Source organism: Manis pentadactyla, chromosome 1 (genome assembly GCF_030020395.1).
Source record: "Manis pentadactyla isolate mManPen7 chromosome 1, mManPen7.hap1, whole genome shotgun sequence".
NCBI lineage: Eukaryota > Metazoa > Chordata > Mammalia > Pholidota > Manidae > Manis > Manis pentadactyla.
In genome coordinates, this window is record NC_080019.1 from 34,865,214 (window position 1) to 36,018,646 (window position 1,153,433).

Consider the following 1,153,433-nt stretch of genomic DNA (forward strand, 5'->3'; position numbering starts at 1 on the left):
TCTGCCTCCAATTCCCAACTTTTTCCCACTTTACAATGTACCTTTGTGTTTTTACATATTCAAAGTGGTAAAGTGATAATAAAGAATATTTCATGGATATTGAGGAAGTTCTTACAAAGTCACTCATAAACATTTGCTAGATTAATTTTTGAATTATTTATTTACTGAAATAATTTTTCCTACAGTGAATCAATGTTAAGTAATAAATAACATTATTTGTTCATCCCTAGCTTTCTTAAGATGGATATACATATGTACGGTTCATTCCTATCTGAAATATATTACTGTAGCAATTCTCACATTTAATTTATAATCAAATTCAAACTCATTAGCTTTCTTTAATCCAACTTTTGTATTGCTCTCCTCAGAGGCACCCGGCACTGGACACAACTCAAAATCCTTGCAGTTTTAAAATATCACGTGGTCTTTCTCACCGATCTTGTCACCTGAACTCTCTCCTCTTTCCATTTCCCTCTTATTTGCTAACCCAAAGCTCTTCTCAAGAGCTATCTTCTGTTTGAAGATGTCATGATGCACTCTTTTACTCAGTCTAGTTCCCGACTCCTTCTCCTGGGTGCTTGAGGTTTCTGAGTCCTCTCTGTCATTGCCCTTTGTGGGCTATGATTGGGTCATACAAGGAGGATGGCCTTAGTTATTTATCTCTTGAACCAGATACCAAAGTAGAGCTTTAGCAACAATGGGTGCTCAGTAGGTTGCTTCGATTGTTGAATGTAAGTCATGTAGAATTTTTGAGGAAGAGTAAAATTAAAGGTTTAGAAGCTCCAGTTTTCAGAAATAGAGGATTTTGGAACTATTCTTTGAAGAAATTATAATAGCTATTTGTGGGAGTATGGACACTTGTGGTTTCTCAGAACTGGCAAGTGCTATCGGCTATGATAGAGGCTGGTGCCTGGGGGCCAAACTATAGATGTTAGTTTTGTCTTGTTCCAGTGCCATATGCACAGTTCTAAAAAGACATACACTTCTACCCATAGGCAATTGCAATGCCTACAGAATATTTTATGGAGTTTTATGCCTAACTTGGTAGTTGCAATATTAATGATTGATAATATTAAGTATAAATTAATATCATAATGAAGCTTAAAGATTGAGAAGTCAAACCTTGGCCAATATTTCTCCAATCAAATCACTTCATGGGAAAAGACAAATTCAGTTCAATGCAAAAGACTTCCATAACTTTACTGGTGGCTCAAGGGAAAAAACTAACAAGATTTATCAATATTCTCTCTTTCTACTTACTACTTTGCTTCTTCAGTCATCCAACAGTTTGATAAATATGAAGAACGTTCTCCCTACACCTATATTCAAACATACATCTCAATTCACTCATCCAAACCAAAATTATTTTGTTTAGCTAATGACTCCCAAAGTGGAGCTAGTCTCAAGTCCTGTATGTATTTCTTGCAATCAATCCATCTTATTTTTCAGATTATTGCATATTTCAATTATCAAATGTATCTTCTGGGTTTTACTTCTTCTTTAAGTGTATTAATGTCATTTATATGAAATATTTATATTATTAAAATTCATATTTATGTTTTACTTAGCTTTTGAATGATTTCTTGTTTTATTAGTGCCATTTCTTTTCAGTTTAAAGTAGTCACTTTAATATTTTTTTGTAAGGCTGATTTAGTGGTGATGAACTACTTGAACTTTTGTTTATCTGGAAATCTTTTATTTCTCCTGCAATTCTAAAAGATAACTTTGCTGAGTAGTTTATTCTTGCTTTAAGTATAGTTAATATACAATCTAACATTAGATTCAAGTATACAACACGGTAGTTCACCATTGCTCACATTAAATGCTAACCCCAACTAGTGAAGTTACTATCTTTCAACATAGAAAGATGTTATAGAATCATTGGCTGTATTCTCCATGCTGTATTACTATCCCCATGACCAACTTAAATTATGACTGAGAATTTTGTGTCCCTTTATCCCCCTTGCCTTCCCCTTCTACCCATCCTATTCCCCACTCAACCCCTCCCCTAAGGTAGCCAGCAGTCACATATCAGTGTCTATGATTCTTCTACTATTTTGTTCATTTTGTTTTTAGATTCCACAAAAAGTGAAATCACATGGTGTTTGCCTTTTTCCACCTAGCTTATTTCACATAGCATAATACACTCTGGATTCATCCATGTTGTTGCAAATGACAGGCTTTCTTTCTTTTTTATGACTGAATAATATTCCATTATGTGTATGTACTACATCTTCTTTATCCATTCATCTGTTGATGGACAGTTCGGTTGCTTCCTTATCTTAGCTATTGTAATAAATAGTGTGGCAATAAACATAGGGGTGCATATATCTTTTGAATCAGAGACTGTTTTCCTCAGGTAAATATCTAGAAGTGGAATTACTGGGTAGTATGGTATTTCTATTTTTAGTTTTGTAAGAAACCTCCATACTGCTTTCCACAATGCCTGCACCAATTGATATTCCCACCAGTAGTGTAGGAGGGTTCCCTTTCCTCCACATCCTCACCAACACTTGTTATTTCTTGTCTTTCATATAGTGGTCATTCTAACTGTTATGAGGTGATACTTCATTGTGGTTTTTATTTGCATTTCCTTGATAATGAGCAATGTGAAGCATCTTTTCATGTATATATTGGAATCTGTATTTCTTTGGAAAAATATCTGTTCATGTCCTCCACCAATTTTTTAATCAGGTTATTTGTTTTCTGGTATTCAGTCATATGAGTTCTTTCTTTATTTTATATTTTAACCCCTTATAAGACAAATATATTCTCTCACTCCATAGGCTGCCTTTTAGGTCTGTTGATGGTGTGTATGTGTGCAGAAGTTTTTAAGTTTGATGTAGACCTACGTGACCATATTTTATTTTGTTCCCTTTGCCCAAGGAGGTGTGTCCAGAAAAAAACTGCTTATACTTGTATTCAAGAGATTTTGCCTATAGTTTCTTCTAAGAGTTTTATGATTTCATGTCTTATATTTAGGTTTTTAATCCATTTAGATTTACTTTTGTATCTAGTTAGTAATCCAGTTATATTCTCTTGCATATAGCTGCCAGTTTTTACAACACCAGTTACATAAGAGACTTTTCCCCACTGTATATTCAGCACTGCTTTATCATATTTTAATTGACTTTAGATGTGTGGGTTTCTTTCTGGGCTCTCTATTTTGTTCCATTGATCCCTGGTCCTATTCTTGTGCCCATACCATACTGTTTTGATTACTGTAGCTTTGTAGTATACCTTGAAGAAAGGGAGTTTAATACCCCCAAGTTTGTTCCTCTTTCTCAGGATTGCTTTGTTTATTTGGGGTCTTTTGTGGTTCCATAAGAATTTTAAGATTATTTTCTCAAATTCATTGAAAGATGTCACTGATATTTTGATAGGAATTTTATTGAATCTGTACATTGTTTTGGACAGGATTTCCAAATGGATATATTTCAAATTTATTTGTGTCTTTAATTTCTTGCATGAGTGTCTTATTCTTTTCAGAATACAGGTTAGGTTTATTCACCTCCTTGGTTAGGTTTATTCCTAGGTATTTTTTTTTTTGATGCAGTTGTAAATGGAATTGTTTCCCTGATTTCTATTTCTGTGAGTTCATAATTAGTATATAGAAATGCAACATATTTACATGTGTTAATTTTGTATCCTGCCACTTGCTGAATCCAGTTATTAGTTCCAATAGTTTTTTTGTGTGTAGTCATTAGGGTTTTCTATATATAATATCATGTCTTCAAATAGTGACAGATTTACTTCTTCCTTACCAATTTGGATTTCTTTTACCTCTTTATCTTGCCTGATTGCACCTCCAGTATATGTTGAATAAAATTGGTGGGACTGGACATCTTTGTCTTATTCCTGATCTTGGAGGAAAAGCTTTCAGCTTTTCACCATTGAGTATGATATTACCTATGGATCTGTCATTTACAGCCATTACTGTGTTGATGTATGTGCCCTTTATACCCATTCTGTTGAGAATTTTTATCATAAATGGATGTGGAATTTTGTCAAATGCTTTTTCAATATCTATATAGATAATCATATTGTTTTTATCCTTATTTTGGTTAATGTGTTGCATCACATTGGTTGATATATGAATGTTGAGCTGTCCTTGCATTCCTGGAATAAATCCCACTTGGTTGTGATGGGTTATCCTTTTGATGAATTTCAGCTTGCTAATATTTTGTTGAAGATTTTTGCACCTATGTTCATCAGGGATATTGGCCTATAATTTTCTTTTTTTATAGTGTTTTTGTCTGTTTTTGATATTAGAGTGATGCTGGCTTTATAGAATGAGTTTGGAAATATTCCCTCCTCTTCTACATTTCAAAATACTTAAAGAAGGATGGCATTAGTTCTTTAGTTGTTTGGTAGAATTCACCTGTGAAGCAATCTGGTCCTAGCTTTTGTTTCTGGGGAGTTTTTTTATTACCAGTTCCATTTTGTTACTGATAATTGGTCTTTTCATATTTTCTGCTTCTTTCTGGGTTAGCCTGGAAAGTTGTGCTTTTCTAGGAATTTGTCCATACTGTTAGGTTGTCCAATTTATTGACATATAATGTTTTTTGTAAAATTCTCTAATAATTCTGTCTATGTCATGGTGGCAGTTGTAACTATTCCTTTTTCAACTTCTCATTTTGTTGATTTGTGTCTTCTCTCTTTTTTTTCCCCTGATAAGTCTGTCTGGAGGTTTATCTATTTTGTTTATGCTCTCAAAGAACCAACTCTGTTAACTCTTGGTTTTCATTGTTTTTTTTGATATTGTTTTATTCTTCCCTATTCTCTTTCTTCTCTTTATTTTATTTTGTCTTTCCTTCTCCTAACTTTGGGTTTCATTTGTGCTTTTTTGAGTTACTTCAGTCATACGATCAAACTTTATTTGGGGTTGTTTTTGTTTCTTGAGGTAGGCCTATATTGCTATGTTCTTCCCCTTTAGAGCAACTTTGCAGCATTCCACATCTTTTGAACTGTTGTATTTATGTTTTCATTTGTCTCCGTGTATTACTCAATTTCTTCTTTAATCTGTTCACTGATCAATCGATTATTTAGAAGCATGTGTTTAGCCTCCATGCTTTTCTGGGTTTTTTTATTTCCTTCATGTGGCTTATCTCTAGTTTCATACAATTGTTATAAGAAAAGATGCTTGATACAATTTCAGTCTTCCTGAATTTACTGAGGCTCTTTTTGTGTCCTAATATGTGACTTCTACTGGAGAACATTACATGTGCACTTGAGAAAAATGTGTATCCTGGTACTTCTGGCTGGAATGCTCTGTATATATCTGTTAGGTCCATGTGATCTAATGTGCTGTTCAGTGCTTCCATTTCCTAATTTATTTTCTGTATGGTTGATCTGTCCACTGATATAAGTGTTGTGTTAAAGTCTATTAATATGATTGAGTTGCAATCAGATTAGTTCTGTTAGTATTTGTTTTACATATTTAGGTGCTCCTATGTTGGGTGCATAGATATTTATAATTGTTATATCCTTTTGTTGGACCAATGTCTTTATAATTATGCAATGTTCATCCTTTTGGTTGTATGAAGTTTATTTTGTGTGATACAAGTAATGCTACTCCTGCATTTTTCTTCCTATTATTTGCATGAAATATCTTTTTCCATCCCTTCAATTTCAGTAATTTATGTCTTTAGGTCTGAAATGAGTCTCTTATAGGCAGCATAGAGATGGGTGTTGTTTCTGTATCCATTCATCCACCCTATGTGTTTTGATTGGTGCATTCAGTTCACTTACATTTAAGGTAATTATTGATAGGTATGTACTTATTGCCAATTTATTATTTGTTTTCTGGTTATTTTTGTGATTCATCTCTGTTCCTTTATTCCTCTCTTATACTCTTCACTTGATATTTAGTGGTTTTATTTAGTGCTGTGATTGGATTTTTTAACAAAATTTTTTTGCATCTTTTATAGGCTTTAGGTATGTGATTACCATAAGGTTCATAGTTTCCTAAATATATAACAGTATATTTAGTCACTCTATTTTGAACACAGTGTAAATGTGCTTCTTCTTCCTCCACACTTTATGTATTAGATGTTGTAATCTATATTTTTTGTGTATACCTTGACTGATTTTGTATATAGTTTATTTTACTACTTATGTTTATCTTCATACTTGCTTAGTAAGTAATTGGCCTATTACCTTTACTGTGGGTTTATTATCACTGATGAAAAATATTTAGACTTAAGAACACTTCAATCTACAGGAGTCCCTTTAGCATATCCTGTAAGACCAGTAGAGTGATGGCATATTCTTTTAATTTTCATTTATCTGGGAAATTTTTAGTATCTCCTTCAATTTTGAATAACCTTTCTGGTAGATGATTCTCGGTTAAGGCCCTTCTGTTTCAACATGTTAAATATTTTGTGGCACTCCCTTCTGGCCTCTGAAGTTCTTCCGAGAAATCTGCTGATAGCCTTTTAGGGTTGCCCTTATAAGTAATTTTTTGCTTCTCTCTGGCTGCTTTCAATATACTCTTTATCCTTAATATTTGTCTTTTTAATTATTATATGTCTTGGTGTTGTCTTTCTGGGGATTGCTTTGCTAGGGGCTCCCAGGGCTTTCAGGACCTGGATATCTATTTCCTTCCCCAGATTGGGGAAGTTTTCAGCAATTATGTCTTCAAACAGACTTTATACTCCTTTGGATCTCTCTTCTCCTACTGGGACCCCTATTATGTGAATATTGTTTAATTTGGAATTGTCACACTGCTCTCTTAATATATTCTTGATTCTAGAGATTTGTTTTTCTCTCTGTTCCTCAACTTAATTGTTTTCCTGTTCTCTAATTTCCACCTCATCAATCCTCTACTTCCAGCAGTCTAGCATTCATTCTCTCCATTGTATTTTTTCATTTCAGTAACTGCATTCTTCAGCTCTGAGTGGTTCATTTTAAAATATTCTTTCTTTGTCTAAATTCTCCCTGAACCAATCAGTGACAATATTTATAACTTATTTTGAAATCCTTATCAAGAAAATTGGTGATGATCTCCATTTTATTTATCCCTCCTTATGGTGTCTTATCTGTTCTTTTGTTTGGAAAATATTCTTCTACTTCTTCATTTTGTAAGGGTTTCTGTGTTTCTTCCTTTATTAGATAGATCTGCTATACCACCTGGTTTAGAGAGTAATAACTTTATGAAGGAGGCATTCTGTGATGCATAGAAGCTCAAGAGTCTTTGCATACCTGTGCCTGGCTCTCCTTTGCAGTATAGTCACAATTGCTGTTGGTGGCCTGTGGGCAGGACCACCTTTCTGCCTATCTGTTGGCAGTGGGTGATGTCTGTCAGCAGAGGCCCTTTGTGACCAGTGCTTCTGCTGGGATCATTGTGGGAGGGGTAATTGTGCAGGGGAATGTGGTGTGGGGCTAGGCCACCCACAGTGAGGGAGCATTCAGAGCTGGCTGTGCTGAGAGAAGTCTGGGAAAGCTGGGAATGCCTACCTCCACCTGCTAGGAATCACATTCTCCATCTGCCTGCCAGGTAGTAAAGTCTAACCACTACTGCACAGGTTGGTCCAGGCAGGTGGATGGGCAGGTGCACAGAGGAGCATCATGGGGCTGAGCCGCCAGCAAAGGGGATGGAGAATTTGGGCTGTTTCCTCTGAGCACTGAACCAATTAGGCTAAGGGAGGGCTGGAAAAGCACAGTCCACCTGCCCTTTCTCCTCTAGAGAGAGCTCCATCCAACACCTGCCCCTCTGGTACCTTTCCACTGCTGGTAAATCTTTAAAACTGCCTCCTATGTTTTGAGTCTCATCAGGACCAATGGATCATGCTTGTCCTCCATAACCAACAAGAGTCTCAACCTTCCAGAGTGTTCCAACTCTCCCTGGTGTACAGCCCCAATAATCACCAAAATCCAGTGCAATGTCGCTCATATTCCCAGAGGATATCTCCAGGGCTACATGTGAGATTTCCTGAGTGCTTATCCCTTCCCCACTCTGTTCCTTTCCCTCCCATTTATGGGCTGAGATGGATAAAGGATTTAGTTTCCCCTGAATCATGGGTTTGCCGCTTTACTCTTCCTTGTGTGTTCTATTCTTAACCAGGTGTAGATGGTCTGTTCTGCAGTCTTCCAGTCTTTTTCAGGGTTAGTTGTTTTTGCTATAGTTGCTTCCTTGGTATTTATGTGGCAGGAGGTTTCCACCTTGCCTTCGTACTCCGCTATATTTTACACAGGAAGCCCTAAGAAGATTATTCTTAATCGTCAGTGTTTTCCTTTCAGCATTTTGAATATGTCATGCACTCCCTTGTGGCCAGCAAAGTTTCTGCTGAAAAATCTGTTGCTCATCTTTTTGGGTTTCTATTTTGCATAACAAGTTGCTTTTCTATTGTCATTTTAAAAATTCGTTCTTTATCTTTTAATTTTCAACACTTTAATTATAATGTGTCTTGTTGTGGATCTCTTTGTATTTATTTTATTTGGAATTCTTTGAGTTTCCAGGATCTGGGTGTCTATTTACTTTCCCACAGTAAGCAAGTTTTCAGCCATTATCTTCAAACATGATTTCTGCCCTTCTATTGCTCTCTTTCTGGGACCCTATAATGTGGAAGTTAATCCATGTAATATTGTTCCATATTTTTCTTAAATTGTCTTCATTTTTGTAATTCTTTTTTTTTTTTTGCTGTTCTATCTGGATGGGTTCCAATGATTTATCTTCCACTTTACTGATCTGTACTGTTTTTATCCAGTCTGTTGTTGAACCTCTCCAGTGTACTCTTTTTTCAGTTCAGCTACCATATTATTTAGCTCTATGACTTCTGTTTGGTTCTTTCTTATATTGTTAACTCTTTGTTGAAGTTCTCACTGTGTTCATTCATTTGAATCTCAAATTCAGTGACTATCTTTATGACCATTACTTTGGATTCTTTATCAGGTAGATTACTCATCTCCATCCTATTAAGTTTTTATCTGAGGTTTTCTCGTCTCTGTCATTTAGCACAAATTTCTCTTTTCTCACTTTCCTTGACTTTCTTTGTCTATTTCTACATCTTAGGCAAGATAACTACTGCATTTAGTCTAATGAATGGCACTGTGTAGGTGATGAAACTTCTTGTTCACCTTTGTCCTAGTCTTTTTTATCTCTCAAACCTTTGTGGTTGATTAAACAACCTGATTTATTCTTGATATGTCTCTGTTGTTGAGGATATTCCAAGACCTGTCAGTGTTCCAAGGGAAGAAATAGCATTTAGTACCTAGTTTCAGGCTGATAAGATGCCAGACTTATATCATCTTCTACAGTATGGAAATATGTACAGCCCTGTGGGGCTGCAGTTTTAAACTCTGCTTGTAACTAGATTGGGAGATTTAGAGGTGTTCCCTGAGTGACAGTTGCAAATATTGGGTTTCCAGAAAAATGAATAAACTTCTCTGGGAGTTCTCAGAGAGCTGTAATGAAGGCAAAGGGCTGTGAAGGATGGTGTCTCCCTGCTTACAGTACCTGGGAGCAACTTGGTAACCTGCAGATGCTTGTGAAGCCTGGAGCTTGTGCGTGTTGGCCTGCCAAGACCAGTATATCCAGTTGTTGGAGCTTTGGAATGTGAGGGTCAGGCAAATAGTGGGCATTCCTGGTGCAGTTTGCATGAACCCACTGGCCTTAGCAGTACAGCTGGGGAATATAGGAGGTGTGGCTTGCTCCCATGCTTCAGAGGCAGTAGAAAAATGCCTTGACTGCATGTGCTTGAGGCCCTCAGTGATGCTGAAATTAGTTTATTTTTCTTAACTTTTTTGTTAATGAACATAACATAAATCATTAAGTTATTCCACACAGAACACTGAACTAGGTGTTTCCTAATGTGCTTTGCTTAAAAATAGATATTATTTTTTTAATATACATATTTTTATTAAGGTATTATTGATATACACTCTTATGAAGGTTACACATAAAAAGAACAGTGTAGTTACTGCTTTCACCCATGTTATCATGTGCCCCCATACACCATTGCAGTCACTGCCCAAAAGTATAGTAAGATGGCACAGAGTCACTATTTGCCTTCACTATGCTATACTTCTTCCCCATGACCCCCCTACACCATATGGGCCATTCATAATGCCCCTCAATCCCCTTCTCCCTCCCTCCCAACCCTCCTTCCCCCACTCCTCCCCTTTGGAAACCACTAGTCCCTTCTTGGAGTATGCGAGTCTGCTGCTGTTTTGTTCCTTCAGCTTTGCTTCGTTGTTACACTCCACAAATGAGGGAAATCATTTGGTACTTGTCTTTCTCCACCTGGCTTATTTCACTAACCATCCATGTTGTTGCAAATGGTAGGATTTGTTTCTTTCTCATGGCTTCATAGTATTACACTCTGTATATATATATGTACCACCTCTTCTTTATCCATTCATCTACTGATGGACACTTAGGGGACTACCATGTCTTGGCTATTGTAAATGGTGCTGTGATAAACATAGGGGTGCATACGTCTTTTTGAATCTGAAAAATTATATTCTTTGGGTAAATTCCAAGGAATGGAACACCTGGGTCAAAGGGTATTTCTATTTTTAGTATTTTGAGGAATTTCCATAATAATGGCCACAGTGGTTGAACAAGCTTAAATTCCCACCAGCAGTGTAGGAGGGTTCCCCTCTCTCCACATCTTCACCAGCATTTGTTGTTTTTAGCCTTTTCGATACTGACCATCCAAATTGGTGTGAGGTGATATATCATTGTGGTTTTGACTTGCATTTCTCCTATAATTAGTGTTGTGGAGCATCTTTTCATGTGCTGTTGGCCATCTGAATTTCTTCTTTGGAGAATTGTCTATTCAGATCCTTTGGCCATTTTCTAATAGGGTTATTTGCTTTTTTGGTATTGAGGTGCGTGAGTTCTTTATATATTTTGGATATTAACCCCTTGTCAGATATGTCTTTTACAAATATATTCTCCCATACTATAGGATGCCTTTTTGTTCTGTTGATGGTCCTTTGCTGCACAGAAGCTTTTTAGTTCAATGTAGTCCCATGTGCTCATTTTTGCTTTTGTTTCCCTTGCTCTATGAGATGAATTCAGTTGCTCATGTTTACATTCAGGAGATTTTTGCCTATGTTGTCCATTAAGAATTTTATCATTTCATGACTTATATTCAGGTCTTTGATCCATTTTGCATTTACTTTTGTGTATGGGGTTAAACAATAATCCAATTTCATTCCCCTTCATGTAGCTGTCCTTTTTTGCCAACACCAATTGATGAAGAGGCTGTCATTTCCTCATTGTATGTCCATGGATACTTTATAATATATTAATTGACCATATATTCTTGGGTTTATATCTGGGCTCTCTAGTCTGTTCCATTGGTCTATGGGTATGTTCTTGTGCCAGTACCAAATTGTCTTGATTACTGTGGCTTTGTAGTAGAGCTTGAAGTCAGGGGGCATAATCTCCTCAGCTTTGTTCTTCCTTCTCAGAATTGCCTTGGCTATTCAGGGTCTTTTGTGGTTCCATATGAATTTTAGCACTATTTGCTCTAGTTCATTGAAGAATGCTGTTGGTATTTTGATAAGGATTGTATTGAATCTGTAGATTGCTTTAGGCAGGATGGCCATTTTGACAATATTAGTTCTTCGTATCCATGAACACGGGATGTGTTTCCATTTATTGGTATCTTATTTAATTTCTCCCATGAATGTCTTGCAATTTTCAGAGAATAGGTCTTTCAGTTCCTTGGTTAAGTTTATTCCTAGGTGTTTTACTCTTTTTGATGCAATTGTGAATGGAATTATTTTCCTGATTTCTCTTTCTGCTATTTCATCATTAGTATATAGGTATGCAACAGATTTCTGTGCATTAATTTTGTATCCTGCAACTTTGCCAAATTCAGATATTAGATCTACTATAATTTTGGAGTGGATTCTTTAGGGTTTATGTATAATATCATGTCATCTGCAAACAGCTGCGGTTTAAATTCTTCTTTACCAATCTGAATGCTTTTTATTGCTTTGTGTTGTCTGATTGCTGTGGCTAGGACCTCCAGAACTGTGTTGAATAAAAGTGGGGAGAGTGGACATCCTTGTCTTGCTCCCAATATTAATGGAAAGGCTATCAGCTTTTTGCTTTTAAGTATGATGTCAGCTGTGGGTTTGTCATATATAGACTTTATTATGTTGAGGTACTTCAACTCTATACCCACTTTGTAGAGAGTTTTTATAATGAATGGATGTTGAATTTTGTTGAGCACTTTTTCAGCATCTATGGAGATGATCATGTGGTTTTTTTCCTTCTTTTTGTTGATGTGGTGGATGATGTTGATGGATTTTCTAATGTTGTACCATCCTTGCATCCCTGTAATAAGTCCTACTTGGTCATGATGGATGATCTTTTATATTTTTGAATTCGGTTTGTTAATATTTTCTTGAGGATTTTTGCATCTATGTTCATCAGGGATATTGGTCTGTGACATAGTTTTTTGTGGTGTCTTTGTCTTATTTTGGTATTAGTGTGATGCTGGCCTCATACAATGAGTTTGGAAGTATTCCCTCCTTTTCTACTTTTTGTAAAACTTTAAGGAGGATGGGTCTTAGGTCTTCACTAAATGTTTGATAAAGTTTATCGGTGAAGTCATCTGGTAAAGGGTTTTTTTCTCATACAGTTTTTTGATTACCAATTCGATCGTTGCTAGTAATTGGTCTGTTCACATTTTCTGTTTCTTTCTGGGTCAGCCTTGGAAGGTTCTATTTTTCTGGAAAGTTGTCCATTTCTTCCAGATTATACAGTTTATTAGCATATAACTTTTCATAGTATTCTCTAATAATTTGTATTTCTGTGGTGTCCATAGTGATTTTTCCTTTCTCATTTCTGATTTTGTTTATGTGAGTAGACTCTATTTTTTTCTTGACAAGTCTGGCTAAGGGTTTATCTTTTTTTTTTTTTAATTTTCTCAAAGATACAACTCCTGCTTTCATTGATTCTTTCTATTGCTTTATTCTTCTCAATTTTGTTTATTTCTGCTCTAATCTTCATTATGTCCCTTCTTCTAGTGACTTTGGGCCTCATTTGCTCTTCTTTTTTCTAGTTTCATTAACTGTGAGTTTAGAAAGCTTGTATGGGATTGTTCTTCTTTCCTGAGGTAGGCCTGTATTGCAATATACTTCCCTCTTAGCACTGCCTCCACAGATTTTGCAGTGTTGAATTATTGTTGTTATTTGTCTCCATATATTGCTTGATCTCTGTTTTTATTTGGTCATTGATCCATTGGTTATTTAGGAGCATGTTGTGAAGCCTCCACGTGTTTGTGGGATTTTTCATTTTCTTTGAGTAATTTATTTCTAATTTCGAAGTTTTGTGATCTGAGAAACTGGTTGGTACAGTTTCAATATTTTTGAATTTACTGAGGCTCTTTTTGTGGCCTACTATATGGTCTATTCTTGAAAATGTTCCATGTGTACTTGAGAAGAATGTGTATCCTGCTGCTTTTGGGTGTAGAGTTCTGTAGATGTATGTTAGGTTCATCTGTTCTAATTTGTTGTTCATGCCTCTGTCTCCTTACTTATTTTCTGTCTGGTTGTTCTGTCCTTTGGAGTGACTGGAGTGTTGAAGTCTTCTAGAATGAGTGCATTGCATTCTATTTCCTCTTTTAATTCTGTTAGTATTTGTTTCACATATGTGGGTGCTCCTGTGTTGGGTGCCTAGATATTTATAATGGTTATATCTTCTTGTTGAATTGACCATTTTATCATTATGTAATGTCCTTCTTTTCTCTTGCGACTTTCTTTGTTTTAAAGTCTATTTTGTCTAATACACATACTGCAACACTTGCCTTTTTCTCACTATTAGTTGCACAAAACATCTTTTTCCATCCCTTCCCTTTTAGTCTGTGTATGTTTTTGGATTTGAAGTGAGTCTCTTGTAGGCAGCATATAGTTGGGTCTTGTTTTTTCATCCACTCAGTGACTGTATGTCTTTTGATTGGTGCATTCAGACCATTTACATTTAGGGTTACATTATATATATATATATATAAGTACATTAATAGGTATGTATATATATATATATATAAGTACATTAATAGGTATGTACTTATTGTCATTGCAGGCTTCAGATTCATGGTCACCAAAGTGTAACTTTCTTACTATCTAAGAGTCTAACTCAACTCACTTAGTATGCTATTACAAACACAATCTAAAGGTTCTTTATTTTTTTCACCCTCCTTTACTTCCTCCTCCATTCTTTATACATTAGGTATAATATTCTGTACTCTTTGTCTGTCCCTTTTCATTACCTCTGGTGACAGCTATTTAACATTAGGAACACGTCCATCTATAGCAGTCTCTCAAAAATAGACTGTAGAGATGGTTTGTGGGAATTAATTTTTTTCAGCTTTTGCTTATCTGGAAATTTTTAAATCCCACCTTCAAATTTAAATGATAATCTTGCTGGATAGAGTATTCTTGGTTCAATGGCCTTCAGTTTCTTTGTATTAAGTATATCATACCACTCCCTTCGGCCTGTAAGGTTTCTGTTGAGAAGTCTGATGTTAGCCTGATGGGTTTTCCTTTGTAGGTAATCTTATTTCTCTCTCTGGCTGCTTTTAACAGTCTGTCCTTATCCTTGATCTTTGCTATTTTAGTCATTATATGTCTTGGTGCTGTCCTCCTTGGGTCCCTTGTGTTGGGTGATCTGTGCACCTCTATGGCCTGAGAGATTATCTCCATCTCCAGATTGTGGGAGTTTTCAGCAATTACTTCCTCAAAGACACTTTCTATCCATTTTTCTCTCTCTTCTTCTTCTGGTACCCCTATAATAAGAATATTGTTCCATTTGTATGGTTCACACAGTTCTCTCAGTATTCTTTCATTCCTAGAGATCCTTTTTTCTCTCTGTGCCTCAGTTTATTTATATTCCTCTTCCCTAATTTCTATTTCATATATCATCTCCCTCACCATATCTAATCTGCTTTTAATACCCTCCATTTTGTTCCTCAATAATTGGATCTCTGTCCTATTTCATTCCTAAGTTCTTAAATATTTTTCTGTACCTCCCACAGCTTGTTTATGATTTTTATTTTGAAATCTCCTTCAGGTTGATTTATTAATTCAGTCTCACTCAATCCTTTTTCTGACATTGTTGAGAATTTGCTTTGAACCAGGTTCCTTTGATGTTTCATATTTGTATGTGGTGCCCTCTAGTGCCCAGAAGCTCTACTCTCTAGAGCTCCTCAGCCCCTGGAGCAATGTCAGGGGTTGCAGGGAAGTTGTGCTAGTGCCTGGAGGGAGGAAAGAGCTATTTCCTGCTTCCTGGTTGCTATGCATGTCTCTACTGCCAGAACCAGTGGGCCAAACACATAGGTGTAAGCCTCTATGCTGTGTTTTTGTAGCTGCTGTAGGCAGGGATTCCCTCTGGCTGGCCTGACTCCATGGCAGGTTTTGCCATGTGCAGCCTGGCTGGGAGGAAGGCACAGAAAGTGGGGGCCTTGGAGCTGTGTAACCAGCCAGGGGTCTGGAGTGTATGAGGATCATGAAAGTTCCCAACTTGCTGGTCAGGGTGCACCTGGACATTTCTGTTTACCTGTCCTTTCTCCTGAGCATTAAGCTGTGTGCAATCCTTGCCCCTTAAGCATCCCTCTCTCTTTTAGGAGGTCTCTCAGACTGCCCACCTAGATCAGCTGGGTATGGATCCTTGTTTTCCACAAGCAGCTGGAATCTCAGTCTCTCCAAGTATCCATCTGTCTTACCTTTCCAACCCCACTAATCACCAGAGCACCACGGAATGTAGAATCGTGCTCCCAGAGCAATGTCTAGGGCTAGGTGTTCAGCAGTCCCATGCTCCTACTTCCTCCCCACTCTTTTTCTCTTCCTCCCACCCGTGAGCTGTGGTGGGAGAAGGGCTTGGTTCCCGCTGGGTCATGGCTTTGGTATCTTACCCTCTTCCATGAGGTCTGTTCTTTCCTCCAGGTGTATGCAGTCTAGAGCAGCCATCTTTCCTGTTGCTCTCTCATGATTAGTTGTATTAACTGTATTTTCATATTATATGAGGTTTTAGGAGGAGGTCTCTGTCTCTCCGCTCATGCCATCATCTTTAATCAGAACATTGATCTTTTTAGATATTTCTTATAGATATCTGGAGTTAGCATTATAAACCCTTTTGTAATATATCACAGTTTGTGGCACTTGACATCTATCTATGATCAAGTTAAATATCCCTGTCTTCAATCTTATATTTCAGTGATTGTATTTCACACATCCTATGGATACAAATCCATCTATTTGAGTTTCAAACACTATCATACTCTTTTGACCATCTTCCAATTTAAAAATGAATTTCCTTTCACAAGAATTGAATAAAACATTTTCTAAGTCTCTGTCTAAGTGAATACCAGTGATTTGACAATTATATTTATGTATTTTAACCCTTAATTTTTATCCCTTATATTAAGATGTTTCTTTGAAACTTTCTTATGGTTTATTTAAAGCTTTTCCTTTATTTTAATGAGTTATAAATTCATTTCTCTCAAATGAGTTGATAAATTTGAAATAACTTTGAAAGTAAATGATTTAACATTCATTTTAGTATTAAATAATATTTATAATAATACTAAATAATAATCATTTTTAATATTAAAATTTTTAACATTCATTCCTCCCTCTCACTTCCAAAATAATGTGACTTTACTTGGTCTCATCACCACTTTAAAAAATTCTATAGACTATAATAAAATTGTAAACTTACTATTAATAAAATTACTCCTTTTGCTTCCATTATTTTGTACAGATCTTTTCATTTCTTGTGCATATCTTCATTTCATTTGTGATAGTGAATCTAAAATATTTTAGCCACACTATGTTCATTCTTCAGTGGACTGAGAATGTATTACTAGGTACTTAGGGAGTATTATCAGCATTTGCAGTGTATGTGTAATGTTATTCAAGTGACTATAACAGTATTCATGTGGCTTAAAAAATGTATGTACTTGATGCCAAAGATATTTACAGAGCTTGACTTAGTCATGAGGGGGAAGAGATAGTAGGATCCTCCGAGATTACCTGATCTAGATCCTTGTCTTCTGGCAAGAACGTGTTGAAGCTGTTCAGGACAGATAATTTTCTAATTATCATTCTGGATATTCTATATTCATTTTTCTTCTCTCTAAAATTACACAAAGCACTTGTTACTAGGCTATGTACCTGGCTTTCTGACACTGCCTGGATAGAATGGTTGCCTTAGATAATTTTTTATTGTTTTTATTTGTAATTATCCACCTAGTGAAATTTAGCAGATTTCACTACTTGATAGTTTAAACTGCAATAAGATTAATATTCTACTGGTTTAAATTTAGATATCATAGATAAACTAAAATAGGTAACAAAGTAGAAATAAATCTTTTATCAGGATTCAGAAGAGATTCAACCTGGCTCTGCTATTGGAGCCTTGTTACATTGGACACTCAACATTTTCTTCCCTGGTTGTGTTAAAAATAATATTTACATTAACTACTTCATTGAATTGTTGTAAGGATTAAATAAGCCAATGCATGTGACAGTGTCAAGAAATCTACAGGTTGCTGTTCAATTGTAAGGTCTTTTTTCCCTGTCTTTTCTACATCTCTGGCAGAATTTTGTTTACATAGCTATTATAGCACTCAGGACATTGTCTTTTAGTGTTAAATGTCTCTTGTTTCCCAACACCAAGGTTTTCAACAATAGAAAGCAAAAGCCCTAATTTATTGTTATATTCCCTGAATTTAAACAAGTACAATGCCATGGATTTAATAGCCAATAAATAAATGCAGAAAAAATGTGTAAATAAAATGTGAGATTTCATTACTGATTACTTGCAAAATTAATTTGTCACTATGTTAAATTGGAAATAGAAAACAAGGACATAATTAAAATGGCTCAAGCTGTTATGTTGCCAGATTTCAATGGTTAAAAAAACTCACATGATATAAATCTGTACTAAACATATTGCTGACACAAGTTTTGAAGAGGATGCCTATGCTTTAAAACTATTGAAAGTGATAATGCATTAAAAAAACAAGTTTTTATATTACCATTTATGATCATGTCTAAAATCCTGTGTACTTTATTGATGGGCACCAGAATTTAAATACTAAGTCAGTCAAATTCTAACCATGTTATCTTGGAAAGCTGACACTTTTATGATTCAAAAAGGACAAAGATGTCTTCTACTTAATTTCGAAGTATTGTAAAGTACTAACCTGCTTTTTAACCATCTCAATCCATTGTTTCAAAGCTTTATTCAGGCCTGATCTGAAAAGCACTCAAAGCAGTGGTAATTTAGGAAATTAGAGGCAGAAAATTCAGCAAAAGCAAAAACATGGAGTCTGGTGTAACAGAAATGTAAGAATATCAAAGATCACTTAAAATATTTGAATAAGGTGATTTTCTTACCATCCTGAGAGAAGCATTTGTAAATATTACTTGAATATTAATAAAAGAAAAATGTTATAGTCAGAAAGCTTGAGGTATATGAATATTCAGATGCTCACAAAAACTATGATATGTAACATAGAGAGAAAAAAATATGAATAAGTATAAAGCATAATCTATTTACAATGAAGTCAGAGTTTACACTTGAAATAACATGTTTGGAAGTTTGCTGAAATTATAAGTGAGATTTCAAAATATTTAATTCAGAATAATTTTCCTTTCATTTGGAGAATTTTCATTACAATTCTTAAAGAGAATACTACAGTCAATCATATTATTGTTAAGAACACATAAGAAAAATTTACTAAGACTATCTTTCCCCTTCTCTACCTCTTTTAATTAAATATGCAACTTTCTCCACCTTACCAAAAGAAGAAAAGAATAAAAGCAAACTTCTGAGGAAGCTTTCAATTCTCAGTCACATAGCTGTCAAATTCTTTTGTAATTTGATTGCTGGTAATCACAATGAGCTAGACTACTAATACTGAAGAAAAGAAAACAATAGTAAAGTAAATGATGGCTCATTATGTAGACATCTTACTTTGATGTTTGATCAATTGTCATAAAATGAATCAAAGTTTATAAATTTTCTTCATTCCTTTAGATCTTTTAAAATGTCTACCTTTATGGCATTTTTATAAGCATATTTGCATTTCCTTGTAAAATATTTGCAAAGATTTGTTAATATTGTCCTTGTTTAAAGAATCAGGAAAATTTTTATGTTCCTCTAGGGTGGCTTTTGCTACTGTAAAATTCTGATTCTTCATTTTGTTAGAGGGGGAGATGAAATACCATTGGAAAAACTTTAGCCAAAGTAAGCAACAAGATAAATGCAAATAAAGAAAGAAATATACAAAAGACTGATATCTGAAATTTTATTGACAAGTGGTATCCCCTTATACATAAGGAGGGAAATAAATATGAGATGGTTAAATGGAAGAATATTCAAGCTGAAGAGTCTGGTTCATTCGCACTTAATCGAAAGTTTAGTGAATTGGCCAATGTCAGAAACATAATATGAAAACCTAAGATTCATGATACCCAAGACAGGGTCTGTTCCTCTGTTGGACCAGCATGATTGGAAAGGCTGAACCTTTGTTACGATCCACAATATGACACAGTGTAAAGAGTGTGAGCTCTGGAGCAAGTCTTCCTGAGTTCAGATCCCACCTCTTATTTGCCAGCAGTGTGACTTGGGGCAACTGACTTAGCTTCTTTTTATCTTTGTTTCTCCAACTTTAAAAGGGTCCTAACAAGAGTATATACTTCAGTGAGTTTTTGTGAATATCTTATGTAATTCATAAACAGTGCACAGGACAGTACTTAACACATAATAAGAGTGTATTCACTTCCTATTGCTGCGGTAGTTAGTAACCACGAACTTGGTAGCTTACAGTTCAAGAGACTAGAAGTCTCTAATGTGGCAGGGCCACATTCTTAGCTTAGCAGCTCTCAGGGAGAACGTGCTGTCCCTTCTCTCTTCTGGGGCTGCCTGGCACACCTTGGCTTGTGGCCGCACCACTCTGATTTCTGCTTCCACCTTCATGCCGTGTTCCCCTTTGTGGTCTCTATGTGAAATCTTTTGCTTGCATTTTTTAAAGACATTGTGATGACATTTAGGGCCCACTCACATAATCCAGAATAATTTTTTCACTTCAATATGAATAACAGCATCTGTGAAGATACTTTTCCAAATCAGGTAATATTTACAAATTCCAGGGATAAGGAATGATGTGTTTGAGTTACCACATTCAACCTACTACATAAGGACATTAAATAATGATTTGGGGACTTATTTTCCCTATTTTATGACCAAGTTTATCAGAATCATTTGTCAGAATAGTCCCTGAAAGGGATTAAGAGCCACACAAAGGAGATGAAAAAATCTTAAAGAAGGGCAGGCTCAGGGCTACCACCAAATTCTTGATGATAAAGGAAGAAGAGCCATATTAAAAAATAATAAAATGATACAAAAATCCATACATCATGCAAACAATAAAAGAAACATAATAAATAGATTTATTGGAATCATGCTTCTCTAAACAATATATCAGTATGTCAGTAACATACCAAAGCTGTGAAACACTATCAGATAAATATGATTAATTTTCTTGAAACTTCCATTTTATTTAGTAATGTGAATAAAAACACTTGCTGATAATAAGATTAACTGTTTTATTCCTTTGACAATACCATTGAAGAATCCTATTATTTCCATTGAAGTTTTACTTATTTTGCTATTTTATTTATTAAATTCAAGAATATATTATTTCTGTATGAGTCTTTGTAGATGACACTTTAAATATTACAGAACAATTAGAATGTATTGCAACCTCTTCAGAAACACTCTTTTTACAAGTGATTTAACATGTGTCCCCAAGTTACATGCAGTTTAAAGATATGGTTTCACCAAAATCTAAAAAAAATCACTTGATAGCAAAACAATGGACAGACTTAGAAATAATCATTTTTATTTTTAATTTTTTGGTATCATTAATATACACTTATAAGAACAACATTGTGGTTACTAGATTCCCCCCATTATCAAGTGGGGACTTGATACGCCACATACACCATTGCAGTCACTGTCCATCAGCTTTTTTGTTTGTTGACATGAATGAGCTCTTTGTACATTTTGGATGTCAACCCCTTATTGGAAATGTCATTTATGAGTATATTCTCCCTTACTGTAGGATGCCTTTTTGTTCTACTGATGGTGTCCTGTTTGATATGGTCCCACTGCTCATTTTTGCTTTTGTTTACCTTGCCCACAGAGATATGTTAATGAAGAAGCTGCTCATGTTTATATTCAAAAGAGTTTTGCCTGTATTATCTTCTGAGAGTTTTATCATTTCATGACTTACATTCAGGTCTCTGATATACTTTGAGTTTACTTTCTGTATGGAGTTAAACATTAATCCAGTTTCATTCTCTTACATGTAGCTGTCTAGTTTTGCCAACACCAGCTGCTGAAGAGGCTGTCATTTCCCATTTGTATATCAATGGCTTCTTTACCATATGTTAATTAGCCATATATGCTTGGGTTAATATTTGAGCTCTCTATTCTGTTCCATTGGTCTATGGGTCATTCTTGTGCCAGTAACAAATTGTCTTGATTACTGTGGCTTTCTAGTAGAGCTTGAAGTTGGGAAGTGAGATTCTCCCCGGTTTTATTCTTCCTTCTCAGGATTGCTTTGGCTATTCGGGGTCTTTTGTGGTTCCATATGAATTTTAGAACTATTTGTTCCAGTTTGTTGAAGAATACTGTGGGTATTTTGATAGGGATTCCATTAGATTGCTTTTAGGTAGCATGGCCATTTTAGCAATATTAGTTCTTCCTATCCAAAAGAGCATGCGATGATTTTCCATTCATTAGTATAGTCTTTAATTTCTCTTAGAAGTGTCTTGTAATTTTCAGGGTATGGGTCTTTTATTTCTTTGGTTAGGTTTATTCCTAGTTATTTTATTCTTTCTGATGCAATTTTGAATGGAATTGTTTTCCTGATTTCTCTTTTGCTATTTCATCATTAGTGTATAGGTATACAACAGATTTCTGTGCATTAATTTTGTATCCTGCAACTTTGCTGAATTCAGATATTAGTTCTAGTAGTTTTGGAGTGGAGTCTTTAGGGTTTTTTATGTACAATATCATGTCATCTGTAAACAGTGACAGTTTGACTTTTTCCTTACCAATCTGAATGCCTTTTATTTCTTTGTGTTGTCTGATTGCCATGGCTAGGACCTCTAGTACTATGTTGAATAAAAGCAGGAGGAGTGGGCCTCCTTTTCTTGATCCCATTCTTAGAGTAAATGCATTCAGCTTCTCTCTGTTAAGTATGATATTGACTGTGGGTTTGTCTTATATGGCCTTTATTATGCTGAGTTACTTGCCCTCTATAGCCATTTTGTTGAGATTTTTGATTATGAATGGATACTGAATTTTGTTGAATGCTTTTTCAGCATCTATGAAAGTGATCATGTGGTTTTTGTTATTTTTGTTGATGTGGTGTATGATGTCGATGGATTTTCGAATGTTGTACCATCCTTGCATTCCTGAGATGAATCCCACTTGATCATGGTGTATGATCGTCTTGATATATTTTTGAATTTGGTTTGCTAATATTTTGTTGAGTATTTTTGCATCTATGTTCATCAGGGATATTGGTCTTTAATTTTCTTTTTTGTGGGTTCTTTGCCTGGTTTTGGTATTAGAGTGATGTGAGCCTCAAAGAATAAGTTTGGAAGTATTCCCTCCTCTTCTATTTTTTGGAAAACTTTGAGGAGAATGGATAATATGTCTTCTCTAAATGTCTGATAAAACTCAATGGTGAGTCCTTCTGGTCCGGGTGTTTTTTTTCTTGGGAAGTTTTTTGACTACCTATTCAACCTAATTGCTGGTAATTGGTCCGTTTAGATTTTCTGTTTCTTCCTGTGTCAGTCCTGGAAGGTTGTATTTGTCTAGAAAGTTGTCCATTTCTTCTAGGTTATCTAATTTGTTAGCATATAGATTTTCATAGTATTCTCTAATAATTCTTTCTATTTCTGTGGTGTCCGTAGTGTTTTTTCCTTTCTCATATCTGATTCTGTTTATGTATGTAGATTCTCTTTTTTTCTTAATAAGACTGGCTACGGGTTTATCTATTTTGTTTATTCTCTCAAAGAACCATCTCCTACTTTCATTGATTCTTTCCATTGTTTTATTCTTCTCAATTTTATTTACTTCTGCTTTAATCTTTATTGTGTCCCTCCTTCTACTGACTGAGGGCCTCATTTATTCTTCTTTTTCTAGTTTCATTAATTGTGATTTTCGATTATTCTTTGGGATTGTTCTTCCTTCTTTAAGTAGGCCTGGATTGCTATATACATCCCTCTTATAACTGTCTTCACTGCATCCACAGAAGTTGGGGCATTGTGCTGTTGTTTTCATTTGTCTCCATATATTGCTTGATCTCTGTTTTAATTTGGCCATTGATCCATTGATTATGTAGGAGCATGTTATTAGGCCTCCATGTGTTTGTGAACCTTTTTGTTTTCTTTGAAGAATTTATTTCTAGTTTTATACCTTTGTGATCTGAGAAGTTGGTTGGTACAAGTTCAATCTTTTTTAATTTACTGAGGCTTTTTTTGTAGCCTAATATTTGCTCTATTCTGGAAAATGTTTTGTGTATTCTTGAAAAGAATGTGTATCCTGCTTCTTTTGGGTGGAGAGTTCTGTAGATGTTTGTTAGGTCCTTCTGCTCTATTGTGTTGTTCAATGCCTCTGTGTCCTTACTTATTTTCTTTCTGGTTGATCTGTCAACCAGTTGATCTGTCATGAGTGGAGTGTTGAAGTCTCCTAGAATTATTTCATTACATTCTATTTCCCCTTTTAATTCTGTTAGTATTTGTTTCACATATGTAGGTACTCCTGTGTTGGGTGTAAAGATATGTATAATGGTTATAACCTCTTGATGGACTGACCTCTTTATCATTATGTAATGTCCTTCTTTATCTCTTGTGACTTTCTTTATTTTGAAGTCTATTTTGCCTGATACAAGTACTACAACACCTACTTTTTTCTCCCTATTGTTTGCATGAAATATCTTTTTATATCCCTTTGCTTTTAGTCTGTGTATGTCTTTGAGTTTGAAGTAAGTCTCTTGTAGACAGCATATAGTTGGGTCTTGTTTTTTTATCCATTCAGTAACTCTATGTCTTTTGATTGGTGCATTCAAACCATTTACATTTAGGATGATTATGGATAGGTATGCACTTATTGCCATTGGAGGCTTTAGATTTGTGGTTACCAAAGTTACAAGGTTAACTTCCTTACTATCTTAAGAGTCTAACTTAACTCACTTAGTATGCTATTACAAACACAATCTAAACTCTCTTTATTTTTTCCCCCTCCTTTTCTTCCTCCTCCATTATTTATATATTAGGTGTCATATCCTGTACTCCTTTTCTATCCCTCTATACTACCTCTGGTGACAGCTATTTAACCTTAGGCACACTTCCATCTTTAGCAGTCTCTCCAAAATACACTGTAGAGATGGTTTGTGGAAGGTAAATTCTCTCGGCTTTCACTTATCTGGAAATTGTTTAATCCCTCCTTTAAATTTAAATGATATTTTCACCAGATAAAGTGTTCTTGGTTTGAGGCCCTTCTGCTTCATTGCATTGAATGTATCATGCCACTCCCTTTTGGCCTGTAAGGTTTCTGCTCAGATGTCTGATGATAGCCTGATGGGTTTTCCTTTGTATGTGATCTTATTTCTCTCTCTTGCTGTTTTTAATAGTTTGTCCTTATCCTTGATCTTTGCCACTTTCATTACTATATGTCTTGTTGTTGTCTTCCTTGGGTCCCTTGTGTTGGGTGATCTGTTTTCCTCCATCACCTGAGAGAGTATTTCCATCCCCAGATTGTGGAAGTTTTCAGCAATTACTTCCTCAAAGACACTTTCTATCCCATTTTCTCTCTCTTCTTCTTCTGATACCCCTTTAATATGAATATTGTTCCGTTATCATTGGTCACACAGTTCTCTCAGTATTCTTTCATTCTTAGAGATCCTTTTTTCTCTCTGTGCATCAACTTCTTTGTATTCCTCTTCCCTAATTTCTATTTCATTTATCATCTCCTCCACCATATCAAATCTGCTTTTTATACCCTCCATTGTGCTCTTCAGTGATTGGATCTCTCTCTTAAATACATTCCTGAGTTCTTGAATATTTTTCTATACCTCCATGAGCATGTTAATTACTTTTATTTTGAAATCTCTTTCAGGCAGATTCATGAGGTCGCTTTCATTTGAATCTTTCTCAGGTGTGTCCATAATTTTGCTTTGAACCAGGTTCCTTTGATGTTTCATAATTTGTCTGTGGTGCCCTCTAGTGCCCAGAAGCTCTACTCTCTGGAGCTGTTCAGCCCCTGGAGCAATGTTGGGGGTTTCAGGGGAGCAGTATTGGTGCTTTGGTTGAGGAAAGAGCTGTTTCCTGCTTCCTGGCTGCTATGCCTGTCTCTACTGCCAGAACCAGTGGGCTGAACACATAGGTGTAAGCCTCTGTGCTTTGTGTTTGTAGTTGCCATAGTAGTGGCTTACCTCTGGCTGGCCTGACACCATGGCATGGATTGACAGTTTGTGAGCCTGAACTAGGTGAAGGTTAGCTGCAAGGAAGACACAACAGGCTGCATATCATGGTGGGGGGCCTTATTGCTGTGTAACCAGCAAGGGAGATGGAGCACCTGAAGATTGTTATGCTCCCAACGTGCTGGGCAGAGTGCACCTGGACAATTTTGTGTACCTGTCCTTTCTGCTGAGCATTAAGGTCTGTGCAATCCTTGCCCCTTTAGCAGACCTTTCACTTTTAGGAAGTCTCTCAGACTGTCCTCCCTAATCAGCGATATATGAATCCCTTTTTCTACAAGCAGCTGGAATCTCATTCTCTCCAGGTATTCTGCCTGTCTTAGCTTTCCAACTGCACTACATCACCAGAGCACCATGTAATGTAGGTTCATGCTCCCAGAGCAGATGTCCAGGGCTAGGTGTTCAGTAGTTCCAGGCCTCCACTCCCTCCCCATTCTGATTCTCTTTCCTCCACCTGTGAGCTGGGGTGGGGGAAGGACTTGAGCCCTTCTGGGTCACAGCTTTGGTACGTTACCCTGTTCTGTGAGGTCTGCTCTTTTCTCCAGGTGTATATAGTCTGATGCAGCCTTCTTTCCTGTTGCTTTTTCAGGATTAGTTGTATTAAATTATATTTTCATATTATATGTGGTTTTAGTATGATGTCTGTCTCACCTCTCATACCGCCATCTTTAATCCTAGAAATAATCATTTTTAAAGCTTTTTTCTTTCTTCTTGAGTAGCTTATCTTAGTAGTCATATGTCTTCTCAAACTGAGAAATCATTTCTCTTCTGACTTGTGCCTTATATCATCAGTGTAATGTATTAGAGTGCAAGTGGTGATTGTCATGACAGATTACATTTCTTCATTCAGTATTAATAGAATTAAAGGAGTTCACCTGTTGCTCAGTTGACACACTAAAGGTGCACTGAACTTTTCCAAGTAAATGCAAACTCTTCCTGATTATCTTCTACAGTAGAACGGGAAAAGCTGACATGAAGAAGATCAGTAATGGCATACCATTATTCCCCAGTTTGCTAAGCTTCCACCACTCCAGTGATCAACAGCATGGACTCTAGAGCCAGACACCCTGGGTGCATATTCTCGCTGTACCTCTTATTTCTGCATGACTTTGACCAAGTTATTTAATGTCTCTGGACTTCATTTTCCTTAGTCAGTAAAGTGAGTTTTAATAGTATCTACTTCATAGAGTGGTCATGAGCATTAAAACAGTTGAAATACTTAATGCAAGTAATAGAGTTCCTGTAAATATAAAGAGCAACATAAATGTTGGCTATTATTCTTACACCCAAATCCTTTGAATATAGCATTTCTTTAATTAGAAATCATATTTCCTGAGGTCTTTCTGAGAGCCAAAACTATTCCAAATTTCCCACTACTTTTATTCAGTAAGATTAGAAATTTCTATTAAGCATATCCTTTTAAACCTGAGACAGGCAGGCACTACATACCTCAGCAAGGTTGTACCATTTGGTTGTAATTCCACACCACTGCATTGTTATATCACTGTGTAGTTCTTAATAGAACTAATTCTACTCATTTTTAACTTTCCCTTCATCTTAGACTTTTCACCACTACAGCCCCATATCTGCCCAAAGTCACAGGAAGCCTTTGTGTTCATGTTTAGAGTTGATGGCATAACCCACAGAAGCCAGTAGTCTCCTCCATGGTTTTTGTGTAAACTGTGGTCTCAATCTTCTTCAGAGTAGTTAACAGTAACCAGGGAAATTCAATGTTTTTTTCTCTTTAAAACTCTAAAGTAAACTAATAAGCCAGACCGTAAAGAGATTAGTCTTCACAGTTCACTGTGAACTCCCTTTGCCTTTATGTATCTTAACATCTGAATCCCAGGAGATGATCAACTCAATCAAGCATTACATTGTTCTTCCTCACCTCCATTCCCTTTGCCATTCTGATATCTTTCCACTGAGATTTGCCCTAAATGATCTGTGGTCTCCATAGCAAACCATCTAAACTGTACATATGTAAGTGACTACAGTTACAATATGTGACAGAGAAGCATGATTTTTCATAAAAGACAGTGGTACAAAGGTCTTAAAATTTTAAAATCCCCATCTGTTTTAGGAAATAATTTGAAAAAGAGTCACATTCTTATCTCCATTGTGAGATGAGCCATCCAAAGTCAGTCCTGTACATACAGGCTAGAGCTATTAAAGCATATAGCAATACCTGAAGTGTGCTTGCACCTCCTCAGTATCAGGGGAGCAGTAACTTCCACGTGGCCACAGAGTGAGGGGGGCCTGGAACACAAGCATGAACACGCTCCTCATGGCTCATCTGTACCTCCTAGGCTAGCAAAGCCCAGCACAAGTGTGTTCTTGAACTCAGAGCTATGGAGTTAGAACAACAGTCACAGCTCAAATGTTTCTGAGGGTCTGGTTAACAATTCCTAGGCAATCACATGGCCTGTGCTTAGCACTGAACAATTTTAAATGAATTTGTTGAACATAAAATTGTTAAATCTATCATATGTGATCAAATTACTTGTGCTGAGATTTGTAAAAATTAAATATAGAGTGAGGAGTCATATTCTTGTTTAATGATTTTAATCAACTAGGATAAGACATTTGTACTTAGAAGATGCTCAGTGACTCAAAATTGCACTGAGGGCAACATGCCAAGCCTGATAAAAGGCATTAGTAAGTACAGATAGAAGTTCCCAGGTTAGCTCTATGACACCTCATGACTCCTATATGCTTTAACTTAACATCAGTATATTTATATCCATGTGTGTCTCCTTCCCAGGGAGTCCTGTGCACTGTAATTGAAAGCTACAGTGATTCAAACAGGGAATCACTGGAAAGAGTAAATAACAAAACATGAAAACAGAAGGGGAATTGGTTGAAGCAGAGCCTTTGAAGCCACAAAGATTAGCAGAAGGCACAGGGCAAGGAATCAAAGGGTTAGAAGAGAAGCAGGATTTTGTACCCCTGGTTCCCCACCTCCCTCCACTAGGAAGTAAGCCCCCATCAGGAAGAGTCTTTGCCTTTTTTCCCCCTGTATAACAAGCACCTAGAGCAGAATCTAGCAATAGTTGGTACTTAATGAATATTTCATACATGGATAAGCAAAATAACAAAAGTAGCACAGAAAAAGCAGAATTTCAAGATTAGAAAATTGACATAGCCAGGGACACAGTGAACTCTGCCAAAATAGTCAGGTTGCTAATATAACCAATGCCCATCTCTTCCTAATGTAAGTATTTACCTATTTGGGGGAAGCTATGTTATTATATAAACATAAGAAGTCACATTCACATAATACTTATTAGCAAGTGCCGAAACCAGCAGTATTACAAAACACAAATGCAAATGATCGAATTGATAAAGTTAAAAAAGCTGCAAACAACAATGTCAAAACCTTTTTTGTGTGTGATTGTTTATTCCTCCCTGGATTGGAAAAATCTCATGGATAGCAATAGTGTCTCAGTCATTCTGGTTCCCTGGTAGTATCTGATCAGAGTCAGCGTACATTTATTAATTTAAATGAACTAAATACAAGGAAACTAGTAGAGAAGATGGCGGCGTGAGTAGAGCAGCGGAAATCTCCTCCAAAAACCACATATATCTATGAAAATATAACAAAGAAAACCCTTCCTAGAATAAAGGCCAGAGGACACAGGACAATATCCAGACCACATCTGCACCTGAGAGAACCCAGCGCCTCGCGAAGGGGGTAAGATACAAGCCCCGACCCCGCGGGAGCCGAGCGCCCCTCCCCCCCAGCTCCCGGCGGGAGAAGAATAGGCAGAGCGGGAGGGAGACGGAGCCCAGGACTGCCGAACACCCAGCCCCAGCCATCCGGGCCAGAGTGCAGACACAGTACATGCCCAGGGGATCCTGGATGCTAGGGAAACAGGGCAGCAAGAACAGTGAGCGGGCACCGGAGGCCAGGTGCCAGAGGACAAAGAAAAAGTGCGCGACCATTTTTTTTTTTTTTTTGCTGTTTTGTTCTGGCGAGCGCTTTTTGGAAGTCTTAAAGGGATAGGGCCCCCAATACTAGGGAAACAGGGCAGCAAAACCGGTAAGCAGATGCCTGAGGCTGGCGCCGGAGAATAAAGAAAAACGAGCAGCCAATTTTTTTTTTTTCATTAAAAAAAAATTTTATTTTTAATTTAATTTAATTTAATTTTTTTTTTTTTTGGTCGTTGTTTTGTTTTGGCGGGTGTTTTTTGGAAGTCTTAAAGGGGCAGGGTGGGACACTTAATCCAGAGGTAGGGAATCCGGGGATCTCTGGGCACCCTAACACCTGGGCTGCAGGGAGCAAGGAGGCCCCTTACGGAGATAAATAGGCTCCCAGCCACTCCCGCTCCAATGCGACTCCACCACTTTGGAGCAGCTGCCCGAGCCAGGCCACGCCCACAGCAACAGCGGAGATTAACTCCATAGCAGCCGGGCAGGAAGCAGAAACCCTGTCGGCGTGCAGCTGCCCAGCACAAGCCACTAGAGGTCGCTGTTCTCCCAGGAGAGGAGGGCCACAAACCAACAAGAAAGGAAGTCCTTCCAGCCGTTACTTGTCCCAGCTCTGCAAACTATTCCTATCAACATGAAAAGGCAAAGCTACAGGCAGACAAAGATCACAGAGACAACACCAGAGAAGGAGACAGACCTAACCAGTCTTCCTGACAAAGAATTCAAAATAAGAATCATAAACATGCTGACAGAGATGCAGAGAAATATGCAAGAGAAATGGGATGAAGTCCGGAGGGAGATCACAGATGCCAGAAAGGAGATCGCAGAAATGAAACAAACTCTGGACGGGTTTATAAGCAGAATGGACAGGATGCAAGAGGCCATTGATGGAATTGAAACCAGAGAACAGGAACGCATAGAAGCTGACTTAGAGAGAGATAAAAGGATATCCAGGAATGAAACAATATTAAGAGAACTGTGTGACCAATCCAAAAGGAACAATATCCGTATTATAGGGGTTCGAGAAGAAGAAGAGAGAGGAAAAGAGATGGAAAGTATCTTAGAAGAAATAATTGCTAAAAACTTCCCTAACTGGGGGAGGAAATTATTGAAAAGACCACGGAAATACACAGAACCCCCAACAGAAAGGATCCAAGGAGGAAAACACCAAGACACATAATAATAATGGCAAAGATCAAGAACAAGGAAAGAGTTTTAAAGGCAGATAGAGAGAAAAAGGTCACCTATAAAGGAAAACCCATCAGGCTAACATCAGATTTCTCGACAGAAACCCTGCAGGCCAGAAGAGAATGGCATGATATATTTAATACAATGAAACAGAAGGGCCTTGAAACAAGGATACTGTATCCAGCACGACTATCATTCAAATATGATGGTGGGATTAAACAATTCCCAGACAAACAAAAGCTGAGGGAATTTGCTTCCCACAAACCACCTCTACAGAACATCTTACAGGGACTGCTCTAGATGGGAGCACTCCTAGAAAGAGCACAGTACAAACACCCAACATGTGAAGAATTGAGGAGGAGGAATAAGAAGGGAGAGAAGAAAAGAATCTCCAGACAGTGTATATAACAGCTCAATAAGCGAGCTAAGTTAGGCAGTAAGATACTAAAGAGGCTAACCTTGAACCTTTGGTAACCACGAATTTAAAGCCTGCAATGGCAATAAGTACATATCTTTCAATAGTCACCCTAAATGTTAATGGGTTGAATGCACCAATCAAAAGACATAGAGTAATAGAATGGATAAAAAAGCAAGATCCATCTATATGCTGCTTACAAGAAACTCACCTCAAATGCAAAGACATGTACAGACTAAAAGTCAAGGGATGGAAAAACATAATTCAAGCAAACAACAGTGAGAAGAAAGCAGGGGTTGCAGAACTAATATCAGACAAAATAGACTTCAAAACAAAGAAAGTAACAAGAGATAAAGAAGGACACTACATAATGATAAAGGGCTCAGTCAAACAAGAGGATATAACCATTCTAAATATATATGCACCCAACACAGGAGCACCAGCATATGTGAAACAAATACTAACAGAACTAAAGGGGGATATAGACTACAATGCATTCATTCTAGGAGACTTCAACACACCACTCACCCCAAAGGATAGATCTACTGGGCAGAAAATAAGTAAGGACATGGAAGCACTGAACAACACAGTAGAGCAGATGGACCTAATAGACATCTATAGAACTCTACATCCAAAAGCAACAGGATATACATTCTTCTCAAGTGCACATGGGAAATTCTCCAGAATAGACCCCATACTAGGCCACAAAAAGAGCCTCAGAAAATTCCAAAAGATTGAAATCCTACCAACAAACTTTTCAGACCACAAAGGCATAAAACTAGAAATAAACTGTACAAATAAAGCAAAGAGGCTCACAAACATATGGAGGCTTAACAACAAGCTCCTAAATAATCAATGGATGAATGACCAAAACAAAATGGAGATCCAGCAATATATGGAAACAAATGACAACAACAACACTAAGCCCCAACTTCTGTGGGATACAGCAAAAGCAGTCTTAAGAGGAAAGTATATAGCAATCCAAGCATATTTAAAAAAGGGAGAACAATCCCAAATGTATGATCTAATGTCACAATTATCGAAATTGGAAAAAGAAGAACAGATGAGGCCTAAGGTCAGCAGAAAGAGGGACATAATAAAGATCAGAGAAGCAATAAATAAAATTGAGAAGAATAAAACAATAGCAAAAAACAATGAAACCAAGAGCTGGTTCTTCAAGAAAATAAACAAAATAGATAAGCCTCTAGCCAGACTTATTAAGAAGAAAAGAGAGTCAACACTAATCAACAGTTTCAGAAACAAGAAAGGAAAAATCACGACGGACCACACAGAAATACAAAGAATTATTAGAGAATACTATGAAAACCTATATGCTAACAAGCTGGGAAACTTAGGAGAAATGAACAACTTCCTTGAAAAATACAACATTCCATGATTGACCCAGAAAATCTAAACAGACCAATTACCAGCAACGAAATTGAAGTGGTAATCAAAAAAGTACCAAAGAACAAAACCCCGGGCCAGATGGATTTACCTCGGAATTTTATCAGACATACAGGGAAGACATAATACCCATTCTCCTTAGAGTTTTCCAAAAAATAGAGGAGGAGGGAATACTCCCAAACTCATTCTATGAAGCTAACATTACCCTATTACCAAAACCAGGCAAAGACACCACCAAAAAAGAAAACTACAGACCAACATCCCTGATGAACGTAGATGCAAAAATACTCAACAAAATATTAGCAAACTGAATTCAAAAATACATCAAAAGGATCATACACCATGACCAAGTGGGATTCATCCCAGGGATGCAAGGATGGTACAACATTCGAAAGTCCATCAACATCATCCACCACATCAACAAAAAGAAAGGCAAAAACCACATGATCATCTCCATAGATGCTGAAAAAGCATTTGACAAAGTTCAACATCCATTCATGATAAAAACTCTCAGCAAAATGGGAATAGAGGGCAAGTACCTCAACATAATAAAGGCCATCTATGATAAACCCACAGCCAACATTATATTGAATAGCGAGAAGCTGAAAGCATTTCCTCTGAGATCGGGAACTAGACAGGGATGCCCACTCTCTCCACTGTTATTTAACATAGTACTGGAGGTCCTAGCCACGGCAATCAGACAAAACAAAGAAATACAAGGAATCCAGATTGTTAAAGAAGAAGTTAAACTGTCACTATCTGCAGATGACATGATACTGTACATAAAAAACCCTAAAGACCCCACCCCAAAACTACTAGAACCGATATCGGAATACAGGAAAGTTGCAGGATATAAAATCAACACACAGAAATCTGTGGCTTTCCTATACACTAACAATGAACCAATAGAAAGAGAAATCAGGAAAACAACTCCATTCACAATTGCATAAAAAAAAAAAATACCTAGGAATAAACCTATCCAAGGAAGTGAAAGATTTATACTCTGAAAATTACAAGTCACTCTTAAGAGAAATTAAAGGGGACACTAAGAGATGGAAACACATCCCATGCTCGTGGCTAGGAAGAATTAATATAGTCAAAATGGCCATCCTGCCCAAAGCAATATACAGATTTGATGCAATCCCTATGAAACTACCAGCAACATTCTTCAATGAACTGGAACAAATAATTCAAAAATTCATATGGAACCACCAAAGACCCCGATTAGCCAAAGCAATCCTGAGAAAGAAGAATAAAGTAGGGGGGATCTCACTCCCCAACTTCAAGCTCTACTATAAAGCCATAGTAATCAAGACAATTTGGTACTGGCACAAGAGCAGAGCCACAGACCAATGGAACAGACTAGAGAATCCAGACATTAACCCAGACATATATGGTCAATTAATATTTGATAAAGGAGCCATGGACATACAATGGCGAAATGACAGTCTCTTCAACAGGTGGTGCTGGCAAAACTGGACAGCTACATGTAGGAGAATGAAACTGGACCATTGTCTAACCCCATATACAAAAGTAAACTCAAAATGGATCAAAGACCTGAATGTAAGTCATGAAACCATTAAACTCTTAGAAGAAAACATAGGCAAAAACCTCTTAGACATAAACATGAGTGACCTCTTCTTGAACATATCTCCCCGGGCAAGGAAAACAAAAGCAAAAATGAACAAGTGGGACTATATTAAGCTGAAAAGCTTCTGTACAGCAAAAGACACCATCAATAGGAGGAAAAGGTACCCTTCAGTATGGGGGAATATATTTGTAAATGACAGATCCGATAAAGGCTTGACATGCCAAATATATAAAGAGCTCACCCACCTCAACAAACAAAAAACAAATAACCCAATTAAAAAATGGGCAGAGGTACTGAACAGACGGTTCTCCAAAAAAGAAATACAGATGGCCAACAGACACAAGAAAAGATGCTCCACATCGCTAATTATCAGATAAATGCAAATTAAAGCTACAATGAGGTATCACCTCACACCAGTAAGGATGGCTGCCATCCAAAAGACAGAGAACAACAAATGTTGGCGAGGCTGTGGAGAAAGGGGAACCCTCCTACACTGCTGGTGGGAATGTAAATTAGTTCAACCATTGTGGAAAGCAGTATGGAGGTACATCAAAATGCTCAAAACAGACTTACCATTTGGCCCAGGAATTGCACTCCTAGGAATTTACCCTAAGAATGCAGCAATCAAGTATGAGAAATCAGTGCACCCCTATGTTTATCACAGCACTATTTACAATAGCCAAGAATTGGAAGCAACCTAAATGTCCATCGATAGATGAATGGATAAAGAATATGTGGTACATATACACAATGGAATACTACTAAGCCATAAGAAAAGGGCAAATCCAACCATTTGTAGCAACATGGATGGAGCTGGAGGGTATTATGCTCAGTGAAACAAGCCAAGCGGAGAAAGAGAAATACCAAATGATTTCACTTATCTGTGGAATATAAGAACAAAGGAAAAACTGAAGGAACAAAACAGCAGCAGAATCACAGAACTCAAGAATGGACTAACAGGTACCAAAGGGAAAGGGACTGGGGAGGATGGGTAGGTAGGGAGGGATAAGGGCAGGGGAGAAGTAGGGGGGTATTAAGATTAGCATGCATGGGGGGGTAGGAGAAAAGGGAGGGCTGTACAACACAGAGAAGGAAGTAGTGATTCTACAACATTTTGCTATGCTGATGGACAGTGACTGTAAAGGGGTTTATAGGGGCGACCTGGTATAGGGGAGAGCCTAGCAAACATAATATTCATCATGTAAGTGTAGATTAGTGATACCAAAAGTAAATAAATAAAATAAAAAAATAGTGCAGTTCCTGTGTGGTAACTTCCAATGAGTTCTACACAAGAGTATAAAGGGCATATAAAAGTGTAGGCACAGGGTCTGTTTGTCTTTATACAGAGGATCAAAGCCTAATTGGGCTACCCTGAAAATGAACTAAGATACGATATGAAAAAGAACTTCCAACATCAGCACTCTCTGGAAGACTCATGCCAGAAGATGATCATCAAAAAACCCCAACAAAGATCCACGCACTGCTACAGCTGTAGATGCACTCATCCCACCAGTTCCTGGACTTGCCATGGGAATGAGGAAGGAGATATTTAAGCTGGCCTGTGCATACAGTAAAACAACAAATTTGACTGGATCTATGCTGTTGGAACTCAATCAAGAATTAGGAGAAGTGCAAATTGTAGTGCTCCAAAATCTTACAACTACAGACTATTTACTGTTAAAAGAACATAAGGGATGTGAACATTCCCCAGGAATGGGTTGTTTTAATTTGTCTGATTTCTCTCAGACTGTTCAAGTTCAGTTGGACAATATCCACCATATCATAGATAAGTTTCCACAAACGCCTAAGGTGCCTAACTGGTTTTCTTGGTTTCACTGGAGATGGCTGGTAATTACAGATATGCTTTGGTTATGTAACTATACTCCTATTATGTTAATGTGTGTGCGCAATTTAAGTAGTAGCTTAAAACCTATACATGCTGAAGTTACTCTACAAGAAGATATGTCAAAGAAATAATCAATCTTCCCATGTTTTCTTCTGCCTGCTACTTCTATAGCTTTTCTTCTTCCTTCCTAATTACAAACATTAAAGAGAATTCGTGCCTCATATCAAATTTACCGAGTATCATAACTCTTCCAAGTGGTAAAGATATCTCAAGACAAATGCTGGGCATAGAAGCTACAGGGCATAAATATGCAAAGAAATAAAAAGCTAACCATTTCAAACAATAAGGCTTCTCTCTCACTTACCAACTTTACATTTCCCTGTATGGCCCCAGAAGATGACTGGTTAGCCAGAGACGGGTAAGATTCCTCAAGGGATGAACAACCTAAGACAGGCACAGTCACAGGGGGATCATCAGGTGAGAAATTGGGGATCAACAGAGTTGAGGCTTAGAACCTCACCCCCCCATTCTGACAGAAATCTTTTGCATACGTGGATGTTTTATTGCCCTTGTCTAGCTTGGATTAACACATAGTCTACAGGCACACACCTGATCATCTACATTTGCTATCTTACAACACTAAACTATGTTTTCTACCTTTATCTTGTATCTACCTGCCACTTCAGCATTTTATTAAAAATAATAATAATAAAGAGAGAAATGTGGTATCCACATATAAATCAAGTATAAAAATCAAATGAGTATTCATATTTGAACTGACTGTTTATAGTTCATAATGCATGAGCAAAACCAAAGGTTTCTGTGATAACTGCCCTTGTACTGTTCACCATGTAAGAACTTATTCACTATGTAAGAATTTGTTCTCCATGTACGAACTTGTTTGTTATGCTTCAGATGATTGGAGACTGATGAAAATTAGGCTTGGGGTGGATTAATGATTGTGCATTGAGCATTGACTCCCCTATACAGAATTTTATTGTTGTTAACAACCATTTGATCAATAAATATGAGAGATGCCCTCACAAAAAAAAAAAAAGTACACAGTTCCATTGGTAAAATAATAAGTAACCGGGATGTAATGAATATAGTCAAGATATTGTAACAGCTTGGTATGGTGATAGCTGGTACCTAGAATTGTCATGTATATAAATGTTGAATCACTATATTGTACACCTGAAACTAATGTAATGTAATACCGTGTGTCAACTACCCTTCAATAAAAAATAATTATCTTCAAAAAATAAAAAAATAAAATAAATAAATAAATAAATAAATAAATACAAGGAAACTTTCTTAGCAAGCAAACATCCTGCCAGATCAAATAAAGACTGTCCCAATCTCTGCAACCAAAGAATGCCAGTGTTGTTACTTTGTTAGATCTCCTATAAAACAGGTAATTTTAGGCAATTTCTCCTCTAGTTTGAAAGAACCATAGCACTGACACTAATCTGATTTTGTAAAATGCTTTCCTTTCTAAAATCTCATTATGCAGGTACGCACCACCGGTTTGCCTTATCAGACAGTTTTAGTCCCCAATGCCTGTCAGCCCCTCACAAGTGGTGGCTCTGCAAGAGAAAGTGCATTTACACTTCCCTGATTCAAACAACTGGTTTAGAAAAGCACCACTTCTAACAAGAGCACAGCTTCCACACAATGAGACAGCCTTGTTCTCTATTCCCTTGGGCTAGTCTGATTTGTGTTGAAAAGTATTATTTATCTCTACAAACCAACTGAGATCTGGGAAAATGGTGCACCAGGTGGAACAGGCAGACCTAAATATTGTAAATAAAATGGTGACAGTGGGAGGTGAGATAATATACAAAAACGTGGGATCTTAACTGGTCTAAATCTTTCATTTCAAAGATTAGTAAACAATTCCAAAGAGATTATCAGGATTACACAGATAGGAATTGGTAAGAACAACACTGTAAATTGCAAGCCACATATTTATGTGATGCAGAGAAGGGATTGTTCCCACTAAGTTAATGCTTTCCAAACTAGAACTTTGAAGGACTGGCTCTGTCAAATCTGACAGATTCTAGCCACATGTAGTTGAAACTGAAACTACACTAAGTTAAATTAACATTCTGTTCCTCAATAGTATTTACCAAACTTCAAATAGCTGATAACCACACGCAACTAGTGCTGCATATTGGACAGTGAAGGTATAGGACTTTTCCATCAGCGCAGTATGTTCCTTAGGACATCAAAACTCTATAGATTCTATTTGCCAATGGTTTTATGTTCCTATCAACTTAATTTCTGCAAGTTCCTCCCACCTAACATATTTGACTTTCACATGCAATATCATTTAAAAAACAATTTAATTATCACTGCAACTTCTTGCCTTTGTTTCTGTTCCTTCAGGAACAGAATGGCTCTTCATAGGGACACTTCACATCACAAAATAAGTTCTCCATAACTGGATTTGAATACATAAGTTTTCATAACTTACAAATATATGATTCATTCACCACATCCACAGAAAGTGCCATGAATATAAATGTAGTTCTCAATTTCAATCAAAATCAGATTTTAAAATACTTAATTTTGATTATTATGGATTCACAGGAAGTTGCAAAAATATATACAGTAATGTTCTGCATACTCTTCACCCAGCCTCCGTCAATTTTCACACCTTGCATCCCATAGTATAATATCAAAACTTTGATTCAAAATGTAGAATTTATTCAGATTTCAACAGTTATGTAGGAACTTATGCATGTGTGTGTGGGTATGTAGAGCTCTATGCAATTTTATACACGTACAGTTTAGTGTAACTATACTATACTACAAGCATCAATAAGGTTATTTAACTATACCATCACAGGACTCCACTGAGGTAGTGCCATGTGCACTTCACTTGTCCTACCACCACAGCAATCAATATTCATCCCAATCTCTATAATTATGCCATTTAACAAAAGTGATATCAATGAAATCATGCAATACATGTTATTTTGTGATGGGCTTTTTTCATTCAGTATAATTTTCTTGAAAGTCATCCAAGTTTTTGTGTGTATCAGTTGTTTGCTCTTTTCTATTGCTGTGGAGAATTCCATGAAATGGAGGTACCACAGTGTGCTAAACTGTTCATCCACTGAAGAATATTTAAAAAATTTTCTGTTTTGGGCAATAATAAATAAAACTTCTTTGAACGTTCATGTACAAGTTTTCTGCATGTATCTCTGTGATAAATCCAAGAGTGCAACTCCTGAGTAATCTGCTTGATTATTTTTAGTTTTAAAAGGAGTTGTCATACTCTGTTCCCCAAGTTACTGTGCCATTTTACACTCAAGCCATCACGGTATGAGTCATCTAATTTTGGCACATCCTTACCAGCAGTTAGGCTTATCACTGTTTTTTTAATTTAGTCTTTGTGATAGCTGTGTAGTGATATTTTATTGTGATTTAAATTTGTGTTTTTGTACAGGCTAATGATGTTGAATATCATTCCATATGCTTACTTGTCATCTGCATATCTTCTTCTGTGAAATGTCTGTGAAATGCCTTTCACTCATTTTCTAATTATATAAAAATCAATTTTAATTCTTTACATATTCTGTATATGAGTTCTTTCAGACATAGAACTTGCAAATATTTTCTCCTGGACTATAATTTGCTTTTTATTTTAGAGTTTTTCACAAAGTTTTTAATTTTGATGTCTCAATTTACCAATTTTCCCTTTTATAGAGCATGCCTTTGGTGTCAGTGTAAACTCTTTGCCTAGTCCAGGCCCTAAGTATTTTCTCCTATGCTTTTTGCTCTTCAGTTTTATAGTATTATGTTTTATATTTGGTCCATCACCCATTTTGAGTTAACTTGGTATAAGGTGTCAGATCTAGGCTGAAGTTCATTTTTGCCTTTAGTTCTCCAATTGCTCTAGCACCACTTGTTGAAAAGCACCACTTCTTAAATTGAATTGTTTTGTACCTTTGTCAAAATTAATTCTAGTTTCTCTATTCTGTTGCACTGATACACTTCTTCCCCTCCAACAGTGCCGTACTCTGTTGATTACCATAGATATAAAATAAGCCTTCATACTGGGAAGAGTGATTCCTCTTGCTTTACTCTTTTTCTATTTTTGTTTTGTCTATCTTAGGGAGTTTCCATAAAAAGTTTAGAATGTTAGTCTATATCTACAAAAAAGCTTGATGAAATTTTGATAGAAATTACATTATATTTATAGATCAATGTAAGGAAAATTAACATCTTTTTTATACTGAGTCTTCCAATTATTGAACATATATGCCTCTTCTAGTATTTATGACTTCTCTGATTTTTTTCCTTCAATATTTTATTTTCATTATATGCATCCTACACATGTGTTCTTAGATTTATACCTAATATTTCATTTCTCAAAAGCATTGTATATGGAATTGCATCTTTAATTGCAGTCTCCACTCGTTCATTGTGAATACATAGAAGTGCAGTTAATTTTTGTGTATTGATTTATAGCCATTAACCACATTGATGTTAGTTACGAGTCCTAGAAACTTTTCTGTAGATTCCTTGGAATTTTCTACATAGAAATCATGTCATCTGAATGTTTCTCCTTTCACCTCCATCAGTTTTTTAATTTTATATATAACAGATTTATTGAAATATAAATACAATGCCAAAAAATTCAACCTTTCAAGCATATAATTCAATAGTTTCAGTATATCACAGAGTTGTGCAACTACCATCATAATTAATTATAGAACGTTCTCATCAGCCTCACAGAAAGTTGATGTCCATTAGTAGTACCTCCTACAGTGTTCCAGACATTTGAATTTTGGAAATTTTATATAAACAAAATTATTCAAGATAAAATCTATTCAAGATAAATAAAATTACTCAAGTTTTTTATAACTGACTTCATTCAATTAACATAATATTTTTAGGTTTATTTATGTTCAAGCACATAGCAATATTCATTCTTTTGTGAATAATGTTTAACTGTTTGAATACACCATCTTATAATTATCCATTCACTGAGTGCTATACATTTAAGTATTTCCACTTTTTGGCTACTATGAATAACACTACAATGGACAATTGTGTACATGATTTTGTGTGGATTATGTTTTTAGGTCTTTTGGATATGTGTCTAGAAGTGGAGTCCTTGAGCCATTTGGCAATTCTACGATGAATATTTTAAGGAAATTTCCAGACTGTTTTCCAAGGTGTCTGTAATGTTTTACATTCCCACCAGTAGAGTAAGACTTTTCTCTAATTTTTTCACATCCACACTAACACTTGCAATTTTTTTTTATTATTCCAGTTGGTGTGAAGTAGAATCTCATTGTGGTTTTTAAATAGTACTTCCTTGAAAGCTGATGATTTTCGGTAGCTTTCTATGGGCTTACTGGCTTTTTTTATGACTTTTGTCGTTTTTATGACTTTATTGAGATATACTTGACATATTATCTAAATTGAAGGTGTCCAATATAATGATTTAAAACACCTGTATATAACAAAATGTTTACCACAATAAGGTTAGTTAACACATCTCACACCTCACATAATTACAATTTTCTTTTTGTTATTGTAAGATGAGAACATTTAAGATCTACTTTCATAACAGTCAAATGTATCTTACAGATGTTAATGTACACATTTATACATTTGGAAATACATGAAATTTCCAAAATTCAAGTGTATAGAGATAGAAATGTAAATGAACAGTTGGGAGCACTGGGAGGAGTGACTACTAATGGGCATCAACTTTCTGTGAGGCTGATGAGAATGTTCTGTAATTAATTTTGATGTAGTTGCACAAGTCTGTGATATACTGCAACTATTGAATTATATTATATGCTTGAATGGATGAATTTTTTGACATTTTAATTATATAAAAATTGTTAATTCTAGTGACATTAGATACTGGAACACATTTCTCTTACAACTGAAGGTTGTACACTTAGACTGGTATCTCCTCATTGCTCTTATATTTTTCAGTGTACACATAATTCATCTCCTTGGTTCAGTTTTCCTAGGTATTTTATTGTTTTTGATGCAATGGAAGATGGGATTGTTTTCTTAATTTCTCTTTGTGATAGCTCATTATTAGTGTATAGAAATGCAACAGATTTTTAAGTAGTGATTTAGTGTCTTACAAATTTACTGAATTCATTTATTAGTTTTAAGTTTTTTGGTGGAGTTTTTAATATTTTCTAGTATGATATTATGTCATCAACAAATAGTGATAGTTTTATGTCCTTTCCAACTTTCTTAATTTGTTTCAGTGGATTCAAGTTACCAGCTGGCTTACATTCCTTATTCCAATGCAGTTTTACACAGCTTCCTTTTTTCTGTTTTTGCAAATATATTACAATTCTATATTATAGGACTAACATTAAAATTACATGCATATTGTTTAATAAAATTCCTTCAAAAATCATTGTTAAGGAAGACATGTATTTATACTGTCTTTAATAATTACATAATAACCATCAACAATTTTTAACTTTTTTATGTAGATTCAAGTAACTGCCTGGGGTCCCATGCTTTTATTCAAATAAATTTACTTAGAATTTCTTTTAAATTAGTTCTGCAAAGAATAAATTCTCTCAGATTTCTTTATATTGGAATGCTTTATTTTGCTGTATGGTTTGATAAATAGTTTTGCTGGATACAAAATTCTTGGCTAACAGTTATTTCCTTTCAGCATTTTGAATATGCCATCCTGTTCTCTTTCAGCCTCCAATGTTTATGATGATGCACCTACTGTTAATCTTTTTGGTGTTCATATATGTGACAAATCATTTTTCTCATATTTTGAAGACTTTTCTCTTTGTCACTGGTTTTCAACAGCTTTACTATAACTTGCCTGCATGTGGATATTTTCCATTTGTGCTATTTGGAGTTCATTAATCCCCATCAAGTTTGGGGAATTTTTTAGCTCTCATTTCTTTAAATTTTCTCTCTCTACTGTCATTCCCATTTTCAAATGTTTTTTATGTGGTTAACGATGTTCTACATTTATCTTAAACTCTGTTCATTTTTCTCAGTCTTTGATTGCATAATCATTATGAACCTACTTTCAAGTTCACTGATTTTACCTTCTGTCAATTCAATTCTACTCTTGAATCCCACAAGTTAATTTTTTTTTCAGTTACTGTAATTTTCAACTACAGAAATTTGGTTCGTTTCTTTTTTTCCATTTCTGTTTCCCTATTAATATTCTTTCTTTGGTAGGAAATTATCATTATGCATTCTTCTGCTTTTTTTAAACATAGTTTCCATAGTTCTTTGAATATATTTATAATGGCTGCTTTGAAGTCTTGCCTGTTCAATTCAATAGTTGGGCCCATTCAGAAGCAGTTTCTGCTGTTTTTTTTTTGAGAGGGCATCTCTCATATTTATTGATCAAATGGTTGTTAACAACAATAAAATTCTGTATAGGGGACTCAATGCACAATCATTAATCAACCCCAAGCCTAATTCTCAACAGTCTCCAATCTTCTGAAGCATAACGAACAAGTTCTTACATGGTGAACAAGTTCTTACATAGTGAATAAGTTCTTACATGGTGAACAGTGCAAGGGCAGTCATCACAGAAACTTTCAGTTTTGATCACGCATCATGAACTATACAGTTTCTGCTGCTTTTATCCTCCACTTCTTACGAGTCACATTTTCATATCTCTTTGCATGTACAATTTGTATTACTTTTAAAAAGAAAATATTTCAGATAACGTATTGTAGCAAATCCATATACCCCTAACAGAACTTCCTGTCTGTTTATTTGTTTAATGATTTAGCCAGACTGCTGTAGTGACATATAGGGCATCCACACAATTTGAAGCCTTTTTACCAGAACATACAGCATGTACCTCTGGCATTTTCACAGTCACCCTGGGATGACATTGGTTTTCACAGGCCTCTTTTTGACTATTTATTTGCTTGATTTCTATGTTAATCTGTTTCTGTTGAAACACACCAAAATAAACTATTAGGTTCTCCTGATTGCTGGCTAAATTCACTATTGTTTCAACAAAATCCTGGGGGAGAATTTGCTCCAAAGTCTGCTTAAATTAAACTCAGGTCTGTTACAGGAGTAGTTTTTCACATTCATCTTTGTATTTTGCTCTGACCCCAGGAGAGCTTTTCTTAGCTGTCTGCAAAGTACATGTCCTACAATATATAAATTGCAAATGGAGTGCCAGCTTCTGCTTAATTTCTTGCAACACAAATCTTTGTTGCTCTTAAGAGTCATCTTTGACTGAACTTTCTTTATATTCTGTTTCAAATAAAGTCAGTTATTTAGAGGGTAATTTTCAAGCTATCTGTACTTATGGTTGGCTCCTCCTACTGTGCAAAATCCAGTTATACTGCTTTGTAACTGAAAGTGAGAACAGTGACCCCCTTTTTTCTGGGTGACACTAGGCTAGTGGTATAATCTCTGGTCTTCTAAAATGTTTCCTTCTTTCCTGAAACTCCAACCTGCAAGATGGGGCAAAGTCAAACAAGGTCCCAGTATTTTCAGTTTGTTTAGACTGGGGTAGATTCTCTGTCTTCTGAGGGCATTGCTATAGACATCCAATTCTTTGACTCAACATATTATTTAATATCCATTTAATAATGTATAGTTTAAGTCATCTAGTAACCTTCCATCATGGCCAAGAGTTTAGTGTCTGCTAGCAACCAGTAGTAAACATTTATTTAAACATTCATGTAAAGAATCTTTTTTCTGGCAAAATATAATACAGTTATACTTCAAAACCCACAAGGACTTATTAGAGTCTTTCCAAGACCACTGGAATTGAAGGCTTAATATGAACCAAGTGTCAGGATACCTTATATTACAACCTAGACTTTTCATGGATCAAATTAATACCATTTTACCAATAATGCTTATTTTAATTCTTTTATAAAATTTTATAAAATTCTTTTATAAAATTCAGAGTTAGCTCTGAACTTTAAATTTGCTTACCTTAAGGTCTACAGGTGACTTTTCCCCATACTTTACTGAGTAGATGAACTCTATGTACATCCATAATGTCATTTCTTCCAGTCCTCTGGCTTATGTGTATTTCTCTACACTTAGACTATTAAACATATATTAACATATTAACTTGGTTTTTATAATTTAAAATAATATTTTACAATAACAGACTCTACAAAAAAAATCCTAGGAGGATTTTAAAATGATAAATATTTTAAAAATCAAAAATTGGCTTAGAAATACTCTGAGAGAATTCAAAAATACACCTTTTAAATAACACACCTTAGCACTTCAAGTATAACAAGTATAACAAGTACATTTATTTATTTTTGTATTATAATTTAATTTAAACAATATGATTTTTTGGATGCTGGTATTTGGTCTAAGTAATCATAATTAATAATATTTGCAAAAGTGGAAACTAAGCTAATAATGGAAAGAGAAATTGAATGTAGTTGGATAACATAGTGAAAAGTTTTGTGCACCATACATGACTAACTATATCAAAGGCAAGTTTTATCATATTGGATTTTGGGGGAAACAGATTCATTGAATAATTAAGAGAAGTTTAAATAAAATTGTAAGTGCTTTCAACAATTAATGGTATACATTTCATAAATTAATCTCAAAAGAGACATACAAATTATTATTCTAAAATATAATGCATTTCTGTAAGATACTATAGATACAATATCCTGTATTTATTTCATATAAGCATGCTTCTTGTGACAACACTAATTATAAAGACAATCTGCTTCTATAAATACTGAAACAATGATGTATATTAATTTTGAATTAAATAATACATGAAAGGGATTAATATTTAACATAACAAACATGATGTTTATGTAAGCAATTACATTTAACTTCAGATGGCAAATATTTTTTAAAATCTTCTATCCAAATATTCATTATGTATCTGTTAGCTTTAATACTTTAGAGAATTAAAGAATATTAAATGGAAAACACATGCCTGAATGTTACTATTTTTAATTATCAAATTTAATAACATTCAAGGCACATGCTTCTGCCATAATGATTTGAGATTCTCAAAAAATTAAACATATGTTCTGTAGAGACCAAAAATTAGTTTGAGACCAATTAAAATAGCAATTCAATCATCTCACATATGTTTATTGACTGTTCAATATGTGCTTACTGCATACTAAACCCTTTTCTGGATGTGGTATAGACAAAACAAACATAAATTCCTACTCTCATTTGGTTGCATTATGTGTATATGTTACATGGGGTTTTACATATAATAAACAAATATATGATAAATTGCATAACATATTATATTTTGACTCAATTAAGGAAATGAGTACCAGCAAAAGTGGATAGATATATTGTGGAAAATGATCTCAAATTTTACATAGGCTAGTGGGAGAAACCTATTTATTTCTTACAAGCAGTCGTCCACTTCTCCTCTCCTGTGTCTTCTGTGACCTGACTGTAGAAGAAGGGACACCACCCAGCCTCTCCAGTCCAGGTAGGCCCTCCTTGCCCTTGTAATTACCTATTGATATGGAGATGAACTACTTCTCTCCACCTTTTGGAAAACAGCTATTGTGTGGAGATTAGCTAAAGCCAGGTGAGAGATTCTGGAAATATTTCAACTTTACTCACAGGTAGTCAGGAAATCTCACTGGAGAATAAAGTAAAAAATAATAAATGAGAATGTCTGGAGAATGCGTATTCCAAGTAGAAGAAACAGCAAGTATAAAGTCCCCAGTCAGGAGGGGTTTTCAAAAGAAAAGAAAAGAAGATACATGACTGCAGATGAATGTGGGTGCTAGGGTGATGATCAGGTGATCAGGGAGCTAGTGGGATTCTGAATCATAGAGTCTCATGTAGACAATTTTAAGATCCAGCCAGGATGACAGACGAAACTCAGAAGTACAGAGGCTGCCATCTCCCACCCACTTCCCTGCTCACAAAGCTGGAGTGTCACTTCAAGCGTAGGGAGCAACTATTTCCTGCAGCAGTTCCAGGTCTGGGGCTCAGATATCTACTGTATGTGTTGTTACCATACTCCAGATAAATCAGTAAAGAAATAAACAAGTGAACAACAACAAGAAGCCCAGGGAGGGGAAGGGAATATCTAAAGTATATATAATGGTATCTAAAATGTACTGTTTTCAATAAAAAATATACTACATACAAAGAAACAAGAAAGTGTGTCTCAAACAAGGAAAAATATTATGCACCAGAAAATACCCATTAGAGGGTCTATCTGTTTCATTTAATGGACAAAGACCTCAAAGCAACCACTATAAGCATATTGAGGGTACTAACAAAAACATTTCTTAAAGAATAAGGGAAGGTATGAAGACAGTGTATTATCAAGTAGAGCATATTTTTTTAAATATAAAATTGATTTAAAAATCCTGTAGTAGGGAATTGCAATAAAGGAAAATGACTCAGTAGAGTGGTTCAACAATACATTTGAACTGGCAAAAAAAATCAATCGACTTGAAGACAGTTGGAGAAGGAATATGTGATCCAAAGAAAAGAAATAAAAAGTATAAAAGGAATTCACTAAGCTTCAGAGAAATATTCACACTATTAATTGTAACAAAAAATACATATAGTGAGCATGGCAGAGGAAGAAGGGTAAAGAGGAACAGAAACATGACTTAGAATGGTACTAGCTGAACAAATCCAAATTTAATGACAAAGAGTAGTCTATACACCAAAAAAAGCTCAGTAATGACCAAGTTGTATAAATATAAAGAGATCTTTTAAAGACAAGGACATAACAATCATGAAAACAGCAAGATAATAACAGTTTGTTACGTATGTGGGAATCCCAGTAAGAATTATTTCAATTTCTCATCAGGAGCAATGAAAGAAGTTAATAACATAACATACTCAAATCGCTAAAAGGAAAACAAATTTTTCAGTCAGGAACCTTATTTCTGAAAAAATTATCTTTCAAAGTGAAGGTAAAATAATGACCTTCCAAAATAAACAAAAATTGAGAGAATTTCTTGATAGCAAGTCCACCTTCCAAGAATCCCAGAAAAATGTCCTCATCCTGAAATGATGACAGTAATTTGTATCTACACATATGCATACACATACACAGGCAGAGCATCGGAACAAATAATCATGCAATTAAAAAGGACATTATAATGCCTGTGTCTTCTCCTGTCTTTCCTTAACTGACATAAAAATCATTTGTTCAAAACATATATATACATTTATTGTTGGACCCAACACATATACTTATGCAATGTATTTGACAATAAAAGCACGACAGGACTGACTCAGAGCAAAGCTATACTGGAATGAGGGACTATTCCTCATATTATATTATTGTGAGGAATATAATATATTTAATTATCATTACAATATTAATAATATTATTAACTCAAATACACAGGAACCAATAAAAGAAACCATAAATAATATACACTTATTGTCTTTTCTTCTGTTTCTTTAAAAGATATAAATATATATATTGAATAACAAAACTAGTACAAAATGAGGAAAGAGTGGTTAGTCCTCTATAGGAGTAGTATTTCTGTATCTTGCAAATCTGAAGTTATTCTAATAAGTTCAAATGTATATAGCAACCACTACAAAAACCATTTTTAAAGAGTGAAAAGATCATTAAGGGAATTGAATGCTACCCTAAAAAATAATCATTCCATTCAAAAGTAAGCAACAAATGAGGAGTAGAGGAACAAAAATGAGACCTGTAAAATAATAAAATAGAAGATGTAATTCCAGCTATAGCAATAATACATGTAATGTGAGTCGGTTAAACAATCCAATCAAAGTAGAAATATAATCAAACTGGATTTAAAAAGATCCAAATGTATGTAGTTCAAAGGAGAAATATTTCATATTGAAAGATAATATAAAATGAAAGTACAGTAAAAGATACTTTATGCAAAGAGCAATAATAAGAAAGCTGTAGCAGCTCTACTAATATCAAACAAATTAGACTTTAATACAAAAATTGTTACTAGAGTGTTCCTCTTAAGTGTAAATGGTATTGTAACTCTGGGGAGAGGAAATCATGGGGCAAAATACCTCTAAAAACCAAAATCAGTCCAAGGGAGAAATAAAGTTTAATATCCGTTTATTGTTCACAAGCTGCAGTCCCAGGCCATCTCTTTCCTGCTCCAACAAAACCAAAACCAGCCCTCCGCTTCACCTCTCAGGTACAGATAAGCCCTCAGTTGCCCAGGTAATTACCCATTGATATGGAGATGAACTTCTCTCTACCCCTGAGAATGATGCAAATGCACTAAAGCCATACCCTTTCCACCTCTGAATGCCTATTAATATGCAGATATACTAAAACCAAGTGAGATATTCTGGAAATACTACAATTTTACCCACAGGCCACCCCTCCAGAAGTTTCGCCTTACAATTTACTCATTCTGACCCATCTAATAACATACAATAGCAACAGCAATAAAATCTTGATAATCCTCAAGTGAGAGGATTCAGCCTATGCAGATTAAGTAACTGTACTTTACAGCACCAGTCTCTCACTAAGCACAAAATATGTTTTTATACTTGTTTACTCATTCCTAACAACCATGCTAGATTGCTCACAAAACTTTTACCAAACATTAGACAAAGTCAAACCTCTCTTTAAGCATTTTTTTCTTGACAACAGCAACACAATCATGATAATTCTCAAGCCAGAGGATTCAGCTAGGTTCAAAGTCCCATGCAGATTAAGCCCAAAGCTCTTCCATTCCAGCTATCACGTGGCAGCTGCAGCCAGGGGGCGCATCCAGGACACAAGGACCAGAAAAGCAAATAACCATGACTGTGGGGGGCCACTTTGCTGTTATTCCAGGAACACACAGGAGGCCAGCTTCCAGGCCTTTACCCCAAGGTGCCAGAAAAGCCAGCCATCACCAGTTCATGTGTTGAAATGTCCAGAGCCATGCCCATTGTAGTCCTAATTGCTGCATCCATCCTTGCAGTGCATGTCCAATAAAGTGGGTGCCTTGATCACTTTCAATCACTGGCAAGTGGCCATAGGCTGCAAAGAGACACCCTAGGCCCCTCTTGGTGGTTTGCTGATCTGCACAACATGCAGCGCACTCCTTCTGGGCTCAGCTGACTTCTTCAAAGGTCAATGGCAAGCACCCCCAATGGGCTACAGCCCACATTGTCTTTTGTCCCACATGCAACAAACACTGATGTAGCCATTGGGCATTCAGACTTTCCTTCTAGCCAGCGTACCTGGGCCAATGTGTCTGCTTCATTATTACCTGGGGATGCCAAAGGAAAATGGTCAATCACATGATATATGATAGGTGTCTGTGCCACACCACTCCATGGCCTTTGGGTCTAGTCTCTCACTCAGCCTGTGATGCAATAGGTGGTTATCACCTTGCTCGGAGCTTTTCTGGTGATGGGCTCCATTGTCAGCAAGGTGTGGTACATACACAGCAGCCAGTTGCTTCTCTATCAAGGTGACCTCTGCTCCTTACCATGGTTGTGGCCAGGCTCTGGCCGGCAGCAGGAGCAGCAGCAGTGGCAGAAGCAGTAGCCTTAGGCTCAGGCCACAGGCCGGGGTCAGCGTGGCCAGCAGTGGTGGTGGTGCCTGCACAACCGCACAAGTGTAGACACATGTCCCTTGGCGTGAATACCACTTCTCCCCATCATTTCTTGGGGTGGCCCTCCTGAAGGTCGCACCCATTATGACAGATTTCGGGTTCAGAGGAATCCTTCCTACTGCACCAGATGTAAGTCCGGGAAGAGGGAATCCTGGGGCAAAATACCTCTAAAAACCGAAATCAGTCCAAGGGAGAAATAAAGTTTAAAATCTGTTTATTGCTCACAAGCTGCAGTTCCGGGCCATCTCTCTTTCCTGCTCCAGCAGAAGTAAAACTGTCCCTCCCCTTCACCTCTCAGGTACAGATAAACACTCCTTGCCCAGGTAATTAGCCATTGATATGGAGATGAACTTCTCTCTACCCCTGAGAATGATGCAAATGCACTAAAGCCATACTTCTTTCCACCTCTGAACGCCTATTGATATGCAGATATACTAAAGTCAAGTGAGATATTCTGGAAATATTACAATTTTACCCACAGGTATTATGTTTCCATTTCAGACATTCCACTGGAACAGATTTCCTGTCCCTCACCCTGTAGTAAAATATCGTTTATTCTATCTTCTTTTTGCAGCAATATTTCTGTACCTGTGTCTTCGTTGAGAGTAGTTGCTACCCCTCCTTCAGAGGCAGGTTGTAATTTTACTCTTCCAGGAAGCAATGGAGGATCCTTGGTTGTTCCCTGGGGCTGAAACAGATGATTTCCCCTGTCTTAGCTGCTTGTTTTGGCTTCCTAGGGAAGAGCTGGGGCAGGACAACAAAGCCTGTGTCCCCACAGCATCTGGTCTCTGCTCACACACTGCTACCAGGGAAGCCGTCTCTGATCTCCAGTCCAGCCTCTCATCTTTTCTGAAAGCACATCACAGAGGCTGTGGAAATGATCTTTAGAGTAATTATGTACATCTCATGTGTGGGACGACCCTTAGCTCTTCCAAACTGATAAGCTAGCCTACACACAGACTGAGAATTTGTTAAAATTTTAGCTGATTTCTTGCCACCTTCTTTGATGGCACCTCTTTCTCCTGTGTTATGCCAAGGATTAAATAATGCTTGTTCCTCATTAGAAATTAGCTTACTTGGTGAACTTGCAAGCCTAGCTTTATGATATAACTCAGGTGAAATTATGATTTTGTCAATTTTACAGCTTTTGCTTTTTACCAGAGTAGGATTGACTTTCTTGGCAGATTTCTACTTTCTAAGTAATGTCACAATCTTCACATTATTTTTTAACTATATCATTTTCATTTTTTAAATTATATATAGTATCCACAGACTGTGCATATCTCAATTTGATTTCTTCTGTAAAGCATCATTTGTGAACACTTGTATAATGTGTGTTTATATTTTCTTATATATTTATCACTTAAATGATTCAAAAAAATTTGTTTTTATTTCCTATGAATTGAGAATGTTTTCTGTAGTGTTTTTATTTAATTTGTATTTGCAATTGATTTTAAAATATACTAATAATTATGAAAAATATCAGAGAAGTGCTATATATAGGCATACATATTCATTTATTAGATTTTAATATATTATTCAGATCCTATACATACTTACATATCCTTAATTTACATAATGTTGTGGAGTCTCCACAGTCAAGACCCAGTACTATTTATTTTGTTTCTTTAAATTTCTGTAAGGAAAATTAGTCTGTAATTTGTAATTTTATATATATATATATATATATATACATATATATATATATATGTAGTCTGTAGTTTATAATTATATATATATATATGTATACTATAGTGGGTAGTTATATAAATATTTTGACAATTATGTCTTTATTTTAAAAAGCAACTATCATCATTATGAAGAACACATGTATATAGGTGTGTAGAAGACAGAGATTCTGTGATATGGAACCATTCCACAAACTTACACTAGGATCTTATATACCAAAGCATTTTATTTAAATCAACCTTATAATTTTAGATTTAACAGACATTCTGAAATATTAATGTGATATGTTTGAATATTAAAAAATTTAATTCTCCAATATTCCTAGATATTCTTCCATTTTTGCATGTTAAAACACACACACACACAGATCTAGTGAGGTGTTTAATTGCTGTAATATGTGTATAACTGCATGGCACATGGCACATTTGCACTAAAACTGACAAAATGAGATCGTGTAATATTTCTGTCAACAATCAAATTTTTAAAACTATACAAAAATAACTGCTATTTATTAATGTCATTTATCTAATCAATATATTTACTTGTGTTCAATTTATAATATTTATTTCCCAGTGGGTAAGCAGAGGTACAATTGAATGACTCAATGATTGCCTGTTTTTAATATCTTGATATATTTTCATGTATGTTGAATCCTTATGTTGATTATCATGAGACTTTTCACTTGAGTTTGTGATATTGAGTAAGTATATAGATCAGGGTCTAAAGAAACTTTCTGCTTGTTCATGAAAAGCAAAAAGAATTTATACACATGAATAACACAGGCAATTTTCCAATTGAAGTAACAGCATATTCCATTGACATTGTGACATTTTTGCTTCTTTCTTTAAGAGTGACAAAAGCGTATTTACAAATAGTCTTCAGAATATCTATCAAACATTAAAACAGAACTATGTTTGGCATTTTAGTATGTTCTTTCTCAAGTTTAGCCAAATAACAATACAATCAAAATTTAATTATGAATTGGAAGACAAGTCTCAAAACACTGAGGATTTTATCACTGAACTTTAGTAAAAAACAATGAAAAATTGTTCAAATTTTCTAGCTCATCAACTTTAGCTGTAAATTACTATAAAATCAGTGTGCAGTACTATTAAATACCACATAGATAGGTACATTTTGCTCATGAATATCACTGAAAAGCTAAGTGTTTTTCCATTTACTAACAGAAGTATACAATTTATTCAATGCAAACAAACAAGTAAAATCACACTCGTGTGCTCTGGTTAAGACTCAGTCTTCAAAGAAAATGGGAAAACTTTCTATGACTGGAGACTGCAGATCAGATTTTCTAGAGCAGGACTTTGAGAACATATTTCTATATATTAAGTTTTCCAGGAGTGGTAAATGATACTAGAGTGTGTTTGGAAGAAAAATGAAAATAGACTTTTGACAAGGTGCTGCTTTTGTTCTCTTTACCCATTCATAGTAACAGATAAATGGTAGCTATAAGGACAGGTGACGTTAGAAGTGGCTCCTTATGAGTTCTTAGGGTGGTAACATTGGATTGTACATTTTCATCTTATTTTAGGATTGTATTGATGCTGTGGTAGCAACATTGTTCTTAGAATTTTTCTTGCTTTAAAATTTACATGACATGATAAGCTGTCAGATATAATTAAACATATTGTTTCACCCTGTAAAATCTTAACTAGTGAATGTGAAATCCATTCAAATTAACTTATTTTTTAAAGGAAAACTGTGTGAAGAACTTTTGAGTGGGAGTTTGAAAGGTGATAAAGTTCTAAATTGCATTTTTTAAAAAGTGCCTTCACTTCATATGGATAATTAAATAGAAGGTGAAATGACTCTTGAAAATTATATTGGTTTGCAACACATGACTCTTCTCTGGGAATACATTCCACTACAGACCAATATTTTCATTTAATTTTTCTTTTATCTAAACCCTCACTCTCTTGCCTAAATCTTTTTCTCTTTCATGACTTTCTTATTTCCATCAATGATGTCATATTTGAGACCTGTCATGTCTGTCTTTTTATGATCTGTATATATTCTGTTGCCAGTTCAAGTATGGCTCCTTACTAGCCCTGTTTTATAATGTATACTTTCAATTTAAATGTTTTGTATGAAAGACCATAAACATTTTTGCAGCAGCATCCCAATTGATACCTCATCCACTGACATCCCTTTTCTTAGGTCAAATCTTCATTTCATTAAAATAATAAATTTTCAAAGTGTTGTTTTCATTACCATTTCTCTTTTAAAAATATCATTGAGTCCCTATTGTCTGGATTAAGTTGAAACTCTTAAATTGGTTCCATTCTTCACCTCCCTTCTTCCAATCTGACCATATCCTGCTTTTCTTGCCTTATATATATCACCTTCTTTACATAAATATTTACTTTTTCCAGTCAGTTTTGCTCAAGGACCTCCCCCACCCATCCCATTCTGACTTTATATCTTTTCTCATTACTATCACTTCAGGTTTTTTCCTGCTTGTTAAAGATCTACTCTGATATTAGAGTTTTTAGAGCAATTACCTCCTCTTCACTTTATCCTAGTTTTCCTTAACTTTCAGTTTTTGCACATATCCACGTTATTGATGAGCGATTTGCAACAAACTTTCATAGGGATAGGCAAAGAATAATAATGATACTGTGTGTTAGTTCTTGGTCTACCTTTTCCTCTATCATCAAAGAAAGAAATATCTACCCCAGAAAATATTATAATACTACATATGCTTTTTTAAAAGGAATCACAAATGTTAGTATTTTAACTATTGCAATGCTAAAAAATGTAGCTCAATATTTGTGTGGTTAATAGTGTGAAGATGTGGAAAGAAAAGGTTTTTGCTTTGAGCCTACTTTTGAAACTCCATTCTGATAACTCATTCTTTTAATACACTAGAAGGAATTCTAAAGAAATAGACACCTTAAAAAGGATAAACGCCTTGCTTTAAAGGTATCTTGAAATACAAAGGGATATAGCAACTTGGATTTGATATAAAAAACAAACTAAATTGTTTTTTGATTGATCTCACTTAACTTGCTTTCTACATCATCCCATCACCTTCAAAATAGTGTAGAATAACTGCCTATGTCTGCCATACTGGGAGGAGAAACAACACATTGGTGTGCACATTAAAACAATGACTGAAATCTCAAGGGTTAAAATGTAAGAGGTTTATTCTCCTTTAATCAAGCAAAGTCTACAGACAAAGCATCCACATGGTATAAGCTACCAAAGAAGGAGATATGAGACAGACTCACATTAAATTATTAGGTCACAGACACTCTATATGGTTCATGTTCACAAGGAAGAAAAGTGCTAAAAAGGAAAGCAGATAAGTAGAAACATAAGCTGATTTTTTTGTTGTTTATTGAACTACTTTCCATAATGTTTCCTTAAGCTACTGTATCACACAGCTCAGGAGGCTATATACACTTAAGATATTCCACACTATAAAATTTGTTTCTAAGCAGTTTTATACAATTTAAACTTGAGTAAAATTTGTGTTAAAAAAGACCTTATTGGATTACCTTCAGTAAATGGAGATCATTTCAACAGCCCATCAGCATTTTTAATAGCAATAAAATAAAAATAAGTAAAAGGATTCCCAAAACATGTAAACTATTACTTAAAACTGGATAATTATCTGCTTATTTCAGTAAACCAACTTTCTAGTTTTAATCCACATCTACTGGCCTTTTCTTTGCCCTAAAAAAAAAAAATCAGTAATTCTTATTTCTATGCACTGTCTCAAATAAGATGATTAGTTAGGTCTCCAATTATACCAGACAATTAGTAAGAGGGTCATTTAAAGATTATATAGGAGTTGAACAGAAGTCATTTAGGAAAGTTAGTAAGGAATGAAGTTATTTGATGGGTAAGCAATAGAGAAGTCTTTGCTCACCATCATGAAGCTATCACCTGATTCCCAATTTCTATTACTAATTATCCTAAACCACTAGTACTCAATATTCTAGCCAGTATTTTCTCTTTGGTGTTAAACCTATATGTAGTTTACTCTAGGCAGACACAAATGATGCTTCCTTTTTAGAACAGAAATTTCCCTCTGGTGCAACACTGGGCTACATGAAAAGAAAAAAATCTATTCTGCAAATAATAAACATTTGTAAGCAATTGACATCTCAGACAAACTTTCTTTAAAAATACAATGTGTTCTAGTGACTGAAAACAGAATGAGAAGAGAACATTTTGCAAAATTTTTCACCATCATTGTTTCCTCCCTTCCTCCCCATTTTCCGTCGCATGCTGCAGATTATACAGTCAGTGTCACATAGAGTATGCCACCTGTCTACAACCTAAGGCCAATTTATGCCTTCAAATGATATTTCACTGACTGTTAAACAAATAACTGAAGGCAGGATTTGGTGTATAAGATGTTTAACTTTTCTCTTTTAATGGCAAGAGATTTATAGTCATGAAGGTGTTCTGTATGCAGCAGTTAGCATTCCTTCTCCTCTTGTGACATTCCCTTAAAGGCACAAAAGATTACAAACAGTGGATGGGACAGAATATTTTAAATAAGAATTTTAAGGTCCCACAACACCTATTATTTCTGGCTTAAACATACCAGAGGACAGAGGACAGAATAAACTACCCCTAAAATGAAATGGTGCTTAAAATCATCTGAAACTCCCTGCAGGTATTTTTTAAGTTTTTAAGTTCCTCTTTTATTGGCTTAAACCATAATTGTAGATTTGATTCTTGTGATTAATGTAGCTTCTCAACAAATATTGTGTTAAATACTTCTAATCAACTGGTATTACTAATTGTGTATTTCTCTGCCAAAAAAACTGTTTTAATTGGGCCAACCAATAACTTATGCTTGACTAGGATATAAATTGAAAAGTTAAGCTGTAAATTTAAACAATGGATTCAGTGCAATGTAGTGAAAAACTCTTCGATAATTATCTAATAGGTCCCCTAGGCATCTCCAACCCAAATGACTGTATTTCCTTTCTCAACTTCAGTGATCTCACAGTTTAACTTATTGAGTCGTCCGTCTAGTATAAAGAGAGAGTCCTTGGAAGGGGTCATCAGGTACTGACCAAACAGGCCACTGTTCTGGATCTGCCTGTTCTTCTGGTTCCAAGGCCATTCTTCTGCCTTCAGTGGTTCCTTGAGGCTCTTTATCATTTTAACCTTCCCGGAGGAGAGTTCCACAAAGAGCACATCTGTCTGTGTGCTTGAGCTGCCATAGATGTTGTACTGGTGAGCTTCAGTAAAGGATGGCTGAAATGCCAGATCAGAAATGTGCAGGTTTGTGTGAATATCAAAAGCCTCCTGTACTTCTCCTCGGATGGTAATGTACTGGACCCTTACGAGACCTTTCACATCATTAATGCTGACAAGATAGTGCCCATCTGGAGAGACATATGGAGTCCCTGTCACATCACCATTGAATCCAATGACTGAGTCAGTCACACTGTCCACCATGAGCTGTGGTGGAACAGCCCCAGTGCTGTCAGGTTTGCAGCCAATAAAATAGTACCCTCCCAAGTGTGTATACGCCAACGATTGAGGAACGCACTTAGAGTCCTTCAAATTAATTGTCTTGATGTACGACATGGTTTCAAGATCGATTTTTTGTAGTGCAGCTTCATCTTTATGAAGAATAAATCCAAACCTGAAAATATAAAAGCCAAAGTTAGATAGTAAGCTATAGATGGTTCCCATACAAAATGCACTGTGAACAGGTGGAAAGGACCATCGCAGGTCAAGGCACTGACTGTCAGGCCATGCAACAATTCACGTCACAATCATGTTAGAATTAAACTTCAAGTTGTACTGCCCTCCTTTCACTAGGTCATTTCTCCTTTACAGCCAAATGTTATAACTTCATACTGTAGAAAGCAAAGTAATTAAAATTAAAAGCAATACATCTAATTAATTGGAACAACAAATTTTACTTCTACCATAGAGGGTAAAAATATAAATATTGTTTTGGATGTCTCTAAACCTTCTGATATTGAATAAGCTTGGTTTACTGCTGCTAAAGCCTGCAAGAATAAAAGGCTTGAATATAGATCTCTGTCACTCAGTTCATTTACTTCTGATACAGTCTTACAACTATCAAATAAGTCTGATACTCATAACTAGTTAGATAATTTGGCACATCTTTTTCATTTTAATATGTCTCACAGGACCACTTTAATAGATGCATATTTTTTTTAGTATGGAATTATTAGACTTTTATTTATTACATCTTAGAATAACCATATTTAACTACCTTTATGATATTAACGCCTACTGTAAATTTTAAATATGTTACATTTTTCAACCTTGTCATGCTTATTTTGTTATCGTTTTTAGTGATACACCTGAATTGTATTGGTTATCTTATACTGAACAATGATGAACTTTGTAGATTTATGGCATTTTTCCATTAATGTCAATTTAAAAGTAATTTTTTAAAAAGTTGTTTTGGAGGCCCCTTTAATTACTTCAGTGCTTTTGAAAGCATTTGTCCTGAATACTATCTGGCAATTGTCAGAAGTCCCTGTGACAAGTGTAAATATATTTTGAAACCCTGACCTATAGCACCAGTGGTTTCCTAGCAGAAATAAGTTAAGTAAAATTAAATGAGATTAAAACTACTATACAAAATTAGATATAAAATGGACTTTGACCAATAGAATTATGAAGGATTTTTTTGATTTGTTAATATTGCTAATTAAAATACCTCCTAATATTTCCAAAAGCTCTATAAAAATAAATGAGATATATTATTACAATTTTATGTTAACAAATGAGAAAAGTAAGTAAATGATTTTCTTCTGTGTTAAGACAGAACAAAACAAATGAAAACTCTAAAGATCACCAATTATGTTTCATCACCTGTGCAATTCATTTTCAGTATGCTAATTCTTATGGTTTTATTTATGTAAAAAAATGACCATTTCTACACATAATACAGAAACATGATGCATTCAGGGTAATAGCTCCTTAAAATTTCAAGTGTAAGTATATGGCAAGCACAAATATATAAACTCACAGAAAAAATAAGATATTCTCAAACAGTCAGTCTTGTGTTTTAACTGTGAAAGGCAGGGAATGTATAAGCACAAATACTTTACTGAAATAGTTATAAAATTGTAACTGTTTCTATGTCATTATATTATGTATAGTTGGGAAACCATACTGTAACTTTAGCTATATTTGAACATTTGAGAAAACTATTTGTTGTCAATGGAGAGAATACAAATTCTTATATACAAAAGAAATACTACAATGTATAGCTAGTCCTTTAAAAAGATTTCTTAAATACTTATTGAATAACTATTAAATACCAGGTATTGGGAATATACTGCAAAACAACTCTCTCTGTTTTCAATGCATCTAGAAATTTTAGGTGATATAGTAAAAAAATGTTACTGGTTAATGCTTAATTATAGCATTCTGCTATACTAGTACTAATTTAATAAATACTACTTTTCTATATACACTTGAGGTGGAATAAAGTAATCATTTTGAAAATAATCTTTCTGGTATGTTTCAGAATGATGTCCACCATTTCTGGCTTATTTCCTAGATCTTTCTCTTTTCCTATTTCCTTAATAACTGTATTTGTGTCCTTACCTATTCAGGATAACATTTTAGTCTTGATTACAGTGGTATGAAGGAACATTCATATAGTTAATAATCACTTCTAAATGTTTGCATTAAAGTATTAATACCTAGTGCAGGCTTTAAATACTATCTGAATATCAAATAATTTTTAAAAAACAAACTGAAAACTGAGTCCCATTGTTTTTGTGTGTCAGCATCAAAAATATAAAATTCTAAATATCACTATCTACTCTCATAGGTGTTTTGATAAATAATGAAGTTCAACTGTCATAAAGATGTGCTTTCCCATTAATGGATAATCATTTAGGATATGTAAGTGTGTAGATGTACGATTATGTCTGATATTATGAAATTATTAAGTATTCTGAAAGACATTCTTCTTTTTTTCTGTTATGCATTGTACTGTGCTCAGAGGCAAAAGCAGTATATATGCACTTTTAATAAAAGCAGTAAGCTAATCAAGTTTTGGCATTTCAGATTGCCTCTTAAACTTGAGTCTTCTAGTCCCTTTGGGCAATGGTTTTTGAATGCTAATGAGGAAGAATGAGACAAGTTGTAACTACTCTTGAACTATTTCAGCTCTGATACTAAAGAATGCATTCAAGTTTTCCATGATAAAATCCTGCCTCTTTTGGAGGTAATTACAATTTTTAAAAAGGGTCTGGTTAAAAATGCAAAAGCTCAATGTGGGGTGATAAAATTACATCTATTTTGGCATCCACACTGTATGTTCCTTTAGGACCAGAGATCTAGCTACATAAGCAGATGCATGAAAATGCCATCAGTTTTTCACTACTGATTTATTGGTAGGAAGTGGTGTCTCTAATTTAAAATTTCCCCTAGTACAGATTGATATTCAGAAGTCTCCCACTGTTCATTAGTCTGTGATTAATATTTACGAGGCTCTCAACTTTCATGCCTGCTTAGTATAATAAAATCTTGCACAGTGCTAGGTGTAACATAGTTTGTCTAATATTTGTCAGAATGTGTAAAGGAAGTTCAGACTGTAAGAAATGAGTTAAAACTTACTCTTGAAATCACTTCTTTTATAAGGATATTCATGCAGCTAGGAAGGCGTGTCCTCTTAGCACAGCATTGTGTGGGTTTGTTACATTTGGTGAGGAGAGTTAAAGAAAAATTTTTCTTCCCAGAATTTTTTTATTTTATGAATGTTTGCTAAATCTAGTTCATCATAAAGTTTATTAAAAGGTTCAGCTTCCATGCTTTTCTACTTTAAGGTGAGATCTGATGATTCATACACAGAGAACTTGTTTTGGATGGAGTAAGGGTTTTCAGTCAAGGTTTAGTTTCATGATACAGTGTTTCAATATAATGGATATATGACCTTACATAAAGTCCTTGACATTCACAAGTTGCAATTTCCTCATCAGCAGGAAGAGAATAAAAGTACCACCCTGCTTCAAGGATGACAGTAAATGTATGTTTATTACCAGGCAAGTAGTACATTCTCAATAAATAGAACTATCCACTCTTGATGCTTTGTACTTGAAGTAGTATCATTTTCCCATTATTAATCAAAGAAGATGTCTCCTATAGGATAACAGATTCATGGATAGGCAAAACATAAACAAATGATCAATTTTTCTGTAGTCAGTATTCCCACAATGTTCAAAATCAGCACATAGTGTTACTCGAATATGGTGATATTTTTTTTTCCATTTGCAAATGCAACACAGATCACATTGATAATAGAAATTCATGTTTTTATTCTCATTTTCACTTGTATCAATAGGTTCTATGACCAGTCTACACCTTACCCAATCACCAGATCTCTCACATTGCTAGCAATGAAGGCAGTCTAGCTCACTCCATCTTCTTCAGGGGGCTGCCTCAGTTCTTACTGAGGTCATGGAGCAGCAGGCCATGGTGTGCTGGGTGAATCTGAGCTTTGCACAGGTGATAGGATTTGAGAAACCTGTCTTACTTAAGAGTTTTCACTAAAAGAAACAGAAAATGTGTGACTAACTCTAGGACCTAAATATCTTGGAGCATGGAGGGTTGCAGTTTGAGTCTAGGTAATGGTGATTCAAGAACCTTGCCAGGATGGGAAAAGAACAGTTATTTAGAGAGAAGATGGTCAAACACCATGAACACCTCTACATCCCACAAGATAAGGCTACATTTCTTGAACTTGAGTAATGAATGAATTCCCCATATCTCTCCTTCAGATAGTCCCCAGATGCATCTGGGCACACAATCTCGCAACACCACTTTCCAGTCACTCTCACTCCACAGCATCTGCCGTGTTACTCTGCTCATGTTCTGCTTTCAAGTCATTCACCTGAAACGCTCCAGAAGGAATCTCAAGGTTAGTGCCAAGAACAGACACCCCAAAGCTTGGAGTGAAAGAGCCTCATAAGATTTGCAGAATGACAATTGTTTTGTATTCTGAGTCTTATTATAGAACAGCTCTCCTCAAAGTCCTCACAGATTCTCATCTAAACAGTTCTCCTTATTGCTGACTTTTAATATTTAGCCAGAGGATCAATCCCTGTACTAGAAGCTGGAAGAGTGCTTGATGCCTCCTCTCAATTCCTAGATGATCTCTTTCCTCAAACCCGATTATCTGCATGCACCTCCTCAGATTTTAAAACATTTCTTTTCATGTATATCAATGGATGCAAATGGGGAGTAGTAAGTGGAGAGTGCTGTATTTGATCACTGAATTAGTCAGACCCTCTATCCTGTGATAGAAACATTGCTGCAACCCACATCTAAAACAAAAGCATTTTCTCACACTTTTCTGATTTCTCCATTGTAAAAACCCTGTTCTTTGAAATAAAATTCTGGAACAGCCCTAAGAATTAGTTGTATTGGGATTTTACTTGTGAAAATCTATATCCAAAACAGAATCAAGTAATTAGTACTTCATAAATAATAGTGGGCAGGATTATCAACATCTTGTTTTTCTAATCAGAGTATAAGTATCCTGTTTTCCATTTGGAATGTAAGAAGTACTTAACAGATAAAAAACTAAAATTACAACTTTCTCTCCATGTAATTAATATATCACACCCACACGCACACAACATGCTGTCGAGATGACATCTAGTGTGTCACAGCTGGCACACAGTTCTCATGGATGCCGGACACAAATCTGACATGAGCCATCATTCACTAGTTTCTGAATTCCTTTATATTTAGCTGTTTTCTGTTATCCCAGACTGACCCTTGTAAGAAAAGATTGAATGCTGCTCTTACTCAAGTGCCAGAGGATTTAGATTTTATCTGGACTCCACATAAATAGATCAGTAAAACATACCTGTTCATAAACAGTGGTCACATTCATATTCGGGAGAAGAGAAGCACAGAGAAATAGAATTTGACACATTTAGTAAAGATTTATAACTAGAGCAAGGACAGTCTGAATAGTCTTAATGCTTAGATGTGTTTGAGAAATGATAGTACTTTGAAGTTTTCTGTTTTCAAAATACAGTTTTAAAAAAACTCAAATGAACCACGGGATGCCCTCTTACCTTTTGTGAGTATATCATAGAAAATCTATATTAAAGATGTTTGCTACATTCCTTCTCCCACTTTCATTTTTTTGAATGTTCTTTTCTTTGTTAAAAATATAAACTGAATGTGTTTCTGAATACCAAAGTCCCTGTTTTACTTCTGTCTCTGTTTTCTATTGTTCTGATGGATAGGAATTTTCCTGTTTCTAGGGAAAATTGAAACATAAGTGCATAATTTCATTACAGTATATCCAGGCTAATTGCTTGACAAAATTAATACAGTGTCCAAAGGTCTAGCACTTCTAGTCATAACCAGGACATACAGAAAAAAAGATTTATTAGGAATTCTTTGCACACCATATATACTACAGATCATATTTCAAATACCAAAGTTCTCCACCTCTTTTTGAAGAGCTAAAGTGCTCAGGAAAAAACTGACAACTATGCCTTAAGAGGGCATTTTAAAAGATTGGTTGCTTTCCCAACTTGGTTTTGGAAAAACATGAAAATCTGAAAACAGCAGCCTCCCTCGTCTTAGCCATTTTTCTGATCAGGGTGTGTTTCATGCAGAAGCTGGCAAATGGATCGAAGTTGCCATAGCCGGTAAAGAGTTAGTAATTCAAAGAATGAGGAATAATTCATTTTTCAGAAATAAATATTTCTCCAGAGTCAGAAATAGAAAATGAAGGTAAAATAAAAGCATGAGCAAACTAAAATCTATTAATAAATCAAACCACATTACCAAAGTACCCATGGTAGACCTGCTAGAAACAAATTATGAGTGAAAAAATGGTTCCATGAGGAACCAGGTTTGGTCTGAGTTTGGTTTTAGATACTATGTGCCCAAATTCAATAATCATTTACCAACTACTCTGTTTAGAATATGTTGAAAAACCTTAGTTTGGAGAAGGAAGGAAGTGAAGAGGAAATAAATGTCCCCTGTCCTTAAAGTAATTATAGTCAAGCAAGTGCTTATAATCTTATGTCCTAATTTTCAAAGAGTATTTAGGGAACCTCTTCGAAGTTGGGATAAAGGGTGGGTGCAGCCCTGTCCCTGTTCCAGCTGTTTTACAGTGTGCTGTCATGCCCGGCTTTCACTTGAAGAGAGAGTTTGTATTAGTCTGGATCCCAGAAGGAAAAACAAATTCCAATTAGAATAAATTATGGAAGGTTCAATATAGGTAGTTTTCACGAAGAAACGAAAATTGATCACAAGGGGTAGTGAGTAACATGCGGAGAGTACCAGCAAGGCTGCTGTCCCTGCTGAGTCCTGGAAGAAAGGAGCTCTGCGGAGAAGTGTGTTCTGCAAGGAGATGTGACCTTTAATTTAAAGAAACAGCTGATATCCTACAAATCAACAGACAAGTAGTTGGGGAGCTGGTGGGGGTGAGGATTATAAACTCGTTTTATTCTTCTTCATGTTATCTCCAGTCAGGCTTCTCATTGGCCGAACTAAGCAGAAGCCGTGGCAGCCAGCCTTCTGGGACAGAAAGCAAGGTGGAGAAGGTAGAAGGGTGCACCTGGGGTTAAAAATGCAAAATAGAAGTCACAGATTTCCTTGGCCAAGGAGTCTGAAAAACTCAATTCTAGTGAACATATGAAGCTATGTAGAGTGAGCATTGTGGCATATACATTTGGTTTCTAATTGGGATCATTTGAAAATTGACCAAAATTGTATTAACTTTACAAGTTGAAAGAAGGAACAGTATCAATTTTTTACCTAAAATGAATGCTTCTTTAGGCAGCATTTTCCTACTTCTGGTAAAGTTTTAGAAAATGTCCCTTACTTTAAGTTATTTGGTAAAATATTAATAATAATTGCTGTGTACTGAATATTTGTGAAGGGGCTGCTAAAGGCAATCCTGATAAGATTTTAGAAATAAAAGAGGAGGACTATATGAAAAAAAACCTCCAACTTAGGGAACGTATTAACAATCATGAACAGAATATAGAAACATGGATGGTAAATGCTGTTCTGCTAAGGTCTCTGATAGTAATCAAGAGCGGGTTATTGGGAACTGTTACAAAGTAGCAAAAAACCTGGTTAATTTGTGTTAAGAGTTCCAGTGTTCTGTGAAAAGTAGAATTGGGGAATGACAAAATTGGATATTCACCTGACAAGATTTGAAAGAAAGTGTTTCAAGAGTACCTTGCTTCCTTCTGATGGTTATAGTAAAATGTGGAAAGAAAAATTAACTGAAGAAGAAATTCTTAAGTAAAAAAGGAGCCAGAATATAAAGATTTGCTTCAGAAGTCATCAGGGCTACCTCCTCAGTTTGAACAGGGATGGGATATCACCTGGCGCCTTCAGGGCAAGGCCACAGCAGCCTTGGGGCTGCAACCCCCACCCAGCAGAAGTATGGAGATGGACACCTTCCCAGTGGGTCTGAAAATCAGAGCATCCGGAAAGAGGATTATTTTCAAGCCTTAAGATCTCATGGAGTTCGCCTTGCTAAGTTTTAGACTTGCTTGGGACTCGTCACCACTTCTTTCTCCATTTTGGAATGGAATGTCTAGCTGTCCTACACCTGCCCCATCGTTATATTTTAGAAGCAGTAATTTACTTGTTTTCACAGATGCACAGCTAGAGAGGAATTTTATCTCAGAGGAATTAGTCTTCCCCAAATGTACTTTAGATGATATTTAGGTGAGGCTTTGGAGTTTAGACTAGAGTTGATTCTGGAACAAGACCTTTGGGGCTATTGTGATAGAATGAGTACATGTTGTATGTGAGTAGGGCATGAATTTTGAAGGGTCAAGGGTGGAATGCTATGACTGAATCATGCCCCCTTCCCTCTAATTCATGTGTAGAGGCCCTAACTCCAATGTGCTGTTATTTGGAGGTGAGGTCTTTGGGAGGAAATTGGCCATGAGGCTGGAGCCCTCTAGAATGTGGTAAGAAGAGACACAGGGGCATGAGCTCTCCTTGGAAAGACACAGCAAGCAGGCAGCCAGCTGTCTGCAGACTGGTGTAGGGTTCTGCCCAGGGCCTGAGCCAACACCCTGATCTCTAACTTTCCAACCCCTAGAGCAGTGGAAAACCATGTTTTGTTGTGTAAGCCACCCACTCCATGGTATTTTGATCAATTCGAGGAACTAAGATGGAAATCATGCAGTAAAAGTTAAATGCACACGATTAACACTAGTTGTTACATTATTATTTCCCATTACTTTTTACGTTTTCTCTGGAGGAGACTAAAGCTGCATGAATAATTATTGCTTAACAAGCTGTGTTTGTAACACATGTTTAGAAATGTATCTGGATTTGTTTTATTTGTTTTTCTCTCTTTTTACATTTTTTTTAATACTGTATGTGTGTTCTTGGGTATGTTAAGAGCAAGGAAGAGGGTAGGGTTTTGTTTTGCTGTTTGCATATTTCATTCACATAAATAACAACGTGACATGTATCTCATGTTGCCTTGCTTTTTTTCTTTCAGCATGACATTTTAAATTATATTCATTTTATTCATGTTGCTCATGTGTGCACTTACTCTGCTGCCTTACAGTCATTCATAGGAGTCTGTGGTATGATCCACCAAATTCTACTGAATCACTTTCTCAGTAATGTGCCTACTCATGTGGCTTCATTCAGTTGGTGGGCTGCTTGGTGGCTGAGCTCAGCAAGGAAGCGTGGGATGGGTGGGCTTCTCTTTCTCCAGGTAGTTCTCTGTTCTCCCGATGCTGCACAAGCCTTCCTCACAAAATAAATGCAGCATTCAAACAGGGAAAGCTCTAAATTTCAGGTCTTTGCTTACTTAAAGAAATGACATGTCAAACCTACCGTCATTATGGGAAAAGACTATTCAAAGACATTGTTACTGGATTCACTGGAGACCATTATAATAATCTACCATATAAGGTAGTGGCTCAACTGTTGTTTTCTCTTGAGGTAGTTCTCTGTTTTATATGAATGGTCCGCACCTACCAAATGATTTGAAATACCACCTGTTAGCTGATACGCATTTAGTTTATATCTGAATGTTCTATTAATTTTATCAGTCTTTCTCTCTTCATACATAAGGTTTGCACTATTTTATTTATTGATAATATATAATATATGTAAATATCCAGGATCATGAATCTCTCACAATTTTCATTCTCAAAATTTATTGGCTTTTTTTGTGGCTGTGGTATTCCATAAGTTTTACAGTCAGCTTATTAAGTTCAATCACAATTAGTATTTTTATCTTACATTTTAGAATCAGCTTATCTAATTTAAAAATGTTGATATTTTAGTGGATTTATTAAATTTATATATTAAATAATTGAGTTTCAACATTTTTAAAAGGAATACAATAAACGTTTCTATTTACTTGATTTATTTTAAATTGCTACATCAAGAAAAATTAATTTCTTCTTGGGTATATTCATAGATCATCTTTTTAGTTGCTAATATAAATAGATTCTTTCCTCCATTATACCTCTAGATTGGTTCTGTTTAATATATATAATGTTATTAAGTACTTTTTTGCTCCTTAACATTCTGGATTATTTTATTTTTATAGGTTTACAGCTAATTGTTCTGCTGTCAAATGTTCAATCATATCATCTTTAAAGACGGATTACTTTACCTCCCTTTTGCAATTTCTAATCCACTTAAATCTTTATCATTGTAACAGCTAGTATTTTCCTTTTATTTTTAAAATAAAAATCTCAAAATTGGAATCTACCTAGTGGTGTTTCAGCAATACAAAATATTATTGGCGGAAAAGAAAAAATTTCAGAAGCAGACTCATGTCATACATGAAAATTAAAAATGCCATAAAAGTACTACTTCACATTTGTAGAAAAAGATATGTTGTGTTGAGGAAATCAACTACCTAAAAAGAAAAAACATACATATATCTAATTATTTACACAAAATAATATCTAGATGGATGAAACTGTTAAAATTACAGTTATTGAAAGATTAGCATTAAATAACATTAAAATAGCATTAAAACATCAAATATTTAAACACTGGGGAAGATGACACATTTTAAGCAAGAACTCACATTCTGTGAGTCAAAGGTGAAGCTTAATAAAGGTGATGATATTTTAAAAATAAACAATCTTTAATGCAATCTACAAAAAGAGCAAAAATGTAACAGAAAAAGTCAATATTATGACTAAATAATGAATTACTAAAATCAGAAATACAAAGAACTGAAAAGAAAAATTAGCAAACAAGTAAATGGCTATTCCTCACATGAGGAGATGTGGCATTAATAGTCTACAAACATCAAAAGTTTAAAAATTTTATAAAAGTTAGGTGAATATAAATGAAAAACCAAAAGGTTATATATTTATTTTTACCAATCTATTTGTAACAAAATAGTGTGCTTAGATCAAGCACTAGTAAGGATGTAATTAAATATATTTTCTTACATACTATTGGTGGAAGCATAATTATTTAGGTTTTTTGGAGAATAATTTGTCATTATCTCAATATTAAAATATGACTATTATAATGAAGCAATGATTTATTTCAGTATCTCCCCTTAATAAATGCTCATAAATGACTACAGACTAACATAAACAAGTGTATTCACTGCAGCTCAAGTTACAATAAGGAATTTAGAGATAATTAAATGCCAAACAGTACAGGAATAGTAGAGCTTAAATAAACTATGAACCGTCCACCAAATAAAATCACATATTAAAATCCTAAAAATGATGATGTATTAGTAATAATACAGGGGTATCTCCAAACTTCATTTTTAAATCAGTACATACCAGATTTAAAAGAATATTGTGAGGCAGAGCCAAGATGGCAGCATGAGTAGAGCAGCAGAAATCTCCTCCCAAAACCACATTTATTTTTGAAAATACAACAAAGAAAACTCTTCCTAAAAGAGAGAACAGAATACACAGGACAACAGCCAGACCACATCCACACCTGCGAAAACCCAGTGCATCACGAAAGGGGTAAGATACGAGCCCTGGCCCAGTGGGACCCCAGCGCCCCACACCCCAGCTCCGGGCAGGAGGAGAGGAGACAGAGCGGGAAGGGAGCGGGAGCCCAGAAATGCTAAATAGCCAGCCCTAGTCATCTGCACCAGAGCGCAGACACAGTGCATGCGTGGGGTGCTGGAAACTAGGGAAACAGGACAGTAAGACCTGTGAGTGGGTCCCTGCAGATAGTGCACCTGGGACAAAGAGGAGTGATTGCTTTTTGGAAGTCTTAAAGGGACAGAGACCCCACCACTGGACAGAAGTGTCCTAGGACACTTAGTCCAGCAGCATGGAATCTGGGGAACTCTGGGCACTCTAACCCCTGCGCAGCAGGGAGCACAGAGGCCCCATATGGAGATAAATAGCATCCTGGCCGTTCCCCCTCCAAAGCAGCTCCACCATATAGGAGCAGAAACCCAAGGTAGGCCACACCCACAGCAACAGCGGAGATAAACTCCATAGCAGCCATTTAAGAATCAGAAGCCCTTAAAGCATGCAGCTGCCCAGCACAAGCCACTAGAGGTTGCTGTTCTCAGAGGAGAGGAAGGCCACAAACCAACAAGAAGGGAAATTCTTCCAGTGTTCACTCGTGTCAGCTCTGCAAACTATCTCTATCACCATGAAAAGGCAAAATTACAGGCAGACAAAGATAACAGAGACAACAACAGAGAAGGAGACAGACCTAACCAGTCTTCTTGAAAAAGAATTCAAAATAAAAATCATAAACATGCTGATGGATATGCAGAGAAATATACAAGAGCTAAGGGATGAAGTCCAGAGGGAGATTACAGACATCTGGAAGGAGATTACAGATGCCAGGAAGGAGATTACAGAAGTGAAACAAACTCTGGAAAGATTTATAAGCAGAATGGATAAGATGCAAGAGGCCATTGATGGAATAGAAAACAGAACAGGAACGCATAGAAGCTGACACAGGAGAGACAAAAAGATCTCCAGGAATGAAACAATATTAAGAGAACTGTGTGACCAATCCAAAAGGAACAATATCCATATTATAGGGGTACCAGAAGAAGAAGAGAGAGAAAAAGGGATAGAAAATATCTTTGAAGAAATAATTGCTGAAAACTTCCCCAAACTGGGGGAGGAAGTAATCGAACAGACCACGGAAATACAAAGAACTCCCAACAGAAAGGACCCAAGGAGGACAACACTAAGACACATAAATAATTAAAATGGCAAAGATCAAGGACAAGGAAAGAGTTTAAAGGCAGCTAGAGAGAAAAAGGTCCCCTATAAAGGAAAACCCATCAGGCTATCATCAGACTTCTCAACAGAAACCTTACAGGCCAGAAGAGAATGGGATGAAATATTTAATGCAATGAAACAGAACGGCCTTGAATCAAGGATACTGTACCCAGCACGATTATCATTTAAATATGAAGGAGGGATTAAACAATTCCCAGATGAGCAAAAGTTTAGGGAATTTGCTTCCCACAAACCACCTCTACAGGGTATTTTAGAGGGACTGTTCCAGATGGGAGCACTCCTAAGACTAAGCAGATGGCACCAGAGAAAATAAAATCACAGCAAAGAAAGCAGACCAACCAAACACTAACTAAAGGCAAAAAATAAAATCAACTACCCTCTAAAAGCAGTTAAAGGAAACACGAAAGAGCACAGAAAAAAATAACCAACATATAAAGAATGAAGGAGGAGGAATAAGAAGGGAGAGAAGAAAAGAATCTCCAGACAGTGTCAATAAGTGAGGTAAGTTAGGCAGTAATACTAAAGAAGTTAACCTTGAACCTTTGGTAACCACGAATCTATGCCTGCAATGGTAATAAGTACATATCTTTCAATAGTCACCCTAAATGTAAATGAACTGAATGTACCAATCAAAAGACACAGAGTAACAGAATGGATAAAAAAGCAAGATCCATCTATATGCTGTTTACAAGAAACTGACCACAAACCAAAAGACATGCACAGACTAAAAGTCAAGAGATGGGAGAACATATTTCAGGTAAACAACAGAGAGAAGAAAGCAGGGGTTGCAGTACTAGTATCAGACAAAATAGACTTCAAAACAAAGAAAGTAACAAGAGATAAAGAAGGACATTACATAATGATAAAGGGCTCAGTCCAACAAGAGGATATAACCATTCTAAATATATATGCACCCAACACAGGAGTACCAGCATATATGAAACAAATACTAACAGGACTAAAGGGAGAAATAGAATGCATTGCATTCAGTTTAGTAGACTTGAACATGCCACTCACCCCAAAGGATAGATCCACTGGGCAGAAAATAAGTAAGGACATGGAGGCACTGAACAACACACTAGAACAGATGGACCTAATAGACGTCTATAGAACTCTACATCCAAAAGAAACAGGATATACATTCTTCTCAAGTGAACATGGAACATTCTCCAGAATAGACCACATACTAGCTCAAAAAAGAGCCTCAGTAAATTCCAAGAGATTGAAATTCTACCAACCAACTTTTCAGACCACAAAGGTATAAAACTAGAAATAAATTCAACAAAGAAAACAAAAAGGCTCACAAACACATGGAGGCTTAACAACATGCTCCTAAATAATCAATGGATCAACGAACAAATTAAAATAGAGATCAAGGAATATATGGAAACAAATGACAACAACACAAAGGTCCAACTTCTGTGGGACTCAGCAAAAGCAGTCTTAAGAGGAAAGTATATAGCAATCCAGGCACACTTGAAGAAGGAAGAACAATCCCAATTGAATAGTCTAACATCACAATTATCGAAACTGGAAAAAGAAGAAAAAATGAGGCCTAAAGTCAGCAGAAGGAGGGACATAATAAAGATCAGAGAAGAAATAAATAAAATTGAGAAGAATAAAACAATAGAAAAAATCAATGAAACCAAGAGCTGATTCTTTGAGAAAATAAACAAAATAGATAAGCCTCTAGCTAAACTTATTACAACACACATAAACAGAATCAGAAATGAGAATGGAAAAATCATGACTGACTCCACAGAAATACAAAGAATTATTAAAGACTACTATGAAAACCTATATGCCAACAAGCTGGAAAACCAAGAAGAAATGGACAAATTCCTAGAAAAATACAACCTTCCAAGACTGATCAAGGAAGAAACACAAAAGTTAAACAAACCAATTACGATCAAAGAAATTGAAATGCTAATCAAAAAACTACCCAAGAACAAAACACCCCGGCCAGAAGGATTTACCTCGGAATTTTATCAGACATACACAGAAGACATAATACCCATTCTCCTTAAAGTTTTCCAAAAAATAGAAGAGGAGGGAATACTCCCAAACTCATTTTATGAAGCCAACATCACCCTAATACCAAAACCAGACAAAGACCCCACCAAAAAAAAAATTACAAACCAATATCCGTGATGAATGTAGACGCAAAAATACTCAATAAAATATTAGCAAACCGAATTCAAAAATATATCAAAAGGATCATACCCCATGACCAAGTGGGACTCATCCCAGAGAAGCAAGGATGGTACAACATTCGAAGATCTATCAACATCATCCACCACATCAACAAAATGAAGGACAAAAACCACATAATCATCTCCAAAGATGATGAAAAAGCATTTGAAAAAATTCAACATCCATTCATTATAAAAACTCTCAGCAAAATGGGTATAGAGGGCAAGCACCGCAACAAAATAAAGGCCATATATGATAAACCCACAGCCAACATCATACTGAACAGCGAGAAGCTAAAAGCTTTTCCTCTGAGATGGGGAACAAGACAGGGATGCACACTCTCCCTACTGTTATTTAACATAGTACTGGAGGTCCTAGCCATGGCAATTAGACAAAACAAAGAAATAGAAGGAATCCAGATTGGTAAAGAAGAAGTTAACCTGTCACTATTTGCAGATGATATGATATTGTACATAAAAAACCCTAAAGACTCAACTCCAAAACTACTAGAACTGATATTGGAATACAGCAAAGTTGGAGGATACAAAATTAACACACAGAAATCTGTGGCTTTCCTATACACTAACAATGAACCAATAGAAAGAGAAATCAGGAAAACAACTCCATTCACAATTGCATCAAAAAGAATAAAATACCTAGAAATAAACCTAACCAAAGAAGTGAAAGACATATACCCTGAAAACTACAAGACACTCTTAAGAGAAATTTAAGTGGACACTAACAAATGGAAATTCATCCAATGCTCTTGGCTAGGAAGAATTAATATTGTCAAAATGGCCTTAATGTCCAAAGCAATATACAGATTTGATGCAATCCCTATCAAATTACCAGCAACATTCTTCAATGAATTGGAACAAATAATTCAAAAATTCATATGGAAACATCAAAAACCCCGAATAGCCAAAGCAATCCTGAGAAAGAATATTAAAGTGGGGGGGATCTCACTCCCCAACTTCAAGCTCTACTACAAAGCCATAGTAATCAAGACAATTTGGTACTGGCACAAGAACAGAGCCTCAGGCCAGAGGAGCAGTTTAGAGACTCCAGACATTAACCCAATATATACGGCCAATTAATATTTGATAAAGCAGCCATGGACATACAATGGGGAAATGACAGTCCCTTCAACAGATGGTGATGGCAAAACTGGACAGCTACATGTAAGAGAATGAAACTGGACCACTGTCTAACCCCATACACAAAAGTAAATTTGAAATGGATCAAAGACCTGAATGTAAGTCATGAAACCATAAAACTCTTTGAAAAAAACTTAGTCAAAAATCTCTTAGACATAAACATGAGTGACCTCTCCTTGAACATATCTCCCCGGGCAAGGAAAACAAGAGCAAAAATGAATAAGTGGGACTATATTAAGCTGAAAAGCTTCTGTACAGCAAAAGACACCATCAATAGGAGGAAAAGGTACCCTTCAGTATGGGTGAATATATTTGTAAATGACAGATCCGATAAAGGCTTGACATGCCAAATATATAAAGAGCTCACCCACCTCAACAAACAAAAAACATATAATCCAATTAAAAAATGGGCCGAGGAAGTGAACAGTTCTCCAAAAAAGAAATTCAGATGGCCAACAGACACATGAAAAGATGATCCACATTGCTAATTATCAGAGAAATGCATTAAAACCACAATGAGATATCACCTCACACCAGTAAGGATGGCTACCATCCAAAAGACAAACAACAACAAATGTTGGCGAGGTTGTGGAGAAAGGGGAACCCTCCTACACTGCTGGTGGGAATGTAAATTAGTTCAACCATTGTGGAAAGCAGTATGGAGGTTCCTCAAAATGCTCAAAATAGACTTCCCATTTGACCCAGGAATTCCACTGCTAGGAATTTACCCTAAGAATGCAGCACTCTGTGGGTAGAGGGCTGTTGCCCCTTTCCCCACTTGCTGATGTGGCAGGAATGGAGAACAAAGAACATCCTATTTATGCATTCCATGAGCAACTGAATGAGCCCTGGTGTACCTACCTTTGCCCGGCTACCGCTGACATCAATACTGTGCTTGATTGTCTATTGGATAATGCTATTTCCTGGAATAGTGCGCCTTCTTTGCTGTATAAATACTCTGGACTCTAATAAAGCTTTGCTGGCGACGTGCAGGAGCGTCAGCCCTCCCAGTTCTTTCTGTCTTTCTTTGTTTTCTTCGCCCCCCGCCTTCCGCACTTCAGGACCTGCTCAACTTGGCGTGGCCAGACTGTGTCAGCACTCCAGTTTGAAAAAGACAGATGCACCCCTATGTTTATCGCTGCACTATTTACAATAGCCAAGAATTGGAAGCAACCTAAGTGTCCATCAGTAGATGAATGGATAAAGAAAATGTGGTACATATTCACAATGGAATATTATTCAGCCATAATGAGAAAACAAATCCTACCATTTGCAACAACATGGATGGAGCTAGAGGGTATTATGCTCAGTGAAATAAGCCAAGCAGAGAAAGAGAAATATCAAATGTTTTCACTCATATGTGGAGTATAAGAACAAAGGGAACTGAAGGAACAAAACAGCAGCAGAATCACAGAACCCAAGAATGGACTAACAGGTACCAAAGGGAAAGGGACTGGGGAGGATGGGTGGGTAGGGAGGGTTAAGGTGGGGGGAGAAGAAAGGGGGTATTACGATTATCATGCATAATGTGGGGGATGGGAGAAAAGGGAGGGCTGTGCAACATGGAGAAGACAAGTAGTGATTCTACAACATTTTGCTATGCTGATGTACAGTGACTGCAATGGGGTTTGTGGGGGGGCACTTGGTGTAGGGGAGAGCCTAGTAAACATAATATTCTTCATGTAATTGTAGATTAATGATAACAAAAAAAAATAGAAAGAATAGGGGGATTACTCCCTGATAGGATAAAACAAACTGCAAATCAATGATTAATGCATGCTTTACATATCCTTAATTTTGATCATTTAAAGGGTGTCAGATGATCAGCTATGGAAGTACATTTTTCTGATAATATTCTTTTTTCTTAAAAAAAAAAAAATCCTGTGTGGTGATCTCCAATAGGTTCTTCACAATCGTATAATGGTCATATCAACGTGTGGGCAAAGGGTTTGTTTGTGTTTATACAGAGGATCAAAGACTAATTTGGCTACGCAGAAAATGAATTAAGATACGATATGAAGAAGAACTTCCAACATCAACATCCTCTGGAAGAGTCATTCCAGAAGATGAACATCAAAAAACTTCAACAAAGATCCTGGCGCTGCTGCAGTTCTAACTGCATTCATCCCACCGGTTCCTGGACTTGCCATTGGAATGAAGAAGGAGATATCTAAGCTGGCTTGTGCATACAGTAAAACAACAAATTTGACTGGATCTATACTGTCAGAACTCAACCAAGAATTAGGAGAAGTGCAAGTTGCAGTGCTCCAAAATCATGCGACTATAGACTATCTACTGTTAAAAGAACATATGGGATGTGAACAGTTCGCAGGTATGTGTTGCTTTAATTTGTCTGATTGTTCTCAAACTATTCAAATTCAGTTAGACAATATCCATCATATCATTGATAAGTTTTCACAAATGCCTTGGGTACCTAACTGGTTTTCTTGGTTTCACTGGATATGGCTGGTAGTTGTAGGTCTGCTTTTGTTATGTAGCTGTATTCCTATTATGTTAATGTGTGCACGCAATTTAATTAGTAGTTTAAAACCTATACAAGCTTATGTTACTCTACAAGAAAATATGTCAAAGAAATAATCAATCTTCCCATGTTTTCTTCCGTCTGCTACTTCTATAGCTTTTCTTCTTCCTTCCTAATTACAACCCTTAAATAGAATTCGTGCCTCATATCGAAAATTACCGAGTATCATAATTCTTCCAAGTGGTAAAGATACCTCAAGGCAAATGCTGGGCATAGAAGTCACAGGACATAAATCTGCAAAGAATTAAAAAGCTAACCTTTTCAAAGAATATTGCTTCTCTCTCACTTACCAACTTTACATTGCCCTGTATGGCCCCGGAAGATGACTGGTTAGCCAGAGACGGGTAAGATTCCTCAAGGGAGGAACAACCTAAGGCAGGCACAGTCGCAGGGGAGCCATCAGGAGAGAAATTGGGGATCAACAGAGGGGAGGCTTAGAACCTCACCCCTCCTGTTTTGAGAGAAATCTTCTGCATCTGTGGATGTTTTGTTGCCCTTGTCTAGCTTGGATTACCACATAGTCTACAGGCACACACCTGATCATCTACATTTGCCCTCTTACAGCACTAAATTATGTTTTCTACCTTTATCTTGCAAGTACCTACCACTTCAGCATTTTATTTAAAAAAAAAAATAATAATAATAATAAGGGAGAAATGTGGGATTCACATATAAATCAAGTATAAAAATCAAATGAATAATCATATCTGACTGGATTGTTTATAGTTCATGATACGTGATCAAAACTGAAAGTTTCTGTGATGACTGCCCTTGCACTGTTCACCATGTAAGAACTTATTCACTGTGTAAGAACTTGTTCACCACGTAAGAACTTGTTCGTTATGCTTCAGAAGATTGGAGACTGTTGAGAAATAGGCTTGGGGTTGATTAATGACTGTGCATTGAGTTCCCTATACAGAATTTTATTGTTGTTAACAACCATTTGATCAGTAAATATGAGAGATGCCCTCTCAAAAAGAAATATTGTATAATTTAGTGCACATATATGTGATTGCTTCAATAAATGAAGTGATTACTCAATAATCTGTCTATTCTTCTAAACAGAAAATGTTATGGGTGTTTACAAGAGGAGATTTTTACTTATTACCATGTATGGTTTGAATACTGCATACATGCAACAAAAAAAAACTTTATGTACAAATATATTCATAACATTATTATGTATAGTAGTGAAAATCTGAAAACTGATAAGCCCATATGTAAGTGGAAATTTAGGTAAATGACCGGATAGCCACTTGATACAATAGAACACACGTTGCAAATATAAGACACTTATGTAGGATTAAACCATTAAAAATAGAATAAGCAAAGCCCATGCACGTACTGATGATAAATATGCCCAAAGGTTAACTTTAGTCATATTTGGAGACAGGATTAAGCTCATTTTGGTTTTTTAGTTTGGGTTTTATTTTTTTTTAAGTTTGCTATCTTTGTTCAATGAGTATCATCTACTTTTACAGTAAGAAATAATATATGTTTCTATGTATTAATAGAAATAAAGCAATATGTAGGAACCTAGATAAAAAGCTCAGATAGCTCTCATGATAATAACTCATCATTTTAATCTCAAATATGCTTCACTAGTGTACAGATAAATGTGCAGACTGCTCTGTGCTTCAGTAAAAAGATTCATCCTTGTAAAGACTCATTTTCAGAGAACTATACACATGGACATAGTGGAAGAAAATTCTTAAAATACCAGACTGTGTTTGGATAGCAAATTAAATGAAAACCATGTATAAATACAAAGAGTACTTGTACTGAATCTGCCAAGGAGACAATGGAAAAATAAATTCATAGTACAGGTAAGAAGGATATGGGAACTGAATATTAGAGGGTGAAAGGGAAATGTTATTGTCTGTAATATCAACAAAGAATTTGAGCAGTAGAATGAAACTAAAAGTTTGCCAGAAGAAAATGCTTGTAGCTGTGATTGCAGTAGATAGAAGACTATAGCAGAAAACAATTTTATGAAATAATTGGAAATAGGAAAATCTATCTACTCTCAAAATGTCATCCCAGAATGTTAATCTAATTAAATACTGTTTTTACAGTTTCTATACTCAAAGTAGCACCTTTGATAACTGCCTTAAATCTCATTTCAATATTGTCAGATTTTCCATTTCTAAGCCACTTATATGTAATTTTGTGACTGAACATCAAAGCTGAAAGTGATTTTATTGTAATTTTTCTATTTCAGAGATTGAAACAACACACATTTATAGAAATGAAGACAACCAAGTCTGAAATAGTAAATTTGTATAATTTCTTCATCAATTATGCTTGAAAACTTAACCTTATTAACTTTGGTAACCTTTCCCTGATGACTTCTTTTCGTTAGCACAGTGATAATATAGAGAAACATGTTCTGAACTTTTAGGAGAAAAAAAAAAATGTAGAAATAGAAAAACCAAAGTGCACCTGAAATGTACATTGTTAGTTTGCCCAAAATATAGTAATTCCCTTGATTTTATTTTTGTTTGTATAATGGTGATTATGCTAGCTAATTCTCAGCATACTATAAGAATAAATTAGTTTTAAGAATTTCAGTGTTTTAAATAAAAAAATTCTTATGAAGATAAAAGGCAATGTACATTTAACTAGTATATTTATAATAATGAACTGAAAAATGGTTATATTCCACTTGGGTGGATATTAGATGACTAATATCTTTTTAGAATACTTAACTAATGCCAATTAATTCACAGCTCAATGATATATTTCTCATATTTTGCTGACTTGATTTTAAATTTCTTATAATTATTTGATTTGCTCTACATTTTAGTCATAGGATTTTTTAAAGTAACTTTTGCATATATTTATATAAGCATCAGTCAGTTAAGAATATACAAAAAGCACAAAGGAATTGTTCTTAGGTAAGTGGGTATAGCTAACATTACTGATGACAGTCTGACAAAAAGGGAAATGAGATACACACACATGCGCACATACACACATGCAAGCACACAATTCAGAAACATTAAAAATGAAATATTTAGCAAACTGTGGTGCAAATGGTTAATGTACCTTAGAAGTATTTCAAACAAAAACTGTTTTAAATAATAATCTAAATTATCACTAGTAATTTGAATTATTAATAATATAAAAAATTTAACTCTTAGACTGACTTCTCCCTTGACGGATCTACAAAGATGAGCTTTACTGTATAATATCTAAAATGTTATATATTTTGCAAACAATGTCACATTGTGTTTTGTTGTTTCTGAATGTTCCCCGTATCTATGGATTATATAATTTATTTTGCTTTGAGCGATGAATTTTTAAAGATTCATTTATGTGAGGAAAGGACGTGGACCTCTGTTTAGGTTCTCAGCATAGTTTTTTTCCTTGCCTTGGATTTATGTATACTCCACCTGCTATGTTAGATTCTTGGACTGAGTCTGACCTGATATCTCCTTCATTTCAGTTACTTCAGCCTTTAGCTAGTTTTGATGACACAGATTCAAATATGACTTTTGCCATCTAATATGCAATTTTAGACACAAATCAAAAACCAAAATCATAATTAGTACTTCCCATGATTGTTAATAATCAATTACTATAAATAACAATAAAAATATTGAAGTAATGTGACAATATTTTAAATACTTCAACACCGTACCTAGTCCTGTTGTTTTCCTTAATTCTTCCTATAGAATTTCCTGCTTTTCAAACTCCTGGGCACTAGGTTCTTTTGCTGTTTTCACAAGACTGAAATCGAGTTTATTTTTGCATGAAAATTAGAACAAATTTTGAAAATGAACAAATCTGAGGAAGTTTCTAAAAATGTAAAGAACTACTAATTCTTGAAACAGATATTACCCAGTTTATTGATATGAATGAAGTATATCAGAAATGGACTATTTTCTTGCACTTTCTTCCTGGTATATTGTTCTTAGAGATTTTGATTTCATGCTATTAGTGAACTATGTTTGAAAATAGAATTCCTTTCATCTTCTTATCTCTTCAAGAGGAAAAATGAATCAGAATTTATTTTAAGGAATTATGTGTATATCTCTTTTACCAATAGAGATTACACATTAGAAGATTATAACATTTTAATTTATGTTAGTCTTACCCTGCCCCTTTTCCCTGAGCAGTGGCTATCTTTAAAATGGCAGCACATCCTAATGTGGATATCTGAGTCCAAAGGAAGCAAAATGGACTTTGCTCCCAAGGGATTATGTTTGTATGGTGTGGCTAGTTGTGGGGTTCCCTGAAGGACTAATGCCAGGTGCTTGCCTTTGTTTTGCCTAACTTAGAACTCTCTCAGTGAGAAAATACAGTTAAGTAGAGGGTGTCACTGGAAGATATTTAATGGCAAGCTGCTAAGGCCTGGACCAAAAGATTATAATTGAGCTAAATAATAAACACATTGAAAGTCTAAGAAAAAGTGCCAGGGAGAAGATTACTTTGAGAAATAAAAAATTTGAAAGTTCACACGTAAATGGATTCAAGAAAGCTATGCATATGATCAGGAGAGAACACATGGGAAAAGACCTGAGAAAATCTTAAACTTTTGCCCCTCACTTATTCTTAGCCTTATTGTGAGCAGGAAGTGAAGGCTAAGATACATTGTAAATGGTCTGGCTAAGAGGGGAAAATCACTCCAACCCCATAGGGCCAATGTTCAAAGAACAAGAAAGTTTTTTATTCTCTCTTCCTTCCTTCCTCCCTCCCCCCCCTCCTCCCTCCCTCCCTCCCTCCCTCCCTCCCTCCCTCCCTCCCTCCCTCCTCCCTCCCTCCCTCCCTCCCTCCCTCCCTCCTTCCTTCCTTCCTTCCTTCCTTCCTTCCTTCCTTCCTTCCTTCCTTCCTTTCTCTCTCTCTCTCTCTCTTTCATTCTTTCTTTCTCCTTTCATTCCTCCTTTCCTTTCTTTCTTCACTCCAGACAATTAGAAATATTTGTCAAATCACAAACTAAGTTTAATGGGAAAAAGTTAATGGGACAAATATTTCAAAGACAAAACATAGCAAACAATACAAAATTTTAAAAGGTGTTTTAACAAAAAATTACCCTCAAAAAGAAACAAACCATGAAGTGGGAAAAACATCTGATTTCCAGCATTTCGACATTATGATAATGAAAATGGTGAATTTGAAGGAAAAATTGGTAATGGTCTATACACAGGACAAAAGGAAATTAACAGAAACTATCCGGGGGAAACAGAGACAGTGGACTTACTAGATGTAGACTTTAAATCAACTGTGATTTGTTCAGAGGTAAGGAAAACATAGACAAAAAAACTAAAGGAAACTAGGAAAATAATATGTGGAAAAATTTTTTTTATCAATAAAGAGAAACTTTTCAAAGTAATGAAAATTCTAAAGTTGAAAATTACAATAACTTGAATGAAATATTCATTTGAGGTTTTCAACAACCATGTTGAGCAAGAAGAATGAGAAATAAAAATTTGAAGAAAAGTAAATTAAATTATCTAGTCTGAAGAAAGGAAAAAGAATTAGAGAACATAAATGTAACTTAAAAGACCTGTGAGAAACCATCCATGTATCAACATAGCTGTTATACAGTGTCCAAGAAGGAGATGAAAGAGAGAAAGGGGATGGAAAATATATTTGAGAAAATAATATAAACATAAACTTCTCAAATTTAATCAAAAGCAGGAATCTACACATCCAAGAGCCTCAACAAATTCCAAGAACAAATACAGAGATCTACATAAAAGAATATTATAATCCAATGGCCAAGCCAAAATAAAAAGAAAATCACAAAAGCAGTGCAAGAGAAGATATGCATCAAGTACAAAGGAGTATTAATAAGATTAAGAAATAATTCCTCATCAGAAACCATGAAGGCCAGAGGCAATGGGATGGCATATTCAAAGTGCAGAAATAAAATATCTGTTGACCAAGAATTCTATATCCTAAAAAGCTATTATTCAAAGATTAGGCAGAATTAAGACATTCCAAAATTTAAAAGTTGAATGAGTTCATGCCACTCCATTTTCCATATAAGAAATTTGAAAAGTTGTCCTTCAGGCTTAAGTGAAAAGATACTACACAGAATCTAGACAACTCTTAGAAAACTGCAAACTTTCAAAACTTACATAATTTGTATGAAGCCATATGAATATATAAAACACATGTAAAGGATCTACGTAGGTTAATAGAAAAGGTCAGTATTATTGTATTTTTTAGTTTGTAATACCTCTTTTTATTTTATACGTGCCTTGAAGTATTACAACTGAATAGAACTATAATTGTAATATGTTTATGGGGACCCAATGTATTAAGATGCAACTTGTGAAAATAACATAAAAAAGGAGGGACACAGTAATATAGAATAAGAATTTTTGTTTGCTACTGAAGCTAAGGAGATATTAATTGAAACTAAATTTTTATAAGATCTTAATTGAAATTCCCAGGACAGCCACTAATAAAATAACAAAAGGAATACAAAAAAGAGAATGAGTAGGACTTAAAAGCTGCTTATAAGAAACATCAACACACAAAAAAAGATATTCATGGAAGAAATGAGGGACAAGAATAATATAAAATATACATAAAACAAATAGAAAAATGATAGAAGTCTTGTTAGTAATGACTTTAAGTAAATGGTTTAAGCATTACAATTAAAAGGTATTTATAGGAAATTGGATTAAAAAGCACAAAAACAAACATGATCTACTCTATGTTGTCTATATGATATGTACTTTAGATCTAAGGATAAAAATAGGTTGGAAAAGGATCACAGGAAGATGGCAGCATGAGTAGTTCAGAGGAAATCTCCCCAAACCATATATATTTATGAAAATACAATAAATACAACTATTCCTAAAAGAGACACCAGTGGATACAGTACAACAGCCAGGATGCATCTACATCTGCGAGAACTCAAAATCACACAAAGGGGGTAAGACACAAGCCACGGCCAGGCAGGACCTGAATGCTCCCCCACCCCAAAACCCAGCAGGAAGAAAGGAGTCGGAATGGGGAGGAAGTGAAAGCCCAGGACTGCTAAACAACCAGCTCTAGAAATCAGCACCCCGAAACGGAGACACAAGGTGCACAGGGTGCTGGGTATTAAAGAAACGGAAAAGCAAAACCTGTGGGCAGGTCCCCATAACCAGCACCCCTGAGACAAAAGAAAAGCGAGTGCTTTCTGCAAGTCTTAAAGAGACAGGGCCCCCATAGCTGGACGAAGTTGTCGCAGCACACATAGCCAGCGGCTGGGAATCCCGGGGAAACTTAGGTGCCCTAAATCCCGGGGAGGCAGTGCAGCTCTGAAGACCCTCACAGCACTAAACAGCCTGCCAGTCCTTCCTCCAACAGGCGCAAACCCCAACACACCAGCCCAGTAGCGGGAGAGTGGCAGCATGTGCCGGGGACGGCAGCATGGGAAGGGACCGGGAGCAGATCCGTGTGCCAGCGGTGCCAGATAGGACCAAGATAGGCTTGTGCGAGCCTGCAACGGTGCGACCGAACAGCCCGGGTGTGGCTTGCATGCACTGGCGTCAGTGAAGCCAGAGGAGCTTCGCGCGCACCTGCAGCAGAGCCACAGGGAGCAGGCATGCTCCCAGCAGCCAACTGGAACCCCAGCCCAATGCACAGCCGCCTGGGCCAGCCCCAAAGGCTGCTGCTGCCACACAGCTCCCTGGCAGGGGTGCTGCTAGCATGGAGGAGTGCACATGGTGTGCCTGCAACTCCCCACAGGGCTCCGTGCAGCTCTGACAGAGACCCCATCCACAGCAGCTTAGGGGACTAACCTGGTGGCTGCTCCAGGAGTGTGGGTAACCGTCACAAGCAGGGGAGAAGGGCAAGGCATCCAGCAAGCAGTAAAGGACTTTCTTCTCCCAGCTGACACACCCGCAACCTGCCTACAGCCACCGCTATCACCATGAAAAGGCAAAAAAATTTAGCCCAGGTGAAGATAGTTCAAACAACACCTGAGAAAGGATCTGCAGAGGCAGACCTAACCAGTCTCCCTGAAAAAGAATTCAAAATAAAAATCATAAACATGCTGACAGAGCTGCAGAGAAATATGCAAGAGCTAAGGGATGAAGTCCAGAAGGAGATTACAGACATCCGGAGGGAGAATACAGAAGTGAAACAAACTCTGGAAGGATTCATAAGCAGAATGGATAAGATGCAAGAGGCCATTGATGGACTAGAAAACAGAGAACAGGAACGCACAGAAGCTGATGCAGAGAGAGATAAAAGGATCTCCAGGAAAGAAACAATATTAAGAGAAATGTGTGACCAATCCAAAAGGAACAATATCCTCATTTTAGGGGTACCAGAAGAAGAAGAGAAAGAAAAAGGGATAGAAAGTGTCTTTGAAGAAATAATTGCTGAGAACTTCCCCAAACTAGAGGAGGAAATAGTTGCTCAGACTACAGAGGCACACAGAACTCGTGAGAGATGGGATCAAAAGAGAACAACACCAAGACACATAATAATTAAAATGGCAAAAATCAAGGACAAGGAAAGAGTTTTAAAGGCAGGCAGAGGGAGAAAAAAAAGTCACCTAAAAAGGAAACCCCATCAGGCTATCATCAGACTTCTCAACAGAAACCTTACAGGCCAGAAGAGAATAGCATGATATATTTAATGCAATGCAACAGAAGGGCCTTGAACCAAAGATACTGTATCCAGCACGATTATCATTAAAATATGAAGGAGGGATTAAACAATTCCCAGACAAGCAAAAGTTTAGGGAATTTGCTTCCCACAAACCACCTCTACAGGGTATCTTAGAGGGACTGCTCTAGATGGGAGCACTCCTAAAAAGAGCACAGAACAAAACACCCAACATATGAAGAATGGAGAAGGAGGAAAAACAAGGGAAATAAATAATCATCAGACTGTGTTTATAACAGCTCAATAAGTGAGTTAAGTCAGACAGTAAGGCAGTAAGCAAGCTAAACTTGAACCTTTGGTAACCACGAATCTAAAGCCTGCAAATGGCGATAAGTACATATATAGCAATAATCACCCTAAATGTAAATGGACTGAATGTACCAATCAAAAGACATAGAGTCATTGAATGGATAAAAAAGCAAGACCCATCTATATGCTGCTTACAAGAGACTCACTTCAAACCCAAATAGAGGCACAGTTTAAAAGTCAAGGAATGGAGAAAAATATTTCATGCAAACAACAGAGAGAAAAAAGCAGGTGTTGCAATACTAGTATCAGACAAAACAGACTTCAAAACAAAGAAAGTAACAAGAGATAAAGAAGGACATTACATAATGATAAAGCGCTCAGTCCAAAAAGAGGATATAAGCATTATAAACATATATGCACCCAATACAGGAGCAACAATATATGTGAAACAAATACTAACAGAATTAAAGGAGGAAATAGAACGCAATGCATTCATTTTGGGAGACTTTAACACACCACTCACTCCAAAGGACAGATCCACCAGACAGAAAATAAGCAAGGACATAGAGGCACTGAACAACACACTAGATCAGATGGACCTAATATACATCTATAGAACTCTACATCCAAAAGCAAAAGGATACACATTCTTCTCAAGTGCACATGGAACATTCTCAAGAATAGACCACATACTGTGCCACAAAAAAAGCCTCAGTAAATTCCAAAAGATTGAAATACTACCAACCAACTTTTCAGACCACAAAGGTATAAAACTAGAAATAAATTCTACAAAGAAAGCAAAAAGGGTCACAAACACATGGAGGCTTAACAACATGCTCCAAAATAATCAATGGATCAATGAACAAATTAAAATGGAGATCCAGCAATATGTGGAAACAAATGACAACAACAACACAAAGCCCCAACTTCTGTGGGACGCAGCAAAAGCAGTCTTAAGAGGAAAGTATATAGCAATCTAGGCATATTTAAAGAAGGAAGAACAATCCCAAATGAATAGTCTAGTGTCACAATTATCGAAATTGAAAAAAAAGAACAAATGAGGCCTAAAGTCAGCAGAAGTAGGGACATAATAAAGATCAGAGAAGAAATAAATAAAACTGAGAAGAATAAAACAACAGAAAAAAATCAATGAAACCAAGAGCTGGTTCTTCAAGAAAATAAACAAAATAGATAAGCCTCTAGCCAGACTTATTAAGAGAAAAAGTAAGTGAACACACATCAACAGAATCAGAAACAAGAAAGGAAAAATTAATTACAGACCCCACAGAAATACAAAGAATTATTAGAGAATACTATGAAAAACCTATATGCTAACAAGCTGAAAAACCTAGGAGAAATGGACAACTTCCCAGAAAAATACAACTTTCCAAGACTGACCCAGAAAGAAACAGAAAATCTTAACAGACCGATTACCAGCAACGAAATTGAATCAGTAATCAAAAATCTACCCAAGAACAAAACCCCCAGGCCAGATGGATTTACCTCGGAATTTTATCAGACATACAGAGAAAATATAATACCCATTCTCCTTAAAGTTTTCCAAAAAATTGAAGAGGAGGGAATACTCCCAAACTCATTCTATGAAGCCAACATCACCCTAATACCAAAACCAGGCATAGACCCCACCAAAAAAAGAAAACTACAGACCAATATGCCTGATGAACGTAGATGCAAAAATACTCAACAAAATATTAGCAAACCAAATTCAAAAATACATCAAGAGGATCACACACCAAGACCAAGTGGGATTCATCCCAGGTATGCAAGGATGGTACAACATTCGAAAATCCATCAACATCATCCATCACATCAACAAAAAGAAAGACAAAAACCACATGATCATTTCCATAGATGCTGAAAAAGCATTCAACAAAATTCAACATGCATTAATGATAAAAACTCTCAGCAAAATGGGCATAGAGGGGAAATGCCTCAACATAATAAAGGCCATATATGATAAACCCACAGCTAACATCATGTTGAACAGCGAGAGGCTGAAAGTTTTTCTCTGAGATCGGGAACAAGACAGGGATGCCCACTCTCCCCACTGTTATTCAATGTAGTACTGGAGGTCCTAGCCACAGCAATCAGAAAAAACAAAGTAATACAAGGAATCCAGATTGGTAAAGAAGAAGTTAAACTGTCACTATTTGCAGATGACATGATATTGTACATAAAAAACCCTAAAGACTCCACTGCAAAACTACTAGAACTAATATCAGAATTCAGCAAAGTTGCAGGATACAAAATTAACACACAGAAATCTGTAACTTTCCTATACACTAACAATTAACTAATAGAAAGAGAAATCAGGGAAACAATTTCATTCACAATAGCATCAAAAAGAATAAAATACCTAGGAATAAATCTAACCAAGGAAGTGAAAAACCTGTACCCTGAAACTACAAGACACCCTTAAGAGAAATTAAAGAGGTCACTAACAGATGGAAACTCATCCCATGATCCTGGCTGGGAAGAATCAATATTGTCAAAATGGCTATCCTGCCCAAAGCAATATACAGATTTGGTGCAATCCCTATCAAATTACCAACAGCATTCTTTAATGAACTGGAACAAATAGTTGAAAAATTCATATGGAAAAGCCAAAGACCCCGAATAGCCAAAGCAATCCTGAGAAGGAAGAATAAAGTGGGGGGGGGATCTCACTCCCCAACTTCAAGCTCTACTACAAAGCCACAGTAATCAAGACAATTTGGTACTGTGTCCTTTGCTGTACAGAAGCTTCTTAGCTTGATGTAGTCCCACTTGTTCATTTTTACTGTTGTTTTCCTTGCCGTTGTGGCACAAGAACAGAGCCACAGATGAGTGGAACAGAATAGAGAATCCAGACATTAACTCAAACATATGTGGCCAATTAATATACGATAAAGGAGCCATGGACATACAATGGGGAAAGGACAGTCTCTTCAACAGATGGTGCTGACAAAGCTGGACAGCTACATGTAAGAGAATGAAACTGGATCACTGTCTAACCCCATACACAAAAGTAAACTCCAAATGGATCAAAGATGTGAATGTAAGTCATGAAACCATAAAACGCTAGGAAAAAACAGGCAAAAATCTCATGGACATAAACATGAGTGACTTCTTCATAAACGTATCTCCCCAGGCAAGGAAAACAACGGCAAAAATGAACAAGTGGGACTACATCAAGCTAAGAAGCTTCTGTACAGCAAAGGACACCATCAATAGAACAAAAAGGTGTCCTACAGTATGGGAGAATACATTCATAAATGACAGATCCAATAAAGGATTGACATCCAAAATATATAAAGAGCTCACACACCTCAACAAACAAAAAAGCAAATAATCCAATTAAAAAATGGGCAGAGGAGCTAAATAGACAGTTCTCTAAAGAAGAAATTCAGATGGCCAACAGGCACATGAAAAGATGCTCCATATTGCTAAACATCAGAGAAATGCAAATTAAAACCACAATTAGATATCACCTCACACCAGTAAGGATCATCATCGAAAAGATAAACAACAACAAATGTTGGCAAGGGTGTGGACAAAGGGGAACCCTCCTACACTGCTGGTGGGAATGTAAATTAGTTCAACCATTGTGGAATGCAGTATGGAGGTCCCTCAGAATGCTCAAAATAGAAATACCATTTGACCCAGGAATTCCACTTCTAGGAATTTACCCTAAGAATGCAGCACTCCAGTTTGAAAAAGACAGATGCGCCCCTATGTTTATCGCTGCACTATTTACAATAGCCAAGATATGGAAGCAACCTAAATGTCCATCAGTAGGTGAATGGATAAAGAAGATGTGGTACATATACACAATGGAATATTACTCAGCCATAAGAAAAAAAACAGATCTTACCATTCGCAACAACATGGATGGAGCTAGAGGGTATTATGCTCAGTGAAATAAGTCAGTCAGAGAAAGACAAGTACCAAATGATTTCACTCATATGTGAAGTATAAGAACAAAGGGAAACTGAAGGAACAAAACAGCAGCAGAATCACAGAACCCAAGAATGGACTAATAGTTACCAAAGGGAAAGGGTCTGGGGTTGATAGGTGGGAAGGGAGTGATAAGGGTGGGAAAAAAGAAAGAGGACATTACAATTAGCATATATAGTGCGTGGGGGGCACGGGGAGGGCTGTGCAACACAGAGAAGACGAGTAGTGATTTTATAGCATCTTACTATGCAGATGGACAGTGACTATGTGGGGACTTGGTGAAGGGGGGAACCTAGTAAACATAATGTTCTTTCTGTAATTGTAGATTAATGATACCAAAATAAAAAAAATATGTTGGAAGGGTTAGAATGGAAAATGATTTTCCATGAAATTAGTAACTGTAAGGAGATGATGGCTATACTACTATTGGCCAAAATAGACTTAAAGTCAAAACAGTTACAAGAGATTGAGAAGGACATCATATACTGATAAAAGTGTCACTGAGTTGAAAAGTTACAACCAGTATAAACATATGTGCTCTAAACAACAAAGCCCCAAAACATATGAAGCAAATATTCAAAGATTTGAAGGGAGAAATAGACACTTATAAAATAGTAGTGGGAGACTTAAATAATCTACTTTCAATAATGGATCAAACAACCAGATAGATTTTCAATTAAGAAACTAGAAGACTTGAACAACACTATAATCCAACTAGAACTGATACATTAAAAAATCCCTCTCCCAAAACAGTAGAATACACGTTTTTGTCAAGAGTATATGGGACTCGCTCCATGATAGTCCATGTGACTAGCCAGAAAATTAATTTTTAGAAATTGCAATCATACAAAAAATTTTCTCCAATAACCATGGAATGGAACTACAAGTCAATAATAGTAAGATAATTGGAAAATCCACAATATATGGAAAGTAATGAACACATTCTAAAAAAAAAAAATGAACCAATAAATCAAAGAAGAAACTAAAAGAGATGTTTTAGGAGATATCATGAGAAAACTAAAAACAGAGGTGAACATACCAAAACATACTGCATTGAAAACAGTGCTGAGAGGTAATTTATAGCTATAAATAGTCTACATCAAAAAAGAAGAGAGACCTCAAGATAATGACCAAATTTTGCATCTTAAAGAACTAAAAAGGAAAGCACAAACTAAACCTAAAACCATCAAAAGGAAATCGTAAAGAATAAAGGGGAGGTAAATGAAATATAGAATAGCAAAGCCATAGAATCAACAAAAATGAAAGTGATTCTTAGAAAAGTGCAACAAAAGCAACAGATATTTAAGTAAACTGACCAGTAAAAAAAGAGAAAACTCAAATTATAAACCAACAATGAAAAAGGGGATGTTACTAATGACCTTACAAAACTAAAAAGAGCTAAAGAGAATGTTGTGAAGAGCTGTATGCAACAACAAATTAGATAATATAGATTAGATAGATAAATTCATAGGAAAACATAAACTCTCAAAACTTACTCAAGAAAAAATAGAAAACCTAAGCCGACATATAAAAAGTGGAGAGATTTAATCAGTAATTAAAAACTTCCCAGGAAAGAAAAGTTCAGGACCAAATGGCTTCATTGGAAAATTCTACTAATTATTTAAAGAAAAAGTAACATCAATGCTTCTAAAGATTTTCCACAAAAATAGTAGAGGAAGTAACCCTTCCTAATGCAAATTTAAAGGCCATTATTATCCTTATGCTAAGATCAAATATTAAAAGAAAAAAACTACAAACCAATATCCCTTTTGGATATAGACAGAAAAATACTCAGCAAAATAATAGCAAACCAAATATAAATGCGTACTAAAGGATTATACACCATGAACAAGTGGACTTCATCTCAAGAATGAAAAGGTAGTGCAATATGAAAAACAAATCAATATAATTGTCTACATTAATAGAATAAAAGAGGCTATGGTCATCCAAACTGATGGTGAAAAATCTTTTCACAAAATCCAACATTTCATGATAAAAACACTATGCAAATTAGGGAAAAAATGTTATATGGTTAACAACATTTATGAAAAACCTACAAATCATACTCATCAGTGAAAACCTTCCCTCTAAGATCAGAGACAAGCAAGGATGTCTTCTTTTGTTACATTGCTTGCAAATCATACTAGAATTTTTAGTCAGAGCAATTTTCTTTTAAGAAAAAGTCATTAAAAGCATCCAGGTTGAAAAGGAAGAAGTAAAACAATTTTAATTCAAGATGTCCTGATACTCTATAAGAGAAATCCTAAAGAATACACACGCACACCATACACACACAATTAAAGCCTATAAACAAATTCAGCAAAATTTTAGGATGCAAGATCCACATTCAAAATTCTGTTGTATTCCTTTTTTTTCTGAAATATCATTGATACACAATCTTATACTGGTTTCAAATATATAACACACTGTTTCAACATTTACCCATGTTATTAAATCCTCACCCTGACTACTATGGTTACTATCTGTCAACACAGAAAGATGTTACAGAATCATTGACTATATTCTCCATGCTGTACTACTATCCCCATGACCAATTTATACTATGATTGAGAATTTTGTGCCCCCTCATCCCCCATTCTCTCCCCCTTTCCCCCCACCCATCCCAGCCCCTTCCCCATGGTAACCATTAGTCACTTCTCAGTGTCTATGAGTCCACTGCTGTTTGTATTTCTATATACTATCAATAAACAAACTGAAAATGAAATTAAGAAAACAAATTCTATTTGCAATAACATAAAATTAATAAAATGCCTTAGAATAAATTAACCAAGGAACTGCAAGACTTTCACAATGAAAACTACAACACATTACTGGAAAACATTAAAGAAGGTATAAATAAATGAAAAGTAATTCCATTTCAGGGCAGAAAGACATAGTTTGCTAAGATAGTATACTTTTCAAAGTGTTCCATAGATACAATGCAGTCATTACCAAAACCCCAACGGATGTTTTTTGCAAGAATGGAAAGGTGAAACCTAATATTTGTGTAAAAATGCAATGTGTCCAAAATATGCAGTCCAACCTGTAAAAAAAGGACAAAGATGTAGGACTCACATTTCCTGACTTTAAAACTTACTAAAAATCTTCTTTATTCACAACTGTGTGGTTTTGGCATAAGAAAAAGTTAAGAGACCAATGGGATAGTACTGAGGGTCAAGAAATAAACCAATACATCTTTGGCTAATTTATTTTTGTTAAGGGTCTTCACACTATTCCATTGGGTAGGGCAGTCTCTTCAAAAATGGTGCTGTGACAAATGGATATCCACATGCAAAAGGGTGAACTTGGTTCACTCTCTCATGCCATATATGGAAATCAAAATGAATCAAAGGTGTTAGTAAGGTCTGTAACTATAGCACTCTTAGAAAGCAAGGTATAAATCTTCATGGTTTTGGATTTGGCAATGGATTCTTAGATAGGACCCCAGAAGTTCAAAAAAAAATCTTTAAAAACCACTATCAAAAAGTTGAAGAAAACCAAAGAATGAGAGAAAAAATTTGCAAATCATATATTTGATACTGTCATGTATCCAGAATAAAGAAATCTTATAATGCAAGAACAAAAAGATAAACAACCCAATTAGAAAATGGCCAAAGGACTTTAATATAAATTTCTCCGATGAGGATAAACAAATGACAAAGAAGCACTGAAAAGACATTCAGTGTCATTGATCATTAGGAAATGAAAATCAACCCACCATGAAATACCACCTGACCCGCATTAGGATATGGCTATCATCAAAAAGATGAATAAGAACAATTGTTAGGGTGGATGTAAAAAAAGCCCAATTCATTTATTTCTGGTGGGAATGTAAAATGGTGTAGCACTGAAGAAAGCAGTTTAGCAATTACTCAAAAAGCTAAACATGGAATTTTCAAATTATCCAGAAATTTTATTCCTAGGTATATATATCCCACTAAAATTATAAACGGGTATTCAAACATGTACACAAATATGAATAGCAGTAATATTCTCAATATCCAAAATATGGAAACAACCCAGGTGTCCGTCAATGAATAAGTGGATAAACAAAATGTGATATATCCATATAATGGAATATTCAGCCAAAAAAGGAATGAAGTACTTATGTTTGGGAGGAAGTCAGTTTGGAGAGACATGGAAGTCAGAGTACGAGGTGAGGAAGGAATTCATTAAAGCGAGAGTAGCAAGAAATGGCAGGTAGCAAAGAGCAAGGAAGAACAAAGAGATAAGGGAAGTTCTCTGAACTCCTTCTACGCATAGGGCACTTCTCCTGCCAGCTCTGAACGTCAGTGCCATCTGGTGTCCAGTGCCCACTTGAATCTGCACGTATGGGAAATAAGTCCCTACCACCCCAGGATTTGAGGGAGTCGCAGAGCACTGGATGGAGTGAAATTATGTTCCAAGAACTTCCCAAAGATAAAGAAAGGAGATTTTCAGGCAAGCTACTAAAGAGCATGATTGATGGCTTCAGTTCATCCAGGTCACCCAGGCAACAAGAACTTGCAAGCCCAAATCAGAGCTCTCAGCAGCCCCTCCATACTAATCTGATGTATGATAGAGACAGAGTGAAGGCTTGTGCATAAGCCTAGAGAACAGAATGAAATAGCAAAGGCCTAACACTTAGACATACATTCTATAATGTGGATGAACCTGGAATACTTAAACTATATTGAAGAAAACAAATACAAAATGCTAGATATTGTATGGCTCCATTTATATGAAATATATTCCATTTATACATAATATAATTAGGCAAATCCATACAGACAGAAAGCATATTAGTGGTTTCCAGGGGTTTGAGGCTAGGGGAAACCTGAAGTGATTGCTTAATGGTTACAGGTTCCCCTTTGGAGGTGATGAAAGCATTTTGGAATATTTTGAAACTAGATAGAGGTGATGGTTGCACACATTCTGAATACACCAATACCATGAATTGCACACTTCGGCATGTCTAACTTTGTTATGTGAATTTCACCTCAAAAATATTTAAAAATAAGTAATCTTAATCTAAATATTAATTGATGACTTAAAAGCAAAAGATGAGTAGGAATTGCTAACTCTAACTCAAGCTAACACTGATCATATCAAAGAACCGTGTCTCTGCCTGTAGCGCATTTGAATAGTACTTTTATCACATCCCTTGTCTATTCCTAATTTTAGTTAATGGATAGAAGAAAAAAACAACGAAAACATAAACACCCCATAGAAGACCATAGTAATCATTAGATGTAAAAACAGAACAAAAGAAAAATATTCTCCATAAATTGAGATTATTCACTTGAAAGAAGTAAAAACAGCACATTTTTAAATGCATGTATTTAAAGAATCTCTGAGTTTACCATTATCTAAGGGTTGATGCTTCTAGAATCCTTGGTGTAATTTTAGTATTTAGTTCAAAGGAGTCATTTATTTGTCATGGTAATGTCAGTCAGGTGTCCTAAGTAATTTTATCCTTTATTTTTTAAATAGGAAGACAACATAGATGGTTATTTAATATTCATTTGTTAAAATCAAATGGGAAGAAAAAATTGTTACAGGTATGGAAGTAACAAAATCAATGTAGAATTCAGAAAACAAAATAAAAGAGAATAAGAATGAAAGAAAACAATCTGGGAAAAATTAACAGACCTACTATTTTCTACCTTTAAATATTGTATGAATTCTAATATGGTAAAAGTATGTTCCACTTCAGTTTCTTAATGAGAGTGAAAAGGTACATTTTGGAGTAAGGTTGATTTATTTGAGTACTGATCTCCTAGGTACCAGTTTGTGATATTTTGAGTAAATTATTTTATCGAAGCCTCGGTTGTTTTCTTCGTCACATATTCTAATAATGTATAACTGGTGAAGATTAGAGAAATATAAGTACCAAAGCAGATATATTGTAGGTGCTGAGTAAATTACAGCTATTATCACTAATGATAATTCCAAGATGTCAAAGAAATAATTAATATTACAAATGATGCAAATATCAGTCCCAAGTTTCTTCTTAAGAATTTAGATCATTGCCCTGAAAAGCAAAGATAAAATACATGTAAGCTCTGATTTTTTCCCCTTAGCAGATTTTCTTGTCCACTTTCTTTTTGGGTTCACTTACTATTTTGATTTTAAAACGATTTTTCATCTTTGTCCTACTCAAAAAGATTCATGTTGCATTACAGGGGTATCCATGTAACATTTCAGAGTACAGGCTGCTAATGTGTTTTGATGTTATTCTTTAATTTAGTGGGTGAGTGGGTGAGTGATGGCCTGAACACATCATTTCTTTATGCAGAGAATTTAGCACTCCAGTATTTAGAAATGCCATATGGAGAAATATTTCTGTCTAGCACATTCAAGTATATGAGCCTATGTTTACTTAAGTCTGATTCCACATCTTCATTTTTTGATGAGCTTTTCAGTGCCAATCCATCAGCATTAAACTATGAAATAACAGATTTATTTTCCCTGAAGTACAATGACCCAGTGCAATACATAATTGTATTATTATTCTTCCAAGAGAAAAATGAAAAATAGTAGGGTCATTAAATATTGCTTTTTTTCTTCCAGTGACTATAAAAGATCAAGCACATTGTCCAGTTGTCATGACTAATTACCATAAACAACAATTTAGTTTAGAGAATTGACAGAGCCAGTGACCTTCCGTTTAACTCTTTCAATTTTTTTTTATCATTAACAATGTTTAAATTGTCATAATACATTTTTCACAAGCTTTTTCTGTTTATTTTGTGTGTTTCTACTGAAGGTTTTATTCCCTCATTATTTGGTTATTTTAAACATTATTGAAATCATTACCTGTTCTCTCACCATGTCATAACTTTAGTTACATACAAAATGTGGGCTCCTCAGCACTTCTCTTCTGAATTAATTTCTGAAAATTTAAAAAATATTCTGCATGAAACCATACCCAATGCTGGTGTTCTTTCCAGTCTGTGTAAATTGCCCATTTCCCAAAGGAACCCATGCTTACTCTTAATATTCAGTACATCATACTAAAGTCTGTGTACTGGGCATATCTTCTTGTGTGGTTTCTTTAACAAACATTAGTAATACTATTTTATATTTTAACAGTAGCTTAGTTCTGAAGCAACATATCTAGTAGATATTTATTTAACTGGTTTATTTGTTTATTTTAATTCTAGTAAAGTTTGCTAAAAACCCAGCTCTTAGTGATTATGCAAACTGGGTGAATCTCTCTATCTTTTAATCAAGCACATCTATAAAATAGCTTCTTATGTGTCTTTATTCATATTAATTTTTAATAATGTCACTCTGTGCTCCAGCTAGATTTATGTAATTAACTACTTTCTCTGACATGTTTCACCCTTTCCAAACTTTTTGATTCCTTCTTCTCATGCAGTCCTTTTCAGAAAGTGGCATAAGTACTACAAAAGCATCGCTGAATGTGGACATTCACCATTCTTAAGGATGAATGTAGGATTAATAATGTAGTTCCGGGCAGTAGTAGGCTACCTGGCTTCCAGTCCCATCACATACTGACTGTGTAGCCCTCAGTGACCTAGTTTCCTCATCTGTAAAATGTGAATAACAGTCACATCTACTTACATGGGTTTTGTGAGGACTGAATTAATTCATGTAACACAAAGTGGTGTATTATATATATTCACTGCCACATATGTTTGTTAAATAAATACTTACAAAGATACATTAATAAACACAAAAATTAATTTAATATGATGTACTAAGACATGAAATTTCACTGGAAAATGGACAATTTACACAGATTGATAGATAGTATGAAAACCTTCTAGGTGGAAGTAAATTTGGAAAATGGTGGTCAGATGAAGACAGGGAAGAGACATTTCAAAAGTGGGGCACAGTAAATAGCACAGTCTCTAACAGTAAGTGCGACCTGCCTTACATTACACAGGTGAAATATGTAAAGCAAGATATTTGTTTCTGTTTCTAACTTCCTTGAAAGGCAAGTCTTGGGCTTGCATATCTGAAGGACCTGCAGTCTCTGACATAAAGCTTTACTTACAGGAGACACTACATCTCCTGCACTGTTCCTGTGATAGCTTCCTAAACTCCTCAGTCACATGCAATTCACTTCATGTGGTGCTTCCAGGAGGACCTACAGCACAGACACAATCCGTTAAAAGAAGAGGACGCTGAGGAACTCCAGTCACTGCTTGTTACCTGTAGCACTGAAGACACATCCCTGTGCTAGCACAAGTCATCTTTTTCACTCTATGTCCTCTTTACTCTTTTTTCAGCCTCTTCTGTTCTTCTAATATAAGTACGTATACATGTAAGTATATATATATATATATTTATCTGCACTCATGAAACAAACATATTTTTTCTAACCACAACATGTATTTTTATATAACATTCTATAGACCTAGGGAAAAAATGCAGTGGGAAAAGCAGGGAAAGCACCAGAACACTAAGTAACTCCTAGAGAAAAGTTATTTCCTGAGTATTGATTGGCTCTTAGCACCACGTCCTTAGGAGTGGGCTTGGTTGTTCTCTCACTTTTGTTCCATCCATATAATCTTTTCACAAACACCCTGATGCAGTTCGTACTGTTATGCCAATAAATTTATATTCTAATATCTTCCTCAATCTTCTATGCATTTTAGTAGGCTAGAGTCAATTGCTGAGACTCTAGTCACCCCTGGTTCCTTCTATGTATTAGTACCCAGCCCTTGAGATTAAGAGCCCTCACCTGGAGTTCTGTGCGCAGATCCAGGACCTGCTTGGAAAGGTGATGTTCAGTTCTGTCAGGCTCACCTTTGGCTGACATTACATAATTTCCAAGTTCCATTCTTTATTAATGCATATAAATTTCTCATTTAAAAGATTACTAAGAAGGCTGTAAATGTTATACACAAAGTACGCAGGAGACTGCCTGGCATGCAATAGTAAAGGGCATCTACTATTGCTGTTCTAATGAAGTTCATGAGATTTCTAAACAGGAAAACTAGTTTTTCCTCCTGAGTTAATGAGAATCTTATTAAGTCCACAACCAATTTTCTTATTTAGATTGCCTAACTTACTGCGGAAACCAGACTGGTTTGGAATTACCCCCGAGACGTGAAGCCAGGACTCCAAGTGGACTCCTAGAGGTGTTAGCACAGCCTTTGATTTCCTCTAGCTGACTGTGTAACCTAAGCCAAACAAAACACGAGTGATCTGAGCACTCCCTGCAGGATGCCTAAGGTTACTCTTCAAAGTGCCCTAGGGAGTTTATTTTATTTTTTGGAAATATATTATTCCATAATACAACACAATTCTTTCTCAGAAACGGAGCATGAAAGAAGCCCTAGCATTACCCTGGAAAGGAGAGACCCACGGACTCAGTACGCATTACAGCACCTTGCAGTCTGACAGCAGCTTCTTTTATCTGTTTGGAAAGGCATTTGTGCTGCACTTATTACCTAGTACCTGTTAAAGCTGTTTATGGAGACCACAAAGAGGAAATAATTTTTATGCTCCTTTTAGTTTACTATAAATTCAGAAACAATTTTGCTTTTGCTTGAACAGCTGATTTGTGAATTAATAATGAGGGACTATAACTTTTTTTCACTATAGTATGTCAAGTACATCTTTGTGTTTAAAAATTGATGAGGCTCAAAACTCCTCTTTTTTACAGGAAACAGATTTCAGAGGCATATGGGGCAATCACTACTTCCCTCGTATGCTTCTTTCCAAGATCATGTCTAAGGTAGTAAAAAATAAATAAATAACAAGTTTCACTTGGAGTTCAGTATGGAACAAATATATTCTTTCTTTAAGGACTTCTTGAAAATATTCTCCTGAAAAATCACTGGGAGAATAATTTCTAGTAAAATAAATCACGTTTTATTTCAGAAATGCTGTCTACCTAAAGAAACGATGAACTGAATCACAATTGTTTCCAGGGGCTCTCTGTGTACTTGGGTTTTTACACATACTGAATTTGAAATGGGATAATTCTCTCTGCCATATTTTTCATTCAATTGTCTTGAATTTACCAAGACTAAGACATTAGTGAAATGATCACTCTTCACTGGGATAATGGAGCAGATACAGGCCATGATGAAAACTCCCTCTTCTCCAGATATGATGCCTTAACCCTGAGTGTAGACACATCAGTAGCTGAACAAGTCAACTTGAAGGTGACCTGGGGCAGTGGACAGGGCTTGGTTTTTTCTAGCATTTTATATTTTTCATCACCAGATGGAAGGGGATAGGAAATAAAGCTCAATCTGAGGTTGAAAGATTGCCCAGTTTATCTATGTAGTAATTCTCAAAGTAATTTTAATATAATTATTTTGTCATTGGAAATGGAATGTTCATTTATTCAAAATATTGACTAACTTACTATTTTGTTTACCAGGCACATAGGGCTTTGCAGTGAATGATAAAATGTCCTGAGGGCAAGTAGTGTACTCTTGCTAAGATTTTATTTTTTGACAGGCAGGGAGAGAATTTCCTAAGTAGTGTCTGTAGAAGACTTGCATTTTCCTTTATTTAAAGAAAAGTATACCTCTTTTCACCTCCTCTAAATTAAAATATATTTATTTGGTTTTCTTTTATTTTATCTTCCCAATCTATCTCTTTATTCATTGTTATCCTATATGAAGGGAATCATGTTTCTTATTTTTCTCTAGGACTCAGTATGCTGATAAGATTTTTATAAATATCCAGTCTCTAAATGTAGAGGTCAGAAGTTAAGTCAGAATGTGGCAGAATTTCCTGAACAACTTTGGATCTTTGCAGATACACACTCCGAAAAGTGCGTGCCTTGCTTTACTTTTAACGACTTTCAATTTTAAGAAATTAAAAAATATAAAAGGGTTATAAGATACTGGAAATTTTTTTATAGGCAGACACTAAAGGTGGGGGGAAGCTGTAGCTACGGAAGAGAAAAACGCATGTCATAAAATGTTGCTGTCTTGGTTTAATGTTCAAATTTTTATAATTTAGATTTTAACCATATCAAGCTATGTCAAATACCAAATCTGAACACTCTGAGGCTTGCCTGTTTCTGGTGGAATGTCACCAGCACAGGATGAGCCTAGGATTTATTTGCAGCTAAGGCTATACTTGGTAATATGGACAACTGAGCTGTGTTTAGGTATCATGGATCTCTGAATGGTTGTGTATTGCATTTTTAATAGCTATTCATTACCCAGGAAGTTCTATTCCAAAGAATGCTTGCCTCCTTTGAAAGACAGATTAGCACTTTGTAGTTCTTATATAATACCACAGGCATTAGGGAGGAGAACAACTCAGAACCAGATGTTCTGGTCTGAGGCAATCTTAAGACTTTGGAGCTGGAGGGACTTTGGAGATGATCTGGTTCAATCCCCTCATTTTACAGATGAGAATCTAGAAACCCAGTGAGATTAAAGGATATATCTAGTCACACAGCTCACTTACTGAAGAGCTTGGATTAGATCCTACGTTCTTAAATTCTATCCTGTTCCTCTCAGGAGTAAGATGTCACAAGCAGAGCTTAAAACTACTGTGGGGAGAATTATTTTAACTTTTGAATTGGCACATAGTGAAAAAGAAAAGTTAACTATTTTGGAATGATTTAACATTCTAAACCAACAAAAAGTCCCAGAAATAAAAATACTTCAAGAAAAAATGTACCCTCTTCTACCTGATGTCTGAATCCATTAGATTTACTTAACATTATCTGTGTTGTGTAACTTACACACATTTTTCTATCTTCATATTTTTCACTATATGCAAAGATTAAATTTACAAAAATTCATTAACTATACATAGTAATTCTATCTGAATAACATTTAATTAACAACTACCTGTTAGGTACTGCACTGACTGAATGAATGGTTTAACAATACCTTACCTCAAGAAGCTTAATCTCTGGAGATGTAAAGATAAAATCCACTGATACAAAATGCAATATGGTAAATGTTGTAATGGCTGTAATCATAAACTGTGAGAATATAGGAAATGAACAGAGTAATACAGGTGCAACTGAGCTATGGTACAGGAAAAATCTGGAAAAATGTCTTAAAACTAACAGACACAGTTTGATGTATGTTTAAACAAAAGACTTGTGAGCAGATATGAGGGTAGTTATTTTTAGCACAGTAGTTACTCTAGGTTCACTTCTAACACATACCCATTTTCCTCTTCAAATTTGAGGGCACAAATCTTTTAATGGAAGAAGGTAAATTTTTATTTTAATTATGAAGATGAGCACCATTCTTTCTCCTACCTTGAGCTGCAAGTAATTTGAAAATAGTTTTGTAGTATTTAATTAGTTATCTAATGGTCTCTAGGTACATGTAAAATGTTTTTCAACTGTCTTAGAGAATTTGACACAAAATTTGTTTTTGAAAGTAGTTACATTCTTTACCAAAGATCATGTTAAGTATAAATTATGTCAAGATTTTGACAATAGATATTAATGTGAATTCATCGTTTATATCTATTGTTGGGATTAAAATATTAATAATGTACTATTTACTAAAGAAACCAAGCATTAATAATATGTGGACATTATAAATATACAAATCGAGTTTAACTAGAAATAAGAAATAAACTAGATACTAAATGTTCAAATAGCAGAACTTAACTTTAAAATTTTGCCAGATCTCAATAGACTTCCCTAGAAAAGTATTCTCATTTTATTGTTCCTTTTCATTTAACTTAATTAATTTTATTAAACTGTTGCTGACTATTGATTTCTGTAGGAACCATGTTACGTGCTGTGTCTGCCAAGAGAATAAAGCCATCAGTTCTATGGTGGGGAGCATAAGGGACCAAGGGTCTCAGCTGCTGTGCTTTGAGATCTATAGCTGTATTTGTGACATGACCATGTTTTCCACAGGCTGCTCCAAGCCAAGGCTTGAGTATTGCACTATTAGTAAAGCAGCCCCATTTCTACTGGGTGAGGCTTTGATATATGGAATTTTAGCCTAAGGCTTCCAGCAGCATTAAATTCTAGCAGAAGGTTAAATCTACCTTCAATTCTATGGCAGTCTAAGAAAGTTACTCAAACTAACTTCCTTTCTTCCCATTCTTCCTCATACAGAGACATGCACCAGGGTCAGACAGCTCTCCCAATCTTGACCAGCTTGCTCATTTATTCTCACAGGTGTTTCTCCTATAAATTTCATGTACTGTGCTTGGTGTCTGCTTCTCAAAGGACTCAGAGTAAGATGCATGCATATAAATGATACATAAAGATACTATCTGATTACAATTAGCCATATTACGAATGCGACAAATTTTCAAAAGAAAAAATAAATTATTAACCAAGATGTTCAGTCTTCACAATAAACAATCAAAATGAGACTGTCCTTTGGCAACTCTCATTCATGCTATTGAAACTGGCCAAGGAATATAACACTTTGTACTTCTACCATACAGAAACAAGTGGGCCTCTCCAAATGAATCAAAACAGGTTTTTAAACTTTTTATTTTCTAATTATGCAAGTAAGCATGGCATGGTTTTTTCATTTACACATGACTTTGTACATGCTATTTCCTCTATCTGTAATACATTCCCTGATATTTTCCCCTTGTTTGTTGGCAAACTGTTACTATGTAACTTTCTATAGTTGTCTCAGGGTAACAGTGATTAATACACATTCTCTAACAGAGGCCAGCAAAAAAGATACTTACTGTTAAATGGAGGTCAAAGATTTAAGAACATGTCTCTATGAGGCCAGCAGTTAGGCAGAGGATGCGGCAGAATGCTGCCGGTTGGCAGGACAACTTCGCCAGTCCCTGAGCCCCGTAAGAGCAGGCACCTGCTGCTGCTGAACTTTAAAATTGGATGAAGACCTAGACAAGTCCTTTCTTCAGCTTCTTCCTTCCATTCTCAAGGGATTTACATACCCTCCTAGAGTCTTCCAACTATGGCAGAATTCGGATATTGCCCACTTTTCTAACGTAACAAGCTTTAAATGTTCCTGAGTATTTAGTTGGGAAGGGGTGTGCTTATGTTCAATTTTCTGAGTACACTCTCTGCTAGCATTTTCGTATTCCAAACGTTATTCTGTTTTTTCAAAACCCATGGTATGCCTCACTGCAACTTACCACATCTTTTCTGAATTCTCCAGAATGGTTGTATCCTTCACTTCTGCTAGAGCTATCCTTTAGTGCATAGAGCTATCTTGACACTATGTCTGTTATAGAACTTATCATAATCATTAAACTATGTTTATATATTGACCTATTTTACTAGATTATGAAGAACTTGAGAGCCAGTCTTCATTAGAACATATCTATTAATGATTTCTTTATCAGACCTATCTATACCTATGCTTATCTGCAGAGGGTCAGATTGAGTCTGTTAAAAAATTGGGATATTGCGATTATTCAGAATGATTAGAATTATTAGCTCTTGAGAGATCTTGAGATAGACCAAAGTAAAATATTTTCCGAAGTAGTTCCAAGATGGCAGAGGAAAGTTGTCAACATGTTTCCGAGTAACTTGTACTGCTTCTAATGACTATATTCAATCATTCCCTTATTGAGCAGGCTGAATTTGTTTCACATGCCAGGCAATGAACTAAATGTTGGCAATAACAATACAACAATTATGATTCTATTATTAAGGACTTTATTCTCCTGGTAAAGACAAATATGTTAATAAATACTTTTTGAAAAACAAATTCTGCTACCATACAAATTTGTATAGAATTCTATGAGAATATATTTTTGAGGGGCTGTATATGTCCAACAGAAGGAATTAGAAGTAGAAGCATTGCAGCTTGGCAGGGTAGGTGCTGTGAGCAGTTTGTCTGAAGCACAAAATGAATATTAAAAAGTAGCAGCTGGTAAGGATGACGAGACTGAAAGAGGCTCCGTCATAAATGACCTTAATCTCATGAGAAGTATCCTGTTATTTTTTTTAAAGATAGTGGGTATTATTGTCATACTGGAATCAGTGACTTTCTTCTAAATGCAATGAATAATAGAGACAATTACATTAGCATACATTTTGGCAGCAGAATAGACAGCATTTATTGATCTTGTAAAAGTGGGGAGTGAGATGGTTCATGAGTTGTCCAAATGGAAGCAGAAGTCAGTTGTTGGAACTGGGCCTGGAGAAGAAGGTGCTTGTTGAGGTTTTCAGTGAGTAATTGTCGCTAACGGGGTGGCTTAGATGCTGTTAGATAAAAGCATTTGTTAGGTAACAGCGGATGAGAAGTGTTGAGTGATACAATGAAGATAGAGGGTTACGTATTTCTAAAGTGGATGCTTTTTTTTTCTTGTGTTGGTGGAGAACCTATGGTCTGTAAATGAGTGCGTGAGCAGAAATTATGAAGGCAAAACAATGCCCTCCCTCCCCCCACACCCGTAAAGGCAGTTTGTAATGAGAACACCAGGCATCTGCGCAACACCAGCCTTCAGCAAGGAAAATGATTCACTAAAGGCAAAGAAGGTGAAGAAAAATACTGGTAAATGTCTGTGGATGTAAGGAAATTTAACTCAAATAGCTGTCTGTAATGTCGAGGAATCTGAAGTGAGATAATGTTGAAGTCATCATAAAGCCATTTGGCCATTTGAGGGTTTTTTCAGATTTATCTTTAAATGGGCAAAAGTCTACATTTACTATGTTTTTGCTTTTGTGTCCATAATGTACCAGAAAAAAATAACATTTGCTATTTAGAAATAAGTGAGCAGCTTATTGTACTGAATGTATTGAAGTGAAGTGAATTCAACAAATGCATTTTATCTAACATCTTTCATATGTTGCCTTATAATTCTTTTTTTTATCTCTTACTGATGATAAAAAAATAGGCTGCTCAGTTATGCCTGATGGCTACAGAAGAGTATTTTTCCAATGTTCCATGAAAAAAAATTATAAAAGCATAAAGAACACCAGGGATTATTTTTAGTTCTACAATTCCTAAGTCTAAAGAACAAAAGATAATTGAATTGAATTAAAATATATCATTACTGGACAAGGATTCAAAAGTAAAATTAAATTGATGAATACTCTTACAATGAGTTAACTATTATACTCCAGATGGTTGTATCTAATTATCATATGTGAAGTAATGTTTTGAAGAAGCAAGCAATCTATTCTGATATAAGATTAAAAATTAAAATCTATTTTATAGTTATTCCTTACTTTCATTCATGAAATGGCAATATATATTCTATCCTTTCCAAAGCCTATGCTAGTAATATTTGATAGTGAGTATAAATATTGAACACAGAGTATTCAATAGGCTGGCAATTATGAAAGAAGCTCTTAGGTGAGGATGAAAATAAGGAGTGAGCATGCTTATTTTCTACTGGAAGTAACTTACCCATTGAAAATGCCGAACATGGTGCTGCCCAATTATTATAAAACACATATTAATTGATTCAATGTTCTATCATATGAAGCTATTTTTTGCACATTAATAATGGGTATCTCTCAAAAAAAATCCCATGAAACAAATTTCGGGTATATATATCTGACCAAATAGTAGTTCAGCATCTCTCCACAAAACAAACACACAGAAAGTTACTAGGTAAACCAAGCAAAGGCAAATTTCAAGTGGCGGTGAGTGTGTGTGTGCGCTGGGGGGGCGGGGGAGTCAGGAGCATGGAGGGCACTCAACTTTGTTCCACCGACAATGTCACTTTGTACATAAGTTCCACATATTAATGACTGTGTGACTGTAAGTAAGCCATTTAGTTCTCTGTGAGTCTGTTTCTTAATTTGTGAAATGAGACTAGTATGGTAAATGAGACCTTAATAATAGGTTAAGAGAGGCAAAGAATAAAACACTGCCTTGCACAGATTGAACACGTAATAATGACCAGTGGTTTGTGAAGTGATGTTAAAACTACCTGACAGTAGATAGGGTGCAAGCACCAACCATCAGACTGCATGAGAACCTGGCATACAGTTGTTCAGTACCAGCCCTGATTGTTTAATACACACACATATCGCTCGTGTAAAATATATGAACGTACAGGGTGACTTGAAACCAATTAACACATTCAAAATTATATTACTCAGAATTAAGTTGTCACCAAGTTGTAGAGATAATCCTTTTGCACATCTAAGGACTGTTTCAGGGAAGTTCTCCAGGTAACAGCCACAGCGAACTGGCTCAGATATGACTCACTAACTCATGCATGCCATGATCTGGAATAACTCTCTATGAGTGATTGAAGATGTGTTATTGACATTTTCAGAAGCTGCAGGTCCTAACAGAAACAAGGAATGTCAAACAGCGCAATATCTGCTAATACTATTAGAGTTAACAGAGAAGAAGATGACTGTGCAGGTCTTCTTACAATGACAAGACTACTTCTGATGTCATGTTTCCTTTTTAGGCTGAAAAAAGAATAGCTGCAATGTTCCATAGAAGGCACTAAAAATAAACATATCATAACTGAACATGTGAGGGGTTCACTAACATTTGGATCTTTTTTCTATTCATACTTTTTTGCAGAGAACACAATGAGAGTAATCACAAATCTGGACTTGTTGATGAAGTGTTTATTTTCTTTCCCTTTACACCTACAGGAAAGTCTGTGACAACAGAATTTTTTTTCCCCAACAGAATGAGGTTCTGCCTTTTTTGCTATTGCTGCTCTGAGTTTCCTAGTGAGCGTCCACAGTGCTGGTGGTTTGCTCATTCTGTTCAAAACACTGACCTGCCTCTGGACCTGCCAGAGATCACATTGCAGTGACTTCTCATTTTAGAGATTTCTGTTTTTAAAATATTTTCCTTTCAGCCTTGAAGAAATGAAGGTCTCTATTGGTTGTGATTTCAACCACTAATGGTATTCTACTTCAAAGAATCTGAGTTGAACTAGACTGTAGGATTGACATTTACAGTGGCACATACTGACATGAGAGAAATAACTGTGAGCTATTCTTCATTAACTTATTTTAGGTACATACTGATATTCCTAATAATGTGACTAATAAAGTTGGAAAGTGTTCTAACATTTACCTGCCTGCTGGTCGTTAGGTAATAAGCGTGCAAGTATATCATTTGATTACTGATGTACCTTATGTACTGACATTTAAAAACATTCTCCAGTATTCCACTTGACAGGTATTTATTTAGAGTTCTTCCATGTAATCTTTGTTACAGAGTATTTTTTCTCTAAATATTTCTGACCAGAGATAAGGCATTCAGTAGTGCTAACCACAGGAGTTGTATGAATCATCAGGGCTCATGACTAAAAAAAAAGCAACAGCAAAAACTGTCATTGGTTTTGACCTCTCCTTGAATTGATTTGCTGAAGAGCATGGTTTGCTTTCCCTTCAGCACCAATGTTAGAACTCCAAATTAGAATGAACAAATAAACTTCCTGATCTTTATAAGTTACTGAATAAATATACCAAAGTCAGCTGCAGATGATACTGTTCTTCATGGTGTTACAATGTGATAAATTCCATTTTAAAAAAGAATTGCATTACCAGCAGTCGAAGAATTTCATAAACCCGTCTAGCATGTTGCTTATTTATTTTGAACTTCTCTTACAATACAGAAACTATAGGTTGGATATTAAAAGAAGACTAATTAGCCCATATAAGAAAAAGCAGAGAGATCTTGCTAAAATGAGAAAATGTCTCAGACCAGAAGAACTGACAAACCAGATGAACCAAATAGAAATAAGCATGCAACATGAACAGCTGGAAGAAAGCTTTCTGGAACTTGTGGAAGATTACCGACGTGTTATTGAACGCCTTGCTCAAGAGTAAAGATTATACTATTCTGTACAGGAAGTTTTGCAAATTTCTGTACATAGTGTGGAAAATCTGTGATGACTTTAATTTTCAAATCTTGTAACATTTGTTTACATTAAAAGTTGTCTATCTTAAAAAAAAAAAAAGAATTGCACTCTTTGGAGAAATATTAGCCATAGGGTGGATAGGCTTCTAATTTACCTAGAAACCGTACCAATTCAACATTGTTGTAAACTAAGTTTACATCATCATCCCAAGGCAAAAGGAAGGTAGCATTTGTTAATCACCTATTGTGGGCCAGGAACTGCATAAGATCATGCAATCAACTCAAGATAATGTGAAATGGGCTGTATGTATATTTTAGACATAAGGAAACCTAGTTTTATACTTGTTCATTTATGAATAATAGGCTTCCAATCCAAACTCTTTTAAACCAAAAGGAATTTGGGAGCTCATATGGATGGAAATTCTAGAACCAGCTCAATCATAGCTGAAATTTGGCCTACAGTAATGTAACCATAACTCATTTTTTCTTAATCTACTGGCTCTGCCCTCTTCTGTCCTGGTTTCAGATCTAAGCTTCTAGGTATGAAAATAACTGCTGTATCTCTAGAGCATCTAGACCAGCATACATAGAAAGTATAAGTCTCTTTCCAAGTCCTAGCAAAATGATCATTGCAACATATGGGTTCTGAGTGGGTGACATGCCCATGTCTGAACTAATCGCTGAGGCCATAAAGAATTTGGAAACATATGTATCTATGTCTCTGTCAGGTGCTCTACATCTTCAGTTAATAAGTGAAAAAACTTAGGCAAAAGACATGGACCTAAAAGGAGGGCAGGGTGACTCTCTAGCAGACAAATTGTTAAAAATGTCCATTATACAGTTTAATTTGCTTGATATCATACTATAGGAAGTGGTAGACCTGCATTTGAATCTATATCCTTATAGTTTCAAGGTATGGGTTCTTTCTAAAATTTTCTTCTTTTTACTTTTATTAACTATGGTGATATTTACATTACACTACAGTAAAATAACGCAAAGCTGCATCCAGTTTCCTACTGGAACCTATAATAGTGCCTGGCATGTGAATTGTTGATACTTAATACAACTGTCATGAATACATAAATGAAAATACTAATGACCGTTGTGAGGTTGAGTGGTTAAGCAGAGAGTACTATCATAAATGACAGAGGAATAGAAAAAGTTACATAAATTAGAGAGTGTTTGAATTTGGCCAGAAGACTGTTATAAATTAGGATCTAAATCAGAATCAGAGAGAGCATTTTAGGCTAAATGAAAACCTAAGCGGAAACAGGAAAGTATATCGTTACTCAAGTTCACTTGGCTACACAGGATATGTGCAGATCAGTCTTAGGAGCTAAGACTGCTAAAGAAGGTGGGTTCACTGTAGTTTGGACTTAATCTATATGATAGGAAATATATTCAGTTTCTTTTTTCTTTCTAATGCAGACTTGTATCACCATAGCTATAAACTTAGAAGTAGAATCTAGGAAACAGAATCTCTGTTTGGTGAACTGAAGTATGGAGAAAATTAGAAGTACTGAGAAACAGCGAAGAGTTAATTGCATTAGCAAGGTGAGAGGTAAGGGAGTTCAGTTTAGGACTGTGTTTATGAGACGAGAGGAACAGATTAATAAACAGCCCTTATGAAGTTAGACATGAGGAGACAGCAGAGTTCACAGCAGGGTCTGCAGGGACTATAGAGAGCATTCCATATTTTTTCTGTCCCTTCTAAAATCATTTACCTTTGGAACAGGAAAATCAAACTGATCTAGGTGATATTAACTGCATTAGAGGTCTTAGAGGAGCTGAAGAGCTACTTTCCAGTCTAGGTCTTTTTGAGTCTCAACCACAAATGAAAAATAATGAAAACCAAAATGCCAAAAGTACTCCATTTAAGGAAATTTTGGCACATTTTATAAAATTCAGCTTTAAGATAAGCCTTGAAGGGTTTTTTAGGTAGACAATGAAGAAACAAGGCATTCTCCAAATAAATGCAGATAGGCAAGGAAATATGACGTAGGTCTGCTGAGAGGAGTCAAGTTCTGTTGTAGCAGAGGTACGTTAAAGTAAGAGAAGGAAATGTTTTAATTTGAGGGGCACATCAGTCATTAGGTTTCACCCTGAAGGTAAAAAAATAACTTGAATACTATAATGTATTAAATGTTAAGCCTCTGGGTTTAGACAGAACTCAGTTGATTATAGATGGTTCCAATATTTCTTAGTTAAGTGATTCACCATATGTAGAATAGGGATGAAAATTTATGTAGCTGCCAGTTTTAAATAAGGCAGTGTATAAAAAAATCCTTAGCTTACTGTCTGGCATAGAGTAGGTGTTCAATGTTTCTTAATTCCTACTAACATATCATATAAGAATTATAGTAATAAGAACAAAAACTCCAGCCAAGCAATACAACCTCAAAGCAAATAATACAGTAGAGTCAGACTTGACTTTAGGAAATCAGACCTAAGTTCCTATATTAAAATGAGAAAATTACAGAGAACCACTTTAAATGACTTGCTTATATGTAGGACAAGAGGAAAATTAGAATTACTGATGCAACTATTAAACAGTATGAATAAGTGGTAGCTTATTTCCTGTATTTCCAGTAAATTTCCCATATACCTGGTCTGCTTTTCCATAACATGATCATTTCTACATTTTCTGCTGAAGTTCAAATTCTTGATATAATTTTGTGCATGGCTTAGAAATTATTCTGAGTTTAGCATAATAAAACATTAATTTGTAAACGTTAATTTAAAATTAAATTATAAACTCATACTAAAAATTTAATGCTGTTCTTTATGTTTCACTTAAATAAATACAATGAGGAAAAATCTTTACCCGATAAATTTGAATTTTTAATAATGACCATATGAATCAAAAAAATAAATATAATTTATCTCCCTCTGTAAACCCAAATATTAAGGTAATTAGCAAACTTTTCAAATAATCTAACATTTTAGAAGATGGCAAAATGAATTAATTTGAAATTAAATAAAGGGTAGAAGTACCAAAATGTTTATCAACATATCTTAATTTTAGTTTGGCAAGGCACAGGTCAGATTCAGGAAATGAAAAATGTAATAAATTGGTTAACCTCTATTTTCATAAGTTCTTTGATAATGATAACAACCATACAGTATGTCCCTTAATTCACAAGGCATAAAATGTTATCAAAACAATGTACATCTCAAATGATTTATATCTGTTCTAGTTTTATTTTTTTAAAAGTGACTTGTATGCAACAGAATTTCTTCGAATTAGATTGCATTATTTCCCAGTGTGAAAAATAATTTGGAGGGAAGAAGAGGTTTTTGATATTAAAAATTGCCAAGCAGATTAAAGCTGTATGCAAGATGTCAGGGAGGCATGTTTAGGCAATATAAAGATAAATGTATCTATTCTCTTTTAAAAATATTTCTTATCATCGTCTTCCTATGTAAACTAATAATCTGTTTTCAAATTATTTTCATATATCAATTAAAAGCATCAAGTTTTTCAATAAAAGATGTTCAGAAGTTCAAAATACTCTATTTGATATTAGTACAACTAAAATTTAAACAATATATACTTTAATGAATTAAAAACATGTTTCCTATTACTCAAAATTAGTGATATCCTGATTAGCATTATTTTGAGAGAAAAAATCTAGGTTATTTTAGGATTTTCTTGGCTTAGTTACATAGATTACTCACTACTTTCATAGCATATGCAGATCCAGGCTCCCTTTTGTTTCAAAGAAACTAAAACCTGTATTTATGTATTCAAAATTACATAAGCATTAAAAGACACTTCTACATCATGGTAAAAACTGACTGTAATTTTATACTGTTCTTCTTGAAAATCAGTTGTCAATATAGGAAAAAATCTATAAATATGTCAATATCCCTCCCCTTCTACAAAAAAAAAAAAGAAACAAAAGAGAGAGAGAAGAAAAAAAAGAAAGGAAAAATTTCATAAAAATGATAATCTTTCATAGGAAAAACATTCAACTAACCTCAATCTAAACAAATACAGGGGAGATTTTAAGTATAATTAACCCAACTAACAAGTTTTAAGAGATACATATGGCAACTGTCATTTTTATTTCCCCTGAAGCTATTTTAATACATTTTGTGAGATGTGTATTCATCAAGGATTAAAACCTGGCAATTCACTGTATAATGTTCTAAATACACTATTGTGGTTATGTTGAATATTTCTCATGACTGATGACAGGTTAGACTTCATAAGCAGTTTCTCCTTGTATCTATAAATTTGGTGGGTTTCTCTTACAGTTAATTTTAAAGGCTTTCTGACTCATGTATTTCATTTTTTTGCTTGAACCAAATTTTAAAAAACTTTGAAACCTGGCATTTTGCTGCATGATTTCTTTTTCAAAAAAGGAAGCAAGAATGAGACCACTGTAACATAACAAGGGAATGTTAACAAGTGAACATTCTTAAGTTAATTACAGTGAAAAGAAGGAATCTATTTGTCTAAATATTATTTGATTGACTCATAACAACCAATTTCTTTTTCCTACATGGTTAGCCATAGTGAGGCTACATCTACAGATTTACAATGAATTAAAATGGTGAAAAATATTGACTCAGGTGGATTCACAGTGTATAGTTTTTATAGCCTCAAATCATTATAAAGACAGAGAATATCAGTGCCACCGATGTTGTCCATCTAAACACCACCCCCCACGACACACCATCACTGCTTTTACATTTAAATGTACTTTGCTTTTATGGTCAAACAAAATTGAGAAGTAATGTATACATAAAATAAGCATTTATCTATATTCACAGAAAATTTCCAAATGTTCTACTGACCATATTCATTAATTTATGCATATGTTCTTCATGATAAAATCACTTATTTAATACTGTTACTTTATTGAGCCACAATTGGAGTCTTTTATTTGAAAGAGTTTTTGTTATGTTATGATGCTCATATTTAAAGTTTTAGAATTTTAATAAAACATTTTATCAGGAAAAACTTATGAATTCATAAAATAAAATGCTGTGGTAAAATTTATGGTCCTCTTTCCACAGAAAAATGATAAATCCACTTAAAGATAGAAAGAATTTGAAAGCTCAATGTACATTATTCATTTGTATGCACATTACATGAGAACTAGTTAATGCCTTCTATACTTGATTCAAAATATTATATTCTAATCTATTAAATGTATATATGAAATCAGTTATGCAATGTACACATTAAATTCATATAAGAAATTGTTTGGGGCAGAGCCAAGATGACGGCGTGAGTAGGACAGTGGGAATCTCCTCCCAAAAACATATATACTTTTGAAAATACAACAAACACAACTAGCCCTAAAAGAGAGACCAGAAGACGCAGGACAGTGGCCAGACTGCAGGTACACCAGCGAGAACCCAGCGACTGGTGAAAGGGGTAAGATACAAGCCCCGGCCCGGCGGGACCCGAGCGCCCCTCCCCCCAGCTCCCGGCGGGAGACGAATAGGCAGAGCGGGAGGGAGACGGAGCCCAGGACTGCTAAACACCCAGCCCTAGCCATCCACACCAGAGCGCAGACACAGTGCATGCGTGGGGTCCTGGATACTAGGTAAACAGGACAGTAAGACCTGTGAGCGGATCCTGCAGCCGGTGCTCCTGGGATAAAGAAAAGTGAGTGCTTTTTGAAAGTCTTAAAGGGACAGGGACCCCACAGCTGGACGGAAGCATCCAGGGACACAGTCCAGCAGCTGGAAATTCCAGGGAACTCCGGGAGCACTAACCCCCTGGGCAACAGCTCTGAGACCCCTCACAGAGGTAAACAGCCAAACAACTCCCCCGTCCATTACACCTCCGGGGCCCTGCCATAGCAGAACAGCAGCCTGAGGCTGGCCACGCCCAAAGCAAGGGAGCTTCCTCCATACCGGCCCGGCAAGATACAGAGACCCAGTCTACACGCAATTGCCAAACACAAGCCACTAGGGGTCGCAGTTGTCCCAGTAAAGTAAGGCCAGGAGCAAGTGGAAAGTCTTGGCTCTCCCAGCTGACAGACTAGTCAAAAGCAAACCACTGCACCTATCAACATGATCAGGCAAAAAAATTTGATCCAGACAAGACTAAACCAGACATCTTCGACATCTGCTACCTCTTCTTCTGAGAAGGAACCTGGGGAGATAGATTTAACCAGTCTTCCTGAAAAAGAATTCAAAACAAAAGTCATAACCATGCTGATGGACTTGCAGAGAAATATGCAAGAACTAAGGAAGGAGAATTCAGAAATAAAACAAGCTCTGGAAGGACTTCAAAGCAGAATGGACGAGATGCAAGAGACCATTAATGGACTAGAAAACAGAGAACAGGAACGCAGAGAAGCTGATGCAGAGAGAGATAAAAGGATCTCCAGGAATGAAAGAATTCTAAGAGAGCTGAGTGACCAATCGAAAAGGAACAATATACGAATTATAGGTATACCAGAAGAAGTAGAGAGAGAAAAGGGGATAGAAAATGTCTTTGAAGAAATAATTGCCGAAAACTTCCCCAAACTAGGGGAAGAAATGGCCTCTCAGACCACAGAGGTACACAGAACTCCCATGACAAGGGATCCAAGGAGGGCAACACCAAGACACATAATAATTAAAATGGCAAAGATCAAAGACAAGGACAAAGTATTAAAGGCAGCCAGAGAGAAAAAAAAGGTCACCTACAAAGGAAAACCCATCAGGCTATCATCAGACTTCTCAACAGAAACCCTACAGGCCAGAAGAGAATGGCATGATATACTTAATGCAATGAAACAGAAGGGCCTCGAACCACGGATACTGTATCCAGCACGAATATCATTTAAATATGAAGGAGGGATTAAACAATTCCCAAACAAGCAAAAGTTGAGGGAATTTGCCTCCCACAAACCACCTCTACAGGGTATCCTACAGGGACTGCTCCAGATGGGAGCACTCCTAAAAAGAGCACACAACAAAACACCCAACATATGAAGAAGGGAGGAGGAGGAATAAGAAGGGAGAGAAATAAAGAATCATCAGACTGTGTTTATAATAGCTCAACAAGCGAGTTAAGTTAGACAGTAAGATAGTAAAGAAGCTAACCCTAAACCTTTGGTAACCACAAACTTAAAGCCTGCAATGGCAATAAATTCATACCTTTCAATAATCACCCTAAATTTAAATGGACTGAATGCACCAATCAAAAGACACAGAGTAATAGAATGGATAAAAAAGCAAGATCCATCCATATGCTGCTTACAAGAGACGCACCTCAAACCCAAAGACGTGCACAGACTTAAAGTCAAGGGATGGAAAAAGATATTTCAAGCAAACAACAGAGAGAAGAAAGCAGGTGTTGCAATTCTGGTATCAGACAAAACAGACTTCAAAATAAAGAAAGTAACAAAAGACAAAGAAGGACATTACATAATGATAAAGGGCTCAGTCCATCAAGAGGATACAACCATTATAAATATATATGCACCCAATACAGGAGCACCAACATACCTGAAACAAATATTAACAGAACTAAAGGAGGAAATAGAATGCAATGCATTCATTCTAGGAGACTTCAACACACCACTCACTCCAAAGAGCAGATCCACCAGACAGGAAATAAGTAAGAACACAGAGGCACTGAACAACACACTAGAACAGAAGGACCTAATAGACATCTACAGAACTCTACATCCAAAAGCAACAGGATACACATTCTTCTCAAGTGCACATGGAACATTCTCCAGAATAGACCACATACTAGGACACAAAAAGAGCCTCAGTAAATTCCAAAAGATTGAAACCCTACCAAACAACTTTTCAGACCACAAAGGCATTAAACTAGAAATAAACTGTTCAAAGAAAGCAAAAAGGCTCACAAACACATGGAGGCTAAACAACACGCTCCTAAATAATCAATGGATCAATGACCAAATCAAAATGGAGATACAGCAATATATGGAAACAAATGACAACAACAACACTAAGCCCCAACTTCTGTGGGATACAGCAAAAGCATTCTTAAGAGGAAAGTATACAGCAATCCAAGCATATTTTAAAAAGGAAGAGCAATCCCAAATGAATGGTCTAATGTCACAATTATCGAAATTGGAAAAAGAAGAACAAATGAGGCCTAAGGTCAGCAGAAGGAGGGACATAATAAAGATCAGAGAAGAAATAAATAAAATTGAGAAGAATAAAACAATAGCAAAAATCAATGAAACCAAGAGCTGGTTCTTTGAGAAAATAAACAAAATAGATAAGCCTCTAGCCAGACTTATTAAGAGGAAAAGAGAGTCAACACAAATCAACAGTATCAGAAATGAGAAAGGAAAAATCACGACGGACCCTGCAGAAATACAAAGAATTATTAGAGACTACTATGAAAACCTATATGCTAACAAGCGGGGAAACCTAGGAGTAATGGACAACTTCCTAGAAAAATACAACCTTCCAAGACTGACCCAAAAAGAAACAGAAAATCTAAACAGACCAATTACCAGCAATGAAATTGAAGCAGTAATCAAAAAACTACCAAAGAACAAAACCCCCGGGCCAGATGGATTTACCTCCGAATTTTATCAGACATACAGGGAAGACATAATACCCATTCTCCTTAAAGTTATCCAAGAAATAGAAGAGGAGGGGATACACCCAAACTCATTCTATGAAGCTAACATCACCCTAATACCAAAACTAGGCAAAGACACCACCAAAAAAGAAAACTACAGACCAATATCCCTGATGAACGTAGACGCAAAAATACTCAACAAAATTTTAGCAAACCGAATTCAAAAATACATCAAAACCATCGTACACCATGACCAAGTGGGATTCATCCCAGGGATGCATGGATGGCACAACATTCGAAAGTCCATCAATATCATCCACCACATCAACAAAAAGAAAGACAAAAACCACATGATCATCTCCATAGATGCTGAAAAAGCATTTGACAAAGTTCAACATCCATTCATGATAAAAACTCTCAGGAAAATGGGAATAGAGGGCAAGTACCTCAACATAATAAAGGCCATCTATGAAAAACCCACAGCCAACATTATATTGAATAGCGAGAAGCTGAAAGCATTTCCGCTGAGATCGGGAACTAGACAGGGATGCCCACTCTCCCCACTGTTATTTAACATAGTACTGGAGGTCCTACCCACGGCAATCAGACAAAACAAAAAAATACAAGGAATCCAGATTGGCAAAGAAGAAGTTAAACTGTCACTATTTGCAGATGACATGATACTGTACATAAAAAACCCTAAAGACTCCACCCCAGAACTACTAGAACTGATATCGGAATACAGCAAAGTTGCAGGATACAAAATCAACACACAGAAATCTGTGGCTTTCCTATATACCAACAATGAACCAACAGAAAGAGAAATCAGGAAAACAACTCCATTCACAATTGCATAAAAAAAAATAAAATACCTAGGAATAAACCTAACCAAAGAAGTGAAAGACTTATATTCTGAAAACTACAAGTCACTCTTAAAAGAAATTAAAGGGGACAGTAACAGATGGAAATGCATCCCATGCTCATGGCTAGGAAGAATTAATATCGTCAAAATGGCCATCCTGCCCAAAGCAATATACAGATTTGATGCAATCCCTATGAAACTACCAGCAACATTCTTCAATGAAAAGGAACAAATAATTCAAAAATTCATATGGAACCACCAAAGACCCCAAATAGCCAACGCAATCCTGAGAAAGAAGAATAAAGTAGGGGGGATCTCACTCCCCAACTTCAAGCTCTATTATAAAACCATAGTAATCAAGACAATTTGGTACTGGCACAAAAACAGAGCCACAGACCAATGGAACAGACTAGACAATCCAGACATTAACCCAGACATATATGGTCAATTAATATTTGATAAAGGAGCCACGGACATACAATGGCGAAATGAGAGTCTCTTCAACAGATGGTGCTGGCAAAACTGGACAGCTACATGTAGGAGAATGAAACTGGACCATTGTCTAACCCCATATACAAAAGTAAACTCAAAATGGATCAAAGACCTGAATGTAAGTCACGAAACCATTAAACTCTTGGAAGAAAACATAGGCAAAAACCTCTTGGACATAAACATGAGTGACCTCTTCTTGAACATATCTCCCCGGGCAAGGTAAACAACAGCAAAAATGAACAAGTGGGACTATATTAAGCTGAAAAGCTTCTGTACAGCAAAAGATACCATCAATAGAACAAAAAGGAACCCTACAGTATGGGAGAATATCTTTGAAAATGACACATCCGATAAAGGCTTGACGTCCAGAATATATAAAGAGCTCACACGCCTCAACAAACAAAAAACAAATAACCCAATTAAAAAATGGGCAAAGGAACTGAACAGACGGTTCTCCAAAAAAGAAATACAGATGGCCAACAGACACATGAAAAGATGCTCCACATCGCTAATTATCAGAGAAATGCAAATTAAAACTACAATGAGGTATCACCTCACACCAGTAAGGATGGCTGCCATCCAAAAGACAAACAACAACAAATGTTGGCGAGGCTGTGAAGAAAGGGGAACCCTCCTACACTGCTGGTGGGAATGTAAACTTGTTCAACCATTGTGGAAAGCAGTATGGAGGTACATCAAAATGCTCAAAACAGATATACCATTTGACCCAGGAATTGCACTCCTAGGAATTTACCCTACGAATGCAGCAATCAAGTATGAGAAAGACCAATGTACCCCTATGTTTATCGCAGCACTATTTTCAATAGCCAAGAATTGGAAGCAACCTAAATGTCCATTGATAGATGAATGGATAAAGAAGATGTGGTACGTATACACAATGGAATACTACTCAGCCATAAGAAAAGGGCAAAACCAACCATTTGCAGCAACATGGATGGAGCTGGAGGGTATTATGCTCAGTGAAACAAGCCAAGCAGAGAAAGAGAAATACCAAATGATTTCACTCATCTGTGGAATATAAGAACAAAGGAAAAACTGATGGAACAAAACAGCAACAGAATCACAGAACTCAAGAATGGACTAACAGGTACCAATGGGAAAGGGACTGCGGAGGATGGGTAGGTAGGGAGGTACAGTTGGGGGGAGAAGTAGGCGGGTATTAAGATTAGCATGCATGGGGGGGTAGGAAAAAAGGGAGGGCTGTACAACACAGAGAAGGAAGTAGTGATTCTACAACATTTTGCTATGCTGATGGACAGTGACTGTAAAGGGGTTTATAGGGGGGACCTGGTATAGGGGAGAGCCTAGTAAACATAATATTCGTCATGTAAGTGTAGATTAGTGATACCAAAAAAAATAAAATAAAATAAAAAAATAGTGCAGTTCCTGTGTGGTAACTTCCAATGAGTTCTACACAAGAGTATAAAGGGCATATAAAAGTGTAGGTAAAGGGTCTGTTTATGTTTATACAGAGGATCAAAGCCTAATTGGGCTACCCTGAAAATGAACTAAAATACGATATGAAAAAGAACTTCCAACATCAGCACTCTTGGGAAGACTCATGCCAGAAGATGATCATCAAAAAACCCCAACAAAGATCCACGCACTGCCACAGGTGTAGATGCACTCATCCCACCAGTTCCTGGACTTGCCATGGGAATGATGAAGGAGATATCTAAGCTGGCCTGTGCATACAGTAAAACAACAAATTTGACTGGATCTATACTGTTGGACCTCAACCAAGAATTAGAAGTGCAAATTGTAGCACTCCAAAATCTTACAACCACAGACTATTTATTGTTAAAAGAACATATGGGATGTGAACAGTCCCCAGGAATGGGTTGTTCTAATTTATCTGAATTCTCTCAGACTGTTTAAGTTCAGTTGGACAATATCCACCATATCATAGATAAGTTTTCACAAATGCCTAAGGTGCCTAACTGGTTTTCTTGGTTTCACTGCAGATGGCTGGTAATTACAGGTATGCTTTGGTTAGGTAACTATATTCCTATTATGTTAATGTGTGTGCACAATTTAATTAGTAGTTTAAAACCTATCCATGCTGAAGTTACTCTACAAGAAGATAGGTCAAAGAAATAATCAATCTTCCCAGGTTTTCTTCTGCCTGCTACTTCTATAGCTTTTCTTCTTCCTACCTAATCACAACCTTTAAATAGAACTCGTGCCACATGTCGAATTTACCGAGTATCATAATTCTTCCAAGTGGTAAAGACACCTCAAGACAAATGCTGGGCATAGAAGCCACAGGGCATAAATATGCAAAGAAGTAAAAAGCTAACTTTTTCAAACAATAAGGCTTCTCTCTCACTTACCAACTTAACATTTCCCTGTATGGCCCCGGAAGATGACTGGTTAGCCAGAGACGGGTAAGATTCCTCAAGGGAGGAACAACCTAAGACAGGCACAGTCGCAGGGGGCCATCTGGTGAGAAAATGGGGAGCAGCAGAGGTGAGGCTTAGAACCTCCCCCCTCATGTTCTGAGAGAAATCTTCTGCATACATGGATGTTTATTGCCCTCGTCTAGCTCGGATCAACACATAGTCTACAGGCACACACCTGATCATCTACATTTGCTCTCTTACAACACTAAACTCTGTTTTCTACCTTTATCTCATATCTACCTACCACTTCAGCATTTTATTAAAAATAATAATAATAGAGAAATGTGGTATCCACATATAAATCAATTTTAAAAATCAAATGAATATTCATATTTGAACTGACTGTGTATAGTTCATAATGCTTTAACAAAACCGAAAGCTTCTGTGATGACTGCCCTTGCACTGTTCACCATGTAACTTATTCACTATGTAAGAATTTGTACTCCATGTGGGAATTTGTTCGTTGTGCATCAGAAGATTGGAGACTGACGAAAATTAGGCTTGGGGTGGATTAATGGTTGTGCATTGAGTATTGACCCCCCTATACAGAAATTTATTGTTGTTAACAACTATTTGATCAATAAATATGAGAGATGCCCTCACAAAAAATACATATATATATATATATATATATATATATATATATAAACACACTTCCAATTGTAAAATAAATAAGTAACCGGGATGTAATGTATAGCATAAGGAATATAGTCAAAATATTGTAACAACTTGGTATGGTGATAGCTGGTACCTAGAATTATCATGTATATAAATGTTGAATCTCTGCGTTGTACACCTGAAACTAATGTAATGTAATACTGTTGTCAACTACCCTTCAATAAAAAAACAAACAAACAAACAAATAAATAAGTAAATAAATAAATAAATAAAAGAAATTGTTTAAGTTCTCAGAATGAGCTCTGCCCCTTTCATGATGTATCTAAACTTTTGAAATTTTTCTTTATTCATCTTGTTATCTAAGTCTGATTTTCCTATTTAGCAAAGAGAGTCAAGTATCTATGTAACCATATCATTTAGTCATTAGGGTAAAATAAGTTTGATTTACCATTTCAAGCAAAATTCAAAATCATATGTGACTTAGGGAAATAAAAACCTAGAAATTTTCTCTACATAAGCCATAGCTGTCTCCTAAAGAGAATACTGGGTCCTGTCAAATGGGAGGTCTTATATTTATTTCACTGAACACTTCGATGAGTTAGCACATGGATCTCTGAGAGAAGCAAGAGCTATTTTACTTTGCATAATAAAATTCAAGAGACATATTTTCAAATGGAGAGTGCTTCTAAATTACGTTATTATTGCTCCATTGACTTCTTTAAAGAACGCTGTAGATTGAATCTACTTAGAGTCTTTATTAAATCCTAGGGCTTGACATCTACTAATAATACTTGTACAAAATTTTCCCTTTTTTAAAATAAAAAAACCCCCCTCTTTTAAATATAGCTTACTCTTTAAATCTGTTTCCCCTTACAATGAAAATATTACATAACTAATACAAACTGCTATCCGAAGTGTATAGTCTGTCAAAAGAGATGCTGGCCTCTTTGGTTCATTCACTTTGGGCAGTAGGCTCTTTCCTTACAGAGCTCAGATAGAGCAGAGCCTGTTAATATAAGGTACTGTAATACTTTACCTAATATAAGGTAGTACCAAGCAGGGAGGAAGACAAATTCTTTAACTCAAGAAAAATGAAGATAACAAACTGAACACACACACACACACACACACACACACACACACACACACACACACACACGACTACAAGTACCCAGTGGTTTTCTAAGCATTCTACACTCACTGTGTGGGCTATACTAATATGCTAAGGAAGGTTGAAAGTACTGCTTAAAATAAAAACAAATCCAATAGACATAAAGGAGAAGAAGAAGAATGGAATTATATATAGATCAAAGCTTCAAGTACGTAGTGTTTACTTCTTTGGAAATAAGACGAAGAAAGTTATCAAGTGTTTATGTAGAAGAAGCTTTACATCCATATAAAAAAGCTGGAAGGTTTGACAACAATGATTTGCATGTGTATGGACATACACACTCATAAAAGTCTATGTATACTTAATAAACAATTTATGAATGTCTTCTGTTTTCACATAGTACACAGAGCTCTGGGAAATGTCAGGATCCCAAGAGTTAGCAGGTTCTGACAATCCAGATTTTGTATTTATGTGGCGTGGAGATGGAGAATGGAAAAGCTCAGAGAAGCTGGGGAAAGGGGAGGTCGTAGTTGGAGAATTTATCAGTGTTTCTGATATTCCCTATTTGGGGGAATAGAGAAGGGACTCTAGCTCCTGGGATACTTGGAATCCTTTAGTTTGTTGGTATATTTCTTTCTGTGGTAGGAATTAGCAAATAAGGGTGAGTGGAGTAAAAAAAGATGAACCTTACTAAATTGCGATTTTGTGAGATCAAGTTCCATATTTTGAAACAATTTTAATTGCTCTTATCATCCTGAGATTATGTTTTTCCTAAAAGGCTCTGAACACATTTTCAATTTCTGCTGTGCAAGAATTTCCATGTAACCAGACAATTTTTAGTGCTAAAATTATATCTACATATAACTGGCCTGTCCATGAATCAAGTCACAAGTGTAGAGTTGTCTTGATATAGGTCTACCATACATATAATTTTGCTCTAACAGATTTGATAAAATATAAGGAAGAATGATATACTTTACTTTCAGTTTTGCAGAATGTTTATTTTTTCCTTGGAAAAGCTTTAAGGAAACATACATCAAGCACAATCCCTTCTTAATCATTTCTTGCTTTAATTTATAACCCAAAAGGAGTACAACAGACCTCTCTACAGACTGCCAGAATGGTGCCCAATACTTGTTATTTCCTTTTTCTTCATCTCTTGTGGTGGAACCGTAGCCAGGGGTTGTGCAGGGATTTTAACTGATATGAAACAGGATAAGCCCTTAGCCCCTCACTGCCACATTTAACTGCAAGCACTCTCACATTAGACTCTTAGCACTCGACTTTTGAGAGTCCTAAAAGAGTTCCTCCAGGTATCCTGTTCTTTCCAGCCCACCAACATTGAAGAGAAACAGTGAGGTCCACTTTCCATGGCATTCCTGAATCATCCAATCTGAGATATTTAACTGACACCAGCATCATCTTGGGGTATGTAATGGGGAAGGGAGGGTGTTGCAGGAAACTTTTGGAGCATTATTTGTTTGTTTTGTTTAGCAGGTCAAGTCCAGAGGAGGAAAAAAATGTGGAATCTAGCATTTCAGGCTTTTGTAAAAGTGCCTGTTGCATTCAAGGTCTCCTTGTCACTGTGATTTGCAGGTATACTCTATTTATCTTTTTGCTGATTGTGTTTTCATTTTCATTGATTGAAATAAATTCACACACACACTATGCCAAGGACAAACATTACTTTACAGACAGTGCATAATCAACCATCAACCCATAAATAAAAATGACCATAATAAAGATATCGATTTCCCAACTGCTCCATTTTCCTCTCAAGAAATAGGACCATGTTAAAGATAGATTTCTAGGGAAATAATACCCAAAGAAACTGGAGAAGTAGTTTGCAATTCTAGACAATATCATCAAATGGTGGTGTTGGGGCTGACTTCAAGGGTAAGCAAGCCTTTAAAGCATCTCAAATGGTATCATCTAAAGTTGCTATCTTTCCTTCCTATGGTAAGACTAGTCCTGGAGTAGTAGGTAAGTAAGGAATGATTTCCTTCTTGTGTTTACTAAAGGGTCCTCTGTGCCAGTTGACACCAGCATGCTTGCACTAGATGGTATTAAACTTGTCTGCCCTCACACTCTACCTCAAGAGAGGACGAGAGCTTAAGAGGCATGATTTGCAGATGTTACCAGCGTCAGGCTGTAAACATCTATTTTCATCAAGTGGCACCTGTTTTAAGCAGTATCACAGGTATTATTTTAGTCAGTGAAAACTGTAAAGAATTTCTACTTAGCACCTTAATAGCCCAAATCTTAGCTCTGTCCTTGTCATCTTGGCGAAAATACTTCGCTGTTATCCTCTTCTAACTTCCCGACTATTTTTATTCATGATGAGTCACAGGCTCTAGAAGAGATTTCCGGTAATTCTTGCTCTGCTGCAGTTACTTCTTGTCTTTCCTCTTGGGGTCTTGCACTAAATAAGCCTTATCTGATGTCCCGGCTCTGAACCACATTGGCCCCATGGAGTTCTCACTTTCGACCCTCCACTACCTAAAATAAATCATCCTTTGGAAGAATTATGGAAGATTTTTCAAGGGAGGTACTGTGGAAAAGTTCCATCACTCATTGTTCGGACATTGGCCACTCATGGTGTCTCCTTTTATTTCACAATTCTCCTCATCCCTAAGTCTTACGAGATAAATGTAAAAAAATTTGACATCATGAAAAATTACTGCCAAACCTATTGTTTTTCATTTTTGCTTGCAGACTCTAGTAGTGCCTGCACAGTGATCTTTCTTTATGAGATTTAGTTGCAATTATGTAAGTGATCATTCTTTATGAGATTTAATTGCTTTGAAGTTTAACACAACCATTTTCCTGAAAAAATTAAACTTAACTTTAAAATTCTTCTTAATATCTGGCTACTTAAAAAAATCACTGTCTCCCGTGTGTTAGCCATTAAATTAGATCATACTAAAATACTGTAGTAGAACTATAATATTATTCAAATGTACTATTTACATGCAATGAGACTATGATAACTATATTTGTTGGACACAAATCACAAATAGAATAATGAAACATTTGCTTTACATTTGTAGAGCACTTTTGATCAAAAAAGATAATGAATTTTCATTTCAATTTTAATAACATTAAATAGACATAATTGATTCTTTTGAGAATTATACATGCATTTTCATTTTAAACAGGCTCTTTTAATTTTACTTATCTGGATTTTTTTTATGTAGAAGAAGATTAAGTTCCAAATCGAAATTCTTCATGTAAGAGGTTTCTATTTTTCATGTCGTTACAAGGCACACTCCTTTTAGTCTGCATAATCTCTTTAATTTTATAACTATGACTCATGAATTATAAATTACTTGAAGTTGAAATTTTTTAAAGAAAATTCTCTATTAACCACAAGTCTAAAGAATGAGTGTCTAGTTAATATACACTGCGAGTTAACTGAAATGTGCAATGCTTTACTAATGTGAAAAATACATCATTTAGTAAATATTCAATGAGACTGTTTTTGTGAAAATTACCAGAAGATATAGATTCTTTTACTTATTTAAAAACAAGAAAACATAATTATCAAGTGATTAAAATAAATACATTTCAACAAGCATCAGAAAATCATCTGTGTTATTAACTAAATTTCAAGTAATTGAAATTTTTCATAAATAATTGGGGTTGGGGTGTGGTTAACTAACTCACATTCAGTTTTATTAAGAATATCTATGCTAGAATCTTACTATGCTGATAGACAGTGACTGTAATGGGGTATGTGGTGGGGACTTGATAATAGGGGGAGTCTAGTAACCATAATGTTGTTCAAGTAATTGTACATCAATGATATCAAAATTAAAAAAATAAAAAGTAAAAATGAAGAATTAAAAAAAATCAAAAAAATATTTATGCTATAGTTTTAATGACTTTTTCAAAATAAACTTTTAGTTAAAAAAGTATTTAGCAGTCCCTTTTGGAAGTTTAACAAAAGTTGAAACCACTGGGGAGACAGGAGCATAATACATTTTTTCTCATCTTCCAGGAAGTTTAGTTCAGTTATACTAAACTGCATTCACAATTGGGGTTCACACGTGCATGTCTTAAAGAATGGTTGCACACTTGTCTGGAGGTTTTCTGCATTATCTCCTGGATAAGCACTCATACTCAAGGAGGAGGAAGGCAGGGACACAAAGACCACTTTGATATAGATCAAAGGTAGTGGGGCACTAGCAAATCTGGTGTATCTCCAGCACACAGCTCAGGTAATCTGATTCCTATGAAAAAGAGGATATAAATGAAGCCAAAGGGGATCTCTTCACTACTAAGTTCTTACTCTACAGGAAAAATAGGCATGCTTGTATGAGGTCTAGACAGTGTCACTCAGAGAATGAATGGAAATCAGCTGAGAGACTGAATGAATGGATGGTGCAAAGGCCCCTCATTCTCAGGTAGTTTTAAAATGCCAACTAGTTTCCTGAAATTCAAATTCCTTAGGTCATTCAAAAAGGGATCTAAATTAGGCTCTCAAGAATTTTTAAAGTGCTGAGAATTTCAAACTGTCTTAAAAAGTGAACAACTTCCCAAATTTTGTGAAGACTGATTAGTTTTTTTTAAATTACAGGTTTATCCTTTTTTTTATTAATGTATCATTGATATACCTTATGAAGGTGTCACCTTAGCAACATTATGGTTTTACAACATACACTCATATTTACAGGTTTATCTTTTAATATAGATTTACAAAGTAATTTTGGTTATCATAATTCCCTCAGTCTTGATTTACTTTACAGACCAAATTAAACAAGCCTGATAATTATAGACAGAAAAAAGAAGAAAAAGTGGACAAAGGTGTGGGAAGAAACCAAGCAGGGAAAAACAGAGACTTTGAAAAATTGTAACTACTGTCAGGGAAGCCCCAGCACCAGTATAGATTATGTGCAGTCTGGACAACAACTATTACGGGCGACATAATATTCAGACATTACTGTATTCTAGTCCTTAGAAAGAAAGAAAGTGAGCCAGCTAAGGTAACAATAGCCAATGGCAAATAGTGTTACTGGGACATTCAGACTTAGGTCTGTCTGACAGGAGATGTACTTTCCCACTCCTGCTACTTACTGCTTCCACACAATTTGTGTGTTCTTGGCACAGTACTGGCTGCATGTCCAAGACCGTGTGAGATGCTGAGGAACCCATTACCTGAGAAATACAGTTCTTCCCTCAATACTACATAGTCTGGTTTAGGAAATAGTGTAGCTCTTCCTTCCTTCTTTTTTTCCATCCCTATGAGAAACATGAATTTACTGCCTACTTGTTTTTAGGCACTAAGGATATAAAATTCTAGCCCTTGTCCAGGAGCTTTTCAGACACTGGAGATGTGAATTATTTGAAATGAGGGTGCATGCAGCTATCTGAGAGAAAAGCAGATTAATGTGATGAGGGGTTAGAGGAAGAAAATGAATATTAATTAAATACATATTATATGTCAGACCTTCTGCCTGAACTGGAAATACACACCAAGCACAACAGTCAGAGAATAGTGCCAAATTCCAAAAGCCACAATTCATGAACAGATCAATCTAAACAACATGTATTTAAAAACATGCCAAATTTGGTTTGTAACAGATTTGAAAAATATGTTACATGAAACTGGTAGGAGAAAAGACCATATCTATCCCTTAGGTTTTCCCAATATAGAATAAATCCTCATTGTGTTAAAAATACTTTGCATATTTAATAGTTTATTTTTGGAAATGTATCCTAATTTTTACTATTACTCTTCACTTAGGAATAATTACTTCAAAATGCAGTAGAAAATTTGATGATCCATTCATGTTTATTAAAATGAAATTCCAATGCAGGTGGGCTTGCTATAATTTAATTTAGTGTTGTTACAAGTACTGGCAAAAACTCCCTGCATTCCACTATCCTAAAAAGGAATAAAGATGTTTTAAAATATCCTTTTAAGTGTTTCTCATAATATATTTAAATAACTAAAATAACATTTTGCCTTACATGTGTGCCCATTATTTGAATGTTCTTCTAATTGTCATTAGTTCCAAGTTCAGCTATAATCATTTAGACACTAAAGAGATTACATCCTGACAGTATTTCAGTTATACATACAAACACAGAATTACACACAGCACTTACTGCATCCAGTAAAAGTTTATCAAGCAGATGGAGAAAAACTAAATCGTGTGCAATTATGTGTGTATTTGTTGTATAACTAAAAAATATTAAATGATTTCCCATAACTTTCTATCAGAATTAGAGAGAATTCTATCTAAAAGTTGATTGCTTATCTTGGCACTTACCTGATGTGAGTGATGATCAGTGTTGTTGTGGGAATGAAGAAATCGTCCACTCGGTCAAATTGCTTTCCCACTGGCTGGGTGTGGATCGTGTGGTGCGGCACATTCCCGCTGGCCAGGGTTATTACCTACACAGAATACACCATGTTTAGATCTTGGCAATGCATTCCCCTAATAGTATCCACTTTAATTGTGATTAGAGATAAAACAGATCTCTAGTAGTTGTTTGCATAGACTCTATCACCATCCTCAATATCAGTATTAAGTATTAATTCAATTAAGCAAGTTGGAATTCTCTGCTGATTTTTAATATAGAAACTTCTCTTTCTATAAAGAAGTAAAAAATAGGAAACAATTTGTCTTGAACAATTTCTGCTTAAAATATAAAATAAATATACATATAAACAATTTCCATACTATAAAAATGTTAACCTTGCTGAAATGAGAAAAATAAAAGCAAGCCTACATATGATACAAATAAGATATTAGCATTCTTTCTCTCCCTTTCTCCCTTCCCCCTCCCTCCCTCCCTCCCTCCCTCCCTCCCTCCCTCCCTCCCTCCCTCCCTCCCTCCCTCCCTCCCTTCCTTCCTTCCTTCCTTCCTTCCTTCCTTCCTTCCTTCCTTCCTTCCTTCCTTCCTTCCTTCCTTCCTTCCTTCCTTCCTTCCTTTCTTTCACAGTCTTACTGAAGTTTAACTCATATACAAAAAAATGCTCCTCCCATAGAACAGACCTGCACGTACGGGACTGAAAACTCCAAAATAAATCATATGAATTATTTTAGCTTTTAGAAATATTAGGATCAATAAAACCATATTTTAAAACTTTATTCTCTTTTACTTAAAATAACAGATTTAATCAAATATGTTCTTCTTTGCAACTATTCATCATTAATTGGTTTTTAAAACTTTTAGAGCCCACTAAAGAAAAGATAACTACATTTAAACTCTTATTCTTCACATCCTGTTATGCAACAAATTCTATCAGTTCTTCCTTCAGATGTCTCTTACCTACACATGTTTCCTATTGTCCCTGGTGTACAGCTATTGTTCTGTGTTGGACTTTTAAGGTGATTTCCTGCCTTTATTTTTCCCCTTCTAAGTCTTTTGTACATATGACCATGAAACTAAACTTCTTAAACTACTGACTAATTCTCTAAGTTACATAAACTTTCCTCCCTCAAAACTGAGTCTCTTCCTTTGCTTTTTATGACAGAAGTATATAGCAATTTTATTTTTAGGTTTTTTTTGAAAGGTTAATTTCTCCTTATTCCTATGAGAGTACTATCATTGAGTTCCATTGGAAATTGCCATGTTTGGTGAAAATAGATTAATTATTATAATAGTCAAAAGAGGCTCAGTTATGTTACAGTTAAAAAAACAGAAGGAAACAGAAAACAAATCTTACAAAGTCTTAGTGGCTTAGAGAATAGAGATTTCTTTTCACACCTGTTACTCTCCCAGAGGGCTTTGACAAAATATCTAATGTTTTCACTGTTTTTACTCAGTATTCCACGCTGAAGGAGCAGCCCACTATCTTGAATGTTTCCATTCACACCAGATCTCATTTGCCAGAACTAATTATACAGTCTCACCAAACCAAAAGGAGCCCATCAAGTTTCCAGAGAAAGAGAGGGACAAAGTGATGTACAGAGGGACAGGAGACAAGCATCATAATTTTCCAAAAAGCCCAGATATAAACAGCATAGTAAGAACAGGAAGGATTCCATCCTAAGGCTAAGATTCCATTAAAAAAAATAGGAAGTTAGGAGGTAAAATTCCTAACATATTATTTGGTAAACAGACAACAATTCAGCCCACCATGGGGGTAGGGTGGGTGGTCTTGACTGGTTTGTTTCCAGAGGGAAGCTGCTATCCTGGAGAGGAACCGACCAAGTTCTTGTGTTGGTTTACCTTTGCAGAGCACCTGGAGGACTGTTAATAGGGGAGAGAAGACATAATGTCCCTCACGGGAGATAAGCCTTCTGAGAGCACCTTACAAGTCTATTCCTCCCACCCCGGGCCTGTGCCACATTCCTGAAAAATCCTACAAGATGGAATCCAGAGCATTTCAGAGCGCCTCCTCTCTGAGGTCACCCACACTTCTTTCTTTAACTGCGTACCTTTAAATAAACCTTTCTCACTGCTCAACTTAATTGAGTTTTGCCCTTTTTGCTGTTACATTCTATTTCCAAGTCTCCATTTTACCCCTGATAAGTAGGGGCTGCTGAGAGCTCTGATTTGGGCCTGCAAGTTCCCTTCGCCTGGGGGACGGTAAGCACTGAGTTTCCTCTCCCTCCCTCTGTGCCTCTGCATTTTCCTGCCCTCAGCTGCCTGCAAGGCTGCTGCCATCCATTTCTGCTCTCACTTTAATGAATTCCTTCCTTACCTACACTCTTCCACCTGCTCCAGAATTCTTTCTCATTCAGAGTCAAGAACCCTCCCCTGTCCAGGCTGAGGTTTCACCTGGTGCACAGGGAGAGACCTCCCAGACGCTGCTGCCTGACAACAAAAGTATTTGACAGAAGTGTTAAAGACACTATACCTATTTTATTCATGAATATCAGTGAGAAAATCATCACTATATTTTAGCCATTCATAATAATGTCTATAAGACTCTAATAAAGATCAACAAAAATAATTGGGAAGAACCGTCTAAATTTTCTTCCCTTTAGATTGGATAGAAGTGTACTTCATACAATCACAAAATTTTCAAAGTGTATACATGTATTTGAAATTACTAATAATACTTGGACTGACAGCAGCAATAATAGTATTTACTGAGAGCTAATGTTTACCATGTGCCAAAATGTGCTCCAAGTAGTTTACAGGCATCACAAAATTTAATGTTCAAACAACTCCATAATGTATGTATTGCATCCCAAACTTAATTGATGCAAGACTATTTCACTCCACTGAAGTTATATTAACTGAGCATTTCTTTTGTGTTTGGCTAGTCTCAGATCGTAAAAACACAATGCTCCTTCCCCTCAGTCTGGACTTTGTTCTCTGATGTTCTCATCACAGGGGAACTGAGCAGGAAGTGGTGGGTTGCCAGGTTCAGAACTGAGCTGACTAACTGCAAGGACACACAGACTCATCTATGATGCACCTTAATCAACAGGCCCATCTTGCAACAACCCTTGGCTCACTCCTAATGACACCCTGCTGCTGGTCTCTCTACATGTGGCACCTTCCACAAACCCAGAGCCACCACCTCCCATTGTCACCCCATCTGGCTGGGGCCTACTTCCTGGCCAAAGGCAGAAAGTAAGGACTTCATTCCAAGTTGTTTCCTGGGGATATTTCTTCTCTAATTTTTGTGCATTTAAAAAACATTACATGTGAATTGTAAAACTGTGCAGATGACAGACTCATGGTTTTTAGAATAGCATTTCTTAAACTCTCATAAGGCATATATGCCTTTTAAAAAGAAAATAATGACCATGATAAATCTTTGAGAAATTATCTGAGAACACTAATTGGAAAATCACTGTCTTACTTACCTAAAATTATGAGAGTTTATGGGGTTTTACTAATTAATTGTAAACATCACAGAAAAACAATGTACTTAGCTTTCATAATTGGCAAAGATATATGAATTTAATTTTAATCAAAATGAAAATAAGTAGAAGTAGAAGTAGAGCTTTAAGATCCATAATAAAAAGCTTTTGAACCTTCAAGGGTCAGTGGGTACCATTATAAAGTACAATGCATTAGGGCATAAAGTTAACTTCAAGCCTTCACACCTAGCATCCATCTCTCTTTCCAGTCTAATATTTCGGGGACATGATGACACAGGAACACTCTGGCAAAAATGAGACCTTGTCCATGTTTTTTCGTTTGATGAATTCAATTTCTCCAAAGGGATACCTGTGCTCCATTATAAATAAATCTTGAATCCCATTTCCTTGGGGGACATTTACCCTGATAATCCTGTTGGGAGGCAATTATGCATGAGTTTTTTTGACATTTCTGCAGAGTCAGGTCTTCCTGGGCAAAGGGCACTGTCACTCTTGGTTAAAGGATCAGGGCACAGCAAAAAAGTCTTGGAAGCTAGAGATGGTGTATTTCTCCTGAGATATTTAGAGACTTAACTCCTTTGAGCCAATTACTTACATTCTAGGGTACTGACCTACCCCTCCTTTCCCAGGAGAAGATTTGCATACATTTCTGTGTAATATCTCTCACAGGGAAGGATGGGCTGATGTCCCAATGGCCTAAACAAAACTTAAAGGCATCAGCCTACTACCAGATTCCTTCTTCTGCAATACAATTGTGTTCCATATGCTGGGTAATAATCTCTCACTACATCACCCCATGGGGCTTGGGATTGGAGAATAAACACTAACATGTTCTATGAGTAAGAAATGGTCTCTCCTTTGATCCAGAAACCCTGTGTTGCCTGTCTGTCTGTCTATCTACTTATCATCATATACATATATAAAGTAAACATGAATATGTAAACAAATCTTCTTGCATGTACTTCTTAATTCCTACCTTTTATTTTATATTTTTCAGGTGTCAGACTTACCTTTCATTGCTGCCCAGTAAATATTTAAAAACTTCACATAATCTTACTAACATAAAATTTTTTATCAGACATTCAAAGAAAAATAACCCATTTTTAGATGGCTGGATAGTGTGTGAGAAGCTACCTAACATCTCTGCAAAGCATTTTTTCCCCTTTCTTGTATAATATTAAAGGAATTTGCCTGAACTACTTTTGGAAAGATTACCACACTAGGAAAGCAATTAATCTATTCAAGTAACATGTACCAAAGGGGAGGAGTAGGAACAGTATACTGAAAAATATATACAGTTTTAAAATTAAGAACGTTTTTAACTTTTATAAGCTGTGTTTATTATAAAAGTAATAATATTAAAAGTAATTTATGAGAATAAAAGTTTTTAAATATCATACATATTGACCTGTTTTATTTATCTTGTCAAGATTATATTTAAGAGAAAAATATCAAATAACTAGACCATACCATACTGTGGTGGATCATGCTAACTGTCCACAACAAAGACTGGGCCCTTTCCTTCAAGAGATTGGTGGAAGTGACTTGATTTTTGTGAATTTTGGAGCCTAGGTCTAAATTGGCTTTGCAACCTCTACTGTCTTGCAACCTGGAACCCCCATGCTGTGAAGATGTCAGCCTGAAGGATGAGCAGGTATATGCAAGAGACACAAGCCACCCAGCTAAGCTCTGCTGCCACATGACAGGTGTGAGAGTGAGGTCATTTTGGTCCTTCCAGGCCCAGCTATCAGAACACTCCCGGTTTCAGATGACTACAGCCACATGATTGTTCCCCAACTGTATGTGCAGAAGAACTGTACAGATTGCCAAGCCACAGAATTATAAGTCATTCCTTAATTTTGTTTGAGACATCAAGTTTTGAGGGGTTGATTTGCAACAATAGATAGTGAAATACTGTATTATATTTTAGATGCTTCAAATGACACATATTTCCAGAGAAATATAAAAAGAACTGTCATTCTGATGGTTACTTTAAAGTATTTCATCTCAATAAACCTGTCCTTTGTAAGTTAAATATTCCAATACTGAAAATATTTGAGAAATGTTAAGAGTATTTGTAGTGACAACCTATTAAAAATGAAAACATTCCATTCAACAGACTTATTGAAAACTGGCCAAAGGCCAATGATTTAGGACTTAAGACAGGACAAAGTCAAGGCAGTTCTGTGATCACAACAGCAGTTTGAGAAATAGAGAAAGCACATTTCCAGGGCCACACATTCTTTTCCATGTCTTCACTGTGTCCTCTTAAACTTATAACTCCAAAATTTAAGGTCAGTGCCAAAGAGTCATTGTCAAAATGTATGTATTATTTTCTTGGTCAAGTTCTCCTCTAAAAAATGTCAAAACATAAGCAAATTCCACAAAATTGACATTACATATCCCCCAATTAGAAATGAACCTGGGCACAGATATAAAATACTGTCTCTGAGGAGAAAATTGGTGATCTGCTTTGAGACTCCATCCAGCTCTCTGTGTCTCTATCTCCCAAGGCACACCCTCCAGATTTCACTTTGAAAAGAGACGTGGAAGTAAGAAAAATCTCATGAAAACTGGAGAGAGGTAAGAAATTCTCAAAAGGTAAATTATGACATTTTTTTCCTAATGGCATTGGCTTTGTAATAATAGCTTATTCTTTTTGCATATAAATCTACCCTTCGATAAATATGACCTACAGTATTTTCCAGTTTCAAAACAGTGCTTAGCAACTCTTCTTTTCCTTTTTCCATGCAGATCCAGAAGTGATCCAAATACAGCCTTCAGATGGAAGAACATCATTGTCAAACAGTCATAAATACCCAAGTTGATATCTAAGGTTTCAGAGAGCATTGTTTTCTCAGATTTCCTGAAATGTACTTACCTGTAGTGTCGGAGAAGTCTTCTCCATGGTACCCCAGCTTAGCACCCAGACCTGATCATGGGATTTATCGTAGTGTAATTTAACTGGGACAGGGTCTGTGCTTACTGCCTGTAATAGATAGGAGTTAAAAAAAATGCTTCAGACTGAAATATTAGTTTAAAACTAGAACAGCAATTATGGAACAGTCCAAAGAGTCTTACGTTCACTAATTACCTATGAAAATTTTATGTGATGGATAAGTTATTTAGAAACTCAGGGTATAAATGATTACATGTACATTTTAACCAATTGTTGAATACTGGCAAGAATTATGTTCGTACTATTAGGTTTTTCCATCCTGATACTGGCTATTGAATTTGACAATCTGTAATACTAAAAAACCAACAATCTTCTATATGGTTGTAACTCTAATAACAAATTACCTAATTTAGTTTCCTAAATGAGACATTTAAAACCACAGAAAGGAGAAGCAAATTGTTTGTACCATACTTCATATAGTGAATGTGTATTTCTTCTAATATTTATATATTTAGCACTTAAAGGAAAACTTCCAGAAGACAAATTGTTGCCAGAGGTTATTTCACACACTTTAATTTCAAGCTATCCATTTTACAAGGTAACACCTTTTATAAATAACTTCCTATAATTTTTTTTTCTAATTTTATAGCATAAAACAAATTTGAATGGAAATTCCAGTTTGCCAGCTGTCATGAGGTTCTTTTTTTGTTTTCACCAGGTACATTCATAACGAGGATTTCATACGGGCATACATACTACAATCCATCAGTTATGTTACTATACACATAAAACAGGATAAGGAAACTGCGACTCACTTTTACCAGCAGCAATCCAGCCACTGATCAGCTGGGCTAAGGTTTGATAGTCTGTGTTCTTTCCCAGTGTGGGAGCCTCTGCACATGACAGGCCATCCCTCCCAGCTGACAGCATGATTCCTGGCAGGGTATGCATATGCTGCCTCCCTATTTGTGCCTCACGGATAAGAAGCACTCCTTTGTTCTTTTTCTCTTTTGGGAAAGGGGATGAAACCCATGGGAATCAGTGAGAGGCAGTATACACCACACTTATGAACATGTATTCTGAATAAACCTTAAATCCTATTGCCTTCACTTAAAATAATAATACTACTACTACTACTACTACTACTAATAATAATAATAATAATTTCATTGGAAAGTTATTAAACTTTTCTGTGGCTCAAATTCCTCTATAAAAATGGGGAGAATAATAAAACCTACTTTAATGGGCTGTGTGAATATTAGGTGAGGTAGCCAATATAAGTGCTAAGGTGTGCTTGGCAGAAGCACTGTGGAAATACTATTCCTGCTACTATTAGAAAAGCCAATTGAACTAGAGGTATTTTCATGACAATTAGAATAATAGTGTTTTGAAGTTAGAGATGCAATGTACTTATTTAGCAAATGGAGAAACTGAGACCTAGAAGAGAAAGTAAATAAATGCAGTCTTTATCCTTGAAGAATTTATAGGCTAGAAGGTGAAAGGTGAACTTACCATAACTTGATGCATACCACAACATAAAAACAAGGACCAAAAGCCATGCAAGTTCAGGGGAAGAAGTACAATGCAGGATGAGGGCTCAGAGGAGGAGGTGAGGTTTTAACTGAGTTTAGAAGTATGAATATTTTTATAAAGAGGTAGACAGAGATTACTTTTTAAGGTTTACTTATGAGAATATGTTCTAGGAGATGTCAAAAGGCAGTCCCTGATTAATTGATTTCAAATAAATTAAGATATATATATTTGCAAGAACAAAACATAAACTACTTTTCCAAACAACTTTGGAATGTGAAAAATGTCTGCCTAAGGTTCTCCAAAATTTTTGAGTGCTTTGTATTTCATCATTTTAAAAGTTTGATATTAAATTCAGTTTATTTTGGTATTTGGTTATAAAAGCTCATTAGAACTAAGAAGAACATCCAGATCAAAATAAAGAAAATTACATCTAACACGAGAGGGGCGGAGCCAAGATGGTGGCGTGAGTAGGACAGTGGGAATCTCCTCCCAAATACATATATAGTTTTGAAAATACAACAAATACAACTATCCCTAAAAGAGAGACCAGAAAGAGGACAACAGCCAGACTACATCCATACCTGCGAGAACCCAGCACCTGGTGAAAAGGGTAAGATACAAGACGCAGCTCAGCGGGACCCGAGGTCCCTCACCCCAGCTCCCACCGGGAGGAGAGGAGTCGGAATGGGGAGGGAGAGGGAGCCCAGGACTGCTGAACACCCAGCCCTAGCCATCCGGACCAGAGCACAGACACACAGTGCATACGTGGGGTGCTGGAAACTAGGGAAGTAGGACAGTAATAACTGTGAGCGGGTCCCGCAACCGGCGCTCCTGGGACAAAGAAAAGAGAGTGCTCTTTGAAAGTCTTAAAGGGACAAGGACCCCACGGCTGGATGGAAGCATCCCGGGTCACGATCCAGCAGCTGGAAATTCCAGGGAACTCTGGGCACACTAACACCCTCGGCAACAGCTTTGAGACCCCTCACGGAGGTAAACAGCCAAACAGTCCACGTCCATTACTCATCCGGGGCCCCGCAATAGCAGAGTAGCACCCTGAGGCTGGCCATGCCCACAGCAAGGGAGCTTCCTCCATACTGGCCGGGCAAGATAGAGACCCAGTCTACATGCAATTGCCCAACACAAGCCACTAGGGGCTGCAGTTGTCCCAGTAAAGAAAGGCCCGGAGCAACTGGAAAAAGTTTGGCTCTCCCAGCTGACAGACGCGTCAATAGCATAAAACTGAACCTATCAACATGAAAAGGCAAAAAAATTTGATCCAGACAAGACTAACCCAGACATCTTCGACATCTTCTACATCTATCCCTGAGAAGGAACCTGGGGAGATAGATTTAACCAATCTTCCTGAAAAAGAATTCAAAACAAAAGTCATAACCATGCTGATGGACTTGCAGAGAAATATGCAAGAACTAAGGAGGGAGAAAACAGAAATAAAACAATCTCTGGAAGGACTTCAAAGCAGAATGGACGAGATGCAAGAGACCATTAATGGACTAGAAAACAGAGAACAGGAATGCAGAGAAGCTGATGCAGAGAGAGATAAAAGGATCTCCAGGAATGAAAGAATTTTAAGAGAACTGTGTGACCAATCAAAATGGAACAATATCCACATTACGGGGGTACCAGAAGAAGAAGAGAGAGAAAAAGGATAGAAAGTGTCTTTGAAGAAATAATTGCTGAAAACTTCCCCAAACTAGGGGAGGAAATGTCTTCTCAGACCACAGAGGCACACAGAACTCCCATAACAAGGGATCCAAGGAGGGCAACACCAAGACACATAATGATTAAAAAGGCAAAGATCAAAGTATTAAAGGCAGCCAAAGAGAAAAAAAAAGGTCACCTACAAAGGAAAACCCATCAGGCTATCATCAGACTTCTCAACAGAAACCCTACAGGCCAGAAGAGAATGGCATGATATACTTAATGCAATGAAACAGAAGGGCCTCGAACCACGGATACTGTATCCAGCACGATTACCATTTAAATATGAAGGAGGGATTAAACAATTCCCAGACAAACAAAAGTTGAGGGAATTTGCCTCCCACAAACCACCTCTACAGGGCATCCTACAGGGACTGCTCTAGATGGGAGCACTCCTAAAAAGAGCACAGAACAAAACACCCAACATATGAAGAAGGGAGGAGGAGGAATGAGAAGGGAGAGAAATAAAGAATCATCAGACCGTGTTTAAAATAGCTCAATAAGTGAGTTAAGACAGTAAGATAGTAAAGAAGCTAACCCTAAACCTTTGGTAATCACAAACTTAAAGCCTGCAATGGCAATAAGTACATACCTTTCAATAATCAGCCTAAAGGTAAATGGACTGAATGCCCCAATCAAAAGACACAGAGTAATAGAATGGATAAAAAAGCAAGACCCATCTATACGCTGCTTACAAGAGACTTACCTCAAACCCAAAGAGAGGCACAATTTAAAAGTCATGGGATGGAGAAAGATATTTCATGCAAACAACAGAGAGAAAAAAGCAGGTGTTGCAATACTAGTATCAGACAAAATAGACTTCAAAATAAAGAAAGTAACAAAAGATAAAGAAGGACATTACATAATGATAAAGGGCTCAGTCCAACAAGAGGATACAACCATTATAAACATATATGCACCCAATACAGGAGCACCAACATATGTGAAACAAATACTAACAGAATTAAAGGAGGAAATAGAATACAATGCATTCATTTTGGGAGACTTCAACACACCACTCACTCCAAAGGATAGATCCACCAGACAGAAAATAAGTAAGGACACAGAGGCACTGAACAACACACTAGAAGAGATGGGCCTAATAGACGTCTATAGAACTCTACATCCAAAAGCAACAGGATACATGTCTTCTCAAGTACACATGGATCATTCTCCAGAATAGACCACATACTAGGCCACAAAAAGAGCCTCAGTAAATTCCAAAAGATTGAAATCCTACCATCCAACTTTTCAGACCACAAAGGCATAAAACTAGAAATAAATTGTACAAAGAAAGCAAAAAGAATCAGAAACACAAGGAGGCTTAACAACATGATCCTAAATAATCAATGGATCAATGACCAAATCAAAATGGAGATCCAGCAATATATGGAAACAAACAACAACAACACAACAAAGCCCCAACTACTGTGGGACACAGCAAAAGCAGTCTTAAGAGGAAAGTATATAGCATTCCAGGCATATTTAAAGAAGGAAGAACAATCCCAAATGAATGGTCTAATGTCACAATTAACGAAATTGGAAAAAGAAGAACAAATGAGGCCTAAAGTCAGCAGAAGGAGGGACATAATAAAGATCAGAGAAGAAATAAATAAAATTGAGAAGAATAAAACAATAGCAAAAATCAATGAAACCAAGAGCTGGTTCTTCGAGAAAATAAACAAAATAGATAAGCCTCTAGCCAGACTTATTAAGAGTAAAAGAGAGTCAACACACATCAACAGAATCAGAAACTAGAAAGGAAAAATCACGAAGGACCCCACAGAAATACAAATAATTATTAAAGAGTACTATGAAAACCTATATGCTAACAAGCTGGGAAACCTAGGAGAAATGGACAACTTCCTAGAAAAATACAACCTTCCAAGACTGACCCAGAAAGAAACACAAAATCTAAACAGACCAATTACCAGCAACGAAATTGAAGTGGTAATCAAAAAACTACCAAAGAACAAAACCCCCGGGCCAGATGGATTTACCTCAGAATTTTATCAGACAAACAGAGAAGACATAATACCCATTCTCCTTAAAGTTTTCCAAAAAATAGAAGAGGAGGGAATACTCCCAAACTCATTCTATGAAGCCAACATCACCCTAATACCAAAACCAGGCAAAGACCCCACCAAAAAAGAAAACTACAGACCAGTATCCCTGATGAACGTAGATGCAAAAATACTCAATAAAATATTAGCAAACCGAATTCAAAAATACATCAAGAGGGTCATACACCATGACCAAGTGGGATTCATCCCAGGGATGCAAGGATGGTACAACATTCGAAAATCCATCAACATCATCCACCACATCAACAAAAAGAAAACAAAAACCAAATGATCATCTCCATAGATTCTAAAAAAGCATTCGACAAAATTCAACATCCATTCATGATAAAAACTCTCACAAAATGGGTATAGAGGGCAAGTACCTCAACGTAATAAAGGCCATATATGATAAACCCACAGCCAACATCATACTGAACAGCGAGAAGGTGAAAGCTTTTCCTCTGTGATCGGGAACAAGACAGGTATGCCCACTCTCCCCACTGTTATTCAACATAGTACTGGAGGTCCTAGCCACAGCAATTAGACAAAACATAGAAAAACAAGGAATCCAGATTGGTAAAGAAGAAGTTAAACTGTCACTATTTGCAGATGACATGATATTGTACATAAAACCCTAAAGACTCCACTCCGAAATTACTGGAGCTAATATCAGAATTCAGCAAAGTTGCAGGATACAAAATTAACACACAGAAATCTGTGGCTTTCCAATACACTAACAATAAACTAATATAAAGAGAAATCAGGAAGACAAGTCCATTCACAATAGCATCAAAAAGAATAAAATACCTAGGAATAACCCTAACCAAGAAAGTGAAAGACTTATACCCTGAAAACTATAAGACACTCTTAAGAGAAATTAAAGAGGTCACTAACAAATGGAAACTCATCCCATGCTCCTGGCTAGGAAGAATTAATATCATCAAAATGGCCATCCTGCCCAAAGCAATATACAGATTTGATGCAATCCCTATCAAAATACCAACAGCATTCTTCAATGAACTGGAACAAATAGTGCAAAAATTCATATGGAAACACCAAAGAGACCCCGAATAGCTAAAGCAATCCTGAGAAGGAAGAATAAAGTGGGGGCGGATCTCACTCCCCAACTTCAGTCTCTACTACAAAGCTACAGTAATCAAGACAATTTGGTACTGGCACAAGAACAGAGCCACAGACCAATGGAACAGAATAGAAACTCCAAACATTAACCCAAACATATATGGTCAACTAATATTCGATAAAGGGGCCATGGACTTACAATGGGGAAATGACAATCTCTTCAACAGATGGTGCTGGCAAAACTGGACAGCTACATGTAAGAGAATGAAACTGGATCACTGTCTAACCCCATGCACAAAAGTAAATTTGAAGTGGATCAAAGACTTGAATGTAAATCATGAAACCATTAAACTCTTAGAAAAAAACATAGGCAATAATCTCTTAGACATAAACATGAGTGACCTCTTCTTGAACATATCTCCCTGGGCAAGGGAAACAAAAGCAAAAATGAACAAATGGGACTATATCAAGCTGAAAAGCTTCTGTACAGCAAAGGACACCATCAATAGAAAAAAAGGTATCCTACAGTATGGGAGAATATATTTGACAATGACAGATCCGATAAAGGGTTGACATCCAAAATACATAAAGAGCTCACACAACCTCAACAAACGAAAAGCAAATAATCCAATTAAAAAATGGGCAGAGTTGCTGAACAGACAGTTCTCTAAAGAAGAAATTCAGACGGCCAACAGACACATGAAAAGATGCTCCACATGGCTTGTCATCAGAGAAATGCAAATTAAAACCACAATGAGATATCATCTCACACCGGTAAGGATGGCTACCATCCAAAAGATAAACAACAACAAATGTTGGCGAGGTTGTGGAGAAAGGGGAACCCTCCTACACTGCTGGTGGGAATGTAAATTAGTTCAACCATTGTGGAAAGCAGTATGGAGGTTCCTCAAAATGCTCAAAATAGAAATACCATTTGACCCAGGAATTCCACTTCTAGGAATTTACCCTAAGAATGCAGCACTCCTATTTGAAAAAGACAGATGCACCCCTATGTTTATCGCTGCACTATTTACAATAGCCAAGATATGGAAGCGACCTAAATGTCCATCAGTTGATGAATGGATAAAGAAGATGTGGTACATATACACAATGGAATATTACTCAGCTATAAGAAAAAAACAGATCCTACCATTTGCAACAACATGGATGGAGCTAGAGGGTATTATGCTCAGTGAAATAAGCCAGGAGGAGAAAGACAAGTACCAAATGATTTCACTCATATGTGGAGTATAAGAACAAAAGAAAACTGAAGGAACAAAACAGCAGCAGAAGCACAGAACCCAAGAATGGACTAAGAGTTACCAAAGGGAAAGGGACTGGGGAGGATGGGTGGGAAGGGAGGGATAAGGGCGGGAAAAAAGAAAGGGGGCTTTATGATTAGCATGTATAGTGTGGGGGGCACGGGGAGGGCTGTGCAACACAGAGAAGACAAGTAGTGATTTTACAGCATCTTACTATGTTGATGGACAGTGACTGTGAATGGGTTTATGGGGGGACTTGGTGAAGGGGGAAACCTAGTATACATAATGTCTTTCATGTAATTGTAGATTAATGATTACCAAAATAAAATTAATAAAAAAAAATTACATCTAACACATTTTATTTGGGAAATGTTTAACTTTAAGACTGAATCTGTTTAAGTGTTTTTAAGTGTGCAGATATAAAACATTTTACAGAGAAAACATTTATGTGTTTTTCAGCAACAAAATTATATAACAATGACAAAGGTATTTCCCAACAACCACCTTCAGGATAGTCTTGCCACAACTCAGTTTTCAATCAGAAAACAGATATTTTCATACTTATATCATCAACTTTTGAAAGGGATAAATTACATGTGTTGGATTTAACAAAATATCTGCTAGTATACTCTGGAAATTACTTTAAATGAATCAGTAAATTTAGACCTTTAGCTTCTGTAAAAGTAAAAGACACTATTTTTGACATTAAAAATTCTTTCAACAATTAAACCTGTAAGCCTTTGTGTTATAAAACAGTTTAAATATTTCTTCCCATTTTAGGAAATGATTGTAGAGACTCTGTTATCCTCCACTGCCTTCTTTCACCCATACCTCATGTCCTCAGGAAGCACTATTATCTCTGCCTTCCATACCCTGACCTCTTTGCAGCCCCTCTCTGCTTCCACAATGGAGAGACCTCTATCATTTCTAACCTTACCACGTGGCTTCTAAAGCCTAACTTTATACTCATCAACTTCCTCAACAGATTTGTCAGAGTGATTTTTGTTTTTTTGGAAGTGTTAGACAGATCATGACACTAATCTGCTCAAACACTACAGTGTCTTCTCATTTCTCTCTCAGTAAAAGTGGAAAGTCCTCATGCTAATGACCACACCCTGCCTGACCTGTCACTCCCATCTTTTCCTCTGACGCCATCGCCTATTACTGTCCCCTCGATGACCCCAGTCCAGATGCTCTTGGACTCCACGCTGCTCATCCAACCTGCCAGCTGCACTTTTGCCTTCGGAAGGCTTTTCCACAGAAACGTCTTCCCGTAGAGACTTCAGATGTGGTTCCTCCACACCTTTCTTGCTCAGAACACACCTTCTCAAGGAAGCCAGTCTGACTCCTGTATTTCGTACTGTAACCAGCCTTCCCATTGTGCTCTTCCCCATTCTGAGCTTTCCCAGAGCCACCTGACCTGACTCTATCGTTTTACCTTTTGCAGTGACACTTACCACCTTACATATTATATAATTTATAGTTTTAGTATTTGATTTTTCATTGTCTATCCCCATCCAGGGGATTGTAAGCTCCAAGAAGGCATCTTTTTGTGTTGTGTAGGTCAGTACTATAACCTCCTCACTTAAAACAACACCTTTCAAATAGTAGTACTAAATATACCACGAATTAACCTCTAAATTGGGAATTAACCTCTACATTGCAAAAATTGAACATGCCAAAACATTATTACTAAGTTCATCGTTATTATTTTATTTAACACAAATGATTATACTCTGCACCAAGCTTGTTATGAAGAAAGTTTTCTTCTGAATATTTCACAAATACAATTATTTTTATTTTATCTTCCCAACAGTCTTTTGTTGAGGTGTGTGCTATTGTTACTCCCTTCATGCAGATAAAAGCGAACAGAAGACTAAGGGGACCAATGTTGATCCCTCCTACAGTAAAACTCCCACTTTCCTCTCAGGACACCTTCATGTCCACTGTGTGTTACATCCTCTCCAATGGACAGATGAAGTCAGGCCTCCAATAGTCACCCATATATTAAATATTTATAAAATGTAATATTCTTTTTCAGATAAAAAATACAAATTGCCTTCCCACAAACATTCTTCTTTTATGTCCCTTGTGTTGTATACACTCCACTGTGGAGACGAGTGTGTGTATGTATTTTTTGTTTTTTTCAGCCACCAACCATTTCTAGGGAAAATGATATAAGTCAAATGACAGTGTTCTAGAATATATAATTGGGAAAAAGAACTGCATATATGCTCGTCTTTCACCTCATGTAACCTACATAGAATGCTCATTTATCACCAATATATTTGCATTTGACTACCAATATTATTTTGCTAGAAACATTGTTTTCGAACTTTGCCTTGAGGAGCCTATCAAAATAAAACATTTGTAGCAGGTAAACCTCACCAGAGAACAAAGGGAATAACTTTTGATCTATTAAACGATTCTGTAACACTGTTTAAATAAAAGGTTTTGATACTATAGGTTGGAAATTTCTCTCCCATACCATACACACTATGATTCTGTATACTTAACCTTTGCTTGGCATGGTGAAATTCAGATAAGAAAGGCATTCTCCCAAAGGATTTACTAATTTAGTAAAGATTTTTAGAAATATCTTCCAGATAACTGAATATTTTGTTAGTGTAATTAATTAATAGTAATAAGGTACATATTCAGGCCCTGGAATCCATATTTTTAAATTTCCTATGTAAATGCTATTTTCAGGGTGTAGTATTTTCATGACAAATTAACTTATTTTATTCCTTTGTAAAAATATGTTTAAAATACACCATATTAAATGTAATCATAAAGTTGGTGTTTGCTGTAGTTTTATAAAGATATTGATAAAAATATTTTTTCTTTAATGTTTCAAAACATTGCTTAAGAAGACAATTTACTGATATTGTGGGGGTTTTTTTCCTTTTTTGATCTGTAAACCTCAACTCCCTCATAATCCCAGTACACCTAGTGTTATACAAATTCATTCACATTTCTTGAGGGGTTGCAATAACTACAAAAATTTTGAAACACATACTACACTGGCCATGGACAAGTTGCACCGTTTTGCATAAGAAAGGCTTATTTTGTAAGGGTGAAATGGAGAAATGGAGAACAGCAGCAAAGACACACAAAACGTGGGATTTAGTCTTGACATGAAGGAACAGTGAAGCACAGCTTGTTTATCAGTCTGACAAGCAGAGTACCAGCTGGCTAATTAAGTGAACCTAATTTAAACTAATGATGTAGATTCTCAAGATAATGAGCTAATGGCTAGAGGAGACTGCTGATGACACTTAAGAATACTCCTGAGGTGTCACAATAAGCCACTTCTGCATCCAAGCAGAACCTGCTTTAGCTCCACAGCAGACAAAACGAGGTCAGTTGCTTACCAGTTAGTCTTTGTACAGCAAAATATCACCTGTGTGTCCTTGCAAATATTTTAGTAGTAAGAAAGCAATGATCATTTGAAATTTAAAAAACACCAAGATTACAGATTCCATTAAAAATTGTGACCTTTTACTTTTTAAGCTGCAGATAAAAATTATATGATGTATCCACTGAAAACAAATATACCCTAATGGTAATAATTTAACATGAAGTTTGTAATCTCATGTTGTCAAGAAAATGTTTGTCATTTGAACAATAAAACATAACAATGCTGTCCAAATTTTTAAGTCTTTAATACTAAAATACATACTTAATACCAATCCACAAAATACATGCAAAAGAAAAAGTCAGAAATATTATTTCTTAGATAAGGTCAATATAAAACACTAGTGATCTACTTTAATTGAAATGAAAAAGAAAGCTTGAAAGATTAAATTTAAATAAATGTAGTGTTCTTTTATTCTTTGTTTACTTACTTTTTTTTCAGGAATAAGGCATTTGATTTTAAGGCACTGTCTCATTTCTCTATTCACACTGTAGAAAATTCTATAGCATTTTTTATCATGTTTGGGAGATGCTTAACTATATTTTAATTATAATTAATATTCTGAGTTAACTCTATATAGTATGAGTTCAACTAAATAAAGAGAGGCAGAACACACAATTAGTGCCATTTGGATGCAAAAAGGCTGACTTCTAACATTAGTTGAGAAAAGTGGTCATATTGAAAAAAGGTAATTTATATTTTACAAAATTAACTTTGCACTTTACAGATGACTTTAAGAGTATGCTCTGCCTTTTGTTATAAATAAAGTTTTAAATCACAAGTAAAGTGTCTAAAGTTAGCTTATAAATAGATATAAATATTATTTCTTTAAATAGTTTAAAACTCAAATTACCTTGGTTATTAATTTATAAAACACAGGTTCAATATTTAACTCTTTAATGTTTATTATTTATGTGTTGTCTTTAAATTAGGGAGAATTTGAGTGAATTTAAAATTCTAAGAAATGAAGTATTTTCAAGGACAAAATAGAGTCATTAGGATATTCATAATACACCTTTAAGCATGTACTTTTGAGGATTCAAATTCACATTATTTAAGTTAATGTTAAAACAAATAGAAGGACATGTTATTTCATCAGTAGGTAGTAGACTCATGGAATTATCTAGAGAGGTTTACCGACTAAAATTATACACGGTTGCTACAAAAAAAGAGATCTGAAGACAACTTCAAAGATAGAAAAAAAATTTAATTTCTTAAAAAGAGAATATTTTGTATTATATATCTAAAATCTTAGCTGCTATTTAAAGTTAACAATAGGCCTCAAGAAGTAGTGTCCATATCAGGAAGACTACTAGACTGAATGTACCCAGTATGGAAATTTTCATTTCATAAACTCCGGTGACCTCAAAATTTCGACAGAAGTTGTAGAATGTTGTAGAATGGTCCACATCATTGCAGCTGGTACTTCATTCTCCTTTCCAGCAAGGTATTCCGTAGACCCTATAATTTTAAAACCTTTCCTTTTTATTAACAGAAGGATAATATTTGACTGCGTCATACACCTTCCAAAGCTCCATGAGCAGCCCAAGACATACACCTGCCTCTCTGCCTTTCTACTTCAAGTATTAAGGGCCCACATTTCTCCTACAATAGAGACATAGCTGATTTGCTATTCTCGGTGCCTACTGTTCTCCAAACAGAAGGCACGGACAAGAAAGCAAGGGAAGAAAGCTGATAGTGGAGGTGCAGAGCAAGAGGCACTAAGGGAAGGTTAAGATATGTCTTCGATGAGAGAAGTCTGAGAATACACAGAGACTATAGTCAGAGCACGGAGGATTAAAACAGGAAGTCAACGACCAAGGCAACGAGGACACACATGTTTAAATTACTAGAACTCATGAAATTGCCTGCTAAAATGAGAACTTTCCCTGTAAACCTATAAAAATATTCCTTTTTATTCCTTTTTGGGTTACATGTTATTAACTTATATTTTCCTTTTAATTTGTTCTTCCCACTATGTTTTAAAAGTTTACTACCGTGACTTTTACTCAAATAGTTTCTTAGTTCCTTTTATTCTCTACTAAGATTGTGGTTACATCGTCTTTTATTAAATTCTAATAATTTTAATTGTGACTTTTGTCCTTTTTCTTTGCCAAAATTCCCAAAGTTTCCTTTTGTTTAGTCTTTTTTGAATGAACAAATTTTTACCTTTTATACTTTAATTTCATTAAGTCTTTATATTCATTTCTCATGCTTCTTTGTTAGAGTATCCTGATTTTTTTCAGCTAATTTCTAGAATTATCTAATTACGTGTTTTCAGTCTATTATTATTTGTCTAAATGAAAGCAGCAAAATTCTTTCAAAGTACAACCTTATTTGGATTCAACATATTTAATCACGATTATCAAATAGTACTTGATATTTATGTAGATATTTTAAATTTACTTCAGTGTTGATAGCTTAACATTGTTTCAGAGAATCAGCATGAAATAATTTCATTAATATTTCTTGAGGCTTAATTTATAGCCTAATTTAGTGGTCATTTTCACTAAATGTTTCATTTAGTGATTGTTATGGTCTGAATATTTATGTTCCCCCAGTATTCATGTTGAAATCCAAGCTCCCAGAAACGAAGGTAGTAGGAGTTGAGGGCTTTAGAAAGGGGGTATTAGGTTATGAGTACGGAGCCCTCATTAATGAGATTAGTGCTTTTTTAAAAAAGGACCCCACAGAGATCCCTAACCCTTCCATCATGCGAGATGCAGTGAGACAATGCAGGCTGTGAACCAGGAAGAGGGCCCTCACCTGATCATGAGCATGCCAGCACCCTGATCTCAGACTTCACAGCCTGAGAACTGTGCAAAATTAATTACCGTTGTTTATAAGCTATGCAGTCTGTCATAATTAGTTGTAGCAGCTTAAACACATTAAGATAGTGAAATGTTTAGTGATGATGTATATTTAATCATTGCTGGATGCCATGGTTAATTCCTGTATCTGTTAGTTTAAGCATAGTAAGGGTGTTGTTCAATTCACATATAGTATTAATTTTATGTATTGATTTACCAATTATGGATGTATCACATACTTCTCACTTTGATCATATGTGGATCTCCTCCAGTAGTTCATGCAATAGTCATTTTATAAAATTGTAACTAATCATGTTTTTCATCTTATATGTTCTTTTTTTTTTTTTATCTTATATGTTCTTAATCATTTTTTATTATTATCAAATAAGTAACTTGCTTGAACTTAATGCTTTGTGCCTTAAAGTACCTTTTAAAGCCTGATGGTAAAATAACCTCTCCAGCTTTATTGTTTTGTTTTTAGCATTGCCTGAAATATCTCATATTGTCCCTATGTGTCTAATTTTCTTTTAATCTTCATATGACTAGGTTTTCATTATTCAGTCCAAAAATTTTCTTTTTGCCTTTCAGTTTGTTACTTCACTCTATTCTCAGTTATTGTAATTATGGGCTTTTATTTGGTTTTATTCTATCAAATTTATTCAAATATTTGGTTTTATTCTATCAAATTCTTTTTTTATTTTTTCGTATTTGTCCTGGTTTTTCCATTTTTATTGTTTTGTCTTTCTTATTTCTTTTCTCCTCCACTGTACTTATTTGTATGTCATTCATTGAATTTAACTACTTCAAATAAAAACAACTTAGATTCTTAAAATATTAATAAACATACTCAACATATTTGTGGATAATCAGTTATTATTCCCATTGCAAAATAATACAGGAACCCTTAAATATTTAAAATCAAATCATCCCCACTGCCTAAATATTGTAGTACAATATTTAAAAACTTTAGTTGTTATTTTTGTCCTGTGTTTACTCTTAAAAATTTCAAACTTAAATGCAGAGAATAACTTTACTATTATTGACAGTATGTTTTAATAGATTATGTGTTTACCAATTTACTGGTTCACTACCACATTAAATTTATTGTTAAGTTAATTTTCCATATTCCTGAAGTAAACAATTTTCAGTCTTAGTTCTGGTTCCATTTATGTTGGTGATGAGGTCTATGTTTTTGTGTACTTGACACAATAAATAAATTATGTCTGGCTTTAGAATTATATTTTCACTAACCATATAATATCAGAGTATATTTTATTTCCATCTAGCCATTTAATAATATTTCACTTTCTTTTGTGTCATTATGCTATTGAGAAAATTGCAGCTCATAGTAACTCATCTACCATTTTAAGATCTTTCTTTTGATCTTTGGTTGTGCTGTACTGATATATTTAAGTATTGGTTTTTATTTCTATGTCAATGTCACTTGTAAATCTGAGGATTTACTATATTTTATTTTATATATTGTATGATAAATTATAATATATAATATATATATTATTCCTTATTACATTATAGGTAATTATCACTCATTAGCACTCATTTTGATCTAAATATTAACTTTTTCCCTTTCTTTTCATTATCTCCTTCTGACATATACCCTTTCTACTATTAATGGGTAATAAAGTTTGATACATTCAAATACTTTTGATTATCATTATTAGTGGTAGTTGTTCTATAATGTCACCACAAACACTGAATTTCTGAATACCGAACCATTCCTTCTTGAGGAAATATGTAGTTAGGTTCCTATGAACATCTGGTCAAATATTTTTATCAACTGATAAATGCATTACTTTATTTCATGTGTGTTTCTGTTCAAAGACACTTTACTTATAGATTCTTTATTAACTGACATCAAACTTACAGCCAAACAACACTACACCTCATGCCTGAATGAAGCACATTACGGCCTTATTACACAAGCATTTCAGCACTATATGGAGGGGCCATTTTAAACAGCAATATTTCCAACAAAGGAAAAATGAAAAAAAATACTCTATGTAGATGAAAAGAACACTTGTTTACAGTATGAAAATTAAAACAGAAAGTCAGTGCCTCTTCTTGTTGAACCTTAGCTGGGAACATGTATGTGGGAGACAGAATGTTCCCACTCTGTGTGTGTCCCTGAGTGACTGGGAAAGTGCTATTGAGTATTGATTTTGTGTTCTAAATAAACTTGAGAGAGTAGGTTAATTTTCAAATACAGAATAAACAAACAATGAGAATCTATTGTAACAGAATTGTCTAGAGTAAAAAAAAAAAAAAGAATAACACTAACAGCAGCAGCATGCAAACAAAATGATCTCAGTCAGTGTAGAGCCAGTGGCTGAACACAAGCCATGCCTGCTCCGTGTTTCCATGTGTGTAACATTCAAAATCAGGCAACACTTACTTATGGTGACCAAAATCTACATAAGGATAATCTTTGGATAGGTAATGACTAGATGGAGTAATAAAGCATTATTCTTATCCTTATTATTTTATCATAACAAGATCTTAAGGAGAACTACTTAGACTGAGGCCCAATTTTCTAAGATTCATATCTGAAAACTGCCCACAATCAGGATTATATCATAACATGATTTTTAATATATTAGCATTGTATGTTTTTTACATTCTCTTTCTATTCAACAGTAACTATAGGCACTTCCAAAAACAATATGGTTTATCTGATTCTTACCATTACATGAACACTTAATTATCAATATTTTCTATAATTTAAATTTTTACATCATTGTCAGAAGATGGAAGTTATATGAATAAGTGATGTTAGCTTTCCTCATGTTTGAATATCTAGTAAGTAATATGTATTCAGTCAGTGTAGGTTTCCAGTTTGAAAACTGAATTTAAAGACCAGCTTGATTATTCCTGAAACGCACTTTTAATTTTAACCTATTAGCTAAAAGGTCTTGATAATCTCAAACTGAATGACTGTGATTTGTTACAGCTGAAATAATAAAATCAACCTGACAAAAAATTCAGCGGTCTCAAAGACAGAAGCATAAGAGGTGAAATATACAGAAAAATATATTCTCACATTAGATATTGGACCATTAGATAGTATATACCTGATAATTGAGCAACCCTTGGAGACCTTAGAGTATTCCCATGAAACAGTTATTTATCCTTTTACTTACGATTGTACTGATCATTCTCATATTAGATAGTGAATCATTAGACTAATTTTCTGCCATCAATTTGTAACCCTAGAGATACTGGAGTTTTCTAATAGAAATACTTTTCATTCCTTTATTTGTGATATCAAAAATATCTCATAGGCAATCAACAGATTTATATAGGATGGATGAACAGATAGATAGATAGATGAATTCATGTGAAGCTGTTAAGGACTCTTAGAATGGGAAGCTCAACTATGCATTCCTTAGCATTTTTTGTGGTTCTAGTCAGTAATCAATATTGGAGGGATTAACACGTACTTCAATATTCTATTTCAAGCCAATATTGATACCAAAAAAAAATCTGTAAATATAGGGAATGGTTAGGTTCCAATGTCTCTCAGAATTTTTATAGTAAACAGGTATATAGCTCTAATATATGCCAAGCTCTGATACAAATACTTTTAATTGATCGATCTAATCCTTAATATAACCTTATGAGATATGCAGTTATTATTCCCATTTAACAGATTATACATACCTTATAAAGCTATTGTAAATTGTTTTTCCCTGAGCTGAGAAGGAATAGATTATACTAATAAAGAGCCCAAATACTGGAGACAAGACTGCTCAGAGGCAAACCCTACAGTGCCCTTCAGCTGTTGTGCCACTGAGCCCAAGTAGACTGCCTGAGTCGGACAGTCTTGGAAAGACCAGGAAATGAACCATAATGGTTTTCATAACTATGACCATGACAATCCTTGTTGGAGACTTTTTTCTCTATCAATGACCTACATATTACTTGTATTACTACTACAGCAAAACCTTCTAAGTTACATCATCCAGTAAAACCTACTATTGTCTCAGTTTTTGTTAAGAATAAAATGAGAAAAATTTCTGGGATGACAACTAGAGATGTTAATTGACCTCTGACTGGGATTCTCCTTGATCTAGAAAGAATAAGCAACTTCGATGATGATTATTGTTGTGGAACTAGTAGTGTTAGTATTGTGATGTGTTTATGGAATATAATTTTGAAAAGATATTTAAGTTACCTATTAATTCATTAGGCTCAAGGAGGAGAATGAGAGGACAATGTGCAGAAAGTGCATATATTTTCCAGTTATCCAAGTAATGAAGCAAGTTATCAATGATAACCAAAGATAATTAGATTATATAATTTTTTGAAATCACATTTAGAACTAGGAATCATTCATACCTGAAAAACTTTTTGGGATTGCACATCAACAATAAGGACTCTGTCCAATGTTGGTTGTGCAACATAAATGAACTTGTCTTTGACATTAACAGCTGAGGCCCACACACACTTCTGAATTTCATCTCCTTCAGCTTTGGGGCAGACTTCATCCTATATTATAGGAAATAAAATGAATATCTCAAATTATAATATGGCCATAGCTATATTATGGATAGAATTAATGTTGGATGCTTTACTGCTTTCAATATCTAAAGTTAAATACTTACACATATGTATTATATACATATATATGTATTTATATATTTATAAAGACTTAAATCAAATTAAACAATAAAATATAGAGAGAAATAGTGTGAATGATAACCATTTAAAATAAATTTTGGCGAGTCTTTAATTACTTTTTTACTAATAAGATACAGTCCTTTCATTTGTCACTACTGTTCATAACTCAGTAAGTTGAGAAATACATAATGAATCAAATATTTCCTCACAGATCCCCCAGTTTCAAGCTTCTTGACCAAACATTAAATATCACACTAAAGTATATTTAGAGCTTCTCAAAACATCAGTGGCCACCCCATGGCATGTCCATGGTCTTCTTGAAAGCTACCAAATCCACTGGAAATGATTGAAGAGTCTTCTAATTTGTAGAGAATCAGAAGCTTAAGAAAATTATAGTAAGGTAGTTATTCAGAATGCCTATTTTATTTTTCAGTTTGGTATAAACTTCAAACTTTACAAAATCCTTTAATCTGTCCAAGGCTTGTTATTCTGCTCTTTTATCCTAGAACTGCATTCTGGTTGAATATTGCGTAGTCTATGTTAGATGACCATAACTGAGGCAACAAACACATTCTATTTCTTCCCTTCCTGCATTTTTTAGATAAGTGAATGTTGAAAAAATAAGTAAGAATTTGTGATTCATGAGCTCGCAGACTCATCACAAGTACAAGAAATGTCATTTAGCTCATTATTTTTGTTTCAGGTTTTCCTTTTATTCACTGGTCTATTGGTTTTGTAGTTCATTCATTTTACTTGTAATTAGAAAAACCACTAAGAAGAGAGGTTTATTGAACTATGTGTAAAATATGTTTGTAAGGATAAATATTTACTTATATAACGACAATGGTACAATGATAAACATGGATTCCAGGGGCTCATTTGTTTTATGATTTAAGTCTTATCATCAACTACTGCTATCTAATTTATTGATTTGTATACTCTAGTTAATAACTTTTAAGCTAAATTAGAATATTCTTTGCCTTCTCTAATTCAAATAAAAACATAATTTTTTTTACAGAGATTCCATTCATTTGTATTTAATAATCATGAAACAAAATCAACAAGGTTTTCATTATCAGTACCACTAAACATTTCTTCTAATTTAAAAATAATGCTGATAGCTGAAACCATAGTTAGCATTTAGAAATTAAAATGAGTACAACTATAATAAACCCTTTTTTAAGCAGCACAACCATAACAGGTGGTTTTACTGTTTGTATAAGATGTGTAAAGAATGTAAAAACCAGAGCACTTTCGAGTGAGATGCTCAGTATATGTTCTGTTTTTGGTCTCCAAAATTCAGATCTGAATCAGGGAGGGCCCGGAGTGTTCAATAATTTTTAAGATGCAGTCCAGAATCAGCCAAAATACCAATGGTAGTATTTTTCAAACAACACAGGTTGTTCCTGGCTTCTAGGGCACAGCAAAGAAACTGAAATCTAAACTTCCAACATATGCTTCTGGTAGTTCTGAATGCATGAAACTAACTCCATTTCATGAAATGCACCATAATCATTCCAAGAGGGCTACCAGTGGGGACCTCCTGTGTGATGCCCATGACACCCCTAAGCAGGCAGCATAAATAAGCATAAAGGCAGAAATCTGTCCTCACCACATGCCAGAATACAGTACAGCAATTTCATTCATCAATTCACTGAAACACTATTTCCTATGTGAAACATTTTTCTTCAAAAGTATATTAAATATCTTTGACAAGAACCTATTCTGTGAGAATCAAACACTGTATAAAATATACACTTGAAAAGTATGAAGAGGTGGGAAAAAGTGGGAGCTAAGGTTGATGAAAGGCTCTGAATAAAGGAAAATTGTTTACAAATTCTTTGCAGTTGTGTAAAAGCTAATGACAAAACCCGCCAAAATAATAGGATGTGTGAGTGACCTGACCCATAACAGTCAGCCCAGCTACTCCTGAACCAGGAGCAATTTCCACCCCTTTGTTTGCTGCAAAACTATTCTAAACAGTAAAATAAAATTCTCTGCTGGGAATTATTTCCTATTTGTATGCTGTTCCTATAAGATGTTCCTGACCAGACTCACAATCATTTTTACAAAGCCATTGAAAGTTTCCTGACAGTCACCCTGAATTTTCTCTGCTTTGCTTTATGCCATTATTTCTGATTATAGTCTATTAAGTTCCATTTTACAATAGCACTCTTATTTTTTCAGATTACATAAATTAATATTTATTTCTGAGGATGGGAATATTTTTCACATGCATTAAGCATTTAATGGGACAAAAGAGAATCTAAAAAATATCAGAGATGCTAAATAAGATTAAGATAATACATACTGAAGAGGAAAATTGTCAGGAATTATACAGAGAATATCATTAAATCACTTATTATAGAAATGTATATTACCATTTCAAGTGAAAGGAATTAATAAGATATTAGACCTAATGAGGATGAGAATCAATAAGAAAAAGAAAATTCTCATTCATAATTAGAACTTATCTATTTTCCTTTGGATCATGTCTATATTTTATTACACATTTCCTGTATATGTATTGTTCTCTTCCAAAATTTTAAAGGGATACTAGATTAGTGATGATGGAAGTTTTGATTTATCAATTAAAATGATATTGATGATACCTGATTTTCTAAACATAAGAGATTAAAATGGATATAAGCACTCATTTTCTATAGGACTTTTCATTTTTATTTATGTAATGATTATATGTTAAAAATACTTTGCCCTCACATCTTAAAATTTCTGTATCTCCCTCCTCATCTTCCTTTATAGCCCACTTTTAGCACATCTTATGTCATTTATGGCGAGGACAAATGCTACTTGTCACAAGCATCTATATTTTTCTTACATTCAACTCAACAGGTTTCCGTCCTTATGCCTCCCCTCATCCTTCTCTCTAATCATAGATTTGCTCCACTATCCTTTGCCTTCAGAAAGATTTGCCCTACATTTAATTTTAACTTCTGCTATGTTTCCAATTGTTCAATCATGAACATTCTCCTGCAGTTTAAGAAAACAATAAAACAACAATAATTAGATTCATCTGTTTTCCCTTCCAGTCATCTATCAAATTCTCTTCAGACATTGAACAAGCTGTCTAGAACTTTATTCCCACTTTCTGACCTTTCACTCTAGATTGTTCATGATTCAATCTCTTCCAAGAGAGATGTCTGGAAAAGTCACCACGAGTCTTAGAATTTCCAACCTTTACTCCTTAGTTCTTGTTGGGAAACATTTATTAAGCACTTACTATGTGAAATATATTGTGCAAAGCTATGTTTGGAAATAAAAACGTGAATATGGGAGAATGTCTGCTCTCAAGTTGCTTATGATTTTTGCCATATTTGGCTGTTTCAGACACTTGATTCTCCCCAAAAGGTTCTTTCATTTTTGTAAGGCAAGGATCAGAAAACTCGGGCTCCAGGCCATATTCTGCCCACTGTATGTTTTGGTATGTGGCCCAGGAACTAGGAAGTTTTTTGCATTTTTAAACGATTGGAAAATAAAACAAAAGAAAAACATTTTTGTGACATGTAAACATTATACGGAATTCAAATTTACATTAATAAAGATTTATTAGAACACAGTTACACCAATTCTTTTAAAATAAATCTATGACTGTTTTCATGTTGTCATGGCAAAAGCTGAAATGGGCTGCAACGCCTAAGATATTTACTATCTGGAACTTCACAGAATAAAATGTTGCTTATCCCTGTCCTAGGATGTATCCCAGTCCTAGTTATCATTGCAATCCTGCCAGTTCAGTTCTGTCTATACTGGCTTCTTTATGTTCTGTTCCCTAATTGTGACCTCATGAAAGCTAAGCTTCGGACTTTCCTGCTCTATTTCGTTTACATTAAATTCCTCTGAGAATTCTTTCTTTCCTAACGCCTTATTATAATCAGAATTAATATCTGGCTTTGCCATTCATCAGACCTTGCCCTTTCGGTCTCTTTCCAGAAAAATTCTAAATGTTCAGTTTGAAATGGAGACATAATAGGAGAGAAAAAAATATATTATATTAAAGGGAGCATTAAAGATGATTCAAAATTAAATAGAAAATAAACTTTAAAAAGGTGAAATGCATACACACACAAACACGAATAGATGTACCTAGACTAGATGGATAGAGATAAAGACACAGAGATACTTTCTATCTAGATAGAGTTAAGAAGGTTTGTTTTATATCAGAGAAGTTTAAAAAACAAAGGAATTTTTTAAAATAACATAAGGACTACTGGGTAGAAAAATAAGAAAGAATAAAATTGACTGTAATATGTATAGAGAATATAGTCAATGATTCTGTAACATCTTACTATGTTGATAGTTCACTGCACTAGAGTGGGTGAGGATTTAATAATACAGGTATCTGTTGAACCACTGTGTTGTATATTTGATCACCATAAGATTGTATATCAATTATACTTTAATAAAAAATAAACAAACCTATGTATACAACATAAGTATAAATGAGATGTAAAAGATCTTGTCTTTCATAAAAAGTTTAATAATAAACTTAATAATCTAAATAATGCCAGGCCTAGGAGCATGGGGAGCAAAAACACTGAAAAGGCAGGTTGGTTAAACATTAATAAGTTTGTGCTCCCTGAAGTATAAAGAAAAGTAAATATCTGACCTTCATAATTTGTACTACAAATACATTATGTAATTTACATAGGTATGAGTGAAAACAATTTTGTATTAGTACTATAATGAAGGCAGAAATAAATATGTAACAAATGAGGTGACCTAAGGTATATACACCAGTTTGAGCAATGAATCAGGCAATATTGTGGGTTCACCAAAGGGTGGTGTATAGACGCTCCTGGACAGGTGCTGAACCACTGTAAATGTATGTTGAGTCAAAGGAGGAGAGTCAGTGCTTGTTTGATGTTTTGATAAATATGTAAATATAAGCATTTAAGTTTGAAAACTTGTAGACATATTGTAGGTCTGGTTTTCTCACTGATCTGGTCACTAGTTATTGCAAATAAATTGGTTTTAATAGTTTTGCATTGATTAACTTCTCTGCTTCTCTACCAATCAGGTTTTTTTAGACTGGTAAGAGAGTTCCCTCCTTTGGCAGTAATTGAGAATTGGTAAGAAAGAGAGCTTTTGCAAAGAAAAATTAATTAGTTAAAAATTATATTATTCAAAATACGTAACTCTAATCTTCATTGTTCTCCAAAAATGACCTGTTCTCTAGCTAAATATTCTCTTCAAAATTTCATAAAATTCAGTGATTTCCTACTGCTACTGAAGTGCATACCACACATTTTATTAAACAAATTATTTTTTATCTACTTTCAGTAGCCGTATTTCCATCACCTAAATATTTTGTGACACATAATTTGGCATTTATTTATGTACTATCATTCTCATATGTTAACCTTTGCTTTTTCTGTATTTCTACATTTTCCAAACCTAATGGTGAAGGTACAATAAATGCATATTTAAATGTCATTTATCATAGCAAAAATTTTTAAAAACACCCTATGTTTATTTCTCAGTCATAATGTTTAACACTATGATATATTATCCAGAATCACTGAGAAACTGAATTTAGAGCAGCACTCTTCAAAATGTGGTCTGCAGACAGCTGCTAGTTGGCATGTCATCTGCTGTCAAGCTGAGAATAGTATAGAAACTTAAAATACCATTTAGAAACTTTTATAGCAATTCAACATTCCATGTACGTGATCAGCAGACCTATCTCCTTGAACAGGATTTAGACCAATTTGGGTGTCAAATTCATCTGAGGGTTTCATAGAGGGAAACTACCTACTGGTTAAAAACACAGATTGTACAAAATCCCAAGTAATTCCACAGATCGTTTAAGAAGCACTGATATCAAATTTCTGCTCTTTCTAGCTCTTTTGATCTCTCTCTTCCTCTCCTTCTCTCTTTCTCTTTTTTAAATAGATTTCTTTAATATCCCAAACAATGACAATCCGAGTCTATTGAGATAAATAGAAAAGTGAAAATGGAGCACGTGAAATAATAGTAGAATTTATCAAATACAGTATCAAATACAGTAGAATGTAAATAACTGTTCTCAGTGAAGATTTGTTTAGTTACTCATGAATGAAACAAAGGTTATTTTGTGGTGGATTGGAATGTTTAGGCTGGGATGCCCAGGATATTCTTTACAGTCATGTAGAAATCTATGTAATCACAGTTGAGCTATTTGTAAATACACTAGAAATAATGTATTCTTTTAATCTCACTTTGCAATATTTAAGAAAAGCTAGATCCTACAGTAATGTATTAAACAATTTAATATCAATGACCAACTCCCTTATTGGATCATTTTTTGAAAAGGCAATGAGGTTAAAGGTATTTTCATCAGTTTTTAGTTGAGATCACTGCTTATAACCAAAATGATACAATTGTTTTTTCTATAATTGGATGTATTCAGTTCATCTAATTTTATTTCCTCTTTCACTTATTAAAATCTAGGTCATATTATTCAAAGCATAGGTAGTCAGGGCAATGATTTGCCTTAATTTGGCCTGTCTCAGGAAAGTACCATATACCATGATTTTGATTCAATGACATCAAAGGTTCAAAGAACACATTACAAAAATTTTCATCCTTTCTTTTAACATAAGAAGAATTATTTATGTCTTTCAGTGTTAGACTAAAATGGAGTTGATAACATTATACTCTCATACACTGAGATCCAGTTTCTTTTCAGAGACAGTGTGTTAGAGAGGCTAAGAAAACAGACTTTGAGGTCAACTAGACCGAGATGTAACATTTGGCTTTACATTCATATCCGTTGCCTATATACCTTTTAAGCTTTTACCTCTTTGGCATAACATCTCCTATCACATAGGGTTATTATCTAGGTTAAATGAAATAAATCAGTTTCGAAAAAGTCAAGTGATTGATAAATGTTACCTGTTATTTTCATATAGAATTTTTCTATTGGCTACATTTCATGAAAACTATAGTAGCCGACACACTTTTTCATACATTTTTTTTTCAATTATTTAAGATTTTCATAGTGCTAATTTGAGGTGCAATGACTGTTGCATTTGGGATCAGGGGAATTTTTTTTCTCCTTTATCATTTCGTAATTCTGTGACATTGGGCAAATCATTTGACTCTTCTTATTTTCTCATCTGGAAATTGAGAATTAAATTAGGATTTTGTCAACTGTTTTCATATAAGAAAAAAATTCAAAACTATCTGAACTACATCTACTCTGCTTAAACAGAAAATGTTTTGCTAGTTTATAAAAATATTCTATTAAGAATAGTCAACTAAACAAATAAATGTGAGGTGTTAAATTTCAAATGCCTACAGAACATAAGGGAAGATAACTAGACATTTTGTAAATGTTTGGTTCTCCTGCTTCTTGTAAACGAGCAGGAATCCTGGCCAGTGATTGGCCTTACTGCCAGTGAGGCTGAGGATTCCTGGGGCAGGGGCTTAATGTCTGTTGAGAAAAGCACACATCTGGGGAGACCAAATTAATACAAAGACCAAAAGTTTCAAGTTAGGTTGAAGAACCAGTAAATAGAGTTTGGCAAGGAGTTGTTTGAATTGAAAGCTGACCTTAAGCACTTCAGGGGATTGGAAAATTATGTGGATATCAGGACCTGTAAATAACATGGAACCACAAGGTTCATGGTTGATCAACTTGATTAACTGACAGCATGGATAGTTCAATTAAAGATTTAGTTGTGTTTAATTTTGTTCCCCAATGTAATGAATATTTGATTTGTTTGTGAGTAATTGTACTCTTGTTTTAGTTTGTTTTACAAAGCACAGTTAGTAAATTAGGTGGGGGAAAAAAGAAAATTTTATTTTCTTACCAGATAACACATGAAATTAATTGATCATAAAAAAAAATGCTGAGCCTAATATGTAAACCTTTCTTTAAAATGATGAAAAGCTTGATATAATCATGCATCACTATGAACACTAATGAATATTGTGGGAAAATGGGGCTTAATTCTTACAGCTACATTCTATACTGTAGTTTAAGTAGCAGTAAAGAATGTTTGTTCCAACAGTCCCTTCCAACTATTGATTAATATACTCATGATTAAAAATATTAATAGAACATTAGTCTAAATGCCCAAGGTGTATATATCCCCCTTCACAATTTTTCTGACAGCTACGTATATAGCCTTTTTATTAAACTCTGAAAAGAAGGAGATTTTTTTATAAGGCAGTCGTCTACATTTTGGGTAGTGAGCTTAAAAATGCCTCCAATTTTCAGCTTCCAAACATTTGATTTGGCTATTCCCCTACATTTTGGGTAGTGAGCTTAAATATGCCTCCAATTTTCAGCTTCCAAACATTTGATTTGGCTATTCCTTTTGAAGCAACTCATTCATTACAAAATTAACATAAAAGTCTTTCAAACATGTAAAAATAATTTGTTAAAACAGTTTTTAAAACATGACTCCCAAAACTGAACTTCAGGTTTTTCACTTGAGTCCTATCTTGTGGACTTCATTTCCTCTACCTGCCTGATTATTCATTTCCTAGGTGTTGTTCATTTAAAAATCTATATTTGCTTTAGTAATGTGATCAGAACACAGAGAAATGAAATCTGTCAAAATAAAATTGCTTTCTTTGAAAAGACATTTTTAATGAATTTATTTGGAGTAACTTACCTTGATGCTTTGAAATTTTTATTTTAAAATGAGTAAATTAAATTATGTCTTATTGTTACAAGTTTACACAATAATGAGAGAATAAAGTAAAACTTTTAGGAAAAGGGTCAAACAATTTGAATGAGATATAATTTCAGAAACAATATGAGTTCCCCTTCTCTTCTTTAAATGATCATCTCTTTTTAAGTAGCAATACATGAGTTTTGATAATGCACATTTTACAGATTTCTCTTTCTGGACATCAGTTGAGGATCAAGACAGGCTTTATTGATTACTTTTCTAAGTATGCATATATATCTCTCCCTGTGAAACTCTTATAACCATTTATAAAAGTTTACATAAAAGCATAAAGTGAATTAATTTTATGATTGTTGGATTATCTACATTTGGTTTAATGCAGTATAATATCATTTAGACATTAAACTTTTTTTCTGTAGCACGCAGTCTCACAATGCAGATGGTGACATGTCATTTTAATTGAATTCTTCCATCTTCCCACATTGTCCTGCACAGAAGTGCTGTTTGTGAAAGACAACCTTGATAGGTTTTGCAAGTAATAGGTCTTTTGTTACTACTAATGACTGAAATAATTTATTTTGAAGTATGATAGATTTATTTTTAAAAATTATAGGGCTGTATATAGGCTAATTAGATGCATTTCTATTTTTAAACTTTATTATAATTCACAGCTAACTTTACATAGGAATGCCTACATTGAGTAACATTATATTTTGCTTTTTTGGTAAAAGTTCTTTAAAAATATTTAAGCATGATTTATATTACCAGTTAATTATTATTACAAGTGAGTTTACATTCTATCTCTTACAGGTATGTAGTGAAAAAATACTGGCCAAATAATTGATATATGTATGTATTTTGCCATGTTAGTATCACTTAAGTAAAAACCATGAAAATAGACCCGTGTTTAAATCATATTTTGTAAGCATTTAGAAATAAATGTTACATTAAAATAATAATTTAGCTCAGTACCTACCTTCTTTATAGGTAGGAGGGTATAGAGTTGTTCTTTCTCCTTAGAATATTTTTATTTATTACATTGCCAACAAATTCAATTTTTTCTTGTCTTTCTTTTATTGACAAATTAGATAGGGATCCTGCCACACTATCCAGCTGAGAAAAATTATCGAGTAACTAGTAAAAAACAATATTGAGTGAGAAGGCACCAAAAGTGCCTCTGTGACTAAGTTCAGTGTAAGCCCTTTAAAATGTATACAGATTATCTAACCAGATACGCTATTAGTTTATTCCATCTTTAAGTTTTCCAAGTAATTTCAAAAGTGGGTTGTCAGAAGACAATGTTTTTGTGAAATTATATTGGTAAATAACTGTATGTTGAAAGTTTCACATTAAAGAGTTACTATTTTTTAATGAAAATGATACTAGTATATAGTTTTTAAATATGTGAAGTTCATTTCCTCTTGCTCTTATTAGAAGGAACACATTTTTATTCTTAAAAGAGAAGTGAGATAGGACTGACAGTTGCTGTATTTTTCAGGGTGGAAAAAATAACACTTCAGGGCTAGTCAGTAAATGGATCCAGTTCCTGAAACAAGAAACGCCTTGGTGGTGATTTCGGGCAGCACAGCTGTATTGCCAGTAGTTGTACCTCTCCATGATATCTCACATTTCATTTTCTTGAAAGCTGTACAGATGAGATTTAAAATCGGATGGAACAATTGCCTTGCTGTTCAGAAAAGCCTGGATGAATGTTAGGTTTTGCCTTATAGAGAAAAAAGGAGCTTTAACGGGCAACAAATTATCAGCTTAAATAGTTAAGAAATGAACAACAATTTTGAAGTTTAAGTTCTGCTTTCCTTGTAATTCATATTATATAGTCGTATCTTAAATCTTCACATAGAAAACATACAAAAATTATTATGTGATCAAGAATATGGAGAAATGCAAGCTAGTCATTTTAAACTTTCAGCATAAATTTTTAAAAATTTTAGCAATTCAAATATTTAAAAGATTGAAGGCATTAATGTTTGTATTGATTTTCCTCCTGCACCACCTCTCAAACTATTCAAACTGAGATTTATGACCTATCTGAAATGTGAAAATAATATTGAAGAAATAATTAGCCTTCAGTGTTAAATTGCAAGTTTGACAACTATTGTTGCAATATAAAATATAAACAAGAAATGAAACAGCTCAGAAAATTAAATAAGAATTTTAAGAAATGTCAAGGAAAATATGGACTAAGATTTAAATAAATCATTAAAATTATAAATCTAATCCACAAATACATTAAAATAATTACATAGCTTTCAACATATTTAAAAGGAAGAGAAGTTAGAAATTGTGTAAGCAAAATTATCATCTTTTGTAGAGGAACACCAATAGAACATTTCTGTATTTAAAACATTTTTACCACTCAAACCTATTACTTTGAAAAAAGAAATAAGTATTTCTTTGTGAGTAAAAATAAGTCTTAGTCCATAAACTGTAATTTAAGATCACACAAGTTATCTTTATGTGATTTTGTAAATCTCAAGTAAAATGGTTTCATGTTTAAGACATTTGTATGAATAATTTTTACATTAAACTCTTCAATTTTACCCTTAAATGTCTTGAAAATTCAAATTTCTATAAACACATTTCTATCTAAAGTGCATAGAATGTACTCTTATATATGTATAGTGAGTCTTTATTACTCATATAAAAATGTTTTAAAATGATTACAATAAATTGTCTGAGAGACATACATTATTTTGATCACGTTTGTCCAAATAACTGCCTTTTTCTTATTAATAATCTCTTAAGAAGACTTAATATGCTATCTTGGATAAAACTACTTGACTGAATTAATATGCTATACAACTCCATGAAAATGCTGTTGCACATTTTACAATGTTTCCTACTGTACCCCCTATGTTAGATTTACATACTTAAAGTCTAATGGAAGCACAATGTGAACATTTTAATACAGTGTGTTTTTTAATAAAAGATTAGAAGGCCCTTTTAAGTGTGGGGCTTCAAAGACCAATTTCATAAATTTAATTCTTTTAAAATCTACAGAGCAGTGTTCTAAGGAATAGTTAGAGGTAGTTTACATTGCATTCCTTAGGAAGCTCTTTGCAGGGTGTCAGTGTAGTCACAAAGGGACAAAAGCTTAAAGTCTTATCACTCCATAACTCTTTGTAAGTTAAACCATGTTTGAATAGAGACCCACTGAGAGAGGATAAATGGGGAAACATTCCGATTACCTTTCTGAAATATACAGTGGTATTGAACACAAAAGGTTGCTCACTGGTTTCATGAGGAGGTGAATTGTCTGCATTATATAAAGGGGCTAGTGTTTTTACAAGTATTTTTGTGGACAGATTTTGGACAAGCAGTAATTGCTTGGAAACAGAATGAAATGCTGAGAAGAGAAATGTGGAGATATTACTAAGGGAACTGATGAATGCCTGAAGGCTGTACTGCTTGAGGTAAAGGGAACACCAGCAGAGAAAGAAATGTGACTGCTGTGTTTGCCCATTTCCAAATCTCAGTTTCAATTTCTTGATACCTAAGTATTCTGAACACTGGGGACAACCTGTTCCTATGTACCAACGCCATTCTAAAAGAGTACTATATGGGGAGATTCTAAGCCTAGAAAAGTGACATCTGAGCAGTGATTAGCATTAGATTTCCTGCAGAATGTATGTTCTTCTGCAGTTCAGCATCATTTAAGTTGGCATTAAAACCAGTAATAGAGCCTTATGTCCCACAATAGAAGATTCATACATAAGGCCCTTATACTTTTATATATTATTTTGATATATATATTGACATATATGTATATATATATATTCATATATATTATGATAAATGTATAATTTCTTATAAGTTCTTCTAATCTCCATGAAAAATTAAGTGACACTAAGGTATTGTGTGATGAACAGCAGCTAGATCTATAAGCAAACATAGATGCAATTGAATTAAGAAGAATTAAAGATTAAAAGAGTGATAGATAAGGATGACAAAATAGTTGAAAACCAGAAAGGTGGAAAAAGTTGGTAACCTTGGAAAAGCCCTCCATCTTTGGACCTATAATTTAAATATTTTCCCAAACCTATTTCAGTTTGAGTTCCGAATTCATAAGTCTGGAATAGAATTCTATCTGCTTAAAGTTCTTACTGTAGATGACAAGATGAAATCATGTATACAATTAGGATAAGAAACAAGAAGCCTGTCTAGTAAGGCAACATAACAAAAAAGGGGAAAAAAAGGAGATGAAAATATAACTAAAAGTATGTTGTATGAATCCTCACCAACTCAAACACTGAGGTCTGATGTAATTTGACATCGAAGGAAAATTGAGTTTTTATTTAGAGCAAGCAAATAGCATCTTCTGAGAGATTTGATGGAAGTTTCTATATTTTAAATATGTCAGTTTTTATTTGAACACTAATGATGAATGAGTTATATTGGGATTATCCTGCTATTCTCTTAATATCAGCAGTGACTTTGAAAAATACTATGTTTAATACATTTTTTATGGGAAAAAAAATGATTCCAGAAGACTCATTACTACTTCTTGCACTCAAGAGATTTATCTCCTAAAATCCTGATGAACTGGCTTTTTCTCTCTAATAGAATTCCAAACTATCTTACACAGAGCATCTGCACAGTACATTTTGACTATGTGATCTTGAATTAATAGACCCATGAGGTCATATTTACCCTGAAAAACTTCAATGATAAATTATTCTGTGAAACATTTTTCACAAACACATTAAAAGAAGAACACTGTTTTATGAGAATTGTAAAGTAAGGAGAAATATTAAGGTGAGGAGGAAATCAGATGTACACATCTTTAAATTTAGAGAATCCATAGAGGAATAAATAGCCCAAGGTTCTAAGCAATGGAACTTTACTGAATTTATTTAATAAAAACCTGCCATGCGTAAGGCACTGTTGTAAGCATGCTGGGAATAGAATCTAATTAAACAAGGTCCTTGACTGAAAGAGAGAGTAAAATATTATGGCTAACTTATATGTCCACTAGTCTATGGTTATGTTATTATGCCCAGTTTGGTCAAGCATGAGTCTCAATGTTATTGTGAAGGTGTCTGTGGACGTGATTAACATTTACAATTAATTTGCTTTAAATAAACAGGTCACCCTCCATAATGTGAGTGGGCCTCATCGAATCAGTTGAAGGACTTAAGATTTAACAATGAGGTTTCCTCAAAAGGAATCCTGCCTCTAGATTTCCACATAGAAATTTACTTGAGTTTTCAACCCACATGCATTTTACACTCAAGACTACAGTTCACACTTGTGTCTGAATTTCTGGTCTGCTGACCTATCTTGCAGATTTTGGGCTCCAGACTGCAACATCATCTCTCTTATCTGAATTTCCTGCTGGCTGGCCTGCCGTAAAGATTTCAGACTTGCCACCCCACCTGCCATCACCTGTGCCAATTTCATAAAAAAAACAAATACAGATACAGACACAGATAAAGATTTTAATCCTATTGGTTCTGTTTATCTGAAGAAAAGTTTTCCCCTTACATAATACTCAACAATTTTCTTATGAAACTATTTTATAATTAGAAATTTAAATCTAGTGGACTTTGCACCAAATAGCTTATACACTCTGAAAATCACATCTTTCATTTAAACAGAATACAAAAAAGTTTCATAAAATAATTATTTGTTCAACTTTTACTCTCTCAATGACTAACATAATTTTTATTTCTACCACTGTATACTTATGAATCATGAAAGTGTCTGTATATAAATATTCCAATTATTGAAACTCATCTCACATTAAAGAATAAAAAATAAAAGAGCAATATAAAATAAAAGTTAATGTACCCTAGCCTTTATTTCACATACATGGAATATAATAATTACATAAGAACTATGTCTTTCTATTTTTGGTATAAATGAATGCCTCTATAGTCTGCATTTACCAGTTACAAGCAGGACATAACTATAGCCAATTCACCATTCTGTATATTATTGTTTGCCTTTAAAAAGTATATTGGTTAACTGAAATTTATTTTAATTTCAACATTCAAGCCATTAGAAATGTCACAAATTAAAAAATATAAATCTGATTTTTCATATTCATTTTGTTTATTCTGACCATTAGAGTAGAGATTTTTTTATAAATTTTTGTTTTATGTAACATAAGAATGCTAACTTTTTATTATATTTCTTTTCATTTTGCGGTATGCATTTCTAGTATAATCCTATGGGTTAGAAACTATAAGATTTCCAAGGGTATGACTTGGAAAATCTGATACAGTGAATTAGTTCCTAATAATAAATTATCCCTGCTTTGTCACTGCTCCAATGCACATGTCTCACGGTGAAGGAAATGGGTTGAAGCTGTCATCCCTGTATTTGGTTTCTACTCCCTCTTCAACATTTAAATTCTTGTAGAAAATCATAGATTATTTATATATATATGTGCATATAACTTCTCACTATATATACTCAGATATATATAGAGATAAATACAAGTAATTCTATATAGTTCCTACTTTAGTTGTTTTATGAAGGCCTCCAAATATTCAGAGTTTAAAGAGAGAAATTCAGGTGAGTAAACTTCACATCCCTATTATCCAGACACATCACAAAATTGTCACATCATTTTTGCTTCTTTTTAAGCATTAAATTCCACTCATACAGAGCTAAATTAACTCATACCAAGTCATTAAAAAACACTGAAAAAGCACATTCTTTAAGAGTTGAGTAAACTTGATACCCTGGAATAGCACACATGTAATACACAAAGAAATGCCTCTAAATTTGCAAATCAAACTCATGAGATGACACTTTTTGTGATGAAAAGTATGGGTTTCACAGATTATCTTATTAGTAACTGAAGTTTAAAATTCTGTGATTTATCCAATACATCTGTGACAGCTACAAAACTGCTGGTTCTACAGGAATCAAAGAGAAACTGTCCTGTAAAATTATTTTGCTCTGATTTAATCATTTGATGCCGCATTTCTTATTCCTGCATGTTATTCCAGCTTTCCTACCCATAATGTTTTTACCAAATATGAATGTGGTAAAAAGTTGAATGACTTGCTTTATCAGAAGCAAGTATTTACATTTTTTAAATTTTGGTATCATTAATATATAATTATATGAGCAACATTGTGGTTACTAGATTCCCCCCATTATCAAGTCCCCACCACATACCCCATTACAGTCACTGTCCATCAGTGTAGTAACATGCTATAGAATCACTACTTGTCTTCTCTGTGCTATACTGCTTTTCCTGTGTGCTCCACCCTACATTATGTGTGCAAACCGTAATGCCCCTTTTTCCCCTTATCCCTCCCTTCCCACCCATCCTCCCCAGTCCCTTTCCCTTTGGTAACTGTTAGTCCATTCTTAGGTTCTGTGAGTCTGCTGCTGTTTTGTTCCTTCAGTTGTTGCTTTGTTCTTATACTCCACAGATGAGTGAAATCATTTAATACTTGTCTTTCTCTGCGTGGCTTATTTCACTGAGCATAATACCCTCTAGCAGCCATAAGAAGAAAACAAATCTTACCATTTGCAACAACATGGACAGAGTATTTACATTTTTATTATGTGTGTTTTTTTACACACACCACTTTATTCAAAATGGATTTAGTACTGATATTATGTAGTTATAAAACAAAACAAAATGACATGAGCAGTTTAAAATGTTTTTGCACTTATTAAATTATAACAGCAAAAGTAGTAATAATTCTATTCAGTAATTTAGGCTATAACTAAAATATTTTTAAATTAAAAATTGTTTCCTTTGTTTTAAACAATCATAGACATACTGAATTAAATTATTTCCCTCATTTAAAAGAAGAGGTCAATTAAATTGCTATACCCCACAGATTATCTGGAAAGAAGCTGGCCTATCTTAGCTCATTCTCACATAATTTTTTTTTCTTTTTCTCATTCTAGGGCATGACTTTAAGGGGTAAACTGTTGTCTCCATATGTCAATATATGACAACAACACTGGCTACTGGTAGGCTGGAAATAGAAGGTGAAAGTAAAGGATCTAAATTATGGTATTAAACATTTATTTTACTCATATCTCATGGACATGCCAACTTTAAAAATGAGTATCAAGAGAGGGTTTCATTATGAGGTCTTCCAATATTTTATCTCATTTTGGGTGTTGGATGTATGTCTGAACTTGTGTGTTAACATGTAGGTAACACAGGCACCTTTAATATTATATATCTTGGTATATACACATTTGTGTGGAGAGATATACAGCCATGGCAATACTAAAATTATTGTAATTTATTATTTTGCAAAAAGTCAGTCCCTCATATGTATAATCCATATCCATTTTATCAGATGTTCTTTCATTTTCTGAATGCTGCACCAATATTTTACATAAAAGAAATCTTTCTGAGAATGGTAAGGTACAGGTAAGTAAATAAACAAATTGGTATTTTCCCATATAAATTAAACTATTTATTCCACTGAGACTCTATGAAAAATGAGATGAAGAATACAAGGGAATCAACATTTAAAGCATCAGATATATCCCAATTTCTCATCGAATTGCTAATAGGCTCTTTTCTTCCATTTTGTTAAAGTAACTATTGCCTACCAAAATGGGAGAGATTTTAAATTAAGGAGGTGAAATTATATGTTCATTCTTCAAATTTCACTTCTATTGCCTTTATTCTTACAAACAGGTAATTAGGAAAATGTAATATATATTAATATACAATATAGTACTTTCCTCCTCAAATACAAAACCTGCATAGAATCATAGTTAATACCATAGTTTAGATATTTTCTTCCCACCACATCTCATATATGTATAGATGTTATTGTATTTCTACAACATAATTCTACTTAACAAAATTATTGCATCAAACTGCAAAAGAATCTTTCAGATACTTGCCTGAAATCCAAGGAGCTTTTCACTGGGCTTAATGTGCCGCTGGAATTCACATTCTATGGGTTGTATCACTTTGATTCCATCTTCATAAAAAACGTAGAACATGTTCCCAATTCCCAGACCTTAGGAATAAAAACATGTTCAAAAGTTCAAAATAAAATTATCAGAAACCTTTACAAGCCAAACTCAGTGCTCTTCATATTGCTGGCAGGAGATCATTTTGTGAAGTTGTGTAATGTTAATAAAGCAAACCATATGGGACCTTTACCATACGCCCAAGCAACTTTGTGATATTACACAGATATTCTACTTTATTCTCCCTGATCTGCAATTCGGTGATTCAGTACATGTTTCATATATTTTAAAATAATTACAAGTGGGTATGATAAACTCTTTGATATCTAGATTATGTCTGATATCTTCCCCATGGAATTTGAGTGTTAAGGAATAAAAATACCTTTTGAAGAATCATATTTATTCTATGTTTTATTAGTGTTCCCTAGGGAAAATGAAATTTCATTCTTTGTAGGAATTTAGTTTACATGAAAATGTTTAGAAACAAAAGACCAAGCCCCAGGATTTGGGGGACTATATATTTTCCTGAAATAATTTTTGTATATATAATCCTACACAGAGGTTCTACTTATCAGTTTTTATACCAGCAAAATTTGACTCTCTTTCTATGCTTTAAAATTTGAATTAATTTAAGGTCTTGGAAAATCTCAGTCTAATGATTTAATTCATACTTTTAATTATTTCACACTAGAGATCTGGCTGTGTGGAATTTCAGAAATTCATCTCACTTTATAAACCCATACTTAGTGGGTGCAGGACACTACAAATTAGACGCTGGAATGCAGTTTGAGTTATGTGAGGCTGCACCTGGCAGCCTTTTCAGATGCTTGCATACCTGTTCTTTCTTTCATTTGTTTCAGTTTTGTCACAACATGTCCAGACCTAAGGATATGCAGTCCTTCCTTCTCTGATCCTCCCCAAGTAGCTCCCTTACCCAGTTGTACAAACTTTCATAATAATATTTATTCAGTGTAACTATATGGCACATAATTCCATGATAGCACATGTTTTTAAAAAGATTGAGTAGTAAATTCCTAGGAGTGGAATTACTGGGTCAAATGGTACTTCTATTTTTAGTTTTTTGAGGAACATCCCTATTGCTTTCCACAGCAGTTGCAGCAATTTACATTCCCACCAACAGTGTAAGAGGATTCCCGTTTCTCTACATCCTTGCCAGCATTTACAAAATCCCTGATCTAAAAAGATATATGGACCCCCATGTTTATTGCTGCACTATTTGCAAATGCCCAGATATAGAGGCAACCAAGTGTCCATCAATAGATCAATGGATAAAGAAGATGTGGTACATATACACAATGGAATATTATTCAGCCTTAAAAAGAAAATAAATTCTGCCATTTGCAACAATATGGATGGATCTAGACAGTATTATGCTCAGTAAAATAAACCAGGCAGAAAAAGACAAATACCATATAATTTAACTTATTTGTGGAATACAAAAACAAAGCAAAACAGAAGGAACAAAAAGGCAGTAGTCTCATAGACATCAAGAAGTGACTAGTGGTTACCAAGGAGGAGGGGCTGGGGTGGGTGTTCGTGTAGGTGAGGGGGATAAAGGGGCACAATAATTCATAATCACAGTATAAGTTGTTTACGTGGATAAAAGTACAGCACAGGAACATAGTCAGTGATTCTTTAACATATTTCTATATTGATAGATAGTAACCACACAAGAGGGGGCAAGGATTTAATTATATGGGTAACTGTTGAACCACTGTGTTTTATATTTGAAACCAACACAACATTGTATATCAATGATACTTCAATTTAAAAAAAATGACTACATAAGTAGTCATATTGAAATCTTGGTAGTTTGGAAAGCCGAACAATTGTTGCTTAAAATGTTTAAGTTCTAAAAGCATCTATAAAAAGCAAGATAATTTATTTAAACACAAAGAATTTCCCAAGCATGATTTTTATTTCAATTGAGAACATGAGCAAGGTGTATCAAACCTGAGGCCCACAGTAGGCATGTATTAATTTGTAAATATATTTGTTTATTCAACATAAGCCATATTAATTCTTTTTAAATATGTTTCTAGTTAATCAAAAAGTCACCAGTTTTGCCTATTTAGCATGTATCCATCAATTCTTATTATTTAAGGGAAAATTTATTCAAACATGACTATGAATTTATTGGTGTTTTTACATAGTGTTTATAATTTTATTTTACCACATGAACACATGAAGTTATTTCTAATAACACATATGCATTTTAAGTGACTTGATGTTGTTTTGACACATCTTAATATTTTATAAATATTTTATGGTACTTATATTTAATACATGCAATCTTTGTCTGCTAATTACGCAATATAATTCCAGAGACCACTCCATTATGATGGGATATTCTTGAACAGTAGCAGAAATGACAAGAACTAAAGTAGTCATATTTTTCATAAAATAAAATTTAGTAGCTGTCAGCAATTATTTATAATTATATTTGTTAGTAAAGGAATAAAAATTCCCTGCTCAAAGGACAAACCAGGAAAATCAGCTTTTATGCAAAAAAAGTTTATTTGTATGAGCAAGCTTCCATATATGCATTAACATAACATTAATGTTAATATAAGATTAACATTTTGACAACTATCAATTTCATATTACTGAATTTTGAAATTTTTGAACAGAACCAAGTCATAATGTGTGTTTTGCAGTTGTGTCGAATACATACTATGTTTGATGATTAGTACAAAGGTATTAACTTTTTCAAAGAACATGACCAGCCCTCCTTCTGTTGCTATAAAATTTGGCTCCACATGAGGTTTTGAATGTGTTTGAACATGATAACTACTCTCAGACAAGGTTGTTTACAAATTTTCTTGAAATATTTTTGCCCTTGTTCCTATGAATGCTTTTACTATGTTATTTACTATATTTTGTACACCAGTGGGATTCCAATGTATTATTGCACTGATGACATATCTGAGCAGTAGTTTCCTCTAAAACCCACTTAATCCATTCAAATCACTCTTTTTAATCTAAAAGCATTTTCTTAATTTTTAAAATATGAATTATGCATTAGTATTTTTGCAAAGCATAAACTACTTCCCAGGTTACAAGTTACTGAAGAAATACAGATATCAAAAAGTTTAGTTTTTGTATTTTATTGTTTTCAGTGGGAATATAACTCCTCGGTATTTATGATATAGTAATGGCAACCAAATACCACATATAAATATGTTAATTAAAATACTAATTGTAAGATGAACAATTATGTATCAATCACTTTACTATGAAAGAAAACTTTACCTATACCTTTAGAGCCATCTATGAATTGCTTCACTCTCCACCCACAAAAGGTATATTTTCCATTTGTTTTTTGTTAGATATATTTTGCTATCAAGTTTTCTGTAGGTTATAGCAGCAAAATTTATGATCTGAATATATGAGGCAGTTGTGTTTCTTTTCAAATTTGCTGTTATAATATTATACATATTTGTATTTGTTATAAATATATAGGCACAGAATAATATAAATCAGATGTTGGAAATTAAAAACACATGCAGATTTTCATTTGGGATTTCACTAGCTTCATTAGTAAAGAAAGGAAGGAATAACATATTAATGTATATTCATTATAACTATTAAGTTTTTATGTCCTTTTGTCCTAACCAATTTTTTGGTGGAGGAGGATAGAAAATAGCAAAGAGAGAAGAACTCCATTCTCTGGATTCAGACAGCTCAGAGGCAAATCACGGCTTTAGAACTTACTGTTACACCACAAGAAAGTTGTTCAGTATATGTCATAATTTCCATATCTCAGATTTGGAGGTAATAATTATATATATATTATACAGCTGTTGTAAGAATTAAATGAGATGGAGAAAGGTAAACACTTAACAGAGTGACTGGTACATAGACTTCAAGAAATGGTAAATGTCACTATTTTTATGATTAACATCTCTTCTTTCAAACATTAGTGGAAAAGAAAACAAATGTTAAACTGTATATAATCAAAAATTTATTATGTTACTCATGTTTTCCTCAAATCTATACTGTGATATATCCTACTACATTTCATTTCTTTATGACATCAAATTTTATGAATCCATGATCAAGCTAAAAGATCAGTTTAAGGGGTAAAAATGGCTGAGTAGGAAGACAAGTCAGAAGCCTCCTCCCACAAACACACCAAGAAAGCAACTACAGCAAATACAACTAAACCTGAAAATGACCTGAAGACTGCAGAACAGACCACCTGCACCTGGAGAAGAAGAGAAGACCACACAGAGAAGGGTAAAGTGGCATAGCCATGCCTGAGTGGGGCCCAAGCCTTTTCCCCTTCCCAAACCACAGGAAGGAAGAAAAGGAACAAAATAGGGAGGCGGTGGGTAACCAGGATCACTGCACACTTGGCCCTGGAGATCTGCTCTGGGAACATGAGTCCACACAGCATTGGGTTCTGGTGATTAGCAAGGTTGGACAACAGGGACAGCTGGAATATTCTGGGAAGCTGAGACTCCTGTCACTTGTAAAAGACAGGCATTGTCCACTGGTCCCACTAAGATCCAAAGCAGAGACAGCAGTTTGAAAGACTTCCCAGCGGTGGGAAGAGTGCTAAAGAGGCAAGAGCTGGATAGAGCTCTATCCTCAGGAGAAAGGGCAGGTGCACAATACCTTTCCCACCCTTCTACGACCCAACAGGTTTGGAACTATTGGGAGCTCCAGAAACTCCATCCCCCTCACTGGAAACTCAGCTGCGAGGCACTTCCTTGTTTGCACTGCCAACATATCAACCCACTCTGCCCAACAGCAGCATCAGACTTTGCTGCCTGGCAGGCAGAGAGAAACTCTCTTGGCTTTCTTGGCCCTGTTTCATCCCCAACTGGGGAGGGGCCTGCAGGAGCCACCTTTGAGAGCTCCTTCCTCCCTGCAAGTATCCAAGCCTAGTTTTGTTGTCCAACCCTGCCTCAGAGCTGCTCAGTGGCTCCACCCACCCCATTAACCCTGTAACCCTGCCATTGCAGGGGTTGCCCTACCCACAGCATTCCCAGCAGAAGCCCCTGCTCTGATCACAGAAGGCCAGCAAAGGCAAATTGAGATAAACCTCATCAGGTCAAGATAAACCACTACAGCTGACAGATAGAAAGGTGATCCCACCCACTGCACACCAACAGCAACTAGGGCTCCACAGCAAGGGAGAACCAGACACTGGAAAAGAAAGAGAGTCCTGAGCTTCTGGGCACCACAGAATGCCTTCCTCACAAAACCATTACTCTCCAGACAAGGAAGCACAGCAGATCCATCTAATACAAAGAAAGAAACACAAGAAACCTGACAAAATGAGGAGACAGAGAAATATGTTCCAAACAGATCTACAGGATAGGACATGAGAAAGAGGGCTAAATGAAATGGAGATCACCGATCTTCATAAAGATTTCAAAGTAAAAGTCATAAAAATGCTCACTGATCTACAGAAATGTGTTAAATATCTCAGAAGACTTCAACAAAGAGATACAAGAGCTGAAGCATACAGTAACTGAAATGAAACATACAATGGAGGGAATGAAAAATAGAGTGCTGCAAGTGAAGGAGACAATCAAAGAGATGGAAGTTAGAGGACAGGAACACAATAAAGCTGAGGAACAGAGAGAAAAAAGGATACCTAGGAATGAAAGAATGATAAGAAAGCTGTTTGACCAATCCAAATGAGACAATATTTGCATAATAGGGGTACCAGAAGGAGAAGAGAGAGACAAATGGATTCTCTTTGAATAAATGTTGAAAACTTCCCCAATCTGGGGAAGGAAATTGACACTCTGGTCATGAAAGCACGGAGAGCCCTTAAAAAAGGAACTGCAGGAAGACAACACCAAAACATATACTAATTAAAATGGCAAATATTAAGGATAAGGAGAGAGTATTGAAGGCAGCCAGTGAGAGAAAAAGATTACTTATAAGGGAAACCCCATTAGGCTATCAGCAGACTTCTCAGGAGAAACTTTTCAGGACAGAAGTACATGAAATATTTAATGTACTGAAACAGAAGGATGTTCAACCAAGAGTCCTCTACCTAGCAAGATTATCATTTAAATTTGAAGCAGGGATTAAACAAGTTGCACATAAAAGAAGGTTCAAAGAATTTATAACTAAACCAGCATTACAGGATATGTTAAAGGAACTGTGTAGATGAAAATTTTCCTAAGGCTAAAGAGTTTTCACCAGTGCAAATAAAACCAAAGTAAAAACTAGTAGACCAATTAATTATCAAGCAAGTTTGAAATTAAAACAAAAATAACAAAACCAACAAAACAGAAAATCAATCAAGGTATACACAAAAAGTGCATATGATGACATCTAATATGTAGTGGAGGAGGAAGAAGAAGAAAAATCATACTTTAAATTGCATTTGAAATAGAGTAATCAGAAACTTAACATAGACTGTTATATAGTCAAGAAGCTATCCTTGAACCTTTGGTAAAAGCAAGATTAAGCCAATAAGCAAGATTAAGCCAATAATAGATACACAAAATATTAAAAAGAGAAATCCAACCACAACACTAAAGAAAACCATCAAATAATAAGAAACAAGTATAAGAGAGGAAGAAAGTAACAGAGAGGAGCTATAAAAATAATCCAAAAACAATTAATAAAATGTCAATAAGTACATATCTATCAATAATTATCTTCAATGTAAATGGACTGAATGTACCAAACAGAAGATATAAAATGGCAGAATGGATAAAGAAATAAGAACCATCTATATGCTGCCTACACTAGATTCATTTCAGCTCCAAAGACATACACAGACCAAAAGTGATGGGATGAAAGAAGATATTTCATGAAAACAATAGGGTGCAAAAAACAGAAGTGGCAGTACTTGTATCAGACAAATAGGTTTTTTAAAAAGTAACACTAGACAAAGAGTGACATTACATAATGATAAGAAGTCAAACCAGAGGCTATAACCATTATAAATATCTATGCACCCAGTGTCAGAGCACCTAAATGTGTAAAACAAGTACTAACAGAATTAAAGGGGAAAATAGACTGTAACACATTCATTTTAGGAGAATTTAAGACACCACTCACATCAATAGACAGATCGGCTAGACAGAAAATCAGTAAGGAAACAGAGGCACTAAACAATACACTAGATTAGATGGATTTAACAGATACTTATAGAGCATTCCACTCAAAAGCAGCAGGATACACATTCTGCTCATGTGTACAAGGAACATTTTCCAGAATAGATCACATACTAGGCCACAAAAGGAGCCTTAATAGATTCAAAAAGATTGAAATTGTATCAAGCAACCTTTCAGACCACAGTGATATGAAACTAGAAATAAAAAAAGAAAACAAAAAAGCCTACAACACATGGAGGCTAAACAACATGCATCTAAAGAATCAATGAATCAATGACCAAATTAAAGAAGAAATCAAGCAATACATGGAGAAAAATCAAAACAAAAGTACAACAGTCCAATACGTATGGATGCCACAAAGGCTTCCCTAAGAGGAGTATATACCAAAACAGTCTAACACATGAAGATACTAGAAAATGCAAAATGAATGAAACCCAAAGTTGGTAAAATGAGGGACATAATAAACATTAGAGCAGAAATAAATAATATAGAGAAGAATCAAACAACAGAAAAAAATAATGTAACTAAGAGCTTGCTCCTTAATAAAAATAGTAGATAAACCCTTAGCCAGATTTATCAAGAAAAAAAGAGAGAGTACACAAATAAACAAAATCAGAAATGAAGAAGGAATAATCAAAACAGACACCACAGAAATACAAAGAATTGTTAGAGAACACTATGAAAAATTATATGCCAATAAATTGGACAACCTAGAAGAAATGGACAACTTCCTAGAAAAATACAACTTCCAAGACTGACCCAGGAAGAAACAAAAAATCTGAACAGATCAATTACCAGCAATGAAATTGAACTCATAATAAAAAACTTCAAACAAATTAGATACCAGGACCAGATAGTTTCACAGCTGAATTCTACCAAACATTTAAAGAAGAGCTAAACCCATCCTTCTTAAAGTATTCCAAAAGTCAGAAGAAGAGAGAATACTTCTAAACTCATTCTATGAGGACAGCTTCACTCTTACCAATACCAGGCAAAGACACTACAAAAAAAGTAAACTTAGAGCAATATCCCTGATGAGCATAGATGCAAAAATCCTCAACAAAATATTAGCAAACTGAATTCAAAAATATATCAAAAGGATCATCCATCACAACCAAGTAGTGTTTATTCCAAGGATGCAAGGATGGTATAAGTTTTGTAAATCAATCAATATCATATACCACATTAACATACAAAAGGATAAGGACCACATGATCATCTCATGCTGAAAAAGTATTTGACAAAATTCAATATCCATTCATGATAAAAACTCTCAACAAAATGAGCACAGAGGGTATGTACCTCAACCTATTAAAGGCCATATATGACAAACCCACAGCTAACATAATGGCTTTTCCTCCAAGATCAGGAACAAGACAAGGATGTCCGTACTTACCACTTTATTCAATGTAGTACTGGAGGTCCTAGCCATGGCAATCAGACAAGATACAGAGATAAAAGGCATCCAGATTGGTAAGGAAGAAGTAAAACTATACTATTTACAGATGATATACATAGAAAACCTTAAAGACTCCACCAAAAAACTATTAGAACTCATAAATGGATTCAACAAAGTTGCAGGATATAAAATTAATACACAGAAAGTTGTTGCATTCCTACATAGTATCAATGAACTAGCAGAAAGAGAACTCAGGAAAACAATTCCATTTATAATTGCAGCAAGAAGAATAAAATACCTAGGAATAAACCTAACCAAGGAAGTGAAAGACATACTCTGAAAACTATAAGACACTCATGGGAGAAATTAAGGAAGACCCAGATAAGTGGAAATCTATCCTGTGTTCATGGATAGTAAGAATTAATAGTGTCAAACTGACCATCCTGCCCAAAGCAATTTATAGATTCAATGCAATCCCTATAAAAATTCCAATAGTACTTTTCAATGAACTAGAATAAATAGTTCTAAAATTCATATGGAACCACAAAAGATCCTGAATAGTCAAAGCAATCCTGAGAAAGAACAAAGCTGAAAGTGTTAAACTCCTTAACTTTCAGCTACACTACAAGGAAACAGTAATTAAAACAATATGGTACTGAAACAAAACAGAACCATAGATCAATGGAACAAAATAGATACAATAGCCCAGATAAAAGCCCACACATACATGTTCAATTAATATATGATAAAGGAGTCATGAATATACAAAGGATAAAAGGCAGTCTGTACAATAAGGTGCTGAGAAAACTGGAAACTACATGCGAGAGAATGAAACTGGGTTACTGCCTAACTCCATAAACAAAAGTAAATTTGAAATGTATTAAAGACCCAAATGTAAGACATGAAAACATAAATCTCTTAGAAGAAAAGATAGGCAAAATCTCTTAAACATAAGTATGAGTGATTTTTTTCTGTACCCATCTCCTCAGACAAGGAAAATAAACTAAAAAATGAGCACGTGGGACTACATCAAACTGAGAAGTTTCTGTACAGCAAAGAACACCATCTACAGAACAAAAAGGCAAGCTACAGTATGGCAGAATATATTCATAAATGATTTATCTGATAAGGGGTTAATATCCAAAATATATAAAATTCATACATCTCAAAACCAAAACCAAAACAAAACAAATAACCCAATTAAAAAATGGGCAGAGGACCTGAACAGACATTTTTCCAAATAAGAAATACAGATAGCTAACAGACACATGAAAAGATGCTCCACATCATTAATCATTAGGGAAAGGCAAATCAAAACACAATGAGATATCATCTCATACCAGTCAGAATGGCCACTGTCCAAAAGACAAGAAATAACAAGTGTTGGTGAGGATGTGGAAAAAAGGGAACTCTCCTACAGTGTTGGGAATTTCAATTGGTGCAGCTACTGTGGAAAGTATTATAGAGGTTCTTCAAAACACTGAAAATAGAAATACCATTTAACCCAGTAATTCCAGTTCTGAGAATTTACACAAAGAAAACAAAATCCCTGATATGAAATGATATATGCACCCCTCTATTTATTGCTGTATTATTTGCAATAACCAAGATATGGAAGCAATCTCAGTGCCCATCAGTAGATGAATGGATACATACACATAGTGGAATATTACTCAGCCATAAAAAGGAAATACTGTCATTTGTAAAAACATGGATGTATCTAGAGGGTATTATGCTTAGTGAAATAAGCCAGGCAGAGAAAGACAAATGCTATAATTTCACTTATTTGTGGAATCTAAAAACAAAGGAACACCGAATGAAAAAATCCAGCAGTAGACTCACAGACACTAAGAAGTGCTGGTGGTTACCATGGGTTGTGGTGCAGGGAGATAAAGGGGCATAATAATTCACAATCACAATATAAGTTGGGTGTAGGAAGAGTAGTATAGCATGGAGAATGTAGTCAATGATTCTGTAACATCTTCAACATATGTTGACACATAGTAGTTGTATTAATGGGGGGAGGATATGGGTAACTATTGAACCAATGTGTTGCACACTTGAAACTAATATAAGATTGTATATCAACTATACTTCAATTTATAAAAAAAGATCAACTTGATTTTCTAGTAAAGCAGTTCTCAGATTTGATCCTTTCTGGGGGTCTGCAAAGTCAAAACTATGTTCATAGTAATAGATGTCATCTACATATTTCTTTCTCATTCTCATGAATTAGATTCTTCCAAATGTAAAGTGCAGTTTTCAACATGCTGCATGACATTGATGCTATGAGTGAAATCACAATTCAATGTGAATCTAGAATTTTCTATTCAGCCAGATGTCAAACAGATCTGCAAAATGTAAAACAATGTGAGTCTCCTCATTGTTGTTTTGAAATACATCTTTAAAAATAATGTGTTATTTAAGGTTTCAGGTAATGGGCTTCTAAGGTTATTTTTAATGAATTAATAAAAACATGTTTTTGATTTTTCTTAGTTTTAATTTCTAATGTGGTATATATAAGCAGACAGATTTAACCCACATAAACTAAAGTTTTTTGCATTCTCAGTAATATTGAAGAGCGTAAAGGGGCTCTGCATACCAAAAAGTTTGATAATCACATGTTTCAACTGAAATTCTCTCCTCATTAATGATTCATATTGCAGTATATCACAAAAGTTCTTGACTTCAGGAAAAGCTTTCCCCTAGCTGCAATAAAGTTTGGGAATATGTGTAGGCTTTTTTTTCATCCCCTAGCAAAGACAGACACATGTACTTTGTTAATTTAATGGAATATAGTGGCTCCACAGTGATCCATAATTTGTTTCTCATGAGCTTTCTTTTTGCTTTGTTTTTCTTAATATAGAGAGGACATAAGTAAGAATTACTTAATATAGAGAGGAGAGAAGACTTTCCCAGAAGATTTTGTAATCAATAATGCACCTTTCAATACATGAAATGGACTGGAAAAGAAAATGAATGTAAATACACATTCCTGTCTCAGTCTTTTGAGGACAGCTACTGAAGAATAATAGTGTATCATGATACCACCATTATATTATTTATTGCATATAATGTGTATATATATATATATATATATATATAATAATTTATATGAATAATAACATTTGGTTAATTTCTGATTATTAGAGAAATAAGTCAATAACAAAATAAATTTTGTAGTGATGTTTATCTTTTCTCTAACTTAAATTGCCTTAGTTTAGTCATGCCATTAGTAACTTATGGTCAATAGCAGTTTAATTCTATGATACAGTGATTTAGTAACCAATCAAATATAATTCACTAACTATTTATGTTCAAATCCTTCATTGGTTGACATTCTTTTCAATTCCAAATCATCCTAAACCTACTTATATATTTTTTTGAAAGATAGAAATCTATTTTTAGATAAAGAAAAATATAGGCAAGAATAGATGATCTACATCACATTTTCTCACCTTGAATAACTCAGCAGGGATAGATTTTTGGTTCATGAATTTTCCCATTTTTTGTATCTTTGTCTTTAGAGTTAAAACCTTTTTACATACATAACAACAACATACCATTGCACCTCAACAAGATCTTTATATTAAGTGTTCCACTAAAATAAGATATATTCTTTCATTCCTGCTAGAAAGCCTTTTGGAAGAGAGTGTGTCAAGCACTTTATTAGGCACTATTAATCCAGGAAGCGGGTACTATCTGACCACTATATATACCGGTCAAAACCAGCCTTTTTGAGTCAGTTTAGAATTTCCTGAACTTCCAACGATTTGCAAGGGAAACTGATTGCAAATCTACATAATTAAATTCATATTTAATAATTGGCATAGCAAAGGTTTAACCTAATAGAGTATTTGCTTGATATAGAATTAATATTAGTTGGAATCATATACATAATTATATAAATGAACATATATTTTTATATGTGTATACATGTATCAATCCATTTATATTTTCATGTATATACACCTACATGTGCAAATAGCTATTTTGTCAGATCATTTTTTATTTGAAAATTTTTTTTTATGAGATATTTGAAAATGCTGAAAAGGTTAGGCTGATGTTAGTTGTTAACAGACAAGGTAGGGAAATGGCCAATAAAAATATTGACAGCTTGATCATTGTCTCATTGGCATGATGTACGAGCCATTAGAAGGCGTGGTCTCTCTCTTCCTGCAATGCTATGACCTTTTGTCTCATGCATTTAGAAGCCTTGCTCTCTGAAAACTCTCCGTTATTATTTTAAATATTTCTTCAGCATTATAATGAGGCACTAATCTGGTCCTGAGATCCTCAGCATGTCTTTCTATAAAAATGAATGTAAGGGAGGCTCATGAAGTAGGCATAGTTTCTACATTTCCCAACCCGCTTGTGGTGTGTGACTGTCTGGCCAATGAAATGTGAATAATTTCAAGATGAAGGATTAAGAGCTGGCCTGCTTCCTATATTCTTTTCATACCCCCTTCAGTGACATTATAGATCACAAAGCTAATCAGATTATGATGTAACATGTAATCTTTGTTGTAAAATCTCACAGCAATTTCTATTTGTACCTTGTGTTGGTTAATATTAAGAAGTTCAACTAATATAGTGACTTATTTTTACCATTTCTCTAACATATTTTGTGTGAATAGGTTCACAAATATTTATACGACTAGAAGGGACACTCAATTTTTACAAATATAGAACATTTTGGGGGCTTTTAAATAATTAGATGCTATATCAAGCCAGTATTTCCTGAAGTAGCTGCTATTCAATAAAGATTCTACAGATGTTAATCAAAATAATTCTGTTATAATAAATTTAGAAAATACTATGTTATATAATGAACCACCCTACATCTCTCCTTGAAATTTGAAGTTATTATATTTAAAAGTCCAGATTAGTTCTGCAATGAATAAAATGGTTTAAATTCCTTTAATTCAGTGCTTACAAACTAAAACACTCATTTTTAAGTTAGAGATATAATGTATACCCAAACTGTTGTCCACTAAATAAACATTAGGAATACTTTATTAGATTATAATTGATTACAAGATCACAAAGTTATTGGAGAAGAAATCCAATTATACTGAATCTTTTAATGTGTATTTTAAACTCACATGGTAAAATAAATCATCAGTAAAACTCATTTAACCTTTAAGTTATGAGGTTGAAAGTTTCTTTAGGGATGATATTAGATCTTATTCCTGTACTTAAGTGCTTTCAAAGAGCTTTACATTTAACAGACTCTTTGAAATACTTGTCAATAAATTTGTCAATATTTCCTTTTTTAACACTTTCTACACTCATGCAAACCACAATGATGACTAGAAAAGAACTGAAAGTAGGACCCAGAGAAATAGAAACTGTTTCAAGCTTAAATACCCATGTGATCCATGAGATAATACATATTAAATTCAATAAAATTGATTTAGATTACAAAGTCCTGGCTAAGCTGCATTCTGATGTTCATATTTAGAAGATACTTTTTCAGTTAAACCAAATTTTATAGTTTTAACACTTGCATATAAGTAAAATGACATTATGAGAGATATTATCACTTCAACTCTTTTCCATTATTAATATTAAGATGTCTGAAATTCTTCAACTGGCTCTGTCTGGGATAAATTTCTCTTGGGCAGGGTGGAGCAGCAGGCATGCACAGAGCACTGCTAGAGTGGGAATAAGAAGGGGTCTCAGAAACATGTTGTGCATATGTGCCATAATTCTATCTTTTAAAAATAGAGTTAGAATTTGCTTTAGAATCATTAGTTAGCTCTTATTTTAGTTATTTTTTATGAAATAATTGTACATACTGTGTGAGTTCGGTAATTCCCCAAGCTGGTCTATTAATTCTGGCCACCATTACTATTATTCCATGTAGTCATTTCTAATTGTAACGCTTTGCCAATAGCCAAGGCATTGTAAACATACACAGATGCTGTAAATCTAAATCGAGCAGGTTATTTTCACCAGTATATTATTTTATATCATGTTTATTCTAAGAAACAACAAAGGACTTTGATGATAATTGTATATGAAATAAAAGGTTTAAAATTTACTCAAAGAATTTCTTCTATATATCTTAAAATTATCTTCAAGACATACTAGTTATTATTTTTCAAGCACATATTCTCTGTCAAAGTCACAAAGAGTAAGCCCATGACTTACTGATGTATAATAACTATTGAACATACACATTTTCAAAAACTAACAGAAAAGAATTTGAAATAGATAAAAATAGTCATATAATGAATCTCAGTGTGATTTCAACTAATTTGGATACATTAAGGGTACCCTGAAATCTTATACATTTAAGGGTAGCATGAAGAATACTGCAGCACTGTTACATGTTAATAAACTCATAATGTTCATGGTTTTATCAAAATCAAATTTTAAGGAAGAGTTGCTTCACATATTTTAAGGAGATTTACATATTGCAAATTTGCAAGGGTAATGCCACCTGTATTTCAAGCACTATATTGGAAAAATCTGGCTCAGAGAGGTAAAATAACTCATGCAGTTTTTCCTAGCGATTATGACTACTCAGGTTTTGTTCTTCCCATTACAATGGTAAAATGAAATCAATATTTAAAGTGCCTGGAGAAATATTTGTTTGATCTCAAGAGAGTGTAAAGAAATGTTGTTTAACAGGTATGTTAAAGCTAGTTTCAGTAATGACTGAATTTGTACATTCAATGTGAAATCTAAGTGGAATAAAATGAGAAGGTATAGTTATAACCAGAACCTCTTTAGTAAACTAGAATGTAAAAAAAAGGCTATACCAAAGTTTTGAGAATAGCAAACACCTGGAACAAAAAATTAAAAGATGGTGTGTCTCATTATTACCAGCAAAACTGAGACGGCTCAATTCCAGCCGTACGTGAACTGATGAGACGTGCCCTCACAGGCAGCCATAGAACTCCAGTTCATATAGGAAGCTATAACTGGGGAAAGGATGTTTGTCTGGGATGGATCGTGAAGGTAACAATTTTAACCATTGCTTACCACCAGTATAATTGTGACTTATACACATTTTTTTCATAAGACTTTAATGCACCTGGGCTATTAGGTTACCCAATCAAATACATTTTTCCCAATCTTTGCAAGTAACAAAGAAAAACATCAACAATAACAGGTTACAGTAGATATAACTTATTGAGTGTAGACTATAAGGAACTGCTAACAGCCTTATTGAATAATAGCAACTATCCTTACTTTTGAGATTAAAAAACAATGACATAAAGGACACTAGATTGCACAGTTGGTGGGGACTGGATTTGAAAACAGTTTCTTCAAGTTTAGAACCCATTTTCTTAAATAATATATTCCTTTGATAAGGCTACAGTGTTCATAAAGTTTTTTCTTTAATATAAATCAGGATTTAATTATGTTTAATTAATTATGCTTTCATTTATTTGACTTAATTTTATACTCCTTAAAGCCCTTCAATATATTATAATGTGACTTCCTGGTTATGTATCAATAATGGTGAGGAGTGATGAATATTTTTAAGGGTAGAGAGTTTACAGAAGAATACTGATTTTATAATCAAATAAAAATATTGAGGGACACAATAACAGCAAATAAGGTAATTATAAAAACTGATGGTCAATATATCTATTAAAATTAGGCAGAATAATCAGAATATAAAAAAATAATGAAATTCAGTACCTTCTTCTCTCCATAATATGTTAGCTACTGTAGCATGTTAAAAAGAAAAAGGAGAAAAAGAAAATTAGTCAAGAGGACTTCAGTTGCAGTAATATAAATAACAATTACAGAGGTCACAGACTCTAGGATAGAACATGTACATAAAAGTAGAGAATGAATACAACAAATCAAATGAACAAAACAGTAAAATGCTGGTACTAGCTAATAATGTTCTGTTCATCTCTTGAAATAGCCAATTCTTCTTTGGAATAAAGATTTTGTTAATAAACAAAGAACATTTAAGACATCGCTGAAAAGAAAGGGATATTAAAGTTAATTTTGTTGAAATACATCTTTAAAACAAGCATTGGTAGTTAAAACTATTTATTCATTTGCCAGCATAGTTAAAAGTTACTAATCGAAAAGGTTATGATTTTAAGATGTTTAAAAATCACAACATATTATATTACTACATAATGTGCAATATTCCTGAGCAAGAAGAGTTCTTGTAAATACAGGATTTTGAACATAGAAGTAGCCTATTTTTAAGTAATATATGGTTTCACTTTTTAAAACACACAGAATCAAATATATCAACATATCTTGCTTATTTCAATTCATGATAATGTTTCATATTAAGTTGTTTCTGGACAATAGGTTTATTAAATATTGAATAGGTGCAGAATCAATAGAGAGTTAAAATAGTAAGACAGAAATAAAGAAAAATACCAAGTAGAAATATTTTCAAGAAAGTGTCTGCCTTTCTTACCCAATTCAAAGCTATCCAATTCCATATGTTTTTAAAGCAAAGTAATATAAGTGAAAAGAAAATGTAACTAATGGAAAATATCATACATTCTAACCACTTCCTTAATATTTTAATTACATTAAAGTACAATCACTTCTTAAGAAACTGAATCCCTCAGTGAATGTAGCAGAGCCAGAGCTTCTAGCACTCCTCATTGGAAACTGAGGGCCCAGATCATGCCATTTTCTCCACTTGCTATATTTTTTAAAAATAAATTTTTGTAGGGTAAGCATTTTTGTTTGTTGATTCTTGGTGTTTTAGTTCTTTAAGAATGTTCATTCAAACATGTATGCATGATGCATGCATTCCTTTTGGACAGTTTGTGGTACTGTTGTCATCTATAGTATGCCAGGAAGGAGTACATAAGGGTAGATCTTATTTCCAAGGAGAAGTGTACACCTGGGAAAGAACAGAACCTTCTCTCTAATATGGTTACAAGTAATTATAACCATATGAGAAGTACAATCAAAGAAACATATATCAATCTCAGTGGCTACAGACAGGACAGAATAACCATCTCTGAGGGGCAGAGGTTGGGCAGTGGAGGAACAGCTTCATTGGTGTGGTGATGCTCAAGTAAGTAATATCACCCAAGCTAATAAAGGAATGTGGGGCACAGGGTGGGGTATTCACATGGAACACATCATCTAGTTTCCTTGAAAGATTTTCAAGAGTGGTCCTAAAGTAAACTAGAAAATATAAGTCTCTGTCTAGTCTCTAGGAAATTCCAAGAGCATATTTCAGACATTTCAGACAATAAAACAAATATGAAAATGTATAAGAAGTGTTTAAACCAACAAATTCTCCAATAAATAAATTTTGTTTAAATAAAATATATCCACAATTCATATGAAACATCAAAAATGAGAATTCAACATGTGGACCCAAAGAGTTTTGGCCAAAGATAATGCATAGACGTAATGGATGCATTATGAAGCAACATAGATGAGGGAGGGAGGGAAAAAGGTGGGAGAAAAAGAAAAGTTAGAGGGAGTAAAGGAGGACAAGGAGAGGTAAGAAGAGAAGGGAAAAAGGACGGACTGACTGTGGCGATGATTTCAAATCAATGTAGAATTTTTTGCCAATAAACATGATAATCTGGATTTCACAAAAAGCCAAGATAATATAAAAATCCAAACTGAACATAAAGAAAAAAACTGAATATAAATGACCACAGTAATGATTGAAACATTCTAGAAAGCAGTTTCTTCCCAAAATATTTTTGAGGTCTAAGTTGTTTACAATGATATTTACTAACTTTACTAAGGATCATATAATTCCAATTTTATGAAATGCTGTTAGAATATTGATCAAGATGGAAAAATTCCTAGACATTTTATAAAGTCAACAAAAGTGATGCCAATAATGAAATAGAAGCAGAGCAAAGGAAATTAAAGGACAATTTCAATAATTAAAAAATTGTAAAAAAAATTAAAGCAAAATTCACAAGGGTATTAAAAGTTTGATCAAAAAAAGAAATCCTCTTGGAATGAAAGAATAATATAGTACAAGCTTAGTTAAGGAATCAAGATAATATAACTGATTAGTATATCAAATGAGAATAATCAATGCAATTTAAATAATTAAATGTAATATGATAAAGTACATCACATATTACTAAGTATAATATAAATAATCTTAGTGATGTAGCAAAATAAAAGTAGAGGAATATTTTATATTAGTGATAATTAACAAACACCAGAATAATATATTGACAGTCAAAATAGAGAATTCTGATTGTCATTAAAAATGAAATTTTTATGAACTAGATAATCTATTACGCCAATAAACAAATATAAATTGTCTAAGTAGTGTAAATGAGACAATAAAATAATCAAAATATGAAGATAAAATGAGTCACAGAAGATTAAATTAAGAGTACAAATGAAGTTAGAAAGATAGTTCAGTTAGGTGACAAGACACAAGAACAATCCCCCAAAACTATATTTTTATGTAAGAATTAGAATATACAATAATTTTTATTTACAACAGCCCAAAGTATAATACATAGATGTTTTAATAAAATATGGAAGTTATAGTAAATTAAATGTAAAATTCACTTAAAATATGCTAGATGGAAAGCTATATTACACCTAGATCATGAAAATGAATATTATACAGGTAAAATTTATTCTAAAATTACTTAATCTAAATTTGCATGTATTGTTATTGACTAGTTAGAACATATTCCATATTATTGTATAAAGTTATCATGTTTATTACATTTAAAAATACTTTTAGTTCAATTAAGCAGGTATAATAACCAAGTCTCTTTTCCTTCTATGTCTTTTCATTATTTTTATTTTTATATTAATCCATATGTATATGGAGGTGTTTCTTATACAATAAATAAATATGTAACATATAAAATAATTTTAAATCCTGTTTATTCATTTATAACATCATGTCTAGTCTCCAAACATTTGATTTTAATCATTATGCCCTATTCCAATATGTGGATTTCTTTTATAAATATTGTTGTTCATGTTCCCCAATCCAAACTTAATACCTAGATCAGAGGTTATTATAAGCTAAAGGTGTCGGGAGCCGGGCCAAACCACCAGCCTGATGACACAGTCCGGGTAGTCAGATGGAAGGGACTGCCCAGCGGCCTTCCCAGAGGAGCAACCCTGATATCCCTCCTGCTCAAAATGTCTCTTCTAAAAAAATTGCTTATTTCAGTTTCAATTCAAGCTTCCCCTTTAGGGAAGAGGACATATCCAATTCTCCCTGAAAATTTTGGGTACTAGCCCTAAAGAAAATTGGAAAAAAACACTACTGTCTTTGTGACTTCCCCCGATGATGGGAAAGTGAGACCCTAAGAGAACTGGACCCAAGTTATGGGAAAAAAGATATGGAAAATTTACCTGGGTCAAGGTTCCCTCCCCCACACCTACGTGGCCTCCAAATAACATATTCAATAATTAATGGCAACAGGTGAGTACAGAGAACATATGATATTCTTTGGCTAGCCTGCCAAAGAACAATCTGGCAAACTATAAAACAATTGAGAACAGCGCATTACCTAACTCCAGATAAGAAAAATCTCCATTGTAAGTCTTACTGAAAATGGGTCTGAGGCACAGTCCATAAAATTTGTGGCTACCTGACAAAAAGTTACTGTGTTATTTTAGGGAGAGCCTCTTTCTTTCCTACCAGAGATGAAGAATGGGAGTAGAGTGAGAGATTAAAGATGGCAGCGTGAGAAATGAGACAGAGGCTTCCTCCTAAAACTGCATATAATATGAAAATATAATTAATACAACTAATCCTGAAAGAGCAACAGGAAAGAGGGCTGCACCAGACTGCATACACTTGGAGAAAAGAGCAGACCTCACAGAACAGGGTAATGTACCAAAGGTGTGGCCCGGAAGGACCCAAGCCCTTCCCCCACCCCAGCTCACCAATGGGAGGAACAGAAATGGAGAGGGGAGGGAGTGGAGGCCTGGGACAGCTGAGATCTACTCTGGGAGCACAAACCTACATTACATGGTGCTTGCATGATATTCTCGTGATTAGGGGTTTGGAAAGCTAAGACAGGCAGAATTCCTGGAGAGACTGAGATTCCAGTTGCTTGCAGAAAACAGGGATCCATATCTAGCTGCTCTGGGACAAAAGAAAGGGGGGCAGTCTGAGAGACTTCCGAACAAGGAAGCCCTTAGCAAGAGAGCTGCTACTGGGGCAAGGATCACACAGAGCTTACTGCTCAGGAGAAAGGACAGGTAGACAAAATTGTCCAGGTGCACTCTGCCCAGCATGTTGGGAGCTTTCCTGATTTCCAGGTGCTCCAGCTCCCTGGCTGGCTACACAGCTCCAAGGACCCCCTCTATGATACAGAGCCCACTGCACCTTTCTCCTGGCCAGCCCCACCTGGCTCGCAAACTGGCAAACCCTACACTGGTGTTAGGCCAGCCAGAGGGAAGATCTGTCTATAGCAACTACAAATGCAAAGCATAGAGGCTTACACCTGTGTGCTCAGTCCACTGGTTCAGGCAGTGGAGAAAGGCATAAAGGTTAGAAGCAGGAAACAGCTCTTTCCTCCCCCCAGGCACCAATACCACACCCCTGCATCCCTGGACATTGCTTCAGGGGCTGAGCAGTTCCAGAGAGTAGAGCTTCTGGACACTAGAGGGTGCCATATATAAATATGAAATGCCAAAGGAACCTGATTTTGAGTAAAATTAATATAACTACTGAGAAGGATGATGTGGACCTCATGACTCTTCCTCAAAGGGAGTTCAAAATAAAAATCATTAATATCCTCATGGAGGTACAGAAAGATATTCAAGAACTCAGGAATGAATTCCGGTCAGAGAACCAATCATTGAAGAGCACAATGGAGGATATTAAAAGCAGATTAGATATGGTGGTGAAGATGATAAATGAAATAGAAACTAGAGAAGAGGAATACAAAGAAACTGAGGCACAGAGAGAAAAAAGAAAAAAAGGATCTCTTGGAATGAAAGAATATTGAGAGAACTGTGTGACCAATCCAAACAGAACAATATTCACATTCTAGGGGTACCAGAAAAAAAAAGAGAGAAAAAAAGGGATAGAAAGTGCCTTGAGGAGGTAATTGCTGAAAACTTCCCCAATCTGGAGAAGGAGATAGTCTCTCAGGTCATGGAGATCCACAAATCTCCCAACACAAGGGACCTAAGGAAGATAACACCAAGACACATAGTAATGAAAATGGAAAAGATCAAGGATAAGGACAAACTGTTAAAAGCAGCCAGAGAGAGAAATAAGATCACATACAAAGGAAAGCCTGTAAGGCTATGATAAGACTTCTCAGCAGAAACCTTAAAGGCCAGAAGGGAGTGGCATGATGTATTTAATGCAATGAGGCAAAAGGGCCTTGAACCAAGAATACTTAATCTGGCAAGATTGTCATTTAAATTTGAAGAGGGATTAAACAATTTCCAGATAAGCAAAAGCTGAGAGAATTTACCTCCCACAAACCATCTTTACAGTCTATTTTGGAGGGACTGCTATAGATGGAAGAGTTCCTAAGGTTTAATAGCTGTCACCAGAAGGAATAAAACCACAGTAAAGAATGTAGAACAGCTAATTACTAAGCAAATGCAAAATTAAATTAACTATCCCCAAAGTCAATCAAGGGATAGACAAAGAGTACAGAATATGATACCTAATATATAAAGAATGGAGGAGAAAGAAAAAGGAGGAGAAACAGAAAAGAGCCTTAAGATTGTGTTTGTAACAGCATATTAAGTGAGTTAAGTTAGACTCTTAGATAGTAAGGAAGTTAACCTTGAACCTTTGGTAACCACAAATCTAAAGTCTGCAATGTCAATAAGTACATACCTATCGATAATCACCCTAAATGTAAATGGAATGAATTCACCAATCAAAAGACCTAGTCACTGAATGGACTAAAAAACAAGACGCATCTATATACTGCCTATAAGAGACTCACTTTAAACCAAAAGACATACACAGACTAAAAGTGAAGGGATGGAAAAAGATATTTCATTCAACTAATAGTGAGAAAAAAGCAGGAGTTGCAGTACTTGTATCAGACAAAATAGACTTCAAAACAAAGAAAGTCACAAGAGACAAAGAAGGACATTACATAATGATAAAGGGGTCAATCCAACAAGAAGATACAACCATTATAAATATCTATGCTCCCAACACAGGAGCACCCACATATGTGAAACAAACACTAACAGAATTAAAAGGGGAAAGAGAATGCAATGCATTCATTCTAGGAGACTTCAACACTCCACTCACTCTGAAGGACAGATCAACCAGACAGAAAATAAGTAAGGACACAGAGGCACTGAACTGCACATTAGAACAGATGGACCTAAAAGACATCTACAAAACTCTACACCCCAAAACAGCAGAATACACATTCTTTTCAAGTGCACATGGAACATTTTCAAGAATAGATCATATACTAGGCCACAAAAAGAGGCTCCGTAAATTCAAAAAGATTGAAATTGTGCCAACCAGTTCCTCAGACCATAAAGGTATGAAACTAGACATAAATTACACAAAGAAAATGAAAAATCCCACAAACACATGGAGGCTTCACAACATGCTCCTAAAAGACCAATGGATCAATGACCAAATAAAACAGATCAGCAATATATGGAGACAAATGACAACAATAATTCAACACTGCAAAATCTGTGGGATTCAGCCAAGGCCATGCTAAGAGGAAAGTATATTGCAGTACAGGCCTACCTCAGGAAAGAAGAACAATCCCATAAAAGCAGTCAGAACTCACTTTTCATCAACTCGAAAATCCATCAATATCATCCATCACATCAACAAAAAAAAAGGACAAAAAGCACCTGATCATCTCCATAGATGCTGAAAAAGTATTTAACAAAATTCAACAATGTTCATGATAAAAACTCTCAACAAAATGGGTATAGAGGGCAAGTACCTCAAAATAATAAATTCCATATATGAGAAACCCACAGCCAACATCATACTTAAGAGCAAGAAGCTGAAAGCTTTTCCTTTAAGATCGGAAACAAGACAAGGATGCCCACTCTCCTCACTTCTATTCAGCATAGTACTGGAGGTCCTAGCCACGGCAATCAGACACACAAAGAAATAAAAGGAATCCAGATAGGCAAGGAAGAAGTTAAACTTTCCATGTTTGTGGATGACATGATATTGTATATAAAAATCCCTAAAGAATCAACTCCAAAACTACTAGATCTAATACCTGAATTCATCTAAGTTGCAGGTACAAAATTAATACACAGAAATCTGTGGCATTCCTATACACTAACAATGAACTAGCAGAGAGAGAAAAATCAGGAAAAAAATTCCATTCACAATTGCATCAAAAAGAATAAAATATCTGGGAATAAACCTAACCAAGGAAGTGAAAGATCTATGCTCTGAAAACTACAAGACACTCATGAGAGAAATTAAAGAAGTTACCAATAAATGGAAACACATCCTGTGCTCATGGATAGGAAGAATTATTATGGTCAAAATGGCCATCCTGCCTAAAGCAATCTATAGATTCAATTCAATTCCTATTAAAATACCAACAGCATTCTTCAATGAACTACAGAATATCATTCTAAAATTCATATGGATACACAAAGTCATCAAAAAGCCAAAGCAATTCTGAGAAGGAAGAGAAAAGCTGGAGGGATTATGCTCCCCAACTTCAACCTCTACTACAAAGCCATAGTAATCAAGACAATTTGGTACTGGCACAAGAACAGATCCTTAGAGCAATGGAACAGACTAGAGAGCCCTGATATAAACCCAACCATATATGGTCAATTAATATATGATAAAGGGGCCATGGACATACAATATGGAAATGACAGCCTCTTCAACAGCTGGTGTTGGCAAAACTGGACAGCTACATGCAAGAGAATGAAGCTGGATTATTGTTTAACCCCTTACACAAAAGTAAACTCAAAATGGATTAAAGGCTTGAAGGTAAGTCATGAAACCGTAAAACTCTTAGACGTCAACATAGGCAAACATGTCCTGAGTATAAGCATGAGCAACTTCTTCCTGAATGCATCTTCTCGATCAAGGGAAACAAAAGCAAAACTGAAGTCATGGACTACATCAAACTAAAAAGGTTCTGTATGGCAAAGGACACCATCAACAAAACAAAAAGGCATCCTAAAGTATGGGAGAATATATTTGTAAATGACATATCTGAACAGGGGTTAACATCCAAAATATATAAAGGAACTTACATGCCTCAACACCCAAAAAGCAAATAACCCAATTGACAAATGGGCAGAGGATACGAAGAGACAGTTCTCCAAAGAAGAAATTCAGATGGCCAGCAGACACATGAAAAGATGTTCCACATCACTAATCATCAGGGAAATGCAAATAAAAACCACAATGAGATATCACCTCACACCAGTAAGGATGGGCAGCATTGAAAAGACTAACAAATGTTGGTGAGGATGCGGAGAAAGGGGAGCCTTCCTACACTGCTGGTGGAAATGTAAGCTAGTTCAACCATTGTGGAAAGCAATATGGAGGTTCCTCAAAAAACTAAAAATAGAAATACCATTTGACCCGGGAATCCCACTCCTTGGAATTTACCCAAAGAATACAACTTCTCAGATTCAAAAAGACAGGTGCACCCCTATGTTTATTGCAGCACTATTTACAATAGCCAAGAAATGGAAGCAACCTAAACATCCATCAGTAGATAAATGGATAAAGAAAAGGTGGTACACATACACAATGGAATACTGTTCGGCCATAAAAAAGAAACAAATCCTACCATTCACAACAACATGGTTGGAGTTGGAGGACATTATGCTCAGTGAAATAAGTCAGGAGGAGAAAGACAAGTGCCAAATGATTTCCCTCATTTGAGGAGTATAACAATGAAGCAAAACTGAAGGAACAAAATAGCACCAGACTCAGAGTCCCCAAGAAGGGACTAAAAGAGCAGGGGTGTGGGAGGGTGGGTGGGGAGGGAGGGAGAAGGGGACTGAGGGGTATTATGTTTAGTACACATGGTGTGGGGGATCACGGGGAGAACAGTGTATCACAGGGAAAGGACATAGTGGATCTCTGGCAACTTGCTGCACTGATCGACAGTGACTGCATTGGGGTATGGGTGGGGACTTGATAATATGGGTAAATGTAGTAGCCACATTGTTTTTTCATATGAAACATTCATAAAACTGTATATCAATCATACCTTAATAAAAAGTTTTTAAAAATGGGAGTATAGCTATGAAAGAATGAGGGCCTTACATAAAAATAATAGAATAGTGAACTTTAGATAGTCATCTGTAAAGAAACCAAGAGTCTGGCACCTACCTAACCTTTGTAAGATTTTCTGGGTGCAATAACTAAGAACAGAGCTTACTTAGAAACAAGTTAACTGCTAAGACCTGCCAAATGATTTAATCTTATTCTCCAAACTCATGTAACTGTGCTGTGTCAATTAAATGATTAATATCTGTACTTTATGTAATCAAAGAGTATATAATCAAGCTGCTACTTTTCATTAAAGGCCAGGCTCAGCTTAACAAGTTTGCTAGTGTCTGTGTCCTCATTCTTTCAGTCACCAATGCTGTTCCTCCTCAGGGACTCCTGGACTCACTGGAGCTGGATTCCAGCATAAAGAAACTCAATAAATATAATTAACTTATTAGACACAGATGTATGTGTATATACAAGCATGTAAACAAATATGTGTGTATGTGTGTTGTGTGTTCACTGTAAGGACCATCCTTCAACTTAGCCATTGTTACTAACATACATTGGTACAAAAGATACAGGAATTTAAAGCCACTGACACATGTTTACAGGTTGTTTACCCAAAAGGTTATTACCAGTACCAACAATAGTCCACGAAAGCATTCATCCTGCCATAGTAAGGGTGGACTATTACCGTATGTGTGTGTGTGCATGCACATGTGCAGAAGTTTACCAAATGTGAATTTATATGTATGTATATGTAATATGTACATATACTTTTATGTGTATATATAAAATTTATATGATATATAGTAATATGATCATGACTTATACTGACTATATTTGCAAGTATTTAAAGAAAACTTTCTTCTATTTATGTCTGTAAACATTATTTCAATTGGGGTGGTGCTTTTGTTATTTTTTTAAGATTTAACAGCTAGTTACATTTTGGAATGGTTTTGTTTTGTCATTTTATTTTATTCTTCACACAACATAAACAGCCACTTGTAATAAATGCAGGCTTGATCATGCCACTCATTTGCTTAAAAATAAATAATGCATGTGTACGTGTGTGTGTATCCAAAGTCATTACCATAACACACATGGTCTTCCATGATATGTCTGTGTCACATTAAACTCATATTCCAAACACCAAGTCATTTTAAATCTCTTCATCTTTACTTGTATGTTAATTCTGATAGCAATACCCTTACTTGACTTCTACACCTAATTTGTCCCTAATTTCCCTTTATACCAGCTTAGATTTTTATCTATAGTTAACCTGTCTGGAACCAAGAATCTGAACTAAATGACTATTTTTCTCTACATATGGAATCCTGTGAAACACCTAATACATTCCTTAATATGCCACAAATTTTCTGTTTTCAAGTGTTTTACTTATAAATGGACAATAAAAACCTCAAAGTTATAGAAACCCAGGAATTCAATACTTACCCAATACTTGACTTAAGTGAAATAAAAATTCTTCCTGGAGATATGAAAACGTGGTTCAATGGAACCTAGACTCTAGTAACAGAATCTTTTTTTAGTTACATTTTTATAAATTCCCTTATTTTATATATTATGGACTTGCAATTATATTCAAAGTGATGGATGTCATTAAATATGCTGTCTCTATGTGAAAATGCATGTGGAGAACTGAATATTATATAAGGAACAGCAGTAAGACAGTTAACTACGTAGCAGCATGCTATAGTGCTGAACAGCTATTTTCCTTGGCTACTCATGTGTAAATTGCTTTACTTTTCAACTAAATAAGTTTTTGGCTTTTCCATGTCTTTGTCTGAAAGTGTAAGGTTTTCACCAGTGCAAAACATTTTTTGATAAACTGCATTTATGTAAGGATAACATTTTAGCTAGATGCCTTACTGACTTCTTCTTTTGGATCTAAGAAATTGACAACTTCAGAAGGCAAATGGAAAAGGGCAATGTGAAAAGAAAATGTAGATAAAAATTCAATGTATCTGAAAAACAAAGTATGGTTAGTGTTGTGGTAGCTGAAATTTCTTTGAACGTACATATGGAGAATAAAATGAGACATTTAAAACATACTATTTTTAGGATGGAAAGCTATATAAGATATGTCAAGTGCATTGCCTGCCATATGCCAAATTCAAAGCTGCTTTTAAGTGAAACTGACACTCTTTTGGTACCTACTACAGATGACTCTCCCCTGTGACTACACAGATTCCTAGCCTAGTGTCTAGCAGTAGCTGGTTGGGCTATAGTGCTCAGCTCACACGTGGGCGTAAAACCCAGAAACTGACCAGGGATCTATGGTCTTAATTTCCTTAAAATGACAAGATGGGATAATCAGCATCTGGGTGGGGGCACGGGGTGGGCAATCTGAATCAAGAAATCACATGAGAAAACAGCATAGAGAATGGGAATTTAAGAACGCACAGTGAAAAGCAGCATGCCATAGTCAGGGAAAGGACTCCGCAGCCCACGGCAGAGGCAAGGCGGTCAGCAGCTGTCTGCCTGAGTGATGCCGGTTTCTGGATTCTGGGTGGGGATGCATCCCTGACTGCTTCATGTTGCCACTTTACCACTGACATCAATTCTGAAATGACCTACACTTAACAAGTCTGACTGAACCCAAGACAATATAAGAACTGTTGTCATGTCAAACAAGTAAAACCACAACACAAAATAAATTAAAACTATATATCCATCTTTCCTTCCAATGCCCACCCAAATAAGCATATCCTCCACCATGGTTATCATATGATGTGTAAAAAATTATTTCGAACTTAGTAACTTAAAACTGATCTTTGTGGGGATGGCTTGGCTGGGAGGGTTCTGGGCTGGTGTATCTCAGGGGGCCCCAGGCATCTAGAATTGGGCTGGAAGATCCAATTCTGAAGGCACTCACTGATACGGTTGGCAATTTGGTGCCAGCTATTGGCAGGAAGCCTCAGCTTTTCTAGACAGGACTCCCCAGGGCTGCTTCATTGTCCCCACATATTGGCAGTTGACTTTCCCCAGAATGAGTGATCAAGAAAATAAGGTGGAAGCCATAATACCTCTTATGACATGGATTCAGAAGTCATATTTTGTGAGGGAAATTACAAATTACAATTACAACCTTTAAGTGCATTAAATTTCCTGATATTTAAGGCATTCTGGGTAAATACATAGTTCTGTTAAATTTGTTTATCCTTAAATATATAATAGATTAGTAGCAGGCAAGAAAAGGCATCAGATACCTAACAGCATGATCACTGCAGTTGGCCATAAAACCTAGCATCTGAAATTTCTAGTAGTCACAAGATAAAGGAAAAAAAATATTGGACTTTATACTGTCTGAGAAAAAATTCATCTAGAAAATGACATAATGTCTCACAGAGAAATCTGATTATATGTTAACAAAGGTTAACTTCTTGGAACAGATTTCTAAAGAAACTGAATGAAATATAAGACATATTAGATAGTATGAAGATTTTATGGGCATTCAATGAACTAAATATTTTAAACTGCTCAGAAGAGTGCTTGGCACACACATAAACATAAACACATGTATACGCACATGTTTAATATATATGTACACATATTTTTTATTATTATCGATATACACTCTTATGAAGGTTTCACATGAAAAAACAATGTCATTACTATATTCACCCATATTATCGAGTTCCTCCCATACACCATTGCAGTCACTGTCCATCAGTGTAGTAAAATGCCACAGAGTCACTATTTGCCTTCTCTGTGATACACTGTTTTCCCCATGACCCCCCCACACCATGTGTACAAAACATAATACCTCTTAATTCCCTTCTCCCTCCCTCCCCACCCACCTTCCCACATCCCTCCTCTTTGGTAACCGCTAGTCCCTTCCTGGAGTCTGTGAGTCTGCTGCTGTTTTGTTCCTTCAGTTTTGCTTCATTGTTATACTCCACAAATGAGGGAAATCATTTGGTACTTGTCTTTCGCTGCCTGGCTTATTTCACTGAGCATAATATCCTCCAGCTCCATCCATGTTTTTGTGAGTGGTAGGATTTGTTTCTTTCTTATGGCCGAATAGTATTCCATTATGTATATGTACCACCTCTTGTTTACCCCCTCATCTACTGAAGGACATTTAGATTGCTTCCATATCTTGGCTATTGAAAGTAGTGCTGCAATAAACATAGGGGTGCATATGTCTTTTTGAATCTGAGAACTTGTATTCTTTGGGTAAATTCCTAGGAGTGGAATTCCCGGGTCAAATGGTATTTCTATTGCTAGTTTTTTGAGGAACCTCCATATTTGCTTTCTGCAATGGTAGAACTAGCTTTATTCCCACCAGCAGTGTAGGAGGGTTCCCCTTTCTCTATACCCTCGTCAGCATTTGCTGTTCTTAATCTTTTCAATGCTGGCCATCCTAACTGGTGTGAGGTGATATCTCATTGTGGTTTTTATTTGCATTTTCCTGATAATTAGGGATGTGGAGCATCTTTTCATGTGCCTGTTGGCCATCTTAATTCCTTCTTTAGAGAATTTTCTATTCATATCCTCTGCCCATTTTTTATTCAGCTTCTTTGCCCTTTGGGTGTTGACACATGTGGGTTCTTTTTATGTTTTGGACATTAACCCCTTGTCGGATATGTCATTTACAAATATATTCTCCCATAGTGTAGGATGCCTTTTTGTACTGTTGATGTACAGAAGCTTTTGAGTTTGATGTAGTTCCATATGTTCATTTTTGTTTTTGTTGTCTTTACTCGAGATGATGCATTCAGGAAGAAGTTGCTTATATTTATATTCAGGAAATTTTTGCCTATGTTGTCTTCTAAGAGTTCTATGGTTTCATGACTTACATTCGGGTATTTGATCCATTTCAAGTTTACTTTTGTGCATGGGGTTAGACAATAATCCAGTTTCATTCTCTTACATGTAGCTGTCCAGTTTTGCCAACACCAGCTGTTGAAGAGGCTGTCATTTTCTCATTGTATGTCCATAGCTCCTTTATCATATATTAATTGAACACATATGCTTGGGTTTATATCTGGGCTCTCTTAGTCTGTCCATTGGTCTATGGGTCTGTTCTTGTGCCAGTACCATACGGTCTTAATTACTGTGACTTTGTAGTAGAGTTTGAAGTTGGGGAGTATAATCCCCCCATCTTTATTCTTCCTTTTCAGGATTGCTTTGGCTATTCAGGATCTTTTGTGGTTCCATATGAATTTTAGAATGATTTGCTCTAGTTCATCAAAGAATGATGTTTGTATTTTGATAGGGATTTCATTGAATCTGTAGATTGCTTTAGGCAGGATGGCCATTTTGACAATATTAATTCTTCCTATCCATGAGCATGGAATGTGTTTCCATTCATTGGTATCTTCTTTAATTTCTCTCATGAGTGTCTTGCAGTTTTCAGAGTATAGGTCTTTCACTTCCTTGGTTAGGTTTATTCCTATGTATTTTATCCTTTTTGATGCAATTGTGAATGGAATTGTTTTCCTGATTTCTCTTTCTGCTACTTAATCATTAGTGTATAGGAATGCTACAGACTTCAGTGTATTAATTTTGTATCCTGTAACTTTACTGAACTCAGATATTATATCTAGTGGTTTTGGAGTGTATTCTTTAGGGTTTTTTAACACAATTTTTTAAAATAAAAATACATATATGCTTAGCATACAGTGACACATATCTTCATCATAAAATTTTTATATTGGGACTCAAATATGAAGCAACTTGGAGCAATGATATATGTCCACATCTTATTTTTTAATGAAGAGAAATGACCTAAAGTGTGTAAACAATGTTGAGGAACTGATATTGAACATGCCCCTTGAGACATCCTTTTTTCAAACATTAGAAGCCTGAGCAAGTCAATGACAATTTCTGCAATAAATTCAAATTTGTCTCTTATAATTGCCTTAATTGTTTACATTGTGTTGATTAAAGTGAATTCCACATGGCCTTTTACTTGCTTTAGATACAAGAAGTACTAGGTTTGTCACTCTGTTAAAGAAATGTAAAATTTGACACTCTCAATCTATTAAATTCACATTCTTTAATAGTAAGGTCAAATGTAGTTGGATTAAAGAGGGGATTAACCCTAGAACTGAAATTTTCTTCCCTAAAGTATGTTCAATATATCTTAGTTCTTATACAATTTCATAAAAGAAAACCCAGATATCTGAGTTATGCAGTAAATTTTTAGGTAAAAATATTAATTGGAGAATTATAAACTAATAACTTCTATAAAAGAATTCACCTTAATCATGGAAGCACTTGTGACCTTAAATTAGAAAGTATCTGATGGTCCAAGAAGATGTGTTCCCTGTACGTTACATGTCCAGTGTATTCACTGAGTAACCCTAGCAGTGAAAGAGGATGATTCTACACCGGCCATGTCCACTTTAGCCTGAGATCTTTCTTACTGACTTCTGCTGCTCCCCCCGCCCCAGGGGTATTTTTCCTCTTCTCTGACTTAATTTTGAAAGTATGACTTACTCAAAAAGCATTAGCCATCCTATTTCCTTGCATTAGTGGAGAAGGAATGACAGATTCCATCTGAAATAATATAATGAACTCTTGATGCTTTGTTCTCAACTCTTCACAGTTCACTAACAGTTCACTAATCTATGTTTTCCTAACATTCTTGGTGGATAAACTGTTAGAATTTACCTAACTGTTTTTAAAATATTATTCAGATGAACTAAGTGAAACTCATGCTGTTTCGAACATAAGTTAAGAATCAGGTGAATAGTGTATTTAAAGAGAGAGGAAAATATAATGAAACCAGAAAAATGTCTCAAGTCCTGCACACTTTTTTCTATAATAACTAACATGCTTCCTACAATGCTCCATTAAACCTCTGGTCGTAATGCTACCTGACTTTAAATCTCTAATTTTTCAGGAGTCTCCTAAAGCCTTCTCTGTTGAGACATTGTCATTACTGCTTTAAATGCTTGTAAATGAGTTTCAGAAACACGATCCTTTCTCATCATGTGACCAGGGAAAATTGAAGTGTGTATGGCATCAATAGGTACCCATCTAAAACTGGGTAAAGAAAGCAAATATGTGTCTACCACAAAATTAAAACTTAGGAATTTGGAGTTACTGCATATATTATTTTAATACAGAGTGTCTTCTTTATCTGAAACATTATTGCTACTAGGAGAGATGGGTGACTATTCCAACTTGTTACAGTGGAGAAACAAATCCTGGAAAACCATAAAACTGATGAACTGCTCTGTTCTTCGCTAATCCTTGCCTCTTTCCCTTAGTTCTCATCCCCACCCCCACTCAACAGATTCAATACAAGAGAGCAATGCCAGCTGCTCTTCTTTCCGTTGTCAACACTGGGGGAAAAAGGGCAGAAAAAACAAGACAGCAGCGTTACTCTAGCAGCTGCAGTTACTGGCAGAGGAAAGAGAATGGGGTCAAAGATGCTGAGCAGAGAAGTGACAGGGAAAGCAGAGAAACTAGGCCAGTAGCAGTGTAGCCAACCACAGCTATGGCAAGAATGAATGCTGGCACTGAAATGCGAGAGCATTTTCAACTGAAGCCTTCTGATAGCACAGCGACCCCACACATGTGTAACCTTTAATTATTGCTCACTCTTGAAAATAAAGTGTGGTCAGGAATGACTTTGAGACTATGGTAGAAACAAAAAACAAAGAAAAAACCCCACTATCCCTCCCATATATAACATATATACATATTGATAACATTTCCTATGAAATTTACCTTTTCCGCTACAAAAAGAAACATCAAAGGAAAATCATCAGATTTGAATAAAGTTCTGAAATCTTGTATTCAGGGTGTTTTATTCAAACTTGAGGATAAATATGTTTTGTGTGACTTGAGATTCAAAAAGGGGATTTAACTTCATAGAAGAGTGTTAAAATACATAATATACTAAACAGTCAAATAGTTAATTGGCATACCTGCTAATAAAAGGATAGGCAATTTCTAAATAAAGCTGAACCTCAAAGCGTTTTGCTATTGACTACGAATATAAAATATCTAATTTAGAGATCATTTTGAATATTCCTATGTCTATCATGTTGTTATACCACTTTTAGCCATTTTAAGCCATGTACATAATTTTTAATCTATTGTTTAATATATTTAAGAAAATTTCAAAGCTAATAATTATTGACCCAGAATGATAACAATAACAGTGATCAGAACAAACACTTATTAAGCTCACATTATGTGCTATACACTGTGCCAAGTATTTGAGAGCACTGGGTCCATTAAAATTTCATTTCCACAAATGTCTTTAAGTAAGTTAATTTCTAAAATAGCTTAATCTAAAAAAGGCAAAATAAAGCAAACATGCTAAAAATATATGAGGGTAATCAAGTAGTGTGTGAAGTAAAATAATAATGTTCTAAAACAAACTGATGATTAGAATATCTACTTCTTAAGTATCACTATAGCCACCAAACACCAGCTTAAATGTGATCGCCTAAATATCAACTACAATATGTAACTACATTGCAGTTTTGTTTCTGTGTCTGTTATCCTATCACATGTAGATTTTTTGTTCTCTTTAATAATGAAAGCTCTTATTTTCTTTATGAATTTTGTAAATGTCCCTTTACTTATAGATAGTTAAGAAATAGATGAGTCTGGAGAAATACTGAAGTGGTGTTCACACACTTGGGAAGGTAACTAGCTGCACACACACACACACACACATTTAAATCATGGTTATTGTAAAAAGCATTTGAGTTAAATTTAGTTCAGTTGTCATGGAAATGTGCAAGGAATTAAAAGGAAAACTAAAAATAAATTATGAATTATAGCAAAATATTAAGTACATGTAGTTTCTTCATAAATATTTTCTGAGCAAATGGCATTTCAATGTTTCTCTAATAATGTGATTACTGGCTCCCAAGGTATATGCAAAATCAACTCTTTTAGATAATGTCAAAGTACTTTACAAAGCGTGGGAACACTGACACTATTACTAGTTATGTGTAATCATTCCTATTTTTAAAATCTTATCAAATCTTGTATTGAAGAGGTCTACAAGTCTCCCAAAAATATGTCCATGAGATAATGATCTAATTTTGAGACCTCTTGGACTCAAAAGAAACTGTTCTCCCTTTCTTAACTACCTAGAAGAATCTAAATTGCGTGTCTTTCCCAGAATGAGTTATTATCAAGGATAAATTTTATCTGAATGACCTATCTCTGTGGGAGCCCAAACCCCTAATTACCAAATACCTGCTCTTCTTCCTGTCCTGGGCACAGCCTCCTCTCGGTGAGCCACAGATACCTCTCTCGTTCTTACTCAGGACGGCACAGATACCTCATTTTAACTTTCTGTCTTTTAACCTCTCATATATGTGGGGTTCTCATACCTACAAAATTAAATTTTATTTTCTCCTGTCAATCTGTTTTATGTTAATTTAAGTTTTAGATCATCAAGAGGAACCTTTGAAAGATAGACAAAAATTTTTCTCCCCAAAAGTATTATGCAGTTTTTTAACTTTTGGTATTTTAGTAGATAGGAAATAAAATTTTTCTGTGGTTAAAAAGTGTGTTTCCTTGATAACTTGTGAGGATTATCTTTTCATAATATATATTGTCACTTCACTTTTCCTTGCCTCTGAAAGTCTTTTTAAAACGTTTGGGTGGGTTGACTTACATCTGCCTGTCTATCTATCTATGATACTAAGTTTTTGTCAAGTGTGCACAATTAGAATTTCTTATTTTAATGAATGCAAATACACTTTTTTCTCTAATAATTATTCTATGTTTGAAACATAACCCTAAAATTACCTTCTGATGTTAGCATTAGTATAATAATATTTAGTACAAAATTGGTTATGACATATATATATTTACAATACATAATATATGTACGCAGGCATACCTTTTTTCTTTTCTTTTGCGGATTGATTTTTTTAATTTTTAAAATTTGATATCGTTAATGTACAATTACTTGAACAATATTATGGTTACTAGACTCCCCCTATTATCAAGTCCCCCCTACATACCCCGTTACAGTCACTGTCCATCAGCGTAGTAAGATGCTATAGAATCATTACTTCTCTTCTGGGTATATATTGCCTTTCTCATGTCCCCCCCACTACATTATGTGTGCTAATCATAATGCCCCATTTTCCCCATTATCCCTCCCTTCCCACCACCATCCCCAGTCCCTTTCCCCTTGGTAACTATTAGTCCATTATTGGGTTCTGTGAGTCTGCTGCTGTTGTGTTCCTTCAGTTTTTTTCTTTGTTTTTATACTCCGCGTATGAGTGAAATCATTTGGTACTTGTCTTTCTCTCGCTGGCTTATTTCACTGAGGATAATATCCTCCAGCTCCATCCATGTTGTTGCAAATGGAATAATTTGTTTCTTATGGCTGAATAGTATTCCTTTTTGTATATGTACCACATCTTCTTTATCCATTCATCTGTTGATGGACATTTGGGTTGCTTCCATTTCTTGGCTATTGTAAATAGTGCTATGATAAACATAGGGGTGCATCTGTCTTTTTCAAACTGGGCTGCTGCATTCTTAAGGTAAATTCCTAGAAGTGGAATTCCTGGGTCAAATGGTATTTCTATTTTAGTTTTTTGAGGAACCTCATTACTGCTTTCCACAATGCTTGAACTAGTTTACATTCCAACCAGCAGTGCAGGAGGGTTCTCCTTTCTCCACATCCTCACCAACATTTGTTGTTGTTTGTCTTTTGGATGTTGGCCATCCTAACTGGTGTGAGGTGATATCTCACTGAGGTTTTCATTTGCATTTCTCTGATGATTAGCAATTTGGAGCATCTTTTCATGTGCCTGTTGGCCATCTGAATTTCTTCTTTGGAGAAGTGTCTGTTCAGATCCACTGTCCATTTTTTAATTGGCTTATTTGCTTTTTGTTTGTTGAGGTGTGTGAGCTCTTTATATAATTTGGATCTCAACTCCTTATCAGATATGTCATTTATTAATATATTCTCCCATACTGTAGGATGGCTTTTTGTTCTACTAATGGTATCCTTTGCTGTACAGAAGCTTTTAAGCTTGATATAGTCCCATTTGTTCATTTTTGCTTTTGTTTTCCTTGCCCAGAGAGATATGTCCATAAAGAAGTTGCTGATGTTTATGTCCAAGAGATTTTTGCCTATGTTTTCTTCTAAGAGTTTTATGGTTTCATGACTTACATTCAGGTCTTTGATCCATTTTGAGTTTACTTTTGTGTATGGGGTTATACAGTAATCCAGTTTCATTTTCTTACATGTAGCTGTCCAGTTTTGCCAACACAAGCTGTTGAAGAGGATGTTATTTCCCCATTCTATATCCTTGGCTCCTTTATCATACATTAATTGACCATATATGCTTGAGTTTATATCTGGACTCTCTGTTCTGTTCCACTTGTCTATGGGTCTGTTCTTGTGCCAGTACCAAATTGTCTTGTCTTGATTACTGTGGTTTTGTAGTAGAGCTTGAAGTCAGGAAGTGTAATTCTACATGCTTTATTCTTCCTTCTCAGGATTGCTTTGGCTATTTGGGGTCTTTGGTCATTCCATATGAATTTTAGAACTATTTGCTCTAGTTCATTGAAGAATGCTGTAGGTATTTTGATAGGGATTTCACTGAATCTGTAGATTGCTTTAGGCAGGGTGACCATTTTGACAATATTAATTCTTCCTAGTCAAAAGCATGTGATGAATTTCCATTTGTTAGTGTCCTCTTTAATGTCTCTTAAAAGGGTCCCGTAGTTTTCAGGGTATAGGTCTTTCACTTCCTTGGTTAGGTTTATTCCTAAGTATTTTATTCCTTTTGATGCAATTGTGAATGGAATTGTTTTCCTGATTTCTCTTTCTGGTAGTTCATCATTAGTGTATAGGAAAGCCTTAGATTTCTGTGTATTAATTTTGTATCCTGAAACCTTGCTGTGTTCTGATATCAGTTCTAGTAGTTTTGGAGTGGAGTCTTTAGGGTTTTTTATGTACAATATTATGTCATCTGCAAATAGTGACAGTTTGACTTCTTCTTTACCAATCTGGATCAGGCATACCTTTTTATTGTGCTTTGAGATAGCATTTTTTTAAAAATTGAAGGTGTGTGGTAATCCTGCATCTAGCAAGTCTGTTGGTGCCATTTTTCCAAGGTGCATTTGCTCATTTTGTATCTGTGTCTCAATTTGGTAATATTCATACTATTTCAAACTTTTTCATTATTATTATATTTGTTATGCTAATCTGTGATCAGTAATTATGACTCATTGAAAGCTCTCAGATGATGGGTAGCATTTTTTTGCAATGAAGGTTTTTTTAAGTAAGGGATATACATTCTTTTTTATACATAATCCTATTGCACACTTAATAGGCTATGGTACATTAAACAAAACTTTATATTCACTGGAAAACCAAAAACTCATTTGATTCACTCTATTGTGATATTTGATTTATTGTGCCAGTCTGGAATCAAACCCTCAATACCTCAATATCTCCGAAGCATGCCTGCATTTGAGTGTGTGTGTGTGTGCGTGTGTGTGTGTACACATATATATGTATATTCAAGAAAATACTATGTAGAGAGAGAATTTTCTTGAATATCATTATAATAATTAAATTAGAAAGTAACACATCTTTTCTCTTTACTATATAGTATAATATCAGTTTTCTGAGTCCAGACTGTACCTATAAAGACTTTCTGACTTTCATTTAGGACACATTCAAGATAAAAATATAAATATTTTATCCACTAATAATGCATTTTCTATTAAATTTCACTATTGCCAGAATGTTTCCAAAAGTTTCATTATTATAAATAATAATAAAATGTTCAGTATAAAGATATGTATTAGACAGATCAATTGAGGGGAAAGATATTCAAATTGACATACAATTTTACTTCATGGAACAAAAAGTGCCTTTTAAGAAATTTCATATTTAATAATATTCTATATATAATATAAATATGGAAATGTGAACAAAATAATGCAAATAAGGAGCAGAAACAAAAATCAAACTGACTCACTTTTTCTGTCATATTCATCTCACAACTTTATCATAATTCAGATATCTGGGCAAACTTAGGATAATAGAATACACAGATATATAATCTGGGCTATTGACACATGGTAAAAATGTGTTCTATCCATTAGCCTTCATAACACTTTAAGACGGCACCTCATTTTAGCACCTCTTCACCCTGGAACATTTGAAGGGCACATTTCTTTAATTAATTATTCATACATTTACACTATTTTCAGACAAATTTCCTGTATCAGAGGCCTCTGAGAAAATTACAGTGATGATAATTTTAACTTCGTTTTGAACCTGAGTTCCAACATTTACTCCTGAATGCTCCCAAGAAAATATTACTATGAAGATTTTCTAAAAAGTTTCACAGAGATCTTATGCTTAGCACTGTCACTGCACATAAGCTCATTTAGTCTTCATACTCAAAGTATTATAAATAAAATGTCATCCTTATTTTCCTAATTTTATCATAAAATAAATAAGGTAAATTGGCATTGAGTAATACGAGATTAGATAGGAATATTCCACTTAAGGTATATAATGTCTTGCAGATAAAATGTAGGCAATAAATCAAAATAAGAAAGCCTTGAGTCTTATTTTGTTTTGTAGGTAATAGAGATGCCCAGTTGCTTACGATGGTTGTTAACCTGTCAAATTGATGACATTCAGATCACATAGCATATTGTTAGATAACAAGGCTCTACTGTTGTGCAAAAATGGAAATGTTAGAAACAGATCTGTTTAATTACATTGGAAACGGTGTTATTTTAAAAATAGAGTCTTCAGATATGGAAGGCATATTATTTCAACAAGTTCTGGGGAGATTATTTCAACAAGTTCTGGGTCAACAGATGAAAAGAGTTATGGAACAACTTAATATTAACAGGATGTGACAAAGTCATTGGCCAAATTGAGAGCATGAATATTAGAATTTATAATAAATAATGAAAGATCATAAAATAATAAATGCTTATCAAGCCTAGTTAACCTCGACATGAGTCTGATTACATGAGGTGCATTTTATTTCATAGTAAGCTTACTAATATATAAAATATCTGCCATAAATATTAAATAAATCGTTCTTAGGTTTTTCAAAAGACACGAATCATTCACTACACTTTAAAATGTTTTAATTATAGCCCCTCTACTGAATAATATTCAGTAAATGTTAACTAAAAATTAACAATATTTTTCATTTATTGATTCATCACATTTTTCTTCAAATATTTGCTTTTACTTGACTCTTTCTGATTCTAGTACTTAGCTCATAATTATCAGGGTTAAAATCTCACCCTAGCTAGGATGCCCACACCTTCTCTTTAACTATGGATTTTCCATTTCTAATTATTCTACTTATTGCACATCAGTTAAGTGCAAAAAAAATCTTATATATATTGCATTTGGTTTCATCTATATCTGTTTATAGACTATACTACTCATATACTTATAGCATCTTCCTGACCTCTGGAGGTGTTACTTAAACCGCACTTAAATAATATCATTAAATCTATATAACTGTTTTTTGGAAACAGATATTTTCTCCATTAAAAAAATGGGAAGTAAATGAAAATTAGAGGTTAATTATTTTGTCTATTTTACTAGAATATATTTTATTTCCAAAGTTTGTGATGTCATATTCAAACTGACTTTATTTGTAAGAAAATGCATATTTTAACCTATTTTAACCCTTTCTCTACTTCTAAAATAGGCAAATACTTCTTAAACATTTATGTATCTTCTGAAATATTTCAGTGTAAGTGAAGTGCCTACATTTTATCACATATTTCTGAATCCCTGTATTGTGAATTATACACATTGCATTATAATAATTATTCATTTATCTGAGCATTTTATATTTATATAATTTGTTCATTCAAGTAATCTTGGAGTTTAACACATTTGAAATGATTTTAAAGAATTCTTATAATTTTTTTCATAATAATCAACAAATATTAACTTACTGAAATTAATTCTAAAGTAAGGGTTGTTGCAACAGTCTAATATTTCCAAATGTAATATTGTCTGTGACAATGATAAAGAGAAGAGCTGTATATACTATCATAACATGCTCAAGCATTATGTTGTGATATTTGCAAGAAGCTAGATTTAATCATAATCTTTACTGAAATCTTAGCAAGGTCTGATACAATCTGTGCTCAGTGCTGAACACAGCTAATAGCTTAGAAACTTTAAATAGGAGCCTACATTCACACTGCTTTGAGTTTACTTTAATCTCAAAGATGAACTTTTTATCATCTGAGGATTGACTCCCCTTGAGAATGGAAATGTATCAAGTGTTTATGCTGTTTGCAAGATGTTTTCAAATAAATAATGCATCCGTCTGCTGAAAACCCCTCACGTATTTCATATCATCTTTTCCTACCCTGTTCCAAGCACTGCACAATCCCCTACAGCCCATTTCTATTCTTCTTTACACTTAAATCCTCCCTGCATATCACTTCATTAAATCAGCTATCAAATCCTATCAATAATGTAATTATAGAGCATATTACATTGAAGCACTTTTTGTAGTTCAATTTGTCACATGAGAAAAACTTCTAGTGAGGTTTGTTGACAAAGTTGGGGGCTGTTAACTCAAGTTTTTCCAATTCGAAATTAGAATACAAGTAAAAGATAAACTCTTTGGTCATACCATACTTTGCCTGATCGTTCACTTCAACAGTATCACATCTCTGGGAAACGCAGTGCCAAAAAAAATGTGATTGATACTGTTATGACTGTTTTATTATGTAGAAAATAGCTGGATGATTACTCTGAAGCCATAGATAAGCAAAGGAAACCTGTGTTATGTCATTTAGCTGAAAAGGTGGAAATCTTTCCTCATTTTTACTGCTGCCTACATGGAATTCAATACCTCTTCTCTGCACCTTTCAAAAAGAAAGCAGAAGAAAAGCATATTACAGAAGAAATTGTAAAGTGTAATAGGAGTATAAATTCACCAGTGTAAAGGGAAAATAAGGTGTAGCTTTCGCTTTGACTCTGACAAAAGTGGCAAAAAAAATGTCCTTTAAAGTATCTTAATAGATAAATTAAAGAAAAGAAATGTATGTTCTAATTAGCAGAGTCCATTTTTTTTTTAATGTGAAGAGAAGTATTTCATACTTGGATGTATATTTCTACATCTATTTCTTTATATTGATCTCTATACCTATCTATATATTTCATTCATTTTGGAAACTCTTATTTCTAACAATTACTAGATTCTGAAGGATTTTTATTAATGCTTTTTGTCAATGTTTCCAGCAAGGAATAAATAATTATTTTTGGAAAATAAGCATGAATCAATCAAAGGGTGAACAACTTTATGTCTAGCACTCTAGTGAGTGCTTTATAATATCTGCACAGAAATCTGTTAACAAGTTAGGATTTATTCCATTTTACAGATAAGGAAATTAAAGATCAGAGAGGTTATGTAATAGTCCCAAATCACAGAACTGGTATGTGGTAGAACAATGATTCTAACTCACCTATTACTCCAAAGTTCATGTTCTTCTATTATACCAGTATGATTTGTTAGATATACATTGTATTCCATTATTACTAAAACAAGTAAAGGGCCTCTGAAATTATTTTTGGTGAACATGGACTAGTCAATAATTTTTTACTATGTGTAAATAAGAATAAAGTCATCATTGATGAGTCTGTGACTGTTTCCTTTCGCTTTTTGAAACTCATCTACCTGTCAAAATACAAATGCGCCCTAAAAAATTAATATCAGTCTTTGTACATGAAATTACAAGAGAAACCCAGAACAATCCTTAAGATGTTGGTCACAAAACAATAATGTGGGTTACTGCAGTTTTCCCTGATGTGATCTCCACCTGATTTTGTTTTTGTCTTTGGCATACAGAATTCTGGCAGTGTATTGAGTACTAGGAAACATCCCAAGGAAACTGTCTTCTACCACAAAGACATTCTCACAGTTTCAGTTTATTCTCTTTGGAAGCTAAAAATATTCTACTCAGTTTGTTTATTTGGTATTATCCTGATTTTAATTATATGCATACATTTCTAAAATAGGCACTTCCATATCAATAACTACATATGTATATATGGTATGTTCTTAATAACCATTGTAGCAAATTTGTGGAAAATGGACTTAAAGATTAAGGAATTTGTTTAAATAAGAGGTAAATGTATTATTCCAAAGAAACTCTATTTGCATACCTATAAAGGAATAGAATATAAATATGAATTAATATGCTTGAGACTTCTATATTACAACCAAATCCCTTAGTTTCATTGACAAGACCAATGTCATGATTTATGAGCTTTAGTTTCAGGTCTTACACTTAAGTCTTTAGTGCATTTTGAGTTGATTTTTGTATATAGTGTAAGGTAGGGCCCAGTTTCATCCTTTCACATATGGATATTCAGTTTCCCAGGACCATTTTTTGAAAAGATTATCCTTTCTCAAATATGAATTTTGGCACCCTTGTTGAAGATCAGCTTACTATATACGTGAATTTATTTCTGGGCTCTCTATTCTGTCCCATTGGTCTATACGTCTATCTTTATGCCAGTATTTTACTGTTGTAATTTCTATAGCTTTCCAATATATTTTGAAATCAGGAAGTATGATGCCTCCAGTTTTGTTCTTCTCCTTCCAGATTGCTTTGGATATTCTGGATCTTTTGTTGTTTTATGTAAATTTTAGGATTTTAAAAAAATTTCCATAAAAAATGCCATTGGGATTTTGATGGGAATAATATTGAATCATAGACTGCTTTGGAAAATATTGACATTTCAACAATATGAAGTTTTCCAATCCATAAACACAGAATATCTTTCCATTTATTTGTGTTTTCTTCAAGTTCTTTCATCAATGTACTATGGCTTTCATTGTACAGGTCTTTCACCTCCTTCATTAAATTTATTCCCAGGTATTTTTACTCTTTTTGATGCTATTATAAATGGGATTATTTTTTAAGTTACCTTTTGAATATTTATTTTTAATGAACAGAGACACAACTGAGTTTTGTATGTAGATTTTATATACTGCAACTTTACTGAATATGTTTAATTCTAACAGTTTTTGCCAACATCTTTAGGATTCTCTCTATATAATAAAATCATGTCATCTACAGAGACAATTTCACTTCTTCCTTTCAGATTTAGTTGCCATTTATTTCTTTTTTTTCCCAATTGCTCTGGCTGGGACTTCCAATGATATGTTCAATAAAAATGATGACCATGGGCATCCCTGTTTTGTTCCTAATATGAGAGAGAAATAATTCAGTTTTTTACATTGAATATGTATAATTGCACTTTTATGAGATTTCTAAATGAGTCAAAATCATAGAGACAGAAAACAGAATGCCAGTTGTCAGGTGATAGTGTGGAGGGAAATGGAAAGTTGTTTGATGAGTTTAAAGTTATAGTTACTAAACAAGTTCTGGCGTTCTATTGTACAACTCAATGTCTATAGTTAACAGCATGGTGCTGTATAGTTGGAAATTTATTAAGAGAGTAGAACTCACCAAAATAGATAACATTAATTCATTTTTAAAAATCTGTAGTTTTTACCTCTTATCCTTGAAAATGTTACATAATTTAAATACATGCATAGCAAATATTTTACATCCAGACTTAAGAAAAAAGCTGCAAATTTTTTACTTGCATTATTTATGATATGATAACTGAAAATTCTATTAATGTAGATGTAGTAAGGACTGCACTGCTCTAGCTTATCAAAATGTCGCTTCAGATTTTAACAGCATGCTATTAACATAGAACAGTGAAAAATTACTCTACATGTGTTATTTTGACCTTTAAGAGCTTAAAGGTGATAAGTAAAATTGAGCAAAAATGTGATTTCAGAAACTGTTGATAATTATTTCAAAACATTGGTATGGATCAGTTATGAATAAAATCATATTAAAACTTCCTCTAAAATTTTCTTCAAATGTACATTCTAGTAGATATTGATTCACTGGTTGATGGAACTGGGGCTAGGTGTTTTAATGTTGTAATTAGGGAACTATACTGAAAAATATGAGTAATATGATGAAAATCAGAATACAGAGTTGAAATTGTAATATCTCACAAACGTTATCACTGAAGAACAAGAAAACTAAAGTATCGAATTGTTTGTAACCTAAAATTAATATTTAACAGAACGTGAACTACAAATTGGTGTTTAGTAGAAATACATAAAAGAAATAGAGTAAATACATTATAGTGGACCTTACCCAGGTCATTAAATCCAGCTTTCTTTTTTTTCTTTTTTCTACCCTAAGAGTTTGCTTGTAATTCTGATTGTTTTAGCCAGACCAAATACAGATAAAGATATACCGGTAGTCAGGATCAGGACAAGATCCTCCTTCTTCACTGCATCCACTCATAACTACATGCACTCATTGATTTAAAAAGGCATAAGAAGGCTCCTGGGACAATGCTTTAACCTTGTTCAAAACTGGGTCCAGAGAAATGGGAATGCCAAACTAGTGGGCCCTTAAAATATCAGAGTCCCTGAGAAAACTTAGATTAGTAGGAGGTTAAGTGGGTTTAATAACTCAGGCTAAGAAGCAAGAATAATCATTCCAAGTACATCCATACCCAACCCTGAAACAGTCATACCGTGGCATGCGTGGACCAGTGGAAGAAAGCGTCTGCGGGTTCTCCTACAGAGAGCTCACTTGATAAATGCTGTAATAGTACTTTGAGTTCTAAGCAATAATCCATCTTAAGCATCCCACCCTAGGCAGCTCTCTTTCACCAAATAATCTTTTTTTTTTAAAGAATGGTACATTTTCCTTATTACTTCATGATACAATCAGGAGATGTACAGCGCCAAGAAGGGTGTTCTGGCACTAAATGGAGAATGACTCATGGAGTGGTGGTGGGGCCGGGCAGGGAGTGTCTCAGCGTGGCAGTGATCACGTGCCTGCTGCAAAGAAGAGCTGCTCTATTACCCCTGGGCCACTGACAGCTATACAGCCGGCAGAAAAGGAAAATACTGATTTATTAAGCCTACAGGATGCCCCTTTGCTCTATTTTGGGACCTCGAATTTCCCACGTTGTTTGGGAGAGAGATTTTGCAAAGGATTTAAATTCTTGCATGAGCAAACGGGAAGACAGGACCTGATTATCTTAAGCACACTTAGAAAGAAATAAAACCATTTTAGTGTTATGTTAAAATTGTCACCAGCTTGTTTTTTAATCCTTAAATCCACTTTAAATATTTCAAAATTCCTATCTTTCCTACATATGAAATTTTTTAAAAGTGCATTGTTCATTTCTGTGTTTTTTGGTGCTTTTGCTTTTTTAAAAAAGCTTAATTGTAAAGTTGAGTACAATGTATGTCTATGTATCTGTGTGTGTGTGATGGTTTCAATACATACAGGTCTTTCTAGCAGAATCTTCCACAAAAAGAGAAGAGATGTCTTCATCCACTCCTGCTTCATTCTTTGCGATACAAGTGTATGCTCCTGTATCTTCATAGCGCACGTTGCTTATATGAACTTCACTGCCATTTGCTGAAAACAGAAGGCAAATGCAACTTGTAAACTACAATTTCTGTTTTGGTACAGTGCTTTCCGATTACACAAACAGTTCTCTTAGCTTGTCCTAATTAAATTGTTTTCCTTCTTACTTCCATGTTTTGGAGGCATGCCAAATTATTCCAAAAGCATTCAAGTGTTTCATAAACTGCACTGTCATTCTATTACAGAAAACATGATGCTCTGTATCAAAGGCACTCACTTTACATATGATATTCATTTCCTATTTCTTACATTGCATAAAAGTATTTCATACTAAGGACTATAATTTCATTCACATGTTTATTTTCAATAATCAGAATCCACTTTGTCCTAAGCTTTACCAAAGTTTTAAATAATACCAGTATGGTTAATTTACAGAACAATGCATATAAAAAGACATTTTCCTAGAGAAATTAAGTAAGTTACATCATGCAAATGTAATAAGATTGCCACATATCAAATACATCATTGAGTTTATATTATATATCTGGAATTATTAGGTAAGTAGAACAGAAAAGTAATAATGAAAAAGATATATCTACAATAAGCAATACTGTAATATGGATATTTATATAGTCAATGTTTAAACAAAGGATTAAGTAAATGATTAATCCAACTTTTAAATCTTGGTAAAATGTTATCTTGAGCTAATCCTTGAATAATGATTTCACATATACTACTCCTTTGTTGTTCCAAATAATACTTAATATCCCAGAGATGAAGAATCTGAGACTCATGGAATGACCTATGCCAGTCGCTCATCTCAAAGGATAAGGACTGGACTCCTATCAGACCCTGAAATTCCATGTTTCAGTGTTTGCTGGGCTCATTTACTTAGGTTTCTCTTTTTCTTTTCTTTCCTGTCTTTTTGCATGTGTCTGTGTGTGCGTGTCCCATGTCATCCACCCACCAGAACACCATGAACCACATACAACATGACTATTTGTGACAAATAGGGGACAGACTCATCAGTGTGGCTATTTGGGAAAAAAAGTTGAAAACCAGTGGGAAAGAACTTAAATGTCACCCCTAGGAGCCAGCGTCTCTTAAGGGACGTGGCTGGGATGTGGATGTGGAGAGGCAGCGACTGCCCAGGGAGGAAAAACCGCTCAAATCGCTAGAACCTCTTTCTCCGTTTACAAAGGTCACTATGCACTTCCATTCCCCTGATCCTTAGGAGAACTGCTACTCCAACACAGAGGTTGGCAATGTTTTTTTGTTTTGTTTTAGTTTTGGTATTAAGCCCAGAGAGTGGGCCATCCAGTCTCTACAGCAACTACTCACCTCCGACATGGCAGCATGAAAGCAGCTATAGACCCTATTTTTAAAAATGAGTGTGGCTTTATTCTAAAAACCAAAACAAAAAAAAAAGCAAAAAAAAATTGCCTTATTTACTAAAATAAGCAGCTTTCCAGACTTGGTGTAGGGGCCTTAGTTCACAGACCCTTACTGTAAGAGTGGAGTGAGCAATGTTTGCAAGTTTGTCTCAGCTTCTTGTTTTACATGAAATGTGGCCATCTACAAAGAACATACTTTTCTTTCAAGATATTCACATATTTGACAACCTAAATTCCCTAGATTTTTTTGAAATGTGAAGTCAATTTAGTCCCTCCTCAAATTCTCTCACCTCAATAGTCCTGTGCGTTCTCCTACCTATATGTCTCACTGTCTTTCCCTCCTTCCCTACATAATCTAGCATTTCTAGAAGTCTTCTGGAGAACTACCAATTCCCTCAGCCATTCATCAACCTGACACATGTCTCACTAACTCCAGCTGACATATCTCTGCACCTGGTGTCCCTGCACCTAGTTTTTTGAGTACATGATGAAGCTATTGCAAAGGCAAATTTAAAATGTAAAATTCCCAGTTTTCAGTTTGCAGGATGTTCAAAGCTACTTGACTTCATTTCATTTGACCTTTACAAATGATGCCTTTCATATCCCGTTCCACTTTTACTTCAAATCCTTCCTCTTTATTTGGTTTTTTTCCATCATAATGCTAACTTCTCACTCTGGGCAAGTGACCTTGTACTTTAAATCATGAAATACATAGATGTAATTAGAAAGTATACCCAAATCATTTTTTAATATATATACATGCCTCAGTTCTCACGGTGTATAACTCAATCTTACAGAATGTTCTATGTCAATTATATTTCAATAAAAGCCTGAAAAAAAAAAAACATAAACCCAAAATGACCTGTTTCTATTTACATCTTTACATTTATTTACTTCTCAAAGGAAATTTTCTTTGTTTTTTCCACAAGGAAAATCTCCCCTCTTTTCTGGTTGATTTCTAGAACTGTTTGATCACCTTTTCTGTTATCTCTATATCTTTCTCTTTATCAAAATTCCCTCAAATTGATAAATTAACTGACAAGAAAGAAATATCTTCATTAGTCCTAACCTTTCCCACCAGCAGATACTAACTGTTCTTTTTCTTCTCAGAATTTGGAAAGAGATTTTTATATTTTTTGCCTCCTTGTCACTTCTGAACCCACTGAAGACTGATTGTTACTAACAGTTTTTCTAAATGTCCCAATGGCAAACTAATCACCTAAGACATGAACACATATTAATGACCTTCCTTCACCTCTCTATGCATCTGATAATGTTGAAATCTTTCCTGTCTTTAGCTCTTTTCTTCTGTGATATCACCTTGTTCCCCTGCCTCTTAGCTGTTTTTCTGTTTCCTTGTGTTATCTTGATTTGCCTGTTAGTAAAATTTTTCTGCTTTTCTAGGATTTTACTTCCTCTCATTAATATATTATCTCACCCATTCACAAAGTTATTCAGTTAGGGCTTAGAATTGGACCTCATGTAGAACCACTAAATAAGCACCTGATGAATAAATGGATAATTAATAACTACAGAATTTGGTAATGTGATCATATATAAAGCAACATGGAATATCGCACTCCTATGCACCCAGACATCTCTTAAGTGGTGCTCCCTTTTCAGCTTTTATTATTCATCATATGCTCTCAAAACTTTATTTTTAAAAATGACAATAGCTAATTAACAAGGCCCCCCCTTCAATGTTGAATGTGCAGTGGAACCAGCTCCCCACATTTGCTCTCCTGTGTATTCCTGAATTCAAAGATATAAAATAGTCATATTAATAGGGTTTACTGCTATTATTAAATGGCCAATAGATGATAAAATCAGAAGCTAATTAATTAGACCTTTCTTCACTTTAATTTCTGTTATTCAGAGCAACCTTCTTCTTAGATTATAGACACCAAGATGCAAACAGTAAATGTAAAAATGTAAATTTGTTGGTTCTACTTATATTAAACATAAAGATTTCCAGGATTCAGATTTTAAAGGTCAAAAATACTTTCATATGTCATTTTTGACTTGCAAAAATGAATATTTAAAAAAAAAGATTCAAAAGATTGATTTAAAAATGCATCCTGAAAAAACATTCACTTTAGTATAGTGACTTATACATTTATAGAAATAATCAAAACATGCAAATATATTCATTTCTAGCAGCATGAATTGAGGGAATATAATGCCATTGACAGATACTCCAGTAAGATTACTTGTCATGTGCTATTATACTTGACAATGGAAATAAGATTTGTACATTTTTTAACTCACTAGTATTATAAACATATATAAGACTGCTTTTGCATTATTATTTATTATTACACCAGTTGTCCTGGTTTTTTACTTACCACATATTTATGATGATTACAATCTGTAAAATAATAGATTAATGATATCTACACATTAGATTATTAGAAAATGTAGAATATTTTAAAAATCAGAATATAATAACTTCATGACTTTAAAACAAGATAAGTATTAAATACATTTAGTAACATTTTGTTTTTCCTCTCTTCATTTGTAAAACATGCTGCAAAACATTCACTAAAGAATTTCTGTATTAACTCCCTTTGTAATACATAATTTAATGTGAGATTTAAACATTTAAATGGTCATATCAGAAATACAGTCTATGAAGAGACCAACTTATGCTGATCTTCTATAATTCATGGGACAAGTATTTAAAAGACACATACTTTAATATTTTACTTATTTTCAAAATAATGATGTAATTAATCATTATGACTAGACTATTATTTAAAACATTAAAAATCTTAAAAGACTATTTCAAATATAATGGCTTAGGTACAACTATATATTTTTTCAGATTCATGACATTGTATTACCAGCAAGGCTCATTTTTAAAATTTTTTCCAAGTAAGGTAAAATATGTTATAAATTTTAGTATAAAATTATGTCATGGTCATTTAAGAGAAAAAATTGTAAGTAAAAAGCACCTTGAAGCGTGAGTTGTTTAGATAGCTTTGGCGTAATATCAATTCCATTCTTCAGCCAGCCAAGCTGAGGGTTTGGTATGCCCTCTGCGTGGCACCTCAGGCTTGCAGTTACCCCAGGTTCCCTGGCCTGACTCTCTGGGTACACCCGGATGACTGGAGGAACTAAAAAAAAAAAAATGGAAAGAGAGTGACCAGTGATCTGTATTCAACATTTGATTTTCCAAAATAAAAATAGTAGTTTTATATTTTAAGATGTTACATATTTCTACAGATCTTAGTTTTCCAATTACATATCTACTAAAACATGCTGGTGTTCTTGGAGGAAGATTATTGTGAGACTGTGCCAGGGGAAAGGAGCTGACTGTGCAATACCTTGTTCCAATAGTTAAGGAAGTCCTCAAAAATTATAGAAACATACCAAAAAATTACAGAAACCAGTTTAAAGGGGCTCTCATATGCCAAAAAAGGAAATGTCTGAGCATCAGAATAATTATCAATTACAAGGAGTGTAAGGAATTAAATAAGACTCCATGAATTTGGTTATATAAATAAAGAAATGAATATGTAAATGGAAGAGAAGGGAAATTTCACCAAGGAAATGCAAGACTTTTATGTTGAACACCACAAAATGTGTTGAAAGAATTTATGGGAAATTGTAAATAAATAAGAAGTCATTTATTTATGGATTCAAAGAATTAATTGGTTAGATAATGAGAACTGGTAGGACTTGTTCATGACAATGCTACAAAATTGATCTACAGATAACATGTAACCCCTATCAAAATTCCATCTGTGTTTTTTGCAGAAATGGAAGGAGTTAATCGTTAGATTAATTAGAATCCTTGTAATAGGGAATCACATGGGGCCCCAAATAGCCAAAACAATCCTGAAGAAGAACAAAATTAGAGTTCTTATATCTCCCAATTATTGAACATACTGCAAAGCTACAGTAAGCAAAACAGTGTGAGACTGACATAAGGAGAAAAGCATAAATCTATGGAATAGAGTCGGGAGTGCAGAAATAAACCTACACATTTATGGTCAATTGATTTTTGACAAGGATGACAAGAAGTAGTCTTTCCAAGAGCTGATGCTGGAACGACCAGATATCCACATATAAAACAATGAACCTGAACCCCTACCTTGTGCCACATGTAAAAATTAACTCAGAATAAAATAAAGATCTAAATGTATGAAGTGAAACAATAAAACTATTGGAAGAAAACACAGGGGTAAATTTTTGACTTTATATTTGATCATGGTTTCTTAGCTATGATCCCGAAGTATAAGGAACAAATGAAAACTAGATAAATTGGACTTAATCAAATTTAAATTTGGGGTGCATCAAAGCACACTATTCATGAAAGTATAAATACAACTTACAGAGTAGGAAAAGATTTGCAAATTGTATCTGATAAGCAACAAGTATCCAGAACACATAATGAACTTTTACAACCAGCAACTAAAGGGCAAACATCTCCTTCTGAGCAGCAAAGAAAAACATCAATAAAGTGAAAAGACAACCTAAGGAATGGGAAAAAATATTGTATAATACACATATCTGATAAGGAGTTAATATCCAAAATGTACAAATAATTTATAAAACACAATAGAAAAAATAACCCAAAGAAAACATGGGCAAAGGACCTGAATAGACAATATCCATGGGAAGATACATAATGGCCAACAGGTACGTAACAGGGTGCTCAAAATCACTGATCATCAGGGAAATGCAAATCAAAACTACAATGAGATATCACTTCATATCTGCTCAGATGTCGGCTACAAAAAAGACAAGTGATAACAAATACTGGTAAGAATGTGGAACAAAGGGAACTCTTGTGCACTGTTGGTGGGAATTTAAACTGGTTCAGTCACTATGGAACACAATATGGAAGTTCCTCAAGAAAATAAAATAGACCTGAAGAAAAGTCAATAAATCCTCCCTTTCTACATAAATAAGCCTTAACTAATAGAGATTCCTTCTGAACTTTAGCCTCAATATTCTCACCAGCAAAAATGTGAGAATATTTTATTTATGTCCCCTGTTTTACTCTGATATGTGTCAAGTCTTTGGGTGTTAGAAAGTAATATCATCAACAGCTTATCAAAAGTGTAAATAATAATACATTCATGGCGGCAATAGAATTCTTGGGCTGCAACCCTTGTACCATGTTGATATAAAGATGAGTCACAGAGAGATTTAATCCCCAGGTCACACAATTTGTTAAAAGTCCAGAGGTACGGCTAAAATCCAGAGGGTTTTGACTCTGAGGCCAAAGCTCTTTACATTTCTTTCTGCCTCTAATCAACCTGGTCAATCTTGGTTTCTAATAGCCATTGCATTTTGCCAATAAGAAAGAGAATCTAATGGGTATTAAAAGCAAGTATATTCCAAATTTGACTGGTCAGGAATTCCTATAGCAAAAATTAAATAGAAAGAAAGAAAAGAAGGGAAGGGAAAAAGGAAGAAAGGATGGACAGACAGACTACCTTATGATCCAGCAATCCCACTTCCAGGCATATATCCGAAAGAAACAAAAGCATTATCTCAAGAGATATCTGCCCTCCCGTGTTCATGGCAGCATTACTCACAATAGCCAAGGAGTGAAAACAACCTAAATGTTCATCAGCAAATTAACAGATAAAGAAAATGTGGCATATATGTGTGACATATATATAAGTAACCTGGAAGGCATTAGGCTAAGTGAAATAAGTTGGACAGAAAAAAAACAAATGCTGTATAGTATCACTTATACATGGAATCTTTTTTTAAAATGTCAGACAAGTAGTGACTCTGTGGCATCGTACTACGCTGATAGGCAGTGACTGCCATGGGGTGTATGTGGAGGCTCTTGATAGTATGGGTGACTGTAGTAACCACAGTGTTGTTCATGTGAATCCTTCATAAGATTGTATATCAATGATACCTTAATTTAAAAAAAGTCAGACTCATAGAAACAGAGAGTAGAAAAGTTGTCGCCAGGGCTGGAAGGTGGGGGAAATAGGGAAAGATTGGTAAAAGGGTATAAAATGGTAATTATATAATAGATAAGGTCTGAAGATCTAATGTGTAACATGGTGATTATAGTTGGTAACACTGCATTGTCTAATTGAAGTTTGCTAAGAGAATAGAAACTAAATGTTCTCACAAGAAAAAACAAACATGTTGACTGCAACTTCAGAAAAGACCTAATACCAGGACCACCTGCTTAAGTGTTAATTTTTATTATCTCATTTTACTGTTACCTCACATCTCTATTTTCCTGTTATTTTTTCATAATATAATAAATGTTTACTGTTTTAAGCCAGTAAGTTTTAGGATAAATTATTATATACTTGTATATATGTACAAGTATATAATATTAGATTATCTAAATACAGTATTAAGATTCCAAATTGCAGTAGATACTTCTATGCGGACATTTTATTTATTTATTTATTTATTTATTTTGCTATCAGTAATGTACGATTACATGAGCAACATTATGGTTGCTAGACTCCCCCCTTTATCAAGTCCCCACCACATACCCCATTACAGTCACTGTCCATCAGCGTAGTAAGATGCTATAGAGTCACTACTTGTCTTCTCTGTTATATTGCCTTCCCCGGGTTCCCACCCCTACATTATATGTGGGCGACATTTATTTTATGATCAGTACCAGATAAGACACATATATGCATATATACATTTATATGCACATATCAATTAGTTTTATATATAAAGTTCCTTGATAGAAAATGGTTTTACCTTATTCAATCATTGTATCCCCATACATAGCTGATTGACTAGAGCTGTAGAACATGGGGAAGAAGTCCAGGGATTGTGTGTTACCAGTCAATCACATCTATTCCTTCACACTCACACTTTAGCATTTGCTATTTACAATGACCATGACAGAATACATACCCTGCATCTGCCTTAGTAAGACTGATTTGGTGAACAAGGAGAAACACTCCTGTTCTTTATCAGAGAAAGTTTTGCAGAAGTTAACTTAGCAAAAGACAATGGACAGAAATGTCTTGTTCACCTGGACCATCCTGCTCTTTGGTTAATGTATATACTTTGAACTACCTGATGTCTTTTATTTTCACCCATTAGAATGCCAGTCAAAAATGCAAGGTAAGTAGCCAATCTGATACACTCTTTGGGCCTCAAATCCAGACCAAAATTAATTTCACCACTCTTCTTTCTAGTGATTGGACAAGCTATTGTACATACAAATTTGATTAACTAATGAATAATACTTCTAGATTTACAGAAATTATAAAAACAATGCAAACCAAGAGACTAGTTGATGCTACCAGGTCAGGACTATAAATATGCCTCTTACCCTACTGCCTGGTTGTACTCTAGAGATCATATACTAGAATCATGCCAACCATAACACAGAGGCAAAGTGGGAAGAAGGGAGTTCTCAGAAAGATAAAAAAATCCTTTGAATCTGCAGCTGGGACTTTACCTTGTGTATTGCCTTTAATGGTTTCAGAGCAGAAAAAGAGTTCACTTCCAAAGCTCTAGAATTCTGTTATACCCTACCCACCCCTGAACATAAATATAGTTCAAAACACACACACACACACACACACACACACACATCCACGACAATGATGGGGAAAAGTCGAGATCCAATTTCTTTCCCTTTGATGATGATTTAAATGGTTTGTTTTGACATATCAAATACAATTCCAAAAATTGTTTTCATAATATTTCTGTACCTGCTTTCCAGGTGACACAGTGCATATGTTTAGGCTTTGATGTATATCAAAAAGCATAGAGTAGTTTTTGTAGATTTATTATAGAGGAAGTTCAAATAAATAACTTTTTAAAGAGATAACATTAATGTAATTTCAGCAAAACCACAGCACCTTAGGATCTGGAGTATAGAGACTCTCAAATACTCATATCTAATCTCTAATCTCTTAACAGACTAGGAGTTAGGAGATGAGCTTTATAGAAAACTGATTTACAGAGGGGGCCAAAATAGATAACGACTATCAATAAACATCTACTAAAAGAAAGTGTATTTTGCTATTTCTAGAACTTAAAGCCAAAGCAAGGATCACTGCATTATTTGGAAAATAAAATGATTGAGACAACTAAATGTATTTGAAAATTGGATCAAAAGAAAGCAAGCGAATCAACTCAATAATAGCAATAGAGTCTACATCATATATCTTAGAAAATTGAGATATGGGTTACCTATCTTGTTACTGCTTTTCCCCAAAGGACAACTTTTTAAATATGATGGTCAGTTTCCCCCTGCATTCCTAGCTTTATTTATTCTATATTTTATGCTTTATTGATATACTTGTGCATGATCTGAAATGAAAATGCAACAATAATCTTTGTCATATTGGACTTTTTATACCTAAGTAAATAATATATATCTTGAAAAAAAAATACTCTCAAACAATATGATTCTCATTTAGTATGTTGGTATCAAGTACTGATCTGAAAAATATCCCTTAACTCACATAGAATTGGAGGGTGAATGATTGGCATAACAACTCTTTAAACCTCAGTGACAAGCTACACATTTAAAAGTAGTTTATTTTTCCTGGGATATGTATTATGAAATATAAATGAGGATTGATGGCAGCCTGAATTAAAAAGTCAATAATCCTCCAGAGAACATTTCAAGCCATTTGTTGCAGTCACTTTTCGTTAGGAAGTGCACTTTATGAACTTGACTTGCCTTTCTACTGGCTGTGCATGAAAAGAGAAACTGATAAAGACCACCAGAGGGTTTTCACCTGGGATTCAGAGTCCAATTTGTGTGCATTACCATGGAAATATTTAAATAAGGCATCTAATATTTTAAACAAAAGGAGACATCTGCTGGTAAATGTCTACACATTGATCATGTCCTAATGACATTTGATGTCTCGCTAAAATAACTGAAGAAGCAGTTTAAACCAGGGGGCTTTACTTGATAGAATGTCATCAAAGAAAGCCAAATAGTATCAATATTAAATTATGTAATATGTGTGTACATACACTTACAAATATGTTAAATAGTTGAGATTATATATTATTTAATTTTCTTATATAAAACACAATCAAGTAAGTTTATTCACTTAAAATGGAAGAGATATGAGGACGTAAATATATGAATCTTAGTCCTGAATAAAGTTTAAGAAAAGCATCAAATCAAATTTGATAACTATTTAAGATAACAACTTACCAATAATCATTGAGCAACTTCTGAGTTTAGCGCACTGTGCTAGATGACTTTCACTCTCCATATCTCACATGCCCTGTTTTATATATTAACATGTCGAGTGAGTGTTACCTGAAATTAGCCAAATGGAACACTGGAAAATAAATGCATCGTTGTCCTATCTGCTGCTGATCACAAAATAAATGTCCCCACAGAAGTACCTACTGGAATTTGACTAATTGGAATATAAATATAAATTCTGAATTGGGCTTTTAGCAGTTATATATGGTATGCTTGAGAACCTTGAAAAATTGTATTTTAAAATGTAAAGGTCAAATAAATTATCTGCATATTTATAGCACTTGGGAAAGTATTAATAATTCATCTCAAATGGATATAACTTCTCAAGGGAACTTAACTACTTCTTTCTGTCACCTAGCTAAAATAAACAATATCACCATGTAACTACATTGAACTAATATAATTAAATTGTGCTTAATTATCTAATAGTTTTTAGATCATACAATATAATTAGCTGTCTATGGAAAACTAGTTGCTCTAAGGATACATATATGAGGCTAATACTTCTTAACTAGTTTATATAAAGTAGAAATGGAATAAGGGTTCTGATTTTAAAAACTATAAAATTTAGAAATCTAAAAGTAAATAAGCTATAGAAATAAAGTATAATTACTATAATTATATTTTGTTAACTGTTTCTGGAAATTTTAGGTCTACATGGAATCAGCTGTAAATATTTATTGGCTCAAAATCGTAAGTATTTAATAATAATCAATAGAAAACTGGATAAAGGTTAATCCTGGATATATTTCTCAAAAGTCCATAATATGTTCATTGTTTTAGAGTATGTCATTGCTTCCCTCAATATTAGGAGGGATCTAACAGAATCCTTTTAAACTAATAATCCTTTTAACCTAATACTAGAAAGCATCTAATGGAAATAAATACACGTCTCTAACACCAAACACCACTTCTTTTTGCCCTCAACTTTCATTCTATGGTCTTTAGAAATTGTGCATTGCCAGAAATATGAAAAGAGAATAACCTGGATTCTTTAACAGTTGATTTTTGAATTAGGAGGCAGAGATCAATGACCCAATATAGTTATTTTGCCTTAACTGAAGGCAAAAATGAATTTAAGGTGCATCATCAGAAAAATAATTAACACTGGATTTTTTTTCCTTTTCCTTGATGTCATTATCTTGTATTGTTTTGAAGGATTCTACCACTGCTCTTGCAAAAATTATTCACGCAGCTGCAACTGTTAGAAAAGGTTCTAAGAATGCTTGAGGGTAAGAATATAAATGTCTTTGAAGTAGTGCTGACTCACAGTGGCATCTGGATTGTTCTGTTTGTATTATGACTTCCTTTGTCATTAAAGCAACTTTCCTATGAAAAATTACAGACTGAGTTTAATAAATATTTTAAATGCTTCTGAGCTTGTCCAATGTATTTTGTCTCTGACATTATTAAAGCCATCAATTTCTCTTTAACTTTATCCCAAAGCAGTCTTTTTATATTCATGACTTTCACACTGCCTCTTGTCAATATTACAAAACTCTCTGATCACAGTATTGCAGCCTTCATAAAAGCAGAAAAGATACAACAAATGTTGGGGGCAAAATATAAATTAACAGCAGAATACTATGGTCATGAACTTTTGTGTTTTTTATTAGGTCTTCCTATTTATCCTACAGTATTGTAATAAATCACAACTTTTTAACCTATTTTGAAAGAGACTGAAGTTCATCCTAGTTTAATGAATTTAAATCTATTCTACTAATCCTTAAAGTTAGTGGACCTTTTAATCCCCAATTTCAAAGTCTCAAGAGCCACCATTTTTAAAAGTGCTCTTAGAAACACAAAACAGCAAAAGCATTTGAGGTGACTATTATAGGCTTTTCCTAAATCTATGAAAAAAACCCAAGAATTAATGAAAAAGAAAACAAATCTAATGGATGGCACATGATAGATGATATTTTTTTTTCTTAGACTTTATTTACTTTGGTTTAATATATACTTAATTTAAGGAGTTTGTCAGAAGACTTCAAATTAGTTATTTGAGGCAGGGACTGTGGAGTGGATAAAATAAACCCACCCAGTTTAAAAATTTGAATGTTTCTCTAACACTTACTCTATGCTCTAGGAGATAAAATATCCAATTTCTCTGATTCTCAATTTCCTCATTTGTAAAATCTGAACCCTTCCTAGGATTAAATGGATTAAAGGAAATAATGTATTCCAAATTCTGAACCCACTGCTAGACAACATCAGCAAGAAAATATTAGGTATTTAACTCACATACTTTGCTTTCTAGAAATCATGGCTTTTGCCAATTACATGCAGAATGAGTCTTAATAAGAGAAATGGCAACTGTATGTAATTTCAGTAGTCAACACCAATTGATTAGCAGAAATGGGCTTTTTGGAGATCTAAATTGAAAGTAGCCTAAACTTATATATGGGTTCAATTGGAAAATAAACTATAATCAATTAATCAGCAAAATATGCAAGGTCTAGAGAAAGGGAAATGGAAGCAAGATTTTCATTTTGCAAATCTGTTTAATGTTCAAGATGTAAATATAAACCCTATTAAATTCAATATATGAAGAAATTTATTCAAAGCTGGCTCTAAACAGATACTATTGTATCTTAAAAGCTCTTCCCAATTATATTTGCATCCCACTGGTCACATAACTACAAGTGTATATGTACCCTGTAAAAAAGGTAATTTTTGTGACTGGGAAGTAAAAATAAATTGCATTAGTTATAGCTTAAAAAGATAAGGAAAACATATATCACTCAATATAATATTAAAATATGATTTTGGAAGATTTTGGAAGGTTCATAACTTTTCTTACAGCTATTACTCTAGCTAGCCTTATCTTCCTCTACCATTTGTGTAAGAAATTAAAGAACTTTAATAACATATAAAACATATGGCATCAGACAGGTACTCAAGAGGCAGGTTTTAACTGTGTGATTTTGGGATAATTACTCCAACTCTTTCAGTGCCTATATCTTCATTTGAAAAGTAAACATTATGATGAAATAATGTGTTATGGCACTCTAAAATACAAAATGCCTTGCAGATAGGGTATGATAATATTGTTGGTGCAGATGCTGGTGAAAATCTTTTCAGTAGAGCAGATGAAGAAAATTACAAATATTAAAAGATTTTGTTCCAGGATTTTCTTATTGCAAACTAATTAATATAAAAAGAAAAAATATATAGGTCTAGAGGGCTAAATTCATTTATAGTCATATACTTAGCCAGTCTAAAATTCCATGAAAGAGGTACTTGTTTGTTATTTTGAGTTGAACTTGAACTATTGTGAAAAGTTTCTCAAGAAGCAATCTAGTTAACCTTAGAACAATTTTTATATATGTTAACATATTAAGGACTATAAATATAATTTCCTACTTTTCGAAAAGACAGCAGAAAACTTTATGATCAAACATTGTTTTATCTATACTTTGGCTAATGATATCTGTTAAAAGAAATCCTTAACTTTTAAAACTACAAATAACACTGTATCCTTAAAAATTATGTAAGATTCATACTAAGCATAATGATTATTAAACAGAGAAAATACATGACTATTTCTTATTAAAACAATTTATTTAAATTTTCACCATTTTCATTGTTAAGTTGACTAGAATTTTTAAGTTTTTTAATCTGTAAACAATATTTCATGATAAGCTTGCTAACTTCAAGCAGAGGAGAATTATGCTATTTTAGACTTAAAGCATTTAATAATTTTCAGAATATCCCCTAACTTAATGGACATTGTCACAAGGTTTTTTTCCCATAATCAGAACCTATTAGTTTAATCTTACAGAAGCATGATCAATATCTATCTCTGCTTCATGTAATCACGGAGCACATGAGACCAATCAGAATTTGAGGCCCAGTTTCAATGTGTACAGGCACATGTACTTTGAAACCTCTTAAACTTTCTGAGTATTGGTTTCTTCAATCATAAAATTAGCATAGTAATAATTATTATCTCCAAGGAGTTTTGAAAGACAACAAAAGAGATCATGTATATAGAAAAATCATTAAAAGTGCTGAAAATAGACATTACTAATTCAGGTTGACTGAATTTCTTCTATACTACTGATTTCTTAATGTACTGCATATTTATTATTAAAACTATGGAGAAGCATATAAAATATTATCTCCTTCACCACAGATTTCTGAAATGACCAGTTTTAATCTTTCAAAGTACCTAACCTTTTTCCTCTATCTTTATACAACACCTATGTATTACTTTGGATTATTTTTTCATTTTAGGTATATTTTAGAACAATATATGCAAATTAGCTCATTATTTTAATAGATTAATATTTCATAGCATGGGTATATGATAATTTATTCATAAATTTTAATATAGATGATTCAGGAGGCACAGTTTTATACTATTATATATAATTGTGCACAAAAATAACTATTTACATACTGTTCCTTTCTCATTTTTTAGATTAGCTGAATCAAAGAAGAATTGCTACATTAAAAAGTACATGCGTTTCAAATTGGATGCTGGATTACTCTGCTGTGTTTTGTAGGAATCCCTTCTTCCAAAACTAACCAATGGATGAGAAGGTCCATTTTTCAGAAACTCATCTGAAATACATAGTATTGTTTTAATTAAGCAAACATTCCTAATTTTAAATAAATTGAATCTCATTGCTATTGGGTATGTTTTCTCATATTCACTAGCTATTTTGGTTTCTTCCCTGAATGACCTGTTTATAGCTTTAACCCATTTTTTCTTGTTAATATATAGACATACTTATTCAACTAGAGAAATTTAAAACTACTTGTAAATTTGTAAATATGATGTCATTTTTCTCTTATTTGTGATAATAGGTAAGTATTTTACCTAGTTTATTTATTCTGGATAATTGCAATACAGAATACTTTTAATGCAATCTATTAAACATCTATTTTATAACAACTGGATTTTTTGCCTTGATAAAGAACTCACACACACCATCATCCACAGTTACATAAATATTGTGCTAAATAATGAACTCCCAATATTTTCTTTTTAACACAATTATATTTAGGATTAGATTCAATTTAGTTTCCCATCCAATTTCCAGTTAGATTTTTTAAAATTTTTATATAATTGTGAAGAAACAATTTTCTTTCAGTTATGTTGATTACTTTTTTACACATCACCCAATAATAATAAAGCAATATATTCTATATAATTTGATATTCTTTCTTCATCATACATAATATATAATAATTTTTCAATCACTACATCTTTTGCATATATTTTATATGCTTAGTTTTATTTTCTACATCATATGTACATGTATATATTTTCATACCTAAAGTTAATTTATACATATACTGATTACATCTCTTCCTGGCCTTCCCCAGCCTTATCCTCTTATTGGAAGGAAGGAAAGACAGAAAGAGAAAAAAAAAAAAAGAGAAGATGTAGGGAGGAAGAATAAAGAGAAGAAACAAAGAGGAACAGAAAGAAAAACAGACCGTTGGAATTTTGACTGAATTGGAATTAAGCTTATAATTAAAGTAGGTGTGCAATTATTTTAACATAAGGTATCTCCCAATCTTGGAACATGGTATATTTTACATTTATTTATATTGATTTTTTAAGTCTTTCAATTTGGAATCTGAATTTTTCCTACTATTTTCCTTGAACACTTTCTTTTCTTGCTATTAATAGGAAATGTGTATTTTATATATATTAATAATAGGTGTTTATGAACTCTAGTTTTCTTTTTCTTTCTTTCTTTTTCTTTAATTAAACAACTTTTTGATTTTGATTTCTAGGGTTTCAAAGGTAAACTATCATATCATCTGTAAATATATATAAAGAACTCTCTGTTTTGTAACATTTGTGTTTTTAAACTCCAAAACAATTTGAATAATAATGGAGATGGATGATAAATGACAGCCCTATTTTCTTTTAATGTTAAAGGAAATGTCTGTTATATTATTTAGCATTTTAAAAATCAGCATTGTAAGGTACAGCCTGATTCCTTTGATACGTAATTCAGAACTTTTGAGAACAGCATATTAATTTTATCAGGTATTTTTCAGCATCAACTATTCTAAAGGTTTTTTAAAGCCACTCTCATTATAGTCAAATATATCATTAAATATAGATAAAGGGAAAGCACTAATGCTATAGCCATCCAGGCATCTGTCTAATCTAAACACAACATATATATCTCAAACATACACATTAGGTTATTAAAATCTTACTTATTTTTGCTTAGACTTTATTCAGTTCAACTGTCAAATTATTTTTTCTTTAAACATAAAGTCTTCATTATTGTGATAGTTTTATCAAGGAATACTTTTTTACACAGCTTGATGCAATTTTTTTCTATACATTAGACATAAAAGATTTTGATTCTTCTATGTTCTTCATATGTTCTTTACTATGGGAAGATATTTCTTTATTCGAGCCAATGAGTTTAGCATAAATAAAATTTTAGCAAATACAAATATACTATTATTGATTTAATCTAATTTATTTTCTATATTTGTATTGACTAATCAGTTTATTATCAATATATTTTCATTTCTTTTTAAGTATTTTTTGCAAATATCACATGATTTTTTTACCCCATCTTTCAATTTGATGCAGAAATTCAACACACATATATCAATTATGATGTATTTGTTCCAAATTTCCCATATTATTTCATACTTGTATTATACTTGTATTATTCCTCTTTTTTTGACATTTTCTGGCTTATATTGCACTGATAAATTCCCTTGTATTCCTTCCTCTTCAATTCTGCTATTTTAAATTACCATTATTAACTGACATATGAAAACCTTATTTCTTAAACTATATCCAAGAATTAAAACAGTTACTCCCAAATCAAAATATGAGACCGTCTCTATCTGAAATAGTTTTAGAATTTCTTAGCATCCTCACTTCTTTTTTGCCTCCCACATCCACTCCTAAACCTGGAAAAAATGAAAAAGTTCTAGCAAAGTCTCTGACTCAATCCCATGATAGAGTGAGGGATCCTTTTATTTTCCTAACCTTTAGGGATTAAAATTTAGAGATCTGCAAGTTGTCTGAGGCAGAAGCAAATATGTGACTGCAGAAGAGGTAGTTCAATTTGTAATTACACAAATTTGTTTCATCCCTGCCATCCCTTGCTACTTATAAGGTCATATTCATAGATGGAAACTTCTATTTCTCTTTTCCTTTTTTGTTAATGTTAATATATTATCCTTCTGCCATAAAATTATTATTGACTTACACCTCATACCTTATAAAAAAATTAACTCAAAAAGGATTGTAAACAGAACTGTAGAAAGTAAAATTATAAAACTTTTAGGAAAACACAAAGGAAAAATTCTTTACTATCTAGCACTTAACAAAGGATATTCTTAGATTTTGACACAAAAGCACTGTCTGTCCATAAAAGGAAAAATCGGTAGATTGGACTTCACCAAAATTAAATCCCTTTGCTTTAGAAAAGACCCGTGACATGGATTAAAAGACAAACTACAGACTGGGAGAATAACAAAAGACTAGTACCTAGAATATCTAAAGAACTATAAAAACTCAACAGTATAAAACAGTAATGAAATTAGAAAAGATATGAGAGGTCAAAAGACATGAAAGGACATTTTACTGAAGACATACAAATACTCACATGAAAAGATTTTGACTTCACTGGCCATTAGGTAAATGCAAATTTATTTATCAAATGTCAGTTTGTCATTAATAAGACAATAAGGTATCACTACTGTCATAATGGCTAAAATAAAAATAGTCATAATGCCAGATGCTAGCTAGGATGCAAAGGAACTGAGTCACTCATCATTGCTAGTAATAGTGTAATATGGTAAAATACTCTTGTTAGATTCCAAAAAAAAAACATAATACAATTTAGTAATTAAAATCCTGAGTATTTATCCCAGGGAAATGAATTTTTGTGTTTATATAAAAACCTATATATGAATATTTTTGAAGATTTATTTGTGCTAGACAATAACTGGGGTCAGCTTAGATGTCTGGCAACAGATAAATGGTTAAACAAACTGGTATATTCATACCATGGAAAATCATTCAACAATATAAAGGAACAAACTATTGATACACATAACAATTAATAGAAGTTATCTCTTAAGCTAACATCATGTTCTATTCAAAACTGATATGCTTCCTATAAGTTTATTTGCAAATAAAGTTGCCACCATATATCTAGCCAACTTAGAAAACTGGGAGTCATCTGGTTGCGACTTGCCCCTTTAACTCACCAGCAACCCTCTACACCAATCTACAATATAATTACTTAGTACAAGACATTTATTCCTAATTTTCTCTCAATTTTACCTCCTCTAACTACCTTAAGTCTGATGAGAAATTTCACTATTTCTAGCCTTTGTTAATGTAAAATCTGTTGCCTGCTTTACTTTCCCACATCCCTGCTCAAATCCATTCTCCACAACACTGCCAAATTATTTTAAGTATGATGTTGCATCTAATCTACTCAAAATCCTTTATTACATCACCCCCCTTTTTTCAGAAGAATATCCAAGCACTTAACATAAAATGTCTATTATGTGGTCTGCACTTGCCTCTCAACTATCTATAACTTACCATAGCTTCTGAAATACCTTTATCCATGTTTCTGAATTACCACGTGTTCCTTTCTTTCTCCTCCTGCTCCTCTTCCCCTATTTTTTCTTCCTCCCTTCTCTGCTTCCCTCCCTTCTACTATCTCATTCACGGACATTCGTCTGCCTTCTATTTCTCTTCCCTTTTATTTTCCTTCTCCTTTCCTTCATACTCCTTTTTCTTTTTCTTCATCCTCCTCCCCATATTATTCATGTTTTAGTTGTAAAAATTTCACCCTTACCTTCATTCTTATTTTTAAACATACAATACATTCACATGATTGAAAACTCAAAAGATACAAAAAATATACTGCAAAACATCTCCCTCTCATCTCTATTTTCCAGTTATTGAGTTACCCTTTCTCCAAAAACAACTAACAAATGTTATCAGTTTCTCATGCATTGACAGATATTACATATACATGTATAGATACACATATAGATACACATATGATACATTTTATATATATGTATAAGTATGCATATACATTATATATATGTATAATTACATACATTTTATGTAGATTCTACCTATCTACCTACCTCTCTCTCTATCTACCTAACCCACCTAGATTTGGTACAGGAATTTGACCTTACACAATTTAATGGTATGAACTGGATAAACAGCTTCTGGCAGGCTGTTGTCTTCCTGTCTGATTCTGGAGCCTAAAATCCACAGGGCAGACAATTAAGAAAGAAAGATAGATGTAACATGTGAGAATAGACTAATTCATAGAAATAGAAAGTAGAGTTGTGGTTTCCAGGGACTGGAGTGTTGAGGTAAATGCCAAGTGACCACTAATTGGTACAGGGTTGCTTTTTGAGGTGGTGAAATGTTCTGGAATTAGATAGTAATGACGGTTGTACAACTCTGGGAATATACCAAAAACACACTAAATAGTACACTGTAAAAGGCATTTTATGAGAGTTTTATGAGAATTATAGGTCAAAAAATACAAAGCAAAAACAATGAAAGGGAGAACAGTGAGTATAGTATGTTATCATTTGTGTGAAGAAAAAGTAAACAAAAAAATAGTGGTTTCATTTCTCAACTTCACTAGGCTGAACTACATATCCAAGAATTCCCTCTTGTGTGTTTCCAGTTAGGGTGACTGGTAAGAGTTATTTAATTTTAATTTTTTCCAAGGTTTATATGGAAGTAAAGTGAAACCATGTTTGGACACTGGGGTCACTGTGTAATTCACAGCCCCCACATTCAGACGCTCATCTGGGCTTCCAGTCATCAGTGTGGGCTGGCAGGCAGGCCTGCAACTGCTCCACCCTCCCTTCAGTTTTGTCAGTTCTTGAGCAGGCATGCATTTGGTTTTGTAGAAAAGAGAGCCAGAATCTCAGGACACTTAACTCATCGAGGTTGGAGGCAGGGAGAACTGACATGGGAACCAGGCCAGTCTTGTGGATTCAGTTCATGCTCACAGGTTTGTATTTTTCCTTGCTAGTCTCCCAATTTACACCCATTTTCCTTTCTCTAGTTCTCTCAGTTCTGTTCCACTGACCTAGCCTATACCAGTATCACACTGTCTTGAATGTTATAGCTTTATAGTCCCATTCATATTTTGCTTATCATAGATTTCTCTGTTTATTATATCTGACCAATGGCAGCAGTCTTTCTGCAGAAAGCGGAGCCTGTATTTAATATATGGGAGGCCAGACTGGCATCAAGTATGACAGAACGCTCCTCAAAGAATATTATTTATTGATCATTGGGTTATCAGCATTCAGCAAAGTATAAATAGTTATAGTTAAAAAATAGATAAAATTACATATGTGTGTGTAAGTGAATGAATGAGAGTTTGATGTCAGGTCCATGTTCTAATGGCCACCATCATGACATGCCAGTGTTGACCCTGATACACCTCAGCCTCCATGTTAGTACCCACAGTAAGGTTGTTCTTGCTTTTACTGTTTCTGTTCTTGTCAATAACATTGCTTCCTCTGCTGCCCCTGTTAACGCTCTGGCATGTGTCTCCTGCAACACATAATCTGACCAAACCCTGAGGTCAGTGGATGTTATCAATGCTTTCTGATCCTTTCTTCTCTGCAGTCTTGTCCTTTAATTAGCATTTATTTTTAAAAATCTAACTCTCCTTAACTATTCATTATCACCTTGATGATTTGGCCAGACAGCACACAAATACACACAGCACCTAGGTGTGTGTAGCAACTTTGGAAAAATTAAAGATGCAATTTTACTTAATTGGTTACTTGAATAACCAATCTAATTTAGGAGTCCATTAGCACATATAATCAAACAAAAATTAAAAAGAAAAAGAAATATTAAAATAGTCATACTAGTGTGTAAAAAGGTTAGTATGCTAATTTTTACATGTTAAATTATTCTCTGCATATTAAAATAGAATGAATGAAAAAGAGACACCATTTAAGTATTCATTGGTTAAACTTTTCAGCAGAAAATAAGTTTTTGATATTTAATTTTATTCAGTGATTAAATTTATTGTTACTTGAATGAAAACTTAATAAAACTTAAACCAGTAGCCAAAATTTATTATCAGAAGTATCACATTGTTAAATACATATCTATGTATATTCATATGTATATACACTTATATAAATATATGTGTATATACAAACACACATATATTATTTTTAGCAGTTTTCAGTATTTGATGTGACATAATAATTTAATATAATATGATAATTTAATATATAAGTTATCATTAGTTTGGAAATACATTCCTTTTATAAAGTCTTAATTGTTCTTACTTAAGAATAAACTGTAGTTTTCAGTTTTATCAATAGATGGCACTACTATTTACCATATTTTTTATTACACAATAACAAAATATTTGCTAAAATGTTCAGTAGATTAAATAATACACATTTCTTCCTTCTAAAAAACATGTTTTCAAAAAAATTTATTTTCTTTATACAGTGATGCATCACCTTAAAAGTTCACTTTCAAATGTGATACTTAGAATTTTTTTATATATGGTAGTTACTGTAAAATGCAGTTATCATCCACAACAGTTCCCAGATACTTTTTAAGAAATATTTTCTTCTTATTATTTTTAAACTCATTCTGATGTGAAATGTTTTTGAGGAGGAGCACCGCTGTAACTGTTAGAGTGGTCCTACCGCAGAGCGCTCTGCTTGCTTATTACTTGCTTTTATTTTGAAATAATCAGTGGTCTTAAATGAAAAAATGATTTGAAGGAAGCTCTTAAAATGTACTGCAGATATTATCCATTAATAATGACAGCACTATTGATAGTCACAAATGATATATTTTTCAATTGTTAACCATTACACAGCTATATGACAGACAATATCATCTGTATTTTGTCATGAAACATACTCCCAAGTCACTTTTACACATGCCAGTGAATAGCAAACTTTCTACTCACCCTCTGGCAAAGCTTGTTTAAACTAATTTGTGTTAGCTGGAAATGTGGAGCCAGAAGCAAACAAGAGCCTCTCAGGCTACCTTATGAACAGTAAAATAATCAGAGTCTTCCAATCCATACTGATTTCTCATTTTCTTTTGGTATCTTGTCTGTCATCATCACCACATTCCTCAGAATTGGCACTAACAACGTCTTTTAGTGATTGATCAGTATGGAGTCTTTATTTGCATTAAACTTTTGGAAGTTTGCTAATCAATAATCTCAACGAAATTGAAACTCCTTTATAAGTAATATAGTCTCAATAAACACATTGAAATAAATATGTAGGTAGGTTTTTGAGGGAAAAAATGCTCTTTGCATGACCACATCTTCCTTCCTGACTCATCTAAAATTCTTAATCTACATGAATGGTGATCCTATTATGAGGAAACTTAAACAAGCTAGAATGTGTCCTTGACCCATTTTGAAAGAGTTATTTTTATGTACTTCATACACAATGTTTGGAATTGTCTGACACCTTGAATTTCAAAATGCTTTATGGGTAGGAGATATGTCCTTGCTTATGCAGCACAAAATCCTATTAATGACCTAACCTGCTGTGAGATTAGTCGAGGCACCGATTTCATTACTGTGAGGGTACTATATATTGAGACACAAAAACCACGATTATATGTAGAGTGGCCAACTTTCACTAGTTCACAGGCCGTTTAGTTGATTATTTTTAGTATATTAAAAGGTTTCCGATTCAACAGGCAAAATAGATTAACATAGATTTGCTTCCTAATTAGTATTTGCAAAATACAAAATTAAGCTATAAAGAAAGCATTTATGAACTGTAACTCTTGTTCTTTAGGTATCTAATTATAAGACTACACATACATTAAAAACCTAAAGGAAAGGTGGTGTGTGAATCAAATTAATTAGTTCTAAAGAAGAGTCAGCTAATACAGGAAGGCTCAGATAGAAGAGATTACTGCTGGCTGCAGTGTTCACTGATATATTCATTTGGAACATGGAACAGGAACTGAGCTTCAGAAATGGATCTCACTTAGGCCAGAGAAAATGAGAGCTGCACCCACACCAGCGCCCATACCTTGCTGGCTTTAAGGGTTAATGTGCTACAGAAGCAAACTGTGCTGAGAAAGGAATGAGTAATGAATAGTAAAAATCATGTAAATGAATTATATTAATAACTCACAAGCAAAAGAAAAGCATAAAAAGGTATTAATTTGGTGAACTCATAAAAGCCTACATACAGAATGTGAAAATGTAATTTTATATTTACCCAAAGACCCAGAACACAGCATACTATTGACGGAATTACTGTTACAAATGATGTTCTGTTTCACTGTAAAATTAATTCCTAAAATGTTCTTTCCATTTGGTGAAGTCTAAAAATGACACAGGCATCAAATAATTAAACCAAATTTACTGATATACTGTTTGGCACAAAAGTGTATAAATTGCATAAAATTTAGTTTAATGAATATAGTCATGACTTGTCATACCACCTGAATTATACTAAGCTATTGTTTTCCAATTTTAAAATGTTTACTATTTCAAACTGAACTACAATTTAAGCATAATATGGAGGAAATAATGACAAACAATCCACATCAAATGAAAATTTTAAGAAAATACCGTCACCAATAACAGTAAAACAACACTGGGAAAGAAATGAACATATTCATTAATTTAAATGAAGTAAAATTTATTTTTAGAACATATGGATTAACAAGTAAACATGCAACTTGCAAAAGGTGCTTAAAATCTAATTAAGCTATCTGGAGAGTTCCTTCATGTTAAATCTTTAAGATCAAATAAGCCTCATTATCACATTAACCTTCTTTCCACTCTCTTGTTATACAAGTGTCATTACATTAATTAGTCATTATACTGTTCTTTAAGTGCTGGCCACCACACAAGTGTTTTGTAACATTACCCAGTACTTGTGTACATAGAAGTAGTCTATGAAATATCACTCCTATCAGCCTGTGTAAAATAGTCTAGTAGACCATGTCATGCTAATTCACAAAAGCATGTAGATGGAATCAGATTATGGCGTTATGAAGAAAAATAATTTTGCATTATTAAAAAACAAGATTCGGTACATTGATATACATAAAACCACCTAAATATACTCACTTACACCATCAAAGTATTGTTGCTAAGTGTATTTAGGTCTGAGTCAATTGCAGATGAATACAAAACAATAGTTTCTGAGAATGAGTCATCTACTCTAGAGATTTGCTCCCTTTAACAAAAGGCTCCACAGACCTCTTAGATGCATTTGGAGGACTGGATCTCCTCCCAGCCCTTACCAAGTCCACAAGGGGCAGGCGGAAGAAAACATCTGCTTCGTTTGTATTATGAGGAAGACTGAGCCTATTCAGCTCCCCCATCTCAATTTTGGGTCTGCCTGCAAAGAGGGTATGTCTCGTTCTGCTCTCTTGGCAAAATCAATGGTATCCACTCTGCTTCTGTGTGCTGAGGTCTATTGCAATGCTCATGATTTGGATAAATCAAATCAATGCAATTAAAAAATTAAATAAATAACATTCTCTAAGCAGCTTTTCCAAGATACAAATAATATTTTGCCCTTTATATGATTCACTACCTCATCTTTTTTTCAATTGCTTCTCAATGACAAGATCAGGAGAGGAAGACAATGGTGTTATTTACTGATAGCCTAAATGCTCAACATTTGATGCTCTAGGAAACCTTACGAAATCCAGAGTATGGCTGACACAATAACACTAGGAGAAATCACAGTTTTTGAAATGACTCCAGTGGGTAACTTAGCTCTGGAGGCAGCTGACTATATATACATAAATGAATAGGCAGAAAGTCCGTTTCTATATGCTGCAGCCTCAGCAGGTGGCATCAGGGCTCAAGGGTTAATAATATGGAATAATTAGGCTTGATCCTTTTTTCCCCATAAGTGAGTGGGTGTGTTTATGCATGCAGAGCTGTGTCTAGCAAGTACAGACTTTAGGAAGCTGGTATTCCTGTGAATGGGCTGTCGGAGTTCAACTTTGAATTGCACAGGTGCACTTTGTTACTTCAACCAAGGCTGAATCAGGGGTAGGTCCTTCTTTACGTATCAGTAAGTGGCTTTTGCTGTGTTTCTCAACCATATCTGTAGGCAGCATTTTTGTATTGTTTTCCCTAATGCACAGGCAACTGATTTCCATTAGTATTACAAAGCACTAGTATAGGTTATTGCTTTAAATTATTAGCAGCAGCCCTACGTAGGCAGTACTACACTGACTACACAAATCCCCTGAACCACCTCTAGTTACAAAGAAGGGGTCTGCAGGGTTATTCTGTAAAGAGAGGCTTGTCCACAGGCTCACAAGTCACAAGCAGCAGCCCACTGCTCTATGGTAACCAGTTCTCCAGTTTTCTTATTTCTGTAAGCTCTGATCATGGCTTTAGATTGCAGAGATCTACAATGTATCTTCACCCCCCAAAAAGATTATCTATTTTATTAATAAACACATACAAAGTAAAAAATATCTATTCTTTTTTTTACAAAGAAATAAATCTCAAGGGCTGGATAGAGAAACAACTCAATGAAAGCACTGCAAACTTAAAGCCTAAAACAGCAATTAAATTTCCAGAGCTCCACTGTCTCTAAGAATTAGGTTTCCTCAGGAGGTCAAAGAGGAACTGACGTGGTTTAAAAATAATTTTCCATCAGTAATAGTAAATGAAAACAAAATGAAGGAAGAAAGACTTGTTAAACTGGAGAAAGAGAGATTTAATTGGAAAACATCTTAGAGGACAGAGGAGCTGGACATGAAAAGGAAAATTAGGTCTTGGATTGCACACACACACACACACACACACATATACACACAAAAACACATACACACATATACATACCTACACACATGCATACACACACATACACACACACATACCATGGGGAGGTGGTCCTTTAAAACAGTATCATTAAAAACTGTGGAAATGTTTTAATTGTAGAATAAAACCACAGATAGTCCCCAGCAATCTACAGTAAAGGAGAGTGGAAAAATCTCAGAGAGCAGACTAGAGTGATTCTTCAAAGGGATCCCAAACCAGGAACTAATGAGAAAAATTTATTCATCTATTGTGCATTCATTCAGCAAATATATACTTAGTCATAACTATATGAATAGCACTGTTCTATTCACTGAAAAGTAGAGGAGGTGCAATCTCCACCAGTGAAGGAAAACCAAAAATAAACTGTAAACATATTAAATAAGTAATTTATTTAATTAAAACTAAGGTGCTATTATTTAGATACCACTAACAAAGAAATAAAAGCTGCTGATTTAATATAAACATTGCTTTTTATAACCATACTCATAGAATGTATCTGTATTTCAAAGATGTTAAAATATAAGGGGAAAAGCCTGTGCAAACAGTATGTTAGGATATATGCAATTTATTAGAAGATAATAGCACTATCAGTAAATAAAGTTGAGAGGGACACCAAGTGTGGGAAGGTGGGGACTAGTAATAATTTTAAGTTGTATAGTCTACATAACTTCATTGAGAAAGGGACATTTAACCAAAGAGTCAAAAGAGGTTGGATCTGAGCCTTGTGAGGATTTGGGAAGTGTCTTCAGGCATAGGAAATAGCCAACTGTTAAGGCTTGTTATATTCAAGTACAAAAAGGAGGTGAGCAATAAGGGCTTGTTGGGTTGAGTTTTGAGCAGGGAGAAGAGCAGGATAGGCAAATAGGATCATGTCTGGGCTTAGGTTAGATATTGTTGTAATGCAAGAATAAACTTTGGGTGGAATTACTCAAAAAATAAGAACATTTATGGTTTTGAAGGGCATTTGAAAGACTGGCTTCTAATCTAAGTGGCATAGGGGGCCACTATAGGATTTGAAGCAAGGATCTGATGAGGACCTGACCTCATCAATGTGCAGTTGGGGATACACAAAATGAGGAATTTACGGGGATACACAAAAATTCCTTAGACCTCTACCAAGTGTTTACACAAATTGTCGGGGGAAAAGTGTTAGAAAGACAGAAGAGTCATATCAAATTCTCATGGCTTCCCTTGGATATATTTCAAAGTGACCGTTACTGCAGGTGGTCATGAAGCTATCATCTGCTCTTGAGGGCACCTGACTGCTCTATGGAATTAAAACTCTGAGGGAAGATACAGCCACGATGAAACATTCCAAAGGACTCCAGGCAAGACAATGAAGGATCATGTCTGGGCATAGGTTAGATATTGTTCTAATGAAAGAATAACCTTTGGGTGGAATTACTCAAATCAGTAAAGAGAAGGTGGGAAATACTTGTTTGAACTATGAATGCTTTTGGCAGACTCAGATGCAGTATTCACTAGAGAGATACATGAAAATGTTTAGGCCAGAAAGCAGAAAGCAATAAAAAAGAAGGAAGACACTTATTTCTAGCACACTGCCCTGCCAAAGGGAAAAAGAAAAGATTCCAAATTAAGAAGATGGTTGAAGTGACTGAACCTTCCTGAAAGAAATAATGGAACAAGTAAGAGAAAGAGAGCATAAAAGCAGGAGAGAATGTAGCAAAAATAAATACGGCACAAGGTGGAGAATGTTCTAAACTGAGGAAATGACACATTGTGGATTTCCTGGTGAGGTATATGTCTGCAGTATCCCCTGGATGGATGATATTCAGAAATGTTAATCTTAATTTTAGTTTCAGAATCAGCTAATGGATATATCCCACTTGAAGCAACGTGGGGCCCTGGTGAAATCTCTATGGGCCTGATTTCACGAATCCAAGTAATTTCATTGTGGCACTGGGTCCAAAATGCCTTGCACAAGAAAGAATATGATTGTCTTAAATGTTTTCTGGAGGAGGTGGCACTCTGTTTGGTTTGATCTTTCTCCTAGAAAATTTATAAGCATTCATTCTTGTGGAAAATTCAGGCTAGGTGCACACTAAAAGCATCCCCTCTTCTTTCTGAGTCCAGACCTGGCTGACCTCTCCCGAAGTCCCTTACAACAGAAACACTCAATGTGAGTCTTAGCAGGTAGGCAAAAGTGCTGTCTGCTGCTACAAGGCCTGCCCCATGAAACCTTCTACACAGTCCTTCACACTTTGTCTTTTCTGTTGTCTGGAAAAAGACACAGAATGTAAGTGCAGGAACTCCAAGATCTCAGAGGGAAATGATTCTGAAACTATTCGTGATGGGGATTTTTTGTTCTTTCTTCAATTACCAGTTGAATTGAAGTTCTTTCTACAATTACCATAAAATAAGATCCCTTACATAGATAACGTAGCAATATGAAATTAGTATTAAGTTTATTTAAATCTTACTCATAATGTCTATACTTTATCTCATGGAAAGGCAACAAGTAGTTCACAAACTGGAACAAGGACATGGAGCATCATTGTCTTCCATGATATTGTGGTCTCTCGATAGAAGGATCCTGGATCACTGAATGACTGCATGAAACACAGCCCCTTTACCAGTCCACCATTGGACTCCAGTAGAAATGAGAAATAAACTGACCAATAAAGGTAGGGGTTGGCTAAACTGCTGTAATAAATAGCAACAATACAGTCAGTGGCTTAAATAAGATATAAATCTTATTATGTGGTTAAGAAGTGGTATGCTGGCTTGATAGTGTGAACAGGAGTTAAGCTGTTATAACAGAGACGTGAATACAGTGGCTTAAACAACATATGACCCCTTGTGGATGGACAAAGAACAATTTGGTAACTTGCTCTTGTTGCCTGACCCAGAGTATTGGTGGTGCCCTATTGCTGCTATTACAGATCACCATAGATTTAGTGGTTTAAAGCATCACAGATTTATTCTCTTACACTTTCAGAGGCTAAAAGTCCAAAAGCAGTTTTGCATTTTATAATCAGGTGAAAATCTGTTTCATTGCAGTTTCTAGCTTCATGGGGCCACCTGAATTTCTTGGGCTATGATCCACTTTGCAAATCATTCCAACTACTTGCTTGTATGATCATAACTCCTACTTCCTTCATTGGCTTTCTTGTCTCCCTTGAATGAGTACCTTCATATTTAGAGGCTACCTGGAAATATCCCCGTCTCAAGACCCTTAATTTAATCACATATTTATGTCTCCTTTGCTACAGAAGGTAACAGTCACAAGACAACATTATTCAGCCTAGCACACCCAGGTGTCTTCCACCTTTTCCTCCACTAACTTCAAACCATGGCTTTCCTTCTCCAAACTGCAAATAGTTCCTCCAGCTGCTACCATCAGACCCATATTCCAACAAAGAGAAGCAGGGAAAAAGAGAAGGGAGGGTACATATCATTCCTTTTATGGCCAAAATCCAGACAAGCAAATACATTAGTTATTCACGCACTCCGCTGGACAGCACCTAACTTCAAAAGGATCTAGAGAAGGTAATTTTAGGTGGGTGGGCATGAAACTGGCTAAAATTTGGCCTCATATTACTAAAGAAAAATGTAGAGAATTATTTGGTGGGTAACAAAGTCTTTTCTTCACACATAGTGACAAGATTAACCTATTTTTGGATGATTAGAATAAATTAAATGTAAGTTCTTTAACTTGGAGCAATTGCTTTTATCTTGACACATCCAAAATAAATCTTTGCTGTGGTGATTGCTCATTCTCCTTCTTTCTTGTACTACTGAGTACCTATGTGTTTGGGCAGAAATAAATACTGGACTTGGAGTATTACTTGGCAATTAAAAATGTATTTGATATCTTCATCTGGTATTTTATACATATATATCTGTTGATACTGTCAACCTAGCCATTTCTATTAACTTCATATTTTTAAGCACTTTTATTGATTTTATTGAAGTATAGTTGACACACAATATTATATTGATTTTAAGTATGCACACAGTGATTCAACCACTATATATCTTATTAAATTCTCACCCCAACTACTGTAGTTACTGTCAACATAGAAAGATGTTACAGAACTATTGACTATATTCTCCATGCTGTACTTTCATCCCCATAACTAATTTACATTAAGATTGAGATTTTGTGTCTCTTTATACCCTTCACCTACTTCACCACCTACCCCAACCCCTCCCCTGCATAACCATCAGTCACTTCTCAGTGTCTATGAGTCTACTGCTATTTTGTTTATTCTATTTTGTTTTCCTTTTACATTCTACATATAAGTGAAATCGTATGGTATTTGGCTTTTTCCTCCTGGCTTATTTCACCTGTAGGTCCTTCCATGTTGTCACAAATGACGGGATTTCTTTCTTTTTTTATGGCTGAACAGTATTCCCTTTTATATATGTACCACCTATTCTTTATCCATACATCTATTGATGGACAACTATGATTGCTTCCATATCTTGGTTATTGTAAATAATGTAGTAATATACATAAGGGTGCACATATCTTTTTAAATTGGTGATTTTGTTTTCTTTGGGTATATTCCTAGATGTGAAATTATTGGGTTCTATGATACTTCCATTTTTAGTTTTTTGAGGAACCTCCATACTGCTTTCCACAGTGGCTGCACCAATTGACATTCCCACCAACAGTGTAGCAGGGTTTCATTTTCTCCAAATCCTCGCCAATACTTGTTATTTCTTGTCTTTTGGATAGTAGCCATTCTAACTAGTGTGAGGTGACATCTCACTGTAGTTTTGATTTACATTTTCCCGATAATTAGCAATGTGGAGAATCTTGTCATAAGCCTGTTGGCCATCTGTATTTCTTATTTGGAAAAATGTCTGCTCAGTTCCTCCACCCATTTTTTAATTGTTTTTTTTTTTTTGGTGTTGAGTTGTATGAGTTCTTTATATATTTTGGATGTTAACCCCTTATTAGATGAATCATTTATGAATATATTTTCCCATACTGTAGGTTGCCTTTTTGTTTTGTTAATGACGCCCTTTGCTGTACAGAGCTTTTTTTAGTTTTATATAGTTCCACTTATTTTTGCTTTTGTTTCCCTTGTCTGGGGATAATGTCCAGAAAAATCTTACACATGCTGATGTTAATGAGATATTTACCTATGTTTCTTCTAAGAGTTTTATGGTTTCATGTCTTATATTTAGATTTTTAATCCATTTCAAGTTTACTTTTGTGTGTGGCATAAGACAGTGATCTAGTTTCATTCTCTCACCTGTAGCTAGGTAGTTTTCCCAACACCATTTACTGAAGATACTGTCTTTTCCTCATTGTACATTCATGGCTCCTTTTTTCACATATTAGTTGAACATATATGTGTGATTTATTTCTTGGCTGTCTGTTCTGTTCCATTAATTTGTGGGTCTATTCTTGTGCCAGTACCATCTTGTTTTGATTACTTAGCTTTGTAGTATTGCTTGAAATCAAGGAGCGAAATACCCCCAGCTTTGTTCTTCTTTCTCAGGACTGCTTTGGCTATGCAAGGTCTTTTGTGGTTTCATATAAATTTTAGGATTATTTGCTCTAGTTTGTTGAAAAATGCCATTGGTATTTTGATAGGGATTGCATTAAATCTGTAAATTCCTTTGGGAAGGATATCCATTTTGACAATATTAAGCCTTCCTGTCCAAGTGCATGGAATAGAGTTCCATTTACTTATGTCTTAATTTCTTTCATTGTTGTCATAGTTTTCGGAGTACAGGTTTTTTATCTCCTTGCTTAGTTTTGTTCCTAGGTATTATATTCTTCTTGATGAAATTATAAATGGCATTGTTTTCTTGATTTCTTCTGCTGCTGCTTTCTTATTAGTATACAGGAATGCAACAGATTTCTGTGTATTAATTTTGTATTCTACAACTTTGCTGAATCCAGTTACTAGTTTTAGTAATTTTTTGGTGGAGTCTTTAGGGTTTTCTATAGATAGTACCATGTCATCTGCAAATAGTAAGAGATTTACTTCTTCCTTACCAATCTGGATGCTTTTTATCTTTTTTCTTATCTGAATGCTATGTTGTATTATATTGAATAAAGGTGGTAAAAGTGGGCATCCTTGTCTTGTTCCTGATATTAGAGGAAAACTTTTATCTTTTCACCATTGAATTTCAGTATTGAATGATAACCTTACTGGGTAGAAGATTCTTGGTTGTAGGTTCTTGCCTTTCAGTACTTCAAATATTTCACGTCACCTTCTTCTCATTGTAAAGTTCCTGCTGAGAAGTCTGCTGATAGTCTTACAGACCTTCCTTTATAGGTAACTGTCTGCCTCTCTCTTGCTGCTCTTATTATTTTCTCTTTGTCTTTAATATTTGCCTTTTTAATTACTGGGTGTCTTGGTGTTGTCTTTCTTGGTTTCCTCTTGTTAGGGGCTTTCTGTGCTTCTGGAACCTGAATGTCTAGTCCCTTCCCAAGATTGGGGAAGTTTTCACCTATTATTTTTCCAAAGAGACTTTCTACTCCTTTGTCTCTCTCTTCTCCTCCTGGGACCCCTATTTTGCAAATATTGTTTCACTTGGAGTGTCACATGACTCTCTCAGCATCCTGTCATTTCTAGAGATCCTTTCTTCTTTCTGTCCCTTAGCTTGGTTACTCTGCTGCTCTGTGTCTTCCATCACACTAGTTATTTTCTCTGTTTCCAGCAGTCTGCTATTCATTTCTTCTACTGTATTTTTCATTTCAGTTATTGTATTCTTCAGCCCTAGTGTCTCTTTTTCATAAATTCTCTCTCTTTTTTGGAGTTCTCACTGAGAACATCAATTCTTTTCCCCAGTGCAGTGAGCATCTTTATGACTGTTACTTTGAATTCTTTATCAGGAAGATTGCTAATCTGTTTCATTTAACCCTTTGTCTGGTGTTTATCTTATTCTTTTTTTTGGAACATATTTCTCTGCCTCATTTTGTCTGGTTTTCTGTGTTTCTTCCTTTGTATTAGATAGATCCTCTATACCTCCTGGTCTAGAAAGAAATGGCTCTATTAAGTTGGCATACTGTGGTCCCCAGAAGCTCAGGACTTTTTGCATAACTGGACCTGATTTTCTTTTGTGGCTGATCTACAGTTACTATTGATGGGATTTGGGTAAGGCCCACCTTTCTGCTGGTCTACTAGCAATGGCTGATCCCACAACTGGCCTCTGCATGCCCTTTGTGTGACATGAGGCGCTTTTTCTGGGATTCATTGTGGACGGGGCATTTTCTGCCTGCATGTCAGCAATGATGGACTGATGGTGGGCTGAGTGTTCAGGATAAGTAGGGGAACACAGCTAAGGGGCTGAGCCATTGGCAAGGAAGCAAGAGAGTTTCAGAGATGGCTTCCTCTAGTGCCCAACCACTTGGACTGCGGGAGGGCCAGGAAATCCTAGAAAGTATGGTCTGCCCTCTGCCTGCTGGTAGCATAGTAGGACCACAGCTGGGCCAAGTGGGCCAGGACAGGAGGGTACACAGGAGAGCACTGCTGTGGGGATGAGCTGCCAGAAAGGGAGATGGAACGTTTGGAGCTGGCTCCACAAGTGCCAGAGCAGCTGGGCTAGAGAGGAACTGGGTAAGTGTTGTGCACCTGCCCTTTCTCCTCTGGAGACTGCTCCCTCCGTTCCCCACCCCTCTGTCACTCTTCCCACTGCTGGTAAATCTTTCAAACTGCCACTTCTGTGTTGGGTCTTAGAAAAACTAGCTGAGCATACCTGTCATCAAAAGTAACAGGAATCTCAGCCCCACAGATTGTTCCAACTCTTCTGAGGTCCAGCCCATTAATCACCAAGACCCACTGCAGTGTGGACTAATTTTCCTGGAAGATCTCCAGGGCCGGGTGTGCCATATTCCTGAGCACATGTCCCTTCTCCACTCCATTTCTCCCCTTGCAGCTTGTGCGCTGGGGTGGGGAAGGATTAAGGCCCATACTTTAAAGCTCTGCCCTTTTACCCTTCTCAGTGTGGTCCTCTCTTCTTCACCAGGTGTAAATGGTTTTTTCTGAAGTTTTCAGGTTGTGTTTGCTGTGGTCACTTCCTTGGTGTGTATGTGGGAGGATGTTTTCCCCTGGCTGGCATTTATATTAACTTTAGAAATTTTATGAATAAGGGTCATAAGAAAACTCCTCTTTAATTAATAAAACCTCTCAGTTTTTTAAGTGGTTACTCTGAGCTATAAGATCATGATGGAAAATATACAACAGATAAGCCTTCTGTCATATATACATAGAACAAATATAAAACAACTGTTATGCAATATTGGAAAAACAAGCAAAAAATCATGATCTGCATAAGAAGAGAAAAGAAAAATGAGATGAACTGCATCATTATCTCACTGTTCTGCCCAGAAATGTTCAGTCTACTTTGGTGCTGGGTAAGGGGAATTGAAGGGTCTACTGAACCAAAGATAGAAGAGACTGGAATTTAGGAAAGCTTGGGCCCTAAAATTGGTAGGCCAGAGGACCAGAAAGGAGAGAAATATGCAGAGAAAGAGAGATACAGGAATCTGAATAGGGATCTGTTGGGGCTTTGCAAAGCTCAATGCAATGAACCTCCATAAAGTCAGGCTAAGTCAGTTACTATGAAAGAACTATAACTAGGGAGCTATGAACTTAAAAGCTCTTAGAACTTACTCAGTGATAAGTAATATGAATTGGTTTAACCAGACTCTATACTTGAGAGACCCAAGAGAGAAACTAAATTAAAGAGACCTCATTAAGCACCTCATACAGACCCCAGAAATAATACATTTTAGATAGGCAATGAAACAAACGCTAGTGTAAGGCTACATTAGACATATACAAAAAAATTTTTTTTATCTCAAAAATTTCTAAAAGATATGCATGAGGTTTGAGAAAAAGTAAAAAAATGTGACTTTATATGCAAGAGAAATGTTGATCAATAGAGAAAGACAAAGTTTCAGAGATCATGAAATTAGCATAAAAGATCTTTAAAATACCTGCTAAAGATAGGTTTAAATATTTAAAAGTAAACAACCACAATGAAGGAGGAATAGGGACTCTAAAAGAATTCCTTTAAAAAGAATTATTTTAAGAATTCTAAGTACCATATATGAAATAAATGTTTAAAACTACTCTGGTTGGGCTTAACCGCAGATTAGACATACTGAAAAACGATTTGTGACCTTCAAGTCAGAGCAAAAGAAACTCTCTAAACTCAGGTACATCAAGAACAAAGGTTGAAGAGGAAAGAAATGAAGGAGATTTATTGGCATATGCGAAATTGTTAAGCCATCTCACAGACCTGTAATTGAATTCTTAATGGAGGTGTTAGGCAAAAAGACAGACATAAAAGGGATGGAGAGAGAACAAAGCCAGTAAAGACCACTAAAAGGGACTCAAAGAGTAAACCAGACAAAACCAAAGTTAGAAAGGGGTCCCAGTTGGGGCTCTAATTAGTTAATTAGTTGAAGTTTCAAAGGCCAGGAGTGACTCAGAATGTCCAGATCTTCCCCAGACAGAGAAAAGTCAATCAAAGACTTCTCTGCCATGCCTTGTGAAGTAGAGCAGGGAAATAAGATAAAGGTGATGCCCATTGTAAAATCTACTCAGCCTGCAAAAAAGGACCAGCTTATTCTTTAACTTAACCTATATGTCCTTCTTCCTTTTCTTCCAGACCCTTAATCACGTAACTTTGTAACCAGGGCAGGAGACAGACCTCCGAAGTGTAAATAAACCTATGCAGACAAAGAATGCTGACTTCCAAAACAAGACAGCCACCTCAATAACCCCATTCTTAAGACAAAACTTCAAAGGAATTATGAATCACCTGTATACATCATGACTTTTGCTAAAAAGGCCCTAGAAAACCCCAGACCCTAAACGCTTAGGTGTGCCTCCTCTCTCAGGTTGCCTGCACTCCCCTCCTTCCAATCTGTCACTGTCTCTGACCCACTTCAGATAAGTAGGGAGGGTCTCCCAAGACGTCTGATTTGGGCCTGCAAATTCCCGTCACCTGGGTGACCCTGATGCAGCCGTATGATCATGCTCCTTAGTAGCCTACCTGACAGGCCCCTTTCTTTGCCTTTGGGAAGTTTTCAGAACACAGTCTCACTCCATCCAGTGCTCTGTGGCTCCCCCAGATTCTAGGGTGGTAGGCACTTAGTTTCCACACCGTGCAGGTTCAAATAGACACTGGATGCCCGGTGACACTGGCTTTAGGAGTTGGCGAGGGATTTGCCTAATGCTGAGAAGGAGTTCAATGAGCTCTCTGCTTTATTCAAATAAACGTGCCTTTGTCTGCCTTGACTCTGGCCCACTCCTCCCTTGGAGTGTATTCAAATAAAACTTTCATTCAGCCTCACTACTCTGTCTCTGCCCTTCAAATCTTTGTTGCAGTGGGGACCAGAACCGAGGAGAACAAACTCAATCGTCAACAGAGGGAGAGAGCAAAAGTCTACTTAAAACAATGGCCATGTTTTTTCCCCAAATTTGTTGAAGAGTGTGTAAGATAAATTCTAGCCGGAATAAGCAGGCAAAGAGAGGCAACAAAGGGCCAGGTAATTTATTTAAATACTCCCGGGTGAGGTTCTGTGGCCTTCTTGTCACAGGCCAGAGAAATGACACCCAGGTGGGGAGGTGGGGGACTTATAAGGGATTAGGAGGGGGAGGAGTGGGCAAGCTATCTTAGGGGGTGTGGAGAGGTATGATTGGCTAAAGGTGACATAATAGACAACTAGAAACTTTTTCTCCTTCCAAGAGGGAGGAAGCTGACATCCAGGTCTTAGTTGGCACATCAGGATGGAATTCAGGGAGAGCTGTCCCCTTTCCATATATGGCACGGACTTTGGGGTCTGGTCTGTTCTCCCCCTATGGCATCTCTCTGCTCTGTTTGCATGTCCTTGTTTTTCCTTTCTCCAGCCTAACATTCCAGCCTTTTGGTCATAATGGGCGACGACTCAATCTGGCTACTTCCGGCTAACAAGGGGCGTCGTGGGGGTTTGAGGCTGGTATTAGGCAGAAGGAGGGGGCTCAGTGGGCAGAGGTGTATAACAGTGAAGTAACATCTGGTTGGTGGTGACTCGGGTCATCTGGGTTAGCTGCTGTTGGAGGAACTTGAGGACACAAGGGGCAACTAAGAGTAAACTACAAACTGTTATTAAGGGGCCCAGTAAGGGCATTAGCCAGGCTATAATGGGGGACTGGAATTCTGGATGGAGTTTACATCTCAATGACTAGTATTAGGATTTAGTATAGATAAGACCGCATTATTGAAACAATACTTTTCTCTAAAATCACCCTTATTTTTATTAGAAGTAACTAGATTAAGAAAATAATTAACAGTTGGCTTGATTATTTGCATAAGTGCAGCAAGAAGAGCAATTGATTACATAGGTTCTTTTAAATATGATTTGCTGGAACTTTTTGTAAGGAATTTCAGATTGAACTTTTAAGGGCTTTTTGAGGCCAGAAAGCCAAGCTAGACTTGCCACCAGGTTGTGCCTGCAGTACCCCTGTACATTTGGGTGAATTCTTCTCTTCTCTGAGGTTCCCAAAACATTCTTGAGGTTCTTGCAACTGCCAGGCAGTGACTTTCTTTACTCACTTGGTAAGGCTGCTGGGAACTTTGTAAGCAAGGTACCAGGCCAGTTATTTTAAGGGGCTTTGTTGGCTTTATAAAGTCAATCTTAGTTCCTTAAAGCTGTCTGTTCATATCTGAGTTTACACACATGTCTCTCAGGTATGACGTTCCCGTCAAAGCCTTGGTAATATAACCAGTGATTTTAATTGGTTCTCTTACAAGGTAAGCAGATTCTTATAGAATTTGTGCAAATAAATATACTGCCATGAAATATAAAAATAGTTACTGAGAGTTTTTAAATTCTGGAGGGATTAGGTAGAGAGAAAGACAAAGTTTCAATTCTGCTTATAAAGGCAGTCATTTACTAAACTGTTGTCAGCTTAAGAGAACAAGCTTAAAACACTTTATCAACAACATTTGAAACAAAAAGCCACAAAATAATCTTCTTTAGTTTACTTAATCTTATGTAACTAATATTTGTTCCGCTGTAATTTAGTTTTTTACTAGCTTAAGAGTAATAAAACAGTGACTATAAATAATAAAAGACTTACAAATGACAATGGTTAAATGATGAGAGCTTACTGTAAGACAGTTGACATAAGGAAATTCTGATATTTCTGTAACACAAAACATTCAGTAACAAAGTTTAGCATCATTCCTTTTGACAGTGCCCTCTAGGCAATTAAGCAGGTAATTATATATCAGATAAATAAGCCAAATTAGCCAAATACTTTATCCAATGAGAAAAAGTTTTTCTGACATATTCCAGGGGCTCTCTGGAAAATAACAGAGTTACCTAGAAGCAAAAGTACCTTTTTGAATTTGATTTTTGGGAAGTTGTTAAAAGTTTTAAGGCACTTGCTTAAATAGGACTATAGGTTGCTATGAAGCAACACTTATCTAATTAACTAGAATGACAACAAAGTACTTCAAAGGCAAATAAAGAAGGTTAGACAGTTATTATCAAAGTTTAGCTTTTAGTCCTTTTAATATTAAGATCTCATTTTCTTAAAGACTCCGCCAACTCACTGAGACTTTAAGCATAAGAAACTGCTTTGATAAAACAATTAGAAGAACTTTCTGCAATCTTTCAATATTAAGAACAGACTAACAGTTAAGAAAACTTTGTTTTTTTAACTGAAAACAAAATTCTAATTTTGCTGTGTACTTGATACTGAGACTCATTTGCTTTAATTTTATATAGCATGACTATATTAAATTCTTCTACAAACTTTTTACAACTTTCTTTTATCAAAAGACATATTTTTTAGCATGCAGAAATGTTTTCCTTACTACTTTAAGTAGTTTTGATTAGAACTTAAAACTATTACTTTAACTTTCAGTGAACACTGAAAAATAGGCTACTGTAAACTGTTACACTAGCATTTTTCAGATTGATACATTTATGAACATGTATTATAATTTTTGGAAATGTGCTTTATAGCACAATTTCTTATTAGGCACAAAATATGTCTACATAACTTGGCAAACTAAGAATTTTGGTTACTACAAAAATTCTCAGGCTGTTTGCATATATATATATACTGTTATATATTAATATAGTATTATTATTAAGATATTTATTTGCTAGGCTTGTATACTTATTTTTAGCAACTATGCTAGATTACTTACAAAACTTTTACTGAATGTTAGACAAAGCCAAGCCTTTAAGCATTTTATTCTTAATAGATTTAGCAGATAACATTGACTTAAATGACCTTAGGTAAACTTAGGCAGCTGCTAACAACAAGGACATGCCTGCCTCAGCTAAACTCAAATTAGCATTAATGCTCAACATTTTTTACTAGATTCTCTGGAAGTTCCAGAATGCCCAATCTTCACAAGCGCTTGTTTTTAAATAAAATATTTTTCATATATACACCTAGACACACAAACGTACAAACTGAGATACAACGACTACAGTCAGCAACACTTTTTTCATAAAAACATATACACAGATAGACAAACTGATTCAAAGGCTTAAATTACTGATATCTAATTGCAGTCTCTCTTCTCAGCTTCTTGTCTGTGGCTTCTGGAACCAGAGGGCGGAGGGGCGTGTTCTGGTGGGGGAAGAGGGCGGTGAAGGTGGAAGGAAAGGGGGAGGGGGTGGTGCAGCCACTGGAAGAGGAGAGCAGGGCAACGGCATGGTTGAGAATGCAGGACTTTAAGATGGAGGCGACACGTGTGAAGACAAAGGACTTAGAGATGGTCGTGGAGAGAGGGGGAGGGGATTGCGAGCTGAGGGAGGTGAGAGACTGAGGCTTTCTGGCGGATCTGAAAAGGAAGGACTGAGCAGAGTAAGAGGCTGACAGTCTTTAAGTGGAGATCGGGCTAGGAGAACCTGAGTTATAGAACACTTAACATAAAGGTCTTGACGGGAGTGCAAAGTCCAAAAAGCCTGCACATATGAGATTTCACTACACTTTCCGCTCTGGTGGCAATAATTAGTTAAGTTGGTGAGGTGGCTAAAATCAAAAGTTCCCTCAGGGGGCCAGCGAGATTGGTTGTCCAAGGGATACTGAGGCCCAGCCTCAGAGCAAAGGAAGACTAACTTCCATCTGTGAACTTCCCGGGACAAATATAGAGTAGCCAGATCAGAAATTAGACACCGCAATGGGGTCTGAGCCTCTGCTTTCATGGGCTGGTTCCCTATGTCTGCTCTACTTCCTAAAAAAAAGTCCCACTGAGAGGAGCGCCTAGCGTCCCAAGTGCACCAAGTCAGGGGAGACAGCCTGGGAGCCTGGGTGAGGGACATCTCCCCTACCGCAGGGCCAGGGGCGAGTATCCCAGATACTCGCAACGGATGGGCTGAATGCCCAGACCTGGACGTAGCTATGATTTCGGACAGACCAGGTGAAACGGAGTTAGGAAGGGAAGCAGACAGGGGGAAACTGAGGGCTCACCAGAAAATAGTCTACACAGCGGAGAGTAGGCTGAGGTTCCCGGTCGGGGAAGGAGGGGGCGGGGCCCCTGGTGGCCGGTCGGGGCCCCGCGCTCACGCTCCTTCCCGCATTTTGGCACCATATGTAAGATAAATTCTAGCCAGAATAAGCAGGCAAAGAGAGGCAACAAAGGGCCAGGTAATTTATTTAAATACCCCTGGGTGAGGTTCTGTGGACTTCTTGTCACAGGCCAGAGAAGTCACACCCGGTTGGGGAGGTGGGGGGCTCATAAGGGATTAGGAGGGGGAGAAGTGGGCAAGCTATCTTAGGGGGTGTGGAGAGGTATGATTGGCTAAAGGTGACATAATAGACAACTAGAAACTTTTTCTCCTTCCAAGAGGGAGGAGGCTGACATCTGGGTCTTAGTTGGCACATCAGGATGGAATTCGGGGAGAGCTGTCCCCTTTCCATATAAGGCACGGACTTTGGGGTCTGGTCTGTTCTCCCTCTATGGCATCTCTCTGCTCTGTTTGCATGTCCTTGTTTTTCCTTTCTCCAGCCTAACAGAGTGTATATCCCCAAGTCCAAGATGTTGATCAATACCTACAGGGTAACCAGGAAAACCAAATCAAGGATTATCATAATAAAGTTGCTGAAACCTGGTGAAAAATAAAAACATCTAAAAGCAGCTAGAGAATTAAAAAAGAAAAAGACTTGAAATATGACCATCTTCTCTTTAGAAACCATGCAAGCCAGAAGATAATAGAATAACATCTGTAAAGTATTGAAAGAAAAAAATTAAAAACTGCCTACCTTAATTTCAATATCCAGTAGAAACATTCTCCACTGAAGACAAATAAAATACCTTTACACAAACAAACGCTGAGAAAATTGTTGAAAGATGCTATGAACTATTCAAGGACTTCTTTCATCAAAAGGTAAAAAAAATACGAAATTGGGAAGAGAGCCTTGATTCTTTGGATTGTAATTAAAACTTTTGGACTTTCTTTCAACTTTATGTCACAAGGGCAGAAGAATTTAATTTTGGACATTAATTACTTTGGACTAATTTCTTTGGAACTTTAATCTTTGAAGTTTTATTCCTCTCTGGGAATTTAATAATTGTATATTAAAGATTGAACATCTTTCTATTCTAGCTGTTGCATAACTGGAGTATCCTGATGCTGCGATTTAATCGAATTATAGAAGCTCTGAAGAGTTCTATTGAACAGTGCAACTATTCACAATTTGGCATGGGAAATAACAGAAAATTTTTGGTCCTAAGAGTTAATGAACTAACGTGCTGTTTTATCTTATTTGAAACGCTTCTGGGAGCAAACAGATGAGTCCACCAGCAGCTCTCAGGAGGAGCAGCAAAAAGGCAGTAGTAGGTATTAAAGTGAGTACATTCCTAAGGATGAGTATCCCCAAAAGCAGCTCTGAGGAAGGATTTTAGGTTCATATAGTTGATTTGGGAAGTGATACCAAGAAGCACAAGTTGAACAGTGGGAAAAGTAAGATTGAGGAAAGAGAACTAGAAACAAAAAAAAAAGGAAGGAAAGAAGAAAAAAAGAAACCACCAAATGGGGAGGTGCATTCATGAGATTCATGGGTGTGTTACCACTACGGGCAAAAAGGGCACCCTTCCACTGTGGACCCTCTGAAGAACCCTGTAGAATGCACCTCAGGATCTTCCCATTGAGTAGGAAGCTGTGCTTCTTACCCTGTGATTTGTGACCCAAACTAGTTAAGGACTGTGCCTGGGGGCATTAAATTCCTAGCACATCTAGGCTGCCTTTAGTGCAGCTGATAAAACGTTCTGCGTTAAGTCCTTAGGAAGATCAGTTTGAGACAGGCTCTCACTGTAGCAAGTTGTCAGGGGTCAAACACGCTGAGGTGGCCTGGGCGGGGTTTAGAGCAAGACATTATTATATACTTCAGGGCCTCTGAAGGGAGGACTGATTTGGTTCTTGCTGATCCCACCCCCTTAGGGATAGCCACTTCCTAAAATCACTATAAACTTAGTTTCAAGTCAAAATTAAGAGAATAAAGCTGGAGAACAAGTGGATGAGCATAAATCTCAGTTCTCATGTTTCCAGGGAATAAAATTTCTGAAGTAGGAGATCTCAAAGATCAACTTCAGAAACATCTATAGGGCTTATTAACATACAGATTTTTCTACCTCAAGCCCAGAGCCTCTGATTCAGGAGGTGTGGGAGTGCCTGAGAATTTGTGTTTAAAACAAGTTGCTGATGCTGCTTGCCCAAGGGCCACTCAGAAACCATTGAGGCAGAGTAACCCCCTGGGCTTCTTTCTCATCCTTTAGTAACTCACACTCAGAGGCAGAGAGAGGGGGAAACTAGTCCTCCTAATTCCTGCTTTCTGGATCTTACCTCTTGCAGGAAGGTTTTATTCCCATCTGCACTTGGCCATGCAGAAAGCTTACCAGGGAAGACTTCTTATGACTGACGAGGAAGTTCAAATCTGATGCAAGAAGAAGCAGACCATTGTTGCCTCAGACTTAAGCCACTTTGTCTAGATAGCTTTGTCACTGAAGAGGGCGATGCTTTGATGTCTAAATGTCTGTTCCTAGCATCTTTCTCTTAGATGTTTCCAAACTTTGAAGCAAAATAAGTGTACTCTATATAGACATCTATAAGAACAGCAATTTTCTGCAGAAGTTACTGACATGAGTAGGGAAAAAAAACCAACTTGAATTTATGTGTGAGGTCTGGAACAATATAAGTGAGAGAGAAATAGCAGCATACTCATAGGTCTATTGTGAATATGGACAAGCTTTCTGCCCAGAGGGTAGTGTAAACACTGAATGACTTAAAATTTCAAACATTCTGTATTATAAGCTTAAGATCTCAAGGTGATTTGCTTAATGTAAAAAGAAGGAAAACCATGAAATGAATTCCAATGGTAGAGTCAAGTTCCTTTGATTTATACATAATGTTTCTTCTGACAAGGACACAAGAGCACTGTCATATTTCAATAATCTAATTTTGCATTGTTTGAAAAGGAACAGGGCTATTGATGACTTTTCGTTGGCTGGCACCCTGGGATATTTAAATAGACTTTGCACTTCAAAAACAGTCTTTCACAAATTCCAATAACTTGTGGTATTTTCATAGCTTTTTAGGATAATCAATGATATATTTTATTTTTATTACTAATTGACAAATTGTTATGATAAATATGTTAAATTCCCTATGAAAATCTGATTTCTAAAGATCTTTTTTAACCTTTCTAAAGAGTGGATGGAGAATAGAAAAATGAGTTAAATCAGTTTTAGAGATTTATTGGGTCCATAAATGTGCTATTTGGCTGATCTAATTTGCATTTTCTTGCATTTTCATTGTATTTTTCCAGTGTTGTAGCTCATTTCCAACTATTCTTTTGTTATTGGCCTATAACAATATTCTGAGTGATATCAAGTTTACAATATTTATATACAAAATAATACATTTAAAGTTATTATGCCAAATATAAAACAACATAAAACCAGAGGAAAGGGGAACATTTGTTTAGGGAAAAATAACTTTTTAGCTGCTGTTTTATAGCTAGCCCTACCATTTATAAATGTTTTATTATAAAGTGTTGCTATTCTATTACTGTTTTGCAAAATGTTTTGATATACCACTTTTGTGACAAAGATGGCTAGTTACCTACCCAATATTTATGCCCCTCTTCCTCCTTTCTTTTTAATTAATTGAAGCCTTAATTGCTGTAGATGGCATGGTCACCACGCCAAAGTCAAAGAACCATACTTTGTATGGATGACATAAAGAATGGAAACCATGTGCTAACCGTAACAGAGAAATAACAATGATGTTACAGAGCTGCCGTCCTGAAGCATCTCATTTTGGCTTCTTTTCTGCCTAAGTAAAACACACAGTTATCTTCTTCAAGCTCCTGTTATTTTGGGTCTCTCTTATAGCAGCCAAAGGTTGTATAATCTCTTACTTATATACATATAATACATTGTCTACTCAGCTTCTTGGTTTCTTCAAATAGGATTAAATATTAAAGATAATCCTTGAAATGTATTTCTTTGTCCTCCCTCACTGATAAGAATGCAGTAGAACACGTTTTTGATCAGTCACCTTTGAACTTGATGAATTAGTGTTATTCTTTACTTCATTTCTCCCATTCAGCTAAGGCCAGAACTGGCAGGTTCAATTTAGAACAGCTGGACTGCCTAAACACCTACAAACCTTAATGGTTTATTCGTTCTTCTACATATACTTGATCTAAATAAAAGTATTTACTTACTTAAATCTATTTACTTAAGTAGAAATTGCCAGATGCCTTAAGAAAATGCTTTGAGTAAAGGTATTGCTTTTCTTTCTCCCTAATACCCCATTTAAGTGGTATTTGACAAACTTGGAAACCCCAGTCAATTTTTCACTTCATTTCACATTTCTCATCATCTCACTTCTTCCCTTACCTACCACTTATTCTATGGCCCTTCATATAATCAATCTCTTGTAAACCTGCTTAACTTCCTCACACCTGTCTCCCTCCCACTTACCTGACAAAACAAAGTGCTGTTTAAATCCAAATCTCTTTTTTTTTTTAAGATTGCAAATTCACAGCCAACTACAGTCTAAGGAAAACATACTAATACATCTCATCTCAAGAATACCCAAACATTTGCCCAACATACCAACTACATACACCCTCCTGCTCTACAAGATAATTATTTTACATCTCTTCCTCTCCCTAAGCTGCTAAACCCTCACAAACTCTTTACTTTCCGTAGTTGGTATTCCTGGTTGCATGCAAGAATCCAAGCAATGCAAAGAGGATTATTTCTTCCTGAGCACTGAGACACTCCCACCCTAAGCATTTGTTTCCAAGCAGTACATTCTACTCCATTTCAAAAGATTAACTATTCAGTTTCCAAAGACCAATATTTCCATTTGTGTGCTAGGTTACACCAACTTTTTAAGGACTTACTGAAATTTCTCCCTTCTTCTCTTAAATGTTCTGCTTTTAATCTTTATTGGACTCTTCACATCAGCCTAAAAGATGATCATATCTGCAATTTTTATAAAATTCCCTTCTGTGACCCCACATTACTCTCCAGATGTTAAAGTAGGCAGGCAGTCAGTTAGACATAAGCAGGAGATGGCCAGCCCATGACCAAGGAAGACTCCTCCCTGGCCAGCCCCTAAGCCCTCACTAGTTCCCAGGTTCACAGTCAAGGATGCCTGGCTTCTCAGGAGGCCCAGACAGTCAAGAACGCCTAGATTGTCAAGAGGCCCAGGACCACAGGGGTCTCCTGATTACAGGGCATGTGCAAGATCTGAAGACCTGGTGTGAAAGTAACCCCACCTCACTAAAATGACACCTAAATCTAATTAGCCTTGAAGCTTTGGCCCCACTGTGGGCTTTGCTTGAGTACTATGGGTAAAGTGCCTGCACAATGAGAAAGAAGTTATATAACCTAGAGCTGTCAATCAACCTGTCAGTCAAAAGATGTAAAAAGCAGGGCAGCACCTCCTGCCATCTTAAGACAAAATAAACACAAACTACCCCTAACAGCAGGGCTGCTTCTGGTTTCCAGACAGCCAGCTCTCCTGTCTTGAGAGTGTACTTTTCGCTTTAACCCAATAAATTCCTCACTACTTTTTCTTGCTGTCTGGTCTCTCGACTGAATTCTTTCCTTTGAGAAGACAAGAATTGAAGAAACACAGTGCATTCCACCAGTAACAGCAGCTACTTCATAATTCTCTCTCTTCATTTTAAACTAATGTTCAACAATGAATAGCATCATTGTTCCTCTTTCCAAACCTCATCCTTTCATGAAAACATTTATAACAAGGATTTTGAAGCTGATTAAATGTAGTAGGAGGTAATAGAAAGAAACTGATTTTACTCCCAGTTCAGGGATCTTCATTTCTAGAAAAGAGAAAGCAATAGAGATCAGCCTAGGCTATCAGTGTTAATATGGAATTCCTTTAAATTAATTAATAATGTTCAGACTGATATTGGAGTCTCTGTTATGAGACCTTATTATTCTTTATTCCCATACCCTATCTTCAGAAAACTGAAGATCAGAAAGTAAGCAGTGCATTCACAGGAGAGAACGAAATGGGAAAGCTGCATTTCTGCAATGCTGCTCAGCGTGCATCTTGCAACATGAAAGCCTGCAGTTTGGCTCAAAGTCTTCTTCCTGGGCTTCCCAGCTAGAGCACGGCAAAGGAGTGAGTTATGCAAGAAACCTGCATCAGGCATGAATGCGGAGCAGAAACTCCTAAAGCGCAGCCATTTAGAAGAGTTCTCATGCTTTACCATGTATCACAATGACCTGGGAAGCTTGTTAAGATGCAGATTTCAAATCAAACTTCCCGGGCGTGCTGGTGAAGTCCAGGCTTCTACGTCGGTGACAACTTTTTCATGTGATTCTGAGTCAGGTAGAACATGAACCACACACTGCTCTACAAACTACCAAAACTCTCATGGTTGATGCATAGACTGAAAGAAGCACAACTATGAGTTTGACGATAAGAGAAAAAAGACAGAACACATTGTTAGCCAAAACCAAACCGGAGAACTTCTCTCCCTAACTCTAAAAACAAAACAAAGCAAAAAAAAAAAAAAAAAGAAAGAGAAGAGTCTAGTCAAATAGGTCATTAGTCTGTAAACAATCACAACAAAGAAGGAGGGAGGCCCTGCTGGTAACAACCCTTTCCGATCCCCACCCCGACGTATCCTATCCTCCCAGGACTGCCTATTTTCAGCAACAATTGCTCTGAAAGTCCACTTCCAAACATCTGAGACCACGGGGAAACGGCACACATCAACTCCTTCTCATCTTGCCTGCTTTCTTCACTGGCTTCCCTGAAAGCTGTTCTCCAAGCCTTGAGCATGTTTGGCTACCAAATGGCTTTGCACCATAAACCAAGACCAACAGTAGTCAACCCATGAACTCCCCAATCTTTTCAACCTTTCCCCAATATTTTTAAATAATTGATTTCCAGGATTCATATTTCCCATCACAGGGTGCTCATTCTACAGCTTCTTTTCTCCACTTTTTGATCTCAGCTTCAAGGCTCAATCCTCTGATGTCATACTCATCACACACCTTCCTAAGGTCACCGCATCAAGCCCAGATGTAAGGCCTTACAGTCTATGCACACTGATATTATCTAAATATACAAATTTAGCCTGTCACAGTCCTCTAATTTCCACACTTATATGCTGAATTGCATATTTGACCTCCATCTGGGTAACTGTATTGAAGTTAACTTGTTTAAAAAAATGTGCCACATCATACACTGAACACTTCAACGGCTTCCCATTACAGTTGTAACAGGAATCCAGACATTTACTTGGGTCTACAGGGCTCCATGTGAGCTAACCCTGGGTTACCTCTCCAAGCTCACAGCTGCCCTTTCTCTTAATTCATATTAACCACACTAGCCAAATTGCTGTTCCTACAGAAAACCAAGTAGGCTTCTGCCTCTTTTTTGTATATCGTAAGTTAACATATCAATGCATCATACATTTAATCTTAATCATCAATTCAACTGAATAGCTAAAACCTGAATTAAATAAAAAATAAAACAAGGCCCTGATTGTAAGAATGATATCAGCCCACTTGACCAATGTTCATAGCCATTAAATTCACCATTAAAAGTATGAAATTTGATGTACATAAATAACAGTTTTCTGTATCACTGATAAGATCAACTGGACAGAAGATCTAATTAAAATTTTAAAAGGATTAATTGTTTTGTTTCTGAAATGTATATAGTTACTTAATTGTTGATAATATAAAGCTGAAAAGGTCATTTAAATGTACTATGCTTTAATTTTCCAATTAGAATGAGTCAGTCTGTAATGTTTAACAGTGAGGAAAATGGTAGAAGTTTGTAATATTTTTTTCACTTGAACTTTTTTTTAATTGAGAAAGGTTTTACATTATCAGTTAAGTCCCAAAACTCAAAAAAATGAAGACTTGCCTTTCTTGTCAACTCTGATGTCCATTGAATATCTAGTGAAGAAAAAGCAATTCTAGTGACATTACATTTCTTACCATTCACTTGGAAGATGTGAGTCTGGTAGACTTGTTCATAGCCATCTGCATAGCAGGTATAATTGCCCATGTGTGTTGTGGTGACCTTTGTAATATACAAGGACCCATCATCTCCAAAGTCCTACAGAAACAAGTAAAATAAAATAAAATGAGCTGTTTGTATTTAAAATGTATTTTAACAATTCACTTTTTAAAAAAGTGTATTTAGGAACAAAGTAAAGAGACTAAAGCTTGTCTTTAAAATATTAAAATGATCATTGTTAGCCCTGTAAAGTTGGAGGACTTGCAGTTACTGTTTTCTAAAGACATGCTTTGTCTAAAAAGTGTAATCTTACTCATAAACATAGCTTTTTAGTGTTCATTTGAAATACATAAGTTTAAATAGAAAGTAACAATTTCCACATTAAAAAAAAATTCAATTTACAGTAATTCTCCCCATAGCCATGATTTCCCTTTCTGTGATGTATTCTCAGAAGGCCAATAGACCAGTGCTATGTCTCACTGTGCCTACGTCATTCTCCTCACTTCATCACAGCACAGAGGCATTTTATCATCTCACATAACCGTAAGAGGGGTGAGTACATGAAATAAGGTATTTTGAGAGAGGAGAGAGAGAGACACCACATTCACTGACTTTTACTACAGTATAGTGTTATAAATTGTTGTATTTCATTATTAGTTGTTGTCAATCTCTTACTGTGCCTAATGTATAAATTAAACATTACTATAGATATTTATGTATAGAAAAATATATATATATAAGGTTTGGTACTATCCATGGTTTCAGGCTGTATCCACTAGGAGTCTTGGAACATATCCTCCAAGGATAATGGGGGAATATTGTGTATTTTTAGTTAATAAAGATATAAAATTAGTTTCTCTTATTTGCAGCTAAAACAAACAGTTCTTAATTACATTCTTCACACTTGTATTAATTTTTATGTCCTTTTATTATTTATTTACCAAAAAAAAGTTATTAAAGCAGCATGGTCTCAGGGATAAAATTTATAGCTATATCAATAGAATAGGACTTTTTAAAGCCCAGAAATACTCAATACATTAGAAAAAAATAACCATGCTGCTTCAAATTAATGGGGACAAATTCATAACTAGTTCGGAAAAAGAAAGAATAAAGTAATCTCACGTTGTCAAAACCAAATATAAGAAGCACTTCTGGAACAGTGAGTGAAGACAGAAAATCTTCTCTTCCATAAAGGTAGTGAAACCACTGGCAAAAATTTTCAAAGCCAGCTTTTTCAGAACTCTGAAAGTAGACAAAAGCTCACACCAATTGAGAGAGCATTTACTCCAAAAAATAGCTGAATTTCAGTAAGAACAGCAAGATTTGTGGCATCCCTCTCTCCACAGCTGCTTGGAGGCCTTGAACCACCAGCCCTGTAACTCGGTTCACTGTGAAAACCATCATCTACCAGACACTGGAGCGGGAAGTGTTAGGGAAAATACTGGAAAAACCTGGACTGGATCACTGACAGAAGAACCAAGTGGCAGGTGGAGGGGTTGGAGTGTTGAGGGTTTATGTTACACCTGCGGGCTCAGCGGGGAGTCATCAACCAAGGTCTGAGCCCCAAACACAGGGGCTTCTGTATCTGTAACATTCCTACGTGCACAGCAAATGAGCAGGCAAGGGGGAGTTAGGTTAGGGAGTGAGTGCCTGGCAGAGCGTGGAGTGAAGGGGCCGGAGAACTGAAGGGAGTTTCTGTCATCTTTGCTAAGAAGAGCAGCAGAAGGGAGCCACCTGGACTAGAATGCTGTTCTTGTAAGTTTTTCCCTGTCAGAAGGACAGATTCAGAGCTCCTCCAAGGTCCCATCCCCAGAGATTGTCACTATTTGACCAGTCTAGCAGCTCTTGGAAAACTTCCATTTTTCTGATTTCTTTTATTTGAGCTCAGTGAGTGAAAACAGTCCTATCCGAAGGCCTATATTGAAAAGAAATAACAGTAGTTGTTTAACATTACAGCTTCCTGTGATGGAGATACTAATTGCAAATAACAACAGGGCACCAAAAGTCTTCAAAAGAAAAATGGGAACCTAATGCCTATAAGGAGACCTGAAAACTTGTGCATATTATTAGGAATCTAGAAGGCCATTCATACTTGCAGGACTCTTGTACACCCAGAAAAGATGTATTTTATTTACATTTTAGGATTAGGGAGAGAACCTCTCATCTCTGGCTGACTTGTAACTGCCTGTAGGAGCTCTCAATGCATGACACAAAGCAAAAGAGCATCTCTGCAAAGTCTGGAAGACTTACTGATCCAAGGCATTTAATTAAATTTCTGTCCAATCATTAGTTCACCACCAACATAACTGAGCAAAGATTTCATGCCTGTATATAACAAACTTAAGAAAACTAGATAAATTATGCTTTAGCAAAATTAAAGACTTTTGCTTCACAAAGGACAATATCAAGAAAATGAAAAGACACCCCACAGAATGGGAGAAAATATTTGAAAATCTTTGGTCTCATGTGTGTCAGAATACATAAGACTAGTAAGTACAATTGAAGAATAAAAATAAAAATAATCTAATTAAAACAATGGAGAAGGGATTTGAATAGATATCTTCCAAAAAGATTTATAAATGGGAAATAAGCCTAAGGACATAGAAGGATATTCAACATCATTAGTCATTAGGGAAGTGCAAATAAAAACCACTATGAATACCACTCACACCCACAGGGGTGGCTAAAATAAAAAAAAGAACAACTGCTGGAGAGGATGTGAAATAACTGCAATATTCAAAAGCTGTTGTTGAAAATATTAAACAGTGTACCTACTTTGGTTAACGGTTTGGCATTTCCTCAAAATGATTGAGTCATAATATGTCTAACAATTTCTTTTCTAAGCATATACCCAAAAGAAGAAATACAAATGTCTACAAACAAATTGTACATGAATGTTCAGAGAATCATTACTCTATAACCAAAAAGTGGAAACAACTCAAATACCAATCAACTGATGGATGGATAAACACAAAGTGGTATATTTATATACAGAAAAATATTATTTGGTAATAAAAAAAGGAATAAAGTACTGATACATACTACAACATGACTGAATCTTGAAAATATGCTAAATGAAAGAAGCCAAACACAATAAGCCACACACTATATAAGTCTATTTAAAAGAAATGTCCAGAATAGCCACATACATAGAGATAGAAAATAGATACATGGTTACCAGGGGCTGAGGGGACAGGCTGACAAGAAATGGCTGCTAATAGATATGGAGTGCTTTTTGGATTGATGATAATGTTCTAAACTTTGATTGCCCTCACTGGCTACAATTTTGAAAATGTTCTAGGGACCACTGAACTGCACAGTTTAAAGGGGTTAATTTTATGGTATGAGTTTTCTATCTCAGTAAAACTGTTATTAAAAATAAGATATATGGAATACTTCAATATAAAATATTAAATATGCTAAAAAATTATATATTGCTTTGACCAGTGAAATATTTACTGTGTATGAAAAAAATCAGTAGTCAAGAAAGAAAGAATGAATCAGTATATTTACATAAAAAAGAAACATTTCTGCATTACAAAACATCATAAGCATTAAAATAAAGATAATAAACCACAGAGTATCTATGGAAAATATTTAAAAATCAATGCATTTAATACATATTTACATAGCCATTATTAAATGCCAGACTGTTCTAAGTAACTCATAACTACTGATATATTTGATCCGTGTACCAAACCTTTGAGAAGAGAATCTACTAAAATCCTCACACATTATAGCAGGGGGCACTAATCATGTTAAGTAATAACCTAAATTTCAGTTGGCTCCTAATTAGTAGAGCTAGGATTTGAAACCACGTAGGCTTACTCCAGAGTTTGTACTTTAAACCCCTACACTGTGCTGCCTTCCTTGTCAACAATAGATTGAACTAGGACTAAGGACAGGAAAAGAACAAAAAGGAAAGTCAAAACAAAATGATCAAGTCAAAGGAGTTCAAGTATACTGGTAGGCCTGAAGAAAAGAGGTTAGAGATATGGTAATGCATGTGGAAAACGAAGAAGGGAGGCTGGATAGATAGATCTCTTGAGGTTTAAGTCAAAAGACAACAGCATTTAACATGTAAGTCAACAACTGCCTCTTACCCTTGTCAGCAGTAGAGAATAGGATGAATCGGAAGGCGCTGCTGTGACTTCTTAAGATGTCACTGGCAAATCTTCAATGCCACTTATTACAATTATTATTGAAGCTTTTTCATATATCTGGTAACTATTATCCTCTGTAAATTGTTTGCATTGTCTCTTTCAACCTTTAAAATGTGAGTTTACTATTTTCCATGTTGATTCTTATATTTGTTAATACATTGATTATCTGTTAATCTTATGTGGAATATTTTGATTTGGAAATTTGGTTTTCATTCCTTAAATCAACTTTATGATTAAAAAGTCTTTTTCATTCTTATTTAATATAAATACATCCCAGCATTTCCTTCTAATTTCTTTATGGTTGTGACAATCACATCTAATCCTTTAATATTTCCTTTAGTTTTTTTCTTTTTATGAAGTAAGCATTCATCTTTACCTCTTTACTAAACTGTTACTAGTTGTCTCAGTATTATTTGATCAAGAAAACTTTCTCCCCCACTTATGATTTTTTATCCTGGTATCTTTAAAATATAATAGTACCCAGTGACTTACCAATATTCACATAGCAGTGCTCCAAAGTATACCTCATGTTTCTGCTTTACCTATATTCATACCACCTGCATTTCTGTTAAAAATAGATTCCCTCTAACTGATGCTCACTACAGATTGATTGCAATCAAGAAAATTACTATGGGATATTGAATCTGGGCCTGAAGGTAATGAAAATGTTCTTTCAGTCAAGAGAAAAAGAGAGAGACACAGAGAAGGGGGCATGGAAAGAGGAACAAGAACAGGATAAGAATGAGGAGGAGGATCACGGGGAGGGGGAAGAGGAGTTCTTACATACTGCATGCTCTAGCCATCATATTGTTTAGCTAATGAATAATATTTCCTTAATTAACTATCAAATAAAATAAAATCCCTCAACATCACATTATATAAGATTAATCATACCACATTTCTACTGCTCCCAGGAGGAACTTTCATGGCATTCTAGGAAAAGCCTCATGACCCACACCATAAGAGAGAGCTTGGAGCTTGAACGCCAACAAGAAAGCTGCCGTGCAATGACACTCCCTTCAATATTGCAGCCTACCATTAAAAGCGGGGCTTGTAGGGCACAGCCCTTAGATGAGAGAACAGAAACGCCCGCCAGGAAGACCAGAGCTAGCCATGCCACCAACACCAGGGAAGATAGTTGACATGTGGCAGGTACAGTGTGAGAAAGCCAAACTTCTGTAGAAACCAATTCAGAATTTAAAATATTTTGAGAAAGATTAGGAGCCAAAAGTAAATACTGATAATGTGAAATGTAATAGAAAGATATCCAGTGTGCATAAGGTAGGCAGGCATGCAGGGCGTGCACATTCAAGGGACACTTGACACGTGCAGAACAAACCATGGAGCCCTAATCCAAACATAGATGAATACCTTCACTGGACTGGAATAATTAAAAATTACCTGAAAATCTCAAAGTATATTTGTTATTTGTAATTATATTTATACTCCTATTTCCCAAACTGTAAATAGGTCCTTTAAAGTATATTTTCAAAATATTCTCTTTAAATTTTCATAAAACCTTAAATAAACAACTTTTCCATGTGTTCTACACAGACACCTAGAAAGCCTGTCTCTTCTCTATCTACTTGAATCAAGATTCTTTTTTACCCAATCATGTGAAAATTATCCAAGAATATAACCTTGAAACTGTTTACTTAAATTATCTTATTGCTATCTTTGATTCTCTGTCATATTGAGACAGGGACCATGGGTGTAGTCAGAGTAGGGTGAGGGCCTCCAGCAAATGCAGGGCGCAATACTTAGAGCAATGTAACAATGGGCAAAGAAGTCCCTAGTGAAACTCTGTGTTAAGCATTATGCAAAATCAAGATCACACTATCTAGGGAAAGATACCAGACTAAGAATATAGACATCTTCAGTGAGATCAGTTAAAGGTCAAAAGGCCAGGAGCAACTTGGCCTGGAATGTCTGAGTGTTCTGCAAGGGTATCAGCAGAACCCGTGACTCTGCTGTCAGCCCTGGCAATCAGACTAGGACCCAACCCACCTTGAGGACAGGGCAGGTGATGCAAGTCCACACCCCCAAGTTTTTTTCATGTTCTCAAAAAATCCTCAACTGCCTATAAAACCCCCTAGACAACACACCACTACGGACTCTCTTGTCCCCTCCTGGTGTAAGCCAGGAGCTTTTTCGTCTCACTTAATCTCTAAATAAAAACCTGTACCTTGCTCTCCTACCTTGAGTGTTTGTGAAGCTCATTCTTTGGCTTCCTGAACAAGAACCCCGGCATCAATAAGAAATCCCTTTAAATTAGAATATTCTCTAAACTAGCATATATGTGACCCCTTCTAATCTATATTTCTTTGCTCATGTTTTTACCCCTTTTACTAAGTGGAAACAAAATCATCCTGCTGAGGGTTCTTATCCCCACTGCAACAAAGAGTTGAAGGGCAGACACACAGTGGTGAAGCAGAGTAAAAGTCTTATTCAAATATGCTGCACAGGAGGAGCTGGCTAGAGTCAAGGTAGATAAAGGTAGGTTTATTTGATCACACTTCAAGGGAGGAGTGGGACAGAGTCAAGACAGAAAAAGACAGGTTTACTTGTATAAAGTAAAGAGGGAAGGGAAGGTCATTGAACTGCAGCTTAGCATAAGGCATAATTTCCTGCCAACTCCTAAAGCCAGTGTCAACTGGTGGCCAGTGTCCACCTGAATCTGCACAGCATGGGAATAGAATCCCTACCACCCCAGGATTTGGGGGAGCCACAGAGCACTGGGTGGAGTGAGACTATGTTCTGCGAACTTCCCAAAGAAAAAAAAGGAGATTTTCAGGCAGGCTAACAAGAAGCATGATCGTATTGCTGCAGTTCTGTCTGGGTCACAAAGGTGACAGGAAGTTACAAGCCCAAATGAAAGACCTCAGTAGCCCCTCCCTACTTATCTGAAGTGGGACAGAGAGAGTGACACACTTGAAGAAAGGCAAGTGTGGGCAACCTCAGAGAGGAGGAGGTGCCCTGAAGGGTTTGGGGTTGGGGTTTTATAGGGTGTTTTGGGTAAGGGTCAGCCTAAGACATGATGTGTACAGGTGATTCATAATTCCTTTGAAGTTTGTCTTAAGAACAAGGTTATTCAGGGGACCGTGCTGGTTTGGACTTCATCAGCTTTCTCCATGTGGGTTTATTTACATTCCCCAGGTCTGCCTCCTGCCCTGGTTACAAAGATATTTCATTAGGGGCTGGAAGAAGAGGAAAAAAACAGCATATAGGTTAAGCTAAAGAATAAACAGCGTTTTCACAGGCTAAGTAGATTTTACAATGGCATGATCTAATTGATACAATGAAGACACAGGCTGTGCTCAGATACTTTTCTTTATCTAGGGAATATGTGGACATTCTAAGTTACTCTTGGCCTTTGGAGCTTCAACTCATTAACTCATTAACTCTGTGAGTTCTTTCTGCCTCTCTGGTTTTATCTGGTTAACCCTTTTAGTGGGTTTTACTGGCCTATTCTCCCTCCACCTGCTCATGTCTATTTTTCTGCCTAACAATCCAACCTCAGTTTCTCTCAATATACAACTGTATGACCACCTTTTCAGACAACTTTTCTGAACAAGAAAGACTAATATTCCCTCACCACACTGAATAAGGATGAAGTTTTTTCATTGCACTTAAAACACAGTAACTATTTATTGAGCATTTAAATATGCCAGACACTGGACTAAATAATTTAAATAATTATCAGATTTCTTCCTTTAAGCAACCTTTTTAAAATACACTATGATTAGTCCCATTTTATATATAAGGAAACTAAAATAAACTGGTGTTAAGTTTGAGGTCACCAACTGCTGTGGTCTGAATGTTTGTGTCCCCTCCCCAGTTCATCTGTTGAAATAGTAATGCCCAGTGTGATGGTGTTAGGAGGTGGGGCTTGGGAGGTGCTTAGGTCATGAGGGTGGAGCCTTCACAAGTGGGATGAGTGCTCTTTTAAAACACCGGGACAGAGATCTCTCACCCCTTCCACTATGTGAGGACACAGGGAGAAGTCACTGACTATGAACCAGAAAAAGGGCTCTTAGCAGAATATCATTGTGCTGGTGCCTTGATCTTGGATTTCTCAGCGTCAGAACTGTGAGAAATAAACTTCTGCTGTTTAGGCTCCCCAGTCTGTAGCATTTTATTAGAGCAGCCCAAGGGACCAACCAAAGTGAGGGGCCCAAGAGTAGCATCCAAATAGACTGAAGAACTGAACTACTATTGTCCTGTAATTCTTCATACAGTTTCCTCTTTCCAGATTCTTCATTATTTTAGCCAAACTTCGGTTGAGTTAACATATATATATATATGTACATATTAAAGATATAGAATATACATATCAATATATCTATCAATCCTACTCTTTACCTCCATCCTGACTCAGCATTTCTAATTTTTTAATCTTCCATTTTCTCAGCATTTTTCTAATCTGCAATAGATTAAATCATATTATGAAATTTTGATGCTCAGACATGGTTGAAAATTATGATCTTAGGAACAGATGCTTGTTGCATTCAGTGATAAAATCTTGCGCTCATTCTAAACCCCCATTACACCTTTATAATCTTGCTGCCAATAGGTATTCCATAAGCATTTCTTCAGTAGTTAAATCTTTATGAGCCTCTGTACAATTAAAAAGTTGCCTCAAGGCACTGGTGTTCACAAAACTGATAGAAAAAACTAAAATCATTTGTTTTGTTGAGTTGATTGCTTATATACTTTTCTAGGCAGTACAAAAGGGAACTGTGGAAGAAAGAAAATCTGTAGCATATTTCTAAAATTTTGAATAATTTTATGGCTATATTGCTGATAATTAATTATGTAAGAATAATAATGAAAACATCTAACACCTATAACTGATGAGCATGAGTAATCTGAATACACAAGCCAAGAAACACCAGGTAAGATTATACAAGAACATAACAGCTGAAATTCAGTCCTGCGTTAACCACAAGCATCGGTTCCAATCTGAAAGATAAATACTATCCATTACAAAATGGTACTTTTTAAAATTAAGTTTACTTTCCTATTTCACGTTATGTTCCTCCTCGTAGTTATAAATTGAATGGCACCAGTAGTGCTGCTCTTTAAATGAGGTTTTCCATGTAATTTACATTTCTTTGATATACCTTGACGTTAAAGTTATGACTTTGTAGTTATGACTATGCTAGTCAGCTTTTACTTGTAATATTGTGAAAGCTATTTTCCTAGCTTTTTATGTGTACAAACTATATTTTAATAAAATAGCAATAAAAGTAATTTAAGCAAACATCTACATATTGAAATTTACCAAAGTACTATTATCTCATGATTTGCATGATTTTCTAAAAACTATGGAAATATCTCACTAGCCCATTTACTTATTTAATCTATCATCAATAAGCAGCACAGTGAAATATAAAATTAAGTAATATAAATTCAATTTGGTAAATAAATTATTTTAAAATCCTTCTTTCCTAAAGTAAGCCATTTCATGTATCAATTTAAAGAGACACAATAGAAAAGTAAATTAATATGGACTTAAATTATTACTTTAAACTGATAAACAAAAAGTCAAGCAAGTGAATTCTTTGGTATGAAAACAAAAATGGAAATTATGAAAACTGTGTAACATTATTATTTGATGGTATATGTGAATAATCAGATTAATCAAATTTTACTCCACTTAGGACTTATGTACTCATATGTTTATCACAGCATTACTTTCAATAGTCAAGATATGGAAGCAACCTAAATGTCAATTGATAATGAATGCATAAAGAAGATGAATGGATAAAGAAAGTAAATTTAAATTTAATATTAAACATTTTTAATGGGTGAAATTCACCTTTCAGATTGGAACAAATGTTTATGGTTAAATCAGGACTAAAATTCAGCTGTTATGTTCTGGTGTAATCACACCTGATGGTAGGGATAATGAATGGGTAAGACAGATGAACGGAAAAATAATGGATATATACTTGTGTGTATATATATAATGGCATTACATATATAATGGAATTATACATTATTTTTTATATTTAATATATTATACATAATGGAATGTTACTCAGCCATAAAAAAATAATCAAATCTTGCCATCTGCAACAACATGGATGGATGGGTATAGAGGCTATTATGCTAAGGAAAATAAATTAGAGAAAGACAAAGACTGTATGATTTCACTTTTATGTGGAATCCATAAAACAAAGCAAATAAGACAGAAGCAGACTCATAGATACAGAGAACAAACTAATGGTTTGTTCCATTAGTTTGGAAGGGGACAGTGATTGTCCCCTTCCCCAGAGGGAGGATGGGGAGGGACAAAATAGGTGAAGGGGATTAAGAGGTACAATCTTCCAATTATAAGATAACTAAAACACAGGATGTAATGCACAGCATAGGGGATATAGTCAATAACATTGTAACAGCTTTGTGTAGTGACAGATGGTAACTAGACTTATTGTGGTGACCATTTCATTACATAAATATCAAATCACTATGTTGCATACCTGAAACAAATACAATACTTTATTATTCTACAATAAAAAAAGAAGAATCCTGCAAAAATTTTCCATTAATGTGATATAATAGTGAGTAATAAAGTCTATTTAAAAGTCTATCTTTTTTTAAACTATTGTTCAAAACATTTTACGTATATGGAGCCAGAATTGCCATAAAGCTGGTCAAATTTAAGTCTCAGAGCCCCTCAATCATATAAGCCCTTTCCAGGGATACAAAAGCAGCCCTGCAGTGTGTTAGATGGCCATATGTTTCTGTATAATTTACAAATATATTTATAATTTTCTATGATATCTTACTGTAATAAATATCCCATTTTGCACCTACCTGTTACTTACAATTTGCATTAGGTCTGAAAAAAAGTACCTTCAAAATGTAGGTATTTTAAAACTTCAAGATCCATATAATCTTGAACTACTGCTGGCTATATTGATTCTTTACATTTTGCATATAATAGCATGTTTTATACACATAACATGTTCTGACACAAATAGAATTCAGAAAGATTAAATTAGTTGTCTATGAAACCTGTAATAATACAATATTCAAAACTAGAACATCTGGCTCTAGAGTTCATGTTCTGAAAGTCCACATTTCTTTATAGACACAGGCATTAACATGGATGATCACCAAGCACAATGATGTCAAATACACACACACACACACACACACACACACACACACACACACATAAAATGACTCAATTTGTACAAAGTTCAAAATAGGCAAAAATAAGCTTATGTTTGCATGTTTTAGGTACATATGCATTACATACATTTATGGCAAAAGTTTAAAAAATAGCAAAAACTGGTTAATATTATAGCTCATGGTAAGAGTTATATCAAGAGTAATAGGAGAATATATGAGGAGGAGCCTAGAGGGGGCTTCAAATTTGTTGTTAATGTTACATTTTTTTTAAATGGTTACTGAGTCTATAGTTAGCATATTATTTTACTTTTAAGTTGTACATATATATAGACCCTTGGGTACATGGAATATAGAAATACAGAAAATTAATTCAATTTAAAAATTTTCTGCTAGACCTTAAACCATGTATCTCAAGTACATAGCTTCCCCTAAATACATGTAGAAAGTCCCAGGTCTCCCTTTCTTATTACTCTAAATGCACTATAATTACACTTCTTAAAAGTTTAATGGAAAAAATTAGATGTTAAACTGTATTTTGACATGTTTTGAAAGAGAATTATACTTATTCTGGTTTCATCAAAATATTAAATAATGTAATACCTAAAGACACATGTGATCTTGGTACCTTTTGTATAATCAGTGAATTAATAGTGTGTTTTACAGAGTTCTGGTTCCATCTCAGGGTAGATGGATGGAAAGAATTTCATACCTGTCCAAATAACAAGAAGCTGATCAATCTGCAAAATCATAGTGTTCTTGAACCTATCCAAGTGCTGACTTCAAAGGCAACTTATAAGGTAGAATCTGATGAAATCTGGAGTGAGCCTCCAGAATAAGATAAGACACAGGCACTCACTCATCTATACCAGAACTCTGAAAGGAAATAAGCCTGCCATACAACAGGTACAAAAAAAATCAACTAATTTTTTAATGAACTGTGAAAAGCTGAACATGCATAATTGTACAAGTATTGAGCCCTGGGAGCACAAACACTTGTACCCTCTTTGCCAGAGACCTCATTATTTGCTCATGAAAGATTGGGAGCAAGAGAGATCAGAGATGGCATTCTTCATAATGTAGTTCTGCTGAAGAGTAATTCTTACCTGGATCTTTCTCTCCAGAGGAATAAAGTCTTAAGATGGTGTAAAAAGGCAGCAAACCCCATCACTTTCAGTGGATGAAACCTCACTGAGTTTGGAAAAAGGAGAGGGACAAGATATCCCCCTAGTTCCAGAAAATTAAAGATCCCTTGCCACACTGGGGGCAGGCAGGGAAAAGTTAGCTCTAAAGACTGAGACACATGAGCTGCATAAGGTTGAGGCTGAATGAGAAAAATGTAGAAAGTTATCTTGCTCATCACCACCCAGGCTAACAAGAACCAGGAGTCAGGCAAGAGCAGATGACCCCTAGTGCAGAGTATGGAGACGAGGGAGAGATGACTTCGCTGCGGTATAGCATCAGAGAAAACCTGCAATGGTGCATGGACCAAGCACAACCAAGAATTTAGTTAGATTTCTAATCTAGCTCCCACCTAACCACAGGGTACCAATAGTGGATTTGAAACTAGTGGTGCATTGAAGGTAATTATAGCAACCAACAAAACTCAAACACAACTCAACACCCTAGTAAAAGCCTTGCCTAACAGAGAGAGTCATACCTCTTTTCAGGCATAAATATTACTTATCTTGGTCTCTACCTTTTCAGAATATGTAGATTTCAACTAAATTAAGAGACATCCAAAATGGAAAGGAATCTGCTGTTGAGAGACAGAACATCAGTATTATTAACCCAAACATAAACCTATAGTTGGAAAATTCAGACAGGGAGTTTAAAACAACTATGATTAATATGTTACAGGCTCTAGTGGAAAGATTTAGACATTCATGAATAGGTGGGTAACTTCAGCAGAGAAATGGAAACAATAAGAAAGCATCAAGAACATGCTAGAAATAAATCTACACACGCAGTGTGACACAGAATGCCTTTGACAGGCACATCAGTTTGGCTGATACAACAGAGGAAGACTCAATGAACGTGAACATAGGTCTACAGATATTATTCAAATGGAAACACTAAGAGGAAATTAGTGAAAAACTTACGGAAAAAAAAGAACAAAGTATTCAGGACGCATAGGTCAATATCTGTCTAAAATAGTGTAATTGGAATTTTAGAAGGAAAAAGAGGGAGAAATGAATTATTTTCAAAATTGTCAAAATTTCAAGAATTTTCTAAAAATTTCTAAAAAGAAATGAAAAATTTCCCAAGGTTTGGAGACCAGGTATAACCAGAATAAGGATATCAACATACCTAAAAATATATATGTATAATTTAGAGAAGTGAATGATCTACCTAAGAAGTTAAGAAAAATTAGAGATATGAGGTAACAATGTCAATTCATCAGCATAAAGAATGCTTTGATGGCTAAGTTGGATTACTCAGTTATCTATAGCCTTATTGTAAAATCAATGTATTAATCAATTGCATGAGCATATATAAATAACAAATAAATAAAAATTTTAAAAGGACATGATCAGATTCTGATACTATTATATATTCAAATGATAAATCTATCTCTTGTATTTATACACAAATAATATCATTTTCGGATCATTTTCTTTTCAATACCATTTGCTTCTGTCTTTTAATGTAATTTTATTATCTTTCCAATATCTTCTTGGATTGATTTTAATATTCAGCTGAGTTTAATGTTCACTGATAAATATTTTAAATTTCATTGACTAAATCAGCAAATGATATTATGCAGAAGTCCACTCAGTCTTATGACCATGAATCATCAATCTTAAATCAGATCTCTGGGATCCTGAAGAAAGTAAGCACATTATTCAGGAGCCATTCCAGAGGCAAAAACACATAGTAATTTGAACTTGGAGATTTTAACTAAAAGTCATTAACTAAAATAAGGAATTGTAGTAACGAATGTTTGTCTACTAAAGAGTAACGAATACGCTAAAGAGTATAGGAATAACAGATATAGAAGAAACCACCACCCCTAGAGATGAGATAGTGAACCCAAGGAAGAGACTCCTCTCCTGTAGTGTTGACCTCTTTTAAGGGTGGGCACATCTGTGGCTCATCAGCGAGTAAAGAAATTTACTGAGGCTGCAAAGCCTCCCAAGGGGTACAGGAGGAGATTTTTAATAGATGGTATCCTGCTGGAAGCCCCACACTGAGAAGCCACTTCTGGTGTTGCTGGAGAAATCTGCCCATGGGGACTACCATGAGCTGCTAGAAATCAGGTATTTGGGGAGCTGAGGAACTGCAGGAGCTGCACAGCCTAGGCACTAGGAAAGTAAGCTTAGTGCTATAGCCTTGGCACTGAGAAATATTCACCTAGTGAGGCAGCCTGCCCAGAAAACACACCAGAATTTAGAAGAGAAACTCCTTTCCCACTTGATTGCTCCTCTAGTACTCTACACTAACAAAGCATGCTATCTGCAACACAAAAAATATTTACAGGATTTAGATATATTATTGCAGAGCAGTCATTTAAGGATGATTTGGTGCAGAGCAGCAATTCATCAGTGACTAGTATATCAATTTTCATATGTCTCAAGAAAAATGCCAGATTAGGAAAACAAATGGTCAACTACCTAATCCAATGCAGGCCATGTGTCTTGCACTACACTTTTTAGTCTAATCATTCACCAGTAGTAATGGGGAAAAAAGGGTATAACATACAGAGAATAAATTCAAAAGTATGCAAGAATTGGTTATGTTGGTGTTTTCAATTTATAAAAATTCATCAAGCTATAAACTTATGGTTTATGTACTTGTATCATTTTTATATTTCAATAAAAACTTTTAAAATGAAACATCCATGTTGCAAAGTAGTTTCTGATTATAATCAACCTGTACATAGCACTTGTAAAGTCCACATATTTAGCCCTAACTGACATACTTATTTCTCCATGTTGTAACTGCCTATTAATTGTAATGCCTTTGAATTGAAAGGAATTTTATTCCCAGGAACTAAATAAAGGTTTGTTGAAAAAGAATTGAAGAATGAGTTTATTTTGGAAGTAGAGACATGTCAGTCATTCAAAACATGTTTTTTTTCCATGACTTCTTTGAGATTTCCAAGTTTTCCTCTAAATGAAGATAATTGTCATTATAAATGCTATCAGGATCTGCTTCCAACATTATTATTTTACAGTAAAGACCGAATGACCCTCATTTCATTCACTAAATTCTTGTCGTTCAATAAAATTTACTTGATGGAGACACAACTCTTCCTCCAAAACTGATGATCAGAAAAATGGTGATCCCAGAATGTCTTTGTTCTTCAATGGAGAATCACTCCAGTCCTAGAAGAAAGGTATTTTCAACTGTGCATCATCTTTTGTGGTTTGCTGATTTCACTGATGGTTCATTACTTTTCTAAACCATGCGCTTTACTCTTTCATCTCCTAGTCTTGTCCTCATTGACTGTGGACTTTGCTATGGTACTTTCTCTGACCGAAGTGATGTCAGCAAACATGATGCAGGCAGGGAGACTCGAAAAAAGAACAATGCCTTTCTGCTTGATACGGCCTGCTCGCATTTGGATACTTGCCATCAACATAAGAATAACTGAAGTCTAGTCTGCTGTTGGTGAGACTGCATGGAGTAGAACTAAATCATCCCAGCCGTGGGCATCTGAGGTAGCATATTCATAGCTTACCCGCTAGCTTATTATATAGGAGTTAGAAAACACAGCTAAGGTCAGTCAGGTTCAATCCAAATATGCAGGACCTCCAAACTGATCCCAAACCTTGCAAGAAATAGTGAATGGTTGTGATTTTAAGTCATTAAATATGGAGTAATGTCTCATGTAGGAATATCTATCTAGTATAACTTTTTACCTTTGGCTGAAGTTTTCTCTCACTTGATTTGTTTTTTAATTTTTAAAAATTTACTTTGTTTTCTGAAGAAATAATGTTCAGAGCATTTCACTGGAGTTATTGCATAGGCAAAATGAACTGAGAGCCAAAAGGCACACTGAGATTCTCGTATAAGCCGGTCGTTTGAATTTTTCAGTAGCTAGGACGCACTAATCCACAGGCTGTTATTAAGTAACAACGTTTAGAAACCGCCAATTAGGCAATAATGATGAATAGCTGCACAAAACTGAACAGTCCCATGTTCTGAATCATTCTGAAAATTTGAATAAAGAATCTTGTGATTTGATGATTAGTGAAGAAACATAGTTTGTATGAGAAATTTATTAGTAAATTTTATGAATTTTTCTTCCGTGTGCAGCTAAGTGATACCACTATTTGTTGCTTCAGCTGTCTTTTGTAAGTCAGGAGAGAATTAGATGCATTGTTCTAATTGCATACAAAGCATTAAAAAATATATATCATATCCCAAAGCAGTGACTCTTTTTTTATATTTATGCTGTCTCTTTGAGATTAGAATTTCAAAAATGAAGAACATTATAAACCTTCTCTAAGACAATTTTTTCAGAAATTTTCTTCACCAGCCATTGTGGATATCAATCAAGACTGCACACCTGTCTTTTCAGAAATATTTTGGGGAGGGATAATTTCCTTTTAACTAATTACAAAGAAAAATATATACTTGGTACTGAGAACCTGGATAAAGCCACTGATTCTTACTCTGCACGTAATCTTAATAATTTTCAACTCTCCCATTCAATGTGTGCTTATGTAGAACAAAGTATATTTATAATATTCATAGGATACAGATTACTTATGATCTTTAATTGATTATTTTTCTTTCTACTTATTCTGTTACGTTCAGCAATGTTGGATGACATTCTATATTCATGTGTGCATAATACTCTTCCCACCAAAGCTGTGCTTCTTAGAGAAGCTTTGCTGTTGCTTTTGTTAACTTTATAACACTTCAAATCCAATTATTTATTTAGATCATTAAGTTTTTAAAAATTAAACACTGAGATTTGAAACCCAGCTTTGACAATGACTGGTTTTAAGAAAGTTGTCTAAGCTTTAATTTCCAAAATACACAAAATGGGAGTTTTGCTCACAAGTAGATGTAGGAGAAAATGAAAATGAAATGTTTTGGAAAACACTTTGTAAATTACAATGTAATGTGATACATAATTCTCTTAATGACAAGGAATTAATAGTTTGTGTATTGGCACATCTAAATTTGTATTCATTGGAGAGTTCTAAATGGGAGTAAACATTAAATTAACAAGGACAAAAATTTTATAATTACTTCTAACAGTTCATCCCAATAGCAACAATTAGTATATTTTTCATGTAGTTGGTAAAATTAAGATGTTTTGGAGTTCTTTTATAAGTGAAGCTGGGTGATCCTGCCTCCCTGTGGAAAGATTGCTTCTCTGATGGTTTTTCTTTGGACTACACAGGCTCAGATAACCTCATTCCTCAGATGATGGTTTAACATTCAGAGAAAAATAGAAAAGAAAAGAGTAACTGGATATAAGGCTGTATTTCATAATTTGAAATTTTTCTACAAGTTTTAAAATCAGAACAAATGATAAAGTAAAAATCATAACTATGAATCTTAAAAGAGTAATATAATAGGTTTCTAGAGTGAATATATTGCAATGCCTTAACAATAAACAATTAGCACATAGCATTTAAAAATATTTCACACCTTAGGTTAACATTTCTAGATGGAAAAAGTATGTGGTACAATTGTCAAATAAGAATTTCAAACTTTGTATGAAAAAGAACATCTGATTGTCTCCCCATTCCAGTCTCCTCCTGTTAGGTTCTATCCAGAAAGGCTTCAGATTTCTGACAGTCCCAAGTGCTTTCCACTTTGCAGTCCTCACATCTGTTGCCTGGTATACAAAAATATCTCCTATATATCCTTAAGATATTACATTAAATTTTCTGTTGGATAACAGATTAGATTCCCTGATTTGGATGCCTTAAGCAAATGGGACACAGGCACATAAACCTGGTCCAGAGAAGGCAAGTTTGAGTAGAAATGCAAGGGACTGTGTGCCAGGCAACTCTGGATGCTTGATTTGCATCTTCACAAGATCCTGGGTGCCTCGTGAACAGGAAGATCCCCATTTTACAGATGAGAAAAACTGAGGCTCAGAGAGGTGTGTTCCCACTGTTAGGAAGTGCAAGAGCCCAAAGCTTAAGCCAACTTTGTCTGACTGGCTTGGTCCTTTTTCAGGAGGCACTCAGCCACAGCCAGGCGCCTGCTGTTGGAAGCCCAGTGGATACAGTAAAAGAAGCAAGAAACACACAGGACCCTGTGAAGGAGCTTGCCACAGGCCTGGCCTGACTGAGGATGTGTGGGTGGTTTCCTGATGTAACCGAAAAAGTGGGCACCAACTGTCAGATGTGATGGGCAACTCCAGCTACCTAGGTGTGGGTGGGGTAACAGGTGAGAAGGGGACCACCTGAAGGATTCTCAGCCTGCTGCATGGATGGCTGGATTTCCTAGCTGTCAAGGAAGGAGGAAGGGAAGCCAACATCCATTTCTTCTCAGTACGGGAGAAGCACCAGCTGGCTGAGTAGGCGGGAGCTGGCAGGAGCAAGGAGCAGTGGCCCACGCAGGCTGCTGCAGCTCGGCGTCACACCGCAGCACTGCGGTGGCCTGCTCTCCCCCAACCCTGGAGAGACACAGGGTGTGGGCGCTGGCTGAGGCGTTGGCTGGGTCCTGCACACAGGCCACAACCCCGCACGAGAGTCTGGGGACATCCTGAAAAGTCCTATTCATTTGTGCGTATCTGGTGTTTTCCTGTGAAGGCATGGGCTCCACAAGGGCAGAGACTCTATCTTTTTTCAAAGCTTTTAGATTAGATTTTCTTGGAAGCGGACTCTGAGGCTCGCTTGGGAATAGTCTCAGGAGGGATACCCGTGGGAGCCTGAGGGAGCCAGCACTGGGCCAGGGGGAGGCTGGGTGCACACGCCCTCAGGAGGGAGGCCTCTGCTGAGCCCTGGAAGCCTGCAGCATGTATACAGGCCGCCTCCCAGAGCAGGAGATGTTTGTTTGTACTTTCTTTAAATTTCCTCTTTAATGTTTCATGTGTTTGTCTAAGAAATATTTATTTATAACTTAATATGCACACTAGTAACTATAGCATCTACCCCTACTTAACTAAGAATGAACAGTGTGTTATGTTTTCATTTATTCATGATTGTTTTCCCACCCATTGTATGTATTTATAAACACCTACTAGGGAATATACACTTATTCAAGGTACTGTGTATATGAATGTGAACCAAACAACTGAAAAGTCACTTGCCACTGGAAAATATTATCATAGTGAGGAGAATCAAACATAAACACATAGAAAAGCTGATTTCCTAGTGTAAAATTATGGTAAGGAAAATATTAGGATGGGAAAATTACATCAGATGGAATGGTCACAAAAGGACTCTTTTCCAAGGGATGTGAAACCTTGAAAAGGAAGCAGCCTTGGGAGAAGCCAGCAAGAAAAACCAGAGGAGGAACCTACAAACTCGGAGCCCCAAAGGCCAGGGTTGCTGGAGCTGAATCTGTGAATCACAGCACCCACTCCAGGGCTGGATGCGCCCACCTGGGGACAGGGGACGGGAGCCGGAGGGGCGCTGCCGGATGCTGGAACCACTGGCAGAGGCTGAATCGGCAAACAGGAGGGCTGGGGATGGGCCAGACGTATGGAAACAGAGCCGCAGTGTGTGGGAAGCCAGCAGAGAAAAGATATTTTTTTACATTATGTTCCTTCTAATAATTACTTAGAATGCAGAAAATCACTTAATTTCCACTTAACTTTTTGAAAAAAAATATGAATTGAAAGACTAAAGTTCAACACTACTTTAGACTGTAGAAGAAAACAATAAAATGATACATACATAAAAGTAATTTTGAATTAATAAAAGGAAATATTGTAATTACATTATCTAATGAATGAAAATATTATCTTCCTACTGACTTCAAGGATAGTAAATAATAGGTAGTTTAATAACAAAGTAATGAAAGAGCAAAGATCTACTTCAAAGTATCCATTATTGTGTTTTTCACTAAAGGAAAATAAAATTGGTAGCATTTTCAAGGGCTAGAAATGTCAGATTTCTCTGTTTTGCCCTTTTTTAGAACTAGTAAATGATTAGGATAAATTAATTTGGTGCTTGAAAGTCACAGGATTTCCTTGTACCATTGTGACATTCATACGCTAATGGTAGCATATTAACCCAGACTTGTGATATAATTTTCTAGATTCTTTTAACAAAGATAAAAATTCATGTAGTTCACTTGGAGGTTAGAAGTATGGAAAACCCAGTAACTTTTTTAGAGTGTTACTTCAAATGAGGGCATATGAAATTAGAAAGCTTCAGAGAGGACCCCTGCTTGTGAGCTGAGAAGCTGGTGAGCACAATGTTTGGGGATAGGGAGTTACAGAGAGAGGTATTGAAGTGGGATCTGTGGTAGAAAGAAGAATTATGTAATAAAGGCAAATCACATACCTCTGCTTGTCTTCAAACTGTCATTATAAAATGGGGATTTAGTGACAATTACCATGCTATAGATCCTGTGATTTACTTTATAAAATCTACTTAAAAATATGTCTGCAACACAATTGGATCATAAAGCTTTTTTTATTGTTGGTTTATTATAATGATTTTAAATGGTTTAACAATTATGCCTTAACACTGAGTACTGAAACTCAAACAAGCTTGGAGCTAGATAAAGTAGTAGCAAATCTTTTAGCCAAGGAACTATATCTACTGAACTGAAAATGTAATCACAGAATTTCTCGGAAACTAGGATAATGCCTACAGTTGCCTAATGCTGCTGCACCTAATGTAATGTCCGCAACCCTTAACATGACAACTAATCATATAGGAACTCAACAGAGGGTGATGGTGGTGATATAAAAAGAAGGGGCAGGAAAGACTAAGAGCAGCAAGGGAAGAGGGGGCAAGTAGCAGGGGGACAAGGCAGCAATCCCTGATGACTTCTTCAGATATCCTCCACTTTAAGAAAGCACTAGGGTAAATTTATGTACATTTAAAACATACTCACCTGAGCTTTCTTTTAAAGAGCACATTGCCTTGACAACTTTTAAATTATAAATTACAAGTTTTGTTGCCTATGTTACTCTTCTGGAACATTACTGGTCAGTGAATTTCCTAACAATGTAAGTACAGATAGTGCAGAAAATACACTTAGGTCTAAAATATTTATTTTGGCAGAAAGTTTGATTGAAACAAACACTATTAAGTATGCAAAACATGGATTTCTAATGTAGGTCAATTATATTTCATATATCACTGGCTAATTAATCAAATCATTTTATATGCTGTTTCAATCTTTATGGCAGTGCATATAATACATCCCCAAATTCTTTATATGTTTAAAGAAAGAAAATAGCTGAGTGTTAAGATTTTTTTTGTAATGATATGGGCTTATACTGGACAATCACTACTTAAAATACCTTCATTTGCAATTTATTAAAATTCCCTAACGTGGGAACTTTACAGTGTGGTTTTAATATTATTTAGGCCTAATGACTTTTGTCATATTTTGGCATTTGTTTCATAATTATATCTTAACTCAGAATTATAAAAAATCCAATTAATAAAATTAGTATGAATATTACAGCTTATTTATTCTGTATGGATTCTTATAAACTGTTCAGTCTTGTTCTAGTATGAACCAGGTGATCTTCTGTTTGACAATTATGTGAACCCAAGAAGGCTGAGCTCCTTGAATCTGTTTGTCTTTAAAATAAGGTTAATAAAACTTACTTCATTTGATTCAGTAAGTTTAAGTCAGTAAATCTTCAAGCATATCACACATCACAAAATATACATTAATTAAATCGGAAGTATAGGAAGTCATTTACCAAAGTGGCAAAAGCGAGGACTTGAAATCAAACACTTGGAAAGGATTTTCGTTCCATTCTCTACTTGTTGTTTATGCCTCACAAGTTAACTGGGCTCACTGATTATGAAGAATAAAATTGTTTATGTTGCATGATACATATATATGAAGCCTCTGATCAATAGCTAGTAATCACAATCCTTGTCAATTATAATTGTATTTCAACTATCTATTCCTATTAATAAATCTTCTACCTATCCTCTAATAGCAAATATTTCCTGTATTTCATCTTCTATGCAATGCACTATATTTAAAATAATTTTATCCTCAGGGACTAAGTGCTCACAATCATTAAAACACATCAGTGCGCCTTCACCATTTGAGGGTGACATCTCCAAAATACTAAAGTAAAGGGGAGCCGCAATTCAAAAATAGTGCTGCAGTCAGGTGTCCAGCGCCATTTCTTAGAAAACCTCAAATAGAGAGATTCACTGAGATGACAGAAACTATAATCAATCAAGTGAGATGAAGTGATCAGGTGAAATGAATAAAGGACAAAAACCTCCTGAGTAATTAGGAATTTATGTACTCTCTTTCTCAAGCTTTATATACAAAGACTATATACCAGGGAAAAATAAAGTTCATTTATCAATCTTGTAACGATATCTTTTTAAGATTCTGATTTGTTGTCTCTTTAAATATCAAAATCTTTAACCATGAAAAATATTTAAAGAATCATACAATCCCTTTGCTATCTCATAAAAATATTAATTGTTTTATTGTAAGCATATCACTCCCCACAGCACAGTAAGAAATGTTAAAGCGAGTGGCAGTGGGATAGAATCATCCTCACTAGATCAAATAAACATTAAAGCCAAATGGTATAAGTATTCTCCATTTGTTCCATTGCTTTCATATTGACACTATCATTATACTTCTGGTAACATCAACATTTTCCATAATTGTGTACATATACTTTTTAATAGCCCATCATAGCAATACATTTTTAAAATGTAGCACACTTAGCTTTCCTTCTGTCAAAGTTGTTTTATTATGCCACATCTTTTTAAATTGGATTTTGATACTCCTTAATTACATTCTTTTATTTATCCTAGTAACCTTATTTTCAAAAGAGCAACATACTCATTTTTTTTTCCTAGGTATAACTTCAAATTTTATTACTTTATTGTTAGAAAGTGTGAAAAGAACTATGCTAACACTTTACAAACCTACTCTCGTGGGAGAGCTTACCCTTACTTTACTATGAAGAAAGAAGCTCCAAATCTAAGCTAGGGCAACAGAGGGCTTTGCAATGGCAAAGTCCGTGGCCTTCACAGGGCATCATTTACTCTCTATTGACTGTCCTGTATTGCTTTAGCTCAATACTTAAATCATGATCAAGAACAAAATGTTAGTTATCAAAACAGTTGTTTTTTTCCTTTTTCCCTTATCATTATCTAACTATTATAAATATGGATTTGTGTTTTCTGATATTACTTGTAATTCACTTCTTTCAGTTTTTTTTTTAATCTGATCCTCAGGGGATAAACCCCAAGGTTGCATTTGTGAAGTCCATGTTGAAATGGTTACATATTCATTACTACTTACAAGGTACATAGTTTGCAGGACAAAGTAAATATTGGAAATGTACATAAATAGGTTTAAGTACAAAAGTTAAAAATTGTCTTGTTTTATATTTCTTGAAGAAAAGTCACCTGATATTTAAGAAATGAGGTTTGCATTATTGTGGTCTGACAACACCCTTAGGCTAAATTATTTTGCTTTTTGTTGTCGTAGTAGTTGACACTAGACTGCAGCATAACGTTAGAAAAATAGGGTCCTGGCATGACTTGTGCCATTATAAATCCAACCAGAGCTATAGTCTTCTTGTGAATTTTCTGACACTTGCTCACAAAACTTTAAAAAATTCTCAAGTCTCAAAGTCTCACTCATGAAACTGTTGTGATAGACACAGAACCTTTTTATCTACTTTATAGAGAAAATGTATGAATTCTTGTATCTTCTCTCCCCTTTTTTACTTGAAATACACTCCTGTTTTTTGTTTTAACTTAATCTGCACATCACATGCTTTAGAATTCCAAGGAGTGCTTGTTTAAAAATACAGATTACTTCTTCCAAACCCAGCTATTTAATAGATCACAGTAGAGGACAAAGCACTTCATAATAAAATCTTCTGAAGATAATTTTTACCATATATTAATACTTTGAGACCCATCCAAATACTTCTGCCTTTTTGCTTTTTAAAAAAATTTTTTCCAAAAAATAAAGCTCTCCCTGATTTCCAAGAATGAAATATTTAGCTTTCTTAACCATATTATCTCCCATTTTTTGTTATTCTTTCTAAAATGAACTTCTTTATCGCCAACATTCTCATAAGTCCCCGTTTATTGGCTCCAACGATAGTCATGTCAAGCCCTTTCTATCATGGCCTTATCTGCTCTAGGAGAAAAAGTTAAAAATTAGCTAAATGATTTGTTATGCAAGTGGGATATCAGGAAGTTTGTTAGTACTTTCTCCTCAACTTTCTATGTCTCTCTCTGAGATGCCTGCATGATGTCTGAAGTGCAAAGACCATCACAAAGAAAGGCACCGAATGAGGAGGAACGAGCCTGGCTCCCGAATCCATAATGGACCAGCCACTCTGGTTCTAGCCACATCCTGGTTTCTGCCATGACAGGCAGATACACCCACATTTAATTAGGAGAGTTTTTTGAGCTTCTTGTTACTTGTAGTCAAATTCAGTCCCTAGCTGAGACAATGTTATCAATTTAATCAGGGGTGACTTACAATTTATTTTTTAATTATTTTGATCACATTTCCAAGGTTGTGCAGACATATCTTTTTATTGAACTCCTCCTCCTCTGTTTTCTCACATATTCTGTGAATAACAAAGTCAGCACCTGGAAATTCTAGTCAGGGGTAAAAATGGGTCCTGGAGGTCAACTGATATCATCAATATCTGGCCTTTTGTTGATTTTATCTCTGTATTTTTATTTTTCATGTGATACTTTCTTTTTCTAGCTCACTTTAACTACATGATGGCTCCCAGGATGGATGTTCTCGGGATACAACCCAGCAGTGTATCTTTATAAATCTAAGACAAACAGAAAGAGCGCAACAACTGGATCACTTCATCAAAAAATTGGGGATTGGGGTTGACTGCGTGTTTGAATGGGTTGGCTGGGTTATGTGGGCCCCGTCTAGAGGTCAACACCATCCAAACCGACGGACACAAGGTACTAGAGAAATGGCTAAAATAAGAAGTTAAAGAAATGTTGGATGGGAAAAATCAAAAAGAAAACAAACACGACACTTTCTACTCTGTTACTGCCTTAGTTTTGATTTTTTCATATTTGCCTGAAATATTACAATTTGATTCTGTCTTAAATCCCATTTCCAATATTTCTATTGCATTCTCTAAATAATTGTTGTTTCTTCCTGCATCTAAGCTCCTTTAATATCTCTCATTTTGAAATATGTTTATATAAGAAAAGCTGAGCAGTATTTTCTACTACTGCCTAAGCCAGGTGAGCCTAGAATTTGAGTCTAGTCAAGTTATCTGCCTATTATAATATAACTGAACACTCTTCAGAGGAAGAAAAAAGAATCTATAGTATCTATAACATATTGTTCAAACTGTTCACTATCCAGTTAAAATCCAACCAGATAGACAAAAAGGAAAACATGGCCAAGTTCAAAAGAAAAAGAAAAAAATTTGTTAATAAAAACTGAACCTTAGATGACATAACTGCTGCAGTAAGTAAATAAGAACTTTAAATAGGATACTATAAATGGGATCAAGAACATAAAGAAAAGTAAGGAATGAACAGAAGGAGAATTTCAGCTGAAAATTTATATATGTATGTATGTGTGTAAAATCTCCAAATAAACATTGTAGAGCTGAAAAGTCAGTAAGTGAAGTGAAATTAAATAACTGAATATCATTGAATGGACTTAACATTAGGTTGGGTGATGGCAAGTGTTAAATTGCAGGTAAACAAACAAAAATTATGCTATCTGAAAAACAAAGAGAAAAAAGCATTAAAGTTAACAGGGTGTTAAAGACCTGTGGAAAAATACCCAAGTGTGCAAATACATCCATTATAATAACAAATGAGAGAGAAAATATGGGTGGAAAAAAAATTTCACTAGCCCCAAATTTGGAGGAAGATACAAACTATGGAGCCAAGAAATGAAAGAAAGCTGAAACTTGATTAAAACAAAGAAAATGATACCTAGGCACATCACAGTTAAGTTGCTGAAATTAAAAGATAAAGAGAAAATGTTTAAAGCAACCAGAGGGGAAAAAAATGACACATTACATATACTGAACAATAAAGGGATTAGCCACGTCATTCTCATTAGGAAAAAAAAAAGACAGAAAACAATAGAATAACACTTTTTAAATCATGGAAGGAAGTGAAAATAAAATTGTGAGTATGGAATTATATATCTATGGGTAAAACTGCAACGTTTCCACAATCCCTTGTGTGGCCTTGTGCATCTCTGTGTCAACAGGTGTTTCCAAGGGGTGGCGGGAAGCAGTCTATCTGCATATCAGGGGGGAGTGAGGGCATATCTGGACCCGAGAGGCTGGGTGGGGTCCCTTTTTGCAGCTGGGTCAAGAGAGACACGGGAGAGCAGAAGTGGACAGCTTGTAAGCAGCAAATGGGTTTCTCCCTCTTGATTGCTCCCTTTGACTGATTTTGGTTTCAAAGGTATTTTTGCCCCGGGCTGGGAAAGTATTTTCCCCTCAGGAGTTACAATATCTAGTGAAAATAACTTATATAGATAAAGAAGAAATAGACATGTTCAGATAAGCAAAACAGAGAACTTATTGTCAGCTGACTTGCTCTATGAAAAATGCTAAAGGGAATTCTTTAGGGTGAAAACAAACACATTTATGTATATATATATTAAATATATATGTGTGTGTATATACACATATATATTTCTAACTAACCTATAGACCAAAGAAATATTAAATGAAATTAGAAAATATTTAAAACTAACGGTAGTTAAAAAATAATATTTCAAAATGTGTGTTTTTCAGCTACTATGGTGCTTATAAATTCAAATAGTTTATAGGAAAGTTTAATCTAAATGAGCTAAGATTTCACCTTAAGAAGGTAGAATAAATAAGCAAATAAAATCCATATTCAGTAGAAGGGACAAATAATAAAGACAAGAGCAGAGATGAATACAGTACAATAAAAACAGAAAAATTAACAGAAAATTTGATACTTGATAGGCTAATAAAATTAATAAACCTCTCATAAGATACAAGGAAAAGAAATACAACCATGTTATACCATAATTAAAGTGAATGATATTATTGCAGACCCTAAGGACATTATTAGTTATAAAATATCATGCTATCCATAATATTCATGTCAGTAAATTTAAAAATAGGAGTTAGAATAATGATAAAATGCTTAAAAACCTCAAGCTGACCCAGTCAAAATGAGATGAAGCAGAAAATCTGAATAGCACCATATCTCTCAAAGGTTTTGCTATCAAAATTTTCCTCCACCAGGAAAATTCAGAGTTTAAATATTTCCACTGATGAATCCCAGACACATTAAACAATGAACTGATACCAGTCTTACACAAATCCTTCCATAAGCAGAGAAAGAGGACCATGCTACAACATATTTTTTGAGGTCAGGAAAACCCTGATACCAAATGTGGCAAAAACTTTACTAGAATAGAAAAATATAGCCTTTCATGAATAAAGGCATAAGAATGTTTTATTAAAATAGTAGCAACTGAAAGCAGGGATATATGCAAGTAATAATACATAAATTATAATGCCATCACCAAGTGGGGCTTACCCAGGAATGAAAAATCAGTTTAATCCCTAAAAACTGAACAATATAATCTGTTATGTTAACAGAATACTATAGTCACCTTAATAGATGAAGAAAAATCCTTTGACAATTTTCAGCTCTCATTAATGATAAAATTTTCTGCACACTAGGAATAGAAATAACTGCCTCACTCTGATAAGGGGTATCTTATGATAATAAATCATGTCATACCTGTGACAATAAATCATGGCCAAACTTGCTTTATTTAGGAAACCAAGAACGGTATAGAAAAATAAACTAAGTATAGGAGAAATTAAAACAGTAAAGTCCTAAGACCATAGCAGTAAGTGCAGAAGAAAAAAAAACACATTTGATAGAAAAGAACCATTGATAACCTTTTGTTAAAACTCAGAATAGAACATCCTCTATCTGCCAACAGTTATTCAAAACACCTAGAATAAACATAATTGAGGGTTAAACCCTGAGAGCTTCCTTCTGAGATCTGTAAGAATAGAAAATTTCCCATTACCATCACTTTTTTCAACACTGTTCTGGAGTTCCCAGGCAGTGTACTAAGTCAAAGAAATAGAAGCATAAAGATAGGAAAGAAACAATGTGTCAGTGTTCACAAATGTTAGGACCAAATTATGAAGAAATTTCAACAAAGTGTCAAGTAAGAATACATGTAATGAAGACACATTTTCAACTTGAGAAACATTATTTAGACCAATATATAAATTTTCTTTTTTAAATTTATGAACAGATTTTGAGACAGAAAGCCTCAGTTCTATTATTAGCTTTATTTCTAGAGTTTCCTGATATCCTCACAGAAATACTAAGCATCACAAGGGAGGTTGATTAAAATTATACTTAAATACACATAGACACACAGAACTGTACTTTAGCTTATATTTGGAACTGAATCTTGACTGTAGGAATTTTCTAGACCTTTTGGCCCACTTTTTATTTATACAGGATTCAATTAATAATTATGGCATTAATGAGCACCATTGTCATTTCATTCTCAAGTGTACCAATGAATTTTACAAAAATATGACTGTAAGGTAAACTTTTTGTTTTGTTTCTTTTTAATTATCACTATTTGTAAATATACATTCATTCCAATCATTCAATTTTTACTTCAACATTTATGTGGTATTAGATGAAATAAATGACCACCAAATGATCATGTATTTAAAATTTTTAAATATGAAATGTATCTGGAATCTTTATAAAGATATATTATTTTTCACTGGTCATTGAGATTATACTTTTCACATTGGTTAAATGTAGTACCTGTATGTCAGAATTTTACAATGAAGTGTTATATTATCAATAAATCCATTCCCTATGAAAATTTTGACAATATTTTACTTTAACTTAGTTTCAGGTTCAGCTTTCATCAGTACATTCTTTTTTCCAGTGACACATTGTTTATAAAGAAAAATAATAAAATCATGGTATATTTCCTACCTAAAATGACTGATTTCTGGCATCATATATTTCCACGTCAATGACAAATATCTGTTTATTTTTATTAAAGAAGGTTGCCACTTTTCTTCTTTAATGGAACCTCTAAGAATAGAGTTGTGCCGACTATCTTGCATCTTTTGCTCAGAGGACTTTAATGTGTTTGAGGTATTTGACATCGTAAAATTCCCAAGAATGTGCTTATACATTTCAAATTTATTATTTCTCTTTAATTGAATTCACATAAGCTCTTAGGCAATTAAGTTTGCAAGAAAATGAGAACGATTATAGGACTGGATGTACAAAAATGAAATTTTCCAATACTGCTTACATACTATTTTACATAAAACACAGACAATAAGGAGGATAAATGCTTCCTCATAAGAGATAAGATAGCTATTACCAATTAAGAACATTCATTTGAAGCAGTCACTAAAGAATAACAACAGTCACTCTTTTCGCATTTTCAATTTCCCTTGCCTGCCAAATTGAAGTGTGGACCTCTACTCCATAATTTACTGTCCTAAATTTCCTTTATTTTTTTATAGTTGGAATTCTAGTTCTTCTATGACTGTCATTAGCAAGCACTGTTTTGCTCTAATGGAATAACAGAATAAAATATCCACCATACGGAAATACTAGCCTTCAAAAAGTTCTCTTTAATCTCATGCAAATTTAAAGTCTTCATAAACAGACCATTTTCTATGTTTATCAGTTTTTAATGATGGTATTTCAAAATAATTGTAGGAAATGTGTTTTTTCTTCATGTAACTGTGAAAAATACTAAAGCTAAAGAACCTTAATGGTTAATTATATGTATTAATTTTTTTACAATTCACCATAGTGTTATATTTGTTATTATAGTTCTTAAGGCATAAATGTATAACCAGATAATTTCCCATGCAATAACTTTGGATATTATCAGATATATTTCTGGAGTAATAAGGTGGAGTTGATCAAAATAAACAGCATTTTTATTTTGTATATTAAAAGGCATATAGTCTCACATCTGAAATACAAATTATGAAAGAATTGAATTTACATTGATACTGTCATACAGATATGGACTTCAGAGTAGTTTTACAATAGCAAGACACATCAAAATAACTCATTTTTAATTCAAATTCTACACAGGAAGAATTAGATATGAATGGAAACATCCCTAAATAGGCAAAATGTTATGACTGGAGTCAACAAATTCGGCTATTAATTATGGCTTTACTTCCAGCTCTTTTTGCATGGTTTTGGTTAAACCAGTCTCTTAGCCTCAGTTTCTCACATATAAATGGGGAAAAACATTTCTTTCCTTATTTGATGTATGATCAAATGAGCCAACTTAATATGCTGCATTAGCACCATGTCTATCATGTGACAGGCACTCTAAAAAATGTTAATTCACCTAAAATTATTTTTCTTTTTTAATTTACTGATTGGATTTTAAAATCTATAATCTATACTTTTTGAATTACAGAGAATATTTTAGTTGTGGGAAATGGTAACAGATCAATATAACATTGAACATAAGATACCAATGGTTCCTGAGAAGTCTAAAGGTCTTATGGTGGAAATGTCACATTGTTACGCAGAAATATGACTGCAATGATAAAAACTGCTCAAAGGATACACATGAATGGAAGCTCTATGTTTTACATTATTTCTAAAGAAAACTTAATATATAAAACAAAATATCAGAGTATAATTATTTAACTTGCTCAGATTAACCAAAGATGAATGACAGCCATATTACTTTTAATGTGCAAAGAGATGCCAAAAAGGACATAGGAAATCACTTTAGTTCATTAAGTGTAACATTAAATCCCAATGAAATTTAAGTTTTAATTTTATAGTGCATCTCAATCTGAAATCCCATTTCTAATTAGTAATTTATTCCTTTTAACTTCCTATCAGGTTGGCCTTGCCAATCTTACGCCTTCAATCACAATTTGTCACTTACTTATCTTCAATGTCAAGATTCAGACTACTAACAGACAGCCTGGATGTACCAAAAGTCGCTGATCTCCAGGAACAATAAAGCTCTACATTTTATTGATTGCTTAGCATATTCAACTCAATAATCTTTATTGAGAACTTCCTATGCAAATATTATTTTGATATTTATTATGTGGTTATAAAATATGAATTAAGATACACTTCTCATGGGCAAAGAGCTTAGAGTTTAATGAAGGAGCTAAGGCAATAGGTATACAGATACTTGTTAAGACAAAGTAGGAAGAAATTATATGAATGAATCATTAGTTACATCTAATGATTTATTTTTGGAGACCAGTGACTTTCACAGTACATCCAGGCAGCAGAAGCCTAACACTGTCTAATGTAAGCTCTCACACAAGTAATTTCTGCCTTTATCATTCTTTAAGTGGTCTATGGGACTACCACATACACCTCTCTATCTCTGTTTTCTATCCTAACATATGTCAAAATAACTCATTTTTAATTCAAATTCCCAACAACAAATATTTACAAACATGTACATTTTATTAGTAAGGAGTAGTAAAATTATAAGAGATTATAAGAAAGTCAATAAAGTTACAGGTAATGTACTAAAGATGTTTTAATGGAGGCAGCATCTTGAATAGAAGAAAATATGATTTTTTTAAAGCTATACACATAGAAGTTTTGGGTTGAATCAGCTTGTGCCAAAATATTGAGAAATCTAGCTCCTAGTCAAAACCCTAAGTGTGATCTTTTAGACTTGACCACAGGCAGTTTCAAAGGCTTTACCTGGCAGACCTCACAGGGAAAAGCTGCCTCCCCAACACCAGACTAGGTGCACAGCCAATGCACTGCTGTCTCCACAGGGAGTTGCCATCAAGGACTCAGGACCCCTTGACCAGCTGTGCTCTCAGGCTGTCTGCGTTACTAGCCCAAGCACCTCCCTTAGGAGTCACTTTTATCAAGAGCCTGTGGCCATGCCGTGCACCTCTGCTGAGACCTCTTTATGGGGCGGGGGGGTCGAAGGACTTAACACTGTTTTCCACTCTCAGTATTTAGCATCTTGTCACTCCTATTCCTTACCCTTCCCTCCCTTCTCCCTGTAGGTCCATAAAACTGCAGTATCTTTTCATGTAGGCTCTCTTGGCAGTGAGGCAATTACTCTCATTTGAGCTTAGATTTACCATATCTGTGCTGATCCACCTGAACCTTGACTGGCACCATTTAAGGAGAAATGTGGAACAGTGGGAGAGACAGCACTTTCTTTCATTTAGCCTCTTGCTTGTATTTTTGCACTGACTAAAGGTCATATGTTACTTTCATTCTGGTGTATTGTGTTGATCAGCTACTAACTATGATACCTGGCAGCTCAGTTCTCTCCAGCTCCATTAAGCCCTTGGAGTTATCTACCTTCTTGGAGCCTTTGAGTTATCTGCCTTCATGTGACTGTTGTTTCCAATGCATTTCTGAAAGAAACAGACAAACCCTCACTTGCTATATATAGCTGGTCTCTTCATAGGAATCTGACACAAAATATCATCTGGCCTATTCCCAACACCTGTAACACATTTGCTCCATAACAAACAAGCAGCTCTTCAGCAAATCTTAATACTTGATCATATGTACCCAGACATTTTTCAGTACTGATTCAGTCAGGAAAATTTCATTCCACACTAGTTCCTTACACTAAGAGCCATTATGGCAAAGAAGTTGGTTGATTCTTTACCTTCCAAATATTATTTGTCCATTTCTGCCTTCACGATACTGTTCCTACATTTAAAGCATCTGCATATTTCTTTAGAATTATTCTGTTCCTTCTTATCCTTCATAGCCAAAGTCCAAACTTCCCCATTAATTTTTTGAGCCCACTGATTCATGACTTTTTTCTATCAATAATTCATATGACCCATAACACCAATAGGACTTGATGCTATGTTATATTTATTTAACAATACAACTATTATTCAAAGTGCCACATAGCTTATTTTGGCACACATAATTATCAGAACATTTTGACTAGGCAATTTTAAGAATGAATTAAAAATTTTAAAGTATATTTTAATTATTTATTTAAGAAATATAGTTTTAAATTTGAAATGGTGCATGAATAAATTTAATAGTTAAGGGAAATCATACAAGAAATGTCAGCATATTATTTAAGTGGGAGCTCAAGTAAGATGTTTCCTTTGTCTTGATTTATTCTTGGTGTTTTCTACCCTACTCCTTCTCATTTAAACTTACCTCCAGTTTAGAAATATACAGAACTTATGCTTGGATCATAAAAGATTAATTTTTTATGTGTGGCAAGGTCAACTCCAACTTCAACAAAAACACACTAACTGCTTGAGATTCTTATATATATATATATATATATATATATATATATATATATATATATGTGAAATAGATTCAGATAAACATGGGGGTAATGGTATACTGAGACAATGGCATGTACTTTTTCAAAGTCCTGATAATTATACCCTTTAAAGGCTAACAACATTCTTTTCTAGGTAAATTATATGACCATGTATACCCTTCTGTTAATGTAATTATTCTTTTGACTATTTTTCTACCGACTGTATTTTCTATTCTATGAATTTGTGTAAAGGATAATATATTTTAAGAGTCAGATATAACAAACATTTTCTTATTAATTATTTTTGTGTTTTTCAGTTAGAATGTGAATATTACATAACCTTCTGAAATATTCTTGGGGGTTACATATACTTTTTCTAATTACCTTAAAATTGATTTCCTAGCCCTTTGATTAATAAAATATTTAGACAGAATGGGATAAAATCTTATTGACAAATAAACAAAGGAATTTAAGTGAAGGGAAAAGGAATAGAGCAAATGTTCCTGTGAGAGAAGGAAACTAAATCTTATTAAAGTTTTATTATTTATCTGGTGTTAGTATAAAGATGTATGCTGCATTTAATATGTACTTTTTTTCACATATCATATCTATAAGGCAATTTGATGGAATATCTTACTTCACTTAACAAATAAGAACGTTGTGATCTAGAGAAATTTCATGTCTTGCCAGCATCCAGTTACTTAGAAAATGACAAAGTAGTAACAGGTTGTTTCATTGGTGCCCATCTCTATTAGGCTACAGATTGTGTTAAGGTTCCTAAATATCTTAAAATAGTAGAATATTTAAGGTCTGTTCATACCTATCCCATCAAAGAAGCTGTTTCTAATACTGAATTTTATCCCTAAATTGTACGGGAATTGTGTTTTATACCTTGGCACACTTTGACAATGTTTGAGCAGGAGACAAAGATTTATCTCATGAATGAAGGATTCAAGATGGTGGCGTGAGAGGTGAGACAGAGAACTCCTCCCCAAACCACATATAATATGAAAATATAGTTAATACAACTAACCCTAAAAGAGCAACAGGAAAGAAGACCATATCAGACTGCATACATCTGGACAGAACAGACCTCAGGAAATAGGGTAATGTACCAAAACCTTCATCCAGCGGGACCCAAGTCATTCCTCCACCCAGCTCACTGGTGGGAGAAAGAGAAACAGAGCAGGGAGGGAGTGTAAGCCTAGGACTGCTGAACACCCTGGAGATCTGCACTGGGAGCACAAACCTATATTGCACGATGCTCTGGAGATTAGTGGGGTTGGAAGCTAAGGCAGGCAGAACACTTGGGGAGACTGAGATTCTAGCCCTTTATGGAAGACAGGGATCCACATCTGGCTGCTCTGGGACAAAGGAAAGGTGGGTGGTCTGAAAGGCTTCCTAGGAGTGAGAGGGCTGCTGAAGGAGTGGGGCTTCAACGGAGCTTGCTGCACGGCAGAAGAGATAGGTGGACAAGGTTACCTGGGCGTGCTCTGCCCAACAGGTTGGGAACACTCAGGAGCATCAGGCATTCCATCCTCCTGGATGACAACACAGCTCCAAGGCCCCCCACCATAATAAACAGCCTGCTGTGACTTCCTCCTGGAAAGCACACACCAGCTTACAAACCACAAGCCCCTGCCCTGGTGTCAGGCCAGCTAGAAGGAGGCACCACCTACAGCAGTTACAGAGGCAAAGCACATAGGCTTACACCTGTGTGCTCAGCCCACTGGTTCTGACAGTGTAGACAGGTGCTGTAGCCAGGAAGCAGGAAACAGCTTTTTCCTTCCCCCAGGCACCAGCACAGCACCCTTGTGACCCCTGACATCACTCCAGAGGCTGAGCAGCTCCAGAGACTAGAGCTTCTGGGCACCAGGGGGCAGCACATGCAAATATGAAATGTAAAAGGAACCTGGTTCAAAAAAAAATCTCACAAACAGCAGAAAAAGGACCAAGTGAAACTGAACTCACCAATCTTCCTGAAAGAGAGCTTAAAATAAAAATCATAAACATGCTCATGGAGGTACAGAAAAATATTCAAGAACTCAGGAATGAAATTAGGATGGAGATTCAATCATTAGCAAATATCACTATCTGAAATGAAACATACAATAGAGGGATTATAAAGCAGATTATATGTAGTAGAAGAGATGGTAATGGAATAGAAATTAGAGAAGAGGAATACAAAGAAGCTGAGGCACAGAGAAAAAAAAGGATCTCTAAGAATGAAAGAATATTGAGAGAATTGTGTGACCAATTCAAAGGGAACAATATTCACATTCTAGGGGTACCATAAGAAGAAGAGAGAAAAAAGGGATAGAAAATGTCTTTGAGGAGGTAATTGCTGAAAACTCCAATCTGGGGAAGGAGATAGTCTCTCAGGCCATGGAGATGCACAGATCTCCCAACACAAGGGACCGAAGGAAGAAAACACCAAGACACATACTAATTAAAATGGGAAAGATCAAGGATAAGGACAGACTGTTAAAAGCAGATAGAGGGAGTAAAAAGATCACATACAAAGTAAAACCCATCAGGCTATCATCAGACTTCTCAACAGAAACTTTACAGGCCAGAAGGGAGGGGCATTATATATTTAATACAATGAAGCAGAAAGGCCTTGAGCCAAGAATACTTTACTGGCAGGATTATCATTTAAATTGGGAGAAAGGATTAAATAATTTTCAGATAAGCAAAAGCTGAGACAATTTACCTCCCACAAACCACCTCTACAGTGCATTTTGGAGGGACTTCTATAGATGGAAGTGTTCCTAAGGCTAAATAGCTGTCACCAGGGGAAATAAAAACACAGCAAAGAAAGTAAAACAATGAATTACTAAGCAGATACAAAATCAAATCAACTACCCCCAAAGTCAATCAAGAGAGAGACAAAGAATACATAATATGATATCTAATATTTAAAGAATGGAGAAGGAAGAAAAATGAGGAAATAAAAAGAACATTTAAGTTGTGTTTGTAATAGCATATTAAGTGAGGTAAATTGGACTGTTAGATAGTAAGAGAATTACCCTTGAAACTTTGGTAACCATGAATCTAAAGACTGCAATGGCAATAAGTACATACCTATCAATAATCACCCTAAATGTAAATGGTCTGAAATGCACCAATTAAAAGACATAGAGTCACTGAATGGATAAAAAACAAGACCCATCTATATGTTGCCTACAAGAAAGTCACTTCAAACCCAAAGACATACACAGACTGAAAGTAAAGGTATGGAAAAAGATATTTCATGCAACTAATAGGGAGAAAAAAGGAGTTTGAGTACCTGTATCAGACAAAATAGACTTCAAAACAAAGAAAGTAACAAGAGACAAAGAAGGACAGTATATAATGATAAAGGGGTCAGTCCAACCAGAACATATAATTATTATAAATATCTATGCACCCAACACAGATTACCTACATATGTGAAATAAATGCTAACAGAATTAAAGGGGGAAATAGAATGCAATGCATTCATTTTAGGAGACTTCAACACACCATTCATTCCAAAGGACAGATCAACCAGAAAGAAAGTAAGTAAAGAGATAGAGACACTGAACAACATATTAGAATCGATGGACCTAATGGACATCTACAGAAAACTCTGTACAAATGCAAAAGGATACACATTTTTCTCAAGTGCACATGGAACATCTTGAAGAATAGATCATATACTAGGACACCAAAAGAGCCTCAGTAAATTCAACAAGATTGAAATTGTACCAGCTAGCTTCTCAGACCACAAAGGTATGAAACTAGAAATAAATTACACAAAGAAAATGAAAAAGCCCACAAACACAGGGATGCTTAATAACATGATCCTAAATAATCAATGGATCAATGACCAAATAAAAACAAAAATCAAGGAATATATGGAGACAAATGACAACAATGATTCAACACTGCAAATTCTGTGGCATGCAGCAAAGGCCATCCTAAGAGGGAAGTACATTGCAATACAGGCCTACCTCAGGAAAGAAGAACAATCTAAAGTGAACAGTCTAACCTCACAACTAATAAAACTAGAAAAAGAAGAACAAATGAGGACCAAAGTCAGGAGAAGGAGAGACATAATAAATATTAGGTCATAAATAAATAAAATTGAGAAGAATAGGACAACAGAAAGAATCAATGAGGGGGGCGTTCAAGATGGTGGCATGAGTGGTGCAACAGAAATCTCCTCCCAAAACCATATATATTTTGAAACTACAGCAAAACAACTATTCCTAAAAGAGACACCAGAAGATACAGTACAAAAGCCGGACTACATCTACAATCTGCAAGAACTCAGCATTCCACGAAAAGGGTAAGATACAAAGTTGTGACCTGGCGGGACCTGAGTACTTCCTGTAACCCAGCTCACCAGTGGGAGGAAAAGAATCAGAGTGGGGAGGGAGTGGAAGCACAGGACTGCTAAATAACCAGCCCTAGTAATCTGCACTGGGAGCACAGAACACATTGCATGGTCTACTGGATATTAGAGAAATCAAAAAGTAAAATCTGAGATGGAGACTGCGAGCGGGTCCCCACATCCGGCTCCCCTTGGACAAAAGAAAAGCAGGCACTTTAAAAGTCTTAAAGGGACAAGGTCTTAACAAGTGGACAAAATCACCCTAGCACATTCAGCCCAGCAGGCAGGAATCTTAAGGAAATTCAGGCTCCCTAACCCCATGGGTGGCAACACAGCTCCGAAGACCCTCATGGCGATAAGCAGCTTGCTGTTCATTCACCCCGTTGGCACTGCAAGGAAACCGGCTGACCTGCCACTGCTGCAGACCAGCCGGGAAGCAGCCCCGCCCACAACATCCACACACAGTCTTCTCACAGTGCACAGCTAACCAGGGGAGACCAAAGACTGCTGCCAACATGCAGGAGCCTGGGACAGGCAAAGGAAGCTGGCACAAGGTCCAGAAAGAATGAAGGGGCACTGTTTTCACAAGAGAACACACCCGGCATGTCTGTGAACCCGCACAGAACCTCCACGAGGACTACCCTGCCCATGGCAGCTCAGGGAATAACCCAGAGAGTGCTCTCTGTGTGTGGGTAACTGGCACAGGCAGCAGAGAAGAGCAAGGTGGCCAGCAAGCAGAAAGGGGCTTTGTTCTCCCACCTGACACATTTGCCACTTGCCGGCAATCATTTCTATTGCCATGAAAAGGCAGAAGACTTTGGTCCAGTCCAAAATCACTCAAACAACACCATAGAGAGGGCCTGGAGAGATAGATATAACCAATCATCCTGAAAAATAATTCCAAGTAAAAGTCATAACCATGCTGATGGAGCTGCAGAGAAATATGCAAGAGCTAAGGGATGAAGTCCAGAGGGAGATAACAGAAATGAAACAATCAATGGAAGGGCTTAAGAGCAGACTGCATGAGGTGCAAGAGACTGTTAATGGAATAGAAATCAGAGAACAGAAATACAGAGAAGGTGAGGAAGAGAGAGATAAAGGGATCTCTAGGAATGAAAGAATATTAAGAGAAGAGTGTGACCAATCCAAATGGAACAATATTCACATTATAGGGGTACTAGAAGAAGAAGAAGAGACAAAAAGGGTTAGAAAGTGTCTTTGGAGAAATAACTGCTGGAAACTTCCCCAAGCTGGGGAAGGAAATAGTCTCTTAGACCATGAAAGCCCACAGATCTCCCAACCCAAGGCTCCCAAGGAGGACAACACCAAGGCATATAATAATTAAAACGGCAACGATCAAAGATAAGGAGAGGGCATTAAAGGCAGCCAGAGAGAGAAAAAAGATCACCTTCAAAGGGAAACCCATAAGGCTATCATCAGACTTCTCAACAGAAACCTTACAGGACAGAAGAAAATGGCATGATATATTTAATGCAATGAAACAGAAGGGCCTTGAACCAAGGATACTCTATCCAGCAAGATTATCATTTAAATTTGAAGGAGGGAATAAACAATTCCCAGATAAGCAAAAGTTGAGGGAATTTGCCTCTCACAAACCACCTCTATAGGGTATTTTAGAGGGACTGCTCTAGATGGAAGCACTCCTAAGGTTAAATAGATGTCACCAGAGAAAATAAAACCACAGCAAAGAAAACAGACAAACCAAATGCTAATTAAAGGTATAAAATAAAATCAGCTATCAGGAAAGCCAGTCAAGGGAAACAGAAAAGAGAACAGAATAAAACACCTAATACATAAAGAGTGGAGGAGGAAGAATAAGAAGGGAGAGAAATAAAGAATCATCAGACTGTGTTTATAATAGCATAATAAGTGAGTTAAAGTTAGACGGTTAGATAGTAAAAAATGTACCCTTGAACCTTTGGTAACAACAAATCCAAAGCCTGCAATGGCAATAAGTACATATCTATTGATAATCCCATAAATGTAATTGGACTGAATGCACCAATCAAAAGACACAGAGTAATAGAATGGATAAAACAGTAAGACCCATCTATATGCTGCTTACAAGAGACTCATCTCAAATCCAAATACATACACAGACTAAAAGTGAAGGGATGGAAAAAGACTTTTCATGCAAACAATAGGGAGAAAAAAGCAGGTGTTGCCATACTTGTATCAAACAAAATAGACATCAAAATAAAGAAAGTAACAAGAGATAAAGAAGGACATCACATAATGATAAAGGGGTCAGTCCAACAAGAGGATATAACCATTATAAATATCTATGCACCCAACACAGGAGCACCAACATATGTGAAACAAATACGAACAGAATTAAAGGGGGAAATAGAATGCAATGCTTTCATTTTAGGAGACTTCAACACACCACTCACTCCAAAGGACAGATGAACCAGACAGAAAATAAGTAAGAACACAGAAGCACTGAACAACACACTAGAACAGATGGACCTAACAGACACCTACAGAACTCAACACCAAAAAGCAGCAGGATACACATTTTTATCAAGTACACATCGAACATTTTCCAGAATAGACCACATACTAGGACACAAAAAGAGCCTCAGTAAATGGAAAAACATTGAAATTCTACCAATCTAGTTCTCAGATCACAAAGGTATAAAACTAGAAATAAAGTGTACAAAGGAAACAAAAAGCCTCACAAACACATGGAAGCTTAGCAACATGCTCCTGAGTAATTAATGGATCAATGACCAAATTAAAACAGAGATTGAACAATACATGAGGACAAATGAAAACAACAGCAGAAAGCACTAATATCTGTGAGACGCAACAAAGGCAGTTCTAAGAGGAAAGTATATAGCAATCCAGGCCTATTTAAAGAAGGAAGAACAATCCCAAATGAATAGTCTAAAGTCACAATTACTGAAACTGGAAAAAGAAGAACTAATGAGGCCCAAAGTCAGCAGAAGGAGGGACATAATAAAGATCCTAGAAGAAATAAGTAAAATTGAGAAGAATGAAACAATAGGGAAAATACCAATGAAACAAAGAGCTGGTTCTTTGAGAAAATAAATATAATAGATAAACCCTAGCCAGACTTATTAAGATAAAAAGAGAATCTACACACATAAACAGAATCAGAAATGAGAAAGGAAACTTTACTATGGACACCAGAGAAATACAAAGAATAATTAGAGAATACTATGAAAATATATATGCTAACAAGCTGAATAACCTAGAAGAAATGGACAACTTTCTAGAAAAATACAACCTCCCAAGACTGACCAAGGAAGAAACAGAAAATATAAACAGACCAATTACCAGCAGCAAAATGAAATCAGTAATCAAGAAACTACCCAAGAACAAAACTCCATGACCAGATGGATTCACTGCTGAATTTTATCAGACATTTAGAGAAGACATAATAAACATTCTCTTTAAAGTTTTCCAAAAAATAGAAGAGGAAGGAATACTTCCAAACTCATTCTATTAAGCCAGCATCACTCTAATATCAAAACCAGGCAAAGACCCCACCAAAAAAGAAAATTACAGACCAATATCCCTGATGAACATAGATGCAAAAATAATCAACAAAATATTAGCAAACATAATTCAAAAATATATCAAGAGGATAATATACCATGATCAAGTGGGAGTCATCTCAGGGATGCAAGCATGGTACAACATTCAAAATCCATCAACATTACCACCACATAAACAAAAAGAAGGATAAAAATTGCAGGATCATCTCCATAGATGCTGAAAAAGCATTCGACAAAATTGAACATCCTTTCATGATAAAAGCTCTCAACAAAATGGGTATAGAGAGCAAGTACCTCAACATAATAAAGGCCATATATGACAAACCCACAGCCAACATCATACTTACCAGTGAGAAGCTGAAAGCTTTTCACCTAAGATAGGGAACAAGACAAGGATGCTCACTCTCCCCACTTCTATTCAACATAGTTCAGGAGGTCCTAGCCATGGCAATCAGACAACATAAAGAAACAAAAGGCATCCAAATTGGCAAGGAAGAAGTTAAACTGTCCCTGTTTGGAGATGACATGATATTGTACATAAAAAACCCTAAAGAATCCACTTCTAAGCTACTAGATCTAATATCTGAATTCAGCAAAGTTGAAGGATACAAAATTAATACACAAAAATCTGTTGCATTCCTATATGCTAATGATGAATTAACAGAAAGAGAAATCAGGAAAACAATTCCATGCACAACTGAATTAAAAAGAATAAAATACCTTGGAATAAACCTAACCAAGGAACTGAAAGACCTATACTCTGAAAAGTACAAGACATTCATGAGAGAAATTTAAAAAGATGCCAATAAATGGAAATATATCCCGTGCTCATGATTAGGAAGAATTAATATTGTCAAAATGGCCATCCTGCCTAAAGCAATCTACAGATTCAATGCAATCCCTATCAAAATACAAACACCATTCTTCAACGAACTAGAACAAATCATTCTAAAATTCATATTGAACCACAAAAGACCCTGAATAGCCAAAGCAATCCTGAGTATGAAGAATAAAGTGTGGGTGGGGGAGATTATGCTCCCTGACTTCAAGCTCTACTACAAAGCCACAGTAATCAAGAAAATTTGGTACTGGCACAAAACAGAATAGACCAATGGAACAGACTAGAGAGCCCAGATATAAACTCAAGTATATATGTTCAATTAATATATGATAAAGGAGCCATGGACATACAATGAGGAAATGACAGCTTCTTTAACAGCTGGTGTTGGCAAAAATGGACAGCTACATGCAAGAGAATGAAACTGGATTATTGTCTAACCCCATACACAAAAGTAAACTCAAAATGGATCAAATACCTGAATGTAAGTCATGAAACCATAAAACTCTTGGAAGAAAACATAGGCAAAAATCTCTTGAATATAAACATGAGCAACTTCTTCCTGAACAAATCTCCTCAGTCAAGGGAAAGAAAATAAAAAATGAACAAATGGGACTACATCATGCTAAAAAGCTTTTGTACAGTAAGGGACACCATAAGCAGAACAAAAAGCCATCGTACAGTATGGGAGAATTTATTTGTAAATGACATATCTAACAAGGAGTTAACATCCAAAATATATAAAGAACTCACACACCTCAACACCCTAAAAGCAAGTAAATAACCCTATTAAAAAATGGACCTAGGATATGAACAGACACTTCTCCTAAGAAGATATTCAGATGGCAAAAACACACATGAAAAGATGCTGCACATCGCTAACTACCAGATAAATGCAAATTAAAACCACAATGAGATATCACCTCATCCCAGTTAGCCCAGCCAACATAGAAAAGACCAAGAACAACAGATGTTGGCAAGGATGTGGAGAAAGAGGACCCCTCCTACAATGCTGGTGGGAATGTCAACTAGTTCAACCATTGTGGAGAGCAGTATGGAGGTTCCTCAGAAAAGTAAAAATAGAAATACCATTTGACCCGGGAACTCCACTCCTAGGAATTTACCCAAAGAAAACAACTTCTCAGATTCAAAAAGACATATGCACCCCTATGTTTATTGCAGCACTATTTACAATAGCCAAGATATGGTAGCAACCTAAGGGTCCATCAATAGATGAATGGATAAAGAAGAGGTGGTACATATACATAATGGAATATTATTCAGCCATAAGAAGAAAACAAATCCTACCATTTGCAACAATATGGGTATTATGCTTAGTGAAATATGTCAGGCAGAGAAAGACAAATACCAAATGATTTCCCTCATTTGTGGAGTATAAGAATGAAGCAAAACTGAAGGAACAAATAGCAGCAGATTCACAGACTCCAAGAAGGGAGTAGTGGTTACCAAAGGGGAGCGTCAGAGAGGGCGGGTAGGGAGGGAGGGAGAAGGGGATTGTGGGCTGTCATGATTGGTGCACATGGTGTGTGTGGGATCACAGGGAAGACAGTGTAGCTCAGAGAAGACAAATACAGACTTTGTAGCATCTTACTACACTGATGGACAGTGGCTGCAATAGGGTATGGGGGGGACTCAATAATAAGGGTGAATGCAATAACCACATTATCTTTCTTGTGAGACCTTCTTAAGAGTGTATATCAATGATACCTTAATAAAAAAATATTTATCTCATGTATAAGGGAAATAGCAAGAAGGCAAACCTGATTCTAAGTCCATATAAGAAGCCGAGATTTATATAATTTGGGAAAGGCATGCTGAAATAAATTTGTTAAGTTAAACACAGAATGGTTAATAATTATTTTGGAGTTAGCTTTTCTTTAAAACAGAAATCTCTTGCATATTTTTGGACAATATATATATTTAAGTCATCATGCATATTCTCAGAATCTGTGCCTTAATCAGTAGCTAAGGGACAAAAAAAAACACGTCCCCAGAGAATTAAATAATCCTTGGGTGGGAGCATTAGACCATACTCCTATGTAACTTTGAAAGATGTCATCCTTATACATCTTTGTAACATCCTTGATTCATTGTCTCATGCAATTGACTCAAAAGCAGTAGCCAAAGATGGCCCTAACCCGTAATATGATCCAAGGACATCACACGTCATTGCAACCAGGTTTACCCTGGCTTGTTTCTCTCAAAAAATAATTGTTCTTGTTCACCTCATACACATAGTGGTGACAAGTTGAAGATTCTCTTTATTTTGGATGTCACAATTTTTCTTGCCATAAATAATTAAATAAAGCATATTTATAAACTCTAGAATAATAGATTATAAAATATCTTCCCTGCCATAAACTCATACACATTTGTTGACTCTTTGTAAACACTTATTAACTGTTGGAGAAGCACATTCAAGTTAAATCATTAGGCTCAGACATGCCATAGTGGAATAGCAATGAATTAAATGAGAGATGGATTAATATTTTCCTTCTGGACAATAACTGGTTATTAGTTTTAGACAAAAGTTGTAAAATCACAATACATTTTCTCCATCAAAAGAAGGTTTTATGAATCATGATAATGTCAGTATAAATATGTTTGAACATTGGCTATATAAACTTGAAAATGTTTAGCAGAGTAATCTATCATAAATGTAATTTATTTTCAGGGGTATAAACAGTAATTTAAAAACAATCACCAATTAACATGCTTCACTCATATAAATTTGATTTCACACACTCCTGCATCATGCCTCCAGTGAGCGAAAAAGAAAATGTTTTTATTAATAGTGTTTTTTTCCCTTGTCTAATTTTAATAGTGTATACTGTTAGAAAGAAAATATGTTTCCAACATCTTCCAAAACCTCGCTAATTGAGCAGAAATAAAATAACAAATCCTTGAAGAAACAACAAAAGTGCATGATATTTTATAACTTCTTTTCTCTTTGATTAATCACTTCTCACAGCCTTCTTAAATTTCTCTTTATAAAGCATTGAATGCTCAGAAGTATAATATTGGTAGCTTGTTTGGATACTGTCACAATACAGAAATTTTTTGATACTGTTTCTTATTTTAGATGAAAATATAACCTTTCCTAGAAATCCTGCCATTTGCAGCAACATGGATGGAGCTAGAGGGTATGATGCTCAGTGAAATAAGTCAGGCAGAGAAAGACAAGTGCCAAATTATTTCTCTCATTCATGGAGTATGAAAACAAAGCAAAACAGAAGGAACAAAATAGCAGTAGACTCATAGTCACTGAGAAGGGGCTAGTGCTTACCAAAGGGGTGGGGTTAGGAAGGTGCGGGGAAGGGAGAAGGGGATTAAGGATCACAATAATTCACAATCACAGTATAGGTAGATCATGGGGATGGTAGCAGAGCATGGAGAATACAATGAATGACTGTAACATCTTGCTATGTTGTTAGAGAGTGACCGGAACAGAGGGGGTGAGGACTTGATAATATGGGTGAATGTTGAACCACTGTGTTGTGTGTTTGACACCATCATAAGATTGTATATCAATGATACTTAAGAAAAAAAAAACTCTAACTTTTCCATCTTGCACAACAAGACAAAAATAAGTGAAATTAGAATCAGCAGTAATCTGTGAAATAAATGGTATGTACTTAAGGGGTTTGTAAGATCAATTGGTATAACATATCCTTGCTTGCTATTGTGCTTGCTATTTTTACTAAGGAACTGAAAAGTTGCTTAAAATTTTATAGTTGTTTAAATTATTGTTCTATTTGCATATATAGACCAAGGTGAATGGAGAAAATTAAACTATAAAAAGAAGCAAATTTATTATTGAAATTACAAAGTTAAAATGAACTTAAGCTTCATTTTGTGTATGGGTATAGAATGTGTTGGCTTAAATAGGTCTTGTGTTGAGAAATGAATGAGTTAATATACTTTTAAAAAATGATAAATTACAGTGCTTTGTAAATGCTAAGCATTCATCAAGTGTTATCATTGTGTTATACAGTATAAATACAAATGTACAGTTCTATAAACAAATGCAAAACCCTTGTTTTATTTAATATATTTAAACCCTTTATTAACCTACTGTCTTTGCTTATTCTTACATATACCAAGGCACTCACACAGTTCACTCAATACACCACGTTATTCCCAGAATGCCTGTCTACCACTCCTTCATCTAGCTATCAACTAAACTGCAACACTAGTGTATTCTTAGAAGTCTTCTATGCCTGAAAACTTAAATTTGCTCTCCCTTTCTATTCTTTATATATTTGTGTATAAAATACACAAACGTATATACAGACAGTGCCTGACTTACGGTGAGTGGTTCCACAACAATTTTTCAGCTTTATGATGGTGAAAAACAATACACATTCAGTATGCACTTCAAATTCTGAATTTTGATCTTTTCTCTGTCCATTGACATGCAATGTGATATTTTCTCCTGATGTTGGGCAGTGGCAGCAAGTCAGAGCTCCCAATCAGCCCCATGATCAGGAGGGTAAACAACCAAATAGACTTACAACCATTTTGTAACCAGACAACCACCATGTTTTTCACTTCCAGTGCATTATTCAAGAAGTTATATGAGATATTCAATGTTTTATTACAAAATAGGCTTGGCGTTAGATGATTTTGTCCAACACTAGGCTAAGGTAAGTATGTTGAGCATGTTTAAGGTAGGCTAGGCTATGCCATGGTGTTAGGTAGGTTAGGTGTATTAAACACATTTTTGGCTTAAGATATTTTCAATTTACAATAGGTTTATAGGAACACAACCTCATTGTAAGACAAGGAAGGTCTGTATTTATAAAATTGTCTCATGTTGTATTATTAAATGTAATGTGGTTGTTTCCCTTTTTGATTCCTTCAATCTTATAATATTTTGAATATTGGAATGATGTCTCTTATAGGTATATGCTCAGCATTTAGCTGAGTGCCTAGAGAAGGGCAGCAGTTAAATCAATACTTGTTGAATTCATGAGGATTAAACGATAACCAAATATGTGTTTCCCCTCCTTTTCTTGCCTTCATTATTGCATATGATAGGATATTAAATTGAAGCTGTAGTAAAAAATCAATATGTCTAATGAGAAATGTTATTAAAGAAATTGGATCTAGAAATTGTTGAGCTATGCTAGGCTTAAGTGATTGATTGCCAATAAACATTAGTTGATTGATAATCCTGCATGTGTCTACAGTAAATAAATAAAATCTTTAGCCAGGTTTACATATTAAAAGTCCACAAATAAACTCAATAATGCCTAACTGCAAATATAAGAAACATCACTAATGTTGCTTCTTCCACATTTAAAAATTATTGAGTATGTCCTATATGTCAGTGCAGCTCTAACACTGTAACGCAAAGCTGAATGGGTAATGAGTGCTGTGCTCAGTTTCTAGTCCAGAGAAGAAAGGCAAGGAAAACAAAAGGCTTTTATGATGCAACAAGTACTGTCATCACTGGATACAGAACTTTGAAAAAAGTTGGATTTCAGCATAACAAACATTTGTCTATTTTAAAAGAATGCCCTGGATTTAGGAAGATGAAGGAGACAAGAGGTTTTCCAATGCAGAGAAGTCTGTTTGAGAACGCAGTTGAGAACAGGTAGCACACTTTGGAAAGTTACAGTCAAGAGTGAATATGTGAAGAGTAGGAAAAAATTAATGGAGAAATAGGCTTCCTAGAATAAGCTCAAGAATTTTAATATTTTTTCCCTGAAATCTCTAAGAAACCATTAAACGGTTCTAAAGAGGAAAGTGAAATGACCAGATTTAAATTTTATGAAGATCTCTAGGGCCATAATATGAAGTGCAGCTTTAAAGTTGAAGGGGCAGCCTCAGCAGGCAATGATAAAGTTTGAAGGTGAGAATGGATAAGAGCTTCCACTAAGGCAGCCATAGAGCAAATGAGATGGCAGAATAGCTTTAACATAAATAAAAAAGTTAATGTCACAAGGTTTTGCAACAGACTGGATTTGAGGGAAAAATTGAGAGAACTCTAGCAGATCTTAGTTCCCTGGCTATGTCTTCATAGAATAGGAAACACTGCAAGTGTTGTAAGTTTGGGATTAAATAAATTGTTTTGAATTTTGCACACTCAAATGAAAAAAAAAAAACTACTCAGAAGAGGAATTTCAGGTAGAAATACAGCTTGAAATGTATCAGCTTAAACACAGTGATTGGAGTGGTAAGTTCAGAGACATGATATGAAAACAAAATTCAAGAAATATGCTTCATCAATTTAAGAATGTCTATAGTTATTTAGTCAAAGTTCTTACTGAAGGAAAAAAAAGAATGTCATTAAGTGTGAATTCATGTTTCAAAGTAATACTCCTCATAAATTTAAATAACATAATTTTGAAAACTGAAACTAAAATTTTTTAAAAATAATTAAATTGCCACATACACAACAAACTGATATGTATTTCTTCCACCTATTCACACATGGACGTTTCACTTTTATATACTGACAGTTTCAAGAATAAGTTCCAAATGAATATGGACATTCAAAAATATTTTTAATGGTCATTTTAAGACTTTTTGAGAAGTGAATTATAATAAGGAGTTCTCTATTATATGAGCAGAAAAAGATTAATTTAGTTATAATATTCATTTTCAAACAACACACTATTAGGCAATATTTATAATCACATGCAATTTCAACAACTTAACAATTAGTATTGAAACTATAACATGTTTTAGGTGGAAAATTAATATATGTTGCATGTTCTATAATTGTGGAAGAAATTTAACTTTTTCAGCTATGCCAATGCTCCCTGATTTACTTGGCTTGGAAGACGTTGAATCATAAATATTCTCTGATTCCACTTGGGTTTTAAGAACTGCAATGGTCTCAGCCTTATGTTAAAAATGAACTAGTGATTAAAACCACATGATGAGTGATGTATTGTATTATAAACATTAAATGTCTACATTTATAGTTGGGGGGAAAAAATGGATTATTTGTATTATAAAGAAAAAAGTCAATAACTCTCGCAATAACTAGTTTTGATGGTATACTCTAAAGTGTTTCATATTACAGGACACACTGTAGGTTTCTAAAAAGTAAAAATGAAATCTTGTTAAATTACTTTTAATTTGGGCTTTGTTGCCAAAGGATAGTCTAAAGGGTAAAAATGTGCCCTTCATATATGTGAGAACTTTGAAATTCATACATATAAGAGAAAAAGTTATATTTCATGCTGCTTTAAATATTAAAATTGAGTAACAGTCAGAATTCTCTACTACTAAAGTCACTTTTTTTAGTCTCTAGGTACTAAACATGACTTGGAATTTTAACTTGTAAATTTGAAGTATAGAACATATTCTGAAACATTTTGATCAGAATAAGGTATAGTATTCTGTATTACGCTTTCAATGGCTTTAAAAATCTGACATACAAGGAAAATTTTCTTTATTATGTTTTGATATGTTATCTCCCAGTGCTACTTTTGCTAACTATGTACTAGGAAATCCAGAATTTTTAAAAACTGAGTAAAATGGTAAGCCACCACACCTGCAATTGGATTCTGATGTGATTAAAATGATTTCAATTGTTTTGTTGTCTGAGAGTGATTTTTTTTGAACAGATGTTTTGCTTTAAATGGAGATCAACTGTACATGTGAGAATCACTTCAAATAAATTGCAGGGGTAGAACTACTTAAGGAAGATTAGAAGCAAAAAATCACACTGAATGCTAAAAACAAAAAACAAAAACTCAATAGAATATTTGAGAAAAGGCTTATAAAAGCAAAACAAAACAAAGACATAAACTGAAGGCTGATGTAAGTACCAGAAGAACAAAAACAGTGTACGGAGTTGGTCAGATTTAAATTCAGATGGATAATTATCTTTATTTAATGCAGAAAAATAAGAAAAGTATAAAGTAGATCATCTTATATCCTTTTAGATGGTCTTGGCTAGAGAGGTAGGGATTGTTCTCTTGTTCCTCTGCAACAGAAGGCTGAGCAGTATGCTCAGCTGAACGATTGTGTTTACCAGTCTCCCTAGTACAGTTATTGCAGTTATTGTACATCTCTGACACATAAACGGTTGTGGGACTTCCAGGAATAAGCGCCTTTATCTTTCATCTGCTTTGTACTGCTGTGTCCTGGATTATAGATTAATGGAATATAGATTGGAGGCTGGAGCTCCAACAGCCCTCTTGAACCCTGAGATGACCTTGAAAATGAAAGTCATGCTGTTGGAATGTCGGGAGAGAAGGTAGGAGCTGGCGTTCCAGACGCCATATGGAGAAATCACACCAGCTGTGGGTGGTGTATTTTATGAAAGAATAAACTCCTGTGCATTTAATCCACTATTTTTCCTAGTCTCTTTTTCTCAGTGTTAAACACAATTACTGACACAGGTTGGATAGATGTACAGAACAAATACTAAGAAAGAGGAAACAACAGAAATCTAAAAAGCTAATGGATTAAACTCACATGAATTTTAACAGTTCAAACTTTTAATTTCAGTGATATTAAGGCACAGTTTCACATATAGTAAAGTGGTTTAATGGGGTATTCAAACCAATTTGAGTTTCATGAAAATAGAGGGCCAGATTTAGCACTTAAAACATTAATTAAAATGGATTTCAGGGGGACAAGAATGATTTTCGTGTAAGTATATCACATGCAACATTTGATACATACTTATAATGAAATATTATTTGTTATATACCTGCAATTCAAATTTACCTAGGAGTTCGGTATTTTTATCTAGTAAGTCTACTTGTGAAGTTGTTGAAACTCATAATAATATAAACTACACCAGGTTATTTTCAAAGAAATAATATTTTGATGGGGTTTTAACATTTGTTACCAAATGTGATCAATAATGCCACATTGAATCATGATAAAAGAAAACACATTTTATTAGACATCTGAGGTGTGTCATTTAATTTTTGATAATCCCTCCTGTCTTGCCAATGGGTTTCAGTCCTGGGCAAGTTCACTATGGATTCAATGTGACCAAAGAAATGACAGCGGAATGTTCTTGGGGTGAAAGGGTTACATCCAACTCTATTTCGGCGGTGGCAGATCTATCACTAGAATCCCATCCACTCAGAGCAAGTCTGCATGCAGCAAGCTGTTCTCTGCCTCTGGGTCTCTGCCTCCGCAGCCAGCCCCCATGTTAGTCTCTGTCCTTGGCACTGCCACCACTACAGCCTCTGCTCTGCTCTCCTGCAGCCTTGCATTCATGCCACCATGTCGCCCAGAACACTGGGTAGGGCTCTTCATATAGAGTCAACAACGACACATTGCCCACATGTGTGAAGTGAACTAGTCAACCAGGGCCAGGTGAGCAAGCTGGCCATAGGAACCTTCACTGTATCCACATTCCACCCCCACAGGATTCTTGGCCTATCAATCTGTGTGCCTTCAATCCTCTGCAATGGTCCCTGTGCGAGAAAGCTGGAACATTGTAACCAAATTCCATAAACTGTGACAGTACACACATAACAAAGGTTACAACAAATTATAATAACCCCCAAGCCTGAGGAGATCCATTGCCAAGTGGTCATCCTGGCTGTATTCAAACCAGTTCTACTCAAAAGAGTTAACCAAAAGGACCACGGGTGGGCCTTACAATACCCACCTTCTTCAGCCTCTCCAGCAAAAAGTCTTGCAGACGCACAGGCCAATCTTGTTGCTTTCTCTCTGTCTTTTGCTTCGTCCTCAGCAGCCAGAACCGCTGCTCTGGTTTCAGCTGTCACCACAGCTCCAGTCATTCAATTTCTTTCCATCTTCTCCTGCCTTTTCAATCAACCCACATCTGGGTCCTCGTGACCTTCATGGGACCCTTTAAATTCTTCCTTTGAGAAGTAGACCGTATTTCCTTTTGTGCTTCAGCCCAAGGATAGAAGCAGAGCATGGAGTGGTCCACCGCCTGGCGAGGGGGCTGCACCTCTCCTGGAGGAACCCACAGTTGCCGAGTCCTTCTGGCTTTCCACCAGCTTTCAGCCAGGTGGGGTCTCACCCGAGGAGGGGCCGATGCCTCCGGCACTGGCAGGGCCTCCACCCCAACCTGTTCGTCAAACCTCCGCTCCTCCATTTTGGGGGCTGACGGCTCCACTACATCCTTCACCAGCCCCATGGCACCTGGCAGCCTGCGTCCTGCTCCTTCTTGTGCTGCTCCCTCTCAGGCCTGTACTATTTCCACAATCAGCAATAAATTTTCTTTCTCTTGGGGTGGACCCCAGTCCTCCACCCCTTCCCAGTAACACATGTCCACAGGAGGACATCTGAATGTCTCCCTGTTCGTAGGTGCAGCCTGCTGAAAACAGTCCTTCCATGAGGGCAGCCTGTACTTTTTCCTTGGTTACCAACGAACCCTGCCGACATCACCAATTGTCCTGCCAATGGGTTTCAGCCCCAGGCAAGTTCACTATAGATTCAGTGTGACCAAAGAAATGACAGTGGAATGTTCTTGGGGTGAAAGGGTTATACCCAACTTTATTTCCACAGTGGCAGCTGAGTCACTGAAATCCCATCCACTCAGAGCAAGTATGTATGCAGCAAGCCGGTCTCTGCCTCTGGGCCCTGCCCCTATAGCTGTCTCAGTCTCTGTCCTCGGTGCTGCCACCACTCCAGCCTCTGCTCTGCTCTCCTGCAGCCTTGCAGCCCTGCCACCACGTCGCCCAGAACAGTGGGTAGGGCTCTTTATATAGAGTTAACAATGACACATTGCCCATATGTGTGTAGTGAGGTAGCCAACCAGGGCCAGGTGAGAATCCTGGCTACAGGAATCTTCACTTTATCCACACCTACTTTTACAGAATAAGAGGCTGAAGCTTAAATTATTTCAGTCAATGTATTGTGCTTACATGGCTAATAAGTGACAAATACAGGATTGGGATCTAGGTTGGTATGACATGATTTCAATGTTGAATATAGACCAGGTTATCATGTAACTTAATTAATGGTGAAAAACTTCACTGTGATAGGTAAAATACAGACAGTAACAGCTAGGATTTTTACACCTAATTCTTTCAAGTAAAATCAAAAGAAAAAAATTCTTCTATGCCAAGGATTACTGAAAATTTCCTTGGTAAACGCAACACATCCGAAACAGTGCTGTATGTCTCTCCTCTCCTTCCTTCCCTCCTGACTTCCAATCATATCAGTCAATTCTTTTTTCTACCTACATTTCTCTCAAATCTGTATCCTTGTCTCTGTGCTGCCTTGCTTTCTTAATTCAGTTTCCCTAACAAAGAGAATGTGCAAACCAGGCACCAGCTGAGCAGAATTAAGGTCATTAGGAGGGACAAGTTCCATATCTCACAGCTTCTCATCCACATCCCATGGTCAGCTGATCAGACCAAGACCAGGGCTCAGACTCAGTCCCAGTAACACCAGAGATGAACTTTGTATACCAAGTGTGGATAAAAGAAAGTTCCTGTGACCAGGATTCTCACCTGGCCTTGGGTGGCTAGTTCACTACAGAGGTGTGGGCAATGCATTGCTATTGACTCTATACAAAGAGTTCTTCCCAGTGCTCTGGGTAACAACGTGGCATGGCTGCAGGAGAGCAGAGCAGAGGCTGGAGTGGTGGCAGTGCCGAGGACAGAGCTAGAAGACAGTTGTGCAGGCAGAGAGGCCCCAGAGGACGGCTTGCTGCACACAGACACGCTCTGAGTGAATGGGATTTTAGTGACTGACCTGCCACTGTGGAAATAAAGTTGGGTATAACCCTTTCTCCCCAAGAACATTTTACTGTCATTTCTTTGGTCACACTGAATCCGTATGAACTTGCCTGAGGCAGAAACCCATTGGCAAGATACCATGTTCCACCCAAAACAGGATAATCAAAATAAGCCAATTATCTTTTTCAGGAATTTGGGCAGAAAGACATTTGAGGACATACATACAAAGTTAAGTTGATGAATACATGGTAGCTGAGGGAATTTAATGGCATATTCTTAGAGCAGGGATTACTAAAAGATCACTAATAGGAAGGTCAGTCAGCATGATTTCTACAGCTGCATTGAATAGAAAATAACCTTCCAATTTCTGGGGCTGTAATTTCAGAAAATTTGGTTGTGTCATTTTTTTGTGAGTTGCCAAACTCTGATTACTAGATGTATCCTAACATTGAACTTCTATTACTTTAGGCAGATTGAGTGTGTCTGTGATCCTTGAAGCATATATTAGAAGGAAGAGAGAGACAAAAGAGGAACAGAGGGGAAGGATAAGAGGGAAGAGAAGACAAAGAGCCTAGTTCAATTGAACATTTACAATAGTGCCTCAGAGTGTTACCAGCTTTATCTCATTACTTTTCACACAAAAATGAGTTCATTCTGTCATTACCATCAATTTATAGATAAGGAAGCTGAGACATAGGAAGGTTGAATAAGTTGCCTGAGGGCTCGTCACCCCCAAGAGACTGAATATGAGTTGGAATCCAGACCATCTGAATCCCCAGCCCCTGCTGCACACCACTGTGTCATCCTGCCTCCAGAAGTTCAGCCATGTCCATTATTCATTCGGTACAAAGTGGAAGACAGGCAAAATGAAAGGTTTCAAACAACAATTGAATAGCAATCAGTCTCACATGTAATAGCAGAGTGTTATCCAAGCTATTTGTATTACATAAGGGCGATAGTTATTTGGGACTCATCGTTTAAAGGGCAGTAGAAAACTACAGAACATCTCACTTCCATACTTCCACATCATGAGTGGTTCAACTCATGATCTAGAGTTAATCAGGCCATAAAAACATTCCAGCTGCACCATTTATTAGCTCAACAACCTCGAGTGAACAACTCACAGCATAAATCCCCACAGATGTAAATCGGGATAAGATTCCCAGCTTCATAGAGTTGTTTTTAGGGTTAATGAGATAATGAGGTAGTGAGATAATGAGAAGTAATATGAATCTATCCTATTAAGTGAACAAAATTGTATTTGCAATGCATGGCAGGAGGTAAAGTGTATTCAGGTTCTGCACTTAAGAATGGGAGCAACTGATGACAAAAGTGTTAATCAGGCTGTGAAAACATCCCAGCTGTACCATAACTACCATAAAAGGGTAGTTTTGCCTTTATAAAAAAAATACATTCATATTATTTAGCTCTTTTGCCATGAGAAGGTACTCATGTGCTAATATGTACTAATCTTACCTGATACATATTAAAGAATCAGAAAATATATATTGTCACTGATTCCCTTTGGCATGAAAGACACTTATAATTTTAACTTTAGATAATCTAATGGGAATTAAACCCATTTTTGTAAAAATAGATAATATATAAATGGGGTATAAAACCCAACTTATATCTGAATGTTTTGAATGTCATTTTTACTTACAAATTGAGAATATATTTTCCATTACAGAGAGATCATCTTGATCTTTCAACACATCAGAAATCTATATCTAATAACGAAAGTACATCTAATAAACAAAAATTACATTTTAAGGAGATGTAATGATAGATGTTTCTTGACACAGTAATCCAAAAAAATAGACAACATTCTTAGTAGCAAACAACAGAACCCATTCTAGCTAGAATTAGGCAGGAAAGGGATTCTGTACAGGAATCACAAAAGTCTTGGAATCTTCAGGAGTGCAGATCGTCAGCCTCGGAGAACGAGAAGCTGGGAAAGATGCACAAGCCGCACACTGAGACTGGTTGGTTGAAGACCCCATTGAAACTAAACACTGACCAACTGCACAGCTTTTACCACTTCTGTCCTTGAAAGCAGGATCCTGCTGCCTCTGCACTCACCGGGAAGGATGAGTGGGGAGAACGAATTCTGTAAATACCTGCATTTCCCTGTGCCTGCTTAGGAAATGAAGTCCTGTTCAGCCGTCACTTTGTTAGAGCCTTATTCAGAAATCTCCCTAACAGTAAAGAAGGTTAATTAAGTAAGACTTTTGGTTTCTACCTTGGGGAAGTGAAAATTAAGGCCTGCCAAAATATTTGAAGGAGTGTATAAAAGGTATTGGGTAACCAGAAAACACATCAGATGTCCACCAGAGACAGTACTTATATATATAATTAAAGTCCTTATTTTAGCAGACTTAAAGCAGGGCCATTGTATAACAAAACACAATAAGCAATTTTTATAGCTGTTTTGCTTCATATTTTAGTTAATATTGCCAAATGAATTTCAATATCTCTTGACAATTTGACAGTTGATGTCATAGTAGTTAAATGAAAACACCAGGGGTATACTGGGAAATTGAATAAATATCTCTTCTTTCAGAGATATCTTTAGATATTTCCTGTAGTTCGAAAAGCTTGTAGATATACTACAGTTTATGAATGCCTGTTCAACTTAATTAAATACGGCTTGAAATGAAATAGAAATTTTAAATATTAGAAGGCATAAAAAATATGCCTATGAAATGTATCCAAAATAACTTCACCCAATAAAAATCAATGTATTGATTCCAGAATTTAGCTAATATTTAGATATCTTTTAGAGGCATCATTTATAATAATTTTTCTAGAAATTTTAAGTTTCTAGAATAGAGTCAAGAATTAGGAAGTAAGCAAAATAATTTACAAGGTCAATGCACAAGAATGTATCCACTTTGCAAGTTGCCCACAGAGTACCATTCATGGCACACTGTTCCTTATTCTTTGAACAATTAAAATGAGCTTATGTTGAGGTATCAAGCCACACTAGCACTGAGTACATGGCCTTCTTGAACATAGTAGTGGAAGCCTCGATACTAAGGATGGAGGTAGAAAATGAAAGATAAGATGTAGACATAAGAATCCATAAAGCAGACCCGAGATGGCTTTGTCTAGGGCCAAACCTCTCAAAGAGTGTTCAGTGCTCCCAAAAATATAGCTGTTCTATGGTACAATGTTCCTGATATTGTAGAGAACTATACATTATTCTTCACACACTGTCTGAGGAAAGTTCCTAGAGATAAGCAAATTTAGAAAAAATTTTATCAAAACAAAACTATTTAAATTTGGAGAAGCTTCCTGTTTTGAATCATTTGAACATGAATATTAGTAAGATGTAACAAATAGGAGTAGCTCTCTTGGGCCTGCTTTAGGGGTTCTTTATGAAACATCAAAGTATAAATGGATAGGCTATCACTTTTTTGGGTGATGAAAAATAACTAGAATTTATATGCAAGAGATCATAAAATTCCAAAATCACTAGGGCTAAGGATTGTCTCACCTCATTACCATAGATATCCCACAACACCCAATTTTTATTTCTTTTCATTGTCTAGAATGATGTTCATTTTTTAATGCTCACTTTAAGCAGAGAGCATGGAAGCAACAGATGAAAATCCTGGAGTTTGTCTGGTTTCTATCTCACCTTTAAAGCTCTGCTCTTTTAAACTGTTTCTCTTTTCAAAAGAGCTTAACTCTGAATTTTTGAATTGATTCAGTTTAGATTGTGAATCTCTAGATGTGAACCTGAGTAGAAAAACATGCTCCTTTATTGTAGAAAAATAAATGATTTACTGTTTGATTAATATTTATTGTTTCCAATACATTATCAAATATTTGAAACAAAAGCTTCCTTTATGCACTCTAACACTTTACAAGTTACAGGCTGTTGTCCAACTGTAATAGCAAATACATAGACATTAATTGTTAGTAATTATAGAAATTCTGACAATCAGACCTTTGTGGTTTAATTTGGTATGATCCCACCAACACGGTGCTACTTGAGCAGCCCACCACACCCATACAAATGATTTGTGTCATTTCAAATGATCTGTGGCACACTTCCCAGTCAGTAGAATGGATATAATAAAGTTCCAATAATTTCCTTCTACTCTCCATCCAATATTCATTAGGCTCCTCACCCTTCACAAAGCCTAAAGTATATCACATGAAATACACAAATGATAAAGCAATGTCTATTTGAGTACTCACATTGATGTCTTCCAAATCTAAATTATTCAGAATAATATTATTCCTTTTCCAGATGATGGGGGGTCTCAGCGCTCCTTGAATGGCACAGCTCAGAACAGCACTTTGTCCCACCGTCACTGCTGTGATGCTTAGTTTCTGATCTTCAGGCAGACTCAACTGGATAACCTCTGTGTAGATAAAGTGTCAGTAATGTTGATGAGCATGTGGTTTTATAAGGTTAATTAGTATAAAGTTTCTGAATGCTACTAATTAAGGCTTTGAATTTAAATAAAATGGAAAAAAAGCCTGTGATGAAATGAAAGAAGAGTAAATTGTTTCCAATAAAAGGTCAGAATGACATTTCAATTTAATTGATTGACAAGCATCCTCATGAGGCAAAGAACTATTAAACATGAAATGAATATCAGAAGTAGAGTTATAATAAGCCTGGCAGATTGCACCCAAAAGAGAGATAAATTATTTAACTGCCAAATCGACGTGTAGTGTGTCATTGGCATTGAAATAAAAATGATGTTGTTTATTCACTGATAGATTTATATTGTAGGTGAGGTGAGATCATTGCTGGCTGGCTTCAGAGAACACTAGCATAGCTGATGAGTAAAATACATCATTATGCTGGGAAACATAAATTGACTGTAAAGGAATAAGATTTATTTGTGATGTTGAAGGAGGACAAACTGAAGTTCATCAACCAAATAGCAATGAAGTGAAATCCTGTCAGCTGCCTTTATCCGACAGCGTTGGTACAGTACGGTCCTTCCTGATCCTTACATTTTAAGGTTAAATATCATTTTTGACTAACCATTGAACACATTTCTCCAAATAATTATGTTGAACCAGAAAACAGAGTTTGTAATCTGGATCTGGCTTTCCTTTTCTGTTTTCAGGCAGTTCTTGCCAACAGGTCTGTCACCGTCCATCACCGTGAGAGAGGATGGGTCCCCCTGTTTCCATCCACATGGATGCTGCCATTCAGTCTTCAACTGACATTCACAGACACTCTAACTTTGCCACATTATGATTGAGTCTTGCATTTTGATGTTGCTCGGTCTTAGCCAGGTTAGAAATATCACAAATCACTATTCCCACTGAATTTTCCATGTGGGTGGGAGGACAAATTTGTCCTTCATTCCTTTGTTGTGGTTAATGACATTTTTTATGAGGGGATTAATCTGTAATAAATATGATCAGATGCAATCATTTTTGTGTCCCCCAAAATACCTCCTTCTTCTTTTTAACCATTCTACCTTCTTTTTCTCTTTCTGAATCCAATTTCTTCTTGAGAAGGAGGAGAAACACTAACCAAATAAATTTCATAGAATATAACAATTTAATAAACAGTTATCTGAGTTTTGGTACCATCACAAGTTGTGAAGTCAAAAATTGCACACATCTTTGTATCAAAAGACTGGACTGAACATTTTAACCCCCACATGGGCATGTCAAGTGTTAATGTTAAGTGTTTTCTGTTGTCATGGATCACTGGATGCCACACACTAGCTTAAGAAAATAAGTGGAAATAGACGGACACATATTCTGTTACATAAAACCTAGTCTCTAAACCTAAAAACCTTATTTACGGCATCACTGTTTTATGTTGTCATGAACGGACTAGGCATGCTTAAAATAACAAAACCCCGAGACTCAGCACAGGTTTATTCTTTTGGTCACTACATGACTGATAAAAGTGATAGAAATGGGTCACAAACATCTCATTCAGCCATTTGTATTAACAGTTTAATGTTCCCTAAAGGCATTTATCCATATTCAAACTTATGTTTCTTGAGTAATAAGAACATAGAGTATATTTTCAATCTTCTTTTCTTTAACACTTATTGTATTACATATATATTGATATGTACATAAAAATCACTAAAAGAAAAAAATTTTGACCAAGTAGGCACAGGAAAAGTTTGAAGTTTGCAAACAGTGTTTCTTTATGTCTTTTAAAAAAATATTACAAATTACAGGAAGAGAATTATAAAAGTAATATGTAGAGTATCATAAAAGAATCATTAATTATTTTCCATTAACATTCTTGAATTCCAGCTTCTGGTTCCTCATAAAATCATGTAAGAGATAATGAGACATCTGGTACTAAAAAAATAGCATGTTAGCATTGGCTAGTCTCACATTTAGAAATACAACTGATACTAAGTCACCTTGGAATCTCTTCACTCACCTCCCGCATCTGTTATTAGGTCCCAAGCCATTGACATTAGTTGTGTTTTTGGTTCTTATACATTACAATGTTAATTGGGTAATATGGACATCTTAGAATAAATGCTGAGATTTGGCATAACTTTATGTTGGACATCCTTATAAAACACATTTTTTTTAGAAAGGATGCATAATTAGAATTAAGAATTACTATTCCTTCAGGGACTGTTAACAGGCACAGTAAAAACCTTTTATTTAATTTGGAGATCACATTTCAAATTATTTTAAAACTATCTCAGCAATATGTATTATTAAATAATGATATGTGTCTTGAAAACTCTTTAGGATATTTTTCCTGCTAAACATTTCACCTCTTCCTTAATATATTACATATAACTATGTATATAAAACCAATTATGTTCACCTGTTTTTCCTAAAAATCAATTGATGCTTTCCTTAAATAAATTGAGCAGCAAGATTTCTTTTACCTACAAAGTTGTCATGCTCATCTTTACTAGTCTTTCTGCTAGTTATTAACAAGCAAAGATTTAAGCTCACAAAATCACAAGTGTTAAACATTTTTATTCTTATATTTCAAATTTTATAAAAAATGATTTAATATTGAATAAAATGCTTATGAAACAGCAAATGTGTAAATTTTATAGAGAAATGGTGATTATGTCTAGCATTGCATTAACAAACAAAAACAATAACTATGAATAGATCTGTAATTTAAAAGTCATTTTAAGACCTATTAGCACAGGTTGCTTGTCTTTGAGCACTCGTGTATATTTATGTAAATATAACCATAGTTGTTAGTTTAGAAATGAGTTTCAATGAAAATGTTGGAAATTTAATTCCTTATCAATTATGGTCATTTACATTTTCATAACTGTACAGTAATAATGACATATTTCATTCTATAGCATTCTACCCACAAACATCTGCTACTTAAGTACAGATAACTGCTGTGCAACAAATAACATATATCATTTTAGCACACTTTATCCCTTCAGCTCCAACGATAATGCATGTTTGAAAACTCCTCTTTGAATAAAATCATATAAATCATTTGATGTCCTGACCAAAGGTAAAAACATATAGGCTAGATATAACAGATGGTACTGAGCTTTTTGAAGTTTTTCAATACTTCTCTTGACTTATAAACTTTGCCTCTTATTGTAGGTTCTATCAAGTATTGAAGGAAAGAAATTGGAGCTCTAGCTGTGGTGTTTCCTTTGACCACATGTTATGAAGACTATTAATGCCATTTCCAGATCAGCTTTTTTCTTGTGATTACTTGGGAGAGCTAAGAGGCAAGTAAAATCGTTTCTCCCTGTGGATCCCTTTCTGCACTTTTTCATTTTCACAACTTGTCTTAAAGGAATATTAAGATCTTTCTTTCAAAGGAATGAAAAATTGTAAGTCTCCTCTAGCAGAATCTGAAACCAGAGACAAGAACAGCAAAATATAAGTCTAACCACAGCAGATAAGTGTTTATCAAGAATTTATTCGAAGAGCAACTAGGGGATAGAAATAGTAATAGGAACTTGAAGAAAATAGTATGTGATTTTTACATAACTCAGGAAAAAAATTAAATATTATGGATATTTATGAAGCACTAGCAAAAAAAGATGATTTTGCTAACTTTAATGAGAAATTAATTCTTTTAAAATTATGAGAACATAATTTGTCATAAATGGGATTCTGTTCTTATAAATACCTACCTCTTTTCAAGTTTCTAAGCATATACTTATTTATATAAATATTTAATATAATTTATTTAAATACTAATATATACTGTAATTGCACTGATCATGAAGAAATTTTATCAGTATTTTCAAGTAACATATTTTTCACTTCTTTACTCCACTAAGAATAAAATTATGAATTAAAATCAGATAATAATAAAATACTTGTCAGAAATACATCACGGAAAAATGACACTTAGGAATTCTAGATGGAATAAATTAATTACTTTCCTAATAAGAAAACTACAGTTACTCAATGACAAGATCCTTAACTACCTGGGAAATTCTAATAGTCTCCTTTGTCAAGAAAAAGGTGATTTCAAAATAAATATTAATTCTTACCTAATTTAGATATATCCAGGATATATATATTAATTTATTTTGATAAAAATTTTATACTAATTACCTACCTTTAAACTTTTTTGTTATCATATCATAATGTGTATTTTAAAAATAAAACAAATATAAAAAGAGTTCTAGAAAGTTCACTTCTTCAGTAGCAATGGATTAGATGATTTGGGCTAATTCTTCCACTGAAGAAGTAAGACAACAAACAAACTTAGATTAAATACAAATATTTTAAAGAATAGATGAAAGAGATATTATTTCTCATTTTTATCTTATGAAAGAGGTAAGATAGTGAGGAATTGCCCAGCCTATGTCCAGAAGAGAACTGTAACTTAGAGAGATGACATTACATCTGGAGCCTTTCATTACCTCGGGAATATTTCCATGTTGAAAAGATGACTGTGGCCTAAACGCCCTTATGTGGTTTCTTGTTGCTCCAGGCCTAATGATGGGTTACCTCTTTGTCTATGCCTGGACGTTGAGTCACCTCACTCCGCAAGGGAATATTTGGACTGCAGTCTACTTTTATCTAGGTGTCTACTGTAAAAAGCAAAGCATAAAGTCTTCTCCTCTACAGTAAGAAAATATCACCCTAGCCATCTAATCCTTGTTTTAAACTATTTTTAAAATAAAATATCCAGCAATCAGGGATAACAAGGTACACAGAACAAAGAATGATGAGAATGAGCAAAAATAACATATAACCGTGGCAAACCCATTGGGATTGTAAAACATATTGATTATGAAACAAAATCAGTTTAGAAATCTTGACAAAAAAAATTAAATATATTATCTATAAACATTGTAATTCATGAAAGAACAAAGTAGAAATTATGCAAGTAGAAAATGTAATACGTAACATTAAGAATTATTTTGGTGTACTTAAGTGCAGATTACACAGAGCAGATAGGAGAATTAGTAGCTGGGAAAGAGATGGAAAGAAACACTACACAATGAAAAGCAAAAGATAAAGATTTTAATATGCAAATGAGATTAACAAAAATAGGTTTATGTGGAACCCCAGAAAGAGAAAACAAAGAAAATGGGGCAAAGGCAAATATTTGAAAAAATTATTGTTGTGAATTCTCCATATGTGGTAAAACACACCAGTCAAGAGATTGAAGGTCATCAAATGTCAAGCAGAACAAATGAAAAAACTAGAATGATCTACATCTGGACACTTAGTAGTGAAGTTGGAGAAAATCAAAGACAAAGAGAAACATTATGAAAATAAAAAATAAAAAATATACAGATTGCTTCACAGTAAGGAGAGTTAGAAGGTTACCGATTTCAATAGCAAGAAAGGAACAAAAGGCTAGTGGATGGCTTATATTTTGTAAGTGAGGAAACAAAATAAAATCAATCTTAGAATTTTATACACATACATAAAAGTTAAAGTATTTTTCCAAAAATAACAGCAAGAACGTTCATCTCTAGCAAACTTGTCTTAAGGTAAATTCCAAAGGATGTCCTTGAGGCAGAAGGAAAATGACTGTACATGGAAGATCAAAGATGGAAGGAGAGCAAAGAAGATATTTAAATATGAGTGTCAAAGTTTAGCATTAAAAGTTGATATTTTAAGAATGCCTGATAACATAAGAGAATATCTTCATCATCTTGGTTTAGAGAAAGATTTCTTAAGACACAAAAAAGCTCACCATAAAGGGAATGATGTATAAGTTTGATTACTTTATAGCTTAGGGAATATAAACTTCAAAAGATACTACTAAGAAACCAAAAATGCAAGTCACCAGGAGAAAATCTTCTTGCCATCCACAAAGCCAACAAAGATCTGTATGTAGAGTTAATGAAGATCTCCTAAAAATCAATGAGAAAAAGACAACTCCAAAGAATCACCAACTGACTTGAACAAATACTCTATAAATTACTTAACCTATATGGTTAAGAAAAATCTGAAAAAGTGTTCAGCTATAAGTGTAATCAGGGAGATGCAAATTTAAGTCAAACCTTTCAAATAGGCAAAAATTGCAGTCTGGTGATAACAAGTGTTGGAAAGAATATGAAGCAACATGAATTCCTACATACTTTGAACAAGAGTATAAATTCACATTTAATGTTTATCCCCCCCTGGTAAATGAAGCCTCATCTAGATAAACCTGCCCTGCCAGCAAAGACCAGGTCTGTGCATCCAAGGACCAGGTTAGCCATACGCCTGCAAAAACCTAGAGCGTGACATAGAGAAAGCAGAGTGTTTAGGTTTAGAAAGAAATAGTGCAGGTAGCAATGAATACATTTTCTAGATACATTTAATATATTGGACAGAGAAAAAAGACTAAGACAGAGAAAAAAGAGGTCTAAATGGGGAGAGAAGAATCAGGTAAGAAATTGGACAAAATAATCTTGGGCTTAACCTGAAAAAAAAAGAGTCAATAGGAAAATTCTGAGGATGCAAGTGAGAATGGAATTATTTCTTCCATGAGTTCTGAAAGAAATAAAGATTCATAATCACAAGCATAAATAAAAACATGCAGCAGTCAAAACAAAAGATCATTTCTTCCCATATCATTGGTGGGGTTTTAAAGTTATGAGAAGATATGAAAAAAGACTTTTCAATAAAAGTTTTTCTATAAAATAATGAAGCAAATGTTCTTGTGCAAAATTGGGATTTCATTTTTTATTCTCTTAGTAACTGTAAAAAGGCTAATACAGTATTATAGACAGAACTGTATTTTGATAATACTTCAAGCAACAGTTTTATATGTTAACAACAGTGAGTGTCATTCTTTTATTCATGATTTTATAGTCCTTCTGTGACCTTTCAAATATAGTACAATTACCATTCAACTTAGCTGTTCAATTTTATTTAATTTTTCTCTTTGAAGTAAATTATATGCAGTTGAATTTTAAGAATAAGCCTATTCATTCAGTGATATGTATGACACTAAAAACTTGGAAAATAATTCTTTTTTTATGAAGAATAGTTTTCATTTGAAATCTGACCTAACAAAAATTGTATCCAACAGAGAGAACTAGGTGGCCACTTAATCAAATTAATTTTAACCTTATGTTATGCAAAAATTCAAATGTACAAATGGATAATTTTATCATTGCAGGTATATAGGCTACAATAATAAGATACTGATATTTCAAGGTATATTACATCAAGTTTAAAACCCCCTTACAAGTGAGTTGCTCCTGTAGAACTAGAGTAAAAGAAAATGATTGTCAACATTTACTCAGCACTCACTATTTGTCAGACATTGTTCTCAATACTTGATTCATCAGATCTATAATTTATAAGTATTCTATGAGGTAAGTGCTATTACGATCGTGACTTTTTTTTTCTATTTGTGATGCTATTAAGTGAGGAACAGAAAATTAATTGAAGCTTCAGGAGCCAACTGGTTATCAGATAGGAAATTTCCTCAACACCCTGGATGACTAATGCAAAGACAGAGGAGTTCAGGCCCTTGATCACAATTGATAAGAAGAGAAAAACACCTTTGGATATCTCTAAAGCAACCATCTTAAAAAGATCTGTGCTACTGACAATGAAGTCTGAAGAAGATGAAGGATAAAAGCGTGAAGTGTATTATTAACAAGACCCACATTTGAAGCATGATTGCTTCCTGCCTCAGTTTGATTTGTAAAGCACATTCTTTGAAAGACATTTGAAAAGTTATTTAAAATCCTTATGTATCAGGTTTTCCATCCTTACAATAAAGATGATACCTAACTCTTGAGAGTATCGTGAAGATATGTGTCCCGCCAATGGGTTTCAGCCCTGGGCAAGTTCACTATGGATTCAGTGAGACTGAGGAATGACCATGGAACGTTCTTGGGGTAAAAGGGTTTATTACTCAGCTTGTTCTCCCCAGCGATAGGTCAAGCACTAGAATGTCATCTGAATCCAACAGTCTGCAGGTCTATAATCCACCTTTGTCTCTGCCTCTGCCCAGAGCTCTTTACATAGTGACTCAGTCAATAATCGCTTTTTGCCTACAGGTGTGGAAGCAGCAGGCCAATTACATCATCAAGTAGTTTAGGGTCAGGTGAAGATTCTGGCCATAGGAACTTCAATTTTCCCCACAATAAGATATGATATTTTTAAAATTCTTATTACTGTGCCTGGCCTTTAGTGAATTCTGGATGTGCTGCATAAATATGTATGCAGAAATACCATGTATTATTTAAGAAAATTGGATATGATTCCCTAAATACCTAAATTACTGAACACATTAAATACTGAATGAACTTACTATCTTTAATAATCTTTTAAAAGGTTCAGTATGATCACTTACAAATGGAATTCTGTGCAGTAAACCGGTAGGAGAAATTGCAAAGACATCCAAGGATAGAACCTAACAGGAAGAGTGTGCTGTGAATCCTCATTTGTCAGGACAAAGCAATCAGCTAATCACTGCCCATTTCTTGTATGTTAACAGTGTGTTCAGTGGCATGTTAAAAATCTATTACAAATATAACGAAAGAATGGTTACCTGACTTCATTCCTTTCACTTACTTCAAGGAAACCCCAGGATGTTAATGTTGGAGTCAGTCAAATGACACATTATTTTCTCTGTCTTTAATAAATTGAAAAATTTTCACCATATTTTAAATGACAGTCGTCAAAGCTAAATGAATGAACTATTTCATCCATGCAGTGTAACATAATACAAGCATTTTGGACTGAAAAAACACTTCAGTACTGTTTGCCTAATTAAAGCAGTTCAGGTAAAAGAGATTGCTATTTGCCATCATGCACTGCTATTACGGATAAAACTGAAACTGTGATCAGATCATTTGCCTGTACAAAGTTTTACAGAGTTTGAGTCTCTCTAGTATGTTATATCAAATAGATGCGAAAGATGGGGAATTGAATGCTGGCTGTTCTTTTTGGCAGTACTTCACAGTTTCTGAAGATTGGGTCTCAGCTATGCAAATCCAGAAACAAATTTAACAATTCATCCAGAATTAATTAGGCTATTGGGGATTGACTTAGCTAATCAGAATCACAGGATACCTTTATTTATGCTGGAATACAATTTATTCACATACAAGTGGGTAGCATTGGGTTTAGTAAGTGGTGTCAGCTGCGATCTTGGGCATCTCCCTTCTGATGCACAGGTCAAAAGCATCTCGAGATTGATGAACAGAAAATTACAAGAGAGTCGGCTATTCTCAAGCCAATCAAGCTCTAATCAGCTAATGAATTGCCCTTTTCAACTTAAAAGACATTTCTGTCTAGAAAGCCTTTCTTTCCTTGTCACTGGCAAGTTTACTGACAAATTCTTAGTTCCTAGCCTCCTTTTTTTTTTGTTACCACCTAGGCATCACCCTGTGTTTGTAGCTGGAGCATTAATCCATGTAGGCTATAAGAACGTGAGTTTATTAGAGATTTCTTCTCTTTAGCAAGTGTTCCCATAGTCCTGGACTTGGCCAATGATGCCCATGGATCAGATGAGGCCCAACAATTGTTTTTATAAATAGAGTTATGTTAGAACACACCCATACCTATTCATTACTGTGTTGTTATGGCTAATTTCAGCTATTTAATCAGAGTTGAGTAGCTGTTCTAGAAACCTTATAGCATGTGAAGCCTAAAATATTTACTCCTCGGCCCTTTTTATGAAGTTGCCAATCATTTAAACAATACTTGGCTGGTTTGCATTCTTTCAAGATGCTTTAGCTGTTTAAATGTCACCTACTGGTTTCTGTTCATTCTATGGTTGCAGAACACTAACCATAAAATAGTTACCTACAGAATACATGAAAATTGCTACCATTTACATATGGGTGAATTGTAAACTACCGTTGTATTTTCTATCTCCTTTAAGTTTTCCATAAATAATGGAGGGATATTTTTATAACTATAATTGCTACTCCTAGAGTCCAACACAAAATATACAAATGAATCATTTATCTTGCCCAAAAGCAGTTTTTTAGTCCCAGATAGAATCTCTCACTGGTTCTATCTTCTCCTAGTTTATCATGTGAAACAATTATCATTTCTTCTCCCTTAACATTCAATCAAAATATGAATTCTCAGGGCACATTTCTCAGCCAGAAGGAAAGCAAACTGATCATCTCACGTAGATCATTCACAGTACTAACCTGTGAACAAGCTTGATTTCCAGGACAGTATTTACTTTTAATAGGGAACATTTTAATTCCACTGTGTCTTTAACTACAAAAATGCTTAGCAGAAATGCTTTTGAGAAGGAAGGTATTCTAAGGAGCCTTGTCAGCTCTGCCACCACTTTCTCCTTAAGAAATCAGAGGAACCTAATCTGACCAAGACAGCCTCAGGGTTTCCCTCAGTTTCACTTAACTTCAGACCAATCCTACCCAGATTACAAACCTCTGACTGCCTTTTCCTAGAGCATTTACTTCAGAAAATTTGCAGTTTTAAATTCTTTCTAGGCCTCTTTGAGATGTAAATTGTTTCCCAACCTCTTGTCTGTTTACAACCAAAGAACATCTTCCTGAAGGACCTGGGAGCCTTCCTTTGGAAATGCAACCATCAAGGAAGGTAGTGCCCCAGCCCAGCTTCTGTAAGCAGGTAGGTGCCTAACTCCAGTAAATGCCAAATAGCTTACACACATGGCCTACTCAGGTTGACCACAAACATATCCACCCCAATACTTTCCAATGGTCCTTCAATACTTTCCAATTGCCCACTCCAGTAAGTAATAACTCTCTTGCCTTTTGTTGCAGCAGAGTTGAGGTAAACTTCCCCTATTGCAATAGCCTTAAATCTATGGTAAAACTCTTGGATAAAGTCTCCCTTGCCTTTTTAACTTGTCCAGTGCAGTTTTTCATTAACAAATCAGAAGTTAGGTTTCTTTTTCTGAAATAGTACCAATATTTGCTTATCTTTCCTGCTGCTTCTCATTCATGCTTAGAGACAGTTACAAAGTGTTAATGAGAGGACAAGTAACATTTATTTATGGTCTATAATGATAAAGAGGTCTAGAATTGAAGAAAAAGAGATTGACCACCCTTATTTTACCTCTTCCTAAACAAAAATGCATCCATTTATGGATTTTTGCAAGTCAATGGTTGTTGCCAGATAAAGATGGATTTATGTCCTGTATGAAGCTAAGAATGTATCTTCTCTGCCTGAATATACTGTTAACTACTTTCACTATGTATTTCTCTTAGGATCTTCTAGATATAATTTTAAATAATATTATTACTTTGAAATTATAGGTCTTTACACATCTTATGTAAATACACTATGATTGGAAGCTTTCTAAAATGTCTCAGAACTCACATTTAAGGTCATTTATCTTCATCATTACAACAAAGAAGAGATGTGAACAATTATACACTTAACTCAATAGTATGAATAGATACTCTGCACATTGCTAAAATCAATGTACTAGATTTAAGTTACACAGGTTGAAAATGTATTCATATAAATTATAACTTGCATGGCTTTAATTTAGATCGCACATGTATAGATCTTATAATTGCTGAAACACTTTTGGTTATTTGAGAAAAGGGGTCCACTACAGTAAGTGTTAGAATCTATGCTTTGTGGCTTTTTCTATGCAAAAGTCTCAGTCTTTTTGTCATTGCATTATTTATAGTAAGCTTCTCTATTTTCTAGAGATTTTACTGAGGTACTACCTTTATCCTGTTCACCTGAGCAAATTTTGTGAATAGTACCAATTAGAAAAATTAAATACATTACTTTTTAATAGAAGCTGGTGAAGCAAATCCAAAAAGATTTTTTAGTAATCCTTAAATAACAAAAGTCTAAGCTGTTTGCAGATCATATGAAAAACAAGTAAAACAGTTAATTTTGGTTAAGTAGATGAAAACATGGGTCAAGGTTATATACTGATGAATTCCAACCTCTAATATGATATTCATTTCTTTGTAATACATAAATGTTAATAGAGTATAGTTCAGTTATCAGATGTCACTATTTTCACATTTAAATCTGAGTTTTATATTATTAATCATATAATGTGCATTGTTTTATCTGATATTTGTTTTAATTTCAAAAATATTATTTTTGAGAATATATTTTATATATATTTTAGTCATGAAAAATATTTTAATTTATATTTAAAATTATATAAAATTATCAGATATTTTAATTTATATTTACAAAATGTTCATGGAAAGAGCCATAATATTTTAAGCTTTATAATCTGCTTCATTTAGATTTAAAGCTATTTTAAAATATGATCAAACACTGTACTTCATCTAAAACTGTCAAGAGTGATTTTGTTTTGGCTGGGTATTATTTAGTATACAGTTAAAGGAAATGGGATTAGCTCAAAAGAAAAACATTCTATAGGTTTTCACTATTAGATATTTTTAGCACAGACACATATTTTGGCAGGAAGCTAAACTTTAAAGTTTTACAGCATTGACATAACAGAAGGAAGAAAGCGTAAGTGGAAAACAACTACAATGAAAAAAGAAAAAAATGAGAAGATTTGGTGCAGCTGATTCAGCATAAAGAATGTACAGAATAAAAGACAAGCAATATACCTTGTGGAGAATCTTATCACCCCTTGGCTTCTTTCCTCCATTGCTACCCTAACCTTTGACATAAATAGTACTAGAAATAAGAATTTATGCATATCTCCTTTATATATTCATCCCTCTTAGAAAAAAATGTTCCAACACTTAATGGCCAGATCTGCGTGATCCAGCAGCATATTTTGGATTGTTTTCAAGCTGCACTGAGAGCGTGAGCTGCCGTCACAGGTATGCGCCACACCGCGGAATCCCTTATAGGCTTGTTGGGCTGGTGCATCATACAGAAAGGCAACCAGTGACCAAGCTAGGGGCTCAGGTATGCAATTCAACAGTTTATCAGGAAAAATGTAACAAGATCAGGCAAGATATAAAAAGCACAAAGGGGTTTGTTAAACTTTGACAAAGAAACACTTCAGCCTAGACAAGTCCCACTCTGTTTAACAGAGGAATGAAAGTAAATCTTGTCCTTGGGAGAACTCGTTTGGACTTCAGCACCCAGTGCTTCCGGGGCTTTTTAAGGCCTCCTCTGAAGCTAGACCCTCTCCATGACGAGGGCGTAGGCCGCAGTATCTGAGCTCAGCTTTTAATCTCTGGTTTAACCAGTTGAGATACCTATTACAAAATTAACACCAAACAATTGATAATTGATTACTTAATTGCTTATTATCTATAAAACAATAGCAAATATAGTTTAAAATAATGTGGAAACATTTCATTAGTATTGTTGCCTTAATGAAAATTTGATAAAGCAATACAGATTTTATTTTAGTTTTGAATTTTGCCTATAAAGAGCATCACATCATAGTCTCTAAATGCATATTTACTAGTATTTTATATATTTGGAAATAAAAATATAAATGAACACATGGAACACAATGTTTCCCCAGTACTACTTAATTATCAATTTAATATTAGATAAATCAGACATGAAGCTCATCATTTTGTTAAAAGAACAACCCAGGAGCACTCTGAGATTCTTAACTAATTCCTCTTATGCTCATAAACACAAGGCTCTGTAATTAGTTCAGTTAAATAGAAAGTATTTTTACATAATTGGTATTTTCTTAATTTATCAAAATTCTAATTTGGTAGTTTTAAGAGGCAGGGATTTGCTGTGTTATCATGAAAGCTTAAACTTAGATGTAGTAATTTCCTCAGGAGTACAAATATTAAATTCTACTGAGAAAAGAAAAATGTGTTTTTTCCCCTGAACGCATGTTGTATAATCAGATTCTAATACATTGCTGAGAAATACTTATATAAACGTGCTTTCAAGAAAAAAAAATTAAGAACTCAAATCTGGAAGCATGATGTAATTTATGCTAATGTGATGCTGTCTGATAGAAAATCCTTAAATTTTTTAATATATAATTTATATGAATGATAAAATACATATTTTCTGAGAAAAGGAAAAATTGCAAAGGAAATACTAGATTTTCACAGCATGTAGTTATATAATATATATGAGATATTGCCTTATTATGTGCCACAGTAGCTGATATAAACTAATGTTTGTGATATAAGTGCAGGAAACAAATCATGTTGGATAAGTGCCAACTGACTTCTGATGTGACTCTGAATTTGAATTTTAACTTCAGCACCTTTTAGTTATAGGACCTTGTTTGCCCATCTGGAAAGTGGGGGTAATGTGAATGGCTATATCACAGATACCATGTCAGGATTAATTCATATACCATGCTTACTAAACATACCATAAATGGAAATTATCATTATATTATTAAACCACCAAATGTTATCACTACAAGTAAATCCAACCTTACGAATTCATTCACTTAAAACAAATATGCAATTATTCAGAACTGCATCTGAGAATATATATATATTTAAATTATAAATAAATATAAATATGTATATGAAACCATGCGTGCATATACAAACACACCAAAAAGTATACAAGGGAAACATTTGCTTTCCTTGGGATCTGTTTCTAATGGTATTTTGAGGTTTTCCAAGAATATCAAAAACACATACCAGTTCTTCACCTTTTATTTTATACATTATCTAATTTCAACATTAAACATTTGAAATATATTTCAATTGTTTTAAAGTATATTGACTAAGATAAAAACAATTTTCTTCCTGAGTGGATCTATATATACATACACATAAATTCCATTCCCTTTATGTAAAATACAATTTTATATATTTTACAATCTTACAATGTTAAATATTACTTTTAAATTAAAACAAAATGAAGAAAGGCCTCAGTGTATATGCACCAAGCATCCAATTTTGATCATTAAAGTAGAAAGTGCTCATTTGAAACTACAGAATGTATTTGTTTGAAAAATGTGCATTTATACCACATAATTGGTATATACTACCAAGAAATGAAGGAAAAATAGGAAGAGAGAGAGACAGAAAGATAAAGAGAGCCAGACAGAGCCAAAGAAAAAGACAACTGGAGAGATAGGGTGAGAGAAAGGAAATAAAGGGAAGGAGTCAATGAAATCAAGAAAAAAATCTACAAAGTATTGTATCTAAGGGAAAAAAATATATAATCTAAGATTGAAATTAATAGCTACCACTCTATATTGCTTTTATTTATTTTAAATTACCATTCATTCATTAAACAAGTATTTAATGTATACCTATCACATATCAGACATTTGGAAATCATATCATTTCCCTGCTTGAAACTGTAAGTACCTTTAAGGAGTCATAGGAGAAAAACACTTGGCTACAAATTTTCAAGTATGTCAATACTGATCTCTGGTTCCTCTTGTTCCCACATGAAAACTGAAAGGGTGTGCACTTTGACTAATGAGCTCGATTTACAGTTTGCACTTTAGTTTTCTCAAGACTTTGAAGACTGCAATTGAATGACAGGCAAACAATATAGCAAACTCAAATGTTCATAAACATGTCAGTCAGTGTAAGTACCTGTGATGGATGCAAATGTATAATATATACACAATGGTTATTATATGTAATATACAAATATATCATTTTAGTAATATTTACAACATGAATAAATATATTACTGATACCTGAGTGTATACATATGTATATTATATATATAACCTTCATACTTGAATATAAATTCCACTGACCAAGCTTACACAAATTACCCTCACAGAAATCAATTAAATAATTAAAGGTAGGAATAATGGGGGGGATTGAAGGGAACAGCTATAAATATGTTCTCCTGGTTTTCCCTCATCAAGATAAATAGAATCGTTGCAACAATCTTTGCCCCATTTTTCAGATAATTGGGCTCAGAGAAATGCAACAAAAGAACAGTAAACCAATCTCTGTAGTTTCTAAAACCCACACTCTTTGATGTCTTGTCTTCCTCATTATTACTACTACTACTGATAATATAAATTACACAAGTAAATCATTGAAAATATAGAAAGAGGATGTTATCATGAAATGGATTAGGTGGAATTCAGAGAGCATTCTATAACTGCCTTTAGAAAAGAATGGATGAGTGTGCATTTATCAGAGCCATAGACACATTTTCAAAAGAAACTGCAAACCCGGTGGAAGGTGGACAAAAGTTTCAGAAGTGACAAAAAGTGAGAAATGGGAAAACAGCAACACAGAATGAGATTTAATTTAGACAAATGTAATGTAACACTCAAAAGGAATGCCAAGAGAAAGAAACAAGTTGGAGTATTGGTCAGAGAACACCATGTGGACATTAAGAGTGGGTCATTAATGGAGAGGATTTTGCTACATGACAGTGAAGTGAAATTAAATAAAATATGAGTTGTAGTATATGAAGACCATTATCACCTTTTTATCCATATATCAAAAGTTCGTTTTTAGCAAACAATAGTAATTTTAAAACAAAAATAATTTTAATAGTTAAAATGTATTGAATACCAAGCATGTGCTAGACACAGCACTAAAGACCTTGGTATTGAACACTCAAGCAAATACGGAAGCTTATCCTCGATTTATTGATGGGATATTAGATCTTAGGGAAGTTGACTAATTTTTCAAGGTTGAATAGTTACAAGCAATGGAGCAAGGGTGATATACAATTTGAAAATTTACATGATAAAACTTAAAGAAGAGAAAGGAAGCATACAAAAGCCTTGGATATTAACATTTAAGAATAAAAGGTTTCAGTGAAACATGATTTTTAGAAGACATGACAATATTTACTACCATACATTGAGCATTTACTTTATGTTATATACTGTTTTCCATGCTTTACTAGTTTTTATTTACTTAAACATCCTATGAGTTAGAATAATTATTCCATTTTAAAATTGGGGGCACTGAGGCAGGGAACAGCTGTGTAACCCTCCTAGGTCTACAGCTATTATGTGGTAGTGCTGAGATTTGACTCTACCAATCCCACCCCCAGCTCCAGGAATATGTGCTGATTATCATTATTCTATGCTGGTTCTAATATTGGGGAAAGAGATCAAATACAGAGTAGAATACAAGTGTAGAAATTGATTAAATACATAAAACAGATTATTGAGAAAGACTCTGCCTATACGCAGTATAATTATTAATAAATATTTACTAAATACATAGAAAATAACCTAAGTGAATAAGGGAAAGTTTGGAATTGATGTTCACTCACTGAGAAAATAAAAATAATAAATGAATATGATCTCTTCCTTCCTTCAATGAAATAGTTATTGAGCATATGCTTATATGCTGGATATTCTCCTGGTGTGAGGAATACATTTTTGAAACAGACAGACAGACTTGTCTTCACTAAGCTTACATTCCAGAAAGTGGAAAATAACATATCAAGGCTCAAATATTTTTCCTTCTGTTATTAATTTTATTCTTCCAGTTAGTTTTAAACTGAAACATAATTACATGATATAAAATTAAATACACTATTATACCAAGACTAAGTGAAAAGTCACAGTTTTAACTTAAAAACATTTTTTATATAAACACTTGTTTATAGATGAAAATAATAATGTGCTGAAAGTTAATATGATCCATATTTCAGATTAGGTACCTGAGTGTTGAGATTCAAATTAAATAGATTCGAACATTGCTAGATGTGTCACATCACATTCTGAGCTCTGAATCTAGTCAATTAGATGGATGTTTGGGCCACAAAGCGATCTGTGTGCCGATTGTCCCAACTCTGAGGTATTCTTTGTCCCTTCCAAAACACATTTCCTCATTCCTTCAATCCTCCCAGCCCTTACTCAGTTGTACGTGCACTGAGGTTTACACTGACTCTGTATTTAATCTGATTGATAAAGGGCTACCCCGAATCAGTTGAGGTGGAGCAACAGCAGCTTTAACTTTCTGCTTTTGTTTGCATCGTTCTCGACCATTTTCACTTAGGAGGGCAAAGATGGGGTAAAGACAAGTGGTATGAAGTATGCTTCCTTTCTTCAAGATGAGATTGTTCTGTATTTTAAATGTTTTATTTTTCTATTAAGTAAGGAAAAATTTAGAGGAGAAATAGTAATAAGGTGTATATTTTCACATATCTTTTTTGAATTGCCCCTTGGAAAAAATGTTTGGAAAAGCAAGTTTTTTGCCAACAAGAAATTTACAATTGATTAAGTAAAAATTTAGACCACACATTAACAGTGGCATTATGAAGGCTTAAAAAACCTGAGGCACCAAAAGACTGAAAGAAGCAAGATTAAAAGGAATTCCGTGTTTTTTACACTCCCCCTATTTGTAAGTCTCTCTCTGGTGCTGAGAAAAAGCACAGTAAATCATTCAGTTCAGTGAAATGTAACACTGCAAATGATAATAATGTGTAGATGCAGTCCAGGAATCAAACTGAATTACAGAGTCAAAGCAAAAGTTTCATTACACGAGAACGTAACTATGGAAATCAATTAATGAAGCAGCTAAATCCAGCCCTGGGTCCTGTGAACTAAGTAAAAATAGCCTCTGTGTGTGTTTGATTTGAAAATGATCTTCCTAAAACAGAAATGATTCTACTAAAAGATATTCAAATACTTGGTTTGCTGGGCACCATTGCTATTTTTTTTTTTAATCTCTATTTTTTTTATAAAAGGAAAACCCACAACACCAAAAAATATACCAGAAAACTTGAGGAATATAAAATCTACTTAGGAGACAAATTAGCACATACCTGAAATACTTTGGTACACTGTTTTTGAGCTATTTTTCAATGAATAGATGCGTTTCAGGAATTGTGTATGTTTCAAATGTATTTATATCCATTTTCCATTCTCATAGCCAGGAGTATGCTAAATAAATTTCACTACCAGCACCTCTGTCCATGCCAGCTGATCATCAGCCCTAGTCATGATCAGGGTCTGCACAAATGTTGAAGTCTTACTCATAGACCATACTGTGTGGAGTAAATATAACTTATTTAATTATTGTTTTTTAGTGTAATAAATATAATACAGTACTGTGCAAGTTCATATCTATGCATTTTCCCTTATTTTATATTTCTTCATCTAATTTCAAGAGAGGAATTAAAAGGTCAAAATTAAGAATATTATTTTAAAACTCTTGGTACATTGTCAAATTTCTTTATCAAAGAAAAAGGAATTGTACACAGATTATATATGTGTTGTATGTATATAAAGTCTGTTATTGCTTCCACATTTTAATATGTTTTATATATTAAACATACTCAGTCCATAATTTTTGTAATACTTGAGAAAAAAGAGAGAAAATTACATATAAGAAATGTTATCCATAAATCCTCCTACACTGAAATATTTTTATACACATATCAAATTTATAATGAGATCTAAAATGTGCTAAATATGTGTACATTTATATGTGTGTATCTAGATAAAAATGTGAGCATATTCATGCACATAGTAACATAAAACATACAAGGTAATGTATCTGCAGGTTTGTTAATTTTCCTCAACAATATTTTAGGTATATTCTTAATTACCCATGTATCTTTGTCTTCTTTTTAGTAATTGTACTGCAATATTCTATAGATATGAAATATTTATAATTTATTTAATCAATAGTTATTTCCATCTCTATTATAATTTATTCTAAATGCATCATAACTATGTATAATAGACACCATTTTTGAAAAAACAAATTGGTTATTTTTAGGATAAATACCTAGAAGTAGAATATGAAACACATTTTGTGGCAATTTAAAAATTTTCTTTCATATTTTAAACATGACAGTTGACCCAGTGCTTCAATTTGTATCTTTATAATTATTTATATATTAAAATAAAATAACCATGTGAATTTTCACACTTATAAAAATGAAGTATTTTAAGCAGACTGTACGATGACATGATAATGATTATATAATTTATATTACATCCATGCTGATTTATACAATGTTTAACATTTATTTACCTGCCATACACATCACAGATAATTTTTATGGTGGTTTACACTATGAAGTCATATTTAATGATATGCAGAACAATTTAACAAATGTACATCATGTTTATTCTATTAATATTCTTACACAAAGTTTTCCAACCTGTGATTAAAATGTACTTATTATATTTCCTTTTTGGAAACTCCACATTCAGTTTTAAATTAATTTAAAGTAATCATATTTGGATTGGTATTGGAAAACATTTAATTAGTTTAATTGAACTGATTAAACACTTTCTTACAATAATTGTTTTTACTCATTGTGTTCTACATAACTAACTTAAATATTAGTGCCTTAAGGAGACAAACATTGTGTTCACTCATGATTCTGTAGGTCAATATTAAAGTCTCCACTCAAGTTATGCAATTATTATTTTCTATGACATTCAATTGGTAAATGTGATAGATGGGAAGGTGCAAGAAAGCTTCACTCACATGTCAGTGGACACCTGTGGACCACCTCAGTGTTCTTGCACAGGGCCATTCCTTCCTCTACATCAGCTTTAGGCTTTCTCACAGCAGTGATTTGAGTATTCAGACTTGTTACAAATTATTTCGCTTACTATTTTTATTTCACCACATCTTTCAAAAATGCTTTGGTTTCTTATTTACAGAAATACTTTAATAATATTTGCAACTCTACATGATTTTTCCTCCTCTAGTTGATGTATTTTTTGGATAACTTAATAGGAAGCATTTAATTATGTTATTGATACAGTGAATGGCAACTTTTCCACTGTATTTTCAAAATACTGCTGGAATCAAGAATAGTACAGTTCACGTATTCCTCTTGAACCCTACAGGCTTTTCAATTATAGCATGTCTTAATTATTTAATTGAGATCTTTAGATTTTCTAGATACGCAATTACATCACTTGCAGTTGACTTTTTCTATCCATGTTTCTTACTGATTTCATTAGCCTTATTATGGTTAGTTAATTTCAAAATAAACAAATTACTTAAAGTCATGAACTAGTTCATTTCATGCAGTACTGGGTTTTGTTGTTAGCATTTATACCACTGCACACAGCTATATATATATTCTGTTCACACACATCCATTTTAGCATTTTATAGGTTAAGAGTACAAAAATAGGGAGCAACTATTGTGAGAAGAAAAAAAAGTTGACTGTGAAAGTCCCCTTCACTTTTCTAGAAAAGAAAGACCTTGCTTTTTCCTTGTATAATAAATCGTATATGGAATAAATTCTGTAAGAATAATTTTTCTTCTTCATAAGAAGGCGATTTTTGTTCAGTTCCATGGAATGGTATTTACTTTCTTATGTGACACACTTGAGGACAACAGGCAATAGGCACATGTGACATTAACACTGAAAATGTAACTAGTTCAAGTTGTGATATACACACAGTTTTACAGGCAATGCAAAAAAACTTATTAACAATCACTATACTAATTATATGTTAAAGTAACATGTTTTGATATGTCAGTTTGAGTAAAATGTATTTTAATTTAAATCTAATCTGTTCTCTTTTGACATTTTTCATATGGCTACTAGGAAATCTAAAATTACACATGTGGCATGCACTATAGTTCTATTCAAAAGCACAATTCTAGAGGCCTTTCTTTTTAACTGAGAGGAAATTCACATAACGTAGAATTAGCCACTTAATGTGCAAGTCATTGCATTTAGTGCATTTACAATGTGTAACCACCACGTCTCTTTAGTTTCAAATTTTTTATCTCCCCAGAAGAATACCCTGTGTCCATTAAGTAATCATTCTTCATTCCCCATTCTCTCAAGCCCTAGCAATCAGTAATTTACCTTCTGTCTCTATAGATTTGCCTATTTTGAATATTTCATATATAAGAAAACATTCAATATGTGACTTTTTTTCTGGTCTGAAATAAGCCATTTCTCTTATAATGCTTTTTTGATTCACTCAAGTTAAACAGCGTATCAGCATTTAATTCAGTTTTATGGCTAAATATTATTCTATTGTATGAAATACTATGCCTTTATTCACCCATTTTGGGTTGTTTTCACATTTTGGATATTATGAATAGTATTGCTATTGAATGTTCCTGAACAAGTATTTGTTTGAATACCTGTTTTTAATTCTTTGGGATATATATATAGTAGTGAAATTGCTGGATTATATGATAATTTTATTTTTAACTTTTTTAGAAACTACCAAATGCTTTTCTACAGTGGCTGCAGCATTTTACATTCCTACCAGCAGTATATGAGGTTTCCTGTTTCTCCACATCCTTGGTAACACTTTTCTGTTTTTTGATTATTGCCATCATTGTGTAAAGTGTTGTATCATTGTGGTTTTAAATTACACCCCCTTAATGGCAATTGATGCCAAACATATTTTCATATGTTTGTATGCAATTTGCATATCTTCTTTGGATAAATGTCTATTCAAGTTATTTGCCCATTTTTTTAAATGTTTTTTTTCTTTCTGTTGTTGGATTGTAAGAGTTCTGTATATTATAGATATAAAACTCTTATGAGAAACATGATTTGAAAATATCTTCTCCCTTTATGGTTGTCTTTCACCTTCTTGATAATGTTTGATACACAAAAATTTTAATTTTTATGAAATCCTATTTATCTGTTTTTCTCTTGTTGCTTGTGCTTTTGTGGCTAATCAAATATGTTATAAAATTCAATTCATGAATATTTACCCTTACATTTTCTTCTAATAGTTTTATAGTTTTAGCTCTCATATTTAGCCTATTGACTCATTCTGTGTCAATTTTACATATGGGATGAGGTGGGGTCCAACTTCATGCTTTTATAGGTGTCTATTCAGTTGCCCCAGCACCATTTGTTGAGATGATTCTTTTTCCCTTTGAATGGTCTCAGAACACTCGTACAAAATAAATTGGCCATATTTATTGGCCCAGATGTTTGGGTTTATCTCTGGACTTTTAATTCTATTACATTAGTATATGTCTATGTAACTGTTTTGATTACCCTAGATTTATAGTTTTGAAGTGTTAGTCTTCTAAATGTGTTTTTCTTTCTTAACATTTTTGTTATTGGGGGAACTTTGACATTCTATATGAATTTTAAGATCTGTTCTTCCATTTCTGAAAAACAGAAAAATCCACTGGAATTTTGATAGGAATTATATTGTATCTGCAGTTCAGCTTGGGTAGTATTTCCATATCAACAATATTAAAGCCTTCCAACCCATGAACAAGGTATATTTTTCCATTTATTTAGATCTTATTTAATTTCATTTGACAATGGTTTATAGTTTTCAGGGCAAAAGTCTTTTAGGTTGTTGGCTACCATTATTTCCCAGGTATATAACTTTTTTAGATGATATCATAAATGGAATTATTCTCTTAATTTCCCTTTTGTTTGTTCATTTCTGGTGTATAGAAGCTCAACTCATTTCTTTGTGTTGGTCTACTGTAGAAATTTTGCTGAATTTGTTAATTAGCTCTAGTAGTTTTTACATGGATTCTTTGGAAATTTGTAATTAGAAAAGGTTTTAGTTCTTTCTTTAGGATTTTTATACCTCTCATTTATGTTTCTTGTTTGACTGTTCCATCTAAGATTCCAAGTACAAGCTTGAATAGCAATGGTAAAAAATGGGCATTTTTGTCTTGTTTCTGATCTTACAGGGAAAATTTTCAGTCTTTCATTCCTGACTATGATGTTAGCTATGAAATTTTCATAAATACCCTTTACCCTGAAGTTCCCATATCTTCCTAGTTTTGTGGAGGCCCAGAAGTAAGATCACAGAATTCCGGTCACTGGAAGTGACAACACTGGAACCAGATGTGACAACACTGGATATGAGATCAGGCCAGAACTGACATCATTGTGAGCCTGTGTATATAAGCTGTGCTCAGAAATAGAACTGTGTCACTTATCTGCCACTAGTGGTCAGTGAACCTCCTTATCCCAACTTTGGTTTCCGTGTCCTTCTTGCTATCTCTGTATTTTTCTTAATTCCCCACCCACTCCTCTCAGGTTCAGCTGGTTTGTAGAGTTGGTATCCACATAGTTTGATTATTATATTTATCATAAAGTGTGTTGAATTTAGCCCAATGCTTTCTTCACATTTACCGGGGTGTAAAAATCTGGCGTTTTTTTGTTTCTTCTTTCATTCTATTTATTTTTACTATATTGCTTTATTTTCTTCTGTTGAGCCACCTGTTATGGGCTGAATTATTTCATCTCAAAATTCATATGTTGGCTTTTACCCCGTAGTATCTCAGAATGTGACTGTATTTGGAGATAGAGACTTTAAGGAGGTAACTGATTTAAAATGAGACTTATAGGGTGGGTCTGGATAAAATCTGCCTGGTGTCCTTATAAGAACAGGATATTAGGCCATACAGAGACACTGGGAACATGCCAGAGAGAGGGCCGTGTGGAGAGACAACAAGGCGGCAGCCGTCTACAGGCCAAGTACAACAGCTTCAGAGAAAACCAACTCTGCTGGCACTTTGATCTTCAACTCCCAGACTTCAGAGCGGTGAAAACATGAGTTTGCTGTTCAAGCCACCCTGTCTGTGGTATTTCATTATGGTAGTTCTAGCATACGAATACACTACTCTCATATTCCTGGGGTAAATCCCAGTTGATCATGATGTATAATTATCTTAACATGCATTCGTGTTTTGATGAGGATTTTCCTATCTATATTCACAAAAGTTATTGATCTGTAGTTGTCTTTGCTTTTGGTATTTATATGTGGTTTTGGTATCAGAATACTTTTGGCCTCATAGAATGTGTTAGCAAGTGTCCCTTCCTGTCATGTTTTTGTAAGAGTCCGAGTAGGACTGGTGACAATTCGTTTAATGTTTTGTAGAATTCATCAGTGAAGACATTTGCCCTTGGAATTATTTTGTTGGAGATATATGATCACTAATATAAAATCTTTTCTTATTACATGACTGTTGGGATTTTCCATTTCTTCTTGGGCTTGTTGTAGTCATGTGTGTGGTTCTAGGACCATTTCATCTAGGTTATTCACTTTGCTTGCAAATAAATATTCTTAGTATTCTATCATAATCCTTTTCATCTGTGTAAAGCTTGTAGTAATGTCTCTATTTTCATTCATTTATTTTCATCTTCTTTTTCTCACTTAGTCTAAATAAAAGTGTGTTGAATTTATTAATTTTTTTCAAAGAACCAACTTTTGGTTTCATTAATTTTCCTTATTGTTTTGCTTTTCTCTAGTTCATTGATCTCTGTTCCTTCTTTCTGGTTCTTTTTGTTTAGTTTGCTCTCTTTTTCTTACTTCCTGAAGGTATGAAATTAAGGTATTGATTTGACGTCTTTTCTTAAAATTTTTATTAAAGTGTAGTTGACATTATATCATATTAATTCCAGGTGTACAACAGTGATTTGACATTTAAGTACAATATAGAATACTCTCCAAGGTAAGGGCACTTGCCATCTGTCACCATACAATATTATTACAATATTATTGACTATATTCCCTATGTTGTACTTTTTGTCCCTGTGATTTATTTTTCTTTAATCACTGGGAATTTGTATCTCTTGATCCTCTTCTTTTTATAAATTTCCCAACCAGAGGCCCTTGCACTGCATCCTATGAGTTTTGGTATATTCTATTTTTGTTTCCATTCATCTTAAAATATTTTCTAATTTCTCTAGTAACTTTTTCTTTAACCTATTGGTTATTTAAGAGTGTACTGTTTCATTTCCAAGTTTGTGAAATTACAGTTTTCCCCATTCTATTGATTTCTAGCTTCATTCCACTGAAGTATGAAGTCTTCAACTAATATACAGTCTTCTACAATGCTATAGATATACAGTATATGACTGCTTCAATTCTGTCCATGTTTGCTTCATATTTATTGGGGTCCTGTTGTTAGGTGTATAAATATTTAAAATTGTTATATCTTCCTGATGAATTGGCACTTTTGGCAGTGTATAATGCTCTTTGTTATCTCTTAGAGAAGTCTCTTTTGTCTAATACTAGTGTAGCCAATCTAGCTTCCCTTTGGTTACTAATTATATGGATCCTTTGCTTTTTCAACCTTTCTCTTTTGACCTATTGTGTTTTTCGGTATATGGTGAGTCTCTTACAGACAACATAGAGTAGATTTTTATTCCATTGTACCAATATCTGCTTTTGATTTAAGAGTTTAGTCCACTTTCATTTAGAGTAATTGCTGAAAGGAAGGGCTTCTGCTATCTTGCTCTTTGGTTTCTGTATATCGTGTACCCTTTCTGTCCTTCATTTCCTGAACTAATGTATTCTTTGGTGTTTATTTCTTTTTTTTTTGCAGTAAATTATTTTTATTTTCTTATTTTTTCCTTTGGTATATTTTTTAAAGTATATTTTGTTAGTGGGTACAATGGTGATTACAATTAATATCCTAAATTGACATTACTCAACTTTGATTCCAGCTTAGTTCAATGTCATAAATTAACTCTATTCCTATCAAGCTCTTTCCCCTACTGCTTTATAGAATTATTGTCATAAATCACATATTTGTACAATCGCAATTTAATTCTTGTTGGCTCAGTAGCTGTTTTGGTAGAGCCACCATTTTCTGGAGCTTCCTTTTCCACCATCTTCCATGACATTCTAGAGGGCAATTTAGAAACCAATATTGAAAAACAATGGTCAATAAAAAAGTCAAAAAACTGAAATTCACAAGAGCAATGACAGTTTGGAGGAAAGTGGGGAAGGAGTAAAAGAGAGTGGACCAAAGAGGAGAAGTAATTTGATGAAACAGTTTAAATCTCCAAAGAAAAATAAAAGATATTTGAAAAGCTTAAGGAACAGCAAAATGAACAAGAAACTTGATTTCAAATTCTGGGTCTGTCTGTAACTATATATGAGTGATTTTGACATGTCATTTAATATCTGAAAAGCTTGTTTCCCTATATTTTGAATAAAAGAATGATAATTTCTATGATTCTTTTCACCTCTAAAATTTTGAAATTTAACTACATAAAAACCAAAGGTATTAACTTTTTTAAGATTTTCATTTTTAATCATGACTTACTGTAACCTATGATGTATACATAAAAAGATATTCTATGCAAATAGCTTAAAAAATGATTTCACTATTGATCACACAATATTCATCATTTGTTGAACATTTAATATGTGCTGTTTAGTGACAGTCACACAAAATGATGTCTTTTTAGCTGAAAGACAAGAAATGTCTGCATTCTTTCTCCCCAGTCTTTCCCTCTTGTTTTCTAGAAGGAGAGCACTGTGTTTCCCAAGTAACAGCCTGTGTTGTGCTAGCTCGGAATCTGCTCTAAGAGTTGCAGGATATTTTCAGGCATAAACTTTTCATTATTTAACAGAAAAATAACAAGAAATTTAACAAGAAATCCATTAATAAACTCACATTTAATATATATGCAAAAAGGATGTAATTTTGGCCATTTCTTTTGTGGTACATGAAAACTGAACTTCTATAGAGTATAATTACATACACTGGTGTTAATTTGTATATTCGAATTGCTGTATTTTCATAACACATATAATATGTTATTAATTACAAAATGAGTATGACAGAAAAATATATGTTTCAATTACAAAGTCAATTACATATAGTATAATTATGATATAATTTGGAGGTTTTTCTTTTTCCAGTTTCCTCAAAAATAATAATAAAAGTCTAAATTAATAAAATTTTAAAGGTATATTCTTTATATCTAGAATTAAGACTGAATTAAGCTTGCATTCATTTGGCTTGTCACTTTAGAACATAATTTAAAAGCAATCATTCTTAAAACCACAAAAACATCCTTTAGTCTCCAAACTAAGTTTCAACTTTAATGAGTATTAACTCATATGCATATGCATGATTTGAGAAGCAATTTGATGCATAAAAGCATGAGGAGAGGAAAAAATATGTAATTTAATGGGATAATATTTGTTATCAGTGAGTTTAATTTCTGTTGATATATGGTTGACAAAGATACTTGAAATTCACTGGAATGAATATTTTGCATTTTTATTAAATGTCTTAAGTGTCATTCTCACTTAGCAAAAATATTAAATATATATTAAAACTTCTTGAACAAACTTTAAATATAAAACTAAGGATATTGTTTTTTTCTTAATAAGAACACATAACTATTTTAATATCTGATAATAAGAATTGAGAATAAATCAGTAAATTATAGTTTTATCATCTTGTATAAAATCAGAACAAGTTTAGGTAAAGAACGCTGTGAATTTTACACAAAAATGTTTCATTCTATATTACGAATGGTAATTCTCTAAGCAAATTCTCCATATCATTTTTCTCACTCAAAATGTAAGTTAAGGATATATCATAAGTGCATGAGGTTAGAGGACTACTGATTTGACTTAAGTAATTGTCATTCACTCAGACATGATATTCAAACTATATTTAAAAACACTGTGTATGGAATAACAAATTGTTATGGAACAGTTCAAAAACAGTTTTGTGTTTTGATGTTTGGTATAAGAAATAGTTATAATGGGGTATGATTAGAATAATATTATACAAGCATTAAATATACACAAATATGTTAATATACTCAGTTACAATAGTATATTTTTATAAGTTATTATGTGGGTTATTCATATCACAGTACATTATGTAGTTTCTTAGTACATATTTAAATATATTTCAAAGTAGAAGAAATATGTTCTGAAACTGGTGGTACTAGTGGAGTCTTGAAAAATTTGTCCACACCATTCTCCTACTTAAAACTATTAATGGATTCCCTTGATTTACAGAAAAAGATAAGCTACTTCATGTCATTGAAATTACTTGTTCCATGACATTCAGAATAGCAGTAAAATCGTATTAAAATTTTAAAATCTTTTCGAATCAAACAAAATTTTGTCTGTCTGAAGTTGATGGGGAGGATAATAAGCATATTAATTACATGGCAATAATCATTTAGTTTTTATTATCAGGTTAATCTACTTTATTTGAAATCTACTTGAAGTTGTCTCTTCTCACAGTCTAATTCTTCTGCCCACACTTGGTCATGGAATCTTTTCAGCAGGTCTGATGGATATAGCAATTTATGAATGGCTATTTATCTATAGGCAGCCATACAATCATCCTCTAAAGAGTGGTGTCACCCCAAAATGTCACTTTAGAGTGAGCTCAGAACTTTCTTACCTTTTGCACCTCATTTCTTATGACATCCTATAGTGAGAGAATGAAATGAACCCTGCTAATAATCAGACTGAATAACAACTACAGCTCCAAAGGTAACAAACATTTTCCCCTAAGCAGTCCCCTTGCAGTAAGCTAAAAATAACCACCTTTGATTGAATGATTTCTCATATCACACTACTGATGTCTCCAGATCCACTTTGCTGTTCTGGCTTCCATTAAAATGATTATTGACACAACTAATTGCTAAATCTCTCTTGTTTAATGAGAGAAATCAATACAAATACTCCACTTCCACTTTTCCTTAGAAAAACAACTCATGCATAGTTGTTATGGACTGAACTATGTCTTCAATTCCTATGGTAAACCCTGACCTTCAGTACCTCAGAATATAAGTGTATTTGGAGATTGGGCTTTTAAAAGGGTATATACAGCAAAATGCGGCCTTTAGGGAGGGGTCCTAATCCAGTATGACCAATGTCTCTATAAAGAGAGAGACTCTAAGGATGTGTGTGCACAGAGGACAGCCGTGCGAGGACACAGAGGCAGCCGTCACAAGCAAAGAGGAAGACCAGGAGAAACCACACATGCCTACACCTTGATCTTGGACTTCTAGTCTCTGGAATCATGAAAAAATAAATCTTTGTTGTTGAAGCCACCCAGTCTGTGGTCTTCTGTTATGGCAGCCTTTGCTGTCTGTGTTCTCCCTTGCTGCAGCCAGTTAATAAATCTAAATTTGTTCAACTCCAGATTTGTTCCTGGTGTTCTTTATTTGATGGGCTTTAATATTCCAGTTGCTGGGCTTCAAAACCATCTTTGATGCTTGAAGCAAAAAATCTATCACCTCTTTCCTTTTCAACTAATACAATTTTATTTCCTGCACATGTATAGACCTTTATAATAGAGAACGTTTATGGGTTCCCTTGTGGGAAACTGACGCTCAGTTGTCAATTATCACTCTATTTTCCAGCCATGAAATATGTTCTGAAAAATCTGAGACCCACTGCTGCTGAACAATTTGTAGAAGTGATATATACGTTTAGATATTTTGTGATGAATCTGTGGGACAGGTCATCATAAAGCTTAAGATAATTTCCCAATTACCTGCTATAATATTGAGATTTGTAATGTTTGGCTGACTTGAAGTCAAAAGACTGTGGTCTGAATTTTTTGCTTTGTGGTTTAGTTAAATCCATCTTTTGAATTTCATTTTGCTCACCTATAAAATACCAAGGGAAATACCTGCTTTGCCAACCTTCTTTACAGAATTACTCTGAGCACGAGAAATTAAAAGGTATGTAAAAGACTTCATTATTGTAAAAGATTTGGTTTTAATGATGACTACTTTATTAAGATGGAGGGCCTAATTTTTAATTCTCTTCTTGGGGCTTATAGGTTTAGGGGGCTATCTGGTATGAATTACTGACTTTACATTAGTGAGTTGAGTTTAATTTAGAGTCAAACTGAATGGACAAGGAAAAAATGTCTTATCCCAATGGGACCCATTGAGACTGAACTGCTAACATCTTTAAAAATGTTAGGCAAACAGAGAGGGGCGGAAGATGGCGGCGTGAGTAGAGCAGCGGAAATCTCCTCCCAAAACAACATATATCTATGAAAATATAACAAAGACAACCCTTCCTAGAATAAAGACCAGAGGACACAGGACAATATCCAGACCACATCCGCACCTGAGAGAACCCAGCGCCTCGCGAAGGGGGTAAGATACAAGCCCCGGCCCCGCGGGAGCTGAGCGCCCATCCCCCCAGCTCCCGGCGGGAGAAGAATAGGCAGAGTGGGAGGGAGACGGAGCCCAGGACTGCCGAACACCCAGCCCCCGCCATCCGGGCCAGAGTGCAGGGCGCTCGATACTAGGAAAACAGGGCAGCAAGAACAGTGAGCGGGCACTGGATGCCAGGTGCTGGAGGACGTAAGAAAAGCGTGCGAAAATTTTTTTTTTTTTTTGCTTTTTTGCTGTTTTGTTTTGGCGAGTGCTTTTTGGAAGTCTTAAAGGGATAGGGAGCCCAATACTAGGGAAACAGGGCAGCAAGACCGGTGAGCAGAGGCCTGAGGCTGGCGCCGGAGAATAAAGAAAAACGAGCGGCCACATTTTTTTTTTTTTTTTTTTAATTTTTTTTCTTTTTTTTTTGTGGTTGTTGTTTTGTTTTGGCAGGTGCTTTTTGGAAGTCTTAAAGGGGCAGGGTGGGACACTTTATCCAGAGGTAGGGAATCCGGGGATCTCTGGGCACCCTAACCCCTGGGCTGCAGGGACCAGGGAGGCCCCTTACAGAGATAAATAGCCTCCCAGCAGCTCCTGCTCCAACGCGACTCCACCACTTTGGAGTAGCTGCCTGAGCCAGGCCACGCCCACAGCAACAGCGGAGATAAACTCCATAGCAGCCAGGCAAGAAGCAGAAGCCATGTCTGCGCGCAGCTGGGCAGCACAAGCCACTAGAGGTCGCTGTTCTCCCAGGAGAGGAGGGCCACAAACCAACAAGAAAGGAAGTCCTTCCAGCTGTCACTTGTCCCAGCTCTGCAAACTATTCCTATCACCATGAAAAGGCAAAGCTACAGGCAGACAAAGATCACAGAGACAACACCACAGAAGGAGATAGACCTAACCAGTCTTCCTGACAAAGAATTCAAAATAAGAATCATAAACATGCTGACAGAGATGCAGAGAAATACGCAAGAGAAATGGGATGAAGTCCGGAGGGAGATAACAGATGCCAGAAAGGAGATCGCAGAAATGAAACAAACTCTGGAAGGGTTTATAAGCAGAATGGATAGAATGCAAGAGGCCATTGATGGAATTGAAATCAGAGAACAGGAACGCATAGAAGCTGACAGAGAGAGAGACAAAAGGATCTCCAGGAATGAAACAATATAAAGAGAACTGTGTGACCAATCCAAAAGGAAGAATATCCGTATTATGGGGTCCCAGAAGAAGAAGAGAGAGGAAAAGAGATGGAAAGTATCTTAGAAGAAATAATTGCTGAAAACTTCCCCAAACTAGGGGAGGAAATAATCGAACAGACCATGGAAATACACAGAACCCCCAACAGAAAGGATCCAAGAAGGACAACACCAAGACACATAATAATTAAAATGGCAAAGATCAAGGACAAGGAAAGAGTGTTAAAGGCAGCTAGAGAGAAAAAGGTCACCTATAAAGGGAAACCCATCAGGCTAACATCAGATTTCTCAACAGAAACCCAACAGGCCAGAAGAGAATGGCATGATATATTTAATACAATGAAACAGAAGGGCCTTGAACCAAGGATACCGTATCCAGCACGACTATCATTCAAATATGACGGTGGGATTAAACAATTCCCAGACAAACAAAAGCTGAGGGAATTTGCTTCCCACAAACCACCTCTACAGAACATCTTACAGGGACTGTAAGGGAGCACTCCTAGAAAGAGCACAGCACAAAACACCCAACATATGAAGAATCAAGGAGGAGGAACAAGAAGGGAGAGAAGAAAAGAATCTCCAGAGAGTGTATATAACTGCTCAAAAAGTGAGCTAAGTTAGGCAGTAAGATACTAAAGAGGCTAACCTTGAACCTTTGGTAACCACGGATGTAAAGCCTGCAATGGCAATAAGTACATATCTTTCAATAGTCACCCTAAATGTTAATGGACTGAATGCACCAATCAAAAGACACAGAGTAACAGAATGGATAAAAAAGCAAGACCCATCTATATGCTGCTTACAAGAAACTCACCTCAAACCCAAAGACAGGTACAGACTAAAAGTCAAGGGATGGAAAAACATATTTCAAGCAAACAACAGTGAGAAGAAAGCAGGGGTTGCAGTACTAATATCAGACAAAATAGACTTCAAAAGAAAGAAAGTAACAAGAGATAAAGAAGGACACTACATAATGATAAAGGGCTCAGTCAAACAATAGGATATAACCATTCTAAATATATATGCACCCAACACAGGAGCACCAGCATATGAGAAACAAATACTAACAGAACTAAAGGGGGATATAGACTGCAATGCATTCATTCTAGGAGACTTCAACACACCACTCACCCCAAAGGATAGATCCACTGGGCAGAAAATAAGTAAGGACACGGAAGCACTGAACAACACAGTAGAGCAGATGGACCTAATAGACATCTATAGAACTCTACATCCAAAAGCAACAGGACATACATTCTTCTCAAGTGCACATGGAACATTCCCCAAAATAGACCACATACTAGGCCACAAAAAGAGCCTCAGAAAATTCCAAAAGATTGAAATCCTACCAAACAACATTTCAGACCACAAAGGCATAAAACTAGAAATAAACTGTACAAAGAAAGCAAAGAGGCTCACAAACACATGGAGGCTTAACAACACACTCCTAAATAATCAATGGATCAATGACCAAATCAAAATGGAGATCCAGCAATATATGGAAACAAATGACAACAACAACACTAAGCCCCAACTTCTGTGGGACACACCAAAAGCAGTCTTAAGAGGAAAGTATATAGCAATCCAAGCATATTTAAAAAAGGAAGAGCAATCCCAAATGAACGGTCTAATGTCACAACTATCAAAATTGGAAAAAGAAGAACAAATGAGGCCTAAGGTCAGCAGAAGGAGGGACATAATAAAGATCAGAGAAGAAATAAATAAAATTGAGAAGAATAAAACGATAGCAAAAATCAATGAAACCAAGAGCTGGTTCTTCAAGAAAATAAAGAAAATAGATAAACCTCTAGCCAGACTTATTAAGAGGAAAAGAGAGTCAACACAAATCAACAGTATCAGAAACGAGAAAGGAAAAGTCACGACGGACCCCACAGAAATACAAAGAATTATTAGAGAATACGATGAAAACCTATATGCTAACAAGCTGGGAAACCTAGGAGAAATGGACAACTTCCTAGAAAAATACAACCTTCCAAGATTGACCCAGAAAGAAACAGAAAATCTAAACAGACCAATTACCACCAAAGAAATTGAAGCGGTAATCAAAAAACTACCGAAAAACAAAATCCCCCGGCCAGATGGATTTACCTCGGAATTTTATCAGACATACAGGGAAGACATAATACCCATTCTCCTTAGAGTTTTCCAAAAAATAGAGGAGGAGGGTATACTCCCAAACTCATTCTATGAAGCTAACATTACCCTAATACCAAAACCAGGCAAAGACCCCACCAAAAAAGAAAACTACAGACCAATATCCTTGATGAACGTAGATGCAAAAATAGTCAACAAAATATTAGCAAACCGAATTCAAAAATACATCAAAAGGATCATACACCATGACCAAGTGGGATTCATCACAGGGATGCAAGTATGGTACAACATTCGAAAGTCCATCAACATCATCCATCACATCAACAAAAAGAAGGACAAAACCCACATGATCATCTCCATAGATGCTGAAAAAGCATTTGACAAAGTTCAACATCCATTCATGATAAAAACTCTCAGCAAAATGGGAATAGGGGGCAAGTACCTCAACATAATAAAGGCCATCTATGATAAACCCACAGCCAACATTATATTGAACAGCGAGAAGCTGAAAGCGTTTCCTCTGAGATCGGGAACTAGACAGGGATGCCCACTCTCTCCACTGTTATTTAACATAGTACTGGAGGTCCTAGCCACGGCAATCAGACAAAATAAAGAAATACAAGGAATCCAGATTGGTAAAGAAGAAGTTAAACTGTCACTATTTGCAGATGACATGATACTGTACATAAAAAACCCTAAAGACTCCACCCCAAAACTACTAGAACTGATATCGGAATACAGCAAAGTTGCAGGATACAAAATCAACACTCAGAAATCTGTGGCTTTCCTATATACTAACAATGAACCAACAGAAAGAGAAATCAGGAAAACAACTCCATTCACAATTGCTTCACAAAAAAAAAATACCTAGGAATAAACCTAACCAAAGAAGTGAAAGACTTATACTCTGAAAACTACAAGTCACTCTTAAGAGAAATTAAAGGGGACACTAACAGATGGAAACTCATCCCATGCTCGTAGCTAGGAAGCATTAATATCGTCAAAATGGCCATCCTGCCCAAAGCAATATACAGATTTGATGCAATCCCTATGAAACTACCAGCAACATTCTTCAATGAACTGAACAAATAATTCAACAATTCATATGGAAACACCAAAGACCCCGAATAGCCAAAGCAATCCTGAGAAAGAAGAATAAAGTAGGGGGGATCTCACTCCCCAACTTCAAGCTCTACTATAAAGCCATAGTAATCAAGACAATTTGGTACTGGCACAAGAGCAGAGCCATAGACCAATGGAACAGACTAGAGAATCCAGACATTAACTCAGACATATATGGTCAATTAATATTTGATAAAGGAGCCATGGACATACAATGGCAAAATGACAGTCTCTTCAACAGGTGGTGCTGGCAAAACTGGACAGCTACATGTAGGAGAATGAAACTGGACCATTGTCTAACCCCATATACAAAAGTAAACTCAAAATGGATCAAAGACCTGAATGTAAATCATGAAACCATTAAACTCTTGGAAGAAAACATAGGCAAAAACCTCTTAGACATAAACATGAGTGACCTCTTCTTGAACATATCTCCCCGGGCAAGGAAAACAACAGCAAAAATGAGTAAGTGGGACTATATTAAGCTGAAAAGCTTCTTTACAGCAAAAGACACCATCAATTGGAGGAAAAGGTACCCTTCAGTATGGGCGAATATATTTGTAAATGACAGATCCGATAAAGGCTTGACATGCCAAATATATAAAGAGCTCACCCACCTCAACAAACAAAAAACAAATAACCCAATTAAAAAATGGGCAGAGGAACTGAACAGACAGTTCTCCAAAAAAGAAATACAGATGGCCAACAGACACATGAAAAGATGCTCCACATCGCTGATTATCAGAGAAATGCAAATTAAAACTACAATGAGGTACCACCTCACACCAGTAAGGATGGCTGCCATCCAAAAGACAAACAACAACAAATGTTGGCGAGGCTGTGGAGAAAGGGGAACCCTCCTACACTGCCGGTTGGAATGTAAGTTAGTTCAACCATTGTGGAAAGCAGTATGGAGGTACATCAAAATGCTCAAAACAGACTTACCATTTGACCCAGGAATTGCACTCCTAGGAATTTACCCTAAGAATGCAGCAATCAAGTATGAGAAAGATCAGTGCACCCCATGTTTATCGCAGCACTATTTACAATAGCCAAGAATTGGAAGCAACCTAAATGTCCATCGATAGATGAATGGATAAAGAAGATGTGGTATTTATACACAATGGAATACTACTCAGCCATAAGAAAAGGGCAAATCCAATCATTTGCAGCAACATGGATGGAGCTGGAGGGTATTATGCTCAGTGAAACAAGCCAAGCAGATAAAGAGAAATATCAAATGATTTCACTTATCTGTGGAATATAAGAACAAAGGAAAAACTGAAGGAACAAAACAGCAGCAGAATCACAGAACTCAAGAATGGACTAATAGGTACCAAAGGGAAAGGGACTGGGGAGGATGGGTGGGTAGGGAGGGATAAGGAGTGGGGAGAAGTAGGGGGGTATTAAGATTAACATGCATGGGGGGGTAGGAGAAAAGGGAGGGCTGTACAACACAGAGAAGTCAAGTAGTGATTCTACAACATTTTGCTATGCTGATGGACAGTGACTGTAAAGGGGTTTATAGGGGAGACCTGGTATAGGGGAGAGCCTAATAAACATAATATTCATCATGTAAGTGTAGATTAGTGATACCAAAAACAAAACAAAACAAAAAGGGCAGTTCCTGTGTGGTAACCTCCAATGAGTTCTGCACAAGGGTATAAAGGGCATATAAAAGTGTAGGCAAAGGGTCTGTTTGTGCTTATACAGAAGATCAAAGCCTAATTGGGCTACCCTGAAAATGAACTAAGATACGATATGAAAGAGAACTTCCAACATCAGCACTCTCTGGAAGACTCATGCCAGAAGATGATCATCAAAAAACCCCAACAAAGATCCACGCACTGCTACAGCTGTAGATGCACTCATCCCACCAGCTCCTGGACTTGCCGTGGGAATGAAGAAGGAGATATCTAAGCTGGCCTGTGCATACAGTAAAACAACAAATTTGACTGGATCTATACTGTTGGAACTCAACCAAGAATTAGGAGAAGTGCAAATTGTAGCAATCCAAAATCTTACAACAACAGACTATTTACTTTTAAAAGAACATAAGGGATGTGAACATTCCCCAGGAATGGGTTGTTTTAATTTGTCTGATTTCTCTCAGACTGTTCAAGTTCAGTTGGACAATATCCACCATATCATAGATAAGTTTTCACAAATGCCTAAGGTGCCTAACTGGTTTTCTTGGTTTCACTGGAGATGGCTGGTAATTACAGATATGCTTTGGTTATGTAACTATACTCCTATTATGTTAATGTGTGTGCGCAATTTAAGTAGTAGCTTAAAACCTATACATGCTGAAGTTACTCTACAAGAAGATATGTCAAAGATATAATCAATCTTCCCATGTTTTCTGCCGCCTGCTACTTCTATAGCTTTTCTTCTTCCTTCCTAATTACAACCCTTAAATAGAATTCGTGCCTCATATCAAATTTACCGAGTATCATAATTCTTCCAAGTGGTAAAGATACCTCAAGACAAATGCTGGGAATAGAAGATACAGGGCATAAATATGCAAGGAAATAAAAAGCTAACCATTTCAAACAATAAGGCTTCTCTATCACTTACCAACTTTACATTTCCCTGTATGGCCCCGGAAGATGACTGGTTAGCCAGAGACGGGTAAGATTCCTCAAGAGAGGAACAACCTAAGACAGGCACAGTCGCAGGGGGGTCATCAGGTGAGAAATTGGGGATCAACAGAGGTGAGGCTTAGAACATCACCCCCCTGTTCTGAGAGAAGTCTTCTGCATACGTGGATGTTTTATTGCCCTGGTCTAGCTTGGATTAACACATAGTCTACAGGCACACACCTGATCATCTACATGTGCTCTCTTACAACACTAAACTATGTTTTCTATCTTTATCTTGTATCTACCTACCACTTCAGCATTTTATTAAAAATAATAATAATAGAGAGAAATGTGGTATCCACATATAAATCAAGTATAAAAAACAAATGAGTATTCATATTTGAACTGACTGTTTATAGTTCATAATGCATGAGCAAAACCGAAAGTTTCTGTGATGACTGCCCTTGTACTGTTCACTATGTAACTTATTCATTATGTAAGAATTTGTTCTCCATGTAAGAACTTGTTTGTTATGCCTCAGAAGATTGGAGACTGACGAGAATTAGGCTTGGGGTGGATTAATGATTGTGCATTGAGCATTGACTCCCCTATACAGAATTTTATTGTTGTTAACAACCATTTGATCAATAAATATGAGAGATGCCCTCACACACACACACACACAAAAAAAAAAAATGGACAGACTTCCAATGGTAAAATAAATAAGCAACCAGAATGTAATGTATAGCATAAGGAATATAGTCAAGTTATTGTAACAGCTTGGTAGGGTGATAGCTGGAACCTAGATTTATGTACATAAATGTTTTATCACTGTGTTGTACACTTGAAACTAATGTAATGTAATACTGTGCGTCAACTACCCTTCAATAAAAAAAATAATTATCTTAAAAAAAAAAAAAAACGTTAGGCAAACAGAGTAGACCTTGGTAAACAGAGTTTAAAAAATGACCATGTATTAGCTTATAGTTAAGGATAAGGAACTCAGAATAAGCAGCTGTCTAGAAGGTGATAATTATTTAATTTTATAGGTAGAAAAGATGTGATGATTATTTTTTTATTATTTATTTTTAATAAAATTAGATTTAGAAGCAGAAACAATTTATCATTATTTTAAAATATTTTATTGAGAATGGAGTTGATATCTAATAATATTACTGACTTATTCAAGCTTGCAGATATAATTAATGCTACAACAATTTGGACACTAAATGGCCAATTGTTAATATACTGTTTTTTACATTAGGAAAAGTCTTAACACAAATAAAGGAAAAATTAGTAAGAGACTTTACACAGTATTTCTTAGTATTACAGTGTTCCTTCTGCTTTTATTATTCTAAATGTATATACTATTTAAAATAACATTTTGTAATTTGAATATGATTCAGAAATATTTCTGCATTTTCAACAAAAGTGATTTTTAAAGTTAAAATGAGAAGTGTATATTTAATGAATTTTGGGGAGATCACAATTATCACTTCTTAAAAGAGATAAATCTATATGAACTAGCTCTTTAAATTAGTAAACTAATATCATCATTCAGGATAATCCAACCCTAGATTTTGAACTACAGTCTCAAAATTAATCATTACAGATTGAAATAATCTCATTAATAACATCAATAAGCAAGTATAACAATCTTTGATTGAAAAGGGACATGAAATACTAGTAAAATATTCACATATTTTGGGTTCACATATTTGGGGAAATGGTCAGAACTGAGGAAGGTGGAGACGCCAGAAGCTGTGGAATTATCCCTCTATGAAATAAGAGATTGTTTAGGGGCCCTGAGTGACCCTGTGGTGGCAGGAATTATGGGGTTGTTGTTTCTTAAGATAGTGGAAAGGGGAACCAAGGAGAGATAAAATTTGGCATCACTTGGAGCTGCTGGTTGATGACCTATGGGTTGTGCTTAAGAGAGAGACAGCTATTGAGAACTGATACAGCTCTGCTGAAAGACACACTTCTGCAAGAAGGAGGCCGCAGTAGACTCCGCATTGCAGGAGGCTGTGGGGAGGAGGAGGAAGGAGTGGTGCCTTCAGCCCCAGAGACGGTAGAGGAGATGCCAAGGGAGGGTGAGGGGGTGGAGCTGAGGTTAGAACTATTGCCAAGGCAACAACACAAGGCATCAGCCCCTCCTGTATTAAAGGCCACGCTGGTTGTAATTAAGAAAATACAGCCAAAACAACCATGGGTGGGGAAGAACAGCTCCTTCCCCAGGTTGTGAAGCACTCCATGCTCCACCCCATACCAAGGATGAGCTGGTGGAAATGGGCATCCAGTTCTGGCAGAAGACATCAGAACCTCTGCCTACATGGATTTTGTGTCTTGGGGGTATAGGGGTGGAAAACATTGCTATGTCAGGTTCTGAAATGGGTAGACAGACTTCCCTGATGAGTCATCCTTCCCTTCAGCAGCAGTTGCAAAGTGCCTGTCACACCTCAGCTAATCAGGCACCACTGGATTGGCTGACAGTAGCCATCAGGGCAGTTTGACCTAATCAGGGTGATTTACCATACTTCCCTAGCAGCTAGAAAATGTATGAAGAGCTCCAGTAGGTGTTACGGGAACTGGGCATGAAAAATATCATCTACAATATGGACTCCCAGGGCCCCAGTGAAGATATATTTGCTATGGGAATGAGAAATCCAGTGCTTTGTAGAGCTCCCCCATTCGTCTTTGGGTCCCTAGTGACTATTCTTGCCCCCCACATAGGGAAACCCATAAGTGAGGCTGAGATTGAGAACTGAGTACTTTAGCATAACTGGGAGAAGTTGAAACAATAAGGGCACGGAAGTAAGTATGGGCTATGACTGAAAGGAGAGGTGTGAAGAGCCCCATCAAAGTCTCCAGGACCCAGATGTGGGTTGATTTGATAAATTCAGGGGCAATGTAAGAAAAACTTGATGGGAAGCCCAATAAGATCTTGTTAGAACCATGGCACCAATTTTAGCCAGAGCAGCAGTTCCAGCCGCTGAGGTCCAGGACATGGAAGCCAGAGGCGAAGCCCATGTCTGGCCTGTGTTCCTTCAGGACTTTCTAGGGCACAGTACTCAGGCTCCACCTGGGCCCTCACCCCCACAGGAGGACGATTGGGTATCACAGCTTGACTGAGGAGGGGTCAAGGCCCCCACCTCGGGGAATGTGGTGGGGACGGGAGGTCACATGTAGAATTAACAATTCATTGGCCCCCCATGAATGTACAATGTGTCCTGGTGCTGGAAAACACAGGAGCTGAATGTTCTCTGATTTATGGCAACCCTGAGCATTTTCCTGGGACCCTTGCTGTGATAGGTGGCTGTGGGGGTAAGGCAATTAGAGTGAAGAAAGCCCAAATCACACTGGGAATAGGACATTTACCCCCAAAGGAGTATGTTGTGTACATTTATCCCAACCCTGAATATATTTTGGGGGTGAATATCCTACAGAACCTGTGGTTACAGACCACAGATGATTTCAGAATGTGTGGTAGAGGCAGTTCTGAGAGGACGTGGTAAGCACCTACCAGTACTATGGCAGGTGAAAAAGACTAAGCAATATAAATTGCCTGGGGGACACAAGGAAACTGGAGAAACTCTACAGGAGTTAGAAAAGTTGGGAATCATCATGCCCACTCATAGTCCTTTTAATTCCCCAGTGTGGACAGTGAAAAAAGTAGATGGTTCCTTGTGTATAACTGTGGATTACAGGGAATTACATAAAGTCACACCCCTTTGCATGCTACTTCTCCTCTATAGCAGCCCTAATGGACACACTCAGTTATGAGCTAGGGATGTATCATTATGTGTGGACCTTGCTAATACATTATTCTCTATTGACATAGCACAGGAACAGTTTGCATTCATGTCATAATGCTGGCAGTGGATATTAACTGTCTTTCCACAGGGGTACCTCCACAGTCCCACTATTTGTCATGGACTTGTAGCCCAGGACTTGCTCACATGCAATAAACTACAGATGGTGTGGCTGTATCAATACATTGATGATATTATGCTCATGTCTGATTCTCTTGCAGATTTAGAAGCAGCAGTTTTCCTAGACTGCTGAAACATCTACAGGAGAAAGGATGGGCTGTGAACAGCAAAAAGGTTTAGGGATGTGGTTTGTCAGTAAAGTTCTTGGGGATTGTCTGGTCAGGTAAGACTAAAGTTAACCCAGAAGTAGTCATAGACAAGGTCCAGGCTTTCCCTATCCCTACCATTGTGACAGTCTTACAAGAGTTTTGGGGTCTTTTGGGCTCCTAGAGAGTGTTTATACCACACTTGGCACAAATTCTGAAGCCCTTATACCAGATGGTACAAAAAGGACATCAGGTGGGATAGGATAAAATATATGCAGTTGCTTTTACTACTGCTAAGTGAACAGTCAAGACCTTGAGTGTAATGGACCCATAAAGGCCCTGTGAGCTAGATATTCATGTAACCAAGGATGGTTATGGATGGGGCCTCTGGTAGTGGCTTGAATGTACCCACCAACCTATTTGATTATGGTCGCAACTGTGGAAAGGAGCAAAGGTCTGGTACATATTGATAGAGAAGCAACTGGCTGCTGTGTATCACACCTTGCAGGCTATGGAGCCCATCATCAGAACAGCTAGAACCAATGTAATAACCACCTATCCCATCATAGCTTAGGTGCAATACTGAGCATAAGCACCACAGAATGGCATGCCACAGATGCCTACACAGGCCAAATGGGGTTCATATTTACAGAGGTGTAGTACCCTCTCTACTGGCTCCTTAAGTGGAGAACTCCACTGCTTATTGGGGCCAGTGACATATACCAGTGGAAACAGGAAGGACTTGCTTTTGAGCATTGATAGCCAAGAGTCCTTATCAGGAGGGAAAAACCCCTATGACTGAAATGCTTGGTACACAGATGGATCCAGTCATGGGCAGCCCCAGAAATGGAGGGCTGTGGCTTTCCACCCTAAGACTGAGACAATATGGATGGAGGATGGAGAGGGGAAGAGCAGCCAATGGGCTGAGTTGTGGGCCATATGGCTTGTGATTCCCCAGGAGCCCTCCCCTAGAGTTGTCTGCACTGACAGCTGTGTCATCTATTGTGGCTTGACCCTATGGCTACCAACATGGTACCATGCCAACTGGATGGTTGGTCACCAGCCCCTTTGGTGGCAAGAGCTGTGGCAAGACCTGTGGGCTCTGGTCAGACTAAGACAGTTACCATATATCATGTGACTGGCCATTTGCCTTTGGCATCCCCAGGGAATGATGAAGCAGACACATTGGCCCATGTACACTGACTACAAAGGAAGTCTGCCTCTGATGTAGCCCAATAGTTACATCAGTGTTTACTGCAAGTGGGCAAAAGACATGGGCTGTAGCTCATCAGTGGAGCTTGCCCTTGACCTTTGAAGAAGTCAGTAGAGCCTGGAAAGAGTGTCTTGTGTGTTCTAAAATGGACTTAGACTGAGTCTCACAGCAACATGGGAAAACAGTAAAGGGACTGATACCCCTTGTCAGATGGCAGACAAACTACACTGGGCCTCTGCTCATATCAGAAGGGTATCGGTATGCCATGACTTGTATGGACACAGCTATTGGATTGTTGGTTGTTTTTTTCTGTACATCATTCAGATCAGCAAATTATCAAGGGGCCTAGAACATCTCTTTGCAGCATGTGGCTGGCCACAGGTAACTGAGAATGATCAAGGCACCCACTCTACTGGACATGTGTTATGGGAATGGGTCGAGCAATTAGGAATAAAGTGGAAGTTTCCTGTACCATATAACCCTACTGGGGCAGGCATGATAGAGAAGTGCAATGGTTTGCTGAAATCTGGCCTGAAGTCAGACACCAATAGTCCACAGAGCTGGTCAGTTCTCTTAAGACAGTGTTAAGGCATTTGAATGAGAAACCCTGAAAAGGAGCCTTGAGCTTTGTTTACATGCTAACACACTGTATGTACAAATCAAAGAGAATCAAAGAATTTATTGAAGACAGGATATGGCCAGGAGAGCAACATCCTACTGCCAGACCCTACTGCATTAAACCCTGAAGACACTGTTGAGTGGTTGTGGCCCTGGACATTTCGATTCATGGACCAGCTATGGCTGGCCCTTCTGGAACCTTGGGGTAAAGGTCTGGAAGTTGGCCTCTTGTGTATTCCTGGAATAACAGCAGAATGGCCCCCAAAGGTCATGGTAGTGTACCCAAAATGGCCAGGAGGTAAGAGCATCTTATGGGGAAGTTTTGTTCTATCTCTATGGCTTGTGCATGTCCCTCCCATAGTCTTAAATATTGACCATCTGTAACTCCCACAGGGAGGGGGATGAAGGTCTGGTGTACTAGACCAGGTCAGGACCCCATTCCTGCCACGGTCCTATCACAGTACCACTCTTTTGCATATACCCTACTTGATGGACAGGATTTGCCTATGCTGGTGTGTTTCAAACATATATCTTATCGCCCTTAAGGTTATTTTTTTCCACAGTATTGTGCCTTGGACCCACTCCCTGGCTGCAGCTGCTGCTTGCTGAATATACATGGAGCTCCCTACCCATTCAGCTGTTGGCCTCCTGTAAAATGGGTGAGCTATGGATTTAATCTGAATAAGACTTTGAACCTAGTTGGATCTTCTGGCTTGAGGATCATCATGGTTTTATTGCTGTTGTTACTGTATGTTATTAGTAGGTTACAGTGCTCCAGTTTTCTCATACAGGGGCCATTGAGGAAGATGGGGAATAAGTAGATTGCGAGGCGTGATTTCTGGAAGGGTGGGCTGTGGATAAAATTGCAATATTTCCAGAATCTCTCACCTGGCCTTAGTCCATATGCATATCAGTAGGTGTTTACAAGGGATGGGTAGAAGCTGTTCTACACTTAGTCCAGATAGAATGGGGAGAGACACAGGCAAGTTGAAGTAGATGACTTCTTTTAAGCAGTAAATGTTTTCTCCCACTTTATTTTCCACTTCAATTTCAATTTCAGAGATTTCCCTGGTTTATTTGCCCCAGACTGAGAATACATTTTCCCCTGTCATTACATCTTGTTATTCTGATTTTACAAATTAAATTTTAATACATGAAGGTAAACAAGCATTACTATTTATTCTGCAGTTGTAATATAAAAGAAGAGAATATATTCCATTGTACAAATGACAATGGTAAAAAAGAATCTTTGACAGAATTATGTCTCTAGACAGTGCCTTTGAGAAAGAAAAAAGAGAAACAAAACATTTGAAGCTACTAGATATTCAATTCCCCACTAAAACCCCTTCCTAGTTTTCTAAAGTTATAGTTAATCAGTTATAGATTAATGCCTGCCCACAAAATCCAGATTGTAAAATGTTGAAGTGAGTGTATCTTATTACAATAACAATGTAGAGTTTAGAAGGAAAGTTAGATGTTTCCTATTGCCTCCATTCAGCACAAAAAACCAGAGCCCTGTCCCAAATTCAGAGGCAAAGACTGTAACTCTCATCTCCATTTTAGCAAGTTCAGATCTCTTCTCTAAAACATTTTTTTCATCCTTGTTTACTTCAGAAATCTACAGACTTCTTGAAGTTTAAAATTATATAAAATGAATATTCTCCTAAAACAAGAAGTAATTGTTTTATAGTTTATATTTTCCACTCAATATTTCCTAAAATAATACTGCTTTCTCACAGAATATTTCCCATACTTAATGCATAGCTGTACTTCAACACACAAACTGTTGAAGAAGTGTAAGCTCTATTAGAGAGAAGAAGTTTTATTCTTGGATGTCCCCTTTCAAGCTGCTTAATGCCATGCGCTTATAATTTACAGCCTAAGTTTTTCAGTTTTTATTTATACCAAGATTCTTTATACAAATTACTTGAAAATTTCCCAAATAAAATAATACCATCACTTTATGCTTCCTTTCTGTGGCTATGACCTTATTGTCTGACATTTTCCCCATTTCTAATGATTATGTACTTTTTTAGAAATTGGGGAAAGGGAAATGAATTGTGAAATAGAAGGACAAAATAGTTTATCTTACTATTTGCCTACTAGGCACAAACATGATGCTGATGCTAGATTATGGAAATATATATTACGAGTGTTTCTTCTAAAAAAACTTTTGCATATGCTGGATTTACATAAAACTATGCACAATTTTATACAAAATATTTATGAAATGTCAAATGTAAGATGACGCTAATAATTTTATAATTTCCTTTTCTTAATTCAGTTTATCATAACTCTTGTAATATCATTTAAATATATAAGGAATCAGGTAATCATTGCTTACTGATAATCTAAAGTGACACAAAGCTTTGCCACTGTTCTGCCTCTGTCATGTCTGTTGCTATTTTTCATAATATAGCTTGAACAATGTCAGAGGGCCTGAAGAAACTTTTATTTTATACATATAAATAAAAGTGTATTCTTTTATTATTTTACATACTCATTTAACATATTTCAGAGGAATTTTTAAATATCTATTTTGATATGCAATTTCAAAGACATAGATATATGAGTATAAATTTAGAGAAATGCATTCTACTTTTAATAGAATCTAACTGCATCACCAAATTAATTATTTAAACTTTATTAGCTGCCATTTATTTAAAAGTTTTCTAATGGAATATGTGCTAAGAAAAGATAAGAAATCAACAAGAGATAAAATAAATTCTCAAATATGTGTGATATAAATGATGATATATTGAATTAGAAAAGTAAAAGAGTTTGTTATATTTTGTTAGTTTATTTTTAAACCTCTAGAGTGGAACAGAAAATAGAATTTTATTTAATAGAAAACAATATTAACATTTTTAGGGGAATAGTAATGGCACTAACATAAAGATCATTTCAATATTACCAAATTCCAAAACTTTTAATATTATGTCATATAATTTTTAAAATATAATGAATAAATAATAATTATGTGCTTGGTTTAAAAACACCAGCATTATCAGTTATGGGTAACTTGCACACTTAGTTCAAATGTCTTGGACAAAAATGGGAAAAAGTACTTTACCCAAGGCAGTTCAGGGCTAGATCTGGTCTGATTTTAGGTGTTCCTTATTCAAAGGTCTCAAATTATGTTACCAAAGCAGGTTTATTTCATTCTGTTGCTCTCCATTTTGCTGTAACATCTGCATGATCAGACAGTGTCAGCAGCTCCAGGAAAATATTATTCTGAGTGTTAGGGGATTCATAAGGAAAAGAACACTTGCCTTTATCCTAAAGATATGAAAAGTAAAATATCTCATTGTGTCATTGGTCTTTATTGAGTCATGTTCCCATTGCTCTAGATGAAGAATGTGATGCTTAGATTGGCCAGACCTTAGTCATTTTATGCCTTAGAAACTAGGAATGGGAGAGAGGGTGGTTCTCTGAAACAATGGTTCACCCCAACCTCAGATATATTGAATCAGAATCTCTAGCGGTTATACTTAGCGGTCTGATTTTTAACAAGCCATCCTGTTGATTCTGATGCCTGCTCAAGTTAGCAAAGTCAGTGTCCCAGTAGAAAATATGAATTTTGGAACTAGAAAAATACATAGATGATAGATGACAAATATCACAGATATCCATAACAATTTCTTCAATATAATATGTGTAATATGCAAATATCCGATTGTATATGTGTAGTTTTATTATTACATAAATTGTATGTTATTTCACAGGTAGGTTATTGAATCATATATTCATTTATATCAATCTTCTGCATAGAATTATTGATCTTATTTCTACATTATTATAACTTTATTTCTTTGACTAAGGTAAATTAAATTCACACATATAACAAATACATAAAAATTATGAGACACATTTACTTCTTTTCTGTGTTTTCCTAATGAATTTTCTAAAATGATGCAAGGAAAGCAATTCAGGAAAGGCAATATGAGAGGTCCCTTGACCCCTACCTAGCAAAATAACTAGAACTGATAAAAGTTATTTTTAAAAAAATGAAAGATTCTAGAAACTGTCCAAAGTGCATACAGCAAATGGAGACATACTTATTCTATAATATCCACTAGATCTCTGTAAAAAAAGGGTATGTGGCACTTGAGCCAAGACCAGCTACCTCATCCCTTATGTCATCAAGGTGGAAGCTCTTTGCTGCTGTTTACAGAAAAGGAAGTGGTACTCTTTCCATCCACAGCTACAAGTATATGCCTGCAGTCTCTTTCTGGGAGAAAAACTTCCCCAAGATCCACGTCAGTGAGGTTCTGTTCCAAGCAAGCATAGATGACAGGTCGGGGCCACACTTGCTGGGTGCAGGAATACTGGGCTCAATTACATTCACCCCTACCTACTCAAAGTGTGGGCCCACACCCTAGAAGAGGCAAGACAATGAGAAGTCAAAGGCCAACAACCCCTACGCAATGTACCTCATATGGAAAAGGCGTGTTATGTAGCAAGAAATGGGCTGCTATTCTCATGACCAGGCCCTAAACATGGCACAGAAATTCTGCCCAGGAGGAGAAGCAGGCCAGGAGAAAAATACCTCCAAAGCACTCTCTAAGGGACTAACATTATTTGGAACAGAGTGTTAGAGAAGTTCAAGCAAAAAGAAGCTGCTGAAAACAGTGGGGACTTTAGTGGTGAACCACTAAGATGAGGCTGGTAGCTCCATCGTAGCAACACATGAATGTAAACATCTAACATGGAGAACAGGGGAAGTAATAGCTAAAAAAGAACCCCTTTAAGGTTGGAGTAGGACTGAAAGAGTGCATCAAAATTAATCTTGAAATAAGACTCAAATTTAATTAGCTCTTACTATGGCATACTGACTACTTCATTGTATTATCTAATATAGAACAGTCAGCTAACAATAAATAAAAAATAACAACTGGATGTGACATCAGTGTATGAAGATCAGCTAGAGGCTAAGAAAGGAGATTAGGGAAAGAAACAGTCAAAGAGAGCCCTTCTATAACCACTGACGTGTTTGGGTGACGGCAGGGCAGTGTCCCAAGTGAATGTGGGCATGCCAAGGATAAGTCCTCTGAGCTGCAATATTAGAGGATGAACATTTTTCAGTAGAGAAAATAGACTTCCCTGAAATATTAGAGCTTAATTACTATACAAATTCTAAACAAACAATAACAAGAACCTTTAGAGTAGGGTATCAGTATTTAGAGTTGCTACAATATGTTGTCTAAAATGACCACTTTTCTTCCTGACTCATTCTATAAAGTTAATATTATTCTAATACCAATATTAGACAAGGACAACATAAGAAAAGAATATTATATAACAGTATCTTATAAATATAGATGCAAAAAGTCTAAATAGACATTGTGTGGCAGAAGGGATAAAGAAATAGCACCAATCTACATGCTGTCCACAAGAGACTCATTTCAGACCCAAAGACATAAACTAAAAGTGAAGGGATGGAAAAGGATATTTCATATCTGCAAATAACAGGGAGAAAAAAGTAGGAGGAGCAGTATTTATATCAGAAAAAAGAGACTACAAAACAAAGAAAATAACAAGAGAAAGATGGACATTGCATAAAGATAAAGGTATCAGTTTAACAAGAGGATATGACCATTATAAATATCTATGCATCTAACATAAGAACACTTATATAGGTAAAACAAATGGTTGCAGAACTAAAGGGAGAAAAAGAGTACAACTCAATCATATTAGGAAACTTTAACACACCATTTACATCAATGAACAGATCAACCAGACAGAAATAACTGAGAAAACAGAGGCACTGAACAAAACATTAGATCACATGGACTTAACAGACATCTACAGAACATTCCACCCAAAAGCAGCAGGATGCATATTTTTCTCAAGTACATATGGAACATTCTTCAGAAAAGATCACATATATATTAGGATACAAAAAGACCCTCAGTAAGTTCAAAAAGTTGAAATTGTATAAAGCATCTTTGCAAATCACAATGGTATGGAACCAGAAGTAAATTACACAAATAAAACAACAACAACAAAGAAAATCCACAAACATATGGAGGCTAAACAACATGCTAAATAATCAGTAGATCAGTGAATAAATCAAAGGAGAAATCAAGCAATACATGGAGACAAATGAAAACTACAATAACAGTTCAAAATATGTGATACACCACAAAAGCAGTTTTAAGGAACACATGACAATAGAAGCCTATCTCAAAAAACAAAAGCAATCCAAATAAACAGTCTAAGCTCACAAATAAAGAAATTGCAATAAGAACAACAAAAGATACCCAAAGTTAGTAGAGACATAATAAATATCACAGCAGAAATAAACAAAATAGAGAAAAGCAAAACAATAGAAAAATATCAATGAATCTGAGTTGATTCTTTGAGAATATAAACAAAATGGACAAATCCCTAGCCAGACTTACTAAGAAAAAAAGAGAAGACACAAATAAGCAAAATCAGAAACAAAAAAGGAATAGTTATAAGTGACACCACAGAAACACAAAGAGTTATTAGAGAATTCTAAGAAAAATGACATGGCAATAAATTGTACGACCTAGAATAAATAGATAAATTGCTACGAATGCACAAGACTGACCCAGGAAGGAACAGAAAATATCAGCAGACAAATTACCAGTAACAAAATTGAACTGGTAATCAAAAATTTCCCAAGAACCAGAAGTTCAGGACCAGATGACTTCATGAATAAATTCTACTAAACATTCAAAGATGAGTTAACACCTTTCCTTCTTAAAGTATTCCAAAAGGTAGAAGAGGAAGGAATACTTCCAAACTTATTCTATAAGGTCAGCATCACTTTAATACCAAAACTAGACAAAGACACTAAAAAAAACAAAATTATAGACCAATATCCCTCATGAACAAAGATGCAAAAATCCTCAACAAAATATTAGCAAACCAAATTTAAAAATATGTCAAAAGGATCATCCATCACTACCAAGTGGAATTTATTCCAGGTAGGTAAGGATGGTACAGTACTCATAAATAAATCAATGTGATACGTCACATTAATTAAAGGAAGGATAAAAACTGTATGGTCACCTCACTAGATGCTGAAAACACATTTGACAAAATTCAACATCCATTCAGCATAAAAACTCTCAACAAAATGGGTATATAGGAAATCTACCTCAACATAATAATGGCCACATATGACAAACCTACAACTAACACCATACCAGCGGGCGGCAAAAAGCTGAACAATTTCCTACAAGGATGTCCATTCTCACCACATTTATTCTGCATAGAACTAGAAGTCTTAGCCTCAGCAATCAAATAAGATAAAGAGATAAGAGGCATCAAATTGGTAAGGAAGAAGTAAATTTGTCATTATTTGCAGATGACATGATACCATATATAGAAAACCATAAAGATTCCACCAAGAAACCATTAGAACTAATACATGGATTCAGCAAAGCTGCAGGATAGAAAATTAATACACAGAAATTTGTTGCAATCCTGAATATTAACAATAAACTAGCAGAAACAGAAATCAAGAAAACAGTTTTATTTACAATTGCATCAAGAAAAATAAAATACACAGGAATCAACCTAACCAAGGAAGTGAAAGACCTGTACTCTGAAAAGTATAAGACACTAAATTAAGGAAGAAACAAATAAAATAAAATCTATCCCATGCTCAAGGATAGGAAGAATTAATATTGTCAAAATGGCCAACCTACTCAAAGTAATTTACAGATTAAATGCAATCTCTACTAAAGTAACAAAAGCATTTTTCAACGAACTATAGAAAATAATCCTAAAATTCACCGGGAATGACAAAAGACCCCAAATAACCAAAGCAAATCTGAGAAAGAACAAAACAGAGGGTATTTTCTTCCCTGACTTCAAGCTATACTACAAAGAAATCAAAACAGTCTGGTACTAGCAAAGGAAGAGACCCATAGATTGATGGAACAGAATAGAGAGCCCAGATATAAATATATCTAATAGTGGCTGTGCAAGAATCATTATGGATTTCACAAAGACCAGGAAGGTCTAATGATTATAGGATTAATTTAATAAGGATGTTTGGAAACTAAAGTGAGAGAATCAATACTAGTTGCTTGATACGAAAAAATCAGAAAATGTGGAACTCAAATCCTACATAATGGCCATGACCAGATCACGTAAGTGTTTAATAGTATAAAGAGTAATTCCGGCTTTATACTGTTATATACAATATTAATTATTATACCATAATAATTCCCTGCATATTATTAATGCAGGGAATAAGTCTGAACTTTGCTAAGCAACTTTGTGATTTAAAGGAGTACCTCTCTTCTGGCATACATTGTGTAAATAAGAAACAACTATATAGTAAATTATTAATAATAGTAGTTAATAATGTGAGGGGAAAACCAAAATATATCTTACTCACATGTATATTATTATAGTTCTCCCTGAGAACGTGGGAGGTGGTACAGTACAAAGAGTTAAGTATGGAAATTTCAAAGAGTGTTTTCTAAGCCCATCTTCAGTAGAAGCACTATGTCGTGGGGTTTGCTCATTAATTAATTAAGGGAAAAGTTGATTAATAAAAGTCCAGGTGGGTCTCTTTGCTCTGTGACTGTACTTTGAAGAGCTAGTAACTACCATAACTTTCAAAAGTGTCTTTCACAGAATAAACTTAACTTATTTTCAGAGTGTAAGAATAATGCACACCTTATAAAAGGAATAAAAAAGTGAATATAACCTGGAATCCCACAAAAAAGAATGACAAACATACTGATTATCCATTTAAAATAACACACACGCACACACACACCCTTCCCTACATATATCTCCAGATGCTTAAAATTTTCCATTAGTTATATTATTCCTATAAGTTGTTTCATAATACAGAAAATTATGTTATTATATTATTTTAATTACATTTTTGTTTTTTTTTTCATTTTTCTCCTAATATTACAAAATAGATACATTTTCATGTAAAAACCTCTTCATTTTTTGGAGGCTTTGCTTTTGTATAATTTATCTGGTTCACTATTGATGAGGTTTAGGTTGTTTTACATTTCTGCCACTTAGGTTTGGGATTGTTTATTAAAGTGCACGTATTTGAACTTTTGACTCCTAATGACAGATTGCTCCCCAGAAATCTATCTTGTTAGACTCTTTACTTTACTCAGGAATTTGTGGAAATTGTGGTGCCACTTTTTTAAAGCTATCATTACTTGTAAACATTTAAAACCACTTCATTTAAAAGTTTCTTCTGTTTAGCATTGGGCTGAAGAGCATTTCCTATTTGTTGGTCACTTGAATTCCTACTCTTTTGAATTGCATCCTTTCCCAAAACATTCTTTGGGAAAAGCTTTTTCAGGAACTTTCCATCCAAATGGAAGAATCAGAAGGCATGCAGAATCTCATTAAAGTGTGTGAAAGGGTCTGAGATCACCTCATGACACACTTTCTCACACAAAAAGAATGTAAATCAAAACCTGTAATTCTCATTCAATTCACTTAGAACCAGAGTTCACATAAGAAGATTGTATTCCAAGTCCTGTGTGTGTGTGTGTGTGTGTGTGTGTGTATAGTGTCTTGTTAAAAGTGTACTCCATCAAACTTAATTCCACATTCATGTTCTACTTAATGTTCAGACATAAAACGTTTCATAAACAACACACACAATGAGGGCTATTGTGAGGAATAAAAAAGGAGAAGAAAAAAAGTGGGATTTAAATTTCCTAATCTTTTAACAAATCTTCTAATCCACTAGCCTGTCCTCTGAAATGAATGCTCCCTCTGTGAGCAGGACTCGCTGTTGCTGACTGGATCCTTGCTCCTTGCTTTCAATGTGACATTATCACCTGTTTAGTTTTATGGTTATTCCAGTGTCACTCCTATGTACTAACCAGTCTCTTTTATAAAGAAAAAAAAAACAGAAAGTATCAGCTCTAATCTAAAATGTTTGTTTTTAGATACAAGGCATAGTTTCCACACAGGGAGAAAGAAGGTTTACTTTTTGCTTCATTGATAACAGAGGCAAACAGGTGCAGCTTGGTTTTAGTAGGTGATTGGGAATTTTTTGCAAAGAAAGCCTGACGTTATTATCGCTATCAAATATGTGTTAGGTATAAAGAACAGTAATTTCGATGTCAATCTAAATACACGTTTTTTTCTTTACAAGTTGGAAGTCAATTTAATAAAATAAATTGAAAGGTTTTACTGATTTTAAACAACACTTCTGTGGTAAATGTTGAGACAACTAATGATTTATGATTATTTAAAATAATGTAGTTTTATTAATACAATCAGAATTGCTTCATTGAGAAAAAAATGCTTTAAGAGGGAGAGGTGAAAGAGAAGGGGGAGGTTGCCTTGGGAATCTATTACTTGTCCGGCATTTAACATGTATGTAGGTTCCCCCCCATTTGAAAATGGAAACCAAAGTGTAAAAAAGCCCTGGAGGAACCATGCAAACCTGATGAGAGATGACCATTTCTTTTACAAAAAGGGCAATTTCACAAAGTTCAGAAATCAAAACAGTTTTATCTAATGCCCAAGTAATTGATAACGGTGATCCTTCTCTCCTTAGTGAAGCCCTCTGTCTGTCTCCCTGAATGACACTCTGTAGTTCGTATGCTTCCACTTTCAATGGTTACTTGTTCTCATCATTTTTTACTGGATGCTTTACATTTTCTTGATTCTTAGCAGAATGGAACAGCCCTTACAGCTCAGAGTACTCACGTGGGCTCCTCACTCTCCACCGACTCCTACTCCAGAGCTTAGGCGGTCATGGTTTCCTATTTATATGTATAACATCGTCTCCCTTCCAAGTGCCAACTGGACGTCTACATGTGGACGTCGATAGGTATATACCAAATAGCCCCTTTGACAATCTTCCCGCATCCAGAAAAGTAACAAGTCCATTTGTCCAAGTGTTCAGTTCAGAGCAAAACTCTAAGAATCATGCTTGTCTCTGCTTTCTCATCTTTTCTGTATCAATCATAAGATATGTTCTACCTTTGAAACATAGCCAAATAGTCTCTACCCTGGGATATGTCAAAACTACCTTTCCAGTCTTTCACTCCCATTCCTGCTCTCCCATTATCCCATATGCTTTTTTCTAATTAAATTCCAGTAAAACGTAAATAGCTGACTTCTTATCACATTCAGAATCAAATCCAAAATTCTTAACTGAGTTCTACATACCAGGATGAGGTCAATCCTCGACTGCCTCTCCAGGTCCTTTTCCTGCATCCCCCTTCTTGGTGCACTGGAGTGCTCGCTGGCCCTCGGCTGCAGGAGCGCACCTCTGCCGCAGGCGTCTACCCCTGCTGCTCCTTTTCCTGATACAGCCCCGCTCGCCCTCTCTTTCTCACCCTCCCCTTCTCCTCACCCAATACACAGCGGAAACTCTAGGAGACCTGATGCATTTTATTCACTCTTTTATCTTTAGGGCCAAGTACCAACCTGGCAAGTGACTGATATACAATATTTGTTAAATGAATGTATGAATGAGATTTTTGCTGAAGTCTAGAAAATAGATTATTCTGATTTTATTCAGGTCAGGATATCGAGGATGAATAGAAGTGGTAAGATAAGAATAACTGCATAGCCGTTTCAGTATTATTTGAACAAAATGGTTTTGAAGTAGGGCAGGGAATGGGCCAAGCACACTGTTTAATTTTTCCTGCCTGTGCTGAGAAATGCCATGATATATAAGCAGTATGGTAAGAACAGGAGGGACTCCTAAAGGCTAAGATTCCATATTACAAACCAGGGTGTTAGGAGGTAAGGTTCCTAACATACTCTTGGGTAATCAGACAGTAACACACCCTATCTTAAGGCGAGGCAAGCAGTCCCAGGGCTTGAGGGAAACTGCTATCTTAGAGAAGAACAGATGAATAAATATCTTACAGAATTACCTAGAGGACCGACTGGATAGTGACATAATGTCTCTCACTGGAGAGAGACATCACCAGACCACAAGTCAAGCCTACTCCCAACGACTCCCCCTGCCCCTTGCCCCAGTCTTGAAAGCCTTAAAAGACAGACTCTTAAGCCCGTTAAGTGCTCCTCCTCTCTGTTACTCCCACTCTCCTTTCTTCGAATGTGTGCTTTTAAAATAAAGCCTTCTCACTGTTCAACTTGCTGCATTTTGTCTCTGTGCTCTTCCAGGGGCAAGCATATTTGTTACTTTGCTGTATCATTCTCTTTTCTAGACTTGAGCACAAATCTTCACTCTCTCTATCCTACTTCAGAGAAGTAGGGAGGGTCTACAAAGATCTCTGATTTGGGTGTGCAAGTTCCCGTCACCTGGGCGACCCAGACAGGACTGCAGCTGTTACGATCATGCTCTGTAGTAGCCTGCCTGAAACATCCTTTCTCTGTGCTTGAGAAGTTCTCAGATCATAATCTCACTCCATTCAGTGCTCTGTGGCTCCCCCAAAGTCCTGTGGTGTTAGGGGGCTTAGTCCCCATGCCATAAAGATCCAAGTGGACAGTGGATGCCAGGTGACCCCGGCTCTAGGAGCTGGCAAGGGATTTGCCCCATGCAGAGCAGGAGCGCGATGAGCTTCCCTGTCCTTTCTCTGCTCTTTCTTGTTCTCTGCCGCCTGCAAGGGAGCTGTCATTCCCTTCTACTCTCACTTTAATTAATTCCTTCCTTACCTACCCTTGTCTGACCTGCTCAATGATTTTTTCTCAATCAGAGTGAAGAACTCTCCCCAGACCACGTTGAAGTTTCTCCTAGTGCTTCACCTAGTGTGCAGGGAGAGATCTCCCCAGGCTCAGCTACCCAGCAACAGTTCGAACATGTTAATGATTAGGATGGAAAAATTACTAGGTTAAGACAGCAGATACTGGTTTTATTTTTATCTCAGGTTGAAATTCCTTTTTTTGGAACAGACCTTCACTTTGTTTTGAAAAATTGCCTTTAGTAGACCTTTCGATTCTTGGTTAAAACATAAATGTAATGACATGACCTAAATACCTATAATTCAAGCTGAAAAGTTAAGTGGTCTTTTTATTAGCGGAAATTGGCAAATCTATTTGCATGCAGATTATGTTTTCTTTAGAGATCTCATTTCCTAAACAAATATTTAGACTGTGATGAGTACTTATTCTGTGGAGCTCCTACAGCTGAGTATATCAATAAGAAAGGTGATGTCTTCCTCTTCATTATGAGAAATGGACTGATTTTAGTAGCAATAGCATGCCTATGTTAATGTAGGGCTCACAGTGATAGCAGGCCTTGCTCATTCTGGCTAAGCCCAGTAGATGGTGCCTCAAAGTAAACAGATATAACAGCAAAAACTGTACCTCTTGTATAAACGTGTAAAAGAATAATACATTTTTTTATTGTAGGCACCTCAAAGCCCCAGCAGGATCAACCAAGATCAAACTGGATTGACCTCTTCAGAGAACGGGGTCCTTAGAGTCTTCAAATTGTGCAAGGGAATCCACTTAGGGGAAAGTATGCATTTCTTGTGATCTGTATGTGGCTTATTAAACATAATTTTTGTATAAAAAAATGTAATCCTCTGATCTTCTTTATCTTAATTTACCGTAAAACTTAAAAATATTTTTTAGTATAAAGCAACATGTTTACTCAAATTAGCATTTTATAGAATCATTTCATTTTTTATAAGGATATAATTATAAGAAAGACAAGTTGATTATATCTCTATATGGTAAAAGTTTTCTTACCAAATGAATAGTTACATATGTAAAACCAAACCTATCTTTCCCATTTAATAGGCTATGTATTTACTTAAATCATTTTATAAATAACATTTGACTAATGTAATATAGCAATTCAACTCAATCTGGAAACACTCATTTAAAAATGTTATAGATTTTATTATGTTTTACATCATTTAAAAGAAAAAATATATATATTACCTGATATTTGAAGTGATTATAATTTGTGCCATTAAAAATCAACTGACACATTTATAATAATTACTATATCTTTTTTACAAATAATGACATAAATTTTGGAAAATGCAAGCTCTTGTTTTAAAATATTTTTCTTTAAATTTAGTGGATTTAATTGATCTGTAATTCTGTAACTGAAAAGAGAAATGGACCATGGTATTCACCATATTTTCAGTTATTATTAATGATATTTGAAGTCTTAGAGATAACTTTATATACCTGTATATAATTTTTTTTTTACCTGTATATAAATTTTACTAATCTGTGAGCAGCATTATGGGGCAATTTGACAGAATTATTATCATTTTTATGTTCCTCATTAAGCTGTTTTATCTCAAATTAGTATTTCCTATATTCCCCATCTCTAAATTATGGTGCATTAAGGTATAAATTATATAATATGTGTCTGCAAATAAAAATTTATTAGAGGATTAACCACAGCAGCAATACTCTACCAAGTAAAAATTTGAAGGGAGACCAGTATCACTATATGTTTATTTCCATTAGAACAGAAATTTACTTGATATTCAAATTTGGTACTAAATTTCTGCTGTAAGGAATAATTAAGTTGAACCTCTGAAATTTCTATAGAAGCCACTAGAAATCCACCGGTACATTTGGGAAATATTGATACCAACAATTTGTGTATAAGCTTTCATCTACAGTGGCACTGAAAGAAAAAAAGAAAAAAGGAACCTGTGAAAATTCAAATAGTTAAAGATTGAGCTGCTTATGTTGAGTCAGGAAGTGGGGGTCTAAGTCCCACATGCCAGGTTTTTCTTCATTCCCTATGAATGACCCCTAAGCCTTTCCTTGTAATGCAAGATCTCAGAGAATCGCATGTTGAAGACCATGACCTCATGAACGAGGACATAAGATATACTGTGGCAGAAAAGTAAAGTGAAAGAAAAAATGAAAAGTACCATTCCACATAGAAAAGATTTTCTTTTAATAAAGCAACTTAACAGAAAATGTTCAAACTTTTCCTTTGGTAAAGATCATACAAAAAATAGTAAGTGAATTTTAAAAGAGTTTGCAAATGGATAGTCTAGAGAAGAATCATCAGGTATCATTGTACTGGTGATCAAGGGGTCAAAGTAATTGAATTTGTAAAAAGGCACAAAGGATACCTGGTGAATTAAATTATAATTAAAGAGTGATAACATCTTCTTATACATAACATGAGTTCAAATACAAATTTAAAAAAAGACTTTTAAGATGTCTTTTTCTTTCATTTCTCTCTGGGATAACATGTCTAGCTTCCACTTCCTGCCTTAAGGATTATGTGGGTATCTGGGATTAGTTCCCAGAAATGTTAATATTGCTTTATTTTCGTCCTCTCACTGATGTGGAAACACAGCTGGGAAATTAAATGCAAATGCAAACATTTTCCCTTGCAGAATTCTTTCTACCCTTGTAAAAATATCTTGTATCTATTTGTTTTAATGATTAATCTTATTCAACATTTGTCATTAAGTTTTAATTAATTCACAACATGGATTTAATTCAAAATGAACAGTCAAGGCATCAAAGTCTTTTTACAATGTTGCTTTCCAGGCTCTTCTAGGGTATAAAATTATTGAATTTCAAATAATTTTCTCTCCTATTGTACAGATGAATCTCATTTGATGTTCAGCTCACATTTCATATATCTCCTTTTAGTTCACTTATTTTAGGTGATTTTTCCCTACCGGTGTTGCCAGTATCTTTAAGTATTCTGATGTATGCAAATTGCAGTGATGTATTTCCTTATAATGGCACTGCTGATCTATCTATATGCAGAACTAACCCCATGGCACATAACTAGCTACTTCCTCCAGCTAGACAATTTCCATTTTAATCATTCTCACAGCTTTTATTCACTTAAATATATTGAATTATATTCTTAGCCAAACTATTTTTTAAATGGCATATCTCATAAAGCATGATGATTAGCTTTTCAAGCTAAATATACTAAATGTCACTAGAAGGAAATCATGGATGCATATTAATCCTTTTGGGCCACTAGACTGCCACTGAGGCTTCTGGGCCTTGAATAGCTATTATTAAAACATGTCTTTATTGAAAATACTCAGTAAGAGCTCTTTGTGGCTTTTTGTGAGTGTCACCTTTATGTTAATAGAGAACCAGTTACATTTCTTTCTAGAGAATATACAATTTGATAAGAACAGAAATCTACAAAGCCATGTCATCCAGAGGCCTAGCCAGAAAGTACATTTCTGAAATAAGAATGCATCTTTACACTTCATGAGCACATTTAACACATACTTCTATCTGCTGAAATACTGTCTGTAAAGAAATGTATACATACAAAGATTTTTAGCTAAAAGTCAGGCTTATAAACACCTTTGATTGGCAGCTTGTCTATACACTAAAATATGGGAATATAAAAATACCTAAACCAAAACTTAGACCAATAATCAGTTTAGTGGCAGAGTAATGAGGGATTATCCAGTAAGTATAAAATTGATTGAGCTTGATAGGAAAAACCATCTGTGGACAGCATCTGCTTTTAATAAAATATGTAATTGGTTCTTCTTTTCTCTATCCTCTAAGTGGGAGATCAAAAACTGGTACCAAATAGAATATTAGGTAGGGTATGTCTTTAGGGTATTAAAAACAAACAAGAGACCACCCTTGAAAATTCCTGAGCAGCCAAAACTGTTTAGTCCCACAAACAAAGCTTAATTTAGATGATTTTGCAAAACTAACTTGACCTGGGTTATTTCTTGCTAATTCCTCTGGAAATCATAAGCCAAACTTACAGTTTCTTAAGGTTGATATGAGAATATGAGGTTAATCACTAACCAGTTCCCTCTCATTTAAGAAAATTTTAATATAACCAGTCTGTGAAGAATAAACAATCACTGCCCCCTCACTATATACACTGAGTTGTAACAATATAACCTGGAGCCTCATTCTATTTTGGTGGTGTGCTTCTGTTATTACTGAACTTTTAACAAGGGCATCCTAAATATAGATATTTCTTCCCTTGTTCTCTACTCGTGTTTCTATATACATTTATGAAACATACATTTAAAAGACAGCAACTAGGGATTTATGGGTGGAATATTAAAAGCAGATTGAATTCTCAGAGATGGAATGGCTTTAAAAATGCTGGAATAATGCCAAGCAAATAGATTTGAGCTTAAGCACCACCCAGTTCCCCACCCAACAGGACCAATATCAAAGCAGATATCTAGATTATGAAAAGGCTATCAAAGAACAAAACTGTCAACAAAATAAACCAACACTGGATTTTGAAAATGCTACTTACTCACAGGGAAAAGATACCCTTTGAAAATAATTATACAGAAAAAGTAAGTTACTGATAGGATATATTCAAATATATAGTTCAAAATAATATTAAAACTATGAAGGAAATTAAAATCTGAAAGAAGAATAAAATATTTTAATGGATATAAAAGTGAAATGAGAGTAAAATTGCATGAGACTTAAATGAATAAACTTTTAGAAGATAGCTAAATAGTATTTGAAGAATTAAAAGCTATATGCAAGGCAATAAAAGCAGACCTGATAATGCAAAAATCAAATGAATGATATTGAGAAAAATTTCCTAAGTATTTAGGAAAAATAAAATAAAATGCAAATGGAGAGAGGTGATAGACAAGAAACACAGGGAGCAGGTAACACTTACAAATATTATTCCTGTTCCTGAGAAGATGCAACAACTATCAAATAAACATTATCAATAAATAATGCAATTTTTAATAGGAAAAAAATCCCTTTTGAAATTGTGAAAGCTATGTATGTAGGTGAAGAAAATTCATCATATTCCAGATGAAAAAATGGAAAATTTAGTGAAAAGACATCTATATGCATATAATATTCATTAATATATGTTTGTATAAGAATAACCAATATATTTATTAAGGAATACATATGTGAAGGAATAAAATCATGAATTATCTGGAATATAAAATGTTAGAAGACAATGTCTGGGACCCAAGATTTTATATCTATACATATTTGTTTGCTTGCCTTAGTTGCTGTCTGAAAACAATAAAAATTTTACAATCACACATATAAAATTATTCAGATAAGATACTAATCACGTCTCATCTCTAAAACTTTCTTTAAGTTATAGCCTGAGTAAATGACATGAATCAAAATTATGCTCAGTAATTTGGGCAAAGTGATATTAAGCATTAAATAAATGAAACATAAGACAATTTTTAAAAAGTCCATAATATAGGTAATGGAAAAAAGAAGGTATTGACCCTCAAATAACATGTGTTAGCAATTCATAATACTTGTGCATATTTAGAATAACTGAAAATTCACTTAAGTGGCTTGTGAGATGGTTGTATCTAGGGAGATGAATTGTTTTGGGAAAAAGGGAAAGGGAAAAACTCTTGTGTGCATTGAGTCTATAAATTATTCAGTATTATTTTTGTGTAAAATATGCATATATATTTACTACTTTAAAAAATATCAGCAATAAGAAATTCACAGAAGATGGCAAAGCAGAGACAGTTTGAATCCACCTTGTCTCACCTACACATCAAATCTACACATACACATTTCACCCTGAAAAATGGAGACTGAAGTGGATACCTTCTATACAATAAAGGACAGAATGATCATATAAAAGAATGTCAGGAGACACAGTAACCTGGGGAACCCCACCCCCAACAATGGAACTGGCAGAATGGAAGGGGAGAGAGATTGCTGAGAAGCCAGGACTACACTTCACTTCCTGCCCTGAGGTACATGAAAAAGCCAAGTAGATTAATGGTCAATTAGACTACAAGTGAAAGGACCTAAGTTTCAGAAGTAATCATCAACCACCGTTGAAGATAATCCTGGATTGGAGGAGCCAGCATTATTGTTCATACTCCTTCTGCACATCTAAGTGTGGCCAAGGGTATAATCTGGGTGCACACACAAATCTCAGATTTGTTCTAGGCAGCCTTCTGACCGCCACTCATACCAGAGTGCCCTGCAGGAGATCCAGAAGTCCTGCCTTTATTATCCACTGGTCCAGCCCCCATCAGCAGGACCAGAAAGATCCCCCAACCACAGGGAGGGTCAATGAAACTAGGCTTGTGCCTCCAGGGCAACTCCCCAGTGTGCCACGGGGGAACATGACTGCTAGGCCTGAACCATGGTTATGAGCATGACCAGGCAGGTCCTAAAGCAGGAATTCCCCAGAACAGCCCAGAGTACACAGGGGCCATGGGGAATGTATGAACCCATGGTGCCTTATCCTGGCTGCCAAGGGTCCATGGGCACCAACATGGTAATCACTGGAAGCAGTCCACAGCACACAGGAGTTAAGGTGGAATGCCAACAGAACCTGATTCAACACTGCCAGTGGGACCTGGTTGGCAGCTAACTTGGTAATACTCAATTGTTTTGAGCAGCCCGAAGCATGCATGATCATGTGGGTGAAGAGGCACAGGAGCTAATTCAGCTGGCACAAATCTAGGAGTTACTTGCAGTGTACCCCTGACCTGCTGCTAGCCCACCACCCTCTGCCCCTGAGCACAAAACACACAGGTGTCCATACAAAGATCCTCTCAAGTGGGCCCCAAGGCCATACCCACAGGAACATGCCCTTGGAGTCCCAGCACCAGGAAAAGCCCGTATCACACTTAGATGGCCTCTAGCTTACCAAAACCATGAGGCACATGCATTCTACAAGGGGAATTTCCTACACAGGGCCAATTATTAAAGATAGGAAAGCAATCCTTTTCAACTAATTCAAAGAACCAAGCACAGAAAGCTATACAAAATGAGGAAACACTCCAAATGAAAGAACAAGAGAAAAAAGAAAAAAACAGGAAAAAACCTGAAAGAAACAGTGTTAACCAATCTACCTGACAGAGAGTTTAAAGCAATGACTATAAAGATACTAGAAGACAGAGTAATGGAAAGCACCCAAACTGAACAGCAGAAGGAAGAAAGAACTAAAAGAAATGAAGGTAGACTAAGAGAGCTCTGGGACATCAAACATCCCAACAAGTGCATTGTGGGAATCCCAGAAGGAAAAGAGAGAGAGAAGGGAGTAGAAAATTTATTTGAAGAGATAATAGCTAAAAACTTCACTACCATGGGGGAGGAAACAGTCTACCAAGTCCAGGAAGCACAGAGGTTCCCAACAAGATGAACCCAAGGAGGTATATACCAAGACACACTGTAATCAAAATGTCAGAGATCAAAGGCAAAAAAGAATGTTAAAAGCAATTGAGAAAAGCAATAAATTAGGTACAAGAGAAACCTCATAAGGTTATCAGTTAATTTTCCTGAAGAAACATTACAGGCCAGAAAGGAATGCCATTATATATTCAAAGTGCTAAATGGAAAAAGAAAAAGACTCCAACCATGAATACTCTGCCCACCAAGGTTATTCAGAATTGAAGGGGAGATAAAGAGATTTGAAGATAAATGTAAATTAAAAGAGTTCACACCTACTAAACAAGCCTTACAAGAAATGCAAAAGGGACTTAGGAGGAAAAGAAAAATCCCTAAATAGAAGCAAAATATTTAAAGGAAAATTTCTACTAGTAAAGCTAACATATAACAGAGGTAGTAGATCAGTTACTTATAAGCTAATATGTAGGCCAAAAAGACAAAAGTAGCAAAAATAATTACATGTAAAATTTAGTTAAGATAATCACTTAATAAAAAGGCATAAAAGAAGATATTATATACATAAAATGTAGAGGAAGTGGAGTAAGATATGTAGTATTGTTAAAATTCATTCAAATTTAAGGGACCACCAGCTTATTATAGATTGTTATATTCCTAGGATGTCATATAAGAACCCCACGGTATCCACAAATAAAAAACTTATATACACAGAAAAGATAGAGAAAGAACCCAAATATAACACTAAAAAGTCATAAACAAAAGAGAAGAAAGTGAGAGAGGAAGAAAAGATCAGAGAAGAACAAAAACAACCATGAATTATTTAACAAAATGGCAATAAATACTTACATATCAATAACTAATTTAAATGTAAATGGTACAAATTTCCCAATCAAAATAAACCATAAAACTCTTAGAAGAAAACATAGGCAAAAATCTCTTGAATGTAAACACGAGCAACTTCTTCCTGAACACATCTCAGTCAAGGAAAAGAAAATAAAAAATGAACAAATGGGACTACATCATGCTAAAAAGCTTTTGTACAGTAAAGGACACCATAAGCAGAACAAAAAGCCATCCTACAGTATGGGAGAATATATTTGTAAATAACACATCCAACAAGGGGTTAACATCCAAAATATATAAAGAACTCACTTTTCTCAACACCCAAATAGAAAATAACACGATTAAAAATGGGTGGAGGTCATGAACAGACACTTCTCCAAAGAGGAAATTCAATGGCCAACAGGCACATGAAAAGATGCTCCACATTGCTAATTATCATTGAAATGCAAATTAAAACCACAATGAGGTATCACCTCATACCGGTTAGTATGGCCAACATCGAAAAGACTAGGAACAACAAATGGTGACAAGGATGTCAAGAAAGGGGAACCCTCCTACACTCTTGGTGGGAATGTAAGCTAGTTCAACCATTATGGAAAGCAATATGGAGGTTCCTCAAATAACTAAAAATAGAAATACCATTTGACCTGGGAATTCTACTCCTAGGAATTTATCCAAAATAACAACTTCTCAGATTCAAAATCACATATGCACCCCCTATGTTTATTGCAGCACTATTTACAATAGCCAAGTTACGGAAGCAACGTAAGTGTCCATCAGTAGATGAATGGATAAAGAAGAGGTGGTACGTATACACAATGGAATATTATTCAGCTACAAGAAGAAAACAAATCCTACCCTTTGCAACAACATGGATGGAGCTAGAGGGTATTATGCTCAGTGAAATAAGTCAGGCAGAGAAATACAAATACCAAATGATTTCCCTCACTTTTGGAGTGTAACAATGAAGCAAAACTGAAGAAGCAAAACAGCAGCAGATTTACAGACTCTGAGAAGGGACTAGCAGTTACCAAAGGAGAGGGGTGAGGGAGGGTGGATAAGGTGGGAGGGAGAAGGAGATTGAGGGGTATTATGATTAGTACCATAATGTGCGGGGGTGATCATTGGGAAGACAGTATAGCACAGAGAAGACAAGTAATGACTCTGTGGCATCTTACTATACTGACAAACAGTGACTGAAATGAGGTGTGTTGGGGGGACTCGATAATATGGGTGAATGTAATAACTACATAATTTTTCATGTGAAACCTTCATCAGAGTGTATATCGATGATACCTCAATAAAAATTATACATACATATAGTTTTTATGTAAAATATTACTTGAAAGAGAAAATAAAATATTTCATAATACATAATTAATATATAAACATATTTTGGAAAATATATTATCCTCAAAGAGTCTGTGACAATCAAGCATTTTTAGCAACATAATTCAGGGCATTCATGAAAAGACAAACTTCATAATTTGAATCAAAACCTTAAAATAGTTAATACTTTAATCTTGGAGTCATCTGGATATTCAAGGGAAAGATGATGTAAGTCACAGCAGTAATGATGATTGTCACTGAGAGTAGTGGGCAATGTTCTAATCACTTTATATATATTATCACTTGTAATTCCCATTACAGCCCTATGAGGTAGGTAGTATAATCCCCATTTCATAGCTGAGGAAAGAAGAGCACACACTGGTTAAATAACTTTTGCAAGGTAAAAAATCTAGTGAGCAGCTGTGTCAGGAGATAAATAAGAGCTATTTGGTACCACTTAACACTAAACTGTTCTATAATGAATCCAAACAAAAAAGACTAGTCACATGGGAAATGTAGATGTGATGATGACTGAAAAAAAATGGGATATAATTCTAATAAATAATCTGAGCCTAATCCTGAAAAGAAATAATGAAATGTGTATTGTACACACAAAATTAAGCTGGAAGAAACTATTAATAGAAGTTTTAACTCTACTGGCATTATCTATGATAATTATTTAAAACACCATCTTTTCTGAAGTCTAAAATGTATAGTCACTCCTTTCATTACTATAAATGTTTGTCATGTTATTTGAACATAAGGAGTTAGCTAACTAATTTGCCAGCTAAACATATAGATAAACAGTTCATCTAGGAACTGGTATCCTCAAACTGCTACAGAATAAGGAAGCTATTATTAGTCAAAGAATTCTAACCTGACAAGAGTTTGTCAATGCTCTAGCTAGAAATGAACACACAGAAAAACATTTTCATGCAATTTTTATTGTGTCTGTGTCTGGATGAAGAGAAGCATCAAAGTACAATGAAAGTATGATTTTTTTTTGCATTGTATATACAAGTGCTAGTTTAAAAATTCAAGAAAAATAAGCTACTTTAAGGTGGTATTATGATTGTCAAAAGTGTTGCCTGCCAATTATGATGCTGTACTAGGAGGCAAACATATTACTTTTGCACTGAAGCAAATGTGGAAACTGTAGTGGTTGAGGATTTACCCTGATGAATGATCCTGCTGTAGTCTGGCTTTGTAAACAGTTTTTTGACAACTGCCTCTTTATTTTCATTACAACACTCTCTATTTGGAGATATTTGTCTTCCTTTAGTTATTCTTTGTGTCAATTTATTTTGAAATGATTTGAATTGTAAATTATTCACAATAGGAAGCCAAAATGAGAGTAAGATTATGTTAACCTCTCAAACTTAATTTAGATTCAACCAGAATCAGATACAGGTTTAGCCCCAGGTACACACATGTTTCTGCTTCAGTAGTTTTGGAAGGAAGGTAGATTATTGAATAAAGCAAGGCTGGTCAAATTGTCAAACACCAATTCACTTTAGTCATTTTACCGAGTGAGTAACCTGAAGAGTTTTCTCAGTTTTCATTTGTTCCCTGACAGCTTTTGTCCCCCATGCTGACTCTGAGTCTTTACACAGAGCTGAATGATTTTTTTCCTAATCGAATATATTGTCTACAGTGTGCTGAAAACATATGCCTTTATCCACTTATGCCTCTTCCATCACCCACCTCAGCATTAGACTCCATTTGTCTTTAAAACAGCAGTAGAGAAGCAGCAAAAAAAAAAAAAAATTGTAAATACAAGAGAGTACTTTCTGAAAAGGATGACTTCTTAATTTTGCAAAACTTGAACTGGAGAAAGGAGAGGAAAGGTGTTCAAGGAGAAGGGAGAAGCTTTTTATAAATCATGGTTGGAAACAAAGCATGGCAAGTTCCAAATGTGTTGAGTCAAAAGTTCTGAGGACGGAAAGTGCTACAAATGGGAAAAAGAGGAAAATAAATAAAATGATGTTCAAAAGGTAAGAGAACAGATCTGAAAAGTCTCAGCTTTATTTCCAAAGACATTGAGAGCCATTGAGAGATTTATAGCAAAATAGTAAGTTTAAAATTTTTTAAAAATAGTTTTGTAATTTTTATTTATGTTTATTAACTCGAGTTGTTTTTATTTATTGGTTTTATGATGATGCTCAAGTAGTTCTGTATTTGAAAGTGCCTTTGCCATTCAGAACCCAGCAACTATCACAAATGAGTTTATTATGGATTTATTTTTATTGTATTTTGTTGTTGGGGGAGGAGAGGCTTTGATGACAGTAATTGCTGGCAAAATGAAGAATTTAAAAAGGAAAAATGTGTCAAAAGTAGAATTTTATATAGTTAAAAAATTTTTGAAATTTAGATATATAAATCTTTTTGGCAGCTTAAAGATCAGACATTAAGTTGATAGTTCCTGAAACAAATCTTAATTAGGAGACTGTAATAATATAACCAATAAATGCTGACATTGCAAATAATTGGTAAAAATGTAGATAGAAAGAGGGCATTTGAGAGATATCTGAACAGAATTTTTACTATTGATAACTGTTTATTGATTACCATTGTCTGGAGGCCAGAGGGTGGGAGGTGGAATATTAAGGGAAGTGCAAAGATTTGGGCCTAGAAAAAATCTGGTGCTCCCCTCATAGAGGAAATAAGGGAATAATAGTAGTTTGGAAGGGATGACGATGATACTGGTTTATTTTGACTTTAAAATGTTATTCAAGGGAGTATGTATGGTAATTTATCAAATTGTGTGTGTGTGTGTACATATATGGATTTGACCTCAGAAGGGAGAGAGATAAGGATTGGGACATACTTAATATAATTGAAACTATATATTATTCAGAAAATATTTATGAGTAAAAGAAAAAGTAGCAAGCATTGGAAAAGAAAGGAAGGTGCATGGTAGAGAAGGAAAGGTATGTTATGGAGCTAGCAAAGAACTCACGTAATTCTATGTTTTTTATTCCTGTTTCAAAGAATGCAATAGCAATGACAGCTCTAACTGTCCATTACTAATACGTACATATATGATATATCATACTGTATCATGCATATGTATATGATATTCTGTCTCACTTTCTCCCTTCCACAGTTGATTGTGGAGAAGGATTTGGCCAGAAGAGAGCTTCCAGAAACTGAAACTTTTCCACCACTAGAAAAGAAGTCTTTTCATTCGCTCTCTAATTGCAGACAGGTTTTCTGGCACTTTATGATTTAGCTGCATTGTGGCTTAGATTTGTACCATTACGTAGCGCATATTAATCTCTAGAGTGTGCCCCAAAACCGTGGGAAAGGGCACATACCTGTAACAGAGCCTTGAGGGGTGTTAGGAAACAAACGAGAACTCGTAGACCAGCAGCCAGGACCAGACGCTGCTCTGCCTGCATGGACTTGTGCACAGTTGGTGGCTAGAATGGGTAAATTGGCACAAGAAGTACAAAGGGAACTAAGAACAAAGAAATCCGATGCTAGGAACTTACTATTTGAAAATCACAGTTATTAGAATTTCCTGAGGATTTGGATGCCACTTTGGATCCTTATCACAAGAGAGTGTGAGAGGGGAAGAGACTGTGAGACCGGGAAGGTTGTTTGGATAGAGACACACTAGCTCTGTGGGAAAAAAATCAGTAGATGAACCAATAATCATCAAGCCCTAACGATGGAATCTTAAGCACAGTCATCACTGCAGCAGATGCTATGTGCATGATTAGCTGCAAAGAAGGTACCTTTCTGCCTAAACTGGGGTGAGGTGGCATCTATGGCTTACACAGTAGATGCACAAAACACACCTCAGCATTTGGATTAGAATCCTATGACACCCTCTACTAGGCAGAATAATGGCTCTTCAAAGATGCTTATGTCCTAATCCCCAGAACCTGTGAATACGTTATGTGGCAAAGGGGACTTTGCGGTGTAATCAGGTGCTGCCTTAAAACAAGGAGCTTATCCTGCATCCAAGAGGGCCCAGTCTATTCACGTAATTTCTTAAAAGCAGAGAGAAACCCCTTCAGCTGAAGTCTGAGCTCCAACAAAAAGGGAAGTCAAAGCGATTTGAAACAGGAGACGGATTTAACTAGCCTGGAGGCAAAGCTACACAGACCATATGCAAATGAATGTGGGCGGCCCTCAGGCACAACCTGACACAAGGCTGGCAGTTAGGAAGAAAACGGAGACCTGCATCCTACAACTACAAGAAACTGAATTCAGCAAACAACCTGAATGAGCCTCCAGAAAGGACTACACCTTCCCTTCACCTTGATTTCAGTCTTACGAGACTAAGCATAGGACCCATCTGAGCAGCACTGTACTGAGCCTTCTGACCTACACGACTGCGAGATAATAAATGGGTTGTTTTAAGCTGTTAAATTTACAGAAATTTGTTATGGTAACAAAAGTGTGTATACAAAATATATAAACACACATACTAACTTGTGATATTGCTAAAATTATGACATGATTATATCAATATAACATTATAAATTCTTAAGTACTCACAAAAGATAATATGAGGCACACTTATTTCATCTTGAGTACCCCACTTTAAAAAAGGCATGGAACAAAATGATGAAAACAATTCCAATGAGAACAAAGATACCCAATTTTAAATCACTTTGTAACACATGATTCAGTAAGATACACCAGGTAAGCTATTTCCTATGAAAAATATATAATAAAATAAATTTAGGTATAATTGAAATGGAAAATATGATAAAGGCTTGGTGAACTTCTATGTAAGTGGGTAGGATATGATACATATGTGATATAATGTCCTTTCAGGTATCTCAGTAACACTTTGAATGAATAGACATTATTTCAGAAACATCCTTAACATTATGAGATTAAATATGCTGCTTCCTTCAGCTAATACGGCTGCTGCTTCATTCATCCATGGCTGCCCTGTGCAGCTACCCCACCGTCAATCTGAGAATGGCCTCAAATGTCCCAGAAATCTGGCACAAAAGTATCATGAACCCATGAACATTTTTGGAAACATCACAACAGAAACCAGCATATTAGGAGTCCAGCTCACCACCTCAGTTCTCAATTCAGAGAGAACTGAGAATAAATAATAAATTAATGTATTCCACTTTGCTTTCCTATTGTAAATAAGACTGAGCCCCTGCTGCCTCCCTCCAAACTGAGATATCGTGTCAGGGAATGTGGCCAGAATGCAAATGTTTTATACATCTTGGGTTTAAGAACATTTTAGAGCCTTCTCTAGCAGCCTCCCACTTTTATAAACCCCAAATAACTCATAGAATGAGTGTTTTACCATCCTCTCCCCATCAGTTTCCTGAAAGTGAAAGTTTAGAAGTGTATGTGGCCAAGAGGTGTATAGGCAGTTGAGAATATTTTAAGATGCTGAGCATGTCAGATTTTAAGCTTCATGGGTTTTAAACACGCACTTCTGAATAACTTTGCCCTCATACCTGATCTTTCTAGTCCAGCAGTCTTAAAAAAGATGGCAATTACCACTTCATCATGCTCAGTGGTATATGATTGGTCTCCCTTTTATTATTTTCAGCGATTTAAAGATTTGGCAGGAAGAACAAAAACAGGTATTTTAAACATAGGCAATCCTGAGTTATGAAAATCTACTGAAAAATATGGGGAAAATTAGTTCCTTTAGGTTTGAAATAAAAGCAAAATCTAACTCTACTCTGTGCAACCATTCATTTATTTTCTCAGTTATTTATGATGAAGTTGGGTGGTAGCAGTTGGTCTATGCTTAAAATTGAGTTCCTAGGTGTCTCAGGTATGGGAAGACGGCAATGACGGAGAGGCATAGTATGTTATTTTGCACCACACAGAGGCTCCAGACAGATGACCCAGTGATGGATTCCCAGAGGATGTGACATGCCAGGGAATACTCATCAGTACCTCTGCCCACGTGTAGATGCAAAGCTGCAATATTATTTTATGTGTAAGTTTATTTCTCATGGGAACTTAGGGAAAATTTCATGTTAGAATGCTCTAAACTAGCATTTATTGGAATATTGTGTATGTGCATGTTTGTGTGTTCTTTTCAGCTTTTTTTCAAGATGAATGCTTTTATAATCTATGTCAAACTGATTCATGACTGTGAATAAGATTCAAACCAATCTTATTCCATTTCTGTATTTTCTGGACTCAATTCTTCTTTTTTCGCATGTATTTGCATATATTGAATTATATGCCACACAGCTTTCTATGAAAGTAATATTCCTCTGAGAATTATAAGGGATCCATATTATATTGGAAAACTTCGTTACAAAATTCAGTGTCAAAAGAATTATATATAACTTAGTTGTTTAAGATATTATTCAGGCATTATAGTACTCTTCTAAACCCATTTACCACAAATGTGAGATAGGAAGTATTATTAACTATCTTAATATAAAATAATTTCTTATGGGAGGAGATATTTCCCATTTTCTTTGTATTTTGTATATTTTATTTACTTAAAATAAAAGTGCTTATTTAAAATTGATTTCAATTTTATTTATTTAAGATATCTAAAATAACTTTTCACAAAGAATATGTTACACAAATCAAGATTTACCTAGAATGGTACCCTTAGTAAATAGCCTCTTGTCTTCCTATGAAAACCTAGTACAGAAAGTTAATTGCTGTCAGAGTCTGCCTTCAATTGTTGACCTTCCACTTCCCCTTTCAGATTCCCACAAATCTAACCTTTCTCTGAAATGATGCATTGCTTCATTAGCCAGAATACTGAGTCTACTATTCATAAATTTTGATTTGATGTTAATTTACATTTTTTTGCTTGCATCTGAATGTGGAAGCCACAGAGATTTGGAAAGATTTCATATTTGAAGCTGAACATGAAACTACTAGGAATCTTATGCTAAATAAATGAAAATTGTCAAAGAAAACACTAACATTTTCAATTCATGATAGAAGAAACTGAGAATTTGGGAAGATGTGTCTATCTCAAAACAAACAAAAAACATTGTTACTAGTGCTCACTAAAAGGAGAAAAAATATACATATACACATACACACACATATATAAATACACATATCAATTTTCAGATCATAAATTTTTTATAAAGACTTTTTTAGGGCAGTGTTTGGTTCACAGCAAAATTAAAAGGAAGATAGAGTGATTTCCCATATATCTTCTGCTCTGCACCTGCACAGCCTTGCCCACTATCAACATAGTACATCAAAGTGGTACATTTGTTACAACTGACAAACCTCCATTGACACATCCCAGTCAGCTCAAGTCCAGAGTTTGCATAAGGGTTCACTCTTGGTGTTGTACATTCTATGCTTTTGAGATAATTTATTTTTAATATATGTATTTTTTACTTATAGTTATCAGTCACTATCAATGTTTCTTGTTTATTAGTATTATTTTAAATCAATATATCGATTTTTACACCTTTGTTGAGACAAACAGAAGTAGACTAAACTGCATATATTGAAATGTATAATTTGATGATTTTTTTTAGTTTGATCAGTTTTAATATACCCATAAAAATATTGCTACTTTAAGGACTATGAACCTATCCATGCTCCAAAAAGTTTTTGTGCCCCTCTGCAAACCTTTCCTTGCATTCTCCTACTCCAACCTCATACCATCCCTTGGTAAACACTGCCTTTCTTTCTATTACTACAGATAAATTTGCATTTTCTAAAAGTTTTATAAATGGAATCTAGTCTGTATGATTTTGGTCTTACCACTGGTACTCAGCATAATCAATTTGATTCATTCATTTTGTTTTGTGCATAAGTAATTGATCCATTTTTATTCCGATGGATCGTATTCACACAGTTTGGTTATCTATTTACAAACTGATAAATATTTGAGCTGTTTCCAGCTTTCGACTGTAACAGATAAAGGTGATGTAAACCCCATGTACAAGTTTTGTGTTTATTTTTATTACATCCTAGGTAAGTACTTAGAATGGCAAGGTGGCAGCTGAATGTTTATCTTTTAAGAAACTACCTATTTTTCCAAGTGGCTGTCTCATTATAGATTCTCATCAGCAGTGTGTGGGAATTTCAGTTCTGTATTTTCACCAAGACCTAGTGTAGTCTACCAGATATTTTAGCTGCTCTAGTGGGAATGTAGTATCTCTGTACCATGCAGTATCCCACTGCAGTTTTAATTTTCATCTCCCTAATGATTAGTGGTGTTGAGTATTTTTCATATGAACATTTGCCATTTAGATATCTTTTCTAGTGAAATGTCTGCTAATAATATTTTTCCATTTTTAAAATTAAATTTTTGTCTTCTTATTACTAGATTGGAAGAATTCTTTATAGTTTTTATGTAATGTCCTTGGCTGGATATATAGTTTGAAAAGTGTGTTTCCATTCTGTTTTTTAATTAAAGTTTTTATATTGATGAAGACAAACTTAATTTTTTATAGTTGATATTTTTTATTTTATTTAAGAAAGATTCATCAGCACAAGGTGAGTAAAACTTTATTCTATATTTCCTTGTAGAAATTTGATAATTTCATCTCTTCAATTTAGATCCATGATCTATTTTGAGTTAATTTTAGTGTGTGGTGTGTGGTAAGGGTCAACATTTAATTACTTATTTTGCCTATACATACCCACTTGATCCAGCACTATTTGTTGAAAAGACATTCTTTTCTCAGTTGTACAGTCTTAACACCTTTGTAAAAAATCAATTGGTCTTATAATGTGATACTTCTTGACTTTTTAAAATTATAGTTTTCTGTATATCTGAAAATATTTATATCTGTATGTATATTTATATACACAACACACTTTCTTGCTATAGTATAGCTCTGTAATAATTTTAAATTAGATGTAAATTCCCCAGATTTGCTATTCCTTTGTAAAATAGTTCTGGCTATTCTAGATATTTTTTTTCCCATATAAATTTATGATTAGGTTTTTCATTTTTACTAAAAAGCCTCCTGAGATTTTGTTTTGGTTTGTATCGATCCATAGACCAAGTTTGATAGAATTAACATCTTTTGTTTCCTAAATATGATCTACTTCTCTATTTGTCTTTTTTAGTTTCCCTCATTAAAATTATCATATTTTTGTACAAATTTTGTACATCTCTTGTCAGATTTATCCCCTAACATTTCATGTTTTTTGTTACTATTGTAAGAATTTGTGTACCTATTCTTTTTTTTTTTTTTAATTATACTTGTTCACAGCTAGTTGAATTTTGTATATTGGCATGATATCCTGTGTCTTTGCAGGACTCTTTTAATAGATTTAGGGTTTTTATTTATTTATTTATATTTGGTAGGTTTGTTAGGATGATGTTTTCAAATGAAGACAGTTTTACTTCATTTATCATCTGTATGTCCCTCAGGTCACTTTCTTGCCTTATTGCACGTGATAGAGCTTTTAGCACAGTGCTGAATACAAGCAGCTAATGCAGACAATTTTTTCCCCAAATACAGATTCAGTCTTTCACCTTTAAATATGATGATTTCTGAGGAGTTTGTGGGACACCTCTTGTCAGATGATAAAGTTTCCTCCTTTACCAAGTTTGCTAAGATTTTATCAGTAATGTATGTGGGAATATTACAATTATTCTTATCTTTTCAACTTTAGCAAAATTATCAAATTTTAAGTAATGTGTTTACTTAATTTTATAATTAAAATTTATTAAAAGATCTGATTATAATTTCTTGTATATGAGGAAAGTTGGTACTTCTTAAAAGAATGTAGGGAGCTGTAGAAATGTCCTAGTCTAAACCTTTATTTATAAATTAGGATTGTGATTCCATTGGTTTACATGACTGTGTGAAAGTCATGTAGCAATGCAAAATAAATATGTAGAATTTCCTTCTCTTTTCATTTTCTCTCTTCTTAAAATACATGAATACTATTTCTAAATTGAATTTTCAGCCTGTTCAGGAATAAACCTTATACATTCAATGGGAAAATATGAATAGATTTTTGAGAATTACATCATGCTAATATAAATTTATTATAATGGGTAAGAAATAACTTTCATTTAAATATTATATTGCATATGCACACTTTCATAAATGAATATAAGTATTGGTGAGATTTTTAGTCGACAAAAGAAGTAAAGTTTAGGTGTCAATAATATAACCAAAATTAAAGCTCTTTTTACAATGACAATACATTTCTAAGCAGTTCCTTTTTTTATTATTTACAAGGTTGGTAAAATACATGGCACCTTGAAATAACATTTTATTATCCAAGTAAAGCATAAATTTAGTATCAAGACAGATGTAACCAAATGTCAGTGGATAATACTAATAACTTCTGAAGACTTGATCAACTTATCTCTTATATCTAGATCTCATTTTCTTTACTGCTTAAATATAGGTGTTAAATTCAATTATTTTTGCTTCAAATTTTTGTGATCTCTGATTAGCCTGAGAGCTTAAAAATATTCATTAATGCACTTTTTGAAATATGTTTTACTAAAACATAAAACAGGTTAGCTGTATGTTAAATCAATGTGATTATGTCAAGATCCATTAGCTAAATTCTCCTTGATTTTCTAAGATAAAATATTTTTTGCTTTTGAAGTAGTCAGTCTTGCAAATTAAATCCAGATGAATTAAGTTAACTATATAATTTTAATAATTAGGTGGTTTTACTGTCATTTATGATCATTTGCTTCTTCCAAGAAGATTAATTAGCTGAAGTCTAAATGAATTAGTTAATGCCATAGGTTAAGAAATTTTTCCATTTTATTCAGAATTTTTAATTTGTATAGGGTATATAATACTTTCACTTGTTTATGTATGGATGGTTTTAGCAATAATAAACAGGAAGATATTTCAAATTATTGGTCCCTTAGTGCTTAATATGAGATGCTAGTTTTTGTTCACATTTAATTGAATGTATAGACTCCCCAGTATAATTTGTAGCAAAATAAAAATTTACATTTATATGCATTCTAATAAAGAATGTGGGTCAAAATCTTATTTCTTTTCTTAAAACCCTTTTATATTCTAATAGAATAGCTTAATCTAGTCTAAATTTGCACCCCAAAATGCAAAGAAAGGTAAGGAATAAAGATAAACAGCTTAACTGATAGGAAGAGATTGTTTATTGGCTTTCTACTTCCAAGTTCAGAAACACAGTGGCTAAATTTCTTTAATTATGAGAGTAGGATTCTCTCAGTAAGTTTATTATTTGAATTTATGTGAGTTTCTTTATAAAATTTAACATACTTGAACTCTAAAAATGAATCATATCACAATTTTTGTAACAGTACATTTGATTATACCATGTTATTTGCTTACAATTAGCAAACATACATTACTAAAAATTTTGTTGCTTAAGAAGATAAAGCAGTATTATTACATAAATTTACTATATACATAAACTAAAGCCCCCCCCCAAAGGTATCTAGTTAATGAGGTGAATTCACCACTTAAGCAGTTTTGGCTTTAATTAATACTATCTAATATTTTGTAGTACATAAATACATCTACTTTATTCTCTTCCTAGACTGTATAGATGACAATTTAGTACTGATAGTAAAATGTAACTGAAAAATGACCCCATTTAGCCTTCTGAGAAGACAAGTAAAGGAAATAATAGTGATCATACAAAGTAATTTTCAATTTCCCCTAGTGTGTAGTCAAGAAAGAATCATTGCAAAAGTTTTTATTTTTACTGTTTCTACAGAGCAAAGGAGAGTGCTTAATCTGAAGGGAGGTTAGGAGAAAATTGCCCTGCAAATTAGAGGTAGTTAGAAACATTAGAGATATTCCTCTGTGTGGGTTTATATTGGGTTGACAGGAATGTCTGTAGATATAGGAGCCCACTCATATCTGGGGCGTGTGTGTGTGTGTGTGTGTGTGTGTGTGTGTGTGTGTGTGTGTTGGATTAAATTGTTGGTCCTGGAAAGCATGAAGAGTAGAAAGCTTTATTTGCTTCTCAAGTTAATGATGTTCTCTACAGAATGGTGCAGAATCCACACCCACCTGGATGTCCTTGAGATTTAGATTACCAAAAGGTGAGTGATGATAAGCAAAATGGACCTTCAGAGAAGGGGAAAATTTCCTAGAGGAACACTAATAGAGGAGAGGGAGAGTAAAGAAGGTCATTGACCAGGGAAAACATGAAGGAATCATTGTTAACTGTGTCAGCTGCAGCTTTGGCTTATGGAGAGTATCAGAGTTAAAGTTTAGGTTTTCACTTTTTCTATTTCATTTATAATTCTCTTTCATAAACTTAACCAATTATGAATGCCTGGCTTGTCCAAAAGGCACTTTGTGTCAGCTTTATGGAAACTAAAGGAAACGGTCAGGAAAGGGAAATAAAGTGTGGCTGTCAGTCAGCTTCCACGGTTTCATACTGGGGAGATAACATGCACTCATGATGGTGAGCTGCAAGGGAATTTGATCCTGCAATGGAGCGGGGGTAGTACGAAGGACCACAGTGTGTGAGCCAGTTGTTTTGGTAGAACAATAGTTCTACCCCATAAATTTACCTGGCAACAATAAAATGAGAAAACATTAATATTCTCACTTTTCAGGGTCTTTTTATTAGCACTTGGGCACAGTTATGAAGTAGCTTTCAAACACTATTTGTACATATTTGACATTAAATTAAAATTATAAAAGGAAGATAAAAAGTCAAAGACACTGAATTTCTAACTAAATAAAGTCTATATATTTATTTCCAAACCGAGAAACACTATTAAGTTTTTATGTTTGATAACATCAACTGCTGACCTCTATTATTTGATTGCTTCTTAAGGAACAATATAGAAAAAAAGGTGGCAATTTTCATCTTTTTTTAAACTAAATATTTTGTATATGCTTTATAACTTTAAAGATATATGTATATCTTTGCTGTTCTTTTTTGAGCATATATGGGGGAAATGGCAAAATTTCCAGAATCTCTCCCCTCACCCTAGCCATTTGCATATCAATAGATGTTTACCGTTGCAGCTTCCCACAGCCTCCAGGGCAAGGGCTGGTGAGAGGACAGCCTTCTCTACTTCCCTCTATTGCTGGTGCATAATTGGTCTGGCTCTTGCTAGTCACCAGGGACCTTCCTGAGGGGTTCCTCCTGGAAGGGACAGGTGGAGAAGTGAGCACACGCTGTGACTGCAGGAACACAAGAACACCAACTGGGCTTTCCTAGTGGGGGACCAGGGAGAGAGCATGCCATGGACAGGGGGAACAAACAGAGCCTGTGAGCAATAAAAGGATTTCTCCTAACTTGCCTTTCCCTTGACTGATTTGGGTTCTACCAGCTTACTAACCCTGGGCAGAAACTCTCTCCAACCCCTGAAGCAATAGTGTATCATGGGCAGATGATCATATAAATTAAGACTGTGAATAAAAAATAAGAAAACTGATTTTTATTGGTTTTCTAAGTGATTGTAGATATAATACTTTTAAAAGGAAGAATATTGGGAAGGCACAAAAGGGCACCATTCTTGCAGGAGAACACAGCCGGCCTGCCTGCCACTTGCCACAGGGATAGCCTGAGGGCTGCCCCACCCATAGCAGTTCAGTAGATTTTCACAGAGACTGCTCCCTGTGTGTGGGGAATTGACACAGGCAGCACAGAAGGGCAAGGTGACCAGCAATCAGGAAGGGACTTTGTTCACCGAGCTGACACATGTACCACCTGCCTGTGACCACTTCTATCGCCATGAAAGGTCAGAAGAATCTGGTCCAGACAAAATCACTCAGACAACCCCAGAGGAGGGCCTGGTGAGATAGATATAACCAATCTTCCTGAAAAAGAACTCAAAATAAAAGTCATAACCATGCTGATGGACCTGCAGAGAAATATGCAAGAGCTAAGGAATGAAGTTTGGAGGGAGATAAAAGAAATGAAACAATCAATAGAAGGTCTTAAGAGCAGACTGGATAAAGAGCAAGAGACTGTTACTGGAATAGAAATTAGAGAACAGAAAATACAGAGAAGCAGAGGAAGAGAGAGATAAAAGGATCTCTAGGAATGAAAGAATGTTAAGAGAACTGTGTGACCAAACCAAAAAGAGCAATATTCACATTATAGGGGTACCAGAAGAAGAAGAGACAAAGGGATAGAAAGTGTCTTTGAAGAAATAATTGCTGAAAACTATCCCAAGCAGGGGAAGGAAACAGTCTGTCAGACCATGGAAGCCCACAGATCTCACAACACAAGGGACCCAAGGAGGATAACAACAAGACATACAATAATTAAAATGGCAAAGATCAAAAACAAGGACAGAGTATTAAAGGCAACCAGAGAGAGAAAAAAGATTACCTACAAAGGAAAACCCATCAGGCTATCATCAGACTTCTCAAAAGAAACCTTACAGGCCAGAAGAGAATGGGATGATATATTTAATGCAATGAAACAGAAGGGCCTTGAACCAAAAATACTGTATCTTGCATAATTCTCATTTAAATTATGAGGAATTAAACAATTTCCAGACAAGCAAAAGTTGAGGGAATTTGCCTCCCACAAACCACCAATAGAGGAAATATTAAAGGGACTGCTTTAGATGGAAGCATTCCTAAGGCTAAACAGATGTCACCAGAGATAATAAAATCACAACAAGGAAAGTAGACAAACCAAATACTAACTAAAGGCAAAAAATAAAATAAACTATCCACAAAAGCAGTCAACAAAAACAGAAAAGAGTACAGAATAAAACACCTAACATATAAAGAATGGAGGAGGAAGAATAAAAAGGGAGAGAAATAAAGAAACATCAAACTATGTTTATAATAGCTTAATAACAGACTTAAGTTAGATGGTTAGATAGAACCTTTGGTAACCATGATTCCAAAGTCTGCAACGGCAATAAGTAAATATCTATCAATAATCACACTAAATGTAAATGGACTGAATGTACCAATCAAAAGACACAGAGTAATAGAATGGATAAAAAAGCAAGACCCATCTATACGCTGCTTACAAGAGACTCACTTCAAACCCAAAGACATACACAGACTAAAAGTGAAGGGAAGGAAAAAGATATTTCATGCAAACAATAAGGAGAAAAAAGCAGGTGTTGCAGTACTTGTATCAGACAAAATAGACTTCAAAATGAAGAAAGTAACAAGGGATAAAGAAGGACATTACATAATCATAAAGGCGGCAGTCCAACAAGAGGATATAACCATTAGAAATATATATGCTCCCAAGACAGGTGCACCAACATATGTGAAACAAATACTAACAGACTTAAAGGGGAAATAGAATGCAATGCATTCATTTTAGGAGATTTCAACACAACACTCACTCCAAAGGACAGATCAACCAGACAAAAAATAAGTAAGAACACAGAGACATTGAAGAACACACTAGAACAAATGGACCTAACAGACATCTACAGACCTCTACAGCCAAAAGCAGCAGGATACACATTCTTCTCAAGTGCACATGGTACATTTTCCAGAATAGACCACATACTAGGCCACAAAAAGAGCCTCAGTAAATTCAAAAAGATTGAAATTCTACCAAACAACCTCTCAGATTACAAAGGTATAAAACTAGAAATAAATTGTACAAATAAAACAAAAAGGCTCACAAACACATGGAGGCTCAACAACATGCTCCTAAATAATCAATGGATCAACAATCAAATTAAAAGAGAGATCAAGCAATATATGGAGACAAATGACAAAGACAGTACAAAGCCCCAACTTCCATGGGACACAGCAAAGACAGTCCTAACAGGAAAGTATTTAGGCCTATTTAAAAAAGTAAGAACAATCCCAAATGAATAGTCTAAAGTCACAATTATTGAAACTGCAAAAAGAAGAACAAAGGAAACCCAAAGTCAGAAGAAGGAGGGGCATAATAAAGAACAGAGAAGAAATAAATAAAATTGAGAAGAATAAAACAATAGAAAACATCAGTGGAACCAAGAGCTGGTACTTAGAGAAAATAAATAAAATAGATAAACCTATAGCCAGACTTCTTAAGAGAAAAAGAGGATCTACTCACATAAACAGAATCAGAACTGAGAAATGAAAAATCATGACAGACACTATAGAAATACAAAGAATTATTAGAGGATACTATGAAAATCTAAATGCTAACAAGCTGGAGAACCTAGAAGAAATGGTCAACTTCCTAGGAAAATACAACCTTCAAAGATTGACAAAGGAACAAACAGAAAATCTAAACAGACCAATTACCAGAAACGATATTGAATCAGTAATCAAAAAACTATCAAGAACAAAACTCTGGGACCAGATGGATTCACCACTGAATTTTATCAGACATAGAGAGAAGACATATTACCCATTCTCCTTAAAGTTTTCCAAAAAAAAGACAAGGAGGAAATACTTCCAAACTCATCACTCTAATACCAAAACCAGGCTAAGACCTCCCCCCAACAAGAAAAATTACAGACCAATAACCCTGATGAACATAGATGCAAAAATACTCAACAAAATATTAGCAAACCGAATTAAAAAATAATCAAGAGGATCATACACTATGATCAAGTGGGATTCATCACAGGGATGCAAGGATGGTACAACATTAAAAAATCCATCAACATCATCCACCACATCAACAAAAAGTAAGACAAAAACAACATGATCATCTCCATAGATGCTGAAAAAGCATTCGACAAAATTCAACATCCATTCATGATAAAAACTCTCAACAAATTGGGTATAGAGGGCAAGTACCTCAACATAATAAAGGCCACAAATGACAAACCCACATCCAACATCATACTAAACAGTGAGAAGCTGAAAGATTTTCACCTAAGATAGGTAACAAGACAGGGATGCCCACTTTCCCTACTGTTATTCCACATAGTAGTAGAGGTCCTAGCCACGGCAATTAGACAAAACAAAGAAATAGAAGGCATTCAGACTGGTAAAGAAGATGTCAAACTGTCACTATTTGCAGATGACATGATATTGTACATAAAAATCCTAAAGACTCCACTCCAAAACTACTAGAACTAACATCTGAATTCAGCAAAGTTGCAGGATAAAAAATTAATACACAGAAATCTGTGGCTTTCCTATACACTAACAATGAACTAACAGAGAAATCAGGAAAACAATTTCATTCACAATTGCATCAAACAGAATAAAATACCTAGGAATAAACCCAACCAAGGAAATGAAAGACCTATACCTTAAAAACTACAAGACACTCTTAAGAGAAATTGAAAAGGACACTAACAAATGGAAACTCATCCCATGCTCTTGGCTAGGAAGAATTAATATTGCCAAAATGGCCATCCTGCCTAAAGCAATCTATAGGTTCAATACAATCTCAATCAAAATACAAACAGCATTCTTCAATGAACTGGAACAAATAGTTTTAAAATTCATATGGTACCACAAAAGACCCCGAATAGCCAAAGCAATCCTGAGAAGGAAGAATAAAGGAGGGGGAATCTCGCTTCCCAACTTCAAGCTCTACCACAAAGCCACAGTAATCAAGACAATTTGGTCTGGCACAATAACAGACCCACAGACCAGTGGAACAGAATAGAGAGCCCAGATATTAACCCAAACAGAAATGGTCAATTAATATACGATAAAGTAGCCATAGATATACAATAGGGAAATGACAGCCTCTTCAACAGCTGGTGTTGGCAAAATTGAAGAGCTACATGTAAGAGAATAAACATGGATCATTGTCTAACCCCATGCACAAAAGTAAACTCAAAATGGATCAAAGACCTGAATGTGAGTCATGAAACCATAAAACTCTTAGAAAAAAAATAGGCAAAAAATCTCTTGAACATAAACATGAGCAATTTCTTCATGAACATATCTCCTCGGGCAAGGGAAACAAAAGCAAAAATGAACAAGTGGGATTATATTAAGCAGAAAAGCTTCTGTACAGTAAGGGACCCCATCAATAGAATAAAAAGACATCCTACAGTATGGGAGAATATATTCATAAATGACATATCTGATAAAGGGTTTTGACATCCAAAATATATAAAGAGCTCATGCACCTCAACAAACAAAAAGCAAATAATCCAGTTAAAAAATGGGCAGAGGATCTAAACAGATACTTCTACAAAGAGGAAATTCAGATGGCCAACAGGCACATTAAAAGATGCTCCACATCACTAATCATCAGAGAAATGCAAATTAAAACCACTATGAGCCATCACCGCACACCAGTAAGAATGGCCTCCATCCAAAAGAGAAACAACAACAAATGTTGGTGAGGCTGTGGAGAAAGGGGAACCCTCCTACACTGCTGGTGGGAATGTAAATTAGTTCAACTATTGTGGAAAGAATTATGGAGGTTCCTCAGAAAACTCAAAATAGAAATACCATTTGACCCAGGAATTCCACTCCTAGGAATTAACCCTAAGAATGCAGCAGCCCAGCTTGAAAAAGACAGATGCACTCCTATGTTTATCGCAGCACTATTTACAATAGCCAAGAAATGGAAGCAACCTAAGTGTCCATCAGTAGATGAATGGATAAAGATGTGGTACATATACACAATGAAATATTATTCAGCCATAAGAAGAAAACAAATCCTACCATTTGCAACAACATGGATGGAGCTAGATGGTATTATACTCAGTGAAATAAGCCAGGTGGCGAAAGACAAGTACCAAATGATTTCACTCATCTGTGGAGTATAAGAACAAAGAAAAAAATTGAAGGAACTAAACAGCAGCAGACTCACAGAATCCAAGAATGGACTAACAGTTACCAAAGGCAAAGGGACTGGGGAGGATGGGTGGGAAGGGAGGGCTAAGGGGGAAAAAGGGGCATTATGAGTAGCAGACATAAGGTAGGGTGGGGGCACCAGGAGGGCAGTACAACACAGAGAAGACAAGTAGTGACTCTAGCATCTTACTACGCTGATGGACAGTGACTGTAATGTAGTATGTGGTGGGAACTTGATAATGTGGAGAGTCTAGTAACCATAATGTTGCTCATGTAATTGTGGATTAATGATACCAAAATAAAAAAAAGGAAAGCTATTATTTATCTGATAATAATTATGTTACATATTTTCTCTTGTTAGACTCAATATACTCAAGTCATAGTCTTTTGTGATTTACAAACTATGATTTCTGTACAATATTTATTTTCTCCTGAGTGTTGATTTTATTTGAGAAAATAAGAAGGAGAAGGGCCCTTAAACAAAGTCTTTGTGTTCAGAAGTAGCCATTAACCTCTAAATAATCTTAACAACATATCAGGTTACATTGTTGGCTTTTGGAAACCAAAAAGCTTTTATAATACATGTGATTTGGCTCAACAATTGTGAAATAATAGCTCATAATATAAAGACTTTTCTCAATGACAAAATAAGAAGAGTAAAGAATGAACATAGAGAGATGTTCATTCTCTATTCCAGATGCTACACTGAAAGTATTTTATGAATAACGATGAAATAAAAACCAAAAAAGTGACACTGAAACTGCTCCAGAAACAAGGATAAATAATATGATAAACTGTGAACAACGTGTAGCTAGTAGCAAGTGAAAACTTTTCAAAATGAGGAAAAAAATTATAATGGAATCACTTAGCTGAAAAGTAGCCAAATTAACTGGTTTTGATCAAACTCAAATAATAATGCTTTACCTATTTGGAAAATTACATGCAAGATCAAAACTGTTTGGCCTAACAAAATATTAAATTACAAAATTTGCCTTTGATTATTTGCATATTTTTGATGAAACTTAAAACATTTCAGTTGTTTTTCTGGCTATTCTCATTGATTTTCATATTTTGGTTAAATCACCTGCACAGATTCCTTAACATCACAAGCTGTAATCAAACTTTTTTATAAGTGCACTACTATTTTTAAAATTTACAGAGACAAATATTCTAGTCCAAATTCATTTAAGGCAGTATTTGTATAGGAAATTTCCTACAACTATGTTTCATCTTATTTATGTATGCATAATTTATATTTTAGTTATTAAAATGTATTTGATTTGACTACTTTTATATGGGTTGATTTCCGTCTTCCCCAAATTCATAAGTTGAAACTCTTAACTCCCAGTAGCTGAGACTTTGACCTTATTTGACAACAGGGTTACTGCAGATGTAATTGACTGGTGAGATGAGATCATTAGAGTGGCCCCCTAATCCATTATGACAGGTGTCCTTGTAAAAAGGGGAAATTTGGAGACACATGCATATAGGGAGATGCCATGTAAACATGAAGAGGGACATCTTCAAGTCACAGGAAAGGCCTAGGATATAGCCTTCATGCTGCTCTCAGAAGTAATGAACTCTACTGAAACTTGTGTTTTGGACTTCCAGCCTCCAGAATAAATTTCCTTTGTTAAAATAGTATCATAGTGCTATTTTACTATGATAAGGAGAACAATTATAAATAGAAAATGACAAAAAAGTGGCGTACAACTAATACCACACAACAGGACAAGGATCCAGAGTGAGAGATGGGTGTCTCAGATCTGGGCAGAAAAAGGATGTTCGAATGTCAAGTGAATGTAGGGTAGGCAAGGGGGTAGTTTAAAACAAGTGAAGATATCTCACCTCTGTTTAAACCTTGAATATATATTAAACATAAGGAGCCAGACTACCACACTGTTTTTTAAAAACAGTATAATTGGGCTCCAAAGAAGCAAGACATTTTTTATCTTGTGTCTTTTTAGACTATTTCCAAACTTAAAGCAAAACAACAGAAAAACATAATTCTTAGAAATGTAAATTAACTTTTCTCAAATTAAGAAGACGTAGTAATAAGAATCAAAGTTGAGAAAAAATTCCAGTATCTTGCTTTTGATCTACATGTTATTTGTAATATGCCATATTGTACTGATTCACACAGTAGAGCTATGTTTGTACAGATTTTCGTAGATATTACACAAACTTTGTTTTACACCAAAATTATCACAATGAATTTGATAGCTTTTGAAATGCATTCACTGATGATTATGTCACTCATAAAATATATATTTGGAACACATTGCCTACTTAGTGTGGTATGTACAAAATATTTCCATCCAAAAAATGTCCACAACCTTATCCCCAGAACCTGTGAATAGTTAAATTACAAAGCAAAGAAGAATAGAGATTACAGTTGGAATTGAGGTTACTAATCAAGTGACTTTGAGGTAGATTATTCTGGAATATTTGGTGAGGGACAATTTAATCACAAGGATCCTTATATATGAAAGAGGAAGGCAAACATGAGAAAAGCAGAAAGATGACAGCTTGACCCACTACTGCTGGCTTTGAGGATAGAAGAATGGAGCCATGAGCCAGCTAACATGGTGGCCTCTAGAAGCTGGAAAGGCAAGGAAACAGATTCTTCTCTAGGACATCTGGAAGGGAGGCAGCATTGACTGATGTCTTGACTTTAACCCAGGGATACCTGTGTGAGATTTATGACATAAAGTACTCTAAGGCAATAAATTAGTGTTGTTTTAAACCTATAAACTTCTGGCATTTTTTTATGCAATATATCCTTGATCCGATACATTCTACATCCAAATAGAGTTCAGAAAAGTAAACAGGGAATTAACAACAGACTGTGGTAAGTGGAGGAATATGAGTTAGTATAGGAATATCTAGACAAGCCTACTAAACACTGCCTAGAGACTGGGAAGTTAAGTAGGACACGCAGGAATAATGAATTTTCATTAAGAAAAGTGGGGGTTAGTGTTATGACTTAAGGTGTGTGGACAGCAGGTGTAAAGTCCAAACAGCAAGAAGAAATTTGGTAGTTTTGGATATTAGTTTGGTATGTCAAGTTTACAGCTTTTACTTTGGAGAAGGAATCGTTATTAGACTCAGGTCTTGGAGGATATAAGAAAAAATGGATACAGGGAACAGGTATAAAAAAACATTATTACAAGAGAGTAAAGGTAGAAGCATCCCCTTATATTGTAACTATAGAGATACCTCGATACATTGTAACTGTAGAGCTAATGAAGAAAAGATGAGTGTGGATGCCGAAAGAGATGGATTTGTCTAGAATGTATAACCTGTCTATTCCACGGGGAGTGCTAGCAGTGACCTAATTGATGTCAATCAACTAAAATAAACAAAATGGACTCCTGATAAACAGCTAATTGTTTCTTGGGCACGTAGGACAATAGTAGAAGGCTCTTCATTCTTTTTGGTAAATAAAAACATTGGTAATAAAAATCAGTGTGTCCTTTTATTATTTGCGTGCTCTACAAAGTACTTAGAGATACATTTATTTTTTAATTTTTTAAAATTGTAATTAAATATACATAATGTAAAATTGGCTGTTTAACCATTATTAAGTTTCATTTCTGTGGCATTAAGCATATTCACGTTGTTGTAAAACTATCACCATCATCCACCTCCTTTTCATCTTCCCCATCTCTGTACCCATGAAGAGAACCTTTTCATCTTCCCCATCTCTGTACCCATGAAACACAAACTGCCCATATACCCCTCCTCCTAGCTGCTGAAAAAACACCATTCTACTCTCTGTGTCTATGAATTTAACTACATATGTCATGTAAGTGGAATCGTAGCATATTTGTCCTTTGGTGACTGGCTTATTTCACTTTACACCTGACTTCAAAATTCACCCAATTTAAAGGATGTGTTAGTGTTTCCTTACTTTTTGAGCGTGAATAATACTTCATTGGACATACATACCACATTTGTTTACCCATTCATCTATTAATGGACAGTTGGGATGCTTTCAACTTTGGCTATTGTGAATAATGCTGATATGAACATGTGTGTATGAATATCTCTGCAGTTTCAGCTTTCAACTCTCTGAGTATATGCCCAGAAGTGGAATTCCTGGATCATATGGTAACTTTATGTTTGATATTATCTTGAGGAACCACATACCATTTTCTATATCAGCACCACCATTTTACATTCTCACCAGCAATGCCCAGGATTCTGATTTCTCCACATACTTACCAACACTTATTGCCTGTCTTTTTGATAACAAAAATCTAAATGGGTGTGAAGTAGTATTTCATTGTGGTTTTGATTTGTATTTCCTTCATGATTGGTGATAATGAGAATGTTTTTATGTGCCTATTGGCCATATGTATATTTTCATTGGAAAAATATCTTTTCAAGTTGATTGCCCAGTATTTAATTGGGCTGTTATTGTTGCTAAGTTGTAAGAGTTCTTTATTAGATATTAACCCCTTATTAAATGATTGGCAAATATTTCTGCCATTCCATTGGTAGCCTTTTCACCATGTTGATAGTGTTCTTTTGATACACAAAAGCTTTAAATTTTGATGAAATCCAGTTTATCTGTTTTTTCTTTTGTTGCTTGTACTTTCTGCATCATATCCAAGAAACCATTGCCAAATATCCATTATCATAGGATTTTACCCTATGTTTTCTTCATTAAGTCCTATGTTTTTAGCTCTTATTTTTAGATCATTAATCCATTTTGGGTTAATATCTGCATATAGAGCAAGGTAAGGATCTAATTTCATGTTTTTGTATGTGGATACTAAGTATTATGAGCATGATTTGTTCACAAGACCTCCCTTTACCCATTGAATGGTCTTGGTGTTCTTGTTGAAAATTATTTGACCATATATATGAGAGTTTGTTTCTGGGCTCTCCATTCTATCCTATATGTCTGTTTTTACTGCCAATATCACACTGTTGTGACTGTGGTTATATAATTAAGTTTTTAAAATCAGGAAGTATGAGGCCTCTAACTTTTTCCTTCTGCAGCAAGAGATTGCTGGTCAGGGTCCTTTGATAATCTACATGAATTTGGGGATTTATTCTCCTATTTCTGTAAAAAAAAATGCCATTGGTGTGTTGATAGGGATTACATGCATCTGTAGATCAGTTTGGGTAATATTGACATCTTAACTATAATAACTTTTTCTAATCCATGAACATGAAATGTCTTGCAAATATATTTTAAATCTACCACATTTGCAATTTTTTTCTCCATACTATCAAAATTGTTTTCAAATAAACAATGTAAATATACTTTGCTTTAAAAATTGTAAATTCACATACCATATTTTAAGTTGATGGATAAGTATAAGTTCGTCAAGATGAAGAATTACACAATTGGATCTGAGAGAGTGTTTTAGCAAGAATCTATTTTTTTTTTAAGTAACAGACTTTCTAGACTCAACCATGCTTCTTTTCTCCCTTCTAGGGCAACCCAATATGTAAATTTACTTGCTTAGATAGCTAATTCAGAACTATTTACTCTATTATGCTCAACAAGGTACAAATTCTATCACAATTACAAGAACATTGCAAATATAAGTTTTTCTTTTTAAAAAATCATTCTATTCTCTCAGAAATAGATGCTTTGCTCATATTACAAATAAGAATAGTAAAAGCCTCTGGTCAGGGATGCATAAGAAATGGGTGCATTACTGTGTTGAGTTTTTTCAACAGTCACACTCTCTGAGAATCCTATCCAACTAATTTTTTTTTTTTGAGAGGGCATATCTTATATTTATTGATCAAATGGTTGTTAACAACAATAAAATTCTGTATAGGGGACTCAATGCACAATCATTAATCAACCCCAAGCCTAATTCTCAACAGTCTCCAATCTTCTAAAGTATAACAAACAAGTTCTTACATGGTGAACAAATTCTTACATAGTGAATAAGTTCTTACATGGTGAACAGTGCAAGGGCAGTCATCACAGAAACTTTCACTTTTGATCATGCATTATGAACTATAAACAGTCAGGTCAAATATGAATATTCGTTTGATTTTTATACTTGATTTATATGTGGATCCCACATTTTTCCCTTTATTATTATTATTATTTTTTTTACTAAAATGCTGAAGTGGTAGGTAGATGCAAGATAAAGGTAGAAAACTTAGTTTAGTGTTGTAAGAGAGCTAATGTAGATGATCAGGTGGGTGCCTGTAGACTGTGTTAATCCAAGCTAGACAAGGGCAATAAAACATCCACGGATGCAGAAGATTTCTCTTAAAACAGGGGGAGAGAGGTTCTAAGCCTCACCTCTGTTGATCCCCAATTTCTCACCTGATGGCCCCCCTGCGACTGTGCCTGTCTTAGGTTGTTCCTCCCTTGAGGAATCTTACCCGTCTCTGGCTAACCAGTCATCTTCCGGGGCCATACAGGGAGATGTGAAGTTGGTAAGTGAGAGAGAAGCCATATTGTTTGAAAGGGTTAGCTTTTTACTTCTTTGCAGATTTATTCCCTGTGGCTTCTATGCCCAGCATTTGTCTTGAGGTATCTTTAGCACTTGGAGGAATTATGATACTCAGTAAATTTGATATGAGGCACGAATTCTATTTAAGGGTTGTAATTAAGAAGGAAGAAGAAAAGCTATAGAGGTAACAGACGGAAGAAAACATGGGAAGTTGATTATTTCTTTGACATATCTTCTTGTAGAGTAATTTAAGCATGTATAGGTTTTAAACTACTAATTAAATTGCACACACACATTAACATAATAGGAATACAGTTACATAACCAAAGCAGATCTATAATTACCAGCCATCTCCAGTGAGGCCAAGAAAACCAGTTAGGCACCTTAGGCATTTGTGAAAATTTGTCTATGATATGATGGATATTGTCCAACTGCACTTGAACAGTCTGAGAGAAATCAGACAAATTAAAACAGCCCAATATCCAACTAATTTAAGAAATTAATTTGCATCATACATTTCTGACTATGATTCAATTATGCATTCAATTCATATATATATATATATATATATATATATATATATATATATATTTCTGGCTCCTGTGAACTGGTAGTCAAATTGATTCAATTTGTACCTTCCTTCAGTTATTATAATGTTGAGTTATATTTTCTACATTTTAAAATGGATTAGCAACAGTAATGATATAATGCCATCCCTAATTATATCTCTTTAAAAATATGAAAATGATGAAAGAAGAAAGGAAGTCTCACATCAAATTCCAACATACATACCAACACTCACACAATGCCACCTGACAGCAAAGCAAACAGCTTCTGTTGGGGATGTGGGATAAGGCATTCATCCATCTCTAACTATCTGAGGTCTTTGATAGTCACTACAAAGAACCCAACAGTTCTTAATGATCAAATTGGCACAGGTCAGTTCTCATCATTCTAAAATTGTGTCTCAGCTAAAATCAAAAGAAAAACCTGATGAAATTGTTCATAGAAATTTCCAGTTCAAATACAGTAACACTCTTTTAATATTATATATCTTCTAAGTATGAGGATACTCTCTCAGCTGATACTGTTTCTGTGGTGACAGTTACATATTATTAGAATCAAATTTCCAAACTTTGGGTATTAATATTTACTGCAAAGCTATCCCTGCTTTAAAAAAAATGGAAAAGGCCAAATAACACAAATTATAAAATATGTTTTGGGGATAGGAAATATTAGACGCAACTTATTCTGCTTTACTGGATATAGCAGCAGCAAGTGTGCACAGATTCTGAGGAAAAGATGCAATTCTTTGTTAAAAAGCCAAAAATAGTGACCGTGTAGCCTGGGTTTTGAGGAATAATCTTAACAAAAATTGGTAAGTCCTACTATCTCTGTAAACTATCATGTCACAAGAATCCTAATATTTTATCAACTAATAACTTAAAGAGTCAATATTGAAATCAAAATAAGAAAAAGTTCATAAATCCCAAAAGACTAAAAAACAGAAACTAAAGAGGCAGTATAATCTCACATGACAATTTTTTACTGAAACTGTTTATTTGTAACATCTTTAGCTATATGAAAATGTGCTACTTTTTAAGTTGTAGAGACTAGTGCTAATATAAAACCTTTTACAAGCATTATATTAAAATAAAGTTGTTTAATTATAATATGGGGTGATAACAAGTGAATATTTATAGGCAAGGATGTATATAGCACATTCATCTGTTGTTTAAATATAGTTAAAAGGTGTTAAAAATAATTATACAATTATAGTTGAGTGTCAAAATGTCTACAAAGGGCAGGAAAATAAACTGCACTTTAAATGTGACTTCACAACAATAATATCCTTTATATAAGAAATGTGTCAACCCATAAGCAAAAAAATCTCACTCAATATAGCAGTAAGATAAACCCTGATCTCAAACAAAATTTTGCCACCTCATGTATTCTAGTAAATATGCAATCATTAAAAAAAGTTCTCAGAATGTTAATGTAGAATTTTTCTTATAAAAGATGATTATAGTAAAATGAATTGTGTCAATGGAAATATGAATTGTACATAAACACAATCATGGATTCAGGTCTTTAGTTTGCTCAACTAATTTAGTTTGATATTATTTGAATCTCCAATTTTTCACCAGTAAGAAAAAACAATTAGTATTTTAGAGCAGCCCAAAAATTTTGCAACAAATTGCCCAGAACAACTTTACATTATCAAAAATCTGTTGCATCACATGTATAAATTATTTCAACTGTAATAAAATGTTGCATTAAAATTTCTGGAGATAATGAAAATATATCTGAAAATGAAGTTTGACAAAGCAAGAACTGTAGCCATAATTTATTTAGATTCTTTAGTATAAATCACAGCAAGTTTGTTGATAGGATTTTACTAACTTTGGATGAAAAATGTAAACATTCTAAAAATCTTTTCTAGAAATCTACTGCCTTATCCTTCACCCAGTGTTTTGGGTCTTTTCCTTTAAATATCCCTTAAATCTACCCCCTCCTATTTACCCAATTACCCTTGTTCCGTCCTTCAAAATTTATCACCTAGAAGACTGCATCCTGTAGTCAGTTGTATGCCAGTAAATGTTTAAAACCCAGCTCTCTGAGCTGGAGCATGTTGGGCCCAGGGTAAGGATTGTGACTTTAAGCATATGTCAGATCTGTGGTGTAAAGGTCCCTACCATGGGTCAATTTCAAATTTCCAATGTGACATCAACTTAACAGCAAAATTCCTGAAAATTTAAACTCTGACTTCAGCACACCACTGATTGCACTAATCTACTCTTCTTTCTGGTTCTGATATTTTTTAACTACATCTTGCACTCAGCTTCATAAATGATCTTTCCAAGTCTGAGATTTGACAATTCCACATTGCTGCCAGTGTCCTGCTTATCATTACATAGATTATCTCAGTTTCTCAATATTCTGTTCACTGAGTTTCAAGATCTAGTCCCTACCTTCCTTCGAAGCCTTTTTACACCAATTTCCACTTTGTGCTTCCCTCATTGTCAACTCCTACACAACTTGCAATTTCCCACACCTTGATCTTTGTGATATGCTCTCCTTAGAAGAAAAGCACCTCTTCTCTTTGGCTTTCTCCTCAAACCCTCCATTTAGAATATACTTAATTCAGTAGTTATCACTGCTCAGAATCCATCCCTGAAAATGGTCCCTTTTTTGTTGTTCCATGGCATTTTATAAGTTAGCTTTATCCCATTCCATATTATTTTGGAATTGCATTATTTTGTTTAATTTCCTAGAGTTGAGAAAATTGTTTCTTATCTATTACTTTAATATTTGCAGTAATTAATCTTGATAATGTCACATAGAACATAACAAATGTTTGTTGTGTATAAAGTTAATAATTGTAAATTGAATTAGTTTATTTAATAAAGTATTCTTACCATTAATAACCAATTATAGCAACAATTAGAAGAGAGTGATCATTTGATGTCCTCTAGGCAGTCACTACAAATGTGCATTATTTCTCAAGATGGTTTGAAACTGCAGCGTCAGTAATGCTTTAAACATCATAAATGTTTTTCTTTTAGTCCTATCTGGTCAACAAAAGTAAATTTATATTACTGATGGGTAACAAGTTTACTGTAATTTCTTTCCTTTTTATAGGAACGGTTTCCATTAGGATGAACCACATTTACCATGAGGACATTGCAGATGATGTATGGTGTTCTGTGTCTCACAAAATTCTCAATCAGGCAGCTACACAGCACTTGATCTAGGTGCTACATTTCCATTTCTCTTACAAAGTTCATTTACCTTCAGTATATTTTTTCATTGTCACCTAAGAATGTAGTAACTATTCATTAGAAATTTAGGATAAATATACTTTTTTTTATAGTTCATTATATTTGTTTTATTAGTTTGAAGTTTGCTTTTTCACATATATAAAATGCATCTTGTGATACACAAACTTTTTATACTTTATTGCACTTTGTCAGTCATTTGCTTTGTGGTTTGTACTTCTTTTTTTATGAGAGGGCATCTCTCATATTTATTGATCAAATGGTTGTTAACAACAATAAAATTCTGTATAGGGGACTCAATGCACAATCATTAATCAACCCCAAGCCTAATTCCCAACAGTCTCCAATCTTCTGAAGTATAATAAACAAGTTCTTACATGGTGAACAAATTCTTACATAGTGAATAAGTTCTTACATGGTGAACAGTGCAAGCGCAGTCATAACAGAAACTTTTGGATTTGATCACGCATTATGAACCATAAACAATCAGGTCAAATATGAATATTTGTTTGATTTTTATACTTGATTTATATGTGGATCCCACATTTCTCCCTTTATTATTATTATTATTATTATTATTATTTTTACTAAAATGCTATTATTGGAAGTGGTATTAATAGAAGTGGTAGGTAGATGTAAGATAAAGGTAGAAAACTTAGGTTAGTGTTGTAAGAGAGCAAATGTAGATGATCAGGTGTGTGCCTGTAGACTATGTGTTAATCCAAGCTAGACAAGGGCAATAAAACATCCACGGATGCAGAAGATTTCTCTCAAAACAGAGGGAGAGAGGTTCTAAGCCTCACCTCTGTTGATCCCCAATTTCTCACCTGATGGCCCCCCTGCGACTGTGCCTGTCTTAGGTTGTTCCTCCCTTGAGGAATCTTACCCGTCTCTGGCTAACCAGTCATCTTCCGGGGCCATACAGGGAAATGTGAAGTTGGTAAGTGAGAGAGAAGCCATATTGTTTGAAAGGGTTAGTTTTTACTTCTTTGCAGATTTATGCCCTGTGGCTTCTATGCCCAGCATTTGTCTTGAGTATCTTTAGCACTTGGAGGAATTATGATACTCAGTAAATTTGATATAAGTCACGAATTCTATTTAAGAGTTGTAATTAGGAAGGAAGAAGAAAAGCTATAGAGGTAGCAGACAGAAGAAAACATGGGGAGACTGATTATTTCTTTGACATATCTTCTTGTAGAGTAATTTAAGCATGTATAGGTTTTAAACTACTAATTAAATTGCACGCACACATTAACATAATAGGAATACAGTTACATAACCAAAGCAGATCTATAATTACCAGCCATCTCCAGTGAGGCCAAGAAAACCAGTTAGGCATCCTAGGCATTTGTGAAAATTTGTCTATGATATGATGGATATTGTCCAACTGTACCTCAACAGTCTGAGAGAAATCAGACAAATTAAAACAAACCATTCCTGGGAATTGTTCACATCCCATATGTTCTTTTAACAGTAGATAGTCTGTAGTTGTAAGATTTTGGAGCGCTACAACTTGCACTTCTCCGGATTCTTCGTTGAGTTCCAACAGTGTAGATCCAGTCAAATTTGTTAGTTTACTGTATGCACAAGCCAGCTTAGATATCTCCTTCTTCATTCCAATGGCAAGTCCAGGAACCAGTGGGATGAATGCAGCTACAACTGCAGCATCGCCTGGATCTTTGTTGAGGTTTTTTGATGATCATCTTCTGGTATGACTCTTCCAGAGAGTGCTGATGTTGGAAGTTCTTCTTCATATGGTATCTTAGTTCATTTTCTGGGTAGCCAAATTAGGCTTTGATCCTCTGTGTAAATACAAACAGACCCTTTGCCCACACTTTGATCTGTCCTTTATACCATTGTGTAAAACTCATTGGAGGTCACCACACAGGAACTGCTTTTTTTTTTTTTAAGAGAAAAGAATATTATCAGAAAAGTGTACCTCCATAGCCGATCATCTGACACACTTTAAGTGATCTAAGTTAAGGATATTTAAAGCATGCATTAATCATTGATTTACAGTTAGTTTTATCCTATCATGGAGTAATCCCCTTTTCTTTCTTTTTTTTTTTTTGTCTCTAATCTACACTTACATGAAGAATATTATGTTTACTAGGCTCTCCCCTATATCAGGTCCCCGCTATAAACCCCTTTACAGTCACTGTCCATCACCATAGCTAAATGTTATAGAATCACTACTTGTCTTCTCTGTCTTGTACAGCCCTCCCCTTGCTCTCACCCCCCCATGCATGCTGATCTTAATACTCCCCTTCTTCTTTCCACCACCTTATCCCTCCCTACCCACCCATCCTACCCAGTCCCTTTCAATTTGGTACCTGTTAGTTCATTCTTGGGTTCTGTGATTCTGCTGCTGTTTTGTTCCTTCAGTTTTTCCTTTGTTCTTATACTCCACAGATGAGTGAAATCATTTGGTATTTCTCTTTCTCCGCTTGGCTTATTTCACTGAGCATAATACCCTCCAGCTCCATCCATGTTGCTGCAAATGGTAGGATTTGCCCTCTTCTTATGGCTGAGAAGTATTCCATTGTGTATATGTACTACATCTTCTTTATCCATTCATCTACCGATGGACATTTAGGTTGTTTCCAATTCTTGGCTATTGTAAATAGTGCGGTGATAAACATAGGGGTGCATTGGTCTTTCTCAAACTTGATTGCTGCATTCTTAGGGTAAATTCCTAGGATTGGAATTCCTGGGTCAAATGGTAAGTCTGTTTTGAGCATTATGATGAACCTCCATACTGCTTTCCACAATGGTTGAACTAGTTTACATTCCCACCAGCAGTGTAAGAGGGTTCCCCTTTCTCCACAGCCTCGCCAACATTTGTTGTTGTTTGTCTTTTGGATGGCAGCCATCCTTACTGGTGTGAGGTGATACCTCATTGTAGTTTTAATTTGCATTTCTCTGATAATTAGTGATGTGGAGCATCTTTTCATGTGTCTGTTGGCCATCTGTATTTCTTTTTTGGAGAACTGTCTGTTCAATTCCTCTGCTCATTTTTTAATCGGATTATTTGATTTTTGTTTGTTGAGGCGTGTGAGCTCTTTATATATTTTGGATGTCAAGCCTTTATCGGATCTGTCATTTAAAAATATATTCTCCCATAATGTAGGATTCTTTTTTGTTCTATTGATGGTGTCTTTTCCTGTACAGAAGCTTTTCAGCTTAATATAGTCCCACTTGTTCATTTTTGATGTTGCTTTCCTTGCCCGGGAAGATATGTTCAAGAAAAGGTTGCCTCATGTTTATGTCTAAGAGGTTTTTGCCTATGTTTTTTTCCAAGAGTTTAATGGTTTCATGGCTTACATTCAGGTCTTTGATCCACTTTGAATTTACTTTTGTATATGGTTTTAGACAATGGTCCAGTTTCATTCTCCGACATGTAGCTGTCCAATTTTGCCAGCACCATCTGTTGAAGAGACAGTCATTCCGCCATTGTATGTCCATGGTTCCTTTGTCAAATATTAAATGACCATATATGTTTGGGTTAATGTCTGGAGTCTCTAGTCTGTTCCACTAGTCTGTGGCTCTGTTCCTGGGCCAGTACCAAATTGTCTTGATTACTATGGCTTTATAGTAGAGCTTGAAGTTGGGGAGTGATATCCCTCCTTTTTTATTCTTCTTTGTCAGGATTGCTTTGGCTATTCGGGGTCTTTGCTGTTTCCATATGAATTTTTGAATTATTTGTTCCAGTTCATTGAAGAATGCTGCTGGTAATTTGATAGGGACTGCATCAAATCTGTATATTGCTTTGGGCAATGGCCATTTTGACGATATTAATTCTTCCTAGCCACGAGCATGGGATGAGTTTCCATTTGTTAGTGTCCCCTTTATTTCTCTTAAGAGTGTCTTGTAGTTTTCAGAGTATAGGTCATTCAATTCTTTGGTTAGATTTATTCCTAGTTATTTTATTCTTTTTGATGCAATTGTGAATGGAATTGCTTTCCTGATTTCTCTTTCTATTGGTTCATTGTTAGTGTATAGGAAAGCTGCAGATTTCTGTGTGTTAATTTTGTATCCTGCAACTTTGCTGTATTCCAATATCAGTTCTAGTAGTTTTGGGGTGGAGTCTTTAGGGTTTTTTATGTACAATATCATGTCATCTGAAAATAGTGACAGTTTAACTTTTTCTTTACCAATCCGGATTCCTTGTGTTTCTTTGTTTTGTCTGATTGCTGTGGTTAGGACCTCCAGTACCATGTTAAATAACAGTGGGGAGAGTGGGCATCCCTGTCTAGTTCCCGATCTCAGAGGAAAAGCTTTTAGCTTCTCGCTGTTCAGTATGATGTTGTCTATGGGTTTATGATATATGGCCTTTATTATATTGAGGTACTTGCCCTCTATTCCCATTTTGCTGAGAGTTTTTATCATGAATGGATGCTGAATTTTGTCAAATGCTTTTTCAGCATCTATGGAGATGATCATGTGGTTTTTGTCTTTCTTTTTGTTGATGTGGCGGATGATGATGGATTTTTGAATGTTGTAACATCCTTGCATCCCTGGGATGAATCCCACTTGGTCATGGTGTACGATCCTTTTGATATACTTTTGTATTCAGTTTGCTAATATTTTATTAAGTATTTTTGTATCTACATTCAACAGGGATATTGGTCTGCAATTATCTTTTTTGGCGGGGTCTTTGCCTGGTTTTTGTATTAGGGTGATGTTGGCTTCATAGATTGAGTTTGGGAGTATTCCCTCCTCTTCTACTGTTTGGAAAACTTTAAGGAGAATGGATATTATGTCTTCTCTGTGTGTCTGATAAAATTCTGAGGTAAATCCGTCCAGCCCGGGTGTTTTGTTCTTGGGTAGTTTTTTGATTACCGTTTCAATTTCTTTGCTCGTAATTGGTTTGTTTAACTTTTGTGTTTCTTCCTTGGTCAGTCTTGGAAGGTTGTATTTTTCTAGGAAGTTGTCCATTTCTTCTAGGTTTTCCACCTTGTCGGCATATAGATTTTCATAGTAGTCTTTAATAATTCTTTGTATTTCTGTGTTGCCTGTCGTGTTTTTTCCGTTCTCATTCGTGATTCTGTTGATTTGTGTTGATTCTCTTTTTCTCTTAATAAGTTTGGCTAGAGGCTTATCTATTTTGTTTATTTTCTCAAAGAACCAGCTCTTGATTTCATTGATTTTTGATATTGTTTTATTCTTCTCAATTTTGTTTAGTTCTTCTCTGATCTTTATTATGTCCCTCCTTCTGCTGACTTTAGGCCTCATTTGTTCTTCTTTTTCCAATTTCGATAATTGTGATGTTAATCTAGTCATTTGGTACTGTTCTTGCTTCTTCAAGTGTGCCTGGATCGCTATATACTTTCCTCTTAAGACTCCTTTCGCTGCGTCCCACAGAAGTTGGGGCTTTGTGTTATTGTTGTCATTTGCTGCTATATATTCCTTGATCTCTATTTTAATTTGTTCGTTGATCCATTGATTATTTAGGAGCATGTTGTTAAGCCTCCATGTGTTTGTGAGCCTTTTTGTTTTCTTTGTAGAATTTATTTCTAGTTTTATACCTTTTGGTGTGAAAAGTTGGTTGTAAGAATTTCAATATTTTGGATGTTGCTGAGGCTCTTTTTGTGGGCTAGTATGTGGTCTATTCTGGAGAATGTTCCATGTGCACTTGAGAAGAATGTGTATCCTGTTGCTTTTGGATGTAGACTTCTATAGATGTCTATTAGGTCCATCTGCTCTACTGTATTGTTCAGTGCTTCCGTGTCCTTACTTATTTTCTGCCCAGTGGATCTATTCTTTGGAGTAAGTGGTGTGTTGAAGTCTCCTAGAATGAATGCATTGCAGTCTATTTCCCCCATTAGTTCTGTTAGTATTTGTTTCACATATGTTGGTGCTCCTGTGTTGGGTGCATATATATTTAGAATGGTTTTATCCTCTTGTTGAACTGAGCCCTTTATCATTATGTAGTGTCCTTCTTTATCTCTTGTTACTTTCTTTGTTTTGAAGTCTATTTTGTCTGATATTAGTAATGCAACCCCTTCTTTCTTCTCGCTGTTGATTACCTGAAATATGTTTTTCCATCCCTTGACTTTTAGTCTGTACATGTCTTTGGGTTTGAGGTGAGTTTCTTGTAAGCACCATATAGATGGGTCTTGTTTTTTTATCCATTCTATTACTCTGTGTCTTTTGATTGGTGCATTCAGTCCATTTACATTTAGGGTGACTATTGAAAGGTATGTACTTATTGCCATTGCAGGCTTTAAATTCGTGGTTACCAAGGTTCAAGGTTAGCCTCCTTAGTATCTTACTGCCTACTTAGCTCGCTTATTGAGCTGTTATATACACTGTCTGGAGATTCTTTTCTTCTCTCCCTTCTTATTCCTCCTCCTCAATTCTTCATATGTTGGGTGTTTTGTTCTGTGCTCTTTCTAGGAGTGCTCCTATCTAGAGCAGTCCCTGTAAGATGTCCTGTAGGGGTGGTTTGTGGGAAGCAAATTCCCTCAGCTTTTGTTTGTCTGGGAATTGTTTAATCCCACCATCATATTTAAATGATAGTCGTGCTGGATACAGTATCCTTGGTTCAAGGCCCTTCTGTTTCATTGCATTAAATATATCATGCCATTCTCTTCTGGCCTGTAGGGTTTCTGTCGAGAAGTCTGATGTTAGCCTGATGGGTTTTCCTTTATAGGTGATCTTTTTCTCTCTAGCTGCCTTTAAAACTCTTTCCTTGTCCTTGATCTTTGCCATTTTAATTATTATGTCTTGGTGTTGTCCTCCTTTGATCCTTTCTGTTGGGGGTACTGTGTATTTCTGTGGTCTGTTCGATTATTTCCTCCCCCAGTTTGGGGAAGTTTTCAGCAATTATTTCTTCCAAGATACTTTCCATCCCTTTTCCTCTCTTTTCTTCTTCTGGTACCCCTACAATACGGATATTGTTCCTTTTGGATTGGTCACACAGTTCTCTTAATATTGTTTCATTCCTGGAGATCCTTTTATCTCTCTCTATGTCAGCTTCGATTCGTTCCTGTTCTCTGGTTTCAATTCCATCAATGGCCTCTTGCATCCTATCCATTCTGCTTATAAACCCTTTCAGAGTTTATTTCATTTCTGTAATCTCCTTTCTCGCATCTGTGATCTCCCTCCGGACTTCATCCCATATCTCTTGCTTATTTCTCTGCATCTCTGTCAGCATGTTTATGATTTTTATTTTGAATTCTTTGTCAGGAAGACTGGTTAGGTCTGACTCCTTCTCTGGTGTTGCCTCTGTGATCTTTGTCTGCCTGTAGCTTTTCCTTTTCATGGTGATAGGAATAGTTTGCAGAGCTGGGATGAGTGACAGCTGGAAGAACTTCCCTTCTTGTTGGTTTGAGGCTCTCCTCTCCTGGGAGAGCAGTGACCTCTAGTGGCTTGTGCTGGGTAGCTGCACGCAGACAGGGCTTCTGCTTCCTGCCCTGCTGCTATGGAGTTTATCTCCATTGTTGCTATGGGAGTGGTCTGCCTTGGGCCGCTGCTCCAAAGTGGTGAAGTCGCGTTGGAGAGGGAGCGGCCGGGAGGCTATTTATCTCCGTAAGGGGCCTCCCTGCTCCCTGCAGCCCAGGGGTTAGGGTGCCCAGAGATCCCCGGATTCCCTACCTCTGGATTAAGTGTCCCGCCCTGCCCCTTCAAGACTTCCAAAAAGCACCTCCCAAAACAAAACAATGACCACAAAGAGAAAAAAAATTTTTTTTAATCAAAATAAATAAATAAATAAATAAATAAAAAATGGCCGCTCGTTTTTCTTTATTCTCCAGCACCAGCCTCAGGCATCTGCTCACTGGTCTTGCTGCCCTGTTTCCCTAGTATTGGTGTCCCTACCCCTTTAAGACTTCCAAAAAGCACTCGCAAAAATAAAACAGCAAAAAAAAAAAAAAAATGGCCGCTCGCTTTTCTTATGTCCTCCAGCACCAGGCCTCCGGTGCCCTCTCACCGTTCTTGCTACCCAGTTTCCCTAGTATCCAGGGCCTCGCTCATGCACTGTGTCTGCACTCTGGCCCGGATGGCTGGGGCTGGGTGTTCAGCAGTCCTGGGCTCCGTCTCCCTCCCGCTCTGCCTGCTCTTCTCCCGCCGGGAGCTGGGGGGAGGGGCGCTCGGGTCCCGCCGGGCCGGGGCTTGTATCTTACCCCCTTTACTGGGCACTGGGTTCTCGCAGGTGTGGATGTGGTCTGGATGTTGTCCTGTGTCCTCTGGTCTTTATTGTAGAAAGAGTTGTCTTTGTTATATTTTCATAGATATATGTGGTTTTGGGAGGAGATTTCCGCTGCTCTACTTACGCCGCCATCTTGGCTCTACCTCATAAATATACTTTTTATTATAGGAAGCTATCGTTCCAAAATTTATGACGGGTGATAACAATGACAGATTATGCTAAAAATGCACTCACCAATAATACTGCAGAGATAAGACCCATTATAAATTAAAGGGAGAGAGTTCCTTATAGAATTTCCTTAATTAAAGTATGTTATTGAATAAAATAGACTACTACAGTCAACAGATAGAGCAATACTAAATGAGTCATAACATATAATTTAAATAGTTAATTATATTATTTGTATAAAAGTATGAAGACGGATGTGTATTAACAATATATTCTGCTAATTCTTAAAATGTTTGTTAACAAGTACCTTGTTACTGGCTTAGAACTATCTATAAAACTGCCACAGAAAATATCATGTAGTGAATTTGCTACAAGGCATGTCAATAAACTATTTTACATATACCTTTGTTAACATAAATACATGCCTTTCTTTTCATTGTGGTGATGCTGGGCACAACCAAATATTTGAGTAATTCCTAAGCATTAGAGAATTATTAGGTTATATTTCAGTGTGGTACATTAATTCCCCTAGGGTTCTCAGAGGTAGAAAGAGTGTGAAGCTTTTCTTAATACTTCAAAAAACTGAATATAAAATATTAATCCTGTGGTAAATGAGGTTCATAAGCTCCCAGAAAGTGTTTCACTGCAAATTGTTGAACTAAAATAACTTAGACTAGTACACTTTTATTCTCACACTGAATAGATTCTTACTGGAAGACTTACATGATTGGTGCCTTTATTTTATATCAGAGGGAAAAACTTGTCATTAGTTTAAAAAAAGATTATTAAAAAGTTAGATTCAGGGGTCGGAGCCAAGATGGCAGCATGAGTAGGACAGAGGGAATCCCCTCCCAAAAACATATATACTTTTGAAAATACAACAAATAAAACTAATCCTAAAAGAGAGACCAGAAGACACAGGACAAGAGCCAGACAACATCCACACGTGCGAGAGCCCAGCGCCTGGTGAAAGGGATAAGATACAAGCCGGAGCCCAATGGGACCCGAGTGCCCCTCACCCCAGCTCCCGGCAGGAGGAGAGGAGACGGAGCGGGGAGGGAGAGGGAGCCCAGGACTGCTAAACACCCAGCCCAAGCCAACCGCACCAGAGCGCAGACACAGTGCATGCAAGGTGGGATGGAAACTAGGGAAACAGGGCAGAAAGACCTCTGAGTGGGTCCCGAAGCTGATGCCCCTGTGGCAAAGAAAAGCCAGTGCTTTTTGAAAGTATTAAAGGTACAGGGATGCAACAGCTGGATGGAAACAACCCAGGTCACAGTCCAGAAGCTGGAAATTCCAGGGAAACCAAGGTGCACTAACCCCCTGGGCAACAGATCTGAGACCCCTCACGGAGGTAAACAGCCAAACAGCTCCCCATCCATTACCCCTCAGTGACCCTGACATAGCAGATTAGCACAGCAAGGGAGCTTCCTCCATACCAGCCGGGCAAGACACAAAGACCCAGTCTACACGCAATTGCCCAACACAAGCCACTAGGGGTTGGAGTTGGCCGAGTAAAGAAAGGCTAGTAGCAAGTGGAAATTTGGCCCTCCTAGCTGACAGTCAATAGAACCTATCAACATGAAAAGGCAAAAAATTTTAATCCAGACAAGACTACACAAACAGCTTCGGCATCTGCTACATCTTACCCTGAGAAGGAACGTGGGGAGATAGATTTAACAAGTCATCCTGAAAAAGAATTCAAAACAGAAGTCATAACCATACTGATAGACTTGCAGAGAAATATGCAAGAACTAAGGAAGGAGAATACAGAAATAAAACAAGCTCTGGAAGGACTTCAAAACAGAATGGACGAGATGCAAGAAACCATTAATGGGCTAGAAAACACAGAACAGGAACACAGAGAAGCTGATGCAGAGAGAGATAAAAGGATCTCCAGGAATGAAAGAATTCTAAGAGAGATGAGTGACCAATCAAAACAGAACAATATCTGCATTTTAGGGGTACCAGAAGAAGAAGAGAGACAAAAAGGGATAGAAAGTGTCTTTGAAGAAATAATAGCTGAAAACTTCCCCAAACTAGGGGAGGACATGGCCTCTCAGACCACAGAGGTACACAGAACTCCCATGACGAGTGATCCAAGGAGGGCAACACCAAGACACATAATAATTAAAATGGTAAAGATCAAAGACAAGGACAAAGTATTAAAGGCAGACAGAGAGAACAAAAAGGTCACCTACAAAGGAAAACCCATCAGGCTATCATCAGAGTTCTCAAAAGAAACCCTACAGGCCAGAAGAGAATGGCATGATATACTTAATGCAATGAAACAGAAGGATCTCGAACCAAGACTACTGTATCCAGCACGATTATCATTTAAATATGAAGGAGGGATTAAACAATTCCCAGACAAGCAAAAGTTGAGGGAATTTGCCTCCCACAAACCCCCTCTACAGGGCATCTTACAGGGACTGCTCTAGATGGGAACACTCCTAAAATGAGCACAGAACAAAACACCTAACATATAAAGAAGGGAGGAGGAGGAATAAGAAGGGAGAGAAATAAAGAATCATCAGACTGTGTTTATAATAGCTCAACAAGCGAGTTAAGTTAGGCAGTAAGATAGTAAAGAAGCTGATCTGAACCTTTGGTAACCACAAACTTAAACACTGCAATAGCAATAAGTACATACCTTTCAATAATCACCCTAAATTTAAATGGACTGAATGCACCAAACAAAAGACACAGAGTAATAGAATGGATAAAAAAGCAAGATCTATCCATATGTTGCTTACAAGAGATTCACGTCAAACCCAAAGACATGCACAGACTTAAAGTCAAGGGATGGTAAAAGATATTTCATGCAAACAACAGGGAGAAAAAAGCAGGTGTTGCAATACCAGTATCAGACAAAACAGACTTCAAAATAAAGTAACAAAAGACAAAGAAGGACATTACATAAAGATAAAGGGCTCAGTCCAACAAGAGGATATAACGATTATAAATATATATGCACCCAATACAGGAGCACCAACATATGTGAAACAAATACTAACAGAACTAAAGGAGGAAATAGAATGCAATGCATTCATTCTAGGAGACTTCAACACACCACTAACTCCAAAGGACAGATCCACCAGACAGAAAATAAGTAAGGACACAGAGGCACTGAACAGCACAGTAGAGCAGATGGACCTAATAGACATCTACAGAACTCTACATCCAAAAGCAACAGGATACACCTTCTTTTCAAGGGCACATGGAACATTCTCCAGAATAGATCACATACTAGCCCACAAAAAGAGCCTCAGCAACATCCAAAATATTGAAATTCTTCCAACCAACTTTTCAGATCACAAAGGCATAAAACCAGAAATAAACTGTACAAAGAAAGCAAAAAGGGTCACAAACACATGGAGGCTTAACAACACGCTCCTAAATAATCAATGGATCAATGACCAAATCAAATGGATATCCAGCAATATATGGAAACAAATGATAACAACAACACAAAGCCCCAACTACTGTGGGATACAGCAAAAGCAGTCTTAAGAGGAAAGTATATAGCAATCCAGGCATTTAAAGAAGGAAGACCAATCCCAAATGAATGGTCTAATGTCACAATTATCAAAATTGGAAAAAGAAGAACAAATGAGGCCTAAGGCCAGCAGAAGGCAGACATAATAAAGATCAGAGAAGAAACAAATAAAATTGAGAAGAATAAAACAATAGCAAAAATCAATGAAACCAAGAGCTGGTTCTTCAAGAAAATAAACAAAATACATAAGCCTCTAGCCAGACTTATTAAGAGGAAAAGAGAGTCAACAGAAATAAACAGAATCAGAAAAGAGAAAGGAAAAATCACGACAGACCCCACAGAAATACAAAGAATTATTAGAGAGTACTATGAAAACCTATATGCTAACAAGCTGGGAAACCTAGGAGAAATGGACCACTTCCTAGAAAAATATAACCTTCCGAAACTGAACAAGAAAGAAACAGAAAATCTCAACAGACCAATTACCACCAACGAAATTGAAGCGGTATTCAAAACACTACCAAAGAACAAAACCCCCAGGCCAGATGGATTTACCTCGGAATTTTATCAGACATACAGGGAAGACATAATACCCATTCTCCTTAAAGTTTTCCAAAAAATAGAAGAGGAGGGAATACTCCCAAACTCATTCTATGAAGCCAACATCACCCTAATACCAAATCCAGGCAAAGAACCCAATAAAAAAAAAACTACAGACCAATATCCCTGATGAACGTAGACGCAAAAATACTCAACAAAATATTAGCAAAACGAATTCAAAAACACATCAAAAGGATCATACACCATGACCAAGTGGGATTCATCCCAGGGATGCAAGGATGGCACAACATTCAAACATCCATCAACATCATCCACCACATCAACAAAAAGAAAGACAAAAACCACATGATCATCTCCATAGATGCTGAAAAAGCATTTGACAAAATTCAGCATCCATTCATGATAAAAACTCTCAGCAAAATGGGAATAGAGGGCAAGTACCTCAATATAATAAAGGCCATATATCATAAACCCATAGACAACATCATACTGAACAGCGAGAAGCTAAAAGCTTTTCCTCTGAGATCGGGAACTAGACAGGGATGCCCACTCTCCCCACTGTTATTTAACATAGTACTGGAGGTCCTAACCATGGCAATCAGACAAAACAAAGAAACACAAGGAATCCGGACTGGTAAAGATGAAGTTAAACTGTCACTATTTTCAGATGACATGATATTGTACATAAAAAACCCTAAAGACTCCACACCAAAACTACTAGAACTGATATCGGAATACAGCAAAGTTGCAGGATACAAAATTAACACACAGAATTCTGTGGCTTTCCTGTACACTAACAATGAACCAATAGAAAGAGAAATCAGGAAAACAATTCCATTCACAATTGCATCAAAAAGAATAAAATACCTAGGAATTAGTCTAACCAAAGAAGTGAAAGACTTATACTCTGAAAACTACAAGTCACTCTTAAGAGACATTACAGGGGACACTAACAAATGGAAACTCATCCCATGCTCGTGGCTAGGAAGAATTAATATCATCAAAATAACCATCCTGCCCAAAGTAATATACAGATTTGATGCAATCCCTATCAAATTACCAACAGCATTCTTCAATAACTGGAACAAATAATTAAAAATTCATATGGAAACAGCAAAGACCCCGAATAGCCAAATCAAACCTGAGAAAGAAGAATAAAGAAGGGGGGATCTCACTCCCCAACTTCAAGCTCTACTATAAAGCCATAGTAATCAAGACAATTTGGTACTAGCACAAGAACAGAGCCACAGACTGGTGGAACAGATTAGAGACTCCAGACATTAACCCAAACATATATGGTCATTTAATATTTGACAAAGGAACCATGGACATACAATGGCGAAATGACAGTCTCTTCAAAAGATCGTGCTGGCAAAACTGGACAGCTACATGTAGGAGAATGAAACTGGACCATTGTCTAATCCCATATACAAAAGTAAACTCAAAATGGATCAAAGACCTGAATGTAAACCATGAAACCATTAAACTCTTGGAAAAAATCATAGGCAAAAACCTCTTAGACATAAACATGAGTGACCTCTTCTTGAACATATATCTCCTCGGGCAAGGAAAACAACAGCAAAAATGAACAAGTGGGACTATATTAAGCTGAAAAGCTTCTGTACAGCAAAAGACACCATCAATAGAACAAAAAAGAACCCCACAGTATGGGAGAATATATTTGAAAATGACAGATCCGATAAAGGCTTGACGTCCTAAATATATAAAGAGCTCACACGCCTCAACAAACAAAAAACAAGTAATCCAATTAAAAAATGGGCAGAGGAACTGAGCAGACAGTTCTCCAAAAAAGAAATACAGATGGCCAACAGACACATGAAAAGATGCTCCACATCACTAATTATCAGGGAAATGCAAATTAAAACTACAATGAGATATCACCTCACACCAGTAAGGATGGCTACCATCCAAAAGACAAACAACAACAAAAGTTAGCGAGGCTGTGGAGAAAGGGGAACCCTCCTACACTACTGGTGGGAATGTAAATTAGTTCAACCATTGTGGAAAGCAGTATGGAGGTTCATCAAAATGCTCAAAACAGACTTAACAGTTGACCAAGGAATTCCACTCCTAGGAATTTACCCTAAGAATGCAGCAATCAAGTTTGAAAAAGACAGATGCACCCCTATGTTTATCGCAGCACTATTTACAATAGCCAAGAATTGGAAACAACCTAAATGTCCATCGGTAGATGAATGGATAAAGAAGATGTCGTACATATACACAATGGAATATTAGCCATAAGAAGAGGGCAAATCCTACCATTTGCAGCAACATGGATGGAGCTGGAGGGTATTATGCTCAGTGAAATAAGCCAAGCGGAGAAAGAGAAATATGAAATGATCTCCCTCATCTGTGGAGTATAAGAACAAAGGAAAAACTGAAGGAACAAAACAGCAGTGGAATCACAGAACCCAAGAATGGACTGACAGTTACCAAAGGGAAAGGGACTGGGGAGGATGGGTGGGTAAGGAGGGATAAGGGGGGGAGAAGAAGGGGGGTATTAAGATTAGCATGCTTAATGGGGGGGAGCGAGGGGAGGGCTGTACAAGACAGAGAAGACAAGTAGTGATTCTACAACATTTTGCTGTGCTGATGGACAGTGACTGTAAAGGGATTTATAGGGGGGACCTGGTATAGGGGAGAGCCTAGTAAACATAATATTCTTCATGTAAGTGTAGGTTAATGATAAAAAAAAAAAATGAAAGAAAGAAAAGGGGGATTACTCCCTGATAGGATAAAACTAACTGTAAACCAACGATTAATGCATGCTTGAAAAATCCTTAATTTTGATCACTTAAAGGGTGTCAGATGATCGGCTATGGAGGAACATTTTTCTGATAATATTCCTTTCTCTTAAAAAAAAAAAAGCAGTTCCTGTATGGTGACCGCCAATGAGTTCTACACAATGGTATAAAGGGCATATCAAAGTGTGTGCAAAGGGTCTGTTTATGTTTATACAGAGGATCAAAGCCTAATTGGGCTACCGAGAAAATGAACTAAGATACCATATGAAGAAGAACTTCCAACATCAGCACTCTCTGGAAGAGTCATACCAGAAGATGATCATCAAAAAACCTCAACAAAGATCCAGGTGCTGCTACAGTTGTAGCTGCATTCATACCACCGGTTCCTGGACTTGCCATGGGAATGAAGAAGGAGATATCTAAGCTGGCCTGTGCATACAGTAATACAACATATTTGACTGGATCTATACTGTCGGAACTTAACCAAGAATTAGGAGAAGTGCAAGTTCTAGCACTCCAAAATCTTACAACTACAGACTATCTACTGTTGAAAGAACATATGGGATGTGAACAGGTCCCAGGAATGGGTTGTTTTAAATTGTCTGATTTCTCTCAGATTGTTCAAGTACAGTTGGATAATATCGACCATATCATAGATAAGTTTTCACAAATGCCTAAGGTGCCTAACTGGTTTTCTTGGTTTCACTGGAGATGGCTGGTAATTACAGATATGCTTTGGTTATGTAACTATACTCCTATTATGTTAATGTGTGTGTGCAATTTAAGTAGTAGCTTAAAACCTATACGTGCTGAAGTTACTCTACAAGAAGATATGTCAAAGAAATAATCAATCTTCCCATGTTTTCTTCCGCCTACTACTTCTATAGCTTTTCTTCTTCCTTCCTAATTACAACACTTAAATAGAATTCATTCCTCATATCGAGTTTACCGAGTATCATAATTCTTCCAAGTGGTAAAGATACCTCAAGATAAATGCTGGGCATAGAAGCCACAGGGCATAAATCTGCAAAGAAGTAAAAAGCTAACCTTTTCAAACAATATTGCTTCTCTCTCACTTACCAACTTTACATTTCCCTGTATGGCCCTGGAAGATGACTGGTTAGCCAGAGATGGGTAAGATTCCTCAAGGGAGGAACAACCTAAGACAGGCACAGTCGCAGGGGGGCCATCAGGTGAGAAATTGGGGATCAACAGAGGTGAGGCTTAGAACCTCTCTCCCTCTGTTTTGAGAGAAATCTTCTGCATCCGTGGATGTTTTATTGCCCTTGTCTAGCTTGGATTAACACATAGTCTACAGGCACACACCTGATCATCTACATTTGCTCTCTTACAACACTAAACTAAGTTTTCTACCTTTATCTTGCATCTACCTACCACTTCAGCATTTTATTAAAAAAAAAAAAATAATAATAATAATAATAAGGGAGAAATGTGAGATTCACATAAAAATCAAGTATAAAAATCAAACGAATATTCATATTTGAACTGATGGTTTATAGTTCATAATGCGTGATCAAATCCAAAAGTTTCTGTTATGACTGCGCTTGCACTGTTCACCATGTAAGAACTTATTCACTACGTAAGAATTTGTTCACCATGTAAGAACTTGTTCGTTATGCTTCAGCAGATTAGGGACTGATGAGAATTAGGCTTGGGGTGGATTAATGATTGTGCACTGAGTCTCCTATACAGAATTTTATTGTTGTTAACAACCTTTTGATTAATAAATATGAGAGATGGCCTCTCAAAAAAAAAAAATTAGATAATATATTTTTAAAAGTACAGTCGACATGGGTTATACGATTTAAATGATCTGTTGATAATACAACATTTTAGAGACACCGGTACAAGATGGCATTAAATGCATTCTATTGAACTCTATTCTTAAACAAACATGCTGAGGATGTACAGTTAGATGATTACATTTACCCTTTAGGGGTGTATTTTTCTGGTTTCCTGAAAACTATATATGAACATGAAGTTCATACTTTTATTTACAACTGAAATATGTGCTACCCCTATGTTTATTGCAGCACTATTTACAATATCCAAGAAATGGAAGCAACCTAAGTGTCCATCAGTAGATGAATGGATAAAGATGATGTGGTACATATACACAATGGAATATTATTCAGCCATAAGAAAAAAACAAATCCTACCATTTGCAACAACATGGGTGGAGCTAGAGGGTATTATGCTCAGTGAAATAAGCCAAGCGGAGAAAGATAAATACCGAATGATTTCACTCATCTGTGGAATATAAGAACAAAGAAAGACTGAAGGAACAAAACAGCAGCAGAATCACATTACCCAAGAATGGACTAACAGTTACCAAAGGGAAAGGGACTGGGGAGGATGTGTGGGAAGGGAGGGATATGGGCAGGGATAAAGAAAGGGGGCATCACGATTAGCATGTATAATGTAGGGGGGCATGGGGAGGGCTGTGCAACACAGAGAAGACAAGTAGTGATTCTACAGCATCTTACTATGCTGATGGACAGTGACTGTAATGGGTATTGCAGGGGGGACTTGGTGAATGGGGGAGCCTAGTAAACATAATGCTTTGCATGTAATTGTAAATTAATGATAACAAAAGAGAAAAAAAGAAATATGTGCTAACCTCATATTTAAAGTAACTGAAATGAAACTTTAGATAGATTTTTTTAACACTCCAACACTATACTGTCCAAGATTATAGCCAGTCACTACATGCAGCTATTAAATGTGTCTAATTCAAATCGAGATATGCTGCAAATGTAAAACATATACTAGATTTTCAAAACTTGGTAGGACAAAAATGTAAAATATTTCCTTAATTGTCATATAAATTATGTATTATGATAATATTTTCAATATATTGGGTTAAATAGAAGGTTATTAAAATCAATCCCATGTGTTTCTTTAGTTTTTTAATGGTACTACTAGAAAGATAAAAATTACTAGGATGACTAAAATTTATTACTGGTATTATGTTTTAAATGGACACTGTTCATCTTTAAGGAGAAATGATAGCTTGAGTACAATAAGAAATGTGTGTTATGATTATAATTTTTACAATTAAGGTAACTTCACACAATTCAAGCCATCAAAATATGATGTTAAACTTCATTTGTTGATGCTGTGGTAAGTTCCCAATATGTAATTAACTAAAAGAAGGTAGAATTAAAAGAACTCTTGATATAAGAATAATATAGTCTTATTTTCATATATGTGTGTGCGTGTGTGTGTGTGTATCAAAAGTGATTATACCTAAATAATGGAATTAATATTAATTACTAATTTAACTTTTATGCCTTTTTAAATCTTTAACTTCCACAACAACAAAAATAAGTGGACTTTTTAAAAAGGATATGGAATTATGGTGGTTAAAAAAGCTTTGGCCAGACTTATAAATATGTGATTTGGCTTAAAATTTATGAAAATTCAAAAATCCATTTCTTTTGTTTTGATTCATTTCCTTTTTTTTCCCAAGACAGAATGAATTCAAGTTGTATAGGATACTCAATTTAAATCATAGGACTCCTATATGCTATTGTCAAGGTCTATTTAAAGCTTCATGTTTTATCTGGTTACACCCATGTAACTACTCTATGAAAATGGTAGAATTCTCTTAACTAGGAGAGTAGACCTCTAATGGTTTAAACAAAAAGTGAAGGGAATAATAACTATATATTAAAATTAATTTGGCACAAATGTGTTTTCTAAGTACTAGCTTCCAAATTCTTGAATTTTTTAAAAGAATTACTTTCAAAAGATTAATTGTTTAAATATGTATTATTTCTCAGGTATCATATGTTTAAAAAGTACTTGATATTGTATTTCATAATAACATTCACTTGGTAGATAAGTGCCTCCATGAAAGATCATTTGGTGAAGCAGAATCCTATAAAGAAACTTTCAGCTGGAAAATTTAAATGAAATGCACTTTCAGACTAACCTAAAGAAGGGATTTCAGAAAACAGCTAGTAATTAAAACATGATATATATTACATTCACAGTGTTTTAATTTGTTGAACAATATTTGGCCAGTTAAAAATGAAATCCCGTTAGCTCAAACTCAGTTTGGAAATTTGAGTTTAAAATGATGCTAAGGCTATGGTGCCAAGCCACAGCAACAGATCAGACTGGGGGAAGCCATCAGCTAGTGATGTCTGTGGTAAAGCCATTATGAAGAAGATGCCATACAGATTGGGTCTCTGAACCACAAGGACAATGTGAGGCTCAATCCAAGGAGCTTCTGAAAAATTGGTATAAAGAAATGGGGTTACTGTATGGCCCCGGAAGATGACTGGTTAGCCAGAGACGGGTAAGATTCCTCAAGGGAGGAACAACCTAAGACAGGCACAGTCGCAGGGGGCCATCTGGTGAGAAAATGGGGAGCAGCAGAGGTGAGGCTTAGAACCTCCCCCCTCATGTTCTGAGAGAAATCTTCTGCATACGTGGATGTTTATTGCCCTCGTCTAGCTCGGATTAACACATAGTCTACAGGCACACACCTGATCATCTACATTTGCTCTCTTACAACACTAAACTCTGTTTTCTACCTTTATCTCGTATCTACCTACCACTTCAGCATTTTATTAAAAATAATAATAATAGAGAAATGTGGTATCCACATATAAATCAAGTTTAAAAATCAAATGAATAGTCATATTTGAACTGACTGTGTATAGTTCATAATGCATGAACAAAACCGAAAGCTTCTGTGATGACTGCCCTTGCACTGTTCACCATGTAACTTATTCACTATGTAAGAATTTGTTCGTTATGCATCAGAAGATTGGAGACTGACGAAAATTAGGCTTGGGGTGGATTAATGATTGTGCATTGAGTATTGACCCCCCTATACAGAAATTTATTGTGGTTAACAACTATTTGATCAATAAATATGAGAGATGCCCTCACAATATATATATATATATATATATATATATATATATATATATATATATATATATATATTTAAACACACTTCCAATTGTAAAATAAATAAGTAACCGGGATGTAATGTATAGCATAAGGAATATAGTCAAAATATTGTAACAACTTGGTATGGTGATACCTGGTACCTAGAATTATCATGTATATAAATGTTGAATCACTGTGTTGTACACCTGAAACTAATGTAATGCAATACTGTTGTCAACTACCCTTCAATAATAAAAAATAAAATAAAATAAAATAAATTAAAAAAAAAAAGAAATGGGGTTAACAAAGTCAAAATGCCAGTGAATTACAGAAATGATTTTGAAAGTCCAAAACAACCTCAGGCAACCTCTACCACAGAACATTAATGCTGAAGTCAGGGGAAAATAATTTTAAGTCAGATGCACCAAGTTAAGAGTGACAAGGTATGGTACGGTGTGCAAAATAAGAATGCTTCATCAAGTCTCATTTTATTGTTTTTTATTTCAGTTTCATGTTGTGTCAGAAAAGACCTCATTCTCAATATCTATGTGACAAAAATAGTATCTAAGAGATAAACACAAGTGCTCCACTTGAAATAAAAGAGAGGCTGAAATACCTAGTCGTGTATGCTTTTAAAAGTTAAAAATGGCTAGGTCAAGCCAGTAAAATTCACCAGTGAGAGATCAGTGTGAAGAATGCCAGAGGCTATAGGCAAAAATAGAAACATAAGGGCACGCCAGCTACAACAGATTAAGGAAATCTTAATGGGAAGGACAGAGTCATCTCCAAATGGGAAGCAGTTAAGACTTTTATTCTTTTAAAAGCTATAATTCAAATAGATATTGCCTTACCTGTTGTCTTTCTATTAACAGTTGGTGTATAAAAATAATTTATTTTGCCTAGGACCAAAAAACCGTCCTTCTGGCATGCAAGTCTATGGGCTGGGACGCAAATATCATAGTGAACAGTCCTTTCCTCATAAAGTCTGCAGAACCAACATACAGTCTAATAACACAGAGTGAAAGCTTAGTGAGTGAACGATGCTGAGCTGTATTTCCCAAAACTGTCAAGGCATATCTACAAACTCTAATAGAGAAAAAGTTATAATCTATAAGCAAATATGTGAATTAACTTTGTAATCAAAGTATGCAGTAGAAGAATTACTTTCTGGATGAGCACTAAGAGCTGCTGTGAGGTTTCACCCAGCAGGGACCACGTGGGCGGGATTTCACAGGCGCTCTCCCCGTGTCAGCCCCGCAGAAGCCCTCCTCTCACCTCGGGTTCCCGCCCCTTCTCCCTTTGGCTCCCCCGAAGGCAGCCGCCACGTTAGCTGCTAAAACCAGGGATGAGTTTTAAGTATTTTGGTTTTTTATCTGAATATATACTTGATAGGTGCTTGTGTGCTCTACTTCTTTGCTCAACATTCCTTTATTTTCCATTTCTTTCCTCTTGACCTCCAACCACCAGCACCTTCGCTTCTACCCTTACTCCTGCTGAAAGTGCTGTGACAAAGTCACCTACTTTCTTACTGTCAATCCAGGGGCCATTTGTTTGTCAGATACTTTCTTGTTTTGAACTCAGCCTCAGAAATTGTTGTCCAATTAATTAAAATATTATGATAGGGTGCTCTTTTGGTTTTCTTCCTACCTCTCTAAGGGTTTGGCTTTGTTTTGTTTGTAGTTTAAGTTCTTTATTGCTCTTCCGTCCATCTCTTCTCTTTACATTCTCACCTTGAGTATCCCACTCCCTGCCAGAGCATTACATTTACCCACATGCTCCGTAAATCTGTTCGTGGCCCAGAGCTCCCTCTTGAGCTCTAAGCCACAATATTCTCCAACCAAATATTTCTATCTGAATATGCCACTATGTCTAAAATGCAACCCAAGATGTCCCCAGACTTGCTTCTCTTCCTGTGTTCCCTACTCTAATGAATAGCATCAATGTTCACCTGGGTATACAAGTTAGAAAATTGGACATTATCCTTCTCCCTACTCTCTCCCTCCCATACAAATGTAATCACTCACTACACTAGGATGATTCTGCTTAAAAGTCATTTCCTAACTACGGCTACCTCCTGTAATATTACTAGTATTCCTCTAGTTCTGGTAATGTCACCTTTAACCTATATTATTGTAATAGTCTTAATTCTGGTCACAGATTTTTTTCTGTTTTTCTCAAATGCAGGTCTTTCAAACACTAATGATCTAATAGCTATGAATTTAACACAATATTCATATTTTATTGCTTTAGTTATTAGATTGTTCCAATAAGTAATATTTTATTACAGCAATTGTGATTTCCTAGAAAAATGAATTTTTTCCTTATAATGTCATTATCAAATCTATATTCCATTACAAAGTGTTTCACATAAAGCAGGATATAAAGACATTTTGAATATAATAATGAATTGTTAGGTGATTTAAAGTAACTGTTCCATGTCTTCTAATATTTTAGAATTTTACAATCCTGATTACATATTCTTTTTAAGAAAGAAGAGAGAGCTATTATACAATTAGTTTCAATATAAATGCTCAGAGTTGATGCATTATGCGTGTAAAGACCTAATTATTTTATGCTTAGTAGAAACACATCTTCCTTTGGATCTTTCCACACAAAAAGATGGTTTGGAATTACTAGAGATTTATGTAAGTGTGACATTAGAGTTTGAACCACTAGAATACATACACTATTCAATATATGTTTTGGTTTTGGAAATTGCAACTCATAACAGTATAGTAAGATTTCAAGGATCTATCAGAATTACACAAACTCCTCATTTCATATAATTTTAAGGTTTAGTATTACAGTCAAAGCTATTTATGATTTAACTTGGGAAATAATGTACGTAGAAGCATTTTTTTAAAAAAATCCCACATCTGGGTAGTCAGTTGCACCATTTTCAGTTATTTAGAGAGTCCAAGTGAAAACAGCTAATTCCTAGAGCCATGTAACAGCACTTTATCAACTTAATAGAGTTGAGTTGGGCTGCAAAAATAAGTATATATAAACATTTGTTTGAACATCACTTCTGGAATTAAATGTCTCAATTCAGTGTATGGTCATCTTGTCTGATGGCTAATCACTTGCTTTTACCTACAGATTTAAGGCAAAAATATAGTGTCCCATGCAAATTAAACTATCAAATATTTTAACATAATTTTGGGTTAAAAAAAATAAAGTGCTGAGTTCTTGTATGTCAATACAAGTCCTCAGAGTTAATAATGCTACTATTAATTCAATTTTAATTCTACAAGAAATCTTTGCACTAAAAAATTTACACACTTCACTGAAAATATTCAAGACAACAAAACACCAGGGTAAGAGATGTCTACCATTTGACATGAGGATTAAGATTAAGTATTCAAAACTACGTCACTGACTTCACTTAAAATTTACTGAATTCCATTAGATTTCTAAGTTTGTTAACCAAACATGGCATGATTTAGAATTTTTGATGCTTACACTGAGGATTTATCTCAAATATCTTAATAAAAATCAAAGGATTTTTGAATAATGCCAAAAATTCTGGAGAAAAATTAAAAATACCTTCCAATCACTATTGCAAAATATTAAAATAATTCATTTTTCTTAAAAAGGAGAAAAAAGCTTTTTATAGAAAAATCTTATAACTACTATAGTAACACTGTAACAGTTAATGATGTGTTTTTTCTTACCAGTTATCTTTTCCTATTTTCAAATTACCCTTCACATTAGTTTCTTCCACTTTAAACCATGGCAGAAAAAAGTAATAAACTGGAACTCAAAAAATCTATCTAACTTCATATTTATCAGTAAATAATTAATCAAGATTAGTTTCTTAGCTGCTATGGCTTTAGTTTATTCTTCTGGATATTCCTGTACAGATTTCCTAGTTTTCTGGGCTTTGCTTTTATGAGCTATGTGGTGGAATGCATTCTGGATGTAAAAAATAATTACTTTTTACCCTTACTATATCTGTCATTTTTATCATTGTCTGTCTGTGGTTGCATGTTCCTAAGGGAAAGGAAACCTATCTCTTCAAGTCGCTTTTAACTATCACAGCACTCTATACACATAGGTACTTAATACATGATTTTTGAATAGATTGCTTTTCTCACTATTGTTAGATATTTTTTATTTATGATGCTACCTTAGTATTTTATAATAGAGTAACTTTCTGAAATCATTTTGTATACAAAGCCTATCACTAAACTTCACAAACCCAAGTTGGTTTCATTGTAAAGTATTATAACAGATGGCAAGAAAGAAATAGATAAATGATTACTATTCACATTTAAGTATAAATACCTTCTTGCTAATGCAGATGCAGTCCATACAAGTTAGTTTTGCTGTCTCCGAGAGTCATTAAATAGCTTGATACCCCCCCTTAAATAAGGGTGCCACCCTGAAAATGTAAAACGTTCCAGAAAACCACTTGGCAAGACCACAGGGAATTTCAAATACCTCATACACCAGCATTAGTTTAGAAAAAAAAGTTATATTCTCTAAATGATTCTGTGAACATCAGGTAATCATTGTTAAGGGATAGTTTGTGACTATACAATAAAGAAACACTCATCATCTAATTGCTGATTTCTGTGTGCTTTCATTACCTAATACTTTTTATGACTAGAATATTAAAACGTAGACATTTTGCATTATTCAATTTTCACCTACTGGAAGAAACATTACAGAATTAATTGAGTTTACTATAAATAATTGCCATAAAATTGTTACCATATTACCTTCTATCATCTAACAAAATCATGTAGATTTTCTTCTATCCAAATACAATAGTTCCTAGTATAATCTAGGTCCTTTACTGGTAACATTTTACTCTATCTCTATTGAATGCTTTTGTTAATTATTCAGATTTCTGAATTGCAAAGCTTATTTTTAGAACAATATACTGATCTACCTTGCCTTCCCTGTGACATCTAATCTATCCCATTATGTAATATCATTTTTCCCCATGATTAGCTCAAGCATCAATATTCTAGTCAAGAACCTTCACTGATATTGCTAGCAATATTATTAAGTTCAGACTTTATTTTCATTTTTTTAGTTTCTAGATCCACCATTCCACCACCATCAGTGAGTACATTGTGAACAAAAATCCTACATCTGTTTAATGATCTTATTGATGCTTGATAAACTGTATACTATTAAAAATATTTTCTGCTATTGCTACAGATTTCAACGAGTTAAATCCATGCATAGTATGGGGTGTCAGGGGTAGGAGTTGATAGATTAGACTGCTTTAATAAAATAACTTAGTAAAATAGTAACAATAATTGATAAGAATTTCAGACCTAGAACAGATTTTGCAGTTGAATTAGTTTCTCTAAATACCTTTGTATGTTGTGTGCTAGAGTTTTTATTTATGCTATTCCTTTTGTACATGCTATTCCCTTGTACCAAATATTGCATAAAATATAATTCAATGTTTTAATATAAAATTATCATATAATAAAAATATTACTATCCTTAATATATGCATTTTCAGAGTTAAGTATATTTCCCAATATCAGACAGCTGACAGATGGCAGAGGAGTAATTAAAAAGATTTTTTTTTTTACATTCCTTTTGTACATCTCCCAACTCTCAAGGCCCCAAACCACTCATCCTGACCTAATTCAATTGCTACCACCTATAAGTTCTCCTTGATTCCCAAAGCTGGAGATTATGTTCTCAATTCTCATTTAATATTTTATATAGGCCTTTCTAGGGCATTTATCCCCTTCTATCTTGTGTGGTAGTATTACTATGATATGATATGATATAAATATGAAATAAATATAATTTCTTCCCTGAAAAATTGTATCTTCTCCCTGTCACACTGAGTACACAAAGCAATGCCTACTACAGATCAAAGTTTGGTGAAAATCACAGGCTTCATAATTAGTTTGACATAAGTTTGATTATAAACACAGCCACTTAGTTCTTTAACTTTTCTATGTTTCAGTTTCTTCAGATAAAATTTGGACTAATAATGCTGATTCCTTATTGGTGTCTTTGAAAAGTAGTCTTGCTTTACAATACACATTTAAAGGATTAACTGTTTACTGAGTTATCCTGTCTTATATTATACCTTAAAATTTTAAATGGAAATACAATTTAATTAATCTGCAGATCATATTGATATATTGCATTTATGCTTTGTAACCTGCACCTGTTTCACATATATGATTTTGCTTGTACCAAGTATCGCATAAAATATAATTCAATGTTTTAATATAAAATTATCATATAATAAAAATATCACTATCCTTAATATATGCATTTTCAGAGTTAAGTATATTTCCCAATATCAGACAGCTGACAGATGGCAGAGGAGTAATTAAAAAGAGGTTTTTTTACATTAAGTACATATCCTATTCCCTGCCTTTTGAGATGCTAATATATTTTGGAAAGCATTGTATACCAGTGTATATATATATACATGTATGTATACACACACACACACTCATATATATATATATATATCATATATATATGAATGTTTATATATATACACACACAAAACATTGGTTTCAGTGATATATTAACTCCTGTTTAACTTTGACTCTTTGGTGATTTTCAAATACCAACCAGTTAATTTAATTTCTTTTCTCTTTCTCTTATACACAGCTCCTAAATCTTTCCTGTCTGTTTTTTGTTTCTTAGTCTTTTCTCTTTGAATTGTTTTTAAAGAGTAACCTGGAAGGTAATTTTTTTCTCAGCAAATCATCTTTATAACTCTGCTTTATAAAACAGAAACAGTCAATTATAAGAAGTTTTTAAGCAATTCAAACATTTATAAATTATTTCAAAGAAATGGTAATTTTTTCATTCTTATGCTAATTATTGTTATTAACATAAACGCAAACTCCATCTATTAATCTACTTTGGTTTCTCAATGAAGAAAAAAAAAGTAGTTCACTATGTAAATAATTAAATATGCTTTATGGAAACAACCAGTCAAGCAGTGATTCTACTCTAAAATTACCTTGGAAGCACCACTGTGGAATTAATGTCTTATATTAAAATCAGTAAGAACTGATAACCATGGTTATCAAATATTTCCAGCTCTTCATTGTAGAACTACTAAATCCTTTTGCTTTTACATATGGTTCAATATAGCCAAACACTTGAATTATCTCAGTTATATCACTTCTCTTAAGAAACAACTTGTACTCTGAGAGGAAGTAAACATACCATGGGGTGTGAAGAAACAAGGAAAAAAAGAACAGAGGAATTAGAGAATCAGTCTCATACTCACGGAACGTTCTATACAATTCTTCAAGATCCAGGTGCTTGTCAGAGTTAAAATCATCGTATTTCAGCAGATCATACAAAGTACAATCAGAAAGATCCTTGCCAAGCTCTTCCTGTTTTATCACCTGACAAGAAAATTATAATCATTCAATTATATCTGTTTTCACATTTCTCTAATATAATTAATTATATCTAATATTCACCTAATAGATCATTTTAAGTCTGCAGTTGGGCAAATAAACAAACTTATGAAAAATCCAGATTTTCAGTTACTGGAAAATTGTGTTTAACCATTTCAAAGATAAAAAGTTACAAAGTTAAGATAGGTCTTTAGTGTTTAGTCCAAATTTTGCAATACAAAAATCTCACAGTAAGACCCAGAAAGTCTGAACTTTAAAAGGACAATTTGTATTTCACTCATTTTCTTTGTTCCACTTATACTAACTAAAGGAAATAACTTCCACATGAAAATGTCCTCCTGCATTCCATGACCTAGGTCAAAATAAACAGGGCTCTCTCCCAACAAAAATAGTGATGTAGTTTGTTCCAACTTTTGTCCTCATATCATTTGTGAAAAATGAAGCTCGACTTGTCTTCCTCTGATGGAACTCCTCCCCAGCTGGAAGCTAAACCATTTGGGATTGTGCATTAAGTCCCTTGGTCACAAAGGAGCTATTAAGCAAATGACTGTTTCCAGGAGCAAGACAGAATTAATGCACCAATTGATGATAAAAGTCTATCCAAGTGTGGGTGAGGAAAATCATCAAACTACTTTTCTGCTCTGTGTTCTATCTTATGAACTGAGGCTGTAGCTTTTTTCTACTCTACTGCTTTTAACAATTGCCTCTCATATAAAAGAGCTCTCCAAGACTTTTCAAACATTTCTGTCCATCTGGGTGACTGCATAGCTGTGTCCACTCTCTTTCAGATTCTCCTACATAGAGAGGCAGTAGGTCACATTATGTGGAGTCATGCATTACAGTGTGTTTTTTAAGGAGATGCAATATAATAAAAAAACACAGGTGCTGGAAGTCAGCCAGCTCTGGATTCAGGTCCTACCAATGTCACTTAAGAGCTGTGTAAATTCTGGCAGATCATTTAGTATTTCCTCAGTTAGAAACTGAAGATAGTAACATCAGTCCCTCATGGTTGTGAATATTACACACACACACACACAGACAGACATATAGACAACATATAGTGCACACTCAAAGGTAATCATCTAAAGTTAAAAATGATGATTTTTATATAATATGCTTCTTACTGCAATAATTCACTGCATATTTCCGCATCAGCTTGTGTATGTCAAGGTTGAATATTACTCTTGTGTTATTGTTTATTGTGGCAGAGCAATATGTTTCAGATGTTGATACATCAATGGCAATTGCTGATACTAACTTCCAAATATTGTTAGTTGCTTTTGAGCTATTTTTTAACCCTTTTTGGAACACTCCTATGTTAAAAGTTTAGTCCTGAGTTTAGATGTGCTGCAGAGAAGAATCTGATGATGAAACTTGCTATATGTGTCATAAGAGCCTTGAGCTCCCATCTCTAGCTCCCTGAGTAGTTTAATGATGATGGCATATGCATTGCTAAATATAACTTCTATAGTATAATGGGTTCCCTATTCTTGTGTATCATATTCACATTTCATTGGCTAAGATGATACTTGCTACCATAGGGGGAGAAAGAAGAGGGAAAATGTTTATCTGCTTTAATTGTTTCATATAAATAAATATTGTTGATAGCAAGATTTAAGCCTTACACTTTTGCACAGTCCAGCTGGAGGGATTAACAAAACTACTAATGGCTGGAGCCGTTTCTCCTATAAGCCAAATGGGAAAACAAATATTGCTTTTCTATTTAGGAAGCAACAGAGATCTCAGTTATTCTCCATCTGTTTTTTTTTAGATCATGGAAAATGACTTTTCCCAGGTGGTAGGCAGAAAGTCTATTTGATCTTGCATCTCTCTGCTCTTCATAAAGATCTGCAATGCTAGCATTGTGATAATTTTTAGATGTAGTGATACTAGGGTCTGGTCAGGAATTTTAGTAACATGTTAGTGGCTTATTCTTATACCCTTTTCTAAAGAAGTGGAGATGGAAGATGTTGGGGAAAAACTTAATATTTTGTGCTGTATATTCCTTTCTATTCTAATACTTTACCAAAGCCATGTACTAAATAAACCAAGAGAGTAGACTTTACCTTGTTTCCTGAGTGCTGGCTCTGGCATAAGACTAGCTTGATTTTGATTCTATCATGATTATACAACTTAAGCTGTGCGTGCTGTTTTAATGAGTGTGCCTCAGAAAAACTCATGGTTCTGGCCAGTGAGCTTTCTACAAGCAAGTCCGTTCACCTGTACTGGGCCATGCCTGTGCACAGGGAAAAGGTGACTCATTCCATCATTCATCAGTATTTCTAATATATGTTTTTCATTTATTCCATTTTTGGTCAATGAAACAGCCAACTTAAAACGTACTTCCTAGTAAATTTTTTTCCACTGTAGATGCCCTGATGAGAGCTTTGGCACAGTCTGGGGAGTACTAAGTGAGGGAGGTACTTTGCTATAACTTTTCAACCATGAGGAAAAAAATTGCTTTAGATATACAGATTTTTGGTAGCCTTAAAGTGATGAGGGTTTGATTGTCAGGAAGAAAGTGTTATAGAAAATATAAGTAGATTTTTTCCCCCAGCGTACAGGAATACACTAAGCACTCTTTGGCCCTGCGCATCCAAACTCACAGGGCTCTGACAGTTCCCAACATTTCCTCCATTTGCTGTTTGGTACTCATTCTAAAAACTTTCCATTCTAGGCTCCCCAAAACATGCAATTATTTCTGAACCAGTGATTAATGGTAGGGCCAGACTCACTGAATATATTGTTATTTAAGTATCCTATGATGAAGTTTCAGCCAAGGAGGTCACTCATAATTCCATTTATCTATTGTAAAATAATGGAGATGTTTCTCAAATTTACCAGGGTTCAGGTGAACATACTAAAGCTAAAAGGAAAATGAAAATTTTCACCTTTTTCCTAACTAAAGATAAAGTTACATGCATCTTGGGTTCCACAGAGGTTAGAGTTATATGACAAGATAGAAATACTAACAGAATGTACATCATCAAGGGAACTCAGACACACAGCCATCCAGAAGGGGTATATATTTAGCTTCAATATAATAGAACTCTCAAAATTGCATGAGGAATTGTAGTAACTCAGGAATGATTCAATGTTGTGGCATTATATTTCTTTTTTGTTACAAAATAAAAAGCAAAAGGAACTGTTCCTCCCCAAGTGCTTTATTCTCCTTACTATTACCTTTCATTCATTTATCTGATCTTCCATTCTGCAGATCTTTTTTGACCATCTGCTATAGGTCAGACACTGTCCTAGACTCTGAAAACAGCTTATCACAGATAGACAAAAATCCCTCTCATGTGGAATTTATATGCTAGAAGAGAGTGAGGCAGGGCAAGAACATGGGACAAGAGTCATGTCATTGTAACATCTACTTGCCTGCAAAAAAGGCTCGGTTATTCTTTAACTTAATTTATATGTTGTTCTTCCTCTTCTTTCAGCCCCTTGATCAATTAAGTAACTTTGTAACCAGGACAGGAGTAGACCTCTAAAGGGTAAATGAACCTATGTGGATAAAGAATGTCGAGATCCTGACTAACAGTCACCTAAATAACCCTATTCTCAAGATAAAACATCAAAGGATTTATGAACCACCTTTGTACATCATGCCTTATGCTAAACCCTACCCAAAAGGGCCTTTAAACCCCAAACCCTAAACCCTTAAGTGCTTCTCCTCTTTGAGTTCACCCTCACTCCTGTCGCAGTGTGTAGTCTCCTATATCAAATAAACTTTCTTGTTGCATAAGCTAATGGCACCTGTCTCTGAACTCTTCTCCATGAAAAAGACAAAAACTCGCTGACCTCCATCCCCAGTGGTAAATATCTTTGTCACTTTGTTATTTCATTCAGCTTTCTAGTCTTGGCACAATCCTTTTCTCTCTCTGTTTTATTTCAAACCAGTACTGAAGTGGAAGTTCTCAGACCATAATCTCACATAGTGCTCTGTGACTCCCCCAGATCCTGAGATGGTAGCACCTCAGAACCCACACCATGCAGATTCAAGCAGACACTGGATGCCAGGTGACTCTGGCTTCAGGAGTTGGCAAGGGATTTGCCCTTTGCTGAACAGGTGTTCAGTGAGCTTCCCTTCCCTCCCTCTGCTCTTTCTTGCTCTCTGCTGCCTGCACGGCTGCTGCCATTCAGGGCTACTCTCACTTTAATGAATTCCTTCCTTACCTACACTCCTACCTACTCAAGATAATTCTTTCTCATTCACAGTCAAGAACTGTCCCCCATCCAGGTTGAGGTTTCAACTAGTGTGCAGGAAGAGACATCCCAAGATGCAGCTAACCAGAAACAAGAGGAACAAAGAAATATATAAGTAAAATATATTGTATTTCAGATAATGATAAATTACCTAAGATAAATAAAACTTGAAAGAGAAAGAAAAGGTGCCAGGGGTGGTTTCAGGGATTATCTCCCTGCTATAGAGAGGTGTGGTTTTGATTTCTGGGGGTATGGCAAGACATAGAAATCCAAGATTATATACTGATTCTTACAAAAGGGAAAAGAGACATGGGGTTGATTTTGGTGGTCTCAAGGTAGACCATGGTTTTGAGAGTATGGATGTGGAGTGGAGGAGACCAAGGGAGTGGAATCTTCCAGTTCTGTATCTTTTTCTTTATTCTCCTTGGTGGCAACAGGAGAAAACAGCAATTGTTAACTCAGGGAGTTCAAACCACTCATATGTCCAAGTTTTCTGAGCATTTCCTCATCCTTTGCAAACTACTTTCCTCAAACTAATCATAATCTTGTGAGAATCACAAAGGCCTTACTAGAATCAGAGCTCAGTGCTCCTGTGTTTTAAAGAAAGTCCATCACATCTGTGTAGTTATGGAGAGGAGGGTAAGTTAGCTCACTCCTTTACTTGGCAAATGTGTAGGTTACATTAAAGTGTAAGGGCCAGAAAACAAATATACTCCTTTGGTAGAAATATACACATCCAGTGATTAGCATTAAGCTGCTACCACATACTCAGTACGGGTTGGCTACTACTTAGTCCTCCAAACACCTTCTTGTCTACTTTTTTCCTTTCTTCTTCTCTCCTTCCTCTCTCCCTCTTTCTTTAACTTCTTTGCATCTAACATATGCTAAGAATTGTGCTAGGGGCTGGAGATAGGCTAGTGAATAAGAATGACACAGTCTCTGCCCTCATGGAGTTAATATTCTAGAGAGGATGAGTGAGAACACTGTAATCAAACAAATGAGCAAAATAATTATGGACTGTCAACGTTATAAAAAAAAAACAAGGTGAAATGACAGAGTAAACAATTTATATAACAAATCAGAATTGTTTAATCTTATATGTAACAATCATAGGTGTTGTGGTGTACATTGCAGTATTTCCAGAATCCCCTGCCTGGTCTTAGCCTGTTTACATATACCCTGCAGCTTCCTAATTGGCCTGGCGCCTGTCAGTCACCAGGCACTGCCATGACTTCAGGGGACTGAGAGGACCACACCGGCTTTTGCTAGCAGGACAGGGACAAAGGGGAGGGCGTGCGGGGACAGGGCTGCACTTCACTAGACTGCTTCGGTTACACCAGTTTATTCATCCCCTGGCCTGGACACTCCTTTCCCGCAGCTAAAGGTGTGTTAAAGAAAAGGACAAAATGAAAACAACTATATCTTCTAAGTTCTCTTTTAGGTTTTGCAAAATGCCTAACATTAGAAAACATTGAAAAAAATCAATAGGGCTCACATTAATTCTTTTGAAGGATCAGCTGAAGAGATAACATTATAAAATCACTGGTGGGGGGAGAAAAAATTATTTTTAAGGTATTCAGTATGGCTTACAGGGATTCTCTGAACATGAATGTCAATTTTTTTAATGCACTTGTAAAATTGGAAGGAAAGAACCTACACATAATATGTTTCAAACTTTTAAAAACTAAATTTAAATTTTCCCGTTGTGCATATTATGAACAGCATTTTTTAAAAATCTGAAACTAGTCACTAATGTTTACAGATACAATAGAAAATACTGGTTCTTAATTGCAGCCCTGAGCTTCTAAACCAACAGCTACAGGCTTCACCTTTTATCTGTTAAGCTTTAATTGCTGTTGTTATTATCATTTTGACAAATTTAGCACTTGAAAGGAAATCCCCAGTACTACTAAACCTCTACCTACTGGCATTACCAGTGCCATTTTAAGTCAAATACCTGGTTTCTGCTGCTTATTTTGTAAACCTGATAGGTTTACGGGATTTTTAAATGTTCAATAGGATTAATTACCATGGCATTCCCAGGATGTCCTCACTTATCTCTCCTTGCTATCTACATAAGTGCTTGTTTATTTGTACTTAGTTTGTTCTCACTAAAATAGCTTTTTATTTATTAGATGAAACAATTCTTAAGAATCTTATAGTAAATAAATATGTACTAGACATTAGAACCTTTAAAACAATCTTTAAAATTGTAATAGGCTTTATAACCTCAAAATAAAGATTAACTGTCCATTCCCAATGTAACAGTTATAATAAATTTTAAGGAAATTGACATGTACAAAGGTTGCAAAACATCATTGTCATGCCTATCCTGTTAGCTTAAAAATATCTAGTCTTATTTATTCTTGCTTTTTATTTAATTTTGTAAGTGTATTCACATATGGTAGTCATTGAGCAAATGGCTTTTTAAGTCAAATATGTAGAACATAATCATCTAAATCCAGTGAACAAGTAGTTCTTTTTATTATTTTAAAAAGAGTTGGCATGTATGCACGTTAGGAAAATATTTCATTCTAGTACGCATTCCTAATGTGAATCAGCTTATTAAGATGACAGATTCTAAACAAAGAAAAAGCTAAATCAATATACTCAATACAGCTGCTTATTTAAACTCAGAATCACAGGGGATGGCTTTGCTTACTTAAATTCTGAGGGTGGTTATTTTATGAAATGGGGAAAGGCGTAAGGAGCAAATTTGCCAAGCTGTTAGCACTATTTCCCTTCAAGAACCTTACGTTTGCTGCTGTTAAATTAAACAAGGAGGCCATTAGACTGAGGTGCTCCAATGCCCTGGTGCCCACCTAAGTAAACCCAAATCTAAGCCTGTAAACACTTCAAGGTCATACCATCAAAATCTAAGAGCAACCGATCACAGACAGCCAAGTAGGTTTTAAGTGACAGCCACTCGATAATTGCCTTACTTTGCTTCCACCTTTTCTCTATCAAAGTTTTTTGCTAGTTTCTGCAACAGAGTGCTTCTTACCAATCTGGTTTGTCACTGCCTGATTCAAACTGATATTTGCTCAAGTAAACTCTTAAAAATTTTAATATGCCCCAGTTTATCTTTCAACACTGCTAACAGTCTCAAGGGTACCATTCTGCCCAGTGAAGTCTGCCTGTATTATCCCCTCATCTCACTCTGAGGACTCAACATTTCACACCATAATGCAAGAAATAGCTGTCCAGCCTCCTCTCAGGACAAGTCCTTTTGGCTTCATACTCTGGCTTATTTCTGTGACTATGTGTGGATAAAATGAGAGTTCTGTGGCCAGGATTCTCACCTGGCCCTGGGTGACTGGCTCACTGCACACCTGTGGGCAATTTGAGTCTATATAAAGGGCTCCACCCAGTGCCCTGCACTCGACACAGTGGCAGGGCTGCAAGGCTGCAGGAGAGCAGAGACTGGAGTGGTGGCAGCACTGAGGACAGAGGCCCAGAGGATGGCTGTGTGGGACAACTGTGCAAAGAGGCCCAGAGGATGGCCTTGAGGACAGAGGGGCCCAGAGGACGGCTGTGGGAACAGAGAGGCAGAGACCGGCCTGCTGCATGCAGACTTGCTCTGAGTGAATGGGATTTTAGTGACTGACCTGCCACCTGAAAATAAAGTTGGGTATAACCCTTTCACCCCAAAGAACGTTTTGCTGTCAATTTCTTTGGTCACATTGAATCCATAGTGAACTTGTCCGGGGCTGAAAACCATTGGCAAGACATTATTAGAACTAAGTCTCCCCATGTCCCTGCTCTGACCCAATTCTGATTCCTTTTCAACTCTCTGGAAATCCTGCTCTCTGATTAGAAAACCCTCTTCTGCCTTCTATTTCTTATAAAAATATATTCTTCAGTATATTGACTTTAGGAACATGTCACTGCCCCTTAAGGAAACCTTTTGTCCAATACTTTGAACAATTTGAAGCTAATTTTTCTCTCACATCCATTCTACCTCAGTGCAAGGAACATGGTCAATAATTAGTTTCCTATTGGCACTTCTGAATTATTTCCTCTTCCCAAAACAGTCTTCATTAGATAGGTAAGTAGAAAGTTAGATTGGATAGCTAAATAGGTAATAGATAGAACCTATTCCTTTTGATCTCAGGACATTTAGCTATAGAATTCTTTCCTATTCTCTTTCCATAATTCACAAAGAGATTTAGGTCCTGATTTACAATATTTTTTTACTTAAACATTTTCAGTATTTTCAGTGCCTTTAGTATAAACCACCTGGGATAGTTCTATGCTTCCTTTCCTAACAAATGACCACTAGCCTTCTCTCTTCCAAAGACCTTTTCCTATATGCCATCCTTCCAGAAGTATTATGTTCATAATTTACATCACTTCATCCTGAAATGTTTCTTTCCAGCATTACCTATGTAGGTCTCCTTTAGAAATAATGTATGTTCTTCAAACCACTCAAATATGCTACTATGTAGCTGAGTACCTGACCACACTGGTTATATATATATATATATCACATAGGAGAGATACCAGGTCTGTGATCATGCTTGAAAGAGAGAAGAATCTTTGTTTGTTGGAGCTTTTGCAGGAAGGGATTATTCTATGAGACATACACTGGAATGTTAAGCCAATTTGGAGCATATTGCTAAAAGGCCAATTTTTACCAAAGGAAGCATTAGTAAAATTCAGACTTCACCACAGACCCGAAGAAAGCACTGGATTCTTTCAGTTGGAGAAGACAAATTAAGAGAAGCAAGAGAGAGATCCAGATAATAGAGATGAACCTCAGACACCTGTTCAGATTTGGGGTGTGGAACTAAGGTAGAACACCAAGAAAGTGAGGTTTCACAGTTTATCAGAATGGTCCTCAGGAAAAGCTTGAACATTTGGTTCTGTTTTTAGTAGCCAGAATTGGTTACTGGCAGAGACCATTTAGTTTCACAACCTCTTTCTGAATAGGATCCAGGCCATATAGCACAGATAAGAAAAGCTATAGGGATACTCAGAACAAAAGAAACTAAATGTCTGTTTAGATCTATATTCAATAGTTAGAGCACAGACATTTTAAAATAAAAATGCACAGAAAACTTTAAATGTGATAGAAATGTTGTTTTGTTGCTTTTGTCATACAGGAATTGAGACACACGGGAGAGGAAACAGTGATTACGTGTTCTGTTCCTGTACAAAAATTTGATGTATACCCCACTCTAACCTACCATCCAACTCCATATCCTTTAGGGAGGTAGAAATCCTCACCTTATGGCTGAAAGTGGAACTACACTTGAGGAAAGAGAGATACGGGGTTTTACCCGCTTCTGAGGGTATAAAAAATATGGCAGAAAACAGGCTAGAAATTTCCTCTCTCTCAAGGACTGAAGATATCACTTCTCCCTGAGGGAAGAGTGTGATAGATACTGGTTTTTGTTGGTGGGGCGTTATATTCCATAACTTGCCACAGGTTTTAAGAAAAATAAATGTTGGCAATTATGAAATGTGATGTGTTTGGTTATGTAAATTTAGGAGGAGAATCTAAAATACAACCATATTGTTTGGCATGATAAAGAATTTAAAAACACAGAGAAGGCAAGTAGTGATTCTACAACATTTTGCTATGCTGATGGACAGTGACTGTAAAGGGGCTTATAGGGGGGACCTGGTATAGGGGAGAGCCTGGTAAACATAATATTCGTCATGTAAGTGTAGATTAGTGATACCAAAAAAAAAAAAAAAAAAAAGGCAGTTCCTGTGTGGTAACCTCCAAAGAGTTCTACACAAGAGTATAAAGAGCATATAAAAGTGTAGGCAAAGGGTCTGTTTGTGTTTATACAGAGGATCAAAGCCTAATTTGGATACGCAGAAAATGAACTACGATACGATATGAAAAAGAACTTCCAACATCAGCACTCTCTGGAAGACTCATGCCAGAAGATGATCATCAAAAAAACCCAACAAAGATCCAGGCGCTGCTACAGCTGTAGATGCACTCATCCCTCCAGTTCTTGAACTTGCCATGGGAATGAGGAAGGAGATATCTAAGCTGGCCTGTGCATACAGTAAAACAACAAATTTGACTGGATCTATACTGTTGGAACTCAATCAAGAATTAGGAGAAGTGCAAAATCTTACAACTACAGACTATTTACTGTTAAAAGAACATAAGGGATGTGAACATTCCCCAGGAATGGGTTGTTTTAATTTGTCTGATTTCTCTCAGACTGTTCAAGTTCAGTTGGACAATATCCACCATATCATAGATAAGTTTTCACAAATGCCTAAGGTGCCTAACTGGTTTTCTTGGTTTCACTGGAGATGGCTGGTAATTACAGATATGCTTTGGTTATGTAACTATACTCCTATTATGTTAATGTGTGTGCGCAATTTAAGTAGTAGCTTAAAACCTATACATGCTGAAGTTACTCTACAAGAAGATATGTCAAAGAAATAATCAATCTTCCCATGTTTTCTTCCATCTGCTACTTCTATAGCTTTTCTTCTTCCTTCCTAATTACAACCCTTAAATAGAATTCATGCCTCATATCAAATTTACCGAGTATCATAATTCTTCCAAGTGCTAAAGATACCTCAAGACAAATGCTGGGCATAGAAGCCACAGGGCATAAATATGCAAAGAAATAAAAAGCTAACCATTTCAAACAATAAGGCTTCTCTCTCACTTACCAACTTTACATTTCCCTGTATGGCCCCGGAAGATGACTGGTTAGCCAGAGACGGGTAAGATTCCTCAAGGGAGGAACAACCTAAGACAGGCACAGTCGCAGGGGGGTCATCAGGTGAGAAATTGGGGATCAACAGAGGTGAGGCTTAGAACCTCACCCCCCCTGTTCTGAGAGAAATCTTCTGCATACGTGGATGTTTTATTGCCCTTGTCTAGCTCTGATTAACACATAGTCTACCGGCTCACACCTGATCATCTACATTTGCTCTCTTACAACACTAAACTATGTTTTCTACCTTTATCTTGTATCTACCTACCACTTCAGCATTTTATTAAAAATAATAATAATAAAGAGAGAAATGTGGTATCCACATATAAATCAAGTATAAAAATCAAATGAGTATTCATATTTGAACTGACTGTTTATAGTTCATGATGCATGAGCAAAACCGAAGGTTTCTGTGATGGCTGCCCTTGTACTGTTCACCATGTAAGAACTTTTTCACTATGTAAGAATTTGTTCTCCATGTAAGAACGTGTTTGTTATGCCTCAGAAGATTGGAGAGTGACGAAAATTAGGCTTGGGGTGGATTAATGATTGTGCATTGAGCATTGACTCCCCTATACAGAATTTTATTGTTGTTAACAACCATTTGATCAATAAATATGAGAGATGCCCTCACACACACACAAAAAAAAGTATACACTTCCAATGGTAAAATAATAAGTAACCGGGATGTAATGAATATAGTCAAGATATTGTAACAGCTTGGTATGGTGATAGCTGATACCTAGAATTGTCATGTATATAAATGTTGAATCACTATGTTGTACACCTGAAACTAATGTAATGTAATACTGTGTGTCAACTACCCTTCAATAAAAAATAATTATCTACAAAAAAAAAAAAAATTTAAAGTCCAGGGAAAATTAATGAATTGAAGTTGAGAGATATACTTGGGAACTGAATCTATGATGTAGGAAATGCAGGGCATGACTGGGACAGAGTATAAGGAGAGGAAGAGAGTATTCTCTCTCTCTCTCTCTGTCTCTCTCTCTCTTCTTTATTTTTGTGGAGCTCAAAGAGAAATGCAAAGAAGACAACAGATGTCTGAAATATAGTAATAATATTATTATTATGACCATGACTATTACTATTAATATTGCTATTTATTATTCAGTTATTACAATATATTAACTGAGGACCTATGTATTTTCAAATACTTAAATTGTAAAATATAGTTAGGTATAATATATTGTTTCTTTCATAACACATCTCTTTGACCTTATTCAAAACATTATTTCATTATTTCTTATAACAGTTTTATGGGCAAGAAAAAGCTACATAAACTAGATATTTGATACTGTGAAAGATAGTGATATTTTAGTTTAATGTATATCAGCATCTCATGACAAAATATATATGATATTTATTTTAAGCTCAGTTCAATTTAACGTATCTGTAAAGGCATAGGCACTATGTATTCTGGGAGAAAGATGTCCAGTATGACAGTGATTGCAGAATGATGAGTTTTACTTGTTTCTAGGATAAAACACAGAATTTAACAACATTCATGCTAGCTATATGACATAAGTAGAGAGTACTTTAAATGAGATGATCAGAATAAAACATATGCTATCTTTTTCTTCTAATTTCTTATAATAAGCAAAACTATCTTCTTTTGAAAAAATCATTTTTTTGTAAAAATTGCTATTAAAACATTGCATGTCTAATAACATATATATATAAATTTATGGGTTATAATGGCTGAAAACTAATGATATTTGATTTGTTCTGACCTCCAACTATAAGAGTTAAAAGATGGCAAAGGATGAGCATGATGGAAATATCCATCAATTGCTCATCAACTAATTTAAGCATATGAGCCCTTTTTATTTCCATGGTCATCCATGACATCCACACAAAAAAATTAGATTCGAAGATAGAATTATAGCTAACAATTACATCATAATTTCTATGTGCTAGTCATTTCTAAGAAGCTTACATATTCTGAATAATGTAACTATCACATCAAATTTATATACTAGGTACTGTTATCATTGCCAATACATGGAGAGGGGGAAACTGAGACACGGAGAGTTGAAGTGACTTGCTGAAGGTCGTATAAGTAGTAGGTAGTACAGATAATGTGATTTGAACTAAGACTCTATAATTAAAGTTCTTAAACTACTATCTTATGATCCTAAAAAGACCATTTTGAAAAATACCTTAGGACTTAATCAATTTAGGGCCACTTACTTCTTTGTATTTGAAACATTCTCTTTTATCTGTTGAAACTCATATCCTACCTAATCTTTGTTGATTTCTTTTCTTCAGTTATTACCTGTTCAAACCCTTCCCAATCCTCAGTTATCAATACCAAATCTCCCAGCTTTTTAACGTCAATTTTTATCAACTTCATAAAACATGATTCTTCGGAAAGTCCAAAATTTCACTTTGCAATCAATTTGCATTTTATAAGTTGGACATTTTCAACATAAATCATCCTCAGACTGAAATACTAAATATACAACTACAGACATTCATGTAAAGCTAGAGTGGTGAAGAGATGGATCAAATGAGATCTGTTTCTATAACTGGTCAGTTCATTTTAGCAAATATTTGCCTGCTATGACAAGTTGCTAACTGTGATACTAAAAACCCTGCTCCCTTTATTGCTTTTTATTACATCTCTTTCCTCTCTACTAGAAAGACCTGTAGGTTCTAATTTACTTGAAAATCTGCAAGAGAAACTCTAGAATATATATTCATTATGTGGGGTAAGAATAGAATGTGTGCAGCCAGCTTTCATGCTGCATTTATAAAATCTCAAAGCCAAATCACATTCCCTAAATTTTACTTGTCGCTTGTTACATTTTACACATTCCTGCTAATAATAGCTTGTAAATTATTATCAGATCCATTCTGATCTTTTCCCTTTTTAGTCTTTTAAGTTAAAGTATTTTAAAATTTTATATTGAATTATTTATGATATGATATGTTTCCAAGTTTATTAATAAGGTAATTTGTGTTATTGATCATAATGTTTGGCATACTGTTTCTTAAAAAGCACCTGTAACCTAAAAATATAAGCCAAAAATAATATTTGTGTTATAAATAACTAGAAATTTATATTCTATCTTTTCCAGAGTGCTTGTTATAATCGTTTTTTTGTAGTTGATTACTGACAGCCATGATACTGACATATCAATTTGATATTTCTGAAGAAAAGATCGACTTATGTGTGAGTTGTGTGCAGACGGAACTCAGTAAACATTACCTCCCCAGATCTTCATTTGCATATACCTCATAGATGGCCAAGATATAAATTTGACTCCTAAGATAATTTCTGCTCTCACATCTTAATTTTCAGATGAATTAAAAGGGCACTTTTCAGACATATCAAAGTTAATGCAAAAAACAAAACTAAACTTTATAGCAGATGAGCTTTATTATGGGTTGAGTTATGTTCTCCCCAAAGATATTTTAAACACCTAATTCAAGTACCTCAAAATGTAAACTTTTTTGGGATGGGGTCATTGAAGATGTAGCTACATAATTTAAGATGAAGTCATGATGGGGTAAGGCAGACCCTTAATGTAACATGACTGGTGTCCCTTTAAGAAGAGGAAGATAATGCAAGGACTGACACAAGATAGTGTGCTATGTGACTGCAAAGACTGAAGTGATGGAGGGATGGACCTGTAAGCCAAGGAATGCCAACAAATGCCTAGTGCTACCAGGGCTGACAGAGACAGGGAATACCCTTCCCTAGAGGTTTCAGAGAGAGCATAGCACTGGCAACTCTTTGATTTTAGACTTTGAGCCTTCAAAACTGAAAGGAAGTTGGTTTAGCCACCCAGTTTGATAATTGCACACTAAGCAACAAATGCAAGCTTGAGTAGAGCAGACACTTGAGACATGTATAAATGAAATGTTGTCTCTGCCATTTTCTAGCAATTAGCAACTTTCCCTTTGGATTTAGATGTGGGTACCATGATAATCACTAGATTTGGTCAGATTATGTTTTGTACCCAACCAGTGATTACAGTAGTGTAGATATGTTAATAAAAACTAAAAAAAAAAAAGTCATACAAATTAAAATAAAAAGCAAAACACAATATATTCAAATATGTCAGGCACACATAAATCACAGTGACACACCTTAACTATAAATTCATCTTAACTGAATTAACTGGTCATTTCTTATTACTATAAATATAAAATTCTAAGCAATTTCATTCTTTAAAAGTAAATCATTAGGTATTTAAAAACTTAGATATCTTAATTAAAAGTTTTCTAATTTTACCCTAAAATTCCAGAGTTCAAGTCCTTAAATCTCAGTGCCTGGGATTTAATGAGTACTCAATAAATATAGGCTGAATTAAAGAAAATAATGAAAATTGTATATATTTTAATTAATTGAAATGACAAGACTTTATTCAATTTACTTTCAAGGTCACTTTCATATGAAGTCTCTAAACTAAATCACACTATGCCAAAACTTAGAAATACTTGCACAACAAGACCAATTTCCACAATGTCAGATTTTTTAAATAAACCATAGAAGATGAATGGTGTGATGTAATAGATATAGACTATTGAATTTGGGGAGTTTTTTGAAAACTATATTAACTGCTCAGCGTAACAGCAAAATCCACCTCAACATACATTATAGGGATTATTGAGAAGTCAGAAAAAATCCTCGGTGCCATCCCCTTTCTCCTAGTCACCCGCTACTGGCTACTTTTCTCTGTCACTCCCTAAAACTTGTGTATACTTTGGATAAATATTATGCCTTTCATTTTACATTTCCAGTACTATCCACAAATAGCTTAGATTCTTAAATCTTGGTAAGACAATTTTCTTCAGATGAATCTGTCTTAGTGACAAACATATAAAAATATTTATATTTCCCCCAAAAGACTTATATAAAGACCTTTTGCTTATTAAGATATTCTCTTTAATACCAAAATTATTTTACAGGTACTATTTAGGTGACAATTTTCAAAAAATGAAATTTAATAATGTGGATATAGCATTAAAACCATTTTGAATATAAAATGGTCCTTGATTTTTGAAGAAGTACTGGAATATGTCAATAATTTAATACCTTCTGAAATAATATATTTACATTATGTTACAGATGTGCTCAATTACCAGGCAATAGTGCCTTGAATACTGGAAAAACAAGTTTCTATCAACTGATAGGAAATTAAACTTTTAGTAGCTCCAGAATATATCTGGAGATATAAATTCTATGAGAGATAACTGTTTATTCCTTTAGGTGTTTAAGGTGTAGAAACCTATTAAAAGTAGGTTAAACTGTAAAATATCACATAAACATTACTTAAAATTAATATTGCTGATAGTCAAATTTCACTCTTAAAATATTTTATGCCCCACACTTAAACCATACAGATTAAATATATATTTAATTAGTACAGAATAAATTAACACGAATGTAAATGTATTATATATGCTATATTTAAATAGCTTATTAATTTAATCATACCTGAGTTAGTTCATTAATATCTACAAGTCCATTACTGTCAGCATCAAAATATTTAAACATTTGATCCACCAACAACTTCTTCCAAGATACGTCATCTCCGTTAGGGCTTTCGTTTTCTTGTATAATATATTTTTGATTTTGTAAGTCTAAGAGCATGCTTTTCATCTTGCTGTATTCTGGGGCCTTGCAGTTATTTCCTGTAACAAAAGAATTAAGTTATTTTCAAGGCAAGATTATTGATGAGGAACCATTTTTGTTAATGTTTAGAAGCTGATATCAGATAACATTTTATACATAATTTTTATGTTTCTATTTACATACTTTACAACTTTGCACAAGGAAAAAAGAATTTGCTGTTTTCATGGTAGGATAGAACATTTTCATTTGTATCAAAACTAATAACATATTTGATGTCTTTTCTCTATGTCAAAGTCACTGTTTCATGAGAGACATAGACAACCATGATAGTTCTAGTTGGCTCCGGCATTCCAATATTTACCTTAGTTGTAAGCATCACCAAACATCCCTAAAATTAATAGTTTCACAGGTTTTGAATATGAGGTTCAAGGGAGAAGAAATAACTTACCCCAGGCAAAAGGAGAAATTGTGCTGTATTTCGCACTTAAACTCATACTTTTCTGATTCCAAAATAGGGTAGCATATTTTTAATGGGAAGTATTTATATTTGGATTTGTTTTGAGGAATTGTGTGTGGGGGTGTGGGGGTGTATTTACATTTTTTTCCTTAATTCTATTTTTAATGATGCCAGGCTCATATTTGTATTCTTCTAAAAGTCTACTTATTTTATTGATATTCATTTATCTCTCATTTTTGAGCACTCACTGTTTATATATATATATTCATATATACATATTATATTAATATATATATAAACATATAACATATGTTTACATCTCGTATTCTGAAGTTTTAACTTTGCAGAATTCATCTCCACAACTAAAGTGTAAGCTTACTGAAGTAACAATTCATTGCAGTTTTTTAGCATCCCATTAAATAACCACAATACCAGGAACATCATAATGAATGAAAGTAATTGTTTGGCTTAATGTTTTAAAAAATAACAGCAATGGCTCTAATATCTTATTAGATATATTTACAAAGGGTTTTTCTTACAATGGCCCCATGACAACACCTTTATAAATAGTGCATTAAAATAAAATGCATTCTACTGATACCAAATGTGATAAAAAATACACTACAGAAAACACAAGGCATGACGTAAATTTTAAGTGAAAAAGTACATATTAGCTATGAACTTTTAAGAACGTATTCTTAGGGAAAAAACTAACTTTATAATTCTGGTCAATTGTAACAGGCTTTGACAGAATCTACAAATTTAAAAGAAGATTTTTAAAGATTGTTGAATATCAGTTTGAGAAGCATGGGGTTGGAAAACAGTATTTGAAATCTCATTCTCTTTCAAGACAAGATGGAAAACAATCTCGTCTATAGAGATGAAAGACTATCTTATTTTTCAAAGAAAAGTGAAATGACTACTGCTGTTCAGCAATTTTAGTGTTTAGCAATCCTGTCAAGAACCTCTTTTTTATAACAAAAGGTAAACTTTGTGCTGCAGATTAAGTCAATTTTGCATTATTCTTTTCTCAGTAGAGAATAATAATAAGACTATGTTTTCATAATAGCAGAGAAATCACTGACATTAGAGAGAAGTAATCAAATTCAGAGAGATAGGTAGCAATTTTAGTGTCTATGAAAGCAGCTCAAAAGGAGCCTTCTAATATGTGTGTGTACGTGTGTACGTGCATCAGGAAGAGAGAAAAATATGTGAGAAAAGAATGGGAAAAGGATAATAGACCATTCCAACAGGCCTACCTGGGATTTCTGGATTTCACCTTGAATCTGTACCTCCTTTCATTTGATGGATAGAAAGGGGAGTGGAGTCTGGGGGACTAGACCACAGGCCATGAGTAGATCAGAATGTTTGTGAGAGGCAGATGAGAAGAGGATTTAAGTACTGAAAACCTTTTAACTAATATTTAATATTAAGAAGAAGGTTGTTGGGTTGTGACACTCTAACTCTGATCTAATCAGGTAATATGATCATAATAATGCTCTTTATTAATACTTTCATTTCCCAAACTGCAAATTTTCTCATAAATCCAGGCATTGAGAAGATTGCTATCAATCCAAGGAAAATTTTTAAAAACAAGCACTGAAGTTAAGGCATTCATAATCTATGGAAATGAACAATAAACAGTTATAAAATTATGTAAAACTTTATAGTATTAGTAGATTTAATAAAGATCTGTCAGAGATATTTTTAGTAATAAGTAGGCACATCTGTTAATAATAATAGATTATCTGTAGTGAGCCTTTGTATGTGCTAGGAACTGTATACATATTAAATCATTTAACCTTCATAACAATCCAAGAAGAAAGACAATATTATTATCACCATTTTACAAATGAGGAACTAAGACACAGAGATTTAGTAAGTTGTTCAAAGTTACAGAACTAGAAAGGGGTGGAATGGTTTTTCCACTAGACAATATGTCTATGATCCTTTGTTTTCGACTTCTTTTATCTTAAGAATTGTTTTAAAATTGACTTATATGTGGATTCAGTAAATCTACCCAAGTATTATTTGTAAAGTGAGAGATAAAATATTACTGCAGGCAATATCACCACGGTTTAAATTACAGGTAAGGAACTCACAAAGGAAAAAAAAAAAAGCGAGAAGCAAGCACTAAAGAGGAAGCTAACAGGAAAAAGTTTTCAAGAAAGAGTATGATACAATGTCACATGTTTCTCAATAAAAGTAAGGCAAACAATAAAACATGCCCTTCAGATTCCTTAAATTGAATTCATCGGTTACTTTAAAGGAAAATTTTAGTGAATAAATGGAGCAGAATCCATGTTACAATGGGTTAAGAAGTAAAAACAAAGTGAACTTTGGAAACATTACATGTTTACTATGCTTTTAATTAATTTCAATGTGACAGAGACTAATGAAGAAGAATAGATATTTAGAAATAAACATCAATTGATGTTTAGAAATCTTGGCCCTGCCAGGAATAATGTTAGGCAGGAAGGCAAGAAACGTTTGTGTGTCTGCTCCCTTTGTGGTAGGATTCTTTCTCAAAACTTAACAGGGAGTATTAGACTGCTATAGCTAAGGGAAAGAAAAAAATTATTTCCTGTATTCACTCCCTGTCTGGGAGACCAAAGAGGAGTCTCCTCTTCTAGACGTTGAGAACAAGACAAATGAGGCTGCTATTTGGTGGTATCTACACCATCTTCTTCCCATGAGGTCATGACACTGGGCCTCTGCTGACTCGACTCAGAGTCACTCAAAGGGCAGCTGAATGTCCTTTCATGTTTTTCAGGGATTTTTTTTCATGGCTTGGTAGCTCATTTATTTATTTTTTTAATGAACTAACATTTACTCTGTACTTTTATTATTTTTTATATTAAAATTTCATTGATATACAATCTTATGTTGGTTTCAAATATACAACACAGTGGTTCAATAGTTACCCATACTGTTAAATCCTCTCCCCTTCTAGTGTGGTTACTATCTATCAACATAGTAAAATGTTACAGAATCACTGACTATATTCTCCATTGTGTACTACCATCCCCGTGACCAACTTATATCATGATTGTGAATACTGTGCCAGTTTTTATCTCCTTCATCCTTGCCCCCCACATGCCCAGCTCCTCTCCCTTTGCAACTACTAGACACTTGTCAGTGTCTAGGTACCTCATTTTTTTAGCCCTGAATAGTATTCCATTGTCTGAACATACCACAGTTTATTTGTCCATTCACCTATTGAAAGACATCTTCATTGTTTCCAAGATTTGGCAGTTATGAAAAAAACTTGTATAAAGATCCATGTTCAGGTATTTATGTGGACTTAAACTGTAAACTTCTCTGGATAAATAACAAGGAGCATATTTGCTGGATTGTATGGTATGATTATTTTATGTTGCATGAGCATTTTAAGTAGTTAAATGTTCTCATTAAAACATGTACTACAGTTATACAAAAAATTCATGTAGAATATTACAAAGGTGGCACTTTGGAGTATTTCGTTTTATAAGAAACTACCAAACTATCCTTCAAAGTGGTTCCATTTTTCATTCCCACTGGAACTATATGGAGTTATTTTTGCCACACATACTTAACAGCATTTGCTATTAGTCTTTTGGATTTTCACCATTCCAATAGACACATAGTGGCATCTTATTGTTTTAAAGGGAATTTTAGAGTTAATAAGTAATTGACTATATTTTACAGATGACACTTGATCCTTTACCTCATCCCCACTCTCTGCACATGATTTGGCTTATGTGGGGGTAAATGGCAGAATTTCCAGAATCTCCCACCTAGCCTTAAGTCCATTTACAATCAATGGATGTTTTAAAGCCTCTGGTCAATCCCTGGCAAGGGGCAGAGAGAAACAGCTATTCTCTCCTCCCCTCCATTCCTGGTATGTAATTTGTCTGGTGTTTGCCAGTCACTGGGGACCCACCCAGGGCATTCCTCCCAGAAGGGGCAGGTGGGGAAGGAGCATGTGTGCAGCAGCCAGAGGAGATGGATGCACAGGGGCCGCGCTAGCAACTGTGATAAATAAATTCCTTTCTCCCAATCTGTCCTTTCCCTTGACTTACTTTGGTTTTAGCAGATTCGTGGGGGGATTTGCTCTGGTCCTAGAACACCCTTACCCCTGGAGCTACAGCTTAATTTAAGATCTTCATAAGCATTTTGAATAAAGGAAAATGATGAAAAATACAATGCAACAGACAAACTTACACATTAATTTTGGGATATAATCTTACTGAAAATAAAAGGAAAGTATTGAAAGTTAAATATCTATTCTCCACTTTGCTACTTATGATACAAATTTTGACAATTGTATATCATGTTGTTATTAACATAGCATACACATGTACAAAAGCAGTATAAAAAAAGGACTGATTTTCTAGTCTGGCAAATGTGAACACGTACTTGAATTTCTATAAATGTTCTCTAGTGCCCAGGTCAATTTGCTCTCTTAGCCTTGAGAGAAGATGAATTAAAGTATCATGATTGGCAAGATTAGTCACCCTATGCTCTGTCTCCAACTATATTCCTAAAAGGTGGCACACTTTGGAACAAGTGCTCAGGTTAGCTGTCACTATCACTACCCTCTTTTATCATCCTCACAAACACAATCATGTATTATGAAGTAAAGGTGTAGAGGATGCTTACAGAAAACGAGATGAAGCAGAGGACAATACAATGAGGAAACTGATCATTTAGAATGCTTAGGAACCTAAATGAAAAATGTAAATTCACCTTACCCAAAATAAATATACCCTATAGTATTTATTATCTAAACATCATGATTTTGTATGATCCTAACAACGTAACTTTAAAAGTCTTTTAAGTCATTATCATTATAGAAGAGATAAAGAAAACATAATATGCTTAATAAGAAAAGGTATACCTCTTATATATATGTAAAGCTAATGCTGTTAAACAACTTGTTAATTAAGGTTTTTCAAATTAATCATATTTTTCTGGCAACATATCTATTAATATTTTGTGCATGATTTGTAAAGCCTTCCATCTTCTTACAATCCTGTGATTGCTGTTAAAATGTGGATGCGTACTGCCTTATGTGGCCTTATTGTTTTGTACAGGTTACTGATTTTATGTTACTTGGATTTATAGTACATGTAGGAGTAAAGATATATATAAAGAATTTGTCCAAAATCATTTAAAAACTTAACCACGTCACAAAAACAGCTATCACTGAATCCATTACATTCAAAACTAATACTCATGCAAGTCCATTAAGAGTATGTCTCTTAGTACACATGAACACTGCATAATCTTGTTCAGTGAATGTATCACATCACATAAATATGTGGTTTTCACTGTAAATTTTATTGTTTGTATTAATGTTATAGAAGATACGTTATTGCTATCTGTGAATCCATAGGCATATAATGGTTTCTAATCCAATATTTACACAGCAATTACTGTTTGCTGGCACTGTTCTATTTTACAGATAACTCATTTAATCTTTAAAATGACCCCATGAAGTAAGTACAATTATCATAACATATCCTTGAAAACATAATAAGCCTAATAATAGGTCAGTGTTTGACTTTATATGCAAGTTTGAAAAACCTCTAACCCTAGAATTGTAAGCCCATTCATGAAGAAATGAATGCAGAAGTTTCTCAGGATGTACATAGAACTCACAAGGAACATCTGTTGAGAAGATAGAGGAGACTTAATTTTTGTTTCTTCTATGTTCTACAAATATGTTTCAAAGTCTCTCAAGCATTTATACTCTTCTAATGACTGCCTAGATGCATGCAATGTGATATATATACTCAATAATAAATCATGTTTTTTTCTCTGTTCTATATTATGACAAAGAGGTCTTTTGATTGGTAGGATATTTAATTTCCCTAACAATAATTAGAGACTCTATATAATTATGACATGAATAACTTATCAAGCCTATCTAAACATCATGATTTTGTATGAGCCTAACAACATAACTTCAAAAAAACAACAAATTAAATGGTGATACAATTACCAGGCAAACTTGATAAACCATAACCACAGAGGAAAATTATAATACTTCTACATGGGAAATGTAGATTGATCAGCCATTAAGCATACTGCCTTGGTGTGGAACAAACCCAGAAATGTACTCTTACAGATATATAATATTCTTTCTTAAGAATTTAGTGTCAAATTCATACATAGTAGAAAGTTGAGGTTGAGTTAACTTATTCCTGAAGTTTATCCATGAGCTTTTGTGTCCTTTGGCCAGTTTGGTGTTAAAAATTCCTAGTTATGGGCGTAATCAGATATCTTTTTCTGGTCAATAAATATCTTTTTTTTAAATTAAGATATCATTGATATACACTCTTATGAAGGTTTCACAAGAAAAACAATGTGGTTATTTCATTCACGATTATTATAGAGCCCCCCTTTGCAGTCACTGTCCATCAGTGTAGTAAGATGCCACAGAATCCTATTTGTCTTCTCTGAGCTATACTGTCTTCCCCGTGACCCCCTACACCATATGTACCAAACATAATACCCCTTAATCCCCTTCTCCCTCCCTCCCACCTGCCCTCCCCACCACTCCCCTTTGGTAACTGCTGGTCCCTTCCTGGAGTCTGTGAGTCTGCTGCTGTTTTGTTCCTTCAGTTTTGCTTCGCTCAACAAATGAGGGAAATCTTTTGGTATCTGTCTTTCTCTGTCTGATTTGTTTCACTGAGCATAATACCCTCTAGCTTTATCCATGTTGTTGCAAATGGTAGGATTTGTTTCTTTCTTATGGATGAATAGTATTCCATTGTATATATGTACCAACTCTTTATCCATTCATTTACTGATGGACACTTACGTTGCTTCCCTATCTTGGCTATTGTAAAGAGTGCTGTGATAAATGTGGGGGTGCATATGTCTTTTTGAATATGAGAACTTGTTTTCTTTGGGTAAATTCCTAGAAGTAGAATTCCCTGGTCAAATGGAATTTCTATTTTTAGCTTTTTGAGGAACCTCAATACTGCTTTCCAAAATGGTTGAACTAGTTTACATTCCCACCAACACTGCAGGAGGGTTCCCCTTTCTCCACATCCTCGCCAACATTTGTTGATCCTATTCTTTTCAATGCTGTTCATCTCAACTGGTGTGAGGTGATATCTCATTGTGGTTTTAATTTGCATTTCCCTGATAATTAGTGATGTGGAGGATCTTTTCATGTGCCTGTTGGCCATCCGAATTTCTTTGAAGTGTCTGTTCATATCCCCTTCCCATTTTTTAATAGGGATATTTGCTTTTTGAGTGTTGAGGCATGTGAGTTCTTTACATATTTTGGATGTTAACCCCTTGTCAGACATGTCATTTACAAATATATTCTCCCATACTATAGGATGCTTTTGTTCTGCTGATGGTGTCCTTTGTTGTACAGAAGCTTTTTACCTTGGTGTAGTTCCATTTGTTCATTTTTTATTTTGTTTCCCTTGTGCAAGGAGTTGCGTTCAGGAAAAAGTTGCTAATGTTTATATTCAAGAGATTTTTACCTACGTTTTCTTCAAAGAGTTTTATGGTTTCATGGCTTCATTCAGGTCTTTGATCCATTTTGAGTTTACTTTTGTGTATGGGGTTACCCAATAATCCAGTTTTGTTCACTTGCATGTAGCTGTCCATTTATGCCAAGACCAGTTGTTGAAGAGGCTGTCATTTCCCCATTGTATATCCATTGCAACTTTATCGTATATTAATTGACCATATATGCTTGGGATTATATCTGAACTCTCTAGTCTGTTCCATTGGTCTATGGGTCTGTTCTCGTGCCAGTACCAAATTCTCTTGATTACTGTGGCTTTGTAGTAGAGCTTGAAGTTGGGAAGCGAGATCCCCCCTACTTTATTCTTCCTTTCAGAATTACTTTGGCTATTCGGGGTCTTTTGTGGTTCCATATAAATTTTAGAATGATTTGCTCTAGATCATTGAAGAATACTGTTGGTATTTTGATAGGGATTGCATTGAATCTGTAGACTGTTTTAGGCTGGATGGCCATTTTGAGAGTATTAAATCTTTCTGTCCATGAGCACATGATGTGTTTCCATATATTTTCTTTAATTTCCCCTAAGAATGTCTTGTAGTTTTCAGTGTATAGGTCTTTCACTTACTTCACTAGGTTTATTCCTAGGTATTTTATTATTTTTGATACAATTGTGAATGGAATTGTTTTCCTGATTTCCCTTTCTGCTAGTTCATCATTAGTGTATAGGAATGCAGCAGATTTTTGTGTCGTAATTTTCTTTCCTTCAACTTTGCTGAATTCATATATTATATCCAGTAGCTTTGGAGTGGAATCTTTAGGGCTTTTATGTACAATATCATGTCATCTGCAAACAGGGACAGTTTAACTTCTTCCTTGCCTGTCTGGGGGCCTTTTATTTCTTTGTGTTGTCTGATTGCCATGGCTAGGACCTCCAGTACTATGTCGAATAAAAGTGGGGAGAGTGGGAATCCTTGTGTTTTTTACTCATCTTAAAGGAAAACCTTTCAACTTTTCGCTGTTAAGTATGATGTTGGCTGTGGGTTTGTCATATATGGCCTTTATTATGTTGAGGTAGTTGTCCTCTATACCCATTTTGTTGACAGTTTTTATCATGAATGGATGTTGAATTTTGTCGAATGCTTTTTCGGCATCTATGGAGATGATCATGTGGTTTATGTCCTTCTTTTTATTGATGTAGTGGATGATGTTGATGAATTTTGAATGTTGTACCATCCTTGCATCCCTGAAATAATTCATACTTGATCATGATGGATGATCTTTTTAATGTATTTTTGAATTTGGTTTGCTAATATTTTGTTGAGTATTTTTGTATCTATGTTCATCAGGGATATTCATCTGTTAATTTCTTTTTTTGTGGTGTCTTTGCCTGGTTTTGGTATTAGAATGATACTGGCTTCATAGGATGGGTTTGGGAGTATTCCCTCCTATTTACTTTTTGGCAGACTTTAAGGAGGATGGGTGTTACGTCTTCAGTAAATGTTTGATAAAATTCTGCAGTGAAACCATCTGGTCCTGGGTTTTGTTCTTAGGTAGCTTTTGATTACCAATTCAGTTTCCTTGCTGGTAATTGGTTTATTCAGATTTTTTGTTTCTTCCTGGGTCAGCCTTGGGAGGTCATATTTTTCTAGAAAGCTGTCCATTTCTTATAGGTTATCCAGTGTTTTAGCATATAATTTTTCATAGCATTCTCTAATAATTCTTTGTATTTCTGTGGTGTCTGTAGTGATTTTTCCTTTCTCATTTCTAATTATGTTTATGTGTGTAGACATTCTTTTTTTCTTGATAAATCTGGCTAGGGGTTTATCTGTTTTGCTTATTTACTCAAAGAAACAGCTCCTGCTTTTATTGATTCTTTCTATTGTTTTATTTTTCTCAATTTTATTTATTTATTCTCTAATCTTTATTATGTCCCTACTTCTACTGACTCTGGGCCTCATTTGTTCTTCTTTCTCTAGTTTCATTAATTGTGCATTTAGCCTGATCATATGGGATTGCTTTTCTTTTCTGAGGTAGGCCTGTATTGCATTATATTTCCCTCTTATCATGGCCTTCACTGCATCCCTCAGATTTTTGTGGTGTTGAATTATTGTTGTCATTTGTCTCCATATATTCCTTGTTCTCTGTTTTTATTTGGTCATTAATCCATTGAATATTTAGGAGTATGTTACCGAGCTTCCATGTGTTTGTGGCCTTTGTTTTTCTTTGTGTAATTTATTTCTAGTTTCATACCTTTGTGGTCTGAGAAGTTGGTTGGTCCAATTTCAATTTTATTTTTTAATTTATTGAGGCTCTTTTGTGGCCTAGTATATGATATAATCTTGAAAATATTCCATGTGCACTTGATAAGAATGTATATCCTGTTGCTTTTAAATGCAGCATTCTGTAGATGTCTGTTAGGTCCATCTGTTCTAATACATTGTTCAGTGCCTCTGTCTCATTACTTATTTTCTGTCTGGTTCATCTGTCCTGTGGAGTGAGTCATGTATTGAATTCTCCTGAAATGAATGCATTGCATTCTATTTCTCAATTTAATTGTGTTAGTATTTGTTTCACATATGTAGGTGATCTTGTGTTGGGTGCATAGATATTTATAAGAGTTGTACCCTCTTGTTGGACTGACCCCTTTATCATTATGTAATGTCCTGTTTGTCTCATGTTACCTTCTTTGTTGGCAGGTCTGTGTTGTCTGATACAAGTACTGCAATTCCTGCTTTTTTCTCCCTATAAGTCACATGAAATATCTTTCTCCATCCCTTTACTTTCAGTCTGATATGTCTTTGGGTTTGAAGTGAGTCTCTTGTAGGCAGCATATAGATGGGTCTTGTTTTTTTATCCATTCAGTGGCTCTATGTCTTTTTATTGGTGCATTCAGGCCATTTCTATTTAGGAAGATTATTGATAGGTTTGTACTTCTTGCCATTTCAGGCTTTAGATTTTTGGTTACCAAATGTTCAAGCATAATTCCCTTACTATCTAACAGCATAATTTAACTCATTAGTAGGCTATTACAAACACAACCTAAAGGTTCTTTTCTTTTCCTCCTTTGCTTCCTCCCCCATTTTTTATATATTGGGTATATTCTGTACCCTTTCTTATCCCTTGATTAACATCTACGTAGCCTTATGAACACTTCCATCTATAGCAATCCCTCCAAAATACACTGTAGAGGTAGTTTGTGGGAGATAAATTCTCTCAGCTTTTGTTATCTGAAAACTGTTAAATCCCTTCTTCAAATTTAAATGATAATCTTGCTAGATTGAATATTCTTGGTTTGAGGCCCTTGTGCTTCATTGCATTAGATGTATCATGCCACTACTTTCTTGCCTACAAGGTTTCTGTTGAGAAGTCTGATGATAGCCTGATGGATTTTCCTTTGTATGTGATCTTCATTTTCTCTACAGCTGCATTTAAAAGTCTGTCCTTATCCTTGATCTTTGTCATTTTAATCATTATATGTGTTGATGTTGTCTTCCTTGGGTCCCTTGCATTAGGTCATCTGTGTACCTCTGGCCTGAGAGACTATCTCTTTTTCCAGAATAGGGAATATTTCAGTAATTACCTCCTCAAAGACACTTTCTATCCCTTTTTCTCTCTCTTCTTCTTCTGGTACCCCTATAATGTGAAAGTTGTTCCATTTGGATTGGTCACACAGTTCCCTCAATATTCTTTCATTACTAGAGATCCTTTTATCTCTCTGTGCCTCAGTTTCTTTGTATTCCTCTTCTCTAATTTCTATCCCTTTTACTCTCTCTTCTGCTACATCTCATCTGCTTTTAAATCTCTCCATTGTATGTTTCATTTCAGATACGGAATTATCTTAATGATTGAATCTTCATCCTAAATTCATCCCTGAGTTCAATATTTTTCTGTACCTCCATGAGCATGTTTGTGATTTTTATATTGAGCTCTCTTTCAGGAAGATAGGTGAGTTCAGTTTCATTTGGCCCTTTATCTGGTGTTTGTGACATTTTGGTTTGAACCAGGTTCCTTTGAGATTTCATATTTGTATGTGGTGCCCTCTAGTGCCCAGAAGCTCTAGTCTCTAGAACTGCTCAGCTCCTGGAGTGATGTTGGGGGTCACAGGGGATCAGTGCTGGTTTCCTATTTAGTGAGGTCTGCTCTCTTCTCCAGGTGTATGCAGTCTGACACCGCCTTCTTTCCTGTTGTTCTTTTAGGTTCATTGTTTTAACTATATTTTCATATTGTATATAGTTTTGGGAGGAGTTCTCTGCCTCACCTGTCATGCCTCTATCTTTAATCCAGTATGTATGGTCACTAAATATCTTACTCAGTGAAGAGTTCTTATATGCCTTGTCTTCTAATATCTCAGCTACCTTTTGTTTCACATATCATAGAAAAACACAAAAGTGATAGTCAATAGGATTTCTTCTGTTTTTCCTACTTCTATTATATTCTATATGGCTTATTCATTCTTTTTTTTGCCAAATAAAAGGTTAACTAATAATAATAATGAATGGGCATCAAACTTACACTATGTTTCTATATCTTATGAAATTTGACATCAAGATATTCTTTTCAAACACATTTAATTGTAGTCAAATGTAAATATTTAAATAACATCACACAGTAAGTATCACAATAATAATCATAGCTTTGTTGCTGTTTTATGACAGATACTTTTATATAGGCTCAGTCTTGAGGTGGTTGTATATATCTATATATATCTATGTATATATACACATATATATATTTATATATATATTTATAGTTTGTTGGGTTTATAGAGTAGGTGTAGACTGTGTATGCCATCATTAGAAACTGAGCTTATGAGACAGTGAGCAAATATAGAGGAAAATTATGAGAAAAACAGATGTTTCCCTGTCTCTAAAATGTAAGTTTCCCATGAAATTCAGCTGACATTTTGATTTTCACCATATGCAAGGATGTGTTTGAATGTGTACATAAAAGAGATATATTCCTCTGACACAGAATTAAATTTTGTTCAGAAATAAACTATATGTAGTTTGTTTATCAAAAATAATCAATATAACCTTATACAATGAAATCAACATTTTTCAAGTTAGTTTTGTTATAGCTGAAACCATATGAGTTTTGAATGTTTACATGAGAAAAAAATTCATTAAAATGTGTGAAATTTCTAGTCAATAGATGTATAATTCCTAATTTTCACATTATGAATAAATAGCATAAGTTAATTATTTAAATAGTTGTCCTTTTCATGTATGTTTTCAGGTGAAAATAAATAACAATCCTCTTGTTTTTGAGCCATTCATTTTTACAAATGAATTGCAGAATTATTTAAATTACTTTTAAAACAATTAAATTGGCTTTCTTGTTCTAAGGAAAGAGAAAAAAGATTTTGCTTTTACATATACTTTATATTTTTATTAATTTTTTAATTTAACTGGTTGTTATGAGCAGTTGAAAGAAAAACCACCCTCTTTTTGAAAATAACTTACATTAATATTCATCAGTCTATATTTATCTGTGTTCATATATATCTAATGTAAAACATATAATGGTTTAGTAATAATTAATTTTCTGCATTGAAATTTATTTCTTCTTGGCTCCATAATTAAAATAATGACAGTAGCTTATATAATTTATATCTAAAGTTTTTCAGTTTTACCCTTTGAATGCTGTTTAGTCCATGTACCAAGTTCTAGTCTATTGTACTGTAAGTACATTTAGAATAAGCAAAGAAATTATTAGGCATTTCCAATAGAAAATTATTCATTACTTACAACATGCCTTTCTAGGTTATCTGACTTTAGATTTTCATTGTCTTTGAAGTAGTTATCTATGCTGTAAATAGTGGATAGCCATTACAATGAAAAATAATTCCTGTCTATGGGCTTGCAAGCGAATTCTCAAGGGAAGAGATTCAATCGATTTCTCACCCCCATTTTGTGGAAAAAGTCAAATTCATGACTGTAAGTTAATTTCCACAATTGTTTACACCAATAAATGTGTGGCACTTTGATTTCTTTGACTGATTATAACATCTTTCAAGTTTCCTCATAAATAATAAGTTAATTAAAGGTTTAATATGTTAATTTATATCTGTATGAGAGTCAAGATTTTACCATTTAAAAATTATCTTTCAACACTCCAAATATTTGGTTCTTTTTTCTTAGAGGAAGGAAAAAGGCTTAATGTTGGCTTAAAGTACTTATGATGTTTTGGATATAAGTGACTATATATGATATATACAATATGATATATATAATTGATTTAAATATGATATATATAAATGATTTAAAATATCACATATCCAGAGCAATCATAATGATATATATAATATCATACATAAGTGAATATTGGTGGTAGATTTGAATATACCTCCAGGAAATTGTATACAGAATGCCATAAGATAATATATAAATAGCAGAGATGTTGTAAATAACTTACATAACACCTTTCACTTTTAATTTTTCCGTTCTTTATTACTGCACAAAATAGGCTTATAAAAGACAGAACTCACTAACTGAATTTACTCTTCACCTTTCTAAAGTAAATAGCCTATGCTTGTACTACAATGTAATTTAGGTAGATATTTTATTATTTTTAATCATAGCAACATCCTTTCAAGGAGAAAATAATATCTCTTCTCTATGATGGCTTTATGTTAAAACATAAGGATTTTTATAAAGTCATAGAATAAGCAAAAATATCAGGATCTATTATTTCCTGAAGACACAAAATTTTGATTAGTTAGATTCAAAAAGTATTTTGAAATTACTATTTACTTTTAAGAGGGTCCCTTAGAATTTATTGCATCTTCTTGTAAATTAAGAAAGGTGCCCCTCTGAGTAGACACAACTCTGGGTACAAAGCTCTGCAAGCAGGAATTGCCTTCATGGAAAAAAGCACTTGGTGAACATCCCCTACTTGAGATGGCATAGCTGGAAAAGTGAAGTACAGGCTGCATCTCAGCTCCACCCACTGCCCTGCTGGAGTGCATGCATGTAGTGGGCAACTGATGGCAGCATTGCCTTTATCATTTAGTAGCAGGCATCATATTATATTTTACTTTAGTAAGCTTTCTATTATAAATCCAAACAAGGACCTTTTCTTAAGCAAACATCTAATTTTTTATGCCATCTTATGTATTACTTTTTCCTAGTTGGATAGTAACTGTACTAGTTGAGGTGAGGTTTTAATAATGTGGGTAACTGTTGAACCACTGTGTTGTATACTTGAAACCAGTGTAATATTGTGTATCAACTATACTTCAACAACAAAAAAAGAACTGGTGTCACTATTAGCCAACAGTATTGTTAGGCAGGAAAATAGATATGAGTGGTTGGAAAGAGAATAAGGTCAGTAAAGCCCACTAAAGAAGACCCAGAATTAATGAGTTAATCAGTTAAAACTCACAAAGCCAGGAGTAACTTGGCTTGAAATGTGAATATTCCCCAGATAAAGGAGGGTACCTCAGCATAGCCCATGTCTTAGTGTTACTCATGCAGGCCCAGCTTATTTTTTAACTTTACCTATATGCTGTTTTTTTCCTTCATTGAACCTAATCAAGTAGTTTGTAACCTAGGCAACTATTTTAGCATCCAGGCCCAGCCTTATGCAATATAGTAAAAGGCAGGAAGGATTCCATCTTAAAAATAAGTTTGCATTTTAATACCCTGTAAGTTAAGAAGTAAGCTTCTTTACTTACTCTTCAGCAAACAGAGAATAACTCAGCCCACCTTGGGGGCTGAGCAGGCAGTCTTGTTTGATATGCTTTCAGACCAGGACACTGGTATCCCAGGGAGAAATCAGACTGGGAAGTTCCTTGTGCCAAATTAGTTCTAAATATTCAAAGACCACTTAATAAGTCTGCACCCCCAGTCCTTAGTTGCATTCCTGAAGAGTCCTTAAAAGGGGAAACCCCCAACCTTTTGGGGCACTCCTCTCTCTGAGGTCACCTGCACCTTTTAATCTTAACTTTTCTCTCTTCAACCTTTCAGGGCGTCTCTCCTTGCTGAGGTAGCCTGTAATTTTTCTCTCTTTAAGTAACTTTACATAAAGCTTTTACTGTGCTTCACTACTGTGTCTCTGCCCTTCAATTCTTTGTAGGGGCAGGGACAAGGACCGAGGAAAATACACAATGTTCCCCCAACAATATTCCTACTTAAGAAGGTGCTCTATTCATATTTCACATGTTTTCTCATTCTTGGCACACATTTTGTACTAACATTCTGGAGACACTACACCTGATGTCACTGCTTGAGTCCTGTCTTTACCACAATTTGGAAACTAAAAAACAGACATGATTTTGTTTGATTCAGGACCCAGTACTTGATTCAGGACCAGGTCCACATTTTGGATTTCTGTCAGTTTTAGAGACTAAATAGAAAGCTATGTGAGAGGCATGTTCTGAATTTCTATTTTAACAACCTTCAAATTATCCTTAGATGATCTTTCTCAGACTTGGTCTCAAGGAAGCAGAAAAAAACTTGAGACTTGGTTTGTGAAAAGATGGCAATCATTTTAAAAGTCCAAGGAAGTAGAGCTCTTTAAATAGTCCAAGGGAGATAGGAAAATTCCACCATAGAAGGCAAAAACAAATTTAAAAACTCAGAGAGAGGGAACAGAGGAAAGGTGATGGAGAAAAAGAAAAGAAAGAGAAAGATCATTTCACACTGAGGAATAGACTTATTTCATAAATAACTTATTTTTCTTCCTATGTTTATTAGAAGTAATTGTCAAAGAGTAATTTAAGGAAATTAGTAATCTCAAGCTATTTTAAGGAATAGACTTAAAAAAAATCAATCCATAGCAGGTTTGGGCAAATTTTTTCTGCAAAGGGCCAAAAAGTAACTATTTTTGGCTTTCTGTCCCATACTCCTACTCACCACTGTTGTAGGGCAAAGGGCAGTAAGTGGTCATGGCTGTGTTCCAATAAAACTTTATTTATAAGAGCTGGCTGTGAGCCACAGTTTGTTGACCCTTGATCTACAGAATAATGGTATAACATGGAGAGATATCAGTATGAAATTCATTAACATCATCCTGAATTTTGTTTTTGGCCACTTTAAAAAAAATAGAATTTTTGGGAGTCAGAAAAAAATATGTAGATATAGACTTATTTAATGCTGAATTCAAGAGCAGCATTCTTTTAAATCTCAATTTATAAGTTCCTTTAACAGTTGCCATATAAATGCCTTGCCTTTCAGATAAGGTGAGAGAAATTAATATTTTATGTAAACTCAAGGGAGTGTTGGAGTGAAGGAGGGCTGCTATTTCACATATATCCCAGGAAATATATATCCTGTATATCACTGATTTTTCTCTACTATAATCAGATAGTGGACTAGACATTTATTTAATTGAAGCAATTATTTAAGGTGAAAGCATTTTGTTAAATATAATCAGGATGAATTTGGATATTATATTAATTGATGAATATAAGAAAGATCTATCATTTACCCAGTGAGGATGGTAAGAAAAGGTTGACAAAATGGGTGATTCAGACTCCAAAGAGAGTTGCCACAGCTTGAAGTTGCTTTGAATGAGAAAACAGGAATCTCAGAAGCAGTCGTTCTTAAAGTGTTTCACATTATAGCCTCCCAAGGAGCATTAAAACAAGTGATGCCTGGGCCTCTTTCTCTGGGAGTCTGATTTAATTGATCTGTGATGGAGCCTGGGCATCCGTATGTTTAAAAAGTGCTCCAGGTGATTCATATGTGCAAGCAAGGTGATGAACCATGGTTTCAGAGTTGAAATAAAGTAGGCTAAAATCATATCCCCATATAGAGAAAAAACAGAGACTTGACATTAGTTCAGGTGGTAAGTCCAGCCCGTGGTGCCTTAATTGCCTCTTTACCCACACTGGCCCAGTCAATCATGAAACAGAAAAATGCCTTGAGCATTCAGGGCTTGCTAAGGTTTGTGTGTACTGGAGCACTTGTAAATCTGAGTTGAATTAGTGGAGGTGAAAGCAAATATACTTTTATGAATGTATTGCATTCCAAGTCCCATACTCTTTTAATGTCCAGCTTAGGGGCAACCTCAGCAGTATTTTGGTATTTTGAAGTCAGAAACACACAGGCCCTAGCTGGGGCCTATGTTTGTTTCTCCCTTTAAATTTCTTTGGTGCTTTGTCTGAATTGCATTTACTTTCTCTCTCTTTCTCTCATTTACCTTTTATTTTTTTAAACATCTTTCCTCCCCCTCTTTTGGGCTATGATCTGCTAATGTTAATGACCATTTGTGATTCATTTTTGTATCATCCACAGGTTCTTGACATGGGTTTTATACAGAATTAAATTTCAATAAATTGTCATAAAATAAATCAAATACCCATACAAAAGAGTTTATAGATTTTTCTATTCTCTTACTGTATGCATCATTTACATTTTGTTACTGGAATCAGGTAAACTTATTGACAATCTTATTGAAGTCACTATACCTATAATTATCTACCCACACACACATATACCCACACATGCACACCACATATTTTGTACACAATATGTATGTTTGCATTTCCACTGTTTAGCTCAGTGCTAACACCTATTTGCTTACTAAATATTTATTGAATACCTTAACATCTACTTTTAAAAGAGGAAGAATAAAATGATTAAAAGAGTGCAGTAAATAAGCACTTCAATTATTTCTAGAGTTGCCAGATTTAGAACATAAAATGCAAGACTGCCAGTTAAATTAAAATATCAGATGAATAATGAGTAATTGTTTGGCATAAGTATTCCCAAACATTGCACTGCATTTTATCTGACAGCCTTAGTTACTAAATCTTCCCTAAATTGTTTAATTATCTTTAAGGTAGTACTGCATATACCTTAATCTTGTATAATGCATTTTAAAAATATGACATTCTCTATCTTTTATTTGGTAAGATTAGTCCAGTTCTCTTCATGATTGCTGTGGTCTTAAAGTTTGTGACCTGCCAAGATTCATATGCTGAAATCTTATGCTCAATGTGATGGAATTATGAGGTAGGGCCTTTGGGAAATACTCAGGTCACAGGTCATGAGGGTGGAGCCCTGACAAATAGGATTAGTCCTCTATGTGAGGACATAGAAGAAAGACAGCTATTTATGAAAGGAATCCCTCACCAAACACTGAATCTCCTGGTGCCATCATCTGGAATTCCCCAGCCTCCAAGACTCACACTTTGTTGTTTATAAGCCTTTCAGTCTGAGGGTATCCTGGTATAGAAGCCTGGATGGACCAGCACAGCTATGACGGTTGATACCTTTTTTGGGGGCTCAGTATTGCCTTGTTTTTATATGTATTCTTTCGGATAAGCTTTAGGTCTTTTGCTTTTATTTCACCATTTTTCTGTTACTGATTTAGAATTTATATATATATGCTCATTTTTTCCCTCTATTTTAGTGCTTGTCCTGGATATTTTATCATACATGTTCATCATAGAAATGACTTTTCTTTTTTCTGTGTCTTTGAGAAATGTATTTAAAATGTCTTTCTTGAATGGAAGTCCAACTCTTTTATGGGATCATTATTTTGCTCTCACTTTATTGGAGTTTCAAAGAGGTGATGCAGCAAATACCCACTTTCAGTTGACTCCCTTTCATTCTGCCTCCTTAATATCTATTGTGTCTCCCCATCCATACTCCCAGTGGCAAGTTAACTGAGGACTCCTTGGTCACTCATCTGATACTAGCATTAATTTCTCATCTGCCTAACCTTTAATCCTCTTTCGTTTTCAGTCTTGCCAGCTTCATTCTAAATACTGTCAATCTATAAATTAATATTTTCAGGTATCTTTTCTGCTTTAAACCTTTAAATGGCTCACCTATCCTTTCTATATGAAGGATAAACAGAAATAGGTGATGAAGAGATGCTTTTCAGTGACCTACTAACTCTTTGAAGTTTTTGAGAGCTGACTGCTTATTGGCTGCTCTATTTCCTTTAGGAAAGATTTCATACTGTCTATTATTCAGCAGGATCATGGTACAAAAAGCATATTGAAGATGCTTAGTAAGCATTATGTTTCACTCAAATTGTTTAAATGTCTGTGCACATAATAAAATTATTATAAATTGGGCACCATAACATTCTGGGAACTGCTTAATGATATTCAGTACAGCACTTCATTTTCCTGGAATAATATGTTTATGTTAATTTGGTTTTAATCAGGTAAAATGCTACTTTTTACCACACTGGCACTGTTAGCTATTCTTGGAGGACAAGTCTCCTCCAAAATTAGGAATTGAAATAAATATTCAGGCAAACAAACAATTTATCCAGCAGATTATATTACATTTATAAAGTACATGGAACACTATTAGGAAAAATGTATTTAAAATAAAAAAGGTGTATGCTGTTTTATAAGTACTGGTTTATGAAAAAATTTTAAATAGATTTTTAAATAAATGCTCTCAATGTTCTCAAGAATAAGAAATTCCTTTTCTCATAAGTAGCAAAGACTATTTTTTGCTTCTTTAATATGGTGTTTTTGAAAGTTTCCTACTTAATATTTCAATTATAAAGCTTCCAGGAATATTATAGTGACATTAAAAATACCAGAGCAGTGCAAAACATGTTAGGGTGAGGTTTGAATTCCATTTTGACCTTTGATGCTTATGTCCATCAGACATCTTTAGTTAATAAACCCTCCAAGCAAAATATTTTACATTATGTAAAGCATAAAGTCATCAAAAATGTAAAAGCTAAAACATATCATCCCTTACTATATATAAATCTCTAAGTGCTTTACATGTATTACTCTATATGATACTAGAATTACCTAATGGGCTAGATGCTATTATTGCTTCCTTATTTTAGATCAAGAAACTATGGCACACAGAAGTTAAGCAATTTGATCAGGGTGCAGATTTTAAAAATGTGGTAGAGCTGGAATTTGAATTTCAGATAGTTTAGCTAAGAGTTTGCATCACTTTACAGCCTGCCAAGTGAGTGATCCATGTTAGACAACTGTAACACACACAGGCTCTTGTTCTACAGACGCTTCCTTTAGCCTATGAAATATAGAAACATATTCAAAAAACTGAGAAGGAAAAAAATAGAATAAAAATTTTATCAACACCTGTTTAATACAGACATTTTGCTAGTTAAAATTTTTTCAAGGGTTAATATAACAATGCTCATAAAAACAAAAAAGTACTTAGCATTCATGGGAACATAGTGATTAAAAGCAGCTAAAAATGTGTGATGTTAATCCATACCAGTGGTTTTAACACTTTAGCCCAAATCAAATCTCAGCCCCAATCAATACTTGATGAATCAGAAACTCTAGGTGTATGGCCCAACAATCTGTGTTTTATTTGACAAGCTCTTCAGGTGATTCATATGAATATTCAAGTTTAACAAACTCTGGACTTTGATCAACACAATATAATACAGTGATGGGCCCATTTGGAAATATAAAAGTCACAAAGTTTAAGTACTTTAGAGATGAGCCAGGCCTAATATTTTTAATTAAAATTTTATTTTGTATAAAAAACATTGTTTTGTTTTAATAATAAAGCTAACAAAGAAAAAACACCAAAAAGATTTGAACTTCTGAACTTCAAGAAATGGAAAGTTAAGTGGAAATCGAAGGGTTGAGGAGGGGAATGGGATTTGGACACACCAGACGTGAGGGAAATTACAATGGGCTATCAAGTCCTTATAGTAAAACTCTAATGAAAGTTCAACAAGTGAACCTGGATTGGGTTGGGTATTTAGACCATATATTATTAAATGACTGCTGTCAGTTAACAAAAGCCAAAAGCCTTGGTCTCCGATACATATTAGCTGTGAATGTGTTGAGTCATTGGATCTTTCCATGCCTTGGTGTTCTTACTTAAATAGTGATATCAAAATCTAACTCATGCATTTGAGAAATATATGTGAAAAGCTCATCACAGTTTATGGCACATAACTAACCGCCGCTCACCTCCAAATATTACTTTTAATGTAAACAGGGTGTATCACCATAATGATGAGTGGTGTGTGAGAGAGCAAATGAAAATATTGATAACCTAGCTACAAGTGTTTTGGTTAGAAATTAGTTCTCTTACAGTGTTCTGATAATTAGAAAGGAAAAATACATGATAAAAAAGTGTATTGCCTGCACTATTTGATAGTAGAAGCAAAGATATATTTGACTCAAATCATTTTCCTATTTATCCCCATTTCACCCTTTAGCATCTTTCTCATATGGTGTATGTTTCAGTACCATCTATGACCTGCTTGACTCCAAAAAGGAGCTATGGAAGAAAGACCAAATGTGTACATGTATTAACAGCCAATTAAACTGAATGTTTGCCAACTATGGGAACAAAAGCTGAGTGTTAACACATTCAATCTGTGCAATGATAATATGAGATAACTATAATGTATTTTCATAAATGGGTAAGCTATGGCAATAGGGCACTCAGTTTGCAGAAGAGATACAGTCAGTGAATATAGGAGCTGGATTATAAAATCAGGCAGTTAAATTCCAGGGTTTGTGTATTTAACCACTGTGCCATGATTCAAGCCACTTGAAATAAGGATGTTTACAAAGTAATATTGATTCATAGCCACAACAGCAATTCAAATATTGACATAACATTCAGGACATCTGTTCAGTTTCAGATTCCTACTTCATGTAGACGTAGTCCAGAATGCCACCCACAGGCTAAGCTTATACTAGGCTAACCGATTATTGAAAGAGCGAGGTCTCATCTTAAAGCACTAATTATATATTTTATTTTTATCACTAGATAAAAATCCCATTCTCATCTCCATCCTGTTTGCCCCAGGCTTAATTCCTAGATGTAATCTCTAAGGATCTGAAAAAAGCCTACCTGTTATTATTGAGTATATGGCTTAAGAGAAAAAGCTTATGTTATAAATCTTGCCTCTAATGATTAATTTCATTTGGTGGATAAATATAGTAAGTAATACACAAAACCAGCACAAGCTAGAGAGAAGCACCTCTTAAAGAACAGAACCGGAAGAGCATTTCCACATGTTTTTCCACTTGTTTTTCCTTTACAAGGTAAGCACTAGAGCAACTGCCAACTGTCAGCAGTTTTCCCACGTGGCCTTGTCAATTTCCACCTTTCAATATTTATGCCAAAAGACATTTCAGACCTTCATGTAGACTAAATTTAAATTTTAAAAGAATCTTTAAAACTAAATCTTCTTCAAGTAGGCAGATGGAAATAAATATACAAAGACCCTGTTTTTCCCTCAATTAAGACAGAATTGCCCTGATTTCTTTATCTCTTCATTTATACTAACTTTTAATTTAGATTTTGTTGGGATAAAATTTAATAAACTAGTACTCCTAAGTGACTGGAATAGTAATTGGGAATTTAAGAAGTCAGTTTCTGTAAAGATCCAGTCATATTTTAATTCAGATAAGTGCCACAAAAATATTAATTTTATAAATGTGAGCAATAAATTATGTAAGCATAATTATAATAGGTTGTTATTCAAGTAGTATAAATATCCTTAATGTAAGCAAATAATTTATTTAATTCCTTAAGAACTCAAAGAATCCCTAACAAAAATAACAAATCAGTGACTATTATGAAATATATTTTGGTCATTTTTTTTTAAGTAATTGCCAAGTTTATCATAGTCTGTGTGGATATGTCAATTTCAGTTTCTCAGATGGAAGTCTGAAAATACTGGGAACCATTAGAAAGTAATGACAAATGACAGTGGATATGTTTCATTAAGCAGCTGCAGGCATTAGTAGAAGGCAGTGAAAAGTGCTACACTTGTCACATTGAGAAGAAAAATAAATAAAGCAGCACTTTCCCAATCCCAGTTAAAAAAAACTTTTGTAAATCTCTTAGTGTTTAGATTTCCATCGTTTCTGTGTTTTGTGTAAACGGGAGTGCTCCTGGGATGATAAGAATGATACACAAACTATATATTTCTTACATGAATTGTATTATAGTTTTTCTTGTATGAACTTGTATGAACTATATTACTCCTTCTTCTTAGTCTTCATGTGCCCAGTACACAGCATAATTGGCAAATAGTAGGGGCACCATTTGGGTTTCTTAACTCACTCAATATGCATTTATTGAATTATATTATATGAAGCCTGATAGTTTTTCTGGATATATGCTTTCCTGAGGTCTGGGGTTTTCTTGAGAGGAAAACGTCCTCAGAGAAATATGAGAATCACTTCTGTAACATCAAGAGATCCTCGTTTTATCATCCTATGTTCCTAATGAAAAGGCAAAATCCTCTCCTCCTTCCAGACATTCTAGATTGCAGATTTAAAATCTCTTATCCAGCACAGTATTCAGCTGTAGACTTACTGCGATCAGTTTTCAATATGGCTGATACATTCTTGTGAAACTGTAGTTGAATATATCGTTTTATTACTGTTATATATAAATATTTATAAGTATCTTACCTAGCTAATACCGTATGTATAATAATAATAAAAAAGCCTTTTGAGAAAAATGTCTCTTCATAGCAGGCATTTCATCAAGTTTCTTGGGCGCCTGATGAGCTGTGTCTGAAATGTATGATGGACAGATTAAACAGAGATTCCTGGAGTGCTTCTAGTGCTAGAGTGCTTTACTCTCCCTGGCAAATAAAGTGCAAGATATGGCTCTCTTTGAAGATGTCTTTCTCCTTGTTTGCACAGTATTCGAGGATAGAATCTTATTTTATGATGATACTCAGTCTGTGATAGTGGAATAAAATTGTGCAGTCATCAAAAGTTCTCATGTCTGTGCATGCTTTAAAAAATACTTAGTGTGCTATTATTTATATATAAAGAAGACTACGTTGGTCAGCCTTTAGTATTTTCTTTATTAGGTAGATAATGGATTCTTTGCATTCTCCCCACATGTACTTGAAGATACAATCTAATCATACCTATGTGGTTTCTGTTGTGTGGCTAAAATAGGTATAGTCTTTGATAATGGGATGGGAAGTTAACTCTCCCCCACAGGAGTTAGTCCTAGGATATTGATTATTTTCATTCCAGTCTAAGCATTTCTAAAACCAGCCAATGTAAAGGTCATGTGTGTTTGTGTATGTGCGTGTGTGTTAATATTTTCTGAATCTAAAACAGAAAGCCCATTCACAATTTTCTAACACCAGAGGACTCTGGCAAATAATGAGGCAAGCTGTGCATGCGGGAAATGACGTGGAACTCTCAGTTTGCTCAACTCCAGTGTCCATTCGTCTAGTCTGGTAAAAAGAGATACTAAACTTTACTATATGAGCAGTTTTACTAAGCCTGTATGTTCCATCCTTCCAAATCCCATGGCATTAGTTATCTTTATTGTTAGATCAATACCTAGGATGCTTTGCTGTATTTTAAGTAAAATTTAAAAGGTGGCAGGTGCTATGTCTCACAGTGCCTTTAATTCATGAATCACTGCTGCTAGAACATAGAAGACAAAGAATACAGATGCTGTTATTGAAAAGAGGAATTCCATTTATATGTGGATGGGGAGGTTTAAAAAACCATTCTTTTCCGTTACTAATGATGTCCATGGCATGATTAAACAGAAGGATGCTCCCTGAAATTCACACTGGAAGATAGCTGAAGATGTTTCACAATAATAGCTTGAAAACAATTTTTGAAACTTAAAGATTCACTCTCTATGTAAAGTTATTTTTTCTCCTATTATTAGGGTAAGAATCTAAAGAGAGAATTAAGGCACAAGACACATATATTGAGCTTTCCTGGTATCAAGCACCTGGTATATTTTATACTTTATGGTTTACACATTCAAAAGTGAAGTAATTTGCTGCTTTACTGAAAAGAATGCTACATGATTTCTTCATGGGGCATTCCAAAATAACTTAAACCTGTATTGTATTTCTGTGCATGGTAGTGCTGTTTATCACTGGATTCATAATTGATTAACTGGATAAAATTAATCTTCTAAAGCATAATAAGCTCTGGAGTCATGCTTGAAATCTATCTAAAAAGGATCCATATAAATAAAACATTGGAATGTAATAGGTTGTATGATCCTGTAAAACACTGATGATCAAATATTCTGATATTGATTTCAGAATAGTCAAATTTCAGAATATTCAAAAAGGCTCATGGTCATAAAGATCATTTTTATTCTATCAAGTAAGTTTATATAAACAGATTCTTTTTTTATATGTAAAGATAATAATCAGTAATTTATATAACAATTACAGTCATAATATGTTTATTAATTTCCAACTGCTGCCCTAAAAAATTATTACTAACTTAGCAGTTTAAAACAACTCAAATTTTTAATTTCAGTTTCTGTAGGTTGGATATCTGGTTAAAGTACAGTTCAGTTGGGTCCTCTGCTTTGGGTTTCTCACAGCTCATATCAGGGTGTCAGCTGGGTTGCATTCCTTTGTAGAAGCTCTCTGGATAAATTTACTTTTAAGCTCATGCAGGTCGTTGGCCAAATTCAGTTTTGAAATTGTAGGACTGAAGTTTCCATGCTGTCACCCTCAGCTCTAAAGGCCTCTCTGTGGGACGTGAATGGGGCCCCTTACATCTCAGAATCAGCAATGACACATCAAATCCTTCTTATTCTCCAAATCTCTCAATGTACCCTTCTGCTGCTTCTGTCTGCCTTCAGCAGTGGTAAGCTCTCTGCTTTCAAGGCTTCTTGTGATTAGTTAACCCCATCTAGATAAGGCAGGGCACTCTCTTTACTTTAAGGTCCCAAATCATAGTATATCTGCAATGTCCCTTTTGCCATATAATATGACATATTAACAGATTCCAGAGATTGGAATGTGGATATCTTTGGTGGTAGGGAACATGTTCGGCCTACCAGAGACACTTTTTAAGTTATTTGACATGTCCTATTTTTTTCATTATGGGATTATTCCAATTAAATTTTATTTTCAAACTCAAATTACTCACTGACACTCATTGAAAATATTATGTGTCAAAATATATATTCAGCAGTTCTTCACATCACCAAGTATTTTCTGTACAATTATCATTTTTCTTCAAAATGAAAAAAACAGCTATCATGCTTAGCCCTATTTATGAGATAATTCTTAAAAATATGGGTGTATTTTTATCATCTTTTAAATAAATATAACACATATTTAATAAGGAGCAGAAAGTGACAGGGTTTTGAAGGGAGCCCAATGTAATTTTTTTAAAGCATTGAATTCCATTTCTTAATAAAGAAAAAGGTTAATAGCTCATTTGGTTAAGTACCAGATGAGACTGGAGAGGGACAGTTTGGTCAATTATGACCAGACTCTTAAAACATTTAAAATTTTTTCTACATTATCCACATATGGAAATCTTAAGATCTATCGATCCTCAGGTAGTTAAGGGAGGTTTCAGAAGTTATTCCTAACTCTTATAGTATATAGATATCATTATGTGCATAGCACTGTTGTAACACTTTACACACATTAACTTATTTAACTCTAAGAAATCCTATGAGGTAGATGTAAGTATTAAACTACACTTTACAGGTGAGAAACTAAGCCAAAGAGAAGTTAAGAGATTTACTGAGGTTATACAACAAGTAATGCTAGCACTTAGATAAACACTATTAACATTAAGTTATGAAACATATTTCTGTGGGGTGTGCATTTGTATGTGTCCATTTCTCTCAATTCCATATCACTGCTGATCCCATAGTCCATCAGAGACTCACAGAAGGGTCAAGAGTAGTTGGGTGAAAAAAATGGAATGTGTCAATTCAAGTGAAGAATGCTTGAGAAAGAAAAATGTCCAACAATGGAGGGCAGAGATTATGAGTCTGAGTAAGAAAAAGACTGAAAATGGTTGTTTGACATAACAAGGCATAAATCATTGATGACTTTAAATTGCCTTGGAACAGTGGGAGGAAGGTAGAAGTCAGTTAACACTAGAATTGATAAGAGGCAGTAGAAACAGTCAAGAGTAGCTATGAAAGGGTAAAGAGAGTTTGGTAGTCAAGAGAGAGGTGGATTCAAAGGAGGTCTCATATTTTATATACCACATTTTAAGGGTGTGTGCACTTGTGCATGTGTGTGTATATATATGTATCACATACCTATGATACATATATATTTTATATAACTGATACATACTATATAATTAATATATATTATATACTCAAAGTTAGGAAGGGATAGGGTGATGAGTAATGAGTAATGTATATAAGAAACCAGAATTGGGGTAAGCCTGCACATAGAGAAATCATGCTTGGGTTAGGGGAATATTTTCTGTTACACTAGGAGGTAATCAGAAGCAACGGGTCTGGATACAGGTTAACCAGCTGGTTTAAATGCAGGACATTGATGCCAATGATTTTCACTTGAATGATGACTCAAGGCCATTTACTGGGAGTGTCTGAAGAAAAAGGATAATATTTAAATAGTTACAGTGAAGTGTGGAGATTAGAGATGAGTCAGAAAATGTAGAAGCATTGCTGGGAAGAACTGATATTCAAGCTGTGGCTGAATTTTTGATGGTGTTATTTTATGAGGTTTGAGATACTGTAAGGCAGGAGTCAGCAAACATTTTCTATAATGGTCAGATAGTAAATATTTTAGGATTTTGGGATCATAGATCTCTGTAGCAACCATTCAATAATTTGTTTCAACATGAAAGTAGCCACAGAAAATACATAAATACATGGGCATGGCTGTGCCCCAATAAAACTTTATTTGCAAAAAAGTCGGTGGTACGCTTGATTTAGCCCATAAGGTATAGTTTACAGACCATGGCTCTGAGGGAAAGTATATCCATTTGGCTGTAGACAAGGAAGAAGAAACTTGTATTGGCCCTGGGTAGAATTTGCCGATCAGCTGACTGGATGGGCAATTAGAATGGGGATTGATAACACAGGCAAAAGAGTGCTTAAATTGTTGACTGTGCTGGATGGACTGTGCTGGAAATAAGAGCTAGTTATATCAGGAAAATACCATACAGGAAAAATTAAAGGAATTGAAAGGTAGGAAGGACAAATAACAAGTGTATTTTGGGTTATTGGGTTGAAGAAAGGTAAACAAAAGAACTATGTGAAATAGATTATAATAATTGAAATGCTATAGCATTTTCAATGTATGTAAATGATGAAATAAATTATATTTTTTGGCAGTGTAGAGAAGAAAATTATCTAAGTGATAAAGCCTTCAGAAAAGCACTGATAGGAAATTAAAATAATGTGGGCAGAAAATAAAATACAGTAACAGATAGATGATAGATGATAGATGATAGAGAAGTTGAAGTATGTGATAGTGAACTGACAGAATTAAATACAGAATTGCCATATGATCCAGCTTTTTCACTTCTGGGCAAATACTCAAAAGCAATGAAAGCAGGCACTTGAACAGAAAATTATATACCTATGTTCATAGTGGCATTATTCACAACAGCCAAAGGACAGAAACAACTGAAGTGTCCAATACTAGATAAGTAGATAAACAAAAAGTTGGACTTTTACATCATATTCAAAAATTAACTAGGAATGGATCAAAGACATAAATGTAAGACCTAAAACTATGGAAATCCAAAGAAAACATGGGAAAACTTTCATGACATTGGATTTAGCAATGATTTATTGGATATGATATCAAAAGCATAGACAAAAAATGTAAAAATGGAAAAACTAGACTATATCAAAATCAGAAGTGTGTGCATCAAAAGACACGGCCAAGAGAATTAAAGGGAAACTATGAATGGGAAAAAATATTTGCAAATCATATATCTGATAAGGTGTTAATATACAGAATTCATAAAGAACTCCTACAACTCAACAACACCAACAAAGACCTGATTAAAAATGGGTAAAGAGCTTGAATAAATATTTCCCCAAAGAAATCAAAAGACCAACAAGCATATGAAAAAATGCTCCACATTAATCAATAGGGAAATGCAAATCAAAACAATAGTATCACTTTAAACCCATTAGGATGGCTACTATGTAAATACACACACTATATAACAACCGAAGTTGTGGTCAGGATGTGGAGATACTGGAACCCTTGTGCCCCACTGGTGGGAATGTAAAATGGTGTCACCTCTATAGAAATTCCTCAAAAAATTAAAATTAGAACTACCATATGTTCCAGCAATTCCACTTCTGAGTATATATCCAAAAGAATTGAACGCAGGGTCTCAAAAACATATTTGCAACATTACTTAGAATAGTCAGGATGTGGGAGTAGCTCACGTGTCCATCGACAGAGCAATGGACAAACAAAATAATAGATATACACACAATGGGATATTATTCAGCCTTAAAAAGGAAAAAAAAATCTGATACATGCTACAATATGCATGCTATATAAAATGTTAATCCCAATGATAGGCACATTCACATTTGGGTAAGCCAAGAAAGAAAGCTATAGAGATATGTAACAAGAAATCAGAAATTCTGGACCTGGGTGAGAGGAAGCTTCTGACCAGAGACATTCATTTGGTAGTTGTTGGTGGTGAAATGTTTAATTTACTTCAAAGCTAGGCTGGACAGCTAGAGAGAAATGGATTATGACTTCTATTTCTACTACTGAGATATTGGGTATGCTACTTAAGTCTCAATGAGAAAGACAATATTTACTTTATAGCTTTATTCTAAAATTAATTTATGTATTTAATTATAATAGTTTTAATCAGTATAATTTATGCAGCAGTGATGTATAAAATCTCCCTAGCACATAGAAGGCACTGACTGTAGTTATAACAAAAATCACCAAAACTTCTGAACACATAGGCCCCGATAAAGATCCAATAATAATAACATAAACAACAATAGCAACACAAAACAGCTCCACCACTGAGAGTAGCTGCCCTCCATGGCCAGGGCCGCTCACCATGGGGCCATGTCAGCCTGTCCTGCATGTTTCATGTGAATTTTCTCTAACCTTCGAACACCTCTTGGACCTATTTTTACTCTCATCCCAATTTTTATAAATAGGCAGTACAAAGTGACTAAACAGAGAGGGGATGAGAAATGTGGGCAGTATCTTAGAAAACACCCTTTTTTGATAGAAAAGCACAGCAAGAGCAGCAAGACAACTCAAAGAAGGAACAACTCCAGGGCTCAAATTGGACCTGACAAGGGCAATTTCACTGAAGTCAAAGGGGAGAACGTTAAAAATATACGTCTTATCAATTTTTTTTTGCAGGATAATCAAATTATAACATTATTTCATAATGAGATCTTTTTAAATGTTTTTCTTCCATGGAGATGCCAAGCATTTGAATTATTGAGTGACTTGTACTTTGTGACAGCATTTTAATGGACTTTTTATATACACTACAATTGAATCTAAATTTCCCTCACTCAGCTTTTGCTGAAACAAGCTACAGAGTTAATCTTAAAATGACTTTACTGAGAAGGAAGTGAATTTTGCCTAGTGTACGATATGTCTGGAAGCACGGAGAGGAAATCACAAATGAAACTTTGACACAAAATCCTACTTGATGTTCAAACCAAGACAGGACTTGAAAAAAAAATCATATGTCATTAATCTTGGTTAATCTATGAAACCACTAAAAACATGCACTACACTGAGATGCCATCATTCTGTTGTACATCAGCAAATTTCATACACAACAATTCATCTAAATATTTAATGTTAAACACAATGTGCCTTAGCATCAAATATTTATCTTAGGATAAATATAAACATAGAATTTATCTAAAATAAGCAAATACTACCAAACGACTCTTAGGCCTATATCACCAAATACAAGTTAAATTCTCTTAAGAGCTCTGTTCCTAAAACTACTTCTCCTACTACCCTGTAAGTATTTCTATGGGTTAAGTGTTGAAGTAGTACTTGCCAATGATCTTTGGGAAATATTTGAATATAATATAAGTATTAGTAAGAAATATTTCTCAGAGTCTCAGAACCTCTTTTTTTACATTAAACTACATAAAATGGCAAGGTAGCTGGAAATTTAATAGATGTTACAAAGATTTGTTCCTAAACTGTGTTTTAGGAAGCATTAGTTCTATAAAATTTTAATAGATGTTTCACTTTAAATAAACAGCTTGCGGGATGAACATATTTGGGAAGCACTGACACTAGCATCCTTCAAGCGATCTTTCAGATCTTTTAAAAAGCACTGGGAATTTTCAAGACAGAGTCACATGGAAGCAGCATTCTCCGTTTTCGCTGATCACAGAGCCAGTAGAAAAGTACTCGTACGCCGACTATGGAGAACTGGGCAAGAGCTACACTCTGACCTCACTGGCTGGGGACAAACCCAGCTCTGATGTTTTCTACATGAGACATTGTGCAAATTGCTTAACCTCTCCTATCGAAAGTTGAGAAAAAAAAAAGACATAAAAATGAAATAGATAAAAACTCTCATGAGGCTCTAATGAAGACTAAAATTTAATATTTAGAGGATTTTAAATAGTATCTGGCACAGAGGAAGCCCCATTAATAATGAACTGTTGTGACAATGTGCTATGAATTGAATGTTTGTATCCTCCCTTCTCCAGAATCATACGTTGAAACTCTCCTCTGATGTCATGTTATTTGGAGGTGGGGGCCTTCAAGACGTAATTAGGTCATGAGAGTGGAGCTCTCATGAATGGGATTAGTGTCCTTACGAAAAGAGAAAGAAACATGAGATACCTCCCTCCCTCCCTCCCTCTCCCTCTCTTCACCATGTGAGGCCACAACAAGAAGGTGACTCTCTGCAAACCAGGAAGACTATCCTCACCAGATACTAAAGAATCTGCTGGCATATTGATCTTGGACTTCCCACCCTCAGAACTGTGAGAAATAAATACTGGTTGTTTAAGACAACCAGTCTTGATATTTCTGTAAAAGCAGCTCAAATTAAGACACTATGATTCCTCAGAGCATCTCTAAGGAGCAGTACACCAATGGGAAATTCGGTTTCAGCCTACTTCACCAACTTTCCTATTCAATATTTTCAATAATATTAGCTAGAATTATGTTATTCCTCATGCTACTCATGATAGACACTTGAGCAGACACTTTACTGAAATAAGCATAGATGTCAATCTTTCACAGTAAGGGAACTATCTCATCCAAGCAAAATACCAAAATCTCACTAAAAAAAGAATTCCGTGATAGAAGTAGTAAGAGCCAGCAGGAAGGTTTTCTCAGGTTGGGGCTGCTGTTCAGATGAGTCCTGGACTCTAGAAGGATTTTTGACAGGTTTAGGGGAATAGGGTATGAGACAATTAAGATTATTTTGAATTTCATAAGACCACTCAAAGACCACATTTTAAAAACATGCTAAACTGTGAACAATTTTATATAAAAATATTCACATTTAATGTTATTAGAGGCAGATTTGCAGTAAAAGGAATATGTAAACTCAGAAATAGTCACTTACTTATGAAGTAATCATGAAAATGTTGCTTAATTTCTTTCAATCCTTGTTTTCATTTTGAGATTATTGTGAGAATGGTTAGTTGGTGTTTTTGTGGGTTATGAACTGGTACATTGTACAGCATAAGCTGTACAATGCCTCTAGAAACTGAAATTTTTAATTTTTGTGTTTTATAATTGTGACCTCTTTAAAAACCACTGCCAGTAGAGTGCAGAGAAGATAGTATATTCTAGTTATACATAATAAAAATTGGTCTATTTTATTCTTCTATATCAGAAATTGGAATTAAAGAAAAAATTTTTGTCAAGATCTCTGCCCCTTGCAAAACTGGAAATACAAAGTGCAAATTAAAGGCATATCTTATTCCAGCTCTGTCTCTCTTTTTAAATTTGAGTGAAATATAGAATATAAATTACATCAAAGGACCTAGTCAATAAAGACATTTGTGTAATGAAGAGTTAATAAAGAAATGGAAAGGAAGAAAAACAGATCAGCAAGTGGCTGTGTAAGGAAGACCAGAAGAGAGGAATGGAGGCAAGAGCGAATGACGTGGAAAGAGGGAGAAAGTGAGAGGGGGGAATGAAAGTGGAGAGCTGGGAAGAGAAAGGCAGATGGGTCGAGTCACAATAAATATGCACAAAGGTGAGTGAAAGGAGGAAAAGAAGAGAGAGAAGAGAGAGAGAGGATAAGAGCCAGAAACTTAGAAAATTAGCATGGAAATAAGGGATTAGCGCATTTGCTGCTCTCTGAGAGTCCGATTAAATAATCGTGAAGCCTTGAGTTTCCAGTCGAAACACTGCATATGAAGTTCTCCAACTGGGCTCTGGCCAAGAGAGACCCTGCTACAATTCATGGATCAAATCCAGGGGAAAGGCTCAGACTGGCCTAAAAAAACAGGTTGTTTAGTTCACTGCTTGATACATTACTGTTTTATTGATTCTTAAGTATTCAGACTTTCCATTTTGGATTCATATATTTAAATTGTGTATAAGGTGCTAGCTAATTTTAGCTCCAGGTGCCATTTCTACAAAACAACTTGGAAACAGAAAAAAACTTCTCACCATTCACTTTAGGTTGCTATGGGCTCATGGAAGTGCAATAGAAACATTCTCATCATATAAAGGAATTATGTGCCATATATGACATTGGTTCCAAACTATGGTTTAAAATGTCAAAATGTTTCCCACCTCAAAAAGCCATTGTATATTTACATTAGTATAATCTCTCACAGTCTGCTGAAAAAAGTTGTAGACATTTGAGCCAATTAATTTTTTGTTTTATATTTTATCTACTTTATAAGACAGGACTTTAACTCTGTAAGATGTGATAGTATTTTTATAATACTACAGAATGTCTCAAAGCAAAAAGGTAACATTGCCCTGACTTGTGTGTGTTTATAATATTTATCTCACACGTAACTAGTATGTATCCCAGCATAGATACCAATTATAAATTCTTAGGTTACTGTAGTGCTCTTTGAATTTTGTTTTGCAAATTTAAAGTCTACTGTTGCAGGTAATCATGGTTATCATGTAATAAGTAAACTGCATTTGAAAAATATCACAAGCAGTTGTAGATTATATCTGATGACTTATCTTTTCAAATTCTCCATATTAACCTTAAAGGTTAACAAGTCCATATCCATGTCTAATCTCTTAAATATACTTTAAAATTTCATTTCAAAATGTGTTATTATATATCATTATTTATTCTTAAATAATCATACTTTATATTTTGTGTAAATTTTATGCTATTTTATATTAATTATAATAAAATAGTATAAATATAGGATATTTTAAATAGAATGGTATAAACAGAAAATGAATTATTTTGGGGGTGTGGTGCTAAATCAGCTAAATGAGCTTCAACTGTCACAGTGGGCTGGGACCTGGATCCTGGTAAATAAACTCAGGTAATGGTGTATAGTGAGGTGGTCACTCACCTCTATGCTAATACAGGTATTTGTTAACTTGCAGGTTGAGACAAGTACATTAGTGAATTTCCTTTCAACTTGGGCTTCACAGGTATTTAAGTTTAATGAACATTTTACAGTTGCCTATTTATTTACTTATAGGGTATAAACATACATTTAAATGAGTTATTGGCATTAATGTTCAAAACTTAATTTCCATAGTTTTATATCTTTATGCCAGTTTTAAAATTCAAGTAGATGAATTATCCATCTATTATTCCCTCCCATAGACAGTAAACCTACCCATAATCATATAGAGGGTTCTTTTACATTTATTTTTTGGATTACAGTTTTGCTAGTGTGACCTAAAGATGACATGATTCTGCTTGCTAAGTTCCAGATAAAGCATGAGACAAAATTCAAAGGGCAGTAACTAGGCTTCAGATGATGAGGGACTCAAAGTTATTCTTTGAGATATTGCTATATGGGCTAAGAAGTATTGTTAGGAACAGCTATTGCACCTAACATTGAGTTTTATATTTCATGTAATTAAGTTGTCCTTCCACTTCTCAACCTAGCCCCCTCCATTCTGAGCACTGTAAATACATTTTGACTGATTCATTATTCACAGACATGGGCAATATTAAAAAAGTGATATTCATATCAATATATTATAATATCAGAATAAGTTATTTGATATTTCACATATATTAATGCTTAGTTAAAAACTAAATTATTCAGGATTGTGCTATAACTTTGTTGATATCCAAATCTGAGTAATTATGTAAGAAGATAGGTCAATATTATAGTGATATCTCATCAGTAGAGTAAAGGAGCAAAATAAAGGCATGTCATTATTATAGCCAAGAGTTTAAAAGCCAGACATATGGAAAAGTTGAAGAATTAGATCAAAGGCATAGATCATAACAAAGCACATAAAACTTCAGGGCCAAACTGAAGTTGGGATAAAAATGTGGAAGATCAAGGTGAAAGCCAGGAACAAACCTGGAACTTAAATTTAATTTGAGAAAGCACTTCTTGCTCTTTCAAAGGGTGTGAGTGACACTGGTGGACACTCAATGTTACAGTGTGTGGTAAACTGCAGGGAAAGAAATTTAGTAGCTTTTCAGGATCATGAAAAGTCCTCCTCAGTAACTAGACTTGAGATAAACAAATAAGTATAAAGAAATACTGCTTACATGAAAAAAATAGGAAAATACTTTTTAAAAGGATGGGTGGGTTGGCGGGGGTAAAATAAAGTATAACATACAAGTTGGCAGCCTGGGGATGCAAGCACAAAACAACAGCTATGGAGCAGCAGTCCATTCAGTAATGGCCTGGGACTGAGACTCAGCATGGTTCTGTACTGACACATGAGGCAATTGTTTGAGATTTCTAAATAGGAAGATTATCTACACTCACATTTTGCAAAGTATCCTCAACACTTCTTAGTAGTTTTATTTTTTCCAAGTGTTTAATGCTATTTTTAAAACACAATTTTCAAGCACCCCTATTTATTGCTGCACTATTTACAATAGCCAAGATATGGAAGCAACTTAAATGTCCATCAGTAGATGAATGGATAAAGAAGATGTGGCACATATACACAATAGAATATTACTCAACCATAAGAAAAAACCAGATCCTACCATTTGCAACAGCATGGATGGAGCTAGAGGGTATTATGCTCAGTGAAATAAGCCAGGTGGAGAAAGACAAGTGCCAAATGATTTCACTCATATGTGCTCATATGTGGAGTATAAGAACAAAGGAAAACTGAAGGAACAAAACAGCAGCAGAATCACAGAACCCAAGAATGGACTAATAGTTACCAAAGGGAAAGGGACTGGGGAGGATGGGTGGGAAGGGAGGGACAAGGACGGGGAAAAAGAAAGGGGGCATTATGATTAGCATGTCTAGTGTGGGGTGGGGGGCATGGGAAGGGCTGTGCAACCCAGAGAAGACAAGTAGTGATTTTACAGCATCTTACTACGCTGATGGACAGTGACTGTGAAGGGGTATGTGGGGGGAACTTGGTGAAGGAGGGAGACTAGTAAACATAATGTTCTTCATGTAATTGTAGATTAATGATACCAAAATAAAAGAAAATAATAATAATACTAATAATAAAAATAAAAAAAATTTAAGTACGACATAATATACCTGAAAACTTAATGTGGACTCAGTGTGTGTGTGCACATGCACACATGTGCACACATGGGAGTTGCTTTCAGACAAAAGGGTCTGGGATTGTGAATATTTTTAAATTTTTTCAATTCTCTCAAATAATTATATCTCAACTTGCATTGTAAGTCTTAAAATAGTAAATTACTAGTCAAGGAATAATCTCTTTTTCTTGAGGGCCTTCTAAAATTTCAGTGTATTTTGAGCTAATGGGAACTACACCAAAAATAAAAGGCCTCTACTCACTAATTAGAACAGCTTTTGCTACATGATTTTTGTATCTACTGATTAGTGCCTTTTTTCTGTTTACCTTATTTTTGTTGGATATGTTTGGTTTACCAAGAAAATTGTAACTTTTTACATGTGGGAATGTATTTCTTTGGGAGGAACCACTCTGAATAATTACTTTGTTCCTCACACTTTTCAGGCTTAATAAAAGCTTTATTTAGTGATGAAAATTAAAAAGAAATGCATGATATAATGTATTGAAAAGTGATGAAAAGTAAAATAAAAAGTAAAAAGATAAACTTTAAAATAAACAAAATAATGTAGTATAATTTAAACATGCTAAACATTAACACCTATGACATACACATTTCTTTGTGTTTCATTATAAGAACTGAATGACTATACAGTTTTTCAGTATTTATGGGGAAGTATGTACTGGAAATAAGCAACGGCTTCCTTTCTTTTAAATTGAAGTATCATTGGTATACAATTTTGCATTGTTTTCAAATGTACAACACAGTGTTCAACAGTTACCTATATTATTAAAGCCTCACTTACTCTAGTGCAGTTACTATCTGTCAACACAGAGAGATGTTACAGTAACATTGACTATATTCTTCATTCTCTACTACTATCACAGTGCCAAACTTATATTGTGCTTGAACTTTTGCACCTCTTTATCCCCCTCCTCACCCGCCCACCTACCATCCCAACCCCTCTCCCATGGTAACCACCAGTCACTTCTCAGTGTCTCTAAAGTCTACTGCTGTTTTGTTCATTCTGTTAGCAATGGCTTTCTTTGTCGGATCTTAGCAAACAAAAGGTAATTCGTTCACTGCATTGATTCTTTTGATTTTTATGCAGTAACAGTGAAATTACTTACCTGAGATTTAATTTTGTATGATTAACAAAATAAAGAGGTTTTACAGTTTCTCAAAATTAATCTTCAGTTTCCAATTTTCATCATGTACCTGTCTTTCTCTGTGAATTTCAAACATTCCAAAGGCAGTATTTACATTTTAGTATATATATATAGTGTGTGAACTTTTTGGCAAAAGTACATCAATATTATATACTGTACTTACTTTCAAGCTGTTGCATCAGATGGAAGGAAATTTAGAGTAGAAAAGAAATTCCAACATTGGTTTTATTCATTTAAAAATGCATTTTAACGATGGCCATCTCCTTTGAAATTTAATCATAAGTAATGTACTCTAATAATTTGGCATGAGAAATATATGACTTAATCACAATCTTCAATAATTGTAATTCAGAGAAGAATTTAGCTCACATCTTCTGAGTCAGTAATTTTTTCCAAAATAGTATGTCTAAATCAAAACCTGATGATATTCTGGAGGGTTTTTTTTTTCCATAATGGAGAAAGGTAAAAAATCATTTGAACACTTTTTAAATCTGATACAGTAATTTTCTTTAAAGGCCACTGAAAATGTTTTAGTCTCATGAAAATATGGGAATCTTTCATCTTTTATCCTGTTATGGAATGTTTTTAAAGTGGAAAATATTTGTCTCCTGATGCTCTCCAATTGTTATCGATAATACAGAGAAGTAAACTACAAAACTACTAGAATTTGGTCATATATTGCATACTGTTTTGAATAGCATGAATTCATAGAAATACATTCGAACTTACAAATAAGATTAGAAAAAATTATTGGAAGAAAAAACTAAAGAAAAGTGACTAATGATGAAATTTACCCTATATTCAAGGTAGAACACTAATAAAAACAAGGAGAGGAGGGGGAAAACAAAGACTTCAAAATCACCATTAAAGACATTGTGATTATCAGGATTCATACTGGTATATTTTAAGGATTAATTACAATATATAAGCAACTGATACTATATATAGATCTAATACTATGTGTACACACACACACACACACACACACGCACACACACATTTTAATTGAAAATTAGGTCTTTGAGACACATCATGAGTAGCTAGTCGCTAACGCCATTTTTTATACTGGATTCATGGGGTTAGGAATTTTTCAATGTTTCCTGTAGGGAGTGTAGTTTAGTGACATATTTTGCCAGTGGAAATGAACAGAAGTGATATGTAATCATTCTTGCTCATAAAAGCCTGCAGTTGATCCCCAATGCTCATTCCCTTCATGCACCTGATGCAGGTGAACAGGGGGACTTTGAAGTCATGTGTTGGAGACAATGAAGTGATCAGACAGAAGAAACCTGAGTCCCTGAATTCCAGGTGAAGAACTACTAGTCCTTCAGAGAAGTGCTTTGGTTTTTATATGTGTGAGAAAAAAACACTGATATTTGAGCCATCACAATAGGGGGGGCCTGGTATAGGGGAGAGCCTAGTAAACATAATATTCGTCATGTAAGTGTAGATTAGTGATACCAAAAAAAAAAAAAAAAAGGGCAGTTCCTGTGTGGTAACCTCCAATGAGTTCTACACAAGGGTATAAAGGGCATATAAAAGTGTAGGCAAAGGGTCTGTTTGTGTTTATACAGAGGATCAAAGCCTAATTGGGCTACCCTGAAAATGAACTAAGATACGATATGAAAAAGAACTTCCAACATCAGCACTCTCTGGAAGACTCATGCCAGAAGATGGTCATCAAAAAACCCCAACAAAGATCCATGCACTACTACAGCTGTAGATGCACTCATCCCACCAGTTCCTGGACTTGCCATGGGAATGAGGAAGGAGATATCTAAGCTGGCCTGTGCATACAGTAAAACAACAAATTTGACTGGATCTATACTGTTGGAACTCAATCAAGAATTAGAAGTGCAAATTGTAGCGCTCCAAAATTTCACAACTACAGACTATTTACTGTTAAAAGAACATAAGGGATGTGAACATTCCCCAGGAATGGGTTGTTTTAATTTGTCTGATTTCTCTCAGACTGTTCAAGTTCAGTTGGACAATATCCACCATATCATAGATAAGTTTTCACAAATGCCTAAGGTGCCTAACTGGTTTTCTTGGTTTCACTGGAGATGGCTGGTAAATACAGGTCTGCTTTGGTTATGTAACTGTAATCCTATTATGTTAATGTGTGTGCGCAATTTAAGTAGTAGCTTAAAACCTATACATGCTGAAGTTACTCTACAAGAAGATATGTCAAAGAAATAATCAATCTTCCCATGTTTTCTGCTGCCTGCTACTTCTATAGCTTTTCTTCTTCCTTCCTAATTACAACCCTTAAATAGAATTCGTGCCTCATATCAAATTTACCGAGTATCATAATTCTTCCAAGTGGTAAAGATACCTCAAGACAAATGCTGGGCATAGAAGCTACAGGGTATAACTATGCAAAGAAATAAAAAGCTAACCATTTCAAACAATAAGGTTTCTCTCTCACTTACCAACTTTACATTTCCCTGTATGGCCCCGGAAGATGACTGGTTAGCCAGAGACGGGTAAGATTCCTCAAGGGAGGAACAACCTAAGACAGGCACAGTCGCAGGGGGGTCATCAGGTGAGAAATTGGGGATCAACAGAGGTGAGGCTTAGAACCTCACCCCCCCTGTTCTAAGAGAAATCTTCTGCATACGTGGATGTTTTATTGTCCTTGTCTAGCTTGGATTAACACATAGTCTACAGGCACACACCTGATCATCTACATTTGCTCTCTTACAACACTAAACTATGTTTTCTACCTTTATCTTGTATCTACCTACCACTTCAGCATTTTATTAAAAATAATAATAATAAAGAGAGAAATGTGGTATCCACATATAAATCAAGTATAAATATCAAATGAGTATTCATATTTGAACTGACTGTTTATAGTTCATAATGCATGAGCAAAACCGAAGGTTTCTGTGATGGCTGCCCTTGTACTGTTCACCATGTAAGAACTTATTCACTATGTAAGAATTTGTTCTCCATGTAAGAACTTGTTTGTTATGCCTCAGAAGATTGGAGACTGATGAAAATTAGGCTTGGGGTGGATTAATGATTGTGCATTGAGCATTGACTCCCCTATACAGAATTTTATTGTTGTTAACAACCATTTGATCAATAAATATGAGAGATGCCCTCACACACACACAAAAAAAAGTACACACTTCCAATGGTAAAATAAGTAACCGGGATGTAATGAATATAGTCAAGATATTGTAACAGCTTGGTATGGTGATAGCTGGTACCTAGAATTGTCATGTATATAAATGTTGAATCACTATGTTGTACACCTGAAACTAATGTAATGTAATACTGTGTGTCAACTACCCTTCAATAAAAAATAATTATCTACAAAAAAAAACAAAAAAAAAACACCCTACCATTTTTAATTAATACAGCAATATTGCAAAATTCTTAATTACTAGGAATTCAAAGAGTGATGAAATGGAAAACAAGCATATTTGTAAATCTTTTTGAATAATGGAATTTGATTTTAAAAAAGGCTTATTTAAAGGATAGATGTTGATGGTTTGATAGGTTCTTTTGGACTTTGAATTAAAATTCATAATTTTAAGAAGGATGATTTATTTGGGAGGAGGTTTTATTAAAGTATAAATGAGGCACTAAGTTTTCTGAAAAATTATCTGGTAACTTTAGAATCTGTGGTTTCTTCCATTAGAGGGTAGAATCATATATCACCAACCTTTCTAGACCAGAGTTCAGTTAGCAAATGATAGATGTTCAATCCATTTTAATTAAATGACTGAAGAACAATATGCACCTTGTATCTAATTTTACATTAGCAGTTATATTTATTGTATATCATTAGTAGGGCATTTGTGAATTTTTACAGTGTTCTGTAAATGTTATAAACAGCAAACAGAAAAGGGGATCAACAGAGATATGGAGACAAATATTTTGATTTGGCCTAAATATGGATAGGGGCCATTTCCTGTAAACACAAGTCTATGTCAAAAGCCAAGGAAGTGGAAGCAAAATAAGAAGCTCTGTTTTTCACCAGCTCTCAGACAAAGAAGGAAATTATGAAAGGAATGTACTTTTAGATTCTGCACTTTGTGTCACTGGTGGTGAATTTGAGACACTTGAGAAATAGATTAACTGCAAGAATGAAAAGCTAAGACAAAGTTAAAAGAGTTTCAGTCACACTAGAGGTGTTGAAACAGAGGAGGTAATTGAACTCTACTTCCAGGAACAGAAACCTTTTTCATTTTAAGTTGATTATTTCTCGGTTGATAAAACTTCTGAGAAGTACATTAATGAAAAAAATCCTTGTAATATATGTATGCTTTAAATATATACAAGACATATATAAATATTTGCATCTGAGTGTATAATTATACATACACTCTGTATGTATACAGAGCAAAGTCTCTTTAAAATATTAATTTTCATTAGCTAGCAAATATAGATAAATATCAAAATTTTTCATTTTGCATGTGAGAGGTAAGGAAAAAACAATCAAGTAATCATTTTCAGGATTGTCAGTAAATCAGAGGAATTCTGCCTAAACAATAGCAAATCAAAAGATAAGCCAAGGGAGAACTGGATTTTTAAGCTGAAAATCAAGACAAATCAAATTACGATGTAGGCATACAATTAACTATGACCGTATGCAATTCAAATTTATACCAATTTTTCTTTAAATTTTCTTGCTTTAGAATTTCTTATGAATGAAAAATAATTCCAGTTTTGTTTTGAGCCATCAAATAGCAAACACCTTGTAAATGAGAAGGAAACCAGAATCCATTTGGCTACTGTGCCAGGAGGGACCCTAACAGCAGGTGATTACAATAAAAACCACCTTGTTGTTATATAGTTAACATCTGTGCTTTCTAAATGGCAAAATAAATGAACATAATGGATATAGTTTTGGATTCGCATTTTGCCACCTGCTTTCACACAAGCATGTACAGGTTGTCTTCAAACCAGAGAGCCAAAATCTCAGGCACATCCTGCCAATTTCCCTTAAATGATTGTATGCAATGATGACAAGGAACAAACACATTTTGCATTTCTTTTCACAAGGGAATAGCAATAATCAAGTTTATGACAGCAAAAGGCTAGAATCAGAAACATTTTTTGAAATGAATAAAGACTAGAAACCAAAGATTCAGTAGCATTCCAGAATTATCTTACTGTCTTGAATGGTTTTAAGAGTATATATGACACACATATACAACTGATTAAAAAAAGAACAAATATCTATGGAACTTTTTTCTGATGTAATAACATTCATGAGGGTTTAATTTAGTTAAAAATATTTGATAGTGTACAATCAGAATTGTTTTTATGCTCACTTAGTACCTTCAATTATGGATAGAGAACAATCGGACAATCATTTTCAGTCACTTTCTTTTTTTTGCACTTTTGGAAGACTTAGGATATTTCAAAGATGTGTATTTAGAAAATAAACAAACATGCTGTCAACTAATTCCAGATATTTTGTTGCCTGTTATATGTTTTTCTAGTTCTTAAGTGGATCATAAGAATTAATAGTAAAGACAACTCTAGTTGGATTTTTAAAAATTTGAGTGTTTATTGTTTATGTTCACAATATTTGACTTGACCAAATTTACTTTCCTGTCCTTAAATTAAAGATTTTGATATAGGTGAAATTGTGTTTTCAGTCATACTTTTGTAGTGGACAGATCATTTGACTGTGAGTGAGGAAAATCGTAGCTTCTCCGTCCACTTGTTTTGTGCCCTAGAGAAGATCTTAAAGTCTCTGATCTTGAGAGTCTCTGACTTCAAAATGAAGGTATTAGTATTAATAATGTATGACTTAAACACATAAAATTAGATAAAAATGCCCCTTATGAAATTTTTAGGAAACAGTTATTGTCTAGCTTCTCAACAATGCAATACTATGAACCTCAAAATATTAAGAACTTCAAGAAATATTGAAGAAAAAGCTATATAAATAAATGATAGATAAACAGATAATAGATGGATATATCTTCATTTCCTCAAATTGCTTGACCAGAGTGCTTTAAAAAATTAGGATGGTATTACTAGTGTTAGAAAATGTATTACTATTTCTCTGCCCCCTAGGATGCTGCACTGTTATTTTGAGAAGAAAGGTAGTAATAGGGTGACATATGACTTGCTATCAGCTATAAATTGCTCTGATGCTTAATATATTTGAGAAACCATGATTCTTACATGTTTTCCAGAAGTCAAAAATAGACTTTCATAATTTAGTTTTAAGAAACATTTTGGCTCTTTGAGTGTTTCCCAAATATCTAATCACTGGACATATTGTTAATTCTTGTTTGGGCATTTAAACGCATTTTTTCCCCTGAAACATACTTCGTATTCTATATCTCATAAGAAAACCTAGCACCATCTTCTTGGTTTTCAAGCCGGCATTTTCATTAACTGAATGCATTCTTTTTGTGCCATTTTGATGAGGATATTATACAAAATCTGGAAATAAAATTGAGAGGTTTAAATTTCCAAGGTTAGTCTCTGTACTGTTAGGAAGTACATACAATGATGTAAAAACATTTAAAAATGTTATCACTTTAATTCCCAATTCCAAAAAAGTTATACTGCATTTGAATTAAAAGATTACCAGCTAAATATATTTATATTCATATTCAATATAGTATATTATTCTAATGTATATTTCCACAAGATTTATATATATATATTCTATTAAGTGAGGGACATGGCCCAGTTAATATCATTAACTCATTCCCCAACAAATTTTATTGCCTCCTGTTTTGTGTGTGCCATGAATGGGTAATACAGAGATGAAGCATGCCTTTTAGTAAGGTTAGTGTAAATTTCCTACATATAAACAATGTGGTAAGTGATATGACAGCTCTTTGTACGTTGCACATTTGCAAGGCTTGATGACCTTTCAGATGAGAGGATGATTAATCAATCATTGTCTCAAAGGAAGAATTCATAGATGATATGACATCTGCACTAAAGGAATGGGCTGTCCAACAGAACAGTTCAATGGTGTATTTTACACAGGGAAATGATCATCCCAGAGAGCAGGCAGAAATGCTTGGATTTAGTGTGAGTAGTTTTATTCCTACACTTGTACAAAGTGCACCATCCCTCAGGTAGAAGCTATTGAAGTTGCCCAGTGTGTAGTGCCCCATTTATGGAAAGTCTTGTATACTCTTCTGAGCAGTTTGGACTGTCTCGGGGAGCCTACTTTACGCAAGGCTATCATATAACCAAATTTGGATATTAGAACACTCTAGAAGCAGTGTTAAGAATTAAGCTGTTGAGGAGAAATATTTGAGATACTGTGAATTTTTGGATTTAAAAAATATATATTTTTCAGAAAGTAAAATAAAGAGCAAGAGTGGACATACAATGAAAAGAGATGTAATGAAGATACATTTAAGAGGTCAGAAAGAAATTTTTAAGTAAATTTGGAAATTTTCATTTACTTATCCGAATAATCAAGTAGAGTTGATTCCATTTTTTGACACAGAAAAAATAAGGAGGAGGGACAGTTTCTGTGAAAGAGTAACGAGCCAGTTCTGGATCTACTGATCTTGAGACACATCTGTGTGCCCTACAACTTCACGTGCTCAGGATGTATTTGGATCTATAAATCTGGAAGCTCAGGGCATATTTTCAACTTAAAAGTTAGTCAAGATGTAAGTGGTAGCTGAAGTCATGAAAGAGAGTGTTATTTATTTGAATGAATGAATAGAAAGTTCTTTGGAACTCAACAGAGGTGATGTCAATGTCATTAAAGAGAGAGTGGACTGTGGAGATGAAGAGCACTAGTAAGGGGTCTGAAAAATACCTTTTTTTAAGGACAAAGGAAGAGAAATGGGAACACATGAAAGAGACTAAGAAGATGTCAAAAAGTGTGGGAAATTTAGAAAATAATGCCACTGAGAATTCTTAGATGTATGAATTGCTCAAAAATCTCAAATACTATGAAAAGTTATATCAAACAAATCCTGAAAAATGCTATTTTCTATGGTAACTAGGATGCCTTAGAAATTAGGGAAAGAATTTTTAGTGGATTTGGGGGTACATAAGTTTAAGGTGAAGAGACAGCATGGAATTACAAGTAATGAAATTAGACAAGTATTTTATACTAGATAAAGCATTTTAACATCATCAGTCAATTAGAAAGGATTACTATTTAATCTGCAAAGTCTCATTTATCTTTGTATATCTATGATTCATGAGAAAAGGAGTCCAATAACACAGCCAACCCTAATAATTGAAATACCATAAAGAAAAACAAAAACACTATAAAAGTTAACTTTTCTGCAGCTTTGAGTAAGGTTAAAAATATACTGCGGCCTATGAATTGGATGCATCTTTTCCATTATGCATTTAATAACTCTTTACTGACTCATAGAAATAATGCTGACTCATTTGAAAGTATGAATACCTCTTCATCTACAAAATACATATAGTTTTGACTTTCAGGGTCAATAAAAAAAATAAAATGAATGCTAATATATCATTATGGAAATCACAGAATGTTAACAATTTGATTGATTTTTTCTGCTAAAAAGAATTGATTATAAATGATTTAAAATAGTTTATTTTAAAATTATTTTAGTGTTTTTTATATTGACAAGTAGGGACAAATTTAATAAAATAAATTTTTATTTAAATACACATATGTGTACCCACACAAACCAGTAACAAGAGTAGATAACCATTCATGGAAAAATTCAAACTAAAAATAGAGCAAAATAAGCAAGTGAACAAACAAAAGCACTAAAATGATGCTGCCTTCCTGGCATAGCCGAATAATGGTAAACATGGACAATTTGTGCATGTTTGTGTGTTTGTCTCTCTATAACTCTATATATAAAACAATAAATATTTTAATTTTTATTGGAATCTTTCCTTACTCCTAAATTTCACCCATGTAAGAGAAGAATATCAACAGATAACATCGATGAAGGCTATGATCTCTCTTTGGAACTGGTGTCACCTATATCAAACAATAAAATCACTAAGTGCCTATAAATGAATATGAATAGGAAATAAAAGCATAGTATTCTCTCTAAAATATATTGCAGACCACTTAGAGTAATTAAACATCTGCCTTTGAAAACTTAATTAGAAAAATAAGAGAAATTTAAAATGTCAGAAAAATAGAATATATTTGGAGTTATACAGAGATGTCATATAAATGCTACCATGAAAACTGGAAGGTATTATGTACTTAATGAGAACAATGATTATAGGACTAGAAAGGAATGGATGTGAACAACATAATAAAGACAGAATTGTCCAGAATACAAGAATGCCATAAAGCATGTTCTCACAATATGTAAAGTTGTTTGGATTTTTGTGCAATTACAGTATTCAAAAACTGAAAAAATTATATCATAAATTATAAATGGTTACTTTCATTCTTCTGTTACCACAAACACACTAGAGATCCCAAACTGAAGCTAATTTTCGGATAAGCCCTTTTCCTCCACAGAGAGAGCCAAAAGCTGGCATTTTTTTGAATCTGTTCACTCTGTATGCACGACTGTGAGGGGTGGACTGTGGGGATGGATCTGTGGCATCTCCCAGTCCAAGCGACTGTCTCTGTTTCCTCCCTTGGGAGTGTGGCTGGCCATGCTGGGCCTATCAAAGCTCCAAAACTGGCAAGACGACTCACACAGATCAACTCACTCTCTCCCCAGGGAGAGGTTAAGAGCTAGGATTTTCCATTTTCCCTCTCTGTGCTGAGCAGAGAGAGGGGTGTATGGCATCTAGTACCCCAAGCCTCCTGTGTGCGCGCACGCACACACACACACACACACACACACACACACATATATATTCTTTACTCTTCAGCTCCTGCTGCAAAAAATCTTATGTTTTTGACCCATAACCTGTTTTGTTTGCTTGGAGTATTTTGGTAAAATTAATCTACAATTACATGAGGAACATTATGTTTACTAGACTCCCCCCTTCGCCAAGTCCCCCCCACAAGCTCCATTACAGTCACTGTCCATCATCATAGTAAGATGCTATAGAGTCACTACCAGTCTTTTCTGTGTTGCACAGCCCTCCCCGTGCCCACACACACATTACACACACTAATCATAATACCCCCTTTCTTTTTCCATGCCCTTGTCCCTCCCTTCCCACCCATCCGCCCCAGTCCCTTTCCCTTTGGTAACTGTTAGTCCATTCTTGGGTTCTGTGATTCTGCTGCTGTTTCATTCCTTCAGTTTTTTCTTTGTTCTTATACTCCACACATGAGTGAAATCATTTGGTACTTGTCTTTCTCTGCCTGGCTTATTTCACTGAGCATAATACCCTCTAGCCCCATCCATGCTGTTGCAAATGGTAGGATTTGTTTTCTTCTTATGGTTGAATAATACTCCATTGTGTATATGTACCACATCTTCTTTATCCATTCATCTACTGATGGACACTTAGGTTGCTTCCATTTCTTGGCTATTGTAAATAGTGCTGCGATAAACATAGGGGTGCATCTGTCTTTTTCAAACTGAGCTGCTGCATTGTTAGGGTAAATTCCTAGAAGTGGAATACCTGGGTCAAATGGTATTTCTATTTTGAGCTTTTTGAGGAACCTCCATACTGCTTTCTAAAATGGTTGAACTAACTCACATTCCCACCAGCAGTGTAGGAGGGTTCCCCTTTCTCCACAACCTCACCAGCATTTGTTGTTGTTTGTCTTTTGGATGGTGGCAGTCTTTACTGGTGTGAGGTGATATCTCATTGTGGTTGTTTGCTTGTTTTTTAACTGGAGTTACATTTTTTAAAAAGTGGATATGGAAAAAAATTAGTCATTCTCAACTGACTTTGATCAATGCAATATATTTTTATCAAAGTGAACTTTCAGAAGTTTCTCTGAGTTTATCTTGTCCCACCCATAAAAAAATGTGTACTAAAATAAGAAGGAGTCATATGGAAAAGATTCATCTTCCTTCAGACTTAATCAAGGTCAATAAAGAGGAAATTATAACCAAAGGCTTCTTTCATACTATTGTGTCTAGCTTTGGAAATACACAGGGACATCATTAAACTACATCCTCAGGTTTGGACGACCTGTTCACCACACTGCTGAGAATGTCTCCTAGTACTGCTCATTCCTTCCTCCTAAGGAAGCCTGCTCATATTAGTTTGGAGGAGTGAACTGTTCATATCTCTTCTCACAAGTTCAGTATATCATGTCAGTAGCTTAAATTGGTCTTGGGGCAGGTACTCACCTGAACTCAGCAAAGGGTACAAATCAGAACATTTTTTCTTTTTTCATTATTTCTATCTAGAAGATGATGTTAAGCATTTCTAACAGATAGTAACCTGCCCTTTACCAGTCTTATAACCTGGAAATTTTAATCCCTTCCAAATTGTATTCAAAGAGTGGACCCCTATTTTCATTTTCAGACAGTGAACATGAAATTTTCCTTGAATAACAGAAAAAGAGTAATCCTCTAACCCATTATTCTGAAATTAAATCTCTCATAACTCCTTTATTTTTTCTTTGGCTTTGAAAATGTTTCCATTTCTAACACCCTCTACCTCCATCACCCTGTACTAATGATAGATATGTAGCCAGTTCTCTACATTTGTTAATTTTCAATTAATGGGACAATTGTGCAGGCAGGAAATGTTATCTAAATATGTCTTCCAGTCTTTTATTAATAAAAAGTTTCTAAATTTCATTTAGCAAATAATTATCTAATTACTGTGAAACTGAACAATAAATATTGGTAGAACATATACCTCTTCACCTGATGCTATTATTCTTTAAAATCAGTTCCATTTTGTATATACAAAAGATGTTCTAAATCATATACATATATACCAAATCCCATAGATGAACATATGGAATGATTTTTATCTACTTAATAGATATTTATTGAGCTACTTTCTAGGAAATGGAGATGTATTGTTAAACAGAAGAGATAAGTCACAAAACTTGTATTTAGATGAGAAGGTACAAGCAATAAGTAAACAAATAAATAAATATAAAAATCTTAATGTTAACTGCAGTTCCTAACTCTCATGGGAGTTAATTTAAATATAAAAAAGCGACCAGTGCAGTAGAAACATAATGAACAAAAGTACATTTAATAGTTTAGTGTTTATTCTACTACACGAGTCTTCCATAACCTGGTGAGGCTTTGGCATCCAGTCAGTGGGCCTGAGAACTGCTCCCAACCGGGCTGCACGTCTGCTCATATATGAGTGTAAGTTGGCAGTGAAGGATGTGAGGCTGTCTTCACAGTGAGCTTCAGGGAACACTAAGGGGCTTTTGCACCCTGTCACCTGTAGGACTCTAGCAGAGTTAGGACACCTTGTGACATCAATATAAATAGCTGCAAATTGACAGCTGGTACCAAGTAATCAAACACAGGTGGCTAGGTGGCTAAATGAGAACTGAAATGTGATGGGGATTATTGTGTTTTGAAGATACAGTCTGGTGATTTTTCTGTGTGTAATCAGGAGGGCTGTTTGCATTATAATAAACACGACCAGCTCATTCCAACCCATATTTTTTACTTCACCAAGGCAGCTTCCATATTTGCTTATATAATTTCAAACATCTGTTCTTTTATACAGCTATGGAGAACCAACTATGAGTCTAAAAGTGGTTTTCTAAAAGTGAACACTAGTATAATTGTTCTTTCAGGTTGTTTCTAAATTACAAATGATCCAAAATAAAACACAAATACCACCAAACATAAAATTTGTATGTCTTTATATTTGATAAATGTGCTACTTAATAATATGCAATTGAATACTTGCCATCTACTTATTCAAGTGTATCATCGGTTTTAAGCCCACCTTCAAACTTACTCCTAATGAAGGTCACAATATTAAACAATTGTATATTCTTTAAACAATGTACTATGTCCCCCCAAATTTTTTAAAGCATATCTATTTCTCTTCTCTAATAAAAGATTATCCGACCAATGAGAAACAACATCAGATATTATTGATTCTTGACAAATTCGAGTGGTTTCTTAATATCATTTTTTTTCCACAAAGCAATTAGAAATAGTTATTTTATCATTCTTCTAATAACTTATCCTGCTCTGAAGTTCAAATATTATTATCATAAAAAATAGAAACATGTTGTAAAACATGGCAATCTTTTGAGCTCTTCGTCATTTTGAACTATTATGAGTCCTCCATCAGACCCCCTTGTGCTCTCACTAGTCCTTTACCTACTGCCCTAAGGAGATGGTGAGCACACATTCACCAGCTTGGTTGTGTTTGCTCTGCTACATTCTTGAATATTTTTTATTAGTTCATGTAATTTAATATTTCTTAAATTAATGATATATTGCAATATAAACACATTTCTTTTTTCCCATCTTCACTGAAATATTATTGACATATAAGATATGTAACTTTAAGGGGTGTGTACTTATTCTCCTTACCAAGAATTAGGTGATAATAATGTACCTGAAAAGCTATTGCTTAATTTTGTATTAAATAATGTAATTAAAAGAATGAACAGAAAACAATAAACACTGCTCAACCATGTTGCACTGTTTCTTTTCTCAATTTAATGCTTAGATCTTCAAATTGCATATCTGAGAAACTAATGTACTTTAGTACCTCAAGCTATGAGATTAGTGTACTCTTTTTAATTATAATAGATTCCTAAATATTTCTAAAGTCAAGTAAAACACTTTTTTTTCCCTGTTGAGCTTGGTTTAACTAAGGGTGTTGCTTCTCTTTATTCATGATGTTTTTCCTGCTGTGAGAAGATAACCTGCTCTTAAACAAGCATGAATATTTTGTGTCTTTTCAGGCTTCAGAGTACTTAGGAGTTGCCTTCCAGACCAGCTTACAAATCACACTGGAAAATCAATCTTATTCTTTAATAGACAGTTGCATCTGTGACTGCAATTGACATTGTTAAGGTTGAGCATTCACCAGGCTTGAAAGAGTTCCACTTTAAAGAAAATATATTTACCACCACTGAATATATTGGAAACTTTTGCTATACAAATGCAAAATAGAAACTACATATTTTTCAAGAATGTCAACATCTTTTGATTTTCACTTGATAGATGAGGTACATTGGTTGATACTATGACCCATTATTTAATTAATTAATAAATTTGTAATATTATTCTTCACAGGTATCTTTAAAGATTTTATCTGAAGTTAAGGACAGTGAATGTAGTATGCACTAAGATTAAAGACAAGTAATTTCTAGTCCACATATTATTATTGTTGTTGGAGTAATCTTTAAATTCTTAAAATTAAATCAAGCAAAGTTTATAAATGTATTTTAAATTGGTTTGTATATCAAATACCTTTTTTGTTCAAAATTGTGAGATTTTACCATATATTTAGCATATACTAAAATTCTATAATTACATAAGCAGCAATTTAATATTTAAGTTGTACAGTCATGTTGATTACATCATGAGCAATATACAAATCACAAAATAAATTCATAACTCAAATATAAGTTTACTTCAGGTTGCTAATTTAGTTGTAATACATTTGTAGGTTTTCAATAGTACTAAAACACTAGCAACAATGATTTCAAATGTTATATATTTATATGCGAAAACACTATATGGATACTAATTTACTCTATACATTTTTATGAAGGTAATTCACAGTGCTTAACTAACTACAATGCATTCTGCCCAGTCTTTTATTTTCATTATGTTATTTTATTCTTAAAACCACAATATCAAGTAGGTTTTATATTGTTGATGTTGTACAGATAGGGAAACTGAGGCGCTGAAGTCTGAGTATGTACCTAGGTCAATAGGCTAGTCAAAGCTGAATGCAACTTAGGTACATTAGAACCTAAGCATTCTTTTCACCATGACCAATACCATTTTGTTTACAACGTGAGTCAAGTATTGCTGAGTTAGAAATATACTGTGACTTTTTTGTAGTCCATTAAGAAACAAATGAAATGATTTTTGATAAAAATCAGTTGTGGGAATCTGTGCCATATGAATATCATTTGAAATATACATTTAACTATGACCCCTACTTTTCAAGTGATGCTTGAGTGTCCTAATAATGTACTACCAATACTTTTAAACAACTGGCAGGAGGTATTTGACAGTATTATAGAATTATACCTTTAAAATCACAAAATCCTTAAATGTGAGAAAAATAAAAAAAATATTTAATGTTAGGGAGTTATATTACCTTCACTGATTTCAGCTCACATAATACATATATTGAATAGTATATTTAGAAAATATCAATACCAGGTTTAAAAAAAAGTTCACCATAGCTTAAAGTTGTATTAGAGAATCATTATGGAGAAAATGATGAATTGGTAATCTTTCTTATTATTTTAATAAATAACTGTTGAGTGATTCCAGTGTACAAGCTATTGTTCTAAGCATTTTTCATGGATTAGTTCAATTAATACAACTCTTTTACAAGAGAGTTACTGTAAATATTCTCATTTTACAAATGAGGAAGCCCACACAGGATGGTTCAGTGACATTGTCAAGGTTGTAGATTTTAAAGTGGCTGAGATTTAATGATGGTCAACATGTTTCCAGGGCTGGCTCTCCCAACCAATAAAGTTCATTGACCTTTTAGAGACAAAATACCTCTAGGTCACTGCTATTTGCTTTTCCAGAAAGCAGTTTTTTTCTTTTTAAGATTAGTTTCCTTTCTTGATTTAAGTGGAATTAAAGTGAAGAACATAGTAACCTCCAGCTTTACTTTAGTATTTGTAGCTATAGCCTTAAGATTTTAATTTTAGCATAATATTAAAATCATTTCTACTTTTTAAACATCCAAGAAATATCACACAGCACACACAAGTTTATTTTTCCTTGATTTTTTAAGAAAAAAATATTACAGTATTGTAAAATTATAGTAATGTTAAGATACTAAAATGACTTACTGTTCATCAGAAATAAACCACTTCCCAAGAATAATCCATAAAAATGATCTCAGGTATAATTAGGCTTTTCTTACATATAACAGCTATAATGAAAAGATCATCTACCTTGTATAATGAAACTGGATTATTGTCTAACCCCATAAACAAAAGTAAACTAGAAATGGATCAAAGACCTGGATGTAAGTCATGAAACCATAAAACTTTTAGAAGACAACATAGGCAAAAATTTTCTGAATTTAAACATGAGCAACTTTTTCCTGAACACATCTCCTTAGGCAAGGGGAACAAAAGCAAAAATGAACAAATGAGACTACATTGAGCTAAAAACCTGTACAGAAAAGAACACCATCAGCAGAACAAAAAGGCATCCTACATTATGGGAGAATATGTTTGTAAACAACATATCCAACAAGGGGTTAACATTCAAAATATATAAAGAACTCACACACCTCAACACCCAAAAAGCAAATAACCTGATTAAAAAATGGGCAGAGGACATGAAAAGACAATTCTCCAAAGAAGAAATTCAAATGTCCAACAGGTACATGAAAAGATGCTCCACATCGCTATTTATCAGGGAAATGCAAATTAAAACCTCAATGAGGTATCACCTCACACAAGTTAGGATGGCCAGCATTGAAAAGATTAGAAACAACAAATCCTGACGAGGATGCACAGAAAGGGGAACCCTCCTACACTACTGGTGGGAATGTAAACTAGTTCAACTATTGTGGAAAGCAGAATGGAGGTTCCTCAAAAAACTAAAAACAGAAATACCATTTGACCCGGGAATTCCACTTCTAGGAATTTACCCAAAGAATACAAGTTCTCAGATTCAAAACGACATATGCACCCCTATGTTTATTACAGCACTACTTACAATAGCCAAGATATGGAAGCAACCTAAGTGTCCATCAGTAGATGAATGGATAAAGAAGATGTGGTACATATACAAAAAGGAATACTATTCAGCCATAAGAAACAAATTATTCCATTTGCAACAACATGGATGGAGCTGGAGGATATTATCCTCAGTGAAATAAGCCAGCGAGAGAAAGACAAGTACCAAATGATTTCCCTCATTTGTGGAGTATAACAATAAAGCAAAACGAAGAAACAAAACAGCAGCAGACTCACAGACTCCAAGAAGGGACTAGTGGTTACCATAAGGAAGGGGTGGGCAGGGGTAGGTGGGAGGCAGGGAGAAGGGGATTGAGGGGTATTATGATTAGTACACATGGTGTGGTTGGGGGATCACGGGGAAGACAGTGTAACACAGAGAAGCCAAGTAGTGACTCTGTGGCGTTACTACACTGATGGACAGTGACTGCAATGGGGTATGGGAAGACTCAATAATATGGGTGAATGTAGTAACCACACTGTTTTTCATGTGAAACCTTCATAAGAGTGTGTATCAGTAATACTATAATAAAAAAAGAAAATCGTAAAAAAAAATCCTATACCTTGTAATTTTCAGAATCTTGATTTCTTGATTATTTTAAATTTGATATAGAAGATGGACAGTTACTATTTTGAAACAATGTGTTCACTATTTAAGTCTGTCATCATTCTTTTAAGCTATTATCATGCCAAATTCATTTTTTATAACAGGAATTTTTACAAAAGGGAGTCCCATCATCATATTTTAAATCATCCTGGATAAACAATGCTTAAGGAGTGCTTAGTTTTTCATATGCTAGTGTTGTTTTTACAATCAGAAAAGCCCTCACTACATGCTCACAGTATGTTGGCTGAAGTTCTGCTCCAAATCATCCTGGGTCCCAGTCTGTGGTACCACCTCTACCTGGAAATTTTCTGGTTCTTGTGACAGAGGGGAAAAGAGCGTTTTGACAAATCATGGATGCGTTATTAATATAATAGAAAGTGTCACAGTTACAACTTTCATTTTCATTAAATCGATCAAAGGAAGTCATGGCCATCTGAGCTCATTAGGGTGGGCAAGGACAGTCATTTACACTTGAGAGGTGCTGCAAGTCATGTGGGGAAATCTGCTATCAGTAAAGAAAGGATAATAAAAATGTAGAAAGTACTATACTCTACCATGGCCCCTATAAAGGGGTGAGTGACAAACCTGTACCCAAGTGAACACAGATGTTGCTAAATATTTTTTAATAAATGGTAAAGTAAAACTGTTTCTAAGTTAAAGACATTTTCTTGAGCTGATCTTTAAGAAAAAGTGTCCATTATCCTTTAAATCTGAGGAAACTAGAAATAAACCAGAATAATTACTCAGAAAAAGCTCAAATAACCACTGGTGGCATGATTGTGTTTCTTGGATCTCTGCCTCCTGGAACTCCCAGCAGTGATCGGGCATCAGCTTGCACATGATCTGACCTATTTGACTCCTTGGCTAGACCCAGGATATTATTTCTTAGCTGTCTACATCAACACTATTGAAACTACTACCACACAGGTTAAAACCATAAGAAAAAAAGCCCCAAAGGCTTCAGTATGTCTTCTAGGTTGCAGAACCCGTGGTGGATGCACACCACAGAATGGCCACAAAAGTACTTCAAAAAGCTACCACACACTCCACACACACATAATTCTCACATTTTATATCTTCCCTGTTTATTTTTTACCTTAATTTAATTGTTCTGCTAAACAAGAATGGCATTATCCCATGATGCAAAATACTAATAAATATTAGGTAAGCTCTGTATGTACATTATAGGGAAAAATGTGACAGGTAGATGATAATTGAATAAGAGAAAAGCCAAAACAATTTTTAATAATGTGACATATTAATAGTCAATGTCTTTAGTGACACGGTCGTTCAAATGATATTTAACCTATATCACCCATCAGAATTTAGGATGTTTTTCTTTTAATAACCATGAAACTGTTATTTCTATTTCCTTTGATATTACCACTGGATCATAGATTTTCCCTGGACATAAGCAGCTCTTCTCTGTCTTAATATAACAAAATCAAGAAAATCAATTTCTGTGTCAAAAATATATACTGTTTTGTTCCATTAAAATTGAATTGTTTAATATCACCAAGATCACAAATAAAAGGCTAATTTTATATGAATATTGGTACCCTGTAAAGTCTGTGAAATGTCCTGCATTGCAGAAAATTAAGACTGTGTTTACAAGTATCTTTCAGCATGTGAACTCAGACAGTTCCAACAGTGCCAGAGGCATTTCATCACTCATTTCAAATGCAGAGTTAAAAAGTATTCTGTAACTTAGAAATAGGGGCAATATGGTTTTAGTGGATTTTAGTCAGAAAATTGTAAAGTTGCTATTTATACAGATTAATAATAATGTGTTTCAGATCAGTACCATTAAATGAAGAGAGCAGTGTCTGAAGGGAACTGAAACTAAAATGCATTGATTGCATTAGTATGTACTGTTGTGAATTTTTAAAACATTGACCCACTTAATTATCAATGTTACTACTCAATGTGATAGAACAAGATGGAGAGAACATGCAAAGGATACATGTGCATGCTTACACATGCACGTGCATGTGTGCTGAGTGAGGGCAGAGGGAGCGAGTGGAGGAAAATCATGGGTCTGGCCCAAAAACATTTGGAAGGCTGTGGGTGGACAAGTATAGCCATTTACACTTGACGGGTGCAGCATGTCACGAAGCAGTGATCACCAGGTGACAAAAAGGAAATGGTGTCTAGGTCTGAGATGGAACTAATCATGCATCAAATAAAGCAACTTTTCTCTCCATTAACCCACAGATCTTCAAAAGTTAACCAGAAAATGGGAAGCTGTGACATGTATTAATATGAAAGGAGACAAAGAAGATTGTAAGCAAATAATGAAGAAATTCATATAAATTTGGATAAGAGAAAGGATACAATTTTGGAAGTTTGAGGTAAATTTGCCCATATCTCCAAGGGCAAGAATGACTCAAACAAAGAAATCTCATCTGTTGTGGAAATTTTTATTCCCATTAGTTACATGACACAGTGGAAGCTTAGAAAACTTAATTCCTTGCTCATGGTGACTTAGCTAATAACTGAGAGAGCTAGGATTCGGACTTGATCATCCTGACTTACAGCTATTTTTCACACGTACTATATAGAAATGTAGAAGCCAGCTTCTTATAGAATGTTTGTAACATAAATCTAGATGTGAGTTTTTCATATAGCCTGTGTTGTTATTATAGTGTCATATTAACTTACCTGTTATGGGTAGAAAATCTTCAGTAGTATCTGCTTAAGTATCTGCTCACGCAAATGCAGGCTTACATAACCACAAGCACTTTGAGAAGCAGTTTCAATATGTCTTTCCTAATGGCAAACTGCCAAAACCAAACCAAAGATAGGTGCTTATACACACACACACACATACATACATACATACATAAGTATGCATCTAATATGTGTATATATTGGTTTCCTAATAGCTCTCCTGAAGAATTCTATCAAATTACTTGTATCTCATTTTGCCTAGCCCATCAATTTTCTAACCATAATATCAACATAATACAATTCACCTTTAAGGAACTTTAAATGAAGACCAGAAAACTTAATGAAATAGATGAATAAGTCTTCAGTGACTTATAGGTTTTTTTTTTTTAAATGCACAAGAGGAAAATCTTTTAAAAAAGAAAGTCTTTAAAAAGGAAAGTCTTAAACTTTCCTAAAGGTTAATTACTTATTTGCTGCTTTTTCTTGGATATATGCCAACTTTTGCTAGCATTTTTACATTTTAAATGGTTTGATATTATTGACATGGTCAGGGAAACAAAATTAGTTTTTCTTGGTTAGGTATTTATTCCTCTTTATTCTGGTCAGAAAAACAACCATAAAACTGTTTGCAAATGTTCCTCTGTATTTGGGCATGCTTTATTCAGGTTCTGATAGTAAACAAACATGGGGACATTCAGATTCTAGAGTTAGACGAGACTATCTAGGTTCTACCACTCACTTGCCATGTAATATTAGGTTACAGCTTTGAGATTCACTATCCTCACCAATAAAGTGAAAAGTAATAATCTCTACTTTACAGGCTTAAGATGAGGGTTGAATAAAACAGTCCACCTAATAAGATAGCAAATAACAAACTACCGTAAGAAGACCTATTTACAAAGATAGACCATAACCTGTATACATTGCTTTGTAGTGATAACTTTAAAGTAAAACACAAATTTATTCTGGAGCTCAGAATAAACGGGTGATGGTGATGGTGATGGTGGAGCCAGCTGGAGGGGGAGGAGAAAGCCTTTTACCGGCATCCCAGGACACGGGTGTTGGGAATGAGGATGATCTGGGCAGTTACATTCCACATCACAGAGAGGAAAAAGACGGCTAACATTCACTTCTCACTGGAGAAGAACCATCGCTCAAAAGAGTACCTTCAGTTCTCAGAAGGGACTTCTGGTATGGGACGACTACCTGGGGACCATCTCAGCACTCCGCGCAGGGGCTGCGTGCCCAGGGAGGCGCAGCACTAGCTCTCCGGGTGAGCGCCACAGCCCGTGGAGCCCCTGCGTGGACATCCTGCGGCCGTGGTTACAAGCATTCACACTCATCGAGAAAGACCACAGGCCACTTCAGTGGCCCAGGAGGACAAAAGATACTTGATTTTATAGTGGATGGTGGGGGTTTTAATTCTCCATGGGGATTACCAATGCCATTTCAACAAAAACACCAATTATATAGACAAGCATGGACTTCTTGAGCTGGAATGTGAATAGAATGAGAAATACTAGGAGTAAATGCGTTAGGTTAAACTACTCTGTAAAGTAGTAGCTGACTTTCATGAGAATAGATGGGTCATGAAATTATTTTACAAAATACATAACAATTAATAAACTATATAAACGCTGATATATAAATACATGTGCTATGTAATCTATTTGTCTACTTTTAAAAATAGATGTATTTACACATATAGATAAAATTTCAAATATATTACTGAAATTCTGAAGATTATTTAAAAAATATTTTTTTTTAAAGTCAAATCATTTTACTAAATCTAAACCCGGTAATAATTAACATGTAAATAACAGTATAGCTAAAACAACCTTTACATTTCTTCTGAGGAATTCAGTTTTCCCTTCTAGTCTTCCTACCATTAAATTCTACAGCTTGGAAGTAAAGATTTGGAATGTTCTCAGAAATCTGACTCAAGGCGATAATATTAAAGGGAAGAGAGTCTTATTAAGCCCTAATTGCACGATTTGGGTCAAATTAATTATATTGCAGTAAATATAAAGATTAAGATTAGCAAAGCTTTATGCCCTGGGCTATGTAAACATAGAGCAACACTGCCATAAGGTATCTTTGAAGAGCTTTTAACTGGTATATCCAGAGCTACTCTGTATTCCCTTGAAATTTCACAATAGAAGCAAATTGTATATTCAGGCCAATAAGGAATACATGGAAACAAAACAAACCTCTCCTTTGAGCATAAACAGACTCATTTATTTCAATAGAATGTCAGTGTGCTTATTTGCAATCTGAGTACTAAACCACATTTTTTATAGAATTTATAGTTACATTAGAAATTCACAGAAACTCACAGAAATCTGTTCCTAATTATTCATTACCTCAATGCCAAAAAATGTAGGAAATGCAGGAAAAAGATAGAAAAGTACAGTGTTTGGTTCCAGGACTATATGTGAGGTTTATAGAAAAGGTAAAAACAGCTACCTACTCTGAATATTGTTTAACACTTGCTTGTTTCTTGTTATACAGCATCTTGACCAATGTGTTATTAGAAACACTAATCATGTTAATTAATCTGAAATTAATTTAATAACATTTAATTTTCTCACTTGGATTGGTAAAATAGACACCCCCAAATTTAAATGTAATTGCATTTCAATGGGTAGGTTTTCCAACTTGTACATAAAGAAGTGTGTACAGTTTTGGTTGGGTTGGGATGGGTGATTCAAGAGAGCAGGAGAAGGCACTAAAGAACCAGCATATGGGTTTGAACAAGAAATAAGGCTGAAGAGAAAAATAAAAAGCAAGATATTTCAAATCCCAAGATATTTTAAAAGCAAGATATATCAAAATCCAAAACTGATTTTGTTTGCTTGCTTTTTTGTCAAGTACTCATGCCACCAAGGATCTTACAGTCTTATAAGTATATACACCACAATAAGCAACATTTCTGTAATAAAGAACACTAATTATTAGTGAATTATGGGCAAAATATTTTGATGCTGAAGCAATAGTGAGCTACTTTCATTTCGAGGATGGGAAAATTTTCAGATATCACAAAAGATATTTGTATTTCACAAAAGGTTTGTATTTCCAATATGAATGTTTCAGAAGGAAGGGACTGTGTCTGTTATATTCACATATTTTTTCTCAATACTAGGACCTTGCAGACAGTGGAAAGTCAAAAATGTTTTATTAAGTAAATGATTCTCTCCCTCTTGTCTCTACTCCTATGCTTTTCCACTCCTTTATATGGGAGCTTCTGCCACCTGTTTCTGTCACCTTTTGCCTCTTCCTATTGCTGTCAACTGCCAATCAGATGCGTGCTGGAAGGGCAGAGGTTTTTAGCCAAACTTCTTGTCAACTACTATGTTCAAAGTCCTTCTGGGCAGCTACTCATACACCGCCCTGAAAGTCCTTGACTTACTTGCATAATTCTCTTTCACAGAAGGTCTATTGAGGGAGCCCTTGCTACTTCTGGGCTATGATAGGCATTGTAGTAACATACTGAGCAAAAGCAGACAGGATCCCTGCCATCATGCACATCAATTCCATCTGAGAACCCCTAGTAATCAAACAATCCCGTAAAATACCATGACCTCTAGTCCACATTAGCTACCTTCTTCCATAGGCACTGCCTTAGAACTGTTAACACCTCTGAAATTTTAATTCTAATTCTCATTCCTAAACCACAAATATAACCCCTCCACCATTTTTATTCTACTTGTTCTGCTCTGCATACTGAGATATCTAGTCCATGGCCATGTCCTTCACTGCTAGCTGAGAGGCCCTGCTCTCTCTCTCTTTTGATATTCTGTGGAACTTCTCTCTTATATTTGCTTTAACTTGCTTTCAGACACAAATTCTTGGTAAACTCCATTCTGTAATACAAAATACAGACCTCTCATTCTTCATGTCTATGGAGGCATTTGAATATTGAAGGAGAAAATCTCATACAGGTTTTAAATAGTGGCCTTGCGAATGTGTGGTGTCCGTGTCCACTGGGACCAAAGCTGCTCAATAGACTTCCCACGGGGCCCTCGTCAGGTATCTCTCTCATTTCCATTCTCCATGGGAAGCTTCTTAACAATGCTTCCTAGTCTCTTCAAAGATGATACTGCTTCCACTTTTGGAACATTTACTCTCTCAAAAGTGAACTCCTTAACAAGTTACTCTGGGATCAACATACATACCTATAATCGCAAACTTCCCCACCACCTTCCTTTCTCTCCTAGAGGAATAGATGGGGGCTTCTCCCTCTCACACACCATATCACCATCCCTATGGTTTACACAAGTGCTAATTCATAAACCTTTTAAGTGCCCTTCCACTCTTGAACTTTTCTCTTTGATTCACCATTCCTTTCACCATCAGACCAACCTTAGTCAAACATTTCATTGGGTTATATCCACATACAAAAGCTTCCAAAAATGTCTTTAAGCCTTTAGAATATTCCCCAATTTCTGCACCTGGTTACTTAAAATTATCTATACTTAACAGTAACAATCTAAAGATGTTTTCTACAACTCTTGTTCTAGCACACAGATTCCGAATTCATAGATCCTTTGGTTTTTCCACAACATTCTGTATTTTTAACTACTTTAAGAATTATATTTGCCCAATTTCAAAAACTTGGAAATGAATTCAAATCAATATGTCAGCAATGTAAAAAGCATAGCACTAACTGCTGGGAATAAAATAGTGAACGAGGCAGGCCTGCTCTTTACCATTCCTAGGCCCACAGTAATTTGGAGAAGCAGATGGTTAGATTCTATCAGTCAAATGCTATTATAAGCAGGGGCAGAGGCTATGGAACATGTTGGAAGGAAATGGAAGGAAAAAGAGTGAAGGGTTAAGGTGAGGTGTCAAGGAAGGCTCTGAAGATTAAATACCAGTTAATTAAAGGCTATAGTATATGGGAAGAATGTACTAAATAGAAGAGAGATGGCTCTGGGGTAACAACAGTATGTGCCATGCTTTCTGAGGTGTTAAAAACATTGTGGGATTTAAAATCAAGTTTGGCTGAAATACAGAGCCAAAGGTGAGGACGGAGGAGGGCTGAGGCTGAACAGGTAATGATGTTATTGTGCACCACGGTGAGGAGCTTGGATGTTATAACAAAAGCACAGGAAGGTGAATATATTATGTTTTCTTTTCTTGTCAGAAATTCTAAATGATACTTGGGTGGCATTACTCAAATTAGAAGAAGAATTCTAACATTGATCTTTATTCAAACATGGTACCAAAAATTTGGCAGGCCAATTTTTGAAAAAAAGCTTAGTTTGATATTTTGGATAAGTAGGATTTGACTCATCCTTCTGAACTCTTTTTAGAGAAGCACCTGGAAAATTTAGTGGGTAAAGTTCAACTAATTTCAAGCAGTCTGTGGATGTTGCTTTCTCACTTCAATTCTCTGATGAAAAATGTGGTATAATAATACTTGACAGCAAGATGGAAAGAAAATATATAAATACATAGAATAAACTACTCACAGACAATCTGATCAATGCATGTGTCTGTGGCTAAGAAATCATTTCTCCCTTGATACAAATTTAGTTCACTCCATCCCACTGAAAAGTAATCTGACATCATTAGTCTTCCTTCATCTGGTAAACATGACATAGTATACACAAGAGAATTAAATTTTCTTCTTTAGGAGTAACTGTAATACAGAGATCAAATTAATTCTCTGTGGGAATGAATCCTTTATGCAAATACTTCCCATTTGATAAATACTGTACAAAAAAATTTGAATTACTCATTTAATTATGCATAAATAAAATGTCTTTAACAACCTTATAAAATACATATATTTTAAAGTAGTGCTATTTCACCTTCGATCTTATGGTTAAAATAAAATACAATACAGAGAAAAAATATCTATTTCATTTATGAAAAAATATGAAAGATGTATTTACAACTTAATTTTTGGGCAATGAAGCATTTTGGTATAATCAAATAGGTTCTGTATGCTATTACAACTTCGCTTTTAAAGTAATAATACCATTACCAAATTCAAGCATGTGATATCTTGGTATCAGAGAAGATACTATATTCAGTGGGTGCAGGAATGATAAACAGTAAGTCAGTATAAGAGAATTATAATTGTAAAGAACCTGAAAATTCTGAGTTTTTGTCCTTCCTTTTCTGCAAGTAAGCAGAGAATTTACAATGCTCTTCTTTGTAACTCAAAGTGAGAAATATAATGATAAGGCTATGAATGAATGAGAAAGTGTGTGTCATCAATTGTCCATGGAGTACAAAATATTCTCTATATCAAATGTTAGTGATAACACCACAATTTGATTTTGATTAAATTGGCTCTCATGCGTAATAGTCCCTAAATATCCATAAAGCCCATTTTACAGAAATTCTTAATCCTCATCCATGTGTAACAAAGCACTCTCTCATTTTTCTGTGGGTTATGGCATTCAAGCATTCATATTCATATTGTTATAGGTATATAGGAAAAACAATAAAAGAGCACAATGTTAGGAAATGGATGGTTGTGCTTAGGGATAAATAAATGATCTTGTTAGATGTAAACAGTGAATAATAATGATGGAAAAGGTAGATTTGTGTCAGAGTAGAGAACACCTTGGATTGCAGACTGGTTTTTACTCTGCGTGATAACAGATCAGGTTTGTTTACCAGGGGATTCCATCATCAAAACTGTGCAGGAGAAAGCATATTTGTATTCAGGTCACAGAGAAAGCCAACACGGGAAAAGAAAGTGAAGAAGCAGAAGAATCAGTTAGAGGTTGTTACAATAGTTACAACAGAAATAGAGAACTAGAGAGTCTAAATGAGATGTGAGAGGCATGCTGGCAGCGGAATGACAGATTGACTATGATGCACACAAAAAATTTCATCCTGGGTAAGTGGGAGAAGAGTGTTGGCCTTTTCCAGTTCTCGATTTTCCATGAGAAGTTATTTACCTCACCGTCTTTCACTATTACCTGCTCCACTCTTGAGAAGTAGGGTTTTTTTTTTTAATCTTGTTTGTAAATTTACAAGGTAAACATCAGCAACCTTGTCACGGCTCCACTCATTTTTCCCTTGAGATTTGCCCATCTGCCCACAATGAACTGACTCAGCTTCTCCTGCAGGAGCTCGGATTCCTCAGCACCGCTGGGATGGGTCTGGCTAATTCTGTGGTCAGGATTTTTAAGACCATTAGGCTCACAAATCTAAAGCCTTGTCTTCCAACCTTGATTTTATTGGTGAAAGGAAAAAACAGCCTCTGTTGTTGTTTGTTATCATTGTAATCAGTTGTAACTTAAGAGGTGAGTTTGGGATCTTATTTAGTTGGACCCTTGAAGAACCTTGGCATGCCAACTTCTGCTTTTCTGTAGGGCAGCATTGTATTGAACAAAGTATTTACTGCTTTTAGAAATAGACCACTCCAAGCTAGATCTTAGAATACCTTTTAATCCAGAGAGTTACACATTATCCTCAGGGCACTTGGGAGTCACAGAAGGAAGTCACAAAGGAGAGTGACAATGCATTCCAGGTTCTTTCTCACAATGACATGTGGTGGTGGCCGAGGCTTGGAGTTATTCCTTAGTTATACCTTAGCTCTAGAATCACACACAGCACTCCTCAAATCCCATCTCCAACTCTGACTAGCTGTGTGACTACCCATCTAAGGCATGTGAAACTCAGTTTATCCACATAGATAATGCAGATATTCTGACTTACCTCACAGGATGTTGTGAGGATTAAATGACATAAATGTAACCCTCAGTCCAGAGCTAGAATAGAGATTAAATTAAGGACAGAGTAATTAATGGAAGAAATCAAACGGAGTATGTCAGGAAAGGTAGCAAGTTAGATCAGAGTGAAATCATTGTAAAGTATTGGCAGGGGTGAATAATGAGTTTAATTTTGGTTATAATGTGTTTCTAGTATTGGTGAAGCACCTCAGAATAGATGAATAAAAACATGGTAAGGAGTGGCATATTACAGGAAGCACAGGTACACAATGATACCTAGAGATGTGTAGTGCTAAGAATGATACTATGGATACATGCACATGGACCAAGGTTGGATGAGCAGAACATGAGACAAGAATCAAAATTTCTCCTGGAAAAGACTTACCAATAGGTGAAAAGTGACACCAACAAAAAGCACAGTTCAGAAGAAAACCACAGAATGATATATTCATGGAAAATAAGATGAGAGAGTGTCAAGATATCAAAAGGAGAAAAAGAATTTTTAAATACTTTAGCAAAAGCAATCATGGTAAGCACTCTGGGAAGTTTACATATCCTTCAACAAATTTGAAATTAATTGTTGCTCTAAATATTATTAGACAATTTGTAAATTAGCTACAAAATTAGTTGGTGCCGGGGAGAGCAGCAAAGATAGCAGCATGAGTAGGGCAGCGGAAATCTCCTTCCAAAACCATATATATATTTGAAAATACAACAAATACAACTATTCCTAAAAGAGAGACCAGAAGATACAGTACAACAGCCAGGCTACATCTATACCTGCAAGAACTCAGCACCTTATGAAGGGGGTAAGATACAAGCCATGGCGTCCCCCCAAACCCAGCTCCAAAGAAAGAGGAAAGGAATCGGAGTGGAGAGAGAGTGGGAGACCCCAGGACTGCTAAATATCTGGCCCTAGTGGCGGAGCCAACATGGCAGCATGAGTAGGACAGTGGGAATCTCCTCCCAAAAACATATATATTTTTGAAAATACAACAAATACAACTAATCATAAAGAGAGACGAGAAGACATAGGACAACAGCCAGACCACATCCACACGTGCGAGAGCCCAGAGCCCGGTGAAAGGGGTAAGATACAACCCCCGGCCCAGCAGGAACCGAGCACGCCTCCCCCCAGCTCCCGGCGGGAGAAGAGCAGGCAGAGCGGGAGGGAGACGGAGCCCAGGACTGCCGAACACCCAGCCCCAGCCAATCGCCCCAGAGCGCAGACACAGTGCATGAGTGGAGGGCTGGAAACTAGGGAAACAGGGCAGCAAGACCTCTGAGTGGGTTATGAAGCTGATGCCCCTGTGACAAAGAAAAGCGAGTGCTTTTTGAAAGACTTAAAGGTACAGGGACATAACAGCTGGACGGAAACAACACAGGTCACAGCCCAGTGGCTGGAAATTACAGGGAAAACCGGGTGCACTAACCCCCTGGGCAACAGCTCTGAGACCCCTCACAGAGGTAAACAGCCAAACAGCCCCCCCGGACATTACCCCTCCAGGAGCTGAGAAAGCAGAGAAGCAGCCTAAGACAGAACACACCCACATAAAGGGAGATTCTTCCATATCGGCTGGGCAAGACACAAAGACCCAGAATACACGTAATTGCCCAACACAAGCCACTAGGGGACGCAGTTGTCCCAGTAAAGAAAGGCCAGTAGCAAGTGAAAAGTTGGGCCTAGCAGCTGACAGTCAATAGCACCTCCCAACATGAATAGGCAAAAAAATATGATCCAGACAAGACTAACCCAGACAGCTTCGGCATCTGCTACATCTTCCCCTGAGAAGGAACCTGGGGAGATAGATTTAACCAGTCTTCCTGAAAAAGAAATCAAAACAAAAGTAATAACCATGCTGAGGAACTTGCAGAGAAATATGCAAGAACTAAGGAAGGAGAATACAGAAATAAAACAAGCTCTGGAAGGACTTCAAAACAGAATGGACGAGATGCAAGAGACCATTAATGGGCTAGAAAACAGAGAACAGGAACGCAGAGAAGCTGATGCAGAGAGAGATAAAAGGATCTCCAGGAATGAAAGAACTCAAAGAGAGCTGAGTGACAAATCGAAACAGAACAATATCGGCATTTTACAGGTACCAGAAGAAGAGAGAGAAAAAGGGATAGCAAGTGTCTTTGAATAAATAATTGCTTAAAAATTCCCCAAACTAGGGGAAGAAATGGCCTCTCAGACCACAGAGGTACACAGAACTCCCATGACAAGGGATCCAAGGAGGGCAACACCAAGACACATAATAATTAAAATGGCAAAGTTCAAAGAAAAGGACAAAGTATTAAAGGCAGACAGAGAGAAAAAAAAGGTTACCTACAAAGGAAAACCCACCAGGCAATCATCAGACTTCTCAACAGAAACCCTACAGGCCAGAAGAGAATGGCATGATATACTTAATGCAATGAAACAGAAGGTACTCGAACCAAGACTACTGTATCCAGCACGAATATCATTTAAATATGACGGAGTGATTAAAAAATTACCAGACAAGCAAAAGTTGAGGGAATTTGCCTCCCATAAACCACCTCTACAGGACATCCTACAGGAACTGCTCTAGATGGAAGCAATCCTAAAAAGAGCACAGAACAAAACACCCAACATATGAAGAAGGGAGGAGGAGGAATAAGAAGGGAGAGAAATAAAGAATCATCAGACCGTGTTTATAATAGCTCAACAAGCGAGTTAACTTAGACAGTAAGATAGTAAAGAAGCTAACCTGAAACTTTGGTAACCACAAACTTAAAGCCTGCAATGACAATAAGTACACACCATTCAATAATCACCCTAAATGTAAATGGACTGAATGGACAAATCAAAAGACACAGAGTAATAGAATGGATAAAAAAGCAAGATCCATCCATATGCTGCTTACAAAAGACTCACCTCAAACCCAAAGACATGCACAGACTTAAAGTCAAGGGATGGAAAAAGATATTTCATGCAAACAACAGACAGAAGAAAGCAGGTGTGGCAATTCTGGTATCAGAGAAAAGAGACTTCAAAATAAAGAAAGTAACAAAAGACAAAGAAGGACATTACATAATGATAAAGGGCTCAGTCCAACAAGAGGATATAACCATTATAAATATATATGCACCCAATACAGGAGCACCAACATACCTGAAACAAATACTAACAGAACTAAAGGAGGAAATAGAATGCAATGCATTCATTCTAGGAGACTTCAACACATCACTCACTCCAAAGGACAGATCCACCAGACAGAAAATAAGTAAGGACACAGAGGCACTGAACAACACACTAGAACAGATGGACCTAATAGACATCTACAGAACTCTACATCCAAAAGCAACAGGATACACATTCTTCTCAAGTGCACATGGAACATTCTCCAGAATAGACCACATACTAGGACACAAAAAGAGCCTCAGTAAATTCCAAAAGATTGAAATCCTACCAACCAAGTTTTCAGACCACAAAAGCATAAAACTAGAAATAAACTATACAAAGAAAGCAAAAAGGGTCACAAACACATGGAGGCTTAACAACACGCTCCTAAATAATCAAAGGATCAATGACCAAATCAAAATGGAGATCCAGAAAATATGGAAACAAATGACAACAACAACACAAAGCGGCAACTACTGTGGGACACAGCAAAAGCAGTCTTAAGAGGAAAGTATTTAGTAATCCAGGAACATTTAAAAAAGGAAGAACAATCCCAAATGAATGGTCTAATGTCACAATTATCGAAATTGGAAAAAGAAGAAAAATGAGGCATAAGGTCAGCAGAAGGAGGGACATAATAAAGATCAGAGAAGAAATAAATAAAATTGAGAAGAATAAAACAATAGCAAAAATCAATGAAACCAAGAGCTGGTTCTTCGAGAAAATAAACAAAATTGAGAAGCCTCTAGCCAGACTTATTAAGAGGAAAAGAAAGACAACACGAATCAACAGTATCATAAACGAGAAAGGAAAAATCATGAAAGACCCACAGAAATACAAAGAATTATTAGAGACTTCTATGAAAACCTATATGCTAACAAGCTGGGAAACCTAGGAGAAATGGACAACTTCCTAGAAAAGTACAACCTTCCAAGACTGACCCAGAAAGAAACAGAAAATCTAAACAGATCAATTAACAGCAATGAAATTGAAGCGGTAATCAAAAAACTACCAAAGAACAAAACCCTCGGGCCAGATGGATTCACCTCGGAATTTTATCAGACATACAGGGAAGACATAATACCCATTCTCCTTAAAGTTTTCAAAAAATAGAAGAGGAGGGGATACTCCCAAACTCATTCTATGAAGCCAACATCACCCTAATACCAAAACCAGTCAAAGACCCCACCAAAAAAGAAAACTACAGACCAATATCCCTGATGAACGTAGATGCAAAAATACTCAACAAAATATTAGCAAACCGAATTCAAAAATACATCAAAAGGATCGTACACCATGACCAAGTGGGATTCATCCCAGGGATGCAAGGATGGTACAAAATTCGAAAGTCCATCAACATCATCCACCACATCAACAAAAAAGAAAGACAAAAATCACATGATCATCTGTATAGATGCTGAAAAAGCATTTGACAAAGTTCAACATCCATTCATGATAAAAACTCTCAGCAAAATGGGAATAGAGGGCAAGAACCTCGACATAATAAAGGCCACTTATGATGAAACCACAGAGAACATAATATTGAACAGCAAGAAGCTGAAAGCTTTTCCTCTGAGATCAGGAACAAGACAGGGATGCCCACTCTCCCCACTGTTATTTAACACAGTACTGGAGGTCCTAGCCACAGCAATCAGACAAAACAAAAAAATACAAGGAATCCAGATTGGTAAAGAAGAAGTTAAACTGTCACTATTTGCAGATGACATGATACTGTACATAAAAAACACTAAAGACTCCACCCCAGAACTACTAGAACTGATATCGGAATACAGCAAAGTTGCAGGATACAAAATTAACACACAGAAATCTGTGGCTTTCCTATACGCTAACAATGAACTAACAGAAAGAGAAATCAAGAAAACAACTCCATTCACAACTGCATCAAAACAAATAAAATACATAGCAATAAACCTAAATAAAGAAGTGAAAGACTTATACTCTGAAAACTACAAGTCACTCTTAAGAGAAATTAAAGGAGACACTAACAGATGGAAACTCATCCCATGCTCGTGGCTAGGAAGAATTAATATCGTCAAAATGGCCATCCTGCCCAAAGCAATATACAGATTTGATGCAATCCCTATGAAACTTCCAGCAACATTCTTCAATGAACTGGAACAAATAATTCAAAAATTCACATGGAAACACCAAAGACCCCGAACAGCCAAAGCAATCCTGAGAAAGAAGAACAAAGTAAGGGGGATCTCAGTCCCCAACTTCAAGCTCTACTATAAGGCCATAGTAATCAAGACAATTTGGTACTGGCACAAGAATAGAGCCACAGACCAATGGAACAGACTAGAGAATCCAGACATTAACCCAGACATATATGGTCAATTAATATTTGATAAAGGAGCCATGGACATACAATGGCGAAATGACAGTCTCTTCAACAGATGGTGCTTGCAAAATTAGACAGGTACATGTAAGAGAATGAAACTGGACCATTGTCTAACCCCATATACAAAAGTAAACTCAAAATGGATCAAAGACATGAATACCTGAATGTAAGTCATGAAACCATTAAACTCTTGGAAAAAAACATAGGTAAAAATCTCTTAGACATAAACATGAGTGACCTCTTCTTGAACATATCTCCCCAGGCAAGGAAAACAACAGCAAAAATGAACAAGTGGGACTATATTAAGCTGAAAAGCTTCTGTACAGCAAAAGACACCATCAATAGAACAAAAAGGAACCCTACAGAATGGGAGAATATATTTGAAAATGACAGATCCAATAAAGGCTTGATGTCCACAATATATAAAGAGCTCACATGCCTCAACAAACATAAAACAAATAACCCAACTAAAAACGGGCAAAGGAACTGAACAGGTAGTTCTTCAAAAAAGAAATACAGATGACCAACAGACACATGAAAAGATGCTCCACATCGCTAATTATCAGAGAAATGCAAATTAAAACTACAATGAGTTATCACCTCACACCAGTAAGGATGGCTGCCATCCAAAAGACAAACAACAACAAATGTTGGCGAGTCTGTGGAGAAAGGGGAACCCTCCGACACTGCTGGTGGGAATGTAAATTTGTTCAACCATTGTGGAAAGAAGTATGGAGTTACATCAAAATGCTCAAAACAGACTTACCATTTGACCTAGCAATTCCACTCCTAGAAATTTACCCTAAGAATGCAGCAATCAAGTTTGAGAAAGACAGATGCACCCCTATGTTTATCGCAGCACTATTTACAATAGCCAAGAATTGGAAGCAACCTAAATGTCCATCAATAGATGAATGGTTAAAGAAGATGTAGTACATATACACAATGGAATACTACTCAGCCATAAGAAAAGGGCAAATCCTACTATTTGCAGCAACATGGATGGAGGTGGAGAGTATTATGCTCAGTGAAATAAGCCAAGCGGAGAAAGAGAAATACCAAATGATTTCACTCATCTGTGGAGTATAAGAACAAAGGAAAAACTGAAGGAACAAAACAGCAACAGAATCACAGAACTCAAGAATGGACTAACAGGAACCAAAGGGAAAGGGACTGGGGAGGATGGGTGGGTAGGGAGGTATGGGGGGAAGAAGAAGGGTGGTATTAAGATTAGTATGCATGGGGGGTGTGGGAGAAAGGGGAGGGCTGTACAACACAGAGAAGACAAGTAGTAATTCTACAACATTTTGCTATGCTGATGGACAGTAACTGTAAATGGGCTTATAGGGGGGACCTGTATAGGGGGAGCCTAGTAAACATAATACTCGTCATATAAGTGTAGATTAATGATAACAACAACAACAAAAAAAAGCAGTTCCTGTGTGGTGACCTCCCATGAGTTCTACACAAGGGTATAAAGTGCATATAAAAGTGTAGGCAAAGGGTCTGTTTGTGTTTATACAGAGGATCAAAGCCTAATTTGGATACCCAGAAAATGAACTAAGATACGATATGAAAAAGACCTTCCAACATCAGCACTCTCTGGAAGACTCATAGCAGAAGATGATCATCAAAAAACCCCAACAAAGATCCACGCACTGCTACAGCTGTAGATGCACTCATCCCACCAGTTCCTGGACTTGCCATGGGAATGAGGAAGGAGATATCTAAGCTGGCCTGTGCATACAGTTAAACAACAAATTTGACTGGATCTATACTGTTGGAACTCAACCAAGAATTAGGAGAAGTGCAAATTGTAGCGCTCCAAAATCTTACAACTACAGACTATCTATGGGATACAGAACATATGGGATGTGAACATTCTCCAGGAATAGGTTGTTTTAATTTGTCTGATTTCTCTCAGACTGTTCAAGTCCAGTTGGACAATATCTACCATATCATAGATAAGTTTTCACAAATGCCTAAGGTGTCTAACTGGTTTTCTTGGTTTCACTGGAGATGGCTGGTAATTATAGGTCTGCTTTGGTTATGTAACTGTACTCCTATTATGTTAATGTGTGTGCACAATTTAATTAGTCGTTTAAAACCTATACATGCTGAAGCTACTCTACAAGAAGATATGTCAAAGAAATAATCAATCTTCCCATGTTTTCTGCTGCCTGCTACTTCTATAGCTTTTCTTCTTCCTTCCTAATTACAACCCTTAAATAGAATTCGTGCCTCATATCGAATTTACCGAGTATCATATTTCTTCCAAGGGGTAAATATACCTCAAGACAAATGCTGGGCATAGAAGCCACAGGGCATAAATATGCAAAGAAGTAAAAAGCTAATAAGGCTTCTCTCTCACTTACCAACTTTACATTTCCCTGTATGGCCCCAGAAGATGACTGGTTAGCCAGAGACGGGTAAGATTCCTCAAGAGAGGAACAACCTAAGACAGGCACAGTCACAGGGGGGCCATCTGGTGAGAAATTGGGAATCAACAGAGGTGAGGCTTAGAAACTCACCCCCCCGTTCTGAGAGAAATCTTCTGTATCCGTGGATGTTTTATTGCCCTTGTCTAGCTTGGATTAACATATAGTCTACAGGCACACACCTGATCATCTACATTTGCTCTCTTACAACACTAAACTATGTTTTCTACCTTTATGTTGTATCTACCTACCACTTCAGCATTTTATTAAAAATAATAATAATAATAATAATAACGGGAGAAATGTGGGATCCACATATAAATCAAGTATAAAAATCAAATGAATATTCATATTTGAACTGATTGTTTATAGTTCATAATGCATGAGCAAAACCGAAAGTTTCTGTGATGACTGCCCTTGTACTGTTCACCATGTAACTTATTGACTATGTAAGCATTTGTTCTCCATGTAAGGACTTGTTTGTTATGCCTCAGAAGATTGGAGACTGACGAAAATTAGGCTTGGGGTGGATTAATGATTGTGCATTGAGCATTGACTCCCCTATAAAGAATTTTATTGTTGTTAACAACCATTTGATCAATAAATATGAGAGATGCTCTCTCAAAAAAAAAAAAGTACAGACTTCCAATTGTAAAATAAATACGTAACTTGGATGTAATGTATAGCATAAGGAATATAGTCAAAATATTGTAACAACTTTGTATGGTGATAGCTGGTAGCTAGAATTATCATGTATATAAATGTTGAATCACTGTGTTGTACACCTGAAACTAATGTAATACTGTGTGTCAACTACCCTTCAATAAAAAATAAAAAATAAAAAAATATCTGTCCCTAGTCATCTGCACTGGGAGCAGAGACACACAGTGCATGGTGTGCTGGATATTGGGGAAATTGAACAGTAAAATCTGCGAGGGAGTCCCTGCAGCTGGCACCCCTGGGACAAAGGAAAGCAAGTGCTTTTTGAAAGTCTTAAAGGGACAGGGGCTTCACAGCTGGATGGAAGCATCCAGGCACACTCAACCCAGCATCTGGGAATCCCAGGGAAATTCAGGCACTCCAGCCCCCAGGGAGGCAGTGCAGCTCTGAAGCTCCTTACAATGATAAACAGTTCCCCATTAATTCTCCCTCAGGTGAAGCCCTGTCATAGCAGGGGAGCAGCCTGACAGTTGCCACACCCACAGCAACCTCCCAGAGCCTCCTCCACACCTTCCCGGGCCAGACGCAGAGGCCCCTCCAGTGCACACAGACAGAGGAAGCCAGGACAGGGTGCCAAGGGTCACTGCTTTTGCAGAAGAGCACACCTGACATGCCTGCCCCTTCCTGCAGGGCTCTGGGCTGCCCCGATGGCTGCCCCTCCAATGGTGGCTCTGAAAATAAAACTGGAAGCTACTCCCAGGAGGGCAAGGTGACCAGCAAGCAGGAAGGGCACTTTGTTTTCCCAGCTAACACACGTGCCAACTGCCCACAAGTACCTCTATAGCCATGAAAAGGCAGAAGAATCTGATCCAGTCCAGAATCACCCAGACAACCCCTGAGAGGGAGCCTGGGGAGATAGATTTAACCAATCTTCCTGAAGGAGAATTCAAAATAAAGGTCATAACCATGCTGATGGACCTGCAGAGAAATATGGAAGAGCTAAAGGATCAACTTAGGGGGAGAATACAGAAATAAAGCAATCTCTGGAAGGACTTAAGAGTAGACTGGATGAGGTGCAAGAGGCCATTAATGGAATAGATATCAGAGAACAGGAACACAGAGAAGCTGAGGCAGAGAGAGATTAAAAGGATCTACAGGAATGAAAGAATATTAAGAGAACTGTGCAACCAATCCAAATGGAACAATATTTGCATTATAGGAATACAAGAAGAAGAAGAGAGAGAAAAAGGGATAGAAAGTGTATTTGAAGAAATAATTGCTGAAAACTTGCCCAAACTCGTAGAGGAAATAGTATCTCAGACTATGGAAGCCCACAGAACTCCCAACAGAAGGAACCCAAAGAGGACAACACCAAGACACATAATAATTAAAATGGCAAAGATCAAGGACAAGGACAGAGTTTTAGAGGCAGCCAGAGAGAGAAAAATGGTCACCTACAAAGGAAAACCCATCAGGCTATCATCAGACTTCTCAAGAGAAACCAGAAGAGCATGGCATGATATATTTAATGCAATGAAACAGAAGAGCCTTGAACCAAGAATATTCTATCCAGCATGATTATCATTTAAATATGAAGGAGGGATTAAACAATTCCCAGAGAATCAAACGTTGAGAGAATTTGCCTCCCCCAAACCACCTATATAGTATATTTTAAAGGGACTGCTCTAGATGGAAGCACTCCTAAGGCAGAATAGATGTCACCAGAGAAAATAAAATCACACCAAAGAAAGCAGACCAACCAAATAGTAACTAAAGGCAAAAAATAAAATCAACTACTCACAAAAGCAGACAAGGAAACACAAAAGAGCACAGAATAAAACACCTAACATATAAAGAATGGAGGAGGAAGAATAAGAAGGGAGAGAAATAAAGAATCATCACATTGTGTTTATAAAAGCTTAATAAGTGAGTTAAGTTATACTTTTAGATAGTAAAGAAGCTACCCTTGAACCTTTGGTAAACACAAGTCTAAAGCCTGCAATATCAATAAGTACATATCTTTCAATAATCACCCTAAATGTAAATGGACTGAATGCACCAATCAAAAGACACAGAATAATAGAATGAACAAAAAAGCAAGACCCATCTATATGCTGCTTACAAGAGACTCACCTCAAACCCAAAGACATGCACTGATTAAAAGTCAAGGGATGGAAAAAGATATTTCATACAAACAACAGGGAGAAAAAAGCAGGTGTTGCAATACTAGTATCAGACAAAATAGACTTAAAAATAAAGAAAGTAACAAGAGATAAAGAAGGACATTACATAATGATAAAGGGCTCCGTCCAGCAAGAGGTTATAACCATTATAAATATGTATGCTCCCAACACAGGAAGACCAACATATGTGAAACAAATACTAACAGAATTAAAGGAGGAACTAGAATGCAATGCATTCATTTTAGGAGACTTCAACACACCACTCAAACCAAAGGACAGATCAACCAGACAAAAAATAAGTAAGGACACAGAGGCACTGAACAACACACTAGAAAAGATGGACCTAATAGACATCTACAGAACTCTATACCCAAAAGCAGCAGGATAAACCTTCTTCTCAAGTGCACATGGAACATTTTCCAGAATAGACAACATACTAGGCCACAAAAAGAGCCTCAGTAAATTCAAAAAGACTGAAATTCTACCAAACAAATTTTCAGACTACAAAAAAAGCAAAAAGGCTCACAAATACATGGAGGCTTAACACATGCTCCTAAATAATCAATGGATCAATGACCAAATTAAAATAGAGATCAAGCAATATATGTAGACAAAGACAACAACAGTAGAAAGCCCCAAATTCTGTGGGGTGCAGCAAAAGCAGTTCTAAGAGGAAAGTATATAGCAATCCAGGCCTATTTAAAGAAGGAAGAAAAATTCCAAATGAATAATCTAAAGTCACAATTATTGAAATTGGAAAAAGAAGAACAAATGATACCCAAAGTCATCAGAAGGAGGGTCATAATAAAGATCAGAGAAGAAATAAATAAAATTGAGGAGATTAAAACAATAGAAAAAATCAATGAAACCAAGAGCTGTTTCTTTGAGAAAATAAACAAAATAGATAATCCCCTAGCCAGACTTATTGAAAGGAAAAGAGAGTCAACACACATCAACACTATCTGAAACAAGTAAGGAAAAATGACGACGGACCCCACAGAAATACAAAGAATCATTAGAGAATACTATGAAAATCTATATGCTAACAAGCTGGAAAACCTAGAAGAAATGGACAACTTCCTAGAAAAATACAACCTTCCGAGACTAACCAATAAAGAAACAGAAAATCGAAACAGACCAATTACCATCAAAGAAATTGAAGTGGCAATCAAAAAATTACCCCAGAGCAAAACCCCTGGGCCAGCTGGATTTACTGCTGTATTTTATCAGACATGCACAGAAGACATAATACTCATTCTCCTTAAAGTTTTCCAAAAAATAGAAGAGGGAATACTACCAGACTCATTCTATGAAGGCAGCATCACCCTAATACAAACACCAGACAAAGACCCCACCAAAAAAGAAAATTACAGATGAATATCCCTGATGAACATAAATGCAAAAATACTCAACAAAATGTTAGCAAACCAAATTCAAAACTATATCAAGAGAATCATACACCATGTCCAAGTGGGATTCATCCTAGGGATGCAAGGATAGTACAACATTCGAAAATCCATCAACATCATCCACCACATCAACAAAAAGAACAAAAACCACATGGTCATCTCCATAGATGCTGAGAAAGCATTCGACAAAATTTAACATCCATTCATGATAAAAACTCTAAACAAAATGCGTATAGAGGGCAAGTACCTCAACATAATAAAGGCCATATATGACAAACCCACAGCCAACATTATACTTAACAGCAAGAAGCTGAAAGCTTTTCCTCTCAGATCGGAAACAAGACAGGAATGCCCACACTCCCCAAAGTTATTCAACTTTGTAGTGGAGGTCCTAGCCATGGCAATCAGACAAAACAAAGGAATAGAATGCATCCAGATTGGTAAAAAAGCAGTCAAACTCACTATTTGCAGATGACATGATATTGTACATAAAAAACCCTAAAGACTCCATTCCAAAACTACTACAACTAATATCTGAATTCAGCAAAGTTGCAGGATACAAAATTAATACACAGAGATATGCTGCCTTCCTATACACTAACAATGAACTCGCAGAAAGAGAAATCAGAAAAAAAATCCATTCACAATTGCATCAAAAAGAAGTAAAATACTTAGGAATAAACGTAATAAAGGAAGTGAAAGACCTATACTCTGAAAACTACAAGACACTCATGAGAGACATTAAAGAGGACACTAACAAATGGAAACTCATTCAATACTCCTGGCTAGGAAGAATTAATATTGTCAAAATGGCCATCCTGCCTAAAGCAATCTACAGATTCAATGCAATGTCTATCAAAATACTAACATCATTTTTCAACGAACTGGAACCAATAGTTTTAAAATTCACATGGAACCACAAAAGACCCCGAATAGCCAAAGCAAACCTGAGATGGAAGAATACAGCAGGGGGCATCTCGCTTCCCAACTTCAAGCTCTATTACAAAGCCACAGTAATCAAGACAATTTGGTACTGGCACAAGAACAGAGCCACAGTCCAGTATAACAGATTAGACAGCCTAGATATTAACCCAAACATACATGGTCAATTAATATATGATAAAGGAACCATGGATAAACAATGGGGAAATAAGAGCCTCTTCAACAGCTGGTGTTGGCAAAACTGGATAGCTACATGTAAGAGAATGAAACTGAATCATTGTCTAACCCCATATACAAAAGTAAATTCGAAATGGATCAAAGACCTGAATGTAAGTCATGAAACCATAAAACTCTTAGAAAAAATCATAAGTAAAAATCTCTTGGACATATACATGAGCGACTTCTTCATGAACATATCTCTCCAGGCAAGGGAAACAAAAGCAAAAATGAACAAGTGGGACTATAACAAGCTGAAAAGCTTCTGTACAGCAAAGGACACCATCAATAGAACAAAAAGGCAACCTACAGTATGGGGGAATATATTCATAAATGACAGATCCGATAAAGGGTTGACATCCAAAATAGATAAAGAGCTTACGCAGCTCAACAAACAAAAAGCAGATAATCCAATTAAAAAATGGGCAGAGAAGCTGAACAGACACTTCTCCAATGAAGAAATTCAGATGGCTAACAGACATATGAAAAGATGCTCCACATCGCTTGTCATCAGAGAAATGCAAATTAAAACCACAATGAGATATCACCTCACACTGGTAAGGATTACCACCATCCAAAAGACAAACAACAACAAATGTTGGTGAAGTTGTGGGGAAAGGGGAACCCTCCTACACTGTGGTGGGAATGTAAATTAGTTCAACCATTGTGGAAAGCAGTATGGAGGTTCCTCAAAAAGCTCAAAACAGAAATACCATTTGACCCAGGTATTCTACTTCTAGGAATTTACCCTAAGAATGCAGCAGCCCAGTTTGAAAAAGACAGATGCACCCCTGTGTTTATCACAGCTCTATTTACAATAGCCAAGAAATGGAAGCAACCTAAGTGTCCATCAGTAGATGAATGGATAAAGAAGATGTGGTACATATACACAATGGAATATTATTCAACCATAAGAAGAAAACAAATCTTACCATTTGCAACAACATGGATGGAGCTAGAGGGTATTTTGCCCAGTGAAATATGCCAGGCGGAGAAAGACCAGTACCAAATAATTTCACTCATATGTGAAATATAAGAACAAAGAAAAAACTAGAGGAACAAAACAGCAGCAGAATCACAGAACCCAGAATGGACTAACAGTTACCAAATGGAAAGGGACTGGGGAGGATGGGTAGGAAGGGAGGCATAAGGGGGGTGAAGAAAGGGGGCATTACAATTAGCATGTATAATGTGGGGGTGGGCACGGGGAGGGCTGTGCAACATAGAGAAGACAAGTAGTGATTCTACAGCATCTTACTATGCTGATGGACAGTGACTTTAATGGGGTTTGTAGGGGACTTGGTGATGGGGGGAGTCTAGTAAACATAATGTTCCTCATGTAATTGTAGATTAATGATATGATACCAAAAAAAAATTAGTTGGTGCCAATCATAGAAAAACACTACTAAAATTTACATATAAAAATAAATAAAAGCATGTATTCAATGGTGTGTGTGAAAGTATATATGATTTTTTTCCTCTCATTTATCAAATTGTAACCTCAGGAAATAATTTTAAAGCATCTTTTATTCTAATACATAAGGATGTCAGAAGTTATGATAGGATACAGAGTCAATGAAATATTGCTTTGTTATTTTAATGTTACAATATCCTAATTTTGTTTTCTTTAGAAGATATTTCCATCGTCTTTCAAAAATAATAAACACTCTCTGATTTGAATCATAGGGGAAAATATAGGCTGGTTTGATCTATGAGGTTGTATTTTCTCTTTAGTTTGTTGTAGTGAATTGAAATTTTTCATCTCCAAACAGCAATAAAAAAATCTCAAGTTCCTTTGCTGCTCTTGCCTGAAACACATTGAATATATAAACAGGAAGTCTTGTGGAGAGCCAGATGTGAGCTCACCCTAGAAGTGACATCACCAGATCCAGGATCCAGAGAGTGATATGACTGGAAGTGAGGTCCCCAGAAACAGAAGTGACTACACCAGATACGAGATCACCAGATATGACATCAGTCTGGAAGTGACATCATTATGAGCTTGTGTATATAAAAGGTGCTCAGAAAAAAAACTGCATCACTTGTCTGCCATCAGCTGGCAGTGAACCTCCTGATCCCAGCTTTGGTTTCTGTCTTTTGTGTATCTTTCTCTGTATTTTCCTTAAGCTCCTCACTCCCACTCTCAGGTTCAGCTGGTTTGTGGAGCTGGTCTCTCCAAAATCTCACAAGAGTTAATGGACCCTTATTTCTAACTTGCAAGTCTCTTTTTAGCCAATGATATTGAAAGAGATTTTCTTCCCCACAGTGTATAATTCAGAGAAGATAGTTTAGAGAGGAGGGAGTATTATTGCTTACTGAGGGAAGTTCTTTTTAAGTATTCAGAGTACTTCCAGAAATTCTTACTGGCTACTGGAGTAAGGGTTTATTTCTAGTTCATATGGTAACTGGAGGAGAGTATGGGAGTCCAAGTTAGTTTATCCCCAGAGTAATGGTTCCTTTCTAAAATTTATGTCCCAGACCTTATATAATACTGCCAACACTATTTTCTCCAGGATGGCAGGCAGGTTTTGAATTCCTTTCTGGAAGATACCACAATTATTCCTTTTTAAAAAATTACACATGAGTGGGGACTTGATAATGGGTGGAGTCTAGTAACCATAATGTTGCTCATATAACTGTACCTTAATGATACCTAAATAAATAAATAAATAAATAATATTACACATGAAATTATCCAGTCCTCTCCTTAAAACTCATTGTTCTCTTGGCTTCTGCCATACATCCTTTCCCTGGTTTTCCTCTTTTCCTTCCCCAGATCTATGTACCCATAACTCGTCTGTCCATGTGGGTGTCTTACTGGTGTTTCAATGTCCCACTTGGATGTTTTAAACTGTTCAAAATGAGCACTAAATATTTACCAATATTGGTAATGGATATCCTATTTTTATTTGAGCATAAGACAACTTCTAGAGTTTCGATTATTTTTATCTCCTTACTCTTACATAGAATCAGAGTTCTGTCAATTGTCATAAGTATGTGTATCTTTAATCAATGTGTTTCTCTTCATCTCTAGTGCCAATGACTTAGTTCAAGTCCTCATAATCTCTTACTTAGACTTCAGTGGCTTTCTAACTAGTCTCCTTATTTTCCCTATTTTCTCACATTCTCCCAGCAGGTTCTGAACCTAAAATTAGAGTGATCTTTGTTAAAAAGGACAGAAAAATATTATATCAATTATCTCTTTGAAAATATTTCAGTCTTTGCTGCTTGCATTTAAGATAATATCTTAAATGGTTTACCTAACTGTTAAGGCTTTTTCTGATTTTCCCTTGCCCATTTCTATAACTTTAATGAAAGCTTCTTAGCTTAATTTCATACTTCACTTGGAGACTGCATTGTTAGTGCATGTATATTATTCCAACTCTTCATTCAATTACTCAAAGCTATTGCCTCAGGTTCTATCGATAGTAGCAACTCCTTTACATACACTGGGTCTGTGCAATATTGTAGCACTCAGCACATACCACCTTAACAATGAATACATTATTCACTGTAGCCTTAGCATTAGTTGCAAGTTGATAAAATTATATTTTTATGCTGATAAATGTAGTGACCAAGTTAAAACATATTTAGTTGCATACTCATTTTCTTCCTTTGCATTAAAGTTTTTGTCTATAACTTTCTAAAATCAAGTTACTTTCTGCCATATATGAATAATATAAGATCAATCCATTTTGTAATATATTGCAGTTGGGGAAATGAAGGAAAGAAAGCTGAGGAAATGGTGAATTTCACATTTATTAATGTGTGTTAAGCAATTAAACGGCAACTTTTTTACTTCATCTTTAAGCTCTTTCAGGAAGAGAAAACCACGAAAGCAAGCACCAAATGTGATTTATACTCTGCTAATGGAATGACTTTTCTTTCTCTCTTATTCGCTTCTGGAAATATTTAAGATTTTATTACTTCAGGAGGAGAAGAAAACATATAGAATGAGGTATTTTGGGCTTCAATTCAAATCCTAATCTTTGTTTTCTTATTTGTGGACATTTATCAGGTAATATTAGTTCCACACACATACATTTTATATTTAAACAGATATTCACTGCATATTATACAATATTATTAAACTTTGTGCTTCCTTGCTATCTTGAAATTGTCTTTTAATTATGTTTCCCTAAATAGATCATGTAATATTTTACAGTTAATGCCCTAAGTAATACAAGGTATTAATATATTTAAATAGCTGATATCTCAAATCATTAATTACTAATGAATTTAATGAGCACTTTTTATGTGACAGATGTTTGACTAAAAGCATAGGGGGGCAATTTAAAAATGAAGAAATACAAATATTTTAAATTTATGTGGAAATTATGTTCTATTTTAAAACTGAACAAATTAATATTTTTATATAGTTTTAAACATATATTATTATTTGGACATATTAATGAAGAAAAATAATTGTATTAATGTTTGACAGGAAGTAAAGTAAATGGCATATTTAAATGTTACTTGTGTGAAAATAACGTAGTAATATCCTTAATTCAAGGAAAAAAGAATAAAATAGTAGATATCCACAAACTTTGGTTCCATAAACCAACTAATGAGACCTTATCCTTAGGAAAGAATTCAGTACACAGAAAAAAAATGAACACTTTAAGATGCTAACTTCAAGGTTTTTCAGTGCAAAAATTAGAGAAAATTAAATATTGAACAATAGGGATTTGCATATGATGTAATAATGGAAAGTGAGAGAAACAATAAAATTTCTGTCTATAGGATGCTGTCAACTACATTACATAAATAAAACTTCATTAAAAAAGGATGAAGATAACCAGTCCAAAATTGAATCAGTATAATGTAAAGTAATAACATATTATATATGTACTTGTAGAACAGCATAGGTTTAATTGAAACAGCCTCTTTTAAACTAGGGAGACAGTTAAATAAGCAGTGTTTGAAATGAAGCAAGGGAAACATCATGAGATTGGTTTCTCATTTCTGTCATTCTTTGACATCTACAAATGGTGCCTTCTTGAATCTAGTTCCTCCATCATCTTGGTTTGTTTTGCGTTGTTTTTTCTGGTTTTCTCTTACCAGTGTATTGTACCAATTAGGTGGCCAAGCCAAAAATCTGGGTGTCACATTTTCTATCTTTTACTATTTTGAATCTGTTAACATTTCTTGCACATCTTATTTTTTAATATCTCTAGAACTGGACTTTTTCATCAGAACCATTGAGGTTGTTTTAGTTTAGGTACTCATCTTCTTTCACACAGTCTTGTTTGAACCCCGTCAATCTTCTCTCTGTCTTGAGTAATACCTCTTTCACAAATCTAAGTTCTACAATATTGTCAAAGTGATTTTCTAACAACTCAGAACTTTTTACAAATTTTTTGATCCTATTCTTTCAGTGACTTCATCTCATGAACTGGACAGTATCTAAACCCATTAGCATTATGTAAGTGGTCATACATTCTGCCTCTTCTAGGCAGCTTATCTACAATAAAATTGAAGTCATTGTAATTTATTAATGCTATGCTCTCTCATCATTGTGTTTACTTGTAAATACTAGACCCTCCCCTTGGTGTGCTATTGGAAATGTCCCAGCCATACTTAATTTCTCTAGTCTAACAAACTATAATCTACTTTAGCCATCGTCTTTGAGTCCCCGGGACAGTTTTTGACACTGTTACCCTTATATTCTAAGTTGTCTCATGCAGCAATGATCTCACTGTGAAAAGGTGGTGAATGATGCCTATCTTAATGAACAGCGGTAATATGCATAAATGTTTTAAAACAAAAAATAAACACTCATATTGTGCTGGTAACTATTAAGGAGGCAATATGCGTAAAAGTTACCAGAATAGTGGCTTCACATTCAGAAAGATCACAGATTACTAGTTGTGTAACCACAACAAGCTTCTTAGTTGAGTCACAGATTCTTTCTAAGCAAAATAGAAATAATGCCTGTTAACTGACATAATAGCAGACTTTCACTATGCATCCACATTCCACAGCACCAAGTTCCGATTATTCAAACAGTAGTGGTTCTCAGCCAGGGATGACTTTGGATGACCTCACCTTCTTCATGAGCTCTCTCTCTTCTTAGACTATAAAGTCCAGAAGTCACATATAATGTGTTAACCATCCAGTGCATAGCACAGTGTTATTAGGTGATATATATAAATGGTAATTAATTGTTTTATATTTATTTTTAATGTGTCTTTTCACAAAAGATTAAGTTACTTAAGAGTTTTTCTTTTCCATCGCAAAGATGAAATATTATTTGTTCAATCTGATATATGTGCATGTTTGTGTTTGTGTGTGTCTCACATTATAATACCTGGCTTCTAATCTTGGCCCTGCCTATTTTATATTTTATATCACTTCATAGTTCTCATGCATGCAGGAATTTTTTCTGTGATCAATGTATTCCAAGTGTCAGGAAGAAGGAATGTCTGGCATATACTTGGACCTCAATAAATTCTTAATGAATGAATAAATATCATTTAACCTTTCTGAACTGCAATTGTTTCTGTAAAATAGGGCTAACAATACTTACCTAGGGTTTTATTAGAATTCAATTAAATAAAGTAAGCTAAGTGTTAGATACGTTACAGGTGCTCAATACATATTAATTCCTTTTCTGTCTTTATTTTTCTAAACAATTTTCTGCTTGAGAAACATCTCAGACAGCTGGATACTAATCAAGTGTACTGAATGGATCAAATTCTTCACATAATGAAAACAAGTCCAGAAGGAATAATAGGCACAGAGAAGGGAAAAACTGTTGATGCATAACAATGCCTAAATAATCTGTAGATATATTTTAAATCAGTAATTTTATTTTAAAATAAATTATAATTTAATCTATATTTTACAGAAAGCATAGCCACTTCTTTAAAAATTATTGGCTTAGTAAACAAACAACACTACTGTTTCTAAGTCAAGAAAAATTGACTATTATATTAATATCTGATCACTCATTCAAACAAGTTTTGTATAACTGCAATTCATAAAAGCAAATACTTTATGACTGAATTATAGTTGTCTGGTCTTACAAAGTTTTATACAGAGATTCATTAGCACATACTGCAGATGTTCACAGTTTTATCTTATATAATGAACCAAAAACATAGTAAGATGCTAGTTTAACTAATGTGTACATTTTGCATTCTTAGTAAAGAAAATTTACCAAAGAATTATTTAACTACTTTCAATTTTCAAAATCAAGAATATTTTCTGAGTTAGAATTATAGGCAATTGAATTCTGAATTTGTGGAAAATTTAGTATAGTAAATTTTTCCAGTTTCTGCAATCAGGATGGCAAATGTACCACAATTTTCATAAAGCAACACAGTAAAGATAATGGACAGTTACCTAATATCACATTGTATGTAACACAATCATACATATATTTGCACAAAAGTAGTTATGATATTTCACAGTATATTATGAAGTACACAGGAATTGATGTTTTTTATTTTCAGGGACAATTTTTCATTCATCCCAGCTATCAAAGTTTTATAAATGACTTATCTGACCATCTGCATGCAGATTATCCATTTTCCAAACTGATTTATTACTGATATAATGAATAGGTAAATTGAAATTATGACTAACAGAAGGTTTGAATCCTATTTCAATTAACTGTGTGACTTTGGGCAAGTTGCAAACACCACTGTACCTCAGTTATCTCATCTGTAAAGTGGGGATAACTATGCTGTCTCTCTTACAGGGTGCTTGGGTGAAAATAGACATTTGATTCTTGGAAAGCACATAGAAAAGCGTGTGGCACATGATAAATGACAGTCATGAAAGCTATTATTATTACAATCATCATAATTTCAGGAAGGTAATAAAATTAACATTTTAGACACTAAACTGGCATTGATTGTCCACTTAACAACTTTACATTTTATTCACTCTAAAATATATTGCTTAGTAGAAAAACAAAGTTTACCGTGTTCCAGAAGGGGCTTTCATAACCTAACATTGTGGCTTTACGAATGCTTAAGAATCCACTCAAGACCTTTAAAAGATTTTACATTCCTAGTCTCCTTCTGAAAGGTTTTGATTCAGAAAGTACTGGCAAGGCTCTATCTACACTATACAATATCCTGGGTGAATAATAGATGAATGTGTGCTGTCCAGCCAGGATTGTACTATTCCACATAACCAATAGTAGCTGTGTCTGTACTCTGCTTACACAGTAAGAGCTTATTGTATAAACTCTACGATTTCTATTTAATTTTAAAAGCTGCTTTTTATTTTATGGGCCTTGGTTGTTTTTATCACATATTTAATAACATTCTTTCCCTCTCTATATATGAAAGTACTCATTTGACATTGTATATCTGCCAGCATGATTATCCCACTCTTGTTCTCTTCGTTCTCACTCAGGTTCTCTTATTACATTATATGAAAAACTTTTTTTTAAATTTAGAGTTATAGTTGATGAAACTTTTTTCTGTGTTACTACAGAGAGCCCTAAGGTTAAGGTTTGTAAAGAAAGCCTTTGTATGGCTTGTTTTATCCTGGCCTGGGGGGCACTACCACCCCAAAACCCATTTAAAATAAAATTATTGTCTGAGGATTTTTATAGTGTAGTTATGATGTGAATTAGAGCCAAAAATCTCAGTGGAGAGACAGTTTGTAATTATTCTTTCTAAGAGCATTGTTTTCATACCCTATTTATGGCTTCCTCCAAAAAGTGATGTATTTCTATTTCACTGAAGTTATGACTTTTGAAAATCTCAACATTTGGTGGGAATGCTCTATCAGACTCTCCTTTCACATGGGCTTTTCAAAGCCTAAGATAACTGAATATATAAAAACTCAATATACCAAGTTTGGCCAGTGCTTGCTGATAGCTGGCAGTTTCAGAGATTGTTTGCAATTTGGGATTCCCACTGTTTCTTTGCTTTTGACCGATGAAGATTGCCATCTATTTTTATTTGTTTAATTGATTTACCAAGGCATTTTTGGTTTTATATGACATTTGCGGCACTGTGTTTTCATTTGGATGATTGTATTCATACAGCCACAACTGGAAGTCATTCTTTTTCTATTTTAGAAAATGTGTGATTCATGCATATCTTTTCATTTGTAGTATAGTGCTACTTATAAAATTGTAAAGATATAAAATGTGTTGTAAATTTGTTATAAGTTATCTGTTTGAATAAACACAAATTTTTAGACAGCAATTCAAGAAACAATAACTCTCCTATTCTTTGAATGAGATATAAAATATGAAAAATAGACCTTAAGTTGCTACATAACCTCTTAAAATATTCTTGATGTTCTCCATCATTAAGTGGACAAATTTTATGGCTCTATTCAGAATATTTTATAGAATATGTACACATCATTCAAATAATTTTCAACCACATTTTCTACATTATTATCAGGACAAAATATTCAAGTATGCTTGATCAATGAGAAAGCATTAAAGAGAAGAGAAAATTTCAATTGATGATTAGGGTATCACTGCATGGCTTTGGATCACATTCACATAGATTGGGCCAATAATGACCTCTATGTGAATAGCACTCTAGGGCAGCTAAAATGTTCATGTCCTATAATAAGTTCCTACTAAAAACAAGCAATGGTAATACTTAATGGTGTTTAAATGTGTTGTTTTTTTAAAGTCTCTAATAATCAAAACACTTATTTTACAGTAATTTGAATACTTTCATAAATTAGTGCTTATTTAAATTTCTTGGAAAAAAAACCATCATTACTTCCTCTTATGTATTATTCCACATAGTGCATAATGTCATTAGAAATAAGAAATATAGATAATAGCATGTTTAGATTTAGATATAATTATATTGATATTTTAGAGAAATATATTTTTACCCAGTAAGTGGGAAAATAATTCTAGCTTCTTTTGAAAAATTTGTTTAATAATACCATTTTCTGTACCTTACTAAAAATTTAATCCAATGCTTAGTTTTGGATTAAGTGCATATATGCATGTATTTAAACATCTCTGCATATGTACAAATTTGTGAAGCTATTTCCAATTCTATAATTAAGGTAATATGAAAATTTTCTCTTTCCCATTTCTAGTTTGGTTTTCATTATGAGAATAGTGAGTAAAAACATATGTTGTGGTTTGATGAACTGAGAAGCCCAAATCCAAGAATTAATGATGATTTTGCAAATACTCTTGGGGATTAGTTTTACTTTGCAATCTTTATAACTTTCTCAATTCTTTGATAGTTCATACAAAATATTCCACAGAGGAGGTGATTGTATGCCTCATGATTTTGATCCATAGATATAACCTAAACTGTGTAAAGGAAATCCTCTTTTTAGTTTATCTACATTTTGTATCCTCCTAAGACAAACTAAAACAAATAAGGACATATATTTTAAAGCTAAAAATAGAAAAACAAAATAAAATAATGATTGTGAAGTGTAAGATAAAGAATAAAAGACAATAAGAAGAGTAATAGGGTTCTGGCTATAAAATACAAAATAAATATCCTAGCAGTCAACATCAAAAGGGGGGCATCAAGTTTACTGATAAAGTACTGTTTCTGAAAAGATTACATTTTATTCGATTTAATGTCCATTCCTATGCATGTTAAATTTAAGTTGAATGAATAACAATGACAGCAAGTTCTAGAAGCTTTTTCTCTACATAAAATCTTGTTAATTTTTCCATCCATTATTTAACATGGATGTTATCTTCCTAAGCTTACTGATGATGCTACTGGGCTCAGAAATTTATATTTTCTGGTGATTTTCAATTTTGTTGCAACCTCTAAATATGACTCGAATTTTGAATTGCCAATCAAAATCTCCACTTAAATATTTAATACTCTCTCCGAAAGACAAACCATGGCTTTCCCCTTTCTTGAGCTTTCCCTTTTTCCATCTTTCCTTGGTTAAAAAAAACTGCTGATTTCTGAGCTCTGAAACTTTGGTGTTATCTTTAATATCTTTGATGGGCATTATCCTTTGTCTCACCCCACTTCTACTCTGCACTAGACCAGCAGCAAATCTCATTGGATTTACTTGCAAATTACAGTCAGAATCCAAAAAATTTTCTTCACATCCACTGCTACCAGAGTGCTTTAAGCCAGCGTCATTTCTCACTTAGTGTCTAGACTACTCTAATAGCCTCCCACTGGGCTCCTTTGTTTTGCTCTCCTAAATCTGCAAACTACTAGTTGTAGTGCCACTAGAGCGAGTGTTTAAAATATAAATGTTTGTCGTACTTTCCCAGGCAAAACATTCCTGTGACTTTCTCTCACATTAAAAGATAAAATCCAGACTGCTTACCCAAGTGTGTAAGTCTCTGTAAAAGCTTATCTCAGGCAGTTCTCCAGTATCACTTCCATTCAGCCTCCCTTCCTCATTTTGCTTCAGCCACATGGACACTGTAGTAATTTACCAAACACATGCCTTGTCTTTCTGCCTCAGAACCTTTCCAACTCCTTTGCGTTTTGCCTTGAACTTTCTTTTCCTGTGCTGTCACATGGCTGACCCACCTCACTCTTTTCAATTCCTTGCTCATACATCATCTTGTATAAAGGATCATCAAAGAACTTCCTCTACAAAGTTATTTTCTTGAACCAACCCTGGGACACTTTCCTATCTGTTATTCTTTCCACTTGCTAGATTTTATATTTATTTTCTTAGAGTCTATTTTCTCCCACAGAATGTTAGCTCCATGGAAGCAGAAGAATTGTTTCTCCTGTCTGATTCTCTAATTCTGGATATAATATCTTCTTAAATATCAATTATATTGACCCTTATTGATTACTACCATCAGCAGGCATCCTTCTCAAGATCATTGATCACATCATCAAAGACCTTTTTTTTTTTTTGATATCTGATAACATTCACATTTTCCATAGATGAGGTCCCAAATATCTTTTGGAGGGACCATTCTTCTGTTTACCACATCGATTAAGCACAGACATAAGTGTGAAATACAACTTTGGCTCATCAACTCAATATTTGTCTTTTAAAAAAATATATTAAACTAACACTCATATATTGTTGAATTGTGAAATCGTACAGCCACTCTGGAAAATAATTTGGCAGTTTCTTAATAAGTATGCACTTACCATTCTTAATAAACATGTACTTACCGTATGGTCTAACAAATCCATTCCTGAGTATTTAACTTAGAAAAATAAAAACTTAGGTGCACATAAAAACCTGCACACAAATGTTGACAGTCACTTTATTCTTATTTGCCAACAATTGGAAACAACCTAACTGTCCTTTGACGGATGAATGCATAAACAAACTGTGCAATATCGATATAATGGAACACTATTCAACCATTAAAAGAAAAAAGCTATTGTCTACAAAACAAATCTCAAAGGCACTAGGCTGAGTGAGAGAAGCCAGTTTCAAATGATTTCATACTGTATGATACCATTTGTATAATCTGGAAAAGGCAAAACTAGAAAGAAAGAGATGAGGTCAGTGGCTGCATCACGTAGGGGAAGGAAGAGGGTGTGACTACAAAGAACCAGCAAGGGAATTTAGGGGGCCATTTAAGGAAACTTACACAAATCTATACATGTGTTAAAATGCACAGAACTGTACACTGAAGAGAAGAAACAGGTAAATTTGACTGTATGTAAATTCTAAAACTATAAACCTCAGATATTCTCTCATATAGTAATTTGTGATACTGAGGAAAGAAAATTTTAACAACTCTGATTGATAAAAACAAATTATCTAGCTATTTAATATGCCCAGCCTATAGTTTGATAACTGTTTTCAACTCAACATTTTGTTCTATACTCACTACACATGTGCACAAACATACATTCTTTTTCTTTTTTGGAGTAAGTTTAAATTACATACTGAAGCTGTACTAGTAAATTTTGGGACTTGGGAATTCAAGAGTACTTGATGAATATATTTTATATTTTTAAGAATACTAGCAATTACCTGGAACACTGTAGAAAACAAACAGGTATACAAACACCTGTCTCTCTCATTCACATTTAAGTTTTAGAAATCACTATTTAAACAGATACTGACTTTTTTCCGATCATGATGTTTGAACCTCAACACATTTCTTGCTGATCATTATTTTCTTTCTTCTGACAGTCAGCATTGTCCTGCTGCTCTAAATGTCCTAATGAAAAAAAAATGCACAAGTGCTGGCATTCTACTAATTATGGTAAAGGACTTAGGACACTGCACTCTCTTTTATTTTTATTTTTTTTTGGTTTGTTTTCCCTTTTTATGAAAGAAAGCTACTTTCTCTTTCACAGGCCATCTGACTTCAGCAGAGTCTCAAGAGGACCACATATGCAACACAATGCTTTGTGTTACAGGTAGGGTCAGAAAAGACTTTTTCCCTATTTGAATGGTTTCTCCTTCATTATTCCTTGATTCTGAATACAGAAGATTATTAAATGTTAATTTTCCTTTACCCTTAAATGTTACTTCTTAACCATTTTAGCATGCATCCAGGAGATTTTTATAAAATGGTTCAAACTAATACTTGATGTTAGTTCTTAAGTAGGGCAGACGCTTTTCTTTCTAATCACTTAAAATTCGTCTTTGACCAGTTTTAAAACAGAAATATGTAAGAGCCTTACAGATGATCAAAACAGTGTTCTAATATTTATTGTATTTGATTAAATAGTATTAAATCATATAATAGTTCTTTACCAGCTTCCCTTTACCTTCACCCTCTGGTCGACATTTTTCCAGACTTCGTGAGCGCAGTAATATTTTTTTTTTCTTATAAAATCTAAGCCAACAGTAATGGACTTTAAGCTGATCACTGGTCTTATCTTAAATTGTTCCTCTCTAATTCAGGATTTTCTCAAATCACCAGTGACCTACTACTTGAAAACCATAAATCCTCAACTAATTCCTGAGATCAGATTATTTGGAACTTCATCTCTTGTACCAAAGCAAAATTGTAATACTTGGAAAATTGAAAACATCCACACAGCTTTGACATCTCTCTTATCTGTTTGCAATTTAACATTTCTCTTCCCAATGCTATTATTTAAAAAATAATACCTAAGAATAAGTATTTCAACCCAATGATATTATCCATAAACCCAAAGGATTTATGGCAAATTCTTTATCAAGGAAACATAAAAATGTTAGATAATGATGAACAGGAATGTTATAACTAGGATAGTTCCTATTTAGATAAAAAAAGCTAATTAAAAATAAAAATAATTTTTAAGCAGATTTCACTTTTATTTCTTCTACAAATTTACATTTACAGTCAGTAGTCATTTTACAGAACGCTAGTTATCTTTTCATTTGAGGGAAGAGCCACTAAAAGGCAAAAAACACAAGGGGAAGAGACAGACCAAGTAGCATAATTATACATGACAGGGATATTGGAATTATCAGACCAGGAATTTAAAACAACTATGATTAATATGCTAAGGGCTTTAATGGATAAAGCAGACAGCATGTAAGAACAGATGGGCAATGTAAACAAACATAGAAACCCTAAGAAAGAACAGAAAACAAATACTAGAAATAAAAAGCACTGGAACAGTAATGAAGAATGCTTTTGAATGGATCTTCATATACAGAATGTAGCTGAGGAAAGAACCTCTGAGCTATAGCATGTATCAGGAGAATCTACAAAAACTGGAAAGGAAATAAAACAAAGAATGAACAACAACAACAACAACAAAAATAACAGAATATCCAAGGACCATGAAACAACTACAAAAGGTATAACTTACATGTAATAAGAATACCAGATAAAGAAGAAACGCAAAGGAACAGAATTTTCAGAATAATAAATGAATGAAAATTTCCTCATATCAATGACAGATACCAAGTTGTAGATCTAGGAAACTCAGAGAACGCCAAGCAAGATAAATTAATCAATCAAACAAAAGCTACACCTAGGCATATCATTTTCACATTACAGAAAGCCAAAGATAAAGAAAATATCCTGAAAGAACCCAGGGCAAGGGTGTTGTTGGGAGACCTTACCTGCAGAGGAGGAAAGATAGTAGTGACATCTGACAGCTCCTCAGAAACTATACAGTAAGAAGAGACTCGAATGAAATATTTAGAATTGAGAGGAAAATATCTACCAGCCCAGAATTACATACTCTGCAAAATTATCTTTCATAAGTAAAGGAGAAATAAAGACTTTCTCAAACAAATGAAAATTGAGGAAATTTGTTGCCAAAACTCTGCTTTATAAGAATTATTAAAATAAATTCTTTAGCAAGAAGATAACTAATATAGGCCAGAAACTTGGCTCTACATTGAGAAAGAAAAGTGTCAATGAATGAAAAAGTGAAGATGCTGTATAAAAGAAAACCATTTTAAATTTAGAGACGTATATAGATAAAAAGCAAATGGACAAAGAATGGTCAAAGAAAGTTATCAGGGATAAAGAAATTGCATTATATAATGATAAAGAAGTCAGTTTTCCAGACATAACAAACCTTAACATATATGCATCTAACAATAGAGCAACAAGCCACATGAAGCAAAATTGATCGAATGGCAAGGAGTTATAAGATTAATCTGCTATCACAGTTGAAGACTTCACCACCTCACTATCAGAAATGGACAAATCCAACAGGCAAATATTCACTAAAAACACAGTTGAACAGAACACCATCAATCAGCTGGATATAATTGACATCTATAGACTACGTTATCCAAGAACAGCAGAAAATACATCCTTCTTAAATTCATATGGAACATTCCTCAAGATAGATTATATTCTGGGCCTAAAAACACCTTAACAAACTTAAAGGCACAGAAACCCAATGTCTGCTTTCAGAACACAGTAGAATAAAACTAGAAATCAATAACAGAAAGGTAACTGAAAAAAGCCAAAATATGTAGACATTTAACAACATACTTCTAAAGAGCACATAGGTCAAAGAAGAAGTCTAGAGACAAAGTAAAATATATTTTGAACTAAATAAAAATTTTTAAAAAGCTTATCATAATGCATGTGATACAGTTAAAGCAGTGCCTAGAGGGACTTTTCCCCCAGCTTTATTGAAATTTAATAGACATACAATATTGTATAAGTTTGAGGTATACAAAGCAATGACTTGTTACATGTACATAACATGAAGTAATTACTACAATACTAGTTAACACATTGATTACCTCATAAAACTACAATTTTATTTTATAGTCAGAACATTTAAGATTTACTCTCTTAACAACTTTCAAGTATGCAATACAGAAATGTTAACTGTAGTCACCATGCTGTATATTAGATCCTTAGATCTTATTCATATTATAAATGGTAGCTTGTACCCTCTGACCATTATCTCCCCATTTCCATTCTTCCTATCCCCAAGCCCCTGGCAAACACCAATCTGCTCTGTTTCTAGCGGCTCACCTTTTTTTAGATTCCATATATAAGTGATATCATACAGTATTTTTCTTTCTCTGTCTGATTTATGTCATGCAGCATAATGCCTTCAAGGTCATGTAGTCACAGATGACAGAAAGTATCACATTTTCTTTATCCATTCATCCACTATGACTCAGGCTATTTCAATGTCTTAGCTATTGTGAAAAATGCTATAATACAGATTAGGAAACAGAAATCACTTCAAGAGAATGATTTCATTTCCTTTGGATATATAAGCAGATGTGAGATTCCTGGATCACATGGTAGTTCTATTTTATTTTGTTTTTATTTTTGGAGGAACCTCCATACCCTTTTCCATAGTGACTGTACCAATTTACATTCCACCAACAACACACAAGGGCTCCCTTTACTCCACATTCTCACCAACACTTGTTATCTCTTGCCTCTTTGATAATAGCCATCCTAACAGGCATGAGGTGATATCTCACTGTGGTTTCAATTTGCATTTTGCTGATTCTTACTGATGTGCACCTTTTCATGTACTTGTTGGCCATTTGTATGCCTTCTTTGGAATAACGTCTATTTAAGTCCCCTGTCCATTTCTAAAATCAGATTATTAGTCTTTTTGCTTTTTAGTTGCATGAGTTCCTTATGTATTTTGGATGTTAACTGATAATTTCATATATGGTTTGTAAATATTTTTTCCCATTCCTTAAGTTACCTATTCATTTTTTGATTGTTTCTTTTTCTGTGCAGAAGTATTTTCATTTAATGCAGTTACACTTATTTTTTTATTCTTCAGATTCTGCTTTTGCTGTTATATGCAGAAAACTGCTGCCAAGAAAATGCTGGGGAGTTTTTTGTAGTTTCATGTCTTACATTTAATTCTTTAATTCATTTTGAGTTAATTTTTTGTGAGTAGTGTAAGATAATTTCATTCATTTGCATGTGGATATCCAGTTTTCCCAGAACTATTTACTGAAGAGACAATCCTTTTCCCATTCATTATTCTGTCTCTCTATAAAACATTACTGTTTGATCATAAATGCATGAGTTTATTTCTAGGCTCTCAATTTTGTTCCATTAGTCAAAGTATCTGATTTATGGGAATATTATACTCTTGATTAGTATAGTTTACCACTGATTGTGAAGTTAGCTTTGGGTTTGTCATATGTGGCAAATGTCATATGTGTCATATGTTCAGAGGCATGTTCATTTATAGCTTTGTAATATAGTTTTAAATCAGAAAGTGTGATGCCTTCCAGATATGCTCCTCTTTCTCAAGATCACATTGGTTATCGGACGCCTTTGTAATTCTATATGAATTTTGGAATTATTTTTTCTACTTCTGTGAAAAATGCCGTTGGCATTTTGTAGGTATTGCTTTGAATCTATAGGTGGTTTGGGTAGGGTAGTACAAGTATTTTAAAAATTTCAATTCTTCTTATCTTTGTACATGGGTTAAATTTCCATTTATTTCTGTATTCTTCAATTTCTTTCATCAAAGTCTTACAGTTTTCAATATGCAGATATTTTATCTCCTTGGGCAAATGTATTTTTAAGTATTTTATTGTTTTTAATGCTATTATAAATGAAAATTTATTTATTTGCATTTCTGACAGTTCATTTTGCATATAGAAACACAACAGCTTTTTTATGTTGATTTTGTATACTGCAACTTTAATGCATTCATTTATTAGTTTAACAGGGTTTTGTTTTGTTTTTGTTTTCTTTTGGGTTGACTCTTAAGATTTTCTATATATAAAGTCATGTCATCTGAGAAAAAGGGAGAATTTTATTCTTCCTTTATCATTTGGATGCCCTGTATTCCTTTTTCTTCCCTAATTGCTTAGCTAGGACTACCAGTACTGTGTTGAATAGGAGTGGTAATAGTGGGCACTCTTATCCTGTTTCTGATTTTTAAGCTCCAGCTTTTTACCACTGATTGTGAAGTCAGCTTTGGGTGTGGCCTTTTTTATGTTCAGGCATGTTCATTTATAACCAATTTGTTGAAGCGTTTATCATGAAAAGGTATTGAATTTTATCAAAACTTTTTATGGTCTATTGAGAGAATAATATGGTTTTTCCTCTTAATTCTATTAATGTGGCATATCATGGTTATTGATGAGCATATATTGAACCATCCTTGCATCCCAGGGATAAATCCCACTTGATCATGGTGTATGAGCCTTTTAATGTGTTGTTAAATTTGATTTTCTAGTATTTTACTGAGAATTTTGCATATATATATTCATTAGGGATATTGGCTTGCAGTTTTCTTTTAGTGTAGTATCTTTACCTGGCTCTAGTTTGGGGATAATACTTGCCTCAGATAATGAGTTATAAGTCTTTTTAGAAGGATGTTTATACCATTGAAAGCATATATTAGAGAAAAAGAAAGATCTAAAATCAATAACTTAAGTTTCTACCTTAGGAAATAAGAAAAAAAATCCAAAGTAAGCAGAAGACAATAAATAAAAATTAAGCAGCAATCAATAAAAGTAAAACCAGAAAATCAATGGAGAAAATCAATGAAACCAAAAGCTGGTTCTTTGAAAAGATCAATAAAAACAATCAGCCTCTATTCAGGCCAAGAAAAATAAAAGAGAAAGAAGAAAGGGAGAACACAAATTACTACAATTAGAAATGAAAAAGATTTCAACAGATCTTTTAGAAATTAAAAATATAAAAAAGAATATTATGAACAACTTATTGCCTACCAAATTGAAAGCCATTAGCTGTGAAAACTCACACAAAAATAAACAGACAATATGAATAGGCATGTATCTAAGTGATTTATAATGGAAAACGCTCCAAAACAGAAAGCACAAATCTCATATGGCTTCACTGTTGAGTTCTACTAAACATTTAAGGAAGACATTATACCAATTCTTGAGAATGTTTTAAATGGTATAATCAGAAGGAATAATTCCTAACTCATTCTGTGAGGCAAGCATTGTCTAGTTACCCAAACCAGACAAAGGCATTACTGGAAAAGACAAATACAGATTAGTATCTCCCATGAACAAAGATGTGAAAATCCTCAACAAAATCTATGAAAGTAAATCCAACAATTCATAAAAACTATACAACATGAACAAGTGGGGATTTATCCCAGCTATGCAAGGCCTGCTTAACAATCAAAAATCCATTAATGATATCCATCACATCAGTGAGATAGAGAAGAAAAATCATGTTATCATATCAATAACTGCAGAAGAAAGTTTTGACTAAATCCAATAATTATTCATGATAAAAATTCCCAGCATTTAAGAACTTCCTTAACTAGCTATCAAATATCTAGTTGTAAATGTCAGTCAATAAGCAAATGAGTGGAAAACAAAAAATTACCTAACTGCTAACATTATACTTAGTGGTAGGAAACTCAAAGCTTTGAGGCAAGATGACCCTCGCACTGAAGCTTTCAGTATTCTACTAGAAATACTAAAAATGCCATAACACAAGGAAATGCTATTAATTAAATTGGGATTTAATTTGTGAGGTATTTCTTATATAAAATTGAATATTTCAGGACAGAAACAAAATATATTTTAAATAAAAATATTATTTTTTAGGTATTTAGATAATACTGCATTTCTCCAAACCTATTTTTTTCCCATTTCAATTAAAAATCTCTAGAATGTTCATATTGCCACTGCCTTGGGTCTTTATTAGCTATCCTGTCCACTACAAATGTAAGAAATCATTATATCTGTGACAAAGGCATTATGAAAGTAAAATAATGTTAACAAAAGTCTTCTTTCATGTCTCTCTTCAAGTTACCAAGCACTTTTTTATTGATAAATAGTGTATTATAAAAGCTACATACTAAAATCATTCTACAAAACAACAACGAAAAGACAAATGTTCTGCCTTTTTATACTCAGCTAATTACAAAGTCTCAGGTAGAAATCAAAACTAAATGTGGGTTATATTCCCTTTTGATTTTAAATTACCGTTATGCCTGAGAGATGTTGTGATAAATGGAAGCTATAAAATTTCAATTTTCAACCAATAGGTGAATTTAAGATTAAGGTAGTCATAATCTTCAAAAATAGTAATAAGACAGAAGTCTTTATCCCAGTTAAATGAGTAGGAGACTACTCATTTTCTAAAATCTGCAGCTGATCTTTGTCATATTTTGAGATCCTAACAATTCAAATTCAATTTTGCAATTGCAAATTGAGAAAATTCAAGATAAAGTTTTAGGTGAATTATTCTGGTGATGATCTCATCTCAATTTAAAACATATAAATAATTTCCTGATTGAAGGAGGGTGATCAATTTAAATGATCGAAATTATCCAGGGGGACATTTTTGATTGACAGCTATTTCCTAAAATGTTCAATGTAAAAAGGAAGCTATTGACAAAATTATTCAATGTTATAGCTTGAAGGGTATAGAGTATTTTTAAAACAATGCATTTGAGGCTCACTGAGAATAATTTTTATAAAATTTTCTATTTAAATTGCCATGAGATTGGAATAAAAAAGTAAATGGTGATAAGATCATATTTGATTCATATTTTTATAAATTGGAAAGTGAGTAAAACTAAACATGGTAAGACACTTGAACTATTGCTTTCTTAATACATTTTTAATGGTATAACTGATTTTTAGAAATCTGTGCATTCAGTCAGCCCCAAAGAAGAGAATATACAATGGTAATCAAACAATCAATCAATAAGTTAATGAGTGGAAAACAAAAAATTTTTTAAATTAATGCACTGCTAATATTTTTGTTTGCTTTGTTCCTATTTCTGCTGTGTGTGTGTGTGTGTGTGTGTGTGTGTGTGTGTGTGTGTGTGTGTGTGTGTGTGTGTGTGTGTGTGTGTTCCTTCTGGCAAGAACACTTGTTTGGACTGGGTAAGCAGCCACAAATACTACCACATTATTTTATTGCCAAAACTGTATGAAAGTTATTGGTGGAATGATGTGAAGAGTTATTGAAAACACTTTAAAACGATGTAACTGATTAACTAGAAGACTTAAGTAGTTCCTGGCTTTTTTTCTTTAATAACAGTTCTTATTAGAAAACGTATTACATACCAGCTCTTTGGCTCAACACTGTTGAAGCAACAGATAGTACTATAAAAGTCCTCTCTTTAAGGAAATTATTATCTAATTTTGGGAGACAAGTAGATAAAGTTCTATAATTTATATTTGTGAATAGCTGATCAAAAATAGTTGCACATAAAAAGAATTTCTTAAATTTCAATAAGAAACATTAATATTGAAACTTTCCATATTATTTAATCAATATTCATACAAAAGGGCAAGTACATTACAAGATATAAATACACTCTAAAGTAGAAGCAAACAAGTACATATCCAGATCATTACCTGTATCTGTATCTGAAAGACATCTTTAACAATAATTTATTTTAAAGCTCAGTATATTATGAAAAGTCCACCCCTTTGTAGTATATTTTAGTATTATATTTCTAATACAGAAGAAAAAGAGTACAATCTAGTTTAGGATTACGCATACTAAATATGATATCAAAACACAACAAATATTTGTGCAGCAATTCAAGAATTCCTGAGTTGTCAACACAACAATACTGTTATAAGCTATCCACTACCTCCGATTGTAGCACCGATTAGAACTTTATACTGTTTTAATATATTTTCCAGCTTGGCCAACTTAAGCTTTAAGCTAGGTAAATTTATGACTGCTAACTTTTTATTGGTTTGGTAATTTAAAGGTAATGCAATATGTAATAGTTTTGAAGTAAGTCTGCAGCAAATTCTGAAATCCCAAATCGCTTAACAGCCCTAACAGATGAGGCTGAGAGTCAATTAACCTAAATTAATGTTGCATGCTTTCAAGGGTATCAGACAGTTATTTTAAGCACAGATAAATTAAATAAAGCATTCGGAGCTATCACCAAGAAAAAATTAATAATAGCAGGAAAAAGAAAAGAAAAAAACTACCTTACCAATATTACCCTGCTTGTCTAATCAAAATTTAGGTTTATCACATCAAAATTCTGATAAAATTTTTGATCAAATACCTATTCCATAAATTGGTGTTTTCTTCTATTTCTGAGCCTGTGTATTTTATTTATCATTTTACCCATCCATTCCCCATCCATCCTTCATCTATTTATGCTTATCTTTCTATCATCTATGTCTATGTATATTTATTTATCAGTTATCTACATATCTATCTACTTATCTATCTATATTTATCATCTATTTTGCTTTCACCTATCTGTCTTGGTAGCTATCTTTTTGCTATCTTTCTATGCATATGATTGGGTCATTTTTCCAATTTTGAATCCTTCTTAGACTTTTTTATCTTTTGCTTTGTCTATGTATATTTATTTATCATGGATCTTTTAAAATGAATTTTTACATTCATTTTTCTAAATATTTTCTAGAAGTTAGCCCAGTATTTTCCTACTTTAATACATATGTAAGTAAAATTGATGAGCAATTTCATTTACTGATCAAATATTTGCTAGTATTCAACTGTCAGTCTTCCAACTTAATTTACTTTCTCTTTAAGACCACTCTTCTTAAGAATGATTACCTAAAGTTAATTTGCAGGAAAATGTTCAGTAGAGAACACACCTAGTATAGTTCATTCATTTCACAGGTGAGATCACCTTAATCTGGAAAGGACAATACTTCATTGAGCTATCAAGAGTCATCTAGTTCCTGTGTACCAAAGTATACTCATATTTACTTTTGCTTTATCTCTTTTATTTTCCCTCTTAACCCACTGACTACTCCAAAGCCCAATTGGCATTTTTCCTAGAACTATTCTAGTAAAATAGGTAAAGTTGTATGGCTGCTACAGTCGAGGCTAGCTAATATTCATCAACCCAAGTTCCTTCTGTGCTTACAACCATGCTGCATTTCCCAGCCTCCCTTGAAGTGAGGTGCAGCCAAGTAAGTTCCGGCCGATGCACTGGGGCTGAATGGAGAAAACCTAGAGAACCTGATAAAGAGCAGGCATCTAAGGTGGAAGAAGCCAGAATTTCTGAATTATGACATGGGGAAAAGCCTATCCAAACCTGGAAAACACATACTGGTTTATAACAGGCACAAGAAATAACATTTTATTGTGTTACATCACAACTAACTTGGGATTCAACTGACTTAAGAACTGTTTGTTAGAGAAAGCAGCATACTTGACCAATAAACCTGTATTGATATTCCACATAGGTTACTTTGCATTTTCACCCTTGGTGATTTTCAGAAGAGGGTTTTGTCAGAAATTTCACTGAAGTTTGCATTAATCAAAATACTGTTGTATTCAAATATAATAACTACTCTAATGGATAAGTGGGTGGTGGCAAAAATGTATAATTGTATTTAATATATACTTGGATTTTAGTAACAAATTTTTGTAATTTATGGAGATAAATTAAGAATAGTCATGATTTTCTTCTGTCACTGCTTCAGTTTATGATTCTAGTCAAACAATAATACACAAAATATCTAGACAGTGCTATTAAATGCTTTGGCTTGACATGTTCAGTCTTTTTGTTATTTGTTTTGTAAACAAATGACTCAAAAAGAAAATTAAATCTATATATGTATTTACAGATGTAGTGCATTATATATTTAAATCATAGTATACTTTATTAAAACAACTCAGTAAGACAGAAAGGGGTTTGTAAGTCAGAAATACTGAAAATCAATTATTAACTTTATAACATTAAACTAATTCAAAAAAAGAAATTAACTCAAGATTTTTTATTTTTTATTTTTGTAGGTTTTTTAATGTTTTTAATTGAAGTATAGTTGATACACAATATTATATTAGTTTCAAGTATACAACATAGTGATTCAACAGTTATATATGTTTTTAAATCCTCACTCAACTAGTGCAGTTTCTGTCAACATAGAAAGATGTTATTACAGAACTATTGACTATATTCTTAGTGCTCTATTTTCATACCTGTGACTAATTTATATTATGATTGAGATTTTGTGCCTCTTTATAACTCAGGATTTCTTTATGTCACATATGTATTTAATGCATTATCATTTTTTATCTTTCCACAAAACATTTCATAAACAGAACTGTGCCTGTGTTACAACAGATAATACTTGGATTTCTGGTATTAATTGTGGTAGTAATTAGAAATGTATTTATAGATATGCATACAAAGTCTGTTAGTAACTTTTTGTTTTTAACTGAGAATAATGTAAAATTATTTTTAAAATATTTTCTTTCTTTATCTACAATTAGATAGTAGTACAATTATCTTAGATTTAGCAAAGCTTTAAATAGTAATTTTTGATCATTCATCATATAGAGTAGGTCTGAACGCTCTTCTTTAAATAATATTTGTTATTCTTGAAAGACAGAAGGTCCTGTCTTATTATAATATAATGGAATTGTTTGGATATGATTTGTTGGAGAAATACAAGGCAATGATAATTCGATGCTTATCCTTAGATATCATGAGAAGCATGAAATAAATATCTTCTAAGAGGATTATAACAACCTTATTGGAAATATAAGTAAATTCACATACATGTAAATGAACTGTCCTGCTTCTGATGTGCATGGTTGTAGTACAGCCAGTTGAAAAATATGATAGAAACTTGGGAGTTAAATGACCTAAAAATTCAGGCCGTCTTTCCCCACCTCACAGAGGTTTTCTTTAATAGATTTCCATGCTTAATACTATTTCTCTCCTAAAACTATTAAAATTCTTTAGTAATAGAAAATTTAAAACTTTAATAATTTATTTCCATTGTAATGAATACCCATGTTTTATAATTGGATTTCACAATTTTGAAAAACAACAGCAGGTCGGAAAGCCAGTGCCAATGAAGCAGACATTGTAGAGGAGATTCCAGCTGTCTCATATGGTTCTAAATCATGTAAGATTTATAAAATTAACACATTTTCATTTTTATTCCTCTTTGCTCTCCTGCACCAGAAAATGGAAATGAATCCACGTATACAACATATGTAAAATCAGTTGTGATGAACTGTACTTAGGTAACTAAGGAAGTTCATATGCCACAATTTGCCTGATTGGCACCTAACAGACATACATATGAAGCTATGGTTGATGTTTTTTAGATGTAAGAAGATATCAGGTATCACAAATTCAAAATTGATAGGAACTTAGTATAAGTTTCATATCTCTATTAACTAATAATGTGGAGACAATCATCTTAAGAATCATGTGTCTATTCTCTTATTTCAAGGGTTATTTTGTGTGAAATAAGAAAAAAAAAGTGAAAATACTTTGGAACCAGTGTTATGGTTCCAACTGAATGACTTATAATATTCAGTTATTAAAAACCACAGGAAAACTCATGCTAGAAGGAATATTAATGTTCACCTGTGTCTCACTGTCTCTGTCCATCTGTCTGTCTCTTGCCTTTGAACAATGAAATTATATGCTGTTTTTAACAGAAAGCAACTCATATCAAAGAAAGCTCCTCCTGATAATGCTGAATTCTGAGATGAATTAGCTAGTGCTGCATGAACTTCCTCCACTAGAACTCAGCCCTTGTCAGTCTAAAATACTATAGTTTCCTAATTAATCAATTTGATTTTTTTATCTTCATTAATTATGATTCTCAGTATTTGCTTCCAATTTGGTTTCTTGCTACTTCTTAACTATTTATCCATTCTTAACTATTTTTATCTTCATTTGTTTTATGGTCAAAAATCTCTTTTCAAGTCATTCATGTTTCTTTGTCATTCCTGAGGAGTTTAATCCTTGTTTTAGAATTTGATTGCCTTAGTTTTGCTATTGTTCTTTTATATACACAGAATAGGATTAAGAAAATTCAGAAAGCTCTAAAAGACAAAATGTTTTTCTATTTGCAGGACTATCAGGGTAAAGTCAGGAAAGACAATTTGCTTGCTAAGAGAAGTAGCCTGGTATAGTAATAGTAATAATAAAAAGATGATTCATCTAATTTCAAATCTCTATTTATCTGCTGATTCTAACAACAAGCCTGTGATCTTGTTTCAGTACTTGATCTCCTTGTAAAGAAAAGGGCCTCTCCTAAGTGAAACGGGGATAGCACCCCCTAGCCCATCATGATGTTTTGAGTTCAGGCAAAATCACAATTGTTTTATAGTTGGAAATCAATAAATTATAGGCATTTAATCAGTTACTTTGGGAAAATTTTTGAAAAAATACTCTATACTACTCATATTATGATTGAATTAGAAGTATACTAATGCTTTAAAACTTATCCAGTCTGGAAATTCAGTATGTCCCATGTTACAAGGAATATTTTAAGGCTATGTTTACAGAAATCTGGATGAGAAGTGTTCTGGTGATTACGGAACTTTTTACATCCAGGAAGAACTAAAAACGGATGTAGTCTTTCTCCTATTTGCCTGCTGATCTCCTCACTTCCTTCTTAACTCCTGAGACTTATGAGCCTTTCTCTTCAACACATGTTCCTGCCATTAGAGCAGCCCATCTGGATGACCAGCTTTAACTAAGAGTGTAGCTTCCGTTTTCTTTGACCTCTGCATATCTGGGAAGTTTTACCTCCAGTTCACATTAGCTATCCATGTTCACGGACTCATCTAGAATTTTGTTTTCTTGATGTACGCTTATTCACAAATACTTTTCATTCCAATATCCTATGATTATATATTACTATGCTTTCATTTCAATCATGTCATTATTTGGGCAACTATCAGCTTTTAGACTCACCAAATCTTTCTCGTTTCCTACTAATTTTCCAACTTAAATGTACTTTCATTTACTTTTCTTTCTAGTGACAGCCTTATACAAACTAAATATTCTTCTGTTATGCAGGGGAAAAAAATCACTGGTCATATTATTTTAGTTATTAACATAATTCAAGAAACATTCTTTTTTCCATTTGGTCTTAAAATGTCTTTGTTTTCTTACTGAGGTATCATAAATACACAATGGTATGTTGGTTTCAACTATACAACACAGTGGTTCAACAGTTACCCATATGATTAAATCCTCACCCCCACTAGTATAGTTACTATCTATCAACATAGGAAGATGTTATGAATCACTGTCTATATTCTCCATGCTGTACCACCATCCTCATGACCAACTTAAATTGATTGAAAATTTTTATGCCTCTTTATCTCCCTCTTCCCACCCACCCACCTCAACTCCAACCCCTTCTCAATGGTAACTACCAGTCACTTCTTAGTGTCTATGAATCTACTGCTATTTTGCTCATTTTATTTTGTTTTGCTTTTAGATTCCACAAATAAGTAAAATTATACAATATTTATCTTTCTCTAGTGGGCTTATCACTGAACATAATACCCTCTAGGTTCATAAATGTTGTTGCAAATGGCAGGATTTCTTTTTATGGCTGAACAATATTCCATTGTGCATATGTACCACATCTTCTTTATCCATTCATTTATTGATGGATACTTAGGTTGCTTCCATAACTTGGCTATTATAATTATTGTTATTATTACCTTATATGTTCATTAATCCTGTTTTTGTAAAACAGGACAAAGTTTGCTTAAAATTTTATAATTCCTCTCAGTTCTTACTCATTATTGTAGAACACTAAAAAAGTTCTTTTTTGCTACAAAGATTTTAATTCTACCTATCTCTAAATATATAAATCTTGTAAAAGTCTATAGGTTAAGATATATATTAAATATGTGTATGCACATACTCTGCACAGCTTTTCAGATTTGAAGAGTTAACTCCAAATTAATTCAAGGTATTTCATATAAACTTTTAATAATTCTGTAACACTATAAGCTTATTTACTAACTTTTACACATATGAAATATCATTAATTATATTTTGCAAGTTAAAATATCCCTCAAAAATCTAAAAGTAGAATTGCCATATGACCCAGTAACTCCACTTCTAGGAATATACCTGAAGAAAAAAAATTCTGTTTCAAAAAGATATATGAACCCCTATGTTTATCACCACATGATTTACAATAGCCAAGATTTGGAAACAACAAAAGTGTCCATGAGTAGATGAATGGATACAGGAGATGTGGTGCATATACACAATGGAATATTATTCAACCATAAAAAAGGAAAGAAATCCTGTCATTTGTTACAACATGGATGGACCCAGAGGGTTTTATACTAAATGAAATAATCCAGGTGAAGAAAGACAAATGCTGTATAATTCCACTTATTGTGGAATCTAAAAACAAAATAAAACAGAATGAACAAAACAGCAGGAGACTAATAGACACTGAGAAATGACTGGTGGTTACCATGCAGGAGAGTTGGAATATGTGTGTGGGATGGATGAGGACGATAAAGAGGCACAAAATCTCAATCATAATGTAAGTTGGTCACAGGAATTGAAGTGCAGTATGGAGAATATAGTCAGTACTTCTGCAACATCTTTCTATGTTGAGAGATAGTAGCTACACTAGTTGCAGTGGTGATTTAATAATGTAGGTAACTGTTGAACCACTCTGTTGTACACTTGAAGCCAATATAGGATTGCATATCAACTATACTTCAGTAAAAAAAATAGAAAAGGACCTTTTATTCTAATAATTTAATAGTTGAAGCAGAATATAGCAAGTAGAAATTCTTCAGGTTTTCTTTTGAAAAATTTGTTTGATATTATTTAAAATTTTATACCAGTATTTTATGTTTCACTTAACTTTTAATTAAAAGTATTCAAATATTAAGTGCATAATATAAAAACATTTGCTATAATGTTCTATTCTCATGCTACATATATTCATATTTTTTCTTACAGTTGACAAAGAAAAACTATTTTTAGTAAGATACAAGTGTGTGTTTTCCAACCATAGCTAAAATTTCTGTTTTAACACTTAGTCATACAGTAAAAAAGATGGATGTAATCCCTGTACAGCCATTTACCATCTGGTTAAGCAAATACACTTAAACATACTTCTGCAATTGTGATCGAGTCATGGCAGATCTAAGAGCAGACAGAGCTTGGACTCTAAAATGGTGATTATACAGCTGCAGTTGGCATCATTAGAGACCAATAAAATCTTTATGTTCCATTTGGATGGCAAGGACCTTTATCAAAAAGAAGCTCAAATGGCTAAATAACAAAGAAATGATCCATTTAACAGTTGTTTTAAATTTAAGACAGATAATGTAACTTCTAAGTCATAATTAGCTTTTAACATTTGAAAGATTGTTTTCAAGTTCTATATTCCATTCTAATATTTTTAACTTGTCATCTTCCCGTAATTCTTTGATTATGGTTTCACTTCATTTTTCCAATGTCATCAATGTAAGGTGAAGCTATCACATAATCCTTAACAGCTAACCACTAGAATTATCAGGATATGTTCATACTATTTCCAATTAAATAGGACAATAGAAAAAAAAGCACTATGTATCTTTTGCCTAGTAAAAATTAGACAGTCACTTTTGGTTCTTTATCATGTTATTCATAACTGTTTTTGATATTTATTGCATTTCATTAACAGGATAGTTCTTAAGTAACTATACAAGGTCTGTTAAAATAAAACAAACGAGCACAGAATATTGCTGACTGATTTGAATATTAGCAACAATCCCTTAGAAATAACCCTTAAGAATTTTCAGTGCTCTGAAGTGACATCAGCAACTTTTATTGATTGGTCATTTTTTTTTCTTTTCTCTAAAGACTCAATAATCCTAGCACCTAAATATTTAATCATGTTCCAGACTGAAGGACAAAACCAACTTTTTACTTCTGCAAACTAATAATACTCAGACTTTCCTAGAGAATGCCTGCACAGTTGTAGAATAAATAGGTATTGTGGAAATGCATAGGCTTTGTAGAAAAGCAGAGAGGTTTTGAATCCTTCATCTATAGGCTGTCTTAGAAAATTATTGAAGTTAGGGACGGGTATACACTTCTAAGTTTTATAATTGTACATGGGAGGAAATTTCCACTCATCTAATTCGCATTATGTCCATGGATGAGGAAATTTAAGTCTGAGATGAGAGTCTGGATAAAGTCACGCACTAAGCTATGAAGCATAGACTAATCCAGGCCTCCCTGACTCCAGAGTTCTAGTTCCTCTCCATTACACTATAAAGCTAATAGTTCTGACTTTAGAAAAATCACAATTCTACTTATTTCATGCTCAGATAGCGACAGAACCACCACCACTGTCCATTTTAGTGTACATTTGAACAACTCCATATGAAAATTATATATTTGATTATTTCTATGTGTGTGCCTGTGGACAAAGCTACATATGCTTCTTCAAAATGTATTTATCTAGACACACATGAACATACAAAACTAATTTGTGTGGTTCATATTTATACAATATCCATATTGCACAAAGGGCTTCTGAAAGAAAATTATTTCTTCAAGAATGTGTACATTATTTAGTAAAACCTCCTGGCTATATTAGTATTTACTAGAAGTAAATCTTTGGGGAGATAAATTCATCATAATAATAGCTTGCATGTATAGGATATTCTCCACGTAACAAGCACTGTGCTTTGTGAATTACATTCTTTAGAGAATGTACAACAAACTAAGCACAACAAACCTGTGGTATAGGTATTATTATTATCTCCATTTCGCAGGTAAGAAAATTCAGACAGGAATGTTTGTCTAACTTGTCCAAAGTCTCACAGTTAATGAGTAGCAGAAACACAACCAGATGTAATCTGACCCCAGTGTCCCATTCCTTAATTACTTAGCTATGCTGAGTTTTATTATTATGTTTCAAGATTCAACCAAAGTGTCCATCAATAGATGGGTGGATAAAGAAGATATGGAACATATACACAATAGAATATTATTCAGCCATAAAAACGAACAACAACATGTGACAACATGGACGGATCTAGAGGGTATTATACTAAGTGAAATAATCAAAGGAAGAAAAATACCATATGATTTAATTCATTTGTGGAATCTAAAAACCGAAAATTAAACAAAACAAAATGAACAAAATAGCAGTAGACTCATAGACACTGAGAAGTGACTGATAAATACCACAGGTAAGGGGAAGGAGTGGATGGGTAGAGAGGGTGAGGGGAATAAAGAGGCACACAAATTCTCAATCATAATATAAGCTGGTCACAGGGATGGTAGTGCAGCATGGAGAATATGGCCAATGATTCTATAACATCTCCCTATGTTGATGGATAGAAACTGCGCTAGTTGGAGTGAAGATAATAATATGAGTAGTTGTTGAACCATTGTGTTGTATACTTGAAACCAGTATAAGATTGTACATCAACGATACTTCAATAAAAAAAAAGAAATTCCCCCTCTTCTACATGAATAAGACAAAAATCTATTTTAACAGTTCTACCTTTCAAAGAAGCATTTAATAAAAATAAAACTATATGTGTCATTTCCTGTTATTTGGAACCAGCTTTTAAGTAAGATTTATGATTCACATTTAACTGAGTTGCTTAATTAGGTTGCAGATTTGCCACACTGTTAGTATGTAGCAAAGACACAAATTTAGTCCGGTCCTCTCATTTTAAGTCCAGAGATATTTGAACTAGAAAATATGAAGCTAAATTCATACAGACTTTTTTGAAATAGACTGAGGCCCTAAGTATGGCAGTTGTAACTGTAATAATATATATATGATATGTCAGAGCAGAAATATAGCAAGAAGCAGAAAATAAATAAAAATTTAATTATTATAATTTACTTTAGAGTGCACTTAACTCTGTGTCAGCCACTCTAATAAGGGTGGCTTACACATTATTCTGTTTAATCTTCAATAAAGACTATCTGGATTATTTTTACATGTCACAGTACTTTTTTGCCCTCATCATGGACCAGAGGATCATTGGTTTCTAAGTGGCAGTGGTGGGATCCAGAGGAAGTATTCTGGGCTCCAGAGCTTGCATTTTCTGGTGCACCACAAGCAAAAATATAGAGGAGTATATCTTGCTTTCTATCATATATAATTTTCCCTTAATTATATGATAGTATTGGAGTTTATCAGGGATGCCACCTGAATGACAAGAGATATAGTTTCCTCCACTATGTGGTCATGGAAATATATAGTTGTTACATAGGATCAGTATGAGCCCTGATAATTAATCTTCAAGTTTAAATTTAGCTTTAGTAGTTTTGATATGTTGTCAGGACCTCTGAATTCCATAATGATGCTAACCATTCAAAATACTACCATTTGACCCAGGAATTCCACTCCTAGGAATTTACCCTAAGAATGCAGAAGCCCAGTTTGAAAAAGACATATTCACCCTTATGTTTATCTCAGCACTATTTACAATAGCCAAGATATGGAAGCAACCTAAGTGTCCATCTGTAGATGAATGGATAAAGAAGATATAGTACATATACACAATGGAATACTATTCAAACATAAGAAGAAAACAAATCCTACCATTTGCAACAACATGGATCGAGTTAGAGGGTATTATGCTCAGTGGAATAAGCCAGGCAGAGAAAGACAAGTACCAAATGATTTCACTTATCTGTGGAGTATAAGGACAAAGAAAAAACTGAAGGAAGAAAACATCAGCAGCCTCACAGAACCCAAGAATGGACTAACAGTTACCAAAGGGAAAGGGACTGGGGAGGATAGGTAGGAAGGGAGGAATAAGGAGAAGAAGGGGCATTACGATTAGCACACATAATGTAGGGAGGGCACAGGGAAGGCAGTATAGCACAGAGAAGACAAGTAGTGACTCTACAGCATCTTACCATGCTGATGGACAGTGACTGTAATGGGTATGGGGTGGGGACTTGATGATGGGGGGAGCATAGTAACCATAATGTTGCTCATGTAATTGTAGATTAATGATACCAAAAAAAAATGCACAAATAAATGTAAAAGAAAAACCACTAAAAAAATTAATAGAGAAAAATATTAATGATACAATTTATAAAACATGAAACACAAGAACTTATTTTAAAAGTTAAGCTTTACAAGTAATTGAGGGAAAAATGCACAACAATAAAAAGCATAATTTCCCTGACTTAATTAAAATTATAACATTTGTGACCAGCACAGATATGTTAATACAACAGTCCAAAAGAAAAATAAATTTTAATTTTATCAAAAAAAAAATACTGCCTCTAAAGTAGTTATTCTTTTGTATCTTCATTATTTTGCTACATGAACTCTTTCTTTCCATAGTTAATGGTAAAAATGATAGATTGCTTGTTACATTGAAACATGCAAAACTGTTTTGTGGGAGAAAATGGTTGAATATTAGCAATTTCTCATGCTTTGAACTGACAATAATACATTATCTCTTAATATGTTAAGATATTAAGGTATATTAATGTATATTAAGCATTCATGCTAACCTGGGTTGTCAGAAAAGTCTTTCCTTAATTGACCTCCATCAACATATTAATGCTTTATAAAAATTTTAATTTAATAGCTGGAGAGATGTTTCCCACCCAACCACACATACACACCAAAATTAGACTGTATTAAAGCAATTTAATGCAACTTGGAAAAGTTCATATATTCATTCCGTTTTCTATAATATAAGGAATTAATTTTTGTTTCTCAATAAACATTAGTATTTATAAAGTGGTGTTTACATTTAATAATGCAGCTGCAAAAGCTGATAAAAAACAAAAAATTTAATCTTAAACTTTAAAAACTATTACATTTTTCTAACTAGGTAATCATGAATTTACATAGTTCCATATCAAAAATTCTTAGAAAAATGAAAAAAGATTGTGTTTTTCTTTCCTTAAGACATTCTGGATCATAGACAGTTTTATTGTGTATGTTTACATTGTACATTTTTAATTCCAGTGTGAAGGCATCAATCAATCAGTCATAACTCAGTAATGTGTACTTATTTTTTTTTCCCTTTGGTGATTAGGGACTCCACTCCCATGTTTAATATATAATTATTTTCCAAATAGTAAATACATATTAATATTTTATATTTTTAAAATAAGGAAGCCATCAAGCATTAGAATTCAACTAGATCATATTCTTTATGAAATAAAAATATTATTGAAAAATAAATATTTCATTCAATTTAATTGTGGTAAGTTTTGGGGAATACTAAATAATTTACATTTTCTAAATAATTCTTAGAAATAATTCATTCCTTTTCTTTGTATCTATACATCAGATAACCAAAAGCCTCAAGTTCTTTTATTGAATCATTTTTCATTGAAGTATAATTGATATACAATATTACATTGTTTTCAACTATACAACATAGTGATTCAATAATTATATACATTCTTAAATGCTCACACCAATTAGTGTAGTTACTGTCAACATAGGAAGATGTTACAGAAGTATTGACTATATTCTGTGTGCTGTACTTTTATTCTGTGACTAATTATATCATGATTGAGATTTTGTGCCTTTTTATCCCCTTCAACTATTTCACCCACCAGCCCTTACCCATCCCCTATAGTAACTACCAATCACTTCTCAGTGTTTATGAGTCTACTGCTATTTTGTTCATTTTGTTTTGTTTCGTTTTTAGATTCAGCATGTTAGTGAAATCATTTGGTATTTGGCTTTCTTCACCTGGCTTATTTCGCTTAGCACGATACCCTCTTGGTCCATTCATGTTGTCACAGATGGTAGGATTTCTTTCTTTTTTACGGCTGAATAATATTCCATTGTGTATATGCACCAAATCTTCTGTATCTATTCATCTATTGATGGACACTTTGGCTGCTTCCATATCTTAGCTATTGTAAATAATGTGTTAACAAAAACAGAGATGCATATACATTTTCAAATCAGAGATTTTGTTTTCCTCTGGGAAATTTCTAGAAGTGGAGTTGTTGAGTCATTAGGCATTTCGATTTTTAGTTTATGAGGAACCTCCATATTGTTTTCCACAATGGCTGCCCCAAATTGCATTCCCACCGACAGTGCTGGTGGGTTTCCTTTTCTCTATATCCTCATCAACACTTATTATTTCTTGTCTTTTGGATACTGATTATTCTAACATGTGAGGTGATACTTTATTGTGGTTTGGATTTTCATTGCCCTGATGATTAGTGATGTGGAGCATCCTTTCATGTGCCTGTTGGACAGCTGTATGCCTTCTTTGGAAAAATGACTGTTCAGGTCCTCTGCCCATTTTTATTCAGGTTGTATTTTTGGTGTTGAGTTGTATGAGTTCTTTATATATTATTTTGGATGTTAACCCCTTATCAGATATATCATTTATGATTATATTCTCTCATACTGTAGGTTGACTTTTTATTTTGTTGATGGGTTTCTTTTGCTGTGCAGAAGCTTTTTAGTTTGATGTAGTCCCGCTTGTTTATTTTTGCTTTTGTTTCCCTTGACCAGAGAAACCTGTCCAGAAAAAATTACTAATGCTAATATTCAAGAGATAGTTTAGGGGTTGTAAAAATCTCCTATGTTTTACCCGTTCATCCCTCCTGTCATTTCTAAAACCTTGACAAACCCTAATCTTTTTATTGTCTCAATAGTTACATCTTCTCAGAATGTCATATGGGTAGATTCATACAGTACGTATCTTTTGCAGACTGACTTTTTCACTTAACAATGTGCTTAAGGTTCCTTCATGTCATTTTGTGGCTTGATAGCTCAATTATTTTTATTATATTTGTATATATTATCAATATTGTATAACATTACAAATAAATAAAATATGTAAATATATTTATATATTTAGTATCCAAAATGAATATAAATATAAATATTAAATTTTGATTCATATATTGCATTCATATTTATAATGTATATACATAGGTATTTATTATAAGCATCCACTACTGTTTATCTATTTGCCTACTGAAAGACATCATGATTGCTTCCTTTTTGGGGTAATTATTAATAAATTTGCTGCAAACATTTGTGTACAGGGGTTTTTGTTGTTGTTTTTTTTGGTTTCTGTAGACTTAAGTTTCAACTCAAATGGATAAATACATAGGAATATGGTTTCTGGACCATATTATGGGACTATGATTAGCTTTGCAAGAAACTGCCAAATGATCAATGATTTATAGTCAGAGAATTTCTGAAATTATGAAGCACTGGAAATTATAACAGCAGATGACACTTATGACTACTCTACATTAATGTTTTTAAAACCTGCATCTATCAACCCCAAGTATGCTTTCTTGATTTTTAAAATCAACTATAGTCCTCAGGAGACTTTCAATAATTACTAAGATGTGTTTTAAATTTTAAATATTCAGAGTGTTAATCTATGGTTGAATATCAATCATTACCCACAATCAATTAGGTCTATGGTATCTGCACAGATAAACAAAGTAAGTAACTCAATTTTTTATGTTCAGATTGCAGAGAAGTATAATTCAGTCTTGAAATTTTAATTACAACAAGCTCTCACTATAAAGTATAATTCTTATATTTTTAAGCAGGCAGAATGTTAAGATCACTAAGTGGCAGCAAACCAACTAAAGGTTCAATTTTATATCAAATTCAAGTTTGTGTCAAGTATTTAGAAAACAAACAAATCACTATTTGATATTGTCAATTTTGGGTTTGGGCTATTTGTTTTTAGCCATTCTAATAGGTGTGTATTAGTATTTAATTATTGTTTATATTTGCAATTTCCAAATGAAAAGTGATGTTGAGTACCTTTTCATAGTTATTTACCATCTATTTATCTTCTTCTGTTTATCTTACTCAGTCTCTATCCTACTTCTTCAGGTTACTACAGTTTTCTTTTAGGAATATATCTTTCTCAGCTCGATATCCTTTTGGATGGAGTAATTCCATCTCCAACATATGAAACAGGCCTGGCATAGAGAATAGGGTGGTAGGCAAAGGATTAGAGATGGGCATGTGACCCAACTGCATCAAACATGAGGTTCTAATTGGAATTTGTGTGAAAGAGGAGCCATCTTTCTATTGGACAAGAAATTAGGAAAAAGTCAGCCACAATATGCTGCACAGAAATGAGAAAATGTCTGCTTCCTGGTCTCAGGTCAGTGAAGCTGATGCAGAGGAAGACAAAGCAGGAGATGGGCAGTAGACACATTCATAGGATATTATTTGATTTCCTCTAACCAGCTGTATTCTACTCTTGCAATTTTAGTGGTATGTTGCACTAAAATTTTCATTTTCTTCTTACTCCAATTCATTGGATTTCTTGTTATTTACAATCTCCAAGCTGCTAACAGTCACATTCACATATAGGTGTCATTAAAAAGCCAAAAATTCTTCTGCCAGTCATAGTAGAACTTGCAGGAAGTTTCTTCTTTTCCTGTCCATTCAGTCATTTAAACCAGGACTGATTTACATTAAGTCAATAGCAAAGGGAGAAGAAGAAACTCAGAAAGAAGAGAAAACCCTTAGTGATGATAGCAGTGACTGGACATCAAGCCATTGCAGAAGGCATCTGTGCACACCTCAAAAGAAGCGGATGTAAATACATCAAAACAGTAGAACTGTGGCACTTGTCTGGCCCTTGTTGGTTAGATAACACCAGTTCCCAGTTGCAAAGACATTACAGCTATAGTTAAATGTGTTTACCTGTATGGCCTTTGCTACATGTATTCTGATAAACTTAATTATTCTCAGTTTCTTAAAATTCTTAGAACTTAATATTATTACCAGTTACAAATTAAACATAAAAACATTCTCCCTAGATTTCAATAAATTTAATGAAGACTGAACCCACCTAAAGACACTCTGTAAATTCAGCTTATTATGTTAAATCTTATGATGACTTGTCTGATAAATAAGCAATTATTCACTATGTGAAGATGGAGAATCCTACAGACATGCTTTTATGTGCTAATAAGCCTTAGCCAAATCATCTTTCTTTGTACAGTAATAGAAAGGCGTTTTAATTTTTTTTAAACACACAGTACTCAAAATGGTCAGGGGCATACACAGGTTTAAATTTGTTTTATTTTTCCTTATTTTCAATAATTGTGTCAATAATTAGTTAAAATGAGGATGAAAGGATTAAAGTATAAAACATTAGTTCATAAATAATTTATAAAAGAGTAAGTTTTGCAGATGGACTTAATCCTTGCTACTCTCATACCTGCTATCTTATATTTTGCAAGCTTGCCCACCATATGAAGATTTTGACAACTGCTTTTAGATATTTGAGTGGTAAGATCTAATTAATCAGCAAAGTCAGGCTACTCACCTTGGGTAGAGCTGACAGGAGGCTGTATTAAACATCTCTTCAGGATTTTTATTGTGATATTTTTTAATAGGTGTTAATCCTGCAGGACATCAAATCTCAAGCTCTCATTTTTTTTTTATGAAGTTCACTCATTTTTTTTTCTTTTCATCAGGTTATTAAGTCTCCCATAACTTTCTTTCTTCATTTTATGTGCCATCACTTTTAACAAATTTTAAAAGACACTATTGATGTGACTGGTCTCAAGAGTTGTATTCCAATATTATTTTCATTTTCTTTTGTCATAGAGATAGTTTTAAAAACATTCCTTTTCTAGATCCCTCAAAAACCATTACACCTTTGTCCCCTAATAAGAAAAATTAGAAACACTTTTTCATTTCTTTCTTCAAGTTTTATTATATGAAACTACCTTTTCATTTAATTCTCTATCCCTACTCAATTTTAGCTATAGTTTATTAAAACATTCTTGTTATAACTACATTAGAATTTTAGTAAAATGTTTTTTTAACAATTGCACTCATACATCAAAGGTGTTAAGTATCATTCATAAAGGCTTTTTAAAACATTCTTATCAGAAGCCAGATAGTGCACTTTTTGGAGTCATATTGGATTTATCCCGAATTTGACAGTAAACTAAAGTCCATAGAACATTTTTTGGTGTTTAGTTACAGTGTACTAAGTCTTCTTGGGGAAACAGTATGTGGATTGTCCCAAAGTATACTTAGATTTTTTCCTCCAATAGCATAAGATGCAAAGGTCAATCACTACTTAACTGAGACCCAGACACCACATATTCTTGGCCACCCAGAACCCTGACTTCTTTGTGTCTCCCAAGACTTCAGTGCTTGATTCAGTCATGAAAGACAGTAGAACGTGAAAGGCAGTGACAGAAACAGCATTACTAGACAAACTCAAGAGATAAACTAGTGGGAAAAATAAATCAGGAAAAGAAAAGTTGCCTTAAATACCCTAAACTGTATTAGAATGTTCTATTTGGAAAAAAATTACTCTTTTTTTTATAAGCTTAAATTCTAAAACTTTAACAAATAAGTTTTTCTCAACTTTCATTAGGATTTACAGACTTGTTCATTGAAAGATTCACAAGTAAACAAAACTTTGATGAATCCTGTCATTTCTAATCTCACAGGCCTTGGAACTTAAATACCAATCTTCTCATGGGATTGCAAGGACGTGGCAAGAATGTGATGATTTTGTATCTTAAGACACAGTTAACAATTTAAAAGGACAATTTTTTAAAGTGGCTAAAATTTTATTTAATTGCTTCAGGATTTGATAATTAGAAATAGGAACTTAATTTTCTCAAAATTCAACCCATTATTGATTAGTGCTAAGAGATAATTACTTAAAATAGCCCATTCATCTTTTTCTCAGAATAAGAAATTTTATTGTTGAAGCATTACTTTATTCTAAATAATTTATGCAAAGTAATACTGTAGCATTTCATTTATATAAAATACCCTGTTTTTATTTTTTATTTGCATTTTATTTTTATTTACTTTTTATTTTGGTATCATTAATATACAACTATATGAGGAACATTGTGGTTACTTGATTCCTCCCATTATCAAGTCCCCACCACTTACTCCATTACAGTCACTATCAGTCAGCGTAGTAAGAAGCTGTAGAGTCACTACGTGTTTTCTCTGTGCTATCCTGCCCTCCCTGTGCCATCCCCACTATGTTATGTGTGCTAATCATAATGCCCTTATTCCCCCTTTTCCCTCTCTTCCCACCCACCCCCACCAGTTCCTTTCCCTTTGACAACTGTTAGTCCATTCTTGGGTTCTGTGAGTCTGCTGATGTTTTGTTCCTTCAGTTTTTGCTTTGTTCTTATGCTCCACAGATGAGTGAAATCATTTGTTACTTGTCTTCCTCTACCTGGCTTATTTCACTGAGCAAAATATAAATTGCTCCATCCAATTTGTTGCAAATGGTAGGATTTCTTTCTTCTTATGGCTGAATAATATTCCATTGTGTATATGTACCATTTCTTCTTTATCCATTCATCTACAGATGGACACTTACGTTGCTTCCATTTCTTGGGAAGTTGCTTTTTGAGAGTTAAGGTGAATTCTTTATATATTTTGGATGTTAACTCTTGTCAGATATGTCATTTACAAATAACTCTTCCTTATTGTAGGATGCCTTTTTGTTCTGATGATAGTGTCCTTTGCTGTACAGAAAATTTTTAGCATGATGTAAACCCATTTATTCATTTTTGCTTTTGTTTCCCTTGCCTGGGGAGATATGTTCATGAAGAAGTTGCTCATGTTTATGCCCAAGAGATTGTTGCCTTTATTTCCTTATGAGAGTTTTATGGTTTCATGACTTACATTTAGGTCTTTGATCCATTTTGAGTTTACTTTTGTGTATGGGGTTAGACAGTGATCCAGTTTCATTCTCTTACATGTAGCCATACAGTTTGCCAACACCTGCTATTGAGGAGGCTGTCATTTACCCATTGTGTATCCATGGCACCTTTATCTTATATTAATTGACCATATATGGTTGGGTTTATATCATGGCTCTCTATAGTCTGTTCCATTGGTCTATGGGTCTGTTCTTGTGCCAGTACTAAATTGTCTTGATTACTGTGGCCTTGTAGTTGAGCTTAAAGTCAGAGAGCATAATACCCCCTGCTTTATTCTTCCATCTCAGGATTGCTTTGGCTGTTTGGGGTCTTTTGTGGTCCCATATGAATCTTAGAACTATTTGCTCTATTTCTTTAAAGAACACTGTTTGTATTTTGGTAGGGATTGCATTGAATCTGTAGATTGCTTTAGGCAGGGTGGCCATTTTGAAAATATTAATTCTTCCTATCCATGAGCATGGAATGTGTTTCCATTTATTGGTGTCTTCTTTAATTTCTCTCATGAGTGTCTTGTAGTTTTCAGGGTATAGGTCTTTCACTTCCTTGGTTAGGTTTATACCTAGGTATTTTATTCTTTTTGATGCAGTTGTGAATGGAATTGTTTTCCTGATTTTTTTTTCAGCTAATTCATTGTTAGTATATAGGAATGCAACAGATTTCTGTGTATTAATTTTGTATCCTGTAGCTTTGCTGAGTTCACATATTAGATCTAGTAGTTTTGAAGTGGATTCTTTAGGGTTTTTTATGTACAATATCATGTCATCTGAAAAAAGGGACAGTTTAACTTATTCCTTGCCAATCTGGATGCCTTTATTTCTTTGTGTTGTCTGACTGCCATGGCTAGGAACTCCAGAACTATGTGGAACAAAAGTGGTGAGAGTGGGCATCCTTGTCTTGTTCCCGATCTTAAAGGAAAAGTTTTCAGCTTCTAGCTGTTAAGTATGATGTTGGCTATGATTTTGTCATATATGACCTTTATTATGTTGAGGTGCTTTCCCTGTATATCTATTTTGTTGAGAGATTTTATCATGAATGGATGTTGAATTTCATCAAATGCTTTTTCAGCATCTATGGAGATGATCATGGGTTTTTGTCCTTCTTTTGTTGATGTGGCAGATGATGCTGTTGGATTTTTGAATGTTATAACATCTTTGCCTCCCTGGAATAAATCCTACTTGATTGTGATGGATGATCTTTTCAATGTATTTTTGAATTCGGTTTGCTAGTATTCTGTTGAGTTTTTTGCATCTAATATTCATCAGGGATATTGGTCTGTAATTTCCTTTTTTGTGGTGCTTGGCCTGGTTTTGGTATTACAGTGATGCTGGCCTTGTAAAATGAGTTTGGGAGTATTCCTTCCTCTTCTACTATTCGGAAAACTTTAAGGAGAATGGGTGTTAGTCTTCACTAAATGTTTGATAGTTTTGTTTTAGGTAGATTTTGATAACAAATTCAATTTCCTTGCTGGTAATTTGTCTATTTAGATTTTTTGTTTCTTCCTGGGTCAGCCTTGGGAGGTTGTATTATTCTTTTTTCTTCCTTTTTAATTTGTTTCTTTTTTTTGTTTTGGTATCATTGATATACAATTACATGAGCAACATTGTGAGTACTAGATTCTCCCCATTATCAAGTCCCCCCCAAATACCCCATTACAGTCACAGTCCATCAGCATAGTAAGATGCTATAGAGTCACTACTTGTCTCCTCTGTGCTATACTGCCTTCCCCGTGTGAAGGTTGTATTTTTCGAGAAAGTTGTCTATTTCTTCTAAGTTATCCAGTTTGTCGGCATATAATTTTCACAGTACTCTCTTATAATTCTTTGTATTTCTGTGGTGTCCATAGTGATTTTTTCATTCTCATTTCTGATTCTGTTTATGTGTGTAGACTTTATTTTTCTTGATAACTCTGGGTAAGGGATTATCTGTTTTATTTTCTTGAAGAACCACCTCCTCTTTTCATTGATTCTTTCTGTTGTTTTATTCTTCTCAATTTTGTTTATTTCTGCTCTAATCTTTATTATGTCCCTCCTTCTAGTGACTTTGGGCCTCATTTGTTCTTCCTTTTCTAGTTTCATTAATTGTGAGTTTAGACAGTTCATCTGGGATTGTTCTTCTTTCCTGAGTAGGTCTGTATTGCAATATACTTCCCTCTTAGCATGGACTTCGCTGCATCCACAGATTCTGCATTGGTGAATTATTGTTGTCATTTGTCTTCATATATTTTTTAATCTGTGTTTTCATTTGGTCATTGATCCATTGATTATTTAGAAACATGTTATTAAGCCTCTATGTGATTGTGAGCTTTTTTGTTTTCTTTGTGTAATTTATTTCTAGTTTCATACCTTTGTGATCTGAGAAGCTATTTGGTACAATTTCAATCTTAGAGAATTTACTGAGGCTCTTTTTGTGGCCTAGTATATGATCTATTCCTGAATATGTTCCATGTGCACTTGACAACAATGTGTATCCTGTTGCTTTTGGATGGAATGTTCTGTAGATGTCCGTTAGGTCCATCTGTTCTAGTATGTTGTTCAGTGCCTCTGACTCCTTACTTATTTTCTGTCCTTTGGAGTGAGATGTGTGTTGGTTTCCTAAAATGAATGCATTGTATTCTATTTCCCCCTTTAATTCTGTTAGTATTTGTTTCACATATGTAGGTGATCCTGTGTTGGGTGCATAGATATTTATGAGTTATATCCTCTATCCAATGTCCTTCTTTGTCTCTTGTGGCTTTCTTTGTGTTGAAGTCTATTTTGTCTGATGCAAGTACTGCAACTCCTGCTTTTTTCTTCCTATTAGTTGCATGAAATATCTTTTCCATTCCTTTACTTTCCATCTGTGTATGTCGTTGGGTTTGAAGTGAGTCTCTTGTAGGTAGCATATAGATGGGTCTTGTTTTTTTTATCCATTCAGTTACTCTGTGTCTTTTGATTGGTGCATTCAGATCATTTACATTTAGGGTGATTATCGATAAGTATGTGCTTATTGTCATTGCAGGCTTTAGATTTATGGTTATCAAAGGTTCAAGGGTAATTCTCTTATTATCTAACAGACTAATTTAACTCACTTAGTATGCTATTACAAACTCAACCCAAAGGTTCTTTTTTTTCCTCTTTTTTCTTCTTTCTCCATTCTTAATATATTAGGTATTGTATTCTGTATTATTTGTCTATCTCTTGATTGACTTTGGGGGTAGTTGATTTGATTTTGCATCTGATTAGTAATTAATTGTACTACTTCATTGGTGTGGTTTTATTTCCCCTGGTGACAGCTATTTAGCCATAGGAATACTTCTATCCATAGCAGTCCCTCCAAAATACACTGTAGAGATGATTTGTGGGAGGTAAATTCTCTCAGCTTTTGCTTATCTGAAAATTGTTTAATCCCTCCTTCAAACTTAAGTGATAACCTTGATGGGTAGAGTATACTTGCTTTGAGGACCTTCTGTTTCATTGCATTAAATAGATCATGCCACTCCCATCTGTCCTGTAATGTTTCTATTGAGAAATCTGATGATAGCCTGATGGGTTTTCCTCTTTACGTGTATTTATCTTTCTGGTTTCTTTTAAATGTCTATCCTTATCCTTGATCTTTGCCATTTTAATCATTATATGTCCTGGTGTTGTCCTTCTTTGGTCCCCTGTGTTGGGAGATCTGTGCACCTCCATGGCCTGAGAGACTGTCTCTTTCCCCAGACTGGGGAAGTTTTCAGCAATTACCTCCTCAAAGACACATTCTATCCCTTTTCCTCTCTTTTGTTCTTCTGATACCTCTATAATGTGAATATTGTTCCATTTCGATTGGTCACACATTTCTCTCAATATTCTTTCATTCTTAGAGATCCTTTTATTTTTCTGTGCCTCAGCTTGTCTTCTTCTCTAATTTCTAGTCATTTACTGTCTCATCCACTACATCTAGTCTGCTTTTAAATCTCTCCATTGTATGTTTCACTTCAGATATGGAATTTCTTAATGATTGAATCTCCATCCTAAATTCATCCCTGAGTTCTTCAATATTTTTCTGTACCTCCATGAACATGTTTATGATTTTTATTTTGATGTCTCTTTGAGGAGGATTGTTGAGTTCAGTTTCATTTGGCCCTTTTTCTGAGGTTTGTAAGATTTTAGTCTGAACCAGGTTCCTTTGATGTTTCATATTTTTATGTGGTACCCTCTAGTGCCCAGAATCTCTAGTCTCTGGAGCTGCTCAGCCCCTGCAGTGAGGCCAGGGGTCACAGGTTAGCGATGCTGCTGCCTGGGGGGAAGGACAGAGCTGTTTCCTGCTTCCAGGCTGCTGTGCCTGTCTCCAGTGTCAGAGCCAGTGGGCCGAGCACAGAGGTGTGTGTCTGTAGCTGTGGTAGGTGGGGCTTCCCTCTGGCTGGCCTGATGCCAGGGCTGGAACTGCCAGTTTGTGAGCCGGTGCTGGCAGGCCAGGAGGCAGGAGCAGCAGGCAGCATATCACAGTGGAGGTCCTCAGAGCTGAGCAGCCAGCCATGGGGACAGAGTGCCTGAAGCTCCCAAAAGTTCCCAACTTGCTGGGCAGAGCATGCCCAGACAACCCTGTGCACCTATTCCTTTCCATGCACAGCATGCTCCATGCAAACCCCTCCCCTTCAGCAGCCCTCTCACTGCTAGGAAGCCTCTCAGACCGCCTGCCTTTCCTTTGTCCCAGGGTGGCAGGATGTGGATCCCTATTCTCCACAAACAGCTGGAATCTCATTCTCTCCAAGTATTCTGCCGGTCTTAGCTTTCCAACCCCACCAATCTCCAGAGCACCATGCAATGTAGGTCTATGCTCCCAAAGCAGATCTCCAGGGCTGGGTGTTCAGCAGCAGTCCTAGGCTTCTACCTCCTCCCTGCTCCATTTCTCTTCCTCCTTCTGACAAGCTGGGGTGGGGGAAGGGCTTGGGTTCCACTGGATCAAGGCTTTGATTCTTACCCTGTTTCCTGAGGTGTGCTTTGTTCTTTAGGTGTGTGCAGTCTGGTGCAGCCTTCTTTCCTGTTGCTCTTTTAGGATTAGTTGTATTAACTATATTTTTGTATTATATGTGGTTTGGGGAGGAGTTCTCTGTCTCACCTCTCATGCTATCATCTTGAATCGATCTCCCAAAATACCCCCTTTTTTAAAGAAGTAAGGTAATGTTTGATATTCAGTGGAAACTCAGACCATAAAGAATGCTTATATGCTATTCTTAGAAAAACAAAGGTACCCAAAAAACCCCCCACAAAATAAACATGCATTTTCAGTCAATAAAGAAAAAAAAATTTAAGTAATAATGATGTAGTATTAACACCATCATTAATACAGTTGTCCCTTTAACAATGGAGAGATTAGGGGCACCAACCCCGAAGCAGATGAAAATCTGTGCACAAATTTTGACTCCCCAAACACTTAAATACATAACTTACTGTTGACTTGCAACCTTACCAATAATATAGTCAATTAACACATATATGTATATTACATGTATTTTATATATGCATAATACAAGAAATACAATAAAGAAAACTAAATTTAGTCTTACAGTAAGATAGAGAATAAAAAATGTTTTTTTCAAATTATCATGAATTTCCAAAAATTTTTCCAATATATTTGTTGAAAAAAATTCAGACGTAAGTGAACTCTCCTTGTTCAAATCCGTGTTGTTCAAAGGTCAACTGCATATGTATTCATTTAACTTGTTATTTTATGTTAAAATCCCTGGATCTTCAGCCAAGTATTGAGGCACGTCAGTATGCATAAATAGCAGTTTTTTCAAAGGCATTCCATTGTTATAATATGAAGGAAAATAAAAGATTAGTAATATTATGGAATGTTACAGTTTCATATAAATGTGAGTAAATATGTACATGTGACTTTTTAAATTTATATTTGAATCACTTAATTCTTGCCTGCTATTATGAATTTATTTTATGCCTATTGCAGTAACAGGCAGTTGAGTGATACTGTGCTTTAACAAACCTGAAACAAACCTCATACAAAAATTCACATTATGATAAAATAAACTAGGGAAAATTTACCATTTTACCAAAAATTTTTATTGTGTCGGAGCCATTCTTTCACATTGTAGTTCCTTTAAATTTTTAAAAAATAATTTAATTCATACACAGTTCTCACAGACTATTTTGGTGGACAATTAAGCATATATGTCATGCTACTGCATGTGTACTATATAGGGTGTACACAGTCAGAAATAACTTAACTTTTTATGTGTACCTGGAGATGCTACTACCACACCATAGACATTCTGTGTTTACAAAAGAGTCTCCTGAAGGGCCTTTTTTGTAATATATAAACATGCGAATGTATTTTGAAAAATTATGATCAAAATTTGTGAATCTACATGGCTTAGATAAAGCAAAAAACCAACAGATCTCTGTTTCTTCTGTTAACATGAAGACTCTGGGGAGTCTTGAACAATGGAGGGATAACCATCACTACTGATATTTAAAACAAGAAGAGCGTGATGGAGGAGACTAGCCAAGTCCTGGCTGAGGTTTGTTGACTAGGACACAGCATTCAAGCACAGCCACGCAGAAGAGAAGGATGTATGGGAAATTTTGTGAGAAAGGCCCTCTTCTGACCCAAAGTCTGGCTGAGTCTGGAAGCTTCTGGGGCATGCAAATTTGGACAATGTTTTAACCTGTGGTTTTGGCATATGAATTCTAAAATTAGAGCCCTGCATGTGCAAACTTGTGGTAAGTTCAGAGTCAAAACTTCCAAACTCCTGAGTCACAGTAAAAGATGGAAAAATGGAAGAGAGACTTGAATGTCCTGAGAAAAGGACAGATCTAAGCTCAAGACAATGACAGAAACCAGCCAAAGTCAAATCCTATGCATGTTCACTGATATTATTAATGATAACCATTGTTTTCTTCCTTATGATCAACTGTCGGGGATCAGATGAAGGGCGGGGAGCTGGGGCCCGGGAGGAGGGACTGCGGCCGTCGCGGAGCGAGAGACAAATGGATTGAGGTTAATTAAGCACTATGGTGAAAAGAAGACTTTCTGAAATATCGGCAGGCTCTAGCTCATCTTGGTCCATTCACTCTGATTTGACGGGAAATATGCTTGGAGTGGAGGCTGCTTTTTATGCACTCCACAGTTTAGCCCTCCTGAACTTTTCTTAAAAAACAGGGTCAGAGACTGGGTTGTAAACTGGCCGCCGCTGTGGCCGCCACCAAGCACGGCAGTGTGGTGGCTTCTCTCTGATGGAGCGGCCGTTTTCAGGTCCCCAAAAAGCAGAGGGACAGCGGGCGCTGGGGCAGGGAGATGAGGGCTGGCATGGGGCAGTGTACGGAAAGGGCCTTCGCCTCTCAGGGACAAAGCATGTTCTGTATCTGCAAGTAAACTTTCTAAATATTTACGGTGACCTGAAGACAAATAAAGCAAACTTCTCCTATCATTGCTTGTAAGATAATGTCTGCAAATAATCGGGGAGAAAAGATTATTTATGTATTTAATTATTTTTTATTTAGCATAGTACTCTGATGTTGAGATCATTAAAATCACATGGAAAGGGCGTGGCATTATCTTTATTTTATGAGCTTACAGATACATTTCGATGAAACACCTCTGCTCCTGCTGCGTCCCGTAGGTGTAGACGCAGCGGCGACAACTGTGTACAGAAGTTGCTGGGCATGTTTACCACAGAGTTAATGAACACAGCCGTTGCTATGTTGCATACCACCTCTTCCTGAGCTGTGGAGATTGTGCCAATGTGTCATGTAAATGTTTTCACTTGTTAAAATTTTTAAAGGCCAAAACATGTGTTATATTATTCAGCCATATTTTTCCCCAGGATTTGAAAGTAATTTTGACATGAGTTTAATTAAACCCCAAAATCCCACTCTCAAATGTTTTGTAACTGTCATCACAGCTAAATGCCATAGTTATTATTCTGAATACTGCAAAACACCCCCTACAATACCAACCTACATGTGCTTTTACATTTCATCAAAAGTACAGTTGAAAATACTCCTATTAGTATTTTTCAAGTGAAAATTAAACAATAATCAGTTTCACTGTCTTATACAATTAATTTATATGTATCTGTTTGGAAAATAAATAAGTATTGGGATACACAAAATAAATTAATGGGTTTTGATAAGGCATAAAAACCACCTCAGAGCTAGAGCTCTAAGACTAATGCTCTGTCCTTGTTTAGGAGTGGCTAAATGGACAAGAACCAGGTACATACAATGCAAATGGGTAGTTACCAAAAGTCTTTCTCCTCCTTATGATATTCACTTAGTCAAAATATGCCACACACTATATACACTACATTAAGTTCTCTGGTATTTTAAATGGATGCATGAACTTCAGCATACACTGAAGCACTACACCTTCCCTGATGCCACTACTTTCCTGAAAATAGAGTGAATAACCAGCATCTCTGAAGTTGTTAGAGTGAATTTAGTAAGGCTGTGGATGTAAATTGTTATAAAGGAAGACTGTTTCCTTATTTCAACACTATGTAGTACCTTTCAAAGCTGCTGGAGTTAACATGCATGATGAGAAGGTGAAATTAGTTCTCCATACATTCCTTCTGAGTTCTAACTTCCCTTTTGTTGCTGTTTTTTTTAACTGATTGTCTCATTTCTTCCTGAATATGGTTCTCATGGATCCCTGTTCTCTTTTAATCTGGACCTCATACTCAATAATAATAAATTTCCAAGATAAAAAACTAAATGTACATAAATAACAATCGGATGCAATATGGCACATTCATGCAATGAGAAAAAATGTTTCACTAAAAAAAAAAAAGGTAGATAAGCTTTCTTTGACTTAAGAATGATTTCAGTGTACTTGAATCTCAAATACAGATTCCTAACCTAATATTGTGAGATTTCCAGCAATAGGGAAAAACATCATTGGTCATTATGATTGATCATCTCCACCCAGTTGGTGAAAGTAAGAATGGTGTCATCTCGATTTTTGGATAGATCCTGAAGAATGGGTCTGCCTCAGGATTAGGAGTCAATAAATAATTATCAGTGAAGTTAAAAAATCATATTTGCTCATGCATACCTATCCATGGTATTCATATGCACCTATTTTCTTTCTGTAGATACTTCATATGGATTATTACCAGAATCCTTTTGACAAGCATTTTGAACATTTATAAAATTAATTAATAATATATATAATATTGTTTCTTTCAATTAAATACACAAATGTCAACTAGATTCACCATATGTTCGTACTTTTTAAATAATTTTTAGTAACACTTTCTTCCTTTTTTAGGAAAAAGATTGTTTTAAAAAGTGAATTCAATGTCAACAACCCTGAAAATACCCACAATAAGCCAATCTAAATTCCAGCAGTATTGGAAATCAGAGTGATTAAAACATATAAAATAATTAAATATTTTAATGTATAAATATTAGGTAGGAAATGTTTGAGCTGCCTCAAACTTTTAAATAATTTGCTTACCCAAATAAGATATTTTCACTAGTCAAAGTACAATCTCACTACAATGGCTATTCTCAATAACATTAACTTACAGCTTGCCTATATAATTAATAATAAAGTGATATTATCTAAGAAAATAGTATGTATAATTTAGATGTTTCTTGATAATTACTCATCCATACTGATTTGGAGAGTTATCTGCCAGTAGCCCTTTTTTCCCTAAATAGATGAACTTTTACATGGCTTGTCCTCCTGTGCATCTGAGTGACTGCTAATCGATCAGAGACACGAAAAGTCACTAAAATAGAATAGCTACTGTAGGCCTGTTTATCTTTCAAAAGCTTTGTGAAGGTGTGACCTGGCTAACTAGTTTAAACATTGCTGGAAATGTTAACTAAAAAGCACAGCTGAAAACTGATTAGTATTAAGAATTTTAGCCAAAATATGTAATACAATTTCTAGGATGTAGAGATGGTGGAGGAATCCATTTTGGTCTATATGCAAGCTGAGGCAATAGATACAAACCAGGTCCCAAGATACTAGCACAGGTGTACACAATAAAGCAGAGACAGCATAATCATGCCGCCCTGAAAGAGATGAAAAATATCGTCTTAGGCTGTTTCTTTATCTCTTCATTCTTTCCTGGGAAAACTAAAAATCCTGGTCAAATCCAATTCTTCATCTTCTCCATGGCAATCTAAGCAGCTGGATTATATTTGTAAAAAAAAACAAAAACATGAAAGACTACTCTCATTTCAAATTTATGAGCCAGAGATATGAGAGTTCTTCAAAAACCGTCAGAAATCTTCCCATAGCCCCTTAGTCTTTTCTCCCTCTCCCCTTGTTTGTCACATCATAACCTTTCATTGTTATTATTGTCAAATGTCCAAAACCTTCTTCTCTGTCACTTTCAATAGATGCTTCATTTATTAATTCACTAAGAAAGTGTGAATGACACTTCCATGTGGTAAAATACCTCGACCTACTTGCACCTGAAAGTGCTTGCTTGTCCTTTTGTCTCTTTGATGGATTAAGGGCCCATGCATCATCTGAAGCCAGGTCTGCCCCTTGTCCACCGGATCGCGTTCTCTAGCCTGTCCACCAAAGGCTCTGCTCTGCTCTGGCAGTTGCCTCCTTGTCAAAGTACAACATTCTCTTGCTCTACAACATTTCCCTTCTGTTTCTTTATTCCCACTTGCAGGTCTCCCTCCCCGATTACTCTCCGTATCTGCACCATGTAACTCCACACATACCTGCTTCTCTTTGCAGAAACTCTCCGCCAGTGAGTATTCCGCGTTTGCTGTCTTATTTCCTCAGCCCCTTTTCTCTCTTAGACTGTTGCCAGTGTCAACCTTAGCATTGATCTTTCCAAAACAATGGTCATTCCTCACTCAGCATATTTGATCTCAGCAACATTTAATCATCTTGTCATTCTGTCCTCCATGAAAAACTTTCTTCCTTGGCTTCTATTCTACACTTTCTTGGTCTTCCTTCCACGTCACGGGCGGTTAAGGTGCAGCAGAGCTCTCGCCTCGGCCCCACGCTTCCCGACGCGGACTCATTCTCCAGTTTGTTGCAGCTGTCGGTCCCTTGCCTTGACTGAGCCCCCGGTGTTTCACTTTTTAGTAATGAGTCCTCAAATCATTTTTTTTTTAGGGGGACTTACCTTATTTATTTAATTCCTGCGAATGCCATAACCAAGCCACAGCAAGCTGTGTTTGTGAAACACGTTTTGCCACCAGCACTTCTGTCATCTTGATTCAAACCACCGTAGTCTGTCTGTCTATCTCTCTGGGGCAATCGCAGTAAGGTTTTAATTGGCCTCATGACTTCTGCCTTGTTTTCTGCTCTAATGAATTCTAATCTAGTCTGAAACACAAAAACGTTTTATGTCCAGCTGTGGCAATTCTTTCCTACTTACCGTTCTACAAGTAAGACCATTTTAGTTATATTACTATTAATCCACTAAGATTCTTAATTTATTATTCTGACTTCAATTGTAAGTTGGTCTGCCTGACACAGTTTGCTCATCACCCGGGTTCTGTTACCTAATAGCAACCAAGTTGTTATCCTCATCCTTTAAGGGTTATTCACAGATATATGTTTCCACACTTTCACCAATGGACATCTCTGTCACAATATTATGATATAAATGAAGAGGACAATCAAGAAAGAGCTATCTGGGACCTAACTTATTCTGAATCATTGGGAAGGAAATGTTAGAAGCAGTATCAGTCGTTTGAATTTAGTATGCTACCACTTTTAAAATTATATTTGTATGTTTAATTATTGTGGATTTTTGAAAGCCATCATTGATTTATGGTAGAAATAAATAAAATGGAAATTGCTATTTAGAAATCTCCACTATACCACAAAGTTTTATGGAGGCCAATCTGTACCTGTCTTTTATATGTTACAATTCTGAAGAAATTTGGAAATGAATGCCTTATCCAGAATACATACTAAAACTATCAAATTTTGGCTCAATATTATTTCTATATTTCTATATATTTTTATATTTTGTGGAATTTAGTTCAGCTTGGTCTGACAGGCAAATCCATCTGAAGCCTTTGGCTGACATTTGTGAGCTATTGAGATATGGTCAAGACGAAAAGAATTGACAAAATGCAATCACAATTCATTTCAGGTGAGGGTGGAGCTCCTTTTAGAAGGATATTATACAAACCACTGAAAATTCACATATTGATGAGAGAAACATATAGCAACAAATCCTTGAAGTGATTATCACATAAGGGAATACATCGGCCTAAGCACACATCACTCAGTAGATTAAACCTCTGCTATAACCATGAAGTTAATAAATAATCTATAAATGATGTGGTATCTGGAAATGAAAATAAAATGCATATTACTGCACTAAATTAACTTAAATCTTTATCAATTGAACTGAAGATGTTCTTTATACTTTGCTTAGCATTACTAAAAGAGAAACATTGCTAATTACCTATGGCTTTTATTATGCTGAAAAATGCTGTCTTGTCAATGAGTTTAAGCCTTGGGCAAGTTCGCTATGGATTCTATGTGACCAAAGAATTTTGACAGCAAAACATTCTTGGGGTGAAAGGGTTATACCCAACTTTATTTCCAGGTGGCAGGTCAGTCACTAAAATCCCATTTACTCAGAGCGAGTCTGCATACAGCAAGCCGGTCTCTGCCTCTGGGCCTCTCTGTCTGCACAGCTGTCCTCTGGGCCCCTTTGTTCTCAGAGTCATCCTCTGGGCCTCTCTGCCTTCATAGCCATCCTCTGGGCCTCTCTGCCTGCACAGCTGTCCCACACAGCCATCTTATTGGCCTCTGTCCTCAGTGCTGCCACCACTCCAGCCTCTGCTCTGCTCTCCTGCAGCCTTGCAGCCGTGCCACCATGTCACGCCCAGAGCACTAGGTGAAGCTTTTGTATATAGTCAACAGCAATGTATTGCCCGCAGGTGTACAGTGAGCTAGTCAACCAGGACCCGGTGAGAATCCTGGCCAAAGGAACTCTCATTTTGTCCATACTCCACCCCTCCAGGATTCTCTCCTCTCAGTCTATGTACCCTCAGTCCTCTGCAATAGTCCTTGTGTAAGGAAGCTTGAACATTGTTCTCCAGCCTCTCCAGCAAAATGTCTTGCAGACACACAAGCCAGACTTGTGGCTCTGTCTCTGACCTCTGCCTCTTTAGTCTTAATGGCTTGAACTGCTGCTCTGGTTTCAGTTGCTGCCATAGCTCCAGTAAGATCCTATTTGGCTTCCTGTCTTGCCAATGGGTTTCAGCCCCATGCAAGTTAGCTATGGATTCAGTGTGACCAAAGAAATTGACAGCAAAACGTTCTTTGGGGTGAAAGGGTTTATTACCCAGCTTGTTCTCCGGCAGTATGTCGAGCACTAGCGTCTCTGCCTCCGCTCAGAGCAATGGGCCAAGCTATTTAGCACAATAATACCTTGTTGCCTAAAGATGTGGAAGCGGCAACCCAGCAACAGGCCAGTTACATCATCAGGTGGTTTTGTTGGATTCTCCCAGAGGAGGACGCCGCCCCAAATCACTCACGAAAGGCGTCTCTTGATGCAACAAGCAAGAGGAATTTATTCACGAACCAGCTAGCTGGGGTCCAAGTTAGCCCGACGCAGCGGGTCTCAACAAGGACCCCGAGCACTCAAAACCAACGGTTTATATAGCATTTTCAAAACACTTAACTCTTAGTAATTTTCCACAGCTGCACATTATCTTTGCAAGACAAGACCACTCCTCAATTGTTAGGGAGGTTCTGCACGATAAGCTTGGTATGTAGGATTAACTGACCAAGGTTAGCTGACCGAAGGCCACAGCTGCCCCCATCCCGGTGTTCATGATTAACTTGTTTTCCAAGGCCTTACCCAGTTCCAGTTTTTTTTTTCTCTTTTAAGTCACAACTTCAGAAAACTGCTTCTAGGCCCTTAAGATGGCTACTCTTATGCTAACTTATTCTCATTCTTACATTCCCCACTTTTCTTTTTGGGGCATTCCAATCATGGAATGTTTGTTTCTTCTCGATGTGTGAGCGAGTGATACTGTTGTCTTAGCATTAGTACTTGAACAGCACTTACTCTCTCTCTAACAAAAGATATTAGCCGGTTCAAAACACAGGGACCAAAAGTAAGAAGCAGAACAAGAATGAGCAAGGGTCCGGCTAAAGTGGATATCAGAGTTGTGAGTCATGGGGACTTAGTGAACCAGGACTCAAATAGACCCTGGCCAGCCTCTTGCTCTCTCTTTCTCTGGTCTAGCCTTTCCCTAAGCTTTGACATTGAATCTCTTACTATTCCGGAGTGGTCTGCATAAAAGCAGCATTCTTCTCTTAAAGCTGCACACAGTCCTCCTTCTTTTAGGAACAGCAGATCCAGCCCCCGTCTATGTCAGCTACTTTATCTAAATTAAAATATAAGTCCAGGAACCATGTGCCCAAAGGGGCAATATGGGTGGTGTGATTATACTCTTCTTGGGTCTGCCCATTTCCTACTTTCCAGGTAAGCAGATAAGGGACATGAGGATTAAGGCTCTGGGGGGTTGGAAACAGCAGGAGCATTAGAATTACTAACAACATAGTTCCTTTTACACAAGCGAAGCTTAAGAGGATTATCAGTCCGAGTTACTCGCCAGTCCGAGTCCGACGGGGGTGCCTTCTTTAGATGTGAAGCGTGTATCCAGGAAGAGATGCTATCCACTTTCACAGCTGTGGTAGTAGTCAGGAGGATGATGAAAGGTCCCTTCCACCGTGGCTCGAGGTTTCCTGTCCGGTGCCTTCTCACGTAGATGGGGTCTCCCACCTGGAACTGGTGAGGCACTGAGAGGTCTCTGGCCGATAGGCTTCCTTGATGGAGGCCCACACCTCTTTCTGCACAGCCTCCAAGGCTCGTAACCTGGGCAACAAAGGCAGGGCCGTTGTCGGAGCCGATTACCTTTGGGATCCCAAATCTGGGAAATATCTCTTCAAGGATCTTTTTAGACACCGTCTGGGCTGTCTCAGTTTTTGTGGGGAACGCCTCTGTCCATCCTGAAAATGTGTTTAGGAAAACTAGGAGGTACTTATATCCATACTTAGCGGGCTTAATTTCAGTGAAGTCAACTTCCCAATAAGCTCCTGGGCGATCTCCTCGAAGTCTTTTTCCAGATATTGCTTGATTTTTGCTCACGTTTACTAATTGACAGGGTACACAATTTTTTACAACCTCGTCAGCCAATTTTCCTAATCCAATAACATGATAAGGGGAGTCTCGAACCAAGGTTTTTAGATTTTTTGCTCCCAGATGTGTCAATTGATGTAATTGCCTTAAGTATTCCTCTGCCTCTCTCTGGGGCAGGACAACTTTCCCTTCTTCAGACTTGTATATCTCTTGGGGCGAGAAATTTTTGAACCCTAATTTGTTTATACAAACGAGATCTTCAGGTGTATACTGGAAGCTCTTAATGTGGGTGGCTTCCGGGCACACTTGGAGGGGCAAAATGTTCATTCCCTGAGCGGCTTGCTTTGCGGCTTGGTCTGCCCTCCGGTTTCCTCGAGCTATTGGAGCGACAGGTCTCTTCCAAGGTCCCCATTGCTGGGTCAACACTCCCCGAGCCACTCCACTCCGTTCATCCACAAAAAGGACGAAAAGCTTAGTCACGTCTGGCAAGGCTAGAGTGGGTGCCGACAGGAGGGCCTTCTTGATCTCATCAAAGGCCTGTTGCTGTTCAGGTCCCCAAACAAACGGGGCTGCCCCTTTGGTTAGGGGGTACAGGGGGGCGGCTAAGGTGGCATATCCGGGTATCCATAATCTACAGAACCCTGCTGTTCCCAGAAATTCACGGACTTGGCGCGGAGTAGTAGGGACCGGGATCTGCGTCACAGTCTGCTTCCGGGCTTCAGTAAGCCACCTTTTCCCTTCTCTCAGGGAATACCCTAAATAAGTCACTTGTTGTTGGCAGATCTGTGCCTTTTTGGCAGATGCTCTATACCCCAGCTTAGCAAGTTCAGTCAAAAGGGCTTCAGTGGCCTCTTGGCAGACTTCTTGTGTAGGGGCGGCTATCAGCAAGTCATCAACATATTGTAACAAGGTTACCTGTGGGTTGGAGGCTCGGTAAAAGGCCAAGTCCTGGTGTAAAGCCTCGTCGAAGAGGGTAGGTGAATTTTTGAATCCTTGTGGCAAGCGAGTCCAGGTCAATTGTCCAGTAGTTCCTGTGGAGGGGTCCTTCCACTCAAAAGCAAACAGCGGTTGGCTACTCTGGTGCAGGCGCAAACAAAAGAAGGCGTCTTTTAAATCTAAGACTGTATACCAAGTGTTTTCTGGGGCCAGAGAGCTTAGCAGGTTATAAGGATTCGGCACAGTGGGATGAATGTCCTGTGTTCTCTTATTAACTTCTCTTAAATCTTGCACTGGTCGATAATCTCCTGTTCCCGCTTTCTTTACAGGCAGCAAGGGAGTGTTCCATGGGGATTTACATTTTACTAATATCCCCTGCTCTATGAGCCTCTGGATATGGGGCCTAATTCCATCTCTGGCTTCTTTACTCATTGGATATTGTCTCACAGTTACTGGTGAGGCTGAGGCTTTCAATTCTATGACCACCGGGGGCTGATTTACAGCAAGCCCCATACCTGCTGTCTCCGCCCAGGCCCTTGAAAACTGGTTGAGCCACCTTTGATTAACTCGGGAGGGTTCTGGTTCCTTAAAAAGGCGGTACTCGTCTTCTAATCTTATGGACAGAATACTTAGGCCCAAAGGTTTCTTCTCTCTATCAGTCACTCGGGTATCTTCAGCCTGAAAGGATATTTGGGCCCCGACTTTGGTCAAGATGTCTCTTCCTAACAAGGGTGTAGGGCATTCCGGTATAACAAGGAATGAGTGGTTTACTTGTCCCACTCCTAAGTCCACTGTTCTTTGGGTAGTCCATGCATATTGTCTCTGACCTGTGGCCCCGAACACCCAAGACTTTTTGCTAGAAAGGGGGCCTCTAGCTTGGGTCAGTACTGAATGTTGAGCACCGGTATCTACCAGAAACTCAACGGGTTGCCCCTCCACCTTCAGAGTTACCCTAGGCTCGGGCAGGGGCTCCGAGCCCCGTCTTCCCTAATCCTCATCTTCTAGCAGAGACAACACCTTCTTTGGAGGTCCCCGCGGTGGTTTCTTAGGGCACTCTTTCACCCAATGCCCCTTCTCCTTGCAGTACGCACACTGATCTTTATCCAAAGGAGGTCGGTTGCCCAGGGACCCTGCCTTACTAGTTCTACCACTAGAGGGCGGGCATCCCTTACTTTCTACTGACAAGTTATGTGCCCTCGCTCTGACTTCCGTCCAATGATCTAACGTCAGGCTAAGGGGGGTCGTCACTGCCTGTCCCATTGTCAGTATAACAATAATTAGACACGTAAAAGACACAAACAAAGACACACACAAATTAGACACACAGCGGCCGCGTTTAGTTCTCCTCAGAGTCTCAAACAGAAACCGAAAGGAATCAGAGGGTTGATACTCTCGGCGCCCAAAAATCAATCCTATCTCATCAGGTTCACTTTGCCGGAAAAACAGATGGGAGGCTACCAGGCGTCCCTGGCCCCCCAACCTCCCCGAGGCATCCCCCAGGGTTGCAGCCTGTGGTGCTCCTAGTACGTCTACCGACTGCAGTCTCGACCCCTTTACGGGATCAGGACAGCTGCCAGACAATGGGTACCCTTTCAGAATTCTGACCGGTCTCACTGAAAAACAGAAAACAGAACACAGACAACCCAAGGCGCCACTAATCTTACCTCTTCCTCCAAGAGCGACTTCGGGAGTGAAGCGGGGTGAGCGCAGATCCCGGACGAGCCCCCAAATGTTGGATCCTCCCAGAGGAGGACGCCGCCCCAAATCACTCACGAAAGGCGTCTCTTGATGCAACAAGCAAGAGGAATTTATTCAGGAACCAGCTAGCTGGGATCCAAGTTAGCCCGACACAGCGGGTCTCAACAAGGACCCCGAGCACTCAAAACCAACGGTTTATATAGCATTTTCAAAACACTTAACTCTTAGTAATCTTCCACAGCTGCACATTATCTTTGCAAGACAAGACCACTCCTCAATTGTTAGGGAGGTTCTGCACGATAAGCTTGGTATGTAGGATTAACTGACCAAGGTTAGCTGACCAAAGGCCACAGCTGCCCCCATCCCGGTGTTCATGATTAACTTGTTTTCCAAGGCCTTACCCAGTTCCAGTTTTTTTTTTCTCTTTTAAGTCACAACTTCAGAAAACTGCTTCTAGGCCCTTAAGATGGCTACTCTTATGCTAACTTATTCTCATTCTTACAGTTTAAGTTCAGTGAGGATCCTGGCCATAGGAACCCCAACTTCCCCACACTTCCCATCTAATTTCCTTACGTCTACTCCTGCCCATATTAAATCAACCCACATCTGGGTCCTCGTAACCCTCATGGGGCCCCTTAAATTCTTCTTGTGAGTAACATGTCTTATTTCTTTCCGGTTCTCATTGCTTCAGCCTCTTCTAAGTCTGGTACTATACGTGTCACCTTGCATTTTATAATTGCTGCCTGAAGGCAGGCTGCACTGTCAGGGAGGACAGCTTTCCTATCTCTCATCCTGACAGAACAATTCCATCCACCCTTAAGTCCCACAGCCACCAACTCAGCCTGACTATAGGGGTGGACCATAGAGTGCTCCATGAGCTGGGGTGGGGGCTGCTCCTCTCCTTGGGGAACCTCCAGCTTCTGGGTCTTTATTTTCTTTACAACCACCGGGCATGCTTTCAATACAGGAGGGGCCAGTACCTCCAGCATCACCCTTCAACCTTCCACAGCTGCTCCATTTCTGGGGCTGAGGGCACCTTTCTCTCCACTCCCCCAAGTGTCTCCTCTGCTACAACCTTTACCTTTTCTACTGTGCCTTGCGACAATGCCAGCTCAGTCACCAGAAGCTCTCTTACCTTCACCTCAATGCTTTGCAGCTGACATTCTCATGCCACCTCTGTCTGTGCTTCCCTCAGGAGTTCATCTTTTTCCTTGATGGCCTCTTCCTGCTTCAGAACACCTGGCAGCACTGCTGTCTCATTCTGTAAAGAATTGTTTACCTCTCCAATGGCACCTTGCCGCCGGCATTCTCATGCTGCCTCCTCTTGCATCAATGCCATTTCCTTCTTCAGGGAATCCACAGAAGTTTGCAGCTTGTGTTTTTGTGCTGCCATTTCTTGGGTCTCTTCTGTAGACCGTTTTAATACGGTGAGAAGCAACCAACCCACAGTCCCTGCTGCCTCACAGGCACTCTGCTTCTCAAAGGATCTGCTTACTATATCAAGAGCCACCCCTACAGCCTCAGATGTCACCTCCACTTGCCTCCAGTCCTGGGGTAGGGCCCAGCCCTCTAGGAGGGAAGCTACCTCAGACCAGATACCCATTGGGGGCAATGCACTGTCTCCCCATTCACAGGGGCAGCCCTCTGAAGTACCCCTCCCATAAGAGCAGTCTGTCTTTTTCCTTGGTCAACAATGAACCCTGCCTACTATGCCAATTGTCTTGCCAATGGGTTTCAGCCCTGGGCAAGTTCCCTGTGGATTCAATGTGACCAAAGAAATTGGCAGCAAAATGTTTTTGAGGTGAAAGGGTTATAACCAACTTTATTTCCAGGTGGCAGGTCAGTCACTAAAATCCCATTCACTCAGAGTGAGTCTGCATACAGCAAACCAGTCTCTGCCTCTGGGCCCCTCTGTCCACACAGTCATCCTCTGGGCCTCTCTGCACAGCTGTCCTCTGGGCCTCTCTGTGTGCACAGCTGTCCTCTGGGCCTCTCTGTCTGAACAGCCGTCCCACACAGCCATGTTCTGGGCCTCTCTGCACAGCCATCCCACACAGCTGTGCTCTGGGCCACTCTGCATAGCCGTCCCACACAGCCTTCCTTTGGGCCTCTCTGCCTGGACAGCCATCCCACACAGCCATTCTCTGGGACCCTCTGTCCACACAGCTGTCCTCTGGGACCCTCTGTCCACACAGCCGTCCTCCGGGCCTCTCTGCACAGTCGTCCCCCACAGCCGTCCTCTGGGCCTCTGTCCTCAGTGCTGCCACCACTCCAGCCTCTGCTCTGCTCTCCTGCAGCCTTGCAGCTGTGCCACCGTGTCGTGTCCAGAGCACTGGGTAGAGTGTTTTACATATGGTCAACAGCATGTATTGCCCACAGGTGTGCAGTGAGCAAGTCAACTAGGGCCAGGTTAGAATCCTGGCCACAGGAACTCTCATTTTATCCACAAATGCTAAATATCCCTTTATTCATGTGATTCCCTCCAAATCTTTTTTCACATATCTGGATGATAACTACATGTGAAACTTCACACTTTTCCCATTTGGTTTTAATTTTTTATCATTAATAAATTTTCAGACATTCTATGAAATATCTGCAGACACCTTAGGAGCGATTTTTAAAATTAAATATAAACCAGACTAATGGGAACAATATTCAACTGCATTTTCTAGAATATTTTATCCCCAGTTGCATATGCTGACTGCAAATAGAAAATTTTTCATCATTTTGTTTTTGCAAAGAAGTATCAAAGAGGAGAAATCAACTACATCATAAAATAGTATTTATAAAAAATGTTCTTCACTTTGTAAGTTACAGAAATGTTTTAGTCAGCATTTGAAAATAGGACACTGAGAAAATGAATTTGATAAATGAAGGTGTCAGCTACAGGTAACAACTGATACAATATCTCAACAACTTCAAGAAATTGTTCAAAATGACTTGAACTAACAAAATGCTTTCATCTTTGTCACTATTGAATATTGGGCTTATAACTATTAATGGAACGTTCATACATCCAGAGAAAACATTAAATAAAATATTAAAGTAAAATATTTATTCTATAACTTGAAACTGAAGAAAAATGATACAGCAGGAATATGTACAAAAGCAAGATTAGACTACCCACGTATTTGAAAGTTAAATTTAGTTTCTATATGTAGCAAACAGGGAAAAAAACTGACAAAAATTAAATGCAATAAGGGGGAGGTGGAAGTCAGGGGGTAACATAACATTGCTAATAGATATATTTTATTTATTTATATAAGATAAAAAAATCATCCTACAATAAAGTAAAATGGGTGACCATGAGATAGCTTTTAAATATCAACCAAGAAACCAACAATGAATGTCTTTCTAAACTCAAGTTAGTTACTTTTTCTTTCAGTAATCTTATCTACAATGAGAAAATTTACTACAGTAAATTAGTCTATTATGATCTGACAATGTTCATTCTGTAATAATTTGACCAGTCTTTTGATGCAAGATTATAATCTAATGCAAGTCTAAAAGAAAATATGTGTGGCTTCCCAGACTCAAGTTTGAACATGTATTGCAATCAAATGTTCACAATTATTGAAGTTCCAATTTTAAACCCAGTTCTATTGGCCAAGAACTGTATTCAATGCATTATTTAATCCTTATAAATATGACAGTGAGCAAGATTATTTCTAACTAATGTCAAATATTCATGTGGAAATCACTAGTAAAAAGTAAAATTTTAAAAATCACAGGCAAGGAAGATATTTTGTTGCTGTAGACTTAAGCAGAAATATTTGGAGCATACATGCACTAACAGAGAAGGCAGAACCCCCAGGTTCACTCCCAGCAGCACTGGCTTGCTGTGTGAATGTTGGTGGACCATTTTTAAAGCCTTAGCCTTTTCCTTTTCTATAGTATATTATTTATTATTTTGATGAAGTAATAAAATATTTTTAAAAATGCTTTGAAAAATCATCCTACTCAATGTATTATTACTCAAATACATACTCAATGTATTATTACTCAAATACATACCTACTCAAAATACATACTACTCAATGTATTATTATTATTGGCATTCCCTCTCTCACTTTCTGGTAAGATTTCTGAATATATTTGTTGACTAGTCAATTTCTAAACCCCTCTCTTTTGGATTCCTTCTTCATATTGTAAAACGAATCTATCATTTACCTATCTATCTATAAATAGAAGGTAAACACATATAATATGTAATATTAACAGAATTCTTTATAGAGTTTTCAAAGACCAGTAGAGAAAAAAATATTTGGAATGATTTTGATAACAAATAGTGAATCTAAGAGTAACATTACAATGATTCCTAAAGCATGTCATATAATTAGCAATTCATAGGATTCTGTATTTCACATTTTGATTAGAGAAGAATGGCAACAAAACTATATTGGTAACTTTGATTAAATGTTAAATGCAAAATGAATTTTTTAGATGTAATACAACTCAGTTGATTTCATGTCCCCAAATTCATAAAATTTTAGTATAGATCTACTAAAACTTAGATTAATCCACTTGGTTTTGATGCTGTGGGTACTGAATGAATTCAGAGAAACTGGAGCTTCTGAGTGTCAGCATTCTGGCCTTCAAAGAGTTAATGTACATTTATAGTTGTTCAAGTTACTAATTTCATCACCACCCTGCAGTTTCATTTGGGTAATACTGACTGAAAAACAAAACACAGCAGAACAAAGTAACACACATCTAGGTATTATTTTCCAAAGTTTATATATTTATCAAGAATACTATTTTTCATGAAATGGCATAAAGGACAGTTTAAACATAACATAGAAGCTTTTAAAGGTACCCTTTCAAAAAAGAAAAGGCAATCTAAAAGCACATGTGGATTAGCACATGACATTTACTGATATATTTTAAAATTTCACTGGCAGCCTGATATTGTGGCCTAAGTTCTACAAGTCTCATCTTAAAAAGAAAAAAAAAATCAGGTAAATGAACTAATTAAAAAATGGAATATAGATGCCTCTTCAGATTTTGCCAAAGAAAATGAACACAATCAGATCTCATTCTAATGGTGCCACACAGCCATAAAAAACATATTTCCCAAGTTGTTATTGTTTGTGATGCACACTTAAGTGCACAGAACATTTGCCTTTATGGCAGTTTTATTCTCAACACAGTAAATGGCAAAAGGGTTTCTGTTCAATTGACTTTCTCATAAAAGGTTTAATTTCTTATTCTTTTTGTGTATGTTATATCTTGACTTTCTTACTCTGGGTTACATCTGTTCTCTGAGTTAGTAAATTCTACTGTGTATGACAGACTGTCAGGGTAAGAGGAAACAGTTCTTGTTATAAGTGACCTGGATTGTAGCAGTGTGAAAACCCTTTGTGGGTGGGGGTGGGGATGGAAAATACATTTAAGTTAAAACTGCCATCATAACAAAGAAGTAGGAATTACATAAATATAGAAAGTTTTCTGCTTATGTAATGGGGTTCAGGGAAGTTCACCCCAGAAAGTGCCATTTTGGCATGTTGGTTATTTTGAGCTGAAGACAATAACGGCCCCACAGACTCAGGAGGAGTTTTTTACCTCCCCCTTAACTGCCTAAAAGAATTTAGACCGGGAGCCCGAACCACCTATTTTCACATAAGAAAGACTTCTCAGCAGACCATGACAGACATTTGTTTAACAAACCTTCAAGCTTCCTAGCTCTCTGTGAATTGCCTTCCTCCTCTTCTGAAGTCGCAAAAACTTAACCCTTTTTCTTTAGCTCAAGACTGCGTATTATTCTCAGTTGTCTGACTGTCAGTGGGTCTCATTTTCTTATGGAGCCACTATATACACATAATTAAATTTGTTTTTCTCCTCTTAATCTGTCTCATGGTAATTTGATTATTAGATAAGGAAAAGAACCCAGAAGGTAGAAGAAAATGTTTTCCTCCCTGACTTATGTTAAATATCATCTTAAAGTATTTGATGACAATAAACAAATACTACAGTATTTCATATCATATTATAACCAATTTCCTCACATTAAGACAAATGTGAAAGAAAATAAACAAGAAAAATATTTTCATAGATGTTATAAACATAGATTATGTATTTCATTTGTTGTTCTACAAATCATACCCATTAAAGAAAGTTCTTAGTGAATTCATGTCTCTAGGAGTCAGTAAACTAACTGCTGAGCATATTGCAGATGCATTTAAGTACTGAACACAAATAATAAAAATATATATACATAGTTACAGAGATATAGATATAGAGATATAAATATTCACATAGACGTTTTTAACCTAGATTCTAATCTTACTTTTAAGACAGTGAATACACATGATTACAAATATAATCTATATTTAATAAGTTTAAATATAAATGCCAAACATAAATTTGATAAATTTGGTATGTGGAAAAGGATTATCTTAAAGTTCTAATCATTATTTAATAATGTAACTGCTCTTTCTTTAAAACGTTTTAAATATTTGCTAATATTTTCCACTACTTTTTTTCTTAAACTTTTATTTTAAGATAATTATAGAGTCATGCGCAGTTGTAAGAAATAATATACAGGAAGATCCCAAGTATTCTTTATCTAGTTTCTACCAATGGTAACATTTTGCAAAACTATAGTATAGTATCATAAGGAGGGTATCAACTTTGATACTATCCACTTATCTTGCTCAGGGTTCCCTTGTATCCATTTGTGTGTGTGTGTGTTTATAGTTATACTTAATTTTACCACATGCTTAGGTCCCTGTAGTCAGCAACACAGCCAAGAAGATACAGAATAGTAAAGATTCAAATACTTAAAAAATAATTTTAATGCACTAGCAGTCTTTTAAAGCAAAAGTTAGCAAACTTTTTCTGGAAAGATACAAACAAAACATTTTTAGGCTCTGCAGGCCATACTATCTCTGTTGTAACTACTTAACTTTGCTTTTGTAGGGCAAAAGCCTCCAAGATAGTTCCTGTACAAATGGCTCTGTTGCAGTAAAACTTTGCTTTAAAAATATGGGCTGTCCTGGCTTTGGCCTGTAGGTTCTTCTTTGTTGATTCCCATTGAAGGTTTCCAAATAACCTGTGTTAGTATCTAAAAGGAGCAAATGTTTTCTCAGAGGAGGGAAACTCATTCCTGCTTTTTTGTTTGTTTATATCTTTTTCTGTTTAAAAGTATCTAGTTAAATATCAGTTTTTGAGGAAGATATCATACTGAGCATTGCAGGAGCTGCGGCTGTCCAGGATCCATGTTTGGCAGATGGTTCCCTCAGACCGTTAGTCTCTCACTGTATGCACGGGGCAGAGACTACATGCTGCAGGCACCCTTCTGAAGCCCAATCATGCAAACATACCAGGAAAGACTCATGGTTCTTGTTTTTAATAAAGAGAGATTGCTCTTCAGTATTTTTTCCTCACAGGGTAATAACTCCTCTATCTTTTGACCTTGAACCTTTTAGGTAGACACACTTTGAGACTACATAGCAATCTCTCTTTTCTGGTTATGGTATTCTTATGAGTTACCATTTATTCATAAACACCCGTTGAGCCCAAATGCCCTGGTTCTACTGCAGGCACTCAGAGTCCCACCTCTAGGCCTCTCTAACAAAGCTGGAACACAGGCTGAGCTCCATGAGACGATGAACAGCGTGGCATTAAGTTCTGTATGTAAGATACTAAATTCATTTATTATAATTCACTTCACTTCCTAACATTTCAAGCTGTTACATTTTAAAGAAGTGACATGAGATTTTTAAAAAATTTCTCTCTCTCTTGCTCTTTATCCTCTAAGCATGTACATTAGCAATTTATTTGGAATACACCAAAAATGTTTAAAGTTAACTGTCACACTTGTTCTAACTGATTATTCACAAAGGAATCTAACCTGAAGAGGATTTCTCTAAACTTCATTTGAAACATATGAATGTTAAAGTTCTGGGCTGCAGTTATTCCCTTTTGAAAAGTCTAGTAGTACGCTATTTCACTTGGTTTTATGTGAAGCTTGATTATTAAAATTATCCATATATTTTCTGGCTATCAACTTTTTTATGACATAAACCACTTTTTGTTCTTGAGGAGTCATATATTTTTTAAGTAAATTTTTTGCTTTAAAATGGCAATGTGACATTGATTTTTTTAAGTAAGTATTTTAGCAGTTCTTAAACCTAATATTTTGATTTTCTTCTTCTTTTGGCCCATTATTGGAAACAATATAAATTGCTGAAATTCCACAGGAAATATAATTAATAATAAAAAGGATTAATTTTCACCATCACAGAAATGTCAGGCCTTAAGCTATACAGAATTTTCTTTAATGTCCAAAGCTTGGCCAATTTTGCACTAATGAAAAAAAGAAATAATTTATTGTTTAGTTCTATATTACTCACTTCTTTTTTGATGAAATAAATTTCTGTAATTGTACATATATATATACATATCATAAAATATATTCTTATACTTATTTGTATATATGTACCTAATATATATTAGGCAAAACAACAAAACAAAGAAACAAACAGAAGATCCATAGACTCTGAGACCTGGAGAATGTGCTGAGTCTTGACAACTACCCCAGGTGCTATACATGAGATTTTAATACTATATATGATGGAAAAGTATTTTGAAATAACCCATATCTAATATATATGCTTAGTATAAGTCTGAAGGACAAAAATTTTTTTCTAACCATTGTTTTATGAACATAAGGAGTACAACATCCTAACTATATATAGTTCATCTATGTCCATGCTGATTTACACATTAGCTGCATTATGCCTAAGCATCCAGCAATAAAACAGACCATTAAATACACCAGATGTTATATCCCACATGATACTTAAAATCATATATTTCCATATAATCAATTGTAGGATGTCCGCTGGACAAAATTTCAGCTTGAGAATATAACTCTAAATTAACTAATAGAATATTATTTATAACATTTCATGATTTGCATCAGTGGCATAGCAAAATTTCCTCTGTACCATCTTAGGCCAAAATGACAGATAAAAATACTTTTTTTTTATGAGTCTTAAAGCACAATGTTAATAGAATCCAGTCTAGCTATTTGTAAAACAGCCTAGAAGAGGGGGGAATAAACTAAACTTGAAACCAGAGCATCTGCTATTCTTCCTGTAATAAAGGAGAACCAAGTACCACAAAATTCTCTGTACACTTGCTCAAGGTGCATACAGTTCACTACGGTAAGGAAACCATTCTTATAATTTTGTTTTGACTACATCAAAGGGCTTGTAAGAGCTGCAATGACTACAGAGTACTAAATAAATCTTAGCTCATTTGAAAAGCTTTGTGTAACATTTTTTATTACCTTGAAAATAATACTTACTCATTCTACCAAGTTTGGAAGGAGAAAATGTTTAGTCATTTACCTTAATTGGTAGTTCACTGAAGTACATTATACTTCAGGCATAAATTTAAGCTAAAAATGAAAATATCACACAAGATTTTTGGTGTAAGTATACCTCTGGAGCATTCTGAGAAATTGGGATGTAGAAATAATCGAAGATTAGAAATCAGGTTAATTGCTGACCTATTCAAATGGTAGAAGTTCTATATATTTAGCTCTTTAGAGTTTCAGTCTGGCTTATGACTATTAATATGCAAGTATTCTCTCTAGCATAAACAAATAAATAAGAAATGTTTGTAAATAAACATTAGAGATATTTAATGACTTGTTTATGTAATACATTTAAATAATTTGTTACTAATTCAGCAGTAATTTTCCATAAACAATGACCAATGATTTTGAGTACCATGAAAGTAAACACCAATGTTTTAAAATTTTAAATTATTGTCTTCTCAGATTTACTCACTGAGTTTAGTAGGAGATCATTGTAGCTATTTCAGCGGGCATTTACTGGCTCCATATAATTTGAGTTATCTGTTGCAAACTAAAACCATCTTTTTTAATCAGAAAGAAATTAGATGCTATCACAGCATGGCTTGGCATTCACTATTCCTTCAGTTTCACTGCAGGTGCTTTTCGCTGGGTGGATTTGGCCTGTTGACTGAATTGGCTACTCTGTGTCCTAAGATGATGGCCATGATTGGGAAGCCATATGGTGCAATGCTGTAAGCTTCTGAATCATATTTTGGCCAACTTTGTTCTCATAATTGAGATTCAAAATAGTATCTGTGTAAATTCTATATACTTGCTGCTTATGGATGTAATTAAGCTTACATTTTCTCCCTTTTCCTTTTAAAACACTTGCTGATGTAAAACCATACTAGAATTTAAACTTACAGGCACTAGTTGAGAAGAGGAAAGAAACAGAGGAAGGTGACACTTTAGGATCCCCCTGCATGTACCTTTGAAGAAGCAGTCTTCACTGTGAACAATGGCGATCTTCTGCTTCTTCAGGCAAGCGGCTCTATGCACTTCACAGTGGTTTTCATAGAATTCTCCGTCAGATCCACACACAGGTTTGTAGTGCCGTTTGCAAAGATCCATGCAAGTGCATTCTGCTTGCCCTGTCTCTCTGCTGATAACACAGTGCCTTCCCAAACCACAGTATTTATTTTCACAAGATCCCAGCGAGCCATCCTGAATCAAGAATCCTGAAGAAAAAGAACAGAAAATCATTTGGATTCATATGTCCAAATAATTCATGTATGTCCAAGTTTCAAATGAAAGAACACATCTGAAAGTAATTAGTATAATCAGTGTTCTGGTGTTGTCAGTAGAAGAGGGACTCAGAATTGGCAGATGGCCTTTCTAAAGTTTGCTCAACATTCTTCCCTTCTTCCCCGCCTGTGCTTGAGCTCCCTTTCCCTCCCTGTGAGTAGTGGAGTCCTTAAAGACAAGGTCTCTAAAGTTAAACCACTGAGTTCAAATCCTGACTCTACTATTCATTAGCTTCATGTCCTTGAGTAAATAAATCCTTTGTGCCAAGTCATCCCATATGTAATATGGAGATAATGGTAAAGACACATCCTAGAGTTTACAAAATATTACATGTAATTATCCACAGAAAGCACATCCTGAGCAAATAGTAAATGTTTAACAAATGTCAATTCTTAAGTTAACAGAATTCAGGATAGGAGAAGTAACACATTCGTATATAAGACAGGAAGTAGGAGAAGATAGGAATGGAAAATAATTGTGTCCTAAAAACTTCTTGGTGGAGTCTGATAAGCTGATCCTTTCATGTTTTGACCTTTTCCACCTGACAGTCAGCATTTGATTTTCCTGTTCCTTATTCAGTCTAACAATCTCCATTGGCATCACAAAAATATAGGTGGATCCAACAGTATTACACTAAAACACAACCAAACAACTTCAATCCTATGCTCTTATAGGAAGAAGGCAGATATATAAACTACATCCATATCTATCAATCTCTTTATATATAGAGAGATAGGGACAGATATACACATACATATATAATACATATGCATACACAGATATGTATGTACATATATACATGCATTATATATATGTGCCTGTGTGTGTATATATATATATAAATTTCATCACTGACAACTATATATTGCAGAAAAGATAAAAAAATTACAGTAATTTTCTTAGAGACTAATTGTGCATTTCCAGCTTGTTGATTTAAAACCATCTCTCTGCATAAGGACATCATAATGAATAAGAAAATAGATTCTGAGCTGAAGTTTAAATCAGTGCACCAGCAGTTGCAAGCTTCAGGACTTTGAGTGAGTACCGAGAACACCAGTCACTCAATTTCCTCATTTGTGAAATAATGATAATAGCATGTCCTCATAAGTTACCAAGATTAATGGGCTTGGCACATATAAAACTTCATTTAAATTGTTAGTTATTATTATTACTATCTTTTCAGAAACTGCTTTTCATGACAGATATATGCAAATGAAAAAGTATTTCAAGAATCAATTTTGATTTTTAAATGAAGCCCATGCAGTACTTTTGTCTTCATATGCAGATTTCCAAGAAGAATTTTGCAAAATTAAAAAAAAAAATGAAAAGACCAATACTATCAATGGCATAATTTAAAAAGCTAATTTTTATTTTTTGATAGGAGTATAAATTGGAACAAATCTTCTTGAAAACATTTAATAAAATATTTTGTTCTTTGATAACAAAATACAGTGACTGATAAAGCATTCTATAAAATTTAAAACAAAAAATAAGAAAAAGATATTATAATTTATTGAACAAAGTTTTCCAGCATGGTGTGATTTTAAATGATAACTCAATGAAATGTTTTAGTAAATTTTGGAAAATATATTTAATGCAGCAAATCCTGAAGTTTGGCATGCATTAGAATGGCCTAGAGAGTATGTTACAACATAGATTCTGCTTCCACTTCTCCTCAGAGTTTCTGACTCAGTTGATTTGGGTTATAGCCCCAATTTATATTTCTAAGTTCACAGATGCTGATGAGGAACTCTGTTTCTGGGAATATTTTAGAGCCTTTGATTTATTGAAATCAAGATTGTAATTAAATAACAAAGAAAAAGACTAGATTTTCTAGACAGCCTACTGGGAGTAATTCTGTTGAAAGGGGATGGTGAATATCTGGAAAATCCTCCTGTATGACTCTTACTACAGCCATGACCAAAATTGACAAGAGAGGATAGCAGATTCAAGATGGCAGCATGACAGGTGAGACAGAGAACTTCTCCTAAAAGCACATACAGTACGAAAATATAGTCAATACAACTCACTTTGAAACAGCAACAGGAGGGAAGGCTTCACCACACTGCACGCAGACCTCATGAAAACAGAGCAGACCTCACGGAGCAGGGTAACGTACCAAAGCCTTGACCCGACGGGACCCAGGCCCTTCCCCTACCCCAGCTCATGGGCGGGAGGAAGAGAAACGGAGCGGGGGGCGGTGGAGGCCTAAGACTGCTGAACACCTCGCCCTGGAGGTCTGCTTTGCGAGGAGAAACCTGCATTGTGTGGTGCCCTGGAGGCTGGGGAGCTGGGACAGGCGGAGTGCCTGAGAGACTGAGGTTTTGACTGTTTGTGGTGGATGGGGATCCACACCCGGCCGCTTGTGTCAAAGGAAAGGCAGGTGGTCTGAGAGGCTTCCTAGCTGCAACACGGCTGCTGAAAGGTCGGGGTTTGCACGGAGCTTGCTGCGCAGGGGAGGGGAGAGCTGGACAAGGTTGTCTGGGCGCGCTATACCCAGCAGGTTGGGAACTTTGAGGAGCTTCAGGTGCTCCATTTCCGTGGCTGGCTACTCAGCTCTGAGGCCCCCCTCTGTGACATGCAGCCTGCTGTGCCTCCCTCCTGGCCTGCCAGCACCAGCTTGCAAACTGGCAGTCACTGTACTGGCATCAGGCCAGCCAGAGGGAGGCCCTGCCTCCAACAGCAGAAGACGCCAAGCACAGAGGCTCACACCTGTGTGCTCGGCCCACTGGCTCTGACACTAGAGACAGACACTGCAGCCAGAAAGCAGGAAACAGCTCTTTCCTGCCCCCATGCATGAGCGCCACTCCCCTATGACCCCAACCTCACTCTAGGGGATGAGCAGCTCCAGAGACTGGAGCTTACAGGCACTAGAGGGAAAAACACAGAAATATGAAATGTCAAAAGAGCATGGGTTCAGACCAAAATCTCGCAGACCCCTGAAAAAGGGCCAAATGATAGTGAACTCACCAATCTTCCCGAAAGAGGGTTCAAAATAAAAGTCATAAACATGCTTATGGAGGTACAGAAAAATATTCAAGAACTCAGGAATGAATTTAAGATGGAGATTCAATCATTAAGAAATTCCTTATCTGAAATTAAGCATACAATGGAGGGATTTAAAAGCAGATTGGATGCAGTAGAAGAGACAGTAAATGGAATAGAAATTAGAGAAGAGGAATACAAAGAAGCTGAGGCACAGAGAGATAAAAAGATCTCTAAGAATGAAAGAATATTGACAGAACTGTGTGACCAATTCAAACGGAACAATATTCTCATTATAGGGGTACCAGAAGAAGAAGAGAGAGAAAAATGGACAGAAAGTGTCATTGAGGAGGTAATTGCTGAAAACTTCCCCAATCTTGGGAAGGAAATAGTCTCTCAGGCCATGGAGGTGCACAGATCTCTGAAAACAAGGGACCCATGGAAGAAAACAACAAGACATATAGTAATTAAAATGGCAAAGATCAAGGATAAGGACAGACTATTAAAAGCAGCCAGAGAGAGATAACTAATAACTAAATTCAGCAAAGTAGCAGGATACAAAATGAATACACAGAAACCTGTTGTATTCCTACATACTAACAAAAAACTAGCAGAAAGAGAAATCAGGAAAACAACTCAATTTACAACTGCACCAATAAGAATAAAATACCTAGGACACCTAATGAAGGAAGTGAAAGACCTATACCCTGAATACTACAAGACACTCATGAAAGATATTAAAGAAGACACCAATAAATGGAAATACATCTCATGCTCATGTACAGGAAGAATAAATATTCTCAAAATGGCCATCCTACCCAAAGCAATCTACAGATACAGTGCAATCCCCATCAAAATACCAAAAGCATTCTTCAATAGAACTATTTAGAAAAAATAGTTCTAAAATTCATATGGAACCACAAAAGACCCCAAATAGCCACAGCAATCCTGAGATGGAAGAACAGAGCTGGGGGGATTATGCTCCCCAACTTCAAACTCTACTACAAAGCCACTGTAATCAAAACAATTTGGTACTGCCACAAGAACAGAGCCACAGACCAGCAGAACAGAATAGAGAGCCCAGATATAAACCCAAGCATATATGATCAATTTATATACAATAAAGGAGCCATGGATATACAGTGGGGAAATGACAGCCTCTTCAACAGCTGGTGTCAGCAAAACTGGACAGCTACAAGCAAAAGAATGAAACTGATTTACCGTCTAACCCCATACACAAAAATAAACTCAAAATGGATCAAAGACCTGAATGTAAGTCATGAAACCATAAAACTCTCAGAATAAAACATAGGCAAAAATCTCCTGGACATAAATATGAGCAAATTCTTCATGAACATATCTCCCCAGGCAAGGGAAACAAAAGCAAAAATGAACAAGTGGGACTACATCAAACTAAAAAGCTTCTGTACAGCAAAGGACACCATCAGTAGAACAAAAGACATCCTACAGTATGGGAGAATATATTCATAAACGATATATCCAATAAGGGGTTGACAACCAAATTATATAAAGAGCTCATGCACCTAAACAAACAAAAAGCAAATAAGCCAATTAAAAAATGGGCAGAGAAGCTGAACAGACACTTCTCTGAAGAAGAAATTCAGATGGCAAACAGGCACATGAAAAGGTGCTCCAAATCGCTAGTCATCAGAGAAATGCAAATTCAAACCACAATGAGATATCACCTCACACCAGTAAGGTTCGCCACCATCCAAAAGACAAACAACAACAAATGTTGACCAGGATATGCAGAAAGGGGAACCCTCCTACACTGCTGGTGGGAACGTAAATTAGTTAAACCATGAGGAAAGCAGTATGGAGGTTCCTCAAAAAACTAAAAATAGAAATACCACTTGACCTGCGAATCCCACTCCTTGGAATTACCCAAAGAATACAACTACTTAGATTCAGAAAGACATATGCACCCCTATGTTTATCGCAGCACTTTTTACAATAGCCAAAATACGGAAACAACCTAAGTGTCCATCAGTAGATGAATGGATAAAGAAGATGTGGTACATATACACCTATAGGAGGGAAGGGAGGGATAAGGGAAAATAAGGGGTATTATGATTAGCACACATAATGTTGTGGGGTGGCATACAGGGAAGGCGGTATAACACAGAGAAGACGAGTAGTGACTCTATAGCATCTTACTATGCTGATGGATAGTGACTGTAATGGGGTATGTGGGGGGGACTTGACAATGGAGGGAATATTATTCAGCCATAAGAAGAAAACAGATCCTACCATTTGCAACAACATGGATGGAGCTAGAGGGTATTATGCTCAGTGAAATAAGCCAGGTGGAGAAGACAAGTACCAAATGATTTCACTCATCTGTGAAGCATTAAGAACAAAGCAAAAAACTGAAAGAACAAAACAGCAGCAGACTCACAGAACCTAAGAATGGACCAACCGTTATCAAAGGGAAAGGAACTGGGGAGGATGGGTGGGAAGGGAGGGATAAGGGAAAATAAGGGGTATTATGATTAGCACACATAATGTTGTGGGGTGGCATACAGGGAAGGCAGTATAACACAGAGAAGACAAGTAGTGACTCTATAGCATCTTCCTATGCTGATGGATAGTGACTATAATGGGGTATGTGGGGGCGACTTGATAATGGGGGGAATCTAGTAAGCATAATGTTGCTCATTTAATTGTACATTAATCATACCAAAAGAAAAAAAAGAAAAAGATTAGATAAACAATTATGAAATACTTTAAAGTGGAAAAGACAAGAAATTTATACTATGCTTAAAACTATACATAACAATGCAAGTATTTGTAAAGAAACCACGAAAAAAAAATGTGGAAGAATGATCACAACAGATTAACAAGGTGGATATGACACAGGGAAAATTTTTCTATTTTTGCATTATTGCTTTTTAATGTACAGTTCAATACATTCAAAAAAATCTAAAATTATGTCAATTAAAACTATAATATAAAAATGGATTTCAATTTGGAAAATCTTTTTCTTCATCTCTAAAAGAATACTTATGCCAATTGGTGATCTAACATTTATAGGGTCCAAACTGGGGCTGTCATTATAACATAGGAATTTGACTCACATAGTTGTATTTTGTATAATTTTGTATCTTATATTTTCTTTATTTTCTTACTATCTTATTAACAAAACATTTTTTGATATCAAATAGTTTAAGTTTTATCAGTAGACTTTTATTTACGTTTTTATTATCAAAGAACAAATTTAGTGTTTATCAAGAGAATCCGATCATTTCACATTTTAGTCACACATGGAGTTAGCTACCTAAATCAGAACAATTGCCTTTTGGGGAAGGAATGCTCTTGTACCAAATGAGTTCATTTCTGGCATGTTTAGGTTGGTAAGTATCTTCCTCAGACTCCTTCCTCTTAAATTTTTCTCTTAAAGCCTATACTTCACTTCACAGATTTGTATTAGGATATCAGCCATTTTCTAAAAGTTAATGAACTATTTTACACTAGCTAGAAGCTGTGTGTTGCGTGTAGCTGCGAAAATTAAAGGAGAGTAAATTAATTCATATGCAATCCAAAAGAAAGCTCATATTATGTAAATGAATAGCTAGAACATATCCTTTCTGACAGTAATTATCCATGACTAATGCTGAGCTTAAGTTTCAGCTGAGAGTAAATCAACTTAATCTGATCAAGATGTCAAAGATTTTCTTTAAGTACATCCAGTCATATAACACACTAAATGAATTTTAATCAAGAACTGATATCCTACTATCTTGCAACTTGATAAAATAACATTTTTTTGCAAAAGAGTGCTGTATGTTTAACAAGTACATCATTTTATAAATTTCTGTGCCTTCAAAGCATTACAAAAATTCCTGATTAAAACAAAGCTGAAACTTTAAAAGGTGAAAGACACCAAGTCATGAAGCAAATATTTCTATGTAACTCTAAGATAGTCCTTTCAAGTTCGCAGTTATGATGCAATTCTCTACAGGTGATTTATATAATATATGCTTCATCAAGCAGTACTTAATATAGAGTGGATCTAAACTGAAATAAACTCTAATTAAATGTAATTATTTTTATGTGCAAGGTGCTATATTAGTTGCTATGGGACAGAAAAAAAGAGGAACAGCCATTGACACTTTTTCTAATGGCTTACAAAGGAGCTAAGGCAGGGTTTCAGGTGTTCCAGTAGAGAGCAAAGATTTAGGGGTACAATTAGGGGAACAAAAAAGAGTAAGGTGAAAAACATCAGAAAGGACCTCACAGACAATGTATCATGTCACAATTGAGATTATGTTCTAGGAATGAGTTAGGAGTCTAAAAGGCTGATATAGAGATAGAGAAGATACGAAGTAGACTGATGCTGGATTTAAAACAGTAACAGCAGAAGGAGGGAAGAACGAGTTATTGATGGGCTAACTACCTCTATTGATTATAATGGAACATACACGTCATTAATTCAGAATGCCAAGTTATTTGAGGTATAAATTATAAAATAGGAATGAATAAAGTACAAAATGTTATGTTAACTGATTTGTTAAAAAGAACAACAAATTTTGGGTCAGAGAACGGGATTATAGTCTTGGCTTTTCCATTACATTTTTGTCTGACCTCATCCGGGCTACAAACTCTTTGAGTCTGATCTTTGAATGGTAAAATAAGAAGGAACTAATGAATTATATTTTTATTGACTCTCATCCAAACAATTCCTTTATTTAAGAATGCTTGGAAAACAACAATTTCTAACAAAAATTAATGTTGGAGAAATATATTTAGTAGGATCTCTCAATAACACCTAATATTTAAACTTTACCTGTATTAAACCACCAAATACATACTCATAATTCCCTAATTTAAATAATATTAATATATGCTAGAAATATCCTCAGCTATACAAAATGCAACATTACCTTTAACTTAGATTTTCTAAGCTGACATTTCCTAAAATTTTGTCTTTTTAAAATTTTTGTATCATGTTAATAGTTAACAAAAATCAGAGTCCTTTATTTATATTCCAACTGTCACTACAGATGTGGTTTCAAAAAGTTAAAATCAGTGAGCCTCAGTTTTACCATCTTACAAGAATATAGAAGAAATTCTATATTATTTAAACTTTAAATAAAATGCTAATAAAAATAATCAAAAGCTAATATGGTTATTCAGAAGACTATGTGAGATAATTCTCAGAAAGTGTCTGATTTGGATATGTGTTTAATAACATAGTTATTATTATTAAGAGTTATCATTTACTATGAATTTGGCATATAGAATATATTGACTTAAAAAAATCACTGGTATGAATAAAGAATAGCCTATTTTTTGTTATGTATATTAAGATGTATTTATGGAAGTGTTAAAATGTGTTTTCCCAAATAAACAACACACCTAAAGTATTCAAGAGTAACCACTACACAAGAATTTCCCACATCTGTTAAAAAAATACTCAAATTCATATAATTACATATTTTGGTAACATTTTGTTAACCACATAGGTAAAAACTGAAAATCTTCAGTAAATCCCAAATACATTTTCCCATTACACATTGTAAACCTAACAAAATACATTCAGTCCCCACAAACTCCATGGCAAGTGGCCATTCAAGTACATACTCCAATGCCTATGGAAGACTGAGCACAGTATGAGCTTTCACAACCTTTATTGATAGGAATATGTATTTCCTGCTGTTACGCTGTGAAGTTGGTCCAAACAAGGCTGCTGGACTGAAACTTGGCCCAGCGTGCAACTACTCAAAAGACAGTTTGAATGGCCGCATATCTGTACTTCAGTGAATTTGGAACCTTCTTGCCCATCTTAAGACCAGTCCATTGTTCTTCTGTAAACACCTTCATGTAATTCAGCAATTAGGTTTATTTTTAAAAGAAGTAACTATGAAAAACAATAAGCACAACAGAACCAAGGATTCAGTTTAATTGCATTCATCCAAATTATAGTTTCTATTTAATGAAAACGACTTTTTACCAGTGCAAATGATTTTTGAGGTGTCATTTCAAGAAATTAGATGATTTGAGATTGTTAATATAGCAACAGTTACTTCTTCATGTTCTCAACTGCAGTATGGTAATTCTAATTATGACAACAGAAGACTGAAAATGCAAGATACACTCTCAAAACTCTTTCCAACTTGACTGGTGACCTTGATAACAAAGTCCGGAAAGATTTTTTCCTAATCATCAATTTTATGCTTTCCAAGTCCCTTTAAGGACCTGTGTTTTCTCTATTAACTTAGAATAATACTTATGGTTACACGCTTTACCAGATAAAAATACTTTCATCGTCTGTGTGATTTATTTAGATCACAGAAATGGGCTGGAAGCCAAAGAAATCTCACTCAGTAGGAGTCTGCATTAACAGCTAAAAATGTCTTGACACTACAGAGAGGTCAGTAGGTACACAGACAAACATAGACAGATCATACGTGAATATATGATATTTAAGATCTTCTTTTAGATGACTGTGATTATTAAAGGCAAAATATTCTAAAGTCTGTTATTTCTATAAAAGTTTTGAGTGATATTAAAAGGAAAAAGAGTATTTATTTTGCTTGGGAGTTAGCTGCCACTCTCTTGTATGAATGATGTTAATCTATACAATAGGAAAATAGCAGACATGTGAGCAGACATAAAAGAAAAGTATTTTTATATAAGCCTATGCAATGAGAATAAAGACATATGTTAACTCATCCCTAAGACTTGAAATACTTCAGGCTTTGGAATAAACCCAAAACTTTAAAAATATTAAAATTTAAAACAGTAGATAGATTATTCTCAAGTAATGTATATATTTTCACACAAAGATAAAAATATTAAATAGCAATATAAAAATGTAAGAGTGAAGATAAAACATTATACTAGAGGAGTAGATATGGCAAGATAATCTTCTGATTCATTATAATACTGATTGCTAGGGTCAGACCAACCATATGGCTAATATGGATTGAGGAAGAAAAGAAGACATACCAATTTCTGTTACAACTGCAGGAATAAATGACTGCTAGAAGAATACTGCTTTCAGAATTTAAAGTTTTAAGTTTGAAATCACTTCAATCAAGTATTTAATATCCTTAATTTCTTTTGGAAAAAATTTTTTTCTTTATAAAAACGAGTTCTTACTGTGTTGATTTTGTTTTTCATTAACAGACTATTTTTTTTCAAGCACATTTAGGTTTACAGCAAAACTGAGTATAAGGTACAGAGAGCTCCATAAACTAATCACAAAAAGACAAGTATGACATTTTTCTACTTATAATGAGTTCTTAGAGTAGTCGAAATCATACAGATATGAAGTGAAATGGAAGCTTGGCAGGCTGGGGAAGGAGCAATGGGGAATTATTCTTTGATGGGTGCAGAGGTCCAGCTCGGCAAGATGAAAGGCGCTCTGGAGAACGGCAAAAACGCATGCGCTTAATACCACTGAACGGTACATTTAAACATGGTTCAGATACTAGTTTTCGTGTTTTATGTATTTTACCACATAAAAAAATTGGAAAAAAAATATCTTGAAGGTACAGAGAGTTCCTACATATGCATTCCCTCCCAAATCACACGGCCTTCCTCACTATCAACAAAATTGAACACATACTACTTTCAAAAAACAGGCACTTCCTAGATATTAATTTATTACCATATCTGAGACTCTACACTTCTATGAATACATAGAAAACTTCAATTTCTGCCATTTTTGAGGCTTTTGTTTTTCTCTTTAAAGGATGTAGACCAATATCAGGAGCAGTGGGGAGGGCAGTATTTATAAAACAGCAAGGCCTGGGGGATAAAGCCTTGACCTCAGGTTCAGGACACAAAAGTTAGTACTGATGCAATCCTGGTTCCTAAACCCATGGTCATTCAAGTTCTGTACACATTAAATAAAAATGATTTTAGGACATAAAGCGCTTTCTCTATTCTTATCAATTCATTTCCTTTAATCCCCCCTTCCTCCCCTCCACCAACTACAGTTTAAATCTGTCATATCTAATTCCTCCAAAAGCCTCTCATTTCCCCTAGCTTAAGTGTATAGAATTAAAGCAAAGGTGTTTTTTTTTTAAGCATTTCACATATTTATGTTCCCTGAATTAATGGACACAGATTCAATCCATGATTTGAGTTGGTCAAAGATCAAAGATGAAATAATAGAACACTATTTCAAAAGTACTATGTTACCACACATAACCCAATCTAATAGAGCCCTGGAAGGCATTCTAGAGAAAAGCCAGAACTGCATGAGAATTAGTCATGCAGAGAAGAGAATTATAAAAGCAGATTTCCAGCAAGTGTGCAAATATATGCGCAAGATGATTCAATGTTACTAAATGAGAGATTACGGTTGAGATTGTTAGATGTGGTTAGTGAAGTAGGGGAACGATTTCAATGGGCAGTCCTGCAGGCTGTGATGAGAATGTGTTACTGGGGCAGTGGAAGCTGGTATTTAATAGTTTCTAATCATCCTAAGGAGAAGGTAGAAAAGAAACAACACAAGTTAGGAAGCTACCACCCTGGTCTAGGTGAAAACAATGTGAGTCAGGACAAAGAGAGCTGTACTTAAATCCGTTTATGGAGCAGTATAGTAGGAGTAGGAAAGAGAGGAGGCAAGAAGGATAGCTTTGAATATAAAGAAAGGAGCTAAGAGTGGTTATAAATAAAGATAATTTTGTAAATAGCACTGTAAGTAGTTTTAGGAATTCTTCACTAATAATCTGATTATTCTTGAATAATAACAAGAGTAAGCACAAGGACAATAAGTAATTGGCTGTGAATTAAAATGACACAGTTGAGGGTGGAGTCCAAATACGTCTCATTGCACCAATCTGTGAAGTTGTGTTATTTTAATCAATACCCAGTCATCTCACAAAGAATAGTGAAGAAGATTATGGCATAATTAAGACTAACAATTCTACCTGGGTCCAGTGGAAAGATCTGAAGGATGAAAACAAGAACTAACTCAAAAGGAAGTCTTGCAGACAGGAACAGAGTACAAATAGGGCAAACAAGGCAGTTTCCTGAATTCTTGCCTGCTAAGCTGTTTTAATGCTTTAGCATCAATTATAGTTAAGGGATTAAGTCCAACCTTCTTTTCAGTTGACATGACAATCTATTCTTTAAATATATGAAAATGAGAAATTCTTTCATCCACACCACTAACAGGAGACTTTTTAAATGTAAAATTGTCAAGATTTTTAGTCTTTTCTTTAAAGATATTTATTATCTCCTTTTATATTCACAAGCTGTGATACATACCTGTCTTTCTCATGTGTCTCAAAATTAAGCTCTACATAGTGGAAATATATTTAAGTATCTTAAAACTAATTATCCTAACAATAAAAATTATTGTATTCAAATTTTTAATATATATGAGTTTAGAATCCAATTTAGCCTATGTCCTACTATATAATCTCTTGGTCTTTTGATTTATCTCTATTCTTTACTTCTATAAATATTTTGTTTTTGCCCCATATCACTCTGCTTATTATTTTCTACTTCGAAAACCAATTTGATTTTTCCCAACTTATTCCTTGTTTATGACTTCTGAATATTTGGATTCTTCATTTTTCCATAAAATGAAACTAATATTTTTAATTAATCGCTTAACCAAAACAAAAGCTTTTTCAGTTATTGTTAAAGGTTATTTTATTGTATTGGTTAATTTAGGTTTTTTATAGGCTTCTGTATATTTTGATTGTGATATTCTTCTCATCACTGGCTTGTGGTTAATTTCAAACCACCGATAAGCTCTCTACAATTAGACAACAAATTAGACAACAAAATGCTGCTGTATACTATGTACATTACTATATATACTGCAATTCTTGAGTATTTTATCCTTTTTACAAGTATTTTAATTTGCACATGCATGCGATAACATTCTCTGCACACATCATCATATCAAGTATTTATAATACACTTGAATAATAGTATTGCTTTTCTATTTTACATTGTTGGCAGTTGTGGCAGGTTCAGGGTAACTAGAAGCTGGTTGTGATCTGGCCCCTCACTCCCTACCCTGCCCATGTATCTGACATTGATGCTCTTTTATAGGGATTTATCTTATGATGTCTTTCAAGCTCCAGGGCCACAGGGCACACTGGGATTGTTTTATGTTTATTAATTGGTGACTATCCTTGTTTCTCTCCTCTATCCATCTTCTCTTTTTGGACATAGAAGTTACATTACAGAACTCTTTACATAAAGATAATCATCTAGGTACTAAAAAGTATACTAAGATACATGTGCCATAATTGGCTCAGAAGGGCCTATATTTTAGTAAGAATATGAGATAATTAAAATGAAATATTTCATAAGGAATAAAACTTGTCACATGAGAGATACAAAGTGATACGAAATTTGGAGGAGGAAGACATTTTTTTGAGGCAAAGTAATGATAGGAGCTTCCTAATAGAAGTCAGATTTGAACAGGGATTTGAAAAAAAAAATTGGTTAAGATTTTGACAGGTAGAAAAATGGTTGGGAAAGGAAGAGAATAGGAAGACAGGAAAGCAATATTCTATATCCCATAAAATCCAACTCTTCGATCATTTTTCTATCAGCTTACAAGTAGTTGCAGAGTAGTTATTTCCTAAACTGGTAACCCAACTCTTACCATTGTTTCAGTAAAAGAACACTTGCAGAACCTACTATATCTTTTCTTAAACAGTTTATTTTTAAAAAAACTATTTACTATATATTTTCAAAAATTACACAAAAAGCAGCAGCAGTGTAACTTTTCCTATATAGTTCTTTCATTAGTGCCTCTGAAATAGAAAAACATCTCCAAACCAAGTTTCCCTTCTAATAATAACTACCATTTATATATATACTGGCTAAAGCATTTTCCTAAGCATATTTCTCCTTTGATCTTTGTAACAATCCAGTGAAATAAGTATTATTTGTTATATTTTATGAATGAGCAGCCTAGTTCAAAATCATGTCCTAGGTCACACAACTGGTAAGTGATGCCACCAAGCTTCAAACTCATGTCTGTTTGACTGTTAACCATTATACTGTTCTTCCTGGATTCTGTTCCTATTGATTTTTATAATTCTGGAGGAATATGCAGCAAATACATCTAAGAGGCAATGAGAAAAGTGAAACTTGAGCTTAGAAAGTCTAGGAATCTGAATTTGTCAGCCATTGATGTAAAATGATAAATCAAGCATGAGGGAGTGTGCTGTAAGAAAAAGAGTATATAGAAAAGGGAGAGTGGTAAATGCAGCAACTCGGACTTCGCAAAAGTAAAAGAGACTGGGAGTAGCTTCCTCCTTAGTCATAAAAGAATTGGTAACTTAAGAAAACTCTCACTTGCTCACTAGCAGTTAGGTGCCTTAGACCTGAGTCTTACTGCCTGGGTTTGAGACCTGACTCCATCAGCTACCCGTTGTGTAATCTTGACATATTTTTGGTTTCTTTTTGCTTTAGTTGTCTCATATGCAAAATGGAGATGTAATAAAACTAAACTCATGGAGTTAGTATAAATTAATTCTTATAAAACCCTCAAAATAGTACTTGTTAGGTAATAAATGCAACATTAACGTTAGCAATTATCAACATCAATATTACTGCTGCTGCTGTTGTTAATTTACTTCTTTCTAATGAACAACCAAAAAAGTAGGCAGTTTTCCAGGAGTTATAAGCCAAAGTTTATTTGCTTTTTAATACTCACTGAAATAATACTTAACAACATCATGGGCTCCCAGCCTAGCCCACAAACTCTGCTTAACCCTTGTTGATTCAATCGTATGCTATCATATTGATGATATTACAGAAAATAACCATTCTGTGTAAAAAATGTTCTTCAAACAGAAATGTAGCTAGGAATTTAACTTTGGATCTCATGACCATACTTCTTTCATTGTAGGGAATTTCCTGTCCACATTGTTAACTTACCAAGTAATGGAAGTGACAACCCCTCTAGTTCCTACTGAATGATTCTATTTGGCACAAAAGACCCAATTTGGCAGGGTATTTGTAAGGTGTCAATAAAGAGAAGGATGAGAACAGCAAGAAAGAAGGGAGAGAAAACTTCGAAGACCAGTTATTTCACTCAGTTTTGATTCCTCAAAGCATCTGTTTCCAATTTATTCTCTGTTCTTGGGTACACAGCATCAACAGTGCAAAATTCCCTGCCTTTCCCCAAACAAAGGGTGTCCAAAAAGATCAACCATCCTGTGATTTCTTTCTGAAAAAGGCAGTCCTACAGTGCATGTCCATGTGCTTACCAATAACTGTCCTCACACACCTAAGGAAGTTGGTGATCATTAAATTCACCTGTTATGAAAATTCAGATTGAATGTAGGGCTACATAGTTAGAGCTCTCTCTCAAATCACCAGGAAGACATATTAAAGTTTGGGCATCTTGGAAGGACTATTTGTGGAACTCTCATAGAAAATATGAGGGCTTTGTTTAAGCCACCAGGTATCACATTTTGCCTCCTCCTTTGCATGAGTATCCATTGCTTCTGACCCTCAGTCTCTTTGCCCTGTATCAGCTTCTTTATATTCAACTTTTATCCAATTAAGACTAGTTAAAAAGTTGTCTTCCTAGGTATCTCAATGGTACTAATGGCACCCAATAGGGTAAATGGACACACCCTTCACATTATGAGAAATGCATAGACTTAAAGACCCTCCCCTGAATTTGTTATTAAACAAGAGACAAATATACAGAAAAACAGAAACTACCTTCACCCAACAGACACATTCCTCTAATGAAATACAGATTTAAATTTCTTCATAGTTGCTACTTTTGGAAATTGTAGAAACAATTTTCAAATAATGAAGTTTCATTTACATATATTTTACACATACCAACAATTTACATAATCTAAGTATGTGTATTTATATACAATTTTATATATATTTTCCTCAAGGGCATTTCTGGTTTACTATGGCATACAGAGCATATGAACATCATTTTTTCTCTCTGCTTAAACACTTCAAAAACACTAAAAATTTATCTTAAAATATATACAAGGATGGTGAGAACTGGAGAAAAGAAAACAAAATTTTGGAAGTTTGAAAGCATATGTATCAGTGGGAACTGACTAAGTGGCTCAAAGGGAACTGAATCCCAGCCTTGTGGTGCTTAAAGCTGAAAACCTTATTTGCTGCACAGATTCCTCAAAAAAATACATAGGCTTGCAATACCAAATATCTCAGTAAATGAGAATGACAGCGGTTTTATATGAAGGAAATTATTTTGGAAGCTGTGACATGACTAGATCCCCTTCTGAATGGCTCTAGTAGAAGCACCGAGGTTAATTTACTAAGGACTCAAACCATATGGAATCTGAAAAATGCTGGGTGCTGAATGCAGTGAAGACTTCTCTCTCTCAATTCATTCCATCCCAGCACCCTGAAGGAATGTGGATGGTCATAGGTATAGCCTTCTGGCAGGTGATTCAAAGATTCTTCTCTTAGGAATCTGCAGCCCAATATTGGGAGTTCCCTAAAATTGATTCACCCAGGTCACCCACAGTAAATTTTACAGTTGAAAACCTTGTACATGCCCAGAAATTACATCAGCTTTTTTATATCACTCTCTTAATCAAAAGCAGAAAACCTACCTTAACTGGAAAGCTGGGTAAACTAACATGGAAAATAAGGCCAAATTAAAAACAATGCAAAATGAGAATATGTAGGGAAAAAAATACTACACAAACAAAAAAACCAAACATGTATGGTCATAGAATTACTCTATATACTCATAGAAATAAAAGGTAATGGTTAATTCCTGAAATAAGAATTAATAGAAATTATAAAAAACAAAAACAGCTATTTTAATTTAAAAGCCTGATAGCTGAATAAAAACATCAAAAGGAAGCCTGGACTATAAAGTTAAGAAAATCTTACAGAAAATAAATAAATAGAAAAAAATAACACAAAGGAAAAAAACTATAAAACAACATAAATATTACTTCCAGAATTCCAAAGTCCAAATAATACAAGGCGCAGATGGAAAGGGAAGGAAACAGATGGTAGGAAATAATTAATAAAATTATTAAACTATTTCCCAGAACTTTAAGACATTAATTGTGAAATTGAGAGCTCACCCAGTGACCACCTAAATGAATTAGAATAGACTCATACAATGACACATCATAAAATTTTAAAATATGAAAACATAGAATTTTCTACAAGTTTCCAAAAAATAAAATAAAATGTCCAATCACAGAAAATGGATTAGAGATCAGAAGTGCTTCTGACTTCTCAATTGCAACAGGGAAAACAAGAAAACTGTAAAGCAACACAGAATTCTGAAGGAAAAGGACGTCGTGTCGATGACGTCCCTGCGCCTGATCTCCCTCCATCTCTGCTCTGGAGGACACTTCTTTCTCACCACGGAGGTATTTCTGATTCTACTTAACTACTGAGAGCTGGAGATAGGGAATGGTAAGCTCAGAAGAAAAAAATTCACCCACTCTCTCTCTGCCTGTGTGTCTGCTGTACTTTAGTACCTGGCGCACAGTAGAGTCCTGCTAGTTACCCGACCTATTGCGAACTTCCTGGTCTTTAAAATACGCTAATATGGCGATTCCTCTGAAATCAGCTCACCTGCCCAACCAGCACACACTCAATAACTCGTACCTCGTACAGGCCCGGCATTACATATTCTCATCCCAGAGGCCTTTATTTACACCTTTCCTTTACACGCTTCCTGACACTACTTCACTAGACTCGACCACCACCAGCTCTCATCAGTGCCAACACACAGCTGTAGAACTCCTTTTTTCTCATAACATATAAATAAAATTGGGATCAAAACTGCCTGTTTGAATATTTGTTTAATAGCTGTGTCTCAATAAACCTGAGTTCTTAGAGAGCATATAAGTTGTTTGTTCAATGATATTCTATTAGTTTAGGATAAATATAAAAAAGTTGTTCATATATCTATATATTTTCACATATACATATATTCATACACATACACATACATATGTATATATACCATTTTAAAAAGTGATATTCAGCAAAAATAATTCTTTTTGTGTATCATGGTTGATTAAATTATGATACCATTGGTAAATTAGAGCACTAAAATGTTCAATGCTGAAAAATAATAAGCTGTTTAAATAAAATGTAGTTTCCAAAAATGTGACATAATTAAAGATATATTACAATGTATATTACATATCCAAATGATTGTTCTTGATCTTTTTGTTTAAGCACCTTGGTCATAATATCATTTTAATAATTTAATGCCAGCATTCTTATGAATAAACATTATCTTTATTTAAAACTCTCCTTTATAAGGAATAGATTATTCTTAAAGTTAATTTACCTTTTTTTGGTGATGTACATCATATAAAGTATTTTCCAGGGATTAATTTTAATTAACTTATTAATCAAAATTTAAAAATTTGTATTTGTTGCTTCAGTCCTTAACAAAGAGAGCAGTTAGCAACATAAAAACATATTTAGATGTTGTCACAGGAAAAATAATGACAAATGAGCATAGCATATAAAGAGACCCTTAATTATACCATTAAAGAAATGCAAAAGATATTAATGAAATTATTCAATTATACTGTACCAAGTGCTAGTTTTTTCTATATTGGCACTAAAGGTATTAAAATACTTATAGTAAATACAGATGGATTTGAAAAACAAGTTTATTCTATTAGTTTAGAATAAATATAAAAAATTATGTTGCCATATATTTAAATTGGAACAGGGTACAAGAATCATAATGAAATCCTAAAATGCTTATTTTTGTTGATGTTGGGGTTTGAAAATTATAACTTCAAATTACACTGGATATATTTGTAATATGAGAAGCTTTCCTTTTATTGTAGATATATTACTTTCATCATGATATTTTCTTTCTTTAAATCCCAAATAATGAAGATAACACTCAATTCTGTTTTTGGGTTATTCAATCAATGGGTTCAGTAAGTTTCTTTTTTTATAACTTTACTTGATTCTCTTCTAGTTTGCACTCAGGTTCATTAAGCTGGCTGACACACTTCATAACTCAGGCATAAAAATGACAGTGTAGTAAGAAGAACCATACAAAAGGAGTTGACTGTTATTTATGAAATGCAAAGTGTATCAATTTTTACTGCTCTTTTTAGATAGTTTGGAGAGTCTGGCTCCATGGATAGCAGTAAGTTGTCACTTTGAATAACTGAACCTTAATGTTAAGGTTCTGTGCAGGATGAAATCAGTGATAATGGTCCAGCATGTAACTCCAGGGCCTGGCCTTCCACAGAAACTGAGTATAAACAGTCAGAATCAGCTTTATCAGACTCTGGAAAATAGTCAAAAATTCATACAAACCAAGAAATGCTGAATAAAAATCAAATCAACACAAAAACCAAAAAGCAAATTAAAAATGGTAGCCAAGCTTTGTGGTACATTTAACTTGCTCCTGTCATTGCGCTTTCCCAGCTCACTGTTGATGGTGAAGATGTCAGCCCACGTTTCCAGCCATTCTGGCTTTCATAATTATGACTGAAATGACAGTCATTAGAGGCTTCCAGCAGCAGATTTCAGTAAGCATAAAAAAGAATCATAGAACTTGAAGATAGGTCAATTGAAATTTTCCTGTCTGTATGTAAAGCAAAAATATAAATGAATAAAACGTAGGAGAGCTTTAGGACACCATCAAATATATAAAATATTTATCTTAGTAATCTAATAAGAATAGAAGAAAAAGATGCAGAAAGAATATTTGGAAAAAAAAAAACCAAATTTCTCCCAAATATAATAAAAGACATGAATTTTCACATGCAATAGAGTCCAAGAAAGATAACCTTCCCAAATATACATGAAGAAACATTATAATCAAACTTACAAAAGACAAAGAAAACATGTGGAAAGTTGCAAGACATAAGGGACATTTCCCATAAAAGAAATCCTCAGTAACAGTTCATTTCTAAGCAGGAACAATGGAGGCCAGAAAGGTAGGATGATAATTTTAATATGCTGAAACAAAAATACTGACAACCAAAAATTCTGTATCAGGGGAAAGTATCCTCCAAAAATGAAGGAGAAATTAAGACATTATCAGATAAACAAAACTCATGGGAATTCAGTCCTTATAGACCTGACTTCCAGGAAGTGCTAACAGGAGTCCTTTAGATGAAAATGAAAGGTAGCAAGAGAATAACTCAATGCCATTTGACAAAAGTAAGAACATTGGCAAAGGGAAGTACACTGGTAACTACAAAAGCCAGTATTACTATTTTTTTGGAGTGTCAACCCCTCTTTTGTTTAACCATGAGATTTAAGATAAAGTAAAAACTTTAAATCTATATTAATGTGGATATAATGGATAAAGATCTAGTTTGTGAAAACATAAAGGGTAAGGAATGGAGCACTATGAAACAGTGATTTTATAAACTATTAAAGCTGAAGTGATATTAATTTAAAATAGATTATTATAAGTTTAAGAGATTAATTACAATCATTAGGGGGACCATCAAGAATATAACTAAAAATATAAATTAAATTAAATAAATAATCAAAATAGCACACTAAAAATAATCATATTGAATACAAGTTAAGGTGATAATGGAGGAAATTAGGGAACAAAACAATATAAGACATAAAGAAAATAATAGGAAAATAAAGAAGTCATTCCTTATTAATTACTTTAAATTGTAATGGATTAAACTCTTACCAAAAGGGAGAGGTTGGCAGAATGGATAAAAATGGTGATTCAGCTATATGCTGTCTGTAAGAAACTCACTTTAGATTAAAGAGACAAATTGAAAGTGAATGGATAAAAAATAATATATTATGAAAATAGTAACTAAGAGAGATGGGATGATTATATTATCACGTAAAAGAAACAGTAAATCTAAAATTTTTACAAGAGACAAAGGATATTATACATTGGTTAATGGATCGTTTCACCAAGAAAACAATTATAAACATTATTGCTACAGGCATCAGAGCTCTAAAATACGTGAAAAAACTGACAGAAATTAGAAGAAAAATTTACAATTCTACAATGATAACAGCAGGCTTCAATATCCCACTATTAATGAAAAAAGAAACTAGATAGATCAATAATGAAATAAAAACTTTTACAACACTATAAACCAACTATATCTTTAGAAGATTTCACCTCCAAAAAAAAGCAGGCATTCTTTTCAAGTGCCTGTAAACCATTCCCTAAATTAGACTGTATGTTATGCCAAGAGAAGTCCGAATACATTTAAAAAATTGAAATGGCCCGAAGACTCTTCTGCAACTACTAGAGAATAAATTTAGAAATCTATTAACAGAATGGTCTATTTACAAATATGTAGAAATTAAACAACACATTTCAAAATAACCAATGGGTCAAAGAGTCAAAGAAGAAATCAAATATGAATTTAAAAGCTTGAAATGAATGAAAATAAAAACATTAAAATGTGTAAATAAAACATAAAAGTAATTAAAATTTATGGGATTCAGTAGTGAGAAAAACTAAGGGAAATCATAGTTATAAATGTCTACATTATAAAAGAATAACAATCTCAATAACCTAACTGTACAACTAGGAACTGGTCAAATAAGGGAAAAGTAAACCTAAAACCAGCATATGGAAAGAAATAATAAAGAGCAGAGCAGAGATTAAATAGAGAATAGAGAACAACAGAAAAAAAACAACAACCAATCCAAAGCTGATTCTTTGGAAATATCAATGTGACTGGCAAATATTTACCTATATTCACTAATTTTAAAAAAAGGAGAGGAGAAGAATAAAATTATTAAATACAAAAATTAAACTAGGGTTATTACTACACCATCTTACTGAAATACAAGGGATTCATGAAACAAGAGATTTAATCACTGTCAAACACCATCTCCAACAAAAAAAAGCCTCGGACCAGATGACTTCACTGACTATATCTATCAATACCTTAAGGGAAAAAAAATTATCCAATCATTCCTGAACTTTCCAAAAATAGAAGAGGAGGGAATGCATCTTAACCCATTCTATGAGGTCAGCATTACTCTAACACAAAATCCAGAATAGCATACCATAGGAAAAGTATGTTACAGACCAATACCCCTTCTGAATTAGAGACTAAAATCTTCAACAAAATACTATTAAATACAATTCAGTACATTACTAAGATGTTTATATATCATGACCACATGAGATTTATCCCAGGAATTCAAGGATTTTTCAACATATGAAAATCAATCAATATAATTCATCATATTAATAGACTGAAGAAGGGTAAAAAATTATTGTCTAAATTAATGCAGTAAAGCACTTGATGAAGTCCAACATTTTTTTCTTGATAAAAACACTTAGCAAATTAGAAATGGAAGCATATTTCCTCAACCTGATGAAAGTCATTTATGACACACACACACACACAACACACACACACACAAAAAAAAAACTGCTAAGTAATACAGAGTGACTGAAAGTCTTCCCCCTAAAAAGAGGAACAAGACACGATGTCCAGTTTAACCAGTTTATTCAACATTGTACTGGGAATTCTAAATAATTGATTGGTGGTGGTGGAAAACAGCACTTATATTGGAAAGGAAAAAGTAAAACTATCTTTTATTTATATATGACATAATCTTGTATACAGAAATGCTAAAGAACCTATGAAAAAGCTATTATTTAATAAATTGAACACAGTTGGAGGATACAATACAAACAGAAAAATCAACTGTTTTATAAACTAGCAATGAACAACCAAAATGGCAACAGAAATTAATAAAACCATTCTGTTTGCAAGAGCATGGAAACAAATTAAATATCTAGGAATAAATTTAACCAGTAAATTTTTCACTTTACTTAAGTGTAATTTATTAATTCCTGTTGGCTAATTAGAAATATATTATTTATTTTTAGCTAAGCAAGGCCAAATGATGTCATAGCATGCAATAATAGCATCACACAGTTGTATAAATAAACTGAGTAGAAAATAAACTTATACAAAATAAACATGCATATTTTAAATTCAGAACAATCATCATAGTATTATATCATATATACATTTAAATAATTATTTTGTTTTAAAAATAATACCTGTTATATATCAATCATGAAAAATCAGTATTACTGGTTTTAGGTTGATTAAGCATTAATTTATAATTTGTTCAGATTTTTATAAATTTAGAATAGCTATTAATGTATGAAGTTTATAACTAGTTGTAGATACAAATTAAAATAAGTGAACATTTATAATTTGAAAAGTCCCACCTTAAATTATTTTAAAAAGAAAATCATACTCATATTTTACATTCAGTTTGGGAAAACCTACCTAGAGAACCTTTAGGACTGGATAATCTCAGATATAATCTGAGAGTAGAATTCATACATTAATGTGCCATAATTTCAACTGGTAATAAATTGTATATGGGTTAAAGGTGAACAATAAAAGGGGATGAGTCTACATTTCATAATTCTATCTTATTTCAGTTTTATTTGCACTGGCTGTGGGCTAAATAAGGTGGAAAAGAGTCTTGATATCCCACCTGTTCTTTTCCTCCAGTATCTAGACTAATACTATTTATACTGTAGATCACGTTAATTATTTGGGAATTAAGCTCCACATGGATCTAATGACAACTTTAAAAGTTGTTCTGTGAAAACATATGTTTTATGTTTTATATTAAATTTCAGAACACTCTGTATATAATTTAACGATTGACTGAATATGAAGAGTCAACTTGTCATGGTGGATTCTCTCTATGTCCTCCCATTAGGGTGGCATGAAAGACAATGGTGCTTACATTAAATATGTACATACAAAAAAGTTACCAGAAGAATGAGTAAAATGATAAAAATAATTAATAGAAACATTTTATTCGATGGATATTCTTATTAGTTCATGATTAAAATGAATTTAGAGAAAAGTGTATAAACAACATAAAATTAATACTAGATTTCCTCTTGGTTTTGCCTACCCACCCCAGGCAATATATCTCTTTGTCACTTCTCTGTAATTTACTGCCCTTTGTACAAATTTATTGTTTCCTTGTCTAAAAGGTATAAAAGCTTTGTGTTCTGGTCACTTCTATGGGTTTACATTCTTTCAGAAAAGCCCCCATGTTAAATTTAATACAACTTGTATGCTTTTCTTCTGTTAATCTGTATTGTGTTTAATTCCTAGTTTCAGTCAGACATCCTAAGAGGGTAAAAGAGAATTTTTCTTCCCCTACAGAGTATCCATTCCCCATAATACTTAATAATAATGGTTTCTACACAGTTGTATTGTACAGATATCCTTCACATTAAAACACAAAATTCAGGGAAAGGAAATGAGAAAAATTATTCAGTCCAAAGTGAAAAAAAATTTAGTTCTGAAGTTGTCCTTGACAAAGAATAAATAGTAAAAACAAAAAAGAGCCTGGCCTGAAAAGCCACAGTCCAATGGAGCAATAGCATTAGATGACAGAGCAATCAGGTCGTACATTGCTAGCTGCTGATTGCTACGTCTAGATTGTATCAGCAGAATAACAAATATTTTAATTTAATATTTAATAATATATATTTTGTAAATATATCTTACAGGAATTTTACTTTTTAAAATAGTTTGTATATCCTAGGTTCTTTTAATTCCTCTGTCCCAAATTATCATTTTAATTTAAAATTACCTATTATTTATAATTTTCTACTATAAAATTATTATTTACCATAAATGATAAATAGTGTGACAAAAAGTATGAAAAAAGAAAGGGTTTTGATTGCTTGCCTATTACTTGTTTGTTTCATAGTTTTACCATTTGGGACTAAACATTTGGGATAAGGAAACGAGTGTCTGTGCCAGACAAATATGATGTTAGCAGCAGGGAGATGATTTAGAAAACCGCCAAGCCCTCAGTGGTAGAGTGGGGAAAGCTTCCACAGCCCTGCCTTTCCATGGAGTCTATCTCATGCGATGCTTTTATTTGTATCTAGGGGAACTTTATTCTCTATTTCACAAACATTTTTGTTGTTGCTGTGGAAATAATCCAGCAAAGGTCTGAAGTCTTCTGATTAGTCAAACAGAAATTGTTTTTTCTGAAGCCAAATGCTCTATTATATGTAAATCTGGATCCTTATAGAATCCACCCATGGTCAAACAACAGAATCACTAATTTTTACATCTCCTTTATATGATGAAGAATTCTATCCACATATCCTTCCCCTTTCCCAGTTTCCCAGTGCAAATGAGGAATGAAGACATGGTGGAGCAGGAGGGCACAGGATTCATTGAGTGCAGAGTCAGAAAACCAAGAACAGAAAAAATAGAATTCTGAGACAAGGCATCAAAGAGGAAAGGGGAGGTGAATGGGGTTTTTTTTAGAATATATCACAACATTTTCATATTATAATTTTAACTTAAATTCATTCCAGTGTTCTCCTATTCTGATCAATGCTACCAATATTACATATTCATAGATATAAAATAAATTTTAGTATGTATGTATTACACACAAAAAAACAAATTTGTCAAAGGTTTCTTTATAAACTCACCACATATTTCTTCCTGTATACTATAAAAACAAATTTCAAATTCCTTTGTCAGAGCTAGTTATAAACCAGTCTAATTAGTTCATTCATTAACTTATCTTTTAAATGACATTTCTAAGTTTTATGGTCTCCAGTTCTGTCCGGTAATTTCTGAACTTAGAGTCGTAAGTGATTAATTTTGTATCCATTAAGTGCTGTTCTCTCACCTCCTATTAATATGGCTTCAGAAGATACAAAGCTTCAACAACATTCTTAAATAACATAGAGCTATAATGACCACATCATGTAGTGTTTAAATGAATTAAACAAGGAGGCCGTTTGGTTGATAAGGCACTAATATGCCGTGGCTGCTTACATAAACTAAAATCTAAGCCCGTAAATGCTTCAAGGTTACAAAATCAAAACTCTAAAGACAACGGATCACTAATAGCCAACTAGACTTTAAGCTACAAATAATCAAATAATTTCCTTTCCTTGCTTCTGCACTTTCTCTTTATAATTCTTTCCTCTGGTTCCCACTGCCACAGGGCTCCCAGTCACTTCTGATTTGGTGCTGCCCAATTCAAATTGATTTTTGTTCAAATAGTCCTCTAATTTTTAATGCTTCTTAGTTTATCTTTTAGCAATGTTTTCCCTTTCGTTCCTGTGGGGACTCACTGGGAACCCCAGAGTTGGTATAAAGATCATTTCAAGCTGAAGACGTATGAGATTCAATAGATGTGGAAAGAAGCTTTCTCTGATATTTCTGTATCAGACTAAAATCAGCAGCTTCACGAAAATGAAGCTGCCATAAATTCCCTCTTCCAGGCAGATCTACTCACAGGAGGAAGAATTCACTTACCATAAAGCCCTGAAGAAGATGGAAAGACCGCTCACACTTGTACAGATAAATATTACACAAACTTCCTCACCTCTCTTTTGTTCTCCTAAAAACTCATTTGTCTTTCCTAAATACCCTTTTCCCTATGAGAGCCTTATCTCCCCTTTCCTTTTCCCTACTGCGTTTATAAACGTCTAACTTTAATCATTTAACCAGCCATCTACCTCTTCTGTTGGCTCTACTGTGTCTAGCATGCATATATATGAACTTTTTTCTATCCTGTTAATCTGCCTTTTCTCAGTTTAATTCACAGGACCCCCCGTGATGAAATAAGAGGGAAGAGGAAAAGCAAATTACACCCCACTATGATATTACACTACTCTCTTAAAAGTTGCTGTGTTTTAAAAGCTGAGTTATTAATACAGAAAATTTACTGAATTCAAATATTTTGATTAAATCAAAATGCAAGCCTAAATAAATTAGTTGTGTATCTTTTTGAAATACTGTAATTATAACTTGTAATAATTTTATAATTCTGAAGACCATCTAAGAAAATCAGCCTATTTATTTTTTACTTACTTATTTATTTATTTATTTATTGAAGTATAGTTGATATACAATATTATTAGTTTCAATTATACAACACAGTGATTCAACAGTTACACAGATTATTAAATCCTCACCCCAACTAGTGCAATTACTATCTGTCAACATAGGAGGATGTTACAGAACCACTGACTGTATTCTCCATGCTGTACTTCCATCCCTGTGACCAGCTTACATTATGCTTGATATTTTTGTGCCTCTACACCCTCACCCACACCAGCCACCCACTACAGCACTTCCCCCATGGTAACCACCAGTTACTTCTCAGTGTCTATGAGTCTACTGCTGTTTTGTTCATTTTGTTTGAAATACTAGCATCCATTCCTTAATATCTGTGTTTTCATTCTAAACTTAAAATATTATTAATTGTGAATCCACAATGAAATGGAGAAATCCTCACAACTGATTATTAATAAAGTTAGCATACCTTCTGTGGAATTCCTAAACAAAATAGAAGGCAATGAGTCATTTCATTTACTTGCTTGTTAATGATTTAGTAGGAAAGGAGAGGTTAAATGGACTGTACTGTTTATATACAGCGGTAACTAATTTTTGAGTTTTTAACTCTATATTTGTGGACCTCTTAGGGTGGAACTTATATTCACAATGTAGCAAAAAAGCAAGAAATAGTTCTGTTTTTTTGTTGTTGATTTGTTTTTAACACAATATGATCTGGTCTAGAGAATATAATTTAAAAACAATGGGTGTGAGAAGTTTCACAAAGTCCTTCAAATAAGGATGTGCACACCTTGACTATAGCTGATTTAATGAAAGGAGAGGAAATCTAACCCCAAATCTGTTAGATTTTGTTGTACCTCTAATTTGGAGTTTGATGTGAGAAGCTACTACACGGGCTCTGTCTGTGGTGGAGGAATTCTAACATGCCAAAGCGGAGGACTGGGCTCGTCAGTACTTCTGTACAGACCATGGACAGCTTTCTGCTGGAGGCACTGACAGTGGTAAAGGAAACGCTATCTGGATATCTCATGGCTCTGTGTATCCTGGGATCCCATCTCTACCAGTGGATCAAGGATAGTTCTATGTTGTGCCTTGCCTGGTTTCATGAAACCAGCTCAATTCTAAATTCTCTTGTTCTTGCTGTTACTTAAAACAACTTGAGTTCACTTCTGTTCTTGCAAATGTCATTATAAATAAACAAAAATATATTAATGTAACTATAGAACAAACAATTCTTGAGGTTATACTTTAGATATATGAAACAACCCTTGAGGTAGCACACCAACAGGAATATGGGATGTAAGCAAAAAGAAACAGTTCATGCCCTACTCCTTAACAGATATAATGGATGTGGAATTACAGGGCACACACACAAACACTCAAGAACTAATAGATTACCTTTTGGCTTTCCTTATCTAAGCAGTTTTGCTCCAGATATGTCACAAAGCTCTGTATGCTAATTTCTGTTGATGTGCCTATGTGGTTGCTTAGCCCTGCTTTATATTATTTAAAAATTAAATTCACCTGCAAAGTTCATAAAAGACATCACAGGAATTTAAGCTCTACTGAAAAGTTAAAATGCAAATGCTCTCATCCAGAGATTCTCAACTTTATTTTTAAATATATAGATTCCAAATATGTTAATACATCTTAGCCACTGATGCCATTTATTTATTCCCATATGAATGTGCATAAATATGTAGAAAATATACAAATAGACATAAATGATTATTTATATCAGTGTTTTTGCATTTATTTTACCTAAAATTAAAATTTAATACACAATGTATGTTTTATTTCAACACTGAGTTTTTCGTTAGTAGCTAAAGAAATTATGGCTATAAGCAAGATTATATTTCTAACAATTCTTGCAAGAAAAGACAGATAATTATTGGGGAGGAAATGTTCATGGCCTTCCTTGCCATTTCCTACTTCTTTTTATTCTTTATTCTCAAGTAAGGGTTCAGGTTTGTTGGCATGCACATGGGAGGATGTTCACTTGATTTAACAACTAAAGGATAGAGGGTAGTGGCAAAGACGAAGAGAGACAGCTCCATGGCCAAGCTTTTCTTTTCTTTTTCACAATGGTGTGAACCACTGACACATAAATGATTCCAGGGATTCAGGTAGTTGCCAGAAAATTCAAGAAGAGGTAGAATGGCTTCTGGAAAGTGTCTGTGTAGGTTATGAATAGAGCTGACATTTAGGCAGACTGGTTTTCCTTGTAACTGATGGAAACCATACTCAAACTAGCTCTACACAAAAGGGAATCTGTCTCTTATAACCCAAAGCCCAGGGGTGATTCTGGTTGTAGCTGCAGTTCTTTTCAGGTCATCATGAATCTTTATATTTACTTTCAAATTGTTTTCCTTATTGTTGGTCACATTTTCTGCACTAGTTCTTCCACCCAGCAGCCATGAAGACTTCAGGCTACTCTAGACTTACATGGGGCTAACCAGCATTTTATCTCAGAACAGGAGAGATATATAACATCAGGGATTTCAACCTCTTCAAAAGGTTGGCCCTTTTGAAGGATCAGATGCCTATCCCTGGAATAATGCATATGTTTAGGAAGAAGGCGTAGTCTGACAGGTCAGGTGGAATGATATACACTCCCCATTCTTCACAGTAAAGCATGAGCATATCTCTCAAGAGCTTTGCCAGAATGACAAGGGCAATTTCTGAAACTAATTATGATAAGGCAGAAGGAAGGAGTATCACATTTCCTTTTAATGATCTTGACAGAAATAAAACAAAGGAACTCCTTTTTAATTACTGATTACTGTTTAGCTCTGCTAATTTACAGAGATTGAGCTTTGTGGTTTCATCCTCTGGGAATGGTTATGTCATGTACATAAAGGCAACAGTAAGCTGGACCAAAAAAATGGACTCTGCACAGGAAATCTGGGATAGGAGCCTAGAGCAATGAGGACGAAGGTGTAAAATGGTCTTTAAGGGAGGCAAGAATTAATTTCTAATCTCACCAATTTTTTTACTTTTCTCTCAACATGTTTTAGAGATATGATACATTGAAATTTGGATATTTTAATTCATATATTTAGCTTTTTTTGAGGTAGTATTTCTACATTAATAAATGTATAAATTTCAAGTATTCAGTTTTGACAATATTATACACTACCCTTATCCAGGTATGTAGAATTTCCATCCACACCAAGCTCACTTCTGACTTTTCCAGTCAATTCCCAAGCTCAGCTCCCCACCCTAGAGAGAAGCACCATTTTGATTTCTGTCCAAACACAGGACCTACTGTTCTCAATACTCTTAGGTAAAGGTCCATGGAAATGGTTTATTTTTAATCAGAAAGGAAAATAAAATTTAAATAGAAGGAAATGTTATGTAATATTACTTTATTTGTCATTATACTAGAAAAGTCATAAGGTAAGAAGGAAGTTGTTTTGTTTTGTTTTGTTTTGTTTTGCTTGGGGAGGAGCTCATCGAAACTAAAGTGCTTAGTCACAATGCAGCTCTGACTTTTATCATCCTAAGAAAGTTGTGTCTGCTTTGAACAATGTAAATGCAGTCAGTCATACAGTACATACTCCTTTGTATTTGGCATCTTCCATTCAAGAAGTTTTTTCTGAGAATTATCAATGTGATTATGTATAATTCCTGTTTTTTATTGTTAATGCTGAGGCCCATTTCATTATATGAGCATACCAACATCTGCTCTGCTTACGCATTCTCCTGTGGATGGTCACTTGAGTTGTTTCCTGTTTGGGACTACTATGAACACAGCTGTAGTGAACATTCATGGGCATACATTTTGTGAATATGTTTTCATTTCTCAGATAACATTTAATAGCAAGATTTCTTTGTCACAAAGTAGATTTATATATAATTTTATGAAATACTGCCAAACTATTATGCAATTTCCACACTTGGTACATCTTTGTCAAATCATGTTCTAGCATCCTTGATTTTATCAATTATAGTGGATATAGAATGGTCTCATTATTGTATTCATTTTAATTTTCCTTATGAATAGTGATGATAAACATCTTTGAATGTACTTATTGGAATTCATACTTTTATTTTTCAAAGTTTCTGTTCAAGTCTTTTGTCCATATTTATTGCCATGTATAATTTTACACTTATTTTTAGAAGTTCTGTATTTATACTTTTGACTGATATATATGTTATATGTGTATGTGTGTCCCCATATGTATGTGTGTGGTTGTGTGTTTTATTCTGTAGCTTGCTTATGCCTATGGATTTCCATAATGGAGTCTTTTGATGAACAGAAATTTTACTTTTTATGAAGTCCTATTTACTATTATTATATTTTTTTCAGTTTTGCTTTTTGTATGCTGTGTAAGACATCTCTGCCTATGGCAAAACTATGAGGTAGTATAAAGGTTACAGCATTTTCTTTCCCTCCCTCTCTCTCCCTCCCTTCTTCCCTTCCTCCCTCCTTCCTCTCTCTCTCTCTCTGTTTCCCTCCCTCCCTTCCTTCCTTCCTTCTCTTTCTGTTTCTCTCAAAAGTTTTGTCTAATCTAGGTGTATTATATTTCCATATATGTTTTAGAGTCATTTAAAAATTTCTGTGAAAAAATATTCTAGGACTTTGAGCTTTATTTAAATCTCTAGATCAGTTTGGGAAGTATGAACATCATAACAATATTGTTTCCAATCCATGAATGTTGTATGTATCTTCAGTATTTAAGTTTTCCCCAGAGAGGTCTTTCACTGATTTTGTCAGAGTTAGGCTTAATTATTTGAAGTTAAAACTTTTTATTTTATTTTCTAATGTAGAAAAAAAAGAAAGATACAGACTAATCCTTTTGGTGTTCTTCATGAGTTTGTTTCTGAAAATCTAGGATTTAATATAATTACTCTCTACCCATATAACCTTGTTTTTTTTTACTTTAAAGATTCTTATAGTGCAGGTCTGTTGGAGATTTTTTTCAGTTTTAGTTATTTTGAAAGTATTTTTTTCTACCTTCAATTTTTTAAGGGATTTTGCTAAAAACTGAATTCTCAGTGAACAATTTAATTATTGAATTTTCATTCATTTATTTTTATTCATCCTTTTAAAGTTGTCCCATCATATTCTTATTTGCATTCTTTCTGATGAGAACTTAGCCATTTTTAAAATTGTTTTTCAATGTGACCTGTGGCTTTTTCCTTTAGTTTGTATTATTTTCCTATTCATGCTGTGGCAAATTAGCACAAATTGGGTGTCTTAAACAATACAAATTAAATCCCTTACAATTCTAGAAGTTAGAAGTCTGAAATGGTCTTATAGGGCTAAGATCAAGGCACTGGCAGGACTCTGCTCCTCCTGGAGGGCCCAGGGAAGACCTGGAGGCTGCTGGCCTTCCTCGTTCTGCGGCTTGGTCCGTGGTCCTTCCATCTGCCGAGCCAGTGACACGGCATCTAAACACACGGCTACTCTGTTCTCTGCTTCCACGGTCTCCTCTGACTCTCGGTCTTTTGTCTCCCAATTTCCCTTCTAAGATATCCCATCTTTCACACAATCACATCTGCAAAGTTCCTTTTGCCAGACAGAGAAGCATACTCTCAGGTTCTGGAGGTTAGGATAGGGATGTCTTAGGTAGCAGCAGCTCTCAGTCCACACATAAGTTTTATAAACTATCTCTCTTTTCTTCGTGGATTATTTATTTATTTATTTATGTTTTATTGAAACATAGTTGATACAAATTTTCTCTTTATATTTGATTTTCTTTGAATTTAATATACATAGTATGATTTTATATTCTTCCTCTTGCACAATGTCTCTGGGTTATTTTACCAAATATTGAAAATCTTAGCTTGTGTATTCAGTTTTTTGTTCCTATACTTGTTATTTCTTCTTCCTTCTTGGACTCCAGTCTATAGCTCTTATTCTATAATATTTTTTATTTATTTCACATTATTTCAGTTTAGATGATTCATATTCATCTAAAATTTTAAATTTTAAATGAATCAGGATTCATATTCACTAATTCTTTCCTGTCCTCTGTACAGTTTTTCTAATATCCAAGCACTTCAGCTTTTTTCCTAACATTTCCATTTGGATAGTTTTGAATAGGTGGCATTCTCTGTGGCAGTTCTTTATCTGCTCACCAAAGTTGTTTTTTTCTACTATACATTTTGATGTTTTTGCCATAGGTTTTGTAAAGTTTCTGTTTGATAATTCTAATTTCTAGGCCATCTCTCATTGGCTTCTATTTCATTCATCCTTGAAGTTACATTGCCCCCTTCTCATATGTCACAATTTTTAAATAATCAAGGAGAGAATGAGATAAAAATTACCTTCAGAACAAGGCACACCCATTCTCTGTCAGAACAGCAATATGAGTCTCTGAGTCAATAAATCTGTTGAGAAATTCTAGCCTAGACTAAGTGTTTGGTTAGATTGAGTTGGGTACTGACGAGGTGCATTCCCTTCAGTAGGGCATGATCTTAGTACTGAGGACATTGAAAAAAATCTTTTTTTAATTTACACCCAGTGTCAACACTCTGCCAGGGGAGATTTGGCTCCCAGCTATGTAAGTTACTGAGAAATTCAACTTGCTATTGTACTTCTGCTTCTGGCTTTATGTTAATTCTGTTGCTCTCACTCTCTGGCCCCCTCTTCTGCCCTGCAGCCCTGAGCCCACCCCCTGAAGGGTGTGAGCCAGCATTTGGTGAAAGCCCAGAAAGCCTTGGAAAAAATTCCTCAATTTTCCTTTCCTGCCACATCCTTAACCTATAGTGTTTCAGACATTTAGAAGACAGTGTGCCTCATGGGCATTGTTTCAGTCAGTCAAGCACACAGCCTATAGGAGCCACGCCTGGTATTTCCTAGAATATTCACTAGTGAGGAGTTGATTAACTTTTCTGCCTTCCCCTCGGTGTTCCACAGTCAAAACCTCTTAGTCGCTGAAGCCCCGGAAAGCCTCGGTTCGGTTTCTCTCAGTGATCCTGCCCTGCCCTCGGTTTTCAGCGGGCTCCAAGGGCCTCCAACAGTGCTCTCTATCCACTCTCCTCTGCACTTCACCTTTTGGCTACAGCTCTGCCTCTCACTGAAGAATTTAGAAAGAATTGATAGGTAGATGGCAATCTATTTGAAGGCTGGAGGTTTTGAGGATTCTAAATCAACATAGCAGACAGCACTTGGCCATTGTTACTTAATATTATTACTACTATATTTTAATTTTGTTTTATTTCTCCTAATTCCATTTACTCCACTAAGGATTAATGGATTTAGCTCTCTTTTTTCCCAGGAGAGGCTTGTCACTTCATAGGTTTTGGTTCACTGAGTTTTGTTTGCATGCTAATATCTCTGACAGGGCTTTTTAAACTATGATTTTGTCAATAATCTGTCTTTTTCTCATTATTAGAGTGAAAGGAATATTCTCTTGCTATACTCTATGTTTTACTGAGAAGCAGAAGTCTGCAATGTTTGATGTTAAATGCTTACTAACTAGACCTAAAGGCATATATTCAAAATTAACTTAGTTATTAATATTTAAATCATTTTATCTATTAGGTACATTGGAAATAATAATATAAAGTTTAAAAGACAAATACCATAATGCATTAAGATCTGTAACTTTGACTAAAGAATCTACTATCACATTTTTCTGCAAAATTATTGAAATACATTTTGAGATTTTAAATTTATTTTGTATATGTGAATTTTCATCTTACATCTTCACATGAAAATGTAGTTTTATTAATTAAGTAGAATTAAATTTTTTAGAATAATAGCAATGGGAAATAATGACTTTTAATAGAAATATATTGATATAATTTTCAACTCATTTGTATGGATAGAGGAGTTTCACACTTTATAAGAAAGATTTAGATGTATCTTCAAATTCACTGATTCATTATTTAGTTGAAATATATAGCCTTCAAGTTATTATATGTTTACTCATTGAAGCAATGAAAACACAAGCCCCTTGATAGTACATAAAATTAAAAAGAATCTCTGAAAAAAGAAAACTTTACAGAAGACTGATATAACTAGACAAATAACTAAGGGTGTTTAAGAGTTGTGAGGAAATAATGGATCTTTCTTTTTGATGTGACACCATCCATCTCACTAGCTTTGATCAGATTTTAGGTATTGTTCTCTTCTCATTCTTTTTGATAGAAAAGACTTTTGACACTTGTCAGACACAATCGATTGTTCTATTTTTGACCTTATTGAAAAATACGTCTCAGGGGAACTAGAGATGGAAAATGAGAGAGAAGATAAAAACGCAGACAAGGGAAAGAAGATGGGATATAATGCAGTACTTTTCAAATGATTATTACAGGGTAATTTGAGGTCATTGAAAAATAGTTTAATTCACCATATAATAAGGAAAAAAATACAACATAGTATGTTTAGCCAAAATCTTGAGAGAGGTAATGAAACTTCTACTTAAGCTAGGTTTTGAGTATAAGGCAGCTACTTAGAAAAAAAAAAATCATCTCATATTTGGATTTAAATCTTATGCAGTGAAAGGATACCACTTTACTTTGAAGATAAACATAGTCAAGGTCTCAGATTCACTTTAAAAATCAATATATTAATTAAACTCATTCATTTATTTAACAAATGCATAAGGAATGACTTGGGTATAAAATGATCAAAATGTTAATTGGTATCTTTTAGTTTCTCTCATGCCAGGTAGGTGTAATCTTATTGTTAACTGACTTTGAACATATCTTTATGTAGCTCAAATTTAGCCTTTCCAGTAGTAACTTTAAGAACTATCATTTTTTTAAAAACATAACCATGTACAAAAATATGATGGGTTTATAGAAAACTAAGCATACATTGAATTATATGACCATGTACTATTGTCTCAAGGCAAAGTTCCTTATCTTCATGAATACAAGACACAATTCTTAGAAATGATTTAGACACGTATCTGCCTGAAGGCCCTGAAGACAGACAGCTGATCAAAGGATTATTTTAGCTCCCGTTCTCCCCTTAAGAATGTATCATCACAAACAGTATAAGTAGGTGCCTTAGAGTGTACCTGAAAAAATATGGCTGTTTACTCTCTATATTTAGAAGATTTGTTCTCTGTAATACAGTGTATGAGTCTGTAGATTCTATGCAAGTACAGAAGTTCAAGAATAGTACTGGAAGTCTTCCTGTTAATTTTACAATGAACTCATCTAAATTTAGTAAGTTTAAGATAACTATAAAAAGCATTCTGAAACCTTATAATTTGTAACTTTAAAATTTAACTCTATGTTCTACTAATTTGTGATGTTATGCTTAACTTGAAAAATATTATGAAATATTTACCTATGGACATTTAAAACATGTACATACATATACAATAAATACTGCTAACTTACAGGCCATTTGTGTCAGTATGAAATCAATTCAAAACTAGTCACATAATTGATAGAATTCTTCAAGTAGGTAAATTAATTTTGCCTCATAGAGTCAAATAACATTCATTTTATGTTACTTTAATAAAATTACACAATTTGAAATCACCAAAGAATTTACCAAAACATTTTAAAAAGAGTGGGATGAAATATTTTAAATCTAGAGGGGAAAAAAAACAAAATTACTGCACCCTGGGTATTTCAAACATGTAAATATAACACAGATACTCTTTTCCAGTTGCTTTCAATGTTGTAGATATAATTATAAGATATATAATTTGATAGAGTCTCTAAACAGTGTCAAAAAGAGTATTTAGAGTTTGATTTTGCCAAAGTGTAATTTATACCGATTACTTAAAACATGAATCCAACTAAAATAATTTTTTGACTATCCAATATAATTTACTGAGATATTCTATGCTAGATGGTCCGTTGAATATTAATGCTTATTTTTCAATCAAATGCTATGTGTCAGAGGATGACAATGTAAAATCAGCATATTATAAAACTCAACTGTGATTATAGAAAAAGTTAAGAATAACACTTAAGAACATAAAAAGTGAGCATGTAGCAAATGAAAATTTTTTAGATAACTTGAATCAATAATGGACAAAGCTACAATTCACATGGGTAACTAATGTCTAATTTCAGATTCTGAAAAGAGTAAAATGAGGGGCTAAATTATTCTTTTGTTTTTTGTTTGCTTTTGTTTCCTTTCCAGCATTATTGAGATATAATTGACATATAGCACTGTATAAGTTTAAGTTGTACAACATGATGATTTGATAATATGCATATGCTGTGAAATGATTTCTGCAAAAAGGCCAGTTAACACATGATCACCTCCCATAGTTGCTGTGCGTATGTGTGTGGGGGAGAACTTGAAATTTATACTCTTAGCAAATTACAAGTATACAATACAGTAAACTGTAGTTACCATTGCTGTAGATTAGGACCCCAGAAATTAATCATCTTATAACAGAAAGTTTGAACCCTTTAACCAATATCTTCTGATATTATCCAACCCCTAGACCCTGGTAACTATCATTCTACCCTGTTCTTTGTGTTTGACTTTTTTAGATTCTACATATAAAATCATACAATGGTTTTTTGGTCTGGCTAATTTCACTTAGCCATAATTACCTCTATGTTTATCCATGTTGTCACAATGACAGGGTTCCCTTCTTTTTATGGCTGAATAATATTCCACTGTATATCTACATACATATCCACCATCTATATACTATACACACACATTTTTTTATTTATTCCTATGTAAATGGACACAGGTTATTTCCATATCTTGGCTATTGTGACTAATGTTGCAATGAACATGGAAATAGATGCAGATATTTCTTTGAGATAGTGATGTCATTTTCTTCAAACATATATCCAGAAGCAGAATTACTGGATCAAACAGTAGCTTTATTTTTAATCTTTGAATAATTTCTGTACTGCTTTCCTTAGTGGATGTATCAATTAATATTCTCACCAACAGTGCACGAGGCTTCCCTTCTTTCCACATCCTTGCCAACACTTGTCTCTTGTCTGTTCCACACTAGCCATCCTAACAGGTGTAAGGTGAGATTTCATTATGATTTTGACTTGCATTTCCCTGATGATTAGTTTGAATACTTTTCCATATTTCTGTTGGCTATTTGTATGTCTTCTTAGAAAAATGTCTATTCAGGCAATTTGCACATTTTTAAATCAGATTATGGCTTTTATTTATTTATTTATTTATTTATTTATTTATTTATTTATTTTACTGAGTTGTATGAGTTCCTTATATATTTTGGATACTAACTCTTTATGAAATACGTGGTCTACATATATTTTCTCCCACTCTGTAGGCTGTTCAGAAGCTTTTCAATTTGATGTACTCCCACTTGATATTTACTTTTGTTGTTTGTGCTCTTGGTGTCTTTTCCAAAAAAGTCATTGCCATGTCCAATTCTGAGCTTTTTCTTTATGATTCCTTCTAGGGATTTTATGGTGTCAAGTCTGGAATTTAAGTCTTAAAATATTCTGAGCTAATTTTTGTTAGTGGTGTAAGACAGTTGTCTAATTAAATTCTTTTGCATGTGAATATCATTTTCCCCATATCACTTATTGAAAAGACTATCCATTCCTATTGAATATTTTGACTCTTTTCTCAAACATCAGTTGAATGTATATGCATGGGTTTATTTCTGGGCTCTCAATTCTGTTCAATAGGTCCATGTGTCAGTTTTTATTCTAGGGCCATATGGTTTTGACTGCTATAACTGTGTAATATAGCTTGAAATCAGGACAGAAATTAATTGAAAGATATCCTTTGTTCATGGATCACAGGGAATAATATTGTTAAAATATCCATACTATCCAGAAAGTGCTATTATAGCTTCAATGTAATCCCTATCAAAATTTTAATGGTGTTTTTCACAAAAATACATTATTTCAAATTTAGTTAAATTCAGTTACTTTTTAGTTAAATTTAGTTACTCTTTCAAATGAGATAAACACATTTGTACACTAAGAATCAAAATACATATAAATTTATTAACACATTTTTAAGAGGCAATTCCAAATTTCTAAAATACTCATGGACCAAATGCCTCCAGCATTTTGTCATGTATAAAAAGCATGGACAGTTTTATAAACTAGTTGGAAGCTAGTGTTTGAAGATATTGTTATCATTCCATTCATCCCTTCAAGCCATATATTATAATAATGGAATTGTAAGTAAAGTATCTGTGTTTCTGTGAGTCTATGTCTATGTAAAAAGTATATCTACAGCCATCTATCTACGTGATATTCATGCTATACTTGGTTTTATATCCCAGTAAGGCAAGTCTGTCCTTACTTCCTTACTTCTTTTTCACCAATTTTGTTTACCTATACCAACACATTACACGTGTCTTTCAAACTGAAACCAAGAAACACAAAACATTATTCTATCCTTTAAAATATTTCTCAATGTCATAAGCAAATGAAAATTAAACTATATAACAAATGAAATAGGAAGTGATAATACTAAAGTTAGATAATGTAGAATTTAAGGTCACATAGTCAATGGGAAAAGAGGAAAAACTTAGCAGTGATATAAGATTTAATACATAATGAAAACAAATAGTAATACATATTTTGACACTGAACAAAATGATAAACTAATGAAGCAAATTACTGAGAAATGTATGTATTAAAAAAACAAAGTTTAATATTCTCTTCTGGAATTTTTAATGTCACATTGATATAAAACTTTCAAGAATACAATTTCAATTTATGAATAAAATTATGAAATACATAAATTTCAATACATAATATTTATTCTGTATTTAGAGTGAGAAAGACAAAGAGAAATTTACTGGGAGAGAATATGTTCCATTCTAAAAAGGTAAGTTCTTTTATGTCTTCAGAACAGCTGCAAAAATTATGTACCTAAATGCAAAGGAAACCTTACTTCCAAAAGTAGACTTCATCCATATCATCTAATTTGACCACAAGTCAATTAGAAGGAAAACAAATAATGAAATAATGACTGCCACGTAAACAAGGTAAATAAAATTTTAAAAACTGTTCTAAATAAGTCTTGTAGTAAATAAAAGATAAAATTAGAATATTTTGAAAAATCAGCACAAAGTAGTAACATTGTATAGTAATACCGTAGAAGGTACAAAAATCTAACACAAGGAAAATCCTACTCCTTATATGCTTTGATATTAAGCAAAAATCTGGAAATAAATTAACCTATTTAATATATTAAATCAAAATTGAGTAACAACATAAATCAACAGAAGATTTCCTAAAGACACACAACTAGAAGAATGCATAAAACTAGTGGCTTAAGAAGAATTTATGTTTTCAGCAAACAAAACCCCCATTTAGAGTATGCAAGTGAATCCAGCTTAGGATATAAAGCATATTAACCCTTGCAGCTAGGGTGGTCATTTGACATGACTTTAATTAATAATAGGAAGAGATAAAGACAATTAAATGTCTGACCAATAAAACAGACCCTTTTTTTTACCCTTCCTAATTCTTGGAACTTTGAGAGATACATGGAGGGGAAGGAGCCTTTTTATTAAGAATCAACATTCAGAGAAAGAAAAAGAGCATGGGTGATTGATGTCATAGTAAAGTTCTGCCAGTCACCTAATTTGTTTGCTATTTATGAAGAAATAAAAATAAGAACTCTTATTCATTTAAGTGTGTAAAAGATGTAGGTTACAACTGGCCAACTGAATAAAGCAGAACTAGAGAAGGAATAAATAGTAAAATAAAAGTAAATGAACTTCAGAAATAAATAAAAGTAATACAACAAAGTCCAGTCCTTTAAAATGAAAACATAGTTTATATATTAAAAATAGCAATAAAAATAAACAAACAAAACATGTAAAAATTAGGAAATGACACAAAACCTGACTTTATATCTAATTATAAGAAAATACAAAAAGCAAATAATCCATGCAAAAACTACTAGATCTAACATCTGATTTCCTCAAAGTGGCAGGATACAAAATTACTACACAGAAATCTGTTGCATTCCTATACACTAATGATGAACTGGCAGAAAGAGAAATCAGGAAAGCAATCCCATTCAAAATTGCATCAGAAAGAATAAAATACCTAGGAATAACCTAACCAAGGAAGTCAAAGGTCTATAACCTGAAAATTACAAGACACTCATGAGAGAAATTAAAGAAGATACCAGTAAATGGAAATGCATCCCATTCTCATGCATAGGAAGAATTAACACTGCCAAAATAGCCATCCTGCCTTATGGAGTCTACAGATTCTATGCAATCCTATCAAAATACCTACAGCATTCTTCAACGAACTAGAGCAAATAGTTCTAAAATTCATATGTAACCACAAAAGACCCCAAATAGCCAAAGCAATCCTGAGAAGGAAAAAGAAACTAGGGGGATTACACTCCTGGACTTCAAGCTCTACTACAAAGCCACAGTAATCAAGAGAATTTGGTACTGGCACAAGAACAGACCCATAGACCAATGGAAGAGAATAGAGAGCCCAGGTATAAACCCAAGCATTAATATGGTCAATTAATATATGATAAAGGAGCCATAGGTATAAAATGGGGAAATGACAGCCTCTTCAACAGCTGGTGTTGGCAAAACTAGACAGCTACATGCAAGAGAATGAAACTGGATTATTGTCTAACCCCATACACAAAAGTAAACTCGAAATGGATTAAAGAACTGAATGTAAGTCATAAAACAATAAAACTCTCAGAAGAAAACATAGGCAAAAATCTCTTGAATATAAACATGAGCAAATTTTCCTGAACGCATTTCCTCGTGCAAGGGAAACAAAAGTAAAAATGAACAAATGGTACTTAAACATGCTGAAAAGCTTCTGTACAGCAAAGGACACCATCAGCAGAACAAAAAGGCATCCTCAAGTATGGGAGAATGTACTTGTAAATTATATATCTTACAAGGGGTTAACATCAAAAATATATAAAGAACTCACATACCTCAACACCCAAAAAGCAAATAACCCTATTAAAAAATGGGCAGAGAATCTGAACAGACACTTCTCCAAAGAAGAAATTCAGATGGCCAATAGGCACATGAAACGATGCTCAACATCATTAATTATCAGGGAAATGCAAATTAAAGCCACAATAAGATATCACTTCACACCATCTCAGACAGCCAACATAGAAAACACTAACAACAACAAATGTTGGCAAGGATGAGGCAAAAAGGGAACCCTCCTACACTGCTGGTGGGAATGTAAACTAGTTCAACAATTATGGAAAGCAGTATGGAGTTTCCTCAAAAAACTAAAAATAGAAATACCAGTTGTCCCAGGAATTCCACTCCTAGGTATTTACCCTAAGAATGCAGGAGCCCAGTTTCAAAAAGACATATGCACCCCTATGTTTATCACAGCACTATTTACAATAGCCAAGAAATGGAAGCAACCTAAGTGTCCACCTGTTGATTAATGGATTAAGAAGACGTGGTACGTATACACAATGGAATATTATTCATCCATTAAAGGAAAATAAATCCTACCATTTGCAACAACATGGATGGAGCTAGAGGGTATTATGCTCAGTGAAATAAGCCAGGTGGAGAAAGACAAGTACCAAATGATTTCACTCATCTGTGGAGCATAAGAACACAAAGAAAAAACTGAAGGAACAAAACAGCAGCAGACTCACAGAACCCAAGAATGGACTAACAGTTACCAAGGGAAAAGGGACTGGGGAAGATGGGTGGGAAGAGAGAGATAAGGGGAATAAGGAGCATTACAATTAGCACACATAATGTTGGCGGGGGGGCACGACGAAGGCCGTATAGCACAGAGAAGACAAGTAGTGACTCTATAGTATCTTATTACGCTGATGGGCAGTGACTGTAATGGGGTATGTGGTGGGGACTTGATAATGAGGGGAATCTAGTAACCAGTGTTGCTCATGTGATTGTATATTAATGATACCAAAATAAACATATGAAAAAATACAAAAAAGCAATATTTAGTAATGGAAGTCTATTGAAACCCCTAAATTAAAAAGGAGCATATACATCATTCCTAAACAAATGATAACACATAATTTAGTGGAAAAACATACAAAAAGCTGGACCTTTCAAATAAAGGCATGAAAAATGAACTGATTTCTTTACCCATCAAATCAGTTGAAATTTTAAAAGTTGTTAAAACTAAATCTTTAAGAAAATATAATTAAAATGGCATGCTCTGAATAATGAAAATATATGTTTAAGTTGGTACAATTTACTGAAGTGATGTTCTAGTACTGAGCAAAATATTAAATACATAAAATCTATAAATAGCTATTATTTTTCTTTTAATCTATTAAAAAAATACCTCTACAGTATTAGGGTATTCATAAAAATTTATCACTATTTTTTATAGTGAAAAATATCCAAGAGAAAAGGACTGTTTGTATAAATTATATAACAAATATAACTAAATTAAATTAGAATTTTGTAAATTGACTGCAAACATATAAATATATCATGGGAATATAAAACAACATTACTTCATATAAAAACTCTAGAAGTATATGGCTGGGATTAAATGGGTAGAGTCATTTTCTTTTTTATTAAGGTATCGCTGATATACAATCCCATGAAAGTTTAACATGAAAAACAGTGTGGTCACTACATTCACCCATACCATCAAGTCCCACCCACCCCCATTGCAGTCACTGGCCATAAGCGTAATAAGATGCCACAGGGTCACTACTTGTCTTCTCTGTGCTACGCTGTCTTGCCCATGATGCCCCCCACAAACCAAGTGCCAACCACAATACGCATCAATCCCCTCTTCCTTCCTTCCGACCCCCCACCCCCTTTGGTAACTGCTAGTCCCTTCTTGGAGTCTGTGAGTCTGTTGTTGTTTTGTTCCTTCAGTTTTGCTTTGGTGATATACTGCACAAATGAGGGAAATCATTCGGTACTTGTATTTCTCTGCCTGGCTTATTTCACGAAAAGTAATACCCTCAGGCTCCATCCATATTGTTGTAAATGGTTAGATTTGCTTTCTTCTTATGGCTTAATAGTATATCGTGTATATGTACCACCGCTTCTTTATCCATTCATCTATAAATGGACACTTAGGTTGCTTCAGTGTCTTAGCTATTGTAAATACTGCTGCGATAAACATAGGGGTGCATATGTCTTTTGGAATGTGTGATCCTGTTCTTATGGTAAATTCCTACAAGTGAATTCCTGGGTCAAATGGTATTTCTATTTTTAGTATTACGAGGAACCTCCATGTTGCTTTCCAAAGTATATGAACTAATTTACATTCCCACCAGCACTATAGAAGGATTTCCCTTTCTCCACCTCCTCAGCAGCATTTGTTGTTCCTTCTCTGGTCTATGTTGGTCATCTTAACTGGTGTGAGGTGGTATCTCTTTGTGGTTTTATTTTGCATTTCCCTGATAATTAGTGATGTGGAACATCTTTTCATGTGTCTATTGGCCATCTGATTTTCTTCTTTGGAGAAGTGTCCATTCCTATCCTCCGCACATTTTTTCATCAAGTTATTTGCTTTATGGCTGTTGAGGCATGTGAGTTCTTCATATATTTTGGATGCTAACTCCTTGTCAGTTACATCATATACAAATATATTCTCCCATACTGTAGGATGACTTTTGTTCTACTGATGGTATCCTTTCCTCTACAGAAGCTTTTTAGTTTGATGTATTCCCATTTGTTCATTTTTATTTTCTTTCCCTTGCCCAGGGAGATGTGTTCAGGAAAAAGTTGCTCATGTTTATATTTAAGAGTCTGTGCCTATGTTTTCTTCTATGAGTTTTATGGTTTCCTGACTTATATTCAGGTCTTTGATTCATTTTGAGTTTACTTTTGTGTATGGAGTTAGACCATAATCCAGTTTCCTTCTCTTGCATGTAGCTGTCCTGTTTTGCCAAAATAGTTGTTGAAGAGAGTGTCATTTCCGCATTGTGTATCCACGTCTCCATCATTGTATATTAATTGATCACATATGCTTGAGTTTATATCTGGGCTCTCTATTCTCTTCTATTGGACTATGGTTCTGTTCTTGTGCCAGTACCAAATTGTTTTGATTACTGCAGCTTTGTAATAGTGCTTTAATTGAGGAGCATAATTCCCCAAGCTATGTTCTGCCTTCTCAGGATTGCTTTGACTATTTGGGGTCTTTGGTGGTTCCATGTGAATTTTAGAACTAGTTGTTCTAGTTCATTAAAGAATGCTGTTGGTATTTTGGTAGGGATTGCATTGAATCTATAGATTGTTTTAGGCAGGATGGCCATTTTGACAGAATTATTTCTTCCTTTACATAAGCAGGAGATGTATTTCTATTTATTGGTGACTTCTTTAATTTCTCTCATGATTGCATTGTAGTTTCCAGGGTATAGGTCTTACACCTCTTTAATTAGGTGTATTCCTAGGTATTTTATTCTTTTATGCAATTGTGAATGGAATTGTTTTTCTGATTTCTCTTCCTGCTAGTTCAGTGTTAGTATATAGGAATGCCACAGATTTCTGTGTATTAATCTTGTATCCTGCAACTTTGCTGAATTTAGTTATTAGTTCTAGTAGTTTTGGGGTGGATTCTTTAGGTTTTTTTATGTACAATGTCATGCCATCTGCAAACAATGTCAGTTTAACTTCCTCCTTAACAGTCTGGATGCCTTTTATTTCTTTGTGTTGTCTGATTGCCATGCCTAGGACGTCCAGTACTATGTTGAATAAAAGTGGGGAGAGTGGGCATCCTTGTCATGTTCCTGATCTTAGAAGAAAAGCTTTCAGCATCTCACTGTTAAGTATAATGTTGGCTGTGGGTTTGTCATATATGGCCTTTATTATATTGAGGTACTTCCCCTGAATACCCATTTTGTTGAGAGTTTTTATCATGAATGGATGTTGAATTTTGTCAAATGCTTTTTCAGCATCTATGGAGATGACCATGTGGTTTTTGTCCTTTTTGTTGATGTGGTGGATGATGTTGATGGATTTTTGAATATTGTACTATCCTTGCATCCCTGGAGTAAATTTTACTTGATCATAATACATCTTTTTGATGTATTTTTAAATTTGATTTGCTAATATTTTGTTGAGGATTTTTGTATCTTTGTTCATCAGGGATATTGGTCAGTTATTTTCTTCTTTTGTGGTGTCTTTGCCTGTTTTTTTGTATTAGAGTGATGCTGGCCCCATAGAATGAGTTTGGAAGTATTCCCTCTTCTTCTACTCTTTGGAGAACTTTAAGGAGGATGGGTATTAGGTCTTCACTAAATGTTTGGTTATATCCTCTTGTTGGACTGACCCCTTATCATTATATATTGTCCTTCTTTGTCTCTTGTTACTTTCTTTGTTTTGAAGTCTACTTTGTATGATATAAGTACTCAACTCCTGTTTTTTTTCTCTCTATTAGTTTCTCCCTACTAGAAATATCTTTTTCCACTGCTTCACTTTTAGTCTGTGTATGTCTTCGGGTTTGAAATGAGTCTCTTGCAGGCAGCATATAGATGGGTCTTGTTTTTTATCCATTCAGTGACTCTTTGTCTTTTGATTGGTGCATTCAGACCATTTACATTTACAGTGATTATCAATAGGTATGCACTTATTGCCATTGCAGGTTTTAGATTCATGGTTACTAAAAGTTCAAGGGTAGCTTCTTTACTACCTAGCAGTTTAACTTAACTCAGTATGTTATTACAAACACAATCTAAAGGGTCTTTTTTTTCTTCCTCCACCATGCTTTATATATTACGTATCATATTCTGTACTCTTTGTGTATCCCTTGACTGACTTTGGGGGTAGTTGATTTAACTTTGCATTTCCTTAGTAATTAATTGGCTTACTTTCTTTAGTATGGTTTTATTTTCTCTGGTGACAGCTATTTAGCCTTAGAAACACTTCTATCTATAGTAGTCCCTCCAAAATACACTGTAGAGATGGTTTATGGTAGTGAATTTTCTCAACTTTTCCTTATCTGCAAATTGTTTAATTCCTCCTTCAAATTTAAATAATAATCTTTCCATATAGAGTATTCTTGGTTCAAGGCCCTTCTGCTTCATCGCATTAAATATATCATGCCACTCCCTTCTAGCCTGTAACATTTCTGCTGAGAAGTCTGATAGTAGCCCAATGGGTTTCCCTTTGTATGTGATCTTTTTTCTCACTCTGGCTGCTTTGAATACTCTTTCCTTGTCCTTGATCTTTGCCATTTTAATTATACGTCTTGGTGTTGTCTTCCTTGGGTCTCCTGTGTTGGGAGATCTGTGCACCTCCATGGCCTGAGAGACTAAATCCTTCCCCAGATTGGGGTAGTTTTCAGCAATTACCTACTCAAAGACACTTTCTATCCCTTTTTCTCTCCCTTTCTGGTATACCTGTAATGTGAATATTTTTCCATTTGGATTGGTCACACAGCTCTCTCAATAATCTTTCATTCCTAAAGAGTATATTTTTTCTCTGTGCCTCAGCTTCTTTTAATTCCTGTTCTTTCATATCTGTTTCATTTACCATCTCCTCTAATCTGATTTTAAATCCCTCTATTGTATGTTTCATTTTGGATACTGAATTGTTCAAAGTTTCTATCTCTTTCTTGAATTGCTCTCTGAAGTCTCGAATGTTCCTCTGTAGTTCTGTGAGCATGTTTATGATTTTTATTTTCAAATCTTTTTCAGGAAGATTGGTGAGTTTCTTTTAACTTGGCCCTCTCTGGTGTTTGTGAGATTTTGGTTTGTACCATATTCTTTTGGCATTTCATATTTGTAATAATAACTTAGTGTAGGTGCTGTCCTCTAGTGCCCAGAAGCTCTACTCTCGGGAGCTTCTCAGCCCCTGGAGTGATGGCATGGGTCACAGGCAAGTTGTGCTTGTGCCTCCGAAGAGGAAGGGGTTTTTCCTGCTTTCTGGCTGCACTGCCTGTCTCCATTGCCAGAGCCAGTGGGTTAAGCATGCAGGGAGGATCCCCCCTATACTATGCCTATGTAGCTGCCATAGGCAAGGCCCCCCTCTGGCTGGCCTGGCACAATGGCGGGGGCAGCAGTTTTGAAGGTGATGCAGGCTGGCATTAAGTAGCAGCAGGGTGCATATTGCAGTGGGGTGCTTCAAAGCTCTTTTGCCAAGCAGGGAGATGGAGCACCTGAAGCTCCTTGAAGTTTCCAACCTGCTGGGCTGAGTGTGTAGGGACAATTTTGTCCACCTGTCCTTTCTCTTTAGCAGCAAGTTCTGTTCAATTCTTACCCTTTAAGGAGCCCTCTCACTGGTGGGAAATCTCTCAGAGTGCCTACCTTTAGTTTTCCTCAAGCTGCTGGTTGTGGGTACCTGTTCTCCATAAGCAGCTGGAATCCCAGTCTCTTCAAGTATTCCACCAGTCTTAGCCTTCCAACCCAATTAATCACCAGAGCACCATGTAATGTAGATTTGTGCTTCCAGAGCAGATCTCCAGGGCTGGGTGTTCAGCAATCTTAGGCCTTCACCTCCTCCCCACTCCATTTCTCTTCCTCCTTCCAGTGAGCTGGGATGGGGGAAGGGCTTGGGTTCTGCCAGATTGTGGCTTTGGTACTCTATCCTTTTCTGTGAGGTCTGCTCTTTTCCCCAGATGTAGGCAGTCTTTTGCAGTCCTTTTTTCTGTTGCTCTTTCATGATTAGTTGTATTTACTAAACTTTCATATTATATGTGGTTTGGGGAGGAGGTTTCTGTCTCACCTCTCATGCCACTATCTTTAAGCCAATAGACAGAGTGATTTTTTTCAATGTTCAGTTCTGTAAACAAATGTAATTCATAAACTATGTGTAAATGCATATTATATATCACCATGTTTTTGAATTAATGCAAATTAAATATTAGACTTTTGAACTAACTTACATTATTCTTCCATCTTATATCATGGTTGTAATATTAATACTCTAATAGATTTAAAACTAGGGGATAATGTGCTTTGGTCACTATTTTATTTGCTCCTTCCATCCAGGTGTCTTTCTTTAGCTAATATAAAATTAGAAATCATGATGCAATCTGTGACTTAAAAAGTATTGTTCTATTGCTTTGCTTGGTGCTTAATGAATGAAAACATGCTTAGAATAGTAACTAGGAGGTGAAAGACATGTGGAGACAGTAAAGACCATCCAAGAACAACCAAACACAATACATTCTCCTATATAAAATAAAACATTTGAGATTAGTATAATATGGACTCCTTACTGTTTTTAACAGTTTTATCAAGTCATATTAATATTCAACATATAAAGTGTACATTTTAAATTTTTTTGGCAAAATTTTATAAATTGTAGTTACAATTTAAAGTGCAGTTTTTGACATACATACCCACTTTCTTTTTCTAGCTTTTATGGATTGTTGAGCTCTGTGGGCATGTTAGTTTATAATTTTTATCAAACTCAAAAATAATTTTCAGAGTTCAAAGTATACTATCATTTCCAGGACTCTAGTTATACATATATTAGGCTGCTTTAATTTGTCTCTCAGCTGAATGATGTTCTTTAAAAAATTTTTAAATCTTATTTCTATCTTGCAATGTTTTGGATAATTTTTATTAGTGTGTCCTCAATGTTAGCAATTTTTTCTTCTCATTTTCTCATTTGCTATTAATTCCTCCATTGTATTTTTCATATCAGACATTTTAGTTTTCAACTTTAGAATTTTAGTTTGTCTTTCTTATATCTTCCATATATCCAGTGGAAGATATAATAAGGATGACATATACAGAGAGAGGAAAAACAGATTTTTCTTCTCTAGTTTCTTTAAGTTATGGAGTATAGTTATATCTATTTCAATGTCCTCGTTCACCAATTGTATCATCTTTGTCATGTGGTAGTTTTAATTGAGTTCTATTTCTTCTCATTGTGTGTCATATTTTACTGATTCTTGCCATAACTGAATTTTGATTGGCTAAAAGGCATTATAAATTTTACCATCTTGGGCACTCAATATTTTTGTATTCTTGTAAATATTAATGAGATTTTTTTCCTAGGATAAAATTAACTTACTAGAAAACAGTGTGATCCTTTTACAAACTTCTTTAATCTTTGTTAATGAAGATCAGAAGAATCTTCAATCTAGTGCTAAATTTGTCTGTCTCAATGCTTTTCTTCTTGAATTGTATAGTATGCAATTTTGGATGGTGGGCCACAGAACTATTCCTGTTCCTATGTGAGCTCTAGGGATTATTCCAATTATTTCAGATTGCTCTCTCTCCCAACAAAGATGGTTTCACACATGGAAACTTCTATTCAGAAGGATTTCTGCAGATATTCAGATTTTTTTCTCTATGCAGTTTTCTCCTTTCTAATACGTTGTCCTTTGAACTCTAGCTGTGTTAACCTCTGCAGACCCCAGCTGTCTCCTCATTAGGAAGACAGATTCTTAGGTTCATTCTGGGATCCCCTTCCCTGGACCATGATCTAGAGATTCCCTAGCATATGCTGGGAAAGCATAGTTCTCATATTGTTGATTGCCTATCTCTCAAGGATCATTATCCTTTGTTCTCTATGCTCAATGTTTTGAATGTATTGTGTAGTAATATTTTTAGTTGTTTCATGTAGGAGACTAAATCCTTTCCTTGTTCCTTCATCATGGATGGAAACAGAAACTTTGTAATAGAGTTTGAGCTTTTGCTCTTATAAAAAAACTATTATTTGGGGATTGGATTAAAGATGGAGGTGTGAGAGGAGAGGCAGAAGCTTCCTCCTAAAACTGGATACAAGTAGAAAATATAGTTGGTGCAACTAATCCTGAGAGAGCAACAAGAAAGAGGACGGCGCAAGACTGCATACACCTGGAGAAAAGAGCAGACCTCACGGAACAGGGTAATGTACCAAAGCTGTGACCAGGCAGGACCCAAGCCTTTCCCACACCCCAGCTCACAGGCGGAAGGAAGAGACTGGGACTGCTGAATACCTAGCTCTGGAGATCTGCTCAGCGAGCACAAACCTACATTTCATGGTGCTTTCATGATAATCGCATGAATACTGGGTTGGAAAGTTAATACAGGCAGAGTTCCTGGGGAGACTGGGATTCCAGCTGCTTGTGGAAAGCAGGGATGCATATCCAACTGCTCTGGGACAAAAGTTTATACCTGTGTGCTAGGCCCACTGGTTAAGGCAGTGGAGACAAGCACAGCAGCCAGGAAGCATGGAACAGCTCTTTCCTTCCCCCAGGCACCAGTACCATTCCCCTGTGACCCCCGACATTGCTTCAGGGGCTGAGCACCTCCAGAATAGAGCTTCTGGACACTAGAGGGCGCCATATACAAATATGAAACACCAAAGGAAACTTGTCCAGAGTAAAATTAACATAACTCCAGAGAAAGATTTAAATGACATGGACATTATGACTCTTTCTGAAAGGCAGTTCAAAATAAAAATCATCAACATGCTAATGGAGGTACAGAAAGATATCCAAGAACTCAGGAATGAATTCAGGTCAGAGATCCAATCATTGAAGAGCACAATGGAGGGTATTAAAGGCAGGTTGGATACGGTGGAGGAGACGTTAAGTGAAATAGAAACTAGAGAAGAGGAATACAAAGAAGCTGAGGCACAGAGAGAAAAAAGGATCTCTAAGAATGAGAGAATATTGAGAGAACTGTGTGACCAATCCAAACAAAACAATATTCGCATTATAGGGATACCAGAAGAATAGAAAGAGAAAGGGATAGAAAATGTCTTTCAGGAGGTAGTTGCTGAAAACTTCCCCAGTCTGGGGAAGGAGATAGTCTCTGAGGCCATGGAGATCCACAGATTTCCCAACACAAAGGTCCTAAGGAAAACACCAAGACATACAGTAAAAAAATTGGCAAAGATCAAGGATAAGGACAGACTATCAAAAGCAGCCAGAGAAAGAAATAAGATCACATACAAAGGAAAGCCCTTCAGGCTAACATCAGACTTCTCAGCAGAAACCTTACAGGCCAGAAGGGAGTGGCAAGATGTACTTAATGCCATGAAGCAGAAGGGCCTGGAACCAAGATTAAGTTATCTGGCAAGATTATCATTTAAATTTGAAGGAGGGATTAAACAATTTCCAGATAAGCAAAAGCTGAGAGAATTTACCTCCCACAAACCATCTCTACAGTCTATTTTGGAGGGACTGCTACAGATGGAAGTGTTCCTAAGGTTGAATAGCTGTCACAGGAGGAAATAAATCCACAGTAAAGAAAGTAGAACAGCTAATTACTAAACAAATGCAAAATTAAATCAATTATCCCCAAAGTCAATCAAGGGATAGGCAAAGAATACAGAATATGATACCTAATACATAAAGAATGGAGAAGGAAGAAAAAGGATGAGAAAAAGAAAAGAACCTTTAGATTTTCTTTGTAACAGCATATTAAGTGAGTTAAGTTAGACTCTTAGATAGTAAGGAAATTAACCTTGAACCTTTGGTAACCATGAATCTAAAGCCTGCAATGGCTATAAGTACATACCTATCGATAATCACCCTAAATGTAAATGGACTGAATGGACCAATCAAAAGACACAAAGTCACAGAATGGATAAAAAAACAAGGCCCATCTATATGGTGCCTGAAAGAGACTCACTTTAAACGCAAAAACACACACAGACTAAAAGTGAAGGGATGGAAAAAGATATTTTATTCAACTAACAGAGAAAAAAGCAGGTGTTGCAATATTTGTATCAGAAAAAATAGACTTCAAAACACAGAAACTAACAAGAGACAAAGAAGGACATTACATAATGATAAAGGGGTCAATCCAACAAGAAGATACAACCATTATAAATATCTATGCTCCCAATACAGGAGCACCCACAAATGTGAAACAAATACTAACAGAATTAAAAGGGGAAATAGAATGCAATGCATTCATTCTAGGAGACTTCAGCACTCCACTAACTCTGAAGGACAGATCACCCAGACAGAAAATAAGTAAGGAGACAGAGGCACTGAACAACACAATAGAACAGATGGACCTAAGAGACATCTACAGAACTCTACACCCAAAAGCATCAGAATACAAATTCTTCTCAAGTGCACATGGAACATTTTCAAGAATAGATCATATACTAGGACACAAAAAGAGCTTCAGTAAATTCAAAAATATTGAAATTGTACCAACCAGTTTTTCAGATCGCAAAGCTATGAAACTAGAAATAAATTATGCAAAGAAAATGAAAAATCCCACAAACACATGAGGCTTCACAACATGCTCCTAAATAACCAATGTATCAGTGACCAAATAAAAACAGAGATCAAGCAATATATGGAGACAAATGACAACAATAATTCAACACCCAAAAATCTGTGGGACGCAGCCAATGCTGTGCTAAGAGGCAAGTATACTGCAATACAGGCCTACCTCAAGAAAGAAGAACAATTCCATATAAGCAGTCTAAACTCACATTTAATGAAACTAGAAAAAGAACAACAAATGAGGCCCAAAGTCAGTAGAAGGAGGGACACAATAAAGATTAGAGCAGAAATAAATAAAATTGAGAAGAATAAAACAATAGAAAGAATAAATGAAAGCAAAAGCTGGTTCTTCGAGAAAATAAACAAAATAGATAAACCCCTAGCCAGACTTATCAAGAAAAAAAGAGTCTACTCACATAAACAGAATCAGAAATGAGAAAGAAAAAATCACTGCAGACACCACAGAAATACAAAAAATTATAAGACAATACTATGAAAAATTATATGCTAACAAACTGGATAACCTAGAAGAAGTGGACAACTTTCCAGAAAAACACAACCTTCCAAGGCTGAGGAAGAAACAGAAAAACTGAACAGACCAATTACCAGCAAAGAAATTGAATTGGTAATCAAAAACCTACCTAAGAACAAAACTCCTGGACCAGATGTCTTCACCGCTGAATTTTATACCCATTCTCCTTAAAGTTTTCTAAAAAATGGAAGAGGAGGGAATACTTCCAAACTCATTCTATAAGGCCAACATCACTATAATACCAAAACCAGGCAAAGATACCACAAAAAAATAAAATTACAGACCAATATCCCTGATGAACATAGATGCAAAAATAATCAACAAAATGTTAGCAAACCAAATTCAAAAATACATCAAAAAGATCATCCATCATGATCAAGTTGGATTTACGCCAGGGATGCAAGGATGGTACAACATTCAAAAATCCATCAACATCATCCACCACATCAACAAAAAGGACAAAAACCACATGGTCATCTACATAGATGCTGAAAAACATTTGAGAAAATTTTACATCCATTCATGATAAAAACTCTCAACAAAATGGGTATAGAGGGCAAGTACCTCAATATAATAAAGACCATATATGACAAACCCACAGTTAACATTATACTTAACAGTGAGAAGCTGAAAGCTTTTCCTTTAAGATTGGGAACAAGACAAGGTTGCCCACTCTCCCCACTTTTATTCAACATAGTACTGGAGGTCCTAGCCATGGCAATCAGACAACACGAAGAAATAAAATGCATCCAGATTGTTAAAGAAGAAGTTAAATTGTCCCTGTTTGCAGATGACATGATATTGTACATAAAAAACCCTAAAGAATCCACTCCAAAACCACTAGATCTAATAAGGAATTCAGCAAATTTTGAGGATACAAAATTAATACACAGAAATCTGTGGCATTCCTATACACTAACAATGAACTAGCAGAGAGAGAAATCAGGAAAACAATTCCATTCACAATAGCATCAAAAAGAATAAAATACCTCAGAATAAACCTAACCAAGGAATTGAAAGACCTATACTCTGAAAACTACAAGAGACTCATGAGAGAAATTAGAGAAGATACTAGTAAATGGAAATGCATCCCATGCTCATGGATAGGAAGAATTAATATTGTCAAAATGGCCATCCTGCCTAAAGCCATCTATAGACTCAATGCAATTCCTATGAAAATACCTACAGCATTCTTCATTGAACTAGAGAAAATCATCCTAAAATTCATATGGAACCACAAAAGCCCTCGAATAGCCAAAGCAATCCTGAGAAGGAAGAATAAAGCAGGCGGAATCATGCTCCCCAACTTCAAGCTCTACTACAAAGCCACAGTAAACAAGACAGTTTGGTACTGGCACAAGAACAGACCCATAGACCAATGGAACAGACTAGAGAGCCCTGATATAAACCCAACCATATATGGTCAATTAATAAATGATAAAGGAGCCATGGACATACAATGGGAAAATGACAGCCTCTTCAACAGCTGGTGTTTGCAAAACTGGACAGCTACATGTAAGAGAATGAAACTGGATTATTGTTTAACCCCATACACAAAAGTAAACTTGAAATGGATTAAGGACTTGAATGTAAGTCATGAAACCATAAAACTCTTAGAAGACAACATAGGCAAACATCTCCTGAATATAAGTATGAGCAAATTCTTCCTGATCCCATCTCCTCAAGAAAGGGAAACAAAAGCAAAAATGAACTCATGGGACTACATCCAACAAAAAAGTTTTTGTACAGTAAAGGACATCATCAACAAAACAAAAAGGCATCCTACAGTATGGGAGAGTATATTTGTAAATGACATACCGACAAGGGGTTAACATCCAAAACATATAAAGAACTTACACAACTCAACACCCAAAAAGCAAATAACCAGATTAACAAATGGACAGAGGCTATAAAGAGACAGTTCTCCAAAGAAGAAATTCAGATGGCCAACAGACACATGAAAAGATGCTCCACTTCACTAATCATCAGTGAAATGCAAATTAAAACCACAATGAGATATCACCTCATACCAGTAAGGATGGCCAGCATCGAAAAGACTAAGAGCAACGAATGTTGGCAAGGATGTGGAGAAAGGGGAACCATCCTACAGTGCTGGTAGGAATGTAAGCTAGTTCAACCATTGTGGAAAGCAATATGGAGGTTCCTCAAAAAATAAAAATAGAAATATCATTTGACCCTGGAATCCCACTTCTTGGGATATACCCAAAGAATACAACTTCTCAGATTCAAAAAGACATATGCACCCCTATGTTTATTGCAGCACTTTTTACAGTAGCCAAAATATGGAAGCAACCTAAGTGTCCATCTGTAGATGAATGGATAAAGAAGATGTGGTACTTTTATACAATGAAATACTATTCAGCCATAAGAAAGAAACAATCTTACCATTCGCAACAACATGAATAGAGCTGGAGGACATTATGCTCAGTGAAATAAAACAGGTGTAGAAAGATAAATGCCAAATGGTTTCCCTCATTTATGGAGTATAACAATGAAGCAAAACTGAAGGAACAAAATGGCAGCAGACTCAGAGACTCCAAGAATGAACTATTGGTTACCAAAGGAGAGGGGTGAGGGAGGGCGGGTGAGGAGGGAGGGAGAAGGGGACTGAGGGGCATTATGTTTAGTACACATGGTGTGGGAGATCACGGGGAGAACAGTGTATCACAGAGAAGGCACATAGTGGATCTCTGGGAACTTGCTGCACTGATGGACAGTGACTGCATTGGGTATGGGGGGGGACTTGATAATATGGGTAAATGTAGCAACCGTATTGTTTTCTAATGTGAAACCTTCGTAAGAGTGTATATCAATTATACCTTAATAAAAAAAAACTATTATTTTATGCAAGGTGACAAAAACTTTTATATTATATTATCATTAGTGATGACATGACTTTCAAAGAAATTATTTATTTATTTGACTCTTAGATGCATATTTTCCCACATTTAAGCCACTGAGATATAGTAATTTAATTTAATTTACACAATTTAATTTTTTCGATTTTATAGTACCAAACTAAAGTCTTACAACTAATGGCATTGTACATTCAGGGTACACTCATTGTTATCTCGATAGTTATAATCTAGGTAAAAAATTCTTAACTACTTAATTCATGATGGCTAAGTTTTCATCTTAAAAATATGTACACTCTTACATAACAGAGGTTCTAATAACAATTGATTAAGATAATGGAAAGAGTGGCAAGAAAGACAGTCAAGCATTTAATATGTTTAATATGTCAACAATTCTTATATTAACAAAACAGTAACATATATGCATGAGAAATATTATTTAGTTTACAGATATTTCTTGGCATATAAATAGTTCTGAAATTTTGTCAGTAATGTTTCTACCCTCCAAAGTTTTGTGCTATGCAATTTATTAGGTGAGAACTGATTATCCAAGAAACCTAATTCAGGGTGTGCTATTGAATTAGCCTTTAAAACAAACAGTAACTCACTAAGTGGTGTCTTGGCTGCCTACGAGAATGAACTATGCTTTAAATTTACATCTAGGGAGCAGTTTACACAGAAGAACAATTCTGGCTTCCTGAATCCTCAGCATGACAAAGCTAGCATTTCTAAGTATTCCAGACCCTGAATTAAAATCACATTGAAGCACCAAATCAAGCAAAGTATGGATATACATTTATTATCTACAATGCAATTAAATAAAAATTAGTTTTGATACTCAAATGTTAGCTTATTTGCTTTTTAAATATTTCTAGGCTAAAATAGGCATAAATTAAAATATACATAATTTTAATATATTCTAATCAATGAAATTTATATACACAGTCACAAAAGAAAATAGCAAGACACCAAGATATGTCTAGCTAATAGTTTTGGCCATTATATAGAAACATTTATGCTATATAATTGGCTGGAAATAATCTCTTTCAAATTATTTAACCATATGGTCTATTTATATATATCAGAATTGCTATTTATTTCAAACCAGAATTTAAACTCTTGCTAAACTATCTTGATTTCCACCTAATGCAAGCCTGATATAGCATTGAAATAATAAGAAACCCTGAGAAGCCAGTTTAAAGCAAAAATAATAGTAGAATGTTTAGATATGAATGGTAAAACTAAGTTAACAATTCAAGACTGGAAGGAGTAATGAGTCACAATGAAATTAAATCAGGGACTGCAGTGAGTTCATTTGTTTGTAACAAATAAATAATGTATTACATACTTTAACCTGGAAGGAAATATATATGTATATGTATATGTATATGTATATCTATATCTATATCTATGCTATATGTATATAAAGATTATATTCTGAAGAGCATCCAGTGTTTTTTGTACAGACAACATTTCATATTAAATTGAAATTCTTTTAACTTGGAAACTCTCTTTTCATCCCCCCAAACTGTTAGCAATATATTTTTCACAGAACAGCAGAATATCAGTATCTCTAAAGCTGAAAATCTGATTTAATTAGCTTTTATAAATTGTGAAACCCAGTTTGTATTTGAATATTACTAAAACACATATCCATCTTACCAACCTCAATTAACAATTGTATTAGGATCTGTTTCTTTGTTATATGTCTTAATTCCACCATAATAATTTTAAAATTCATAAGGCAAACATTCTAACTATAAATCTGTTTGATGCCCACAACGGGTGAATTTTGTAATTTTAAACAAATTAATTCTGTATTATTTTGTATTTTACTTATGCTAAACACAATAATAAATATTGACTATATTATTATAAATATGTTCATATTACTGTTGCATATTTATGGCAATAAGATCTTTTGATTTTAAAAAATTGAGTCCCAAATACAGAAAAAGTCAAATATGGATAACCACTCTCAAATTTAAAGTTTTTTACCATATTATTCAAAATACTAATATTACAAAACTTACAGAAAATTTGACTATTTATATAAACATTCTAAATAGATTGTAAGCACTATTATGAATGAGTTCTACTTGTCCTTTTAACTATTTTGTCTCAGAACCTGACAGTGTTCTCAGTGTGCAATTATTTTGATATAAATTAGAAAATATTTTCTACTTGCTACTCTAGTGAAGACTGTTTCCATTTCGAGAACCAATAAATCTTTTTTCCTCTGTTGTAACACCCCAGAACACTCTAATTTGTATTTTCCTGTGAACTCAGAGGAATTGCGTATACTACTCATTTGAAATGGAATTATAATCATTGTATGAGAGCATCTTCTATTACTACCTTTACTGTTGATTATTTGTGATTTAATTTTCAGAACTTGATGCCCTATCTTTTAAGTTCTTCTAGGGCAGGCACTATGAATTAAATTTAATTTTTTTACTGAGACAGCTTATTAACTGAGCCCTTACGGTTACTCTTTAAACCACTATTTAGATAATCACATTTCAGTCATGTTCATAGAACCAAAGAACTTTTATTTCTCAAGACACTTGAAGAACTATCTTTTAAACACATTTATTTTACAGTTGAGGATAACTGATTTAAAAATTTTATGTTCAATTTGTGATTTTGAAAATTTTATGTTTGATTTGCAATTTTGAGATCAGAATCCATTTTTCTTTTTTCCCAACTAGCCCCTTATTATTATAACTGTGGATAAAGTGGCCATTCCTCTAAAAGCTTAGTTTTACCAAAAACAGTAATATGCATTTTCATAAGTAAATATATAATTAAAAAGCATTCATTGATTACTATATTCAAATAATTATTTGAAATGCTGTTCGTATATATGTAAATTTTGCTATCAAATATTAAAATCCATTTTAGAAATATTTCACTTTACAAAGATATTTCAAGAGAAGAAATAAGGGAGGGCATCTATGTGTGTGCTGATACATTCAGTACTTTGAAAAAGGTCTTACTGTGAAAAAATAGCACAGGATTTGGGATTAGAACTGAGTTTGAATTCCAGCTATGCCACTTGCTAGCTGTATTTTGGTTACCCCTGATTTACTGCTAATAGGAAATACAATCACCTTCTCATATCTTTGCTGTAAATTTAAATAAAGTTATTTAGGTAAAATACTATGCGGAATCCTGAATACAGTAGATGATATTTATTGTTTTTGTTTTTCTTGTACTTTCTCATAGATGGATTCAGAGTAAGTGTGAAATAGAATGCCTCCCTTTGTTTTAGCAAGTTCATGTAGAGTCACCCTCAAGACACAAAATGTTCTTTATTAAAGTGATACATTTTTTAAATTCTTTATAAACTGTATATACTTACCAAAAGGGTTAAGAAGTTGATTTTGAATTTTGAAACAGTTAAAGCATTCAGAGTTAGTTTCCTTATTTTCAAGATTATTTATTGTACATAATGCTGCAACTGAAGTGCTGCAGTAGCTTGGTTCTTCCTTAGATAATTTAACTACCTTCTAAGACATTTCCAACTCAAAGAGTCAAACATTGTATGAAAGAAACTTAAATGAGGATATGTACTTGAATACTCATATAAAATCATGAAATAAAATATGGGATCCTTTAAACTGTATGCTTCCATGAACTCTCCATTTCTAATGGCTGACCTCTTGCAAGAGATTGATGCAATTAAGTAGAAAGAGTTCCTAAAATTCACTTTTTCACAAAAGTTTACCTAACTATTGTGTTCAATGCAGTGTGCATACTTATTATCATTAACAATGAATGGCCTTGCCTAAGTATTTATATTATACTATTCTGTGTTGAAAAATTCAAAAGGAACTTTTCCTGCACATGTCTAATTTTAAAATATACTAAGAAGTAATTTAAATAATTGCTGAACTTATTAAAACACTTTGGGAATTTATTCTTAGTGATCTCAAGAGAATTCTTGCATGTAATAATATATCTCCGTAAATTCTCAGTTATGCATAGATTTTTATTACTGGGACAAAGAGTTCAGGAAATTAAGAATGCTTTTAAGTTGTATCCTTTTTTCTTTAGTTTTATTTAAACTTGATGAATGTTAAATACTAACTATTCATATTTGCAATGAGTTTAGCTCCTATCAAATTCTAATGTGATCCTGAAATAGATGGATATTAAATAAAGACACTGCATTGAAGATGGCTTTTATTATAATTTGTAGAATATCTTTGAAAGTATTTCTGGATTGGCAGTCATCTGACTGAGGTGGAAAATTTCAAGCTGGATTTCATCTCTAGCAGAAAATGACATCTTCACAGTTCAGCTCACTTATACTGTTTTTTTCTATTATTTAATTAACAACCAATTTATCAAATTGTCTTTAGATTCTACAGATATTTGCACCAGCTCCTTAAACATGGTTTACAAATTACACTTAGATTGCTATGGTTTTCCTCTCAAAACTACACAGTACAGTGAAGCTACATTATGCTGAATTAAAGAACACAAAGTTTTAGCTAAAATTCTAGGGAGTAGCTGTTTATTATTTACCTCAAGAAATCTCAGGCACTGGTATGTAGCAATGTGGGAGATATAACAATATTAAAGGTTAAACTAATTTAAAGAACCCCTGTGCTTTTTCTTTTTCTGTTACCATAGGAAATCATCTGCCATATTTTTGGTCATTTTTACCATGCTCTTCCTTGAAAACAGATAATATTTAATTTATAATGTTTGCTTCATTCCTGGTCTATAAATATTAATCACTTCCTGTGTTTGCCTTCTAGAGCACAGCATGATAGTAATAGAAATTTGTGCAACATGATTTTTGGCTTCTAATCATCCAGTTACATTTTGAAATAAAACACTTCTTAATTTCATATGGTCATAATTCCTCAGAATTCTTTTTCTGAGCTCCTAGAAAACTATAATAATTCCTTTGTAACAAATTAGACCCTCTTTAATTGTTGGTTCATCACTACATTGCTCACTTTTATTCTAGAGTAGAATAATCCCTGCCTAATTAACAAGAAAGCATTCACAGTGTATATAAAACTATTAAGATATCCCTAAAGTGTTATTACACCTAAAGGAGAACTGATTATTAGTAAGAATACATTAATTGTTTTGAGTATTTTCATAGAACACATGTTTATTCATGTGAATGTTGAAATTCTCATTAGACCATAATCTTTGGTATCTCTAATGAGTCTACTACTCTTGTTACTTGACCTTAACGTCTATTCAAATACGTGGTCCCTTTTAAAATTATATTCAGAATCTTGGGCACATGACCATTCCCTGGAGAGTTTTATAAGTGTTCCTAATTCATAGGACTAGAATGTAGGTCTGCCCTCATATATTTTAGGGACTTAGATCTTCTAGCAAGTTTATCTGAGCCTAAGAGTGGCTCAAAGGGTTTTGGTAAATTCAGCTTGGAATAGTAAATAGAGGACTAGAGAGGGGGTGACTACTAATCAGTGACTATTAATAACTCATACCTTGCCTAATACTGCCTATATTATAAATATGTGTAATATAGTACTCTTGTTATATATCTATAATATAGTAGTGTTCAAGCCTTGTTCATGTATCACTGAACTATAGTTTAATGGACATAGAAGGACCCATTTGGATAATGGGTGATTATCATTTTGTACTAGCATATATATTGAGAAATTAAATTTAGAGGTCTTAGAAATTCAGCTTCTATGTTAGAGCTTAGAAATTCAAACAGAATAATTTTTTTTCACCCCTTATCAGTAGATCACAAATAATTTGTCATAGTTTATAAGGTTCGCACTTACTTAGCCTATTAATATAGGGGCTGTTGAATAACCAAATTAAGTACATGATATGCAAAATCCTGGACTTAATAAATATTATTCTATATGTGTGTATGTGTAAATATCTTATTTTGTATGTTAGCTTGTATGTGTGTAGCTCTGTGTACACTTTTTTTTTTGAGAGGGCATCTCTCATATTTATTGATCAAATGGTTGTTAACAACAATAAAATTCTGTATAGGGGACTCAATGCACAATCATTAATCAACCCCAAGACTAATTCTCAACAGTCTCCAATCTTCTGAAGCATAACGAACAAGTTCTTACATGGTGACCAAGTTCTTACATAGTGAATAAGTTCTTACATGGTGAACAGTGCAAGGGCAGTCATCACAGAAACTTTCGGTTTTGATCACGCATCTTATTACCACAGTAATAATAGATCTGCAATAAAACATTGTGGTGGGAAATACATAGAGTTCTAACAAGAAATCATAATGTGTTTTCTTTGATTTATTCTAAGCAGAAGAATGAGATCATGGAAGCCTAAATTTCAGTTCACACTGGAATTTTGCTTACATCGTTACAATTTGAGATCATCCATTCTGATTTGGTTGATCTCTACTTGTGCATTCTAGGTTTTACTAAATTCCTCACTTTATACACTACATATAAAAGAAACACTAAATAAATTATTCAGGAAATCTTATGTAAAGACATTTTCATAAGCACTTAAGGAAATATCTAAAACAGCCGGTTTTAGGTTAATTGTGTCCCTCCTAGAAATTATGTTGAAGTGCTAATCCTCAACACTAAAAAGAATGTGACCTTATTTGGAGAGAGCCTTGCAAAGGTGATTAAGTCAAAATGAGGTAATAAGGTAGACCCTATTCAGTATGACTGGTGCCGTTATAACGAAAAGGCACAATGATGGACAAAGGGAAAATAGTGTGAAGAAACAAGGAGATGGCCATCTACAAGTAAAGGGAAAATCCCTGCAACAGACCTTCCTTCATGACTGTCAGGAGGAACCAACCCTGATAACACCGTGGTCTTGAACTTCTAGCCTCCAAAGTTGTGAAAAATAAATTTCTGTTGTTTCAGCCATCCTGTCTGGTGTACTTTACTACGTCAGCCCTAGCAAACTAATATAGAACACCTTCTTTATCTTGCCATCCTGATCGTATTTGGGTATATCTATTTCATCTTTATAACCTAATGCTTTAGTTAACTCAAAATAATGACAGACTTCCAACGTGATATGCAAAAAAAAAAAATTCTACACCTTTCAGTGGAAAGATTTTATATAAGATGGACTTAGTCATAACTACCTTAGCCATTACAAACCTACTGAACATTTCCACATAAAAATAATATAAAAAGAACTGACTTGTTTTCTATTTCCAGCCTTTTATTTTGTATACTATCTTACCCTCATGAGTTCTCTAAAATAAAGAATTGTGTCACTAAAATACAATAAAATCGAATATGTTCTAATACTCTATCTTTTGGCTTATATCTGAATGACCTGATAACAATTCTTGACAAAATTAAATCATTTAAATGAATAAGGAAAAATACTATTTTATACTCATTCTTGTATTTTATTTCAATTTTCAATTTTCTAAACACATCATTGATTCTGCTGAAAGTGATTTTATAACTAAAGTTGTTGCTTTAGCTAATAATTTCACAATTTAGAATTTGTATAAATAACAGTTTCATACAAAGTTAGCTAATTTAATGATTTGAGATTCAAGTCCCACAAAAGAAATTGTGTTATATGTAGGCAATGTTACGTTATTGCTCAAATACAGGAATTTTAAGAGAACTTTCAGTTTTAAGTTAGTTTAGCTGAGATACATACATCTTAAATATTTAAAGGCTAGAGTCACAGCTGTTGAAGGAAGTTTGCCACACCCCTGTCATGTACTGCTGAGAATCTCCACTTTATGGAATTTCCTTTTAAATCACCTTGACAGCTTATTGAGAAAAAAAAACAAGATAACTAGCCTGCCTCCATATGCCCTCAACAAAATCAATTCTTTTCACAATAATAAACAAACAAAATTTTAAAAAGGGAGGGAGAGAGAGAAGGGAAGAAAAGGAAAGAGTAAAAGGAAATGAAATAAAGGAAGAAAATAAAATAACCCTTAAGAAGAAGAAAGTTAAAAACTAAATGGTTCTAGAACTTACTCAGTAAAAGAGAAAAATATTCTATTATATAAAGTAATTTTGTAAGTTGTTGATTTGTTAAATGATGCAAAGATATAAAGAAACTAAAAGTAATATAACTTCTTGGATTATATCAAAACATTAAAAAAAATTAAGATCAAGCAGACAAAAGAATTCTATAAACCATTCTTTTGGAGTAACAATTTGTGTAGAATAAGCTAACTCTTCCTTATTTAAGTCATTAATTATTGGAGGCAGTTGGTCAGCTCATTCAGAGAGCCTTTGTTTTAGATGTCTATTCTGGAAAAAAAAGTCAAATTTTTCTATTTGTAAGGCTAATAAAGTATTAGTAAAAATACTAATTAGGGAATTCAAGCTTTCATACTTAAAGAAACATCTTCTAGACAAATGTAGATGAAAAGAATATTTTATGTTGAAAATAAGCTAGAGAATTTCCCCAATAGTTTGACTTTAACATGTTCTTTGTTATTGTTTGCTTATTTGTTTTAAATGTAATGTAGTTGTTAAGAACAGAGTTTGGTGTATTTCCAATTTTTAAAAAATACCCTGACTCCTCTCCAATTAATTGTGCAATTATGGGTAGTTAATTAATTACACTGTACATCACTTTTCTCATCTGTATTGTTCTTAAACTTAAATGATTCTCATCTGTATTGTTCTTAAACTTAAATGATATGATATGATATGATAGGATAGGATAGGATAGGATATGATAAGTATGATATGATGCAAGCAAAGTTCAATGTCTGGCAAAACTGTTGGAAAAAACTTGGGTGAAGAAAACTATACCATCACTAAGTATAAAATGTAAATGCTATATTTTTGAACAAGTGTCATTCTTACCATTGAAATAGTGATATTGTCTGTAAAATAGATAAAAACACATGCAGTTGAAAAGTGAAGATTTAAAAATCACAGGTATATGATTTCATATACTGAGTACTGCACATTACTTATATTAGTTACAGAAAAAATAAAAGAAAATATGTGATTTTCCTCATGGCAGAAATTTAGGACAGAAATTCCCCACTTAATATTTAAACTTGCCATTGGGGAGAGGATATTAAAAAGAAATAGGCAATCTAGCATTTAAGTGACCTCAGAAACATTCTAAAATTCTATTAATTTGATATTTTAATCTCTCAAAAGCATTTTAGCCAAGCAATCATTCCATATACATTTGAACACCTGTTGTGACAAGCACAACACATTGCCTGCCAAGACTGTCTCTATCGTCCTAATTATTTAAAGCTAATGTTTAGTTTATATAGCCAAACATATTAACTTTAGCCACTCCTTATTAAACCTTTTGGACATTAAAAGAGAAGAAAAAGCTCTCTTCTCATAACAGCCTTTAAATAAGAAAAGACAATTATTTTGCCTCCCAGTAACATCCACAGAACACATGCATGCATGTGCATGCACACACACACACACACACACACACACACACACACATGCATACACACATGCATACACTCTTCTTCAAGAAAAATGTCAAGGAATTTATGAGCTGGCTGTGAAACATTTTACCACATTGATTGGTACCCTCTGAGCTCCAAAATGTTACTGGGTGGATAGGATGTTATATATTTTTGGAAGTATATGCTTACCTATATGTAAGAAAAAAAGTGCTTTATATTTAGTATTGGCAGAGAGTGCAGCTCTCAGTTCTTCTAGTCTGTGATATGACCTATTAAATAGGGACAAATAAGTGTAATTCATAACTTCCTCACCTTCCTTACTGTTTCTACATTTCTCAAGTGGTTTTGTCCACTAAGTGCTGGAACTAACATATTTTATATGGTTAAATTAAAACTACTTCGCCAAAATGGTGACCTGCTTAAGGTTACAAAATAATTTAGTTTATTTTCTATCAGAATTTCATGATATCACAAATTTAACAAGCATTCTCTCTAATACAATAACAGAATCACAAATGTTAAAATACCCTTGATTTTCTTTTATTTTGAAAGGAATGCATTTATAAGAAAATATTTTAACGTATTTGGGCCACATTCATCATTAAGAGAGATGGGCTAAAATGATAGATATAGAAGATACATAATTGAATATCATGATTCTTTCAAGAAACTCAGCCTCAACATACACCCAACATATAGACAGAGGACACACTTCAGTACAGCACTAACAAAACACCTAAGATAAAGAGGAACAACCTAGTGCATGGGTACTGTTATAGAGACTTTGCAAAGCGAAACAAGGATTGAAAGTTTAAGAAAATGATCAATACATTATATGAACATCTTCTTATAACAAAAGTTTAACTTAGAGCAGTAGCTCATCTACCAATTGGAATGATTGGAATATAGAGTAAAATGATAAAAATTAAGGTTACATTTTACAGTCTGTAGGACAGTGCATTAAAAAGGGCAGAGGATAGGACAAAAGCAATATATCTTTGCCTCAAAAGAAACAAACAATAAAAGAATAACCAAATATACTTGGTTGCAATTTTCAGCATTTGAGGGAAAGTAAAAATGAAAGTTAAGACTATGTAAATGAGGGCAGCAAACTGTCCTTAGAATCATGTAAAAATATTAGGCTATAGAAGGACAAACAACTGAATTTGTTAGGAAACATGCACAGATCAAAATATAAATTTAGGTATTTTGTTTTGGAAGAAACAAAGTTTTTATTTTTCCCACTGAATAGGAAGTTAGGCCTGAGGGAACAAAAACACTACAAAATATTCCTCAAAATTTAAAACAACCTCTTCTTCTATTTCATTGAATCTAAAATACAAACAATTGAATGGCACAACATTAATTCCAGCAATTAAAATGATAACACCAGATGATATAGTTGTGCTGTAAGATACTGTAGGGCAAAAGGGAGATGCTGTAAATAAAGAGGGAAAACTTGGTCTCAGGATGAGTAAGGACATTTTTTTGGAGAAACTGATTCATGAACCCAATCTTAAAAAAGAACAGAATAATGAATAAGGAATGGGAGGTAATAATATAGAGAGAGTCAGAGAGGGAGGATTTGAAGAGATAAAGGGTATGGTGTGTGTTTGAAAACATAACTAGCTTATCGTTCTATAGTGTAAGACTCAGTGCAGAGAGTGGAAGAGGCTTATGGGGACTGGATATGATGGGAATTCAGGGAAATTATGCGATTAAAAACAGTTTCAATAATGTAGAAGATGTTTTTGAGGGAGAATTAGTGAAATCAGATTGGTTTCCACTTTTAAAGTGGTCCAAATGGAGATAATAAGGACTTGAGGCAAGATAATGGTGTAGAAATAAAAAGGTAAGAATAGATTTTAAAAGCACTGAGGATTTATAATCAGAACTCATTCAACTGCAGAGAAAATGGAACTTTCAGACCAGGATTCCCACTTGGACTTAATAGTGCCTGTTGTGTATATAACGGAGTATGTTTGCATACTTAAGGGATGCTTACTGGCAGCAGAGCCGTTTGTCAGTAATGGGATTGCAGGTACAGGGTAAGGGTGGAGAGAAAGCACCCATTCTCTCCTCCCCGCTATTCCTGGTGCATAATTGGTCAGGCACCCACCAGTTACGAGGGCCCCCCCACACACACAGTTCCACCTGGCGAGGTAGTAGTGGTCAAGTGCAGGCAGGGAGAAAGAGACGAGCAGCCGAGTTCAGAGAAGGCCGAGACATGAGAATACACCCTTCATTCCCAACCTCTTGCTCTTGTCTTCCTTCAGTCTTACTACATTCATAAGGAAGTTGCCCAAGGTGGGGAATCCCTCCACCCAGAGCTACACCAACCTTGAGCAAATTTTTCTTGAAACTATCAATAATAATTTTTTACAGGATTGTAAGGACCCACTGCATTATGGAAACACCTTAAGTGATTCTGAATATCACTGTTTGGATTTAGCAAGAAAAGAGCAATGAGAAGAATACAGATTTATGAACTAATTGTCCTGAAAGGCAATACTGTGGTAATGCCTGAAGTTTCATTAGGCACCTTATATTTCCTTCCAGGCATAAAATTTTTTAAAAAGACTTAGTTCACATTAAATTCTACTACTTAAATTTTTAGGAATCTGGTGTCTAAAATAAAAAAGCAAAACATTGGCTTATGGAGGATGCAACTATGCAGTGAGAAACATTTTCCATCCTGCACAGTAACTCAAAGGGTGGAATATTTAGCAGAAAGTTTTCTAAAAAGTACAAAATTATAATCCTGGTTTAAGGAATAGGCCATTAAAGATAAACTATTAGAAATAAAATCCCCATGAAACAGCATGCAAATATTCAAAATATAGCCTTTGAAATGCAAAAGAATACTATGACCTTAATAGATTATTGGAAATTAACTTATATTCTACACAACTCTGAGTGTATCAGTTATATTTGAACAATGAAATTCAAGTGAATCATGGAGAAATTATAGTTAATACCTTTTATTGATTCTATTTCCTTTGTGTATTCCTTGTAAGCAATGTAATTACATAAAAAGAGAACTGGTTCATCATTAAGAAATGACTTTTCCATCTAGGTCTATAAATTACTTTCCTGGAAATAATAATTTCCAACTAATGTGTGTGTCAATTATTGCTATAATATCATAATAGCAGTAATAAATATTAAATGCTTATTTATTTCTTATATTTCATTCATACAAAATGATTCAACCTGGAGACTTCATTAGATAAACAGAGTGAAGTTCTCAAATTAGACAACAGATTTGATAAGATTGTCGATCCTCTCAATAGTATAATGTCACAGTGAAACATATAAAAATTCCCTTTTTAAGAGGTCACAAACCTACTAAAATATCAGTTTCTGAACTTCACATTGTTCTACTTTAGGATCAGAAACTAATTTTACAAATCTAGTATTAAAATATTCCTAAACTATTTTTTAAGGATTCTAACATATTGCATATAATTCTGAATGACTTAAGATATCACTGTTATATTTACAACTCTAATAAACCCAGGAACTATCTATTATATGAATAAATATTATGAGGTGATCAGGAACATGGAATAAAACTGATCATTGAATATCCTTAAAATCATTCTACTTTTATCATATCCAATCCATTACCAAACTGAGGACACTATGTAATGATCTCAAAAATCCTATAGCACTTTCTATCATCAATAACTACACTGAGTCAAGCTTACTGTAATGTGAAGATTCTGAGCTGGCCCTCAATGACCCCTGTCTGCTGGTGTTCATTGACTTGTAAAATTCCTACTGTCACCTACTCCCTGATTGGTTGTAGGAGGGAACTGTAACTTTCTTCTTAAAGATAGAACATGGAAAATGAACTGAGATGCTGTAAGATTCTGACATGTCTCGAGAGCAGACTCTTTCTCGTTGACTTTACTGAAACAATCTCCCATGCTGTGAAACTACTCTGGGGAGAGGACCATGTGGTGAGGAATGGAGGATGCTAGCCTTTAGTCAACGGCCAGCAAGAAACCAAGGCCCTCAGTTAAACAGGCTTCTGATCCCTCAGTAAACTAAATACTGTCAACAACCAGGTGGGCTTGTGGGTGGATCCTTCCCCACTAGAGGTTACAGATGAGACACCAGTCGTGGTTGACATAACGCATGTGAGAGATTCAGAAGCAGAAAATCCAGTTAAAGTTTGCCTGGTCCTTTTACTCGCAGAAATTTGAGATAAAAATGTGTTTCATTTTAAGCTTCTACATCTGTGTTACTTCATGAACACAAATAGATAATATAGTTAGCATCACTCCCACATGGACTGCTAAGAGTTTAATAGCTTCCCCTCTGGCACCATCCAAAATGTTCTCCATCATGTTTGTACAAAATGATTAGTTTGCACCTAATTTCAACATATTCTCTCTTTTTCCAACCACATATACTGTTTAAAATCCTTCTCATTGTTCATAAGAAACTGATATTCCTTAATATGACCTAAAAAATTCTTGCATCTGTGGCCCTTACCTATTTCTCTAGTCTCTGATCATTCTCTCCAGGCAGTATTTTTTTCAGATCTTATTAGCCATGTAGTCTGTCAGAAAATCATTTGCTAAAGTGTGTCATATATTTTGTATTACTTATGAAAGTTATATTTCAGACAGTTTTAATTGCCCAGACATAACCATAACAAAGAAAGGTGGTAGCGCATATTTAGTGTCAAGTGAAGTTGTAGTGTCTGTAAAGATATGACCAGGCCCTACGATAGGCCTTTTCTGTCAACTGTTTTGACAACATGTGTAAGAGAAACTAGAAGTAATACACATTTAATTTACAAACAGTACAAAATCAAGGGGGATAATTAATACACTGAAAAATAAAGTATTCAAAATAATGGAAAACTGAAGTCAATTCTGTGCTTCAGTTTCTCACTAGAAATAAGGCGTTTTTCTTTAGTGATACAAATAATACTTTTGGTACATTTACATATAAACCATAAGGTGATACTGAAGATTTAACAAGTTTATTTGTGGAAAGCACTTAGGTTTATGCCCACTGCAAAGTATTCAAAACAAGTGTTCAGCATGTAATTCAGTACCATGTAAAGTACCCCCACTTGTGGCAGTGGTAGGGAAGTCAGACCACTGAGGAAGGACCCTTCATTTCCAGTAACTTGAGTGGGGAAATTTTTAACTCTGTGTGTTGTATTAAGACCCAGCTTTCACCACTGAACAATCAAGCAAAGGTAGAGGCCAAACTGGAGTCATTTATTTATTACTTCTATGCATTTCATCCTCATTCATGCTCATCTCAAGGGGAAAACCTCAGACTGTGAACATATTTTCCTTTGTAATAAAGATGGAAGAATATGTGGAAGGAGAATTGGTATTGTTATTTCTTGCTTTGTGCTACATCTAGTCACAAATGCCTTTCTTTGATGGTCTTTGTATTAAGAGTGATTAATTGGAATATGCAAGAAGTCTGGTAAAAAAAAATTATGGGAAAAACTGGTTTTCCCAATAAATGGTCTTGGTGTAGAACCCAGGTGTGAGTATTTTTTAATGTTTATCAGGTGATTCTAAGGTGTAGTTAGGTTTGAAAATTTTGCATGAAGTCTAGCTAACCCCAAGAAACCTATGGGACAGAATAAGAGTCTTACAGACACATGAGAATTACAAATTCATCCAAGACTAAGTTTCTATGATTCAACATTTATTATTATCAAGATAACCAATTTTCTCTGGTAATGTGCATTACCTTTTCTGTTTTCCATGGTAACTATCTTCATTTTATTTATCCAGGAAAGGCTAGCTGTAGAGTTATAAAGTCCCAGTCATAAGTGAACACATCATTCCTTTAAAATGCACCACAAATCACCAAAGCAGAATTAGGCTGACCAGAAGTTTCCAATGATATAGTATTCTTTCTTAATCTATATCCCAATTAGGGTTACAGAATGCTTATTTATCTTTTACATTACCAAAAACAATTGCCATACAAAATCTGTCACTTATTTTGACACTGTCATAACAATGCAGACTCAATTCATTACTAATGTTGTTGTCCTGACAGTGTCACGATAACACTAGTACTATTGGCCTCTCCACTTTTATTTAAATTGTAAATATCCAAAGGGAACTACTGTGCCTTCTTAATGTAGTTTATACACAACAGCTGTTGAAAATAATGGCTTAAAAGCGCTCTTATTAACAATTCACAAATCATGATAATTTTCTAGAAATAAATTATTATTTATGCCTCATTTAAGTAAATCAGAGTAAAAATATTCAAACATGTATTTATATTCATTTACTCTATACATATCTTGTGAGGCTATTGATTATGAAATGTTAAATGTTTTCCAAGGTGTTAAAATAACTCTCAATAACAACAACAAAAATTAACCACTTAGAGGACATGATCCAGACTTATTCTTTTGCCTAAGTAATCACAGTAAGCTAATTAATCTGCTTTATTTTCATGCAAAAATGTTACATCACTTGGAATGTTTATTATATGTAACCTAAAAACAGTTTTAAGTTTCATCATATTTGCCCTGTTCTATCTTCTCTCTATCTACTATCTATCCTATATATTTATTTATGCATTTGACAAGATTACAATGCAAGTGATATTGTGTGCTTAATATCTGTTTGTTTCATTACTGATGATTCTATTTTGTTATTTAATGGTGACTTAAATTAAATAATGATCTCTTCATTGAACAGACATATTGGTTTTCTCTCAAAACTAGGAAAAGTAATCAATATTATAACATTTAAGGATGAATATCCCAACGCCCAACAAGATTTGGAGTATTAAATAATTAGATAGACTAGAATTACTTAATCTGATTATCATGGGATAATTATTGCTTCCTTCTTTTTGGATCTGGATTTGGCTGTGTGGCTTGCTTTGGCCAATGAGATGTCAGTGGATGTAATGAAAACAGATCTTGAAATGTCCTTGCCCAGTTGGCTTATTTTTTGGCACCTCTGCCTTTTACTATAAGAAGAATGTGACTTGGATAGCCACTGATCCCAGAGAATGAGAAGCACACAGGATAGACTGGAACACAATTTGCAGTCTGAGTTAAATATACATGACGGAAAAATAAATATTCTTTGTATATGCTATAACATAAGACTGTACATAACTGGAATGGAGCACACACTGATGATCTTTAGTTGATTTAATAATTACTTTGGGGCTTGAAAAATAATGATTCTTTAGTTTTATTTCCCTCTATACTTATTAACTTTCCTTAAAAAAAGAGACCTCCTTTTTTTAGGAATCACTATGGATTGAAATATTTTTATTCAATATGTTATAATTCATTTCCATCATTATTCTTCTTGAAACTTCAGATTGTACAGGGGGATATCCTTGACACTGATTATCATGTTCCTTGGACATGACCCTTATTAAATTTCTCTGAGCATTTCTTTGCCTTTTATAGTAATAGAATATTCACCACTGCCCAGGCCAGAATCATTCATTTCTCAGGGATCTCTGATCTATGTTAGTAGGGAATGGTACTTGGAAATCAAGTTATGGCCTCTGTTTTTTATTATTAATATTATTACGGTATTATTGATATACACTCTTATGAAGATTTTACATAAAAAATAATGTGGTTACTACATTGACCCATGTTATTGAGTCCCCCCCATACCCCACTGCATTCACTGTCCATCAGTGTAGTGAGATACCAAAGACTCACTATTTGCCTTCTCTGTGCTACACTGTCTTCCCCATGATCCCCCCAACACCGTGTGTGCCAATCATAATACCCCTCAGAATCCTTCTCCCTCTCTCCCTACCCGCCCTTCCCCATCCCTCCCCTTTGGTAACCACTAGTCCCTTCTTGGAGTCTCTGAGTCTGCTGCTATTTTATTCCTTCAGTTTTGCTTCGTTGTTATATTCCACAAATGAGGGAAATCATTTGGTACTTGTCTTTCTCCACTTGGCTTATTTCACTGAGCATAATATCCTCCAGTGCCATCCTCCCTGTTTTTTCTGTCTTACTACAAGTAACTGCTTTTAGTCCAATTGGAGGACAAAGGTAAAGAATCATTTAAAAAGAAAAAGTTATTGTTTCAAATAGATGCCTTCAATGTAAATCCAACATTATGCATTTTTTAAATCTAAAGGCCAAGGCATTTTCTAGAGAAATATATTTGAACCATTTCCCATCAAAAAGTAAAAAGTGAAAAAATAAGAAAGTTTAAGAAACTGAATACATTATCAAGAGACAGATAGATTCAAGAAAATAATCTTGTAGAAGCAGCTGTTTAAGAGCAGGAACAAATGACAGGTTACATATATGGCACCTGTTCTTTTGTTTCCTTTATTCCGAACATGGCAGGTTTTTATTTTCACTCTCCCTTTTGTTCCCTTCTTTGCTCATTGTAATTCTCTCCTTACATTTTCATCTCTTTCTTCTTTTTTTTAATAATCTTGTTTAATCTTTTCTTTCTCATTTGTCATCTGTATCATGTGAAAATTATAAGAGAGTGGTATTTTTATACTCCAGTTTGTTCTATAAATTTATTCAAGCCATCAATCCCTTCTCTAAAAAAAACAAAGAAGCATAAAAAGAATAATGTGTAGTGTGATTGTACTTTCTTCAAGTAATTTTTGCAAACAGCATGCACAAAACCCTAGCTCTTTTTTTCTGCCTTACAGCTCCAAGATACTTATTTTCTGAAAAGTCAGTATGGGAAAAGATTTGATGAGACAACCAGCTAAATCACATGTGCTACCGCCTTACCTTACTGCAACATAGACGTAAAATCTTAGCTTCTTCAATTGAAATTCAGCATCATGCACAGCACACATTCTAAACCAGAGTTAGATCCATTAAATGATAATGAAAATGCTTTACTGTTATAATGATGATCTTGCATTTTATAGTAACTTTCCAATAGGAAATCAGAGTAGTGAAAAGAATTCCAAGATTATCTAACAAAGCACTTTGCCTTTTGAAATGCTATAACTAAAAATGACATATTCTCATGACATTGTTTAATTCAGAATTATTTATTTAATTATGGAAGTGTAGTTAACTGTAGTTAAAATACCACTTATACTTTTAAAGGTAACTATATCATATGTCTCCCACATTTTCTTCTTTTGCCCTGGTGAAATGCCATTATAGTCTTCTTTCTGTAATGCTATGTAATTACAGTCTTACTTCAGAGCACATAAAATGTACAACTTGATGCTTTGTAGCAAATATAGATTTGGAGTTTGACTCTCAGATCTTTAGAATTTGTCTTCAACTCTATACATCAGTATTTAAATATAATATTTACCTTTTTCATCTTATTTTTGCATGTATAGTGTATTGAAATTAAAATGAGCTCTTAAAAGTTAATGCCTTTTACACATTTAAATTGCACATATATATAATAATTGTTTTATACAGTTGATTTGATTTAAGAAACTATAGGTATCTTAAAGTTGGCCCTAACTTTTCTTCAGTTAGCTATAGATATATTTTGAAAAAAGTTATGTTTAATTTTTATAAAATCTTCAACAAAACAAATTCATTAATTCTGATTTATTTCTCCAGATTCATGTAACTTTAGTTTCTTACTCAACTGGGTACTCAAGATCAAATATGAGCTACAGTAATTTTGTTGAAGGCTAGACTATGATTTCCAAGTAATGTCTTCATAAATAACAGGAACTGCAACAGACTGAAAGAAGCTGGTTGAGGAAATCACCTTTTGAGAATGAAGTGCACATAAGGAATCGAGTGTTATTTGGGATTAAGACTTGTTTTTGAAAACTGTTTTGTGTCCTCCTCCTACCAAGAGTATTCACAGGAATTTGAGAACAAAATTGTAAAAAACGTCTGTTTAAGGATAAAGCGGGGCTTAGCAATTAGAAAACAGAATGGTTCTTTATATATAACTGCCATTTTTCTGCAACACAGTTACTGACAAGGGAAACTAAGGTGTGCTTAAAAAATGAATTCTCTCCCATTACTGTCTTTTTGCTGATTCTACTAATGACTTTGTATATTTACAGCCATGTTTATATGATATATTTTTTGCTTAGAAACAAGTATCCTGTAAAAGACTACCTCTTTGAATACATGAATAATATTTGAATAATATTTGAGTTAACATAGGGAAATGGCAAAATATAGTATTCATCTATATGCATAGTAATTATGGTTTTTATATTGTATGATGGCCCATTTTGATATCAAAATAAGAAAGGTTACAAAATAAAGTGCCACTTTCTTCACTCATTAATTCATTAACATATATTCATAGACTTCTTGCTAGGTATGTGTGATATTCTTTCAAACTTCTTAAGAATTTGATATTGCTTACAATACATTAACTGTACTATAATACTGGGTAAGATACTATATTATAAAAAAAACTGGTAATATTCTATGCACTCAAGTTACCATAAAAATATACAAGGCATTGCCTAGGTTTTGGAAACTTCCACATTTTATATTATTCAAACTTTACTCACTTATCTTTTGGTATTGTAATTTTTTTAGAAAAAGAGGATATTATTAGAACAAATAAGTTACTATGTTGAATTTTTGTAGTTTGACAGATTTAATTAGCACTTGAAGTTTGGAGAAATTTGACACACATTGATCATACCCTTGAAAGATAAATCCTAGAAGTATAATATTTGTAAACTGAAAGTTGGGAATTTGATGCTGATGAACTACGGATGGAGGAGTCGAGACCTACAGTAATTCCAAGGGAGACACACATTCTCTGAGTATCTATTGTCTCAAGCTATCCTGTTCCCTTATAAAAGTTTTGCATTAACAAAGCTAACCCATTAACTTTTATGTAAAGGAAATTTGATTTAGAAATATAATGCCAGGGTTTTTTTTGTTTTTGTTTCTGTTTTTATTACTCACATATTTCTGTGTTACAGCTCACAGAGGTTTTGTTGTAGTGATGGCTGTTTGTGTTTGTCTTCACAAAAGCACTTCTGCATCCCAGTAACTGTGTCTCTACTATTGAGTTTTCAGAGACAGTTAACAAACTAGAAAGGGAGATATTTTTGAATGGTAAGGATAGGAGAAGAAACTTTTGAAATGAAAGGGTAGGATTATTCTCAAGAAACAACTTAAATACCATTAAAAAAAAAGAACCTAGTGAGCCTACCAAGCTTAACAGAGGAAGTCAGAATCAGGAGAAATAGTCCTATTCAATGACTCCAACAAATTCTAACTTATAAGCTGAACATTTTCAGTGAAAGATTCCATACATGAAAGTACCTTCAACTAAAATGCCCCCTAAGCAAGAGACTTGCCGTCTTAAGCTTGACTTTGAGAGCTCAATAAGTCTCAGACTTTGAAATCAAAATAAAGTTAAGGATTTACCTATACCAACTTCTTTACTATGTTACAGACCTAGAAAGTGAGTATCATAGAAGTAAAAAATCTTACTATAAGTTATTTCAGTTTGAAATTTCAAACTGAAGATACAGAGAAAGCAGTACAAACTTTATTGTGAGAAAATAAATAATTGAATTAAAAAATGACTAAAAGTACAACAGAGGAAAGTCATGAGAACTAAATAAGCTTCCACTATCAGATCAACTGCAGTATTTTCTCTGATTTCACATAGTTGGAAAGGTAAATAGTATGTAGAATACACCATGATGTTTGGTGTCATGAAGTAATTAGCAAGATTCTCTGTTTTAATATCCCACAGACCCCAGAACATAAGGGCTAAAACAGGGGAAATCAAAGATACTGAGGCAGGCAAAGGTAACCCCATTGTATTTAAACTAACAGAATCATTGAAAACAGAAGGTAGATTACTCACATACAAAAAGGTACTACAGAGAAAAACTAAAAAATTCAAAAAACAATGTGTAGAAGAGTTATAGTGACAGTTTATAATTCTCAAAGAGATGGTAAAATCTCAAAAAAAAATAAAGTTCTATAGAAGATAAAGCTTGGAATGTTGTTTATCAATTAAAAACTGCCACTTCTCTTGTTACTCTCTTTGCTTTGAAGTCCATTTTGTCTGATATAAGTGTTGTAATTCCAGATTATTTTTCATCCTATTTGTATGGTAAATTTTTTTCCAACACTTCAGTTTCCATCTTTGTATATTCAGGTCTGAAATGAAACTCTTCTAGGTAGCAAATAGATGGTTATTTTTTTATCCATTCAGTCACCCTATGTCTATTCATCCCAGCATTTAGTCTCATTACGTTTCAAGTAATTATTGATATGTATATCCTAACTGCCATTTTGTTAAATGTTTCCTGGTCCCTGGTCATTTTTGTTGTTCTTTTATGATACTTTCTTCCTCTTTTCTCTTGTATTTTATGAATTATTTTACTAGTATGGTTGGTTCTGTTCTCTTTCTTTTTTTGTGTATTAGAAGTTTTTAGCTTCTGATTACCATGGGGTTCTTATATGATATATTATGAATTTAAAATTAATAAACTGATGGTCACTTAAATTTGAGCATATTCTAACAGCACTACAGTTTTAACTCCCTCCTGTCCATTTTATGTATGTATCTTCTTTTACATTTAATTTAGTGATTCACTTTACATAATGTTATATCCAACAAGAGGATATAAAAATCATAAACATCTATGCACCCAACATAGGGACTTATATAAACCAAAGACTAATAGACCTAAAGGCTGACATTGACAGCAACACAATAATACTAAGGGACTTTAGACTTTAACAACTCAATTACATCAATGGATAGATCATCCCGACAGAAACTAAATAAGCAAACAGAAGCACTGAATAACCAGGTAGACTTAATAGATATATACAGAACATTCTACCCCAAAGCAACAGAAGACACATTTTTCTCAAGTGCACATTAAATGTTCTCCAAAACTGGTCACATATTAAGACACAAAACCAGTCTCAACAAATAAAAAAATATTGAAATTGTATCAAGCATCTTTTTAAATCACAATGATATGAAACTAGCAATCAATTATAAAAAAAATGGAAAAACGCAAACATGTGGAGGATAAACATCCTTCTAAATAATGAATGGATCAAGGGATAAATCAAAGAGGAAATCAAACAATACAAATAAAAACAGAAACCAAGTTCCAAAACATGTGGGATGGATGCAGCAAAAGCAGTCTAAGAGGGCAGTTTATAGCAATACAAGCTTACCTCAAGAAAAAAGAAAAAATCTCAAATAAACAAACTAACCTTAAAACAAAAGTACTGGTAAAAGAAGAATGAACAAAGCCCAAAGTTAGTAAAAGGAGGAACATGATAAAAATCAAAGCAAAAATAAATAAAATAGAGAATAAGAAAACAATAGAACAAAATCTATGAAACCAAGAGCTAGTTCCTTGAGAAGACAGGCAAAATAGGTAAATCTTTCTCCTGACTTACTTATCCAGAAAGTAAGAGGACACAAATAAACAAAATCAGAAATGAAAATTTCCAACTGACACCACAAAAATTCAAAGAATTATAATAGAATTCCATGAAAAATTATATGTCAATATGTTAGAAAACCTAAACAAATTGGACAAAATCCTACATACAAACTTCCAAGACTGACCCAAGAAGAAACAGAAAATCTGAGCACACAACTAACAAAATTGTACTGGTAATCAAAAATCTCCCAAGAAATCAATGTCTGCCACTAGATGGTGTCAAAGCTGAATTCTACAAAATATGTAAAGAGTTAATGACCAACCTTCTTAAAGTATATAGAAGAGTATATATACTAACAATGTACTAAAAGAAAAAGAAATGAAGAAAACAATTCTATCTAGAATTTCATCAAAAAGAATACCTAGGAATAAACCTAACCAAGGGGGTAAAAGACCTGTACACTGAAAACAATAAGACACTGATGAAAGATATTGAAGAAGACACAAATAAATGGAAATCTACCCCATGCTCATAAGGAAGAATTAATATTATTAAAATTGCCATCCTTCCCAAATTTTTTAAGGTATCATTGATATATAATCTTATAAAGGTTTCACATGAGGAATATTGTGGTTTCAACATTTACCCATATTAATCAAGTCTGCCCCCACAGCCCATTGCAGTCACTATCCATCAGTGTAGTAAGATGCGACAGTCATCACTTGTCTTCTACGTGCTATACTGCCTTCATCGTGACCTGTTGCATTATGTGTGCTAATTATAATGCCACTTAATCCCCTTCTCCCTCCCTCCCCACCCACCCTCCCCAAAAACATGCCTTTGGTAACTGCTAGTCCCTTCTTGGAGTCTGTGAGTCTGCTGCTGTTTGATTCCTTCAGTTTTACTTTGTTGTTATAATTCACAAATGAGTGAAATCATTTAGTACTTGTCTTTCTCAGCCTGGCTTATGTCACTCAGCACAATTATCTCTAGATCCATCCATGTTGTTGCAAACAGCAGGATTTCTTTTCACTGTATGGCTGAGTAATAGTCCATTGTGTATATGTACCACATCTTCTTTATCCATTCATCTACTGATGAACACTTAGGTTGCTTCCATTCCTTGGCTTTTGTAAATAGCGTTGCACTAAACATAGGGGTGCATATGTCTTTTTGAATCTGTGATACTGTTTTATTAGGCTAAATTCTTAGAAGTGGAATTCCTGGGTCAAATGGTATTTCTATTCTTAGTTTTTGGAAGAAACTTCATATTGCTTTCAACAATGGCTGAACTTATTTACATTCCCACCAACAGTGTAGGAGCATTCCCCTTTCTCCACATCTTTTCCAGCATTTGTTGTTCCTTGTCTTTTGGACATTGGCTATCCTAACTGGTGTGAGGGGATATCTCATGGTAGTCTTAATTTGCATTTTCCTGAAAATTAGCTATGTGAAGCATCTTTTCATGTTCTGGTTGGCCATCTGAATTTCTTTTTTGGACAAATGTCTGTTCATATCCTCCACCCATTTCTTTAATCAGGAAATTTGCTTTTTCGATGTAGAGGCATGTGAGCTCTTTATATATTTTGGATGTTAACCTCTTATTGGATATGTCATTTACAAATACATTCTCCCATACTGTAAGATGCCTTTTTGTTCTACTGAAGATGTCCTTTGCTGCCCAAAAGGTTTTTTACTTTGATGTAGTTCCATTTGTTCATTTTTGCTTTTGCTTCCGTTGCATAAAGAGATGTGTTCACAAAAAAAGTTGCTCATCTTTATATTCAAGGGTTTTTGCCTAAGTTTTCTTCTAAGAGTTTTATAGTTTCATGACTTACATTCAGTTCTTTGATGCATTTTGAGTTTACTTCTGTATATGGAGTTAGACAATAATTCAGTTTCTTTTTCTAACATGCAGCTGTCCAGTTATGCCAACACCAGGTTTTGATGAGGCTGTCATTTCCTCATTGTATATCCAAGGCTCCTTTATCATATATTAATTGACCATATATGGTTGGGTTGATATCTGGGCTCTCTAGTCTATTTCATTGGTCTATGGGTCTGTCTTGTGCCAGTACCAAATTATTTTGATTACAGTGGCTTTGCAGTAGAGCTTGAAGTTGAGAAGCATAATCCCCCCAGCTTTTTTCTTCCTTCTCAGGATTGCTGTGGCTACTTGGTGTCTTTTGTGGTTCCATATGTATTTTAGAACAATTTGTTCTAGTTCATTGAAGAATGCTATTGGTATTTTGATAGGGATTACATTGAATCTGAGATTGCTTTGGGCAGGATGGCCATTTTGACAATATTAATTTTTCCTGTACATGAGCATGGGATGTATTTCCATTTATTGGTGTCTTCTTTAATTCCTCTCATAAGTGTCTTGTAGTTTTTAGGGTATAGGACTTTCACTTCCTTTGTTAGGTGTACTCCTAGGTATTTCATTCTTATTGATGCAACTGTAAATGGAGTTGTTTTCCTGATTTCTCTTTCTGCTAGTTCTTTGTTAGTATGTAGGAATACAACAGATTTCTGTATATTCATTTTGTATCCTGCAACTTTGCCAAATTTAGTTATTAGTTTAGGTATTTTTTGGGTGGATTCTATAGGGCCTTTTTTAATGTAAAACATCATGTCATCTGTGACAGTGACAGTTTAATTTCTTCCTTACTAATCTGGATGCCTTTAATTTTTTGTGTTGTCTGATTGTGGTGGCTAGGACCTCCAGTATTATGTTGAATAAAAGTGCAAAGAGTGGGCATCCTTGTCTTGTTCCCGATCTTAGAGGAAAAGCTTTTAGCTTCTAGATGTTAAGTATAATGTTGGCTATGGGTTTGTTATATATGGCTTTTATTATGTTGAGGTACTTGCCTTCTATACCCATTTTGTTGAGAGTTTTATAATGAATGGGTATTGAATTTTGTCAAATGCTTTTTCAGCATCTATTGAGATGATCATGTGATTTTTGTCTTTCGTTTTGCTGATGTGGTGGATGGTGTTCGTGGATTTTCAAATTTAATGGAATCATGTATCCATGGAATAAATCCCATTTGATTATGATGAATGATCTTTTTGATGTATTTTTAAATTCGGTTTGTTAATATCTTGTTGGGTATTTTTGCATCTATGTTCATCAGGGTTATTGGTATGATATTTTCTTTTTTTGTGGTGTCTGTCTTTTTTTGGTATTAGACTGATGCTGGCCTCATAGAGTAAGTTTGGAAGTAATCTCTCCTGCTCTACATTTTTTGGAAAACTTTAACGGGAATGGGAATTAGACATTCTCTAAATGTTTGATAAAATTCAGCAGTGAGGCCACTTGATCCAGGGATTTTTCCTAAGGTTCTTTTCTTATTACCAATTCCATTTCATTACTGTTAATTGATCTGTTCAGATTTTCTGTTTCTTCCTGGGTAAGCCTTGGAAAGTTGTATTTTTCTAGTAAGTTGTCAATTTCTTCTAAGTTATCCAATTTGTTAGCATATAATTTTTCATAGTATTCTCTAATAATTTTTTGTATTTCCATGACATCTGTAGTGATTTCTCATTTCTGATTCTGTTTCTTCATATAGACTCTCTCTTTTCCTTGATAAGTCTGGCTCGGGGGTTATTTATTTATTTATTCTTGATTAATTTTTTTTAATTTCACTGATTCTTTCTATTGTTTAATTCTTCTCTATTTTATTTACTTCTGCTCTGATCTTTCTGATGTCCCTTCTTCTACTGACTTTGAGAATCATTTGTACTTCCTTTCCTAGTTTCCTTAATTGTGAGTTTGGACTGTCATTTGGGATTGTTCTTCTGTCTTAAGATAAGCCTGTATTGCAATATACTTCCCTCTTAGCATGGCCTTCACTGCATCCCACAGGTTTTGGGTTGTTGAGTTGTTGTTTTAATTCATCTCCATATATTGCTTGAACTCTGTTTTTGTTTGGTTATTGATCCATTTATTGTTTAGGAGCATGCTGTTAAGCCCCCATGTGTCTCTGGGTTTTTCTGTTTTCTTTGCATAATTTATTTCTAGTTTCATACCTTTGTGGTCTCAGGAGGTGGCTGACACAACTTCAATCCTTCTGAATTTGTGAGGCTCTATTTTTTTTGGCATAGTATACGATCTATTCTGTAAAATGTTCCATGTGCACTTGAGACGAACGTTTAACCTATTGGTTTTCAGTAGAGTGTTCTTTAGATGTCTGTTAGGTTCATCTGTTCTAATGTGTTGTTCAATGCCTCTGTCTCCTTATTTTCTTTCTGGTTGATCTGTCCATTAGAGTGAGTATTGTGTTGAATTCTCCTAAAATGAATGCATTGCATTCTATTTTCCCCTTTAATTCTGTATTTGTTTCACCTATGTCGGTGGTCCTATATTGGTTGCATGGATATTTATCCTCTTTTGGATTGACACCTTTATCATTATATAATGTCCTTGTAGTGTCTTTGTCTCTTATTATTTTCTTTAATTTGAAATCTATTTTGTCTGATAGAAGTACTGCAACTCCTGCATTTTTCCCCTATTAGTTGCATTAAATATCTTTTTCCATCTCTTCACCTTTAGTATGTTTATGCCTTTGGGTTTGAAGTGAGTCACTTATAGGCAGCATATGGATGTGTCTTTTTTATATATATTCTGTAACTTATGTCTTTTGATTGGTGCATTCAGTCTATTTACATGTAGGGTGATTATCGATATATGTGTACTTATTGCCATTGAAGGATTTAGATTCATATTTACCAAAAGTTCAAGGACAGCTTCTTTACTACCAAACAGTTTAACTTAACTTGATTATTATGCTATATCAAACACAGCAGCTTCTTTACTATCTAACAGTTGTATCCTGCAACTTTGCCAAATTTAGTTATTAGTTCAGGTATTTTTGGGGTGGATTCTATAGGGTTTTTTTTAATGTAAAACATCATGTCATCTGTGATAGATGCTTATTATGCTATATCAAACACAATCTAAAGGTTCTTTTTTTCTCCCTTCTTTTCTTTCTCCTCTACTCTTTATATATTAGGTTTCATATTCTGTACTCTTTGTGTATCCCCTGACCAACTTTGTGGGCAGTTGATTTAATTTTACATTTGCTTAGTAATTAATTATACTACTTCCTTTACTGTGTTATTTTTTTTCCTCTGGTGACAGTTATTTAGCCTTAGGAGCACTTCCATCTAGAGCCGTCCCTTTAAAATACACTGTAGAGACAGTTTGTGGGAGGTATATTTTCTCAACTTTTGTTTATCTGGAAATTGTTTAATCCCTGCTTAGAGTTTAAATGATAATCTTGCTGGGTAGAGTATTCTTTGTTGGAGGTCCTTCTGTTTCACTGCATTAAATATATCATGCCACTCCCTTCTGGCCTGTAAGGTTTCTGCTGAGAAGTCTGATGATAGCCTGATGAACTTCCCTTTGTAATGTGACCTTTTTTCTCTCTGTGGCTGCTTTTACTATTCTATTGTTTTCCTTGATATTTGCCATTTAATTATTGTATGTCTTGGTGTTGTCTTCCTTGGGTCCCTTGTGTTGGGAGATCTCTGCACTTCCATGTTCTGAGAGACTATTTCCTTCCCCAGATTTGGAAGGTTTCTGCAATTATTTCCTCAAAGATACTTCCTATCCGTTTTTCTCTCTCTCCTTCTTCTGGTACCCCTATAATGCGAATATTGTTCTGTTTGGATTGTCGCACAGTTCTCTTATTATTCTTTCATTCCTAGTGATCTTTTTTACCTCTCTCTACTTCAGCTTCTTTGTTTTCCTGTTCTCTAATTTGTTTCATTTACCATCACCTCTGCCTCTCTAATCTGCTTTTAAATATCTCCATTGTATGTTTCATTTCAGATACTCTGTTGTTCAAAGTTTCTACCTCTTTCTTCAATTCCTCCTTAATATCTTTAATATTTTTCTGTAGCTCTGTGAGCATGTTTGTGGTTTTTATGTTGAGATCTTTAACAAGAAGATTGGTGATATCAGTTTCATTGAAACCTCTTTCTGGTGTTTGAGAGATTTTGTTTTGTAGGAGATTCTTTTGCCATTTCATATTTCTAATGATTACAATGGAATAATAACTTTGTGTAGGTGGCACCATCTAGTGCTCAGAAGCTCTACTCTCTGGAGCTGCCCAGCAGCTTGAGCAATAGTGGAGGTTGCATATGAGTGGTACCAGCACCTGCCAGGAGGAAAGAGCTCTTTCCTGCTTCCTGGCTGCAGTTCCTGCCTCCACTGCCAGATTCAGTTGTCAGAGTGTACAAGTAGAGGCCTTTACATTATGCCACTGTATCTGCCATAGGCAGGGTCACCCTCTGGCTGGCCTGGTACAATGGTAGTGGCAGCAGATGTGCAGAATGAGTGTCCACTGAGAAAAAGAGCAGCAGGCTTTGCATCACAGTTGGGGGCCTCAGGGCCACGTTATCAGCCAGGGAGACAGACTGTCTGAAGCTCCTGAAAGTGCCCAACCTGCCAGACTCAGTGTGCCAGATGATTTCGTCCACCTGATCTTTCTTCTGAGCAACTAGCTCTGTATAATCCTTGCCCCTTTAGCAGCCCTCTCACTGTTGGGAACTCTTTCAAAGTGTCTGCCTTTCTTTTCTCCCAGAGTGGTTGGTTAGGGATACTTATTCTCCACAGCTGTTGGAATCTCAATCTCTCAGAGTATTCCTCCTGTTTTTGCTTTCCAATCCCACTACTCTTCAGAGCACCATGTAATGTGGGTTCCTGCTCCCAGAGCAGATCTCCCAGCTTGGGTGTTTAGAAGTCTTGGGCTTCTACTCCCTTGCCTTTACATTTCTCTTCCTCCCACCTGTGTGTTGGGATAGGGAGAGGGCTTGAGCCCTGCTGGATAGTGCCTTCACTACTTTACCCTTTTATGTGAGGTCTTCTCTTTTCCCCAGATGTGAGCAGTCTGTTCTGCAGGCTTCAGGATTAGTTGTATTTGCTATATTTTCATGTTATATGTGGTTTTGGGAGGAGGTTTCTGCTTCACTTCTCACACTGCCATACTTTTCCCCCATCATCCTGAAAGTAATTTTCAAATTCAATGCAATCCCTATCAAAATAGAGATGATATTTTCAATGAACTAGAGCAAATAATCCTAAAATTTATATGGAACCACAAAACACTCAGAATGGCCAAAGGAATCATGAGAAAGAAGCTGGGGGTTTCAAGCTATATTACAAAGCTGCAGCAGTCAAAATAGTATGGTACTGGAACAAGAACAGACCCATAGATCAATGACCAGTATAGAGATCCCAGAAATAAACCCATGCATGTATGGTCGATTAATATATAACAAAGAAGGCAAGAATATACATTGAGGAAAATAGTCTTTTCAATAACTGGCATTGGGAAAACTGGAGAGCTACATATAAGAGAATGAAACTAGATCACTGTCTTACACCATACACAAAAATAACTCTATATGGACTGAAGATCCAAATGAACACATGAAACCATAAAACTCTTAGAAGAAAACATAGGTAAGAACCTCATGAACATCAGCATGAATAACTTTTTTTCTGAATATATTTCCTGGGCAAGGGAAACAAAAACAAAACCAAACAAGTGGGACTACATCAAACTAAAAAGCTTCTGTACAGCAAAGAAGAAAATGGCATCCTACTGTATGGGAGAATAGATTTTCAAATGATATAACCAATAAAAGGCTAATATTCAATATATATATGGAACTCATATAACTGAACACCAAAAAAACAAATAATCTAATTAAAATGTGAGCAGAGGACCTGAGTAGATATTTTTCCAGAGAAAACACACACAAGGCCAATAGGTACATGAAAAGATGCTCAACATCACTTATCAGGGAAATGTAAATCAAAACCACAATGGTATATCCCCTCTACCAGTCAGAATGGACACTATCCAAAAGACAAATAGCAAGTGTTAGTGAGGGTGTGGAGAAAAGGGCACCTTCCTACACTGTTGGAGGGAATGTGAATTGTTCCAGCCACTGTGAAAAACAATATGGAGGTTCCTCAGATAATTAAAAATTGAGAAACATACTACCTAGCAATTCCACTACTAGAAATTCACTCAAAGAAAACAAAGTCACTAATTCAAAAGATACAGGTACATATATGTTCACTGCAACATTTACATTAGCCAAGATATGGAAGCAATCTAAGTCTCCATGAATAGATTAATGAATAAAGAAGATGCCATAAATAGAGAGAATGGAATATTACTCAGCTATAAAAAAGAAGATCTTGCCATTTTTGATAACGTGGATATACCTACATGGTATCATGCTAAGCGAAATAAGTCAGATAAAGACAAATACCATATGATTTCATTTATATGTGGAATCTAAAGAAAACAAAAACAAACAAAAAATAAATAGATCTGTAAATACTGACAACAGACTGTTATTTACCAAGGGAGTAGAGTCGGGGATGAGTGAAAAGGTACAGGGAGAAAGAGGCACAAACTTCAAATTATAAAGTAAGTTAATCATAGGAACAGAAATACAACATAGGGAATATGACCGACATTACTGTGATATCCTGGTGTTCCACAGGGGGTAATTACACTTATGTGTTGAGCATTTAGTTATGAACATAAGTATCTAGTCACTGTTGTACATCTGAAACTAATGTAATATTGAATATCAACTGCATTCCAATTAAAAAATACTTTTAAAAAATTAAAAATTGCCATACTATCATTTTCAAGGGAAGCTAGCTGAATTTATTAAAATATGAGAAACCCATAGAAAGACAATTCCTTCAATCCATACACATTAGATATTAAAATTAGGAATGCAATGAAAGTTTTGAAAATTTATTTCCACATATATATGTCCAACATTTTATGAGCAAAGAAGTGAGATATTTTAAATTGTTTTCCCTTTTCTGGTAATATATTTTAAATTAAGCAAAAAAAAGGCTGTCACTTTAATTGAAAGTTGTAGCAGTACTAATTCTAATAATGAAATAACCTCTTACAGCAAGGCTTTGAATCATTAGAGGATTTTCAGATAATTTTTTGTGAATGCAAACAAGATAATCATAGAAGTGCATATATCAAGTAGCCCTTTCTTCAAACACTAGTGGTCATGCATATTCAACAGAATGCAAATATTGACTTTTCTGATAGCAAGTGGATCAGATTGAAAAGTGTCTGATGCAAAACTATAATCATTTTATGGAATATGGCAATGACCTTCACACCCCTTATGCCAAGTGTGAATTCCACTTGAATCTCTGATTCTGCTAACCTTTAAACAGTTTCCACAACTTGAGAAATAAAATAGACATCTGGAAAAGGCAGTCTCTGCCGGTACAACAAAGACTTGAAAGAAATAAACAAGCCTTATGTCTCATGTTTCTCAAGAGATCAAAGGCAAGAAAGCCTAAGTGTGCAACTGACTACTCAGCAAGATAAACTAGCACATGAAAGCTTCCTCCTTCTGAATCAGCTGAGAAGAAAATAGGAAGAAGTCAGCCAATTGTATGCCAAGTATTCACTATGCTCTGGAAATAGAATACTCAAATTGGATTTAAGTATTTAATATTTCAATGAGGAAAATATCCTAGTACCTTTCAATCAAGATATTGTTAAAATTTTACAGCATGTTTTACATTTCATGAACACAGATTTATTATGCTTTGAATAGCAAACAAAGCATAGCTATGGAATAAAGCTTTAAAAAATATGGCTGACTAACAATTGACCTTTATTCATATACTCTAACAAATTGAAAACAAATGCTGTATTATTGAAATGTTAAATGCATTAACTAGAGTAAAGTTGCCAGTCCAGTTTCCAGAGGTTAAATACTGCATGATTCCTTTAATATGTTACTCTGGAAAAGGCAAAAAATATAGGAACAGAAAACAGATCAGTAGTTGGCAGAGGTTGGTTGGGGAAGGTTTGACTATAGAGGATAGGCATTAGGGAGTATTTATTATTGGCTGATGGATTTTAATAATTCAGTATCTTGATTTTGGTGGTGATTATCAGACTTGCAGACCCATATCATGAAAATAGAAAATACATATGTGTGTGTATTTGCACAGACAGAAAATGAAATTAATATACATGATTCAGACATAAGCAGACATTTATTCATGTACCTTTTGATTATATTGCGGGTGGTTGTATGTGTGAATGTGTTGTCAAACTCACAGAGCAAAACCTGCCTACGAATGTCTATAGGAGCTTTATTCATAATTGCCCAAACTTGAAAGTAACCAAGATGTCTTTACCGGTAGGTAAATGGATATATAAATTCTGGTAGATCCAGACAATGGGATACTATTCAGCATTAAAAAGAAATGAGCTACTGAGCCATGAAAAAACATGGAGCAAACTTAAATGCATTTACTAAGTAAAATAAACCAATCTAAAAAGTCTAAATACTGTATGACTCAACTATATGACATTCTGGGAAAGGCAAAAACTATGGAGACAGAAGAAAGATCAGCATTTGTCAAGGGTTAGAGGAAAGGGAAGAAGGGATGTACAGGCAGAGCACCAGGAGTGTTAGGCAGTGAAGCTCTGTGTGTTACTGTAATGCTGGACACTTGCCATTAAGAAAAATCCCTCATACAACACCTATAATTTCATTCTACTTCAATAAGTTTCCAAAATTATATTAAATAGGTTTAGATATACAGGAAAGAACTTTGGAGAACCTATTCCCAGATGTTTAAATTAAAGTCAAATTTAAATCTCAAAACGAGGTGAAATTCAGATGCCATAGAGTCTGGTGGCTTCTATTCAGCCTAGTGATATCAGGGCTCTGTTTATAGTCAACTGTGATTCAGATATTAGATCATATCTAGTTTCAGCGTGACCCTCATCTCACAATAAGACTACAAAATATGCAGAATTTTTGGCAAGAAAGATATGGTAGATTATACACAAAATAACTTCTTTATCTAAATACTTTTGAAACAAAAGCAATTTAATTTTGTTTATCTTTTAGGCTCTTTTGATGCACCTTCAAACTGTGTATAGAAACATGATCAAAAGAGTTAATTACATTTAAAACACTTTTAATTATGAATGAATTATTAAATAATATTACCATTTTAGGAATATATATATATATAAAATGAAAAAATGATATAACAAGTGAAAATGTAATAAAATATAATAAATTCTTATTTTATAAATTTAATATAAGTTTATACTTACATAATTAAATTACCACTATATAAATTTCTTTTCATGACAACTCATTAAAAAATACAATGGGACATACAATTAGATATAAAATTCATAGAATGATGAAAACATAGAGACTTTGCTGAAAGACTACTTAGCTTTTATATTAAGGCAAAATCTTGTTGGTTTCCTACGCAAACATTTTTGGCTTAATTTGTTATGAAGCAATATATCCTTAGTTAAAAATGGGTTGAATCAAAAACTCATTCCTGAACTTTTTCCAGTAAATAAAATATGTGAGATACAACACACAAAGTTTTAAATTGGACCATCGTACCAAATGATTGCTTTCTCTAGTTAAGTGTTAGATGTGCCTGCCTAAACCTGCTGCCTCCATTCACCTGGAGAACAGAATATAGCAGCTAATAGCAGGAGGCTAACAATGGGGTCCCAGAAGTGAGTGAATGGAAATAGACTTAGTAAAAAAAAAATACCCTAGATGTGTACCAAATTCCCAACACTAATGTCCCTACAAAATTTATTAGACTGCCATTGATTTGGAAATAATATGAAGACATAAAAATGAAACGGCTATTAAGATATTCAAAGTGGAAATACCATTTTTTAATTTCAGAGTAAATTAATCCTTATATTGCATTTATTTGTGTAATGCCTACTGAATAATCCCCACTGTCATAAACTGCATCCAGTTTTATATCTAAGATAATTGATCTTGGGGAAAGCAGAAAGCTGAGTTCCCAGACAACTAAGTGTACCAAGTTTGTGAAGCCACTTCGGTGGCTATGATATTAACTATCCTCAACTCAGCATGTCTTTTCTCTCACTTGGTCAGCTCAATATTTCTTCTGAAAGATAATTATTTGGAGGAACTTCCTTGTTTATTTTACCAAATATTTTAAGATATAAGTCAAGCCTCCATATTATTAACTCATTAGAAACATTCATCAGAAATCTATTATATACTAATATATTCTATAGACAGTTTAACCGTGACCCAAACAAAGGGGATCCCTGTCTTCACAGGTAGCTCACATCTTAGTAATGGAGGCAGAAAACAAATAGGAAAAATAAACCATATAGCTTGATAGAAGTTGGTAGGTCCAAGAAGAAAGAGAAAACAGGGGTAGAAGAGAAGTGCTACAAGAATGGGAAGTTTCGGTTTTTAACTGTAAAAGTCCACCAAGTAGACTTCCTGGTGGAGATGGCTTTTAAACATGGACATCAAGGTTCTAAGGGAATAAACCATGAGGACCACTGGGAAAAGAGTGTTTCAGAAACAGGGAGATGAAACCCAAAACCCCCAGGAGGAGGCTCCCTGATGTGTTCTCCTTCAAGAAGCAGCAAGGGGGGAGGTGTGGCAGGAGCTACTTGAATGCAAAAAGGCGACACCGGTGAAGGTCAGAGATATAACAGGCAGGGACGTGTCTTTCAGGGCCTTGGGAGTAATGCTAAGGTTTTTGCCTTCACGCAGGGTAAAGCAGCCTTGAGAGCAGTTTGAACAGTAGTGACTTATATCTGAATCATTCTAACTGCCCAGGTGGGAAGAGTATGAAGGAAAGAAAGAGCAGGCACAGGAGGGTAATCAGGATGATCTGAGAGGTAACAGTGTCTTGGACAAAAACAGTAGCAGCAGACGTGTGCAGCATCTTAGAGCTTTGAAAGCATTTTGAATATAGGGACTAAAATTTCCTGAGAGAGTGATAAAGGAGAAAAGTCAAAGTTGATGGCAAGAGTTAACTGAGCACATGGAAGGAATGAGTAGATGCTAACTGGGAAGGGAAAGACAGCAGGAGGAGAAAGAAGTATTCTCCTTTTGATAGGTAAGTTTGAGATGGCTTTAGATATTCATGTAGAAGTATGTTGTCAGTAAACCTCACAAGTGGTGTGTGTGTGTATTTTGTTTTATAGAAACATAATACCTTATCGAGTGGTCACTCCACAGCTTGAGTATCAAATGCAAGTAAAGATTTAAAAATACATTTTCAGTAATTAATTTTTAAAAATAATTCTGTGATATGGTCGGTGTACAAATTGGAAAAATCATGATTCTGTTGTACAACTGAATTCATTTCCAAAGGCCCTTAGTGATCGTGTTTCAAAAAAATTGTAAGGTTTATGAGTGAACTTTATTCTGGACAGCAATCAGATCAATGAAAAGAAGAAACAGAATTTTGAAAGTTACATATGAGGCATAAATGGTGCATAATCTTTGAAAAGTTACATTACAATTTGTAACTGAGAATCCATGTCCTTTTCTAAAGTATGAAATGAATTTTACTTTTGCATGAGTTTTAATCATATTGTAAATCACTCAAGAATAAATGGAAAAACAATATACTTTTTATTTTTGGTATGTATTGAAATGAAAGACTTTGAAGCTGTGTGTTTATGGGACTTTGTCACACCTGATTACAGACTCACCAAAGAAAGATGCTTTTAAAGAACCTAGCTTTTGAATTAAGAATACCTTTAGTAGAATGCCCTTCTTTTGTAGATTGGGGCTAGGTGGGAATGCTGGTGAATAAAACTAACAGTGTAATTACTTGTCCCTGATTTTCTGTTTTTGTGAATGTGTGTGTGTGTGTGTTGCACATACCCATGGGTCAGTTAGCTGTTTTATTTGGAATACGTAATTGACTCAAAATATTAACAATTTGTGCAATAAGATTACAGGTTATTAAAAGAGGCCTCTCTGATAGGATGCAAGTTTAGGGAGAGCAATTGAACAGTCACTCTTCAGTTAAAAATAAAGATAATGATACAATAATGATGCTTTGTACACATATATACACATACCAGGCAAATTGCTTAAGGTCATGCATACTTTTACATGCACAGCATTGGTTATTCACAACAACTTTATTAAATTTGGAATTGTTACCAATAACAAATAAGAAAAATGGAAAGAGAAGTGACTTGCCCAACTTCACACAGTGAGGAAACAATGGATCAGGATTCCAAACCATTCTAACTCTACAGCCTGTACTTAGCTTGTTTTTAATGTGTCAGATCTTTATGTGTCACCTAGATTCTTTGGGTAACCAATCTTCTCTTGACAAATGCTCTCATAGTACATAAAGGGAAGATTGTTCTTATCAGCCTTAAACAGAGTTATTCATTTGTAAGCATCTACAACTGCAATAATCCGCACTCAACATCAGTACTTTTGTACAAAAGATATTGTATCACATCAAAAATAACAATTAAGACACAGACCATTAAGCTGTTATTGAGTTATTAATTTATATTGTCTAACTATTTCCCTAAATATGTTGACAGTTTCCCAAAGTATCTATTAACATGTTAAGAGCTTTTTTGTGGTTGGATTTGCATTCCCTTTAACATCTAATGAAAGCACACTACTCCACATTAACTAAAAGAACTCTCTCTAGGGATCCACACCACTCTTCAGATCACCTATCTTAAGGCCTTCTGCTCTCCTAAGACTACCTGGTAATTTTAAATAGTAGTTATCTCACATGGATATAAAACCACTTTATTAGAAAGGTTGATACACACTGAAGTTAATGTAGTAACAGAATTATTTGCTAACCAAGGCTCCAAAACACCAAAAAGGTAAGGGGTGGTACCTAGGGATGATAACTTTAGCTGACAAATTTGATCCTGAGAATAAATGTATGAATTAGTGATTACAACTTCCATTACACATCAAAGGAAATGAGACTCAAAGATACTAAGCTGCCCAAGGTAAGATATGCTGCATATGGCCAAGCCAAATTTCAGTCATGAACGATTTGACTTCAGTGGGTGGCCTACAGGAGCCTTAAACTAAGCTTACTCTCCAGTGAATCATTTTATGCTCCAGAACTTTATTTAAAGATTGACCTTTGCATTGCATGGCAAATATCCAGACACCTGCAAGTCATCTCTTGCTCTCCTCTTCCATCCAAATGTTCACCATTGACTCTAACTACTTCATATATCTTAAACAACCCTCCTCCACTCAAATTTCATTGCTAATGGTTTAATTTAGGCATTTATACTCCTTGCAAGCCCCCCAGCCCTTGCCTGCCTTTCTATATATTTTCTTTAATCCATGCTCCATATAGCTGCTGATATATTACTTCTAATATATAAAATGATTGTATTTACAATCATTCAATGGCCTTTGCCAACAGCATCGTATTTTTTCATTGCATCCAAATGCATCCTGTTGGGTACCACCTGGTGTGCATTCTCCCCACTTTGGAAGAGTTGTCCCAGATTATTATTTGATAAATCTGCCAACATTATTTGCTTCTCATAATTACTGTATTACATGGCTGTATTTTCATATGTCTTGAAGTTTGATTATAAACAAGGAATCCATCTGTACTTTTAAGAAGAGTATCTCTTGCTAATAACAAAACATTTTTAACACCACAAAAATCATTCTTATTTTTATATTTAAAAATATGTGCCATATTTTAGTAGGCAATTATATTAAAGTGTGAAATCACCACTCCAGTAAAATTACTGTGAATATAGTCAAAACACAAGCTAATTAGATCTTTCACTGGATAAGTTAGACAGATGTATACTGTCTTTATTTATAGTTTTACAATGTTTTATTTAACTTTTTATTATTACCTTTGTGAAGAGCAAATGAAGTAGCTAAATTAAATTTTTAGAACTACTTTGGACAATAAGGTCCTTAGAGATTAGAAATATACATATACGTAATTTTCACCACAGAAATTATTTGATGAATTAAACACAATTTACTTTTTCAGATAAAAGTTTTATCTATTGATAGATTTTCCTTATTGTTTTCAGGATATCTTAAGATGTGTAGTGTAAATGGATAGAATTAGTAAAGAAATAACTTATGTGAAACATTGAGGAGGCAATGCAGGATGAACATATATCCAATATCATTCTCTAAAGAATTTATGCAACCAATGTATAATCCCTAAATATCATTTACATATATAATGGTACTATATGTAAAATAGTTATTTTATATTTGTTTCTTACAATGGATATTTCCTTCATGTGAAGGCAAGTCAAACATACCTTACTACAAATGACAAAGTTTTTAAAGTCTGTTCATTTAAAGCATTTGTGCATATTTGTGGGTGCATATGTGTGTATGTGTATGTGCATGTACAGGTAAGTGGGTGAATGTGAGTGTAGATCACAGGGTCTGCACCACACCCAAGAGTCAACACTGAAGAAGCAGCATTTGCCTCAGAGGCCCTGAGTTACAAAGAAACAGAGCTGGATGTCTGCAATAGTCCTTCATCTAAAACTACTCAGAGGTAGAGACTGTCTACTCTTTACTTAATAGTCTCACAATCTTCTGTATATTTTAGTCAGCAGGACAGACTTATTGTTCCTCTCAGCTTGACTAAAGTTTAGACAAGCTTTTTCCTGACTACAGCCTCTGACCTCCCTTTTCTTACAGCATTTACATTAGAAAACTTTCAATTATAAATTATTTATCTGCCTCTTTGAGATGTAAATCTTCTACAACCCAGAAAAGTCTTTCTTAAGGACCTGGGAGCCATCTCTTTGAAATGTAATCATAAAGAGAATATATTCATAAATGATTTATCCAATAAGGGGTTAACATCTAAAATATATGAAGAGTCCATATGCTTCAACACCAAAAAAAATAATAATAATAACCCTATCAAAAAATACGTGGAGAACCTAAACAGAAATTTCTCCAAAGAGGAAATACAGATAGCTAACAGGCACATAAAAAGATGCTACACATCACTAATCATCAGGGAAATGCAAATTAAAACCACAGTGACATATCACCTCACCCCAGTCAGAATGGCCATTATCCAAAAGACAAGAAATAATAAGTGTTGGTGAGGATGTGGAGAAAAAGGAACCTTCCTACACTGTTGGTGGGAATGTCAACTGGTGCAGCCACTGTGGAAAGCAGTATGGAGGTTCCTAATAGAAATACTATTTGACCTACCAATTTACCTGAATCCTTCTAGGAATTTATCTGAATAAAACAAAATCCATAATCCAAAAAGATATATGTACCCCTATGTTAATTACTGAATTATTTACAATAGCCAAGATATGGAAGCAACCTAAGTGTCCATCAATAGATGAATGGATAAAGAAGACATGGTACATATACACAATGGAATAGTATTCAGCCATACAGCGAAAAGTAATCCTGCTGTTTGCAACAACATGGGTGGATCATAGGGTGTTATGGTCAGTGAAATAAGCTAGGTGGAGAAAAACACCATATGATTTCATTTACTTATGGAATACGAATAAAAGGAAGACAGAATGAACAAAATAGCAGTAGACTCATAGACACTGAAAAAGTGCTGGTGGTTACTATGGGGGAGGTGTTGGAGAGGGTGGATGGGGAAGGTGAGGGGGATAAAGGGGCACAAAAGTTCTCAATCATAATATAAGTTGGTCATGGAGATAGTACAGCATGGAGAATAAAGCCAGTGATTCTGTAACATCTCCTTATGTTGACAGACAGTAGCCAGTGAGGATTTAATAATATGGATAATTGTTGAGCCACTGTCTTGTATACTTGAAATTAATATAGACTGCATATCAATACAAAAGAAAGACAGTGCCCTTACCTCACAATATCTGTGGGAAGGTAAGAGCCTAACTGTTACACAACAACTAGTAGATCGCCTAATCACCTGGACCAACTTTCCTAGTAAGGGAGGGCCTCATGTACTTTTCCATAACCTCAGTTCACCATTTAAAATCTTCCCACCTTTTGTTTCAGTGGAGCTTAATTCAATATTTCAATCTCTCTTCTCTGTTGTAATAGTTTTGAATAAAGTCTTGCCATTTTTAACAAGTGTCCATTGCAATTGGCCTTTACAGTAAACATCCAATACATGCACCTAAAAGAGTATCTTACTTAATTATTTTGCATCAATAACCAGTCAGTTCAGTCAACCCACATCATGCATGCACATGGGACCTTATTTGGTCATTGGCTTCTCCAACTACAAAAAAGTAATTGCAGAGAGATTTAATAATAAATTTGCTTTTAGATTATTAACTAAAACAATACATATTTATTTTTTTTATCATGGGAAAATAAATATAAACTGTATTAAATAAAAAATAACTTTCTTTCAAGGGAATATAAAGTTTTAAAAAATGACTTGTTAAATGTTCAAGTGATTAAACCTAAACAAAAGTACTATAGAGCAATATTATTCCACTGATTTCAAAGCTCAAGACTTATTTAAGAAAAAATTAACAAATCAGTCCTTAGCTAAGGAAAAAGCTGATAAATAAGCCTGTACTGCAAAAAGAAGCAGCATATTGGAAAACAATTTTGTGATTTCAAATTGTATTAATACATTAAATAAGTACTTTTTCATATATATTATTAAATGAAATAAATCATAGTAGTCTCATTGTTAAGGAGAAATTTCTATAATAAAACATTCAATTCTACATTTACATTTATATTGTTCCTGCTTTACAGACATCTTTTGAAATAAATGTTATATTGCTTACTTTTCAGAAAGTTTACTTTACAGCTATATAACTAAAAATATTTTCAACTCCAAGTCTCAAATGTATTATTTAAAATAACTATTGAGATAAGTTGGTGGATGATCTATGGTTTTTTGAATCCTGATCCTGGCATTACTTACAATTTGTGTTTTTCTTGGGTAAATATCTCCAATTTTTCTGTGAATTACAACTTAATTTTTAAATGCAGTGTTCTTTAAGCAATAGAATTTTGTGACATCTTGTCTGGTGTATGAGTTTGTTAGGCTATATAATCCAAGATAGGCATTTTACAAAATCACCTCTTTTAGTGGATTTTAAAATATTCTATTTCTTCTGGCCATCTTAATTTTAGAAAAACATTGAAAAATATTAAAAACATAGCAATGTAAATAAAATATCACATAACAGCTCAAATACAAAGCAAATGTGAAGTTCCTGAGAGAAATCTTTAGAGAGCAACGTCAAGAAAATAAATGAAGCTATACTTAGATCAGAAATACTGGGAAGCACTCATGACTGAAATTTTCCTGCTCAGTCTTTGAAATAACCCAACGTATTTGGGCTATAACCCTACCAGTAACCAGTAACTCCATGAGATAAGACAGCTGTGATGATTGTATACACTACCTTCACTAAAGAAATCTGGCCTCCTATCTGAGTAAATTATTCCAGATATTAGAGGAAGAAATCAACATGGGCTGAAAATACTGTTTACATGTAAAACGATGTTTTCAGAAATGTCTGGGATAATGTCAAAGATGACAAAGGACAGAACTTTGAATTCATTATTGTGATGAAAACAATAAGAATTAATATAAAATGTACTAAAAGAGAAAGAACATATGTGTTTTCTATATCACTTACAAAAATAATAGATGATACATATTGATCAAAATGAACTATGAGAGTTCTATTGAAATTAGGCCCAATAGCCAAACTATCAATAGCAAATTGTTACATTTCAAGTCCTTAAACCTTTTCAAATTCTAATAAAGATTGTTTATAAAGACATTTATTTTCTTCCACATTGAAAGAAATGTGAAATTAGCTATTTACAATAGACTATATGCTGTAATGAATATATTGTTATGTAGATAAATGCTATGCCATGTGGACCTAGTTATAAAATATGTGGTCTAATTAAATTATTGATAGAAAATAAACAACAAACAATACCTTGCAAATAAAGTTAAACACTGAAAATGGAATATTAACTTTAATCTAGTAGTATAAATTGATATTGATGAGAAAACCAATTCACTTCAAAATTACCTCATTTTGTGTTTAGTAAATCTCTTTCTAATTAGCTATATAGAGTGAGCACTTTATGGTGCCAGTAAGATATTTGTACTCATCAGCAAATAGATTGTCTAAAAAAAATCTAATAAAAAGGGAATTAGCTCTTCTGGGAAAGTTATAATCCATTATGTATGCACACACAATCATTTGGGTAAAACACTTGAATGTGACAGAATTATCACTAAGATAGACAAGCAATTTCATTTATGCCTCAATTATATTTTAATTTTAAAATGGAAAATCCAACTTGTGATCCATAAGTTTTATAAATTTAATAGTCTACATGAAATAATAACATAAAAGCATATTCTTCATCATTCTAGCTTAGACAATTGATGTGAAAACCATTAAAGTCATCTCTAGTGTACTCAAAAGTGAGAAAAGGTTTTAAAGGTCAAATTCAGCTCTGATTTCCCAGGTAAAACACAAGTGGATTTTTAAACACAAGTAAAAATTTTTGCTGAATTCTTCAGGCATCATAAGGTCAGCCTGCAGTAAATGATTGAAGTTGGAAATTGATTCTAATGAGCTGATCTGAGATACTGGGTTTGAAGTTCTTTTGCTTAAGGGCTATCAAGAGAATAGATGTCAAGAGGTTTGACTTCTAGCAGGATCACGTATATCTCTGTGCATACACTCATGCCTGGCAGACACAAAGACACAAGTAACCATAAGGCTGAATAGTTCATGCTTTAAAATTGAGGACTGAATATTTTATTTATTTATTGTACCACCTACAGTCTTAAAAGAACTGAAATTTTATACATACTTCATATGTATTTATATATATATACACATATATATGTATTTGAACATCTGTGAAATAAAATATCAAAGTTAATGTAGTGTGCTTGGATGATTGTGCAAAATCACCCTTGTACAATAACCTTTATAAGCTAATGAGGATTTGAGAAGTTTTGTTGCTTAAATAAATGCTATTATTTTTCTACAGAGAAGGTCATAATTATAAATCTTACAGGGGTTTTGGAAGAAGATGTAAAATAGGAATCACAACCCTTGGTACAAAGTAAGGAAACACCAAAAATAGGGAAAGAAGAAGGGGAGGGAGAGAGAGAGAAAGATAGAGAGAGAGAATCTTAAACTATGTATTCATCTTAACTGGCTCAACAAGCACAATTTTTCATTTAATTTCCAAAAATATTCAAAAGCAATAATAATAACAGTAAGAAGTCCTGAGATTCTAATTTAATTTCATAAGAACAAACAAATAATATTTAGCAGCTACCAGTTATTATCAATCTACTGCGGTCCAGGAACTGAATACAGTGTATCTGTATATATTTATCACATTGTTATTTTATATCTCTTATCACACTTTTGTAAAGAGGGAAACACCTCAGCAAATTCTTAAGTGTACTGAATACAGTGCAAGATTGCAATCCAGTTAAAATATTAGAAATGTATTCCCTTTAGGGAGAAAAATGTTGGTATTTTATAAGTGTGTGTGTCTGCTTATCATACTCATTTTTCATGACATGCTTATAAAGCAATGGGAATTACTCCTTCTTGTATAAATGAAGAGCTTCATATACCTGGACTGGAAATGAGGGCACACTTATCAACTAGTAAGGCATGTGCAAAGGAGTAACTGGGAATACTACTTAAGAGTCACACAATCGTGAATTCAGTCACTTACTAGCCATTAGCTCTTAGATACATTGCATTGTTTCTGTGAATTTTAGTTTTCTTCATTGTACTTGAAGGGTCTTAAATAGTGGGCATATTTACATGTGAGCTGCCAACTGCATAACTACAGAGGGCTCCTTCTGATTGGGGTATATGCATGTGTGTATTTGTGTGTGTGTGCGCTTGTGTACAGTGTATAAACAGATATAACATTCAACATTCAGTAAGTGTGGGTGTGGGTACACATGTTTAGTGATTTAAGAAATGATAGTGTTGGCATCAGGATTCAAGCCTAGGGTTATTTTTACAACAAAACCAGGGTTCTCACTGCATTAGTGCCAAAGCCACAAGCTTCTTGTTCTCCCTGTTTTGAAGCAGGTTAAGAAAATGATTTATTTTCCTTTTACCTTTATTTTTATTTAAAATTCTGTACTTAATTGGAGGTGTCCTTTCAGACATGGCAGCTAAGATAAGTGGAAGAAGAACATGACTATTCATTAGGACAATATTTTTATAATATAGAGGTGATCATAATTTTATAAGGTTGCAACACAGAGTTGAACCTGCATACTATTTTGTTAAAAAACATACAATTATTTTGTTTGATCAGTTGAGTTAGAAATTTAACATATTTTATAGGAATATTATACCTATTGTGATGAAATGTAAAAATTTGGACCAACTTTACCATAAACTCAAAGGGACTGATATTTTATGTGCAGTGTTTATAACTGATGAGAGTATCTGCTCTATTGCATAGTTCTAACTAGCACACCAACATAAAAACACTGTTTCCAAAATAATTTCAGAGGAAGATTTATTTTAAAATCAGTAAAATTCTTTCCCCAAGTCCAACCTGCCATCCCATGATTAATTCATATTTGTATTTCAGGTATCAGAGTAATGGCTACTTCTGCTAGTAAGCCCTCCATGAAGCCAACCACAGCAGAGCGGTTCCATAGGATGGAGACTTTTGCTAAGTATGTCCATAACATGGTATCTTGTTCCATCAATTATTTAATTACAGTTGTTATTTTTAGTTTGTTAACTATGGGATTACAGGGACTTTGTTGACAATCCTACTGACTGAACAAATGGCTGCAAATGCAAAATCTAATTTATTGCATAAGGAGACTTAATGAAATTAGACAAAATAGTGGCAATTTACCACTTAAACCCAAATGTTTATTTTATGTGAAGCTTGTCCCCATTATATCAGGAAGTATTTCTTCTATATTACTGCAGTATTTTCCTACTTGGGTAATCAAATACCACATTATTATTTTAGTACCTGGTTTCATAATGATTCTGCTTTTGCTTCCATAGACCTTGGGTTATTAGAAATTATGAGCAGGGACCATTCATTATTTTATTCATCTTGACTTACCTATCACAACATCTGACAAGGAATATGTTACCTTTACATTTATGTGTGCCAAATGCTGGCCAGTCTATTTGCTTAACTAACTCTACTCTTCAGAAATGTTATAAGGCAGTCATTTCCAGTAAACAGATGAGAAACTAAGGCATAGTAACCAAAGTCATTCAAAATTTACATTTAGACTACTGGTTTTGAAATTTGGACTTTCAATCACTATGTTATTTTGTTTTAGCAGATTTGGTACTGGGTAAACAAATGTTTAAATAAACAGTGGAAGAGAAGACAGGAAGGAAAAATAGCAATAAGAAAGGAAGAAACGAAAGACAGCAAAGCAATCGGGCAGAAAGGCAGGTAGGGGGGAAGAATACTACTTAACTTACAATGAATTAAATGACAAAGATAGAATAAATTTTATGAATTTTATCCATAGGATTGACTTACCTGTTAAATATGTATATGTGTAGCACTTGTGTGTGTGTGTGTGCTTTATTAGTGTCCTTACTCAGGGGCCTGGCCTTCTCCTCATGCAAGGAGCTATGGAGCTATAAACTGGGTCAAATCTAGGACTCAGTTTATTTATAAAACTTTATTAATTTTATAAACTTTATTTATAAAAATAATATTATTTAAGTGATATATATGAAAATTATATACAACTTTTATTCATTTAAAACTTTGTGTGAATAAAGTGCTTTCCCGCATATTGCTTAATTTTCAACTGAACCTCCCATAAATCTTATGGATAAAGGTAGTTCATGTATTATTGTGAGCATCTGACAAGTGGAGAATATTCTTGAACAGATGAAGAAGTTACTCTTCCAAAAACAGCTAGGTAGAAAATCAGGAAGAGTAGTATTAAACCAATCAGGAAAACAATTTTTTAAATCCTTTCTCTAACTGATGCATTATTGGGCAGGTTAAGTAACCTCTTCATACTTTGTGTTCTTTATCTTACAGGATGGATCTTACTACTTTTTTTGTAGGATCTTGATCCGTGTATCAAATTACCCTACTCTACATGTTAACTTACTTGGGTAGCATAGAGCACAACTTGAAACAACTCAAACTGAGCTCATGTTCTTTCCTTTGAGCCTGCTTCTCCTTCTGTGTTGTCCACAAGAGAAATGACAGGTACATTTTGTAGTGAGAAATCTAAAAATTATTCATAATTTCTCTTCTCTCATTCATCACAATAGTCCACTGCTAACTCCTGCTGACTCTGCTTCCACAATTTTCTCAAATCAGACCACTGAAAACTACTGTCACAACTCAAGCACAATCATCTCTATCTACTTCTTGGACTTCATACCAAACTCCTCTTCACTCACAATGATACGATCACTTGTGTCTTATTTAATTTTTTGAACATGCTCATTTCATTACTGCTTCAGGGTTTTTACTTTTTCCATTCCATAGAGCATGCCCTTCTTCTAGGTATTTATTGATTAGGTCTACTCTAATATTATTATCATGTCAGACAGTCTTTGGCAGAACATATTTCTTAAAATATCACACATCTCCTTTTTCTTTCCATTGTTTTTTTATCAAATGACCTTACTTTTTATTGTTTTCAGGGGATAATCACTATTTGAAGTAAACTTGTGATGGTTAATTTTATGTGTTAACATGATTAATCATGGGATGCCAGATTAAATACTATGTCTGTGAGGCTGTTTCAAGCTGAGATTAACATTTGAACCAGAGAGCTCAGTGAAGGGTATTGCCCTCCCCAGTGTTAGTGGGCATCATCCAATCTGCTGAGGGCTGAAATTTTTAAGGTGGAGAAATCCACCTCTTTTTTCCTATCATATTAGTTAAGCTAGGAAATCTCATTTCATCTCTTCCTGCCCTTGGAATGGGATTTGTACTGTCAGGCCATCTGTTTCTAAAGCCTTGGACTCGGAAAGGATCACACCACTAGCTTTCCTGGGTTTCTGGTTTGCAGACAGCCTATCACTGAGATTTTTCAGCATCCATAATTGTGTAAGCCAATTCCTCATAACAAAACTCTCTCTCTCAATACATATTGTATAAACATGTAGTTATATATTTTCATCTGCATATGATACATCCAGATATTTTTGGAATTGGTTCCATTGGTTGATGGCTCCTACTGTCTCTAGACAAAGTGGTGAAAGAAAAGGATAAGTTCTAGAATTTGAAATCTCAGATCAAGCACCACATAAGTGACCAAGAGCTTCTATGTGTGCCCTGATTGACACCCTTATGACTATAGCCACAAGAATGAAATTGCTGCAAATCAAAAGCAGAACCTGATCCTACAAATGGCTGAATTAAAATGTAAGTTAAACCTCCTAGCCTTGCAAGATGTCTACTGCTAAAGTAAGGGCACTGATTGGGAAAGAATGGGACCACATAGGTTGAGATGCGGAATATGTGGGAAGATCTTGATGAAGCTGGGGATATAGAGACCCTAAATTCTGATAAGTCTTCTTTACTAGTGGAAGATGCTTTTCCACCCCTATATCTATACAGCATATCTATCCCCAGTGTTATTGACATCTCCACCTACTTCTGAGAGAATTGGTCCTGGATTGCCTTGAGGACACTGTAATAGCCACATCACTGAAGCAGCTGCCATATAAGACAATCTTGTTTCTCTTCAGTACTGACCCTCAACAGCTCTTTGCTTCTAGACTTATAACTAGCTCATCTCCCAGCAATCCGCTACTAGTGAGGCACAAAATATGGTCCACAAGGAGGTGTGCTACACACCAAAAGAACACCTTGAGTTTTCTAATTTATACAGAGATCTGGGGAACTGATATAACTTAGATATGTGGGAATTGATATGAAGGGTGTGACATAACGGTGAAAGGAAAATAAAGTTGGATTAGGCTGAATTTATTGATATGGACTCATTAAGTAGTGATTGGGCATCTAATGTTGCAGCTCTAAATGTTAGAGTTAGAAAGGGCTCTAGTGATTTGTTTGGTTGGTTGGCTAAAACACTGACCAAAGGGTGGCCCACCTTGGGTGAACTGGATGTGGCCTGGTTTATGTAAAGGAAGACCTCAAAGGCTTAGGGAGATAAAAATGTTACAGTAGAGAGGATCCAGAAGACGTATCTTGCATAACAATGGGAGGAACAAATCTGTGAGGAGATCTCTGGCATCCTTGGAGAACTCTGTGATTGTTCCTTTATCTAACAGTGGGGACTGCAGTCACCAAACTGGGACTAAGCCTGAATGAAATGGGTGTGATTGATTCCTGGGGTGGCAAAGGCCAAGTGATGGCACTCAACTGCCAAAGGCAAAGTGCACACCATTACTGTAATGGACAGTAGAGTCAAAGCAGCAACCAGAATAGTCTGATTTATGCAGATCTATGGCATTAGGTAGATGATCATGGTGCTTCTAGAAATAAAATAGATAGGAAATCTACTAAATTCTTACTTAATCTATATAAGCAGAAAAGTTCCAGGTCTAGTGAATAAAAATCCAACATGAATCATAAAAACTGAATGTAATGGAACCTCAATCAATCCTAGATTTGACCCAGTTTATAGCTCCATAGCTCCTTGAATGAGGAGAAGGCCAGGCCCCTGAGGAAGGATACTAATAAAAGCTTTACTGTTAAACTTTCCCTAGTCTTTCCCAAAGGAATCTAAAACCTTTTATTAGGATAACCAACTATACATTGGGGTAAAGGGAATAATAAGACTCTTCAAGGATGATTGGACAGTAGCTTTGCAATGACACTAATTCCAGGAGGTTAAACATGTCACTGTGGCCCACCAGAGTAGAGGCTTATGTATATCAGGTAATCATATGGAGTTCCATCTCAGATACATCTTACAGGGATCCAGTGTGTCCAATAACACAACTTATGGTTATTTCCCTAGTTCCACAATGCATAACTGGAATAGATATACTTAGAAATTGGCAGAATCCCCACACTGTTTCCCTGAGCTGTGGAGGAAAATCTATTATGGTAGGAAAGAACAAGTGGAAACCAAGAGAAATGCCTCCACCTAGGAAATAGTAAGCTAAAAGCAGCCCTGCATTCCCAGAAAGATTTCAGAGATTAGTGGAATCATCAAGGACTTGAAAGGTACAGATGTGGTGATGCTCACAACATCCTCATTCAACTTTCTTATTTAGCCTGTGCAGAAGATACATGAATCTTGGAGAATAATAGTGGATGATTAAAAATTTAACCAGGTAGTATTCAAGATGGCGGCATGAGAGGTGAGACAGAAAACTCATCCCCAAACCACATAGAGTATGAAACTATAGTTAATGCAACTAACCCTAAAACAGCAACAGGAAAGAAGGTAGTGAATTATTATAAATTTAACCAGGTAGTATTCAAGATGGCGGCATGAGAGGTGAGACAGAAAACTCATCCCCAAACCACATAGAGTATGAAAATATAGTTAATGCAACTAACCCTAAAACAGCAACAGGAAAGAAGGGTGGCACCAGACTGCATACACCTAGAGAACAGAGCAGACCTCAAAAAACAGGGTAACATACCAAAGACTTGGTCCAGTGGGACCTGAGCCCTACCCCCATGCCAGCTCACCAGCTGGAGGAAGAGAAACGGAGTGGGGAGGGGATGGAAGCCTGGGACTGCTGAAAACCCAGCCCTGAAGATCTGCTTTGTGAGCAGAAACCTACACTGTGTAGTGCTCTGGAGATTGGGGAGCTGGGACAGGCAGAGTGCTTGAGAGACTGAGATTCTGGTCATTTGTGGAAGATGGGGATCCACATCCGGCCTCTCTGGGACAAAGGAATGGCAGGCAGTCTGAGAGGCTCCCTAGCAGTGAGAGGGCTGCTGAAGGGGCTGGGTTTGCACGGAGCTTGCTACGTAGAAGAAGGGATAGGTGGACAAGGTTGTCTGGGCATGCTCTGCCCAGCAGGTTGGGAACTTTCAGGAGCCTCAGGCACTCCATCCCCCTGGCTGGCTACTCAACTCTGAGGACCCCCACTGTGACAAGCAGACTGCTGTGCCTTCCTCCCGGCCTGACGGCACCAGCTCGCAAACCGGCAGTCACTGCACTGGAATTAGGCCAGACAGAGGGAGGCAATGCTTAAAACAGCTAGAGACGCTGAACACAGAGGCTTATACCTGTGTGCTGAGCCCACTGGCGATGATACTGGAGACAGGAACTGCAGCCTGGAATCAAGAAACAGCTCTTTACTCCAGCCAGGCAACAGCATCATTTCCCTATGACACCCAACTTCACTCTAGGGTCTGAGCAGCTCCAGATACTAGAGCTTCTGGGCAATAAAGGTCACCACATAGGAATATGAAACATCAGAGGAACCTGATTCAGACCAAAATCCCACAAGCCCAACAAAAAGGGACAAATGAAACTGAATTCACCAATCTTCCTGAAAGAGAGTTCAAAATAAAAGTCATAAACATGCTCATGGAGGTACAGAAAAATATTCAAGAACTCAGGGACAAACTTAAGATGGAGATTCAATCATTAAGAAATTTCATATGTGAAATGAAACATACAACAGAGGAATTTAAAAGCAGATTAGATGTAGTAGAAGAGAAGGTAAGCAGAATAGAAACCAGAGAAGAGGAATACAAAGAAGCTGAGGCAAAGAGAGAAAAAATGATCTCTAAGAATGAAAGAATATTGACAGAACTGTGTGACCAATCCAAACGGAACAATATCCACATTCTAGGGGTACCATAAGAAGAAGAGAGAAAAAAGGGATAGAAAATGTCTTTGAGGAAGTAATTGCTGAAAACTTCTCCAATCTGGGGAAGGAGAGAGTCTCTCAGGCCATGGAGGTGCACAGATCTCCCAACACAAGGGACCCAAGGAAGACAACATCAAGACATATAATAATTAAAATGGCAAAGATCAAGGATAAAGACAGACTTTTAAAAGCAGCTAGAGAGTGTAAAAAGATCAAATACAAAGGATAACCCACTAGGCTATCATCAGATTTCTCAACAGAAACCTTACAGACCAGAAGGGAGTGGCATGATATATTTAATGCAATGAAGCAGTAGGGCCTCGAACCAAGAATACTATACCTGGCAAGGTTATCATTTAAATTTGAAGGAGGAATTAAACAATTTTCAGATAAGCAAAAGCTGAGCAAATTTACCTCCCACAACCACCTCCACAGTGCATTTTGGGGGGACTGCTATAGATGGATGTATTCCTAAGGCTAAATAGATGTCACCAGGGGAAATAAAACCACAGGAAAGTAGAACAATTAATAACTAAGCAAATGCAAAATCAAATCACCTACCCCCAAAGTCAATCAAGGGATAGACAAAGAGTACCAAACACCTAACATACAAAAAATAGAGAAGGAGGAAAAAAAAAAAGAACATTTCGGTGGTGTTTGTAATAGCATATCACGTGAGTTAAAGTAGACTGTTAAATAGTAAGGGAATTACCCTTGAACCTTTGGTAGCTATGAATCTAAAGACTACAATGGCAATAAGTACATACCTATTGATAATCACTGTAAATGTAAATGGTCTGAATGCACCAATCAAAAGCACATAGAGTCACTGAATGGATAAAAAACCAAGACCCATCTAAATGCTGCCTATACGAGACTCACTTCAAACCCAAAGACATACACAGACTGAAAGTAAAGGGATGGAAAAATATTATTTCATGCAACTAATAGGGAGAAAAAAGCAGGAGTTGTATTACTTGTATCAGACAAAATAGACTTCAAAACAAAGAAAGTAACAAGAGACAAATAAGGGCATTACATAATAATAAAGGAGTCAGTCCAACAAGATGATATAACTCTTATAAATATCTATGCACCCAACACAGGATCCCCTACATATATGAAGCAAATACAAACAAAATTAAAGGGAGAAATAGAATGCACTGCTTTCATTTTAGGAGACTTCAACACACCACTCAGTCCAAAGGAAAGATCAACTAGACAGAAAATAAGTAAAGAGACAGAGGCAATGAACAACATATTAGAACAGATGGACCTAATGGACATCTACAGAACACTCCATCCAAAAGCAACAGGATACACATTCTTCTCAAGTGTACATGGAACATTTTCAAGAATAGATCATATACTAGACCACAAAAGAGCCTCAGTAAATTCAAAAAGATTGAAATTGTACCAACCAGCTTCTCAGATCACATAGGTATGAAACTAGAAATAAAATACAAAGAAATGAAAAAGCCCACAAACACATGGAGGCTTAATAACATGCTCCTACATAATCAATGGATCAATGACCAAATAAAAATAGAGATCAAGCAATATATGGAGACAAATGACTACAATAATTCAACACTGCAAAATCTCTTGAACGCAGTGAAGGCCATGTTAAGAAGTAAGTATACTGCAATACAGGCCTACCTCAGGAAAGAAGAACAATCCCATATGAACAGTCCAAACTCACAATTAACAAAACTAGAAAATGAAGAAGAAATGAGGACCAAAGTCACTAGAAGGAGGAACATAATAAAGATTAGAGCATAAATAAATAAAATCGAGAGGAATAAAACAACAGAAAGACTCAATGAAATCAGGAGCTGGTTCTTTGAGAAAATAAACAAAATAGATAAACCCCAAGGAAGATGTATCAAGAAAAAAAGAGTGTACACAAATAAACAGAATCAGAAATGAGAAAGGAAAAATCACTATGGACACAACAGAAATACAAAGAATTATGGAATATTATGAAAAATTATATGGTAACAAAGTGGATAATCTAGAATAAATAGACAACTTCCTAGAAAAATACAACCTTCAAAGGCTGACCAAGGAAGAAACAGAAAATCTGAATAGAACAATTACCAGCAAGGAGATTGAATTGGTAATCAAAAAACTACCTAAGAACAAAATACCAAAACCAGATCATTTCACTGCTGAATTTTATCAAACATTCAGTGACGACCTAATACCCATCCTCCTTAAAGTTTTCCAAAAAGTAGAAGAGGAGGGAACACTCCCGAATTCATTCTATGAGGCCAACATCACTCTAATACCAAAACCGGGCAAAGACACAACACACACACACACACAAATTACAGACCAATATCCCTGATGAACATAGATGCAAAAATACTCAACAAAATATTAACAAACTGAATTCAAAAATACATAAAAAAGATCATCCATCATGATCAAGTTGGATTCATACCAGGGATGCAAGGATGGTACAACATTCTAAAATCCATAAACATCATCTACCACATAAACAAAAAGGACAAAAAACACATGATTATCTCCATAGATGCTGAAAAAGCATTCGACAAAATTCAACGTCCAATCATGATAAAAACTCTCAGCAAAATGGGTATAGAGGGCAAGTACCTCAATATAATAAAGGCCATATATGACAAAACTACAGCCAACATAGTACTTAACAGTGAGAAGCTGAAAGCTTTTCCTTTAAAATCGGGAACAAGACAAGGTTGCCCACTCTCACCACTTCTATTCAACATAGTACTGGAGGTCCTAGCCATGGCAATCAGACAACACAAAGAAATAAAAGGCATCCAGATTGGTAAGGAAGAAGTCAAACTGTCCCTGTTTGCAGATGACATGATATTATACATATAATACCCTAAAGAATCCACTCCAAAATTTCTAGGTCTAATATCTGAATGCTACAAAGTTGTGGGATACAAAATTAATACACAGAAATCTTTTGCATTCCTATACACTAATGCTGAACTAGCAGAAAGAGAAATCATGAAAACAACTGCATTCAGAATTGCTTCAAAAATAATAAAATACCTAGGAATAAACCTAACCAAGGAAGTGAAAGACCTATACTCTGAAAACTACAAGAGACTCATGAGAGAAATTAAAGATGATACCAATAAATGGAAACACGTCTCGTGTTCATGGATAGGAAGAATTATTGTCAAAATTGCCATCCTGCCTAAAGCAATCTGCAGATTCAATGCAATCCCTATGAAAATACCAACAGAATTCTTCAATGAACTAGAACAAATAGTTCTAAAATTCATATGGAACCACAAAAGACCTCAAATAGCCAAAGCTATCCTGAGAAGGAAGAATAAAGGGGGAATTATGCTCCCCAACTTCAAGTTCTACTACAAAGCCACAGTAATCAAAACAATTTGGTACTGGTACAAGAACAGACCCATAGACCAATGGAACAGAATAGAGAGCCCAGATATTAACCCAAACATACATGGTCAATTAATATACGATAAAGAAGCCATGGATATACAATGGGGAAATGACAGCATCTTCAACACCTGGTGTTGGCAAAACTGGACAACTACATGCAAGAAAATGAAACTGGACTATTGTCTAACCCCTACACAAAAGTAAACTCAAAATGGATCAAAGACCTGAATGTAAGACATGAAACCATAACATCATTAGGAAAAAACATAGGCAAAAATGTCTTGGACATAAACATGAGCAACTTCTTCATGAACATATCTCCCTGGGCAAGGGAAACAAAAGCAAAAATGAACAAGTGGGACTACATCAAACTAAAAAGCTTCTGTACAACAAAGGACACCATCAGTAGAACAGAAAGACATACTACAGTATGGGAGAATATATTCATAAATGATATATCTGATAAAGGGTTGACATCCAAATAATATACAGAGCTCATGCACCTCAACAAACAAAAAGCAAGTAAGCCAATTAAAAATGGGCAGAGGAGTTGAACAGACACTTCTCCAAAGAAATTCAGATGGCCAACCACCACGTGAAAAGATGCTCCACATCGCTAATCATCAGAGAAATGCAAACTAAAACCACAATGAGATATTACCTCACACCAGTTAAGATGGCCAACATCCACAAAATAGACAACAAATATTGCCAAGGATGTGGAGAAAGGGAACCCTCCTACACTCCTGGTGTGAATGTAAATTGGTTCAACCATTGTGGAAAGCAGTATGGAGGTTCCTCAAAAAACTCAAAGTAGAAATACCATTTGACCCATCAATTCCACTCCTAGGAATATACCATAAGAATGCAGGAGCCCAGTTTGATAAAGATACATGCACCCCTATGTTTATCACAGCATTACTTACAATAGCCAAGAAATGGAAGCATCATAAATGTCCATAAAGTAGCTGGATGGATAAAGAAGATGTGGTACATATACACAATGGAATATTTTTCAGCCATAAGAAGAGAACAAATCCTACCATTTGCAACAACATGGACGGAGCTAGAGGGTATTATGTTCAGTGAAATAAGCCAGGTGGAGAAAGACAAGTATCAGATGAATTCACTCTGTTGTGGAATGTAAGAACAAAGAAAAAACTGAAGGAACAAAACAGCAACACACTCACAGAATCCAAGAATGGACTAAAAGTTACCAAAGGGAAAGGGAGTGGGGAGGATGGGTGGGAAGGGAGGGATAAGGGGGAAAAGGGCATTACGATTAGCACACATAATATAGCAGGGGGGACACTGGAAAGGCACAGTATAACACAGAGTTGACAAGTAATGATTCTATAGCATCTTACTATGCTGATGGACAGTGACTGTAATGGGGTATGTGGTGGGGACTTGATAATGGGGGGAGTCTAGTAACCATAATGTTGTTCAGGTAATTGTACATTAACGATACCAAAAAAAAAAAATTTAACCAGGTAATGACTCCAATTTCAGCTGCTATACCAAATGTAATTTAATTGCTTGGGTAAGTTAATATGTCCTTTGGCTTCTGCATGCAGCTTTTGATCTGGCAAATACTGTTTTCCATACCTATCCATAAGGTCCACCAGAAGCATTTTGCTTTTGGCTGGGAAGGCCAGCAATACATTTTCACTCTTTTACCTCAGATGTATATCAACTCTCCAGCCCTATATCACAATTTAGTTATCAGGGATCTTAAGCACCTTTCCTTTCTTCAATATACCACACTGTCCCCTTACACTGAAGATATTATGCTGGTTGGACCTGGTGAGCAAGTAGCAGCAACTACTCTAGACTTACTGATAAAGCATTTGTGTGTTAGTGGTGGGAAATAAATCTGACTAAAATTCAGGGGCCTTCTACCTCAGTGAAATCTCTAGGGGGCCAGTGGTGTGGTCAATCTCAAGATACGGACCTTCTAAAAGGGGGGATAAGTTTTCACATCTGAACCTTCCTACAATTAAGAAAGAGGCACAATGAATTTTGGAGGCAGCATTTCCCACATTGGGGTACATTATTCCAGCCCATTTACCAAGTGAATTAAAATCTGCTAGTTTTGAGTAGGGACCAGAAAAAAGTTAGGCTCTGCAACAGGTCTGGGCTACTGGGTAAACCGTTCTTCCATTTAGGCCACATGATCCAGCAAATACAGTGGTGCTTAAAGTGTCAGTAGCTGTTAGGGAGCCTTTGGAAAGCCCAAACAGGTGAATCTCTTGGTTCAGACCCTTAGGATTTTGGAGCAGGGTCCTGCCATTATCATAAAGTTCTCTCCTGTTGAAAAACTACTTTTGACTGCTACGAGCTTTAGAAATAGAACACTTAACCGTGGTCACCAAGTTATCATGTGACCTGAAGTACCCATCACAAGATGTGTATTATCTGACTGACCAACCTATAAAATTGGGCATGCACAGGAACACTCCATCATCAAATGGATCTGTTATATACTTAGCTTGGCCCAAGGAAGTGCCCCAAATATCCACTGCCCTCAATCTTGCTACGTTGTCTTCTCTCCCAGGCTATACCTACAGCCTCAAGGGGAGTTCCGTATCATCAGCTGACATAGGAAGAGAAGAGTAGACCTGGTTTATATTATGTGCAGATACCATCCAAAAGTGGACAGCTGCAGTCCCACAGCCTCTTTCTTGAACATCACTGAGGGATAGTACTAAAGTGAAGTCCTCCCAGTGGGTACAATGTTAAGTAGTGCAACTGGCTGTTCATTTAGCTTGGAAGGAGAAATGGACAGACATGTTATATATGCATATTCAAGAACTATGGCCAATGGATTGGCTGTGTGTTTAGATACTTGGAAGGATCTATTGAAAAATTGGTGACAGAAATATTTGGGTGGGAGTTATGTGGATGGGCCTCTATGAATGGGCAAAAAATATGAAGGCATTTGTATCTCGTGAGAATCTTCTTCAAAGGGCAACCTGATTATTATTTTAATAATCAAGAAGACAACCATTCTGTAGATACAAGTCGACCTCCTTCCCAGCCACCTCTGTCATTAGTCAAGGGGCTTGTGAGCAAAGTGGTCAAAAGGTGGAGATTATGCATGGGCTCAGCAACATGGACTACCATTCACAAAGGCTGACCTGGTGACTGTCACAGCTGAATACCCATCTGTCAGCAATAGAGACCAAAACTGAGCCTCCCATGTGGCACTATTTCTTGAGGTGATTAGCGGGCTATTTGACGGCATGTTGACTACACCTCCATCATGTAAGGTGTAGCTTTTTATTCTCACTGGAATAGCCACCTACCCTGGACAAGGATTTGCCTTCTCTACATGCAATGCCTCTGCCAAAGCTACCAGCAGTGGACTTATAGAATGTCTTACCCACTGTCATGGTATCCACATATCATTGCTTCTGATCAAGGGACACATTTCACAGCAGAAGAAGTGTGGCAATGGGCCCACGTTCATGGAATTCACTGGTCTTGCCATGTTTCCCACCATCCTGAAACAGTCAGCTGGAAAGAATGATGGGATGGCCTTTTGAAGACTTAGATACAGCATCCTCCAGGTGACAATCAGTAGCTTACAGGGATGGGGCAAGGTATCCAGAAGCTTGTTATGCTCTGAATCAGCACCCAATTTATGGTGCTGTTTCTCCCAGAGCCATAATTCATGGGCGCAGGAATCAAGGAATGAAAACTGTAGTGTCACCAATCACCATTACCCTTAATGACCCACTAGAAAAAGTGTCTGCTTCCAATCCTATGACCTTGTGGTCTACAAGCCTAGAAGTCTCAGCTCCAGAGAAATGCTTCCACCAGGAGAAACAGCAATTATTCAATTGAAATGCAAGTCAAAAATGCCACCTACCCCTTTTGGGCTCCTTAGGCCTCTAAATCAACAAGAAAAGAAGAGACCTTTGGTATTGGCTGGAGTAATTGGTCTTGATTACAAAGGGAAGTTGGACTGCTATTCAACAATGGAAGTAAGGAAGAGTATATCTGGAATACAAGAGGTCTCTTGAAGGAAGCATCTCTTAATATCACCGTACCCTGTGATTAAGGTCAATGAAAAACTACAACAACTCAATCCAAGCAGGCATATTAATTGCCCAGAAACTTCAGGAGTGAAGGTTTATGCTTATACCACCAGGTAAGACCCACAAACAGCTGAGGTGCTGGCTGAAGGCAAAGGGAATACAAAATGAATTATGGGAAAAGGTAGTTAAAAATACTAGTAATGACCATGTGACCAATAACCGAAATAAGTATCGTAATTTTCATGAGTATTATCCCTTTATTTTGTTATAAATATCTTTATTTTTTCTATCAATAGATCTTTGCTTTCTTTCCTCTCTAACCCCCTTATCACATAACATAAAATATATTGATTTTATATCATAATATTTAAGTTACAGGATACCAAGGAGCAGAGCCTACATTACTCCACCCAAAGGTGTTTTTTCTTTTAATTTTTTTTTATTTTGGTATCATTAATCTACAATTTCATGAAGGACATTATGTTTACTAGGCTCCCTCCTTCACCAAGTCCCCCCCCATATACCCATTCACATTCACTGTCCATCAACGTAGTAAAATGCTGCAAAATCACTACTTGTCTTCTCTGTGTTGCACAGCCCTCCCCGTGCCACCCACACACAATATACATGCTAATTGTAATGCCCCCTTTCTTTTTTCCCACCCTTATCCCTCCCTTCCCACCCATCCTCCCCAGTCCCTTTCCCTTTGGTAACTGTTAGTCCATTCTTGGGTTCTGTGATTCTGCTGCTGTTTTGTTCCTTCAGTTTTTCTTTTGTTCTTATACTCCACAGATGAGTGAAATCATTTGGTACTTGTCTTTCTCTGCCTGGCTTATTTCACTGAGCATAATACACTCTAGCTCTATCCATGTTGTTGCAAATGGTAGGATCTGTTTTTTTCTTATAGCTGAATAATATTCCATTGTGTATATGTACCACACCTTCTTTATCCATTCATCTACTGATGGACATTAAGGTTGCTTCCATATCTTAGCTATTGTAAATAGTGCAGCAATAAACATAGGGGTGCATCTGTTTTTTCAAATTGGAGTGCTGCATTCTTAGGGTAAATTACTAGAAGTGGAATTCCTGGGTCAAATGGTATTTCTATTTTGAGCATTTTGAGGATCCGCCATACTGCTTTCCACAATGGTTGAACTAATTTACATTCCCACCAACAGTGTAGGAGGGTTCCCCTTTCTCTACAACCTTGCCAAAATTTGTTGTTGTCTTTTGGATGGTAGCCATCCTTACTGGTGTGAGATAATATCTCATTGTGGTTTTAATTTGCATTTCTCTGATGACAAGCAATGTGGAGCATCTTTTCATGTGTCTGTTGGCCATCTGAATTTCTTCTTCTGAGAACTGTCTATTCAGCTCCTCTGCCCATTTTCTAATTGGATTATTTGATTTTTGTTTGTTGAGGTGTGTGAGCTCTTTATACATTTTGGATATCAACTCTTTATCGGATCTGTCATTTATGAATATATTCTCCCATACTGTAGGATACCTTTCTGTTCTATTGATGGTGTCCTTTGCTGTACAGAAGCTTTTCAGCTTGATATAGTCCCACTTGTTCATTTTTGTGTTTGTTTCCCTTGCCCGGGAAGATATGCTCAAGAAGAGGTCACTTATGTTTATGTCTAAGAGATTTTTGCCTATGTTTTTTTCTAAGAGTTTTATGGTTTCATGACTTACATTCAAGTCTTTGATCCATTTCGAATTTACTTTTGTGTATGGGGTTAGATAGTGATCCAGTTTCATTCTCTTACATGTAGCTGTCCAGTTTTGTCAGCACCATCTGTTGAAGAGGCTGTCATTTCCCCATTGTATGTCCATGGCTCCTTTATCATATATTAATTGACCATATATGTCTGGGTTAATGTTTGGAGTCTCTATTCTGTTCCATTGGTCTGTGGCTCTGTTCTTGTGCCAGTACCAAATTGTCTTGATTACTGTGGCTTTGTAGGAGAGCTTGAAGTTGGGGATTGAGATACCCCCACATTATTCTTCCTTCTCAGGATTGCTTTAGCTATTCAGGATCTTTGGTGTTTCCATATGAATTTTTGAACTATTTGTTCATTTCATTGAAGAATGCTGTTGGTAATTTGATAGGGATTGCATCAAATCTATATATTGTTTTGGGCAGGATGGCCATTTTGACAATATTAATTCTTCCTAGCCAGCAGTATGGGATGAGTTTCCATTTGTTAGTGACCTCTTTAATTTCTCTTAAGAGTGTCTTATAGTTTTCAGGGTATAGGTCTTTCACTTCCTTGGTTAGGTTTATTCCTAGGTATTTTATTCTTTTTGATGCTATTGTGAATGGAATTGTCTTCCTGACTTCTCTTTCTATTAGTTTATTGTTAGCGTATAGGAAATCCACAGATTTCTGTGTGTTAATTTTGTATCGTGCAACTTTGCTGAATTCCTATTTTAGCTCCAGTAGTTTCGGAGTGGAGTCTTTAGGGTTTTTTATGTACAATATCATATCATCTGCAAATAGTGACAGTTTAACTTCTTCTTTACTAATCTGGATTCCTTGTATTTCTGTTTTGTCTAATTGCCGTGGCTAGGAACTCCATTACTATGTTGAATAACAGGGGGCATAGTGGGCATCCCTGTCTTGTTCCTGATCACAGAGGAAAAGCTTTCAGCTTCTCGCTGTTCAGTATGATGTTGGGTTTATCATATATGGCCTTTATTATGTTGAGGTACTTGCACTCTATACCCATTTTGTTGAGAGCTTTTATCATGAATGGATGTTCAATTTTGTTGAATGCTTTTTCAGCATCTATGGAGATGATCATGTGGTTTTTTTCTTTCTTTTTGTTGATGTGGTGGATGATGTTGATGGATTTTCGAATGTTGTACCACCCTTGCATCCCTGGGATGAATCCCACTTGGTCATGGTGTATGATCCTTTGATGTATTTTTGAATTCGGTTTGCTAATATTTTGTTGAGTATTTTTGCATCTATGTTCACCAGGGATATTGGTCTGTAGTTTTCTTTTTTGGTGGGGTCTTTGCCTGGTTTTGGTATTAGGGTGATGTTGGCTTCATAGAATGAGTTTGGGAGTATTCCCTCCTCTTCTATTTTTTGGAAAACTTTAAGGAGAATGGGTATTATGTCTTCTCTGTATGTCTGATAAAATTCTGAGGTAAATCCATCTGGCCCGGGGGTTTTGTTCTTTGGTAGTTTTTTGATTACCACTTCAATTTCATTGCTGGTATTTGGTCTGTTTAGATTTTCTGTTTCTTTCTGGGTCAGTCTTGGAAGGTTGTATTTTTTTTTGGAAGTTGTCCATTTCTCCTAGGTTTCCCAGCTTGTTAGCACATAGGTTTTCATAGTACTCTCTAATAATTCTTTGTATTTCTGTGGGGTCCGTTGTGATTTTTCCTTTCTTATTTCTGATTCTGTTGATGTGTGTTGACTCTCTTTTCCTCTTCATAAGTCTGGCTAGAGGCTTATCTATTTTGTTAATTCTCTCAAAGAACCAGTTCTTGGTTTCATTGATTTTTTTCTATTGCTTTATTCTTATCTATTTTTGTAATTTCTTCTCTGATCTTTATTATGTCCCTACTTCTGCTGACCTTAGGCCTCATTTGTTCTTCTTTTTCCAATTTCGATAATTATGATATTAGACCATTCATTTGGGATTGTTCTTCCTTCTTTAAATATGCCTGGATTGCTATATACTTTCCTCTTAAGACTGCTTTTGCTGTATCCCACAGTAGTTGGGGCTTTGTGTTGCTGTTGTCATTTGTTTCCACATATTACTAGATCTCCATTTTAATTTGGTCATTAATCCATTGATTATTTAGGAGCATGTTGTTAAGCTTCCATGTGTTTGTGAGCCTTTTTGCTTTCTTTGTACAATTTATTTCTAGTTTTATGCTTTTGTGGTCTGAAATTTGGTTGGTAGGATTTCAACCTTTTGGAATTTACTGAGACTCTTTTGTGGCTTAGTATGTGGTCTATTCTGGAGAATGTTCCATGTGTACTTGAGAAGAATGTGTATCCTGTTGCTTTTGGATGTAGAGTTCTATAGATGTCTATTATGTCCATCTATTCTAGTGTGTTGTTCAGTGCCTCTGTGTCCTTACTTATTTTCTGTCTGGTGGATCTGTCCTTTGGAGTGAGTGGTGTGTTGAAGTCTCCCAAAATGAATGCATTGCATTCTATTTCCTCCTTTAATTCTGTTAGTATTTTTTTCCCATATGTTGGTACTCCTGTATAGGGTGCATATATATTTATAATGGTTATATTCTCTTGATGGACTTAGCCCTTTATCATTATGTAATGTCCTTCTTTATCTCTTGTTACTTTATTTGTTTTGAAGTGTATTTTGTCTGATACTAGTACTGCAAAACTTGCTTTCTTCTCTCTGTTGTTTGCATGAAATATGTTTTTCAATCCTTTGACTTTTAGTCTGTGCATGTCTTTGGGTTTGAGGTGAGTCCCTTGTAAGCAGCATATGGATGGGTCTTGCTTTTTTATCCATTCTATTTTTCTATGTCTTTTGATTGGTGCATTCAGTCCATTTACATTTAGGGCGATTATTGAAAGATATGTACATATTGCCATTGCAGGCTTTAAGTTTGTGGTTACCAAAGGTTCAAGGTTAGCTTCTTTACTATCTTACTGTCTAACTTAACTCGCTTATTCAGCTATTATAAACACGGTCTGATGATTCTTTATTTCTCTCCCTTCTTATTCCTCCTCCTCTATTCTTCATATGTTGGGTGTTTTGTTCTGTGCTCTTTTTAGGAGTGCTCCCATCTAGAGCAGTCCCTGTAAGATGTCCTGTAGAGGTGGTTTGTGGGAGGCAAATCCCTCAACTTTTGCTTGTCTGGGAATTGTTTAATCCTTCCTTCATATTTAAATGATAATCGTGCTGGATACAGTAGTCTTGGTTCGAGGCCCTTCTGTTTCATTGCATTAAGTATATCATGCCATTCTCTTCTGGCCTGTAGGGTTTCTGTTGAGAAGTCTGATGATAGCCTGATGGGTTTTCCTTTGCAGGTGACCTTTTTTTTCTCTCTGGCTTTAATACTTTGTCCTTGTCTATGTGTCTTGGTGTTGCCCTCCTTGGATCCCTTGTCATGGGAGTTCTGTGTGCCTCTGTGGTCTGAGAGGCCATTGCCTCCCCTAATTTGGGGAAGTTTTCAGCAATTATTTCTTCAAAGACACTTTCTATCCCTTTTTCTCTCTCTTCTTCTTCTGGTACCCCTATAATGCGGATATTGTTCCATTTCTATTGGTCACACAGTTCTCTTAAAATTCTTTCATTCCTGGAAATCCTTTTATCTCTCTCTGCATCAGTTTCTCTGCATTCCTGTTTTCTGTTTTCTAGTCCATTAATGGTCTCTTGCATTTCGTCCATTCTGCTTTGAAGTCCTTCCAGAGCTTGTTTTATTTCTGTATTCTCTGTCCTTAGTTCTTGCATATTTCTCTGCAAGTCCCTCAGCATGGTTATGACTTTTGTTTTGAATTCTTTCTCAGGAAGATTGGTTAAATCTATCTCCCCAGGTTCCTTCTCAGGGGAAGATGTAGGAGATGTCGAAGATGTCTGGGTTAGTCTTGTCTGGATCAAATTTTTTTGCCTTTTCATGTTGATAGTTGCATGGTATGCTATTGACTCTTCCGTCAGGTGGGAGAGCCAAGACTCTTTCCACTTGCTCCTGGCCTTTCTTTACTGGGACAACTGCGACCCCTAGTGGCTTGTATTGGGCAACTGCATGTAGACTGGGTCTGTATCTTGCCCAGCTGGTATGGAGGAAGCTCCCTTGCTGTGGGCGTGGCCAGCCTCAGGCTGCTGCTCTGCTATGGCAGGGCCCCGGAGTGGTAATCAACGCAGGACTTTTTGGCAGTTTAGCGCCTTGAGGGGTCTCAGAGCTGTTGCTCAGGGGGTTAGTGCACCCGGAGTTCCCTGTGTTTTCCAGCTGCTGGGCTGTGACCCGGGATGCTTCCATCCAGCTGTGGGGTCCCTGTCCCTTTAAAACTTTCAAAAAGCCCTCGCTTTTCTTTGTCCCAGGGGCACCAGCTGCGGGGACCCACTCATGAGTCTTACTGTCCTGTTTCCCTAGTTTTCAGCACCCCAAGCACGCACTGTGTGTGTCTGCACTCTGGTGCGGATGGCTAGGGATGTGTGATCAGCAGTCCTGTGCTCCCTCTCCCTCCCAGCTCTGACTCCTCTCCTCCCCCAGGGAGCTGGGGTGTGGGGCGCTTGGTTCCCGCTGGGCCGCGGCTTGTATCTTACCCCTTTCACCAGACGCTGGGTTCTTCCATGTGTGGATGTAGTCTGGCTGTTGTCCTGTGTCTTCTGGTCTCTCTTTTAGTGATAGTTGTATTTGTTGTATTTTCAAAAATACATATGTTTTTGGGAGGAGATTTCCACTGTCCTACTCACGCTGCCATCTTCTGGTACCCCATCCACACAAAGGTGTTTTACATGCTCTACTTAGGAGGGCATTAGTGCATTTTCAGTTGTATGCAGGATATTTTCCATTTTAGGCTGAATTATAACTTTTCAGGGTCTTTATTTGGAGATGAAGTACATTTTAAGACGCATATGTGTACCAAATTGACAAAGGGTAAATTTGAAATGGTTAATTTTATTAACTGGTTAAGTTTATTAATTTTAACAACCATTATTGACTGGCTATGAGATGCCCAGATTACGTATTATTTTAGGGTCTATCTGTCAGGGTGTTTCCAGAAGAGATTAGCATTGAATCAGTGGACTCAGTAAAGTTGATGTCTTTGTGGGGATTGTTAATTTATCTTTTTCATAGTTCATTGTTAGTGTGTAGAAATGCAACAGATTTTTGTGTATCGATTTTGTATCGTATCCTGCAATTTTACTGAATTCATTTATTCTAACAATTTTTGGTGAGGTCTTTAGAATTTTTCTATTTATAAAAGCATTTATCTGCCAATAGAGACAATTTTATTTCTTCCTGTTTGCTTTGGATGCTTTTTTTTTTTTTCCTTTTCTTGCCTAATTGCTCTGGCTAGGACTTCCAGTACTATGCTGATAAAAATAGCAAGAGTGGCAATCCATATCTTGTTTCTGATCTTAGGAAAAGGCTTTCATCTTTCCACCATTCAGTATGATGCACTGCGTTGGTCACATATAACCTATATTATGTTGAGGTATGTTCCATTTCCTTTATATAACTTTAAATATAAATTCAAACAAATACATTCCATTCTTTGACTTGGTTAGGCCCTTATCTCTATGTTTAATGTATCCATAACACCTTCTTCTTATAAGTTTATTTTCTTTCTTCATTACTAAACCATACTTAAATGAGTCATATCTTCTCTTTACTGTATCCATGGCAGGCTCCTCCTCTCTCTATTATTGCATTATTTAATGTATTATTGAATTGATTAGTGGTAGGTGCAATCATATGATTGAATAAGATTGCCAAAAAGTGTGAGTTAAATGAGAAGACTACAGAAGTGGATGTAAAGGAAACAGAGTAAGGGGAGGAAAATACTACAAATATCTGCTTTTTCCTCTCGCAGTCTCTTTATCTTATGTTTTCATAAATTGAGGGGCATTTTTATTGGTAGTAAGTTCCAGGCATAATTCTAAACACTTCCCACACATTTTGTCACATCTACTTTCAGTATGACATGGTGGGATGGGTACTATTTACTCAGAGAGAGACTCAGTAACTGTCCTAAGGAAATACTTAAATAACTGGCTGAAATAGGACTGAAACCAAAAAAACCCACTCCTCTATTCTCCTATTTATTGCTTCCTCTGCTACTATTTACAAAGTTTTAATTCTACAAGTGGTGTTGTTTTCATGTTTTGATTTTAAATTGTGGGTAGCCTCACACACATTCTCCCTGTATACAATTAACTGGTGACAGCTATAGAAATATCTTAAGCATTACATATTTTGATTGCATAACCAAATTTAATGTAAGTTTTTAATTTTGAATAATGTATATAAGAACTATAAAAGATAGTAAGATGCAACAGTGTCCCAATATAAAGGGTAAATTATATTTGTATGAAATTTATATTTGGGTAGACTTCTGCAGCTTTTATCACACCACATTTAATTTTATTATTGACAACAATTATATCTGTAATAAATGTTTTTTAAAAAGCTTTCCTTATTTTATTTTAAAAGTAATTAGTAACTTAGATTATTTATAAATTCATGGAAAAATGGAAGAAATTTAAGTATTAGTAGAATTTTAAAAAATAATTCTCTGACCTTCATTTGGAAAGTTAAACTGATAAGTAAATACTCGGCATTTTAAAAAATGAGAGCCAGATAAATGAATAAATTATATCAAAAAATCGACAGTGCATATTATCTGTTTTTATAAGGAAATTATATGTATGGCTATAAAAGTAAAAATAAAGTGACTAATGTCAATTTCCCTATATTTCTACAAAAAAGTGAGTTAGAACTGGTATTTTTTTGATAACAAGAAAAAAATATTTCTTAAGTCCCAGTGTTATTCACTACTCTAAGTGGTTTAACAATAAGCCAACACAATTTCCTTTATTTTTCCATGCTCACATTGTTTTCCAAGTTTCCTGCTTTGAAAATTGTTGAGTTCTTATGGACTCTTTTCAATATTGCAATTTTCTATTTTTGTGGTAGGTATTTTCAAGTAATGCACCACTGGTAAAAACAATGAAATAATATCATAGCTCAGGGAAGGCATTTCCCAAGTCCTTAAATTATTGGATCAGTAAATGTTATGATTTTAACTTAATAAAATAGATGTATTAATCATCTGCTGAACTCCCATGTCAGTTCTTGGGATATTTTGACTTTCCAATAGCTAATCAGTCTTATTTTCAGATGCCAATGCACCAAGAGATTTAAGGAAGTGGCCCCATTTATCTGTAACTTCTTACCAGGTACTCAATTAACCAACAAAAACCCAACCAAAAAAAACAGTGGTTGTTACTATATTAGTTATAATATTAGTTATTATAAAGAAAATGAAATAAGATAATTCTACCACTCACACTCAACATTCTGAGTTATTAAAATAGAGGGGCTATAAAGAACTATAGTTTACATAAACATCATACACACAAAAATATATGCATTTTAAAAATTATAGTGTAAAGAAATGCTCAATAAAAATGTAAAACACTAGCTTTTTGAATACTTAGATTTTTAGGGAAAATATTAGAATTAAGACATTTTATGTGATTTGGTAAATTTTGTGTCATGGTTATATTTATCTCCTTATGTTAACTTTACAATACCAGAACACAATTATTTCACCATACTCAACTTACTTAAAAAATAAAAGTATAACAGAAATATTATGGGCTCAAAAAGGCAAAATTAGGTCTGAATCCATGCCCTGTATTAGCCAAATACTGGTCAATGGCAAAATGCTAAGCACACTGTCATATGTTCATCCAGTGGAATATTATATAGCAATAAAAATGAACAAACCACAGCTTCATACAAGTGTCATATATATCTTAGAATGTTGATTACAAAAGAATTAAACTGTTTAATTTGCATAGGTGAGACAGATAAAGTTAAACTCAGTTTCAGAAGTCACAATCCTGGTTAACTTGAAATTGCTAGTGACTGGGCCACGGAAAAGTATGAAAGGAATTGGGTGGAGGGCAGCAATTGGTAACATTCTATTTAGTGATAAGATATTCTTGCAATTTATTTATTTTCTTATGCTAACTATATTATAAAAAAGCATTCATTTAAATTATATTATGAAAATTACATATAATTGGAAATGTATTATAAGTATATTGTTAAACATTCTGAAGTTTAAACTCCTCTGACCATCTGGATTAATATAATGACCATGGATGAGATAACAGTCTTGCCAGCTTTCTTGGTTTTTGCAAAACTAAAACATTTATTGTAAATAAAGCAAATACAGAACTTCTACATAACGACTGTAATAGTTAAATGATGAAAGAAACACAGTGCCCTGACAAGGCTTAAACACAGTTGAAGGAGTTAGGAATCAACCTCAAGATCCATTACTTACTGCTCAACAGCAACTCATAATGCTTTAGCATATTTAGATTCTCCTAACTTTTATAAAATAGAATGATATTTGATAAAGAATGATTATTTGATTAAGGATGAATCAATAGGAAGGCCATTTTGGTTTTTTTGTTTAATCTGGAGATGGTTTATGACTCACGGACTCTGCTCTTGACAGAGACAGAAAAATCTTGTATGATGTTCCTGTTCTATAGACACAGTGACATAATGACTGTTATGACTGCTCATGTTATATAGGAATAAACATGAGTTTTTAAAAAGAATGTTCAGCATTGTTCATGGAGATAGACAGCATTACGTCAAAGAGAATCAACTGAATCAAAAGGAGGGGCCCAATGCCCTTTAGAATGCATGTTTTTAGATCACATTTTCAAAAAATTATTTAATGTGGAGGATTAATTGTCTAAACTTGGGCTTGATTTACACAGTCCTTCTCTAGGATAGTAATGTGCATTTTGGTATTTTAAATTAAACAGGCTCAGTTACTCAAGAAACCATTGAAATGCAAGGATTTTTCTTTTCTTTTTCTTTTCTTTTTTCTGTCTATTTAAACTATACAAAGGGATTTGATTTTGGAGCAAAATTGAACTGAAAATAAATAAAGGGGAAATAAAAAATTGACCTTTGATTGACACAAGCATCTAAAACCCTACAAAAAGTGTTCAATAATTACATCGTTTAAACTACTAGCTAGCAATAGGCGTGTTCTCTTTCAGCAAAGCTTTCTTAGAAATGCCGTTCCTTTAATAATAATCAGAAGCGACAAGCGGGTCCACCTTTTATGGTAATGTGGCATAGCAGCCTTGTTAATCTGACCCACTGAAATAAATGAAAAATGTACTGTGCCCCAGTATAATTGTTAGCAGCAGCATTTTAGTGGACTTTAATTTGCACTTCACTCTAATATCTCCTCTCAAGTCTGATGTGAACGTTAACCAGAGCTGGCACTAATAACAGTAGGCTAGGATCTGGGGTAGGGGCAAAGGAGTTTACTCAGAGTGAACCAGAACATGACCTTAATTGTTAATGAAATGCAGCAGTTCTATGAAAAGGCAAAAGCCCAAAATGAATACAATTGTTTCAGTAAGAACCTGCATAATACAGAAGGCTACAATTATAAAATATGCCATCCCATAAAGCACTCCTTGGATTCATATTTCAAAGTTGTATGAGCTCTGATTGCCCTTTATGTTACCAGTAGACAATATAAGAGACAAGAATACATCTTAATATATAATTAATAATATTTAAAAGCATTAACTCATAGACTTGAAGCTAATGGGTGGCATAAAAATAAAAATAATAAAACTGCTATATACAGAAAATAAGGTTTATATTTTATTTCCAACATTATTCTGTGTATGAATAAAGATTTCAATATCATTTAGTGTTTTGTTTCTTCCTATGTACATTATACAAATAATCTTTCAACTCAATATACTTCTGACCAGTATTCTACAAATTTGGTGTAGTAGTGACAGGCTATAAAGATGAAAAGTAGCATGTTATTATTGGTTTTCAGTTTTTGACATACAATTTTAAGCAAATTTTCTTGGCAGTTTTTGTCGGCTTTGTTTTGTTTTGTTTTAAGAAATAAAACCTATTACAACTTTTGACAATTTCCTCTCTTTACTGGCACAGAATATAAACAGAAGTGGTGATTCAGAACCAATTTTTGATGCTTTGTTCCTACTTGTAGGTTAATTTGCTTTTCATAGAGTTCAACACACTGAACTTAGGAGTTTAGCAAACAACACCATTTCAGAATAACAAGGTTGTATCATGTAATATATCTCAAAACTTTTTTTTCCATTTCTAATGCACTGGTATACCAATATAATTATAAACTTGTCAAGCACTCTGCAGTGGTGGTGCATTATTGCTAAAGATCAAAGAGAAGTTAAATAGGATCTATAGTCTTGCATAATAAGATTGTCATTCTAAGGAGAAAAAATAATGGAGGAACATGAGAAACAATTCACATACCATATAGCTCTCCCATTGAAAGTGTACAATTTAATGTTTTTTAGCATATTCATAGGGTGTACAACCATCTCAACAATCTAATTTTAGAACATTTTCGTCACCCAGAAAAGAAACCCTATACCCATTAGCAGTCACTGTCCATCTTTCCCCTTATCTTTCCTGATGTAGTCAACCTAGATTTGCCAATTCTGGACTTTTCACATACATGCAATCATACAATACATGGCATTCTGTGTCTGGCTTTGGTTACTTGGTATGTTTTCAAGGTTCGTCCGTCCCTGTTATAGCACATATCAGCACTTCATTACTTATTTATTATAGAATTATATGCCATTGCATTATATCAAATTTGTTTATCTGTTCATCAGTTGATGGGCATTTGGACTGGTTCACATTTTTGCTGTTAGAAGTAATGCAGCCAGGAATATCTCAGTAGTCTCAAAGTATGTTTTTGTTTTTCTTGAGTAGATTACCTAGGAGTTGTATTGCTGGGTCATATGATAACTCTGTGTTTAAGCTAATTAGATTTTGAGGAATGTTGCATAGATAGTAAATGCCAGGAACACCATAACAGTTTATAAATGTCCCCAGGAAGGAAGAACACATCTATTTCACTGCCTTCTTACCTGGCTACAATGTTGTGGGAAGTATGCTTGACAGAAAAACAGGGTGCAGTGATGACAGCAAGGCTGGGGGTCAGAGTTAGGGCAGCTCTCATAGTAGATATTCAATACCAGTCTTGCACTGAACCTTCATCATCAAACCATTAAATCCCCATCTCAGGCTCACAGTGGGTTGTACACCAAAAGGCCTGACTTGAATTTCTGCAGTAAGGTCCCCATAATTTGGTTCCTAGTCCAGACACCAGATTTTCCAAAATAAAACCAGAACAATGGTTTGACATGTGGGATAAAGTTTTCCTAGAAATTTCAGGACACCATTCTTTCTCTGTTTCTAGTCTGGTCCATGCCCAGCCTTCTCCACCTGTGCTTATCATTTTACTGCCCTAACTGTTAGACTTGGCCGAAAGTGTGCCAACTGCTTGGAATGTGTGTCCTTCTTACGAACCCTTTTCAAGCCTTACCCATTTTTCAAGTACCATATCAAATCTCACTCTTTCAAAAGCCTCCTTAAAATCTGCTGTTATTCCTCACTGCAGTCTTGTTTATTCTGTTGTTATATTTCTCTCCCTGTATATTTTTGACTTATCTTGTAGCTCACAAGCTTCCAGGGAACAAGTAAAATGTTTCATGAGTTTGCATCTTTGGTATGCCTAGGCGAGTACTTAACACTTACGTTAAAGTTCAGTAAGTGTGTAGACTCTAAGCCCATAAGTGGTGCCCTGTGCCTGAAGGGTAACAACCAGGAATTTACTATGTAGAGCCCATCAAATACTGATACAAAAGTTGAACAAACTCTCTGTGGGGGAAGGCAAAAGTGAGACATAAATTCCAATATCAGCTTTCAGGTTAGGTTGAGGAAAAAATATGATTTATCCTGAGGAAAATGCTATCCAAAGAAATCTTGATTATTTTCCAGAGGTAAAATCATTGAACTTTAATCATTCCAACTTTCAGATTATCAAAACTTGATACTTTTGTGTTGATATGGTCTTATGTATCTGAGCAGGACATATAAATTCTTCAGGTGAACATGAATTATTAGTGAAAATAGGAAATCAGAGTTAAAAAAGAAATAATGTAATCTAATTTTCATTTCAAACATAGCTCAAAACATTGCAATTATTTTTTGATTAAAATATGTGTTGCAAAATATTAAGTAAAACAGTCCTAAGCATATGAATTTTAATTATACCTGGCTAATGAATTTTGGTAGTAAAATCTCCAAAACTTGAAAATCACAGAAAGCTTTACTTTATCTTTCAGTCAAATTATATAGGAAGAAATTTAGATATATCAAATGCATTTCAAGCAAATATCAAATATATTGCTTAATAGTATTAAATTGAAAGCTACAGAACTTTTACAAAAATAGAGAATCATGTTTTTCACTATCTATTACATTTCATTAGACTTTTTGAATCTTATGGCATTATGAATTTTTTTCATTTAAATATAAGCTCTCACAAGTGTCTCTTACAGTGTGAACATTCCTTGTGACCACTTCAATTGTCAGTCTTTTCCCCTGAGATTTGAGGAATGACAGTGCTGAAGACCGGGGAGTGGAGATGATGTGGAGGAACCTTCATTCTCTCCCAATGTTCCCTTGCATGTGAAGGAACTCTATTAGTGTCACACATACCACTCCTGGCTTCCTTCTGTCCCCTTGCATTCCTCCTAAGGAGTAAGCAGGACTTAGGTGAGTTGAATTTAGGAAGAAAAACACTGGACCTGTTCATTTAGTTCTGTTTGTTTAAGATTATTTTATACTCGACAAGATTTAAGTTTTATAGATTGGGATCAAGGAACATGAGCCAGACATTAGTAAACAAAATGTCTTTTTGTTTGGCAGAGGCTTAGATTCGGTTATGTAAATGAATTTTAGGCTGTCTACAGTCTCTTTTTTTTAGGCTGTCAACAGTCTTAAATCAAACATTTGTCATTTATTTTTCTTCCATGGTTTAGTCATTACAGCTTGTGAAGGACCTGTCCATAGGTAATGGTAATTTTTTAAAAAGATATACAGACATGTCTGCAAACACAGGGCCTTGAGCAAGGTTTCCCGACTTTGACAAAGGTTCTGGACATCTTGGATTTCAGCAAAAAAGACACAGGTCTCAGAAACCACTGAAAATCCTATTTCTGCACTGTATGTGGGCAGGAATTTCCACAGCACATTCCAAAGCCTCATAGGCCTCAGTACAGGGGTAATCCTAGCAAGTCCGGGCTCTCAGTGAAGCCTGGCATTGAGACTCACGTCACCCTCAGTGCATACGGGGAGACAGCAGGACTTCAGTAGGTGCCCACTGTGGGCTCCAGGGACCTGGGTCATCAGGTTGCATTGAAGCGTTCAATTGTATGGAAAAGGGACTCTTCCTATATACCTACCATTTAGACTTAAAAGAGCAGAGCAGCTATTTATCATTTGCATTGTGCTCTTCAGCCTTTTGTACAGGGAATGACTTTTATACTTCAGGGGAGGTGGATTCCAAGCATGCTATGTAATACTAAAGAGGTTCCGGTTTTAAATTATTATTGTTAGGCTTAGGTTTGATGCTTCAAATTTCATTTGAACAGGGCTAAAGAGGAAAGAAGAACACAAAGCATAAATTCACAGTTTTAATTCATATATCTGAGGTTTGGAAGTAATAAAATAATTTTAGTTGATGAAGTTACGTGTAGTTAACCATCTAGGAATTTTCTGTGCCTGAGAGAACATATTTGTAAATTTGTGGAATTGAGACCATAAAGAAGGTATAGCAAACAAGAGGTGTAAGACAGGAAGGCAGAATGAAAGATGATAGATTCGGCCCAAGCTGTGCTTAGATGGCAATATCTCCTGGATAGCATTATCCAAGCCAAGAGAGTGAAGGTGCACCAGATTTGAACAATGGATGTATTTGGCAGACTCATAACGTACTGACTCTAAAATCTTAGACAAAACAAAACATAACAGTGGTAAAGGAGCAAGGAATTAGGCCCAGCTGTCATTTTCACATGGAAAAGAAGTGAAGAGACCAGCTTTATAAACAAGCTTTTGGCTTTTCTACAAAGAGAAGGGAAAGAGTAGGACAATAAAACATAGCAGTTATATTCCATTATTTCATGAAAAATGTCAGCTAAAAATACCACTCAAGATCTAAAACATCCAAATTGTGAAGAGTGGTAGACTTGAACAGCTCATAGCAGAATTGTTGTCCTCACTGTGTTCTTAGTGCAAACACTGAAGCACTAATGGCAGGTTAAAGTTAGGAGTCTTCTGAGAATGACAGCAGAACCTAAAACAAGAGAAACCCTTCCCAAGGGGGTAAGATTCATAGGTCTGAACAATTCCATAGTAACAAAGCAGTATAATTAGCCTCTTGTGGCAAGGCGCAGTGAATGTCAGTCCACAAGAAAGGAAGGAGGCTTGCTCACTGAAGAGTCCACATTCACTGCAGCACTGGTGGGTCAGAGACATAGGTCTCAAAGAAAATACAAAGGTAAAGGATTCAGTTGTGCTTGATTTTCTTCCTGATGAATGACTCACACAACAAATTAGCTCTTCCGTCATGGAGCATGATCACAGTTCCCACGTCCCCCAGCATAAACCTTGGAGACTGTACTTATCCTCTGATGTCCATGCCTATGCCCCAATAGCATGCCATATCACACCACACACTGCCCAGTGAGGCACCCAATACAGCTCAGCATGCATGCGTATGCAACCTGGCAGTGTGGGGGAGTTAGTGCCTATCTCCCAAGCTTTGGCTAATGGATATAGGGACTGATGAATATATTCAGGTAAATTCTCCTTTCTTCCATGTGGATGGACTATTTTTGTAGATGGGGAAGCTTCATAAGGTTTCACTAAAGATGTCCTGGAAGACCGAATAACTAGATTGTCATAAAGTGTGATGACCAAAGTTTGGTAGAGTACTGCATCTATGGCTGTCCAACATTCTCTTTCTCTCAACCCTATTCTTCACTTCTCCATCCCTGGGGATGAATTCACCTTAGAATGTTAGCACAAAAGCTTTTCCAAAGGCTCTGCTTTTAAGGGAAATTCAGTTGAAATGGGAAATGAAAAGAAGGTTAATATTCTGGATAAGGAAGAAAACTACATAAATTAAGATGTGCTAAAGCTATTTATACTGTATATTCCCAAACTTCAAAAGAAGGTGGTCATTTCTCAATAGCCATATCTAAGAAAGGGCAGAGTGTTCATAAGACATTACTTTTCTCCCAGACACAGTAAACACTGTGCCATAACTAACCTCTTGGTCAGAGTCTTTTGGTTGAAATCACTTCCAAACTTCCTGGATATGGGCAACTGGCATATACTACTTGGAATCCTAGAATCACTGAAATAAAGCTTATTTTTCATGTTCTAGCCTAATTTCTTCATTGATTTTCTGTTTTTGTCTTTGCCAAACTTAAATCCTAGGTTCTGAAAACATATTTCTGAATGGAATAACTTCCTCTGGGTTCTAGAAATATTAACTTATTTACAAAATTTGTTGGATAGGTATGCAGACTATGAGTATTTTTGGACTTTATGAAAGAGAGACACATCAGACCTGGTATTGATCCAGTCAAGATTCTGAGTTTGTAAGAAAACCATACCAATTCCATGGAAAACAGACACCTAGACTGTAGTTGCTGAGAGAAGCTACCTCACAGCCAGGCTGACATCCCTTAGGCATCACACTGAGTAGGATAAGAAGTAAGGAAAATTCTATTTTCTGTGGATTTTAAAGGGGCTAGATAATTGATTTTTTTGAGTTTTAATTCCTTTGACTTGAGTGTCTTTGCATTTTATCTTACAGGGGAATTTTGTCTTCTGATTAAATTTATTTTATGGCTTCCCCAAGCTTCCAATAAGAATGAGATTTATAACTGTATTTGAAGTATCCTTATGGTATTGGCTTTTTTGGAGTATTTTTATAACTTTATGTGATCTCAATATAGAACTTTGGATGAAATATAGTTCATAACAAGGCTGGGCATAATTTGGTACAACTAAGACAATTGGAATAGATTTTCAGAAATGGAAGGAGTAGCCAGAATAAAACTGTTTTTTTCTGACCCATTTTAGAATCTTCTGGGGACAAAATCTACACTACCGATCAGTATGTCCCTCGCCCTAGTTAAAATTAGGTATGTGAACTCATAGACCTGCGTAACTATCCTGACAAACTCCAAGGAGAGCACTCACACTGCCGACTGAACATTGGCTTAATAATGTAGTTAAATACCATAAAAGTTGAGAAAAAAATCTGAATGGAGAGGGTCAAAGTTCTCTCTGCTCTTATTCTCTACTGATTTTGCTTCTGAGTCAGTCTTCTTGCAAGTGCATGTGCAGTGCCCCACGCAGAGTTCTCATGCCACAGGGGCTGTATGATGTCATCCTGCAGATGTCATCCAGCATGTTCTTCCCAGATGACTGAGCACTAGCCAAGCTCATTGCAACACCTGTACCTGAACTTGTTTGTTATTTATTCAGATAAATTCCCTGAAGACTCAGAGACCTCCAGTAAAAGTGAAAGCATTTTTCCCTAATAAAGTGTCCCCTGATATTTCTGAAATCTATTACATCACACTAAAACTATTATAAAAGACACCTCCTACCTAAAAGATGACCATGTCAAGGGGAAGCTGTGTAAGATACAGTAGAGGCACTGTGACTCAACATTCGGTTTCCATTGCCATTTTGAAAAGCAGCTTAAAGCAGGCTAATCTTAGATCACCAACACAAGCAGTCCACTGGACGGCACATGATTTTCTACACGTTTTAGCTGTTCGTTTTCACACTTCCAGCAGACTACCTACAATCAGCATGATAGGATCAACAAAGGATGGGGTCAGCAAGAACTGTAAAATATGTTAATCAACCAACAGTGGATAGCATTTGTTCCTAATACATAAAGATTAGACAAGTTCATCAAACATGTAAGGTTTTCAAAATGTGGTTTTATCTCATGTAAGCCATTGTTTTTCAAATGCAGTCCCTTTTTTCAAGTTTACTCTTTGTACCTTTCTTAAGTGGAATTTTCCAACTCATTATACCTTGTCAAGTTGTATTGACTGGACCTGGGCAGTTGTGTTCCTGCCTGGAGCCCACTGATTAAAAGACCACCTCTGGCCGTCCTTTGTCTATTCCTCCTCTTGGCAAGGCAAGGAGTTCATAGAGTAAAGTCCAAGCCTGTACCTTGGCCTCTTCTGGACCTTGCTCAGAGTGTTTGGACCCCAGAATTCCCAAACAATGGACCTAAGCCTGCCTCCTGGACCATTACAAATTGTTTCTCAGAGCATATTTATTCCATCTCAGGGCACATCAATTCCATACTGAATAGTATTTTCAATAAAAAAAATTGGAGACAAGTAAACAATCTGTTAAAAGTCTAAATTGTCCACATACTATTTTTTGCATAGCTGCAGTAGTTAATTCACTGATACCTAAATACCTTTATTCTAATCAAAGTTTTAAACAACTTCCTGCTGTTGGTTCTGTATCCTATTGAGGCAGGAATTACCTAGGCCTGTAAATTTGACATAGTCGGCCATGAAGAAAGTTTTTTCTTTCTGCATCTGATATTTGATATTTTTTTAAGTGACATGACACATATTTTTCAACTGGGAGAACGATGAATTTTTGCAGTACACGTGTAATCCCTAAAGTTTCTTATAAAATACAAAATTATCCCTGATCACAATTTATGTTGTTGCTCATTAAAACTTCAATTAAGCAAAACATATGATCCAGATATCAATTACTTTTTAAATTCATAATACTAATGTGTGCTTCCACATCTGCAGTCCTCAACTCTTGAAATTAAATGAAAATTTTATGTACAACAATAAATGTAAAAAGTTGATAATAAATGATACCACATTGTTTTTCTAGAAGATTTTTTTAAAAAGATGATTGAAAAGGGAATAACATGGCTATTGTTTAAACACAGAACATTTGGAAATGTAATTAATTTTGAGAAAAAAATAACATATTCCATTTCCCATTAGAAATAGTCTAATTCATTATGGATTATATTAAATGCTTTCATGTGAAAGTATATTGACATTTTATAGCTGAATATATCTTCTAGTTCATTCACCATTTATTCACAAATACTTTCTGAATAATTTTTATTAAGAATGCACTTGCCAGGGCCTTAAGAGAGATATAGAAACTGGTTAAGTCCTGATTTTAAACATAAAGATACTGGTTGTGTGTGTGTGCATGTGGGTTAAATTATAATAAGTAGTTTCCCAAAAGGTAAAAGTGACCTAACTTTATACCTTTCCATTTCTAACTGTGTATACATAAAGGTATATACATTTTATACATTTTAAATACATTCCATTTATATGTAAGCTTACCAATATTATTATGAATCATATGTGATATTTAATAATATACATAACATGAACATATATTTGTGTATATGTACAAATATTCTATACATATGCATAAGCTGCAATTTGATATAGATTTAATTAACATTCATCAAATACCTATGAGATTCCACATAAATGCTAGGTGATTTTTATATATTATTACATTTATCTTATTTGACTATCACAAGAAAAAACGACTTTAAAAATCCCAAATTATAAATGAGAAAATTTATAGAGAAATGAAAAATATATAATTTACATATTTCTTTCCATTTGAATAAATAATATATGACATTCATCTTCTGACTAACCAGGGTGATGGGAAACAAGTCTTGTGATAAACTTACACTGTGGATAAACCTGCAGTGTGGATAAAACTGCTTAAGTTGTTGAACAAAATGGGTTTAAGATAAATCTGCTTTGTCAAAATTAAACCCAATATTTAGAAAAACAGATGATTAAGTTCACTGATGTGAATGATATTGATGTTGAAAGGCACCTTTTTTCTCACTACAAGTATTTTCTGTTCTCATCCGAGACAATGCATAATACAGGTATGAACAATTCCCCAAATATTAGTTTATATGTCAAATCACTCAGTAAATTATAAAAGTATTTAAGCTAACAGTTATTGAGTATTATGTGCAGAAACTTTTTCAAACACTTCTGTATGTGATCACGGATAATTCTTCCATCAGCCCAGGTACCTGGGTTGCCCCTATTTAAGGAAGAGAAAATTGAGGCCCAGTGGCCTGACCACAGTTACAAAGTGAATGTTAAAGTCAGCATTCAGTCTGGGTAATTTTTCTTCATCACATGGTTAAGATCTGACTGGATTTGACTGGGCAGAACATAATGGAGTAATTCCACATTCAACAAAAAAAATTACATCAACAGAGAACAAAAAAAATTTTCTGATAAAAGTTATGCTATTTCAGGGCATATTTATCATGTGTATTTTGCTGATTGAATCAAATGATTATTGCCTTATCAGGTCCCCATAGGAGATAATTTAATGTTTTAATTGCATTTATTTTACTCTGAAATTGTTATTGAAGTAAAATTAATCTTTCACTTGTTTAAATCACAGAGCAATTAATATTTTTATTTTAGGGCAAAGGTTTAAGTTTTTCCTCCAGTTAATTTGTTCAACCAGTTCACATTTTATTGGCTATGAAGCATGGATTTTTCATTTGGTTTCTGACATTTAAATCATTAACCTATTTATTCAATTTTTGAGGGAACAAGACTTTCCCATCTTGTAACAATGTAGCTTATTGCTTCCTACGCAGTTGCAAACAATATCTGTATATACAGACATCCAAAAATAGAAAGATTTCACTGTATTATACAAGCAAAAGGATGCATAAGGATTGTTGTGAGAACCACAGACCCAAGTACAAGCAGTGTGTTTATTTTAAATTAAACTTCAAGCATTTATTAGCTTGGGTGAGTTACTTAATCTTGAAGATTCACTTTCCTTACATATAAAATTGTGCCTACTTCTCAGAGCTTTTTTATAGATATAATAAGCTGAAGAAATAAAATAAATAGATGTGCAGTACCTAAGAGACTGATATATATTATATCAACTCTCTTTTTAAGCTTTTACAACAAAACTCAACAGCAACAAAGCAGATACACAAGCAGAAGCATATCACACTTATGATTGTGATTGTGTTATTATATTGTTTACACTATATGGATTATATGCTAGATCATATGGATCAAATAATCTATAATATTGTGTATTGCGTATGTACATTTTTTTAACATTATATATGTAATATCCTTTTTACCAATATTTTTTAAGGAGAAACTTAAAACATTATTTATTAAAACTTATTATGGGGTAATAATGTCCAACCATGCCCGTGAGAGAATAGAAATTTGCATAATAAAGCAGAAGGATAAGCACATAGGTAAACAAGGAAAGTAATGATGCCTCTGTAAGTAAACCAGAAGTCCGACAGCTCTGTGCTGAGTCCCCCTATTAAAGCACTGCTACTTCACTTCCCTGAAAAGAATGAAATGCTGTGAAGACCAAATAGGACCAACAAATGATGTGGAATCCTTTCTTTTTATGGATTCATGAGAATTACATCATGAAAATTATTATTTAATTCCCACAGTTTTGAACTACTAAGCAGCAACTTGGGGGCAAGATTAAGAGACACATATTTTACAGAATCAGAAATCATTTCTTCTACAAGGTTTGAAAACTTGGGGTATAATTTGAAGGTAGGAACAGTTTAACTGCTCAAAGAGGCAGTTTATCCCTGGTCAAGACAGTTCTAGGGGCAGAGCCAACATGGCGGCGTGAGTAGGACAGTGGGAATCTCCTCCAAAAAACATATAAACTTTTGAAAATACAACAAACACAACTAGCCCTAAAAGAGAGACCAGAAGACGCAGGACAGTGGCCAGACTGCAGCTACACCAGCGAGAACCCAGCGACTGGTGAAAGGGGTAAGACACAAGCCCCGGCCCGGCGGGACCCGAGCGCCCCTCCCCCCAGCTCCCGGCGGGAGAACAATAGGCAGAGCGGGAGGGAGACGGAGCCCAGGACTGCCGAACACCCAGCCCCAGCCATCCGGGCCAGAGCACAGACACAGTGCATGGGCGGGGGGCCCTGGATACTGGGGGAACAGGGAGTAAGACCTCTGAGCGGGTGCCGAAGCTGATACCCCTGTGACAAAGAAAAGCGGGGGCTTTTTGAAAGTCTTAAAGGGACAGGGACTTAACAGTTTGACGGAAACAACACAGGTCATAGTCCAGCAGCTGGAAATTACAGGGAAAACCGGGTGCACTAACCCCCTGGGCAACAGCTCTGAGACCCCTCACAGAGGTAAACAGCCAAACAGCCATTACCCCTCCGGGTGCTGCGCAAGCAGAGAAGCAGCCTGAGACAAACTCTGCCCACAGAAAGGGAAATTCCTCTCTTCCGGCCAGGCAAGACACAAAGACCCAGTCTACACGCAATTACCCAACACAAGCCACTAGGGGACGCAGTTGTCCCAGTAAAGAAAGGCCAGTAGCAAGTGAAAATTTTGGCCCTCCCAGCTGACAGTCAATAGCACCTGTCAACATGAAAAGGCAAAAAAATATGATCCAGACAAGACTAACCCAGACAGCTTCGGCACCTGCTACATCTTCCCCTGAGAAGGAATCTGGGGAGATAGATTTAGCCAGTCTTTATGAAAAAGAATTCAAAAAAAAGTCATAACCATGCTGATGGACTTGCAGAGAAATATGCAAGAACTAAGGAAGGAGAATTAAGAAATAAAACAAGCTCTGGAAGGACTTCAAAACAGAATGGACGAGATGCAAGAGACCATTAATGGACTAGAAAACAGAGAACAGGAACGCAGAGAAGCTGATGCACAGAGAGATAAAAGGATCTCCAGGAATGAAAGAATTCTAAGAGAGCTGAGTGACCAATCGAAAAGGAACAATATAAGAATCATAGGTATACCAGAAGAAGTAGAGAGAGAAAAGGGGATAGAAAATGTCTTTGAACAAATAATTGCCGAAAACTTCCCCAAACTAGGGAAGAAATGGCCTCTCAGACCACAGAGGTACAGAGAACTCCCATGACAAGGGATCCAAGGAGGGCAACACCAAGACAAATAATAATTAAAATGGCAAAGATCAAAGACAAGGACAAAGTATTAAAGGCAGCCAGAGAGAAAAAAAGGTTACCTACAAAGGAAAACCCATCAGGCTATCATCAGACTTCTCAACAGAAACCCTACAGGCCAGAAGAGAATGGCATGATATACTTAATGCAATGAAACAGAAGGGCCTCGAACCAAGACTACTGTGTCCAGCATGAATATCATTTAAATATGAAGGAGGGATTAAACAATTCCCAGACAAGCAAAAGTTGAGGGAATTTGCCTCCCACAAACCACCTCTACAGGGCATCCTACAGGGACTGCTCTAGATGGGAGCACTCCTAAAAAGAGCACACAACAAAACACCCAGCATATAAAGAAGGGAGGACGAGGAATAAGAAGGGAGAGAAATAAAGAATCATCAGACCGTGTTTATAATAGCTCAACAAGCGAGTTAAGTTAGACAGTAAGATAGTAGAGAAGCTAACCCTAAACCTTTGGTAACCACAAACTTAAAGCCTGCAATGGCAATAAATTCATACCTTTCAATAATCACCCTAAATGTAAATGGACTGAATGAACCAATCAAAAGACACAGAGTAATAGAATGGATAAAAAAGCAAGATCCATCCATATGCTGCTTACAAGAGACTCACCTCAAACCCAAAGACACATACAGACTTAAAGTCAAGGGATGGAAAAAGATATTTCAAGCAAACAACAGAGAGAAGAAAGAAGGTGTTGCAATTCTGGTATCAGACAAAACAGACTTCAAATTAAAGAAAGTAACAAAAGACAAAGAAGGACATTACATAATGATAAAGGGCTCAGTCCATCAAGAGGATATAACTATTATAAATATATATGCACCCAATACAGGAGCACCAACATACCTGAAACAAATATTAATAGAACTAAAGGAGGAAATAGAATGCAATGCATTCATTCTAGGAGACTTCAACACACCACTCACTCCAAAGGACAGATCCACCAGACAGAAAATAAGTAAGGACACAGAGGCACTGAACAACACACTAGAACAGATGGACCTAATAGACATCTACAGAACTCTACATCCAAAAGCAACAGGATACACATTCTTCTCAAGTGCACATGAAACATTCTCCAGAATAGACCACATACTAGGACACAAAAAGAGCCTCAGTAAATTCCAAAAGATTGAGACCCAACCAACCAACTTTTCAGACCACAAAGGCATTAAACTAGAAATAAACTGTTCAAAGAAAGCAAAAATGCTCACAAACACATGGAGGCTAAACAACACGCTCCCAAATAATCAATGGATCAATGACCAAATCAAAATGGAGATCCAGCAATATATGGAAACAAATGACAACAACAACACTAAGCCCCAACTTCTGTGGGACACAGCAAAAGCAGTCTTAAGAGGAAAGTATATAGCAATCCAAGCATATTTAAAAAAGGAAGAGCAATCCCAAATGAACGGTCTAATGTCACAACTATTGAAATTGGAAAAAGAAGAACAAACGAGGCCTAAGGTCAGCAGAAGGAGGGACATAATAAAGATCAGAGAAGAAATAAATAAAATTGAGAAGAATAAAACGATAGCAAAAATCAATGAAACCAAGAGCTGGTTCTTCAAGAAAATAAAGAAAATAGATAAGCCTCTAGCCAGACTTATTAAGAGGAAAAGAGAGTCAACACAAATCAACAGTATCAGAAATGAGAAAGGAAAAATCACGACGGACCCCGCAGAAATACAAAGAATTATTAGAGACTACTATGAAAACCTATATGCTAACAAGCTTGGAAACCTAGGAGAAATGGACAACTTCCTAGAAAAATACAACCTTCCAAGACTGACCCAAAAAGAAACAGAAAATCTAAACAGACAAATTACCAGCAACGAAACTGAAGCGGTAATCAAAAAACTACCAAAGAACAAAACCCCCGGGCCAGATGGATTTACCTCGGAATTTTATCAGACATACAGGGAAGACATAATACCCATTCTCCTTAAAGTTTTCCAAGAAATAGAAGAGGAGGGGATACTCCCAAACTCATTCTATGAAGCTAACATTACACTAATACCAAAACCAGGCAAAGACACCACCAAAAAAGAAAACTACAGACCAATATCCCTGATAAACATAGAAGCAAAAATACTCAACAAAATTTTAGCAAACCGAATTCAAAAATACATCAAAAGGATCGTACACCATGACCAAGTGGGATTCATCCCAGGGATGCAAGGATGGGACAACATTCGAAAGTCCATCAACATCATCCACCACATCAACAAAAAGAAAGACAAAAACCACATGATCATCTCCATAGATGCTGAAAAAGCATTTGACAAAGTTCAACATCCAATCATGATAAAAACTCTCAGCAAAATGGAAATAGAGGGCAAGTACCTCAACATAATAAAGGCCATCTATGAAAAACCCACAGTCAACATTATATTGAACAGCGAGAAGCTGAAAGCATTTCCGCTGAGATCGGGAACTAGACAGGGATGCTCACTCTCCCCACTGTTATTTAACATAGTACTGGAGGTCCTAGCCACAGCAATCAGAAAAAACAAAAAATACAAGGAATCCAGATTGGCAAAGAAGAAGTTAAACTGTCACTATTTGCAGATGATATGATATTGTACATAAAGAAGCCTAAAGACTCCTCCCCAGAACTACTAGAACTGATATCGGAATACAGCAAAGTTGCATGATACAAAGTCAACACACAGAAATCTGTGGCTTTCCTATACACCAACAATGAACCAACAGAAAGAGAAATCAGGAAAACAACTCCATTCACAATTGCATCAAAAAAAATAAAACACCTAGGAATAAACCTAACCAAAGAAGTGAAAGACTTATACTCTGAAAACTACAAGTCACTCTTAAAAGAAATTAAAGGGGACACTAACAGACGGAAACGCATCCCATGCTCATGGCTAGGAAGAATTAATATCTTCAAAATGGTCATCTTGCCCAAAGCAATATACAGATTTGATGCAATCCCTATGAAACTACCAGCAACATTCTTCAATGAACTGGAACAAATAATTCAAAAATTCATATGGAACCACCAAAGACCCTGAATAGCTAAAGCAATCCTGAGAAAGAAGAATAAAGTAGGGGGGATCTCACTCCCCAACTTCAAGTTCTATTATAAAGCCATAGTAATCAAGACAATTTGGTACTGGCACAAGAACAGAGCCACAGACCAATGGAACAGACTAGACAATCCAGACATTAACCCAGACATATGGTCAATTAATATTTGATAAAGGAGCCATGGACATACAATGGCGAAATGACAGTCTCTTCAACAGATGGTGCTGGCAAAACTGGACAGCTACATGTAGGAGAATGAAACTGGACCATTGTCTAACCCCATATACAAAAGTAAACTCAAAATGGATCAAAGACCTGAATGTAAGTCACGAAACCATTAAACTCTTGGAAGAAAACATAGGCAAAAACCTCTTAGACATAAACATGAGTTACCTCTTCCTGAACATATCTCCCCGGGCAAGGAAAACAACAGCAAAAATGAACAAGTGGGACTATATTAAACTGAAAAGCTTCTGTACAGCAAAAGACACCATCAATAGAACAAAAAGGAACCCTACAGTATGGGAGAATATCTTTGAAAATGACACATCCGATAAAGGCTTGATGTCCAGAATATATAAAGAGCTCACACGCCTCAACAAACAAAAAACAAATAACCCAATTAAAAAATGGGCAGAGGAACTGAACAGACAGTTCTCCAAAAAAGAAATACAGATGGCCAACAGACACATGAAAAGATGCTCCACATCGCTAATTATCAGAGAAATGCAAATTAAAACTACAATGAGGTATCACCTCACACCAGTAAGGATGGCTGCCATCCAAAAGACAAACAACAACAAATGATGGCGAGGCTGTGGAGAAAGGGGAACCCTCCTACACTGCTGGTGGGAATGTAAGTTAGTTCAACCATTGTGGAAAGCAGTATGGAGGTTCATCAAAATGCTCAAAACAGACATACCATTAGACCCAGGAATTTCACTCCTAGGAATGTACCCTAAGAATGCAGCAATCAAGTATGAGAAAGACGAATGTACCCCTATGTTTATCGCGGCACTATTTACAATAGCCAAGAATTGGAAGCAACCTAAATGTCCATCTATAGATGAATGGATAAAGAAGATGTGGTACATATACACAATGGAATACTACTCAGCCATAAGAAAAGGGCAAATCCTACCATTTGCAGCAACATGGATGGAGCTGGAGGGTATTATGCTCAGTGAAACAAGCCAAGCGGAGAAAGAGAAATACCAAATGATTTCACTCATCTGTGGAGTATAAGAACAAAGGAAAAACTGAAGGAACAAAACAGCAACAGAATCACAGAACTCAAGAATGGACTAACAAGTACCAAAGGGAAAGGGACTGGGGAGGATGGGTGGGTAGGGAGGGATAAGGGGGGGTAGAAAAAGAGGAGTATTAAGATTAGCATCCATAGGGGGGTGGGAGAAAGGGGAGGGCTGTACAACACAGAGAAGACAAGTAGTGATTCTACAACATTTTGCTACGCTGATGGACAGTGACTGTAAAGGAGTATATAGGGGGGACCTGGTATAGGGGAGAGACTAGTAAACAAAGTATTCGTCATGTAAGTGTAGATTAATGATAAAAAAAAAAAAAAGCAGTTCCTGTGTGGTGACCTCCAATGAGTTCTACACAATGATATAAAGGGCATATAAAAGTGTAGGCAAAGTGTCTGTTTGTGTTTATATAGAGGATCAAAGCCTAATTTGGCTACCCCGAAAATGAACTAAGATACGATATGAAAAAGAACTTCCAACATCAGCACTCTCGGGAAGACTCATGACAGAAGATGATCAGCAAAAAAAAAAACCCCAACGAAGATCCATGCACTGCCACAGGTGTAGATGCACTCATCCCACCAGTTCCTGGACTTGCCATGGGAATGATGAAGGAGATATCTAAGCTGGCCTGTGCATACAGTAAAACAACAAATTGGACTGGATCTATACTGTTGGAACTCAACCAAGAATTAGGAGAAGTGCAAATTGTAGCACTCCAAAATCTTATAACCACAGACTATTTACTGTTAAAAGAACATATGGGATGTAAACAGTCCCCAGGAATGGGTTGTTTTAATTTATCTGAATTCTCTCAGACTGTTCAAGTTCAGTTGGACAATATCCACCATATCATAGATAAGTTTTCAGAAATGCCTAAGGTGCCTAACTGGTTTTCTTGGTTTCACTGGAGATGGCTGGTAATTACAAGTATGCTTTGGTTACATAACTTTACCCCTATTATGTTAATGTGTGCGCACAATTTAATTAGTAGTTTAAAACCTATCCATGCTGAAGTTACTCTACAAGAAGATATGTCAAAGAAATAATCAATCTTCCCAGGTTTTCTTCTGCCTGCTACTTCTATAGCTTTTCTTCTTCCTACCTAATCAGAAACTTTAAATAGAACTCATGCCACATGTCGAATTTACCAAGTATCATAATTCTTCTAAGTGGTAAAGACACCTCAAGACAAATGCTGGGCATAGAAGCCACAGGGCATAAATATGCAAAGAAGTAAAAAGCTAACTTTTTCAAACAATAAGGCTTCTCTCTCACTTACCAACTTAACATTTCCCTGTATGGCCCCGGAAGATGACTGGTTAGCCAGAGACGGGTAAGATTCCTCAAGGGAGGAACAACCTAAGACAGGCAAAGTCGCAGGGGGGCCATCAGGTGAGAAAATGGGGATCAGCAGAGGTGAGGCTTAGAACCTCATGCCCCCGTTCTGAGAGAAATCTTCTGCATACATGGATGTTTATTGCCCTTGTCTAGCTCGGATTAACACATAGTCTACAGGCACACACCTGATCATCTACATTTGCTCTCTTACAACACTAAACTCTGTTTTCTACCTTTATCTCGTATCTACCTACCACTTCAGCACTTTATTAAAAATAATAATAATAAAGAGAGAAATGTGGTATCCACATATAAATCAAGTTTAAAAATCAAATGAATATTCATATTTGAACTGACTGTTTATAGTTCATAATGCATGAACAAAACCGAAAGCTTCTGTGATGACTGCCCTTGTACTGTTCACCATGTAACTTACTCACTATGTAAGAACTTGTTCGTTATGCATCAGAAGATTGGAGACTGACGAAAATTAGGCTTGGGGTGGATTAATGATTGTGCATTGAGTATTGACCCCCCTATACAGAATTTTATTGTTGTTAACAACTATTTGATCAATAAATATGAGATGTCCTCACAAAAAAAAAAAAATATATATATATATATATATATATATATATATATATATATATATAAACACACTTCCAATTGTAAAATAAATAAGTAACCGGAATGTAATGTATAGCTTATGGAATATAGTCAATATATTGTAACAACTTGGTATGGTGATAGCTGGTACCTAGAATTATCATGTATATAAATGTTGAGTCACTGTGTTGTATACCTGAAACTAATGTAATACTGTGTGTCAACTACCCTTCAATTAAAAAAAAAAAAAAAAAGACAGTTCTAATTTATGAGTTCCTGTTTCCTTTTTTACCTCCACCCTCTCTAGTCTTAGTGTCTGAATTCCAGGCAGGAGCAGAGGTAAAGCAGTGAAAGGGTAAAGGTTAAATTAGAGGAGAAGCAGAGAACAAATGCTGCCTGTGCTTTATGGGATTGTAGCTGTTTTTGTGGAAAAGAGCAACTACCCTGTGGTATGGGCAGATTTCCTAGAAACTGTTGTTAAAGATCCCGGAAGGCAGGATATTTTTCCTGTTCTTCACTACTGCTCCTCCAGGAGCAAGAACTGTGTTTATCACACAAGTAATGCTCAACACAAAAGTCCGAATAGTTTGTGTAAGTGATGACGTCCGACTTGAGAATTTCCCGCTGTTAGCCCTGCAAGCTAAATAAGACTCCCAAGCTCTGACATGTGAGGAATAATGTATGTGTTTGCTCTACATCTGGAGCTTAGCGACTTGTACCTCCTGGCTCTCACTGCCTGTGTTGGCCGTGCAGGTGGGTTTACTTGCTGGAGTCTCTCCCAAAGAACTGGGAAATAGGTATGTGATAACCATTGGCTACTTACTCTTTCCAGACCAGTCCCTAGCTGTAGTCCTAGAATGGATTGATGCATTGATCAAGGCTCTTTGTTACAAACAATACAATTTGCACTATTTAATAAAAATAAAAGAGATTTATTAAGGGATATAGAAAATAGCAGACAGACTGAAGGAAAGGGCTGTGTATAAAGCTCTTAGAAACAACTTGTAACACCCCACCACAGAACTGACGATCAAAGGGCTTCCATTACCAGGACTAACCATGCAAAGAAGCTGTCACTCTGGCTGTGGGGCTCAGAACTGCAAGGCCTTCGCCATTATGGGACAAAGGAAGATTTCCTCTCCCAAAACTGAGCTTGTTTTCTAATTAGAATTTCATAAAAGGCCAAGCTTTCATGAATCTTATAGAAGAAATCTAAAACACATCCAGAAGGATAATGGCAAGGGAATCTGGGAAAAAATAAGTTTTATTTTCCCAGACTCTATAAATAAGTCAATAAAAAGAAAGCATGCTAATTGATGCTTGAAATGGCTGTTGAGTGAACCAGTTCACAGTATCCATCACAAAATGTTTGCAAACTTTTGAGAAACAAGGATGTCCATTAGCACTTTCAAAAGAGGAATACTGAATGCTTTTTTCAGAAATATATGTATATATAAAATTTTGAACACACATATACCAAAATGGTAATGGTGGTAATTTTTAGACAGATGGATTGCCAGTAAAATTTGCTCTCTTGTTAATATATAAAATTCTCCTGAGGGTTATATACAATAAGACATGGAAAGGACTTAACAGAAGACCTGACAATAAAGAAGTACTCATAAATGTTAACTGTTCTTATATATAAAAACAGTATAAAGCTAGTGAAGCACCTTATAGGACCTGACACTTTTTAATTACACAGAAATTATAAATTACTGCAATTTTTTTAACTTTCTTAATTTGTTTGACTTTTAAAATGATCATATATTAACATTACATAGAAAAAAATTGTACATCTTTCTATATGCTGTGTATTTATATAGTTCTTTGGCCTTAGCAGCAAATTCAGAAACATTTACCCCTCCATTAAACATCAACAAAGAGGCTGTAAAGAGGAGAGCCCTGCATTTGCTTTATTCTACATTCATGTGCACCCAAGAGGAAAACTAAAACAAAAGACCCCTCTGGATGTGATGATGGTGGTGTTGGGGACATGGCAATTACAAATGTTTATTGAGCTTTTTGTACCCCCTACTATTCTAAGTGCTCTGAGAGACAATTCCCCAAACTCTCTTGCATTTTATGCATGTCTTGAGGGAAGAGATGCTGTTTTTTTATTCCAGAATTTCTTTTCAGGGATTTAAGTATAGTGGATATCCTTAGAAGATAGAAAGAGTGCTTCCTTCTGGAACAAAAGGGAAATGTGTTTACTCTCAAATGTAATAAAATATCTCTTTGGGCAAATGTCAGGTATATTTCCTGTCCACTATAAAATATTTGGGTTTCCTGAGCTGGGTGGTGCAGGGCAGTGGTCCTCTCCTGTAATGCAAACTGCTGCCTGTGAAGGCGTCCGCTGGACCCCTTCTCCTTATCCCGGAGGATCCACACAAACGCGGGTACTCCAGTGACTACTGCGGCTACGAGTAACACTGTTCTTCATCTCCGACATGAAAGCTTCATGTCTTCTGCGAGCATCCAGGAAATCATGAAGAGGGTTAAATCTCAGACCCTGCACAGTTCTTGGTAAGTGTTGTGTACTTAATAACTTGTTTCATCATCAAACAACCTATCAAGAAGGAACTATTGTTACCCACATTCTACAGACAAAGAACTTGGTAAACTGAGGTCAAATAATTTGCCACTAGTCACACAGGTATTTGATGGTCGACCCAAGATTGAAATTCACTCTGGTTCTAGACCCTGAATGCTACACAATCAAGCTAAACTGATTCGATGATCAGAGTGAAGTTCTGTTTTTGATTTTAAGTAGAAAATGGAATAATGATTTTAGAGAATGGAAGCAAACACTTGCAGCTTGTCAAACTGGAGAACTGTCTAGCTTGTACCCAGTATTTCTCAGTACTGTACCCATTAATCAGTATCAGTCTCCTCTCTAGCCTGGCCAATCTCTTCCCACAGCATACTACTGTCATCCAATTGGCTAGTGATACATTTCGCGTTATAAATTTTTCTATGAATATATCTTCCTTATATTCTGATTTCTCCTTTACTTCTCATCAGCTGACAATATTTTAACATTTGCATCATTAATGATTCAGTCTAGTAGACACCCCCTTATTCCTCATCTCTCCTCTTCACCATTTTTCTAGACATTAGCTTGTCTCCCTATAAAAAGAAAAGATTAATCTTTTCTAATAGTCCATCCCCAGGTCGCCTCCCCACACCTTACCTTACCTCTATACTTGTCCAGTACTCTGGGCCTTTCTCTGCCAAAATATTTATCACAGTTTTTTTATGACTATATTATTTGCTCTAGCTCCTTCTCCCAGACTCACAGCCAGATACATACCTCCTTGAGGTGGAAACTTCGTCCTTAATTTCCCTGTTATCTAATATATTTTCAAATATTTAAATTAATAAATATTTGTTGAATTAAGATATACATTCTGATCAAGCTGAACTTATCATACCTTCTTTTCTGAAATCTTCATGCAGGCTAACACCACCACATAAAGTAATGTTATGACATAATGCAGCACTTAATGTAGCAGCAACTTCTAATCAACGGATTAAATTAGGTTTTCTTTATATTTTAAATTCTCATACATTTCTTCAAATTTAAATATAAGTTATAACAATATGTTAGCACTCCCAGACAATAATCCTTTATTTCCCAAAGAATAAGACAAACAAATACTATATATGTTTATGTTCAGAGCAGTGTCCATTTCATTTATTTAGTTTTCTTTTACGGAGCGGCATGCACATGGTAGGTACACGATAAAAATGTTAGTCTAAGAATAAGTATGACAGCATGCCTAGAGGTTATCTAATATTGGTAGATAAGATGTTTCAAGTTTGGAAAATATGTAGATCACAACAAAATTATGTAAAATAACGAGGCAAATTAAAGTCAACATGTCTTGACCTCTAATGCTAATTAATATTTTATGAAGTCAAGGCTTAATTTTTCACAAATACGTTTCCACCACAGATGTATCAAAATGATTATTGACATTTGAGAACATATTGAAATAAAAACTCACAGAAACCGAGAGCTTTTCACTCCCCTCAAGAGGGTCATATGCTTTATTTCATTTAAACCTTAAAACAGCACTTTATGGTATGGTATATTTATAATACAGGTGAGAAAAGGAGATTAAGAGTCCTTAAGTGGGGGATAAATAATTGAACCTAAGTATGCTGAGTCTAAACCCTGTGATATATCTTGAAGAAAAGTGTTGTACAAATCAGTGATTTGCAGGATGTTGTTATTCTTGCAACTCTATTGCTCTGGAAGATAATAACTATTTCCTGAAAAATGGGTTATGGGGGCAAGAGATCTTGGTCAATTTCAATAGAAATTCAAGAAACAGTGATAATAATTTTACTAGGATGTCATGCATTTTTTCCAATAAAAATATTTTTGTCTTATCATTTAATAAATAATGAATAAATAAGTAAAAATTGTTACCCACATAATGAATTAAAACCATGAAATGCCTGTTATAATTACGTAAAAGGGAAATTATTTGATTTTTGGCAAAATAGATAAAACTCCAAATTAACTAATTTATCATAATTATACAAAGAAATATAAGTCTACTTCACCTCATAGAAGTCCCTGGGTATAATATTACTTACATAGTTATAAACCCTTTTTATATTAAATGTATATTCTTCATAATTCAGAGATAAATCAAATAACTTACAAAATACTTAAATATTATTACATTAAATATTAGTATCTTGAGTAAGAAGGATGATATATATATTTTAAAACCCAAGTAAATATAGTTTTTTTAATAAAGTCAAGTTTTGTGCTTAAAGTGCCTGGGGAGACAAAGCAAAAAGGGAAAAGTGGTAGACCATCTAATTTGTCATTGGCAGATATAACAGAGACTTTTGCAAAAAAAAAGTTATTATCAATGTCTCAAACACCTCAGAAAGGCTAACCATTGCATGTATGTGAAGTTATTTGTCAACTAAATAAATGAAACCATCAAATATATTTTGATTAATATTACTTGATATTTCTTGAAACATGCCATTCAACTATTTCAAAAGATAGTTTGTGAAATTAAAAATTTTAAAAAGGGTCTGCAGGAAACCATTTAATTCTGTTAAAAATCCAGACTAGAGGTAATGTTTTTATTGCTGATTGAAGGGAAGATCAATGCTGAGATGTTAGTGTACAGGTTAAAAAAAAATTGAGTTATGTAAAGAAAAACCTGAACAGTATTCATTTCATATAACATGAAAGTTATACCACTATTCATTAGAGACAAAAAGTAATCCAGTTATTCTGGGTTGTTTTCCCAACATCATAAAACCTACTGGGGCCATGATTTCTTTCAGATAGCACTGCCTCCTGGTGGGCAAAATGAGCTGCAAAATTAATCACCCTGTTATCAAAATAAATGACCCATTGAATGAGATGATTGATCAGCATCCTTTTGAAAACCAAAGAATGCATGCAAAAAGAGTGGTAAACATGACGTATTTGGCATAATATAAACTGAGCCCTTGTTAAGATAAATAAGAAGTATGATCATACTTTTTGAAATCTCTTCTCGTTGATGATAATAGCATCACTCGGTACAGAAAGATGACTGATCTCCTGTTTGCTGTCGCAGGACATCATGCATCAAGATCATTTAACATTGTATCAAATTGTTCAAATGATTTTTTAAAAGAATGAACTATCTATTTACCTGTTGGCCATATATATTTCTTCTTTGGAAAAATGTTCAGGTCCTCTGCTCATTTTTTAATTGAGTTATTTGTGTTTTTGGTGTTGAGGCATGTAAGTTCTTTATATATTTTGGATGTTAACCCCTTATTGGACAAACCGATTACGAATATATTCTCCCACGCTGTAGGATGCCTTTTTGTTCTGTTGATGGTGTCCTTTGATGTACAGAAGCTTTTTAAAGTTTGATGTAGTCCCACTTGTTTATTTTTTATTTTATTTCCCTTGCTCAGGGAGATGTAAACAGGAAAAAACTGTTCGTGCTTATGTTCAAGAGATTTTGGCTATGTTTTCTTCTAAGAGTTTTAAGGTTTCATGTCTTCCATTTAGGTCTTCAATCTATTTCAAGTTTACTTTTGTGTATGGGATTAGAGTAATCCAGTTTCATTCTCTCACACATAGTTGTCCAGTTTTCCCAACACCAGTTACTGAAAAGACTGTCTTTTCCCCTTTTTACATGACTTCTTTATCATATATTAATTGGCTATATATGCATGGGTTAATTTCTGGGCTCTCTATTTCTGTTCTATTGACCTTGGGTCTGTTCTTATGCCAGTACCATACTTTTTGATTGCTACAGCTTTGTAGTACAACTTGATGTCAGGGAGCATAATACCTCCAGCATTGTTCTTCCTCAGGATAGGATTGCTTTGGCTTTTCAGGGTCTTTTGTAGTTCCATGTGAATTTTAGGATTATTTGCTCTGGTTCCTTGAAAATGTGATTGGTATTTTGATTGGGACAGCAAAAAAAGGGATAAAGAATTATACACATACACAACAGGATATTATTTGGCCTTAAAAAATAAAGAAATTTGTAACAACCTGGATGCACCTAGTCAGTATTATGCTAAGAGAAATAAGCCAGGTGGAGAAAGACAAATACCATATGATTTCACTTACTTGTGGGATATAAAAGTAAAACAAAAATAAATTAATAAAACAACAGTACTCATAGAAACTGAAAAGTGACTGGTCGTTACCATGGGGGAAGTAGGTGGGTGGGGTGCATGAAGGGGATAAGGGGCACAAAACTTTCAATCTTAATGTAAGGTGGTCAGACGGATGGGAGTTCAGCATGGAGAATACAGTCAATGGTTCTGTAATATCTTCCTATATTGACAGATAATAACCGCATTAATTGGTTTGAAGACTTAATGTGTGTAACTGTTGAATCACTGTGTTGAATACTTGGCTATATATCTACTATACTTCAATAAAAATAAAATAAAAATATAACAAACTTTTGAGAGGACCAAAAAAAGTAATTAAGCTGTACTAAAGATACAAAATTGACACCAAACATTTAAAAATAAAGGCATTTTTGATATTAGAAAAAAAATGGAATCCGAATATTACCTCAATTACCAGAGAAAAGTTATTACTTATACTGAAATCTATACTAGATAGTTATTTAGTAAGGCATTTGGGGGCATTTAGATTATTTATAATGAATGTATTTCCATTAATTAATTTTTCTTATATGGAGTTATACAGTGGAACTGAAATTGTTGTTTTTTTGAAAGTTTGCCAAACTAACAACTAATACCTTATGTATATTATAGCTTCCAGAATTATCATTTTTTATTTCAAAACTCATATTATCACAGAAACTCACAAAACATCACTCACGTAAAGAGATGTGACCACTTTTGTTTAACAGTAAAAGATAATAAATGAAACAGATGCCAGCTAATGGAATCAGAAAAGTCTGACAATGTGTTCATAATAATTGGGAATTATATATTTTAATTGATTTTTATTCAACAATCAATTTATCTTCATATTGTTAACTTAGGTATAAAGTGAAATGAACTGAAATATTTGAGATGCTCAGATTAATAATTATAAAGCTGCCAGTCAATCCTGTGCTATTAAGTTGTGCATATGTGACACTGATATTTTCCTCCAAGGTAAGGTAATCAATTATCACTCTTAAGACCACATTCTTTTTGGCTTTTTTTTTTCCCCCGCTCTTGTCCCTCCCTTGCATTACGATTAGCATGTATAGTGTGTGGGGGGCACGGGGAGGGCTGTACAACACAAAGACAAGTAGTGATTTTACACCATCTTACTACGCTGATGGACAGTGACTGTGAAGGGGTATGTGGGGGGGACTTGGTGAAGGGGGGAGCCTAGTAAACATAATGTTCTTCATGTAATTGTAGATTAATGATAGCAAAATTTTAAAAATTTAAAAAATTAAAAAATCAAGGAATCTGAACTGAAGTTACCACTTTTGATTTTAGTAGAGGCTAAAAACGGAGAGGAACAAAGGAGCTGCAGTGACTCGGCAGGGAAAAATAAACCAGTTCAATGCCCAAGTAAAAAAAAAAGACTACATTCTGCCCCCATTTAATTTCAAAAGTGTATTTTTCATAAATAAAGGTAGATTTGTTCTAATAATAGATTGTTATTATGACATAAAATATGTATAAAATAACTACTGCTCCATATTCCTTTAAAACATTTAATTATTTCTTAAGAATTATTATCATGTCTGCCATAAGTACACTTGTTGAAGGTTTATACAGCATTGTTTTCCAGAAACAAAGAAATAAACAAAACTATCAACCCTTTGATTAATATTTTCTAAATGTGAATTATCTTTTTTTTTAGATACTAGAACTTCCTAAAGATTATAATTTTTAATATGATAGAGGAAAAACATAGTTTTCATAAATCCTACAAAATAGTGTCTTAGTAATCTAACTTTCTAAACTGAATTCCAGAGATTGCAACATTCATAATGTATAATAATTTAATCTATTAAAAATATTGTGACTTTGAATTTCATATAACATATGAACATATGAACAATTTCATGTAACAATATCTATTTCAGTCATTACTTATTTTACTGGCTGTATTTTATTTCCTAAACATAAAGACATGCAACAACTAGACAGAGTCTCATAAAGGGATCATATGTATCAGTTACCATCTATCAGTTTTGCATAAGATTTTTATCTACTAATGAATCCCATAAAAATTTGAAAGTCCATTACTACTCAATCACTGTTCCTGACTAATAACCTGACCTTGAGGTAAGCTAACCTCAGGAAATCTGTGAGATTATTCTAGTGAAAGAGCTCTGTATTCAGGCAACCCCAATTAGTTTAGCATTCCAACCTCAGAGAAACGCTACCATGGCTTGATTATACACACATACACACATATCCAGCCCTATATATATCAGATCATTTTCAGTGCTCCCAGCTGCCAATTTGGTGATGTAGGAAATAAAGGACTATCTGAATGTATGGTCATATTAAAAATAAATAGAAAATAGTGTGTATGTGCATTTGTGCTTGTGTGTGTGTATACTGTAGGCTCCATAGTTCTTTATAGCATTTATTGTCTCAAACACAGACTTTTAATTTTACTAAGCATGGTGTTAAGATAATATTTTCCTTTGTCATTCAATATATACATAAGAATATGTGTATCATAGGGAGAATTGTGCAGTTTAAATTATATACACAAATGTATAGGACATATTTGTCATGTAGAACCTATTGAGAATTACAGAATTTTGAAATACAGAATTACAGATAAGCATTTTAATAATAGCATTGTTTGATGACCTTACACAAGTATAAGGCTTAGAATTTCAGGTATGATATTATGGGGTATGTTATGCTAATATTTACTATCTAAGAGAAATTACCTCTAGAGGCGTTAAGTCACTTGTCAAAGATCACAAGGTTTTAATGAACAAGCTGGAAAAATTCTTACATATGTCCCTTAGGACATTACTATGCTGCTTTTATCATTATCTATTTTTTTCTTAAAGTTACAAAACACCGATAAGTACTTATATAAACTGGCAGTAGGGAAAACATTTACAACCATGACATTTAAAAAAAAAGTGCATAAATAATAAAATCCATATATATCAAATCCATAAAAATATAAAAAGTATTGCAAATACCTTTTATGATGCATTTATTAAATACATTTATATGATAAATTTTACCTAATGGACAATTGGTAATGGATTAAATAAAATGTGACCCATTTTAAGAGAACAAAAATGGCAATATTGTCCTGAATTATTTACTTTAAATATTCTTTCTCAAAATGCTGGAATTTGAATCCTAAATCTTACCAAATATGTGTTTAGGATCAAAATAATATGAATAAGAAGCTTAGCAGAATGTCTGGCATAGATATTTAACAAAAGGTAGATTTTTAATAATGGACATGTAAGTGACCATCAGGGAACTAACTTTAGTCCTCGTGTCCTCCAACTAGAGAGTTTTAATCAAAATATAACTAACAATGAGAAGGGAACATAACTTTTTTTTATCACTTCTGAATGGGAAAAACCAAGGTATTCACTCAAAAAAAGAGGAAGGGAAAATTGTGTGAGAAAAGCAACTGGATCTTTTAAGTGACTGGACAGTCAACATTGTTGTTGACACAGTGAGGATAAAGCTGGTATTACAACATAACCATTACAGACTTTCCACAATGAAATTATCCTTCAGATTATAGTAAATATTTTAAACTATTTTGGAAAATTAAAAAATCAGTTAAGGTGACAGAATTTTTAAGCTATTGGCAAAGCAAGAATTATTTAAATTTTTCTCAAAATCTGTTATTTCATCACTGGAACTCTAGACTGGTGCTCTTAAATATAAATGAACAAATCAATCACAGATTAAAATACTTCGTTAAGAAATGCTGCATAGGATAATTGAATTGTTGTGATCCTTATATTAGAACTATTTTTCAAAGGAAACTATTTGCTAATATTTACAGGCATACCTTAGAAATATTGCACATTCAGACTACTGTGGTAAAGTAAACATCTCAATAAAATGTGTCAAATGAATTTTGGATTTCCCAGTGCATAATGAGATTACCAATTATTCAGGAAGTCTGGAGAATTACTAGCTGAGAATTGTTTACTAATATCAAGTGAGAGCATAGCTCACATTTCACTAATTAGTCACCAAGAAATGTACCATATTTGATCCCCAACATTTTATCATTTACCACTGGGTAAGCTATTGCTGTTAAGGCTCAATTTTTTTCTCTTAATATTGACATTTAAAAACATTTTTAAGTGGCCATGCATAATTTCCAGTAAGATAATATTTCAAGATGATTTCCATAAATAGTAAAGAAAAACATAGACTTCTTCTAAGTACAGCTAGGCAGCAAGTCCTGATATAGAACTATATCTCTGGTTTACTTACAATTCAATGGTATAGTAGCCATGGTGTGAAAGTTCTGAACCATGTGTTGGTAAATAACAGTAAGAGAAGTGACAAACATGGTCCTGAACATTTATTACATTATAAAAGAAACATGTTCTTAGTAGTTGGAAAAAATTTAATTTCTACTACTTCAGATGATATGATTTATGTACACCAAGGAATTAAAGCATCAAGAAGAAATCTATGTTAAACTTATTCATCTATAATAAAATTAAAAACATGGTTTAAGATTAACCTGAAACACTGAGACTCTTCATAAGAAGGAAGATGTGCACTGACTATGCTTGGAATGCATATATCATTTAAATCCATAGCACAGAGCACATGTTGGAATAGAAACTCCTTTTTGAAACACAAAAGTATGAAACTTTCAGTTAATATGAGTATTCTGAGAATAAATAAGTATACTAATTTCACTTATAAAATAAAAAGCCATAATTCACTTTAATGAGAAACAACACAGGTAGTTTACATATCCCTAGAAGGGTGGCCTTACATAATACATTTGAATGAAATATACCTAGTAAAATATAAAGTATGCCTTCTCATATTCTTCAGCAACACAGACACACACAGATGACCAAACAAGGAAAAGAACTGTGTAAGTCAGGTGGTTGCAAGGACATGTTCAGAGATCATATTTGGACTTATATAAGTAAGCAAGATAGGTATCATGAACCTAGAGACTCGCAGAAATGTAATTACTCTTGTTCATTTTGGGAGTATATGTATACTTAGTTAACTTCTCTAATATTTTTGTGTGTGTTTGTTTTTTTGGCTTAATTCTGAAAGAAAAAATAAATAAACATATATTCCTATGCAGAAGGACGGGCGGAAATAGGACAATTGTGCTTCACTGCATTGTCAGGCTTAGAACTACAACACTTTTTGAAAGACACAGATGGGGGAGGATGTCCAAAGTGCACACTAAGAAGAACAAGAACCTGAGTGTAGAGGCCAAAGGGATCAAGCCAGAAAAAATCTCTGAACTGCCATCCTTACGATTAGCAAGTGCACAAGTTAATGGAAAACTTTTGTTGAAGAATTACAATCTACCTACAGTCATTTATTGTCTCAATGAGTAATCTTCAACACTTAAGAATGTCTCTGGGGGAGCAGTCTCCCTATGTCTAACTGCAGGTGACAAAGCCATACTAAAAGCTACCAACTTTTACTATGTAGATAAATATTTTATTGCTTTTTCAAAGAAAATTAGAATGAGATAGTAATGATTAAATCATTGGTGCTCCACAAGATATATTTGGAAAAAGTTCATTTGCTAAACAATAGATACAACAGAACACCAACTCATGGGTAATGGTAATGAAATTCCATGAGAACAACTTAAAGAATTAGGAGAAAAATGTGTTGAAGTTTCCAAAAGCACTATGTAAAGAAAGGAAATCTCAACAGAGATTGCCCAGTGGCCTGTAAAATTCACAAAAGGCTCAAAATGTCTTTAAAATCACATGGAAGATTTTGAATTCTCATTGTTTTTTCATTTTTATCTATTTTCAATATAGTATCAAATATTTTTTCTTCTTTTTCTCCTATACTTACATCAATTTATGAAATTATAATTTTAGAAGAGTTATTCCTTACCTTTGATTCTTGAACTTTCTTGACTTTTTTCCTGCTGGAATTAAAACAGAAATAGGTCAAAATCTGTAAGTATGTGATCAATAGGCTGACATAAAGTATCATTGTAACAGAAAGCTTGTCAAAATATTTTGTTGTACATATACTCAGGAGTCATTGTAACACAACCTCTCCTTCAAAAATACTTATGTCAGATATTTTGTTAAAGTAACAATCATTCTTAGTGGACATAAATTTCTCTAAGAAACAAATACATTAATCAATATGGATTTATAAATAAAAAATGGTTAATGAATAATAAATAAATTATCATGCTTCTCAAATGCCTTAGGCCATTTCACTTAATTCCAACAGATATTGAATGATGTCTTTGGGATTTGTTTTCAATGTCTCTACATTAATAATAAACTGTTGATAAGGGAAAAATGTTTAAGGGCAAACAGCAGAGAATTCACTAAAATAATACAAAAGATGTTTCAACTGTCTTTCCTTCAATCAGTCCCTGTCTCACTTCTCTAAGGCTAAAGTTGACAATAATTATATTATTTTTTCAAAGGCTTCTTCAGTCATACCTGTCTTTCAATTTGACACATTCCTTATTAGTTACCAAGCAACCCTAAAGAATTAGCTTGCTTTCAAGTTTTTAAGTAGAAATTGTGCACTCTATAGCTTCTCAATTAATATTCAAGCACAGCACATTCTGTCTAAAAATTTCAGGGTCTCACACTGAAAATAATTTTGAAATATGCATCTAATAAAGTGACAATTATATATAAACATATATATACATATATATATCTGTATATATATGTATATATATGTGTGCATATATATATATATATATATACTGTACTGCAGAATTACATACTGATAAATTATATTTTGGTAAAATTAATGAACACAGTAAAAATTGTGAGACAAACATTAATCCTAGAATAAATTTTGAGACTAAAAATTTCTGTTGACAAATGTATATTTCTTGAACTGGCTAACCCAGTCTGTGATTCGATGGCCTTTTAGTACTTGATGTTCTAATTCTCTTATCCTTACTCATTCAGCCTTTGTGCTTAAATTCTGCAATGCCCTTTGTTAATTAACTGATTTTTCCAGTTCTGATTTATTTTGGAGCATCTGTTGCTCATTTAAACTAAAATTTAAGTACAAATTACTTGTTTTAAATATATTATTCTTTCATAATTATAGGACAAGCCAGCTTAAGTTTTCCAAAGAGGTATTTGTTAATGAAGAACTCTCTCTCTGTCCCCACATCTTTTTACATTTATTCATCCATTAATTTCATCATTCATTCTGTCAACGAATATGTTTACATCACTTTTATGTGCAGACACTGTTCCTAATGATAAGGCTATAAGGGAAGAACAAAACAAAAAAATATGTCCTTATGGAACATACTGAGTAAATGGCAGTAAGTTCCATTTGGAAAAACATATACCATAGAAGGTGGTAGTTTTGGAGTAAACAACTGCAATTTTACACAGATCTACAATGATAAAATTATTTTGAACGGAAGTCTGAATGACATGAAATCTAAACATATATCTGGGGAAAACATATTTTAGGAAAAAAATGCAAATTTCCTGAGATATAAGATTTCTTGGAATTGTCAAATATACCAAGGAGACCAGTGTGACTGGATTAGACTGAGTAAGGGAAGTTCAGTAGGAAATGCACTAAGGAGGCAATAGCTTTCAGATAGATTGGTGCTTGGGACATTTGTTAGATCATTAGTTTTTGTCCTAAGATTGCTGAGAAAACACTGAAGGATTCTTCTCAGAGGAGTAACATTACCTGAATCACATTTAAATAGAATCATCTTGGTTATTGCGAATAGGTTGAAAAGGGAGAGGACAACATCAGAGGGACAGGAAGGAAGGGTGCCGTGGTGCCCCAGGGGGGAGGTGACGGTGGCAGGGAAGGGCGCGGCTGGGGTACCGGTCAGGGCTGCAGAGGCTCGCTGCCAGAACAGAAGCGGGATGTGAGAGAGGGAAGACAGGGTCGTCTGAAGAGTCTGAGCCACTGTAAGGGTGGAGTTACTCCCAAGAAGAGAAAGATGGCCAAAAAAGAAACATTTTTATCATTCCTCACTTCCTTGCAGTGTTGTCCCACCCTGAATGTTTCTCTTCTTGTCTGGCTACCCTTGTTCCATCTCATTTACTGATTCCTCCTCATCTCCTCAATGTCTAACACTGCTTTCCTAGACATTGAACCATTATCCTTCTTCCATATATCCGGCTCCTGTGAGGATCTTTTCTAGTCTTCTAGGCTAAAGCAGCATCATTTTCCTAAGGGCTCTCAACCTTGCATCTTCAGCCAGTCCTCACCACGGAACTTCAGACTCATATCTTCCAACTGTATTCTTGACATATGTGCTTGGATATCTAATAATGACTGTTTGTCATGTTCAAAATGGAACTTTCGATCTCCCCTACTTCACCGGCTCTTTCTCATCTTCACCGTCTTCATATCTCCATCCATCCAGTTGCTCAAACACAAAGTAATTTTTGTTTACTCTGTCTCTTGAGAGATAAAGAGCCTGAACATGATGCCAGAGTAGGATGGCAAGGTGGAAACCTCCTCCCACATGCACACCAAGGAAGCAGCTACAGCAAATACAAGTAATCCTGTGACCTGAAGACTTCAGAACAGACCACTTACACCTGGGGAAGAAGAGAAGACCGCACAGAGGAGGTTAAACTGGAAGAGCTATAATCATCTGGGGTGCTAGCCCTTCCCCCATCCCAACCCACAAGAGGGAGGGAGAGGAATGGAGCGGTGAGGGGAGAAGTGCTCAGGAGCTCTACACACCCGGCCCTGGAGATCTGCTCTGGGAACGTGAGTCCACACTGAATTGGGTTTTGGTGATTAACAGGCAGGACACCAGGGAGAGTTGGGGCACTCTGGAAGGCTGAGACTCCTGCCACTTGTGAAGAACAGGCATGTTCCATTGGTTTTGATGAGACCCAACACACAGGCAGCAGTTTGAAAGGTTTACCAGCGGTGGGAAAAGTACCAGAGGGGTGGGCATGGGACACAGCTCTCTCCACAGGTGGAAGGGCAGGTGGATATAAATTCCCCAGCCTTCCCACAGCCCAACTATTTGGGCACTCTCAGGAGCCATCCCCAAATGCTCCAAACCCCTTGCTGGTAGTTCAAGCACTTTCCTGTGCACTCGCCCACCCACCTGGCCAGCAAGGCCTAGCAGCAGTCAGACTTTGCTGCCCGGCAATATGAGGAAGATTTTGATGCCTGAGGGCAGAGGGAGGCTTTCCCAGCTTTCCCAGCCCTCTCTCAGCCCAACGGTGGAGGCACCTATGGGAGCCAACTCCATGTGCTCCTTCCTCCTCGCTGGCAGCCCAACCCCACACCATGCTACCCTGCAAACATGCCAGGCAACTCCACTAGCCCAGGAGCACTGCCATCACTGCCAGCCAGGCAATGGGTGTCCCCACCCACAACAATCCCAGCTGAAGCACTGCTGCACAGCTCACAAAGGGCCTGGGATGACAGAGATCAGCCACCGCCAACAGACAGGGAGAAAGGCAACTCTTCCCAGAGCCCACCAACAGCAACCAGGGCTCCACTACCAGGGAGAACCAGGGATGGTGAACGAAGAGTCTTGTGCTTCAGGGAACAAAAGGACAGCTTCTTTATAAAGCCATTACTCTCTAGACCAGGAGGCACAGCACACCTATCTAATAAAAAGGAAGAGACCCAGAAACTCAGACAAAATGAGGAGGCAGAGGAGTATGTTCCAAACAAAAGAACAGGATGAGACACCATACAGTGGATTAAATGAAGTGGAGATCACGAATCTTGATAAATCTTTCAAAGGAACAGTCATAGTTCCTGTGGAAAAGAATTGATGACCTCAGGGAGAACTCTTCAACAAAAAGAGAGAATATTTGAAAAAAGACTCACTCAGAGCTGAAGAATACAGTCCCTGAAATAAAAAATAAAATGGATGGAGTGAGTAATAGATTGCTGCAATTAGAGAATTAAATCAATGATATGGAAATTAGCAAACAGGAAACAAGATGAGGAACAGAGAGAAAAAGAATCTCTAGAAATAAGAGTACGCTGAGAGAATTGTGTGACACACCAAATGAAACTATATTCGCACAATAGGGATACCAGAAGGAAAAGAGAGAGAGACAAAGGAGTAGAAAGTGTCTTTGAAGAAATGATTGCTGAAAACTTACCCAATCTGGGGAAGGAAATAAGACACACAAGCCATGAACACACAGAGAGTTCCTAACAAAAGGAAGACAGCACCAAAGCATATAATAATTGAAATGCAAAGTTTAAGGATAAAGAGAGAGTACTGAAAGCAGTTAGAGGCAAAAAATTACCTAAAAGAGAAACCCCTAAAGATATCAGTGGACTTCTCAGAAGATGCTCTGCAGACCAGAAGGGAGTGGCACACACTGCTTAATGTGATGAAGAGGGAGGACCATCACCAAAGAGCCTCTACCCAGAAAGGGCACCACTCCCAGTGGAAGGGACTGGTAAAAGTTTCCCAGATAAACAGAAGATTAAAAAAATTCACCACCACTTAAGTCAAAGGGACTTCTGTAGATGGAAATACTCTTAAGTTTCAATATTTTTCACCAGTGAGAATAAACACAGTAAAGGTAGTAGATCAATTACTAAGCAAATATGAACTTAAAAAAAGAAAAGTAAAAAAAGAAAGGTATAATCAGCTATACACAAAATCAGTCAAGGCATAGAGACAAAAATTCAGATTATGACATCTAATACATAAAGCGTGTATGAGGAAGAAGAATAAAAATCAGTACTTTAGACTGTGTTTGAAATAGAGTGACCATTGACTTAATATAGACTGTTATGTATTTAGAAAAGTTATCTATGAACTTTACTGCACCCACAAGACCAAAGCCCATAATAGATAGACAAAAAATTTTAAAGAAGAAATATAATCACAAAACTAAAGGAAACCATCAAATAACAAGAGAAGACTGTAAGAGAGGAAGAAAGGAACAAAGAGAACTACAAAAACAACCAAAAAAGAATTAATAAAATGGCAGTAAGTACATGCCTATCAATAACTACCTTAAATGTAAATGGACTGAATGAACCAATCAGAAGATGGCAGATGGATGAAGAAACCAGACCAAAGATATTTCATTCAAATAATAAGGAGAAAAAAGCAGGAGTATCAGTACTTACATCAGACAAAATAAATACAGGGCTCAGTTCAACAAGAGTATATAACTATTATAAATATCTATGCACCAAACACAGGGGTATATATATATATATATAACTCAAATACTAACAGACCTAAAGGGAGAAACTGACAGCACCACAATCATATTCAAGGATTTTAAGACCCCATTTAAGTCAATGGATATATCATCCAGACAGAAAATAAACAAAACAAAGCATTGAATGACATGGTAGAACAAACGGACTTAACAGATACATACAGAACGCTCCACCCAAAACCAGAAGAATACACATTTTTCTCAGGTGCACATGGAACATTGCCCAGAATAGATCATACATTATGACACAAAAAGAACCTCAATAAATTCAAAAGATGGAAATTGTATCAAGTATCTTTTCAGGTCACAGTGGTGTCAAACAAGAAATAAATTACACAAAGAAAAAAACCCCACAAACACACAGAGTCTAAACAACATGGTGGCCAATAATCAATGGATCAATGAAAAAATGAAAAGAAATTTTTTGGAAACAAAAGAAAACAAAAACACAACAGTTCAAAATATGTGTGATGCCTCAAAAGCAGTTCTAAGAGAGAAGTACATGGCAATATAAACCAACCTCAAGAAACAAGAACAATCCCAAATAAACAGTCTAAGCTTACAATTGAAGAAAGTAGAAAAAGAAAAACAAATGAAACTCAAGTTAGTTGCAGTGGGAACATAATAAAGATGAGACTAGGAAAATAGACAAGAATTAAGCAACAGAAAAAAAATCAATGAAACCAAGAGCTCATTCTTTGAAAAGATAAACAAAATAGAAAAACCTATATCCATACTTATTAAGAAAAAAAGAAGATACAAAATCAAAAACAAAAAAGGAATAGTGACAATTGACAGCACAGAAATAAAAAGAATAATTTAAAAATTCAATGAAAAATGATATGCCAATAAATGAGCCTAGAAGAAATGGACAAATTCCTAGAAAACTACACCCTTCCCATACTGACCCAGGAAGAAACAGAAAATCTGAACAAACCAATTACCAGTAATGAAATTGAATTGGTAATCAAGAAACTCCCAAGAAACCAAATTCCAGAACCAGATGGCTTCACAGCTGAATTTTACCAAACATTTAAAGACGAGCTAATATGCATCCTTCTTGAAGTATTACAAAAGTAAAAGAGGAGAGAATACTTCCAAATTCATTCTATGAGTCCAGCATCACTCTAATACCAAAACCAGACAAATATAATAAAAAAAAAGAAAATTACAGAACAATATCCCTGATGAACATAGATGCAAAAATCCTCAACAAAATATTAGCAAACCAAATTCAAAAATACATCAAAAGGATTATCCATCACAACCAAGTGGGATTTATTCCAGGGATGCAAGAATGGTACAATATTTGTAAATCAATCAGTGTGATACACCATATTCACCAAATGGAGAAAAACCCTATGATCATCTCAATATATGCTGAAAAAGCATTTGACAAAATCAACATCCATTCATGATAAAAACTCTCAAAAAGCTTTTCTCTAAGAACAGGAATAAGAAAAGTGTGTCCACTCTCACCACTTTTATTAACATAGTACTGGAAGTAGTAGCCATGGCACTCATATAAGATAAAGAGATAAAAGGCAAGCAAACTGGTAATGAAGTAGTAAAATTATCACTGTTTGCAAATGAGATGATACTATATATAGAAAATCCTAAGGACTCCACCAAAATATTTTTAGAACTAATGACTGGATTCAGCAAAATTGTAGGGTACAAAATTAATACACAGAAATATTTTGCATCCCTACATACTAACAATGAACTAGCAGAAAGAGAAATCAGGAAATCAATTACATGTACAATTGCAACAAAAGAATAAACTACCTATGAATAAATATAACCAAGAAGGTAAAAGAACTATACTCTGAATATGATAAGACACTCATGAGAGAAATTAAATAAGACACAAATAAATGGAAATTATCCCATGCTCATGGATAGGAAGAATTAATATTGTTAAAATGGCCATCATGCACAAAACAACTTACAGATTCAATGTATCTCTATCAAAATCCTAATGACGTTTTTCAGTGAGCCAGAGCAAATAATCTTAAAATTCATATGAAATCATAAAATACCCTGAAAAACCAAACAATTCTGAGAAAGACTATCAAAGCTGGAGGTATTTTAGGCCCCCTGACTTCAAGCTATACTATAAAGCTGTAACAATCAAAACAGTTTGATTCTGGCACAAGAACAGACCCATAGATCAATGGAACATAACAGAGAGCCCAAAAATAAACACATGCACATAAACCCACACAATAAACACAGTCACTTAATGTATGATAAAGGAGCCATGTATATACAATGGGGAAAAGACAATCTTTGTATTAACTGATGTTGGGAAAGCTGGACAGCTACATGTAAGAGAATGAAATTGGATTACTGTCTAACTCCATAAACAAAAGTAAACACAAAGTGGATTAAAGACCTAAATGGAAGATGTGAAACCATAAAACTCTAAGAAGAAACTATAGGCAAAAATCTTTTGAATATAAGCATTAGTAATTTCTTTTCTGGACACATCTCTCCAGGCAAAGGAAACAAAATAAAAAATCAAGAAGTTGCACTACATCAAATTAAAAAACTTCTGTACAGCAAAGGACACCATCAACAGGGCAAAAAGGCAACCTACAGTATGGGAGAATATATTCACAGTTGATTTGTCTGACAAGGGGTTAACATCCAAATTATATAAAGAATTCATACTACTCAACACACATACACACATACAAAAAAAGCTGTTTAAAAAATGTATGGACGACCCAAACATTTTTCCAAACAAGAAATACAGATGACCAACAGGCACATGAAAAGATGTTCCACATCCATAATCATAAGGGAAATGCAAATAAAAATCACAATGAGGTATCACCTCACACCAGTCAGAATGGCCACTATCCAAAAGACAAAAATAACAAGCGGATGTGGAGAAAAGAGAACCCTCTACACTGTTGGTGGGAATGTCCATTGGTGCAACCACTATGGAAAGCAGTATGAGGTTCCTCAAAAAACTAAAAATAGAAATAACATACGACCTAGTAATTCCACTTCTAGGAATTTACCTGAAGAAAACAAAATCACTGATTTGAAAAGATATATGACCCCCAATGTTTACTGTCATACTATTTACAATAGTCAATATATAGAGATAACCAAAGTGTCCATCAATAGATTGGATATATAGAGTGGATAAAGAAAATGTGGTATTAATTTTTTAAATTAGTAAACATTAAAGAGAAAAGTTGTGATTAATTATGTGAGAATTTTTAAGCAGTCAGAAAGATTTGTTACCATGTCCATATAATAATACACTTGAAAAATATTCTTACATTAAAAAACCTTAGGTGTTGTCCATAATAACATAAAAACTTAGGTGTTGTATATAAAGCCAATCTCTTTATATAACTCAATTTTAATATTCTTTCAAAACATTTTCTCATAAATTGATGTTGCTTTAAATAAGAAATATATTTTGTCCATGTAACAATGCTAAATAGAAGCAAGCCATTCATATTTTACTTTGTACTTCACCATTTCTTGGAAGAATCCCAAAGTGTTGTATTAATTACATAAATAGACACCATGAAATCCAGTTCAGTGGTAGAAATGGGCAAATAGATTCTTGCAGATAGAATAACAATTCGCAAAGACAATCTGAGAAGAAGTATGGATTCAGAAGAAGCACATGTGGTCTCTTAAATATTAAAAAAAAACAAAATAATAAATGGAACTTAGCTAAGTCAGTATAAAATTAAGTCAACTTGGGGAATGTCATTTTTAAAATGAGATGTGGTGGTCCTAAATCATCTAGACAAACTAGACTATCAATGAACAACATCCAAACAACATCAATGAACAGTCCTTTAAATGGGCAAAATGTTGTGTCTCTATAAGATATTATTGAGAATGTTTCATATCTAATATTTGGACTTAAGGCATGACATTTATTAATATCTGATGATGACTGTAACATAAAAATTGATGTCTTATGATCAAAAACTAAATATCTGGCCACAGTGTCTTCAAACATAGTTTATCTGGTAGAAACACACAGTCCCCAGGAAGAGAAGAAACTACCTCAGTCCTGAATGCATCATTTCCACCATAACAGCATTGAATTATAAACATTAGACTATCAATTAATTGCCCTCCCGTTTCATACTATAAAGTTAAAATCACGTTAAGGAAAAGGCATAAACCCCATATAGGTATTACCCATGAAATACTCTTTTTTTAAATCTGTGTAAGTTTAATGTTAGATTAATGAGACTAATTATAGCCCTTTGGTCACCACAAGGAGTCCCACAGGCTCCCCTTCACACACAGGGATTTAAGACTGAAGCAAATGCAGAAGAGTTGAGCTGGCCCCTCAAAGAGGTAAACCAAGTCCTCATCTGACTTTAAGAGAGTATATTTAGTTTGTATAGTATACCTAAAAAATGACTGTCTATACTACATGAAGGAAGTAGGAGGCATGAAGTGTGTAAAATGCAAGCTCCTTCACCCTTTAATACAGGAGTGATAAAGACAAGATTTGTAGGCTGCTATTGTTTTTTCCTTCAGCCTGTGACTTACAAGGTTTTGGCCATTATTAAAAAGCAGACAGGTAAGACCATGTTACCTAGATAATTAAAATGATAATATTATAAAGTTATTGTCTTAAGAACTCCCCCTCAACCCCAAGACATAACATTTCTTTTGGTTGAATGGATGGCATATTCTGAGAAAATATATATAGATTTTATGTCTCCTTAAAGTCAGGGGGAAGAAGAGATATTTAATTTATTTATTTTTCTATACCTATAGTTTATAATGAAGCACATTCAAACTGTGTTTATTTTAATCATGTGCTAAAAAAATCCTCTTTGTCATGGATTTAGTAAAAGTCAAGTGTACAGAAGGGTTTTACTTGGCATATAGAATAAAGCCAATAATGAATCAACTAAACTTGAAATTTTAAATTAACAAAAGATGCAAATGGATCCATAATAACCAAATGTTATGTGTCCTGGCAGAAGTAATCTTGTTCTTGATCCATATGACCCACACTTGTTCTTGAAGTAAGCTGTTGTTATCATTTACCAAATGTGGTTTTATGTATATACATAAATGTTATAGAAACTCTGGTAAATATATGTAATTTTAAAGTCATGAATAAAGGCCAATAGATTTTAAAAGCGAAAACACTCAATGGATGGAAAATGCATATAAATATAAATTTTGCTTACAAACACACATAAAGGTAAAGGTTATTAATTTCAGAAGCCTGTGTCATTTAAATCCCTTCTCAGAATTCTTCCCTTCTCTTTGATGTGATTATTGTTTCCCAGGAAAATATCACCAAATAAAAATTGTATAGTGGTACTTTGAGGTAAAATATTTATGTTCAATATATATTTGTTTAACATTCCCATGTGCTTGATGGTGAAAATATAATGTTTTTTTATATTTATTAGAATTATTAAGTAATATGGACTGTAAATACTGGAAGTTGGAAACAGGAGACTAGTTCAGTAGAGCCACCTTACCACAATCTTGTAACAAATCTTTTCTAGGCTGTTCTGATGCATGCACACCCATGTATACATGAGTCCCCCACTCAAGGACCTCAACACACACACACACACACACACACACACACACACACACACACACACACACACAAGCTCATGTATTTTCAGTAATTTTTTTTTATTTAAAACATTTTCCCTTGGAATTTGAATCACGTTCTTGATGTAATATCACCTCCTCAAAAAGGTCCCCTGGCCATTCTATCTGATATGTTAGATAGGAAGTAACAGAGAGACTCACAAGCATAATAAACTACTAAAATAATCAAAAGGGAAATTATGCACTAAAAAGTTCATCTGTATTACGCATATATGAGCACTGCTCTCCATAACAAAGTATGAATTTATATATTTATTTCACAATTCATAAGCATCCAGGGATTTTAAAAAATGCTAGGAGAAAGGAAATGTTCATTTACCAAACATATAATTTTAATAAAAATGATAATTCTGTAGAGCTTTTTTATGGCATCATTGTTTTATACTATTAGACTTTAAGTTGAAAGATGGGGAAATTCAAAATTAATCTATGTTGATAGGCCACTTCTTGAAGCTATAAATTTGAAAAGAAAAGAAAGTAAATAAAATACATAATTTTTGCCAAATTTATGTGTTGTAGACAACATTCCATTGTGAAGGATGCTCATCATGTAATCTGGAAACATTTAAAAGATATATCTATTTAATTTTTGTATACTTATGATTTTTTCTAAAAAGAAAATGGGGAGACTTCATTATTTTCAGTTGATAATTCACATTCTAACTACCTTTCAGAGCCTTTATTCATTTATCTCATTTTTGTGTGAAGAAATTTGGTATGATTAGAAGGTATTAATCTTCTTATGATCACTTTACCACTTTAATACAGTATTGATATACTAAATTCCTCACTCCTTGAATACAGGTTTCTTTGGAATATACATGGCCAGCACTGTGCTATGAGACAGGGATTAACGATGGTTAAAAAATTTCTGATTTCAGAAGTTTACATTGTATGTGGAGAGACTGATAACTATTAATTACAAAACAATGATAATTTATAGAATGATGTGGAAACAAGCAATAGTCTATGCTGAGTATGAGGCAAAAGGAAAATTCATAGTGAAAGGGTTGCTTGAGTTAAGAATTAAACAACAGTAAAATTTGCTGGGGAAAAGAGCATTAGCTGGGAAAGGCACAGAACTGTGAAATATTTAATCCTTTAGGAGTAACTGTGAATAGTTAAGCATAGTTAAAATATATACTTCTTTAGATATGAGGATTACACAAAATATATTCAAGAAAGTTCTCTCCTATTTTCAGAAAAAAATTTATGTTCACTTAAGTATTATAGCTGAAGCTATTTCATAAACAGCCATGTAAATTAAATAAACATGTCAATTATTGTAACAGTTTATACACAGTGTTTTTAAAGTGTAAAAAATAATGATGATTTTCCTAACACATATCACTAATTAAAGGATTTGGTATAAATACAAAATATAAAGCAAGAATTAATGATTTTGACGTGGAAGTTAGTGACATATGATTTAAAATGCAGATATCTAAATTAAAATTATTTCTATTTTATTTTTATCCTCAATAGATTTGTATTTGTAATTTAACACTACAAATGGATCATCAGTAATAACCGTTATAGGAATCTAATGATTTGATTTATGCATTTCCAGTGATAGGGAATGCTTTTACTAGTGATATGTATTTTACACAGGCTACCAACAAATAACTAATATTTACTATGGAGAATATACTTGGCACAAAAATAAAAATCTGTATCTTGCAGTGTAGAAAATATAAAGACTTTTAGCTAAAGATCCCAGGTAAACCCAAAGATAAAATACCAAGGTTCTTGATTGGAAAGATAAGCACAACAAAGATCAACATCATGGAGACTCAGCATAAACACACCTATTGCCCATCCCAGTAGGCAGAGAGATCAGTTGCAAGTGTGCATGATGAGAAGACCGAGGCTGGGGAAGGAGAAAGTGGTGAGGAAGAAGGGGCAGGGGGAGGAGGAGGAAATTAAAACATCAGTCTTACTGGTAGCAAGCAATTCTTAAGTTCTTTATATACGTTATCTCATTTTGAGGTGGCCAAAAATCAGGGTCTAGCTTGTCCTCCTTACACCCTCATTTTGCGGGTCTCTGAAGGTCTGTGGGGGATGACGGATGGCCACAGCATGCATAGTGGCATTTTCAGGCAGATGTGATTATATGAGATCAGAGCCAAAGCTATGAGTTGAACTGCCATTTTAGAAAGATGAACTCCCCAATTGGGGCCCTACCTTAAATAAGTGAAAAAATATTTGATGAGATTTTCATTCCTGCTTAGGCAGGTAGTTTCAACAGCTATAATAATATCACCTTGATTTTAACCAAAAGGTGAGTGACCTAGGGCATTATGCTTCTAATCATTTACATTTTGTACATTCTTGAAGAAATTTAACAAATGTAAATGTATATATTTAATACAACATGATTATTATGTATATTCACAAAAACAAACATTGTGGAAGGATTGCCAAGTGAATTGTGTGTGTGTGTGTGTGTGTGTGTGTGTGTGTGTGTAGTGATGATGCTTAAGTCTCCCAGAAACTTTTAAGTATATATGGCATTATTAAATATATTCTCTATGCCTTACATTAAAGATTTATTCTTATAACTGAAAGCTTGTAACCTTTGACCTACATCTTCCATTAATCTTCCCCCAGTACTTGGCAACCATCATTCTATTCTTTGTTTCTATAAAACTGGCTTTTTAAAAAATATTCCACTTATAAGTGATATCATATTGTATTTGTCTTTATCTGGCTAATTGCCCTTATAGCATAAAGACCTCCAGTTTCATATGTTTTCCCATATGGCAGGGTTTCCTTTTGTTTAAGAGCTAAATAAAATCCCACTGTATATATATAACACATTTTCAATATAGCTTCATCTGTCAAAGGACACTAAGGTTGTTTCTACATCTAGGCTGCTGTGAATAATGCTGCAATGAACATGGAGGAGCAGATATTTCTTCAGGATAATGATTTATTTTCCTTAGGAAGAAATTCCTAGAAGTGGAATTTCTGGATAATGTGGTAGTTCTATTTTGAATCTTTTGAAGAATCACTGTATTTTTTTCTATAATGTCTGTACCATTTAATATTCCCAACAATGAAAAAGAGTTCCCTTTTTCCACATCCTCAGCAACACCTGTTACCTTGTCTTTTTGATAAAAGCCATTATAACAGGAGTACAGTGACATTTTATTATTCTTTTTTTTTTCCTTTGTGAGTAATGATGTTGAGCACATTTCCATGTACCATTTGGCCATTTGGATGTCTTTGGAAAAATATCTGTTTAGCTAGCTCTTTTGCACATTTTTAACTGGATTATTTGCTTTCTTTTTATTGAGTATTAAGAGTTCCTAATATATTTTTTTATATTAACCCCTCATCAGAGATATGACTTACAAAATTTTATTCCAATCTGTAGGTTGCCTTTTTAATTTGTTCCTCTATTGTGCAGAAGATTTTAAGTTTAATACAGTCCCAGTTGTTTATTTTGGCTTTTGTCACTTGTGCATGGGATGTAACATCCAAAAATCATCACCGAGAACCAATCTCAAGGAGCTTTTCCCTGTTTTCTTCTGGTAGTTTCACTGTTTCAGATCTCATGTGGGAGCATTTAACCTACTTTGAGTTAATTTTTGTGGATGGTGTAAGATAGAAATACAGTCTCATGTTTTACATATGGATATAGAGTTTTTGCAATATTGTTTATTGGAGACACAAACCATTTTCCACCACCACTAAAGGTAATTATGAGGGTGCTGGTGCAGCATCTCTGGTTTCTGGAGGATGCAGCAGTGTAGTCTCCATGAGCTCCACCAACTTAGGTCAGTGTTGATGAAGACCATGGAGGGTCCTCTATGGCTAAGACTGTGGAGGCCTCTGGGTGGCAGCAGTGGCTAAGGGCTACTGCAATCATCAGACTGAAGGCTTCCAGACTTCTCCTGTCTTTTTTTTGCCCATGGGAAGATGTTCTCGTCTAGAAGATCCCTCTTAGCACCACGTCTGGCACACTGGTCCTCAGAACAGCAGCGGAGCCAGGGTCCTGGGACCAGACACACAGAACTAACACAGTGCCTGGATCCTGGGGCACAGATGAGCTTGCTGTGGCAGTGGTGCTGGTGTCTGAGGGATAGGAGTATGCATAGCTCCTGTACAATGGCATCTGTGCATCTGTGTCCTCCGGGCTCACTGTAGTGACTCAGGCTGCAGGGGATGAGGGGATGCAGCAATGTCACAGGCCCTGGAATGACAGGGTACAGTGCTGGCTTGGGCCCAGTGGGTGGAGAGAGTAGCAGCATGCTCTGGGGATGGTGGGCCAAAGCCATGACTTTAGCTCCAGTGTCACTTGCAGAGGTGGTAGCTCAGTCCCAGTGCCTGCAAATCAGTGCTACAGCTTATAACCTAGGGGACGGGGCACGAAGCTGTAGCAGTGCAGTCTGGGGATGGTGGCCAAAGCCACAGCTTAAAACATGACTTAGTCAGAAAAACAGCAGCTCAGGCCAGCGATGGTAGGACAAATTCACAACTCAGAGCCCCCGTGGCAAGTCAAGAGCTGCAGCAGCATTGCCACAGCGACGGTGTGACAAAGCCTTGCCTTAGAACCCCCAGGGAGGACTGCAGAGCAGAGGCAGCTGTGTTCAGTAGATAGGGGGGCAGTGGGGCGTTCTAATGCAGGAGAGCAGGGCACAGAGTGAGTGGAGCGCCTGGGGACATGTCTCACTGCAAGGACAGTTACTTCTCTAGGGAGATGCATAAGTGGGGACTTGGGGAAGCTCCATCAGCTTGGTTCAGTGTGAAGACTGCCAACACAGAAGCCAAGGCTGCAAATATGCACGGCAGCAGTGCTGCTTGCTGGGTATCCTATCTGCTTTTCCCCATGGGGTAAAACCCTTCTGAGGGCTGCCTCTTGGTGCCAAACTGCTCTGGTCTGGGGGTGGAGTGATGAGCTAAAATGCTTCCTATGATTTTTTTCTGTCCCTCTCCTGTTTTGAGCTCTGTGGTGTTTCTGATGTTTCTTAGTTACAGTTCAGAGTCCTTCGAGGGCTATTTTCAATAGTTTATAGCTTTTTATTTATTGCTTTTATTTTGTTTGTTGGGGAGATGAGCACTGGGACTCCTGCTCCTCTATCTCGCTGACATCAATTTCTGTTTACAATTGCTGATGTCAATACTTCTATAGTCAAAAAAATTACAATCTATTCTATATAAAATTATGCAAGCTATAAAAAAAATAAAATCTCAGAATAGTTTACATGGGTGACACTCAATAGCATATCATAAACAAATATACAATTTGGGTGGTCAAAAATTTATCTGATTTCCCTACTGTGGCCAGTAATATTTTCCTCCACTTAAGGAAAATACATAGACTTTGTAAGTATTATGTACACACACACATTTATACCTGACAATTAAAAATTAAAACCTTATTGAATCTATAAGCATACCATTTTTTTCCAAAATTATTATGGGTTTCAAGTCACCAAGAAAATGAAGACAAAATATAAATAAGGAAACAATAATAATGAGTAATGCAAAAGTGCTGAGGCTGTTGAGTTATGGTAATATTACAAACTAGACATCCTCTCAGAGTTATGGGGTCCAAAATCACAAGAGGTAGATGGCAGTTTAGCTGTCAGCTGGTGCTGAAGAAGTACATTGTCCTGCTCAGTATAGCCTATGTGGGGAGGACAGACAAAAGATTTTAGGACAGGACAAATTTAAGTTTTAGAACTGAGATGTTGGCATAATGTTAAAACCTTGAAGTGGACTAGGAAAACTTTTTGAACATGTATCACCTAATTCTTTAGAAACATCTACCAAAGTAAGATTAAAACATGCAACGGAGGGACTATAATAAAAAATATGATAAATAATTGGGAAGATCAAAGATTGTCATGACTGATGTATGTGGCCAACAAGAGTGGTTGGAGATGAGATTGAGGGAAGTCTTTGGTGATGTGCTATTTTCTCAATATATCTACTCTACTCCAAATGCCTCATAAATGCCAGTTCCAACACCACTGTAATACATAGGTAGGCAGCAAAAACCCCAAAGCCCACTGTCAGCAGGATTCTTTCACCACAGCCCACAACCCCAGCTGGAGTGAGCTGGCTGATTATTCTTAATCATGTATTCCTCTACCTATTCTATTTCAAAAAACAAGGGTTTGTGGATTACAATCTAAGGGCATTTCACCTCCACATTGTGGTTCCTTTCTAAGAGTTAAAGGTGAACTTCTCTATACATACAGAGGCTCCTTAAACAGTTGTACAACTGAGAGATTATAGGTGGTTCTTCGTTGCATGAGGATTTTAACCCTGTGGCCTCCTTTTATTGTCTTTTAAACCAAATCAGGAATAACAGGCAGTAGTGCCTGATAATCTGTCCTTTCCAACATGAATAACTGACCTTCCTATTAAAACGTGATCTTGTAGATCTAAACAACTAGACACCTGAGGAGTACAATTTCTACAGAAAAGAAACAAAAGTCAAAATAAGGAACACCAATCTTCTAAAATAATTATAATTTTAAAATAAGCATGATGAATGCACTTAAGAAAACGTTTTCAGCAAATGTAATGAGAATAATCATAAAGAAAAATTAAGTTGGAAATATCAAGCATAAAAAAATATATTTGAATTAATTAATATAAGAAATGAGTTAAATAGCAGGATTAATGAAGCAGAATGATTAGTGAAGCATAACACTGAATTGAGGCAAAGAATCCTGGAAATAAAGGTAGAAAAAAATACGAGTGAAGGTAAGTGATAATGGCATTTCCAAGTAGTATTACTATCAACTGTTAATAGGAGTTCCAGAAAAATGGAAATCTAAAAATGGAAGAAAATAAAAGGATAATGAAATACATTTCCACAATATACAAACAATCTAGAATTGAAAGAATTTATAAAATGTCAAGATTTTTAAGAAAAAGTTTACAACTACAAGCATATAACTAATTTTGAAGAGATTAAAGACAAACATATATATAAATTCCATAAAGAATAAATACTAATAAAGTAAAAATAATTACAGTAACATAAGACTTCTCAGGAGCAACATGCTTGTAATAAGAAAATGGAATATTTAAAATTACTAAATAAAAATACTTAATTACTAAGTAAAAATACTTAATAAAATAATATTTATACAAAGTTCATAATATAATGTCCTTTGGCAAATAAGGAATAAAAATGGCTTCAATATTTTGGGTTGTCAAAAATTCTCCAGAGTTCCTCCCTGTTGCAGTATGAGTTTCTTTCCCTTTCACTTGAAAACCACTCTTTGAGAAAAAATTGTGTTATGAAGAGAAAATTATTCCAGGAGAGTCTAGCAATGATATAACTTCATGACATCAAGTATATTGTTGCCTAATAACAAAGAATAGACATAGAACAATAGAGAAAAAGAGCAAAAAAAACTAAAAGAGAAAAAGAAAGAAAAACGAGTTCCTTATTAAGATAAAGGGAAAGATGGTAGACAATATCAACTTGGTATGCTTTGGGAAGATAGGGCAGTGAAAAACAGAGGGTTTGGGATTTAATGTAAAATATTTGTCCTCTATGGGAAGATATAAGTGTTAAGTTAATAAGTCAATAAAGAGAATATAAATCTGAGTTTTAGTCTTAATTTATCCAATATGGTAAAAATAAATTATAACACTTAGACCAATTAAAGGAAATTATATCTATACATTTAAACAGGAAATAAGAAAACTAATTACATAAAATAATGATTCAATAAAGAGATAGGCAGATATATACATGTATGTGCATATATATACTACAAAACAAAAATGAAAAGATAGTTCAACAAGTGGCACTGAAGTTTCAAACAACCACCCAGAAAAAGGAATAGTCCGAGTTATGAATTCTGAAGTGAATGAGCTCAAGCTGATTAGATAAAAAACCCTGTACCCAATTTAAAAAATAGCCTTGTTTTAAAGCACAGATGTAACATTCACAAAAGTTAAATAGGTATTAGACCATAGAGGAAGCTTCATAAAAACTAATGGGACAGAGGGAGTTCAAGATGGTGGTGAAGGAAGACCCGCCTCCTCTCACAGACACAAAAAAATTTACAGCTATACATGGAATAACTGTCCTCTGAAAAGGACCGGAGAGCTAAATGAACACCACTTCCACGACAAAAGACAAAGTAGACATGTCAAGAAGGTAGGAGAGGCAGAGACATGGTCTTACCTAAGATCCCACATCAGATACAGAGAATCCACATTCAGGAGGGATCCAAAAAAATTGGAAATCTCCCTTGAGGACTGAAGGGATTGTGTCCCCCATCAGGAACCCTGACCCTGGAAGCCAGCATTGGTAAGATGAGCCCCCAAAACAAATGGTTTTAAAAATCAATGGGGATTAGGACCAGGAGAATCACACAACTAGTGAATGGATAATCTGCTCTTAAAGTCTTTGCAAAGACTATAAAAAAGGCATAGAAGGGCCTTATATAATGATAAAAGGGTCATGCCAAGATAATATAACATTTACAAACATTTATTCACCCAAAAAAGGAGCACCTAAATATATAATGCAAATATTAACAAAAGTAAGGGGAGAAATAGACAGCTATACAATAATGGTAGGGGATTTTAATACTCCCACTTGTGTCAATGGATAACTATCCAGACAGAAAATCAATAAGGAAATATTGGCCTTAAATGACACATTAGAACAGTTGGACTTAACAGATATATACAGACTACTCGATCCAAAAATAGCAGAATACACACTCTTTCCAAGTACACATGGAACATTCTCTAGGATGAATCACATGTTAGGCTACAAAACAAGTATCAATAAATTTATGAACACTGAAATCACATCAAGCATCTTTCTGATGGCATGAAACTAGAAACCAATTACAAGAAAACTGGAAGAAAACACATGAGACTAAACAAGCTATTAAACAGCCAACAGATCAACAAATAAATCAGAGAGGACACCAAAAAATACCTTGAGTCAAATGAAAATGGAAACAGAATGTTTCAAAATCTTTGGGACACAGTAAAAACAATTCTCAAAGGGAAGTTCATAGCAATAGGCTCACCTCAAGAAACAAGAAAAATTGCAAATAAATCATCAACCTTTGCATTTAAAGGATGTAGGAAAAAAACAAAGCAAGCCCAAAGTTAGTAGAAGGAGAGAAATAATAAAGATCACAGTGGAAAGAAAATAAAGAGTAGGAAAAAGAAATAGAAAGGGTGAATGAAATTAAAGCTGGTTCTTTGAACGGATAAACAAAATCAACAAATCTTTAGCCAGACCCAACAAGAAAAGGGGTAGCCCCAAATAAGTAAAATCAGAAATTTTTAAAGAGGAGAAATTGCAACTAGTACCACAGAAATACAAAGGATCATAAGAAAATACCATTAAACACATATATGCCAACAAATTAGACAAGCTACAAAAAAATGGATAAACTCCTAGAATATACAGTCATCTGAGACTAAATCATGTAGAAATAAAAAGAATCCGAGTAGGCCAATTACTGATAATGAAATTAAATGATCAAAAACTCTCAACAAACAAAAGTCTGGGTCCAGATGGTTTCACAGGTGAATTCTATCAAACATTTAAAGAAGAGTTCATACCCATCCTCCTCAAATCATTTTAAACAACTGTAGAAGAAGAATACTTCCAAATTCATTGTATGAGGACAGCCTTATCCTGATACCAAAACCAGGCCAAGAACACAAAATACCCCAAAGAGCCAAAGGCACCTTGAGAAAGAAAAGAAAAGCTTGAGATGTCACACTCCCTGATTTCAAACTATCAAAAAGATACAGTGATCAAAATGGTAAAGTACTGGTACAAAAAACAGATGCAAAGATAAATGACACAGAACAGAAAGTTCAGATAAATCCACACTTCTGTGGTCAATTAATCTTTGACAAGGGAGGCAAGAACATACAATGTTGAAAAGACAGTCTCTTCACTAAATGGTATTGGTAAACTGGACAACTGCATAAAAAGACTAAAACTGGACAACTTCTTATACCATATACAGAAATAAACTGAAAATGACCTAAGGATTTAAATGCAAAATCAGAAACCATAGCATTCCTAGAAGAAAACATAGTCAACCCTTGGACATTGATCTGAGCAACAGTTTACTGGGTTTCTCTTCTTAAACAAGGGCAAAAAAAAAGAAAAATGAAACAATGTACTATATCAAACTGAAGATCTTTTGTACAGAGAAGGAAACCATCAGTAAAATGAAAAGCCAACCTAACAAATGGGAGCAGATATTTGTAAACGATATAACTGATAAGGAAAAAATAGCTAAAATATATAAAGAACTAACAGTATAATATGAAAAAAGGAAACAAATTATCTGATTACAAAATGGGAAGAGGAACTGAATAGAATTTCTACAAACATAAGACATACAGATGACCAAAAGGCATGTGTAGAGTAGCTCAGCATCACCAATTGCCAGACAATGCAAATCAAAACCATGATGAGATATCACCTCACAGCAGTCAGAATGGCTATTACAAAAAATACTAAAAGAGAGAATCACAGGAAGATGGCGGCGTGAGTAGTTCAGTGGAAATCTCCTGTCAAAAACATATATATTTATGATATTACAATAAAGACAACTATTCCTAAAATAGACACCAGTTGATACAGTACAACAGCCAGGATACATCTATATCTGCAAGAACTCAACATCACACAAAGGGGGTAAGATACAAGTCACAGCCAGGCAGGACCCGAATGCTCCCCCACCCCAAAACACGGCAGGAAGAAAGGAGTCAGAACGGGGAGGGAGTGAAAGCCCAGGACTGCTAAACAACCAGCTCTAGAAATCCACACCCGAAGCGCAGACACAAGGTGCATGGGGTGTTCGATATTAGAGAAATGGAAAAGCAAAACCTGTGGGCAGGTCCCCGCAACCTGTGCCCCTGAGACAAAAGAAAAGCGAGTGCTTTCTGCAAGTCTTAAAGAGACAGGCACCCCACAGCTGGACAAAGTCGTCCTGGCACACTTAACGAGCAGCTGGGAATCCCAGGGAAATTTAGGCGCCCTAAACCCCTGGGGGGCAGCACAGCTCTGAGGCCCCTCACAGCACTAAGCAGCCTGCCATTCGTTCCCCCAACTGGCATGGACCCTGACACACTGGCCCAGTAGTGAGAGAGTGGCAGCACGCGCTGCAGCGGTGGCGCCCAAGGGGACTGGGAGCGGCCTGCGTGCACTGGCAGCGCCAGAGGGGACCGGGAGCAGCTCATATGAGCCCACTGTGGTGGAAACCGAGCAACCGGGGAGCAGTGTGCATGCGCCAGAGGCAGCAGGGACAGAGGAGCATGGGAGAGGCCCACGCATACCTGAAGCAGTGCCAGAGAGAGCAGCCATGCTCCCAGCAGACAACCGGAATCCCAGACCCAAAGGCCGGTGCTGGCACACAGCTGCCCGACAGGGGTGCCACTATTGCGGAGGAGCACACTTGGCATGCCTGCCACTCCCTGCAGGGCACTGCACTGCTCTGACGGAGACCCCACCCACAGCAGCTTAGGGGATAAACCCGGTGGCTGCTCCAGGAGTGTGGGTAACCGACACAGTCAGAAGAGAAGGGCAAGGCATCCAGCAAGGAGGAAAGGACGTTCTTCTCCCAGCTGACAAACCTGCAACCTGCCTACAGCCACCTCTATCACCATGAAAAGGTAGAAAAATTTAGTCCAGTCAAAATAGTCCAGACAAACCCTGAGAGAGGATTTGCAGAGACAGACCTAACCAGTCTTCTTGAAAAAGAATTCAAAATAAAAATAATAAACATGCTGATGGAGCTGCAGACAAATATACAAGAGCTAAGGGATGATGACCAAAGGGAGATTACAGAAATGAAACAATCTCTGGAAAGATTTATAAGCAGAATGGATAAGATGCAAGAGGCCATTGATGGAATAGAAAGCAGAGAACAGGAACACATAGAAGCTGATGCAGAGAGAGATAAAAGAATCTCCAGGAAAGAAACAATATTAAGAGAACTGTGTGACCAATACAAAAGGAACAATATCCACATTCTAGGGGTACCAGAAGAAGAAGAGAGAGGAAAAGGAATAGAAAGTGTCTTTGAAGAAATAATTGCTGAGAACTTCCCAAAACTGGGGAAGGAAATAGTTGCTCAGACTAGAGAAGCACACAGAACTCCCAACAGAAGGGACCCAAAGAGGACAACAACAAGATACATAATAATTAAAATGGGAAAGATCAAGGACCAGGACAGAGTATTAAAGGCAGCCAGGGAGAGTAAAAAGGTCACGTACAAAGGAAAACCCATCACGCTATCATTAGACTTATCAACAGAAACCTTACCAGCCAGAAGAGAATGGCATGATATATTTAATGCAATGAAACAGAAGGACCTTGAACCAAGAACACTGTATCCAGCACAATTATCATTTAAATATGAGGGAGGGATTAAACAATTCCCAGACAAGCAAAAGTTGAGGGAATTTCCCTCCAACAAACAACCTCTACAGGGTATCTTAGAAGGACTGCTCTAGATGGGAGCACTCCTAAAAAGAGCACAGAACAAAACACCAAACATATGAAGAATGGAGGAGGATGAATAAGAAGGGAGAGAAATAAAGAATCAACAGACTGTGTTTATAAGAGCTCAATAAGCAAGTTAAGTTAGACAGTAAGGTAGTAAAGAAGCGAACCTTGAACCTTTGGTGACAACGAATCTAAAGCCTGCAATGGCAATAAGTACATATCCTTCAATAATCACCCTAAATGTAAATGGACTGAATGCACCAATCAAAAGACACAGAGAAATAGAATTGATAAAAAAGCAAGACCCATCTATATGTTGCTTACAAGAGACTCACCTCAAACCCAAAGAGAGGCACAGTTTAAAAGTCAAGGAATGGAGAAAGATATTTCATGCAAACAACAGAGAAAAAAAGCAGGTGTTGCAATACTAGTATCAGACAAAACAGACTTCAAAATAAAGAAAGTAACAAGAGATAAAGAAGGACACTATATAATGATAAAGGGCTCAGTCCAACAAGAGGGTATAACCATTATAAACATATATACACTCAATACAGGAGCACCAACATATGTGAAACAAATACTAACAGAATTAAAGGAAGACATACAAAGCAATTTATTCATTTTGGGAGACTTTAACACACCACTCACACCAAAGGACAGATCCACGAGGCAGAAAATAAGTAAGGACACAGAGGCACTGAACAACACACTAGAACAGTTGGACATAATAGACATCTATAGAACTCTACATCCAAAAGCAACAGGATACACATTCTTCTCAAGTGCACATGGAACATTCTCCAGAATAGACCACATACTAGGCCACAAAAAGAGCCTCAGTAAATTCCAAAAGATTAAATCCCACCAACCAACTTTTCAGACCACAAAGGTATAAAACTAGAAATAAATAGTACAAAGAAGGCAAAAAGGCCCACAAACACATGGAGGCAAAACAACATGCTCCTAAATAATCAATGGATCAACGACCAAATTAAAATGGAGATTCAGCAATATATGGAAACAAATGACAACAACAGCACAAAGCCCCAACTTCTGTGGGACATAGGAAAAGCAGTCTTAAGAGGAAAGTATATAGCAATCCAGGCATATTTAAAGAAGGAAGAAAAATCCCAAATGAATAGTCTAAGGTCACAATTACCAAAATTGGAAAAAGAAGAGCAAATGAGGCCTAAGGTCAGCAGAAGGAGGGACATAATAAAGATCAGAGAAGAAATAAATAAAATTGAGAAGAATAAAACAACAGAAAAAATCAAATGAAACCAAGAGCTGGCTCTTTGAGAAAATAAACAAAATAGATAAGCCTCTAGCCAGACTTATTAAGAGAAAAAGAGAATCAACACACATCAACAGAATCAGAAACGAGAAAGGGTAAACCATGACAGACCCAACAGAAATACAAAGAATTATAAAAGAATACTATGAAAACCTATATGCTAACAAGCTGGAAAACCTAAGAGAAATGGACAACTTCCTAGATAATACAACCTTCCAAGACTGACCCAGAAAGAAACGGAAAATCTAAATAGACGAATTACTAGCAATGAAATTAAAGCAGTAATCAAAAAACTACCCAAGAACAAAACCCCAGCACCAGATAGATTTACCTAGGAATTTTATCAAACATACAGAGAAGACATAATGCCTATTCTCCTTAAAGTTTTCCAAAATATAGAAGAGGAGGGAATACTCCCAAACTCATTCTATGAAGCCAACATCAACCTAATACCAAAACCAGGCAAAGACCCCAGCAAAAAAGAAAACTACAGACCAATAACCCTGATGAACATAGATGTAAAAATATTCAACAAAATATTAGCAAACCGAATTCAAAAATACATTAAAAGGATCATACACCATGACCAAGTGGGATTCATCACAGGGATGCAAGGATGGTACAACATTCGAAAATCCATCAACATCATCAACCACATCAACAAAATAAAGGACAAAAAACACATGGTCATCTCCATAGATGCTGAAAAAGCATTCAACAAAATTCAACATCCATTCATGAAAAAAACTTTCAACAAAATGGGCATAGAGGGCAAGTACCTTAACATAATAAAGGCTATATATGATAAACCCACCAATAACATCATACTGAACAGCAAGAGGCTGAAAGCTTTTCCTCTGACATAGGGAACAAGACAGGGATGCCCACTCTCCCCACTGTTATGCAACATAGTACTGGAGGTCCTAGCCATAGCAATTAAACAAAACAAAGAAATACAAGGTATCCAGATTGGTAAAGAAGAAGTTAAACTGTCACTATTAGCAGATGACATGATATTGTACATAAAAAACCCTAAAGACTCCACTCCAAAACTACTAGGATATATTCATAAATGACATAATGGGTAAAGGGTTGACATCCAAAATATATAAAGAGCTCACACACCTCAACAAATTCAGCAAAGTTGCAGGATACAAAATTAACACACAGAAATCTGTGGCTTTCCTATATACCAACAATGAACTAATAGAAAGAGAAATTAGGAAAACAATTCCATTCACAATAGCATCAAAAATAAAATACCTAGGAATAAACCTAACCAAGGAAGTGAAAGACCTATACCCTGAAAACTACAAGACACTCTTAAGAGAAATTAAAGAGGACACTAACAAATGGAACCTCATCCCATGCTCCTGGCTAGGAAGAATATCGTCAAAATAGCCATCCTGCCCAAAGCAATATACAGATTCGATGCAATCCCTATCAAATTACCAACAGCATTCTTCAACGAAATGGAACAAATAGTTCAAAAATTCATATGGAATCACCAAAGACCCCGAATAGCCAAAGCAATCCTGAGAAGGAAGAATAAAGTGGGGGGATCTCACTCCCCAACTTCAAGCTCTCCTACAAAGCCATTGTAATCAAGACAATTTGGTACTGGCACTAGAACAGACCCACAGACCAGTGGAACAGAATAGAGACTCCAAACATTAACCCAAACATATATGGTTAATTAATATATGATAAAGGAGCCACGGACATACAATGGGGAAATGACGGTCTCTTCAACAGATGGTGCTGGCAGAACTGGACAACTACATGTAAGAGAATGAAACTGGACCATTGTCTAACCCCATACACAAAAGCAAATTCGAAATGGATCAAAGACATGAATGTAAATCATGAAACCATAAAACTCTTAGAAAAAAACATAGGCAAAAATCTCTTGGACATAAACATGAGTGACTTCTTCACGAACATATCTCCCCAGGCAAGGGAAACAAAGGCAGAAATGAACAAGTAGGACTATATCAAGCTGAAAAGCTTCTGTACAGCAAAGAACACTGTTGATAGAACAAAAAGGTATCCTACAGTATGGGAGAATATATTCATAAATGACATAATGGGTAAAGGGTTGACATCCAAAATATATAAAGAGCTCACACACCTCAACAAACAAAAAGCAAATAATCCAATTAAAAAGTGGGCAGCGGAGCTGAACAGGCACTTCTCCAAAGAAGAAATTCAGATGGCCAACAGACAAATGAAAAGATGCTCCACATCACTAGTCATCAGAGAAATGCAAATTAAAACCACAGTGAGATATCACTTCACACCAGTAAGGACCGCCACCATCCAAAAGACAAAGAACAACAAATGTTGGAGAGGTTGTGGATAAAGGGGAACCCTCCTACACTGCTGGTGGGAATGTAAATTAGTTCAACCATTGTGGAAAGCAGTATGGAGGTTCCTCAAAATGCTTAAAATAGAAATACCATTGGACCCAGGAATTTCACTTCTGGGAATTTACCTTAAGAAAGCAGCAGCCCAGTTTGAAAAAGACATATGCACCCCCATGTTTATCACAGCACTATTTACAATAGCCAGGAAATAGAAGCAACCTAAATGTCCATCAGTAGATGAATGGATAAAGAAGATGTGGTACATATACACAATGGAATATTATTCAGCCATAAGAAGAAAACAAATTCTACCATTTGTAATAACATGGATGAAACTAGAGGGTATTATCCTCAGTGAAATAAGCCAGGTTGAGAAAGACAAGTACCAAATGATTTCACTCATATGTGGAGTATAAGAGCAAAGAAAAACTGAAGGAACAAAGCAGCAGCACAATCACAGAACTCAGGAATGGACTAACAGTTACCAAAGGGAAAGGGACTGGGGAGGATGGGTGGGAAGTGGGGGATAGGGGAGGGAAAAAGAAAGGGGGCATTACAATTAGCATGTGTAATGTGGAGGGGGCATGGGGCGGGCTCTATAACACAGAGAAAACAAGTAGTGATTTTACAGCATCTTACTATGCTGATGGACAGTCACTGTGAAGGGGTGTATGGGGGGGACTTGGTTAAGTGGGGAGCCTAGTCAACATAATGTTCGTCAGGTAATTATTGATTAATGATACCAAAAAATATATATAAGAAAAAAATACATGAAATAACAAGTGTTGGCAAGGATTTGGAGGAAATGAACCCTTACGCACCTTAAGTGGGAATGTAAATTATTGCAACCACCATGGGAAATATTATGGAGGGTCCTCAAAAAATTAAAAATAGGACTATCATACTCTTCAGCAATTCCACTTGTGGATATTTACCCAAAGAAAACAAAATACTAATTTGAAAGTAAACATGCACCCTTTTGTTCACTGTAGTATTATTTACAATGGCCAGGATATAGAAACAACCAAAGTGTCGATCCATACAAGAATGGATAAAGAATAGGTGGCCATATACACATAGAGAAAGGTGGAGTGAAATAGGTGAAGGGGATTAACAGGTACAAACATCCATGTATAAAGTAAAAAAGTCATGGGGATGTAATGTACAGCACCGGGAATAAAACCAATAATGTTGTAACAACTTTGTATAGTGACAGAGGATAACTAGACCTATTGAAGTGATTGTTGCACAATGTACAAAAATACTGAATCACTATGCTGTACACTTTAAACTAACATAACCTTGAATGTGAATTATAATTCAATTAAAAAATGTAATAAAGAAATTATACAAAATAACCAACAGGAAAATTATACAAATATATATTTTAAATATTTTTAAGGTATTATTGATATACACTCTTATGAAGGTTTTACATGAAAAGCAATGTGGCTACTACATTTACCCATATTATCAAGTCCTCACCCATACCCCAATGCAGTCACTGTCCATCAGTAGTAAGATGCCACAGATTCACTGTTTGCCTTCTCTGTGCTGCACTGTTTTCCCCATGACCCCACACACCATGTGTACTAAACATAATACTCCTCAATCCCTATATCCCTCCCTCCTGACCCAACCTCCCACACCCCTCCCCTTTGGTAACCACTGGTCCCTTCTTGGAGTCTCTGAGTCTGTTGCAATTTTATTCCTTCAGTTTTGCTTCGTTGTTATACTCCACAAATGAGGGAAATCATTTGGGACTTGTCTACATTTCCACCTGGCTTATTTCACTGAGCATAATATCCTAGAGCTCCATCCATGTTGTTGCAAAAGATAGGATTTGTTTCTTTCTTATGGCTGAATAGTATTCTACTGTGTATACTTACCACATCTTCTTTATCCATTCATCTACTGATGGACATTTAGGTTACTTCCATATGTGGGCTATTGTAAATAGTGCTGCAATAAACATAGGGGTGCATGTGTCTTTTTGAGTGTGATAAGTTGTGTTCTTTTGGTAAATTCCAAGGAATAGGATTCCTGGGTCAAATGGTATTTCTATTTTTAGTTTCTATGAGGAACCTCCATATTGCTTTCCACAATAGTTGAACTAGCTTACATTCCTACAAACAGTGTAGGAGGGTTCCCCTTTCTCTGCATTCTCGCCAGCATTTGTTGTTCTTAGTCTTTTCGATGCTGGCCATACTTACTTGTGGGAGGTGATATCTCATTGTGGTTTTAATTTGAATTTACCGGATGATTAGTGATTTGGAGCATCTTTTCATGTTTCTGTTAGGCATCTGATTTTCTTCTTTGGAGAATTGTCTCTTCATATACCCTGTCCATTTTTTAATTGGGATATTTGCTTTTTGGGTGTTGAGGCATGTGAGTTCTTTATATATTTTGGATATTAACCCCTTGTGAGATATGTCGTTTACAAATATATTTTCCGATACTGTGCGATGCTTTGTTGTTCTGTTGAAGGTGTCATTTGTCATACAGAAGCTTTTAGTTTGATGTAGTCCCATGTGTTCATTTTTGCATTTGTTTCCCTTGCTCAAGGAGATGAGTTCAGGAAGAAGTTGCTCATGCTTATATTCAGGAAATTTTTGCCTATGTTGTTTTTTAAGAGTTTTATGGTTTCATGACTTACATTCAGGATTTTCATCCATTTCGAGTTTACTTTTGTGTATGGGGTTAAACAATACTCCAGTTTCATTCTCTTGCATGGAGCTGTACAGTTTTGCCAACATCAGTTGTTGAAGAGGCTGTCATTTCCCCATTGCATGTCCATGGCTCCTTTATAGTATATTAATTGACCACATATGCTTGGGTTTACATCAGGGCTCTCTAGTCTGTTCCATTGGTCTATGGTTCTGTTCTTGTGCCAGTACCAAGTTGTCTTGATTATTATTGCTTTGTAGTAGAGCTTCAACTTGGGGAGCATAATCCCCCCAGTTTTATTCTTCCTTCTCAGGATTTCTTTGGCTATTCCAGATGTTTTGTGATGCATATGAATTTTAGAACAATTTGCTCTAGTTCATTGAAGAATGCTGTTGCTATTTCCATAGGAATTGCCTTGAATCTGTCGATTGCTTTAGGCAGGATGGCCATTTTGACAATATTAATTCCTCCTATGCATGAGTTCAGGAAGTGTTTCCATTCATTGGTATATTCTTTAGTTTTTCTCAGGAGTGTCTTGTCATTTTCAGAGTATAGGTCTTTCACTTCCTTGGTTAGGTTTATTCCTAGGTATTTTATTCTTTTTGATGCAACTGTGAATGCAATTGTTTTCATGATTTATCTTTCTGCTAGTTCATCATTACTGTATAGGAATGCACGAGATTTCTGTGTATTAATTTTGTATGCTGCAACTTTGCTGTCAGATATTAGATCTAGTAGTTTTGGAGTGGGTTCTTTAGGGTTTTTTATGTATGATATCATGTGATCTGCAAACAGGGACAGTTTAACTTCTTCCTTGCCAATCTGGATGTCTTTTATTTCTTTGTGTTTCATTGCTGTGGCTAGGACCTCCAGTACTATTTTGAATAACAGTGGGGAGAGTGAGCATCCATGTCTTGTTCCTGATCTTAAAGGAAAAGCTTTCAGCTTCTCACTGTTAAGTATAATGTTGACTGTGGATTTGTCATATATGGCCTTTATTATGTCGAGGTACTTTCCCTCTATACCCATTTTTGGGGGTTTTTATCATGAATGGATGTTGAATTTTGTCAAATGCTTTTTCAGCATCTATGGAGATGATCATGTGGTTTTTGTCCTTCTTTTTGTTGATGTCATGGATGATGTTGATGGATTTCAGAATCACGTACCATCCTTGCATCCTTGGAATAAATCCTACTTGATCAAGGTGGATGATTTTTTTTATGTATTTTTGAATTCAGTTTGCTAATATTTTGTTGAGTATTTTTGCATCTGTGTTCATCAGGGATATTGGTCTGTAATTTTCTTTTTTTGTGGTGTCTTTGCCTGGTTTTGGTATTAGAGAGATGCTGGCCTCATAGAATGAGTTTGGAGGTATTTCCTCTTCTTCTACTCTTTGGAAAACTTTATGGAGGTTGGGTAATAGGTCTTCATTAAATGTTTGATAAAATTCACCAGTGAAACCATCTGTTCCAGTTTTGTTCTTAGGTATTTTTTGATTACCAATTCAAGTTCATTGCTGGTAACTGGTCTGTTCAGATATCCTGTTTCTTTCTGGTTCTGCCTTGGAAGTTTGTATTTTTCTAGAAAGTTGTGCATTTATTCTAGGTTATCCAGTTTCTTGGCATATAAGTTTTATAGTATTATCTAATAATTCTTTGAATTTCTGTGGTGCCCATAGTGATTTTTCCTTTACCATTTCTGATTGTTTATGTGTGTAGACTTTGTTTTTCTTGATAATTCTGGCTCAGGGTTTATCTATTTTGTTTATTTTCTTGAAGAACCAGATCTTGCTTTCATAGATTCTTTCTATTGTTTATCATTCTTGATTTTATTTATTTCTGCTCTAATCTTTATTATGTCCCTCCATCTACTTACTTTGGGCCTCATTTATTCTTCTTTTTCTAGTTTCGTTAATTGTGAGTTTACAGTGTTCATATGGGATTGTTCTTCTTTCCTGAGGGAGGCCTGTATTGCAGTATACTTTCCTCTTAACACAACCTTCATTGCGTCCCACAGATTTTGTGGTGTTGAATTATTGTTGTCATTTGTCCCCATATATTGCTTGATCTTTGTTTTTATTTGGTCATTGATCCATTGGTTATTAAGCAGCATGTTTTGAAGCCTCCATGTGTTTGTGGGATTTTTCTTTTTTTTTTGCATATTTTATTTCTAGTTTCATATCTTTGTGGTCTGATAAACTGGTTGGTACAATTTCAATCTTTTTCAATTTGCTGAGGCTATTTTTGTGGCCTAGTTTATGATCTATTCTTGAAAATGTTCCATGTGCACTTGAGAAGAATGTTTATTCTGCTGCTTTTGGGTGTAGGGTTCTGTACATGTCTGTTAGGTCCTTCTTTTCTAATGTATTGTTCAGTGCCTCTGTCTCCTTACTTACTTTCTGTCTTGTTGATCTGTCCTTCAGCATGAATGGAGTATTGAAAGCTCCTAGATTGAATGCATTGAATTCTATTGCACCTTTTAGTTCTGTTAGTATTTGTTTCACATATGTAGATGCTCCTGTGTTGGACACATATATATTTATAATGGTTATATCTTCTTGTTGGATTGACACCTTGATCATTATGTAATGTCCTTCTTTGTCTCTTGTGACTTTCTTTGTTTAGAAGTCTATTTTGTCTTATACAAGTATGGCAACTCCTGTTTTTTTCTCCCTATTAGTTGCAGGAAATATCTTTTTCCATTCCTTCACATTTAGTCTATGTACGTCTTCAGATTTAAAGTGAGTCTCTTGTAGGCAGCATATAAATGGGTCTTGATTTTTTATCCATTCAGTGACTCTATGTCTTTTGATTGATGCATTCAGTCCATTTACATTTAGGCTGATTACTGATAAGTATGTACTTATTGCCATTGCAGGCTTTAGATTCATGGTTACCAAAGGTTAGGTTACCTTCCTTACTATCTAAGATTGCAACATAACTCACTTAATATGTTATTACAAAAACAATCTAAAGGTTCTGTTATTCTCCTCCTTTTTCTTCCTCCTCCATTCTTTATATACTAGGTATCATATTCTGTACTTTTTGCTATCCCTTGATTGACTTTGGGGATAGTTGATTTAGTTTTGCATTTGCTTAGTAATTAGCTGTTCTACTTTCTTTACTGTGGTTTTATTACCTTTGGTGGCAGCCTTAAACCTTAGGACCACTTCCACCTATAGCAGTCCCTCCAAAATAGACTGTAGAGATGGTTTGTGGGAGGTAAATTCTCTCAGCTTTTGCTTATCTGGAAATTGTTTAATCCCTCCTTCAAATTTAAATGATAATCTTGCCGGATAAAGTATTCTTGGTTCGAGGCCCTTCTACTTCATTGCATTAAATACATCATGCCACTCCCTTCTGGCCTATAAGGTTTCTGCTGAGAAGTTTGATGATAGCCTGATGGGCTTTCCTTTGTATGTGATCTTATTTCTCTCTCTGGCTGCTTTTAATAGTCTGTCCTTATCATTGATCTTTTCCATTTTAATTACTACATGTCTTGGTGTTATCTTTCTTGGGTGCTTTGTGTAGGTAGTTCTGTGCACCTCCATGGCCTGAAAGACTATCTCCTTCCCCAGATTGGTGAAGTTTTCAGCAATTACCTCCTCAATGACACTTTCTATCCTTTTTTCTCTCTTCTTCTTCTGGTACCCCTATAATGTGCATATCGGCCATTTGGATTGATCACACAGTTCTCTCAATATTCTTTCATTCTTAGAGATCTTTTTTCCTTTCTGTGCCTCAGCTTCTTTGTACTCCTCTAATTTCTATTTCATTTATCATATCTTCTACCATATCTAATCTGCTTTTAATACCCTCCATTGTGCTCTTCAATGATTCAATTTCTGAACGGAATTCATTCCTGAGTTCTTGAATATTTTTATGCACCTCCATGAGCATGTTAACGATTTTTATTTTGAAATCCCTTTCAGGACAATTCATGAGGTTCATTTCATTTGAATATTTCACAGGTGTTGTATTCATAATTTTACTTTGAACCAGGTTTCTTTGACATTTCATATTTGTATATGGTGCCTTCTAGTGTCCAGAAGGTCTACTCTGTGGAGCTGCTCAGCCCCTGAAGCAGTACTGTGAGTCACAGGAGCAATACTGTGGGTGCCTTGGGGGAGGAAAGAGCTGTATCCTGCTTCCCTGCTGCTATGCCTGCCTCCACTGCCATAACCAGTGGGCTGAGCACACATGTATAAGCCTTTATGCTTTGTGTTTGTAGTTGCTATAGATGGGGCTTCCCTCTCGCTGGCCTAACACCAGGGTAGGGTTTGCCCATTTGCGAGCCAGGTGGGGCTGGCCGGGAGAAAGGCGTATTAGGCTGTGTATCACAGAGGGGGTCTTTCGAGCTGTGCAGCCAGCCAGGAAGCTGGAGCACCTTAAGATGGAGAAATTTCCCAACCTGCTAGGCAGAGTGCACCTGGACAGTTTTGTCTACCTGTCCTTTCTCCTGAGCAGTAAGCTCTGTGCAATCCTTGCCTCTTCAGCAGCCCTCTTGCTGTTAGAAAATCTCTCAGACTGCTTGCCTTTCTTTTGTCCCTGAGCAGCCGGATATGGATCCCTTCTTTCCACAAGTGGCTGGAATCTCATTCTCTCCAGGTATTCTGCTTATCTTAACTTTCCAACCCCCTAATCATGACAGTACCATGAAAGCAGCATGAAATGTAGGTTTGTGCTCCCAGAGCAGATTTCCGGAGTTAGGTATTCAGCAGTCCCAGGCCTCCACTCCCTTCCCATTTCATTTCCTTTCCTCCTGCCAGTGAGTTCAGGTGGGGGAAGGGCTTGGATTCCACTGGGCCATGGCTTTGGTACATTACCCTGTTCCATGAGGTTTATTCTTTTCTCCAGGTATATGCAGTTTAGTGCAGCACTCTGTCCTGTTGCTCTTTCAGGATTAGTCATATTAATTATATTTTTGTGTTAATGTGGTTTTAGGAGGAAGCCTCTGTCTCACCTCTCACTCTGCCATCTTTAATCCTCCATTATACATATAATTTTATCAGATCATATGAAGTAATATTAGAATAATATCAAAAGGATGCTGAAATTAGCACCATATAATCAGAATCTAATTATAGTGGATTACTAAATAACTCTTTGACTAAAAAGAAAATCATAAAGTAATTATAAAATCTTTAAATTGAAACAAAGGAAAGCAGTGGATGACAAAATTCATGTGCTCTGGAAACACAACATTTGTGGGAAATTTACAACTTTAATTATCAGGAATTACAAGGTCATAAAATATGAAGTATACCTTCAATTCTAGATGATAATGGGTAGTAACAGGATAAACAAACAAACAACAACAGAAAAGAACACAAGATGATAGACATCACAGAAACTGAGAACAAAATGAAATTAAGAATAAAAAAAATTTAATTGGAATTTCTTTTTATTAAGATTAATGAGATCTCTCAGACAAATCTTTTGTAAGACTGAATTAAAGTAGAAGATAGAATATTTAAAAAAATATGGTATGAAAAAAATTGGAAATAGAACAGATTTAATTAAATGACAAACATTAGACATTGTCAGTCTCACACAATTTTACATGTAAATGATAAATTTCTGGGAAAACAAATCCCAAAAATGGCACAAGAAGGAAAAAAACCCTGTAAAGTTAAATAAAATTAAGCACATTCCTCCACATACAAAACCAAAGAAAACACCAAAAATGCCCTAAATGGACATCAAAAATCTCTAAGACCCACATACGCTTGCAGTTGAAGTCTAGTAGAAATACAGGAAATAAATACTTCACATATTAGAACATTTTTCAAGAAATGTAAAATCACAAAAGGTGCACTACTCTGTGTGAGACTGGAGCAATCAAGCAGGAACAAGCACCTGAAAACCATGTATCCTTAACGGCTTAGAGATTCTGTTATGTTCCCTAAGGAGTAAGGAGTGAGGATGACCATCACAGCATTGCTTGTGGTAATGGGCATTGGTGGTAGTTAACGTGGTCACCACCAGGAGAACTGATTTGCGAATATTAGAGATTCAACCATTAGAAGCAATAATCAAATGACATGGAAAGATTTTTAAAACTAAATGAAAAATTAATCAATGGCATAAAAACAAAAGCAAAGCTAACTTTAATTCAAAACATGAAGTACACTTTTTAGTAATACATACAAGTAAAAATCAGTCATCAAAAAATTAAAATGATCGACAAAAAGGGAAAGAGTTAAGTAGAGAATGAGGATAAAAATGAATAGAGAGATGGGTAGAATATTAAATGATTAGTAGACAGGCAGATACATACATACATCTATAAATAGATGTGGTTATAGACAAAAATAAAACAGTTAATTCATTAAGAATATTACTTAATTGTTTTGAATGGAATATGAAAAGGAGAGATACATACATACATATCTATACAATTTTTTTAAATAACTTGTTTGGCAAGTGGTGGAAACAAAAGAACATGCCATTTCTAGCCTGAGCTCTTTTTGTGCAGAACAAATTTGCCTTAGTATTTGCAGCCATGTCCTCATAAGGATTTGGAGTGCAAATTTGCGCTGCTTATATGGCCATAAAGATTCAAGAAATAAACTTTCCTACTTTGGCAGTGCCTGAAGGTCCTTCATGGCAGACATATTTCCATATCTGAAGTCTGTGCCCTCAATTCATGTTTCACAAGATTTCCAAAGACAGAAATAAACACAGTCTCAGAATCCAAATTTATAAAATGCATGTGAATGTTTGTGCAGGAAACAAAAAGATCAACTATGCTGCCCCAAATTTCAAGCATTTGGAATTACTGGATATAGAATATAAACGGGGAGATTGAAATATGTAAGGAGATGCAGAGAATTATGAATACATGAGTAAGGTATGTGACCCTTTTTAATACATGACAAGGATAGTTCCAAATAACCTAACCAGTTAACAAGTTTAATAAACAGCACCAAGCTCAAGACAGACCTGAACAGGCCCACCAAAGAAACTAAAATCAAGGCAGATGCTTTCACCAGGTAACCAAAAAGGTATTTTGAGAAAATCGTAACACATCTCTAGTCACTTACAAATATCAACTACACTTCAGGATTCATATACCCAGTAAGAGAGCAAACCCACTTTTGAAAATGTATCCTAAAGTAGTTTCTGCATTTGTAAACTTGGAAAAATGTACAAGAATGCTCCTAGCAGCACTGTTTGCAGTAACAAAAAATTCTAAGCAAACTATTTTTCTATGTGATGAGTGTGGCAATATTTATGAGAGGATCACTAATTATAGAGCAAATAAACTGAAGCTATTGGAATCACTATGAAAAAATATGCTATGATTATTTAAGTTTTATAACATAGAAACTCACTGTTTATCAACATCTATTTATATTAAAATTACAAGAAATATAAAGGAGTGCTTAACACAAAATTCAAGAAAACATTTTCTTTTGAGGAGGTGGTCAGGTAAAGAATATGATCAGAGAGAAGCAGAGAGAGATTTAAGCAATATTCACATTATCTTATTTCTTACTTTGGTGTTGAATTCACAGGAATTTATTAAATTATTTTATATGTTATTATATATCTTTCTACTTTCTAATAAATTGAGGAAAAGAAAATTTATCTAAATGCCCAATTCCAAAAAAACAATAAAAAAAGAACTTAAACATCTGTCGTTAATTTCATTATCATAGAGAAAAATATGTTGATACGGAGAAGTTTGATACTGTATCTCTGCACATCCACATCATTTAAACTACTGTTTAATATAAAAAGGCCCGTGTGTAGCAGGTTGCAAATAGGTCCTGAGGGGATGGACTACCCAGCTGGAGTGTGTGGCCCACCTGCCCGATTAGCACTGTGGCTGAAAAGAGCTGACAAACCGCTTCTATTTTTATCTAATCTTTACATTCCAGAAGCCTCATTTCATTAAATCATAGCTTTCTAGTAGGATTGTAAAAGCTTTCCCTCTGCTTACTCCTTTTTAATCTAGATTTCCCTCAAGAGATCTGCTCACAGATGGTGCTACCCTGATAAACTTCCTTATCCTCTGCCATTAGGTCACTGGGGGAAAAAAATATCCCCTGAGATGAACATTTTTTTTAAGTATCTAGGAAAAATTTAGCAATTACTCATTTTGATAAAAACTAACTTTTAAGAAGATTGAAGCATTAATACTTTTTTATTATTTTTAATATTTTGTATTATGTACAATGTAGGCCATTTATGCAAAGTTATATATATTTACAACTACTTGGACTGTTTTGCTTAAAGAGACAATACAAAATATACCCCTTAGTTTATTAAACATTCCTACAATTACTACTTAAAAGTTGGCTTTAATTTCATTTTACAATCAAAACATTTTTATACTTGAAAGATACAACACTGGTATATTGGCAATGACAAGGCAATATGCAGCAAACATTCTGAAATAGTTTGATGTAGCATAGAAAAATTTTAGTATTTAACCAATTATGCTTGTGTGTTCATTCTTCATTGATGCCATTCATAGTTATGCACTGGGTACTTATGCACAATCACAATGATTATGAAGATTAATGTAGGGAATGAGATATATAAGGTTGAGGGTGATGATAGATGAGGAATTCATATGATCTATTCTTTGACATCAGAGGTGAGGAAACAAGCTCATTTTCCAAGAGTTAGGGACGAGACTAGACTGCAGATATGGAAATTTCATCTGAGTGGCTGGCCTTAAGAGAAAGAAAGGATATCAAATAACAAGGAAACAGAATTAAAGTCTCTGCCAGCTTTCCAGAAGTGAAAACAAAACTGATCAACTTTAGATTTTCAAATTTTTATCCATTCAATTTGAATATTTTTATGTTGAAATACAAGATAAATGGAGTTAGATTTCTAAACTAATACAAGGAAGATATATTAGGTGTTTTGTGTCAAAGAATACAGTCAAAAGAAGGTGTGGTACAGTCAAATTATTTGCTCAATTAGGAGAGAAATAAAACAAATCAATGAGCCTACAGGCTTGCAATGATATAATTCATTATTACATCTAAAACAATGCACAATTATATTGGAAAGTAAGTTCACTAATTCTTTGCTCTTTGAAGAGGTGTAATTTAATTTCAAATTTAAGAAAAGAGACAACATTGCAAAATAATTGAGGAAATCTAAGTAGAAACATTCAAACTTAAATAGTTAGAAAGCTATGTTTGCATATTTTAATTAATAGTCAAAATTTCTAAAAATCTGAGAATTTAACATAAGTGAGATAATCTAAAACTACATGATATTTAAATCCCAACAGGTGTTGAATGGCTAACATTTGTGATACAACAGAAGTAAAAATGAAAAGAGAAAAATCCGGAAGTCATGTGTTAATTAATGTCTTATTCTTAGAGACAGTCAAAAAATTTTCAGTTCTAGTCACTGAAATATTAGTCATAGAACATAATGCATATATTCTTACATACTAGAGTTATTGTGGCACTAGCATGAAAATTTTAAACTTATGTCAGAGTCAAATAAAAACTAAGTTACAATAGGTTGATCTTGTTATGTTCAAAGCTGAGATAAAATAATATCAATTATTGTCCATTTATCAGGTCTATTAAATATCATGAGTATTTTCAAGTACCATGTGACAACCACATTCTCTTCCAGATTACTATAATACCATGCTAGTCTACCAAGTTAGTCCACAAACAATCACTAAGGTCAGGGACAGTCAAGAGCCATAACGGAATGGGAATGCTAATAGTCTAGAAATAGAATAATCTATAACTCAGACAAATAAGTAACAGTAATGTCTACAAACATGAGGAACACAGGGCAGGGTCATGCTTAAAATTTAAGTGGACTGTTGGGAAAGATGGGCTGCAGAGAAGATTAAGTTAAGAGATCAGAAACTTACACACACATGCCTGACTTTTACATAAAGGTCACAGGTCTGGAAGAAGTTTCAAATTTCTCAAATTTCTTTGTGCATAAGAATCACTAGGGAACTTGTTAAACTGCAGACTTGCTAGGATTCCACTTTAAGAGAAGTGAATTGATTCAGTATACTTTGTCTAAAATATCTTTGAAATAAATTCCTCAGAGGAGCCATTTCTTATGGTTTCTCTCAAAACTATATTGGTAACGTGGAATAAAAACACATCACAGTTGAAGGGTACAAGCAGTTGACTTGTGTCTATTTGGGGATTAAATTAATTCTCTATCTACAGTTCTATATTTTTCTATATTTTTGTCCCCAAACATCTTTTATTGTATAACTTTCTTAAAAATTCAGTTGAAGTTTTTGTGTGTGTATAATTTTAGAAATAGTACTGGCCTTATACTACATTTGAACTTAAATCGATATATCCAGTGGGTAAAATGGTAAGTATCACAGTAGAACAGAAGCTCTATAATTCACAGTATCTTCTTTGAGTTGTGGAATAGTGATTGATTTCTCATAATTTCAGAGCATTCTGCTTAGTTCCTGGTAAGAATTAAACAAGCTTTATTACACATAAGTCTACAAGAGCTTCTAAATACAGTATTCAATATATACTTTTTGAAGATATCATTTATGTCAGTTTTTATTATCTGATACTTATCATTTCAAGATCTGAGGTATATCAGACATCATGTCAGGTTTCAATAAGCATTGTTCCTAAGAGGTGTCCTCCCATCTAAAAAGACAGGATAGTGTAGGCTATTTAGCAGAATTACATAATACTATGACATTCTAAGTAAGAAATGAGAGTAAAACAGAAGATTCTATGGCTATAATGTGAAGTCTTCAACCATAAAACAAATTTCCAAGTGGCTGGGATCCTATGTTCTGACACATCAGGGCACTAAACTCTAAAAACTTCTGTAATGCAAAGGAAACATCCCTTCTGGCCATTTTTTCTAAATTATTTAGTATTGAAATCCTCCTTTTACAGAATCAATATTGAAAAATATGGTAATTAAGATTTTTTTCTCCTGCTTGACCAGGAATTATTTCATTTTAACTAATAACTATAAAATAATTATTTTAAGCCATTGATTTTCAATGTGCAAAACAATAAAATAAAATAAAATCTGTGGCTATAAGCTACATAAATTCGCAACTCTACCTTATCCCATCTTGACTAATTTTGTTTTTGAAAAGAATTTCTCCGAAATCTTGGAGTTTCTCAGTTGGCAATGATGGTAATGATTATGTTGTATTTCCTAAACCATTTTCAGCCCTGGCTTCTCTTAGTGTTGCTTTGTTCTTGTTTGGTCAATAGGCCTTCTTCCTATTTACATCACTGAATTTCTCTGAATTGGTATTTGATTTTTATTATATTTATTTTTAAAATGTATTATTGCCTGTTTTGCCATTTATGAGATAATTCCAAGAGATAGATAGTGTATCTTCATAGCTCTCAGAAGGAACAACTCGGCCGACACCTTGATCTCAGACCTCTAGCCTCCAGAACTGCTAGACAATGTATTTCTGTTGTTCTAAACCACCCAGCAGTCTGTGATATTTTGTCAGAGTGGCCCTAGCAAACTAACAGCAGATGATTGCTTTTATTGAGCGGAACAAATTTCCTGAGTGACGTTTGTTGCTTGTCCAAATATATCGCCATGGAAAAAACTAACACTGCTTCTGGCATAAATGTTCTCAAAGGCTAACACACTCCCCTTTTAAATTCTCATAAGATAACTATTGGTTTATATTTATCTAGGGACACACTTAAAATTCAATTTATGTCTCTGTAACAAATACCTTTTCTGTGACTGAACTGGGTCTTCATTATTTTCGAAGATTGGAGCAATGTTCCTTCACTTTTAGAGATCTATTGCACATGAGTTTACATACTTTGATGGTTTTGAGTTATTTTGCTTGCTTGTTTATTTACTGGAAGTAAAATGAAGGGTTCTAGTTCAAGATAAAAGGCAAGAATATGCTATGAGAATAAAGGAGGAAGAAAAGATAAAAGAAACACACACGTTTCTCCAAGAGAAACAAAGGCAATGATGAATCTCCAGGCACTGCCTGCTGAGTGACTTTCTAAGAGCCTGCTTTGGAATACAGGTGACACGTGCAAGGAATCATTCTCTCCATCCAGCAGATAAGAAGTTGCAGGCACATAGACTGTTGAAAGCTGCTGTTAGGAGCAGCAAGAGACAATATCCTTCTTCTTGCCATTTGTGCTTTCGTGGAAAGGCAAAAGCTTCAGAGACAGCACACAGGAGGGGCTGCCACCCTAGCACTCCCTGAAATAAATGAAGTACCTGTGGCTTGGAAACAGGAGTAGCTACATAATTTGCAGGGTTTAGTACAGCATGAAAAATGCAAGACCCCTTGTTCAAACATTATTAAGAAATTTCAAGACAGCGACAGCATAGATTAAACACAAATTTCTGGCCCTACTAAGCATATGGCCACACAGAATAGCAAAGGTCAAGGTGGCCCTACCGGAAATGATTCATGCATAAGCAGACAGGGGCTAGTACTGATATGATTTGGTATTATTAACATAATGAGATCATGGTTAAACATGTACAGATTTTTCTGTAATTCCTCAATTTAGTAAGCATGATAGCTATTTGAAAGCTTAACAAATAGGGACTCTGTGGCATCTTATTATACTGATGGACAGTGACTGCAATGGGGTATGGGGGGACTGAATAATATAATGTAATAACCACATTGTTTTTCTTGTGAAACCTTAAGAGTGTATATCAATGATACCTTAATAAAAAAAAAGTTTAAGCTTTCTATTTTTCAACTTCTTAAAAAAATAAGTGGTGAATGTGTTGGGAGTATCCCTTTCAACAATATATTTTAAATATATTAAACAAATAAATTACTATTTTGAAAGCATATTTTCTAGTTTCTTCACTAAAATGACTACTTAATCAAAAAGTGCTTCTGAACTCTGATGATATGCATGAAGTCAAGCATCTTCCTAATCGATATATAGCACCTATTTTTTTATGATTAGCAACATTAATATAAAGTTGGTGATGTTTTCATTATATATTAAGCAAATAGAAACCAATTTTTCATCTTACCATGAATTTACCTTTCTCCATGAATACCTAAATAGTAGTTCAGTAGTCTTATTTGAAGTGTAAATATATATTATTCAAGAAGTCCATTTTTACAGAAATCGGAATTCATATTACTGCCTGCTTGCCCAGAAATTCAGGATAGATATGTTGCTTTTTAATTTTTTTTTTAATTTTTGTTGATGTATAATTGACACATGATGTTATATGAATTTCAGGTGTACAGTAATATGACTTGACAGTATATACATTATGAAATGCCCACCATGATAATCAGTTACCATCTGTCACCATACACAGTTATTATAATATTATTTATATCTCCTATGTTGTACTTCCCATCCCAGTGATTTATTCTATAATTGGAAGTGTGTACCTCTTTAATTCCTTTCACCTATTTTGCCTATTCCCCTACCCTGCTCTGATGTGCCAACCACGTTTTTTTCTTTGTATTTATGATTCTATTTCTGATTTTTTGCTTATTTGTTTTGATTTTTAGATTCCACATATAAGTAAAATCATATGGTATTTGTCTTTATCTGTCTGACTTATTTTACTTAGCATAAATACTCTAGGTCCATAGAACTCAACAGCAAATGAAAAAACAATAATTGATTAAAAAATAGGTAGAGGACCTGAATAGACATTTTTCCATAAAAGACATACAGATGGCCAACAGACACATGCAAAGATGCTCAGTATCACTAATCATCAGGGGAGTGGAAATCAAAACACAGTATGATAACACTTCACACCTGTCTGAATGGCTATTACCAACAAGACAAGAAATAACAAGTGTTGGCAAGGATGTGATAAAAAGGAAACCCTCATACACTGTTGGTGGAAGTATAAATTGGTGCAACCACTTAAAAAAAACACATGGAGGGTGTATTTTTATTAAAAATAAAATAGAAAATAGAAATGCCATACAATCCAGTAATTCCACATTTGGGTATTTACCTGAATTAAAAATAGAAATTAAAAATAGAAATACCATACAATCCAGTAACTTCACATTTGGGTATTTGCTTGAAGAAATCAAAACAATTACTCAAAAAGATACATGTACTCCTATATTTACTGCAGCATTATTTAGCCAAGATACAGAAACAATCTAAATATTCATCAATAGATGAATGGATAAAGAAATAGTGTATATTCAAAATGGAATATAACTCAGCCATAAGAGAGAAGGAAATCCTGTCATTTGTGATAATATGTATGAATCTACAGAGTGTGAAGCTATTTTGCTTTTTGTTTAGTTCAATTTCTAATAAGATTTACTAAAAAAAATTGAAATCTTCCCTCCTTTCCTACCCAACACATTACCAGCTTTACCTGCTTTGGTAAATGCAGAAAATAAACACTTTGTTTTTTCTCTTTGTACATTTCTTCTTGAAACAATTTACATTCACAAACCTGACATTTTTCATTTTCATTTCATATCCATTGTCCTACATCTTCTAAATAAGAGCTAATTTGGGACTGATTATTATTATAGTTAAATGTTGAATAATATTTTTATTTTCTTCCTTATGTCTCCCTTTCCAATTAAAGATTAGGGTGAAATACAATTTACTTGGAAGTGTTTTAAAAATATACTTTCACTCATAAAACTTAGTTGGTTAACTGAGTTTTTTATCCAGCCAGAGCAACATTTTCAAATTTCTTCTTGTTCCTCAAAAAAAAGAAAAAGGACTGTAACAACAATAATACAAGTCATATAATTCTCTTCTTACAGAAATTACAGTTGGTCCTCAAGTCATTTCTCCAAAAACAAAATGCTATCATCTTAATTTTAACCTGTTTCTTATTAATGAAAATGATAGTCTCTTAAGTTCATATAATTCATCTATATATTATTTATATTATATGCTACTATTTTAAATTGTGTTTTTCCCACTACTCTTCAGGATGTATTCTGAATGCCCTCTCTCTCGTTACCCTATTAACTCCTACAGATGTATCCTTACACCTTAACATTAATCACCCATGTGTTTGTTCTTAGATCTTCCGGGTTTAGTCTTTTAACTACTGTGTGGTTATTAGTATTTTTTGCTTTTATTGTCTTGTTTCATTATTTTCTCTCCATTCTTCTCCTCTTCATTTTCTCCTCTGTAAAATTATGAACAATTTTTGAAGTTCTTGTTTTCCATGTTTTCATCCTTAAAATATATTTAAGTTTTGATTGACAATGCCTCTTTGAATGCAGTTTTTATGAACTTTTGCACAAGAGAACTTTCACATTCTTGTTTTCAACATATAAAACAATAATTGCATTTTAATTTCAAAAAGCTTATTTTAATAGCTTGCTGCATTTTATTGATAGCCTGTATTGATCAATGTGCTGTGTCAACTAAAACTTTTTGTACTGCAATGGAAGAACACAGTAAAACCAACCTTACAAATCTTATACTATATAGTAAAGATTTTAAATTTAGATGCTTATTTCTGAAAGATGAACAACATATCATTATATATGAGAATTAGCTATTTTAAATTTGGCCTGGACAATTAAATCATTGAATTTCTTTTTTTTAAAATCTTGTTGTTTTGTTATTGTTTGCTCAACACTAATTGTAGTCTATTTAAAAAGAAAATCAATTTCTGTGCTCTTTTAAAACAATAAATGTCTTACTTTGAGAGACATGAATTTGGACAATTATGTTTCTTTAATTAATTTTTCTGTAATTAACCAAGGTTTCCATTTCATGAGATTTTTCTAGGAAGCTGTTTGCATTACTTATGAAGTGAATTTTTAAGATTAAGCTCTCCTTGAAGGTATTTTCCATCCTATGTTCTTCCTCTCTGAGACTTACATAAACTTCTAATCTACCTTTTACCAAGTAAATCTAACAAAAAATAGAAGAAGAAACTAAGAAATAAACTTTCTATCCTTCCCTTTGACTCATGTTTACCTTAACTACACTTTTCTATGTTTTTCTTTCTTAATCATACAGCTGTTTCTCCATTGGTATTTCCCCCTCCCCTTGATCTACATTAAATTTCTTCAACAGCTTTTACCATGCTCATATGCCTTTCTCTTCACCCGCACACCAGTTTTCTTCTTAAAATAGGGTTGTTATTTACTGATGCAGAATTATTGATCAAAGCTAACCTTTGGGTATCTACATGGTATTTTGGTGATTGCATCTGGGGTTTGTGGCCTGAAGGGTGACACACTTGGAGTTTGTCTGTGAGGGTGTTTCCAGATGGAATAAACATTCGAATCATAGACCTCATAAAACAGATTTCCCTCCCTAATGTGGGTGGGTCTCGTATAATCAACTGAAAACAATGAATAGAACAAAAAATAACTGAGTAAGAGGGAACCCCTCCTCCTTGAATGCATGAACTGGGATATTGTTCTTCACTGACTTCAGACTTGGGTTGAAACATTGGCTTTTCTTGGGTCCTGAGCCTGTAGCTCCAGCCTGGAACTCAACCGGACATGCGGGCTATCCTGGGTCCCCCGCTTCACTGTGGATCTGGGCGCTTCTCAGCCTCCATGAGCATGTGAGCTACTTTGCTAATAATAAATAAGTCTGTCTGTCTGTCTGTCTCTCTCTTTCTCTCTCTCTCTCCGTGTCTTTCTCTCTCTTCCACAAATATTTGGAAGCTTCATTTGTAAATACTTGAATGTTTAGAATTGTTCTGCCCTTTTGATGAATTGGTTAATTTAACTTCATGAAATAGCTTTGTTTGTCCTTAATAATATGCTTCACCCTGAAATCAGCATTGTCTTACAGTGATATTGCTAGTATAGCTATTTTAAATTAATGTTATCATGTGATATAGTTTTCTATCCTTTAACTTTTAATCTATTTGGATATTCATATTTAAAGTACATTTTATAGACAGAATGAAATTCTTTCCCAACTTTTTATCCATTCTGACAATCTGCACCTCTGAATTGTGGTATTTTGACAATTTACATTTAATGTGATTATTAATGTATTTAGATTTCAATCTGTTATTTCACTATTTTGTGCATGTGTCCCCTCTGTTGTTTGTTCACACTCTTCTTTTGTCTTCCTCCTTTTCTTTTTTCATCCTGGATTAATTGAGTGTATTTTATATGCTGACCTGACATATCTTCTTTAGTGGGGTATCTTTTTAGATATTTTTCCCATTTTTAATCAGGTTGTTGCTTTTATTTTTGAGTTATAAGAGATCTTTGAATATCTGGAAGCAAGTCCTTTATCAGCTATGTCTCTTGAAAATATCTCTCCCAGTTCACAGCTGTCTTCTGGTTCTCCTGACAGTGTCTTTTAAAGAGCAAAGGTTTTTAATTTTAATGAAGTCTAGCTTATCAATTATTTCTTTCATGGCTAATTCCTTTGGTGTTGTTTCTAAAAAGCCATTGGTATGTATACCCAAGGTCTTCTAGGTTTTCTCCTACGTTAACTTCTAATAGTTTTACAGTTTCATGTTTCTTTTTCTATATTCTATATTATATTTACAGTTACCTAGTTAACTCTTCTTTTAGTAGCTACAACCCTTTCACCTTTTAAAAAATTCTGCTGACTATTTTGGGGGTTATAGTTCTTAGCTTTAATATACCTGTGTCCACCTTCAAGTCACATTACATCATGTCTTGTATAATAAAAGAACCTTACAATGATACACATCTATTTTTCCCATTCTTGCCTTTATGCTGAAATGATTCATACACTACAACAATAAATGTTAAAGTCAGTCTTCCAGGCAGAAGGAAAATTATACCAGTTGGAAATACAGATCTACACAAAGGAACAAAAAACACAATTAATACTAAGTACATGGGTACATTTATATCAGTTTTAAATAAAGTGTTCTCATTTCTTAAAAATGAAACATTTTCCCCCAGAGTTGCATTGTGTAATGGGGATGCAAGGAAATAAACAGGGGGTGGAATCTGTGGAAAGGTTCACTCTTTTTCTATTCCTCCCACACAACCACACTTGCTCCTATAATCTTCCCTTAAGAGTCCTCTTGGTCTCATTATTTCTGGGGTTGGCATACCAAAGATTTCCTTGCCATATTTAAGAAACACACAATCGAGCAGTTCCTCTCAACATAATCATAATTCATTCCAAGTAAATGTATACTTACATTTATTAAAATTATTTTTTGGTTTCTAAAATCTGTAATTTCTAAATATTACACCTATTTAGTTTGGTGTAAACTCTGGAAACAGAAAGTAGCAGTAAACGAAAGATTAGATACTAAGAGGGAATACATCTCTCAGAGTTTGAAGTTGGTGGAAGGCATATACCAAGTGAAAATAAGGTTGAATGACACATATTTGCTACATATAACATTTGTTTATAAGAAATCAGCAGCTAAGAAGGTTATCATGGCTCAAACTTGACTTCCCTGACTCTGGCTTCATTAATTCTTTTATTTATAAAATGTCTATAACACACCTAAACTGAACCAGAACAAAGAAATAATCATCTTTTGATATTATATTTTAATACAAAAATTAGGTGAGGATTGGCATCAGTCATGATGAACTGGCATGGTTGCTAGATATATAAGCCATAGGGACTTCATAACATAAATACCTACTGCAAATGATCAGAGAAAATTTGATGCAAAGGAGTCTTAAAAGATGGAGGAAATAAGCAAGAGTCTTAAATAGCCTGTATTTGTAATTTTTTAAAATAATGAATGTCAGTTTAATTGACATTAATTCAATAGACCAAACAATGCATAGTTAATACGGGACATCTAATCAGAGCTTGCAATATTACTTCCCATCTAAAAAGCCAAACCATAAGTGCTCATTTCTTGAATTATATCCTCCTTTTTCCACAACCAACACATAAGCAAGGACGCAACATTACCAAGATAATTTAATTATGATTTCTCCTCCAAAATGTAGAAATGAGATGTATTTAAAATGTTGAAATGAAATATGTTATAAATTAACTAAAAAGAAAAATAATCTTGCTCTGAAATCCATTAGAAATACAATAAGGGGAAAAACACTAAGAAATGAATTCAAAAAATAAGTACTCATTTATTTACTGCTAATTTAGTAATAAATATACCACATATTTTGTATTAAGTATGGAATTAATTATTCGAACAGAGTCAAGTTTCACAGTTGTATGACAGTGTAGGCACCCCCAGTGAAAACAATTTTAACAGTGTATTGTATTCTGATACAACAGCACACATTTCCAAATACTGTTGAAATCTATGATACATTCAATTACAGTTCAATTACAGCCTAGTTGAAATTTTTAAGTGTAGAATGAGTGTTAGTTAATGTTACATGAACTTTGTTGGGCCAGCAGGTGTCCAATTATTTAGTCCAACCTTATTCTGGGTGTTTCTGTGAAGGTGTTTTGGGGTGACATATTTAAATAGGCAGCATGAGTAAAGCAAATTGCTTTGTTAATGTGGGTGAGCCTCATTCAATCAGTTGCAGGTCTGAATAGAACAAAAAGGCTGACACTCCCCAAGGAACAAAGAATTCCTGCCTGACTCCCTTAGATCTGGAAAATTGTTTTTTTCCTGTCTTTGGACTCTAACTGAATATTGGCTCTTCCTGGTTCTCGATCCTGCCAGCACTCAGATCAGAACCACACCATCCATTTTCCTGGGTGTCAGGCCTACGGACTCAGACTAGGATGGTACCTTTGGTTCTTCTTAGTCACCAGACTTAACAGCCTCCAAAACCATGTGAGCCAATTCCTTGTAATAAATTTCTTTTAAAATACATATACATCCCATTGGTTCTATTTCTCTGGAGGACCCTAGTACAAAATGTAAAAATGTATGCTAATTTTAAATTACTATTTGTTAATGTGTGTGTATGTTTTATGAGTACAAACTCAATATAATGGGATGATTTTAACTTAAAAAATAACTCCTTTTACATTGACCAGTTTAGGAAACTCATTTTTCTTGTTTCTTTGTTTATTTTAATAAATTATCTGATTGATTAAATTACAAATGTTACAGTACAGTGATGTATATAAAGGCAAACTCTGACATATTTCTTTGTGGTATATCTTTAAGTCCTATAAAAAAGGACAATTGTACAGAAGTATCTCAAGAAGCAGAAAAAACATAGGACTTAAGCAGCTGTACTTTGAAAATATGCTTCTGGTTGAAAACTTTTTAATATTGATAATATTTGACTATAAGAGCAAATATAAAAAATAAATATTTGTTGCATTATAATTTACCTTGGTGACTTAATTTTGTTGAGATAGTAGGCAATGGGTATAAGTGTAGGGAAATTAATGATTCTAAATAAAAAACTATTCTGGCATTCCTATGTATAAAATTGAATATTCTTGCTGTGTTCCTCCTCTACAGAAATATGGTAGGATAGATCAGGTAATGCTTGTAGAGCTTGCAAGTTTTTGTTAAAGTAATACAATTTTGAGACTCATGAGCCAATGAATTTAAAAAATAAACATGATGTATTTTTTATTTTTCAGCTTTTCAATGGGAAGTATTATATGCTAAAATCCAATATTTTTATTTGAATTTCTACATCTCTCAGTTGTTCTCTGCTTATGAAAAATCTTATTATACTATAAAAGGAAATTAAATTAGTTCAGCACAATTAGCCCTTCACAAAGTCAGCTGGATTATACACAGCTACTTTCCAATTTTAGGTGATTCTAAATTATACCTTCAGTGACTTCAAATAATTCCCTAGGCACAAGCATTTTGCCCACCACTTAGTAATTTATAGATTTATCATTTCTCCTTTCCAAGGGGTATTTTAAAATCCATATCCTGCTAGTTGCATTTATTATTTCTTATAATCATTGTGCATTTCCTTGGAATTCTTAGTATTGTTTAAATGATGGTATTCTTAATAATGCTTTTAAGTTTTATTCATTTTTATTTGAGTCTTTTGTTCTAATCTAAATTATAGCTGTGACCAAAGGAATTTTTCAGTAAAAGCTATAAATTTAAATATTGTAATACCAATGGCACTGTGTACCAACAGCTTAATGAACATCTGTTGACTATACATTAACTTAAGTCCCATAAAATATGAAAGATTGAATTGCTCCTCCTACTATGCACCCATTGCACAACTGCTGGAATCAGTGCCTTTCTTACCATTATATGATCTTCCTGAAAGCAAATTCCATATTGTATCTTCTTTATCATTTTATTTATGGTATAATGACTAACATCAGAGTTGAACAAAAATATTAGTTTAACAAAAGGAAACCATTATTTTTCATCTTTAGATATAAGGGAAATTATCTCAGAAACCAAGGAATCATGTCCCACATAGGTCTACTGACTGCTTGCGTCACTGCCTTGCCTTGGATCGCTCCACGTCCAAGTGAAAAGGCCCAAAGCTGACCAAGAGAGTTTTTTGTTCCTGGAAATTGACATCAAATAGTCTAGTAATAAAATTAAAAAAACATTTTCAAGAAGAGAGCTAGGGAAAAGCTACCAATTTCCCATCAGATAAAACTGGACTCTCTATAAATAAATATAGACAGGAAAGACATTTGCCAGCAATGCTAAGTGGGGCAAAATGATTATAATAATTTGGCCCCTAGTTTTAGAAATAGGTAAACACAAACACACACATGCACACACACACACATACACACAAACTCCAAGAAGACCTAGAAATTCTGGAAAAATGTAACAAATTTTCATTTAAATGTGTACCTGAGCTTTCAAGAAAGAAAGAAAGAAAACGTACTAGAAATGAATACGAAAGTAAAAATCGGGTTGTAAGAGCCAAAACAAAAACTGCACCTTCCACAAGCTGCTGGAACAGCAATTCTGGGCCTTGAAATATATTGCCTACATGAGGAAGTAGATGAAGTCTAGGCTTCCAAAAATTGGTATATATCTGTGATGCTTGCAAAAATTCTGCACTTTCAGTGAGCTGTGTCCTTAGTGAAAGTTTGAAGTAGGAAAAAATATAAAAATCTATATCCACTGGAGCAAGAAGAAATCAAGGCAACTGTCTCTGATTCATTTCTGGGGGACTAGAGAAGTCTCTGAAAACACATAATAATAACTATGAGCCCACCAGGGTAGGTTTGAAATACTCACTATCTGTTACAGGAAAACCCAGAGCAAGATATTAACATAAAATTTGGCCCTGACTGGAAATATTGTTAAAGTGCCAGGTAGAATCAGATGCAAAAGCTTTTCAGAAGGACCAACCTAGGATGTATCCCACAGGTTAAATCTCTGAACCTCCTGATTTTTCAACCTTCTGTCCCCACTTGGTTGGATAGGTAGAAAATATAAGATTTATATTTCCCAAGCTTCCCTTTCCATGAGGGTTGGGATGTGAGCTGTGTTCTCCCAGTTAGAAGCACTTGCATGAGATTTAGAGCATAATGATCAACAGAGACCCTCTTCCCGATGTTGTTTCTGCCAGAAAGCAAGATGGTAACGTTGAATCAGACACAGTTTAGAAGGCCAGAATTAGCATTCCAGGATCTATCTGTCATCTTCATGAAAATATGAGACAGGGACAACAGATGCCCTGTTCCAATACTTAGTTATCAGGTTCATGGGTATGAGAGTCAGTTCTACTCAAAACAGCAATAATGTCTTGAAATGAATAACTATGAATAATCTCAGAATTTACACAATTTGCAAGCTAACAAGGTAGTCCGCCAGAGTGTCATGGATGCTGGCAGAACACTACAGTCTTCCAGATCCTATAAAGGCAAATGACAGGTAATTATCCCTAATGGCACATCAGAAAGGGTGAGGCTCACGTTCAGGCTGGCTCCTCTCCCTGTACATCTCCCACTAGGGTAACAAAAAAGATACCCGTGTGCATGCTGCACACCCTCCACAGATACAGGCACAAGAGGCAACTGGTAATATGAGGGTTACAAAGGCTTGTCTCACTTTGAGCCATCCCTGAAAGACAATCCCAGCTCCTCCACTCTCTGTGAGGTTGGCTGGCTCATCTATGTTGCAACTTCTATGTAGTTTAATTTCTTCTCTGCCTAATCCTTCATTACTTGCAGGTGGTTTCCCCAAGAGTATTCTCCAACTGGACATGTGCAACCAGATTTCTATCCCAGCTTCTGTTTCCAGGAAAACAACTTAAGCCATGTACAGTACTGTAATGGCAGGAAACAGAAACTAATCTTGGTATTTCTAGCACAAGTATTGAATAGTAATTGATATTGTTTCCAAAATAATTGAAAGGTCTAGAGGAGTAAAAGTCTAAAGCTACAACTGTACTATTAAGTCCAGAAACATGCCGATGTAATTAAAGCCTCAAAGCCTGTGTTGGGACACAGTTCTCCATGGGTCTCTGATGTTTCTGCATGTCTTGTAAGCAAAGCAGGAGCTGCCTTCTTTTCCCAAACTAATCGTGTCAAGGATGTTTGTATAGTGTACAGTTTTGGAGTTTAGAGACACTTCTACCAAAGTAGGGGACAGGGTTGTTTGCTGTTCAATATTATAAACATAGGGTCATTAATTTTTAGGGAATGATTCAGTAGGCTTGCGGTAGCCTATTATGAAACACGTGGAATCTCTAAGCTTTGGCTTCCTCAGCTGTGAGAGAAACCCACAAGTATTCAGTGATAGATGAATACTGAAATTACCACCTATGGTCATATGAAATAAGATGCCAGCTGAAGACAAATCTTTAGTGGATGAAGTGGCTGCTGGGTGCAACACTTTGATGAGAAAGAGGAATACAAAGATGGGACTGGAACACTGGCTGCTTCTGGATGCCCTGGAATACTTAAATAGTGAAAATTACAAACTAAGAGCTTTTCATGCACTCAGACAAGAGGACCAAAGAGGCTATATAACTGCCCTAAAGTAGTATCCTATTATTTTGCAGAAAGAGGGCTGATACAGCCAAAAATATTTAGTTGCACCCTCTAATCCTAGGCTCTTCCTGAATTACAACACAAGTAGAATTCTTTTCTCCTTGTCTCTTACATAAGAATTAATGTACCGGATGGGAAGAAGTAGGTCTCTGAAAATTAGAATGGATCCAAAAGGATACTTTCAGATACACCCTTCAGAACCTCCATGGCTAGAGCAATCAGCTCTACATGTCAATCAAATTGCTTTTGCCTTGTTTCAAGACATTATAATAACCTCACTTTAAAAAGTTACTTTATAATGACATGTCAATATTTTTCTGACCCCATTTTACCTGAGTGTCAGATCCAGCATGTAATAGGGGGAAAAAGAACAAAATCCAACTGAGAGGGAAGTAACTAACACATACAAGTAATTGTGAGATGCTGATGATTTATACCAGCCAAAATCTGGATAACACATATGGAGATGGGTTCTAAGACTAATGGACTATACAGGATAGAAAATAATTCAGGCCATATTTATCACTATGGGTATTAATGATGAGTATTTGGACTTATTGGACTAGCTTCAGAATTTGACAGTTGATTCTTTTTCTTGATTTACTGATCAAAACTAAAATACTCACCAGTGTCCTGTGTTATATAACATTGACAGTCCTAAACTTTTCTGATATAGTTCAGAAGATTAAACTCTCAAAGTGATAGTAAAGTTAGAACAGACTTATCTTAAGCAACATAGTCAGGCTCTTGAATCATGTCCCCTGACCAATCAGTGTGAGCTGATCACCAGTGTCCTTGAATAGTACTATGGTTATTCCAACAACAGACATCAACTCTAAATCCCAGGTATGTCATCTGTACGTAGAGGGACCAGCCAGTTACCTGGGGCAGGTTAATTACATTGGTTGCATGCCGTCATGGAGTCTGTAGATATTTTCCACATTGTAAAAGAAACTAATCTGTATATGGGTTTACCTTTCCTGTCTGCAATGTTTCTGAAGTCATCACATTCTTCAAATTCACGAAACGCCTTACTTACTGCTATATATCCTGCACAATACTGCTTCTGCACCAAATAGCTCTTTTTCATGTAAGAGAACTGACCAATATCACTATGGATTTCATTAAACTCACCATGAACCCCAATATCCAGAAGCAGATGACTTTACATATAAGTGCAATGCTTTTTTTACTGAGCACTTAGTTATGCTGCTAACTAGGAAAAAGCAGTTGCTTGTGAATAAATGGTACAAGATAAGATAGATACTATAAATTGGTAACGTGATGCTGTTCTTCCATATTCCAGAATGCCAGGCAAGAAACGGATAGATGTGAATGAAGTTTTCCTCACTATTATCATTAATAGTATCTGGCCTGTCTGCAAATTTTTATTCACTCTTTCTCCAATTTCCAGTTCTGCTATTTTAACATGCAAGGGAGGAAGGCTACCATAAAAGATCTTCTATTGAATGGAATGCTTAAACTGCCACTTGACAATGGTATATTTTCATGCAACTGAACCAAGAAGGAAACAGGGAAACTGATTATCATCATCAAGGGAACAGGATCAATGGGAAAAGCACCTGTCTGAAATTCAGGAGATCCTCTGGACTAATGTATAATATTTTCACATGCATTGGTAAATCTTGATAGAAGGTTGTCTATTTCCAAATTAATTCAGAAAAATTCACTAAGGACTCAAGACCTCAGGAAAGAAATTGGAGTCCAGTCTACTGGGGAAAACAATAGAACTCTAACGGTGGAATTACTGTCTAGAAATATAGAAAACTTGAAATAGAGGAGGAAGAATGTTATAAACACCAACAATGATATTGTGATTGGATGATAATTACAGACTGTGGAACTACCTGTGTTTTCTGCCTTTTTCTATTCTATACCTACTATAAATACTGACCAATATGATATACCTAAAAGAAATATGAAAACAACCTGAGAAAATGTCAATGTCTTTTCATATGTTTATGACCATATGAGTTTCTATTACATAATTTTCTATACTATGCTGTGTGTTTGTAAGTTAAAATATTCAATTATTTTATATTGTATTCATATTAATTGCCCCTAAACTTACATGTGTAAATATTTGGATATGGTGACAATTATCCTTTTAGTAGTGAATTCTTCAGGACGGAGCAGGGCAACTTTAAAGCACTTTGATTTCCAGAAGAAAATTATATAATTGAGAATTGTAGCAGTATTTAAGAAGCTTCAATTCATTTAAGGAAAATTAAAGAATACTAGAAAAATTTCCTAATCACATGCCATACAATCAAGGTAGGAAGAAATTTTAAGATAATGAAGTGTACTTTGGATGTGATGTGACGTTAGCATGTAATAGGAGGAACAAGAAACTATCTTGGTTTTAGGAAAACATTTGAGTGGTTGAAGAGTTAGGAGTAGTGTACACCTCAGGGAAACAGTAATTAAGGTATTACAGCAGACCAAAGATGATATTAGTTACTGAAAAAGGGAATGTGTATATACCTGAAGGTATTATAAATTTTTCCAAAACTAAAATGCTACAAATTGCTTTCAGGAAAACTATACCCCTCTCCAGAATGCTATTTTTTGTGCTGCTCCACATAAACCTTTAAATACTTGGTCTTGTTTATCATTCACTGAGCAGCATCTTCTGACACAACATAGTACTGAGACAATTTAAGTATGTAGGGTTCCCTGTGCCCCTTTAGATATGGCTTATTCCAATCACCTTTTGGATAATTTTACTTACTTTTTTATTATATTTATTTTTATTTGGCAAATTGTGTAAGGATTTATTCTGATTTAATATATATAATGAGTGTCCTAAAACTGACATGAATAATTAAATCTCATGCTGCAGGGCATAAGCTGATTGCTAGAGGGTTTTAAGGAGATATTTTCCCTCTGTGCAAAAAGCTGTGTAATGACAAATTAAAAGGCTAGGAGTGAGGGTGAGCCTGCTTTCAATTACCCTATAGGTACTGAAGTAGGGCACCAATTTGGAAAATTCTAAAGGACAATTTAATCCTGTAAAGAGTTTCAAAGTAAACTCCTTAGAAACATATCACACAGAGGTATTTTCCTTTAAATTAATTATAAAACAATCCATTTTTTGAAATTTTATTATTTTCTTGTGTGATTTCATTATCTTGTCTCTAAAGTTATAACTTTTAGTTTAATTTGAGTATCAATAATTTGAAATTAAGCAACAATCCCCCCACCCCATGCTCCCAAGTTTGCTAATGTATTCTGTTTGCCATTGAAATTCTTAATGGGAATTTGACAAACTTAGTACAGTAGATGAAATATAGGAACTTATAGCACAATTCTTTAAGTGACATATCCTAGCTAGATTAAGAGAACTCTAAGATATTTAAATTGATAAAACTTAAAAGCATTGCTATGAACTAAGCCTAAATAAACCTTGTTTTAGATAATATTTTCCTGTACAAATTATGCCCATGAGATTTTTCTTTCCAAAATTTAAATTTACATTCCAAAATTGAAAGATAACATTAAATAGAAAAAGCTGGAAGGTTAATTTTAGTGAATATTTTTATGCCTTCCCTCTAAATAATCTTCACTGTAAGAAGCATTGTAATTTTTAAAGATGAATATTTAATCTCTCCCTAATGCCAGCATCTCAATAAGTAGCAATATTGAGTTTATACAAAATTAGTTTTCCTGGGTCAATGGCACCAAAACGCCCTTAACAAGCAAAGCTGCCACTATAGGAGATCACAACTGACACAGTGTAATGGATCACACTGAAACTGGGTTCGAAGGGTCACTGAGGGAGGACCCTCTGCCAATGGTGTATGTAGTCCAGAGGTAGATATCCAGTTAGAACAATTTAACTTTCATTTATTTCTGGCCTGGCATTTGGTAGTCAAAGGCCAATTTGTAAAGTGATTCTCCCTATCAAGTGAACAGAGCCCAGATAAAACAAGCAATATATAGAAAATGAAGCACACTCAATCTTTTTCTCTTTGCCTTCCCAAAAGCAAAATACATAAGGGTGGGCAACAAAGCACATACTTTTCCCTAGGGAGTCAAGCAATAGCACAGTTGTTAGGCTTTCTTTATTTGTAAAGATGCCACTGAAAACACTCCATTTATTACTTAACAACATCATAGAGTTAATATAATAATTTGGTAAACAAAGGCTCCTTTGTACTGTGGTATCTTGTTATCCACAGATACTCTAAACTAAAAAAAAAAAAAATGTATGTAATATGAAAATAGAACCAGGAAGAAAATCAAGTAAGCCTCGCACTCCTGTATCTCTCTCAACATTTCTTTCTGTCTCATTCTACACACACACACACACACACAATTTTCTTAGACAAATTTGTAAGAATATACACTTCAAAGATTTCTAAATAGAGTTCTGTAACCAATAAACAGCCACCAGCCCTGATGACATGACATTCCAAACAAGTGCCCAGTATATTCTGCAAAATTATTTTGAACCCAGAACATATAAAATTTGAATCACTTCTAACATTTAAAAATTGAGGTATTTCACAACAAAATGGAAAATGGAATTATTTTAAGGCCATAAGTATTACCTGGTGTTTAAAAATTAGGCAGTGATGAAGCTAGATAGTTAAATTGCTCAGCTGTGGAGCCATCTGGTTCTGGTGCTCCTACCTCTGATATTATTTTATTTCTTATCCAATTTTAGGATAAACAATTAAGTTCCATTTTTTTCAAAACCAGTAATAAAGAAGTTACTTAAGGGTATTTCTTTTCCTGTAAGTATTCTAGTTTCTTACAGTTCCCACTAGACTCAACTAGCTCATTCATGTCACTTATTTAGTTCCTAGAGTCATTTGAGTTTGCACCTACTGTGTATTAGCTTACAGAAACCCACAGGTCACAACATATTAAATATATAAATCTGCATATTTTGATGTCATAATCATATTAAATTTAATCCATATACCTACTCAAACCCAAAACACATAAAATATTTATGTTTATATAAGGCAAAATAGTCTCATCTGTTTAACCTCATTTGGCATCCAAAAACACACAGAAACTAACCACTGAAGAACGGCATACTAAGAAGTAAACCAATATCAAATACAAAATTAAATGGTAACTTTGAAATGCACCTCACAGTGAGATTTTTTATAAGCTTGTTAAATGAGCGATAATCAGTAAAAGCTGCTGCCTGGGTTTAGAGCTTCCTCACTGGCAAGTGTTTTGTGAGACATGTATTTGCAAAAGAGCTTATAATGAAGATATTCATGTCAGAGATAATATACTACCTATCCCTTTTTACACTCAGAATAAAATGGGTGGACATGATCTTTTACAATATTGACTTCGCATAGTCCCAACTGGAAACATGCAGAGAACATTGGACTACTAACACTTACTTGATGGTTGCCTCTTAATAGTTAAACAAGTGTAATGAAGTCTTTAAAACGTTGAATTCATAAAACCAATGCACATTATGACAACATGACACTGTTTTCTCAGGAATGAGAGTTATGTACATCCTCTCATTCAAAGCACCACAGAAACTGAGAAAGATATAATAGGACATAAAATATTACCACTCTTTAAGAGCACAGGGTTTGGTGTTTTCATTCAGATAGCTTGTGCAAGACCACAGAGTTTTATTAAAAGGATTAAAGAGTTAATTCAGAAAATATCACATCTTTTTAGTAGAGGTTTTCTCCAATGACCTAAAAATAGGAGAATGAAAGAACAAAATTAATTATAAAAATCTAGATCATCTCTATACACCTTCAAGGAATAATTTAACATACTTTAATTATAAAAGGCAACCTACTGAATGGGAGAAGGTATTTGCAAATTATACATTCAATAAGAGGTTAATACCCAAAATAGATAAAGAACTGATACAGCTCAACACTAAAAAACACCAATAATCTAATTAAAAAATGGGTAGAAGACCTGAACAGACATTTCTCCAAAAAAGAAATACAGATGACCCACAGGCACACAAAAAGATATACAACATCAGTAATCACAAGGGAAATGCAGATCAAAACTACAATGAGGTATCACCTCACAGCAGCCAAAGGGAAACAAAATCACTAAATCAAAAATATATGTGTACTATTATGTTTATTGCAGCATTATTTACAACAGTCAAAATATGGAAGCAACCAACTATCCATGAACAGATGAATAAAGAAGATGTGGTGCTGTACATATACACAATGGGATACTACTCAACCATAAAAAATGAAATCTTGCCATTTGTGACAAGATGGATGGACCTAGAAGGTGTTCTGCTAAGTAAAAGAAGGAGGAAAGCAAAAGACAAATACCATAGAATTTCACATATATGTGCAATCTAAGAAAGAGCACAAAGAAATAAAACAGAAATAGCCTCATACACAGAAAACAGACTGGTGTTTGCCACAGAGGAGGGTGGTAGGGGGATGGGTGTGCTAGGTGAAACGGGTAAAGAGGCACAAAGTTCCAATTATAAAATAAACTAGTCAAGAGGATGAAAGTACAGCATAGGGAATAAAGTCAAAAACATTGTAACACCTTTGTATGTTGACAGTAATATAGTTATAATAATATTGTATATTAGTGTATTTTATAGTAATTTATATCACTATTTAATCATTATGTTGCACACCTGAAACCAATATAATATTGTATGTAGACTATAGTTTAATAAAGCAATTTTTAAAATAATTTCGTAAAACTCTAAAAAAATGTACTTCAGTGACTTTGCAAATAACTACTCTACTGGAAAATGACATTCATGGTTAAGTAGAAAAATATAAGGTTTGAATTACTGATATTGTTAGCAGATTTCTCCACTATAAATAGTTCTGTCAGCTTGATGTAAGAGAGCAAAATGAGATAATATATGGTCATAATTAAACAAATTTAAAGATAATTGAAATATAATCTAACAGTCTTTCAGGTTAATTCTTTAAATAAAATTAATAATGTTCAGCCTTTGAAACTACACACAAGTGGACTTGCTTTAAAAATTATAGAAAAATCAAGAAACAAAATTTCCATAAAAAACAATCTTAATATTTCATATATTATCAAAAAAATGATTTACAATAGCAGAATATGTAAAACTCTCAGGAATCAACAAAACATTCAGCACTGATTTCAGGAGAACTATGAAACATTACTGAGATACAGAGGGAAAGTTAATTGAGAGATATTTTCTTCATAGAAAATGTTTAATTCATTATTATAAGCTATAAATATGTCATAAATAATAAAGTTTTGCAGCGCTGATTATTGGCTGAAAAATACATGCAAGAGTCCTTCTAATCAGTTAATGCACATGCCATGAGTATTGTTAAGAACTTAATACCATCTACTGGATTCATGTTTACCTGGAAACTTAATTTATGACTAAATGACATTTAAAGAGGTTGGAAAATACAAATACAAATATTTATAAATGTTTGAAGAGCTGGTTAATAATTTGGAAAAAAATTAAGATTTCTGACCCAAAGTCAACATAAAAACAACAAAATGTATTCGAACTTTTCAATGTGTATTTCCATTTGTAAATGTGAAACATAAAGTCATATTAATTCTTGAATAAATATTTTATAATAATGTTTTGTCTTTAGCACAGTACCAGCATAGGAAAAAAAAACTCATTAATAATAGTTGTAATAATGAATAAAATATTTGGAATCATTTCTATATAAATGGGACAATTTTGTTATTAAATTGTTTCTAATATGTTAGCTTCATTATAAAGCATACACTATACATACAGAAAAAGTACATATACATCATTATAAAGTGAGCTTTGTTGTGAAATAGAACACTGCTAATATGGAAGCTGCATGTGGGTCCTGTACTGCCTTCTAAAAGTAGCCCTACTCTTCTATCTTTTGTGGTTGTTTTCCTTTGACTTTCTTTTAAAACTTTACCCTTTATATATGTCCCCATAAATTACATATTGGTTGGGCTTTATTTGCTCTCAGACATAATGCAAATGGGATCATATTGTTTGTATTCTTTATAAATTGTTTCTTTCACTCAACATGCTTTTAAGATTCATCTATATGAAACAGTTATAGTTTGTTGGTTTTTATTTATATATAGTTGCAATCATTTTATATGCTGTGTAACAAATTACCACACATTTAATGGCTTAAAACATCACACATTTACATCTCATAATTTCCACAGGGTCAGGGCTTAATTGGATCGTCTGCTCAGGGTTTCACAAGGCTGCAGTCACATTAGAAGCCAGTCTGCATTCTCATCTGGTTGCTTAATTATTTTAAAAAGTTTTTGTGCCCATTTATACTCTCACTGGCAGAGCTCAGTTACCATTTTAAAACATGATCATCAACATATGGTACTGTCTGTTTAATGATATTTGTCAGTGTGATGTGTATGAAATGGAATCTCATCGTATTTGTAGTTCATTGATACCTAATTAGGTTGAATGTGTTTATGGACCATTTAAGTTTCTTTGTGAAATGTTTGGTCAAGACTCTTGCCCATTTATCTACTTAATATTTTATCATTTTCCTACTTATAGCAGCTCTTATCAATTCTAGACAATAGGTCTTAATATGTAATACAAATATATTCCAGTTTGTAGCTTGTCTTTGCACTCTATAATGTATTTTCAATTAATATTTTTATTAGAGTATAGTTGATACATAATATATTGGATTCAAGTATATAACACAGTGGTTCAACAGTTAAAAATTTTTAAATCCTCACCACAAGTAGTTATAATTTGTCAACCTAGAAAGATGATAAAGACCCACTGATCATATCCACATGCTGCACTTCCATCCCCATGACCAATTTACATTATGATTGATATTGTGTGCCTCTAATCCCCTCACCAAACCCAAGCACTCACCCCAACTCCTCCACCATATAAACACGATCCACTTCTTAGTGTCTATGAGTCTTAGTTTTGTTCATTTTGTTTTGTTTTGTTTTTATATTCCACATATAAGTGAAATCATATGGTATTTGTCTTTCTCCTCTGACTTATTTCACTGCCATACCCTCTAGGTTCATCCATGTTGTCACATGGCAGGATTTCTTTCTTATTTATGGCTGAATAAGGTTCCATTGGGTATATGCATCACTTCTTCATCCATTCATCGAGTGATGGACACTGGTTGCTCCCATATATTGGCTATTGTAAATAAAGTGGCAATAAACATAGGGGTGCATATACTTTTCTGAATAAGGGATTTTGTTTTTCTGGGTATATTCTTAGAAGTGGAGTTACAGGATTCTAAGGTATTTCTATTTTTAGTTTGTTGAGGATACTCCATACTGCTTTCCACAGTGACTGCACCAATTGACATTCCCACCAACAGTGTACAAGGGTTCCCTTTTCTCTATATCCTCACCAACACTAGTTATTTCTTGTCATTTGGATAGTGGCCATTCCAACCGGTATAAGGTGATATCTCACTGTGATTTTGATATGCATTTCCATGATGATTAGCAGTGTGGAGCATCTTTTGATGTTCCTGTTGGCCACCTATACTTCTTTGGAAAAAGGTCTGTTCAGGTCTTCTACCTATTTTTAATCTGGTTGTTTTCTGTGTGAGTTGAGGTGTATGAGTTTTTTATATATTTTGGATTCAAACCTCTTATCAGATAAATCAGTTATGTATATATTCTCCCATACTGTAGGCTGCCTTTTTGTTCTGTTGATGGTGTCCTTTACTATACAAAAACTTTTTAGTTTGATGTAATTTCACTTGTTCATTTATTATTGAACAATAATAGAGAGGTGCGTCCAGAAAAAAATTACTCCTGCCTATGTTCAAGAGATTTTTGCTTATGGTTTCTTCTAAGAGTTCTATGGTTTCATGTCTTATATTTAAATCTTAATTCCATTTCAAGTTCACTTTTGTTTATGGAGTTAGACAGTAATCCAGTTTCATTCTCTTGCATGTAGCTGTCCAGTTTTCCCAAAACCATTTATTGAATAGACTTTCTGTTCCCCATTGTATATTCATGGCTCATTTATCATAAATTAATAGATATATATGTAGGTTCTCTATGCTGTTCCACTGATCTGTGGGTCTTTTCTTGTGCTCATGCCATACTGTTTTGATTATTGTAGCTTTGTAGTATAGCATGAAATCAAGTAGCATAATATTCCCAGCTTTGTTCTTCTTCTCAGGATTGCTTTGCCTACTTAGGTATTTTGTGGTTTCTCTATGAATTTAGGATTTGCTCTAGTTTATTGAAAAATGCCATTAGTATTTTGATAAGGATTACATTGAATCCATAAATTGCTTTGTACAGAATGGATGGCCATTTTAACAATATTATTTCTTCCTATTCATGAGTATGAATCTATTCATAGATTTCCATTTATCTGTGTCATCTAAATTTCTTTCATTTGTTATATATTATATCATGTCACCTGCAAATAATGACAATTTTACTACTTCCTTATCAACTTGGAAGCATTTTATCTCTTTATCTTGGCTTGGAATCCCAACAACATGTTCAATAAAAGTGGCAAAAGTGGGCAACCTAGTCTTGTTCCTGAGCTTAGAGAAAAAGCTTTCAGATTTTCACTATTGAGTACAACATCAATTATGGCTTTGTCATATATAGCCATTACTATGTTGAGGTATTTTCCCTCTGTACCCATTTTTTGAGAGTTTTTATCATGAATGGATGTTCAATTTTTCAAATGCTTTTCTACCACCTATAGATAACCATATGGTTTTTATCCTTCCTTCTGTGAATGTGGTGTATCACATTATTGGCTTACAAATACCATACCATCCTGGCATCCTGGAATTAATTCCATTTGGTCATGATGGGTGATCCTTTTGCTGTACTTTTTAATTTTGTTTGCTAATATTTTGTTGAGGGTTTCTACATCTATGTTCATCATGAACATTGGTCTATAATTTCATTTTTTTATAGTGTCATCTGGTTTTAGTATTAGAGGGATCCTGGCCTCATAGAATGAGTATGGAAGTATTCCCTCCTCTTCTACTTTTTGGAATACTTTAAGAAGGATGTGCATTAGCTCTTCTTTAAATGTTTAGTTGAATTGAGCTGTGAAGCTATCTGGTTCTCGACTTGTTTCTTGGGAGTTTTTGATTATCAGTTCAACTTCATTACTGGCAATTGTTCTGTTCATATTTTCTGTTTCTTCATGGGTCAGTATGGAAAGGCTGTAGTTTTCTAGGAATTTGTTCATTTATCCTGGATTGTCCAATTTGTTGGCATATAATTTTTCACAGAATTCTCTAATAATTATTTGTATTTCTGTAGTGTCAGTTGTAACTTCTGCTTGTTCTTTCCTGATTGTTTATTAGTGTCTTCTTTTTTTTCTTGATAAGCCTGGCTAAGGGTTTGTCTCTTCTGTTTAATTTCTCAAAGAAACAGCTCTTGGTTTCATTCATTTTTTTTTTGTTTTACTATTCTCTGTTTTATTTATTTCTAGTCTGATCTTTATTATGTCCCTCCTTCTGAGAACTCTGTACCCTTTGTTCTTCTTTTCTAGCTTCTTCAGTTGTTAGTTTAGACTTTTTATTTGGGATTGTTCTTATTTTCTGAGGTAGACCTTTATTGATATGTACGTCCCTCTCAGAACCACTTTTGCAGCACCCCACATATTTAGAACTGTTGTGTTGCTATTTTCATTTTTCTCCGTGTATTATTTGATCTCCTCTGATTTTTTCACTCATCCATTGATTATTTAGGAGCATGTTGTTTAGCCTCCATGTGTTTGTGAGGGTTTTGGGTTGTTTCCTTCATGTAATTGATTTCTACTTAGAATTATTGTGATCTGAAATGATGTTTGATTCAACTTCAATGTTTCTTTAAATATATTGAGGGTCTTTTTATGTCTGAATATGTGATCTATTCTGAAGAATGTGGTGTGTGTACTTAAGAAAACATGTACCAGCTGCTTTTAAGGGGAATATCCTGTATATATTTGTTAAATCCATCTGGTCTAATGTATCATTAAGTGCCTGTTTCCTTATTTACTTTCTGTGTGGATGATCTGTCCATTGATGTAATTGGGGAGTTAAAATTTTCTAATATGATTGTATTGTGGTCTATTTCTCCCTTTAGGCATGTTAGTATTTGTTTTATATATTTATGTGCTTCTATGTTGGGTGCATAGATATTTACAATTGTTATATCCTCTTATTGAACTGTGCCCTTTATCATTATGTAATGTCCTTCTCTGTCCCTTGTTACTTTATTTTGAAGTCTATTTTGACTCATACCACTACTCCTGCTTTTTTTCTTTCTATTATTTGTATTAAATATCTTTTTTCATCCCTACACTTTCAGTCTATGTATGTCGTTATGTCTGAAAGAGTCTCTTGCAGGCTGCATATAGATGGGTCTTATTTCTTTATCCATTCTACCACCCTGTGTCTTTTGATTAGTACATTCAGTCCATTTACATTTAAGGTAATTATTGATAGGTATGTACTTTTTCCATTCTTTTATTTCTTGGTTGTTTTTGTAGTTTCTCTCTGTTCTCTTCTTCCTCTCATATATTCTTCTCTTGTTGTTTTATAGTTTTCTTCAGTGTTATGCTTGGATTTCTTTTTTTTTATTATTTTTTGTGTATCTATTATAGGCTTTAGGTTTATGGTAACCATAAGGTTCATAGATAGCTTCCTAAATATATAATGTCTATATTAAGTTGATGGCCACTCTATTTCAAATACAGTCTAAGGGTACTTTTTATTCTTCTTCCTCTTCCACATTTTATGTATAAGCTATCATCATCAATTTTTGTGTATCCCTTGACTAATTTTGTATATAGTTGATTTTATTACTACATTTTTTTTATTTTCACTTATGAAAAATATTCAGGCTTAAGAACATTTCTATCTATAGGCCCATAAGGCCAGTTTAGTGAAGGTAAATTCTTTTAATTTTTGTTTTTCTGGAACCTTTTAATCTCTCCTTCAATTCTGAATGATAACCTTCCTGGGTAGAGGATTCTTGGTTATAGGTTCTTCCTTTCAATACCTTAAATATTTCATGCCACTCCTTTCTGGCCTGTAAAATTACTGCTGAGAAATCTGCTGATAGCCTTATGGAATTTCCTTTATAGGTAACTGTCTGTCTCTCTCTTGCTGCTTTTAAGTATCTCTCTTTATCTTTAATCTTTGCCATTTTAATGATTATATGTCTTGGTGTTGTCTTCCTGGGGATCCTTTTGTTAGAGATTCTGTGCTTTCAGGACCTGGGTGTTATTTCCTTCTCCAATTTGGGCAAGTTTTCAGCATTCTTCAAAGAGAATTTCTACTCCTTTTTCTCTTTCTTCTCTGTTTGGTACCTCTATAATATTATTTCTTTTGGAGTTGTCACATAACTCTCTTAGCTCCTCATTTTGGGAAATCTTTTTTTCCCTCTGTTCTTCAGTTTGGTTGTTTTCCTGTTCATTAATTTCATCTCACTGAATCTTTCCTCTACTTCCAGCAGTTTGTTATTTGTTCCCTCTATTGTATTTTTCATTTCGGTTATTGTATTCTTCAGCTCTGAGTGGCTCTTTTTCAAATTTTCTATCTCTTGAAGTTTTCACTGAAATCATCAATTCTTTTCCCCTTGTCAGTAAAGATCATTATGACCATTACTTTGAAATCTTCATCAATAAGATTATTTTATACTGTTTCATTTAGCCCTTTTTCTGTTCTTATCTTGTTCTTTTGTTCATATTCCTCTGTTTCTTCACCTTGTCTTGGTTTCTGTGTTTCTTTCTTTTTATTAGATAGATTTGCTATACTTCCTCATCTAGAAAGTAATGGCTTTACACAGAAGTGATCCTGTGGTGCCCAGAACTTGCAGACTCTGCTGGACAACCAGGGCTTGTTTCTCCTTTGTCACTACCAAGGAGCCAGTTTTACCCTTCTCTGTGTGGCCTTCTCTTCTTCGCCAGGTGTAGATGGTCTCTTATGCAGTCTTTCAGTCTTTTTCAGAGTTAGTCGTTTATGCTATAGTTGCCTCCTTCGTGTGTATGTGGGAGGAGGTTTCTGTCTTGCCTTACTACTCTACCATCATTTCCCCTTCTGACCTGGCACAAAATATTTTGAAAACATAGTGGAATTTAGTGTGATCAATAAATATTTAAAATTTTTATTACTGACAATGCTGTTCATTAAAAATATTTGAAGCTACTTAAAAGACTGGGAAAATTTGGGTAATAAGTAGAGCCAGTGTTAATGTATTTAATATATCAGTATTCCCATATACTGATAGATATTAAAACACCTATAGTGAAAAAGAACAAAGTAAATTCAAATACCCTGTGAATATAAAAAAATTTAATACACTTAAATAATAAAAACTAGGCAGAGTATTTTTACCTTTGATATAAGGAAATTTGAAAAAGGATGCTGATTTTAACAATTTTTGAACAAAAATAAAATACATAATATTTCTTAGTAATGTTATAATTATATTAACTAGTATAATATATAATATATATCTATCATCCAGTATATATCCAAAGTATCCATATAATCATTAGCCTGGTGCTAAAGAATCAGCTTCATAAATGGGAAATGGAATCAGGGATGGATGCGGAAAAGACAGGTAATAGTACTTGTATAGTATGGAGTGGAGCACCATGATTTCCCGCCTGATCATGGTGGTTCTGCCATTAAATAGTTCTGTTACTTAGGTGATGGTTTACTCTACTTTTAACGATTCAATCTCCTGAATACTAAAATACAAAGTTTTGGATTTGATACCTTTGAGATATCTCTCATAGGCTATGTGATTTTGTTTATAAAATCTCACAATATAATTTATATCACCAACTGTCAAGTACATTATGTAGGGGCTCTTGAGCATGGGGATATATATATATATAATTAATGTTTAAAAAAAAATTACAGCATGTTAAGCAGGTGGTCTCAGAATGGAATTTGTTATTAGCCTCAGGGCATTGTCAATGTAGATGCCAGATGTAATATTTAATATTCTTTTCAATCTCTCCCTTAATATTTAATAAATATAATGTGTTCTTTACTCAGTCATCAAAATACATGCCTTAGGCATCTAATTTCACAAGGCACCGAGTTAAATCCAAAACTTCTATAACATAGATTAGGGAAAAGACACTCAGAATTTCTCCTTTACCTCATTTCTATCTCCCAAATCATCGCCTGTACTTTCATATTCTCCCTCATCATCCTCTCCCTCTTCTTGAACCACCCCCACCTGTATTTTTGCTATTCTTTCTTAAACTTCAATTTTGATAATGGATGTTGTTTATTCCATTTTTTCCTGACCTAGTATTCCATTAGCAGCATTAACAATATATAGAGTATTTATAAAACTTTCAATTCTGGCATAATGAATATGTGGTATGCTATTTTTTAAAAACATTACAGCTCATATCTCTGTGGGATGCTTTTGTAAATTGACACTATCTAAAATGTAATTCCTTTTTTATTACTCCTTTAGTGCCGTATTTGTGGCAATCTTTGTTACTTTATTCTAAATATATTTTTGCCTGGGGGGGTTCATTCTTTCCTTTTTTGATTTCCTTATGTCTTTCAAAAAGTTTATTGATCTGAGAACTATGGACTTTTATCCTTTTTACAGAAAGCTCAAAACTTCATTCCTGTATATTCACCAACCACTTCCATTTAGAAAATTAATAACATACTTTTAGATTTTGAAAGATGAAGTAAATATTTCAGTGATGTTCTATAATTAAAAAACAAAGCATATCGGAATATTCTGTCATATCCAAGTATGTAAATAACTCATTAGCATTACATATTATCCTGTGAATTTTCAGGATGACTATTCTCTAGATTTTTTAAAATAATAAGTTTTTCTGACAATAATTTTATTTGTATCCAGAAAAGCTTAATTTACTGAAGGCACCAAAAATGAGGAAATCTATAAACAATTGCAGCAATGTGCGTGTATAAAATTCAACAATTCAGAGATTTCAGAATTCTCTCCAGATTTCCTATTATTCACCATCATGAAAACCTTATCTTTGCTGAGAGACATAATTTTTATTCTTTAAATAAGAGAACGAAGAAAAGTAATTCAAATTCTGCCCAAATGGAATAATACAATGATAATTTCTTAGAGTAGCTTATGTAATATTATCCCAATTAATGAAAGTTAAGTTGAACAAAACCTTGTTTGGCTACTTAATGGTTTATGATTGTGCTTGCATTTGAGGAGAATCAAGCAAATAATAGGTATTTTGTTTTGTTATGATTACCATGCAGAAAGAAAAAATCTTCAATTTGTTTTTGCTTTGTTATGAGTTCAATCAAGAGAAAGAAACCTTAGAAAAATGTTGGTTAAAGGTAAAATCTTGGAAGACTAAAAAAAGTATAAACTACACGTTCCTATTTCAATCTAGTTCAAATTTCATGGTCTAAATGAATTCCATTCTCTTTACTCTTCATCTTCCTGTCCAAAAACAACCCCATAGATTCATCAAATCATGAAAGAAGAGTTTAAAACTAATTTCAAACAATTTTTCAAAGGCAATTACTGTACAACACTCTTTGGACACCTAGAAGCTGAATGCAAAATGGGTTGATTAAATAAAAGTCATCATACACTAATTTTTTATTTTACCTTTTGAAGGTTATCACAAGAGGATTAGAGTAGATCTTCACTTCAATAAGGTATTGGACACATTTTATAATATCATTGTGGAATGCTGAATTACATAGGTTGATTCTAAACACTTAAGTGTCCTTGCATTTTTTTGAATAATCATTCACATTTTCGTTATCAACATCTATATCAACGTTTTCTACATTGCGGTCATTGTTTAAATAAACATATACAAAATGACATTGATTTGAGAATAACATGAATTTAACTGGAGAAAGTGAAAAACAATTTGGGATTTTTGATCTTTAACAAAAATAAAGTTAAGATACTAGCTTAAGTCTCAACAAACAGAGTCTGTCAAATTCACAATAAAATAACGCAGTATGAAAAACACCTCTGCCTTAAAAAAACAAATGAGGAAACACAGAAACAGAAAAATAAAAACACAAACTTGATCATTGGTTGTAGATTCTAGAGTATCTAATATAAGTCATCTTTAATAATATATATTTAAAATAGAAAAGAAACAACTAATTCATTACTACTAACTTAAGTATTTCTATACAAATGTTAACATCCAGACGGAAGCTTCAGTTTCATTGAGGAAGATACCACCTAAGGCACAGGATGTATCCCAGGCACTGTGCTACACAGGGACGATAACACAGGCTGTATTCTGGAGAGCAATGGAGAAGACAAGGGGACTTGAAACCAAGTTATATGAATAATAATTAGTAGAACTAAGTATTTTTAGTTTGAGGAATAGAGCCTTTCAGGGCATATGACAACCATTTTCAAATATCTCAGCAGCTTCTCTGTGGAAAAGATCTTAGATATTTTATGAAAAAATCCACAAAGCCAAATTACCATCCACAAACAAAAGCTACAAGGAGATAGACTTTGGTTCAAAACAGCATGTTTTCAAAGTTGCAATGAGGAATTTCATCCACTAACCGGTGGTTGCAAGTTAGAGTAACTTACGATAAACTGAATGTAAAAGGCATATTACAGAATATTGAATTAAAAATTCATCTGGTAATTTAGATGATTTTTTAACATATTCAAAAGACATAATATACTGGAAGTCAACTCTATTTGTTAAGAGAAGGAGCAATTATGACTTAAATTCTTAGATACTCAGTAGAATTTTCTATATAGTTTTTGGGAAAACAGGAACTATTTTGTTATGTTAAAATCTTCAAGTAAAGAATACTGACCCATTTTGACTTATGCTTTTCCCATAAGGCAGTAGTTTCCAAATTTTACCATGAGCCAGAATTATAAGGAAGGCTGATTTTGTGGATCAGGTGGGTCTGAGAATTTACATTTTTCAAGTTCCCGAAGGATGTTGATGGGGTTGATTCTGGCACGACAATTTCTGAACTATTGCTTTAAGCAAGAGGATTTTTAGTATCACTGTTAACTTTCAAGCAGGTTAAGCTCCTACCTAGACAACAGCAAAGTCTGAGCAGACCATCATGGTGCAGAATGGTAGGCTTTCAAAGTATGCATGACAAACACTAGCTTCTTCATGAAATTATATTTCACTCAAAATTAAAATATTTTATTAACCTTTAAGGTATATAAAATTACTAACTTTATGTGTTTCCTTTCTCTTAAACCTTTTCCACTAGCTCCAAGTCAATCCTAGAATAATATTCAAAGGTTTACTACTGTTAATAGAATCCTCCATTATCTCTCTGCTCCTTACCTCTTTAAACTGAATCACTCCATCTGTTTTTTCCCCTATATGTTGAATACTCTTAATCCTTGAAAATATTGAACTCATTCTCAGGGGTTTTGAATGTAAATATCTTTCCTCCTGTTTAGAACACTTTTGTTGCTTCTGTTTACTAACACCGACACTTTCTTTTTCATTCAGGTTTCAGCTACGTTATTTCTTCACTTAGCCCACCCTGCAGAATCAGGCTGAACGACCACCCTATGCAATTCCATTATACTGTGCAGCTACTTCAAATTTACTGCTCGATAAATGATCTCTGACAGTATAAGTACAATATATTGTTGAAATCTCTGCACTATTATACTTTTAAATAAAAGTACATAAATACTGTAAGATTTTAAATAGGTAAGCCTTAGATAGCCACCCTGCTTCATAGTCTTCAACTGCTATACGTGTGGTTTAAGCCAAACATATTTTCTTAATTATGAACAGAACCAACCAGGCCTGAACAAAGGTGTTGGCTCCATGTGGGATTTCTTTCACCGTAAGTGAAATTAAAAGTGCCATTAAAAGTTTCCAAGCATTTTCTCAAACAAAGACAGCAATTAAAGGGATGTTAATTAGAGGAATGTTCCAAACATTCCTTCTAGAAGTTCTATTATTATTTATTTGGTGTTCATGCTCCCAGACCTTGTTTGTGGCTTGATGGACCATAGGTTTGATCTTCCTCTGTTAATACCATGTACATATTATAATCAATAGTCAGCTACCCATCCCACACATCACATATTTCTGCTTAATGTTGTTGCATTATTATTTTGTTTGATATTCCAACAACTGCAGCAGAAAAAAAAAAAGTTGCTTACAGTACAAAATTTTCACCAAAGTGGGTTTCTTTTTATATGAAACCATTTCTTAGATTAGATATACAGGCATACCTCATTTTTGTGTTTTATTGCCCTTTGCAGAAATTAATATTTTTACAAATTGAAGGTTGTGGCAACCCTGCATCAAGCAATCTTTTGGTGCCATTTTCCCAACATTTGCTTACTTCATGTCTCTGTGCCACATTTTGGTAATTATCATAATATTTCAAACTTTTTCATTGTTAATTATATTTGTTATGCTGATCTGTAATCAGTGATTTTGACTTACTTGCTGAAAGTTCAGATGAGGATTAGCATTTTTTCATAATGAAGTATTTTTTAACTAATGTGTACATTTTTCAGACATAATGCTATTGCACATTTAATGGGCTACAGTATAATATAAAAACTTTTCTATGCACTGGAAAACCAAAAAGTTCAATTGACTCAATTATTGCAATACTTAATTGCTGCAGTCTGAAACTCCAAGGTATGCATGTATTCAAATTATATATACTTCATGCAAATATATATGTTTTATGAATATATGTATTTTATGTATATAAATTTCTAAATAAAAAATTCTGTATTACATATATTATATTATAGAATACTAGTCTCTCTTCATATATTCTTATATATAATATGTATTATTACATACAATTCTAGCCATTCTCCATATTTTCTTATATTATATATAAATTTTATAGTATATAGATAATCTTACAGAATATACAGAGAGAATTTCCAACATTTCTAAATTTAAAAAATAGTTATTACTTTTAAATACAAATCAATATTCTTATGGTTTTTTTACATTCACCTCTTTGATACAGATTTCTAGAATAACGAATTCAACAGTGCAATGGCTATATACCCTGACTGCACTTTAGAGTCACTGAGGAGACTTTATAAAAATACATGTCTGGATGCCAGTTCCAGAAGCTCCAATTTAATCTTCTAAGGGAATAGACCAGACATCTGCATGTTTATTTGCTCCCACATGATTTTAATATGCAGTCAAAAGTGAGAGCCACTGCTTAGAGGTCGAGTTGGTATATATTGTAATTTTGTTATTGAAATAAGTCTTAAATTGTTAAGAATAAATAAGATGGACAGAAATACAAACTCTTTCTGTAAGTTTGTATGATGTTTCACCATAAGGATATGAAATGTAAGTAACTAGATCATGAAGATGGATCACTCATTAATGGGCTTGTGCCCTTACAAAATGAAACATAACAGAGCTTGCTCCTCTTTCTCTCTCTCCCTCCCTCTCACTGTCAATCTCTCTCTTTCAGTCCTGTGATGATACAGTGAGAAGACTGCTGTCTATGAATCAGCACATAAAGGGCTCACACCAGACAGCAGATTTGTTGGCATCTTGATGTTTGACTTTCTAGCCTTCAGAATTGTGATAGATAAATGTCATTTATGCCACCTAGTCTAGGGTATTTTTATTATGGCATACAGAACTGATTAAGACAATAATTTTCCTACAGTTTGATAAGTAAAAAAAGAAATCAGCTACATTAGCCTCATTTAGAAACTTGTCAATTCTACCAGTTGGCACATAATTCAAAAGATAGTTGGGACTATGCCCAAAGTTGTAGGGGCTTATATTTTATAAGCTTAGGTAATTTCAATAAACAGCTAAGTTCAGGAAGTTTCTATAATTAATAGTAGTAACATTATGAGAAAAATAACATATTCACAAAATGAGTATCGAGTGATGCTCAACACTGGAATGAACTAGAAATGCAGGTGGGAAACCATGACAATAACATAAGATCCTAATGTCCAAAGTACAAACGAAAATCACCAAAATACACCAGCGCTCATGTTTTTGCTTATTTCACTTTGTTGAGTTTGAAATTGCTTTCCTATTCTCAGATTCTTAGCTAACTTTTTACTCCCAGAAAATGTGGACTCGCCTGAGGACTGCTATGTAGAATGTCTTCTGAGAAACTGCAAACTCTTCATATACATGCTTTCCAGTGGCGAGCTTTCCTTCAGAGGAATAAAGTTTCCCATGACAAATCTTGTTTTACTATTAGCACATATTACAAAAATAAAGTGTTTTAGTCAATCCTAGCAGGGATTCAGAAGAGATGGAAGCTGTTTCAAATGCCTTATTTTAGACTATAAATATGCAATGCCATACCTGAAAGACTATTTTATATTAAAAGATAATAAATAATGTCAGAAACTTCAGTGATTACATTATGTATGAAGCTGTGAAAAGTTTAAATTATTAACAACTAAGTTTCCTAACGTATCAAAAGAGGGAAACACTTTTAAGAAAAATGTAAACTATAAAGTTCTGTTATTTGTTATTGGGGTAAATTCACAATTGAGGAATGATTCTATTTCTGACTCAGATATTGCATACTAATTCACATTGTAGTAAACTGTCTAAAAGAGACTTGGTAAGAAATTTTGGAGCCTCAATCATAGCATTTTCTCTTGAAAGATGAATATTCAGTCATTTAATCATCCTGTAACTGTTTTATGCAATATTAGTCAACAGGAGCAATAATATAACATCTGCTCACATCTCATTTTTTCCATCTAAGTAGACAAAGGAAAGATCTAGAATTAAAATAATTCCTAAAAGCCATTATCATATATTTTATGAAACAAATATCCTGGCACCATACTTTGGAAATGTCTGTGAAACCTGTATCTATATATGCCAATCCTGTGATCTTACAATTATACCTAAAGAGAAATGAGTACATGTGTCCAACGAAAGGCGCACACAAGAAGGTCATAATAGCCCCAAACCAGGAACAACGTAATATCCAACAATAGTAGAATGCACAGTGAACTGTGAATTTTGTGTAATAACGCACTACTGAGTACTAAAAACAATACACTCTCCTACATTCAACAATGTGGATGAACACCACAGACAGTATTTAGGGGGGGAAAGGTCATACACAAAAACTACCTACAGTAGGATTCCAATTGTATGAAGTTCAAAAGCAAAACTAATATACTCTGAAAAATCCTAAATACTGATTATGTTCAGAAGACGGTGCTGATTAGAAGTGGCAAGAGGAATGTTTTTGGATGCAGAAAACATTTTGACTCATAATTTGAGTGGTGGAACTGTGAATGTATACATATGTGAAAACATATTTAACTGTATAATGATGATCTTGTATTTCATTCATGTAAGTTACCCCAATTAAAATTTTAAAAATTGATGTATTTCATTTCAATATATTTCTTTAGTAATGCAGCCTATTTATTGATAGAAATATTTTGAAGAATTATGTTTAATACACAACCAGTATGTGATTTAAATCCTTTATCAGAATTCCTAAAATATAGTACCAATATACTCTTTATGGAAAAATGTACCTTAAAATAGAGACAGATAAAAAAGAGTAGAAATGGATTTATAATACTTCATTATTTGTAACTATAAAATTATTTTAAGGCAGATCTTTTAAACTGTTAGTTTCAAGAGAAACCAAATGTGTATAGCAGCAATTAATTCTAAAGCCACCAGAACAGTATCCCAAATTGTTTTTCCCACAATATTAAAAGGTGTTTAAAATTTTCTATAGTCCATTCAGTTGGGAAATTCTAGGTTAAGCAAAGTTTAGAATATTTCTCAGTCTTTAATATGCTCTTGTGCATTGTAGGTTTCCACAGAAGCATACTATGCAGTTTCCTCTGAATGGCTTGGTCATTAGAATCCATTTTTAGCAGAACATTTCCCAGAAATAGTGTTCTCAGGGGCAATGAATACAGACTTCTGGGAGGTGAAGAAGAGACTTTATGACACCAGTCAAAAAGAAAAATCATATGGTCTTGAAGGACAGTTTTCCAAAAAGAGGGACACTGGACACAAGAGTCTTTGAGCTATAGCACAAAAAACAACTCTATGTTTTAAAGGAATTTTTTTATTATAATGATGGACTGAAATAATTGTTGAGATTCCACATGGAGAATTTAAAAGTATTGATTTTTTTTTGAAAACATAGTTATTTGGAATATCAACTTTTGAAGAGACAGTTTTAGAAGCTGAAGATCTTAGTTGGTACAAATATGCTTGTGATGTAAATATGTACATATAATACACTCATGTGTGCTTCATGTGTGTAATTACTATAACAGAGTGTTTTAAACAAACATGCCAGAAAAGATATCCTTAATGTGCAGAGTCCCTATCTATTCTTTGTTAGGAGATCAGAGTTTTATTCCCCAAATTTATTTCCACTACTTTATTTTAGCAATTTGGGCAGATAACAATTAAGACCTACATTTTTTATTAGCAAAATGAAGATGTTAGACCTGTAGACAGATAAAATACACATCAACTTTCATTTTCAATGATATTTTTGAAATGGGTTTATAAATAAATGCAATTATGCTTTCAAAAATTTAATTTTTATCTGCTGGAAGAAAAACTTTAAAATTGTCCTCAATTAAAAATAATCTCTCTATATATTCAATTGTAGCTAGTCTTCAATTTTCCTTTAGGGAAATACTGGATTTTTGGAAATAGCTAAAGCATTTGAAATCATAGTTCACATAATCATTAGGTAATACCATCCATTTTAATATTTTAATTTTTATTAAGAAACAGGAATATTTTATTCCAACAAAACTTTTATAAATCAAGATATAGAAAATAAATCAGAAATGCTGTAGGTAAAGCAGGAGTAGAATCAAGGGGGCTTTCTGATCAACCTTCTGCTTGCCGTCCATTCCCATGTTTTAGCGTTGGGCACATCCATGCAACCTTACAGCTAAGCACAAAAGGGAATAGAAGCTAGCAATCCAGTGCAGTCACTATCAGATGCCCACATACTCTTTCGCTCAGTATCTCAAATAATTGATTAAGGCATGTTCTCCACCCAAAAGAAAGGAATAGCGCTGTAGACAAGCAATGCAGTCTTACTTTATCTGTGCAATATTGCTTAAATATGGCCAATCTAGGTATGAATTACAATATTTATTCACATGTCTATTAAATATCCATAAATCCAAAATAAACTTAAAGGATAAATACAAAAAGTCAAAACTGTTCAACTGATGAAATGGAACTGATACAATGAGTGCCATGTTATTGATGACATATTAACATTTGCCATATGCTTATGGTACTGACAGCAATATAGAATCAGTAGGCTTGAATACCGTATAATTTCTTATTCTTCAAAGATGAAATAGTAGTTCATTTTTAAGACTTGTTAAAACTCTAATATAATGTTATAAAGCAAGAGAAATGTTCTCATTACAACATTTCATTCTTTTTTTTTAGTAATTGGAGTTTCAGGTTCTTTTCAATGTTACTTCTGTCATTTCTGGTTTGCATATTATTAATCTTTTCAGAGAAATGAATTATAGAGATGATATGTTAGGGAAATACTATTTTAGATCTTTAATTGGGTGTGAATAATTAACTTTAGTGGCTCATAAACTAACTGCAATAGACGAATTCCTAAACTTTTAAACAATGAAGCATCAGTGAAATAAATATTTCAGAATTTGATATAATACATAGAATATTATCCACAATGATATATTATATCACTATATATAATTCTAAATAGGCATATATATAATTTACATAAACATAAATATATATACATATATCTTCAGGTGCATTGTAATAAAATATAGCATTATTTTAGTAATATTTTATTTGTGTTAACAGTTACAGCTTTTAATTATTGTTTAAGCATTTAAAATTTCTGTCCAATTGTAGACTATTTTCATGACCTTTGTATTGTTTCTATGAAATCACACTAAAGAGGGTGACAGTAGCTTTAGTTTGAAATATTTCAATTACTTAAGTATTTCCATGAAACAGTTCTGCATACTTTGAAGTAATGAGGGAATATAAAACACCTCAACAACTGAACAATAAAAAGAAAACAATACTTCAACACTGGGTAAAAAATATGAACAGACACTTCACAAAATAAAATTTATGCATGGCCAGTACACACAAGAGAAGATGTTCCATGTCACTGGTCATCAAGAAAATTCAAATTAAAACTACAATGGATACAACTCTTCAGAATGGATAAAATTAAAACAGAGAATAGCAAACGTACCAAAAATTTTAAAAAACTGGAAATTTCATACATTTCTTTTGGGAGTATAAAACTGTACACCTAATTTTTCTAAAGTTTCTTATTATGGGCAATTTCATATTAAGGAAAAATACCTACCCTAGAAACTAGCAATCCATTGTTAATTATTGACCCAAGGAGAATTCAAATATATAACCACAAGAGATTTATAATGTTCATAGAAGCTTTATTGTTAAGAGTTCCAGCTAGATTTTCATCACCAGGAAATGGATTAAAAAAAAAAATTGTGATATATTCATGTGGTGGAAAACCACTCAGCAGTAAAAGGGAATGCAGTACTGAGAGGCACAATAACACAGACAAATCTCAACATTATTATGAGTAACAAAAGTATTACACAAATCTGCACATAAGGTATGATCTCATTTACATGAAATTTTAGAAAAGAAAAAGCTATAGCATGGTGAAAAAGAGCAGAATATTGGTGGCCTCTGAGGGAATGGGGGCAGAAATTGACAGCAAAGAGGCATGAGGAAACTTTCTTAGGGGATGATGACATTCTATATCTTGATAAAACTATATTTTGATGTCTGTTGCAGAAGTGTACATATTTGTCAAAACTCAAAGAATGAAGATAAAATCTGGGCTTTCCACTGCATGTAAAAATGTATCTCAAAAAAAAATTTTAAAAACTTAGTGTTTGAACTCTAGTTAATGATATAGACCATATATACCAAAGTATTTTAGAAAAAGAGATTAATGTAATACAATTTGAAATGAATAAAAATTAGATTGATTAATAAATTAAAAGAAGGATGGAGATACAAACACAAAATATATATGTGAAAACCAAGGATAGTAAAATATTTATATAGATCTTTGTTATACGGGTGTATGCTTACAATTTCATTCTAAAATTTGGGAATAAAAATAAAGTATAAGAGATATATTATTCTTCAAGGATATATAAATCTTCAAGGATTTCCTAAACCTTCACACAATTAAGAGGAATATTTATATTATATTAAAGCATGTATTTTAAAACATTATATTGCTGTGTTTTTGTTTACTTATATATTTTAGCATTGTCATACACTTTTTTTGAGCGATCTTCCTAGCAACTTTTTAAATTTAATTGGAAAAATAGCCTGTGAACTATATTTTTCATAGACTATAGAACTACATTCTTTAAAAATATTATATTATTTGAGCTTTCCAATGACTTCATTTAGTTATTATAAACCATAGTAATTTTGCAATAACTGAGGTCATTAAAACAATAATCACAAATAAATTTTTTAAATGATTGAGAGACCTCATGGATATCAAGGGATAATAAAGAAATACTATGAGCTACTTGACACACACAAATTTGATAATTTAGTTGTAATGGACTAGTTCTTTGGAAGAATCTGCTGAAACTCAACAAAAGAAACAGACAAGCTGAATAGGTAGGTCTATATCTGTTAATGAAATTCAATCAATAATTAATAACCTTCTAAAACAGAAAGTACCATGACTAGATAGGTTCACTGGTAAATTCTACCAAACATTTGAGGGAAAAAATAATTATGCCAATTCTCTGCAATCTCTTCTAGAATACAGAAGCAGGAGGGATACTTCCTAATTCATTCTATGAGACCATCATTATTCTAACACTAATGTCAGACAAAGACATTCCATGAAAGAATATTACAGACCAGTATCTGTAACTAAAAATAGTGATTTTATATCAGCACTTTATACCATTTTATTTTATATCAGCAATGGACAAGTAGAATTCGAAATTAAAAACACAATACCATTTATATTAGGATCCCCCAAAATGAAATACTCAGCTATAAATCTAACAAAATAAGTACAAGATTTTAAGAAATATGAAGAAAATACTATATAAAGAAAAGTGCAAAACTCTATAAATGAAAAATCAAACATGAATTAAATAAATGGCAATATAGCCCATAGCCCATGTACATGGATAAAAAGTCTCAATATTGTTAAAGCATCAAGTTCTTCCCAATTTGATCTACAGATTAAATTTAATCAGAATCAAGCTTTCAGTAAATTATTTTGTGAATAACAACAAAGTTATTCTTAAGTTTATTGAGAGGCCAAAAGACCCAGAATAACCAACATAATGTTCAAGGAGAGCAAGGTCAAAAGATTGACGCTATCTCACTTCAGACTTACTAAAAAGCTACAGTGATCAAGACAGTGTATTAATGGTGAAAGACTAGACAAGTAGACAAATGGAGCAGAGTAGAGTTCAGAGCAGACCCACGTAAGTATAGCCAAGTGATCTTTGACGAAGAGAAAATGTCCTTTTCAACAAATGGTGTGGAAACAACTAGAGATACACATGTAAAAAAATTAATCCGGACACAGACCTTAAACTCATCACAAAAAATAACTCAAAATAAAACATAGACCTAAATGTAGAATGCAACACTATAAAATTCCTGAAAGATAACATAGGAGAAAACCTAGATGACCTTGGATGTCACTAACTTTTAATATACAATGTCAAAGGCACAATCCATGAAGGAAATCATTAATAAGCTGAACTTCATTAAATTGAAAACTCCTGCTCTGCAAAAGACAGTGTCAAGAGAATGAGAAGACAAGCCACAGTTGGGAAGAAAATATTTGCAAAAGACACACATGATAAATGACTATCATTCAAAATATATGATGAACTCATAAAACTTAACAATAAGAAATCTAACAACCCAATTATGAAATGGGCAACTGATCTGAGCATCACCTAAACCAAATACAAATGTACAGATGGCAAGTAAATATTTACAAAGAAAATATGTTAAACATAATACATCTTCAGTGAATTTCAAATTAAAATCACAATGAGACACTATACATCTGTTAGAATGACCAAAATCCAAAAAATTGACAGTACCAAGTGCTGACAGAAATGTAGAGTAACAGGAACTCTTCATTTCTGGTAGGAATGCAAAATGGTAAAGCCACTTTGGAAGACAGTGTGACACTTTCTTACAACACTAAAAATCTCTGACTGCATGATTCAGTAATCACCCTCTTTGGCATTACCCAAATGAGTTCAAACTGATGTCCACACAAAAACCTACACACAGATGTTTATAACAACTTTATTTATAACTGTCAAAATCAAGCAACCAATATGTCCTTCAGTAAGTGAGGGGATAAATTAAGTGTAGTATATCTGAACAATGGAATATTATTTACTACTAAAAAGAAATGAGCTATCAAACCATGAAAAGATATAGAAAAACCTTAAATGCATGTTACTAAGTAAAAGAAACCAATATGTAATGGCAACATACTGTATGATTCCAACTGTAAGATGTTTTGGAAGAGGCAAACTATGGAATAAGTAAAAAGATCAGTGATGGCAGGAGGTCATGGGAGAGGGAGACATGAATAGGCATTTTAGCACAGAGGACTTTTAGGGCTATGAAACTATTCTGTATGACACTACAATGGTGGATATAGGCTTTTACATATTTGTCAAAATCCATAAAGTGTGGAAACCCTGAGACTGAGCCCTAAGGTAAGCTATGAACTTTAGGTGATAATGTCATGTAGGTTCATGGACTGTTAACCAATGTGCTGCTCTGGGGCAGGAGGTAGATAGTTGGGAAGGGTACAGAGGTGCGGTGCCAGGATGTGTAAGGTCACTCTCTGGACTCTCATCTTAATTTTGCTGTGAACTGCCCTAAAAAATATAGTCTATTTAAAATATTGAGAAAGAGAAAAGAGGCCCCCATCTCAGGAGAAAACAAAACCACATGCCAGTATTTCTGATAGCATATGTGAACAAACTTCTGACAGAATGTTTAACATAGACATTTTTTTGTTGGCTATTCCTACCAATTGATAGTATAATGATCTTTGAATGGGCTGTTTGTTTAGCCCATACAGCTGATGAGCTTACAGTCACTAGTTCAACGTCTTAACCTTGCAGGGTTTCTCTAGTGCCTAGTCCAGGAAATATTCTTAGTCATCCCACCAACAAAGGCAAAAGAACATGTGTGCTTAGTGAGTATTTAATACATACCTGCTGAGTGTACTATTTTTGATAAATTCTGGACTGGAAGAAGTGTTTTAATTTAGAAGATCAGAGTGTTAAAGGAAAAACACACCTGCTCTGGGAGACAGCAAATCCAGTTTCTAACCTTAGCTGAGAAGCATATAGCTGTGTGACTTTCAACAAAGAACTTTGCCTCTCAGGCCTTCAGTTATTTAAATGGGTTGGATATTTTGCACTATCTTAAAGCTCTAAAAACCAACCTCTCAGCTCATATACAGGGAAACTAATGCAGAATTAAGCAGTGAATACTGTTAGTGAAAAATAATACTACTCTTCAGTTGTGGTTTATGTATCATGGGGGTTTTAATCTCTTAAACATGCTAAAAGTCAAGCTCATAAATCATAATATTTCCTTTCATTTATAATACAGAGCTTTGCTAATTGAATTCATGAAAGAATTTTAATAATGAAAGATGCCCAAAACACTTTATAATTAATTTACACATTGAAGTAGTGAATGCAAATGCTAGCTTGCAATATATAAATATTAATGATTAAATAAATAATATTTCTATTTAATTCACCTGTTCTTAACTCATAACCTTTTTTCCTACATGTACATGTTTAGAGTATTGCATTGAACCTTCTTAAAAATAACCACATTTATATTTTATTTTTTGAATAGGAAGTAGCATAATGTGCTTGATTAGTGGTAGATTCGGATGTGTTAATAGTTTGTTTTTCTTTAGAAGACTGATATTATCTAGTACTATCCTTTCCATAAAAATGGTGAGAAAAGACAACTAGATCAGAAGATAAGGTGGCTTTAGGAGTCAGCAAAAGAAAATGAACAGTAATAACAAACTTATTTAACTGCAGGTAGGTCTTAATATTCTGGGTCTTCTGTATCAGTAAAAGGATCAATGACTGTTCAGAAAAACAAGGGTAAAGCTTTGTGTGTGTGTGTGTGTTTGCTTGTTTGTTTTCAACCTCTGAGATATTTTTCTAAATTGTTGAGTTGGGTAAGAAAGTACTGTAACTCAGGTCCCTCGAAAATCCAAACTGGGGTCACAGAAGACATTATAAGTGCCCAAGGCTGGTGAATACGTGGAATTTTCTGTAATCCTGATCAGCTTGGCTGTAATGTACTACATAAATTTGACTTTATTTGATTACTTTGTAATATTTTCTTGAATAGATGTAAACAGAATGCTACTGAATTACATTTTTAATATTTCAAAATGTCTAATCTACAATGGAAAGCAGCTCTTTTTTTCAAGTTATACCTAATTTTAAAACTTTAAAAATATTTTAATGCAGGGTCTTAGAGGTGTAAAGGAGCATCTATTTTTGCAAATCACCCTACACATCAGTAAAATAGTAATGCTTTAAGAATTTATTCTCAAAGGGATCAAATGACAATTTTCTGCAGTAGAACCTAATCTTGAGTATTTTAGAAGTCAAATATATCCCTTTACTGACTTATTTTTGTTAAGCAAAGCAATTCAATCTACCACATGCAAATTTTCGCCAAATAGGCAAATATACACTGGTTTGAAGGCATAAGCATTAAAGCAACACATGCAAGATCAACAAAACTTATTTTCCCTTAAAGTTCTGGAAAGGAGAAAATTAAGCAGGTAAAAAAGGTAGGATGAAGCTATAACCATGTATTTGGTTTTCAAATCAACTTTGAAACACACATAACATTAATTTGGGGCTTGAACAAATATCCTTGATGGCAACTCTGATCTGCCATGAAAGGTGGTGCTCTCACCGTGTATTCTCAGTGCTCCATGCGTCCCTCATGTTTCTGCACATCTAGTGGGCAGAGACACGGACTGCCATTGGTTCTAGACTCTCTGTTCAAAGACGTCTTGGAACATAGAGATGATTTTCCCTCTGGAGCAAAGGGCAAGTGTGTTTACAGCACTAGAGGACAAAGATTGTATCTCCATCCATAGCAAAGGGCAAGAATACTTAATGTCTCTTATAATAAAGATAATGTCTTCCTCTGGTACAAAGAACAGGCAGGTTTTTGACCCATAAAATAGATCTGACGTCCTTCTACTGACAGGTCTCAGGTAGTGTACACTGTGGTGTATGCTGTGGTAATCTGGCTTTCTTTTTCATTGCTCTGTGTAGTTAGCTCAGGAAACCAGAGTTTGATTTTTCAGAAAAAAATTCAAAAATGTTATTTTTCAAACATAGTTTATTTGATTAGAAAAAATCCAAGTTTTATTAATAATATTCACCCATTGAGCCATATAGGGAATAAATATATCAATATATAGTAATTAGTATATCCCTAAACATTTAACTAATTAATTATTAGACTGTTACTGCTTCACTCCTCTCATTGCTACCGTTTTTGCTCCTACATGGTGGTCCAAATTACTTACTGACTTCTGAAAAATAATTAACATTTTAAAGGGCCTTCCCTTGAACATGCTGCAAGCAGTCAGATATTTCAGATTGAAGGGAACAATTATTCCTTAGCCAGGAAATAATGCTTCTGGGTTTGCTTGAAGGTTTCCAGTCTCTAAGCAGTCACCGTTTTGATGTGTTGTGTAATGTTTTCTTCTTCCCTAGAGATTTCTCCTGCCACTCTTCACCAATCCACATCTACCATCCTTTTAAAAGTTAAAAAAAATCACAGCCCGCAAATGACTTTTTTGAATTATGGACTCTCTGGACTTAATGAAATTACGCAAACTCTGCCCCATTTGCTCAGTAACTACTCTCACAGACAAACATTTTGATTCAGGAAGTAAAGGAAGCATAAGGCAATTTTGGTTTGTAGGAGGAGTTCTGCACTACAAACCTGGATGGATATAGCATTGCCTGGTCACACAAAGATGTAAGCAGTTTAAGGCCTTGACGTGCTCCCACTCAGTACACTCAAGGAACACCCCAGGGTCCTCATAAGATCTTCCCTCAAGCCTGGCTTTGACCATCAGCAAACAATGCAGCATTGTGATCTGTGCTGTAGGCAGGAACGGGGTGTAAGATATGGTACTAACCTAATAAATAGCACTTGCAGTCTATACTTACCATATACAGATATGTTAAAGTATCAGGACAACATGTTACAAGGTTATACACACAACAGGAGGTTAAATTGTGATGGGAATTATGACTCAGCAGGAAGTATGGAAATAAAGAAATAATGGAGAAAAGACTGAGACAGGCCAGAGTAGAAATGAAACAGGAGGCCAAGACAGTACAGAAAAAGGAGTGCAGGACTTCTGGCCAGGAGGTACACTCTAAGTTCCGGTTCTGTCTTCAGAGGTGAGGACAGACTATGTTTTTGCTGAGAGAACAAACAACTCCAAAACTCACGGGTTTAAAGAAAAGTTTTTTTCTCTCATTTCACACTTCAAGACATTCACTGATTGCCCAGGTGCTTTACTCATCCTACTTATTTAGACACTTGGGATGATTGAGCAGTCACTTCCCTGAACAGACGCTGTCCGCCTCGCTAGTGGAAACGAGTTCAGGAAGATTTCACGACTGTGATCGAATGGTCAGCCCACAGGCATCCCATGGCCCTTCTCACAGCTCAGCCAGAATTAGACCCACTCTCCTACACACTCACAAGGGACCAAGATGCAGCATCCTACCTTACTACTGGTAATCAGAAAGGGAGGGGAATAGGAAAATATGGCACATAGACCAATGGGTAACCTGCACTGACTCTGAGTTATTAAATCCTAAATCCTGCTTCCTAACTCTGTAGGTAGTTGATAATAAGCAATTATTAAACATTTGTTAACCCCTAGTTTCCTTGCTATAAAATAACAATGAAACCACTTACCAGATGGGAATATTCAAATAATAAAATGAGCTGACTTACAGGATCAGGCTCACAGAGTACTCTTTACAGTCAATACCCGGTGACACTGCTAAGTTCTCTATGGGCTGCTCTGAGTACACCATTCTGGAGTCAGTTCCAAATCTGGGAGACTTCAGGGAACTTTCTCACAAATGCACATGGCAATCAATAGTTACTGCACAATGCTCAACACCCAGCTTCCAGCTATAGACCAGCAGACAGAGTGGTAACTACTGCCTCCTAGTGAGTCTTTGATGGTAGGAGGCTGACCTAAATGAAGACGACAACGACCTTCAGAAGACCCGTTTCGGTCTGGCCAAGACTGATGTGGGAACACCTGCCTGTGTTATGGAGGGGCAGGAGGGGCAGGCAGAGAACATCAGGTGTTTCCCCTCGAAGCCACTGCGACATTGCTTTACTACCATCATTACCTTTATTTCTTTCTGGGCCTTTCCCCCCATCTCTGGCCTACTTTGCTTTTATCTGCCTCTTACTCATCTCATTGATTCTTGTCCTTGGGAAAGTGACTTTACCTCTCTGGGTTTTAATAATATCATTGGATAAACTAGAAAAATATTCCCTGCATCCCAGGATTATTACAGAATATAATTACAGCATTTATTGTATATAAAAATACTTCACCAATATAAATATGCAATGTTTATTTTACATCAATCTTTATTATATTTAGTATAACATGATTAGCATATATTAAAATATATACTTATATACTAGAGTATATATTACATATTAATTATATATTAATTGCTAATATATTATGATTATATTAAAATAAATTATAATTATGATATATATCAAAATATATTTTTTATATATGGTAAATGTATATCATCTTGTTTCCATTTCCTTCTAGTAAGCTGATGGAACTAATGGAATCATTCATTCCACATGTATTTGTTGAGAGTTTACAATTTGCCACAACCTGTTCTAGGTGCTGTGGTACAGCAAAACAGGTGGTGGTTCACACCATAATGGACGGAAGCACCCAACAAACTAATAAATAAGTGCAACATACATCTTGACAAATGGTGATGAGTTCTGTGGATGAAAATAAAAAAGGATAGGAAATATATATGGTTGTTCCATTTGCAATTATGGTTTGGGAAATTCTCACCAATAAAGTAGCATATGATCCCAACTGGAATAGGAATCAGTGGAAAAAGGATGCCCAGGTATTCCTGGGAACCAAGTAATGACTGATACAAACAAAAAATAAGGCTATAACGAAATTTATCTTCAAGGTCTTGGGGAAAGAAAAGTAGTCTTTGGGTAAAGGGTTGATAGTGAGCAGGGAGTATCTGGTGGGGATTTTGAGGAACTTGCACAACTCACGGTGCTTCTTTGCTCCTACCAAATACACACTTCAACACACACACTCATAAAATGCCTGTTAGAGCTTAATTTCATCACTGTTCCAACTTCATTTGGAAGTTAGTTATTACCATGCCATTCTCTGCCTTTCTGCTTCTAAGTACCAGCAATCATATATTATATCTTATTATTTAAAGTTAAAGACTTAAAACAATGGAAAACACTGAAAGTGACTTTGTGCATTTTTGGTGGGTAATAGTGTTTCTAAAAAGCGTTTGACTTATTGTGTTGTTTCTCTTTTAAAAAGTTTATTAAATCTCACAGCAATGCATAATAAGTAACTTACCTTCACCATCCAAATTTAATTCAAAATACTTTGTTTCTAAATGTACACTAATACATAAAACCTGTGGTATTATATTTAGCAGGGGAACAATCAAAAAAGCATAGTCAGGCATTCAACCTGTCATTTTTCTGCCATTGATTCAGCTAAACAGTATCTACTGTACCCATGACATCGGAAATTAAAGGATTAGAAAGGCATAGTTTCTGACCTCAAGACACACAACTTAGGGCAAACAATCTGTACAGAATAAATATTCATTGGTAACAGTATGAGCCAATATGTTGTATTAATAATATGTTTTTGAGAGCTTTCATAAAGGAGTTATTATTCCTAAGCTTTGGGCTGGGATAAAACTGATTGTTAGTCTATGAGGTTGGGGACATTAGTGATAATTGAAAGATAGTGGAACAAAGCCAATTCTCCAGTTTCATTTATCCAGTCTAGAATGTTTAAGAACTTATTTACTTTCATATGTGACTGACTTCTACAGTGATTTTTGACACTGAATTATGTTTTTACATTTTACTTATTTTCTTTGTTCTGGCTATCAAAACTATGCTTCATATTATTTCTAGCTGACTAATATATTTAATAAATGCATGCATTCAAAAAAAATCCCTTAACATTTCTAAGAATTTTGATTTCTCATTTATAAAATGAAAATAGATGCCTCTTCACAGATTATTTCGAAGATTAAATAAAACAGTACATTTAAGAGCTTAGCCTAATGTCTGACACATAAAAATCATAATAAACATTAGCTATTTTATATACTATTCTAATATAATGAAAGAATTTCAGCAAAAATATATGTACTCTAGATGCCAATAGCATGTATTGAATGTAAGGAAGAAAAATCAATCTACTTGTATTTGTTCATTTCAAAGGTGTTTTTTAAAGACAACTAGCAAAAGAAATTTAAAATATGTATTTTCTCCCAGAACTAACATGCTAGTGTTTACCTTTTATCTCCTTTCTATGAAAATCAAATGCATTATAAACTTTTATTTGATTGAATAAAAAGTTGCTTTAGAACGTTATTTGCAGAACCACGATCTCTTACTAAAATAAAATCACTAGCTTAATTTGAAGTATGCAATTTATATAATTTATAGTATTCTTAAATGTCAATTTATTTCATACTTGAAAATGCTCAACATAAAGAAGTGAAGAATTTCCCTAACATTATACAACCCAGAATTATGATTTTTGATGAAATTAAAGTATCATCTAAAGATTCCTATAAAAGCCACTCCTTTGCCAACCTGTGTATTTACAGATGGTTCAGATGTTCTTTTGTGTTTATGGGAAGTTCAAGAATATAACACTTTGCTTTAGTTCATGAGGTTCCAAACTTAAAAATTAATTTGGAAATAACAGAAAATATCTGGTTGATTAGGTCTTAAGATATTTATTTCTATAAATTGATTAATATTACTTCATGCAAATTTTAATGATATATATATATTTAAATGATCTGTCTCTATACTTTGTTAGGAAGTATTTAATTATTCTAACTGTAAATTTACAAAATAACAACCATTTCATGTTTTCAAATGTGCATTTTTATATGGAAATTATATTCTGAGAGCATGTTCTGAAATAGGTGCTCCTAAGTGAGTAATAAACCAGACAACTAATAGTTTCATTTGTAATTGCTAGGTACTATGAGCAGATTTAGAAAGTGACTGTACCTTGTGTCTCAATCTTATTGGAGGTTGATGGGATTTAAGGCCATATCCTGCTTCTAGGGGTGGCCTTCCTTCAGACTCCAGAAAAACGAATCCAAGAACTAAAACAGTTGACCAGCACTTAAACATCCTTACTGCTTTTCACCTGTGGAAATGAACAGTGAAAGCAATCAGAAAAAGCCTTCTATAATGAAGAAAGTTATCAAGAAATACCCAATAGTGTGTACAAATCTCCATAGGTCTAATCAAAACTTGCTGGCAGTTGCCCACTGAATACACAATAGGTAGCATCTCCAAATAAAGATCATGATCCCCTTGATCAGAACAAATATTGTTTGTTTTTCCATACATACAGCCTCACCCAACATTAAATAAGTAGAACTACAGGGGCCAATATATGTGTGTTGAACAAAAAATTAAAAAGAGGTCGAAATAAAATGAAAAAAAAGAGAGAAACCATTAAACTATGGCTACAAAGCATCTATACAGAATATAATTATCAATGTATTTATAAATCTTGAACTCTTAGAATACATGTGATGAATAACATTTAATGAAATATAGCTGTTAGAACTCAAGACTGTTGAGAGGTTGATAAGAAAATCTTCTATAGTAGGCACTTAAACTGAGGTACAACAGAAATTATGCAGATGAGTTATAATGAGTTACACATGCATTTTCCCAATAGTATCTAAAAAGACATTTCCTAGAGACTTGCTTTATAAGTGTTTTAAACTAAAAGTTCTGTAACTCTTTCCACTGGTCTTTGTTTTTGTACATACCAGAGAAGTTGTAAAATAGCACACATTTATTATCATAAACTCTAAATCCTCTTCCAAACAATAAAATCTCTGTTTCGAGTTCAACTATATTTCACTTTACTAGTCTCATCAATTCATCTCTGTCCCTATTGCGACACTAAATAGGAGAGTGCTTTCTCCCCTGTCTAATGCAATCTGTATGTCTGAACTCTTGAGAAACTTAACTAATTGATTGACTCTGCTATTCACTATGTCTTAAACTCTCAACTATTTTCTTCCAGCTTTAAACATGATCAAATCAACAGTGTTTCAAGGTAATTTCTCTCCTTTGCTTTCTGAAAGAGGTGTATATCCCATTCTATCGATTTTCTGAACCTAGCCCACTTGAATCATGCCTCTGTCCTCATCACTCTATCAAAGTAACTTTTTTTTCAAGGAATGTCACTTTGCTTGGTGTCTGTGATACCCCCTTTCTCTCCTGTTTCTTTAGAATTCGTGAAAACTCTTTCTCAGACCTTTTGTAAGTTTATCCAACTCTTTACTTCACCATTAAATATTATCTTTGGTCAAATATCATTGCTAGCCACATATTCTGTTCCACATGCATAGCCAGACATTCAACATCGTCTATGGTTGTATTTACAGGTATCCCCTGCATTTTGAAAATTTGTGTTACACCACTTTGCTTTTATGAATGACTTGTACTGTAGTACCTGTTTTCACTAACTCAAAGAAATCCAAAGAGGATTTTTGGTTTTACAAAAAAGGACGAGAAAGGAAAATAGCATTCAGCATGTTTTGCAGTGAACTGTCACAGAGACTTCCACACCCTGAGCACCAGGAGAGACACCACAAAGCTCCTTCTCCAGAACCACACTCAGTATCTCAGCATCAACCACCACAGCTTTGAAGTCTATCTATGAGCATCTGTGCTTTACCTCTATTTATTTTGTGCAGCTGTTAGCAAAATGTATCCTAAGTTATCAGAAAAGCCTAAGAAAGTTTTTTTCTTTTTTGAAAGGGTCTAGGAACACTAAAAAAAATTCCATCTGAATTCATGGTAACTGCTTCTTCAATTTACCCCATTTAAGCTTATGAAAGTTTTTGTAGGAATACTCTACTTTCAGATATGGAGGAAACCTGTACATTGTTTCTCATCCAGTCTCCAGATTGGTGTAATTAACCTACTTAACAGCTCTACCTTCATTCAAAAGTAACTCCTCATAGTGTACACACTCCCACATAAACCCATGCTTTCCTAGATCTTCATTTACCCATTTATTCAAGCCAGAAACAAGAGACATCCTGGACACCTTTGTCTCCTTTACTCTTCATATTAAACCCATCTCTAAGTTCTGTTCGTTCTCCCTTCTACAGGTATCTCCCAAACTTCAGTTCCTTCCCAAGTTGACGATCACAACCCTAGTGCAAGCGAACCGCCCACTTCTCCCCTAAACTGCCTCAGTTGTGTCCTTCTTGGCCTTCCATGTTTATGCCCATGACACGCAACCCGTTCCCCACAGCCTCAGTGATCACGTCAACTTCAAACTCCCTGATGCCACTGCCCTTGTGCACTCATTGACCATTAAGAAATTAAAAAAGAAAAGACTCTGACAGAGCCTACCAAGTCCAGGCTCTGCACGCTTTTCTCTTCCTGAGTAACTGCTCTGCAGCCATAGAGACCTTCATGAGTTCTTGGAACATGTTGGTCCGTTCTCACTATAAAATTTTTGTACACTATTTCCTCCACTTGAAATATGCCTTTTTCCTCACTAATTATCACCCCAAAACCTTCACATATCAAGCATATCCTTTAAGAATCCCTCCCCAGAACACAAGACTGACTGACATTTCTTAATCACATTCACAGATCAGTTTTCCTTCATTTTAGAGCATCTGCTTGTAATTATACATCATTAATATGATTGCCTGAATGAGGCTGGATTTCTCCACTGGATTATGTATATGTCTTTTTCAAATTTCATGGATGCAGGACCTGGTGTGTGTGTGTGTGTGTGTATGCGCGCGCACACGTGCGCATGCACACATGCACACACCGTTTCAACATTACACCATTTGGGCTGAGCAAATCGTCTGCCACCTACTAGACCCTCAATAAATGAATGAACAAATGAATGTCATCCTGAATTCAAGGACAAAAGAAAGTTTCCCTACACTCTGACAATGTTGAAGGTAATTCCTATTCCCGCTACTGCTATAAAACATAGAAGACTAACCCAAGAAAACTAAATATTTTCATTTGCAATCCACCCCTTTGCTGTCATTTTGATGCATAGTCTAACCTTTATCTCAGAGGTAAGTGTTTACAAGACAACTGGATGGAATATTTTAAAGCCAAGATAGAGCCCAAGAATCAAGCAAACAGGGCCAACTCAGGTGAAGGGATATTTTAAAGGGCCCTGAATATTATTTCTTCTGCTGTCAACCAGGAAAACACATGGCAACAACCCTGTCTCATTATGGCCCTGGGTAAATGTGAGGTCATCGATTTCCTAAAAATGCTCATTTAAGAGCTTGGTGCTTCTGTTTCAGTCCTCTTTCTTTTTCCCTCCTCCCCTGTCTTCTCCGCCCACCCCCATATTATATACACACACACACACACACACACACACACACACATACATATATATATCTGTGTGTGTGTATTTAAGCCATATATATGTGTGTATATATATATATACACATATATATATGGCTACAATTATTTCATATACTATAAAATATAGAGCAAATGAGCAATTAAGTAATTAATTTTAATAGATAACTAAAAATCTCATGAATCTTGGGTGAGTAAACTTCCACACATTAATAATTACATTAGCAATTTTCTCCTGAAATATTTTCCCTGCCAAAAGGCAATAGGTTAGCAATACCTTCTTTAAGAAATTTCACTAAAAGTCGATAAAAACAAGTCAGCATATAAATCTTCAGTACAGTATATGGAACCTACTTATACTATTTAAATCTATTTCTCTGATATTATTAGCTATGATTGTTTGCATTGATAGTCCTATGATTTTCAAGTCTAAAATTTCCTAATAATACCAAGTTATACAAAAGTAAAAATACAAATACTTTATTTCAGCAAAAATTGTCATACAACTGGAGTGATTTCCTTGGTATCACAGATATAGGGCAACAGAACTAATATTAAAAGTCAGATAACATTTTTTTTTTAAGGAGAACTCTGATTTCTATTATAGATAGGAATTTGAGCTCGGCACTGTAGTGTTAGACAAAAGACAGTACTAGTTTCTGGGCTTATCTTCTGTGAACGGCTACCTTGCAAGATTTTCTCTGTTAAAATATTACTAAGAAAAATAATTGAATCTAATCATACAGTTATCAATAAGGAACCTAAACAAAAAGATGACTCTTCTTGATGGATGCTCAGAAAATAATTATCACCTTCTTATTTCTTTTCTGCTATGGGATCCAAAGATGTCATTACTCTATCTTTAAATCTTCACTCATGTACAGAAGGTGTTCTGGAAATTGTTGGTAAATCAGCGGTAATCTATCCCATGATACACAGACTCATGATCTCACCTTCTCAGTATAGTAACCTCTGACAACCTGTTAAATTTTCCTAATTAATTGACAGTTTGTTGAAAGCTCAGTAAGAACACTGAAAAGCATGTGACTAAAACAAACCAGCTGGAACAGATGGTGCAGTCACGACCCTGTGACTTTTCCTCGTAACCTCAACATTTATATGGAAGCATCAGAAAACAACCTTATTTATCAGAGAAAACGCTAAATGCATATGTATCTAAAAAGTTTCTGTGTAACACTAGGTTTAATAAAATTAGACTTGAAAATGGGGGTGGACACAAATTTCTTCCCTTCAAAAAAATAGTATCTTTCTCTGGATCAAAACTTATTTTTCATTATATGGTGTAACATACCATGCTGCTTATGGTGGGAGGATCTAGAATGGCTACATTATTTAGTGGATTCAAATTCACAGGATTTTGACTTGTTTACACATTCTCTAGAATCTCACTTCTAACCATCGGGAAGACAAAGCGACAGTATTAAAGTGCTGCCTTAGGAACAAAAGGGAGCATTCGAGAAGGGGAAGGGAACTGCGGTATCATACCCAGGAACGAAAAGAATGCAAGGTGAAGCAGATCCCCCGCATTACCACGTGCTGCAGAGAAGGCAAGTGTCCTGGAGGATCCACCGAGCACCCTCACTGCCTCTCCCTCCCTCCCAGAAAACTGCTCTAGATCTTCCAAGAAATAGGTGCAGCCACTTCCTCTGCAGCTCTTCCCGTCCATCTCACCTGGGCCCTGCTGCTCCCTGCTGCAGTTTGTTTAGTGTCCCCCTTGTGTTTGCTTTCACCTCGCACTGTGGTTATTGATTTAAGAAGGCTAACATCCTTATATAGATATAGAAGGCAGGACACCAAACAGGTTCTGTCACAATCTCACAGGTTTCTTAACTTCCACAGGCCTTTTTGCTCTGTTATGTAACAGGAAGGTGGCCTAATGATCACGAGTGATTTTTTTTCCCGTTTTGTAATCCTTTAATTCTATGGAACAAAAACTGACTCCTAACCTACCTTGTGTCATCCTGTACACCATATAACCTAAGCAAAGCCCACTGCCTTACTTGGGCTCCATCTGTAAGAAGGGATTTAGGACCCCACAGAGTTAGCACTGGTGCTAGCTTATTCCTTCTGAGTAGATTCATTGCCTAGAGAAGATATGGGATGAACAGATTTGAGAGAGAAAATGATTTCTTTTTTTGAGCCTTTTGGTGGTCTTATTGAAGATATTGAATAGCCAGTGAGATTCAGAAACCTGTAGCTCAGCAAAGAGCTGATACACCTCTTTGGGTAAGTATCCCAAGTACCTACTTGGGATTCTTACCCTTTATACATCATCTAATGTAGGTCTGAGATGCAAAGAAGTCAGAAAGAAGAGGTCCAGAGACTAAGCCCTCAGACAAGTGTAGTTGAAATGGAGGTTAGATGACGCTAGGAGGCAAAGAAAATGAAAATAGTGACACAGCAATTTTGGAAAAGTGCTGCATGGAAATTTCTGTTGGAATGGAGTGATGGGAAGCTACAGCATTTCTTATCTGACATGCTATGATTTTACTCATTTGCTTATCCTCTCCATCCAACCAGAATGATAGCTTCAAAAGGCAGGACTTTGTTAATCACTTGTGTGAGTTAGAGCAGTACCTGCTATGCAGTGTGACTCACTGGTTGGGATGGATAAATGAATTAACAAATTAATGGTGATAAGTAGTTTATTTGAAATGATATTATACACTGAGGGATTCTTAATATTTTTCATGTAACTGAAATTCATTCACACTGACTATGAAAGCAATCTAGAAATCAAGTTTCAGTTATTACACTAGCCTGGATCAAAACCAGGGTTTTGATGGAAAGTCTCTTGGAAAAGCCTCCCTTTCAAAGACAGACACTTTCATTCATTATTTAGCTCAACTGGAATTGGAAGGACAAGGGAGACTTCTCTTACATCACCAGCCAAGTCTATAGCAGCAGCTGTTCTCATCTGCTGACCCACTCTAACTTCACACCCACTACTTTGAACTCTGAGGTTGAGTTCTAATTTGATATTTCTCTTAGAAAAAAAAATTCCAAAGAATTCAGTTGAACTATGGGTGGTTTATTCTCCCCATCAGAGACTATCCTCATCATGAAAGCATATTCTTTCCATCCAGCAATGGATTCTCCTCATCACAGTACTGGATTCTTCCATCCTTGGACTATCTCAGATACTTATCCTAATAAGCATGATTTAAAGATAAAACAAAACAAGAAAGCAACTAAGAGTAACTGCCTTCATGCTGCAGAACCATAAAGGAGAGCAGCAAAGGAAAAACAGCTCCTACTATATATCCTACTAGGCATAATAGGATGGTACGTTTAGTATCTAATTGTCTAAAAAAATTTTTGATAGGTATTATTCTTTACATTGAACTAACAAGTAAAGAAAAAGAAACTTACCCAGATAAAGAGTCCCAGTTTAGAAAGCTGGTTTCAGTTAAAACATATGTGAACTGAACCCTGACTCAGATCAAATTTGACCCGCTGTTCTGTTATGTAATTCAACTTTTAAAGACACAAATGATGATGCAGATATAAAGAGATAGTGGGTTTAAGAAGTAGCCATAAGAAAAACAACCAATTATTCAAACTGAATATTACAGAAAGAATATTTCACTTACATTCCCTTTGGATCAATGTAAATGAGGACACAGTGTAAATAAATGCAGCAGTAATGAGACAGCAACAGCTGTGTGACTTCTGTGTCCAAACTGCATAGGTAAGTGTCCCTCAATTCCATATGTAAACACTAGCAATCAGGGAGGTTTCTTCTGTTCTCTATCCATGGTCTTATTGGTACATTTTGTGAAAATGACCAAAATTTTAAAAGTTGAAAGATTATAAAATGTGCAGCACATTTTTTTTCTTAACATCTGGGATAAGGGTAGAATTATAAGTGTTAAATAATGAGAATTATGACCATTGAATTAATTTCACTTTCAAAGAAGGAGGAAGTTTTATTTCAATGGCATTTGAGTCATTAATTAGGATAAACAAAATTGTCCAAATTATAATCAATTATACCTTTCAATAGCCAGCTTAGTCTAAAACAGAAAGAAGAATCTAAATATAGATAAAATGCATTCATTGGCATTTTGGGGGGACTGCAGTGTAAGGTGCATAATAACTTAAGCTTGCACTAGAAGAGAGTATCCACACTGAATTCCATTTATTTTTAAAGTATATATAATCTGCAAATGAAAATTTGCAGATGAAACAATTGAAATTTCCACATTATAGGAAGTATGTCAGGTGATAAATATTTGTTTTCCACCACCATCTTTGCTTTACAAAACTATGCTGCAGTTATGTTAACTCCTCTCATCCACTAAAAACATTTTTGAAATAAAGTATTTAAGCAAAACATAGAACACAAGATAACAGAACTGAAACACATATTAGAGACTTAGTGTAAGGTCTCTTTTTATATGTAAGGCAAAAGAGAAGCAGTGAAGATGACAGGTGTGCCTATGATAGAAGCAAAAGGGAGATGGAGCTGTTCTGATTCTGAGTATAATACTGTGCTTTTAAAAAAATTGTACAACACATCTGACTAGAATTCATTCAGCGTGGAAATAAAGGACACACATGCACAAACGCTTAAACATCTAAGTCATTGTTTAGAGGCTACATCTCTGTAAGATCAGCGACTTCATACTTGCTGCTCACTAGTTTGCAAAAGCCACCAGAAAGGGTATTAGTGTCACCATCTATACAGAATCATATTATGTAGAATTATTGGAAAATTTCTTGTACATTTGTTCCATCACAATGACCTTCACTAGGAAGATGGTTATTTATAGTTATGGTTAAAATTATATATAGATGTTTGCAGTTGTGACTATATAACTGTGGTTAAATATAAATATCTACTTATATATAAATATATGTGTATGTAATTGATGATACATACAGTTACACAAGCATACAGATGTTTATAGTTAAAGGTATTGGGTCTAGCTGACCTAACCAAGGTCTACCTGATGTAACAAATTTGGTAAATTACATAAACTTACAATAAACTGGACTTCATATTGTATATACTGGTGCCTCGAACTTAGGCAGAAAAAACACCACCACATACAGTGATTCACATTTAATTTCCCAAAAAAGGTCCCTGGACTTTATAATACATTGCTGATTCAATAGCAGTGTATTATTGTGTAGGCTGAACTTAAATTAATTCCATATAACCATTTTTATGATGACTTTCAATAGACAATATTACAATATAAACTTTATTCAAACCTTTGTGTATAGTCTATCAAACCATCTGCTGTGGGTTTCTTCCTAACAATGAATAAACTGGGTTATTTTTAAATAAATTCGATCTTAAGAGTATATAATCTGGAGTATACACATTGGTAAATATACATAATGGACCGTCCATCTCCCACCTTGCTGAAAGCTGCAGTCTGTAATATGGTGTAAAATTACTGATTAAAACCATATTCTCATATGACCAAAGCAGCTCAATATGCTGCTCTTAAAAAAGGCTTCTCTGACATATGTCCCCCTGGCTTATATGTGAAGTGGTCAACAAAGAACAAAATTCAATATAGTTCTCATCTTTTTGTATATAATTTATTTCGCATGTTCAATTTCTGAGCTTTAGCTTATTTTCACAGAAATCCAGTGTCAAAAAGGCACTTTTTCCTCTTGCGGTTGACAAACTGAAAATATTTATTTCTAAAAGCTGTACCAAAATGCTGAGCAGCAACATGATACAGTCGAAAGAACAATAGGTTAAAAGTCAAAAGATATGGATCCTACTTGCAGCTGCACGCATAAACTGATTTTCTTAATACTTGCCTCACAGTCCTCAACCCCCTGTACTGCAGCTTCTACCAACAAACCCACCGAAACTGCTCTTACACAAGTGACCTCTCCGCCTGACCGTTCCTCTCTCTCGCCTCAGCCACACAAGATTCTCACAGCTTCATTTCACCTTCTAGCTGCCCTCTGTGGACTCCTTTTCCACTTCACTCACCTGATCTCTAAAAGGTGATTTACTACAGGTTTAGTAGGTTAAATTTCAGAAGAGAAGAATTTAATAGAATGATAAAGTGCACTTCTGTCTTTCTATTTTTATTTTTAATAATGTATTTGAGAAAAATGTAAGGAACAACATCTGTGTGCCATGGTAATATAAACTTGAAAGTTATAGAGATACCTTAATTATTTTCAAAGAAGTACTATTACAAATAATTATGCAAACTAAAACTAGCCAATCATGTTGATCTTAGTTGTTTTTTATTTCTCCCTGAACACTGTGGATACAACTATTGTACAGTGCAAAATGTTAGCCAAAGCTTAGCAATTTCGTGTTTGGTGTAGGAGATCTATTACCCTGCTTTTCATCTAATGAGTTTGCCTGATATAGTATGAAAAATTATGTTTTAAAAGTTCAAAATTAATAATATATTATATGACCTTGAAGATATTGCCCTGGTTCACAAGAAGAGAAATTCATTATAGGCTCTGTCTTCTGAATTCATTGCCTTCTACCTTGATGAGCACTTAAAATGTAAATTAAGGAAGAATGCCGCTTTTAAGGTTCAACTCTGCCCAAAATCCCAAAGGTACTATGTTACAGATTTTATTTGCTATTAAAAAAAAAAATCATTGCAGTTTTGTCAATGTCAGACAGATTTTAAATTCAACCGATTCCATACCAAGTTTTCCGGCAGCCTCTGTTCTTTAAATCTGGGACTGTTTATTGTATAGGAAAAAAAAAATCTGTCACAGTTTAACAAATGAAGTGCTGCATAGGGAATAACTTAATTTCCTCCGTATTTAAAACTGAAATGCCATGGGGAAAACTTGCCCATTCATTCAGGTCAGCTGAGTCTCAGAGGTATTCTAGTTCATGTTCAGAAAAGTGTGGCAGAGCCCAAGCATGGAGTCCACAGTCGGTAGCGTAAGTCTTTGGCACCCAGGATATTTTCCAGAATGACCTCATGCCTCCCCGAAAAGAGAGATCTGGGCCACCCTGGTATGCAGAAGATGAAAGGAATACAGGCTGATGATACCTAGCTCCACCTCGCAGACTGCCACAGAGTTTCTCAGAATCAAAACCTCCATGTTTTCATGAGCTATGGAAAGTGGGGAGTAAGCCAGGGATAGAGATAAGCTTCAGTTAAGTCCACTGACAATGAGCACATTCCTAGTGATTTGAACTAAAGTAGACAGGAGTAGAAACTTCCCAAGAAATTTCTAACAGGAATTAACATGAACTGTTCCATCTGGTTATGTAGTCAATGGTGGCCAATGATCAAAAAAATACCAGTCATGGATAAAAACAGAGCGAAAGTGGAGTTAATTTTCAGCAAGTGAGATAATAATTAATTTACATTTTATGTCATACCAGCGTTTTTCAAATATGAAAACTAAACTACTATTTTGAAAACAAATTTTATCAGATTTAGAAAGAAAGAAAACTGAAGATGAAAAAAGCAGGAATGTAATGTTTTATAGCAATAAAACAACTTACTGGATATTTACTGAGCTCTGGGCACAAGTATACCCTGTGCTTTCACATTCTTGGTAACAATACGTCAACACAAAGTCCTCTCACTTAGGTAGACCAGACATACCTGTGAATCCAGGCACTACATCCATGACAGTTTCTAGATCACACATCTTTTGAAACAAATGTGTTGAGAGGAAAATAAAGAGAAGGCACAGGTACTGGCTTGATTTGAGAATCTCACATGCAAGCCCTCTGGGAATGACTCTTTATGATTAAACTTAGAAGAAAAACTATATAATATTTAATTATGTATAACTGGAGCTAACTGGCAACTCCAAGATGTGGCCTATAGTCTGAAGGCAGGTAACAAATATTTAGTAACACAGATGGCCTGCTTCAGGACTCTTGTAATTCTACAAAACCCACAGTAACTCTGACAACCAAACTTTTTTTTAAAGCAATTTTCGTTTTCCAATCCCTCTTCTTCTCTCGGCAATGAATATAAAACTCCCCACAGAACTGGTTGGGTTTACGGATGCTAGTGAAATTCATCTCCCTTCGTTTCTTCTCATGGAATTAGAGCCAGAAATGACCATAATGATCCCTGCAGCTGGAGGCTCAGAGAAATGCTTCTCAAATTTCTTTAATAAGGGAATCTACTGCAAAACGGGTCCTTGAACACTGAGACAGGGACCAAGAAACTACTGAGCACCAGCTGGACAATCTATCAGAACTTCCCTCAAGCACATTTAAATGCTTCTTTTATTTCATTACTTTTCTTGAAAAAGCAAGCTACAATCTTGACTCAGGCCTCTGACTGTCCTACAGTAAACACAAAAATAGCTGAGGCCAACCCCTAGGGGGCAGAATTGTCTGTGAAGCATGGTGGGGAACGAACTCAGGGAAGACAGCCTCCCTCCCCTCAGCCTTGGCTTCTCAACTTCTTTTTTTTTTTTTAATAAAATTTTAATTACATTTTCTATTTTTACTTTTATTTTTATTATTATGTATATCATTTTTAACTAAAATGTATACAATTCATTGATTGCTTAATGGTTGTGATAAAGCTGTAATCTTTAAGAAAAATCACCTACCTTTCAAAAAAATATTGTCATATGTTTTCACCTAGCTTTTCACTTCAACTTTGTAATTGATTGGAATTGAGGTGCATGACATGGTGATACGATTGCATTTTATTTTACTTGTACTATCATTGAACCTTTACTTGTATTCTGTTTAGCTACAGGTTTTGACAAAGTTTATCATATTAATAATTTTATTTTGGTTAAGTCTTGGGTGTTCCTGTGTCTGTGGTTATGTTTTAATATTCTCTATCTGATTTCACTAACCTATCTGTCCCTAAGCAAACACCACCAATTTTAATTGCTAGAGTTTGGTAAAAATTCTTAATATTTGGAAAGGAAAATCCTTGCTTATTTTCTCTTCCATATCATATCATTTTAGAATGAACACATCAAGTCATTTATCAGAGCTTGCTGGGACTCATATTTGATTCACATTTATTTTTAATCCTTCAGTGTAATTTACTTTATGCCATTTACTATCTAAGCAGCACATGAAGATGATTTTTTGCCATTATGAAAATCTGTCTTTATTAGGTGAATAGAACTTCTACATTTATTAAGACTGCTGATATATTTTAATGTTTCTGTAATTAGGGTTTTTGACATATATAATTCCTTGATACTTTCTATTGGACTTACACACTTCCAATGCATTCTGTTTTTTCTCACTTTATTTAGAAGCTGAACATTGGTTCCTAAAACATTTAATACATCTTTCTTTCCTCTGAACAAAAATCTTAAGCTTTAAGCACATTTTAGAAGTATAAGATCTTACATAATATTAATGTGAATACTTTTACCTTTAAGACAAACAACTGTTATACTTAATGGTGATAGTTACTTAACTTCTGCATTTGCCATTTTTTTCTTGCACACCATTAATTTCTAATGGTTTACTTTGATGCCTCAAGTAAACCTTTCTATAATTTTTCAGTATGAGTCAATAAGGGGAAAATTCTCTTGTTCTCTGTGCCTTAAAATATTGTTGTCTTGCTCTTAATATGAGATCTTATTATAGATATGTAATTAATTCTAGGTTGGTAGTACTTTCCAGCCTTTCAAATGTTTTGTGGTTTGTACTAATTTGATGAGAAGCCTTCTGTCCTTCCTTTGCAGGCAGTAAGTTCTTTTTCACTAGTACCTTTTAATCTGCCTTGTTAAATTTTTTTCTAAGACTATATTTGATGAATTTTTCAGGAGTAGTTTACAATTCATCATTTTTTTTGTTTATAATCAATCTAATATGCAACCTCTCTACTTAACTTTTATTTAAATGTGCATAAGCAAGTTTGTCAGGATTTCACATTGTTTGTCTTTTAAAAATACTATTTTCATTTCCTTAATTCTAATTTCATTTCATAATGCCTTATTATTTTTGGACACTGTGACTTTTACCTTTTTGGTGATCATAAATACATTAATTTTTAAAAACCTTTCCAGACTTTCTAATTGTATTTCTTATGGAACATAATATTCAATTACGTATTTACATACTCATTTGTCCTATTAGTGGATGTGTGTGTGCATGTGTGCCTGAAAGGGGTGGATGTTTGAGTGTCTTCGCCCTATCGGCCTGGTCTTACACTGGCTGCTCTGGATTTCTGCCACCTGAATATGCCGAAAGCCCAGCAGATGTAGTCATAAGCTTGTAGTAAGCTTTCTGATCACAAGGGGTCGTTTTTGTTTGTCTGTTTAAGTAGCCACGTTTCTTAAAACAAAACTTTAAATTGCAGCACCAACAAGCATTTTTCTCCATTATCAAATCAATGCTATCTCGGTACCTGTATGCAGTTTGATTCTGGCACCTTCAAAAATTTGCCCTGAAAATTTTCTTTCCTGTTAATCCAAAAGAGCTAATTATCCATGTGGCATCATTACCTGCTTCCTGGCACATCCTTGGCTTTCGCCACTGATTCCTCCTGCTTCCCTACAGTTATGTCTCTTTAATTTCCCTTTTATGTTTTATCTATTATTAAAACATGTTTTATGCTTAGGAAAAGCCTCCAAGGATAAACAGGGAAACATTTTTTTTAGTGTACCTGAGACATGTTCACAGTATAATCCATTTCAGTTATCAGACTTGCAAGGATGAGTCAAATATTAACTATTGTTTGAATAAATGAAAAAATAAACTTGAGCTGTCAAGAAGTCAAAAAACAAACTCATAGAAATACAATTTGTAAGTCATTTAATGAGTATGTATATCTTGTAACCATTTGTTTTTCTAATTTAGTCCGATAAATTAATAGCATTCTTATTAACATTTTTCATGATAAAATCTGGGTGGACAATTTTTTTGCATTCATAAACTTTTAAAAATACAAACATGAACACAGAATGCTAATATGTAAGAACCATAAGGATATAACTTGGTTTTCACTGTGAAAATCTGAGAGAGAAAAGAAGAAAATACCAACATGAATGAGGTCTTTTATAAATATTAAATAAGAATTGTTGTATTATTATTCAATTCATAGACTAACAGAAATAGTTGGGTAGAGGAAGTTGATGATAGCATTTGAAAATCATGCATTTGTTGGATCTATAACCCTGGAAATAATTTGAATGATGCACTAAGGAGATTCTAAAAATAAATTTATTTTAAAAACATCCCTCTACCTGTACTCATTTTCAAAAATGACAGAGCAAGTAATTAACATGCTAAACTTAACTTGATGCCAACATAAATCCAATCTCATAAAACATGAAAAACTAGAATTTTATATTTGAAAGACACTTTAGAATTATGTAGTCTAAAGTCATTTCTGACAGATGAGGAACAAGGGTCAGTATGAGGAGCTGAACTCTTATGGTACTTAATTATGTCTAGTAATATGTCTAGAATATTTCTACCACATATATAGGATTATGTCTATACATAAAATTTCCTAATACCTAGAGCTCTTTTCAAGTTTTTGCTGATGATCCTAATTTAATATCTCCATATTATTATCCTAATATTATAAAATATTTATAAGAAAGATATCTGAAAATGAAAACAAACTAGTGCTACTGGTATTTTCTTTGTCCTGACCTAACAATGTGTTTGGTGATTTAGCATGCACATTTTTATAATGGTGTTTGTAAATTACATCTTTTTCTCATTGTGAAAATGAATTTATATACCAGAGATTGGTCACATTTTGGCAATATGTTATATTCAAGTTATATTTAGCCTTAATACTCCATTGCTCAAGGCTTTATCTATTTTTATGTTTAACTCATTTGTTTTGTTTAAATCCACATCTTACATAAAGTACAATCCTTTGAATTTTGTAGTGGTAACTTATTGTCATTTGCACTTTAAGTTTGAAGAAAATATCTCCCAGAGAATTCAGGTGGAATTTCATATTTTCATAGAAATATCTGCAAGTTTTCATATCCTTTAAAAAAACAATAAATGGGAAAAAAGTTTATGATACACACTTGATGTTACATTGCATATTCCTATTTAAAACAGCAATCAAAAAACATGTAATAATCAAAAATATCAAGAGAACATTATTGATAGTGTGCGCAAAAAACAGTCTTAAAACAATGCTGTGCAGTCCTTTCAAAATTGCTGCCAAAATGTATCATGGTAGTATTAATGAGAAAGCATCTCTCAGCTCCATGTTGAAAACAAAAGAAAATGAAAACAAAAAGAAAAACAACCTGTTATGTTTGAATCAAATAATAATTTAATGTAAATTAATAATCCATTTTTGCATATCTTATGAGTGCTAAATTTAAATAAAATAATATAACAATTTTCCAAAATTCACAGCCTCAGAGGCGGTACTCAGAAATAAGCCTGCTGTGAAGGTAGGAGAGGAAGAGCCCAACCGAATTCAACCATCAACTACTTCCGGGTGTCCTCAACACGAGATTTAAAATACATCCTTTTTTAAGAGGCAACATGCTAGCACTGTATCTTTTACAAAAACAATACTGTGAGATTACAAATTTGAAACAACAGAATTCTAAGAACCTAGAGGGATGAAGTCCACACAGGTACTGAACATTTTTCATTTTCTGAAATCACACTCCCATTTTAAGCAACAAACTCAAGGTCTTGTAAAATGACTGTATTCTGCTCTCCTTGAGCACTCGACAAAGAGTTCAGGAGAAATATGTATCTGCTCTTTGAAAAATTCCAGTTGTTTTCCCTGTCTATATGAGTTCATTCCTAGGAAGGAGAGGATATATATATATATATATATATATATATATATATAAACTTATATCTATAAGTTTAGTAATCCCTGTTTAAAACATTTCATCATAACTATAAATTTACCCCTCATCAAGAGCATAATAAATAAATTCATGGGTTTGAAAATTATAGTCTTTTAAAACAAGTTCAATCAAGTCTGAACATTGTAAGCACTTTCTATGCAGCTGATTAGGAAAGAACATGAACTAAAGGTCTATGACCTATGTAAACAAAAGCTTATTATATTGACAATTACATTTTTTTCAAATGACTGATATTGTACATTGAATAAAGAAAAGCTCTAAGTGAACATTATTTTTTTCTTCCTAATTTTTTTGTGTTTATATAAGCTGCAGTAATTTAAAAGAGAACTATAGAAAAAGCCCTTCAAGATACTCAAAGCCTACAGAGTTAAAACAATATAATAATAATAATAATAATAATAAGCATGCGTTGACTTTTTATATTATTGTAGGTTTATGTTAAGTTGGTCATATGAACAATTCAATTTTATGTTATGGGAGAAAAGAAAAATTAGGCTCTTGTGCAGTCATTTGACCAACTTGACCACATCAATAAAATATTTGGATCCTTGTCATTCATGATGAACAAAAATCAAGAAACTTAAGTTATAAATTCACTATGGAACAAGAACTGGTTATACACATTTCAGATATTTGCCTTATGAACATTTCCATTGTGTGAATACTAAATATGTGTGAAATATTAAATATGGTCAATGATTATGCATTGAAGATATTCACATGCTTATTTACATGATTTATTAGCCATACATATTAACATATGCATATCAATCCTAATGGTGGTACTTTTAAGCCACATTACTCATTACAAAAATGAATAATATTAAGTGGAAAAGAACTTTACTTTGAAATATATATTATTTTAGAGAGTTATGTTTTCTAGCCCAAACTTTTAGCCTATGTAAACATGTCACTTAATCAGAATACAACCTGCATTATGCTCATTGCAAATGTGGTGATACAATGGGCTTATATGCTACTGTCTAACCATAATACAACCCAGTTAGAAAAATTAAAAATACACATAAGCAAGAAAGCATTACTGCATAGTCACCCCTAATAAATAGAATATCAGATATCATCTGGGTAATTTGAATGATCAGAGGACACGGTTTGTTACTGGAGAAATAGAATATGATGTTCTGTTATTTGTGGGCTAATAAAGCTCTATGAATATTTTTGTGTTAAATGAATACACCCACCACAGTATTTGTCTGTGCATCTCACAGTGGAGATACAATGTGGTTATAACAAGGTCATGGTTGTTTAAAATCAAAAGCAACTAAATTTTAGAATTTGGGGTCCCTTCGACCACTTAGGGAGAAGTTCATTTCCTTTAAAAACTGGCTATCTGGTGGCATCATTTCAAATCGAAGTCACGTTCCAAAACATGTACTCTGGTTCTCTAGAGGATGTGGCTAAACCATTCAACTCTATTTACAGAGATTATAGTAATCAAATGCCACAATGATATAAATTATTCCATGGGACTGGAGAGTACTGACTACAGCAGGGGCTTCGCACTGAGAGAAGATCCTCTGGGCTGGAAGGACATTAGCAGCATCAGAATGAAAGTCGCACAGTCAGAGGGCCCAGGCGTGCCCGTAGGACACTGCTCACTCTGCCAGCGTCCACCTCCCTGACTTCCCTAGGCTTTGCCTTCCCTTTGTCTGCATTCCTGAGGCCAGCTGACTTTAGAGTATGCCCAGTTATCAAATTTGGGTGGGCAAGAGGATTTGGGGTAGAAAGTACTTGTTTAAAGTTCCTAGGCCACCAAAGAGATTCTGGTTCCACAAGTTTTGATGAGTTCCAAGAATCTGCATTTTAAACAGGCATCACAGGTGATCGTAGTAACTGGTAGATCAAGCCCCATACTTGTGAAACACTGCACTACAGCATCTGCTATACTTGGCTAAGAAACAGATGAACCTCACAGCACAGGAATTAAACTTGCTTAACCAAGGTCTAGCACAATATTTGTAGGTGATTTTTTTTTTCGCTTCATTGATGAAATGGAGCATGGGACATCAGCGCTGATACTGGCTTTGTTCTTGATCCAAGCAGGAGAAGACAGAACCATATCTAAGCACCTTTGTTTACAGGGCAGAGGGCCAGAAGAAAAAAGATGCTGCGACTATGGTGCTCCGGCAGAAGCGAAGTGCTGCGTACATTAGATCTGTGAGCACCTGACATTAGATCTGTGAGCACCTGATTCTTCCAGCCTGAGAAGAAGTTGTTAGTGGCATTAAAATACCTGCCCTAAAGACTGTTCCTCATTTGGGCAATAGGGAATCTTTGCTATAGGTGAGGAATGAAGTCATCTTCAGAAGCACGAAAGAGGAGTGTGATCAAGACTGCAAGTGCTTGTATTTCTCTTTGAGATTTTTGCCTTCTGCCCTCCAGGAAGAGCTAATTCCATTCTATCTTCTGGAGGAGAAAGTTGTTTGGCCCCCAAAGGTCATCGTCCTGTGAAGTCTTGAGTGCTATTAAGTGATCATAACTAATTGTTTCTAAATTTTACTTTTGCTTTATTATTAGACATAGATCAAAACAATTTCAATGTGTAGCAAAGGAGGGGCAGCAATATAATTCTAATAGTTGTTCAGAAGCTCAGAGTGTTGAACTTCAAATATTTTCATATGGACTTGAGCTTTTAACAAAATTTGTGGTTCTCAAAATACTGCAGTTAAGGGAGGAATGAAAGTCTGATTTTCATTGTGCAAATGAGCAACTGAAGCAGAGCAAGTCGGTACCTTCTCCAAGGTCACACGGAAGGTAAGCTAAAATCTTCCCCTACATCTCAGCTCTGTGGCTCCCTCCATGCTTCCCACAGCGCATGATGCAGAGGAGGCAGGCAGGCACCGCTGTGCACTGACGGCTGTTCCTTGGACACCCTGACAGTCCTTTCCTCCTTCTTCCTTCTCACCCTCATCTTTTCTTTCTTTAGGCATTCTATTTAATATAAGATGCAACATCTTATTTTACTATAAATACTGTATCCCTTCTCTCAGACCAAGTCCTTGTTTCAGGTGGTGCCAGGCACATGGAAGACTTGATAAATATTTGGAAACTGAAGAAATAAAAACTCTGTCAAGTGTAGTGCCCATGATATTATGAACCTTCTTAAATTTGTGATCATTGGTGCCATAAAGAGATGCTTCATTTCTTCTGTTTCTGCTTACAAGGAACATTAAGTAAGCAGCTGTAAAACAGAGTGGACAGAGGTCACAAGGCACAACTACCCCCTTCCTCTCCCGGGACTTAACTCTTCCCAGACACCCAGGGCCACCAGCAGTTCTCCAAGGCCCTCTGATCTCTTTGGCTGGCTCTAAAAGAAATTGATTCACTGTGCTTACACTGGAAGAATACCTAATCCTAAATACTGGGGAATTTGTGATCTAGCCTCAACTGGGTCAACATTGGGTAAGTAACTGAAATCATTTTGATGGCATTTTTGGTTAATCATGGGACCTGGAATAAATGATCTTCATGGTTTCTTAAACCTCAGAACCCTTCTTTGTTATCTGTAGCTTCCATTGTCCTCTCTGTTTCTGTAAATGGTTTAATTTCTCTCATGTCAACCTCTGGGCCACAATGTCACAAAATGTTGAGAAATAAAAATAAAAAATAATCCTGGGAATTTTAAGTATGGTGGTATCTCAGGCCATGCAGGCTTGGTGGAAGTGTGCTAGGGGAGAATAATTTTAAACCAGTGACCTATAGGTGTACTCAGTAATGCAAATGAATATATTTTAAAATATGTGATTACACTGCCCCTGAAGTTTCCCCTCTTGCCAGGTGTATTTTAATCCATAATTGCTGGATGGGCTTCAGGCTAGCAATTACACACACTTTGCTGTTATTTGCACCATCTGAGAATATTTTTTAAATATTTTAATTTGTTTGTGAAAGGTATCTGGAAAAAAAAAAACTTAGTAGCTTATTGGTTTCCAAGGTGTATTTTTTAACAATACAATAACACGGGAAGAAATTAACAACTTAACCCCTTCTCATTTAGCTCCTGGAGACTGTAATTCCATTGTCCTTTTCACATGCTGGAAGGAAGGGAGAACAACAAAGGTATTCTTCTACAGAGACCTCAGAGGACTTGTTTTAATAGAATGGAATCATGGCTGCTTATATCATTTTCGCATAAATGTTCACAGCTCAATCACTCTGAATGGCTGTGTTTACCACCACCGATGTTTATAATCAGTGTTAACATAGGAAACTTAACACAGTCAGCCAGGCAGTCCTTTTCTTCTCTTGTTAAGTGGGCTTGTTATTACTGTTTCCTCAATTTCCTAGAGGATTCATGTACATAATCATGTCAGCTGCTTAACTGGTGGGAATTGAAACTATTCTACATTTTGAAAGCATTAGCATGTGCCAACTTAGTAGCTACATAAATTAATGCTTTCCTTTACACTTTTTAAAATCTTCTGGCAGTTCAAGTAAATTTCCTTTTTTTGGTGGATGTGTGTTGTCAGCATAGAACAACTTGAGTTTTGGCAATTATCTTCTTAATTAGATCATTATGGAGCCAATCAGAATAATGAAGTCCTCAAAAAGGGTTCGCTCAGGTTTTGTTACTGGTAGTATTTGTTTAATCATTTTTTAAGTTCCTTATGTTCACCATGTTATTATTCAGATAAATGTTATCCCTCCACTTCATTTATATTTCAAATGTAATTAATAATTCATTAGAACAGAGTAGTTCATTTTTTCTTCTTAAATACTTTTTATTATGAAAAAGATACATCCACACGGTGGTTATTGTAAATAATGCAGTGATAAACATAAGGGTGCATGTATGTTTTTGAATCAGGGATTTTGTTTTCTTTGAGTAAATTCCTAGAGGTGGAATTATTGATTCGAGTGGTATTTCTACTACAGTTTCTTGAGGAACCTCCATAGTGCTTTCCACAGCAGTTTTGCCAATTCCTACAAACAGTGTAGGACCGTTCTCATTTCTCCACATCCTCACTAAGTGCCCATCAGTAGATGAACGAATAAAGAAGATGTGGTACATATACACAATGGAATATTTCAGCCATAAAAAGATATCCTGCCATTTGCAACAACATGGATGGATCAAGAGGCTATTACGTTCAGTGAAATAAGCCAGGCAAAGAAAAACAAATGCCATATGATTTCACTTATTTGTGGAAGAGAAAAATAAAGCAAATCAGAGTGAACAAAACAATAGTAGACTCATATGCACTGAGAAGTAACTAGTGGTTACCATGAGGGAGTGGCAGGGGTGGGGAGGGTGAGAGGGATAAAGGGGCAGAAAAATTTTCAATCATAACATAAATTGGTCACAGGGATGGTAGTACAGCATGGAAAATATAGTCATGCATTCTATAACATCTTCCTATGTTGACAGTAACCACACTATTTGAGGTGAGGATTTAATAATATGGGTAACTGTTAAACCACTTTGTTAGATATTTGAAACCAATATAAGACTGCTTATCTGTGATACATCAATAAAAAAATGCATCTTCATTATGGCATTTATAAAACCCATATGAGAAAAAATATATTAAAAATTACTAGTACTTTCACAGTCCAGAATCAATGATGTTTAATATTTTGGTGTATTTTTCCTTATGCATATAATCTGATATAAATGTCCTTTAATTCAAACGATTTCAATATAGCTTCTTCCTCACATCTCCACAGACAATTATCTTACTGAGTCTTTTACATCCTCGTTGTTAAATTTACAGAAAACCTGTGAATACTTTCTGATCTGCCTTGGCTTTCCCTAAATAACTGGGTATCATATATTTCAAGATCTCTGATGTCAGAATTACACCCTTCTTATTTATCTTTGTAGTCCAATACTAATACAGTGCCGACACATAGTATGGTTCCTTGTATATTTTGTTGAATAAATGGTCTGTCCTTCATATTCAAACATTATCTCCATTTTATTTTATTGCAATAAATCTTGTGGATTTTCCACTACTTATCTGGAAGGGTGTTCAAAAGCTCTTTCATCTTCTCTTGTTCCTCACTGCTGTGAAAGCTAGTGACTTTCTGTAGTACATCTTCGTCTTTCACATTCTCCCTGGCTCTCCATGCACTCTTGTAACGTCAACTGTCATTTAGATTTTATTTCCTAAATCAAAATCCATCAAAGCTCCTTCCTGACTCATAAATGTGACTTCATACTGCAGTTTCCCACTTTGATACACACAGTAATTCAGAAAAAATATGTCCTAAAAAAAAAATTACTCCTTGACTCCCCTAAATAACTACATCACTCCCTAAGGTCTTCGAAGAACCATCATTACTGAAATGAACTTGGCAGTGAGGAATAACGAGACCTCAGTTATAAGGTTAAAAAAAAAAAAAAAGGACTTAAAGGCAGTCTAGAGGCATAACATGCCCATGCTGATTACTTTTGAGGTAAAGTCATCAGCAAATGAAATCTTTACTAAGAGTGTATCAGATTTAGGTTTTAAATCTCCAGAGTGGCAGCACATGTGGATTTAAAGGTTCCTGTGAAATTAGTTAAGATTGAGAGGAGGACTTTATTCAACACAATACGGGAGGTCCTAGCCACAGCAATCAGACAACACAAAGAAATAAAAGGCATACAGACTGGTAAAGAAGAAGTTAAACTATCACAGCAGATAACATGATATTGTACATTAAAAACCCTAAAGAATCCACTCCAAACCTACTATATCTAATACCTGAATTCAGCAAACTTGCAGGATACAAAATTCATACCCAGAAATCTGTTGCATTCCTATACACTAATGAGGAACTAGCAGAAAGAGAAATCAGGAAAATAATTCCATTCACAATTACATCAAAAAGAATAAAATACCTAGGAATAAACCTAACCAAAGAAGTAGAAGACCTGCACCCTAAAAACAACAAGAGACTCATGAGACAAATTAAAGAAGATATGAATAAATGGAAACACATCCCATGCTCATGGATAGGAAGAATTAATGTTGTCAAAAGGGCCATCCTGCCTAAAGCAATCTACAGATTCAATGCAATCCCTATCAAAATACCAACAGCATTCTTCAACAAACTAGAGCAAATAGGTCTAAAATTCATATGGAACCACAAAAGACCCAGAATAGCCAAAGCAATCCTGAGAAAGAAGAATAAAGCTAGGGGGATTATGCTCCCTGACTTCAAGCTCTACTATAAACACACAGTAATCAAGACAATTTGGTACTGGCAGAAGAACAGACCCATAGACCAATGGAACAGACTAGAAAGCCCAGATATAAACCCAAGCATATATGGTCAATTAATATACAATAAAGGAGCCATGGACATACAATGGGGAAATTACAGCACCTTCAACAGCTGGTGTTGGCAAAACTGGACAGCTACATGCAAGAGAATGAAACTGGATATTTGTTTAACCCCGTACACAAAAGTACACTCAAAATGGATCAAAGACCTGAATGTAATTCATGAAACCATAAAACTGTTAGAAGAAAACATAGGCCAAAATCTCCTGAATATAAACATGAGCAACTTTTTCCTGAATGCATCTCCTTTGGCAAGGAAAACAAAAGCAAAAATGAACTCATGGGACTACATCAAGCTAAAAAACTTCTGTACAGTAAAGGACACCATCAGTGGAACAAAAAGGCATCCTACAGTATGGGAGAATATAATTGCAAACAACATATCTGACAAGCGGTTAACATCCAAAATATATCAGGAATTCACATGCCCCTCAACAACCAAAAAGCAAATAACCAGATTAAAAAATGGGATGAGGATCTGAACAGACAGTTCTCCAAAAAAGAAATTCAGATGGTCAAGAGGAACATGAAAAGATGCTCCACATCACTAATTATCAGGGAAATGCAAATTAAGACAACAATGAGATATTTCCTCCCATCAGTAAGTATGGCCACCATTGAAAAGACTAATAACAACAAATGCTGGTGAGTCTGCAGAGAAATGGGAACCCTCCTATACTGCTGGTGGGAATGTAAACAATTAACCATTGTGGAAAGCAATATGAAGGTTCCTCAAAAAACTAAAAGCAGAAATAACATTTGACCCGGGAATTCCACTCCTAGGAATTTACCCAAAGAATACAAGTTCTCAGATTCAAAAGGACATATGCACCCCAAGTTTATTGCAGCACTATTTATAATAGCCAAGATATGGAAGCAACCTACATGTCCATCAGTAGATGAATGGATAAAGAAGATGTGGTACATATACACAATGGAATTCTATTCAGCCATAAGAAAGAAACGAATCCTCCCATTTGCAACAACATGGATGGAGCTGGGGGGTATTATGCTCAGTGAAATAAGCCAGGCAAAGCAAGACAAGTGCCAAATGATTTCCCTCATTTGTGGAGTAAAACAGTGAAGCAAAACTGAAGGAACAAAACAGCAGCACACTCACAGACTCCAAGAAGTGACAAGTGGTTACCAAAGAGGAAGGGTGGAGGAGGGAGAAGGGGATTGAGGGGTATTATGATTAGTACACATGGTGCATAGGGGATCATAGGGAAAACAGTATAGCACAGAGAAGACAAGTAGTGAATCTGTGGCATCTTACTACACTTATGAACAGTGACTGCAATGGGGTAAAGGGGGGATGCAATAATATGGGTGCATGTAGTACCCACAATGTTTTTCTTGTGAAACCTTCATAAGAGTATATATCAATGAGAAGGATTAAAGATGGTGGCATGAGAGGAGAGACAGAGGCTCCCTCCTAAAACTGGATAAAATGAGAAAATATAGTTGGCACAACTAATCCAGAGAGAGAGCAACAAGAAAGAGGACGGCACCAGACTGCACACACCTGGAGAAAAGAACAGACCTCAGTGAATGCGGTAACATACCAGAGCTGTGGCTCCGCGGTACCCGAGCCCCTCCCCCACCCAGCTCACCAGTGGGAGGAAGAGAAATGGAGCAAGGAGGGAGTGGGAAGCTTGGGACTGCTGAATACTTAGCTCTGGAGATCTAGGCTGGGAGTGTTCATCATACTCTTCTGATTACGGGGTTGGAAAGCTGGGACAGGCGGAGCTCCTGGGGAGACTGGGATTCCGGCTGCTTGTGGAAAGCAGGGATCCACATCCAGCTTGTCTGGGACAAAAGCTTATACCTGTGTGCTTGGCCCACTGGTTCAGGTTGTGGAGACAGGCACAGCAGCCGGGAAGCAGGGAACAGCTATTTCCTCCCCCCAGGCACCAATACCACTCCCCAGAGACCCCCAAGATTGCTTCAGGGGCTGAGCAGCTCCAGAATTGAGTTCCTGGACACTAGAGGGCGCCATATACAAATATGAAACGCCAAAGAAACCTGGTCCAGAGTAAAATTATTAATACAACTCCCCAGAAAGATTTAAATGATATGGACTTCATGACTCCCCCTGAAAGGGAGTTCAAAATAAAACTCATAAACATGCTAATGGAGTTACGGAAAGATATCCAAGAACTCAGGAATGAATTTAGGACAGAGATACAATCATTGAAGAACACGATGGAGGGTATTAAAAGCAGGTTGGATATGGTGGAGGAGACAATAAATGAAACAGAAACTAGAGAAGAGGACTACAAAGAAGATGAGGCACAGAGAGAAAAAAGGATCTGTAAAAATGAAAGAATATTGAGAGAACTGTGGGACCAATCCAAACAGAACAACATTCACATTATAGGGGTACCAGAAGAAGAGAGAGAGAAAGGGATAGAAAGTGTCTTTAAGGAGGTAGTTGCTGAAAACTTCCCCAATCTGGGGAAGGAGATAGTCTCTGAGGCCATGGAGATCCATAGATCTCCCAAAATAAGGGACCCAAGGAAGACAACAACAAGACACATAGTAATTAAAATGGAAAAAAGATCAAGGAAAAGGAGAGATGTTAAAAAGAGCCAGAGAGAAAAATAAGATCACATAAAACGGAAAGCCCATAGGCTAACATCAGACTTCTCAGCAGAAACCTTACAGGCCAGAAGGGACTAGCATGATGTATTTAATGCCATGAAGCAGAAGGGCCTGGAACCAAGATTACTTTGTCCGGCAAGGTTATCATTTAAACTTGAAGGAGGGATTAAACAATTTCCAGATAAGCAAAAGCTGAGAGAATTTACCTCCCACAAACCATCTCTACAGACTATTTAGAAGGGACTGCTATAGAAGGAAGTTTTCCTAAGGTTGAATAGCTGTCACCAGAGGTAATAAAACTACAGTAAAGAAAGTAGAACAGCTAATTACTAGCAATTGCAAAATTAAATTACCTATCCCCAAAGTCAATCAAGGGATAGACAAAAAGTACAGAATATGATACCTAATATATAAAGATTGGAGGAGGAAAAAAAAGGAGGAGAAACAGAAAAGAACCTTTAGATTGTGTCTGTAACAGCATACTAAGTGAGTTAATTTAGACCCTTAGATAGTTAGGAGAGTAACCTGGAACCTTTGGTAACCACGAATCTAAAGCCTGAAATGACAATAAGTACATACCTATCGATAATCACCCTAAATGTAAATGGACTGAATACACCAATCAAAAGACATAGAGTCACTGAATGGATAAAAAAACAAGACCTATCTATATGCTGCTTACAAGAGCTCATAGACTCACCTCAAGCCCAAAGACAAGCCCAGACTAAAAGTCAAGGGACAGAAAAAGATATTTCATGCAAAGAACAGGGAGAAAAAAGCAGGTGCTGCAGTACTAGTAGCCGACAAAATAGACTTCAAAACAAAGAAATTAACAAGAGATAAGGAAGGGCATTACATAATGATAAAGGGGTCAGTCCAGCAAGAGGATATAACCATTATAAATTTATATGCACTGAACACAGGAGCACCAGCATATGCGAAACAAATACTAACAGAACTAAAGGAGGAAATAGAATTCAATACATTCATTTTAGGAGACTTCAACAATCCATTTACTCCAAAGGACAGATCCACCAGACAGAAAATAAGTAAGGACACAGAGGCACTTACCAACACACTAGAACAGATGGACCTAATAGACATGTATAGAACTCTACATCCAAAAGCAAGAGGATACACATCTTCTCAAGTGCACATGGAACATTCTCCAGAATAGACCACATACTGGGCCACAAAAAAAGCCTCAGTAAATTCAAAAAGATTGAAGTTCTACCAAACAACTTTTCAGACCACAAACGTATAAAACTAGAAATAAATTGTAAAAAGAAAGCAAAAAGGCCCACAAACACATGGAGGCTTAACAACATGCTCCTAAATAATTAATGGATCAATGACCAAATTAAAATAGAGATCAAGCAATATATGGAAACAAATGACAATAACAACACAAAGCACCAACTACTGTGGGACGCAGTGAAAGCAGTCCTAAGAGGAAAGTATATAGCAATACAGGCATATTTAAAGAACGAAAGACAATCCCAAACGAATACTCTAATGTCACAATTATCAAAATAGGAAAAAGAAGAAAAATGAGGCCTAAAGTCAGCAGAAGGATGGACATAATAAAGATCAGAGAAGAAATAAATGAAATATAGAAGAAAAAACAATAGGAAAAATCAATGAAACCAAGAGCTGGTTCTTTAAGAAAATAAACAAAATAGATAAGCCTCTAGCAAGACTTATTAAGAGAAAAAGAGAATCAACACATATCAACAGAATCAGAAATGAGAAAGGAAACATCATGACAGACCCCACAGAAATACAAAGAAACTACTATGAAAACCTATATGCAAAACAAGCTGGAAAAGCTAGAAGAAATGGACAACTTCCTGGAAAAATACAACCTTCCAAGACTCACCAAGGAAGAAACACAAAATCTAAATAAACCAATTATCAGCAAAGAAATTGAAGTGGTAATCAAAAAACTACCCAAGAAAAAAAACCCCAGACCAGATGGATTTACCTCGGAATTTTATCAGACATACAGAGAAGATATAATAATCATTCTCCTTAAAGTTTTCCAAAAAATAGAAGAGGAGGGAATTCTCCCAAACTCATTCTATGAAGCCAACATCACCCTAATACCAAAACTAGGCAAAAACCCAACCAAAAAAGAAAATTACAGACCAATATCCCTGATGAATGTAGATGCAAAAGTACTCAACAAAATATTAGCAAACCTAATTCAAAAATACATCAAAAGGATCATACACTATGATCAAGTGGGATTCATCCCAGGGATGCAAGGTTGGTACAACATTCGAAAATCCATCAACATCATCCACCACATAAACAAAAAGAAGGACAAAAACCACATGATGATCTCCATAGATACTGAAAAAACATTCGACAAAATTCAACAGCCATTCATGATAAAAACTCTCAACAAAATGGGTAAAGAGGAAAAGTACTTCAACATAATAAACGCCATATATGATAAACCCATATCCAACATCATACTGAACAGTGAGAAGCTGAGAGCTTTTCCTCTGAGATCGAGAACAAGACAGGGATGCGCCCTCTCCCCACTGTTACTCAACATAATACTGGAGGTCCTAGCCACGGCAATTAGGCAAAACAAAGAAATGCAAGGAATACAAATTGGTAAAGAAGAAGTCAAACTGTCACTATTTGCAGATGACATGATATTGTACATAAAAAACCCTAAAGACTCCACTCCAAAACTACTAGAACTAATATCGAATAAAATAACTAGGAATAAACTGAACCAAGGAAGTGAAAGACCTATACCCTAAAAACTACAAGACAATCTTAAGAGAAATTAAAGAGGATACTAACAAATGGAAACTCACTCTTGGCTAGGAAGAATGAATATCGTCAAAATGGTCATCCTGCCCAAAGCACTATACAGATTTGATGCAATCCCTATCAAATTACCAACAGCATTCTTCAACGAACTGGAACAAATAGTTCAAAAATTCATATGGAACCACCAAAGACCCCAAATAGCCAAAGCAATCCTGAGAAGGAAGAATAAAGTGGGAGGGATCTCGCTCCCCAACTTCAAGCTCTACTACAAAGCCACAGTAATCAAGACAATTTGGTACTGGCACAAGAATAGAGCCACAGACCAGTGGAACAAAATAGAGACTACAGACACTAACCCAAACATGTGGTCAATTAATATATGATAAAGGAGCCATGGACATACAATGGGGAAATGACAGTCTTCAACAGATGGTTCTGGCAAAACTGGACAGCTACATGTAAGAGAATGAAACTGGATCACTGTCTAACCCCATACACAAAAGTAAATTCAAAATGGATCAAAGACCTGAATGTAAGTCATGAAACCATAAAACTCTTAGAAAAAAACATAGGCAAAAATCTCTTGGACATAAACATGAGTGACTTCTTCATGAACGTATCTCCATGGGCAAGGGAAACAAAAGCAAAAATGAACAAGTGGGACTATATCAAGCTGAAAAGCTTCTGTACAGCAAAGGATACCATCAACAGATCAAAAAGGTATCCTACTGTATGGGAGAATATATTCACAAATGACAGATCCGATAAAGGGTTGACATCCAAAATATATAAACAACTCACGCATGTCAACAAACAAAAAGCAAATAATCCAATTAAAAAATGGGGAGAGGAGCTGAACAGACAGTTCTCCAAAAAAGAAATTCAGATGGCCAACAGACACATGAAAAAATGCTCCACATTGCTAGTCATCAGAGAAATGCAAATTAAAACCACAATGAGATATCACTTCACACCAGTAAGGATCACCACCATTCAAAAGAAAAATAACAACAAATGTTGGCGAGGTTGTGGAGAAAGGGGAACCCTCCTACACTGCTGGTGGTAATGTAAATTAGTTCAACTATTGTGGAAAGCATTATGGAGGTTCCTCAAAAGCTCCTGATTTCTCTTTCTATTAGTTCATTGTTAGTATATAGGAAAGCTACAGATTTCTGTGTGTTAATTTTGTATCCTCAGTGAGCATTCAGAGGGCTGGTGGGAAAGGGGAGAAGAAAAAAGATGTGGAAAACAAGACCTGACACAAACTTTTGAAATTTTACTTAAGTCTTTTATAGCCAAAATAAAAACACCATTTGACCCAGGAATTCCACTTCTAGGATTTTACCCTAAAAATGCAGCACTCCAGTTTGAAAAAGACATATGCACACCTATGTTATCACAGCACTATTTACAATAGCCAAGAAATGGAAGCAACCTAAGTCCATCAGTAGATGAATGGATAAAGAAGATGTGGTACATATACACAATGGAGTATTATTGAGCCATAAGAAGAAAACAAATCCTACCATTTGCAACAACATGGATGAAGCTAGAAGGTATTATGCTCAGTGAAATAAGCTAGGTGGAGAAAGACAAGTACCAAATGATTTCACTCATATGTGGAGTATAAGAACAAAGAAAAACTGAAGGAACAAAATAGCAGCAGAATCACAGAACCCAAGAATGGACTAACAGTTATCAAAGGGAAAGGAACTGGGAAGAATGGGTGGGAAGGGAGGTATAAGGGCAGGGAAAAAGAAAGGTGGCCTTACAATTAGCATGTATAATGTGGGGGGTGCATAGGGAGGGATGTGCAACACAGAGAAGACAAGTAGTGATTCTATAGCATCTTACTACGCTGATGGACAGTGACTGTAATGGGGTTCGTGGGGGGGACTTGGTGAAGGGGGGTGTCTAGTAAGCGTAATGTTCTTCATGTAATTGTAGATTAATTATAACAAAAGGAATTTAAAAAATTAAAAGAAAAAAGAGTGTATATTGACACCTCAATAAAAATAAAATTATAAAAAGAAAAAAACGGACCCCCCCACAAAAAAAACTAAGGAAATCTGAATAGAGTATGGACTTTAATAAATAATAATGTAGTAATGACAGAAAAAAAGATTGAGAGGATGACTTGGTTAGATTATTAACCAAGACACCTAAATAGAACTCCACAGCAGCAAACTGGATTAATAGACAGACAAGTTAGAAAAAGACTGTTAACTCTATACAGGAATATCAAGCCTGTGAAGATAGCCATTTATACATCAAAAGGAAATATTTCAATTTACAGTATTATTGAAAAATTATGTATTTCTTATCTAAAATTATATTTTCCAAAGTGCATTCCACAGAACACTAGGGATACATTCGTTGGATTTATGTAGAAAGAAAATAGACTTAAATGGTCAAATAAAATTTAGAAAAGGATAAAAAAATGATTTTATGAAAGACTTCTCAGAAACTTTAATTTGATAAAGTGTATTGGCTACTCCATGGGGAAGCTGTTAATATGTGAGGTTATATTTAACAATTCTGATATTTTAAGAAAAGAACATATTAAAGGATAACAGACTTGTGATTAAACTTTGAAATGGGCTGTTATAAATAAACGCAGGCATCTGAGTTGAAATAGTGGTTACTTAGTAAAACAAGATTTTTTTTAAATGCCATATAATAAACAATGAAGGAAACATGCTTATACTTTTTCTCACCTGTTTTTTCTCCTTGGTTACAAATCAAGTTATCATCATAATTCTCCTAGCTAAAAATAAATAAAACCTGGTGGATATTTTCTACATAATGAATATGTGCCCCTAAATTTCAACATGCATATTTAATTGCTCTCAAAAGTCAGCTCTCTATCAAGCACTACCTGGGTCACAGTGTAGCAAAGTTGATCATTTAAAGTCTGCAGAATGTCTAGTCATCCAATGTGCTAGGGTCTAGGGAATTTTGTTCAAAGAAATCGTAGTGAGAATGTACCTTCTGCTTTCAGGAGAAGGAATCTCAGAGAGACATCAACAAATACAGTAGTTACCAACCACATCCGTAGACACTAAACTTTTCTTAATATCAGGAACCACGTCTGAAATGTGCCTCACTACATTAGTATCTCTTTGAAGGGGGTTGTGTTCTTTGCCTTTCTGCTCCAATTACTAGTTCAGGGTTTGTAACAATAAATACTATTAATCAATTAATTGAATGAGTCATCTTTCTTTGGAAGTAGGGATCTGAATTATTTACAAAATTTTAAAAATCAGCTTGAACCAATGACATTTTGGGGAGGTTCAACCTCTCTACCAGCTTCACAATGTAAAGACAACAAACTGCTTTTGTTCCCTATAGGTGTTGCTAATTTTAACTAGATAAAAATTGTATATATTGTAGAAAAGTAAAATACCTGACTTATTGTAAAGTAATATATTTGTTAACCAAGTAAAGTCAATCAACATAAACCTTCAACAAGGACAAAAAGCACATTTAGAGATAACAGAAGTTTGAAGTGTGTGTTAATGATCACATTATCCTGGCAAACAGGGTGATTCTCTGTCCCAGTGAGCATTCAGAGGGCTGATGGGAAAGGGGAGAAGAAAAAAGACGTGGAAAACAAGACCTGACACCAACTTTTGAAATTTTACTTAAGTCTTTTATAGCCAAGGAACAGAATTCTGAGGACATAAACATAAAGAAATATAAGCCTACTCTTTGTTAAATATACTAATATATGCAGTTCAATAATCCAACTCTACTCTGAATATGAAACAGTTTTCTTAAGAAATCACAGTGTGATGGAGAGAATACTTCGGTTACAGAAACTTCAAATAATTAACTGGATTAATTAGTTTGACTTGTATTTATTGTAATTTACCACATTTATAGACTAAAAGACAGTGATTTTAATATTAAAGCTCATATTAGTGCATGCACATGTAATTCCCTTGATTAAATTAAAGACACAGATTAGAAACTCATAGCAAACTAAGAATACAAGGGAACTACTTAACCTAAAATTGAACATCTATTTTAAGAAATTAAAGGAAGTACTGAGAACATGATACTTGTTGAAATAGTCTTTAATAAGACCAGCAGCAAAAAAATGCTTTTTATTATCAATCTATTTAGGACTATACTGGGGTCCTAGTCAACACAGTAAAAAAATAAAATAAAATAAAAATCTGTATTAGAAACTTGAAGCAATACTGTTTATTTTTAATGATGTGACTGTCCAAATGCGTTTTTGTTACTAGAATAAATAAGGGTTGCTGAGCCAAAAGAAAAAACGTAAAACACAATTGGAATTCTTCAAGCCATAGCATTCTCCTAGAAAATGAATTTTTAAATAAAGTAAACATTTAGCATGTCAATAAAAAAATATATAAAGCCCTTTATAGAATAAAACTATTTTACAGAAAACATTAACCAATATAAATGTCTGGCAACATTGACTATAGAAAGAAAAACTCTATCATATATGTATATGATATTGTTTGTTGAAAGAATATTGATATATTCTATCATATATGTATATAATATATATATATATGAATATGATATATATTCCTCAAACTCGGCTAGCATCAGTGCAATTCCAATCAAAATCTCAGTGGGGTTCTTTATAGAACTTGATAAACTGATTTTATATTGCATATGGAAGATAAAAGATCTCAGACATCTGAGAGATCCCTGAAGAAGGGCTAGGTGGGGAAATTGGCAAGTGAAGAAAATGCTGGAAAGGTGAAGTGGTAGATGATAGCAAATCACCTAATATTTCAAGAAAACTGAGGACTAAAAACGGAGCAATGCACTTAATGCACAGGGCACCGCTAGCCTTGACAGGAATAGATTTCATGGAGTGATAAGGTAGATTCAAGAGAGGATGTATTTGAAGAAATTTGATTGAGTGGGTAGAGATTGCTTTTCAAGGAATTTTGCCATAGAACAAAGGATAGAAATGGGATGTACAGCTGAAGGATAATCATGGTCAAAAGAGTTTTTGCTTGTTTGTTGGGCTTACAGAAAACTTTTTTTATGCTGATGAAAATAGTCCAGCAGAGCAGAACAAACTGATGAGACAGGAAGAGTGAGGAGAATCCATCCCTGCAGCAATGTCCTTGAGCAGCTAAGAGATGTGATACTGTAACTGATATATTCCAAAGGAGATTAAGGAACATTCTTAGTCATGTGCATGCATACCTGCATGAACTTTATTTTGACTTATATCAATTATTAGCAATGTGACTTCTGTCAAATTATTTAAGCTCTCTGTACTCCATCTTTCATTTGTGCAATCATCCTTCCTTTGAGGATGCTGTGTGAGTTAAGTAAGATGATGTATAACACTTAACAGTTTGGCCTAATGAACATTAGGCTCTCAAATAGATAATTATTACTATTACAATTTTTAATGAAAAAATCAACTACTTCATCCTTGAAAAAAATTCTCTGTTATCATTTCAAGGCTCAAATGTAATGTCTATAGTTGTTCAGCAATTTCTTAGAATACAGTCTGCTAAAAAAACACCCACTGATAATCCAATGATATTAGAAATACTAACTCAAACAGCACCTAAATTGTTTTTTCATATGTAACCATGTGCAATTTACATTGACTTGGGTAACTGCTTTTAGTGTAAGATATTAAACTGCAATGATCCAAACAAATCACTTTTAAGTCATTGGCTGTTGCTTGATTTGTATTAAGGCATTTGTACATGCTTTCTAAATTTAAATTAGATTTGATTGAATTCAACTTTTAATCTTAAAATTTTAATTATGAATGTATGTCCTCACTAACCAGTGTTCCTTACATGATTCAAATCTGAGAGCAGATGATTGTTTTTCAAGATCGGAATTTGTACCAAAGACAATTTTACATATGTTTAATGGTCAAAATAACTGTTAATCCTCCTTGCTAACTGCAATTGTATATACAATTGGCATCACCACTGATTTAAATGTCCAAAGCATATTATTTTCTTTCCATTTTTCTCTTTTGGCTCTAAGTGTTCCTTGCTCCCATAACTGCTATAAGTTCCACATTTCTTTAAGTTAACTGGATCTTGAAATCATCACACCCACATTAAAGGACTAAGGCTCAGAATCGCAAATTCCAGTAGCTAAGGTGACATTGTATCTGACTTCAAATAAATACACACACACACAAAGAGAAGCATACTTTTACAGAGTTTCTAAGCAGAATTTTCTCTAAGCCTTTTTGTTTTCTCTTAAGATTATACAATTGGATTATGAACTTTACTGCTTTCATGGTATTGCATATTTTAGGGTCAATATTATTTACTGGAAAAATTCAAGACATTGTAACTGAGTGTTTTCCCAATTTCAGAGCTTCCATAGTTATGTCTAAAACAAAACCTGCTGGCAGAGTTGAAAGCTTTAGTTATCGTATTGTGAATGCAACAAGAGTAGTGAAGGGCCTTCACTGGCCTCGGTGAGGAAAAGGACTTGCCTAGTGACGAGTCTGTGGAAGACAAACAAAACATATTCTAATGTGATCCAAAGTTAATGAACATCCAAGCATGCACAAAAGGAACGAAATTCAAATACACACATCAGTGATTTATGCAGCTATAACTTAATTATTTGGGAGGAATTTCCATTTGTGTTATATGTTCTATTATCGATGTAACTCAACTGGACTGCAGTCTTATATTTGCATTTTAATAAACTAAGAGGATTTAATTTGAACTTTTTTCCCACAAGGCTATTATAAATGGAAATTTACTCAGAGTGTGTGGTTGGTATGAAATTACACTCAACTTTTTAAAATAACTTTTCTAGCTCTGGAGATGACACCAAATCCAAAGTTATGCTTCCTCATGATGACATTGTAAATATCAAGAACATCATGGTTGTTTGGAAAATTTGAGTGGACTGATACAATGATCATTAGGAAAAAAAGTGAATGCATAATACATCAAGGAATCAATACAGATAAGCAAAAAACAAATAAATAAATAAGTAAAATCTAACATGCACATATTGTTGTAATCTGATTTGTTAGATTGTTATCTTTCAAAATCAATTTTTTGTATTAGAATTTCCTTATAAAATGCTTATAAAAATGTTTTAAGAGTGTAAAGTGAGTTCTAAATAGTTATTAACACAGAGTTTTTGTGATAGATCATAAAATAAGAAATACAAATTTCTATATAATACAGTACACTTGCAATAAACACCCAGTACCAATACACATACAAACACCCATACACACATCCACACAGAGACAAATGCAAATTTATACAAGCATTCATATTTACATGTAGTTATAAGCATATAAAATACAATGATTTATTTTCTAACAAACAATGAAAGGGAAATGTAATCTCAACTTCTTAATGGTTTTAAAAATCAAAAAATAAAAATTCATATTTAGAAACATTTAGGGTAACATGCCTATGGAATATTATCAGAAGATATAAAAATTAAACTTTTCTTCCAAAATATCTATAAAAATGCAAGTTTACAGAGGTTCTTACATAGTACTTATAGTCAAAATTGTCTAGGTACTGCAACAAACAATTTCAAAATCTCAGACACCTATTTTTTTAAAGTATATTTTTGCCAGTGCTACATAACCACTGGGTGTTTGCAAGAGAAAAGTCTTTTCATGGAGTTGGTAAAAAATAAAAAATAAAAATATTAATGACAATGGACAAGTACTCCCATTTTATGACAGCCTCACCCCAACTCAGGTCTCAGAAAATGCCAAGGAAGAAAACACAAAATTAGGCACTAGCTCTTAACTACTTTCTGATGGCAGTGACCATGTTGTGTCTGCTCTCCTTTCACTGGCCAAACAAATCACATGACCACACCTAACTTCCAAAGGATGAGACAGTGCGGGCTCTCCATACGCTCAACAGTAAAGAGGATTAAACACTGGTGAGGGATAATAATTTCTACCACACTTCAGGGCCTTTTATATTGTAAAGCTTTTCAGATCCTAATGTGCCTTTTGATTCTCCAAAGCTAGTGGTGAGACTATATTAAATTTCCTCAACATTTTGAATGAGTGATTTTTTTTAAGTGGGATACTTTTGTACTGAATTTATATGAACACACCTTGAAATTGAAGTTTATGCTATATTTTTACTTAGGAACGTATAAATAAACTACATTTCACAACTGTACTATACTAATTAAGATTTTGATGTTCTTTTACTGCTAAAATATTTTATTAAGATCATCTCATTTATATAGCATGATAATGAAGGAAGTAATTATGATTTTCTGGAATCCAGACCTTACCTCATTAAGCACCCAATGTTACTTTCTAAATCTTGGGCAGGAATAGTTATATTATCTATATCACCTATATATATATATATATATATATATATGTCTCTGTTATGTCTACATCTATCTATCATCTCTCTATCTGTCGTCTATCTAGATAAAGAAGAGATCCTCTTCAATTGAATTATCTCTGATGCTTTGGGGTAAATCTATCCTAATGATCAAAGATTAAATACAGAATTTCCTTTATAGGGTAAATTTCTTAATAATGACTTTCTGTCATAATTTTTCCTTATGAAGAAGAGTTTAAAAAGTATGTTGAAATCTGTGATTTTCTGTACAACATAAGTTAAAGTTATTCATTATCCACAAGTAAATCACTAGATCTATAATTAAAGTAGTCTCCATCATATTTTCTTCATGTCCAGCTCATTTTAATATATTTTTAGTTTTTGTAAGTTTCAGTATTACAGAAAAGTTGCAGATAGTACATATACCACATGCTAGACAGTAACCATACCCAACACCTTGTTTTCCCTATTGTAAACATTCATATGATACATTTGTCACAATAAACCAATATCATTAAATTATTAACTAAAATCCATAGTTTGTACTTATTTCCTTTGTTTCATCTATCGTCTTTTCTTTCCAAGCATCTCAGTGGTGACATCACGTTACATTTACTCCTCCTGTTTCTGCAGGCTCTTTTTACTGTGGTCTCACTTGTTTTCTAATTTTTTTTTTTTTTTCAAATTTTGTGAATGTTATTATCTGGGAATTAGTTTCTAAATTTGTCTGTTTATTTTTAGGTCACTCTTTCTGCCTTAACATAGAGATGTTGCTTTCCAAATAATGCTAATCAAGTCCAACATCATGAAGGATTTCATAGGAAGCTGTTTTTACAATAGGCAAAAATTAGACTTTAAATTTACATTAGTTCTTTGATGCTTAGTTTTTCTAAGTGTGCACTATAAAAAATGCCATTTCTTTGTAGTACAGAATAATCCCTACACTGTATTGTGAGAAAATACAAAATAGGATGATAAATACAAATTGGATTCATCTTTTTGTACACAGTTTAAGTTCAAATTCCACTGCCAATCCATTTTTGTATCCTTCTTCAGAAGAGGCTGCCTAGAAGCATTTGTTCTTGTTTGTATTATTTCTGTAGTTTATCTATTTCTTATTCATTTGTATGTACAAACTTTATATGCATAGACTACTTAGGTAAATGACCAGCATTTATACCTGGATGACTGCAACCTGCCTACATTACCTACACCACAATCTGAGTTACTTGTAATCAGGTAGACTGCAGGTCAATATTTAGTGAAATTTGATATCTAAAATTAATAAATAAATATTAAATATTAAGGCAATCAGAACTTTCCCATATTAGATGAGTTTGTGAACAAATTAGATTATTCTGTACTGGTAGACCAGTTCTTGTTTTCTCTGATATCCACAACGAGCCTATCATTAAAAAATCCCCAAACACAATTCAAAATAGAGTGAGATAAAATACACTAGTAATATTTTTTTAGTGTAATAATCACTGTGCCACCCTAAATTCCCTTTATGTCTTGAATTTGGAGTTTTATTGTGTTTTCAACCATTATATCTAGTATGAAATGATTCTAGTGCACCTTCAACTTTCAATATATCAACATAGTATTCTATGGAAAACATAATTATCTGCAAATTGAAAGTATGAAAACTTAAATTGATTTGAGTTATAGAGCATATGCATGTATTTATGTCATACCATTATAAAAATAGTTACTTATTTCAAGGTAAACATGATTAAAGTAATGTCAATAATAAATTATCATATGTGTAGTTTAGTTCATCTGCCCAAAGAGATAACCATGCTCATCTTAAACATACTTAAAAAAAAAGTATTCTACAATGTAGCACAAGAGATGATATGAAACTCCTTGAAGTCCATGTGATTTATTACCACACTTTGGTGTTCTGAGTCAGGCATTATTAACTTGCATTCCAAAAGGAATGATCTGCCAAACTATTTTACAAATGAATGTAGCTTATATAATGTGAAATGATTCCTAAGTGCTATAATGTTACAAGGGGTAAACTCTTGAGAAGTATCATATTTAGTACTCAGTCTAAAAGAATATACATAAAAAAGGGAAAAGAAACAGAACAAAATATTTGACAATAGTCTCCCCAATCTTGTGTGAGGAAAAATAAAGCAAAGCTAAAATCTAAACACTTTGTTTGTACAATTCACCATATAAACTTACCTGTGAGGCTTATAAATGGAGTTCTATAATATTCAAAAGTTATTAAAATATCAACCCCCCAAAATGAAGTGGCTGAAGTATGAAGTCTGTTCAGGAATATATAAAATATCTGGAAATGTGGGGTAATTGAAATGAGTCCCATAAATGTTCAGTCTAATCCCAGTTATAATCAAATGACTTAATCTTACTTCTCTCATTATTAAATTAGATGATATTAAAGATTCCTCCCACTGAAAAGCCATTTAGATTCAGTTAATTTGTCTGTATATTTACATCTTCATTGGTATAGATATACATATATATTCCTGGTAAAAATGTTACCTTAGGATTTTACTTAATTTGCAAGTCACTTTCAATATTATATTCAGTTTGACCTCTGTTTGTAAGATAAAATACTTGGAGTATGCCAGAAATGAAAGTTCTAATATTCCATCATTTAGTGATAAGATTTGAATGTAAAACAGAGATAAATTGCATTAATAAAATAAATTTTGTTTTCCTTCTACATTAGGGAAAGTTTTAATTTATGATGCTTTTGCTTTTTGCCAACAATTTAGAATTTCTTAATTAAAAAATAAAGGATAATCAGGATTGCATTGGAGTAATATCTTTGTTAGAATGTTAGATACTCAAGAGATGAGTTACCTTGAAGAAATAGGCACTTGAGAAACCCAAGTGCTTTATAGATAAACATAGTAGGCCTAATGTGTTTTTATGGAAGACTTTGGGCACTGAAAAAAGCTTGCATGGAAAATATGACACTGATATTACAGGATCCTTACTGTGGGTAAAATTGTAACATTTCCAGAATATCTCGCCTGGCTTTGGTATATCTGCATGTCAATAGGCGTTCAGAGGTAGAAAGAGGTATGGCTTTAGTGCATTTGCATCTTTCCTCAGGGGTGGAGAAGTTCATCTCCATATCAATGGGTGATTACCTGGGCAACAGAGGGCTTATCTGTACCTGAGAGGTGAGGGGGAGGCCAGTGTGGCTGCTGCTAGGGCAGAAAAGAAAGAAGGACTGGGACTGCAGTTTGTGAGAAATAAACGGGTTTTAAACTTTATTTCTCCCTTTGACTGATTTTGGTTTTTAGGGATATTTTGCCCCGGGATTTCCTTTCCCCAGATGGACACTTACTATGTAGAAACACACCACTGGGGCCTCAGAGCCTGGCAGGCCCATTTATGACTGACTGACTGTATCAGTGTGAACTTTAACCAGGAGGTCAGAAGCTTTAGACTCAGCCTTGGTTCTACCTTAAAAGCTCTTCTAAAGCTTTAGTGAATAACTTTCATGGTCTATGGAATCATGCCTGAGGCCCAATAATTGCTCAATAAACAGTTTATTATTACTACTACTACTATTATTATTATATAGAGTACAATTTTCAGTGATTCTATAAAATCAAGTTCTAGTTCTCTTGGGTAAATGGTCTAAGGACATACTGAGAAAATTTACAACTGAACAATTCTAAAAAACATTTGAATGTCATACTCATCAATAAGCAAATTGTAAATAAAAAAACAGAAAGTACAATTTTCACTGTTAAATTAACAAAACCATAATATATAGCACTATAGACAAATATCTCAAAGCATTACTAGCCTAAATGATTTGATGTGATTGTTTTAGAAAATAATACAATAGCTGTTTCTAAAGAATGATCAGGTGATTTTACCAAGTAATTCAACTTCTGGGAAATTTTATAGTAATAAAAATTTTGAATGGATTTCAAATACACACTTCAAAAGTTTGTAGACTGCTCAGCATACATGTTAGAAACTTCATGGCAAACGAGTAAATAATATATTAAATTACTAAAATGCAAATTTAATATTATCCAATAAATCATATAAGATATTAAATTTAAATGTCCTATAGAAAAAGGCAATTGATTCCAAATATATCATTATGCAAGGAAATAATCTATAAATTTAGTTTTAAATCCAGGATTGAGTAATACTATCATAATGAAACTATGTTAACAAGTTAATTAGTAATAAAATTTTGCTTCCTTTCAAGAATGCTGCTATGTAAATGCACATTCTAACAGCCTAGTAAGTTTTCAACTAAGCCCTTGGTATATATTTAAAAATCTCACATATGGAAGAAAATTAAGTCCCAATTTGAAAATGCTTTAAGTTAGAAAATTTTATATTTTCAGCAGAACTTTGAAAAATCATGTAGCAAATTCTCAAACAAAAATAATCTGAGGTAGTTACTACTTTCAAATTTATACAACATGTAAACATACGACATGCTGCTAACTGAAAACATCAAGTTGGTTGAAGATTTTCTGAAAGATTCATGTCCTCTAACTTTGGGCCAGTTTTTAAAAGTTTGAAAGGATGCTGTTACAGGTATTTGGATAGAACAAAAATTTAAGTTTAAGTCCAGTGTATGTAAGCTAACCAGCAAAATTTTAGGATATGACCTACCATATTCTTGAGACTTTCACTGACTTAAGTTAAGCCTAGTAGTGTTTTATAAAAGCCCCTTGAATATTAGGACTCTAGTATCATTTTCTCTTTTTTAGATCAACATCCCTGTGCTAAGATCTAAAAAGTCTCAGTATCACAGAGTGGGGTCGGCCCAGTATTGCAACAATTTATAAATCAAAGCCATTTACCATCTGTATTAATAAGACAAAGAAATGTAGAGAGAAATGGTAAAACTCCTTCAACAATTTAAATGATCTTGCATTTCACAACTTCAAAAAAGGTTATTTTTCATTTAAAATATATCTTTATTTCCTATATATGAAGAAGACTTTTGAAGAAAACACTGACATTAGAAAGCTAGTATCAAAATATCCTTAATCTTTCTTGAGCTCCTTCTACTAATTTTCAGACTCTTGGAAACTAAATGATATGTTCCACAAAACATAATTAATGAGATGTCCACCCAAGGCAGCCAGGATTGTGAGCAGTTTTTGGAGCTGGGCACAGATTTCTATTCCAGACATTATCAATTAAGTCATACCATTTGTATACAGAGAGGGAATCAACTTCAATGAAAGCCTTTCTCCTTCCTCAGGTCTCAGGAAACTTGGGAAATAGGTAACTTGCCAAAAGAAAATACAAACAGTTTGTAGAGGGTTTTTATTTGAAATCTTTGCTGTTATTAATTGCAAATATGTAGACTTAAAATACAAAGTATTTTTTTAGAAATATTCTCTTCACTTTTAACTTTTTCAGCTCAATTATTTATGGCTTCATGAGAAATCTCACCAAAGGAAATAATTCAGGCGGAGCATTGGCCCAATTAGTGCAAGTTTTCCCAGGCCTTACTATTTTGTAAATGCACTAAAGTTTGAGGTTGTGCCAAAGCTGAAATATTATGAATCTAATTGTTGCGTTTATTTTGTAAAATTGTGTATATATTTTTATTACATTTATTTTCTTTTGCTTTTTCCTTACACGGTCCTATGATGTCACACTTTCAGTAAAAAATAACATAATTACATAATAACTAATAAATACTGTGGTTTCTCAAGCATGTGCAGGAACCCAAGGCATTCTAAACATTTCTCATTCCCGAATAATGCCGCTGTGTCTAGGACCATGGATCATTTGATAAAAATAGAAGCTCACTGGATCTGCCTCAAACAAACATGATTTTAGAGTACTTAAGTTTTCTATGAAAGAATATGAAATTCTCAACAAATAAACTGTACAGTGAACAAAGAGTAAAAACCAATTTTCAGAAATAAGCTTTAAGTCCCAGGATTTAATTGCAACATGCTCTGTATAATGCTTTTAAAAATGCAAGAGTTAGTCTAAATAACATATTTTAAATATATTGTTATACCAAAGAGGGGAGCTAACTTTCATTAATGAGAAAATCACATATAAAATGAATAAATGGTTTTCACAATGGGAGACTTTTGTGTTTTTTTGCCAGTAGCTTGACATTCAAGAATGAGATATCCCAAAGAACTCAAAGGTATTTCAAATATCTCAAAGAGAGATATTCCAAAGAACACATACAAATGGCAAACAGGTTTATACAAAGTTGCTCAATGTGACTAATCACCAAGGAAATGAATATCAAAACCATGAGGTATCACTTCACACCTGTTAGGATGGCTGTTATCAAAAAAGACAAAAGATAATGTGTTAGGAAATGGACTTGTGCACTCTTGGTAGAAATGTAAAATGGCACAGCAACTATGGAAAATTGTATAGAGGTGCCTTAAAAGTTTTAAAATAGAGTTACCATGTTTGCTACTAATCCCACTCCTGGATATTTGTTCAAAAGAATTGAAAGCAGGATCTCAAAGAGATATTTGCACTCATGTCCACTGCAGTGTTATTCACAATAGCCAGAAGTCATGTTAATGTGTCATAAACTACTTAATGGGAGCTCATATCGCACCTAAGACAGCCCCTGTGTTAGACAGCACTCTTGCCCCTTAGTAATCTTCCACCTGTTCCACTTTTCATCATCACACTTATCAATGCTGGACATTATGCTCTGTCTTTATTGGTTTGCTTATCATGTCTTTCCACAGAAAGAGGAGAGGGAACCATGCCTCTATCATTCCTGCTCACCGCCCAGCACCCAAAGGGCACCTGAAACACGGTTAGTGCTTAATCAGAACTCACTGAATTAATCATTTCTTTTATAATAAATGATTTTAATGTTTTTAAGGAAATTATTATTTCCTAAAATCAAAAATTGGATTCATGCACTAGTTAATTTTCTTAGCTTCTGTCAAAATAAAATTACCTTAATTGTATGTAAATTATAAAGGATATGAGTACAATGATCTTTTTCTATTTTAATACCTGTTAGTAAAATAATTATCCAATTGTTTACCAAATTTCAACCAAATAAACAAGAACAAAATTATTAGTACCATAGTGTGATATTCTTTTAAAGGTGACATTCTTTGAAAATGTGACATTTTTCTTCCAAAGTAAATATAAAATCAATTTCTTACACTTTTCCTAGATAGTAAATATAAGCATTTCACTTTCTACATAAATAATTTCTATATGATCTGTAAAGCAATATATTAAATATAAATTCCTGTTTTGCATGAGAGATTCCATGTTGCATGAAATAAATAGTAATGATAAAAACCCCTTTTGTGTGGATTTCAATTAGTTAGAGATCAAAGACAAAAAGTGAAAATAGAGTAGATTACCAAAATCTAAAATCAGGCAATCCATGAACATAAATTATATGTACAAAACACTATGTAAATGCATTATAATCTTACATGTACAAAACACTACATAATAGAAATAAACATTAAAACAAAAAAACCTCAATGAGGATTAAGTAATAATATGTACATAAAGTAACTTTAAACTGCAAACTTTGTTCACAGGGAGGGAATTCCTAGGCTTCTTCCTTTAAAAAGAGTTTAAGATTAATTAGGAAGAACAGCCTAAGACACATTTAAAAAGTCAAAAAGCAAAGCCAGACTGTCCGCTGCAGAGTCAGATCATCAATGCTGGGAATGAGAGAAGAGCACGGTGGCACTCCAGCAAAGGGGAAAGACTCAGGTTCAAGTAGAATTTGAACCGGATAGAGCAGACATCTCTTTTTACTAACAGTATATGGCAACGGTGATGTGATACCACTCTTGGGGTCGCATTATATGTCAAAGGAAAGATTTTTCAGATGTAATTAATGTTCTAAGTCAATTGACTTGTGTAAATAAAAAAGGAGATTATTTTGGTTCAACCTGACTGAATGAGGTGGGCAAGCAGATCTGGAGGCCAGCGGCTGCAGGAGTTAGCAAGATTCCTACCTGGCCTTGAAAAACCAATCTCGCATGAGTTTTTACTGTCAACAGCCAGTGATCCTGGAGGAGGAAACTGAGCCTCAGATAAGAGCCGAGCCCTGGCTAACATACTGATGTGAGATCCTGAGCACAGGACCCAGTTACCCTGTACTCAGACTTGTGACCCATGGAAACTGTTTAAGCCACTAAGGTTATGGTAATTTTAATGCAACAATAGAAAACAAATACATACATGTAAACAAAAAATGGACATTTTGGTGATATCCAGGGTGACACCAACATAACTTGAAAACAAGCAGAGAAATTAGACATCCACTGACGATTTCTGAACATAAGGAAATTCGAAAGCTTACTTTAACCAAGAGGAATCCCACAAGGTATGAAGTCTCTGTCAGTAAAGCATAATGATTATGATCACATAGCTGGCTTCAGAAAGAGCTCCACCTGAGCCCCAGATCTGTGGGCACCACAGCTCTTTAAGCTCTGGTCTCTCGCTACCTACTTCAAAGGGTGTTGTGCATATAAAATGAAATGATGTTTAAAAATATTTAACACCATGCATGGCACATCATGATCATCACAAATTTTAGTTGTTATTATTACTATTAATTATTATTGTCACAGGAAGAAACAAACCAGGGAGATCAAAGTAGAGAATTTCAAAATAATTCTGGTTGAGACGTGGGGCTGCTTGGGGCAAGGTAAAAATGATAGAAGAGAACAGAAAAGAGAATTAGATAAAGCTAAGTCACAAAAAGAGGGATGTTAAATCTTGAAGATTCACTGCATGTAGGGGAGTAAGAATGGTGTGAACTCAAAACATCTATGAGATTTCAGACCTAGGGGATTGTAAAAAAAAAGTGTTCCTTAACTGACAGGCAGAAAAATGAGGGTAGGGGACCATGTTAGGGACAAGATGATCAGTTCACGGAGTTTGTGCTATCACTATGAAATCAAGAGTTAAAATGTCTAGCAGACCTTTGGAAATACATTAACGGAGTTCAAATCTGGGCCAGGGCTATAGATTTGAAAGATATCTGTGAAAAGACCATAATTGTAACTGTTGGATTGAATAGATTTCCTTCAGGGCTCCAAAGAATACCAGGAACAGTGGGTCAAATTAATAGTATACAAACAAGTGCAGAAATTTCAAGGTTAAAAACGTTTTTACTAGGATTCATTTCAAAAGTAAAACACTGGGTATTGCCAACAACTTTAGTAAAAAGCCCTATAAATCTCTCACTTTTGAGTTAAACTTTCTCCACATATCAAACTTTTCTATCTCCTTTGGGATCCATTTAATAAGGACATCTCAAAACTTGGATAATGAGGATTCAGCAGGGAATCTGATGCAACCCCTTGGCCCACCTGGGAGCTGTGTTCTAATTACAGACACCAGTACTCACCTCTCAGAGTCGGTCAGCCTAAATACTATGTAAAAACAAGAGCATCAACTTGTGGCCAACATTCCTCTTTGTACCTCAAATAGTGTAAGAAACAACAGTACTGAATGTTTCCTAAGTATTTAACAGCCCACTTTTAGTATTAAGAGCCCACTTTTAGTATTGTGCTTCAAAACTACTAATTCTGATTACTTTATTTCATCTCATACATTATTTGAAATATTGACAGCTAACCAGTTGGAAGGTTTAAATGTGAACAGCAGTTGGTAACACAAGAGCTAGCAATGCACTGATGTTCAAGATTGTACTTGCATTTGGGATCCAGTAGGACATTTTAGGGGGGAAAATAAACTCTTGAAGTCTTGAACTCTCAGGAAATATAAATTACTCTATTCTATGGTTTCTTACTCTACTCAAGATAGAAAGGGAAGTACTGTCTACTGCAAGTGTCATGAAGAGTCTATGAGACCAAATAAGTAACGCCTAATATTAAACACAGAGGAAAACTCCTTAAGACACTTGGTATTGCGCATTCCAAAGTGTGTAAACTAAAGAATACGTACCATAAAATCATTTCAGTATAACTTAATAATTAAGGGAAAGACTTGGCAAAAGAGGGGAAAAGAATTCACATTTAGTAAAGAAAAAAACCTGGTATTAAATAAGACACATCCAATGAATATTTGATTTAAACAGAGGTACTAGAAGTACACAGTGTAGCTGCAAAAGGGATGAACTTGGTGTGATTGCCTCATCTACTTATTCTTAGTTGTCAACATGGGCTGGAGCGGTGAAGAGCTTTAATCTGAGTATCTGCTTTCTCATATCTAAAATGAAGATAATATGAATTTTTACATCGTTATGTAAATGTTAAATGACTTAATATGGATAAATATCCTAATATGAATAAAATACATATGTGCATATAAATGTAATTCTGAATAACATATATATGTACACATATAAATTCTTTGGATAGTATCTTTGTTTCAGTCTTTTTCTTCTATAAGCAAATCCAGGCTTAAAGACCTTAAGCTCAATAGCAAGAGGTAATCTGTCATGAGGCAGTAAATGTGTTTTCTCCTGGGAAAGGAGAATGGGACCACCTACTCAATCCTGAACGAGGCAGTTCCTTCTGGCTGAGACCTGGGCCACAGCAATTACTGTGGCTTTGAGAAAAGAGCGCAAACCACAAGGTGCAAGGGGGCATTCGCCACTTTACGTAAGTACGTTTGAGAGTTTTAGAAATTAGAAAAAAAATAAGGCCTTGGTGGTCATTAAAGCACTATCTGATGTGTTTGGTGGAAGTGGTCCAATAATACCATGAAAGGTAAATTATTTCTATTTCATCATCATCTTTGGGGAATTCAGTCTTGTATGTTTTAATTGCTACCTTAGTGCCACTTGCACAGAGACCATGTATCACTAAAGTAAGCTTCTTTTAACTGTCAATTACGATGAATATAGTCAAGTAAAACTCAATGAAACAGGTATTTTCAAATCTTTTGCATTGTGCTGTAAAATGTTAGCAGTGTCATGAATCAGTTAAGAGTGGGAATAATATTCTCTATATTGACATGCAAATGAACTCACTAAGCAACCACTTTGCTTTAGAGATTTACATAATTTGCTGCCAACAGCCACATTAAATTAATATTAATTACCTGGTTTTAAAGTAAGAAAGTTCAGAGTTAAGCTACACTTCTTCCTACGTTACAACACGTCTATGCATGAAAACGTTGACACACAAGGAATAAAAACATTTTAGGTGTAGGAATATCCAGGGTCTGTTCCTTAGAAATGCATGGCTATTACCCGAAGATGTATAGGAAGTACACCTGATGCATATCTTTCAGAGAGAGTAACTTTCAAATTCTTTATCAGAACTCATATTTTCTCAGAAACAGTGTAGTACTGTAAACTCTTCATTATGCACACATCCATTCTGTTTCTTATTGGTAGCCAATTTTCAGTCCCAATTGTCCCTTCTTGCCAATCAGCATGAGAGCTCCTGAATGACATTTTCATGGCAAGACTGATGTGTACTCAGGCGTACTAGTATAACCAAAAATTGCAACAATTAGAAGACACATTTGACACTAAAAGTTATATATTGTTTTATACCTTATTATGTAAATTATTTTTGTCTTTTGTATTAAGTAGCATTTCTTGAACTTGCATGTTTCAGATCATTCCCTCATTTCCATTGCATGTTAATGGTAGTAGAATTTACCAAAAATTGTGTGTATATATATATATATATATATATATTACTTGCACACATGCACACTCACACACTTGTTATATCAAGCACTTATGCTATTGTTTAATTCTTCCTCTTTCAGAAAACCCATATTAAGACATTGGAATTCTGAATTTATGAAAAACACTATTTCATCTATTTTAATAATATTAACTTCCTCAAAGCCAAGGTGATTAAATCACAAGGGACCAATTGCTTTGTTATATGGTGACTAATTTAATGGGAAAATTAGGATTTTCCACAAGGGACCCTACAGCTCACCTTAACTATATTATGCTCAAAGGACCTTGGAGGTGTTGAAGCAGAAGGTGATTAAGTCTGTTTGGCAAAGGATAATTGGTCACATGGCTTTTACACTGATGTAAACAACAGGAAGCATTTTTTTCTAGCATATTGGTTCACAAGAGTCTTTTGAACTTTATATAATATATTAAGTAATAAAAAACACCAGAGATAGAATGGTGATTTGGAGCAAATAAAAAGGACTAATAGAAACATATTACTCAAGGTCTTTGGGCCTCATTGATAAATGAGCATTAAACATGAAAAATCGCCCTCTTCGAAGAAAATTCTCAATAAACTATTGCTCATAATTTTTAATATAATTTTAAGTTACTTTAGACAAGGCAATTCACTAAAATGTCGTAGCAGATTTCAAGTTTATTATTACTTTCTTACACTATTGTAGATGGAAAAAAAGGGAAAGTAATATGTAGCCTCAATAACACGAAACACAAATTGTTTCACCTTTTATCTTAAATCCCACGAAACATACATAGTTATTCATTTTATTTGTAAGGAAAAAAGACATCTATCTAGCAATATCTTTTTATGATTTTTGTCTAGATCAAAGTACTTTAAGAAATTGAGAAGCCATTAAGAAAAACAACTTGAGCATGTCATGTGACTTATAATTAAATGATTTCAATACTTTTCTATACACTTTTTAAAAGTCATCTTCTTAAAGCAAAAAGTGCTGTATACACTCGCAGTGCTCACGCAAAGAGATGAATTAATGCTAGCCACTGTTGTATTAAATATTTTTTTGAATTTCACATGGTCAAGTTACACGAAAATACAGTCATTTCTTTGTCAAGCAAAGAATTTATGAAGGGCCACCACAATGGATATCTTTAATAGGTGTCTTCAAAAGTTGGCAATTGCATTTGTTTACAGTAAGAATCGTATTCTGTATCCAAGTAGAATTCCTTATGTGCTAAATTTGGGTGTATTACTGTCACCTAATTTCACTTAAGAGCTAAGATATAAAAGTTACATGTGTAAAAAATATCAGAGGAAAATATTCCTAATAATTTAAATTTGCAATCTCATTGAATCTGCCTTGCCGGTTTAATTATTGCCAATGGCATATTTTATTTTAGCTTTTAAAATCACTTCACTGACAACACTAAACTTCATCTGAAAGAATTCCAGATATTGGTAGTTCAAGGGAACTGTTTATAATTGAGTATATATCTTGGAAAACTTTATGCAAAAAAAGTCAATATATTAGGGTGAATATAGTGTTTAGATATGCTACTGCCTTTCAAGTAAGTTATAGAATAAAATAAGTACTGATGTTTCAATATAATAAAGAAAAATTAAAAGAACCCATGATTTTGTTTGAAATTCCATTTTCTAAGTATTTATACTAATATAACTAGTTTTAAAAAGAACATTTCATATGTTAAGAAGAATATAATTACTCTATATTCATTTAAATGAGGCTGTTTGGTATAAGCTTCAGGGCCCAATGTTCTATATATTCCTAGTGTGATTCCCTATCTGCTTAATCTTTAAAAATTTGTATCAATATTTCATGTAAGATCACATGACTGACAGGAATCTACAGAGAACATCTGCTTAGGGTAAAACATGGGAACAACTTAAGAGGATTACATCTGACCTCTAGTATTTGCAATATATCCATTTCTTGTAGCAATCACTCTCACGTAGGATTATGCTGTAAATAAAATGTAAAACCTCTACACAGATAAATTACTTTAAATCATAAACTCTAAAACTAAAATTCATCTTTGTAAGTGTAATGCAACTAGAGTAGAAATTTTTATAATAATTAAAAATATACACGTCTTTAAGTTTACTTAATGTACTCTTTAGTTGCTGAGAAACCGTCTAGTCAGCTAAATGATACATACTAAGTTTGAAACAGCTTATATTTTACCCATTCCTATTAATATAGGACATCTAGTTGCAATCTGAACTCTCCCTAGAATGGAAAGAAACCCCCACCCCCATGTTTTTCCAGCCATCATTTATGGTTAATGTCACTAAATGACATAAGCGAAATATCAGAATTCTGTTTATCGGACAAACTATCATGCCTGTCAAATAGTTATGCATAGTAATAAGAAATACACAGAGCACCAGCTAACTTTTATCATTTAATAATTGCTCACTATGAGAAGTACTGTTCACTGGTTTTCTGCACTGAATTCTTTCTGCATGCACGCTCAAAACACACTGCCAATCGACAAAAGGAACATAGCTTCAAAAGAAAATCTCCTAAGTAGAGAAAAGCTCTCTGTTAAACATGCAAGAGGTTAAACATTGCTGAAAATAGCGAGACATTTTCTCAGCCCCCGCTCCCCAGTTCCATTCAATTACCAACAGCAGCAGTGACTATAATACAAGCTAATACTGTATTATTGAATCAGAGCTTCCCATTTAGACCCACCTCTAACCTGAGCGAGTGGGGAGGGGATGACAATTACTAGTCAATAGCAGAACAAACAGCCCCCAACTAGGAAATACACATGACCTTGGGGTGTAGAATTCTCAGACTGAGTTTCACAAGTTTTATTTGGATTTACTGCGTAACAACACATCTAAATGAACCCAGCATTGGTATAAATGCTCCTGTCCCCACCACCTCCCTCCAAAAATGTCAGGAGAGCTCTGCACTTTGCAGTCTATGCTTTAGAAACCAGAGGAAATACTGATAATCAGAGATTAGTCCACTCAAATATATTTTAAGATTACGTTTGTTCTAAACAACTTGTTGGTTGATTTATTTAATGCAATTTACTAACATATTTGGCGTCTTGCATTGAAAGGTTCTTGTTCCCTGATCCATGCTGAAAGTGTTGCTCTACAAATATTTATATTTATAAAGCAGGATGTAACATGATCACATCAACTTCACCAAAAATATAAAAATAAAAAATAAAGCCCTCAACTTCCACTCTTGAATTCAGTGCATGATCACCAATAAATGCTCTTGCAATAATAATAACAACAACAATAATAATAATTGCAATTATTACCAAAAGTCCCGTTTTAAATTATAAAAATAATCATAACTTGCTTCTAAATTTGTGTATGGCAATCTGCATTAATTTCCCTTTTGTAATCATTTATAACAATATATTTTTCTTACCTTATTTTAGTAGTCAAAAGTCTCCCAGAAAGATTCCTAAAACGGTGTGGGTATATAAATTGCAGTAATAATAATAATTAAAAAAAAAAAACTAAAAGATCGTCTTAGCTGTGAAAAGATGAAAATAGTTTGGTGTAGAACTACAGAAATCTCCAAAGTCACGCCTGAATGGGCGCCCAGGTGGCAAGCGGAGGACTCTCTCCCACGTCCGGCACCACACTCCTTTGTCGAGTAGACTCGGTCCTGCCGGGCAAGCGGGTCCCGCAGGGCACAGAGGGTGCAGGAGGGCGTTGCCTCGAGGCGCTGGGGCCGCCCGTCCGTCGGGTCCCGGGCTCCTCACGACAGCACCGCGGACAGCACCAGCTCGCTCGCCTCCAGTTAGGCTCAGCCGCTGAACCGGGCTGATTCCCGCGCCTCCTCCCCAGACCGGAGCTGCTGCCACTCAGCCCGGGCGCGCCCCGCCCCCGCCATCTGACGTAACTATTTGCATGTCGACTCTGGGGGCGGCGCGGGGCCGCCCCCGTGCTGGGGCTACTGCGGGGCCAGCTGGAGCGGCACAGCCCAGGCTCGTTAGCAACGTGGGCTTCATTGGACTTCGCGACCCATCCACAGCCAGTCTTGGGGACACTAAACGCTCCGGCGCCGGGGCGGCTTTGCTTTGCCGGGCTGCCGTCTCCGTGCGCCCCACGAATCGCGGCGGGCCCAGCGCCGGCGGGGGGCGGGGAGCGGGGCGCAGAGAGACTGGGGGACGGAGTGGTCCTTTGAGCCACCCCAAAACACCCCCTGATCCTTTTGATCTTGCTGGCCAAACTTTGCTCCTTTTCCTGCTATTTGTTTACTGGAAGGGTTGTGTTTGGTGTTCGTTCCCTTTCCTCGGTTCACGGAGCTGCTAGAGGGAGTCGCTGCAGCAGAAACTTGTTCAGGAGGAAAAATTGGTTTGAGCACTGGGAGAAAATGCGGAAGCGTGCGATGCTTAGCATTATTTGTAAACAGAATATTTTCTTTAAAAAAATCAAATATGAGTGCAGCATAGTATATATCAGACTTCATGTGTTCCTATAAAATCTGCAGAACCTTCCCCCTTCATTCTCATGACTTAAATACATGTCAAGCTGTATGGAGTTGAAGATGCGAGGGTTTAAAAAAAAGTCATTCTATAATGACAAAAGTGGAAGCGCTCAGCTTCAGCTCCCACTGCCAAAATCCTGAAGGTCATGCAATATTTATTATGTCTAATATATCAATTGTTCTATGAAAGAGAGAGTATGCTGGAAGCACTTCATAGCCTTTAGCCATTCTCTCAGTAAATGTGTTGCTTCTTGTCCCAGTGAGGCTTTAAGGGCCTTGACAGCAAGAGAAAGGGGGGCTTCCATGCCAGATTCCTGACTGTTAAACCTGGTAAACAGACACTTTCAGTGAACTGAAACAATCATCAGGAAGGGTCATTATTCACTTGCTATCCACATGTTCCACCCACAACTACTAGGACTCACTTCTACAAAGAAATGAGTAAATAAACTAAGCTTAAATTTTTCTAAGTTGGATAAAACATTTTTCATGAAAAAGTTGTTTATTCAAATTTTGTAGCATTCAGCACATTGTTTTCCATCAAGTGTATACATATATACATTCTGATTATGTGTCGTCATATGCCCAGAGTCTATATAATTTGGCACTGGATCTGCTCATGAATGCTTTCAGGGACTCTGATGAAATGAGTACACTTACTTTCCTATTAGAAAAAATAATAAACCTAATTTTCTGCAATACTTAAGTCATTATTTGAGGAAGAATATTTACTTTGTGGGCATATATGCCCAAATTCCTTCTTTAAAGTTACTTAAACAGGAGCAAAATTGAGAAAAACATGGTAATTTTGCTTCTGAGGGAATTTTTTTTTTTGCTTTGTATCCATGTAAATCTTTCTTTTCAGCTTTCCAGCATTTGTCAATTCCTTCCCCAAATATTCACTTCCGTGGGAATATCCCTCCAACACATGTAGCCATAATGCCTGCATTCCAAGTAATCTGCCATGTTCTCTTTCCCTCTGATAACTATTGATTTTATGTAAACATACAAATGGCAACTGCCATGCCTTTTTGCACTGTTCATTGCATACACATACTCACATACACACACATACAAATAGGCCCTCTAATGAATGCTTTTTTCCTCATTATGCATATGAAAATGCTAATGTGTTTTTGCTCGCTTTATATGTAACAGGTGCCCCTTATGTTGTGCTGTATCCTCTCCTTTTAATGCAGAACCATTCCAGTCAGGAACAAAGAACATATGACTCCATACTGTGTACTTCCTAACCCTCCTCTTATGGTTTGTATATGTGGGAGATTGTGGTGGTGTAGATTACTGAGGGTACTGAAGAGAGAATTCAAGCAAAATATTGCTGTTCTTCAGTTTTGTTTGTGGAATTTGAAATTACTCAAATTTAAAATAAATGACTGGGCTGTGGAAAAATAAATTCTAAAAGTCCCACAACTCCCAAAGTGATTTTAGTAGTGGATTCAGACGCCATGACAGCATGAAAGACAGCATTTTGGGGCAGATAGGCATGCTACAATTACTGCTGAGCCAATTGAATTATCTGTACTTGGGCTGATCAGAGCGCACATATAATGCTTCTTTTGGAAATGTCACATAGCATATTTTGGTTTGCCTCACGCCAACATGCCAAAATGTTAGAGAAGACTTAAAAGTTCACTGTGGAAATACATAGAGTGTGTTATAAAAATTCTTACAAAATTCCACCAAACCCTGGATCATATGTTGTTTAATAGATACAATTTTTTAGTTCACTTCAGTAATCATAATGTTTTGTGCTATGAATTAAGTAAAGGCAGACATAATATTATTCAAAAGCCCAAGGGAGTAAAACTGTAAAACAAACTTAGGTTTCAAGTATGGAAAGAAAAAACAGACCACTTTCTCATGGTCTGAGCAAAAGAGAAAGAAGAAAAGAAAAAAAGCAAGAGAAGGAATGGAGCTGTCCCGGCACACATGCACAGGGAGGCACATGTGCAGGGCAGTGTTGGGAGGACCCGCGCCCTCCTGGGGAATTCGAGGTTTTCGCTCTCCTAATTGGCCCTGTGACCAAGATCAAGTTATTTAAGCTCTTTTCATCACATTCAACAATTGTAAAATTAGGGGATTGTATTAAATTATCTCAAGTCCCTTATGTATCTGTCGTTCTGTGGTTTTATATTAGGATTCAAAAACTTCATACATTTATATATAAGATTTCAAGATTTTAAGAACTTTCTCTTTAGGTCAGATAAATTGGCATCTGGTGACTGAGACTATGAAAATGGTACCTTGGGTGACTAGTTTGGGATGTGTGGAGGGGACCGGTGACGAGAACCAAGGACCACATTAAGAGAGGCTCAGAAAGAAATCTTACCTACCCAGGCTGACACTGAGAGAAGACCGTCACTTATCTTTATAAAAGTAACATTACAATATTAGCACATATCATTACCGTTCAAGGTATTTAAATTATTGTAAAGCAACAATAAAATGTAAGGCATACAGAAAAGTAATTAGATTTTCTTTTATTTTTAAGTGTCACTGCAAAGATGAGTAAAACATTATGTGAATATACTCAAGGAAAATATCTTTAAAGCTGAATGACCAACATCCACTTAAGGATTTTAATTTAGGCAATTTACATGAACATATTAAAATGTAATACACAGAAATTGTGAAGCTCATTGTGTTGCCTTGTGTGTATTTATCCTTGTATGAAAGACTTACCTTTTAATCACACTTTTTCATTTCTCAATTTTTGGATTGCTGCAGTGTCATCACAGTTACAAGCTCCTTTTCAAATTACAATTATTCTAATGAACTTGTAGTATATTAGAATTTTAAATATCTAAAGATAATAGCAATGTATGCTTTGCTGATTTTTCTTTTTGAACCAATTATGAGAATGTTTTCTGTGAAATAAGAACATGCTTACTTTAAAAAGCAAAGATCCACTACATTTTGCTAGGTAATTTTCATGCTTAATTTTGGGAGATCAAAATAAAACAGGGCCAGGAGAAAAAAAAATCCTAGCCTTAAATGACCAAGCCTTCCTTAATTAAAGAAAACAATAAGATTACAACATAAACACAAAATATGAGTATGTTAGAAAGTCCAGCTCTCCTGCAGCTTCTATGTAATTACTTTTTCTCCTGCTACATATACGCACACAGTGTTTTCTAAGAGTGGAGAAATGTGCTGCATTTAACAATTAGTTCTTATGAAAAGAGAATTTCTGAAATTTAATTTTAAGAAAAGCTCTTGCTGTTTAGCCTCTCAATAGCAATCATAAACGCTAACCATGAAATGTCTTACAACATTTGAATATTTGACATTTGAAAATATATTTTCCTTTCCTTAGTTTCTCTTTTGTTTTTCTTTCCTACTTCCATTACTTCCTTTCCTTCCTAACTGTTGTTTTCTTAGGACCTTTCTTTTCTTTTATTTTAATATTCTACTAATAAAACATTTATTAGAATGTGTTATAGTATAAGTAAACGAATTTATTAGCTAACCCAGAACTGTGATTTTGAATCACGATGTGGAGGGAGGGAACACGCACTAAAGAGGATTTTCAAATATGTTTCCTTTAAAGTATGGACATATGTTTAGGATATAAAATCAAAACCTTAATACTAATATATAAAACTCCAGATGGAAGAATGCTGTTTTATTACACACACAGAGACACTCTTTTGACCTCAGTGGTATTTGAAATCAAATACATAGTTTTCATGAGATTATATTAGTTTAATTTTAAAACTCTCAATATATGTTGAAAATTGGGATTATATTTATTTACCTTCTTGTGTATACTGTCTATAATACTGCAGACATTGGATTGGTTTTGGATAAGAGATTGTTACATTTATAATGAGTAATATGGAAGCAAATTTTTTTCTTACTAGTAAACACACGGAGATTCACTAGATAGACTATTTTTATAATATTTAATCATGAATCTACCTCCAAAATGGTACATTTCAAGAAGGATTAGAGGTCTTTTTCAGAAATACTATTCTAAAACTTGAATATAACTGCTTATTTTATCCCTCAAATTCTCAGACCAATGCACATATGAATTCCTTTATTTCCATCATGTAAAGGGGCTTCTCAAATTCCACAAGCACCTGACATATATGTGATATGAATAAAAGTTAAAAGTTCAAGAAATTGGTTGATGCTAAACTGTATGTAGGTAATACTAAATAGAGAAAGGACAGGCCATGTTTCAAAAAATGCTGCTTATCTGGAAAGCTAAAACCTACAGCAGTTAACAGAGTAAACTAGGTTGGATTTTATGGCATAGATCTATTCATTATTGTCAATAATCTGGGATTCATTATTGTCAGTGATTATCGTCAACAAACAAATATGGGGTCAAATTCAAATTCCACATATGTGGTCGGATCAAAAACTAAGGAGCCAAACTACCACTGTTAGACAGCAGCGAGTGGTATGAGCCCCGGATGCTGAGGCAGAGACCTTGAAGCCTAGTATGTTTCTTATGATAAGTATGGGTCCTTAACTTTACAACTTTCATTGTCTAAACTGAAAGTAAAAATAAAACCAGCTTTTTATATATGTAAGCATATCAAGGGAAATGAACAGGAACAGATAGTTTGACCAGACTTGGGGTGGCATTATGTACTCTAGTTTTCAACTTTTCATGCACTTTTATCTTCCTCATTTAATAGTTCTTTATAGACATATTCCCTCTGACATCCAAGCAATACCACTGTGAATTTCCCTCAGAGCTTTATTTTGCCTTTCTGTTTTGGCTTGAAAAAGAATATTTACTTTTTTCTATCCTAGTCTAAAAACAATGGGAATAAGCTTTCAGTAAAAACTCATCAGTCTACGCACAGAATAATGTGCATAGAAATATGTCTATGCACAGAATTCTCAGTCTCTTTAGGGATGGTGTCAAAATGTGTTGCTCTGTAAAGGCAGTATCAAATGAAATGATGAATCAGAGAAATAGTTTTATAGTGAGTGTAATTGAATAAATTAAAATTTGTTTTTAATGTGGCTACATGTCTATATAACTTGGGACAGCCTCATTAGGAGGATGACAGATATGGACAGAAGCCTGGAAGAAAATCATGTGGTCTTTGCCATAGTAGAAAATTGATGTGGGAATAATTTTTTGTTAACTACAAGTGGAGAGAAAACACATAGTTCTATTTTTCCAGATTTATATAACAAACATATCCAAGTAATCCTTTTTTTCTATGAATGAACTTCAATGTTTAAAAGATATGGTGCACAGAACGCTAATTAAAATAATTTCCATTAATATACCTTGATGCATACTCTGGAAGCTATGCTGTCGAATACAACAGAAATTGTAGGAAAATCAGAAAAATCCAAATTTATCAGCTAATTCAAGCAAATGCTTTACAACTCAATCTGATCTTCTATTAAATTAATCATAGTTATATTTCTGTTACAGTGTTGGCTGCATTTATTGAAATTAGAAATAATCTAAATGGATTAGATATATCACTTCCTTCACTGTAGATTTTAAAGTCAATTCTTGAAGTTTCCTTTTCTTTCTTCTATTGTTTTAATAATCAGGGTTTGGGGATGAAATTTGAAATTCTGTAATCTAAATATATTGTACTATTTCACAAGTGTAGTTGAACTACAAAAATAAAGCATAAGAAATTTCTGATACTCAGATTTTAAGGCTAAGATTTCTTGTGTTTAAGAGATCTCTTAGGGCATCTATTGGCCGATGTTGGTATTGCATATGAGAATTAGCAGCGAGAATCCTGGAGTTTTGTGTTTCAAAACAATGATTTAAAGTCGTGCTGAGGAAGAGATTTATGATGGAAATCTTAATGCTTATCATTGTATCAAGCAAATTATTAATCAGATACATGAAAAAAAATATGGTATAGTATTTGGACTTATGAAACTTTTGTAATATTTCAACATTTTCAAAATTTGTTAATTGTCTCTTAGAAACTACATGTCACTGCTTAGATTAGCTGTCTTCAGGATTTTGTTTATACCTGAATTTTTAGGAGTATCAAAATGACTGTTTTCAAATATCACAAGAACTACACGTAGTAGCATATATTACATTATAATTGTTGAAAGCAGAATGTAAAATGATACTAAGAATATGTAAGTCTTGAGTTCAGAAAGAGTATAATGTGTAAAGAAATACACTGTTAGAAGGGCATACAATCTGTAGATTTGGCCAGATGGAGAGGTAATTTTGCTCTAACTATCACAGCTTCTGGATAGACATTAGGCACAGCAATAACAAAGGATGAAATAGCATCTGTATCTTAAGGTCTTATGTACGTGTGTGTGTGTGTGTGTGTGTGTGTGTGTGTGTGTAATATATAAATATATTATGTTTAAGTATGTATAAATTAATGGAACAAACAGAGATGTATGCATTACTTTTCTTGAAGTCTTAGTCCATTATTGTCTATTTCTGTTGTCAATATTGTACAGAAATTATCTGAACTTAAAAAAGCAAACACTGCCAGTAAAGAAACTTGAAAACAATTCTGTGTAATAGATTAGTATTTCAAGATATACTTATTTTCTTTTCATTAATGCTGCTCATCTAACTTATTTTTGTCAATGTGTCTGACTCACACTTTGTGGTCTCCAGTGGCTGAGCAGAGACATGCACCTACTTCTGTAGCAAGAATTATGAGCAGAAGTGACACATGTTACTTCTGGGCTGAGAATTTAGCAAGATCCTGCAGAGCTTATTTCTCTCTGTCAAAGAAATTGCCTACATATGCCATAGTGGCTGCTCAGTCAGCCTGGATTCCTGAGAGACAACTATGAACTGAGAGGCCTTTCCTGACTGTGATCGTTAATTTTATGTGTTAACCTGAGTGGGCTAAGGGATGCCTACAGACAGCTGGTAGAACACTGTTTATAAATGTGCCTGTGAGGTTTTTCCAGGACGACTATTTCAATTGGTCGACAGAGTACAGAAGATCTCCCTCACAATGTACATGGGCATCGTCCAATCCACTGATGGCCTGAATAGAACACCCAGGGGGAAGAAGTAAGTTTGCTATCTCTCCTAGAGCTCGGAAGTCATTTTATGCTCTCAGAAACTGGCACTCCTGGTTCTTGGGACTTTGAGCTTGGACCAGACTTACACCACTGCTCCTACTCCCCCACCCTGGTTCTGGGGCTTTTGAACTCAAACTCAGCACCTTTCCTAGTTCTCCAGCTTTAAGACAGAAGATCATGGGACATGTCAGTCTCCGTAATTGTGTGAGACAATTCCTTTAACAAATCATCTATCTGTTAATGTATTTATCTATCTGTCTATCTATCTATCTATCTGTCTATCTATCTATCTATCTATCTATCTATCTATCTATCTATCTATCTATCTATCTATCATCTATCTATCTACCTACCTACTATTTATCTACCTACCTACCTATCAATCTATCTATTATATCTATCATCTATCTATCTATTATCTATCTATATAAATCATATTGGTTCTGTTTCTCTGGAGAACCTTGATTAAATATACTGACCCATGATAGACTCAGAGCACAAGCAAGAAATAAGCCTTGCTTGATTTAGGCCACAAAAATTTGAAAGTGATTTTAGACCACTGAGATTTGAGGTTTGCTAATTTGTTACCACAGTATAAATAGCTTAAACTAAGTGATAAATATCAGCAACTGAATTGGTTGAAATAATTATATATGCATCAATCCCTGACAACACCTTAGTTACACATTAGCTGACTTCTCTAGCTTCCTGCACGAAAGATGCCACTGATCCCCTCAGATATAGGCTTATTTATTCTCTAGTTTTCATATTTATCTGGAATTCAATAAAATGAATCTTGTCTTCTCTTACTATCCATTCTAAAATTAGCTTTCGTTAGGCTGGTAAAATAAGATTTCCCTGCATTGACCTGAATTAAGTTAACTTTTCCAGCATTCTGCCCCAAATGCATTACTCCAGAGCTAATTGCCTAGCTTCTAGTCCAGATTTTTTTGTAACAGCTCACTATATTTCAGTTAGGGATTTCATTTCCATTTATCTACATTTATACAGAATAGGAACCAAGCCTCTTCCTTGGTGTTTCTTTAAAAGCAACACTTATACATTCAACAGACAGAACTTGGGTTCCTATTCTGAAACAGATATGTTGGGAATTAGATACAAAAATTAATGATATACAGTACCATAAATAAAAGCCATCCAAGCAATTGCAATGCAATGTAAACAAGTACTAAAAAATGTGATGCATTTAAAATCATCCCAGTCCAATGTGAGCTTTTCGATTTCTACTATTGCTTAAAGTTGTATCTTTAAAACTCTATCAGAAGAATGGCTGGTACTTTCCATAGACATTGCTCCCTGGTATAAAATACCTGATTCCAGATTTCAAAGTATTTCCTGTCTCTATCTTCTATTTTCATATTCCACCCATTTTGATGGAGCAACAGCTACTTATCCTATACTGTGTACCGAAAATTAATGAATTACTTACTCATTTGAGTATTGTGACTTGTAGAGATGGCCAAATTTCAGCAATTAGCTTCTTTGCCTTTATAAGCTAGTAAGCTGGTCTAGTTTTGTCAAGTCTTCCTGCTTCCTTCCCAGGCACATGCTTGACTGACATTGTTATGATAAAACTAAATCAACTTCTAAGGAACTTCACATCTAGTGCCAAGAAAAGTAATGGGGAAGGGCACTAGCATTAAATGGGAAAATATTTTACATCATAAACTGTTTTGTCTTTTAATGGGTTATTTCTTTTATAACCCATTATTACACCTTGAATTTATTATTACTGTCACTGATTTACAGTTGAGGGAATGCAAATAAATACATTTGTCCATTGTTGAAGATTAAGTAAGGGAAATACACCAAAATTAATCCAAGACTAATTCAGAAAATCTTTCCCCTTTACCACTATAGTATGTCTCCATAACCTGTAGCATTTAAAAATTATTCTGTTAAGGTATGATGGGAGTTAGGAGACAACCATTTCTATTTGGAGAGACAAGGGATTGCTTCACGGGAGAGAAAAGGGTATTCCAGGCAGAGGAAAAAATTGCAAAAAAAAAAACATGTGGCATGAAAGAGCTGGTTGTTTAATGGATTGATTATAAAGTGATTTAGTCTAGAAAAACATAAGGTTCATAAGGCTCAAGGAAGGGAATCGAATGAGATAAGAGTTCCTTTTTAAAAGTTGCATCCAATTACCTCTGCTTTTTCCTCTTCCATTTATTCTACAAATATTGCCACCTTTAGAGTCTGCTCCACATATTCTTTGAAATCTTCTCTGGTCAGGGTCAAAATAATCCCTTTTTCAATAAATCTCAAATACATATTCCTTGTCCTGAGCTCTCCGAATCAACACTGTTGAGCCCTCCTGCATTGAAATACATTCTTCATTTGGCTTCTGCAACACTACACCCTCTTGTTTTGAACAAATTGCTTCTTCATTTTCAGTTTTACTTCTTTTATTTTTCTTTACTTCTTTCTCCCTTCCTTCCTACCTTCCTTCCTTCCTTCCTTCCTTTCTTCCTTCTTCTTCCCTTCTTTTTAACTCATACTCTTCTGCTATTCTGAGATGTTTCTCAGGGATCTAATCTCCATTCTTTTCTATTTTTATTCTACATATTGTCTTAGAATTTTCCTCCACTCCTTCCACAACCCTTTATATTTTGTTGACCTGATTCAGGGCTGATATAATTCACTCAACAACTGAAATTAAATAATTCACAGGCATCTAAAAAACAACAAATGCCAAACTGAATCCATGAACCATACTGAAATCTTCTCCTTTTATGTCCTTTTTCCTATCAAATGACATGTATATCCATTAGAGCTGAAGTTAAAAGGCTGGTTGTAACTTTTTAGTTCTTTGCATCTCAACTTAGATGTCACCTTCAGGAAGAATTCCTGATTCTGCTCTTTCCAGTCTTGATTAGGCAGCCCAACATTATGCTCAATTGCATCTTTCATTTCCTCAAAATGATGGATTTTATTATATTATGTGAAATTACATATTTAAACACACAGCCTGTTCCTACACTATAAGCTCCATGAGAAATTTCATTATAGGATCACTAATCCTACCCATATCTGGCTCATGGTGTAAAATCAATACTTATTGAAAGTTTATTGAATATACTGAATTTTACAAGTCCAGGGATTTGAGAATTTCCTGCATCCCAAGTTGTGACCTTTAATAGGGGGGTGACAATGTGCACATTGTGGGTGGACTAGAGGTAGCAGGATAAAGAGACATGAAGCTCAAATGAAAGAATAATAGTTATCATAAAGATAGTAAGAGGGATAACAAAAAATGTGATAATCATGTTTAAGCTAAGAACAAGTTATGGAAAATAACAATTGCCTCCTGGAGTTTCAAAAGAATTGTACAAACTTCATGGAATTTAGTTGCAATAAGGTATTAATAAAGCCTCACAGGATAGCTTTACTGGAAAGGTCAAGTTTTTGTATTGGAGAAGAAGAAGAAATAAAACATGGTCACCATCACCAGTAACAAAAACCTTTAGGGAGTTACTATCATCTACCAAGTTTTGTCTACTAAATACTATGCATACCAAGTGAAAACTCCCTGCTTTGCTGTCAGTTCTCTGTAACCTTCCAGAAAATTAAAAGTGGACCACAAGTTTCACTGAACTTGTATATTTTGTCACTGTTACACACCTTAATACAACATACATCATCTATCTTAGATATCACCTATCATCTACTATTATCTGGTTGCATAACTGATCACTTCACGTTCTGTCTTACTTTCATTAAAGTGCGTTTCCCATACATTAGCTATATTTATCTTTTAAAAAATTTGTCACATTATGTCCTGTCTTTCATAAATATTTTACATTCCATTTGGTATTTTTTAAAATCCTAATTCTTAATCATCATTCACAGGTCCTTCCACCATTAAGCGCTCACATCTTTGATATCGGTTTCTACTCCTTCCCTTATCTTCACCAAGTTCCAGTCATTGTAGCATTCTTGTTCTCTAACCATAAGATACTCATACCCATTTCAGTGCCTCCATATTTGATGCTTTTTCCCAAAACTATTCTCCCAGATTTCCCTATCGGTAGGACTTAACATTTAGCCCTATCGAGTGTACTTTTTTCTGCCTAACAGTACTCAATACTACCAACTCTTAACCATACACTGCTGTTTTTTCTTCATAGGATGTATGGTTATTTCAAAATCTATTATGCATTCATTCATTCTTCTTTTATCAACATTATGTCTTCTTTATTCAAATGTTAGCCCATTGACTATAAGACCCAATTTGTTTATACCTGTATTCTGTGTACTTAGAGAACTGCCTGTAAGTGGTCAATACATATTCACTCAATGAATGCATTAATATATTTGGCAATGAATTCATTTACTACACCTTTTCACTTTTTCAAAATCTACCCATTCTTCACAAGTATATTCAGTGCTATTTCTTTCTTGAAACTATCTGATTTGCAAATTGTTTGTGCTGCTTCCTTCTTTTGAACCACTTTAGAATTGTATCATGATACTCATTCTGACTTTATTTGAATTTTTTTTTCATTTTCCTCTCAAATCAGTAGTTAGTGATTACCACAGAGAAAACTAGGATTTATAAACTTGAGAGTCATAACGTGATGTGAATTTCTGGCTTACAGTAAACATACAATCTCAAAACATATATATTTATTTTTGTGGGTGTTTTTAATCTATCCTTAAATGAGAGTTTGGCCTTCCTTTTCTTTATTTTAATCTCACTGCTATGTCCTCATCTGCTATGCAGGAACTCCCATGCAGGAGGAGCCCAGTAAATAGCTGCTAAAAGAATAAAAGCCTGTGATATCACCATTTTCCCACTGAATTCAACATTTCCTGAAATATCATTTTACTTGCCATGAGAATATTACCATCATTATTTGGTATATTTATTTCAAGCCTGCTATATTTTCTTACCATCATTTAAAATGCTTATTTTATGAAGCAGTTTCTTAAGATTACTAGAATCTTAATTATCTGACAAAGGAGGGGGAAAATGACATACCAGTTTCTAGGAATAAATAGAAAATTTATTATCTGAGTATAAGCAATATACCCTTTGATTCATAAGCGTCTACTTCCTGACCTTTCTGTAGATGTCTTACTTTGCTCTGTAAAGCACTATATTAGTCCGTAATCTATACTTATACTTGTAAATGTAGGAGAGAAGTACGTAAACCAGGATTACTTAAGTATAAATATTTTGAGCTTCAACAAAAGTGCACATTTAAACTAAATTTACTATAAACAAAAATTTAATATAAACAAACTAAAACTTAACTATTTTGTTGATGGCACCAATTTATAAGATTTTAAAAAATTAAGAAACTGTATGCCCAAGTTTTCAGACTGATGTACAGAATATGACTATTACATATAATTCATTTACAATAACTCAACAATAATGTTTAAGCTGAGTAAACTGCCAAACATGTAATCAGTAATGATTATTAGGTGAATTTAATGTATTTTTTAGTGGTTTTGCTTAAAAGCAGTACAGAAATTGGCAAGCTTTTATTTCTACTAATGTAGTATTCCCTCCTGTCAGTTAAAAAAATAATGATATCTTTTATGAAGCTAAGAATCAATTAACTGACATTATTTGAGATATTTAAGGAATCTGTATTGTATTAATAGGGGAAAACTTGTGATAAATATAATAAATATTCTGTATTATATGATTTAAATATAATATATAGATTACAATTATTTTACCTAAAATTAGAGATTAAACTAATATGATTATCATGAAAATAGAAATTTAGAACAAACACAATATAGGTGTTACACATTAAAACAATTATACTTAAATTATTCTCAATGGTGCATCTCAATTATGAATAACAATACAATGTTACTAAATTGTTTCATAAAACCTTAGTCAAAAGAATTTATAATATTATTTGTTTTACAGAATGCTGCTAAATTAATGAAAATAGTTCTCTGAGGGCATTTTATTCTGAATAAAAAAGTGTTCTGTTAGACAGTGGAAATATAAGAAATTTAAAAGTTATGAATAAAGAGGAATAATACTTTTTAATATGAGTCCTGAAGATTAATATGTTCTATTTGCTATGTTTACTATTTAGCATAAAATATCAAGACAAACTAGTAAAGAAAATTTATGAAAAAAACATTAAAGTAATCAGATGCCTTAGACTTAAGCAACAACTCAGTGCACACGTAATGCAATGTTTTGTTTGGTTATTTATTTATTTTTGTTTAAAATCAGACCTTATTACTGGCACAACTGTTTTATACACTTATTCTAAGGAAGAGACAAAACTCACTTAGCTATACAATATATATCCCTGGATAAACTTAGGTGACTTCACAGAGCTGCCTCCTCAGTTTCAGTTTAGACAACCTGTCTAATTATCTATCTTTGTGTTCAATTAATAGCTCAAGTTCCCTTATTTTATTATCCCTTTAACATTTAATCCATCCTAATTAAGCCAAAGCTGAGGATTCTAAACATTCTCTACCTCATCTATTACAGAAATTCCTATTTTTTCCTACAAATGTCCATTGTATTTGCTCCAACCCTAACAATTTATAAAATGCTCTGACAAAGATAGATGACTAGTAATTCAACTTTAACCATGTTTTAAGTCTATTTCCAAATATGAAAGAAATTGTTATAAATTTCAAGATCTGATTTTGTTACATTTATAATTGTATCTGCCTCAAATAAGCACATGATTTATATTGACTAATAGTGTTATGTAGGTGATGCTAAAATAAGCTATTTGAAGATTTTAAAGGAAGAGTTTGAAATGAAATGTAAGGGAGGGATTTTTTTATTTGATCTATCATTAATCATTACAGAATTATTTTTTGAGTATCTTTTTGGGTCCAGTGCCATAATAAGGCACTGGGGATACAGTAGTGACAACAAGTTTAAAAAATAGTACTCATTTTAGGGAATTTATTTCATAGTAAGAGAGAAACATAATTTGAAAATACATATTACTGTAATATTATATAGTTTCCAGAACTTTCAAAATAGTTGATAAAAGCATAAAGAGAAGCAAAGGATCCATTTCACTTAGAATGTCCAAACAGTCTTCCCAAATGAAAACAATATTTAAATCTTAATGAAGAAGAAAAAAGAATTATATAAATATCTGGAGAAAGTTTTCTCATATACAAGGAGTAGCAAGGACAAAGGATGTTTAAGGAAAGCTAGTAGGGCTGGAATGGATTAAGGTCAGAGAGGTAGGTGGACCAGCAATGTAGAGCCTTGTTACCCAGTATAATGCATTTATATTTGGTATTGATTTTGATGGAAAGTCACTGAAGGTTTTGGGGAGGGAAATTTAGTTATTGTTTAAAAGAATTACTCTGTTGGCTGAGTGGAGATTGGTCTTTAAGAGGGCAAGATTGCATGCAAAGGGAGCTGTTACAAGGTTGCCATAATATTTCAGGCAAGAAGTGGCTATAGTTAAGAATACATCAACAGTACATTAATAGACTTATATACCACAACCAAGTGGGACTTACTCCTAGAATGCAAGGATGGGTCAACATACAAAGTCAACAAATATAATATGCCCCATTAATAGAATAAATGACAAAATATATATATGATAATCTCAACTGATGCAAAACAAAGCACTTGAAAAAATTCAACACCCTTTCATGATTATAAAATAAAAACCTCTCATGCAACTGAGAATAGAAGCAAACTATATCAATATAAAAAAATGCCCTATATGAAAAGTTCACAGGTAACATCATACTCAATGGTTAAAGACTAAAAGCTTTTCCTCTAAGATCAAGAGCAAGGCAAGGTGCCTACCCTTGCTGCTTCTAAAGGTAAGGATGCCTACTCTTGTTGCTTGTATTCAACATAGTACTGGAGGTCTGGGACAGGGCAATTTTCTTTCAAGGAAAAGAAATAAAAAATTCCTATCCAAATTGCAAAGGAAAAAAGTAAAATTATCTCTGTTCAAAGATGACATGATCTTATGTGGAAAACTAGATTCTACCAAAAAGCTATTAGAACTAATAAATTTAGCAAAATTGAAGGTTCTAAATAAACATGCAAAAGTAAGTTGTGTTTCTATACACTAACAATGAATAACATAAAAAAAATATGGAAACAATCCCATTTAAATTGCACCAAAAACAATAAAATGATTAGAAATAAATTTAACCAAGGAGGCAAAAGACTTGTACACTGAAAACTACAAAATAATGATGAAAAAAATTAAAGGAGACACACATAAATAAAAGAAATCCTATGATCATGAACTGGAGAATTAATTTTGTTAAAATGTTCATATTACCCAAAAAGATTTACAGATTCAATGCAAACCTTATCAAAATCCCACAGGAATTTTTTGAAGAAATAGAAAAAACTCTGAAAATCTATACAGAATCTCAAGGTACATGAAATTTTAAGGGACCTGGAACAGCCAAAGCAATCTTGAAAAAAACAAAGTCCAAGGCCTCATAGCTTATAGTTTCAAAACATATTACAAAGCTATAGTAATCAAAATGGTGTGGTACTGGTATAAAGACAGTCATATAGAATAAGAGAACACAATAGAAGGCCCAGAAATAAACCCTTAAGCATATGGTCAAATGATTTGCAACAGTGTTTCCAAGACTACACATGGGAAAAAGACAGTCTTTTCAACAAATGGGGGGAAACCAAGAAAATAGGATATCCACATGCAAAAGAAATTGGATCCTTATCTTACACCATATACAAAAAAAAAAAAAAATTGAAATGGCTTAAAGACCTAAATGTAAGACTATAAAAATCCTAGAAGAAAACTTAGGGGAAAAAGCTTCATTACATTGAGTTTGACAATGGCTTATTAGATATGACTCCAAAATCACAGTCAACAAAAACAAAAGTAGGAGTATGTCAAACTTAAAATCTTCCACACATCAAAGGAAACAATCAACTGAATAAAAAGACAGTCTAGGGAATGAGAGACAATATTTAAGAGTTATCTATCTGATAAGGGGTTAATTTCCAGAATGTATAAATAACTCCTACAACTCAAGAACAACAACAACTTTTTAAAAAATAGACTGGGGCTTGAACAGATATTTCTCCAAAGACGATATACAAATGGCCAACAAGCATCTAAGAAGATGATCAACATCACTAACCAAGGGAAAAATGCAAATAAAAACTGAGATATCACATCACACACATTAATCTAGTCATCAAAACATACACACCAACCCAAGGGCTGGTGAAAGCAATGAGAAATCAGAACCCTTGTTGGAAACCTGTGCCCTGTTGAAAGGATTGGAAATGTTACAGCTGCTAGGGAAAACAGAACTGAGGTCCCTCAAGAAATTAAATATGGAGTCACCATATTATCTAGCAATTTCACCTTCAGGTATATACCCCAAAGAATTGAATGCAAGTTACTGAAGAGATATCTGATATTCATCTTCACTGCAGCATAATTTATAATAGCCAAGAGGCAGAAGCAACCCAAATGTCAATCAATAAATGGATGGATAAAGAAAATGGGTATACACATACAATGGGATACTTTTGAGCCTTCAAAGAGAAGGAAATTCTGTTAAGTGCTTTCACATGCATGAAACTTAAGGACATTATGCTAAGGGAAATAAGTTAGAGAAAAGCAAATATGATTCCAGTTACATAAGGAATTTGAAGAAGTCAAATGCATAGAAACAGTGTAGAATGATGGTTCCAGCAACTTGGATGAGGAGGAAATGGGGAGTTGTTGTTAATGGGTTTAGTGTTTCTGTTTCTGCAATGAAACATTTTAGAGATCTGTCACTCAACAATGTGAATATAGTTAACGTTACTAAACAATACACTCAGAAATGTTTAAGACGGTAAATTTTTTGTTATGTATTTCACCCACAATTTTCAAAAGTTCATCTTTTAATTTTTCCCCATCTGAGAGGAGAAAACTATTATTTTTAAGTATAGTGGTTGGAAAGATTTAAAATCAGAACTTACATTCTATCTTGATCCAACAACTATGATTTTTTTCCACCCTCCATATTAATAGATGCAAGATGTCTCTCTAAGGCAAAAGTCCAGGTTTATAGCTGGATCAAAGCTATTTTTTGTTGTGATTTTGTTTTTTGTTTTGTTTCCATGAGTGAAGATAGGGGTAGGGTGCTTTAAGATTGATGTGACTCCAGAGATTTATAGATACCTTTGTTGTATCAGAGATTTTCTATCATCTATTTCTAGTTTGTATATATATGCTTATTAGTAATGCATCACCAGCATATAAATTTGAGTGTCTGAAGTATTTTCTAATGTCATTAATGGAGGAAGATGATGTCATTGATGTGTTCTTTGGTGAATACTGATTCCTAAATTGAGGCTAGTAGATATGTGATACCAATGGGTCGCATCTGAGGATTCAAGAACACAGAGGCAATGAAGGAAAGGACATAGCTGACCACATATAGTGTCCATTAAAATCCAGATTTATTGCCTAGTTCATAATAATCTCTGTGATTATTGATTATTACCTAAATTAATAAATGCTTTTTCCATCTATTATGCTCTCCTTCCATGGCACATAATCCAGCCAATCTCAGCTGTATGATCAGGACAACTTCTGATTTTAACTACTGGGAAATAAAAAGTCATGCTTCCCAGGTTTAGTATCATTTTCCTCACCTTATACTCAGTTCGCTCCACTGAAAATCATTTTTCCCTTTGCATTTTTCTCAAATTATTGTTTTTTCCAATATTCTTGTTTTCATTTCTTCTCTCTACTTTTTGTTCACAATTTTTAAATTATATTTCCATTTTTTCTGTAAGGCTGTAGTTTTCTCTGTCTCCTGACTCAACCATGACTTCCATGAGCTCCTGACTCTCATTTCATCCTCCCTCTATCTCTTAAGCAGCATTGCTACCTGGAGCTCTTCCGCTGTGCTTTCTCACTCCGTTGCTGTGTCTGTGTTTCCCAGAAGCATGCCATTGAAACAAACACGCAGAACACATGGCAGAATAATGACTGTCATCCTCTAAGAACTAGGACGTTACTACTACGACGATAAATATTTAGGCTGCACACAACCTTCCTGTTGTTGTGATTCCAGATACAGACAAGTAGCCTCATGGTTTTTGGCAAAACAGAACCTAAAGCCAACTACTCTTTTCCTTTTGTTTTCTTTTTATTTTCCCCAAAATACACTTATAAAATGCAACTTAGCATTTATCTTTAAAGTATGGAATGTCTTGGGAGAAGAATTATATGTAATGTGTATGTTTATGTGTGTGTACATATATATATATATTTCCCAAGATTATAATACATTATAGCTAATAATTATAGACCATGATCTACAGTAAAATATATAATACCCAAGAAACGTTATTACTAAAAAAAAAAAACCAGGAAAAACTGTTTAAGCATTTGGTGGACCAGTTTGTTTATTCTCATTTTTTTAACATTAGCATGATACCCTTCCATTTCTACTCCACATGCATTTCCACAGTATCATCCACTCTCATTCCGTGATGAAAGTGATCCTGTTTTTAATTCAACTGAAACAATTTCTCAATATTTAATAAGTACCATGTTTCATCCTAGCTCTTGGCATTGCCACCCTTCTCGTATTAGTCTGACTACTAGTAGTACTAGTAGGACATATAGTGCTAGTTCTGCACTGTACAAGATTCATCAGTTGTTTGCTATTTCCTAATTGATCAATTATTGTTTTGCAATAAATGTTTTGCACCAAATGACATTTGGTGAGAAAGGTGATGAGAACTGCAGCACTGAGATTACACAGATGCCTCTTAGTTCAAGAGTATACAGTTAAGCAAGAAAACTCTGACAAATGGAAATTATTTAATACTGATATCTTTAAGAATGATAAGAATTTATAGAAACCTAGTTAAAAATACATTTTTGTCACCTTTAAAATTTCATAGATTTTTTTTTACAGAAATTCATAAAATTTGCTAAAGCAGTTTGATTTTAAACCAAAGGGAATCAGTCTTGATTTTTTGTACTTGGATATCTGTAACTGAAATGTTATGATCTGTGTTCTAAGCATGCATTTGTACATAGGTAATACATAATATAGTCTTTGACATCCCTGGATCTTATAATTGGTATTCATTATATTTAAATACATTTGAGATATTGTAAATTTGAGAGTAGCTGTTAATTTTCTGCTGGTAACAATTCTGTCATTCAGGGAAACAAGGTAGGATTCTCAAGTTGGGTAGTATGAGGAGAGTTTAATAAAGGGATCTTTTACAATGCTGGGGGAAAGTGCTGTGGGTTGAACTGTACCCTCAGAAAATAAAAAAGATATGTTGGAGTCTGAACCCCCAGTACCACAGAATTTGACCTTACAGATGTAATCAAGTTAAAATTAGTTCATTAGGCGAACTCTAATCCAGTATGACTGACATCTTTTTAAAAAAAGGAAATTTGGGCACAGAGTGAGACACACATACACAGGGAAAATACTATGCACATGTGAGGGCAGAGATAGAGGCGATGTGCTATAATCCAAGAAAAGCTAGTAGTTGCTAGCTACCAGCAGAAGCAAGGAACAGATCGTCTCCCACAGCCCCAAAAGGAACCAACCCTGTAGACACCTTGATTTCAGACTTCTAACCTCCAGAACTGTGAGACAGTACATTTTGTTGTTTAAGGCACCCAATGTGAGATACTTGTTAATAATAGCCCTAGCAAACTAATATGAACAGTGTAGGAAAAACACAAGGCATAGTGCCCCCTGCTGCATCCCCGTCAGCTCAGAAATTTTCGTAAGTCTGAAGGGGAAGGTAGGAGAGTGAACAATTATTGGGTCTTTAAAAAGAGATGCTATGAGGAGATACTGCATTATAGAAGGTGAGCCTTTACTTGAGTGACGTAGCTAGTCAAAGAAACACCTCAAGCTGGAAACAGGGGGACATATACCTTGAGCCTGCTTTGCGGGTTCCCATTGCAAGATGTCCTTTCAATGCCACTCATTGACTGAACTCAAGTGGGAATCCCACTGATGTAATCTTCCAATGTCTCAGCCTCAAGGGGCACAGAATAGGGTGGAGATGGATAGAGATGCATCTGGAGAGGCAAGGGGAAGGTATTCACCACGTACTTGGTAGTTTTCAAAGTACGTTTCACTTACTCAATTCCGACTGAACTTGTATAATAGAGTATTAAGAGTTAAACTGATTTCTATTAAAAGGTGTTATTTTTAAAAACTTCTTAAATCTATGTAATTTTGTTACCATTAAAGATTTCCACAAATGTACTAATCAGAAAGCATAGTAAGTAACCATAGGTGATAGAGATGATAAAATACCAAGTAACACTTATTTATCAAGAAATTGAAAATAAAACCTGTCTGTAATTTAAACGTTTTTACACAAATATATGAGAAAATATTCATTTTATCTGAAAGGTAAAATAAAATAAGACTGGTTTTCTTTATCTTATATACATCAAAGCATGTTTTCTTTATAAAATAATTATGTACATAAACAGCCACAGTAGAAGGCTGGGAAAAAATTAATTTAATTATCCAGAAATGACATGGAGATAAAAGGCTGGATATTACTTTATCAATGCAAGCCTACCAAAGTGTAATCAAGATATATGTGATAAAATTTTTAACTGTTAATATTTTAGAAATTTCCTGAAATTCAAGGTCTGAACTACTGAACTGGTTAAGAGAATATGTGGGTTCTGAAGGTTCTGAAGACTGCACATTAAGTGTACAGTCTTCATTGTGTGATGCTAGAGAATAGAGTCTCCAAACTTCAACAAATGAGAGGATGTCAGCAAGATGTAAAATATTTGCAAGCCTCAGTTTTGTCATCTGTAAAATGGAAAAGTTGATGCTGTTTATTAATGTTACTATGATACTGTAACATTGTACAGTTTGTGTAAATTGCCTAGTATATTACCTGGTACAAGATTGTAATAGTAACAGTAGTTTAATAATGGTGGTAGTGTAATTATTTTTACCACAGAATGAGTTCAACACATAAACACTAGCTTATATAATAATATTGAAGTTTTATCTTTTCTTTGAATGCTGCCTCCACTCATTTCATCCACTCACAGGCCATTCCACCTATAGTCAAGATGTTCTAAAATAATGGCACCAACTAGAATCTTGAATGAGATGTTTCTTCCCAGAATTTGTCTTTTTTCTTATACACAGAATTTCCCTGTAATTGTTTATAGGATTTTTCTTGCTCACATCTGATGAATTTCACTGTAGATATTTGATTTCTCAGAGGTATGCATATTTTTTAAATCTGCCATCTCCTTTTACCTCCTGCACAAATAACTCAAGAAAATATCCACTATCCATTTCCTTTCTATTACTTTTTATCCCATTTATAAGTTAAGATTAAAAGCCCTTAAGTTTAATTTATACAAGAAGCATATACCCTAGAGATTTACTGCTCAGTAGACAGTCCACAATTAATACTGATTTGTATACATAAACATTTTCTAAGAGGGTAGAAGAGCTTATATTAAGGGTTCATATCACAAATAAACAAAGAAATCAAGAAGTAAATAGATAGGGAGGAAATTTTTGGAGGTGATAGATATGCTTTTGGCCTAGATTTCATTTCACAGTGATAATTTCAGAAGTGTATAGTAATCTCCAAACTCACTGGGTATATTTATACATAAAGCTTTTGGTATGTCAATCATAGTTTAATAAAGTGTCATAAAAATTCACAGAATCCAGTCCACAAAGAGGGCAGATATTGGATTTACCAAATGTAAAATACAAAACGCAAAATATTTTTATTTAAAGAAATAAAAGATCATAATTAAGTCATGAAAAAAATGTAATCCTAATTGATAATTGTGAGCAGAACTAGTGATAGACTTATACAAACCCAAAGGGAACACACATAGAGAGAAATTCCAAATAAAAATCAATGCCAATTATTTGATTCCATTCAAAAGGCCTCCCTTGCCCTCACAATTTTCTGTCTTCACTGACCTCATCATTACATTCAGGTATTGGTTTTCCAAAAAAAATAAATCAACTTTTTATTTAGAGGAATATATTGCTATCATCAGAACTACATTAAAAAATGCATTGATACATCAGTTGGTCATGGGGATGGTAGCCCAGCACAGAGAATACAGTTAATGATTCTGTAACAGCTTAATACATTGATGGCTAATGAATGCACTGGAGGGAGTGGGGATTTGATAATATGGGTAACTGCTGAACCACTGTGTTGTGTATTGGAAACCTACATAAGACTGTATATCAGTGATATTTTAGTTCTTAAAAATGTTTTGATAAACTTGGCATTTTATTAATATTTACTGTTAGTATGATTTTTCTGACTTCTCAATGCAATAAAGTATATCAGTACATTTTACCTTGAGTACAGTAACCTAGGGCTTTTAACCTCTGCTGCATAAAATGTTGATTGTGTGGGAAAATATGGTAAACATCATAGTAACTCTAAAAAACAGAGTTTGTGCTGGGGTGGGGAGCTTGCTATCCAAGATAACATAAAGCAGGAAAAAATCAATTGTGAAAATACTGGAGAATGTGTTTTCATGTTAATATAGTTTTTTAAATCAATTATGTGCATAAGAGTGACTTATATAGCTAGAAATTCTGCAGACAAATATAAACTGACATCTTAGTACTTGAAGTGGAATAATTTACAGGAAAACATTAAGCCAGAGAATCCACAATAATTGAAGCAGCTTTCTCAAAAATATGAAGAAAGAAAAATGTTACCAGGCCAAGAACACAATCACGACGGCTTCTGCATGTTAGTGGCATCGTATTGCCAGTCACTCAGTATTCAAACGTTGTAATCAATTCCTCACTCTCTCTCATGATCAGAATTTAGCATCCAAGCCCTATTAATGTATATGTGTATCTGTAACATTGCTCCATTCAGCTTGTAATGTATATTCTCCTTTCCTTTCCATTGTCCCTGTCCTGGTTCAGATTTTCGGTACATTTCCTGAGATGATTAAAGGTGACACCTAATTGGTTCTCTGCATCAAATCTTTCTTATCTTCATTCCTTTCCACACATCTCTTTCAGGTTAATCTTTCTAAAGCACTGCCCCCATCATGTCATTACACACGAAAAAGCCTGTCATGGCTCCCCATTGCTCCAGTGATCATACAATTTGTCATCCAATCTGGAAAGCATTTGAGAGTGAAAGAGGCATGACCAATGATCACCCCCTGGCAACAGGTGGGAACCAGGAATTGTCGGGATGGAGAAGTATGGTCATTCTACCCACTGCCACAAACCACCCAGAATCTGCCCCAGTTTATTTTCTATTCAAAATCTCTACATCCTTTTCAGACTAACTGAATTACTTTACTCCTGTCTACTCACCTCATTTTTCATCAGCGAATTGTGGATGGTTAGCACAAAGTTTTAGTGTGAATAAAGTTAAAGAGTACACAAACACATTGAAGATATCAGGCATTCAAATAACATTACTGTTCATCTTCTTATCCAATAAATGTCACATAAAAATGTAGACCATCTACTCTCAACACAGAATACTGGCAATCAATATCATGTAGGACATTTTACTCCTGCTGACATTATTAAATAATGATTAATTTACATGTTTAAAATTATTTGGATAAATTTCTGTAGAAATTTTCATTATTTATTTTTACCTTTTACCTATGGTAAATCTGAAATCATCTTAATAAATACTGTAATTTCTGCATAAATGCTTGTATAATTCCTTTCTAGTTCATTGGAGTATTTTTTCCATTGTTACAACTTTGGGATATGCATACGCACAATATGATTTTTAACAGTGTTGTAGGCATAAGGTAAAAATGTAAATTTTCATTTAAGTGAAGTTACAGCATCATTTTTTTTAAGAACTTAGATCTTGGGTTTTTAATGGCTTATCTTGGCATGAGGTATGGTATTTGATGTCCCCATAATCAAACAATATAGATATGTGAAATTATATCTTGATTGTCAAGGAAGGAAAAAATAAACTCTTGCCCAGAGAAATATCTCTGGCATATGTCAGGAGGATATTTTGCTACTAATCCTATAATTAATTCTTATTTCACAAATAGATGTATTGAAAATAGTCTCTGATGCAGTAAGTTTGATCTAATTTGACTTATATTATCAGCATGTTATGAGTCTGGCCTATATTCAGATATTCTCCATAAGTTAAAATCAAATTAGTGCAGTCTGCTTCCTATAATTTAGCAAATTAGATTTGAAAGTAGTTATATTTTTTCCATATTTTCTTGTTTCCTTAGATATTTGGTATAGTAGAATAAAATTTACTTCCAAAGTGTCATTTCTTTTTTTAATTTTTATCTTGCTTTGTATGTATTAGTGGAGCATTAATCCACAATATTACAATTCTGTATTTTTTTAGTGAAGAGATTTTTGTGTACTGTATTTTAAAAAATTGTCTCAATTATGTTTTATATTTATGGTTAATAAACTGTACATTAACAGTTTAGATTTAAGTAAGATTTATTACCACTCATCATATAATGGATATTCTTCCCTTATAAATGAGGTATATTGTTTATGTACTATTGAAACTGTGACGACCTTTAGAACCTGTAAGAAATGTATTTTGCTTCACTAAAGAAAAGTATAATGTATTATAATTTCTTGTCAAATCTGCTCTAATGTGTATGTAGAGAATTTTTTTATATATTATTGTTTCTGTGACTATTTAAAAATACTCTAATACTTTTAATAGTGTACATTTGAGCCATTTGAACACTCTATACAGTCAATTTTAAATACTCTTTATTGGTTGAGAATCTTCTAGTAGCAAAACAACTTTAACACACTCCTGTCTTCATTATCACACATTCCAAATCAGTGATGATTGAAATATTGGTCAGTTCCTTGTAATCTTATAAAAAAAGTCTAAAATCTCTTGGGTCAAACTATATTCTTAAAACTCAACCTTCACTAAGTAAGGGTCAACTTTATCACAAAAACTTGAATGAGTATAGAAAGACCCCTTACCTAAAAATTTATTAGTTGAATTTCTCCATGTGAAAATTTTCAGGCTAAGAATTATTGAATTTTGTAATACACTTTCTGAACCAAAGTTGATAATTATTATGATTAGTATGCATGCAATAACATAGTTTCTGGCCAAAATTAAATATAAGATGTTATCCTAATATTTTTTAATTCCACAGAACTGTAAAAACTAGCTGTAGCAGGTACCATAGAGATCTTCTGCAGAAGAAAGTTCCATATTACACTTTGAAAGTATGGTCATCTACCTTCTGTTTAAATAGTTAAGGAGCAAGGTCACACAGGATGGTTTCATTTAGAAAAACATTTTATTTATATATTGAAGGTAACTATAAAAAGTAATTAAACTGACTTGGAGCTCAAAAGTCACCAGGCTTGACTTGCTTGGAATTTCAAAGAGCATGGCCATACTTTGGTGAGGGAGTTTGTGGTATATGATCTGGTCTTGTTTGTCTCATTCTGATCACTTTAATAGACCAAGTCCCCTACCCCACCCCAACCAAATAATTCACAGGAATTCTAATAACAGCTGCAAGATGTCACTATTGATCTATTAAATGTAGAGAAACCAAGTCTCACTTGGATGGTCTCTCTTGTCTTGTTGAGGTCCCCAATCTACTGTTGGGTCTGTGGTCTATCTTTGCAGCCTCTACTACAAAACTTTCCTATATTAATTTCGCTATTTGATTCCTGTGTCCACAGAATCCAGATCTTAATAAAAAATAATCTAGCATTGTGAAGGAAACAGGGCTAGTCAGGACCACCTCAACTGGCCTTCTCAGTACAAGGCATTAAAAGTTCCTCTTGGAATTCTGTAAAATAATATTTGATTTGTTAGTAACTTCCTAAGTTGTAGCAAGTAATACTTTCTAGGATAGTATTTTCTAGAAATTCTTTATATTAAAAAAATGGTAACATTACTAGTTTTCACTTCGTATGTTCAGAAAATAAATGCGGTTATACTTTAAATGGCAGTAATATGAAAAATAAAACTAGTATTCTGTAGGCAATACTCTTTGGGTCTTACTGCTTTATTTGATGACTTTAAGATTACTACTACTTTGCTAAAAAACTATTTTACTAAAGAGTATTTTTTTAACAAATAAAATATTCCTACTTAATTTACTAAACTGATTTGAACTTTCCAGTTACAATGCTAAGACATTTTTGCTATTAGTAAGTAAAGAGAAATGTATTCATTAAGGATATTATGTTGATGATGAAGTTTTCCTCTATTGGTATATTATTCACAACCACTCAATGAGTAGTTCTTCGAAAACTTGAATAGGAGCAATTAAAATCTATTCTTGAAGCTATATTCAAAATTAACATGAACTGATTAACTTATAAAATAATAAAAAAGTCACATTTAAATTTTTATTTATTTCTTGCATTCTCAATTTTATATATTAAATAACATTTATCACACAAAATACACATAGATTACTGAATCATACTTTAGGATACTGGGGATTTTATGAAACACATTGATTACCAGAAAGGAATTTGGTCTTTAAGTGGGTCAATACAAGCTGATGGCAACTAGTGATTGTTTTGCTCTCTGAATGTCCATTCTGTTAAAGAATTTATTGGTATAGCTTGCCTTCTGTTGCTCAAATATTTTTAAAAATTTTATTTTAACTTACTCCTATGTCTACTATATTATTCTTTTGTTCGTTTTGGAGATCTCTTGGCGAATTATTGAAATGTTTACAAATCTTTGCAATGTTATCTATCAAGGTGATTACGTAAACTTTGAATTGTGTCTGTCTGCATTTTGCTGATGCTAGAAAATCCTATTTTGACTTGGTGTTTCTTTAGAGAGGAGGTAAATATGCATGGGTGTGTGCATGGAATCACACCTACAACCTTGATGCTTGAGAGTTGTACTGGCCAGGAAGGTCATACCTTACATTCAAACATTGACTTTATGTAAATTCAAAGTTTTCTGAGGGCTGGTGTAATCATTTTAATATCTAATATTCAGAAACCAACTCCTGACATTTTCTGTATGATAAGAACAAATAGACCAGAAGAACTGATAAATCATTTATTAAACAAATACTAATTGAATGCATTCCCTTTTCTAAGCATTATGCTGAGATAACATTTTCCCTTAGATAAAAGAAAAGAAGAACAATAATAAGGCAATATTTTAATGAAATAATAGGGGTGTGTACTTAAAGCTAAAAAAACTAATATTTATTTAGTGTTCTTTCAAAGAATGGGTGGGTGCTGATCAGTGGGTGCCGATCTATCCCATTCATGTAAATAAGGAATCTGCAGTCAGAATCTGTTTAATTTGTCCAAGTTCACACAGTGTAGAGCTGAGATTTCAGTTCGTACTCCAAGCACTAATTACACTTTAACAAAAGGAAAAGAGAATCATGGGTTAGTATAACATCACTGTGACTGATAGGAAGCAGGTCCATGGATAAAGAATCTCATTTGTGTATAATGGCAAATTTAAACCAAATGAATTTAAACACAAATAAAACAAATACTAACCACACAACATCTTCTGACCTATAAAAGTAGTGGAGAAATGCGATTTTTAATTTTTCCAAATCTTACCATGTATCTCTATTTATATACATATTTCCTCTATGCAACCTGGAAGTGACAAACATCTAGATTATATCTCTCCAGAATTGGCATGAAGTTTGAATTGCTAAGAGAGAAAAGATTCTCTTGAGATACATGGATATTTTAAATTTAATTACTTGTCACTGTGGTTAACATCCACAGATGTTTTTTTCTTCTAATTAGGTTGGGATAGACCAGGAATAACTTATTAGGCAACACATATTTTAAATAATAAAGGACCCTTCTTTCCTTTTGTGCTGTAGTTTTATACATAAAATCACAGTTTGTTCAATTTTTTCTACTAGCAGTATTGTAACACTCTAAGAATGTAAGGAAAATTATATTAATATTGCTATCTTCTTGAAAACAATAATTTATTAAAATTATATGACATGTAAGTGAGTTTAACAAAATAAATTTTACAAGTATGAAAGGTATATTAAGTTGTAATACATTTTCACTGGTTTAGCCATATACTATTTTTAATTCATGAATATCTTTCTTTATAAGTTATCAATGAACATCTTAAATTAATAGAAACCAATAGATTAATTGATTATAACTGGAATGTCTGTTCCTGCTTGTGATTTGGAAGAAATTTTTTCTTTCTTTTGGTCTCAAACATCAAATAATATTTTTCAATCCTCCATTTAACAAATTTCAATTATACTTAATTTTTATTATAGGTGGTTTGTAGGCTGTGAAGATTATTTTTAAGTGTGCTAAGTTATGTAACTACCTTCAAATTATTTTTGGTAGTTGTTCCATTTTTAGTTCAGTCCTTGTGGGTTCCAAATAAACATCAAAATACACAGTTAGTTATAAATTATGATTGCCTTACAATGAGTAAATATAAAAGCTAAAAATACTCCCTTTGCTTCTCTAGAAGTTAATAAACAACTAAGTTTATTCATTTGTTTCATCATTCAAGTAGTTGGTGACTTACTTGAATAGTAGTAGTTGTCACAGGATGAGAAAAAAGGAGAAATACCTTCACCACTGCCTCCCAGCCCCCAACCCCAACACACACATAAAATGGAAGGTGATGATGAATTCTATGGCTAGAACTAAAGCAGGGAGAAATATACTATTTTAGACAGGGTAATAAGGGAAAACCTTTTGAAAATGAAACATTCATTTAGTAGAATTCTGAGAGTTGCAAGCAAGAAAGCCATGTGATCTCTTGAGGACAAAGGCTCCTAGCAGAGAGAAAGTTTTGAGATAGAGTCTGCTTAGCACATTGCAGAAATAGAAGAGCTCTAGGTATGAGTGACAGCACAGCACACAGCGAAGCAGACAAAATTCTGAGACGCAGAAAACTAGAAGGTGGGAGGTGGGATGAAGCAGGACAATTCAAGACAGAACACTTTTTACCATCCCCCAAATTTCCTCTGGGTCTGATTTTGAAGTTCAGACCAACAGGATCATAAAATATTTAGTTCTTCCTGTCTGTTTTCTTTTACTCACCATAGCATTTTTGAGGTTAGCCCATGTTGATTATTTATATCTGTAATGCATTATTTGTTATTGATAGGAAATATTCATTGTAAGATTATACCGTAATATGTTTTCCATTTTTCTCATCATGACTTTTGTTTATTATTTCCTCTCTGAGGTCTGTCATGAATAAAGCTGATATAAATGTTCTTGTTCAAGTCTCTTTGTTGGCATATATTGTTATTGTTTGTAGTTAAACGTAGCATTCCTCTTCTAGGAAGTACCACAAATGAGGCATCTGAAAACAACAGCAATTTGTTGTTTCACTGTTCTGGAGGCTAAAAAAATATGAAATCAAAATATCATTAGTAGGACCATGTTTCCTCTGAAGCCTGTGGTGGAGTACCTGCTTGCTTCTTGCTATTGTCTGGTGGTTTACTGACAATTTCTGACATACCCAACCAAGCCTGCAATTGCATTGACTCCAGTCTCTGCCTTTATCATCTCATGCCTACTCTGTGTGCCTCTGTCTTCACAAGTCATCTTCTTATAAGGGCATTAGTGATATTGGATCAGGGACCAACTCTCTTCAGTATGACTTCACCTTCACTTTACTAACTAAATCTATAACAACCAAATTTCCAAATAAGTTCAAAATCTGAGCTAGTGGGAGATTAGGATCTCAATGTACCTTTTTTTTGTAGGGAAATTATTCAACCCATAAGAAGCCCTTAGGAGTGGAATTGCTGGCTAATAAAGCAGGTGTGTAGGGGTGTGTGCATGTGTGTGTCTTTATATGAATAGACAAGTTTTACCACTTTACTACTCCTTTGAAAAATGAATGCATTAAAATTCCACATAGCTGTTCTAACAAGAGCAAAGTGATATCTAATTATGGTTCTCTTTCCATGTACTGTATTCATTCATTTCTTAATGTAAAATTTTATAGATTTTTCCATAAAAATCATGACATATAGTATTGAATTTTAGCAAAATGAAGATAAATTTTAGCTATTGGGTTTGATACTCATGTAAATTGAACTTTTATTCTATTTAATTTTCCAAATGTTTGCCAATAACATAGAGAAATGGAGTGGATTTTTTGGTATATTGACTTAGTTTCCTAAGAATTCGTTAGATACATTCAATTAGTTGTAGTAGATACAGGTACATATTTAGGATTTTCTATATAAACCGCATAATAAGCAATTTTTTATACTCTATTCATTCTACTATTTTTCTTGAGTTACTGCTCATAAATGAAGAAAAGGTGTAAGGATAAACATTGAGGCACATTTTTCCCCTGATCTTACAGAGAATGTGCTCAATATTGTAGCATTAAGCAAAATGTTGGCTGTAAGATTTTGTAGATACCCTTTGGGAAATTGGGGATATTCTTTTTTATTCCTGCTTTGTTGACCTTTTTTTCATATGTCATAAATGGATGTGAATTTTGTCACATGATTTTGTACATCAGTTGAGAGGATTATGTAGTTTTATCCTTCCTTCTGTTACTGTGGTAAAATATTGTAATTAAATATGAGAAGTTAAAGCACCATTCAGTGCCTGGATAAACCTCATTTTGCCATATTGTACCATACTTTTGTGTATTGTTGAATTTCATTTGCTATTATGTGGTGAAATCTCTGTATCAGTGTTTATGAAAGCTGTCTCTCTGCCCTTTCTTTTCTTGTAATGCCCATCCCAGCTTTGAACAGAGAACAAGACTGGCTTTACAACATGAGCAAGTGTGGTAATTCTCTTTTCCTCTCAAGGAAAATTCTTATGAGTGTGCCTAAAGATAATGCTTTATCATCCTTAAATATTGGACAAAAATCAACATTTGAACCATTTCATTTTCAAGCTTTCATTGTGAGAAATATTTTTAATACAATTCAATAATTAAACAGATACAGCTCCAACTATACTTTCTATAACCATTCCTAAGTAGATTTACATACCATTCCTTTTCAACCTTTATCCAACTTTTTTCTCCTCATGATAAAATTTTTGAGATGCCCTTATTATTCCATAGTTTAAAGTTAAATATAATCATAAAGTCACAGTGAAGCAATGGTTTTGTATTGCATGCCAATGAACTTGACAACTTTAGGATTGACAGGATAGTTTCTGGGTGTAGAGAAGTAGTTCTATTAGCATTTCCTTTTTAACTAAATCATAATTTCATTTTTTCCTCATTTGAATCATATATTTCTGTAAGTAAAATTTTATCTGTTCAAAATGAGCAGGAATTTTCTAACAAAATTTGTTTGTATCCTTGATAGAGTGATATACAAATCATAAATTGTTCAAATCAATCTCTCATTGCTTTGATTTCTTATTTGCATCTATTCCAAGGAGTTGGCAATTTCTCTTGCCTTTAGTTGTACTAAACAGCTTTTCTAACATATAAATGACAAACTATAACATATTTTCAAGTACTTGTGTGTTTATTATTTTCTAAGCTCCCATGAACCATTGTGTTCTTGTCCTTGCAAGAAAACATAAAATAGTAGACATTTCTCAAACAACAAATATCTGTTTTACCATATCATATGCAAAGCCTGCACTGTTTCTAAGCCTTTTTGTATACAGAATAACATTATTTCAATGTCAAATCATAATGTGCTATTTATCTTAAAGGCATGTTAACTAACATTTGAATATAGCATGTATAGTACCAAAAATATACATAACTCAGTTGAAGTAAGCACACCGTTAACAGCTCTGGCCAAGATGTTGCATATGTAAGCATTTGAAATTGTATTGTGTTTGAGATTGTGTCTGTTTGGTTGACTATGATTATAGAATTATAATATACAGCCTGATTTTATCTGCTTTTTCAAAATGCACAAAAACTAAAAAGTTATCTAGTAATATTAGCTAACCCCCCAATAGTGCTAAAAGTATAAGTAATAACTGCTATCAGTATCTTATTCTTGAATTCAATGTAATAATATTTAATATCATATTTCCTGTTATTTGGGGTAATTAGGCTTCATTGTATGGAATTAGTTTCCTGTATAGGTATCTTATTTTAGTTTTTATTTTGTCAGAATGTCAATGTGTAACATGCATTTACTTTAGAGTATTAAATAATTCAGTGAGATTTGTTAAGAATATGTCCACTGATCCCCTCCATTTAGAATTCCCAAAAACATTTCATTTCTACTCTTTTATCCGAGGTTTTAGTATTAATTTCTACATCTTTAAATATGTTTGTGTTGCTATTTATTGCATTTCTCTCCATTTAAAATTTCTTTTGTTTTTGTTCTTCACTTCTCACTTTGCAGACTGAGATCTGGCTCACCGTTCCTCAACACGCATCCTACACACACACACACACACACACACACACACACATACATGATCTCCATCTCCTCAACACGTTTTAACTATAGTATTCGTAGATCAAAATTCAAAATTTGGTGATTAAAGAAACTAAGTCAAGGTCCCAGAGATAAAACACCGTGGGATCTGGGGTCCAGGCAGCTGAGAAGGGAGCCCAAACTGCCCGAGGCTGGCACTTTGAAAGCTCATGGGAGCCTGGTCCCTGCAGGTCAAATGAAGGCAAATGCTGGGCTGGACCGGTGCTGCTGGAAGGATGCTGACAAGAACAGGAAAATATTAAAAGAAAGGACGTCTGTTTTGCATTTCTCCTGCCTCTAATGTCCTGTGTGCCTCAGTTTATAAAAATAACTGGAACCGCCCTGGCCCTGGGCCTTCCGGCAGTGAGCTGCAGCCAACTGATTCCGCAAGACCAGCGGCTCGTCTCCACAGGCTACACAGGCTCTTATTTCTCCCAGGGACAAAAGGTGCTGGGAAGCTGTGTTTCCAAGAAAAAGTGTCTAAAGAGGTAATATCTAAATCTTGACTGCCTGGCCCAGTAGTCTTTGTATACCCTCCTTTAAAGGTTATACGTAGAAGATAGACTAAAAAGGCTGAATCTTTGCAACTGCAAATCCACTGAGTGTCCGATTCCAGTTCCTGACTAGGGCACACCCATCTGCGGGATAACAGGAGCACGGAAGAGCCTTGCATTCTCTTCTTGATCTTTTACTTATTTTCCCAACAATTACTATCTGTGATTATATATCATGTTGAACTTAACCCAATCCTAATGTGTTCCACATGCTTGATGATAATGTATTAAAAATGAAACAATTCTGTATATTGTTTTGTAACTGATATAAAAGAGCTTATTAGTGCTAAAAGTATGTATTATATGAAGTTTTAATTATTATGTTAGTGTTCTTCATGGCTAAGTTGATTGCTGAGAGGAGAAAACAAAAAAATTAATTAATTAGGAATACCTACCAGCTGTTGCACATTTAAAAAATACCTCATATGACCAATGCCTTAAATTGAATTTTTCGGTATGAGCAATATGACTTATTTAACTCTGTATATTGAATTGAAAAATGATTTAAGATTTTAGTGTCAATACACTTTCATTCATGGAACTAGAATGTAAGAAAGCTGTTATCAATGTTGCCAACATTTCCCAGTTGATTAGTCATAGCAGGCAGTTGTCTTTGCGTTAACTCATTTAAAAATAACACTGGTGGGTGTCATAGGGGAAAGCAGTGGAAAGATGGGTGAAATAAGTAAAGAGGCTAAAGAGGTACACATTTCCAATTGTAAAATACATTACTCATGGGAATGAAAGTACAGCATAGGGAAAACAGTCAATAATATAATTGTATGTTGACAGTAACTACACTTACCATGGTGAGCATTTAGTAATGTATTTAACTGTTGTATATGGGAAACAAATATACTGTATATCAACTACATTTCAACAAAAATACAGATCATTTTTAATTTTTATGAGTTGAATACATGCTACTTTTAGTAATATTTGACTAACTGTAATCTTATTACATAAAAAATCAGGTAATCAAAAAAACATGATATTAATTATATTCATTCTCTGAAATCAGTCTTCTGAGCTCCAGAGGCACAGAAGAGCACATATTATATATGAATCTCACTAAGATTCTATGGATTTCTTGTTTATTAATCACTATTGGAAAATGTTTATGAAAATGACATGTTTTACAAATCTCACATACTTTCTGTTGTAGAAATTAGAGCCAATACTTGCTTTAAGTGATGCTGATAAGCATGAGTTTTAGTTATTATGGTTTAGTTATATAATACCAGTCTTCTAACAGCATGGTCCAATTTTTTTAGTTACCGTGGACTCTTAACTAAGAAACTGTGTGAGGTACACAATTCACTATGACAGCTTTAGCACACAAATTACTAAGTAAATAATAGCTATGCATAATGATCTATCGCTAATTATGTCACTTTTTTTCAAAGTCTGAAAGAGATCATCAGCCTCTGTGCATGTTACTCAGGTCACACACAGTCAGCATGGCATGTGGTCGTGTTGCCTCCTTCTCTCCCAGTAATAAACCCACGTGATGTTTTGCTAACATGGATAATGAAAAAGGAAATTTACCAACAGAGATGAAGCTGTTGAAATTCAAATAATGTCCTTTTTATGTTCAGGACCCTATCAGGACCCCATGTAACTTTGTTTCTTTCAGCCTACAATATGTGTTTCGTCTTCCCATATGTTTCTGTTTTTTACATTTTTAAAGAGTGTTGTTCAGTTACTTTAATGAATGTCCCTTGTCTTGGCTTTGTCTAATATATTTCATGATTGGAAGGAGGTCATGAATTTTTTTTGAAAGACCACAAAAATGAGGTTGTACCATTTCTGAGCATCATATTTTGAGATTGAACATGTCAGTGTATCTCTCAACCATACTGAGAGAAATTAAAGATCTACTATATTTAAAAAGTAATGTTATTTCTATTTGGAATATTCTGCTAAATGCTTTCAGGGAACACTTCTTAAACAAGACAATGATTTTAATTTCTAGACATAAAACCCCATGTACAATATCATCAACCAAACAGTGAGGTGGCTATGTTTAGAAACTCATCAGAAGTCATAAAACAGGTTTGTTCTCTTAATTGTGTACCATGTAATTTATACTTTCAAACAACATGTGACAATGAATGCTTTTAGTTATTTTAAATAGAAGTGTTATTCTCATATGCTTATGCCTTATTAAAACTATGAAGCACTACAAAGTGATGGCTTCAAATTTCCAAGCTAAATTTTATGGACTTGACTATTTCTTTGCAGAACACTGAAGCTATTCATCTTTCACCTGCAATTTCTTATTGAAAATATTGTCATCAAGTTGACTAGGAGGAAAGTGTAAGAAAAGAGAGATTCTTTATTTTCTCACTATCTCCTCTTGTACTTTTATTCCTCAACTCAAATTATAAAGCTATATTCTCAATCAAAAAGAATGATATGCAGACTGAAAAGTGTAGAATTAGCATAGATTAGTGGGAATTGATGTCTACAATTATAAAAGGGTTTGAGATAGAACCAATTCTTCTAAATTAGTTTGAGTCTCTAGTTTCACAAAATTATACTATCCTTAAAAAAAGTTGCAAGTGCTGTCTATTGCTAGATCTGTGTTCATTATGTTTTAGATATTGTGGAGAGGCAGAAGAAAAATTATGACAGGCAAATATAATACGAATTCTTAAAAAAGACATGAAAAGAATTGGTATGAAATACATTTAAGAATTTCAAAATTGAGTTAGAAATTTAGAATTCTCTGGAAACTAAGAAGTATTTTTGCACTGAGAAAGCAAAAGGACTATTGAATAATGAATAAGGCCTAGAAAATTTAAGGAATATATATTTTTTTCTTTTCTTTTTGTAGATAATTATTTTTTATTGAAGGGTAGTTGACACACAGTATTACATTAGTTTCAGGTGTACGACACAGTGATTCAACATTTATATACATGATAATTCTAGGTACCAGCTATCACGATACAAAGTTGTTACAATATTTTGACTATATTCCTTATGCTATACATTACATCCCGGTTACTTATTTATTTTACAATTGGAAGTGTGTACTTTTTTTTTTTTTTTTTGAGAGGGCATCTCACATATTTATTGATCAAATGGTTGTTAACAACAATAAAATTCTGTATAGGGGAGTCAATGCTCAATGCACAATCATTAATCCACCCCAAGCCTAATTTTTGTCAGTCTCCAATCTTCTGAAGCATAACGAACAAGTTCTTACATGGAGAACAAATTCTTACATAGTGAATAAGTTACATGGTGAACAGTACAAGGGCAGTCATCACAGAAACTTTCGGTTTTGCTCATGCATTATGAACTATAAACAATCAGTTCAAATATGAATATTCATTTGATTTTTATACTTGATTTATATGTGGATACCACATTTCTCTCTTTATTATTATTATTTTTAATAAAATGCTGAAGTGGTAGGTAGATACATGATAAAGGTAGAAAACATAGTTTAGTGTTGTAAGAGAGCAAATGTAGATGATCAGGTGTGTGCCTGTAGACTATGTGTTAATCCAAGCTAGACAAGGGCAATAAAACATCCACGGATACAGAAGATTTCTCTCAGAATGGGGGGCTGAGGTTCTAAGCCTCACCTCTGTTGATCCCCAATTTCTCACCTGATGGCCCCCCTGTGACTGTGCCTGTCTTAGGTTGTTCTTCCCTTGAGGAATCTTACCCGTCTCTGGCTAACCAGTCATCTTCCAGGGCCATACAGGGAAATGTAAAGTTGGTAAGTGAGAGAGAAGCAATGTTCTTTGAAAAGGTTAGCTTTTTACTTCTTTGCAGATTTATGCCCTGTGGCTTCTATGCCCAGCTTTTGTCTTGAGGTATCTTTACCACTTGGAAGAATTATGATACTTGGTAAACTCGATATGAGGCACGAATTCTATTTAAGGGTTGTAATTAGGAAGGAAGAAGAAAAGCTATAGAAGTAGCAGGCGGAAGAAAACTTGGGAAGATTGATTATTTCTTTGACATATCTTCTTGTTGAGTAACTTCAGCATGTATAGGTTTTAAACTACTAATTAAATTGCGCACACACATTAACATAATAGGAGTACAGTTACATAACCAAAGCAGACCTATAATGACCAGCCATCTCCAGTGAAACCAAGAAAACCAGTTAGGCACCTTAGGCATTTGTGAAAACTTATCTATGATATGGTGGATATTGTCCAACTGAACTTGAACAGTCTGAGAGAAATCAGACACATTAAAACAACCCATAAGGAATATACATTTTTAACTGAGTAAATCAATGTGATTACAAGTATTTGCTAGGCAGTTTGTTTACTTTTATAATAGTCTAGTTGAGAAAAATAAGTATATGGTTTATATACACTTGAGGTTTATGTCATAACAGCTGTAGATTTAGATGTTTAGGTTGCTGAAGAATGGATGTAAAAACAAACCATATTAGATACTATTCAGAGGATTATGTTATAAGCTGAATGCAAAAATTATTTCAAAAAACATCCTTGCTTTGATCCTCCAAAGAAATATAGCAACACTCATTGCCAGTGATTGCATATTCTTCCAATCCATTATAAAGTATTAACTTCCTTTAGCTTTGACATTATTAAAAAGACAAATATACAATTTAATAATAATACTTAGATACTTAGATATCCCACTTTCAATAATGGATAGGAACACTAGACAGAAAGTCATGAATAGAAGAAATAGAAGACTTGAGCAGTACTGTAAACCAACTAGACTTAACAGAAATCTATAGAACACTCAACTTAGAAACAGCAGAAAACAAATTCTTCCTTTCAATCACAAAGAATTACATGAAGACTGAAAAGTGTAGAATTAGTATAGATTAGTATAGATCCCCAATAGTGGGAATTGACATCTACAAATATAAAGTGGTTGTGAGATAGAACCAATTCTTCTGAATTAGTTCAAGTCTCTAGTTTCACAATATTATACTATAGAAGGAAGGAAGGAAGGGAAAGAAAGAAAAATGAAAGAAGGAAGAAAGAGAGAAAGAGAGAGAGGGAGGGAGGGATGAAGGAAGGAAGAAAGAAAAGGAAGGAAGGCAGGAAAGAAACTAGATGCATATTCAAAATATATAATGTATCTAAATGTAGATGCTAAAACTATCAAACACTAAGAAGAAAACTTAGGACTAAATCATCATGACCTTGAATTATGCAGTAGTTTCTTGGATATGACACCAACAGTTCAAATGACAAATAACTAAGTCAATTTAACTCATTCAAAATTAAAACATTTTTACAGCATAAAATAAATCAAAACTATGACTCATAGAAATGGAGAAAGTACTCAAAAATCTTATATCTGCTAAGGCTCTAGCATCCAGAATATATAATGAATACTTAACAACTCAACAATAAAAAGACCAATTAGTTCAAACATAAGGAAAAATTTTAAGTTGACATTTCTCCAAAGAAAATAAGATAATCTATTAGACCATGGAAAGATGCTCAATACAATTAGTCACTAGGAAATATAAACCAAAACATCAATGAGACACCACTTAACACCAATAGGATGAATTATTAAAAAAAAAAAGGCAAACAAGTGTTATTGAGGATGTGGAGAAATTAGGACCCTCTTATATTGCTGATAGGAACATAAAATTCCCAGTCACTTTGGAAAATAGTTTGGTAGTTCCTCAAAAAGCTAAGTAGAGTGTTACCATATGATGGGGCAGTTCCAATTCCTAAGTATATAACCAATAAAACTGAAAACATATGCCCAAGCAAAAATTTGTATGCAAATTTCACATCAATGTTATTCATAACAACTTAAAATAAGATGAAACCAAATGTTCAAAACTGATGAATGGATAAAAAAATGGTATGGCCATATATTAGAATATTATTTGACAAAAAAAAGGATGGGTAAATTCTACAACAATGATGACCCTTGAAAATACTAAGCTTAGTGAAGGAAACCAATCACAGTAAATCAAATATTGTACAATTACACTTATATGATATATCAAGAATAGGAAATCCTTTGACAGAAAACAGATTCAGTCTAGGAGAGGAGGAAACAGGGATAAACTGCTCTTATGGGTAAGATTTCTTTTTGGAGTGGTGAAATGCTTGAATAGATAGTAATAATGGTGATACAACTTTCAGTGTACTGAAAGCCACTGAACTGTTCACTTTCCAAAGGTGAATTAAGCACATGTAAACTGTATTTTAATAAGGCTGTTAGGAAAAAAAAAAGAACAGTGAAAGAACTTTTGATTGTATGAAATGAAGTGAATTTGGAAAATGAAGCAAGTTTTAACTGCTTATGTGAATAAATTTTTCCAAGAGTGGAAAAAATAAATACCAATTCCTTCATTATAATTGGGAGGAAATTTTAATCATTATGATCAGTATAAGACAAGGATCGAACTTTTCTTTCCTTGTTTCATGATGCCGTTTCCTGTTTTATTTAAAGCTGTTCATACTAGGATTTTGTTACTGCTAATCTGTGTTTTTCTCATATTGATCTTTCTCAAATGTATTTTTTTTTTACATACTCAAGGTCTTATTCAAGCCTCCATGTTCCCAGGGTAGTTGTAATGCAAGTTTTAAAACCCAGCATTTATTATCAATCTTTTTTCCTTTGATATACTGTTAATTAGGCTTATTATTGAATTGTATTTATATTACAGAGTTTGACATAAGTTAGAATTTACTAAAGATTTTTTAAAGGACTGTTAAATTTAAAAACAGACACTTATTTAATCATTCTGAAGGAATAAAATCAGTACTACAAATGTGTATGAACAATCATTTAAGTTTCTGTGATTAAAAGGTTTTTTTTAGACATTTTAAAAACACATTGTGATACTGCTTAATTTTATCAAACACTTAGTGAAGACCTAATACCCATCCTCTTTAAAGTTTTCCAAAAAGTAGAAGAGGAAGGAATAGTCCCAAACTCATTCTACGAGGCCAACATCACTCTAATACCAAAACCAGGCAAAGATACCACACAAAAAAGAAAATTACAGACCAATATCTCTGAAGAATACACATGCAAAAATACTCAACAAAATATTAGCAAACTGAATTCAAAAATATATTAAAAAGATCATCCATCATGATCAAGTGGGATTCATCCCAGGGATGCAAGGATGGTACAACATTCGAAAATCCATCAACATCATCCACTACATCAACCAAAAGGACAAAAACTACATGATCATCTCCATTGATGCTGAAAAAAAGCGTTTGACAAAATTAAACATCCATTCATGATAAAAACCCTTAACATTTCTCCCTTATTTTTTTTTTGTTTTAATAAAATGCTGAAGTAGTAGGTAGATGCAAGATAAAGGTAGAAAACATAATTTAGTGCTGTAATAGGGCAAATGTAGATGATCAGGCCTGTGTCTATAGACTAAGTATTAATCCAAGCAGACAAGGGCAACCAAACATCCACGGATGCAGAAGATTTCTATCAAAACAGGGGGGGTGTGGTTCTAAGCCTCACCTCTGTTGATCCCCAATTTCTCACCTGATGGCCCCCCTGCAACTGTGCCTGTCTTAGGTTGTTCCTCCCCTGAGGAATCTTATGGATTCACATATAAATCAAGTATAAAAATCAAATGAATAATCATATCTGACTTGATAGTTTGTAGTACATGATGCGTGATCAAAACCGAAAGTTTCTGTGATATGACTGCCCTTGCACTGTTCACCATGTAAGAACTTATTCACTATGTAAGAACTTGTTCACCATGTAAGAACTTGTTTGTTATGCTTCAGAAGATTGGAGACTGTTGAGAATTAGGATTGGGGGTGATTAATGATTGTGCACTGAGTCGCCTATATAGAATTTTATTGTTGTTAACAACCATTTGATCAATAAATATGCAAGATGGCCTCTCAAAAAAAAAAAACTCTCAACAAAATGGGTATAGAGGGCAAGTAACTCAACATAATAAAGGCCATATATGACAAACCCACTGTCAACATCATACTTAACAGCAAGAAGCTGAAAGCTTTTCCTTTAAGGTTGGGAACAAGACAAGGATGCCCACTCTCCCCACTTTTATTCAGCATAGTTCTGGAGGTCCTAGCCATGGCAATCAGACAACACAAAGAAATAAAAGGCATCCAGATTGGCAAGGAAGAAGTCAAACTGTCCCTGTTTGCAGATGACATGATATTGTGCATAAAAAAACCTAAAGATCCAGACATTAACCCAAACATATATGGTCAATTAATATATGATGAAGGAGCCATGGACATACAATGGGGAAATGACAGTCTCCTCAACAGATGGTGCTGGCAAAACTGTACAGATACATGTAAGAGAATGAAACTGGAAAACTATCTAACCCCATACAAAAAAGTAAATTCTAAATGGATCAAAGACCTGAGTGTAAGTCATGAAACTATAAAACTCTTAGAAAAAAACATACGCAAATATCTCTTGGACATAAACATGAGCAACTTCTTCATGAAAATATATCCCCAGGCAAGGGAAACAAAAGCAAAAATGGACAAGTGGAAGCAAAAATGGACAAGTGGGACTATATAAAGCTGAAAACCTTCTGTACAGCAAAGGACACCATCAATAGAACAAAAAGGTACCCTACAGTATGGGAGAATATATTCATAAATGACAGATCCGATAAAGGGTTGACATCCAAAATATACAAAGAGCTCACGCACCTCAAAAAACAAAAAGCAAATATGTCAATTAAAAAATGGGCAGAGGAGCTGAACAGACAGTTCTCCAAAGAAGAAATTCAGATGGCCAACAGACACATGAAAAGATGCTCCACATCACTAGTCATCAGAGATATGCAAATTAAAACCACAATGAGATATCACTTCACACCAGTAAAGATTGCCAACATCCAAAAGACAGACAACAACAAATGATGGCGAGGTTGCAGAGAAAGGGGAACCCTCCTACACTGCTGGTGGGAATGTAAATTAGTTCAACCATTGTGGAAAGCAGTATGGAGGTTCCCAAAAAGCTCAAAATATAAATACCATGTGACCCAGGAATTCCACTTCTAGGAATTTACCCTAAGAATGCAGCAGCCCAGTTTGAAAAAGACAGATGCACCCCTATGTTGATCGCAGCACTATTGACAATAGCCAATAAATGGAAGCAACCTAAGTGTCCATCAGTAGATGAATGGATAAAGAAGATAGGAGATGTGGTACATATACACAATGGAATATTATTCAGCCATAAGAAGAAAACAAATCCTACCATTTGCAACAACATGGATGGAGCTAGAGGGTACTAGGCTCAGTGAAATAAGCCAGGCGGAGAAAACAAGTACCAAATGATTTCACTTATATGTGGAGTATAAGAACAAAGAAAAACTGAAGGAATAAAACAGCAGCAGAATCACAGAATCCAAGAATGGACTAACAGTTACCAAAGAGAAAGGGACTGGGGAGGATGGGTGGAAGGGGAGGGATAAGGGTGGGTAAGAAGAAAGGGGCATTACGATTGGCATGTATAATGTGCGAGGGGGAATGGGGAGGGCTGTACAATGTAGAGAGGACAAGTGGTGATTCTACAACATCTTACTACGCTGATGGACAGTGACTGTGTTGGGGATTGTGGGGGGTACTTGGTGAGGGGGGAGCCTAGTAAACATGGAGTTCTGCATGTAATTAGATTAATGATAAAAAAAGTAAAAAATAAAAATAAAAAAAATCCATTCCAAAACTACTTGATCTAATATCTGAATTCAGCAAAGTTGTGGGATACAAAATTAATACACAGAAATCTGTTGAGTTCCTATACACTAACGATGAAATAGCAGAAAGAGAAATCAGGAAAATTCCATTCACAATAGCATCAAAAAGAATAAAATACTTAGGAATAAACCTAACCAAGGAAGTGAACCACCTATACCCTGAAAACTATGGGACACTCTTATGAGAAATTAAAGTGGACAGTAATAAATGGAAATTCATCCCGTGCTCTTAGCTAGGAAGAATTAATATTGTCAAAATGGCCATCCTGCCTATAGCAATCTACTGATTCAATGTAATTGCTATCAAAATACCTACAGCGTTCTTCAATGAATGAGAGCAAATAGTTCTAAAATTCATATGGAATGACAAAAGACCCCGAATAGCCAAAGCAATCCTGAGAAGGAAGAATAAAGCAGGAGGAATTACTCTGCCTGACTTCAAGCTCTACTACAAAGCCACAGTAATCAAGACAATTTGGTACTGGCACAAGAACAGACCCATAGACCAGTGGACCAGAATAGAGAGTCCAGATATAAACTCAAGCATATACAGTCAATTAATATACAATAAAGGACCATGGATATACAATGGTGAAATGACAGCCCCTTCAATAGCTGGTGTTGACAGAACTGGACAGCTACATGTAGGAGAATGAAACTCGATTACTGTGTAACCCTGTACACAAAAGTAAACTCAGAATGGATCAAAGACCTGAATGTAAGTCATGAAACCATAAAACTCTTACAAAAAAATAGAGGCAAAAATCTCTTGGACATAAACATAAGCAACTTCTTTATGAACGTATCACCCTGGGCAAGGGAAACAAAAGCAAAAATGAGTAAGTGGGACTATATCAAACTTAAAAGCTTCTGTACAGCAAAGGATATCATCAGTAGAACAAAAAGACATCCCACAGTATCGGAGAATATATTCATAAATGACATATCTGATAAGGGGTTGACATCCAAATTATATATATAGTTCACATTCCTCAACAAACAAAAAGCAAATAAGCCAATTAAAAAATGGGCAGAGGAGCTGAACAGTTCTCCAAAGAAGAAATTCAGATGGCCAACAGACACATGAAAAGATGCTCTACATCACTAGTCATCAGAGAAATGCAAATTAAAACCACAATGAGATATTACTTCACACCAGTTAGGATGGCTGCCATCCAAAAGACAAACAACAACAAATGTTGGCGAGGGTGTGGAGAAAGGGGAACCCTCCTACACTGCTGGTGGGAATGTAAATTGGTTCAACCATTGTGGAAAACAGTATGGAGTTTCCTCAAAAAACTAAAAATAGAAATACCATTTGACCCAGGAATTCCACTTCTAGGAATTTACCCTAAGAATTCATCAGCCCAGTTTGAAAAAGACTGATGCACCCCTATGTTGATCACAGCACTATTTACAATAGCCAAGAAATGGAAGCAGTGTGTCCATCAGTAGATGAATGGATAAAGAAGATGTGGTACATATACACAATGGAATACTATTCAGCCATAAGAAGAAAACAAACCCTACCATTTGCAACAACATGGATGGAGCTAGAGGGTACTAGGCTCAGTGAAATAAGCCAAATGGAGAAAGACAATTATCAAATGATTTCACTTATCTGTGAAGTATAACAACAAAGCAAAAACTGAAGGAATAAAACAGCAGCAGACTCACAGAACCCAAGAATGTACTAACCGTTACCAAAGGGAAAGAGACTGGGGAGGGTGGGTGGGAAGGGAGAGATAAGGGGGAAAATGGGGCATTATGATTAGCACACATAATGTAGGGGGAAGGGACGTGGGAAAGGCAGTATATATAGAGAAGAGAAGGAGTGATTCTACAGCATCTTACTACGCTGATGGACAGTAACTGGACTGGTTATGTTGGGGGGAACTCGATAATGGGGGAGTCTAGTATCCATAATGTTGTTCAAGTAATTGTACATTAATGATATCAAAATTAAAAAATTTAAAAATATACATTGTCATGAACTGATACAATGCTTCAATGGGGATATTTTCTTAAATTCAAAGCAGAAAACAATTTTTGGAACCTATGCTATGTTTAACATATCATGTAATAAGTATCCATAAATTGAGGTATCCTACAGGGAGTAAAGGGAAATTCTGTGTGCATAATGATTGCCAAATTTCAGCTTTCATTATTCACTCCATGTGGTTAACACTGCTGTTTACCTTTGACTAATAGACATGTTCCCTGAGATACTCGTCCTCTAGGAAACTCAAACACTCACAACCACAAGCAATGATCTTCTCTGCCTACGTGTTTCCCCATCTCTCCTATCCCAAACAATATACTGTTTATTTATTCATGGCCTCACATAAGAGTTTGCACATATTGATACAACAGTTCTTAGTCTTTTATGGATCATCCTTACATTTGAAAAATAAAGACACTTATGGAAATTTCTCCAGAAATAAAAAGTTCATGCATTCATGAACACACACACAAATGCCAAAGCACTTACGGAGGCACTGCAGTGTTCCTATTATGTCCCTTATTAGGTGACCCTAGATTATGACTCTCTAAGTCCCTCCCTTTCTTACTTCTCAAATTCAATTTTTTTAAACCAATTCAATTCTGCCTCCAGTTTCTCAAATCCCTCTATTTCCTTGCTGTTTTAGAACTTTCCTATATCATTTCAATTTTTTATCATTTTGACTTATTATAACAATATCCTAATTGATTTTCCTGCTTCTTATCTCATTCTTTTCCAATCATTTTTCAGATTGTAGCCAATTTATATTTTTAATGTACATATCAGGCAATATCACTGCACTTAAGACTTCCAAAGGTTTTCCATTGTTATGTATATCAAAAAAAGGCTGAAATCCAATCACAATATTTTTTCATTCTTCTTATGCCCTTTCATCTCCCAAAATTCCCTTCTACAAAATTCATATGAAGTTCCTTAAGCCACTGTCTTTTTTACCTTTTTTGGACTTTAAAAAAAAAACTCTAATTTCAGGATTAATATAATACTGAAAAATAGCCTGTTATGGCTTAAACGATCACAGATAATGGTATCAAAGCAGAAAAAGTAGTTATTCTAACCTCTTGAATTTACACTTATGATTAAGTTTCCTAGAAAACAATATGCTTCCCACTGTTTTCTAGAGCATATCTTTATTGAACATCTACTTTGTGCTTGGCTTTGTTCTAGGCACTACACACATCAATGAACATGACAGATGAAAATACCTGCCATCAAGGAATTTAGATTCTTCATGGAATTTTGTACAAATAAGGTTACAAACAGAAGAAATTTGTAAAGTCTATAGCAAGCCAGATTGAATGTGTTCTATGTGTTATTGAGAACAAAAAAAATCCATGGCAGGAAAGGAGGATAGAGAGTATTTTTAGGGTGGGATTGCTCATATTAAAATAATGTAGCCATGAAAGCAGGGCTGAGAATGTGGCGTCTGAGTGAAGACCTGAAGAAGGAGAGTAAAATATCCATGCACCTTACAGAGAAGAATTTCAGGCAGAAGAATATCAGATAGAAAGAAGCCTAGATAGAGTGCACTTGGTTGTTGTAGAAAAGCAAAGAAGCAGTTTGTATAGAAAAGAGTGAATGAAGTAGTAAGAATAGATTAGGTCATAGATATGGGATAAAATTTATTGAGGCTTTATAGTCCAAAAGGTGAAAATCAGTACTACGGAGTCAGTCTGTCCTTCCTTATTGTTTCAACACAGTTTCTAAAAGAACATAGCAGGCTCACATTACAGTTACAAAATAAGTTTTTCTTCAATGTAACTGTTTTCTCATCAGCCCCAAAATCATTCTTGTTTTCTGAACAAAGATTACCAAGATACCCAATTGCTATACTGCACTTCTTACTAACAGTATTTTAGTCCAAAACAGACCTTTGCTTTCCAAATTCCTCCCTACAATCTTAAAATAAGGTTCTCCCCATACATCTTGTCTTTCAGAGACTCTCCAGGCTTCCTCTGATGTGCACTTTCTCTTCACGCAGCAAGCTAAATAAATCTAACATTGACTACACGTGTATTACTGGTGGGATTAGATAGTCTTGAACAGAGAAGTGATAGTATCAGAATTTATGTTGTGCAGATCATCCTGGCTATTTTGTTAAGAGTAGGCTGTAGTTGTACAGGGCAGATGAGCAAAACCAATTGAAACGTTACTGCAAGGAATTCAAAGGAGAGATAAGACGGCGTTGGCCATTAGTGTTAGTTCAGAAGGGCTAGAAAGTGGTTGGAAAGCAAATGTATTCGAGGCAAGATCTGACAGCATTTCCTGACACATTACATATGAACATACACAGAGGAGAATCAAAGATGACTCCAATGATTGGACATAAACTGTTGGTAGAAAATACTGCCATTTACTCAAATTGGGAAGACTGTGCAATAAGTAAATTTAGAAAGGAGTTGTGCTTTAGAGATGGTAAACTTCAGATAGCATTCAGGTGAAGGTAATGAGTAAGCAGCTGAGTATGAGTCTAGAGTTCAGGGATAAGTTTTGGATGAAGATACAAATTTATGAGTCCTCAGTCCCAGTATAGATGGTATTGAAAGCCACGAGACTGGAGATCAATAAGGGAGTGACTGCATTTTTCTTGTATTCATATTTGCTAAATTGATCTGATGCATTTTTATTGCTTTGGCCAGATTTGTCTTTGTATGCATTAGACGTTGTGGTCTCTGCATGAGATCTTGGGTTTTCAGAATGCCTAATATTTACTAATGTTATGAAATTACTTGTAAATGTCCAGAGAATTAGTTTAGCAATTATAAGGACAAAAACATAAAACCCAATTTCAGAATATTCATGTCATTTACTTTTATCTTCTATATTTAACTGTATGCATTATTCTGACACTAACTGTTCAGCCAAACAGTACTAGAGCTATCATTGAAAAAGTCTAGGAAAAAAATTAATTATTTCAACATCTGATACTTTTTTAACTGAATTAAAATTTTTATTATGAAAAACAACAAGCACATTATAAAGTACGTTTTTTTATTCTGAAAAATTGTAAATGGTGACTATAAAATGAAACCCTAGTTATATCTATCACCTGAATTTAAGGGTTGTTAACATTTTGCCATAATTGCTTCAATTTTTTCCTAAAATATTTTAAATAGAGACATGATATCTCACCTATAAATATTTGGGGGTGCTGTTCTGAAATGTAAGCATACCTTTAATTTCCACAACTCCATTATCACACTTAATAAAATGAACAATAATTACTACTATCATCTAATATCTAATTCTTATTCAAATTCCCCACATTGTCCCCAAAATCAGTTATACCACAAAATAAACCAGTCAAAAATTAGGTTAATCACTGATATAAAAAAATTTTTTTCAAGTTAATATCACAGCCATTTTAAGGATCTTTGTTATATCATGTACCAAAGCTAATTGAAACAAACGTTTATGAACATTTAACATCATAATCCTAGATTTTTAAAGAGGACTTTTGCCACATTATCTCCAGGCAAACATATATGTAGGTGATTTCCCTTAACTATGTGAAGTTTTCTGTATATTTTCAGTAAAAACTTTTGATTTTTAAAAATTAGTAGTATTTATAAATGAGAAATATAGTTTAAGTTTTTCTTCTTCCATGACTTAACAAATAATATTTTTTCTTTTCTCTCTGTTTTTTTCTTTTAGAGTAGGTAACTCATTTACTTGATTTAAAAACCAAAGCAGTAGTTTAATAAAAAAGTATATCCTGATAAGTCCTACTCTCACTCCATCCCCATTAGCCTGTTTCCCCGTCACCTCCGAGAGCTAACCATTTTTATTCCTTTATGCAGATACTAGAAAATCTTACCATATATATTATTATAATTTTTTTTGTAGATAATTATTTTTTATTGAAGGGTAGTTGACACACAGTATTACATTAGTTTCAGGTGTACGACACAGTGATTCAACATTTATATACATGATAATTCTAGCTACCAGCTATCACGATACAAAGTTGTTACAATATTTTGACTATATTCCTTATGCTATACATTACATCCCGGTTACTTATTTATTTTACAATTGGAAGTGTGTACTTTTTTTTTTTTTTGAGAGGGCATCTCGCATATTTATTGATCAAATGGTTGTTAACAACAATAAAATTCTGTATAGGGGAGTCAATGCTCAATGCACAATCATTAATCCACCCCAAGCCTAATTTTCGTCAGTCTCCAATCTTCTGAAGCATAATGAACAAGTTCTTACATGGAGAACAAATTCTTATATAGTGAATAAGCTACATGGTGAACAGTACAAGGGCAGTCATCACAGAAAATTTTGGTTTTGCTCATGCATTATGAAATATAAACAGTCAGTTCAAATATGAATACTCATTTTATTTTTATACTTGATTTATATGTGGATACCACATTTCTCTCTTTATTATTATTATTTTTAATAAAATGCTGAAGTGGTAGGTAGAAGCAAGATAAAGGTAGAAAACATAGTTTAGTATTGTAAGAGAGCAAATGTAGATGATCAGGTGTGTGCCTGTAGACTATGTGTTAATCCAAGCTAGACAAGGGCAATAAAACATCCATGTATGCAGAAGATTTCTCTCAGAACATGAGGGGGGAGGTTCTAAGCCTCACCTCTGCTGATCCCCATTTTCTCACCTGATGGCCCCCCTGCGACTGTGCCTGTCTTAGGTTGTTCCTCCCCTGAGGAATCTTACCCGTCTCTGGCTAACCAGTCATCTTCCGGGGCCATACAGGGAAATGTAAAGTTGGTAAGTGAGAGAGAAGCAATGTTCTTAATCTTCACTATTTATGCAACCATGAATTAGCACTGTAGCAGTATAAGGAGTACAACTTCATGCAGAATAAGGTGGCTTCTTTTGAACACCGTCCATGACGACTCCCTCTGCCTTCTTTGCTGTTCACATTGCCTCAAAACATCAAATGCAACCCCGGACCCCAACAGAGTGTCATACACAATTTTCATAGATTACAAAATCCAGTACAGTACACTTAATCCAAACAACTTTTAAATGATGAAGCAGACAGAGAGTTCAGGGTAGTGCTCAAGGTCATGAGCAATTTAGAAAAATCCAGTCTGGGGCACAGATCTCAGCTCTACAGTAATAGTTTTATATTTTTCCAGCTATATAGTTTGATTCCTGGGTTTCTTACACTCAGTATTGTTTCTCAGGAAATAATATTTCAATAGAATTATATGACAAAGATGGGTGCTGATGAAGAATTTTTTTGTTAAGGTATCACTGATACACAATCTTATGAATGTTTCATATGAGCAATACTGTGTTACTACATTCATCCATATTATCAACTCCACCCCCACAGCCCAGTGTACAACTGGGACACATCCCAGTAGCTGTCCATCAGTGTAGTAAGAAGCTATAGAGTCGTTACTTGTGTTCTTTGTGCTATACTGCCTTCCCTGTGACATGCCTACATTAATCATAATGCCCTTTAACCCCGTTATCCCTCCCACACCACCCACCCTCCCACCTCCTTCCCTTTGGTAACCATTAGTCCCTTCTTGGAGTCTGCGAGTATCCTGCTGTTTTGTTCCTTCAGTTTTGTTTCGTTGTTATACTCCACAAATGAATGAAATCATTTGGTACTTGTCTTTCTCCACCTGGCTTATATCACTGAGCATAATACCCTCTAGCTCCATCCATATTGTTGGAAATGGTAGGATTTGTTTCCTTCTTATTGCTGAATAATATCCCATTGTTTACCATATCTTCTTTATCTATTCATCTACTGATGGACACTTACACTGCTTCCATGTCTTTGGCTAATGTAAATACTGCTGCAATAAACATAGGGGTACATATATCTTTTTGAATCTGAGAACTTGTTTTCCTTGGGTAAATTCCTAAGTGTGGAATTCCCAGGTCAGATGGGAATTTTAGTTTTTTGTGGAAACGCCATACTGCTTTCAACAATGGTTGAACGAGCTTACATTCCCACGAGCAGTATAGGAGGGTTCCCCTTTCTCTGCATCCTTGAGAGCATTTGTTATTGTTTGTCTTTTGGATGTTGGCCATCCTAACTGGTGTGAGGTGATATCTCATTGTGGTTTTAGTTTGCATTTCCCTGATAATCAGGGATGTGGAGCATCTTTTCATGTGTGTGTTAGCTATCGGAATTTCTTTGCAGAAAGGTCTGTTCAGATCCTCCACCCATTTTTTAACTGGGTTATTTGTTTTTTGAGTGTTGAGGCATGTAAGTACTTTCTGTATTTTGGATGTTAATGCCATATCAGATATGTCATTTTTGAATATATTCTCCCATACAGTAGGATGCCTTTTTGTTCTACTGATGGTGTTCTTTGCTGTACAGAAGCTTTTTAGTTTGATGTAGTCCCACTTGTTCATTTCTGCTTCTGTTTCCCTTGCCTGAGAAGATGCATTCAGGAAAAAGTTGCTCATGTTAATACTCAAGAGATTTTTGCCTATGTCAAGAGTTTTATAGTTTCATGACTTACATTCAGGTCTTTGATCCATTTAGAGTTTACTTTTGTGTATGGAGTTAGACAAAAATCCAGTTTCATTATCTTACATGTAGCTGTCCAGTTTTGCCTACACCAGATGTTGAAGAGGCTGCCATTTCTGCATTGTATGTCCATAGCTCGTTTATCATATATTAATTGGTCATATATGTTTGGGTTTATGTCTGGACTCTCTATTCTGTTCCATTATGTAAGTGTCTGTTTTTGTGCCAGTACCAAATTGTCTTGATTACTGTGGCTTTGAAGTTAAGGAGCATAAAACCCCAGGTTTATTCTTCCTTCTCAGGATTGCTTTGACTTTTTGGGGTCTTCTGTGGTTCCATATGAATTTTTTTATATAGAAGTGCCACATATTTCTGTGTATTAATTTTGTATCCTGCAACTTTGCTGAATTCAGATATTAGTTCTAGTAGTTCTGGAGTAGATGCTTTACGGTTTTTAATGTACAATATCATGTCATCTGCAAACAGTGACAGTTTAACTTTTTCTTACAAATCTGGATGCCTTTTATTTCTTTGTTTTGTCTGATTGCCATGGGTAGGACCTCCAGTACTATGTTGAATAAAAGTGGGAAGAGTGGGCATCCTTGTCTTGTTCCCAGATCTTAGAGGAAAAGTTTTCAGCTTTTTGCTGTTAAGTATGATGTTGCTCTGGGTTTGTCATATATGGCCTGTATTATGTTGAGGTACTTGCCCTCTATATCCATTTTGTTGAGAGTATTTATCATTAATGGATGTTGAATTTTTCAAATGCTTTTTCAGCATCTATTGAGGTGATCATGTAATTTTTGTCCTTTTTGTTGATGCGGTGTCTGATGTTGAAGAACTTTCAAATATTATACCATCTTTGCACCCCTGGAATAAATCCCACTTGGTCATGATAGATTATCTTTTTAATGTATTTTTGTATTCAGTTTGCTAATATTTCATTGGTAACTTGTCCATCTATGCTCATCAGGGATTTTGTGTTGTCTTTGCCTGGTTTTGGTATTAGTGTGATGCTGGCCTCATAGAATGAATTTGGAAGTATTCCCCCTTCTACTCTTTGGAAAACTTTAAGGAGAATGGGTATTCGGTCTTCACTAAATGTTTGATGAAATTCAGCAGTGAAACTATCTGGTCCAGAAGTTTTGTTCTTGGGTAGTTTTTTGATTATCAATTCAAATTTTGTTGCTGGTAATTGGTCTGTTTAGATTTTTTGTTTCTTCCTGGGTCAGCCTTGGAAGGATGTATTTTCCTAGAAAGTTGTCCATTTCTTCTAGGTTATCCAATGTGTTAGTGTATAGTTTTTCATAGTATTCTCTAATAATTCTTTGTATTTCTGTGGTGTCCATAGTGATTTTTCCTTTGTCATTTCTGATTCTGTTTATGTGTGTAGACTTTTCTTTCCCTCTCTTCTTTTTTTTCCTCCTCCACTCTTTACATATTAGGTGTCATATTCTGTATTCTTTGTCTATCTCTTGACTGACTTTAAGAGTAGTTGATTTAATTTTTCATTTTATTAGTAGTTAATTGGTTTACTTCCTTTACTGTGGTTTTATTTTCTCTAGTGACAGCTACTTAGGGTTAGGAACACTTCTCTGTATAGCAGTCACTCCAAAATACACTGTAGAGATGGCTTGTTGGAGGTAAAATCCCTCAACTTTTACTTATCTTGAAGTTGTTTAAACCTTGCTTCAAATTTAAATGATAATCTTGCTGGGTAGATTATTCTTGGTTCAAGTCCTTTCTGTTTCATTGCATTGAATATCTCATGCCACTCCCTTCTGGCCTGTAAGGTTTCTGTTGATAAGTCCACTGATAGCCTGATGGGTTTTCCTTTTTATGTGATCTTTTTTCTCTCTCTGCTGCTTTTAATACTCTATCCTTGTCCTTGATATTTGATATTTTATTATATGTCTTGGTGTTGTCTTCCTTGAGTCCCCTGTCTTGGGAGATCTGTGTACCTCCAAGGTCTGAGAGACTATTTTCTTCCCCAGATTAGAGAAGTTGTCAGCAATTATTTTCTCAAAGACACTTTCCATCCCTCTTTTTCTCTTCTTTTTCTAGTACCCCTATAACATGAATATTGCCCTGTTTGGATTGGTCACACAGTTCTCTTATTACTCTTTTATTCCTAGAGATCTTTTTTGCTCTCTGTACCTCAGTTTCTTTCTATATTCCTCTTCTCTAATTTCTATTTCATTTACCATCTCCTCTACCTCATTTAATCGGCTTTTAAATCCCTCCAGTGTTTGCTTCATTTCATATATTTTATTTTCCAAAGTTTCTGTTTCTTTCTTGAATTTCTCCCTGAGATCTTGAATATTTTTCTGTAGCTCTGTGAGCATGTTTATAATTTTTATTTTTATATCTTTTTCAAGAATATTTGTGGTTTCAGTTTCATTTAGTCCTCTTTCTGGCTTTTGAGGAATTTTTATTTGTACAAGATTCTTTTGCCATTTCATATCTCTAATGATTACTCTGAAATAATAACTTTGTGTAGGTTGTGCTCTCTAGTGCCCAGAACCTCTACTCTCTGGAGCTTCCCAGCTCCTGTCGTGAAGGCAGGGGTTGCAGTGAGTGGAGCCAGTGCCTGCCAGGAGGTCAGAGCTCTTTCCTGCTTCCCAGCTGCATTTCCAAGGCCAGTGGGCCACGCAGGCAGGAAGGAGTCTCTGCATTATGACCTTATAGCTGCCATAGGTGGGACCACCCTCTAGCTGGCCTAGCACACTGGCTGGGGCAGGAGATTTACAAGCCAGTTCTACCTGGGAAGAAGGGACATCAGGCCTGTATCGCAGTAGGGGACCTTGGCACTGTGTTGCCAGCCAGGAGGATGTAGCACCTGAAGCTCCTGAAAGTTTCCATACTGCTGCGCTGAGTGTGCTGGGATAATTTTGTCCACCTGTCCTTTTTCCTGAGCAGCAAGCTCTGTGTAATCCTTGCCCATTTAACAGCCTTTGCACTGTTGGGAAGTCTTTAAAAGTGCCCACTTTTCTTTTATTCCAGAGCAGCTGGTTGCAGGTACCTGTTCTCCACAAGCAGCTGGATTCTCAGTCTCTCTGAATATTCTGCCTGTCTTTGCTTTCAACCCCACTCATTTCCAGAACACCATGTAAGGTGCATTCCTGCTCCGAGCAGATCTCCCCAGCAGTCCTGAGCTTCTACTGCCTCTGTCATCCATTTCTCCTCTTCCCACCAGTGGCCTGGTGGTGGGAGGCCTTGGGTCCTCCCAGACTGTGGCTTGCTTCTCCACCCTTTTCTGTGAGCTCTTCTCTTTTTCCCAAATGTAGGCAGTCTGTTACAGTCTTCTTTTTGTTGCTATTTCAGGATTAGTTATATGTTTTGTATTTTCATATTATACGTGCTTTGGGGAGCGTTTCTGTCTCGCTTCTCATGCTGCCATCCTTTTCTGCTCTCCAAGGAAGAATATTATACTACTGAAAGCAGCAAATTTCCCAGTGTGCTTAAATGCCTAGAATCTTATTACACTTACTTTCAAAGTGTTCATGTTGAAAAGGTGTATTTCTGAAATATTGTGAAATGTTAAAATATGTATATTTTTCTCATTTCTATGTACAGACCTGTTAACAGTCACTAGGACAGATCTTTATTCACAGAGGGATGGCATTTGATTAATTTAGTAGTGCCATCTCAGAAGATTCAGTTGTTTAGTTTTTCCAAAATGTTGAGTGGTAATCTAAACAAACGGGATATTCAGAATTTGTCTGGATATACCACAACTTGGTTTGCTTTTGTCAATACAGCTGGTATTTAATCCTTAGCTGCAGAATATCTTGGAAACAAAGTTATACCAAAATTTTGACAGAATGACTAAGTCCCTATTGCCTTCTTTAAAGTTTTGCAAAATAATTCAGATAAATCAAACTTAAGTAATTACAAAATTATTTTTCCTTACCAAACACAATTTTAAAATAAGTACATTATAGGAGTAGTTAAAATGTTTTGTTGCCTTTGAAAAGAGCATTTTATGAATATAGTTATTCAAACTTTACTTCTGCAAAAACACTAACCCTTTGTATGTGGATTTAAGAATTATTTTTAAATCATTTTTGTTAAAATATTAAAGTCTATACAAATAAATTGACCCCAATGAAGGGGATATGGGAAAAGGTGCTAACCTCAGTAACTGAATATGATTGAAATATGTCAGACTAAAGGCATAATGAATTGCACATAAACAGTGTATTCTAGTTGATGTAGTGGTTTTCCACAGGTATTCACGTTAACAATTCTGCTACCATTATACATGTATAGTGAAATTGAACAACCATGTACATGGATGGTGGATAAGTGGGAGCCTAGTTTTTTATTGTTGGATTGGTTGATTACAGAAAAATGAGAAGAGGAGGCTGGAATAGTCTATGTGATAATGGATTAGAGTTGGAAATATCAATATAAATTCATGTTTAGCAAAATATTGATGAAAATAATTACACATGGAACTAGTTACAGGTATGTGCATATAAACAGTTAAGTGTACACTCACATTTTACTGCTCTATCATCTGAGAGAATGTAGAAGCAATAACATCCCTGCAGCAATGAACACATGTAGCATTTAGAATTAGTTTCTAATACAATTTTTCAATAAAAGGAACCAGGAATCCTTGGGAAATGGCTGTTTTTAGGACTGAGGAAGAAAATACACAAAATGAGCCTGAAACTTCTTATAGGACCAGAAAGCAAAGATGTGCTTAGAGAACCCCACGACTGAGTCCATACTGACATTAATAGTGATTAGATAAATAAGTAAATGGGGGAGGAAAAACAAATATCTCATGTAGAATTCTATATAATTTCTGTGGATCCTCTGCTGTTAGGAAGAGGCATAATTTTCACACCTTAAGTGTGGGTTCCATAGTGACTTCATGGAACAAATAGGGAGTTACTTACAATGAAGAAACTTTGCAAACACTACAAGCCAGGTGATCAAAGTGAACACCAACACTGAAAATCATGTTGAGAGCATACACCCTTAATATGATGCAATGAAAATAGCACTTTATCTCTGGTCTTCCTCCCCAAACCTCATAATTTCAGTCTAATCATGTGAAATACACCAGACAAATCCCAACTGAGGGATTATCTGCAAAATATCTGAACAACATACCTGCACATGGACCAGGTCATCAAAGACAGGACAGTCCAAGAAAATGTCATTGTAAAAAGGAGCCCAAAGAAACATGACTATAGTAAAAGGGCATTAAGAAAAAAACATGGAAATTTTATAAATTGTCAATTTTCATTAATAATAATGGAACAAATTGATTCACTAATTATGATAAAGGTACCAAACTAAATAAGATTTAATAATAGTGGACACTGAGGATGAAACATGGACACTCCTTGTACTATCTTCACATTTTTTTTGTAGATACAAAATAACTCTAAACTAAAACTTTTCTTAAAAAATATTTGGTCTACCAACCTAAAATCCTGTCAGACTTACAGAAACTAAGTATATCACATTTAAAGCAATGGTGACGATGATTATACTGATAGCAAACTATTCCTAAGATATTTTTACATACCAGTCACAATCTAAATGATTTAAATGTATTGTTTCATTTTAATTATGGAAAATAGTTTAATTTTGACATATGATGCTTATGGAAGTGTCTCACTTGGTGCAGCGTTGAGTGCTCCCCAAGCCTTTGTCCTTGCTCCTCTCTTCTCCTGCTCCAGTAACACAGAGAGGGTGTGGAAGCAATGGCACTTCCAGGGCAGTAAGCACAGAAAGCTGTCAGAATCCTCAAGGACCCACTCATCATTCACATCTGATGACTTTCCTGAACTCCAGGTAGTATATACAACTGCAAATGGAATGTTTGACCAGTAATATATTCTCCAAATCTCAAGGTCTCCTTGTACAAAACTAAAGCCAAACTGATTTTATTCTTCCATATTCCCTGCCTCAAATCTGCTCGTCCTATATCCTCTATCTGCAGATGAATATCACCATCCACCTAATCACCCAAGATGCACACTTTTGCATCCAGTTTGCTTCCTTGGTCTTCCTTCCTTCATATAATGCACCCATTTTGTAACTTTTGAGAGTCTAGTTTCTTCATTGTAAGTAACTCCCTAGTTGAACCCAAAATCTGTCTAAGCTAAGCTACTCCATGGCATTGCTGCCTTGGTATCCATTTGCTTGCACAAGGAACCTGCAGGGCCTTGAATTGACTTCAACCCCTCTTGTATGTGCATGCCCTGGGAAGAGGCACAAAGTTACACTCAAGACTGAGTTCCCGAAGGAGTTCGCTGAAAGTCTTTGTGTTCGACAGTCTCCCCTGCTTCTCAGGGTCATCCCCTTAGATAACACCGCTGTGTACTTTACCTAAAAGGCTGCTCTTTTGGTTTGAATTGACCAGTGTGGCCTTAGCCAAGGAACCGTAAAGCCGTCTACCCAAGGACTAATAAAAAGCGTGAGCCCCAGGATCTGCCTCTCATTGTCTGCACTCTGCCTTGATGTTCATGTGATCCTTAGAGGCACGTGAGATACTTCCTCCAGGACTTGGAACTAATAAACTCCTCTGTATCAATTCTTCTTGTGGTCTGTTGTGAAACTAGAGCTCATAACTTGTCACTGTGTGCTCCACTTAATAAGTGTTAATTTGACAAATTTAAAACAGTCATTAAGGCCCTGTTCCTATGCATTCCCTCTGTGGGTAAAATTGCACGATTTCCAGAATCTCTCTCCTGACCTAGTGAATCTCCATATCAGTAGGTAATTACTGGAGCAAGTGAGGGCATATCTGGACTGGAAAGGTTGGGTGGGGCCCTTTTTTGCAGCTGGGATGTGAGAGACACAGGCAAGCAGAAGTGGACAACTGCTTGGAAGCAATAAATGGGTTTCTTCCACTTTATTTCTCCCTTTGACTAATTTCAGTTCAAAGATATTTTCTCCCAGGCTGGGAAAATACTTTCCCCCTGGAGTTACAACTGGTGGTAGTTGGCAGGACCTCTGAACCTTAAATCTGTCTTCATGGGTGTGATCCTTGGGCAGGCTTCCCTTAGAGATGGTGGGGAGACACCCAGAATGTCCCCAGTGGATGGTACAGTGATTGCAAAGTACCCATCACACCTCAGGGAATCAGGCGCTTCTGGATTGGCTGACAGCTGCCATCAGGGCAGTTTGGCTTAATCAGGGTGATTTGCCATACTCATCCACTAGCTAGAAAATGTATGCAGAGCTCCAGCAGGTGTTACATTAGTTGGACCACTAGATCCAACTATAATACAGACTACTAGGGCCCTGATAAGGAATTGTTCGCCATAGAAATGAGAAATCTGGTGCTCCATAAAGCTCCCCCATCTCTCTTTGGTCCCTAGTGACTATTCCTGCCCCCCACATAGGGTAATCGATGTGAGGCTACTTGTGCTTTAGCAGATCTGGGGGAGGTTGAAACATTAAGAGCACAGAAAGAATTATGGGCTATGACTAAAAGGAGAGGTGTAAAAGGCCCTTTGAAGGTCTCAAGGACCCAGATGTGGGTTGATTTGATAAAGGCTGGGGTAGTGAAAAAAAACTTGATGGCAGCCCAATAGGATCTTGTTAGAACTGTGGCAGCAATTAAAGCCAGAGCCGCAGTTGCAGGTGCTGAAGTCCAGGACCTGAAAGCTGGAGTCAAACCCCTATGTCTGGGCTGTGTCCTTGCAAGACTTCCTGAAGGACAGTACTCAGGCTCAGCTTGGGTCCCCACCCCCACAGGAGGACGATTGGGTGTTATGGTTTGACTGGGAGGGGGCTTAAGGTCCCCACCTTGTGGTACATAGTGGGGACCAGAGGCCACATGTATAATTAGGAATTCATCAGTCCCCTGTGAATATACAAACTGCCCTAGTGCTGGTGGACACTGAGTGTTCTTTGATTTATGGCAATATCTGAGCATTTTCCTGGCCCTCCTGCTATGATAGATGGCTATGGGGGTAAGGCAATTGGAGTCGAGAGCCCAAATCCCATTGGAAATAGAGCATTTACCTCAAAAGGAATATACTGTGTACATGTCTCCCATCCCTGAATATATTCTGAGGGTGGATATCCCACAGGGCCTGTGGTTACAGACCACTGCAGGAGAGTTCATACTGAGGGTACATGTGGTAAAGGCAGTTCCGAGGGGTCGTGCTAAGCACCCACCTGTAGCTCTGCTTGTACCTCAATGGGTGACAAATACTAAGCAATATAAATTGCCTGGGGTAGGGGGGGTCAAAAGGAAATTGGAGAATCTCTACAGGAGTTGGGGAAGGTGGGCATAATAAAGCCCACTCATAGTCCTTTTAATTCCCCAATGTGGCCAGTGAAAAAGCCAGATATCTCCTGGCGTATGACCATGGATTACAGAGAATTGAATAATGTCACACACCCCTTTGCATGCTGCTGTCCCCTCTGTAGTAGCCTTTTTGGCCACCTTCAGTCATGAACTAGGGTCATGTCATTATGTTGTGGACCTTGCTAACACTTTCTTCTGTATTGAAATAGCACAGGAAAGTCAGGAACAGTTTGCTTTCACGTAGGAAGGCCGGCAGTGGACATTCAGTGTCCTTCCACAGGTATACATAAATAGTCCCACCATTTTTCATGGACTTGTAGCCCAGAACTTGGCCACATGGAAGAAACTACCAAACTGTGTGGCTGTATCACTACAGTGAAGATATCATGCTCATGCCTGATTCTCTTGCAGATTTAGAAGGGGCAGATCCTAGACTGCTGCAACATCTACAGGAGAAAGAATGGGCTATGAACTGCCCCATGGTTCAGGAACCTGCTTTGTCTGTAAAATTCTTGGGGGTTGTCTGGTCAGGTAACACTAAAGTTATTCCTGAAGCAGTCATAGACAGGGTCCAGGCTTTCCCCACCCCTACCACTGTGGCAGTATTACAAGAGCTTTTGGGTCTTCTAGGCTAGGCTACTGGAGAGTGTTTATCCCACACTTGGTACAAATTCTGAAACCCTTATATCAGTTGGTACAAAAGGGCATCAGGTGGGACTGGATGAGACATGTGCAGCTGCTTTTATTGCTGCTAAGTGAGCAATCAAGGCCGTATGGGCCTTGAGTGTAATGGACACAAGGCCCTATGAGCTAGATGTTCATGTAATGGAAGATAGTTATGGATGGGGCCTTTGGCAGTGGCTTGAATGGACACTCCAACCTGCTGGATTCTGGTCACAACTATGGAAAGGAGCAAAAGTCTGGTACACCTTGACAGAGAAGCAACTGACTGATGTGTACCATGTGTTGCTGGCTACAGATCCCATTACTGGGAAAGATCCGACGAAGGTAACAAGTACCTATTCCATCATGGGGTGGGTGCGATACTGGACCCAAAGGCCACGGAGTCAAAATCCCTACACTGCCAAATGGGGTACATATTTACAGCAATGTAATGTCCTCTCCAATAGCCCCTTGAGTGGAGAACTCCAATGCTTAGTGTGGCCAGTGACCTATACCAGTGAAAAGCAGGAAGAACTTGCTATTGAGCCATAGATAGCCAAGATCCCTTACCAGGAGGGAAAAGCCCCTATACCTGGAGATGTTTGGTATACAGATGACTCAAGTGCTGGTCAGCCCCCAGAGTGGAGGCCTGTGGCTTTCCATCCTAAGACAAAGACAATATGGATGAAAGACTGAGAGGGGAAGAGCAGCCAATGGGCTGAGTTGTGGGCAGTATGGCCTGTGATCAGCCAGGAGCCCTCCCCTATAGTTGTCTGCACTGACAGCTGGGCTGTCTATTGGGGCTTGACCCTGTGGCTACCAACATGATACCATGCCAACAAGATGGTTTGGTCATTGGCCTCACTGAGAGCAAGAGTTGTGGCAAGACCTATGGGCCTCTGGTTTGACTAAGACAGTTACCGTATATCATGCACCTGGTCATTTGCCTTTTGCCTTCCCAAGTAATGATGAAGCAGAAACATTGGCCCAGGTGAATTGGCTAGAAAGAAAGCCTGCCTCTGATGTAGCTCAATGGTTACATCAGTGTTTGTTGCACGTAGGGCAAAAGACACTGCAGGCTGTAGTCCATCAGTGAAGCTTGCTGTTTACCTTTGAAGATGTCAGCACAGCCAGGAGTGAGTGCCTTGTGTGCTCTGAGAGAGACTTACACTGAGTCCCACAGCAACATGAGACAATAGTAAAGGGTCTGATACTTCTTGTCAGGTGGCAGATAGACTATATTGGGCCTTTGCCCATATAAGAAGGATATCGGTATGCCATGACTTGTGTGGATACAGCTACTGGACTGTTGGTTGCTTTTCTTACACAACATGCAGATCAATAAATCACCAAAAGGTACCTAGAATGCCTCTTTGCAACCTATGGGCAGCTACAGGTGATGGAGAGCAATCAAGGCACCCACTTTACTGGACATGCATTACTAGAATGGGTTCAACAATTAGAAATAAAATGAAAGTTTTATGTACCATATAACCTTACTAGGGCAGGCTTGATAGAGAGGTACAGCAGTTTGCTGAAATCTGGCCTGAAGTCAGACACCAATAGTCCACAGAGCTGGTCAGTTCTCTTATAGACAGTGCTATGGCATTTGAATAAGAGGTCCTGGAAAGGATCCTTGAGCCCTGCGGATATGCTCACACACTGTATGTACAAATCAAAGAGAAGTTATTGAAGCCAGGATATGGACAGCAGAGCAACATCCTGCTGCCAGCCCCTGCTGCATTAAACCCTGGAGATGCTTTTGAGTGGATGTGGCCCTGGACATTTCAACACATGGACCAGTGATGGCTGGCCCTTCTGGCACCTTGGGGAGTAGGCCTAGAAGTTGACCTCCTGTGTGTTCCTCAAGTAATAGCAGAGTGGCCCCAAATTATCATGGTAGTGTACCCAAAACATCTTGGAGATAAGAGCACCTTACAGGGAAGTTTTGTATATCTTTATGGCCAGTTCATGTCTCTCCTGTAGCTCTATATATTGATCCACCTGTAACTCCCCCAGGTAGGGGGGTTAAAGTCTGGCCTACTAGACCAGGATGAGATCCCATTCCTGCCACAGTTCTATCATAGGGACACCCTCTTACATATATCCTACCTGATTGGCAAGATCTGCCTATGCTGGTGTCATTAAAACATGTATCTCATCACTATTAAGGTTATTTTCCTCTAAAGTCCCTGTGACCTGGATCTGACCCTGGCTACAGCTGCTGCATGGTGATTGCTCTGGACTCCCTACCCATTCAGCTCCTAACTGTCTGTTGAATGGCCGAGCTATGGACTTAGTCTCCATAGGACTTTGAACTTAGCTGAATCATCTGGCCTGAGGATTATCATGATTTTATTGCTGTTGTTATTGTGTGTTATTTGTCTGCTTATAGTGTTCCAGTTTTCTCACACAGGAGCCATTGTGGAAGATGGGGACCTTATGGATTGTGAGGTGAGATTTCTGGGGGGGTGGTCTGTGAGTAAAATTGCAATATTTACAGAATCTCTCTCCTAGCTTTAGTGCATTTCTATACCAATAGGAGTTTCCAAGTGGTGAAGAGAAGCAGTCCTCCATATCAATAGATAATTACAAGGTGGAGCAAGGGCATATCTAGACCAAGAGTTTGGGTGGGTCCCTTTTTGCAGCTGGGTCATGAGAGACACAGGCAAGCAGAAGTTGATGACTGCTTGTAAGCAATAAATGGGTTTTTCTCACTTTATTTCTCCCTTTGACTGATTTTGGTTCAAAGGTATTTTGTCCTGGGCTGGGAAAATATCACCCCTGCCCCAAGTTACACCCTCCCTCCAATTTATCTTTCACAGGTACAACATTTAGCTTTCTGAAGCAAAAATTAGCACTTTAGCATATATCTGGCTTTAAATACTTGATATTTTCTAATGCCTAAAAACCAAACTCCTTAGAATGTTTTATTAGCTTTTTTATATTTGTTTCCAAAGAATCCTTGCTGGAACTCTGTTATAGGTTGAATTGTATCCCCAAAAAACATCATGTTCAAAGTTGAATCCTGGTGCCTATGATTGTGATACTGTTTGCAAGTAAGGTCTTTGCATATGTAATCAAATTAAGATAAAGTCCTACTAGATTAAGGTTGGCCCTAAATCCAATGACTGGTATCCTTAAAAGGAAAAAGGGATTGTAGCATAAAAATGGGAAGGACACAGAGGGATGACAGAAATGGGAGTTGGTGCAGTTACAGGCCAAGGAATTCTGAGGATTTCCAGCAACTTCAAGAAGCTAAAAGAAGCAAGGAAAGTTTTGGAGTGGGGCATGGTCCTGCCTTGATTTCAGACTTCAAGCTTCCAGAAATGTAAGAGAATACATTTCTATTGTTTTAAGCCACTCAGTTGCAGTTTGTTAAGGCAGCCCTAGGAAGTTCATACAGGTTTCTTACTATTCCCAAGGCATATTAAGGGCTCAAATGTCTTTGATTGTCATCCCCTGATAGTAATGTCACTCTTCACATTCTCCACAGTATAACCAAGTTATTAATCCTAGACAAAGTTCCATGACACTTTTAGGTGGAATTATTTGCTTGTCTTTGTTTCTTTGGAGACTTTAAAGTCTATACTAAAATTATTGAAAAATATCTACTTGTTTATATATTTCACTGTTAAACTGTCACCTTTCAAGGAAATATTTCATTACTAACACTTCACTAAGTATCTGGCACAAAATTACTGTCCAATAAAATTTATAAAATGACTGAATGTATGGCATTTTCCATATATTTTCATATGCATTATATAATCTGACTATATACAGACACTGCTTTTATAAATAAATATGCACATTTAAAGAATATGTTTTAAAAGAACATGTAATAGTATAAAGTGGCATAATCTATAATTTAATATTTGTTCAGTATTTAATTTTTAATATTTAATATTAATTTAATGTTTAGAGCATTAACTATATCTATCTCATTAAAATTAATAAATTTTTATAGTAAAGTCCTGAATATTTTCTTAGTTTAAACATAAAATGACATATGTTTGAATGAATAATATTGTACTTCTTATGGGAATTGCCAAGGGAAGTAAAAAAGCTTTCCAATCTAAGTAAGATACATTAACATATTACTGTAACCAGATGTTAAGAGAAGCAAGAAAGTTAATTGAACTTTCTTCCCAATCTTTCCTGTTCTAATTAAAAGAGAAAATAAATGACTCCATGAGGGAATTACCCAAAGTATTAATAGTCCAAATGCCTAATTTAAATTATCTAGATAAATGCTTTATTCCATATCACACTAAACAATCATCACAAATTTAGTCAGAATATAAATATATTGAGGAAAATCACACTCAAAAAGGAAATGTTGTTTACTATTGATATTAATGTGAAAAAAATGAGAGGAGTAAATTACATAAAAATTTATTTTTTTGTAATCTAACCAATAATAAGAAAAAGAGTGCAACAAATAGAGCATGAACACAATTTGTCAAATATTTTATCAACAAGAATAGGAAGTGATACAAGGGCATTCTTGAGATAATCAACCAAATGTCAGATATGGGAGGGGCATTGCTAGTCTCACTGCTGTGACATGCGACTGATTGTTCAGGACTCTAGAAGGAATTGCTCAGCACAGAAAGAATACAAATGAGATCTCCTCATAGTTCAGACATGTGCAAGACCCTCTTTCACATGAAGGAAGAAGCCATGAATTTGAAGATATCTGTAAGTTTGTTATTTCATTCTCTGCCCAGTAAAGCAAAACAAGGAACCATCCTCAGCAACTGGAGTTGGTAAATAAAATGATAATAGTAGGTGGTGGTTAGAGAATAGATTAGAATGAGAGAAAGGTACTGATAAACAGTGCATAATAGGTATATGAATCACCAGAATTTTAGGAAGTGTAAGGCTGGAGACACCAGGGGAAGGGGTGAACCTGATGGACAAGCTCAGGCCTCACCAAACGAGGCGAAGAGACCAACAGGTTCCAGTCTGACAACATTCTAGAGCCTGATTGGGTAACCCTCCCAATTAGAGCCCTTCCCCAGAGCTAAAAGATTAGTGGTAACTTTCCAGTACCTGGCAAAAGGCCAATGAGAGACCCCCATGTACCCTAAGCTAGCCAATCCTCATGCCACTGTACACCTTTGCTATCCCTCCCCCTGCCTTCTTTAAAAACTTGCTGCCTGCCCTGCTGAGCGTGACTTCCCTGGCCTGTGATAGCCTGACTGGGGAACATCACCCAGGAGTTGCACTCAAATAAACTACCTGGCCGTTTGTTGCCTCTCTTCGCCTGCTTATTTTGGCTAGAATTTATCTTACATTTGGTGCCAAAATCCTGGGAAGGAGCATGAGCGCAGGATCCCGACCAACCACCAGCAGCCCTGCCCCTTCCTTCCCTGACCCGGGACCTCAGCCTGCTCTCCGCTCATGGACCATTTTCAGGTGTGTTTACCTTCCTAAGTTTCCCCCGGTGTGTTTACCTTCCTAACTCCATTTCACCTGGTCCGTTCGAAATTGTAGCTACATCCAGGTCAGTGCATTCAGCCCCTGGGCATCCGGTCCACCCTCTGCGAGCATCCGGCCCACCCCTGGCCCTGTTCTGGGGGAGACGTCCCTCACCCAGGCTCCCAGGACATCTCCCCTGACTTGGCGCACTTGAGACACTGGGCACTCCTCTCAGCGGGATTAGTTGGGGAGTGATGCAGACATGGGGAACCAGCCCTCAAAAGCAGAGGCTCAGACCCTACTTCGGTGTCTCATTTCTAATTTGGCTGTTCTATGTTTGTCCTGGGAAGTTCGCAAATGGAAACTGGTCTTCCTTTGCTCTCAGGCCAGGCCTCAGTATCCCTTGGACAACCAATCTCGCTGGTCCCCTGAGAGAACTTTCAGTTTTGGCCTCCTCACCGACTTAACTAATTATTGCCATCAGAGCAGAAAGTGGAGTGAAATCCCATATGTGCAGGCTTTTTGGACTCTGTGCACCCGCCCAGATCTATGTGTTAAGTGTACTCCTTCCCAAGTTTTGTTAGCCCAGGCCTCCGCGAAGCACCGCAGATCTCTACCACTCCTATTACTGGGAGGCTCTTCTCTGATGGACTCGGTGGAGAATCTCGGCTACCCCCATTCCCACTCCTCCAGGCCCACTGTGGGGGCCAGCTCCCTTCCTCTATGTATCTCTCCTCCATCTTGTTCCCCTTCTCTTCTGGTTTCTCCACCATCTCATTCTCCTTCTATTCCAGTTTCTCCACCACCTTGTTCCCCTTCTCTTCCGGTTTCTCCACCATCTTGTTCCCCTTCTCTTCCAGTTTCTCCACCATCTTGTTCCCCTTCTCTTCTGGTTTCTCCACCATCTTGTTCCCCTTCTCTTCCAGTCACACTGCCATCTTGCTCCACAGGTGTCAACTACACTTCAGATACAGCAGATAAAACTCCCCCATGCCCCAGTCCCCTGCCTTCAAGCTCTGCATCAATTCCCAGGTTGTGTCCCTCACTGCCAAGGTCGCCTCCTACGTCCCCTCCTTCAAACCTGCCACCGTCTTACTTGCCGTGGCTGGTGCCCAAATGGTCTAGCCATCCTGTAACCCGCTCTAAGTCACAGCAGTCTCAAGCTCACATGATGGCTCTTCTGAGGGAGGTAGTGGGGACTGAAGGTGTAGTGTAGGTTCATGTTCCCTTTTCCCTGGCAGACTTGTCCCAAGTAGAATAGAGATGGGGTCCTTTTCCTCCAACCCCGTAATGTTCACTGAACAGTTTAAATATCTCACTCGAGCTTACAAGCTCACCTGGCATGATGTACATGTAGTCCTCCAATCCACTCTAATCCCAGAAGAATATGACAGCACTGTGCCAATGAAGCCCATGCCACAGATTAATGTAAACCTATGGGCAGAGAAGCTATTCCTCTACAAGAACCCCTGTGTGATTATAATTCTCCCAAGGGTGAAGCATGCTGGGATTGCATGGTTTGCTATTTATTGGCAGGTATGAACTCAACCACCCAAAAGGCTATCAATTATGATAAGCTTAGAGAAATTACCCAGAAACCTGATGAAAACCCATCAGAATTCCTCAAGTGCCTAAATGAAACTCTAGGAGTTTTACTAAGATTGACCGGGCCTCAGCATTAGGTTCCTCTCTTCTGGCCATGCATTTTATAACTCAGTCAGCTCCCGACACCAGGTGCAAGCTTACAAAGGCTGAAGATTGTCCCCAGACCCCTCTAGGAGACCTGGTAGATATGGCATTTAAAGTTTTTCATGCCCGAGAGGATGAGAGCGAAAGGAGATCAGCTGCCTGAATGGCAGAACAGACTCAGGCCATAACAGCTGCTCTGCAGCCAGCTCGTGGAGATCGTCAGGGTCTCCCTGAAGATCGACTTGAACCTCTGGGCCCCTGCTTTCAGTGTGGTGAAGAAAGGCACTGGGCACAGAAGTGCCCCAACCAACCACGCAGACCGACCAGATCGTGCCCCAGCTGCAGTAAGCGAGGTCATTGGAAAGTAGACTATCCACTCGGGGGAGGTCCTCCTCCGGTAGCAGAGCCCTGTGGGGGGTGAATGCCCTTGAAGGACTACCCTTCAGACCTGCTGGGCATTCTCAAAGACTGAAGACGCCTGGACTCAGACACCCCCATCACCCTCGCCGAACCCAGGGCCAAGCTGTGGGTAGCGGGTAAGCCCATCTCCTTCTTGGTGGATACGAGGGCTACCTACTCTGTTCTCACCTCCTTTAAAGGGCCTTTGAACCCTGCCAAGGTCTCCATAGTTGGGGTCATGAGAACCCTCTCCAAGCCTTTAGAGATGGACCCAGTGGACTGCACCTTCCAAGGCATCGCGTCCACCCATTCCTTTTTAGTCATGCCTTCCTGTCCTACCCCTCTGTTAGGACGAGATTTGCTCTATAAGTTAGGAGCTTCTATTTACCTCCCTCCTTTTAAATGCTTACTGGATGCCAGAAACTCCCTCACTGCTTTGGTCGGCGAAGGAGAGTTAGAAGACGGTAACCTGAGTCTCCAGGCTTCCTGGACTGCTGTCAAACCAGTCGTGTGGGACATCTCCACCCCTGTGGTGGCAACCCACCACACCCTGGTTTTAATACACCTTAAAGACCCGTCCTGCTTCCCCTCTCGGCCTCAATTTCCTATTTCACAGGCTCACTGAAGGGGACTACAGCCTATTGTTAATCGTCTACTCTTGCAGGAGCTTTCAGTACTGACTAACTGTCTATGCAATACTCCCATCTTGCCTGTAAAAAAGCCTTCTGGAGCGTATCGCCTCATTCAAGACCTCTGAATAATTAACGAGGCTGTTATTCCCTTACACCCAGTGGTGCCTAACCCATATACTCTTCTGTCTCAGGTCCTTTCCGGTACCTCTCATTTTACTGTACTGGACCTTAAAGATGCCTTTTTCACTATACCTCTCCACTCAGACCAGCAGCTGCTATTTGCCTTAATGTGGGAAGACCCTGACACCTGTCAATCTAGACAATTGACCTGGACAGTTCTACCTCAAGGTTTTAGAGATAGCCCCCATCTTTTTGGAGAGACCCTGATGGAGGACCTCTCATGACACTCAATGGGCTAGAGTACTCTCCTCCAATACGTGGATGATCTTTTACATTGCAGCCCCTCAGAGGAGGCCTCGGTCCTGGACACCACATCCCTTCTTAATTTCCTGGCAGACATGGGATATAGGGTATCCCCTGCCAAAGCACAGCTGTCTCTACCTCAGGTTACATACCTCAGGCTAACTCTAACTCCTACCACTAAAGCTCTGATGGCAGACCCAGTGGCTGGGATTAAAGCTTTCCTGCCAACTACTTCAGGAGCTGAGATACTACCCTTTCTAGTATTGATGGAGTTTTTCAGACACTGGGTGCCTAACTTTGCCCTTCTGGCCAGACTGCTCTATGCAGCTGCCACAGAGACTCCTACTGGGCTGCTAACTTCCCCCGCCGAGGTAGCTTCTGCTTTCAATCACTTGTGGGATGCATTGCTCTCATACCCCCTGTTAATGCTCCCCGACTTAACTAAGCCCTTTACCCTATATACAGCAGAGAGGGCAGGGGTGGCCACCGGAGTGCTCATACAGCCAGTGGGGCTGGGGTGCCATCCTGTTGCCTTTCTTTCCAAACAATTGGATGCCACCGCCAGAGGGTGGCACCCTTGCCTCCGAGCCCTGGCAGCTGCAGGAAGTCTGGCCCCAGAAGCCCTGAAATTAACTCTCCAACAGCCCATCAATGTGTATTCCCCTCACCAGTTACAAGATCTTTTGAGTCATAAATCCCTGGCCTCCTTGAGTCCTTCAAGGGTACAGGAATTGCACCTCCTGTTTATTGAACATCCACAGGTAACCCTACAAGTCTCTCCACCACTTAACCTAGCCTCCTTGCTTCCCATCAGCGATCAGGCAGATCAGCCCACTCATTCCTGTGTAAAGATTGGAGAGACCCTTAGGAAACCTAGAGAGGGCCTACAAGACATGCCCATTGAAGACCCTGACTTGACCTTTTTCGTAGACAGAAGCTCGGTGAAGGGGAGTGATGGGGTGTGAATGGTGGCCTATGCAGTGGTGACTCTGTCACAGGTGATAGAAGCAAACATACTCCCATCTGGGACCACCTCCCAGAAAGCCAAATTAGTAGCTCTTACCCAGGCGTTACAGTTGGCAGCTGGAAAGAGGGCCACAATTTATACTGACTCTAAATATGCCTTCCTAATTACACACACTCATGCTGCAATTTGGAAAGAAAGGGGCTTCCTTACCAGTAAGGGAACCCTGATCATCAATGTTAGGGCTATCAGCTGCCTGCTACAGGCCCTACAGGACCCCAAAGAAGTGGCCATTGTGCATTGTAAGGGACATCAGACTGGAAACGATCCAGTAACCAGAGGTAATGCATTGGCAGATGCCACGGCCTGAAAATTAACATGCGGGTCTGGGCAACCCTCTGTGCTATTTCTTTCCCCCTCTCTATTGCCCCAATACCCTGATGATGAATGGCTACTGCTTCTACATCAAAGGGGGATGTTGGGAGATCAGGATGGATATAACTCAGGGGATGAATTTCCCTCCCCCAAGCCCAAGGCAGAGATATCATATCCAAAATTCATCAGTTTCTACACATTGGGCCAGAAGCCATGCACCAGTTTCTCTCCCCCATATTTGCCCCTTATGGTCTCCTCAAGGTGCAACGAAGCCTGCACTACTTGTCATCGCATCTCGTCTCAAGGTGCTCTGAAGACCTGGATGGCCCTCCACCAGATGAGAGGAACAATCCCCAGACAGGACTGTCAGGTCAATTTCACCCACATGCCTAAGCATAAAAACTCCGGTATTTACTAGTTCAGGTTGATACCTTTTCAGGGTGGATAGAAGCCTTCCCCACCAGCCAAGGAACAGCTTCGGTAGTGGCACAGACATTGGTGGCCCATATCATCCCCTCCTTTGGCCTTCCTGCCTCGCTACAGTCGACAGCAGGCCTGCTTTCTTCTCTCAGGTCACTCAGCTAACAGCCAAGGCTCTCAATATCACCTGGAACCTCCATATACCCCCCTACCACCCCCAATCGTGGGGTAAGGTTGAAATGGCTAACCATCTCTTAAAGGACCAACTAACTAAGCTGTCTCTAGAGGTAAAGCTCTCGTGGCCCAATCTTCTCCCCATCGCTCTCACTCAGCTGCATGCTGCCCCCCGGGGACCGGCTGGACTAAGCACATTTGAGCTGATGTATCGCAGGCCCTTCTTACTAAACACAGGCCTGCCCACTACCTCTCCTCCTTTGGCTTCCTACCTTCCTTACTTTACACTGTTGAGACATCTTCTTAGGGAACACGCAGACCAGCTCCTACCCCAACCTACGTCATCCAACAACCCAGGAGACATAGCAATCCTTCAGCCAGGAGACGAGGTACTCCTAAGAGAACTCCAGCCAAAATCTCTCCAACCCCACTGGACAGGGCCTTATACAGTAATCCTCACTACACCCTCAGGAGTCAACTACATGGGCATTCCTCCTGATATCACCTTTCTAGGCTCAAACGGGTACCCAGACATGATAAGTGGGTGTCTTGTGAGGTGGATTCTCTTAAGCTGCAGGTTAATTGTGTCAAGTACAACCAGCCAGATGAATCACCCGGTGGTCTCCAGGTAGAGTTATTCTGCATGGAAGTTTAAGCTCCAACTAACTCTTTATGGAATCAACTGAGAAGTAGGCACCCAAAGTTGCCCACATGCAGGTTGTCAGGCTCCGATTCAAATACCAGTACACACAGACATCTTAAACACTTTCTCAAACCCTATGCTGTGCTTTCCGTATGACCAAATCTCTCATACATGTATTTTCCAGTCTGACATGTATGGGGGATGTCATCCTGAATTAGACACATGTAGAGTTCATGCAGTAGAAAAAACAGCAAGAGAAGTCTCTGACTGCATGTTCTTCAGAATACAAGATAAGCTATACATTACCATTAGTGACCCATGGGATCCACGCTGGGAAAAAGGAGTACAGGGCAAGCTATACGATAGTTACCAATAGTCCCCATGGGGCACAGTATACATCAAGAGGGAATGGACTACTGTAAATCTCACTCTCACGGAGGTCCTAAACACCCAGGCACAGGTATCAAGTAATATTCTAAAAACAGAACAGGCACTAAAACAGAAGATTCAGTCGGACCCCTACCCCCACTCTCTATGACCAACAGGAGCACCACTTTACTGGGCCGGAGTCACTAGAGAAACAGTACAGTTTCTTAATGCTTCACATATCCTCAGCAATGTGCCTGATTGTTTCCTCTTCACTTCCCTCCAACGCCCCCCGGTGGCGGTGGTTTCTGTTAGTTTTTTCCAGGCTCAACCAGTAAACTCTGAAAAAGACTGCAGCCTCCCTTTAAGCAAGGTACCAATGTGGAAAATGAGCCTTAAGCCCGAAGCTTGACATAGTTCCAGGGCCACCAGAAAACAGTGCGAAGAACCATCGTCCCCACTGACCTGCTATCTGACCCAGCGTTCCACCATCTCAGAATTGTCAATGGGAAGCCAATGCCAATGACAGGTAACCGTAGACACTCCAATCTCCTTCTGGTTCTTCTGGTGCAATAATACGCTTACCCAGTGCATCAACAGCACCATGGTAGGACCCTGCTTTTCAGTGATGCTAGTGCCCCAACTAACATTGTACAGCAAACCTGAGGTAAGACAGGCACTAGATGAATGGTCTATATATTAAAACACTAAACAGAAGAGGGCAGTTTTTCTACCTGTGCTAGTGGGAGTAAGCCTAGTTACTGTAGTGGCCGTGGCCGCCACAGGGACATGAGTGTTAGGCCATAGCTTAGTCAGCTCTCAGGTTCTAGCAAGTCATTTGGCGGCATTAGATGACATAGTGAGCCTAACCTTGGGAGAAACCTCGACCTCCCTTATTTCCCTCCAGCGACAACTTACTTACCTTGCCCAGGTCACCCTTCCAAATTAACAGGCCTTAGATCTGCTTACCACAGAAAAGGGTGGAACCTGTATTTTCTTGCAGGAAGAATGCTGCTACTATATCAGTGAGTCTGGGGTCATTGAACTATCGTAAAAAAACTACAGGAACTATAAAAAGACCCCCACAAAACACGAGTACCTGAAGGCAGCCCTTATGGGTTACTTCAGTCTCCCATAATGGTCTGGCTAATGCCTCTGCTAGGCCCCTTAATAACAATTTGTGGTTTACTCTTAATTGCCCCATGTGTTTTCACATTCCTTCAACAGCGCATGGCAGAAATTTCACACATAAAAGTTAATCTACTGTTGCTGCATAAGTACTTGCCCCTCCCGAATGAGCCTCTTTTGGCCATCAACCAGCCTTCAACACCCCTCCCACGATGTCCCTTGTCAGCCAGAAGTAGCCAGATCGTGTCTTCACCCATTATGACCAAAAGGCTGGAATATAAGTCTGGAGGCATCAGGGGAAGGGGTGAGCCTGATGGACAAGCCCAGGCCTCACCAAACGAGGCAAAGAGACCAACAGGTTCTGATCTGACAACATTCCAGAGCCTGATTGGATAACCCCCCCAACTAGAGCTCTTCCTCTAAGCTAAAAGATTAGTGGTAACTTTCCAGTACCTGGCTAAAGGCCAATGAGAGACTCCCACGTACCCTAGACAAGCCAATCCTCTCGCCAATGTACACCTTTGCTCTCTCTCCCCCTGCCTTCTTTAAGAACTTGCTGCCTGCTCTGCTGGGTGTGACTTCCCTGGCCTGTGTTTCAGACCAAGGAACATCACGTGGGGATTGCATTCAAATAAACTTCCTGGCCTTTGTTGCCTCTCTTCGCCTGCTTATTTTGGTTGGAATTTGTTGGAATTTATCTTATATTTTTTGTAAATAATTATGAAATACTGAATGTGTTAATCCTTACATTTTAGTATGTATATATACATTGACTATACCCTACTCATTTCAATTTTCAATGAATTCAATGTTATCTGTGAAATCTGCTTAATCAATAATGAAGATTAAAAGCCATTTCTATGTTGTGTGAATTTTAAATATATTTGAAAAATATTTTATGCTGCTAGTTGCTATTTGTAATTTTACTAATACCTCTTATATTCCATAACATAAATATTATGTTTCTTTCTTTTGAATATTTAAAATTAAGTAAAAAGGAAAAGAAGAGAATATTTTGAAAATAATATCAATAAAAATGCTACATCACAGCTCATAAACTCACATATATCAAAATTAAGGAAAAAAATTCCTAAATGCAGTTTATGTTACTTTTTGTTTAAAAAGAAAGCACTAAAGAATAAGGCAGTCAACCCCAAGTCATGGAAATTGACTAGGAACCAAAGAAAAAGAAACTAAGAGTTGCTTTTTATCCTTTTACTTTCCTTTTCTATAACTTTGAAACAAATATTCTTTCATTACTTTTAACCCTTCTGTATATTCACCTTTAGGTGGCCCACTTTTAAATGCGATATTAAGATGATTCTTTGCTTTATATTTTTATTAAATCTGAAGTTTTGTCTTCTCCAAATCTCTTCACAGTTCCAAAGATAAAACGTTTATTAGGTCCTTGAAAGGAGTTAGTTATTAGAAATATAATGTGAGCCATCCATTGTGCAGTCAGTCATATAATTCATTTTTACACACCTCCCCACCCAATAATGTACATATGACTATAATAGCGATCTTATATTAAAAATTAGCAGGCTGTCTTTCTCTATTTGGTCCAACAGCATCCTCATGCAAGTTTGAACTTTGTCCCTAAGCAAAGCAGGGGGTGATCTGGACTTGCAGCTCTTTTCCTCAGCTTGCTTTATCTCAAGTAATATGATTTCTAAGTTGCATTCACCATAATGTCACTTGAGCCTTGAGTTTTCTTTGTCAGAAGTTATGGATTGTGTGCATGCATATGTGCATGTGTTTATTACATTTATATTGCTCAAATTTATTCCATGGTGTTATTTATATAACTACTTTATTAACATCATAATAGCTGTAGGTTCTATTATAATGTTAACTTTGTAAAATACAATATTTTTTCTGTATGAGTTTATGTGTACTTTCTCCATACATTTTTTATTTGCTTTTATGGATGTGTGAATTTTATTAGTCTCAAAAACCAACTTTAGTTTAATAACTGTCTGTAGTACACTCCTTTATTTCTTCTATTTTCTTTATTGTTCCACTCTTTCCACATTTTACCTTAATTTGCTATTTATTTTTCTAAATTCTTAAGAAGAATGCTTGCTTCACTGATTTTCACTCTGCTTTCTGTTACATGAGCTGCATCAGTCATTTTGACATGAAATATTTTTAACATTCACTTTAATGTATTATTTAATACCCATTGTGATTTGTTCTTTAAACCATCAACTACATACAGCTGTACTGCCTAATTTCTAAGTATTAATATTTTTTAGTTTTTTTTTTTTGCTGCTGGTTTCTAGCTTACTTCTACAGCAAAGACACACTCTGTATGCTTTATATCCTTTGAAATTAGTTGGGATAATAAACAGGAAAATAAAATTCAGTGGAAACAGTAAGCTTCAATCTGACTTCTCAACAGAAGAAAACACAGAATAACACTTTCAAAATGATAGAAAATAAGCTATCATCCCAGAATTCTAGTCCCAGTGAAAACATCCTTCAGACAAACAAAAACTGAGAAAATCCATCAGACTCACACTAAGGTAAATTCTAGAGAATGAACTTCAGGTAGAAGAAAACTCTCTTCAGTGCCTTGTAGAGGGTGTGGTGCATTTATAAGTTGCCTGTTTTCTAAGTCTTTCTGGCTGTGTCTATGTCTGGTACTTGGAAGAATAAGTTTCAGTGCCTCCTTGCCTTTTAGGCAGCACCCCTGTTCTTCCTCTGTCCATGGATTGTGAGCAGGAAGTATGTATATCATTGGCTGGACACAGCATTTATTTAACAGGTAATAAAACCTCATTTGGCTTCTTTTGTGACTTTTTTTATTTACAAATATTGGGGAAAAAATCAGGTTTGTGGATTGTCAAGCAAAGTGTGTCAGAATGACTTTGTCGAGGGGAGCTTTCCATGATGTTATTTAATAGTTTTGATGATCCTGTTTTACTCTCTAAAAACTGCCAAATATTTTTAAGTTAAACATGAAGAATATAATCAGTGGTTTCTGGTTTCATGTTTCCCTTAACCACTATACTCGACTACTTCATGTTTATTGTGTGCTTTTTAAATAGAGAATTTTTCAGTGGCATATACTTAATACTATTTTATCTGAAATTTTTTTGATGATCTCTCTTATTTTGCTAATCTTAAGAGAATGAATCTCATGGGAGGTGATGTTGCGGATATGTCTCAGACGCTGAATGAAACCATTTCAGATTAATGGTTCCATAGTGGGTGTATCGATCCTGAGCTGTCTCTTTGGAAAATAATGAGACCAAGGAACAAAGACTTTGCCCTTGGTGTTACATGCCTCTGTACTCTCCCAGTACACATAAAGGCAGCTTGTTATGCAGAATAATTATGATTGCTTTGGAATAAAAAACAAATTAACCTGCCTCCCTTGTTTCCTACTATTGTTGCTTATATTGGTTAGGCCTTATTTTAATAACCAAAACCATTACAGGCATTTTATACAGAAAGACATTTAATTCATGCATTTTATAAAATGATTGTAAAGGTTAGATGGGTGAGAATCAGGTGGCCATTAGTGAAGCTTTTCATCCAGGGCTAAGAAAGCTAGGGTCAGGAAGCTGTCACTGAATCTGCCACTGCCTTACATATCCACGGGGGTGCTGACTGAAATTGGGAGACATCTATGTCCTCATAGGCTTTTTCATTTTTTTACTAGATAAAAGAGCAAAATGCCAATAAGATGGCATCATCCTTCCTTCTGCCTCATAAGTCTTTTAAGTTCATAAAGTCAGTAAGACCTAATTTGTATCTAGAACAGCTAGTAAGAGACTTTGGGAAATGTAGTTTTTTAGCATTACCATTTTTGCAATAGTGCCAGACACGTAAGAAAGAAGAGCACATGAGTATTGAGAACGAAGCAAACATATCTAACATGGTCAAAATGTCTCAAATTTAAAAGGGGATATCATGTTCAAAAGTGTTGTTAGCATTTTTTTTTTTTTTGGAGGGAAAAAACAAAATTGAGGGTATAATTCTTCTATTTTGTTAATTGCTAGTAAGAACGTTTACCAAAATCTTGCCTTAGATGCACACTGGATTTTGGTCTAGCTGCCAGGTACATTCTTATTACATCCTAGTTGTTATTATCTTTGACATACTCCACTCAGGTCAGAGGCTTTTGATTAGTTTCATTATTTCGATTTATACATAGTACTCCTACGCTCTCCGTGCAAACAACCAAAGACTCTGAGTCTAAATGTAGCTGAGATGATTCAATCTTGTTCCTAGTCTGGCTAGCTGTCCCTTTTTTTCATGGTATAATTGACTTTTTCTTTGAAATCCCATGAGCATTTTTATGAATGCTCAAGAGAGCATTTATTGTCTTACTTTACTCTTTCCCTTAAAATCTACTCTTCTGGTTTTGCAGCAACTATTAGAATGACCCATGGATTTGCTAGCTAAAGATACAGAAAGACAGAAGACTTCATCGGGAGGACAGTTTGGCTTAGCATGCTTGATGATATAGACCACTCCCAAGAGCCTACACTTTTAACTGAGCTCTAAGACTTTTCCAGATCTTTAGAAAATATTTCTCCATCCTAGCCATTCAAGGATTAATTTTGACCTAGATGGGAAGCTTAATGAACTAAAGGTGACAGTTCTTGGGAAAACGAGCCTCACTAAGGGAAAGTAGTGTGGGGTCAAGTTCTCATTCCCCATAGTATAACCTCACCTCAGCCGTTACTCACAGTTCTATGCTTTTTGCAATCTCCATGAATTCTGAGAAAAGGACTAGAAAAAGAAGCTAACTTTTGATTTACTTTACTAATGTATAAATTGCTGCATGATCATACATTGTTTAATAATATCTCATTAGCATATTTCCCATATGGATTGTGTTACAATATTAGAAAGGGAACAAATGCAAAAATAATATTCCTCCTCAATTTATATATAGCAGAATATGCAAGGAATATTATTTGGAACACTTCGTTTTCCTGCTGTATTTTTATATATTCCTTATCATGTTAGGATTTATTCTGGCTTCCCATCCTACACTAATGACAAATGACGAGGGAAAGTAGTAATGGAAGTCTGGCAATGACTATGAATGCACATATCAACCTGAGCAGGAAAGCAATGTAAAGTGACTGACTTAGGATTGTAATGAGAATGGTATAATTTAATGCTATTTGCTAGCCTTAGTAAAATAGATGAATTTTGTACTGTACTTAGCTTATTACAATTTTTGTCACAAAAATGATTCCCTGAGTGGTAGTGCCTAAAAACATACCTTGCTTTTGAATTGTACTTCTGTTGTATGTTGTCCCATCTTCAAGTTTAAAATAAAATGGTTGATCTGTAAATAATTCTATATCTTTCATATAAATTTCCCAATTTCAACCCAAATATATGCTTTAAGAAATTCTCATACTTTTTAAATATTAAATTTGATTGAAATGACCCAAAGTGTAGTTTTTCACCCAATTTTCTAAAACTGTTTTAAAATACATACTATTAGATAACTATAATTTCTCAGAAGTTGCATACATCTTGTACTATTATTATTTATATTTTGCTGTTTTTATATTGACAGAGGATGTGCTGGGATTTTTTAAAACTTATTTGAAAAGATGACACATTATATTCATTTACTAATTCATGATATAACAGTGATGAATTGCTTAGTACAAGCCTGTGAAGAATGTGCTAGCAGGGCTGTGGAAACAATTTTCACAAATGCTCTGTTCTAAAGGGTTTTATAGTTTAGGAAAGAACTTACAGCTAAATAGAACAGCTTAAAGAAGCTTTGTGTCTGTGGATTGATAAAATATCTTTGCAAGTGGTATAGATAACCAACCTACTATAAAAAATTCCCATAACTTTCCTACTTTTAAATATTTGACTACATTCCTCAGGTGTTTTTCAAAATAATTACACATTTAATCCAATTGTGGAATATAAACTTGAAAGTTTAAAAACTATAAATTCATGAGTCATGATTTTCTCCCTTAGTACATCATATTTTTTCTTAAGCAAATCAATTTACTTTCTAGTCATTTTCACAGTGTCAGATTCAGACATAATTTTCTCTTTAGCTTTCAAACAAATAAACTGCCATTTTTTATAGTAATGTTTTCATCATAGCTCTGGAAATGACAAATGGTTTACCAAGTATAAGAAATTGTGAAAAGCAATGTGTTCTTTTAAAATATATTACATTTTCCTCCAATCCATTCAAATAATAGAAATTAACACTTCGGTGGCATGGAAAATCAAGCAAAAAAAAAATAGCAAAATTTGTCCGTGACATCTACACAGAGTAGGGTGAAACTGCACATTCTAAACCTCAGTTCATAGCAGAAATCCTTTTTGTTGATATTAAGAGTTAAGATGAATACATTTCTTTGCACAGACATCACCCTGGTCTACCAAATGAGTAGTGCTAGTCTTTGCTATTTTGATCACAAAAAAGCAAGAGAAGAAAGGGGACCAATCTCATGAATACTGACAGTCTTAGTCTTGTTAAAAGTTTTAATAGTCAAATGCGTAGCCCACTATAGCATCCTTCAAGCTGATTAATTCAGTCACCCTTCTTTGCAGATGGACGAATGATACGGCAATAGACACATGAGGTCCCTTTTCTCTGAGTGCAGTCATTCAGCCCTCAATACCTGTTAGCTGAACAGGACCAATACACTAAGTCCTCTGAACCTTATCTAAATACAGAGAAAGGCATATTCTAATGAGTTCTGGAATAGATAGAGTACTGAAACAGCGCTGGGTTTTCCATTCCAGCTTAACAGTGGTGTACTCACTGGGATGTGGATGCACACTAATACTTCAAGAGTTGTGTCAGATGAACATCACACTAACAACCTGAAGATCAAAATCACATATACTTCTCCAGAAGTTAATATCTTAAGAATTTGATTTGGACTGTGTTCACTTGTCAGAAATCTGAGGTGCGCTATTTTCCCATTGCCAGGATTTGATTGTCCACTCCAGCACTAATCTTCAAAGTCCATTTATTTAGTAGCCTCGGCCAATTTTAAGCTTGTTGAGTACATCACACCTTGAAGGTGGAAATCAAGAAGATGAATGGTAGGTAAGAACTCACTGACGCTGATGGGAATCATTTATCTTAATAGCATGATAGTATAATCACATGCTAACAATGAATATGAGACTCTAGGAGATGACTTTAAGGACAGGTATGACTGTAAGTTCAGTGAGGTTGACAAATTCCAATGCCAAAGACCGTTTCAAACTTGCACATATTTTCTCCAAATCGTCGGTGTTCCTTCTTTGGAAATAATTCTTTGTGCCCAGTAATGAAGGGTATGGAGTATTATACACAGGAGTTAACTAACAATAATATAAGGTATTAAAGATTGTATGTGATAACATTTTTCCAAGGCAAGCAGTGTGGGTTATAGGGATTCTATAGACATCCATATTTACAGTACTATTTTATGACAAAATTCCATACTATTTTTTATTTTCTCATTTTTTTTGCTACTTTTCTTACAGAGCATAATAATTTATATCACAAAATTTTTATTGTGATAAGCACATAAGAATAAGCGTATTGGTACATTTCATCTATATTTTATCATGCTATTTACAATATAAATTCTTCTTGTAACATCCTTACAATTGAATTATTTGTCCCAATCATTTAAAGATACAGAAAAGTGCATGGCTATCCCATTGAAAATATCAAATTTTGTTTTTATAATCTGAAGGGAAAATGGATACAGAAATAGGTAAACATTTAGAATTGGCATATAATTAAGTCAACAGAAGCAAACATTTGAAAGATTTAAATATTTGAACTTTTTCACACGATCTCATAAATTAACAAATTAAGTGCATTAAAGTTTATAAATGTAGCCCTTTTTCACTTTTTCATTTTTTTTATAGCTTTATTTTCCAATGTCTTTCCTGTTCTTTACTGGTATCAGAGACATTTTGTATAATCGTAAGCTGTATAATATAGCAACATGGACTCTGATTCTTTTCAGTGTTTTCATTTATATTTGTTTGAATCAGAAAGCTTCTCCTCTGTCTCCCTTTCCCACTCCCTCCCTTCCCCCAGCCTCTCTCTCTCTCTCTCTCCTCTACCCTAATGTTAAAACACATAAAGTGGAGCAAGTCCTTCCTCTTCCCTTGGGTGAAGACTCATGTCCCTTCTCTGGTTATTCATGATTAATACAAAATGGTTTTTGATAGCTTTAAGACATGGATATGAATCTGATTCAGTACTTAGGGTCCAATAATACTTACTATTCAAGATTACCTTATATAAAACTGTAGCTACTTCTGCTCATTCAACTGGAGCTTGCTTCAGGCAAGAAAACTACAGAAAACTTCTTTGGTCTCTCTAGTTTCCTTACTTAATCACTTCTACCCCACCTCTATCATTTGGCTTCTCACAGTCTCTGACCCTTCTGGAATGCAACAAGGGAGAGAGGAAAGATAAGAGGAACAGAGAAGTTCTTAATCATTCTTTTGTAAATTTGTTTATTCTTTGTATCTGACAGAGGGATAAAACTGAAACTTTCTTTAAAGGGGCTTGCTCCTGGATCAAGTCAGCAATGTCTGATTGTTTGGCTTCCTGCACCACTTTACTTATTGCTTCTTTGGTAATCCATTCCACCCAGAAACTATGTTAAGGTATCATGGACACTCCAGGTGATCCTCTTGGTACAATTTTAAGTAATTCCATCCGGACTATCACAGTAGATCATCTTGTTTCTAAAAAATACCCATTTTCTCTGCATTCTTTCTATGGATAAACTATGGGAATACAGATTGTCCAACACATGCAAATCTTCAAAACTGGTGAGAGAACAGTCATCAGACTTTGATTTTAGGATTTTCTTGGTTGGAGTCTGTGATGTTTAAGTTTATGCATCAACTTAGCTAAGACATGGTGCCAGATATTGGGTCAAACACTCAATAATATTGAATTTAGATCATTAAAAGGAGAGGATTATAGGACAGTGGTGGAGAAGGAAGCACTGGGAATCTGTATCCCCACCTAGACAAAAATAATATTGATGGAATCCATTTGTAGTGGTTATATTGGAGCTCTGGAGTATATTGAAGACTTTCAACTTCTGGGGAGAGTCTTGGAGGGAAAATTGTAGTTTATTTCAGCTCTTAGCACAGTAGCAGCTACCTATCCCCTACTGCATAGCCCCATGGCAGGCATCCCTGTACATGTTTCTAGAGCACACTGCAATCAGCATGCAGGAATCATGGTGGTCAAAAATGATCCTCTTTTTAAATATGAGAGATTTATATGCTTTGACTGTTGATTGATGCTTCTGATTGAAGCAGTGCAGAAGGGTTGGCAGCCATTGTTGTTGAAGCTCACCTCATTGTTGTCATCCTCTCTTCCTCTGGCTTAAGTGACTTCCAGTGGACTTTAAAGGGTCAGCACCATTTTTACCATTTCTCTCACTATTGTCTTTTTTATTCTCTTTTGAGATCCAGACACATTAAAATGAGGACATTCAAAAGCAGCTAATTCTGTATGAAAAATTAGAAAGTCACTACAAATGCCCAGGAAAAGGTGCAGGCTTAAAAAAGAACTGAGAAGATCTGTGTTTACTGCTTAGGCTGATCCCAGCCCAGAGACAGCCTACAAAAGACAAAAATAAATTAAAATAAATTAAAAGCAATAAGCGAAAAACAAAAACATAATAAAGAAAACTCTGGGAAAGGAGAGAATCTGATTTCTTGAATTAATGCATTACTAGAATCAAATATATATTTTTCAACAGAAATATAAGGCATAAAAAGAAATAGGAAATGCATGACCCATTCAAAGGAAAAACAGTCAATCACCAGACACTTCGCTTCAAAGAGACCTGGTGGCAAATCTACAGTACAAAGACTTTACTATAACTATCTTGAAGATGGTCTTAAAAGATGCTCAAAATCTAAAGAGGATGTGGAGAAATTCAAGAAAATAATGTATGAGCAAAATGAAAATATCAATAAACAGACATAAAACCTAAAGGAAACCAAAAAAAAAATTCCAGAATTGAAAAGTACAATAACTGAAACATAAAATTCACTTGAAGGATTCAAAGATTGATTATAACAGGCAGAAAAAAATATCAGCAAACTTGAAAATGAGACAGTGGAAATTACTACATTTGGGGACAAAAAGAGAAAAGATTGAAATAAAATGAATAGGTGTTAAATACATGCGTTGGAGAAGGAGAGGAAGGAGGAAGAGAGGAAGAGGAAAAGGAAAAGAGAAAGGGGCAGAGAAAATATTTGAAGAAATGATGGGTGAAAACTTTCCTGGTTCGATGGAACACATGAATATAAACATTGAACAAGCTCAAGGAACTCAGAGCCCAACACCAAGACATATTATAACCAAACTTCTGAAAATCAGAAAAAAGGAAATCTTGAAAGCAGCAGGAGAGAAGCGACTCATCACATACAAGTGAGCCTCAGTAAGACCATCAGCAAATTTCTCATTAGAAACATTGGGAGCTTGAAGCAGTTAGCTCATATATGCAAAGTGCTAAAAGAATAAAAGTGTCAACCAAGAATGCTATATCTGGAAAAACTGTCCTATATATATATAGTGGGGGAAAAATTAAGACAGTCTCAGATAAACAAAAGCTAAGGAAAACTGTTACCATTAGACCTTTCCTGCAAGAAATACTAAAGGGAATCCTGCCAGTTGAAATGAAATTACATTAGACAATAACTTGAAGGCTCAAGAAGAAATAAAGATGCCCATTTTCCAGGATATGCCATGTGTTAGGCCACATATTGTCTCAATAGATTTGAAAACAGATATACAAAAATATCTTCTCTGACCACAGCGGGATAAAATTAAAGATCAATAGCAGAAATAAAACTGGAATATTCAATATTGTGTTGACTATTATTCTGGGCCATTTGACTCTCAGCCTAAACTTTAGAATCAGTTGCCAATATCGATAAAAATAAGTTGTTGAGAAATACATTAAATCTACTGATCAAATTGGGAGGAACTGACATCAGTGACAATATTGAGTCTTTCTATCCATGAACATGGAATACACTCCATTTGTTTAGTTCTTTGATTTTTGTTCATCAGCATTTGGTGTTTGTCTCCATAGATCTTGCACATATTCCCTTAGGTGTATATCTAAGTATTTAATATGTATGATACCAATGTTAATGTTTTAAATTTCAAGTTCCACTTCTTCATGGTTAGTCTATAGGAAATAAATTAACTTTCATATGTTAACCTTGTATCCTGCAAGCTTTCTATAACTGTTTATTAGTTTCAAGAATTTTTGGTCAGTTTTTTCAGATTTTCTACATAGATGATTGTGTCATCTGCAAACAAAAATAGTTATGTCTTCCTTTCAAATGTATATACTGTTTATTTACCTTTCTGCCTTACTACATTAGCAATGATTGCCATGATTTTGATTAGGGTTATTATGTCACAGGTTATTGAAATTACAATAATGTATGGTAGATAATCATTCTTATAGTAACTAATTATTTAAAGGGCATATGATTAAAGGGGCTTCACAGTGAAGTTGTCACCTCAATCTAACATTAGGTGCTCAGTATCATCCCATGTTTGTCAGCCTCAACTCAGAAAAAGTTGCATCTTTTATCCACCAACCTATTCTTCAGCTATCTGGGATATGTGAGTTATTCATTGCAGAGAAACAGTTTTAAGTATCTCAGAGAAATGAGAGGAGACAAATCGACTATTACTGGTATATTTGCAGACCAGCTCGTGAGAACAGGTAGTTACCAGTTTTAGGGATTTTGCAAGCTGGTTATTAAACACAGCAATTATTAACATTTACTTTTAACATTTTAACATGAGAATTGTATTATTTTCTATGCATCAAGAATATAACAAAGCAACCTGGGGTAAAAATTCTGTTTCGTGTTTGAAGCAGCACAGAGCACATAAAAGCTGTATCCTTATCCTTAAGAACTTTTGAACAATACGCTTTATATGCAAAAAATTAGTTTTGTAAACATAATGAATTTATGATGATGTTAAACACAAATACTCGAGACTCAACACTTCCTTTTTTTTTTAAATGAAAAAAGAAATTTTACTAGTTCATGTAATTAAAAGTCAGTGTATGGACTTCTGACCCAGCTGGATCCAGGGACTCCAACTATTTAACCATGACTCATCCTCTCTCTATCTCTGGGTTCTGCCTTCCTCTTCGCTGGCTTCACTCTCCAGCAGGCAGTCTCTATGGGATGCCTAGGCTGATGCCAGCAGCTCCTGGCTCTGTCCCACCCACCCCAGAAGCCCCAGTGCAGAGTGTCTTCCCACCAAATCTAACAAAAGTCCTAGGGCAGGCTCTCATTGGCCCACTTTGGGTCGCATGTCCATCTCAAGGCCAATCGGCAGGACAAAGAGGATAGATGGCCTGCTTGGCCACCCCTGGGTCACAGCTCACCCCTGGTATTAGTGGTCAACACTTCCTAGTCCGTACAGTGGACTCAGTGGAAGAAAGGGCTGTGTCCACATTCTCACCACTTCCTTTTTATCATTATAACATTTTACTGTAACTGAAGTGCTTGAGGCTATGTACATCTATTATATCAGTAAGGTGAAGACACTATATAACAGAGTGTCGCTGTGCCTTACTTCACACCTTCTCACGTGGTAGCTTAAATTGATTATGGTAAGAGTATTTACACCATAGAAAGCACTAAAAATAGGCTTTTGTTGTGGGGTAGGAATAATATTTAATTTACTAGCACATCACTATCCATTGTTTGTCTTCTACATCTTGTTTACACTTTTCAAATTTTAAGGTGACCTCAGATTTCACAATCTGCATAAGCCAATTAACATAGGGGGCATATTTGGGCCTATACTGTAATCTTACACAACTGAAGATGAGGTACATATCCAGATAAGCTTTTGTATATTCTTCTCTGAAATTTCTTTGATAGACCACAGGTGAGATCACAACATCACATGGCATATTACTGATTTTAGAATTGGTATGATAATTAAAAATGATATACCAATAAATATTTATCTTAGTTACCTAATGAGCAAGAACTAAGTGATCATTCTTATGTACTAAATATGGAAATATAATTATAGTCCAAAAGAAAACAAATACAATTTTAAAAGATAACAGTTCAACAAATATAATTAAATTTATTTATGGTAGTGTAAATTTAAAGCATATATAGGATATATTATAATGCACTGGTCATTAAATTTGGGCTTGCAAAGGCATTGACATACACATATATTATGGTACAGCCACAGATAATTTTAAGGGAAGAAGTATACATAGCCTCAACTTTCAAATATATAATTTCCTAAAAGGGAACTGCCTGAGAATATACCACAGTTTATGTTCTGTCCAACCCCCACCTTTCCTTTCACAATTGGCATGCCCTCTCTCTGCCATCCAGGATCTTTCTAACATGCATTTTCCAGGTGAAAACTTCTAGATTACAAAACCAAGGGCAATCTCCCCTGGGAAAGAATACTTGAGTTTTGAGCAATCATCATGCTGAGGATATAACATTTCATTCAGGCTACATACTCAAGGTAAGGCTTACATTAGAATGAGAGTCCCAAAGTGAGATGGTTGTTGCCTAAGGGATACCTTTTAGCAGGCTTATTTGTATGTGCTCAGATTTTTTCTCATGACAGAAAGTTAATCTGACTGGCTGGTTTGTTTGACACAGAGGGTTTACTTTGGCAATTCTGTGACAGTATCTACAAATGCAATAAGACAAATCTGAAGGCTCACAATTTCAAGGAACATATATTTAATGCATATATAAAATATAAAGTATGCAAAAAATCCTTTGCAACTATTTAAACTTATGATGAAAAATAATGGATGTCAATTTAAAAATGTATGAGGTGTGCACCCCTATGTTTATCACAGCACTATTTACAATAGCCAAGAAATGGAAGCAACCTAAGTGTCCATTAGTAGATGAATGGATAAAGAAGATGTGGTACATATACACAATGGAATATTTTTCAGCCATAAGAAGAAAACAAATCCTACCATTTGCAACAACATGGATGGAGCTAGAGGGTATTATGCTCAGTGAAATGAACAGGATGGAGAAAGACAAGTATCAAATGATTTCACTCATCTGTGGAGCATAAGAACAAAGCAAAAACTGAAGGAACAAAACAGCAGCAGACTCACAGAACCCAAGAATGGACTAACAGTTACCAAAGGGAAAGGGACTGAGGAGGGTAGGTGGAAAGGGAGGGAGAAGGGGAATAAGGGGCATTATGATTAGCACACATAACATGGGGGAGCACGGGGAGGCCAGTATAGCACAGAGGAGACAAGTAGTGACTCTATAGCATCTTACTATGCTGATGGATAGTGACTGTAATGGGTTATGTGGTGGGGACTTGATAATGGGGGGAATCTAGTAACCACAATGTTGCTCATGTGATTGTATATTAATAATACCAAAATAAAAAAAATGTATGAGTTGCTTAATAAGTTTTGCAGAATTATTTGGTAGAAAAATTTGGAGACCAATATTAATACCTAGTCAGTTGAATGTTAGATGAAAACTAATATATTGGAGTTGATGTAACTGTATCCAATGATGAAATGTTATTATTCCACTCAGATAACAATGTATATATTCAAGAGTATTATCCTTATACACTAACAATGGTTATTATTTTCCATGATATTCCCAAGGAATATGGTACTATAATATTTATTTACTGACACAGGATCCTTTGAGGGTTACTGGGGTTTTTGAGATTTTTGATTAATGAAATTTATTTTTTAATAAATCATATCGAGCTTTCTTTATGTGACAGAAAACATTCCAGCTTTGGGGATTTAGAAATTAGTAAATTAAAAAATAAATTCTGCTTCTATTCAGGTCACATTCTACTGAAACATCAGGCCACCAGCCTCCTGAATATGTTAAGGATCGGGTCAGCTGAGATAAAAGAGTCTCCAGCTGCTCTCCCCACACAGGAGGTCAGTGTATTCCTGCTCCTGCTAAAGACTCTCTACACTAGAGAGGATCCCAGCACTTCCACCTAAACTGATTCTAACTGGTTAGTGTTTTTCTCTGCTTAGTCTTGCCCTGGGAACAACATGGAAATGGAGCCCTCCAAGTGGAATAAGGATTTGGTAAATAACAGGTATGGTAAGCAATTCAAGCACAAAGAACAGTGGGGTCCTTCCCTATGAAGATGAAGGGAAGGGCAGAAAGAGAGAAATGATGTACCGTCTGTTAGTCTCCAAAAGAGCATCAAGTGTATAAAATACATATAGTAAACGGACTTGGAATTTGAGCTAGGAAAATTTTGGCTCCCAGATGGTAAAATGGCTGAATAACTGAAACACTACTAAGAGGAAAAGAACTGATTTTAGATGATCAATCTACCTTGATAAACCAGACAAATAATGTACTGAAACAGTATTGTTGATATAGTAGCCACTCTAGATATGTATAGTCTATTAAGAATAGATGGTGACAAATCATTGAACTTACTACATTGCTAATAGAGATGTAGGTCTCAACAAAGAACTAGAAAAACTAAGCAATTTAAGTGGGCCTTTTTCTAGGGATCTTCTTACAAAACTATAGAAGCAGATTTTCCCATAAAGTTTTAGGGTTTATGCTTTTTGTATCAATAAAAAACTGAATTGAATTATTTTGACATAAAACAAAACCATACTTATTTCTATATAGACAATGAAAATAAAGGTACAGAAAATGAGATAAGGACATTTTTCCCTAAAAGTTTCTAATATATGTTTGTTACATGGTAAACAAGGCAAAATAAATTATATACAATAGTACTGAGAAATGAGGGAGGGAAACAGAATCTATTGAATTAAATATAATAATTGCATGCACTGTTGTATCTCTTTAATAACATTTTTAAGTTAATCAAAAAACATTTTTCCTTACAGCTGTGCAGATATACTGGCTATGCTCAAAGTTTGAAAATTATATGTGCTTCTAACAATTTGGTTCTTCTTAGTTTTGGGAAGAAAACATTCCCTCTCCATTTTTATCTCTATTCATTTATTCATTTGATCTTTGGCATTGCACATACAACACAGACTCATTAAATAAAACAGCACAGAGAAAAATTTGTTACCATGTATGCACTGTGAATCTATTTTTAAAAAATTAAAGATTACTTTTCCAAAGTCTTTAAAAATTGCTTCTGAATTCCTGAGTCTGACAGATATGTATTCATCTAAAATAAATAAAGCATAGCTGACAGTTAATTAGATCTTAAATACATTTTTATGACTCTAAATATGCACATATTCATCAGGTTTCAAATGTACCTTGGGATTACTAATACTTTTATTTCTAAATCACAAGTAATTGTGCTCAAAATAATAATTAAAAGTATATATATTTTATTGATACCCACATATCTTGTTTAAAATGTATTTTTAAGAAAGATATTCATGATCAGAACTTAAAATTAAACAAAAGTATACAGTTATACAACCTATGTTTTCTTGGGTACCAATTCATTTACAAATATTTAGTTATTCTTAAGTTTAGAAATGAAATATGTCAGTTGATTTAGTAAACTCTCATTCCTGAATTCTTGAGGCCCTCTGAACATTTCTTGGAGAGAGGAGGAACTTTGAGAAGAAAGGAGGCTACTTGTGAAATGTTCCTAAATAACATTAGTCAGCCTTTACAATAAAAAATTTCATAAAAAATTTCAAAGTTGTTCATTCTGAGTCACTTCACAGCAATAGGTTTCACTCAATTTTATAATGCTTCCGAGAAAATGTCTTTACTTAGATTGAATGCCATGGATTTCTTTTGCAGATATGCATTTAATGTTCCATTTAAGACAATAACAGAATGAAGCATGCCCTGGGATAGAGTGCTTGGGATTTGTATTTTGTTTGATGTTATTTTTTGAAGTGCCATAACTCTAACTTGTATATACTAGAGGTTGTCACTTAGGAGCAGTTGTTTTGTGGGAGATTTTGATATTACATATCTGTAAGACTTTTTTTGTTAGAGAATAAAGAATAGGAAACTTCGGTCTTTATATTACCTCTTTCACTTATTAACAGCTCATTTTAAAAAGCAATGAATGAGACCTATCACATCAGAGTCATGAAAAATTGTTTCTAAATAGCAGTTTGTTAAAATACATCTTGTATTTTAGCATACTTTCCATTCTAGTGGAAAGCTATGCTGAAAGATGTAGGACATACTGGTTTTGTTCTTTGAGTAGGAAGAAATAACTTAAACAGAAAACAAATGTGAAAAAATTATTATATGCTATTTTGGATGATTCATTAATTTTCCTTTAAATAATAACTTAGCTCTTTGTTGAGATATACTCTGATATTTTACTACTTTATGCACAGAAATGTGCTCCTATTCATGTCATTAAATAGGAATTTAAATTGCAGCAATATTATTAAGGAGAATATATCCATTATCCATTTTATTATGTTTTATGATAAACATGAAGACACTGGAGTATATTAGTCATTGAGATGATGACTAGATATTTTGCTGTGTTGAATTATAATGAATAAATGGCATTTATACTGGTTATTTATATACTCTTTTATTTAAGGAAAGTATGCCTGTAGTAGTTACCAACAGCTAACAGTTTATCATTTTATACAGATAGAACAAAGTCACTAGCAGGTTAACAGGACAAATCAGAACTCTTACTCCAGCCTCTCTATCTCACTTCTGAAGATTTAGAGCTTAGAGATGTTTCTGTTGTGTTGATGAAAAATAAAAGAAAGATGGATTTCTACACATGCATGTTCACTCCAGAGCTTAAACCACTTCAGTTCAAAAACTGACCCTGACTTGTAGTAGCTAAGGAGTTCCGGGCATATTACTCCCTACTGCAGTCTCTCAATGTCCTCCTGTATAAAATGGCAATAACTAAATAATAGGAGTGTTATGAGATCAGAGTTAGTATGTGTATGAAGCATTTGGAAAGTGCTTGGCATGTAGTACATGATGTATAGGATATTATTATTATTATTATTATCAACACTGTTATAATGAATGGGGCACAAGCTGTAGAAAGCCCCATACTTTCTATTGTCTTGATTCTGCACACATCTTATTCTATACACATTGTTCCAAGGAAGTGTAGGTAAAATTTTTAGAAGCAGATTAAGATAATTTCTGCAACACTCAATTCATTCTGTTTGAGCAATTTACTTCTGTGGTGCCTCTTTGGTTCTGATTTCTCATTGACATTTTATTACTTTATTGCTGATCTGTCCTCCATATATCAAAGGCAATTCTTAGGAGAAGCTCTAAATGTAAGTGAGTCAAAAGCCAAAAAATCGCATTTTATCTAAGCTGTTATGAGGAAAGAAGGGCGCAAGTAAAATCCTGTGTATCCTGACATGAAAATGGCATATAGCCTAATGATGAGAAAAGAAAAATATGAAACCTAAATTACATCCTAAGGCAGCAAATGACAAGTATGCATGACAGAGAGATGGCATACTTGTCATTTGCTGCCTTAAGAGCTCAGAGAAGGGGTAGCCCACTTTCTAGGAAATGGAATGAAAGTATGAAATAGAAAAAAGAGCAAGATTTAGGTAAAATTAGAAATGGGACAAGGTACTTCATGCAGGAGAATGGGTTTGTGAGGGAAAACAGCATGTGAAGGGGGGTCATATGGTTGGATGGAATAAAGTGATCACTGAAAATTGTGGGTTTCTTTATTTGTCCACTTACCACTGACTACATGTCCTGAACTTTTGTAAAAATTTTCCAATTATAAACTAATATATTCTTTAACACTAAGCAGAAGAAAGCTCATGTGATTGCATTAATATCAGGGAAAGTAGACACCAAAACAAGAACTATTACTGAGATAAAAAGAAGAATGTATCATAATGTTAAAATGTAAAGTCATCAGGATGAGGTAATTCTCTTTAATAATAGAAAATCCAAAAACATATCTGGAAAATTCTACAAGAATGAAATAGACAAATACAGAATTATAATTTGGGATTGACACTCTTCTCTCACTAGTTAACAGAACAAGTAGGAAAAAGTTCAGTAACGATACAGACATTTTGAGTAAGAACTATCTTTATCTAATTGACATTTATAGAACACAGTGTGCAATAATTGCAGAACACCCTTTTTTTTTTCTAGAGCACATTTATCATTCTGTAAGACAGAACATATTCTAGGCCGTTAAACAAGCCTGAATAAATTTTACAAGATTGAAATTTTACAGATGATATTTTCAGAGCAAAACATTTAGAAATTAGAAATCAGTCACAATAAGGTATTTATAAAATCCATAAATATTTAGAAATTAACCCCATATTTCTATGTAAGTCAAATGTCAAAGAAGAAAATCACAAGGAAAAATTAAATTATTTCAAACTTAATAGAGATTAAAAAATTTATAGGATGTAGTAAAGCCATGTTTAAAGGAAAAAACTTAGCTGTAAGTACAATTCTTATTATAGAAAAGGTTAAAAAGGACTAAAATTAATGATAAGTTTCTCCACTAAGAAACTAGAAAAAGAAGAGCAAATTAAACACAGAAAAGTTGGAAGGACGAACATAATGATAAGAGTCGAAATCAATGAATTATAAAAGGGAACAATGATGAAAAAATTAATAAAGCAAAAAGGAGGTTCTTTAAAGAGGTGAGTAAAACTCCTAAAAAGACTACTAAAAAAATAAGGAAAACCATTTTCCAATATTAGGAATTAAAGAAGAAATATTACCAGAGACACTATATGAGGCAAGGATAAGAAGAGAAACTTAAGAACAATTTAAGCCAATATATTTAACAACTTAGATCAAATAGGCAATTTCCTTGAAAAACAAACATCAAAACTAACACAGGAAGAAACTGAAATAATCATATATCTAGTAAAGAAATTCAATTTGTAAATTAAAAGCAAGCAAGCAAATAAAAACTAGAACAAATAGAAAGGCATACTTCTCTTGAGGAAAATTCTAGACTCAGGTGGCTTCACTGGTTCTTTTATGTAACTATAGAAAAATGAATAGTGATTTTACTCAAAATCTTTGAAATAAAGAGGAGAAGGGAACAACTGCCATTTTATTTGAAGAGGCCAATGTAACACCAGCATGAACTTGACCAGATCACCAGAAGAAAAAAATTATATGTCAGTACCCCATGCAAAGAGGTCAATATTCTTAATAACATATCAGTAAACAAAATCCAGTAATATATAAAGAGTTGCATATCATGACCAATGGGGTTAATCTCTGGATTTAGAGTTTGTTTTAGCATTGAAAAACATTGTAATTTACTATATTAACAAACAGAAAAATGATGTGATCCCCCAAACTTATGAAGATAATGTCAATCTGTATGAAACTGTCAGCAAACTAGGAACAAAGGGCGTATACTCAATCTGGTAAAGAACATGTATTTTTTATTAAAAAAAGAAAAGAAAACTAAAACTAAACTAAAACTAACATGTTACTTACTGGTGAAATATAGAGTGCTTTCTCCCTGATCTAATAATTAAAACGTATCTTTGAGTTCTATGAATCACTCTAGCAGATTAATGGAGCCCAAGGAAGGGGGTCATTGGAACCTCTAATCTATAACCAGTTGATCAGAAGCATAGGTAACAACCTGGACTTGTGACTTGTTTCTGAAGTTGGATAGGGGTTACAGTCTTGTAGGACTGAGCCCCTAACCTGTGGGATCTGAGAACGCCTCTAGGTAGATAGTATCAATATTGAGTTAAATTGTAGAACACTCATCTGGTCTGGTGTCAGAAGTGTCGCGAGTGTGGTAGTAATGTGAGAGTAAAGAAGACACACAGGAAGAGGACTGAGTTTTTCCTAAATTAGACACATCTAGGATATATAAATATCTCTAGCAAATCAAAAATAGAAAAATAAAAATTTTTTAAATGGAAAAAAAAAACCTTGAACAGGCAATTAAAAGACTTTCCCAAGACCAATATACCTGTTGAAGGTGACACATATCATTAATCATCAGGTAAATGACTATTAAAACCATAAATACAAATCACCCCTAGTAGTGTGGCTAAAATTAGAAAGAATGACAAAATCAAATGCTGGTAAGCATGTAGAGAACTTGAACTTGTAAGTGGGAATGTCAAATAGTCCAATCATTTTGGAAAATTGTTTGGCAGATTCTTATACAATAAAACATACACCTACACTGTACTCTAGCAATTTTTCTCAGGTTTTCACTCAAGAGAAAAGGCAATATATTTGCATAAAAGACTCATAGAAAAAATGTTTACAGCAGTTTAATTCCTAAGAGCTCTTATCTGAAAATAACCCTAATGTTTTTCAACAGGAGAATGCATAAGGAAATTTAGTACATATTCATACAATGAAACACCACACAGCAATCAAAAGGAATGAACTATTAATAAAACACATGGGTGAATCTCAAAATATTTTGCTCAGTGACAGAGACTAGACCCAAAGAATGCATACTATATGATTTATTTCTATGAAGAATAAGAACAGGTAAAAATTATCTGTCATGATGAAAGCCAGAATAATGAATTTCAATGAATGATGGGAAATGACTAGAAGGGAGCCCAAAAGAATTTCCCGAATTGATAGTTATGTTGTACATCTTGATTGAAGTGCTGTTTATACATGAAACTGAATTCATTGAATTGTTCAATTAGTATCTGTGCCTTTCATTATATATAAATTAGGCCTCTGTAAAAAATAGGAAGAGAGGCAAATATTTGGTGAAAAAGGCAAGGAATTTTGTCAGAATAAATCCTGTAGCTAACACATACTATGCCACTGTGCAAATTTAATAATCTTGTTCTGCCATACGGATAAATACAAATAACACCTCTTCCCAAATTATTAGACTCCCTTTGCATGGACTAATTAGAAAAGATTCTTCTTCTCAGGTGACATAAATCTAAGCTGCAATTTTATTGCCTCTAGTAACTCTTTAGATAGATGACTGTATGAAGAGTATAATCTACACACTTTTACACTACAGGTTTGGACTAAGAAAATGAGTTAAGTTCCCATTAGAGATGAGCTTAGGGTCAAAAGAAGCACTAATGATTATTAAGCAGAGGTGTACCTAACATAATGTAGAAGAGATTAGAGGTTAGGGCAGAATGGAATAGGGAGAAAATTTTTGGAGAAAACTAGAATATTGGCAGGAGGATGGAATATGAGATGTATGTGCATTATGAAAAATTACTAGAACTTGTAGATTGGTGTGACATGGTGGAGACGAGAATGGGAGGAGCCTTAGGTTAGCATGAGCAACTGGAACAAGTTAAATCTTCCCCTAAGGCTGTCAAAGACAGAATACTTCTAAGGATTTATTGCATGCTCAAACATCACATGGAATCTGTTCCCTCTCATGATATCTATTCTCTACTGTATGCTATTTGAAAGTTGGGAAATGAAGATAAGTACAGCTGATCCCTGTCTTTAACTGTTAGTAATTTAGTGAAGTTAACTTAGATTGCTAAGATAACAAGTATGTGTTATCTTAATTTATATAGAATTGTTATAATAATTTATAGAAAATTATCTTAGGAGCAGATAAAGAGCTGGTTAACATAGTTACTAGGAGACAATCTTTGACTTCCATCTTAATACATAAATTCTACAGAGAGGAATAAATTACAAAGAGATCAGGATGTGTAAAAACATACATATGCAAATACATGAGAACAAGGAAGGATTCAATTTATCTGTAGTGTTGAATTATATATGTTAGGAAGTGGTACAAGAGGTTTTGTACATAGAGACTGAGGCCAAGTTGGGGGAATAATGTCTTTTTTTCTGTATGTTGGATTTTGACAACTGGTTACCCTTGGGCTGAATTTTAACTACACATATTTTGTTAACTTATGAAATGTATTAAATAATTTCCGAATTAGTTGCAAACAGACATTGGGGAATTTCTCATAAAAGTTGAAATGCCAATCTTATCTTGAAAAATGAGACTAGCAATATTATTTCCCATAATTTTGCAGCAGGAGTTGAATAATGGTTATTCTTTTAAGATACATATGAATTCCTCACTCTCTATTACATGGTTCTTATTCCTCATTTTTGTTGCTAGCCAGACATTTATGGGTATTTGTGTCAGTTTCTCTTGCTATACATGATAGGTTGTTAAGTAATTTAGTAGATAGTTTGTTTGGTAAGCAGATGCATTATATGTAAAGTCAGTTGGTGACAATATTGTGAATATAGTAAACCTAATTCAGGCTTGTGATAAGACAAAGGCAATGGGAATGGATTAGAGCAAATGGTCCCCAGATGTGTGTGACATAGAATGACTAAAATTGCTTATCTGATAGGTAAAGAGAGATTTCTTAGTGAAGACTATTTCACAGGTCTCTAGAGTATTAAAGATAACTATGGTTAGGTTAATGCTATGTTTAGATATGTTGTTACATGTATATTAGACATTCTGTCATTAAGTATATACTCTAAGTCTTAAGCTTAGAAAATAGAAATGACAGGGAAGTAGCTTCATAAAAGGGAAAAGGAATACTGGCAACTGAGTGAATTGGAAATATGGGTATTACAAAAATGAAATATGTCAGTTTGTTCATCATCGATAACCTAACTCTTTGTTTCTACAGTAGGGCCCAGCCTTGGGAATAGTGATTTTAGAAATGGATAAAAAATGTATTAGTATGGGACTGCTTCCCTACCCATAGCTAGAAGGAAGTGCAAAGCTTCTGGAGGAGTATTAGTGTTGGTTGTGCTAAAAATTCTATGTCAGGTAAATAAAAGCATGCTATCAATCAAGGTTTTCCATGGCTCATGTGTGTGGCTCCAGGAGGAAGGAGGTTCCCTGCTGGGGGCAAGTTCCCTATGAAACCACTGACACTGAAGGAAGACAGGGTGAGAGGTTAGAAAGAAAATGGTTTCTTATTCTCACAGCTCAGTCTCTCTCCTGGCAAATGTAGCTGCTCCACTCTCTCTGTCCCAGCACACTCCATCCCCTCTCACTCGGCTCCACTCCCCAGCTCTCTCTCTCTCTGCCCTCAGCATGCTCTCCTTCCCCCAGCCCCTTCTGGGAGGAACCCTGTGGGTCAGTCCTGGTGACTGAGAGGCACCTGACCAATTATGTACCAGGAACCGCAGGGAGAGAGAATGGCTGCTGCTCTCCAACTGTTACCCTGGACTGGCAATCCCATAAAGGACCAGAGTTCTCTCACAGGAAACATCAGAGTGACGTGCAAACAGGCTCTTATATGCATATCACTCTCAAGGCCAGGTAGAATTCTGGCTGAAATCTTCATTTACCCAACAATCCACCCTTCCAGAATTCTCGCTTCACAGCATGTGTCCCCAGTCTTCTGTAATGGACCCTGTGTGAGAAATCTAGAGCACTGTAATCAGATTAACAACATACAAATAAGAAAAGAAATTATACAGATAACAACAAAACCATGACAATCCTCAGGCCCGAGTATCAAGCTGCATTCAAAGTCCTACTCAGATAGATCCATAGCTGCCATGTTCCACAGGAGGCCAACAGCTAAACCAGCAGGAGGCCCCAGGCATGCTCAGCAAGCAGCAATTCTTGCTAGGGCATGTGCCCAATCCACAAAGACTGTAGAAGAGAATAACCGTAAGGGTAATAAGACATGTGTTTTAATGCTACTAACATAGGCAAATCTTGTCTGCCAAGTAGGAGGCATGCAAGAGAGTGGTCCTATTATAGTACAGTGGCAGGAATGGGGTCACATCCTGGTCTAGTATACCAGACTTTCACCCTTCTCCCTGTGGGAGTTACAAATGGGTCAATATGTAGGACTATGAGAGGCACATGCACTGGCCATAATGATAAAACAAAACTCCCCCATAAGATGCTCTTACCTTCTGGCTGTTTTGGGTATACTACTGTGATCTTCAGGAACCACTCTGATGTTACTCCAGTAGCACATAGAAGGCCAGCTTCCAGGTCTTGCCCCCAAGGCACTAGAAGGGCCAGCATTGCTGGTCCATGTGTCAAAATTTCCAAAGCCATGTCCACTCAATAGAGTCTCCAGGATTTAGTTCAGTTGGTGCTGGCAGCAAGATGTCGTTCTGCTGGCCAAATCCCAGCTTCAAAAATTCCTCCTTAATTTGCAAATGCTGTTGTACAGAAGAGACAGCAATGTGTGTTAGCATGTCCACCAGGCTCAATGTCCCCTTCCAGGGTTTCTCATTCAAATGCCATAGCACTGTCCATAAGCAGACTGGCAAGTCCCTTAGACTATTGGTGTTGGACTTCAGGCCAGATTTTTTTTTTTGGTATCATTAATTTATAATTACATGAAGAACATTATGTTTACTAGGCTCCCCTCCTCACGAAGTCCCCCCACAAATCCCATTACAGTCACTGTCCATCAGCGTAGAAAGACACTACAGAAATCCTACTTGTCTTCTCTGTGTTGCACAGCCCTCCACGTGCCCTCCCCACATTACACATGCTAATTGTAATGCCCCCTTTGTTTTTCCATGCCCATATCCATCCCTTCCCACCCATCCTTCTCAGTCCCTTTCCCTTTAGTAACTGTTGGCCATTCTTGGGTTCTGTGATTCAGCTGCTGTTTTGTTCCTTTAGTATTTCTTTGTTCTTATACTCCACATATGAGTGAAATCATTTGTTACTTTCTCTCTGCCTGGCTTATTTCATGAGCATAATACCCTCTAGCTTCATCCATGTTGTTGCAAATGGTAGGATTTGTTTTCTTCTTATGGCTGAATAATATTCCATTGTGTATATGTACCACATCTTCTTTATCCATTCATCTGCTGATGGACACTTAGGTTGCTTCCATTTATTGGCTATTGTCAATAGTGCTGCGATAAACATAGGGGTGCATTTGTCTTTTTCAAACTGGGTTTCTGCATTCTTAGGGTAAATTCCTAGAAGTGGATTTCCTGGGTCAAATGGTATTTCTATTTTGAGCTTTTCGAGGAACCTCCATACTGCTTTCCATAATGGTTGAACTAATTTACATTCCCACCAGCAGTGTAAGAGGGTTCCCCTTTCTTCACAACCTTGCCAACATTTGTTGTTGTTTGTCTTTTGGATGGTGGTGATCCTTAATGGTGTGAGGTGATATCTCATTGTGGTTTTAATTTGCATTTCTCTGATGACTAGCAATGTGGAGCATCCTTACATGTGTCTGTTGGCCATCTGAATTTCTTCTTTGGAGAACTGTCTATTCAGCTCCTCTGCCCATTTTTTAATTGGCATATTTGCTTTTTGTTCATTGAGGTGCATGAGCTCTTTTGTATGTTTTGAATGTCAACGCTTTATCGGATCTGTCATTTATGAATATATTCTCCCATAGTGTAGGGTACCTTTTTGTTCTATTGATGGTGTCCTTTGCTGTACAGAAGCATTTCAGCTTGATATAATCACACTTGTTCATTTTTGCTTTTGTTTCCCTTGCCTGGGGAGATATGTTCATGAAGAAGTTGCTCATATTTAGGTCTAAGAGATTTTTGTCTATGTTTTTTTCTAAGAGTTTTATGGTTTCATGACTTACATTCAGGTCTTCGATCCATTTCAAATTTACATTTGTGTATGGAGTTAGACAGTGATCCAGTTTCATTCTCTTACATGTAGCTGTCCAGTTTTGCCAGCACCATCTATTGAAGAGACTGTCATTTCCCCATTGTATGTCCATGGCTCTTTTATCGAATATTAATTGACCATATATGTTTGGGTCAATATCTAGAGTCTCTATTCTGTTCCACTGGTCTGTGGCTCTGTTCTTGTGCCAGTATCAAATTGTCTTGATTACTGTGGCATTGTAGTAGAGCTTGAAGTTGGGAAATGAGATCATCCCCCCGCTTTATTCTTCCTTCTCAGGATTGCTTTGGCTCTTCGGGGTCTTTGGTGGTTCCATATGAATTTTTGAACTATTTGTTCCAGTTCATTGAAGAATGCTGTTGGTAATTTGATAGGGATTGCATTGAATCTGTATATTGATTTGGGCAGGATGGCCATTTTGATGATATTAATTCTTCCTAGCCAGGATCGTGGGATGAGTTTCCATTTTTTAGTGTCCTCTTTAATTTCTCTTAAGAGTTTCTTATAGTTTTCAGGGTATAGGTCTTTCACTTCCTTGGTTAGGTTTATTCCTAAGTATTTTATTTTTTTTGATGAAATTGTGAATGAAATTGTTTTCCTGATTTCCCTTTCTATTAGTTCATTGTTAGTGTATAGGAAAGCCACAGATTTCTGTGTGTTAATTTTGTATCCTGCAACTTTGCTGAATTCTGATATTAGTTCTAGTAGTTTTGGGTTGTACTCTTTAGGGATTTTTATGTACAATATCATGTCATCTACAAATAGAGACAGTTTAACTTCTTCTTTACTAATCTGGATTCCTTGTATTTCTTTGTTTTGTCTGATTGCTGTGGCTAGGACCTCCAGTAGTACGTTGAATAACAGTGGGGAGAGTGGGCATCCCTGTCTTGTTCCTGATCTCAGAGGAAAAGATCTCAGTTTCTCGCTGTTCAGTATGATGTTGGCTGTGGGTTTATCATATATGGCCTTCATTACATTGAGGTACTTGCCCTCTATGCCCATTTTGTTGAGAGTTTTTATCATGAATGGATGTTGAATTTTGTTGAATGCTTTTTCAGCATGTATGGAGATGATCATGTGGTTTTTGTCCTTCTTTTTATTTATGTGTTGGATGATGTTGACGGATTTTTGAATGTTGTACCATCCTTGCATCCCTGGGATGAATCCCAGTTGGTCATGTCATATGATCCTTTTGATGTATTTTTGAATTCGGTTTGCTAATATTTGGTTGAGTATTTTTACATCCATGTTCATCAGGGATATTGGTCTGTAATTTTCTTTTTGGTGGGGTCTTTACCTGGTTTTGGTATTAGGGTGATGTTGGCTTCATAGAATGAGTTTGGGAGTATTCCCTCCTCTTCTAGTTTGAGAAAACTTTAAGGAGAATGGGTATTATATCTTCCCTGTATGTCTGATAAAATTCCGAGGCAAATCCATCTGGCCCAGGGGTTCTTAGGTCGTTTATTGATTACTGATTCAATTTCTTTGCTCATAATTGGTTTGTTTAGATTTTGTGTTTCTTCCTTGGTCAGTCTTGGAAGGTTGTATTTTTCTAGGAAGTTGTCCATTTCTTTTAGGTTTTCCAGCTTGTTAGCATATAGGTTTTCATAGTATTCTCTAATAATTCTTTGTTTTTATGTAGGGTTCATCATGATTTTTTCTTTCTCATTTCTGATTCTGTTGATGTGTGTTGACTTTCTTTTTCTCTTAATAAGTCTGGCTAGAGGCTTATCTATTTTGTTTATTTTCTCAAAGAACCATATCTTGGTTTCATTGATTTTTTTCTGTTCTTTCATTCTTCTCAATTTTTTAAATTCTTCTCTGATCTTTATTTATTATGTCCCTCCTTCTGCTGACTTTAGGCCTCATTTGTTCTTCTTTTTCCAGTTTTGATAATTGTGATGTTAGACTTTTCATTTTGGATTGTTCTTCCTTCTTTAAGTATGCCTGGATCGCTATATACCTTCCTCTTAAGACTGCTTTCGCTGCATCACACAGAAGTTGGGACTTTCTGTTGTTGTTGTCATTTGTTTCCATATATTGCTTGATCTGTATTTTAATTTGGTCGTTGATCCACCGATTATTTAGGAGCATGTTGTTAAGCCTCCATTTGTTTGTGAGCCTTTTTGTTTTCTTTGTAGAATTTATTTCTAGTTTTATACCTTTGTGGTCTGAAAAGTTGGTTGGTAGAATTTCAATCCTTTGCAATTTACTGAGGTTCTTTTTGTGAGCTAGTATGTGGTCTATTCTGGAGAATGTTCCATGTGCACTTGAGAAGAATGTATATCCTGTTGCTTTTCGATGTATAGTTCTATAGATGTCTATTACATCCATCTGTTCTATTGTGTTGTTCAGTGCATCTGTGTCCTTATTTTCTGTCTGGTGGATCTGTCCTTTGGAGTGAGTGGTGTGTTGAAGTCTCCTAAAATTAGTGCATTGTATCTATTTCCTCCTTTAATTCTGTTATTATTTGTTTCGCATATGCTGGTGCTCCTGTGTTGTGTGCATATATATTTATAATGGTTATATTCTCTTATTGGACTGACCCCATTATCATTATGTAATGTCCCACTTTATCTCTTGTTACTTTCTTTGTTTTGAAGTCTATTTTGTCTGATCCTAGTAATGCAACACCTCCTTTTTTCTCCTTGTTCTTTGTATGAAATAACTTTTTCCATCCCTTGTCTTTTAGTCTGTGTATGTCTTTGGATTTTAGTTGAGTCTCTTTTAGGCAGCATATAGATGGGTCTTGCTTTTTTATCCATTCTATTACTCTGTGTCTTTCGGTTGGTGCATTTAGTCCATTTACATTTGGGGTGATTACTGAAAGGTATATACTTATTGCCATTGCAGGCTTTAGATTCATGATTACCAAAGGTTCAAGGTTAGCTTTTTAATATCTTTCTGTCTAACTTACTTAACTCACTTATTGAGCCATTATAAACACTGTCTGCTGTTTCTTTATTTCTCTCTCTTCTTATTCCTCCTCCTCCATTCTTTGTATGGTGGGTGTTTTATTCTGTGCTCTTTTGTGTTTTCTTTGACTGCTTTTGTGGTTAGTTGATTTTATTTTTTGCCGTTAGTATTTGGTTGGTCTGCTTTCTTTGGTGTGATTTTACTTTCTCTAGTGACATCTATTTAGCCTTAGGAGTGCTCCTTTCTAGAGTAGTCCCTCTAAAATACCCTGTAGAGGTGGTTTGTGGGAGGCAAATTCCTTCAACGTTTGCTTGTCTGGGAATCGTTTAATTCCTCCTTCATATTTAAATGATAATCATGCTGGATATAGTATTCTTGGTTCAAGGCCCTTCTGTTTTATTGCATTAAATATATCATGCCATTCTCTTCTGGCCTGTAAGGTTTCTGCTGAGAAGTCTGATGATAGCCTGATGGGTTTTCTTGTGTAGGTGATCTTTTTCTTCTCTCTAGCTGCCTTTAAGATTCTGTCCTTGTCCTTGAGCTTTGCTATTTTAATTATTATGTGCCTTGGTGTTGTCCTCTTTGGGTCCCTTCTGTTGGGAGTTCTGTGTATTTCTGTGGTCTGAGCGACTATTTCCTCCCCAACTTTGGTGAAGTTTTCAGCAATTATTTCTTCAGATACACTTTCTATCCCTTTTTCTCTCTCTTCTTCTTCTGGTACCCCTATAATGTGGGTATTGCTCCTTTTTGATTGGTCACACAGTTCTCTTAATGTTGTTTCAATCCTGGAGATCCTTTTATCTCTCTCTGCATCAACTTCAATGGGTTCCTTTTCTCTGGTTTGTAATCCATCAATGGCCTCTTGCTTCTCATCCATTCTGCTTTTAAATCCTTTCAGAGATCATTTTATTTCTGTATTCTCCCTCCTTAGCTCTTGCATATTTCTCTGCAAGTCCATCAGCATGGTTATGACCTCACTTTTAAATTATTTTTCATGAAGATTGGTTAGGTCTATCTCCCCAGGTTCTTTTTCAGAGGAGACTGTCTGAGTTAATCTTGTCTGTATCAAATTCTTCTGCTTTTTCATGGTGATAGAGGTAGTTGTGGGGAGCTGGTGCATGTGTTGGCTGGGAGAACATCCCTTCTTGCTAGTTTGTGGCCTTCCTCTCCTGGGAGAATGGCGACCTCTAGTGGGTTGTGTTGGGCAGCTGCATGTAGACTGGGTATATCTGCTTCTTGCCCGGCAGCTATGAAGGAAGCTCTGTGCACGGTTGCTGTGGGTGTGGCCACTGCCTCTATGGTTGAGTCGCGCCAGAGTATCTCCGTGAGGGGTCTCAGAGCTGTGCTGCCACCCAGATCATTAGGGCGCCTGGAGTTCCCCAGGTTCCCCGCTGTTGAGCTGTTTGTGCTGGATGCCTCCGTCCAGCTGTGGCGTTCTTGTCCCTTTAAGACTTTCAAAAAGCACTTGCTTTTCTTTGTTCCAGGGGTGCTGGCTGCGGGGACTGTCCTGTTCCCCTGGTATCCAGCACCGCACACACTGTGTGTCTGCGCTCTGGTGCAGGTGGCTAGGGCTGGGTGTTTAGTAGTCCTGGGATCCCTCTCCCTCCCCGCTCCAACTCCTCTCCTCCCACTGGGAGCTGGGGTGAGGGGTGTTCAGGTCCCACCAGGCCGCAGCTTGTATCTTTCCCCCTTTGCGAGGCGCTGGGTTCTCGCAGGTATAGATGCAGTCTGGCTGTTGTCCTATATCTTCTGGTCTCTCTTTTCGGATTAGTTGTATTTGTTGTATTTTCAAAAATATTTATGTTTTTAGGAGGATATTTCCACTGCTCTACTTACACCACCATCTTGGCTCCACCCTCTTCAGGCCAGATTTTAACAAACCATTTTACCTCTCTATTTTGCCTGCCCAAATAGGGTTATATGGTACATGAAACTTCCACTTTATCCCTAACTGTCACACCCCAGCTGCTCATTTCTCTCTTTCCTGGCATGCTCCACCACCTCGTGCTCAGCTCTGCTCCCCAGCTCTCTCTCTGTGGCTGTGGCATGCTCTCCTGACCCCTGCCCCTTCTGGGAGGAGCACCATGGGTGGGTCCCTGGTGACTGGCAGGCACTTAACCACTGATGTTCCAGGAAGGGAAGGGAGGAGAGAATGGCTGCTACTCTCCATCCCTTAGCCAGGACCAGTAGTCCCATGAAGGACTGCTGGTTCCACCATAGCAAACATCATACTGATATGCAAACAGGCCTTTCTACATTTGTCACTGTCAAGGCCAGGCGGAATTCTGGTTGAATACTTTCATTTACCTAACAGTCTGATATGTAGGAATTCTGGAAGATCCATCCAGAATGTCAGCCTGTGAGGATTTAACAATGACATGAAAGTCTGTAGGCTTGTAAATGGTTGTAACAGAAGGATAAGATGCAATGAGTGGGGGCACTGTGACTAAGGAAAAGAATGGTTTTCTGCCACGAATGTACCATAGTACTCCAAAGCCAGATGGCACCACTGTAGCTTAGCAGCTAGCAGTTCAAAAGTGATCACAGATAATGTGCTTCTTGAAAGATGACAGCATTAAATCCTATACAATCAGTATGCATGTTTGTTTTCTCTCCCTTGCCACCAGAAAAATACCTCACATACTCACTTGCCATTGGAACAGGAGAGAAGAAAGGGGGAAAAAGTCAACTCTCATATTTGAAGGGACACTGACCTACTTAAGTAAGCCTATTTAAAATAAAATTGAACAAAGAATAAAAAAAATCAGAAAAGAACAAAAAAGCATTAATTAACATTTGAAGTAAGAAAGCTACAAATATTTATATTTTATATTTTAATTTTTGTTTGTCCTATACTCATGTATATGGAAAGTTGGAAAGGTGATGTGAGAAAGATGAAATTAGCTGCAGAAAATAAAGTAGTGGTAATTCCTTTGCACATCTGTCAGGTAGAATGTACATCTTTAATCCACAAGAACAAATGGGTTGATAATATTTCTATATATTTACTGAACACTTACTATGTCCTGGAAATAGCCTAAGTAGATTATATTAATTAGCTTAATTACTCCTCATGGGGAGGAATCTTTGGAATAGATTATTGGTCTTGTTCTTATCACTGTCTACAGATAAAGTAACAGAAGCAAAAATAAAATAAGTATTATTTAACAGACAGATATAGCTATTAAATATCAGAGCTAAATTCTAAATATTTACAGCTGGAACTGAAAGCCTACCTTCTTGTTCACTGTGTTTATTTCTCTAAGTCAGAGAAAATAGGAGGAGCACCAATTTGTAAGGAACAAGAAATGGATCTTGTTTCACTGGTTGGGTTTAAACAAATTCCCTTATGTACAAATAGGAAGGTACTACATTATGTTAGTTCTTTAAGAACTTAGATAAATGAATCATCTTCTTTGAAAAAAAAATTAATGAACAACATAATTTTATAGGAAAGTACTGATTTAGGCATAATTCAAATATGGTATTATTTATCATCATACATATTGCTTTATTCCTCAATAAAGTCATACAAAAACAGAGAGTCATGAAATATTAGTACCAGAATAAATTTTAGAAACCATCTAATCCATTTTTTTCATTCATTCTGAGATAAAATTAATGCCTTAAAAATGCACAAAGTAAACCTGACTCAGAACTCAGGGAATCTGACTAAGTAATTAAAAACTAAACCTAGGTACTGCAGAGACATCAAAATGAAATGATAAAAATGCGTCCTTGCTCAGAGATTTACAGTGTATGGAAAAAGAGACAAATTTTTAGGAATGTACAGTAAGATGTATTGTTTTATCCTTTCAGAATATGTCTGGAAAACTTCCCAATTAGCCCACGTTCTCAACTCAGCTAACACAGCAAAACCTCAGAAATCCTAGACAGGAAGTAGAGAAAACTTAAGCTTGAAAATTTGTGTTCCTGGTTTTGTGTGTGTGTGTGTGTGTGTGTGTGTGTGTGTGTGTGTGCACGTGTTTCTAAAACATTGAAAAGATTTAAATAGTCATCGAAGATATAGAATAATAAACTAGGAAGCCCTCTTAGGTAAAATTAAAATATTTCAAAGCTAAATTTGGGACAAAGTAAGTATTATACTCAAATATTTTTTACTCTTCCAGAAGAATTCGGATCGTTCTTTCTTAATTCAGATTAATGTCAGCTAAACTCCACATTCTGTGTTTGCGGAAATGTTCAGCTAGGTAAAAGTTAAGAGAAAGGGAAGCAAGATGATAGAGAGGTTCTATCCTTACCGCCACCCCTACCTAAAATCACTGCAGTCCCAAGTTTATCAAATTATATGTTCCTTCTTTTCTAATTGTAATTTAAACAAATATTTCAAAATAATTAGAAAAAAAATCTAGTTGAATCAGTGGCCAGCTAACCAATAATGTGAATTTTCATGACTATTTGCCCAGTGTTTTACAACTGCCCCTCCTTGTTTTCATAGAACCAGGTCTCTCTTACATAAAGTGACAATGTCTTGAAAAAAGACACACACAAACACACACACTCAGGAACATTTAAAGATTCTGATTTCTACTTTTGTGAAATAGAAGGAAAATATTTTCCCTTTTGTTTATTCTACTTTGTACTTTAAATCAATAGCAGCTTTTAGTTTGCAAAACCTCTTAAAATATATACTACTTTTACTAACTATCTGAAGTTAGTTTATCTTAGGATAATTATTTATAAAAAATATTTGGAAAACATGTTCATATGTAGGTTGACTAATTATTAAATAGGATGTACTGTTAAACTAAACCCATTCATTTCCTCAAATCAGATTTAATATAATTAGACTTATAACTGATTCAAAAGTAAAATATAACATACATAAATAAAATCACTCCAGAGTTGAAACAACTGCTTATTATATGTCAGGGTATTGTTTTATCTCTTACAAACATTAATTAACAAAATAACCATGAAACCTTACATTGTAGATGCACCTGTATTATACCCATTCTACTGGGTATAAATGCAAAGTAAAATAAATATGAGAAAACTAAGGCCCAGGGCAGTTAAATAAATTGTCCAAGTTCATCCAGGTAAGGCATGCAGAACCAGAATTCCAAATGGAGCTAATTCCCGTATACAGATATCTTTAATACAGCTCACACTCTTTCCTTGACCCAATCAACTTTTTTTTCTTTTTGAGAGGGCATCTCTCATATTAATTGATCAAATGGTTGTTAACAACAATAAAATTCTGTATAGGGGACTCAATGCACAATCATTACTAAACCCCAAGCCTAATTCTCAACAGTCTCCAAACTTCTGAAGCATAACTAACAAGTTCTTACATGGTGAACAAGTTCTTACATAGTGAATAAGTTCTTACATGGTGAACAGTACAAGGGCAGTCATATCACAGAAACTTTCGGTTTTGATCATGCATCATGAACTAAAAACAATCAAGTCAGATATGATTATTCATTTGATTTTTATACTTGATTTATATGTGAATCCCACATTTCTCCCTTATTATTATTATTATTTATTATTTATTTTTTTTTGAGAGGGCATCTCTCATAGTTATTGATCAAATGGTTGTTAAGAACAATAAAATTCTGTATAGGGGACTCAATGCACAGTCATTAATCAACCCCAAGCCTATATCTCAACAGTCTCCAATCTTCTGAAGCATAACAAGTTCTTACATGGTGAACAAGGTCTTATATAGGGAATAAGATCTTACACGGTGAACAGTGCAAGGGCAGTCATATCACAAAAACTTTCGGTTTTGATCACGCATCATGAACTATAAACAATCAAGTCAGATAGTATTATTATTATTATTTATTATATTATTATTATTATTTTTTAAATAAAATGCTGAAGTGGTAGGTAGATGCAAGATAAAGGTAGAAAACATAATTTAGTGCTGTAAGAGGGCAAATGTAGATGATCAGGTCTGTGCCTATAGACTAAGTATTAATCCAAGTTAGACAAGGGCAACAAAACATCCACAGATGCAGAAGATTTCTCTCAAAACGGGGGGGTGGGGGTGAGGTTCTAAGCCTCACCTCTGTTGATCACAAATTTCTCACCTGATGGCCCCCCTGTGACTGTGCCTGTCTTAGGTTGTTCCTCCCTTGAGGAATCTTACCCGTCTCTGGCTAACCAGCTGTCTTCCGGGGCCATACAGGGAAATGTAAGTTGGTAAGTGAGAGAGAAGCAATATTCTTTGAAAAGGTTAGCTTTTTACTTCTTTGCAGATTTATGCCCTGTGGCTTCTATGCCCAGCATTTGTCTTGAGGTATCTTTACCACTTGGAAGAATTATGATACTCAGTAATTTTCAATATGAGGCACGAATTATACTAAAGGGTTGTAATTAGGAAGGAAGAAGAAAAGCTATAGAAGTAGCAGACAGAAGAAAACATGGGAAGATTGATTATTTATTTGACATATCTTCTTGTAGAGTAAAATAAGCATGTATAGGTTTTAAACTACTAATTTAATTGCGTACACACATAAACATAATAGGAATACAGCTACATAACAAAAGCAGACCTACATTTACCAGTCATATCCACTGAAACCAAGAAAACCAGTTAGGTACCCTAGGCATTTGTGAAAACTTATCAATGATATGATGGATATTGTCTAACTGAATTTGAATAGTTTGAGAAAAATCAGACAAATTAAAACAACAAATTCCTGAGGACTGTTCACATACCATATGTTCTTTTAACAGTAGATAGTCTATAGTCGCATGATTTTGGAGCACTCCAACTTGCACTTCTCCTAATTCTTGGTTGAGTTCCGACCATATAGATCCAGTCAAATTTGTTGTTACTGTATGCACAGGCCAAGTTAGATATCTCCTTCTTCATTCCAATGGCAAGTCCAGGAGCCGGTAGAATGAATGCAGCTACAACTGCAACAGCGCCAGGATCTTTGTTGAAGTTCTTTGATGATCATCTTCTGGAATGACTCTTCCAGAGGATGTTGATGTTGGAAGTTCTTCTTCATATCGTATCTTAATTCATTTTTTGGGTAGCCAAATTAGGCTTTGATCCTATGTATAAACACAAACAAACCCTTTGCCCACACTTTGATATGCCATTGATACCATTGTGAAGAACTTATTGGAGATCACCACACAGGAACTGCTTTTTTTTTTTTTAAGAGAAAGGAATATTCTCAGAAAAATGTACTTCCATAGCTGATAATCTGGCACCCTTTAAAAGATCAAAATTAAGGATATGTAAAGCATGCATTAATGGTTGATTTGCAGTTAGTTTTATCCTATCAGGGAGTAATCCCCCTTTTTCTTCTCTTCTTTTTTTTTGGTTATCATTAATCTACAATTACATGAAGAATATTATGTTTACTAGGCTCTCCCCTATACCAAGTCCCGCCCCACAAACCCCATTACAGTCACTGTACATCAGCATAGCAAAATGTTGTAGTATCACTACTTGTCTTTTCTGTGTTGCACAGTCCTCCTCTTTCACCCACCCCCCACATTATGCATGCTAATCATAATACTCCCTTTCTTATTTCCCCACCTTATCCCTCCCTACCCACCTATCCTCCCCAGTCCCTTTCCCTTTGGTACCTGTTAGTCCATTCTTGGGTTTTGTGATTCTGCTGCTGTTTTGTTCCTTCAGTTTTTCCTTTGTTCTTATACTCCACAGATGAGTGAAATCATTTGGTATTTCTCTTCCTCCACTTGGCTTATTTCACTGAGCATAATACCTTCCAGCTCCATCCATGTTGTTGCAAATGGTAGGATTTGTTTTCTTCTTATGGCTGAATAATATTCTATTGTGTATATGTATCACATCTTCTTTATCCATTCATCTACTGATGGACACTTAGGTTGCTTCAAATTCTTGGTTATTGTAAATAGAGCTGTAATAAACATAAGGGTGTATCTGTCTTTTTCAAACTGGAGTGCTGCATTCTTAGGGTAAATTCTTAGGAGTGGAATCCTGGGTCAAATGGTATTTCTATTTTGAGCATTTTGAGGAACCTCCATACTGCTTTCCACAATGGTTGAACTAATTTACATTCCCACGAGCAGTGTAGGAGGGTTCCCCTTTCTCCACAACCTCGCCAACATTTGTTGTTGTTTGTCTTTTGGATGGTAGCCATCCTTACTGCTGTGAGGTGATATCTCATTGTGGTTTTTATTTGCATTTCTCTGATGACTAACAATGTGGAGCATCTTTTCATGTGTCTGTTGGCTGTCTGAATTTCTTTTTGGGAGAACTGTCTGTTCAGTTCCTCTGCCCATTTTTTAATTGGATTATTTGTTTTTTGTTGTTGAGGTGCGTGAGCTCTTTATATATTTTGGATGTCAGGCCTTTATCAGATCTGTCATTTACAAATATATTCTCCCATACTGTAGGGTACCTTTTTGTTCTATTGATGGTGACTTTTGCTGTACAGAAGCTTTCAGCTTAATATAGTACCACTTGTTCATTTTTGCTTTTGCTTTCCCTGAACGGGGATATATGTTCAAGAGGTCACTCATGTTTATGTCTAAGAGATTTTTGCCTATGTTTTTTTCTAAGAGTTTGATGGTTTCATGACTTACATTCAGGTCTTTGATCCATTTCGAATTTACTTTTGTGTGTGGGGTTAGAAAGTGGTCCAGTTTCATTCTCTTACATGTAGCTGTCCAGTTTTGCCAGCACCATCTGTTGAAGAGACTGTCATTTCTTCACTGTATGTCCATGGCTCTTTTATCAAATATTAATTGACCATATATGTTTGGGTTAATGTCTGGAGTCTCTAATCTTTTCCACTGGTCTGTGGCTCTGTTCTTGTGCCAGTACCAAATTGTCTTGATTACTATGGCTTTGTAGTAGAGCTTGAAGTTGGGGAGTGAGATCTCCCCCCACTTTATTCTTCCTTCTCAGGATTGCTTTGGCTATTCAATGTCGTTGGTGTTTCCATATGAATTTTTGAACTATTTGTTCCAGTTCATTGAAGAATGTTGCTGGTAATTTGATAGGGATTGCATTGAATCTGTATATTGCTTTGGGCAGGATGGCCATTTTGACGATATTAATTCTTCCTAGCCAAGAGCATGGGATGAGTTTCCATTTGTTAGTGTCCCCTTTAATTTCTCTTAAGAGTGTCTTGTAGTTTTCAGGGTATAGGTCTTTCACTTCTTTGGTTCGGTTTATTCCTAGATATTTTATTCTTTTTGATGCAATTATGAATGGAGTTGTTTTCCTGATTTCTCTTTCTATTGGTTCATTGTTAGTGTATAGGAAAGCCACAGATTTCTGTGTGTAAATTTTGTATACTGCAACTTTGCTGTATTCTGACATCAGTTCAAGTAATTTTGGAGTGGAGTCTTTAGAGTTTTTTATGTACAATATCATGTCATCTGCAAATAGTGACAGTTTAAGATCTTCTTTACCAATCTGGATTCCTTGTATTTCTTTGTTTTGTCTAATTGCTGTGACTAGGACCTCCAGTACTATGTTAAATAACAGTGGGGACAGTGGGCAGCCCTGTCTTGTTCCCGATCTCAGAGGAAAAGCTTTCAGCTTCTTGCTGTTCAGTATGATGTTGACTGTGGGTTTATCATATATGGCCTTTATTATGTTGAGGTACTTGCCCTCTATACCCATTTTGTTAAGAGTTTTATCATGAATGGATGTTGAATTTTGTCAAATGCTTTTTCAGCATGTATGGAGATGATCATGTGGTTTTTGTCTTTCTTTTTGTTGATGTGGTGGATGATGTTGATGGATTTTCCAATGTTGTATCATCCTTGCATCCCTGGGATGAATCCCACTTGTTCGTGGTGTATGATCCTTTTGATATATTTTTGAATTCGTTTTGGTAATATTTTATTGAGTATTTTATCATCTACATTCATCAGGGATATTGGTCTGTAATTTTCTTTTTTGGTGGGGTTTTTGCCTGGTTTTGGTTTTAGGGTGATGTTGGCTTCATAGAATGAGTTTGGGAGTATTCTCTCCTCTTCTATTTTTTGTAAAACTTTAAGGAGAATGGGTATTATGTCTTCTCTGTATGTCTGATAAAATTCCGAGGTAAATCCATCTGATCCGGGGTTTTTGTTCTTGGGTAGTTTTTTGATTACTGTTTCAATTTCTTTGCTCGTAATCGGTTTGTTTAACTTTTGTGTTTCTTCCTTGGTCAGTCCTGGAAGGTTGTATTTTTCTACGAAGTTGTCCATTTCTTTTAGGTTTTCCAGATTGTTAGCATATAGGTTTTCATAGTATTCTCTAATAATTCTTTGTATTTCTGTGGAGTCTGTTGTGATTTTTCCATTCTCATTTCTGATTCTGTTGATGTGTGTTGATTCTCTTTTTCTCTTAATAAGTCTGACTTGAGGCTTATCTATTTTGTTTATTTTCTCAAAGAACCATATCTTGGTTTCATTGATTTTTTTCTGTTCTTTCATTCTTCTCAATTTTTTAAATTCTTCTCTGATCTTTATTTATTATGTCCCTCCTTCTGCTGACTTTAGGCCTCATTTGTTCTTCTTTTTCCAGTTTCGATAATTGTGATGTTAGACTTTTCATTTTGGATTGTTCTTCCTTCTTTAAGTATGCCTGGATCGCTATATACCTTCCTCTTAAGACTGCTTTCGCTGCATCACACAGAAGTTGGGACTTTCTGTTGTTGTTGTCATTTGTTTCCATATATTGCTTGATCTGTATTTTAATTTGGTCGTTGATCCACCGATTATTTAGGAGCATGTTGTTAAGCCTCCATTTGTTTGTGAGCCTTTTTGTTTTCTTTGTAGAATTTATTTCTAGTTTTATACCTTTGTGGTCTGAAAAGTTGGTTGGTAGAATTTCAATCCTTTGCAATTTACTGAGGTTCTTTTTGTGAGCTAGTATGTGGTCTATTCTGGAGAATGTTCCATGTGCACTTGAGAAGAATGTATATCCTGTTGCTTTTCGATGTATAGTTCTATAGATGTCTATTACATCCATCTGTTCTATTGTGTTGTTCAGTGCCTCCATGTCCTTACTTATTTTCTGGCCAGTGGATCTATCCATTGGGGTGAGTGGCTTGTTGAAGTCTACTAAAATGAATGCATTGCATTCTATTTCCCCCTTTAGTTCTGTTAGTATTTGTTTCACAGATGCTGGTGCTCCTGTGTTGGGTGCATATATATTTAGAATGGTTATATCCTCTTGTTGGACTGAGCCCTTTATCATTATGTAATGTCCTTCTTTATCTCTTGTTACTTTCTTTGTTTTGAGTCTATTTTGTCTGATACTTGTACTGCAACCCCTGCTTTCTTCTCTCTGTTGTTTGCCTGAAATATGTTTTCCATCCCTTGACTTTTAGTCTGTGCATGTCTTTGGATTTGAGGTGAAGTCCTTGTAAGCAGCATATAGATGGGTCTTGCTTTTTTATCCATTCTATTACTCTGTGTCTTTTGATTGGTGCATTCAGTCAATTTACATTTAGGGTGACTATTGAAAGATATGTACTTATTGCCATTGCAGCCTTTAGATTCGTGGTTACCAAAGGTTCAAGGTTAGCCTCTTTAGTATCTTACTGCCTAACTTAGCTCACTTATTGAGCTGTTATATACACTGTTTGGAGATTCTTTTCTTCTCTCCCTTCTTATTCCTCCTCCTCCATTCTTTATATGTTGGTTGTTTTATTCTGTGCTCTTTAGTGTATCTTTTAACTGCTTTTAGTGGGTAGTTGATTTTATTTTTTGCCTTTAGTTGGTATTTGGTTGGTCTGCTTTCTTTGCTGTGATTTTATTTTCTCTGGTGACATCTGTTTAGTCTTAAGAGTGCTCCCATCTAGAACAGTCCCTCTAAAATACCCTGTAGAGGTGGTTTGTGGGAGGCAAATTCCCTCAACTTTTGCTTGTCTGGGAATTGGTTAATCCTTCCCTCATATTTAAATGATAATCATGCTGGATATAGTATCCTTGGTTTGAGGCCCTCCTGTTTCATTGCATTAAATATGTCATGCCATTCTCTTCTGGCCTGTAAGATTTCTGTTGAGATGCCTGATGATAGCCTGATGGGTTTTCCTTTATAGGTGACCTTTTTCTCTCTAGCTGCCTTTAGTACTCTTTCCTTGTCCTTGATCTTTGCCATTTTAATTATTATGTGTCTTGGTGTTGTCCTCCTTGGGTCCTTGCTGTTGGGAGTTCTGTGTATTTCCATGGTCTGTTCAATTATTTCCTCCCCCAGTTTGGGGAAGTTTTCAGCAATTATTTCTTCAAAGACACTTTCTATCCTTTTTTCTCTCTATTCTTCTTCTGGTTCCCCTATAATATGGATATTGTTCCTTTTGGATTTGTCATACAGTTCTCTTAATATTGTTTCATTCCTGGAGATCCTTTTATCTCTCTCTCTGTCAGCTTCATGCGTTCCTGTTCTCTGTTTTCTATTCCATCAATGGCCTTTTGCATCTTGTCCATTCTGCTTATAAATCCTTCCAGAGTTTGTTTCACTTCTGTAATCTCCTTCCTGACATCTGTAATCTCCCTCTGGGCATCTGTAATCTCCCTCCGGACTACATTTCTTAGCTCTTGTATATTTCTCTGCATCTCCATCAGCATGTTTATGATTTTTATTTTGAATTCTTTTTCAGGAAGACTGGTTAGGTCTGTTTCCTTCTCAGGTGTTGTCTCTGTTATCTTTGTCTGCCTGAAATTTTGCCTTTTCATGGCGATAGAGATAGTTTGCAGAGCTGGCATGAGTGACAGCTGGAAAAACTTCCCTTCTTGTTGGTTTGTGGCCTTCCTCTCTTGGGAGAACAGCAACCTCTAGTGGCTTGTGCTGGGCAGCTGCGCGCAGACGGGGCTTCTGATTCTTGCCCGGCCTCTATGGAGTTTATCTCCGCTGTTGCTGTGGACATGGCCTGCCTTGGGCCGCTGCTCCAATATGGTGGAGCTGCGTTGGAAGGGGAATGGCTGGAAGGCTATTTACCTCCATGAGGGAACTCCGTGCTCCCTGCTGCCCAGTGAGGTAGAGTGCCCAGAGTTCCCGAGATTCACTCCTCCTGGACTAAGTGTTTCAGGATGCTTCCTTCCAGTTGTGGGGTCCCTGTCCCTTTAAGACTTCCAAAAAGCACTTGCTTTTCTTTGTCCCCAGGGCGCTGGCTGTGGGGACCCATTCACAGATCTTACTGTCCTGTTTCCCTAGTATCCAGGGCCCCACGCATGCACTGTGTCTGTGCTCTGGTCCGGATGTCTGGGGCTGGGTGTTTAGCAGTCCTGGGCTCCCTCTCCCTCCCCGCTCGACTCCTCTCCTCCTTCCGGGAGCTGGGCTGTGGGGCACTTGAGTCCTGCCAGGCCGGGGCTTTCATCTTACCCCCTTCGTGAGGTGTTGGGTTCTCGCAGGTGTGGATGTGGTCTGGATGTTGTCCTGTGTCTTCTGGTCTTTTAGGAGGAGTTGTCTTTGTTGTATTTTCAAAAATATATGTGGTTTTGGGAGGAGATTTCTGCTGCTCTACTCATGCCGCCATCTTGGCTCAAGTCAACCCAATCAACTTTTAGAAGAAATGCAAGCTAGTTTCAAAAAAATAAAAAAATGGTAGTAAGAAAGAAAATTAATCTTTCTGTTTATGATGTTATAATTCTTCATTTTGGGTTATTTTCAAACCAAGCTGTTTCATGCTCTACTTTTTTGGTAAATAACATTTATTTAAACAGAAATGATGACTCATTCTGATCATAACCTTTCAAGAAAAAAATTTGAGCTAATGACTGAACACACTCTTATAAAGTATATGAAACTGGCACTGAACAATACTGCCACTCTTTTGGAAATAAATGCAATCAAAAAAATTGCTCCAATTATTATCATTCCTAATGGCTTTGTTAATGAATTTGTAAAGCTATGGTTAAGCATAAACATCCTATGAATTGTGGAAGATTTCCTGGGTATATTGTTTAAAGGGGAATATAAATTTGAAAGACACTAGGGATAATACTGACTAGTAGAAACAAGGGTATAGTGTAGGATAGGTTAGGAGAAGTAAGGTAGTGACCCCAAGGAAAATGAATTAGGGTGACTCATTTACAAATTTAAAAGGCCTAGAATTCAAAATAGTAAGACATTGTTTGGGGATCAAAAGTATTATCATTTGAATTAGGGAGCAAAAACCCAATTGTTAAAAAATGGATATTATGTTAATGTAAATAACATAATTTATAATGTATTTGTATATTATATGAATAACATATGCACTATGTAAAATATAATATGAAATGGCCTACTATTATTATTTCTATTACTACTACTAATAAAACTGTACATAAAATGTGTGCTTATTCCATGCCAGGCATTTTTCCTCAGAGCTTTAAATACATGATTTAATACTTATAATAATTCCACAAAGTGAGGTTTTATGTATTTCTCTTTTACCTATGAGTCAATTAAGACTTAGACAATTTATGTAATTCACCTAGCTAGTTACCATGTTTCCAACTAACCTACAAATCTTTCTAAAAGAATGATCATCTTTTTTTACTTTTAGGACCATTTCTGCATGGAACTTTTCTTTCCTCAAAGAATTTCATAACCCTTACCTACTTCAGTCACCCGAACATATTTTTAAAGTACTTAGCACTGTTAGAGTGAGACAGTAATTAAAATTAAAATTTTAATTAGACAATAGTCAATGTCTGTTATGGAGTGTATAACAATCACCAACATTTTACATTAAAGCAGTCTTTTTATATGGAAGTTATATCCTTCCAGAGACAGAAATGGAGATTAATCTAAGAGCTTGTGAACAAGAAATGTTTGGAAAGTGGAGGAATTAACTACAATGAAAAATGAGGTATAGATTTGATTTAATGTTCTCTTCTTACATAATATATATAATTTTTAAGCTAGGAGCTAATTAATGAACAGCACAGAAAAATCATAGTTTTTCCTTTAAATAATTTTTTAAAAACCAACTGCATAAAGTAACAATTACAATTTAATAAACCAAGGGGTCATTAATGAAACATCAATTGACAACTGGAGTATTCAATTCAATGGATGATTATGTGAAAATATGTAGCATTAACTATTTAATTATATATAAATAACATGTAATTCATAGAAACATATTCTAAGCAATGGTATATGTTATAGAATGTTACACATCTCTTTGATGATCCCAGTTTTTTTATCTATCTAAATTTATTATCTAATAACATAAAAGTATTGTTATATTTTTTCAATTTTCTAAAGGAAAGTTTTAGTCATTACTATGAGAATTGTAAAGCAAAGCATGCTCACAAGACATGAAGGAAAATTTAATTTGAATCATTATTGTATAAAGTGAAAATTCCTTAATATATTGGAGTAGAAGAATAGTGCTGAGTAAATTCTCCCTATAGTACATATTTTATAAAATACAAAATAAGGTGATAGCAACAAAAATTTATTGTCTTTTTCTGGCATCTTAGTCTAGAGTAGATGCTGTATTATTTCTAAAGTTAGCAAATGCTATAAAGCAAGTGAGGCTTAAGGGAAATTAACTTCTCTTGTTAATTTCTCCACCCTTTCTCCAATTCTTCAAACATTTCTTCTTTCTTACTGATGTAATCATCACTTACTATGGAAACAACTAAAATCATAAATGTAAACAAAATGATAACCAGATAATTTAGCCTACATCTTCAGGCCATGAAAATGGAAAATGTCCTATTTTAGAGATTTTCCAGAGTAAAAAAAGATAGATAAACTGATGATGATACAGGTGGATTTATTGATAAACTGGACACAGCAGCCAATGAATAAATGGCAGGTGTAACCAACTCTCTCCTCACATCGTGTCAGAATGTAAACACAATGACTGAAGTGAACAGAGCCATTTGGAAAGAAAAGGAAGAAATTGGAAGCAGCACAGTAATCACTGCCATATCTTTCAGGCATTTTCTTCCATTTTTACTAAAGCTATTCTCTTTGAAGTTTTCTCTCATATGCTATACTTTATGATCAGATATGAGCTGGAAATTGGAAAATGACTCTTTTAGAATCTCTACCTACTTTGTAACCTACTTTCCATTTATATGGTCAGGGATGTCTGGATTTAGGATTTGCAAAATTATGAAGCATTGCTGACAAGGCCTGAGGGGTTATTTTGCAACAAAAATTTATTTATATATACACATACACACACACACACACACACACACACATGCACACACAATCTTGCTGAAGGGTACAATAAGTAGCCAATAGAATATATCTAGATTTTATCTTTCAATTCGGCTACGGTTGTAACCTTGGATGACACATGGTTGGACTCCCAAGTTATATTAGTTTAAACCAGCTATTTGCATCTCAGTGCAAGGATTGCCAGCTCCCAGAACTGCTCTCCACCATATCTCTTCCTCAGCCAACCTCCCAGCCTGGGGCCTCTCACCTGCAACATCCCACATCATGGTACTGATGTGTTTCAGTCAGAACATATGAGGTTCCAAGCTTCAAAAGGAAAACAATCCCACAAAGCCAGCAACATGCTTAGGATGAACTTGCAGAAATATTTTCATTTAAGATAAGATAACAGTAACTGTTGTTTTGGAGTGAATTGCCCCAGAAGTGGCTCCTGGAACATTAATTTAGTTTATTTGGTGAGTAACCCTGGGAAATATCAATAGTGCAGAGCAGAAGTCTAACTGTGAAGTGAAGGGAGCCAGCAGAGGGTGAGGAGGTGACAAGTCTGCCAGCGGCAGCAGCAGGCGATACCTGCAAGCTGCACAGTTGTCCCCCAGAAAAGGCGAGTATAATGGTTTTCTATTGTTGTCATAATGTATTACCACAAACTCAGCAACTTTAAACAACATGATATTATTCTTACAGTTGTTGAGGTCAGAATGGGTTTTATTGCACTACAATCAAGGGAGCAGCAGGGCTGTGTTCCCAGTTCTGGATTCTGAACAGGATGGTCTGTTCTTTGCTTTTCCAGTTTCTGAAGCTGTTCTCAATCCTTCACTGTGTTTTCTTCCATCCTCAAAGGCAGTCGACATTCCAAGGACTCATGTCATTACACTGGGCCTGCCTAGAAAATTCAGGATAATTTCTTTATTTTAGGGTTAGCTGATAGGCAATCTTAATTTCAGTTGCAACATTAATTTTTCTTTTCCATGTAAAAGCATATTCACAGTTTCCAGGAATTCATATGCAGCCACTTTGGGGTAGGAATTGGGGTGAGGGGGGTCAATGTGTCTACCACAGTGAGGCAGTTGGGGTACTTATAAACCAATTCTCATCTGCCATTAGCTGGGGGCTTCTCTCAAGCATCACGACACTTTGGCAATCTTGTCTTGGACCACCTGTGGCAGAGCATGCTGCTTAGCAAGGTCCATAGTTCATCTAAAGTCTCAGATGATTGCATGAAGAGAAACCAGCACACATACATGTGACTGTTCAGCACTGATACTTTCTCCCACATTTCATTTTTTTGCATGTCTCAGGTCCACTGTGTCTCCACAGTACGGTCATTACAGCTGTCATTGATTTATCGGGGTAGCAGCCAGTCAGAATTTCTTAATTAAAAAAAACTTACAAAAAGAAGACTTAGGGATAAAAGCTATAACTATTGACAACATTGCTCTAGGGGGTTCCAAAACTGGAATTTATGAACATCATCTCCCTCTTCTATTACACATTCTAGATATCCCCTCACACCCTGCCAGCACTTTGCCTAATGTACATTGCTCTTCTCATGTAGTAACCCAGATTTTTATCCCTGAGTTTAGCTTCCAGCTATTGTGCCCTTGGTGGGACATGGTTGCTGCATGTGTCTGTTTGTGATTAATCCTGAACATGAAAAAACAGGAGGCATCTACTCTGTGAGTGCCTGGAGTTTTAGGCATAATTCTTCCTGCCCCCACTATGAGAATCAACCTCTCCCTCCTTATGAAACTTCCAGTTAAATATGGCTGCCTCGCTAGTAACTTGCTTCATTACTTGCTGTTCCAAGCAAGGATCAGGCAGCGGTCTCAGTTTCCAGCTCATTGGAGACTTGTGCCCTACTGTTGATAGTATACCAAGGAGGAAGGTCATGGGAGTGTCCCTTCCTAGGTTCAGATGATACTGTTGTGAATGAGTTTGGTTCCATGCTGCAGGGAAGTTGGACAAAGTGAACCAAAGTTAAGTAAGCAAGTTTATCACACTCTGGAACTGAGTGGGCTGGACCTAAGGTCCAACAGGCCCCTATTGTCTACTACAAGGCTTCTGTTTTGGCATTTTTAGCAGGGCAGAGAAGTCCTTGACTGACAGCTCTTGGCCTTCGTGGCCTGATCTGATTGGTGAAATGAGGACACCGGCTGTGCCTGGGCTCTGCTGTTTGCAGCGCCTGCACTCTGGTGTTTCTCTGTCTGGAGAGTCCCCGGACTTTCTTTACTGAGTCATTCCTGGCCCTTGTGGCTTCATCTGACTAACTCTCTCCCCATTCTGTCTATCTTTCTGCCTAACAATACAAGGGTGCACTGTATACAATTCAAAAACAATAATCAACTATTTGTGTTGTTATTATTTATTATTATCAACATGCTTCAGCAACTATAAGCAATTTCAGCGATAAAATACTCACCTTGTCAGACTGAACCCTTCCACCACGGTTCCCTCCACCTTCTGTCCCACCCTTGGTGCGCCACCACCATTGCCTAGTTGTGGCATCTATCCTCCAAGAGCCAGAATTTATAATTCAGAAAATGGGATTCCAGTGCAAATCTTCCAAGCGGGACACTGTTCTACCATCTAAAACTTTTCCTGGACCAGTATAGTTAGTTGCTGCAATTGTAACAACATATAATGACCATTGGTTCAAAATATATGTGAGTCCTGTTCAATCATGCAATGTGTCACCGCCAAGCCTGAGCTGCTGATTGGAGTCCATTAGAATGTATTTTCATGCTGTCATCTGACACATAAAGCACTGTAGGAAAAATGTCCTAATGTTTAAATGGAAAAATAGATCATGAAGACATAAGCCAATTGTTGTATTTTTGTCGTATTTTCTTTATTATAAAATAGTCTCTTTATCCAAGGTGTCCTTATGTAAACTTCTATGACAGTAAATAGTTCTAAGAGTAGCACAGAGTGCTGCTGGCAGGCTGGATAAGAAGACAAAACTAAAGTCAGAATGCATATCAGCCCCAGTAAAGACGAATTACTGTTCTCTCCAGGACAGACGAGGTATAATACAATTAACCATATACCAAGAGCTGGTTAGCATCCTAAGGAATGGAACCATATCAAAAGATCAACAGTAGATGCTGCACTTGGTAGGCCTAGAATGATTCCCTAGCATGAAAGTCAATTTAGCTACTACCACAACTAAAAAGGCTTCCATGCATGAAGTTCATGGGCACTGGCAAGAAACACAAAGACCTACACCAATTTCAATTTCAGTGGGTCCATCATCAAACCTCTTCCTAGAACTCTTAACTTTTAAGCCCCTGACAATCCAATCAGGCCATTTACTGATATTTAGGAGTCAATATATGTACTTATCTTTGACTACATGTACCTCCAGGGGGAAAATATGTTCCCAGCCTGGGGCAAATTACCTTTGAATCTGAAGTGAATCAAAGGGAGAAATAATGGGAGAAACCCATTTATTGCTTAAAAGCAGTGGTTCACTTCTGCTCACCCACATCTCTCATGATCCAGCTGCAAAAGGGGGCCCCACCCAACCTCTCTGGTCCAGATATGCCCTCACTCTCTCTTTTAATCACCTAGTAATATGAAATGGGCTACTTCTCTCCACCCCATGAAAACACCTATTGATATGGAGATGCACTACATCCAGGTGAGAGATGCTGGAAATATTGTACTTTTACCCACAGCCCACCCTTGCAGAAATCTTGCCTTACAATCTACTCACTTCCCATCTTTCACAATGGCCCCTGTGCAAGAAAATTGGAGCACTGTAACAAGACTAATAACATACAATAACAGCATAAATAAAATTATGATTATTCTCAAGTCGGAGATTCAGCTAGGTTCAAAGCCCTATGCAGATTAAGTCCATAGGTCACTCATTCCACAGGTGGTCAGTAGCTGAACAGGTACGGAGTTCAGAGCAATTATCATGCAGTAGCTGCAGCCAGGGGGCGTATCCAGGCCACAGGGACTGTAGAAGAATCTTAAGGGTGATAAAATACATGTTTTAATGACATAGGCAAATCCTGGCCATCAGGTAGGATGCATGCAAGAGAGTGGTCCTGTGATAGGACAGTGGCAGGAATGGGATCTCATTCTGGTCTAGTATAACAGACTTTCCCCCCCTTTCCTGTGGGAGTTACAGATGGGTCAATATATAGGGCTATGGGCTTTACATACACTAGCCATAGAGACAAAACAAACTTCCCCATAAGATGCTCTTACCTTCCAGACAGTTTGGGTACACTGTGATCTTTGGGAGCCACTCTGATGTTACTCCAGGAACACACAGGAAGCCAGCTTCCAGGCCTTTTCCTCAAGGTGCCAGAATGCCATTATGTGTCAAAATGTCCATGGCCACGTCCACTCAACAGAGTCTGCAGGGTTTAATGCAGTTGGGGCTCACAGCAAGATGTTGCTCTGCTGGCCATATCCTGGTTTAGTAACTCCTCTTTGGTTTGCACATGCAGTTGTATAGGAGAAGCAGCAAGGTGTGTTAGCATATCCAAGGGCTCAAATCTCCTTTTCAGGGCTTCCTATTCAAACACCAAAGCACTGTCCAGAGTTCTGTCCTTGCAATTGTCTTATTGTAGTCCCAGTAATAACAATCTTTGACATTTATGCCATGCTCTGTACAATGACTATATGTATTTCTACCACCAGGAAAAGCTCCCAGGCAGAGAGTTTCAGGCACTCCATATAAGAAAATCTAACATAGACAGGAGTGACAGCAGTGTATGTTGTAAGAGTGTCTGCAATTACTTTTATTAAATAACATTATTTTGTAATAACACTCAGAAATGGGGAATAGGAGAAAACATTTTAGGTGGAAAAGAAAAGGCAAACTCGTTTTTATTTGTAGATGATAGGCTTGTTTGACTGAAAAACTAAAGGATATAAACTGATTTTTTTCTGGGCTAATTATAAGGTGATTAAATGAAATGATTTGGCTCAAAAATTCAGTGCAAAAATGAGTAACAAATAACAGCCTGTTGGAAGATAGAATGGATATCCAATTTTATCTTCCAACAGACCACCCAAACTAATGTCTGTGTTAGTTTTCCACTGAAGCACAACAAATTAACACAAGTGCAGTGGCTTGCAACAGCACCTATTTATTAGCAGACAATTCTGTTTGTCAGTCTTGCATAGCATGATGGGTTCTCTGCTCAGACTGAGATCAAGATGTCAGCTTGCTGCATTCTTAATTGGAGCTCGTATCTTTGTCTAAGCTCACCCCTGTTATTAGCAGAGTTCTGTCCTTGCAATTGTCTTATTGAAGTCCCAGTTTTCTTGCTGGCTGTAGGCCAGGACCAGTCTCAGTCCCTAAAGTTGATAAGTCACTACCTGATGACCCTGTTCATTGTCAAACCAGGAACTGTCAAAACTGGTGCTTTGAATATCTGACTTTCTCTTCCTTGACCAGCTGGAGGACACTCTGCTTTTCTTTTAATTAAGGTATCATTGATATACAATTTTATGAAGGTTTCACATGAGCAATATCGTGGTTATAACCTCCATCCTTACTATCAAGTCCCTTCCCACACCCCATTGCATTTGCTGTCCATCAGTGTAAGATGCTAGAGTCATTACTTGGAGGACACTCTGCTTTTAATGGGCTTGTCTGATACATCATGTCTACCCAGATTAAGTCATAGTCTCCCTTTTTTCATATAATGTGATCTAATTATGGTTGTGATAGTTCATCATAGTCACAGGTTCCACACAAATATTGGAAGGATTTATACAAGGCATAAGGTAACTACCACAGTGTTATTTTTGATAATAGAATATTAAAATGTCTATAAACAAACAAAGAACATTTGTAAAAGAGCTATAAGGAGACTGAAATGTGACTGTGTAGCACAGAGAAGATATTTAAACAAAAAGAAAAGAGTCTACCATATTGTTGGAAAAAAATAAGGACCTATAATAAAAATGTCAAACATTTTAAAATTAGTCTCCACATTAGGAGATCCCATTAAAACAACCTAGACTTCTTTCCTACTTAAAAGGGAATAGACTAATTGATTTTTTAAAGTTTATAAATAAAATATAAACTAGAAAATTAGGAAAATTATGTCAAAAATAGTAATAGTAGATGATATAGGAATGACACTTGCTAGGAAACAAACATTACTTAATATTGTTTAACAATTAAAGCAACATGGTGCTATATCAGATAAAAAAGAAATAAGCAAAGAATGGATAAGAAAATATATCATTCATAAAAAATGGAATATCATACCCACTAGGGATAAGTTGAAAAAATTTTTAATATTGTTAATTACTGATTAGTCTTCTGGGAAAATAAGTTGATCCATATCTCATACCTTTTACCAAAATTATTACTAGGTATATCAAAGATATAAATGATAAAAAAGGAAAAGATGAACACATATACATTTTTAGTAATCTTGGAATGGAAAAGACTTTCAAATATGTTACAAATTGCAAGCACACACACACAAAGATAAAAAACAAAGAAATATAATTTCAAATGAATCCAAATATTAAAATCTTCATGGAGAAAAACTTCATGTACAAAGGGAAGAAATAAACAAAAATTAGTAAAAACTTGCAACTTACAACAGAAGGATGATTCTTTGAAAAAATAATAAAGATTAACAACAATCCAATGAAATCTGGAAAAGGATATGAATTAGTTCACAAACCCAGAAATTCAAATAAAGATAGGAAAACTTGATGTTATTCAGAATAAGAAAAAATATAGATTAATTTTTAAATCTCTTGAAGAGTCTCTTTTAAAAGTTTGATGATACATTGTATTGGGAGGATATAGGGAAAATTAGTATTTTCACAAATTGTTGGTAGAAAAATACATTAGCCCAATCCCTATGGAGGACAATTTTGCATGTGTAAGTGTATGTATGTATGTGTAGACAAACATACATATGTATATTTGCAAACGTGCAAAGCAAAGCATACATGAGGTTATTCATTGTATCATTATATATAGTAGCAAAAGATTAGACCAATTAACCAGACTTTTCTAGAGGATTAGTTATATAAATCATAAAGTCATTAGGCAAATAAGACAATCTTTTCATACACTATAGAAGAATTTCCAAGATACATATTTTAGTGAAAGAATGAGGTAAAATAAGTGTGGAAAATGTTACTATTTGTATAATAAATAAAGAAAATATAAACATATTTACTTCTATATGCATAGAATATTTTTGAAAGCATACACAATATCTTAAGAACATCTTTTTGCTTCTGTAATGGGGAATTGAGTGGTGGAGGAACAGGGATAGAAACTATTTACTTTATACTATGATGCCATTTTTGCCTTTTAAGTTTTTATCCCCATGTATATACTACTTATATTTCCTTACATAAATTAGCAGTAGTTTGCTCCATATTTGCACTGAATTACCACTTAAACATAACATTAGAACTCACGGTGCCCTTTTTTCTTCATTGTGATGGAGCCATTTTCAAGTGTCATCAGGTGGTAATAAAAATTAGTAGCAATATGTCAAACATATACACATATACATTTATCTTCAAAAGGGAAGACTATAACTCTGTCTCAATCTTGCTGTTAAAAAGCATTGACAATTACAATGGTGTCCTTTCTATAGGTAACTTCAAGAAAAAATTAATTTCTCACCCTAAGATGAACAATTGGTTTGTTAATATTTTATTTTATTATGTATTATCAATCTGCTCAATTTCTCATTTCATTTTAACTTCCAACAGAAAGACAAATCTAAGGACTATTCTTTGTTTATATTGGATTTATATTATACATTTTTTATTGTCCTGATAACCCATATTATACTCCTATTTCTCTTTTTATGATACCTTCTGTTACCTACATGTTTCATATATTTCATGATCAAATTTGTAGGTAAATTTGGGCTGTAAGAACACAGTTAAAATATTAGCTGTTTGAAATCTAAGGCATTTTGTTGAATTTGGGTTCAGTTTAAGATATATTTTATACATATATGATCTGAGTCACATGCATCTCCCATCATAACTCAAAGCTGGAGTATTATTTATGGTCTCTGTGACTAACCCAAAATAACGGTATTCCAATTCAGTAAGAACAATATGTTTCCTCATGGGTACATGTATTCTAAAAGCCCTACAATATTTTTTTTCATAAGAATTTTACAAAAGACATAGGTTAAAAATAATGAAATGGCCAGGGCCTTCAAATTTATTTCCAAACTAACATTGCTTGCTTCTCATATTTGGCATTTTATGATAAATATAAAAATGTGCTTTCAAATATGTAATAAGTGCATGGATACACACATATGTATATATATATATATAGATATATATATACACACACAAACACAATGGAAATTTCAATTGTTTCAATGTGCATCATAAAATCAGGTCTGTAAGTAACAAAATTTAAAGTATTTCAATACAAAATTGTACAAATCCCATCTTATTTCCACAAATAGTCGTAGTATGCTGGCATATAATTGCACATATTTACATTTAATTAGCTGTCAAAACACCTATGGGTGCATTTGCCCAATTTGCAAGTGTAAAGAGAAAGCATATGAAAAAGAGTTTGCACACTACACTAGTGGAATACATGCTTTCCTACTGTTATCATTTAATGCTCAGATGCTTAACAACGGAACTGAAATAAACGATGTTAATTACTGGTTTGTCCCGAAATGTAAATGGCATGCTGTATTGTAATTGTTAAGGATGGGGAGAAGGAGAATAATGATCAAGATGGAGAAATAATAGATGCATTACTCTTTTTATTTTAAAGACATTTGCTTATTTATACCACTGAAAGACAAAAAAGGATGAGAAAAAATAAAAAAAACATACAAAGGATGAAGGACAGAACACCATGATAAGTCGTAAGAGCCTTAAAGATAATTAAATCAATCTTTAGAATTAATGTACTTAAGTCTTACATTAATGCTTCTTAACCATTTTCTAAATAGCAGTCTCCAAAATTTGAAATAAATGCAAAGGCACAAAGTAAGTGAGTAAATAAAGTGTTCTCATCTGCTACTGTGTAAACATTGTAAAATGAAGTATTTCTTATTAAAATAGATTCCACTTGAATGATTTCATTGTATATGAATACTGAAGTTATTCATAATCCAAATGTAAATGTGAATTATTGCTTTTATGACCTATAATTTATGTTTATTTACATAGGCAACTTTGTTAATTAATTAAATCTGCAGTTTCTAATGAAATGCCCTTTTTAAAACTATTTCATTGTTTTAATTTTTGTCTGTTTCATTATTGTAGAGAAATTACTCAAATATAGTAGTTATATTTTTGTCCATGGAAGAAAGTATAGTTTTGAATAACTACTTGACAATGAACTGAAATATTTTATTTAAGAAAAATTCTCTGAAACCAGTTTACTATACTTTTTAGGAATTTTCATATGTATGACCTATATTGATATGTATATATAAATGAATAAATATAGAATAATAAAGTCTTTATAAAAATAATAAATTTTAACTGGAAGACATGAAGTTATTAACTTTTTAAACGAGAAGAGAAATTTTGAGGTCATGTAATGATTTTCCAAATGATTATCCCATTCTTTTGTGGAAGAAGTCTAAGTCATGCTATGTTGTAAAATGATGTATTTTAATGGAATAAGCAAAAAACTATAAACTTCAATAAACAATGTCTTTCTTTTTTTCCCACTCATCCATGAACACACACAGTGTCTGTTTATAAAATACTTTGGTGGAAAAAGTGAATATAATATATATATATTTATCACATTGTGTTTATCCATTCATTCCCAGATAGACATTTTGTTTCCAAATTTTGATTATTATGAATGTGCTGCTATGAACACTGATGTACAAATATCCATTTCAGTCCCTGCTTTTGATTCTTGTGTGTTAATGTCCAGAAGTGGCATTGCTGGATATGGGATTTTATGTTTAATTTTTTTGAAGAACCAATCTTTTAATGATATGATCTTGTCTACTTTATTTAAACCATGAATTCTTACTGAAATTTTAATTGTGATCTTAGAATTGAATTTCTTAAAAGTAATTACATATAGTGTCTATGTATACTTAATACTGTGTTGCCAATATACATCTTCATGAAACTGAATAGAGGTTTTGCTGAACTGCCCTAATATAAACATATGTCTTGTGTATTAATATATGCAGAATAGAGAGTTGAAAAGGGCATGACTAGGTAGAATACAGTTTGCATTTGGGGCCAATTTATAGATTGAATTGTAGGAAGAGGGTAGTAAAAAATAAATAAGATACAAATAGCTATTTTGAAGAATCAGAGTGTATCATATAAACAAGATGAAAAGTAAAGGATATTGAGGATTTTAAGTAAATCATGCTTTACATTTAATATTGATAACCTGGGGAAAGCCCCCCTCTGCTGATTTAGCTGGCTTGAAGTGTGATTGCTTTTATGTTCCACTCAAAACAGACTCATCACTGGGGAGAGATTTTATTATGCTTCAGATTTTACAACAAATTGAAACAAAACAAATGAAAGGCCTAAGTCCAAAGTAATGAAAGATAATATAGTATAGTGGGTAAAACACTCCTTTAATTTCTTTTTGTATTGAGTGTCATAAAACTCATTTCACATTTCTTCATAAAAATATTTAACAATGTTTAAATCACTAAATTTTATTTGCATATTTTATGTAAATCTTACATAAAACTGTTCATAACAGTAACTTGTGGCACCTGAAAATAACATTTTTCCATTTTAAAGACAAAAGGCTGAACATGGAAAATGTATGATTTTTAGTTTGCATTCTGCAAGTTTTCATGCAAAAAATTAAGTGTTGTGTTGATTTTGCCTAGTTTGGCTATAAATCACTGCATTTAGGCAAATTAGTCAGGACCCATACTTGCATTTGTATATTTGAAAATATATATTAAATATATAAAAACACTTGAATATTTACATAATATTTATGTAAAATATTAATAAATGATTTCTATAATATTTTTGGTACAAGGATGTTGCCAGCACCATATTTACTCATCACTTCTCTTCTTCCTCTGTATACGTCTGGCACACTTGAAATACTGACAATGCTGTGTGGGTATGACTAATGACTCGGTGTCATTTCTAAGCTTGAATATTATTATGACTAAGCAAGCCCTCTACAGATAATCATTATTCCTTTTGTGATCATTTACTGGTGCTCGGTTGAATATAGAGGATTGTCTAAATTAAGAAAAAGTCAAGTGCAAGAAACAGAACTGAAGCAAAAACCTTAACCCTTTTTATTAACAAAAATCATAAAACTTTCATTTATATTGGTCTGAAAGGACACATAACTTCTGAGATCTTGTGAGACTCATAATAAGAAATTACTCTTTTAGGTAAGAAAAAATTTGAAAAAAAGATATGTGCATATAAATAAATCTATCATTCCCAAATTACCACCATAACCTTATTCCATTATTCTCATGTAAGACATTAGGTACTAAGGGTATCTTTGATTAAACAATAACATGTGTCAAGAAATAATTAATAACTTCTCTATTAATCAAAACATGTATCATTTAGAAATGCTGATCATGAGAGAAATTCTGTCACAATATGAAGTTAGTATAATTGCATCATAAAGTAAATAAACATGCAAAACTCAGCCTTTATAACAATATTATGGTTTATCTTAGGCTTACTGAAATATCAAAACTTGTTTAAGAATGCCTACTATCCTTTAAATGAGCTTTAGGAATCTGAAGGCTTCAGGCTGAGACTCACTGAGATCAGTCATCTGCTTATATGAGCAGATTCAAACATTTAAGCTGTGTTATTAATTCATTCTTGTTTTCAAAGAATTCCCCGGTCTCTTGCACCAATTACAACATGTGCATAAAAACAAGAACATGTTTTTAAGGACTGAAAAGAAAAACCAGAAAGTATGTTCAAGATAAAAAGAGAGATTCTAGATCCATATATTTTCCCCCCAGTCCAGCTCTCTTGCTTATATCCTCAAGGACCCCACTCTCACTTTAATTTCTTTCCCAACTATTCCTCACAGCATCTTTTTTTCTTTTTAGAACTTTGTTGAGGTATAATACATACCATAAAATTTTCTCATGAAAGTATAAAATTCAGTGATTATTAGTAAATTTGCAAGTTGTGCAATCATCAAAACTATTCAGGTTGAAAACATTTCATCACCTCAAAGAGATCTTTCCTGCTCATTTGCAAACAGTCCTGCTTCTCACCTGCATCTTTAGGAAAAACGTATTTACTTATTGCCCCATAGACAGAATTTTCATATAAATGGAACCACACATTATGTGATCTTTGAGTCTGGTTTCTATTAACATATCATTTTGATATTCATCATGCTTTATTTATTATATGACAGTAGTGTATTCCTTTTTTCCCTGAATGATGTTCCATTGTATTACATTTTATTGGTTTTCTAAGGCTGCAGTAATGAAATGCCACAAACTTGGTGGCTTAGAGCAATAGACATTTTATTGTCTCACAGTTCTGGGGGCTAGAAGCTTAAGTCAAGGTGATGTCAGGGCTATGCTTTCTCTCTGAAGGTTCTAGAGGACGATCTTTCCTTGCCTTGCCCTAGCTTCTGGTGGCTGTCAACAACCCCTGGTGTTCTGTCGCTTATAAAGACATCAATGCAATCTTTGCATCCATTGTCCATGTGGTCTATACCCTATCTGTCTCTGTGTCTGTTCTACTTCTCTTAGTATAAAGATACTAGTGATTCAAATAAGGCCCACCTTAATCCAACATGATACCATGTAACTAATTACATTAGCAAAGATCCTATTTTGCCAAACAAGGTCACATTCTATAATTCCAAATGGACACTATTTTTTTAGACAATCTGCCACCAGTACACACATTTTGTTTATCCACACACCACCTGTTGAACAAGTGGGTATTTCCAGCTTTAGGCCATTATGAATAATGCTTCTATGAATATTTGAATACATGTGGTTATGTAAACACATTTTCATTTCCCTTAAGTAGACATCTAGGCATGAGATCATTGAGTGGTGTAAGAAATTTACATTTTTCTTTAAAATGTTAAGGTACAGGCAGAGCATGTAACTTTGACAGGTTCAGCAGGCCCCCTTAATGGCAGGGAATATGTTCCAAATTGACTCCTGAAACTGCAGATAGTACTGAACCCTCATAAATCTATGTTTTCTCCTAATAATACATACCTATGATAAATTTTAATTTATAATTTAGGCACAGTAAGAGAGTAACAACAGCAAAAATAAAAAAGAACAATTATACTGACATACTGTAATAAAAGGTATGTGCATGTGGTCTCACTCACTTGCTCTCAAAATATTGTTCTGTACTCACCCTTCTTGTGGTGATGTGAGGTGCTAACATGCTGATGTGATGAGATGAAGTGAGGCAAATGAGGTAGGCATTGTGACACAACACTGGGCTACTACTGACCTTCCAGTGATGTCAGAAGATCATTTGCTTCAACTTCTTTCACTGTGCTCCCTTGAAAGAGGAGGAACTAATCATTTGAGAAAGACTTCAGTGCTGGGATCACCCCAGGCGAGCTAAACAGGGAAACTTTGCAAACTCCAGTGTACTATAACCAAGTCAAAAATCAAATAGAAACTTCTAGGAATTTACCCTAAGAATGCAGTACTCCAGTTTGAAAAAGACAGATGCACCCCTATGTTTATCGCAGCACTATTTACAATAGCCAAGAAATGGAAGCAACCTAAGTGTCCATCAGTAGATGAATGGATAAAGAAGATGTGGTACATATACACAATGGAATATTATTCAGCCATAAGAAAACAAATCCTACAATGTGCAATAACATGGATGGAGCTAGAGGGTATTATGTTCAATGAAATAAGCCAAGCGGAGAAAGACAAATACCAAATGATTTCACTCATCTGTGGAGCATAAGAACAAAGGAAAAACTGAAGGAACAAAACAGCAGCAGAATCACAGAACCCAAGAATGGCTAACAGTTACCAAAGGGAAAGAGAGTGGGGAGAATGTGAGGGTAGGGAAGGATAAGGGTGGGGAAGAAGAAAGGGGTTATTATGATTAGCATGTATAATGTGGGGGGTGGGGGAAAGGGGAGAGCTGTGCAACACAGAGAAGACAAGTAGTGATTCTACAGCATCTTACTATGCTGATGGACTGTGACTGTAATGGGGTTTGTGGGGGGGACTTGGGGTAGGGGACAGCCTAGTAAACAAAATGTTCTTCATGTAATTGTATATTAATGATAACAAAATTTTAAAAAATCAAATTGAAGAGCTAAGGGCTGGAGCTGACAATCAGAGAGACTCAGTTTTAGGGAAGAGAAATGGTAGAGATGCTGGACATAAGGATGAGGCTGTACCACAGGGAGGCAGCTGAAGCAGGAAAGGCCAGGCAATGTGCACCAGCCCAGGGAAGTTAGGACAGAGATTCACATATAATGTATTAGTGAGAGAAATCAGCAAAGTCAGCTCTGATTCAAACTGAATGTTTTTCACTCTCTTTAAAAAGACCCAGAGAGAGGAGCCAAGATGGCGGCATGAGTAGGACAGCAGAAATCTCCTCCCAAAACCATTTACATTTTTAAAATACAACAAATACTATTCCTAAAAGACAGACTAGAGGATACAGTACAACAGCCAGGCTACATCTACATCTGTGAGAACTTGGCATCTCACGAAGGGGGTAAGATACAAGCCGCAGCCCAGTGGGACCCGAGCGCTCCCCTGACCCCAGCTCCCGGTGGGAGGAGAGGAGTCAGAGCAGGGAGGGAGAGGGAGCCCAGGACTCTAAACACCGAGCCCTAGTGATCCGCATTGGGAGAGCAGACATTGTGTGATGTGCTGGGTATTAGGGAAACGGAACAGAAAAATCTGTGAGAGGGACCCCGCAGCCAGCGCCCCTGGAAGAAAATAAAAGTGAGTGCTTTTTGAAAGTCTTAAAGGGACAGAGGCCTCACAGCTGGACAGAAGCCCAGCAGCTGGGAATCCTGGGGAACACCAGGTGCCCTAACCCCCTGGGCGACAGCACAGCTCCGAAGCCCATCATGGCGATAAACAGCCTCATGTCAATTACCCCTATGGTGCAAACCTGCCATAGCAGGGGAGCGACCTGGAGTGGCCGTGCCCACAGCAACCACCCAGAGCCTCCTCCGCAGCGACCTGGGCCAGACTCAGAGGCCCTGCCAGCACGCAGCAGCCCAGCACAGACAGAGGAAGCTGGGACATGGTGGGAAAGGTCGCCGTTCTCACAGCAGAGCACAGCCGGTACACCTGCCACTCCCCGCAGGGCTCTGGGCTGCCCCAAAGGCTGCCCCACACACGGAGCCTCAGAAAATAAAACCAGAAGCTGCTCCCCGTGTGCGGGCAATGGGCACAGGCAGCAGAGAATGGCAAGGTGCAGGAAGGGAAGTTGTTCTCCCAGCTAACACACACACAGACTGCCTACAACCATGAAAAGGCAGAAGAATTTGATCCAGTCCAGAATCACCCAGCCAACCCCTGAGAGGGAAGCTGGGGAGATAAATTTAACCAATCTTCTTGAAAAAGAATTCAAAATAAAGGTCATAACCATGCTGATGGACCTGCAGAGAAATATGCAAGAGCTAAAGGATAAAGTTAGGAGGGAGAATACAGAAATAAAACAATCTCTGGAAGGACATAAGAGCAGATTGGAAGAGGTACAAGAGGCCGTTAATGGAATAGAAACCAGAGAACAGGAACACAGAGAAGCTGACACAGAGAGAGATAAAAGGATCTCCAGGAATGAAACAATATTAAGAGAACTGTGTGACCAATCCAAATGGAACAATATTCACATTATAGGGGTACCAGAAGAAAAAGAGAAAAAGGGATAGAAAGTGCCTTTGAAGAAATAATTGCTGAAAACTTCCCCAAACTGGGGGAGGAAATGGTTTCTCAGACCATGGAAGCCCACAGAACTCGCAACACAAGGGACCCAAGGAAGACAACACCAAGACACATAATAATTAAAATGGCAAAGATCAAGGACAAGGACAGAGGTTTCAAGGCAGCCAGAGAGAGAGAAAAGGTCACCTACAAAGCAAAACCCATCAGGCTATCATCAGACTTCTCAGCAGAAACCTTACAGGCCAGAAGAGAATGGCATGATATATTTAATGCAATGAAACAGAAGGGCCTTGAACCAAGGATACTGTATCCAGCACGATTATCATTTAAATATGAAGAAGAGATTAACCAATTCCCAGACAAGCAAAAGTTGAGGGAATTTGTCTCCCACAAACCACCTCTACAGGATATTTTAAAGGGACTGCTCTAGATGGTAGCACTCCTAAGGCTAAATAGACGTCACCAGAGAAAATAATATCACACCAAAGAAAGCAGACCAACCAAATACTAACTAAAGGCAAAAAATAAAATCAACTGCTCACAAAAGCAGTCAAAGGAAACACAAAAGAGTACAGAATAAAACACCTAGGATATCAAAAATGGAGGAGGAGGAATAAGAAGGGGGAGAAATAAAGAATCATCAGACTGTCTTTATAATAGCTTATTAAGTGAGTTAAGTTAGACAGTTAGATAGTAAAGAAGCTACCCTTAAACCTTTGGTAACCATGAATCTAAAGCCTACAATGGCAATAAGTACATATCTTTCAATAATCACCCTAAATGTAAATGGACTGAATGCACCAATCAAAAGACACAGAGTAACAGAATGGATAAAAAAGTAAGACCAATCTATATGCTGCGTACAAGAGATTCATCTCAAACCCAAAGACATACACAGACTAAAACTCAAGGGATAGAATAAGATATTTCATGCAAACAATAGGGAGAAAAAAGCAGGTGTTGCAGTACTAGTATCAGACAAAATAGACTTCAAAACAAAGAAAGTCACAAGAGATAAAGAAGGACATTACATAATGATAAAGGGATCAGTCCAACAAGAGTATATAACCATTATAAATATATATGCACCCAATACAGGAGCACCAACATATTTGAAACAAATATAGAATTAAAGGAGGAAATAGAATGCAATGCATTCATTTTAGGAGACTGCAACACACCACTCACTCCAAAGGACAGATCCACCAGACAGAAAATAAGTAAGGACACAGAGGCACTGAACAACACAGTAGAACAGATGGACCTAATAGACATCTACAGAACTCTACACCCAAAAGCAACTGGATACACATTCTTCTCAAGTGCACATGAAACATTTTCCAGAATAGACCATACTAGGCCACAAAAAGAGCCTCAGTAAATTCCAAAAGATTGAAATTCTACCAACCAACTTCTCAAACAACAGAGGTATAAGACTAAAAGCAAATTACACAGAAAACAAAAAGGTTCAAAAACACACAGAGGTTTAACACTCCTAAATAATCAATGGATCAATGACCAAATTAAAATAGAGATCAAGCAATATATGGAAACAAATGACAACAACACAAAGCCCCAACTTCTGTGAGAAACAGCAAAGGCAGTTCTAAGAGGAAAGTATATGGCAATCAGACATATTTAAAGAAGGAAGAACAATCCCAAATGAATAGTCTAAAGTCACAATTATTGAAATTGGAAAAAGAAGAACAAATGAGGCCTAAGGTCAGCAGAAGGAGGGACATAATAAAGATCAGAGAAGAAATAAATAAAATTGAGAAGAATAAAATAATAGAAAAAAATCAACGAAACCAAGAGCTGGTTCTTTGAGAAAATAAACAAAATAGATAAGCCCTTAGCCAGACTTATTAAAAGAAATAGATAATCTAAACACATCAACAGAATCAGAAAAGAGAAAGGAAAAATACAAAGAATCATTAGAGAATACTATGAAAATCTATATGCTAACAATCTGGAAAACCGAGAAGAAGTGGACAACTTCCCAAAAAAGTACAACCTTCCAAGACTGACCAAGGAAGAAACAGAAAATCTAAACAGACCAATTACGAGCAATGAAATTGAATCGGTAATCAAAAAACTACCCAAGAGCAAAACCCCCAGGGTCAGGTGGATTTACTACAGAATTTTATCAGACATACAGAGAAGATATAATGCCCATTCTCCTTAAAGTTTCCCAAAAAATGGAAGAGGAGGGAATACTTCTAAATTCATTCTATGAAGCCAACAGCACTCTAATACCAAAACCAGGCAAAGACAGCACAAAAAAAGAAAATTACAGACCAATATCCCTGATGAATATAGATACAAAAATACTCAACAAAATATTAGCAAACCAAATTCATAAATACATCAAAAGGATCATACACCATGACCAAGTGGGATTCATCCCAGGGATGCAAGGATGGTGCAACATTTGAAAATCCATCAACATCATCCACCACATCCACAAAAAGAAGGGCAAAAACCACATGATCATCTCCATAGACTCTAAAAAAGCATTCAACAAAATTCAACATCCATTCATGATAAAAACTCAACAAAATGGGTATAGAGGGCAAGTACCTCAACATAATAAAGACCATATATGATAAACCCACAGCCAATATCACACTTGAAAGCAAGAAGCTGACAGCTTTTCCTCTAAGACTGGGAAAAAGACAGGGATGCCCACTCTCCCCACTGTTATTCAACATTGTACTGGAGGTCCTAGCCATGGCAGACAACAAAAAGAAATACAAGGAATCCAGATTGCTAAGAAGAAGTCAAACTGTCACTATTTGCAGATGACATGATATTGTACATAAAAAACCCTAAAGACTCCAATCCAAAACTACTAGAACTAATATTGGAATTCAGCAAAGTTGCAGGATACAAAATTAACACACAGAAATCTGTGGCTTTCCTAAACACTAATGATGAACAGCTGAAAGAGAAATCAAGAAAACAATTCCATTCACAATTGCATCAAAAAGGATAAAATACCTAGGAATAAACCTAACCAAAGAAGTGAAAGACCTATACTGTGTAAACCACAAGACACTCTTAAAGAGAAATTAAGGAGGACTCTAAAAAATGGAAACTCATCCCATGCTCTTGGCTAGGAAGAATTAATATTGTCAAAATGGCCATCCTGCCTAAAGCTATCTACAGATTCAATGCAATCCTAATCAAATTACCAACAGCATTCTTCAATGAACTGGAAAAAATAGTTCTAAAATTCATATGGAACCACAAAAGACCCCAAATAGCCAAAGCAATCCTGAGAAGGAAAAGTAAAGTGGGATAGATCTCACTTCCCAACTTCAAGCTCTACTACAAAGCCACAGTAATCAAGACAATTTGGTACTGGCACAAGAACAGAGCCACAGACCAGTGGAACAGAATAGAAAAAATCTCTTGGACATAAACATGAGTGACTTCTTCATGAACATATCTCCCTGGGCAAGGGAAACAAAAGCAAAAATGAACAAGTGGGACTATATCAAGCTGAAAAGCTTCTGTACAACAAAGGACACCATCAATAGAACAAAAAGGCATCCTACAGTATTGGAAAATATATTCATAAATGACAGATCCGATAAAGGGTTGACATCCAAAATATATAAAGAGCTCATGCACCTCAAAAAACAAAAAACAAATATGCCAATTAAAAAATGGTCAGAGGAGCTGAGCAGACATTTCTCCAAAGAAGAAATTCAGATGGTCAACAGGCACAGGAAAAGATGCTCCACATTGCTAGTCATCAGAGAAATGCAAATTAAAACCACAATGAGATATCACCTCACACCAGTAAGGATTGCTACCATCCAAAAGACAAACAACAACAAATGTTGGCAATGTTGGGGAGAAAGGGGAACCCTCATACACTGCTGGTGGGAATGCAAATTAGTTCAACCATTGTGGAAAACAGTATGGAGTTTCCTCAAAAAGCTCAAAATAGAAATACCATTTGACCCAGGTATTCCACTTCTAGGAATTTACCCTAAGAATGCAGCACTCCAGTTTGAAAAAGACAGATGCACCCCTATGTTTATCACAGCACTATTGACAATAGCCAAGAATTGGAAGCGACCTAAGTGTCCATCAGTAGATGAATGGATAAAGAAGATGTGGTACATATACACAATGGAATATTGTTCAGCCATAAGAAGAAAACAAATCCTATCATTTGCAACAACATGGATGGAGTTAGAGGGTATTATGCTCAGTGAAATAAGCCAGGAGGAGAAGGACAAGTACCAAATGATTTCACTCATATGTGTAGTTTAAGAACAAAGAAAAAACTGAAGAAACAAAACAGCAGCAGAATCACAGAACCCAAGAATGTCCTAACAGTCATCAAAGGTAAAGGGACTAAGGAGGATGGGTAGGAAGGGAGGGATAATGGGGGGAACAAAGAAAGGGGGCATTATGATTAGCATGTATAATGGGGGTGCACAGAGAGGGCTGTGCAATGCAGAGAAGACAAGTAGTTATTCTACAGCATCTTACTATGCTGATGGACAGTGACTGTAATGGGTATGTGGGGAGACTTGGTGATGGGGTGAGTCTAGTAAACATAATGTTCCTCATGTAATTGTAGATTAATGATTGCAAAATAAAAAAAAATAGTACCTTAAAAAGAAACAAGTACCCAGATCCCAGAATTTTATGCTTGCTTCATTTTCAAATAACATCCCAGGTATAGCCAGCAGCTGATTAAAGAGAGGACTGAAAATACTAGGAGGTCCTCTTATATCTTCCTAGGCTTCCTGGACACCAGTAGGGGAGGTGATGAAAATAAAAGGAAAGCTGACTTGACTGGGTACAGTTTGGGGCCACAGGATAGAGTTCAGTACCTGATTCACAGTTCCCTTTAATTCCTAGTTCCCTTTGTTCTAACACATTATGTCTGTGTTTCTGCTATGTAAAATAATCAATTTGTATCATGTGATGACTTTTTGGGTTCAAGATACAAGATATTCATTTTCTTGCATAGCCCATCTACCATTTCACATCCTGATTTCTTATCTAAATGCCAGACTTCATGCTAAAAAGTATTGGTAGGAGCAAAAGCAAATGAGAATGTAAGTTTATACACTTAAAATCACAAAGTCACTGTGGTTTAGCTTTCTCTTATACTAATATTTTTATTCCCAAATTTAGTGTGTTAAAGTTTGTTTATAATTTCTGTGTTGAGAGTGATTTCTAATAAATATAATAAAGACTGATTAAAAATTGAAGACAATTTACTTGTTTAGATTTCCCTCCTTTTATTAATGAATTGGAGATAAGCAGCAAAATGTGCTTAGGAAAACATTCAAAATTACAATAATGTCCAGTAATAACCTCTTTTCAAAGTTGTCAGTTTCCTTATTGATTAATCAATAGAAAAAGTCAAGTAATATTTTACTTTAAAATGCTAATTTCAAGTAAACTGGTATGAAAAAGACAAAATCATGTCTGGCTAGGTTCCTTTATTTCAGTACCTAAATCCTGCAAACCTCTTACTTTTCAGGTAGCTTCCAGGCCAGGAAAACCCATGTGTCACTTTGACCTACACTGTGACCTAAATCTGACCTCTGAGCTCCAGCACCCTCAGCCTTACCTCTTGACTTTTTTCTCCAGCAGGATTATGTCCCAAAAGCCCAGTGCTTTTTCAAATGTTCTTATTTGACAATTGAATTTGAATCAGTTTAATTTCTACTTTCAAATTATAAATTGGTTTTATATTATAAAATCCCTTTTACAATCTCTATACCTATGGATGACTTTTACATGAGAAACATTTAAATTATTCCACAGAATTCTCTCTCCACTCACATATATTCCTTAAGCCAAGATGCAACCTGTTAACTTTAGTACAAGTAATACCAAAATGGAATTAAACATAGGCAGTTTCTTATGATCAAAGTCAATTAATGCTCAATCATGGACATATATAGGGGCTCATATGATCTTTATTGTCTGAAAAATTATGTGTAAAAGAACTGCACAAATCAAAATAATCCATTTTTTCATTTTGTGTGAATAAATAGGATAGTAATGGCATGTCTCATCAGGCAGAAAATCTACTGAATGAAGCCAATGACATTTGGTTCCACTTCAACACATTCTGGAAAATTACATTATAGAGCTGTCAAACACAAATTCCAACCAAAATGTCATGTTTGTACAAAAGCAACAATCTGAAGGACGAAGCAAATCTTGCCTTACCCTAAGGCCTCCAAGGGCAAGTCTCATGGTATTTTAGTCTTTTAGGGATGAATCAGCTTTCCTCGTAATTTTTGTCTTCTTGACATGAGGCAGAAATATATGCTAGAACCATGCCATTGATAATTCAGTGGAAAAACAAAGCTGGCTTATTTTACTATTTTCTGTAATGATAATTAAAATTAAAAGTTCCTTCTTTAAGTGAAGGAGAAAACTACTCAGAATAATTTACTTAAAAGTTGGCTAGAAGGAAGAACGTGTATATATTTTTTTATCCCACTTTCAAGCATGCTGAGTTGATTTTGTCTCTTTGCCAGGCAGCCACTGTGATCATCTAGGACTCGGGTGGTAAGCCTCTCTTCACTCAGAATTTTCCTCCACTAAGGGGAGTAAGACCCAGGCACAGGCCATCTTGCATTTCTTATTTCCCACCAGTTCACTACTCCTTGTTTGCACAGAATTCATTTCTTTTTTGGCCTGCTCCATCACTTTTATCCTCTGGATGCTGACCTTGTGCTGTTTATTTGAGTTGAACTTCTGTCTGCCCCTTCCCTTTGTTCCGAAAGATTGGTTTAACTCACCTAAAACTCATTCAGATGTTCTATCTCCAATCTCCTAGTTTTCTGATACTTATAAAACCAGAGTCATAAAACAATAAAAGTAAAATATCTTTGCAGCATTTTAAGGGCAGAAATTTGAGTGTATTGTGTTCTCTGCTTTATCCCCAAAGTCTAGAAAGGTACTTAACACATGGATACCTGCCTGTAAATATTTGTTTCATAAATGTATTGTCCTTTTTCTAGATTCAGCTACTGAACAAGCTTAAATACATTCCTGTCAGACATGAAATGTGCAAGATTTACCTCGTCTGCCCAATTTTTGCCTGAGTTACACTTAGCTAGTTCACCTATCAGACCCACATCAACTGCTATGTAGGAGAAAATTTATTTCTTAAGGGTAAAATATTAGTTTAAAAGCATGAAAGATATTAAAATTCCAAAACTTTCACCTTAAAACATATAACTGAAAAAAACAGATCAGATAAGAGAATTCTTGGCTGAGACTCATGGTATATTATTATAACATAGTATGAATGTATTTCCCTATTAATTACCATTTTGTCAGAGGTTTTACACTGGGACACTAATTCAAAAATAAAAATAGCTCAGTCTAATATTATAGAAACAAATAAATATGAAGTGCTTTTATATTAAAACAAAATTATGATGTATCTGTGGGTTTTAACTATCTCTTTTCCATATCACTTATGATATTGATGATGACACATGTTCAAAAAGGAGAGAAATGTGTTTCAGAGGATAGCTAAACCGAAGTCTATGGTAATTAACTCTATTAAAGACTGACTGCTTGCAGTGATTTTAAAATTTTAATAAACACTGGTTTAACTTAAGTAACATTTTCTTAGCTTAATTTTTATAAGTCCTTCATTTTACATATCCAGGGAACACTTATGACTCTTCTCTTCAGTGCCCACAACTTTACCTCTGTCTTAACCATTCCATATGTGAGAGAATATACAAAACAAATAAAACGCTTACCAGAAAAATTCAGACTTACTCCCCAGCTCCTTTAGAATGTCTTCTTAAGGGCCAAGTCACATTCTACTTCTTATATGCTCAATGTCTCCCAATCCTGCACATGTTTTGAAATTGTCCTTACTTACCTCTTATTTACCATTTGTCTCTCTTTCTTTACCTATAATGATCATCACTTAAAAAAAACTCAGAGTATTAATAAAAACAGGCATTTCCAACAATTATTTATCTTAATATTTATAGTGGCCATGCCCCATACTAACTCATTTAGTTTTCATCAGATTTATGTATACTTTCTATCTTAGAGAAAAAACATTGACTATTAGAATAAGGAAGTTATTCTTTCCAAATGATTCACTTAGAAAATGAAACTACATTTGAAAGTACCTAGTCTCTGAATTGTTCTATTCCTTTGTATATCCCCAGTTCTTAGCACAGTGCCTCGTGGACAAGAAGAGATTAAACACAAAGCTCAGTGAATTAATAAATGGATGTATGGTTGAGTAAGTATTTTGGGGGTCAGTACTTTTTCTGTTAAAGCATTCTGCACGTCTTTGTATTGCATGTACTTGCAGAGATTCATGAAATGCATAAGTAGCCAATTTAGTTAGTGGTAGAGTAGAATGAGAAAAGTTAAGTCAGTAGAAACTCAAAAAGTTTCAAGTCAAAGACTTTGCCATTTTTACCACTCTTTGGATATTTACCAAATGGACTAATATTTAATGCTACTGGTTCCTAGGTTATTCTCTACAATGCTCAGGGACAGCTGCATCAGCTGATGAAATATAAGCTTACTATAATTTTATTTTGCTTGATTGTATTTGAGCTACTTGTACTTATAATTGTACCATGCAATTTAAAGAAACAGTCCATAAACCAACAAGAGTGAAAAACAAAGGAATATTACCATTTGAAATCCTGTAAGTTTTATTTTATTGAATCTGTATTTACTTTATAAAAGTGAGATACAAAAACTATAACTAAATTAAGAGTAGGACAAACATTATAAAATATTAGAGAAAATTCATAGAAATATAGAACAAGTCTGAATTCAGATTACTTTGCCATTGTATTTAGAATTATTTATTTACATACAATAAATAAAATTTGTATTTAGAATGAGCTTAAAAACCCAGCTGAATATTGTAGATGATGTTCCATAGGGGTACTTTTTAAATGAAAGAACATACCTGAGGGGAAATTGACCCTATGTAAAAGATTATTGAATGAATAAACATTTTTTGTTTTAAATTAAAAATCATTGTTTAAGATATATAGTTTAATTTTGTTAATTATCCCTGCTGTAACCAAATATTGATCCCAATGAACAGGAAGCAGTAATGTTTAATAACAGTTGTAAGTTAGACTCTGAAAGGCTAGGTTTAAGATGAAAGAAAAATAGTAATGGAAACAGGAAGCCCATTTAGGTGACTTGACTATTACAGGGTAAGAACTAGTGTTGTGTTTGAAAGATTTAAGAGAATCAGGTACATAAGGACATGGATTCCATTAGAACATCTCTAGAGGATAGTTATGATTATGGAGAGTACAGCAAACAGCTGCTCTACTTTAGTCTGTAGAATAATACATAATAGAATACAACTTTCTCTGAAGAAAATAATATAAGAAACTAGAAATATAAGAAGAAAATCAGCTATAAGTAAAGAAAACTAGAAAGCAAAGCATTTGTGCATAAAGTTGAAAAGCAGACTCTATACTGTCAAATGTCCATCTGTCCTGTTTATGGTAATGCAATAAATAAAGGATTAAGACAAGCTGTTAATCAGTTAAAATACAGTTTCCATGTAAGATATTATCAGACTGTGCTTTCTTTATTCACAATTGGCATATTACTCCATTGTCTTGATCTGCTATTCAACGTAATGAAGTAAGAATAATCTTACCATCAGATTGTTGTTGCATGAAGTCCTAGTACTACCTGTCCTAGTAATTGGGATTCCTGCATTCCTTACATGGACTTCTCTTTATCCTAGTAGCCAATCATGTAACTATTTAATAGTAGTCCAATCCCTTGTCAATATTTAACTAATCTTTATATTAACTATCTTCAAGTTACTGTGTGATTTATGTTTCCTGAACAGACAGTAATTGTTACAAAAATGGACCTCTTTATTGCAAATGAAATCAATACACAAGCCTCATGTCAAAATTTCAGCATGCCAGACTTTACCTCACAATAAGTTGTTGGTCTGACTCCTCAAAAGTTCTTTCAAATACTAGAAAAGAATTAACTACAAAATAGTTCTCTATAATGTATCAAGTTACATTATGAACATCTTCCTAAATTAGGTTTACATGTAAATAATAATACATTTTTAGGCAATTTTCATTTTTATGAACTGTACAGACATAGAAATTGCACATAACAAACTGTATCTATTTAAAATGAAAAACATGACTTTAAAGATTGTTATTACTCTAAAACCACCACCAGTTTCAAGATCACTCATGCCTCATTACTGTCCACCCTTCTTTCCATCTCCAGTCATAAGTAACTACTGACTGTGTTTTGATCCCTATAGATTAGATTACACTTTCCAACGTTTTGTATATATTAGCTTTCTTTCAGTAAGCATAGTGATTTTGACATGCATTCCTGTTGTTGTTTCCTTCAGAGGTTGGCTACTCTTCATCACTCAGTGTTATTCCATTGCATGTAGTTTAATACATACAAATGGACTAATACATAGTTGGTTTTATCCATTCAGCAGTCAATACACAGAGGGTTTTTTCAAGCTTTGCTATAATGAATAAATCTCCTATGAATAATTACTTATTCTTTTCCACTTGCGTGGAAATATCTTTTGATTTCCCTTGTGTAAATAAACAGGGGCAAAACTGCTGGGTTATATGGTAAATGTTTCTTTAGCATTTTAAGAAATTACCAAACTGTTGCCGGGCAGTTGCATCTGGGGAGGTCTCTCCTCATGCACCAAGTGTAACCTCAACCTGGACAGGGGAAGACTCTTAACTCTGAATGAGAAAGAAATCTTGAGCAGGTTAGAAGAGCCTAGGTATTCATTAGAATGAGAGTAGAAATGAATGGCAGTGGCCTTGCAGGCAGCTGAGAGCAGGAAAATGCAGAGGTGCAGAGGAAAAGTTTGCTAAACATTTTCTTGGTATAGGGCAGATTCCCTTGCCATCTCTTACAGCCAGGGATACTTGGTGTCCTGTGTCCACTTGGATCTACACTGCATGGGGACTAGCTGCTACCACCCCAGGGTTTGGGGAGCCACGGAGCACAGGATGGAGTGAGATTATGTTCTCAGAACTTCCCAAAGTCAAAGAAAGGAGGTTTTCTGGCAAGCTACTAAAAAGCAAATCCTGCAGGTGCAGTTTTGTCATGTCACCCAGGCAACAGGAATTTGCAGGCCCAAATCTGAGCTCTCAGCAGCCCCTCCCTACTTATCAGGGGTAAATTGGAGGCTTGGAAATAGAATGAAATAGCAAAAAGACAAAATGCAGTAAGCTGAGCAGTGAGAGAGCTTTGTTTAAATGTATGCACTTAAAGAGAGAAAAAGTGAAGGCTTCCTCAAAGAGGAGGTGCACTAAGGACTAGGGTTTCTGTCTTCAAAGCATTTTTCAAAGGGCCAGGGGGTATAGACTTGTAAAGTGGTCTCAAAATGCTTATCTACACTGAGAGACATTCTCTTCTATTATCAGGCCTCCAGGTGATCCTGAAAAATTAACATGACACAAGGAATTCGTCAGTTATTTTCCAAGATAGCAGCTTCCTTGGGAACTTTTCAATCAAGACCACCCACCCTGTCCCCAAGGTTGGCTGAGTTATTGTCTGTTTGCTGAAGAGTATGTTAGGAATCTTACCTCCTCACTTCCTGGTACTATACTGTTCATATCTCAGCATTTTTCATCATAAGCAGGGAATGTTAACTATGATGCTTGTTCCTGGTTCCTGCCCTACATCAAAACCATTTTCTAAACTAAGAATAATTTATATTCTCATTATCAATATTAGTTCTAGTTGCTTCACATCTGCATCAAAACTTTGCACTAGTCTTTTTAGATTACAATAAAAAAAGATTTTAACAAACACTTATGGACGTAGTTCTTGAAGACAAATGAGGTTCAATGTCATTAGTTGGGAAAGACAAATTATAACTACACAGAGAAACTACTACCAAATGTTCACCAATGAATTGGTCTAATACCTTTGTTGAAAACTGACAAACATAAATTGGTGTATTCTGGATTTTCTACTTGCCAATTCCATAGTCTTGATCAGGGTTGCAAACTATGACCCACAAGCAAATGGGGCCCACTGTCAATTTTTGTTAATAAAGTCTGGTTGGATCATAACAAGCTCATTTGTTTATGTATTATCTATGCACCTTTCGGCTACAGTGGCATAGCTGAGCAACTGGGAAGAGACCCCATGTTTGGCCTACAAATGCTAAGGTATTTACTCTCTGTTCCCTTTCAGAAAAAGTCTATTAACCCAGAATCTTGACCACTATAGCTTTATATCTCGAAGCACACTAGTGTTTCTCTTCAACTTTGTCCTTCTATTTTAAGTTTACATTCTAAGTTGTTTATGTTTCCATATCAAATTTAGAATTGACCTTTTAACCTTTTTTTCATTGTGCTTTTATTTTGATTGGCATAGTCTCATATACACACACACATGTATTTGTTTCACTTATACTTTGTTTATATTTATATTCATATAGATACTTGCCACTTATTATATTTATTATTCACTCTTGAAGATTAGAATTTCCCTCTGGAACAATTAAGACAATCTTAGTAAGCTTACTTAACACTTCTCTCATGGCAGTGACATTTTCTCTTGATTTACTTTATTTACTTCACCTTTGTTCTTTTTAAATTTAACCTTACAAATGTCATTTGTCCCCCACTCTCTTTTGGCCTCCTTGAATGCAGACAAGTCAAAGATCATTAGAAATATTGTTCCATAATATGTTTTTTGTCTCTAATTTATTTAAAGAATTTATCTTAATGTTGGTTTTTAGTAGCTTAACTGATGTGCTTGCTGTGTGTGTGCATGTGGGGATGCGTGTATGTATTTTTAATTTATCCAGTTTGGATTTTGCTAAGCTTCTTGAACCTACAAATCTATGTTTTTCTCCAAATGTGGTAATATTCATTAATTATTTGTACAAATGTTTTATTTGTTCAGTTCTCTTGCTTTTCTTATTTTGGCACTTCAACTATAGATAAATAAATGAATGAATAAAATGGTCAAAGTCTATGAGGAAAAGTATACTGCATGTCCCAGGGGCTCTGACAATTTTAGTCATTCTATTTTCCCTCCTTAAGGTTGGATGATATTATCACCATTAATCTATCTTTAAACTTACTGAAACTTTCATTTTAACCATTTGTGCCCTTGTGGGTAAAATTATAATATTTCCAGACTATCTCACCAGCCTTTAGTGCATCTGCATATCAGTAGACATTCCTCAGGGGTGGAGAACTTTGTCTCCCTATCAATGGGTAATTACCTGGGCAACGGAGGGCTTATATGAACCTGAGAGCTGAGGGGGAGGGCTGTTTTTACTTTGGTCTGAGCAGGAAAGAGACAGCCATGTACTGCAATTTGTAAGCAGTAAACGGGTTTTAAACTTTATTTCTCCCTTTGACTCATTTCAGTTTTAGAGGTATTTTGACCCTGGATTTCCTCTCCCTGGACTTACAGCCCTAAAAATTCCCTTATGGCTAAAGTCCTCTCCAAGTTCTCCCTGTATTTATTCACTCATCAGAGTCCTCTGGTAGTTTTGTTTTATATTTCATCTGGAATTTATAATTGTTCTTTTTTTGTTCAAATGATTTTGTCACTTTAAAAGTCAGAATAATACATGGTCATTTTAGACAGCAATACAGTTAAAGTTAAAATAAGTAACAAATGACCACTGATTCCTTAAAAACCAATAAAGAATGTTTACTTCAAAATTAGTGTCTTTGTTTAATATTAGTAAGAAATGTTCACAATGGCAAAATATTAGATATGGAATGTCCATCTTGGCATATTTCTATTAAAATCAAGTGTTAACTTAATGTGACTGTTAGGCAGGAAAATAGATATGAGCAGGGTGGAGAGAGATTAAGGCCAGTAAAGCCCACCAAAAGGGGCTCAAAGAGTTAACTAGGTAAAACCAGAGAGCCAGAAAAAACTCACAGAGCTAATAAGGTAATCAGTTGAACCTCCAAAGGCTGGAAACAACTTGGAATATCCAGATATTACCCAGATAAAGAGAAGTATCTGAGCACAGCCTATGTCTTCATAGTGTCAATTAGGTCATGCCACTGTAAGATACATTTTAGTCTACTAAAAGGCCCAGCTTATTCTTTAACTTAACCTATATGCTGTTTTTCTCCTCCTCCAGCTGCTAATCAATTAATTGTAACCTGGGCAGGGGACAAGTATTATGATTAATTTTCCAAAGAAGCCCAGATATAGACAGCTTAGTAAAAACAAAAGATTCCATCTCTAAGATTGCATTTTAAAACCCAGGAAGCTAACAAGATTCCTCACATATTCTTTAGCAAACAGAGAGTAACTCAGTCCACCTTGGAGGTAGGGCAGGTGGTCTTGATTGATGTTCCCAGAGGGAAGCTGCTCTTCTGAGGAGGAAACAGATCAGTAAATTTCTTGTGTTAAGTTAATTTTGCAGAATTAACTGGAAGACTGATAATAGAAGAGACCTAATGTCTTTCATTGATGCTGGGGTTCTTTTTCACCGAGTCAAAGAATGACCTTCACAAACACTCAAGGTAGGAGAGCAAGGCAGAGATTTTTATTTAGACATAAACCTAGAGGCAGAGCTCCTGACTCAGACCACGAGGGGACAAGAGAGCCCTGGGGTGGTGCATTGTCTAGGGGTTTTATAAGCAGTTGAGAGACGAAGGGCTAAGGATGTACACCTGCTAAGTGGTCCCACAATCGTTATCTTAGAAGAGACACTATGTTTCTTATTAGTCTTCCTGGTTATTTACAAGAATTTTACTGCTCTGATTTCCTCCCAGGATAGCAGTTTCCTGGGCTGGGAGCATACCCCTCAAGACTGCTTTTCTCCCAAGATGGGCTGAATTATTATCTGTTAAGAAAATTACCTTTTAACTAATTGGGTTTTAAGATGTAATCTTATTTTCAAGATGGAATCCTTCCTGTTTTTACTAGGTTGTTTTGGACTTGCTTGTTACATTGCCTAGGTTGCAAATCATTTGTTTAGGGCTGGAGGAAGAAAAGCAGCCCTGGGTAAAGTCAGAAAAACAAGCTGGGCCCCCCAACAGGCTAAAGCAAATCTCACAATGGATTATCTTGCTTTGTTTATTTCCGGAGGCCCTCACCATACTCTGTCTAAGCCCGTGGTCCCTGTCTCATCATCAAAGATAAACATCTTGAGACCACTTGACAAGTCCACACCCTAAGCCCTTTGTCACATTCCTGAACAAATCCTTAAAAGGGGGAATTCCCAAACTTTCAGTGTGTCTTTTCTCTGAGGTAGTCCACATTCTCCTTTCTCCAAGTGTGCACCTTTTTGCCTTAAATAAAACTTTTTCTCTACATTTCAGGGCTCACCTCTTTCTCTGAGGTCACCCCCACTTTTTCTCAACCTTTTAGGATGAGCTTCTCTCTGAAGTTGCCCACACTTTTCCCTCTTTAAGTATGTAATTTTAAACAAAAACTTTTACTCTGCTTCACTATTGTGTCTCGGCCCTTCAATTCTTTGTTGCAGAATGGACAAGAACCAAGGAAAATAAACAACACACCCTAACATAACTATGACTCTTATATATTTATTATTCACGCAGAATTCCTAAATTTTTAGGTCTACATTTTATTTTTCTTGCAATAACACGTTTATTAATAGTCCTTATAGTTTAACATATGGTTCAGATTAGGATAATGTGAATAAATTTATTGGACACAATTCAATTATAAATTGCATATGCATCTAGCTTTGAAAATTCTAACAATATTAAAATATTTCCTTAGTGAAGTATATATCAAATGTGTAAGAATATACATTTTCACCTCAAGACTTTATTTGGAAAGAACATAATAATATGAAACTCTGTCATTTACTGTAACATTTTTTTTTTAGAGAAAGGCCTTTAAGAGTTGTTCTTGATACTGCTTCTAAATAGTATACTTATTTCCATAGCCATTCATATTTTATTGTAGCTCTCAGACATATAACCTTTGCCAAATACCAAGCTAAATTCAATTCTCTCAATGGTAACACTGAACTCTGTTCCTAATTCCTTAAACTGTTACCTAATATCCATATCGTCTTGCTTCCCTGCACCTGTTGGTAATTCTCAAACATTCAAATGTCAGGTGGTGAGGTTTGCTAGCTGGGAGGGCTTTTCATCTTACTGCGGGTAGTGTTTTGCCCATTACTAGGTGTGCTTTTTTTTATGGGCAGGATAATGATATTCATGGGAAACTGTCTGCCAGAGAACTGGCTGAACATTGTAGCAAATCTGCATCACAATGCGCTGCCCTCTTTTTACTACTGCCAGATAGGTGTAGAGTTTTAAGGACATTTCCTATGACCTTCACTGTGTAGTTCAGGTAGAAAATTGGTTTGGCATCTGATTATTTAGAAGGATATGTCACAAGAATATTAATAAAATAACAGCACACAAAATTTTTAACTTGGCTTTTTTATTCCTTCTTCTGAAATACTCAGCTTCTTTTTTTTTAAACAAAATATTTCTATTTTATATATAAATGGAAGAAACAGTTCAGGAGTAGAATAACTTTTAGAGAGACATATGGTTCTGTGCTGATGTAAAGGGTATAAAGCAGTGATTCCAGGAGAGGCAATATGAAAGAAAAGAGAAAATAATTTGCTTATATTCTGACCTGTTAACAATTACAGGTGAGTCATCTAATAATCCTGTAGGTTTTTTGGGGGCACACACACCCAATCTGAGAACCACAGTTATTAATGTTTTAGATACCATGGTATATGGATAGCTGTGAACAGGTACCAAACTAGTAAAAGTTAAGCATTATGTTTCAGGCAAAATATTTATCAGTCAACATATATTTGGTGATTTCCAGGCAATTAATTCTGGCCATAAATTTAATGATGGAATAAGCAGATATGACTCCAGGCCATACAAAACAGCCACATGCGGTAAACAGAGAGCAGTTAAATATTCCAAATTGTAACTATGGTAAGCCCTACAAAAGAAAAGAACTATGTGGCCATATAACCAGAGGATTTCATGTAGTCCTGGGCTTAATGAATTTGAGAAGTAACACTGAGGTGTTGTCGGGATCCGGAAGGTGCCTTTGAGGTTTTGGGGCAATGTGAAGAGCAAAGAAGGCAGAGGGAATCATCATGGAAGGTGCTCAAAAGAGGCCACTTTATTCTGCATAAAGCTGTACTTCTTTTACTGCTACAATGCTAATTCATGGTTGCATAAAAATTGAAGTGCATGCATGTGGCCTTCATGGCCAGGTGTCTGGCCTTGAGGGCCCTTATCCAGCTCCTTTCCCATGGGTACAACATGCTGTGTTTCCAGGTTTCTCAAGGCCAGACATATCTGGCTCCTTACAAGGCCAGACACATTTGGTGGGAAGCAGTGGGCAGCTGTCCTGCTTCTTCCTTGCTCACAAAGCAGAGCCCTGTGCCCAGAGCCCACAGAAACAATATAAAGAACAGCAGTGGACAAGAAGCCACTAGCCCCAGTGGCCACTATGGTTAGGAACCACCACCAAGTGGGACCAAGCTGTGACCACCAAGTAGACAGGGGTCTTGGGACAAGGCTTGTATCTGAGACACTTCATCATTCACTTCCTGGAGTGTGGCTTGTATTTGCTGCTAGTGGTCTGGGATAGAAACACAGTGGTCAACGTGCAGTAAAGCACAGGTGACCTCTTGCACAGCTGTGAGCATATCCAGAGCCATTCTGTTTTGTAAAACCACCTTCTGCATTTGGGTGACTTCATCTAGCAATAGGGCTAGCGAGGACCTTGTTACTTTCAAGGCACAATCAACATGCTGTGCCAGGGCTTCTATTTATGATTCTACATCTGTAGTGCCAGCTCCTGGAAGGAAGAATGCCAGGGGGCAAAACCACCATTTCATCCATTTGGGATGATATATATACAGCATCCCAATTATGTGTGGGTCATGGCAAGGTTTGTAGTATCTGTTCTGATATGTATGGTGGGCCCCAAGTACAACGGCCAGTCCAATTTGTAGGGAGATAAGACCAGCCATATTCCCTACATATCCAAATGTTTTCTCCCAGCAAAGGGTCTGTTGGCACTGTGCCCACATGGGTGCAACCGTCCCACCAGCACTTAGAGGTGTGATTAACACTGACATTGGTGCACAGTTCTCTGAGTAACCAGCCATGCAATTGGGTATGAAAACCTGCTGTTCAATGCACAGCAGAGTTCTGGTTTGCAAGGTTACATGTATACTAGACATCCGTCTCTGCTCATTATACATGGTACCCTCCCCAGGCAGAGTGTGTGCTGATTGTCAGATCAACTGCTCAGTTGCATGCCATTTTGCTTCACCTTTGGCATCACTATGATTCCATGTTTGAAGGTATTCCCACGTGGACAGGATGGCAAGAGCAATTTTCCATGGCAGTCCAGCAGTGACTTCTGTGGGCAGTTCCATACACACCCAGCAGTGGGAGACATTATGTACATGGGCAAAAGTATGGGCCCATGCTACCATATTATTGCTGTCAACCTGGGCGGAAAGACAGGGAAGACAAAGACACCATCAATGGCAAGTCCTGGTTACCCAGGAGGATACAAGCATCCTTTTCATCTGTGACAAAACAGTGGCTGCCAGGGGCAGTTTTCCTGGTCTGAGATACCAGACCAGAGGGCCTGAAGACATTGGCAGAGCATCTGGTTCAGCCTTCAACAGAAATTCAGGTATTGGCCACACCAGCACAGCCAAAGTCCCTGCCAATATGACTGTTGTCCTCCTCAGCAAGGAATAAGTCAGTTTAAAAGGCCACTTTCCTATCCATGGGTAACTTGTAACCAGTGGGTCAGCCCCTCCCCCCTTACCTCAGAAAAGGTGACCCATGGATGTCCTTCAGACACTAAGGTCCATGGCCACATCCACTCCTTGGAACAGCCAGGAGAAAACATATGTGAGGCAGGAGGAGCAACATTTCTTCCAGCAACTGTGGCTGCAACTCCTTGGGGCCTTGTTTTAAATATTTCAAAATGTGTGGGCGAGCAACCAACACCCTCTCTATGGGACTTTCCCCCATTCTCCTTGGTTGCTCATCAGCAAGTGCACTGCTAGGGTAAGTGCTTCACCCATTGCGTCCATCCTAAATGTTTCAGTCCCTCCCTCTTGCATGGGTACCTGACGATAATGTGGGTAGAAGTGAGTGCATTGAGTGCATGCTTGCACCGCTTGTTTTGTGCCAGCAAATGTCAGTGGAATGTGCCATCTCTAGGTGACTTTACGCATTGTTCTAGGGCCTACATGCCCTAGTTTCTTATGCAGCCATGGTCCCATGTCCATAGCAGGCAGTTCCCAGAGCATAAAAGCCCTGGTCAAGGCGTCAGCCACGTCAGTCCCAGGGCTTAAGGCTAGGCAATGTCCTGACACATGATATATGAGGGCCCCTTCCTTTAACCCATGGTCCCAAAGGTCTTTCCACATTGTTTGTCCTCACAGTGGGTAATGGCCAATTTCCCAGTCTTGTACTGCCCACTGAGGTAACCAGACAGTGAGGCCATGGAACACAGCCCAACTGTCAGTACAGATGGTTATCTGACCTGATTCTCTAGCCTAGACAAGCCACATCACCTGTAATTCAGCCCACTGGCTGGATTTCCCTCATACCAGAACTCTTTCCTTAAGGGCTGAATGGTGACAGCCACCCATGTTGGTGGCATCCCTGTCCCCTCCTCATAGAGGCTTACCATTGGTGCTTCCACTCAGTAAGGTGGGTGTGGGTTCAACGGCAAAGGTTAACAGTCCCAGGACTTGCTGGAATTCCTGTGAGAGAGGGCTTCTGGAGAATCTATCCCATTGTTCTAAACAGGCTCCCCAATTGGTCAGAAATGGTGTCTGTGCAACCACAGTCCAGGGAGCTGTAGCCAGGCTCACACCCACCCCTCAATCGGGAGGGCAGTAATGACCTGTACTGCATGTAGTCCTGTGATTACTTCAGTAGCCAGTACGGTGGCATGCACTGCTGCCAGCTCTTTCCAACAGGAAATAGTGAATCTCTGCTCCCTTCCACAACTGAGACTAAAATCCTATTGGGACTTTACGGGCCCATGTTTCTGCCATAATCCCCACCCATACCCATCCGTGTTGGCAGACACCATCATCAGGAATGGTATGGAGGGGTCAGTGACTCACAGCATCTGGGCCTGAACCACTGCTCTTTTTGTCTCAGCAAAAGCCTTTTCTACCTTTGACATCCAGTGCCATATTTCCCCTGCTTTATTAGGTGATGCAGCGGCTTTAACAGCATGGCTACATGAGGGATAAACGTTCTCCAATACCACAGCAAGCCCATATGTTTGTAGCTGCTTAACATTTTATGGGGGGGAGGAGTAGTGTTGTACTTTTATCAATCACTGCTTCAGGTAACACCTTTGTCTCACCTGACCAGACATACCCAAGAACTTGACAGAATAACCAGGTCCCTGCACTTTGTCTTCATTGATGGCTCATCCCCACCCCTGGAGGGCCTGGTGCAAACTGCGAGCCACAGCTTCTAGATCTGGGAGAGAATCCGATGTTAACATTATATCATATATATAATGGAACACTTGAAATGAAGATGGATGGAACCAGGTGGCCAGGTCACTAGCCACCAAGCCATGACACAAAGCAGGACTGTGCAGGTGTCCTTGTGGGAGGACAGTGAATGTCCACTGCCGGCCTTCCCACGTGAAGGCTAAGTTATCCTGGCTTTCTGGTGCAATGTCAATGGAAAAGAAGGCATTAGCCAAATCCAACACAAAGTGATTAGTCCCAAATTCACAGTCAGTTTATCCGTCAGGTCGGTAATATTCGGTACTGCAGCGTGCAGCAGGGGAGTCACTTTGCTTAGTTCCCGATAGTCCATGGTCATTCTCCAGGTGCTGTCTGGCTTCTTCACAGGCCACACGGGCAAATTAAAAGGGATGTGTGCTGGGCAGATGATGTGGGCTGGGCAGATGATGTGGGCTTCCTCCAATCACCACCTGTGTACACTAGCGCCAACACCTGCTGTATATTCTGTGGGGACCAGTGAATGGCGAGTTCAACAAATGGCCTCCGGTGTCTGGTGTCCCAATATACCAGGTACCTCAGCCCCACCCCTAGCTGGGTAGGAAGTCAGTCAGTGCATAAGACTCAAGTTCCTAGTACACTACAGCACTCGTCGCACCTGCTTTGGGGGCAGTGGGCAATAGCATTGGTCAGATGCAACTGTTTCCATAGCCCCATCAAGACTGCTAAGGGCTGTCCATCACGCTTTTCAGGATCTAAACCAGCAGCCAAAAGGTCAGTCCATACCTGTCTGTGGCTCACTTTCAGTGTTCTACTGTGGCTGTCGCTGGCAGTGTTTTCGCTGTGGCTGTTTTATTTTCTTTTTCCTTGTGCTGCGTCACTGCAGTAGTTCTCACTTTGGTCACTTAAGGTCACTCTATTCATACTTTTCCCAAGTAAGCTAACACTGACACTGCTTTGGGTTCTCAGTGCTTTCAGCTCACAGTCACAGTTCCCCCAAATGTTGCTTACACTGTTTGGCCAAATTCCACAATTTCATGGCGGTATTGTCGTTTGCCAGAAGCCCCTGCGGCTCTGGGTTCCTGCACCTTCACACGTTGCCTCACAGTGGGGCAAGCATGCAAAACCAATGATGCTGTGCTGCACTCGGGGCTTCCTGCCCACGACAAGCACAGGCAGTACTCACTGGTGTCTGTAACATACATTCGACAGCCACCAGCCGTCACTCCAAGTCCTCCCCCTTCCGTTGGAGACTCTGCACTTGCTGCTGCAACTCCGCAGTTTTGCAAGTGGCATGGCTGACAACCGTCAGGAACATCCACGCCACTCACCCAGCCCATTCCCAGAGGGCCAGAGGCACTAGAGACTCTAGCATCTCCAATGCCAGATGTATTATAGCCTCTGGGGCTAGATGTACAAACTCCCAATCCTCCGGCACCACCCAAGCAGTCCAAATGCTGCCACTGAGTACCAAATAGATGCTGGGGGCCACATCTCCTCCGCCCACCCTTCCATATCCAGGGAAGCTGAAGGACCATTGCTCTTATGACCACTTACTTCATCCTGTTTGTGATGCCAAGTGTCGGGGTCCAGGCATTGCCTTTGAGGTTTTAGGGCTATGGAAAGAGCAAAGAAGGCAGTGGGAGTCATCACGGATGCTGTTCAAAAGAGGCCACTTTATTCTGCATAAAGCTGTACTTCTTATGATGCTACAGTGTTAATTCATGGTTACATAAATATTGAAGATACACATGCATGTGGCCTTCATGGCCAGGCGTCCAGCCTTCAAGGCCCTTATCCAGCCCCTTCCCATGGGTACAACACACTGTGTTTTCAGGTTTCTCAAGTCCAGACATATCCAGGGTGAAGCAGTGGACAGCTGTCCCCATAGAACAGTAGGGAAAGTGAGGGCGGGGTGGGGGTGTTATGTATAAGTGTGAACTACATAGTAGGAATTAACCAAGAGAAGAGTAAAAGTAGTCATATGGGTAAAGAACATAGAAATTTTAGAAGGACTTGGAAGTAGAACAGGTCACAGTTTTTTTGAGAAACTGCTAAGAGGTTGTTGCAATAAAAACGAAAAGGGAACATGGAAAACAAACTCAAATTGGCTAAGTGATACAGGATTTTGAAGCCATATTAAAGTTTGAATCTTTCTATGAGCCACGGGAAAGCTTTGAAGAGTTAAGAGATTTAGCATGCTCAGATTTGCATTTTGGATGTAATCACTGTGGTGTGCATGCAATGACCACATTGGATGAAATGTGTAGACTAGTGGAAACTAATTTGGAGACTATAAGCTTTAATAGATCGGCCATGATGAAACACTGGACTAGTATAGTACCATAAGGAGAAAGAAATTTATTATCTGAGATATTTAGTAGATTAAATAGAATGGACTAGATGATAGACTACTCACACTATAAGCAGACCATCATCAAGATTGCAAGGTTTCTTACTTGAACATTTGGTTAAGAATATTTTCATTGAAATGAGAAATACTTTCTCAGTGTCACTTATTTATGGGTATAGTTCTGGCTACGGTGAATGTGAGATGCAGATTAGATATTCTAGTGAGAAAGTGGATGAGTCCACTAACTATGTATGTGGGGAACACAAATCTGAAGTGGAGATGTAAATTTTTTATTCATGTGTAGGTGATAAATGAATTCATGAATATGAATGTAATCTGATTCAAGTTCCTAGGGGTGGAATTCCTCAGTCAAATGGTACTTCTATTTTGAGTTTTTTGAGGAACCTCCATACTGCTTTCCAAAATGGTTAAACTAACTTACATTCCCAACAGCAGTGTAGGAAGGTTTCTCTTTCTCCACATCCTCACCAGTATTTGTTGCTGCTTGTCCTTTGGATGGTGGCCATCCTAACTGGTATGAGGTGATATCTCATTGTGGTTTTTATTTGCATTTCTCTGATGATTAGTGATGTGAAGCATCTTTTTTATGTGCCTGTTGGCCATGTGAATTTCTTCTTTGGAGAAGTGTCTGTTCAGATCTGTTGCCCATTTTTTAATCAAGTTATTTGTTTCTTGGGTGTTGAGGCAAGTGAGCTCTTAATATATTTTGGATGTTAACACCTTATTGGGTATGTATTTATGAATATAGTCTCCCATACTGTAGGATGCCTTTTTGTTCTACTGATCTTGTCCTTTCCTGTACAGAAGATTTTTAGTTTGATGTAGTCCCATGTGTTAATTTTTGCTTTTTTTCCCCATGTCTGAGGAGATATGTTCATGAAAAATTGTTCATATTTATATTCAAGGAACTTTAGCCTATGTTTTCTTCTAAGACTTTTACGGTTTCATAACTTACATTCAGGTCTTTGATCCATTTCAAGTTTACTTTTGTGTATGGAGTTAGACAATAATCCAGTTTCATTCTCTTATATGTAGCTATCCTGTTTTGCCAACACCAGCTGTGGAAGAGGCTGTCATTTCGCCATTGTATGTCCATGGCTCCTTTATCATATATTACTTGGTGATATATGTGTGGGTTTATATCTGGGGTTTCTATTCTATTCCATTGATCTATGGGTCTGTTTTGTGCCAGTACCAAATTGTCTTGATTACTGTGGCTTTGTAGTAGAGCTTGAAGTTGGGGAGCACGATCCACCCCACTTTTTTTTCCTTCTCAGGATTACTTTGGCTATTTGGGGTCTTTTGTGTTTCCATATGAATTTTATAACTATTTGCTCTAGTTTGTTGAAGAATGCCTTTGGTATTTTGATAAGGATTGCATTGAATTTGTTGATTGCTTTAGCCAGATGGCCATTTTGACAGTATTAATTATTCCTATCCATGAGCATGGGATGTGTTTCCATTTAATGGTATTTTCTTTAATTTCACTCAGGAGTGTCTTGTGGTTTTCATGGTATAGGTCTTTCACTTCCTTGGTTAGGTTTATTCCTACATATTTTATTCTTCTTGATGCAATTGTGAATGGAATTGTTTTCCTGATTTCTCTTTCTGCAAGTTCATCATTAATGTATAGGAATGCAATGGATTTCTGTGCATTAATTTTGTATTCTGTAACTTTGCTGAATTCAGATATTAGATCTAGTAGTTTTGGAGTGGATTCTTTAGGGTTTTTTATGTACAATATCATGTCATCTGCAAACAGGGACAGTTTAACTTCTTCCTTGCCAATCGGATGCCTTTTATTTCTTTGTGTTGTCTGATTGCCATGACTAGGACCTCCAGAACTATGTTGAATAAAAGTGGAGAAAGTGGACATCTTTGTCTTGTTCCTGATCATAAAGGAAAAGTTTTCAGCTTTTCACTGGTAAGTATGATGTCTGTGTGTTTGTCATATATTGCCTTTATTATGTTGAGGTACTTGCCCTCCATACACATTTTGTTGAGAGTTTTTATCATGAATGGGTGTTGAATTTTGTCAGATGCTTTTTGGCATCTATGGAGATGATTGTGTGATTTTTTTTCCTTCTTTTTATTGATGTGGTGGATGATGTTGATGGATTTTTTAGTGTTGTACCATCCTTGTACCACTGGGATGCATCCCACTTGATCATTATGTATGATCTTCTTGAAGCACTTTTTAATTTGGTTTGTTGAGTATTTTTGCATTTATATGCATCAGGTGTATTGGTCTGTAATTTTCTTTTTTTGTGTGTTATTTGCCTGGTTTTTGTATTAGCATGATGCTGACCTAATAGAATGAGTTTGGAAGTATTCCCTCCTCTTCTACTCTTTGGAAAACTATAAAGAGAATGGTATTAGATATTTTCTAAATATTTGATAAAATTCAGCAGTGACGCCATCTGGTCCAGGGTTTTTGTTCTTGTTTAGTTTTTTTTATTGCATTTCAATTTTCTTGCTGGTAATTGATCTGTTCAGTATTTCTGTTTCTTCCTGGGTTAGCCTTGAAAGGTTGTATTTCTCTATAAAGTTGTCCATTTCTTTTAGGATATCCAGTTTGTTAGCATAAAATTTTTCATAGTATTCTCTAACAATTCTTTGTATTTCTGTGGTATCCATAGTGATTTTTCCATTCTCATTCTGATTCTGTTTATGTGTGTAGATTCTCTTTTTTCCTTGATAAGTATGGCTAGGGGTATATCTATTTTATTTATTTTTCTCAAAGAATAGCTCTTGGTTTCCTTAATTCTCTCTTTTATTCTTCTCAATTTTATTTCTTTTTTCTCTGATCTTTATTATGTCCCTCCATCTACTGACTTCAGGCCTGATTTGTTCTTGTTTTTCCAGTTTCAATAATTGTGAATTTAGACTGTTCATTGGGTATTGTTTTTTCTTCTTTAAATAGACCTGGATTGCTATATACTTCCCTGTTAGACTGCCTTTGCTACATCCCACAGAGGTTGGGTCATTGTTGTTGTCATTTGTCTGCACATATTGCTTGATCTCTGTTTTAATTTGGTCACTGATCCATTGGTTATTTAGGAGCATATTGTTAGGACTCCATGTGTTTGTGAGTCTTTTTGTCTTCTTTGTACAATTTATTTCTAATTGTATACATTTGTGATCTGAGAAGTTGGTTGGTGCAATTTCAATCTTCTTGAATTTGATAGAGACTCTTTTTGTGGCCTAGTATGTGATCTATTCTAGAAAATGTTCCATGTGCACTTGAGAGGAATGTGTATCCTGCTGCATTTGGGTGGGGTTTTCTGTAGATGTCTGTTAGGTCCATCTGTTCTAATGTGTTGTTCAGTGCCTCTGTGTCCTTACTTATTTTCTCTCTGGTTGATCTGTCCTTTGGAGTTAGTGGTGTGTTGAGTTCTCCTAAAATGAATGCATTGCATTCTATTTTCCCCTTTAATTCTGTTAGTATTTGTTTCACCTATGTAGGTGCTGCTGTGTTGGGTGCATATTTATAATGGTTTTGTCCTCTTGTTTGACCCCTTTATCATTATATAATGTCCTTCTTTGTCTCTTGTAACTTTCTTTGGTTTGAAGTCTATTTTGTCTGATACAAGTATTGCAGTTCCTGCTTTTTCCTCCTTATTGTTTGCATGAAATATCTCTTTCCATCCCTTCCCTTTTAGTCTGTGTATGTATTTAGGTTAGAAATGAGTCTCTTTAAGGCAGCATTTGGATGGGTTATGCTTTTTATCCATTCTGTAACTCTATGTCTTTTGATTGGTGCATTCAGTCCATTTTCATTTAGGATTATTATCAATAGATATGCACTTACTGCTATTGCAGGCTTTGGATTTGTGGTTACCAAAGGTTCAATGGCAGCTTGTTTACTATCTAACAGTCTAACTTAATTTGCTTATTGCTTATTACACTATTATAAACAGAATCTGAAGATTCTTTGTTTTTCTCCTTTTTTTCCCTTCTCTACTCTTTATATGTTAAGTGTAATGTTCTGTACTCTTTGTGTATCCCTTGACTGACTTTGTGGGTAGCTGATTTAATTTTGCATTTGGTTAACATTTAATTGATCTACTTCCTTTACTGTGGTTTTATTTTCTCTAGTGACAGCTATTTAGCCTTAGGCCCACTTCCATTTAGAACAGTCCCTTTAAAATACACTGAAGAGAGGGTCTCTGGAAGGTAAATTCCCTCAACTTTTGCTTATCTGGGAATTGTTTAATCCTTCCTTCAAATTTAAATGGTAATCTTGCTGGGTAGAGTATTCTTGGTTTGAGGCCCTTCTGTTTCATTGCATTGAATATATCATGCCACTCCCTTCTGGCCTATAAGGTTTCTGCTGAGAAGTCTGATGATATTCTGATGGGTTTTCTTTGGAGGTGATCTTTTTCTCTCTCTGGCTTCTTTTAATACTCTGTCCTTGGCCTTGATCTTTGACATTTTAATTATTATATGTGTTGGTGTTGTCTTCCTTGGGTCCCTTGTGTTGGGAGATCTGGGCACTTCCATAGCCTGAGAGACTATTTCACCTCTAGATTGGGAATTTTTTCAGCAATTATTTCTTCAAAGACACTTTCTATACTTTTTCTCTCTCTTCTTCTTCTGGTATCCCTGTAATGAAAATATTGCTCCATTTAGATTGGTCACATAGTTCTCTCCATTTTCTTTCATTCCCAGAGATCCTTTTTTCTTTCTCTCTGCCTGAGCTTCTTTATATCCCTGTTGTCTAGATTCTATACAATTTACCATTTTCTCTACCTCATTAATCTGCTTTAAAATCCCTCCACTGTTTGTTTCATTTCAGTACTGTATATTTTAAGGTGTCTATCTCCCTCCTGAATTCATCCCTTAGCTCTGGAATATTTAGCATGCTTATGACTTTTATTTTGAATTTGTTTTCAGATAGATTGGTGATATCATTCTCATTGAGCCATCTTTCTGGTGTTTGAAGGATTTTGAATTGAACACGGTTCTTCTGCTTTTTCATAATCCTAGAGCAATGGCAGTGGTTGCAGGTGAGTGGCACTGATGCCTACCCTAAAGAGTGAGCCCTCTCCTGCTTAGCCACAATGCCAGTCTCTGCTGTCAGTGCCAGTGAACCATGTGCAAGGAACAGCCTCTGTGTTAGTTTTCTATCTGCCATGGGCAAGGCTGCCCTCCTGCTGACTTGGTGTGATGTCAGGGGTCATAGGCTAGTGGCACCAGGGCCTGCCAGGAGGACAAAGCCCTTTCCTGCTTCTCAGCTGCAGTGCCTGTCTCTGCTCTCACAGCCAGTGAACTGCATGCAGGGAGTGGCCTGTTTGTTAATCCCCTAAATTGCCATGGACAGGTTGGTCCTTGGGATGGCCTAAGTCAATGGTGGGTGTCACAGACAAGTTGTGCTGGTGTCTGCTGGGAGGACAAAGCTCTTTCCTGCTTCTCAGCTGCAATGCCTGCCTCCGGTCTCAGGGCTGGTTAGTGGAATGCAGGGAGAAGCCTCTGTATTAAGCCATGTAGTTGCTGTAGGCAGGGCTGCCCTCTGGCTGGTCTGCAGCCAATAGTAGGGACAGCAGTTTATGCACAGGTGCTGGTGGTAATGAAGAAGCATCAGGCTTTTTGTCATGGTGAGGGGCCTCAGCTCTGCATTGCCAGCCTAAGGGATAGAGTCCCTGAAGCTCCTGAAAGTTCACAACCTGCTGAGCTGAGTGTACTGGGATGATTTTGTCCACCTGTTCCTTCTTCTAAACACTTGCCCCTTTAGCATCCCTGTCATTGTTGGAGTCTTTCAAAGTGCCTGCTTTTCTTTTGTCCCAGAGTAGGCAGTTGAGGGATCCTGTTTGCAGTCTCGGTCTCTGACTTTGGTTTTCACCTCTTCTAATCAACAGAGCACAATGTGAGTTTGTACTCCCAGAGAAGATTTCTAGGGCTGGGTATTTAGCAGTCTTGGGCTTCTACTCCCTCCCCACTCTGATTCTCTTCCTCCTGCCAGTGAGCTGGGGTGGTGGAAGTGCTCGGGTCCCACTGGGTGTGGCTTTTTTACTTTACCCTTTCAGTGAGATGTTCTCTTCTCCCAGACATAGACTGGCTGGTGTAATCTTATTTCTGGTCAGTCTTTTAGGAATAGTTGTATTTGCTGTATTTTCATAATATGTGTGGTTTTGGGAGGATATTTCTGCCACTCTTCCCATACTGCCATCTTTTTCCCCTCTTCTGCTTCAACTTCCTGTCTCAAACTTGAAAATAAACCAGAACTTGAAAGGAATTTAAAGAAAGAACCAGTGTTACAAATGGCAGGATTTCTTTCTTTTTTATGGCTGGATAATATTCCATTGTGCTTATGTTCCACATATTCTTTATCCATTCATGTATTGATGGATGCTTCCATAATTTGGCTATTATACATAAGGTGGCATTAAACATAGGGGTGCATATAAGTTTTCAAATTAGAGATTTTTTTTCTTCAGGTAAGTTCCTGGAAGTGGAATTACTGGATCTAATGATATTTCAATTTTTAGTTTTTTCAGGAACCTCTATTTTGCTTTCCACAGTGGTTGTACAAATTGAAACTCCCACCAACAGTATAGGAGAGTTCCCTTTTCTCCACATCCTCAGCAACACCTGTTATTTCATATCTTACACTGGCCATTCTGACTGGTGTGAGGAGATATCTCATTGTGTTTTTCCTTTTCATTTCCCTGATGATTAGCAATGGAGAGGATCTTTTCACGTTCCTGTTGGTCATTTGTATTTCTTTGGAAAAAAATATCTGTTCAGGTGTTCCACCCATTTTTTAATTGGGTTATTTATTTTTTGTTTTTGAGGTGTATGAGTTCTTTTTATATGTTTGATGTTAACAACTTAGGAAAAATCATTATGAATATATTCTCCCATACTGTAGGTTGTCTTTTTGTTCTGTTGATGGCATCCTTTGCATTACAGAAACTTTTTAGTTTGATGTAGTCCCACTTTTTCATTTTTTATTTTGTTTCCCTTGACCAAAGAGATGTTCCCAGAAAAAATTGCTCATGTTTATATTGGAAACATTTTTGCCTATGTTTTCTTTCTAGAGGGTATTATTCTAAGTGAAATAATCCAGGCAGACAAAGACAAATGTCATGTGATTTCACTTATTTGTGGAATGTAAAAACAAAATGAACAAAATACTAGTAGGCTAAGACACAGAGAAGTGAAGTTACTGTGGGGGAGTGGTTGGCATGGATTGATAAAAGGGCACAAAATTCTCAATCATAATATAAGTTTGTTGTGGAAATGGTAGTACAGAATGGATAATAACCGCCAATGACTCTGTAACATCTTCCTGTATTGACAAATAAAAATTGCACTAGTGGGGGTAAGGATTGAATAATGTGGTTACCTGGTGAACCAGTGTGTTGTATAGCTGAAACCAATATAAAGTTGTTCCGTTTGGATTGGTCACACAGTTCTCTCAATATTCTTTCATTTTTAGAGATTCTTTTTCCTTTCTGAGCCTCAGCTTCTTTGTATTCCTCTTCTCTAATTTCTATTTCATTTATCGTCTCCTCCACCATATCTAATGTGCTTTTAATACCCTCCATTGTGCTCTTCAATGATTGGATCTCCGACCAGAATTCATTCCTGAGTTCTTGAATATTTTTCTGTACCTCCATGAGCATGTTAATGATTTTTTTTTGAAATCCTTTTCAGGGAAATTCATGAGATCGATTTCATTTGATTCTTTCTCACATGTTGCATTCATAATTTTACTATGAACCATATTCCTTTGGCATTTCATATTTGTATATGGCACCCTCTACTGCCCAGAACCTTTACTCTCTGGAGATGCTCAGCCTCTGAAGCAATGTTGGGGGTCACAGGGGAGAGGTATTTATGCCTGGGAGGAGGAAAAAGCTATTTCCTGCTTCCCTGCTGCTATGACTGCCTCCACTGTTAGCACACAGGTATAAGCCTCTATGCTTTGCATTTGTAGTTGCTGTATATGGGGCTTCCCTCTGGCCTGCCTAATGCCAAGGTAGGGTTTGCAGGTTTGTGAGCTAGGTGGGGCTGGCCAGGAGACAGGCTCAGTAGGTACCTATCTCGGGGGGGGGGGGGCATCCTTTGAGATGTGTAGCTAACCAGGGAGCTGGAGTGCCTGAAGATCGAGAAAGTTCCCAACCTTCTGGGCAGAGTGCACCTGGACAGTTTTGTCTACCTGTCCTTCCTCCTGAGCATTAAGCTCAGTGTAATCCTTGCCCCTTTAGCAGCCCTCTTGTTGTTAGAAAGTCTCTCAGACTGCCTGCCTTTCTTTTGTCCCAGAGCAGCTGGGTATGGATCCCTGCTTTCCACAAGTGGCTGGAATGTCATTCTCTCCAGGAATTTTGCCTGTCTTAGCTTTCCAACCCCTTAATCATGAGAGTACCACAAAAGCACCATGAAATGTAGGTTTGTGCTCCCTGAGCAGTACTCTGGAGTTAGGTATTCAGCAGTCTCAGGCCTCCACCCCCTCCCTTCTCCATTTCTTTCCTCCCACCAGTGAGCTGGGGTGAAGGAAGGGCTTGGATTCAGCCAGGCCATGTCTGTGGTATGTTACCCTGTTCCATGAGGTTTATTCTTTTCTCCAGGTCAATGCAGATTGGCACAACCCTCTTTCCTGTTGCTATTTCAAGATTAGTTGTAGTAATTATATTTTCATATTATATGCAGTTTTATTTTAGTAGGAAGTGTCTGTCTCACCTCTCACGCCACCATCTTTAATCCAATCTCCCATTTTAAACATATTTAATTCAGTTATTTTATTCAAAGGATATCTATATACAAAAGTAAAAACCATAGATTTTAGAGTTGTCTAAATCTGTAGCTATGATATTATCCAACCAAGTCAATGAAGCAACTAGGAACATAGGTAGCTGTGTCACTTCTGTGAGGCTAAGGTTCAGTAAAAGAAAAGTCAAAACAGATTTAAACATGTTGCATTAGTACACTGGGTTCAGTATTTTTCCCATGATCACTACACTTACAGAAATTGCAGGTTGGTTTATGTGGTGCCAGAAATATCTGTACTCCAGGCCACTACATAGCTTAGTATACCAATCCAAAATTAATGTTCTAAGTGAATGCATTTGCATTCTAATTTAAGCAAACTAGATGTGTCACAAAATGTAAGGCAAAAGCAATAACATCTAATTATAGACATGGTTCTCTGACCACAGATATAGTCAACTGATTGTCAGTTTATCAGAATATAAGAAAAATGAATGTTAAGCATACAATTATTCTAACTTTGGTGGAAAAAGATAGAGTGTTTAGAAATATGTAGTGTCAGAACATTTTTATGTATCTCTTATTCAACTGCAGTTTCCTTGTTTGCAATAGGATATGCATTTCCCTGGAATTCAAATTTAATGTGTTAATTAACAGTGAAAATAACAAACTATTGAGGTCCTATTTTCATTGCTGTAACCAACTTTAGCAGTAATGAGATATCATTAGCTGACCAATTTTAAGTTACAACAGGAACAAACTGGAAACTGTAGAATATAAACCATTAAAAGAAACACTTTATAAAGATAAATCAATTGCCAATTTTTGTTCTTTAGGTAACTACACAACACTGTAAGAAATGCAAACACAAACAGACATTCTTGAAAATACAGTAGACAAAATTTTAATCAGTTTAGCTTCCTCCATAAGGAGGAGTAAAATATGCAGCTCACACAGTCTTTTTTTATCTCCCATAACAAAATAAAACCAGCTAGAAAGTAAAGGACAAAATCTCCCCACAGGCAGAAGTAAATAAATAAACAAATGGATACACAGATAAATGCTGATATTACTAACACCTCCAGAGTAGTTTTAGGAGTATTTGAATTGAGCAACTGAATTCCTGTCATGGCTTCACACATTCAATCGGCTGTTAAACTGCACTGTGAGTACTTGTAGATTAAAATGCTTATGCTATTAATTGGTAAAAATGTTTTCTCCATTTTATTTGAACTTTTTATTAGCTCATACATCATATTCCTTTTAGAAATAACTAATATTCTTTACAAAATGTAAGTAAAATTCTACGATAAATAAATCAAAGATTGTGCATTGACTTCCATTGATATTCACTCTATTTCCCCAAATACTTCCATTATTCCCATTGTATGTAAACTAACAGGCATCAAATCAATATAAACTGGCAGATTACCTATGCTGAAGTTTTTAAATAGAATGGTGGCATGCCATGTAAAATCAAGGAAAAAACATTGCTTGACTATTTTCTTCATTGTATTTAACTGACTGCAGGAATTAATCTACACAAATACTTCTAGGTATCACCTCTAAGGAACGTTTAAACAATGTTTAAATAGTTAAATGTTTTATCTATTTAAACTATATTTAAATAGTAAGACATGTTTGGCATAAATATCTGGCTTGATAACAAGAAAAATTTTTATGTTAAATAATTCACACTTATCAAATTGTTAAATGTTCTTTGTGAAAAAAACACCAACATATGATTGTCTTCTATGTTATACAAAAAATGAGATACAAGGTCATTTCCTTTATGAATGTAGAACTGCTTAGTCATCTTGGCATCTTTCCAAATACAGGCGATACACTGAAAGTCTGGGGGAAAATCCTGGGGCAAAATACCTTTAAAACCAAGACCAGTCAAAGGGAGAAATAAAGTGAGAGAAACCTGTTTATTTGTTTTCTTTTTTTTTAAATTTTTATTAAGTTATGATTGATATACACTCTTATGAATGTTTCACATGAAAAAACAATGTGGTTACTACATTTACTCATATTATCAAGTTCTCACCCATACCCCAATGCAGTCACTGTCCATCAGTGCAGCAAGTTGCCAGAGATCCACTATGTCCCTTCTCTGTGATACACTGTTCTCCCTGTGATCCCCCACACCATGTACTAAACATAATACCCCTCAGTCCCCTTCTCCCTCCCTCCCCACCTGCCCTCCCACACCCCTCCCCTTTGGTAACCACTAGTTCATTCTTGGAGTCTGTGAGTCTGCTGCCATTTTGCTCCTTTAGTTTTGCTTCATTGTTATACTCCACAAATGAGGGAAATCATTTGGCATTTGTCTTTCTCCACCTGGTTTATTTCACTGAGCATAATGTCTTCCAGCTCCTTCCATGTTGTTGCAAATGGTAGGATGTTTCTTTCTTATGGCTGAATAGTATTCCATTGTATATATGTACCACATCTTCTTTATCCATTCATCTACAGATGGACACTTAGGTTGCTTCCATATCTTGGCTATTGTAAAAAGTGCTGTGATAAACATAGGGGTGCATATGTCTTTTTGAATCTGAGAAGTTGTATTCTTTGGGTATATTCCAAGGAGTGGGATTCCCGGGTCAAGTGGTATTTCTATTTTTATTTTTTTGAGGAACCTCCATATTGCTTTCCGCAATTGTTGAACTAGCTTACATTCCCACCAGCAGTGTAGGAGGGTTCCCCTTTTTCCACATCCTCGCCAGCACTTGTTGTTCTTAGTCTTTTCGATGCTGGCAATCCTTACTGGTGTGAGGTGATCTCTCACTGTAAAACCCGTTTATTTCTTATAAGTAGTCCACTTCTGCTCTCCCAGGTCCCTTGCAACCAGGCTGCAGAAGAAGAGGCCCCACCCAACCTTTCCTGTTCAGATAGGCCCTTGCTTGCCCTTGTAATTATTGATATGGAGATGGACTCATTCTCTTCATCCCTTGGAAACAACTATTATATGAAGACGGAGTAAAGCCAGGTGAGAGATTCTGGAAATATTGCAATTTTACCCACATGCACTGATGTCAATAATTGCTTCTGAAAACCATATACACTGTATAAAACACCAACCACTGCTAATTGCCACTATTTTCAGTTGGGGAGACTGTAACATGTTACATGTCAAGCACAAACCCTGAAACAATTTGCCAAAAGTTGACTGAAACACAGTAAATACTACATCATGCTAGGATACAAAATACTAAAAAAAAAACAACAAACCATTTTCTGTTCATTAAAAATTAATTAACAAACCCTTGCATTTAATGCTGTGACACTCATGGTTTTCTGGGGGCAATGTCAGACAATATTGTAGTAAATTACACAAAGCGACAATTACAAAGAATAGTAAGCCTATAAAAAAACAGAATTGGTCAGTGAATGAAAAAAAACTATGACACAGCTGAAATGCTAGGGGAGAAGTTACCATTAATGAGGAGTATATTTTAGTTTTTTAATCAGAATCATTCTCTAGGATTTATGGTTCAGATTTACACATACTGTCTTATTTAGGTTATAAAATATCTGGAGAAAGAGTTTACTTTAGAGATGAGAAAGCTGGGAAATATATATATATATAATGAGATCTCTCTGAGAAGACAAGTTTGTTGTGAATAAGATATTGAAAGACCTGAAGAAATAGCAGAATGTGTTTGTAAAAATGATTGATGCTGAAAAAATTCGGTCCTAGTATTTTTGATGAGTTGTTCAATATATTTTGAAATTTTGTAATTATGGTATGATTTGGCTTTAAGAGGAAGCTAGTGAATGAGATAGCTAAATGTCAAATTAGTCTTAGAAATCAAGAAACAGAACATGAGGGAACAAAACACATAGAACAGTTATTACGAGCAAGGGCTCTGAAAATGGATTTACGAGTCAAATCATGACTTAATCATTTACTCAGTTGACCACATTATTTACTTACTCTATATCTCAGATTCTCCATTTGTGAAATGTACCTGCTAATAGTAATAATTTCCTACCAGTAAGTCAATCAGTATATGCAAAGTGCTTAGAATTTTAGCTGGATTAATATTAGACCCTCAATATTATCATTAGTTGTAGTAGTATAGTAGTATTTCTACTCTGTTGATCATGTCAGATGGGTTCTAGGGGGGGGTGTTAATAGCAAGTTGTAAGACTAGTGATTGGAAAGCAGGTCAGTACAGATGTGTGAAAATTCTTCTACTAGCTCTGTGTCAGGATACATAAGAATAAGTAAAAATTCCTACTGGAGTGGGGATAAGGTGAAGTGGATTCCTTAGGAAAGATTTAGGTATCTGCCAGATATGTACACAGCTCTTTTAAAAAGCTATTGAAAATATTTAGCAAAGACTGGTGTAAATGGTAAGAGAACACAGAGAAGTAAAATTTCCAGGGGCAAAAAAACAAACAAATGGGAGTGCTAAAAGTTGTGGAGCTAACTCGCTGAAAATACTTAAACTGACTCTTGGGGATTTTGCTGATAGTTTAAGGCCATGCAGGTATGAATACAATGTTTTAGAAGCATTTGAGCCAAGCTGTTATCAGCAGTAGCTACAGGGTAAGTGAAAGGGAGATTAGAAAATAAACCTGCCTATAGGAAAAGGGAAGTGAAATTAAAGTAGGTCTCTCTTGGTGAGATCTTGGTGAAAAAATGTAAAAAAAAAAGGTCTCCTCTAAGAACTCAAAATCACAGTCTGATTTTCAAGTGGGTTTGATGTTCCAAACCCACTGTGTAATCACTCAGAAAACAGGGACATTAGCATCAAAATGTAGTATTGTTCCAGTTAATTCTAAATCACTTGATAGAAGCAAGCAAATGCCTCCATTGCCAAGGTAGCTCTCCAAATCCGAACATACAGGATTTCCACAGATCAGAGCAGCAAAATATAAGGTCACTGTTTCCAGTTATAAAAACGCACAATAAAACAAACCACCCAAAAGAGAGTCATGGGAAACAACAAGTAGGTGAATAGGAGCCTTGTCAAAAAGTAAAAATATTGGCTATAGATTAAAAATGTGTATGTGCAAATTAACTTTAAAATATTAGAGGAAATTGAAAACATGTCTGAAATTGAAAAAGTAGCATACCATAAATGGTAGATTTTAAACAGAAATATAATTCCTAAATATGAAACATAATTGAAATTCAAAAATAAATGAAGGGGTAAAGCACCTATTGAGATATAATGGATGTGATAATTAATACATTAGAAAATAAGTCTGTAAACTTTTTCAGAATAGTTCACAGGGAAATAAAAACTTCAAAAAATATAAGTAAGCCTAATGTAAAAGTAATATGAAGTAAAAGAAATGGTCAATTCCGAAGAAAGATAAAAAAAGCAATGAGTAGGGGAGGAAATACTCAAGAGGAAAATGGTATATATCACCAGATTTAGGAAGCTTCACAAATGCCAAGCTTGATAAAGAAGAAAATCATACCTAAACACAGTGAAATGAAGCTGGCAAGCACGCAAAAGAAATTCAAAATTTAAGATAATATTAGAGGGTGAAGCACAAAAATCACTGCAATTATACAGAGTAGGACACTTTAAAAGAGGAAAAAACTGAATTTAGAGTCAAGTTCTTCAAAGTTTTGAGCAAATTTGCCAAACGACAATTTTGAACTTGGTGAAGTGTCATTCAAGAAAAAGAAACTGGCTGAACTAGGCATCCTTGGACAAATAAAAAATAATTTCTTTGGACAAATAAAAAATAATTTGTCTTCAATAGATTTTCACTGAAATAACTTCTAAAGAATGCTATTCTGGAAGGAGGAAGCTGAATACAAACAAAAGGAAATAAAATAATATTGGCTAAGAAAAAAATTCAAAGGTAGAATTAAAATACTAGAAAAATAACATTAAAGGGCAACAGAGTGATCTCATTTGATTATAACATCCATATTTTATTCAGATAGAAGGAAGAAATAGGGATTAACTTTCAACTATATTGTTGAAGAAGTCCTACATACATATTAACAGTAAAACTTGAGAGAACGAGAGGGAGGGAGAGGGGAGACAGAACAGAGAACAAAGAAAGAGAATGGATATTTTCCTAAGATAAAATCGGTAAACAGAAAGCACAAAAGAAATCCAAGTGTTATGCCTCAAGTTCATTCTTCTCCGTTCTTGCCCCCACTGAAACAAAAAATTGAGAGGCAGAGACACAATAACAAAGCAAGAGTTTTATTTGCATACACTCTAAAAGAAGAGCAGACCAGTGTCAAGGCAGACAAAGACCCAATCCTTTAGGCTGAAGGTCTTTTTCCTGCATTCCGGCTAGGAGGTGACTCTGATTGAAAAGGTCGGGTCACTTGATTTACAGACCCATTTATATAAACAGCCTCTCAGTGTGCATGTCCTACCCCAGAAAGCACAGAGAAATGCCCATAGGGGAGCAAAGCCATAGTTTTATTTCAATGAGATTATGATGAGGTAATGTTTGGGCTGTTCTTAGTTTCATTGACTGCCCCAGTGTTGTGATTGGGTTGGGACCAGTTTGACCTGGTCCCGTAGTCCAGGAAGTTTTCTCCCTGCAAAGCCTTTGTTGTCCTCATGTGGAACTCCCCTAACTGGGCAGGGTTTGCACAGGCTTTTTTCTTTGAACCTTATCTTCCCCTTCCCGTGTCTATCTTTCTACCTAACACAAGCATAACAGGAGTCACTCAAACATACATGCACACACACACACACACACACACATATATTAAGGAAATGGTCCTAAGTCATGTTGTAAAAATTATCATAACTGGATAAATAAAAAGAGAAACAATTAGCAATATGTATTTTTCTAGGCATTCAACCCAAGCCAAGAAAGAAGACATAGTAGGGAAACAAACAAACAAAAAACAAAGTGAACAGACAAAAAACAAAGAGGACAAATAGCTACATTAGGCAAAAACAGACATGAAGGGAAAGAAAACATTATTACAGATATAAAGTTTTACATGATAATCAATCGTATTATTAACTAATATGTCTGTTTCAAAATAAAATAGCAATGGAAGGGATACCATAAAAAACAAAAGCAAATTTTCCTTTACAGTGTGAGATAGTAATATGCATATGTAAGTGATTGATCGAATAAACCAAAAGGCAAATAGTAAAAAATATTAAAATTAAACTGAGCTCCCAAAAGTCAAATATAGAAAAGTGAACCCCCAAATTTGAGAATACACAGTAACATATGACTTTACAAATACTGACCTGTGGGGTAATGGAAGTTTTCAACCAGAATTCCCACCTGGCCTTGATAGTGATATGCATATAGGGCCTGTATGCACATCAGTATGTTGTTTGCCAGGGCAGAGCAGCTGGTCCATCATGGGATTGCCCATCCGGGTTAAGGGGTGGAGAGCAGCAGCCATTCTTTCCTCCCCTCTGCTCCTGATAGGTAATTGGTCAGGTGCCCACCAATCAAGAGGTGCCCCCCACCATGGAGTTCCTCCCAGAAGGGGTGGAGGGAAGCAAAGTGCACCACTGCTGGGGAGAGCGAGCTTGGGAGGGGAGCTAAGGGAAGGGGGCAGAGCACCCTGGGAGGGAGAACGCGGAGCAGCCTGGTTCAGAGTGGAGTGTCTGGCTGGGAGAGGGACTGAGCTGTGAGAAATAGACCTTTAATTGCAAACCTACTCTTTCCCTTTTCTTCCATTGGTCTCAGCCAGTTCATAGGGAACTTGCCCCTGGTGGGGAATTGTAGGGAACCCCCCACCCACCTTTCCCTACTGTTCCCTGAGTACCGCTGTCTGCTACTTCAGCCCAGATGTCTGACCTTGAGAAACCTGAAAACACAGTGTGTTGTACCCATGAGTAAGAAGCTAGATAAGGGCCTTGAAGGCCAAATGCATGCATATCTTCAATATTCATGCAACCATGAATTAGCACTTGTAGCAGTATAAGAAGTGCAGCTTTATGCAGAATGCAGTGGCTTCTTTTGAGCACCCTCCATGATGACTTTCGCTACCTTCTTTGCTCTTCGCATTGCCCCAAAACCTCAAAGGCACCCCCCGGACCCCAAAAGGAACTCCCTTCCTCCTGGAGCTACATGACCATGTCCTAAGACTCAAAACATCAAAGAACTGATAATTTTCAGAGTAAGATTATTTTAAAATTATTTAAACTAGAATTTGAAGACAAAAGATGACAAATAGTCAATAGGAAAGTGAGTGGATTACATGCTGGGAGAGGTAGGGTTGGGGAAGGATAACAACAGGCAATAAACATCAGAAAACCAGAAATATGAGGAGACCAATGTCTGCCTTTAGGATGTGGCAAAGATTCTGGAGTGCGAGACATAGCTGGAACCATTGAGTCACAAACATCCCCAGCTTTGGTAACAGTGACAGATGGATCTGGACAATTTCTAGAAGAGGCTGTTGGAAGGGGTCCATTTATTTATGGTAGTGAGGGGGGACAGTGTGAGGAACAAGGAACTCATACAAAATGTGCATTTTAAAGTGTGAGTTGTCAATGTGTGAATGAGCATACCTGGCAGAAAAAAAATGCAAGGTGCATTTCAGGGTGCATAGGTTGTATTATGGTTTCAGCAGGGTCTCCCTTACAGCTAAATTGAAGGATCATATGGTAATTTTCCTACTGGTTATAAAAAATGAGAAGTTCTGGGTTTTGAGAACTGTTAGAATTTTTTCTCCCAAGCATATGTGTAATTGTGCACTAAAAATGTGATAAGCTTCATGTATCCCCAGACTACATAACCAAATTCAGAATCAATTTTATATTTCTTTTGACCACCATGTATCTCTCTTACTATATTTTTAAATATTAGTATGTGATTTGGGATTGGGGAACAAGGGTTCAAAGTAAGGGAGTATCTGAACAATAACAATAAAAATTTTTTCTTGTTTTTTCTTTTGGTATCACTAATATACAATTACATGGACAAGACTGTGGTTACTAGATTCTCCCCATTATCAATTCGCCACCACATACCCCCTTACAGTCACTGTTCATCAGTGTAGTAACATGCTATAGAATCACTACTTGTCTTCTCTGTGCTATACTGGCTTCCCCATGCCCCCCAGCTACATTATGTGTGCTAACTGTAATGCCCCTCATTCCCCTTATCCCTCCCTTCCCACCCATCCTCCTCAGTCGCTTTCCCTTTGGTAACTATTAGTCCATTCTTGGGTTCTGTGAGGCTGCTGCCGTTTTGTTTCTTCAGTTTTTGCTTTATTCTTATACTCCACAGATGAGTGAAATCATTTGGTACTTGTCTTTCTCTGCCTGGCTTATTTCACTGAGCATAATACCTTCTAGCTCCATCCATGTTGTTGCAAATGGTAGGATTTGTTTTCTTCTTATGGCTGAATAATATTCCATTGTGTATATGTACCACATCTTTATCCATTCATCTACTGATGAACACTTAGGTTGTTTCCATTTCTTGGCTATTGTAAATAGTGCTGTGATAAACATAGGGGTGATAAAAAATATTTTTATTTAAAGTTAGTAAAACTCTAACAAATAGTTTTAAGATGAGCAAATAGCAAAAGTGACTTTCTTTTGAAAATATATATTCACTATTTGGAGAGACAGTATAGCCTCCATAGGTTAAGGAATTAGGACCTCATATATTTTGATAATAGCCTCATCTGTGAAATATGGATAATAGTAGTATCTCTTTCATGGGGTTTGTATATAGATTAAAAGAGTTCATATTTAAAATAGCACTAAATTGTTTCTAGTCAACAGTAAATATTTACTGCCAGATGTAATGCACAAGGTATTGTGTTTAGAAAAGTTGCCTTGTCTTTTAATATCGTCTCCTCCTATAACATGATACCACAAAAAGAGCTCCTTTGTGATGCTTCAACAATTCTGTGCTTTAATTGCAGTAGTGAACCCATGATTCTTGAGTACCAAAATGGAATACAACTACACACACAAACTGAGTGTGTATAAAAACTGGTGAAATCTGAATATGGTCTATAGATTGTACCAGTGGGAGTTTCTGGGTTTTCACACTGCACTATAGTTATGTAAGATGTTACCACTGGGAGAGGTTGGGTGAATGGTACACATGACTACTCTGCAGTACATTTGCAGACTTCTATAATTATTTCAAAATAAAAAGTCAAAAACATTCAGACTGTAGAAAAGTTCTGTAAATGCTATTTCATGACCAATTTCCTAAACTCAGTTTCAGTTGTCTGCTTCATCAGGGGTGGCATCTATACGGAATGAGCTGGACACACTACATATTTGAAGAGCCAGTGAAAAATGAAAATGCACAACCTTTTGTTCAAAAACTATTTAGAATTTCAAGATGGCAACAGCGAAGTGTTGAACCAGCTCAGAGCCCTTCCAAAGGTGGGGTCCTGGGAGACTGGCTGCACAGATCACAGGGCCCCGGAGCTGCCCCTAGAAGCTGAAAACACTTTGATTCATAAGTCAGTTTTTTAAATAGGTAAGTAAAAAGTAAGTTTATCTGCTTCCATGAATAAAGTGAAAATATGTGAGTTTGCCTGAAACTCCCTAGGCATCTAACTAAAACTGAGCACAAGCACTTATCCAGGAGGCAAAGAAAAAGATAAAATGCAAAAACACCTCCTTTGTACTGCAAAACTTATATGGTGTTTTATAAACAGTCATCAAAGGGCTTTGAATGAAGTTTGAGTCCATTTTTACCTACAAGGACTATATTGACAGATAAACAACACAGTAGTTGCAGTATCTTTGAAAAGTCTGGATATCTTAGAGCAGATTTAGGTAATGAATATTTGATATCTTTAAAAAATAATAATAATAAAATGAAGCCTCCTCTACATGCAATTTTCTCTGGGCTTTTTCCCAACCTTGTTTCCTCTTCCATGTTGAAACAGAGGGACATCAGATGGCCCTGATCTTATGCTCATTCCTTTTGTATTAAGTCCTCTTATAAAGCTTGCTAATTGACCTGATATGACAGCCAAAGTTAGTTATTGAGAATGATTAATATTTAAAATATTTTATTGATAACTAATAAGTACATAAAGCCAGATTTTTCTCTAATTCTAATACATTAATGCAAATCACACTGTGGGTGAACATTTTCCCCAGTATCAATCAGTATTAGCAAAAGAAGGCTGTGAAACAATGCAAGAATTAGTAACTCCCATTCAAACCTTTTTTCTTGTTTTTTGCCTAGCAGCAATAAATTTCAAATCCAATTCAGAAATACTCTTTTTTAAAAATACAAACTTTACACTACCACACAGGATTTAATGAAATGTCAGAAGGCTGATATACAATTGGATATACAATTACTTAACTAATTTGATATACAATTACTTAACTAATTGACAATGTTCGATTTGCTGTGAAATTTACTACAAGACTAACTTACTTTGAACATTATCTAAGAGATATTTAGTTCCAGAAGTACCAGAAAGAGCTTGTATTTATCAGTCAAAGGACAACTTATTAATAGTCTGAAGTATATGAAATTTCACGTGTATATGTGCACATCTAGCAAATACACAGGCATATAGGACATACTGGTCAATATTTTTAAATTATTCATTTTTGTTGAATTTCCTTAGAATGGGTCTAAATTACCAATAATTTTTATTAAATTATATAAATGACTTGCTTATTTTATAGCATTTCATATTTCCTTTCAAAATGACCTTCTATAACCACTTTCTGATCACATTAATTTAAACATTTATAGCAAATGTAAACAATTAGCTTTTCTGAAAGTGACATTTATAGCAATGCTGTTTAGGAAAAAACAAGTGAATCTGTGTCTGGACTATTTAAAAGTATAGTCAATAAATTAAATAAAAATAAATAGAAATATTAGAAGTATAATTTCTACACATTTTTTGTTGTTAATGAATATATTAATTAATGTCATTTTAATCAATATAGCTTTCCTTCTAAATATACCATGATTAATTTAACCATTTAACCAGACTGCTACTGAAAAATATGTAAGTTCCAATTTTTTAATGTTATAAACTGCTCTAATACATCCTTACAACCACACCTTTACACACTTGCCCATTATTAGCTGGAGAAAATTGTTGGAAGTAGATTGTTAGAATAAGGACCATGAACTTTGAAGGCTTTTAATGATAAATGATACTAAGGAGAGTTTGTGTCTCTGTACTGTAATCTATGGTAGTGTTCCACATCACTTATAATAGAATTTTGGCAGTAAAAATTATATGTCATATTTTTCTTTGATTTGCTTTTGTTTGTTTACAAGTGTAGTCAGATATATGCATTTATTTGTCATTTATATTCTTTCTTTTATAATTAATCTGTGTGATTTCTATGTCATTTTTATTTTATCACACGCATTTCATATGGACTTATAAAATCTCCTTGTTTTGTCAAAGATAATAAATGATCTTTCATTTGTGACACTGGCTGTGGTGGACTTGCTTTCTTGTGTTTTCTTTGATTCCCCTTCTTGCATTTTGATTACAGTAGCTTATTGCTGTCAGATCTACCACTTTTTTTCTTTGTGTATTTCCGTTTTTGGTGTTCTCATAGGAAAATAATTTCATAACAGTTATAATAAAAATACCTCGAAAACATTTTCTGATAATTGTGATGTTTTATTTTAGTTAATAAATATTCATTTTAACTTTGATTCATATTGAATTCATTTTGATGAAGATGAGAAAAAAGCATAAAGCTCTATTTGAAATCCAAGTATCTAACAATTGCCCCAGTTTCACTGATTATTTAATTCTTTTTCTTTTACTGTTAGATTTGTGGCTACAATTTCATTTCTATTTCTTTGGTATCAATTTTTATTCAAGGAACAATATGACAAGGGTTTAATATTGTAGTATATCTTAATATCTGCTCTGGCAAGCTTCCTATCATTTCTCTATTCATACACAATAAACTGGACTAATGTCATCCACTTATTTTTCCAAACCCATTTGGCAGAAAGAGTCTTTCTGAAAGGAGAAAATATCAGATTCAAAGAAACTCTTGCTAGAGCCATTTTAAAATTCCATCTATATGGGACTCAATATTATAATAACATAAATTCTTCCCAAATTAATTTCTAATAACACACTTCTAATCACTGTAAAACGTACTATTTTAGAGATAAAAATGTAATTCTTATGTTCATATGAAAAATAACATGAGTATTTATTGTATATTTTGCAAAAATGTGCTGAATTTAGTGCTGGAATAAGATAGTTAATTGTAGAGAAACAACATTAGAAAAATTCTCTGAACTCTAACCACATATAACAGTAAATCATCTGAAGTAACTCAGACTCTAATTATAAGAAGCCACAGTGGTAAACTTAGTCAAGTATATGTAATTAATTTGTATAATTTTTACCTGTTTTCCGATACATCACTTAGAAACAAGATTCCATCAATTGAGGCATTTATTCTCTCTAAGGATAAATTAAAATTTTCAGAGTGAAAATTACTATTTGAGATAAATGACCAAACAAGGAGTCAGAGGTCTAGAGAATGTAAGCAACTGTATCCAGGCCGCAACACTAAGTGCTCAGCAGGGAGTAGAACCAGCCCCTAAATCCAGGGGCAATTTCTATTGCACTTCCCAAGCCCTTTCCACTTGATCTTTTATATTATCTTTTTCACTGCTTTTACTGAAGCCATGCTGAGAATAAGTACTTTTTTTTCTCACCAAGATAACACAGATAAAGTTGGGCAAAGAGGGTAGTCTCGTGTGATTAAATGACTTAGGTATTATGATAGCACTATTATAATTGCTTGGTAGGTATTAAAACATTTCCAAGTGAAAAATAGAACCTTGGGGAACTAAAAGGCCAATCGTAAAGGCTGATGAATTCTCTTGAGGAGTATATTAAGAAGACATCCCACTGCACTCATATACCAACAACTTGAATTGTTTTAAAATATATTCCCAGTGTGTTTAAAATAATCAGTTTTCACCAATTGTAATTTCCACAATAGGGAAATAATTAAATAAAATCTAGTATATGTTCAAAAATACTGTGCAGTTTTAAAAATGATGTTTTAAAAGAGTATTTGATGGTACAGGGAAATAGTTTAAATAAAAACCTCAAATGATATAAAGTTATATAATATGATTTCATTTTTCAAAAACAACTGTGTATATGTAAAAATATTTGTACATATTTATGGATATAATCAGAAACAAGATTGTTAACCTTGTAATTTCTAGGTAGTTTCTTGTTGAGTCCCTTTTTTATGTTTTCTGTGGTCTATAATTAGCATATATTTTCCAATTATAAGAAAAATATTGAAAAAAATACTTCCTCAGATGTGTCACAGCAGGACTAGAATAATACCTTGACAGTGTTTTATATTTGAATAATATTTTGAAGTTTATAAAATTTTTCATATATACTATTTAATGAGGAAAGATAAGTCTTTTTACAAATGGCACTCTCATTGCTATGAAAAAATCAAGAAAAACTATATTTGAATTAAGAAAGATGGTTTAACACCATACAGTTCACACACTAGAAAAGTAAAATTACTCCTGTGTCACTGTATAAAAATATTTCATAAATGTTTTATTTTTAACTGCCTGAAATGGTGTAAATTACATTTTTTAAAGCACACTCAATGAATACATAAGCTAGATAATGTTTATTATTAAATCAACATAATCAGCAGACCTAAAATCAGTTAAAACATTAACAAGCAAAGAGAAAATAAATCAGAAAACCCTGTGCTCATGCAAACTTCAGAGAAGATGAGAAGATGGATTCATATCACTGTATAATAACAAAGCCCAGAAAGTAATTCTCTTAAGGAAAATAATCACTTCCTTGTTGCATCAATCTCATGTGATTTGGGGATAATTAAATGAGGCAGTGCATATAAATTGCTTATCAGAGTACCTAACACATGAGTGTTCAGCTCAATATATTAGATTATCTCTACTATTGTCATCAGTATTATTATCTCTGTAGATGAATAGTCACTGCACTATTTTTGCTCAAGCCATAATAATTTTAGTTATTTCACTGTTCATATGAAATTTCTGGGAGAAGTGAATCATGTAAGATAGATCATATCAGAATACACATTATTTATTCCAACAGATTTTGTTTCTTAACTATTATTTTCTGTGTGTTTTACTTTTATTCTTTTTTTCTATGTGTTTATCTTTTATTCAGTGATGCATTTGAGCTTAAGAGAAATCTAAGACAGAAAAGAGAAAATTTGTGTTTCTCTCCACCATAAACTGAATAGTCCCCAAAACAAGCAAGCCAAAATGATCTGAGGGATTTGCAATCCTTTTAAGGATTTGAACTAAAATAAATTATGTTTCTTATTTAATGTCCATTTTAATCACCCCCAGAAAATTCTATCTAGTTTCCAATTCCATGTATCAATATGGCACCTCCCACCTAAGTAAACTCTTGTCGGTAGGGTCATATCACTAAATCCAGATGTACCTCTAACATCCTGCCATGGCACACAATTTGTCCCTAAAACATGAAAAAATTCTATGTTTCACCTTGTAGTTGTTCTAAAATATGTGCACAAATTCTTTGACTCTCATCAATAGGTGCAGCTTAACTCCCCTTCTCTTCGGTGTGGACACTGACTCAGTATCTTCTAATGAATAACATATGGCAGAAGTTAATAGTGTGTCACTTTGGAGACTACGTCATGAAAGATATTGTAGCCTCCTCCTTTTGCTCTCTTGAATTAGCCTGTGGAAACCTGGCTATCACATCATGAGGCCAACCAATCATCCCCACTGAGAGGCCTGACTGGAGAGGGCCAGCAAGAAACTGATGTTTCTGGCCAAGTGCTATGTGAGTGAGCTTGGAAGGGGAGTCTCCAGTCCCAGTCAGTCCTTCAGACCCTGCAACCTTGATCAGCATCTTAGCTACAGCCAGATATGAGTCCTCAAGTCAAAGTCATTCAGGTAAGCTTCTGAAATTCGATCTACAGAAATCTTAGAAAATCCACGTTTTGAGGCAATTGTTTTCATAGCTATTGATAATGTATATCTATTTTGGTGCTGGGAGTAAGTGTTATGGTAGCATAACAAAAGCCTTAAAATGCTGGTGTAGATTGGGAAACTGAAGGGATGAAAGTGCTCATGCAAGCATCAAGAGCCTTGAAGGAACCATAAAATTTTACAAACATTCAGAAGATTGCAAATGAGGCTTATAGGAAATATGCAAAATCTTACTGGAAACCAGAGGAAGGGGGATCCTTATTATGTAATAACAATTTTAGGAACAATATCATCTGCACTGCTGTGGAAAGTAGACTACATACTTACTGAGTTGAGTGAGCCACCTTCAGGGGATTTCTAGGCAGGGTGTTAGATGCCACCTGGATTTGCTTTGATGCTTAGAATAAAATGTGACAGAACTCAACTAAACAAGGAACTAAGTAGAGATGAACTCCAGAAATAGACCCACACATACGTGGTTTATTTTTCATAAATGTGCCCATAAAATTCAATGGATAAAAGAATGAATTTCTAAGAATACTCCTGAAACATGTAGGTACAGATATAAAAAATAATAAAACCCTAACCCTATTTTACATGACTCCAAAAATTAATATCGTAGACCTAAATATAAAACCTACAACTATAAAAAAAAAAACACTAAAGAATATTTTTGCAACTTTTGGTTAGGCAAAAAGATCTTCTGTAGTATAAAAAGCATATGAATCAAAAAGAAAAATTGATTAATTGCACTTTATCAAAATTAAAAACTTAATGGAAATGTACACCTAAAAGAAGTGAATTTTACTGGTAATTATACTACATGTCTTAGTCTATTTGGGCTGTTATAGACTGGCTAGATTATAAACAATCAATTTATACCTCACCGTTCTTGGGGGGAGAAGTCCAATATAAGTACTGGCAGATTTAGTCCCTAACAAGGGCCCACTTCCTGGTTTGCTGTGTCCTCACGTGGCAGAAGGGCAAAAGATCTCCCAAGGTCCACATGTGTAAGAATGAATCCCACCCCTGAGAGTAGGCACTCTCGTGATCTGATCAGCCCATCACCCTGGGTGCTCGGTTTCCACACATGGATTTCAGGGGGACATAGTCCTTCAGACCATAGCATCCTGATAAACCTGACCTGACAAAAATAGGCAAATTCCAGGTAAAGATCTTTTAAATTCTGATGTTGATTTCCTGTCTTATTAAATCCTGATTGAAGATTATTGTTATAATATTTTTATTATCTTAAACTTATTTGCCTTCTGTTTGTAATATTTTGGTAAATTTTATATATGCTCCATTTGCTCTTGACATAAAGCAATGTTCTTCATTATCAGAGTAAAATATTTGATATTTCTCCATATTATCCATCTTCTTGAGATTATTAGGTCTCCTATATGTTTACTTATTTATTTACCCACCTGAGCTATTTTAATACAAACTTGAAAGAAGAGTAAAATTTTCATGTGTTTTTTTCCTCTATTTTTCCTCATATATCCTTTAGGACAAAAAAGTCCATCACCTTGGTCCTTGGTACCAGTTATTCCTTTAGTGTTTTGTGGTTGGTTTCCCCTTTGTTGCTGATTGTATCATTTTGCATCGTGAAGAAGCTTCTTCATGTACCTTATGTACCGTGGCCTGAATCCTACTGCGTTTTCTAAGACTGCCGACCTGCTTGCCGAGAAGCTCCATTTGCCGCAGATCTTTCACTGCTCACTTTCGCATCCTCGAGCGCTCTTCTCTCTCTCACTCCCTCTCCGTCTCTGTCGTATCTGAACCACATTTTATCAGTAGGTGTTCCCCATGTTTTACAACATAGCACTGCATTTTGCTCTGGAAGAAAATATTTTATTAAGCTTTTATTAGCTTTTACTAGCTTTTCCTTTCATCAGTTTTTAAAATCCATCTGTAGTTTTTATAGTTATTGATAAGATGATCATATTCAGAACTGGCATATTGTTTTATGTTCTACATACTATGACCATTATTTTATATTTAGTGTGTGTGTGTGTGTGTGTGTGTGTGTGTGTGTGTGTATTAGAGAGACAAAGAGAGGTGTGTGCTTTTTCCTCTGGGTTGTTTTTGCTTTTTGGAAGGATATTTATTCTGAAACAATGAAAAGTTTTATTGTTCTAAGAGTTATTATCTTATCAAACATATTTCATAGCATCCTTCATTCCTAAAGGGGTAATTAGGCTTCTACTAACTTGTTTTTGGCTTTAAAATATGTGATTTAACATTCACGTATTAAACAACCCTTTTGTTCTCCTTAGCTAAACTTCTGCTATTTGAATGGATTTTCCCCTATTCACAATAATTAAGTTTTCATACTTTCTTATTTTCTCTTTTTCTTCTATTCCTACCTTTTGCCATAATATATGACATTTGCACATTTTTCCCCATCTTTATCACATCTTTGTTTTTGTTTTAGATTCTAATTAAATATGTTCATTTGGCACTGATAGCTCTTTCATTAACATTTACCTAAGCACTTTTCAGTTAGATGAATCCATCCTTTGTTGTGTATTGCTCAAGGAAGTTTCAGGTTTACATTATTGCAAGAGTTTATGAAGGTATAAACTGTTTTTCTACAGCCTTTACAGCCTAGCTATGGAATCATTGACTTGCACTTCCTGCCCTTGAATTTACTGAACCATAATCCACTATTCTTACTTTTTTCCAGTATTTTCCAGATGCCCGATTCTAGCAAGCATTGATGTTTTTTTTCCTCAATAAGTAATTTTTGCTTTTTTTCATGGAGGCCCCATTGATATTTTTCTTCATTTCTTTAAAGTCTAAGAATTTACTAGAAGGTCACAGAGTTGATTTTTCTCTGTCAGTTTCTCTGAGTATGCATTAGGTCTGTTCAGTTAGCAGTTTCAAGTATTTTAAGAAATTTTCCTGAATCATAATTTAAAATATTAATTCTCTTTCATGTATTGTATTTTTCTGAGATTCCAATTTTATGTGTATGTCAGAATTAACCTGTCATCTTTCTTTATATCTTCTGGTCCTTTCACTTCCTTCATATTAGTTTTGTTTTCTTGCCTGTTTTTACTTCTTACTATCTCATACTATGTACTAGGGTAGATTTGTTCTCCTTAGAACATCCTAATATAATCACCATTTATAAGATGTAATGAGTTTAACTTGTCATTATTCACAGAATCCTGTCAATAATTTGAATTCTTTTTCTGTCCATTGTTATATTGATATTTGTTTTACTTAAAGAGTTATTTAACTTATATAAAAGTAGCTGAATGTTATTTACTTCATATTGAGTAGACTAAGTTATGATTTTTCTTTGTTTTTTGCTTGATTTATCATAAGCATTTTAATGAGATATAACATTTTGCTTCTGTTTTATTCTTTTTTTTAAATTTTGTATTGGTATCATTAATACAAAATCACATGAGCAACATTGTGGTTACTAGATTACCCCCAATATCAAGTCCCCACTACATATCCCATTACAGTCACAGTCCATCAGTGTAGTAAGATGCTATAGAGTTACTACTTGTCTTCTCTGTGCTATAATGCATTCCCCATTCCCCACCCCTACATTATGTATGCTGATCATAATGTCCCCTATTCCCCTTCTACCTCTCTTCCCACCCACCCTCCCCAGTCCCTTTCTCTTTGGTAACTGTTAGTCCATTCTTGGGTTCTGTGAGTCTGCTGCTGTTTTGTTCCCTCAGTTTTTGCTTTGTTCTTATGCTCTACAGATGAGTGAAATCATTTAGTACTTGTCTTTCTCCACCTGGCTTATTTCACTGAGCATAATACCCTTTAGCTCGATCTATGTTGTTGCAAATGGTAGGATTTGCTTTCTTCTTACGGCTGAATAATATTCCATTGTGTATATGTACCACATCTTCTTTATCCATTCATCTACTGATGGACACTTAGGTTGTTTCCATTTCTTGACTATTGTAAATAGTGCTGTGATAAACATAGGGGTGCATATGTCTTTTTCAAACTGGGATCCTATATTCTTAGTGTAAATTCCTAGAAGTAGAATTCCTGGATCAAATGGTATTTCTATTTTTAGTTTTTTGAGGCACCCACACTGCTTTCCATAATCGTTGAACTAATTTACATTCCGAGCAGCAATGTAGGATGATTTCCCTTTCTACGCATCCTCGCCAGCATTTGTTGTTCCCATTCTTTACTATGTTGGCCATCCTAACTGGTGTGAGGTGATATCCCATTGTGGCTTTAGTTTGTATTCCCTGATAATTAGCGATGTAGAGCATCTTTTCATGTGCCTGTTGGCCATCTGAATTTCTTCCTTGAAGAAGTGTCTGTTCATATCCTCCACCCATTTTTTAATAGGGTTCTTAGCTTTTTGGGTGTTGAGGCATGTGAGTTCTTTATACATTTTGGATGTTAACCCCTTGTCAGATATGTTACTTACAAATATATTCTCCCATACTGTAGGATGCCTTTTTGTTCTGCTGATGGGGTCCTTTGCTGTACAGAAGCTTTTTAGTATGATGTAGTCCCATTTGTTTATTTTTTATTTTGTTTCCCTTGTCCGAGGAAATGCGTTCAGGAAAAAGTTGCTCATGTCTATATTCAGAATTTTTCCTATATTTTATTCTAAGAGTTTTATGGTTTTATGACTTACATTCAGGTCTTTGATCCATTTTGAGTATACTTTTGTGTATGGGGTTAGACAATAACCCAGTTTCATTCTCTTGCATGTAGCTGTCCACTTTTGCCAACCAATTCCAGTTGTAGAAGATGCTGTCATTTCCCCATTGTATATCCATGGCTACTGTATCAAATATTAATTGACCATATATGCTTGGGTTTATATCTGGTCTCTCTATTCTGTTCCATTGGTCTATGGGTCTGTTCTTGTGACAGTACCAAATTGTCTTGATTACTGTGACTTTGCAGTAGAGCTTGAAGTTGGGGAGCATAATCCCCCCAGCTTTATTCTTCCTTCTCAGGATTGCTTTGGCTATTTGGGTCTTTTGTGGTTCCATATGAATTTTAGAACTATTTGCTCTTGTGTGTTGAAGAACACTCTTGGTATTTTGATAGGGATTTTACTGAATCTATAGATTGCTTTAGGCAGGATGGCCATTTTGACTATATTAATTCTTCCTATCCATGAGCATGGGATGTGTTTCCACTTATTGGTATATCTTCTTTAATTTCTTTTATGAGTGTCTTGTAGTTTTCAGAGTATGGGTCTTTCACTTCCTTGGTTAGCTTTATTCCTAGGTATTTTATTCTTTTTGATGCAATTGTGAATGGAATTGTTTTCATGAATTCTCTTTCTGCTAGTTCATCATTAGTGTACAGGAATGCAACAGATTTCTGTGTATTAATTGTGTATCCTGCAACTTTGCTGAATTCAGATATTAGGTCTAGTAGTTCAGAGTGGATTCTTTTGGGTTTTTACCTACAATATCATGTCATCTGCAGACAGGGACAGTTTAACTTCTTCCTTGCCAATCTGGATGCCTTTTATTTCTTTGTGTTGTCTGCTTGCTATGTCTAGGACCTCCAGAACTATGTTGAATAAAAATGGAGAGAGTGGGCATCCTTGTCTTGTTCCCAATCTTAAAGGAAAAGCTTTCAGTTTTTCACTGGTAAGTATAATGTTGGCTGTGGGTTTGTCATATATTGCCTTTATTATGTTGAGGTACTTGTGCTCTATACCCATTTCTTTTGAGAGTTTTTATCATTATTGGATGTTGAATTTCATCGAATGCTTTTTCAGCATCTATGGAGATGATCATGTGGTTTTTGTCCTTTCTGTTGATGTAGTCTGTTTTATTCTTATAGTAGTTTTTGGGGGGTTTCTGGTATTTCTGTTCATTATACAGCGATTTGAATTTTTCTAACAATAACAAATATGTCTCAATTTGACAAAGCCTGAGGGGCTTGTGTTACTTTCTAGGATTTTCCACTCAGGCGTTTTGTTGATATAATGCAACAAGGTTTCATTAAGATAAGGTGGTTTTTTTTAAAAAAAGTAGTGATTTCTGAATCTGTACTTTCTCTAGCTTCTCCAGGACCCAAAATGTTCATTACTGACTTCTCCCCATTCCGCATGCTTTCCTGGAACAATGCCTTTCTGGGACTGTCACATCTGGCCATGGGCAATTTCCAATCTGTTTTAGTGTAATACCCAGATGCTAGCTTGCTGATCCACCATCTCTTATTTCTTTTAAAAATTATCCCACTCACAGTGGAACTGCCTTTTCCAAGGCAATTAATTTTGTTCTGTCCCAGTGAGGCCTCTGATACCCTTGACTCTTTTTTGATAGTCAATGCCTTACTTTCCACACTAATATGAACTCCAGAGAGGCTCTGCTTATTTTGGAGGTTAATGCCTCAATTACATGTAAGTTAACATTTGTGTCATTATTTTTGTCCTGATTATCTTTCAGGCATGAGTTTGTGTGGTTTAAATTACTTTTACTTTTGTTTATTTATATGATTTTAGAAAATGTCCAGATATGTTGGATTTGTTGTGCTTCACTTCTCTATAAATTTTGATTTTTAAATATTTTATATTTACTTAATACTCATTTATTTTACTTTCAGTCATTTATATAATAAGAATAGGTAAATTTGTAACATTTACTGAAGCACTTTTCTTTTTTCCAAACAATATAGGCTGGTATAACATGTGGTCTTTTTCCCATTATTTTCTGTGTAATTATTAACTTTCATATCACAAGGGGAAGATTTTAAAATATTAAAATATTAAATTAATTTATTTAAAATAAATTAGTGTTTCTACTTGTCTTCAGTTAAAGAAGTGGTTTGACTTATCTAGTTAATTAGTTATGAAAATGGAAATCCTAAGGTAACATTTAATTACAACCAGAAAAATATTATAACTATATATGCATAATTTGTAATTTTTATTCATTCAATTTTTCTTTCTTTCGAAAAGCTTTGATTTCAATAAACAATTCTCCTGTGAAAGCCACCAACTACTAAAGTTCAAATACATTGAGACAGATAATCTCAATATCCCTATTATCATCAAATAAGTTGAATTTCTAATTTTAAAATTCCATAATAATAAATCTAAAGTTCCAGATGGTTCCACTGAAAAAATTCTACCATATATGTGTAAAAGAATTAACAGTTATGCACAATCTTCTAGAAAATCGTGTAAATAAGAAAAAAATCCTTAACAACTCATTATATGAGATCAGAATTACTCTGATACTAGAGCCAGACAAAGGCCTCATAGGAAAAGAAAGCTATAGATCAATATCTCATAGAGATATAAAAGTCATCAACAAAACACTACCAAACCAAATCCAGCAACATACACAATGATTAAGTGAAATTTATTCCAGACATGCAAAGCTGGTTCAACATGCTAAAATCAAACAGTGCAGTAAACCACATCAATAAGATGAAGATGAAACCATATGATAATATAAATTGACAGAGGAAAGCATTTGACAAAATCCAATACTCATTCACGATTAAAAAAAAACAAACAAAAACAAATCCAACAGTTTAGGAATAGAGATGAATTACAGCAACCTGATAAATAGCATCTACACTATAACTTGTGTCATTTTTAATGGAGGAAGATTGAATAAGTCCCCCCACTAAGTTGGGAACAGACAAAAATGGCTGCTCTTTCAACTCATATTAAACATAGTTCTGAAAGGTTTAGCTACTGATATGGGGCAATAAAAAAAAATAAAACAAATACTTGGAAAAGAATAAATAAAACTATATATTCACATGATATGAATACCTGTGTATAGCAAAACAAGGAATCTACCAGAAAAAAAAGTAAAAGGGAGACTAAGAAAATTGAGTTCAGCAGGTTGCAGGATACAAGATCAAAATTTAAAAAAATCAATCACATCTTTATATTAATAATGGACATAGAGAAACTAAAACTAGAAACATAATTAACAATTGTGCCAAAGAAATGAAATAGTTATGCCCTTAACAACACATACAGGATCTGTATACTGATAATTACAAAAAAACTGATGAAATAAATCAAAGATCTAAATGAATGGAGAAACATACAATGTTCATGGACTGGAAGACTCAAAATAATAAAGTTGTCAAACTGATCTACAGGTTTAATAAAATTCCCATCAGTGTCCTAACAAGGAGTGTTAGGAACATAGACAAGCTTAACATAGACTAGCTGTATAATCGTCTTAGTCTTGTCCAAAAAAAAAAGTGGGAGAAATCACTGTAACTGATACTACTAACACAATATAAATAGAATTATAAAGACTATTTTTAGAGGGATAGAAGCAGATCCATGGAACATAATAGAGTACTCGGAAATATATCCAAACAGATATGCTCAACTGAGATTTGAAAAAAAGGCAAAATTGCATGAGCAATTCCATTGGGGAGGAAGAATAACCTTTTTAAAAAATAGTGCTGAAGCAACTAATACCCAAAATGAAGACAAACAAACAAAAACCTCAATCTAAATCTCACAACTTATAACAAAAATTAACTGAAAAGAGATCCTGGACTTAAAAGTTAAATATAAAAGTATAAAACTTTTAGAAAAAAAAAAAAAACAGAAAATCTTTGAGATCTAAGCCTATGCAAAGCACTCTCACATTTGATGTCAGAAGCATGGTCCATAAATGGAAAAGTTGATTAAATGAATTTCATCAAAATTAAAATGGTTTGTGGAAGCTGATGTGAAAAGGATGAAAAGACAAGCTTCAGACTGAGTAAAAATATATACAAATCACATATTCAAAAAGGACTAGTACCTAGACTGTAATAAAAACTCAAAACTCAACAATTGAAAAAATCCAATTAAAAAATGGGCAAAAATCTTTAATGGATATGTCACTCAAAATGATATACAAATGGTAAATAAGCACAAGAAAAAATTTTCAACATCAGTAGCCATCAGGCAAATGCAAACTAAAACTGTAACAAGATATCACTATGTACCAATCAGAATGGTGAAAAAAATAGTGAAAACCCCAAACTCCAGGGAAGAGGTGGAAAAAATGGGTTACTCATATATTACTATTGTATATATAAATGGAAAAAACTTTCAAACTTTCCCACCCTGTCTCTACCAAGCTAAGTTATATAACGCTACCAGTTTTCCCAAGTGCTTTTAGATGCTGCCCAACCTTCCAGTTGTTTCTGTGAGTTACCTAATAGCCATTAATAGAGCCTTACTGGCTTTATACCAGGTTTATGTGGTGGCCTGGATGGGCCTTGCATTTGACCACATAAAGAAAGAAAATGATAAGCTCAAAGTCCAAATAGTCAGAGAGAGTACTTTTAACATCTCTAATTTTTATTTATTTATTTTTCTAAAACAGGCTAAGGGATTGAAAGTTTGCATCTCAAAATTCATGTTGAAGCCCTAATCTCCAATTCATTATACTTGGAGGTGGAGACTTTGGAAAGAAATCAGGATCAGATTGGTTTGTGAAGATGGGGCCCTCATGATGGGATTACCTGCTTTTAAGAGAAGAGCCAGGAGATCTCTTTCTCTCTGACCCAGTGAAGTGCACCGGGGACAGACCCCGAGAGAATGTAAGGAGCAGGTGGCCGTCTGCAAACCAGGAACAGGGTTCTCACAAGAAAACAAGTCGTAGAAATAGACATTTGTCGTCTGAGCCACCCGGTCTGTAGTGAGCCATCATAGCACCCTGACAAGTGTAGCCGGTGCAGCTGATACAGACGAATGCCAAAAAGCCCAGATGTATAGTTTGCTGAATTTAAAAACCTGTCCCAAGATTAATGGAGTAAACTTCCCGATTAGTAAATTATGGGCTAATAAATATGATATGCTCAGATAAACTTCTCACAAATTCCCTTTTTGGAGTGGTACTTTGAAAAAGTAAGAGCTCATTTTTGCTTCTTAAGGCAAGACTCCTAATGTCGGGGAGACTGGTTGGATGTCTCCCTAAGATGGGAGCCCATAGCAGGCATACTGGTTACTTGGCACCTCTAAAAGTACCTTGAACTCTAAAAAATCACAACTATTTTCTAATCTGTATGGAGAATATATATATGAAGAATATATTGGAAATGTATTCTGAGAGTGTTAGATCAGGACACATTTGTGAATAAAGTAGCCAATTAGAGAAACTTTGGATTCTTGAATGGTTTGGTATTCACTTGTTTGGTTAAATGGCACTATAGTAAAATTCAATAGGGATGGAGTCTAAAAATTAAGTTATATTATGTAAGAGGAAAAATTGAAGGAGCTGGAAATGCTGGAGGAGGTGTACCATGGGAGTCCTATTCAAACACAGCCAATCATGGCCCCTAAGAGTCACTTTGAAAACTATTCGTGAGGTGAGTAGCACTATGAAAAAAACTACTTTTAGTAGTTGTTATATGTAGTCTGATGATATAGGTGAGAGGTTGTACCACTGAACAGGGTTTACTGATTTAAAGAAAGTAATAAGAATCTCAGGCAGCAGAGGCAATTGAAGAACAGAAAAATGGCAATTAAAATGATCTAATCATATGAGACTTTAAGAAAGTGGATGACATTAAACTGGGATCACTACAGGTCTAGTAATTATAACCCTGACTAAAGGTCAAGATCATAGATAGGTAGAATCCTTCTCTTTCTCCAAATGTGAATTACAAACACTGTGTGCTCTTTGAGGGAAGTGACATCTGCATGCTCTAGAGGAAGGACCGTGCTGATAGTATCAAGTACACATTGTGATGTGTTAATAAGTGGACTTGGGGCCTGAGTCTGCCTCTTGGTCTATACCTGGGACCCAAAATCATACAATGGATAACTCCAGCTTCTGAATATGTAGTTGGAATAGATATTTGGAGCAAATGTACAATTAATTCATTGGTTCCATGATCTTTAGCATAAAGCATTTTTTTGGTTTGAAGAACCAAGGAGATGTGCTCAGAAATTAACTTCCATATCTAAAGAGTAAGAAAAAGCAGTGCTATATCTTGGGACAGTATTAGAACCACATCAAAGATTTGAAATCTTTAGAGGTGATTATGCCTGTAATATCACCATTTAATTTACTTACTTGGTGTCTGAAAAAGATGAATGAGTCTTAAAAATAAAAGTGGATTAGTGTAAACTTAATAAAGTGGGTTTAAAATTACAATTTTTTTCAGGTGTGGTTTTTATTGAAGCACAAAGCATATGACATAATGCCTCATATATAACTATCAGATATCACTAAGCAGACAACAGAAGAGATGCTTGTTTTCTCCTAAAAAGAATAGTGATACACATTCTCTATCCTGCCTCATGGATATGTGAATTCTCTATACGTGTACCATAAGTCAGTCTAAATAGATAAAATCCACAAGACTTCACACTGTTTCACGACATAGAGTACATACCAAACTGTAGCTGGGGAGGTACAGGAACATACTTGATCATAAGATGGAAGTGGTGAGGATTAGCTTCACACAACTCCCAAAAGAATGCAGAAATTGTGTACATTCCCAAAGTTCCTATTCCTACCTCACCTCTATACTCTCCTCATTTCAATTCTAGGGTACTAGGAAGAAATTACTTATGATCTGTTGACTGGGGATAAATAAAATTGATGATAAGTACAACTGGCTGTGCATGATCTGTTGGCAGCAGCCAGAAAGAACTGCTGGAGCATCTCAGCTCTCATCAGTGGTGGCTGGAAGGGAAGTGAAGATAAATGATTGCAGGAAATCGAGACTCATTTCACAGTCTACTTTGTTTGGGAAGTTGAACATATGAAGTACTTGAGACACTAAGTTCCACTCCTGTTGGGGATTTTCCGACTATATTGATATGGCCACCAGTTCATCAAAAAGTATAGATGAAAATAATACTATATATGTTTTACACATGTATTGAGTTTATATACTTTGTGGTATAGAAAGTGGATTAGAGGTAATTCTATACTGATAATGATGATTTGGCTGCACTTTGTATTATTCCAGCAGCTATTTTAATCTTGGTATTTACTGAAAAAATTCCAATTATCTTTAATTTTAGCAATTTTATTTAGAATATGTGTGAATAGAATTCCACTTAAAATGGTTGCCTTTACCTACATTATTTAGGGAACACAGAAAAATATTAAACTTTATTTATATCTGAACTATTTTTAATTTTTAATGTCATTATAGTATGAAGTATAAATATAAAACAAAAACCCAGATAATGAGAGTTTAAAAGATATAATCTTCTCTAATAATTTCACCTAATGAAAACACTGTAGATTTAAGATTACCAGACAATTGTTTTTAAAAAGATGATCCAACACAAGAAAATAAATATATTACTTCATTACTCAGTTTTAACATCATTCACTCTTACTTAATTTTGAAAACAATTTTTAGAATTTTATACCAAAGAATATCCTTTAAATTCTCCATGTGAATAAGAGAATTACTTGTTCTGATTAAACTTCTCAATGTGAGTAAGAGAATTACTTGCTCTTATTAAACTTCAGTTGTTAAGACAGAATTATTCATAGTACATTATTACAAAGCACCTTGGAGGCATTTCTGATGTATAAGTAACAGGATAAACTTACTTTGCTTGTTTCTGCCTTCTCTGTTATGTTCCCATAGAAGCAAATAAAAAGCTTTCAAATCACTTGCTTTTCAGAATTCATTCAGCCTATTTTAATAAATCACATGTAAGAGGCCAGACACTTTTAAACTCATGAAGGAGAATCCTTCCATAGGTTTACACAGGGCTCAGAAGGAAGGCAATCTTTATGTGTCCTAAGTGAAAAATTGTTTTATTCCTTTCATATAACTCTATGCTTAGGCTCATGATATGCAATAAACTACCAAAGTAAACATGGGTTTCAGTAACTCACATGCGTCCCAATAGCCTCATGTTCAAGTTATACCTTTGGCCAAGGCAAAAACCTCAGTTTAATAAAAATAAAGGAAATGTCATAGAGAAGGCAGTGGAGCATATCTGTTAAGTGAGAAAATTTTGGAGATAGAATACTTGATGCTCATCTGTCCCCAGTACCAACTAGCTTCACTAGTGAAGTCATTTAACCTCTCAGCCTTAATGTTTTCTTCAGTAAAGTAGGAAAAATAACAGCCCTTACCTCAAGGAATTGGTTTGAGGCTTAAATGAGATAATAAATAGTAACAACTTGAGACAGCGGTCAATAAATATTAGTAATATGCTCAGTTTTCCATTACATTTTTTAGGATGGGATGAAAAGAAGAAACCACCTTAAGAAAATATTCTTAAGTTAGTATATTCGTCAGCAAGATACCTGAGGATTTGGATATAGATTTAATGTATTGCCACTTTCATAATTATGAGATTTTTATGCAAAAGCTAACAAAGTCCTTTTACTATTTATGATCATGCTTAGTTAAAAATATGCTGGATTGTTCATGATAATTGAAATGTTGATGCTTTGTTAAAATTTGAATATATCAGTTATATTTTATGTATTTGCTAAAAAAATGTATCTTTTTTAAATAAAATTGTAATTTATTACTCAAACTTTGTAAAATATTTGTCTTACTGGGCAAATGAATCAAAACAAGGAAAATCAAATAATGGAGTTAGTACCCATTTCATGATCTTCAAGATTGTGCCACAATTGCCAAAATATCATTATTTAGGTGAAAATAATTTCAGATAGGCCTACCTCCATCCTCTGGATATATTTCTGTAAGTCCGGGAAAAGGAAATCCCAGGGCAAAATACATCTAAAAACCAAAGTCAGTCAAAGGGAGAAACAAAGTTTAAAACCCATTTATTGCTTACAAAACTGCAGTCCCAGTCCATCTCTCTCCCCTGCTCAAGCAGCCACAGCACAGGCCCTCCCCCTCACCTCTCAGGTACAGATAAGCCCTCTGTTGCCCAGGTAATCACCCACTGGTATGGAGATGAACTTCTCCACCCCTGAGGAAAGATGCAAATGCACTAAAGCCTACTTGTTTACACCTCTGAACGCCTGTTGATATGCAGATGCACCAAAGCCAGGCGAGATATTCTGGAAATACTACAATTTTACCCACAACTCCTCACTGAGATCTTTATTGCTGTGCATATCTCTGGGTGTACTTACATATATACATAATTACATTTATCTCACAGATGTCTCTATATCGTTTATTTATGTGGGTACAGAGCATCATTGTAGTTTTAGTAGGAAGGAAAGGAAAAAGTAGAACTTGTGTGTACCAATAATAGTGACAAACAACAATATTTGAGAGTAGATAACCTCAAGGGAATTCTTATCAACTGCCATCAGTGTCACAGCTTATCAGAGTTCATGTGCTAAACTCTCTGCAAGAGCTGAAGGAAACTTTGGGAGTGTTAGCATTCAGTTAATGTCCAACTTTAAAGAAAAATGGCCAAAGCAGTGTGTGTGTTGCTGTATGGATTTTATAGAGATTATGCGTATAGGGAGGTAGTGTGTCCTTCGGACAAAGAATCCGACTTACTCAGCCAGTGGGAAAATAATTGGAGGGTGGGTCGGAGGACAACTGGGTTTCCTGTGAATGGTGACTGGGCTACAGCTTCATCTGTTTTCTGTAAACAACTGTTGGGGTTTGTGAGCAAATTTATTATTATTAGTTCCTTGATAAAAGACTTAGAACCATAATTTAGTTACTTTTTATTTTCTGTATTGACTATTTCATTAGGAGCAACATTTTGATATGTGAAATATACTATATGGTGGACATCATCTTGTTTTTGCCTTTAATGAGAAAACATTCCAGTATTTTACCAGTAAGGATGATATTTCTGAAGGTTTCCAGTTGATATTATTTGTTGTGGTTAGGATGTTTCTGTCTATACTAAGCTCACACTGCTAGGTGATTTCACAAGCATTATTTCACTCACTTGTTGCAGCAATCAGTACCACTATCTCTGACTTTCAGAGGAATACAATACAACTCATAAAGAGGTAATGAGCATTAAGGTCATGAAACTAGTATAGTTTTACTATACCGTTGTGTATTTTTTTTCCTACACAGCAATAGTATACAGCAGTAATAGTACACTTCCTTTCAGGTTCCCAGATCTTATTCCAGTGAGTGTATGTGTGGGAGGGGGTCTTCCCATGCACACCACCAAGAAATTTTCAAACACAGACAGTGTGTCCAAGAACTTAAGTCAATTCTGATGCTATCTTCCTGGAGACAGCACCAGATTCCCCAGGTTAAGGGTTCCGTCATGCAAGAAGGCCATCCACCCACAACTCCAGACACTGGTCATGAGCCCCAGGCAGTTACTTGTGCTTCTGACCAACCCCCTACAGATTGGAAGTTCCAACAACCTCCCCTTACGGTTCAATTAATTTTCTAGAGCAGCTCACCAAAGTCAGGACACTTAGGTTTGCCAGTTTAATAAAGGATACTGTAAAATACATAAGTTAACAGCCAGATGAAGAGATACACAGGGCAAGGTCACAAGTAAAGGAGCTTCTATCCTTGTGGAGCTTGGGGACTGGCTCAGTGACACATGGAAACTTACTGGTTCTCCAACATGGAAGCTCTCTCCAAGAGCAAAGCAGGATCCAAGACAGTGGGATATGCTCTTCTCATGGGGTTTTGTGAGGGATCCATTGCATAGTCATGATTGACTAAATTACTGGCCATTGGCTTATTCAAACTCCAGCCCCTGCCCTTGGGTGGGGGTCCAAAAGTCTCTTATTACCATGACAAGACACCCGTTTCACCTTTAAGACTGTAGTGTTTTCAGGAACTATGGATGAAGACCAAATAAATATACCTGGGAAATATATGTTTGGTCATCTGAATTCATTCTGTCACAACTATGAAGTGCTTCCCTACTCTGTTTTTCTGTTTTTTAGTTTACCCCAGGGTTATAACATATCCCAAAACTCAAAACCATATTGAGTCTTTGAAAATACTACTTTAATTTCATTATTTGTTTTCAGGAATTGCCAGCAACTCTTGTTACATTCTATACTGATGAGACAGGGACCATGGGCTTAGTCAGAGTACGGTGAGGGCCTCCGGAGAAAAAAGCAGAGCAAGGTAATTACAGTCAGAATAATGTAACAATATCAAACTCTGTGTTAAGCATTATGCAAAGTCAGAGTCACACTAATTCTCTAGGGTAAAGATTTGTATACATGACTAGGAATACAGACATTCTTCAGTAAAATCACTTAAAGCTCAAAAGGCCAGGAGCAACTTGGCCTGGGATGTTTGAGTGTTCTGCAGATAAAGAAGGGTATCTCAGCACAAACCATCACTTTATTGTATCAATTACATCATGACAATGTAAAATTTACCTTATCCTGCTAAAAGGCCCAGTTTATTCTAATTGTAAATATGTGCTATTTTCCTTTCTCTAATTGTAATCTGCAACCTAGGCAAAAGACTACTTTGGTAAGCAATCTCAACTATAAACAACCCAAGCAAACAGACAACAGCCCAGCCCACCTTGAGGGCAGGGCAAGTGGTCTTACAAGTCTGCCCTCCTAACCCTTTACCCTCATTCCTGAAAATCCTCAACCGCGCATAAAACCCCTAGATAATGAGCCAACCACGGACCCTCTTGTCCCCTCCTGGCATGAGCCGGGAGCTCTGTCCTCTCACTTTATCTCAAATTAAAGCCTGTACCTTGCTCTCCTACCTTGAGTGTTTGTGAAGCTCATTCTTCGGCTTCGTGAACAAGAACCCCACCATCACTGAGATGCTTTATATCATTATAATAACAAATCCACATGCTATTGTATCCCCAAGTCACCAAGATTTATTTCCTTTTTTTCCTAGTGGGAATTATCAGCCCATTAGATCTATATAGCACACATCCACAATTTCTGTTTTGGATACATGTTTATAACTATATTTTCTACAGTTTTCCTCTATTCTTTAGAGTTGAATTTTAAATATTTGATTATCCAGGTGTATTTGCAGCTATAAGTAGCAATGTGACATAATTTTGGCCTATCAGTTGTAATAAAAAGGTTTTGAGTGGAACTTTTTGGAAAGCAGTTTAATAGAGAATTACTTAAGTAACAGCTCTTCTTTGGGTTGTGTCTCCAGGTCTGACCCTTCCTACAAACTGGAATATAGGCCCAACTGGAAGTGATACAGATGTGGTACAGCTGTGATGAACACATTCACATGTTCCATGTAGATAGAGTTTTATGAATTGATAATATCATAAACTGCTATAATAACATCTCTAACTATGGGGTTTACATTAGAAAAAAAGAAAATTTAGATTCTAAACTATTATACGTAGTTTTCTGATATAAACAATCCTGCTGTATTTTCCTTTTTCTGCCTTATACCTACTTCTATCCTCTCTTCCATAGGAATCAATCTAAGGTGTTCAATATATGTTCTTAATCTTTAAATAATGTTATAAAGTATATATTGTTTGGTGCATATGTTATTTTAATTTACACAGATGGTATTAAGCTTTAAAAAACTATTTACAATCATTTTTCACATTCATCTCCAGATTTCTGAGATCTATCCTTGGTGCTGTATGTACTTTAATCCCTTCCCTCTTAATGCTTCTAGCTTTCAATAGTATTTGCCCATTTTTTATTTGCTTAACTAGAGATAAACACCCTGCCATGACGGTTTCCATTAACATCTTCTTGCATGTCTTCTTAAGTCCTCTGAGATTTTTTTTCTCCATTGGAAATGCATTACTTAGAGGAGTATTGTCACTGAATCTTAGAGTATACACATTTAATTTCCCTAAATACTGTCAAGGATTCCCTTTCTTCACAGCCTTATAACCAGTAGATTGTGTCCACACCTAACTTGTTTGTTCTGATGTTTTAATTTACATTTAATTTATACTGGAAGTTTGAAGAATGATTGGCCTACAACTTTTAGAAACTTCCTGTTCATTTATTTGCCAATTTTGCTATTGCAATATTTTTATTGTACTGTAATTAGAACTTTTTTACATTTTCAAAAATTTTGTAATGAGTGATACAAAAATGCACAAATCCTAGTGTACAGTTTGATGAATTTTAACATGTGTATACACTCATGTAACCATCACCCAAATCAAGATACCAAAAATTCTCACTAATTTTTGTCCCTTCACCTGTATCAGACACCACCCTAGCCCCCCTTCCTCTATGGCAACCACTGATCTGATCTCTATGTTAATGAGTCTATTTAAGTTTTGTTTGTTCATTTGTTTTGTTTTTTAGAAACTCCTTATAAGTGAAATCATATGGTAAGTGTCTTTCTCTGTCTGACTTATTTAACTTACCATAATGCCTTCTAGGTCCATCCAAGTTGTCCCAAATGGCAAGATTTCACTCTTTCTTATGGCTAGTATTTCATCATATATATCTACCACTTCTTTTTATTTATTCATTTTTTGATGGCTATTTAGGATTGTTTCCATGTCTTGGCTATTGTAAATAATGCTGCAAAAAACATAGGAGTTCATATATCTTCTCAGATTAATGAATTTGTTTTCTTTGGTTAAATATACAGAAGTGAAATTGGTTTATCATATGATATTTCTATTTTCAGTTTATTTAGACATCTCTATACTGCTTTCTATAGTGGCTGCATCAATGTGCTATTCCATTGGCAGTGTATGAATTCCTATTCTCCACATCCTCACCAACACATGTTATTTATTGACGTTTTGATATGGTGTAAGCTGATATCTCATTGTGTCTGTGATTTGCATATTCCTGATTATAAGTGGTGTAGAGCATCTTTTTCATGCACTTATTGTCCTTCTGCATGTCTTCTTTGGAAAAATGTCCATTCAGGTTCTTTGTCCATTTTTATTTTTATTTATTTATTTTTTTATTAATTTTATTTTGGTATCATTAATCTACAATTACATGAGGACATTATGTTTACTAGGTTTTCCCCCTTCACCAAGTCCCCGCCACATACCCGTTCACAGTCACTGTCCATTAACATAGTAAGATGTTGTAAAATCACTACTTTAATCTTCTCTGTGTTGCACAGCCCTCCCCGTGCCCGCCCCCACACTATACATGTTAATCATAATACCCCCTTTCTTTTTTACCTCCCTTATCCCTCCCTTCCCACCCATCCTCCCCAGTCCCTTTCCTTTGGTAACTGTTAGTCCATTCTTGGGTTCTGTGCTTCTGCTGCTGTTTTGTTCCTTCAGTTTTTTTTTGTTCTTATACTCCACATATGAGTGAAATCATTTGTTACTTGTCTTTCTCCGCCTGGCTTATTTCACTGAGAATAATACCCTCTAGCTCCATCCATGTTGTTGCAAATGGTAGGATCTGTTTTTTTCTTATAGCTAAGTAATATTCCATTGTGTATATGTACCACATCTTCTTTATGTATTCATCTACTGATGGACACTTAGGTTGCTTCCATATCTTGGCTATTGTAGATAGTGCAGAGATAAATATAGAGGTGCATCTGTCTTTTTCAAACTGGAGTGCTGCATTCTTAGTGTAAATTCCTAGAAGCGGAATTCCTCGGTCAAATGGTATTTCTATTTTGAGCATTTTGAGGAACCTCCATACTGCTTTCCACAATGGTTGAACAATTTACATTCCCACCAGCAGTGTAGGAGGGTTCCCCTTTCTCCACAACGTCGCCAACATTTGTTGTTATTTGTCTTTTGGATGGTAGCCATCCTTACTGGTGTGAGATGATATCTCATTGTGGTTTTAATTTGCATTTCTCTGATGACAAGTGATGTGGAGCATCTTTTCATGTGTCTGTTGGCCATCTGAATTTCTTTTTTGGAGAACTATCTGTTCAGTTCCTCTGCCCATTTTTTAATTGGATTATTTGCTTTTTGTTTGTTGAGGTATGTGAGCTCTTTATATATTTTGGATGTCAACCCTTTTTCGGATCTGTCATTTATGAATATATTCTCCCATACTGTAGGATACCTTTTTGTTCTATTGATGGTGTCCTTTGCTGTACAGAAGCTTTACAGCTTGATATAGTCCCATTTGTTCATTTTTGCTTTTGTTTCCCTTGCCCGGGGAGATATGTTCAAGAAGAGGTCACTCATGTTTATGTCTAAGAGATTTTTGCCTATGTTTTTTTCTAAGAGTTTTATGGTTTCATGACTTACATTCAAGTCTTTGATCCATTTTGAATTTACTTTTGTATATGGGGTTAGACAGTGATCCAGTTTCATTCTCTTACATGTAGCTGTCCAGTTTTGCCAGCACCATCTGTTGAAGAGACTGTCATCTCCCCATTGTATGTCCATGGCCCCTTTATCGAATATTAGTGGATCATATATGTTTGGGTTAATGTTTGGAGTCTTTATTCTGTTCCATTGGTCTGTGGCTCTGTTCTTGTTCTAGTACCAAATTGTCTTGATTACTGTGGCTTTGTAGTAGAGCTTGAAGTTGGGGAGTGAGATCCCCCCCACTTTATTCTTCCTACTCAGGATTACTTTAGCTATTCGGGGTCTTTGGTGTTTCCATATGAATTTTTGAACTATTTGTTCCAGTTCATTGAAGAATGCTATTGGTAATTTGATAGGGATTGCATTGAATCTGTATATTGCTTTGGGCAGGATGGCCATTTTGACGATTTTAATTCTTCCTAGCCAGGAGCATGGGATGAGTTTCCATTTGTTAGTGACCTCTTTAATTTCTCTTAAGAGTGTCTTATAGTTTTCACGGTATAGGTCTTTCACTTCTTTGTCCATTTTTAAATTGGGTTTTTTTATTTTTTCAGTGTTGAGTTGTATGAGTTCTTTATATATTTTGGATATTAGCCCCTTGCTTAATCAATCATTTTCAATCATATTCTTCCATACAGTGGGTTGCCTTTTCATTTTGTGGACAGTTCCCTTTGCTGTCCTGGAGATTTTTAGCTTGATGTAATATCACTTTTTTATTTTTGCTTTTGTTTCCCTTGCCTGAGGAAACATCCAGAAAAATGTTTAATAATGCTTATGTTCAAGTTTACTGCCTAGTTTTCTTCTTTGTGTTTTATGGTTTCATGTCTTATGGTGTTTAATCCATTTTGTTTATTTTTGTGTGTGATGTAAGAGGGGAATCCAGTTCATTTTTTTTCATGTAGCTCTCCAGTTTTCCTACCACCATTTATTTAAGAGACTGCCTTTTCCCCATTGTATATTCCTGCCTCCTTTGTCATATATTAATTTTCCATCTAGGTAAGGGTTTATTTCTGGCCTCTCTATTTTGTTCCATTGACCTATGTATCTGTTCTTGTCCTGTACTGTTTTCATTACTGTAAGTTTATAGTATAGTTTTAAATCAGGGAGCATGATTCTCCCAGCTTTGTTCTTCTTTTCAAGATTGCTTGGGCTATTTGTTGTTGTTTTTTTTTTCTTCATTACAAATTTTAGGATTATTTGCTTTCTGTTCTGTTCTTTGTTCTACGAAAAATGCCATTGGTATTTTGATAGGGATTGCATTGAATTTTTAGATTGTTTTAGGCAATATGGCCATTTAAAAAATATTAATTCTTCCTATCCATGAACATGGAATAGGATTCCATTATTTCTGTCTTGTTCAGTTTTTTTCATGAATGTCTTATAATTTTCAAACTACAGGTCTTTCACCTTCTTGGTTAAATTTAGTCCTAGTTATTTTATTTATTTTGATGCAATCATAATTGGTATTGTTATCATAATTTCTTTTTCTGTTAGTTCATTATTTGTACATAACAATGAAACAGGTTTCTATAAGTTTATTTAGTATCCTGTAAGTGTACTGAATTCATTTATTAATTTTATTAGTTTTTTTTGGTGGTGTTTTTAAGGTTTTCTTCATGTAATATACCATCTACAAATAGTGACAATTTTACTTCTTTCTTATGTATTTGGATGCATTTTATTTCTTTTTCTTGCCTGTATATTATTGCTAGGACTCCCAGTACTACATTGAATAAGAGTGGTGAGAGTTGGCATTCTTGTCTTGTTCTTGATCTTACAGGAAAAGTTTTCAGCTTTTCACCATTGAATATGACATTAGCTGTGTTACTTATATTATTAATCTTTTTAAAATTTTAGATATTTAGAAGATATTTTAAAATACCCTTCATTAATTGTTATCTATATATAACTTTGTTTATAGAGATTATTAGTAAAGATAATTTTTTAATTTTTTTATGTTATCAAATCTTTTTTTTCATGATCACTTGTTTGTGATTTTTAGATCTCATTTAAGAAGTTTTCTCACCTCCTCCTGTCATAAAAAACTATTCACAGCTGTTTTCTATTATCTTTATACTTTTGTTTCTTATATCCTTAGAACATTATTAATACATTTTTAGAGCAAACATTATTTGGAGTAAAATAGTGATATATGTATGCTCTTGCCCATAGATTGTATTGTTAGATTTCTCAACACTACCTACTAAATAACTCATTCTTTCTGCATTTGTGGTAAATGATTTCTCATGTAAATATACATGTTTCTATAGTTTTTATTTTTCTATCTTAGTCAAATTCTTCATTCTTGTACCAGTTTAGTATTATGATTTCTCAGTACATATCAATACTTGTCAATGAGAGTACACTTACCTTATCAAAGTCAACTTAGTTATCTCTGAAATTGAATACTTCATATCCATTTTAGAATTAGATTGTCAAGTATGTCAGAAAGTTCAGCTATAAATCTTATTTTGTCCTGATAAAATGTCTTATTTTGGAAGAAATTGACATGTTACATATATAAATGTAGCTATTCATTACTGTACATGTTATAATTTACATTTAAATTTAGTTTTATTTATTTTATTGATGTATTTTACTACTTTGTTATAGTTGCAATTTACTCTATAAAAATGTTTTCTCTTTATATATTAGTAGCAAGGTACTTTATGTTTTGGTTATTATAAGTAAAATTTGTTTTATATAACATTTATTACTTGATTGCTGCTGCTACAAAAAAAAATATTACTGATGGCTATAAACTGATATTTTATCCAGCCAATTTGATGACCTTTTCATATGTTTATTCCCTTGAGTTCTCTGTTTATATGATTATGCCACATTTTTAAAATACAGGCATATCTTGGTGGTGCTCCTGGTTCAGTTCCAGACCATGGCAATAAAGTGAATATCACAATAAAGTAAGTCAAATGAAGTTTTTGGTTTCCTAGGGCATTTAAAAGTTATGTTTATACTACACTATAGTCTGTTAAGTGTGCAACTGCCATATGTCTAAAATTGCCCATAACTTAATTAAAATATACTTTATTATGAAAAAATGCTTACCATCATCTGAGCTTTCAGTGTGTTGTAATCTTTTTGCTGATAGAAGGTCTTGCCTCAGTGTTGCTGGATGCTGACTGATCAGGGTGGTGGTTGCAAAAGGTTGGGATGGATGCAGCAATTCCTTAAAATAAGACAACAGTGAAGTTGCCATATTGATTGATTATTCCTCACCTGAACGATTTTTCTGTAGCAGGTGATCCTGTTTCATAATAATTTTTCTCACAGAACTTCTTTCAAAATCAGAGTCAATCTTTTCAAATGCTGCTGCTGCTTTATCAACTAAATTGGTGTAGTATTTTAAATCCTACGTTATTTCAACAATCTTTATTGTATCTTCACCAGGAGTAGATTTTACTTCAAAAAAATACTTTTTTGCTCATCCACAAGAAGCAACTCCTCTTGAAGCAATTGAGTCACCATCTTCAGGCTCTGCTGCTAAATTCTAGTTCTGTTGCTGGGGCTACCATATTGGCAGTTACTTCCTCCACTTATGTCATGGAACCTTCAAGTTTATCCATTAGGCTTGGAATCACCTTCTTCCAAACTCCTGTTAATGTTTACATTCGACCTCTTTCCATGAATGTTCTGAATGGCATCTAGAAGGTTTTCAATTTATTTTGCCCAGATGCACCTGAATCCTTCACTGTCTGTGGCAGCTATAGCCTTATGAAATATATGTCTTAAGTAATAAGACTCAAAATTAATCCTTGAGTCATGGGCTGCATATTGGATGTTGTGTTAGCAGGCATGAAAACAGCATTAACCTCATTATCCATCTCCATCAGAGCTCTTGGGTGATTAGGCACATTATCAATGACCAGTCATATTTTGATATGAATATTTTCTCTGAGTACTGGGTCTCAACAGTGGGCTTAAATTATTCAGTAAACCATGCTATAAGCAGATGTACTATCATCCAGGCTTTGTTGTTCCAGTTCTAGAACATAAGTAGAGTAGATTTAGCATAATTCTTAAGGGCCCTTGGGTTTTTGGAATGCTGAATGAGTATTGGCTTCAAATTAAATCACCAGCTACATTAACCTAGAACAAGAGATTCAGCCTGTCCTATAAAGCTTTGACCCAGGCTGTGTTGCCAATGGGTTTCAGCCTCGGGCAAGTTTGCTATGGATTCAATGTGACCAAAGAAAATGACAGCAAAACATTCTTTGGTGAAAGGGTTTATTACCCAGCTTATTCCCTTGGTGGTAGGTCGAGCACTAGCATCTCTGCCTCCGCACAGGGAGCATTGGGCCGAGCTCTCTATATAGCGCAATAATAGCTTATTGCCTAAAGATGTGGAAGTGGTAGCCTAGCAACAGGCCAGTTACATCTTCAGGTAGTTTAAGTTCAGTGAGGATCCTGGCCATAGGAACCCCAACTTCCCCACACTCCACCCCTCCAGGATTCTTGCCTTACAATCTACATGCTTTCAATATTCTGCAATGGTCCCTGTGTGACAAAGCCAGAGCACTGTAACCAGATTCCACAACAGCAACAGAACTTAACAACAGCTTAGAGATAATAACAAAAATAAAGATAACAACAATATTTTGATACAGGTAATAAAAATTATAGTAATCCTTAAGCCAGAGGAAGTTCCCAATCCACAAAGACCTTAGGGGCAATAAGACACATGTTTTAATGACACCAACATAGGCAAATCTCGTCCATCAGGTAAGATGCATGCAAGAGAGTGGTCCTGTGATAGGACTGCAGCAGGAAAGGGGTCCCTTCCAGGTTTAGTACAACATGCTTTTACTCCTTTCCCTGTGGGGGTTACTGAAGGGTGTATATATAGTGCTACTGGAGGTGCATGTGCTGGCCATAATAACAAAACAAAATACCCTGGTAAGATGCTCCTACTTTCTGGCCATTCAGGATATACTACTGTGACATTTGGGGGCCACTCTGCTGTTATTCCGGGAATACACAGGAGGCCAGCTTCCAGGACTTGTTCCCAAGGTGCCAGAAAAGCCAGCCAATCTTTGGTCCATGCTTAGAAAGGTCCAAGGCCACATCCACTCAATGGAGTCTCCAGGGTTCAGTGCAGTTGGTGCTGGCAGCAAGATCTTATTCAAGTGGCCGAACCTCAGCTTCAGTGATTCATCCTTGGTTTGTGCTTGCAGTTGTATAGGGGAGGCAGCCATATGTGTTAACATGTCTATGGGGGCTCAGGGCTCCCTTTCGGGGTCTCTCATTCAAAGCACAGTCCATAAGTGGACCGAGCATCCCCACAGACTATTGGTATCTGAATTTAGCCCAGATTTTAACAAGCCATTGTGCCTCTCTATCATTCTGCTGTGGTAGGATTGCACGGCACATGAAACTTCCATTTGATTCCTAGCTGTTGCACCCATGCTTGCAGTAAAATGGGTACCCTGATCATTCTCAATTACCTGTGGTTGGCCATAGGTGGCAAAGAGATGCTCCAGGCCTCTTTAGGTCATCTGCTGGTTTAAACAACAGGTGGGAAAAGCAACCAGAAGTCCAGTGGCTGTGTCCACACAAGTCATGGCATACCAATATTCTTCTGACACAGGTAGAGACCCAGCATAGTCTATCTGCCACCTGACAAGGGGTAAAGGCCCCTTAGCTGTTGTCCCATGTTGCTGTAGAACTCAGTGTAAGTCCTTTTGGAGTACACAACCCATTCCTGCCAGGCTCTACTAACTTCTTCAAAGGTCAAAGGCTGATGGAGTCCAGCTCCAGTGAGTCCAGGAGTCCCTGAAGGAGGAACGGTGTCGGCAAATGAATGAAGACACAGACACTAGCAAAGATGCTAAGCTGGCCTGGCCTGTTTATTGACAGAAACCTCAAGCAATATATAAAAGAGTGGTTACTTAAAATCATCTTAAGGCATATGTCATTCAGTGATTTATGGCATTATCTACTCAGAATGTTCCCGTTTTCCCAACGATGAAAGGTCATTATGTTTTCTTTTTCTTCGATTTTTCTGTAGCTCTCATACCTTTAGATCCTAATCTCAGGTTAAATTTCTACAAGGCGCCACACTGTTTTCTGAATGGGTCTTAAAACTGGCTTAACTGGACTCTCACTTAGGCTCCTTGTGGAGCATGTTTTTTCCATAGTTCCCTGAAACCATTTACATTAGAATGAGCAGCACTCATTCTGTTGACTATAACAATGCTTACTGTAATTTCTATAGTGATGATTCTTAAGGTAACTCTACCAAGATTTTTCCATCTGTTTTCCTGACCAACACCCCGTTAGTCACCTCTTGTTTCTCCTGGGGGTCAAGCTGGCCTGGGAGCTGAACCCTGAAGTCACCTGAACTTTCTTCTATTTCCCAACCTAGGGACAATAACCCACCAGCCTGAAGGAAATGTGCAGGGTCACAAGCTGAGTTTTATGATTGCTTTACGGCTCCTAACAGTCTTTTCTCTAGGGGCTTTTTCTGATTCATAAAGGCTATTTGAATCTTGGGGAATAGTCAAATTAAGCAACAGAAGAGATATCAGTAGCCTTCCCTTTGAAGGCCCACTGTGCGGCATCCATCCATTGGCCTCCTGGGCTGTGCCATCAGGCAGGTAGAGTAGGTTGGCTCCCGGCAAAAGGCAAGCGCCATTGATGGGCGACAGCCCACATTGTCTTTCGTGCTGCATGCAACAAACACTGATGTAACCATTGGGCTACATTAGAGGCAGGCTTTCCTTCTAATCAGCGTATCTGGGCCAATTTATCTGTTTCATCATTTCCTGGGGATGCCAGTGGCAAATGATCTGTCACATGGTATACTGTAATTATTTCAGTCTGACCACAGGCCCATAAGTTTTGCAACAATTCTTGCCCCCAAAAGGGTTGGTTACCAACCAACCAGTTAGCAGTGGTACCAGGTTGGTAGCCACAGGGTCAAGCCCTGATAGACAGCCCAGCTATCAGTGCAGACAACTATAGGGGAGGGCTCCTGGCTGATCACAAGCCACAGGGCCTGCAAATCTGCCCACTGACTGATCTTCCCCTCACCATCTTCCGTCTATATTATCTCAGTCTTAGGATGGAAAGATATGGCCCTCCATTTGGGGAGCTGCCCATGGCTGGAGCCATCTGTGTACCATGGATCTTTGAGTATAGGGGCTCTTCCCTCCCGATAGGGACTTTCTGCTACTAATGATTCAAAAGCAGGTTCTTCCTGCTTTTCACTAGTATATGTCACCTGCCCCAAAAAGCATTGGAGTTCTTCACTCAAGGGGCTACTAGAGAGGGCACTACACTGCTGTAGGTTAGAGCCCCACTTGACCAGTGTGAGCATTTGTGCCACACCACTCCTTGGCTTTTGTGTCCAGTCTTGTACCTACCCCAAGATGGGATAGGTGATTATTATCTTTACTGGGGCTATTCCAGTGATGGGTTCTGTAGCCAGGAAGCGTGATACATGGCAGCTAGTTGTTTTTCTACCAAAGTGTATGGTACCTCTGCCCCTTTCCAGAGTTGTGAGTAGAATCCAATAGGTTGGTGAGTTCATTCAAGCCAGAGACCCCAGCCTTAACCATATTCAGTCACATGAACATCCAGCTCACAGGGCCTTGATGGGTCTATCACACTCAAGGCCTGCACGGCCTTGACTACCCATTTTGCTGTAGTAAAGGCAAATGCACATGTCTCATCCCAGTCCCACTAGATGCAGGAGCCAAGCTGATATTGACTCCTAGGGCTTCTGCCTAATCCGGGAGCTGAAATCCACCAGCTCAGCCTGAGTAAAGGGGTGGAGAACAGAGTGCTCCATGACCTGGGGAGGGGGCTACTCCTCTCCTTGGGGAACTTTCAGTTTCTGGGTCTTTGTTTTCTTTGCAACTATGAGGCATGATTTGAATACAGGAGGCCCCAGTGCCTCCGGCACCACCCCTTCATCCTTCCCCAGATCCTCCATTTCTGGGGCTGATGGCACCTTTCTCTCCTCTCTCCCAAGTGCCTCCTCTGCTACAACCTTTACCTTTTCTACTGTGCTTTGCAGCAATGCTACCTCAGTCTTCAGCAGCTCTCTTTTCACCTCAATGCTTCACAGCTGATGTTCTCATGCCACCTCTGCCTGTGCTTCCATCAGGAGTTCATCTTTTTCCTTGATGGCCTCTTCCTCCTTCAGAACACCTGGCAGTGCTGCCATCTTGTTCTGTAAGGAATTTCTTCCCTCATCAATGCACCTTGCTGCCAGCGTTCTCTTGCTGCCTTCTCTCACACCAGTGCCATTTCCTTCTTCAGGGAATCCACAGAAGTTTGCAGCTCACATTCCCATGCCCCCATTTCTTGGGTCTTTTTCAGGAGCATGTCTTTATCTTCTGTAAACTTTTTAATACTATGAGAAGCCGCCAACCCACAGTCCCCGCTGCCTCACGGGCACTCTGTCTCTCAAAAGACCTACTTACTATACCAAGGGCCACCCCTACTGCCTCAGGTGTCACCTCCACTTGCCTCTAGTCCTGGGGTGGGGCCCTGTCCTCTAGGAGGCAACCCACCTCAGACCACATACCCATTGGGGGACAATCTACTGTCTCCCCATTCACAGGAGCAGCCCGCTGGAGCACCCCTCCCATAGGGCAGTCTGTCTTTTTCCTTGGTCAACAATGAATCCTGCTGACTATGCCAATTGTCTTGCCAATAGGTTTCAGCCCTGGGCAAGTTCACTGTGGATTTAATGTAACCAAAGAAAATGACAGCAAAATGTTCTTTGGGGTGAGCGGGTTTATTATCCAGCTTGCTCTCCCAGCAGTAGGTCATGCACTAGCATCTCTGCCTCCGTGCAGGAAGTACTGGGCCAAGCTGTCTATATAGTGTAATAATAGTTTATTGCCTAAAGATGTGGAAGTGGTAACCTAGCAACAGGCCAGTTACATCATCAGGTGGTTTAAGTTCAGTAAGGATCCTGGCCATAGGAACTCCAACTTCCCCACACAGGCACTGACTTCTCTCCAATTATGAAAGTCCTAGATGACATCTTCTTCCAGTAGAAAGCCTTTTTTTCTACATCGAAAATCTATTATTTAGTGTAATAATCTTTATGTGTTCTTTTACCTAGATCTTCTGGTAACTAGCTGCAGCTTCTGTATCACTACTTGCTGTTTCACTTGCACTTTTAAGGCAAGGAAATGTTTTCTTTTCTTAAACCTTGGTACCAACCTCTGCTAGCTTCCAACTTTTCTTCTGCGGCTTCCTTACCTCTTTGAGCATTCACAGAATTGAGGAGAATCAGCATCTTGTTCTGGTGTTAACTTTGGTTTAAGGGAATGTTGTTACTGGTTTGCTTTTCTAACCAGACCACTAAAACTTTCTCCATATAAATAATAAAGCTGTTTGGCTTTCCTATCATTTGTGTGTTCTCTGAAGCAACACTTTTTGTTTTCGTCCAGAACTTTTCCTCTGCATTCACAACTTGACTAAGTGGCACAAGAGGCCGAAGTTTTGGACTATCTCAACTTTCAATATGCCTTCCTCAATAAGCTTAACTCATTTCTATATTTTTATTTAAAATGAGAGGCTTTCAACTTTTGCTTTTACTTGAACACTTAGAAGCCCCTCCAGGTTTATTAATTTGACTAATTTCAATACTGTTGTGTCTTAGGGAATAAAGATAGAGGAGAGGAAGAGAGATGGGGGAAACAACTGGTCAGCAGTACAGTCAGAATATACAAAACATTTATGGATTAAGCTCACCATCTGATATGGGAGCAGTGTGTGGTACCTCAAAATATTACAATACTAATGTCAAAGATCACTGATCACAGATCACCATGATAAATAAAATAATAATGAGAAAAATTTGAAATATTGATAGAATTACCAAAATGTGACACAGAGACAGAAGTGGGTGAATGCTATTGGAAAAATTGTGCCAATGCACTTGCTTTACACAGGTTTGCCACAAACCTCCAATTTGTAAAAAGTGCAATTTTCTGTGAAGCACAAATAAAATGCAGTGCAGTGAAATGAGGTCGGCCTATCTTAATGAGGTTTCCAGATCCAACAGCATGTTTTTGGAAAAGATCAATGAGAAGGACAAACTTCCAGTGATGCTGACAAAGAGAAAAGAAGGGGGAAATATATGAAAGAATATGTCAGATATATAGGAACATGATAAAGTTTTAAAAAATAATTACAGAATAGTATGCACATCTGCATGCTAATTAGTTTCATAACATAAGCAAAAGAGGATTTTTGGGAAAAAAAAACCTACACCAGAATCAGGCAAAGAATAATGAAACATGAATAAATAGATGTGTGCTAATGAATATGAAATGAAAAAAGATGCTCCTCTATATTTTCTTTAAACGAATTTGATTTATGTGACCCACTATAGGTAGAATAATGGTCCATCCAAAGATATCCAGGAGTTAATCCCTAGAGCATGAGAATATGTTATTATACATTTTATTCTTTTTCCTTTTTTTTTGTGGATTCATCCAATAATTTGTTTGTTTGTTTGTTTCTTTGCTTGTTTTTAATATTGGTATCATTAATATACCATCACATGAGCAACATTGTGGTTACTAGACTTCTCCCATTGTCACATCCCCATCACATACCCCATTACAGTCACTGTCCATCAGTGTAGTAAGATGCTATAGAGTTACTACTTGTCTTCTCTGTGCTATAATGCATTCCCCATTCCCCACCCCTACATTATGTATGCTGATCATAATGTCCCTTATTCCCCTTCTACCTCTCTTCCCACCCACCCTCCCCAGTCCCTTTCTCTTTGGTAACTGTTAGTCCATTCTTGGGTTCTGTGATTCTGCTGCTGTTTTGTTCCTTTAGTTTGTGCTTTGTTCTTATGCTCCACAGATGAGTGAAATCATTTGGTACTTGTCTTCTCCACCTGGCTTATTTCACTGAGCATAATACCCGCTAGCTCCATCCATGTTGTTGCAAATGGTAGGATTTGTTTTCTTCTTATGACTGAATAATATCCATTGTGTACACGTACCACATCTTCTTTATCCATTCATGTACTGATGGACACTTAGGTTGCTTCCATTTCTTGGCTATTGTAAATAGTGCAGCAATAAAAATAGAAGTGCACACTTCTTTTTGAAACTGGGCTGCTGCATTCTTAGGGTAAATTCCTAGGAGTGGAATTCCTGGGTCAAATGGTATTCCTACTTTTAGTTTCTGAGGAACCTCCATACTGCTTTTCCACAATGGTTGAACTAGTTTACATTGCCACCAGCAGTTTAAGAGGGTTCCCCTTTCTCTGCATCCTCACTAGCATTTGTGGCTCCTAGTCTTTTCTATGTTGGCCATCTTAACTGGTGTGAGGTGATAACTCTTTGTAGTTTTAATTTGCATTTCCCTGATAATTCACGATGTAGAGCATGTTTCCATGTGCCTGTTGACCATCTGAATTTCTTCTTTGGAGAAGTGTCTGTTCATATCCTCCACCCATTTTTAAATAGGATTATTTGCTTTTTGTTTGTTGAGGCATGTGAGTTCTTTATATATTTTGGATGTTAACCCCTTGTCAGATATGTCATTTACAAATATATTCTCCCATAATGTAGGATACCTTTTTGTTCTGCTGATGGTGTCCTTTGCTGTACAGAAGCTTTTTAGCATGACATAGTCCCATTAGTTAATTTTTTATTTTGTTTCCCTTGTCTGAGGAGATGCGTTCAGGAAAAAGTTGCTCATGTTTACATTCAGAAGATTTTTTCCTATGAAACTTCTAAGAGTTTCATGATTTCATAGCTTACATTCAGGTCTTTCATCCATTCTGAGGTTACTTTTGTGTATGGGGTTAGATAATAATCCAGTTTCATTTCCTTGCATGTAGCTGTCCCCATTTATTGGTATCTTCTTTAATTTCTCTCATGAGTGTCTTGTAGTTTTCAGAGTATCAGTCTTTCACTTCCTTGGTATGGTTTATCCCTAGTTGTTTTATTCTTTTTGATGCAATTGTGAATGCAATTGTTTTCCTGATTTCTCTTTCCGCTACTTCATTATTAGTGTATAGGAATGCAACATATTTCTGTGTATTAATTTTATATCCTGCAACTTTGCTTAATTCAGATATTAGATCTAGTAGTTTTGGAGTGGATTCTTTGGGGTTTTTATGTACAATATCATGTCATCTGTAAACAGGGACAGTTTAACTCATGTCTTGCCAATCTGGATGCCCTTTATTTCTTTGTGTTTCTGATTGCTGTGGCTAGGACCTGCAGAACTATGTTGAATAAAAATGGTGAGAGTGGCATCCTTTTCTTGTTCCTGATCTTAGAGGAGCAGTGTTCAGCTTCTTGCTGTTAAGTATAATGTTGGCTGTGGGTTTATCATATATGGCCTTTATTACATTGAGGTACTTGCCCTGTATACCCATTTTGTTGAGAATTTTTATTATGAATGGATGTTGAATTTTGTAGAATGCTTTTTCATCATATATGGAGATGATCATGTCGTTTTTGTCCATCTTTTTGTTGATGTTGATTTTTGAATGTTGTACCATCCTAGCATCCCTGGAATAAATCCTACTTGATCATGATAGATGATCTTTTAAATGTATTTTTGAATTTGGATTGGTATTATTTTGTTGAGTATTTTTGCATGTATGTTCATCAGGGATATTGGTCTGTAATTTTCATTTTTTGTAGTGTCTTTCCTGGTTTTCATATTAGACTGATGCTGACCTCATAGAATGGGTTTGACACTATTCCCTCCTTTCAATTTTTGGAAAACTTTAAGGAGGATGGGTATTAAGTCTTCACTAAGTATTTGATAAAATTCAGCAGTGAAATCATCTGCTCCAGGGATTTTGTTCTTAGGTAGTTTTTTGATTTCCAATTCAATTTTGTTGCTGGTAATTGATCTGTTTAGATTTAGTGTTTCTTCCTGGGTCAGTCTTGGAAGGTTGTATTTTTCTAGGAAGTTGTCCATTTCTTCAAGGTTTTCCAGTTTGTTAGCATATAATTTTCCATAGTATTCTCTCATAATTCTTTGTATATCTGTGGTGTTCATAGCAGTATTTCCTTTTTCATTTCATTCTCTTTATGTGTGTAGACTCTTTTCTTCTTGATAAGTCTGGGTAGAAGTTTAACTATTTTGTTTATTTTTTCAAAGTACCAGGTCCTGGTTTTGTTGATTCTTTCTATTGTTTTATTCTTCTCAATTTTATTTATTTCTGCTCCAAACTTTATTATGACCCTGCTTCTACTGACTTTGGGCCTAATTTGTTCTTCTTTTTCTAGTTTCATTAATTGTGAGTTTAGACTGTTCATTTGGGATTGTTCTTCTTTCCTGAGATAGGCCTGTATTGCAATATACTTCCCTCTTATCACAGCCTTCTCTGCATCCCACAGATTTTGTGGTGGTGAATTATTGTTGTCCTTTGTCTCCATATGTTGCTTGATCTCTGTTTTTATTTGATTATTGATCCACTGATTATTTAGGAGCATGTTATTAATACTCCATGTGTTTGTGGGCTTTTTCATATTCTTTGTGTAATTTGTTTCTAGTTCATACCTTTGTGATCTGAGAAGTTGGTTGGTGTAATTTCAATCTTTTTGAACTTACTGAGGTTCTTTTCATGGCTTAATATGTTGTCTATACTTGAGAATATTCCATATGCAGTTGAGAAGAATGCGTATCCTGCAGCTTTTGGGTCTAGAGTTGTATAGATGTCTGTTAGGTTCATCTGTTCAAATGTGTTGTTTAGTGCCTCTGTGTCCTTACTTATTTTCTGTCTGCTTAGACTGTCTTTTGGAGTGAGTGGCGTGTTGAAGTCTCCAAAAATGAATTCATTGCATTGTATTTCTCCCTTTATTTCTGTTACTGTTTGTTTCACATGTGTAGTTGATCCTGTTTTGGGTGCATAGATATTTATAATAGTTATATCCTCTTGTTGGACTGACCCCTTTCATATTATGTAATGTCCTTCTTTGACTCTTGTTAGTTTTATTGTTTTGAAGTCTATTTTTTCTGATACAAGTACAGCAACTCCTGCTTTTCTCTCCCTTTTCATTGCATGAAATATCTTTTTCCATTCCATTACTTTCAGTCTGTTTACATCTTTGGGTTTGAAGTGAGTCTCTTGTAGGCAGCATATAGACAGGTCTTTTTAAAAATCTGTTCAGTGACTTCATATGTTTTGATTCGTGCATTCAGTCCATTTACATTTACAGTGATTATCGATAGGTATGTACTTACTGCCATTGCAGGTTTAGATTCGTGGTCACCAAAGGTTCAAGTTTAACTTCCTTACTATCTAAGAGTCTTAACTTAACTCAATATGCTATTACAAACACAATCTAAAGGTTCTTTCTACTTTTGTTTCCCCTTCTTCTTCCTCTTCCATTCTTTACATTTTAGGTGTCATATTCTGTATTCTTTGTCTATCCACTTAATGACTTTGGGGTTAGTTGATTTGATTTTGCATCTACTTAGTAACTAATTGTTTTAATTTGCTGTAGTTTTATTTCCCCTGGTGAAACATATTTAGCCTTAGGAGCACTTCCATCTGTAGTAGTCCCTCCAAAATGCACTGTAGAGCTAGGTTTGTGGGAGGTACATTCTCTCAACTTTTGCTTATTTGAAAACTGTTTAATCCCTCCTTCAAATTTAAATGATAACCTTGCTGGGTAAAGTATTCTTGGTTTGAGGCCCTTCTGTTTCATTGCATTAAATATATCATGCCACTCCTTCTGGCCTGTAAGGTTTCTGCTGAGAAGTCCAGTGATAGCCTGATGGGTCCTCCTTCGTATATGATCATTTTTCTTTCTCTGGCTGCTTTATCCTTATCCTCAATATTTGTCTTCCTTATCCTCAATATTTGTCATTTTAATTACTATAAGTCTTGGTGTTGTCTTCCTTGGGTCCCTTGTGTTGGGAGATCTGTGCACCTCCATGGCCTGAGAGACTATCTCCTTCCCCAGATTGGGGAAGCTGTCAGCAATTACCTCCTGAAAGGCACTTTCTATCCCTTTTTCTCTCTCTTCTTCTTCTGGTACCCCAATAATCTGAATATTATTCCATTTGGATTGGTCACACAGTTCTCTCAATATTCTTTCATTCTTAGAGATCCTTTTTTCTCCCTGTGCCTCAGCTTCTTTGTATTCCTCTTCTCTAATTTCTATTGAATTTACCATCTCTCCTACTACATCTAATCTGCTTTCATTTCAGATATGGAATTTCTTAATGATTGGATCTCCTTCCTAAATTTGTCCTTGAGTTCTTGAATATTTTTCTGTACCTCCATGAGCATGTTTATGATTTTTATTTTGAACTCTCTTTCAGGAAGATTGGTGAGTTCAGTTTCATTTGGGCCTTTTTCTTTTGTTTTTGATATTTTGGTCTGAACCAGATTCCTTTGAAATTTCATATTTGAATGTGGCGCCTTCTAGGGCCCAGAAGCTCTAGTCTCTGGAGCTGCTCAGTCCCTGGAGTGATGATAGGGGTCACACTTGAGCAATACTGGTGCCTGGGTGGAGGAAAGAGCTGTTTCCTGCTTCCTGGCTACAGTACTTGTCTCTACTTTCAGAACCACTGGGCTGAGCACACAGGTGTAAGCCTCTGTGCTTTGCCATCTGCAGCTGCCGTAGATGGAACCTCCCTCTAGCTGGCCTGATGCCAGGGCAGGGACTGCCATTTTGAGAGCAGGGGCAGGCAGGTCAGGAGGAAGGTGCATCAGGCTGCATATCACAGTGGGTGGCCTCAGAGATGAGTATCCAGCTAGGGGGATGGAACTCCTGAAGCTCCTGAAATATCCCAACCTGCTGGGCAGAGCGTGCCCAGACAATCTTGTCCACCTATCACTTCTCCCGCTCAGCAAGCTCCATCCAAACCCCACCCCTTCAGCAGCCCTCTCAATGCTAGGAAGCCTCTCAGTCTGCCCACTTTTCCCTTGTTCCAGAGCAACTGAATGTGGATCCCTGTCCTCCACAATGGCTGGAATCTCAGTCTCTCCAAGTATTCTGCCTGTCTTAGTTTTCCAACCCCACTTATCTCCAGAGCACCATGCAATGTAGGTTTGTGCTCCCAAACCTCCAGGTCCCAAACCCAGATCTCCAGGGCTGGGTGTTCAGCAATCCTAGGCTTCCACCTCCTCCCAACTCTGTTTCTCTTTCTCCTGCCAGTGAGCTGTGGTGGGGGAAGGGCTTGGGTCCTGCCAGATCAAGGCTCTGATATGTTGCCCTGCTTCACCAGGTCTGGTGTGTTCTCTAGGTGTTTGTAGTCTGGTGCAGCCTTCCTTCCTGTTGCTCTTTTAGGATTAGTTGTATTAACTATATCTTCATATTATATGTGATTTTGGGAGGAGTTGTTTGTCTCACTTCTCATGCCACCATCTTGAATCTCATTTATTTATTTTTTCTTATTATGCATTTGAAAAGGGAATTAAGGTTGTGAATCATCTAACTTCCTACTAAGATAATCCAGTATTAACCCAGTAGAACCAATTAAATCAAATGAGCCTGTAAAAGTTCAATAGGAGGCAGAAGAGATTCCAAGTGTGTAAGCACTTGCCCCACCATCGCTGGCTGTGAAGCTGAAGGAGTGAGGTCATGAACCAAGAAATGTGGGCAGCCTCTGGAACTGAAAGCACACAGGAATAGGGACAACAGGCTTAAAGCTGGAAGGAACTGATGCCTGCCAACAGCTGAAATGAGTAACGAAAATGAATTGACCCCTGGAGTCTCCACAATGGAAAGCAGTCCTGCTGAAACCTTGAAGTTAGCATCAGTGTCAGCCTTTGGAACTGTGGAGTTCTAAAATAATAAATTTGTGTTGTTTCATTAAGTTTGTGATAATATTTTACAGCAGTAATAACAAACTAATTTATGATCTGAACTTTTTTTAGCCTTTATTTCCTGCATCTCCTCAAAGAAATCCTATGTTCCAACTGCGTTAAGTACTGCTTCACAGCTACCTCGTAGATACTGAATGTTAAGCTTGGGTACTGTTTAAAAATTATTTTCTCTAAAATTCTCTTCCTAAGGAATCTTAATTATCGAACAGAACAAAAAATATTCTCTGTAAAGACTTTTCTGACTCCCTTCTATACAACTCTACTTCTCTCTTCTATACTTTTTGGTAAAAATAATAAGACTCTGAGTTTGATAAAACAAGGGCTATATCTTATTTACTTTAAATTTCTGGACCAGAAGTCTCACAAATAGGAAGAAGTAACCGACACCCATTTTATGAATGAATGGCTCATTGGCAGGAAATCCCATGACTTCATAAATCCAGGGAGTCAATCAGCATTCCAAACAGGAAATAAATTTCAGGGCACATAGAGACTGAGGGAAACACAGAAACAAGACTTTAGAAACATTTTATAACTATCCAACACTGAAAAAAAAAAAGTAAGAAAGGGTAGTGCTTGGATGTGCATTTTCCCCCCTGGAAATTGTCTTTCTGTTGATTCATGCTTCAGTCAATTCACTTTGACTAATAGCCTACTACATCAATAGTGACATATCACTAAACTCTGGTGCACATTTTGAGCCAGAGGAAACATCTTTGAAATTATTTCCAGGATTGCCTGACTGCCTACATGTCCTCATCTTTTAAATATTTTATTTCTGGGGTCCACACAAATGTTATCTATCTTTAAAGGAAAATTCTCAGGGTAAACACCAGGTCTATATTTGATTTACCTCTCAACACTTCTATTTTTGTAGCATGTAGCACAGTATACTGCACTTGTACACTTCAAATAATCTAATTTTTTAATTTAGAAAATTAAATAAACATGATTCCACTCCTCACTAGATTTTCCCTTATTAGCCAAGTGAGTCAGTCTGTCTCTCTCTGTGCCGTGCACCTATGTACATGGACCAACAATTGCTATTCAATACTCAGCACTCCACATGGCTTCCCAATTATGAAACCTGCCAACTAGAAGTCTGGGTGAGCTTATCTCTTAATTATTGATTCTGGGCTGCTGAGATATTCAAATGACTGAGTGTTACACAAGTACACCTTCATATATATCATGTGCTCCATTTTTAATAATTGTAGCATATTATTTGTTGAAAATAATATCCTAATTGGAATAGGGAAGAATCAATATTAAATTGAACATTATCTTAATTTCTTCTTGAAAGTAATTTCTCCCTGATCACTCATAAAGGTTTCTTTAGATGGCTGTTTACATGAGTTTGATAAATCACTAAAAAATGAATTGACAAATAAAAAAATCTATTTTTAATGTCAAATGTGCAAAAATGAATTGAAAACAAAGTACTATTGATTTAAAATGGAACTTCCCATTTTAAATAATTTATCACATTAAAAATACATTGTATTTTATAACTTCCCAAAATAAGACCAGGTACAACCTCTGAATTTGGAACAGCACTAAACAATCTTTGACTTTTTCCAAAGTGTTTCAAAATCCAGAACAAAAAATGACACCATTTACATTAAACACAAGTATTCACTTTGCATCTTTATGGAAAAAATTTTAAAAGTAGTATTATGAAAAACATGCAACATTTTTACCTAGCTGCTATTATTCATGTTTTGGAAGTGGAAAAATTGAGGCTTATAGAGGTTATTTTAAAATAACAGTTTATTTCAGTGTCAAAATTCAAATACTTATCCATTTACTGCAAAGCCAAATAATATAGCTACAGTTCTATACTTCTCTTTTCTCAAATTCATGAAAAGTAAATGTGACTGTCTTTAATTTAGCATATACCAGTATTAGAGTATAGTAAATCTTCTGTATATAAAATATTCTTCATCCTTCACAATAAACCGGTACCTGACTATTGCCTACAGAAACCACTGAATACAGTACCTGCTGCAGTTAGCTCCAAGGTCCGCTTCTCATACTGCCTATTATTGCTATTCTTGTTACCATCTCTGTTTTAGAGGTTTAAAAACATAAACCCCAAGAGTTGAGTAATTTTCCCCAATTTCTACATACAGTAAATGGCTGAGTAAGAATTTGAAAGCAAATTTGATTCTTGCTCTATTGAGTAGTATTTACCAAACCGAATCTGCCAACTATCAAGCACGCAAGTCCTTAAGAAGAGCATCCTGAAACTATGTTGTTCAGATCTTCAGAGTTCTGAGAGCAGCATATGCAGTCACTTTAATGATGTTTGCCCCTTAATAAGATCTCCTTGATGTAATTTAAACAAATTCTTCCTTTTTCTAATTATTCTGCACAATTAATCCACTATCCTCAACAGTTCTCCCTGAGTATGTTATCGAGTTTTGTGTATTCATCATGTCACCAGAAATGCATAAGATTAAAATTATTATTTTATTTCCATTTATGTAAAACATTGCATGGCTTTCAAAGTATGTTGAAGTATGCAGAGCAGCAATTAGGATCAGATCTTCTATGTGTGATTCCCCTGGATTTTTAATCTCGTCATCTTCTCTTGATCTCCTCACTAATCCCACTTCATTCCTGATTGCAGCTTCCAGATTCAAAAAATGCTCTCAAGTTCTCATAAACAGATGATGGAGCTCTAATGGATATTTAACACCATTCTTTTCTTTAATCATTTTAATTTTTCTTTTAATAAAAGAACACATTAAATTTGGGAAAAGGAATGAAAATATTCAAAGACCTCTTGGTTGCTAGTCTTTCATACTCATTGCAAAATAAAAATTTGGTAAAATTTGTTTAAATTTTGATGAGAAAAATTGCTTTTTTGAAGTGATACTGGCAACTGTGGACACTGCTGATACAGCTTCCTTTTAATGTCTATCTTTTTCCCCTATACTGTTAAATTTAGGAACATGCTATTTTTTCCCTTTCATAGTGGTACTGAAAATGAAATTCTAAAGAAAATGCTAGCTATCATTTCTGACTTTGGGTCTATTAGACTTCTTATCTCACCATCATTTAATATATTAGTCTTACTTTCAGAATTATTGACATTTTTAGCCTTGTATCTAAGTAGATTGAAAGTCTTATCTTCAAACAAAGAGCATATGATTTAAACTTAGTGTAATGTCATTTGACTTTTATATTGAAAGTCATGTTACACCACATTTGTATGGAGTGGGAAAGAAATATTGTGTGTGTCAACTGGCTATTGTTTTATTAATTTCCATTCATTTAAAATGTCAAAAATAACAGAAGCAGTTAATCCAAAGCACAGAGTTAAGTTCAAGAACCTAATGAGGTATGATGTGATATTATTTGGGAAAAAGCTTTAATATCTAAATCTGCAGTTTCTCCTATAAATTTAAAACATTTATTCTAAAATTTATAATGCTTTAATTTCCTTAATTCTTGGGTGATAAATTTAAAGAACCAGAATCTTTTTATAATAATAAAAAAGTATTTTTTATTTTACTTAAGTTTTTTTCCCAGTCTCTAAAATTAGCTATCCAAGAATGTGTGTGAGCACCTGCAGACCGACTACATGTTCTTTACCCTTTGCATTACCTGTTCTATTCCATGTTGTGGCTTCCCTGGGTCTGAGCACATATTTGATCCCTTAATGTCTTATGATTTGTGATGCAAGATTGAGAATTAAAATGTTACTGTATGTTGAGTGAGTTGTAGCATTCTTTATTTTGTTGTCATGTGGTTTATTTGCTATACAATTTTTAAAGACATATTTGATACATACATAGAAGACAGTATATCAAAGCCCTATGTGATTACACCCAGGTTTACTGTATGTTAATATTTATTATATCTGGTCAGAACTCTTTTTTGAGAACAAAAATAAAAGAGACACAGTTAGAGTCTTGTGTAATGCTCCATTACACATTTATTTTCATTAATCTTCATTATTACTAACAAACTCTACCCAGAAAATGGTGTTTTTTTCTTCATACCCATGCATTTGTTAATTATATTGCCTATGCATGAGTTCACCAACAGAATATGCCAACTGTGGTGTGTTTTTAAAGTTTGCATATATTGTATCTGTGATATGCTGCAATTTGTTTTTTTTTAAAGCATTAATTGATATTTATCATTAATTAATTCACATGAATTTATAATTCATATTTGGTTTATGTACGTAGCACAAATCATGCAAAATAGACATGCGTACATATAATTATGCCCAACTTACTGCTGCTTCCAATGTCCCACAAATATTTCTGCAATAAATATCAGAATAATTTTTCAAGTGAATGTATGCACGGGTTTTCCTAGTGTAATTGCTGTGGTAAAAAATATGCCTTACTTCGTTTTTACTAGCTATTTTTTAAGTGCCGTCAAATGTGGTTGAACCAGTTTATACTGTCACAGTGAATTATTTCTTCAGCCACTTTTTCACCAACACTTGATGTTGGCAGATTTTACGTATTGCTTATGTGTGTATGTTAAATTATATCTCACTGTTTAATGTTAATGTTAGTAATTACTTACAGGCTGAACAACTTTTCTTTTGTTAGTCACTTTTGTGAATTGACTGTTAATAACCTTTAACCATTTTCTATTTCATTATTTTTATTGATTTGGTGGGGATTTTCAATAACAAATTCTGCAATTCATCCATTGTTAGTTACGTATATCACAAATATATTTCCTCAGTCTGTGATTTTACTTTTTTTCTTCAGGATGATGCATTATTTTGGACAGATGTTTTTAGTTTCAGTCAAGTCAAGTTCCCTAAGCTATTCCTTACTTACTGGCTTATCCACTTACCAGACCATGTTAGAGATCAACCTCTTCCTTTTATTCTAAAGTATGAAAATGTTGTCATGTTTTGTGTTTTATATCTAAGTGTCAAGTACACCTGAAATCAGTTTTATTGTATAGGTGAAGAAATGAACCAATTCTGTATTTTGTTTTATATAAGAATAATCTACTTTCCAAGGATTTCCTCTTCTTTCTCTGTATCAATTCCATTGATCTCATTGAACTAAAGCTTTGTAAGTAGTTTTGGATTTCTCTTTCTAATAAGTTACCTCCTAACAGAAACCACTATTCTTATTTCTGTTGCCATAGCTTGGATTTGTACCTTTGAAATATCATATAAAACTAATTATACACTATATATAGTTGACCCTTAAATAATACCAGTTTTCATGGTGCAGGTCCACTTACACATTGATTTTTTTCAATAAATACATAGGAAAAAATTTTGGAGATTTGTGACAATTTGAAAAAACATTTTTTTCTCTAGCTTACTTTATTGTAAGAATATAGTATATAGTACATAAAACACAAAATTATGTGTTAATTGTTTATACTATTGGTAAGGACTCCAGGCAACAGTAGGCTAATAGTAGTTTAGTCTTGGAGGAGTCAAAAATTACACATGAATTTTCTGACTGTAGAGTGGAGTCATCGACCCTGACCCCTGTTGTCCATGGTTCAGCTGTATATAAAGTTTGAATATACAGTCATGTGGTCAGGGGAGTTAGTAGGCAAGGTATATGTAATTTTCTGGGATATCTCCCTTACCTGTTGAATCCTGTCTATGTCACTTAGTCATGCAACATCCTTGTTCACTAGCACATACTTGATGCCATCCTGATATACCAATCTCCATTTAAACTGAGATGGTGGCCCTGATTACCTCTGAAACTCCTTCAGAATAACTTTTCTTTTCTTGAAGAATCATGTATGTTCACAATTGAGAAGTTCTATTATCACATCCTGTAAAATACAAGAAGTCTCACAACTTTCCTCCATTTTTTCTGCTCACCATCCCCTTCAGTTCAAACTGGCAGCATTTCTGCTTGTTCCTATTTGTACTGCGCTGAAAAGAGATGTATTTTGGATGGTAATAGTGAATTATTATAAACTGAAATAGGTGATAACTGTAATTGCAGTTGCTATTTAACATATGACTATATTGCCTGAATGATCAAACTCATCTTCTGGTGCATGTAAACAATCCCTGAATGTGAACACATTTTTCTTCGCATCTGTGAATAAATATCATCAAAGATGATGTACTTTCAGTTAACATGGCCAGGAAACATTTTCACTGTTGTCCCTCAAGGGTATACCAACAGACCACACCTAGGGATTAATCTAGTCATCAGAAATTGTGTCATATCTCCATTCCACATGAATTGGTTATTAAATTGATAATATCATGCTGATTGGCCTTGATAAGCTGGAAGTAGCAACTGCAACATGCACATTGATACAACATGTATAAGGCAGAATGTGGGAAATAAATCCCACAAAATACAGGGTCCTGTCACTCAGTGAAAGTTCCACATGTCCAGTGGTCTTAGGCAGGGATCAGCAGACTATTTTTTAAAGGGCAAATAGTACATATTTTAGACTTTGCCATACATCTCTGTCACAGTCACTCAATTCTGCCATTGTTAACATGAAAGCCATAGGTAACATGTAGAAAAATGAATGTGGTAGTTTTCCAGTAAAACTTTCTTTACAAAACAGGCAGTGAACTGAGTGTGGCCCCCAGTTTATGGTTTACTGACACTTGGTACAGAGCATACCATGATACCCCTTCCAAAAGAAAGGATGAGTTGCTAAATCTGGTCCTTCATACAACTAATAATACTTCATGGCCTCTGCATTTCTGAGGCAACATAAATTCACTTGAGCACACCTCAATAATCCATTTATGAATAACCTGAGAAAATATTTTTGTGGGGGCCTACAATGGGACAGTATCTGCTTCAGTCCAGCCCCACCATGAAGGCTGCATGGCCACTTGGGCCATGTGACAAGGTAGATTCAGTGCCACCTGAAGTTTATAGGGCAGATAGAAATGCCATGGAGCCTCTGGAAAGAGCTTAAAGGTGAATCACAGGACAAAAGACATTCTTAAAGTATTAGAGGAAAACTACTTCATCCTCTACACTTAACTCTTCTCCTTGAGAAGGCTTAATACTAGGCCTTAGCAGAGTCGATACTTGTCAGGGGCAACAAGCTCCAATGCACCCTGAATTGACTTTTATAACAAAGTAATATCTTAACCCAATATACTATAAATTTGGGCATACACAGGATTATAAAGGTATGTATAAAAGTATACATAACACTAGAACTAATATCTGAATTCAGCAAAGTTGCAGGACACAAAAATACACAGAAATCTGTTGCATTCCTATACACTAATGATGAACTAGCAGAAAGACAAATCAGGAAAACAATTCCACTCACAATTGCACCAAAAAGAATAAAATACCTAGGAATAAACCTAATCAAGGAAGTGAAACATCTATACCCTGAAAACTACAAGACAGAAATTAAGGAGGACACTAATAAAAGGAAATTCATTCCATGTTCTTGGGTAGGAATTAATATTGTCAAAATGGCCATCCTGCCTAATGCAATCTACAGATTCAATGCAATCCTTATCAAAATACCAACAGCATTCTTTAACAAACCGGAATAAACAGTTTTAAAATTCATGTGGAACCACAAAAGACCCCAAATAGCCAAGGCAATCCTGAGAAGGAAGAATAAAGCAGGGTGATTACACTCCCCAACTTCAAGCTCTACTACAAATCCACAGTAACCAAGACAACTTGGTACTGGCACAAGAACAGACCCATAGACCAATGGAACAGGCTATAAAGCCCTGATATAAATCCAACCATAATATGGTCAATTAATATATGATAAAGGAGCCATGGATATACAATGGTGATATGACAGCCTCTCCAACAACTGGTGAACTGGACAGCTACATGCAAGAGAATGAAACTGGATTACTGTTTTACCCTATACACAAAAGTAAACTCGAAATGTATCAAAGACCTGAATGTAAGTCATGAAACCATAAAACTCTTAGAAGACAACATAGGCAAAACTCTTTTGAATATAAACATGAGCAACTTTTTCATGAACATATCTCCCCGGGCAAAGGAAACAAAAGTGAAAATGAACAAGTGGTACTATATTAAACTGAAAAGCTTCTGTACAGCAAAGGACACCATCAGTAGAACAAAAAGGCATCCTACAGTTTGGGAGAATATATTCATAAATGACATATCTGATAAGGGGTTGACATCCAAAATATATAAAGAACTCACATGCCTCAACCACCAAAAAGCAAATAACCTGATTAAAAAATGGACAGAAGATCTGAACAGACACTTCTCCAAGGAAGAAATTCAAATGACCAACAGGCAAATGAAAAGATGCACCACATCACTAATTATCAGAGAAATGCAAATTAAAATCACAATGAGAAAGTACCTCACACCAGTTAGGATGGCCAACATCGAAAAGACAAACAATAACAAATGCTGGTGAGGATGCAGAGAAAGGGGAACCCTCCTACACTGCTGGTGGGGATGTAAATTAGTTCAATCATTGTTGAAAGCAGTATGGAGATTCCTCAAAAAACTAAAAATAGAAATACCATTTGACCTGGGAATTCTACTCCTAGGAATTTACCTTAAGAATACAGGATCCCAGATTCAAAAAGCCATATGCACCCCTATGTTTATCGCAGCACTATTTACAATAGCCAAGAAATGGAAGCAACCTAAGTGTCCATCAGTAGATCAATGGATAAAGAAGAGGTGGTACATATACACAATGGAATATTATTCAGCCATAAGAAGAAAACAAATCCTACCATTTGCAACAACATGGATGGAGCTAGAGGGTATTTTGCTCATTGAAAAAAGCCAGGCAGAGAAAGACAAGTACCAAATGTTTTCACTCATCTGTGGAATATAAGAAAAAAGAAAAACTGAAGGAACAAAACTGCAGCAGATTCACAGAACCCAAGAATGGACTAACAGTTACCAAAGAGAAAGGGACTGGGGAGGAATAAGGGGATTAAAGGGAATTATGATTAGCACACATAATATGAGAGGCATGCAAAAGAAGTATAGCACAGAGAAGACAAGTTGTGACTCTATAGCATCTTACTATGCTGATGGACAGTGACTGTAATGGTGTACGTGTGGGGACTTGATAATGGGGGGAATCTAGTAACCACAATGTTGCTCTTGTGATTGTATATCAATGATACCTTAATAAAAGAAAGAGTATACATACCATTATTGAATTAATTAATTGAATGAAACTGGACTTTATGAGGCATATGATTTGAAGAAACAAGGACATGACCAAGGTGACATGGCAGTTACAGTGTGGATCCAAGACCAAAAATCATATATTTCGTTCTGATACCGACAGTAGTCATTTTGGTATTTTGTGGCAATTTACCATTTAGGAAAACTGACCAAAATTATATGGCATTTCATAACATAAATCTAGTAAGTCTTGGAGTTGGACAGGTTTGTCTCACTCAAAAGCCTCTATTATTAATCACTATCTCAAAACTACCTCTGTATTAATATGGGGTAAATGATAAAATTTCCAGAATCTCCCACCTAGCCTTAGTTCATTTACATATCAATAGGCTTTTACCACTGCGGACCCTCCCATCAATCTGGGGCAAGGAGTGGAGAGGAAAACGGCCATTCTCTCCTCCCCTCTGTTCCTGGTATGCAATTGGTCTGGTGTCTGTCAGTCACCAAGCACCTGACAAAGGGGTTTCCCCCGGAAGGGGTGGGTGGGGAAGTGACTGTGCAACATGGCTGCAGAGAGACACAGCATCAAGCAGGCTTTGCTCCGGGACAGGAAAGAAAGGAGAGAGTACCTGTGGCCAGAGGAGACAGACGGGGCTAGGCCTGGCCAGCAAATTCGAGCAAGCTGTGAGCAATAAAAATGGTTTCTCCCAACATATCCTTTCCCTTGACTTACTTAGGTTTCACTGGTTTCATAGGGGATTTGCCCCAGGTCTGCAACACCCTTCTCTGTGGAGCTACAGTTAATGTAAGTCAAGATATAGATCTGAAGTCACTGTTATGACATGCTCACAATTTATATTCCACCTTCAAAGATTATTTTGATATTCATATTTGGTTGCAAAATCACACTGAGTATAAATTGGACTGTATTGCTTACCAGCAGTCATTTTTTTCAATGGCCCCCCCAGTCTTAAAGCATAACTGTTGACCAGTCTCTCAGCTCATATGTGCATGTATATACATGTGTGTGTGTATGTATGCTTATTTATAATTGTTGCTTTGCTTTAAAAAATTTAAAGCATGTATGATTAAATTTCTGGGTCATTAATTATATGATTATGTATTTATATGTTTTAAAAACCATTTTTTAACACAAAATTCTCTGGCTCAAATTTCTTTTCCTTAAAAGTTCATAATGATTTTTGATCACTTATAAGTGACCTCTAATTTTCTTATTATGTGTTTGTTTCCCTTTTAGTTTTTCTTGAGGGTTCAATGATTGTAGAATTATATTTTTAAAACTCTATAGGACAGGTCTTGGTATGTCTACATGTCTATTTTTTTTTTTTGCTATAATGTGGCAACCCTCTTTTTCTAGTATTTTTCAGGTTTTTTTAGTACTATCAGTATACATTTTCCTTTACAATTTTATTGTTTTTACAATTCTTCCTTTTGTAACCCTGTTGTCTTTTATCCAAGCTATTATCTAGCTTTCATTTTTCTTGTGACTTCCTGCTTTTTTTTAAATTAAAATCATCTTTGTGGTTCTACTGAAGATCATTTCCAGAGTTCTGCTTTTCAATCGACACAGTACCATTTTGTGTTCTGGATGACATGTTGATCCTACTTCTGCAGTATTTTTTCCATAAATCACAAGCTTGGAAACAATCTACACATCAGTGTTTCAACAGAAAAGCTATGTGGGAATCATAGATCCTTGGTCTCATTACCTATCTGTTTGACTGATGTTTTCACTTAGACCTACAGTTGAATGTATGCAATTCCCATTAACTAGTCATCATTTATCAAGCACTGTCTAATTACACTGAAATGGGATTTTTGCATCTTCACAGTATCTGGATCCCTTTCAGAGAGAAATGATACATTTTTTTTGAAACAAAAAAACCCTCAGAATTTTATGGCTGCTGATGCATTTTCCATTTATTATCTTCTTTTCAGTATTTTACTTGGGTAGAGGGAATATGAAGAATCAAATGCAAAGCACTTGACTGTGTCCTTACCCTGTTTATTGCATGCTTTATAGAGCTTGATCTTCAAAAGATCCTTAATATAGAACAGAAGTTACTACTGTATTTACCTCAGAAGCAACACATCTAAGACATATTGTATGTTTTCTGATTGAAACACCCAAAGTTTGACAGCCCAGAGACAGAGTGTGCATAGGGCACAGGTAGGGGGGTAGACAGGAAATATCTATGTTCTTTCAGGTATACAGTGTTTCATGCATCTTATCATAATAGAATCCATTATTTAATCATTAAGTGATTAAGTCCTTTCATAGATATTTATGAACATTGTACTCTTAGGTCCTCAAAATAGAATGCAGGGCTATTATAATTGCAAAGTCTTTCATTTCATTTGACCTTTCAGCAGCATTTGTCATAGGAACTGGCAACTTATTCTTTATGCCCTTTTGATTATTTTTTCAGATCCTGGAACCTCTTTCTCAGTTCTTATACCTTATTTATTGTTCTTTCTCAGTCTAGATTTTTCATTCACTTTCATCATCATGACCTCTTAATTTTAGATTTCACTAGGATTAGACTTCATACCCCTTCTCTGTACCTTAACTCTTAAGGTGATCTTATCCTGTCCCATGGCTTTAATACATACATAAACATAGATACAGAGACACACACGTGCATGCGCGCACACACACACACATATCTAGTCCTATTATATGCTCTGTACTCCTGATTTGCACATTTTTTAAAAGTCCTACACAAATCAACATCTAATTGTCATCTAGTAGTCATTAGCAAAATGTCCAAAACCCAAGTCTTGATTTTGTTACAAACGTTCTATTTGGATAATGGCAACTACATATTTTGGTTCAGATAAAGAATCTGGGTCATCCATTTCCTTTTTTTTATGAACATACACCCCATTCAATATACCACCAAATACTTGTAGTCTTCCCTCAATGTATACCCAGAATCTGTCATTTCTCATCACTTTAACACTACTACTTTGTGCCAAGATGCATTCCACATAAATTAATGTAATAACCTCCTAAATAGTCTCCCTTATCACCGTGGAATTAATTCTCCATCCAACAGGCTGAGTATTTTGTTTTGTTTTAATGTAAGCCACAATACATCACTTCTCTGATAAAACCTGCCAATTATTTGCCATCTCACTCCATACATTTTAGTATTCATATGTGGCTTATAACAGTTTATTGTTGTCAACAATTCACTCACTTTGAGTCATGCATGGAAACCTCACTTCCATTTCCTTTCCTTTTCCTTTTACCATTCCTTTCAATTTCTCCAATATTAAATATTGGCTTGAGGATGACACAGAATTACAGTTTTTATTTCAATAATCAAATATGATTAGTAAATCATATATTTACATATTTGTATATAAACTCATAAGGAGTATGTTATACAAATACTCAGACAAAAACCCAAGGCAGAGTCCATTGTACGTATTTCTTCTAATTGTTCCCTCTTCCTTCCTGATGCTCCAAAATTCCTTCTTTTATTATTTCCTTTATGTTTGAAGAAGTTTCTTTGTGCAGGTTTTAAACGTAGGTCTGCTATTCATAAATTCTCTTATTTCCTTTGTTTAAAAATGTTCCCTGTCTTTCACTCCTAAAAGATCATTTCACCAAACATATAATCCATGGTGGACATTTTATTTCAGTACATGAAAAAAAAAATCACACCACTTTCTTCTGGCCTCCATGGTTTCAAATGAGATATTAGATTTCATTCAAACTGGTTTTTCCCTACAAATGGTGTATTATTTTTCTCTGACGGATTCCAAAATTTTATCTTTGTCATTAGTTTTCAAAAGTGTAACTGTGGTGTGTTCTGTTATGGGCTTCTTTAGTTTATCTTGTTTGTTCTATAAATGATGGAGATGTTATCTGCTAGGGAACTACCAATTTATAATATAGTAGCACGGTTGCTTTGATAGGAATAAGGTAATGAAAATGGTGGCAGGTAAAAATGGACATCTGGGAAAGTTTAATATAAAAAATTTGATAAGTCCCACATGGTTCATTTACTATAATTTACTGTGACTCAAGAGGCACTTCAAAACTACTGGCTAAAAGAGTAATTTGAAAAAGAAAGGTTAAACCACAACAACAACAACAACAAAATAGATGGCATGGACAGATTTTCTATTGTGTGACAAAGAATTTGGCTGGTCGTTGTCAATGGTTCTTGGGAGGGAGTATCTAAATTTGGGGGATTTCTTAGGTGTTTATGGTATCTTTGTCATTCTTGGTCTGCTCTAACAGTCTGTTAACACAGTGATTCCTGGCGGACTCCCAGACAGTTTATACTAATAAGATGACTCAGAATGGGGGCTGGCCACACCAGACAAACAATGTGATTAGCAGGCTGGGGCTCTGAGTCACTTTATATCAGTCCAACCTCCAGGGAATGACGGGGGGATATAGGTTCAGTCCATTCACATAGCCAAAGATTTAGTCAATCATATCTACATATGAAATCCCAATAAAATCTCTAGACACCAAAAGCCAGGTGAGTTTCGCTGGGGGAACAATTCCCAGCACAGATTACTATACATTATGCAAAGAGGGTGACAGGTTCTTGAGGAAACAGAAACTTCATGTGTGGGACTCTCCCAGACTTCCTTCCACCAAAAACTCAGGGAGTTGATCAGGTAAAGCCAGAGAGCCAGAGAGGACTCACAGAGTTAATGCCGTTTGCAATGTAAGTTCATCCCACATGCTCTGAACCTGAGCTGACCTTGAGACTTGCTCTAACTAATGTTGGTTGGTTCTGATTTGTATCTTTCTTTGCTGTAATAAAACTGCATTTATAGTATTTACTGTCAGTGAATTCTGTGAGTTATTGTAGTGAATTATTGAGCCTGAGCGGGTAGTGAGGACTCTCAAATTTGTAGCCAGCTAGTCAGAACAGGGGGTGCCTGGAACCCCAAGCTTGCAGCTGTTGGCTGATGTGAGGGCAGTTTTGAGGAAGAATGTGTCCTCAGCTGTGAAGTAGGACCTGACGTCAAGCAGTGACCTACGTCACTATGACCTATTATTGATGTTATTTTTGTCAATGTTATTAGAATACATTTTGAGGTTAGATTTTTTTCCATAATCATGTGCACAGATCAAAAAAGATATCTTAATTATTAATATGCTTATTTTACATTACAGCATTTACTTTTTATTTTCTATTTTAAGGGTATGTATATGCCTCAAAAATGTTGATTGTGAGTGCAACATTCAGTGAATATATTGAATTTGCTCAAATCACAATATATTTCATAATTTATATGACATGTTATTTTTCTATTTTCAACTAAGCAAAGTTTTCAATAGTGGTGAATGGACAACAGAGATTTAAAGCAGCCTTCACTTGATTTTCAAGATCTGCTTATGTGAAATAAACTGCATTAGAAGGTACATGAGCTTTTGATTTTATCTACCTGTCTATTTTTATGTGGTATGTTCCATTTTGTAATACCTTATATGTCCTTTTGCTAATCAAAATTGTCTTTCTTGGAAGAGGACATTTTGATTCAGTACCTTTACCACAAGAATGGAAGTAAAAGAACTTCCTAAAATGTTATTCTTTCTGCAAATGGATTGCAATTGTGATGGGGGTTGGGAGCACCACTGATTGATTCAAAGCAGTTTGACAATGTTGTAATCAGCTAGACAAAAGGTTTTTGTCTGAAGAGAATTATTAGAGGAAGTATGCCAAGATTAGTATAATTCCTAATGGATTGATACTTGAGAGCTATATAAAACAGATGATTAATAAAGTAAAATAAAACAAAATTAATCCAGGAAGGAAAATCTGTCTAAGTGTTAGGCAGAAAGACAGATATGAGAGGGATCAAAAGAGGGTGAGACTTACCAAAAACTCAGGGAGTTGATCCGATAAAGCCAGAGAGCCAGAAAGGACTCACAGAGTTAATGCTGTTTGCAATGTGAGTTCATCCCACATGCTCTGAACCTGGGCTGACCTTGAGGCTTGCTCTAGCTAATGCAGGTGAGATGGGGCAGAGACATGGGACAAGCATCATGATTAACTTTCCTAAAAATGCCAAGATATGAATAGCACAATAAAACCAGGAGGGACTTATCTTAAGGCTAAGATTCCATTTTAAAAGAGAATTGGGAAGTTGGATTCCTGGCATATTCTTTGGTAATCAACCAATAAGCTAGCTTAAGGCAAGGCAAGCAGTCTTAACTGTTATGTTCCCAGGGCTTGGGGGTAGCCACTATCTTGGAGAAAAACAAGAAGTTTATCCTACAGAATTATCTACAAGACTGAGATAACATATTGTCTCTCACTGGAGATAGATATCATGAGACCACATGACAAGCCTACGCACCCCCAACCGTTTACCTTTATCCCACTCTTGAAAGCCTTATAACGGAATCAGAAGCCCTTAAGTACGCCTCCTCTCTGAAGTTTCCCACACTTCCCTTTCTTAGAGTGTCTATTTTTTAAAGACTTCTTACCGCTCAACTTACTACGTATTGTCTCTGTGCTCTTCCAGTGCTGTCTTTGTCATGTTGCTGTTTCATTCTATTTTCCACGCTTTAAGCACAAGTCTTCACTCTCTCTGTCCTACTTCAGATAAGTAGGGAGGAGTTACTGAGAGCTCTGATTTGCGCTTGCAAATTCTCGTCAGTGAGCTTCCCCTTCCTCCCTGCTCTATTCAAGTAAACCTGCCTTTGTCTGCCTTCACTATGGCCCGCTCCTCCTTTGGAATTTATTCAAATACAACTTTTGCTCCAAGTCACTTCTGTGCCTCTGCCCTTCAATTCTTTTGTTGCAGCAGGACAAGAACCGAGGAGAACAAACTCAACCCCCCAACTTAAGACTAAGTAAGAAAAGGTGTGTAAGTATCTCTCGTGACTGTCTCTAAGTCTAAGAGGACGTTATCAAAAAGAGAGGCTCACTCTCCTGCAGTTGGCCAGCTAGGGAGAGAAGCAGCTTAGGAACCACTGCTGCCTCCAGGCACTTTTGGGGGCATCCGGGGGGGAACAACAGCAGGTGGGACACCACAGGACCCAGCCGGCTACGTGATGTGCAGCAGACCTGCTAACATCCACTCCTCTCAATGCAGCATCAGCTGGGCCTCTGCATCGTGGAGACATTGATAGGGATGAAAATACTCAAGATGGCCCCAGTTCTGCCAGGCAGAACATTGCAAAGCTTTCTGAATAATGGTGAAGCTACCAGGGAGCTGTCAGAACAGCACCTCGCAGGATAAAGGTACTAGTAAAAAACAAACAGGATACCTCCTGGGCCTCAAAAAATCCTTGAGCATGAATAATAAAGAAATATTTGAGGGGAAATATAAAGGATCCTAAATATGTCCATGATAAGAGGCAGGTAATGCCCATGGGTTTCATGTTAATAATGCTAGTGTAATCCACAGACAGACAGTTCAGATCAGGAGAAATTAAGGTTATATGTAGGTAACACTTTTTAAAATATATTTCTGCTACTAACCAGTAAACTTGTAATTACAAAATAATGGATAGTTTATTAAAATATATTTAAGTAGTTTAATAATTTTCTGAGTAGCTGTTATTGTGGACTTATAGGTACTAAAATAAATTTTAAAAACATAACTAGAAATATTTTAAAAGTTACATTACAGGAATGAAACAAAACAGCCATTACTTTAAAATCTTAGCATTGCCCAGGAAAAATTATCAATAATTTATCTGGAGCAAATCCAGCAGTTGTATATAACGTATATAAAGCACTATCTTAAGAAAATATCTTCTCCTTTCAGGAGAAGATATTTTCTTTGCTTTTTCATGAGACAAATGTTTTTGAGGCATAATACTGAAAAATACTGTCAAAGAACTTTTCTTTGGTATACGCGGTTCCCAGGTTGTAAATAAGAACTCTTGTTTATTCAATTTATTTAATTTGTTTGAGCTCAGAAAGAACAGGCTCATATACAATCAATTTTATAAAAAGTGTTCTTGTCCTCAGTGCAGAAGAACTCTTCTGCCCAATGTTTACGGTTCCTGAGAGGGGTCAACAACTAACTGGTGGTAACAGAACAGTGGCAAGATTAAGGGGCAGGAAAAATAAGAATTAGGACCACCATACTACTTTCCTCTATTAACCCCATCGACCATGATACTCATTATCACTGATATGCCCTTATTCCTTTATTCACCAGCTTTAATAACATTATTCTAGTCTCTCACACCCGTCTAAACCCAGGCCCACTTAAGCCCTGTTCAGTTTCCTGGGACCTGTGGTTTGGGACTCTGGAAACCTAGCTTCCTACTTTCTCATAAGCACAAAAGACAAGAACAAAAGGAAAGCTTTCAGACTTGCTTTCACAGCTAGGGTAAAGTATGGAGGTGGGAGTTAGCTTATCTGCCGTTCTAAACATAGAACTTAAGGTGATTTATTTATTCGACAAAAGTGGGAAGTGCTGGGAATACAGTGATGAATCCAGCCTCTGATGACATGGAACTGACAGCCTAATGAGGGAGATTAAAAAAACACAATCACACGAAAATAAAACAAAGACATAAGAGCTAATTAGGAAAACTGCTTGGTGCTATGGGAACCTGTGTGGAGAACACAGAGCACACAGCTTTTATGTGTGACAACTGAACTGAGACCTGTGGAGTAGATGGACTGCCAGAAGCAAAACCCTGTAGAGAGCACCAGGAACTAGAAGCACTAGGAACTAACACTGCAAAGTCCCTGGAGTGATTTGACTGTGAATCCCTGGGGTGGGACGGAATGAAAACTGACATAATTGCATTTATATTTCAAAATTAGCATCTGGCAGCTAATGAGTGGATGCAGGTAAGAGTTGAAACAGGAAGATTGTTCATGTAAGAGCCTAATGGAGGAGATGACAGTAGCTTAGATAAGGTACAAGATACAGAGGGGTGAGCGAATTCTGGAGGTTTTATATTTATGATTCAGTCTTGTGATGGATCAAATACAGGTAATGGGGAAGGAAAGTCATAAAAATATATATATATTAGATTTAAACCATCCAGACTTTCATAATTCGCACAGGAATGTTGATATATATGGAAGAGAGCAGAAAGAGCCTTCTCAAAGTCTTATGGCTCAAATGTGACATGGTCCTTATCAAAATAACATGACTTTCCCAAGAGTAAGTCAGAAATTTTCTGAAAGTGAGAACTAAAGTTCTTTGCTCAGAAATCACAGCCAAGTCTGGGACAATGAAGGGACGCAGCTGACTGTCAGGAGATCCTCTATATGAAAGAGCAAGATAGGGTCCAAAATGTGGAATGAGACTGCTAAATGTATCCCATTATCAAGCATGACTAGTGTCACCAGCTGTGACTCGGACATAATTAACATGGCAGCATATACCACTTATATTTTGTATCCTGGTGGACAATCTTTAATCTTTAGAATTACTCAAGTCTGTTACGCTTCTTAATTTTCAAAGTAGAAACTTCAATTTGTCTGAGATGTTCTAGCTGCTTCTTTCAGTTTATAAAGTGAGTTTAATTATTCTTGGAAATTTTTGCAATTATATATAGAGGTAGCTACATAACTCAAATAAATATAGTTAATATTTACTCAATAAGTTTAAAAATATTTTGTGCATGTTAAAATCTATCTTTTCTTGAGAAGGCCAAAATGGCTAGTTAATAATCATAACTTTAGGATTTATAGAAATTCTACCATGTCAACTGGCAGAATTATTTTATTCTTGGGATCAAGACAGCTCGTCCAACAGAGCCAAAAGTTATAGCTGGAAGCATAAGTTTCTCCAAATTGTGTTTGGGAATAATGGTGAGGGTAGCCAATCCTCTCAGTCTTTGCTCCCTGGATTCATATTCTGGGGTTTTGGAACACAGAATCTTATAATGGTTCAATGTATATACCAAGTCTCATAAATACCCTGAGCCTTCATTAGGTGTCACTCAAGAATTGCTGTTTTATTTAACATTTAAGAGGCCACTCCAATGTTCTCTCTGGCCTGTAACTTCTGGGAAACATGGTATTAAAATAGGACAAATAGATCTATACCATGGGTTCAGCATTGATCTTTGGTGATCACGGGTCAGACATTCAGCAGCTGCATTAATACAGGACACAAAGATCTGCTCCTCTTGAACCCAATACCAGACCAATCTGCAAGCCTATTTCTCAGAATTTCTTGTATGTGATCTATTCTTGCACTTTTCAAGACTGTAAACCATTTGTCACTCTCCAGAAACATATATAGAGTCTTTAACAACTGTATGTTGCTTTAACAACTTTTTCCTCCACTCCAAGTGCTGGGTGAGTCAAGGATATGACTCAGATGGCGGCTGATGGGCTTTGACTCATTATTATCTCAAGGGCCACCTCACAATTGGATTGTAATGTAGCAGAAATCCACTTTTGTCTTCAAACCAACTTACCTATCTGATCCATTCCTGATCCAGGCCAAATATTGTTCTCTATCAGCAACACACAAAGAATCATGAGTCCCTCACCCCCATGATACCAAAAGGTGAGCCTGAGGAGAGGTGTCAACACAGCAAAGAGAGATGGCAGAGACACACATCATCATTTCTGTTACTTATTGAACAATCTATATTTTCTTAAACTCCATTGCACAAATACAATTCTATGATTAAACAGATGGCTGCTGCACTTGCCAAACTCAGAATGTGGCACGTCTGACACACCAAGTTTGTGAGGGCTCTGATCCCACAGTCACCCACTGTCCTGTGGTCAGGTGCTCAATCTCTCCTGTGACCTAGCAGCATAGCAGAAAGCATGCTGGTTTCTGCTGGTTTTCTGTTACATAAATCATAACCTTTCTCCAGAATTGTAGGAGTCTTCACTGCTATTCTCTTATTATTGTTTTCAGAAACTCCATACAACATCCTCATGTACTTCCAGCAACTTTGAGTTTGTCAGATAAAATGACTGAGCCGGGGAACAGCTTGCACCTGAGTCCGGACCTGCTGCGGAACACTGCCTGCTCTGCGTCCACTGAAAATGGGCCGTCTCTGCATTACCTCGTAGACAGGTTGAAGCAATATTCCAAGAAGAGTTCTATTCCACTCCAAATACAAAAAGGCCTGAAAAGTGCTATTTTTGATTAGTGGAAGGAAAGGTGAAATGTAATAATTTGTCCTTGCATTGGAGAGAGGTCCTGGTATCTCCAGACAATTGGAGCTCTTAGAAATTCACAGATGTGACAGGTCCCTGAATCATTGCAGGATTTATTTTCTACTCTTTTTGCACACAAATTATATTAGGGAGGTGAAAATATTTGCTTGTTTCTATTCATCAGGGCACCTTAACATGACTCATCAATGGAGTTAACTGATCTAAGGAATATCAAAATGAGAAAATTTCCTTTAGATCTATTTAAAAATGTTTAGGAACATCATAATTCTTGGACCAGACACTGAATGTGTACTCATTAGAGCTTCTTTCTCATGGAGATCGCAAATAGCACGCCAACAGATCAAGAACCATATACCAGTCCCCACAGCTAGTCAAACCTTTTCTAATGAAGCTATCACAGCCACCTCTGGGACTCCCACTTCATTAGGTCTTCGGTCCATATCCATCTGTCTTTTTGCAGGGATGGTATTGGTGAATTGAATCAAACGTGATGAGGAGTTGTAACACAGCATCATCACAGAAACTAACCTCTGCCATTCCATGTGGTGAGCTGCACTGATTCTGATTCACTGTCTCCTCTAGGTGGGTGTGGGGGGGCATGTCAGAGACTTCTATGTGGCCCTCCTTACCATGACGGCTCTCATTCCCTTAAGCACCAGGGAATCATTGTGATAGCTCTGGCAGCCACTCATTATATTCACCTCAATTTATAGACTAGAGAAATAACCCAATTCTGATCTATGGAGCCATAAGACACCCAGGAGGTGGACTGCCAGTGGTGTGCCATGTATCGCCCAGCCCCCTTACATTGCCTCCCTAAGGTCAGAGGGCCAGGACAGCTTTGTGTCCGCGGACCCCTGAAGCTTTCAGAAGATTTTGATTTCCTTTTTCAAGTATGACAACTTTGATATAAATTTTAGTTCCATTTGTGGAAGAGTTGGGCTGATACTTATTTTAAACTCTTGTTATGACATTGAAAGGCTCATCCTTAGAGGAACCTGGTTTCCTTTTCAGTCAGTGAGCTCTAGGTCTGGGTACCAATTGGATCTTTCTGAGAGAGTACAAGCTTGTTTTACAGCAGCTGGCATCATTATCTTGGTCACTAACTCCTAACTGTTATGTTTGATGAATCAAATGGTATCTTCACAGCTTACCAGCTCACCACATCTTAGGAAATGCATGGTTTATTAATCATTGTCTCAGATCCCTGCAGGTAAGTAAACCCATCTTGCTTCTGATGGTTTAGTACCACAACTTATCTCCTCTTCCAGAATAGTATCCTCCCCACTGACACTCCTAAGTCTAGCTCCTGAGCAGCAGCCCCTCTCCCAGTCCTGGCCTCAGAAGACAGTTATAGGAAGTGTTCCACAGGTCACTAAAAGTCATCAAGTGAAACAATTTTCACGTGACAACTCCTTCCCATGCCCCTTCCTCAATACACACAAATCATGAAAAGGAAGTCAGGTGGCCAGTATGACTGCCATCTGGCCATGATGTGCAGCCTCGCCTGAGAATCTTCTTCATGCTTTCCATAGCTAGTCCATCTGTAACTACACATTTCAGTGGAGAAGTGGTCCTGGTCCTCAACTGCAGTTTCTGGGCAAAATGTATTTTAAGTATATGCAGAAAAGACTATGACTTTGGAATTTTCTGAAGCTTCTCATCATATTGCTTAGAAATTAAAACAGAAGCCAAAAGATTTTTAAATGGTCTTGAAAATTTCACATTTGAAAAGATGACTACAATTTGTATTGGGTTCTAGTGAGTTCATAAATGGAACACTAGGATTTGAATTTTTTTTTGACTACTGCACTCCATTCTGAATTGAGTATTTCATGGTCTCTGTCCTATCAGTGGGGAAAAAATACTTATTTTAACTATAATTAAATTGAAATTTTATATATATGTATAAAGCAGGTTAAAGGTTCTCTACAGAAGGAAACAAGACCCTACATAGGTAGTCTTCGGCCTAATGAAGAGACTCTAGTTATTATGTTTGAATCACACATCACTTACATTGCTAATTTGGTCAGAATGGAAAATACTTTAAACCCTAGGGAGAAGCATGATTCACAGTTTAGTCCACTCATTATACAACTGAGACTGAGACTCATTGGAAAATAAAGATACCTCACCTACTGTCATAAATGTCACCCCAGCAGAAGACATTAGAAGATATTTGTTATTATACAGAAGTGGAGAAAGGATTTAAAAAAGAGAGTTGACTCAATGACAAGTTAATAATTTTCAACATACTAAGATGCAACCAAAGTGATGGTAGAGCTCTAGAGAATATGTAAATATCTTGGTTGGTAATAGGGAAACTATGAGCTAAGCAGAAGATATTTTCTCTAATAGGAGTTATTTATTAATAAGGTCAATCAAAAACAAAAGCAAAAATATTCATGGCCTATAACAATAAAAATTCATACTTCATTTACATTACATGCCCATATTCAGTTAACAGGCATTATGAGCATGTGACTTGATTGCTCAAATTATCCTCATGGGGAAACCAGACCAACATCGCCTCTCTGTTGGGATTGAGCATTGCACTCAAAAGGGCATAGAGAAGGAGAGAATGTGTTTGGGAAAGCACAAATTGTTCTGACAACTTCCTCCTGGAAATGATACTCACATTTCAATGGCCAAAGGTGGTAACATGGACCAGCTTGACTCCCTATGGGAAGGAGACATAAACACCCTCTAAAATGGGGAATCTGGAAACCCATAGTTTGAGTGTTTCTTATCTCCTTGCTAGGTACACCTTTAGTCCAATACATAGGTAGGTTTTAGACCTTGGTTCAAATAATCCTAAACTGTCCTCTGTACATGCCCACCTGACCCTCTGGCCTCACACACACTTACCACCA

General features: G+C 35.3%; 1 protein-coding gene across 1 annotated transcript; it reads right to left on the bottom strand.

Moving 5' to 3' along the window:
* Window positions 1-55,278: 55,278 nt before the first annotated feature.
* Window positions 55,279-911,300, bottom strand: FSTL5 (follistatin like 5). The gene is made up of 16 exons (XM_036892294.2): window positions 910,662-911,300; window positions 858,458-858,599; window positions 768,507-768,540; window positions 610,681-610,929; window positions 462,386-462,582; window positions 445,876-445,996; window positions 323,831-323,997; window positions 265,496-265,616; window positions 220,984-221,145; window positions 216,552-216,686; window positions 186,746-186,772; window positions 170,504-170,622; window positions 152,718-152,867; window positions 134,459-134,566; window positions 128,059-128,183; window positions 55,279-57,764 (listed from the first exon to the last, which is right to left on the bottom strand). Exons 2-16 carry the CDS (start codon window positions 858,581-858,583, stop codon window positions 57,062-57,064), a joined length of 2,544 nt encoding a protein of 847 aa, XP_036748189.2. The 5' UTR covers window positions 858,584-858,599; window positions 910,662-911,300; the 3' UTR covers window positions 55,279-57,061.
* Between the last annotated feature and the right edge of the window lie 242,133 nt (window positions 911,301-1,153,433).

Coding starts and splice junctions, on each gene's coding strand:
- FSTL5 (XM_036892294.2), bottom strand. CDS start 858,583: ATGTTTAAGTGCTGGTCAACTGTTTTAGTTCTTGGATTCGTTTTTCTG. Junction 323,998..445,875: donor AGAATTGTATAGAACGTTCC/GTGAGTATGAGA, acceptor TTATCTACACAG/AGGTTATCCAGTTGAGTCTG. Junction 57,765..128,058: donor CTGATCATCACTCACATCAG/GTAAGTGCCAAG, acceptor TTATATTTTCAG/GTTTGGATTTATTCTTCATA.